General features: G+C 45.4%; 2 protein-coding genes and 2 long non-coding RNA genes across 5 annotated transcripts; 2 read left to right on the top strand and 2 right to left on the bottom strand.

Annotated features, from left to right (window-relative positions):
- Positions 1-1,079: 1,079 nt before the first annotated feature.
- RARG (retinoic acid receptor gamma) lies at positions 1,080-370,866 on the bottom strand. Of its 2 annotated transcripts, XM_078687532.1 has the most exons (9): positions 370,477-370,866; positions 290,839-291,639; positions 50,147-50,295; positions 49,823-49,964; positions 35,370-35,530; positions 28,505-28,681; positions 27,552-27,756; positions 18,435-18,593; positions 1,080-4,718 (listed from the first exon to the last, which is right to left on the bottom strand). In XM_078687532.1, the coding sequence occupies exons 2-9, from the start codon at positions 291,176-291,178 to the stop codon at positions 4,537-4,539; spliced, it is 1,515 nt and encodes a 504-aa protein (XP_078543658.1). In that variant the 5' UTR covers positions 291,179-291,639; positions 370,477-370,866; the 3' UTR covers positions 1,080-4,536. The 2 variants fall into 2 exon arrangements, with proteins under 2 accessions (XP_078543658.1, XP_078543667.1); XM_078687541.1 differs by lacking the exons at positions 290,839-291,639; positions 370,477-370,866 and adding an exon at positions 77,704-78,022.
- LOC144828921 (uncharacterized) lies at positions 362,366-515,263 on the top strand. The gene is made up of 3 exons (XR_013610557.1): positions 362,366-363,743; positions 363,832-364,492; positions 514,847-515,263. It is a non-coding gene; the product is annotated as an uncharacterized LOC144828921 (long non-coding RNA).
- Positions 515,264-677,399: 162,136 nt separating this feature from the next.
- On the top strand, positions 677,400-783,000 carry LOC144773570 (uncharacterized). The gene is made up of 4 exons (XR_013600010.1): positions 677,400-677,467; positions 780,382-780,474; positions 781,711-781,838; positions 782,871-783,000. It is a non-coding gene; the product is annotated as an uncharacterized LOC144773570 (long non-coding RNA).
- A 157,124-nt stretch (positions 783,001-940,124) lies between these two features.
- Positions 940,125-984,656, bottom strand: LOC144764712 (uncharacterized). The gene is made up of 2 exons (XM_078650297.1): positions 984,235-984,656; positions 940,125-941,208 (listed from the first exon to the last, which is right to left on the bottom strand). The coding sequence occupies exons 1-2, from the start codon at positions 984,654-984,656 to the stop codon at positions 940,125-940,127; spliced, it is 1,506 nt and encodes a 501-aa protein (XP_078506423.1).
- Positions 984,657-1,153,433: the final 168,777 nt, after the last annotated feature.

Here is a 1,153,433-nt window from a genome sequence, read left to right on the forward strand (position 1 = left end):
GTGACAATTGGTGCAAAACTTGAAAGGTGTTGTGTCCATCCCCATGTGCGAATTTTCCGTAGAACGTTGAGATCTTGTTTGAAAACCTTCTCCTTCGTCGTCCGGTTACCTAATCTGTAGTCAGGTGTGCAGAAATCCGTGATTTTTGTCGAGTTTCTGCTATTTTCGTAGATTCTCTCTCCATATCTCTGGAACTCTTCGGTAACGATCCAGACTGAACAGCGGAAAAAAGAATCTGAAGATGGCGATTAAAGATGGGAGTTTCCGGAGGAAGCACGTAGACGTCACTAAGGACGCCAAATGGTGGTAGTCGACGCCCAACTGGGCCACAAAAATAAAAGAGAATAAAAGACTACAATTCCGGACCCAACCACTAGAAGGTGGAATAATGCACAGCATAGTGAATCCAGAAAGATTTACACTGCAAAACTATTAATTCCCATACTGCTTGTGTACGGTTGATTTTTAGCTAAAGTAGGTTGTAAAATGCATAATTCACCATAATTTTTACCAGATTTTCTTGGTGGAGAACCAGTCATACACCACCTACCTCTGCCTGGCATTCGGTAGTAATGAAAGGAGTAATGTTGATATGGTTTCCTTAAAATCAATACTATACTATTAAAATATAAATAGTAACCGATAATGCACCCCAATACAAGCCATACCCTCTTAATAAAGACATTCATTTTTGGTAGTCTTGCAAGAGAATGTCCACACTTGCTTTAAATGGTAGCAGGGGATGGACATGTATTCTCATAGGGAGGATGCAAAAGATGAACAGCAAACCTGAGTAAGTTCAAAAGACTTAGGTAAAAAGTCATGATAAATTATGAGGAGGTTCACAAACTAGTACATTCTAATGTCATGCATGCTCATAAGACATTGGATTTTAATATTTATATAGCTCTTATTACTATGTTGGCCGCTTAAGCGCTTGCCTACATAGGCAGCATACTACACCGTGTAGGGTGTGTTCTTGGAAGGATGTGGGCTTTGTTTTGGTCGAAGTGGGAAGTAGTTCCATGTCCTGTGCGATGTACAGACAGGACTTGCAGCACACACAATTTTTAAACTCATTTGTTCACAGTAACCATCACTTTATTTTGCAAAAATAGAAAATTCCTAAATGGTTTACAATTTTGAGACCGGTCAGCTGAAAACGCTTATATGAAAGACCGAAAGAGCTGATGTAAACACAAGAAATGACAGATGTCGCTCACTCTTTGCCCCACACAAAAATATCCCCTTACAAAACCAAAAAAAAAATATGAAAAATAAGACACGACGTTGGCCTGGGGCCTTTACTGTGCTCTTGATTTTTCGTTGGCAGCTAAATAAAAGCGTTTGGAAAATACATATATAGAGCAGATTAATAAAAAAGGTAGACTGTGATCACTGGGGGAGAAAACACTTTGGTATTCAAAGGTCTGCAGAAACTCATGTAAACATAAGCAATAAATAACCAGCCACTTGCCCCGGGATAGCTTGGAGATAGTGGGCTCACACGAGAAGTGTTCCGTTCCTTTTTCCTAATGGAACACATAGGTGGATTGGATCATGATGCTCTCTGCCTCCTAAAACATTGGTGACACCCGGTGTAATCGGGGCAGGAGATCCCCCAACAGGAACATGTAAACTTTACAGCCAACAAACCCCAGCAGATACCCAACACAGCTCTCCAACATGTGGCTGGTGGCAGCAATCTACCTGTAACCACTGCTAGAGGGGAAAGGCAGGAGGCGGAGCTTAGAGTAGAATGAGAGATCGATGTGATCTCACAAAGTGCGACTAGGGATAACCCCCAACTGATAGGCACGGACTGAGAGCTCTCCAGAGAGACCTCTTCTTTGGAATGTAACAAGCTGCAAGGTCAGATGGAAGCATCAGACACAAATGGATGGGGTTGGAGAAGCATGGTCAAGCCGACAGGAGAGTTTTTTATTTGAGGATCTGAACTTGGGAATTTGGGCTAAAGGAGATAGCAACAGGGCAAATAAGCCGAGACTGTTAGCATGATCGGCACGTCACTTGCTTAAGAAAATGATAAACCCTTGTAGTGTAACATGTTGAAGTCATGAAGACACAGGAGCATAAAACCATCAACAAGGATCGCCATAATCCCCACACAAACTGTTGGCATTAAGGAATCCAGTGGGATCTACTTCAGGGTAGCAGGATCTGCTTGGTTGGAGCAGCCTTTCCGTCTTTATTGTGGGCTGTGCGGCAGAACTAATGTGACAAACTACATGTGCTCTAAAATAGAATTAGGTATGACAAGACCCCTGAGAAATTGTAGCAACCCCAAAGATGTGCACGGGGTCAGTGTAAAGGGAATGTGTGACTCAGATGAAATGCAGGGGGGCAGTGACATGAGAAAGGGAAGGATTCCATAGAATTGCTGAGTGAAAACGGCAAGTCTGGCTGTGCAAGAAATTGACCCAGCAAAGTGAGAATCAATTGAATTCCACTGTAGTGCATGGTTTCGGTGACATGAAAAAGTTCAAGACTGCAACGAGCAGCAAAGGGTCAGTGAGGTCGTAGAGTTTGATGTTAAAGGGCTCTGTAACGTGACAGAGCTGGATGCCTTGAAAACACTTGGAACCAGTGATGTGGCAAACAACAGCGCTCCATGGAAGAACATGGGGGCGGCAACTTGGGGGTAAAAGCGAGACTCAGAGAGAGTGGGGCAGACTTATTTGGGGAATCTAGCAGGTGACTATATTGTTTAGGCAAAATGAGTGTAAAGTGATTCAAGTGCTTGAGAACACAGATATACGAAGGAGAATTTGGGTTTCTTTTTTTGACATTAGAGATATGAGAATAGGCGTAGAGGGGACTACCCTTGATCGTGGAGCACACCTCCAATGATATGCATGCGAGAGACCGCGTCAAAGCACATCATGTCTGTGGCCCTACAAACGGGGAGGGTAGGAGGCGGAGAAATGCACATAAGGTGTAGTCTGTTCCTATGTTCGGTTATGGCTTCAGAGTCTTCACAGACATTTCCTTTCCTGGGAAGCATGTGGGTGATCTCGATGGCAGTTTGCGAAGCGCATTGAAGGCAACAGGTAAGGGGCCAGGCACGGGGATATGATTCAGACCCAGTCCCTTCCTCTTGGCACAACTTATTCTTTGAAAATACTGCTTCTGGGTGAGGAAACAGAAATTTCTCCTGGACACGCGGCATTGCAGGATATGGGTAGGGGGTAAGTAGACCATTTGCATAGACTGTTGTAGACTGTTGTAGCATAGGCTCGTCTTCAATACACTGCACTGACAAAGCCTGAATGATCGTTTTAAGTCTAGTTGCCCTGTTGTAGGGCTGTTCTAAGCATTTACTTACTCATCAGCCAGTAATCTGATGCGATAGCAAATTTTATGCCAGACACTGTACACTTTCCAACCAAAACTACCCAGTAGGTGTAGGCCTACCATCACAGCACACCCTTCTGCTCTTTGGCAGCATAACTGGGGTACGAATTCAAACCGCAGAGAGAGGGCGCATATGAGACGTCAAGTCCAAATAGATGTGGGTGAATTTTCCCCTCTCCATTACCAAACCTCCCTCTGAGGCTAGTAGGTGTAGGCATACAAATCAGTACATGAGAAGGACAGTCTGCGTACACAGGCATGAAGAGAGTCATGGCCAATCCAGAGACGGGGCAGAGAACAAGGAGGGTAGGTTGATGGCGGGAGGCACCTTTCATATAATGGTGGGGGCCGGATTGTCTCATGTATGCCCTTCTTCTGCCTTCGCTTTCGGTTCCAGCCAGCATCTTTGGCAACATATAGTCTTTTGAAAGAAACAGAAGCTCCTTTTTTAACGGATTTTGGGGTAGGGGTATGATAGGAACCTCGTGCTTCAGGGGCGAGCTGATAACCCGGCACACTGAAGGACAAGGAATATAATCCCACATTCCAAGCTCGTGGAGCCATCTCCAACCCTGGTTACTGTTCTCTTGCACAGAGGTAACTGCTTTGCACATTTACAAAGAGGAGCAGGTGGGGGTGTATAGTTTGGGGTCAGGAACAAAGACAATAAAAACACAATGTTCTTTGTAACAAAATAAACCTGTAACATTTCTCCAATTAGGAGGCATTGCACTGCTGCAGTCCTGTCTCCCCATGGTCAGCCGGGACTTTCTCCACCATGTTGCGGAGAAAGAGAGGCCCAGAAAACCCACAGGGATGGAGGCCTTTTTTTTTCTTCTTTTCTTCAGATCCATCCCTCTGTACTGCAAGAGGGTCCATCAATACTTTGGCAAAAGCGGACGAGGGGGCTGAGGCCTTCACTCCGTCATGGCCCCGGCCCAAGCTTCCCCGCTCGCGAAAAGTTTAAGGCAAGAGATATATATACCTCAAATCCAGACGATCCAGTATAAAAAATGAAAGCAGTTTGTGTTTTTGTCTGGGATTCCCATAGTGCCCTGAGTGCCATTTCCTCCTGCTGAGGAAGGTTTTTCTTCCTTTGTTTATGGTTCATTGATGTTGATACAGAGAAGGGCAGGAGGGCTGGCCCCCTTCCTGGGTTTGCTAGGGGTCTTTGGTACTAGTTTTCTCTGCTGGCTTTTCTTCGACCTTGATGGGCTTCTGTTCCGTTTTGGGGGGCGGTGAAGCATCATCCTCGAAGGCTTCAGGGTTTTCCAGCATCTCGCGTATGAGTGGCGGCATTGGCCCAGGAATCTCCATCTTTAGTGTTATAGCACGCTCGGCACCTATGGGGAGAGAGGGCACAGTATGAAAGGAGAGCAACAGGATGCAATACTTAAATGCAAGCCACAGCATCGCACACACGCTTTCACAGACAAAAATCAGATTTCATAGCTTTGTTGATCTACACTAGTCCCAGTAGAGTACACACCAACACAAGAAGTTTCCACATGTGGTCCACGGGTAAATATGTCGTGTAGTGTATTCTAATTGTTTTTGTATGAAATCAGTCAATTACTTGCACTCATGGTTTTGTTGTTTGAAACACTTCTAGATTCAAATGCTTTGCACAATCCCGCCATCTAGTGGTTGGGTCCGGGAGTGTCCTTTTCGTAAGGCTTTTGTTGGTTCGCAGGAGTCGACGACATAGGCTGGGCCCTTGTATGACATCAACCGCAATCCCACAATGCCCATGTGCGTGCCCACCAAGTTAGATTTTGTACCCTTCTACTAAACTCCTTCATTGGGAGGCTGGTGCAGAGCGTGTGGATCTACTCAAAGATGTAAATTCACGATTACAGGTTAAGACAGGTTTCTTCCGCAACACGAAATCTCCTCTAGATTCACATGCTTTGTGCAGTTTATGTAATGCTATTACCTGCCCTGTGGTTGGGGTCACCGAGGGAGCGGTAGCAAAAACATTTCTAAGTACAACTTGTCCAACTTAAACCTCATTTCGTGAGTGTGAATCAATGCAGTAATACTTCCAGAAAGTATGCTCTTAAGCTCATGTGGCTGCTTTGCATATTTCCTGCATGGAGACGTTGGCCATATAAGCGATAGTAGCACCCTTCCGCCTCGTACAGTTTGCCCTGGTTTTGGCAAGGAAAAGTTTGTTTGCTTGTGTGTAACACAGCTGTACAATCCATCTAGAAATGGTTTTCAAAAGCCTCAATTGAATGGCCCACGAGGAACTGCAGTGTCTTTCTGATACTGTGCCCCTCTAATATCCTATGAGTCTAGTACTCTTGCTGCCACATTTGTAGGCTTGTGAAAGTAGCTAGTATAGTAATAGTCTCTTTGTGGGAAAAGGTAAGAACTTTTGGAAGGAATTTGGGGTATGTCCTCATTATTAGCTCATGTACGGCTCTTGCGCTGTTAAGGCTTGCATCTCACTCACTCGTCTTAGTGATGGGATTGCTACCAAGGGTGGGCGAAGCTTAGTGGAACTTCACTCCGCCACAATAATAAAAGGAAAATAATAAGTCACTTACCTGCTCTGGCGTCTCCGGGCTGCCCTCCTCACCGTGGTCTCTTCCTCGCCGGTCGCAAACCTCTATGTTGTCCGTCTTGCGAGGACTGCACGTGCGCGCATGCGCAGTCATCCCAAAACGTACAAAGTAAGGGTTTGCGACCAGCGAGGAGGAGAGACCAAGGCAAGGAGGGCAGCCCGGAGACACCAGAGCAGGTAAGTGATTATTTCCTGTCTGACTTTGGACGTGGGCCAGGGGCTAACTCCGCTACGCCACGGAGTTGGAGGTTTTGCCTGAAGTCGGCGTTCCCAGCGGAGAGCGAAGTTGGTTGAGCTCCTCAAACTCCGTTAGCAGAGAGGAGTTTGCCACCTGGAGTTAGACAGTTTTCAATGTAACGTCTCTGGGTGTGTGGCTTTCACATGGGTTTGAATGTTGCTTTCATTACCTCTGCTTACACTAGGTTAAGGTTCCACTGCGGGGGAGGTACTTACGTGGCAGCAAGAAGCTTACCCCCATGGACTTTTTGAGCAATGGAAGTGGAGAGAGAGAGAGAGACAGATATATAGCGAGAGCGAGCCAGAGAGAGAGAGATAGATATATAGCGAGAGCGGAGAGAAAGAGAGTGAGCGAGAGTGAGCAAGAGAGAAAGAGAGAGAAAGTGAGAGAGCGATGCAATGGATAACTTTATAAATAAATAAATAAACAAACTATCATACCCTCAGCGAAACATGGGTAAGTTTATATTTTGTGAAATGCCCTGGGGCTTGTCAGATGAGAAGGAGTTCATGACAGGCTGACTCTTGTCGTGGCAGCTTCGATGTTTTCCGCACGCTGCTGAAGGGGTTGGCAACATAGCCTGAAATCCAATTAGGGATGCTGCGGATTTGGATAGCCTGAGCTGCAGCTCCCTGGAAGGCAGGGAGAGCAGAGTGTTGCTGCTAGCTTTTGTTATTTTCCCCAGCTGGGAGGAGTGGCTTGATCAGTAGGGCGATAGGAGAGCAGGGGCATGGCTTCAATTTGCTGTCTGAGTGGTGCTGTAGAGGGGAGAGGATTACGGTATGGGAGGAGGACCTTTGGAGAGGGAAAAGGAACTCCGAGAAGCAAGTATTGACCCCTGCCTTCCACCAATGACTCTAGGGCAGAGGTCTTCAAACTTTTGTCGGCTGAGCCCCCATCTAAACCTTTTTATACGTCAAGCCCCCCCACCACTACCACCTGACAAAACCTTCTGGAAGCTGGTACTCTGCATCATTGATGGCCCCTCCCTCCTGCAGAGCCCACTTCGTATAGGGCAAATAATATTAAATAAAGTAAGAGTGTTTTGTAAACGAATAGTTTTCTTACCTGTCGGTGTAGTTTTGCAGCTTGAAGATCTTTCTGGATTCACTATGCTGTGCATTATTCCGCGGTCTTGTGGTTGGGTCCGGATTCGTAGTCTTTTCTTTGTTTTTTTTTTTTTTTTCTCTTTGCCCAGGTGGGCGTCGGCGTCACACCCCCTTTGGGTGTATTTCCGGTGACGTCGGCATGCTTCCTGCGGAAGCTCCCACTCTTGGGCGCCATCTTCGGGTTCTTTTTTTCCGTGTTTCTTTCGTTTCCGAAGTAATGGCAATGTTCTTCTTAGTTTGTATTTACCGCTTTGTATTTTCAAAGTCTATTCTTTAGTTAACCACCTCTTCTCTCTCCAGCCTCATCTTTCTGGCGGAGGTGGGTGGGTTCGCTAGTGAATCCAGAAAGATCTTCAAGCTGCAAAACTACACCGACAGGTAAGAAAACTATTCGTTTTGCAGCGTGAATCTTTCTGGATTCACTATGCTGTGCATAGATTTTGTAGCGGTTTCTCATCTCTGTGGCGGCTGGGTGGAAGATGAGCGTTGGGTGTTGAATATGTGCTGTAGCACCTTCTGTCCCACTTGAGCTTCCTTGTTCATTTGTATGTCCACACAGTAGTGCTTCGTGAACGTGTGCACCGAAGCCCATGTTGCCGCCAGGCATATGTCCTCTATGGGTGTGTTAGCCAGGAAGGCTATTGTAGCGCCCTTCTTCCTGGTGGAGTGGGCACGTGTCCCCTCAGCCAGTTCCTGTCCTGCCCGTTTGTGGCAGAGTTGGATTGTTTGTGCGATCCATCGTGCAATGGTCCTTTTGGTTACTGCTTTGCCCATGAAGCTGTTTGCGAAGGACACAAAAAACTGTTTCGTTTTCCTGTGCCCCTTTGTCCTTTCAATGTAGTGCATGACTGCCCTTCTGGCGTCCAGGGTGTGCAGAGCTCTCTCTGCGCTGGTTGTGGGTTTTTGGAAAAAACTCGGTATCTGTATAGACTGGTTCATGTGAAAATTGGATACCACCTTCGGCATGAAGTGTGGGTCAGTCCTCATCACAACTCTATCGTTGTGTATTTGTATGTATGGTTCTTGTAGCGTCAGCGCTTGAAGCTCGCTTACTCTGCGTAAGGACGTTATCGCAACCAGGAAGGCTGTTTTCATAGTTAGCATCTTTAGGGAGGCCTTGTGAAGTGGTTCAAAGGGCTCTTTCATGAGTTCCGTTAGGACTGTGTTCAAGTTCCATGCAGGTGGCGGCACCCGCTTGGGTGGTGCGATCCTTTTCGCTCCTTCTAGGAATCTCTTCACCACCTGTGATGTGAAGAAGCTCCTGCACGTTTCTCCCCTTGTGTAGGCTACTATCGCTGCCAAGTGAACTCTTAACGAGGATGAGCTAAGGTTCTTCTCCAGTAAGTGCGTCAGGTACCTTAGCACTGTGGAGTCCCTCTTCATCTTATTGTGGAGTCTTTCCTGTCTGCACCATATTGTGAATCTTTTCCATTTCGCAACGTAGCACTTTCGAGTGCTGGGCCTTCGTGCCTCCCGAAGTACCCTCAGGGTGCTTTCTGGTAGTCTCAAATGTGCGAACTCTATGTCCTCAGGAGCCACGCTACTAGGCTCATGCTCTCTGGCTCTGGATGCAGTACCTCTCCGTTCTGCATGGACAGTAGATCTTTCCTCCTGCTGAATCTGTGGGGTGCACACTGTGTCATCTCCATGATCTGCGAGTACCAGGTCTGCCTCGCCCACTGCGGTGCGACCAGTATCAGTGTCATGTTGCTCGCTCTGCACTTGCTCAGTACTCTGTGCATCAGTGGTATCGGGGGAAAGGCGTAGGCAAATGTCCTTGACCAATCTATCCATAGGGCATTCCCCAGTGTCCCCTCCTCGGGCTGCCTGGATGCGAAGTTTTGGCATTTTGCATTCTGGCGTGTGGCAAACAGGTCCACCGATGGTGTCCCCCACCTGTCGAACAGGTATCTTGTCTCCTGAGCATTGAGCTCCCACTCGTGGGATGCCGATGTCTGCCTGCTGAGCCAATCGGCTTGTATGTTGTCCTTCCCTGGTAGGTGTATGGCTAGCAGGTCTATCTTGAGAGGGATGGCCCATCTCCATATCTCCTGCGCCAGCGTTGAAAGCGGTGCGGACTGTGTGCCCCCCTGCTTGTTGATGTAGAACATCGCAGTGGTGTTGTCTGTTTGTATCAATACCCTGTGCTTGTACAGTCTTGTTTGAAAGGCCTTCAGTGCAAGGAAGATTGTCTTCAATTCTAAGTAATTGATGTGCTTTGTGGCATCCGTCGGTGTCCACAGTCCCCTCACCTTGAGCTCCTCCATGTGAGCGCCCCATCCCTTCAGGGATGCGTCTGTGGTGATGGTCACTGTTGGCGTTGGGGGCGTTAGAGGCTTTCCCCTTGCTATGTTCTCCATGGTCCACCATGTCATCTCCTTCTGCACTGCGTGCGTTACAACCACTAGATCCTCCCAACTGCCTGTAGCTTGTGACCATTGCTCCTGTAGCCATTCTTGAATGGGTCTCATGTGGAGTCGTACATTCGGTACCAGGTGGATGCATGATGCCATCATCCCCATGATCTTGCTCGCCGTCCTCACTGTCCGAGCTTGTCCCTTCCGGTAGAGGCGAGTTTCCTTCACCAGCGCCCTCGCCCTCTTCTCGCTGGGGAACACCTTGCCCTGTAAGGTGTTGATCTGTGCTCCCAGGAAGATCTTCACTTGTTCCGGCTCCATTGATGATTTCTTCCAATGGATGGAGAACCCCAGGTTTATGAGCGTGCTGGTCACTGTATGTGCGTGCAGCTTGCATTTCTGGTATGAGTTTGCTTTCACCAGCCAGTCGTCCAGGTAAGGGTATACATGTATTCCCTGCCTTCTTAGGTGCGCTGCGACTGCTGCGAGGCACTTTGTGAAAACTCTTGGTGCCGATTTTAGACCGAAGGCCAGTGTCGTGAACTGGTAGTGGCTTTCTCCGACGGTGAACCTGAGCATGTGCTTGTGCTTCCTGTTCATTGGGATGTGCAGGTATGCGTCTTTGAGGTCTATAGTGACCATGAAGTCCCCGGTCTGCAACTGTGGGAGCACCTCTTGCAGGGAGGTCATTTTGAATTTTTGCGTTCTTATGAATTTGTTCACGAACCGTAAATCGAGAATGGGCCTCATTGTCTCGTCTACTTTTGGTACCAGGAAGTATGTTGAGTATACTCCTGTGTTTCTTTCCTTGAAGGGTACCCTTTCTATGGCCTGCTTCTGCAGGAGTTCTTTTGCTTCTTCCTGAAGGCACTGCAGCTGCTTGCTTGCTAGCGGCTTTCTTCTTGGTTTTCTGTTTGTTGGCCTCGCCTCCAACTCTATGCAGTATCCGAATTGGATAATGTTGAGGATCCATTTGTCTGATGTGATTCCTCTCCACTCCTGGAGGTGGAATCTTAATCTTCCTCCCACTGGTGTCCTGTGGTCGTAGGTGTCTAGTTTGTCTTGACCCATCTGTACGTGCTGCCCCCTGGGATCTTTTTTGTGGGTGGGCACACGGATTTTTTTGAAGTCACTTGGAGGTGGGCTGCTGGCCCCCTCTTCTATTTTGTCCCCGTCCATTTCTCCCTCGAAAGGACTGGCCTCTTTGTTGGTACTGCCAGGGCTGTTTCTGATGGCCCTGCTGACCCTGCGAGTCTGCCTGGTGCGTTTGCTGGAAAGCCTGGTGTGATGTACCTGGCTGGTTTCCGCCTCTCCCGCCGGGCCTCCGTGACGGGGTGCCCCTCTTGTTCCCTCTGAACTGCAATGCTCCCATGGATCTTGCTGTTTCGTTATCCTTCTTAAGTTGGCTGAGTTGCTCATCAACTGTTTGTCCGAAAAGCGTACTGCCGTTGAATGGTGTGTTCAGGATGCTGTGTTGCACCTCCGGTTTGAAACCGGATATCCTGAGCCAGGCGTGTCTCCTTTCCGTGACGCCCATCATCATGAGCCTGCTGGCGGTGTCTGCCCCATCCAGGGCCGTCTTAAGGCAAGAATTTGCAGCATTCTTCCCCTCTTCAATTAGCTTTTCGGCTTTCTGCTTGGCATCCTGGGGCAAGTCCTTCACCAACTGCCCCAGTCCCTCCATGATTTGGTACATGTGTCTGTTTACCAGGGCGTTGGAATTAGCCATGCGCCAGTGGGTCGCGGCATTCCGTTCGATCCTTCTGCCCACCAGATCCATCCTTTTGCTCTCTTTATCCGGTGGCGGGCCCGAGGTAGTGGGTACGTTAGCCCTCCTCCTTGCTGTGGCCGTGATAATGGAGTCTGCGGAGACCGTGCCCTGAATGTAGGCCGGGTCCTTTGCGGCATGCTTGTACTTCTTCTCAGTTCTGGGAGTTACTGCCTTGCATGTTGCGGGCTCCCTGAAAGCTTCCTTCCCCTGAGCCAAGACGCTCTCGAGCATCGGGAGGAACTGGCTCCTCGTTTGTGTTGGGAGCAATGTTTCCAGAAGGAAGTCTGCTTTCTGCTTCTCTTCGTCGAGCTTGAGCTTGAAAGCTGCTGCGGCAGATTGTATCACCGCGTTGTAGGCCCCGATGTCGTCCGGCGGCGAGGGCCTCGAGGGGTAGGTGTCGACCACCTCCTCCGGGCTGTCGGTGTCGACATCGATGTAATCTACCTCCTGAAGGTCATAGGGCGCCGACTCTGTGTCTGTCCTGCCCTCATCTTCCTCCCCATAGCTGTAGCTCTCGTGGGGATTCTCGTACTCCTCCTGGTCGTCGAACACCTCGACGTCCTGGTCTTGCTCGGTGACTTCGGCGACCTCTTCTTCTTCCTCCTCGACCGCCTCCAGCACTGGTGGCTTGGTCTTGTGAGGGATCGTGAAGGCCTTCATCCTTGCGTCGAAATCTTTTTTCCGCTGCATGAAGTTCTCCATTTCTGCCTCGAGGCGCCTTCTTTTCTTTTCCATCTCGGCCGCGTGTTCCGCGTCGGATGGTTCCGCCGCTCTCTTCGACGGATGGCTCGTCGCCGTGCCTCTCGGAGTCGAAGTTTTCGACGTCGAACCGGATATCGGGTCTCTGGTCGTCGTCGACAGTTTCGGGTCTTTCTCCCTCGTCGATCGATCCTTTTCGGGGACGATTTTCGACGTCTTCTGCTGATCAGCAGCTCTCGGCGCCGGGGACTCCTTCTCTGAGGATCCGCTGGGCCTGGGAGTAGTCGCGGACGCCGCCTTTTTTGGCGTCGGCGCTTTCGGGGTCTTGCCCTCGATTTTTCGAGACTCAGAGTCTCTCGGGTTCTTGGGGGCCGAAGAGTCTCCTACCTTGTCAGAAGTCTTCGTGTAATCGGTCTCTACGACCGTGTAGCTGTCGTCTTCGGCGGCAGCGTTGTCTTCTTCCTCGGAGGACATCCCCAGCTCGTAGAGCGACGGGGTCGGGGCCTTCCCCTGCAGGGCGGCGTGTGCTACCCTCTGCCTCTCTCTCACACGAAGGGTCTTCGGGGTGAAGGCGGAACAGGCGTTGCAGTCTCCGCTTTCGTGGTCCACCGGTAGGCAAAGGTTGCATACCGGGTGCTGGTCCTTCTGCGCGTACTTGTGGTGGCAGTTACGGCAGAACTTGAACGGCGTGTTGTCCATCCTCGAGCGTCCAGGGCCTCTCTGGTCGCGTGTTCGTCGACGGTCGTCGAAGATCTGGATGGAAAACGCCTTATCTTTGCTTGTCTTTCGTCGGTGAAGTCCCCTGGAGTCTTCAGATGACTTCTCCTCGTCTTTTCTGTATTTTCTTTCTTCTTTCTCCAAAAATGTCTGGAGCCCAAACGGGAACGATCCAGACCCGACCGCGGAAAAAAAGAATCTGAAGATGGCGCCCAAGAGTGGGAGCTTCCGCAGGAAGCATGCCGACGTCACCGGAAATACACCCAAAGGGGGTGTGACGCCGACGCCCACCTGGGCAAAGAGAAAAAAAAAAAAAAAACAAAGAAAAGACTACGAATCCGGACCCAACCACAAGACCGCGGAATAATGCACAGCATAGTGAATCCAGAAAGATTCACGCTGCAAAACTGAAGTTTTGGTAGTGCATGTGCTTATTCTGAAGTTCAAATGAAAAGTTTCCAAGAAAAAAATTAGCACAAAAAATTACATTGGTGCTTTATTTTTCACAGAGGATAGATTAGCAAAAACACTCCCAAAAGACAGGTGTGGGAGTGCATGTTTTTCTCCACAGAGACAATGTGTGGATGGATTCTTGCTTCTGCCATACTTAGTTTGAGCTCCAATTCCAGTCTTGAGCATATTTGTCTCATTTCTGGGGTGGAAGATGATCTTGTCTAGTTTACTGTGAACAGTGAGTTTAGTACAGAAACTACCTTTGCCATGTTCTCTTGATAGAAAGGTGTTTACTTTACTAATACCTAGACGATTGTGGAGTTAAACATATGCGGCCTGCTGTAGGAGTTGTTCTGCTACAGCTGCCAGCATCTTCGTAAAGACTTTTGCCACAGACTATATTCTGAATGGCAGGACTTGGAATTGGTTGATGTTCCCCTTCTGTTACAAACCCCAGATACGGTTTGTGTGCTGTGTGAATGGGAATGTGGAAGCAGGCGCCTTGAGGTCTATTGCTAAAAAGTTCTCATTGTCTGGCAAGGGAAAAACATCTTGCAAGGGTGTCATTTAAAATGTCTTTATCTTGATGTACTTCTTTCTAAAGTGCCAATCTAGAATAGGCGCATGGGCAGGCCATATTTTGGCACTAGGAAGTAAACTGAAGACACCTGTATTTCTCTCCTCTTGCGTCACCTCCTCAACTGCATTCTTTGACAACCGCTCTTACACCTCTTTTTTGTAGGAGTTGTAACTGATCCTTTTTGCAATGCTGGTGCTTTGGTGCTTTTCTCAGTGGCTTTTGTATAAAGTCAATGCGGTAAGTATTACAAATAATATTTATAACCCACTTGTCTGTGGAAATGGCGTCCCAGTTTTTCAGGAAGTCCTTTTTTCTCCCCCTTATTGGTGTGTTGTATGTGGGGGGAGGGGTGTCCGGGTCACTAAAAAGCTAGAGGCAAACACTAGATGGTGGATTTGTGTAAAACATGTAATTTCATAGTTCCAAAACTGAGTTTGCTGCCCCTGATGAGGTATGGACATGCTTTACCGCACGTAGCACACTTCTCTGGAACTCAAGGCTAGTGGTTAGTCCGGTTGTTATTGATTATTAGTTATTGTTGATTGCTGGCTATTTAGTGTAATGGCATGCATTTACTCCACTTTCTTTGTGATAATTAAAGAAAGGGGAGCTAGGTGTGATCATTAGTGTTAGTTAAGGAGAATGGTTCAAGAAATGGATAGGCTAGATGAGATAAAGTTTTGTTAGGTTGCGGACCTAAGATTTCAAGGAAGGAGAGATTGCGGTGTATGCAGTAAGGTGTGGGCAATTTATAGAAATTCAGTAATCAAGATTAAAACAGACAAACATGCAACAGTGTAGGCTACACTCAAAAAGTAAGGCATGTAAAAAAAAAAAGAGGGAGAAAAAACACTCTGTTTGAAGTCAAGGTACATTTTTCATGCAAGTTTTTAGGAACAAAGGACTCTGAGAACATACAATCGGAGAATTTAAAACTGTAGAAAATAACATTATTTGCATGAGAGATCGCACATTGTACTGTAGCATTAGTATAGTGCCTACTACCCTCAAGTAAGATACCAACGTGCCTAGCCGCACAGTATGCTACGCTGAGATATGTACAATTATCCAGACATACTCCTGCACCACAAAGCACTTACTGGGCAAGCTATGGAAAATGTAAACAGTATATTAATGAATAAATATTATGTGGGGTGAGGTATGGTCATTACGATAAGGCACACAAAGAAGGTAGCTGAAATGCATTTAAACATTCCCACCTTCAAATATATTACATATCATATCTGATGGAATCAAATGATTTTTACAAATGGGCCCTTCATGAAGTGCCTCTCAAACATTAAAAAAGTATGGAATGCCAAATGTTCTCCATCATCAATTGAGTAATGAAAAAGAAAAAAAACAGACAATGATTATTTGAAAATAAATATAAATACTGTATGGACTTGTGGTCTACCCCACCAAACAACAGAAGAGAAGAGGTCTTCAATCTGGAACACAAACCATACAGTGACATTTTTTTGCCTATTCCAGGCAAGCAGAAAATATCCGCGGGAGGGCGAAAGTGTCTCAGGAACCAAGGCAGGCTAGAGTAATCCTGGTTCTGCTCTAGGGAGTGGTTGGAGGGTGTACACAACCCTGGTCTCATTCTTCAGATGTGACTGCCCTTCATCTGTGGGAGGTGGGGTACACATTGTCCCCTGCTTTGTCATTGGCCTGGGGCTGTCCATCATCCTGGCCAAAGCTTGCTTGGGAGGAGCATTGTATGCTCCCTCCATGATCCAACATTGGTTCAGCAAGAACTGGACTGTGCTCCTTTTCTCATCCCCTGCCTCTGTCCATGCATAGCTGTCTCTGGACCAGCATTTGCTGACTGAGGGTTACCTGGCCCAGAATTTGATGGCCTGCTCGTTCAGGACCAAGTGCCGCTGGGCCATCCTGATGGCGAGTGACAGAATTCCAGACAGGGTTACAGCTCCGAGTGGAATTCCACCACTTAATCAGGGCCCAGAAGTTCCTCAGTCCTATTCATAATATAACAAAAATGTAATTATGATTATATAGAACCTTCTGCTTTATTGGAAACAAACTGCAGACCTCCTGGAATGGTGAAATGTTTGAGATGTGCACCCCAGCCAGTAAGTGAGGCATCTGTGGTGATGGTCTCTGGCAGAACTAGGTCGACAATGCAGAGATCAATGTGTGTGTGGCCCCAAACCAACACCAGTTGGTCCAGATGATCCTCCGCTTGAGACCACTGTGCGGCTAAGCACTCCTGTAATGGATACATGTGCAGTCTGCTGTGAGAAACTATGGCTATGCAAGATGCCATTATGCCAAGCAGTTGCACCACAGTTCTAACTGATCCTCACGATCTGCCTGAAAATGAGGCAGCATGTTTTGCAAATTGCACTCGCTATGGATTGGGAACAACTTCTGCACCCTCACTCATGTCTAGGATGGCCCAGAGGAAGAGCTGCACTTTAAAGGGATTGCAGGTAGATTGTGTAAAGTCTGGATGGTGCGCTAAGCATAGTTAGTATATAGTTTTCTTGATCAGCCAGCCGTCCAGGTAAGGAAATATGTGAATGCGGCTCCTCTTGAGATGAGCTGCTATAGCAGCCAGATATTTGATAAAGACCCTTGGGCTGTGGTAACCCTGAATACCAGTTCAAAGTACTTCCTATGTTGTCCACTCACCACAAACCACAGGTATCTCCGATGCGCTGGGTGGATGGGTGAAAGTAGGCATTCTTCAGATAGAGAGCAGTCATGAAGTTACCTTTCTGGAGTGGTATTATGAGGTTTTGTAGAGTCAACATGTGGAAAAGCTCTGACAGAATGATAAGGTCCGCCATCTGATCCCAATGAGCTCAGTCTTGCCGGGACATTAGGCCAATGGGGTTGGTGATGCGCCAATGTGTTGTAGCCTGTGCTGCCACTCTTTTGCCTCCGGCATCAATTTTCTTGATGCTTCCTCTCCAGACCGGGAGAGCAAGCATCAACTGTGCCCGGTGTCTTAGCTTGTTTTCTAGCTGTAAACACAACTAAAGAGTCCGGTCTCTGGTCTCATATGTATGGAGGGACATTGGAGAAGGCCTTAAATGCATCATCAACCCTAGTGTAACCATCCTCATTTTAACTGGCTCCTTAAATATATCGGTAGCCATTTTGAGAACCCTTTTGAGCATGTAAAGGTACTGTAAAGAGCGTTGGATGGAGAAGGTCTCCATGAGGAAACTATATTCATGTTGCACATGCACCTCTACATTGTGGAATGTATCTGCCCTATGAGTACCTCATGGTAAGAGGAGACATCATCTGGGGGGGGTGGGGGTGAAGGTCTTGTTGGGGTACAGGTCTGTGTCGGTTTCTGCTGGGGGCCCTTGGGGCCTGAGCCCTGTGGGCGATGAGGAAGGTCACAAGGTAGCCTTGGACTCTCTCCCCTCCAGGAGGACAAGATCTAGCAGGGGGCAGTGGAGAGGTAGCCCGGTCGTGCCTTTTATGCCTTTTGAGAGTGGTAGGCACAGGAGGGTTAAGGGCTTCCTCAAAAGGCAAATTTGTCATATAAGGAGCAGGGTCTTTCAGCAGTGTGTTTTGGCTCTGAACACCGAACGGTTTCTAGTCCGAGGACTTTGCCACAGAGCATGGAACGGGCGTCTGCTCCAGCTCCAGCTCAGAATGACAGTGTCGGCCATGACCGGAAGCAGTGGTGCACCAGAGGCCTCATGTGGCCGGGTGCTCTGGGCTGGTGGCTCCATTTGGTGAGTACAAGGGGCGCAAGTAATCACTGTGATCTTCAGTGGATGCTGGCCTAGCGCATACTCTTCAGTTTTGATGTCTCTCTCTGTGTCAAAGCTTTCCAGTGAAAAAGCCGCATCAGCTTCAGCGCCTGGAGCATCCAGTTGCTCAACATTAAACTCCTCTCGTTCACCGAAGAGGTCTGGGGTATCTTCCTCCTCTCTTCTATGTGTCATGGAGGCTGCGGCAATTTGAAGAATATGACAGTTCCAAAGGGTCTTTTTTTCCTGGAGTGCCAGACACGCCAAACAGGAGTCTTCACTGTGATCTGGAGACAAGTAAAGGTTGCAAATCTAGTAAAGATTGTTTCTCGGGTATTTGATGGGGCAAGTGGGGCAGAACCGAAATGTAATCCTTTCCATTAAGAGGACATTCTTGAATAAAACCACGCGACTCGAGAGGCTGTTGACCAACACGGAGTGGAAGGAACACAACTGTGGAGACAGATTAACAGTATGATTGTTTAGAAGAACCGATGAGGACGGGATCTGAAGGCACGGTGAGAACACCACACGGCGTCAAATCAGAGCTCACTTTAACACGTCAGAACCCTGACGGCGAAAAATAAAACCTATCTAACAATGCAGCTGGGGCCCATGCGCAATAACACTAGTGGGAGGAGTCCCTAGACCATGACCAGATAAGACTTATTTAGGAGAAAAACAGAAGGCTCATTGCTATATTACCCTGACTAAGCCCTGCAAGACCTACAGGATGACAGCAGTGAAACTGTTCTAAAGCAGTACCCTGTCCTTCTTCAGAGGCTCATAATAAAAATAAAAAAATTGAAAAAGTAATACTGACCTTTGGTACTGATCCCTCGCAGATCTGTAATTTTCATCAACATGCGGGGGAACATGTATGGCTTGTTTGGTCGTCGTCGCCGGGCATATATTTTTAAAGCCTCTAAAAGAGGTTCCTGCAGTTTGTCGACCTTCTCCGGTTCCTCCAAATCCATCCGATCTGTACAGAATTTCAACAGGTTAGTTTGTTGCATTACTGACAGCACTCAAAGAATGTCTGCTCCTACTGCAAAAACATTTATTTCCACTGCAATCATTAACAACTGTTCCTTCTTTCCCAGCACAGCAACAATTAGATTCTGGAGTCATCCTGCATTAGGCTTTGCTCCCATACACCCCACAGCCACCACTCCTCAAAGTTTGCTCCAACAGCCAGCCCTGCAACAAGGGTCTACAAACTACTATCACTGCAACATTTTCTACTTCTGCTACTAATACAGTCATTAAGTCTATACCATACAATGCATTCCCACTCGCATCACTGCCACAATACCTGCTCCTATTGCCATCAATGGAACATCTGCATTCACAGCCATCTATTAAGTATAGTCGACACCACTGCCATGACTTCCGCAAGGTCTACCACACTTCCATCACTGCAACATCGACTGCCCTCCCACTGCTCAACAATGAAGTCCATATTCAATAACATCTACTACGGCCATTACTGTAGCAGTATACCCTCAACTAGCTTTGTAATTGTATGCCTACACAAGGCCAGTACTGCCAAAACGCTTGACCTCAACAGTCACTGTTGCAACACTGCTTGTGCTACTGCAGGGACTGCTCCCCAGAGTATTCCCAGGGAATGCTTCTAGAAATCCCCCCCCCCCACCCCTAACCAGTGCTTACAGTGCCAACACACCTAACATGTGCCTATAGAGTGTGCAGTGCTCACACATTTTCTGATGCATTTTGCCTACAACTCCCAACTCTTTTATCAAGTATGCCAGCCCTGCCTGCCGTCCACTTCTATGTGCCTTACTCTGCCCAATCACTGCAGTTGTGTACCTAAATGTCATCTTCAATATTCTTGTCCAGTATTAAGTGTTTCAACTATTCCCAGATGTCACACGTTATTGCAAGCATTTCATCATTTTGTTTTTAAATATTATTAGCACACATAAAATATATTTTGGGAGGACATGTTTTAACGCTGCTGTATTGGGAAAAGGAGGTCCCCTTCGTTAAATGTTATGTTTTAAATGAATGGTGCTTCCTTCAGTTCAACCAGCTCAGCCCAAGGACTTTTTTTATCCACTCTGTCAGAGGCACTCTGTGTAACACTTCTGTTACTCTCACATTTTACCATGGACTTTAGTTGAATAAAAACACAAAAGGCACAATAGAGTAAGTGACAAACTCTGCTCTATATTCCCCGCAAACAGGTACAGAAATAGTGCAATTCGGTTTCTCTACTCACGTCTCTCGTTATGGCAATGCTAGTTTCTTCAAAAACTGCTTGCAGTGTGATGGAAAAATATTTGCCATAAACAATCCAGGGACCTGTATTGCCCGCAGTGGACCATAACATGTCTGCATGCAGGTGCTCTCTGTAGATAAAGCCCATAGGCATATGGCCGATAAAGCTCCTGCTGCCAAGCATGGAAAAATCTTCTCTCTGCCAAAAATAGGCCTTCCAGACCAGAAGCTCTTCCAAAGAAAGATACATAGGTGAGGCCTTGCAGTTTTTTTAGGCTGCCTACTGGAAATCCTATATCTAGAAAAAACTCAAGTCTAACTGGCTGCTTTCTTTTTTTAGACATGATGGCAACAGCCCTGGTATTTCAAATGTGTTAAGCTCCTCTACTCTAAGAGAGATTGCTGACAATTTGCAGGTCTGGCAGTCTCCCTGGGGTCTTGGAAGCTGGTCAGCTGCAGGACAAGTCCCTGGTCAAGATTGTCGAGACTTGGTGCAGGCAAGCAGGGCTTTGCACCAAAAGTCCAGTCAGTTTTCTGTTCTCGCAGCTCTTTTTGTCCTCTGCTCCTTGATCCGTCGAATCAGAGTTCCTGGTGTCAGGGGTGCCACCTAAATACTCCGTTTAGGGGCAATACAGGGCATGACATTTAGTAGCCAAAGGGCTACTTACCGTTAGGGTGTCTACACCCACTATATGACCACTTCCGGGCATAACCCTGACCCAGAAAGTCTAATTCTGCCAAACTAAGATGGTGGAACTCTAAAAGTTGTGTCCACTTCAAGTAGCCCACCTTAGGGGTGGTACTAGCCTGAGCGGGGGGGGGGCGCACCTCCAGACTAGCTAGCTTTCCTTCCGGTCCAGGTGCCAACTGGGCCCGGGGCAGGGGGTGGCATTTCCCCTGTATGGGGAAGCTTTGGTTTGCATATCAAAGGCGGCAGAGGGCTTCAAGACTCCTACATCGATATGCTGATCACTTAGCCATCCTACTTGGAGGAGGTGACACCAACTCCAGCCGGAGCAGGCATTGTATCTACCCTCAGAGAGCATTGGTTGTCACCTGGAGGGGGTCAGAAACGTGCCTGTGGTGGCAGGCTGGTCCACGCCAGCCAGCCAGCCAGCCAGGACACTGTAGTTGGTAGGTTGTCAGGGGGCACCTCTAAGTTGCGCTCTGGGTGCATGTGTTTATTAATCCATCACTGGGGGTTAATACGAGATGAGCGTTACCAAACAGCTCTAGTTTCAGTGTAGCCATCACGTAGCTGGGGAACATGTGAATACCAGTGCCAGCACTTGGACTCAAAATGGCTTCCCGGTTTACTTTTAATAGCCAAGAATTGACTTAGACATCACAGGAGCATGCAGATATGTCCACAAATGTAGTATAGTGCACCCTGCCTTAGGGTTGTAAGGCCTGCTGTAAGAGTGACTTACCTATACTGCATGTAGTGTCTACAGGCACGGCCTACAAGGGGTGTGCCATGTCATGTCTTCACTTTTATTGCACCACGACACGCAGCTTGCAATGGCAGTTTGCATGTTGGTGGGGAGAGGTCTCTTAGGGTGGCACAATACATGCTGCAGCCCTTAGGGACCCTCTTTAGTACCCCCATGCCCTCATTACACGGGGTACCATTTATTAGGGACTTGCAGGGAGTGCGAGAGGTACTGCAAATTGGGGGAACAATTATAACGTTTTAGGGAGAGAGAGATCTGGGACTCAGGACCTGGATAGCAGGAACCCAGTGCATTTCTGTCAACATTACATCAGATACCAGGTAAAAAGTGGGGGGTGACCAGTCAAAAAGGGGACCTTTCCTACCGTGGCCAAGTCGGAAAGAAAATACAGCCCTTTGAGCACAGAGACTTCCTGAAATAGGGAAAGCTATATGCTGGGCATAACGGGGAACAAGGTTTTCACGATAGAGGAGGTCTCACTATAATTACTTACATATTTGTTTTCAAACCTCACGTTGCTGTAGAGGAATGGGTTTGTTCTCTCTTGTACTTTTGTTCCTTGAATTAATTGTAGGTAGTTTAAATATTAGCACTATACAAAATAGATGTTTATGATATGGAGTACTCGTGTCGTAGCTGCCATTCTTTTATTGAACTTGGTTTTATTTGCTCTAACACAAAGAACAGTACTGCGGTGCAAATAGTACAGTTTGCTACAATAGTGTAACACATTCAAGGCGTTTGAACATCTACATTCTGGTCAGTAATTCCTCAGTCTGCCCCGTGTAGTGTCAAATGTGGTGAAGGCAGAATGAACAAAATAATTTGCAGGATTTTGCAGTAACTCTTGAGGCTTATACTCTCACTCCAATTCATAAGGCCACAAAGATGGTTGCTGAAGTCATGCACCAGCTTGCTTTTACTGGAAATGTGTTTGTGAAAATAGACATCTACCTTGTCCTTTTTTGGCTTGGTGATCCTATGTGAAAATGATCATGTTTTCACAAGGCTCCACTAGCACCTGGGGTTCTTCTGATTTTGAATGTTATTACGGATGTTACAAATACATTTCTGCCTACGGTTGGTGTATCAATATTAGTGAACTGGGCTTCTAATTTGATCCCAGATATTCTCAGTCATGTAGGTCTACTTAATATTATACCTATGCAGAGCTCTCTTCTTGCTATTTCTGCTAAGTCCAGTATATCCTGTATGATGCCTTTTGCTTTCTTCTTGTACTTCTGTGGGAGGTGTTGTATTCGTTTCCATATCCTCACCACTGTTGATGTCCCTAATCTCTATGGGTGCAACTGACCTGTCTCTATCCCAGCCCATTTCCAAGTCTGGATCTTTGGCACTTGTAGGTATTTAATGCCTCAAACCTGTTCTTTTTCCTATAAATATGTGGCTGCTTCACCTTTTAGATCCTTTTCTTGTTGTTTGACATGAGCATCTTAAATGACTCGCCTCTTCTGATGTTGCACCTTTCTCCTTTACCATTCCTTGATGATCATCTTTCAAAGGGGAGTCAGATTTGGAATACCGCAGAAGGATTTTTCCCCCATAGTGGGTTTTTCAACTGTCATGGATTTCGATGCTGAAGCCTTATGTTTGCCATTGAGTTTTAAATCTTTTTGCTCTGAGGACCTACTGCCCTCGGATATTGCATGCTTCTTATTTTAACACAATGCAAAAATGCCCTTAGACACTATCTCGGTGACCTATACATTATCGGATGCCCTATCCACAACATTTGGCATAGTTCCTGCTGTGCCTCTTTGGAGCCAACTGTTCTGTCCAAGTCACTGTTTCAGGGTACCCCACATTCAACAAAGTAAGTTTTTTTCCTTGTGTCCTCTTAAATAATGTGTTAGTCCTAGCACTAATTATATGTTTCCATTTCTTTTAGCTTGAGAACAAAAACATGTAGCCCAATCTTCAGATATGGTCACCATGTAGGCAAAGGTTATAGACAATGGGCTTCTTGCCATTTGCTTATTTCCAGACAAAAATTGAAGAATATTGTCCCTATTTTACCTACTCAAAAGGGCATTGAAGGGATCCATGGAAAACAGTAGCCTCTGAAACAGGTACTGCCTGACCCAAGTACTCCTATTATTTGTGAAAGCATGAAAAAGGATTAAATAAAATTAGGCATTAGTGTAACTATTACCTTCTGCAGACATGTTTTCTTGCGCATGCTAACAATGCACACAGGAAGTACCCATTTGATGTAGAACAACTTTTGCATTTTGGCTCCTAAAGCATTAAAAACTGAGAACAGGTTGTTGGTCTGGATCCGTTTGCATTTCTGCAGCTATTTGAAGACCATCCTTTCTTATTCCCATGATATCAGACTAGGCACCTGCTAGCACCTTTTGTAAGAAATCGACGTGAAGATATTCAAAACTTGTGTATCTTATGTATGTGTGTTTCATCTCCTGTTTACAAGTTTGCTCCACTAACTGCTGCTTGGGAAAACCCCAATTTGTTTATATATTTTTGAGGTTCTATATAGCGTGAACTTGGGCTAAGGAAATTTGATTTCTTAACAAGAGAGCAAGTAGTCAATCAACTCACTTTATACGTGTTTGCACAAAACCATAAAAGTCAAATAAAACCGAATATACAAAAAAGTCTATCATGAAACAAGTCTGCCAAATAACATCAAATGCTGTACATAAAAATAAAATATAGATAAAGAGAATGTATTATTTATGTTTTAAAAAAATAATAAAAAGACCACACAAAGACGGAGTATAGGGTAACGATACATCCAGGGACACAACTCAATCATCCCATGTATACCTCGTACGGTTAATCGCAACTGGCCCGTAGCCTAACTGCAGATATTAGAAAATTAAGGACATAAAAAGAACAGTATTGCAGATAACATTTGTAAAAAAAGTAAAAGCAGGGGGAACCTGCCTGAACTTAGATAATAAAAGCCTTCCGGGGTACCTCATAATAGCTACAGAACGTTGTAAAGTGGAGCATGTCCTGTGGAGACTTACCATTGCTGCCACAGGACATTAGGCTCTGGACCCTACTACACCCAGGATGTATGACGTTACAACGCATACTTTTACATCGTAAGTTTTACAACGCATAGCATTACAACGCATAATGCTTTTGGGCGCTGGATAGTGAATAGTTTAATTTACTATTCCAACTCCAGTCCCCGTGGATAGTAGGGAAGGTTATTGGATAGTAAATTAACCTATTCCCTATCCTAGAGCGCACTCCAGAGCAATGCGTTGTAATAGGTTACGTTGTAAAAGTTGCGTTGTAATGGTAGTTCGTTGTAAAAGTTACGTTGTAAAGGTTGTATACCCTACACTCACATAGCTGCACCAACAAGAGATCAAAAGAAAACCCAGTCAATAAAAAGCAATTGTAACCACTTAGGGGTCCCAGGAGATATGGTTCTATAGTTTGCACAGTTTTCAAGATGAAAAATCTGTGTTTGCTAGGCTTCCCTAGCTCCTGATCTTCCATATCTGAGGTCCGCTGACTGAAAAAAAAAAGGGACTTTTGGCTTATGGGAAGAGGAGCTCATCTCAAGCCATGTTGGTCAGAGCCACACATTACATTTTCCAGGGGACAAATTAAAGTGTGATGGGAGAGTGGCTAGTACAGTCTACTGAAAGCTCATCAGCAGTCAGAAGAGAGTCCTCCGAGAGGATCAGGCCCAGAATGTAGCCTTTATCGTGGGCGAATGTTAAGTAGTGTTGGAGGAGGTGGTTGCGAAGGAAAAAGGAAACAGCTTAACAGATATGTTGCAATCTTTATTCCACTGTAGAATAAAGACTTGTGGGACGAATGTGGACTCAGAGATTTGCACCTGAGAGGACATACATTCCATACATTCTTCAACAAATGTGCTGTTCGCAACTAGATGATGGTATACAACATTCATCCAAAGATTGGATGCCCTATGGGCAGAGATTCTCATAAAGCGAGAGAGAGATTGGAAGTGATCAGTGCGAAGAAGTCTTTAATTTAAAATGTTTCTGTGAATCACTGCTACCCTACCACCATGTCTGCATTCGCAGTCAGAGCATACTATGGCGGAATGCGGGGTCGGGGGTGAAGTTCGAGGATATGCTTGGAGGTATAATTAAGCCACGATTCTGTCAGAAACCGAGATGTCTGGGTTGAAGTTAGTAATATTGTCTCAGAGCTGCAAGCAGTGTTTGAATGAGGATCTGCAATTATGTAGCATTCCACACAGTGATGAGTAAATAGGTTTTGTGCCAGGATTCATTTGGCAATGGCATGCAATTTGCACCCAAGTAAGACTAGTTAATTTTTTTCCTGGGATGTTGGCCTGGATAGTATTGATGGGGAAGTTATCTTCTGTTTGGCAACAGACAGACAGAACCTGCGATTCACAAACTATTTTTTCCAATAACCCCTTTCAGGCTCTGACTGGCATTTAAACACTTTTTTGCCAGATTGAAAAGCCCAGTTTGCTTTGTTCACTAAAGCGCCTCAGTTCACATGGTTTTCTATTTTAAGATATGCTATTGTTCTACCGCTTTTATGCTTGATTTGAAAACCATCATCAGCAAAAAGGAATCTGAATAAAGAGCCTTTATATAGAGGCACTTGTAGGCCTATGCCCTGTGTCATAATGAGTCATACTGACTCCACCTATCACATATGGCAAAAATCCGACATAAAATTCAGCTCATTTCTGAAACCAACCACTAGATGGCAGGATAATGCACACTTTGCGAATTTAGAACAGTTTCGAACAATTGTTAAAATTAAGTTACTAGTTACTGCTTGCCCGATCTCTGTAAGAGGCAATATGTAGGAGGTCACTCGCAGTGGTGAACCATTAAGTGTGAAAAGTAAGAGTTTAGCACTGGCGGTGTATGGGTGGATTGGTGACAGAAGTACCGCATTAACAGAGGCAGAACGAGTAGAACTGCAGCAGGGGGCAAGTTAGAATTTACAATTATATATAACAGTAGCTTTCCAGAGAGGGTACCATCCCAAAATTCTGGACATCAAAAAGCCTCAAAATCTTTTAACTACACAGGAAATGTATTTCTGTTTTCAAACATTCCATTTTTACAACTAAATAATGTAGAGAGAAAAGTGACCAGACACAAACACTAGACCGAAGAATAATATACACCTTGTAAATTTGGAATCGAGTCACACTGCCAGATTGCCCGTTTTGACAACCACCGTCTCAACCCCCACAGAACTTGCATCGTGACCAGTGTGCATACACAGTCTGCTCTCTGAAGCCTGCGCTCGCATGCTTCCTACAGCTCAGGCCGCCATAGCTGGCACAATTCACGTTTGCCACACTAGTTCTACTGCAGCTTTTGCTCAAATGTTCCATCTTTCGTCAAACAGCCCCAGTCATTGACTCCACGAACCCTCCATCGACAGCTGAGACCCAGCCTTTTTGACTGAAGCCCGGTGGAGCTATCTCGCGAGCTAAAGAGGAGATGGGCTATGGGCCTTCACCTACCCAGCCGGACTTTAGGCAAGCACTCCTGCGTCTCTCCTGACCTTATCTCCCCCCCCCTCCTTCCCTCACCCCTCTCCGGTCCTACTCTCTCCAATTTCTGTCCTTTGCCCTCACCTGCCCTTGCCCTTGGTCCCCACCCTGTTTGTTTTTTTCTGGAACTTTCTTCCCTCGCCACTTTAGCCTGAACTATTTTGTCTGATGCCCGATGGAGCTACCTGGTTTAGCAATAGGGGAGATGGGCCATGGATTCCCTCCTTGGTCGTCACCTACCCAGTCGGTCTATAGACAGACTTCCTTTAGTCTCTCCTTGTTGTCTCTTCCCTTATCCTCCCTCTCTCACCTCCCCTGTCCCCTCCACTACTTTTCCCTCTCCTTTCTCTCCTCTCCTAATGTATTGCCTATTTTTTGATGCAATGTGTAAATGTTGATCTTTTTCTGTTACATTGTTGATTCTCATGTAAAGCGCTCTGATACCTTCGGGTCTAGCCAGCGCTATATAAAACTCTTTAAATAAAAAAATAAAGAGCACCACCCCAAGAAAGAATGTTCTCACATTCTTTCGAATCCCCCACCTCGTTGAGCCTGTAGTCTCACTCCTGTAGCGCCCCCACTGCCAATGTCTGCCTCACCATTTTACCCCCAGAGGCAGCCCTCCTATGGTTCACATTGTTCTCCTTAGCCAATGCACCAGTTTCCTAAACACAGCTGTACTGTCTGGTCCATACACTGAGATTGGTCAAGCGCTCACCTCCGCAGATCAGACAGATGGCGCTGAGCAGTCCGGTTTCGGTGTCGTCCATCTCCAGGGGCAGCAGCTGCTCAGCAAAGGCAAACACCAAGTCTGTGAGGGGCCCGAAGCCAGCGTTGTGCATCTGGGTCCGGTTCAGGGTCAGTCCATCCGAAAAGGTCATGGTGTCCTGCTCTGGCGTGTACCGGGTGCAAATCCGCAACATCTGAGGGAGACAAGAGAGCTCTGCATGAGGGGCACGAGTCTATCTATCGTGAGGGCCCCAGAAAGAAGGGGTCTGCAATACTCTACTAAAGCACAGAAGAAAACTAGGGAAATGACGTCTGCTCGCTACAGAACTGAAGCTTCACTTTGCAGCCGGGAAACATGAATGAGACGTTTTCGGTTATTAATATAGAATATAATATGTATCCATAGTGACAGCAAGGGTCTTGCATTACCTCTGGAAAAAGGGCGTGTAAGAGAGTGAAGCCTATAAAACTTTATAAATAAATGCAGTTCCTCCTCGTAGTACACTAGCATCATTATAAACCAACAGAGAGACCCACAGTTGTACCTTCAATGGATACACCGACATCCACCTGCCTGAGGAGTGATGCAGAGATGCCTCCTTTTATTAACCATAATAACACAGGGCTGTCTGTCTAGGCAAAGATACAAAAGTCTCTCTCCTGCCTGATGGTCTAGGGCTCTAGGCTCTCCCTTCTCAAACCCCAAGGAGAGATGCAAGAGCTCCTACTGTGCTGGAGGGGTGAGATAGGAACCCAGCTTTTATCTGAGCAGAGGTGCACACTCCTAGGGTGTACCAAGTAGAATTCCAGGATCCCACACCCACTCTTAGATAAGTAATGCATCTAGACCTTTACATGAAAAGAAGAAAACCCTCATGGACTAATGTGAAATTCAAGAATGTCCATCTAGGCACAGGAGTCATGCCAAGCGCTGCTGCTCACCAGAATGTCGAGGCAGGCTGCCTTCAGCAGGGTGATCTGGTCCGCGATGGTCAAGGTGGCAAAGCCTGGGAGCCGCTTGGCAAACTCCACAATCTTGATGATGCATTTGGTGGCGAGTTCGCTGAATTTGTCCCAGAGGCCAAGGTCGAGCTGGACCCGGTGGTCTGCACTGGAATTCTGAGGGTGTGGAGGCAACAGGAGGAATGAGAGAAAAGATACATTTGAGATAGATGGCGGCAGGAGAGTGACGTACTGGGAGAAGAATTATGGAAAAGTGCATAACAACATGAGAGATCGGGAGATATAGATGGATAGATGGTATAGAAAGAGTGAAGGGTGACAATGGAACGAATGAAGAAATGTAGGTAGAGCAACGGGCATCAATATTAGCCATAACTAAAACATCACAATGAACTACATTTCTCATGCGAACAACGAAACTCTGCCTTTGAGCATTCCCAGTTTACAATGGAGGCACCCGCAGAAGGAGGTATGCCCAAAACTACACAGTATCTCGTCTGGGTAATTCCAGGGCTTATCAAACCATATTTACAAGAAAAACAAAATGTGAACAGAGGGCAGCTGCAGCAAAGGATGTGTACTACAGCGACTCCTCCATTGCCCCTTACGGCTCAGCTCACCACCTATCGAGAGCGGTACCCCTCCCCCCATCCCTGTACTATACCAGCACGGATAAACTGCGGTACCAACGCAGGCCAAACCTGCCCGACATGGTGGCTATTTATTCCAGCGCTTGGACCCACGTCAAACTCTCGTACACTACTAAGACTCACACCCCTACCCCTGTCTGTTTGGGTTCCTCGGTCATGACCTGCGACCGCACCACTGCTCCTGGGTGGATCTAACTCACAGCCCTGGTCTCATGCACATTTCTGAGGCTCTCTGTAAGTCTGAAGTGCGAAGTAAGTATTGCGTTTCCATACTGAAAGCTAAAAACACGAATGCCAGCAGATTTACAATGTTCACTAAGTTATTTAGGCTGAAAGATTGAGCTGTTTTAGAGTGGGTCAACTTGGGTTCCTCCTGCAACTATCCTTCCTTTTCCATCCCGAGCACCCTTAGCCTGCAGCGCCACCCCGCGGTCACTGCAGTCGCTGCAATGCCAGTCATGCTGAAACCCGCCAGGAAGGCCTTCCAGTGGGGGAGGGGGGAGGAGCAGGCCTCTACTCAGCATAAACTGCTGCTCGCGGCCAGACGTGCTGCCTGCCCCTCCCTCACGCAGGAAGCTGCCAGTAAAACACCAGGACGCTTAACAAAGGCAGCTCTGTCCCGGCCTCGACTGCTCGGGAGAGTGCTGGAATTCTAGCAAAGACATTTATATCCACATTACGCTGCATGTGGGCTACTTATTTAAACCACGTTTGGAGACTAAAACTGCTAGGAAGCGTTGGAACAGACGTGTTTTTGTAGGGCGTGGTGTGGTGTGGCGGAGGGACGTAATGAACACCTTAGAGTTAGTATTGGAAGAGGTTTTTGATGCAAGACACGATAGTGACAGATCTCCTGCTGACTAGCAAGGGTGATTGTGTAGGGGAGAAATCTTAGTGGAAGGCAGCACTGTGCTAGGATGAGGTAAGTGCTCAGACATGGAGGAGACGATGAATGTCAGTAAAGTTACCCAAAATCAAGGTCGAGAGCTGTCTTCAGAAGTGGTACCCTTTTGAATTATTCAGAATTTGAAAAAACACTATTATCAAGTCGGCCCTCCTGCTTCTGTGGTGTTCGAGCTGGGCAAATCCACACGCCTCACTTAACAAGGAGGTTATTGAGGATTGGTATTTTCTGTGAGAGAGCCCTGAAAATTAACTGGTTCAGCTAGGTTAGGGCAGAACTGGTGAAGCTGGGAAGGCCAACCCCTTTTTACTAACCCAAATTCTAAAGCTAAAACTGGCTTGACCTGGGTGAAATCTGCTTTCAAGTCTAGGGTGAAAACTAGTAGGTATGAATTGGAATTAAGTCAACCAACTGTTAGGGAGCATTTGGACTTTCAGTTCGTTAAACCTGGAACCATATTTAGCATGGGTCGATCGGGCCTGGGATAGACTATTATGAAACAGGTTTAGGTTTGGATTCGTGAGGTGGCATCTCGAGTTTCCCCTTAGTCGATTTGATGCATCTAAAGATTTAATATGCCCGTGATGAACCCTCCCCACAAAGGTTGCTGCAGTTTACCCTTTTCTGCCCATTTTAACTTGTTTTTTACTAAAAGGTTTTTAATGCCTATTATTAAGTCGCATGCAATCAGAAGTTCCAGACTAGCTTTAGACCATCTGCAACAAATAAATTCTACATCCAACTGCATCAACATTTGCGCCTTTCTAAAATGTGCCCCAAATAGAAGGAAATCATTGGGTTTTTTTTAATGGGCTGGAACATTTCAGGGAGAGCATTAGATATTTTCGGTTTCGTTAAAAAAAAAAATGATGGCAGTTAATCCATAATGATTTGTGTGATCTGGTTGAGTATGTGGCTTCCTCTATGGCTTGCTTACTATAACTTTTCTGTTATTCGATTTTAAGAATTTTCTTTTGTAACCAGTGCTTAGGCAAGAATGACAGACATTGATGTGCCGGTCTTACTGATATATGGCCGAACAGTGGTGGTATCTTCATGTGAATTAGTCTTGTTCGCCTCGACTGTAATGTATACGGCTCTGTCAAATGTTTGTTTTTAGGACCTGGGTTTGCATTGGCTTTGTTTTTATGTGCCTTTAACCCCTTCTGCGCTGATGACGAGCTGAGCTCGTCATGAGGTTTACCTGTCGTGCGCTCATGACAACTTCAGCGCGCAGCGGGAAAACCCGCCGCGCGCATGTGGTTAAGGCACCTTTCTTTAACCGAAATATAGTGATTTGATTGACGGATTGATTAAACACGTTCACTGTGAGTCCTGCCTGCCCGGTTTATCTATACTACTATTATAAAGCAAGAACTTTGAACCTTTGAGGCAGGTAAACTCGGGAACCACAGCGCCAATCCACACACCCAATACATCATTGTAATCGTCAGGGTGTGCAGATGGACATAGGCTATATAAAACTATAAAAATATGCGTTATTTAAAAAATGTACCTAAAAAAAAAAGTAGTCCCTTCGAAGTAGCGCCGACCGCGACCTGCGTGCTGACATCAGGAGCGCGGGGAGTAGCGGCGTCCAGGAGCGGCAGTCATGGCGCGGGGGAGGAGCGGTGACGAGCGGCGGACAGGCGGTGAGGACCGGCGGGAGGAGCGGTGACGAGCGGTGAACTGAGGAGCGGCGGCTCAGGTAAGGCTCCGGGGGACCCACGGACAATGTCGGGGCAGGCGGGGGTCGGGGGACGGGGCGGGCGGGGGCCCGGGCTGCTGGACAATGTCGGGGCGGGCCGGGTCCCGGGCTGCTGGACAAAGTCGGGGCGGGTGGGGGCGGGGAAGCCTGATTGCTCCCGGACAAGGTCGGGACAGGCTGCTAGTTAGGGAGATTAAAAAAAAGGACTAAAATAGTGCATTATAAGCAACTGCACCTGGGAGAGGTAAGAGAATGTGAATATCAGTGGATGCTGGAGAGAGCAGATTGCTCTGACCCAGTGGTTGGGTCTGATCATTTGGTAAAGTCAGTGGCAGGAGCAGTGCTCTGTCTGCAGGTAGGAGTATACCCATACACAGGGGATTTCCTCCCACGCTCCGGTTCCTTTTCTTCTGTTAATTCACTGTACTTGCTAAGTACTTCTTTATATGTCGCCTATAACAAGTTCAACAGCTTTTCTAAGTGTCCGGGTGACTCTTAAAAACACAAAATCTAGACGGAGTGGGGGCGTACGTCTACACAAATAACATATTTGGGCCATCTGGAATTATAAAAAGAGGAAGCGAAAAATTGCCAATCTAGATTTCTGACTGATTTTTATTATACATTTTTAAGACATAGCATGAATTGCTGTCATTTTGTTCCACTGTTACATGTTACGTCACTGAAACTTAATGGCAGCAACGCCAGTGCCCCCATCTGCATAAACAATTCTCCCTAGACAGCAAGGGTATGACCAGATATTCTGGGTCTGTGCCTGGTTCCGAACTCTATGGTAAGTAAACTGTTTCCTGTTGATAAAAAACCAATCACTCGCTAACAAAATAGAGGTAGTTGAGAAGACTGCACATTTCCTATCCTGCATTTTATGGAAAATACCACCAAGGCTGCCAACCACGCTGTGTGCCTGGTAGCAATAGCTCCAGTTCATATCAGACAGCTACTGCAGAAGTCTTTCTTTAGGCCTTGCCTATGTATGCGGTCTCGGATGGGGCACTTTCAAATCTCTTGTGTTGCATACAGCTACCTAACACAAATCCCGATTTACTAACCGTCTCCATGGACTGCCTGTATATTATACTGCCTGTATATTATACTGCATTAAGTTTGGCTTTAGGATTTTCTCTGAGGGTAAGCCATAGATGCATACATTCCGCTGTTAACTTCCACAATAGTGATTTTTCTGCCATGTCTTGCACCCCCTCTCCTTTGCCACCAGCATACCTATATTTTGTTCCACCCTTCATCAAAATTGTTCTGGTTACCAGGAAAGTGCTGGTATATTGAGGTGGGTGGTGACCTGGAAGTAAAGTTTGTTTTATAGCAGGGGTTCTCCCCCCCCCCCCCCTTCTGTGTTTTTCCTCCCTCTGTGCTCCTTTTTCTCCTCCTGCCTGCATCTAACCAAATACGACTTATCTCAGAATATTTGAGAAGTAAAATGTTGGCATGAAACTGAGAACACCTCTACTATGGTATCCCAGAAGTAGTCTAGGGCGGCTACAAGGGGAAGCTCACTCCCACTACTGGCAAAGTAAGGTTTTGGATCTTAACTACCATAATGATACACTCCTTAGAAAGTAATGTAAAGGTGCGGTGTCCATATCTTTCAGACTTCATTCCATAGCAGCAAATGCATATTTTGGGATACACAAATTACATGCATACGGTTTAGAAATCGCTAACCCTCATGATTTCCCGCAAATTCATATAGTAAGCATTAGAGGTTTTTGTTACGGATATATATTTTTTTTTAAAGTGTGTGCCCTATACCATTCCCCGGGTATTCTTGAGACGTTCAAAATAATAATAAATAAAAACTATCCTTTTCTAAGGAGAATAAAGTGATGAGCTGACAACTTTTTAGCTTCTCACTCTCCCACAGTAGTCTTCCATCTCGCTCGGAAAGTCTTTTTTACTGGAATAGAGACATGACATGCGATTGTTCTTGCTGCGACTTGTCCCAGATGGGCTTCACTTAAACCAGAACCCAATTTGAGATGCTCACGATTTGCCCGAAAGGAACCTGGTTTCTTCTGGCAGTGTCTGAACCTTCCATGGGAGAAGCCTGCCATTCTAAAGGGCAGAGGGTTTCAGTTTAGAGAATTAAAAACCCACTGCTCTTCTATATGGAGTCAGATTGTTGATCAATTTTCAGTATTGATGCATGCTCAGTCCTGTATCAAGGTCCGTGAATTATGTTTGCGGTCATTTTTTTGTATACAGAACAGATGGAGAAAATGGATATTTATTTCACTTCCAGTTTTCGATTTTGAAGAGCGGTCACAATTAAAAAAAATGGTTTTGAATATTTTACTGGGTTTTTTGTGGGAACCTATTCATCTGGGTCCAATTTTGTCAGGCCTTGCCATTGCAATAACATCTGAAGTAGCAGTCAAGAGTTAATCTTTTTGCCCTTACTCAAGCAAATGCAGGGACACATTGTGACTTTGCCAAAGTCGATATGAAGGTACTGCTATGGTATAGAATTCCAGTGGTGTTGTGTGTACCCTAGTCAAACTGGATACATTGGATTTTCCTTCAAATTGTGTGAAATCCACAAAGGAGACTCTCACTCAAAGTCCCCCACAATGACTTTTTTGGGACCATACCTTTTTTTCCTTTTTAATAAAAAAACTACTTTATGTATATAAGAATGTTGATGACTACAGGCACTCTGAGCTGGCCTGGAGTAGCAGCGTGAGATTTTGGAATAAGACTGATTTTTTTTTCCTTAACTCCAGTCTCCTGATTATTGTTCAAGAGGGGCAATTCTGAGGTGATGCAACAGTGACTCTCAGGAGACTCCCAAGTAAGGCTTCTCTGATATTATCAACCACCTCTACCCCCCCTAGGGTGATCAGAATTTGAAAACCAAAAACCGCAACATTTAACAAAAATAGAAAGATTACAATTTTACATCCACCGAGCGGGACAGAATGACTCAAATAACAGCGCTCATAAACATAAAAACACAGAGAACGAGGCCCCAAGTGAATAAATGACATCCAACTTTTATACCCAGTATCACGATCGTTAATTTTAATATATTCTGATCTAAGCTGTTGCTTAGTCCAGCCTTTGAACACACAAAAACATTCCTCCCTCCAACTTCAGTTGCCCCTCTCAGAAAACCGGGACTTGTGCTACATTTGCTGAAATCTGCCAGGACAGCTCGTTAAAGACCAGGATCACCCTTCAGTTACTGACCCTGCTTGGGTTCAGCCCTTGTGCAGTATTTACACAATTTTATTTCATATGGTTTACACAGCATTTAAACTAAAATATATCCAGACGATTTAGAAAGGAGACAGATATATGTCCATTCCTTCACAATTTCTAAAACATATTGAGCACATGAGACCGTATTCACTATTTATGGTTCATTAAATTTATATGACAATATAACCTATCAGGCCATCAGCCTCTGGGGATAACATTGGGTATGTTGCAAAACACTACTTCTACTAGATCTGACCATACAAAAAGGATGTATCCCCTACACCCTCCACCCAAACAGCCAGTCTGCACCGATGGTTCGTTCCAGTGGTGTGCAAGGCGACTTACCGTAGTGTACTTGCCGAGTTGGCACAGTGAGGGGAAGGTCTCCTGATGTGCTTTGCTGACCTTTTGAATGAGTGCTTCCATTTCAGGTGGCATCTCGTAGCTATCGGTCACCACCTCCTCCTTGATCTCCTTCTTCTTCTTGTTTCGATCATTCCTCACCGCTGCAGCAGCCACAACAGAACCAAACAAGAAACAAAAACAGTAAGTACGTGCTGCAATGCAAAAAAACAAAGAACCACAGAGATCTATAGCTGCATCAGCATGGCTAAACTTGCATTTCTGGCTCATCGCCATCTTGAAACCTTCCCTTCTACTAAAACACAAGGCCCAATCTCAATTTAGTGACTTTAAGATATGACCTTTAAGGTATGACATCTAACATGCCTCTCTCCCCCATCCCTGGGCAGCAGATAGTGCTCTTGGACCACTAATTATTAACTTTTCAAACGCATCCGTATTGAAGTTGCGCCTACGTAGGAGCAAAGCAACCTTCCATCAATGTACTAAACACCATCAAGTAAAATGATTGAGAACAAAATTAAAAATCACTAATGCCACTCCTCACTGGGCAACTCCCCTTACACCAGCGTATTTAATGTATATGGAAAGATTGTTCTGTTAAAAAAAATATAGGAGCTTTAGTGATTGAGTCAAAACATTTTGACCGTTTTCATACTATACTGCAAAGAAAGCATCTTCTGTCTCTGAAAAAAATGCACCCTTAACAGCTTTCGGATTATTTTTTGCCATTTTTATTTTTTTCCTCAGCATTAAAAAATAAAACGCATCTTTGTTTATCAGTGGTTGAATTTCTCTGGTTTGTGAACTCACCATTAACTAAGTTAGTCATGTTTTAACTGAAAATTACCTTACGAAATATAATTTAAAGCCTGGGATCACGTTTGGTTGCCATGTTTTGGTTGCCTGCCTGACGGGGCTCGTGACAGATACGGAATCTCCATGGAAAACAAAAGGCACATACGCAGTTCCCTGTAAGCATCTCATTATAGACTTGCTTCTTGGTGGCAATAGCAAAGCCCAAAAATATAGAAAGTAAGGTGGAGATTTTTCCCAAACAGCCCTATAATTATTATTAAACAGCTGCCCTGAAACAGCCCAAAAGGATTCAATCAGAAAACGTTAGTTTCAAGAAAAACAGGCCATGGATTCATTATTTTAAGTTTGTTTTCCAATAGTAACATGTGTGCCCAAGGGCAGTGCTTGAATGCACAAACCTTATATGCTGTGTAATATTTTTTCAATTTAATTTAGAAAGCGAGGCTCCACTGGCTCTCCATACACAATCAAGCACAATTCAAACTCCTCACCCACATTTTCAAAGCATTACATACTACTGGCCCAGCATAACTCATTAGCTGCATTTGCTTTCACAAGCCTTCTGGATGCCTCCGCTCGTACGAACTCCTACCTGCACTCATCCCACACATATTAACAACCAGATTCGGCAGCAAGCCTTCGCTTATATCACGGCTTAAGCGCTGAACAACCAGCCGCTACACATAAGAGCCTCCTCCTCACTTCTTGAATTCCACAAGAAGCTGAATATCTGACTTTTTGAGTAGTCCACCTAGCTGTCTAGACTCACGCCTGCTCAGCACCAGGATACCGTCTTGTGTGATATCCTGCTCTACAAATCTGCATAACATAATATCGGTCACAGTTTTAGGTTTTGTTATTGGTACCAAAGTAGAAGGTAGAAGACAGAAGAAAGTAGAATGCCTTCACACACAAAAAACATCTTTATACCTTTAATGGAGAGCTTAAAATACTCAAAAGTTACTTTCCTTAAGGGTCCTTCCGTCCATTGGCTTGTGCGGGGTGATCTTTGGCTTTACTCCGACTTTGCATCACATTGCAAATTTGATACCAGGTATAGGTTCACTGGATGGGCAGAATATGGCTAGTTTTCTGATCTCAAAATTTCTAATAGAATGTGCTCCACTTTAAATTTAGGCCAAGGGTTGTAAGATTTTACATCAACAATCCCTATAAGCGGCAGCCCAGACTAGCAGCACAGGGAAGTGGTGTAGAGAATACTAAAACGATGTTGCATAGGCAAGTTGAGTGTAGTGTGACTGCCCACCTTTACCTAAACAAAATATGCTTCTCACGAGAGGCAAAAAAGGCAATATTGCATCGGTCACCTGTACTGCAAATATGGGTTACAGGTTTTCACTGTATAGGCGAATGGAGGGCGATATAGGATATTGACCTGTGCCCCTCATTAGAAATCACATTAATCTATAAAAAAAAAAGGTGGGAGATAAAGCATTACTTATTACTTTAGTAACATAAGGAACTCTGTAGTCTACATACACTTGCTGAGAAGAGATGGGCTACAGGTGTTTCTCCCCCAAAGTCCGGCGATAAACCGGGATTCCTGAACATCCATATTCAACATATAATAAGCCAGGCTTTTTTCCAGATCTTGTTAGTAGTTTGGAGCACGTAGCAGTTGTAAAAGGCGATACTGTAACTATCAATCCAATTCGATCTTGTTTGAGGTTTAACCACAGACAAAACATTTAGTTTTTTTGTTGTTTATGGATTTACTCTCTCAAGATGTATCCGAATTCCTTCCAAACTCCTAAAGTAAGCTCTGCTTTGAGAATTCTCAACAGACAAACATCAGATGTCCTTGCCTTTGGCTGTCTGTCTCCACTGTGGGCAGTTACACGAATGCAGTCGAGATGGGCAGGATTTCTTCAGTTCATTTAATATTCTGGAGCCTGGCACTAGAGACCGTATAATTCGGCTCCCATTGTAGATTTTCATATCAACAGATGGGTTCAGGGGCTATGGGGAGAAGGCACAATTCTGATTTCCTGTGATGAACAAGAGAAAGAGCTTCCTGACCGGTCTAGGCAGTCAACTGTGGCTGTGTGGCGCCCACCTTTTCTTTATGAAACTGATCATTACAAAACCGATCATCAAAAAATGTGTTGGGGGCCTAGAAATGCAAGCTTGTACCCATTTCAATGGAATGTTATTATAAGGGCTATACCAGAAATCCTGGACAGCTGTCTCTTCCTACACACAATAGAAAAGAGTCCTCCCTGCAGCCGGGGACACTCAAAAGTGGGTTTTGCCCGTTGCAGAAAGGTGGAGCTCATTTTCAAATATATTTGGCGACGAGGTAATAATGAGTTTTCAAAAATGAGTGGGGGCAAACTTGTTTTAAAAATGAAAGCAGCTATGCTCCCATAGGACAGATCTTCTTGCGCTAATGAATAAAGAATTCACAAAGCCTAATGTGGCCAGGGGTTCCCGAAGGGGATTCTTGTTATACGCCAAGCCCGCACCCCTTGAAAGGGCCAATGTGAAGGACATAAAGACAGAACTGGCCGCTGCAGTTTTGCCTCCTTATCTAGGTGCAGGACCACGAAGTTTGGTTAACTTCATCTGTACAGACTTTTGCCCAATTTGTGTGGTCTCAAGGTGCTTTCGGAACCTGGGCACCAGTTTTCTCGGTCCTCCAAAAATCCAGCCTTGGTGGGCTGCAGCTGCTATGAAATGCGACACTTGAATCGTGGCTGCCCTCAGATTCTGGGGCATCACTTAAATGCTTCATTGTTTCAACAAATGCCCATCAGAACCTGCACACACTTAAAACACCAGTACACCATACCACACAGTAAATAGCTGGGAAACAGTCTGCCTCTTCTAAGCCTGTTTTTCCAGGTAGAGCTCCTACAGCGCCCCTGAATCTGATGTGGTCTACCCTCAAGAAACAGAAAATACTCATTCTCATAAGCATTCTAACCACTTCTGCCCCAAACAGTATAGTTACATCACCTACAAAGGCTTCCAACAGATATCTCTGACTCCTTCTCACTTCACCTAACACAGCTCCTAGCACCAATCCTAGTACTGGACAGGTTGTTGGAATTCTGTACTCTCGGGTACCGTATATGCAGAGTATGCACTCTGTACTGGCACAAAAAAAGAAGGCTACATTAATAAAAAAAAATAATACTAAAGAAACACAGTGGCACAGGTTTTCACTGTGCTATGGTACTGACGAAATCGTTACTTATGGAATAAAAAAGAGCCAATGCATTGTGACCATTCAGCCCTCCTTAGAAAAGATCGGAGCAACTTTCTCAGTAAAATGAGTGACTTGTTACAAAAAAAAAAAGCACATTTAAAAGGGAAAGGCTACGTTTTCACTCCTGAGATCTGTGCAGGTCAAAGGTTTGAATCCCGGGCAAGCAAGCCCATCCCCCTTCCGAGGTTTAGAAGCCCTAATAACAGCCCAGGTAAAACGACATATCAAGAGCGATAATCAGATTATTGTCCTTTGTAGATGTGGGCCAGTTTTAACAGCGTGCCTAGCTAGCTTTCTCTCCTGCAATCAGCCAACTCTCCCAACTAAACTGGGTGGCGCTCCTTCGTAACATTATCTCAGCTGCAGTCGGTAGAGGGCGCTGCGGCCCCACGTTAACGGGGCAGCGCACTGCTTCGTTTTCCAAAAGCAGGGTAGCTCACATTTGCCATTGCTGCAAAGCCAGACGAGTCAAGACCCAGAGGAAATCCCCTAAAATATTCCACAGAAACGCCCCCAGTCCAGAGCAAAGCATGTGTGATTGATACAAACTGGTCCAATGCAGCTCTACAGGTACAGACTCCAAAGCAGACCCATGCTCGCCAAAGCTCACCCCCTGGAAGCATCCAAAATCACAGATTAGCAAAAGGTACTCGCCTCCACGCAAAGGTTCTGCAGTTTATTGTGGTCACATTTAAAGGATTCTTTAAGCCAGGCTCAATAACGTATTCATTGAAGGAAGAGAACGGCGAGTCTCTTAACTTTCTTGAATGGGCCGAGGACTAATTCAAGCATCCGGAAAAAAATGAAGAAAAAATAAATAAATAAGTAATGCCAATCTTAGGAGCCATTTCTCTTTTAGAACAGTTCTTAGGATTGGACAGTCAGGATCTAAAGAAATCTCATGCTCTTTCACGATTCTTACACATCACTTTCTGCGCAGACCCTAGAGCAAAATGGACTGTTTTGCAGACTTCTTGGGAAACAATACAAATTCTCGGAAGACACTGCACTTCGAAAAGGAGTTCTGGGTTTAAGCATTTGCTCGTGTACTGTGCAAAACCCAAGATGACAGAATCAGACTTTTTACGTTCTAAATAATTTGTGACAGGTTCTTAGGCATAGTCATCCCGCCCTACCACAAAATGTAGCTTAGCTGGTGTGGCGTAGAAGCATTAAGTTTACTTTTATCTAGTTACGAGACCTCTATTTTTAAAACCTTGTGTGTTGCCAGAGTCAAATACTCGAGGGGGCGTCAAGCTTGCTTGCCTTGGACGGTTTTCCTCTTCGAGACTTTTTTTTCTATGCATAAGCGTCAATGCTGAAGGTAGCAAAACAGCTTCAGAGCCACAACACCACTCATCAGTTCCTCCACACGAACCAAACTGCTTGGCAAACGCAGGATCTCGAACTACCTTGTCTCTCCCTTTTTCGAACAGATTCATACGTGGATATTTGCATCCATCCTTTTGTCCATCTGTTTAAGACATGGCCGGACACGTAAACACTGGATCGGGTGCTGGTAACCCTTTTAAATAAATAAAGCAAACAATCAGTAGGTGTTAATGCTATAAGCGGAGAGTGGTAATTTCCCCTACTTGCAACATTGTACCGCTTTGGCCGCCATAAGTGTGGCAGCGTATGCTCAGACGTGAGTCCTTTGCTCACTTTGCCACTGGATTCAAGCTAGCCGGGCTGAAGACGGCTGGAATGCCAGAAACCGGTCCTCAGAAGCTTGTTTCCCGTCCAGGGAAGGCATGGCTTGGCAGTTCGGGCTGGACTGTTCCCATGAGGCACAGGGTCAGACTGATTTGCATATGGCCATGTCTGAACTGGGGTGGCAGAGTGGGCTAAAGAACGGTGATGGATTAAACCCAGATCTTTTGACTGGGTGTGAGTGTTTGATTGGTTCAGATGCTCCGTCCATCACCACCCCCTTTTGTAGGGCTTTCAGCTTTACACATACGGTCCACCAAATGAGCTCTTTGCCTCTGCGCTCACTGGCATTAAGGCCTTTTCTTTATCAGGTGCCTATCGAGTTCTACAGCTTTTGAAACCCTTACATGATACCTGCGCCCAAGGTTAGAGAATCAGTCCATTGGAGAGGCCTCTTACGCCTCCATGCAGCAACAAACTAGGTAGCTGTGCTGCCCATTCGCCTCTCCACAAATCCTACTACTGGTTGTTTACCTGGTACATAGCCCACGTTTTAATTTCCGGCCCAGTCTAAAAGGGAAGGATTGTGGTGGTGTCATTCCAACTACTGGGCTTATTTGTTCTTCAGAACAATCTTTCCCTAGTTCAAGTGACTGATCGAGAGCCACTTTTTTATAAAGCCCATACAATTTAAAAGGTTAGGCTTCCAGGAAAGTGAACATTAAAACCAGTTGGTCCAATCCTCAGAAGCTAATTTCTTGCTTTGTGGTTAGATGAGGATTGAGGAGTTGTGCACTCAAATGCCTTACACTGCCCTCACTGCCCTCTTGTGGACTTTGTGACCACCTTAGTGCCCTCATGCTGGCTTTAGGAGGCAGGTATCTGGACTTAATGACTGACCAGGGAGGAGGCTTTCACACTGATGAGGGAGATATCCAAAACTTGTCCAGAAAGCTCGTTTTCATAGGAGATTTTGGTGAATGAGTGCACCCGTTTCATCAGCTTTTGGAATGATCCTTTCAAGGTTGAGTTAAATGGAGTATCATATATTAGGTAATAGTAACATCTCCATTAGTTATGGCATTTAGAAATGGCAGGTGTGGTATGAAGCACTAAACAAACGTTAAGCAAGCACTATTTCTCTTCACGTCTGTCACCGTTTTGAGAGGTTCGGGCAGAGCTTTTTTTTTAACACTTCCTGGTAGCCTGAAACTGTTAGGACCACAAAATCTACAGAATGCTGATACTACTATTTATATTTAGGGTCTTCCTGTGCAAACGCGAGACACCTTTAAGAAACTGTGCCATGCAAACGTCTGCCTGGCTTCACTGTGAGTACTACCAGAACAGCATCAGCGCTGGTACTCCCTATGCTCGGATAATATGAATTTTCTAGGAGTTCCTGGGACCAATTGCAGAAGAGGGCAGGGATCCTTCTTAGTCTAGCATATCCCAGAACATCCTCGTCCTGAACATTTGCAACATATTTTAGCCTCATGGAATGCAGGATAAACTAAAAACGCTCTACCCAATATGTTTTTTTTTATTAATTATTTTTCCAGATGCAAATAAATGAGAACCGTTGTCAATCATAACCATACTGCACGTTCGGCCTTAAAAAGCTCTCATCTCTGAACCTATGGGATCACTTTATACTCTGTACTGGTACTTCTGGAGCTCAATCAAGGTATTGTCTACAAGCACCCCAGGCCCATGTGTGACATGCGTCATTTTGACCACCATCAGCCTCAGTGCATTGTCTAACCAAAATGCAATCAATTATCTAGCTCAAAGAAGAGATTAAAGCCTGATGTGGGTGCTATATACATTCATTTCAAAACTACACAGACTTGGATCCCATTTCCAACAAAGAAATTTTTTCTAAAATGTGGCTGTCATCTGACCTCCTCTACATGCCACTTTAGGCAATCCCAGCAAAGCTTCATGTTCTAGCTAACTCAAGAAAAAGTATGTTTACATTCATGTTCTTCCATCTCATATTTTTGCAAGTTATTCTTGGATGAGACATCATTTTCCTTTTATAACCCAACTAAATAATTATGTTACCCCCATTACCTTAACTTCTTCATTCTAACCAAACATCCACTCGACCTGAATATTTCATTTGATGCTGAATACAATGTAAGTGCTAATGGGTTGTTCCTAGTCTCCCATATTATTTCTGAGAGATTCTGGTCCCCTGCAATGTTATAAATCCAGATACCTACCAATTGTTCCTCCTTAAGTAACGCACACTGACACAGGTAGATTCGTGCAATACCTAACGTATAAATGTCCCATCATATCTAATGTAAGCCAACTGTAACCGCATTGGCGTTATAACAAGACCAGTATTGCTTTCACTGTCTCTGTACTGTATATGTAAAAATGTTCTAATAAAATCTTTTGAAATAAAAAAAAAATGTGTCAAATAAATACAATTGACCATAGCCTTCTATCTATCGGGATTATGGTTCATGAATTTGGAATTCTTCCGCCCCAGTGCAGACCCATGGCACCTAATCCCAAAAGGGCCTCTATTTTCAATAAATAAAATAAAGGCATTGACACTGGTTAGATGTGCTGGTTATACTTTTATGCATGTTTTATATCATACTTAACTGAAAGCAACATTGCTCTGTCCCTGTTCGATGCTACTCTTTTGTCATCTTGCTTTGATCAAACTAACATCCATTAAAAAAAATGTAAACGAAAAAGTTAGGCGTTCAAATGATTTCTAACACTTAAACCGAGCTAATATTCTTACTCCCAAGTTATCTACGAGGCGTGCCTTTTGGTCTCCTCTCATAATGGCAACTTCTCCGTATAGTCTGAAGACGTGAACGTTTCGTAAAAGGTATGCTAGTGACCTACCTTCAGACAATAATATAGTCTGGAACAGCAAGCCCCCCCAAGTTCATTCTGGGAGGAACAAATAATGCCAATATGATGGGAATGAAACAATCGGGGGTGAGGAGGATTGGAGGGGGGGGGTCTGTTTCTTTTAACATTTAACAGCAGCTCCTCAGTTTCCCTCCTTCTGCTGAAGTGCTGCGGGCACTTCATGCCAGATTTCCCTGCACTTATAGGAGCCCCTAGATCTCCCACACACTGGCTACAAAAGTCCATACTACGGAATATAGCGGTGACGCCTTAGAGTACTGTCTCATTCCAAACTGGATACTAAAAACAATGCTTCACAAAGTCGAGTCGGGAGAAGTTTTCTTTGAATGTCCAAGGAGGCGGCGGCGGAGGGCTTCTGCCACACCTGATGGAAGAGAACATTACAAAGTGCTTGGAATCGGACCCCTGACCCCACAGGCTCACCTCCGACCCCGTGCCCACAGGTGGCAGGGACGGCGCAGAGATTGATGGGGAACGGTGCAGTGCACGGGCTGTGGAGGGGGGGGGCTGCTGCTGCCGGGCCTGGCGGGAGGATCCCAGCCGAGCGGCCCTCCGTGGGGCTCTGTTGCATATATAGACGCGGTACAGCTCATGAACAGAAATGACACCGGCACTATTTCCATATGCTTTTTCTTGCCCCGACACCGGCTCGGCTTCTGGTGCAGCTCAAGAGCAAATACTAAACTCGCATCTTCACCTCTTCCGGGGAGGAGGGCCATCTTGCCACACTTGGTCTCCCTCAGTTTTCCTGCCAGGTCCAACTTTGTTCCTTTCATTCCCTTTTAAATGTCTTCCTCTTTTTTTTTATCTTACTTCTCCCAGGCGTGGTATATTTTTTAGGCTGTGTGGTTATCTTGGAGCCTTTCTTTTGGTCCACTCATTTCAACCCGTGGCCCAGTATTTACGGAGTTATCCCGCTATCTTCGGGCCTTTCTTTTGCTCCTCTCTCTCCCCCGTCTTTTCCCTGCCCTTTCTTTGTCGCGGCCCCCTTGTTGCTCTCCCGGTCTCCAGGAATGCGGTTGTTCGTTTACGCACCCTAGCTCATCCTAAAACCATCCTTTCCACTTTCACACAGAAGCCTGTGGCTTCGCGCTCTTCCCCTGCTCCGTCTTCACTTTGCTGCTCAGCAGAAGCCTCTCTCCCTCGCGCCTGCGAGCTCCCCTCCCTGCCTTTGCTCACACGTTTCCCTCATGCACTTCCTGTTCACCCCAGGATAAAGTGCGAGAGAGATCTGGCAACAGGATACCCGAGCTGCAGGAAATCCACTTATAGACTGAGCTGGGAGCCGACGCAGGCCTGTGTGCCAGGGCCCTGCTGTTCCACAGCAATCCGTTCATACCAGGGAACAGCGGCCATGCTGTCCCACTGCAGGCCTGGCTCACCAGAAGACAGGGCCCCCTTACAGCAGCCCCTGCCTAGCCAAGGACAGGACCCCTCGAAACCCCCTTCTATCGTGGTTAAGGACTCTCCTCCCCTACAGCGGCCACTACACGGCCGCCCTTACATTGCAACTTTTTCTTACCAAGAGAGTGCCAAGTCCCAAGTTTGTAGGCCCTTAATAATAATAATAATAATCCACATTTGTAAAGCGCAAACCATCACCCGTTAGGGTCTCTAGGCGCTGGGGGCCGTCGGGAAGATTAAACAAGCTATTGCCCAGAGTCACATGGTGCTGGGCCCCGGGGATCGAACAGTGATCCCCAGTTTCCGGAGTCAGTCACCCTGGCCACTGCGCCACACCTCTCCTTAATCCCGGAAGACAGATACAGCTCTTTACAGCACCTTGAAGGGGCACACTTCCTACAGCACCCACTTGGCTATAAAGGGGTGGCTGTAGGAGAGCGACCCCATGCTCGGTTACGGAGCGTAGGCCTCGGCCTTTATTTTCAATCATGAAGGTGGAACTCAGCCATCTAGCAGAACAGGAGGACAGAATGCTGCTCTTACTCAGCAGCCCTTTTCGCACCGGCAGTTACAGCCCTGCTCTATGACCGTAGACCCGTATTTATTTATAAAGTTTTATATAGCGCAAACTTGATCCCGAAGGATATCAGAGCGCTTTAAAATTTGAGTCAATTAAATAATTCCCACCCTATTCCCCTATAAACCCACATCCCACTATGGAACTAAAAATGCAAAATTAGAACAAAAAAATTGTAATAACTACTAAAAAATTTACACAGATAATAAAAACAAAATCAAATCTTATACCAAAAATACCTCTTCCCAGTGCGTAGGCCCTTCGACCCTACAGCAATCCATCGGAGTCAGAGGATGGAGCCCAGCTCTTCTACCGAACCACTTCATACCAGAACATTGGGCAAGGCCCAGGTCTTATACCATCATGCAGTTCCTCATACCAAAGTGAAGGGCCCTATTAGAATACTGAATCGTGTCAGTGGTTAGACCACAGCTACCCTACTTCAGTCCTTCTTACCAGTGCATAGAAGCTAGCATTTATACTGCTGCCCTCTTCACACTGTACAATATGGCCCTACTATCATGCTGTAGCTCCTCCAAAGTACAACCTTCAAATCACAAGATGCACTTCGAGCTTTGAGTAGTGGCCCGGGTGGTGGGGAAGGCATCTGTTTACGTTCACAGACCCACAACACAAAATTACCCTGGCACAGCAACCGCCTCGGCAAAGGATCCCCCGACCATGCACAACCACGGTCGGGATTTCTAACCATGTACATTTTTCACTCCAGTTCTGAAATCAAGATGGTATCAGGCAGGCACATGCATAGGACAGCGTGGCTAGGCTCCAACTGGGCAACGTATGGCGATTTTCCCACAGCACTAATGAGCCTCTCCTAAAGGCCCTCCTACTGGGTACCAGGAAGTCTAGAAGTTGATGGGTTTGCGGCTAGTTTTCATAACCAAGCATTCCCCTCCATAAGAGATGCCATGGCCCAGTCCTGTGTTTTGAATACAATGCTCAGAGCCCCTGTGCTGCTGCTCTTCACTCCCCAAATTCAGCAGAAGACTACCATTTCTGTTCGGTGGAAGGGCAGATTTACAGAAAAAAAGTTTTTTCTCCTTGGCATTTTATTTCAAATATTCCCCAAATAAGCAGCATAGTGCTTTACTCTAGAAAATCCTGCAACCAAATGATTCTGAAAGGCTTTGAACATACACTTGTTATTTCCTGTCGCTCACTATAGAATTCCTTAAGCTCCTTCAGGAGAGTCGGTGCAGAGTGGCTCTACAATAGTTCTCATCCATGAACCCAGTGGTCACTTCTCTAATCCAGATTTTTTTCCCACCGCGAAGGTCCTAGATCTCTGCTGCTAAGGATACTCCAGTGGACTGAGTAGGTTTCCTCCTGTACTGTGATTCAAATATTGACTGCTGTCACATATGATCATTTATTGCTCGTCGGAATAACGATTTGATGGTAAACTTTGTACACCTTGCTCAGAAATGTAAATACTCTGCTGATCGCATGGCATTGTACAGGTTTCCCTACAGATGCATCAACTGAATACTTTCTCCATCGAGCACTGAGATCTTCTGGAAGATATGAAACTCAATTTTGTGACATGTGGGAGTCAATCAGCAAGACTTACGTGTCTTACATTTTTCACGCTTTAAACATTTTAGGTATTGTGCTTGAACTTTTGTCACCTGTGCGTTAGCTTTATGGATTTAAGCTTTTTAAGTGAGTTGCGTGCACCAGGTATTTCAAGCAATCACTTAAAATGAAAATATATTAGTCCACTTTTTATTTTAAGACCAAGAATTGTAAAGACACCTGAAATTTTTTTATTGTCATGGTCTACACGTCCCAGGGGTTTCATTATCTTTTTCTAGCACTTACAAGTGCTTATTGTTCTTTTAGATATTCTCACTTCAATTAGGGGCGAGGGGATGCATCATGACAGAGGTCGGAGAGAAGTTCCTGCTGGTAGGAGAATGGACACCAGGAAAACTCAGGCTGTTTGTGATTTATATAGGGTTGCTCAAGACAGGTCATCTGCAATAGCCCACTGAATTGTCTCTTGCAATTCCAAAGGTCATTTCCTGCACAGCCTTCGCTCCCAGAAGCGCACGCAAACAAGCCATGACCCTTTGGTTTCCAACCATAATGTGTACCCTTGATCAGTGTACTCCCCAAGATAGCCATCTACTCACATCACAACCCTCTCCAAAAATTACTGCTTGGATACCAGTTCTATGGCTGACCTCAGTCAATCTATATTCCAGGACACATGCCTTCTCCAGCATAGCTGTAGCCATGGCCAGCTCAAAGTTTATAAGCTCGATAACCTTCCCATACGTTTGAACGGTTTTTATGCAAAGGTAATGTTTTAATACAAGTCTTTTGTAGAAATAAGGTCTGTGCTCCTAAGCGAAGCTCTCATTCTTCAATCATGGTCCACCCTTCAATCCCCTCAGCTTCAGGCCCCTGGATATACCACACCAGTAAAGGGCAGCTATTTGATGAGGAGAGTCTCTGGAAGGTAGCAGGGGCACATGTGTCTTTGGTCTCACTTTTACTGTAGGCTCTGTAGTTTCCAGTACTATTTGGTAATGGCAGTATTCCAATACCCAAATACAAAATGTACAAGATTAGAGAGGTTGCATAATCTAAAACCCTGCTTCTGCTGGGCAATCATTCAGTGGTAACAGAGAAAGCAAATGTTCATCCTAAAAAGTGACCCATGGCAATGGAAGTGATTTCTCATGTTAGATTCTACGCTAGCATTAAAGGATCCATATCTGATTCTTCCTTCAGAGTGGTCAATAGCTCAGCCAACACGGTTCCCTGAAAGCATGTATCAAGAATTAATATGCCCTAAATGGAGAAGCCAATAGGTCATCTTTACCACGCACCATTTTCCATGCACCAGTATGGCTAATGGCAGAAGCGATAAAGCTAGAGATGCAAAGATAGGATACCTTCTCAGACATGCCAACGTTGGTAGACATGTTAAAGGACAGCTCATGAATGAACAAGGATCTTTCCCAGAATCCAAAGCTGGCTGTGACATATTAGGCATACCCAGTTTACAGCCAACAATTAATACAAACAACTCTCAAAAGAGCCTCCTCAGACTAATCATCCTCGCTCTGCTTAGCATTCTTGGAAAATATCCAAGAATCCTCAACGCCGACTCTACATAACAGCATTGAGATGAAGTGTCTTTTTAACTTGATAGTGTTTCAAATAATTGGGTCTGGAACAAAGAGGAAAAAAGCCAAAATGCTCTTAGCACATTCATAACAAACTTTAGTTTTAACGTCTTGAAAATATTGCTGACTTGACAATATTTTGCTTGCCAGACCAGGCTGAAAATGAAACTGGTGACGGACAAGACTGTCGGACCAAAAACAAACTGGTGGACTAAGTTGGCAAACCGAAAGTGTGTGGATGAGGAGGAAACCCACATGGAATGGGTCAAGGTAGGAGAGATGAGATAGAAACACAAGACGCAGAGAAAGGGGATAAAGCGCAGAGGTGGTATTGAGGTGAAATTAGGGGAAGACACAGTAACATGGAGAGAAAAGAGGAAGAGTAAAACATGGAATGGAAGGTGAAAGAAAGCCAATTATGGAGTTAGAATTCGGACGAATGAATGGAGAGGATGAGATTACGGGTAAAAATGAACATATTAAAAACATGCAGAAATGTGGACAGATAAAGGACAGAAAGCTCCGGGAGACCTTGCCAAAGAGGGCTAACTTTTGTGAGGAAGTCAATGACATGCTATTACATGACTCTCCCATAGTAATACCCAGTAATACAAAGTACAATAATAAAACATGTAGTAGGTGCTCCCCTTTCCAGACTCCAAGAAATAGTGCCGAAAAAGAAACTCACCCTCCTTAGACATGCCGACCTCAAAACATTTCTGCAGTCGGCAGTACTGACACCGGTTCCGCGTCACCTTGTTGATCTGACAGTTCTTGTCCCTGTGGCAAGTGTACACCATGTTCTTTTGTATGCTTCTTCTGAAGAAACCCTGGAGTTTGTGGCAGGGAAGAGAGAGGGCGAATGAGAATGGGGTTTACATGTCTCTGGAGTTGTGACATTCCGGGACCAACCAAGTAGGAGGAATGCCCAGTGTGAAAGTGCGACAGATCTAATGAGAGGCCATGCAATTAGACTAGCACCAAAGAACGTGAAAGAAAGCTCCTCGCTTACCTTGCAGCCTTCACACGAGCTTACTCCGTAGTGATAGCCAGACGACTTGTCGTTACACACGAAGCAGGGCTTGTAAACCCTGGGTGGAGGTGGAGGCGACGGCGAACTCGGGACCATCTCCTCTGAACTCGTGCTCTGGGTTTCCACCGCTGTGAAGCAAAAGAGACGCTCGATTTAGCAAGGCTTGGCATTGCCCCCTTTTCTGACAGAGTAATTCACATGCCCTGACACAGGGTACTTCAAGTCCATGAGGCATTCCCACCCAAGCCTATGACACACTTCTGGATCAGATACGCAGAGCATAAGACATGGGGTGCGATTGGACAATAAACTGGTTTACACCGTTTATCCATTTTGAAAATGTCACATTGAGGTCCTGAATGAACAGATGAGTCAACTCTGAACATTCAGCCAAGCTGTGCTGGAGCATGATGGGCCTCGCCCAAGCGCTCATCACAAGAAGCGCCTGCAGCGACCTCACCAAAGGCACCGCTTGTAATAACGTCTCGAAGAACACAGAAGTCTACAAAGAAGGTACAACAGGCCCAACATGTAGGTCCGTCTGGTTCTCATGGGTTTATCAATTTCCTGGGGCTGAGGGGAGTGCGGAGACCAACCATGTTGAATGCAATCTTCCCTCTTCCATGTCCCTGGTCCCTGGATTCTATTGGTTGCAGCATTAACCAAGATTCCATTAGTATTTTTAATTGTAGATGTGGTCAAGCAGTCACTGCTTATTTAGAGGTGGTGTGAGAATTGATAGGAGATACCATTTAACAGAGAACTACCTTTAATAAAGATTAATATCTGGTGTGTATTGAACACAAAAAATATTACACCTCAATGAAAACCAGACGAGCCAAGCACAATCCGCTTCTGATATACAGCCTAAAACGCTTCGACACACAAAAATTAATATAGTTTAGACCTGGATTTTAAATGCTGCAATAATATCCTCTGGCATTTCTTTTAGGATCCTCATGAGAGATTAGTTCTTCAGGCAGTTTGCTACTAAACAGACACTGAATGAAGGGACACATAGCATATTCAGATGCAAGCCCACTCTCGCACAACAGTCGGATAGAGTTTAAGATAACTCAGCATGTTCACCTACAGCGCAGGAATTTTGAGAATAAACGTTCAGCAAAAGCAGCTTAACGTGAACTGGAAAAAGACTGAGGCCCTAATTAAAAGTCCATCCATGGCTTATAGTTGTGAACTGCCGGATATATTTTAGGTGCCAATAATTCCAAAGTGGTTAGTTGTAGTGTAGCCGGCTTGTTTGAATGCTCTTGTTTGTGACTGCTTAGGTTTGTGGTAGCATGCCCTCTTTACTTGCCCGCTGTCTTGTAACAGGCGTGTTGAAGTTTGTTTTCCTATACCGAGGTGGTTTTTGGGTCTTAGGAACCCAGGAGGCCAAGAAGAGCCCTAGCAGAAAGCTAAAATGAATGTTCGCTCAAGAACGGACAGGCAGTGCCCAAGACACGAGTCGGAACCATCCAGTAACATAGGAACACACGTTTCAATGGCAAGAAAAGTCTCTGTAGATCCACCAACTGCGCTCGACCTTGATCCAGAGCCTCAACAGACTGGGTTTGTTATGAGGTTCAGAAGTCTTAAGACATCCTTACAGTTGACCAAGGGCATCTCAGTCTTTGGGTAGAAAATGGCGAGCCGACAACCTGAGCAGAGCTAAGAGTCCGCCTCTAAGAGCCTATGCATGAGCCGAGCCCTGGAAATGTTTTGCAAGTAAACCTTGCAAAAAATATTATCTAAAACGATATAAGGGAACTTCTCAAAAAAGTATATTTATTTAGCATGGAGAAGCGTTTTACCTTGGTACATTAGATTATATCGCTGCATTGAGAATGGTTTAATAAATTTGATAGTTTTTAAACATGAAATTGGAAACATTTCAGCCCATTCCTCTCCTTCCCCGACAACAATGGCATTAGTAAATTTAGAGACTAGTCAGTCATCATGTATCCCCTAAAATCCGAAAAAACATTATTACAAATGGATCAATTATGTAGTCTATTGAATAAAGAACAGTGTTTTTTTAACAGTGTACATCCTGAACTTGCTTATCTGAAGGTGCTCTCATATGTGGTGATAAAGAAATAAGCTCGGTGAAATAAAAGATTTGCCTTGGATCACTTAATTTTCGAACATGGCAGCCGAAATTGATCACTGGTTTTGCGCAGTTCAGCTCCTAGATGTTCAACTTTTTCTGTCTCTGTTCAACTTTTTCTGTCTCCAGTTTTATATTGTGAAGGATTTAGAGCCCCTCGGGCTAAATGTATATGATCACTGGTGCAGAGTAAACTCGCGAGCCACAGTCAGAACTCCAAATCAGCTCACTGCACTTTGTCAGATTTCTTCTAAACAACTACTCCTTCATCAGGGCTTGTTCTTTTCTCTGGAGGAGTCCTTAGTCTCAAAGGGTCGAGCGTGCAGGTGGTTCTAGCCTGGTCACTTGCTACTCTAAGAGTATGGTTCTAGTCCTTCATGCAGCTCTTACAGTAGACAAAAAGGCCAATCCTTTCACACAAAACATCTCCTAGCTTGTCCATAGTTGAAAGTGTTGCAAGCCATACGCAACTACAAACAAATCCCCGAAACACCAGCACAGGCAAGACCAAGTTCTGTCTAGCTCTTCAAAGTATGGGGGCAAGTGGGTCAATATTTCCTCAGTTCTCTTGGGAGGTGGGCATGGTCCGAACTTTAATCAGAAGAAAACTTTTATCACATCACCTCAAAACAAACTATGTGGGGGATAGTGACATTTAAGACACCCCTGGGACACTCATTTATTTTTTTAATTGTTTATAGATAGAGAACTGAACTAACTATACTGATATTTATTAATGGATATTTAAAATCTGGACATGGCAGGCAAGTGACCTTAAGGCATCAGACTTCCTGAACCATATACAAATATTGACTCGGTGGGTTAAGTCAGTGATGCACAGTAAGAGCCTTGCATATGACTGAGTTTTGACCAGCGAATTAGTAAGCTCTGATAAAAAAAGATTCTGGTACACCCAAAGCTCTAATAACTGTAAAATAGAACTTTAAATGCTTAAGGAGAAGACAAATATATAATTTAAGAGTCTGAAGAAGTCATAAAAAAATTAGAATTAAAGACTAATATTGCTGCACACTTAGGACATCTCAGCAGTATCAAACATCTAGCGAATACTTTATATGAGAAATGTCAAAATATAGTAAAAAATCTTTTTGGAGGCAAGGCATTCTCAAAAATTGGAGTCCAGTTATGGAATCAACGTTCACAGTCTGAAAGACAAATCAATTTTCTGACCAGATTTTGAAAAAACAAAAGGAGTTTCAAAAACTTTTTATGCAGGGATGTCTTAACCAACTTGCTCCGTTTGTATGCTGGATGCCTGATGGCACCACTAAAGCGATCAGTTTCCCACAGTGAAGTAGTACTCATCCAAACAAACAAACGTACTCTGAGAAATTGTGTGTTCTGGATGCTTAGACCAGTTATGGGTAGGTAGCACAAACAGAGAATCCAGAGTGGAAGGTAGCTGCCACCCTGGCCAGAATGCATCAGAGAAGAATACTCAACATTGCAAAACAAATTTGTACATTAAGTGATCATCTGCCTCTGCTTAAGTAGTAACATTCAAAACACTTCAATTTAATTAGACTACGAATTTTATGTCAAATCTAAATTATTTGGTAAAAAGACCATCACACTTGTATTATAAGAATCGAATGCTGGCCTGTCATCTAACAAAACTCCAGCACCCAAGAATTTGTATTTAAGAGCACGGACGAAATTAGCAAAATGCCAAGGAGATGATTTTCCAACATCAATCACTAAGGAAAATGGGCCAACATTGGCCAAAGTACTTACAATTATTTGAACACCATTCTAATCCACTGTGCCTTCGGTGGGCATTGATCACCTTTTTGCTGAGTTAGCCATTGATGGATCCAGCAGGCGAATCACTGCTATGGCATTACTCGAAAAAGTCAGTGAAGAAAAATGTTACCAAGGAATCATTCTATCATATTGAAACTTTGTGTTTCAGATCAGTCAGGCTTTAGTCATGTTGTATTACCAGATCCACGCTGCTAGAGGCAAGGGAACAGATTTCACGGTGATGGACCATATAGTGGTATCATTTCTGGCAATATTGGACACGCCCCTTGTATTTAACATGGTGGATTATGAGATTATTCGTTTTCATTGGCTAAGGTGGATTTTCAGTGTGACTAATGGCTTGCTTATGTTCTACCGGCTGGACAAGTAAAATGTAATAGGTAAAACAGGAAGAGCACTTACTAATGCAGTAACCTTTATTATTTAACACTCTGATGAATAGATTTATCAAAAATAGGCAAAAGATTTTGCAAGTTCAGGGAATGTTCAACAGGATTCTGGAATTTTGCAAAAATAATGGTCACTGAAAGCTGGATGGATTTAAAGATGATCTTGCTGGCATCCAGCGCTGAACAAATTGCATCGCTCGACCCTCAAGTAACATAAGCAAAGCTAAATAAAAACTTCCTACAACTGAGCATAGGCAATGTTCAATCAGATTAATCTTCAAAGAGTACCTTAAATGTCTTGATATTTACTATGATCAAAGGTTAACTCTGGAAGACCAAGCCAACCGTTTTGGTTTTCACATAAGGATTTGTGTCTAGTTAAGATCAGGTCATAAGCTACAATATTCATGCCAAAATAGTTAAAGGCATTGTTTTTTTGTTTTTTTAAGACAAGCACTTTACACGACGAGACATTCCCATAAATCGGAGCTAAGTTATGGGATCAGCTTCCAGTCAGTTGGTCAGACAAATCATTTCTGACTAGCTTTAGAAAAGAATTAAAAAATTTACGAAAACCTTTTTATTCAGGAAAGAATTAACCAACGTTCTCCGCTTGATGTCTGATGGTTCTTGGACACTATACCAAAACTTTGGACTGAATTGAGGGTTCTCTGAAAATGGGGAGTGGGGGGTTGCACAGGGTCACAGGCTGATTTGTGGCCTTTTCCATTAAACTGGCACAGGGAAGACTGATTTGGACTACATTTAGACGTAAATGTTGTTCCCAAGTCAAGCATCTGCAAGCAACTTTTGCTACATACAGTAGGATTGTTAACAAGAACTGAAGCCCTTCCTAAAACATGTAAAGAAGGTAATGTACACCAGTGTCAGTTCACAGTGAACTTTCACAGTAACTCCTGCAAACTGCACACATGCAAGGGAAACTTTGAGCTAGTTCACACACAAAGGGGTAAGAAATGTCTCACTATCAGTAACTACACCTGGAGAACAATTTAAACAAAGGAAGAGTTGATAAATTACTCCTTCGGGTTATTGAAAAGGGCTTCTATACCCCAAATACCAATATAACTAATAGCAAACAAGTGCTTGCCCCACTGTACAGCGCAAAGACAACTCCCTCTCGGTGAACAGGAGGGTCATTTTGGTTGATGCTCGACTACTTGTGGCGCTTGAGACCTGGTATTTGGGTGGTATCCGGGTTGTGAAGTCAAATCTTGCCTGGCTTGTTGCAGTCCATCATAGTTTGGGGTTGTGCCCATTGTAACTTACCTCTGCCAGGTTACCAGTTGACTGATTGAGTACTTCTTAACACGGTCTACCTTATAGCTGCATTACCCATGCTGCCAGACCAAGCCAGTTTGATCAGGAAGGTAGCTTGCATATACGCCCCCCGCTCAAGAGTGGATGGCTACCTAAAATTCCAACAAAGCACCTCACTAAACGGGCACTGCACCCATGTCCACCTCTCCTGGTTTAAGTAAGTACTGTGACTCTGTACTCTCAAGAACTACACTTTGAGGTGTAATTTCTGGACAAAAGAGCTGCTTGCTACCACTGTTCCAGCTTGGACCAACATGGGAGAAGATTCGATAGGGCCTTTAGTGTCAGCCTGAGGAACTTGTCTGCAGACCAGAAGCATGCATCATTATGTGGAGGACATTAACTTCACATGAGAACCAGACTGCCCAAGCGGGAACACTAAACTGCCCTAAGGCACCAGACAAAGCTATAGATGGTAGCGTAGGAGAAGAGGATGACAAATGCAGGTCAACGCCGTGGAGTACCGTCCCTGCCTAGCAGGCATACTTACTATGCAGCATCAAAATGATGCAACCTCCAGTACCCTTTAGTTCCAGCTCCCTCATCTGGCATCGAGCAGACGCGCAGAGAACCTGTTCTACATTAAGCCTAGCTACCTGAGCCACTCTCATGAATATGGTGTCTGTAAAATGTAACTGATCCCATTTGGAAATCAAGGTTACCTGCCACTTAACCAGTCTGGTCACAGGGTGTGGATGTACCCTCGATCTACAAAAAAACAGCTCTGTAGCGGGGTAGGCCGATCGATAGATGTGGTCATACAAAGCATAATGGTGTTCAGAGCCCTGTGATGCTGAGCCAATGGGAAAATCAAACCATAAATGGAAGTAATGTTCCAGTATAATTAGGCCTATTTTTAGGCCAGATGTCCAAAACTCTAACAAAACAAGCTTCAGAGTACCAGCAGACCACTAGAAAACCTTAGTCGTGACATGGGGGGCATTGCATAGAAACACTGAATATCCCATTTTTATTCCATTAGTTTTTGTTTTTGCAGGCAGCCACAGCAACAAAACTTCCTGTGATGTCTAAAAACGTTTTACTTCTCAGTGGCAGGATTCAGACTTAAGCAATGAACTGGAATTAAGTATGAACTGGAATAATTTTATATTACTCTGCTTTACATACCACACCTCTTACCACCTTCAATTACGGACACCATGAGACTGCTTGCCCACTGTTACCATAAGAATGTCAAGGAAACTTAGTACTGTTTATCGACTACATGAGTAGTACTTAGAATTGTGTGCCGTTGGGACACCATGCATATTTGAAACTACAAGGTGCTCCCCAAAATGTAAGTATCTGGGACAAACCCTATCCTGACAGAGAAATGGCTGAGTGGATGCTAAACAGAAAGCAGCACTAGATGCAGTGTCAGGATAAGTACCTGACCAAAATGCTCCTTTGGCACCCTTTATCATTTTTGAAAGGCTTTTGTTGATTTCCAGATGGGCTGGGCCTTGGCCAGGGACACTGGAATTATGCGCCAGGGGGAAACCAAATTATGCGGGACGGTTGACTAAATTATGCAGCAAGGAAAACAAATGATGTGGAGTAATGAGGCACATTTTATTATAGTCTTACTTCATTATTATATATTTTTTCTTTACACGTAGTAATAGGGCCTGGGCCAATATTTCACCCGATTAGTACCAGTTTAAATACCCAAATACAGTAATAGGCAATTGAAAGATGACAAGTGAACCTTGGCGAAGGGCTTTCCATTGCCCAAGACACTTTATCACTTTTTATCCGTTGGAGCAAAAACAACTTTTTTGTTACAATCTGCAGATTATGCAATAAATGGTAAATTATGTGGCAAATCCATAATTATGCGCCTAGTGCTGCAGCTGCAGATTTGCATGATTCCAACGGCCCTGGACCAATGGCTCCATGACACAGACCCCCATGACTGGAAACTTCTGCTGTGGAAAACCAGTTTTCTGAGGACTTCCGACTCAAATGGGAAGTGATTATGGGGCTGCTGGTGGTTGATTGACAGCCTCTCCTGAAGCCGCCTCAAAATACACCGATTTCTAGGCCTGCAGTCGTGGTTACGATTCACAGGGACCTTTGGTTAGGGCCCTCTCTGATCTGGGACCGGAAGTCCTCGATTTGGGTGGAGATTGACTTTTCTGCATAGGCCTAGATCTGGACCAGGGCCTGCAAGCAGAGGACGTTGGGGGCGGGTGGTCCTCCATGGCCGATCCATGGACCACTTTCATAAGGGCATGCGTCTTAACATTATGCCACCCCCTCCTTGTAAGGCCGTAATCGAGGGGCTCTTTAATTTAATGTCCCCTCTGAAATCACAGAGGGTCCTAGAAAGTCAAAATGCCATTTGTTTCCAATTACAGCACGGCCCGAAATAACTAGAGAGAAACAAACACAGCCTTAACCCTAAAATAACCTCTCCAATCGCCCCCTGCCAGCCCCCCCTGAAAGGCGAAGAATGGAGCGAATGTCCCCGGGCACTGCTTTCAGTCCCATCTTTCAACACACATTGAATTTCCTGTTACAAAGGCCCTAAATACCTCATTCTGGTCGAAACAGGTTTGAAGAGTTAAATGTCTCCTGTAACCCAATCCTCTGCCTCTCCCTGCCAGGCCGAGCCCCATGGGAGGGAGCCCGGCTTCCTGCTCTCCGACTTCCCCTCTCTGCTGCCAGCCCTAGGGCCGCCTCTGGGTTCCCAGCCTCGGCTCTGCTGGCATCTCGTCTCCTCTCCTTCATGTGCTCCCACCGCTCCTTCCCCCCTCTCCTTTTTGATTTTCCTTTCTGTAGTAACTTCTAAATCTTGCCTCCGTATCCCTGGACCTTTTCCTTCTCTCATTTCCTATTTTTGCACGTCTTTTTGCATGCTTCACCCCTCACACTTCCCCTCATGTAGCTTTTGCTCCCGTCTACTCTTTTGCCATAATAATATACTTCTCCCCTTCTTCCCTAATTTCTACCTCGGTTTTTCATTATTGTACCCTGGGTGCTCTTCTCACGGCGATAGGGCCTAGAGTCGACTCTCATGCTCTGGGAGTGGGTACTGCCTTCTCCTCCTCCTGCCTTTGCTCTGTGGTTTTGTTTTCCTTTGCCCTGTGGTTTTGTTTTCCTTTTCCCCATTTTTCTCCCGTCCTTTGTTCTTGCTCGTTCCCACCTCTCTGTAATGTGTTTTACCATTCAGCTTTACCCAGCTCCACATACGCAGGATTTTCTGCTCTGTACTGCCAACACGCCAAGCACAGGCTCGGGGCTTTGCCTGTAAAGCGCCTAGCGTTCGCGCCTTCGATTAGGTTCCAATATGGCAACTTCACACTTTTTTCTGCAAATGTTTTATTTAAACGCCACTATTATTTGCGTCTATGTTGTTGTTTTTAATGGAATCGATGCTCTTTGCCACCTATTGGCAAAGTTTGGGCTAGCTTAACTCGTGCCCTTTTTGTGAAGAAACCTCCATGGGAAGAAGGTGAAATCTGTGTTGGGAAGCAGAGAGCTAAGTGCCCTTGGCTGAGACCCCAGCAGATTCCTTAATGGCAAACAGAAGTCACTCAGCCCCATGTGCCTAATGAGATGTTTGTCCCCATTCTGCGGGAGGGCGACGAGCTCCCTGGGCCTCTTACTCGGGTGTGTGAATGTATCTCACAGCTGAGCAAAGCACGAGTGTCCACACACCCAACCCAGCGCCAGTAAGCGAGTGTCCTATGCCACCTCAGGAAGCTCAATTATGTTCAACAAGTCACATATTGTCTCAAAGTAAACGCATTTGCAGGTACTAAGGTGCATCGATGGATTAGGCCAGTGCCTAATTTGAGCCGGTGGTTTCTGATGGAGCTACTGGCACTCTTTTTTACCTACCCGCATCAGACATTTACTGGAAAAGGGAAAACGCAAGAAGGAAAGGCGGAGTAAGAGCAAGGCCATCACAGAGGGGGGAAGCAGGAACCGGTAAGAGTGAGTTAAAGTTGCCGACTCCTTAGGTCCGAGACTAAAACCCTTGCATTCAGTGTTAGGGTTTTATTCCGGCACGTATCCCTCACTATCCTTCCTGCAGACCACAGAGGCTCTCGGTAATGACTCAAACACCCCTATCTACAGGCAGCCACCGCAGGGCCCCTACAGCTGCTGTTCCCCAAGCCTCCCAGAGACATTGAATAATAACAAAATGGCCCCCGGGCAGGAGAGGGGTGGCTTGGCTGCCGCACACAATACCTGCTTCATTTACACCTCTCCCAGGGAGACAATAGAGATTTTGGAAGACGATCCCAAAACAAGCGATCCTCCCCCGCTCTCAAAACACCCTCCCCTCCCCTGCTCAGTACCACCTGGAGAGTTTCAATTTCACAGGAGAGCCAGGACAAAAGCCAGGGGGGGAGAGGGTTCAGGACCCGCAGTGAGGGAAAGAGAGAGGCCGGTCTCAGTCAGCACCAGGCCCGGGGGTGGGGGTGGGGGGGGGGGGGGGGGGGCACTGACCCACGTGGGACCGCCAGAGCAGCCACACGTCAGAGAGGCGCCCACCCAGCACCCCAACTGCACCAGTCAGCAGGGGCGCCATGCATCACTGCCTCCAGCAGAGGCTCTGGAGGTACAGCGGAAGTGGGAAACAGTGTAGAGGCTACACAGCTTCCCAATACAGAGTGACTTCCAGCAGTCCCACTACACTACTTCCAGTCACAGAGTCCCTCCATGAGAGGACGCAGCTCACCTACCATAGCAGCTGAGGCTCTGTAGTACTACCCATGCAGGCTGGGCCTCCTGCAGAGTCTACACTGCAGCTTTTCGGCCTCTAGCCTAATTATACCCCTCGCCATATCCTAATTGTCAGCCACATGACTGTCCCTTGATTTGTCTGATGGAGAAGTTTGCAAACGAGGGAAAACTTCGCATATCCTGCTCTGGCCTGGCCCACCCACACGAAAATGTTTCTCTTCATGGGGTAACAAAGCCAAATAATGGAATAGCGTGGGGTTGATTTAGAAGCTAGGGCTGTGATGAAAGTAGAGTGCGTGGAAAGAAGGGGGTTGTGAGAGGAGGAAGATAATTGAAGAGTGTAGCAGGAGTTGATTTTGTGTGGTGAACGGATATAGGGGTGAAGGGTTTGGCTTAATAAGGGGGTCTCGAGAAGCATAGCAGACACTACAACGATGGACACGAAGCTACGACTACCTAGGAAAGTAAGCAATGTGCAAAATATATACATTGTAGAAATAAAGTAGAACGCAATAACTGGACAGTGTGTGGGTACAATGAAAGGCATGCGTTTACTGAACATGAATTAACCAGCGGACATTTTAGTAAAAAGGTAAGGTGGTCCATAACAGGCAGGCTCACTTAGAAACGTCCGGCAAAGTTTAAATACAGAAGGCCGAGTTAAATGAAAAAAACGATAAAGAATGGACAGAAAAATAAATTGGCAAAGTAACGTTTTAGTCGACCAGACCTGGCAATGAAGTGCACTTTTTTTCAGGTGGGGAATGCCATTAATGACAGTAAAAGAAATGGTGCTGGAGTGGGTCGACTTACTGCCCAAACACTATGCTGTGGTGGGTGGAAGCAAAATGTGAAGGACAGTTGAATAGGGCTCTTCCAAGCCCCTCTGTGTATATGAACGTATTTTTATGACATTTTTAAATACACGAGGAAGGGAAGACTAAAAAAAATGAAGTATACAAAGTCTATGCCAGACCTAGAATTCTAAAAATCTGTCTGGAAAATTGCAGAGCATATGTGAGGAGTCTGTGAAGCTTAATGCAAAGGCCTTCTGCAGGTTACACTGCAGGCCTGGGTTTATTTATCCCGAGGGTGGATGTATTTATACAGAAACATGTGAAGATTGTAGGAAGAGGCAAAAGAAAAACAAGCAGCATACAGATGGGAAGAGGTTGAAGGGCCTTTTCAAATTCTGAGCATAAACGGAAGAAAGTAATAAACAAACTCACGCCACCAGAGACGAAAACGACTTCATCAAAACAAATACAACATTGAAGGACCATAAAAAAAAAAAAACAATAGGTCTCGCCTCCGGGACCTTTGGATTTGCCAATGGTTCTAGCCATATTGTACAGCATCTCGCTGCTGTGCAGCATGACTTTAAAAAAACAAAAAAATCCATAGGCTGCTGGACCGATCATTTTGTAGGCGTGAGTCAAACATGCGCATGCCTTCAAAATCTCAAAATCACTTTTTTTCCTGTTTGCGGATTAGAGTTAGATTGGTTGGAAACATGGGGGGGGTGTAAGCAAAGCGGGAGAAGGCGAAGCAGCAAGGAACGAGAACAACAGTGGGGGAGAATCAAAAAGGGGTGTAAAAGCAAACAGTGGGCATGTCTGGGGGAAGCAGCACAGAGGAAGTGGCAAAAAAACATGACAGGAGAAGCAAAAGGTTAAGAGAGAGCGTAACATGGTGTTGGTGAAGCACACCGGCAAAACAGCAACGTGTAAGGGTGGGATATGCTCTCATGGTCAGGGGAAGCAGATGGGCAGCCAAAGCTCAACACAGGCAAGTGCGGCTGAGGGGAAGACATACAAGAAGAAGACAGCTAGAAAACACATACACTCTTGTATGGTTAAAGCAAATGAAAAAGATAGCGCCTGAAAACAAAGGAGTGGAACGGCCCAAGTAATGGGTCTTTGCTCCAGGGAAGAGGCAAAGCAAAGATGATGAAGTCCACACACCATTAAATCTGTACAGAGCAAATGTGAGTGGAAGCAAAATGTGAAGGAAAGTTAAACAGACCAATAAATGAAGACAGCTGGACCAAATCCCCTCTATGTATGTGTGTGTATGTTTACTTGTATTTAATACATTCTTCGTTACAGGAGGCTGGTAACACTAAAAAAAAAAAAAAGAAAAAAAAAAAGAAGTCTAAGCCAGTCCTTAAAATCTAGAAATCTGTCTGGAAAATTGCGGAGCACGAGTGTTTGAGTCTGCAAAGCCCAATGCAAAGGCCTTCTGCAGGTTCTACGGCAGGCCTGGGTTTACTTATCCCAGGTGTGGATATATTTATACAGAAACATGCGAAGAGTGTAGGAAAAGACAAACAAGCAGCATACAGATGGGAAGAGTCTGAAGGACCCTTTTAACGTTCTGAGCAGAAATGGAAGAAAGTGTTGCACAAACACGCCAGAGACACATGCGAACTGTACACAACAAACACAGCACAGAACAAGCATTAACAAAGTCAATGTTTCGCCTCTGGGGTCTATTGGTTTTGCCAATGGTTCCTGCTATGCTGTAGGGCATAACCGACATGCAAAGTTCAACTCAATGATGTTGTACAGTGACCGGATAGCCCTGCTGCACATTGTTGCGACTCTGGCCTTACAAGACTCCACAACTGACTGGAAAGGCCCAGCCACACTTCCTTGGCAGCAGCACGCGCCTCACAGGAAGCTCTCGCGAGATCTCACCCCAGGCAGCGAGATGGCGGCCTCCCCGAGCAGGTGGGGGCGCGAAGGGGGGGGGCGGCCTATATTTATCACCACTGTCTGTGTGTCCGACCCTCCCACCCCCGCTATAGGCCGTCAAGTGTTTGTGTGTGTAAGGAAGGAGTTTCGCGGCCATAAATTTCAGGAGACGACAGGGGTCCGATGGTCAGTGTGTTTCCAACATGGGGCGGACAAACCAAACTGCAGTCCCGGCTGTCAGTGCGGGAGGAGTGAGGAAGAGTGATTGGCGGCCTGCGGGCGGGTTTGGAGATAGTCTGTCCGGCGGAGGGGGACGGAAGGCGAGCGGTCACCGAGGAGGGGGTGACTGGCGCAGGAAAGAAGGCCAGGGACTGCAGTCCAAAGGGGGCCTGGGGAGCGGAGGCCCGGGTAGAGTGGGCTGAGGGTGGTCCTTTGTGTGGAAAAGAGTGGGTGAGCCCTTAAGGTAGGAGAGAAAGACCATGGGCAGGAGATAGAGGATGAAAACTGATGGGAGGGGTTGGGGCGACAGGGAGAAAAGAGCTCGGTGCAAATCCTGGGGGCAGAAAAGGGGTTCGCATAGGGTTGAGGGTCAGAAGACAGCTGGGTGAGACCAAGAGAACACAAGATAGGTGAAGGAGTTGAGATTAGAAGACGAGGAAGGATAATAGCAGGCACAGTGGCTGAAAAGAGGGCGGGGAACAGTAGAACAGCCACTTTAGAAAGCTCATTACACTGGACACTGCTGCTCTAGGGAGCAAGTGTTGAGCGTTAAATGTGATGTGTGGCCTTATGGGTTAGATCACAATAATTATTGAACTCTAATGTACACTTGGAAAGACCACTGGGGCTCTGGACAATCTTACACTGTGATTTATGAGGAAAGTCATTTTCAGCCAGGCGTTTGGGTTCCTGAAATAGTACGTTTACCCTCACTTGCAGGTCTACATCACCCCATTCCAAAAGTGATGTGCGTCAAATTTATGCATACCACCAAATGGGTCATTTAAGGACCATTATAGATGGCTCAATCACACGCAACAACTGTTGCACAGACCATATACCCACTGCATACTTAAACAATCATTGGCAAAGCCAAAGGTTTGATAAACTGGTGCAATGGCAAATATTTTCCTCCTCTTTTTCGTTGCAAACATATTGCAGAAAAATAAAAAGAAAGGAAACAAAATATGCTATTAACTAAACATGGCGGTTGTACGCTTGCAATTTAAAAAAATGCATACATTTTTTTTTCCTGTTGCCGTTTTACTTGTGATTTATTTTTAAAACAAGGCTTTTAGTTGTGCATGCATTTTGTTACCAATATTTACAAAGACACGAATAAATCACCACATAACTAGGCACTAAAATCGCAGTACAATGTCAGTTTAACACTTAATAGAATGTACTTTTACAGAGAGCGCAGACAAAATAAGCAGCCAGTATTTAAAAATATTGTAAAAATACATAAAGGAAAAAGCACTCTTTGAACCAGCTTTGAAATTGAAAAGAAAATACCTATTTATAGGCAGATGTGAGCATGTGCAGAGGCTTAAAATCACAATGGGGGTCCTGGGGGGGGCGGCCGACCAAAGGGAGGCCTGCCCCGCCCGGGGGAATTTGGGGGCCGGGGAAAGGGGGGGGTGGGAGCTGGCGCTGCCCGGGGACGGGTTTTGGGTGTTTTGGTAGTTTTTGGGCTGGGGTCGGGGCTTGGTTGGGCTCCTTTTGGGCTGGGCGTTTGTATCCGGACGGCCACGCGGCAGAGACACCATTTTAAGTGTGGTATCTCGGCCGCCGGGCGGGGGGTGGCGGATGGACATTTTTTCCCCTCCCTCCCTCCCTGGGTCTTGTTATAAGGGGGGGGCTCCCAAGGGCAGGTATTTCCCTTTTTCGGGGGAGTTTTGGGGTGCCGGGGGGGGGTTTTCGGGCGTGTTTTGTTGGAGGCTGGTGCAAAGGGGGCTTTATGATTGGGTGGGGGGTTTCGCATGTCACTGGAGCAGGTGCATTCTGCATGTAGGGGCGGTTCTTCCTAATATATGGGGGAAGAGTAGAAAATCTGTTTGGATTATCGGGGGGTAGGTCAAGCACAATAAAGTATTTAGCCAGGTGGAGAGGCAAATTGACGTTATGCTAATTGTTACTGTTTGTGGATTGTTGGAATCAGTTAGGGGAGGGGGTGGGGGTGAGTCAGGAATTTACATATTATGAGGTTTAGATTGTGCGGCGCAGGCCGAGGATGTTATTGTGTAGGATGCACCTGCTTCCAATAAAGCGGCCTTTTTCACACCTACATTGAGTCTCGGGTCGGTGCTTTTCTTCCCCCCCCTCCCTTTCCCCAATGGGCCCCAAAGTAAATATAGCCAATTGGTAAAAGGGGTTGATCCATTGCCTCTTCCTGTATGCTGTGGTGGGCTAAAGTAAAATGTGAATGATAAACAGACCAATGGATGAAGCCCACTGACCAAAAGCCCCTCGAAGTATGTATATTGCGTATGATTTTTTTGGGACAAACAATAGTCTGGCAAAACAATTAGTTATCTCAAAGACCAGACCTAATAAAAACTGCCACCACCTCTCAATCTAGAATACTAACCAGAGATCCACAAACATCTCCTTCTGCATTCTGGCCTCCTCTTATGACCATGGATCTAGATCAAAGGCCATATTCTGCCTGGGGTTTACACCAACCACTGAGGGAAGATTGTTAGGCCAGTGTTTCCAGAGCACCCACTATGGCAGTCGGTGAAGTGTTTTTCTCTTTGGGATCGCCTTGCCATTTTAAGGCTTTGATGTTTCTCCTTGTAAACATGCAGTGATTACTTCGCCTTTCCCAGCAGTTTGGTGCATTTAAAAGGCAAATCCAGAAGAGGCATTTATATCACATGCAGAACTGGACAATGGTCTTACACAAGCACCAGCGGCTTTTAGGGAAAATTATGTAGTCCAATATGTTCCTTGACTGGTTCTTCCTGAACTCAAGTCCTCTAAGTTTGTATGTCATTTTAGCCCTGTAGAAATTACTTTTATTTGATTTGGTTTAAAATCATAAAAAAAGAGTGGCTTACCGCTAAAACACATAAAATCCATAACCAAGATACAAATTAATTAGCCCTGTAAACATGAAACACTTAGCCCATGGCCACACTTCGGATTCATTTAGTACACCATCCCAACTTCCCTTTATTTTTTTAAGGCCAACCCAAAATACACTAATTGTATAACATGGCAAAAAGAGCATACCTGTAAATACTACTAAGCGGATTTGAAAAGCAAATTGCCGAATTTATTACAATAAAAATATGTAACAGAGATCAGTGGGTGAAAATGCACCATTTTATTTCAGTGAAAATCTATTTACAGGACTAGGTTATATTTGGGACTTCATTATTAGATGTAATGAAAGAATAAGTCCTTGAGCGCAGCAGTTAGTGAGTGCAAGTATTGGCATAGCAGAGGGCGCTGCAGGCCAATAATGAGGAGCATACCTGAGTGGAGGTCCCACAACTGGACTGGAAGGAGGAGATGTAGCTCAGTTGAAGTGGCATGTGTGGGTCCTGTTAGGTGTAGTTGTATAGATCACAACTGCCCCAGAAGTGTATCCTGGTGCCGAGTACTTGAATTTGAAGTTGTTATAATATGCTTGTTGTGGTGCATTGGAAACTCAGTTAAGCAGCGCCCAGTACTGGAAAGGCAAAAGCACCAAGAGAGCCTCAGGTGCCTCGGACAGTCCGTTCTTAACGCTCAAGCCACACTTTACTTTTTAGGTCAAGCCTACTTGACAGTGCATGCACTAGCTGTTGTGTAGCATGTTGAGACTTGCCAAGAACACAAAGAGGCTTTGAGCCTTCCCATTCCTTACCATTGGTTGGCTTTCCTTGTCACTCATTTGCCTGCTTCTTTTTTGTGTCCTGGCTTGTCAATCTATTGTTTGTCCCTCACATGGACAATTGACTCGTTACAATCTCTTTTATTGGCTGGCATCGTTGCTTCCACTGCTTGGTTTTCAAGCACTTCTTTTTCCCTTTTGTGTGAGGCACTCCATTCGTGTGAGTGTAGTTTCAAGCCTTCTCCCTCATGTACATCTTTAGCCCTTCACTCACTGTTGCTCTATGTTGCATGCCTGCACCACTCCCACCCCCTTCCTCTTGGACTAGCCTGTATGCTTCTCCACAATGCTTGCCCCACCTGTTGCTTTCCCCCCAGCGACCCTGTTGCTTTCATCACCTCCCTCACTCCAATTGCTTTTGCATTCCTTCCAGCCCCGCCCCTTGTTGCTTCACCGGTCCCTCTGCTGAGTTTCTCGGATCGGTACTTAAAAATAACAATAACAATAAAAACGCATGTCACTTTGTAGGCGTGTGCATGCAGGATACATACAGGCGCCTAAACAGCGCGACAGAAGAGTCAAAGGCTTTTGTGTTTCTTAAAACGTTCGCTACACTGCAGACCATTGCAAGTGCTGTGCAGTGTGGCTAAAACCCTTGGCAAAGCCAATAGGTCACAAAGGCGAGGCATATTGACTTTGTCAATGCTTGTTTAGCGAAGGACCCCAAAAGAAAGACCAGATACAAATACTCGGGAGCTCAAGAGGTATATGGTGCTGGCCGATAAAGTAGGGAAGATCAGCGAAAGAAAAAAGCAAGCTGTTATTTGAAGGAAACTTCTCTTCTAGAGACGATTTAAAACCCTATGAAGGCAACTATTGATTCGAGGCCCCTGAGGGATTGCTGCAGCAGCCCACACACCCCCACGGAAATCTGCCGACCACACAGGAATGACGATTGGACACAAACACACACCACCTCGGATCCACTCTCCTGTACAAGAAAAAAAAAATCTGCTGCTCGACAGTGAGGACACTAAAGAATCCGCTGCTCGTACACGGAACAGGCCCCGATGAACCTTTGCAGCCTCCAGATACCACCACCTCATCCCTGTCCCCATATTTTGGGGACAAGCGAATAAACCCGCATATGTTCCCTGCTGCTGCATAAAAGACATTGCAGAGGTACATCAAGCAAGTAAAGGGGGAATTGAGAACGCCAAAGGTCCGTCCCGAAGCCCAGTTGTCGGGCTGAAGCCTGCCGGGTAATTAGCATAAGAATCTCCAACGCCCCCTCCCTCCACTTGAGAGGGGGAGTCAAGTTATCAGGCCTGCCGCTTCCTGGGGGGGATCCCATTACTGCCTCCACTTAATCCTCATTAATAGCTTCTGTACACAGCCAAACAAACAAAGGCAGGGATCAGGAGGGGAGAGAAGGCAAGGCTCTTTCTTTTTCTCTTTTTTTTTTTGTTTTCAATTGGATCCCGTGCATGGGGAAGAGAGGGCCGAGCCCAGCTGAGGAATGTGATGATCTCAACAGGCCTTCACCAGAGAGAGAGATCGGCGCGGCAGAAAGAGCCAGGCCAGGGGGACATTTCATGACAAGCCGGTTCCTATGAATGGGCAGAGTCTCCCGGGCGCCTCGCATCAACACCAGGAGATTTGCAAGCCACGGGGCATCCTGGCGAAATGTTACCCGTCTCTGCCCGCCATGTTAAAACCCGATGCGCTTCATCCCCCAACAAAATCCGAGCAACTGTCGGGCACAACAAATAAATAAAAACCAAAACAAATAAATGGTCTCATTGAAGGCTGCTCACCGCACTCAAACTAGGCTTTTCTATTGGTCGGGCCTAGTGCAGCTCTTTCACCCTCCCTCGACTGGACAACAAACAACCTATCGAACCCAACCCCCCCCCCCCCCCCCCCAACGCTGCTCCAACACTGCATTTATAGAGTGCAAGCAATTTTACTGTTGATGTGATCAAATTCCCCCGATCCATCGCTTTGGAGGCGTGCGTTGTGAATTGCAGTTGGTTTCCTTCAGCTTTGAATTCACGTTGCCGGGGCAGGTATGTGCACACCCTGTATCGCCAGGCGTGTGTCTGGATTCGACTTAGTGCGGATTAACGATTTGGCACAGCATAGGTTGCGCCAATCTGGGAGGATCCATGTTTGATGGCTGGCAGCTAGTCTCAAGGGTATGCGAGTTCTGGACGGACTTCCAGGCATTGATAGAAATGGAAGAGCACAGCCTTGTGATTGTTGAAAGTTGTGAAGGCGGGCTACGTAAGGGGCAGTTGCAACGAAACATGCACTTGCCATGTACGGATAGATAGACCCTCAGAGACGAGGGACGCTCCCCCCCACCCCACCTAGCATGGTGGGGGGAGACCCCAGCAAAAGACCACTAAACCATAGCAGTTCCTATCCCCAGCAAGACCACAGGCCATGGCTCACCAATGTTGGGCTTTTAATTACAAAAAAATTAAACAAAACAAATCAATGTTGTCATTCCATTAAAAAAATAAATAAATATATATATATATATATATATATATATATATATATATATATATATATATATATATATATATATACACATATATATATATATACACACACACACACACACCTCAATTATTGGACTAGCAATTAAACATCCAATCACCTAACCAACAGATTCCCCAGAGTCATGGTGGACTAATGGCCCTTCAACATAAGCTAATTTGCTTGATGCCCCAACTGATAATCCTGAGACACCTGTTGCATTTCCCACAAGTCTAACTTACTTGCTCCCCACTACAAAGGAAGACCGGGCCAACTTGCAATCTATGCCCCTAAAGTACATGACAGAGCCAACCGTAGATAAGAATCTCCCCAGCAACCTTTCAGAGAGGAGTCTGGCCAACAGGGCCATTACTTGGTCCCAATGGGCAAGCACCATCTCATGCAGTTCCTCAAGACAGTCCTATGGAATACTCTTGATGGACTAGGGACAGACGCGGTAGCTCCCACCTCCAAACCCCGATAACCACAGAGCCACTGCATAAATTCAGATTTAAGCCAAATCCACAATTCAGATGACTTTTGAATGTCTGATGCCAAGGTTTCTACCTGCTTTGTGGCCAACTAGGATTATTCACTGCCACAAGCTCGGTGGTTAAATGACCTTCTGCTCCTCCCAATCGCAAGGCCTTCCTTCAAACTGCAGGAACTTGCTGCATCCCAAAGACTTTCAGGGAATCCACAAACAACGGATTACCCTGGGGAGCAGGGGGTAGTTGGACAAGTATACCCTATCTTTGTGAAAATACTAATCGCCATTTCGGTGGGGTGTGTGAAATTTGCATAATTACACAAAACTTAAGGAAAATTACACAATTACAAAAAAGTGGAAATCCCCCATTTAGCGTGAAAAACACACACGTCACGGTTTGATGAAAGGACACGTTGGTGCTAACACTAGCCACATACACTGGTTATTTATTGTGTCATCGTGTCCACTTGCTACAAAATGACACAGAGCTGCGGGGTAGTTATGCAATGGGGCACAATTTAGGGCGTTTCGCCTAAAACACAAAATTTGCAACATTACGTGAATTACACCGGCGGAATTTAAATTTCACCCCAGGCTACCTTTAGGTAGCCATGAGGTCCACCTTTAGTACGAATGAGTAAAGTAACCTCCTTAAGTGGCTGTTTAGGTGATTAGCTGATTCACTGAGCTTTCTGGAGGAGGTGCTCGCTTTCCATGCTGCAGAGGTATAATGTGTGAACCTTCAACAAACAATAGCTTCTGGAAAGTTATTTGCCATCCAAGAAATTTCAGTAATGAGAAGTTCAAACACATCCCTTCTGCTTAAAACTACCAAGTGATTAACACCAATGAGCCACAAGGTGCACAGGGCTCCAGGTCTGAGGTCAGCTGCAGGAAGGGCATCCAGCAGGAAGAAAGGGCAATGTCTCAAACTTTGTCAGCAAAATGCTGGTCACCTAGGACCTGTGCAGCCCACGTCTGAGGATCTTCTAGTTTCAAAGATCCAATCATGGTGGGAGCTGGATTTCGCAGGTTTTCTATACCCCTTTCCCTAGGCTCCTGCCAAATAAAAAAAAAGGCAAAAAAAAATTCCATTGCGCCTCTTCCACCCACTTGCCAATGGCTGCCATGGTTTGCACCCTCTTTGGGCATACTCTATTAAGCAGTGCATTTTTTTATATTGGAGAAAGCCAACACTGCCAATGAAAGAGTCCAGGAAACCAAGTCATTTGTTCTGCTTTGCAGACTGCAAGTTTTTATTTTATTTTTCCAGGATCAGGAGTGAACACACAATTATTTAATAGCAAACAACTCTTAGGTCAAGGTTTGCGATTGAACCGTACTTCACGTTTTTGGGGATTTTGGAATTTAACTGTTGTTAAAACATACAAGGAGTTATCTAAGAACCTTCCATGGGAGGGTGTATCCTGAGCTGCATTAAGTTAAAGGTACGGATTGCTTTCTTTTGGATAGCTGTTGATAAATGACTATTTTAAGTGGAGAGTTGGAGGTGCAGATGTAGTAATGAGGTGCTTGTTGTAGTTGCCATTGGTTGTTGAAAACAGTTGCTTGGTGATATACAATGTTACCATGTTCTTGTGAGGAGGTGGAGTTAGGACAAGAAGTTCTGCACCTAGTCTGAAACTTAGAGGCCGGCCACCTCTGTCCCCAGTTAAAGTGCAACTTCTGGAACATTTGGATAGCATATCAGTGGAAGCTCACCCCAAAAACTGCAAACCTACCAATGGGGATGAAGTATGTTTCCACATTAGTTACAACACTGCTCCGATAGTGAAAAGACCCCACTAAGTAAACAAGTTAGGCTAGCTTACTTGTAGTGTATATGATGCATCAGACAAGGGAATACAGACCGATTTGTCCCTTTCCACCAGTGATCATCCACGAATGGGTCTCACAATTTTTTATTTTAAAAAAATCTATTTATATAGCACTTGAATCACCCCGGGAGGGGTATCTCAGCGCTCACGTACCCAAATGGGAAAGCTGTCACACGGTCTTCCTACTGCTAACACATACTATTTCTCATCCATATGTTCAAAGACATTGTTGCTCACAACCTGTATACCTCGCTAGTAATAGCTCCCTTTGTGTCAAGGAAACCTCACATCTTCATAATCAAAATGGTATTTTTTTAATTGAGATTCGATGGAAGTCTCCGTACAGAGGTTGTCAAACTAAAAAATGATATCTCTGGTCTAGATAGTGACATATTAATAGGAGGTGACGTCTGTGCCTCGGAGGATTGTTATGCAAATACAATGGAAGTTCTCTGTCCAAGGATCTTGTCCTACTAATGAAATAAGAGGTTTCTCACCCAAAGACTCGTTGTTCTTTCATCGTTTCAGGGTATTGGCCATTTGTCTCGTGAAAATAATGCAACTCCCGCCCACCATCTCCACCCACACGATGCGTAGGACATCTGATCAGTTCCCTGAAGTTGGCGCTCACGCCTACCTCACGGGTTTCTTAGAAGAGAAGTACCCGGTCTTGCCACAGCCGTCTATGTGGCCGCGTGAGTGATGTCACCCTCCAGCGTCTCATTTCCTTCCGAAGCACGAGCACCCAAACTTGTCGCAAATGGGCCGCCTGCCGACGTCCAAGGCCAGGCCCCTCCCTGCCCCTTAGCTAACAGCAGCGTCTCCTTGGCCAATCTGTGAACGTGACTGAATCCAGATGGTACAGGGCAGAGGAAGGTTTGAGAAAACATGCTACCTGGGCAACAGCATCAGTAAATACTGCCTCGGTATATCCGAGATCCTAGTTTACAGGGCATGCACATTAAGAAGTTTAAGTTCTGGGTCAGCCACTATATTGTACTATCTTAGCTTTGGCGCCAAAAGCCGCGGCCTCAAGATACAGAGGGGATAGTCTTTACTATAACCCGTGTGTGAATTTTGCGAATATGTGTGTTTGACACAAGAAACATTTTGATGTGCAGTTCAAGTGCAGCAGTGCCCATCGTACTTGAGAAGCACAGGATGCGTTTGTGCGAGAGAAAGGGTAGAGGGCGGGGTGGCACTGGCACTAGGCTTACTAGTAGAAATCTGGGGCACACGTTGACACTCGAGGGTTGACAGGAAACCTGGCTATTATAGGGCGAGTTGTACAAGGGAAGGAGCTTTAGGCAGGGTCAGACAGGCCTATGGGGCAATCAGGAAGTGACCGACAGGCTGGTATAACAGATCAGGGTGTGACCAAGTTTTTGGACAGTTTTATGGCCAGGTAGGACAGTTCTTACTGATGATTTTCCTGATATTACAACAAACATTGCTTGCAGCAAACGCATGGAGTGTACCATACCTTCCAAAATACCCATATATTGTGTCTTGCCAAGATCAAAAGCTGCACAATTTGCAAAGGCGGGCCACTTTTTTTTTTTTTTCCTTTTTAAAGGTATTTGGTTCACAAATGGGGGACACTTTTATTAGTGGTCTTTTAGAGGAGCTTAGGTTGGTGGGGTTTCATGTGGAAGCATGCAGAGGTTTGTAGGTGAAGCCTTTGGGGTGTGGTGAGGTGATTGAGGCGGTGTTCTCGAGGCAGCACCCCTGGGGGTGTACTGCATATGCTCCTAAACAGTTCTACATTAATCTGGCTTTTGGTGCAGGTTTAAAACTCCTTAAGAGAATTTTTTGGGTAGCAATATTTGATCACTTTCTTCTGAGCAGAAGCACTGGCGTCCTCATCAACTACTGCAGTAGATTTTGGAATTAAAATGGAACCCGCCACTGCAGGGCTGGACATAGCTAAACTAATGGAGTCCATCCAGCCTCAGCCACAACCCGAGTTATAGGCAGTCGTATGGCACCGAAACTTCTCACTGGGAGGGATTCGTGCATCCGAGTTAGCCTGCAGCCAAAGCATGTGCTCGGCTCAAACCCACTGACTGGCCAGACACAAGCCTTAGCTAGTGATGCTAATGTATCCAGGTCTAGATCACAGTTTGTACATTAGTATAGCTCAGGTGATGTCAAGAAACAATGACCTGGGGCAACATTAAAGCCTCTGAAGAAGTGGTAAGGCCTTGGACTTCTTTTTCCACGATGAAGGAAGGGGCATTTCAGCTAAGGCCTTTGTTGTTGAGGGAGTGGGGGTACGGCAGAGTCTGGGTCATTCCCCCCCTGCCCTTGAAAAATTTCTCAGGAGGGTGACAGCTTGTCCCCTTTCATGTTTTATCAGCCTCCTCTCTTCACAAGGCCCGGAGACCTTCAGAGGGTTCCACCAAGGAGACCCTTTTTTCACAACTTTACCGTCGTAAAAAACAGAGGCAGGAGGCCCCAGCCCCTAGCAACTCGGGCCCAGCAGGAGAAACCGGAGAGACTCCAAACTTTGTGGTCGATTTTCCAGCTAAATTGCTAAACCGGAGGAAATTCCAGGGCCCCGGCTCAGCTTCAAACAACTGTTTATAACATGTAATAAAAACTTTTACGGCCAGAGCCCTTCCCACCCATTTGTCCCCCCCCTGGCTACATTCCAGGCATTTTGTGAGGGGAAGTTGCCACCAATATAACAGCTAACACCACTTTTTGCGCCCCCAGGCTACAGGCCCAGGAATGGTGGTCATTACACTTTATGGGCCACAGAGATCTATTCATGTGGTGCGAGCAGCTCTCTCGGAAGGGGCTTCATGGGCCCAGTGTGTGTACAGGGGGTAGTCAAGTGCACAGAAGGGACGAGAGCCCGGGACCTTGGTGTAGAAAAGAAGCAAAGGTCCCAGTCCGACTGCGGCACACAGCTTTTAGGCTTCGGGCTACATGCGTCCAAAAAACCCACAATTACCACTGCAGGTAACGGGAACTCCAAAATTACATAACCCCAGACAAAAGGAAGGCGTCCGAGAGAAAACAACCAAATAAGCGAAAGCAGGCGATGGGCCTCAGCGGAGAAGTCATTGACTGTTCAAGTAGGGGAGTCTAGCTCTAATTCAGTGCCCAGCCACGTGAATTACCTGAGCCACGTGAATTACCTGTGTGATCCTGGGCACATTCCCATTGCCTAGGTTCCCTTGCTTTTAACAACCGGCATTAAATGCTTAAATGACGCATCGTACTGTTACAGAGCAAAGGAGGATAGAGTCCCAGCACCAAAAAATGGAAGTTGGGTGTGGAGGCCACAACGGGGAACAACAAGGACAGAATGGACGAGATCACAGCTTAGAAGGGTCAGCTCGTCCACTTTCTTTCTCACTTGGGAAACTGAAGCAGGAAAGGCGGTAAAGCAGGAAGAGGTGGAGGGGCAGCAGAGATGACAAACCCTCCGCTTGTGCTTTGAATGCCCTGCCCATGGCACCCTGGCTTTCCTCTGTCAGCCCCGCCTCTCACCATAAACTGAGACTTTGGGAGATCAGAATGGTGTGGGGGCTCCGCAGAACTCCCAACCCCCCAGCCGAAATCTGCGTTTTTTTTCTCCTCCAGGACGACGAACTCCTCGGGTGCTTTGCATTTCTGAAAGAAGGGGCGGGGGCATAATTCGGTTCAAGATCAGGTGCCGTCTGTACTGCAGCAAAGAGACGAGGAGAGTGGACGAACACTGTCTGCTGGGCAGATGTCCTGCCCTTCATCTCACTAGTGGTGTGCCACAAACCATCATGCACCCACCTGGACGGAAGTGCCTGGTGGCAAGTCCCGGGGGTCAGCAAGGCAATCGGCCTCCTCATACATGGTCTTAAATTCCTGCCACATTGGACCGGGACCATCTTGTGTTCTTTTGCAAAACAGCTATCGAATTACACTCGGTGCTGGTGAAGGGACATTTCCTTGAGCCCGACTGTAGGGATGGTCGAGAACAGCAGGTCAGAATTCAAACCCTTTCCTTTCTCCTTTTTAAGATAGAGAGCAGTGGATTGAGGTGTTCGGTTCCCACTTGTGATTCTGGGAATACACGATTCCATGTGCCCTAACCCCTTTCCCTATCCCATTGCACATACAGCTCATATAAGCACTAGCAACAAAGCTGCGCATTCACACTATGCGAGATGCAGGTCTGCAGATATTTAACTACATATGATGCAGCGCTACATTATTCATTCATGTTGTTGGCCAGGGCCCCCTTCCTCCAAACATCACAACCCTGACTGGCAAAGGCACACAAAACAGCTTCACAGCAGAGCTGCCCCTCTCCCCCAGAACCGAGATTCTCCCTGCAGTGCCTCCTTTCAAATGCTGCATCCCCTTGGTTCTGTTCAGGGTTAAATCTCCATGTTAATAGCCATCGACCCCTGCAAGCAAGTAGGCAGAGAAAGAAAAAAACGCAGAAAACTTTGCATATCTCCTCCCCCATGCCAGAACAATCACTAACCGAAAAAGGCCCACAGCTTTTAAGTAAGAGTGTCGAAGTATACTCACTGCCCCGGATTGGCAACACTGTGAAACTTGCATACTAAGGCAGTGCAGTGGGCTGTCTTCAGCAGAGGTACTGGGACACAATTAAGAAGTAAACCATCAGTCACTAACTCCAAGAAGGCCTGGCAGACACACAGCTCGTAGCAGAACAAGGGAAGGGAATGCACGGGCAGCAGAAAGGGTTAAGCTAAAACAATACATTCAACATGCACCTCACAGAAATCAGGATGCACCAGCCAAGTCAGAGCTGGAGACCAAGCAGTGTAGTACTAGGGCTGGCTAGATAGGCCTAGTAATAAGAATGAATTCATCTGTTATCATGGACATTTATGTCCTGGACCAAGGCAGTAGAGCCAATGGCATGCTCATGTTGTCGTTATGTCCAATATCATATTGTTGCTCATTTTGCCAGTCCATTAACACAGGATCAAATCACTACTGACACTAAAATATTGATTGAACTAAAATGTAAACAAAGCTCTTTGGCAAAGGTAGATGTGCACAAACGTGTCTGAACGCATTTTCTAAGACCCTCCTATCCCCCTTCATTCACAGTGAGAGTTAGGCACACATAGTGGTTAACAGGGTTCTACTTTTAAACGTGCATGGGTCAAGTGACCAGAGCACACACTGTGATAGATAGAGCCAGCCCACACCTCTCGCCCACATACTGTACAATACCCCAACTCATGCCTCCAGCTTCCCAGATGGAGTCACCCAGTTCAAATCCTCCGCCGCGAGTTGGAGAGGCGACAAGAGCTCAGTGCATGGCCCCACCTTACCTAGGGAGTACCCGACCCCATATCTTGTCACCTGGGAGCAGCAGGGGGGCAATACTACAGCGTATGCTTCCAATGTCCCAAAGGCATACTAGGTGGTAGGCCATATCGGCCAGCATGGGGTGGAAGGGGCAACATCCCGGGACTTGACTTCTGCTCCCAAATTGAGTATTCCCAGTCCTTTTGTGTTACCGGGGGGGGGGGGGGGGGGGGTTGTCCCACCCTTTGATTCAGTGTCCAAAAGAGATATGTCCATATCTGTCACCCGGTAGGGGGCGTAGTGTTGGTCGCCAATGTTCCATCCCTGCCCCGGAGGGTGCCAATCCCGAGTCCCCCGAAGTGGCTCGGGGCAGAGGGGTGTTACTGCCTGCCCACATCTCACAGGGGGCATTATCAGACCTCATCTTCTGCCAGCCCAGGGTGCCTCCATGCCTACACGCTCTCTCAGAGCCACGCTTCACAAACACCCACCCGCCAGCCCCCCTCAGCAGAAACACCCCCGGTGCCCGGTGCACTTACACTGCAGGCTCGCGGGCTGCGGCCATCCGAAGGGGTCGAGGCCGCCGAAGCAGGGGCTGAGCCGGGCCTTGCGCAGCATGCAGGCGCCCGGGTTGGTGACATCGTAGAGCGGGTGCGGCGCCAGCATGAAGGCCTCCATGCAGTCGTACATGCTGGGGCTGTGGAGGGGCTCTCGGGGAGGGGGCGTCGGGTGGCCGGCCTCCGCTCTCGTTCGCCCGGTCCTTTTATCAGTCGCCCACGTCCTCCTGCTGCCCCTCTGTTTAGCACTGGAGATTACCTTTTGTAAGAGTCACAACCCGCGGGCCCGGGGTGTGGTCTGAGCCTGGAAAGGGGAGGGTCGGGGCCGACTCCAGGCAGGCTGCGGGTATGCAGGGGGCTGGCCAGAGCCTGCAGGCCGTCCCTCCACCCGCACCTGGGCGGAGCTCAGGACCCTGCCCCCTGTGCCCAGGACGCTGAGGAGGCGGCCCAGGGAGGCGGGCTGAACAGCCCCCTCCTTCGCTGGAGCCCGGAGAATCTGATCTAACTCCGCCTCCACATAACGCAGCCACCCGCCCATTGGGAAAACGAAAATACAAGACGCTGCCTTACAGTCTCGGGGTACTGCCGCTTTCTGCCACAGTACCCAGGCATTGCCCCTTTAGCGGGTGTTGTGCGATCTCTTACCCCAAGCCACATCCTGCCAGGGCTGGGATATTGGAATCTGTGCTGCAGCTCTTAGGGGGCTGGCCTCCACTTCCTTCCAATCTCAGCTGGCCATCGGAGTTGGGCCAGGCCGGGCCCGCCCCCACTCCTCCCTGCCCCCTTCTGCAGGCAGCGTTGAGTGAGTGAGGCCTTCTCTCCAGCACACTCCAGTCTGAACTCTCCAGGAACCCCCTATGGGTACGGTAACCTCCATCTGACCCAGCTCCATGTCAGGCCTTCCTTCATTCCCTCAAACACAATTTTCCGAAGGCTATGATACAATTAGGAGCCTCTCGCTGCCTCCACCTCCAGTCTCAACTCTCGATCTCTCAAAATCTCTCGTTCCACTCTCTTTATATGTTAAAACGTCTCTCGTTTCTAGCAGCTCCCTTTCTTTTTCTTCCTTATGCACTAGACTCACCATATGCTATTTTTTTCTGCTTGCAGCCTCTCGCTACCCTGTGCAGCCTTCTTTCCTCCAGCATCTCTCTTTCTGTAACATCTCACTTGCTTTCTCTCCAGCTTCTCCCGCTTTTTCTGTTTCTCGGACCTGTCCAGATGCTCGGGTACACCTCCCATGCCATCTTTTACCCCTTCTCCTCCTACTTCCCATCTCTGCTTGCAGCTCTTATTTTTGACCAGCCTCTATCTCTCTCTCCAACTCACTCTCTACTTCCACCCATTCTCTCTTACACAGTTTCAAATTCTCTTTTATTTGCCTTCTTTTGTTCCGACTCGAGTCCCCAATCTCTCTCTTTCTTCCACCACCGCTCTCTCCTGTACTTCCTCCCTTTCTTCGACTCTCCACCTCTCTCTTTCTGTCTCCGGCCTATCCAATCTGTACTCTTATTTTTACCACGCTTTCCGTCTTGCCCTCTCTCTACTATTCTAGATCTTTCACTGTCCCATTTCCATTGCCGCACAGCTCTTTTCTGCTCTCTCCTCTCATGCCTGACTCTCCGACTCTTTTTTGCCTGTCGTCCCTCCATCCCTTTCCTTTCCACTAGTATCACTGTATCTCTCTCCCCTGTCTACTGGCCTCCACCCTCCACGTTATTGTTTAATAGCCCCCTTTCTCCATCTCCTTGTCAGCATTCTGGCTTCTTTGCCCTCAGTTCTTTCCACTACCCCGACAAGACCATTGTCTGTTCACCTTTTCTACCTGTCCGCCCTCATTTTTTCTTGCATTTTTTCCCCACCGTCTTTCTCTTTGTTCTCCCTTAACTCTAGTCCTTTCCCCTTTGACTCCTTGCTTTTTCCAGTCTAACTTTAAATGGATCTATGTAACGTGAGTAGCACAAACCAAGCTAGTAAAGAACAGGCTGCTGTATCTAGCAGAGGTTACAAAGATGATTTAAGAATGTGGTAGCACGGAAGGAGATATGGATGAAATCTATTGGGGTAGATGTAGATGAGTTTCCTCATCTTTGGTGAATAAAATGAGCTTTTAGTTCCTTTCAATAGTGGGTAAGTGAAAGAGCACTCTTTATCTTTGGTGGTATATTGTTCCAGATCCTGGGTATGAAGCTTGAGAAGGCGTGTCTTCTAGTCTTTCCCCCTATTTGGCGTTGTGTTTGGTAGATAATGATCAGAATGGCCCAGTACTAGCCTGTAGTGGAATTTGAGGGGCTTAGTTATACTAAATATAGGTTTGAAATGTCTTTGTTGTGGCTTCGGTCAGTGATCTGTTTTCTAGAGCTCACAGCAGTGAGTAGGCCAAGAAAGGCAATTTTCACACTTCTGTCGGAGAAATATCTTGGGAGGCTGATGTGCCCGGACAAAGATATTGTTTAATTTGTTTATGGATGACTTGCTCAAGTGGTTTGTCATTTCCTTGATGAAGGATTTACTGGATTTGGGCGATGCACAGTTGAAATGTGAGTGGGCTGGTTGGAGACAGAGAACTGGCAAGGGAAGAGGTCAATAGAATTTAATGGTAGTGGATAATGCAGAGTTCATGGCCAGAAGAACTTGTAGATGTCTGTCCCTTTCTCTAGCCTCCACTTTGTATTCCCTTTTCCATCATATTCTATTATTTTCGTTGGTTATTTCTCTGTTCCCCCTCCGCCGTTTCCCTTCTTTCCAATCTTTACAGACTCTCTAGCTCCTTTCTTCACTCTTTCCTGCTCTCTAACTGCTTCAACGCCCGTCACTTTTATCGGTAGCCTCTCCTTTATGTTTCCTTGCTATGATTCTCTTCCCCAGTCTGTCCATTTCTTTTTTCAATACCCCATCTTAAAGAGTCCCTGCTACCAGCCTCTCTTCCATTTTCCTTCCTCTAGTCTTTCCCTCTTGGCTGATTACTTAATACACATTTTACTTGTTCTCCATTATAAGAATCAGAGGTTATACTAGTGTTGAGTTAACACAATAATTGAAAAGACTATATAGATCTCTCAGGATTTTAATCTATATGTTGGACACTGCCCTCTCCTCCTCCCCAAATCCTTGTCATCTTTCCATCATCTTCACACCAGCCTCACCCCTCCCACTCTTAATATCGTCTCTGTCCTGCTTTCTCTTTATATCATGCCTGGCTCCATATTTATAGTTTTGTCTCTGTTCTTTACCGCGTACTCTTCCTTGCTGTGTCATGCGTTTTAAGCTCCTCTTGCTCTATTCTTCATTACCTGGCCTTATTAGCGTTCCTTTGGGAATTCTTTTCTGTGCCTCCTTAAGATCCTCGCTATCTTGCACTGTTACTTTCAAGTCAAGAGTTAGTATTTTCTTTTCTAAAACACTGTGTAGTAACGAGGTCCACACAGGAAGAATGAAATTCAGGAAGCTTTATTTAAGATACATGTAGATAGTTCCAATACAGCAGTTAGTTAAGTTCTGTAGAGCAGCCCCACCAGGAGCAGCCTGCTTGCTGCTCAGCCGTTTCTCAACTGTCACTTCCAACCTCTCAGGCACCCAATCGCATCATCGCATCATCACTCCAACATTCCATGCAGCATGCACAAAAACACACTAGCTAAGCAGGGGGCGTAAAAGGCACAACAGGAACCAGAGTAGGATAGTACATATCCCCTTTCTTATAAAACGTAAGCAATAGACGTATCACTAAAAGAGATGTAACAATAATAACCAAATAAGGAAAGAGCTGAAATGAATTCAAATGCAACATTGGAATTAAAGACAAGAAAAGGACAGAAAGGAACGAGCGAAGAGATAGGTGTGGGAAAGCAAAGGGTGAGTGGCACAAATCGAAATAACCATCCTCTCCAACAAGGAAAACAGTATTGTCATAAGAATCAACAAGTAAGTAAAAGGACATAGACTCAAAAAGGACTACCCCAAACACACCCAGTGGCCAGGTAGGCAAGCAAGGAGGGAAGGACAAGGCACAACGCGTACAGAGCTCAAGACTAACACCCAGACACCCGAAGAAAAGAAGGAATGATCTCCTCTTGAACAAGGAAGAAAGAGAAAAACACTACAGAAAAGGAAAGACTAGAGGCAAAGGAAGGATAACAACAATGTGTATAGTTCAGGTTCCACGGATGAGAAAGGAACGTAACATCATGTGGATTACTGAACAAGTACAAAAACAAAGGAGAAGAATAAAAATACAAACCAGTATAATTCAACCTCCCCACTTTCATAATGATACTAAAAGGAATATGTGAATAACGTTGCAATGTACAACAATGTAATATGATGTAAGCATAACATTTGAAGAAAATGACAGTAAATGGAAATGAAACCCATGACTGATACCCTAGTAGAGGGTATGAATGTACGGGGGGGACATAAACCCATGACAGACCCCTACCCCGAGGCAAAGGGGTGAGGAACTACTGTCAATGGGACTAAGACCCATGAAACGATACCCTGTGTAAGGACAACCCCCGGGTAGAGGTCAAAACTAAACAAAGTAGTAATGGGACTATAACCCATAAGACGCCCAGAGTGAGGGTAACCTTTGTAAGACAAAATGGGACTAAGACCCATGACTTACCCCAAGAATAAGGTGGTAGACTTTATGTAAATGGGACTGGCACCCATGTGGGACTGAGGACCCAAGAATGTGTAGATGGGACAGGTGCCCAAAAGGACACATCCAATGTGAGGGTAATAATGTAACAACAGAAGCTAACGCAGATGGGACTGAACCCCATGACCTATCCCCAGGCATAGGGATGGTTAGCACTGTGAATTGGACTAACACCCAAACAGCAATGACCTGTGTGAGGGAGAGAAACCATAAGAAGCCCAAGTAGGCAAGTGTATGACAGCAAATGGGGCTGGTACCCATTGCTATCCCTATGTAGGTAAGATAGAAGTGTGCGGTGTACACATGTGAAATGAACAATGAACCCCGAAGGTGTGTTTACAGAGTTAATGAATGTGAGATACAATCCCATGGTGGATAATTGTGAATAAGACAGTGCCTACTTGAAAAATGCCAAAAGCCAGAATAAAAATGCATATGGTGTAAACACAGAAAAGCATACAATTGGATTAAATATTGAATCACATAACGTTTGCTGACTTTCAAAGATAAAAGTGTGCGTGTCACCGTAGTCTTGTGTCACACACTGAAGCTTGTAAAAAGACAAGGTTTGCAGGGGAGCAAACAACTGTCAATGGCTAGAAACACCCATGGGGACTGGCAACTAGTAGTGGCAGTCATACGTGTATAGTGGCACCCACAGAGGATATGGAAAAGCAGAACACAGAGAGTCTGTTGTGGGCCCAAGGAAACAGTCACAATATAGTAATCACTATATTCACCACCCGTATGTATAAGAGACTCATTTCAGAACTTAAGAAGTGCCAGTGTTCCGAAGGGTAAACGCAGAACACCCACAAAATTTGTTGACCTCCATGGATGAGGACAGAGAAACAGCCCGAACACAACGCTGTACAGAAAGGCAAAACAAATGAGTGGATCAGAGTTCTGCTGGATGCGGGCTGTCGCCAACCAAAAGATGGTGGCACACACGATGCGCAAGGCCTGATGGCTACCGGCACGCACATGCGCCAAACAGAGTCTCTCAGCAAATGAAGACGTGACTTCACAGAGGGCTCTCGTCGTCAAGATGATCCACGCAGTCCGCTGAGTGAGGTAAGCGGCACGCGCAGCAGGCACACAGACAAATCACCAAAATAATGGTTTAAACGGCCACAATACTTGTAGTTCGTAGTGTTATGTGAAGAGAAATATTGAAAAACTCACCACGAAGTTTGTCTTCTACAAACGGCCCCAAACAACAGTATGTACACGGCCAGCGTGGCAGAAAGAAATACACTGAAGGGAACACAATACCTGTGCTTCATGCAATGTCAGACAAAAGCCAGTCATAATGCATCCCACGCTGACAGACCCATTTTAAGTCAGCATGAAGGCAAAATGTCGAGGAGGCACTCTGCTATTAAAAACGAAATTAAGTTTGATAATACCTTTAAATACCTCGTATGAGAGACTAATTTTGATATGAAATTGCTGTACGTCTCCCATACACCGAAGCACTGTAGTTGAAGGTTGTAACCAGCAGCAAACACACCATATGTAGACAGCATTAGAAAGCGCTTTGTTACTTGCCATGAATGTTTGCGGCTTCCCACCTTGTCGATAGGATAGACATCCCTTGCTCCTTGATGTTTTTGAATGACGACAGGGTCAAAAGGATTTACCAGATGTAGATTGGCATATGTGATGACAGAATATTTCCATTTGAAATACATAGTCCCTAATAGGAAATCCAGATGAACACAGCATGCCTCGGCTAGGGCTGTCAGTTGGTGATGACACCTGGTGGGACTGAGAGGCGTAGTGCTTCATTTTTACTTGTATCTTGTAGTCTTCCTTTCTTTTTTGTGTAGGTCTAGTTTCTTCCTTATAGTCATCTTTGTTGTTCTATGTAGAACACCCTTGTATCTTCTTCGCAGTTTTTCCTTCCCAGCGGATACCTCCTCCTGTACTTTTTGTTGCATGTGAGTGTCTGTTCTGTAGCTTGTTTCATCTTCAGGTCCTCTTTTGTACGCCAGGTTCCTGAGATCAGTTTGTTTCACGTAGGTTTGTCACCAACTCGTCGCCAAATAAATGTAGTAAGGAGGTCCACGCAGGAAGGATGAAATTCAGGAAGTTTTATTGAAGATAGTTACATGTCGATAGTTCCAGTACAATGAAGAATTGCAGCTGTAATGAACTCAAGAATCTAGTTTAAACAATATAATCGATTAAACAAATTTAAACCATAAATAGAGCAAATATGTGTGCACCAGGTGAGAGGCCCTGCAAGCCGTCTATGACACAATGAAGAGAAAACCCAAATAACTATCTGGGGATACCCAGTGCACTACAAGGGTGTCGCTCAAAGAGTTTCAAAAATTGTCCATTGTCTTTAACAAATGTTACAAATCACAGAATATGCACTATTAACCATATAGTCCTTTTCGTTATTCGATGAATCCAATGAATCCAATATTCCAAACTTCAAGTGGAGAACAGCACACAGCATCTGGTCACCAGGCAGCTTGACTAATGACTTCACAAGTCTGGCACTCAGCTTAGGGATGCAATCCATTGAATCCACAAGGCAGTTTGTCCTTCTTTCAAGCTGTCTTCAGGTTGCCTTGCTGAGCCTTTTTTCAGGTTCTCTTACAACCTGGCTTTGGGGACCTTTATTTCAAAAACATCAGCCGCAGAACTCCATAATCTCTCCACACTGCTGTGTGATTCATGATCAGTGAGAAATCCCTGAATTATTGACCATGGGCTTCTACCAGTATTTATCCATGCTAGGTAGAAGTGGATGTTAATTCCAGATGCTTTGTCTTGGGTTACATCTAATTTTCAGTTGCCTTGGACAGTTTCAGGTAGGCCACCTTGACCACCTTCTTTTTCATGCACCATTAGCAAGAAAATACTGTGGATGTGTGTGCCTTGGAAGATAGTGAAAAATAAAGCCACAAAGAGGGAGAGGCATTCTTATTGTCAACTGTGACTCTGCAGTGACATTACCAGGGAGAGGGGAAGCAGACAAGGACATTTGCAGCCTTTGCACTTCAAAAGGAGCTCACCCTCAACCCTCCAGCTACTGGAGCCTGGCTTATTCAAGGGCCAGAGAGTGTGGCATGTTCCAAGGCTTCCCTCAATCCACAAAGAAACTAAACAGGCCCACCTGCATACTCCATCTTGTGGATCATCTGCACCCAGGAGTTTCAAGATTAATTATATTACTTATCTACTGATGCACAACACACTCTCCACGCTCATACTGCCAGCTTCATGCAGAGAAAACATGGACCCTCCATACATCTCCTACAGAGCTGAAGAGAAGGACTCAATGAAGGGGATCAACATGCCCTCTAACTAAGAATGGTTAGTAAGCATATTTCAGTTGAAGGTGATATCCAAAATGCATATTCATGATACTATAATTGTAATTGTAAGCTGGATTTATATAGCGCCCTGTCACCCACCGGGTATCCTGGCACTGCGAGTTACCAAGATGTCAACGTGCCAAAAAAACAGCTATCCCCAAGTCTAGAAACGGGCAAGGAAAGAAGAGGGGGAGGGAAAGGTATCTGAAGAAATCAATATCACAAACATTGTACTATAGTCATTTGGTGTGACCGCTGCTGCTCCTTCTCTGCTCATTCAGAGGACACTGTGACTCAAAAGGGGGGTACACTTTTTGCGCCTCTCCTGACATTGGAGTAACAGCATTTCATAGGAGGCCTTCAGTGAAAACACACGATTGATGTGTTCACTGAGGCATATACATGTATGTTTATGCATGTATGTTTATGCATGTATGTATCTGTGTGGCTTTTTCCAAGGTAGCCTACTCTTTAGATGGATGTTTTGCGGCCCGGCTAGGTCGCGGACATTGCCCGCCTCAGATCTCGAGCTCAGGATTGTTTTGTGCTCAAGACCGATGGGGTTCCACTTGAAGGATTTGTATTTACAATGGGGGGATTGTGGTCACCAGTTCCAACCTACTGAGGTTTTACTTTGCATAATGTGGGGGGACAACACAATACCCACTGGGTTGTTTTAAAATGCGGGTGGCCGAAGGCTTCAGCCACACTAAACAACGTGGAATCTGAGGGTTTAGGTTGTGCGTTGGGCGTGTCTTCCAACACCTTACACAAAAATCCAGTTTGAAACAGTCACTGTACTCACAACAGCCACAGAGACAGAATTCTGTAGAACAAAGATGAGTTTTAAGCAACCAAACGGGGAATACATAAGAATTGTTTTAGCATTCTATCTTTGCCCTTTGACGTGTACCCCAAGTGTAATGTGTAAAACGCTGGCAGACCTATCAAGCAGGTCTTGATACTCCAGCAGGATCTGTAATTATGATCTCAACAAGTGACCAGCTATTTTATTATTTATTTATTTACTATAAAGTTTTATATAGCACGAACTTGACCCGAATCGGGTATCAGAGCGCTTTACATAGCACCAGTTGCATTACATGAGGACACATTCATTTTTGTTAGGCACAGGGAGATTAAGTGATTTGCCCAGAATCACAGGTTGTTCAGCGTCATTGCAGAGACTCTAACCCATTTCCCTATATGCGAGGTCGACCTCCTTAACAGTTAGGCCAACTCCTCTCTCGAAATGATGGGGGCTTGTCTAGCTGGGTGGACCAAAGAAGGGGACAGGCCTCAGTGTTAGCTACATCTGCTTGTGACAGGGTAGGCTTCTTTGAAGTTAATCAAGTTCTTAAGCCCAGCCTACATGCCATCTCTCAATGGCACAAAAACACCTCTCCTCACCCAAATGCCTGTTGTCCCTGTCCTGGGAGTAAACTCATACCCTATTGATGCCTATTCAAATGCTAATTACTGTCTAGAAGAAGAATGAGCGCAAAATACAGATTTAGCTTCCAGGAATTTCTGGCAGGGCAAAGGTAACGTTTCTAAAAGCCCCCTTTCCAAAATATTCATTACAAATAGAACTTCACCAATGCATTAGGAATGTAATAAATATTTTTAAAAAAGTCCAAACATTACATTTCTATATGTTTCCTAGCCAGAGATAACATTAAGTAAACTCAATATTGTATCCCAATTCTTTCCTACGGAAACGCGACCCTGCTGCCTATGAAAATACCTTTTAGGGCATTTTCACTTTCAGTACATGTTTAAAATTAAACTTTTACATGTCCTACTTTTAAATGCCATGCACCGGGCCATATGGGCGATAAGGCGTACTTAGGCGTTATATATTAATAATTAAAAGGAAGGTATAGGCCTGTTAAAAGGGATTATTTTTGACATGTTAAATCTGCATTTTAAAACTACACACCCAGGCTACAATGGTCAGCCTGGAGGCAGGCTTTATAGTGCCACTGCAGTTTATGGATGGCACAATGAGTGCTGCAGTCAGTGCTTTATTTGAGCCAGTTGTTTCCAGTGCCCAGCACCAGAACCTAATTGTCTTCACCAGCACATATGACGTTGTTTGCATAATTTAGAGCTGAGCAGTATAGCAAATGTTTATTAATTCAGAAAACATTAAAAACAACTAATATCTACCAAGTCATTTTCATAGCGTTGGGGGCCTGGAATTGTCACACCTGTTGCAGTGTGCTGGTTAGTTGTTGTGTAGGTACTGTTCTGGCAACGCCAGCAGTTGCAATGGGTGGTGCAAGCTGTGGCGTCCTCCTTACGAGAGCCCCACACTCATTTTTTCTACAAATTAAGCACTGGCTGTAGTTCACTGGTACCATATAATTTACAGGCCCTGTGTACACCTGGTACCACATATTAAAGACTCATAGGTAAATTAAATAAACCAATCGGGTGTATACCAAATGTACCATGTTGAAAGGAGGATTACAAGCAGAGTTCTAAAGTGAACAAAAACAGGGCTCAGCAAAATAGCAAAAAATAATCTACTGTGAACCTGCTGAAAGGGCAAATATGCAATAATAATTGGCACATTCAACTGGCCTATAAGTTTTTAGTATATGGTGTACAAAGTGCACTTAGGACCTGGAGGTTAAACGCCACTTGTGAATTACATCACCAATTATGCCATCCACTATAGTGGCAGGAAAAATATGACTTCAGGCGTACCCTTTGTAGGCTGACTACTGCAGTGTAAAGCCTGCTGCGCGACGTTCTAAAATTGCCCTGTTCAATATTATTAAGTACCTCCATGTAAGCCTTGTAGCCCACAAGGCAGGCTGCATGCTGTTTAAAAATGGGACATGTAGAGAATTAATGTTACCATTTACCTGAAGTGAGAAGGCCCAATAAGCTATTTTCGCTGTGGCAGACCTACCTGTACTATGTAGAACACCAGAATACAGATCAAAATATTAATACTGTAAACAGCGCAAAGGGACCAGCTAGAAAAATAATTAAACCACTATTATTGATAGTTATAAAATCCAATTAAATGGTGAAGTAACTTTTTAAAGAAATATTAAAGAAATATAACTTTTAGAAAGTTGCCTTTTCCCTGAATGATGTTCCTGGAGGCCAATATGCATTAGCTGTCCAGCTTTTCCCGGCCTGTTCTCAGCCTCTAGTGGGTGTGGGAGCAAATGATAGTCTGAGCAGCCTGGGCAGAGGTGACTCATTTGATCTCCATAGAATATCCACAGTGAAGACTGTGAGCAATCTGTGACTTCCTACTGTGAAAAACCGCTTGAGAGGCCTATTGAGCTGCCACATTTAACACTTGGGGCATACTTGAACAGGAGAGATTTTTATGCCGAGACAATTCTTGTGACCATCTGCCTGGTTGCTCAAGGACCCATGCTTTTCGAGGCATCTCCCAGCTGCTGTCTTGTTTTCGTCTGTCAGATTCCTTCTGACAGTGGTGAGTTTTTGGATACCGAGGCAGTAGCCTCATTACTCCACAATCATTTTGAATTTTTTAGTCGCTGTTTAGATTGTCTTATTGATGTGTGATGCTTTGTCACAGTTGAGGTTGCATCACATGGTCATCTCAGTGATGGGCCGCGGGTAGCGGTCGATTGAGTATGCAGAATTGTCAGCATGTTTCCTCAGAGGGTCTTGTCTTTGTCCATCAAGTTCCTTCTGATTGTGTTGAGTTTTGGTTGCTTGCCGAGGCTGTTATGCCATCTGGCAGCGGTGGGTTTTGTGTACCTGCCGGCGTTTGCCTTCAAGCAGTGCTGAGTTTTTGGATGCTGCGTTTCTGTTTCAGTTTTGCAAGGTTAGCGCTTCAATGGGACGCGGGTAGCGGTCAAATGGGTTCGTAGAGATGTCTGCGAGTTTCCTGATCAGTGGGTTTTCCTTTTGATCTAATCCTGTGTAGAATTTCCTGTTGAGTTTGAGGAGATGGTCGTCCAACATCTCAATCCCTAAGTCTCTGTGGAGGTCTGCTGTTCGTGTGAACATAGGTGCACCTGCTGCAATCCGTAAGGCCTTGTTCTGTACTTTCTGTAGGTCCATCCGAAGCTGTGGGCGGCAGCCACTCCAAACTGGTGAAGCGTATGTCATAGTTGGTCGAATTATTGCAGTGACTACTCGCACCTTGCTCTGCATGGGCATCGACTTAGTCTTCAGGAGTGGGTATAATGCAGCCAGTTTGGATGCTGCTTTCTGGCAGGTCTTCTCTATGTGGTTTCTCCAGCTGAGTTTAGAGTCCAGAGTCACCCCCAGGTAGGAGCTGCTGTTTTCCCATTTGACCTCGTCCCCGTTGAGGAGGATCTGTGGGTGTTTCCTGTTCTGCTTCCTGGTAAATAATGTTGCAGTGGTTTTGCCCGTGTTCAAGGTGATCTGCCAGTCGCTGTACCATTCGGAGAGTCTGCAGAGCGATGTCTCCAGGTTCTTAGCCACTTCCTTGTCGCTGAAGGATTGAGAGATGACCGCAACATCATCTGCGTAAAGGGCAAGATCAGTCTTCTTTAGGTCCGTGGGGATGTCGTTTGTGAATATGTTGAAGAGGAATGGTCCTAGGATTGATCCCTGAGGCACTCCAGCAAGAATTGGGCGTGGCGATGAGCATTCTTCTCGCACTGCCACGTGAAAGGTCCGTTTTGTCAGGTAGCTGGACAGTAGCTTGACCAGGTAGCTGGGAAACTGGAGCTTGATAAGTTTATAAAGCAGTCCCTCGTGCCATACTCGGTCAAATGCTTTGGCTACATCCAGAAAGACTACTCCGGTAGACTTGTTGATGTTGAAACCATGGCTGATGATGTCCACAACTCTGAGGAGTTGGTGATTGGTTGAGTGATCTTTCCGGAACCCAAACTGTTCTTTAGCAAGGAGGTTGTTGCTTGTCGCAAAATCCACGAGACGGGCGTGGATAACTTTTTCAAAGAGTTTTGATAGGCCAGATAGCAGACTTATGGGGCGGTAATTTGCAGGATCTCGCAGTGGTTTCCCAGCCTTGGGGAATACGACGACTCTTGCTTCTTTCCAGGTGTTTGGGAAATACTGGTGCTGCATGCATGCGTTAAATATCTCAGCAAGGTGATCCACTGCAGTATCTGGTAGCATCTTGATGGCTTGGTTGACTATTCCGTCCTTCCCTGGTGCCTTGCCGTTTTTTAGTGTTTTTGCCAGGGCCAGTAATTCGCCCATTGAGCATTCCTCAATGTGTGCAGTTTCTGTTTCTGGTGGGTGCTCCTGGTGATGCTTGGCGACCTCTTGCTCTACTTCGGTTGCCAGTTTGCTTGCCTGGTTGGGCCTGAATGAGGCCTCCAGCGTGTCAGCGAAGACCTCAGCCTTATCCCTGCTGCTGCATGCCAGGTGAGTCGTCCCTTGTATCGGTGGGTTTGGTTCCTTCTTCCCAGTCAGGCGGCGGGTCATTCTCCAGAGAGAGTTGTCTGAGTCCTTTAGGTTAGCTGTAGCTGCTTCCCATTTTTCGCCTCTGTGCTGGCTTATTTGCATCTTCAGCTGTCTTGTCAGTTCATTATACTTCTTCAGCAGGTCGGGGGTGCGGTTCCTTTGCCACTCTCTGCGGGCTCTGTTCTTGGCAGCTATTGACTGCTTGATGCCCTTCGGGAGATCGTAGATAGAGCATCTGTCTCTGAGTCTGGTTTAAGTACAGTGCCTGCTTCAAACTGGATTTTATAGATAGATGTGGAAGGACTTGAGGATTATCACAGTACACTCACCTCACACCTTACGCCTCAGAGCCCTAGTTTAGTGTGGCCAAAGACTTTGTCATTTTGAAAAAGGCCCTGACACATGGCATTTTGGGCCAATTTGCTGTAAGGCAAACAGGAAATGCTGCAAAAGTAGTGGATAGAGTTACCCCTGGGAACTTTTACCCCATTGGCTAGGAAGGAACCCAGAGTAACCCTCACTAGCTGGTGCCAGACATAAATGTGGCACCCACAGGCACCTTTTTCAGACTACTTTCTGGACATGCAGAAGATCAAGAGGACTCAACCTACATTCTGTGACCTCAGAGGAGCACTGAAGGACTCAACCTGGTTTCTTTAGTACACAGGACAAAAAAGTGCACTCCAAAGGCCAGTTGACTGATCTCATGTGTGGCTACAGGGAGACAACATGCTGCAAGTGGCATTTTCCTATTAGTGTCTAGCTGACTAATGACAACTGGACCTGAACTAGTCTTCTGCTGTTGACCTCTGTTTGACATTCTGTGGGTCTCTAAGTGCTTCTCCAGAGATTCGGGGTGGGGGTGGGGGGTGGGGGCTTTAGAAGTGTACTCCATTGGTGACTTGGAATTAACAGATTACAAGCCTGATTTACAGTTTGTTGCAGAGGGTACTCTATTTTTCAAATAAGGCTTGGGATTTCTATTGTTTTGCACTATGACTTTATTACTGTTTTGGTTGTCCAGAGCCAAAGGTGATGAAGCAACAAGGGTCTTCCTTGAATAGCTTTGTATTGTGCCTAGTGTCAGTGTATAGTGCACCTCAGACCGGTTGATTCATTGATAGGAGGCCAGAGATCTTCCCGTCACGCCATACTGATTGCTTCACAAATTTAGTAAATAATCTGATCAGGAATAGCCTCTCTTTATCTCCAGGGGGCTATGTTGGGAGAGGATTGTGTATCTTCACAGTTAAGCATTTCATCCTCCTGGTACAATCAATGGATGAAGGTAGAAATTATGGTGATGATTTGGGATAGTTCACACAGTATTGCTGGCACGTCTCATCTACTTAAATTGGTCCAAATTATGTGTCTTGTAAACAATGTATAAGTTCATCCAGTCAGAAGCAAGAAATTATATGAGACTGAGATAGTTAGTGGCAGAGTTCTTATCCAAAAGTTGGTCCAAGCAAAGTAAATGCAAAATGATTGACAATTTGGAAATCCTATTGCTGCTTATTTACTGAAATGTAATTTATCTTAAGTCAGTAGGTGTTTAGGGTAAGCATGTCCAACATAGGTGTGGGAGCACTGCATCTACACCACATTTCCACAATATTCACATAAGATACAATGAGGAACTAATCTATAGTCAGCTGTGATACATCAATCTAACACTTATTAGCATTCTTTGGGCATTTGTTGTTTAGGGGACTAACACCATGAAATGTTTCACACTTTGTTTGGGTGCTTGAAGAGAAGGCCTGGGAGTAAGTCGGCTGTACAATTCTAACTTTTGCTGCACACTGCCTCCAGCCGTTCACAGTGAAGGTTAACTGCAGATGGAAAGTCCCACAATGTTTTGTCGGTTCTTCATAGGGTTTTGAGTGGAACAGGAAGACTGGCGCTCTGGCTGGTAAGAAGTGGGTATGGGAAATATGGATTAGCTACGGTGCTCACAGGTCAGGGGAGACCCAACAACCCCTGTAAATGTGTGGGTACGGACCCACAGCGAAACTTGAGACAGTGTCCCGGGCAAACGTTAGAGTATAAACACACAGTTAGGTTTTCTTCTTTAAGTCTCTTGAAGCAAAGTAAGTTGTGGTCGACATCAGTAGATTCTTTAAGTTGGATATTTAATTTCTTTGATGAACATAAAAGAAAACAACCTGCCGACACGTGTTTCGTCACTTGGGACAATTATCCCATGACTCTTCAGGGCTGCATGGAAAGGAAGTCTGAGCGTGCGAATCATTGGGTCGGTGATAATTCCAACCCAGTCAGAACGGGTGTCGTGGGTATGATACTGATGTGAGCAAATAGAGTGATGGGGAAATAAATCAAAACGGGGAGGACGGATGATCCAAACCCGCGTGCAGGATCCAAAGGTAGTGTACGGGCGGGTTTGTCCGTATCACGTTTAGTCTTCCGTAAGTGGTGGCACAATACTGTGTGTAGGATCCGTCTCGCTTTCCGGTTGCGACCACAACTTACTTTGCTTCAAGAGACTTAAAGAAGAAAACCTAACTGTGTGTTTATACTCTGACGTGTGCCGGGACACTGTCTCAAATCCCACAATGTTTTGTTTTCTGACATGTGTCTTATAGGAAAAGAATTTGTTTTGTTCATTTTAATTTATTCATATGTTAAACCTTGGTTTTTTTATTAATATACTTTTTGTCTCTTATTCGCTTCTTCAAACTTGTGATGAAGTTTGAGCTGTATATTTTTAGGTGCTGGCTCATTGCACAAGAGGCAACCATTTTATTAATTTCTCTGGAACAGATTATGTTTTTTACATTTATGGTAGTACATGGAAAACATATGCCACCTTGGGTCTTCTTCGCCTTTTAAAGCTTAAAGTACTTCCGGTGGAACTGTTTTTGCTCCCCTTCATCCTTTTGCTACTTTTCCATTTTCACTGAAGAATAATCATTCAGGTGCATGGCTCCTAGGTGGTAGTTCATTCCTCTTGTGCCAAAGGAGTACATCCCAGGATGTCCACACTGCAGGACATTGTCGCAAAAAATGCATGCCACCTTTTTTGCATTTACTTTCTTCTCTTCTCTGGGGTGTGTGAAAAATCTCCACTCTAGGGATTTTTATGCTAAATGATCTGCTTTTCCGCCCTTGGGAGATTTTGCCACTTTCAATACGTTATCACAGCAGATGACTGGCTTTGACTAAATCCTGCAGCTTGCTAGCTGTGTTCAGTTTGTTGTCTAGATATTTAGTCACACCAGAAGCTTCCCTCTCTCATTGCTCTGGGTACAAAGTGAAAATCGAATATGCCGTCATCCACTGTGGCGACTGGTGTGTTTGTTCCCACCTCCCCCTGTTCGATTCCTCAGGAAAAAACATGTACTCTTCGGTTCAGCTGCAACTTAAAACCTTATTTACAGGTGGCTGCAACCCCGAAGCAGAGGAGTTATTTTGATATTCCAGTCGCTCCCCCTACTCCATGTACTGCCATCGATAGTGGCTGATGGAGTTGAAAATGAAATTGTGCAGGATGTGTTTTATATATATATATCTGATCTACACTGAAATTGGCATGTGGGACATTAGCTGTGTGTGCCTCTGTGTGTGTCATAAGCAGTGCATTGTGGGGGCGTAAGTTATAGTTAGCTCAGGTAACGATAACTGCTGAGTTTCACTAGTTTGGTATGAGTGAAACCGGAGCCTAACTATACAATCCCTGTAGCCTTTGGCTTTTCAGCTAATTTATAAAAAAAATTTCTTTTTCCTTTTAACTATAAGGTCCCTGTAACCTTTGTTTTTTTCAGTGATTTTCAATGTTTTTAAAAATACTATTTCCTAACTATAAGGTCCCTGTAACCTTTGGTTTTTTAAGTACATTTTAAAGGTTTTTATAATTTTATTTCCTAACTGTAACCACTAACCTTTGACACTGAGAAGTGTGAGTGAGTGCATGAATGTCTCAGTGGGTGTATGAATGTCTGAGTAGGTCTGTAAGTGGGTGGGAGAGCATATAATTGGGGCTGTAAGTGGGTGTGTGAGTCTCTGAGAGGGTCTGTGCGACGGTGAGCGAGTCTCTGAGTAGATCTGCGAGTGATTAAGAGAGATTATGAGTGATTCTCTAAGTGGTTTCATAAGTGTCTGGCTGTGTCTGCGAGTGGGTGTGCATGTCTGAGTTCAACTGTGAGTTGGTGCATGATGGAATGGGTCTGTGAGTGGCTGTGAGAGTGTCTGAGTTGTTCTGTGAGTGAGTGCCTGAGTGGGTGCTGCCCATTTTCTGTTCATTTTCTGTAGGCTTGGGCGGAGCTCATGGAGTTTCAACCTGTGGAATTTAGGTGAGTTACTGAAAAATTCTGTGGCGATCCGTGAGTGGGCGGATATTCTCAGCCACGCCTAATGAAGTCCCCTTGGCTGCCAAGGGTTGTTGGGGGCCAAAACCCCTGTTGTCGCCACTAGTTATTCCCCCACAGCTCGAATGCTGAGACCTCCTTGGCGGGCCCGCCCCCTTTCTCAATCACTCTGCACATGGGCCTCCTGGAGCACTATTGGTTGGGGGATGAAGTCTTCTTGTCTACTGAAGGTCGTTAAGGGCCAAGAACCCCTATTCTTGTGACACGTAAGTCCCACACAGCGGGATTGCTGAGACCTCATCGGAGGCCTTGCCCCCTTTCTCGATGACTCAGCAAAAGCACCTCCTGCGCACTACTGGTTGGGGAATGAACTCCTCTTGGCTGCAGAGGGTCATTGGGAGCAGAGAACCCCTATTCTTGACACAAGTCAGTCCTCCACAGCGAGATTGCTGAGACCTCATCGGAGACCCGAAGCCTGAAACTTTCTACGCACAACAAGGCTCACTATTACATTTTTTGGGGACATTTCGTGAAGATTAGTCAAACTGCACCATAGATATAGACAAGTCAAAAATGCTTTTCCTATGGAAACCTGGTCCTAACTATAACTACCTATTGGCGACCACCAGTAAAATATATGATGTGATCAAGGTCCAGGAAGGATCGAAACACTTCATGACCGACTAAAAGAATAAACTACTAATGAGCACTGAAACGTGGTCCATGCCTGCTTTTCTGTACCTGGAAAGGAGACCGGTGTGAAGCAGCATTTGAGGATATGTATATATATATATATATATATATATATATATATATATATATATATATATATATATATATATATATATATATATATATATATATATATATATATATATATATATATAGAGAGAGAATGGGGCGGTAAAAAAAGGTGTGTTTTACCATGTTAACGCCCATAGGAAATTTTTCTTGTACCAACATTGAAACCAGCTGAATGGATTTATGCCTAACCTGGCATGAAAGTTGAAATTTACTGTTAAGCATTGGGTTTTGTATAAATCAGATCATGTTTTTTTTAGAAAAACCTTATAAAAAAGTTGTAACAAGGCAATTCAGGAGGTCCTGAAAGGGTTAATACTTTTGTGTATCTCTGCCATTTTAAATCACAAGTAAAAAAGTTGTTACTACTGTCAATCAGGGTTGACTTTTGTATCAAATGTCTGTGGTTGGAAAAGGGCTATGCATTTTTTTCTGTCCATCTTAAACTTGAGATTTTTACAAAAGAAGTGATTTTCACAGGAGTGTAAAAATCCAATACCATGGAAAGCACCATTACACATGTTCACCCCAGGGAGGCTCTGCGGGACAACCAAAAGTATGCAGGATTTAAGACACAAAAATTGTATGGTGTAGGATCTGCTGCCATGCGCTGTAGCGATTGGCTGCCCATGGCAGGTAGGGGATAGGGCCACGCACCAGGCCCTATGGCCAACACCTGAGGCACACAGCCAATGGCCAAGCGTAGAAGAGATTGGACGCAGGGCAGTGTATGCCAACTCATGACAGGTTGGGCCTAGGGCCTGGCCACAAGACAGGGCATGTTGCTAAACCCCACTACACACAGCCGAAGGTGATGTGCAGTGCTGCCTTAAAATGAACTACATTATTAAAAAACAATGAAAATCACTGCGGGTCTTATGAAGCCGCCTTCGTGATCTGTGCCCCCCACGGCTTACCGCACTCGCTTGGTTCATCCGACTGGTCCCTTCTTTGTGAGGGAGCCTGGTGTAACCATTAGACCATTTATATTAATCTTACATTTTTGCCCCATCTCACAAAGGGGTGCCAGATGTTTGTTGGTTTATCTTCTGCGCCCTCGTAGTCTAATCGAGCCATGGAGAATGAGGCTTTGAGCCATTCTTCCCTTTGTGGGGGTAGGGGATCCTTCCACCTCTTGCAAACTTCCCTTCTGGCCAACAATATAAGATAAATTAATAGGCCTCTGTCCTTCTGAGGAAGAGTGTGGCTGAGACAGCCATCATCTCCAAAAAGTACTAAAGACAAATTGATTTCTATGACGGTGTTGAAAATATCTCGAATGTTGTCACCCACCTCAGTCCAAAATTTATCAAGTGCTGGACATTCAAAGAAAATATGTAAGTCATTTGCAAGAGGTTGTGAGCATCTGGGGCATTTAGGGGCTGGCTCTGGGGCGAACTTGGCAATTTTCGCGGGAGTATAGTAAAGCCTGTTGATAACGAAGAAATGTTTTTTTTTTAAACAAGCGGGCTTGACATATTTGTACAAGATCTTTAAAGAGGACTCATACAGGGACTCTATTGATGGCCCAAGGGGGGTTTCCCTCCATACTGCAGCTAAGGGGGGGGGGGGCTTCACGGTCCTCAATTTCCAACAAGCTATTGTACCATATAGAGATTTCCTTCTTGATTGGGAGGATAGATTGCAACATCTCTTCGATATCTCTATTCCCCCTAACCTCCCTCTTTTCTGCATTGTACCATCATACTAGCTGTAGATGTTTTAATCTAGAAAACCCTGGCCCAATCTTTGCCCTCAAATACTCCCATGGATGTAGCCCCCCGGAGTCTGCAAGTTCTGCCCAGATGGTGAAGCCTGCCCTCCTTATGGGCTGCGCTAAGCTATCCCTTAGACAGTCTGGTGTTCCCGGTGTATCCCAGATAGGGGCACTGTCCGAATAGTATCCCATGCCCCAACTGCATCTGAGCCAATACCATAACTCCAAGGCCGGCCTCAAAACCTTCAGGCGTACCCGCTTGAAAAATGTTGGTGATCCAAACTTATATAAAAAGGCCTCACCGTCGCCTCCTCCCTCTACTCTTGCCATTTCTCCCAGCAGCCTGCCCCAAGCTGACTCCCCTGGTTTAACAAGTAGCATCCGTATGCTTTTAAACTGAAACGCAGCAGCGTATAGCCTCACATCTGGAAGAGCGAGCTCTCCTTTCTTTAGTCTGCGCATAAGTTTTTTCCATGCCAGACGAACCCCTTTGTCTCCCCAGACGAAACTCCCGATCTTACTCTGTATCTTACTTAAAGTTTTTTTCGAGAATGTTAATGGTATAGATGAAAAAAGATAGGACAACTTGGGGAGAATGACCATCTTTACCAAGTTGGTTTTTCCGTAAATGGTTAGTGGGAGGTTCCTCCATCTGCTAAAGAGACCGTCTATTTCCTTAATAACCCTATTAAGGTTAAGCTCAGGTATCCTCTCCAAGTCCTTTACTATGTAGATCCCTAGATATCTCAGCTCAGCACTGTCTCTCACTGACCACTCCAGATTCCAGCACATCACCTCTGTCTTGGTTTTATTGACTAGATATCCAGGTAGGGACCCAAACTCGCGCATAAGATCCTCCACCCTAGGAATCACTACCTCAGGGTCACTTGTATACAGTATTAGGTCATCTGCGTAGAGAGCTATTTTGGAACTATATTGTTTAGATCTAAAAGGATAGATTGAATCATCCAGTCTCAACACCTGTGCCAGTGGCTCGATGTATATATTAAATAGAAGTGGCGAGATCGGACACCCCTGCCTGGTTCCTCTCTGGATGTTAAAGCTCGGCGTGAGCAGCCCGTTTAGCAGGATTCGGGCGGAGGCACCCTAGTAGCAGTTCTGCAGGGTTTGAATGAAGATGAACCCAAACCCCATTACCTTCAGAACCTCCCAAAGGTACACCCAGCAGACTCTATCAAACGCCTTGGCCGCGTCCAAAGCGACAACGGCCAAGGGTTCAGTCCTCTGAATGGCTAGATCTATGTTGCCAATTAAAAGCTGTGTCTGCTCCTGAATGTGTCTCCTTGCGACGAACCCTTTCTGATCGGAATGTATTAACCTAGGGATCCGTTTTGCCAATCTCCCTGCCAAAATGCCCATAAAGGTCTTATAATCGGGAGATTGGACGGTAGGAGTCCGCCTTCTTCGGGTCCTTGCCAGTTTTTAAGATCAGCACTATTGTTGCCTCCTTCCAGGTCTTAGGGACCTTCCCAGTTAAGCTATAGACAGAGTTAAAAGTGACCCCCATAGCATTTATCAACTCCTCATTTAGGAGTTTATAAATTTCGCTTGGGAGTGAGTCTGAGCCTGCGGCTTTTTTATTCTTTGATTTTTTAATCTGGTCTGCTATCTCCTCTAGCGTGAAGGGAGCATCTAGTTTATTTTTACTTTCTTCTGAGAGCGAGGGGAGATGTTTATTCCTAAGAAATAACTGTATGGCACTCGGTAGGGGCGCCAGGTCCTCTCTATATAGTTCCGAGAAGATGGAAAGGAGGCAGGTCTGCATGTCCTCGATCTTGTTTGAGGTTTCTCCGCTAGCGTTGATGGAAAGTTCTTTTATATTGTTTTTAGCGCGATCGGTTCTCGCTTTCCAAGCCAGGAGGGCGCCAGCCTTCTCCCCATACTCAAAGTTCTGCATCATCCTTGAGTTCCACTGCGCCCTACATTTGGCTTCTAACTTCCCTCTATATTCTGATCTTGCTTCTTCCAGATTCTTCAGGACCTGTGTAAATGGCTCTGATGGCTCAGATCTCCCGTTGCTTAAACTGTCTCTTTCTTTCTCCAGGTTACTAATCCTCCTCTCAACACCCTTTAGTGCCTCGGCTTCGACCTTGTTTTTGTAGCTAATTATTCCGTGCAGTTTCCCCCTTAGCCAGGCCTTATATGCATCCCATACTATGTCTGGAGTTGTAGAGCAATTATTCAAAGAAAAAAAATCCAGGGAGGAAGCTTTTATTGCTTCAGCCACCTCGGGATCTAAGAGCTTCGCCCTGTTAAGGGTCCACCTCAATGACTGCCGCTGTACCTCTTTACTCTGATATACAAATTGTATGGGTGCGTGGTCAGAGAGAAGACTCGGGAGAACTAATACCTCCCTTAGGTTAGCCATTGACATTCTGTCTAAAAATACATAATCTATCCTAGAGGAGTGACCGTGCTTCTTACTATAAAATGTGAAACCCTGCTCATCCCCTTTTCGAGCTCTCCATAGATCTATTAGGTCCATATCATGGATCATATTTAGTAGTGCCCGACGTATCTTAACTGCCCCAATGTAATGACTCAGGTTGGATCTGTCTTTCAATGGGTCTAGCAGGACATTGAAATCCCCCCCCGATGACATAGGGTGGAGGTTCCAACATCAATACCGACTGTAGTTTATAAATATAGGTCGGATCGTCTACATTGGGGCCATAAAGGGAGGCACAGGTTAAATCAACATTTTCAAATGCCAATTGGACTACCAACCATCTACCCGTGGAATCTGATTGTGTTTTTTTTATGGTGCAGGGAGTACCGTGTTTAATTAAAATAGCCACCCCTCTACTCTGGAGTGTCTGGTACGAAACGCTAAAGCTCTTAACCCAGGGAACCTTGGAAAAGATTACACTGCTTTCTTCGTAGCTCAAGTGTGTTTCTTGCAGCATGCATATTTGTGCAGTTGAAAGTTCTAGGTATTTAAGGATTACCCTCTGTCTCCGGAGGCACCTCAGCCCATTCACATTCCAGGAGGCAAAGATGGTCTTCCTTTCCCTCATGTCCGTGCCACCCATAGCCCCCCTATTCTATCTGAAGGGATTAAGACTTCTTTATGGCAGAAAAGGTTATACATAAGGTTGACATGAGGATGATTTTTTTTTCTTTTATCCCACTGCTTCCCACCCTTGTGCCCCCCAGCCCCCCACCCCTTACCCCCGTGCCCCCTTACCCCCTTTACCCATTAGGAACCCTCCCTTCTAATAGGCAAAAGCCTATTTAGCCCCCCCTCCCCCTATGACATAGTATTAACATATTACATTTTCAAACCAGATTCCTGCTATGAGCGTGTCAAAATGTGAAAAGACCCACCTAGCTCTGCTTTCCCCCCTGCCCATCTCTGATCTTAAGTATGAGAGCATCTGCCTCGTCGCCCGTTTTGATTTGGTACATATGGTTGTTCCACATCACCCTTAGCAATGCTGGAAATTTCAACTTAGCTTTGGCCCCTATACTGTTCAGCTCCTCCAGCCTTTTCCCCAACTCCCACTGTCTCGTTGCAGTTATATGTGAGATATCTGATCTTGTTTGAAAGGTGAAAGGGTTAGAGCTATTGAAGTGTATGGAGCCAGCTTTCAAGGCAGAAGACAAAATCTGCTCCTTAATAGAGTATGTCAAAAAATTCACCTGGATCTTCCTAGACTTCTGCTTTGCAGGGTTTCTTCTAAAGGGGTCACGATGCACCCGCTGGATATCATGCAGTAGGTCAATCTCTGGGGAGTCCTTTAGCACAGTTCCTTTCAATAGTGATCTCACAAATCCCTTGATATCGCCCCCCTCCAGGGCTTCAGGAACATTCAGGAGTCTCAAGTTATTCGGGCGCGAGTGGTTTTCTAGGCGCCCGAGATCCTCTTTTAGCTCTTCAGCTCTTTGTTCTGGGCTGACAGCTTAACTTCACTGGTGGTACGCATAGAATCTTTGATTTTAGGAATTTCCGTCTCGATTGCTTCAGTCCTCAGGGTGACGTCATCCAATCTCTTTGCTAAGACTTCACATGATGCCTGGATCGCTGCCTGATTGGCCTCCGAAGTTAAAAATCTGTTGGTCATTTCAGCTTGATTGGCTTCAGATACCGTGAATCTACTGGTAATTTCATCCCTCATAGTTAGCAGTATGTCAGCCAAAGAACGTGAGGTTGCGTCTGATTTATCCGTAGCGGCCTCCATATCTACTTCTTTGGATGGCGCGGGATTGTGTGCAATGTATATTTGCTCTGGCTGCTATACGCATAGTCAATACTTTCCGTTAATTCTGCGCTAGCTGTTGGAGGTTCTCCTGATCCTTCCCCCCCAAGTACTGAGTACCTGTTTGACAAGCTCACTCCTGGGTGCACTGTATCCGCCGCCTCCACCAGTTCTGATGGTTTGCCTGAATTCCACTGTATAACAGGGTTCATGGGTGACCCAGGTGGCCCGTCCTATAATGATATCCCTGTAGCGTTCTCCATCGCAGCTCCGGGGGGGGGGGGGGGGGGGGGGGGGAGAGTGGATAGGGTGGGAAGACAAAATTGGCCGAGGAGAACAGGTAATGGTGGAAGTAGTAGACATTACTTTATAGAAGGTTTTAAGAGAAGGGGTTACTTTAATGTTAGGGGCAGCGCCTTTAGCACTCTTACTTTTACCCTTACCCCTTAAACTTTTGACAGACAGATATTCCTCAGAGGTATTCGACTTAGCTTTGCCCTTTTTTGCGCGCACCTTAACTTCGGACACTGGGGGTGAGACGCGTGAGGGGAAGGCAGATTTCCCTTTAGCCGAATCAAACACTGCCCTGGCTCGTAGTGCGTACCCTATTAAATTTAGTTAGGTCAGAGCTTTTTTCTTTTTCTCCAGGGCACCTAGGTCTGACGGCACTGCCTACATCTGCACCTCCACCAAACACTCCTTCCGCTTCCATACATTCAATTGGAGCGCTAATGTACTTTGCCTCTTCGCCTTGTGGCAGTTTTAATCTATAGGAAAAAACATACCTGTCACTACTCAGCCGAGTTCCTGTCTCGAAATTCACATGGGAGGTATCTTTATCGTTGTCTTGTCACAGGGAAAATGAGAGTTGCCGACCCCCTACCTTAAATGCCTTGCCGCTTGCCTCAAACAAACTTCTGTTTTCTTCTGTGGAAGCAGCTCCTCTGACCAGCTCTTTGCCCTCGATGCTGCCTCCACTGGCTCTGTTCCCAGTAACCCGGAACAGAAGCAGGGCCAAATCTCGCCTCTTCCGTCTCCAGGCTGCCTCCTCCCACAGCCAGCGCCGACTCCTGCAGGCGCCGTCCACCTCGCGCTCTGCGCTCTCCGCTCTCCTCTCCTGTCCCGCTCCGGGAACCAATGGGGGGGACCAACGAACATCGAACGGGCTCCGGGGGCATATCTAAACATTAAGGTAACTCAGAGACTTAGAGAAGGGGGGGTTATAAGCTATGAGCTGTAGAAAGCATATCGGCAGGAATTTCTTACATCATAGGGGGAGAAGAGCCGCGGCCGTTTAGCTGGCGGCCGCCATGTTCCTGAAAAAAACAACTATTTACTGACTGCACAAAAACATAAGAAGGCGGTCGTGCTGAAGTACACTTGGCTACCTGAGGCAGGTTGGGCCCATGGCCTGGCAAAACTCCAGTCCTTAGGCTATCTACAGATGCGCATAGCTTGATTGCTGACCGGGACAGGTTTGAGCAGAGGGCTCCCACTGCGCACAGCCAAATAGCATGCACAGCATGTATTGAAAATGGACTTCCAGACATCTCCGAGGCTGACACGAGTCCCCAGCAAGGCTGAGACCTGTAGCTATCACGAGAGACGTGGGACCAGATCTCCTGGACATCCTGCACATTTGCTAGTGCATCGACTTCGCAAGCTTTCCCGAAGTTGTGCATTGGGCTACTTGTAATCCAAGCCCTGAGCACCTTTTGCATTGAAGATTGTGGACCTACACTCCACGAGTGTTCCGTGGGCCCGCTTTCAGCCTTTCCACTCGAGGCTCCTTCGCGATCCCTAGTTAATTAGCTAGTGGGTCCCCACGAAGGAATCTACTTGTTTCTAGGGCTTCCCTGGTTGCTCCAGACGTGCCCTGCCTCTCCTCCAAAGGGTGAGTCCCTCAGACCTTGCTGGTCTGCACCGAAGCCAATCTTGTCATCTTGCGTGGGTTGCTGTCGCCAAGGCTTGTTGGGTCCAATCCGGATACCAACGCAACAGCACTTGACATCCGATGTGGGACAGCTCGAGTCCAGCTCCTGGTTGTCGTCGACACCTCCTGGACCTCGTGACTGAAGAGTCAAGCTTCATCTACTTCACTTTAAAGCACCCGACATCGGCTGGCATCTTCTTGTCACCCTCCTGGTCACTGGCTAGTGACCCAGACTCTGTCCCCTCTGCTTTCTGGTTCATCAGATCTCCAATCCACCCTTGGATCCATCCGGACACTCTTCTCCTGGATGCCTGCAGCACTTCTTTGCAGCTCTCCATTGGAATCGACGTCGAAACCCCAAACGAAAAGACACCTATGCACCCGGCTTCCCTGGGTGAGGTAAAACAAGAACTTCGGTGATCCCGTGGGTCTTGACCCTCGAAGTGTCCAGTACTGAAAGGGTTTTACCGTAGTCCACTCTGAAGTGTCCCTAAACTTTAACTTTGTAACTTTAACTTTCGCCATAGAAGTCAATGGTGATTCGCGGCTGTGTTTAGACATTAACGCGTCCCCCGTGGGTCTCCTGCGTCCCTACCTTGGGTGGTTCTGGGTTGCCCCAGTGGTTCTACAGGCCCTAGGCCTCACTTCCATCTGTCATGTGGTTCTTATACCACTTTCTTAGTATATGGTTTGTGAGGCCCGTAGGGCAAAACATATACTGTGCTAATTTACAGTGTGCTATTTAAGTTCTTGTATTGTACTTTTGCCTCTAGCCTCATAAAGAGACTAGAGGGGTTGTGTTTAGAATAAATACATATATTTTATATATATACCTGGTGTGGTGCTCTTTCAATTGATAATTCAAGAGATTATAAACTTGTAAAACAAGCTGCTTTACATTCCGTCAAGACTTAGCCTGAAGGCTGCTCTCCACAGCTACCACTAGGATAGTTTTCTATAAAGGTTGTCTAAACCTACCATCAATAAGGGTTGTTTGGACTGGTGCAAGGTGCCCACTAGAATAGTGGACATCATATGCCAGGCCAACTTTTCACATTTGTGTAGTTGAGTATAACACTTATACTTAAAATGATTTAGATAGCTGAACCTAGTAATCAATCATAGTAATTTTCTTGCTATGTGAGTATTTTTTATATAGACCCTGTTACTAAAAACGATTTTTCTTTTCTTGATCTAAAAATTTACATTTTTTGGAAGATATGTTAGATGGTATTTGTTTCAGAATATATTTTCAGATGGTCAATGGAATTAAGAAACTTGTTTGTGGAAGTGCATATTAGTGTTGATATCGCATATGCTATCTTGGTAGGATAATTATTCAATCTTTAACACCTTGTTTTTTTATTTAATGCACACATACTTTTGTTTGCTTCTTTCACAGTTATTTCAACATGTGATTGTAACATTTCTCTCTCTTTGCTCATTGGTGTATGGGTCTTTCTTAAAATCAGCACTTCTTGTGAAGTCTTCTTCACATGGATCCTGGGTGCTTGCACAGTATTTAGTTCACTTTACAACTATAGTGATAATATATTTCCACCTCTTTCCTTTCTTCTCCTTTTTTCAGATTTCATTCTTTGTCGTGAAAATGTTGTGTAAAAAGTTTTTATGTTGAATCAATGTCTAAACTTGTGTTTCAGATTTATTTTCTTCCATTATTCTTTTTGTTGTTTTTTCTCACTTCAATAATTTCTATCTGTGCTTATTCATTACTATAAACACCACAAAGACGGTGGTGACCTCCCTGGTTTTATCAAAACTAGATTATGTAATGGTCTATATATCAATCTCCAATCCAACATACTTAGAAGGTTGCAGGCGGTACAAAACGCTGCCGCTAGACTAGTCCTTTATGGTCCTAAATATCAGTCCTTTAGGACAGGTATCCAGGATGTGCATTGGCTGCCAGTTGGTCAGCGTGTTAAATTTAAGGCTCTCTGCATTGCCCACAAGGCACTGAACAGAGAAGGTCCACCATTTCTCTGGGACCTGTTCAGCTGGTACTCCCCAATTAGACCTCTACGAACGGCCAATGCCAACTTGATGCCCACTGCCAGAATCAAAAAGACGAACTGGGGAGAGGGGTTGGCCTAACGGCTAAGGCGCTCGACCTCGGACCTGGGGAACTTGGTTCGAGTCTCGGTAACGACGCCAAAAAACCCCTGTGATTCTGGGCAAATCACTTAATCTCCCCTTGCCTAAAAAAAATGAAAGTCTGTCCTCATGTAACGTAACTGGTGCTATGTAAAGCGCTCTGATAACTGATTCGGTTCGGTTCAAGTTCGCGCTATATAAAACTCGAAAAAAAAAAAAACTGCGGTGGGAAGAGTTTCAGTTATAATACCATCAAGGAATGGAACTCCCTTCCATTACATCTTAAGATGATTCCCCCCCTTCTTGCGTTTAGGAAACAACTCAAGAAATGGCTTTTTTAGAAACTAGTTGTCCTGGCACAGTATGCAGAACCAGAAGCGCCAAGACACCCACGAGTATAAGTGTGCTATATAAATTGCAATAACATAACATAACAGAGGTTATCAGCATCCCTTCCAACAGAATCATGTTCCATCTTTAAAGGAGAGGCTGATACTAGGCTCTGGAAGAGCCCAAATTCTGCCATAACCCCCTGTCTTGACAGGCTCTTTATACCCTTACCCAGATCACCGCATTAGCAGAGGTGTTGTGGTGGCCTGCTTAGCACCCTATCAGTTCGAGTGCCTATATAAACATCTATACATGCAAATCAGGTACTGATCTTCAGTAACTTGTTGCAGGTTTCATCTTCAAGTAAAGCCAAGAGTGCAGCATGGGCTGTAACCAGGGCTTAATTTGTGCCGGTGCTTTCCGGTGCTTAGCACCGGCACTTATTTGACAGGGCCGGGTCTACGAGGCGCACCGTGCACATCACATTTCTCAATTAAATTTATTGCTGAACACTCGCTTCTGTACTTTCCTGTCTCTTGTGCAGCTGGATCGTGTTTTTCACATCTCCCGAGCAGCCGGTGTTTAACAGTGCTGCTGAGTGTGGGACAATTAATGCCCCGCTCCAGCCCAGAGGAGATTCATATTAAGCAAATATAAATGTTAATGGCGGCACGGCACTGCGCGCCTCGGGGCCTTTGCCTGTGGTGGGCGGGCCGGAGACACTGGTTTGGGCTGGATTTTTGTTATGATGGGGAATGGGCGGGCTGTGTGGCAACGTGCGCACTGCGCAGATTTATTTCACATTGCCAATTTGCCACGCCCCAGCATATCGGTTAACCACCATTCAGCAGGCAGCTCAGCACGAGTCATCGTGTTGTGGCGCTGTGAGAGCATCGATCAGTTAAGTAAATTTTATATCAAAATGTATTGACATTTCAGCAACCCATATCCTCCTCAGAGAGAGCCATGGAATGCTATCTGTGCATTACCAGGGGGGCGTGCTTTAAGGGGGACTGCTTCCGCTTTCCAAAGTGTTGGGCTCACAAGCAACAGTTTACATCTGCGTGCGTTTGTTCATCAGCTCTGTTATCAATAGCCTTTCTGTTTTCAGCTCTACAAACAGCGAGGGAAAAAAGCAATATTTTGGCAAGTCAGATATACACTTGACAGAGCTGTCTCCCTTGTTCGGTAATTTATTATGCAGAAAGACTGTTATTCGTGCGACGCAGAGTTTCCCCCTGAGAAAATATAAATACGTTAATATGTGGTTTTAATTTGAATATTGAGAAAGGCGCTAACGTTGGACAGCATTTTTTTTTTGTAGCCACTAAATTTGAGTACTGTGTCTGCTAGTATTAAGCAGCACCAGGCAGGCCTAATCAGTAATGAAAGAAAGGCCGTGCGACGTGCGTGCGCCGTGAAACCAGTGTGTGTGTCCCTCCCGAGTCAGTCCCTGCCGGCCGGCCCACCAAAGGTAACGGTAAGTTAAGCACTAGACTTACTTAGTAGTACTCTGTACTGTACTAGAAAGTAGCTGCTACTAGCAATGCCAATATGCCATGATCATTGCAATAAAAACAAACGCTGCCTGTTTTCAATTTGGAGTTTGGTGGGGGTGGTGTGACGGCCGTGACGACCCGTCCGACGGTCACCAGATCACCGTAGTAGTAGAGGTGGCGACCTGGTGGAGCAGATAGCCTCCGTCGGCCCCACATTGAAGATTCGATTATTTTACACACAGCAGGCACCAGAACCAGGCAAAATTCCTTCAACAATATTTAGTCCTTTCCTGCGCATGCTAGGGCCTCTGAACGTCGAGTAAGGGAGGGGGTGGGGTGCCAGTCACATGACCGTGCAGTTATGTGTGTGTGAGAGATGAGTGCATCAATCACACTGAGTACATACTTGACAACTCTTCAATAATATTGTGTGCATACTATATACCTGACTGATTTGTTGTGTGTTCACCTTGTATCAATTGTGCTGTATCTATACAACATTTCTCTTCGGCCATGTTAGGTGCATGTTGGATACCTAATTGATCATACCGTATATACAGGGGACGCACAACTTTTCATATGGTGTGCATGTTGCGTATCTCAATCATAATACTGTATACACACTAGTTCCCTACTCATCCATACTGTGTGCACAATAGATAGCATGGAAGCACGCTGTCTGCATGCTAGACACCTTGTCAATCAATGATTCACCTGATGATTATATTGTTGCACACTAGGTACTCCATTGATCACACTGTGCAGAGTGGCTTCTTTGAAGCCCATTTTGCATGAATGCTTGGGGCTTTCGCCAAAGTCAGTCAGAGACCACCACTCCCAAGTCAGGGCAAGGGAGTTACACGCCAAGATAACCCCTACTCACCCTCTAGGTAACGTGGCGCGAGCAGCAAGGCTAAACTTGGAGGCGATGTAGGTTAAGTATTTGCGCACGCACCCCAGCAACAACAACCAAAGGCCCACCACAAAGGAAACTCCACACAAGGTTATATAAAAAATAGCCTTTGTATTACACCAAAACACATTAGATAAAACACACACTTTACAATGTGCCAGAGGCACGGGCAGAATTTACAAGGGATTGTTTACAAGACAGGGCCACCTGGACCACTGTCAGGAATCAGAAGTAGCACTGTCAGAAATAATACTTTCAGAAATAAAGCAATACCTTCAGTAATAAAGCAATACTTTCAGTAATAGCATACAACCAGTCATTACTGGTAACAGGGCCTCACTAGCACCACCTGTACTAGGGAGAAAACAACCACCTACACGTCACACTACCTGTAGGGGTGCAAAAGCAACACACATGATGTCGTAACATTCAGAGGTGTAAAAGGACAAAGAGAACACATGATGAATAATCTACCCATTCAGAGGTGTAAGCAAAACACATGATGCCGTAACATTCAGAGGTGTAAAGGCACATGACGCATAATCAATACATTCAGAGGTGCAGAACAAATACCAATTTCCCCAAACTCACCAGTCACCACCTGTGACTGTCCCGGTGTCCCAATGTCAGGGCCTAAACGTGGCAGTTGCCCACAAAGTGCTGGGCAACTGGAGCAGGGAAAGTTAGCGCAAAGTTGGAGCCTCTCTGGGCTCAAAGAACCACAACTGTGGCACTGGTGAGCCTCTCTTAGGCTCTCTCACCAGCCAGGGGGGGCTGCTGAGCCTCTCAGGGCTCCAGCAACAGAAAGGTACAGCCTCGCTGGGCTGGGGGGTCCCTCGCTCTGGGGACCCAAAGCAATAATGCTGGCCAAGAGCCTCGCTGGGCTCTAACGCTCACAAGTGCCCCCTGAGCCCTCAGGCTCAAAACACAAAGGCGCGAGGTCGCGCTACAGAGAGGGGGCGGGGCGGACACCGGCAATGTGTCCCGACGCTCCCCCCTCTTCTGCAGGCACCTACCGGGTTCGCGCTGGGCTCTCCAGCGGAGGCGGGTCTCTCCCGCTGGTCCCGGGGCTCTCCTGGGCGGCGGGGCTCTCCTCACCGCGACGGAGCCTTGCCGGCACCTTTTCTCTGCTCTCCTCGCTGCTGGGCTCTCCTCTCCCGGCGGCGAGGCGGAACTTCCGGTTGCTTCTCCCGGGGCCGCGCTCTGATTGGCCGGCCGGCCGGAACACTTCCGGGTCGTCGCGGGCAGCGCGGCGGCCCGTTTCAGGCAGGCAGGCGGGCTCCCAGATGATCCGAGGAGTGGGCTCCCTCGTAGATCAATAAATCGGCACAACACCACAGCAATAAGCGGGGTGGCACCCGCGCTGTCAACTCGCCACACGGGGCGATCGGATGCCGGGTGGGCACCGGCCTCTGCAGACCACAGCGCTCCCAAGCGCTGCAGGCACAAATAAGCGCTCGTAAGCGCTAAACAGCAGCAAAAAGCGCTCCCAGGCGCTAGGGGTAAAATCCAGCGTTTCCAAGCGCTAGGCAGGCAATCTCAGCGCTCCCAGCGCTAGAGGGGCAACAAAGCGCTCTCAAGCGCTACAGGGGAAATCCCAAGCGCTCCCAGGTGCTAGGGCAACAGCAAGTCCTTCAGGGGTCCATCAGCAAGCCAGGGGCTGGGCAGGGCTCAGGGAGGCAAGCCATCCCTGAGCCCAAGCAGCAGCACGCCCCTGGCAGATTCAAGCAGCAAACAAGAACATTTTCATGGGGTCACAGCCCCTCTTTTATACACCTTTCTCTTTGTCTTTAGGTGCAGGGTGGGGGCAGAACCAGTCGCAGCTGGTCTGGGAGTACTGTTGATGGCCCAACCACCCATTCTATTCACAGGCAGGGCTAGGGTCATCAGTCACACCACAGGGGGGCGGAGCCAGCATTGTGTGGGGAAAACCCAGCCCATCCAGGACACAGGTACACTCCTCCCACACATCACTCATGCTAATCTCCCACTCACCACCGGGGCAGACCCACACAGACTTCCTGGAGCCTGGCATCCCAGCCAGCTCCAGCCAATCACACGCCAGCACCCTCACAGCACACGTACAGCCATGTCTAGAAATGGCGCTTCCCTACTAGACACATACATGCGGCATACACCATCTCGCAGCATTCACTCCCCCGAGTTCACACATACCAAACTTGACCATGCACACCTCACGCACCAGGAACTACCAGGGACACAGACATTCCCCATACATTCCTATGGGAGGGCAGGCCAATCTCACACACGCACTCAGGGAGAGCACGCACTTTACACTGCGCCACAGTGTCAAAGTGCGCAAAGGACAGAAATCACTATAATTTAAGGCAAAAAGTTCAGGGGTGAACCTGCCACAAGGCCCAAGTCCAACACTCATTGATGACACTTTGTGCAATCTTCATTGTTGATTAATAGCGGGCGCTAAGAGGAGTTTAGAAGGGCCACCCTCAGTACTATTGGTGTTAGACCTCAAGTCCCTTTTGCGTCCAAGGATGGACATGTTGGAGGCGGGGGGTTGGTACAGGAGCTGGTATTGATTCAAAGGAGATCCGCCTGTCGATGGAGCCAACTTTATCACTGAAAGTCAGATATGTATTTTCCGGACTTGTCAAAATTCATATAGATTTGGAGACATTTTTGGACTGGTGTGCATGTTCGTGAAAACACATCCGTATTGATTGCAATCTCATGCACTGTGACAAAGGCACGCCGTTTTTGTTTAGTAACCAACCCGGATACCCACTTCTTCCTCTCTCCTGTAGACTGTTTAGGGCAAGCATAAGGCCTTCTGTTTCCTACAGTTTCTTCAGAACACCTAACGGTGATGGGTGTACTCTTGGTTTCACAGTCTCATTCGTGGACAGTCTCAACTGCCCAATGACTTTAATTAAGTTTTAAAGAACAAAGAAACCTTAAGGTGCACCCACAGCAATCAACAGCAGGCCGTTCAGAATGCTCCTTTATTTGAGATGTGTTTGGAGTCTGCAACATGTTAAGCTGTCACAGGAGGTCCCCTTTTACATGTGCACCTGTCAAGCAAGTCCAGGCTCTCTTGTACCTTTCCACCCGACAGATGGGTGTAAGAACAGCTTCTTAGTCCCTACTATGATGAGCGAACAGGAATAGCCTGTCGCTTAAACAATCTATTTTTCTACACCAAGTTGAGCAGCTTGTGGTTTACTCACTGTTCCTACAGCACTGGCAGATGTTTCTCTCTTCCATAGCCTGGGGTAACATTATTTGCTGGTTCTGCTTCACATATTCTGCTCCGTTTTACTGACAGGGACAACTTTGTTTTTTGGTGTGGTGTGTCCATAGGAGCGCCAAGGCATTGCCCCTTTGCACGCCTTCAGTTGCGCATAATATATATATATATGCAGAATTAAGGTGGATTTTATTATGACACGGCCCAGCAGGGACTTCTATCACCACGGTGATGCCCGAGGACGTACTGTGGACTGTTCTGAGCAAAATGATTGGTAGCCACCGCCGCAGCAATGACCACTGCTCTACGCACTGTCTTGCTGTCATTCTGTTGGAATGTAGATAGAAGCTTTGTTGTTCAAGGAGTAGAGGTCTGGGGTTTTGGGCATGCAGAAAGGAGTGTCACCTTAGGAGCGTGTTGTGCTTTTTATAACAAAATTAGTGCGCATCAGTGGTTGGGAAGGTAGAAAGGGGAATTACAGCAGAGGATTGAGAAGGTAGGTGTGCGTACCTAAGGGATCAGTGCATAGTGTCTGGTGGAGTAGCAAGCATAAGAAAGCAGGCTGCCTGGCTTGTGGTGAGATCCTTTACAGTTAAGTTTCCAAGGTACCTGGCAGGAAATACAAAGATGTCTGCATTTCATCAAGTATCAGGTCGGGTTCTGGTTTAGATATTAGACTAGGTTGGGAAACACATTTAGGGATGCTGAAAGCTCTAATTTGCTGTGGTGTCTATGATTATTGGTCCTCGGTGTTCGACATGTGGGTGCTGGAAACAAACAAAATACTTATGTTTGGTAACTTCTTTTTTATGATTGATACTCTGTCTTCCACAGCAGAACAGATGCATGGTAGCAAGAGGGAGGTGAGGAATAACTTAGAAGATGCCAGTAGGGAGGAAAGAGTAGGAAGCAGAAAGAGAGACAGAGGTATTAAAGAGGGGTGAGCCGTGTGGACACTTACCAAGAGAGAGATGACAGAGTAAGAGATGGGTGAGGAGAGAAGGAAAGATATATAGAAAGGGTGTTGAGGGAGGGATAGGTCGACTAAAGAGAAACTAAAGTAAAGACAATGAGAGTTAGAGGTAGACAGGGGGGCGTGGCGGTGACATTTAGAGAGAAAAATTGAAGCAAGAAGAGAGAGAATAGTGGGGACTCTGCTACATTATGCTTCCAAACAGGGCGTTACACATCTGTGATTGTTCAACAACTTTGAGTGATGTTTTTAATATATGAGACAACAAGGTTATGGTAAAAATCTGACTTCACAGTGCCAGTTGAGGAAGTGGGTGATGCCAGTGTAGGAAGTGGATGGAGCCATAGAAAAGTAGGTGTGGCCTTCGACAAAGATTTGAGCACCTGCACTTCAAATTTTACAAATTAAACGTGGCAGCAATGCTAGTGAAGAAAATAGGAGAAAAGAGAGACCCTTAAGGGACAGCACAGAAAAACGGGATTGGCTTAAAAGTGACTGAAGAGAGAGGGGCTGCCGCAGACTGATCATGCAGGAAATTCTAAGTCAACTAGGGACAGGATGCTCGTTCAATCAAAGAACATCTGAAGGACGGCGCTGTCGAATATGGCAGAGAAATCCAGGGGTGGGTGAGTGGTGTCATCAGCTGCTTAACTGTTAACCATCGGTAACGCCAGCATGAATTTCGTGCCCTCCCGTTCTAAATCCCAGCAAGAAAGGATCCAAAACCAAGGCGCCTTGTATCCTCAAAACTAGCAAAGTAATGGGGCACTGCCTCTGGTCCTACGTCTCTCTGTTTATGTCTTTTATTTCCATGAATTTTTGAAAGCACAATGTTTGGTGTTCATTTGCCACTTTTCTTTGTCATTCTTTTTATTTCTGGGCCTCTGGATTTGGTACTTGTCTTTTCGCTACTTTTATATGAGCCTGCTCTCTTTGTTGTTTATGTTACATTTTCTCTTCTTCATCTACTTTAAAAGCTGAAGCACTTCTTTGAGTCTCCTTATCGTAATGGCCCTGCTCCTGTCAGGTCCTCTTTCTCTCGGGGTTTCTTTGCCTCCCTAGTTTGATTCCCTGCTCCGTATCTTTTTCGCTGTTTGCTCTTCCCTTTGCATCACATCCTCTGGCCCCTGTTTATCTCAGTGCCGTTTCCCTCTCTCCCAAAGCTTATCTTTTGTTCCTCCTCATTTTCCCTGTCCCAGGCTCTCAGACTCTCTCCTCTACCTTTTCCCGGAGTATGATCAGTCACATCAGAAACTTTGGGGGGGAGGGGGGGGTGCAGCCGAAGCTGCATGAAATCATGGTCTTTTCAATTAGAAATCGTGCTTTGCTTTTTTAGAAAGTTAAAAAACCTTATTTTCTGGCAGCTCAAATCAGTGGTCACTGACGCCACTTTTCATGACTTATCATCCTTTCTGTGCAGATTTAATAAGCAAATATGCTTTGTTCTTGTAGCCCAAAAACTGCTGCCTCATGCCACGCAGGTAAACAGATTGTGAATTCCATCAGGAAAATGATGCTGTTTTAGCTAGAGCAGTAGCGACAGCTCTGCGCTGATGGTTGTATGAGCCGTATAACCGTCTTGCCCCGGTGTAATAACTTCATAAGCCGAGTACCCAGACATCCCTCTTCGCGATGATTGCACAAGCTGTGTAACCTGGCAGCTCTACTCTAACAATTGCATAAAGTGAGTAACCTGGGAGCTAAGTCTGTAAGGCCTCCCTGGTCAGTGTAACCTGGCAGCTCACTCTGTAAGGCCTACCTCGTCAGTGTAACCTGGTAACTAACTCTTTAAGGCCTCCCTGGTCAGTGTAACCTGGCAGCTCACTCTGTAAGGCCTACATTGTCAGTGTAACCTGGTAACTAACTCTGTAAGGCCTCCCTGGTCAGTGTAACCTGGCAGCTCACTCTGTAAGGCCTACCTCGTCAGTGTAATCTGGTAACTAACTCTGTAAGGCCTCCCTGATCAGTGTAACCTGGCAGCTCACTCTGTAAGGCCTACCTCGTCAGTGTAACCTGGTAACTAACTCTGTAAGGCCTCCCTGGTCAGTGTAAACTGGCAGCTCTACTCTAACAATTGCATAAAGTGAGTAACCTGGCAGCTAAGTCTGTAAGGCCTCCCTGGTCAGTGTAACCTGGCAGCTCACTCTGTAAGGCCTACCTCGTCAGTGTAACCTGGTAACTAACTCTGTAAGGCCTCCCTGGTCAGTGTAACCTGGCAGCTCACTCTGTAAGGCCTACCTCGTCAGTGTAACCTGGTAACTACCTCTGTAAGGCCTCCCTGGTCAGTGTAACCTGGCAGCTCACTCTGTAAGGCCTACCTCATCAGTGTAACCTGGTAACTAACTCTGTAAGGCCTCCCTGGTCAGTGTAACCTGGCAGCTCACTCTGTAAGGCCTACCTTGTCAGTGTAACCTGGTAACTAACTCTGTAAGGCCTCCCTGGTCAGTGTAACCTGGCAGCTCACTCTGTAAGGCCTACCTCGTCCGTGTAACCTGGTAACTAACTCTGTAAGGCCTCCCTGGTCAGTGTAACCTGGCAGCTCTACTCTAACAATTGCATAAAGTGAGTAACCTGGCAGCTAAGTCTGTAAGGCCTCCCTGGTCAGTGTAACCTGGCAGCTCACTCTGTAAGGCCTACCTCGTCAGTGTAACCTGGTAACTAACTCTGTAAGGCCTCCCTGGTCAGTGTAACCTGGCAGCTCACTCTGTAAGGCCTACCTCGTCAGTGTAACCTGGTAACTACCTCTGTAAGGCCTCCCTGGTCAGTGTAACCTGGCAGCTCACTCTGTAAGGCCTACCTCATCAGTGTAACCTGGTAACTAACTCTGTAAGGCCTCCCTGGTCAGTGTAACCTGGCAGCTCACTCTGTAAGGCCTACCTTGTCAGTGTAACCTGGTAACTAACTCTGTAAGGCCTCCCTGGTCAGTGTAACCTGGCAGCTCACTCTGGAAGGCCTACCTCGTCCGTGTAACCTGGTAACTAACTCTGTAAGGCCTCCCTGGTCAGTGTAACCTGGCAGCTCTACTCTAACAATTGCATAAAGTGAGTAACCTGGCAGCTAAGTCTGTAAGGCCTCCCTGGTCAGTGTAACCTGGCAGCTCACTCTGTAAGGCCTACCTCGTCAGTGTAACCTGGTAACTAACTCTGTAAGGCCTCCCAGGTCAGTGTAACCTGGCAGATCACTCTGTAAGGCCTACCTCGTCAGTGTAACCTGGTAACGAACTCAGTAAGGCCTCCCTGGTCAGTGTAACCTGGCAGCTCACTCTGTAAGGCCTACCTCGTCAGTGTAACCTGGTAACTAACTCTGTAAGGCCTCCCTGGTCAGTGTAACCTGGCATCTCACTCTGTAAGGCCTACCTCGTCAGTGTAACCTGGTAACTAACTCTGTAAGGCCTCCCTGGTCAGTGTAACCTGGCAGCTCACTCTGTAAGGTCTACCTGTCAGTGTAACCTGGTAACTAACTCTGTAAGGCCTCCCTGGTCAGTGTAACCTGGCAGCCAACTCTGCAGGGCCTCCCTCATCAGTGTAACCTGGTAACTAACTCTGTATGGCCTCCCTGGTCAGTGTAAACTGGCAGCTAAGTCTGTAAGGCCTCCCTGGTCAATGTAAACTGGCAGCTCAATCTGTAAGGCCTCCCTGGTCAGTGTAAACTGGCAGCTAAGTCTGTAAGGCCTCCCTGGTCAGTGTAACCTGGCAGCTCACTCTGTAAGGCCTAACTCATCAGTGTAACCTGGTAACTAACTCTGTAAGGCCTCCTTGGTCAGTGTAACCTGGCAGATCACTCTGTAAGGTCTACCTCGTCAGTGTAACCTGGTAACTAACTCTGTAAGGCCTCCCTGGTCAGTGTAAACTGGCAGCTAACTCTGCACGGCCTCCCTAGTCAGTGTAAATTGGCAGCTAACTCTGCACGGCCTCCCTGGTCAGTGTAAACTGGCAGCTAACTCTGTACGGCCTCCCTGGTCAGTGTAAACTGGCAGCTAACTCTGCACGGCCTCCTTGGTCAGTGTAAACTGGCAGCTAACTCTGTAAGGCCTACCTCGTCGGTGTAACCTGGTAACTAACTATGTAAGGCCTCCCTGGTCAGTGTAACCTGGCAGCTAACTCTGTAAGGCCTACCTCGTCGGTGTAACCTGGTAACTAACTATGTAAGGCCTCCCTGGTCAGTGTAACCTGGCATCTCACTCTGTAAGGCCTACCTCGTCAGTGTAACCTGGTAACTAACTCTGTAAGGCCTCCCTGGTCAGTGTAACCTGGCAGCTCACTCTGTAAGGTCTACCTGTCAGTGTAACCTGGTAACTAACTCTGTAAGGCCTCCCTGGTCAGTGTAACCTGGCAGCCAACTCTGCAGGGCCTCCCTCATCAGTGTATCCTGGTAACTAACTCTGTATGGCCTCCCTGGTCAGTGTAAACTGGCAGCTAAGTCTGTAAGGCCTCCCTGGTCAATGTAAACTGGCAGCTCACTCTGTAAGGCCTCCCTGGTCAGTGTAAACTAGCAGCTAAGTCTGTAAGGCCTCCCTGGTCAGTGTAACCTGGCAGCTCACTCTGTAAGGCCTCCCTGGTCAGTGTAACCTGGTAACTAACTCTGTAAGGCCTCCCTGGTCAGTGTAACCTGGCAGCTCACTCTGTAAGGTCTACCTCGTCAGTGTAACCTGGTAACTAACTCTGTAAGGCCTCCCTGGGCAGTGTAAACTGGCAGCTCACTCTGTAAGGCCTCCCTCATCAGTGTAACCTGGTAACTAACTCTGTAAGGCCTCCCTGGTCAGTGCAACCTGGCAGCTCACTCTGTAAGGCCTCCCTGGTCAGTGTAACCTGGCAGCTCACTCTGTAAGGCCTAACTCATCAGCGTAACCTGGTAACTAACTCTGTAAGGCCTCCTTGGTCAGTGTAACCTGGCAGATCACTCTGTAAGGTCTACCTCGTCAGTGTAACCTGGTAACTAACTCTGTAAGGCCTCCCTGGTCAGTGTAAACAGGCAGCTAACTCTGCACGGCCTCCCTAGTCAGTGTAAACTGGCAGCTAACTCTGTACGGCCTCCCTGGTCAGTGTAAACTGGCAGCTAACTCTGCACGGCCTCCCTGGTCAGTGTAAACTGGCAGCTAACTCTGTAAGGCCTACCTCGTCGGTGTAACCTGGTAACTAACTATGTAAGGCCTCCCTGGTCAGTGTAACCTGGCAGCTCACTCTGTAAGGCCGACCTCGTCAGTGTAACCTGGTAACTAACTCTGTAAGGCCTCCCTGGTCAGTGTAACCTGGCAGATCACTCTGTAAGGTCTACCTCGTCAGTGTAACCTGGTAACTTACTCTGTAAGGCCTCCCTGGTCAGTGTAACCTGGCAGCTCACTCTGTAAAGTAAAGTAAAGTCCACATTTGTAAAGCGCACAATCACCCGTAAGGGTCTCTAGGCGCTGGGGGCCATCGGGAAGATTAAGCGAGCTATTGCCCAGAGTCACATGGTGCTGGGCTAATCTGCCGCCGGAGCCGGGGATCGAACAGTGATCCTCAGATTCCAGCGTCAGTCGCCCTGGCCGCGGCGCCACACCTCTCCCAAGGTAAGGTCTACCTCGTCAGTGTAACCTGGGAACTAACTCTGTAAGGCCTCCCTGGTCAGTGTAACCTGGCAGCTCATTCTGTAAGGCCTACCTCGTCAGTGTAACCTGGGAACTAACTCTGTAAGGCCTACATGGTCAGTGTAACCTGGCAGCTCACTCTGTAAGGTCTACCTCGTCAGTGTAACCTGGCAGCTCACTCTGTAAGGTCTACCTCGTCAGTGTAACCTGGGAACTAACTCTGTAAGGCCTCCCTGGTCAGTGTAACATGGCAGCTCACTCTGTAAGGTCTACCTCGTCGGTGTAACCTGGGAACTAACTCTGTAAGGCCTCCCTGGTCAGTGTAACCTGGCAGCTCACTCTGTAAGGCCTACCTCGTCGGTGTAACCTGGGAACTAACTCTGTAAGGCCTCCCTGGTCAGTGTAACCTGGCAGCTCACTCTGTAAGGCCTACCTCGTCAGTGTAACCTGGTAACTAACTCTGTAAGGCCTCCCTGGTCAGTGTAACCTGGCAGCTCACTCTGTAAGGCCTACCTCGTCAGTGTAACCTGGGAACTAACTCTGTAAGGCCTCCCTGGTCAGTGTAACCTGGCAGCTCACTCTGTAAGGCCTACCTCGTCAGTGTAACCTGGTAACTAACTCTGTAAGGCCTCCTTGGTCAGTGTAACCTGGCAGCTCACTCTGTAAGGTCTACCTCGTCAGTGTAACCTGGTAACTTACTCTGTAAGGCCTCCCTGGTCAGTGTAACCTGGAAGCTCACTCTGTAAGGCCTACCTTGTCAGTGTAACCTGGTAACTAACTCTGTAAGGCCTCCCTGGTCAGTGTAACCTGGAAGCTCACTCTGTAAGGCCTACCTTGTCAGTGTAACCTGGTAACTTACTCTGTAAGGCCTCCCTGGTCAGTGTAACCTGGCAGCTCACTCTGTAAGGCCTACCTCGTCAGTGTAACCTGGTAACTAACTCTGTAAGGCCTCCCTGGTCAGTGTAACCTGGCAGCTCACTCTGTAAGGTCTACCTCGTCAGTGTAACCTGGTAACTTACTCTGTAAGGCCTCCCTGGTCAGTGTAACCTGGAAGCTCACTCTGTAAGGCCTACCTTGTCAGTGTAACCTGGTAACTAACTCTGTAAGGCCTCCCTGGTCAGTGTAACCTGGAAGCTCACTCTGTAAGGCCTACCTTGTCAGTGTAACCTGGTAACTTACTCTGTAAGGCCTCCCTGGTCAGTGTAACCTGGCAGCTCACTCTGTAAGGCCTACCTCGTCAGTGTAACCTGGGAACTAACTCTGTAAGGCCTCCCTGGTCAGTGTAACCTGGCAGCTCACTCTGTAAGGCCTACCTCATCAGTGTAACCTGGTAACTAACTCAGTAAGGCCTCCCTGGTCAGTGTAACCTGGCAGCTCACTCTGTAAGGCCTACCTCGTCAGTGTAACCTGGGAACTAACTCTGTAAGGCCTCCCTGGTCAGTGTAACCTGGCAGCTCACTCTGTAAGGCCTACCTTGTCAGTGTAACCTGGTAACTAACTCTGTAAGGCCTCCCTGGTCAGTGTAACCTGGAAGCTCACTCTGTAAGGCCTACCTTGTCAGTGTAACCTGGTAACTTACTCTGTAAGGCCTCCCTGGTCAGTGTAACCTGGCAGCTCACTCTGTAAGGCCTACCTCGTCAGTGTAACCTGGGAACTAACTCTGTAAGGCCTCCCTGGTCAGTGTAACCTGGCAGCTCACTCTGTAAGGCCTACCTCGTCAGTGTAACCTGGTAACTAACTCAGTAAGGCCTCCCTGGTCAGTGTAACCTGGCAGCTCACTCTGTAAGGCCTACCTCGTCAGTGTAACCTGGTAACTAACTCTGTAAGGCCTCCCTGGTCAGTGTAACCTGGCATCTCACTCTGTAAGGTCTACCTCGTCAGTGTAACCTGGTAACTAACTCAGTAAGGCCTCCCTGGTCAGTGTAACCTGGCAGCTCACTCTGTAAGGCCTACCTCGTCAGTGTAACCTGGTAACTAACTCTGTAAGGCCTCCCTGGTCAGTGTAACCTGGCATCTCACTCTGTAAGGTCTACCTCGTCAGTGTAACCTGGTAACTTACTCAGTAAGGCCTCCCTGGTCAGTGTAACCTGGCATCTCACTCTGTAAGGCCTACCTCGTCAGTGTAACCTGGGAACTAACTCTGTAAGGCCTCCCTGGTCAGTGTAACCTGGCATCTCACTCTGTAAGGTCTACCTCGTCAGTGTAACCTGGTAACTTACTCAGTAAGGCCTCCCTGGTCAGTGTAACCTGGCATCTCACTCTGTAAGGTCTACCTCGTCAGTGTAACCTGGTAACTTACTCAGTAAGGCCTCCCTGGTCAGTGTAACCTGGCATCTCACTCTGTAAGGCCTACCTCGTCAGTGTAACCTGGTAACTAACTCTGTAAGGCCTCCCTGGTCAGTGTAACCTGGCATCTCACTCTGTAAGGTCTACCTCGTCAGTGTAACCTGGTAACTTACTCAGTAAGGCCTCCCTGGTCAGTGTAACCTGGCATCTCACTCTGTAAGGTCTACCTCGTCAGTGTAACCTGGTAACTTACTCAGTAAGGCCTCCCTGGTCAGTGTAACCTGGCAGCTCACTCTGTAAGGTCTACCTCGTCAGTGTAACCTGGTAACTTACTCAGTAAGGCCTCCCTGGTCAGTGTAACCTGGCAGCTCACTCTGTAAGGCCTCCCTCGTCAGTGTAACCTGGTAACTTACTCAGTAAGGCCTCCCTGGTCAGTGTAACCTGGCAGCTCACTCTGTAAGGTCTACCTCGTCAGTGTAACCTGGTAACTTACTCAGTAAGGCCTCCCTGGTCAGTGTAACCTGGCATCTCACTCTGTAAGGCCTACCTCGTCAGTGTAACCTGGTAACTAACTCTGTAAGGCCTCCCTGGTCAGTGTAACCTGGCAGCTCACTCTGTAAGGTCTACCTCGTCAGTGTAACCTGGTAACTTACTCAGTAAGGCCTCCCTGGTCAGTGTAACCTGGCATCTCACTCTGTAAGGTCTACCTCGTCAGTGTAACCTGGTAACTTACTCAGTAAGGCCTCCCTGGTCAGTGTAACCTGGCAGCTCACTCTGTAAGGTCTACCTCGTCAGTGTAACCTGGTACCTTACTCAGTAAGGCCTCCCTGGTCAGTGTAACCTGGCAGCTCACTCTGTAAGGCCTCCCTCGTCAGTGTAACCTGGTAACTTACTCAGTAAGGCCTCCCTGGTCAGTGTAACCTGGCAGCTCACTCTGTAAGGTCTACCTCGTCAGTGTAACCTGGTAACTTACTCAGTAAGGCCTCCCTGGTCAGTGTAACCTGGCATCTCACTCTGTAAGGCCTACCTCGTCAGTGTAACCTGGTAACTAACTCTGTAAGGCCTCCCTGGTCAGTGTAACCTGGCATCTCACTCTGTAAGGCCTACCTCGTCAGTGTAACCTGGTAACTTACTCAGTAAGGCCTCCCTGGTCAGTGTAACCTGGCATCTCACTCTGTAAGGTCTACCTCGTCAGTGTAACCTGGTAACTTACTCAGTAAGGCCTCCCTGGTCAGTGTAACCTGGCATCTCACTCTGTAAGGTCTACCTCGTCAGTGTAACCTGGTAACTTACTCAGTAAGGCCTCCCTGGTCAGTGTAACCTGGCATCTCACTCTGTAAGGCCTACCTCGTCAGTGTAACCTGGTAACTAACTCTGTAAGGCCTCCCTGGTCAGTGTAACCTGGCATCTCACTCTGTAAGGTCTACCTCGTCAGTGTAACCTGGTAACTTACTCAGTAAGGCCTCCCTGGTCAGTGTAACCTGGCATCTCACTCTGTAAGGTCTACCTCGTCAGTGTAACCTGGTAACTTACTCAGTAAGGCCTCCCTGGTCAGTGTAACCTGGCAGCTCACTCTGTAAGGTCTACCTCGTCAGTGTAACCTGGTAACTTACTCAGTAAGGCCTCCCTGGTCAGTGTAACCTGGCATCTCACTCTGTAAGGCCTACCTCGTCAGTGTAACCTGGTAACTAACTCTGTAAGGCCTCCCTGGTCAGTGTAACCTGGCATCTCACTCTGTAAGGTCTACCTCGTCAGTGTAACCTGGTAACTTACTCAGTAAGGCCTCCCTGGTCAGTGTAACCTGGCATCTCACTCTGTAAGGTCTACCTCGTCAGTGTAACCTGGTAACTTACTCAGTAAGGCCTCCCTGGTCAGTGTAACCTGGCAGCTCACTCTGTAAGGTCTACCTCGTCAGTGTAACCTGGTACCTTACTCAGTAAGGCCTCCCTGGTCAGTGTAACCTGGCAGCTCACTCTGTAAGGCCTCCCTCATCAGTGTAACCTGGTAACTTACTCAGTAAGGCCTCCCTGGTCAGTGTAACCTGGCAGCTCACTCTGTAAGGTCTACCTCGTCAGTGTAACCTGGTAACTTACTCAGTAAGGCCTCCCTGGTCAGTGTAACCTGGCATCTCACTCTGTAAGGCCTACCTCGTCAGTGTAACCTGGTAACTAACTCTGTAAGGCCTCCCTGGTCAGTGTAACCTGGCATCTCACTCTGTAAGGTCTACCTCGTCAGTGTAACCTGGTAACTTACTCAGTAAGGCCTCCCTGGTCAGTGTAACCTGGCATCTCACTCTGTAAGGTCTACCTCGTCAGTGTAACCTGGTAACTTACTCAGTAAGGCCTCCCTGGTCAGTGTAACCTGGCAGCTCACTCTGTAAGGTCTACCTCGTCAGTGTAACCTGGTAACTTACTCAGTAAGGCCTCCCTGGTCAGTGTAACCTGGCATCTCACTCTGTAAGGCCTGCCTCGTCAGTGTAACCTGGTAACTAACTCTGTAAGGCCTCCCTGGTCAGTGTAACCTGGCATCTCACTCTGTAAGGTCTGCCTCGTCAGTGTAACCTGGTAACTTACTCAGTAAGGCCTCCCTGGTCAGTGTAACCTGGCATCTCACTCTGTAAGGTCTACCTCGTCAGTGTAACCTGGTAACTTACTCAGTAAGGCCTCCCTGGTCAGTGTAACCTGGCAGCTCACTCAGTAAGGTCTACCTCGTCAGTGTAACCTGGTAACTTACTCAGTAAGGCCTCCCTGGTCAGTGTAACCTGGCATCTCACTCTGTAAGGCCTACCTCGTCAGTGTAACCTGGTAACTAACTCTGTAAGGCCTCCCTGGTCAGTGTAACCTGGCATCTCACTCTGTAAGGTCTACCTCGTCAGTGTAACCTGGTAACTTACTCAGTAAGGCCTCCCTGGTCAGTGTAACCTGGCATCTCACTCTGTAAGGTCTACCTCGTCAGTGTAACCTGGTAACTTACTCAGTAAGGCCTCCCTGGTCAGTGTAACCTGGCAGCTCACTCTGTAAGGCCTACCTCGTCAGTGTAACCTGGTAACTAACTCTGTAAGGCCTCCCTGGTCAGTGTAACCTGGCAGCTCACTCTGTAAGGTCTACCTCGTCAGTGTAACCTGGTAACTTACTCTGTAAGGCCTCCCTGGTCAGTGTAATCTGGAAGCTCACTCTGTAAGGCCTACCTCGTCAGTGTAACCTGGTAACTAACTCTGTAAGGCCTCCCTGGTCAGTGTAACCTGGAAGCTCACTCTGTAAGGCCTACCTTGTCAGTGTAACCTGGTAACTTACTCTGTAAGGCCTCCCTGGTCAGTGTAACCTGGCAGCTCACTCTGTAAGGCCTACCTCGTCAGTGTAACCTGGTAACTAACTCTGTAAGGCCTCCCTGGTCAGTGTAACCTGGCAGCTCACTCTGTAAGGTCTACCTCGTCAGTGTAACCTGGTAACTTACTCTGTAAGGCCTCCCTGGTCAGTGTAACCTGGAAGCTCACTCTGTAAGGCCTACCTTGTCAGTGTAACCTGGTAACTAACTCTGTAAGGCCTCCCTGGTCAGTGTAACCTGGAAGCTCACTCTGTAAGGCCTACCTTGTCAGTGTAACCTGGTAACTTACTCTGTAAGGCCTCCCTGGTCAGTGTAACCTGGCAGCTCACTCTGTAAGGCCTACCTCGTCAGTGTAACCTGGGAACTAACTCTGTAAGGCCTCCCTGGTCAGTGTAACCTGGCAGCTCACTCTGTAAGGCCTACCTCGTCAGTGTAAACTGGTAACTAACTCAGTAAGGCCTCCCTGGTCAGTGTAACCTGGCAGCTCACTCTGTAAGGCCTACCTCGTCAGTGTAACCTGGGAACTAACTCTGTAAGGCCTCCCTGGTCAGTGTAACCTGGCAGCTCACTCTGTAAGGCCTACCTTGTCAGTGTAACCTGGTAACTAACTCTGTAAGGCCTCCCTGGTCAGTGTAACCTGGAAGCTCACTCTGTAAGGCCTACCTTGTCAGTGTAACCTGGTAACTTACTCTGTAAGGCCTCCCTGGTCAGTGTAACCTGGCAGCTCACTCTGTAAGGCCTACCTCGTCAGTGTAACCTGGGAACTAACTCTGTAAGGCCTCCCTGGTCAGTGTAACCTGGCAGCTCACTCTGTAAGGCCTACCTCGTCAGTGTAACCTGGTAACTAACTCTGTAAGGCCTCCCTGGTCAGTGTAACCTGGCATCTCACTCTGTAAGGTCTACCTCGTCAGTGTAACCTGGTAACTAACTCAGTAAGGCCTCCCTGGTCAGTGTAACCTGGCAGCTCACTCTGTAAGGCCTACCTCGTCAGTGTAACCTGGTAACTAACTCTGTAAGGCCTCCCTGGTCAGTGTAACCTGGCATCTCACTCTGTAAGGTCTACCTCGTCAGTGTAACCTGGTAACTTACTCAGTAAGGCCTCCCTGGTCAGTGTAACCTGGCATCTCACTCTGTAAGGCCTACCTCGTCAGTGTAACCTGGGAACTAACTCTGTAAGGCCTCCCTGGTCAGTGTAACCTGGCATCTCACTCTGTAAGGTCTACCTCGTCAGTGTAACCTGGTAACTTACTCAGTAAGGCCTCCCTGGTCAGTGTAACCTGGCATCTCACTCTGTAAGGTCTACCTCGTCAGTGTAACCTGGTAACTTACTCAGTAAGGCCTCCCTGGTCAGTGTAACCTGGCATCTCACTCTGTAAGGCCTACCTCGTCAGTGTAACCTGGTAACTAACTCTGTAAGGCCTCCCTGGTCAGTGTAACCTGGCATCTCACTCTGTAAGGTCTACCTCGTCAGTGTAACCTGGTAACTTACTCAGTAAGGCCTCCCTGGTCAGTGTAACCTGGCATCTCACTCTGTAAGGTCTACCTCGTCAGTGTAACCTGGTAACTTACTCAGTAAGGCCTCCCTGGTCAGTGTAACCTGGCAGCTCACTCTGTAAGGTCTACCTCGTCAGTGTAACCTGGTAACTTACTCAGTAAGGCCTCCCTGGTCAGTGTAACCTGGCAGCTCACTCTGTAAGGCCTCCCTCGTCAGTGTAACCTGGTAACTTACTCAGTAAGGCCTCCCTGGTCAGTGTAACCTGGCAGCTCACTCTGTAAGGTCTACCTCGTCAGTGTAACCTGGTAACTTACTCAGTAAGGCCTCCCTGGTCAGTGTAACCTGGCATCTCACTCTGTAAGGCCTACCTCGTCAGTGTAACCTGGTAACTAACTCTGTAAGGCCTCCCTGGTCAGTGTAACCTGGCAGCTCACTCTGTAAGGTCTACCTCGTCAGTGTAACCTGGTAACTTACTCAGTAAGGCCTCCCTGGTCAGTGTAACCTGGCATCTCACTCTGTAAGGTCTACCTCATCAGTGTAACCTGGTAACTTACTCAGTAAGGCCTCCCTGGTCAGTGTAACCTGGCAGCTCACTCTGTAAGGTCTACCTCGTCAGTGTAACCTGGTAACTTACTCAGTAAGGCCTCCCTGGTCAGTGTAACCTGGCAGCTCACTCTGTAAGGCCTCCCTCGTCAGTGTAACCTGGTAACTTACTCAGTAAGGCCTCCCTGGTCAGTGTAACCTGGCAGCTCACTCTGTAAGGTCTACCTCGTCAGTGTAACCTGGTAACTTACTCAGTAAGGCCTCCCTGGTCAGTGTAACCTGGCATCTCACTCTGTAAGGCCTACCTCGTCAGTGTAACCTGGTAACTAACTCTGTAAGGCCTCCCTGGTCAGTGTAACCTGGCATCTCACTCTGTAAGGTCTACCTCGTCAGTGTAACCTGGTAACTTACTCAGTAAGGCCTCCCTGGTCAGTGTAACCTGGCATCTCACTCTGTAAGGTCTACCTCGTCAGTGTAACCTGGTAACTTACTCAGTAAGGCCTCCCTGGTCAGTGTAACCTGGCAGCTCACTCTGTAAGGTCTACCTCGTCAGTGTAGCCTGGTAACTTACTCAGTAAGGCCTCCCTGGTCAGTGTAACCTGGCATCTCACTCTGTAAGTCCTACCTCGTCAGTGTAACCTGGTAACTAACTCTGTAAGGCCTCCCTGGTCAGTGTAACCTGGCATCTCACTCTGTAAGGTCTACCTCGTCAGTGTAACCTGGTAACTTACTCAGTAAGGCCTCCCTGGTCAGTGTAACCTGGCATCTCACTCTGTAAGGTCTACCTCGTCAGTGTAACCTGGTAACTTACTCAGTAAGGCCTCCCTGGTCAGTGTAACCTGGCAGCTCACTCTGTAAGGTCTACCTCGTCAGTGTAACCTGGTAACTTACTCAGTAAGGCCTCCCTGGTCAGTGTAACCTGGCATCTCACTCTGTAAGGCCTACCTCGTCAGTGTAACCTGGTAACTAACTCTGTAAGGCCTCCCTGGTCAGTGTAACCTGGCATCTCACTCTGTAAGGTCTACCTCGTCAGTGTAACCTGGTAACTTACTCAGTAAGGCCTCCCTGGTCAGTGTAACCTGGCATCTCACTCTGTAAGGTCTACCTCGTCAGTGTAACCTGGTAACTTACTCAGTAAGGCCTCCCTGGTCAGTGTAACCTGGCAGCTCACTCTGTAAGGCCTCCCTCATCAGTGTAACCTGGTAACTTACTCAGTAAGGCCTCCCTGGTCAGTGTAACCTGGCAGCTCACTCTGTAAGGTCTACCTCGTCAGTGTAACCTGGTAACTTACTCAGTAAGGCCTCCCTGGTCAGTGTAACCTGGCATCTCACTCTGTAAGGCCTACCTCGTCAGTGTAACCTGGTAACTAACTCTGTAAGGCCTCCCTGGTCAGTGTAACCTGGCAGCTCACTCTGTAAGGTCTACCTCGTCAGTGTAACCTGGTAACTTACTCAGTAAGGCCTCCCTGGTCAGTGTAACCTGGCATCTCACTCTGTAAGGTCTACCTCGTCAGTGTAACCTGGTAACTTACTCAGTAAGGCCTCCCTGGTCAGTGTAACCTGGCAGCTCACTCTGTAAGGTCTACCTCGTCAGTGTAACCTGGTAACTTACTCAGTAAGGCCTCCCTGGTCAGTGTAACCTGGCAGCTCACTCTGTAAGGCCTCCCTCATCAGTTTAACCTGGTAACTTACTCAGTAAGGCCTCCCTGGTCAGTGTAACCTGGCAGCTCACTCTGTAAGGTCTACCTCGTCAGTGTAACCTGGTAACTTACTCAGTAAGGCCTCCCTGGTCAGTGTAACCTGGCATCTCACTCTGTAAGGCCTACCTCGTCAGTGTAACCTGGTAACTAACTCTGTAAGGCCTCCCTGGTCAGTGTAACCTGGCATCTCACTCTGTAAGGTCTACCTCGTCAGTGTAACCTGGTAACTTACTCAGTAAGGCCTCCCTGGTCAGTGTAACCTGGCATCTCACTCTGTAAGGTCTACCTCGTCAGTGTAACCTGGTAACTTACTCAGTAAGGCCTCCCTGGTCAGTGTAACCTGGCAGCTCACTCTGTAAGGTCTACCTCGTCAGTGTAGCCTGGTAACTTACTCAGTAAGGCCTCCCTGGTCAGTGTAACCTGGCATCTCACTCTGTAAGTCCTACCTCGTCAGTGTAACCTGGTAACTAACTCTGTAAGGCCTCCCTGGTCAGTGTAACCTGGCATCTCACTCTGTAAGGTCTACCTCGTCAGTGTAACCTGGTAACTTACTCAGTAAGGCCTCCCTGGTCAGTGTAACCTGGCATCTCACTCTGTAAGGCCTACCTCGTCAGTGTAACCTGGTAACTAACTCTGTAAGGCCTCCCTGGTCAGTGTAACCTGGCATCTCACTCTGTAAGGTCTACCTCGTCAGTGTAACCTGGTAACTTACTCAGTAAGGCCTCCCTGGTCAGTGTAACCTGGCATCTCACTCTGTAAGGTCTACCTCGTCAGTGTAACCTGGTAACTTACTCAGTAAGGCCTCCCTGGTCAGTGTAACCTGGCAGCTCACTCTGTAAGGTCTACCTCGTCAGTGTAGCCTGGTAACTTACTCAGTAAGGCCTCCCTGGTCAGTGTAACCTGGCATCTCACTCTGTAAGTCCTACCTCGTCAGTGTAACCTGGTAACTAACTCTGTAAGGCCTCCCTGGTCAGTGTAACCTGGCATCTCACTCTGTAAGGTCTACCTCGTCAGTGTAACCTGGTAACTTACTCAGTAAGGCCTCCCTGGTCAGTGTAACCTGGCATCTCACTCTGTAAGGTCTACCTCGTCAGTGTAACCTGGTAACTTACTCAGTAAGGCCTCCCTGGTCAGTGTAACCTGGCAGCTCACTCTGTAAGGTCTACCTCGTCAGTGTAACCTGGTAACTTACTCAGTAAGGCCTCCCTGGTCAGTGTAACCTGGCATCTCACTCTGTAAGGCCTACCTCGTCAGTGTAACCTGGTAACTAACTCTGTAAGGCCTCCCTGGTCAGTGTAACCTGGCATCTCACTCTGTAAGGTCTACCTCGTCAGTGTAACCTGGTAACTTACTCAGTAAGGCCTCCCTGGTCAGTGTAACCTGGCATCTCACTCTGTAAGGTCTACCTCGTCAGTGTAACCTGGTAACTTACTCAGTAAGGCCTCCCTGGTCAGTGTAACCTGGCAGCTCACTCTGTAAGGCCTCCCTCATCAGTGTAACCTGGTAACTTACTCAGTAAGGCCTCCCTGGTCAGTGTAACCTGGCAGCTCACTCTGTAAGGTCTACCTCGTCAGTGTAACCTGGTAACTTACTCAGTAAGGCCTCCCTGGTCAGTGTAACCTGGCATCTCACTCTGTAAGGCCTACCTCGTCAGTGTAACCTGGTAACTAACTCTGTAAGGCCTCCCTGGTCAGTGTAACCTGGCAGCTCACTCTGTAAGGTCTACCTCGTCAGTGTAACCTGGTAACTTACTCAGTAAGGCCTCCCTGGTCAGTGTAACCTGGCATCTCACTCTGTAAGGTCTACCTCGTCAGTGTAACCTGGTAACTTACTCAGTAAGGCCTCCCTGGTCAGTGTAACCTGGCAGCTCACTCTGTAAGGTCTACCTCGTCAGTGTAACCTGGTAACTTACTCAGTAAGGCCTCCCTGGTCAGTGTAACCTGGCAGCTCACTCTGTAAGGCCTCCCTCATCAGTTTAACCTGGTAACTTACTCAGTAAGGCCTCCCTGGTCAGTGTAACCTGGCAGCTCACTCTGTAAGGTCTACCTCGTCAGTGTAACCTGGTAACTTACTCAGTAAGGCCTCCCTGGTCAGTGTAACCTGGCATCTCACTCTGTAAGGCCTACCTCGTCAGTGTAACCTGGTAACTAACTCTGTAAGGCCTCCCTGGTCAGTGTAACCTGGCATCTCACTCTGTAAGGTCTACCTCGTCAGTGTAACCTGGTAACTTACTCAGTAAGGCCTCCCTGGTCAGTGTAACCTGGCATCTCACTCTGTAAGGCCTACCTCGTCAGTGTAACCTGGTAACTAACTCTGTAAGGCCTCCCTGGTCAGTGTAACCTGGCATCTCACTCTGTAAGGTCTACCTCGTCAGTGTAACCTGGTAACTTACTCAGTAAGGCCTCCCTGGTCAGTGTAACCTGGCATCTCACTCTGTAAGGTCTACCTCGTCAGTGTAACCTGGTAACTTACTCAGTAAGGCCTCCCTGGTCAGTGTAACCTGGCAGCTCACTCTGTAAGGTCTACCTCGTCAGTGTAACCTGGTAACTTACTCAGTAAGGCCTCCCTGGTCAGTGTAACCTGGCAGCTCACTCTGTAAGGCCTCCCTCGTCAGTGTAACCTGGTAACTTACTCAGTAAGGCCTCCCTGGTCAGTGTAACCTGGCAGCTCACTCTGTAAGGTCTACCTCGTCAGTGTAACCTGGTAACTTACTCAGTAAGGCCTCCCTGGTCAGTGTAACCTGGCATCTCACTCTGTAAGGCCTACCTCGTCAGTGTAACCTGGTAACTAACTCTGTAAGGCCTCCCTGGTCAGTGTAACCTGGCAGCTCACTCTGTAAGGTCTACCTCGTCAGTGTAACCTGGTAACTTACTCAGTAAGGCCTCCCTGGTCAGTGTAACCTGGCATCTCACTCTGTAAGGTCTACCTCATCAGTGTAACCTGGTAACTTACTCAGTAAGGCCTCCCTGGTCAGTGTAACCTGGCAGCTCACTCTGTAAGGTCTACCTCGTCAGTGTAACCTGGTAACTTACTCAGTAAGGCCTCCCTGGTCAGTGTAACCTGGCAGCTCACTCTGTAAGGCCTCCCTCGTCAGTGTAACCTGGTAACTTACTCAGTAAGGCCTCCCTGGTCAGTGTAACCTGGCAGCTCACTCTGTAAGGTCTACCTCGTCAGTGTAACCTGGTAACTTACTCAGTAAGGCCTCCCTGGTCAGTGTAACCTGGCATCTCACTCTGTAAGGCCTACCTCGTCAGTGTAACCTGGTAACTAACTCTGTAAGGCCTCCCTGGTCAGTGTAACCTGGCATCTCACTCTGTAAGGTCTACCTCGTCAGTGTAACCTGGTAACTTACTCAGTAAGGCCTCCCTGGTCAGTGTAACCTGGCATCTCACTCTGTAAGGTCTACCTCGTCAGTGTAACCTGGTAACTTACTCAGTAAGGCCTCCCTGGTCAGTGTAACCTGGCAGCTCACTCTGTAAGGTCTACCTCGTCAGTGTAGCCTGGTAACTTACTCAGTAAGGCCTCCCTGGTCAGTGTAACCTGGCATCTCACTCTGTAAGTCCTACCTCGTCAGTGTAACCTGGTAACTAACTCTGTAAGGCCTCCCTGGTCAGTGTAACCTGGCATCTCACTCTGTAAGGTCTACCTCGTCAGTGTAACCTGGTAACTTACTCAGTAAGGCCTCCCTGGTCAGTGTAACCTGGCATCTCACTCTGTAAGGTCTACCTCGTCAGTGTAACCTGGTAACTTACTCAGTAAGGCCTCCCTGGTCAGTGTAACCTGGCAGCTCACTCTGTAAGGTCTACCTCGTCAGTGTAACCTGGTAACTTACTCAGTAAGGCCTCCCTGGTCAGTGTAACCTGGCATCTCACTCTGTAAGGCCTACCTCGTCAGTGTAACCTGGTAACTAACTCTGTAAGGCCTCCCTGGTCAGTGTAACCTGGCATCTCACTCTGTAAGGTCTACCTCGTCAGTGTAACCTGGTAACTTACTCAGTAAGGCCTCCCTGGTCAGTGTAACCTGGCATCTCACTCTGTAAGGTCTACCTCGTCAGTGTAACCTGGTAACTTACTCAGTAAGGCCTCCCTGGTCAGTGTAACCTGGCAGCTCACTCTGTAAGGCCTCCCTCATCAGTGTAACCTGGTAACTTACTCAGTAAGGCCTCCCTGGTCAGTGTAACCTGGCAGCTCACTCTGTAAGGTCTACCTCGTCAGTGTAACCTGGTAACTTACTCAGTAAGGCCTCCCTGGTCAGTGTAACCTGGCATCTCACTCTGTAAGGCCTACCTCGTCAGTGTAACCTGGTAACTAACTCTGTAAGGCCTCCCTGGTCAGTGTAACCTGGCAGCTCACTCTGTAAGGTCTACCTCGTCAGTGTAACCTGGTAACTTACTCAGTAAGGCCTCCCTGGTCAGTGTAACCTGGCATCTCACTCTGTAAGGTCTACCTCGTCAGTGTAACCTGGTAACTTACTCAGTAAGGCCTCCCTGGTCAGTGTAACCTGGCAGCTCACTCTGTAAGGTCTACCTCGTCAGTGTAACCTGGTAACTTACTCAGTAAGGCCTCCCTGGTCAGTGTAACCTGGCAGCTCACTCTGTAAGGCCTCCCTCATCAGTTTAACCTGGTAACTTACTCAGTAAGGCCTCCCTGGTCAGTGTAACCTGGCAGCTCACTCTGTAAGGTCTACCTCGTCAGTGTAACCTGGTAACTTACTCAGTAAGGCCTCCCTGGTCAGTGTAACCTGGCATCTCACTCTGTAAGGCCTACCTCGTCAGTGTAACCTGGTAACTAACTCTGTAAGGCCTCCCTGGTCAGTGTAACCTGGCATCTCACTCTGTAAGGTCTACCTCGTCAGTGTAACCTGGTAACTTACTCAGTAAGGCCTCCCTGGTCAGTGTAACCTGGCATCTCACTCTGTAAGGTCTACCTCGTCAGTGTAACCTGGTAACTTACTCAGTAAGGCCTCCCTGGTCAGTGTAACCTGGCAGCTCACTCTGTAAGGTCTACCTCGTCAGTGTAGCCTGGTAACTTACTCAGTAAGGCCTCCCTGGTCAGTGTAACCTGGCATCTCACTCTGTAAGTCCTACCTCGTCAGTGTAACCTGGTAACTAACTCTGTAAGGCCTCCCTGGTCAGTGTAACCTGGCATCTCACTCTGTAAGGTCTACCTCGTCAGTGTAACCTGGTAACTTACTCAGTAAGGCCTCCCTGGTCAGTGTAACCTGGCAGCTCACTCTGTAAGGTCTACCTCGTCAGTGTAACCTGGTAACTTACTCAGTAAGGCCTCCCTGGTCAGTGTAACCTGGCAGCTCACTCTGTAAGGCCTACCTCGTCAGTGTAACCTGGTAACTTACTCAGTAAGGCCTCCCTGGTCAGTGTAACCTGGCAGCTCACTCTGTAAGGCCTCCCTCATCAGTGCACCCTGCAGCTCTTCTCTCTTTGGTCTGCATGATCGGTTTAACTGACAGCTCTCCTACTCTCTAATCCCTTCATGAGCCGCTAATCTTGAAGACCTCCTATAACATATGGCCTATTCTCTTAATTCATGCTGTTCAGTACAAGAACTATTTTTCTGTACATTATATAACCATCTGTGAATTAAAACGAGTCAAACATTTGACATAATATGGCATTGAAAAGACCTTGGTGCATGAAATGCCATTTAGTGCACCTAGAGTTTTGGGACACCTAATACCGCACTGTGAGTCAAACAATTTTGCGGTGCTTGAAATACTACTGCATCAAATACTGAGTGCTGCTGTTCTTCACATACCTGTATGTCCCAGATATCCCTTTCTACATCAAATATGTGTGCCTCACTGCATCACACATCCTTCACTGCAGCAAATATTCCTAAATGCTTCAATCATCGTCACTGCATCAATAATCCTTTCTGGATTATATACCAGTCACTGCATTGACTACATTATGTGCATATGTTGTGCTGTGCTGCATCAAGCAACAATCAGTGTAGTAAGTACCATCTTTGCACCCGACAAGGTCTCTGATTTCGGTGGTGAAGGCATTGCAGGATCAAAGGGTGGTACAGTCAGTACATGCAGATGTTTAACCGTGCCTTTTTGTGGGTGAGATGGGACAAGGGCTCTGGGGAAGATTGGGGTGGATACTGAGATGTAGAGTTTTGATCATGCTTGTGGTCCTTAAATGCGAGTATGCAGGTCTCTTGTTGGGTCTGTTTTGGTTGAGTGGAAACTGCAGGCCTGTTGAGTCGTGTATGGTGGTTTGTGAGTTGAGAGGGTGGTGATATTGAAGAGGGACCAAGATGAGGTTCAAGCGCTGAGTCTTCAGTTGGCAGCGAGTAGCTGTGCCAAATGATGATAAGGATAGGTGTCAGACAGACTCGGAGGCAGGAAGATGTGGGTGCAGCAGCCAGTTTCAGACCCAGGATGGCAAATACAACTTCTACCCTCTGCTGCTCCTTCCAGGTGCTCCGCTCTATCTGTTTGCCTGCTCACTGATTTGTTAATCTGTGCAGTCTCATGAACTTCACAGTGATGGAGCACTCACACTTTGAGGATTGAAAATCTGCTGTAGTAACATTAAGAATTGAAGATAAATTCCGAATCACAAGTTGTGAAAGTTGGCCATCGATTGTCACCTCAGTACTGATGATGGGTGTTGAAAAGCGTTACCACAAGCAAGCGTCATCACTGTCGATGAAGCAGCCTCAGTCAATTCTTTATAATATGCAGTAGGATTTTAACTAGGGTCAGGTAACTGAGTCTTAAGGGACAAGACTTCACTCCTTTTCCATAGGGTATAAACCCACTTTTCCTGGAAACCGGCCTCTACCCTTGGCCTAATCACATGATCGTGCTGATCCGGTATCTCTGATGTCTTGGGATGATATATGGGATGCACCTCCTTCATCGGGTACTGATATCCCGGGGTGGGGCTCTTCTCCAGTAGCCTTCCCCGATAAGCAACCAATGTTGCAACATTACCAAAAACATGAGCAGGCTCCATTTCAGTAACATACACATGATCCCTAATATCGTAGATAACCTGCAGGGTTACACCCTTGAAATGTTGTCGCCAAAGATCGATCAGAGTAGCCGACATGTGCTTAAGGGCATGTTGCTGTACGAAAGACTCATAATCTTTCATCACGCTCCACTCATCTTCCACACTGTAAATGGGGTTACGAGCCCACTGTGCTACGTGATTGGTCACCACCTTTTTCTCTGCCTCTCCCACATCAGGCTGAACCAAGGTCCGCTCCATGCGCACTTTAAGTCACGTCCACTCTCTATCCTCAGGGCTGCGCATCGGTGTCTCACTACTCAGGGTGTCGGGGAATGGAGGATCAAAATGGGGGTAACAATAGAGGGAGCAGGCACTAACGTCACTGGCGGCTGCGCCAGTGTATGAGCTGAAGAGCGAGTCGCCGAAGCAATAGGCGTTACTAACAGTCACAGTTGTCACAGACGACGAAGACAAAGAAAGGACTAAAGGTGCTGTGGCCGAGTCAGTCTGATCAACAGTAAAAGAAGCAGAAACAGCAGAGACGGAAGAACCGGGTAGCTGGGCCCGTTGAGGAAGGGCAGGATATACCCTCTGCAGAGGTGGTGGTCGAGCATCTAAGAGTTCCTCTACATAAGTGTCTTTTTCTTCTCGGGCTACATATGATTTATCAATATTCAATCGAAACCTCCTATCGTCACATTCAATTCCTATCTCCTGCTTCTCTCTATCATGCGCTACAGCTTTCTGAGTGAAAGTTTGCATCCTCCCCTTCCTGGTCTCTTTCTCTGGCTTCATTCGCCTCAGTTTAGCCTCCTTTTGACATGTTCTGAGAAAATTAAACATTGCCTACTCCTTTTCGCAAACAATTTCTCCTGTAAAAAAGGAATTGTTCGTTCATCAAAAGTGCCCATCAACGGCCACTGCAACTCGGCATTGTCCCTCGTATATTTGTGCCATAACATACTAAACATAATAGGGCCAATGCCATGTTTTACATACATGTTAAAATTCGGAGTGCCTTCCGGAGGCGATGGCTGACTTTCTTCCAGTCAGGCATCAGCAGAACAACAACGACAACAAATAAACCATGAAGCGACTTAAACAAGGAATTTTCAAAAGTAGACCAAATTCGTTATGTTGCCTAACAAAGTGTTCAGAAACACTACGTATCCAAAGTGTTCCTCAGACTGTACTAAAGACAATTCAAAATCGGTCCTTAGATCGTACCAAAGACAAACCAAAATGGTACCATACCCACAAAGAACTAAAGCAAACTCACCTGGTGCACACAGGTCAAACTAATTTATTCTCCAATGCCGAATCTTTGGACCAAACAGTCAGAACCAAGGGTTTCGCCGTTCAGGACCCTAGTCGGGATGATCGCTGGGCGAGGCACCGACCGGTCAGACAGACGGGGCAGCTGCGAGTTCAGGACTCTCTCATGCAGGGATCCCGGGTCCGTCTGTCTCCCCACCCGTCTGTGGGCGAGGATGGGTCACACGATGGCGTCCCTGTTTAGGAGGCAACTGAAGGAAGTGACCCGATTAGGGTCACCTGGGTCACTCGTGACCACCTCTCAGCCTTCCAGACAAATGAAGAGTCGGTCAGACAGTAGAGAATACAGGCCTATCTAATGGGAAAGGTATGTACTGACAAGAACAGTGTATTCATTAGCACAGCGTAGAACAACCTTGGAGAAACAAAAACTATCGCAGCTGCTTTCAGCTGGAGCAGAGAGAGAGACAGAAGTTAGTTTCGATCATGGCTCAAAATGGCGGCTGAATATAAAATAGTGCCGCATATGCTACCTTAAGACATACAATGCTTGGAGAACTCAAACATTTTTATTCCAACAAAACGAACTAGGCAAGCCCCTCTTTGTGCAATTCTCAATAAACTTGTGGACCGAGGCTTACTCATACCAAGTAGAGCCAACAAATTAACAGGGCAAGCAGAGCCAGAGCCGAAAGTCTGACTGGGCTCTAAGAGCCCACGCACGAGCCCTGCCCTGAAACTTTTGTCACGTGAATTGTGCAACAAACACATATAAAAGTATGATAAAGAAAACTCATCAAAATCCCCCTAAATCTATTTCTTTAACATGCAGAAGTATTTCAACGTAGTAGATCAGATATCACATTGTTGAGAGGCATTCATTAAAAGTGACAGTTTTTAAACATAGACTTAAAAATATTCATGCCCCCTGCTCTTAAAACAATGCCATCAGTGAATTAAGAGGCAAGTCACTAGTCATGGGCACCCAATATGTGGTCTAGATTTTGAAACGGAGCAACATAATATTCTATGTAAATCAGACACACAGGTTCTTGTATGGCACATGCCATGAACTCACATATTGAAAAGTGCTCTCAAAAACAGTAAGGAAAAAAAGAAAGCATGGTGAAATAAAATATTTGCCTAGAATCACACAATAGGCCAAACAGGGAAGTCTGGAAAAACTCCCACATTCTCAAATTTCATATTCAGTCATTCTGCCACTAGATGGATATCTCTTCCCCTCTCCTGTTTTAAATCAAAGGTTATTTTTTATTTTATTGTTTTTGGTGAATTAGGTTAGAGCGTGGGTGGATGGCAGGTAGAAGACACAAGAAAATTCGGCGAGTTTTGGGTATGAGGGTCCAAGAGGACCTTGAGCAGAGCCAGAGCAAGTCATGTGGCTCGAGCTTTCGGTGGCTCGCCCACCTCTAATATCAAGCTGTGCATGAAGACTGTGTTTAAATTATAACATGGATTGAGTCCTTGTGTGAAAAAAACAATGCCACTATTTTTAAGCTCCTGCCAATAAGGGAAGCTCTATTGTCAATTAAAATGTATTGGATTAATAGAGACAAATATCCAACCACTTGTCAGGACTTAAGTGCAAGCTTAAGTTAACGGATAACTCTACTTCCAGGTTCAAAAAGGAAAGATTTGGCATCCTGCTTATGGGAACCGTGTATGAATGAATAAAGGGAACCTGTTTAGAACGTATGGGGAAAGATTGTAATAACTACACATTGCTCAAAGTGCATAACACGTTGATTAGTCCCCTAAGGGGACCCAGCGATTCAGCTGAGGGGTTCCTGAGACCACACCGTTCACAGTTCTGTGTATGTCTTCTAAATACTTTTGCACAAAAGTACACAATTCTACGAAGATCAGCAGGTTGAACCTTTATGCATAGGTTGTATTCATTGCACGTGAGGTAAAAAAAAAAGGCTGTATACCTACCTGTATGGACAATAGTACAATACTTGCAGATATACAAGATCGATTCCTGTACAGATACATCTGTACTGATTACCGCACTTTATTAAATCTACAGAAATGAATGAGTAGACCTTTCTGGACTTTGGACACACTGATCTCAGTGATCGCTGACTGTGCTTTGTTAAAGAAATACGATTGTTAGGGTGTAATTGGATCGAAGACATTCTCTCACCCTAACTGACAAAGGAAAACCTTTTAAGTACAGACTGAATATCAGTATGGCGAGCTAAACGAGGTACTTAAAAAATGCATTTGCTTTGGATTGAATGAGCCTAGGAGGATTTAAAAGGTGCTGGAGATGAACATGGGATTCTTGCAAAAGTGCTGCCAGCTTTGTCCATACACACCTCTGTGTGAATGAAGGCGACATTGTCTTCCCTGGCTGAATGGTGGCAAATTTCACATGATTTCCCCCTGCAGCACACTAATTTGAACAGAAAATGTCTTGAACAGTAAAACTCTGTCCAAGAGACATTTTGCTCTCAAACTACTTTTATCTCATTATCTCATGTAACATTGGCAGGTAAGATATGCCCCTCACGTTCAGATTTTCATACAAGATATCAGCAAGTACAGTTCCTTAAATCTGGCATAATTTTGTATAGTGGTAATATAATTCTGCAATGTAGGCATCCTTGATTGAAATCACATTAAGATACATGTTATAAATGTCAAGGAGTGGACACTGAGAAAGTCTATTCAATTGCCTTCTTGATTGCCAAGAGAAAATGTGACTCCTTCCATTAGCTACAGTGCTGCTCTGCTTTTAACTGAAAAGTGCAAAGTGTATCCATAATTGGGTCCAAAATAAAAAGAAAAAACTCAAAAGAAAAATAAACTCTTGGTAATCTTGGAGCTATGGACTGATTGTAGATGAAGATTAATGTAGAGATGAATAGCAAGGCACCAAGCTCCCTTTGACATCAGGAGAGAAGAAGGGCCAAGCAAGAAGAACGCAGAAGAAACCCAGCAGAGTCTTCAATCCTAAGGGACAAAAATCAGGGACAAAAATAGTAGCACATTGGGGATGACTGCTACAAAAAATAAGGGAATTATTTTTCTGAGATGCATCCATTTCTTATAGATGCTGCCTTAGACATGATTTAAAAAGGAACTGACATCACAGGGAAAACCCATCTTCGATTGGCAATCTCCATAGGTTTCCTTGAATACTGCGCTACCTTTGAAAGGGCAAGTTATAATGCTTGTCCACCCCTTCTTGCTGAAACTCATGAGGTGGGTGAGGCATACAAATAGAAGAAGTGCAAGTTTGACATCCTTTGTCAAGCTGTGTACTCTGTTGTTCCACTACGTCTGGAGTTCCATCCAGCTGGTGTAACACACCTCCAGGACAACATGAGCATGGAAATGCTTGTGCCCTCCATATGATGGGAACGCCATGTATGCTCTGAGTGAGACGTCACTAACACACACATCATCTGACCGCACAAGAAGTATGCCGCCTGCATGCCTGTAACTTTTGGTAAGCTCTTAACACTCTTGGCTGTCTTGGTACAGGTGTAGTAACTGTAAAATAAATTCAGTGGATGGTAAGAATCTGCATTCTTTGGCACCCAGAGCAAAGGCTCTAGACAACAGTTCAGGGCACACAACATATAATATTTTATTTTTTGTGGTTGTGATAGCACCCCTTCTGGAACGTAATGCCTTCTCTTTCTACATAGACATGAGGGGAAAGCCTTAAAGCGATATATCAAACATGCTATCAGTTTACACTTTTTCTAGGAGGCAGATAAATGGAAATGTCATCATTTCTGGCTACGCCATGATGTCATGTGCTTCATAAATATGCTTCACTGCAGCTGAAGCTCTTCCTAAAGGAGTACACATTCATGCTCATCTTTAGGGAGTAGTACAAAAGGGGGTGGTGATGGACCCCCTTTTGTACCATCTTTAGGGAGTAGGCAGCTGAGCTGGAACTGTAGATGTCCATTGACTTGAATGACTCTACCTTCAGTGTCATGGAAATTCATCCTGTTGTGTTGTAATCACTAAGAAAGTGGATGAACCTCATGAAGTGGTGTAAAATCCATTGACAAAGAAAAGATCGGGGCAAAAGCACTGTTAGGGAGGCTCGTCATTCTCTAGAAAAAATACTTCCAATCAGTCCCGGTCTACTGAAAGGGTCAGGAAAGGTGATTCCTCCACAACAGCACTCTTTTGAAACCATGATGCAAGAGTAAGAGAGAAAGGAGCATTGAATGTGGATTATTTTCCTTGTCCTTAATGCCAGGGAATTCGATAGGCCTTTCCCCCAGTTCCTCTGATTTTGAGGTTTTTGATCAGAGTGAGGAAGAAGGAAGCTACAGTACTTCTTATTGCTCCATTCTAGCGCCCGCTCCTCATAGCTTCCTCTGATAAGTCAAATAAGAAAAGAGTTGGAGTGGATACTTCCTATAATTGCTTCTCCTCTTTTCTCTTAGGAGGCTCTCCTGAAGCTCTACTGAATGGCATGGATGTTGAGCGGGTTAGCCTTTGTGGTGCAGGGTTCTACAGGGCAGTCTACTTTGCCATCTTTCTCTCAATTCGCTCAGAAAGTGGTGTGAGCACAGGATATTGGATCTTTTGTCTTAGGAGAATGTCATCATCTTGGAATTTTTTCAGTAGGGTTTCTCTTTAGGTTTGGAGGCACCAACTTTAAAAGTTCAATGGGCCTAAGTAAAGGCGTTTAGGTAAAACTGGCAGATGCCAAAGACTGCAATACTTGGCTTTATGTCTTCTCAAGATGTTCTCTAACATAAAACCATCTGTTACGTCTCTAGTTCCGAATTGGGATTTGTTATTAGCGTTGGAGGTATCCTTGGAGGAATCCTCCACCTGATCATTTAATCTCAGTTGATTTGAGTCATCTAAAATTAAAACTATTCCTTTAGTTCTGCTTACAACTGCTAAATGACTGGTCGAGTCAGGTTCTCTTTGTTGGAAGCATGCATCTATAGGGATATTTGTTGACAGAATAGGAGCGGATGTAGCCTTACGGTTAGAGCAGTCGACCTCGAAGCTGAAGAACTGGGGTTGAGTCTCGGCAGGGACACCCAACATCCTTTGATTCTGGACAAATCACTCAGTCTCCCCCTGCCTAACAGAAAAATTATTGTGCACATCTGTAACGAAACTGGTGCTCATGTAAAGCGCTCTAGTACCTGATAACTTTGGGTCGAGTTTGTGCTATTAAAACTCTACAAAAATAAATAAATAGTGTTAAGGCTTGGTCCTTCTTTTATCCTTCAGATGGCCTTTCCTTTCCATCTGAATCAGGTTATGTAGACTGAGTTTTGTGCTTCCCCTACATTTCCATAGGAGTTTGCGCTTCACATTCTGGAAGTTAAAAGGGCCATGATAATTTACTTGGAGAGGATTGCTTCTCTTAGGAAAGCTGACTCTTTATTTCTTAATTTTAGTTTAGCAAATAAGGGGAATAAACCAACAACTCAAAATTATTACTCGCTGGAGAAAGTCTTTGTTTGCACAGGCTTACCACATTCAGCGTGTTCAGTGTCCGTTAGGAATTGTAGTGTTGTTTTCACAAAGTTTGGCTACATTTTGTGCTGAATCTCTGGCTACTTTCTTACTAGAAATGTGTGGGTCCAATCCATCTACTATTGAAAAGCGTTATGACTTGATAATTTTCAGCAACAAGAAGTATTTGGTTAGAGAGTTCAATGTGCTATGAAATAATATGCAGAAAGTATTGATTTTACTGTTACAATAAATTTCTATTTTATTTTTCTGCCTCAGTCTTTTTTCTGATGTTATGCTCATTGTAATTGTTCAGAGTTATAGGTTTGGTATTCCTCACTTGCAATGCGAGGAATAAAGAAGAGGATGAAGAGGTAATTTACTTACTGATAATTCTAATACTCACAGTCCATACTTCCTTGTTCTGATCATAACATCCCTTCCTCTCTTTTTGTATTCAGGCCAGTTGGAGTTACAGGAGCTTAACTTGATTTGTATAATAGTATGGTATTATCAGGATGTGTTAAGGGAAGGTAGGTGCAGAGCTTTCAGTGGGTCAGGTCTATTTGGGTCTCAGTTCTGGTAGTAGTTAAAAATAGACATTGAAATATGTTTCTATCATGCCCTATATCATTGTTCTTAACCCTAGTGGTAAAATACTGATTGATTTCAGAACAATAAATGTAAAAACTGATAAGTTGTTCCACGCCAGTGATTTGCTCCTGTTTATATTTCAAATATTTTACTTAAGCTAGCATTTCCTGAAAATATTAGCTATTTCCAGAATGTAGTGTTTCTGTATTTTTTCATGTAGCATTTTATTCTTGTATAGTGCATAATTTGAACCGAGTCACCTCTAGGAGTTCCTAACGGCCAGCGATTGAGAGCTCTAGAGTTGAGGCCGAAGGCACTGCGAGTTTCTCAGAGTACCTGTCAATGGTCTAAAAGGTGCTCAGAATACATGCTCATCCAATTGTTGGCCTCTCTGCAGAGCGCACATAGCATGCTTATGTATTCAGTTGCAATTGTTATTCTATGTAAATGTGTGTGAAGGAGGTACACAGCTTTTAAATTAATGACAAGGTGAAAGTAAAAAAAAATACAGTGCTTAGAGGTGAGCGGTGTGTTGTGTGATGGGAATGCGGTGAACTGAAGAAGATCCGAGGAAGTGCATTCAGGAAAGAGTGAATCGATGGTGCTGAAGGGTAAAGAGAGGTGTAAAATTGCAGATGGGTGACATATGGAGAGAGAAAAAGGGAGTATATGTCCAACAGGGAGCGAAGATAACAGGAGACCACTACCCCAGTAAAGTTTATTTCACAGTCTCCCAATTTCAGAATCGAAACATATTCTGATTTAACTCTTTAGAACAAAATCTGTGTTACTCATTTATCTTAAACAACTAACAATCATTGACAAAGCCATTAGTCCTGGCTGGTTTTATGTGTATGTCAGTTGTTGTGTTATGTACCTGGATGCAATAACAGAAAGATCAGAGAGGCACCAAAATACAGGTTGGGTGAAACATTACGGGAATTACAGGAATTTAGTGTAGATGTTTAGGCCACATTCTTAATTACATAGGCCACACCCCTTTTTAGAGCCCCTCCCCCACTTTTTTCTTTCCACTTAAAGCCCTGGGTAGGTGGATATATCTTCATTATAGTACGGTCATTCATAGCTTTAAGGGCCTGTAATAGACTGAATCATCACACTTGTAGGAGAGTGATTGTTAGTAGTTGTGTTGGTACGCCCATTGGCGCCACTGGCAGGGGCAGTGGGTGGTGCAAACTGCAGTGGCCTCCTGATGAGGGTCTTGGCACTTATGCTTTGTTTTACAAATTAAGCACTGCCTGTCTGGTGGAGGTATAAACGCCTCACTTACAATGATCTGAACAAGGAAGTATTGACTCAGAGTTGGGCAATTACTGCTAAGTAATTTAAGCATGTACTATTGTTAAACTCAATACCTTTAGCCAGATATTGGCTGTTATTATTTTAGATTATCTTTTTATTTTATTTTTTGTTTCACATATTTCTGATGTTGCCTAGACTCCGCTTCGAAGCGTTTTATGTGGGTGAGTGAACGGGGGGGCTTACAGAAGATCAGGGGTGATGATAGTGCATGCTCGAAGGACCACTTGTTCAAGCAATATACAGACCCCCACATCAGACCCTGAATCTTTGGACAGGCAGTTGCAAAATACAAAAGCCTAAACAAGTGTATTTTCAGTGCATCACTATATCTCAGGAAGGGGAAGGGGAAGGGAAAGCAAATTCCAAAGGTAGTGCAAACAGACGTCAGAGTAAATGCTGGAGATGCCCCATATACTTTCCAACAAGCATTAACAAAGCCAATTGGTCATGCATACGCAACAGATAATGGCTTTGTCCATGTCGTTTAGCCATGATGTACAGCAGTATGCTGCTGTGCAGCATGGCTGACGGTTAGTAAAAAAAAGTACTATGATGTGACCAGCGCCGGCCACATCATAGCCCTTCTTTTCTGGCTGGACGGGAGGGAGCAGGCAACAACGCAGGACAACAACAACATAGGAATTAGGTGGGGGATGTGACAAACAACAACAACCGGAAACCAATGCAGGAGAGGGGGCCGGAGGGATAGAGCAAGCAATAATGAAGGAGGGGTGGAAGTGACGTGGTAAGCATCAATGACAGGGCAATCAACAACATGGTTGAAGAGTGGGAGGGACGGGGCAGGTAACAATGTGGGAGGGGTGGGGCAAGAGAAAGGGGCAGAAGGGACAGAACCAGCAACAATGACGGGTCAAACAACAATCTGAGAGGGAAAGAGCAAGCAACCGCCCAAGAGGGGGCTGGAGGGAAGGACACGCAACAAAGATGTGGTAAGCAACAACACAGGAGGGACAGTAGAGATGGGGCAAGCAACAACAGGTAAGGGAAGTAGGTGGAACCGGGCACACCACGCAGGAGGGGGTGGGATAGATAGAGAAAGCAACAATGACAGGGCAAACAACGATGTGGGAGGGAGCAGGTGCAGGCAGCAACACATGAGGGGCAAGAACAATGTGGAGTGGGACAGGGGGAGAGCCTGCGAGCACATGCACTCTTATAGAGTGGTGAAAGTAGAAGAAAAAAAGACTTCTGAAAGTGTGACCAGTGGAAGGAGACTGGGCAAGGGAGCAGTACTTGGGTTATGCTCCGGGGTTGGGACAACCACACGAAGAGGAAGTAAAGCTGCCATGCGCTGACCAAAGAAACAAATGGAAATGAGAGTGAGGATGAAGCCAAGCAATGATAAGCAGTGGTTGGGCTCTAAGCCCATTGTAAGAAAACAAATGTCTCAAGCAACAGCAAGCGAGATCTGACAAGTAATTAACGTCTATTGCAAGTTACAGCACATGCGATGTCTTAGATTGGACCTAAAAATCAAGCTTTGATGGCGATATCCACAAGCTGATCTGTTTGTTTTTGAAGTGGTCACATCCTGCCATTCTGCTCCAGTATGGCGTTTGTACAGGGCCTAAAGGGTGGCTCATACAGTTTAATGTCCCAGTTTTCCTTGGCATGGTCTCCGCTGCCACCCTGGAGAGGCCAAGTTCACCGGTACCTTTGCCACTGGTTTCAAGCAAGCCGGGCTGAAGACGGCTGGAATGCCAGAAACCGGTCCTCGGAAGCTTGAATCCGGTCCAGGGAAGACATGGCTTGGCAGTTCGGGCTGGACTGTTCCCATGAGGCACAGGGTCAGACTGATTTGCATATGGCCATGTCTGAACTGGGGTGGCAGAGTGGGCTAAAGAACGGTGATGGATTAAACCCAGATCTGTTGACTGGGTGTGAGTGTTTGATTGGTTCAGATGCTCCGTCCATCACCACCCCCTTTTGTACCGCACCGGTACCTATGGCAGCACCCCGTCAGGAAGGGCTTCTGTAATGGGAGTGTTTAAGTCAGAGGTATATCCAGCCATACGTTCCCCATGCCCCTCCAGTAACCTCTGCCCCATTAACCCTGCCATGCTCTGGGGATATTGCTGCTGTTTCTCATCAACCCCCTCGCTGCTGGCAACATTCCCAGGAATGGCACGTTATAGCCCATGCCCCCGGCCCCAGCATAAGGGATCCATGGGTTTCAGAACCCTGTATCCGGACCCGGGGCACAGGAGGGTCGAGGGCGCTTCTCCGGGCCACTTCTGCCAACCACGCCCTCCTTCCTGCCCCTGAGGGTGGGAGACTCGCCTCTTTCAATCTCCTTCCCTTTCCAGTGCTGCGACTGGTCCCAATTACCACATCCCGCCGGCCGGGCTGGTAATTAATACCAGAAACGGGTTCCACGGCGGAGCGTGCTGAGGGGGCCGAGAGACGCGGGTCTCACCCTAGACACATTCCCATACCAGGTGTCACTTGTGATCAAACTTCCCCCTCCTCACAAAACCTGTGCTCGCGCCTCTCGAGCACAACGTGCACTCGGGTCGGGTATCTTAAGCCATGCTGGCATTTCTTCTGCTGGATAAATAAACTCAGAAAAGCGCGCACAGCCCGTTATTTCTCTCCGGCCCTTCTTTTCACGAGCCGAAACGAAGGGAATTCCCTGACAGTGAATGTGCAGGTCAGTAAAAAGAAACAAAAAGAGCTCGTTTAAAAGGCGTCGGGGTTGGACATTTCCCTGGCAACTTGCAGCAGGCCAGCAATCCCGCCCCCTCTTAAACCGCCGCTCAGAGCCGCGCCGGCCCCGCTAGTTCACACCAGGATAATGGAGAACCCATATGTGCGGAGGCCGCGGGAGGTTCACCGCCCCTAGCAAAGTCAGTGCTAAAGGAGGCCTGATAATGACATTCACTGCCAGCGCCCGGGTCGTAAAAGCAGCGTCCACGGCCGGCCAGTCCCAGCGCACCGCTTTATACTGAGGCCCACCACCATCAATGGAGGGCCTCCGGCGGGCTCAACGGCGACAGGTCGCGTAATTGTGGGAGGAAAAATCTGAAAATAGAGGAATACATTGAAAGGGTGTCGAATTTAAAGAATACAGCCTCGCAATGGCCAATTGCGCCAAATATACGAGTATTGTCATTAACAATGACGTTCCCTTATTAATTTGAACACTTTTCATATTCTACAAGTCAGCAAACAGAGTTCTTCGAATAAACAAGCACACGCTAGGGCCTTATGTGCCAGCCACACTGGACTAGAACTTGTTTGGAAAACATCCTTAGATTCGCGACATCTTTGAGTATTTTGCTGTCCGGGGAAATTACCCTGACACCCCCCTCCCCGGGATCTACACCCAGCCTGTTTTTGGGGTGTTTTTTTATTTGCAGATTTTTATAGCACGAACTCGACCCGAAGGGATTGGAGCGCTTTGCCTGTTGGTGTCTCGCCCCTTCCCTCTGTGAGGTCCCTCTGTTTTATGTGGAGGTCACTTGCTGCCGCTTTTCACTGGCATGTCACCCGCCCGTAGTTGCACCGTGAGCAGTTGCTAAGACGCCAAAATAACGCTAAATCACTTTATCTCCCCAGTCTAAGCTGCATTTCTTGCAGCTTGCGAGCTGTAAAAAAACAAGCAATGTCAGGGCCAGTAGATTCGATGTTTATATACGTTTATATGTACCTCGGATGTGCAGACGCTGTTAGAAACGTCAAACCTATTGGCTTTGTCAATGCGGGTTTGCCCGGCAGCACTGGAAGAGAGTGTAGATAAAAATATCCGATACATGCTTGCTACAGAATAATGGGTTATTGTATTTGCGGTAGCATCCATTTTTCAGATGCTTTTTTTCAGAACTCGCATCTTAGTGCTAACAGAACGCTCGCTCATTGACTTCAGTTGTAAAATAGTTCTCATGCATTCCAGTCAGTAGTCGAAGCGCATGTAAAAAGCATGGGGACCATGATGCTGGCAGGATGGGGAAATGTGGGGGCGTAGTCAAAGGCGTGGCTAAAAAAATCTATTACTTATTTTGAGGCCTTTCATCTTCAGGCAATTACATATAAAATAATGCCCAGTATAAATGAAAATAAATGCAAGTTATGGTAATCAATGGGAAATGCACCATTGAAAATATACAATGACAGCTAGGCAAACTTAGTCACTGCACCACCCAGTATAGTCACAAAAATGTTTCACAACATCAATATTGCCCTCCTCAGATAACCAGCTGTCAAATGGTCATGAATCAAACATTTTACCAAGTAAACATACAGTTGAAGAGTTAATTTGGCATCTAGTCAAATGTGAACAGTCTCATTCAGAGATAATTTTAAAGTCCAGTATTTGTTCAAATATTTTTTTTTTTATTTCTTCTTTCTTTTTCTCAGTCTGGGTAGTCTTACATGTAGATACAGCCAACGCTTTTCGCCCCAGACAAGGGCTTCTTCAGGGCTCCAAGAGCAATACACAAACAAACGAACACACAGACATTCACTTAGACAAATTCCATAAAAACACAAAACAACAAACATCAATAAGCATACAGTACCAAACCACATATATTATAAAACAATACAAGAGACTCTACTAACAAAACATACAATCATTGTTACCACACAGAACTCAACAGTGTCCACCAATCACCAAATGTATAACCCATTACTTCAGAATTCCATAGCAGTAACCCTTGGTACCTGGTGTATCTTGAAAATGTGAGAGCAAAAAGATGTAGTAATAGTGTCTCACATAAAGAACAAAAGATAACACCATAGCTGGGCTACCCTCTTATTTATACTCAAGGAGTACCTGGGAGCTCTTACAAAATACAGCCAAAGTTACGATGACAGTAAGGTAAAGAAGCAATAGGAACACCACCAAGATCCAACGTCCTCCACTACAAAAAACCACAGATAAACACACGGGCAGATGTCAAAAGAGCGATCCATAATTATGACAAAAAAATACCATGAATCCTATAAAAGTCACCATGCAAGAGGGGTAAAGTATATATAAAGAACACATGAGAAAATCCAGACAATCCATACCCTGTACGTGACACGTCATGCAATCAGTAAAAGCTGAGAGTGACTTTTTTTTATTTTCAGTGTATTTTTTATTAGGACCCGTCTTTTTATCCACGGGATGGTCTATACCACTCCACCCAAATAGTGTACATGTTGACATTAAATGTGTCTGAGCGAGTGTTCAAACAACTCCAGCTTCAAACAGTCCCAAAGACGGCTGTAATGCCAGAAACCGGTCCCCGGAAGCTTGTTTCCTTTCCAGTAAAGAATTGGCTTGGTAGTTTGGTCTGCCCTGTTCCCATGATGCACTGGGCCAGGGACAGACTAATTTGCATGTAGCCAGGTTCTAAACTGGGATGGTGCAGTGAGCTAAAAAACGGTGATGGATCAAGCCCTGATCTTTTGACTGGGTAGGAGTGTTCTGCTTAATTCAGATACTCTGTCCATCACCACCCCCTTTATGAATCAAACAGTCCCAAAGCAGACACCAAAAAGCAGTGTGAATTCTTATTATTGTGCTGGATTCAAAGTCTAGCAAGGACATAGAGAGTAAATAGAACGTCTTTCCGTGTGTAGATCTATATTTCAGATAATCAGCAGCATAAATCAAGCCAACTGTATCTTGATGCGTATACTTGAATAGTGCTAGGACTCAACAAGTTGCACGGAATGCAGGGGACTTCTTGTGGTATTGGCGAGCTACGCATGCTTTAAAATGGAGATGGCAATTCCCGTTGCTCCACTCACTCCTAATAAGCATTTCCAAGTTCGATAGATTAAGTTATGCTATTCAGTATTTTAAGTATCAAGTTAAGACTTTTAACACTCTTGAGGGTTGGGACCATCATGAGAGTGGCAGTATTATATATAGAATGATATGTTACGATTTTGTTAACGAGTTTTTTATAAGCGGTCTATTACAAATGTTTGCGATCAAATTGAAATTACTTACACATGCCCCGTTAGAAATCAATGGGTAGCATAGATATAATGACTTTAGATGTGGTCTGTAGCAAATGTTTATGACTGAACCAAAAATTACTCACAAGTGCCCGCATTGTTAGAAGACAATGGGCTTCAAAAATAGAACCAGTTTAGCCTGTGTCCATACCTGTTTATTGCAACATTGTCATACTAAGTGCATAAAGTGTACGTGGCCTGTCTATGTCATTGCCTCATTTCTCTAGTCTCAAAGTACTGATCAAATTGGAAAATTGACTCCTAGTACTATTCAAGAATATGTATCAAGATACAGTTGGCTTGATTTATGCTGCTGATTATCTGAAATATAGATTGACACACAGAAAGGTATTCTATTTACTCTCTATGTCCTTGCTAGACTTTGAATCAGCACAATGATAAGAATTCGCACTGCTTTTTGGTGTCTGCTTTGGGACATTTTGAAGCTAAAGGTGTTTGAACACTCACTCAGACACATTTAATTTCATCATGTACACTCTTTGAGTGGGGTGGTATAGACCATCATGTGGATAAAAAGATGGGTCAAAATTCACTCACAGCTTTTACTGATTTGATGACATGGGGCACGTACACAGTATGGATTTTCTTGGATTTTCTTTTGTTTTCTTTATATTTACTTTACTCTTCTTGCATGCTGACTTTTATAGGATTCTCTGTATATTTTTGTCGTAATTATGGATCGCTCTTTTGACTTTCTGGCCGTGTGTTTATCTGTGTTTTTTTGTAGTGGAGGACGTTGGACCTCGGTAACGTTCCTGTTGCCTGTTTACCTTACTGCCATCATAACTTTGGCTTTATTTTGTAAGAGCTCCCAGATACTCCTTGAGTATAAATTAACGGGTAGCACAGCTGTGGTGTTATCTATTGTTCTTTATGTGAGACACTATTATTACACCTTTTTGCCCTCGCATTTTCAAGATACACCAGGTACCAAGGGTTACTGCTATGGAATGCTGAAGTAATGTGTTATACATTTGGTGATTGGTGGACACTGTTGGGATCTATGTGGTAAAAATGCTCGTATGATTTGTTAGTAGAGTCTCCTGTATTGTTTTATCATATATTTGGGTTGGTACTGTACGTTTATTGATGTTTGTTGTTTTGTGTTTTTTTATGGAGTTTGTCGAAGTCAATGTATGTGTGTCTGTTTTTTGGAATTGCTCTTGCAGCCCTGAAGAAGCCCTTGTCTAGGGCAAAATGTGTTGGCTGTATCTACATGTAAGACTACCCAGACTGAGAAAAAGAAAGAAGAAATAAAAAAGAATATTTGAACAAATACTGGACTTTAAAATTATCTCTGAATGGGACTGTTCACATTTGGACTAGATGACAAATTAACTCTTCATCTTTATGTCTTCCCTCTCATTGTATATGGGAAGTGCACTATTGTATGTTGTGAAACCTCTATTAGTTAATGCACTGCAGCAGAGAGTCACAGAATTGAATCCTGGTTGGTGAACTGGAGAATATTGGCTGGTGTGTTTTTAGTGCTACAAGGTCCCAGTCCGTGACAGAAAGCACTTTGAACATGTAAGTCATTATTTAAAACTTGCATTACAGACAGTATAAGATAAGCTGCTACAAAATGCGTCAAAAGATTTAAGATAAAAAAGTGCTTCCAAAATATAGATTTAATAATACCGGATTGTACCTAGTACAATTTTTTTAATAGCTGCCTTGTAAGAGCACACAGTTCACAGCTTGGCTGGTAGCTCCCTTACAATACCGTTCAAAAAGAATAAATGTGTCATCAGGAAGCTAAGTGATTCCATCAATAAAAGCCAATACAAGCGGCTTCCAAGATCCCTTCACATTTACAGATTGACCAGTTGTGCGCATTTACATTTCTTTCTTGTACCCTGGCATTAAGGCTTATTTAGTTGTTTGACCCCTCCTGGGTTTCACAGCATAGGAGACTCAATGCCTTATCTTTATTTGAAGGAATTCAGCTCTTGGAATTAACCTTCCCTGGACGGTTGTGTTTTTCACAAACAGTAGGGCAACTGTTTTTCTAACTTAAAAAAAATATTGTGCATGTCCTGCTCCTCAGACCCCCCCACTTCGACCAGTGACTCTATTATAGGCAAAAGGACAGACAAAACAGCCAATGGAATAAATATTGAATAAGTCTCACCTTTAAAATACGGGGCTAAACTTCTGACTTTGCCAATGCTTGTTTATAAAGCGTAGTGAAAATATATATATATATATATATATAAAAATGGCAGAGGATGTGTCACATGCAGATATACTCTCAGCCATTTTGAAGTGTTTTGTCGTTAAGGAAAAACTCATTCCACTTTGGCTGTCTGCATCTAGTCACAAACACATGCATGGGAATCGATTTTGAAATAAGTTTTCTGAAAGAAGAAGCATGCCAAGATGGTCGCTATTGTGTGTACGTGTCGCAACGTCACGATGCATAAGTACATGGATGTGTCACATGCAGATATACTCTCAGCCATTTTGAAGTGTTTTGTCGTTAAGGAAAAACTCATTCCACTTTGGCTGTCTGCATCTAGTCACAAACACATGCATGGGAATCGATTTTGAAATAAGTTTTCTGAAAGAAGAAGCATGCCAAGATGGTCGCTATTGTGTGCACGTGTCGCAACGTCACGATGCATAAGTACATGTCATAACACACCAGGGGCCATTTTTACTTTTTTTTCAAGTTTATTTACCATTCCACAGTGGCCTATGGCCATTTTTCGAACAGTTAAGGGTGGCAGAGCAACAATGGAACTGCTGGGAGTAGGAGAACAATGCAGAAAGTGGCAGGGAAAGCTACATTCACAGCTGCAAATAATACAAAACAAGCACACAAGGGAGAGAGAGAAAAAGCGCACGCACTCCCACAAAGTGCTGAAAGAAAAAAAAATGTAGATCCCCATTTGTAAGCAGTGGAAGGAACAACTCCTCCAGTCAAAAACGCTGAAAAACAAATATCTTGTTGCGGAAGAACAAACAAAAGAGGAGAAGCTAACAGATAACAAGTAAGGAAATGAGAGTGATGAGGAAGCCCAAAAATGTTAAGCTATGGGCTAACCGAAAACCCACTGTAACTGTTGGTATTGTGCAAAATATGTTCTTTAACAACAGACAGCTAAAACTGCTTTTAGGCGAAACCTAAAAACAATAGGACTAACAATACCTACAGTGGGCTCATCCAATATTGATTGAAAAGATCTCAGCTCAGTAACTGAAGGTTGCTGATGCAAAGCCTGTTTACATTACTAAAGAATACAATGTGTACGGCAAGAATGAGAGCTATCCCAGCCGCGTGATGTGAAAGGCATTTTCTACATAGCTACAATAGACCAGGCACAATATAAAACAATGGGCAAAAACAGTACTTACAGTAATCACAGCCTTGCAAAGCAGGCTTTTACCTTTGTGTAGTTGAGCTCAGGTTTGTGATGAATATCCCCCTATAGGCCTGTCGCTTTTAAGACTATCTCCGACATATGGCCCGGAGATTGGGAGTCCTCTACAATCTCTAGAAATATTCAGGTCTCTGTCCTTAGCTATGGTCAAAGTAGTTTAATCACTTAAAGGACTAGATTGTTACAAAGGTATAAAGTGTGCCATTATAAGTCTGTCTGGTGAACTACATTATTGGGAGTCTTAGCTACAAAAAGGCGCTGGTTGGTGGTTTTAGGCTAGACCACTGAGGATTTGCCAAATATCTGAAAATGCTCACAATTCTACAACTGAAAAATGAAGTGGAATTCACAAACAACAAAAAGGAAAAATTCATGGCAGACGTTGGTCACAAAATCGAAGTTCAAGGGTCTAGTTAATGGGGAGGACTGCTATCTAGTGGTTGGCGACAGAGGTCAGTGGGTGCAGTTGGGGGTAGGAGGGAGGTGGAGTAGTTACAGTGCTAACTGGTCTTCAAGGTCCATGTTCCAGTATGGAGGTACTGATGCGGGGACCAGACTTAACATTCAACATAGGTCCTCAGATTACTGAACGTAGATCCTTGTATCTCATGATAATTGTTCGATTTTACCAGTGGTGTCTACTTCAAAGACCACATCTGCCATGGCAGTGTGGATCCCTCTTCTAGCAGGTGCTTAAGTAATCCTGGAGTGAAATGGGCAGATATTTGTGCCCGGAATTCTAGTATCTCGTGAACAGTGTACCCTGATTTCTAATTTGGTAGTCATGTCCTGATTCCTTTCACTATTACCTATTAGACCCTGACTCCTGTCTCCTTCGTGCCTTTTTCCTTTTTGTCTCTTCTGCTCCTCCCCCATCAATTACATTACTTCCTAACTCCTTATCTCTCTACCTACTAATCAGATACACAAGGCTAGCTACCTGCATTGCATGCTTACTCTGTCCACCGATAATAAATGGTTTAGCTAAGGACTAGTCCATCCACAAGGCTCTTTCCTTCTTTCTTTTATATTGTACTATCCTTACCTCTCTCCTGATCTATCACTGCAAGCTCTCCTATTCCCCTAGCTACATGTTGAAGGAACTTTTGGGTAGCTTTAGGTGATAAATACATTCCTAACATTATGTAACATAACATAACACAACACAAGACAATATAACATTAGAACAACAGTACAACTGTTCCACACGAAAGACAGATACAAAATAATCATGTCCACAGTTTCCAGTGGAAGACTGCTTTACTGCAGGCATAAGTTCCTTAAACAGGAATCTGAACCATAAATCAAAGATATATTAAGATATACCCTTGGGAGGGAAAGGGTTCGACCAGTTATGGGATCCGAGTTACAAAGGGCAGTTGTTATACCTCTCCTAGAGGTACAGTAAAAGGGCTGTAGCACCAGTACACCAACCAGTTAGTCTCCCCAAATCGAGACATGCAAAAAGTCTTCATTGTGGGACTCCCAGGCTCCAGTTTTCGGTCTCTGGTCGCGCTGGGACGCCCCATCGCTGGGGCAGCCATGCGCAATACAAATCCGAAATAAATAAAAAAAATACCAGGAGCATCATAGGACTCTACTGCTGAGCAGTAGAGTTAGTCCTCTAGTGGTGTCAGAGCTTCTGAGGCCACAGTGATAAAGTAGACCATGCAAACGTGCAAGGAATAAATAAAAAAACACTATTTGGGATAGTGCTGTTCTGTTGCTTCAGATGTTGATCCTTCTAGCCAAGCCCAATCGGACGTTCCCTGAACACCACCTTATTGTCTAATTCTGTAAGGCATATTAGAGGCGTTTGATAGGTTGATCACTGCATCCTCTTCAATTGACTCTGGGAGGTTGGAGTCAGGGACAGTGCACTCACTGGTTCTCAATTTTCTTACTAATAGATCGTTTCAGGTGTCACTTTCATAGTTCATCTCGTAAGTCAGAACCCTAAACCATGAGGTACCTCAGGGATCTATTTGATCCCCCTTACTATTCAATCTCTGTAGCCAACTTGGTTTGCTCCTGTGGTTTTGATCAATTGTTATATGCTGATGAAACTCACATAGTATTAAAGAAAATCAAGATTGTTTACAAGCCTACCTCAATATTCTGTAGTTGTCTATCCAAGCTTGAAGGTTCGGTAAGTGTTAATTATTGCGTGTTAAAACGGGATAAGATGGAGGCACTTTGTCCAGCTTATCCTTCTACTTTCTGCGACCTCTCTTTCTAACCAGCCTCCTTAGGTCCGAAATCATTTTTTTCCACTAGTTTAAAAACTTGGCTGGAAAAATGAACGAATTCTCACTCTGATGGATTAAGTCAACGCAGTGACAAAGAGCTGCTATTTTCAGTTATGCTCTTTGAGGCATCTTTTATATATATTCCCATTTCCTCCCAAAGTGCAGGTTAGAAATTCATTTTTTCATCACATCTTGGTTATTGTAATTCCATCCACCTTTGCCTCCCAGAGTAATTTAATTCCCACGCTTCAACTCATTCAATAGGGATCGTTGGTGCTCAGACTGAAGATGAGAAACCATGCAAGTCCAGCACTGGCTTCCTTACTTGGGACGCATGTGAAACCTGCCATCCTCTTTACATCTATGTGCCTGGTGCACAGAACTATCTTCACTTCATTGGGCTCTGTTTTAGATTCCAAGATCAATTTTTATTGGCCATTGAGCGCATTGAGGTTACAAAATAAATTCCTCCTCGCTGTTCCTGAAGACAGCTTCCAAACTTTTGGGGATTATGCTTTTCCCATTTTAGTGGCTAAGGTGTGAGCAGTTGAAGTTAGGCAGATTGCGGACCACTGTGACTTTAGGAAGGAGCTAGAGACATAGTTATTCAAACATCGCATGTAGATGTTCTTTTATGGTTTCTTCTTGGTTGTAATGTCTTTCAAGGTGTGAGTACTTTTCTTAGTGTCATGATACCTGTTTGAGGTGAATGTGGGCACTTTACAAAACACTTAAACGGAAAAGTAAATTTGACACTCCCTGGCTTACTTCTTGTTCTCCCCTGTTGATCGGTTACCTGAACTTGGTGCCCTCTCCCATTCTATTGATCATATATCAGACCTAATTTGCCTGTATCTCTCGTCTATGATAACTCTTCCAACTTGCATGTCCTCTCCTGTTGATTTGAGGTCAGCAATGAGTTTCTCTGATACAATAAAAAGCTGATGAATGTCAATGCTTTAACTAGCTGTTCTAAAGCTTTGGGATCATTTGGGTAGCATTCTATTCCTTCATGTGGCAGATCTTCTGAGCTGTTACAGAAGTGGACCAACTATGTCCACCATCAATCTTGGCTGCACCACAAAAGGAGAGTATATGCCCAAATTGCTAGGCCATGCGCCCTCTGCACAGGATTACAAGCCTACTCAAGACACTAGTCTTAACTAGTGAAGTACAGCCAGGTCCCTATTGTTCCTTTTAATTAGGGCCTCATGTCGAAATAGTTCAAACACTAACAGCTAGATGCATCAAACAAAAATCCGCTCGCAAAGGGGCAGATTCTCAGAATCTGCCCCTTTGCGACCGGTATTTTTGCATTTGGGATGCATCATCCCAAATGCAAAAATCGCAATTTTAGAAATCGCTAAATTGCGATTATTTGCATTTAAGGAATCTCAAATTGAGATTCCTTAAATGCAATGCATGAAAGTTTTAAAAATAGCGAATTCGCTAATAGGGCATGCAAATTACCATGAAGTACAACTTCATGGTAATTTGCAAAAACTTTGAAAAATGCACTTAAAGTTTCATGTTGCGCACACACATGCCCTAAGGGCATGTGTGTGCGCAACATATGTGCACAGATCAATTTCAGGGGTACAACAGGGTGTCCTTTGGACACCCATGCACCCTTGAAATCGCAATCTCAATTTGCAAATCTCTAATTGCGATTCACAAATTGAGATTGTCTTCCCATTCATTCCTATGGGCCTCTAGGCCCGTAGGAATGAATGGGGAGGTATTCCTTAATTGCGACTCGCAATTTGCGAGTCGCAATTAAGGAATTCTAAGAAATCGCTATTTTTTTAGTGATTTCTTGATGCATTCCATTTTGCGATTCCTTAATAGCGAATCGGTATTTTTCGCTATTAAGGAATCGCAAAATGGGTTGTTGATGCATCTGGGGGTTAGAGAGAATAGCTAAAACAATAAAAAAAAGTGATGGATCAAAATGTTTTAGCCTATTCCTTTTATCCACACGTAATTCCTCCAGGTAAATTTCCATTCCAATGTTTTTTAGTTCAGCTGTGCCATTAACGGAAAGGACCAACCATATGCACCCCGAAAAGAGAAATTCATCTTGGACTGCTATGACATGAGTAACTTCAGAAACGACTTAGACGCTTTAGACATCATTTGAAAGGTGCAATACGAGTCCCAAAGCACACCTTGTCTTGACCTACATCTACTTGGAAAAAGGAAAGCCATGGCACTCCTCTGTCTGAACTGCAGGATCTTGCACTTTCAGTAAGAGTGCATGTGTGTTGCATCTTTGTACAGATTTGAATTGTGAATGTTAGCCGTCTGATTTCTGGCAAGACTGGAGCTGTGAAGCCTGCTGAGTAGAGCAAGGAAGTTCCACACCTTGGCACTAGAAGGGGTGTTTGGCTTTTGAGAGAGAGGCTATATGAGCAGTTTAGCAGATGCCCTCAAAACTGTAAAACGGCAGGAAAAAGAAAGGACAGAAACAGCTGAGGCCCTTAACCATGCCCAGGTTCCCTCCATTGCCGTAATTAAAACATTTAACGGCCTGGGTGTTCATGGGAAGCAGATGCAGGGAGGGTTAGCAGGAAGGTATCTTTCTGTTCAGGAGCAAACCTAGTTACCTACTTTAATGGCGAATGACCGCTCCAGACTCAAACAGGAGATGGTTAGTGCATTCTGAACAACAGATCAACATCCCTTGGGTGTGTTTGATGGTGCATTACAAGGGCCTGTAATGTCCTGTAAAAGGGCATCTCTTTGATCCTGACAGGAATCTTGGCAAATGGGTTCTAAGTGACACTTTAAGGGAAGCGTGGGGACCCTCTTGCCTTACTAGACGTAACAGCTCTCGATTCTGCACAACAAAAGTGCTGGGGGCTACATATACCATATAATGGACTGGCTGGGGCCTTTTCGCCACTGTAATGGAAACGGGAATGCTCTCTTCCCCCTAGAGGAACAATCTATTCTCTGTCCTGTGTAATAAAGGGGCTGAGAGCGCCCAGGTGCACTGTAACCTAGGCGCTGTGCTCTCTCTTCAAGCTAGAGCTCAGCTAAGGTGCTTTCTGTGTCTTGTTTTGAAGTGACGCTGGGCTGTCTTTGCAACACAGTTCAAGGTTTGGGAATCAAAGTGAATGATGGCTACCTGAACCCTAAAATGTGATGGCTGAGGACCACTTGGCACCCTAATGGAATGCCTGAGGGCTTCCTATTCTCTTGGCTTGTTTGGCTGGTGTAACCTAAAGAAGAAGGGAGCCTCAAATAGGTAGACTGTAACAATATGGAATTAAAGATGAATTATGCAATGCTTTTCCTTTGCAGGAGTTCGATCCACTTGCTCACAGCATTATAGCCACTGATGCAAGTGGTAAGGGCTTAGGTGCTGTTTTAACTCAGAAGAATGTAATAGTTGAGGAATCCACTGTAGCTTTCGCTTCAGGATCTTTGACAGCTGCTGAAGGCAAATTTTCAGTCATAGATAAAGAAATGTTGCCCGCTGTCTGGGCTTTGGAAAGTTTAGGCAGTACATTTGGGGATCCAGGTTTACCACTCGCAGGGACCATAAGCTTGGTATCCTAGATACCAACTCATTGGTGATTAAATGCCACACTAACCTCTTTTAAGGATTGTCAGTCAGTCACCCACACAGGTGATGTGAGGAGTGTTTACCCCAAGTGAATTGGTGTTATGCATATACGTGAGCTGTGCAGTCCTTCTTTCCTCCAAGGGGTGTGGTATCATTAAGCGCCTTAGGCCTTGTAAGAGAATGGAAGACTCCGTAAAAATCCCAATACAGTCCACTAGTGTGTGCTCTGGACTGCCTTTCTCCTCCTAGACTTCTGCTTTGACCGGTACAGGTATCCTTTAAGGGATGTGTATTCAGCTCCACAGTGTAGGCCTGGGTGCTTGTATTGCCCCAAGTTGTCTACAACCGTACCTTCATCTCCAAGCTGCCTGTGCCAGGTGGTTAAGGCTGGACGGGGTGCCCAGACATAGAGCCACAGATAACATTTTTTGCATAATTTTGTGCTCCTGCTGTTGATCTGACTGTACACAGCCCAGCAAGCACTTTGAAGGCTCTCCTCTAGGAGAAAATAACTAGAAACCTCTGGAATTTGATACATTTCTAGGTCTCACATCTCCTCTTCTGTAAACAAGGCTTGGGCATTTAAAATGTGTGCCAGTGGCGTTAAAGCTCTTCCAGATGCTTGTCCCAAAGGTTTGTGCCAAGGTGGCTGTACCAGGAGACTCTGCTAAGTGCCAGCAGGGTGATCCTAGTGCCATCGAAACTATGGCAAGGGTCAAGTCCCAGCTGCCTATGTTACTAAGGAGGCTGTGTCAAGTCAGGGGGCAGTAGCGCCCAATTGACGAGCAGTCAGTGCTGGCAGCTAACACGACAGCTATGACGTCATAAGCCGTCCTTCCTGTTCTAATCAAAGCCTCGTTGGTCTGAAATGGCGAAGACTACGGCAAGAGGTCCTGTTTCCCTTCGCTCCCTCTTTCATTCTGTCTTTTGTCTTCCACGTGTGTTCTGCATAGCACTTTAATTCCAATATGTCCGCCCAAGTTTCTTCAACCTTGCTTGTTTTCTTATTCTATTTCAGTCATTCAGAGCTCTTCAAGTTGTTCGTGAAAGCACTAAAACATTTTTAGTGCTTTTCTGAAACTGGTGCTAGTCTTTCCGCTTAGTTGGAAGTGTGTTTATATTCGGAGCTGTGTGCTACAAATAAATTGTGTTCTACCCTTTTCTTTTGCTTCTTCTTAGTGGCGCTAGCACGGTGTTTTTGGAAGGAAATCTGAGGAAAAGTGACATGAGATAAGGTTAGATGTAGTTTCTGGTTGCTCGAGGAGTACCGACACTGGGGCCACTAATTTGCAGTTGAGGCATCATTCTGTTATGCATGCAGAGGTATTGTATTAAAATGACTTTTTATAGTGCTTTATACCCTCAGCACTGCAGAACTTTTGTGAATGGGTGGAAGCTAGTCCATGGCAGTGCTTGGATGGAAGACTGTGGGGTATATTATCAAGCAGCGCGATAGGCAATTATCGCCGCTTTAGTAGCCGTTTTCGGCCGCTAAGCGGCGATAATTCTATCGCCCTGTTAGCAAGCTGTCGCTAACTGATGCTAGTGACAGCTTTTAGGCGATAGCGAGCGGTTTGGAGCCCGCTTTGCATGTCAGCAATATTTATCGCTAATGATATGCAAAGTGGGTGTACCCAACCACGTCGCTTTCGCCTATTAGCAAGGCAGGCGTAGCGATGGAAATATTCGCGCTAAGCACGAATATCTCCAAATACTAACACCTGCCCTGACCAGTTCTTAGCCATGTTATCGAATGGGAGGTGGATAACATGGCTAAGAGCATTTCGTTGCTAATGCGTGAATATCGCTGTATTCTCAGCGATATTCACACATTTCGCCGCTATCGCTGGATAGTTTAGCACAATGGAGAAAAACGTTGCTAATAGCATGTTTTCCCCGCTAACATATCCAGCGATAGGCAGCGATAAAAAAAATGCGCTAAGCGCATTTTGCGATAAATATCGCTATTCCTTGGTAATATGCCCCTGTGTGCCTTACATGTGGCCTACTACATGATTAGTGTTTTGAAGTGCACGAGGGCCACATTTGAGCCCTTGCCATATTATTGTTGCTGCACCTTGACATGTATTAAAATGAAAAGGAGTGAAAGACAGGCTGCTCAAGCATATGTTTAAGTGCTTATGTCTAAGCATATGTTTACTGTGCTTATGCTTAAGCATATGTTTAACTGTGCTTATGCTTAAGTGTGAGTTCAGTAAGCCCTAAACAGGAAACATTTTGGTGTCATGCATTTATAAGAGAGACTGCTTATACCTCTCTTACTATGTCACAGCAAATGTGTTGCTGTGCACAAGCATGAGCGTTGGAGACAAATGTGAGACGAGAAACGGTTGAGCATGCAGATACTTTCTATCTTTGGATTGCTCTGTATCATAAAGTTTAAGCATGTAACAGAGGAAATCTGGTCAGAGGTGAAGGGTGCTACCACTGGGAAGTGTAATCTTCCATCAACAATAGTATGTACTCTGAAAGTCCACCCAGGGGCAGCAGAGGAGCAACCCACGGGGATGGACATTATATAACTAGTAATGTATATGCTCTGAGTACAAGTTGTGTCAGGGTATCTAATTACTTGAGTGAAGGAGTTGGTCAAATACTTAGGTGTAGTGTTACACAGCAAGACACGGAGGCCTTGATGAGGCTAAATTACTTCCCTGCAATGAAGTGACTGACAGGTCAGATCAGATGATAGTCCTTCCAAATTTCCTTATTCTATTCACAAGTATACCACTTGGGCTTGATGAAGCTTTATTTCAACCTTCAGATAATTATTGACTTTTTGTTTGGGGCGATAAGTAATCACAGATAAGGTGGGAAGACATGCTGCTTCCTTACGAAAGAGTGGTGTTTGAGGTGCCTGACTTAGAACTATGCTACTGGGTAGCTCAGTGCCACCATGCTAGGTACTGATACCAATAATGCTCTGAATTGGAGCGGCATACCGCCCGCAACGGATGCACAGCTATATTTTACTTTGCATTCCACAGATACCAATGGACAGAAGTTCTTTTATTTTATCGTGGTAATCAAAAGTTAATAATTTCTTCCTGCTTTTTGCGCAAATCACAAGAGAGGCGCTTACGTCTTCATCCAATTCTAAAAGGAAACTACAGTAGCAGATACATACTGGGCTTGGAAAACACTAAACTCATGATCTAGACTCTCGCTCCTATTTTCACTGACGTGACAATGCCTCCAACCCACAACACACTTCTCCCACTCACCACAGAGCCCAGGGAGATACAGACACTCACCCCGACAGGGTTGATGGCCTCGGAACACCTCTTCTCCGAAGGGACATTTATTCACAGAGAAATTCAAGGGTAGATATAACCTCACCCCTTTGATATATTCACATTCTTCTGCCTCAGAAATACGTTTTAGGAGAAGATACCAGGTTGCCCAAGGAGCTGCCTGGATTTAAGCCACTGGCCTAGCTGATCAGATCCGCAGACCCCACAAGATGGATATCCAAACTGTTCACCTTGGCTTGTGCTTCAAAAGTGGTGGGATCAACTGAAAGGAGGCGGGTATGGTAGTCAGAGATTGGGGAAAAGATGACCAAGGCGGAGTGGACATACTGTTGTACACAGACCAAGATAGTCTTCATGAATCACAAACATAACTATTTCATTTTAAGTTTCTGTATAGGGTGTATTTCACCCCTCAGAAACAACATAGAATAGATCCCTCTAGATCGCATAACTTTTTGGAATGTTGGGTGGCCCACAGGGGGTCTCTCCATCTTGCCATGTCCTGTCCTCCAATTTCTACTTGTTTGAGCAAAGTCGTTCAAATAATTTCAAACATGATAGTGAGCCAAGTCCAGAGGAAACCACTGACAAGTATATTGGGTTACCTTAAAATGATCCCATATGGGAATAGACTAATCGAGCTATGATTCTATTAACGGAACACAACATCGCTGTGCAGAACCACTACACCTAAAAGAGAGGACTAGCTTAAGGACATGATCATATGTAATGACATATCCGAAATGTACAACCGCACACATCCAAGCCCGAAGACATATTGGGCCCACTAAGGACATACCTTGCTACAACAAGCGCTATTGAGTTACCAGTCCATACCGATAACTCCCCTAGAAAGGCAGCTGCTTCCACAGAGCAAGGTCGAAATTAAAGTGGCCTATTGGCAGATGGTACAACAAGCAGTTATAGGCAGTAGTAGAGGTACCATAACCTTGGATTTTTCTGGAGTTCAAGGTGTTTCCTAGCTATGAGGACAAGATTGACGAGATCACCCCCACTCTGGCTACAAAAAAGTGTTTACAATTTAGATATCTGACCCCACCCATTATGACCCTCTGTGGAAAGTGGGCAAATGAGAACCACCAGAGAACAGAGTGTCTGGCATGCAAGGGGCCTCTGGAAGATTTGCCCCACTTTTTTATTTTTTGTCGTTCAGAGGAGAAATTGGCTGCTACTCTTGTGCAGATCTCTAGGTATTAGGAGTTACCTGGTTGCTACCAGCATCCTAAGATCTGACACCTTTAGGTTGGTGGTGTTTGTGGCAGCAAGACACCTCCAGGCAGCCTTAATATAGAGGTCAAAGTGTATCTGTGCTATAGAAGCAGAACACCATAGGAGAGCCACCAAGGGGGGCCTAAGAGGTCTTCATATGTGCAAAGAAATCCATGTTGCAGCCTAGGGGACTGATTATAGTGGGTAGGTGTGTGAAATCATTTTAATAACTCTAAATGTTCCTTTTGAAGGAATGTCCTAAACAGCAGAATTTTATCTTTCTAACCAGATCCATCATGCAATGTTTATTGTTGGTTTTAGGTACTTCTTCTATGTTTTAAGCTGTCTCAAACACTGTTTTTTCGTAAATCTTTCATGAATTTTAATCTTACTCTTTAACTGACAGATTAGATATTGCACTATGCACTTTATTCCTTTGTAATGGCTAGTGGATTTGAGTCTCCTCCTACAGGTAATTTTTGGTATGCCTGATGTCATAACTGACCAATTCGAAGCTGCTTTAGGGCTTTCTCTTGAGGTTTTTGCTTTTCTGGCACCTTGTTTTAGTGTGTAGTTATTTTATTGAGAGCACGTCATTGGATCCTTCAAACAATTTGTGCTAAAGATTGCAATTTGAAATTGTATTAGTTCAATCAATTGCATTGCAGCAAATTGAGTTTTGGAAATTATTACGTTTTTTTAATGTTTTTTATCTGTTCACTGTTAGAAATGGGGGTCGTGAACTGCCGGGTGAGCATTTGTGCGGCTCACAGACAGATTCGTACCCAGTGCGGATGGCAGCTCAACGATTCGAAACGACTAGTGAGAAATCAGGTGAGATTCCCCGCTGCTTCTCACGCATCGAGTCAGCATTCTGACTCCTCTACAGATGCGTATGATAATGCGTGATGCCATTGTCCATCATGGATGGCGAACTGACAACTCCCTTCACCCCTTTTTTCAGATCGCTCAAATCAATGCGGCTGATTCTTTAGATAAGGAGCGCCCCAGATACCTTTGGGCGGCTTGGTGTTCAAATACACGACCAGCGGTGAAGATTATACAGGGACTCGCTAATTTCAAACGTCAGGGTGAGTCTTGACCTAGCATTAGACAATCGGACTAATTTGTAATCCCAACAACGTTTAACCTAATGAATTACTTTGGTTGAAGCACAATTTACTTCATGCTTCCTTAATTCAATTCAACAGAATCAAACTTTCTAGAAGCCGGATGGCTCAAATTGAGGGGTGACTATTCCGAACACCCACTGGGCCCCTATCCAAGAAGGGCCCTTAGGTGAGTGCAGTGTTAATTAGAGTGCTCACTGTATTTTAATTTATTTTAATTCATTTGCAATTTCACGCAAATACCGTCCTGATGGCCTATCCCCTTTGACCAACAGGCGCCAATTCACCACCCCATCCTCCTAAGTCCTGAAGAAGACCCAACCCAGACCCAGAATTAAGGCGTCCAAGGGTCGAAACGTCGACGATATTACCACCAGCGGACCAGTACAGAACATTCAGTTACTAAGGCCAAGTGAAGTGGCGTATTGAATGAATTACAATTAAATATGGAAACTGGCCTGTAAAGTGTTTATATAAAAAGCACCACAACAACCCCCCCCTTTTCCCTTCACTCACTTGTTGTATATAATTCACTTTTTCACGAGTGCACCATAGGTCACATTGCACGCACTTTATTTATATGCGCCGTTTGTTACTAAGTAATGTTGGATTGTTTTGATTAATTTATATGTAGCATAAACAAGGTATTCATGAATGAAACTAATTCAGTGATTAAAAATATATTGTTACACTGTTCTCCTTGGTATGGGATTTGCTGGTTGACAAATGCTGTCATTTGATGAGTGTACAAAGTAACCTAAAAGTAACCTATGATTAATTAAGAAACAATCTTGGAAAGATGGATATGTATTTTGAAGTAATCAGTTTACATACCCGACAGAACCATTGTATATACTAAACATTTCTTCTGTTGCGGCACAAAACACAGTTCCCAGTGCTGATAGCAGATGAACTTGAAGTCTTTGCTGTTCCTGAGACTTCGTGAACAGGAGGCAAGCTCTACCTCAAGCCTTTGTTGAAACTCAAGCAAAGAAGTTGCAGAAAGCTCAGTCCAGTCCTTTCTCTACCCAAGACAGAAGCAGCCATTGCAGGCCAACACAGCAAGGCACACAGCAAAGCAGTAGTTCCTTCTCACAGCTTCTCCAGCTCTTCTTCTTGGCAGAGTCCTTGACCCAAAAGAGTTCACATTCACCCCAGTACAGAGATCAGGACCTAAATCCATCGTTTTTTTGCTCCCCATGCCATTCCAGTTTGAACCTAGCCATATGCAAATCAGTCTTGACCTTTCTTCCATTAGGAACAGTCCTGCCCGAACTGCCAGGCCAGTCCCAGGCCCATGGGGAACAGTGTCAAGACTGATTTGCATTTGGCTCGGTCTGAACTGGAATGTCGCGGGGAGAAAAAAAATGATGGATTTAGGCCCAGAGCTCTGTACTAGGGGTGAATGTTAGACATTGTGCTGCATTCTGTCAATCAGTTGTTCTTTTTGCATTTGTCAACCCAAGTGGGATGGGAATGCCCAGACATGGGTTCTGTGCTCTCCACACCACTGTAGTCAAGATAGCGTGGCTGATGAGGGGTGATGCCCTGAAACCGGTCCCAAGATGCTTGTTTCTAGTCCAGGGAGGACCTGGCATGGCGGTTCGGGCTGGACTGTTCCCATGGAGAACAGACTCAAGACTGACTTGCATATGGCTTGGTCTGAACTGGAATGGCATGTGGAGCAAAAAACATGATTGATTTAGGCCCAGATCTCTGTACTGGGGTGAATGTTTAACTTATGCTCATCCTTATGCTCATCAAGAATCATAAAACAATTTATGAAAGGCCTGTTTCAAACTTTCTCACTTACCCGAGCACCACCCCCAGAGTGGCAGCTAAATGTAGCTCTATCACAACTGCCAAAACAACCCTTTGAGCCCATCTATAAGGCAGATATAAAATATTGAACATGGAAAGTTGCTCTTCTATTGGCCCTCACATCAACGAGAAGGGTTAGTGAAATACAAGCTTTTACCATAGCGCATCCATTCCTGCTCCTCAATGACAAAATGGTCATTCTCAGGACAAATCCTAAATTCATTCCTAAGGTTCCCTCTCAGTTCCATTTGAACGACCCCTTCATCCTAAAATCTTTCTTCCTGAATCCTTCTACTCCTGCAGAAAAAATGCTTCACACTTTAAACGTCAAAAGATGTCTTTACTTCTACTTAAAAATGATTAAAGCTGTACACAAGTCAAATGAGCTATTCGCAGCCTATGGACAAGGCCGGAAGGGTGTTGCAGTTTCTAAAACTACTAGCGCCAGATGGATAGCGAACACAATCCAATTTTGTCACGACAAAGCTGGCAAGCCATTATCAAGGACTGTAAAGGCACACTCCACTCGGGCAGTTTCCACATCAGCTGCTACATTTGCTGGAGTACCACTGAAAAAAGATCTGCAGAGCTGCAACGTGGAAAACAACACACACACTTACGCAGCATTACTGCCTGGAATCAACACAGCGGACTGACGCTGCCGTGGGACAGGCAGTGCTACAAAACCTATTTCAATAAGGTAAGTCACTTTAAATAGAGAAATTACATTAAAAAAAATAATATGATACAAACAAGGAATTTATATATGTGTTTGTGGTTTCTTAAAATCATATAATTGATTAATATGATGACATCAATATTGAGTATACACACCATTACCTTGGGTGTTTGCATTATCTCTGCACCAGCACTTTTCTTTTTTCAAAAGAAACAGTTTTGTGAATACATTGAAGGATATTATTAGCACTACCCACCATCCACTTAAGTGCTTACTAGTATGATGTATAAATAAATAAACAAATAAATAAATAAATATATATACGGAACTGCTTACTATTCTGATTCAAGCATGTGAATCTATGAAAAATATCCCAATACTGGATAAGAAATGTTACTTACCAGTAATGCAGTTATCCAGTATTGGTATCTTTCATAGATTCACATGCAACCCACCCTCCTCCCCGGAAAGGCTCCACTGGCATTACAGTTCTACTAACTACACTTGTGCTGGAAAATCTGATGGATTCAGCCTCTCTTGGGAAGGTCTAGAGGGTGCTGGTTGCTGATTGGTCAGGTTTTGAGTTTGGTCCTTGTAATAAAAGGAAGTTGATAGGTGATTGAAAACATGGTTACGACCATGATAGCCTATAGAAGTTATTATTTACTCCTTTATTATATGTACAGTGGGGCTCCCATTTCGATGACGGGGAATGATTCAAGCATGTGAATCTATGAAAGATACCAATACTGGATAACTGCAGTTACAGGTAAGTAACTTATTTCTTCCATTTCCTGCTTTCTTTAAAACCATGTATATTAATTTTTGTTTTTTTCTTTCACGTCTACAATTGAATAAAAAAAAAAAAATCTTTCCCTATAACCTTCCTTGTTCCTCAACTACCATTATTGTTTAGCGCCTTGTTGGCTCCACTACAAAGGAAGGTGGATTTTACAAATTCATGATACATCCATTCTGTGAAACGTGGTGTCTGTTCTGTTAGACAGCAGCTTCCGATGCCCTCCCGACAATGGCGGCTTGGGCGCACGTGCTGAGAAGCGCAAATAATATTTTTGAAAAATAAACGTACTTTACATGAACACAACGTCCTCCGGTACGGACCGCTTCTTTGGCAGGAACTGGAACCAGATTTAGCAACGCCCTTCGCCAATCCTAGGGCTGCTCTCACCAGCATGATAGCAGCCCTAGGATTGGTGGGAGTGGCCTCAGTCAGCACTCCACGGCACTCTGTGCTTTGGCTTACTCTAACCCAGCTGTCTTAAGACAGTTGAGTTAGAGCTGTTTAACATGCACATGTGTGGCTGGCCGTTGCAAGACGGCTGGCCAAAAAGACATGCACACTTTAAACAGTGCTTTGCCAGCCCACCCTCCTCCCTGCTGAGGGACATGCTGCTGTCACTCGGCAGTGGCCCCGCCCCCCATCCTGAATCTCTGTTGGCGACAGGGCATGAAAAATAAAATGGTAATAAATTACCGTTTTATTTTTCATCTCTGGGGCTTTGGGGGGAGGGGGGATTAAGTGGGGTGATGCTCCTCCGCTCCAATGGAGGAGCCTCCCCTGTCTTCGGAACCAATTAAAGTTTGGAATGGGTTAGATAAACAGTACACTGAATTTACCTATGATGATTGCTGCGACTTCTTTATCAACTGCTCTGTTATGTATTAATTAGATAGGTGTTTATATACCATACATTTATGTGAAGTTCAATGTATGTGCTTTGAATACCCCTCTCCTCTTCTACTCCACAAATAAATTTGGATGAATCCTTGAAATGGTTTCTTTGAGAGGACAAAACTAATTCCAATAACAAATAAATTGACCATTAACTTTGGACTCCTAGGTAGTGTGCTACGTGCTTAAAGCACTTCAATGTCTCGACAAGAGTAGTAAGTGCTATATAAATTACATTTCGATACCTTCCCCTAATCTGAGACTGAGCCCTCGCATCCCTCTTCACCTTGTTCTCTCTAAGCCTCGTTTTGTTATGTTATGTTGATTTGTTAAGTGCACTTGTCACCCCCCGAGGGTGTCCAGGAGCTGAGCAGGTGAGTAGGAAGAGGTTTAACCCAGCTGTGTCTTCGATGTTCCGCGGGGTTAGGTCTAAAGCCAGGTATTCTGCTTCTTGCGGGATTTGAGAGGCAAAGAGGAGGTCCTAATGTGTTGGGGAGGTCATTCCAAGTCTTGTCAGCGATGTATGAAAATTAACAACCACCAGTTCTGCTTCTGTGAATGCTCGGGGGGCCTGCGAGCGAGAGTGACGCTGATTGCAGTTGTATAGCGGGTTGATTAAAGTGTAGGCGGAGGTTGAGGTAGGCAGGTCCTATGTTGTGAAGAGCTTTGAGTATGTGGGTGAGAAGCTTGAACTGACTGCGTTTCAGGTTGGGGAGCCAATGGAGTTCCCTGAGCTGAGGTGAGATGTGGGAGCTACAATGGAGGTCGAGGATGAGTCTGGTGGCGGCATTCTGAATAAGCTGGAATCTGTGTATGGGTTGGGTTGAGATTCCGGCATAGAGTGCATTGCTCTGCCTTGCACTCTCTCGTTCTGTATGCTTTCAGTCTTCCCTCTCTGTCTCTCCTGCTCTTGGTTAGGTGTGTATGATATGGGGTGGCAACAATCATTGTGCCCTACATTCCCTCACATGCACCACTGTTTGTCCTTGTTGAGCCATGCTGAGCCAGGTTCCCACTTCTGCCCTCCTCACTAAGCTGTTATTTGACTTGCTTATTCCTCAATCTGAGCCTCTGAGGAGCCGCCTTTCTCCTTCTGCCCGACCTGCCTGAATTTAATTTTAAAAGCATAAATTGATGTTCCGTCCAAAAAAGCTTAAACACATCCATGCTGAAATGGACCTCTAAAGACGATCTGAAGAAAGAGGTCTATGTCTGTCAAATAGAGGCACACTTATTTATTCAGGTGGTTTGCCTGGGAGACATTGCAACAACTCCTTCTGCCCCAATACCTGCCTGCTTCTATCCTATGGAAGACAAAACTCAATCGCTCCATCTAAGACACTGGATGGAATGGAGTCAGCATCCCAAAAACCTGTCCATCAGATAAAGGGTTGCAGAGGCTACAGGTCAGTATCAGATAGAATGTGTTCAAACGTATATGGGACCAATCGCACAAATAACTGCATGCTTCACAGAGGATCCCTTATTCCTCCAATGGACAATCTAGGGGGCACTCAGACAACGCTGCTGAAAAATAGTAACTCTTGTCAAAAAAGGAGAGGCTCAGCTTATTCAAGAGAATAAGAAGGATTCAAGAAAATCACCAATACATTGTCCTGATTCTATGAAAAGAAGTAGAGTACAAACTCCTCCAACAGCGCACCTCAGCAATGTTAAGGTATTCTTCCAGAAATGAACTTGAGTGTATTGTTATAAAACGTGGGCAGTCTACTTCAACCGAAGCTTTAGTAGGCATTCTCCTAGAAACTGATAATTTGTTCCTTTGACATTGAAAGGGGTGGGGGTTGGGTCCAATAATTCAATTGGAATTCCTAGGAGGTGCGGAGACAACCTCTTAGAAGACATTCTGATTTTATAGCCGGAGGACCATGGTAGACTTCTCTAATAAAGGGACTTGACCAGGCCACTCTTCTTTCATCAGCAAATGTGTATGTATCACCATTGCACTACTGTTGTAATGCTTCTGACCTCTAATTTATAAATCCTGTCAGTTGCACCACAACAAGACATATTATACCAAATTCTTATCACCACAAAGAGGTTCCTGTGAGCTCCATATCTCTATCATTTTTTAACCAGGCTCTCAACTAGGACTTTTCATTCAAGACAGACCCTACTACTGATTGTAGATCCATTCAGGAAGACTTACAGTGAGGAAATCTCTCTTTTCCATCCAGGCAGCCAAACCCCGTAACTTAAAGTCGGCCAGAATCTTGGAGCATTGACAGCCACTTCAAATTAATTTGTATACACTGTATCTACCACGTGTGGCACCATGCTGGGACCATGACTCTGAACATCACACCCATCAATTTACATCTCCCTCAGAGGTCAGACATACTACATCTAACAAGCTTCCGACCACACACTTTTAAAAGGTCTCCAAGAATCGATGAAAAAAATGGGAGTGCTTTGTTGCCTCATCAGAGTAATAAAGTGCTATGCAAATACAGCACACAATGCAACTAAGAGGCACTGGGGTACTTTTCCAGATTCTGATCTGCTCTTGTCAAATGAAGGGGTGACCCCTCACTTCCAATTGAGTCACTAAGTGGCTTTGAATTAACCTACCAAAGATTTTCCTTTTCTCAAATAAAAAGGTGTATCTCAGAGGCACATGAAGCTGTTCAACTGTCTCCCAGAAACTGACGCTCTTTTGACAAGCAAAAAAGACACATACCTCTTTCAATGGAAATTCTAAGAGGCTTCAAGACAGACTCCCTAAATCGGTCTAAATCTACTAGGAAGAGAAAATCTACCTACATCGATGTAGGTTTAAGGAAGCATTCTAGAAATCTGCTTGCTTCGCTCAAATGAAGAGTATATTCAGCTCCTACAGAAAAAGGTGTTAGCTTTCATTGAGCCAATCTTTAAAAACATCCCAATTTCTCTTGAATAGAGATGGACAATTTCTCCAAGTGGAGGCATTCGAAAGGTGTTACAGCAATTTGTCATAAATACAGGCCTCCTCACTCTGAACCACAAGATCATTATTTGAATGCTGTTGTCCAAAGTGTGTCATTATAGTTTTACCGTTCCAAGATGGCCAGTATGTTGGTTCTAAATGTGGAAGCCATGCTTGAACCTTAAAAAACCGATAGACTATTTATAATGCCTTTTTTTTTTTAAAACACATCTTTATTTAGTTTACAGAAGGAAAACACCAGCCAATCCGCACCGTAATACAATGATCGAGGATTACGCAAACCAAATCTCGTTACCCAATATACAGACATTGATAAAGTAGAGATAAGACAGAAACAGTCGGACTCCCCATAATTAGACCCCACCCCCAGCCACTTCCCCCAAATTCTGTGGTATTTCTTGGGGCAGCCACGTGCCGCATACATAACCTTCTCTTGCGTGTATAATGCCTTTTTAGTGGTGTTACTGCAAACATATGCCCACCAGATCTGTGACTGGGGGTGAGTGTCTGAAAAGTTTCAGTGCTCCGCCGATTATCTCCTTGTATTTGCTTTGTTCTCCCTAAGTTGGCAGGGTATGCCCAGACATGGGCCCCTTGCTTTGCCACTGGATTCAAGCTAGCCTGGCTGATGAAGGGTGTTACCCAGAAACCGGACCCAGGATGCTTTTTTCCAGTTCAGGAAAGACCTGGCTTGGCAGTTTGGGCTGGACTGTTCCCATGAGGCACATGGTCAAGACTGATTTGCATATAGCTGGATCTGAACTGAGGTGGTGAAGTGAGCTAAAGAATGATGATGGATTCAACCCAGATCTGTGACTGGGGGTGAGTGTCTGAAAAGTTTCAGCACTCCATCCATTATCTCCTTGTGTTTACTTTACATAATACTGACCCAGTAAGAAGAAATGGTGTCATTCAGCTTTGTGTGTTCTTTTGAAATTGGCTGTTGGTGGTCGGAATTAGGAATGTGTTCAACAGGGCAGACTTTTAAACTGGATTAATATATTCGTTCTTTGTTTGGTCTCATGGAGTGCCAGACGAGTATACAACACCAGGATGCTTAAACCTCCCAACTTACCCAGTCCCTCCTTGTGTCACACAGTATCGACTCACTTCACACAGTCACTAGAAAAACAGTAGATATCACACGGTGGGAGACAAAGTGAGCTGGAAAACCCTGCACAGAATGTGTTTCCTGATCATGTGAGAAGGTGCTTCACATCTGGTGGAGGCCACCTGCATTTACTTTTGAGGCCAGTCATTAGGTCTCGCCTAGCAGCGCGCATGCGTTGCTCTGTGCGATTTATTGTAAGGGGGCTTCAGAAAGCTCACCACACGCGCGTGCGTGTGTCGCGTATTGCTTGAGGTTACCCGCATGGGCGCCATATGTTTTGAATTATCGTGCCCAGACGCATGCGTGATAATTCAAAACACATGGCTCGCTGTGGGGAGCGCGCACCACTCGCGTGCTTTTTATAACTTTAGCTCCACACTACTCTTCAGGACGAAGCTGGAAGAGTCACAGCATTGTTAGCATTCCATATGGTTCAAGAAAACAAAAAGATCCACCTCTAAGAGGTAAGGGGGAGAGTGTATGACTAAAGGTCAAGGCATACACTGTGTATGTTAAAATACCCCTCACACACCAAAAGGGCCCTTGGTGTCATGATTCATCATCGGGGTCTTCCCGCCCCGCTGCGGGACGGGCGTGCTACGACTAGCGACTACGCTGGAGCACTTAGTTATTGTAGTGCTATGTGAGGTGCATTGGTAGTGAGTGAAAGGGTCAGGGGTGAGTGAGAAGTGTGAAATTAAAAAGTACCTGGCATTGGTGACTAGACAAACTTTATTCGGTCTTAGGCTGGTACTGTTAAAAGTGGTGGTTCGGAGATCTCAGGCTAATAATGTGCTGATTCTCCTGGAAAAGTCAACATGTTTCGAAGCTCAGGGCTTCTTCATCAGGACTGAGTACGATCCCTCTGTCACTCACTATGTTGTTATCAATATGTGAATATATGCAAAAGTGTTTTAAAATACGCTCCCTAATTGGTACTGTTGATTCTAAAGCTCTGTCAGTATTTCTGAAAATAAGGCTGCAAAGAAGAGAGCACAGTTACTTCACGTGCGCTTCCCAATGCGCAAGGGCACATTTTTCAGCTTTAAACAACTCTTTTTTGAGCTTCACGTTATAGAGTGTGTGATTTACGTTTTATGTATGTTTGTTGTGTTTTGTCAAACTTCCATTTACAGTATAGGTCACAGCACCGTGGTTTAACTGTAGCATACTATTGTTCACTATGATCACTATGCATCACCTTCTTCCCTCTCACAGGTGATTTGCCCTTGCGCATTGAGAAGCTACAGCGGTCATGTCACTGCATTTTCTGCAGATTTTTATCACCGCCCAACCAAATATGCAACTAAGTGGCTACTGGAGTACTAGCAATCTAGCGGAAATCAGCCAGGCAACAGATGGGTACTAAATGAGAAATTATGTATACTAGTGTATCATCCACCTCCAGGCTCACCAGACAAAGCCTAAACCCGCAAAATAAAGGCACATTCCTTGGCCGTATTAAGCTTGTGCTTGCAGCATATTGATGCAAGGGAAGGCTTTAATAGCATGAGACCCCAAGCCTGTCCACCCATGCATTGTTTTTTCCAATGTAACCTCTGTCTCTCTTGCTCCCGCCAGTGCCTACAAAAAGCGTTCCAAGACCACTTCGGGTCGAGTCTGCGCTATATAAAACTGCAAGAAAAGCTTTGTGTGTGTTTGAGGACATGTCCCCAGGGAGCTCCAAGTCCTGGCAAATCAAGCAAAAAGCTTATTGCTCCAACTGGGTATGTCTGGGCCTTCCATGCTGTGTGGGGTTGACAGAACACAGAAACAAATCTGCACATAGCCAACATCTGGTCCGATGCCTTCTAGCAGTTCATCAAGGTATCAATACATTTCTGACAAAACAATCATTATTACTAATGTGCCTTCATATTCATTTTTTGATGTTTTTTTGCCAGCATATGAATTGTCTCCCACCATTGATTTACCCCAAACTTTAATATCTTAAAAGACTAATGGAATAGATAATGTGCTGCCTGTCTAAAAACGTATAAGGTCTGAAAGGCGCGACCTATTGGCTATGCCAATGCTTGTTTATTTTTCCTTGTTACACATTTAATGATAGCTAGAGAGGGAAAGCACAAAGCAGAAAGTTAAGAGATTAATTCAAGTATTTCACTGATCACTTTGTTGTTTCCCTCCCTATTGGAAAGAGTGTCCATTCCTCTATAGTGTTTGTATTGCCTGGTTGGTGGAGTGTACTCTGCTGCCCTGTTTGGCCCACACCACACAGGAAATGCACTTTGCCTAACTACCCTGAACTGTACTAGATTAATGAGACAGAGCTAGTTGGCACCTAGAGAACTTTTGTATCCATCCACTGGCTGTGAATTTGGTATAGCCCCCAAACGTCCAAGCTATTCGATGCCCATTTAAGGGCGACATAGATAACAGCCCAGGTGACAAGTTAATGAAGCAGCAGAAGGCCGCCATCGGTGTTCATTTAAAAGTACCCTATAACCTCACCCAAACCTGTAAAATCTGAAATACAGGGAGTACCAGATATCAGTGTATGAATAGAAATCAGGGCCAATAAACGTGATGTTTTTTTCCATCTGATGTTTTGTCAAAGACACCGCCAGCTACAATTGTGTTTGCTACTGGGCCTAGTGGCTGCTAAGCTGAGTCACGCTGAACTGTTGGTTTATTGTCATCGGGCTTGACAGCGCAGCTGTTGCCAGACAATTATGAATCACCAGGAGAGAGGCTTTGGCTCCGCCCACATGTTGGAAACCAGGAGTACCGGTATTAAATGGGCAGAAGTTGTGTGCTTACACCAAAAGTTTTTGGCCCACACACAGCTGTGATCATTTTGTTTATTTATCCATCTGACCGAGATTTTACTTTCAGGGGCACAGACATGCCATTGCAATGCTAATAAAGTGTCTAAGATAACTAGATAATTTATTGCGTTTCTCTCAGGCAGCAGCAAAGATGGGCGAAGGGTAGTCAACGCACATGGATTTATAGGGCTGACTTGACAGTGCTTTCATATGCCAGACCCATTGGCATTGCCAATGCTTGTTCGTTATGGCCCTCTTCTGACTGCATTTCCGCAGACAAAGCAGGTAATACTGTATGATAAAAACAGGGCAGAACTGTGAAGTAAAGGGTCAGGGCTGCGATGTACAGAGAAAGGAAAAGGATGAAAATGGAAAAAAATGACATAGAGAGAGAAAAAAACCCTTGCATCCAGGACACCATTAGATTGCAGACTAAGAAATGTAAAATAGAACAAGCATTTGCAATGCAATAGGTCTCGCATTAGGAAAGTTTGAGCTATTGGTCTTGTAAATTACAATTTTTTTATGTATGTGTTGGTTTTTAAAATAGCAAAATTAATAGCTTTGTCATTTACAATGCCAATAGTTATAACTTTCGCAAATATGACACCTATAGCATTTGTAATGCAACATGTTTTGTATTTACGTGACTTAGATGTATTGATATTACAAATAACAATGGCTTTTAATTTTTAAAAATAATTAATACTTAAATAAAAGTGATTGTAATTTATAATGGCAATAGCTTAAACTTTTGTAAATAACTTTTTTGAAGATTATGTTCAGTGTATTTTATTGAGTCGCAACACGCTCTTTCTGTGTTGATTTGCATTGAGGAAACTATCTTCACCGCCAAGATGCCGCCGCCGGCTCAAACGTCGCGCTTTGAGATGGACTTTGACATAGCAAAACACAGAGCAAGTGCTCTAAGTAGGACAGAACTCTCATGTTGGAAACGCCTGCAGATATTGGGTTTGAACGATTGATTCATTTTGTAGGTATATATGTATTTGTTTAATATACGTTTAACTATATAGTTATTGATAAAACTACTAAAGATAATGTATTTGATAGCACATCATTAATTCGTCGAATATTACGTTTAGCCTGTAGTGTCCTTGCACGCTGATCCTCTTCCTTCTGTGGTAGGTGTAACGGTCATTAATGGATTCTGAACCTCTCTTTAAAATTAACTTGAGCTCTTGGTTATATAAGGGGTAGACCGAAAGAATATGACAAGATATGCCGTCATCGGCTCCGAGAAGGAATGAAGCACTTTTGACGAAGGAGAAACGGGTTTTACAGCAGGCAGCGGGTGTCTGCGATGACGCTGCTCTTTTTGCCCCTTCAGGACAGTGGTTGCTTCCACCGGGCACCCGAGAGAACTGGCTGATAGCAATCACTTGCAAAAAGGGCCCACGGATGGGGTCCATAGGGTACTGAGTCCTAGAGGAGAGGGGCGATTTTAGTGTCTGTGCTGGCTCCAGTGCACGGTGATGCCCTGTTTGGTTGTGCTGGCTCCCTGGGCCGGTGCAGCCTGGACTAGTACAGTGCACGGTGGGGACCTGTATGCTTATGCTGGCTGCTGGACTAGTACAGTGCACGGCGATACCGTTTGCTTGTGCTGGCTGTTGGTACTCAGTCCTATGGGAGGTGGTGATTTTACTGTCCGTGTTGGCTCTCTGCACCTGTGGTTGCCTTTGCTCGCTGCTGGTCATTGTGCACTGTGTGTGTGTGGGGGGGGGTGGCTCCGGCCTGCGCCGGTAGTGTACGGAGGGGCTGTTATTCATGGAGCTGCCTGCTGGCACTATGGACTCTGCCACTGCCACTGCCTGGGATGACATCGCGTGCTGTGTGGCTGTTATTGCCTGGGATGACACAGTGCGCTGTGGGGCTGTTATTGCCTGGGATGACACCACGCGCTGTGAGGCTGTTATTGCATGGGATGACACCGCGTGCTGTGAGGCTGTTATGGCCTGGGGTGACACATCTCGCTGTGGGGCTGTTATGGCCTAGGATGACACAGCGCGCTGTGGGGCTGTTATTGCCTGGGATGGCTTCTGGCGCAGTGTACTGTGGGGCTGTGTACTGTACAGGCTGCTGCCACTTCGATCGGCTGGCTAGGAGAGGAGCAGTGGTGAAACGTGGCTCCCATGCCCGAGGGAGAGCCCCGTGCTGGCGCCTGAAGTCCGGAGTTGCGCCGATGCGGTAAGTGGGGCTTAGTTGTAGTGGGGGTGTGCGCGTGTATGAGTGTAGCTGTGTGTGTGTGTGTATATGTGTGACTGTGTGTCTGTTAGCTGTGCGTGTGTATATGTGGGTCTGGGGGGTGGCGTGCGTGGATGTGTGCGCGTGAGCCCTTGGTTGGGGTGCATGTGTGTGTGCCCTCTGCGTGTGTGTGTGTGCCTGCCTGCGTGTGCATGTGTGTCTTTGCGCACTTCAGGGAATCTGAGGCAGGGGATGGGCACGGCGCCGGCCTGGACGTGCGCGTCCCCATACACCAATCGGCGCGCGTGCCCGAACCCTGTCTCAGATTCCCAGGAGACGGGCAACTATAGTTGTCGAGCTGGACAATGCTTCGCATTGTACTCCAGCTCGACCTAAAAAGCAAGACAGTGGGTCTTTACTATCTATGTACCCTGAATCTGGAATCTGGAAGAACATCCACATATCCACTCACTTTAAGAACTCTATATCACAATGCATTAACCATTCACAACCCAGCTTCCTCTGGTATTACTGGTTTACTTTAGATTTGTCTTTGTATAGAAATACCAAATACATACATACATGCAGAAGTTGAGAGAGGCAATACAAAGAGTGGGCAGGAGAGAGAGAACAGTAAGTAGGAAAATAAAGGGGCGGAAAATAAAAATGAATCATGGAGATTAAGAAAGGGGAAAGAAAGAAAGAATAAAGGATGTGAAGATGGTAGCTTTAATAGAAGGGCAAAAAAAGAAAAAAATATTGTAAAAGAAAGGGTTAAAGCAAACAAAGGATGAAGGGTAGATGTGAGAGTGAAAGAATGGATGGATCTATGAGAGGATGGATGTTTGGAAAGAATTGATGGCTGGAAAGGTGAAAAGACTTGTGAAAGGGTAGATAGATGGACAGGTTTAAGGATGGATGGGTGGGTAAAAGGATTGGTAGGTGGAATGTTGGATAGAAGGATAAGAGGGCAAATGTATGAAAGGATGTAGGGATGCAAAATGATGCATGGTGTGAAAGGATGGAGGGCGGGGTGCAAGGATGGTTGGACATGGAAGAGGGATGCATGCCTGAAAGGGTGGATTAAAGACTGAAAGCATTGATAGGTGGACCGAATGGTGAAAGGATGTATGGGTGGAAGGAAAGTTGGAAGGAATGTTGGGTTGACAGAGGAATAGTTGAGTGAAAGGACAAATGTTTTGGATAGGTAGTAGATGAGTGAAATAATTCGTGAAAAGGTTGATGGATGGACGGATTGAAGGAAGAATGCATGGATAGGTAAAGGAATCAGTGGGATGTAGGAGTGCAAGGATGAATGAGTGAAAAGATGGATGGATGGATGGAGAATGGATACCTAACATGAGGGAAAGAAATTTGACAGTATGGATAGGTTAATAGAATGGTGAAAAGGTGGATGGATCTGTTGGTGGATGAATGATAAAAAGGGTAACAGTTTAGCGGATGAATGGAGCAGTGGGTAGATGAATGATAGGGTGAAAGGGTGTATGAATGGAAGAAACAATGGAAGGAAGGATGAAATTATGTTGGGCAGACTGATGGATAAATAAGTGTGTGACATGATGGGTGAAAAGATGGATGGTTAAAAAAAGTAATGGATCCATTGATTAAAGGATCGATAGATGTCAGATGGGTGAAAAGATGGACGGACAACAGATAGAAGGGTAAAATAATGGATGGAAGAAAAAAATGGGTGAATGGATGGATCGATGTGTGGGTGAAATCAACTCTTGTAGGCACGATCAGGTAACATTGTCGATGTGCATGTAGAAGTATTCAAAGTAGGGGTGGTTTAACATTCTGGCCACTCCCTTGGACATCTCCATTAATTAGTAAGGTAATTGCTCTTTTTGTTTCACTCTTTTTGGAGACAGAATGTACTAGGGCAGCGCACATTTATAGTCCCGCTATGACTTTGCTACTGATGCACAGTGCAGGCCAGGGAAGGTGCAGTGTTGCATGCAGAGCTCTGTGGCCCGAGCCTGACGGTTGTTAGCGTGAGGGGTGTGGTGTGCGGGTCTGTACAAAGTGGCGCAGTGTGCTGCCGAGGGTCACCGGAAGCTGTCCAATTCAGTAGTATCAACCAGAAGACGCACCTGGCTGGCAAGGACAGGATTCAGGCGGCTGCATAGCTTTTTCTTCCCAGAGGCACATGAATATAGCAGCCTCGTCACTCTCAGTCACTTACACTAATTAGGGTCACAAAATAGTCTGTCCCTATAGGGAGGGATGGGCGAAGAGCCTTTGGCCTCTCCTTGGCTCTCGTAGCTCTCCCGCACCTTGCAGGGGAGAGCTTGTTTTGGCGAAGAGGGTCACTTCTACAGTTCAATAAAAGTGTAGTTTCAGGTGCCACGTACTGATTGTCCCAGGATAGTGCACACTCGGGCAGTGCACCCAAACCAAGCTAGGAGCATCTCATCTCCTATACCCAATAGGGCTTTGGGGGGGGGGGGGGGTGGCTGACCATCTGGAGGCCTGACCCCCCGGGTATTTTGGGCCATTGGTGCAGCCCAGAGCCCAATTTGGCTGGTTGGGCTACTGTTGGGCTGGCCCTATAAGACCGGCCATTTTAGGTCACCAGACACCATTTTCAGTGGGTGACACAACAGCCGGCCTTGTAGGGACAGGGTAGAGATTTTGCCCACCCTCCCTTCCCAATTTTGTTGCCTACAGGTCTGGGAGGGGCCAGAGACATTGGGGGTTTTCCTTTCGCTTAATTCTTTATCATGGTTTTTTTTTTTGGGGGGCAGGTGCACTAGGTGGGGGACTGAAATAAATATGGTTGTCGCTTGAAGCAGGCGCTGGTATTTTTTCAGCGGAAGAGCTTAATTTGGCGTTTTTCGTGCTAATAATTGTTAGAGTGTTTACAGTTTAAATTTATTGGGTGGGAAAAGTCACTACGGGAGCAGGCAGGAAGGGGAAGTAGCATAGGAAAGTTTACTTAGATATTTATTTTAGAAAGTGGTAAGAGGTTACAAGTTGAAGGGGTCAGCAGGGATGACTGAGTTGGGTCTTTTATAAATGTTTGCAAAAGGGGAAACTTTAAGGGTGGGGGGTAAGGCAGGAAGAAAATATTTAGTGAGGTTTAGTTTTGTACGACACAGGCCAGGGAGATTTGTTTTAAGGTGCACCTGACTTCAATAAAGCAGCCTTTATCACACTTAACAAGCCTTGTTTGTGGTCTGTGCTGCGCCCCTTTTTGGCCCAAACACCAATGGCCGACGGAGCTGCAGTGACGAGCCAGTAACAAGGGGGATTATTAAAAACACAAACTTTGCAGCTCAGTGGCTGATATTATGATGAAAAACAGCCACCCATGAATTCAACTACAATTACAATGATGCCTAAATAAAGGCGTGGCTTTGTATGAAACGCACTACTGAAATGTTTGCCATGACTACATGAAATATTTTCGCCGGGTTTACCGTGACGCAATTTTGGCTCTCATTATGAGTGACACGGTAATCGCGATATGGGTGCAAAAGGAAATTTGTTCTCGAATCCGGATTACAGAATGTGTGAATTTACTGCCCTTATTTTTTCTTGAACACATTTCACAATAATAATAATAAGAATTAACCTTGTAAAATGTGTGTTGGGAAGACTGAGGGGCATATGTATAAGCCCCTATCGCCACCTCAACGTCACTTTTACGGACGTTGTGGTGGCGATAGGGGCTGCGCCCTATGTACAAGGCAGCCTTAAGCCACTTAATGTGGCTTAAGGCTGCCTTGTACATAAGGCACCCTTTCACGCTATGATTAGCGTGAAAGGGGGGTTCAGTGGATGTTGTGGTGTGCGGTCCACCACAACACCCACTGTATTTGATGCTGCCCCCTATGTACAAGGGTGGCGTACATAGGAGGCAGCACTAAAATTAAGACCAGGAAAAACCTTCTTATAAGTTGGCAAACGGAGGAAAAATGCATTATTTCTCCTCGTTTTTGCTTTTTTCATGTGTGCTGCCTTGTGCATCACACACATGGAAAAAGCAAAATGCCATGGTTTGTTTATGTACAGGAAGGTGTCCCTTCTTGTACATAAACAAACCATTAAAAAAAACAATTTTGTCACTTTCATGTGTGCTGCATGAAGCATGAAGGGAAATATATAATAATAACGCATTATCATCTATGACGAGGTGCCAAACTTGCAATGTACACGAATTAACACACCTGGTAAATAGTTTCCTCACAGTATTTGTATTTACTTGGAATGGTATTACCACCCAAAATACTAGTGCACTCAGAATGAGGTCTGTAATACTTCACACTTATCAACCCCAGAACAATGATCAGTTGAATTGTACCTGTTGAGTTAAAAGTTGTGACCTGCCGGCCACACCAGATGTCGGTGGTGGTTAGTGCTAAACTCGCTGAACCACCTTGCTGCTTAAATTCTGGGTCACCAATGAATGCGGGGGGTGGTCTTGGGACTAAATAACTCTGGGGCATATGTTAACATAGCACCAACATCAATTTCTACCATCCTTTAAAAAAAATATTTCCTTCTCACCAACAGTATGCACAGGAGCATAATAGAAATCCTTTCCAAATATTCCATTATTTACAGACTCTGATTAGCAAGTATGCAAAAACACAAATAGCCATAGAACTAAAAATTGAGGGGCATAATAACCAAGGGCCTTATCGCCGTTTTAGCGAGAATTTTTCCCGCTAAAGCGGCGATAATTTAATCGCCCTATTACCTAGCAGTCTCTTAACACCAGTTAGCGACAGCTAGCAGGAGATAGCGAGCTTCTGGGGGCCCACTTTGCATGTCAGCGATATATATCGCTAATGACATGCAAAGTGGGCGTGCCAAGATGTTAGCGACTGGAAACAGTCGCTAACATCGCTAACTCCTATTACCAACTTTTGGAAATAATCGCGATTATTTCCAAAAGCTAACGCCTGCCCAGAGCAGTTCTTAGCCATGTTATCCAATGGTAGGTGGATAACATGGCTAAGAGCATTTGCTCGGTAATGCATGAATATCGTGGACTTTTCAGCTATATTCATGCATTTCGGCCGATTTTTATCGCTTAGGAGATAAACCTTGATAATAGCAAGGCTCCTAAGCGATAAAAATAGGCGCAGCACGGCGATATAAATGTAGCCGCTAACCAAGCTTAGCGATATTTATCGCTTAAGCTTGGTAATATGCCCCTGAATTCGTGAAGACTGGAATTTTTGAAGGGGAGCGTATCATAAAATAAAAATCATTTTTACCGCAGTTAACTATAAAATGATGATAAACAAACGGCAAACTGGGCCTCTTCACTAGTTCTTTGAGGTTTGACAGCATTGCAATTAAAACATAATTACTTTTCAAAATGAAGGGGCCTATTGTTGCATTAAGTTCTATATAAGCAGCCTGCTTTTCTTAGTATTACTTTCTTTTTTCCTTTCGTCACTGCATGCCTCACCCTTGTTCTGCCTTCCCACTGTGTTCCATTCATTCTTCTTCTACTCCTAATAGTTATTTGAAGTAACCTAGTGGTGGCAGTGAGGGCTGTACTATTAGGACCACATTTTCTTCTTCTACCCTAATCAAAAACCTACTCTCCTGCCCACTCCTTCCTACTTTGGTCACAGACGGTGAATTTGTTCGATTTTGTTCCTGCTACGAGTCTTGTTTCCTTCTTCTGAGGTTTATGCTGCAATACTCTCTGCTACTGGTTGGTAGGAAGTGTTTAGTTGTTCTACTATCCTTTCAGATTTTGAGACAGTAGCATCTTGTGTTCTCTGAATGCCTGCCATCACTTGTTCCTAATGTCGTTTAATCCTTCTGTTGTGAGGTATGGCTTGGGTAGTGTAGCACAGAAGGAATTCCCCGAGTATTTCTAATGTTTGAAAATTGATAGAGCGGGTTTGGTAGCATAGTTTTTCCCTCAACTTCTTCTGCAAGGTATTGCCTTGGGAACTGTAGCACAGAAGGTGCTGTGCACTATATATATGGACATCTTTGTAAGCAATTGTTTGGCAATATTTGCTTCTGATTGTATTCCATTTACTTCGTGAGGTAACTACCATTTCTCGGGTAATCAAGCATAACCACTCTGGATTCATCACATTTCAGCAAAAATCGAATTTTAAATAATGCAGTTTAGTCCTGAGTTTTACATACTGGTTTGTGACTGTAAGACAAGCCCAGATACATATTTTGCCCGGGACAAATAAATCCACAGGAAAGTACATTAAGAGATGTAGGAAAAATGTTTCACACTCTGAGAAAGGCCAACAGGAGATATTTTAAGAATTGAGAAAATAGCAGTTTACCACCTGCGCCCTTAAACAGTGTTTCTTTTAGTTACATGCTCAGCCTTCAGCTTGTGGGTTACCCCTCCAACTTAGGTCCTCTCGAAACCAATTCTACGGCCTCCTAGTTTAGTTCTTACTCAAGGTGCCACAGGGGGTGTACAGGTAGCCTCTGGTCACACAGTCCAGCCCAGTTCAATGCCCACCTATTTGCAGGCACCTTCTCCGGCGCCAATAGCAGCACCTGAATGTTTTTATGGTGATGTAGTTACATTCTCTATTTTATTATCAAGTGAAAACTACATTTTCTGTGCAGACCATCATCTGTCAACAATCTAAGGTAGTTTTTGTTTATTTTGTTTGGGAGTCAGTGCTGCTTCATGGTCTGTTTATTTGGTGGAGAAGAATGACCCTCTCGTATACAACTTTCACACATTTAATTAGGAGTTGGAGAAACTGTTTGACAAGAGTTCTTTTATTAGATCCTTAAATAGCAAACTACTACATTTAAAAAAAAGGCAATGAAGATTTAATTACTTATTTGGCTTTGTTCAGTAGGTTGTGTGCTGAGACAAACTAGCCTGAGGAAAAGCAAGCCTATTATTTGTTGTGAACAGTTAAGGGGCGAGTTAAAAGACTCCTTGGCACAAGCTGTAAATCCTCCAGAATATACCTGAGTTATTAGATTTCTTAATTAAGTTACACCACCGGCTACAAGAACAGAAAGGGAGAAAAGGAAAAATAAGAATAGAATGTTATTTTTTCGAGCGAGAACAGTAGAAGGTGTTGGCTCATCTGACGAATCTGAGCTTGTGCAATTGGGTGGAGTCAGGGGACCAATTTCTAAAGGGGAACGAGACAGAAGACACGTGCACAAATTGTGCTTGTATTTTGGTAAGGCAGGTCACTTCCGAACCGTCTGTTTGGTTATACTCAAGTTCTCTTGACGGAATCAGTAAAAAATAAAAAAATAAAGTCAGTGAGTCGATGAAATTGGGAAAGGGGGGTACTTCACAGTGACAGAGATCAGACTTTAAGCCTAGCCCAGATGGTGCAGAATAAACAGAGACATCTGCTTTTGTATGTTGAATTAAGTGGTAAAATAGGCACTTTTAAGTTGAATGCTATAATAGACTCAGGTGCTTCAGGCAACTTTTAGCATTTACAATGTGCATAAGTGGTCCAGATCATTAACAAGGTTCCACTTAAACAAGCTCGAGCAAATGATGTACTTAATATATGGACTGATTCTGTTTGAAACTAAACTCAAAGAATAACTTTACAAAGTCCTGAAAAACACGTGGAAGTATACATTTGGATTTGATTAATACATCAGATTTTCTAATTATTTTGGACTTACCTTGGGCACAGCTACATGAACAAAGGATTGTGTGGAAAAGCCAATAAGAAATGATTTGTCTTCAGATTTTTGTGAACTTAATTTATAACAGAAACTGAAAAGAAAGTTGTTACGGAACCAAGAAAACAATTGGGAGATATGATAGAAATTCTTAAAGTGATTCTAGTGCGTTGTCACTTTTTTCCCCCAATCGTTTTGATAAAGAAAATATACCAACTCTGCCTCCACATACTGATTTGACTGTAGAATAGATCTTGAACCAAGACCCACGAATCCCTGTGGTTGGATATATGGATTAGCAGAAAAAGAGAATGAGCATTACAAGAGAATCTTGCCCACAGCTTTATCAGGCATTGAAAGTCTTCTGCGGCTTACCCTTTATTCTTTATGTCAAAAACGTGGAGAATTTTGAATGCGTGTCGATTACAGAGCACTTAATAAAATTGCCATTGAGAACAGATTTCCACTACCACTAATTTCTATATTGCTAAAATTACTTAAGTCTGCAACTATTTATAGTAAATTAGACCTGCGGGGCTTCTCAGTTGATCAGAGTGAGAGACAGAGATAAGTGGAAAACTGCTTTTTGCAGAAAGCTGGCCTGTTTGAATATCAGTGTATACTTTTCTGGTTGTGCAGTGCCCCAGCTGCTTACAATTTATTAATCAATTACATTCTTTGTTCGATGTATGTGCAGTGGCATACTTAGATAACATCTTCATTTATTCCAATACAGATAAGGAGCATACTGAATACGTTCCTTCCATCTTATCTAAATTAAGGGATAGTATATGTTTGTGAAGATCAAAAAGTGTGAGTTTAATACACAAAAGATGGAATTTCTGGCCTATATTCTTTGTTGGAAAGTTATCTGTATGGATCAAGAAGACAGACAAGCAATTTTACAATGATAGTCACCAAGAAATGTTAAAGTAGAAAGTTTCATACCTTTTATTGTCAATTCATTGACCATTTTTCTGAGTTTATAGCTCTCATTGGAAGTTTATTACACAAAGGAGTGAGGTTTGTTTGGGATCTCTGATGCTGAACAGGCTAATCTAGAACTGAAAAAAAGATTAACTACTGTTCCCGTTTTTCAACATCTACATACTTTGTTGCCATACATTGTGGAAACTGATGATTCTCAAAGGGCCATTTGTGGCAGTTTTGTCCAGTAGCTGTCTTTTGTAAATTATATTATGCAGTAGACAACTATACCATTATTGATAAAGAGTTATTAGCCAATAGAGTAGCTTTTTAGAAATGGCAACATTATTTAATGGGAGCTAGACATACGGTTACTGTGTTGACTAATCACAGGAATGTACAGTTCCTCAAGTCCATGAAAGCATTATCTGCTCCGTTTTTTGTGATTAGGATTATTTTTCGTTTCTGCTGCACTCACAAAAATGGTTACTCTGTAGGTTTGGATGAAGGCAAAAGCTGGCCCCGTGCCTGATATCATGATATGTGGAAAAATTGTTGCACATATGAATTCTGCTTTTTTACAATCAATCAATCAGGGAATTTAAAAGCGCCCAGCTTACCCGTGAAGGTCTTAAGGCGCTGGGGGGGGGAGGGGTGGTGTGTGGGGTGGCGGGGTGCAGCTCCGAGTTAGCTTAAAAGCCAGGTCTTCAGGCTTTTCCTGAAGATGTGCAGGGTAGGGAAGCATCTGATGTTGATCGGGAGCTTGTTCCAGGCCTTAGCCACGATGTAGGAGAAGGCTCTTCCACCCACTCTAATTCTGTGGATGGGCAGGATTTCTGTTTGTGTGAGGTCGGCGGAGCGGAGGTTGTTTTGGGTACGTGGAAGGAGACTCTTTTGTTGAGGTATTTGGATCCGGGGTTGTGGAGAGATTTGTAGGCGTCGGTGTGTAGCTTGAAGGTTACTCTCTTTTCGACGGGGAGACAGTGGAGGTCTTGCAGTTGTTGGGTGATGTGCTCATACCATGGGATGAAGAAAACGAGTCTGGGTGCGGTGTTCTGGATGGTCTGGAGTTTGCATAACAGGGACTTGTTATTTACAGCATAGAGGGAATTGCTGTACTCCAGTCTGCTTCTTACAAGTGCTTGGGTGATGGTCCTTCTGGTTTTGGGGGGATCCACTTGAAGGTCTTGTGAAGGATGCTGAGTGTGTTGAACCAGGTGGAAGTGACGGCGTTGATCTGCGGGTCATGATGATGGCGGAGTCGAGTATGATGCTGAGGTTCCGGGCGTGGTCCGTGGGTGTGGACGGGTTGCCAAGGGCAGTGGGCCACCAGGTGTTGTCCCAGGCTGAGAGGGTGAGTCTGAGGACGAGGACTTCTGTCCTCTCAGAGTTGAGCTTCAGGCAGCTGCTGCTCATCCAAGTTGCAATGTCATTCATTCCTTCCTGGAAGCAGAGTCTGGTGGCTTCGGCGTCCTACGTGAGGGAGAGGATGAGCTGGTTGTCATTGATGTAGGATACTATGCTGAGTCCATGCTGTCTGACGATGGCGGCGAGAGGGGCCTTGTAGATTTTGAAGAGCGTGGTACTGGTCCATAACCATGATCCTTGGGGTACTCCACAGTTGATCTCTGTGTGTTCGGAGAGGAATGGCTGAACCTTTGGGTTCTGCCGGCGAGGAAGGAGCGGAGCCAGTCGAGTGTGGTTCCCTGTATGCCAGCTTTGTGGAGTCTGGCTGCGAGAGTGCGGTGGGAAATGGTGACTAAAGCTGCGGAGAGGTCTAGAAGGATGAGGACTGCGGTGTGTCGTTGGTCGAGGAGCGTGCGGATGTCATCTGTGGCAGCGAGGAGGGCGGTCTTGGTACTGTGGTTACTGCGGAATCCAGATTGGGAAGAGTTGAGGATGATGTTCTCTTCGATGAAGTTTGTCAGTTGGGCGTTGACAATCTTCTCTGTAACTTTGGCTACAAAGGGAAGGAGAAAGATGGGTCTATAGTTTTTCAGGTCTGTCGGGGCTGCAGAGGAGTTGGAACGTCATCAAGAGTTAAATACCTCTGAGTGGGTAAGAGATAATCAAAATATTATTAATGGTCTGTTCTATAAAGGGAAGAAAATATTCCAGAAAGTGTGTCTGTGGTATCATTGCTCACTGTCAGTTGGTCATCTTGGAGCGCAAAAGGCTTTGTAATTTCTAGAAAAACTTTTTTGTTGCCTTCAAATGCTAGAGATGTTAAAAGATGGGTCAAGGCGTGTGCCAGATGTGCACAATCTAAGTCTTTACATTCACTACTTAGGGGTTTATTCAGCCTATTACAGTTCCACCTAATCCATTTTTTCCATCTAATCCATGGCTTAAAGTCTTGTTAGACTTTATTGCCTAAAACTAAGAATGAGTTTGATGCCATCTTAGTAGTTGTAGATCATTTTACTAAAATGTCTCTTTTTACACCATTAAAATGCTTACCTTTAGCAGTTACATTGGCAATCTTGTTTATTCAGCACATTGTTGAATTACATTTCCTGCAGTTTTAATAATGGATAGAGAAACTTGGTTCACCTCATGCTTTTGGAGACGTTTATGGGAGCTAATGAGTGTAGATGCTCTTCTGTCGTCAAGTTTTCACCCACAAACTGATTGTAAGAAGGAGCGAGTTACCCAAACCATGGAGCAATACCTATGATCACCTGATGCAAGTTTGTGACTACTGGGAGTCATAATTATAGTTAGCAGAATTTGCTCAGAATAATGCTAATCATTCATCACTGAGGTTTTCACTTATTTTAATAACTAAGGGTATAAACTTTGCGTGACTAGTTTTGAGTTCACTGGCAAAAAGAAAATGCTTGCAGTAAAAGAGTTTTTAGAACCAGTGGAAGCAGTTCACAAGAGAGGAGTAGAGACGCTATCAAAGGCAAAGCTAGATCTTAAAAGGTTTGGTGACTGGAGTAGAAGTATGCCTCTCCGATATAAAACAGGAGATTTGGTGTGGTTGTCCACATGATATTTGAACTTGAAATCTCACACTAAATGTAATCCTAAATTTGTGGGGCCTTACTTGGTTATTAAAGTAATCAACTCAGATGCTGTCAAACCTTAAGTACCTACATGCATACAAGTTCACACAGTGTTTTATGTCTCATTGATCAAGCCAGTTAGTTCAAGAACACAAGTGACACAAGCTCCTCTCCCTTTTTGATTGATGGTCAACAAGAGTTTGAACTTAGATCTTAGACTCTAAGAAGAGAAAGATATTTTACTTGATTGATTGGAAATATATGGAGTTGAAGAAAGGTCTTGGGAACAATCCACAAATCTGAATGCGTCCAAGTTACCCATCCAACCAAACGGTATAATGGAGTCTAAGTTGGGGTATACTGTCATGAACATCTTAATGCGCAAAGCACGCTTTAAACTCATTTCCGGGCCACTACATGGAAGTTGGTATATTTTGGTTAATAATCTATCTATGGGAAGAGTAGTGAAACTTCTGGTTGCTACCACACCCGTCAGCAAGTCAAAACTGTGCAGCGCTGAAAAGAACATTTAAGTAAGTGCAGTGCTTGTCGTGTCATCACACTTCCTTGATGAATGCTTTAATGTTTTGTTTTCTGGCAAGCGCGTGCACCAGCAATACCATTTGTGATTTCTGTCAACAATGGTGAAGCTGTTTGGCGTAATTTCCAAAACAAGCCTAATTCCTTCCTTCTGACGCTTATGCTGCAAAAATATTTTTCACTAGTTGGTAGGAAGTCTTTATGAATTGCTGTAGCAGCATATTAGAATTTGAGATGATAGCGTGTTGTGTTTTTTGAATACCTGTTACCTATAGAGCCTGATGTCAGTTTAATACTTTTTTTAAAAACAAATGTTATTGGGTATCAGGTCAGAGGCATAGTACAAAAAACCCATTTATTATCTCTATTGCCACTCAGCTTTCAATTACACACTCTAGCATTTCACTTACATCCTTTTAACTTCACCGAACAACCTAAACAGTCAACTCCCGCTGCCCTCCCCCCCCCTCCCGCCTCTCATGAGTTACATCTGGATGTTGGTCAACATCAACATACCATGCTGTGACCACTAACACCCTAAAGAGACAGACACCTTATATATAGCATTCTGTTGGCACATGAAGTGGTAAGGTTCATGAAACATGACAGTTTCCGGGATATGGCTTCAGAGGCCCTCAGCACTAAGGTGAACCTGTTGGTGAACCCTCCGGGGATGCTAGCTCCGGGTCTTTGAGGCTATCCACCAGTGCCTCCCTTTGGTCATAGCTGCCGGTCTCTGACAGCGCCTGAAGGTGCATAGTGTTAATCGCAGTGTTACGGCCAGGGATGAACCCCATTTGGTCCAGATGTATTAGCTTGGTCATGTATGGGAGAAGTCTTACTGCCAGTATCCTACTCAATTTCTTGTTGTCAACATTAAGCATTGACAGTGGCCTGTAAGCTTTGCTGTCGTCTGCAGATTTCCTGGCTTCAGCAAGGGCACCACCAACGCCTCCCTGGTACAGCCCGGCAAGCACCCCACTCTCTGGACACACCATAGAGGTCTACTAGGTTGGGGGCCAACTCCTCAGCATAGGCTGCATAAAACTCAACCGGGAACCTGTTTGTCCCTGATGTCTTACCACGTACCAAGCTCTTAACCCCTTCCATGCTGATGACGGCCCCCGGCCGTCATGCATCACAGTGCTCATGTGCTGATGACGGCTGGGGGCCGTCATGACCACACCCGCGATCGTAATGTGCAGCACAGGCGCAGAATCGCGGCCGCGCCCAAGGGGTTAATCGACACCTTTACCTCCTGCAGCATAATTTCCCCAGCTAGCTCCTCTGCCTCATCATCCGTGAGGTACGGGAGTAGCAGTGGGGTCAAAAAAAGTCTGAAGCGTCTCTTCATTGTGTAACGTGGTTCTCTGGTCTAAAGCTGAATAATAATAATAATAAAAGTGGTCCTTGATCCCTTCTGGACTATGCACCTGGTTCCTTCCTCGGCCTCAATTTCAACTGTGATTGACCCCCTCTTGCTGGGTTAGCTAACCAGGCCAGCAAGGATCCCTTTCAGTCTCTCTCCGAATGAGTGCACTCCATGTACTTCTTATAATCAAAACAGCTGCATTTTTCCACCTGTACTGCCACTTTCTCCTTAGTGTCTTTTAGAATCTGATGTAAATCTGAGCACCCAGGTCTGTGCTGCTCTATATCGCGTAGTTCTTGTTCAGCTGTCAGTACTTCCTTCATCAGAGTACCTCAGACCCCTGTTGAGTCTGCTATGCACCTACCCCTGATCACCACCTTGAAGGTGGTCCACTCTATCTGGGGAGAGGATGCTGTTCCACTATTGCCTGTGAAATACTGTTCTAGCCAGCCTCTAATCACCCCCGGATCGTCTAATGATTCCGGCTTCTGCCTACAGGTAGGAATACATGGCCTGGGGCAACCTCATTGCAGATGCAGGAGGACTAGGCTGTAGTCTGATATCATGCGGGCTAGCTACTCTGTGTGATGCACTAAGCTATGGACCTCCGGAGTGCATAAGAATGTGTCTAACCGGATATGAAGCTCATGGAGGCTTGAGAAGAAGTAGTTGTCCCACCCTTGTGTGTGTGTCTGCCTCCAGGTGTCTATCAATCTCCACCTAGTTTGCAGGTCTACAAAGTAAAATGTCTGTGAATCTCTCAGTGGGGGGTGCAGGCAATCCACATGGGGGTCTACCACACAGTTGAACTCCCTCCCATGATTTTATGATGGACGAATTAAGGGGCCAGAGGACCCAATAGTCTTGTAAGGAACTCACCGTTATCCACATTAGTGGCATTTACATTCACAAACAGTATATCTCTATCTCCCAGGCGGCCCCTCACCAACACATATCTGCCCTCTGGATCAATAAGATCTTCTGTGTATTGGAAAGGGACCCCCACTCTAATCCAAATAAAAGCATCACTGGCATAGCCTGAATAAGTTGTGTAGTATGCCTGTCCCCTCCATCTAAGCTACATGCCTGCCCCTTCTTTAGCTATCGGATGTGTTTCTTGTAGGAGTGCAATTTGGATACCCCTCCTGATTAAATAAGAGAACCCTTTATAATGTATCGACATCGTGTGCATGCCTCTGATGTTCCAAGTAAGGAACTTGAATGTCATGGGAACGCAATTTACATAGTGTAGAAGTCAGTATGTGTCGCAATCTTCTAGCAGCATGTGTCCCAATCACTACTCACTGGTACCCTAAGAGGGGTTGCGATCATGTAATACAGATAGACATAACTCATGACTTCCCCATTGCGCAACCAACAATAAACAACCCAACTCCCGCTCACCAGGACAAGTAGAAAACGATCCCTTACCCAAACTGTCATTCAAAACACAGCTGCTCGTGGGAGTACCTACGTGTCACACTACGGGGGGTAATCTGACGACTCAGTCCACCTCAGAGTCCACTCACCCAGCTCTTTAAGAAAGAGCGATTTCACCCAACACAGAGGCCCCAAGCGTTCACTCCTCCTCTGCCTCTATATTGCATGGGGGCTACTAGAGACCCTTCTGGTTTGTTTTGTTTGTCACATTTTAGCTGTCCTATATATTTTAGGATTGAATAGGGACCTCTACTTTTTAAAAGCAATAGCTCTTTCTTGGCTTTGTGTTTATTGTGTGATGCTGTATCTAAGTTTCAGAACTATTAGCACCCCTATGGAGCAAGCCGTGACTGCATTTCGAGAGTTAAGTGCTTACAAGAAATAATCTGGTTATACGCAATTGTAGTGCAGCAGTACTTGAGGCCCTCTGAAACCAGTGGTACATAACACTACCCACCAATGCTACTTCCAGTAGTCACAGATCGCGTCATCAATACCAGCAAAGGTCGTAAAATGTTCAAAGGCAAGAATACCTCAGAAGCTAATAGAGGCAAGTCATTTCTGGGGATCTTCCTTTATTCAATTTTAACAAGACATTAGCCATCCTTTACAATTGGTAATTCAAACCTTCGGCCCCAGGAAGACTCCCCCCCCCCCATAAGACAGGAGAACCGGTTACTGTTTGCATTAATTCAATACGAGACCTTATGAGACTACCATTCCTTTCTAGATCAAGGTTCAGCAAATGCAAATAACAGGAGATATCACACACTCAGGAACTGGGCGGCAAGTGTGTAGCTATCAGTGGTGCAGTTGGTGCAGCAACTGCGGACACAGAGGTGAAAGGGAGCCAGTTCAACAGCCACTCTGGTTCCAGTGCGACTACAGTTACCATATCATTCTCACTGTGAATGCAGCCGGCTCTGCTCAGCCGCTCCAATTGTTTCCACGTAGGGACCCATGATGGCCCTGGATGTAGGCCTTATCCATATTTCTACGTTGGTGCAGGGCAAGTTCACTGATCGTTTGAGTAAACATCTTTGGAACTGGCAAACTATCTCCCATTCCACATGACAGTCAGCCAATTCAACACAGTTTACAGTTGTCTCACCCCACCCTCTCCTGTCTTCAAACGTTGCCAGTGGCCTCTTTGGTGAGCCTACCCTTGAAGGTAACTGTTACGTACCTGCCTACTTGTTTATATGCCTGCCTCGTGATCAGCAGTATTTAGGGCGGCCAGTCTTGCGTGTCTGTGTGGTGAAGTGTGCTGCCGGTATCTGTCCATCCAAGCACTTCACATGTATTGGGGCTGGGAAATAACTAGGCCTGTGATAAATCAAGATCTGACCTCTCTTTATGTTGGAAGTATGGAGCCTTTATTTAGCAGTCAGTCTCAGAGATCAGCATCAGGCAAATGTCGTTGAACTGTCATGCAAACAAGAATGCCCTTCCAACATCCTGGGGCTGAACTAATATGACAGTGGAAAGGAAGGAGAAGAGAGAGAAGGGAAATGGTAGAGGATGGACAGAGTGAAGAGAACAATAATGATGAATAATGAAAAGATATAACATATGTCTCTTCCGTAGAAAAGAAAAGAAAATAATTAACATTCCTGAAGAGCTTCCTGGGATGGAATCCTGGCATTGGGTAGATTCTTCAACTGATCAGCCTCATACCTCAAATCCCTTTGGGTAACTTCAGGTTCAGTAGGACTAGATGGATCTAGAATCGGAAGATTATGTGCCCTGGTTTTGGGCTTGTGAAGAACCTTCCCTACCCATGTACTGACCAATTGCATGTTTGGTGGGAAGCAATCCCTGGCCACAAATGGGATCGACAGTATCACATCATAGTGGTACAGAGCAATTGTTAAATTTTGACACTCTCTTCAAACTCAACTGCCAATCCTGTGTGAGGATACTTCCCTTGTTGAATTTTACCGCTTTTATTAGTCTGAAAATGAACTTAATCTTTTTCCACATGCCTTGGAATGCAAATTCTGATTAGATCCCCAACTTTGATCTTATCATCAGTTACATTATGACTGTCATCCTAACATGCCTTAGACTTGCTTTGGTGGTGTACTATCTTACTTTGGACCTTGTTTGAGACAGTGTACATTCCTATCAGTGACCTGGGATGGGAACCTGGATCTGAGCCGGTAGGGGACAAATGGAAAAAGCTTTGCCCTTCAGACAAAGAAAAGCTGAAACGCCTGTGACTGAACTGGGGTTGATCCTATGGGGCACATGCATCAAGCTAAGGAATTGCAATTCCTTAATAGCGATTTTTAAGTAATTGCTATAAAGGAATCACAATTCCTTATGCATGTAGGTTTCGCTAAAATATTAGCGATTCCTACACATTCCCTAATAGTGAATGACAAATTACAATTCGCTATTAGGGAATGCTTTTCCATTCATCCCTATGGGCCTAGAGGCCCATAAGCATTCGCAATTTGCGAATACCAAATAGGTAATCGCAAACTGCGAATGCAATTTCAAGGGTGCTACGGGGCCATAAGGCCCCCCTGATGCACCCCCAAAAATTGTATGTGTGCACATGTGGCACCTGTGTATGCGCCACACGGCACTTAGAAAAATGCCATTTTGGACATTTTTCGAAGGAATTGCAAATTACCATCAACTTGAAGTTCATGGTAATTTGTGATTCCTTAATGCAAAGTCGCATTCTGAAAATGCTTCTTGCATTGCATTTATTCCCTAACTGCATTTGCAAAATAGTTAATCGCAAGAATTGTGATTACATATTTTGTTAATGCATTTTGGGTTGATACATCCCAAAAGGCTTTTTACAGGTCGTAAACGGGGTGATTCTGCGAATCGGCCTGTTTGCGTCCGGTAAAAGGTTTGATGCATGTGCCCCTATATGCCCACAGCCTTTTCCTAATGGGTTAAATGAGAAATATTTCCAACAAATTCCAGTGAATGCTATCTTTGAGGTATCTGTTGAAGGTTTCAACTTGGCCACTAAATTGGGGGATTGTATAGTGCTGTTCTGAAATGGTTGATATTGTGAGTTTTGACAAATTCAGTCATTTCAACTGATGTGAACTGGACACATCATGGTAACAAGAAATTCTGGAAATTCCTCATGACTAAAGATATTTATATCAAAATTCTAGGACCACGGCAGTAAATACTATCAGGCACATGCATTAAGCTTGGATTTTGAGAGTCCTTAATTGTGATTATTAAGGAATTGCAATTAAGGACTCGCAAAAGCCTATGCATGTAGGAATCGCTTCCCATTCATTCCTATGGGCCTACGGACCCAATAGGAATGAATGGGAAATTGCATGCGCAATTTGCAAGTACCAATTGGTACTCGCAAATTGCGCATGCAATTTCAAGGGTGCAAGGGTGTCGAAAGGACACCCTGTTGCACCCCTGAAATTGATCTGTGCACAAATGTAGCGCACACACATGTCCCAAGGACATGTGTGTGTGTAACCTACAACTTTGAAAAATGCACTTTAGTCCATTTTGCAAAGTTTTTGTAAATTACCATGAACTTCAACTTCATGGTAATTTGCGACCCCTAGTAGCGAAATCACTACTTCATAGTGATTCTTACATTGCATTTAAGGAATCGCAAAATGCGGTTCCTTAAATGCAATCGCAATTTGAGAACTCGCAATTAATTGTGATTTCTCAAATAGCGATGGCCTTGCCCCTTGATGCATTGCAAAAGCTAATTTTGCGAATGCAAACGGACGGTTTTTGCAAATCGCACCGTTTGCAATCACAAAAAGCTTTGATGCATGTGCCTGTATATACCTAAACATCATCTCATGTCATTTTGAGTGGTAATCAATAAGGACTATTATTTACTTCATGTTTCCAGGGAGACTTTTGAATGGGCCTGAAATGTCTATCCCCCCCTTTCTGCCGAGCGGAAGTCGGTCAAGGGAAATTACACATGGGCGGGAAGATGATTTTGCAGGTTTTATCTGAGACAGAGAATGTTTTGCACTGTTGATCCATCGCTCTTGTTCAGCATCCATTCCAGGCCACCAAAATAATTTCTTTAAAGATTTTTCAGAAAAGCATACCTATGTGACCTTGGTGGCACTCCTTAACGAGAATCTCCCTCATTGCCTCAGGGAGAACTAATCTGTCATTACGAAGACCAAATCTCCTTCTCCTCTCACTTCTTAAGCGACAGTGAAAAAGGAGTGCAGGAAACCTTTTAGTTTCCTAGACTGAGGCCATCCTTCACAAATGTATTTCTTAACAAGGGTTAGTTCTGCATCCTTAGTACTTTCTAAAAACCAATTGTCCTTATACAAGTTTTCCCAATATATGACACAGGCATTAGTAGTAGGTTGGTTAGACTGACCAGGAACATGCGGAATATCAAAACTATACATTTGAAGTTTGAAACATAGTCCTGCCAACATGCAGTTGTTGAAAAACCTTCCTCTGATGTACAAGGGTGTGTGGTTTTTGTGAAAATAAATGATCTGCAGCTCACACACATGGAAGCAATACCTGTTCAATGAGGGAATATCGTCTTTCTGTTGCACTTGAAGTGTTGGACGCATATGCCACCATCTACTGACTTTTGCCAGAACTTTGAGAAAGAACAGCGTCTAAGCCAAAGGCGCTGGCGTCCACTGAAATAATACAATGTTTACTGCTGTGAAGTGGTTATGGAGTTGGTGCACTAATTATTTGACTTTTGAATGACTTAAAGGCCACAGCTTACTCAGTGGTTTTATTGCAGTAGCAAAGTTCTCTTTTTTTATTTCAGTAATTTTTTTATTGAAATTATATATATATACACGGTACATGGGTAGCAATTGAACAAGAGACAGAAAAAGACGCCTTGGGGTGGGGGGGCGTTACAGTATCACATAACATAACATTTGCTTATTGGCGTTTCTGACTGGCCACATCGTGTCCTGTTGATCATGTCGTCTCGTGGGTTACGTTGCGGCTCTCCGCCCCGTCTTTCCCGCCTTCCCCGCGGTTGCGGTCTGGCTGTGTATACATTCGTGTGGCCGGTGCGATTGTCCCTTTCGCGGCCTTAAATTGTCCACCCCCTCAGTGGCAGGAAAGAGAAAGAGAAAGAACAGAAGGTGGGAGATCTAGGGAGCACTTAGTTACATTGTGGCCCTAGAGGGCATGCGTAGCTATACTGGCTGGATTATGACTCCTGCAGGAGCTTCATTAGTTTAGATGTTTACGGCGGCTTGTGTGAGGACAGGTAGTTGTCTAGAGAGAGCCACATTTCGCACTTTGTGTGTGTCTTCGGTGTGTGGTTGGCCGTTATGGTGTCTGCCCCCCTTAGAAAGGTGACCCAGTTGAACCACGTTTTGAAGGAGGCTTTCCCCGTGTCTTTCCAGTTGTTCAATACTGTCTTGACTGCTGCTGTTAGTAGTAGGTTGATCAGGTCCCTGTCTTCCCTGGAGTTGATTGTGTGGGTCATGAAGCCTGTGGCTAAGCTGTGAAACTCTAGCTGGAGTGGGGTGCCTGTTATGTCGTTTATAATTTCGCCTATCTTGTGCCAGAATGTTTTGACCTTGGGGCATTGGAAGATCAGGTGTGCTAGATCGCCTTTCTGTCTGTTGCAGTTCCAGCATGTGTCATTTTCGCGTATTCCTTCGGAGGCTAGGCGGGCGGGGGTCCAGTATGCTTTATGCATCAGCCAGAACTTGGTTTGGTTTAGGGTGGTCGTTACTTTCTTTCTCGAGGTGGATGCCCAGAGTTCAGACTTTTCTTTCTCGCTGAGTTCCCTTCCCATTAGTGACTCCCATTAGGCTATGGCCTTGTTGTTAAGTTTGGTGGATATTGGGCATAGGGCTTTGTAGAGGTATGCCACCTGGTGTCCTGTACTGTTTAGGTTGGTAGCATATTGCAGTATTGAAGGTGTTTGTTTGTTTAGGTCTGCTTTGTTGATCGCTACTTTGATCTTAAGGAAGTTGTATAGCTCAATGTTGTCTAGTTTGTGCTATAGAGATAGAACATTAGACATGCACTCCTGGTACAAGCACGGAATTTCCACAGCTAGTCAGCTATACACACATGGTGCGCACACCACCTTCGACTCACTCAAAAACTAGCAGTGGCAAAGTTCTTAACACATTTAGTGTAATATTCTCAGAGACTGGCAAAGGACTTCAACCGGAGAAGGGGCTTTTCTGATGGCATGTTCTAAAGACTTTTTGGGAGTCACTCATTTAGAGAAATGGTCAACTTGAGATTTGAATAACTTTACCTGGCTAAGAACTAAACCTTCGCTAAATAACCTCGTATATACTTCATGTAGGATGGTGAAACGCTCCTCAGTGCTTCTTCTGAAAACAAGAACATCATCTTAGAAACACATTGCAATAGATCCAAGTATTAAAAAATATGAACATCACTTGCTGGAAAACATATGCCACAGAGGCAAGTCAAACTGCATCCTTTTATATTGGAAAACTCCAAATGGAGTTATGGAAGCAGTGAGTGATCTGGATGCTTTTCTTTTGAAAGTCGAATCTGATGGTAAAAATAGTTGCAACATCTAGCATGGACAAAAGGTCAGAAATCTTTCATAAAGGATTACTGTCTATTCTGATATTGGTGTTCATAGGGCTCCATCAACATTTAGTCTCAACTCGCCACATTTATTTTGTTGCTAAAGCAACAAGTGAGATTCAGTTGGAAGACTCAGTCTCCTCAATTACATCCCTGTCTGTAACCTATCTAAAAGAGCTGCGAAACTTTTCGAACACTAAAAAGAACATTCCTTTGTTTTTGTTTTAGTGGGACTGCATTATTTTAAACTTTAATGTGGTGCAAACTTCTGTTCAGTTTTCTACTACTTTTATTGAATACCTCCAGAAACAAATTGGTAATTTGTTTGCTTAAGTTCTTTTCAGCAATGGCCATGACAAGTTCCATTGGACTGGGATGTAGTGCTATTGATCGCTCTAACTCAGTATGCACACCCCTGTCTTCGCAACATATATTATGGTCGGGCAGATCTAGAATTGAATACTGCAATGCCAAAAAAATACCCAAAGAAATGTATTTGGCTGCCATTATAGGTCACAACACGTACATATGAGAGAGAGTAGGGACCTGTGCAGAAAACAAGCATTCAAATATCACCTGTGAGCCTGAATCTGCCATAAGGTCTAATGAATTCCCCGCATAGGTAGAGTACACATTTGAGGTTTCGAAGACTTTTCCTGAGCAGAATCCTCATTATCTCGAACATAACCTTCTCCCTGATTGTCAATGGGTTTTTCCTTATCCAAGTCCTAATCAAAAGTGACTCCTTTGGAAATTTGTGCAATCTTCATCTTTCAATTCCTGTTGTTTTCACGGCACACTCTGGAGAAGAGAAAAGCCTTTGATGGCTTATTCACCTAATCTAAGATCAGGGCACCCATTACCTAGATATGCTCCTAATATTCTTGGTATTGATCATAAGATGGCCTATGATCATTTCATCATTGGCAATACCAACATTGAATGTGTTAGACAGGCTCCTCAATGAGATCAGGAAGTCATCAGAATGTTCACTTTCTTTCTGACATTGTGTACCTTTCTAAAATGTTACTGATGGATAGGTTTTAAATATTGCACCAATCTTAACATCTCTTCCTCACAGTCGTTATGTTCATCATATTCTTTGTGACCACACGTACCTTTTATTTTAGGTGGTGACCAAAATGTTTCTTGCCCTTCCGATCACAGAAGTTATAAAAGAACAGAGTTTCTCCTTTCCACTGGCATTTTGTCAGCATCAATTGCCGAAAAATGAATTGACAATTCAATTTTTCCATCCCAGTGGTAGCTTCCCTTTCAAACTGCATTGTGGGTCCTTAGGCTTACACTTGGTGGAATAAGCAAGACAAGCAGAATGAATGAGCCTTAAAAGGTAATGGAATGTAGCTGAATATGGGGAAAATGGGAGCAAAAGCTGAAAACTGGAGTTTACTTTGAATGTAACTAAATTGTAAGTGCAGAGTAGAAAGGTTGCTTTACCTAATGAGGTTGTTTAGCAGAGGACAAGTAGAGTTACATAAATGTAAACACCTCATAAACATTTGACAAAGAGCTCTACTGTGAGATATCCGCTAAAGTACTGCAATGCATATGTTCCACTGCATTCAGTATAAAACATAATGACCTCTCCTCAGCTAAAACAAGACTTGAAACTTTGTGAGGAAACTGGGAAAGATTCATGTAAGGAAAAGTGTGAGCAATCTCAGTGGGGCAGACACTCGGCGAGAAGAAATTGAACCACACAGTTGTTCCCTGTGGAAGTGTATCCCAAGGTAAGTTGTGGTTAATGTCCTGATGGTGTGCCTGATGAGAAATATGCCATGCACTTGACTCACACATGTGCGCTCTTCCAGGGTTTCTTCTTCCCACTTGGTCTGCCTGCTGTTGCTGGCTTATGTTGTACACCAATGTAATTCAGTGTCATCCCATCCTTCGCCGCCAGTGATAACTCAAATTCTAACCACTCGATAAGTGTGGAAGTGTGGTCCTATTTTCAGAAGTCAGTCCCAGAGATCTTCATTGGGAAAATGCCATTAAACTGTCACACAAAGCACCGTGCCTTGTAACAATCTAGGTCAGCACCAATGAGACAATGGAAAGCAGAGGGGAATATAGAAAGGGAAAGGGCAAAGGATGCCCAGCGAGAAGAGGACGGTGACAATAATTAATAATGAAAATATATAACTGCTGGTCTTCCCCTTACTGAGACCTGCTTGTCCTTGACTGGACTTTCTGCCATAAATTCATACATACTGAGAGGGGCATGTACATTTTCGAATGAGGAAGGAAAACAAATTGATTGTGAGAAAGAAAGATGGGGAGAATTAAAGTATGAAGGCGACGGAGAAAAGAACGAGCGACAAGGGACAGAAGAGGTAAGGAAAGCAAGAAGATAAAGATCTCAGGAGAAAGAAACGGTACGAGAATGAAAGAGGGGTAAGTTAGAGAAGGAAAGAAAGAACACTATATAGCGAAGAACGAAAGAGGAAGATGTAAACAGAAGAACAATGGTGTAAACCAGAGCGAGATATTGGGTAAAAGTACATTAAAGCAAGCAAAAATATCCAAGGGTAGACTGAGACATAATAGGTGGAGTTGAAAAAGAACTCCGAGAGGAATTCTACGAGTTTTTCCAGCTTGTCCCAAAGTCAAATTAGTCTGTGAGAGTGCCTGCTGGTAGTTGTGCCTCGGAACGAGGATGACGGAGGTGATCCCTTGATGCCATTTCGGCTCTGTGGGCCCCTAAGCTGCAGACTTATGCTCTGTTCTAGCCACCATCAGTCAACATCTTCATGAAAAATTTACCTGTTTGATTCAGTAAAATAGCGAACCAGGAAGTAAAGGGGGCGTATGTACGGGAAAGGAGTAGTTGAGAAGAAGACAAATAATGAATTTAAAGAGGATGATATGGGAAGACATAAAGACCAGGACAGGGCTTAGTTGCACCAGTGAGAGAAATCAGTTCTAACACAAACTTGCTGGTTTGAGACGGAAAGCACAAACGGTGGAGTTAAGAGGCCAAATAATATAAGACTGCAAAAAATAAAAAATCGAAGTGAGAGAAGTGGCGAGATGAATGCGATATAATGGGACATAAAAAAATATGTCGGGAGAGACATGGAAAAAGATAGAAATTGCAGTGAAAGTACGAGAGATTTGGTGGGAAGGAAGACTGGGAAAGACAGACAAAAGATGAGAACAGTAAGGACTCGATTGTGCCGCTGTACACATACTATCTGAGATACAACACAACCCGCACAGGCCTCTGCATTCGACTTCTCCCACCTGGCAGAAGCCAGTTTTTTTCACAATCCTCTTTCCCTCTGTAAAGTGTGGGAAGCATTTGCTGATGACTTAGGGACTCATCTTTATACTGGTGCCTGTCTACTCTGTCCCAATGGAGTATACATACTGCCAACATGAAGGTCCGTCCGCCCAATTTAAATGTGGACAGACCTCCTCTTTTGCTATATCAGTGACTACTCCTTTACCTCCATAGAAATGCCTCTCCAATGGCCAGAAGGAATAAGGGCCATCAGAGAAATGGCTACATGTCCGCCTACTCAATCAGGATGGGCGGGCATGTAGACATTTTTTTTCTGTCTGTCACAACCAGGCAATCCCGGGTGGGGAGGAACAATTAAAACAAAATAATGCTCCCCTTGGCATGGGAGTTTAATCCCACGGAGAGAGGAGCATTACATTTGTATTCAAAAAGAAAATCCTGTTTTGAGATTTTCCTTATAAAAAGAATACTGTTTGGTGCAGGGTTGCCTCATGTTGACGCAGCCCTGCACCAAACAGCAGATTGCATTTACAGTAACCACTGTGACTGCGGTTCCTGCCAATGCTTTATGAATGACCAGTTGCTTAAAGGTCTTTTTTGAATTTGGCGGGCAGTTCCTCAGTTATGGGGATGGAGGCATTTACTCCGTCCCCGTGGCAGAATGGCTGGTAATCCACTAAGATATAAACAACGGACTTAGGGCTAGATTTAGGTAATTTAAATTTACCGATTCGAAAATACCAAATTTTACCGATTCGGTATTTTCGAATCGGTAAATGCTATGTAGATAAAAAATTGGTAAAAATTACCGAATCGTTAAGATTCGGTAATTACCGATTTGGTAAAATAGGGAAAGAGTCAAGGGTGGCAGGGTGGCATTTTGACACCCTGTTGCACCCCTGAATAGTGCTTGTGTCCACATGTGGCACACATACATGCCCTAGGGGCATGTATGTCTGTCACATGGCACAGGTGTAAATGCACAGATTTGCATTTACAGAGGTATTCGTTATTTACCACCAACTAATAGTTGGTGGTAAATAACGAATCCTGCAAGCACAGAAGCACTCTTCGAGGTGCTTCCTACATTTCATTTACCGATTCGGTAAATACCGAATCGGTAAATCACGATTCGTTAAATTTGCCACCTACATAGGAAAAGCCTATTACCGTCGGTAACAGCCGATTTCGGCCGTTACCGACCGGTAATGGTCTTCCTACATCTGGCCCTTAGTGAGGTAGAGACAAACAAATTATGGGTGGAAAGTGGCTGTGTAAGCACAGAGAAATTACAGTCATTCATCCTTCACCCTCACCTCAATAACATTTGCAGAAATGTAAATGCAAAAAAATCTGATACCTTCAGACGTCTTTAGACTAGCTTCTGGGTGATCTACTTTTCATTTTTTCGTGAAAAATATTGTGTGAAAATGTTTTTCAACATAGTAAATTAAAATCGTCCGATATTCCTATTAAATAAGTCACTCCAAGGGATAACTCAAAATTACGTCTCCTGTGAATTTCCTTTCCAGTTGTGTTTATGGGCCATCGCCTCATTGTAAAGTATACATTACTATGTGCTTTAAATATCTTAACTACAAAGGAAAATGGTTCCTAGTGGAATGAATAACTTGTATAAAAAACAAATTGTTTACAGTCCAAAGCAATGCGTAGTAGGATAATTTAAATTGCTTACAAAAGGCACAATAAATGAATGATAACATCTTTGGATTGACTATGTGAAAAAAATGACAGCCAAGCTATACGCCATTTAACTAATCATTACAATGCTCGGTGCTCAAGTAATCACACACCTAGCGCTTGCTTCCATCTCACGTTCCTCACATGGCCATATAGTGGGCAGAAAGCGAGGACAACAGAGATGTAGAATGCAGGCCCCGACACACATCATGTGGCCTGGCAGATCAGCTGCCAACGTTTGAACCAGGGAACCAGGTTTAAAATCTGAATCAGCTCAGCATCCTGTAATTCCGGGCAAATCATGTAAGCTGCCCCTGCCTAAAAACATAATGACCTTACAGAGGTTAGTGTTTGGGGAAATGGTATCGCTCAGGGCTTTAAGTGGGATGAAAAAACTGGGGGTGTGGGGGTCTCAAAGGGGCATGGCCAATATAATTAAGGGTGTGGCTTAAAAACACTGTAAGCTAAAAATCTGTGCCCAGCATAGTATGGCGCCGAGCTTGTATTTTGCTGTTTCTGTGATTGCATTCAGATATATGATACAACAAGTAACATCAAACCAAAAGCCAGGACTATTGGCTTTGTCAATGGTTGTTAGTTGCATAAGATAAATAAGCCGCAACTATGGCTTGTATATAATATTGAAAAAGCTTCAACTTACAGCCCCGGTGACACCAGACAATGTTGCTGCTCTTGAGTTTCAAAAAGACAAGGGAAATCCTGAGAGAAAAAGACTCTCTTTAACCCTTTGTGTGTTCGTGACGGAACCGTTCCGTCACGAGCCTCGGGTGGGCTGTGCTGGTGACGGAACGGTTCCGTCACGGCCCGCTCGCCGCGCCTGCGCGGCGCGAATTCTGCGCCAGCGCTGACGTTATAAAGAGCGGGCGGGCCGTGACGGAACCGTTCCGTCACAAGCACAGCCCACCCGAGGGCCGTGACGGAGCGGTTCCGTCATTAGTACGGGAGCGCCGCGCGGCCCCGCCTCTCCCTTAGCGCTGCGGCGGAATAGCCGCTGCAGCTAAGGGGTTAAAGGATTTCCCTTCCCCTACAACGCTCACCTGGCATGAACTACTCCACCAGTGAGAAGTGAGCGCTGTGAGCAGCGCACATGGATGTGCCGCTGTCACTGCAGTCCGGAAAAGACAAACCGCCTGTGCCAGGGCACAAAACAGAGCCCGATAGAGACCCGATTCAAGGCCCCCTTTAAAAAACTGCTGGGGCCTCATTTGCGTCACTTTTACGCCGCCGGTGCGTCACTTTTTGTGATGCACCAGCAGCGTAAATAATGTGTCTTGTTGCACCATATTTAAAAAGTGACGCATCTAGGTAGATGCGTCACTTTGTAAACCCCTGAGCCACATTATATCTGCGCTAGGTATAATGTATGCAAGGGGGTCGTATTGACGCAAGGAAGGGTCGTAGAAGTGACGCAGTGAAATCTATGAGATTTCACTGCGTCACTTTTAGGGACGCCGTTGCGTCAAAATCTTGCACCTGCCTCACAGCAGGCGTAGGACTGACGCAGAAAGGGCGCATTGCTGGAGTTGCGTCACTTTTGTGACACACTCCAGCAATGCGTCACTTTTGCGCTTACAGATACGTCAGAAATACTGACGTATCTGTAACTCCTTGCGACATGATGCGTCATACATTAAATATGACGCATCATTGGTGTCGCAAGGAGTGCGCAGGGAAAAGTGACGCATCGCTGTTTTCATGCAGCGATGCGTCACTTTTCATAAATGAGGCCCCTAGTGCTCAGCACCGGTGAGACCCGGCCCACTTAAAGCCTTGGTAACGCTGGAGTTGACAGGCCCATTCTCCCACTTACAGCCCTGAACAGGGCAGTTTAAGGGGATAGGTCACTGCAAGAGTTGGGGCACAACACACACTCTGCACTCCTCACATCACGACATGACCCTACGCAAGGGAGTGTGTGAGGAAGAAGGGGTGTGCGATCTGAAGCCAACTTCCACCTCACACTCCTTTTGTCACAGCCCTCGAGAGCAGCAGCGGTGCGTCCATTGGGGCGTAGGGGCATAGCCCCACTAAGCCTGTTGGACGCACCGGCTGCGGCTGCAGAGAGAGTGCGCAGGGGGTGGGGCTGGGTTACAATTACCATCAGTGTCAGTGACTCTGCTGCGCATCATAATGTCGGGCGGAAACTTGCTCGCGCATGCGCGTCAGCAGCCAAGTTGAGTGAGAGGACTGAAGGGGCCAGGGGGTGTGTCGCTGGCTGGAACCCCGTCGTTGAGAAGGCGCCAGGGCGAGTAGTGTGTGTGACCCCCTAGCCAATCCTGGCGCTTATGTAGCGCCAGGATTGGCTGGACTGGGCAGGCTCAGCACTCTTACCAGTCATGGCCAATCACTGTGACTTCAGCATATGAAGCCATTCAGTGATTGGCCATGCAATGACGTGCGCGCCGTGACGTTTCCCCGGTGCAGGCCAGGCAGCAGACCGTCACTTCACTTAACTCACTCTCTGTTCGTCGTTGATGGACCGTCACGTAAGTAAAGTTATTACTCTCAGCCAGTCTCACTGTCTTCATTCACTGAATCACTCATCATGTGGGGAGGGCGGTGATTGTTTATCAGTGTGTCGCCGCGTGTAGCCGCAGTGCCCAGGGCCTGCCTGAGTGAGGCCTAGGCTTAGTGTAGGCCTCAGGCAGGCCCTGGCTAAACTTGCTGCCTACACTCCGTTTCTCCTCCTCGGCCCTTCCTCCTGTAATCATGCCCATCACCCTGGCCGGACCCGTGGACTAGATCGGGAGTGTTAAAAGCGGTAGCGTGCTGTGCAGAGTTGTACCTGTTGTTTGCCGAGACCCGAATTTGTTTTGTGCTTCATTCATTTTACATCGATCTGATTTGTGCATGGTGTTCACACAAGAGACCGCACTAAAGTCTTGTTTGTGAATTATTTTGCCCTTAAAGGGGCGGATTGCCGGTCCTGAAATAAACCTGCTGTAGAGTGTTTGTTTGAATGCACGTGGTATTACGATATGCTTTAAAACATGCAAGAGATCTAAAATGCAGTTGCGGTGCCTGTACTAAACTTCCTTCACAACTAAACTGACTTTTTATCCGTCTATGAGGAGTAAATCCCTGATCGTTTTAATAGTTGGTGAAGTCCCTGCAGCTTTCGGCCAAATGCCTGGCTCCCCCTCAATGTTTACCTCATAAAACTGTGGAGTGCAATTAAAGCCAAGTCTGACGTACTGGCGACAGCACCCCTCTCTCCAATGCAACCACCCTCTCCATAGTAGTTTTGAAAAGAAAAATACATTCAGAAGCTTAATTGTCCTCCACAGAACTGTAGTTTACATTACAAGCAGATAACGTATTAATTAACCAATTCAAACGTATCTGTTCTCCAAGCTGTTATGTTAGCAAAATTAGAAATCTGTATTTTTTTGCACTTGCACTGTGAAGAATCGAAACACATTGAATGTACCCTAAGAGCCCACGCTACACCCCGGGTTTTGGTGGTGTTAATCAAGTGGGATTTGAAGGGTGTTCAGATTCTGAGCTTATTACAAAACCTCATCTTTTTAACATACAACATCCTGTCATTCAGGTTGTCGGAAATTAAACAGTGTGATAGTGATTTATTACGTCTATTTGCTAGAAATTGCAGAGCTGTGTGTTATCGTCGCAGGGGGCGCAGGTTCGGACGACGGTGCTTTGTGGTGTATGTGCGCGCAGCACCTGTCTGTGCCCCCTATGTAGGAAGAGAGTTCCCCCTGATGCAACCTGTGCAGTTGAGCTTCCGCACTGAGGGCCCCTTGTGTAGCTGCTGGTATCTCTTTATTTTGTATGAAAGGTATGCCCTTGCTTTAGGTTTTCAGGCAAGATATTGGCCTTGTGCATTTTGCATGAATAACATTCGTTTCTCTGTTTTCTTTGTAGAGATTTTAGGAGAGAAGAATTTGACCAAACACAAATGTAGATGTGCCACTTGGTGCTCGGATCTCACACATGCGCTGTGGACTCCAGCGTTTTCTTGTGGCCATTAGACTCGTTCTAAAGACGAGAGTGATGACTTGCTTGATCACACCGCATTACCAACCTAAGGCAGCGAAGGTTGTTTGACAAGTGCTTTCAAATTTGTCTTTTGTGGAAGTTCTGTAGGTGATGGATAATCGTGACATGGGTTGGCCCTGGTTTACTGGTTTCTAGGAGTTCCAAAAGAGATTCTGGCGCTGTCTGTCTTCTGCGTGGAGAGGCAGCGCGAAACTCAGGCGGCTGTTTGGCACAAGTGGAGCATGCCCGGTCAGTGAGGCAACAAAAAAACGGGGAGAGCAGAGCCGAGCCGGGTCGGCTCTGACTCTTAAGAGTCTGTGCACGAGCCGAGCCTTTCACATATTTGCCACATAAACATGCAGCAGAGAGCTATTTACAAACTGTGGGACTCGTTGCACAGGACTGTTTTTCAACAAATGCGCATAACTGTGACATTAATTAGCATTTTCATATCATTGTAAAAAAACGTGTGAATATTGAAAATGAGGAAGAAAGTAAGGAAGGGAAGTGACGGAAGGGAAGTGACAGAAGGGCATTAGGGACCGTAAGGGAAAAGTGGAGGGATGAAAGATATACGGAAGGAGCATAGAAGAAAAGAATAGCTCAAATACAGAAGGAAAAAAGGTAATGGTAAATAAGCGCTTTGTTTTTGAAAGTTTCTGAGTGTCATGTGCGAGTTTTCAGTATTGAAATGGAAGTCAACAGAGGCTGTTTTGGTCATGCATGGCACTATCATGGACAGTTTAGAGTCTGGTGAAGAGACCCTGGAGTTGTTGTGTTCTATGGAAGAGTTTAATAACGGCACCAGCTGCAGCACATTACACGCATAAATGGTGGAATGCTTTCAGCTCACCACACTCTGATTCAGCAGTGCAAGCTTTTCTCATGATTTGACTGTGTGTGTGTGTGATGTGCAGGGGGCTGTGCCAGTGTCATGTGTTGCCATTCACCTTAGCTCAGGACAACAGCCAACAAGTGGCCTCATGTCACCAGTGGCACCTTCAGGCAACACTGGCATGTTAATGCGCTCATTTTGTAAGCAGGTGCTCAAAACTCATAGAATTCTTCAATTTGAAAGCGAAACTACACATCCCAGGATGCACTGTGATGTTGACTGAAAAGCAAGGGACTGCTGAAGTTGTCATAAATGATTTGGGGCCACATGTAAGCTATTCTGGCCTCTGCACTGACTGGTAAATGGAGACACGGGCGGGTAGGAGTGATGAGAGGCAGGGGAAGTATCGGAAGTAGGAGAGGAAGATGAAGAGAAGGTGGACAGGCGAGAGACACGAGACTGAGATGACAATACAAGAGAGGGAAAAAGAGTACGAGCGAAAAGGTTGTGAGAAGTAGAAAAACTGTGGAAAAAAGGGAAAGAGCAAATTGAATGCACGAGTAAAGTGATGAGCAGGAAGTGAGCTGGGGGAAGGGGTCATGGTATAGAAAGAGAGGAGTGGACAAGAGGCAGGAGAGGCAGAGTGAACAACATAATGTCATGGAAAGGTGGGTGAGAGGTGGTGGGAGAAATGAGAGCAGGAGAGAGTGAGGGAAAGGGCCAATGCCATGTAAACCGCAGATGAAACTCATCATCCTTCACAGCCCCTCTCATCATATATTGCGCATGGTCCGACGACTCTGTGAGCAAGGACACGTATGTCTTCAAGGAAAAGCACCAGGGCGCTAAGTAACTTGCACATGGGCTCTATGTGAAAACCACCTAATGTAACAAGAAAATGAGAAAGAGCAAAATAGAGAAGAATTGTGGACCAAATGTTTAGGTATGAATGAAAAAGGATAAATAAACCTCATACACTGGTATTTCAAAAGCATACATTTACAATGATAATAGTTTTGGCTTTCGTTTAATGCTAAGTATCTGCCTTCATTTGGGCCCCTAAGCAACTCACCGCCAGGGTCGTTAGAAACAGCATTAGGCAGGCTTCAGTGTGCCAGTCTCTTGATAGTGGCACACAGGTCAAACTCAAAGTTTGTGTTAATCTACATTGGAAGAACGTGAAGTTGAGAAGTGTTCCTTTTTATGTGAAGCTGCACCTCAACAAGGGTCCTTCGAGAGCTGTGATTGACGCTCAGTAATCAATGCACACTTCCCTTCTCGGTTCTACAGCTCCTTCTGCACTAGGTAGGTGACATAGAGGCACATGTGTCTGTCCCATGACCCGTGTTGCTCACTCACATCAGATCTGCCCAGTTACGAAGTACCCCCATATCACCATGAGCCCTTCAGACAGGACTGGCATGTTATTCAACAAGGCTGTGCATGCTCTGGTTTACAGCCCACACTTACAACTTGAACCGCAATACTACAAGTCATAGGATGCCACGTCCTATTGCCTAAAAAGCAAGCCGCTGCCTGGCTGTTAATCGGAGACACAGGCTGCTCTGCGATCCGAGTGAGTGCAGGAGCCAGGCACGAGAACTATCTGGAAGAGGAGCCACTACTGCGAGAGGAACAGATGGCTGAAGGAGGAGGAGACAGAGGAAGTCAGATAAAAAGAAGCAAAGAAATGGGAGAAACTCAGGAGTGGGAAACAGAATGAAAGTGAGAGGAAAGTGCGAAAGAGAGTGAAACGGAATGACTGTAAACGAGTGTGCAGGAGATGGAAGCGAGGATAATGCTATAGAGTGGGCGATGACAGCAAGGGCAAACAGGAGCGATGGAGTGAAACGCATAATGTAATAGGATAGAGGAAGAGCAGTAGACAGAACAGTAATACCATAAAGCCAATGAAGATCACAATCACCACTCAGTAGAGAGGCCAAAAAATGAATAGGTTTTGAGTTCCCCCTATCAGCCTACAGGGTTGGTTTTATGCACAACCAAAGGCAGTTTGAGAAGCTGCCAGCAATGTAGTATGACGATCTTGTACTGGTAGCCGTGCGGGAGTTGTCCAGCGAGTACTGGGGAGCACTGTACGGAGCTAGCAGTACATGTAGGGGCACGCTACTCAGTTAATGGGACACTGCGCCCGAGGGATACTGTATACTCGAGAACGCTGCACACTCAGTGGCATAGACTGTTCATGTCCTGGAGCACTTCATACTAGCACTGCGCGCTCGGCTGCAGCGGCACTGCACAGTCACACTCGTGTGCTTCAATTCCAGGGTCGCAGTAGATCAAAGGCACTGCACCATCGGGTTCAAGGGCAGTGCACAGTGATGAACGCGGCACACCCAGATGCATGGGCCCGTCCACCCTGATTCATAGCATAAACTAAAACGGGCTTTAATCTTGTAGGATGTTTAGGCATCCTGGATTTTGTTATGTACAGTTGGCGCACTCTGAACTGAACATTTAAGGAAGCTTATTGAAATTAAGATATGGAGTTATGGCTCCTTGACTGACGAGTACACCTTCCTGACTTTCCGTTTCTTCTTGATATGAAAAAGCATAACAAATGTATCTTTACTTTAAAACCACCGCAATAGCCAACACCATGATGCCTCATCATTAGTTGTCATCTTGTCTTGTATTGTGTCCATGTTGTACACAGGCCTACTCAGCTTTCTGGTTTCTGATGTTTACAGCCTCCTTCTCATGTTTGGCCTCTCTGAGTGAGGTTTCACAAATGACTAGGTCAGCATCTGAGACTTTATATTCGTTGTATCTTTTTCAAAGTTATTTTTTGTTCCTTTCAGGAGAAGGCTGTGCAACTGCTAATGAGAGTTTTGGTTTCTGTTATGTGTGCCTCATTCGAAGCAATATATGTAGAAAATATTTAGGTCATGCAAATTGGGGCGTGGTTTGCCTTATTTGCTCATTGCTAGGGGGCTTGTCGCTGCTTTCACAGTTTTGTACTCTGGTTACTGTGTCGGATAAACTTGTGCAGACTTCCAGAAAGAGTGCAGGAGTGCAGGGGGGTAGAGCAGGCCCCTGAACCCACTGTAGGTACACAACTGCACTCGTACACTCCAGCCCTGGCCGAAAGCCAGATTTGGGAGACTCGAGGCCCCTCATGACACACTGCAGGGAGCCCCCATAATTTTGGATGAGTGGGTTCATGCTCTCTTCCAACAGGAAGTGTGCTTCTCTTGGGTCATTTATATGCCAAGTTTAGCTGGATCAGGACTCATCTGGGGTGCAAGAGGGCTGCACATTTCTTCCAAACACAAACGTTCTTTATAGCTTTCAACTGTGTTGGGCCAGAGGATGCTATACTCAGCATGTAAGTGAGAGCAATGATCACGCTCCTCCTGTTTTATTGGGCTGCTTAGATTATTGATAAACGTCACCTGTACACACTCTGCAGTGAATGTGCTATGAATATGCAGTGCTTTGGGTCTGAGTGAAAGAGACTGCTTATTAAAAGTTCATAGGTGGAAAGTTGTTAGAAAAACAGAACCAATGCCAAATCAGTATAATCAGGTCAGGTTCAATTGAGGCTATAGCATAACGAGCTGGCAAAGGTGCTGGTGCTTTGGGAATCCAGAAATTAACAGTTAAGAACCCTGCATGAAAATGGGCCCCTGAAGAAACGGAATAATGTGAGTTATGAAATCCATCTCCTAAAGTTTATGAAGGAGAAATTTGAGGCTATCTTCGAGCATCGTTTTTTGTTTCTGTGTTGTATTTCTTTATTTGTGCTACAGCGGTTTAGTAATCACAAAACAGGCATCCAAGACTCCATACAGAAACAATAAATAAAGACCAGCTTCATTTATAACAATTCCCTGCTGTCTTTACCATTGCTGATTAGAATGTAATAGTTAAGGCGAAATTCATTGGGACTTGTAGCAGCATGTACAACAGTCCTGGTAGTTTTCTCCACATCTGCCATACTTCACGGAGAAGCTCTGAAGCTGTTGCAGAGACAGAATGATCCATATACATGCAGCTTGTAACCAATAGGTAACCATTATAAGGCAGGGGAGATGTGGGTGTGTGACTTGGCAGACACATAATGTCACAGACTGTCGTGTTGTGTAAATCAAGTGTCCTGTTCAACGATCACATACAGGAATTTTGGGGGTATATCACAACTGGTATGAATGAGCCAGGAACAGGCCGTCTGGACATTCGGGGTTACTGATTTAGTTTTAGGCAATGGCGTTTGAGTAACTAACATTAAGAAATCACTATGGCTACCTCAGGGATTCAAATGGAAAGTTTGTTGGCTGTTTCCTGTTATACAGTATAGAGGTGAAGTCGGTGTGAATTCCATGAAGGGGTTGAGATGGCGTGGGCTAGGGAGAAGCAGTAGCTTAATTTTAATTTTCATGTCAGCAATTTTCTACGCCTTGCCGTCTTCTGGGTTACTGTGTTACACGCACCCTGTTCCTGGAAGCCTGGCATCAGCCTCACATCCTGTCCTGTCGGAACCTAAATACACTTAAACACTATTATGTTAATGTTAAAGCACTTTAATCTGACTAAAGAGCACACAATGGCTGCCACAGTGCCACCATATTTTTGTGAGCCCGCTGCTTCCATCTTTCCCTTAGCCTGTAAGACTACACTGCTCCAGAGTTGGCCTTGCTACAATATTTATGGTTTTTCGGTTTTGCTGGTGGGATGTGCTCACTTTTGGGGTACATCTAAGATGTAAACAAAGACGGACTGTAAAAACTGGCTGCAAGTACTTAGGCCTCAAACACCCTGACAGCAAGCTCCCTGCAGGAACACAATCTGCATGAGTGTGTGTGTGTTTGTGTGTGTGTTTGTGTGTGTGTTTGTGTGTGTGTTTGTGTGTGTGTTGTGTGTGTGTGTGTGTGTGTGAGTGTGTGTGTCTGTGTGTGTATGCTAGATCCTTTATTTGCCTTTTCGAAAGAATAGGCATGTGTGGTAGCGAGCTGGCACCTCATGTAGTGACTGTGGAGAGTGGAATCTATCTAGATATGTGTGTGTGTGTGGGGGGGGGGTGTCTGTCTGAGTGTGTGTGTGGATTGATGTGTGGGTGAGTCTGTATGTGAAAGCGTGTCTCTGTGTGTGGGCGTGTGTTTGTAATGTAATACCTGCACTTTCACAATTGCTTTATTAACCTTCCTGCTTTCTCAAATTTGCTTGAAAATGCACGATTTGCTTCTCTTTTTTCAAAATTTTCCGAACCCCCCCTTATGGGCAGAAAGGCACAAAAACGAGTGGGACAGAGGGCAGAAGGGCACAAAAACGAGTGGAACAGGGGGCAGAAAGGTGCAAAAAACGAGTAGGACAGAGTGCTTTGTAAAGGCTGTCTCCCAACTGCTGTGCAACTTCTTCTACTCTTAGAGCTGAGATTTTCATGCAAGTCTTATAGTCTGAATTCAGCAGCGTAATAGGACGGAATATATGAAGCTCTGTGGTTATACTGTATAAGCAGCTACCTATGTTATGCCATCTATTTATGTAATAACTGCACTTTCACAATTGCTTTATTAACCTTCCTGCTTTCTCAAATTTGCTTGGAAAATGCATGATTTTTCTTCTCTTTTTTCAAAATTTTCTTGGGGGGGGTTATCCCCCCAAACCCCCCTTAAGGGGTTCGGGCTCGCTCGCTGCGCTCACTCGCTAAGGTGCTGGATGCAAATCACCTTGCGCCCCACCACTTTCAAATGTCACCCACCGCCCCTGCTCGAGAGGACAATAAAAGTTACGGAAGACAGCTGACTCCGACCTTACGTTATACGACTAGAGAGGACAGAAAGAGGCAGCGTGGGCGACCCGAGATGAGGGCCCACCCCCACCCCACCCCACAGACCTAGACACTGCAGTTGTATCTCGGACCGTTCGGTTTCACTGCTTATGCCTGTGGGTCGTTTTCCGTGATAGGCCTGAGCGTCCTTGCTTTGCTTGCGTTTGAACCGTGTCATTGATTCATTGATACTAACGGAGATTCCCCTCTAACACCGGTAGCTGGTCCCAGGGAGCGAGCTGGATAGGCAGCGGCCCCACCGCAGAAGGGAGGATCGTCTGTTTAAAGAGCTGTTACTGAAGGCTGAGATAGAGATAAGAAGCTCTCGGCACTTCCACACTCTCCGGCTCCCTCCCACGCTGCCTGCTGCCCAGGCGCCGTGCGTGGCCACAGCGCTTCCACCGAGAGCAGCCGGACTGTGGAACCACGAGCCCGAACCAAGGCCGTTCTCTTCGCTCGGTCTCTTTCTCAATCCACCCGTTCTCTCGCAGTCTTTCGCGCCTTTCCTCCCTCTCTCTCGAAGTCCGCCTGGAAAGGTATAAAAAAACAGGTCCAAATGCTATATAGCCCAATAGTCCTGACACTTTGTTCCAATTATTGCTGCTGTTTAGGGAAAGGTCAGAAAGCACCCTGGAGCAGGTGATCCAGTGGCATATAGGTGCATTGCTCTGTAGACTCTGGCCTGGTGCTGAGCCCATGACAGCTCCACATTTGGACTCAGGGCCCAGGGTCCCAAGAGACATCCTCTCAGTGGTGGACAAGGGCTGTGCCCCATAACGTCCACAGTTTCCTTTGTTACATTTTCTCTGCCTCTGTTGGTATTTGCGGAATCTTTGCAAGTGGTAGATGAGTCCACTCCTTAGGATGAATCTAGCCCCAGAAAGGAGACAAAGTAACAAATCCCATTACTTCCTTGTAAGGAAAAAGGGAAGGGCTTCTTTGAGATTTCAGTCGGTTTCACCCCACATGTGTAAAAGTTCAAAATGCTGACTTTCGCTCAGATGTTGACGGCCTCATAGAGTAATGGCTGGATAAGCTCTGTCCTCTGAGGACCTTCAGGACCCATACGTACGTATTCCAGTTCTGGAGAACCAGAGGAAGTACCTGCAGTTCATTATGGCGACTCAAGACTACCACCGGAGGATGCCACAATTCTGTCTCAAAGCAGCCCTCAGGTCTTCGTGAGGATCCTAGCTTGAGTGGAGGGTTTTGTGCATTAGCAGTGGGAGCGCATCTCCCCATACTTAGATCAATGCCACATTGGACCCTGTCTTAGTGGAAGGGGCTTGATTTAAACCTGGCATTGAAGGCCCCCTACAAACGTATGTTCTCTGTGCATTACACAAAATGTTTGCTAGTCCCATCTAGAAGGACTCGGTTCATAGGAACAATTCTGGACTCTGACCCTGCACAGGATTTTCTTTTTCTAAGAGGTTCAAGCCCATAAGTCTCACAGTGAATCACTGCCACTTCTTGACATATACAGTAGTGTCAACTTGGTAGTTTCAAAGGCTTCCGCAGGAAGCTGGTATCAGGTGAAACCCCATCCCAAGCTCCACAAGCTTGCAGTGTTTCTGCACTTGGCAGGACATTTAGTTCAACCACTTATCACAGTCCATACATCTATGGTTTCAAAACGAAAATGGTGGAGGGTCTCCCCCCAATCTTCTGGCTTAATACCCTTTCCACCTCCTTGTGCGCAACTCTTGGTCACCACTGATTCGTCAGTGTACCACTAGGGACTAAATTATGGGGCAACTCTCTATTAGTGTCATGTGGGAGAGGTCAGATAAATGTGTTTCACATAAAGCCATCTTCTTCTCTTTGAGGGCCTGTCTACTAGTGCTGTTATCCAAGTTGGTAATGGTCACAAAGACAACACCTAGGCCTTATTTTACATAAGAAAACAAGGGGGTGACTACTGTCTATAGCTCTACCTCTTGGCCATAGGGCCATAGATCACTGGAAGTCAGCTTTACAACAGGTTATGTTCCTGCTTTACCAGAGAGCACATCATGAGCAGGTGCCTCTCCTAATCAGGCAAGGGGAAAAACCTCCAAGCAGTCCTCAACCCCACTTTGTGTTTCTTGGTGTCAATCTTCCATAGATGACTTTACTACTCTCTGAAACACAAATGTGAGAGTTCAACCTATCAGGTGAGCTGGACACATGGCTCCTTGGGGTACCCCTGATGATGGCTTGCACATCGGAATTACTATAGGCCTTTCCACCCTTCGCCATGATTCTGTGGGTTCTCCAGAAGTTCAGGCAGAGCCCTTGGTGTACTGTGATCTCGGTATCACCAGCTTGGCCATGCCAGCTTTGATACTCCGTTCTGCTCCACAAGTTACAAAGCAGCTACTCATACCTTCTTGCCCAGAGGAACAATTCCCTATCCATGAACACAGAGAAAGTGCACTATTACTCAGCTTGAGCACATGGTTCCTGAAGAGTTGGCCTTGTAGCTTCTAGGCTTATTTTCACAGAACCTGTTGGTCCTGGCAGCTTTCAGGAAATGCTATAACTTAACACAGTACAAAAGTTAGTGGCTCTGACCTGTCACTGGACATCTTAGATTATGTAATTTATTTTTACATTACATTTCAAAAAGAAGTAGGAACATGCAAGAACCACCGTACATGCAGTAAAGCGCATACAAGAACTACCTTGCTGCCATAGTGGCCTACAGGAAAAGGTCCAAGAGACCTTCTCCACAGCCAACATGGTCATGAATAGACATTGGTGTGCCTGACACACTTTTTTAGTCCAGTAAACCATCCTGCTGCCTCTTGGAACCTGAACGTGGTTCAAATCAGGCTGAAGCACAGAATGTTCAAGCAGGTGACATCTTACAATTTTAGGCTACTCTCATTTTCAAGCCTTTCTATAAGCCTTATTTCAGCCACACACATAAGTGAGCTTGAGATCCTTTGTGCCTTTTGTTATGAAAAGTATTGTTAGAGTTCCATCTAAATGAAGAGGTTGTTTTGTCAACATTCGTTTGGTTCCATCCCGCCTCCTCAGCTGAGGAGCCTTATCAAGTGTATGTGAAGCACGGAATGTAATTTAATCTGGACAGGGCCAGAGACTTGAGGAATTTGGAATACCTGTTTGTAATTTTGAAGACAATGATGTTGAGTAGGGTACTGGTGAGGCACCAGTGCCACATGGCTAAAACTGTTTCATTTCTCACTGGTACAGTTAGCATGGTGGCCAACCTCAATCAGCTGTAAATTTGCACTCAAGCAAGTTTAAGAAGACATATTTTATTGCCCACAATGTGATGAGACATTCAAATAGATGAAATATTGGTTCCACAAATGTGAATTTATTTTTGCGCTCAGTTGTTTCACATATATTACCTGTGATGGCTATGTAAATAAACAGATTAATCACATTAGCTGACTGGAAGTGTGTCAAGATTGATAGACGGCATTATCAGTGTAAGCAGGCTTACTGAGGTAATTGGGTCATCTGAGGTTCATAAGATACGCCAATGTTAAACTCATTCTTGGATGTAAACCAAGATTGTTTCTTCTGATAGAATTTTTACGATTCATCTGTTGTAAAACAATACAAATGAGGAGATGCACAGGAATGCATGAAATCATAGTAATGTTGGATGGAAGTTAAGAGGTGCCCAACCATAATATGTAATAAGCATCCACTTTTGAAAAAAGGAGCCCAAAGAAAAAAGCCATACATAGAGCATATTAGTAAGTCACCCCTATGTAAGCCTTGTTGCCCACAAGGCTGGGTGCATCATATTTAAAAGTGGGACATGAGGAAAATTAATATAGACATATCCCTACAGTGACTATCCCCTAAAACATACTTTCACTCTGGCAGGCCTAGCTGTCTTATGTTGAAACCAGAGTACATATTAAAATATGTGTCTCTGGAATGGAGCCAGCTACAAAAATAATTTAAAAAACGATATTTAATAGGTATTACAAATCCAACAAAATGCTGGAGTCGGATTCTTAATAAATATTAAGGAAAAGTAACTTTTAAAAAGTTACCCTTTACTTTCCTGAACTGTCAGGGGCTAATTAGCACAAATCTCAGCCTGCTCTCAGCCTGTATTCAACCTTGAATAGATATGAAAAGGGTGTGAAATGCATCCCAAGGGCAAACAATAGGCTAACCTGAATGTAAAGCGATGGCTCCTCTGAGCTCCACAGAACATGCAGGGCATCCTTTTTGATGTAACAGTGTCAAATCCTACTGGACAGGTCTGTTGAGCCCACATGTAAAACTTGGAACGTACTTAGAAGCAAGAGAACCGGATGCCAAGATAATTCTTGGGTATCCACTGTCTGGTTATTGGAGGACCATGCTTTTTCCTTCCTGACTTCTGTCTCTGAGTTTGCTGGGGGTACAGTGCCTGCCTTGAACTAAATTCTGGTGTTAGATATGAGAGGACACTAGGATTACCACAATACACTCTCCCCACACACACCCAGCCTTCAAAGCCCAAGTTAAGTGTGAATGAAAACGTTTGTCGTTTTAAAAATACCCTGTCATATGGTATTTTGGGCCTGTTTAAAGTAAGGCAAACAGTAACTACTGAAAAAGTGGGTAGGGTTGGCGCTGGATACATTTTCTTCATTGGTTAGGACGTGTCCTGGAGTCACCTCCCCCCCTCCTTACTGGTCTTAGGCATACATCCGGTACCTCCAGCCACCCACTTCAGAACTCTTTGTAGGCCTGCAGAAGATCAGAAGAGGACTGGACTTTCTGTCTGCGACCTGAGAGGAGCCCTGAAGGACTGAAGCTGCTTCCTCTTGAACCCAGGACAAAGAAGTAGACTCTAGGGGTCAGTTGGCTGACCTCTGTGGCTACATGGAAACAAGCTGCAAGAGGTCTTTTCATGGAAGTAGCAAGGTGAACAGTGGCAAGTGGACATGGACTGCAGGCTGCTGTTGGCTTCTTCCTGACACCCTGTGAGCCTTTAAGTGCCTTCTCTGAGTTCATTAGGGGCTTCAGATGTGTACGCCTGAGGTGGATTAGGACGTAAAGACTAAGTCAGAAGGTAAAATATTTGACCAGGACAAAGCAGGTTGGTGTATCCGACCCGCGTTCCACAGCGCTCAGTCTCAAATTACCACAACCATTGACTAACAGTGGCACTTTGTGCTCTTTAGCTCTATTCCTACTTTAAAATTCACATTTCGTGTTACCCTAATTAGATTTTTGTAATTTAGTTTATTATATTCTATTCCAATTTTCTGATTCAGTGTTGGATTTTTATTGTTTCTCATTTGGACTTTATTGATGTTTCAATGCTGCATAAATACTTTACACATTGTCCTAAGTTAAGCCTGCCTACTCTCTGCAGTAGTTATCAGGGGGTTGAGCTCAGGTTCATTTAGTGACTGTGAAGGTTCACCCTAATAAGGGCTGTGATTATTCCTTAAGGTTGGTAGCCACCACCCTAAACAATAATTTAATTTCTTCCAGTCATACGTTGACTATTTTACGACTATCTTGTTTCTTGAGGCCAGCACATAGACCTCCAAATCAAGACTGGTGGACCTATGGTTTCCTTCACAACATTCCTTCACTAGGGTGAGGGAGCCCACAACATGGTGCCCAAAAAGTAGTGCTAAAGGACTGAACCCTACTCCTGTCCGAGACACCTGCAAATAGGCAAAGAAAAGCATGGGAGGAGGAAATCCCTTTTTTTCAATCGCTACTGTGACTCGTCCACATGGCCTTTTGGGTTTAATGGATATGCTACAATAACCCTATGGTTTGAGAGTTTCAACATGTTGAGAATGAGTACACTACCCCTTTAAGCTTTGACTGGTTTCAGTTACATTTTCCTGCTGTAGTTGCATCCCTTCTACTTCAAGAGCCTCTTGGTTGGAGTCAGGATTGTAATGGGTGCGGGTGACCTTTATTAACAAATTAAAAGGTGGGCAGAGGTATGCGAATACACATTCCTGTGTGAAAGAGAAGTGAGTACTGGCACAACACCTCAAACCTACCCTGCAGAGGGTAGCATGTCAAGTTTATTGTGGCTTGGAACAAACATGTGGCACACAGATGTAAGATGTGTGACTTGGCTTAGAACTATCTTAGACTAGCTGCCCTCTGGAAGGGGTCCCCATAAGGTATAGTTAGCAGAAAGAGAGCATTGACTCTTACAGGGCTTCCAGAGCCAAGGGGCTGCACAGTTTTTTGGCATGAGAAAAGGGTTCTGCCAGGCTGAGCCACAAATCAGGCCTTCCAACTGCTCTTGTAGACTGAGTTGCTAGTTAATTCACCACAGTTCGGCTGGTCCATTTCATCAACAGCTCCATGGTCTCAAGAGGGCTGGCAGGCTGATCTTGCGAAGGAGGCTTTTGTCTCTTTTCGCGTGCGATGCTTTTATAATGGCAGGCGTTTCATGGTTCAGGAGAGGACTTTGTTTAACTTGTCCCCAGATAGACATGTAAAGGCAGCACAGAAGTCCATTGTCAGGAGGGCACGTGGGTATAGTCAATGCAGGTTGGGGAGCTAGTTATCCATCCAGCCCAAGTAAGTTTGAGCATTAAATATTGAAGAGAAGAGATCACGTTTGTGGGCCCCCATCTGTGTAAACGAGAGAGGTCATGGGGCAGTTAGGTTTTTGTATTACAGTCTGCTCCCAAATAAAAATGTAAACAAATTGTAAGGGCATGAGCGATTTCCAGCACAAGCTCAGTGAAGAGGGTCCTAAAGACAGGAATAGTCTCCTGCTGGTGAGCTGCATCAACCAAAGGCTTGGACACATCTACATAAATCACAATAATTCATTGTGCAAATTTACCACACACATGGTTAGGGAGACAAAGACTTTTTAAGGGGGACTTCTTGTAGCCTTGTCCCACTGTCAACTGTACCTCAGTTCAAAAAGGCTCAAACCAATGGAAATTCCTTCTCTACCCAGACAGTCAACCTCTGGAAGTCATTGCCTGCTCGAATAAACAGCATTGACAAACAACTCCGTTTCTCAAAAGCATTAAAGAATTGGATGTTTCCACCATTATATATAAATGTTGGAGACTATGATCTATACAAACTGCTAAATACATATGGGTGGCTATGACCTCGCTCACTCTTCCTGCAACACTTCTTGCGTATTTGCAGCAGTTTTCGGCACACCCTGCTTTTAGTATGTTGCCGAATCGCACATATATTAATCAAAATCTCCTAAAAAGATATAGCACTTCAAAAACCCGTGCAACCACACGCACCAAAAGGGTACCCAGAAACTGATGAAAATTGGACTGCAGGTTTTTCGACTCTGTACGTGCATGAGGCCTGCTAATCAGACCTCAGTGCCAGAGTTTTAACCCATTACAAAGTGTATCTCAAATTGGCTGTCCCCAATTGGTAATGACTGACTTACTTACAAGTCCCTGGTATATGGTACCCAGGGTAACTAGGGCATGTAAGGCAGAGTTTCCACCCAGGACTGCACCACTGCTTGTGCCACCCTGTGTGTGACAATGTAAAATATAGCTCCCAGCCTGCCACTGCAGATAAGAAGGGCAGTGGTAACACTGCTAGTTTCTACTTCGCCATTTAAACTAATGACAAAGCCCCCACTTCCCATAGCAATGTATGTAAGTCTCCCTACAGAGCCCTAAGGCAGGGAGATGTATATTATTAAGTAGCCTGACTATCTTCTGAATGGGACTACCCAGCTAGGTGCTGTAAGACATAAAAGTAATCAGGGCATTAAACCCGACGTGATGCTCAAATCAAATTTAATGTCACTATTAAAGAAATGCAGCTTTTAGAAAGTTGCCACTCTGTGACCCAGACTGTCCAATGGCCTCACACGGTCACTGGCCAACAGACAGCATTCTGCCCACATAGGGAGTTGTCTGAACGACTTACAGGCTTAGAAACAATAGCAGCCTGCTACAGGGTGAGGTGTCACTTCACCTTCACAGGAAGCCACTCAGGGTGTTAGCCCAAAAGGTGAAGCCACCTTTGGTGGGCAAATGGCATTCACACTCCTGAGGGGCTGCCCTTTGTTTAGGTGGACAGGCTGGAGACAAGGACATATGAAATGAAATGTGTTGCTTATAGAGCGCAAACTGCCACTCATACCGGAGTCTCCTGGTGCTATCAAATAACGAAAATCATCTGTAGCAGACTAGGGCCTAGATAAGTGCCAGGCATGAGGCATCCGGTCTTCCAAAGATCCATGTCTTTAGTGCCTTTCTAAACTGCTCTTCCTGTTCCATTGCTCTAAGTTCATTTGGCATGCAATTCCAAGCCTTTTCCCCTAAAACCGTGGCAGATTTCCCTCCTCTGGTTTTCGGTTTGAAACCTGGCCATTTGAGCAGGTTTACTGAGTTGGATGTAAGTGTCCTCATTGTCGTGTGTGACTTGAATCTTGTCGAAAGGTATACAGGACCCAGCCGGTGAATTGATCTGAAGGTCGTCAACAATAGTTTAAACAAAATTCTTTTATGAACCGGGAGCAAGTGAAGGGTCTTCAGGGGGGCAGAGGCAGAGGCAGACGCTCCACGAGGGAGCCCTAGGACCAATCTGGCTGCTGCATGCTGTACTGCCTGTAGTCTCCTCAGGGTAGCATTGTTAGTCCCTGCCAGAAGGCTGTTACAGTAGTCTAACCGCGAGAAGATTAGAGCCACTGCCACTGTTTTCCTTGCAGTAAGCAGAATGAGGTCAAATAATTTTTTCAGAGTTTTAATGAAGCCAAAACATGTCCCTGCTACCTTTAAAACATGAGGTTTTAAAGAGAGGCAGGAGTCAGGCCACACTTCCAGATTTTTTGCTACCTCCACCGTAGATGGGGGGGCTACAGTCTCCTCTGGCCACCAGTCCTTGGGTTGGAGGGGATTCTTTTTTCCAATCAGTAGAATTTCAGTCTTATTAGTGTTACAGCAGAGATGGTCATTCTTCATCCATTTGATGACCGCTGTAAGACAAGCTTTGAAGTTTTCTTCGGCTTCCGTGACCCAAAGTTGCATCCTAGTCAACTGGACCTGGGAGAACCATCTGAGTCCAGATTTGTCACCCAAGAGGGACACCAGCCCCCACCAAAGGATATCACTGGGACCATTGTGGCCTGAGACCAGTAGCCCAGTCTCTGGTGGCCTCCTACGGTCTCAAAGAGACCTTGGGGGGACCCCTACCATTGTGGCCAAAGTCCCCCACTTATGGACCAAGAAATAACCGCAAAGGTTCCCCGTTGACCGCACAGGTCAGGTAATATCCTTGAGCATCTTCATCTCCTGCATCTGCAGCATCAGGACCACTCCAGTTAAGTCTATGGCGGTTGTGCTGTAAAGTTTGAAATTGTACTGAAAAACGCCCTGGTGGCCAGGTAACTCAGTCAGTCAGTCAAAAAAAAGGCTTTATTTCGACATATAACAATATCTTAAAAAGCATACAATCAATAAAAAAATACTTTTCAGTACATTTAAAATAAACCGTAACTTTCTGCTATCAGAAAATGGATCTATAGGTTTTAAAAATAAGCATTTAGTTTAAAACAGACCATGGTAAAAAGTGTAATTAAACAATTTGCCTAAGTCTTTTTGACCGGATTCGCCATGCCCACCCAAGGTACTTCGAGGTGGCACATGCGTAAAAAGTACGAGTGTCCGAATAAAGAATTCTTAAGGCCACGTTGCAATGCCTAGTGCCCAGAGTACGACACATGGGTTTGAGCCATTTTGACCGTGGAACTATATATGCAGGACACTCGAATAAAAAGTGGGGGACAGATTCTCTGCGCTGTGGGCAAAAGGGACACCACGGAGCAGTCTGGTATGGGATTTTCCAGTGGCAAGTAAATTCCATTACGGGGAGAAGACCAATTCTGAATTTAAAGTACAGGGACCTTTCCCAAGAGGCTGAGATGGTGTCCAGATACAGTTCTCTATAGGGGGTATCTTTGGACTCCATGAAGTTTCTAGTCGATTTGCATATCGAGGTGGAGGAATTCCTTCTGTTTGTCACCCAATTCCAATAAAGTTGTTTTATTGTGGATTTGGGGGGGGCTGACTGTTGGTGCCAAGCTTCTTCCAGCCCCAGATTGGTAAGTAAGGCTTTGATATCCGTTAGCCACTTTATTTTCGCCCACCCTGCCGAACTTAGTAACTCCCGTAGACCATCCGCATAACTTGAGAGTTCAGGAACTCTCCAGATGCGAGCCCACAGAAGCAAAGGGCGTAACTTCGCTAGATCTTCTATAGCCCGACAGCCCATGTCCAATTGCAGAGGCAAGATGGGGACAGACGGGCCAAGGGACATCAAGCTTCTCAAGAAGGAATTCTCAGCTCGAGTAAGGTCTTTCAAGTTCGACATTCCCCATAATTCCGCCCCATACAAGGCAGCACTTACTCCTCTGGCCGCGTAGATGTCCAATACTGCAGCTATAGGTTTAGTTGAGGCTGCTCTCTGCTCTTTAAGCAGGGTCCCGGTTATTCTTTTTAGGTTTAGCAACATTTTGAGCAGATGCTGGTCCCATTTCATGGAATCCACCAACCTGATGCCCAGATAATCGAAGGTTTTAGTCCTGTCCAATGCCACGGAGCCCAATGTTGGCGGAGGGCCCAGTTTTTGCGGAGGGTTCAAAATAAGGTACTTTGTTTTATCTGTATTTATACAGAGTCCTCTTTGTTTACAAAAATCGTCAAAGCCTGAGAGAAGCTGTTGTAGGCCCATTGGCGATTTTGAAAGGAGCAAAGTATCGTCCGCAAAAAGCAGGGTGGGGATGGAGCGACCTGCCAGACGAGGGGCATCTGCTGGAATCCTTGACAAGTGGTCCACCACCCCATTAACATAGAGCGAAAAGAGTGTTGGGGCAAGAACGCACCCTTGCCGCACTCCTCTGTTCACATCTATTCTTCGGGTTTTTTGGCCATTGGGACCCCAGCGAATTTGGGCGTAGTTGGTTTCATGGAACTTCATGACCAGGTGGAGCAGGTAAGGTGGCAGGCCAAGATCGTTAAGAACCTTCCAGAGTTTATTTCTGGGGACCAAATCGAAGGCCGTCCGGAGGTCGATGAAGGCCAGATATAATGTACCCTTCCCAATTGTGACGACCTTCCAGTGGATCATAAGAAGCCTTAGCGATTGTTCAATTGTTCCAGTGCCAGCACGGAACCCTGCCTGAAAATCCGAAAGGATCCTGTTCTCATCTGCCCATTGCTGTATTCTTGTTAAAAGAACCTTGCCTGCAACTTTTTGTGAGCAGTCGATCAGGCTGATTGGCCTGTAGTTCCCTGGGTCATCTCTCGAGCCTTTTTTGTGAAGGGGAACCACTTCAGCGGCCATCCAAGAGGCAGGCAAAGGTGCGCCTTCCAAAGCAGCATTCAAAACCGAAGAGATCAGTGTGCTCCAATCATCTATGTCAGCTCGGAGCAAGTCACCCGGAAGACCATCGGGGCCAGCCGCCTTGCGTGGAACCAAAGATTTTATTGCACTTTCCGCTTCTATCTTAGTAAACAGACATTCCTCGAATCTTTCCATCACTCTTAGGGGCTGTGGGAAAACAAAATCCAACGCTTCAACTGCGGATGCCGTATACAATTTCGAAAAATGTGTAAACCATAAGTCCTCGCTTATATTACAGGTGATAACTGTATCAAGGGGTCTGTTCTTCTTGTGAACTAAGTCCCAGAAAGCTTTTGCGTTTTTTCCGCCGCTGGCAGCTCGGAGATCCTGCCAAAACTTGTCTTCCCAGTCTCTCTTTGCTGTTTTGAGCTCCAATTTATAGCCCTTCCGTTCAGTGGATATTAAGGTGGCATTACCACTTTTCACCGCCAGTATCAGGGCTCTCTTCTTGGCACGACACTCCTTTGTGTACCATCCTGACTTGCCTTGTTGGTTATTACGATTAGGGTTCCCATTTTTTACTTTGGCCTTGAAAAGGTCCCCAATTGAGAGAGAGACCTCACAGAACAATGCTGTAATCTGATTAGGGCAAATAGGCTGACTTTTTAAAATGGCACAGGCTGTGGAAGTAACAGTTCTGATACATGCCATTTTCTCCTCATCTATTGCCACTTTGTCCCATTTCAAGCGTCTTAAGCAGTTTGTTGGGACCACTCCTCCCAGTGGCCCTGTTGCGAGAGCGTCATGGTTTCCATTTCCAGGGAAGTTCTCTTTCCACCAGGTTGATAGTGTCAAAGAAAGGGCATTATGGTCACTGTCCAGGGAGGGTAGGACTACCATATCCTTCATGTGAGCCCACAAAGAAAAGTTTAGAAGGATATAATCGATCCGGGAAGAATGGCCAACCCTATTATATGTATGAGCCCCCACTAGGTCTGATGGTGTCCTCCCATTGACTGCCCTTAGACCATGCTCTAAAGTGAGGGAATTTAGTTGGAAGATTCTGGGTGTCCAACTATTTATGATGGGCAAGTCAAGTGACGGGACACCTCTCCTAGAATCTTCATCATTTAGGTCCAGGGATTCATCGGGTAACAAAGGCTCAAATGTGCAATTGAAGTCCCCCATGACCAAAATTAGGGAATCGCTACAGCACTCACCCAGGGCTACCTCCAGGTCCAAGAGTGTTGGTGACAAAGCTCTCCCGGTGGCCCCTCGTGTATAGATATTAAAAATCTCCAGTTTTTCTGCTCTCCTTGGGCAAGTTACAGTGAGATGCATCAAATCTGGAGTTTTTTGGGGGTGATGGTGTACCCTCCATCCCAAAGTAATGTTTATCCAAACCAAGAGACCTCCGAAGGGGCGACCTCTTCCCGAGGCTGGAATTTCTGCCGGGACAAAAAAGGTGGCATTACCTACTCGGTGCCTTGGTTCTACGCACCATGTCTCTTGAAATGCGCAAACTGAGTGGGGTTCAACGAGCGCCACCCAGTCTGGGACATCTAGCTTGCTGCTTAAGCCTGCCACATTCCAACTAATGATTTTCAAAGGGGCAGGATGCTGGGGCTCATTATAACCGCTATTCCCACCCTGAGGACCCGAAGTTTGAGGACTATCCCCTAGTTCAAGTTTATCTGTCCCATCACCTGAAGGAAAGGGTAGGATTGGGATAGGCGAGGGATCGGGCACAACAATGTTGGTCAGCGGTACCTCCCCTACCAGAGAAGTTGTGTCAGCCCTTTGGGGGGAGACATTTGTTACCTCTAAGGTGTTAAGTCACCAGCCCCAACCCTGTGGAGTGGTTGGTTGGGAGGGGGTCCATGCCCTTGCTCTAGGATCCAAGGTCGGGTAATGAGAGAACCATACACCTCTACCCCCATCTTGAAAGAACTTATTATTATTATTATTGAGCCCCATTAAGGGGGGAGGGTGATAAAAATACCCCAAATCCCTAGTTTGTATGTCGCAAAAGTTGTGCTGCGACTGTTGGTTACAAATCATGCCAGCAACTCTGGGATCATTAAAATTAATCAACACACAGTCCCCGGTAATAGCCTTGCGTCTGTTACCGATCCAACCCACCCTTCGGACGAAGGCTATTCTACCATCAATGTGCCCTGGGAGGGGTCTATTAGCTTTTAGCCAGGAGAGCGTCTTGTGTTTGAGTTCAGAATAGGACTCACAAGACCCCTCGTCAAGCTCAGGTACCCCTGTTAGAATAACCACATAGGGCTTGCAGCCAGGCGGAAGGCTAGCATTTGGCGTACGCCGTTTTATCCTGTCTTTGGCTGGGGATTTTGTTGTAGTTTTTGCTGGGGATTTGGGCGCTACATGCGAAGCAGAAGTAGAAGGGGATGTGATTATAATTGCGGCGCCCTTGCTTACGGTCACTATATCTCCAGTTGCCTTAGTTTGGGAAGTAATAGGCTTGGGATTTGCAGCAAATTTGACCTTGGGTGCCTTTGGTACATGGGTGCTGGATTTGTTCATTGGACATGCCAAACTAGGCTCAGGGGTAGGGGTCGGTGGGGGGGGTATGGTTCCAGTAATAGGTTTGGGAGCCTTAGCCGAGGCAGGCGTTTTTGAACTAGGTGAGGGATCAGGGAGGGCTGTCGGATTAGACGGAACTGTTGGAGCGGCACCGCTCCTTAGCCCACCGTTTTCTTCAGCCTGAGTTTTAGCGTGAAATTTAACTAACGATTTCACTGCATAAAAATTGTCCAGCATTGACTGCTCGAGTGAGGCTAGTTTGCGTGTGAGGCCATCGATCTTATCTACGAGTGGCATCACCACAGACTTAATGATGCTCTCAACTTGGAGGAAAATGCTAGCATCTATAGGGGCCAGTTGCCCAGGAGTGCCCTCGACAGCAGCGTCTCCAATATGGGGCGCTTGGGGTTTTGAGCGAAGAACCTGATTCGGGGTAATACCCCCTTTTGGTGTGATGTTCCTACTAACCTTACTATGAGGTTTTAGAGAGCCTCCCCTACGGGGACTAATGGGGCGCTTTCTCTTCTTTCGAGGGACGATGCCTAGGGTTAGATTCCCTACAGGTACAGTTTCGGGGACTACCACTCTAGGAGTGTTAGTATCAGAATGGCCTGCAGTGGATGGGGAATTCACAGCTGTATTAACAAACACATGGGGGCTCGAATCATCAGGGGTATTGGGAGTGCAATCTGGAATCTGCCTCTCTGGTGATGGAACACTAAAAAGAGAGGAAGTGGAGTGTGTCGGGTCGAGCACAATACTTGGAGCTGTGGTGGTTACCCTTTCTAGGCTAGCCCTAATCCGACTCACTCTCTCATCAATGGTGGGGGAATCAACTATTACTAAGGGAGTTGATGGAATATGACCAGGGCTATCAGCTAGGGCAATGGCGCCCAAAGAAGAGCGCTTATTAGACGTGCTAAAGGAGTCCCGAGACAACCTTCGCTCAGCCAAGATTATCTCCTTCTCAACTATGGAAACAGCACGGGTTATGAACTGGTCCATAGTGCCTATAACAACGTCTCCAGCAGATTTCTTTGTCTTACAAGACCGGGTTCCTGAAGCCATAGTCCTGGTGGCTGGAAGTCCACTTTGTGGGGCCAAGGGATGTGGCCCAGCCCGGCCTCCTCTGGCCCCGGACGGCCACAGACGGTCCCGCCCTTGTCCCGGGCTTCTCCCGGCGCGCTCCCGCTCGCTCCCGCGTAGCGGTAGAGCAAGCGTCTGTAAATAGATGGTGTGATTGGTGAAGGGGCGGGGCTTGCAGGGAGAGCGGCCCAGGTGATTGCAGGCGGGCTATCAGGGACTCCTGGGATATGGAGTCCCTGACCACGCTGCTCGCAGCCCTGCAAGGCTTACCGGCACCCTTGGCGTCTGCACGCACTCCCGAAGTTCCTCTGCTCCCAGACACGAAGCGGGACCCGCGGAGCGGGTCCGGCGAGGGGTAGCCTGGGTCCACAAGAAGGAAGCTGTTCCACCAGCAAACGGGCAGCAGGTACGCACAAAGAAAGTCCCCAGGTAACTGTCCACATCTACCCATTGGCCCTACAGACCTTCTCCTTGTCAGATTTGGTCACCCAAGCCGGGTCATTGTAGCCAAACTAACTTTTACAAACTATTTAAAAATTCACAAACTTTATGGTTGCCAGTGCTTGTTTGCATTTCTTCTATACCCACAGGTCAATTTTGCCCCTCTTGGAATCTAAAAATTCATAAAGATATAATCTATTTTTATAAATTGGTGTCATACTTCTTTCGTGTTGCATGGCTTTATTATGCTGTGTGGTGCTGTTAAATGTTTTACAATAGCTCCTTTGTTCAAGCCTTGCTGCTAGACGCAATAGCTACCTAGGGTTGAGTTCAAGGTTGTGCAAACAAGCCTTATTGGATCTAAGACAGTTTTTGTGAGTATATTCCACGGTAAGGCTGCACAACCATATTATATAATACACCCAAATGCTCACATATAACACAATTTTACAGAATGGGGCAAGAGACTTAACTGCCCATAAATTATAAAAATTTGAACAACTTGTTTTTGTAGCCCTTAATACCACTCTGCTGCTAGACCCTGTAGATAAGAAGTGTTTCTATTACCATATGTATTTATTGACCTCATAATGATGGAAGGCTGAGTTAGCCCTTTTGGTATGCAAACATAATGTATACATTGTAACATACTGGGGCAATAAGGCAGTCTCCCCTTAAGTAGGCAAGGGAGACTACTCTCTTGTTGACAATAAAAAGGCTCACTTTGGGTACCCAACCTGGCAACATCCACATAGGGTGCTCCTGATTTCTGGAAAGGGGTTAAAAATCACAGGATGAAATGCCTAAAAATACTTTCCGGGCCAACAAGCTAAAAATCCCTGTAGGACAGCACACACAAACTGATCGGTGCTTTCGTCGGTAAAAGGAACAAAGGGGTGGCAGATCCGAACTGTGGTGCATGGCAAAGCTGTGTGTAGAACCAAGGTGTTGTGTACCATCCTTATGGTTAGCGGTTCAGTCTTTCTTTCCCTCAGCCCAACCTCCTTTGTTGTCAACCCCTTCCATTGGCCAACTTCCCATGCGTCATTATAGCCCTCCTTCTAGGTAGCCGCCGTCACCTCCTCCTGTCACTCGTGCCCCAGCTGTTCACTCCTGTCAGTACGCCTCCCAGCTTCTGACGGGCCTTTGTATCATAATAAATATTTTATGTGATTCATGATGTGTCAGTTCATTTTGTGATAACGCTGACACAACACAAGGCTTTAAGTGGGCCGGGTCTCACTGGGTAGGAGCACCTGCAGTTTTTTTAAGGGGGCCCCGAAACGGGTCTCTATCGGGCTCTGTTTTGTGCCCTGGCAGAAGCTGTCCTTTTTTTCAAGACTGCAGTGACAGCAGGCACATCGATGTGCGCTGCTCACTTATCACTAGTGGAGAAGCTACGGCATGACGTCATGCCTGCCGAGCATTGTAGGGGAAGGGAAAACCTTTAATGAGAGTCATTTTCTCTCTGGATTTCCATTCTCTTTTTGAAACTCGAGAGGCAGCAAACTTTATCGTGGTGTCACAGGGCTTTAAGTGGAAGCTTTTTCAATATTCTATACAAGCCATAGTTGCTGCTTATTTATCTTATGCAACTAACAACCACTGACAAAGCCAATAGTCCGGCTTTGTTGTAGGCATGATGTTACTTGTTGTATCATATATCTGGATGCAATGACAGAAACAGCAAAATACAAGTCGCGCGGCACACTATGCAAAGCACAGACTTGTAGCTTATGTATTTTTAAGCCACACCCTTATTACATTGGCCACGCCCCTTTGAGAGACCCCCCCTCCCCAGTTTTTCCATCCCACTTAAAGCCCTGTGTAGAACTGTAGGAATGAAACGAAAGGAAGTGAGGTAGGCCCTGCAGCAGGGTTACATTTAGGGTTCCTTGCCCTGGACTATCAGGGCCACGATTGTGTTGCTTTTTCAGAGTATTGTGCAGGCCTCAGTGGTAGAACAGCAGGGTGTGCTGCAGCTCGGCGTCGATGACTAAGGCACAGTACCAGGGCTGTGCTGGCGAGCGCTGTAGCACACCACGAAACTAAAAGACCGACAAGTTCAGTCTGGAAGGAATTTTTTTCATTAGTTTTGCAGCTTGTTTCCTGCTAGCAGGGGATATGTGCTCAGGTTTCTGGATTGGGGGTTGGAGTGTAATATTAATCCAGTGAGTCTGCCACTGAAAGTTAAATCGAAAGAAAACAACTGCATTTTGGGAACAGCTGCAGGGTTTGTCAGCAGCCCGTTAGAGACGGGTACTCGGCCTTGTTCTCCTTCCTCCACACCTCTGTGGACAACACTGCCATGAGACTGGGGGCGGGTCAATGAGAGGCCAGGCCTCGCCTTGGCGGGAAGGACAGGGCAGCCTCTAAGGATAATGAGAAGATCCCTGACAGGAGAGTGACCTGGAAGGCCACAAGGGCTGAGGACGGAGCAGTCAGACACCTAACTTTTGACTATTCCTGCTTCCATTTAGGCCAATCTACCTAGTGTCTGGTGAGATGGAAGTTCGCTGATGACCCCTGAGCAACCAAAGGCTTTCTGCAGGGTCCTTGCATGGTCTAGAAGTGGATGTATGACATTACAACGCATGCTTTTACCACGCATGCTGTTACAATGCAGTTTTTACAACGCATGCTGTTACAACGCATAGCTCTTAGGGGTGCTGGATAGTGAATAGTTTAATTTACTATTCCAACTCCAGTCCCCGTGGATAGTAGGGAAGGTGTTGGATAGTAAATTAAATCCATTCCCTATCCTAGAGCGCCCTCCAGCGCAATGCGTTGTAATGACATGCGTTGTAATAGTTGCCTCGTAAAGGCACTGCGTGGTAGAAGTTGCGTTGTGAAGGATGTTTCCCTCTAGAAGTTGTTCTAAAACCGTTTTAATATAATTTGTATCATGGACCCCATGAGGTCAGTTCTCAATTCCAAGCTGTTTCACCTGCTTATTTCCTTATGCTCCAACAGATCCCAGTTTTTACCTCCAGATAATATCTGCTGAAGTTTTGCAGGTGGTACTGCATGTTCTTAGAACTGGTGCAAGAACTCTATACTAGAAGCCGGTATCAGTGGTGACCTGTAACACATGCAAAACAATGATGCAGATAGTGGTTGTCCGGGTGTCAGGTGTGTTTTTGCACTCGACTATCACTTTTGGGCTAAAAATTGTGAAATAATGTGTGCAAACTGCTCTAGCACCAGTTTTACTCCAATTGTGGTTATTGCCCGACCACACAGTTTTAAAACTGCAATTCCGTTCAGGAGGACCTGGTAGTAACTGTACATGTAAAATGTAGGAGTGAGTAGCATTTGCGCTCGTTTCGTAATAGGCGTGATTGGAAAACTGGGCTAAAAAATGGTGTCCAGTAGTGCACGTCAGAATGAGCCCCTTGTACCTTAGTCGTTAGGCAGGATTCTGGTGCATCCTTGGCTCTACTGGGGTGACTGTAGGCACACAGTCATGGCTTTGTCTGTTAGAGATTAGGTGAAGAGTGATACTAGATGCAACCATACACAAATGTCACCAAAGCTTATAAAGATGACGTCATGTCAGAGGTTTCAACTTTCAAAAGGAAGGTATACATTAAATAGACTTGGCTTTTCTTCCAACTGCAACCTTGTGGTTGCTGTAAGACATTGCCCTTTTAGTAAGTTATTTCTGGACGTAACTTTGACTTCTCATTTTGACAGTCATGTTTAGCTGATCGCACCTGGATCCCCCAAGTTTTTGATAGCTCACAGCTAGGTAGGTGCCAGAGGGGAGAGAATGGTGTTGTAACTCAGTTTCTGGCAGTCACAATCAGGATTGTTTGATAACCCTGGATTGCCTGTAAACTCTGTCTCTTTCAGTAAGGATAGGTGAGCCTGGGAGGACAGGAGTGTTCTGGGAAGTTTCAGTTGCACTTTTCTTCTGATATAGAGTTCCTAGAGCTGCTATAGCTGCTTTACAGTTGGGGTACTGGGGCTGAGGGGCGAGAGGGGCCTGTGGTTGAGAGTACAAGGAAAGGGCAAATGCTCTCAAACGGAATGTAACATATTTTTTTAAATAAACATAACATGGATTTACATCAGCCCCTTCAAGCATGGCTTCTTCGGATTAGACCCATTCTGCCACTGCTTTAAGACAGTGTGCCCCACATCCTGGATCAGCCCAGAGGATTATACATCATAGTGCATCATTCTCGTTACTAGGTAGTTTGATTGCAATTCATTAATAACTATTTTGGACCTGAAAAATACAGCCAGTTCTCACACTTTCTGTCAGGTTCATTTCTTCATCTCATACATGAATTATATATAAAAACAATCCGTTTTGAGTGTTTTTTTCACTTCAAGACACATTGGTTCACTCTGCAGCAAAATTAATTAATTGGCAGGGATGTCAAAAGGCCATTCCTCTAACGCTTTCTAACAATGGACCGTCTCTTAGGCTTCCTTAGCATCTAGAATCAGTTGTCATGCCACAGATAAGAGTCAGCACATCCAACTGCTCCCCGCTATCAATGTGATGCTGATGATATATACATTTAGCATGCCATTTGGTTTTATCAAAGCCAGTTGGTTTGGTGTATTTCTGAAAAAGCAAGTCAAACCTACTGGCTTTACCAATGCTTTTGTCACTTTTGGATGGGTGCATATTCACAGACGTCTTCATGTGGAATTTGAAGGTAGTCAGCTTGGCAGTCAGTTTATGTATTTGTGTTAGCTAAGCTAGAAGGAATGCCCTTATTTGGGCATTCTCAGTTTCAGCAGTGGCTTTGGGAAAAAGTTGAGTGCTAAGGTGCTTGGTTCCTTACAGGACAGCCACCAAATTATAGGTTCATGTACTTCCACAGGATGTTTCACTCGTGCTGTAGCAAGCCTTTTCAACACACACTCTGCAGAAAAACAAGGATTATTTTATCGGACCTCAACGGATTTGGATAGGGGGTAGTATCCTAGCCCCATTGCTTCTTTCAACACATAGTTCTCTCTGTGGCTGAATAGTGTACGAATATTTGTCCTCAAAATATGACACTGTGAATGGCCACTCATCTGTATGCAGATGATTTGGTTCTGCTAGACCTAACTTCCATACATTTACAATGCTATCTTATGTGGGCGAGAGTTATGTGAAAAGTATTTTTCTACCTAAAGTCACTGAGAAGACCGCCAACGTCCAACTAGCGAAATTCATCGATGAGAACTCCATCCTCGACCCCTTCCAATATGGATTCCACAGCAACCATAGCACCGAGACTGCCCTACTCGCCCCTATAGACGACATTCGCACACTCCTCGACCAAGGCCACACCGCAGCCCTGATCCTACTCGACCTCTCCGCAGCCTTCGACACCGTCTCCAACCACACTCTAACCGCTAGACTCCACGACGCCAGCATACAGGGAACTGACCTCGACTGGCTCTGCTCCTTCTTCACCGGGAGAACCTAAAGAATCAGACTTACACCCTTCCTCTCAGAATCCAGAGAGGTCAACTGCGGGGTACCCCAAGGATCATCGCTCAGCCCTACTCTCTTCAACATCTACATGGCCCCCCTCACCGCCATTGTCAGACAGCATGGACTCAGCATCGTATCCTACGTCAATGACACCCAAGCTCATCCTCTCCCACACTAAGGATCCCATCACCACCAGACTCAGCTTCCTGGAAGGAATGCAGGACGTCGCATCCTGGACAGGCAGCAGCTGCCTAAAGCTCAACTCGGAGAAGACAGCGGTCCTCATCCTCGGACCCTCCCCATCTGCATGGGACAACACCTGGTGGCCCACCGCCCTCTGTAGCCCCCCCGCCCCCACAGGCCATATCCAGAACCTCAGCATTGTACTTGACTCCTCCCTCTCCATGACCCGACAGATTAACGCAGTCCCCTCCACCTGTTTCAACACCCTCCGCATCCTTCGGAAGACCTTCAAATGGATCCCCCCCGATTCAAAAAAGAACATCACCCACACTCTCATAACCAGCAGACTGGACTACGGAAATGCCCTCTACGCCGGGATCAACAAGTCTCTGCTTCGCAAACTCCAGATCATACAGAACACCGCAGTCAGACTCGTCCTTGGCATCCCTCGACACGAACACATGACCCAACACCTGCAAAACCTCCACTGGCTCCCCGTCGAGAAGAGAGTAACCTTCAAGATACTCACCCACACCTACAAATGCCTCCACACCACTGGACCCAATATCTCAACGAAAGAATCTCCTTCCACGTACCCAAGACCAAACTAAGATCTGCCAACCTCACCCTCGCTGAAACCCCGCACATCTGCAGAGCAAGAGCGGGTGCAAGAACTTTCTCAGACATCACGGCCAAAACCTGGAATGAGCTCCTGTTTGACATCAGCTGAGACCCCACTCTGCACATCTTCAGGAAGACCCTCAAGACCTGGGTCTTCGACTGATTGGAGCTGCCCCCCACCCCAGCGCCTTGAGACTCTCACGGGTGAATAGCGTGCTTCAAAATTCCCAGATTGATTGAGGTAAAGCAAAAATGCTTGTTCAATCTCAGACTCAGAGGAAAGGTAAATAAATCTTGTATTTAAAGAAAGTGATAAGAATTGTCTTATTTCGAGGTTGTGATTTCACAGAGCAATAAAGATCTAGGAACTTGCAAGCCGGTGTTTTACAGTAGAACCTGCTTACCATCAACCCTCTTTGACGAACAATGTATCCAAGTAGCACCCAATGTGGACAGGAGCTGGCTTTGAGGAGCAGTCACCAGAGAAGAACGGGAGACCTAGGACAGTGAAGGGATCCATTCACTGTGACTCATGGCATGTGGCACAGTGAGCTAAAGTACAGCTCGCTGCTATCATAGGACCATCTGTGCTGAGATGTTTCCAGCCTCAGCATTAAACTCTTCGGAGACACGTCACAGTCATTGGGTGAAAGCGTTAGCCTTTTACGCCACCACAGAGATTTATCATGCGCATAGAAGAAAGGTTATCGTCTCGGGATGCAAAGAGAGTACAGCTAGGAGCCTCTAAAATAAATAAACGTATGATAAGTCTCCGGACTAGAAGTGATTAAAGAGACACAACTCTAAACTATCCCAGATATAATTTTTAGAATACAGATTTGTTGTGGGCAGATCTAACCAGGCTCCAAATACAAAGTTGTTGACTGACAGATATAACCTTTAATTGGCCACTCAATGAAATAAGATGTCTCTGATTAGCCTGTGTTAATATAGCTCTACAATAAGGGGCAAACTTTTAAAGTACTTAATCCATAATTAGCATAGGATATAAAAAAGCCTCCCAGATATACAGCACGTTTTACCAAAGAAGGAATCCTCTCCAATTGAATGTTACACGGACATTAAAAATCACTAATTCATTCGCACAGCTGTGTTAGATGCAATTTATAAATGTATCTCCCCACCAGAGATGTCATTAGTCTGCGGATCAAGTGCCTCCTTTTCCTTATGCCTTATTAGTATCTGTAGCACCGAGGCAGTCATCAGCAGCACGATAAAGGCAGCACTTGTCGTACAGCCTCTCCTGCCTCCTCCTGCCTGTATCTATAGAACTGGGAAGGCGGCTCTCCCTGAGTGCCGGGGAGGTATGGAGGGGAGGGTGATCCTTCTTAATACAAAACTCAAACTGATGCTATCTGGAGGTAAACAGCTTTAGCGCGAGCCTAGTCATTATTTAGAGGGCTTAAAATGAAGTCTTCCGCCTAAGGAAGGATTTCCTATCAGCACAGATCAGAGAGATAAGGGCGGCCTATGTGCGCGCGGACAGGGGGACGGGCACTGACTGGGAGTCAGTGGGAGTGTGGAGTGAGAACGGGAGGACAGTGACTGCTCGTGGCGGACAGGGAAGCCAACGCGCCAACCCGTGGAAGGGAGCATCCCACACAAAAATAGTAGCTGCAGCACGGCAAGGGCAATAGGGGGTCGGCACGGCCTATGTCAGACAACCGGACATTCTGTATAATGCAGGATACTACCTGTCAGCTGCCGTGCGTTGGTACTTTGTCAGGGTTATAAAGTGATATACAGATGCACTTAGGCCTCATTAGAAGTGCCCCAGAGAGGTGGTCGGTATTTATCGCACCCATAAAATCCAACACCCCGAGGTTCGGGATCTGTCGGGTGTTATAAATACCTCCCGTTCGGAGTTTTTTTCTCGGTAATAGGGAACAACATGTAGATCTGTGTGCTTACCACAACAAAACCGGCATGCCCTAGTAATTAGCCGGCGCCTTTCTCTTGCTAAATTCCTGCAGGTTTGAGCTGCCAACATTTACCTTGGAGGGGCAAACCTTATCGCACCCAGTAATTTCTGGGTGCGATAAACATCCCTGCGCAAACAGATGCAATGGCTGAACTGGGACATCAGTCATCATTCTCAGCAAAGGGTACTAAGGGAACAGGGCTCGAGTCGGGGGTACACGCAGGTACACCTCGTCCTCCCAATCTTTTCACAGGGTGGACACCGTCCCCCCTGCCAAGAAGCTCGGCCCCGCAGAAATATGTTGAACATGTCCCCGTGTAATTTTCAGACACCGGGCCACATTCGGCATGTGACGTCATGAAGACATTTGCATATTGTCAGTACCCCCACTTCTTTTTATAGGACTTGTGCCCTGTAAGGGAATGAATTGTACTGGAACCCGTTGGGTTCGGGAGCCGAACAATCAGGGGGATAGGGGGTGCTCTAGCAGGAGAGCTAGAACCCAGAGGAAGCAGACAGGGTGCGGAGTGCCACTGGAGGATTCTAGCGGTAGAACTGCCAGGGAGCAGTAGAAATAACCGGGGTGGGGACTAAAACCCAGGAATGGGAAAGAAGGCGTAGCCAGGTAGACTTCAGGGCTCTGAGTATAGAACTGGGGGAAGAGTGGGGGGAAGGGGTAGAAGGAATAATCACTAAGAGGGGAGAGGGCTATGACACAACTAGAACCCAGGTGAACGCAAGGAGTACCAGCTGAGGACTCTGGGAACAGAACGCTGGTAAGCTGAACAAATATAGAGAGAGCTCAGACAATGGAACCTGGGGGGCTGGTTGGGGGGTCAGAGAGGGTATAGGGCAGTGATACTCAAAGTACGGCCCGGGGGCCGCATGCGGCCCTCCCGACCTTTACATGCAGCCTCCTTCGCAGCAGCAGCAGCACTGGGCTACCGTTTACTCGACTCAGCACTAACATGAAAAAAAGTTAAATATACAGCACTTATTTAAAGGTTAATTGCAGTTAGGGAAAGGAAATGACTAGGCCCTTAACTTTAGGAACACCTTCATTTGTAAAGACAGCCACTAGATATACATGCTTTGCTTCCCCTACACGCATTTTACACCCCTGCTGGCATCAGTACTGCCCTAGGTCACACCATAGACCACATTTTGCGGCCCCTCGTAAAATGTTTGTGAGTACCCATGGTATAGAGGGTGTATCCATGGATTCTAAATGGCTGCGAGCACAACTGCTGAGAGTAGATGGAAGAAAGGGGGCTCTAAAAATAGAAAACGAACTCAGGGGAAATATGTTCGATATCCAGGAAATATGAATAGGTTCCGTGAGTAGATTTAGATCTTCTGCGCAGCTAAGGGGACTGAAGGAATAACCCAGGACATGTGCGAGCTCTGAAAGTAGAATACTTGATGTTGGTAAGGTGCACCACTGACAATAGAACTCTAACCTTGTGGGTAGATTGGACATAGTCTCAAGGATTTTGAGTTCTTTTCTCAGGAGGTTTACACAGAATCTCCTAGAATTTGGATTTTCTTTTTCAACTGACTGAGCTAATGTGTTTCTTACTAGATTAGACAGAAACTCATAGGATTGGATTTTTTTCTGCCAATAGATTGAGCTGTGTCTCTGATGATAAGGAACTCTCTTGGTAGATAAAACAGAAACCATTAACAAAAAATATTTTCTCTTGATATCTTGAAAGGAAGCTTCTAGATTTGTGGGTTTTTTCTCACTAGATTGCATTCAATCTCCTCCAAGAAGGAATTACTCTCTCGATACATTGAATTGAATTTTCAGGACTGTTGAATTGAGTCTGCCACATTAGGAGATTCTTCTTCTCACAGATTTGATGCATTCCTCTACAGTAAGGAATTTCTTCTGATGATACTCTAAACCATGAATGACCTCTCAGTTAAATGAATAAAGTATTTTTAAAGATTAAGCTATTTAATAGATCCACAACGCCATCACTCCCTGCTGCTGCCTGCAGTGACCGGGAACTATAGCCCCCAGCTAACAACGTGGCTGACGCCGCCAACGTGACGCGCCAGGAGGCGCGAGGGCCACATAGATGCGGGTGGTCTCCCACAGTGCGGGATCCACAACGCCATCACTCCCTGCTGCTGCCTGCCGTGACCAGGGACTTCAGCCCCCAGCTAACAACGCGGGGGACGCCGCCAACGTGATGTGCTTGAAGGCGCGAGGGCCACATAGATGCTGCTGGTCTCAGGTAGTGCGGGATCCAGAACGCCATCACTCTCTGCTGCTGCCTGCCGTGACCGGGTACTACAGTCCCCAGCTTATAACGCGGCTGACGCCGCCAACTTGTCGCGCCAGGAGGTGCGAGGGCCACATTGACACTGCCGGTCTCCCGCAGCACAGGATCTACAACGCCATAACTCCCACCTGCTGCCTGCCATGATCAGGGACTACAGCTCCCAGCTAACAACTCGGCTGATGCCGCCAATGTGACGCTCCAGGAGGCGCGAGGGCCACATAGACGCTGCCAGTCTCCCGCAGCGCGGGACGCATGTGGGCATGTCCGGGCCAAGGGCAGGCTCATCTGCGCCCGTCAGCGCCAGGAAGAGGCAGGGCTGGGCTACCCCTCTTTCATCTACTAACAGCTAATGATTAAGTGACTGAGATGAGTTTCCCACTACTTTGAAATGGTCTTTCAGTGTTAATCATGGGGAAGCGCACAGGGACACTGACACTGCGCCCTGCTACCACTAGTATATATAGCATGTCAGAAAGGGTTGTCAACATTGTTCCTAGTGAAATTGAACTCACTGAACAATGCCTATCCCAGGCAAGTGAGGCATTACTGAATGGTCCTGTGTGTGAATAGCAACTCAAAGTGAATACAAAACTCTAGGTTACAATAAACAACTATAGGTCAACAGGGAAAGGTACATTCAAAGGAAACCAGCACAAGAATAAGTTATTTATAAAATAAGTTTGATTCATTTAATAACAATCATATTAAAAAGTAGACATCAACTGTCATACTAACATAAACATACATTTAATAATTAAAAGCAAGAAACAGATTACACAACATACTATACTTCAATACAAATAAGTTGACAAAAATTAAAAATAATAATCAGTGGCAATGATTATTGTTCGACGCGCGTTTCGGCGTTGCAGACAACGCCTTCTTCAGGAGCCACAATTTCTCATCAGAAAGATATTCTGTTGATCACTTATACCAGCTTCTAGTATAATAATGGCAAAGATCTAGCCACCTTTTGCGAAGAGTTTTTCCCACGAACAATTTCTAAATCTAAAATATGTAGTAGTACTGCCTCTGTAGTAAAATGAACGATGCACTAGGAGGTAGCTGTGTATTGCAGTTGTTTGAATTGACCTCGACTGCTCCTGATGTGAGCTCGTCTGTATATTCAGGATAGTGATACACTGTCTGCTCTTAAAGAATGTCAGGCTTGTCCGCTCTGATGATTCTTTAAAGTCCACTAGCTGCAGGCAATACACTGCACCTTTTCTCGGCGTGAAAGCGGACAGATAAACCGCTCCAAGCAGAGTCGTGCCGTTGTTTAAATGGTGCACCTTTTCTAAGCGTTAAGACGGGCAGATGTACTGCTCCAGGTACAATCGTGCCGTTGTTTAAACTCGGCTGATGCCGCCAATGTGACGCTCCAGGAGGCGCGAGGGCCACATAGACGCTGCCAGTCTCCCGCAGCGCGGGACGCATGTGGGCATGTCCGGGCCAAGGGCAGGCTCATCTGCGCCCGTCAGCGCCAGGAAGAGGCAGGGCTGGGCTACCCCTCTTTCATCTACTAACAGCTAATGATTAAGTGACTGAGATGAGTTTCCCACTACTTTGAAATGGTCTTTCAGTGTTAATCATGGGGAAGCGCACAGGGACACTGACACTGCGCCCTGCTACCACTAGTATATATAGCATGTCAGAAAGGGTTGTCAACATTGTTCCTAGTGAAATTGAACTCACTGAACAATGCCTATCCCAGGCAAGTGAGGCATTACTGAATGGTCCAACAGCAAGAGGGTTGCCAGTAGATTCAGCTACCCAATCCGTAGCCAGTCCTATGCCTCTAATTGCATCCAGCTCCTTGATTTCCCAGGGAACTAGTGCTAACAAAATAACTCTCTCTAGTGGCAGCTCTAAGGGTGCTGATATCCCTGAACCACAGTCAAACATGGACACATTAGCACCCGCCACAGTTCCAGTGGCCAAGTGCAAAAGGAAGCCTGGAAAGCCCACCAGTTCTAAAATAAAACAACCCACCCGCTCAAGCTCATGACGTACTGACTTGAGCTCGTGGATACAGCCTCCATCGATTGTCCATAATCCAGAGGTGGCACAAATTAGATCTATTAGTACACAGACTGATGTCGCATCTTCTACATCAACACATAGGGGTCTATTAGGATGGCGGGCGGAGCGGTGCTGAGACTGGCCACCAGTGGTGCGGCGGTCCCGCACCGGCAATTAGGATGCCACCGCCACGGTGGCATCCCCATTTACAACATTGTGGCGGAAGGTGCTCACAGCACCGCCCACCACAATGCTGTGGATGCACCTTGTTCATTTTCATGCACAACATGGCAGTCCCCGCGTGGTGCCTGCCACGTTGTGCATGCAAATGCAGGGGCGTACCATAGGTACCTCCCATATGCACCCTCACGCCCCAATAACCCTGAGGGCCCGCAACGGGCCCCCACATTCAGGGACCGTATGCCTTTCCATGGCGGCAACGCCACCATGGAAAGGCACATCTCCGCTTGAATTGTAATATGGATGGCGGTGTTTTGCAGACACCGGCACCATATTCTGCCCCTTTTCTGCTAGGTCGACTCGTCGACGGGCGGAAAAGTGGCAGACGGTCTTTCTGTCTGCCGGGGTCCCCCCCGCTATCATAATTTGGCAGGGGAAATGAGAGGCGGGCAGTAGATAATGGCGGGCGGATCGCCACCGCCATACAGGCGGTGGCGATCCGCCCGCTATTATAATAGACCCCAAAGTGTCTTTGGGGACGCACTTTTTGATACTGTTGTTGATACTGTCTGTGCACGAATTAAAGAGTCGATAGACAAGAACTTCACCTCACTTTGGGAACGATTAGACCATTTGGATACCATATTTTACAAAATGAGTGGACAACAAGAGACTATTCAGACTGTTGCTACCGCAGGGGATGGTTTGCTCTTATTAATTGATGCTGGGTCGAGACCTGATCCATTGATTTCAATCCCAACTCTGCTTAAAGGCCCTTCGCCTGATAACTCATGTGTAACACGTAGCAAAGTTAAGGGAATTCTTATTACCCATCAACGCTCTTTTAAAAATGCACGAAACATATATAGGATTGCTCAAAACCTGCCCTCCACTAGCCAGTCTGAGCCAGAGATTAGCCTATCCGGGGAGAGCTCAAAGTTAGACAGTCTAAATAGTACCTTACCTAACCTCAAGAGAAAGGGACACTATGGAGGTTCTTGGACTGCCACCAGAAGCATGTCCCCATGTTTTAGTGCTGCCAGGGGTGCCAGCCCTTAAGAAAGAACAGGGGAAGACCTGGCATCAACTACGCAACAAATGTGTGGACTGGCTATCCAAACATAGGAGGTTTAAGGTGTCAGATATGAATTACATCATCATGGTAAGAAGAGTAGGGTGGGTGGGGGTAGTGATTAATGTTCGCAAGCCGTCCATGGTTAGATCATTATTGAGGGCATAGGAATATTACACTTTCAACCCCACACATATCTACTCATTACCATTGGGCTATTTTTATAAACCGGTTCCTGGGTTCTTGATAAACGACCCCCCCCACCCATTTACACACAACAGGTTCCTACCATTGTCTGATCTGGATAGCCAGGATTGACTAATGCCACCTCTCAAAACCAATGAACCCAGTTTCACATCGAATACAGATGTGCATCCCCTAGAACCAATTAAATATGTCATGTTAAATAAAGTAACTAATGATTGCAATTTTAAAGTACTCAGTTGGAATGTTGCTGGGTTAGAGTAAAAAATATCTTTACCAGATTGGCTAGATATATTACAAGAGTGGTGTATTCTTATGTTTCGGGAGACCTGGGCTACACAAGATATATATCGAAGGGTTTGAATGTTTTAACACTCTTGCCCCCATTCCTAAGCTTGGTCGGCCATCTGGTGGACTTTCAATTTGGATCAATATTGCCTCTGGAGGTAGAGTAAAGGTTTTAGACACTAAAAATGATAAATTTCGAGTGTTAATAAATAGAAGGGGTGCATCTATATGTTTAAACAATGTTTATAATAATGATTTTTAATCTGCACCTAACATACATTTTGATAATTTATTTCATCCCTACAACACAACAGATTTAGTAATACTGTTGGTATCTGTTTCGGGGTGATTTTAACGCCAAAATACATAGGGATATCACCTCAACTATAGGACCTACGGCCCGATGTAGGTTGGTCGGTTACGGCCGAAAATCGGTTTTTTTATGCCCGTAACCGATCAGAATAGAGACAACGGGATGTAGGAGTCCGAAATCCGGCGAAATCGGCGATTTTACCGATTCGGAAGGTCACCGAGTCGGTAGGATTCCGAATCGGAAAAAAGTAGGAATCGGAAAAAATCTCCGATTCGGTAGAATACCTAATCGGAGATTTTTCCGATTCCTACTTTTTTCCGAATCGGAATCCTACCGACTCGGTGACTTTCCGAATCGGTAAAATCGCCGATTTGGTATTTTCCGAATATGTTCGGTAAATACCGAATCGGAATGTATAATGCCTTCCTATTGGCCTTTCGGCCCATGGGGCGTATTTATATTTCCGATTCGGCGTTTACCGAATCGGTTGGTTCCGCATTTTTTTTTTCCGATTCGGACGTGTCCGACCCGGCCTATACCGAATCGGTACTTGGCGATTCGGTACGTACCGACTCTCGATACCGAATGCTACCGATTCGGTATTTTTCCGATGATTTTTTCCTACATATCATTTTCCGATTTTGAAATACCGATTCGGTACGGATCGGTATTTTAAAATCGGAAAATGCGTTTTACCTACATCGGGGCCCTAGTACTAAGATACATCAATGTAATAGGGGTATTGAATTATGTGATCACTTGCTTAATCATAATCTGCTTAATGTGATGGAAATTGCTGCAGTAATTAACAACAATGACCTCCCCGAACCGACATTTAGAGGAAGGGGTAGTGTCTGTACTGTAGACTACATTTTTATTTCCTCTATTCTTTAGGATTGTTTAATGAAAGAGAAGCTTGTTCCAACTACCCATGGCGACCACAATCCTATTATAAAAGAATTGAGAATTGCCCCAAAGCCGACATACAATAACAAGTGTGGTGCCAGGAACTTGACGCCCTTTACAGATAACCTAAGGTTGGTTTGGCAAGGAGTCAACTAAACAGATCTCTTTTCTAAGATGGTTAGGGACTACCCAAGTCTTATTGATTCGTGTTTGTCATTACATGATTTTAACCCAGAGGTAATTGGTGCCTTCTCCAAACTATGCGAGGGTATCAAATCCATACTATCTAAACCAATCCCGGGAGTACAACATGGATCTAGATGGTTTAATGGTGAATGTTCACTAATTAAAAGACAGCTTCTTAAGGCACTCTCATTAACCCCCAGAAATCCCTCCCTTGTCAATCATTAAGAAAAAGTATAAGGTAGCCACCTCACAAAGGAAAGAAGAACTCATGAATGAGCATTGGGACGCATTAGCACAGGCAGCCACACTAAATAATGGAAATGCTTTCTGGGCTGCAGTCGAAGACATGAGATCCCTTGGCCAACCATTGTCTTCGATAAGCAGCAATATTACAAGTGAGGTATGGGTAGCCCATTTTTCTATGATCTACTCAGAACCAACACAGAGTGAGGCATCTATAGAGTATCAGGCTGCCCTGGGAATGTCAATATCTTTACAGGAAGCTGTAGACGCTATTAATCAAAGCATGGGAAATAAAGCCCCAGGACCTATTTGGTTGCCCATTGATTTGATTAAGTTTAAACCTGAGTTCTGGACACCGCTGTTATTAAGCATTTTTATTAATTTAACTAATGCCCCACTTCCAAGTACTTGGTCAACAAGTACTATTGTACCAATTTTCAAAAAGGGCGGCAGTTCCCAGCCTAACTGCTATAGGCCAATCTCCCTAATAGACAGTCCTATGAAAATCTTAGGGAGCATTTTGCATAACAACATAAAGACATGGGATGAGGAGGACTTTATTTTACAACCTACAACCGTGCCAATTGGGATTCAGAATTAAAGTAGGTACTATCGAACAATGCCTGAATCTCAATTTAATTATTGGAAAGTATACTATAGCCCAGCAGTCCCCTGTATATTTGGCTTTTATGGATCTTACCTCAGCCTTTGATTTTGTTAACTGGTCTCGTTTTTGGTCTACCCTTTTAGAATATGGTTTAGATGAGGTTTTAGTTCATTTCTTTTTTTTAGCCTGCCTGCATAAGGACCTGAGAGCTCGTGTGAGGATCAATAAAAGTGGGGAGGTTTCAGATGACATCAGAGTCGACAGAGGGGTAAGGCAGGGGTGTGTTCTAGCCCCACTGCTTTTTATTCTATATATTAATTATTTACATTTGATCGCACTCACTAATGATGTCCACAGAATTAATGGTAAGCCAGTCCCCACTCTACTTTATGCTGACGATAAGGTCCTAATGGGCCGAACACCTAATGCGTTACGTATTTTAGTGCAGGGCTTTGTGGATTTAATGGGTAGTTTAGGTCTGTGTACTAATTTAAAAAAAATTGTTTATCTTGTCTTGTGGGCCGAAAAAGTATTTTTTAAACACTATTACTGGAGACAATAAAAAATTACAACGCACCAGCACTTTTCCCTATTTGTGGCTAATTTTTTCTGCCAATAGTTCTTGGGTTGACCATGTGACATACAGCAGAAATAAGTTCTCCAAAGTTATTAATTCAATTCTTGGTTTACCGCAGCCCAAAAGGACAGGGATAATGTTAATGTCAGATCTCTTGAAAATGTATAAAACACAGTGCATTCCAACAGTGACATATGGCGTGGAGGTATGGGCTACACAAAGAGTAACAGTATCCAGCTCGAAGAAAATAGATTCTGTAGAAAAATCTTGGGAGCACCGATCTCCACCTCACAATATATTTGCCTTGCCGAATTAAAATTGCATTATGTTGAAGATTACATAAAGGCTCGCCCTGCCTTTTTTTGGCTTGCTAACTGGAAAAATCCTGCGGTGTCCCTCACTAGAGACATAATAAGCGTCTGTCTAAAGTGTGACAAGGGAAAAGAAATACCATGGCTTGCCGCAGTGAGGGAGAACTTGAGTAGTATTAACCATGCATTGGTTTTTACAAATCCCACCAAAATTGATAGTATGAATAAAAAAAGTCCTCCGGGGGGGCTTGATGATCATTACAGAACTATAAGACTCGAAAGGGAGGCCCAGAAAACGTCTCTAGCAATTTATATTCCCATTGCAGATGTATCAAATATACCATCTAGTTATCTTTTAAATTCAGTAGGTCGTTGGGAGAGAGAACTCCTCTTCTGTTTAAGGGCTGGCATAGTGACATTTTTATTGTGTTTCCCTTTGGGGTACACTGCTGATTTAGATCAATTACCATGCCCATGTGATGATAGGAGTGGACAAACAACACTCCATTTCCTATTTTTTGTAAGTTCTACAAAGAATACACAAAACAGTTTCTGATTCCATTCTTTAAAAAAATCTCACCTATCCATTTAGATGCAGCCTATATGGAAATTTGCAAGTTGAAAGATGATGAATTAACTGTTCGCGTGGGCACTTTTCTCAAAGTTTGCAGCATCCGCCCGAAACACAATGTGCACTTTATGAAGCTAGTTTTATTGAACTAATTTGATATATTGTAGTCATGTTTTATATGAATTTAATGGATATTGTCTATGGATTCGTTTTTAACCAGCTCACAATACCTTAAATGATTTGTAGGGCTTTTTATTGTTAACTATTTTTACTTGTCTTAACATATTTTGTTATGTACGATTTTATCTTATTGTTTTTATGACTAATGGATTTGTGTACTCCCTTCTGTTACCATGAGACTTGTGCTTTTAGGGATATACCAATATCCGAATAAAACATTTTGATTAATTGATTGAATAGATTAAACAGAATAACAAAATCACTCATAAATAAGCATTAATGTGCCTAACAAACTGGATGAAGTCTCCAATGACAATCCCATAAGAATGTCTTATTTGTTGTTAAATGTTAAATTAACCATAACAATACAATACACAATACACGTAATACACTTGTCTTTCAATGTAAAAAATAACCAAATCTTCAATGCTGGTGGTGACCACGAAGCACCATTGAAAAGTAATTAAGTAAAGCCAAACAGAAGCTGATATAATTATACATGTATACAAGCTTTTACTATTTTAAACTAAGACATATATTTATCACAATAGTTGATTTTTCCTCACCTGATATCAAAGCAAAGATGTTCCTTAAAAAAAGAAACATACAATCAGCTGTCACTGTAATGCCCAGAAACCTCAAAGTGGGATGGGAAAATACAAAGCTAGTAGGTGATATGATCTTCTGTATTGCCGCAAACCCTGCAATTGCATGTGAACCTGAATATGGCCAAGAGTGATGTAAGATTTTAATAGGTAAATTAAAATAAATACAGAATACTTTTCCATGGTATGTAAGAAAAACAGCGCCAGTAAAGAGCTATCGGGAGACACATCGCCTGTAGTGTCAGATTCACCCATTTCTTGAGGCTAAGGTCCCCTGTGCCATTCATAAATAAAGTTAAATTAAACCTGGTTTCTTTTGCATACTGTATCTGAATTGACTGCATGTCATATAAAAGAATCAAAGATTCATATGGTTGAAAATGATAAGTCAATTGAGCAGAATAGTAGATGTGACTGTCACATATTCGACTGGTGTGGACAAAAGGAGCAAACTTTTTTTCTGGGATAGAGATTCAAGGAACCTTCCTTCGCATTACAAATCTGTAAGATATATTTAACCAAGATTGCTTTTGATAATAGTGATGCATAGAAACCAAATTCCAAATGTACTACTCCCTTAATAAGTTTTAATAGATTTAGAATTATATCTGCCAATGCTTACTCTAAAAAAAAAAAAATCCTCAGGAGAATAACAACACAATAACTGAGTACAGTGATAAACTTATAACTGACAACAATAATTAAAGCAATTTAAGAGGAAATGGAAAGAGCTACTAATTTAGCACTGTCTTTAGACTTCCAACTTGCTTAATAGAATTTATATCTGATTAATTGGTCAGTCCAGACCCAAAGATAATTAAATCTGGGTACAGTCAATTTAAATACCCTTTCTCCCCATTGAAAGATTGGTCTCTTATTCCCAAAAGTTGATTTTAGCATTTGAGTGATTGAGTAATAAATTGCTAACGAGGAATTAGAAGCCAAGCATCAACGGAACATTAGAGCCTAAAGCACATTTGGTCCAACAGAATTGTGTTATCTATGTAAAGAAACAGATGCAAGTGATGACCCCCCAAGTTTTGAGGGAAATCCCTGACAGTTGACCAATGAGACGCCCATATCTGGCATGTAGAGATTATCAAAAGGAATGCCACCGCATAACCATATTTCAGACCTCTGTTTGGAATCAGTGTATTCATAACAAGCTGTACCCCTGATTTTCACCAGTATATATATGGAGAATGGCAATAGCTCTTCAAATTTAGGGCAGAAGCCCCGACTTGATAGTCTGCGCAAAAGTCAATTTCTATTGACTGTATTTTAATAAAGTTTTATGTAGTGCAAGCTTGACCTGTGAGGGTATCAGAGTGCTATACAGATGATTGGTAATGAGAAACAAGAAAGCAAACAACAACATAACCATGAGAGGTACAGACAGAAATTTCACAAATTGGATACTTACCTCCATGGGGCAAGCCAACAAAACAATAGACATGGTCCAGCAATCAATCAATAATGAAGGTTGTAGATCATGAGTCAAATTGTGTGACCTAAGCAGTATTTTTACTTCTTTATTGAAACATGCTGTTGAGGGGATGAGTCTGATATCATGTGGTAGGGAGTTCCCAATTCTCGGGACAATACCCGAAAAGGCTCTCTTGCAGGTTTTCTTTTTATGGAATTTCTATGGCTCAAAACCAAATATAAAATTTCTAAAACAGGCTTAAATTGGTGTTTGTTGAAAGCCCTATGTATTAGTGTGACTGGAAAAACAGCGTTGTCACTGGTCTGCATCCTTCATTGAACCCTTTCTAGTAAAATGGCAATAAATGTGTTCTTTCTATCTAGGCCTCACAGCTCTGGCATCTAGCAAGTCAAGCGTACAGTAAGAGCAAAGTTGAGAGGGATTTGCTTTTTTAAATATGGGCTGCAAGATAGAGCCCTGTCTAGGGTTCTGTAGAATCTGATCTACCCTTTTTGAATTATAAAGCACTGTCGAAAAAGGGGTCCATTGGTCCGGATCTGTTTCAATGATAGACATTTCCATTACTCTCTGACCTGGTGCCAAGAGCGCCCAAGAGCGCTGATTGTTTTTCTACAGTGGTTACATCAAAATATTGAGATTAATTAGTAGCTTTAACTAGAGATTTTTTTATTTTACTGTACAGTTGGCGTAGGAGAACAAAACTCCATTTTGACATGCAAGTAATTAAATTGGCTTGTCCAGGCAGAAACCCACGCACACCACTAGCTTCCATAAGAGTAGTGAGTTATTAGGACCATTTACCAATTTTCTGTATTCATTTGTGCTAGTGATCCTAAATAACTCCACCAGCTTAAAATTAATCCAACAATTTTTTACATTCCATATGTTTTGCTTATATGTTTGCCTCAACAGCCTAATTTCTAAGATCAACTTGTCAGTAAATTAAGTGTAATTTCCTGTGATAAAAAATAGACAGGACATCACAGGAGTTCTCTTCTACGCCACAAAATCAATGTGGTAGAATATATACAGACCGCGAAACTGTACAATGAACAATGTATCGCCAGAGAGACTGAGTAATCTCCAACTATCACTGATGCATTCCCAATTTATTGTAAACGTTTTTTTCAAAATATTCATTGGGAATCTCCTAGAATAAAGCTATGAGTTCTTAATTACATTGAATTACACCCTGCAGACAGGATGTAATCTCTGACATTTCAAGATTCATCTCCCTGTTAAAGAGAGAGAGAGAGACAACTATTCGTCCAAATGATCGAACGTGTTGAAGGTTGCAGGTTTCCATGGATTAATTTTAACAGACTCTCCTTCAGTAAAAGGTGTTTCCGAAGCAGACAACTGGAAGTTCTATTCTCTTTCAACACATAAAGTGTGGTCAAGAGATTAAGTTGTCTTCTGTGGAACCAGATCTGGAGCCTAATCCTGGTTTCTCCCTTTGCCTTCTCCATGCGATCCTGGGCAAGACATTTTATCTTGTTGGATCTCAGGTCACTCAACAGCCAACATGGCGAGTGCATAGAAATTGGATAGAGGCTGGAATTAAACTTAATAATGAAAACAAGCACTGGCAAAGCCGCCCGTTCTGGTGTTATCTGCTGACCATTTGGCTTTACTAGTGCTTTTTTTCCTTAGTAACACTTTTTGTTTGACGACGAGTGACAGGCGAGCATCCTGGCAGCAATGGTAGCAGTTTTGGGAGAGTTGCCGGGCCGTCACCTGAGTAAAACAAGTATTGTTTGAAAGCCAAGTAATGTTTTGTTTGTAAAAGCACACAATGCCATCCCTCACAGCCAAAGGTGCCAATAGCAAAAGTGGGCTGCTCTGTCCCCCATTCTGGTTGCTGTGGTAGGGGAGGGGTGTGGGGACAAAATGTGAATTTTAATTGTATTTATTTAGCGCTTACTACCCCTGACGAGGCGTTGAATCGCTTTTCAGCGAGTAGCACTCTACTCCGGAACCCAAAAAGGATGAGTGGTGAGTTAATTTAGGTAAATATGTGTTAATTTGAGCGGTGGTCATATGAGTCTATTAGTTGGATTGAATAGGATAATGGAGAAATAGAAGAGGGAAGAGTCTAGAAGGTGTTATTTTGGAGATTATAGTTGTAAAACTCCCTTGACGAGGCATCAAAGAACATGTTGGTGAGTAGCACGCTGCTCTGGAACCCAAAGAGGATTAGTGGTGGGGTAGTATGACACTAGTGTATACCAATGGATGCCAAAGGATGCAGAGGGTAGACTAAAATTCGCACACGTAAGTACGGGTAGTATATTTGTTTTTGTTAAATACGAAAGGCTAACGCCAGGCCAAGCAATTTAAATTCGCATAACAAGCGCGATTAATTTCCCAGTTCAAAGACTTTCCATCTGTGTGATTACAGAGCACAGGAGATTTTGAATAAGTGATTCATTAGCCTCAGCGTTCGGCCTCTGTGAAGACTTTTAAACGCAGAAGAAGCTACGGCAAATTCTACCGCACCCGTTCCTCGCCCCCAAGTCAAACAGCACAAGGAAAACAAAAGCTCGCATCTGTTTGTTGAAAGCTCCCATCTCTTATCAGCCTAATCCGAAGGAGGCTGGATCTCCTTACCCTCTAAGGTGCTTGTCAAACACACTTAAAATACCTTCAGTTCCATTGGGGGGACGATTCCACGAAATCCATACACAGGGGCCTTTCTCGAGTGGGACAGATGGGGGCGCTGCCTGGATGTGAATGCACACAGGTGCTGGGACATGTGACATGAATGCTCAGGAGGCAAACACATGGAAAGGGTGTCACTTGGGAAGAAAGTTTGACTGGTGGAACCCTAAAAACACGTGATTTTACCTTATATGTTACGTTATTGGGTATTTTGTATTGTATACGCCAGTTGCTTTGCACAGATTTTAATCTGTACTGTAATTTATCTAGCAGAAGTTCTTCACGCTGGGATTTCCTGCCTGAACCACATTTTGTTTCGGTGAGTGGCTCTGAGGATGGGTTATCCGGATGTAGGTGTCCAATGATGTGGGTTGGTACCTTGAAGTATTGCTATGTGACCTGAGTAGTGGGTTGTCTCAGCGTGGTGGTTTACAGGGTTGTTTGTATTTGTGGGTTCTGTGACTAATCTAGGTCTGCTGTTGATTGTGTGACACAATTTTAGTTCTGATGGAGCCCTTGCAGGTGGCCACTGGCAAAGTTGTGCTTTTTGTGGCAAAAGCAAGTGACTATATGTAGTAGTTCTACTACGTGTTCTTGTACGGGAGGTGAGGATCCTGGAGACGGGTTACGGTCTAGTCACACTGACTAGTGTTTCGAGAACCTTATGCTTGATTGATAGATATTTCCAGGCTACTATTAGAAAGTCTGGTGTTATCTACTCTTGTCCGGTCATATCCCTTGTCCACCGTCTCCATGTTTCCCTTCCAGTGTATGTTGTTTATTCTTGCTGGTGTGCTTGTTCATTGGGGACCAGAAGTCATTCTCCACCAGGAGTTTGTAGTTGGGTTCATGAAATGTTTTTCTGGACCTCTTTCTGCGCTTTCGCTTTAAGAACTCTTCCTTTGGTGAAAACCTTTGCAGATCTTTCACGTGGGCGCTCTCCTGCCACCTATGCTATGTATGATCTCCCACTGCTTGTTCCTCTGTATAGTTCTCCTATGTCTTCCCCTGTGTTTCGAGAACTCACTGTTGGACTTTTCCTTTGTGTTGAGTCTCTGTGCTCTCTAGCCTGCTGCATCTCTTCTTGGCCTTTTTCGCTATTGAGTTATGGCTGCTCTTCTCCCATTTTTGAACTCTCACTATTTTTGTCCTCACTGTCAGACCTTTCTCTCTTCCACTTTAGCTCGCATCCCTTCCCCTGAAATTGCTCATAGCTGACTTTCAGGCTTTCATTCTAAATCTCCATGGACCCTGGGTGAGGGAGGGTACAGACGCCAGCTCAGTGGCAACACCTCGTAGCCTGACTGAGCATGGCGGTACCTGATGTGCAAGTTTGATTTCAGAGTGTCTGCCATCCACAGGAATGACTGTGTTGCCCTGGCATCAAAGGTATCAGTGCAAAAAATAACTTCCCAGAGAACACTAGACATGTTGGTTGTCACTTGTGAACTCAGTCAGTGTAGCGCCTCTTTGACCACTGACAGAAAGTTTTATATGTGTGGCTGCAAAGAAAAAGTGTACATTGACAAGATAACTCCTGTGGCAGCTGACATAGGTTTCCAGTCCTGTGAATTCCTTTTGAAAAGTATATCTATTAATATTATTTGTATAGTGCCAGCATGTGCCTTCCAGATACTTCACAGCTCTTGATTGTGAGGTGTTCTCGGATGTGAGGTGGTACAGGACAACGATTTGTTTTGTTAAACGTCTCAAGAGTCTCCCCACCATGGTGTAAATTAGTGGATTCTTTCAAGTTATTCTTGGTTACCATATCAACACGCAGTGATTTGCCCCGAGAGGAGATGGGGCTGCCACTGACACATCAGAGATTCTGCATTAACTGCTTCTCACCCCCTGTAAAATATAAAAATAATGGTCCCATGTTACGTGACACATCTTCAGGCATTCCCAGGTTTGCAAACCCACAGCATGTTGCATTATAGTTTTTGTAGTTCTGCTTTTGACAGAGGTATGGGCCAAAAAATGCTAGAAAGCCAAGCGCTGTGGCTAAGGCGCGAGGTCTAGTAGAAGGTGTCAGTTTGGATCTATTTGCTTATGAAAAATAACAGAGTAAAAACACACCAAGGAAGAACCATCCAGGGGCGGCTCCTCCATAGTGGCGGAGGAGCATCGCCTCACCGAGTCAGTCAGCGAAAAATAAAATGATAATAAAACAATATTATCAGGTTTTTTTTCCACTGACTGACTGAGCCAGGTAGACTTGGGCGGGCCGGGCGGGCCGGGCTGGCCGGGTTGGCCCATGGCTGGTAGGAGGGTGGTAGGTGCACTGTAAAGTGCGCATGCCGGTTTAGCTGGCCGTTTTAGGCCTGCCAAACAGACATACACACTTAGGTTTCTCCAATCCAGCTGAGTTGCACAGCGAGTCTGGAGAAACAGCACAGAACTCCCAGGCACTGTCTGAGCTGCAAACCAGGCCGCTCAGACCAATCCTGGTGCTGCTCTCATGCTATTGAGAGCAGAGCCAGTATTGGGTGGGGAGCCTGTGCTGGTGTCCCAGGGACTGCTGGGACTCAATCAGGAGCTGGAGAGAAGAGGAGCACCAAGGCATTTTTTCAATTTCTCTAACACCCCCCCCCCACTTGAGTTTTGCAGCCATCGCCACTGAAACCATCTTTAATTAAACATGAGGAATACATATGTTTCTTAGCATAACAGGCTCTGTTATAATGAACATATTAAAACACTGTCCATTATGAAGAAAAGTCTTTTTGCCCGTGCTCACCCAATCTAGCCCACCCCTAACCTTAAAACATACAGGTTACTCCTAACACAAGCCCTGTTACCTTAAGCCTAACAGCAGACCTAAACCTCTTGGAACACTTCCCCCCTTTTTTTAATTACAATAACGAAAAATACATGCATCGTTCCCTCGTTATTTATCCATAACTACAAACGAATTCTAAATTAATTTGTGCCACTTTTCTCCAACGTTCACTATTAATGGATGGATTCACACCGACTTCATAAGGGCATCCACTTGTCCGATCTTCTCTCACCCTTAATCATACCTCTGGTGTTCTGTCCCCATCTATTTAGAAGACCCATTGCACAGCAAAAAAAGTTCAAATGGCAGCAATCCGCACATGAGTTTCTGAGAATTCTAGCCCGCCCCAAGCGCAGATTGAAAGAATGGCACACCTTGCTTTCCCAGAACCCTCCCGCATTCCTGCAAAGAGATCAGCATTTCATGTCTCTCAAAAGCGCTCTCTGCATCTCAAGCGCCAGGAGACAATGAAGTCATGAATCGTGGGGCTGACGCTTTCTCCAAACTGGTATGACACTGGCAAAAGCACATCGCAGACCCTGGGGTTTCTCTCCAAGGAGAGCCTGAAGGAAGAACAGAGATTTCTTTTTTTTTTTTTTAGATCTAGCTACAGAAAGCTTCCATTGTCTGCCAGAGACAGCGCCATCAAAACCAAAAACGTACATAAAGAGGGTCTTTGGGTTAGTCTCCTTTGGCCATTGGTTGAAGAATGAATCATTCTCATTTTGGACAGGCCACAGGAGTTTTTCACCATCAAAGAAAGCTATTGACTTTATCTATTGACTTTTGTAGGGAATCTGTCTTTTATGCCAGAACAACCTGGGTTTTTGCCTTTGCCGGACCCCATTTTTCTATGCTGGCTTTAAAACTTTAGAATTTTAACCAGTAGTAAAGTGGCTGTGCTCCCACCGTAAACAAGGTTGAATTGGCTTATTCCTAACTAGCACTTTTAACTTGCCTATAGGTCCCTAGTATAGGGTGTAGAAAGAACAACCAGGGCTCGAATGTTAAATGCCACTATTGGACTTAGCCACGTCTTGACTTGAGAGCACAACTGAATGATTCGTATCGGATGCTGCAAAATGGAGTCTAAATGGAATAATCTGTATCAAAGTTGTGTTTGGTGCATCTGTTGTGATAGATTGAGCATCCTTTGTGGAGTCATTACTGTGGAAGTAAGTACGTACAGGTGTAATCCCCTTTCAACATCTAGTCCTGAGGATGGACTCGCGACCTATATGGACACCAGAGACCGAAACGTCAACAATACATCTGTCTTAACTAGCGGCGGCCCGCACAGGTAAGCACGGTGTGGCGGGGCAGAGGTGGGGTGGGAGAGGAGAAGTCGGCAGACGATGGAATAGGTATAATTAAATAAATAAATAATGCCTATTCCGTCGTCTGTCGACTTCCACCCGTGCTGCGCCCCGCCTCACCGGGCTTACCTGGGCCAGCCGCCGCTGGTTTTAACATTATATGTCATTGTTTGTATTGAAGTTCCATTGGATTATTTTGAATGTTAATAATTTAGTCAATGGAACCTTGGATTATTGAAACCATTTTTTGTTAAGAGGATTGATTGAGCTTCTCCAGATCCTTGGAATTAATTGATACTAGTGTAACAAAGGGATTCTGTAGTTGCACCAGTATGAATGAATGAATGAATGAAATGGCATTTGTAACGCGCAACTATGCCCAGTGGGCGTCAAGGCGCCTAACGCAAACAACTAGCTGACGGCAGTCAGAAACAGGAGCTTACTGATATGCTTTAGTGAAAAACCAAGTTTTCAACGCTTTCCTGAAGAGATCAAGTGAAGGCAGTAATTTGATCTCCAGGGGAAGTATGAATATACTGACAAATGTATGTACTGCATTGTGTTGTGACATATGCAATATATTAATTGCGTGTACAGTAGATATTGTAGAACATTGATGGAGCTGAAGTATTAAATCTCTTAAAGTATAGTATATTCTTTTCTACTTTAGTACGCCCGGTTTTGATTTAATGAGTATTATACATCAAGATCATGTTTGTTACCATTAATCTTTTGAATAATGTGGAAAAACTTCCTTAAGGAACATTTTTCGTGAATAGAATGCAGTACCCAGTTCCTTTGGAAAACTGGGTTGCCCTGTAGTATTGTAATACGAGTGAACTGCAGCACCTATTGTGCCATCGACTATAGAAGCAGTGAAAACATGGTTTCAGGCCTAATCTGTGTAGTCTGACTGTGTAAATATTAGTAAATCACCCCTATGTGATCCTTGTAGCCCACAAGGTAGGATGAATGGTATTTAAAAATATGACACACAGAAATTAATGTTACCATGTCTCTACAGTGACAATGCCCTAAAAGCTATTTTCCCAGTGATATGACTAGACGTCCTGGGTAGAAAACCATACTAAGATTAAATTACTAATACTGTATGTTGTCAATGAGACCATCTAGACAAATAAATAAAGCACTATTTGTAATAGTTATTCAAATCCAATTTATTTGTGTTGTTGGATTTTTAATGAATATTAAGGAAAAGTAACTTTTATAAACTTACCCTTTACCTGCCTAAACTCTCAAAAAGATAATTAGCATGTCTGTGCCAGCTCTCAGTCTATGCTCAGTCTTGAGTAGGTGTGAAAGACATATAAGATGCCTCCGAGAAGCAAGCAATAGACTGATCTGAATGGGCAGAGATGATTACTCTGAACTCCACATTGAGTTTCAAACCCTGCTTGACAGGTATTTTGGACCTCATATAACACTTAGGGCACACTTAAAAGGGAGAGAAAATTATGCCAAGACAATCCTTGTGTATCCTTAATTCATGTATTTTCTTGTGTGACAGGTTGCAGGGATAACCTGCTTTTGTCCTATCAGAATTGTGTCTCTGCGATGGTGATGGGTACAGTGCCTGCCTGTAGTGTTATATGCATGTCTGCTATGTAAAAGAATGCAGTTTTTGCTACACTTCTGTTAATATTCCTCCAGGATAGATTGTGTACCTAACTGTGACTCTGCACCTAAAAGTGATTTCATTTTTAAACATGATACCACAGTCCTTCATATTTTGTTCAAACTTGGCTTTGCATCTAAAAGGGATCTTGTACCCAATTTAAACTCTGCACATAACTGTGATTCATGCTTCTAAAGGTTTTCAACACTCATGCTGATGTTGCATAGATGTGATTTTGAACCTCACTGAGCTGTCAAACAAATGTAAACTCATACAGATACATATCGTTTAGCTGTAATGTGACATCTTACTAGTGCATTCTCTCTCTGCACTGAATGATACCCCACAGCTATGTATTGCAGTTAGGAATGGAAGAATTTAGCTCTTCCAATCAAAATGATGGCAAAGATGCGACGATTCAATGGCAAGACAAAACAAGCATTTGTAATGCAATAGGTCTTGCATTTGAGTTTAAGCTATTGGCATTGTAAATGACGATTCCTTTTATTTATCTGTCTTGATAATTAACACATAAATAAAAGGCATTGTCATTTACAATGCCAATAGCTCAAACTCTTGTAAGTGCGAGACCTATTCCACTTCAAAGAAGCGACCGCCATTGTCCCGGGCTGCTTGGAAAGTGAAAGCGCGTATGGCGCGCTGAGTGTTGCAGGAAAGCATGTCGTGCCTGCAGTAGGAGAAACTTGTTAAAGAAAATAGTGCTTACAGACTAAATAAGACGTACCACGTAACAACCAAAGTAAGAGGGGCAGTCTTCCAGGGAGGTTACAAATGAAGACAAGGCGGTACTAAGGAGGGACTAACAAGCCTATTAACGAATCAGAAACCAGCATTTACCAAGGACAATGATACAATCAAATGACAAATATGGGCGGAGAGTGGGCATGGCTGCAAGTCCATACTCCAATACAGCATGCCTCGCTGAGCAGCTCATGCGCTGCAAAGGCTCAACCTAAAAACGAAAGTAAGGAAAGCCATTGAATCAAGAGCATCAAATTGAGATAGGCAAGAAAGTTATAGGATCTTGAGAAAGGGGCTGACTAATCCCAGTTTAAATATTGTGTTGTAGACAGGAGGACTACAGCACCTAACGCTGTCTGTAGGTGAGGTCTAAAAAAGACAAGACAGACCACAAGTCTGAAAATATCTCACACAGAAAAGAAGAAACAAGCCTTGGCAAAGCCAATAAGTCTCGGCAATGCCCAACCTATTGGCCTTGTCCGTGTGAATGTCTTTTAGCAATCATGTCTAGCAACACATCTGCTGTTCAGCATGGCTGAAAGTTACTAGAAAAACAAAATCACAGGATGTTGAGCCGATGGCAAGTTTCTTTGCCCCCTATGTTGAGTTTATTGTCTTGCCCCTTCTAACACAAAAAAGCACTATGACATGGCGTGCTCTGGCCACATCAGACCTATTTTTTCAGAGACTTTCAGCCATGCTGAACAGAGATATGTTGCTAGACAACATACCTAAAAGACATTCACATTGACAAGATCAATAGCTTTAGAACTGACAAAATCAATTTGCTTTGCCAGTTCTTCTCGGTGTTGGCAGGGTCTTCCTGAACAAATGTGGAAGTGATAGTGAGAAACAGTTGAGGAGCTTTGAAGTTAAGGGGGATGTGGTATAACAGCCAGAGCTGTTGACGGGAACTGGGGAACCAGGTTTGAATCTCAGGGTCGGCTGAATATTTTGTGATTCTGGGCAAATCACTTACACTTCCCCCTGCCTACGACAATGAATGTGTCATTATTTAATGTAACTGGTGAGCACTTAAAGCACTCCAATACCATCGGCTGATGTTAGCACTATAGCAAGATGGAGGACGGAACTAGCGCTCCCATACCATCGGATCGTGCCTAAAAAACAAAAAGCAGCAGAGACGAGGGAGGTCAAGCTGGGAAGCAGGAGGGGATGGGGAGATGGGCAAACAACAACGGGGAAAGAAATCCTTAATTGAAGCAGGATCAATGACAAAAATAAATGTGTCATTGCGTAATGTCACTGGTGAGCACTTAAAGCGTGCCAGTACCATGGGCTTATGTTCACATTATGGCACGATAGATGACGGAGCGAGGGGTCCAATAATATCGAATTGTGCAAAAAAAAATACAAGTGCTAATCCTGTTTGAACAGCGTTTTAAGAAATGCTAAATTTTGATGTACACACGCATGCCTTTTAGTGGTATGTGTACAAAGGAGACGGACTGAAAACACAAGTACTCCTATAGAGTGCTTGAAATCAAAGAAAAAATAGCTCTGCAAAGCAGGAGCAGTGTAAGAAGACATGTAATTGGTTTATACGCTGTGAGAGGGTCAAACACTGTCTAGCTGAGACCTAAAAAACAGAGAAAACATTTCTCAAGAAAAGCTGCTGAAAATGCACAAAGAGGTAAGAACAAAGCATTACCATAAAAAGACACAGAGATGCTATGTAGTGGATAATTTATTTTTACAATGTGAAACCAGAAAAACCTGGATACATTGCAGCTTCCACGCTTAAATTGTGTGATCTTAGGCAAGCATTTTACTTCACCAAAACTCCTTTTCTGCATAAACATGTATGAAAGCACTTTCAAATATGTGAGTTCAGAATACCAGCTGTACAAAAACCTATTGTGTTTGATTTAATAGACTATAATGTCACTCAGTAATGATCTGGGCCACTAAAAAGGGTCCACATGACAACTGTCTTGGCTATAAGTTCACTAATGGGACTGTTGTCAGTGTAGGGACAGCAGCAGTAATGGTTCTAAGTTCATGTTTAAAAACGTTTAATTAGAACATGACCTCGACCTAAGCTAAAACCAGGCTACAGGGACAATCTTGACTCAAGCGTTAAGTGGCTCGCCCACCTCTAGAGGGAGAGAAGCAATACGGTGGGCGGGGGCGGGAGCAACATGACAGGCAGGGAGAGAAGCAATATGAGCCAAAGAGAGCAACGTGGACCGCAGAAGGGGGGAGAAGCACAGAGAGGTGAGAGAGCGCAACACTAATGCAGATGGAGAGAGAGAAGCACATGGATGGGGAAGAGAGAGTAATGTGGAGGGAAGGAAAAAAGCACACTTGGGAAACAGCTGGAAAAGACATGTAGTCTCATAGTGAGTGACAGAAATGCCAACCAATGGTATGCAGTGGGTGCTCTGCAAGCACCTATATGTTCTTAGTTGGCCCACTATATGCCTTTTGCAACCAACAGCTTGCATTGTATAGAAAGCTCAATCTAAACTCAGCTCCTCTCTCGCAAGAGCAGGGAACAGCTGATGTTATTTTGACCAGTAAACCGTTTTTTGTAAATAATAGGTTATATTTCTTTTGGGAGTCCCAGCATGAAAGCTATTACTGCCAGTGTCAAGGCATGTGTTACCATCTGCAATTTAGCTACTACAGTCCCTCAGTGGACTGAATATTACTACCAGGCACCTACTCTTTCCATAATGAGAAATATAAAACCACCAGCTTTAATGAACAAATCGCACTGGTGGTTTTCATACCACCCATTCCGTAAGGAGGCCCCTGGTATCTGAGGTGCCCCTGTGTGCTGTTTTAGGTCGAAGCCTGCCAGACTGCGCATCCATCTGGTTTGCTAAAGAAACATCTTGGGGACATTCAGAAAGTTCCCTAGAAAGGCATTCCGTCCTTACCACTGGCTTTGTGGTTTGTAACTCACATTTGCTTGCTTTCTATTTGCTGGCTTTATTTGTTTTAGGCTGTCCCCATGTCTTTGACCCTTCTGTGGAGCATAGCCTATTTACTGTATTCTTCCACGAGTGTTCGCTTTCTGTAAACAGGCCTTTACATTTTATTCATATCTTCTTACCTTTTCTGTGCATTCAAAGACATTGGTCAAATGTCAGGCTCCGTCTTCCAAGGGACCTTGGTGTTTACTTTTCTTCCTCTGACTTCAAAATGAGAGGCTTTATCTGACAATCTAGGGGTGTGAAAGGGGTGTCTTTTTTCCCTTTGATTCTGTGTAAAGTTTTCTCTGCTTTCTCATTTCCTCTCCTTGCCGTTGTCACATCGTATGTGTTTTACAAGTGCCAGGACACCTTTGCAATTTTAGTAGCTTACTAAAGGATTTTTTCTAGCACATAACAAAATGTAAATATCTGTTGATTAACTGTGCAAATACTTAAGAATATATCAGAAATAGGACAGCACCAATTAAGCAAATTTTTTTAATGATTCTAAAGTGTTCTGAAAACATATATTTGAATAGGATCAAAACAATTCAATACACTTGGAAATGCCATTTCCACATATTGTTTGAGCACTGTAAAGATTTAACAGTAAAACTGTATTTCTGTGCAAATGTAATGGTAATTTGAATGGAAAATGGGTTGTCTGTAATGGCAGTGCACTACCACACAATGCATACCCACTCTACGCCACTCAACTCTTCACCACTCTGTTCAACAACATTCTACTCCACACTATGCCGCTCTACTCCACTCTACACCACTCTACTCTGCCACTTCACTGTACTCCACTCCACTGTATGCCACTCGGCTCTACAACACTCTACTCCACTTTATGCCTCTCCACTCCACACCACTCTATGCCACTCTACCCCACTACACTCTACTTCACTCTATGCCACTCCACTCTATGACACTCTATTTCATGCCACTCTACACTTTACGCTCCTTCACTCTATGATACTCTGTTCCACTTTGCCACATTTTAGTCCACTCCACTCTATGACACTTCTCGCCACTCTACAAATCTTCACACCAATCTCTGCCACTCCACTGTAAGCCACTCTACTATACTCAATGCCACTCCATGCCACTCTGCAACACTCCACGACATTCTATGCAAATCCACTCTACACAACTCTAATATATGCTACAAAACTATGTGACACTCTATGCCACAAATACACTACTCTACAATACTCTAGGCCACTCTGTGACACTCTTTTCCAGTCTACGTCATTCGGCTTACTCCACTTTACGCCAATGTACTCTGCTCTACTCTACGACTCTTCACTCAATGGCATTCCACACTTTTCCACTCTATGACACGCCATGACATTGCACCACACCACTCTGCTCTACTCCACTCTATGACACTTTACTCCACAATATGCCACTACATGTTACTCCACTCTATGACACTCCACTCTATCCTACTCAACTCATAACACTCCACTCAACTCTATGACACTGCACTCTACGGCATTCTACTCCCCTCCACGCCACTCTACTCCACTCTACGTCAAAACACTCTGACATTCTACACCCCTCCACTCTATGCCCCTGAACTCCATGACATTCCACGCTGCGAAGTTCCACTCCGCTCTAAGCACTCTACTCTACTCTATGACACTCTGTAACCCTCCACTCTGCGACACTACTGTAGGACACTCCACTCTATGCCACTTCACTCTACAACACTCTACTCCATTATGTGCCACTCCACAACATTCTACTACACTCTCTGCCCCTCCCCTCTACTCTACTCCACTCTGTGATACTTCACTATGCTCTGCCTTATGCCAATCACACTCTACAACACACCTCTCTATCCCACACCTTTCTATGACATTGTACGCCACGCTACGTTCTACTCAGCTCCACTCCTTGCCACTATATTCTACGCCACTCCACTCCACTCTGTACAATCTACGCCCCTGAACTCTACAACATTCCAGTCTAAGACACTCTACCCCACTCTGTGCTACTACGCAATACTCTACTCCACTCTATACTACTCCACTCTACAACACTATTCTCAACTCATCACCCCTCCACTCTATGCCGCTCTAATATGCCACTCTAAATACTGTACAACATTTTACTACACTCTACAACATATGACTACATTACTCCATTATGTGCCACTCTACTCTACGACACTCTACTCTAGCCCACACATCTTTATGACACTCCACTTCGATCTACGATGTTCCACTCCACGTAACTCCACTCTATAACAGCCTGTTCCACTCTAGGCCACAACACTCATCCACACTCTAAGCCCCGTCTCTCTACAACATTCCACTCTATGACACTCCACTCTATGAAACTCCACTCTATGCCACACCACTCTATGACACTATATATATAACCGCACGTTACGCCACTCCAATCCACACTACTCTACTTTATGACACTTTATGTCATTTCACTCTAGGCCATTCTATTTCTTTCCACAACTCTCCACTCTACAACACTCCACTCTACAACATTCTATACCACCTTACATCACTCTATGTCACTCCACTCTACTACACTTCACACCACTTTACTCCACTCTACGACACTCCACGTACCACTTAACTCTGTGACACTTTACTCCACTCTACTTCATTGTACATCACTCCACTCTACTCTACAACACTTTATTGCACTGTAAGACACTGTACTCCACTCGATGCCCCTCCACTTTATGTCACCTCAGTCCACTCTATGACACTTTACTCCACTTTATGCCACTCTTCGGCACTCTACACAGCTTAACTCTAGGCCACTCTATTCTACCCTACGCCACTCCACTCTACAACTCTACTCCAGTCTATAACGCCCCACTCTTTGACCATTCACTCTACAACACTCCACTCTATTAGGATACTCCACTCTATGAGGCTCCACTCTACGTGACTCCACTCTATGACACTTTACTCCACCCTACACTATGCCACTCCACTTGACTACACTTTACTCCACTATATGCCCCTCCACTCTACGCCTCTCTGCTCTACGACCGTTCACTCTACGACACTCCTCTCTAAGATACTCTACTCTATTACACTTCACTCTAAGACACTCTGTTCCATTCTGTGACACCCTAAGCCCCTCCACTATAAGACACTTTACTGCACTCCACTCTATGTCCCTCCACTCTACGCCACTCTATGACACTCCTTGCCACTTCACTGTACGCTACTCTGTTACATTTTACGCCTTTGTAAGCCACTTAACTCTCGTCCCTTCACTCTACTCCCCTCAACTCTACACCCCTCTGCTCTGTGCCCCTCTGGTCTACGTCCCTGCAATCTCTGAGACTATACATCCCTACACTCTATACTCCTACACTCTATGATACTCCATTCTACTCTACACCCCTCCACTCTACAACACGCCACTCTGTACTCCTCCACTCTACGCCACACTACAACACTTCACTCCAATCTACGCCACTCCACTCTAAGCCACTCTACTACACTCTATGCCGCTCAATGCCACTCTGCAACACTCCACATCATTCTATGCTACTCCACTCTACACAACTCTACTATACACTACACCACTATGTGAAACTCTGTGCCACAAATACACCACTATACAACACTCTAGGGCACTCTGTGACACTCTTTTCCAATCTACACTCCTCTGCTTGCTCCACTTACGCCACTCTACTCTACTCCACTCTACGCCATTCTAATCTGCTCTACTCTATGACTCTCCATTCAATGGCACTCCACTCTACACCTAACCACTCTATGCCACTCTACGACACTGCGCCGCACCACTCTGCTCTACTCCACTCTATGATACTTTACTCCACTCTGTGCCACTATAAGCCATTCCACTTCACTCTATGATACTCCACTCTAACCCCCTCAACTCCATAACACTCCACTCTATGATACTGCACTCTACGGAACTGTACTCCACTTCACTCCACTCCACTCTACGCCACAACCCTCTGGCACTCTACGACCCTCCACTCTATGGCCCTCCACTCTTCCACATTCCACTCTGTGGCGTTCCACTCTGCTCTAAGCACCCTACTCTACTTTATGACACTCTACTCTATAACATTCTATGGCCCTCCACTCTACGACTCTCTAGCCTAGGACACTCCACTCTATGCCACTTCACTCTGCAGCACTCTACTCCACTCTGTGCCACTCCACTCCACTCTGTGCCCCTCCACTCTACTTCACTCTACGATACTTTCCTACACCCTGCGTTATGCCAGTCACACTCTACGACACTCGACTCTATCCCAACCTCTCTATGACACTCTCCTCCACTCTACGACGTTCTTCTCCACTACACGCCACTCCACTCTATGCCACAACACTATATGACAATCTACACCCCTCAACTCTACAACATTCCACTCTAAGACACTCCGCCTATTCTGCAACACTCTACTCCACTCTGTGCTACTCCCCAGCACTCTACTCCACTCTATAATACTCCACTCTACGACACTATACTTAACTCATCACCCAACCACTCTACGTCACTCTAAATACTGTACGATATTTTACTACACACTACAGCACTTTAGTACACTCTATGCTACATTACTCCATTATACCCCACTCTACAACACTCCACTCTACTCTATCCCACATCTCTATATGACACTCCACTCCGATTTACAATGTTCCACTCCACGCAACTCCACTCTATAACAGTCTGTTCCACTCTACGCCACAACACTCATACACACTCTACACCCCTCTACTCTATGACATTCCACTCTACGGCACTCCACCAAACTCTACGCCACTCTACTCCATGACTCTATGACCCTCCACACTACGTCCCTCCACTCTATGACCCTCCACTTCACTCTACGACACTCTACTCAATGACACTCCACTCTCTGACACGCCACTCTATAGCACAACACTCCACTCTATGTCGCAACGCTCTACTCTACATCACTCAACAACACTCTATTCTATTTCATTCCACAACACTCTACTCTACTCTGAGCCCCTCCTCTCTGCAACACTCTACTTCACTCTATGGCACACCACTATAATCCACACTACGCAACTACATCTATGCCAGTTCACGCAACTTTACTTCACTGTGCGCCACTCCACTCTACTCCACTCAATGCCACCCCAATCTATGACACTCTATGCCACTCTCTCTGTGACTTTACTCCACTGTACGACACGTCACTCTATTCCAAGCAACTACATCTTCACCACTCCACATCACTTTACTTCTCTCTACGCCACTTCAGTCTACTCCACTGCACTCTACGACATACCACTCCATTCTATGCCACCCCAATCTACATCCCACTACACCACTCAACACCAGTCCACTCTACTCAACACCACTTCACTCTACACCGCTACACTCCACTCTTCTCCACAACAACCCACTCTACGACACTTCACTCTACTTCACGACACTCCACTCTACTCCAAAACTCCACTCTACGGCACTCCACTCTACAACACTGCATGACATTCCTCTCCATTCTACAACCCTCCATTCCACTCTATGACACTCTACTCTAAGACACACTACTCCACTATAGGCCACTCAACGCCACTCTCCTCAACCCCACTACATTTTAGCCGTGCTGAACAGCAGCTACGCTGGTGTACGACTTGACTAATGCACTTTGGCAAAGTCAATAGATCTTGCAAAGGAAAGACCTGTTGGCTGTGCCAAAGTTTGTTCCATCATCATTTGCTCCTACTAGCCTAAATTACTGTCACCTTCTTCCCTCCCCCAACAACTGATTTGACTTTTGACATCACTTTGTCATGTGCCTGCGCTTGACATATGTCGTCAGATGAGGCCATTGACATTACTGATGGGTTTGGAAGAGGGTGACAACACAGTTAAGTGTTCAAACATTGAAATACGAACATGCTAAAAGAATCAAAAGTAGTTGTTCTGGTGAAGTTGTTTGCCAAACATATTGTCAGATGAACTGACTGACCTTCAACCCCGAAGTCTGGCTGGCCAATGCGCCTTCATTGTGTGATCTTGGATAAATTGATGTATCTGATTTGCCCTGGATCACACAACTTAAGTTTCATTATTTTGCAAAAAATGTGGGGTGCTTCTAAACAGGCGTAAGCACTAATCTTTATATGCAAAAGTAAAACAGATACCAGAAATAAACATAGTAAGAAAAACACTCGTAGGTCATAAAAAGTTCAACACCCATAACACTCTGGCTCCCAGGTTTTTAGTTCTGTCGACAGCTCCAAAAAAACCGACATACAGAATTGTGGATTTTCACTGGGAGGTTTGACCGGGTACACGTACAAATGTTGGCAAAAGCGCCATTCCCCCCGGGCCGCTCAGGAATGGCAGTGGAGCACAGCTTGTTTATCCGAATGTGTAAATTCAAACATATGTACCCGGGGCTCGGAGAAGCTCATGACGCAGCGGGGTTCATATGGAAAACATTTTCGTTTCTTTAGTTAAGGAGACGGTGAAAGTCGACTCCAAGCATTTTTCAGCGAACCAGCTGAAATAGAGGGGAAGAAATAAAAAAGGGGATATGAGGGAAGGAGGAGGGTGGGAGCGAGGGAAGGGCCCTTTTGAAGTGGGCTGCTAGGCCTGGGCCCAGCGGAGTTAATTCTTTCCAGCAGTATGTGCCAGCGCATGTTGGATCCAGGCTGTAATTAAAGCTGTCGCACACAATTTCTGTCGGTAAAATCCTAGGCCCGGGCAGCATTCCCCGGCAGGATCTATCGGAAAAGCCAACCCCGTGTGCGGCAGCTGCCGCCGCAGGGCCCGCCCGCTCCAAATGGGTATTTTTACAAGGTGGTGGGCGTCTCCTCTCGGCTGCCTTTTCCGCGCCTTGCCAAGCAAATGTGCTTTCGTTCTGTTTTACCCCCACCGCCGAGGCAACTCAGTCCCCGATCCAAAAAAAATCCACGGATTCGCGGTACTCGAGAGTTTACGAGAGGCTGCTTGGAACTTCTGACCTCAGGTCCAGAACTGCTTCCAGGACTAGCGCCTGCCCGCCCCCCGAGTCTCACACACCAAATACTTTAGACATATTTTTGTCATTTATTAGGGAGAGATGCAAAAAAACATATTTTTTTACTTTCCCGTGGTCTGAATTCTTCTTGCGTATGTGTTGCATCGAGTAAACCATAACAAATTGCTTTTATTTCTGCATTTTGGCCGTTACAGGGACTAGGGCTATGTGGCGCTGCACTTCTGGTTCCTACATACTTTGTAGGCACCCTCTGTTAGTACTAGTACCCTCGGAAGGGATGACCTTCAGTGGGGGCTGTTCTCTCTTTCAGCTTGGATAGTGCTTAATTTGTAAAAAAAATAAAATAAAAAATAAGTGCCAGGGCTCTCGTCAGGAGGCCACTGCAGCTTGCTCCAAACATTGCCCCCGCAAGCTGCCAATTATAGTACCAACACAACTACTAACCATCACACTCCTACAAGTGTGTCAATTCGGACTATCCCAGGCCCCCAAAGCTGTAAGAATGGCATGGGAAGCCGGTAATAGTCATTTTTAACATATTGAATTAATAATTAACTGCTGTTGTGGTCACCTCTAAATAAGCCAGACAGCACCACCATGTGGCAGACTGTCACAAACACCGGTGTTAACAATAAAGTCTCGGTGCAGAGCACCGTAACCCACGGGCTCAAATTAAGCACTGGGCTGCATCTCGCTGGGCCATTGGGGTGAGTGGACGTTGTTCTGGGGTTCCTGTCTGTTCCTGTCTGTCGTACCATGACCACACCGAGTCTCTCACTGGGCCAGAATAGTGTTAGAGGAGGTCTCTTGCCTGGGCCTCTGTTTTCCATGCTTAGCAATGTTAGGGGGTGTCCTGCCGACAGCACTGTCTATCAAATGATGAAGTGGTCCAACTTTTAATGCAGCAATGTGGTTGTAGCGCCTGGACGCCTCAGGGCAGCTGTAGCGCTGAACAAAACCCCTTTTCATTTCATTTCATTCATTTCATTTGTAAGACCCGGGTGAGTGGATGTTCTACATAAGCGCTGTCTCTCTTACTCTGGACTGAGAGTCAACGTGGTGATAGGGCGTGGTGAGGGTATACCCTGTCAGGGCCAGTCAGGCACCCGACCGGGGGGGGGGGGTAGTGAATGACCTGCTATATCTTTCAAAATGTGACTCTAAGTTCGGAAGATAAAAGCAGGAAAAAAATAACAGTAATAGGATACCATGACACAGTTGTGGAGTGAAAGGAAAAGGAGTGGTTAAGAAACCAAACATAGTTACGTAGAGAAAGAGGAATGATGACAATCGTAAAGAAAAATGCGAGAGGCAAATGTAATTAGAGTGTGAAGGAAGGAAAGCAGAATGCAAAGAAGGAATGTAATAGGGAAACGGAAATCAGGAGGGAAAGCTGATTGTAAGAAACAAAAGAATAATGGAAAGGTGAAAAGAGAAGGAACAAAGGAAACTTTCCGTGGGGGAATAGTTTTTTGGGACCTTCTTAAAAAAGGGTGCAATCGCACACTTTGTTAACTCCCCAAGTGGGGGATGTTTTATTTTTCTTCCTGCTACTTTGCACTGGACTGCCTTATGGCTTAGTGGGTCAGTGTATTGTACTGCTGTTAGCAGCTAGTTAAGTTGTCTATCCAAACCCTAATGCTGGCATACTGGTCTTATAACCATCTGCTTAACCCATCTACTGTTGTGCTGTAGTCTGTCTTCTGAGGACGTATTAGGCCCAAAAAGGAAATGGTGTGTCTAAACCCATCCCTAGGAACTGGATTAGAGAATTTGCAAGGGATGTGGTATGATGCACGTAGCTGGATTTGTTGGTGTGAAAGTTGGTATAAGGGGGTTGACGCTGATTGGAGGGCCTGCTCTGCTCCTTGAATATGGCAGTGAACCGTATTGATTGGCTCATTCAAAACTCTTAGTATCTTGCTACAATTAATTGTTGTTGGTCAGGTCTGTTCTTTTAATGGTGTTTTATGTGCCTCTTGTCACTAGTTCCTATGTTTCTCTATCCCCGTGGTTCATTTCAAGGTTTCCAGAGTCTTAGTTTCTGGTTCTCCGGTCTCTGTTACTGTGGATTCCTATTGTTAAGTATATTTGTTGCATGACTCTTACTAAGCATATTTAAGGTTTATTGTTTGGAATTATTTATCATCGTACCTTCGCAAGTCACTTTTACGTGCCAGAAAAACTGAGAAGACAAGAGTCTATGTCTACAAGAAAGTACGGCAAATCAGCTAAAGAGGAAGGTTATGAGTGCCTTCTGGAAACTGAAAAGCTTGGAAATATGCCTGACATGATAAGAGAGGCTGTTCCAAAGCATGTCTTCTGAAACCCTAGAACCCCACAACTGACTCTCCAGAAGTGTGTGATGGGAAAATGGGCTGCCAGTGGAGTGATGTGCTAAATGGTGCGGTGTAGTGTAAGGTATGTTGTGTTTAGGTAGTGTTCATATTACATTGTGTGGGTTGATGTCTGCGGCAGGAGCATGTTATGTAGTGGACCATGTTGTTATTTGGTTGCTGAGTGGTGCTGAGGTGAGTGTTGGAGGGCAAAGTTGGGTCTGTTTGTTGTGGTGGATTTGTACGTTTGTTGAACTATGTGTTGTGTTGTGTTAGGTATTACAGCATGACCAGTTTTGGATTGTGTCTGGTGTGATGTCTTGTATGGTTTGATGCGGAGTGGGGTGCATACTCTTCTGTGAAGGATAAGTTAGGGAATGTATAGCGCTGGGTACTGTTTTTGTTCAGGACCGGCCTACCTCTCAATGTGACCTTCTTGATCTGAAATAATTGCCTGCTATGGGCACTGTCTCTCATACCATGGACTGGCCCTATCTGCAAAGCCTGAATGGGGGATAGCGTGCTGGTGATGTTGTCCCTCATACGCTGAACAGGCTCCATCTCTCAATGGGCCAGCATGGTGTTAGTGGTCCATTTAGAGGTTTTCCTACCTGCATGCTGCTTCTCATACCTGGGTCTCGGCCATCTGTCAATAGCCAATGTGGTATTAGTGCCCAGAAAAAGGACAGTGCTGCCGGGGGGCGCAGTCTGTCATACCCTTGACACTAGCTTGAGTCAAGCTATTGTTAGGGTTCCAGGTAAGAGGATGTCCTTTTAGAAAGGCATGCATTTGTACCCTGTCTCTCACTTACCAGCATGTTGTGGGCACGGCTGAAGACATCCTTGTGGGAGCCACCATTCATGCCTGGGACGGCGTCATGGTCCATATACAGTCCAGGACCACAACAAGGAAGATACAGTCTTCCTTGTCATGGTCCTCCTACCAATCAAATGGGACTCCTGAATCTCGATTACAATTTGTGTAGTGGCACTGCACCACTGCCTCCGCGAACAATTGGTAAACTGGGAGATCATTTATGCAGGGAAAGCAATGCACATTTTGAATTTTGGGGGCTCAGAATGCAGTGGTAATACTGCATAGGGTAAATACAGAACCTAGCAGTATTGCATTTACTAGGTACGATATTGCCTCACAAACTAATAGGCGATTCGTAACAAGGTCATGCGTCTCCTCAGTATGGAATATTTCCCCTCCAGCTGCCCTGCACTGTTACTTTACTCACCAATTTCTTACCCTGTGCGGTTTTCATGAAGACTGGACGGGCGAAGGTCTCCATTATGCCCTACAGTGTTGGTGTTTTCATAACTTGGCAATCCAAGTCATAATAAAGTAATCCAATGCACCCTCTCCTTCTCAATTCATCTAACCCTTCATCTCAGATCTCAACTGCATGCACAGAGCGCACACATTTCCATCTACCTTTTGTAGGTATCAGAAGGACTGTGCCAGGAAGGATGCCATGGCAGGAAGAGGATAACAGACAGTAGCAAAATCCAGGCCAAAGAGTACCAACAGTGCAGAGATTCCGCTTTTTCATCTCTTTTTTTAAATTCAAATCATTTTTATTGAAAAAGAAAATAAGCAAAGGAATAGACACAAAATTAACAAGTACATGAAATGAGCTACATGCGCTGTCATGAAAGAAATATAAAATAAGGCAGGGTAATACATAATCTCACGATCCGCTTTTTCATCTCTAATGCCGAAGTCTCTCAGGGTGCAGGGCAATGCAGTATACCTGGAGGGGACAGAATGCCTCCTGACCCCGGAAGTGCGATTTCCACTGACCCTTACAGTGACTGACAACAGAGGCAGCCTATAATGGACACAGAGCCTCCCATTCACCTTTCTGACCCCGGAGTCTTTCAGGGCCAGTCTGCATACCTGCAGGGGACAGGACCACAGGGCTGCTTGACAGAGGAAGCGCTGTTTCCCTCTACCTTTAAATTGACTATGGCCAAAGGCCGATTGCCAGGCAGGGAGAATTCCGGACAAGGCCTGACTCTGGAAGGCCTACATCGTGGGGATTTGAATTCACTCTCACCCAGTGGTTAATTTGTAAAATATAAAGTGCCAGGGCTCTCCTCAGGAGGCAGCGCTAACAGGACACATGTGCTGGTGCAAACTGCCTCCTGACTAGAGCCCCAGCACGTATTAACCTGGATAGGACTTGTCCTAATGGGTAGAGCTGCCCATTTCAGAGCTGGGGAACCCGGTTCGAGTCTCGACATGGTTCAACATTCTGTGAGTCTGGGGAAAATCATGCATTTTAAATGAGTGCGTCTTTAGCTGCTGCTATAAGCACCGGTGCCGATGATTAGATGGCGGTGCTCAGCACCGGAAAGCACCCCCTCAAATTAAACACTGCTCTCATCTCACCGATCCAGGACAAAAAGTGCTCGTGTGCCTGGACCCGGTACGGAGGCAGCTGGGGCGGATGCCTGCGAGCGACAGGGGACAGTGCAGGAGCCTTTAGAAGCAAAGTAGGGGCACAGAGGAGATCGAAGGCGTAACTGGTGTTTGGAGTCGGCCTGGATTGAATTTCACCCTGACATGGAACGGTTGAGACATGAGACGCTTCTCCCCGTCAGACACGTTCAGCCGGGCTTGTTTGGCGTCTTCGGTAAAAAAAAAAAAAAAAGGCGTTGTTTGAGAGGCGAGGAGTGTTTTCCCCTGCGGCGTCGGCAGCTCAGGAGGCCCTGCATTCTGTTTACACGCCTACGCTGAAAATAGACATCTCTTGACTGGTAGTCCACCCACCTGGATAGCAATAGTCGAATACAGGGGACAGGAACAGGGAGGCGGGGCTTCGAAGGGCAGCTTTAAAGAGTTCATTGTATATAAACCAAGGAAGGGGAAAGCATGGCGAAGAAGTTACCGTAGCACAAAGGTGACGTCAAGGGCAGAGCGCGAAAGAGGTGTTGGGTTGGGCGATGAAGTATACATAGCTTTGTTTGCCTTTTTTTGTTGTTACTTTTACAGGGCAAACTCAGCCCAAGGGCACTTTACATTACATATGGTTAGATTCTTTTTCCTCTATCAGGCACAGGGAGGATAAGTGATTTGCCCAGAATTTACAGGATGTGGAGCCAAGGAAGGGACCCGAAGGGTTCCTTAGTTACAAATGCCAGCCGCTTTAGCCTTGGGTCACAACTGGATACATGATGAGGGAGATGAACAAGTTAGGGCAATAAAGTAATTACATCACACATGTATTGAGAGACAAAACTTGAGGTCCAAGTGTTTAAAGGGGGTGATGATGTTCGCCATAACACAGAGACGGTATAAGAGAGGTAACTTGGAAGAGAAGGGCGGGATTTGTAGGGAGGCAAAATCTGGGAGCGGAGACATGCTTGGGGCAGCGCCGGTTTGGTAACGCGGGCACTCGGGCAATGCCCGAGGGGCCGGTGTCCAGTTCCAGCTGTGGGCTGCTTTTTTGAGCAGCCTGGGTGGCTGATTTGGGTGGTTTCTGCGTTGTTCGGGTACCACTGCTGGCTTAGTGGGTTCCTGAGTGGCCTTTATGAAGGCAGATGGGTGTCCTTTACCTCCCTTTTATCAACGGCAGAGGTATCACTCCCTTTCTCTCGCTGGCCCGGCCCATTAATATATGCATATTGAGCGGGGGCCTGAGCAAAGGTGGCCTCTCTTGTTTTCATGTATGTTTCTCCAATGTACACAAATCCGTGCATTTTTTAACCCCCCTCCTTTTTTTATAAAATTTCGCCGAAGCAGTGTTTTGCAGAAAGGCAATATGCAAATATGGGCCACTTTTTATTAGCGTGCCCGGGCCGATATTTAATCCCAATCCAACCCTGGTTTGTGGTCGGGGATGAGACTCAGAGGGCAGGATTGGGGGTTAACTAACTGAACCCACTCGAGGAAATGATTGGCCAACCTAGTAACCACAGCACATAGAGGACATGCAGAACCAAATCTGGTAGAGAAAGATACAAGGCAATTCATTTAAACCCCAACACAGGCATGATATTAGAGGCAGAGCTTAGAGGAGTGCAAAGGGGATGAAATAACCACAGGGATGATTTGGTAGGAGTGATAGAACCTGGCAGGAACGACCATACAAGGAGATGTAATTAACTACCGGGCAGAGAGGGTACTCGAATGGCAGACTCTATGAGGGCAGGACTTATGGGAAAGGAGTGTCACCACATCATACTGTGTGATACTTGGTGCAAAACAAGGAGGTGAAGGTCCTGCAGAGTGGTCTGTGACAAAAGGTGATGGAGGCATGGAGAGCAGGCAATAGAGACATGGAGATGGAGACCCGGGAGTCGACAGGGTGAGATGGTGGATGACTAGAGGGCAGATGTTTGAGGACCCTTGATAGAGTTTTGGAAAGTGGGTGATGGAAGCTTGGAGAGTGGGCAATGTCCGGTTGAAAAGCATTTGATGGAGACCTACAAAGTATTAATTGGTGCCCATGGGAGTGGGCAAAGAAGGCACGGCCAATAAGAAACAGGTGTCAGGAGAGCTGGTGACGGAGGACTGGAAGTGAATAACAGAGATCCTGTAGAATTAGTAACCAGAGCCTAGAGATGAGTAATTTGATTTTCATTAGCATTCATGTAGCGCTAACTGTTGACGTTTCGACCCAGGGTTGGTGTAGGCAATTTCACTCCTTATAAGAGGGTCTTCATCAGGACCATAGGGGCACCCTTAGTCCACCTAGCCGTGCGGTGGAGAGAACAAGCTCGGGCCTGAAGATTCCAAATGCAGAGAGGGACGGATTCTTTATGAACAGCCAGCGACTAGATGCTTAAAGAAATGCTTAAAGAAAAGTGAAGTCATTCAACCAGACGGATAAAGCATCTTGATTTAATCATGCCAATCTCCCCCAAACCACTGGATTAAGCCATAGATGTCTACATATAATATAAAGAATCCTTCCCCTCGGTAGCTGCAGTCTTCCCAGGTCAACTGGCTCTACTTTAGTGGTGCCACTGCTTCTTACTCCTTCGGTGGCAGCAGCATCAGTTTATGGCTGAAGCGACTACCTGGAGGACACAATGGTTACTGAATTTGTTCAGTCTTCGGCTGCAGTTCTCAGCAGGAACTGCAAAGAGAGACTGGCGTCGCTCTCTCAAGTATTTTGCTCTCTGTGGGTTCTTTTCATGCCTGGAACATTTAGGAATTACCCCTTACTCCAGTGTTAGAACTTTCATAGATTCCCATGCTTGAATCATTCCCCATCATCGAGATGGGAGTCCCACGTGCCAAGAGAACTATAGCTATTCGTGCTCTTTACAAATTCTAATAACATAGAATGACATAAGGTACATTGTAATAGCAATACAAAGTATAACACAGACTAGAAAGGCCCTAGGGCCTTTAGTTTTATAACATATCATAGTCATTGTTAAAAAAGAGACCAAACATTGGTTTGAACCAATAAATTTGCCCTGCCCTCTAGAACACTCCTGTGAGAAGCTCCAGTCCCTCAGAGTTTCTACCGCACGTTGTGCTAGGGAGTCTCCACTGAGCTTTGCTCGGTTGGTTCATTCCTAAGCTTGTTTAAGCATCTTCTACTTGCACAGCTCCAATCACTCCACCAGTGCCAACAGCGTCCAACCGTCTATCTACTCCATGGCAAAATCCACTCTTGCTGCCTACTTCTGTATGCCATTCATCGCAGTCATTTTGCTTCAAGATCCTGCGACTTCTGATGGCGATCATGAGTATGGTGAGATCTGTGACCCACACCAATATTGGTACGATTATCTCATTCCCGCACCATCATTTCCCTCTCCAATCCCTGTTGATTCTACACCCGAGGATATTGGTGGACTCCATAATTTACTAGAGCGAGCAGCATAGCTGTTTCTACTTACCTATGCCTTCTACACAAATGGACTGCTTCCTTTATGATTTTCAGGAACCGTTTAGGAAAACCGTAAGAGCTATGCCCATTGAAAGTTACATCTGGGAGGAAGGCTTGAAAGTCATGAGACTCCAGCCTCAGTTACTGCGGTCCTCCGCATCTGGAGAAAAAGTGCAAGGCTCAAGAGGACGCTCCTGCTTGTCTGATAGGCCACCCAAAGTCTGACTCAGTCATCTTTCAGGCAGCACAACACAGGTCGAAGAACCTGTTGTACCAATAAGAGCACCCAGACAGAGAAGGCAGGAGCCTTGACAATGTTGGGAAAAGGTACTCCTCCATGTCGGTGCTCACTGTTAGAGCAGGAAATTCTCTTGTGGTTCTTGGGAGATATGACAGCCAGATGTGGTCAGATCTTGCCCCGTTCCTGGATCAACTACCCACCGAGAGTAAATCAGTGGCCAGAAAGATCCTCCAGGAAGGATAACGCATGTCGTCGGAAGTGATCGACTGTGCAATTAACATTTGCCACAAATGCCTTTAGATGGCAGGTGCAGCCATTTTATGCTGCCAGGGCTGGCTTAGGACAAAATCCTTCCATCCTGAGGTGCAAAAGAAAATTCTCGACCTTCCTTTTGATGGGGAAACCCTTTTTGGCAAACAGGTCGAGGAGGCACTTCAAGCTATCAAGACAGATACTGACACAGCTAAGTCATTGGGGACTCTGCAGTTTTGTAAGGTGCCCTTTCCAAGCCATGGAGGGTGAGGCCTTCCATCTTACAGGGGAGGTTATCAGCAACATCGATATCCTCTTACTTCTCTTCATCATAGCCCCATCATCCCCAGTACGCCCAATGGCAGCGACCACCAGTGGCTTGCCACCGGTCTACTGCAAAAGGTATTTCAGGACGTCAGACCAAGGATTTAGCTTGTCACCAATGACCACTTACAGGCGCCGGCTATTCCTCACCATTCAAGTTAGGGGGCAAACTATTTGCATACCTTCATCGCTGGTAGGCTATAACTATAGGCCAATGGGTTCTCAACCTTAATCAATTTGGCCATATTTTAGAATTTCTTCAAATTGTACCTCCCACTCTACCTCAACTATCTCTTCCAAAACATCTCCCTTATCTCCTGCACTTGGCGAAATCCTCCTCGACCTCCCGGCTGCTTTCAACACTGTACCCCACCACACACCGATCAAAATACTCCACCACATTGGCATCCAAGGAGACGCGCTCAGATGTATCATCTCCTTCCTCACCAGATGAACCAGGAGGATCCATCTCCCACCTCCCACCTTTCACCTCTTAACTCAAGAAGATCACCTACGGTGTCCCCCAGGACTCATCCCTCGGTCCCACGCTCTTCAAGGCATATATGAACCCGCTGGCCAACATCGTCAGATCCCACAGTCTCAACATAATTTCCTATGCAGACGACACCCAACTCATCCTCTCACTAACCGACGTCCCCACTGCCACCAGAACCAACTTCCACAGATGAATGACAAGCGTCACCGAATGGATGAAGAACAACTGAATGTAGACAAGACAGAAGTACTGAACTTTGGCAACAGCAGCAGCATATGGAACGACTCCTGGTGGTCATCACACCCAGGATCCACTCCCTCCAACCACGGCAGAAACCTCGGAATCGTCATTGACAACAAGCTTACCATGAAATCACAGATCAACTTTGTCTCCTCTGTCAGCTACCCCTACACACGAGATGCACAATGACACAAGCCCTCATCACCAGCTGACTGGATTGCGGCAATGCCCTCTACGTAGGAAATCCTACACACCTTCTACAGAGACTTCAGACGATACAGAACACCACAGTCAGACTTAACCTCGGCCTTCCCCGACGAACCCACATCACACCCAACCTTAGGAAACTCCACTGGCTCCCCTTATAGAAAAGGTGCCACTTCTGTCTGTTTAACCACAGATACAAGGTTCTTAACAACCAAGGATCTGTCTACATTAACCACCACAGGAACTTCCACCAACCATCGAGAGGACTATGCTCCGCCTCCCTTTCACTTGCTTATACTCCCCACCTGTACTGAAGCAGAAGTGGAGGATGCTCCTTCTCCCACATTGCAGCAAAGACCTGAAACAGCCTCCCCATGCACCTCTGAACCATCACCTCACTTCTGTAATTCTGAATGGCTCTCAAGACTTGATTGTTTGAATAAACCTCCGGGGCCTGCAGGCGCCTGGATACCCTATTGGGTGAATAGCCGTACTTTATAAATCTGATTGATTGATTTATCAGGGTTGGCTCACACCTCCACCAATATCCACTTAGCAGCTAGCTTCTGCTGTAGGAGATTATCTACCATACCTTCATTATGGTAATCTAGAATTATTAAGCACTTCCTCAAGGGACTTTTTAAGGTCTTTCCACCGAAACTGGCAGCTCACTATTGTTTTCTCACAGCTCATGTAGCACCCATTCGAACTCATTCACAGACCGTATCTGAAATTTATTTCCTGGAAGGTAGCTCTACTCATAGCATTGACATCTGCCAGGCCAGTGGGCAAAGTTCAAGCTCTAACCATCAGGAACTTTTCATGCAATTCAGGAACAATAGAGTGGTCCTCCGGACGAACTCTAAGTGTATTCCTAAAGTCCCTTCAGACTTTCATTTAAATGAACCTCTCATCCTCAAGACATTCTTTCCAGATCTTGCGACTAGAGTGGAGAGAGCTCATCATTCCTTGGATGTCAAGAGATGCTTGAAGTTCTTTTTGCATAAGACTTGAGGCTTTCACAAGTCTAATCAATTCTTTGTGGCCTACAGTGCTCCACGAAGGGGTTTTCCTCTTTCCAAAACGAGTATTGCTTGTTGGATTTCAAGCGCCATTCGTATTGTCATCAAGCAGCAGAGAAGCCATTACAGACGTGTACACGCTCACTCTACCAAAATGGTTTCAGCCTCAACGACGTTGTTTGCTGGTATGCCAATCCGGGACATCTGCTGTGCAGCTACTGGAAGAATGCACCAGGCATTACTGCTTGAAATCTAAAGTTCGCTACAAAACAGCAGTGGGTCAAGCGGTACTGCAAATCTTTTCCAGTGAGCTTTCTTCTTAACCCTTACATCCCTTTTTCTGGCTATGCACATTTTTTCTTTCTACTCTTACACCTATTTGTATATCTATATATTTATATAGGTATTGGTTTACAGCTTTGTATCTTTTATATGGATATGGTATATCTATGGATTCATACTCTACATAAGAAAAAAAAGAAGTAACAGAAACAATGTGCTTCCAAACTGCTTTTTAATTTGATTCAAACATGTGAATGTATGAAAGTTACAATACCGGAGTAAGAAATTAAGTTACTTACATGTAACTGTAGTTCACCAGTATTAGAATCTTTCATACATTCACATGACCCACCCTCCTCCACTGAGAAACTCACTTTACTCTCTCTTTTCTTTGGGTGTATCTCAAACACACGTGCTTTGACATTCTGAGGGACTGGAGCTTCTCACAAGAGTGTTATAGAGGGCAGGGCAACCTGATTGGTTCAAACCTATGTTTGGTATTTTTTTTAACAATTACTACATTATGTTGCAATACTAAAGGGCCTAGGGCCTTTCTAGTCTATGTTTAACATTGCATTGCTATTACAATGTATCGTGGAACTCCCATCTCGACAATGGGGAATCATTCTAGCATGTGAGTCTATGAAAGATCCAATACTGGAGAACTACAGTTAGAGGTAAGTAACTTATTTTCTTCTTGTCTGTCTCTCCTCCTGTGGGTACAGTATGGTGTCCTTCCCTCTTGCAGCACGAAGGCAGCAGGCTTCTAGGTACTTGGTATACTCTCAGCTTCTCCACAATAAAGTGGAAACTTCAGGTGATATCCCCTCATCTCTGTGAGACAGGCACTCAGGCAGACACCAGCCCTGGTCACACAACAGTCCTTCGAGTTTCTTTTCAGCACTCCATTACTTTGCTATGAAGACCTTGGTCTTTGAAAAAAGTTCATGGTTTTAGCCCCATTTTTATAATCATTTTGCAGACATGTGATGTGATTCCCCTGTCTTAAGGCTTCAGAACTGGTTTGTGATGGTTCCTTTTTAAAGGTAATTTCTAATCTGCACTCCAGATACAGGCTTTGTGTAAAGTGATGTTTCTCACAGCAGGTAGCAATGCTCCTGGCTCAAAACAATAGGTACCCAAAACATGGATAGAATGAAGTATGAGATCTCTTCACCTGGCTGACATCAGCCTTCTTGAAGCAGTGATCAGGGACAGACAAAGGGACAGGCTTGCCCTAGAAATCTCCTCACCATGAACAACAGAAATTGCATAAGCACCCCTCGCCCTTACCCTCATTCAAATGGTATTTCTCAGGATGAACAAATAGCAGCATTTTGCTAACAAAATCTTCACAGAATTTCTAACGGTAGCACTATCTCCATCCTCCTCACTTCAGTGACTGGATCTCCACCGTCTAGCTATAAGAATGAATGTAAGCAATGCACTTCCACTGTCTAGGGAAGTTGGCCTCATCCTCCATCTTGTGTCTTGCTAAACCAAGGGGATCCAAATTGAACTCTACTGGCTTCAGTATTCAGACTCACCCAAAGAGTCCTGCTACCCTGTACACACATGCATTTGACATATACAAGGGATGTCAGCAATAGGTTGTTAGTCTTCAGATAACAGTAGATCTTTACAGGAGAGAAGTCAGTACACTACACTCATTGTGACAAAAAACCTAGTCACATTATAATCATAAAGCACAATACGCTGCCACCACTGCTTTACGTGATGCACCCATGACAGGCACAGTAATCCACTGTTCTCTCTGGGCAGGCTTGGTGTGCCTCTCCAGGTCACATGACAGACTCTATACCTAACAGTGGGCCGTACATACTAAAATATTTTCCCATAGACACAAATTGGGTAAAACCATTTGATACATCTGGCCCAATGGTAGGGATGGGTCTATGTCTCTCTGCTCAAACTAGATACTAGATTCACTTGCAGCAGGGCATCTAGTGCAGGTGCCCACTCCTGTTCACCATACAGGAGACATTTTGTCTCAATAGAGCTTCATACCAGAGACGAGGTACATTTCCGATTGAGAAGCACTGGTCCTGACTGCAGGCCTTTGGAGGTCCATACAGTAAGCAACAGAGGCCTGTAGAGGGTGCCTGGAAAGTAGGTGGTATTGGTTTCGAATGTGAGAATGAGGGCCTATAGAAAGGCAGTGGTTATGTGAAGAGTAGCCAACCAAAGCTTAGAGTAGGCATTGGGGGACCAGAGAATGATGAAGGTTTCAAGAGTGTGAAAAGAAGAGCTTCCAAATGGGATCTAGAGAGAGGGTGATGGAGGCCTTGCTAATGGGGGTCGTGGGGTGGTGAGTGGATGATGGAGGGGGGTATGTAAATGCTGTGTGAATTGATGCCTTGAGGATTTGTGATGGGGGACTGGAAAATGGGTAATAAAACTCGGAGAGCAGATGAGGGAGGGAGATAAAGTCGGCGATGGAGGCCTTCAAGGGAAAGAAGTGCGGCAAAACTACTTCTGAAACCACAAAAATTCCATAAGAAAAAAACTTATAACAGATCCTTCTCTGGGATGGCACCCAGAATTTGGAACACCTTACACCCAGAAACCAGACTCAACCCTTCCACTACCTTGTTTAAAAAGGAAGTTAAAGCCATCCTCATGGCCAAGTTCACATGGTTATAATCTACTGAAACCATGTGTCGAGACACTCATGCGCCCCCACCCCCACCCCCAAGACACTTTCGTTTTTGATGTTACATCTATTTATGCTGTTTATACTATATGCCTTGTACATATGTTTTGATCTGCTCTTATTTTCAGTATAAGTAACATTTACTGTTTGTACAGCGCTCTGATATCCGCGAGGATCTTGTTCGCGCTCTATAAAACTTTCAAAATAAATAAATAAATAAGAGGGGATGGTCTGGAGCAGCTTGCATAGGCATGGAGAGTATGCTTTGTAGGCTTGAAATTAAGTTAAGAAGACATGCAGAGCAGGCAAGAACACGTGGAGAACAGAAATTGGAAACCCAGAGTGACAGTAGCTTGGAGAGTGCAAAAAGGAGATATTCAGGGTAAAGCCTGCAGAATAGAGACTGAGGCCTTGAGGGTTGGTGATAGAGTCCTGGAGAATGGTTAATGTGGATCTACATAATGGGTTAAGGAGGCCTGGGAAATTGTTGACTTAGCTGTGGAAAGCAGACGCTGGAAATATGAAGAGTAGATAAAGAAGGCTTGGAAAGGGTTGGTGGAGGGCTTTGGTATGAGGCTTGGCGAGCAGGTGAAAGAGGCCTTGAGTTTGAGTGATGGAGAACTCGCAGTGGAGACCTGGAGAATTGGTTAAAGAGGCCTGATGAATAGACAACGAAGCACTGGAAAGAAGGAGGGAGAACTGAAGATTTGGTAAGCAAGGTCTAGAGTGTGAGTTATGGAGTCCTGTAATATAAGTGATTGAAGCCAGAGGAATGGACTGTGGAGTCATTTAGAGAGAATCTGGATATTGTTGAGCCCTAGAGGCACGGAGCATAGTTTATAGATACTACGACAGTGGTTGACAGAGGCTTGACAAACTGTTAATAGAGGCGAGAGAATGGGTTAATCGTCTGTTGCTTCTTCTTTGTCAAGCCTACCTTTGTGAAACTGTGATCCTCTATTGGCATGCTTCCAGGACTCCAGGGCTCTGGGTGTGAGGTGGGGCTGGATTCTCCCTGCCAGGAGAAGGACGGATTTGGCAAGAATTCCTCCACACAATAACATATCTGGGCATGCAGATGGCACCCTGATGCAGTCACGTCTCCGGCTCCATCCCAAGCATTCTCGCTTAGCTCTCTGCTTGAGTCACCTCTTACATCTCATTCGCATGGCAGATCCATAGTAAGGTAATACTAGACAGCCACTTGCGGCTCCTTCAACAAATGGTGTCAAACAATTTCCGACAGAGGTTCATACATGTTGGCGCATTGGTATAGCCCCCGCAGAAGTCAAAGAGAGACTGGAACTTTGAGGTATAGCCTTCTTCCGTGCACTGCAGGAGGCAGCACAGCAAATAATCAGTTTCTGTCGGTGACACTCAGGCATCGGGTAAAGTACACAGTGCAGGCATGGTTAGCTGTGGGGATGAGCACTCAGAGCTTGGTCAGAAAGCTGTGGTTCACACCGGGCATCTTAGCTCTCCAACTGAGTGGCCCCGACTCTCTCTCCAGCCTACCATGCTTCGTTTCCGGGCCCAGTGGTTATACATACAGTTTGGCTGACAGGGCCAGCAATATCTGTATAGTGACCATAACGTTATCTGAAAGCCTCAGAGTGAAGGACCATACAGGGTTTGCCAAATATGAGGTTGGGATGCACATAATGGTTCTGCCATGGAAGGTGCTCACTGGTTGCAGCGGGCTGGTTGCAGTTGGGAAGTTGAAAGAAACGGGGCAGAGTGTATGGACGGCTAAATATCTTTGATGACAAGAGGATGAGGTAGTGAGTGAGTGTGGTGGGGTATAAGAAAGAGAGAGCGCATGTAAATCGTGTAGCATTTCACTTTCATCCCATAGCATCAGCTCCTCCATGCATGCAAGGGCCATCTCTGGCACAATGACCAGCGCCAAACTAGATACAACTAGTCTGCTTCAAAAGAAATGCACACTTTTGTGCCTGGTTGTGTCCGAGCGCTACCAGGAGATCAGCTTTCTCTGATTCTTGAAACATTTAGTCCCTGTTGTTCCAGCACTCTTTCCTCTGCTCCCAAGTTCTGCACCAAGTACTTTTGTGGCCTGTCAGTCCTCCTGTGTCCAGACCTTCAGCCATGTTCTGTCTCTTTGGAGCATACATAAGTCTGGGTCCATTAGCCTCATGGCACATACCACACTGCCTCCAACCACTTCATCTGGTTAAGGACTGTGCCCAGCCCTTGCTCTCCAACCAGCAGGTGTTTAGGTTATAAAGGTTGCTGGTGCAAATCCAAAGTTTCGAGCTCAACACCCTCAGAAATAGAAAATATAGCTGAGGTTTGAGGATGTTCATGTTTGGATCCTCTGCCCCAGCCACTCCCTAGTTTACTTAAGGTTTCTCACTTACAGCTAAACATCTATCAAATGAGTTGTCATTTGCAAGCTTTTCAAAATATCACAACCCTTAAGAGTAAAAAGTGGGATGTGGTAGCAAGGACTTTGCATTAGTTCTCTCCCTTGTCAAACTCTTGCTGCTACAATTTATCTGCACCAGGGTTGGACTGGGGAACTGAAAGCATCCCTGGCAGAAATGCTCAAATCAGCCCTCTCCCTTTGTCTCCTCATACATCTCTTTCTTTTCATCCACCCATTCTCTCTCACTCTGCTTTCCCTCCCTTTTCTCTCTCTCTGGTTGCTTTCTCTCTACCTTATTCCTTCCTCTCTCCCTCATTCTCTTTGTCTCTCGTTCTTGCAGCCTGCTGCTAATAACCATGGGGAGCTGGAGAAAATGACAGAGGCACCAGGAGCAGCCCTGAGCTTCAAAACTGTGCTCCAGCCCACTGGGGGGATGTCTGGTGGCATATAAGGCCTGTCTGGCCCTGATCCGCACTAAACAGAAGCCTTTGGAAGCTTTGGTGCTGGACGGGCTGAGCCTGCTTACACACATTCTTTGTCTATCTTAACTCTGAGTCTCACTAAAGAAAGAGGCATGGCTTTCTCTTCCGCCACTCACTCAGCGAGGCTGCCTCGGTACAAAAGAGAGGCACGTTTGTGCGCTTACCACTGGAAACTAAATACAGTGCACTTACATAGAAATAGAAGAACCTTTATGGAGCCTTTCCAACTAGCTTCTCATTTTAAGGGAAGCACATTCGGTGGGAAACTGGTTAGTGAATTCTCAATGTTCACTGTCAGAATACCAGCAGTCCAGTGATCAGAAACAGGAGAGGACTATGCCAAAAGAGGCGTGATATGTCGCAGGACGTTTTAGAGTATGGCGGGCTTGACTAAGGGGTTAGTGGTTGGGTTAGGCTAAGTATGAGATCTAGGCTGATGGTCAATGTAAGGCTTGTGGTTAGGATTAGGTTTATGGTTAGGGTTAGTATTAGGTTTATTGCGTGCCAGGTTCAGAGCCTAGGTTTAGGATTAGTGTTGATGAAGACATAGAGGTTAAACCGGTGGAGTGGTTTCAATGTAGTTTTTAATTACATTATATGCCACGGTAGATGTAGGTCGATGTATTGAGTCATATATAGTGTTATTTAGAGGTGGGGGACTTTGAAGCAGCAACTTATAATGCATCAGTGTCCTGATGTGTCCCAACCACGGCTTAATGTGGTCCTGACTTCATTGTGACAATAGTTGGCATAGTTTGAACATGTTGACATGAATGTGCCCTTTTCTTGTTTCATGCAGGCCGTAGGATAAAGGTAGGCATTATTGGCATGTTGTAGTCTTGGTGGGGTATAAAAGTGGCAATGTATAGCGTATAATGGTCATCCCTTGTATGACGGTTCTCATCCTCTGCCTATTTTTTCCACAGGATGATTGTGTGAGTCTGTGGCATAACATAGAAGTGGAAGGAGCAGGGTGTAGAAATGAAATTACGTTGAATGTAGAAGGAATGGAAAATGCTCTTTAAAGTTTGAAAAAATAAATCTGCGTTGAATTGCATATACACATTTTATGACCTGCCTGTAATGCCTACCTTTTAGCCAATTTTTAGGAAACTTGTGCTGAAAAATTCACTATTTTGATTACATTTTTCAAAGTTTTATTGCATACTGCGTTCCTTGTAACAGTTCTGGTGTTAGGTGTGGAGGTTAAACTTACACACGATAAAAGTAGTGGAATATGTCATTAGTTCCTCATCAAAGCCTATGGCTTTCTAGCCGATATATGTGAAATTTGTGTTTAAATATGTGTTATTTGGCCCTGTTGTTTATTTAAATTGTTTTGTTGGTGGAGGATCATCCAAACAATAGGAGCTAAAGGGGGAAGAAATGATCAGGCCGCCCCCCCCCCTCAACGTATTATCAATCAACAATGGGCCTGATCACCAGACATTACACCCAAATCTATATATCCAGTAATAGAGAGGTCACCATAAACTTGTTGTTGGTGGAGAAACCTGACGAACTCCCAGTGTTGTAAATTAGACTTACTCCCTTCATTTGCATCACCTGTAGCTCATGTTTTCAAGCTCCATCTATTTCAAAGTACCTGAAGCCCCTATCTGTTCACCGCCTTGCTCTTTACTTGAGAAAGCCCTTAACTTCTGAGCATCAGGCACTGGTGTTTGGTTTCTAGGAATTAATTCACAACAAAGCCTGAGACACAGACAAGGACCTGCATAATGTTAATGTCGTTTACTTTATCAATTCTATCATTCCACATAAAATCTCTATACAGTGTCTATGGTAGAGCGGTTTTAGATCTGGGTCACAGGCACAAATGATAGTCATAACTATGGAAGACAGGTTCTCAGCACAAAGGCTTGGTGCGCAGACATTCCAATCAAAGACCCTTCTAGCACAAGGATTTCCAGACACTAGCCATAAGCTCACTACCTTACAAACAGACTCAGCAGACCCTCTTAATCAAGGGGCCTTGGGCGCAAACCTTTCTAGGCTCTTATACTGAGAGAGACACCTTGCAACAACCATGTCCTGCTTGTCTATGGGGAACATTAACACCCCCGTTCAGGGTGCAACAGCAGGGGCGGCCTTAGGCATGTGCAAGCTGTGCACCTGCACAGGGCCGCCAAACCCCAGGGGCCGCCACGCCAATATATATATCCTTAATATAATAATCCTCTGAGGATGGATACATATTTGCGTGGCGGCCCCTGGCAGGGATTTGGCAGCCTCCGGCTCTGTTCCACTTCCAAACACCCTGACCCCCCCCCTCCACGGGCCTCCGCGCCTGCGTTACTCCGGGGGCTCCCTATCTATGCTCCCTGCCCAGGGCCGCCATGAGCCTAGACCCGCCCCTGGCAACAGTAATTCTGACATTGGGCGCAACCTGTATTTGCTCCAGATTTCAGATTCCGAGTCAGTTGCAAATAGGTCATCTACCTTGGGTTTTTGCCACTGCCCATTCCTTTAAATATTACCTGTAGAAATAATCATGGCCAAAATGGTGTTGAAAGTGGAATGCTATGCAGTAATACTGGCTGGTAGGATCGGTTCTGCATTTTATTACCAACTTTAGAATGCGATTCCGAATGAGCCCCAGAAAATTCTGGGTTGATTCTATTCACATGCAGTTACGTTATTTCCCGGGACGGTTTTGGTGACAGGTATTTTGGACCTATTCAGAATTAGGAACAGAGAGCGCCCACTCTTGTTTCTAATCTTTCATCCACGAGGTCAGAGGAAATGTCCCTCTTTTTGATTGGGTCAGTAGTCCGAATTCAGGTTTAAAAGAGAGTTTGCACCTGAATCGTAATTATACTTTTTGCTGAATTGCCAAACTACTCAGTGGCTTTCCTCGCGCAAATGCAGCTAGGTAACACCTGGCAAGATTTGTGTGGAGAAAAAACACAACATTCTGAGTTTCACGTTTCAGAACACGGGTAAATATGGGGCATTATCCTGGCAGTGATAATTTGACCAACAGAACTCATAATATTGCAAAATGCTGAACCCAGGAAAACCAATGTTAGTAATTCCCTTTGTGTTATTACTGCTTCGTTTTCCTTCACACTGGAAATGAGCACTGTTGTCAGCAACGCACTGACCCATCCACTTCTGATCACGACGGCAAAGGAATAGTTGAGCCAAAGGCGACGTTGCACGTAAATTGCCATATAATGTATGGCTATGCTTGAATTTCAGTGGCGGTCTTTGGCGAAGTTATGATGTTACTGTTTCCGCATTGTGCATTATAAATAAGGCTCCCTGTTTTCCGTTTTTACTGATTTTTACAGATAAATACAGACAGAAAACCATTTATTTTCCTGTCTGTATTTATTTTTAAATGTGGATAAAAACGGAAATTGGATTGTTTTTGAGTGATTCTGAATGCTGTAACTCATGACTGCCAGGCAAAAAGCTGTGCTGATTAACCGGCAAGGGGATTACAAAAAGAAAGGAATTTTAGTAAAGAGCCTTAAACAGCAGTAGATTTGCACATCCATGATACTAAAATGTGCGTGTTTTCTTATAAGTGCATATTTAATCATCTGAGTGTGTATATATATCATTTAAACCTGTCAGGCGTTCAGGCACAAGTGTACATTAAATGGTTAAATAAATGCAGAAATATACACATTTCATCTTTTCACAAAACCTAAAATAAATATGGATAAATACAGGTAAAATTATCAAAAAATAAATATGGATAAATACAGACGGAAATGACAAAAATATAGATACCATAAAACTGGGAGCCCTAATTATAAAGTAATGATATATTTTCGGCTGGCTCACTGTAAAATGTTACTTCCTCTGCATCTCAGTGGAGACTCGCTCACCCCAAATCTCACTATACTTCTGCAATGAGCCTCTCTATGTTCCCATATCACCTTCCTTGTCTGTGTCTGTATCTTTGTCCTCATCCCCTTCATGGGAGTCTCGCTAATTGCCAGTGCCACTGTTCCTTGCACCCTTCCTTGGTGGAGTGTCTTTAGGAGTACTATCATTTCTCAAACCATGTAACTTCTCGAGAGATTCCCTATCAGCGTTTTTCTAATTCTGTAAACCAATGTCCTCCAACTTTTGAGTGGAGACTCTCTAAGTCCCAATACCAATGACCTCTTACCATCCATTCAGTGGTCTCTTAAAAGTTACACTAATTTCTCATACTATTACCTGGGGTCTCTTCTCTTCCACATATGAATGTCAGTGTACCCTTCAAATAAGTGAATGTCAATCTCCACAGCAAAGACCCCGAGCCCCTCTGTTTCCACCCATCACTGGGCTCCTATCCTTCAGTGGAGCGTATCACTAACCCCATGCTGACGTCCTTGTAAACGTTCTGCTGACCTTCACCACCAGGTTAGGTCCCACCTCGCTTCGCTTCACCCCATGCGTCCTCCAGGCTCTCAAACATATCAAACACAAATTAAGGGTGCAGATTAGATTACTTACACAGGGAGGCCATCTCCTTTGGCAGGTCAGTAGGGAAGCTTCGGAAGTAGGCCCCGCCATTGGTGAGGTCAAAGGGTGGGGAACCACGCATGTTGCTGGAGAAGGCAAAGGGGTACATGGAAGGTGGAAATCCATGTAGCTGACTCAGCTGAGTGCCAGGCGAGCATATCCTGTCCTTACTGGAAGACATGTTGGCCACTGCAGTAGCCTCCTCCTTGCCAACAGATCCAGCAAATTCTTCCTTTCCCAGTCTTGGTTTGCTTCGGCCTCCGGACCCTTTCCCCTCCTCCTCTGGCCTTTCTCCTCCATCTCTGCATGAAGCCGTTTCACTGAATTTCATCCTGCTGTGGTAGTAGGCCGACAGATACTCCCTGCGTGGGGCCACGGCATGGTGCCCCGGGGGGTGGTGGTTTTCCAGGGAGAGCCTGGGCAGTCCATGAGTCCGAGGAGGGGAGGTTGACCCAGCCAGCCCGTTGCTATAGTCAGCTCTTCTTGAGTATGGGGGTGCCAGGCTGATGCTGACGTCAGTCCTTCTCAGTGGTGGTGGACCCAATTCGATGCCCACCTCAGCCCTCCTCGCAGGTGGGGGTGCCAGTTCGAGGCTGATGTCAGCTCTTCTTGAGGACGGGGGAGCCAGATCGACGTCAGTTTTTCTTGAGGATGGGGGAGCCAGATCGAAACTGACGTCAGTTCTCCGAGAGGACGGCGGGGCCAGATCGAGGCTGACAATGTGCCTTCCTGATGACTGGGAGCCAGATTGGTCCTGGTGTTCCTTCTGCTTGTTATTCAATTAGACGCTTCCTAGGCAAATGAAAGCAAGAAATGTTAGTGCAACTACCCCACTAACAGAAATGTGCGCATGCTTACACAAAGGTAGACACACACACAGACACAAATACACACTCGCGTCAGCAGAAACACACACATGCACAAGCATGCACACCCAAACATGCATGCATACATACATTGTGTGCCTGCTACACCCAGTGCTTTAGTTTGTAAAATAATTAGTTTTGGTGCCAAATGTTTTTCTCCAAAGTCCACAGGCGTGCAGAGAATGTAGGTCTTACTGAATACAAGGACTACCAGACTTAATTCCACCCGATGCCCCTTTCTCCAACCATCATCACCCCAAACCCTGTTACACTTGCACGTTTTTTTTCATCCCTGCTTTCTCTGTTTGTTACTGTTTTTTTCTGCTCTCTTCCTCCTTTCCTCCTTTTGTGTTTCTCTCTCTTTTGTTCTGAGTGAATGTCTGATGGGGGAAAGTAAGTGTTGGTCCCCAAAATGGAGTGTCAGTGGGCCCACCTGCAATCACTGGTTCATGCTAACCACTGACTGCACCTTGAGCTTTGGGAAAGACACCTGAAACGTTAGGCATTCAAAGTTATCAGGAAATTGCAAGAGATAGTCAACGTATATATATATATATATATATATATATATATATAACGCTCCTAGTCCCCTTTCCTTCACCAAAAGAGACACAGCACTCGCGGGGGGAAAGTCATAAGATCTTATGACTTTCCCCCCGCGAGTGCTGTGTCTCTTTTGGTGAAGGAAAGGGGACTAGGAGCGTTATATATTGCGGCAGCACTTTCCGCAAATACAGCACCCGTGCACGAGTGCGTGAACCAAGTGCGACAGAAGCGAAGATATATATATATATATATATATATATATATATATATATATATATATTTTGTTTGCCACCAAGCACAGCGTCCGCTGTGCGTATGCAACTCCACTCCAGTAAATCCGATAAATGAATGCCATCAACCAGCACGTTTGCTTGAAGAAAAATGTATTCCATTAAGGTTCCAGCATGTAATACACGGCAAGTATGGAACAAAACCCAACGCGTTTCGGCGATAGACTCTCGCCTTGCTCACGGGTCCGTGAGCAAGGCGAGCAAGGCGAGAGTCTATCGCCGAAACGCGTTGGGTTTTGTTCCATACTTGCCGTGTATTACATGCTGGAACCTTAATGGAATAAATTTTTCTTTAAGCAAACGTGCTGGTTGATGGCATTCATTTATCGGATTTACTGGAGTGGAGTTGCATACGCACAGCGGACGCTGTGCTTGGTGGCAAACAATTTATACAGGGCGACCTCCGCCCCTGGACTGCACCACAGTTTATAGGTCCCGGTGTAAATGGAGGAAGTGGGCTGATTTATATATATATATATATATATATATACAATTGTAGTAGGTTGACCTTCTTTAAAGCAGCCTCCTCACTAGGCTGGCAGTAGATTCTTCCTTTAATTCATTCAATACCCAACATTTGCTAATACAGCCACCTCGTGAACAACACTGGAATGTGCAGCAAATCAGAAATGTTATGAGGTCAAAGATGCATTCGCATTCTTTGCAATGCCCGCTGTGTGCCGTGCTCCTCACTGCCCGAGAACCACTGAGCAGAAGGATTTCGTCTCAGCTGGGCCCAAGTTTTATTGGAGGAAGTGTATAAATGAGGGTGTTGTGACTGGGAGCAAGAGTGATTCACTTATTTTTATTATATGATCAGCTGCCTTCAGTCTCAACAAGTCAGAAGTTCATAAAGTATAACAAGTATAGGAGCACACAGAAGGCCACAGCAGGCTTAGTCGCTTACAATGACTTACACTTCAGTCTTCTTCACTCTGGCAAAGTTGAGACACCACCATGTTGATGTTGGCGGCTGTTAGCTAAGTCATGGTTTAAGTACACGGAGATGGTCTAGGAAATGGGACCATGGGCACATAGGAGCACTGCGCGTTCTACTATTAGCATTGGTCCTGGTACCATCCACAACGAGCCAGTGTTTCCACAGTTTGTTAGTGGAGGTGGCTTAGAAGTAAAAGTACGGTGTCCTGCATGCGTAAGTACATCAGCCTAACATTCACATTCCTTATCACAGCTCTACATGTTAGAAACATCATGACATACTTTACTTATTCTTCTTGCTTGCTCACAAGTGCTTCTTAAAAATGCACTGTGTGCAATATAAAATACCAATAAAATGTGGAACAAGTTAGTTCGATGCTTACACCAGAGATCAGTATTGTTTGACTGTGTACTTCTCTAACATGACAAATTTACTGGATACTCTCACAGGACAGCAGAAGAACTTCAAAAGACATGGTTGTAACAAAACAAAATACTGTGGTGACAAACTATTTAGATGACTAGGTGCATGAACCTGTGGGCGCCATGGGTTAAATGAGAAATTACAGTATCTGCCTGTAATATTGTAGTAGCACTGGCGCTTTTTTTTGGAGGTGCTGTAGCTTCAGATTTGTTGGCGGCCAAGCTTTAGGAGACATTGAAATCTTCAGTGTCATCAATCACCTGACCAGCTAAGATGAGGAAGGGCATCACAAAAATGTGTGGCCTCTCCTCTCCTGCAGGACCTGGTATGGCGGGGTTTAGTGACTTAGGGCCTCATTTGGATGTCGGTCGCAAAGCCTCCGACAGTAGGTCGGAGGCTTTCCGACCGACATCCAAGGTTTGACTTCCGACCTACAGTCAATCGGGTCTAACACCGAATCGGCCCGCCTGACATCGTAATAAGGCCCTTAGTTTGCCTTTGCCCGACAAACCTTTCAGTTGCATTGGTCTGTCGGATAACATCACTATTTACTAATCATTCCATGTGGCACTCTCTAAGTTGAGTTTCAACATATAAGCTGCTGAACTCTTGTTTTTTAAATTACAGGTATTCTCTTTGATATGTTCTTCTGCAGGGCCTGACACAACAGGGGTATGCGATTTGTCTTTGCCCTGCCTGCGAATCAGATGCAACAGCATGTCGGGTAACTTCACTACTTGACAGTTGACCGTCATGCCACTGTCTGAGCTGCCCTCGGCATTATCAGGTGCTAAACCTTTAAAATTGTATTATTACAAAAAATTCCTCGGATATGACACTTGCATTACAGTGTACTGGACATCCATTCCCTGGACACAACCCACAACCCTTTTTTTTTAAACTGGGGCTAAATGAGTAGTGGAAAGTCAGCCTCCCATCTCTGAGCAGGAGATCAAAATGAGAAATTTCCATCTCCAATCTGAGCATGTGCATGCAATTTGAGAGGAATAGTGATGCCAGTTATACAAAGTTTGCTTCTGGTAGGTCAGCCAAGATCCAAAAGCAATGAAGGAAAGCTGTTTCTCTGAAATCCTCTATACCGATGAGGAGCCCCAGAAAGAATTTACATAGTTGGTGTTTTGATCCCTCTGATATCTTGTGTATCCCCTGATAAGTAGGTTGATGTGTTAAAACCAAAATGATGCTCTTTAATCCTCTTCAACATCTGTTAAAAAGTATTTGTTGATGCGCTGCCTGAGCTGGACGATTGTGCGATGTGTGCCTAATCAGACATTGTGTGGCAGGAATATCATGAAATCTGCCTTTTCTCCTCCTTGTATTCTAATAAGGCACGATTTTTGACTGATCATAATAGGAAAACCCCAGATACAAAAAAATTCAAGAGAACCAAAACAAAAGTTTTTGCAGTTTTCTTGTGTTTGTCATGTGTGCTTGTAGATCTTGCATAAGACAGCGCATGAACTTTTTCTTGCAAGATCTTTTGTAAACTTTCAGGGGGCTTAGAGGCCGTCCATTGCTTACCATTGGTTGGATTCATTGTCACTCTCATTTGCTTGCTTCTTATTTGGCAGCTTCTCTAGGCCTCTTTCCTCTCTGTGGGGTGGTCACACTCCTAGAGTATGGATGCATTACTTGTGTCCTGCCATTGCTCACTTTTTGAGATGCTACTTTTTTCCTTTTGTTTAGGGGTGCATGTGTTTTTCAGATGTCTCTCTCTCTTGTACTTCTCCAACTCCGTGTTCCTCCTCCAGTTCCATCTGTTTATTGTTTGGCTTGCCACAGCCCCACCACCCAACCTTCAGTTGTCTGTCTGCTTATCCCCAACCCCTCTTAATCACTCTCCACTGGCCATGTGCTTTCCCCAGCCCCTTGCAACCATACTCTCTTGTCTGTGTGGTTGCCCAGGCTGCCCCCACCCACACTCAGTTGTCCGTGTGCTAGCCTCCATCCTCTCCCGCTCACCTGCCATTGTCCATCTGGTTACCCCCAGCCACACTCGACCAAACTCTGTTGCCTGTCTGATTGACCCCACCCCACACCTACCCTTCGTTGTCAACATTTTTCCCCCCCACACTCACTCTCCGTTTTCCTTATGGCTGCGATTCTACCATCTCATCCACTCTCTGTTGTCTCTGTGCTTGGCCCGCCCCTCCTACCTACTCTCCATTGTCCATCTGTTTGCCCACAGCCCTTCTCGCCCACTATACATTGTTCATCTGCTTGCCCCACCCTCCTTTGTCCATATGCTTGCCCCAAGCACCCCCTGTCTACCCGCCCTTGTCTGTATGCTCCCCCATTTCCTCTTCTCACATTTCCCTCCTTCTCTTCCGCCCTCCCTCGGTCTGCCTCTGTGTTGTGATAAACCTTTTTTAAAAAAAGAGAACGCTGGTGGAGGTGAATATTATCGTGCGTAATAGGTAAATAAGGAATGTTGCAGAGTTCAGGAAATCATGACTCAAAGTTTCCTGGTACTGGTCTATGATTTGACCTGAACTTCTTATAATAGCTTCTGAGCGGGAGATGGACAGGAAGATCACAAGACAGAGGTAATCTGTATTCCCTGAACGTAACTGCATATCTAACCAATTTTATAATGTGGTTGATCCCAGAATAAATACTAAGGATATTTTCAAAAACCGAGAACACAGTCAGACATTGATATAGAAAATACCCTCGCTATCATTATGCAAATATTGCGTAATACAGTATGTACATATATTTTAGGCAAAGCACTTTGAGCACAATTATCCCCTGAAAGTCATCAATGTAAAGAGATAGCGTCCCTAACTTTTAGTGTCCCCTCTTACTTTTAGCATTCCAAACTCCTGTGTGTCCCTCAGTGCTCATTTTAATTTCTCAAGGTTCCCTTCTATGTGTCATCATCCCCCTTATGGAACAGTCTTTCTGTATTCCCACTCTAAGGGACCAATTACGATCTTGTCGGAAAGCATTCCTACCAAATTCGTCCTGGAATGTTTTCGAACGTCTCGAATAGGGGAAGTCCAACTGAGCTATTTGGATGCATCCGGATGCTTCCGGATACGATTCGGTCAGACTCCCATTAACTTCAATGGGAGTCTGTGTTCCGAACGAAAACACAGGCTCCCATTGAAGAAAGTGGTGGGTGGGGAGAATCGTGCACCCTGTGGCGGGCACCCATTGGTGTCTGCCACACTGTGCATGGTTGGAAAGGGGGGTCCATTGGGTACCCCCACGGGCCCCATTCGGAAGGCCCCAGGTGAAGGGGGGGACCAGCTATGGGCCTCTAAAGATAGAATCTGGCAGCCAATTCATTTTGGAGAAACCGATTTGGAATGGCTGTCCAAACCAGTCATCATAATCACTCACTCGGAAACCGAGTCCATAGAGCTGTACGATTCAGCTCCGTAAGACTCAACCTGTGCGAATGCCTTTCGGAACTGATTGGGACAGCCCTAGCGTTTTCCGGGCATCGTAATCGATCATTGATAATTGTGTAAGATTCGGTTGGAAACAAGGGTTGCAAATCGGATACGACAAACCCGAATCCGATTCGGAGCCCTTCTGAACTACAGCGTAATCGACCCCTTAGTGTCTCTGTTCTTTGCGTTCAATTCCTCCGAGTGTTTCTGTCGTTAAATGTCCTGTTTGCTTTCAGTGTCCTCTCAGGAGATCCATATGTTTTTTTTTAACTTGGTGTTGGACAGGCCGCATGTTCGAGCTGTCCCCCCTCCCCGCAATGGGACCAGGACCCTGGCTCTCCCTGCATCCCCAGCCAGAGTCCACAAACGACCACCCGAAGTACCCTGCAATCCCTCCACTACAAGACACCAGCTCCGGACCCAGCTGGCACGGGTCACCATCTACCCCACGACATCGACCCGGCCGCCATCTTGGGGCACTGCAGCACGAGGCCGCGTGGCCTCAACTCGACCCTAACCCCGGGCCCGGCCGGCCCCGACATCGAGGCCCCACCATCCTCCCAGGAGGCAGAGTGATCACTTGGCGAGTCAATGGGAGAAGGAATCGTCAACGGCTCTCCTCCGCCAGGTGTCGATCACCCCAGGCCGCCTGGGCGCTGGCTCCACCCCCCTGCTGGGTGTCTGGACTCCCTCATCCCGGACCTCCCGGCCCCCAGGCGCGAGGGTCCGGACATCAAAGGGGACCAGACCTATAACTGGGGCAGGGCCAGACCAGGAAGGCAGTTGTATCCTGGAGTCGAGAGACCCGAAAAGAACTCATCCGTGACTTGGCCTGCTGGCGCTGCCGCGGCCCTCTGCCTCGTGAAACCATCGTCTTGGCCTGCTGGCGCTGCCGCGGCCCTCTGCCTCGTGAAACCATCGTCTTGGCCTGCTGGCGCTGCCGCGGCCCTCTGCCTCGTGAAACCATCGCCTTGGCCTGCTGGCGCTGCCGCGGCCCTCTGCCTCGTGAAACCATCGTCTTGGCCTGCTGGCGCTGCCGCGGCCCTCTGCCTCGTGAAACCATCGTCTTGGCCTGCTGGCGCTGCCGCGGCCCTCTGCCTCGTGAAACCATCGACTTGGCCTGCTGGCGCTGCCGCGGCCCTCTGCTGTATGAGACTATCACCTTGGCCTGCTGGCGCTGCCGCGGCCCGATCCACAGACCCTCCAGCTCGAGGATTGTGAGCTCGCCTTTTACCACTACCTGTACCGATCCGGTACCAAGACTGTCCCGCTACCCCCTTTCCCTACAGAGACTAGAAGTGAGAGGACCCCCGGGTCCAAGTTATCCTGTATCGCTGATATCCTTGCCTTAAGAACCTTATATAAAGCCTTGAACTCGACTTGGTGTGGTGCCTGTTTGTGGGGAGGGAGGGTACTTGTCTGTACGATCGCCGGAGACGGTCCCCCTCGGGGATCTCTCCCTCGGTATCCGGCCGACCCTCAGGGTCCCCGTCTAACATTGGTGGCCAGCGACGGGATCCGAACCTACGCATAATCGTACAGAAAGTCACTCGCCCCACCACACACAACAACCATGTCAATAGAGAGCGGAACAACGGAAAAATTTCAGATGGAAAAATTGGAAGACTACAACCACCGGGAACTGAAGCAATATTGCATAGAACTTGGACTTCCAACCACAGGTCTTAGCACAAAGGAAGACTTCAAACGAGCCCTAGAAGCTTGGGCAGAAACGGGTACGGCCGTACCCCGAACACAAACAACCGAAACGAGCCCCGCACCAACTAAAGAAAGAGCGGATCTCTCCCTGGAAGAGATCCGAGAAAGAGAAAAAACCAGACTCCACGAATTAGAACTTGCCCGACTTCGCTTGGATGGGGAACTCAAGCTGGCAGAACAAAAAATAACCCTGGAACACTTACAGCTCAGGGAAGAGCGGGAAGACAAGCAAAGACAGAGGGAGCTAGAGGAAAAGAGACTAGAGTACGAACATGAGCGCAATCTCAAAGCACTGGAGATTCAGAAACAGAATAAAGACCTCGGGCTCCCCGAACGACCGACCCCGTCTGCCTCGACCGAGCCCAAGGTTCACATCCCCAAAGATGTCATCCGGGAATACCACAAGAACGATGATATCCAGCAGTGGTTTAAAGCCTATGAGGTGGCAATGACCTCCCACCGGATTCCCCGAAGCGATTGGGGAGCCGGATTATGGGGGAGGTTTGTCAACGAAGGGCGGGACGCCCTGCTGCAACTCCCGGACCAGCTGATGACCTCCTACGACCACATGAAGGCCGCCCTCCTCACTCGATACGGGCTCACACCTGAGATGTACCGCCAACGGTTCCGCGACTGCAAACGGATTCCGGGTACAACTTGGGTGGAGTACGTGAACTTTTTTAGCCGAGCCTTCGAGGGGTGGATCAAGGGCAACAAAGTAACCACCTACGAACAACTCTTTGACCTTATCGTATGGGAACACCTGTCGAACAACTGCTTCGTGGAGCTCCGGCAACACCTCCTGGACAGCAAGCTAACCGACCCTCGACAACTCGCCGCCGAAGCCGACCGGTGGGAAAGCACCCGAGTTGGCCGGAGCGCACCCAGCGAAGTATCCAGATCGTATCGCCCCCGAGGGGGAGGAGGAAGTCAGGGTCGGGGGAGAGACCCCGGCCCCTCGTCACCCCCCAGAAACCCCTCGACCCCGGTTGGCCGGGGAAGCCCTGCCGTCCGGGCCGGTTTCCGGGCCAACATTACGTGCCACAGGTGCCAGCGACCCGGCCACTACGCCAGTGATCCCAACTGCCCAAAGAATCCGAACACGACTCCCCGCCAAGTTGCAGCGGCGGCCCTAGGGGAAGAAATAATCCCGGAAGACCAAGGGGAGTACGAGACCGATCCCTCGGAATGGGCACCCGCCGCCATGGCACTGGTCTGCTTAGGGGAGAGAGACATGATTCCGCGGGCCCCCCTTCCCGCCAACACACAGAAGTACGGTCAATGGGTTAACATCAATGGTCGCCGGGCGGAAGCCCTCCGCGACACCGGGGCCAGTGTAACGGCGGTCCGACGCCACCTCATCACTCCAGACCAAATCTTGCCGAACATTCTTTGCCCTGTTCGATCAGCCGACAACTCCGAAAGCCTATGCCACATGGCCTGCGTCCCCTTCGAGTGGGGAGGAGTAACAGGGATGTTAAAAGTAACTGTCCGCGATGATGCCCCCGTGGACTGCCTCCTAGGAAACGACCTTGAAAGCTCTCCCTGGGCAGCTGTCGAACGGAGGGAGCACCTGGGGATGCTTGGCCTCCCCGAATGGGTCTGCGTCACGACCCGGTCCATGACCGCCCGCGCGGTCCCCAGCCCAGAAGAGCCCGAGTGGCCAGAACCTCCTCCCGCGCTCATCCCCGAGGAGGCCGCCCCAGAAGCCATTCCCTTGACCCAAACCGAAGAAGGACCCGACCAGCTTCGGGACGTCCCTGACCTGGCACAATGGCGGCAGGAGGGAGGCCCCACGCAGGAACAATTCCGGGCCGAGCAAAAAACCTGTCCTTCTCTCGAAGGACTCCGGCAGCAAGCCCTGGCCCAGAGCACCGGGGATACCTCGGGGGCCCACTGGATCTACTGGGACCAAGACCTGCTCTACAGCGAGCAGAAAATTGCAGAACTAGGGGCCAGTCGGGTGCTGGTGGTGCCCCTTCGCTTCCGAGACTTCCTCCTGAACTTAGCCCACGATGTCCCCCTTGCCGGACACCTGGGGCAGGATAAAACCTACGACCGCCTGGTGACCCATTTTTTCTGGCCCCACATGCGGAAGGATGTCACCAACCACTGCAAGGCCTGCCCCACCTGCCAGGCCAGCGGAAAAAGTGGCCGAAAAGTCAAAGCACCATTACAACCCTTTCCTGTCGTCACCACCCCGTTTGAACGAGTGGGAATAGACATTGTGGGGCCCCTCGACCCTCGAACAGCCCAAGGACACCGGTTCATCCTGGTCCTTGTAGACCACGCCACCCGCTATCCCGAGGCCATCCCTCTTCGGACTGTGACGGCCCCCGTGGTGGGCCGGGCCCTGATGGGGATCTTCTCCCGGGTGGGGTTCCCCCGGGAGGTCGTCAGTGACAGGGGCACGAACTTTATCTCCAGATATATGAAGTCCCTCTGGCAGCAATGCGGGGTCACCTACAAATTCACGACCCCCTATCACCCGCAAGGAAACGGACTGGTCGAGAGATTCAACCGCACCCTCAAGGGGATGATTATGGGTCTAGAAGAACCCCTTCGACGCCAGTGGGACGTACTGCTTCCATGCCTCCTGTTTGCCTATCGGGAGGTCCCGCAGAAGTCCCTCGGCTTCAGCCCCTTTGAACTACTGTACGGGCACCCCGTCCGGGGCCCCCTCAGCCTAGTCAAGGAAGGTTGGGAGCAGCCTCCCCAGAAAACTCCCCCGGACATCTACCGGTATCTCCTGGCTCTCCGCAACCAGACCCGGCGGTTCCGAGACACCGCCAAAGCCAACCTCGAGGCCAGTCAGGAGGACATGAAGAGGTGGTACGATCAGCACACGTCCTCCATTGAGTTCGAACCTGGACAACAGGTCTGGGTGATGTCCCCGGTTGAGCCCTGTGCCCTCCAAGACAGATGGTCCGGGCCCTTCAAGGTAATCGAACGCAAGGGGCCCGTCACCTATTTAATCGACATGGAGACTGCCCGGAACCCCCTACGGGTCCTCCATGCCAACAGGCTCAAACCCCATTTTGTGCGATCCGAACTCAGCCTCCTGATGGCTACCGATACTGGGACAGAAGAAGACTCCGAACCCCTTCCGGACTTACTGAGGGCCCTCGAGCAGGATGGCTCAGTGGAAGGGGTCCAGCTCTCCGAGGCCCTGTCCCCGGAGCAACGCCAAGACTGCCAAACGCTCCTGAGGCAGTTCGCCTCCCTGTTCTCCCTCACCCCCGGAGTCACCCCCTGGTGCCTCCACGATGTGGACACCGGGGACAGCCCTCCTATTCGACACCGAGCATACCGCGTACCAGACCGGGTACGAGCCTGCATCCAGACCGAGGTGTCCAAGATGCTGACCCTAGGAGTGATCGAACCCTCAGACAGTCCCTGGGCGAGCCCAGTCGTCCTGGTTCCCAAGGCAGCTGCCCCGGGCGTTGCCCCTGAGCTCCGGTTCTGCGTGGACTATCGAGGGCTGAATGCAGTTACCCGGACCGACGCTCATCCCATCCCCCGGGCAGACGAGCTAATTGACCGGATGGGGGCCGCCCGCTACCTGAGCATCTTCGACCTAACAGCGGGCTACTGGCAGATCGGCCTCACCCCTAGGGCCCAAGAACGATCCGCCTTCTCTACCCCAGACGGGCACTACCACTTTAAAGTCATGCCCTTCGGCATGAAAAACGCCCCGGCAACGTTCCAACGGCTGGTAAACCAGGTACTGGCGGGCCTGGAAGACTTCAGCGCCGCCTACCTGGACGACATTGCTGTGTACAGCCACCAGTGGACCGACCACCTCCGCCACCTGCGGGAGGTTCTACACGCCCTCCAGCAAGCCGGGCTCACCATCAAGGCCAGCAAGTGCCAAGTTGGCCAAGGGTCCGTGACCTACCTGGGACACCAAGTGGGAAGCGGGCTGGTGGCCCCTCTCCAACTCAAGATTGCTGCCATCCAGGCCTGGCAACCCCCTACGAGCCAAACGGAGGTCCGGGCCTTCCTGGGGCTCACCGGATACTACCGGCGGTTCGTGAAGGACTATGGCAGCATCGTGGGGCCCCTCACAGAGCTCACCTCCAAAAAGAGCCCCAAAACCGTCAACTGGACCCCGGACTGCCAATCAGCCTTCGAGAAGCTAAAGACCGCCATGTGCACGGCCCCCGTGCTCCAGGCTCCCGACTACAGCCGGGAATTCATTGTGCAGACGGACGCCTCCGATCATGGTGTGGGGGCCGTCCTCTCCCAACTCAACACCGAAGGGGTCGACCATCCGGTGGTCTTCATCAGCAGACGCCTCTTGCCCCGAGAACAGCGCTGGAGCACCATTGAGAGGGAGGCCTTCGCCGTAGTCTGGGCACTCAAGAAGCTCCGGCCATACCTCTTCGGCACCCACTTCCGGGTGCAAACAGACCACCGACCCCTGCAATGGCTGATGCAAATGCGGGGGGAAAACCCGAAGCTGTTGCGCTGGTCCATCTCCCTGCAGGGGATGGACTTCACGGTGGAACATCGTCCAGGCCAGGACCACGCCAACGCCGACGGCCTGTCACGCTTTTTCCGCCTCAGCGAGGAGAGTCCCCAGGAAGATGGCTGACTCTCCCCGCCTTCAGCTGGGGGGGACGCATGTTGGACAGGCCGCATGTTCGAGCTGTCCCCCCTCCCCGCAATGGGACCAGGACCCTGGCTCTCCCTGCATCCCCAGCCAGAGTCCACAAACGACCACCCGAAGTACCCTGCAATCCCTCCACTACAAGACACCAGCTCCGGACCCAGCTGGCACGGGTCACCATCTACCCCACGACATCGACCCGGCCGCCATCTTGGGGCACTGCAGCACGAGGCCGCGTGGCCTCAACTCGACCCTAACCCCGGGCCCGGCCGGCCCCGACATCGAGGCCCCACCATCCTCCCAGGAGGCAGAGTGATCACTTGGCGAGTCAATGGGAGAAGGAATCGTCAACGGCTCTCCTCCGCCAGGTGTCGATCACCCCAGGCCGCCTGGGCGCTGGCTCCACCCCCCTGCTGGGTGTCTGGACTCCCTCATCCCGGACCTCCCGGCCCCCAGGCGCGAGGGTCCGGACATCAAAGGGGACCAGACCTATAACTGGGGCAGGGCCAGACCAGGAAGGCAGTTGTATCCTGGAGTCGAGAGACCCGAGAAGAACTCATCCGTGACTTGGCCTGCTGGCGCTGCCGCGGCCCTCTGCCTCGTGAAACCATCGTCTTGGCCTGCTGGCGCTGCCGCGGCCCTCTGCCTCGTGAAACCATCGTCTTGGCCTGCTGGCGCTGCCGCGGCCCTCTGCCTCGTGAAACCATCGCCTTGGCCTGCTGGCGCTGCCGCGGCCCTCTGCCTCGTGAAACCATCGTCTTGGCCTGCTGGCGCTGCCGCGGCCCTCTGCCTCGTGAAACCATCGTCTTGGCCTGCTGGCGCTGCCGCGGCCCTCTGCCTCGTGAAACCATCGACTTGGCCTGCTGGCGCTGCCGCGGCCCTCTGCTGTATGAGACTATCACCTTGGCCTGCTGGCGCTGCCGCGGCCCGATCCACAGACCCTCCAGCTCGAGGATTGTGAGCTCGCCTTTTACCACTACCTGTACCGATCCGGTACCAAGACTGTCCCGCTACCCCCTTTCCCTACAGAGACTAGAAGTGAGAGGACCCCCGGGTCCAAGTTATCCTGTATCGCTGATATCCTTGCCTTAAGAACCTTATATAAAGCCTTGAACTCGACTTGGTGTGGTGCCTGTTTGTGGGGAGGGAGGGTACTTGTCTGTACGATCGCCGGAGACGGTCCCCCTCGGGGATCTCTCCCTCGGTATCCGGCCGACCCTCAGGGTCCCCGTCTAACACTTGGCTCGATTGCTCTTCATCCATGGCTGAAAGTAGTTGACCACTATTATACACAGAGGACAAAAGTGGCCACTCCGCCTCTAGTTATCTCTAAAAGGTTATGATAAAGTTAATATATTTGTTCATTTAACTGTAAAAGCTGTAGTCCGGCCTTCTTTCCTCTCAGCCACTAAGCATGGTTTGGATATATGCATGAACCTGAGGGAATTAAAATAATGTTAGAGCTTAGGCAAATGGACAGATACCACCGTGCTGGTATATCCTATTATGTAACCTATGGTAAAATATATTTCAGGCATGCCTGTTACTAGAGGTCAACCCCTTAGAGTAAAATATGGTGGGAAACATGTTGACTCAGTCACATGTGGCATACCTTGAGCTGTTCCAATGGGAGACCCATGTGGAGGGGGCTGTTAAAGATGGTAATGTAAAGTGGACTGGCCACTAATACATTTCCAAAGGGGAGCACAGAGGTTGACCTAGAGCTGTAAAAAGTGTGCGCAGCTGTTGATTCGAACTAGAATGATTAGGGGAGCCAAGTGTATTGTTCTACTGTGCAGGGACTGTGCATTATGACTTGCACACACCTGACGGTGAAGCAGCTGAACACTGCAGGATCTCCTTGTTTACTGAGTCTGGAGGCTGGTAGTGCAAAAAGAGCTTCCTGGTGCAGCTGGCACTGAGGTTCCCTTGGTGATCCACCTTGTGATCAATTTGTATCTTCATTTCTACTGGCCCAGCTTGGAAACAGATATTGAGGGATTATACAGGTTCTGACACGACCAGAGCAGTGCTGAAACAACTTTCTTGGCTGTCCTCATTCACTCCTGAATGAACAACTGTGTGCACCCAGGGGACGAACAACTGATGACCCCAGAGTCACATCAAAGATAAGAAGTAAGGCATGGCCCAGGACTTGCTCATGGTCCAGGATTACATTGACTAGGAGGCAGTCAAGATACTGGACCTAGGGGTGAGTGAACTTTCCCAGACTCCGTGGGCAAATCCCATCAACCTATTTCCAAATCTGGGGTTTTGTAAGGACTGCTGCAGAGTCCATTAGTGATTAGAAGATTGAATTATACTGCAACGCAATCTGAAAAGCTCATTGATAAATTGTGGGATAATGAATACTTTTGATTTAAACAGTGGATACTGACAGATTACTCTCAGACCAAATGACAAGTAAAAAGGTATAGCATTCTACACCGTAGAGAAGGTAACACCTCACAATCAGATCAGAGCCTAAACTACTGACCTTCCGAAAGCTCCTTAAAACCTGTCTTTTTAATAAACCGATATAAGATGTAGCGTACTCTCCCTTAGCCCAACCTCTGCAGCGCTGGGACGCCCCAGGGTAGCCATCGCACTATATAAATTATCTTTTCATTTCATTTCATTCATTTCATTTCATTTAGAGCAATCATCCGATTGAAAATCAGAAGCTGATGAAATGGCTCCTATCTTTTAGGATTACGCCTGTGTTGCTTATTTAGACTGTATGGCAGCATTCATTACCAACTTGAAGGACAGCTTGGTACACCTCCAGAGGGTGCTGGAGGCCCTCCAGGGAACTCAGATCACATTCAGAGCATCTAAACGCTAGGCAGCACAGAGGCCAATGACGAGTCTTGGGCACAATCTTATTGGTGGTAAGATACAACTCTTCCTGTCTACAGTTCCGGCCATTCTGGACTGGGTTCTCTAGTAAATAAATGTGAAAATCAAGGACCCCCTGAACAGTAAATATTTTTCCAATTCCTAGGACAGGGAAATAAGATTCAAGTGAGAAAGAACTCCTAGGCAATTTAAATCAATCATGTAAACATATACATAAGGGAGAATTAAAGCAACATAAATTATGGTCTTTATCAACTTTATCTATCTATATAAAGTTGATAAAGACCATCATTTTTGCCACTATTTTTAATTTATGTCTATTTTTCTGATTCAATATGATTGTAATGTTTGAAATGTATTTCATATTGTGTCATGAACACAATTTTTTACAAAAGTTTTTAATAAAGTCATTGAAAGTGAATGTTTTTTACATGATTTTCTGTTGCTTTAATTCTCCCTTACGTATATGTTTACATGATTGATTTAAATTGCCTAGGAGTTCTTTCTCACCTGGGTTCTCTAGTATGCAGAGCAATGTGAGTGTATCCCTGGGTTCACTGGTTAATATCATACGTCGCTAACTATATGACCCTAGGACTCCACAGGTACCATTGGCAGGTGTGGCCTAACAGACATACCTTTTAGAAGGCGATATGAACTGCGGACTGATGGGAGGCCTTTAATAGGTTGAAGAAAGCCCTATACAAAGCTCCAGACAAATGTGTCGGACTGTGAAGTTGACATATATTGGCCTTATTCAGTGAGAAAGGCAGAGAGCCTTATGCGGCCAATTATTCGCTTACAGTCGCTTGTACAAGAGCAGGACCGGGCAGCAATGGAGAATCAGTTTGGCCATGGAAGAGTTTCCGTCCCCATCTCAATTGCACAAACTTCATGATACATATAGAGCACACAGAGACGTTTTAAGGCATGGGCAAAGTGGGCAATTGCCCAGAGCCACCACCTTTCTCAGCCCCCCTGAAAAAGTAAATGTGATCTCTCTCTCTCTCTCTAGCTCACCTCTGTCTTTGTCTATATAAGAACATCTCTTCCTCTCTTTGCCTACATTTAGCCTACCTCTACCTTTGTCTTTATTTGCCCAGTGCCATTTAAGGACTTTTTAATCCTCAGAAAGGCATCTTTCAACAGTTTTTTTTAACCTTTTTCTAAATGTTTGGCATCATTACGGGCTACAATTAGCACAAAAGTGGGTAGTAAAACTCGATTTTGGCAGGAGCCACAAAAATTGTCTGTCCAGGGGCCCCAAAACCCTTAAGAAAACCCTTAGAACACAGACCTCTGAAACTACTAATAGCAGTGAAAGGAGGTAACCCCAGCTCCTGAAACGGTGCATCTCTTTGCAGGGACCATACTTCACCATGGAACATAGGATGGAAGTGTGGAATATGGAAAAGTAATAGGAATATTAATTAATTTTCATCAATTGATGCTAACTATCCTAAGGAGCAGTAGTGTTTTGCCTTTTCACCATGATAGTTCCCTAGATCCCACTTATTGGTCTTTGAATCTCAGCGACCGCTGGACCCCGATTTCATTCTCATGGAGTAATCTTCCTGATGGTCTACGGGGTAATTGTATATTAGGTGACAGTTTTATTATGCTTGAGGACAGCCTTTTTCTGGTCCCTTTGCTTGAAGTCTGTCGACCTCCCTTTGTAGAATCCAATCAAGTCACCGATAGTATGATGTTTTTTCTCTCACTGCGGATGTATCAAACTTGGGTTTAAAGTACACGCTCATGTTTCTGCCAAAAGGAGTGACTGCATGTGAATGGCTGGCTTAAGAGACAGGACATACATTCAGCCTCAGTGTAAAAAGGTTCCCCTTGTGCCTACCTCAAGCAAGAGAAAGGTCTATGAAGCAGTCCTTACACTGATAGTGGTGCCCGGAATTTGGACAAAACGTTCCCCCCTGAATAGAGATGGACCCGAGTCCAACTTCTCCAAGAACTGGATAAGTTATTGACCACTGATCTGTTACGTGGAAGGAATACACTGAAGTTGGACTTGTGGAATTTGGGATCCATCATTTGTATCAAGATGGAAGAGTTCCACATTATGGGACAGACCAGGCCTCTTTCCTGCTGAAGTGCTGCCAGACAGACCTGAATCAGCCCCTCCAATAGGACTCAGAACTAGTCCAGGACCATGTGTCTGGTCTTCTCGGGAGATTACGGGTGCTACCCAGGAGAGAAGCTCAACCAAGGTGGAGAGCGGATCCAGGAATGGATGAAGACGAAAGACAAAGTACAGGCGAGTAGTTGCGTAGCAGTTAATTTTCTGCACAATGAAAGAACTTTGTAATCCTCGAACTGGAATTGGTATTGAAGGTAGGTATGGACAAAGGTTTCAGCAAAACCCAGATCTTTGGCCTATTCAGAGAGCTTCTGTTCTCTTTGGTGAAGCAAAGTTTCCTGACTGTTCAAAGTGAAACTAAAACCTTTATAACACATCCATGCACTAGATGTCCTGAAGCAGCATGTCCTGTGATCAGGCCATCCTGCACCAACTGATCCTGAATACATTTGCTGTAAGCCCTCCTTGCACAGGTAAGAAGTGCAGGGAGTTGGGAGCAGGCTGGTTATGGACTGTAGGAGCCAGGGTCTGTGAGCACTTGTGGGTGATTGTGAGGGATGGCAGTAGAAGAGAAGTAGTGCATTGGCAGAAGACCCCGCATATGGGAACCACCAGGATCAGCAGACTTCTGCCTAGTGGGTAAGTGCAAATGCTGCTGTGTGCAGCTTTTTGTAGCAAGGCTAATGGGTTGCCACTGCAGTATAGGGCAGCTGAAAATGTCTCTCTCTTTTTGTAAACTCTTTTGAACTTTATACATTGCGAACCATGTAGCCTTTTAAAAAAAAAAGTGAAGTTGAGAGTCTGCATTTTTTGCAAGTTTGCACACGATTAGCTGATGATCCAACACCTGTGTCAGTTTAAGACATTGAATTACAGACTTTCCTGATCCGATATGTGTTCATCGTTCCTTGCCTCTAGTGTCCCAAAGTCTGTCTTTGAAGTTGTGCCACCCATTGGCAAAGAAATGTCAATGAACGTGAGCTATACGTTTGTAAGACACTGGCCCTTGAAGTTCCCGGCCAGCATTGCCAAATTTGAAAGTGGCTGCCAGAACCTCCCTGACATAGATGCATTTGAACCATGGCCAATCAATTACGAGCTATGTATCTTACCGTGGCCCACTACCCCTAGCCCTGATTGTGGTGGCTCAGAGACCCAGCAGACCGAATAAACAACCATATGCTGAGGGTAGCTTTAGGGTTCCAAGACATTCAGAAACATTGACAACAATTAGCACCAAAGGCCCAATTGTCTCGCAAACTTTGTATTATTTCCATTACTGAACTCTTCCTGGCCTTTTGGCACAAAACTCTATCGCAGAAGCCAAACCTGCTGAACTGTCTTGAACGCTCAAACACACCTAAACTGTAGTGCCAGGCCAGCTTGCCACTAGTTCACTGTCTGTTGTGTATTAAACAAAACAGAATACTGAAGTCACAGGATAATCGCCCTCTTTCTAAAGTATAGGCATTAGCCCCCATAGCTGCCATGTTATACAATATCATGTAAAACATTTTAGGGTCGTATCACTGCAACCGCGTGCCCTGTGCGTTTCACACTTCTAGATTTAGCTGTTGCGCTTCATTTGAAAATAATCTATTCTTTATTAGTATGTTAATGACTCATTTCTTTTCTACACTCGAGCTCAGACTGGTCCTTTACTTTATTAAATATTGTACTTGAGACCAATCCCCGCACCTCTCCTCTGAGTAAGACTTGATAACTCGAGAAGAAGTGTCTGTCTCCTCTGTGTATTTCTTCCTCTGAGTGCTTCCATCCATCATTCCCTTTGTTTCGTTGTTGTTGCCCTGGGTATCCCCTTCATCCGAATGCCCCCTCTATGATGATCTCCTTCCGGTGAATATCCTCCGCTCTGGGGCCCTTTTCCTCACAGCATATACTGGTCTAAGTGCGCCTCTTCCTTCTAGTACCCCCTTTGGGTTTCCTCTCTGTGGCTAAGATGCCTTATCACTATTAAGTCTGTTAACTGCTTTGGTATTCTGACTCCCTTCCCCTTCCAACTTACTCAGGGTTTGAACTGAAGGAACGTCCCCCCTCAGAACCAAATACCAATACACAGAACCTGACCCTTACAATAGCGAAACCTGGGTAGAAAAAGGGTCGAAAATGTAATGGGAGTGTCTGGGATGCAACCAGCTATGAACAGTACTCAATGAATTCAGATTGAACTGTTGATTTTAATGGAATTTTAAATCATCCCTATTGTATATATGTATCATTGTAAATATTGCACATTACTGCCCCTTTGAGCACTGTGCCGTCTGCACTTATTTTGCCTATACATCATATATTATACCTATTATGGAGAATAAATGAGGTAAAAATATTGAGTAGAGGGAGTTACGTTGATTGGTTAACAAAAGAGTCCCGTGAAACCATTTGTGTTGGTTTGTTTCCCTTCTGAAACGGCCACTGTGATTCTACCTTGATGCGTCTGTGCTCCAGCTGATATGACTTCGCTGTGTTGGCGGCTGAAAGTTTTACATCAACAGTGTCTGTATTCCAGACCTGATAATCTTCTGGTCCCTTCCATTCATTGGTATTTAGACAGAATATCGGAAACAGAAATATCGTGGACCAAAATATCAAGTGCCAGGACCCTTGCCAGGAGGCCATTGCAGCTTACACCGCCCATTGCCACCGCTATCGCTACCGATGACAGTACCATCACAACTAACCATCACACTCATACAAGTGTGACAATTCAGACTTTATATATACATAAAAAATGACTAATACATGCCACCCAAGCTATTCTTAAAGCTTTTGGGACAGGTACTATTGATTTTAATTTATATTTAATCATTAAACTGCTGTTGTTGTGCTTCTCGCACAATTAGACATATAACGCCACCATGTGGCAGCTCTTGTAAAAACGTGTGTTGACAATAAAGCGCCGGTGCTGAGCACCGGAAAGACTGACTCAAATTAAGCACGGTCCATGTGCACTTACCTTCTCGATATTTTCTCCTCGATATTTTTGACACCATATTACGTCCACACGGTATTTCTGTTTCTGATATTCGGTCTGTGGTCCATTTTATTAAGTGGCCTGCCTCAGTCTTCATCTCAACCCTCTACATTCTTGGCAGAAAAGGCCATTGAGTACTGAGCACCAATGAGACCTATGCCTCGCATTAGACAGGTATAGGAGGGCCACCTAAAAGGAGGGCATATGTGAGACGCACAGTGGGGAGGCCAGGCAGAGGCCCACAGCAGACTACCGTGTGTGAATTAGGCAAGGAGCCCTGAAGAAGCATGCAAACCCCAAGAATGCCATGCAGTAAGTATGTCCAGGAGAGATATGAGGCATGCAGGCCTAGGAGGGTCATTCAGAAATTAGGCCTACCTCCCCGTAACAGGCCTAGAAGAATTACACAGAAAGTAGGCCTTTGGAGACCAACGTAGAGGCTTACAGTTCGGGTTCCAGCAGTCAAGCCTGGAAAAGTCATGCAACAGACAGATTTAGGATAATTATGCATTAAGCGGGTATAAGAAACTATGTTGAGACCTAAGAAAGCAACGCAGCGGGCAGGCTTATGAGTACCGTCCATAAAATAAACCGAAGAGGGCCACAGCCCAGCCCTAATTTGGAGCCGTGGACCACTTGTGAAACGGAGGCGGCTGCATGCACAGCTCTCTCAGCTCTACCCCTCCCGTCTCTTTTCTTGAATCGGATCCAAACTCAACCAATTATTTCTTTTTTCCTGCCTCAACATATGATTTAAATCAGAGTCATTTTGGGATCTGGGATAAATGGAGCTTATGTTCTGTGCTGCCAGCACTAGCCCAGGCTTGGCTCACAGAACCAGTCTGCTGGCGCTGTACTGCCCAAGGGGCAGCATGTGAGCTGGAGACTGCACCTGGAACCCAGTTTCATGGCATAATGCACTGCAGGCATAACTGGCTCACTTGTTTCCTCCACCCCTCCCAACAGAGGCCAACCATGATCTTACAAAGCCCAACCATACTGTTCCAGATCCGCAACTGTGCCGAGGCATGCTACTGCAACAACCACCAGGGACCTACCTTACTCCTGCAGCCCCCAGGGCCTCCACCATAGTCCTACTGCCTCCCAATAGAACACACTTGTCATACTGCTGCATTTCCGTTGCATACACACTACACACACGGTGGCAGTCCCAGCACAAATGTAGCTCATTCCTCTGCAGTGCTCGAACACATCATGCTGTTATACCCTTAACTCACACCTCTCACACTAAGCATCAACAAGCACATACTCACAGCACAGTGCGCCACTTTTATGCCACCGGTAAAAAATGTGCCTTGTTGGACCATATTTAGAAAGTGACGCATCTAGGTAGATGCGTCACTTTGTAAACCCCTGCGCTACATTATACCTACGACAGGTATAATGTATGCAGGGGGGGGGGCGTTCTGACACAAGAAAGAGTCATAGAAGTGACGCAGTGAAATCTATAAGATTTCATTGCGCCACTTCTAGGACACAAATGCGTCAACGCAGGCCCTTTCACATGGGGCTTGCCCCATGTGAAAGGCCACATTGCCACACTCCAGCATTGCGTCACTTTTGCGCCATACAGAGACGTCAGAAATTCTGACTTACCTGTAAATCCTTGCGCCATGATGCGTCATACTGTAAATATGATGCATCATTGGTCTCGCAAGGAGGGCGCAGTGAAAAGTGACGCATCGCTGTTTTCACGCAGCGATGCGTTACTTTTCATAAATGAGGCCCTCACAGCGCTGCAATAGATGCATTATGGATGACGAGGGTGTGCTGTATACCACATGCGCTGCTCAAAGTGCAGCACGCCTGCTGCACGCACTGCTCACAACTCCGCAGCACCGAGCACTCACACGGCTCCTGGTCTCCTTGCTCCCCAGCAGAAACGCTGCTGATGCAACAACAAAACACACAGTGGTCGTAGTGCCGCGGCGTTCAGCGCACACACACACTGCGACTAGCAAATAATGCTCTTTAACTCAACACATTCACCACTGCTGGAGCTTGCAGCCTTCTTGCACACAACATACACATAGTCGTGCAGTTCCCAGCAACACTCGATGCCACAGCACTGGCCAGGCGCACACACCGCCCAGAGTACTGCCATTTATGGGACCACGCTGCTCGTCGTGCTGCAGCCCCAACACACAACCGCCCTTTAGCTACAGCCCTCGGTGCACAGGTCATTCATAGCGGCGAAGGTTGCTTTACACACACCGCACCGTAGATTATGGATAGAGCGTGGCTTCTTTCTTTGGGTGTGTGTTGTTATTGAATGATGTTGTGCTCTCGGGTGCTTTTATTGTTATAACTATTGTGACGTCATAAGCGTTGAATTTGATTTGTGAGTTGTGGTTTGCATGGTGGATGTCAACGTTATAGTGGTCACAGGTAACCATAAATGGGGAATTTTGTTATTTTTTACGTGTTAATTTGTAGCCATATCTGCACTTCAGTTGTGGTTTTCAGTGCTATGTGTGTTAACCCGAACAATACCGTCAAAGATCAGTTGTGGTTCATCAAACAAACAAAAAAGCGCTGAAATTCGCCGTCATGGTATGTAACACAAAACCGACTCCTCAACCAGTGCCTCCACCATGTCCAGTACATCCCTTAGGAAGGGTAATAAATAAATAAATATATATAAATATATATATCCTGTGTTGTTGCATATTTTAAAACTTTGTATCCTCACCAGAGCTCTTTTCTGGGCCAAATCGCCAAGCAGGCTTATCGCATTCAGCGGAACTAGCGCTGTTTCGTGAAATTGTTTCTTTACGGCCGCCATCGCTGCAGACGCGAGGCCACGCCCACACCCCCCCTCTCCCTAAATGTGCCCCCCACGCAAGCGCAGCGGACGAGCGCAGCGGGAGCGCCGTTTGCGCGCCGATGGCGCGCCTAAGGCAAGCCCGTCTGCGCCCGTCCGCGCCAAGACCGTGACAGGCGCAGGAGACTCTGGACCCGGACTCCCCACTGTAAGTTACCAGGCCAACTTTCTTTTAAACCTACGCACTGGCAACAACTGTGCTTGTAAAGTCGACATGAATACCATCAAGGGGCCATTCAGCTGCAGGCTATGCAGATGGACCTCTTCCCCGGTCAAGACCACAGTCCCCCAAACAAACCCTAGGGACAATAGTCTACTTTTTAAAGGAGGCTTGATCAATGCACGCTCTATGTGCTGCCACAACCAAGACATAAAAGATCTCATCCAGGAATTAGACCTTGACTGCTTTCTCATAACCGAAACCTGGCTTACGGACAACAGCAATCCTGACTTAGCCGCTGCCCTCCCACAAGGCTATACTATTTTCAGGCAAGACAGACTGAAGGGGAGAGGCGGAGGAGTAGCCCTGTTGCTACGCAACTCCTTCAAATGCCATACCTTCACCCTTGACTCCCTAAAAGGAGCTGAATCCCTTGGTTTCTCCATCAAACTTAATGAGTCCGCTTCCTTCTCAGGAGGACTTATCTACCGCCCCCCAGGTACTGCTACCAGATTTCTAGAAACTCTCAGTGATGCCCTAGGTCAGCTCCTGACCCGATACCCACATGTCACTCTCCTAGGCGATTTTAATCTGCACCTCGACTCCACAGAGGACGCTCAGGCACTAAATTTCCACCAAACTTTGGAAATTTTCAACCTTCAACAAAGGGTCAAGCAACCCACTCATCTAGCCGGACACACACTAGATGGGGTCTGTTCTAATTTTCCCCTTCTAGAAACCCAAACCCCTGTCCCACAAATCTGGACAGATCATAACCTGATCCCGTTCTTCATCAGAACCCCGCGCCCTAAAAACTCAATCAAACCCAGCCCACTTTCAGAGAACCACGTCAACTGGAAAACGGTAGAAGACACCTTCAAACTCAAGCCTACCATCGAGACTCAGATCCCTAGCCTGACGGGTAACGTAGAACAGGACTCCAAACTCTTCCATAACTGGATACAACATGAAATCAGAGAACGCGCCCCACCTAAACGCACCAGGAAAATAGATAAAAAAGGCAAAATAAACGCCCCCTGGTTCACGCCAGAATTAGCTAAGGCCCATCTACTCTGCAAAAAAGGTGAACGCAACTGGCGTAAAACCTACGACAGTACGGACAGAAACTCCTATGTCCAACTAAGGAAGAGTTACCACTCCATTATAAAAAGCGCCAAAAAAGACTTCTACATCAAAGCCATCAATAAGGCGAAGCAAAAACAAAAAACCCTGTTCGCAATAGTTAAAACCTTCACTCATCCCAAAGCTTTACAGCCCGAAATACCTCCCTCCCAAGATTTCTGCGATCAAATAGCAGACTTCTTCGAAGAGAAAATCAACCTTATTCAGAAAGACTTTCCCCCATACCAAATCTCCCAGTCCCCCACCCTCTCGGAACAAGTAGGAAAAATAACTGGAAATCTAAAAACATTCTCACAGGTCAGTCTAGCCCAAACCCGGGAAGTAATTCTAGCGTGCAAGTCAGGTGCCCCCTCCGACTCCTGCCCTCCTAGAATTCTTCACCAGCTGATTGAAGTTGTTAATCCCATCATAAACAAAATAGTAAATACCTCCCTCAGCACAGGCACTGTTCCTAGAGAATGGAAACAAGGCATCGTAAAGCCCTTAATCAAAAAACCGAATAAATCCCCCTCAGACCTTACCAATCTTCGCCCAATCTCACTCCTCCCAGTTTTGGGAAAAATTACGGAACAGATAGTCTACAGGGAACTCAAAAACCATCTAGAAACTAACAATATCCTCCACCCCCAACAATCAGGCTTTCGCCCCCATCACTCAACGGAAACAGCTCTGATAGAATTGACTGATTCCATAAAACTATTACAGGACCAAAGAAAGAACGCCGTGCTGATTCTATTGGACCTCACAGCAGCGTTCGACACAATCTCCCACTCTATACTCCTGGATAGACTTAAGGACATTGGTATCTCCGACCTGGCATTGGACTGGATAACATCCTTTCTAACAGAAAGATCACAATCCATCACACTAGGACCTTTCAGCTCTGCAGAGAAAAAGATTCGATCTGGAGTCCCACAAGGCTCCATTTTAAGCCCCCTGCTTTTTAACGTCTACCTTATCCCCCTCATTTCCCTGATCGAATCATTCGGCATAACTGTTACATCATACGCCGACGACACCCAACTCATAGTCCCGTTAGACGAAAACTCAACGAAAGCCGAACAAAATCTTAAAAACTGCTTGAAAGACGTCTTTCTGTGGATGGAAACAAACCACCTTAAGTGCAATACAAGCAAGACAGAAATCCTCCCCATGGGGAAAAATGTCAACTTCTGTCCTAACCTATGGTGGCCAGAGGACTCCACTGCTCCCCCCCAGACCGTTACAACAGCAAGAAACCTCGGAGTCATATTCGATACTGACCTATCCTTTGACCAACATGTCAGGAATGTGGCCGGAAGCTGCTTCGGGATTATCAAATCCCTAAAAAAATTCTTTGATTTTTTACCAACAGATGCTAGAAAGGAGGTAGCCGTCGCGCTAATCCTCTCGCGCCTTGACTATTGCAACGGTCTAATGGCAGGTGTGAAAAAAATCACACTCAAAAAACTGCAGAGCGTTCAGCATTCCGCCGCCAGACTGGTGCTTATACTCCCCAGGAGGTCCTCAGCATCAACTGCTCTGAGAACCCTCCACTGGCTGCCTCTGCATAAAATGATTCTTTTTAAGATCCTAATCGTTGCCTTCCGGGCATTTAACCTCACTGGCCCCAAATACCTAATTAAACATTACCCACACTACAACCCCCAGAGGACCTTGAGATCCTCCAACAATAACCTGCTACAACTCGCCAAATTCAACCTAAATACCAAAGGGGGTAAAACCCTGACCCATCTATCCTCCAAAGCATGGAACTCCATGCCCCACCACCTGAGGTCACAGACCAAAGAAACTCATTTTAGGAAACAACTGAAAACATGGATCTTCAGTCTCTCAGACGAGTATGTCTTGGCTGCCATCTAACCCTGCCTCTGTAACTCCAAACTGTATGCATACTTTCCAGTTAGCGCCAGGATGCTCCTTCCGGAGCGGTAGTTGCGCTCTACAAATACCAAAATACAAATACAAATACAAATATATATATATATATATATATATATTTTTTTTTTGTCCCAGTGGAAAAAATGAATAGAAACTGAGTTATTGTTATAATCTGAATGTACACAACCATTGACGTTTGCCAGTTGTGGTTTATATGGTAAAACATAACTCGCACAGCCCCCTTGTGCTGTGTGCCACATCACACATTCACATGTGACCTCATTGATGACCTCACAAATGACATCATTGATGACTTCAGCACTGAAATCATTGGTGACATCACTGCTCAAAACACTCAAACATGGTGCTATAGAAAATTTAAAAAGTTTTAAAATTAATATGAAATATAAAATAGAATACAAGAGATTTGTATAGCAAGTGGAAGAGCCAGACATTGAGAGAATTAGAGTGAGTGACAGAGAGAGAAAGAAAATGAGAGCGAGCAAACAAGTATCAGACAAAGAGAGAGAGCGGGGCGGGAGAGAGATAACATGAAAAGGAGAGAAAGGGGACAATGACATTGAGAAAGAGACAGAAAGCAAGAGAAAGGGTGAGAAATGGAGAGAGTGAGAGAGAAAGGATGAGAGAAGTAGAGAGAAAAAAGAGGGGGCACAGAGAGAGAAAGAGACTGAGATAGTGAGAGAGAGGAAGAGCGACAGATGAAGAAGGATAGAGGGATGAGAGAGAGAAAAGACACTGGTAGTCTTTGACAACTAGGCCGTAAACTTGATGCACCTATAATTCACCCATATTACAAGCGTTAGTTGCCACAAATTCCAGGTGACTCTTGGAGAAGTAATTCATGTACTATGACACACAGACAATATCGTTTTTACAATTTAACAATTGGAGGAGCCCGATTGATGGCCACTTCACCAAGTTAAAAGGCTCACTGTGACACTGGATTCAAGCTAGCCTGGCTGGTGAGAGGTGATGCCCCGAAACCGGTCCCAGGATGCTTGTTTTCGGCCAAGGGAAGACCTAGCTTGACAGTTCGGCCTGGACTGTTCCCATGAGGCACAGGGTCAAGACTGATTTACTTATGGCTGGGTCTAAACTGGGGTGGCATAGTGAGCAAAAGAACAATGGGTTTAATCCAGATCTCTTGACTGGGGGTAAATGTTTGATTTGCTCTGCATTGCGTCCATCATCTGTGTGTCTTACGCTTTCTCGCCCTAAGTGTTTCGGGTATACCCAGATGTGGGTCCCGGGCTCACTGTGCCACTGGATTCAAGCTAGCCTGGCTGGTGAGGGGTGATGCCCCGAAACCGGTCCCAGGATGCTTGTTTCTGGTCCAGGAAGGACCTGGCTTGGCAGTTCTGACTGGACTGTTCCCATGAGGCACGGGGTCAAGACTGATTTACACATGGCTGGGTCGAAACTGGGTTGGCATGGTGAACAAAAGAACAATGGATTTATCCCAGATCTCTTGACTGGTGGTGAATAGGGTGAATATTTGATTTGCTCTGCATTCAGTCCATCATCTGTGTGTCTTTTGCCCCCTGGATACAGGCAAGCCAATAAAATGTCCCTTCAAAGAAAAGTGCAGCTGAGCCATAATTACACAGTGACAACTGTCACTGTGTAGCGGATATGCAGAATGAGAGAGTGTAATACCCATTTTTTTGCAGAGAAATTCTAAAATGGAATTTTATAAGGCAGTAATCAGTATTTTCTTAAATCAGTTTTGGTGTTCTTTGGTAAAAAATATCTTGGAACTGTAGCCATAAATTTGTGAATCTGTGTTTATTAATAGACTTGTTCCAAAAAAACATGTGTTGTTGGCCACATTTATATTCATCGGCATGGCATAATATGTTCATTTATGCCATGTTAGTGAAAATAAATGTGGTCCAAGTAACACATTATTTAGCTCATGCTGTTCTAATAAACACACAGTCACGCGTTTATTAGTACAGGGTAAATTTGAAATTCGAGATTATTACCCCAGTACAACAAATTTACACGAGACATTCACTTTTTACTGCCTCACACTGCCTACAATTAAGTTACACAAGGAATCAACCCTCCAAATATTCATGGGGTCTATTGAATGTGATTTTACAATACTGCACAAATGTAACCCCTTGCATACTGGTATTAATGAAATACCTTTTATTAAAACAAGTACACGTTAAAAATACCATGGCATAAAACCATATATGCAGATGGGCACAGTATAGTATGCTCTTCATTATGATTGTTGAGGGTTGGGAGGGACATGATGACATTTTCATACTTTTAGTTATATATGTATACCTTTTTACAGTGTAACCAAAACTCCAGACATGCATACAGAGCCCTCGTGGAAGTGGTGAATGTTTAAAGGTATGATAGATGGCTGTTCATATTTAAAATACTCTCCAGTCAGCCTGAAACCAGACTTTTTTGTCTGCGTGGTTCTATTTTGATAGTGTATGTTACTGGTTGTGTGGTGATGAATTTTAATATGGGTTATTAATTGGGGGTGGGGGTTAAATACACAGTTCCTGCCAGTAATTAAAGTCACTAAATAAACCTGAGTTCAACACCATGGTAGATATAGCAGAGAGTAGTCAGGCTTAGCTTAGATGCAATGTGTAAAGTATTTATGCAGTATTAAAATAATAATAAACTAAAAAAATGCTAACAATAAAAATTGCAAATCAAATTAGAAAAAAGGAGTAAAGTGTAATAAACAAAATAACACCAACATTTCAAAAATCTAGTTTTGGGAACCGGAGTTACGAATTTTTGAACTTAAAAAAAATATATTGTAAGTTTAGTAAGTATGAATACACTGTTGCAGTGGGTGTACCAAGCACAGTGACAAATAAAGTGGCAACCAAAACCAAGAGACAATGTACAACTATGAGTGTTATAGTCAAATAAAGTATAACCATGCCAGGCGTCAGAGGAAAAAACACTTCAACAATATATCTGAACTTACATACTCATTGATAGGAATGATAGATATAGCTTCCAATTATGAATACCCCTTGGCAGTGATCGCGTTAGACGCTGCCAAGGCTTTTGATCGAGTTAACTTTACATACTTAAAAACACTCCTGCATTATCTTAACCTAGGAGATAAATTCACGCAATCTATTTTTGCCTTGTATTGCACACCAACATCGCGTGTATTGGTTAATGGGACTCTCACACACCCTATTAAAGTAATGCGGGGCACCCGACAAGGATGCCCTTTATCACCCTTGCTTTTTAATTTATATATAGAGCCTATTGCCTGCAAAATTAGAGCTTCAGAAGAGATACCCCCTTTTTTGGTGATGGACTGGTCAAAGAAACTTGGATTATATGCAGATGATATTATTGTCTATTCTTCAAATTTGGTTGGTTCTTTGGAAAATCTAGTGAAAATAACAAAGGATTTTGGAAAGATCTCTGGTTATCAGTTAAATCAAGACAAGACTGAAATAATGACCTGGAATCTTAACACAGGAGGGGTAAAAACTACAGCAGAAATGAGATACCTTGGGGTTAGGATTACACAAAAAATCGAAGATTTGGCAAAAACTAATTTTGATAGGGTCAAAAAAGAAGTTGTTGATACCCTAAAAGGATGGATGAATCTACCTCTTTCAATATATGGACGATCTAATCTTGTAAAAATGGTGATTGTACCAAAAATTACTTTTTTGTTTGAGACTATCCCGTTGGGTTTGAAAAAGGAATGGCTGGTTAAGTTACAGAGCACGATAATATCTTTTATTTGGGCGTCAAGGGCCTCTCGGATTTCATGGAAGAAAATAAGGAGGAAAATCAATAAAGGAGGGTTGGCGGCCCCAGATATACAAATTTATGCATGGGCTTTCTGCTTAAAAAATTGCAGGATGTTGCTGGGTACCCTACCTAGTTCTCCGATTGGCGAAATGTTTGGAATATTGTTGAAAAGGTCTGGATATCATGATTTTGGTTTTCTATATAAGTTTGCAGACCCTAAATTTTTTTAAAAAGTGAGACTTAAAACTTTGAGAGATTTGGCTGAGATACGGCATAAAATTAGAAAAATATCAAAATTGCCCTACTTTAGCTACATGGCTCCAATATGGGAGTCTCCTGGTGTTCCATCTTGGACAAAAGACGCGCTAGCACTACATCTGAAAAAGGAACCTGCTCTGCAAAGGTGGAAAGATTTGTTTCAAGATGGCAAACTTATAACATGGGGTTTTTGCCAGCAAATGTGGGGTCCGGTTTTTTCAAAATATAAATATCTACAGATCCAAAGCTGGGCAAATGACTTGGAAACAGAGATCGGAGTTGAAAATGAGTTTGAGTTAAAGTTGGAGACAGGGATCTTTAAGAAGGAAGTGGCTTTTTGGTACTGGCAGATACTAGAAATGGAAGATGGACCATTCGTTTTGCCAGAGACCCTGTGGATGGATAGCTTGCCAAGGATTGCGACAGAAAACCAATGGCAAGTAACTATGTTCATGCTTTATAGTATTGTTAAACCTGCAAACCTAAGGCAAAATCTTTTATTTACCATTCACAGGGCATATTGGTCTCCGTATAGACTTTCTAAATTTAAAGTTGGAGGAATTGTTGGATGTCCAAAGTGTAAAGTTCCAAATGTGGATGATTTACATATGTTGTGTCCTGTCCAAAAATCAAGCAATTCTGGATAGATGTAAGTAACTCTCTCTCCAAATCTCTGAACCAACGCATTGAGGTAAGCCCTGAATTAATTATTACCGGGAGATATGATTTAGAAAACAGATTTTTGAATAACAATGTTAGGCTTATTTTTTATGCTATGTTGCTAGCACGTCGAGAGATATGTAAACTATGGGTCTCACCACTTAGTCCTAGTTTAATGGATTGGATTTTAGCTATGAGATATATGGCTAAGCTTGATATTTTAGACCGTTCTAAGAGAAATAGAGGATTTTGGGTACCCTTCTTGTTATGTTTTGGTTGAATTATTTTTTATGTTGAAGTCCGATGATTAAGCCCGTGCCTGTCTCGCTGGTATATGGTTTTTGTTCAGGTCGATAAACAGAGATGGAGGAGGACACACATGTTGAGTCAGGTGGCCAAGAGGGATAGTTCAGAGGAAGGCCAGACTCAAGAATATGTGATGTTTATGCCCCATTACTCTAAACCAGCCTATGAGATATAAAAGCCCAGTGGTGGACTAAGATAGAAGTTTTGGGTGGCGAGGTGGCAAATGAGGATAAAAAAAAAAAAAAAAAAAAAAAAAAAAAAACAATATATCTGAACAATAATTTTGTGGGCGATTCCATTGTGGCAGGGAGGTCAGGAGCTGCTGTGTTGATCATGGAGGAGGCATCTGATTGGGACTGCTGTAGGAAGCAAATTAGAAGTGCTTCCCAGAAATCTTTATGCTGAGATGCAGGGAGTAGTTCTTGAACATATATTTTGGCTCAATCTTTGGAGTTTACCATGTTCTGAATCCACGTAGATGCTATTGTTTGCACCCAATGTAAGGACAGTTCTTTTAACTAGCAAGAGGGCCATCACTACAGAATCGCTGCAGTCCTTTAAGATAGTCAATAGGGGCACCCAACAAACCTGCAGTGGGCAAGGGGGTCACTGTGCAGCACACCATGTCAGTCAACAGACAAATCACCCAGGACCAATATCTGGACTTATAAGGCAGCCCAATGCAATATGTAGAAAACCTGCATCAATTGGCCCTTGCCCCACACTTCCTATATGGCACTGCAGCATCGCTGTAAATGTAGCTAGGTTTTTTGGGGTGATGTAGCGACGGTGTAAAAATTGTAATTGTATAATCTGGTGACAATATGTAAGGGGGCATCTCATAACTGTGCAAAGCAGTAAGACCAACATTTATCAGATATCGGGCTCCCAACTCCTTCTCCCACTCCAACCTGCTAGTGTAGGTTGGGACCAGGGCATGCAAGATCACCTCTTTATAGAGAAAGGAAATGGATTTGCCCAGAGCCACACATTGTATGTAGCGTATAAGTGCACTGCGCTCAAGAGGCGGGCTACAGACGTTTGGAAAGGCCTCTTTAGCCACAGAGTGCAGCCGACACTAAGGCAAGGTTGTCATGGGTGATGTTCCCACCCGATCCCAAAACTCATGCAGGCTAATGAATTCCCCATGGGCGAAGATGTCCCCAACTTATCAATTTTTGATACGGTCAACCTGTACGCTGTCAGTTTCTTGAGCATGGGTGGAAGCAGGATGTTATACTGGGCCGGTAAGGGTGGGGAGTATGTCAACGTTCAATTTGCCCTTTTGGACTGAGCCCAACATGCCATATATCATGCCGACCACATCCACATCATCCATGTGCACCAAGGGTTGCAGACAGATCATAGTTCAGGGGCCTGAGGCGCATAATAGTGTGTTCTATCTGGGCTGAACCTGTACCGAGGAGCGAGTAGTTAATCTAGTGTGCTTGTGCCACTAAGTAATAAATCTGAAGGTCCAGCACCTCTTGGCGGCCAGAGCGCAGAGGTTACGTCAAAATGTCCCACCTCACACATGGCTGCCGGCCTCCCCAGACTAGACAGCAGAGCGTTTGTCATGATTGCTTGACGAAGATGGACAGTATCCTAACTGGGCTGTTGGCAAATAGGTACAAGAATTGTGGAGCTATTACCATCTTGATAATTGAGATTTGACCAATTAAGGAAAGTGGTAAGTGTGTCCACTGTTCGACCCGCGTTTTCAGGCACTTTGAGCACTACTTTAAAGTTTTGGTGAAGCAGTTCTGCAATTTCATGCATCACGTACACAATGATGTATGAATTTTTAAACTTTTAAGTAGAAATTTCACCAAGAAGCACAACGTGCCAATGATAGAACAGATTATGGTACAACAGGACCTAGGTGCAATTTGACGCTGACTGTGACGGAGTGCAGGTCGGATATACTAATCATGTTCACACTGGTGAAATATTGTACCTTTTGACCTTATAAGTCCTTTAAGTCCCAATCCACCACATGAGTACACTTCTAAAGCCTCTTGTAGCTTTCTGTGTCCCTGTAGCTTTATCAGGAGGTTAGTCTTATGACCCTTGGTGTCCACTTTGTCCTGGGTACAAGAGTTAGAGCAGGATCAGTCTTCCCAGTTTTTCAGGTCTCAGACAGCAGATTCAGTCCTCTTCTGATCTTCCACAGGTCCAGGAGAGTTCTGAAGTAGGTACCTGGAGGTGCCATATTTGTTCCTGGCATTAGATAGTGGGTGTGAACAATTCCTGGGTATGCCCTAACCAATGTGGTTACAGCTTCCGTGGCTAAGCCTACCCACTTGGGGAATTGTCAAAGATGGCTGAAGTCTCCAGCCACACTAAAATTGGGCTCAGAAGGTGAGGATGTGCGAGGGAGTGCACTAGTGCCCTCCCACATCTAACACTAAAATACAGTTTTAGGCAGTCCCTGTACCCTCCAACAAACTCAGAGACAGAAAGAAGCCTGATAAGACAAAACTGAGCTTTTAGCTACCAGAGAGAAGATGGGTGTTAGCTATATCTACTTGTGACAGGGAAGGCCAGTTTGAAGTTAATCAACTCACTAGGCCCAGCCCCCAGGCCATCATGTCAAGGGCACAACAGCTCTACCCTACACCCAAGACTCTTTGTCCCTGTTTAGGGAGCAAGTTCACACCTCATTCACACCCATTAACCGCATGCGCGCTAGCGGTTTTCCCGCTGCGCGCTGAATTTTTAAAAAACCCGTGTTACGTGACAAAGCCAGCTCGTCATGCGCATAGCGCAGGTAACGCCCATGACGAGCTGGCTTTGTCATGCGCGCTGAAGGGGTTAAAATGCTAATTACTGGCTGGCAGAAGGGAGAGAGCAAAATGAAGATTTAGCTTCCAGAGACTTCAGGTAGGGCAAAGTGACTTTTTAAAAGTCACCTTTCAAACTACCGACATACACCTACAAAACCCTCCATGAACAAGGACCAACATACTTGAACTACCGCCTCAACTTTCACCAACCATCTTGAAACCTTCTCTCTGGCTCCCTCACTCTGGAATAGACTCCGCACATCTGAAGTAGTCACAGTGAAGGACACTCCTTCTCCCATCTCGCTGTAAAGTCCTGGAACACCCTCCACCTCCATACATCTCCCTCACTGGCGAACTTCAGGAAAAAACTCAAGACCTTGCTCTTCAACTACGCCAGCATCATAGCACAAGGATACCATTATGGGTAATGAGCTGTGCTCTACAAGTAATGATTGATTGATCTTTCCAAAAAAGGGATTAATAGTCCAACTTCACCCGTGAATTTGAATTATAATAAATATTTCAAAAAGTACAAACATTACATTTGCAGTTAGTTCCTAGGCAGAGATAACATTATTAAAATTAATATTGTATCCCACTGGTTTCCTATGGAACATCCAACCCTGCCACAGTGAAAGTCCCTGCCACAGTGAAAGCCTCTGTAAGGTCATGTTTAACATTCACTTTTACATGTCCTACTTTAAAATACCATACACCCTGTCTTAATGGGCAGTAAGACTTACTTAGTGGTGACATATAAATATTTATACGGAGGGTTTTAGGCCTGTCACAAGGGGTTATCTTGACAGATCTAATTTTCTGTTTAAACCTGCACAGCCAGGCTGCTGGTGGCAGATCTGCAGTCATGTTTGCATTGTCACTGTAGGGGATGGCACAATGACTGCAGCGGTCCTCTTGTGACATTTAAGTTAAAGACCCTGGTTGGTCTCAGGTCATGGCCTTCGGCCTGTCCCTGCAGCACTAACTTGTGCATCCTACAAGAGCCATCACTCAACCATAGCCTCAACTGTTTATTTTAGTAAAATGTTCATGAAAATCACGATTGTACCATGGCAAATTTATTTTTTCTGTTCTTACACCCATTGCTACACTTCTGAGTGCCCCTCATCACATCAATTCCCTGCAATTGGACACCTCTCATAGTGCCTCCAGCTTTCTGTGTTTTTTTCCCTGTGGTGCTGTTAACTCGTTTTAGACCACAATTGGGATTTTTCAAGATGGCTGTAAAACATTTCCTCCCCTTTATAAAGCAATCACATTTCAAAATCTGAATGTGATTCTCAGAAATTATGATTTTAAATGGCTAAAATGTACAAAATTGATAACCCTAAAGACACAACTGACACCTTTTCCAAACATTAATAACTCGCAAATTACTGGATCAGCACGCCTTCTGAGTAAAGTTCTACTGTCGTGGCAAGTTTGGCGTAAATTTGTTCAGTGGTTTTTGCTTTAGCTGTAAACAGCATTTCCTGTCGAAGCTAAAATGGGAAACACAACGTTTTTGACCCTGCATACCTTTTATCCCTGAAAGCTAGGCTAGATAGCTCAATCAATAAATAGATCGATAGATACACATATATGTATAGTCAGTGCTTAATTTGAGCCGGTGATTGAAGGTGGGGCCTACCTGCACTCATTTTTGGGGACTAGCACTTGTTCCTCAACAGACTTCGATCTGCCCCCAAAGCTGTCTGGGAGTGGTCGAAGGTTTTGCCTGGGCTCATGTAATACACTTGTGATCAGAGCCCATGAGCTAGGGAAAATTAGCAAAAGCATGGCAAAAATCTGTGGGTAATTTGGACAGAACTTCAGAAGCCGCAATTTACACCCAGCGCTTACTGGGCATGGCTGGAGTGATGAGGACATTTGTGATATCATCCTAGACATTATCTGTGAAGGCTTGAGCAATGCGTTGACTGCCTGGGTCACCCTTGCTGGTGAATTTCAATGTACAGGTGATGCTCCCTGTACATTGTACTGAGATAACTTACTTTACGTGTAACATTTTGCACTCCACGTCGATATTATGTGATGCTTCTTGGGATATTGTATATACCAATTGGCTCAATGTATCCTACGATTGATTCATGCTGTAAAGCGCTCCGATACCTTCAGGTCTGGCTAGTGCTATATAAAACTCATAAATAATAATTATAATAAATAATAAGGAAAAGTGTGTTGCGGAGGAGAGATGGTTGCACAAGTAAGCACATCTTGAAATGCTTAAAGTACAAAAAACACCAGTGCACATCATATCAAGTCACTTTTATCCCAATGCCTTGTGCATAAGGCATTGGGATGAAAGTGACTTGATATGATGTGCACTGGTGTTTTAAATACTTTATGGATGTGATATTCTGTAACACCATTGGTGGGCAGATTATCTAATTGTCAATGCTTTAGGTGGATAAGCATTCCACACCTAGTTTGCACTCAATAGTGGGATGATATGATAGATTGCTTGGATACATGAAAAGAGACTAAGTGTGATGTGCAGATCACATATAGCAAATCCGCCTTCTTGTGTGTTCATGTAAACATCGTGAAATGTCCTTATGTTGTTGTCTAATTAATATCTTGCTAGACAGCTGTAACTTCTTTAATTAATAATTAACATATTATTTAGCTCTGCAAATCCCCTTATTCAGTATTTAAACTCTGCGAATGACAGATGATACTTTTACCCCAGGCCGGACTGGCCGGACCGGGCATCAAGGGTTTCCTCGGGAGGCTGGAAGGGTGGAGGATTTTGTGTGAGGGGTTTGTGTATGGGGGGTTAGTTTTGCAGCAATATCGCTCCCCCTCACCCTTCCAGCCTCCCGTGGAAATTGTGATTTGACATATCTTATTGGCTTGAAAGCACTTGCTGCAGAGCTCCTTATATAACCAGCAGTTTTCAGGCAGCAGTACAAGTGTTAAGGTATCTGTGGTGATTAATGTTTTTCTGGAGAACAATTGAGTTTTGTCTAGTGGCAGTTTTGACTCATCTAAAGTAGGGAAGAGGGTTAATAATGCCTGCTGCAAAGAACGTGTAACATGCAGAATACAGAACTGTATTTTAGGTGCATAGCTCAATGGGATACCGCTTTTGTCACAGAGATCCTTTTGTTACTGGAAATTCATAAGTTACAAATGTAACATAGCACAGTAAGGATGAACTGCATCAAAGAGCTGCATGCAAACTGCATCGTACAGATTGGAAAGTTTATCATCATCATCACCAAATTACTTTATTCGGTATACAACAATACCATAAAAGTACCATACAATTAAAAAGCACAAGAAATGGAGCCTACTACCGGAAACCTATACAATTGATACAAAGTGATAAAAGGTAACAATACAATTCATCAAAGATAAAAAAGCTGTGCTAAAAGTTAAAGGGTCTAAAACTTCTAAACAAATTACATTCAAAATGGAAAGTTGTTTTCTCCCAGTCTTTCATTATCCTAATGTTGCTAAAAAAGGGTTTGTTAGGATAAAAATAAATTCTTATTAGTAAAACCAACCACTGTGGCACGTTTTAAATCCTACGTTTGTGCTTCTACAGACCAAGCACAAATGCCTACCAGTATGGAGGACACGTGACTCCTACACATTAGAGTTCCCCTTTGTTTTTACACATGTTTGATTCATTGTCTCTGAATGGGTGTGTGATGTAAACTGCTCAGACATCCTACACTGGTATGAGAGGCCCTATAAAACTACGGAAATACATTTGAGAGGGGCTATGGAGAGATGAGAGGCACTGTTCCAGGGTAATAGTGAAGGAATCTTTGAAGGAACACGAAAAAGGCTGTCACACTGTCAGCCATCAGCCCTAAAGCTGGCCCTGGCCCTCTCTCAGTTAAAAACCCCATGCCTGCAAAAAAGTGATCTTGTCTTCCAGATCAGACCTCGGAGGTTCTGGCGGTAATAAATGGTCAGTGTGATGGACTAAATTACCATTTAAGTCTTTTCTGTGGTAATCATCTAACGATTCAGTAAATGTGGAATATATATATTGTACATCGCGGCAGTACACATTGTTTGATTGGAGGATGACATGGTTAACAAACTTTGTCTTTCTTGTTGATAAACCAATGCAGAAATTGCTTTTCGACATTCCTACGGTGTCCTTTTTTAGCACAATACTGTGGCTCATTAAAAGGGAGTCTTAACTGCACGTTGATGTTTTTATATGCAGACTTACTAATTGGAGCTATAACCCACACACATGAAAAAATGCCTAATTATAATTGTCTAAGTGGCTAAGTAAGGTCATTATTTCTATGCTGTAAAAGTTAATACAGTTAAATATATAATGAAAAGGTGTTGTAAAATGCACCATCTTAGCCATTTTTTCCAAATATTCTTGGAGGAGAACCCCCCAAATCATCTTGGAGTGGTCAGGCTCCCTCGCTGCGCACTGTAATGGGGCTGGTCTGACACAATTTGCCAGGGCTTCTTTGGTTCCCATTTCAGCCCAGCTTTCCCCCCGTTTCATGGTACACATTTTACCCCTCAGGGAAGTACAGAGGTCTGATCTTGTAAAAACAGTTCCCTGCATGATCTAGGGCCAAGACTTCAGCTTACTGAGCCATTCTGCTTAGGAAAGGTTTTATAGCGACATTTCGGGTTATTATGGTGATAGGCTTAAAACTACCAGGAATTTGTCTCTAGCCATACGCATAGGGTACGCCTGCCATGTTCTGTAGGAGTACCTTGAAGTATGATTAGTATCCAGTATACGCAGCCCAATTGCCCTCATTGCGTAGCCCGTCACCGGTTTCAGCAGAAATTAAACATAGGGCATGCCAAAGCCATGCCTTGTGTCCATTACCCCAACCCAGCTGGAAATCTATCAATAAAAAAATATAAAGTTATGGTCCAAAAAACATTACTATTTAAAGTAAAATGTCTTGGTATGTTGTAGCTTTAAAACGTAATACACATTACTGATGATAATTCTCAATGAGCAACAATGCTAACTGAGCATCTAGTCATGCACACTGAACCCTGTAACACCAGTGAAGTCTCATATATCATTCAATCTGCCTTGTGTCTAGGTTAGTGGCAGCGACTGAGACCACATCATAGGAAGTTTCTTGATCACCAAGACTGGTTGGTCATAAACAAATACATTGAAACTGACAAAGGTAAGCAATGGTGAAGTGGTCGAGAGGGAAGAGGAAGGGAGGGTGTGGGCAGTGCTTAGATAGAGTCTGACTGCGATATTAACTTGAAAATTTGAATTGACAGAGGATCTGCCGCACCACTGAGTTTGCGGCAAAAATAAAATGACTGTCATCGTGTCCACGTGGGAACATCTCTAACAACCTTATGCATATGAGAGGCGGATGGTATCGCCTTACATGAGTTGCCCTTTGGGGGAATCTTTAAGGGAGCTCTCTCGTAGAAGATGGCTGTTAAACGTTCTCCCAAGTTGCCACCAGGGGGGCTTTTTCTAAGCCCCGTGGCTTCTTCTCTTTGCATTACAGAGATTTCTGCAGGTCCCATTTTATGGAGGGTCTGGAACCCCACACTCAAGGAGGGAGGAGCAGCAGATTTCCAGTGAGAGGTGATCACTCTCTTGGCAAGGATTAATGCCAGCTGAGCAAGCCGTGAGGATGCTCGATATTTTTTGGAGCACTAATAAACTCCCAACACTGTTAGAGGCAAGCCGAATGGTATTGGTTTAAGTGTGATAGAGGAAAGTGTGTTTAATATATAGGTCCAGGAGGGTCTAAGTAAGGGGCAGGGCTAGAGTATGTGTGTGAAGTCCGCCATTACGGGGGCAAGCGGGTGATATCTGCAGAGAATGTTTATTAAACACCAGAAGAGAGAGATAGGCTCGAACTTTGCGCTGCTGGTGACTACGTGAGGAAAGTCCAGCATGCGCCCACTATCTGCCATGTAAGACTCAGCCTGATTTAGGAGTTGGGGGGCACACCGCCAGCCCGCTTAGGTGAGGAAAACTCCGACAAGCAGGTGGTATCCCGACCACTGGATTATGACTTTCCCGCTGGGCTGGCAGTGTGTCTGAGGTGGACTTGCGGCAACTTCATGCTTCGGCTCGACTACAGAGCCAGAAGACAATGCCACCACACTGCAGCGCCACCACTGTCGTGGGCGCACTGTTGCCATGCACCATGTTATGCATGGTAAACCCTGCATGCACCACAGTGGAAGCATAACTAACCACTATTCCCACTGGACTGAATTGCCCTGGTGCCCTGTTTGGGGATCCTACCCTTCCTTGCCGCCCACCTTTTCTCGCCATGAAAAAGTTGGAGGGAAGGAAGATCATTATCCCCATGGCAGTGCCAATGCTGACACCGCCTCCATACACTCAAGATCCTGGTAGTGGCTGCGGTCTTGCAAGGGTGTTATGGCTGTCTCACTACCCGCATCCTAATTCGGCGATCATACCTCCAGGTATGCCGGCAGTTGGGCTGCCGAATAGCAACAGCGGTCCCAAGACCGCCAGCTCCTAAATCAGGCCCTCTGTCTGCATCGACTTCCCATTTGTCCCTCAGAAATGTCAACTTCGGGAATAATAGAGGGATGAGGGCCGTTTAAAACCACAAAATGTGTCGTAATCTGTGCCCCATGGTTTATATAGCGTGGACTAACAGGTGTGTCTCTAGAGGGGATTCAGGGTGGAGCATAACCTTCTTATCGCTTAATGTATAATGTTGTAAAGAAGGAATTGGCCTATATGCAAATCAAAGTTATCCGTGAGTTCTTTGAAAGAGAGACACTTTCTTTGGTCATCTGGATCTTCAAAGGTTGTTCTGTGCAAGCCACTCCAGGAGCGAAAGCCCCTGGCAGTTAGAGGGCACCTATGGGAGCTGGGGCACCCAGCAAATGGATAGAAGGAGCATTTAATTTCACCTGCTTTGTTAGGGTAGTGGCACCAGTATAACATTGCCAAGCCACCCAATGTGACTGTCGTCGTATGCAGCAATAAGTATTGGGTTCAGATTCTGTGGCAGTAATTGGGGTGCTGCATAGGTTGTCTCCCCTCATGGGAGAGGCCAGAGAGCCATCTACTCAGCCATTGGAGTTGTGTGCCAAGACAATACAATACAGTACAATTCAAAGTCGAGGATACCTAGTTTGCCATCAACAGTCGGAAGTTGGAGCTTAACAAGGGCCACCCTCCACCTGCCGGTGTGCCAGATTAGTTCACTACAACAGCGCATATAGGCCTCGAATAAAACCCGGAGATAAGGCTAGGGGAAGATTCGCAAAGTAGTAGATGAGGGGTAGGAGGAAGATATTCTTCAAAAGGGCAATGCATCCTTTTGGGGCCAAGGGGGCGACTTCCAGTAGGACACATGGGTGGTGATAGATGTCACTCCTCTTGTAAGGTTGCCCTCGAACAGATCCAAGTCTCTATGGTATATCCTGATACTTATGTATCAAAACATATGCCTTCCCAGCACAAGGAGCCAGCTTCCAGATATACCTGACATTGTGGAAGTTTGGGAGTAAAGGGAAAGATACAGGACTTGAACCAATTAGTCCAGAGACCCGAAACAGTAAAAAATCCGGGATATGCTCTAGCTCTGTAGTGGGATCTTTAAAAAAACTTGTATATAAATGAGGAGATCATCACCATACAAGGAGACTTTCTAATTCCATCCAGAAGTGGAATTCCCCAGGTCAATCCTCCTGCTCGCAGTTGATGGGCTAGTGGCTCCATGGCAAGGTCAAAGAGCAGGGGGAGATAGGAGACAGCTCTGATGGGAACCACAATGTATTGTAAAGGGAGAAGAAGTTGATGTAAAAACAAATACTGCAGGTTGTGTGTAGAGTGTATGTATAAGGTGAATAGGACGGTGACCAATTCCGTAGTGACGTAGGACCTCGAACAAATATTCCCAACGAACAGTATCAAATGCCTTTTCCAGAATTAGACTGAGCATCATAGCTGTTGGCCAGATAGGGGGGACTGGCAGGGGGCTGCCTCCATCATGCGGAATAAGCAGCGAAGATTTAAAGATTTAAGTATAAATCTGTTCTGCTCTGGATGCATGCTTTGGATACAAGTGGGAGGAAATGAGAAGCAGGGCTCTGTTCCAGAATCTTATAGTCCAAATTAAGAATGGCTATGGGCCTGTAGGATGACAGGTCATTAGCAGGTCGCCCCGGTTTCAATATGGAGATGAGTATATCTTCTCGCTGGAACTGTGGGAGGATGCCCTCAGATAGGGACGTCACATATAGCTCCACAAATTTGGGATCAAGGATGCTAGCAAATGTTTAATAGAAATTGAGAGGGAGTCCATATATACCCATGATCTTAACATTCAGGAGATCTGATATGGCTGCTTAGACATCTTAAGGGATGATGGGCTCATCTAAGTCTACATTATCTTGAGGAGAGATTTGAGGAAGTTGTAAGCCCAACAGAAAGGCAGTGGCTTGTGAAGAAAGTTTGCCTATGGACTCGGTGTAAAGGCAAGCAATGAAATCTCGGAAACCTCTAAGGATTTCTTTCTGGAAATACATGGGTGTTCCATCTGATATCTTAAACTCTGCTATGGGAATTTGGGGAGTTACACAGGAGAGGAGCCACGCTAGCAATCTCCCTGCTCTATCACCCGCAGTGTACTCCTTGTAACTGAAGGGCCAGAGGCCCGATCCTGGACTCACATCTCAGAAAAAAGGAGTTGAGGGAGGTGAAACCGTCTTTCTGACTGTGGCTGCCATGCCAGGTCTACTTGCCTGCTGTTGCGGGCCTGTACCAGAGAAGGCACAGAGGAGGGCTCCATCAGACCACGGGACCCTTGACCCCATCGGCGATGCCAGTATTCCTGGTTACAAGAACGCCCAAGAGGGTAGTCAGAATGCTGTGGGGCAGGATTCCTCCCCTCTGCCTAGTCCCAGGTGCCCTCTGGCCCTGGATCGGTTTTGCTAGGAAATGGAGGGAGTACTTAACACCCAAGTCCCTGAGCTTTTTTCTTGACTCCTAAGAAAGAAGCACATTGCTGCTGAAGGCAAGGGTGTAATCCTGGAATAGCAGTACTTGTTGGTTTTCAAAATCAATGTATCTCGCCTGGCAGGCATTCACAGCACTTTGTCCCTATTACAGTAATGTAGCAGGCAGACAAGCAAAGGACAGGGAGCGCACCCGGAGGTGGATACCTGGCAGGCACTCGATGAGTTTAACTGAGAAAAAGGAAGTGAGAATCTGTGCAGGGGTGGACGATTTCAACCAATGTTCAGTAACTTGAATCAAATAATTTTCCCCTCTGCTTCCTTTGGGAGCCCAACAATGGAGAGGTTATTTCGTCTGGAACAGCCTTCTACATCGCCCACTTTACTCTCTAGGGAAAGCAGATGCTCGGTCTGATGCAGTAGCTGGATACAATGTTCCTTTATTGTTGGGATCAACTCTGTCATTGTGGACTCTGTTTGGGATATTTAGTCTGCCATTTTTCCTTGATCTGCTAGCAAAAAACCTACATTTATGGTGATGACGTCTACCTTGGCCTTTGGTGCAGCAGGAGAAGATCTGATGGCCTCTAGCATGGTGTCATATTTACCCATGGCGAGACAGAGCTGTCTCGCCAAAACTTGCAAGGAAGTCTTTGATGATGGGGCCTCAGTGTGAATCAATTTGGTCCGCCCCATTGTTGCGGGGGTACGGTTGTGTGTCTGGAAGATAACCCATAGCCGTGGTCTCAGAACGCACAGGCCCTCTTACAGTGCCACTGGGCTCAACAGGGTGGTCTAAAAGAGAGCCACTCAGGTATGTAGCATGAGTGGCCAGGAAACAGTGCAAGGTCCAGGCACCTAAACTATTGCATAGTCCTTTGCTGTGTTACAGTAGCAGAATCAGTGCCTGTAACAGCCTCTGTTAGCAGCACTGTAGTTGTGGTTCATGAATAGGGAGGAGGACTCAGCCTCTCCAAGCAGGTCACTTCCCATCCAGTTCTAGCATTTCACAAACTATAAGAATGCTTTGGGTACTCCCAGGTAGGGTGGTAGATATTAGGGTACAAGTCTTTCAGCACCTGGGCTCCATAGGTTAGTCCACCTGGAGCACAGCGCAACAGAGAGCAAGTGAATCCTTCCGTGGGGTGGGAAGAGGAGCACCACTCATGCTGTGAATTATTGTCTGGGCCATCAACGTTGTGATATTATGCCCAAGGGAAGCTCGAAGTAAGCCTGGCGGAGTAGTCCAAGAGCACCTCTATTGCCAGACGTCCCCAGGGAGGGCCAACATGGAGAGTGAGTGTTGTAGAGGTGTCAGGCTTCCCTGACCGTAATGGACCCAAGTCCTAGTGTGCCTAATCTTGGTTTTTGGATGTTTAGAGGTAGATCTGCTACATCCTTCTGCATTGCAGTCCCTGGTACAAAGAGCCCAAATTCTGCTGGAATGTCAAGGGGGTCTGCTACTGTCTCCTAAGACAAGAAGGCCTTCTAGGGGAGTGGGAGAGCACTCACAGTCATGCGGGTACTCCAATGAGCAGGAGGGGTCTGATCCTATGGCTCATCATTGTTGGTGGCATCAACTCTGTTCCAATGGATACACAGGTTGACTGCAGAAGAGAAAACAACCCTCCAGGCCCCCACTGTCTCTGCAGGTCGCCGCAGTGTGCGTCAGGGCTCACCGCCAATGGGGCACCTATTGTCTGGCGTCCACTTCAAAACTCATCGGAGGACTTTCCAAAGCCGGTCAGGGCTCTCCAGGAGGACCCAACCGGTAGGTCGCCGCTCCGCCCAAATAAATTGTCATGTGTATGAGCTCTGCACCTCCGGACCGTTCGGGCCTGAGCCACATTGTGTGGGTCTGTGGGATGGGAAGGCAAGCTCGCAGGGTCTAGGTCGGAGAACACAGATTCAAGGTACCAGACTCCCGACAGTCTCCGTGACGCCTCCCCATTGAAAGACCTTGTCTGTAAAGTGTGTTTCTCTAGTTCTGAGGAATTGGGGTGTGGTTCTGCCTCTGAACCCCACCAACGTCATCTGGTCCACAAAGGCATACACAAGCTGCGTAACCCTTGGGTAGGGCGCATAGAGAGTATTGCCAGCCACGTGGAAGGGCTTCACGGTCCCAGATGCCACCTCCATCCACTCTCAGCCATCGCCACAAGACTGGTCAGTGAAGTAGGCACGGCGCCAGGCGTTTCTGCAGGCATTCAGGGAGGATGACATTTGATCAGCTCGTGATTTCGTCTGATTATTGGGTGCTACCTGGGAGCAGTTTTAAATCTCGACTGTCATGCTGGGCTGGCTAGCCACGCCCTACATACATCCAAAAATACTTAAAACTTGAAAAAGCAGGTCTAAAATATGCGACAGTTCAAAGGTGAAGGTAGCAATACAGCCTAACTCATCCTCTACTAATATGAAGTATGGGGTTGCAGGATGAAATGCAATTTGGAATGTTATTATATGATTCTATGTTAGAATGTTGTATGTGGCAATCTGTCTACGCATAACGTTTTTGTTTGCAATTTGTTGCTGTATGTAGGTCATGTGTGGTTGATATATTTCCTGATTTTGTTTTTTAAGAATTGTAGTTTTTCCTTTTGCATTTGATATAAGTTGTTTGTTATTCGTTTATGAGTCTTTTTCATTAACCTGTGTCTGGTACTCTGTATTTACTTTGTATGTCTGTTTTATTCTGTAATATGTGTAGTCTGCTCAAGACTACAAGAATGTGATGTATTTATTTAATAGTGAATTTATTTTGACTTAATATCACGAATAATGGTGGCACTTCCTGGGCACAGCAGCGACCCAGCGCAGAGTGAAACTCGGAGAATAGTAAAAACAGAGCAAGGTTCTCTGCCTCAGACTGGCAGTGCTGCATTCCTGGCCACACCACGGTTAACTCATGCAGCAGCCCACATGCAATGTGTCCCCGGGCTGCTGTCTGCACTCAGGCAGGGGGAGGAGCTTGGAAGCAAATACATGTTTTAATAAAGGGAGGCTCAGATAAGTCAGCAGAGTGGCAGACATCTGTCTGCGGTCCTTGCACTGGCATGAGAAACCAGGCGTGTGCCAGAGGGTGCGGAAAGTCTGTCACATGCCAACCACCCTTCCAGAGATTATGAAAAATCTACTTTTTTTCTACATCTAAAGTAGGAGCTGCTCCTTAGCCAGTCGCCCGAGAATTGAGCGGTACAAAAGGGGGTGGTGATGGACGGAGCATTTGAACCAATCAAACACTCACACCCAGTCAACAGATCTGGGTTTAATCCATCACCGTTCTTTAGCCCACTCTGCCACCCCAGTTCAGACATGGCCATATGCAAATCAGTCTGACCCTGTGCCTCATGGGAACAGTCCAGCCCGAACTGCCAAGCCATGCCTTCACTGGACCAGAAACAAGCTTCCAAGGACCAGTTTCTGGCATTACAGCCGTCTTCAGCCAGGATAGCTTGAATCCAGTGGCAAAGAGAGCAAGGGACTCAACGTCTGAGCATACCCTGCCAATTTATGGCGACAAAGCGGTACAAAAGGGGGTGGTGATGGACGGAGCATTTGAACCAATCAAACACTCACACCCAGTCAACAGATCTGGGTTTAATTCATTACCGTTCAAAAGCCCGAGAATTGAGCAGCAGAGCGATCTGCCCTCTGAGAGGTCACCTTTCAGCACCTACAGTGACACCAAGGCCCCCACCCCTCGGTTTGCAGAGACACCCAAACAGAATTCCACTCTGCTCACACATATCACGGCAGTGTCCCACTAGCCGCTGGAAAGCCTTGACAGAATCTCAGTAGCTACAGAGAAGTCTTTTCAGATCAGGCCTCTTGCCATCCACCTAGGAGTAAGAGCATGCATGTCGCGACACGCAGAGAAGTTAAGAGAGGCTTTTTACAATACACAGAGTAGAACCTTCCTCAAAGAAGTCCTGTGAGGCCGCTCACGCACTCAGAGAAGTAAAAGCAGTCCTAATCCAGCAACAAAAGTCAGAGCCATTTACAGAGAAGCAAGAGCAGGATAGCCATAAATGTACCATATTACCCGCCTGCGTGTGGGATGTACGATGTTACAACGCGATCAAAATGATCGCGGTACATCATAACGCATCTTTTACAACGCAAGTCGTTACCACGACTTGCGCTGTAGGGGTGCTGGACTTAGGAATAGTAAGATTTACTATTCCAACTCCAGCCTACGTACAGTAGGGAAGGTGTTGGAATAGTAAAGCTACTATTCCTTAGTCTAGAGCACCCTCCAGCGCAAGTCGGGGTAACGACTTGCGTCATAAAAGACGCGTCGTAATGGCACCGCGGTGTTTTGACCGTGGTGTAAAGGTTGTAGACCTCGTGGGGGGACCCCGGAACTCTTATTTTGCAAAAATATAGTCTACGCATACGCACTGTTGTTGAGGTGAAAGTTACATCTAAATGCCGGCCTAAACTCCATTGCCTAAATCGGCCACCGTTTGTGTGATATTGTATATCAATAATATATACATATTACATAAGGTAACATTGCGGCATGAAGACCAACCTGAGAAGTGAGAACAGGCCTATGACCTTGCACTGAGAAGCCACAGCAGGCCTCTCCCATCGACAGATAAGTCAGATAAGTCTGAAAAGACATGTCCACGTCTTCAAGTCGAATCGGATCAGGAGTTACTGCAACCACAGAAAATTGTGGGCAGTTCTGTCGCCATCCACCAAGAAATTCAGGCTCATGGCTCTGGATGGCCCTTCATCTGGAAACCATCAACCCGCACACAATAATTTGTACTTATACCCTACAACGGTGCTAAAACACCAGCACTGCACTCTGGAAAGCATAACAGCCTCCGAAAAGAGTTCAAAGCAGTGCTCTCTGCCCACAGGGAAATCAGGAGAGCCCAATGAATTGACTCTATGGTATAGGTGGGCATCATAAAATTGTAACCACACCCAAAGAAGTCAAGGCAAAACAAGCATCTCTTTTATATCAAGAACTTTGAATAGTTTTCAAAATAGCATCCACATCTGCAGACTCTTCTGCAACCTCAGAATCCTCCCCCAGATTTGAATGTAACTACTATTCTACCAGTGTTACCTTTACAGATAGTTTGGGACAGAGTATGCTACATTCAAGGAAGCTGTATATCCCTTCTTGCTACTTTGTAATTTCCTTTGTATCACCCACGTGGATGTATGTCGCAAAATCAAGTGGCGAAATTTCAACCTGTCATAATGCTGTATTGACAATGTCAACTCCGACATTATAACAAAGGTAGGTATATATAGGTAATAAAGATGTACTAATCTTAACTCCTCGTATATGTACCTAGAGGATACATATGTTATATATGGGGAGTTAGATATAATAATTCTATTCTTGGTTATATGCTTCCCTTGAAAATATTATGGTAGTCGATAATCTGGATCTAATATTTTGGCAGGACAATATTTCAAACTCACTGTTGTGCCAGAATACCTACCGAATTACTAAATGTCGATAACAAGGGAAACCTGATTGCTTCACAGAGATTGTGCTCTGGAACATACCTGAGGATTTGCAAAGCCGTCCCTGTTGGATGTATGTCGTTACTACGCATGCTTTTACAACGCATGCCTTTACCACGCAACTTTTACAACGCAAGTCGTTACAACGACTTGCGTTGGGGGGCGCTGGATAGTGAATAGTTTCATTTACTATTCCAACTCCAGTCCCCGTGGATAGTAGGGAAGGTTTTGGATAGTAAATTAAACTATTCCCTATCCTACAGCGCCCCCCAGCGCAAGTCGTTGTAATGACTTGCGTTGTAAAAGTTGCGTGGTAAAGGTAGTGCGTGGTAAAAGTTGCGTTGTAAACGCTGTTCCCCGTCCCTGTTGGCTTACTTTCTTCTTATGTTCAAATCATCTTTGGCATATTACGTTATGTTACAGTAAATCTCTTTGGGGGTCATAGCTTCATTACTTATGACCTGAGACCTCTGTTTTTCATCACAATTAATGTAACTGTTCCTAGCAATCTGAGTGTTTAATAGGGAGGTTTTTAAAAAAAAAATCTGTGCTGCTGACTGTGCAGTGACCTTTATTGAGTGTGGTGTATTTGTGTCACACCCTCTCTCATGACTGACTGTCTCCAAGTAGCTGTCGTTGGAGACTCAAGGAACTATTGCAAACTAGGACCCAGAAATTAATTCAGGACCAGAGAAGGGATCCTACTGTAACACTTCTGAAACCATAGAGTTCGTACAATCCACAGGATGTAGAGAAAAAGACTGCCAGCATACCCGTCCTCTTGCCTAAAGATTGCATTTTCTGCAGAGTGTTCAGTTTTCAGACCTCTGGGTCTGGGTTTTGACAGTGCAGTTATCAAACAGATCTACTGCTATTAATATTCATGAGTGGGCTTTACACCCTTTCAACCACTGACGTTTTTCAGCCAGCCTCTTTCGGCCATTAGGCCTCATTTATGAAAAGTGACGCATCGCTGCGTGAAAACAACGATGCGTCACTTTTCATTGCGCCCTCCTTGCGACACCAGTGATGCGTCATATTTACAGTATGACGCATCATGTCGTATGGAGTAACAGATACGTCAGTATTTCTGACGTATCTGTAGGCGCAAAAGTGACGCATTGCTGGAGTGTGTCACGAAAGTGACGCAACTCCAGCAATGTGCCCTTTCACATGGGGCAAGCCCCATGTGAAAGGGCTTATGTCAGTCTTACGCCTGCTGTGAGGCAGGCGTGAGATTTTGACGCATTTGAGTCCTAGAAGTGGCGCACTGAAATCTCATAGATTTCACTGCGTCACTTCTACGACCCTTTCTTGCGTCAATACGCCCCCCCTGCATACATTATACCTGGCGCAGGTATAATGTGGCGCAGGGGTTTACAAAGTGACGCATCTACCTAGATGCGTCACTTTGTAAATATGGCGCAACAAGGTGCATTTTGTACGCCACTGGTGCGTCACAAAAAGTGACGCCCCGGCGGCGTAAAAGTGACGCACAGCCCCATAAATGAGGCCCATTGTCTTTAGACTGGGTCACTCATGTCTTTGCTTTGCCCAGTGGATTATGCATGTCTCACCTAAAGGTATTGGCTGTTTGGGTATTTCCTTCTACCGCCACTTGAGTGCTTGCATTGAACTGCATAAGTGGCTCATATACTACTACAGTCTTCTCTGCTGGCTCCCCGTGTCTATCACTCTAATTAAGACTGCATGCGGTAGCACATTCATTAAACCCAGACCTATTGACTTTGCCAACACTCGTTAGAAATCAGCGAAAGACCTCTTGATTTCAGAGAGAAATAATGTTGAACCCTTTTACCAGGACTAGGTCTTCCCGCCAGAGGTCACTCCACAGACAGACAGAAGGTGTGAGTGCCATGCATAGGGTGACCAGAATTTTAAAGCCAAAAACCGGGACATTTCACAAAAATAGAAGAAGGACTACAATTTTACTTCAAGCGATGAGAGCGCTCCTCAGCAGAGAATTACAGAACAGGCATAAGAACATACATAAAATACAATTTTTAAGCCAAGTAGCTTGCCTGTTAATTAAATTGCTTTCTTGAAACAACTGCTAAGTAACCCTGCTTTGTAAAACATAAAAAACACCTCCCACCGTTTTCAGTCGACCCTCTCCAAAAACGGGGACCTGAGCTACATTTCTGGAAATTTGCTGGGACAGCTGGTTAAAAACAGGGCCGTCATGGCAAAACGGGGACACATGGTCACGCCAGCCATGCACCCTTCACACCCTAGTGGCAGAGGCCAAACCCACCATCCAAGAGCACAGTGCTACTCTGGTGAGACAAGAAGGTGGCGTTTGTAGCCGGTCGGAATATATTGTTTCATTTGTACGTTCTCTTCTCTCGCACAGGGCTCCAGTAGGGTTGTCTTGCTACAGTCCCTCCGGCCTGAAATCCAAAGTGCGATGGCGGGACTGCAGTCTACCCCATGCCCCTGCCCGGGGATGGACAGGTCAATCTCTGCGCCTGTCCACCCCCTCCCTTCTCACCCGTCGACTGCCCCGCCAAGCCCGCTACCCAAAATGCAAGGCACACGGCTAATGACCGGAATTTAACGAGGAGCCAGGGAGACTGTGGCGGCGGCCCAAACTCCCGACGCTAACTTTTATGGCCTCCGCTGAATGAGGCCCTGTAACACCTTTGGAAAAACTGAGAAAAGATTTGTTTTAGTGCCCTGAGATTGGTTTCCCCCCCTCTCTCCCCTTAAATAAACGCAGCTCCTCGGTGCTGGCTGAACAAAGGTCCTATTTACCCCGCCGCGCCGCTACACTCTCAATATCTTGCTTATGTTTCAGTTACTTAGAAAAAAAACAGATTTGCTGTTTTTTCCATGAGCGAGTAATTGCCAGCAAGCAGGGGCCTGTCGGGCAGAGCGCCGTCAGGAGAACCTGCCCGCCACCCCGCCAGTCCTGCCCTTCATTTTCCTGACATCTGGTCTTGGATGTATGGGGGGTGACGGTGGGTGGAGACACTTCAGTCAGACTGTGGAAAAGAGGAACGGGGTGTAGTTAAACTTACAGGTGTCATAGCATACATAGGTCAAGAGTTGGAGGAATGGAGTAGCTTTCTGGTGTGCGGAGTTAGTGGGGCTCTGAGCACAGGGAGGTCAGGAGACAGACTCAGGGCTCGAGTCGGCGTACCACACGGGTGGACGGCGTCCCCCAATTATTTTACCGGGAGCTCGATAACTGGAGCAAATGGAGCCACACATTCACTCTTTGGCCTCTCTGGGGCGAGATCGGAGCTCATTCAGAACGCTGCTCACGCGCTGGCTTCTCAGATGCAATTGCATCTAAGGGGTGAGCGAGGAGAGGCAATGAGTCTGATGGTGCAAGCCACCTTTTGTGACGTCACTTCCTGTTGTGATGTCCGCGTCCCCCCACTTCTTTTTTTTTAGGACTTGTGCCCTGGCAGGAGTACTTACTATACGTAGCTCTGGGGGTGAGAGTGCTCATTCTATACATCCCAGCTCGACTGCCCCCTGTTGTTGTCGAGGCACCACAAAGGGTTCACTTCGTGGTTCCAATATTTATAGGGGTGGGTGTTGCGCGCGACATTGCCACACGTGCGGCACGCAGTAGGTTGCTGCATAGAGGGGTTCCCGGTTGCATAGAGAGTGAAGGGTTGCGTTCCGCGCTCTTTTCGGAATTAATCAAGGGGATTGTAAAAGTCTGGCGTAGTCCACCTGAGGGTAAGTGAATGCAGCCAGTGCCATGGGTTTGAAGCTGAATGTAATTAATTCGTTCACGGGCTGCAGAAAGTGCAGCTAGACAGTTTCAGCTTTTATCACTACCATGATCTGAGTAAAGAGCATTCAGTTGGAATCAAACAGGACCACGCGGCAGATTTATTAAATACCGGTCGCAAAAAGCGGTCGCAAAGTGCACACAACATTTTGCGACCAGTATTTTATGATACCAACCAGCCTATGTACTTATAGGTCGGTTTGTAAGATATGGATTGACTGCGGTTCACAGAAGAACCAGGCTAATTAATACTAACGCAGGTAGAAATTTGCGATTTCCTGTGATTGGCTTCAATTACAGGGAGTGTGGCTTGCAGGCGACACCAGATTATCATCCGTTATTGCATATTAAAATGAAAAACTTTTTTTTAAAGCAATTTACTTGAAATTGGTAGGACAGCTTTCTTTTTTTTTAAAGCATTTTTTCAAAACATCAATGAAAGTTGACAGTGGTCCACTGGACCACGGCCTACTCCTCCTGAAATTGCCATCCTGATTCCCAAAGGGAAAAACGCTGCAAAGGGGACCTCGCCTGCTTTGCAAATCATTTATCAGCCCAAATTGGGAGTCAGTAACTGATCAATGGTTCGTGACCAGAATTATAGTTGTAACCCATTATGCATCTCTTGTCGATTCACAATTTGGAAAGAATTCCCCAAACGTGTCTTCCAAATTTCAATTTGTTATGGATTTGTAAACTTGTTTTGCAATCCAGAAAACCATTCCCATATCGTAAAATGGATTTAGTGCCCAAGTACAGTGATTTACAGATTGCAGAAATTTAGCGAATCGCTGGGTTTGCAACCAGTAAATCACTGAGTACATCTGGCCTGGATTTCTAACTAGACTGAAGACAGGTGTCCACAGTGTTTGATTTGTAAAAGAAAGAGTGCCTGTACCCAAAGCTCTGTCCGATGGTGCTATTAAAAATCGGTGTACCGAATACCACAGCTGCATAGTCTTGAATTCACCTCTTTAATCCCAATCCACAGCCAGACACTGCTGCCTCTTTATTTCGCTCTTGCAGGTTCTTGTTTTCTCCCTTTGTGCCAGTGTTTCCATCTTTCTCTTCCTCTGTCTTTTTACTTTGTGTGTTTTTCTCTCTCTTGCTCATGGTAAATATCTGATGAGGAAAAATAAGGCCAGTCCCCAAAATGAGTGCCGATGGGCCCCATCGGCAACCACCAGCACAGATTAAGCACTGGGGGCCTCATTTATGAAAGGTGACGCATCGCTGCGTGAAAACAGCGATGCGTCACTTTTCATTGCGCCCCCCTTGCGACATGCTGGATGCGTCATATTTACAATATGACGCATCATGTCCCAAGGAGTTACAGATACGTCAGTATTTCTGACGTATCTGTACGTGCAAAAATTGACGCATTGCTGGAGTGTGTCACAAAAGTGACGCAACTTCAGCAATGGGCCATTTAACATGTGCAAGTCCCATTTCAATGGTCCTGCGTCAGTCTTACGCCTGCTGTGAGGCAGGCGTAATAAAATGACGCATTTGTGTCCTAGAAGTGACGCAGTGAAATCTCATAGATTTCACTGCGTCATTTCTAGGAGGCTTACTTGCGTCAAAATGCCCACCCGGCATACTTTATACCTGGCGCAGGTATAATGTGGCGCAGGGGCTTACAAAATGAAGCATCTACCTAGATGCGTCACTTTGTAAATATGACACAACATGGCGCATTTTTTACCCTGCTGGTGCGTCACATAAAGTGACGCACTAGCGGGGCAAAAGTGACGCAAGGGCTCATAAATAAGCCCCCGGGTGTCTATGGAGGGAAGAAATGAGGAGAAGGAGTGGGCCTTTTCTATCCCACGCATTGCTATTAGCTCTTTTTTAGCCTGGATAATTGGAGGAGGCTGTGGAAATTCAAAGATTCCCTTAGATGAGACACAAAGACCACATTTATGAAGTAGTCTAGAAGTTATGCCAGTTTGAGAGATAGCTCTATATCCTCTGCATGGGAAAGACAGCTAAACAGGTGACGTAATATCATCAAGATCACCACAGCAAAGTCACAGTTCGGGTACATCTCCACCTGTCAAAGTTCTATGTTAACATCTTTGTTTTATACAGTCACCACATGAAATATCCTAGAAATAGGGGCTGGAATTATTCTAATAGTTGGTGTTGGGACAATACACACAGAAAATTCTTAGGTCCTGCAAGCTGGATTTGTATAAAGGCTCAATCATTAAAAGTCCCCGAAAGATCCAATAACTGATGCATCCAAGAAAAGCCCAGGTATAGTTTATCAGGAAGGGGGGACTCCGAATTCCGTGTACAGCTATTTCCGGGTTCCAAAATGATCAAGGAGTCCTCATTTGACAGGAGTGCTAAAATACTTCCTATAGGGATCCACATCCAAGTGACCTCTAAAAATTAGTTAGGATGAAAGAAGTTACACCTCCAGAAAGCACTAAGGTGTATGAAACAATAACACTTTGTGGGATGGAAATGTCCAATGCATGACGCACGTGCTACCCTGCCCTAGGTTAGACTCCTGGTGAAGTCACTGAACTTCGCTATAGGTTTTTTTGATATTTGTCTCAGTCAAACCAACAATCACACATGTTCACTGAAGGCTTCCTCATTAAATCAACTAAGACCCAGAGCATGGAAATGGCCTCCAAAATCCACACATATGGAGAGTGAATTCTATGCGCTCAACAAGCTGAAACAATAGCAATGGTGGTAGCATTGATTTTGCTTGGAAGGGATAGATCTTTTTAGATGTCACCTTATGGGGAAAGATGCCTGGTAGTCTTTCCTGTTAAACAATTCTGCTACTTTCACTGAATTGTCATTTTTTTCCTTCTTCGTGGGCTATGGATGGAGAGTATGCATATACTTCGAAGTGTAAGGTGGTGTGCATGGCGCCTATGTTTGACTGATGGGCACAGGAATCCATATTGATGTTTTTTTGTGTGTATGACAAATAAAAATGCAGGGCTGAAGTAAGGCTGTCCGGCCCTTTGTTCAAGTTGAGGACATCCGGTGGACTATTCCTGAACCTCCTCCAAAATATGCCACTGTAGTTGGACTCCCCCATCTGGGAGGTGGCATATAGTATCCTTTGCTATTTAGGAGCAAGTTGTTGAACCCACTCAGGAAGTGTCACTATATTCAGGTTTCAGTAGATATTAAGTGCAGATACCATACCCTGTCCTTTGGAGATTAGCCTTCATGTACCCTGTCAGAGCACTTGCAGCTCTGCTCCCTTGTCCTGTGACACCTGCGTATCAGGAGTGTGGCTAGACAACACAGAATAAATACTTGGCAGATTCTGCTGGCAGTGCCATAAATTCTCCGGACCAGGAACAGGAGGAGTAACACACTAGTTTGTCTGACAAGGCTATTGGGCTCCGCGGCTAGAATCTTTGATTTCCAGCTTCCTTTCCAAGTTAGGAACTGAAATTGGTCACAAATCCTACCTAGAAGTCTCCTGAAGGAAGGAGTTTGGAGGTACCCAGCTTTCTTGAAGTCAATCCCACAGCCATGTTGCCCAATGAATAATGAGCTGTGGTGGAAGGACACATAATACCTAACATCAAGACTACATGTCATCCAGAGGGAGGATCAGTCTCGCTAGGATCTCTGTGGGCAGCCCCCACTGTGCTCAGTGGTCCCAACAGGACTTCAAGATTACTCAGTTCTATCCGTCCTGGTTATGAGCGAGGTTGAAGCATTGCCACCTAAGAACCAAGTGCAAATCGATGAACCAATGGCAGAGATTTGTCCATGGCTGGACTGGGAAACCAAGAGCAGCCCTGGTTCAAATGCTAAAACCTGCCCCTCTCCCTTTATCTTCCCGCACAATCTCTCTTTCCATCCACCTCTCTTTTTCTTTTTTCTTCCTCCAGGTGGGGTTTTTCTCAACCTTCTCTCTCTTTTTTTTCTTTCTAAGCCTCCCCGTGCCTGTTGTAATTAACCACAGGGAGCTGGGTAAAGTGACATAGGTTCCAGGAACAGCCATGGGCTTTCAAAACCTACCTTTCAAGGACTCCAGCCCACTTGGTAAAATGTTTAGTGGAATAAAAGGCCTGTCTGGCCCTGGATATTTCACTTTGAAACATTGACTCCGGTGAGCCTTTGCACCCCCCTCTCATCTCCCCCAAAGTATAAGGTCCTGCCATGCTGGCTAAAGTCAACTGCATTTGGCAATTTTATGGATCACAGCCTTGAAATACCCTGCGTAGAAAATCCTAAACGTGCTCAGGGATTTAAAAGATGTTGCCCAACTTTTCGCTACTGTGGCACTTTTGTCCCCATAAAGGCACTGGCTCACTTCCAGTTTGTGATCTTTAAGCACTTATTCCTAAGGATCTGCTGTTGTGTAGCGATGCACTTTTCTGTTTAGATGTTGGTGCTTTGCAGCGAAGGAAGACACAGAAGATCCTGCCATGACAGCGCAGAGTTTGCGCCAGGAAGTCAGACTTTGGTGAGGGCCCAATCTCCCTTTTACAGTGTGGCACCATCATAGATTCTTCCTGCCTCCTAATACGCCCTCCTCAAATCTCTGTACTGGGAACCCAAAGCAAACCTGGCAATTTTGTCGGTCCTACCCTCAGGGTGTCCGGGGAGGTGGGTGACAAGTGTCAAGCACTGCTGTTTAACAAAACCGGCCCCCACCCTGCCAGCCTTTCGGGCAAACCCTTGATGGCCGCTACCGCCAATACGGCTCTGCTGTATTGCCTCTCTGAGAAAAACTTGTTTGAGAGGGCACACAAAATGAAGTAGGGGCCCGAATCAAATCTGCAACACTGCCTCTGATTGTTAGCTTGGAGAAAAGTTAAATCTTCCCTGTCTTTCTAAAATGCCTATTCCAAACCCAAGAGTGAGTGGATTGTTCATACATTCTAAAGACACTGTGCCATGGCTAATTGATAGTAGTTCGTGGATTGAGAAAACCCTGTGCCAAACACTGTAGACCATGGGTACTCACAAACATTTTCCCAGGGGCTGCAAAGTTTGGTCTATGGTATGATCGCGGGCGCGCTGATGCCAGCGGGGGGTGTAAAGTGAGAGTAAGGGAAACAAAGCATGTACCCTTAATACCGTCTTTAAAAATGAAGGTGTTTCTAAAGTTAAGGGCCTAGCTACTTCCTTTCCCCAACTGCATATTAACCTTTAATTAAGTGCTTGCTGAATATCTAACATTGTTTTCCATGTTAGTGCTGAGTCTTGTAAACAGCAGACCAGTGCTGATGCTGCCCAGGGGGCCACATTTAAAGTTCAGGAGAGCCGCATGTGGCCCCCGGGCCGTACTTTGAGTATCACTGCTGTAGGCAGGAGTTTGGGTATTGTGAAGATCCCATGACAAACTCCATTGCCAGCGACTACTGTATTAGGGAGTTACGGCTGCGAGGACCAAAGACTCACATTCAGGGATATTCTGGAGCAGGTTGAGCCATAGAGATCAACACATGTCAACGCCCAGGTCTGGAAGGACTAAAGAAACACCTCTGGCGATAATTAGGAGCAGACGAGACCCTGAAGGCTCACACTGAAGGAGATCCATACTCCTTGGACTTTGTTGCATTTAACAGTCTTTGGTCTTTTATTTGGAATTGTCACGATTGGGTGTGTGATGTAGACATCACAAGGGCCCACTAGTGTTTTGACTGAGGCTAATCATACAATCCAAAAAGCCTACACTAGACCTTCTCATGGTCACAATCAACCCAGACCATGTGCATTAATGCGCCAGTGGACTCATATACTTTTGTGGCACCACAGCGGTCACAGTCAGGGCAAAAAGATATACAAACCGGGCACTGAGCCAGGTATACATACTTAAGATAAAAGGATCTGCATATATATCAACAACACATATGGACAGCTCCGTTTTATCTATACCTTTGAGGTATTAAAATATTTCCTTCTCACTTACAGCTTTAAGTCTTTGCCTTGGTATCATAAGATTCCCAGTCTAGACCTACTTGAATGGTTTGAATCTATATTGTGGTCAATAATGTCGACCTATGATTTTTTTGCATCCAGTATATCGCCTACCATTACATCATCATGGCATTTGAATATTATTTTTAACTCTACTTAGTATACCAAACACTATAAACTATTGTATTAATATATTGTACGTATGTGTGCTTTAGGTGACACACTCCAGCAATGCATCACTTTTGCGCCATACAGATACGTCAGAAATGCTGACGTATCTGTAACTCCGTGCGCCATGATGCGTCACACTGTAAATATGACGCATCATTGGTCTCGCAAGGAGGGCGCAGTGAAAAGTGACGCATCGCTGTTTTCACGCAGCGATGGGTCACTTTTCATAAATGAGGCCCTAAATATGTTCCCTCTCGCTTCTCTCATTCAAACAATACTGATTTACATCCTTGTACTGATATGTTATGATCCCAGCGGTACACCACCATAGTATCTGTTTGAAGAATATGCGCCTGTTTTTATTCTTCTACAGATATGTCCTCCGGACACGAAACTGTAATTGTGGCATCTAGAGGACAAAGAAGCCACGGAGTGTCCTCCTTATCTGGGCATACCCTAGATGTGGCCTCATGGCCTGCAGTCCAGGCCCCGGTACACCCGCCCAAATGACGCCACTGGAAATAGGCCCAAACCCCCGGACAAGGCCTCAAAGGTCTCAATGGCGGCAAAAAACCTTCCTTTAAAAACCTTCCCCCTTGCGCTCCGACGCGCTCTCCTGTCTGTCCCTCTGAGGTGAAGAGACGCTCCTGCCAGGAGGAGCTGGGTGGAGGCAGCCCCTGGGGGAAAGGATCGGCAGGACAGTAGGTGTGCCCAGAACAAAGGGCGGGGTGCAGAAATCTTAATCCAGGATTTAAGAAAAAAAAAACACAGCACAAAACGAAACAAAAAAAAAAAACTGGAGGTGCCAGTCGAGTTACTTTACGAGCCAGGAGGAGTTCCTGGCCCCGGCGCTCTCGGCTCGGCGATGTGCGTGTGGGTATTTTGAGTAAACACTGTGTTGCGAAGGTTAATGGATTATGGCAGAGATGGAAGTGAGGACTGTATTTATCCACATACCAGACAGACGGGAGGGGAAGGCTACTTGTGACATGCTGCCTGTCAGTGCGAGCTGACAGCTGGTGACCTTTCCACCTTCCTCCTGCACTCCCCGCCGCCCTCTCTCTCTTCCTGAACTCACCTTTCAAGTCAGCATTGGCCTCTGAGACGTCTGTCTCGAGTTTATAAATGTTCTTTACTTGTTTCACAAGTATTGTTTTTCTGCGTGCCTTCCTTCCCACATCTAATGTGTCCCTCGCCATCTCTATTCTGATATCTGTTTGTGTACCTCACTTCTTTCTGCTCTGTTCTTGCCTCTCTTCTCCCACCTTCTTCTGTCAGTTTTTCTTACCTCATCTCTTTCTGCACTATCATCTACCTGAGCACACCATCTCATTTTCTCTTCCAGTATCCCTATCATCTACTTTCATCTGCCCGCGTTTCTCCACTCTCATCCACTGTTTCTCCACTTTCCCCTTGTGTCACTAATCTCCTTTATTCTCCATGTACGTTTATCTTCTTGTAACTCTTCTTTCTCCCGCTTGTGTCTCACAATGCTTACCTTCTTGTATTTCTCTACTTTCATCTTTTGATTCTCAACTCTTGTCTTGTTTCTCTACTATAATCTCCTCATCTAACTCTATGTTCCTGTACTTCTCTATTTTCTCTAATTATATGTATTTCTATTCACATGTTATTGCTCCTAATTGAAACTTTATTATCCCTTGTCTAATCGTCTCACCTGTTTGCCTTTCTCCTTCATCATGTTGTGTCTTCCCTCTTCTCTGGTTGAGTCTTCACTCTCTCTGCTTTCTTCTTGTGTCTTTTTCCCCTCGTTTCCTTATCTATCTGTACTTTCATTTTATTGCCTCTGTTATCTTACACCAGTGCCTATATAATTTCACCTGCTTCGTTTCTTTCCTCTGTCTTTGACTTGTATTCACACATTGTGCCTCTCTGGTCTCAACATGCGTCTCTCTGAAGGACTTCGGGCCCTGTACAAGAGAAAGACATGCTCCTGTGTGCTTATCACTGGGACCACAGATAGCAGGCGCACGGGTACTCAATTTAGTCAAACACATATTCGATATACAGACTTAAAGATGAGGCTAAGAGTGTCCATATTGGATGTACATGTAGGAGGCATGAATAGACATCACCCCTAGTGGTACTGGTATAGTCTGTACCTCACTAGTCGGAATATGTTGCCACAAACCACCTAGGGATTCATGGGCCGCCAAGAAAGTATATCTCCACTGTATAAAAGTAGGAGCGCTGTAGGCGATCCTTAGCCAGGCTAACACTTCATAGTCCCCTACCCGTATCGATTTTCATCTGGATATATCAGACACAACAGGAGCGTTCTAAGGGAACTATCAAAAAGTTTCAGGGTGGTACATTTGAGATTTTAAATACTGGATGTTCTTTAAACTCTTATTGCACCTCTGATCTCTAGTTTACTTTCTTATTCTTGTTTCTCTGCTGTCTGCTTGTGTTCCTTGCCTCTCATCTTGTTGCGTATCCTTGCTTTTATCATCTGTTGTCTCTTAACTGCTTGTGGCTGTTTATTTTTGTCAGTATGTATTAATCCACATTCTCCTCGTGACTCTCTGTTTTTGTCTTTTATTTCTATTCGCAGTTTTGTTATCTTCTGTTCTCTCCTTTTTTTGTCTCTACTCTCCTCTGCTATTTTCTCTGCTCTCGTCCTTTGTCTATTTAGGTATCTCTACTTTCATGTGCTTGCATCTCTCTGCTTTCATCTTGTGTTTCTAGCTGCGCTATAGCATCTTCTGTCTCTGCCCTCACTTCTGTGTTGTGTCTCTCCTCTCACCTGTTTGTGTGCCTGTACTCTTATTTCTCGTGTGTCCCTGATTGCATCATCTTGTGTCCCTCCATGCTGTCATCATAGTTTCTTTACCACCATGCTTGACTTTAATCTAAACTTTGTGCGTCCAGATACAGTCAACATCTTGTGCCTCCCTGCTCTCATGTTCTTTTTTATTTCCTCAACCATAACCTCTTCTATTTCTCTACTAACATTCCGGTTACTTTTCTGTCACCTCCATGTGTCTTTCTAATGTCCACGCCTAGTGTCTCACTCAGCATCTCCACTTCTCTCCACGTTATGTTATGTTATGTTATGTTATGTTATGCTATGTTAAAATTTTGTTAAAGCGCACAGCTGCCCCAGTTAAGGGGCGTCCCGGCGCTGACCGTCTAATTGTACAGAAAACAATAAAGGCTGAGAAGATGGGAACCCTAAATCAGAGGAAAAAGAAAGGTCTTAATGGCTTTCCGGAATAACAGTAATTCATCAATGCAACGAATAGATACAGGCAAGGAGTTTCACAATTTGGCCGCAAGTATTCCTCCTAGTCTCTCCTCTCTTTAAGGGTGCTATCATTATCATCTCAAGTCATTCATGTACCATTACACCGCATCCTCCCTGTATCCAGGAATTGTTAGCATGAAACATGCCCAATACAAATTGACTAAAATAAATTACTCAGTGGACTCTAGTGCTGTCTCTGCATTTCATGTAAGACTGCTTGCACCTCCAAGCTGCCTCCCATCCTCATTTCAGGCAAAGACTGCTGAAAGATCCAAGGTGGGGTCTGTGCCCACAGCATAATGGTTATGTACTTCTGTTTTTCTTATCAACTTCATATATTTCTCTTACTTCTTTCCCTTTGCTTTTGCCCCGTCGCTCCATCCCTTTTTTGTGTATTTAATCATTCATAGCATGAACAGCTTTTCCAAACCAAAAACCAGTACAGAACTAGAAGCAGAAAAACGATTACCATTCGAGACACACAGGTTTCTCCCCACAAGCTAGGGTAGTTGTTCAACTTTGTATGTCTAGCCACCCTGGTATAAACAACTTTTTGTCTTGCTGCCACCTTAGTTAATGAACTCATTTTATTTTCTCAAAGTCAATCAGTAAAACATAAAATATTGGATGGGAGATTCATTTCTGCTGAAAAATGTAGGGCAAAGTTGAGGTGTGTTATTAAGTTATCAAAGTCTAACAAAGGGAGGGACTTAGAGCGCATCAAGATCCAGCATACATGCTCCAAATAATCTAATAAATGTATATGGGGTATGCAGTTCCTAAAGAAGAATGAGTGTCTATGTGGGTCAACAACTATTCCATAGGGTACGCAGGGGGCATGACCCAGTGAGAATCAAATGCCCTCACACACCTGGATAGGAAAAGCTTTAATGCTTCTGAGTCAGCACACAAGGGTAGGTCATCCAGAGAGCCGGTCCTGGGGAAACTCAAGCAAACGGCGTGCTATTTTACACAACTCAAGGAGTCTTGAAATTTACCAAGTTTGGGTCATCGCTAATAAATCAATGCTGAAACGAAGGTATGTGTGATTGGGAGAAATTCAATGAACCCATACATTAAAACTCCAATTACTAAGTGGATCAAGTTGATATTGGTCCTGATGAATAGCTACTAGATCATTGTTATGACTACACAGAAGCTAGAAACATGTTGACCTATAGCTATCTAAGATAACTAAACTCTAATAGATAGCACCATTCATTTTTTACATAGGTAAGAGGACTTATTCATTAAAGTTTTTTCTGAGAAGTACCTATTTTCCCATTTTTAACTTCACACTTTCACACTTCAACACCAAATCTACTCCTTAAGACTCCACACTCGTACTTCACCAAATGGCAGACAGGAAGCTCTCCAGCAAAGCGCCCCCATTGAGAGTGCCCATTGTGCATTACAGTGCCGGCCCGACGAGGAGCAAATGCCCAATCCAAGAAGCATGACAACAATCCAAGTGTGTGAGGACATTTGATTCTTGCAGGGTCATGTCCCCTGTATACACTACAGAATAGTTGTTGACCCACATAGACACTCTTTCTTTCTTTAGGAACTGCATACCCCATATACATTTATTAAGTTATCAAATCCATGCAATCTGAAGAAAATTCTCCATACATTTGGAGAAGAATAATTGTGCATGTTTAATTCTTTATGGTGCGTGACACAATTAATTTAAAGAGTATCGGACTGTAATTGATATGTTTGATCGTGTGGAGTGCATACATTCACCCTCTAGATGGATATGATTAACAATGTTGTCTATTTGTTTTTCAGAAAATTCCAGGTCTCATGAAATTAGGTGACAAGTAAGGTCACTCAATGACATTATCTCATCATAGTTTACTAATAAGCAGGATTTACTGATGGTGTCAGAGTTTGTAGGGATCTTAGTCCTGGAGGAGGCCAAAGATCCTAAGTGGCGATAGATGACTGGCCGAAAGATGTTGACTATGTAGAGAGATGATACTCCCAAGACCATCTCAATGAGTGTTTTTAACCCTACCTAGGAGACACTAGTGGGTATACTTCTAAAGTAGTTTTAATGAGTCGTTGCACAGTGGATCCCTTTTGAGAGTTTTTAAAACTGAAAAAATCATTGTTGCCCCCAGGTGTTGGTTACACAGAGTGTGTAGAAGCACGCCACATGATGAAGCATGCCACTATTAGTTGAGGGCACTTTTATCCCATATATGGATCCCTGGAGAGGGTGTACATCTTTGATTCTTACCTCCTCATCCCTTTTGTGTGTGTCTGATTTACAGTTTGGGAGGACAGTTGAGGAGCTGTACCTATCGCCCCTTCTTTTGTGTGCATAGGCCATATGATTAACAAGCTTTCTGTGTCTGGTATGCTATAATTGGTCAAATCAGACACAGAACCAGATGGGTTAGTAACATCACTATAGTAAAACAGAGTTTTGCCTATCAAGGTGCTAGATGCCTAGCTTCCCCAGAGAACCGTACGATTGTCAATCATACCAACCAACCATACATGCCTTCACCCAACCCATGAGATCAAGCCTAATACAGATACAAAGAGGACAATGAACGAGGCTCAGAGGTTGAAGCCCCACAGAGAGTACAGCATAAGACTCTACAAAATCACAGTGACTCTTCACAATAACATGCCCCCCCCCAATCCTTTTTAAAAGCTTGCAGGGGCAGAATATCCAGTCATCTGGAGGCTTGGGAGGAATTTAACGCAGATCTATGGGTGTTTGACTCTATCCAATACCCCAAACTAAGATGCGAGCAATCATCTTTCATCTGTGGATGAAGAGGTACTCACTGTGGTCAAGGAGGGCGCCATAGATAAGGTTTCAGAGAGTGAAAACAAACAAAGTTTCTATTACAGGTACTTTCTTGTAAATAAAGGTGGGAGTTATATACCTATCCTCGAATAAACAAAGACTCACAAACCCAATTCTTCAGAAAGGGAACATTACAGTACATTATCACCTCAACTCCAATGACCCACAAAATGCATATTTCCATATATTTAATCATGTAGGCCCAGATAACATGGGTGTTCCACACTAGGCAGCCATCAGCTTATATTTTAGAGACCAGTTTCAAGTCAACGCCAAGGACTTCTCTTAATACAAGGTTTAAATGATTGCTCATCTCAGAAACTAAAGCATATACAGGTTTCACATTCATCCTACCAGCATTTGGAGGTACTCGCAACAAAAGAGACTTAGAAAGTGGTAAACATGTTTTCCAAATGTTTATTGGTACTGGCAATATGTGGGGAGGAACTTAACGTTTTCAGATACGCTTATATGGGTTTCTGGTTTATAAAAGAAAGTCCTCTGCAGAAAACATCCCAAGACTTCACAATGATGGTTAGGGTTGTGTAGAATCTGGAGTTCCAAGTTAAACTATGCACAGTCCACATCGAGGTGAGGCTAGCAGACAGAGAATCTGGCAACACCTATAGAGACAATGGTATTTGCTGGTGGAGATAGTGTCTCTGTAAGTCATCCATCATTAAATCCTCATTTCCATACGTGTGGGCGTAATGTATATTCATGCCAGTTTGCACATGAGGCCACTGCAAGAGTGCTTTGAAGATCAATAGTTGTGGAAGTAGGAAGACAGACTCTGAACCGTTCCAGATCAAATCTACAAGTTTCACTGGATTGGTGCCAGCGAATAGCTTATTTTGGGGTACAGTTTCAGAGTCACTATCTGACCCAGATGATTATGATTAACACTTCCAAGTTGGATTGTATAGTTGACACAGAATAACTGACTGCTCAATATAAATAACACATGCATTAGCTAGAGCTAAGACCCTATGCATCTAACTCTAAATTCTTCTTTCATCATTCTCGACAAAGATCACTTTGATCAAAGCAGATAACACTACCACCATGAACTATCTGAGCAACAGGGAGCCATGGAGTCTAGGATTGTATCACCGGATGCTCAGTCAATTCAGCAATTGCTCCTTCTGGGGATTTCACAGATAATATCAATGGATCGTTCATGTATGCGGAACTAACAAGTATGCAAATTATTCAAGCATCTCTCAACAGTTAAATTCTTGCTGACATATTTCTTTACCATTTCCCACAAATTCCCCTTCCAGTTCGCCAACTATCAGATATTCAAGATCAAGCAGCACAAGGTGAAAATAATTCTCATTGCTCCAAAATGGCAGTCGTTGTTATTCAGACATCCTTCCTCTGTTGCATTAACCAGGCTAGAGACTCTTATGCAGACTACATCCCCTGAACACTTTAGCCCACAATCACTGAATTTGACAACCTAAAACCTGTGCACTTAGAGTATGCTTTTTTTTAGAACTTCCACACCTTCACATAGAAATCTTATAAAAGGGCAAAGATACAACTGCAAGAGCTTTGTGGAAACGGTAGAGCTCCTTTATGCAGAGACATGGGGGGCCCATAAGGATGGCGGGTGAACTTAGTCCGCCGCCATCCCATCGTGTAAGGGGACCGCCGCCATAAGGGCGGGGGTCCCGTGGGGGGTATTAGGATGCGCCCGCCACAGTGGTGGGCGCATCCTGTATGTTTACCATTGCAGCGGGCGGTGCTAAAAGCACCGCCCGCCGCAATGGTAAAAAGTACATTGTACATTGCAAAGCACAACGTGGCAGGCACCGCGCGGTGCCTGCCACGTTGTCCTTTGTAATGCAGGGGGTACCATAGGTACCCTCCATGTGCAACACCCCCCCCCCGGAGTCATTGGGGGCCCGCAACGGGCCCCCAAATCAGACTCCGCATGCATTTCAATGCCGCCACGGAAAGGCATTAGATTTAGCCCATTGTAAAATGGCTGGTGGTGTCTGATAGACACCGCCACCATATAAGCCCTTTTCTGCCCCGGTTGCAAGGCCACCGGGGTGGAAAAGCGGCGGACGGTCTTCCCGTCCGCCGCGGACCCCCCAGCCTTACTAATATGGTGGGGGTCATTCAGGAGCGGATGGCGGGCGGGTTGCCCCTGCCAGGCCGGCGGTGACCACTGCTGGCCTGGGGGGGCAATCCACCCACCATCCTAATGGGCCCAATGGTGTTTGGAGAGACATGGTGTTAGTAGGACATGCCAGAAAGTGACAAAAGTATCATAACGTTTTCGTATGAATACATCTGGAGTATGACGTACTTCTGTTTATTTTGCCAGTCATTACAGCACACCAGAAAATGTCTTCTCTACTTCCATTTCCATTATTTCAATTAGCAAGGATTGTTTGAAGTACTTATGAACGCATTTCACTCCAGTTCTACTACTGCCCTTACTGGGAAATTAAAATCGCCCTATCAGAATTAATAGTTCCATCTTTTTGTACCAGTGCATACATCCGATGTTTCATCTCTTTCTTGATAGCGTAACCTCAGCTAGAAGAGTGGGTTAGACACAGCCTTTGCCATGCATTAATACCTCATCTTTGACTCTAGGCCTGACACCTTGATCGTTTTGGCCCAAAAGACGTTTGTTTAACCGATGTCTCACCAGGGCTTTGTATTTCTGTTCTCCCACTCTATCCACCAACTGACAGAATGAGCTTTCTATTCTCTTCTAACCTTTGTGGAAACCAAAGGAGATTCCAGGGTTTAAATATAAAAGGCCTTTTATTTGTAACATTTGTTCTCCACTCCATTATGGGTATAGCCTTTACATATAGGGAAATTCCCTCTCCTGGCACCCTGCTCCTTACAACCAGGAGCCTAACTAGTAATCAGTAATGTAGATTGTTGTCCTAAATGACTCTGCTCTGTATTCTAAGACAGTCGATTTCTTCGATGTTGCAAAGTGTCAGTGCTCCATCTGACCCTAGCACCCATCAGGCCTTCACCAAGGGACTCTTACTGATCCGTGAAGCACTAACACCCAATCTCAACTCCTCCATGGACTCAGCCACATTCCTGGACACCTGGAAGCACACCTCCACCGTGCCGCTCCTCAAGAAACTCTCCATTGACCCAGCCATGCTCTTCAACTACAGACCCACCTCCCTCCTACCATATCCAGCCATGGTCTTAGAGAAACGAATCAACTGATGCCTCACCGACTCACTTTAGCAACCACCAGCTCCTCGACGATACACAGTGCAGAATCAGACCCAACCACAGTACTGAAAGAGCACCCGTCTCCGCCTCAGCCGACATCCACGTGATCCTTGACATCGGAGGCACGACAGTCCTCATTCTCTTGGATCTCTCTGCAGCATTTGCCACACACACACCCCATCCTCATCAGGCGCATGCATGACAGTGGCATCCATGGACCCGCACTCCATTGGCTATACTCCTTAACAACTGATAAAACACACGGTGTCAGCCTGACAACTCACTTCTCGCAAACCTGCAAACTCATCTGCAGAGTGCCTCAAGGTTTATTGCTCAGCCCCACCCTCTTCAATGCACACATGATCCCGCTGGTAAATATAATTCGCGCACATGATATCAACATACTCTCCTATGCCGCCAACAAGCAACTTGTATTCCCCTCTTAGACAAGAACCCCAACACAAGAAATAAGTTCAACGCCTGCTTGACTGAAGTCTAACTGGATGAAAGCCAACTATCAGCACTGACAAGACAGAAGTAATGAACTTTCGCAAGAAAACTCTGCCATGGAACTTCAGCCTGTGACTGTCTGAACTCAGATCCACACCCAGCATCCACACCAGGAACCACGGAATCATCATCAACAGCAAACCTGACATGACTGCACAAGTCCTCACCGCCACTGCATCCTGCACCCACACCCTGAAGATGCTGATGAAGAACATCAAATGGTTGCCAAGCATCACCAGAAAAAACACAATTCATGCTCTAGCCACCAGCAAGTTAGAGTCCAGGAACAACCAGAATGCCGCAAACAACCAGAACTCGCCAGCTAGACTCACCCTCAACCTCCCACACAGAACCGATATTACACTCTACTGAATATTAGGAGCTCCGCAGGCTTCTGATACTCAAATACACTAATTTCAGACTCCTCATGAAAACATTCAAGGCGCTACACAACTTAGGCTCCACCTACCTGAACAATTGCATCTGATTTCACCAACCACCCAGATACCTTCGCTCCACAGGATTGCTACTCGCACACGTCCCACACATACAAAGAACCAGGACAGAAAGACGGACATTCTCTTATATCTCTCCTAAAGCAAGAAACAACCTCCCACTACACATCAGAGCTTCCCCCTCTCTTTTTTAATTCTGCAAGAAGCTAAAGACCTGACTTTTTAATTACCAAACCTGCTCTGGGCAGGGCTAGGCACACACACCTGCTCAGCGCCAGGAAACCCTTTGTAGGTGATACTGATTATGCACTTTACAAATGCACATCATGTAACATGTGCCCGATTACGAAGTCACTTATGTCTGTAAATCTCTCATTGTTCATGGTAAGGTTGGCTTCTTATTCTTGAACCTGAGTGTTCATGTCAGAACTATGCATGCATTTTAACTTTGCTCCTCATTTAAAAGGCAACTGGCAGCCCGCCGGCCCACCAGGTCAGCGTAGGCTATGATCTCTTCTCCCCTGGTTGAAGACTGCCTGCCAGCTTTTAAGATCCCTGCCTGCTTGGTATGGGAACTTGAAGCCTTCAGGGCAGCCTCCACTGCAGCGGTAGCGCTTAAGGTTTAAGCGTTTGCTTGGTTGGGCACCATGTTTGTTGCACCCTCTCAGCAAACTTAAAAAATTAAAAAGAAACTCTCCAAATGGAAGTTTGTACTGGGAAAAAACAAAAAATAATTATCCTGACAGGTAGGGACTTTTGTTCCTGTTTGCTGTGGTGCCATACGATTCACGCGCCCATGCCCAGGATTGCAATGTCTCCCACGATGGCCCCTGGCATGGAAATCTAGTGATGTCTCACAGCCCTAAAGAGAGGGGGGCAGCGATCCTGTGGCAGATGAGATATCAGGTCAAAGGTTTCCAGTAGGAGACCCGGTTGAGGCTTTGTCATTGTAAACCCATTGGTTAACCCATGTCTAAATAGGGCAGGAAAACTGCAAGTAACATGGGGCAGTGGAAGCAGAAATTGATGGAGATTCACTTGCTCCACCAAGCTCCAAATGAGAGATAGGTCTTCACAGCCCATTATATCATGTTCACAGAGGTTTAAAATGGAAAACATTTGGGGATCCCTGGAGAATGTATCAGAAGCACATGAACACATTGAATTGAAAAAGTTGCCTCTCAGTTAAGCTCTTGCGTTCTCTAAATCCATTTCATAGAAAATCTTTGTGAATACAGTATACCAAAGTCATCAGCGTTGTCACTGATCTTTCCCTATATAAATGTGCCTTCTAGAAGTAATCGAACGCCTGAATCTTAGCATTCACATGCAGGCTAATGACTGACAGATTTAAGCTGCTTGAAGTTTCAGAGGGGTCACCAGCAGTCACCGACAGGGTAATGCACACCCAAACATTGGATGCTACAGAACGGCTTTTGCTTCTGTACAATGAAGAATAAGATCATGCTCGTGGATTTGGTCCTGGTCATTCCTCCCACCCCTCAACAATCTAAGGGAGGGAGGTAGGGTCTGTGGAGTCACTTTGCCTCCAAGGTCAGTTTCAATCATCAAAAAAACTAACCCACAATGCCAATGCTCCATAGGTTCATGGAGGACTCTCTTGAAGACCCTCATTCATATGTTCAAACCCAATGCGGTATATTATGTCAACCGGGGTGATATTGTGGGTAGTTTCATAATAGGGTCACTTTCACTTGAATGTCTTGTTCTCCAAATGAACAACCATCCTCCTTCCTGGAGGTGAACTGGCCATACGAAGACAGTGGTGACATGTAAGTATATTAAAATGATCTCTAGTCCCAGACAGAGTTTTTATTGAGATATAGATAAAAAGGGGATGGGGATGGGAGAGACTCAGAGAAATAACCAGCACGGCTGCTGCACAAATGTGATTACCCTGCATAAGTACTCTCTAATTCGACAAGGATTCCCTATTTCTTAAAATAAGGCAACATATTGTGCCTCCAACATTGATGTGTCCAGGAAGGAAGTCCCACCTGGACAAAGATATATGTAACTCATTGTGCTTACAGAGGCAACCTCAAAATTTGAGGAAAACCAGCTCACTTGGTTCTGATGAAAGCCCGAGACCCGTATGGGCTATATAGGGCTGAAACATGTCGACCTGACTTTATCACCAGACTAGTAATTCTTCCCTAGCACATCGCCGTGTGTTATAACCTCATCACCATCCTCTTTATATCTGTATCTCAATAAATACTCTGACTGGGATTTGAGATAATGTTAATATACTCACATGTCACCACTGTATTCATATGGCAAGTTCACCTCCAAGGAAGGAGGATTGTTAAACTAAGAATTGAAAGCTCTGGAACTTCGAGAAGAAGTTCCCAAGACCCAGGAATGAAATGAAAATACATTTGCTTCCAAAAAGTATACGGGCTGAAACCCCACCTACTTAATTTATCGAGCATTTATTCCCTTTCATTGCAACCTTGGCTTTTCCGCTTACATGTACTTTACTGGAAAGTGGTAAATGAAAAGTATTACATAAAAATACAGTTTTCTTAGAGTCTGGAAGGTTCTTGGAAGATAGGAAATTACATTTCCTATTACATCTCAACTAGTGGATCGTCATTCGCCCTGGACCCACCATACTATTTCTGTTGCGCTATGTGTATACACTATTTGGAATTGGTCTAACTCTCTTGATGTGATCTTGATGTTAACATATACTGATGTAAGGCGCTCTGATACCCTTGAGTCAGCGCTATATAAAACTCCTAAAGAAATAAATTAATCTCCTGGCCCATATACTTTCTGAATTAGAAGCTATGTGAACGGAAGCATAGATGGGATTAAAAAATAAATGCATGAGGCCTCTGGTATCCAAGAGAGGATCTCAACTCACAGCGGCTCCATCTGTGTGGACTAGAGGTTATTTCCTGCGGTGAACATCCAAGTCTATGTAGATGCCACAAGTGATCCCTCACTGCTCAAGAGCTGTGAAGTGTCACTTCTCTTCGGGCTCTGTCCCATCTAAAATCAAAGGAGTAGAGATGCCATCACTGATGCTCAACACCCTTTAGATATTACAAATGACAATTTGCACTCCCAATCCATGTGAACGTTTAGATTTTCTGTAGGCACGAGTAGGGTGCTGCCACTCTACGCCATCTACTGTCTTCTGAGTCCGCAAATGTTAACTTATTTTTACATTTTGGAGTCAAGCAAAAACATGTAAAAATTATTTAAGATAAGGATTTATTGAAAAGCAAAATATGTATGTTTTAGAGTTGCTGCAAAGGGTGTCGTGTGAGTGAATTTCCATTTCTTGTTTACATACATGATTTTCACTGACTTTACAGGCAAATGAGGAATAAGCATTCGAATGTCTGGAAACGCCTAAAACGAACATCTTCAAATGGAGGGCATTGTTGCATGGTGTTATAGAGCTGTGCTAAGAACTTCTCAACACATCTAAGGTGTGAGCACTGTATTTGTTATGCTGAAAATGTTATTTTTAAAGCAGGGGTGCGGTCCAAATAAAGGTTACTCCATTTATGTCAAAGGGTTGCAATAAGTCAGAGTATGGCTCGATGGACTGGAAGGAAGACAGACCCCTACTTGAGCAGTCTCTACAAGATATGAAAGCACTTTTGAGAATTGATCCTTTTGGACTTTCCAGTTGAGCACAGCGTGGTCACTTCTCATCCTTGAGTGACCTGAAGTATTCTTGGTAGGCAAACCTGCTATTCTTGCAAAAACATGCTCCCTGATTTAAGGGGTTCATTAAAAACGCTTTTCTCTACTTTTACCTGGAGCAGTTGTAAGAGTGTCAAAACTGCTGCTTCGGCTCCACATCAAACAGCGGACACCTCTGAAATGGATGCGTGCTGGAGGAGGTTGCGGCATGCGAGCTGGTGGGTGCATGAGTTTAAGAGGCATCTTATTTTAGGGTATGTTATGCATATATATATATATATGTATATATATTTTTTTGATTTCAAGTGATTTGTTTAGGATTTTTTTTTATATACAGTACATATATACAGTACAGATATAGAGAAGGCAATGCTGGTGAGAACGTGCGCCGGTGGGGTTACATTCGGCGTGTCATTGGCATCGTTGTGGCGCAAACATGAATCGCTTATGGCCGAATGCGCGCCACATAAATACATAAAAAGTGCGAGCAGTATAAATGCATATAAAATATCGTAGGATAAGAATGGGGTGGTGTGACAGTACCAATTAAAATCTGTTCCTTCACACCCTGCTTTCGATAAATCAATTGCAAACCAGAGTATGGCATTGCCTGTGAGTTGTGGTGAGTGCTTGAAACACATTTGTTCAAGTTTAATGTTATTTTTTTTAATTATTTAAGATTTCTATTTTACGCAAAAAAATGTTTTAATATATTTTACTAAATGTTCCTATACTTTCCCCTAGAGAGAGCTCCATCCTGATCGTGTAGACCTCCACCAGCAGGTGAAAAGTTACTGTATTTCATCACATAATGTTATGCCTGATTGTGTCTCCCTATTTTCGTTAATATGTTTCCAATTTATGGCATGTACTCTGTTTTACTTGCAAAAATTTTCAATAAAAATGTATTAAACAAAAAAAAGTTACTAATAGTAACTTCACACTTGTAAATTCAATCGGCGAGGCCACCCCCTCTTCGATGGAATGGGTGGATACATTTAAGCCATCACCCAGATATAAATCTTCCCTGGGAACTGACGAAGAGCAAAGAAGTGGAGAGTTGGTGTTGGAGAAAATCTCTATGTGAATAAATCTACTCAAGTAAATTTACGTTTGTGAACCCGGCCCAGTGTGGATTTTTAAAAATAATTGTATTCATGTATTGTGGGTTTATTGGGTGAGCCGCAGGTTGTAGTCTAGATCCTCACATGCAAAAGTGGCTATTTGCTTTGCACATTGCCTGGGGATCCTGCCTGTGTGCGAGTTAACTGGAAGCATGTGATGGTACCGCAGAGTCATCTGCTGTCTTAGCTGGATGCTGTTGGGTGGCTGATAAGAGTTCTGTTTGTCCGTGTTCTTTTCCATGATTATGAATGTTGCTGGTATAGCTGAATGCTTTTGTGAGCATGTTGCAATGTTTGCCACGTGTGAGGTCTTCTGTATAATAAGGTCCTTATTATGAGTTGGCTAGAATTTGGTGCAGAAATACTGAGTGGTCAAAATCTACGCCAACCTACAGCAGAGGCATAGCACAAACTGATGAGGCCCTACCGCAGAATGTGATGGGGGCCGCTGAGTCTCCTCTGTCTTATAGATATTGACTGACCTTTGCCTAAATAGGGACCGCCTATAGGGCTGGGGGCCCTGGAAGGGTGGGGGCCTCCCTGCGTCGCAAGACCTTGTGTTACTCTTCCTGCCCAACGGTGTTTCCACACCAAATGCTGCCATTGTTAGTTTCCCCCTGGAGTTGGGGAATAACTGCTCAGACCAAGTGTCCTTTACCAGTCAGTGTCCCCCCCCGTTCAGTGAAAACCCCAGACTTGTTATGCTTCTGCTGAATAAGCGACAAGTATCTAGGGAGGACCGTAGAGGTTTGGGATGGATGAGCACTGACGCAGGGCACGCTTGTGCCTGTGAGGGGCTCGGGGGTACACCGTGTACTCCCGCCCTCGTACTGCTACAGGAGTTGGGCCAGGGATGGACAGGGATGCTTCCCGCGTCCGCTGCAGCTCCTTTGACAGGCCTGGACGCACTTAGACTTGCGACCTGTAGTATTTCATCTGAAGTTGTCTCTCCAGGTGAAATACCCCAACCCGTAATGAGGGCCTAAGTTGTGTTGGAGGTTCATGTGTGCTGTGGTTTAGTGGAAAGGCTTTTCTGGAGCAAGTTGACAACAGTAACCTGTATGGAATGGCGAGCAGAGTGCTGATAATAGGGCAAACGAGGGCAGAGAATGTTTGCAATAGATCTGTCTGGTGGGCCTTCAGCACATGGCTCTGGTTTGTACATTATACCTGCGTTTTTGTACCCTGATTGTCCCCAAACAGGGTAAAGCTGAGCCCTCCGGAGGGACTGCCGGTAGTGCAACAGGTAGGGGCTTGGGCAGCGTGTAATGGCCATTACAATGCCTATGTCACTTTTCACCAACATGCTTTTCTGATCTTCAGAAACATTAAACACCCTACATGCAGGTGATAGAGCGCGCAGGTCACCCGACTATAATTTTTACCATATGCACATTTGGGCCCATAAATTCAATGTTACCATATTGCACGGACACTGGGCACTTGATGCCCTGTGTGAGCAGAGAATCACGAGAGCTGAACACATCATGCCCATCTGTTCAGAGAGGAATTTCCGCCCCCTCCAACCCATATCTCTGTGCCCACAACACATTGAACCCCCCATTCTAGCTCTATGCCATGTTTTCCCATGCATTCTTAAGGGCCATCAAATCTCTAGTTGGGGCGTGGTGCTAAAAAAATGTAAATGTCTTCATTCGTGCTGTAACCGTGTGGTCCAAGATCTTTTGGCCGATTCCTTCTTGCATTTATTTTTTAAACCCAACCCGGAGTAGCTCTCAGCTCGCTCTTTTCTTGATGTTGTGATGTGGACAGCACCCTGGGCCACAGAGGGATCTGGCCTTCAGAGCTGTACCCCGGTTAAAAAAACATAAAGATGCCAGTACAGAGTGTTTCCTGTTTCCCTGAGTCCGAGCATCCATATAACTTAATTTCAAAACATTTCCAGAAGACATAGTTAAATATATATGTGATTTTAATTACCTTCCTACGAATTTAGAGATTTCAAAGCATAGGGTATTTCCTATCGTAAGTTTTATACCCAGTAATGAAAAGGCCTCATCCTGTCTAGTGACAGTGTAGGGCCCACCAGGGGTGCAAATCCGCAGCTTCCCAAAATCACATACACAATGTTGTATTTTTACTCATCCCTGTTCCCCCTATCGCAGCAACGCTGGTGCTTTTAACCTCTTTTGTGCAAGACACTGTTTTTTGTATGTACTTTTATGGGTGTGTGCCCCTTTTGTGCCTATGTATGGTTGCTGGTCTGTGCACAGCTGTGTGCATTGGTAACTTGATAGATCTAAACACTGCACCTTTTGTTTGGGATTAAGCCCTTTTTGTGACTATGCACCTTTGCCACCCTATGCCCAATTGTGTGACTCTGTATATCTTTTGAACCCGTCATCTTTTGAGGAGTATTAACATTTTTTGTACAATTGCACCTTTCTGTTCCCACTACACGTTTGGGCCCAATCAACGTTTATTAATTCAAGGCACATTTGTTGGACTACACACCTCATTTTTGAACTGCACTCGTATGTGAACATTTTTACTTGTATGCAATATAAATATTTCAAACTATGCATTGTGGGGGGGCGATGGGCCTTTTGAGCCTATGTAACTTTTTGGGCTTGTTCAACTTTTGTGAGCTTATGTACCATTTTGGATCTAGACAACTCAACGCAGTTGTCTTTACTCCTGCACTCAGCAAACTCTTAAACATGGATCTTGACGGCAGTATTCTGCTGTGGAACTATGCCTATGTAACTATGCTGCCCAAGGCGCTCTGGGTCCTAACCCACGAAAATAGAGTATGTGTACGTGACAAGACACGTGTTATCTGGTTTGTTCAGCGTCGCTCTCCCTTTGCGTCGCATGGGGTTTGCAGTGGTATTTACCACTTGACAGTACAAGAGCAGGCACAGCATGGGAGAAAAGCACTCAACAAATTGAGAGAAAGGCCGAGAAATAGATGGTGCTCTGTGATTCCGTGAGGGAGGTGTTTGCCTCACAGATCACAAATCAAGCTGTCTCCATTAGCCTCATGACAGATTGTCAGCAAATGTCACTGTCCTTCAATCACAGTTGTAAGAGTATTCCATAGTCTGTACCCACAGGGGAAACAACCTTTACAACGCAACTTTTACAACGCAAGATCCATTACAACGCATGTCATTACAACACAGTCATTACAACGCATAATATTACAACGCATACCATCACAACGCATGTCATTACAACGCAGTCATTACAACGCATATCATTACAATGCATCCCATCACAATGCATAGAACCCTTACACTATCCACTTACCCCACTGTTGCACTCCCTGGAGTTAGATTAGTAATTTTTTACCCCTACACTATCCAATACTTACCATACATGCAATGTAATGGTATGCGTTGTAATGGTATGCACTGTAAAGGTAGTATGCGTTGTAATGGAATGCATTGTGATGGTAGTTTAAGGAAATTCGTTGTAATGGCATGCGTTGTAATGGTATACGTTGTAAAAAATGCGTTGTAAAGGTATGCGTTGTAAAAGTATGCGTTGTAACGTCATACATCCACCCACAGTGTAGGCTAATTCGCCTCTCATCCGATCACAGTAGATAAACTTACCACTCTCCCCCATCAAGAGTGGACGAGGTTTTCCTCTGTCCTCCAGACACAGTGGGAGCACATTCCCCTGTCCCCTAATCACAGGGGAGATGGTTCTGCACTGTCCCCTGTGTCACAGAGGGAAAACACATTCTGCTGTCCTTCATTTACAGTGCAAAAACCTTCCTCTGCCCCCATTCACAGCAGAGAAGGCGTGGGTGACACCATCTAGTAGTGACAGTGGGATTACAGTCTGCTTCCTTCAGTCACAACGAGTGGGTCTGCTACTGACCGCTTCTTACAACAGAGAGGACTTTCCACTACCCAATAACCACTGTAGGAACCCCCTCCACTGCCATTCAATCCCAGCCACAGAGCATGCTGCTGTTCCCCTTCATGGTACACAGGGGAGATTCCACAGTTCCTCTACTCACGAGAAAACGGAGGAGAAGTCGATCCTAACCAGGGGGGACTCGGAGGCACTCTTGATCAAGCGCGTAACATTCCACCAGGTGTAATGTAAAGGTGGTCTCAATTGGCACTGACATCTGCCTTCCACAAACAGTCCATGATCCCCAAACTGCAGCACCCACTGTTCACAGTTTGCTCTCTTAAAACGCCCCACCTCTCCTTTTCGTAGTACCCACACAATCACGCCACAATTAAAAATATATATATACATAAACAGAGGCAGGCAAGTGCTCCTCCTGCCTTGGCAACCACATCCCCTCAAGCTTCATTATGTGTCAACCCTAACTTAACAGACACTCACAAATAGATCTTAGACAAAAGCAGTTTTTCCCATGACCCTCAAGGTGAGTATCCCCAAAAACAAGCCATGTACACAGTTAAGGGCCTTGCTGGACGTATTTGGAACCAGATAGAGAAACCAGAAGGAAGAGTGTGAGATACAACAGGAGAAAAAGAGGAAGAAAGCAATTCGTAAGTAAATAAATTAGGTAGAAAGTGAGAAAGGCAAAGGAAGAAAGTGGAAAAGGTAATGTGTGAAGCGAGAAAAGAGTGGCGGCGGAAAGGTTATGCACAATAAAGGGAAAGAAAAGAAAGAAAGAAAGAAAGAAAAAGAAAGAAAGAAAGAGGAAAAGTAAAACAGTGGAGTCATGAAAGAACCCAATTAAGTGTGGAAGAACTATAAACATCGAAAGATAAAATAGAAGCTAAGAAAGCAAGAAAGCAAGAAAGAAAGAAAGAAAGAAAGAAAGAAAGAAAGAAAGAAAGAAAGAAAGAAAGAAACAATTTAAGGAAATTCATATGAAGCGAACCGACCTCCAAACAACGCCGTGCGCTCTAGGACAGTGAACTTGGTCTTGGTATACGAGTTTGTGACCGCACTGGAACCATCCTGCCCTTGGTCCGGTCAATACCGTGTCGCCGCTGCCTCTCCTCCCTTGCACAAGGCTCCCTGATTCATGGCAGGCTTTTAAACTCCAAAACAGAAAGAGGGAGAGCGAGAGAGAAAGTTTCCAGGGCTGCCAGTTACCCATAAAAAATCCCTCTTTTTTTCCTGCAGACTACAAAAGCATGCTGTTTAAAAACGCAGAGACTGGGTTGAAACTCAATGCAGCCCTGGGGCTGAGGTTTTAACTATAAAAAATGAACTCTGACGCGCCGAAGGGGCTCCGCTTTGAGCAGCAAGAGGTCTGCTGAGAGGGTCTTGGCGATGCTCAGGTGAAGCCACCGCCGACCCTCGGCGGCAGTGGGCGGCGGTGCTGGCTTGCCCAGGGGCGGACTCCGGAAGGACTCGTGGTAGATTGAGCGTGAGATCCGAACGGGTTCTTCCTGCTCGTCCACTCGTCGCCCCCACATCCTAGGCTACCAATCTGCAGGTCCGAAGGAAGAGGAGGGAGGGAGGGAGGGAGGAAGGGAGAGTGGTCCTCCGGGGACCAGTGCGCTGTTCGCAGCCAGTCCAGAGAGGGGCGAGAGAGCCGAGGTCCGGGGCTCACGCTGGTGGCCAGACAGGGTGACTGACCCCAGGGGCTGACCTCACCATCCCGGACGGCCACAGCCACATACTCTCACCGGACACACCAAGCACAGCAGGCGAAAGGACGGGACGAGCACTCACCTGGGACAGACAGGACGTGGCGACTCCAAACCAGACCCAAACTCCTGAGCTGCCAAAGTGCTCCGTCGAGAAGCGCCCGCTCCGTCTCGCCGTGTGAGCCGTGTGCCTGCCCCCGACTGAAGTGTGCCTCCCTCGCTCTAATGAGGTGTGTGCCTGCCTGCCTGCCTTTGAATGTGTGTGCTTGTCTCGCTGTAAATGAGATGCGTGCTTGCCCTGGAGTGAAGTATGCTTCAGCCTATAAAATATGTTACGCCTTTCCCACTGTGAGTGGCGTACCTCTGTGTTGTGCGTGTGTTTTCCCGTCTGAGAGTGGCGTGTGTTTCTCTTTCTAACTGAGGTTTGTTTGTGTGTCAGTGCCCGCGAACGGGTGATGTGTCCTGCCCTCCTCAGGGTGACGTGTACGTGTGTGTGTGTGTGTGTGTGTGTGTGTGTGTGTGAGTTCCCTGCGTGAGAACGGTGCTTGTATGTCTGCCTCTGTGCTGTTTGCGTGTTCCTCCGTGTTAGCAATCCGTCTGCACTCTCTTCTGTTTCTCTCTGATGTTTGCGAGTCAGTGGGTCCGTCTCTTTTTCTGAAGCTGGCGAAGTGTGTGTGTCTCTTAGTGCGTGGGGAATGTATGCTTGTCTCTTTCTGTGCGTGGTGTGTGTCTCTCACCCTCTGTGCCCCCCCCCCTCTCCCTCTCTCTCACTTTCATGAAGAAATCTTCACAATCTGCTATTCATAACCCAAAACGGTCATGTGACCAGGCAGGCTCTTAAATATACGGCACATTTTTCAAAAAACCACAGAATGACTTCAGGGTAGGATGCAGGAAATATTTTCTGTGTTTCTTTTTCCCCCTCCCTGTCTCGTTGTTCAGGGTTTGAGTGGCTGTCAGACTGGCTTGCGCCCGGGGCACTGGGTCCCCGCGCGCGCACAGGCCACAGTCAGGAATACCTCCCCTTTTCTGCCACCCCTGGTGCGGCTTATGGCTGGCCTGCCTCGGGCAATCCGGCAGGCAGCAGACAGCAGACACACATGAGCACAGACAGGTAGACTTGCTGAGACACAGACATCTTCACAAGCTGGGAACACACATGGGCAGAAGCAGGCATGACAGGGGGCCGCGACAAGGCGGTGCTCAGACACAGGCACATGGAATGTATATGGTGTATATCTAGTTACAAAGCAGTGGTCGATTGAGAAAGGCACGCAGACATGCAGAGACAAAGACACGCGTATTTCCACAGACACAGGCACATGGCAGAAAAAGATGCATGTCTTGGGCGTACCGCAAGCCCCGCTGCAGCCCATGCAGGCGTGGGGATGGGAGGCTGTCCCTTTAGGAGCCCCGTAACTCTTGTGCCCCCCATTCAAGCCAAGGCACGTGCATTGCTGTGGGACGCGGGAGTCGCGAGGCCCTCGTCACATTCTGCAGCGGGGCCGCAGTCTTTTCGTTCCGCCACTGGTGCATGTACAGGCACGCGTCCAGGGTGGCAAGAACAGTCACCCAGGGTGAGACGGAGGATATACAAAGATGCAGAGGCGCACGAGAAGCAGAAACCAGGCAGGAGGTGCACACAGACATGCAAATACAAACAAGTTCAGACGGATGCACGTGGGCATGCACAGAGAGGCACACGCGGAGACGCTGGCACACACCTACACGCACGCATAGGTAGGGCCAGAGAGACCTGTTGAGTGGCAGACATGCCAATATGCATATATGTGCGCGGTGATAGGCTCATGTGCGTCAGGGGTAGGAGGATTGGCCTTCCGGCAAGGCAAATGCCCCACAGGGATTATGTCTGAGAAGCAGGGGTGCAACTAAACTCTGGTGGCAGAGGCAATTGAAAACTTCAGTCCAAATTATTTGGGGGGTGGGGCGCGTTATTTGTTTTGTTGTAAACTGCATACGGTGTGGGGACTTTTTGGGACAATAGCCTTATGGCCAGTGGTAGATTTGTAAGCGATCTGGACCAATATGTGAGGTAACAGGGTACTTTCATAAACATAGTGTGCTAATTGCATCGGTTCAACCTATTAAACCTTTGAAACATTTACATTATATTTAGGCATCCTTCTCCCAAAGTATGTTTACAAATATTGATATCAAATCGTGCAGATCAAGAACATTTCATTAGTTAATATTCTGTTGCTACTGCATTTTTGAGTACCCAATAGGTTGACATTTGTTTGCATGACTGGGCAAATCTCTTCCTGTCTGGAGGAAGGGTGCATCATGTGCAGGCTCTGTAGCACATAACATGTTGAGGCTTCCATCCATGGTATTACATGGTGACCCGGAGTTCCTGCTACCAATGCATATCCACCGTTTTAATATGGTTTGGAACTCCCATAGCCTGATGTCCCACCCACCTTTAAAAAGACTGTAACGTTAATAACCCACGAAGCACAAAAATTGGGCACAAATAATGATTATCCATGATGTCCCCACAGTAGACCACAGTTAGAGTTGACCAGGGTTAGCAGCTGCTAGATCACACCTAAGGCCTAACATTTGTGTCCTGCCACTGCTCTTGCTTCCCCTCCAAGTTCATGGAGTCTGAGGCATGACAAGAAATGTAGCTCTAAGCGTCATTTGCCTCTAGCTATAAACTGAGTAGTAATGAAGAAGGTTTTTAGACTCTATGGGTAAACCAAGGGCTCATCCGTGTAAAACTATTGGTGGTCAAAGTGTGTGTGATGTCATTTCCACCACCCTTTGCCTTTTTCGCGAATTGACATCCATGAAAGAACAGAACCGATACTCAAACTTCTATGATACCATTGAATGCCAGCAGCAGAATATAGGTCAAAAGAATAGCCGTTGGGAAAATATTTAGCAACTGTGCATGAAGAATTACTGCTACAACTTATTCTGAAATCTGCATGTATGTTTTCATAGAAGGCTTTTTTAGTATGTCTAAATGGAATTCTTGTTTTGTGGAAAAGGGATCATGTAATAACATTTCTTGGGTTAAAGCTCGTTATTAACATCTTCCAAAAACAACGGCGAATGCATAAAAACTGAGTGGTTTCTAACAGGAATGATGGGTTAAATTAGAACACTTGAACATGTTTTTTGATAAACAAGGCTAATGTGATAGAAGGGTTGAGTTGTAGACATTCTACTGTCAAATGTTTTGCAGCAGGTGTATTCTTGGGCTTGATAGATAAGGGTTACAAAATTAACAGCAACCGTGTTAAGTTTTCAATGGTAGAGTATTGTCTTCTCTGAGCAAGAAGCTATTAGTCTAAGACAGTAAATACCCCTCCAGCTAACCCAGCCTTCTCTTTTCCACCACCGTAAACCATTATTAAAGCCCTAACATTTATAACTCTTAAGGCCTCTTTACTGCCATTATCCCAGCTCCCCTTCCCATTTTCGCTCTTTAGCAGTGGGCAGTGGTGGTTGGCAGGGGATGGGGGTTGCGGGGCGAGGGGACAAAAAAATCCACGTACCTTTTGCTGCTGGCCGTCCGTCTCTCCCCTTCGGTCCCTTCATCTGCCTTCTCCTCTGCTTTTGAAGGGATGTATGACGTTACAACGCATACTTTTACAACGCATTTTTTACAACACAACATCCTTTACAACGCATTTCATTACAACGCATGCCATTACAACGCTTTTTTTAAAACTGCCTTTACAACGCATTCCATTACAACGCATACTACCTTTACAACACACACCATTACATTGCATGTATGGTAAGTATTGGATAGTGTAGGGGTAACAATTACTATTATAACTCCAGGGGGGTGCAACATTAGGGTAAGTGTTGGATAGTGTAGGGGTAAAATTACTATTCTAACTCCAGGGGGTGCAACAGTAGGGTAAGTGTTGGATAGTGTAGGGGTAAAAATTACTATTCTAACTCCAGGGGGTGCAACAGTAGGGTAAGTGTTGGATAGTGTAAGGGTACTATGCGTTGTAATGGTATGCGTTGTAATGGTATGCGTTGTAATGACTGTGTTGTAATGACATGAGTTGTAAGTGTATGCGTTGTAGTGTCATGCGTAGTAATGGTTGCGTTGTGATGGCATGCGTTGTAAGGGATGTTGCGTTGTAATGACTGCGTTGTAATGGTAGTGCGTTGTAAAAGTTGCGTTGTAAAGGTTGTTTCCCCTTTTGAAGCATAAGGAAGCAGGAAGCACACATGCTCTCTCCCCTAAGCCAATCACAACGCTGCAATGCAGCGTTGTGATTGGTCTGAGTGCTGTGGCTTGAGGCTCAGACGGGGCTGTAAGTCTTTGCATGTTCCTCACCAGGCTGTGTAAAGCAAGCCTGGTGGGGAAGATGCAAAAAGCGCATGACTGTTTGGCCGGCCCAAGAGGGCCGGCCAAGCAGTCATGCACACTCGTAGAGGGCAAACCACACCTCCCCCATGACCCTAGCCCAGCCGGCCCTAACCCAGCCCGTAGTGAAAAATAAAATGATAAAAACCAGGTTATTATTATTTTCTTTTTCTGCTGCACTGCTCTCAAAGCAGTGGGGTGACGCTCCTCCACCTTAGCGGAGGAGCCACCACTGGCAGTGGGCAAACGGCAAAATGTAACTACTAGGAGTAGGCTAATGGAGCTGCTCGGCATGTGAAGTCTGCGTGTAGAGTGAGCATATAGTGCATACACAGTAGTGGGTGGGAGTGTCTGTGTGTGTTTTAGGTGTGTGTGTGTATCTTAGTACAAAAGCCAGAGGGATCCAATTTCGATGCCTATAATTTGATGTGGCACATAATGAAAGTTGATATCCCCAGACAGTGGAAGTGAATTGCCTGCCTTCCCATGGATGCAGGATAGATGTTAAACCTCTAAGCCTTAGGGTAGTCATCCCCCAAACATTTTTCCTTACTCCTCCATATTTTTCTGATCTAATTTTTGTTGGCCTTGGTACTCCGTGCACTTTACAACTGCTAATCAGTGCCAAAGTGCTTGTGCTTACTCCTTAAAACATGGTAACATTGGTTTATTCTCATTGGCATATTCAATGTACTTGTAAGTCCCTAGGAAAGTGGTACTACATGTGCTCTGTGCCTATAAATAAAATGCTATTTGTGGCCCTGCAGCGCTGAGTGTGCAACTCACTTAAGTAGTTCTTTAAATATATCTCAGATCTTCCATTGCAGCCTGTGGGTGCGGTTTTGAACTGCAATTTCAACCTAATAAAACAAACCTTTTGCCAGGCCCAAACCTTCCTTTTTAATACATATAAGTCATCCCTCAGGTAGTTCGTAACAGCCCATAGCGTATTTAAAAAGTAGGCCATGTAATTTTAAGTTTTACATGACTTGATGGTGAAAACTCTTAAGGGAGCGTGGCTAACCGCCGAGCATGGCGGCTATGTGATTGCTAGGCTTCCGGCCCGGGGACCTTCATTGGCACCAAAATACCTGCATAGAAGCGACACCCATTCCTCAAAAGTGCTGGAGGGAGAGGCAAGGACACCGCAGACTCAATTCCCGAGCCAAACTGCCACCGTCCCGATGTGGGACCCTGTCACAACGAAGGTGCGCAGCGACTCAGCCTGAAAGAAGATGGCGGCCATCGTCTTCCCTTGACGGTGAACGATAAGCCGAGCCATGCTGCGGTGAGAATTGGAAAGCCCTGCGGTTATCCCTGTTAATTTTTTGCTAGCGGGGGGCTTGCTGTTCTTCCGAGCGCCTCGTGGGATTGATGGCGAGGTGAGCCGGAACATGCTACACTTGGCGACCCCTGAGATCGGAGCACATTCGAGCATCTGCCTGCTGAGCCCCTTGAAGTGGTGGTGCCTGCTGCGGGGCGGACTGCCGAGTGTGGGACCTGCGGTCTCATTAGCCAGAGCAAAAAATAGATTATAGCCATCGCCCTGCTAGGGCCTGCATTGTGGAATGAGCTCCCCGCTCCCATTGGGCATAATTACCCCGGAGGGCTCCATGCGGGAAGCGGCTTCATGTGGTGAGGTGCGCAGCTGTTCCGGTCCACTATCGAAGTACTGTCTAAGGCACCTGAATACGAGTCGTGCTGAGGCGCTACAGACTCTTTGGGCTCATTTTTGGGGCTAGAGACTGCACCTGTGACAGCAAAAAACTTAAGGAAGAATAACACTGGTACAAGGATACACTCGCAAAGAGAGGGCTCCTGACCCCATTCATGTGCAACGGCACCAGTGAGTAACAGAATAAAGGTGCATGGACTTTATGGTGCTGCAGTCCAAACTGAATAAGCTGGTGATACACTTGGTGTTTCCTGGTCATGGGCAAGTTGTTTGGTGCTTTAGGGTGTCTGCAGGGCATCAGTCCGACCGGTGTTGAGCACTGAAGAGGGTGGCAAGTCGTGGTGTGGCTGATCTCGACTGGTATGGGCTGGAGTGCTGGCGCCAACCGCTCCTCCATAATTGCGGTCTAAACAGTGTACAGGGAGTGTGACACAGAGACCGTAGGTCACGGCGGGCCTAACTCTGGGGTCTTTCCTCTACTGGAGCTCTACTAGCAGATATAGCACACAATGATTAAGGCTGGTAATATATAAGGAACTACAGAAGACATACACCTTGCGTCTGACACTGGTCGCCAAAAAATACACTTCTCGGAGTCTGGACGTCCTCCGTACCTGGGCAGCAGCCCACAGCAGGGAATTTGACACTTCCAAAGGGTCTCTACATCGGAACATAGGCATTTATACCCACAATGGAGGGACCAAGAATGATAACTACTTAAGGGAAGATAAGATAAACGTGTCAGTGAAATTGATGAGGCACGGACAATAACCATTGTAACATTCCAACCCCATAATTCCACCGCGGACTTTGGCACGATACCAGCGACATAATTAGGTGCACGAAAGGCAGGAACCAAGATGCAGAGGAATCCGGTGCAACTTCGACCGCCTCTTCCACAGAGATTGTACCCCCCCACAGTGGAGTCACGCGTGCTGATCGAGCAACAACTGGGATCCTTGATGGCAGACATTGCTTTAATTCGTGATGACCACAAGATACTTGCTGAAAAAGTATCTGCCAACAAAACGGCAGTGCAAGGACTGCTCCCAAAGCAAAAAGAACACTTGAGCGAGCTGGAACAGATGCAACACCAGATTGTAACCCTACAGGAGAGGGTAGAAGATGCAGAGGGGAGATCACATCAACATAACTTGCGGATTATTGGCCTACCAGAGAACACAGAGGGTCGAAATGCAATAATCTACGTAGAAGCATGGCTCAAATCTCTTATGTCACCGGGAAGTCTGACTAACACTTTTTGCATCAAAAGAGCCCAAAGCGTCCCTACACACAGAAGAGTCCTGGGCATGCCGCATGACCTGTTGTAGCCAGAGTGCTGAATTACAGAGACTGTGACCAGATATTACAAGTTGTGAGGGAAAAAGCACCAATTATGAAAGACAATGCACGCATCTCCCTGTTTCTTGATTACACCCTCCAAGTGCAGAAGCAGAGGGTGCAATATCTTGGAGTTAAGCAACATCTACAGGCAATAAATGTGAATAATGCACTCATACCCAGCGAAACTCAAAATAATTAATGAGCAAAAAAGCCACTTTTTTGATTCTTCAACTGAAGCGTGGGATTGGATCGAACATACCTTCACGGACCTACCTATTGATTCTGCTTACCGACGGTCAGAGGAGTCTCAATCCGGGTTGCGGCAATCTCAGCGGCAACTACTAACAAAATCTAAGCGATATGATGAAGTCACAACTCCAACACCCGAACAAGCGCTGGAAGAGCAGAGAAGGGCTATTGTTTCCGCTGCCACCTTCAAAGACACAAGAACAGTCACAGATGATGAATCATCTACAGAAGATGCGGCTCAGTCGGAGCCGGACCATAGACTACCTCAGTTTTCCTTGCTATCCTCACACACAGGAGTGCACTCCTCAATTAAAGGACTGAGGTAAGATCACTCGAAATGGCCTAGACTGTACTACTATGGTGGACCTCCTGGGCTGCTGTTTGTAAGTAAACATGATTCTGATGGGAGAGACAATATGGGTTCTCCCTCCAGAGGAGGTAAGACTATCAGTTGGACATTTCGTTTACTCCTTATGTAACAGAGAAAGTATACTAGTTCCCTAGATAGGGGGCGGGTGTCTGCTCTCCCCTGTTCTCGCAGAGACTTAAACACTGATTCAAGACGCGGGTGGTTGAGCCAGGGGCCGGGAGATGGCAGGCCCCTCTTTTCTTTTGCTCAAGGGAGGTTCTCTTTTGGAGTGTTAGTAGCTCTCAGAGTTCCTTTAAGCCATGACCCCCATTGCAGTAGCAAATGTTAAATGTTCTGAATTATTGAGTATTGTTATTATAGTTTAGTCTAACCAAGTTCCGCAGTTGGACAGTGTATTGGGATGCTTGATTGGGATGTTGACCGGCCGGATTTCATGGAAACTGTTCACTAACTGGTTTATCTCTATGTACTTTGATGGCTAGATCAGGTACGGCACAATCTTATAATTGTTTCACGTGGAACATCAGGGGAATGGGTTCGCCCCACAAACAGCATAGAGTACACGCCCAATTGGTCAGCTGAAAAGAACAAATAGTGTTCTTACAGGAGACTCACCTAACCGTACTGAAACCCACTAAACTTCAAAATAAATGGAGGGGCAACTGTATAATACGGCTTAATCCGCCTTTGCTCGGGGGGCAGCTATCTGGTTACGATCTGGGGTCCCATTTGTGGTTAAAAAAAAATGAATACATTAAGAGGGCAGATATGTCCTAATCCGGGGTGCACTAGATGGGAGCCCAATAGTGTTGGGAAGTCTGTATGCCCCTAATTCAGCGTTGCATTGGCCGATTGGTCAGATATCATCTGGATACTTGTAGGTGATCTCAATGCGGTTGCAGACGTTGTTTTAGATAGATCCCGCACTCCCCTAGTTGGGGCCCAATCAGTACGCCATTCCAAAACACTGCTTAATTTGGTGCAGGGTTGGGCCTTAATAGACATATGGCGCAATCACAATAAGGGAATGAGAGAATACTTCTGCCACACATGATCTTCACACACAAATTGATGAAATATTATGCAGTTTGTTGCTCATTATGCAACCACCCAAGCTGCCTACGTGGGCAAAACAATATCAGATCATAGTGCATTGGGAACTGCATTTACATGGAGACATGTTCCAGCACCGATTCCCACATGGCGCCTTAATCCCAGCCACCTAGGAGATGGGGTATGTCACGCAACACTAGCATCCACCATAACCCATTATTTTACCGAGAATGCTGGTAGTGCGTCGTCTGTGGGGTTGGAGTGGGAAGCATTCAAAGTGGTTATAAGAGGTACAGCTATTCGCACTCCTTCCGGAGCCCGACAACAGAACCATTGAGATCTGCAGGACACCGAAGATAAACTGCATACACTTTAAACTAGGCAGCCCAAGACCCCATGGTAAAACCAGATCTCCAGGAGGCACGTATTAAATATGCGGAATTATTGGATCAGTTACGTGTAATAGATTACTGTACTTATTTACATAAAACACACACACAATCCAATAGACCAGATACTTTACTGGCACGGATTCTGAGAAATGCCAACCCCCCATGCCTATAACCGAAATCTGGTCGCCCCAACATACTAAAGCCGTTACACAAACGGACATTAATAAAGTCTTCTATGACCATTACAAAGCTTTGTATACCACTCCACCACAGATTGATCATCTAGAAATTAACACATTCCTGGAATCAGTAGAACTACCACAGGTATCAGATGAGAACAAGGCAATGCTAGATGAACTATAGGTTATAGGTTATAGACAATGGTGGAAATAACAGCTCCAATTTAGGACCTCCCTAATAACAAAACCCCAGGATTAGATGCCCCCCGCTGAGTTTAATGCAATTTATATACAACAATTGGCACCACAACTACATAAATTGTATAAGGATGCTTTTGAAAAAGATACAATACCCCTCTCTACAACACAAACATTAATAACCTCACCTCTTAAACCTGGGAGAGACCACGCTCTATTATCCGCATATCACCCGTTTTCCTTACTGAACACTGAGTTCAAGATATTAAGTAAAATTCTAGGCAACCGCTTACAACCCCTGGTACCGAAGCTGGTACATATAGACCAATGCGTCTTTTTCCCTGGGCGTAGCACATCTTTGAATACACATAGACGGTGTAATATTATGTTTGCTTGCACCGAGGAGGAACCTGAGGCAGGATGTATCACACTAGATATCACGCAAGCATTTGACACACTGAGCTAGGATTATATGCTGACCACACTACAGAAATTTGGGATCCCGCAAGATTACACACGCTGGACCCAACAACTGTATCATCTTCCCAAGGCAAGGGTGCGCACAGGATCACACATCTCAGAACCATACCAAATACAACGGGGCACAAGACAGGGCTGTCCCCTTTCTCCCATATTGTTTGCTCTTGCCCTTGAATCACTGGCCCAAAAACTACGAGTGTCCTCAGCAGAGTGGGGGATAAACATAAATAGCACCCATCATGCCTTATCACTTTACGCAGATGACATTATTCTATACACTCGGAGACTGCAGAACAACTTAGATACTGTAGCACAACTTTTTAGATAATTCGAACACATTAGCAATTAATTATGAGAAATCTTATGCCTTCCCATTCAGCACTAATATGGAAGACTTGACTATACCATTTGGATACCATGAAATAACAATAGCTCATAATACCTTTAAATACTTAGGGAACCAAAACCAAACTAATAGAGAGCAATTTGCATAAAGCGATCCTGTCCCTGAGGGCGAAGATTGTTTCTGGACATCACTACCTCTATCGGTGGCAGGACGATTTCTAAAATGGTTATGCTTCAGCGCTTACTTAATTTTTTTACAAATCTCTCAGAGGTAATACCGAGAGCAGTATTCGCAACCCTGAAAACACTACTAACCACCTTAATTTTGGGCACAGGCCGGAGACGCCTGAGCTTAGCAAAGCTACAACTCCCATCAGATGCCGGGGGAATGGGAGCTCCAGACTTCTATGCATATTGCCTAGCATCATAGCTGCAATGTCTCTTACTGGCTGGCAGGCCGTAACCTGCAGGAAATTGCTTACTCGGAGCGTATCCTGGCTCAAGGCACATTGCATAGACTACTCACCCCAAGTGGATCATTACCACACACTGCAGGAACCCTTCTTAGAACTGCAGTCACGTACTGGAAGCAGGTATTGAACTACACGAATATCCTCCCTGCATATGCACCGAATATACCACTACTAGGCATTCCGACCAATCTAGGAAGACTCACTACTCGTAAATTAGAAACCTGGTTGCAGGCCAGAGTGAAGACAATAGGGGACCTATTTGGGGACAGAATGTTACTCACACATACAGATTTTGTAAGTGAGAGTGGTGTCACTGAGACACTGTTCATGACCCATGCGAGTCTGTTATGGTATGTTAAAAAATACTGGGCGCCTAACAGGGAAGAACCAAGCAATCAGGAGTTGGTCCACCTAGTGTACCTCATGGGGACAGGTAGCCACTTAACACAATGGTTCTATCAGGGCATATGTACACACCATTCCACTCCTCTGACTGTAACACGTACCAAATGGGAACAGGACATTGACAGACAGCTGTCAGACACGGAATGGGCCACAATATTAGAATACCCAAAACAAACCACTTGTAATACCCGCTATAAATTCATCCAATACATGATAACGCAGAAAGCGTACCTAACCCCACATAGAATACATGACATTTTTCCTGCTATTCTGCCACACTGCCCTAGATGTCCAGAACAAGATGCTGACTTATTACATACGCTCTGGGCTTGCCCCAACCTGGGAAGATACTGGGATGGAATTACTACTATCTTAAAAGAGGTAGAAAGAGTTATAGGATGGCACAAAGCAGAGACAAGCAAATTGGGTTTATACAGAAGGCGTAAAGAACACAAGGTACGGGCCAGATTTGCGGATCTGGCTTTACTCCTTGCTAAACGTGGTATTATTAGGAGATGTAAATTCCTTGTGCCCCCTACATTGCTTAGCTGGAAGGAAGAAGTGGAAAAGTGGGGTTTGGCAGAGAGTGTGGCGATCCATAAAGAGGAGAAACGAGGCCTAAGAAAGGAATCAATCGCAATGAGCTGGGATGAGTTGTTGGAAACCTTCAAAGCGTTTGATACTCTTACTCTATAGGGCTCCATATGCGGGATTATATTCCATTATCAAGCCCTTGTCCAAAGGGAAGACATTATTCTTGCATACAAGGTATGGCAATTGCCAGGTTAGATTTTCTTTATTTCAATTTACCCCTAATATATAAAGTTCCTTCCTACCCAGGCATAGATTACACTTTTTTGTTCTCATAAACTAGTTCCTAGACATAACCTCATAAATTGGTACTCCTAACACTCTGTGGTGGCTCTTCTGCAGGGGTGGGGGGTGGGGAGTTAATAAAAAATGTATATCACTGACTAGATCTTGTTCCAGGAAAATAGTACAATTATTACAATGACAGGACGGGAAGAGATGTTATATTAAGATGACAACCGGTCAGTTAGTTACCCAAGAGACGGGACTATTATGGTGATTCAAGGTTAAGAGATGTTACGATTTTATACAAGTTATGTCTTCATCATGTAAACGTATGTGATCCTGCTAAGCAAAAAATGATTTCTGAATATTTCTTTCTTATGTTCTGTAACTGGAGAAAATGAATAAAGTCAATGCCAGCATGATCATAGGGTAAAGCGCCTTCACAGTATTAGGCGACTTTAATATTCATCTGGACGATCATACCAATCCATCAACAAAGAGCTGTTGGGCTGACCTTGAAGCCTTACAACTATCACAATTGGTGTATCAGGCCACCCATGAAAAGGGCCACACTTGGGACCCTATTTTTTTGCAATGACTCCTGATTTGAGCTGCTTGCCCCCCCTTCTGGATGCCCTGGACACATTTCTTCATCCCAATTTGGTATCAAAAAACCCCTATAGCAAACCCCAAAGGTGGGTGCTCAGTGCTAGGACACAAATGGCATAGGATGGCCCCTGAAGCCTGGCTCACAGACCTAGAGGCGACCTTTCCACAAGATACAAAAGATCTAGAGGAAGCCCAAAAAAAGTGGCAAACCTGGATGCATGGATCCGTGGAGCGGAATTTCAGGAAACCAGGTCCAATAAAGCCAATAAATTCCAACACGTCTTTCTGGTTTAGTCCTCAATTGGTCGCTCAAAAGAAAAGCTGTAAAAAGCTAGAAAGAAGTTGGAGGAAAACGTATGCTCTGAGCTTAAAATAGCATATAAAGTAGCTATGCAGCAATACCACAAGAACATTAGGAAAGCGCAAGCAGCCTTTTTCGAAGAAAAAATAGAGAAGTCCTCTAACTCTTCAAAGGAACTGTTTAAAATTGTAGTCTCTTACAATAATGGAATCAGGCACAATCCTTTCTCAATGCTCAAAAGAGAGAAGTAATGGGTTAGCTGCATTCTTCAAGAGTAAGGTGGATAACATCTACAACTCCCTTCATTCAAACACTAGCCAGACATCAGTAGCAACCAAAGTCTCCATCAGCACTCTTGAACTGCCTATTAGCACAGAGCAGCCAGTAACCTCCCTTTCCCCTGCTCTGTTTATTTTTCTCAAATTAAATGAAGAACAGGCTGGATCCCTTTCACAAAACATTAAATCAGGGTCCCCTATAGACCCGGCTCCCCCTCACAATCTCGCTCAACGGGAGATATGGGTCTTAACCCAACTCTCTAACCTCATTTACCTGTCTCCCGAAAAAGGCATAGTGCCCAAAGAGTGGAAGCATTCCATTGTAAATCCGCTGCTCAACCCCCCCCCCAACTTGACCTTGCCTCCATGGAAAAACTACCGTCCGATCTTACTGCTGCCCATTCTGGGAAAGATTGCGGAGAAACACGTGAATAGTGTCATCTCACGCTTTCTGGAAGATAATTGCATCCTACACCAGACCCAGATGGGATTCCGACCAGAACATAGCACAGAGTCAGCACTACTTGTAGTCACCAAAAAATTAAAAAGCATACTAGATCAGGGAATTGCCGCTACTATTGTGTTACTAGATCTAAGTGCGGCCTTGGATATGGTAGACCACAAAATCCTTGTCAACAGGTTCAAAGATACTGGGATTAAAGGTACTGCCAATCAATAGGTGGCCTCGTTCCTGAGGGATAGATCCTTTCAGTGCATGGAGGCCTGCAAACTGTCAGACGCCTTCTCAGCCCCTTGGGGAGTGCCTCAGGGATCTTCCCTGAGCACGACCCTTTTTTAACATTTATCTGAGCCCACGGGCTCACATAGTACAGGAGTTCAGACTCTCCATTGTGTCATATGACGCTGACCCACAACTAGTGGTCTCAATAGCAGACACCCTTAATTCCGACCATAGGCAACTAACCCGGTGCCTGGAAAAAATAGGAACATGGATGGCCGACTGTGGTCTTAAGCTGAATGGGGATAAAATGAGCTTATGATCTTGGGAAGTGGTTTTGGCCCACGCTCAGAGATCCCCTGGCCAGTAAACTGGGGCTCTCCCCCTACCTCTAAAACATCCATAAACTATTTGGGTATGTGGCTTGACCAGAATCTAACCATGGAGATGCCAGCCAAAAAAACTTTCAAGTACCTGTTTTGGGATACTTTGGATGATTAGTAAAATTATGAGCCTACTCCCAGAGAACTCAAGAAGGATGATGGTGCAAGCCTTGGTAGTTTTGAGACTTGACTATGGCAACTCGTTATACCTTGGCTCCCCCAAATACATCATGGACAGGCTACAAGTGGTACAGATTGCAGCAGCTAGACTGCTTCTCAAGATACCCAGGCACCAGTCAGTGAGAGCCTCCTTGAGTGAGCTACACTGGCTTCCGGTTCAGGCCATGATTAAATTCAAGTACCTCTGCTTGGCCCACAGAGCCATGTATGGGAGAGGCCCTGCCTTGTTACGAAGTCTGATCTCCCTCTATTCACCCCGTCGCTATCGCAGAAGCGGGTCTAATTTTTTTGATGAACACTACTAGAATCAACAGATCTAGGTGGGGGGTGGAAGATCTTTCACACACCTGGTGCCCATACTCTGGAACAGTATGGACCCAGAGCTGCGACTGATCAGAGATGAGCAGTCCTTTAAAAAGAAACTTAAAACATGGATGTTCCCCAAATTTTCTTTACAAGATAGTTTCCTTACCTGTTTCTTTTCAGCGCTGAGATGCCCGTGGGTAGCCATGCACTTTATAAATCCCTGAACCTAAACCTAAACCTAAACCTAAACCTAAAAAAAAAACTGTGAAAAGCCTTTCATTTGTTTTTCACAACCGCAAGGCTTACCTTTCCCATAGGATAATATTGGGGTTACCTTATTACATTAAAATAAGGATAGCTTCCACATTGGCATAGGTGACAGTTCATGTTTGGTATCTTTGGAATTGTAATGAAAAATCCTCTCTCATGGTATAGTCAGATTTTGACTCAATTTGGAAAATGCCACTTTTAGAAAGTGGCAATTTTCCTGTCTTAGCCATTTAGTGCCTGCAGCCTGTCTCTGAGCCACATAAATGGGTGTAATTGCGAGTTGATCTTTGTGTATGGCTCCTAGATAGCCATCCACAACAGAGAGCTTAGGTGTGCCTGAGTGGGTCACTACCTGAAGGATGAGTGGGTGGAGCTAGGCACAGCCCCATTTACACCTGAATAGGCTGTGTCCTGCCTTCACACAAAGGATTGCATACCCCCTGTAGTTAGTTTGGAGCCAGGATACGGGCGGTAGGAATCCTGTGTACTTCAAAGGGCATCCTCTAGAAGTTTCTCCCTCTTCAAAGAAGGCACAATGTGTAATATTGGACCTTAGACAACAACTCATCACCAGACTTCGACCTGTAGAAGACTCTGCCAGGAAGGACTGTTGGGTTGCTGAAGGGACTGCAACTCTCCTGAACTGCTGTTCTGAAGTACTGGTGCCCTGCTGTGCTGACCTTCAGCCTGCTGTTTTCCTGTCTGGGTGAGAATGGCTGGACCTGCAACCTGTACCCACGATCACCAAAGAGACTTCAAGGGCTAGTCTTTTGTAACCTGCACCTGGAATCTGCAACTGTGAGTTCTACCTTGCCAAGTGGTGCCCTCCCACCCCCCAGACCTGAACCATTAGAAGTGGGCATGTAGGTGTTCTGCCAGCCCATCTGTGGACCCAGCATCTCTTCTGCTGTGCAGCACCCCCAAGCAGAGCCAACAAGTATGCAGCGAGGACTCTTCCAGAGCAAGGACTCTGTATCAACCTCTCAGCCCGCAGTCTTATCGGAACCGCCGCTGAGCGACGCTTCCCTGACGCAGACCCTCGCTTCGCAAGCCTCTCATCGATGGCAGCCTTGATGGCAATGCAGGACTTCATATCCCAAGCTTCCCTCATAATTCGCCTGCTCAATGACAATGCAGGGCCTGGTATCACATCCTTGCAGCTCCCCAGAATGAACACAGCATGACGCATCTCCAACCCAGACCTTGCATCGCCTTGGCTGTGCAACGTATCACGACACAGAACCTTGCAACACACTGCAACCAGGATTTGAGGTATTCTTGTTCAGCAGGCCTAGCAGGGTCCATGTAGCCTACCCGTGCTCCATTGCATTCACCAGAACTTGTGATTTTAACCCAGAACAGGCGTGATCTGATTGTCACATTCGTATTTGTTTGCTTTTTGGCACTATATTCACTGACAACTCTAAACATGCATATTTTTGGTTTCACTAATTGGATTTTTGTCCATTTGGTCTTTTATTCTAATATGCCATGGTATTCTTCTTGTGTTGTGTTTTCATGTTATTACTGTTTGAAGTGTTGCACAAATACTTTACACATTACCTCTAAGTTAAGCCTGACTGCCCTGTGCCAAGCTACTCGATGGTTGATCACATACTAATTTGGGGTTTTCTTGTGACTTCACTCTGACAAGGATTGCGGTTGCTGCTTGAGTAGGGGTTCGCCCCCCCTCAAACAGTAACCCAATGTCTTATAATGGGTGTCTAGACACTTAAGAGAGGAGGATGGAGGAGGTGCTACTTATAGTAATTCGGTGAACAATTTGTAAGTTCAGAACTGCTGGCTGATTAGTTTTTCTTGAGCACTGGCATTTGGTTGATGGTAGAATTGAAGTTCAGGACTGCATTTCCACTGTGCAAGAAGGAGAAGTTTCTAGTTCATGCTTGCCTTTTTATCTGCCCCTGATTAGTGGTATGAAAGTCTGGTGACAGACAAATTAGAAACCTCACAAATCACTGTGTTCATGTTGAGGGTGCTTCTACTTGGAGACAGCCCCATTGTCACCTGCTTTGAGAAGCATCACTTGACAAGAATACTGTGCCTAGAGAGCAGCAAGAGAAAGACACCTTGAAAAAGAGCCAAGCCAAACCCATACTGACAGTTGAGTCAGTGGATCCACATCTCCTGTCTGGAAGATGCATATAAAAGTGCGAACCAAACCACCCCACCTTGTTCCAGTTCCAAGTACTTCATGATGAAGGAAGGGAAAGCACGGCAGAGTACTCGAAGGACTGCATGACCAAGACTGGTGACTATGTGACAATCAGTCTACCAGAGGTGCCGGATATTACCTGAAGACTTCACTTTCTGCTGGAGGTCTGCCTAATGCCTGGAAGCCTACCTGCCTCCTGAGACAGGGAAGGAATATCCCTGACCTTGAAGGAGGAGCAACTATCCATGAGAAAAAGCCCAGCATTTTGTTGGCCTGAAGAACACCCAGAGAAAGTGGAATGCCTGAAAGACCAAAGAGAGGAGATATCCTTTCAGCAGTTGGTCTCTTGGTCTGTCTCTGTGGTTCTCATTGAGAACAGCACCAAAACACTATTGAATTTTCCACTTCTTCCACTACTGTGGGTCACAATTTGGTACTATCACCGATTACATGAGAAGCTGCTATGCCGCTGATGGAGAGCCAATAGGCCTAGGAAGGTTGCATTTGCCAGGTACATACATTGGTGTTCACTTGCCTGGAGATGGACCGCAACTACCTAGCCGTGGGACCCACCTGCAATGGGCTAGGAGGAGGGCTGCAAATGACTCGCCTCAAGGATCCGGATACATTTGCCCAGAGGTGAGCTGTAACTACCTTGCCAAGGGATCCACCTGCATCAGCCTGTCGGTAGGTTGCAACTGCCTTGTCATCAGGGCACACTGCACCAGCTAAGAAGTTGGCTGTGACTGCTGAAGTCGGATCATTGCAAAAAGGCCCCATCGAGTTCCACTCATCTGTTCCAGGGAGGCCACACACTCAAAAGTAGTGGGCTGTGACTGACCGTCTCTGTGATGGCTTCAGGAGCAACATGCAAGAACAGTGGGTCCAGCCTGCTATCAAGGCAGAGGAACTGCAACATACTGATGAGAGAGCAAAGACTTACAACTGTTTCTACCTGCGACAAATGTAATCTGCACCTGAACCTGCACACGTCTGTCTGATTACTCCCTGAACGGTGTCTAACAATGAATATAAATATCCAGAAATCAGGTCAGTCACCCGCAAAGGATCATACATGTAGTATAGTATGACAATGTCCTGGATGCTAGGTAGGCGTGTGGAAGAAGTTACCTCTGTACAGTTGAGAAGCAAATCCCATTGGTGTTGAAGCTGCTGATGCATGGCCCACAATAGAACAGAAATTAAGAACCTGTTGGGTGTAGACTAGAACTCTAAAAATATTTCACAACAATATTGCAATACATAAGTTAATGTGCTTTTTAATAAACCACATCCAATTACTATACATAACCTTTAATTCTGACTGACCACATGGAGTACTTGACAGCACATGATGCGGCTCTGCATTATTTAGGAAGAATTATAATGCCAACTTTTATAATACAATTACATTAACTGATGTGCTTTTGTACTTTTATTTGGTGCTGTATTCTATACAAGTTTTAACCTTTAGCTTCGTGTGTACCTTTGATTATTCAGTTAACAAATATATAATTTTGTTTTCTCCGGATCTCTTGCCCCAGCACTATTTGCAGTTTTGCAATTCTATAAATGGCAAGTTTGGACAACTCAGTAATGTGTACTGCATTAATATCAGAAGGATGAATGGCAGAATCACCCTGCTGAGAATCAATAGCAGACATGTTCAAAATATTTGCAGAGGGCACATACTAGCACATATAGCTACCTGAATAAAGTTGTTCACCGTGTAATAAATAGAGCTGTCAGTAGAGTATTATGTTTTTTTAACCCTATGTGAGAATGAACGATTGCTTCGGTTCTGCATTGTGCATTATGAATGACATTATAACAAGTAAAACAAATTTAAAAAAACACTGCTGCATTATGTTATGTTTACATTTGCCATTTTAACTTTATATATTTTCCCTTTGAAAAGCAAAATCAGCTTTAGATAGCACTTACTGCCTGTAGCCTTTTAATGGGACCTTTTTATCTTTTGTTGCAAACAGGATTTTGCAGGGCACCCTTGTTGTTTTTATGCAAATAATGATGTGTTTTTCAACAGCAGGTACGAACCTGCTCTGATTTCACACTTGTACCCAGTACACTTTAAATATCCTGAGTTACTGCTTGTTATCGCTTTTTTATGTTTAAAAAGCTTTATTAAGTAAATAACAATTACAGAAGAAAGGGTAATGAAAAATCAAGATATGTGTAGTATAATAAATATCAAAACAGACAATAAGCAAAATAGAAAGCTGTTTTCATTTTAACAGTAATAAAGGAAAGAAGGGGGGAAGGAGGGGAAAGGGGAAATTTATAGTACAGTTCTAAAATTAAAGACCATGAGATTATATTATAGACTTCATAAAACAATACAATATAACAAGCTTATAAACTATTAAACTTATCATAACTTATCTTATCTTGTACAAGAGGCAGACAAATAAGCAAGTATAAGAAATGTAATAACTAAAAAAGGGGGATAAATACCCTATGGAGGTAGGAAATAATTCTCAGAACGATTACGTGATACAGGAGTTGAAATGTTAGTTAAATACTTGGTTAATAGTAGCCAAAATAAATCTCTATTTACATGTGGTTTAACAGAAGAAGCAAATGCAATGTCTAATGTATGGTAGTGACAAACATTATTCCCCCAGGATTTCATTGAAAGTTTAGATGAACATTTCCAATTAAGGGAGATCTGTTGAAAAGCTAAGGCCAACATTAAGTCAAATAAACCTTTGTCATGCAAAGGTAGTCCCAATGAGTCTGATAAGCTACCTAAAAAGAGATTAATGTGTGATAAAGGAGTCTGTACGTTAAACATATGTGAGAGGTGTTTCCAAACATCCTTCCAAAAGGAGGCGACAGCAGGGCAAGAAAAGAGGAGGTGCATCTGATCGGCCAGAAGAGAGTGACAAGACCAATCGGTCATATCATTAAAGTGTATACATTTTGCTATGGAAGTAGGTGTATAATATATTCGGTGGTGAAGAAAGAACAAGGACTGAGTACTGGAAACAGATCTAGAAATCTTCAACGATCTGTCCCATAATTTGTTCCAAAAATCAACGCTCTAATCACAGTCCAAACCCGCCTCCCAGGCAATTTCCACCCTGGATTTAGGACGAACAAAATCAGGAGAAGTAAGAGATTTATAGATCAAGGAAGCTTTGGGAGACATAGTTAATACTTTGAGAAGAGGATCCGTTCTGGGAAGGGGATCAATAGAGGGTAGAGAATAGAAAACATCTAAGATTAAGAGTAGAACATTTGTACCAGAAGGAACAAGGACATTTAAATGGAGTTTGAAATTGGGGGAATGAACATGGAGACACACCATCAAACAAGTCCTGAACCCACATAATCCATTAAGTCTCTAGGAATTCCAAAAAGGAGGTCTGTCATTAAGAGTAATGAGGTGGTTGTACCATAGAGGAGATTGAAGGAAAGACATCCTAGATAGAGAATCCAGTCGATGGTGAGGCTTTAATAAAGTACAAGTGTGTTTAATTAATGGAAGAGAAGTAATGGTGGTCTTCGTTGAGAAGGCAAGAACTTTCTTAAAAGAAAAGGGAGCAAGTAAGAATCGTTCAATATTAACTAATGGGTTAATATTGAACGATTCTGTAAAGGGGGAGATTCCGGAAATTAGCCATTTAGAGAAAAATCGAAGACAGAAAGCCTTATGATACATTCGAAAATCAGGAAAGTTTACTTCTCCCATAGATTTAGGTTTACAAAGATGAGACAAGGCAAGTCTAGATATTTTATTGTTCCATAAAAATTTAGAAAGAAGGGAGTACATTTTTTTAAAGTAGACATTTGGTATATGATTGGGAATCATAGAAAAAGTATATAACAAAATAGGAGTAATCATCATTTTAATAGAGTCTAGTCGACCCCACCAAGAAAGAAAGAGAGGGTTCCAGGTTTAAAGAAGCTTAGAAATATGATCCAATACATCCTTCATGTTAATTTTGAATCTAATATGTTGAACCAAATACCTAGGTATTTGATTTTAGAGCTGTTCCAACAGAAACCAGTGGTATGAAAGTGCTGTTTAAAACAAAATTTTGTGATGGGGAGAATTTCTGTCTTGTCAGAGCTAATTCTGTAACCTGCAACAAGGGTGAAATCGGAGATTTCTTGCAATAGAGGAGGAATGGAGGTTACGGGGTGAGATATGAAGAGTAAGATACATCTGCATAGGCAGATCATTCCAACTGTTGATCACCATATGAGAAGCCAGAGATGGATGAATTCTGGCGAATATGCGATAAGAAGGTTTCAAGAGAAAGACTAAAAAGAAGGGTGAAAAAGGGCAGCCATGCTGAACAAGGCGATTTAAGGAAAAAGATGGATAAACGACCATTGACTGTTACGGAAGCTTTAGGAGCTGAATATAACAAGGATATCAAAGAAATGAATTTAGGACCAAACCCATGCCAATGAAGAGCTTTAAATAAGAAGGACCAATTAACTCTATCAAAAGCCTTCTCAGCGTCGATATATACTACAGCAAGAGGGTAAGAAAGAGAAGAGGCTTTATAAGACGTTAAAAAATAAGCAAGAGTTTTCAGATGTTAACCTACCCTTAACAAACCCGCATTGTTCCAAACCAATTAGTTTTGGTAAAAGAGGTTCAAGATGTATCGCAAGCAGTTTTCTCAAAAATGTTATAGTCTACGTTTACAAGAGATATAGGGCAATCATTTTTACACTGTTTGGGATCGCAACCATCTTTATGAATTAAGTAGATTATAGCATCTAAGAAAGTACCCTGAATCTTGCCATTAGAGTGAAAAAATTGAAAGAGTTGTAGAAGTTTGGGAAAAAGAAGATGAGAAAAATGAAGAAAACATTCTACCGTAAATCCATCAGGACCAGGTGGTTTATTTTACTTAAGAAGATTTAAGGATTGAGATATTTCTTGCAAAGATAGATCAGACTCGAGAGAGCTAAAGTCAAGGTCTATAAGGGGTGAAGGTGAAACATTATTCAGAAATTAGTCAATAGAAGAGGGAAGTGGTGAGGATTCTGGAGTTAATAAAGTTTTGTAAAACTCCATGAATTCATTTAAAATGTCTTGGTCTTTAAAGAGGGTTTTCCCATCCAAAGAATGAATAGAGTCTATCAAAACACGTTCTTTTCGGGATTTAAGATAGTTCGCCAGGAGTTTGCCCATTGAATTGCGTCCACCATAATTTTGAGCGCTCGATCGAAGTAAAACGGAAGAGGCATTATCAGTAGTTGTTGTGTTAAAGTCAAGTTTAGCACTGATAAGCTCCTGTACGGAGGAAGCAGTGGGGGAAGTGTAAAAAAGATGCTCTAAATGTTTAATATTAGCAAGCAAAATCTTTTGCTGATTAAGAAAATGTTTCATTCTCTTGGATACAAAATCTATGATAAAGCCACGAGCTGTAGCCTTGAAAGTATCCCATAGTAATGAAGGAGAAATATCAGGAGATGAGTTTAAAGAGAAGAATTCTTCTGCAAAGGAAATGAAAGAGGAAGAGAAAAGTGGATCTTGCAAAAGGGAGTTGTTAAACCTCCATCTAGAAGACTTGGGATGTGAGGGGAGCAAATCAAAATCAGCAACAACTGGGGCGTGATCGGAAATGACAATGGGTTCAATTGAGGAGGAAATAAGAGTCTGAGTTAAGGCATAAGAGAGAAACATATAGTCCAATAGTGTCAGAGTGCCATGAGGAGCAGAGAAAAAAGAAAATTCAGAATTGTCAGGGTTGCAAAGTCTTAAGGAGTCTATCAGATGGGTCTGAGTTTATGTTTTTGGGTGTTGTGGGGAATAAAACGGACCTGAGAATGTCAATCAATGAAAGGATCCATAGCTTGGTTACAATTGGCTCCTAAAATAAAAAAATCATCTTTATGTTGAATGCATTTTTTTGTGATATTAGGTCAAAAGGAGGAGTCTGGTTGAGTTGGACCATAAATATTAAAAACTGTAAGGGAAATATTATTAATAAGCAACTTAACTAATAACGATCTGCCATCTGAATCAGTTTCTGTAGATATAACAGAACATTTCAAACGTTTATGAACAAGAATAATTACCCCATTTTTCTTAGTGTTCGTAGGGGAAACTAAGACTGAACCCACTCACTGCCTTTTAAGTTTCAGAGCCTCTGATTCTGTTAAATGAATGTCTTGTAGTAAAACTAAGTCAGCGTTATATGTAGCAAGGTGGGATAATATTCTTTGCCTCTTAATGGTATCAATAAAACCTTTTACATTCCATGAAATAACTTTGAAAGAAACTAAAATGTATTAAATACAAAATTACAGGATCAATAATGATGCAAAGTAATAGAAAGACAAAGGAAAAAAGAAAATTGTAAAGTCTCCAGTAAAAAGTATAAGAATGGAGGAGATGGGAATATTCTGAATATATGAAAAATACCAAAAGTAGCGCACATATCTCCTCCAAAACAGTATCTAATGATACAGGAGTAAGAGGTTTAGGAGGAGAAGGTGGGTCTTGTTTGAGGCGTTTAGTAGCTGTAGGCGTTGTCTGCGTCTTGGAGGCTGACAAAGGCAGATGTGCTGAACTAGAAGAAGAAGACTGAGCCATCTCAACTGCAGAGAGCGAACTGTCCATGAGAGGGGTAATAAATGAGGAGTCAGTTGTAGAGGTCTTAGCAATTTTACCTTTATTTGAATGGAGTAGGTTTTTACTTCTGCCCATAGAAAGTGTTGAAATGAACCTTGAGACAAAACGCAGAGAAGAAAAGGATGCAGTCAACAGTAAAAATATAAAGCCTTCACCAACCACACAACACTGAGGATAAGCAAGATATGTCCCAACAATGAGGAGAGAGGTGGGAAATATGAAGAGCGTGCTATAAATTTTTAACTTCAGAGGAGAACAAAGTTATGGAGCATAAAAAGGTGGCCACAGCACAGGTATAGCTATCAGGTCTCCAAAAAGTAAAAAAAAAAGATTCTTAAAGGGCATAAATACTATGCCAAATAAAGCAGGGCATGTTCCGCTTGTAGTACCTGCTTGTTTCGGAGTCAGTCAAAGTTGTGTATTTGAGTACAGCAAATTTTAACTGCTTCCCTTAGAAAAATGATGATCAGTTTTTCTGTGTGAAATCCTTAAATTTCCACTATGAAGCTTCCCCAGTCTCTTAATGACAAAAATAATCCAATAAGTTCAGCAAAATAGAAGGTGAGAAGCGGGAAGTGTGAGAAAAAGTGCACCACAGATAAGCCAGTTATGAGGAGAGTTAACTCTTGTGACACACAAAATGGCGGCCGCAGTAAAGCCTCAGCATATAGTTATCAAAAAGGTAGGAAAATGACCATCATAAAAATATAAAGACCTTATAGAACAGAGCAGGGCATATTTCGATGTTGAAATCTGCCTGTTTCCCAGTAAATTAACGTCCTGGAAGCCGCATAATAATTATCGGCGTTCCGATCCGATGCGGAGCTCCACTAGGTGGTGGCCATCTTGAGCGCTGCCTCGCGTGCCTCACTGCTTGTTATCTCTGAGCAGAAACAATTGGGCATTGACAACAACTCACCCACTTTCACAGAAAGCATTCAAAAGAAAACAATAGCAGGCCTGATTAAGCCTGTAGAAGACATTAGCAGGACATGCATCATACTAGGTGACGTTCTGAAGGGCATCACCAGCCCAGCCAGCCCTACCTTTGGAAACTGAATAGAGATACCGCTGATACGGTATCCCTATTCTGGTTTTAATGGAGATGAGTGGGTTGTAGATTAAAATTCATTTTGGAGCACCATCTCGCCTCATTTTATTTCTCCTCACAACAACTCACATCTACACCACTAGGCCCCTCACACGCCCCTCACCTATACGGCTTGGGAAAAAGGCAAGCACACACTGCCTGGCAGTCCTGGGAAATTTCCTCTCAAGCAGGATACCACAGCAGGGGAAAAAGACTCAGTCCTTTTCCTCCAACACAGACAGAAGCAGCAACTGCAGGCCAACCTACTCCTCACACAGAAAAGGCAGCGCTCCTCACAGTCCTTCCACTCTTCTTCTTGGGAGGGTCCTCTTGTTTCTTAAAGTAATCTTAAGTCCTGGGGTTTTAGGTCTAATACTTATACCCCATTTTGTCATTGTTCCCTCTGTGGCAAGGGTTTCTAAGCCCAGTCTAAACTAATCCTGTCCTCCCTGGTCCAGCATGACCACAGAAGGTGGAGACAGCTTTGTGCAAAGGAGACACAGCCTATTCAGGTACAAACAAAACTCCTCCCTCCACTCTAAATACAGGCCAGGTCTATTCAGCCCAGCGATGAGCCAACCAGGCAAGGCAAGACACACCTCAACCCACCATGTGACTGTCTAGAGTGAATGCACATCCGCAGCTCCTGTCACTCCAACGCCAGACACTGAATACATAAATAGTCAGAGGTACACAGAATGGTAAAATAAGAAGATGCCCACTTCCTAAAAATGGCATTTTCAAACACATAATTTAGAAACCACGTTTACCAAACAAAGTCAATAAAGTTTGAGTTCAGAGAGCCTAAACTAAATTTCTCAATCTTTTCCCTATGGAAAGTTATACTTGTAAGATGTTACAAAGCAACCCCCATGTTAGCCTATGAGACAGATAGCCTTTCAATAGTGAAAACCGAAAGACACAGTATTTCACTATCAGGACATGTCACACACACCAGTACATATCTTACCTTTCACATACACTGCACCCTACCCTTGGGGGTACCTTGGGCCTACCTGAGGGGTGCTGTACATGTAAGGAAAGGAAGGTTTGGGCCTGGCTTGTGGGTTCACTTGCCATGGCAACATGGCAGTTCACAACTGCCAACACAGACACTGCAGTGGCAGGCTTGAGATATATTTTCAGGGCTACCCATGTGGCACAACCAGCACACTAGCAGTATTTGATTTACAGGCCCTGGCACACTCAGTGCACTCTATGGGGACTTAACCAGTAAATCAAATATTCCAATCACGGCTATCCAATCATATTCACAATTTATACAGACAGCATATGCACTTTAGCACTGATCAGCAGTGGTAAAGTGTCCACAATCCTACAGCCAACAACAACAGGGTCAGAAAAATAGGTGGTAAAAGGCAAAAAGTTTAGGGTTAAACCTGCAAAAAGGGCAAGGTCTAACACATAGCAAAGCCCGCTGTCCAGCCAGTTATTCATCAAATGCCCTTAGGGTTTGAAAGGTGATTGGTGACCCTTAATCTTCCTGCTTCTTTCTTAGGGACCACACCCAGGAATGACACCACACAATTCTCCAGCGGGGAGAACTGGAAAGGGCCAGCTACTCTACCTAGTCCCATTCTTTTGCTATCTTCTCCTGGACTACAGCAGGTAGCTCATGGCCCCACCACAGGTTCTGAGCATCCCTACCTACCAAGCGATCGCTATATTGTATCCTGAACCTTTCCATAAAACCATTTGCTAACAGTTACTTGTCCCTGAGGTTGGGGTAACTCCTCAGCTGGTACAGGAGAGTGTGGAGGAGGATTGGTGAGTGGCCGCCTGTGTGATCCCTGGGGGTGGGAGTGGAGGTGCAGATATCCGGAATTGCCCAGTGAGGGTGTGTGCTCCTGTGCAGCCTGGCATAGTACTAGGTGATTAACTGTAATTTCGCTGGTGTGAGGGGGTTGGTGAGTTATGGGTTACTTTGAAGGAGGAAGCTGGGTGAGAGGCACTGCACTATCACTGCTGTGTGTGAATTTGCATGCTTTGCCATATGAGCATGCACCAGAGTTAAACAGTCTGCATATTCCTTGTGATGGCTGAACCCCCTGTTTGCCCCCTTAACCAGGGCAAACCCCGAAAGTGCTGCTTGAAGAGACATTTGGCAGGCTGAGCCTGTGGCCTTAAGGTTGTTTAACCAAATGAATTCCTTTTGAAGGGATCCTTCTTGGGGGTGGATGAATTTGTCCAAGTATTCATTCCAGAGCAGACCTTCTTCTGATCCCAACTCAACTCGGGATGGCCCTCTTCTTCTTAAACTTTCTGAAACCAAAAACCAACCAATGCCCCCGTCCTGATTGCCTCGTTGTGGGTGGTATTGAAACAGGGTCTGGCCCTGTTCTGAATGCTTTTTAATCACTGCTGCTGAGAGGATAGAAAATGCCTCAAGCCAATTCTCGACTGTGTTGTCTGGCTAAGCCTGATATGTCCCCTTCTTGTCCTCCTCCTTACCACCCATGCGTCTAGTGTCCGTGCATCTTTGCCATGTTTAAATACTGTACGGATGTCTATGGATTTGCGCTGTCATATCCCTTCCTTAGCGACCAATGGTATTTACGAAGTCAACGAGCAGCACCCCGATACCATTGGAGCAATGGTGAACAGGGTTAGGCCCTCCATTGAGGATATCTCATTGCCCGCGTGGTTCAGGGTGGGTAAGAGCAACAGCGATATTCATGGCAGTCATCACTGTGTTTTCAATGTGCCCCACGTTCGACCCTTGTGTGCTAGGCACTTCTTCCGGTGTGAAGGGGGTGGAGATAGTGCCTGCCAATGCGGATAGCTCAGTGCCCAGTGAACTGTAGCTAGCGCTTGCACCAATTCTGGATGAGGCCTGTTGTGACATCAAGAGATGTCCAGAATTCTAATATCATAGGACAAGTATGCAGCATGTGTACCAGGTCTGCTGCGTCTAGTGCGCACTTGGGGCATTTAGTTCGATCGCTGTATATACTGTTCGAAGCCCATTTAGATATTCTTTCTGGGGTGTGGTAAAGTTTACAAGTTGTTTTAGAATGTTGCAGTCTTAAACTTGATGAGAGAACAGCTTTGTTAATATTGCATAAAGATGTGTTAATCACAGCTGGAGTAATATTACTCCCCAGCCTCCTACTCCATTTCTCCGCTAATGTGCTGCAATCAGTATTTCTGTAAGTATTAAGACATTTATAGCAGCAACTAATTAATGATTTATTTTTGGGTGAGTAAAGGCTGTCCCATATATTAGAATCCGAGATATTTTGAAGTTTCATTTTCCGAATCAAATAATCATACATTTGCAAATACTTGAACCTCATAGAATCTGAGATATTATAAAGAATGTTAAGGGTTTCAAAACTAAGAAACCCTTGTGCGCCATACAGATCCCCAAGTGTTTTTATTCCATGCGTCACCCAGGTATTGGTCGATCCGTCTCTGAATATTCCCGGTAATCCAGGATTTCCCCACAAAATCAGTTTAGGGTGGCAGAAAGACACATTACCGAAGATCTGTATGTTGCGCCAGATTTTAACCAAATCTCTAGCCGTCTTAAATCTAACCCTTTTAAAATAATTAGGGTTGTTGGTCCTCCACAAAAACAAATTAGCATCAGTGTTGAGCATGAACGTGTAAAAATAAGGTCGATTGTCTTCACTATCTGAATTAATTAAATGTCGTAGACGTCCTACAAATGTTGCCCAAAAATATAACTTGAAGTCCGGAAAATTCAGCCCCCCTGCGTCTAGAGCCCCTTTAAGGAGAGTCATAGATCTACGGGCTTTGCGATACCCCCAAATAAAGCTACTGAAAATTCCGTCCAAATTCCTAAAAAAATAATTACACAGTGCCAAAGGAATAAATCGGAACAAATAAAGAAATTTAGGTAATATTATCATACAAATCAAATTAATTCAGCCTATAATATTTAAAGGGAGTTTGTGCCATTTTTTAAAAATAATTATAGTGGTTTTAACTAAACCATCATAATTTATTTTAATTATGTCCTTAGTTTCAGCAGATATCTTGACCCCTAAATATGTTGCCGTTTGGCATAGTCCATTGACTGCGCCCCCTCGATTATAATTAGCTAATATTTGAGTTTTATTAATATTCAATTTATATCCAGAAACGCCGCCAAATCTGCTAGCTTCTGTAGTAATACCCTGCATCACTTTTTGGATATCACTAGAATAGATGGCGATGTCGTCAGCGTAAGCTGTAATTTTAAATAAATTAGGGCCAAATTTAAAGGGAATAATATCGGATTGTAACTGGAATGCATAAAGAAATGGTTCCATTGATAAAGCAAACAAAAGGGGTGATAGGGGACATCCCTGTCGGGTTCCACGGGCTATAGAAAAAGGAGCAGATGTCAAACCTGCATAGCTGATTTTGGCCATAGGATGATCATATAATGATTGCGTCCAGTTTAAAAATTTACCACTAAAGCCAAGGCCATTCATCACTAGCCACAGGTAATCCCACCCCACTCGGTCAAAAGCCTTCTCAGCGTCCAGCATAATCATACCGAGTGGGGTGGATTCCTTATCAGCAATATCAAAGGCTGTTATCGCCATATTAGCATGTGCTGTGGTGTCCCTACCCATTACAAACCCATGTTGATGAGGGCTAACTATTTTAAGTATGCAAGGTGCTAAACGGGTGGCCAGCACTTTTGCAAATATTTTAGCATCAGCATTAACTAAAGAAATAGGTCGATAGGAGCCACAGTCATCTGGTGGTTTCCCTTTTTTTGAATATTTTTTTTTTTTTACCCTGTTCCAAGAACACGGGGCTTTCCCCACTATCCCCAATATAGTTAAAAACTTGGTAGAAAAGGGGAATAAGCTCCTCAGCACAGAGCTTATATATTTCTATAGGTATTGCGTCTTCGCCAGTCGCTTTCCCAGATGGCAAAGAGGAGATCGCGAGTCTAATCTCAGATTGACTAATATGATTAGATAATTGTTCCAGCTCAGGGAGGTCAGGTTTTTCCAAGAAGTGATCCAGATAGTTCTGAATGGCCGCCATCGTCGGGCGGGTTTCTGGAAAATACAATTTTTTATAAAATATTGCAAATTGTTCTAATATTTGGACTGGTTGGTCAAGTGTAGTGTTATTAGGACCACTCAAATTTTTAATCAGGGTGTTAGCTCTCTCATCAGCTACTTTGTAAGCTAATAGCTTCCCAACTTTGTCTCCGCTCTCATATTGGGTCACCTGGAATTTGTGTAATTTTATACTGCTTTTTTCCCAGAAAATGTTCTTTAAGGCCGACTTCAACCGCCCTAATTGTAATTCCAATTCCATCACATTGCCAGCATGTAAGCGAAGAGCCTCCGCCAATAACAGTTCGGCTGACAATATATCATTAACCAGTGCATTATCTTTTTTGCGACGTTCACTATTTTGGCGGAAGAGAAACTGCTGAGTGAACCCCCGGATACTTGCCTTACAAGCATTCCACACCATAAGACAAGTCGTGGAATTTAAGTTAAGCTCAATAAAGTCTGCAATATGTAACTTAAGTTGTGACATAAATAAGGTGTTAATAAATAAGTGCCTAGGAAAAGAAAAAGTTCGAGGTGTAATATGGTTCTGTTCAATGTCAAAAAATAAAGATATTGGGTTATGATCAGAATTAATTATTGGACAAAGTTCAACGGTACAAGAGTCCACCACATTGTCCGATGCCCAAGCCATATCAATTCGAGAGCAGAACCTGTGGGGAGCTGAATAATATGTATAACCCGGGATTGTAGGAAAAACACACCGCCAAACATCTTTAATATTGTGTATGCGTCCTAGCTCTAAGATAGCTGCCCGGGTTCTCCGCATACGTTGGAATGCATTACCCCTAGTGGTGTCAATCTTATAGTCCATAATACAGTTAAAATCTCCCATAATGATTAATTACCCGGCCCATTGTAGCAGTTCCATGTTAAGTTGATCAAAGATAAAGGCATCATCAAAATTAGATCCATAGACAACACAGAAAACAAATTTGCTTCTTTCAATCAGGAATTGGACAATAGCCCACCTCCCATTCTTATCACACGCAGTTTTACTAATTTCTATGTTAAAGCGTTTATCTTTCAGTATGGCGACCCCCCTTATTGACTCGTTAAATGTGGAATCACCTCATAACCCAAATGGCCAAACATGTTCCTGTCTTTGTAGGCAACATGTGTTCCAGATAGAAAAACAAAATTAGGATTATGCAGGGCTTGTTCTTCCCGAACCAGGCTTCTTTTTCTCTTGCTATTTAAGCCTGCCACGTTCCAAGCCAAACATTTTACTCGCAGCATTTAAGAAGAAGAGAGTTTACGTAAATCTTGTCATTCTGTGAATATAGAATATATATTGGATTTTTCTCAGATTGCTTTAAAGATTTATTTTCCTGTGTTGCTTTTTTCAAACATAACCTCCCCCCAACCTCCCCCCCTGTCACCCCCACCCTTTCTGCCCCCTCCCTCCCCAGACGAGAGGGCACCCACCCCAGATACACCAGCTGCCGCTGTAGTGGCAGCTACCCCAAGAAGCAGCCTGTGGCTCCACCTGATCCCTGCCCATCCTGGATTTTTTTTTTTCTTTTTAAATAATCAACTCTTATTTAATCATAAGAATGAGTCTAGCACGTCCTTAGCTTCCTTTGCATCTGTGAAAAAATAAATATGCCCTCCCTTGATAACTTTAAGTCGAGCAGGTTCCTGTAGATATGCTTCTCCACCTAAAGATTTAAATGGATCAATAAATTTACGCAGTTGCCATCTTCTATCCATAGAGGCCTTACTAAGGTCCGATCTGACAAAAAAAGACAAATCGCCTACTGTAATTGGTAAATTGGGCCTTGCTTTTAAAGCAACGACCTGTCTCAACAAATAGTTCCCAAAGTGGATGAGAAATGGGCGAGGGAATGTATTTTGTTTATTCATTTGGATTAGTGGTAGCCTATGGACTCTTGTAATTGAGAGTCCCAATCCCAATCAGAGAGATCAATAAAAGCCTTCTATAATAACCCCACCATGAATGCTCTCAGATCTCCCCCTTCAGCCCCCTCTGGAATACCAAAAAGCCTGAGATTAGAGCGCCTTTGACGATTTTCTAAATCTTCAACCTTTAACTGTAGTGATAAAAGCTGGTCATCATGTTGACTAACCACAGTGCACATTCCTGCCGCCCCCTCCTCTATCTTAACCACTCGTTGCTGTAACTCCTCCATTTCCTGAGCTATCCCCCCATCTTTGCCGTAATGTCTTGTAAAGAATTTTGTAGTTTAGTATTGTCTTCTCTTAATTGTAAAAAATGTTCTTGCGCCTCTTTCCTATGACTAGTCAAAGTCTGTAGAATAATGTTGAGTGGTGAGTTTGCAATTCCTTTTTCTTCTTCCATTTTACTGCCGATACTGTCCACCCCTTGCGATGTTTCGTCAGTTAGGAAAGCAGGTGAAGTTAATGATCTTGTACTAACAGGAGGTACATTAGCAACAATAGCATTAGGCACAATAGGATTATTAGGGGGAGATTTTTCAGTAAGTGGAGCCATTTGGGAATTCTCATCTTCTAGAGGTTCTGCGATTTCTATCAATTCATTAGCTGAATGTTTGGAGCCTGCAGACTCTGACCGTGCTGTAGTGTTCATACCCGATGAGGGCAATTGCAAAGTAGCCTTTTCCTGTGGCTTTTCATGTGAAGTATCTTTTGAAGTATCTTTTGAAAGCATAGTAGGAGATTGAATAACGTCCTGTTCGGGCGGGCTTGCGCCAGAGAGTCTCAACGTCATGCTCTTCACTAGTCCTTTGGCTTGGATCCACTTCCTGAGAGGACTTTTCTCTGCATGAAGGGGTTTCTTTACTGATGGTACTAAATTCAAAATGGGAACGCTCAGCAGTCCCAGTGCTTTCCCTTTTTTGTTCTTTATTTTATTCTTAGATTTAGCCTTGTCTCTCCTACCGGCTAAGTATCTAGCATTATCTGAAATAGAGCCTGTTTCCGTCAAATCCTCATACTCTTCGCTTGATGCCGCACCCTTGGTGTCTCCAATCTCCTCCGCAGGTGTACTTTCGCTAGAGGGGCTAGTTACATCTATGCCCAAATTCAGAGAGCCGTCTGTATTCTCTGCAGCAAGAGACAGAGACAAAGCTTCAATCGGGCAGTCAGGGGGAGCCTTCATCGAGCCATCTTCTTTTTCTCTCACTCCCTCACCTTCCAGTTCTCCCACAGTGAGTGTCCCATTTCGGGCTACAACCCGGATAGTCCCATTAGAGGAGCACCCATTAGTAGTATTTTCAGCTACTTGCTCCCCCCTTATAGGTGCACTGGTATCACCTTCAGCAGATACTATATTAAATGTATTCACAGACCCGGGTGTAGGAATGACCAACACTGGTGGTTGAAGTACCTGTTTGCCCAGGGTCAAGGAAAGTGTTGTTGCAGAGCCCCCCTCTTGCGGTGGCAAAATCAGCTCAATCAGCTCATTTGTTGAAGTATTAGCCGCTGCTATAGTTGCTGTCGTGGTCTCTTTAATAATCTTGGGTGTTTGGGTCACAGTACCTGATTTAACATTGCTTGACATCGAGGCCATAGCCGTGGCCCCAGTTCCATTTACCACCTCCAAAACATTGGCTTTGTTAGCCCTAGTCGACCTTGAGACAATCTTAGGGGCCATCTGTGTACACGTACCTCGCGGTAGATCAGCGTTCACCTGCGCATCTACCTGCACCTTTGACCGATGCCGTAATCCCAGGCCAGGCCAGCCGAGCGTAGTCCCACCGACCAGCCGAGAGATGAGATGCCAAGCGAGCAGCAGGTAGGTCAGAAGCAGTCTCTGCATGAGTCCGCATACGCCGCTGACTCTGACTGATCCGTTTTTCCCTCCAAAGCAAGCAGAGATCAATCGCTCACACTTTTCCGACAGGTCCTTTCTCCGCTGCTCCACAGCTCGCCGACCCCCCGCCTCCAAGCAGGTCTCTTCACAAAGTCTCGGCGAACACTCCGACAGCCGTTTTTTTTTTAAAGTTCAAGTTAAATCCTTGTAAAACTCAGGCTTTTATTATCAAGAATCGAGTCTCACGCTTTTCTGATTCCGACAGACTCCGAGAAGCTCTCAGTCAAAGCTCAGGACGCCATTAGTTAGCGGCTCGATAGGGATTCGGGAGCTCACATGAACTGCGTCTTCACGGCGGCGTTTTCAGTACGCCATCTTTCGCCCTGCCTTCATCTTCAATGCAGACTTGGAGTATACTTACCCTACAGATGAGTCTACTAGTGAGGTGCCGATCAGTCCTCGACAACATCACGCTGACCCAGCACTACCACCCTTAATTAACAGAACTGCAAGCGGTTACTTTGGAGATCATGCCAGCTTCTCTTCTGACTCATCCTCTTCGTCTTCCAATATGACACTTCCACTGACAAAATTGTGTATTTTTACCTCTTGGTTCAATAAGACTTACCCAGTCCCACCTTGGACCTACATCAGGTTGGTCCTTATCCAGATTTTCCTCTTCATGTCAATTGGATTTGTGACAGTGTTTTAATTACAGATCAATGGTCTTTATTTGCCAGAACTCTCTGCTGTCAAATTGTTGAATGGAGTTCTGGCACCTCATACATCATCCTATACCATGAAACGTCATCAAACTTGTGTTAACATTTCGGCTTTCCCAATTGCATATGGCATCGTATGGGATGAAGTAGATTTTGAAGTCCATGGTCCGACGGAAGTGCTTAAGATACCATACGTATTTCACGTCTCCTTGGAAGATGTGGTTACACAGGACACACATTCTGATTATTGGGATGTGCAAGCTGTACATTCATTGTTTTATGATTTGAAATATGATGCTGCTTTTGATGCTGAAGATTTGGATTTAAATCCTGCCAATTATGCTGATTTATTCAGTTATCAACATTATGGGCATCATTATTTACACAAGACAAGCACAATACGCCCTGTTTTTAATTATACTCACTCTGAGCATTGCCCGACTCCCGTCCAAGGAAGTTCTAAAGCCCTTCGGGATAAGTTTGTTTATTTTACCGATTACAACACGTCCAAACCAGAATCCTATTTTTTTTAATTGCATTCATCATCGCAGCCAAAATTTATTCTTACTCATACCAAATTGATCTATTCCATCTCCTTTAGAACTGAATTGGCAAAATGGGTTTTGATCACTGGAAAGATACCATTGATTTAAAATCTATTTGGGGCACTAAAGCTTGGCAGGTTCAGGGCACTGAATCTCTGGATCGTGCCTACCTAATTCTGACTCAAATTTTATTTTTAAATGACACAGTACACCAGACCACTTGTTTTGGCTTGGCGACTGCTAAAAATTTGAACATCCCATCTATCCCCTCCTTAGCGGACTATGACTATTGGCACGCTCAAACCAATGATACATTCAATGTATTACCAGCTTTGTTTTGCAATTACACTTTTAATATTTCTGAAATTGACCAATCCAGTTGGTTGGTCTGGCAAACAAGTTCAAATGAATGTCAACTGCATTTTTATAATGTAACACCTGGTTTCACACAGACAAGACCAGATCCTCGTTTTGCAAACTTAAACACAGTCACCACATACTCTGTGGGTAACTTGAGCCAACAATGGTTGAAACATTCCACTTTGTCGTCAGTAAAACAACATTTATCACTCTTGTTGAGTGACATTAATTTAGCCAATATTATCTTAGGTTCTAGAGCCCCTAGAAATAAGAGATTTCTGTATGCAGCTTACAATGAAATGTGGAAACGTTTGCAGGCAGAAGCAGCTTTACGTCTGTGTCAAATAGATCAGGCAAATTTAGAAAAAGTTCTTGCAGTGGCTGACAATAGCATCAGTACACTGTCTTCACGTATTTACACCTTGGATAGTATTATTTCATCTGTTATTGATATTGTTCAGAATGATGTATCTGTGTTGTATCATGGTCAAAATCAGTTAAGATCAGCAATGCAGTTTGCATGGACATTAAAGACTCTGAAAAAGGGAAAAGTCCAGTGGGATTATTTAAATGCTTATGCCTTGTTTTCACATTTTAATTTGACTGATAAACAGCGATTTATGTCCATGAAAGATGCTACATACATGCTATTATTTATTTATTTATAAAACTTATATAGCGCACAAATACCGATTGGTGTCTCGGCGCTGATACCTACAATTGCAGAGAGGATCCGTGTCAGTGTTACTGATTAAAAAGCCAAGTTTTCACCTGTTTCCTAAATATTAACAAGGAAGGGCTGAGTTTGATGTGATCAGGTAGTGAGTTCCATAATTTGGATGCTGCAACTACAAAACGTCTATCTCCCCACGTGGCTTTTTTTGTCCGTGGAATTTGGAGAAGCTGGGATGAGGAGGACCGTAAAGTTCGGTTAGGCGTATATACACTCAAGGCCTTTTACACATTACACATTGAACAGTTGGAACCTTTGCCATTCTCTGTGGCGGAGACTGACTCGGATGTTTGGTTGATTCATTGGGTAATATCTCTCCCATTTTCATTCTTTCAGTTTAAATTATGTATGCAACATTTTCCAATAGGTCGCTTTGAGCCCCTGGGTAGTTAATTTCTCCATGATGTATGTTCCCTTCCTTTCACTTACAGATGTCAACGGGACAATAAGGAAGTTTTCTTAACAGGGGAGGACTGTGATTCCACAGTAGGACATTCCCTGGTTTGTAAACACGTTAAGTTGCATGGCGTTTGTAATGTATCTGAGCCTAATCTTGCTTGTTTTTTTAAAGTCTGCTAGGAACAGGTTAAATAGTAATGGGGCAAGTACGCACCCTTGCTTTGAGCCTCCTTACGTTGATATTTCCTTGGTCAGAGATCGTCCATTACCCATCCGCACTCTCACCCGGGTATGAGTATGGAGGAGACAAATCAACTGTAATTGTGTGGTGGGATCCCATACAGTCGTAGCTTTTTTCACATTCTTTCTCTATCGACGCAGTCGAAAGCTGATTTAAAATCGACAAAGCAAAGGTACAATGGTTGTTTTATTGCAATTGCTTTATCCATTAGTACCGATAAGGCTAGGATATTTGTTGTCGTTCCTAAGCCTTTAATAAAACCTGTCTGATTAGGCGGGAGGATTTCATTTTCCTTTACCCAGTCCGTTAGGCTAGACAACAGGATCCCTGCAAACAATTTTGCATCCGTGTCTTGTAGTGTTATTAGGGGGTAGTTCTCAGGCCTGGCCCAATTTCCCTTTTTAAAGACAGGGGATATTAGTGACCCTCTCCATGATTCAGGGATCATCCACTCCGAACTACTTCTTTAAAGATTTTAGTTAGATGTTCTGCCCATATACCTGGATCCTCCTTGTAAAGGGCAAAAGGGATACCGTTTGGACCAGGTGCGCCATCCTTTTGTCTCTTTATTAGGTTAGCCACTTGGATTTGAGTTATTTCAATTTCACCTTCCAATTCTGGGTTTGATGTCTCCTTCACGCTGAAAAAAATCTTTCCTTTATTTTATAATCCGGATTTAAATGGTTCCCCAAAAAGTTGACCCATTCGGTCTCAGTTAATACAGATGACACAACAGTTTTATCTGGTCTTACTAGACTATTTATCATTTTACAAAACTCCCTTGAGTTTGGGTGATTGCTCGCATAACATTTTTTTGTCCACAGATCATGATTGGCTTTAGTTTTTTCATTCCAGATTAATTTCCCCAGATTTTTGTTTAGTGTTTTTATGGTGGTTAGTATTTCTTTGTTGTTTGGGAGCTTGGTTAACTAATTCCGGAGTTTGTTTCGTGACTTTTTCATTTTGCGAACCATATATGACAAATACATTTTTGTTTCCCTTTTTTCATTCCTGAATGAATTATTATTCCTTGATTCTACGGAGGCATCATGTGGATCAACTATTTTGCGGGTAAAGCTTATCCAGTGATCAATTGTGGATCTGGAGGTTTTTTCTTGAAAGAGCTTTCCTTTACCAGCTTTTGGGCTAGTTCACTGGTACGTTCTTTTGTATTTGGCTTCCAAATAAATTTCCTGTAATTTATGGTTCCGACCTACCCTTGTGTTGACCAATATGATCGATGTTTCGTGCTTTTGAGTGATGTAGTAATTATTTGCTGGCTGTGATCGCTCTCAGCCAGCCTCCTCAAATAGAACGAAGTAATGTTATTAAAGATGCTCAATGATACCATCGTATAATCAATTCGTGATTTCACTTTTTGTGCGTGAAATGTTCATGCTGGTGGCGAATCTGTCTGGAATCTCCCACTTAATATACGTAGCCTCGGTGCTTCCATATCATTCACAAAGTTTAAACTAGTTCTATTTTGCTTACATTTTGTTGGTATGTCCATTACTTGCTCTGGGATAAGCCATTGTTGGTCTTGTGACTGAATGACATCATCTCTTGTAAATGATACTAGTAGATTTTGATTCAAATCTCCCGTAACTATAAACTCTGCAAAGGGATCGTGAACCATTTGTTCAAGTAGATAACTAGTAAGGGTAGCACTCATGGACTTCCTTGAGATCCCTGTTGGGGAAATGTATATATTAACCAACTTTATAATTAGACATATGCCTATCATCGGCTGCTACTGTCTTACATCTGGGACATAGGTATTCATCTACAGAGATCTTTGAGAGCATTGATGGGGTCCAATATGCCCTATACGCTGTATAAAAATGGTTCCTCCTTAGATTAGAGGGCTTTATAACATTCTGTGAGAGAACAAAAGAATCCGTCCATAATTTTACCATTTCCCCCGAATCCTCAGTTATTAAATCCCCCCAGAGTTGAACTATTTCTGCTCCCAAATTATCTTTCTCGTATAACATTATAGTGTACCAGTGTGATATCTCACCCTTCCAGCCCCCTCCCCTGTTAACATGCTCCAACATTACAACCTCTCTTGTATTTCCCCCACGTTGCTCTTCCCACCATGAAGACAGCTGATAAAACTTAAACCTTGGAAAAGCACCTCCTGTGAGGTTAAGAAGAGATTCCCAACTTAATAATTCTCCGTGATTACACAGGTCACCCCACTGCAAGAAACCTGCAACTTTCAATGGAATAGCTAAACGATCCAATAAGCATTCTGGGGTACCTGGAGAATCCCAAATGGTGGCCTGATGATGATAGTAGGGAATATCAAAGATTCTTTGCATCGCCTGCCAGTCTTCAGGACCTTCAAACGAACCTTCTTAAAAACTTTCTGGTCTCCAAATTTAAACAAAAAAAAATCTAAGCCTTGTGGCAAGTCTGTGAGCATAGCTTGAAAAAGTTTACCATGGGATGACGAGTCCAATTTATTTGCCCGGAGCCTAACATTTTTTAACTGAAAAGCATAACAGTAAAAAAGTTAATCTGGTAGAGCCAATCCTCCTAATTTCAAACCCCTCCTCAATTTTCTCCATGCTATTCTAGGGGATTTAGTAGCCCATATGAATGAGCCTATCTGACCTTGGATATTAGCTATATCTTTTTTATCAAAACCCAGAGGAATTGTATTAAATAAGAAAGTTAACTTTGGTAAAATAATCATCTTAACCAAATTCACTCTGCCATAGATATTAAAAGGCAGAGCGTTCCATCTAGTCAAAAGTTTCTTAACTTCTTTTAATACTATATTCCAACTGACCTTCACTACTTCATCCAAGGCTTGAGTGATATGAATCCCCAAATATCTTATTTTTGTTTTCGCCTCTAATATGGGGGACGGGCAATTCCAACACATGATGTCGGTTTTATCTTGGTTTATTCCGTACCCTGACACTGTACCAAAATCTTTGGCCAATTCTATTAAGCGTGGGATAGCCTCATCAGGGTTTGACGTATAAAGTAAAAGGTCGTCGGCATAAAGTGCCGTCTTAAGCTCCAAATTTCCCAACACAAATGGTAAAATATTAAGCTCAGATCTTATGGAACAAACAAAAGGCTCTATGTAAATATCAAAGAGAAGAGGTGACAGGGGACAGCCCTGTCTTGTTCCTCTTGAAATATATAGCCAATCTGTTAGGCTTCCGTTAACTAAAACTTTAGCCCTAGGCCGTCTATATAGAGTCTCAATCCCCTTGATAAATGTGTCCGGAAATCCGAATTTTTCCATGGTTTTCCACAGAAACCTCCAATTGACATGATCGAAGGCTTTTGCAGCGTCAATCGCGACGATAGCCAGTGGAAGCCCGTTCTTAGTTGCAAAGTCTATGGCCCCTATAACCTGATATGTTAGTTCATTTAATTGGCGCCCAGGTATAAAACCTCTCTGATCTGAGTGTATGATGGATTTAATTACTTTTGCGAGTCTAGTCGAAAGAATGCCGGAATATATTTTGGAATCTGAATTAAGGAGCGAGATAGGCCTGTATGAAGCTATTCTTTTTGGATCCTTGCCAGCAATGTTATTGTAGCCTCAGCCCAAGTATCAGGAATACATTCCCCCTCTATGAGAATCCTATTAAATAATGAAACAAGTGGGCCTACTACCTCCTCTACGTTATCCTTATAAACTTCGGTCGGCAGCCCATCAGGGCCTGCCGCTTTGTTTCTAGTCATTTTTTTTCAATTGGGTCCTCACCTCTCCCTCCGTTATAGCTGTAACTAGGTAAGGTTTATCAGATTCGCTCAACTGTGGCAATTCTTTCTCTACCCACCAATTTTCCAATACATCTTCACTAGGCATATCTTGTTCTTTGTACAGTTCCTCCATAAACCCTCTTGCTTCATCCCTTATTTCGGAGTCCTCTGTTAGCTTTGACCCTGTTTCCTCCTGAATTAACGACATAATATTATTTCTGCTTCTCCCAGATCTAGCCTTCCATGCGAGGAGCGAGCCGCATTTTTCCCCATATTCGAAATTACGAAGCTTGCTCACCCCCCACCTGTCCCTGTTAATTTTATCAGTACGATCCTTAAGACGTGCCTGTATCTCGCCCAGTTCCTTTTCTAATACCTGGATCTTACCTCTGTCAGTTAACGCTGCCCGTTGGAGTTGCCGTTCCTTATTTTTAATCTCTTCTAGATCGTGGATATCTATTTATTTTCTACGTTTTATTATCGAAACCTTCTGTGACTTAAAGACCCCCCTTAAGAAGGATTTTGATGCATCCCAAACAATACGCTTTGAAGCTGTCCCAACGTTAAACCGAAAGAATTCAGAGAGACTTTCTTTGATATTTAATTTAACTTTTTCGTCTAAGAGCATTGTTCTATCCAGGGTCCACCGCCGCACTGTATAGTTAATTTTGAAATTCATTTCCAACTCCACCACAGAGTGGTCTGACAAACCTACTGGCATATAAGATACAGACACTATGTCTGAAAGAAAAGTTTGATCTATCAGGAAAAAATAAATTCTGGAAAATTGTTTATATTTTTTGCTAAAAAAAGAGTACTCTCTATGATTACCATGCTTAGTTCTCCAGACATCCACTAAAACAAATTCTTTAATAATACTATTTAGTGCTGAGATGGATTTATTGGGGGGATTATATTTCACCTTCGAGGTGCGGTCTAGATCTTGGTCAAACACTAAGTTAAAATCTCCACCTAGTATGACTGGCACTGTATACTGTGTCAAATACACCTGTAGCTTCTGAAGAAACACTGCGTTATCTTCGTTAGGGCCATAGTACACAGCGCAAAGAAAAGAAAAACCTCCAACCGACAGTACTGCTGCTAACCACCTTCCCAACTGGTCCGTTCCCCAGCTGGTCACCCTTATCCCTTTATGTGCCCGTACTATGATGGCTACACCTCTATTTGACCCTTTCTGATTAGAGCACAGGACTTCCTGGACCCAATTATATCTGGTAAAGATTTGCGCACACTCCTTCGACTCTAAATGTGTTTCCTGCAAAAGATACAAGAATGCTTCAGAATTCCTGAGAAACTCGCATATTCTCTGTTGTTTTTTCTGGCTTCCCAATCCATTTACATTCCATGATAGGATTCTAGTACTCGATGCCATATATATATTGATAGAATAATGATCTTTTGACTAATAATTGTATAGACTTGTAGTGATATTCCAAACCTTTACAACATAAAATTCTGGCATATGAGGACTTTTTTTATTTTTACCCCTCCCCCCTTGGAACTTCACCTCCCCCCACCCCCCGAGGAACCCTCCCTTCACAATTGGCGTATCCGACGCCCTAGGGAGCTCCCAGCCCAAAGCACATCCAGTAGAATTTATCCCCACCCACTTTAGTTCTATTTTTAATGCTTATACACCTTGACTTTTTTTTTTTTTACTAGACCTATACAGCACCTATAGCTTGCGTCCCTTACTTCCCTTCCCCCATTTTTTTTTTTTTACTTTCTAAGTTTCTCTAGTTTTTTCCCTACTTCCCTTCACCACCTTGCCCCTCCGTCTATCACTCCCTCCCGCCAAAAGATAATTACATTCGAAATGAACTTATTACCCTACTATTTTCTCATCCCCACCAACAATTCATCTACCTCCTCTGGGTAATTACAGTTATGCATTTTGTTGTTCCACATGATCTTTAGTAGTGCGGGGAACTTCATTTGAACCTGTGCGCCCAATGATCGGAGTTCGGGCATCCTAGAACCCAACTCCCATTGCCTCTGCGCAGTCTTCCCCCCCATATCTGATCTAATTTGATAGGGGTTAGCACGGTAATGGAGAGAAGAACGTGCAAGACATCTACTAAGGATAAGTTCCTTAACCGCATATGTTTGAAAATAGACAAGTATTTTTCTCGGAGCCTTGCGGTCTGGATGCAGTCTGAAGGGGTCTCGGTGCACACGCTGTATCTCGGCTTCCAGGTCTATGTCAGGTCTGTCTTTTAGTACATCTTCCCGTAACAGACGGCATACAAAACCCTTAATATCCTCCACTTCTGCACCCTCTGGAATTTTCAGAATTCATAGATTATTCCGTCTACTCTGCATTTCCAGCCGTTCCATGTCCATAACTAATTTACGATTTTGAACTTTAAGGGCCTCGATGTCCTTAGTGTTCTCCACTGATATTTCTGACAATGAGGCAACCTTTCCCTCTAACACACCGGTACGAGCCGCTATACCCTCAATTTTTGCCTCCAAAATGTCAAATCTGTCATGGAGCCCTCTTTGGTAGTTCTCCGATGTGGCAAATTTCTCCATCAGATCCTCCCTCAGTGAGTAGAACAGTTGACCAAGCCTGTCCTCCTCCACTCCTCCTGCCGCTACATCTTTGACCTCTCTATTCAAGCACGGATTACTTTGAGCTGTACTAATTGTATAACTAGTGGAGGGGAGGGGAGAATACATGGGAAAATTATGTGAAGCTACAGGGAGGTGATTCGAAGGGGTCGGTAGTACAGGCAATGCTGTAGACGGATCAGTTAATGCGACCGGGGTTACATTTCCCCCTTCCACGGCTGGGGTTGAAGCTAAAGAATTAGAAAAATTAGAAGAAATGGCCCTGTTCCCCTCCCCCCCTCTGTCAATGAGGCAGATGCAAATGGTGTCAGTGACATTGGAGCAAGTATTTCTGGGGTAACAGTTTGAGGTACAGTGATAGGTACTACTCTCCCCTCTAACACAGGGTTTAAAGCTGGAGTAACTACCATGGCTAGGGGAGCAGGGGGGAAGGCTGAAACAACTGCTGTACCTGCTGTAACTGGAGGGGCAGGGGGAGCGGACGGAGCAGGGGCAGGGAGCCCTGGGGGAACTGAAAAAACCAATGTCTCTAGCTCCCCAACCTTGGAAATGGGAGCAAAGTCCTGTTCTGGGTTACATACTGATCCCTTTGGGATTGTCTGATTTTCCCCGCTCTCACAAGGTATACTTTCCAGCACAGAATACCTGTTCTCCAGCGGCAAAAGAGACAAGGCAGATAATACAGGTGTAGGTGAGAGGTTGGGGGTTACCTTCGTTTGGTCAACTTTAGTTTGATCAGCTACAACTGTTTTAATTGTCTTCATTTTTATGTTGGCCTTAGTATTATCCTTGGTGCCAGCGCCAGTGCTGGTGTTTGTGTTAACGGCTTTATCCACTGACTCCCCATCTTTAACTGCTTGCTCCATAATCTTGAAAAAGCTTTTAAGTGAGGGCGTACTCCTCTGAGCCTGAAACTGCTTATTCCCCCTGACTGCCCCTGTTTTCCTAGGACCCCCTCTCTTCCTCTGCTTAGGAGATATCGGTATTGGACCTCTCTTTTCGCTTGAATCCCCTGAGTCCCAAAGTCCCTGTTTCCTAAGTGCCTGCTTGGACCTTAACTGATATCTATTTCTAATCTCTCCCGAATGTCCAGCACTTTCACCAGAGACTACACTCTCTGTCAGGTTCGATGTAACGTTAGGGGCTACTACTGTACTGGAGGGCAGGAGTACAAGGTCAGTACCCACAGTCACAGACACAATCCCGGCTTCGGTGTCGGCTTGACCTGACCCCGCAGCTTCAGACGATATGGGCTTCAAACCCTCTACCTCCATGCAAGCCCCCCCTCCTGGGGCCTCTTACCGGCAATTATTGTACTTTTCTCGATAGCAGAGAGCCCCCGACACACTGGGTCTTTCACGCGTTGTATTAGCGCACCTCTTGTCCGCTGCCAATGCCCAATGTAGAAGCCACAGCTACCACAGCCTCTGCCACTGCCCCAAATACGAGCCTCCCGCAGCCGGTCACCTGATTTTACCGACTGTAACGGGCCACTTGAATGGGGAACGCAGCGTCCTCCTCCCAAAGCTCTCCACTGCTCGAATTCCTGTGTGAGCCGCGTCAGCATCTCCGGAACCGCAACTACAGGGTCCTAGTGCCCCGGAGCGCCTCCATAGAACCTCACGAAACGTTGAAGGAAAAAAGAAAACCAAAACAAGAGTTTATTCTCCAAACTTAATTTGAAGAATGGGAGAAGTACTCATATCCTCACCGTTCGTAGTATTAATATCCGTCCTCTACATGGGGAAACGACCTCTCAGAAACTGCATAGTGCTATCTTGGGCGAGGAGCTCCGCAGCAGCCGTTAGCCTGCCGCCGCCATGTTCCTCCCAAACCACCCGTCATTGGTTATCTTGGTTATCTTGCCCCTGCGAGGCCATTGCTATCCATTTCTCCTTTATATCTTTAGTATTTACTGACTTTTTGTCAAGCAATTGCTTCTCGACCTCCAAGTTTATTTTGCCTTGCGTATTTTTTAATACTGAGAAGACCGGGATGCCATTTCGTCCTTTTACACCAATTAGCCTGTTATCTGCTTTTAACAGTGGGGTAGGGTATTCCTTTGGTTTAACTTTGCTAATTATTATCCCCCAATTGCGAAAGGTTTGTTGTTCGTTTTTTTAAAGGAACTCCTGTCCCATCAATAATTCCTGCTTTTACATTGCTTATAAAAAGCAGTTATCTTATTCTGAATAACCTGCTGTGGTTTATGGGCAGGGATCTCGTATTTAGTAACAGTTTCAAAACGTGTTACTTATTGTAGCAATGTGTTTTTTCCATCCCGCATGGGAAAGTAGATAGTTCAATTTGGCCTTCCATTCCTACTTTGAAAACAGATTTCAACAAATTGAGCAGGCTATTGTTTCAACAGGTTGAGGCCCCACTTCAGCTCGAGAGACCTTCGAGTTGCAGGTGGCTAGGACATCTAGCGAGATTCAGTCACTTCTGAACACTAAACTCTCACTTCACTTTCGGGAGCTTATACACCAAATTTTAAAGCGTATGACACCAAAGGCCTTGCTCATTTTTTTTAAGAATGTGGAATCCGGCCTTGTGTCTTATTTTCAGACGATATTTGGAGTAATACCGGGTTTTATTCATTCTATCTTTTCTAGCATCTTCAGAGGGCTTCCTTTGTTATTGGCACGTGCAGGTGGAATACTGAGCCTTCTGCTTCTATGTCGCAATGGGTGCTCATCTTGTGATAATGCACAGACCAGGCCAATTGCAACTGTACCGTGACCGAATGCACCAACTTTTTGGATGCTTGCCATTAGCGACGATTAGCATGAGTTATGGATTGACTTTTCGCTTTGACTGCTTCACTTGCATGCAACCTGTGTTCTACTGTCAGTGGTGCCCTTTCTATTGGGCTTTGGATTTATCTCTCTCCAATACGACATGTACACCAGTTAATAGGTCCCTTAGAGTCCCATAAGTGGGCTTGTTCTGGGAATGGCAACATGGCGTGTGCTGCTGCACTTGGCATCTTGGCTGAATGGGATATCTGCGTGGCTGCGCAGAACCTCCTACAACAAAGTTTAATTGAATATCATGCAAGTTGTCCAGATATGCTCTTGGAACCTTCACAATACGAGGAGCATGTCTGTTCCTTCGCCATACGTAATTGGATGGCATCCCATTTTTTCAACTAACGATAGAGATGGCCTTTTGGAACTAATTGCATTTTTCGGTTCACATACTTTTATGAATTTGCCACCTCATTCTTAAATCCGTTTTTCATGAAATGACCAATTTTAATCACCCCCAATTTTGTTATTTTACAAAAAAAGTTTCCCCCACAATCTGGTATTTTTTTTAAGCGCTTCTGGACTCTGCTTGACTTTGAACTCTGTTTTAGTATTTTGTCTATATACTACGACCTTACCAGGGGGAGGGTGTTATATGGCCGTTAGGGTCATTATTGACATTGTTAAGTTAGCATGAGCAATGCTGCCATGATGCTACTTTTGCGCACATTACTACATGACTTTATTTTGCAAGACTCTGTTTGTGCCTTTCACATGAGAACGTTCTGCTTTCTGCGTTCTCTGCTGTTCCTGGAGTTTAGTTTGAACACGATGTGCAAGGTCGAAAAACATGCTACACACAGCTGCACTGCTAGAGAGCTCGTGCTTTGATATTACAGGGTTGCTTGTTGTTCACACACACTTGGAGGGAAACCTTTCCCTGGAGAAGAGCTATGCTGTTCCTATGATGTAAAGCTACCATCTTGGCTCTAAGGTATGGGGTCTGCTGAAAAAGCCCAGAGATCTTCCTTTATATAATAAACTTTAACTTACCAAGGAGAGGGTGGTTAGGCCTTATAGTCCTTTTTCCACTGTCTATATGTAATGAGATACCCCTTCATATTCTATGGTATTGTAACAATGCTAACTGTGCTAGGTTTATGCATTTTGCTTCTGGTAGTGGCTCGTATACTGCATTATAGAGCACAATAGTTAAAATAAAAATTTTGAACTATACTGTGACTCTGACTATCCTAATTGTGGACAAGTACGAGTGAGTGAGCGAAAGGGTATGTCTTATAAGATCTTACATGATTTCTGCCATAGCTTAGCGAAATCCTGTGTGGGCAAAAGTCCCCCCCCACAATTCCTCCAACATGGTTTGGTACCAAAGGGAGACTTCTTTCTTCACTGGGGGCTTAGTCACAAGCTGGTGTTCTAAAATGCTACCACAACCCAAGGCCTGCTTCCGTGGGTGAGAATGCACCCAGCTTACAAGTTGATAATACTTAAACTGAGAGAGACCTCCCCCAACCCTATCCTGAAGATGTTCCCAAGGGATGAGGGTACCTCCCACGAGAAGATCTCCCCAAACCAAGAGCCCTGCATCACTCAAGGGTTTTGCCAAGCTGTCCCTTAAACATTCTGGGGTGCCAGGTGAATCCCAAAGGGGAGCTAAGCTGGAAAAATGGTCGAGGCCCACTGCCCCCCTGATTTGGACCCAAGTTTTAGCTACCCCCTGAAGAACCTTCAGCCTGATTTTTTTTTTTAAACTTCGGATCTCCGAATTTAAACAAAAATCCCGTCTCTGGCAATTTAAAGCCCCTCAGCATGGCCAAAAACATCCCTCCAGTCCCTGTGTCAACGGACATCTTCAATAACATGCGTGAGTGTGAAAGTTGAAAGGCCCAAGCATATAGCTGGAGATCTGGTAAGGCTAAGCCACCCTTTTCTCTTTTCCGCCTCAGCTTCTTCCAAGCAATCCTAGGTGCCTTAGATGCCCAAATAAAGGAATTGATGTCACTCTGAAGTTTCGCAATCATGGATCTTTCAAAATAAAGGGGGATACAATTAAAAAGAAAAGAGATCTTTTGGAGTAAGGTCATTTTAACCCGATTGGTTCTTCCCAAGATTGTTAATGGGAAAGAGGCCCAAGATTTCATGAGAGTTCTACATTCCCTTGCCACCATGGTAAAGTTAATCTCAGCTAACGTTGTAATGTCCTGGACCACCTGCACTCCCAGATATCTAATTTTGGAGCTAGGCTGGTAACCCTGCTGTGACTCTGACAAATTCCAAGTCTTGATTACAGTTTTTGTAGCGTTTATCTCATATCCAGAGAAAGCGCCAAACTCCCAAGCTAAGCGAATGACCGATGGGAAAGCTGATTGTAAATCCGTGGAGTGAACCAAGATATCATCGGCATACAGGGCTACCTTCCTATCCAACTCCTCATACTTAAATGGCACTATGTTGGGATCTGCCCTGAGCCGTTGGGCGAATGGCTCGATATAGAGATCGAATAGAAGAGGTGAGAGTGGACAGCCCTGTCTGGTTCCTCTTGTGATCTTAAAAGAATAAATAACATTCCCGTTAACCAACAGTCTAGCTGTGAGGTTCTGGTAGATCAGCTGGACCATATGGCGAAATCTTTCCCCTATATGAAACTTCTTCAAGGCCTCCGACAGGTAAATCCAATTTACTCTGTCAAATGCCTTGGTATCATCCAATGTCATTGCAGCCAATGGAAGGGACGTAGAGGCAAGATCGATGGCACCAATGAGATTATATGTGAGATCAGAGAGCTGCTTATTCCTTACTGTGAGAAAGAGGCTCTATATGTACTGGACAAGAATGAAGTACAGTGTGTATAGAGTCCACCAACCCCAGAGGTATAACAGAGGTTAAAGTCAGAACTGACCTTACTCTCCAAAGGGGTAGCTTGGTCGAGCAGTAAGGCAGTACCAGAGGACAGTGTAAAGCATTTGTTGCACACACCCAGTCAGCAAAAGGTTTCACACACTCAAGGACTGAACTCCAGGCCGATTGTTTTTATATCCACAGATATAGGTGTTTTATTTTTAGAACCAACAGTTATAAAAATATACTTTTCTTGTTATGAGTTCTCTCTTGTAATTACTTTGCAAAGGAGCAATACGGTTCGTGCACACAATTAAGACAGTTGTGATAGTAAGCAATACAATCTTCAAACACACTATAGCATTGAGCTCAATGGGTTTTCCACATGTAAGTACAGTTGATTACTATATAGATTACTTTGGTAGTCCCAGGACTAGGTGCTAGATTCAGTCCTGGGGTCTAAGCTGAAACCAGATTAGCAAAAGCGTTTTAGTTCCTGTAGTGAATTTTCATAAATATAAAGCTGTTTTAAAAGTTCACACTTAAAAACTTTTCAAGGGAAATCTGACAATGTTATTCAATGGGAGAAAATTCAGGTTGCAGGTAAAGTACTATCGTGTTACTTTTGTAACCCAGCACTGGTCTCCTAGGGCCAGCCCTGGGGCCTTAACTCAAAACAGGCAAGTAATTGCGTTTCAGTATTTCGTGCGATTTTTAAAGAATATTTCAAGTTTTCAAAAGTAGACAGAAGAAATTTCATAGAAAAGCAGACAATGGGTTCCTATGAAGAAAATACAGATTACTAGTAAACCCGGTAAGGATTACTTTTGCGGTTCAGTACTGGGCTGAAAGGTACAGCACTGGCTTCTCCCCTCATCACAGGTGAGTACTTCGAAATTCGGACTTCGGCTGATTTTATATGAATATTTTCAGTTTTCAAAACTCCACACTTAGAAAGTTTTCGAGTCAAAATTGGTCAATGTTATCCAATGGCAGGTAAGTGAGTTTCCGGGTGAGTACTTGGTTGGTAAAGTTATTGTTCTGGGCATAGACTCAGGGGTCCCCCAGGGTCAGGTAAGTACGGTTAGTTCAGCCCCAGCATCACAGGGGCGGCCGGGTGCAGAGGTAGTCAGGCACAATGATATCCAATGAGGGAAGGAGGGCCTTTGGTTGGTGGCTGCTGGCTAGCAGGCCACGCGGCTGTGGGAGCTGGGCTCCTGGTCACTTGCTCAGGGCAAGAGGGGAAGTAGGTTAGGACACAGGGGTCACAGCCAGCGGCACTCGGGCGGCTGGGTGCAAGGTGATTTTGAGCCGTCGGGCGCTCAATGTTATCCAATGGGAAAGGTCAAAAAGGAACAAAAGCTGCAGGCTCGAGGACGGAGACTCTCCAGGGGCGACCAGCACTTCGGAAAAGCTTACTCTCGGCTGGTGGCGGTTTGGGGGGCCCCTGGTTCTGAGTCTGCAGGTGTCGTCTGGTTCGTCGAGGAGGGTCTTTGGGCAGTGGACTTTGGGACCCAGTCGCCGGGGGATGTCCTCGTGGTCTTAGTTCGGTTGGGCCCGGCCCGGGCTAGGCTGGTGCAGAGTGGGCTGGTCCGGAGCTTCCTGGCTGGCACCAGGTGGGTTGTTGCAGCAGAGACGCTGCTGATGAGAGTTCCAATCTTCAAGAGGGTCAAGGCAGGAAAGTCCTCTGGGTGTCCCAAGGTTGCTGTCCGCGGGAGTCGCTGGGTTTAGGCAGGAGCAGGTTCCAGGATCAACAGGCGGTAGGGCTGGGGCCAAGTCAGTTGTTGTTGTCCTGTTGTTAGCAGTTGTCGTCTTCTTGATCTTCTTTCTTCTTTTTGGTATCGGAATCTGAGGAAGGAAAGTTCAGGGAGCCCCTAAATACTAAATGTAGGGGCGTTACAGGTAGGACAAGGACAGGGACCAATGGGTCCCTGTCTTGGGGTGAGTACACCCCCTAGTCTGCTCCTCTCCTGTGGGGGGGGGGCAGGAGCCTGGCTCGGATTGGGCAGGGCTCCACATTTACAAGATGGCTAGAGCCCGGGGTCGTGCTTCACCTCACCTCTTCCACCTGAGGGGTGGAGTTGGCAAGGGTTGGCACAACCCCCTTCCTGACGTGGGTTTTTCCAGCCAGTCTTCCCGCCAGAGTGGGGGTTAGAACTGGGGGGGCAGGTTGCTGGGTACAGCAAATGGTCTGGGGAAGCTCACAGAGGTGGCATGCCTTTGAAGCTTCCCCCTGTCCATCATGGGGGAGGGGAGCTAGCACCTCGCCCAGGATGTGCATTGTTGCAGGCCCAGGAGAGCGGGGGCTCTCCTACCCAGGGGTCCAGCAACATGTCTGTTGTGTGGCAGCCTCTGCAGCCCCTCAGCCCTGACGTGGATTGTAGGTTAGGTTTTCAGGGGGCATCTCTGAGATGCCCTCTGGTGCATTTTACATTAAATCCCACACTGGCATCAGTGCGGGTTTAATGTGCTGAGACGTTCGGTACCAAACTTGTCAGTCTTCAGTGTAGCCATTATGGTGCTGTGGAGTTCGTAATGACAACCTTCCAGTACCATATACTCTTAATGGCATCACTGCACTTACAGTGCCCTGCAAGCACTTACAGCGGATCGAGCGCTGCTCCTTGCACCAGATTACACGGCCAGCATCGCTAGCGCGAGGCCACGCCCACTCGTTAGGCCACGCCCACCCTCCCAGCCTATTAAAAGCGCTGATTACAAGCGCGCCCATAGAAACAGAAGACCTCTGAGGCGGAAGCCGGAGGTGGTGTGATTCGTGTTTTTAAAATTGCTTTTCTGTGATTATTTCTCATTTGTTAAAACTTGTGCCCATTCAGAGATCTTCTCTGCTTTTTAAAAACTCCTGCAAGCACTTACAGCGGATCGAGCGCTGCTCCTTGCACCAGATTACACGGCCGCCATCGCTAGCGCGAGGCCACGCCCACTCGTTAGGCCACGCCCACCCTCCCAGCCTATTAAAAGCGCGGATTACAAGCGCGCCCACAGAAACAGAAGACCTCTGAGGCGGAAGCCGGAGGTGGTGTGATTCGTGTTTTTAAAATTGCTTTTCTGTGATTATTTCTCATTTGTTAAAACTTGTGCCCATTCAGAGATCTTCTCTGCTTTTTAAAAACTCCTGCAAGCACTTACAGCGGATCGAGCGCTGCTCCTTACACCAGATTACACGGCCGCCATCGCTAGCGCGAGGCCACGCCCACTCGTTAGGCCACGCCCACCCTCCCAGCCTATTAAAAGCGCTGATTACAAGCGCGCCCATAGAAACAGAAGACCTCTGAGGCGGAAGCCGGAGGTGGTGTGATTCGTGTTTTTAAAATTGCTTTTCTGTGATTATTTCTCATTTGTTAAAACTTGTGCCCATTCAGAGATCTTCTCTGCTTTTTAAAAACTCCTGCAAGCACTTACAGCGGATCGAGCGCTGCTCCTTGCACCAGATTACACGGCCGCCATCGCTAGTGCGAGGCCACGCCCACTCGTTAGGCCACGCCCACCCTCCCAGCCTATTAAAAGCGCTGATTACAAGCGCGCCCACAGAAACAGAAGACCTCTGAGGCGGAAGCCGGAGGTGGTGTGATTCGTGTTTTTAAAATTGCTTTTCTGTGATTATTTCTCATTTGTTAAAACTTGTGCCCATTCAGAGATCTTCTCTGCTTTTTAAAAACTCCTGCAAGCACTTACAGCGGATCGAGCGCTGCTCCTTGCACCAGATTACACAACCGCCATCGCTAGCGCGAGGCCACGCCCACTCGTTAGGCCACGCCCACCCTTCCTCTCCATAAATGTGCTTCCTACGCAAGCGCAGCGGACGAGCGCAGCGGGAGCGCCGTTTGCGTGCCGAAGGAGCGCCTAAGGCAAGCCCGTCGGCGCCCGTCCGCGGTCGTACGCGGTCCAGGGCCACAACCCCTGCTCCACCAGATGGCCACATACGGTGGAGCAAGCAGGATCTACTGAACTTATGCCACAATATCAACGATTCCTGCAAGCATAGTCTATGCGTGGAAAACGACATGGGCTGCGAACACTGTCACTTCTCATTTGACCATGGTAAGAATACAATCAATATGGGCTATACCTTGCACTGCGGACTGCTTAATGTACGCTCACTGAGAAAACACAGGCTAGACCTATATGATCTACTTACTGAGAACCAATGGGATCTTGTGTTTCTTACAGAGACATGGCTAGATAATGAGTCTACACCCTACGCCCTTGAGGCAATTCCAGGAGGGTACACAATACATAGACAGGATAGACCCACAGGCAGAGGAGGTGGAATCGCAATTATAGCCCGCGGAAATCTACAATGCCAGCTAGACAGCTCTCCCATCCTGGACAGTGAAGCAGGGAGCTTCACTATCAAAGTGAACAATAACTACAGGCTAAAGGGCATACTAATTTACAGACCCCCAGGCCCCATAGCCAGGTTCGAGGAGAGTCTGGTTGATGGAATCATAGAAACCGCACTGTGCAATGACAAGTTTCTGGTACTCGGGGATCTCAATCTACATCTCGATAACCCCTCAGACAACGTCAGTAAGAATTTTGGTCAGGCACTGAAAGCCCTCCAACTTACCCAAATTGTAAGAGGCCCTACCCATCAATTGGGTCATTTGCTGGACCCCATATTTGTCAACTGGGGGGAAGCAGAAGCTATGACCCCAATTCCCATTCCCTGGTCGGACCACTATTTGGTCCCTTTTTCCATACGAATCCCTGGAAGCAGACCCCCACAGCCACCAGTCATGTACCATCTCAAACGGAAATGGGCTACATTCTCTCAGTCTAAATTCTGTGCAGAACTAACGAAAGGAGGAAGCCCAGGAGGGAAGGATGCTGACACGGCCAATGCTAACCTCTGTACACGCATTAATCAGGCACTAGACTGCACAGCCCCTTTGCGAAAAACCACACCTGGGGGACGCATAAACAAAACTGCCCCGTGGTTCAACGCGGAACTAAGAGTTCAGAAAACCGCACTGAAAAGAACCGAAAGAGAATGGCGCAAGACTTTCTCTGAAGAAACCAGAACCAATTATCTAACCGAGAGACGAACCTACCATAGACTAATCAGAAAGACGAAAACAGCATACTATACGACTAGGATCAGTGAGGCTGGTAACTCGACGGAAGAACTGTTTTCACTCTACAAAACTCTTTCAAGCGGAAACGCAGCTACTGTCCCCGAGGACTGCTCGCCAGAATTGTGTGACAAAATCGCAGATTTTTTCTCTGAAAAAATAACAAAAATCTACTCAGCATTCCCTACGCAGCCTAAAACCGGGGCAGACTTTGTTGAAAGCCCAAGGTAGTGGGGAGATAAATCAAGACTTACCAACTTTGTTACCCCTCCCACGGAAGATCTTCTAAAAATCTGTAGGTCGGTGAAGTCGGGCTCTCCTCGAGACCCAACCACACCCAAACGCCTGACGGACAGTCTAAGGGTACTAGAACCATACATCAGACATATACTTGATGAATCTTTTAGCACCAGGACAGTACCTAGGGATTGGAAAAAGGCGGTTGTTCTGCCCCTCAGGAAGAAACCTACCATCAGTTTTGAGAAACTTGACAATCTCCGCCCTATCTCACTCCTGCCCTACCTGGCCAAGGTGGCTGAAAAAACGGTCAACATACAACTAATGGACTTCGTGGAAAAGGCTGCCCTATTGCATGACACCCAATTCGGATTCCGCCCCCGCCACTCTACAGAGTCCGCACTGCTGACTGCAGTTGAGACCCTACGTCAGGGGGTGGATGAGGGACATACCATGGCCCTCATCCTATTGGACCTGAGTGCAGCTTTCGACACTGTGGCGCACGACAACTTGCTACAGTGTCTGAACAACGGAGGAATATCCGAAGCTGCACTCCAATGGTTACAATCCTTCCTGACAGGAAGAAGCTTCCAGGTTCGCCAGGGTGACCACTACTCGAGAGACATAGGTTTGGGACAGGGCGTTCCCCAGGGTTCGTCTCTGAGCCCAACCTTGTTTAATCTCTATGTCTCTCCAGTGGCCACAATTGCCGTGAGTCACGGATTGAGCATCGTGTAATACGCCGATGACACGCAGCTGGCTATCTCCCTATCGCGCGCACCCGGTCTTGCGATGGACAGTTTCAGGGACTGCATGCAAGAACTTGCAACCTGGATGTCCACCAACTGCCTTAAATTAAACGGCAACAAGACCGAGGTGCTCGTTGTGGGGAGGAACCCATCTGCTTGGTCATCGGCGTGGTGGCCACCATGCCTGGGTGAAGCTCCCATACCCCGCCAGGGAGTAAAAAACCTTGGCGTATGGCTCGACGCTGACCTATCTTTTGGACCCCAAATAGACCGAGTTGCAGGTGTCTGTTTTAGGGTCCTAAAAATCATAAGGAAGGTCCTTGACCTCCTTCCTATGTCAGCACGGAAAACACTGGTACACGCCCTTGTGACATCACGCCTAGACTACGGCAATCTACTCTACCTGGGTACCACCTGCAAAGCTATGAAGCGCCTTCAGGTAATACAGAACGCGGCAGCCCGTCTCATCCTAAAAATCCCCAAACGATCAGACACCAAAGCTGCTCTCAAAACCCTCCACTGGTTGCCAGTAAAAAGCAGAGTAGAATTCAAAGCCCTCTGTACATGCCACCGCATCCTAGCGAAGAAATCACCTATCCCACTCCTGAACTTAGTGACAAGGTATACACCTGCACGCGATTTGCGCTCCTCTTATGGGGGCCTACTTCAGGTTCCTAGGGTCAAAAGGGCCCGTATGGGCGGACGCTCCTTCCGTCATCTGGCAGCGAAAAGCTGGAATTCCCTCCCTCTCCATCTCCGTCTGGATCCTTCCGAAGCCAGCTTCCGCAAGAACCTAAAAACATACCTGTTCTCCAGATAACTGATCACTGGTCTCCAACCTCGCACAGAGTTCTTCAGTTGTAGCGCGGGGACACGCGTCTGCGTAACCAAGCGCTTTATAAGCTACCCTTATTATTATAAGGAATGGCCCTGGGTACTGTAGGGGCAAAGGGCTCATGCACCTGTGCCCACACCTCTGTCATAGGGCACCCAGCTAGAGGGGTGGCTGAGGTATGCCAGGGCAGTGGGTTCTGTGGGCATGGCACACAGGGATGCGGGCCATGATGACTCTTCATTTGGTTCTGTACTCTGACACTCAGCCTGTAAAGGCAGTGTGTGGGTGTCAGGGTACAGGGCCCCTGAGGGTGGCATAATAAGTGCTGCAGCCCTCAGGGGTCTTCTCTGGTCACCATGCCCTTAGCTGGGGCAAGGTGGTGTAATCACCCCTTGCTTAGATATATTATACCTATATCTAAACCTATCTGGACACATATATACCTATAAGTCACTCCTATGGCAGGCCTTAACAATCCTGGAGGCAGAGTGCTTGGTTTTATGTGAGATGGTGCTCTAGCATGAGCTGAGCCTGTCTGCAGAGGTCGGAACCATTTCCGTGTAGCTGTTCCAGTGATACTGCCATACCATATACTCTTAAGTGCATTATAATCCTCGCGGTTAATGCTAACTTTGGTTTGGCTTTATCAAAACATGTCGTGTCTTGTGTCATACACTTTGGAATACTACCCCCTCGCCAGTTCTGGCGACGGGGGTAGCATTCCACCCTTCTAGAGGGAGAAGACATGTTACTTTACTGAAAACGCGGTTAATCCTAACCAGAGCCCCAGCATCACAAAATGGATGCTGCTGCCACAGACACATGTCTGACCTCCTGCTGCTGACCGAAACTTGACAGGGGAGGTCTGGACAAAGGGTTTCCTGTCACAGGGAGGTGTCACACCACCCCAGACAGGAGATAGTGGATTGTAGCAGGGAGGGTTGAAAGAAACTAGACACTGCCTGGGGCGCACAAGGTGTCCCCAGGCAAAAGCCAGTCAAACCGGTTCTGGGGCACTTCAGCCCCAGTCCTGGCGTGAAACTGGACAAAGGAAAAGGGGTGTAACCACCCCCTTCCTGGGTCCCACCCATAGGAGGGACCTAGCAGGCAATCCAGCCCCCAGATTTGGAATACAGGTGGGAGCAGTGCCAATGCACATCAGATTATCCTGACTGAAACTTATGAAACGAAACTCTGGACCCTTCGACATCCCACTCGACGTGGAAGACTGAAGAATCTCCTTTGTGGTCAAGGAGTGACCACCCTGTGCAAACAGGCTCCATCCAGCACCTCGACGTTTGCTTTGTTGCAGTTCCCGCCGGAACTCGAGCAACAGAGATCAACAAGACCCAGCGTGCCTGCCTTGTAACAGCCCGATCCACAGTCCCTGCAGAGCTGAGACCCGTGGAGGCGACCTGAAGCGTGGGGCCGGCCATCTTGGAAAAACCATGAAGCGCTGACCGTGCAGCATCCGAGGCTCCCTCGAAGCTGTGCATTGGAGTTTGAGAAGCTCCAGCCCCGAGCAGCTTTTGCACTGAAGCTCACCCCTCCATACTCCTCGAGTGCTGCGTGGGGCCCTTTTGCATTTTCCTGCTCGATGCGTTGGTCCGGTCGCTTGCCCATTGGCTAGTGGCCCCAGTACCGACGAACCTTTAAATTAGCTCTGTTAGTCTGATTGCACCAGACTGGCCCTCGCTCCCCTGAAAAGGAGCACCCGGTCAGACCTTGCTGGTCTGGGTAAGAAGCGATCTTCGAATCCTGCGTGGGTTGCTTTTGCCAAGGCCTGTTGACTCCGATCTTGAAGCCGACACCGCCGACAGCGAGAGCCTTTGTGGGACAGCTCGTGATGCACTCCAGGACATCCTGGTGCCCCAGAGTCCACGTGGCAGCGGAGACAAGCTTCACGACAAGCACCTGATTGCGCCCGACATCGCCTGGTTCCTTCCTGGTTCCTTCCTAGTCACTGGATAGTGACCCAGACGCTGTCCCCTCTGCTTTCAGGTACTCTACATCTTTGATCCACCCTTGGATCACACCGGACACTTCTCTTCTGGACGCCTGCAGCATCTTCATCTCCAGACACCATAGAACTGCGTGACGAAAACCGACACATATTTGCACCTGTGCACCCGCTTCCTGTGGGTGAGGTAACTCTTGAACGCCGGTGCTCCTGTAGTGGTTAACACCTCTAGTGTCTAAGTCTAAAGTTTTGCCCTTCTAGTCCAGTCGGAAGACCCTTAAAACTGTAACTCGATAACTTTTACGCACCATTGACTTTACATTGGTGCATGCGTGTGCTTTCTGCACTGCACCCGAATCCCGCGGGCTACTCCCGTCCTAACTGCTGTTAGTCCAGTGTAGTCCCAGCGATTCCCAAGGCCCTAGGCCTTACCCCTGATCGATTAGTGATTGTTATACCACTTTTTTGATATATGGTTTGAGTGGCCACCGGCCTCATCCATAACTGTGCAACTTTCATATGTTATATTGTGCTATTGTTTAAACGCTTGTGCTTCATTGCTCATAAAGAGTAGTGGGGATTATTCTGAGAATAAATACATATATTTTTATAATATATAACTTGTGTGGTGTCCTTTCATTTGATATTACAGGATTGCATATGGTAAAACAGCTGGCTTCACATGTCCTCTTGAGTTAAGCCTTTAGGCTGCTTAGTCCATGCTACCTCTAGGATAGCTTGTCTTTAAGGTTGACTTACAACCACCACCATAAGGGATTGTTTGGACTGATATAAGGTGCCCCCAGAACTGGAGACATCATACATCAGGCCAACTTCTCACATTGGTGAGCAGCGGTGCGGATTTGAGCTTGCTGTTGTTTTACCTCTGCAATCTTTTATCAAATTGAAAGATCACATTAAGTACCATAGGTACATATAAACAAAGCTTAGCATATTTAAGTTCTACTGAACTTAGTAGTTGTAGATAGAAGGGCTTAGCACTCCCTGACTACAACTCACTAGCAAGGTACAGTAGGAAAATACTTACACCTCACTATAGTCATGTCTGGCACAGGTGAAGCTCAGAGCTCTCTACCTGTGGTGGTTGACCCTCCACAGGCAACCTCAGACTATGACAAATTCAGCCATAGAGACTTGAGTGCCTTGTGCACTGCAAGGAGGCTGAAAAGGGTCACAACCCTACCATTCCTATCCTGATAGCCATCCTGGAGAAGGATGATCTTGAGAAAGGCAGAATAGTCCCCTCAGGGTCAAGGGAGAAGGAGTGAACCCCCCAGAGACTGAGAACACCTCCCCAGAAGTAGAAAATGAGGAGGCAGACCCTGAATCAGAAGGTGAAGAGTCAGATCAGGATCAGAGGGGAAACCAGGTACCAGTGGTAAGGCTTAGCCAAGCCAACTTGGTCCTACATGGGAATGGAGAAGGGAACCACTTCTCCAGACCCAATAGCAGAATTCTCCCAGGCAATAGGAGAGAGAGAACCCCTTCTAGGGATTCTCACAATTCTAGTGCCTCAAGAGAATCTGAGAGGGGAATGACTTCTCCTCAGAGGAAAGAAAATAAGGCCAGGATGAGAGCTGTTAGACTCCAAATAGAGAGGGAGGAAGTAGCCCTGGCCCAAGCTAAGTTTGCCTTTGCAAGAGAACAAAGATTATGTGGGGAGACTCCCACTGGTGGCAGCATTATCCCTAAGGATAAAGACAGGTCCTATGAACATAGAAATCGATACAAAAGGGGATGATGGATGGTGATGAATTAAACCCAGATCAGTTGACTGGGGGTGAGTGTTTGATTTGCTCAAACGCTCCGTCCATCAACCCCTTTTGTATCGCTTTGTTCGCCCTAAGTTTGGCAGGGTATGCTCAGACGTGAGTCCCTTGCTCACTTGGCCACTGGATTCAAGATAGCCTGGCTGATGAGGATTATGAATCCGAAACCGGTCCCAGGATGCTTGTTTCCGGTCCATGGAAGACATGGCTTGGCAGTTCGGGCTGGACTGTTCCCATGAGGCACAGGGTCAGACTGATTTGCATATGGCCATGTCTGAAATGGGGTGGCTGAGTGGGCTATAGAATGGTGATGGATTAAACCCAGATCAGTTGACTCGGGTGAGTGTTTGATTTGCTCAAACGCTCCGTCCATCAACCCCTTTTGTATCCCTATGAACATAGAAACCTGAGTAAGATTGCGCCCCCTACAGAGATGGGGATGACATCCACAAATGGATAACTGCTCTGGAGAGGGCCTGCATGGTACAGCAGGTCCCTCAAGATCAGTGGGCAGCAATCTTGTGGCTCTCCTTTTCTGAGAAAGGGAGAGATAAGCTCCTCACTGTTAGACCTGAGGATGCTAGAAGCTACTCTGTCTTGAAGAGTGCTCTTATTGAAGGGTTTGGCCTAACCACTGAGCAATACAGGTTGTTGTTCAGAGACACCCAAAAAGCACAGACTCAAGACTGGACTGATTTTGTTGATTGTGCCACTAAGGTTCTGGAGGGTTGGTTGCAGGGAAGTAAAGTCTCAGACTATACAGGATTGTACAATCTTATAATGAGAGAACAGATCCTTAATAACTATCAGAACCAGCAATTGCATCAACACCTTGTTGACTCAGATCTGACCTCTCCCCAAGAATTGGGTAAGAAGGCAGACAAATGGGTCAGAACAAGAGTTAAGCAGAAACCCCAGAACCAATGAGGTGATCAGAAGAAAGCAGACCAGAAGGGTGGAGATAAGAAAGAAAAAGACCAGAAGTCTTCTACAGGCCCCCAAAATTCTAATAAGGAGGGTGGTTCCCAAAATGGAAACAAGAAAAAGAAGAATGATGGCCCAAAGAAACCTTGGTGCAATACTTGTAAGTCCACTTCTCATTGGGGAAGTGAATGCACTAAGAGAAACCCAGTTCCTACCACTGCAGCCCCTAAGGTACCTGCACCCCCTAGTACAGTTAGCAGTGGTAGTGCACAACCCAAGGGGATAGTATGGTTAACCCTGGGATCTGAGATGGAGTCTTGCTTAGTCAGAGTCCCTACTCAGGCAATTCTGATCTGTGAGGGGGACATAGCTATGTCCTCTACTACATGTCCTAATACTTTGGGCAAGTACAGGCAGACGCCTTTGATTAATGAGAAACTGGCTCAGGCCTACAGGGACACTTGTGCCAGTGTCACTATGGTGACACCTAACTTTGTGGACCCTGAACAGATGATACTAGGTGAGAACTACCTAGTGACCAATGCTAGCAATGCCACTACTACACATAGTGTGGCTGTTGTTAACTTCTCCTGGGGAGGGGTAACTGGCCTCAAGAAAGTTGTTGTTAGTGCAGACCTCCCAGTTGACTGTCTTTTGGGCAATGATCTTGAGGAATCCTTATGGTCAGAAGTGGAGTACAGGACTCATGCAGAAATGCCAGGGATTTCAGCCCATGTCCTTGCTGTAACCAGGTCCCAGGCCAAGAAGTGCCTACCTGAACCTGTGGTGGATCTTGAAACTATAGACCAACCACAACCCAAGAGACAGAGCAAGAGGGTCAAGGCAGTGCCATCCCACTTGCCCCAGGTTGAGGATCAGACCTCACAGGAGGCTGATTCTGAGATCCAAGAGGAGACTGTCCCAGAAGAGCTTGAGCCTGATCAGGTTGAGTTTCTTGGGGCAGGGGGCCCCTCAAGGGCAGATCTGGGGCAGGCTCAATTAACTTGCCCTTCTCTTGAACCCCTCAGACAGCAAGCTGCTGCTGAGGCTGCTGGGAATGCTCAAGGTACCCATAAAGTGTATTGGGATGATGGGCTCCTTTATTCAGAGGCTAGAGACCCCAAGCCTGGTGCTACCAGGAGGTTGGTCATACCTCTGCAATTTAGGGGCTTCCTTCTAACCTTGGCCCATGATATTCCCCTTGCAGGACACTTAGGCCAGAACAAGACTTGGGACAGGCTTGTCCCTTACTTTCACTGGCCTCACATGTCAGAAGATGCCAGGGAGTTTTGTCGCTCCTGTGTCACCTGCCAAGCCAGTGGCAAATCAGGTGGCACCACAGAGGCCCCCCTTATACCTCTACCTGAGGTGGGGCTGCCCTTTGAGAGAGTTGGGATTGACATTGTTGGACCAATGGATCCCCAAACAGCATCTGGGCACAGATTTATCCTGGTGGTAGTGGATCATGCCACCAGGTACCCAGAGGCAATTCCCGTGAGGACCACAACAGCTCCTGTTGTGGCAAGGGCCCTACTTGGAGTTTTCTCCAGAGTGGGCTTTCCAAAGGAGGTACTTTCAGACAGAGGTACCAACTTTATGTCTGGATACTTAAAGGCAATGTGGAAGGAGTGTGGAGTGAACTACAAGTTCACCACACCCTATCACCCACAGTGCAATGGGCTTGTGGAGAGATTCAACAAGACCCTAAAGGGAATGATGAAAGGATTACCTGAAAAGATCAGGCATAGATGGGATATCCTTTTACCCTGCTTACTCTTTGCTTACAGAGAGGTCCCATAGAAGGGGGTTGGCTACAGCCCTTTTAAACTTTTGTTTGGCCACCCTGTGAGGGGTCCATTGTGTCTTGTGAAGGAAGGATGGGAGTTACCTCTCAAAAAGCCTAAACTTGATATTGTGGACTATGTACTTGGTCTCCGCTCCAGGATGGCTGAGTACATGGAGAAAGCATCCAAAAACCTGGAGGCCAGCCAAGAATTACAGAAAGCTTGGCATGACCAAAAGGCTGTTCTGACTGAGTACCAGCCAGGGCAGAAGGTGTGGGTGTTGGAGCCAGTGGCCCCAGCAGCCCTCCAAGACAAATGGTCTGGACCCCACACCATAATTGAAAAGAAGGGAGAGGTCACCTACTTGGTGGACCTTGGCACCCCTAGGAGCCCCCACAGGGTGCTCAATGTGAACAGATTGAAAGCATTTGTGTACAGGGAAGACATGGGTTTACTCATGGCTACAGATGGGGAACAGGAGGAAGAGAGTGACCCTCTCCCAGACCTGCTTTCCCAAAACCCTGATGATGGCTCAGTGGATGGAGTAGCCTTGGCAGGCAGCCTCACTGACCAACAACAGATGGACTGCAGACAGGTGTTGCAAGTCCATAGACACATGTTTTCTCTTACACCCAGTCAAACTAACTGGTGCACCCATGTGGTGGATACTGGTGACAGTCTGCCTGTGAAGAATAAAATCTACAGGCAACCTGACCATGTCAGGGATTGTATAAAGGCTGAGGTGCAGAAAATGTTAGAACTTGGAGTGATTGAGCCATCAGAGAGCCCCTGGGCCAGCCCAGTAGTCCTTGTGCCAAAACCTCATACCAAAGATGGAAAGGGAGGAATGAGATTTTGTGTGGACTATAGAGGTCTCAATGCTGTCACTAGGACAGATGCTCATCCCATTCCAAGGGCAGATGAGCTCATTGATAAATTGGCTTCTGCCAAATATCTGAGCACATTTGACTTGACAGCTGGCTATTGGCAAATCAGTTTAGCTGAGGAGTCTAAAGCCAAAACAGCATTCTCTACCCCCAGTGGACATTATCAGTTTGTGGTGATGCCCTTTGGTTTGAAGAATCCACCTGCCACCTTCCAAAGGTAGGTGAATCAAGTCCTTTCTGGGTTGGATGACTTTTGTGCAGCATATCTAGATGATATTGCTGTCTTTAGCTCTACCTGGGAGGATCACCTGATCCACCTGAAGAAGGTTCTGGAGGCCCTGCAAAAGGCAGGCCTGACTATCAAGGCTGCCAAGTGCCAGATAGGGCAGAGCAAGGTTGTGTACTTGGGCCACCTAGTAGGTGGAGGCCAAGTTCAACCATTGGAGAGCAAGATCCAGGCCATACAGGACTGGGCTCCTCCAACTACCCAGACACAAGTCAGAGCCTTCTTGGGCCTGACTGGGTATTACAGGAAATTTGTAAAGAACTATGGGTCCATTATGACACCATTGAATGATCTGACATCCAAGAAGATGCCCAAAAAGGTTCAGTGGACAGTTAGCTGTCAAAGGGCGTTTGATGACCTGAAGAAGGCCATGTGCTCTGCACCAATCCTTAAGAGTCCTGACTACTCCAAACAGTTCATTGTTCAGACAGAAGCTTCTGAGTTGGGGGTGGGAGCTGTGCTTTCACAACTTAATGTAGATGGTCAAGACCAGCCCATTGCTTTCATTAGCAGAAGGCTGACCCCCAGAGAGAAACGTTGGTCAGCCATTGAGAGGGAGGCCTTTGCTGTGGTTTTGGCCCTGAAGAAGTTGAGGCCATACTTGTTTGGTACTCACTTCCTAATTCAGACAGACCATAAGCCCCTCTTGTGGCTCAATCAGATGAAGGGTGAAAACCCCAAACTACTCAGGTGGTCCATTTCCCTACAGGGGATGGACTTTATAGTGGAGCACCGCCCAGGGACTGACCATGGTAATGCAGATGGTCTCTCCAGGTACTTCCACTTAGAACATGAAGACTTATCTGGTCAAGGTTAAGTTTAATGTCCCTGCGTTTGGGGGGGGGGGGTTGTGTAGGAGAGTAGGGTCTGCTATCCTATGGTCACCCCAATTTTTGCTTTTTGCTTCACTGGTTTTCGACTTAATGTGGCTGTGGGCCTGCTAATCAGACCCACAGCCTGCTGTTCTCTCTCTAAATTCACAGACATGTACTATAGGTACATCACCAATTTGGTACTGGACACCTTGTCAGCCCCTGTACCATGCACTATAGGTGCTCAGGGCATAGGTGCATCCAAGGCCTACCAGGGGCTGCAGCATTTCTTTTGCCACCCCTGGCTGGTACTTAAATCGACACAACTGGCTGATCCCTTAGCTGGGGCAAGGTGGTGTAATCACCCCTTGCTTAGATATAGTATACCTATATCTAAACCTATCTGGACACATATATACCTATAAGTCACTCCTATGGCAGGCCTTAACAATCCTGGAAGCAGAGTGCTTGGTTTTTTGTGAGATGGTGCTCTAGCATGAGCTGAGCCTGTCTGCAGAGGTCGGAACCATTTCCGTGCAGCTGTTCCAGTGATACTGCCATACCATATACTCTTAAGTGCATTATAATCCTCGCGGTTAATGCTAACTTTGGTTTGGCTTTATCAAAACATGTCGTGTTTGGTGTCATACACTTTGGAATACTACCCCCTCGCCAGTTATGGCAACGGGGATAGCATTCCACCCTTCTAGAGGGAGAAGACATGTTACTTTACTGAAAACGCGGTTAATCCTAAACAGAGCCCCAGCATCACAAAATGGATGCTGCTGCCACAGACACATGTCTGACCTCCTGCTGCGGACCAAAACTTGGCAGGGGAGGTCTGGACAAAGAGTTTCCTGTCACAGGGAGGTGTCACACCACCCCAGACAGGAGATAGTGGATTGTAGCAGGGAGGGTTGAAAGAAACTAGACACTGCCTGGGGCGCACAGGGTGTCCCCAGGCAAAAGCCAGTCAAACCGGTTCTGGGGCACTCCAGCCCCAGTCCTGGGGCGAAACTAGACAAAGGAAAAGGGGTGTAACCACCCCCTTCCTGGGTCCCACCCATAGGAGGGACCTAGCAGGTAATCGAGCCCCCAGATTTGGAATAAAGGTGGGAGCAGTGCCAATGCACATCAGATTATCCTGACTGAAACTTATGAAACGAAACTCTGGACCCTTCGACATCCCACTCGACGTGGAAGACTGAAGAATCTCCCTTGTGGTCAAGGAGTGACCACCCTGTGCAAACAGGCACCATCCAGCACCTCGACATTTGCTTTGTTGCAGTTCCCGCCGGAACTCGAGCGACAGAGATCGACAAGACCCAGCATGCCTGCCTTCTAACAGCCCGATCCAAAGTCCCTGCAGAGCTGAGACCCGTGGAGGCGACCTGAAGAGTGGGGCCGGCCATCTTGGAAAAACCACGAAGCGCTGACCGTGCAGCATCCAAGGCTCCCTCGAAGCTGTTAATTGGAGTTTGAGAAGCACCAGCCCCGAGCAGCTTTTGCACTGAAGCTCACCCCTCCACACTTCTCGAGTGCTGCGTGGTGCCCTTTTGCATTTTCCTGCTTGACGCGTTGGTCCAGTCGCTTGCCTGTTGGCTAGTGGCCCCAGTACAGACGAACCTTTGAATTTGCTCTGCTAGTCTGATTGCTCTAGACTGGCCCTCGCTCCCCTGAAAAGGAGCACCCGCTCAGACCTTGCTGGTCGGAGTAAGAAGCAATCTTCAAATCCTGCGTGGGTTGCCTTTGCCAAGGCCTTTTTGTAGTGTGTTTATCTAAGGACCTGTATCGATACTCCAATTTCTGACACTTGTCCGGTTATAAATCACTAATATCCATACAACGGCACAGAAACCCGTTTCATAAATTAGTCATAGCGCATGCTGTCACATTAAGCAAGCACTATTCCTCCAGCCCCCTAGAAAGCACACCGAGTTCTCTAAACAAACCAAGCCTCCAGCAAACCTGGGAAATCCCCGCTGCTATTATTTGATTTCGTTCCAGAACTCCTTTAAAGAATGTAAGAACGACCAGTTCTTAATTACATCCTTATTGACGTCTTATGTCCATCCTTACGTCAAACCTGGCACCTCTCAGGTATAAATATACCGACGCTGCCCTAAGTAAACACACAGTGGTGATGAGCTTGGAGCAGCTACTACTTGCCGGAGAGCCCAGCTGATGCGAGAGCCCACGGACGCTGCCCCTCCCCTTTTGACACGCTGAGGAAGACGCTGTCTTTTCTCTTGCCGAGAAATCCAGCCTCCAGCGTTTCCAGCCCACCTTCGCGGGTGACTGGGATACCGAGTCCTGAGAAAGAGATACCAGCCCTCCTGCCTTCTAAATCCCAGGTACTGAACTGACTAACCCCTTACAGAGAATTCTTGAGTCAGATTCTTGGCAAAACAAACTTAACTTAAACTGCTACTTACTTACTCCCTCCCATGTATTAGGCTTAGGTCAGGTACACCGGGGTAGGCGTAGTTAGAAGCACCAGTTGAGTACGATTAGTCAATGTATATATGTATGTATATCTTTTACTACTAGACACAAGGAAGGTCCTAGGGGTAAGTTTATCGACCTCAACTGTTAAACCCCCTACACAAAATTGACACCAACCAAAATTAACAGTGAGTCCAAGAACAGACAATGTACCCAAAAATATAGCAACAACAGGGAGTAGTTTAATTATAAACAAGTTCCCATCAGTCCACCATCGAGACCGCCCTTCATCATCTGGGATCTTTTATGTTTATAAATAACACATAGAGGGTAAAAAAACCTGTGCTGGCAGATGACTAAGCCATGCACAGGAAAAACCACAGTGTTATTATAGATGTGCGAAAAAGGCGTGTATACTCGGGGAACTGAAAAGCAGTGCAAAGAAAAGGTGTGTGTGAAAAGAAAGAGAAAAGCTCTAAAATTAGGTCGTGATCGGGAAAACAATTTTAATAGACACCCTCACACTCCTAAATCAATAAAAACAGTGCAAAATGTGGTGTAACAAATAACCACTGAAAGAGATGTAAGGTCGACATGTTTCTGCAGACAGATGGAGTCTAGTGATCTCCTGCTGCTTCTTCAGGACCATTAGTGCTACTGCTAAGTTAAAATAACAAAAACCGGGGCGTGGCTTAGCGGGCGCTGATGGCGGACGTGGCTCTCTAGAGCTCCCGCTAGCCCGGCGATTATCCTTCCTTTTATCCTGCCCTCGGACCCTGCATTCTTTGCCACAAGTGCAGTGACAGTGGCGGATAGCGCTGGGAGCCATCCGATCCTGGGAGCGGCGCTCCCGGGACACCCGGAGTGTCGGAATCGGCCGGGGCGGGGAGCGGCCTGGACCCGGGTGCCGGCGCCGGGGCCTCGAGTTTGGCGTCCCAGGGCCGGTGGGCCCGAGCGTGGACCGCAGAGCCTCCCTGTCTGCCTGATCCCTGGGCTGCCTAGTGTTACCGAGGCACTGGGGTGATCCCTGGGTGCCCCTGCAGTGGTGGTGGCTGGGACTGGTGCCCCGGGGAGCCGCGGAGAACGTGCAGCGGCCTACCTCGCCTGGCTGAAGCAGGGGCCTCGAGTTTGGAGGCTTCCCGCCTGGATCCACCGGCCGGCCGGCGGCGACCCTTGCTGCAGTGTCCATCGAGCAGTGGCCTGGGGGCCGGAGTGCCGGCCGGGAGAGGAGGAGCGGAGGGGCCCCCTGCAGTGTGCGGACCTGCCGGCATAGCTGGGGGCTGCGGTGAGGTGGCCCTGCGGGAGGGCCTCGTGAAGCCTGGAGTAGCCGGATCCCCCCTGTGACCACCGGGGTCAGTGTGGTGGCGGTGCAGGCCTTGGACGCGAGGAGGGCGGAGCAGGGGCCTCGGGTTTGGCGGCCTCTGCCCAGAGTCACCGACGCTGATCCTTGGACCGGAGGTGCTGGAGCATAGGAGCCCCCGAAAGCTCTGACCGAGGGCCTGAGTGGTGGACAGTCCCGAGGGGTGACCCTCTTGCAGGTGCGTGTTGCCCGGCCGTCTCTGCTGCCGCCATGACCAGAGGTGGAGGTGGCGCGGCCGCCGCCAAAACGGGACCTATCGACAAATTCACTGGCCCTGGAGGGGGTGCCGGAGGAGGCCAGAATACTGGACCGGACAATGCAGCGCTGCTGACGGCCATCACGCAGTCCCGCGACATGTTGGACGCTAAGATTGGCGCGGTGGGTGCCGATGTGATGCTGTTGCGTCAGGACCTTCGCAATGCGGTCGCCCGCATCACCGAAACGGAGACCAGGGTCACGGCGGTGGAGGGAGACGTGGGCGCTCTCAAGAAGAGGGTTGCTGACCTGGAACAGTCTCAGCGCGGCCTAGCGCTTCGTGTGGAGGACGCTGAAGGAAGGGCGCGACGGAACAACCTGCGCTTTATTGCCTTTCCGGAGGACTGTGAGAAGGGGCATATGGACACTTTCCTATCCCAGTGGCTGGAGAGCTGGCTGCCCCCGGACGCCCTGTCCCGCTGCTTCGTGGTGGAGCGTGCACACCGCGCCTTAACGCAGAAGCCGCCGACTGGGGAGCGGCCTCGCCCGATCATCGCCCGGATCCTTAATTTCCATGATAGAGACGTCATTCTCCGCGAGGCACGGCTTAAAGACACTCTGCTCTACGATAATCATAAGATCATGATATTCCCGGACTATACCAGACTGGTCCAGCAGCAGAGACATTCCTTCCTGGAGGCCAAGGCCAAGCTGCGCGGCTTAAAAATTCAGTACTCGCTGCTTTACCCGGCCCGCCTCCTGGTGATCTTCAACTCTAAGACCCATTTCTTCGATACTCCGGAGGCCGTCTTCAGGTGGACCGACGAGGCGGTCAGACTACGGCCGCACGCCCAGCCGGGGTTGAACTCCGGCTCCTCACGCAGCTCATCTCAGGATCGGGGGGACCAGCCGGGCAAAGGAAAACGACATCGCAAGTCCCGCTCGCGCCGACGGTCCCTGTCCCGGGACCCCCTGCTGGGGGACACGCAACATGCTACGGACACTTCTGACAAGGACGTCTGATCGTCGTTGGCTGGCCACCTACTGACTGCCTTCATCAGTGATCTTACACCGTGGCGGCTGAACTTTGCTCGGTGGGACGGACATTGGCTGGTGCAGTATTACCCTGTTATTTGGCGGCAATGTGGGACCCTTGCGGCCTTCTGTTTCTTGGAACCGCACTGCCTTTAGCCTGGCTGTGTGTTTGATGGGGTTCGGGGCACGCTATGTGGGCTACCTCCTCCTATTGGGACTGGGGGGTGGCTTTCGGGAGTGTGTCTAGTTGGTTGGGGGGGCTAGTTGGGATCCATTGGCATGCTTGACTTTCGGCACTATGTTTTGGGCCTGGAGTACCGTATGCCGCGACAGATGCTTCATTGTTTTTTGAGGTATAGGGGTGGGGGAGGGGGGAGCTGGGGTGTGGAGTTTGGGGTTGTGTTATGTGGGGTGCACGTGTTCTTTGTGATATTTGCAATTGGGGTGTGGGAGGTCTGGGTCGGGTGCTGGAGAGCGCGGGGTTTCCCTGTCCATGACAATGGCTGATGTTCCCAGTCTAGCGTCTCCTGGCGCTTCCATGCGCATTCTGAGCTGGAATGTTCGGGGGCTCCTGGACAAGATTAAGCGGGGGGCTGTGCTTCGCTGGGCCAAAAGGGACCTTGCGGATGTGCTCCTCCTTCAGGAAACTCACATGCTGGGCACTAAGGCACTGAGTCTGCAGCGGTTTGGCTTCCACCAGGTGTTCCATGCTGGATTTACTAGGGGTTCGAGGGGAGTGGCCATTCTTGTCCACAGACGGCTAGCCTACACTCATGAGCGTCAGTGGCTAGATCCTCAGGGCCGATTTGTGTTTATACAAGGGAAGATCGGTGTGGAGCCTGTGGTGTTTGGTAGTGTGTATGCCCCTCCCCCGCTGCAATGGGCCCTTGCGGAGCGATTGTTTGCCCTGTGGACTGAGCTCCCCCGTTCCCTGGCTGTGATTGGTGGAGATTGGAATGATGTGGTAGACTTGGCGTTGGACAGGCAGAGGGGACCGGGGGCAGCGCCTGTGGCCTCCCCTACACGGTTGAGTGCTATGATTGATGGCCTCGGATGGGTAGATGTTTGGCGACACTTGCATGCGGGGCGGCGGGAATACACTTATGTTTCGGCTGTGCATGGCTCCCTTTCGCGCCTTGATTGTGTGTTTGTGCCGGGGGCTTTCCTTGACAGAGTGAAGGGGGCGGCGATCCGGCCTCGCGGGCTGTCTGACCACTCCCCCGTGGCGGTCCAAATTGATCTTTGTAAGACGCGCCAACCATTTCGATGGCGGATGTCTACGTGGCACCTGCAGCGTCCGGACTACTCTCAGCATCTGCGTGGCGCGATTGCCCATTATTGGCAGGACAATCTTGCGGTAGGGGTGGACGCGGTGACGGTCTGGGAGGCTATGAAGCCCGTCCTGCGGGGTGTCGATATTGCCTGGTGCGCTTCTGCCCGCCGGACTCGGCAGAGTGGCATTGTTGCCGCTGCGGCGCACGTGGAGGTGCTGGAGGCGAGGCACAGGGACGCAGCCGATGATATTACACTGCAGCTGCTCCTACAGGCGCAGCAGTCTTACTCCTCTGTCTTATTGGATGAGGCTCGCCAGGCGTGGTTGGCTACGCGTAGTAGGGTGTACCAGTGGGGCGATAAGTCTTGCACCATGCTCCACAGGCTTTGTCAACAGTCCTTGCAGCCGGTCACTCTGCCGGGGTTGGTCGATGACGCCGGGGTAGCGATAACAGATCCTGCGGTCCTGGCGGCGAGCTTTGCGCGCTATTATGGGCGTCAATATGCCTCTCGGGAGGACATGTCCCCGGACGGCATTGAAGGATACCTTGCGGCAGTCCCCCCACATGCTATATCGGATGAGGTGCGCGATGACTTAGATTTCCCCCTGACGGCAGAGGAATTGGGCGACGCACTGGGTCAGCTTAATGCGGGCAAGGCGCCTGGGCCGAGTGGGTTCCCCAGTGAATTCTATAGGAAGTTTCATCTGCAGCTCGCTCCCCACTACAGGCGGGCGCTGGAACTGGCGAGGGAACGTGGCAGCCTCCCCCCGGACTGGCGTCACGCCGAAATTGTGGTGTTTCAGAAGCCTGGCAGACCCCCTGACCGCCATGAGTCTTATCGCCCTATATCCCTCATTAACTTCGAGGTTAAGCTCCTGGCCAAAGCGCTCGCGAACCGCCTGCTTCCTCACATCTCGGCCCTTGTCCACCCTGATCAGGCGGGCTTCATGCCGCACAGAGCGACAAGACACAACATCCGGCGGGCGCAGGCCGCGGTTGACGCGATCGGGTCTTCCGGGGATCAGGCGGCACTTCTGCTGGCGGATATTGATAGTGCATTTGATTCGGTCAGCTGGACCTATCTGTTTGCTCTCTTGCCGCTGCTGAACTTGGGCCCGGTCTTTATCTCCTATGTTCGGTTGCTTTATACTGATGTCACAGCGTCGGTACGGGTCTCTGGAGCGGTCTCCGCTCGGTTTCCTGTGACCAGGGGTACGCGTCAGGGGTGCCCCCTCTCCCCGTGCCTATTTGCACTGGCTATGGAACCGTTGGCCGCCCGGGTGCGCCGTGATGTCATTTATCGAGGCTTTGTGTGGGGGACGGATCACTCAGACCGCATAGCCTTGTATGCGGATGACGTCCTCTTCTTCATGACGGATTTGCAGCGTACGGGCCCCCGTATCCTTGAGTTGATGCAGGAGTTTGGTCAGGCGTCGGGGCTCTTTCTTAATCCGCGTAAGTCGACCCTGTGGTTGTTGGGGGGTGACTCGGCCTGCTGTCCGTGGGCTGCGTCCCTTCGGGTGGCTGTTGATGGCGTGAAGTATTTGGGTGTTTTCCTCTCGACTTCTGCCTCGGTAGCGTGGGATCGGAATGTCCAGCCGGTGTGGGATCGGGTCCAGATGGACGTCAAGACGTGGACGCGTATGCCCCTTAACATCTATGGTCGGTCGGCCATCTTCAAGATGGTGGCCTTACCTCGGCTTCTCTACCAACTGCAGAACCATCCATTTCGGATCGACTCACGGTGGTTCCGCAGTGTTAACTCGGTGCTGGGTCGGTTTCTGTGGGCTGGGGGTGCTTCTAGAGTCGCGCTGCGCACGTGCTTTCTCTCTACTTACTGCGGCGGTTTGGCGTCCGCGGATCTGCTTTCTTACTATCAAGCCTCCCACCTCCTGGTGCTTAACGAGTGGTGGTACGGGGACCGTAGTGATCCGGCCTATGCCCTGGAGCACTCTCTGATGGATGGTGCCTCCCTACACACCTTACTGTATTCGGCCAGACGGAGGAGATTGTTGCCGAAAGTCACTCAGGTGGTCTTCGCGATCTGGCGACAAGCCTTGCATCGTGTGGGTTGGTGGGGTAGACTGACGGCCGAGACCCCGTTGTGGCGTAATGGCTTGCTTCCGGCGTTGGCTTCCTTATCGGGGTTTGGCGGCTGGGATGCGATCGGGATTTCGTCTCTCGGTCATGTTCTTACTGGCACTACGCTTAAGTCCTTTCAGGACCTTAGTTCTGAATTTAATATGCCCAAGTCCCAGTTCTTCCGGTACCTCCAGTTCCGCCACGCCCTTGCCCCTAGCCTAGTGGGCCTAGAGCAACTCCCTGAATTTAGTCCCATTGAAGCGAAACTCTTTATGGGGGACCTGGGTGACAAGAAGGTCTCTCAGATATATCGCTCCCTGGTCGCGCACTGTTCCCCTTCCCTGTCGACGTTGAAGGCCTCCTGGGAGAATGATGTCGGCCCCCTGGATGAGGACGACTGGCGTGAGGCCCTTGAATCTCCCCGTGGTACTGCCATAGCCATTCGTCTTCGCTTTATCCAATTCAAATACCTTCACAGGGCGTATTATACTAGGGACCGTCTGTGGCGAGCGGGCCTGATAGCCGCCCCGGAGTGTCTGAGGTGCGGTACTGAGAGGGGGACGCTTTTCCATACTGTGTGGTCCTGTGAGAGACTGACTAGATTCTGGGCTGGGGTTTGGGACTGCCTGTCGGAGGTGTTGGGGTGGGACCTGCCCCGTACCCCTAGGCTGGGCCTTCACCATGTCCTGGAGGGCGTTGGGGGTAACATTTACAAATGACACCTGCTGCTGTTGGGGCTGGTGGTGGCCAAGCGAGACTTGGCACAGGCCTGGAAGAGCGATCGGGCCCCCCCGCTTGGTGTGTGGAAGGCAGGATTGGACTTCCTTATGGGCCTAGAGCTGCCGGTCTTTGAGGCCCGGGGGTGCCCCCGCAAACACTACAAAATCTGGAAGCGGTGGGCGGACTACAGGGGCCTGATGCTTGACCCCCCGATAGACATTGATGATGTTCAGTCTCTTGAGATGGATCCTGTACCCTAGACTGTTGGCCCACACTGCCATTGCTATACACCTCATGTTGCTAAGCTGATCACGTGCACCGGGTTAGGGTGGGATAAGGGGTGGGTAGTTGGGGCTGGGGTGGGGGGTAGTTTTCTGCTTGGGGCTGGGTGGGATGGGGGGGATTGTTGGGGTAAGTCATTTTGAAACTCTGGGTTCACTGCCATGCTTTTCCACGTAAATCATTGACAGTCTCCTCCTGACTGTGGAGGGCTGTGCCGTATTCTGCTTGAACTCTTAATAAAAACGGTTTTGAAAAAAAAAATAACAAAAACCATATCACCTGATGGTGTATGTATGTTCATCTTCTCATCCCACGTGATGGAAAGGAACAGCCCCACCTCACCTGGCACGAGCTCAGGTAGTGGATGCACCGCACTCTCCGTCGGTGCACCGGTCGTCCCTCTAAGCTCTCCGAGAGAGCTTAGAGGGACGACCGGTGCACCGACGGAGAGTGCGGTGCATCCACTACCTGAGCTCGTGCCAGGTGAGGTGGGGCTGTTCCTTTCCATCACGTGGGATGAGAAGATGAACATACATACACCATCAGGTGATATGGTTTTTGTTATTTTAACTTAGCAGTAGCACTAATGGTCCTGAAGAAGCAGCAGGAGATCACTAGACTCCATCTGTCTGCAGAAACATGTCGACCTTACATCTCTTTTAGTGGTTATTTGTTACACCACATTTTGCACTGTTTTTATTGATTTAGGAGTGTGAGGGTGTCTATTAAAATTGTTTTCCCGATCACGACCTAATTTTAGAGCTTTTCTCTTTCTTTTCACACACACCTTTTCTTTGCACTGCTTTTCAGTTCCCCGAGTATACACGCCTTTTTCGCACATCTATAATAACACTGTGGTTTTTCCTGTGCATGGCTTAGTCATCTGCCAGCACAGGTTTTTTTACCCTCTATGTGTTATTTATAAACATAAAAGATCCCAGATGATGAAGGGCGGTCTCGATGGTGGACTGATGGGAACTTGTTTATAATTAAACTACTCCCTGTATATCTTTTATCCATTTTAAAGTATCATATGGCTAAGAAACCATATCAATGCTTTTACAGTATTATTTTATAATCCTGCTTTTATTATATGCATTTTACTTAACTATAAGTATTACAATTGTAGCGATTCATTTCTCTTGTATGAGAAAAGAGACTGATCAATAAATAACACCTTTTATTGAAAACGCCCGTCTCTTCTTTTCTCTACAATCTGGTGAAACTAAGTATGCACGTATTAACTGAGTAAAATAGCTGTCTTTTGTTTTCACACGACTCTAGAGATATACTCTTGATCAGGGAGAGCAAAGTTGTCATGTTCTATGGTTGTCAGAAACTAAATCCCTTCTTGTCTATCCAGGGAGGTTAAACTCCTCCTCGCCTATTCGAGAAAGTTTCTAGTGAACTCTGAGCTAGCTGGCACACAAAACTTAAGTCTAATATCGTCAGTAGAAGACCTAGTTAACCTCTGTCCTACGTCTATACTTTTGAAGATATTATTCCAATGCGCAGAGCCTATTGGGATAATAGGAACTACACTACATGGCGCCCAACGTTTGGTAAGGCGATAAATCTAATGCAAGGCATTAGAGTAACTCAGTCGTGCTTTTTCACACAGACCCTTTCTCCCATAAATACTCCAAAGATGTCTGGAGTGGGTAAAAGGTTAAAAATCCGCCAAACTTAGTAGGAGGAGACTCCTATGTATGGTTTTTGGTTTATTCAACGTTGAAGGATACAGTGTTCCAAAATATTGTGCACCTAATCTTTGTTTCCTTGAAAACCTGATCTGCAACAAAAACAAAAAAAACCTTCCTGTCAGTAAAATGTCAGACAGCGAAGGAGAAAGGGAGGCGGCTGGAATAGCAGCTCAACTCCTAAAGGATGACACAAGTCTCCTACAGCAAGACCTGGACACAATACTCATCCCGGTCAATATAAGAAAAACTATAACTTTAAAACTTATAGAAAATGGACTGACATCGAGAGGTGGTACAGTCATATTCGTAATTGAGGCACATGAATATCGGCAGACAGAGGTATTCTATTCATGGAAATGCTGTCACAAAGGAATTCCACTATTACAAAATAGAGGAACCTCCGGAAGAGTACACTCCTTTCGAGGAGGTGGAAATACCACTAAAATACCAAGAGCACCTGCTCTGGTTTAAAGGCGCCCTAAAACATAATGATCACATCACCAGGCTCGGTCCACTAGGTAGACCAGGAGCAACGTGGCCGGTTCTAGCCAGCTACACATCACATGCTGACATTAATAGAATGTCAAGCGAAGAACTCTTAATTAAAATAAAAGAATTAACACAGGCATACAGAGAATTGGTTCAATATGCAACTGAGGATATAAATTTCCTCCAGAAGTTGAAAGAAACAGATATAGCAGAACAACCATTTGAACTTGCCAGAATCATAGAAAAATCCTATGAAGAACTAGGAAGAGATAGTTTGGGTGGGAAACCAGTGAAACCCCAACTAACTGAAAATCCTGAAAAGGTATTTATTAAAAATAATCTGAACACTCCAAAAAAGAGCTGGGATGGAAATAAACATCCCACACCCAAAGAAAAAAGATTCCAGTCCAGAGAAAGGTCTCCTCGGCAGAGAGAAAGATCTCCGGACCAAGGACACAAGTCTCCCCAAAGGGAGCCCTCTGAGAAAAGATACAACCTTAGAAATAGGGATAATTTGAAGAAACCTGATAGCTATCAAGATATTGATACACGTCCCTCTCGATCTTTTCAGACTTCCTCGCAGAAATCGGAAAGAAGAGGACGGTCAGAACACAGGGAAGAGCACGTCAAGTCCAAAGACAAGGAACCTGCTCATCAAAGTAAAAAATTAAAATTTCCAAAAAAGAAGGTAGCCAGTATTAAAATAATCAAACATGCCGAGGATCCTGAGGACACAGCTGAAAAACGGAGAGTGGGCTCAGACAATGCTAGACAGCGCAGCAGAAGTGAGCATAGCTCGCAAGGTCCTGATGAATCATCTGGAGACAGTGGACACGAATGAATACATTCAGGTGGAAACTGCAGATACCAGAGTTAGCAAACCTCATAAAATATATGAAATAACATTGCGTATAAAGGGAGATAAGACTAGGAAAATAAGGGGTCTATTTTGGGATAATCTTTCCAAAGGCTATGACATCCTTTTAGCTGAAAAAGACTGGCCACCGGAGTTTGTCAGGGAGTGCCCTCATGGTGAAGAAATGATTATGCCTGCCTTCTCAAATCATATTCCAATACATACACTTGCAAGAAAGTGGGCAGTAGCCCAAGCTCCTGCATTATATAAAAACCATGTGGGATGGGATGAGGACTCTCCTCCTCACAAAATCCAGTTAAAATCTCAACCAACTGCTCAGAGGCAGTACCCAATTAAGCAAGAAGCTAAAAAACAGGTCAGGGAGATCTTAGATCAACTTGAATACCAGGGGGTGATTGAAACTTGCACCTCACAAATGAACAATCCTTTGTTTCCTGTCTCCAAACCAGATGATTCATATCGTCTAGTTTTGGACTACAGACACCTAAACTCATGTTGCAAAACTTTTGCAGTACAAAACTCACACAGTGCAGCACTAATGAATAGCATAGTGCGCAAAAAATACAAAACAACATTAGACATCCTTTTGTCAAAATATAGCACCTGAAAGCAGATATTTGACTGCTTTCTCAATAAATGGCTCGCAGTAAAATTTCTGTCGTTTGCCACAGGGGTTCAAGAACAGCCCAGGATTATTCTCAGCGAGAGTAACAGAGTTACTACAAATATATGATGATGAGGCATTATCTTATGTCGATGACATCTATCTAACAGATGATGACTTGGCTACTCACTTGAAAAGAGCTAACACCATAATACTTGGGTTCGCAGCAGAGGGTTACAAATTCAACTTCAAAAAGTCAAGAATTGCCCATCTAACTGTCCTGTTTTTAGGATATGAATTATCAAGTGAAGGCAAAAGCCTGGCTGACAATTTCCTAGAGAAATGTGCTGTAATCCAAGCTCCAAGAACGCTGAAAAACTTACAATCAATTCTAGGTTTCCTGAATTTCGGAAGAACTTACATTCTAAATTATGCAGAGAGAGTTAAACCTCTCTATGACCTAATAAAACCAGATTTTAAAGGAATCAATTGGACTCAAAAACACACAGAAATTTTGAGATCATTGCAAACAGACATGTTAGCTCAATCAATCAATCAATCAATCAATACATTTATAGAGCGCACTACTCACCCGTAGGGTCTCAAGGCGCTAGGAGGGGGGGTGCCTTTACTGCTCGAACAGCCAGGTCTTGAGCTTCTTCCTGAAGGAGAGGTGGTCTTGGGTCAGGCGCAGGTCGATCGGGAGGGAGTTCCAGGTCTTGGCGGCCAGGTAGGAGAAGGACCTTCCTCCTGTTGTCGCTCTTCGAATGCGCGGGACGGCGGCGAGGGCGTGGCTGGTTGATCTGAGGTGGCGCTTGGGAGCGTAGAAGTTGATTCGGTTGTTGAGGTAGCGCGGGCCTTGGTCGTGTAGGGCTTTGTGTGCGTGGGTGAGGAGGCGGAAGGTGATTCTTTTGTTGACGGGGAGCCAGTGCAGGTCTCTCAGGTGTCCGGAGATATGGCTGTTTCGTGGGATGTCGAGGATGAGTCTGGCTGAGGCGTTCTGGATCCGCTGGAGTCTCTTCTGGAGCTTGGCGGTGGTTCCGGCGTAGAGGGCGTTGCCGTAGTCCAGTCGGCTGGTGACGAGGGCCTGGGTGACAGTCTTCCTGGTCTCGGTGGGGATCCACCAGAAGATCTTCCGTAGCATGCGCAGGATGTTGAAGCACGACGAGGAGACGGCGTTGACTTGTCTGGTCATGGAGAGGGAGGAGTCCAGGATGAAGCCCAGGTTGCGTGCGTGGTCCGTTGGTTTGGGTGCGGTGCCCAGGGCGGGGGGCCAACAGGAGTCGTCCCAGGCGGAGGGCGAGGAGCCCAGGATGAGGACCTCCGTCTTGTCTGAGTTCAGTTTCAGGCGGCTGGTCGTCATCCACTCGGCTACATCTCTCATCCCTTCGTGTAGGTTGGCTCTGGCGGCGGCGGGGTCGTTGGTCAGGGAGAGGGTCAGTTGGGTGTCGTCGGCGTAGGAGATTATGTTGAGGTTGTGTTGGCGTGCGATGGCCGCGAGGGGGCTCATGTAGACGTGAAGAGGGTGGGACTCAGCGAGGATCCTTGAGGGACGCCGCAGATGACTTCGGTGGCCTCTGACTTGTACGGTGGTAGGCGGACTCTCTGTGTTCTTCCGTTGAGGAAGGAGGTGATCCATTCCAGTGCCTTCTCCTGGATTCCGATGTTGCCAAGGCGCTGCACTAGGGTGCGGTGGCAGACAGTGTCGAATGCCGCGGAGAGGTCCAGGAGGATGAGGGCCGCTGTTTCTCCGTTGTCCATCAGGGTTTGGATGTCATCGGTGGCAGCGATGAGGGCGGTCTCGGTGCTGTGGTTGGCTCGGAAGCCAGACTGTGAGGGGTCGAGGGATCCATTCGTCTCGAGGAAGGCGGCCAGCTGTTTGTTGACGGTCTTTTCGATGACTTTGGCCGGGAACGGGAGGAGCGAGATGGGACGGTAATTCTTGAGTTCGGTGGGGTCCGCTGTAGGTTTCTTGAGTAGAGCGCTGAGTTCGGCGTGCTTCCAGCTCTCCGGGAAGGTGGCGGTGTCGAAGGAGGTGTTGATAATGTCCCGCAGGTGGGGTGCGATGACAACGTCGGCCTTGTTGAAGACGTGGTGAGGGCAGGGGTCGGTCGGAGATCCGGAGTGGATGGAGTTCATCGTGCGGATGGTGTCTTCGGTGCTGATCAGAGTCCAGGCGCGGAGGGTGGTGGTGGGGGGCGTTGGTGCGGTCATGGGGAGCGTTGTTTGTGTGCTGAAGCTGTTGTGTATGTCGGTGATCTTGTTGTGGAAGTAGGAGGCGAGGGAGTTGCAGAGGTCTTGCGATGGGGTGATGTCGTTGTTTCCGGCGTTGGGGTTGGAGAGCTCTTTCACGATGTTGAAGAGTTCCTTGCAGTTGTGTGCGTTGTTGTCCAGCCGGTCCTTGTATGCATTTTTCTTGGTGGCGCGGATCAGTTGGTGGTGTTTCCGGGTGGCGAGCTTGAGGGTGGTCATGTTGTCCATTGTTGGTTCCCTTCTCCATACTTTCTCGAGGGCTCGGCAGTTCTTCTTGGAGCTCTTGAGTTCGTCGGTGAACCATGGGGCTTTTCTGCTGCCGGGTCTGCTGGGCGGGGTCCTTAGAGGGGCGAGTTCGTCCGCGCAGTTGCTGATCCACTTCGTGAGGTTGTCGGCGGCCTGGCTGGGGTTCGTTGAGCCGGCCGGAGGGTGCTGGCTCAGGGAAGCGGTGAGCTGGTCGGCTGTGATCTTGTTCCAGCTTCTTCGGGCAACCTGTTGCTGGTGGTGGTGGATCGTCGTTCTTTTGAAGGTGAAGTGGACGCAGCTGTGGTCCGTCCAGTGGAGTCCTGTTGCGTGGCTGAAGGCGATGTCTTTGCTGGATGAGAAGACGGCGTCGAGTGTGTGTCCGGCGAGGTGGGTGGGGGTGGATACCAGCTGCTTGAGTCCGAGGTTGGCCAGGTTGTCGAGCAGGGTGCTGGTGTTGCGGTCGCTGTTGTTCTCCAGGTGGAAGTTGAGGTCCCCCAGGAGGATGTAGTCGGCGGAGGGGAGGGCGTGTGGGCTGATGAAGTCGGCGATGTCCTCGCTGAATCGTGTGCGTGGACCCGGGGGTCGGTAGATCAGGGTGCCTCTGAGGGTGGTCTTCGGGTCGGTGTGGATCTGGAAGTGCAGGTGTTCGGCGGTGGTTAGTGTGTCGTCGGTGTTGGTCGTGATGCGGATGGTGTCCCTGTGGATGATGGCGATGCCTCCTCCCATCTGGTTGGCGGTGCGGTCCCTCCGGGTGATCTTGTAGCCCTCTGGGATGGCGATGGCGATGTCGGGCGCTGAGGAGGCGTTCATCCAGGTCTCCGTGAGGAAGGCGACGTCAGGGGCTGTGGTGTCGAGGAGGTTCCAAAGTTCGACGGCGTGTCTGTGGACGGAGCGGGTGTTGAGCAGGATGCACTTCAGGTGGTTGTTGCTGGTGTTCGGCTTGGTGAGTGCTGGTGCAGGGTAGTTCCGGATGCAGGTGAATTTGCAGGCGTGACAGCTGAAGGGTCCGTGGGTGTGCTTCGGGGTGGCTCGGTGGCATCCCGGGATGCCGCCGGTGTTGAGTGCGATGAGTTCGGCGGCGTTGTAGGTTCGTCGGGTCGGCTTCCATCGGTGGGGGCCAGGGGTCCTGGCACTGGGCGCGGTCCAGGCGCGGACGGGCGCAGACGGGCTTACCTTTGGCGCGCCTTCGGCGCACAATCGGCGCTCCCGCTGCGCGTCAACGCTGCGCGTTCGCACGGTCGCCATATATGGCCAAGTGCGCGGGGGGGCGGAGCAGCTGGGAGGCGGGAGCGGGGAGGGTACAGAAGGCAAAAGGGGCGGGGTTAGTGGCGGTGGCGGGAAGCGGGGAGCGGGGAGGGGGGACGAAGGGGCTGGCGCAACAGGCAAAACAGAAGGAAAAAAACACCAAATTACAGGGAGACAGGCAACAATAACAGCAAACAGTAATCACAGCAAAACGACGGTGGCAGGTCGTGGACCACGCTGCAAGAAGGCAGGGGGCGTGGCCACGCGGCGGAGCTCGGCTAGCGAGGCAGCAGGCAGGGAACACGCACACAGCAGCTGGTGGCCGTGTGGCGCGGGGGTGTCCTAGAGCTAGCTAAAACAAAATTGCAAACACGCGATAACACACGCAACCTTGTAATCCGGGTCATCCCAGGAAGATGCGGATTCACATACCTGACCTCTAATGAGGAGAAACGGTACCAATAGCATACAAATCTCATTTGTACACAGAAGCTGAGAAAACGTACAGCATTAAGGAAAACACTGTTCATGCGGTTCAAACAGCTGCAGCAAGAGAAAGATACCAAGCTGACGGCAGACGGATTACAGTCAGAACAGCAGAATCAGCTTTTGAGGCATTAACAAGCCCACGTTATTTACCTACTGTGGCACTAAATCCAAAAGGGATACAATGGGAAAATTCTCTTGCTACAGACAAAGTGAAATACTATTTTGACCCGGAAATGAAAAAATTAAAAAATCTAGAATACGAAAGAGAATACCCTCTGCCAATCGACATTCTGCCCATACGAGAATACGCCTGTGTAATATATACAGACGGACATGCTCAACCCTCAGTTTGGGGAAAACTAGCGTATAACGCCACATGCGAGATTGTAAAAAACGTGTGGCGCGGAGGTAAATTGAGACCTCTGGTAACAAAATCACACTCCGTAGAAAATAATTCAAAACAACAAACTGAAATAATAGCGTTAAAACTGGCGCTAGATAATGCCGATCGCGAATTCCCGACACTAATAGTGTGCGATTCGTATTACTGCGTCAAATCATACAATACCGATTTACAGAAATGGGTTCAAAACGGTTACAAAGATGACACAGGTGCCACAATAAAGCAAAAATCGCTTTGGGAACAAGTAGTTCTTTTACAGAAAGAACTACCAAAGACTCACGTGATACATACACTGAGTCATCAGCGTGATGGCGTTCGCGCTGCAGGGAATTCATTGGCTGAGACAGCCACAACGGAAGCAACTAAATCGGCTTCCGTAGCTACAAAAAAGCGTTCAGAAAAATACATTGACGGGGAAACAATGCTGGCGGTGAAAACGTCTTCAAAAGGCGACTGCTCAGCGCTACCCATCACCTATCCACTCAATTATACATACATAATCAATGCAAACTCCGTTCCTTTTGCTCAAATCCCTGGAGTGGGGGATAGAGTAATTCCAAACACGAACAGGAGAGTCTTGTTAATAGCAGACGCACATATGGGTGAGGGTCTTAGACACCTTAAGCTTAAGGATTCTCTGGAAGAATTACAATCAATATACTGGTGGCCAGGAATGAGCCTGGAACATCACATATTTGCAAAAAACTGCCCAGACTGCAACAGAGATCGCAGTGGCGACCGAGACGGTATATTACCATGGCGTTTCGCTACAGATTGGATTAAACAATAAATATAAATAAAAAACCCAGTATGAATAATGCGTCATATTAACATGTAGAGACTATTTTCACTTATAATGTAGACCCCAGCTCTCGGCTGACGTCTGAACTGTTATGAAAAGATTTGCGAGCCTATAATGGCATATACGCTAGGAGCATGCTACATTCTGACCAAAGTCTTGCCTTTAGCTCTCGAGCTTATAGGGGGGGGCATGGCCAGCATGGGCATTACATTGCGGGACTCTTCTCACTTCCTTCCTGAGGGAAACGGGATGGTGTAAAGAAAAAACCAAGGCATAAAGCAATCTATAATGGTAAAGGTATTAGGTTCGGGAGCTGGGTGGGTCAAACATTTAATAAGTGTCCAACGTAGTCTTAATAATCTGCCAAGAAATTCTCTGAGAGGCCTCAGTCCGTACAAACTATTGTTTGGGACTAGAATGTTAATCCAGGACCTCGATAGTCACACTTCAGTGGTTAAAGAAAAATGCTTTGATATCAAAGATCGTTTGGCTATTTTACAGGACTTAAATGAAACAAGAAAAGACCTGAGCAACATAAAGTTGAAACAACAGCCAACAACCACTGAAGAGAAACCACCTGTCCCAGCAAGGCCTGTCTGGATTCCAAAAATCGGGGATCTGGTCAGAGAGAAGATCGCGGTAAAGAAGGAATTTGGGCCTTCTTACAGAAAAGCAGTACCTGTCTTGGCTATCAACGGGACAAGATCAGTACTATTACCGCCCCTTGCTGGTAAAAAGGAGAACCGAGTTGTATCCATCGACCTGGTTAAACCACAATCATGTGGTCGATAATAAGTAGTAGGCCAAGTGGACTCCCAAGAAATAGCAGAACACCAAAGTTTGCTACAAACACAGAGGTTCAAACTGAGAGACTAATCACATTTGATAAACCTACAGTGAATCAACAAGGACTATGCAACAAAGCCATGGAACTTAAACCTCTTGAAACCCAAATCACAATAATACATCAAGAAACACCAGTCTACAATGATGTAACCACAGACTATGCTAATGAAACAAAGCAAATTCCAAAAACAAAAAGGAATCCAGAAGCAATTGAAACAATTGACAGAACAGCATCAGGCTACTTCATCAACTTCGATGATTTTTCCGAGGATCCGAGCGAACCTGAGGAACAGCCGACAGCATCAAAGACTTTTAAAGACAAAGCAAAGGAACTCTTTCATCAACTAAAAGAAACCTATCTGATTTCTCCATGGATTGAATTCTGGGTGGCACTAGGTGTATTTTTCCTCATACTTTGGCTTATCATGGTACTATACTTGGGACATTTTATTGAGGGAAAATATGTTACAATGGACACAGCAAGTCAGAAAATCAACTTGGTCCTGAAACCACACAAGTCTTCACACGTCGAGAAAAGAGAACTTTCTTCAGTAAACTTCACAGCCAATCCTATACCCGGTGGGGTAGCATGGGACAAAACTGAAATCTATGGCCCGGTCGAGCTCTTGAAGTATCCTCATCAATTTAAGATTTCATTAAGTGACTTTGTGAAACCAAGCACATTCGCTGATGATTGGGACTTTGAAAGTATTAATGATATGATGTCAGATCTAGTGATGTCAGCTAAATTTACAGATCATGATTATTTACAGGGTTCATCTAATTATGACCAGATGTACTGTTACAACCACTATGGTAACCATTATCTGCATAAATCTGCTCAACCTAGAAATGTTTTTAATTATAACCAATGGGAACATTGTGCAACTCCACCAAAAGGCAGTTCGAAAACATTTTATGATAAATTTCCATATTTTTCAGGGTTTAACACAAGTGATGCAGAAACGTTTTATTTCAAATTGTTAAATAAGATAGGAATGAAAACCATGCTTACAAATACAAAATTAATCTATTCAGAATCATTTTTTGACAAAATGAATACATTCGGTTTTGATTTCTGGAACAATAACATTGAAACGAAAACAATCTGGGGTACAAGAGATTGGCAGGTCAAAGGTATAGAATCATTGTTTAGAGCCTGCATGATCCCAGAACAAATTATATTCTTGAATGACACAATTCAACAGACAACCTGTCTTGGCCTAGCCAAAATTAAAGACTTAATCAAACCGTCTATTCCAAAACCAACACCTGACAGTAATAGCACTACAGATGTTGAGATAGACGTATCCCATATTTTAAACCAAAACAGAACACATCCTGATTGGAAAAAATGGTTGATCTGGCCCACAGACACAAATAACTGTCAAGATAGATTCCTGAACAAAATACAGGGGTTCACATTAACCAGGCCAGACCCTAGATACTCCCAGTGACAACATCCAGGGATTGTAACTACATACAGTGTAGGAAAACTCTGCCTCGAATGGCTACGAACATCCACACTGGCAGAAATTAAGCAACACTTGACTTTACTTAAAGAAGGTGCTGACTTGCGTGATTTCATTATGGGACCACGCAAACAGCGTCAAAAACGTTTCATAGCGGCCTCTATATATGCAGCTTACAACGAAGCTTGGAAAGAAACTCAAATTGAGACAGCAGAGAAAATACGGGAAATTGACCGTGTTAATTTGGAAAAATCACTTTCTGTTGTAGACAATGGGTTAATGACTCTGTCTTCCAGAAAATATTCACTGGACAGTATTGTATCATCTGCTATCGATATAATAGAACAAGACTTACTGATGTTACAACACGGTCAGTCCCAATTGCGTTCTATTGTACAGCTTGGCTGGACGTTACAAAATCTGCGTTCAGGCTACGTGCCTTGGCGTTTAATCAACACAACGTCATTATTCAGTATCTTTAACCTTACTGATACACAAATCAGCTTGGCACAAAAGGGTGCAGAATATACAATTCTGAGCATTGAAAAACTTGAGAGATTACCATTGACAATGTCAGAACGACCTGTCATTGAATGGATAATACATGGAATCATAACTATTCCGATAACGACTTTCCAATTTCGATACTGCCAAAAATATATACAGGCAGGCCAGTATGAAAGGTTGGGTAAAGGATACATTAAGTCAACATGGAACTTACCTTATACACACACATGTTATAGTAATACAGGACAGAGTGTATTTCTTAGTGGTGATAATTGTGAAAAATCACTAAGTGGTATACTTCTATGTCAGGGTATAAGTTTACATGGGGCCTGTGAAGGGACTTCAAATAACCTTTCATGTCACCAGCTCGGCACACCTGCAACAAAAATAGAACCATTCTTTAGAAGACTTTCTAACGGGAGTTACATTCTAATTGTAGATCACAGATGTTGTGGCTTACTGCCAGGAAAACCTTATCTAGTAAGCGTGAGCTCCATGGTCACTTGCTGTGAGCGAGTATTGTTTCCGAATGACACTCCAGACAGGGAGGGAAAAATTTGGCCCAGTTTGAAAATCTCTTCTATTTGAATTGATACTTTAAGCAGAATGAAGACTGTGCTCCTACAGACGCCAGTTCACTTGACGTCATCAAAAGAAACGTATGATCTCCAAGTTGCAAGGACAACGGGAGAGATACATGCATTGTTATCAACAAATTGCCCCCTACACTTCGCAGAAATGCTAAGCGAAATCTTAAATATTTCTGATACAAATGGTATCGCGAGTGTATTTAAGACCGTTTTTTCGGGACTGTTAACTCCATTCAAAGCAGTCCTGGGAATATTTCCCAATTTCGTCCATTCTGTCTTTGGCGGACTTCCACTCCTGTTGGGACTCGTAGCAGGCATCATATTTTTGCTATTCCTGCTTCGTTATGGCAAACCATGTCACAGACAAGACTCCAGCAACTATGGAAGAAACGATCCTAGCTATACGCTATCGGGATCGCATAACTAAAGTCCTTGGATTAGCCCGGCTAAGAGATCTGAATATGACCTGGTTTCCTTTCGTTCAAACCCATATGGCAGAATTGTGTCTTACCTGTATTAAGATGCATGCTATGCGGCGAAGAATGCGTGTTGGACACCTGTCTTACACTACAATCAGAAGTACCATTGGATGCAGATACTTTGTTGGGTCCAGTAAAGGCTCATGCATTGTGCTGTCCCCAGCGGCTACCTATCCTGATGACGGCATTCGTGGAGACTTCACCACTACGATTGAAGGGTAGTGAAGTACAGGATGAAAGCAGCATCAACCAGGTACGGCCTTCTGTAAGCAATGCTGATCAAAACATCACTGAAAGCGAACATGCGCACGACTGCATGGTAGCGACATTTTCCAACTTGGTCGAACTTTCACCTGAGGCAGTAAACTGTTTTTTTGAAAGTCTGTCTGAAATGATGTTTTCACCAGAACAGAGAGAGTGACTTTAAGCAAACGTGCACACAGCGTTCCCTGAACTCTGAATTTGGCCTTCGGCTTTAAAAACAAAACTACTGAGAACTTTTTTCCTTCTTCCCCTGAAAACGAAAACTTTTTTCCCAAATCCAAAATATTTACCTTTTTGGCACTCATCTTCTGCTTAAAGTAGAACTATTCTTAGAGAACAGAGCTTCTATTTCTAGGAACTCTAGAGACAATACATTACCTCAGCCTCTAGCGTATTTACAAGTAACTGTGTTTATATGTGATGGAGTGGTCTCGCACTTTTTCTTCTGTATTAAGAGCCATTTCATGTGTTATTTTCGCAAATCATTCATGCTGATATAAATTGTGCATCCTTTTTGATTGATTACACTGCTTGACGGCATACAGTACCTATACTCATTTTCGTGTATTTCGAATATGCCTATTTTCAAATGCAAAAAATTTATTTTGGGTTGGTTCGGTATACACATGCACTATTAGTTATGTTTACTATTGATTAGGTTAGTAAATATGGACATGAATTCGTGGAGTGGGTGTAGTGTGTTTATCTAAGGATTATCAAAAAAGATTCCTTTCTGTGTACTTATTCTTTCAATTGGTGACCATGAGGCCTACACATATAGATCTATAACTTTTCATTTACAGCTATGACACTTAGAAAAATGTTATTGCTCCACACTAGAATGAATTATTTATTCTCTCAAATTTTATTTTATAAAGATTCTCTTTGTATTTGATAAAACCATATTCACAAATGCATTCAATATATACTTGGGTGCTCTGGTACAATATTACACAAGCTATCTAACAATTCCGTATTACGGTGTCTAACTCAGAGTCACTCATTAATAGTGTAAAATCATGTAATTACAAAATCACAAATTAAATAAAAATAGATACATATCATATACATTTAAAAAGTCCCATTGTCGACGCGTTTCGGTGCATGGATTACAATTATAGCACCTTCCTCAGGACAGACACAATTAAAAACCGATTTATTTCTTCTTTCTAGAAAAAAGAATGCATACAATTAGTACAGAGTCCCTATTGAGAGTGATTACTAGTAGTGGGCATTTTTCTGTCATTATAACGGGATTATTACATGAACTATCCTTACTTGTATTAATAAGGTTGGCGTCCTTCTATAAATTATCTGGACGACTGGTTCATCACTATTTAGCTTTGTGATAGCGGCTACTTCAATTGTAGGCCGGGGAAGTATGAAGTTCTAGAATTGACAACAACATGGAATTATTTGCCAAACTTTTTGAGACTTCCTAAATTACCTCTTGTAGACTGCACTTACTGTTAAAATTCAAGCTGACACGTAATCAATGGTGTCTTCATTCAAACATGAGCGTCTTTAAATGTGCGCTGTTCAATCATTTGCCGTGCCTGTGAGATATACAGATAGTACCATTTGATCTAGATACTGTTCTCCTAGGTCTATAGTATATTTTTAACAGAGCCTGTTTATACATACCAGTAAGGTTAATGCCTAATGATTGGACTCAGGCTGTTCACTTCAAGACTTTTACTGATATTCTTGGTGCCTGTATGGAATGAACATAACGTGCTGGTTCAATTTCACTGGAGTATATATAGCTATGGCTAAGATTCTACTCAACTATCACTCATCCCATTATAGGGGGGTCAGTACGTACCGGTTAGGGCGTACACTGTAACTTCACAGCCTGACAGTAGCACCGCTCGCCTCTTTCCTTCCAGAGCTTTGTGCATGGAGCTGGTAGTGTATGTCACGTGGTTGTTATCGTGAACTATTAGCCTGTATTTGTAAAAAGAAACGATTTTACTAGGTTTCAATGTAATCGAATTACGTTTCATGTTACATTTTTTATGATGTCCCTGCCATAAGTTAATTATGCATGTTGGTGTCGGGGCATCGTTTTGGAATCATCTGATATAGGAGTTGAGTTACATGAGAAGGCAATGTTACTCTAATGGGGTACACGGGCCTAAGGCATTAAGCTTTTACATGAAAGTTCTATATCATCTCCCTTCCTCAGTTGACTTAAGATAGGGTCATATGACAATTTGGACACTCTCACTTTCCCTTACCAAACGCGGTGTCCCACTTACTGCCAAATCCTCCCAGAACCATTTAGAGTACAGAAGAGTGCCCAGTTCTTTACCTTAAAATTTCGGCGAACCTGCATCTGACGACGGACTGCTTCCCCAGGATTGGTGAAAACAGGCGTTTACCGCGCGCTATATATACTCGTTTTAATTTGGTAATTGCATAGCAATTAGCACATAATTGGTGTTTGGTTTGACTTGGCGCCGGGACGATAGGCGCCATTTTTGTAGTTTGTTGTTATAACGATTAAACTACAAAATTGCGTCATCAATCCCGAGCGTTTCTTTTTTGCTTTTCATGCTGTTACGTGACCCTCATTATGTTGGTATCACCCGTATCGTATGAAATACTGATACTATTCGCCAGACATAATTGCATTTATTGCTGGTCTTTTATCGTGATGATGTTACTAAATAAAATAGAGGACTATACTGTCGCTTGTCTCACCATTATAACGCTCGCTATATACACTGTCTTTTTTCATTTATTTCTTTATTATTTTGTTTCTGGCTCTTGGTGGTAGTTTAGGCAAGCAAAAAACTGAATTGTGTACTAATTGTATGCATTCTTTTTTCTAGAAAGAAGAAATAAATCGGTTTTTAATTGTGTCTGTCCTGAGGAAGGTGCTATAATTGTAATCCATGCACCGAAACGCGTCGACAATGGGACTTTTTAAATGTATATGATATGTATCTATTTTTATTTAATTTGTGATTTTGTAATTACATGATTTTACACTATTAATGAGTGACTCTGAGTTAGACACCGTAATACGGAATTGTTAGATAGCTTGTGTAATATTGTACCAGAGCACCCAAGTATATATTGAATGCATTTGTGAATATGGTTTTATCAAATACAAAGAGAATCTTTATAAAATAAAATTTTAGAGAATAAATAATTCATTCTAGTGTGGAGCAATAACATTTTTCTAAGTGTCATAGCTGTAAATGAAAAGTTATAGATCTATATGTGTAGGCCTCATGGTCACCAATTGAAAGAATAAGTACACAGAAAGGCATCTTTTTTGATAATCACTTGAAACCCAGTCCTTTCTGGTCCCTGGGAAACTCTCTTCTTTATGAGTGTGTTTATCTAAGGACCTGTATCGATACTCCAATTTCTGACCCTTGTCCGGTTATAAATCACTAATATCCATACAACGGCACAGAAACCCGTTTCATAAATTAGTCATAGCGCATGCTGTCACATTAAGCAAGCACTATTCCTCCAGCCCCCTAGATAGCACACCGAGTTCTCTAAACAAACCAAGCCTCCAGCAAACCTGGGAAATCCCCGCTGCTATTGTTTTGATTTTGTTCGAGAACTCCTGTAAAGAATGTAAGAACGACCAGTTCTTAATGACATCCTTATTGACGTCTTATGTCCATCCTTACGTCAAACCCGGCACCTCTCAGGTATAAATATACCGACGCTGCCCTAAGTAAACACACGGTGGTGATGAGCTTGGAGCAGCTACTACTTGCCGGAGAGCCCAGCTGATGTGAGAGCCCACGGACGCTGCCCCTCCCCTTTTGACGCGCTGAGGAAGACGCTGTCTTTTCTCTTGCCGAGAAATCCAGCCTCCAGCGTTTCCAGCCCACCTTCGCGGGTGACTGGGATACCGAGTCCTGAGAAAGAGATACCAGCCCTCCTGCCTTCTAAATCCCAGGTACTGAACTGACTAACCCCTTACAGAGAATTCTTGAGTCAGATTCTTGGCAAAACAAACTTAACTTAAACTGCTACTTACTTACTCCCTCCCATGTATTAGGCTTAGGTCAGGTACACCGGGGTAGGCGTAGTTAGAAGCACCAGTTGAGTACGATTAGTCAATGTATATATGTATGTATATCTTTTATCCATTTTAAAGTATCATATGGCTAAGAAACCATATCAATGCTTTTACAGTATTATTTTATAATCCTGCTTTTATTATATGCATTTTACTTAACTATAAGTATTACAATTGTAGCGATTCATTTCTCTTGTATGAGAAAAGAGACTGATCAATAAATAACACCTTTTATTGAAAACGCCTGTCTCTTCTTTTCTCTACAATCTGGTGAAACTAAGTATGCACGTATTAACTGAGTAAAATAGCTGTCTTTTGTTTTCACACGACTCTAGAGATATACTCTTGATCAGGGAGAGCAAAGTTGTCATGTTCTATGGTTGTCAGAAACTAAATCCCTTCTTGTCTATCCAGGGAGGTTAAACTCCTCCTCGCCTATTCGAGAAAGTTTCTAGTGAACTCTGAGCTAGCTGGCACACAAAACTTAAGTCTAATATCGTCAGTAGAAGACCTAGTTAACCTCTGTCCTACGTCTATACTATTGAAGATATTATTCCAATGCGCAGAGCCTATTGGGATAATAGGAACTACACTACATGTTGACTCCGATCTTGAAGCCGACACCGCCGACAGCGAGAGCCTTTGTGGGACAGCTTGTGATTCACTCCAGGACATCCTCGGTGCCCCAGAGTCCACGTGGCAGCGGAGACAAGCTTCACGACAAGCACCTGATTGTGCCCGACATCGCCTGGTTCCTTCCTGGTTCCTTCCCAGTCACTGGATAGTGACCCAGACTCTGTCCCCTCTGCTTTCAGGTACTCTACATCTTCGATCCACCCTTGGATCACACCGGACACTTCTCTTCTGGACGCCTGCAGCATCTTCATCTCCAGGCACCATAGAACTGCGCGACGAAACCCAACACATCTTTGCACCTGTGCACCCGCTTCCTGTGGGTGAGGTAACTCTTGAACGCCGGTGCTCCTCTAGTGGTTAACACCTCTAGTATCTAAGACTAAAGTTTTGTCCTTCTAGTCCAGTCGGAAGACGTTTAAAACTGTAACTCGATAACTTTTACGCACCGTTGACTTTACATTGGTGCATGCGTGTGCTTTCTGCACTGCACCCGAATCCCGTGGGCTACTCCCATCCTAACAGCTGTTAGTCCAGTGTAGTCCCAGCGATTCCCAAGGCCCTAGGCCTTACCCCTGATCGATTAGTAATTGTTATACCACTTTTTTGATATATGGTTTGAGTTGCCACCGGCCTCATCCATAACTGTGCAACTTTCATATGTTATATTGTGCTATTGTTTAAACGCTTGTGCTTCATTGCTCATAAAGAGTAGTGGGGATTATTCTGAGAATAAATACATATATTTTTATAATATATAACTTGTGTGGTGTCCTTTCATTTGATATTACAGGATTGCATATGGTAAAACAGCTGGCTTCACATGTCCTCTTGAGTTAAGCCTTTAGGCTGCTTAGTCCATGCTACCTCTAGGATAGCTTGTCTTTAAGGTTGACTTACAACCACCACCATAAGGGATTGTTTGGACTGATATAAGGTGCCCCCAGAACTGGAGACATCATACATCAGGCCAACTTCTCACAGGAAGGAACACAGGCCCTGGGTACCTGGTTCGCAGGAACCCAGGGCACACTCAGTCAAAGCACATCAGCAGTTAAGAAAAAAGTGGGGGCATACAAATGCAAGAAAGATGGCCCTTTCTCACACTTACACAACCTTTCTGATCTAATGAAGGACATCTCCCACAATAAGACCAAATCTCGATGTCAGAATAGAAGTGAAAATTTTATAATCTATATTTAAGAGCGAGATTGGTCTATATGACCCACAACTTGACGAACGCTTCCCAGGTTTTAGTATCAAAATTATTAAAGCATCATTCCACGATCCTGGGAGCCCTAGATTAGCCTCCAGCACATGATTGAACAACTGCGTCAAGACTGGAATGACGTGTAGGTACGCTTGTACGCAGCTTGACGGATAAGTGGGGTAGATGGGTGATTGCGACATTAAATATAGGAGGTACATTTATAACGTTATGTTAAATTTATGGATCTAACTTGGATGAGGGGGATGTATTTGAGTATTTAAATTCTGAGTTGGCTAATTGGCGCTCTCCCTTGGTTGTGTGTGGGGACCTGAACATTAACTTGGCGGTTGGGGAGCTAGAGGTTGGAGCAGAGAATTATAAGGGGCGGAAACCACGAGTTTTTAAAGCACTATATAATTTAGTTAAGGACTACGCGTTGGTTGACATCTGGAGCAAAAATCACCCAACATTACCAGGCTATACCTTCTACTCCTCACCACATAGGAAGTTTGTACGTCTGGACTATTTCTTTACTTCAATTAGTATTCAATCTAATATAAAGATTCAGCTATATCCTAGCGTAGCATCGGACAACTCCCCTCTGATAATTGAGATCACTCATGTTGGAGAAATGAAACAAAGTAGGAGCTTTTCATTTGACAGGAAACTCTGTTTAGATGAACAATATAGAGAATCCATGGGAAAATGGATTGTAGAATTTATACAGAACAGGAATTCCACTAATGTTGAGATCATTTGGGAATACTAGGAAAGCATGTTTCAGAGGGGAAGCGGTGAGTTATGGACTTTATCATCAAAATCAGCAGCGGGAAAAAATGCAGGACCTGTATGGTCAGTTATGTAAAGCTGAAGAAAATTTGATTAAAGAAATAGAGCAGAGGGGTAACACGATTAAAATTCAGGAGTATGAAGGTTAATTGCTAAATGCCGTACTAACGTCACAGGAGTTTGGTCTGAGGAGACAGCCCGGAAATATCTAATACATAAAGGTATATTCATGAGTATGGAGAGGCTATAGGAAGGGCATTAGCTTTAAAATTAAAAATGAAGGAGTCTGCTCGCCAAATTGCGAAAATGCAAGATAAGGGTGGCGTGATGCATGAAGACCCAGAGAAAATATTAGAGATATTATATCAGTTTTATACTGAGCTATATACTCATCAACCTACTTTATCTCCTGGTGTATTCTTGCAAGAGATTATCTTTGCTTAATTATCACACTCTGAGAAAGAGGCGCTAGACCAGCCTTTCTCAATGGAAGAATTGGAAAGAGCAGTCAAAAATATTCCCAATGGGAAGGCAGCTGGCCCTGATTTGATCCCAGGGGAGGTGTACAAATGTTTTTTTTAACCCTTAAAAAGTCTTATGTTGGAGACTTTTAGAGCAGCACAATTGGGGAGAGCGCCACAGTCATGGGATTATGCATCAATCGTAGTGTTCGCAAAAAAAGGGAAGCCCCCAGAACAGCCCGCCTCATATCGGCCTATATCCTTATTAAATTGCGATAGAAAGATCTACTCGAAGATGCTTGCAAACCGTATGTCCCAGGTCATAACACCTCTAATATCACTGAGCCAGCACGGGTTTATCCCAAACAGAGGAACTGTTGCACACGTTAATAAGGTGATTACTTTGATAGACATCGCAGAGATCGAGAGAAGAGACTTAGTGCTGATATTATTGGACGCTGAGAAAGCGTTTGACCGAGTAGAGTGGACATATTTATGGGCGGTAATGAATAAAATGGGATTTGGCAAAAATTTCTTGAGAGCTATCATGGCATTGTACAGATCACCTAACGCGAGAGTGGTAGCTATGGGCCGAAATTCGGAAAGGATAGTTATTACAAGAGGCACACGCCAGGGTTGCCCTTGTTCTCCACTCCTCTTCGCGTTATTTATCAATCCATTTATAATCAAACTGTTAGAGTCACCATATATCAAACCATTTTATGCTTCGAACATACCTCACTCAATATTCCCATACGCGGATGATATAGCCATTGTCACCACGGATCCTGGGCAGGCAATGAAAGAGATTGAACGCCTGGCCATTGATTTTGGAAACAGCTCCGGCTATAAGTTAAACGCGGCAAAAACGCAGGTCCTTTGTTCAGATAGCGTTCAATTTAACGACCATAGGGTTACTCAGGAAGTAACATATTTAGGAATTATAATCAAATCCCACACACATGAGATAGTGGACGCTAATTGGGATAAGATATTGCAACACCTCAAACAATCTTTAGACAGATGGGGGGACTGCAACTATCCATAATTGGGAGAGGGAACATTATCAAGATGAATGTGTTAGCCAAGATACTATATCTATATCGCAGTATTCCTTTAGAGATACCCCTAAACCATATCTATAAGTTGCAAACTTTATGTACAAAATTTTTTGGGGCACCTGGTAAAACTAGGCGAGCAATGAAATGGCTGATTTTGCCGATAGAGAGAGGTGGGCGTGGGATTCCTGATTTTGTGTTTTATTAGTACGTTTGTTTTTTACAAAGAATGAGAATTTTGTTGACTGGAGAACCAATTGAGGACCCAGCTGAATCACCGTCGATATTTTATTTATTATTAGGGGAGCACGCAAAGGGTTGTTTGCTAAAAGAGTTGGAGGGGAATTACTACAAGCACACCCGTTTTAAGGTGGTTGAATCCGCTTACAAGGTTTGGAGAAAGGTTGCGATGATTATGAAGCTTGAGAGAATTTCTTATTACACTCCTTTGACAGCGGAGAAAGTACTCCCATCGATATTTTGGGATAGTGTTGCGAAGGAATGGAGCAAGAAAGGGGTGGTCAGAATTGGTGATTTATTTGATGTGGATGGAATATTTAGATCTTTTTCAGATATGAGAAGCAAATATCAACTATCTCATCTCTCTTTTTTTTAAATATTTACAAGTTAGAGACTTTTGTGTTAAGAAAGTAAATATAACCACCCCTAACAAATTAATAGAAGCAATTCGAATGAAAAAAAGGATTGGTAGGATATATCGGGCACTTATGGAATATAAACCTGACGACCTTAACAAATATAATGTATATTGGCAGAACCAGTTGGAGGAAATCGACTTAAATATTGTAGATTCAATTATAATGGCAAAGGACATCTGTTTGTCAGCTAATCTGAAAGCGCAGGTATATAAGACCATATTTAGATTATATTATACGCCTAAACGAATGGCAACATGGGGGCCTAAGTACGATGGAAAATGCTTTCGATGTGGAGGGGAAGACGCCGATGTTGTTCATGTCTTTTATAACTGTCCTAAATTATCGTCTTTCATCGCCAGCATTGAAGGATTTATATCTTCAGTTATTCAACATCCCATTAAAATATCCCCGCACTAATGTTAGTGGGGGGGGACAATGTGTTAATAACAATGTGAATTTATGTAAATTTAAGAATTTCTCATTTCTAGCAATGACCACTGCCCGCTTATGTATAGCCACGGAATGGTTACAACCAGAAGCACCGATGTTTGAATTTTGGCGAAGGAAACTGTTTAATATATATGAATTGGAATGGAATTTGTACGCTTTAAAGGGTGTTGGAAAAAAAACGATTAGGTTCATCGATATGGGGGGCTCTTAAAGATTATTTAGAGGCATAGTTTATGAACCTACGCATTTTTTTCATATGAATTTGGTAATCCTGTTCTTACCGTTCGATGTAGATATTTATGTCAAAACAGATTATATCTATGTATATATTTTTTTTCTTGTTGTGAATGTATTACTTGTTAAATGACCCAACTGTGGTAATAAAAAAAGAAAAAAAAAAAGACTGGAATGATGTTTTCTCCCAACATCTTATACATTTCTGCTGGGAGGCCATCAGGGCCCGCCGCTTTCCCCGATTTAGAACGTTGGATGGCTTCTCTAACCTCTGTTTGAGTAAAGGCTTGATCCCAATGTTGCTGTTGGTCCTGTCCTAGAGACGGGAGGGGGATATCCCTTAACCAGTTTTGAACACTAGCAACATCCACATTTTTGTTCTCACAATATATGTCTTGGAAATACCTCTGAAAGGCCTGACTAATACCCGGATCCGTACGAAAAGTCTCATCTCCACTGATGATCTCATTAATCTGATTCCTTGCCCGATCAGACTTAGCCTTCCAGGCAGGGAGTTTGCCCACACCTTCTCCATATTCAAAATGGGCGATTTTACTGGCCTTCCATCTACGATAAGCCTGGACTGAAGTACACTTTTTAGTTGCCCTTTTAAGTTATCCCTTTTAACTTTCCACTCTTGGTGGGCTTCGAGCGAAGCTAGCAGGAATTCATTGGCTTCTAGATCTTTCAACTTCCCCTCGATGGAAGATACCTCCTCCTTATATTTCTTGCTCCTGAAGCTTGCCCTGCTAGTAATCTGACCCCGCAAAAAGGCCTTAAAAGAGTCCCACACATTTAATATTGATGTTGATTCCAGGTTTGCTTCAAAGAACCATTCAGTTTCTTGTAGCAAAGAAACTCTTTCTTCCTCCATCAAAACTAAAGATCGATCGAATGACCATGTACAAATGGGCACTGCAGGTGGAGCATCCAGGCATAAAAGAACCCCTGAGTGGTCAGAAAGATGATTAGCCAAATTGGTGATATTATTAACACTGTCCCTAAGCGAATTACTTATCAGGATATAATCAATTCTAGATTGATGCCAATATTTATAGTTTTTGAACGACACCCCTTGCTGCAAGCCTGATCTTTCTCTCCATATGTCTAAAAGACCATATTGCTGCAGCGAATCTAAGAGGAAGAAACATGATTTTAAAGGGACTACTGCTCTGCTATTTGGAGTTTTGTCCAAGTCCGGGAAAAGGGTATGTATTGCTACCGCGTTTCCTGAGAAAGTTGGGAGTGTTGTATTCTGGGTTGTCTAATCATTTGTAGCTATGTGATTACATAGGGAAGAAATGAGACACTATACCTAGTCGGTTTTGGAATTTTGGATACTAAGGTGGTAGGAAGGTACAACCCCTATACACCGAAGTCCTGTTTTCCTGCGCATAGTTCTGTGAATGTGCAGAATCCCCGCAACAGTCTGGTCTATGTCTTCTGTGTTAATAAACCTTTTTATTCAGAACAGATGGGCACTCCTACACTGCAGTCAATGGTCCCTATGATAGTTGAACTGTGCTATATACACTGGGGGAAGGAGGAAAGAGAGATAACAGGCACCTGACCATTCTCTAGGAAGCCACACATAAGCTTGAGATCCACAAACAAAGTAAATATTATGCGGTGGGAGCAGAGGTGGGCTATTACTTGTGCACAATGTGTAGGTATAGTTGCAATTACTCTCACCCACTTTCATCATCCCAAACCCAGGAACACAAAACCCAGCTGTCGTGTTGACTACCGGCACCGGCATTGCCTAATCGTTTGTAATATTGCGCATCTGGAAAGAACAAAAGTATTCAGTGACATTATATGCCTGAAAATCCAACATTTCATTTTCAAGCCACGTTACATTTTTTTCTCTTTCATATACATTCATGCAGGCTGTTGGGGATAGTGTATCAGGGGTCCCTTGTTCTTCCCCCTGGGTAAATCCTTGGTGGACACATATATATTCTAACACTCTGAGATAATCGGGAGAGGTCATATTCATAGTACAAGAATGATAATGGATGTATACAATAGAGAACAACTCAAAATATCCCTCACAGCTGCCTAAATAAGACATAGGCAGTGACAACAGGCTGTCACTCTTATGTGTAACAGAAGAGAGCAGCCTACAGATCCAACAGTTTGTGACATTCGATGTGTCATGTGCTTGGTGGAGTGTCTGCAAAAATACATTATCTATGTATGTTTTTCGGTGTTCACCTTTATGGGAGGTCAAGGTAACAAACATATGTTCAGGAGGAATAGGAGTTGTACCAACCAAAGAGTGCACAGGATATTTCTCTTCAAGAAACCACACTATTCCAAGTACTGCTATCAGGGATATCAGGGCAATTACCACGAACACTATTTTACTCTTTGTCGACCAACTGGACCAACAGACTCACTCTGCCCAACACGTGGGGCATCAAATGGCTATTCTTCCTCCATAATAGGGCAACCAAATGGATACATTGTGACCAGAGGAAAGGAGATGCAATGCAGCTAATGACAAGAAAACAGAGAAAAGGGCAAATGTTCCCAGTGTCCGTCAGAGCTTTGCTAGGAGGCTCCTATTGTTCATCAGTTGGTGCTGTTGAGAACCGGCAGTGGAGCTATCAGACCAGCTCTTGAAGAATCCCAAGTAAGTTAGGATGAGGTTCCCCTCTTCCTAGGGGAGCACACCCGATTAATCCTGTCCAATGTCCGAACAATGCACCAATCTTGTCTCTCCCTATGTTACTGTTGCCTGACTTATCAAGTACATCCCTGCTAATCTGACTTCCTGTGGTGCACTGTTCTTCCATCGGTGGGTGCAAATTATACCTAGCTACTCCAGGGACAGAGAGGTCTGCAAACAGGGGCTCAGACACAGAGGGGCCAATGGACAGGGGCTCGAACACAGATGGGCCAGTAGATTGGGGCTCCTGGACGGCCCTGATCTCAGGAGGCACTACCTCGTTCAACATTGCATCATTTTCTTTCTCCGTTTGTGCCCACGTCAGCTGAATATCCGAGAAAGGAACAAAATGGGGCACCTGCTCTGTTTCGGAGTCACCTACCCCATCAAGCACCCACTGATCGTAGGGTAAAGGGAGGGGGACCTTGCGGCAATGTTGGGAGTGAATCAAATTCTTCCGGACAGCTACCTTCACGGCTGTGTGGGAATCGAGGAGGACTTCCATCGGCCGCTTCCAGCGCGGATCCAAACGGCCTTTCCTCTAAAAATGCCTAGTCAGCACATAGTCCCCAGGCCGGATATTGTGGCCTGGCCCCTTAGGGAGCTGGTGGTAGGACTTTGTGGATCTGTCGGTGAATAGAATGCAAGCTTTTAGCCAACTCATTCAGGTAATCCACAAGCAAAAGGTATTCAATTTCTGAAAGCCGTCAAGGTCGCAGGAGGCCCCAGACATTCGCCTGGCGTCAAAACACGACCTCATACGGCGACAATCCTGTCCTAGAGTGAGCCGCAGCTCTTGTAGACAAAAGACCTAAAGGTAAAGCACCTGAGACTGAAATCCTGTGTTCTCTTTAACCTTTGCCAATTTCAGTTTGAAAGTATCGTTGTACTTCTCAACCAGACCTGCTGACTGGGGGTGGTTTGGAGCGTGAAATTTCCGCTTGATGTGCAGACCGCCGCACACTAGCTGGATAACCTTTGAATTGAAGTAACTTCCGTTATCACTCCAAATCAAACTGGGCAATTGAAATGCGGGTAGAACTCCTTTAGGAGTGCCTTCGTCGTCGCCATGGCTGTGTTCTCTTTAGTGGGGTAAGCCTCAACCGATTTACTGAATGCACAAACAACTACTAACACATATTTCAGATTATTGACTCATTCCATTTTGATGAAATCCATCTGAAGGACCTCGAAAGGGAAGGAAGGTGGTACAAAGTTACCAGGGGGTGTAGGGGTGACTTTTCCAGGATTATACACCATGCATACAATACAGTACTTTACTAAGTGAGCAGCAACCTTGATAATTAAGTCATTCTGCCATACAGGATCTAACAGTTTACAGATGCCTTTCGCACTAATGTGGGCTGTCCCGTGCACCATAGTGAGCACGGGGAGGACATATGCATCTGGTAACATCTATCTCTGTTTTCTTTACTTATCGTCTAACACCCATCCTCATCTAAGCATCCTGTGCTTTCCTGCCATACTGCTAACTCCTCAATCATTGCCTCACTCTGGATTTCTTTTACATTGTCTAGATTATCCTCAAACATAGTTACCTCGGGCACCCACATGGCAGGACCCCCTACAAATACAAACATCTTTTCCATTTTTGTTTGAGCTGTCTCCTTTTATGTCTGGTCTGCAAATGCATTCCCTATTCCCACATCATCAGTAATTGCCTTGTGGGCACATCACTTTACTATAGCCAATTTCTTAGGAAGTGTCAAGGTGGTGAGAAGCCCATGTATAAGAGGGCCATGTTGGATACGCATCCCATGTGAAGTAAGGAACCCTCTCTCTGCCCAGAGCCGCCCAAAATTATGGGCGACCCCGAAGGCGTACTGGCTGTCAGTATAAATATTAACAGCCAGCCCCTCGCTCAACTCATAAGCTCTAATAAGGGCGACAAATTCAGCTTAATGTCTCAACTACCGTATGCAGTGTAGTAATCGCATTTGCTGCGGTGGTGGTGCCATATGGTAATTGGAAACAAGAGCCATCGACATGTAGTTCCCCCTGGGGGTCAGATAAGGGACCATAAGTCAGGTCTACCCGTCCCTTCGTTTCTTCCTCTGTCCAAAAAAGACAATCCTGTATGTCTATTTCTTCATTCTCAGAAGGGAGGGGCAGTAACATGGCAGGGTTCAGAGTGGCACATCTTTCTATTGTGATATGCGGGGCAAAGAGAGTTAGCTCATAACTGGTCAGATGTGCACTGGTAAGGTGCTGTGTCTTGGTCTTATTCAATAGGGTATCCACAGCATAATGCACCATGACTGTGAGGTCAGAATCAAGTACGAGACCAGCAGATTCCCTTATAGAGATGGCCACAGCCGCAACTATTCTTAGACAGGTCAGGAGGGCTCTGGCGACTGGATCAAGCAAAGCAGAAAAATAAGCACACTGCCGTTGCTTACGTTCAAAGGCCTGCGTTAAAACAGAGAGCGCACACCCAGCCGTCTTGTGTACATACAGCACAAACAGCTTCCCTTAAATCATTAAATCAGGCGTGCCAAGCACAGGAGCAGAGCAAAGCGCAACTTTTAATTGCTCAAGAGACTGCTGACATTCAGGCGTCCAAGGCAGGGGCTCATGCACATCTTTAGTGGTTAATGCAAGTAAAGATTTTATTAGTAATGAATAATTAGGGATCCAATGGCAACAGTAGGAAGTGATGCCAATAAAAGCACGCACATCTCTCTGAGATTTAGGGATAGGCATTTTAACTATGGCGCTAATGTGCTCAGGGGTCAATCTCCAACCCTCGTTCGACAATAGGTGACCTAAATAGGTGACCTCCTGTCGACAATATTGAAATTTAGAAAGGGACACTTTATGTCCATCGTCAGCCAAATGTAGCACCAACTTAACCGTACTGTCTTTGCATCCCTGTTCAGTGTCAGAAGCTATTAGTATGCCATCCACATATTGAAGCAATACATTACCTGGGGAGAGCGTGAGGGAGTCCAATTGGGCTGTCAAGGCTTGTCTATATATACTAGGACTCTCAGTATAGCCCTGAGGAGTGCAAAAGCATCTAAAGCTTCTGCCAGCTAGGATACTAAAGAACGCATTTTTCAAATCATTGACAGAGAAGAATTTGGCAGGGGAAGGAATCATCCTTAGAATGGCAGTAATGTCAGGGACCACCAGGAACTGAGGGACCACTATTTTAATAACTGCGCGCAAATCAATCACAAAACAATAAACATCAGAGTGGTCATCGGGGGAGTCAGGAGATGCCTTTTTCAGAATAGGAAGAATAGAACTATTACACACATTTGCTGCTGTCTCCTCAACTACCCCGACTCAATCAGATCTTGTATAATTTGTAGCAAAGCTCGCCCCCCCGCTTGAGGGATTTTATACTGAGGAATACGAGGCAAAATGGGGTTGTCCTTAACTTTAATGGAAATTGAGGAAATTTGCAATAGTCCTACATCCTTGTCACCTGTTGTCCACAAAGTGGGTGGCACAGCCTTAAACTCAGCAGGATGGGGCTCATCTTTGGCAGGCACTGCATAGAGCTGATCACATTCGGTCCCATCGACATGTAAACACCTTCCGGAGAACAAAAAATGGTTGCATGCAACTTCTTTAATACATTTGGGCCTATTACATTTTCTCCACAATCTGATGTCAATAGGAATTGTGACTCCACAGTAAAAAGACTGATAGTCAAGGCAAGAGGTTTGGAAATGGATCTTACAACCGGTACACCAGAAAATCCTACCAAAACATTATTTTGGCCAGACAGAGCTGCCCCGGTGGCCAGCAAACGAGAAACAGAGCCATTCATTGCACCTATATACACTAAGAATTTCTTAACTGAGTCTTGAAAATCCACGGTGACATAAGGACTGTGCTGATCTACAGGTATCCGGAGTGGTCCCTCACCCTGCCCATGGCTGTCCTAGTTAAGGGAAACCCCTGCCACCTCAACCAGATCATAGTCGTCGTGGTAATACTGTTTCCCTCGAGGGTCATCAAAATAATTCTTGTTGATGCGACCCTGCGATGTCCTATCCTCCCGAACCCTACCTTTGTCACTTTCTTCATGACCTTGTCCACGAGAACCCTGCTCCTGGGGGCTGCAACTTTCTGCAATAAACCCGTACACTCGCTACACCAGTGCTCCTCCTCCTTGCAGTATGCACACTGATTCGGCCCTACTGGCACAGCACTCCTGCTAGTACGGGGAAGCTGCCGGGCCGGACCAGCACCGTGTCCCCTTCCATTTCCCCTAGATGCCTGCTGCAACAACACCTTCATCTTCTACTCCTTGTGCTTCTACTCTACCTCCTTCTCCTCGTTCTCCCTGTGTTCATAATACTGTGCCATACTCAATATAACGGAAGGAGAGGATGTCGTCCAAGTGCTACCCGAAGCCTGCAAACAAGCTGCTATCTCTGGTAGCAAGTTTGTCACAAATCTATTAACAGACAATCGAACACCCCCTTCCATCGACAAATCCTGTCCACTAAAATCCAAAAAGACACCCTCCAACCGGGTGAAGAAATCTGACACTTTTTCATCTTTCTTCTGACAACATGCTGTTAACTTGTCCCAATCTACCCTTCTCGGTGGAATAAGAGAATGCATATATGTGATAATTCGGCCAGGCAAAGCTAGTATCTCGGCCTCAGGCTTTTCCCCAGGCTTCCTTTCCTAATCCCATGCTTTAATCTGATCCCAGGTACCACCCAATTCCACGACGTGGTCTTGCGTGTGCACCTGCCTCCAAATGTCCATGGCATCAGCAGACCAAAGAACATTTCAATATCCGCAAGTGTCATTGCCTTACAGTATGCAGTTGGATTTTTTCTAGGGTCAGGTAATTGAGTCTTAAGGGACAAAACCCCACTCCTTTTCCATGGGGTGTAAACCCATTGTTATTGGAAATAGGCCTCTATCCTCGGTCTAATGACAGTATTCTGCTGCTCTCGTAATTCCGGCAATTCAGGGTGGTATATGGGATGGCACCAAAAGGGATGTACAAAGTTCCCTGGGAAGAGTGACGGAGAGGGGTGTGTGCTAGTAAGTGGGGGGAATCCCCTAGTTGGAACTAGAACCCTCACACACCCAGCAAGCTAGGTGTCATGCTTCATCATATGGGCTCTGCTCCTCGTCAGACTGGCGCTGCAATGTCTGACGGGCTCCCGAAACCGGGGGTCTTTATCGGAGATCTTTTGTTCCCGCCATATGGTGCATGCGTGTGAGAGGGCCTGGGGAGTGTGGTCGTGACATGAGTGCTTGATTAAAAAAGGTGAGTCGGTCCACAACCTAATTTTATTCTCGTGGTAGACTCCCTTGGTTAAAAACAGAGGGTGGTGGTGTATGAGGGGAGAAAAATTACCCTAGAACTATCAGAGTGAATTTAACTACTACCCTCAATTATTGGTCGACATGTTTCATGCCTGATGGCAATTCTTTAGGACCTAGTTAGATAGTACCACACAGTGAAAATAAATAAGTGAAAGGTCAAAACTTGCATACAGGTATACGACCTTCTTTAGTCAATAATACCGGGGTGCAGGCCAATCGGTCCTGCTGCAGTATTGTTACCTGTAGAAATGAAAATGAAGCCATTACGCAGGATAACCGCATTGGTGAAGTTTAACCTCAAGAAAATAGTGAGAGCACACACACACACACAGGCCGTGCTTATCATTAAAGACCGAGCATATACATTGTAATAAATTGGCAAATCATTGATGTGACCAACTAGTTCATGCCATATCATGCATCGGTGGAATGTGACGTCAAGAAACAAATCCAAAATAGTGCTGTGTGAACGGAGCAGGGCTGTTTTTAGTAACCTTACCCTAAAAGATTCCCTGACGAATCTGCACTCAACCCCTATCGTGATAACATCACCCTTTGGCGCAGGTATATTGACGACATCCTTGTCTTTTGGAAGGGTGATCGCAGAACCTGTGAGGCCTTCTGCAGTTGGATTAATCTCCAAAATCCATATCTTAAGTTCACGGGGACAATGTCTACAACCACCATCCCCTTCCTGGACTTATGCATTAATCTCAATCCCACCAGTCTGAGCACAACCCTTTTCCGCAAAAGCACTGACAGAAACAGTCTTTTACTGTTCCAAAGCCATCACCCACGGGCCCTGAGGGACAACCTGCCCTTTGGCCAATTCCTCAGGATCAGGAGGAATTGCTCAGAAACAGCAGATTTCCAAAGGGAAGCCACTCAGCTTCAACACAAACTACAGGACAGAGGGTATCCCACCAGACTAATAAACCAGTCACGTAAAAGAGCCCTGAATAACCCAAGAATGAACCTACTGGAAGATCATCCCAAGGCCCAAGATGAGTTGATAACGTGTGTCACCTCCTTCACCCCAAACTCTTCTAAAGAAAACGATAAATAAACATTGGCCCTTAGTCAACTCGGGTGGTTTAGGTATTCCAAACCCCAGATTCGCTTTCAAGAGAACTGCCAATCTCAAGGATGCCCCAATACACACACGCCCCAGACAAAACACCACTGATAACCAAAGGAGGCTGTGGGACCTTCCCCCAGTGGTTGGTCATTTCCCTTGTGGCGGTTGTGCGGCATGCCCCCAGACATCCCAATGCAAAGAAGTCAGAATCACAGACACATTTTTGTGGCAAATCCGCAAACACACAAATTGTAACAGCACCAAGTGTATCTATATGATTACCTGCCCCTGCGGCAAAAACTACATAGGAATGACCATGAGGCACATTAAAGTGAGGATTTTAGAACACAAGAGCAACATCAGGTGCTTTAAAACGCATACCAAACTGTACGAACACTTCTTTCAAAACAAACACTCAGCAGACTGTCTCACTTGGTTGGTTTTAGAAGCCCATCCAGCCATTTCCAAGCAAGCCCTGTTCAGGATTGAACAAAGATGGGTGCATCGTCTTCGATTGGACCTGGTCGGATTAAATGACTCTGTCCCTTGGATGTCCTTAGGCATGTAACCTAGCTATCCAAGTACTTATGTGATGCGATGTACATCTCATGCGATGCTATGCCTTACTCTTGCATTTCTCTAATTATGACACACACTGGCAGATAAACAACAGGGTATTTATAGTATTCCATTTATTCCCTTTACTATCCAGCTTCAGAGGGAACTGCGAGTATCCAACTTCCCTCCCCGTATGTTTTAGCATTCTTCACCTTTCCAAGATGGCCGCCACAGTCATCACACCGCCTTATGGTTAGGTTCCTACCACCGTAATACATGCGCAGTCATGGGTGGGGGCGGGACCACAATGGCGTGTGACGGTAGAGCAGGCAGTGTCTTAGGTACTTAAACAATGGCTCTGTGAAGAGACAGTTACCAGCTGCTCTGCGTCATTATCCTGACGCCGCTCGTGGGGTAGGTGCATCGGTTTGGACTGCTGCCGCCGAAGGTGAGATTTACTCAATCAGTTGCTTCCCGTCCACCGACCTCCGACCAGGTAAGCCTTGTGCTCTTCGCTCGGATCCACGAGTGTGTGGGTCCATGGGTGGCCGCTCCTTTCTGCACCGCGGGGCAGTTTGCGGTCCTGGTTTACATGTGGGCGCGACCGCCGAGCTTGGTTGCTCTGCCGATCCGCGCTGGGCCTCCCTGATGCATTATCTGGGGCGCGACGCGTTTACGGCGGGCACTGGGCTTGGTGTACACAACCCCCGTTACTGCCTCATAAACAGTACTGCCCTGGCCGAGTGAGGCAATTGGGGTTACACCGGATGACTCTAGTGCTCTGGGTACGAGGTAAAGCGCAATACCTTATCTTGTCTCCCATTCCATGTGGTTAGCCTACACCTGGACTTCAGCACTCCAGCTAAAATTTAAAACAGAACAACCAATTATGAAGTAATTACGATTCCCTTTAATTAGGTACCATACCTCCCCAGCCGGTCCCACGGGAGCAGACTGCGAGGTCCGTCAGGGAATCTTTTAGGGTAAGGTTACTAAAAACAGCCCTCCTCCGTTCACACAGCACTATTTTGGATTTGTTTCTTGACGTCACATTCCACCGATGCATGATATGGCATGAACTAGTTGGTCACATCAATGATTTGCCAATTTATTACAATGTATATGCTCGGTCTTTAATGATAAGCACGGCCTGTGTGTGTGTGTGTGCTCTCACTATTTTCTTGAGGTTAAACTTCACCAATGCGGTTATCCTGCGTAATGGCTCCATTTTCATTTCTACAGGTAACAATACTGCAGCAGGACCGATTGGCCTGCACCCCGGTATTATTGACTAAAGAAGGTCGTATACCTGTCTGCAAGTTTTGACCTTTCACTTATTTATTTTCACTGTGTGGTACTATCTAACTAGGTCCTGAAGAATTGCCATCATGCATGAAACATGTCGACCAATAATTGAGGGTAGTAGTTAAATTCACTCTGATAGTTCTAGGGTAATTTTTCTCCCCTCATACACCACCACCCTCTGTTTTTAACCAAGGGAGTCTACCACGAGAATAAAATTAGGTTGTGGACCGACTCACCTTTTTTAATCAAGCACTCACGTCACGACCACACTCCCCAGGCCCTCTCACACGCATGCACCATATGGCGGGAACAAAAGATCTCCGATAAAGAGCCCCGGTTTCGGGAGCCCGTCAGACATTGCAGCGCCAGTCTGACGAGGAGCAGAGCCCATATGATGAAGCATGACACCTAGCTTGCTGGGTGTGTGAGGGTTCTAGTTCCAACTAGGGGATTCCCCCCACTTACTAGCACACACCCCTCTCCGTCACTCTTCCCGGGGAACTTTGTACATCCCTTTTGGTGCCACAAGTCGATGGACTCGTACACTGGACCCCGTAAAATATCGTCCTACCCCAGTCCCCCCCTTTTGTATTGATGGTATATGGGATGGACATCCCTCATTGGAAACTGGGACACTGGGACACTGTCTTCAGGCTCTTCTAAAACAACCTACCTCAATAAGCTACCAACGTTGCAACATTACAGAAAACTTACTAAGGCACCATACCAGCAGCATATACATTTTCCCTGATATCATAAATAATCTGAGGTGCTACAGCATTGAAGCACTGTTCCCACAATCCAATGAGTATAGCCGACATGTGCTTAAGGGCATGCTGCTGCACAAACGGCTCATAATCTCTCATCATGCTCCACACATCTTCCGTACTATAGATGGGGTGACAAGCCCACTGAGCGGCCTTATTGGCTACTGCCTTTTTCTGTTCATCTCCCACATCCGATCGTATCAATATCTGCCCAGTCGCTGCCTAGCAGTTGCCCAGTCCCCGTCCCCCGAACTCCGTACAGGCGTCCTTCAACCCTGTACCGTCGGGGAATGAAGGAAAAGGAAGGAGTAGTAACAGAAGGAACAGGCACCAAAGTCGTCAAGGCTGGATTGTGGGTGTAAGGGCTGGAGAGAGGAGTGACACTGACACAATAGGTGTAGCAGGGAGAATAGCAGTCATCGCAGGCACAGAAGGCGATGCCACTGAAATGGCAAGAGGCGTGGTGGCCAAAGCAGCTGGGTCAGTAACAGAAGAAACAGAAGCAACAGGGGCAGAAGAGACTGACAACTGGGGTTGTGGCACAGCAGGGTGTATTGTCTATGGGGCGTTTGGAGGCGGAGGTTGGGTGTCTAACAATTCCTCCATAGATGTATCATTTTCTTCTCGAACCACATAAGACTTTTCACATTGCAATCGAAACTTCCTATCAGCACACTCTATCCCCTTCTGAGTCTTCTCTTTATCATACACAACAGCTTTCTGAGTCACTGCTGCATCCTTCCCTCTGGGCCTCCTTTTCTGCTTTATTTCGTCTCTGTTTAGCTTCCCTTTGGCATGTTCTAAGGGAATCAAACATTGACTGCCTACTTCTCTTCGCAAACAATTTATCCTGCAGGAAATTATGCTTTTGCTCGTGAAAAAGTGCCTGTCAGCAGCCATTGTAACTCAGCATTGTTTCTCATATATTTTAACCCTGGGCGTAGTTCGCGAAGTAGCACTACGCGTAGCTACGCAAAGTGCACTTTGCACTACGCGAGCTACGCGTAGCACTACGCAAACTGCGTAATGGGCTGTTCGCGATGATTGCACAGTGCCGGATGCTTGTCCGCACTGTGCAATCATTGAAAACAGCATCTTGCACAGTGCGAGCTGTCGTTTTCTGCCGCTCAAGTAGATTTTTACTTGAGCAGCAGCTATCTCAGCGCAGACTAGTAGTTTCTCATCACGAGCGGTCGCGAGCATACGTGACCACTCGCAATGAGAAACCTGACCTCCCTGCGTTGAGAATCTCGCCGGGAGTTTTGTTTTCCACGCTCGCGATCGCCAACTTGATGTTGCTGATCGCGAACGAGGAAAAAGTCTCGCCGGGGTGTCACTTTGCTCGCTCGCGGTCGCCAACTTGACGTTGAGGACCGCAAGCAAGCAAAAAATGACCGCTACCCTATTCTACGCGTGTTTGCACTGTGCTACATGCAATTCGCATAGTGGGAAGTAGCGCAAACTACGCAAGCGTAAAGTAGTTGTCCGCCCAGGGTTAGTATATTTGTGCCATAATGTACTAAACATAATAGGGCCAAGGCCATGTTTCACATACATCTCAAAGTTCGGAGTGCCTTCCGGAAGTGCAGGCTGACTCTTCCAATCGGACATCAGCAGAACAACGACAACTCACACAGCAGTTTCCAAACAAAACGTTCACTATTTATGCTGAGCAGATATTTACAAATATCTTACCAAAGTTAGTCCTCAGACCTCACCAAATCCAAATCAAAGTGGTACCATGTTCACAAAGAACTCAAACAAGCCTCAGACCGTACCAAACACAAACCAAAGTGACGCCATAGCTACAAAACAAAACCAAAGCAAACTCACCTTGTGCACACAGGTCAAACAAAGTTATTCTCCACTGCTGACTCTTCAGACCAAACGGTCAGATCCAGTGGGGATGACCACTGGGTAAGGCACCGCCCGATCAGACAGATGGGGCAGCTGCGAGTACTAGACTCTTTCGTGCAGGGATCGCTGGTCCGCCCATCCGACCCGCGGTGGCACGTCCTCCTCACCCATCCGTGGGCAAGGATGGGTCACCAAATGGAGCCCCTGTTCGGGCACCAACTGGAGGAAGTAAATCGATTAGGGCCACCTGGGTAACTCGAGACCACCTCTCAGCATTCCATACAAATGAAGAGTCGGTCAGACAGTAGAGAATACAAACCAAAGTTATTTATTAGTCATACACTTGAGCGGAGTCCAGTCTGACCAGCCTCCTTAGAATGCTGTAGAGGGACTGGGTCCCATCAACATGGTAATGTGAGCTATACATTTCCAACACCCCTAAAGCCCGCCCAGACTGGAATTTTCCAGTCTGGATGCTGATGAACAAAGGAGGTACAGAAGGACGAGCTACCATCCTGAGACCAGGTACATGCTATCTTAGTTTCAAGGTTACTTGGCCCGCGCCCGTCTCTCTGAGAGTGGGAGCAGGGCTACCTACTGAGAAAGGCATGCAAAAACAGAACAATCTATTCATTAGTGCAGTGGAGCTCAACCTTGAATGATAAAGAGAAACAATCGAGACAGCTTGCTTCTGAGGCAGATAGTATGGGAGAGAAGCTTGCTTCCAATCATATTGCAAAATGGCGGCTGAATAAGAAATGGTCCCGCAAATGCTAACTTAACTCACACAATGCTAGAAGGAGCCGGCTGGACACATTCTCAGTCTATCACCAAACATCAGGAACATCCTGGGAAACAAAGTGCGCAGATGGGCCACAGCACAATGTCCCCCACCTTCGTAAAAACTTGTCAGACGAACATGCCCTGCGCTGCCAGGAGGCAGGTGTAGAATTGCCCAGTCTGGGCAAGACAACCGGCCCCACAGGGCCTCAAACTTACCTAAAAAACCTGATGCTGCCTCCGGCACTTGAAACGCAACAAAACCTATCTGGCACTCCCAAAGCGATATGACCCAACAGCGTGTCTGACAGCGGAACAAAGAGGGGTAGCACCTGGATGGGGTGCAGTATAAATAACTTGGTCTCCACGCTGGAAGTGGCTCAGAGAGTACACTGGATGCATACACAGCCCCCTAGGGGTCCAGGCGAGTGGACCACAAGGTGAGTATGCCCGAATGCGGTGCTATAGGGCCACACTTTTAGGCAGGCGCCCTGCCTGCGCTGTGGACAGGTTGTGAGGGTTTGCACACTGAGAAGACATCACATATGTAAGTAACTTGAAGCAATACTTTTCTTGATGAAGAAGCTTCTGTGAGTCAACCACTCCATGGGGTAAGCGCCTGTGGTCAAGCATGCCTTCACAGTTTGGGCCAAAAAGGAATATTTAATTTACTCTTGTCTGGAACAGGAGTATTTCAAAATAAATGCTTGACATAACAAATGGTTATTAATGCATAACTCAGAAAAATTGCAAGACAGAGAAGAATTCCATAACTACTTACACCTTTCAAGGTGATGTTTACTTAGAGAACAAGTAGGAAAGGGTGATGTCAATCCATGAGTTGGGCAGACGCAGTGCTTGTTGTGAGCTATATAGGTTGCATGTTTGTTATTTAATCTTTCTGAGGGAGTACCTTAGTTATGGCTAGGAGTACTAGGGTACTATCATAAACCTAATAGGTTTTCCTTTTGGTAAAAAGATGAAGTATTGCTTAGGGACAAGCTTATCATGCCAACAAATCTCTCATTGAAGAAGAGACAAGTCAAGTTGATTACGCAGTGCAAAGTGAGGCACTCTAGCTTTCCACTCAACTCTTTTAAGTTCATAAACACCTTTGGAGTTTATAAAGGAATAATGCTCTGAAACGACACGAGGCATTGCAGAATGTCTAACTGAGAATCTGCCCCAGTGGTTGTTGCCTCAGTTTTAGCATAAGCCACCACTCTTAGACAACAAAATGTCATAATGTATGGCAGAGGATATATTATTCCTTATAATACAACGTCATCACCCACTTTCCCACAAATCACTTAAATCCTTGGTGTGTTGTCCTTCATATGAAAGAGATAGTATTGTTGCAGATATGAAGAATGCATGAAGAATCAGTAGTGCGAAATTAAACACTTCAAACAGCAGTTAGTAATTTGGTGCAAAAAGATATTAGAATCATTCTAATGTAAAGCCAATAAAAAAGTTGTAGCAGAGAAAAACAGACGAATAAAAAGGAATTTATCATTGTTCTTTATTTCAAATGCAGCTGTAATTATGCTCTGAATCTTTCTTTCACCTTGCCTGCTGGAAACAGGCATTATTTAATCACAACTCAACTTTATTAAGGACATTTGAAAAAAACATGTTTTATATTAGGTTTGCAAACTCCAGTGTATTATATAGGGGAACGAGTACGACTTGGTTTATATTACAAAGGTATTGTTGCAAGTCAATGAGGAGTTCCATAACCATATAGATGAAAGTGGCCAAAGGCTGAGCTCCTTTAAAAAGTCTTGGAACTCATGACTTGCAACATCCTTTAAATAAACAGAGGAGGGTATTTTTTTTTCTCCATTTTAAATCCTTTTTCTTCATTTTACAATATTCCGCCCTGAACCCCAAGCCCCCCTCTCCCCTACCCCCTCAGACAGAAGCAAAATACAACAGAAAAGCTCAATTGGTGACAAAGTTCACAACTATACAGAAAGGATTACTCTGAGCCCCTGAGGCTTATTACAGTACAATTACTCCAATCCTAAAGTGACGTGTGCAAATAGTACAAAATAACTATGGGCTCAAAATCCGTTCCGCTCGCGGAATTTGCGAATATTTGGCAATTTCGCGGTCTACCAATCGTGCAAAATTGTCAAAGGATTCGCAATTCGCAAGCTGGCGGATTTTTTTGCTTGGTCACGCTTCAAAAATACAATCTCGCGCGCGCGGCATTGACTTACCATGATTCTGAGTTGTTTTCCTCCCGGTTTGCGTGCGCTGCACCATTTTTGGATCTGGCAGCGTGATGGCGCGAGACTTTTTGACCGCAAGTACGTCATAGCGGCCCGCCAGGTGAACAACCTTTACAACGCAACTTTTACCACGCAGTGCCTTTACGACGCAACTTTTACAACGCAAACCATTACAACGCATTGCGCTGGGGGGCGCTCTAGGATAGGGAATAGGTTTAATGTACTATCCAACACCTTCCCTACTAACCACGGGGACTGGAGTTGGAATAGTAAATTAAACTATTCACTATCCAGCGCCCAAAAGCATTATGCGTTGTAAAGGTATTCGTTGTAAATACCGCGTTGTAAAGGCATGCGATGTAAAAGCATGTGTTGTAACGTCATACATCCGGCCCGCCATCTTGCACTGCGAGAGTTTGAGAACACAACCACGTCATAAGGGCCCGCGATCACGCATCGCGAGAGTAAACAATTGCGAACACGTAGATGCGACGTGCAGCTGACTTCCGGCAGGAGATTTGAACAGCTCTCTTTCCCGAACTTGCAAAAATTGCAATTCTGCAAAATAAATCCATCGCAGGCAGCATAAACCTTCTGAAAATGATGATTTGGATCAGAATAACTCCTCAGATTGACATTTGGCTGCACTTTTGTGGAAGGAGTCCATTTTTGGGAGGGTGGAAGGAAGGAAGTGCCCCAGAGTTTCCAACTTCCTGTTCCTGTCCAGCAGGCTCCTCCCAGTGCTTTGTCCATGTCCTGGTCACTTTTCATTTGGATCTAGAGCTGGAAGGATTACTTTTTGTGGCTGCTGCTGGATATTTGTATTTGAGGACTTTTTGTTTGGATCACTTTTGGATTACTTTTGGATTAGAGATTTTACAAGTAAGTAAGTTGGTGTTGTTTGTTTGGGGCATTGCAGTTGCTGCAACTACAATTTTTAAACTTTTTCACAACTTAAAAAAAAAATACATTGTGGGTAGCCACAGTATCCAGTAGGCCCAGGGTTAGTCATGGGTGCATGATACAACTGTTTCTGTGAGTTTTGTTGAACTTAAATATCGTTTTGTCATGGAATTGAATAGCTCACTGTTATTTATATGTGGAATTTTATTTTAATTTTGGGGTGCGTGTAAAGCAACACTAGCCAGTAGGCCCAGGGGTAGTCAGTGGTTCATGGACCAAGACTTTCTGTGTTTTCTCTTGATTTTAAACACCATTTAGGGCATGGATGGCATTGGATTGTGGTGATTTTTGTGTGTTTTTCGATTTTTTGGGGTATTGTTGGGGCCTGACCGTGTGGGTGGGGGCCATTTTGAGGCCTGGTCCAGGCAGGGCCTGGCCATGTGGGTGGGAGTCAAGGGGCCATTTTGAAGCCAGGCAGTGTGCTTTGTGCCATAGGCTGCACCCAGTCTGCCTTGCTTTCATCCATTATGCCCAGGGATACTCGGTGGTGCATGGACCAAGGCTTGCTGTGTTTTCTCTTGATTTTAAACACCATTTAGGGCATGGATGGCATTGGATTGTGGTGATTTTTTGTGTGTTTTTAAATTTTTTGGGATGTTGTTGGGGCCTGGCCATGTGGGTGGGGGTCATGGGGCCATTTTGAAGCCAGGCAGTGTGCTTTGTGCCATAGGCCTGCACCCAGTCTGCCTTGCTTTCATCCATCATGCCCAGGGGTTCTCAGTGGTGCATGGACCAAGGCTGTCTGTGTGTTCTCTTGATTTTAAACATCATTTAGGGCATGGATGGCATTGGATTGTGGTGATTTTTGTGTGTTTTTCGATTTTTTTGGGGTGTTGTTGGGGCCTGGCATTGTGGGTGGAGGCCATTTTGAGGCCTGGTCCAGGCAGGGCCTGGCCATGTGGGTGGGAGTCAAGGGGCCATTTTGAAGCCAGGCAGTGTGCTTTGTGCCATAGGCTTGCACCCAGTCTGCCTTGCTTTCATCCATTATGCCCAGGGGTACTCAGTGGTGCATGGACCAAGGCTTTCTGTGTGTCTCTTGATTTTAAACATCATTTAGGGCATGGATGGCATTGGATTGTGGTGATTTTTGTGTGTTTTTTGATTTTTTGGGGTGTTATTGGGGCCTGGCCGTGTGGGTGGGGGCCATTTTGAGGCCTGGTCCAGGCAGGGCCTGACCATGTGGGTGGGGGTCAAGGGGCCATTTTCAAGCCAGGCAGTGTGCTGTGTGCCATAGGCCTGCATCCTTTCATCCATTATGCCCAGGGATACTCAGTGGTGCATGAACCAAGGCTTTCTGTGTGTTCTCTTGATTTTAAACATAATTTAGGGCATGGATGGCATTGGATTGTGGTGATTTCTGTGTGTTTTTCGATTTTTTGGGGTGTTGTTGGGGCCTGGCCATGTGGGTGGGGGCCATTTTGGAGCTTGGTCCAGGCAGGGCCTGGCCATGTGGGTGGGGGTCAAGGGGCCATTTTGAAGCCAGGCAGTGTGCTTTGTGCCATAGGCCTGCACCCAGTCTGCCTCCTTTCATCCATTATGCCCAGGGGTACTCAGTGGTGCATGAAACAACTCTCTGTGTGGTCTCTCGTCTAATAATGTAAACATCCATTTTTGATTAGAAATAATTTACATTTTTATTTTTGGTCTTACCGTTTTTGGGTGTGTTGTAATAATAATAAATGCCTAGTTGCAAATATTAATTGAAGCACGACATATGCAACATTTATTTAGCTGATGTTCCTCTAGCTTCCTTTGCTTTGAGGTGCACAAAGAGAACCACGAATCATCCTCATCGTTCATCATCAGAGCCAGGAAGAAGTCCTGCTGCGATGTGTGCACAACGTCACGTGACGTCACGTGTGGCCACAGACAACTCTGCAACTCGTGCAACTGCGGCCTGCTGTTCTGACATCTGCAGAAGATGGGCCCAACGAAAGGTGGCCCCAGCTCCTCTACAAAGAAAGTTTCCAGGGCCACTGCCAGTAAGAAGGAGCAGAAGAAGCAAGTGGCGCCACTTACCAAGGAGACTGGTGTGCCCAGAGACACTTTTTTTGGAGAAAAAAAAAATTACGCCTGCAGCAGCGGTGTCCGCCGGGGACCAAGGTGGGAGGCAGCACCTCAGCTTCATTAGTCTCAGTGCCACCACGCCAAGTTAGGCCCAAGGCTATGAGTGCTGCAGAGGCAGCCACTTTAATTGCTCAATCACCATCGACCAGTGATGTTGGCGTTGACTCATCGCAAGAAAGTAGCATCCAACAACACAGGGTGTAACTCATCTGACGAGTGTTCAACCACAGCCGCAAAGACAACCACAGGTGCAACAAGGAGAGGCGCAAGGAGAGGCACAAGGGGAGGCGCAAGGAAAGGCGCAAGGAGAGGCGCAAGGAGAGTCGCAAGGAGTGGCGCAAGGAGTGGTGCTGGCTCAAGGAGTGGCGCAAGTAGAAGCGCAAGGAGTGGTGCTGGCTCAAGGAGTGGCGCAAGTAGAAGCGCAAGGAGTGGCGCATGAAGAGGCGCACGGAGTGGCGCATGGAGAAGCGCATGGAATGGCGCATGGAGAGGCGCATGCAGTGGCGCAAGGAGTGGCGCATGGAGAGGCGCATGGAGTGGCGCATGGAGAGACGCATGGAGAGGCGCATGGAGAGGCACAACTGCCCACAATGCTTGTTCCTCCAGAAGTAGGGGCACATCAGAAAATCGAGATTCAAGCGGAGGTGTCATCCGAGCAAGCCACTCCTCCTGATGAACCATTGTCTTCCAGATCCCCAGCAAGAAAAAGGTCAAGGAGGGCTAGTACAAGTTCTTCTTCAAGCCCCCTTCGTTCTGATGATCTCGATGTTGATTGGAACCCACCAATGCAGTCTGAGAGGGAGGCACGCCATGAGCCAACAAAGGTAGCTAAGCCTAAAAGGAAGGTTCCCGCAAGGCTTTCAACTTATGGGTGATGACGACGAACAAGAAGTAGAAGTGGTGTATTCTGCTGCTGATGAACAGTCTGGCGATGACAACCCAGTCATCACAGTCGTCACTCCAGCCCCAGGGGGCATGCAGCAGACAGACATTTTTACCCTATCCCGAATTGCTGCTTAGCGGGATGTGGGCTACGTGGCAGTGGTACCACCACCAACACAGGTAACTACTACACCAACACGACCTACAGCTGCCATATTTTCTCTTCAGAAGGGCCGTCAGGGACCTCCATCCAGCTCGACCTCCGTTTCCTCAAGTAGTGGTGCTGTAACTGTAAGTGCACAACAGAGTCAAATTCGGCCACGCCCATCCTCCACTTCATCTGACATTGAAAGTAGAACCTCCACCACCACCACCACCAGAAATCTCAACTCCCCAGTTTGGGACTTCTTTAGTATTAGCAAAAAGGCGGAAAACCTAGTTATTTGTTCGATTTGTAAAACTGTAGTTAGTCGGGGTAAGCTTGGTACCAACTATGGTACCGGAGACCAGAGAGGTCATCTCCAAAAACACCACACCATCCAGTGGGAGGCGCAGCTAAGTAAGATCCTGTCAGCCAAAAGTACAACAAATCCAAATGTATCCAAATGGCAGGGGGAGGTGAAGAAGCGACAGACATTTTTTCTGGTACACACAGTACCCCTGGCAGCAGCACTGCAGTGGTAGCGCCCACACCCTCTACCCCAGCAACATCTATGAGGCACACTAAGAGTATGGGAGAGACACCAATGCTAAAAAGTACATCAATGAGCCTAACTGGGTTGAAGAGGTCTGGATCCTCCTCATCACATATGAAAACGGTCCAGACCACCATTAAAAGCATGTTTTGGTCGGAGGCGCCACCTGAACGCAACCACCCAACGGCACGTCTTTATAATGCAATGCTGGCTAAAATGTTAGTGCTGGACCTTCTTCCTTTTTCTTTCGTGGAAGGGGTGGGTTTTTGAGAATTTGTGGCACAGTCTGCCCTAAATGGAAGGTTCCTAGCCGGTCCTATTTTGCCAGAATTGCGGTTGTAGCACTACATCAAGATGTGCTGGAGGTGATTGGGGCAGCTTTGCAGATGAGTGCTGTTCACACTATCCACCTGACAACAGACATGTGGACCAGTCGCCAAGCCCTTGATTACATGTGCATCACTGCACACTGGGTCAATCAATCAATCAATCAAATATAACTTTATTCGATTGTTAAAAAGCAATCATAAAAGTATACATAAAAACATTTCATTAAAATACATTTCAATCCACTTTATAATCTCTCAATGTTATACATAGGAAGTTCATTAATGGCAAGGTTTCCGTTTTGTAACATCCTAATCTCATTAAAGTGCATTATGTGATCATACTTTTTCTACTGCGCATCACTTTTTTCAGAAACAATGTAATTGTTGCAACACATAGATGATTATCCAGGTATTGCATGCTTAACATAGCCAGACAGCACTGCCCGAAAGCCCATCTCTCTCAGTAGCGGCAATAAAAGGCTATGCCAAATCTGGTTATAGAATTTACAAAATAAAATAACATGCATTGTGCTTTGGGGGGAGGCATCATCACACGGTTAGGGCGGTAAATCTTGCATCCAATTATTTACTGTTGGAAAACTGACCAATCTGTGAAAAATTCCAACTCTAAAACGGGATAATAGAAATCTATCATAATTATCGGGGACATAAATCAAATAGGGTTGAATATTAAAAGTTATTAATAACATTTGATGTTGCAGGACAGTAGGTTTTAAAACCTCAGATGTAAGTCTTAAGGAATCCAAAAATGCCAGACCCTCCTTTTTCAAGTCCTTACGTGATATGGCTGAGATAGTAAGGGGATTTAGAAAATAATCTAACTTCCCAATATCCGTTAAAAATTTACATACTTAGCTCAGCCAAGGTATCCTCATTTCTCCTTCTAGTTTCAGAATATCTGTCAGAATATCTCTGTTCAGCTTTGCCTCTTCTTCAGTCCACAGCCTGTGCCATAATAGCACAGGTTCAAGCTTGATGAGATCAGATATATAGGCAAGACCCAATTCTGCATGGCAGTTATAATTAGGAGTGCTCTTAGGAACTGCAAGGATAAACTTTAGAAAGGAGTTCTCAACTACCTGGATGTGCATAGGATCTGCAAACCCCCATACCCCACTAGCGTAAATTGCACCACATACACATTTGGCTTTGTAGATTTTGATTAACTCCACAGGTGGTCTGGTGGCTAATTTTTTCGAGAAAGTCTTGAGGGCAGCCGTCGAGCAAACCATAGCAAGTTTTTTCGCTGCCACTGCCTGTCCCCATGACTCACTATGATTAAACAGTATGCCCAGGTAGGAAAATTGCTTAGTGGATTCAAGCTTCTGTCCTGCTATAAAAATGGCCCGCTTAGTTTTTAGGTGCCTGCCGCAGTGCATGGTGAAAGTGGGTGACGTATTTACTCTTAGGCCCAACTCACTCATAAAGAGGGCAAAACTATCCACCACGCGCTGAAGTCCCACTTGAGTACGAGACATTAGCACAGCATCGTCAGCGTACAAAAGCGCCGGTATTGGACGGACAGCTACATATGGGGGATCTAGACTATTATTACACAGGACTTCCTCCAAACCATTTATGTACAAGTTAAAAAGGAATGGGGCCAGGACACAGCCGTGCCTGACACCGCTCCCGATTGGGATTTTGTCCGTGCGTTCCCCCTTCAGGCCATAACGGACGTGGGCTGAAGCGTCACTATAAAAACGTTTAAGATAATAAACAATGTTTTCTTCAACCCCAAGTTGTCCCAACAATATCCATAGTTTGGAATGCACCACACAGTCAAATGCGGCCGAGAGGTCAACAAAGCATTACAATATTTAGGCCCTGTTCCACTGTTCCTAAGCCAGAACGAAAACCATATTGTAAATCAGATAAAATAGAATTATCCTCGGCCCAGACCAAGAGCCGGTCCAAGATTATTCGGCCCACTATTTTAGTAAATGAATCTAAAAGGGAGATGGGTCTATAACAACCCGGGTCATGTCTATCCCCCTTTTTATAGATGGGCACTATTGTAGATTCCACCCAGGTGCGCAAAAAATCTGAAACACAACTAGCATTAAGTACCTGGACCAGAAGGGGGCCCCACAGGGAAATGGTAGCTTTAAAAATATCTATAGGGACACCGTCCGGACCAGGGGCCTTCCCACCCTGACTTACATGCAAGGCCTTTTCGACCTCTTCTAGGGTGAACATTAAGTTTCTTGAGGTGGAGTGGGTAATTGAGACAGAGGGAGGACTCGTCAATCCCTCACCCTCATAAACTTTGGAAAAATGCCAATCCAATCCGATTCAGAAATTGCAATCTCTAGTCTGGGACCAACCTCTTCTCTAAGAAAGGGAGTTCTGATAGTCTTCCAGTAGCCCGCACTATCGTTCCTACCTGAAGCTAGGTGCAGGACTTCCCAAACTTCTACTTTTAGCTTATTCTTTCTGTTTTTTATAGCGATTTTATACTCTTTCCTCAGTCTTCTGATTTCCTCAGCACAGCTAGGTTTCTTATGCATTTCTTTCTTTAGAAGTGCATAAGCTCTAGTGCAACTAGAGTCAAACCATCCTCCTTTTTGTTTGGCATTTTTACACTGTCTTGTAAGGGAGGTCTTAATTTCATTAGAAATAGTCAGGAAAGCTGCAAGGAGCATTTCGGGTGTCGAATCTTCCCTCAAACAGATCGCTAGCTCAGATGTGCACTTACCAATTATTGTGTTAAGTATTTCAGTTTGATCCACCATAGCCCACCTTAACGAATAACCATTTGTGCTACCGATAGACAGATTTTCATTCACACAGTCCCTTTCTATTTTACGTGTTAAGGTAGACTTCTTTGGGATCAGAATGGCTACACAGAGCGGAAAGTGGTCACTTAACGCAATATCTGAGACCTTAAAAGAGTAAACTCTATTTGCGTGCTTATTTGTTACGAGAGCGTAATCAATAATAGAAGCACAACCCCTCCTATTAAATGTTGGGGATAGGGAAGATGGTATCATACTAACTTCGTTTGCAAATCCCAAATCAAATTTACCAAGCAATTCATTAAATTGTTCACCCAAGACAGAATGATTAAAGTGTGAATGTCATCTTCCCGTGTCATTCCACACCTGTTATCATCTATCATGTTACACAAAATACAATTTAAATCTCCTAAAAAGAGTATAATCAAATCATGTCTAAAAACCTTATCCTGTAAAGACAGTGCTTTGGCCAATTTGTTTAAGACGTTAGATACATCAGCAAGGGGAATATTATTATATAGATTGAGCAGGGCAATTGGAATATCAGAAGCCAAAACAAGTATCAAGAGTTGGAAATAAATATCTTTAACAGGCTCTCTGTGACCCTTATTATAGTCAACTTATTTGACAAATAAATGCTCAATCCCCCCTTCGCTCTTCCATGTATTACCTCCACAGATGAAGTATGGGAGGTCTTAAATCCATCAAGATGGACCGGATCCCTACTCCATGTTTCTTGGAGGCCAATTAAATCTTGAGTAAGGATAAAGTCCTGCCAGAGTGGGTTACCAATTTTAGATTTAATGCCAGCAATGTTCCAAGAGGAAACACTGCATAACGGGGGGGACCAGTGGGGGGGGGGGGAAGCAGGAGCGACAGCAACATGACTATGATCTACAGATAAGGTCACAGTCCTGTGCTCGCTCCCTATCTCTAACCCCGTTTCCAGAACCTCCAGGCCTCCTATGGAGCCCTCAACCCCGATCGTGTTAGGAACTTTCCCCCTACCTACCTTTAGATTTTCCCCATGGATAACAGCAGACGTAAGGTCAGCTGCTATGCCTGGGGGATTTTGTGGGATGTCTAACTGTAGTCAATCAATATTATCTAGTCCGCTAATGATGTCAAAGGGATTAAATGTTGGAATAACATATCTTCCTCCAGTTTGACCCCCCTGATGTAATAGTGGACGAGGGGGACTTACACACCTAACTGGCTGCGGTGGGCAGTAGAAAAAACGAGGGGGAGGATGTTAACAAAATTAGGATTGACAGACCCAGTACAACCCCTCTCGATTATATTACGAACCAGCATGGGTGACCGAAATGTTAAAATTACATCGTCCCCACTCAGTGATTTATTTGACATACCGACCCAGCTCACTCTTCTGGCCATTTTAAATTTGGAGAACAAAGAGTTACTGGGTCCAAGCTTAGTAGATAAAAAATGGAGGGATTTGTTCCTCAAAGTTGACCAATGTTCGAAGACATTGGGGGGGAGGGGAGGAACATTAGCTAGCACCACTGTATATGGCATTGCTTCATGAGGTAGATTTAAAATATGAAGTTTGAAGTGACATTAGCCTCTCTATTATCCTCTGATTTTCTTATTTGACTTACTTTCTCGTTAGTATTTATTTGGACAGGACCAGATGGACCAGGTGCATTAGTTCCGATATTACCCCTTGACTCTTTGGGCTCCAGTCGTCCATTAGCTTCACTATTTTTGGACTGAGTTTGAGTTACTGGAACCCTTGATGTATTGTTAAGCATTCCATTGAAGTCCTTAAAAATTGATTGAGGTAATATGGGGATTAATTTGTCCTGAATAAGCTGTTGATTACTAACAAGCTTTTCCTCCACATTAGTTACCCTGGTTTCTATATTCGTAACTTTTAAACCGATAGGTTCTAGAAGAGTTGTCAGAAGTGTCTCCATTCTTCCCCAAAAGCACTCCTCAGCTGCTAGATTACCTATGCTACTTGAAGGAAAAATACTCTCTGTCTGACTGTTACCATTTTTTCCTTTTATTCCAGTTGGCTTTACAGGAATTTTTCGCTGTTTATGGGCGACTTTCCCTTTAGCATTTTTTGCGAGTGACCCTTCCTTATTAATGTGTTTTAATTTACGTCTCGCCTTCTGCCCTCTAGTCGTTACATGCGGGCTATCGTTATTAACACTTGACATTGAGACAGAAATCGGGCTAGAAGGCGTGTCAAACCCCAACTTTTCAGTAAGGTCCTCAATCAAGAGTTGAGGCTCAGAGGTTACATTCCTCAGGGAGATTGTCGGTGTCAAAGATAGCCTGGCTAAAGAGGGAAAAGGTTCAGATGGCATATTACCCGTGGCAGACACGATATCATGCGTTAATAAGATAGGTTGGGCCCCCGGCAAACCCGCAAAAGAAGGTGCTAGTATCGAGTCCTGGGAATTTATAGTGAACATCGATATGTTAGTAGCAGGCAAAGGGGGAAGCGTACCAGCTGGAAGGGAGAGGCGCCTTTCTGTGCTTTCAATGGCAGACGCGACTACCCCATAGGTTTTTGCAGCATTCGATCAATTGCTGTCAGACTAGGGAGAGGAGTATTTAAAACTACCCTTTGCTTTGTAACAGGGGCAGACTGTGTGGGAATATTCTTACCCATAATTTAGCACTGAGATTTACAGCAAAATCCTAGATTAATATGATAAACAATACAATAGTACTAAGATTCACAGAAACAATTCATGCACTGAGGTACAGAAAAATTAACTCATTTAAAAGTAGAATTCAATTTTGATAAAGTATTGCTAATTAATCCTGATAAAAAGGTGACTGTTTAACACCAAGAAAACATTAACACATTAGCTTGTTAAAAGCTGGGACCATAAACCAAAGGGGGGTGGCCCCGGCCAGCCTCTCCCGGCCCTAGATGGCCACAGACGGCCTGCCCTTTGCCCGGGCTTAGCCCCCGCGCGGACTCGCGACGCGGGGGCTCTGCTCAGTTTTAAGCACCTCCGGGAGCGGGATGGTCGGTGGCGGCTTCCTGCCGCTTGAGCTCCTGGGCAATGCAGTCCCCCCCCTCTCTGCGGCCGTGCAGGTGTGGGAAAGAGCTACGGCGGCAGGGGGGAGACACGAGACCCGAGCCAGGAGCTGCAATGGCGGAAGAAGGAGCAGCGCGGGATCAAGGAGGGCGGTGGCAGGTAGGTTCAATATGCCCCCAGAGTCAAAGTCCGCAGAGCACACTGGGTCTCTTTTGCAGGCGTTAGAGAGAAGCTATCTGCAGGGGTTGACTGTGACACCATTTTTCAAGCTACTCGGAAACATGCAACAGTAGCCATGTTTGCCATGGAGAAATCTCATACTGCAGTAAACATTTTGGAGGAGTTTAACAGTAAGGTCTTTGAATGGCTAGTGCCAAGAAAGCGCATGATTGGTTATGTTTCAACGGATAATGGCAGTAATATAGTTAAGGCCATGAATGATGGTGGCTATTTCAGAGTGCCATATTTGGCGCACAGTATTAACATTGTTGTCCAAGATTTCTTGAAAAAAGAAAACAAAGTCAGCAAGTTACTGACCACCTGCCGAAGAATCTGCACACATTTCAACCATTCTTTTAAGGCACAGAAGCAGCTGAGGATCATTCAACGTGACCGTAGAGTGCCAGGCAAAGGACTCATCCAGGAGGTGGCAACACGTTGGAACTCAACCTTCTACATGCTTGAGCGTCTGTTTGAGCAGTGCTTGGTAATCAATGAGTATGTCTTTGCACTGGGTTCTTCTATGAAAGACTTGAGGCTAGAGGTGGAGGAATGGGACCTAGTTAAAAGCCTGACAGACATGCTTCGTCCTTTTGAGGTCTTCACACGTGAAGTCAGCAGGGAGGACTGTACTTTGGGCAAAGCTATCCCATTGTTGCGCATGCTAGAGCACCAACTGAAGGCGGTGTCTTCAACGTTCAAAGATGATACTGACAAGCAAGACGTATATCAGTTGGCGGAGAGCTTATTAACCCGCCTACTTGACAATGCAAGGCTTAAAGCAATACATTCAGAACAACATTACATTTGTGCCACTATTCTGGATCCACGCTACAAAAAGGCAGTGGCCAGCAATAGAGTCATTCCTTTTATAGAAGCAGATGTTTCAAACTACAAACATTGGCTAGCTCTGTCAGCCACTCGGTTAGAAAAAGAGCGGCAGGAAATTGAACAAAACGCCACAAGTACTACTGAATCAGCAGGCCATCCGGTGTCAAGGTCCACTTCTGTGGCCAAATCAGTCACTTTCCCTCAGAGCCGTTACCAATAGCAGCAACCGTATCATCATCATCCTCCTCACCTGCACCAGGCCCAGCCATAATATTGTCGGAAGCGGATTGGATAACTCATCAAGGGTTTGCTCGTTCCAGTGCTGATGCAAAGGCCACCGATGGTACGCAAAGTGGAACACCCCTGGAATCACTGGATGGCCTTGAGTGGATGGTGCAGGCCTATATGGATGACCCAGCAGAGGTCTACATTGATCACAACCCATTGATGTATTGGTTTGGGAAAAGGGGTCAATGGCCAAAGATCACCAAGCTGGCTCTAAATTATTTTTCTTGCCCACTCGCAAGCGTGTCGTCTGAACGTGTTTTCAGTGCTGCTGGTGCCATTGTAACTTCAAAAAGGACCCGCCTCTCACCCAAAAATGTGGAGAGGTTAACAATGATCAAGATGAATCAGCACTTCATACCACCAGATTACAAAATACGTGAATCCACGATGGAAGAAGAGGAGGACACCGACTTAGGTGGCGGAAGTTCTTCTCTGTTAGCTGACCTACTCCCGTTGCAAGTCACAGAGTTTGAGGACGAGCTCTATTTCCCTGACACCTAGGTCTGAAATACTGACTTCCTTTTTTTCCCGTCCTTATACACATTTTATTCCTGTGTGTCTTTCTTTGTTTTGCAACTTTTACCACAAGAAAACTCTAATCACAACAAATCCATCACCAGCACTGTCTTCGTCTTATTTCCTTATTGAAGGTGCCGCTGTCTGCATTCCTGAAGTTCACAATTTCACAACCCAGTCATGCTCCTCTATCCTCCTCCTCCAGACTCCCCCTATCCATTTCCCTCAAGGCAGATGGCTGGATTACGCAGAATCAAGAAACTGTCGCTTCGTAGACGAGTCCCCTCAAAAGAAGTGGGACTGGAATTACTGACTATATGCTGATTGCTGATGCTGACTGTTACTTAGGAAATTGACACGAGAGGCTGCCCTGTGGGGCTTAACTTTAAGAAGAAGATGCAGACAAAAAGTGGAGCAGGTAATGAATAATAATAATGAGATGGCATGCACTGAAGTGGACAACACTGGCTGTCTGGCTCTGTTGAAAGCAATTGCTGTTTGTTTGTTGTGCATGAAATGAAGCATATGTGTTCTGTTATTATTTAATCTTTTACTTTTACAACTAAAACTAACTCAAGTCTACTCTGTTTTTATCTTATTTAATTCAAATTGTACTTGTACTGCAGGGGCCACTACGTTGCATTCTTTAATATGGAAAATTTCTTTGGACTCACTGTGTGTAGACTGTGACTGCATGAACAACATTGAGTTTGCCAATATACCATGATGATGATGAGTTTACGGAAGAACTATGGCCATTTCGTGAGTGGCAAACAGGTAAACAAGTCAACAACAACCACAGCAGAACTACATGTCTGTCTAGTCATGGTATGGAGTGGTCGAGACAGTGTAGTGTTGTTGCCTCTGAAACTGAAAGTGTTATTTTTGCACTACACACCATACCTTATATTTTTTCTCTGTGGTGTTTTTTTAATATCACTTCTTCTTTTTCCCTCAACAATTACAGGCCGGCTTTTACCCTGTTGCGATGGGAAAAACAATCATTAACTCAGGCTTACCATTAGCAATCCGCAATTCCGCATCCGCCAGGCAGGCAGTGGACAGTGTGTCTGGTCGCCAAGATTGATCAACGGAGCGTCAGATTGAATGGAGGAGTAACGCGAATAAGAGGAATGGTGGGATGCATGCAACTTCCCAAATTGAACAGGACAACTACAACATACAGTTACAGTATCCTCTTCACTTCTCCTTATCTTTTAAATAATGTTATTGTTGTGAACTTCTATGAGTGTGACTCTGTGCGTTTGTTTGCTCTCTGCTTCAAATTCATCCCTCCAGCTATTTGATAAGTTTCTTTGCTATTTCTAAAACTAATTTAATGTACTAATAAGTGTTTATCCTCTCTGAGGGCAGATAGGCAAGTGAAATTGCATAATCACTGCAGCCCTGTACTGTCAAATAATGTTTCTTCATAGTAGGTAAGTTGTAGTAAGTACTACTTTTCAGTAACCTAGCCATCCATTTAGGAAACAACTTCATGCGTGCAGTAGTGCCCTTCCTTTATGTCCCTTAAAAGATTTATGGATATCTTCGTATCCAAAGATTTGTTTTTCTTCATTTGTTGTTTGTCCATGCTGTGTTTTTTTCCCTCTCTCCACAAAACTTTCCCAAAACCCCCCATTCCCATCCAATTTTCAAACCCTAACCCAGGCAGTGCCCTCTCATCGTTGCCTTAAAAGCATCCCACTCCAGTAGATGGTCCCCAGTTGAGTGCCCATTAACCTCGAAGTGTTCTAATATGGCCGTCCCTAGTGAGAAGTGGAGTGCATGGTCTTCTAACGCCACTGGCTGCAGCATCCATGTGGGGATCGGAGCTGTCTCATGTGAGCTACAAAAGCTGGGGGTTGTGATTTGAATGTGTGCACCCTAGGTATTCGGCGTACTTGATGAGGGGAAGGAGGGAAGGGGACCCCTCTATATGGTCAAGTCTAACATGTAAGTCGTGGACAGGGGAGTAGAATGAGTAGATGCGTGCCTTGGGATTAAGTGTGCGTCAGATGTCTATAAGTGTCCAGTCTGCGAGCCAGTCCGATAAAGCTTGTGCATTAGATGCCGACGTTGCACGCGTTAAGGGTGGCTATGATCTATCCAGCGCCACATTCAGGTCAACATTAAAGTCTCCTCCTATAAGCCAGGAGCCCACTCCATCTAGCTAGTATCCCTGTGAGTTTACAAAGGAATGCTGCTTGGTCTACATTCTGTGAATACACCAAGCCCAGAAATATCGCTTGTCCATTTAGCATGACTTTCACCAGGATAAATCTCCCCTCCGGGTCCACAACCACTTCGTCTACTGTATGGGGGACACCCTCTTTTATCCATATCAGAATTCCTCTTTATTAGGACGAATAGTTTGTGCTATACACTTGCCCCGTCCATCTCCTGGGGAGGCGGCCTGGGTGAGATGTGTTTCCTGCAAGAAGCCTATGTGCATGTGCCTGCACTGTAATTAATCGTATACCGAGGATCTACGGGTAGGCGTGTGCATGCCCTGCATGTTCCAAGTTATAATGTTTTTTGTTTTTTTTAAAGAACCTTTATTGTTGTGGCACGGAAATACAAATATGGGCCTACAACCAAACCGGCCAGCCGCTATTCAGATCGGGCAAAAAGGAATGGAGTGTAAAAAACATACAGCGGTTCGGAGGTCGAAGGTTGAATAGCATTCAGGATATGACATATATTCAAATTACCATGCAATAATAAGGATCTGAGACGGTTCATTTTTCAATAACAAAATGGAAAATGAAAATCAATGTCGCACAGTCGCACACGCCCCTAGTACAGCCAAGTGAAAGCAAAAAAGTTTTACGCCAGTTATGTAGACATATTGGGAGTGACGGGGGAGGGAGCATAAGAGTCAGGATAAATGCGATAAACACGGAGCAATCATGGCGAGCTAGTCCCACCCCTCGAGGCGCGACACACTATAGGAAACATGGAAGACCACGACATCGAAAAAGGAAAAGGGCAAAGGGCCATAGAGACAAAGAGAGAACAAAATAACAAGCCCATCCCCCAACCCTGCACCCTGCACCCCTGCAATGAGACTACGGCCTACCCCCCCAGCAGCGTGCCTGTCGCCCTAAAATAAGAGACCCGAAATATAGAAAAGAAAAAGAGAAAAAGAAAGAGAAAAAAGACAGGAGAAGGGCCCTCGATCTGGTCATCCGGCCCCTCCCACCTCCGCATCCAAAATCGTCTAAACAACAACGGTAGAAGAAGTACAAGTAACAGCAAGCACGTATAACGCAATCAATTACTACTCCGCCAAGCACCCATCAAATCACCATCAACCATCTATGAGTCCCTTCATGTCTCAATCAAAGTCACCTCTGGCCACTTCTGTCGATAATACCAACGTTGAACAATCCCTCAGACGGGATACAAAGTAGCACAAAGGGTCCGAGTGCACCGGGAGGATCAGGCAGTGTCGTCGCTCCATAGGATCCCAGCCACCGAGATCTCGCAGAGGATGCATGGCGGAAGCCTGAATGCGACAACATCGACACCGCCAGCAGTCTCGAGTCAGAGCACAGTACCGCCGAACATGGGAAAGGAATCACACGATGAGGGAAGCGTCGTAACTCCGCCGGGGCTGCCCACACCATGGGTCGACGCTGTTCCCCCACTCGCCGATCAGAGAGAGGCCCCGATGAAACCACCACATGTGCAACAGGGGCATCCACAGCAAGCTCATGAACCAAACCCATCCGCAGCTCCAAGAACGTAGACCCATCCGGGGAACATGGCAAGGAATCAGAGGCGGACACCTCGGTGCCTTCTCGAGAGCGATCCATGTCGTTACAAAATGGCGGGCCAACAATGGCGGCCACCCTCCTTCCCAATTCTCGGGCCCCTCGGAACAGGGTAGTCTGCAGGGTTGTTAATGCAGCCAGAACATTGCTGGGCGTGGGTCTTTCCTCGCGTTGCCAAACCCCGGGATTCTCTTGCGCTCCGGTTTCTCTGCCCGGACGATGGGTACGCAAGAGGGTAGCATCCGCCATTTCAGCCGTTGTGGTCTCTTCCTCCTCCACCTCACCGTGGAATCTGGACCAACCCCCGGAACCAGCAGGATCCACAGCGGGATCTCAATAGTCGGGGCAGGCAACAGAAAGGAGAGTCACCAAAAGGCTAAACAAGCCCCACGCTGCTCTCCGGGAGTCACCCACCGGCTCCGGGGGGGGCTGTTAACATGACCGGGTATCACACCGAAGGGGAACTGGGCATCATGGACTCTCTCCGGCCCAGCTATATCGCATCTCTCGCAGGGCAACCCGCTATTGGGAGTGGGTTGGAATCACCTCTTTCGGCTCGCAGATCTCAGGTTCTCTCCGAGTGGCTTCCCATCGCGACCAGAGGCCGCAGGAGTCGCAATCACGGCCGGACACTCTCCTCACTCGGGGTCCCCTGTCGCAGCACCTCAAAGGCCGCCAAACAGTCGGGGACATTTCTTCGGGTCAACTGCACGGTGGAGCCACAGAAGCAGACGGTAAGTGAATGCTTTCCTTCCCCTACTCAGATCAACAAATACTGCTCAGGTTAAGCGCCAGGATGTATGTGCGGGGCGGGAGGGCTCACGGAGCCGAGCGTTTATGCAGCCATCCCGATCGGCATCTTGGCTCCTCCTCCCCAAGTTATAATGTTAGTCTGTGCCATGGGTACAATGTGTGATCCCCTATGTGAGGGGAGTTGAGATGTATAGTAGCGGACGGGGTGCCAATCAGGGCTACTTGGGGTAGGGCGAACTGAAAAGGGGTAAAGGGCGCAGTAAAACTGCACCAAACTTGATGAGAGTGAGCTCGTAGACAATGCTTGTCCAAACTGTAAGGCCAAACCTTGGCAACTAGCATGTGTAACATAGGTGTTCTTGGGGTTGGTGCTGCTTAATCGCGTGGTTTGGTCTGCACCCCAATGGTTACTAGGAGAATGTGGTGCATTTCACCCCAGTGCGCTGCGCGTTATGGTCAGCCGTAAGCGCAGCTTTGAAAGTTGAGGGAGCGCTCCATGTTGGTTGTACAGTGCTCTGGTTACTCTTACCTAGCGCGCCGCATGTCACATTGTGTACTTGCTAGAGTGCAATGCAGGAATGCAAGCATGTGTAAAACTCTTAAACAACAAAGAATATACTCAGTCTTGCTTTAATCCAGTCTTCAGATTATATCATCTGATGTTTGCATCATAACATCTGGCAATTGGATAGAGTCACGGTCATCAGATCTCGTTGGTAATCATTCAGCCAGGCTGTGGTAGCGGGGCGAGCGTGCCTCGGGTTCAGAGTTTGGGGAGTTGGCTCGAATGGTTGCCGCCACCTGAAGAGCCTCCTGCTGCTCCAACATCCTTTGTTCCATATCTAGTATCACTGTTTGTGGGCACTTCCACCTGGGGATCTTCCTGTTGCCCCTGCGGCAACCTCTAGCGCCCCGATGAGGTGATTGTGTATCCGCAGGCAGTCTGGATCCTGCCAGTAGTCCTGCCTCTTCTAGCCAGTCCCACACCTCGGATGGTGTTTCAAAGATCCTGGTTTGACCCTTGTTGACAATTCGTAGTCTTGTGGAGAACATTAGGGAGTATGTATATCCAGCGATCGTAGCTGGAGTTTTACTTCCATGAAGGAGCCATATCTTCTTTGTACCTGTGCTGCATAATCAGGAAACATCATGACAGATTGATTTTGCCCTTTTATTTCAACGAGTTTACAGGTCTCCCTCAGTGTTGTGTCTCTGTCCCTGTAATTTAGGAGTTTGAAGAGTAATGGTTGGGGTTGGGATCCTGGGGGGGCCATCAAGCCTGTACTCTGTGGGCTCCTTCCACCACAAATTCACGTGAGAGTACATCATCTGGAAGGAGCTCCTGTAGCCAGTGCTCCACATTCGCCACCGGATCTCGCCCTTCTTCTACCTCCAGAAGGCCCACCACTCACACGTTGTTGCATCTTGATTGATGCTCTGTGTCTGCCATCCTGTCCTCTAGGGTGTCCAATCTGTCCATGGCATCCTGCAGCGCCGCTGCATGGCTGTGAATGGTTAGCTTTAGTTCTGATAGAGCTTGCTCGTTTGCCTGGACTCGTTCGTTTATGGTGGTCTGCTTTCAGCAAAGTAAAGTCTGTGCAACTTTGTCGATTTTTCATTCCAATTAACTTTGAGTATGGTCCAGTGTTGTGCCGATCTTTTCCACCACTGCCAGGACTGAGTCAAGTTTTGCAGAGAGCCCTGAGTTTGGAGCCTTGCCAGTGTCTTCCACAATTGTGTGTTGAGCCGTGTGTGCTTCATGTTGTGCGGCCGACTGTTGTGCATTGGTTCTTAGGTGGCCCATGACCGACTTTTGTGCAGAGGGCATGTAGGCGCGCCGACAGGTAGACGTCTGTAAGTCACGGGCGGTGTCTATGTGAGCCCTGTGCACAGGAGACCGGAGGCATCCACAGTTCGGTTCAGGATTCTGCAGTCGCTATAGAGCTGTGGGTTCGGTACCTGTGTCTTGCCCCCAGGTCCATCGGTTCTTAGCGCACTGCTGCTGTGACCCCTGCAGGTACGTGGTGTCCTTGCCTCTGGTGTGCGCCTGCTGGGCAGGGCTTTATGCTGGAGAAGATTCCGAGTTGCCGGGTCGCTGTGCGTGGGATTCCTTCATGCTGCGTGGCGTCCTTACTTTTCCTTTGTCTTTTAGTAGGGGCCTTTCTGTTGTGGCTCCTCTTGTGGTGACTTCTGGTTCAGGTGTGTCTTGCCAACTGTCGGTGTGTCCGTCCCCATTCGAATCCCTGCACAGCGTGTCTAACCGCTCACTCTTGGGATTCCGGGGGTGGTGCAGTTCACCCCCAGTCTCTGCTTGTCTTTTTCTCTATGCGCCACTAACCAAGGCCTCAGTCTGTGCCCAACTACGCCTCGATCACCAATACTGCCGTTACGGGTCCCAGTCAATCCCCAGCTTCAACGCCAGTGTTATCAGTCAATCTCACCTCTAGCACTCAGCGTGCATGGGGGGTTACGATTCTTCAGGCCTTCACTTGATGCAGCACTTCCCTCGACTTCTGCATGGGTGGCTGCGAGGCCTACTGCTGCGGGTCGGTGTACCTGCGGCAAATCGGGTCCCAGGCCGGTCTCTTCAGCGTTGGGCCCCGGCACTCATTATCTCACTCCACCTTACAGGGAGGGGAAGGTCTGCACCCGCAGCCGGTGTCAGGCCATTCGTTCAGTGCCTCTTCTGCAGCTGTGATCGGCGCCCACCCTCGGAGGGCCGGCACCCCATATACCGCTTGATCCTCACAGACTCACTTCATCCCAGTAGGGGTTTCAGGGCACTTCTGGCCTTGGTCCTCGCACAGCACCGCTGGGATACCGGCACTCACTGACTGCGTGAGCTCTTAATATCCGCTGCTTCACCACGTCTCAGCGGAGTGTCGCGGGCTCCTTCCCGCTTTCAGTCTTCGCGGGTTCGCGGACGCTCGTTCAGTGCAGCCTCGAGCCGAGTTTCATTCAGATTTTCTTTGTTTTGGCAGTCTCCAGCGTCACCGCTGGTCGGTGATCTTGTGCTCCACTGCCTCAGGAGCCAAAGCCTCCTCACTACAGGGCGATAAAGTGGGGTTTCACGGTATATTCTACAGAATAATCAGGACGTTGTGGCCACATGCTACAGACTCACATCTGCCATCTTGGCTACCAAGCCCCCCCACCCCTCCCTTTAGTTTCTTCCTTGATAGAGAGAATATAGATCCAAACATGCAGGATTTTGGTAAAGGGCATACAGTTCATGGCAGTCATGTTTCCTGTGCGATTGAAATTCTTCAACTGACTTTTCATCAACAACATCTAAGAAGTCTTGATATTTTGGGGATAACACATTTTTCTCCAGGTCCATAGGAGATTGTTCCAAAGATGCTAACATCTGTGTTACTTCAGTATGACTTGTAGCGAGACAATGGCCTTTCAAAAAAGGTGGAGTCAAATGATATGATGTTCTTGTCCCAATTGATAACAGGAAATGTGTGTGTAACCACCTGTTACCCATGATGATGGAAAATACTGGTGCCTCTTTAACATTGAAAGATAATGAATCTAAATGTCTGCACAAGGTGACCATGGTTAGCTTGCTAGTGACTTGCCTAACATCCCTTAATGTGAGAGGCGACTCATCCACAAACCGATAGTTTCAACGTATACTTGAAGTAGTAAGGGAATGTCTAGTAAGGCAGATTTCTTTTATCCATAGAAACACTAAATGCTCCAGAATCCAGTGTCTGGCATGGAAGTGACTACAATACATGGATACAAAAGTGAGAAGAAATAGTAGCGCTAATGGATATGTCTAGGTTCAATCATTACCTGCTATTCAAGACTGAGCAGGGGCATTTTCTGACAAGAGGAACAGTGTTTATCAATTGCCTGGGTTTCCCACAACATAAACTTACAGTACCTTTCTTTTGATGTTCTTTTTTCCCATGGTAGCAATCTCATCTTATGTGTTTCCCAATTCCATAATATCTTCTATAACAGGATTTGTGGGGAAAGTTTCTATTGTGATTTTAGGCACAAAGATATATCATCGTTCACTTTCCTCTGTTCACACTTATTGTTTGTTGTTGGTCATTTTGCAATACAAATTCTGTTAAGGCCGCTGTCGTTGTAGGTCTACTAACCACTAATGAAAGAGTGCTTTTCAAGTCTTGTCGAAACCCCTGGTAGAATGCTGCATCCGTGGCACCATTGTCTCACTTTTTTCAGCTTGCAGGTGTTTGAAATGAGCAATGTAGGAAACGAACTCTTGTGAGCCACGCTTAAGAGTAAGTATTCCCATGTGTGGAGCTTGTGTCGGTTCTCACCACTAAAAGACTGCCTTGAATTACGTCAAACACTGATCTTAACTAGATCTTCCTTTAAAACTGAAGGTTTGACGCAAAGTGCAATGGTTGATTTAAGAAGTATAGATGGCATTGTGCCAACAAATGCTGAGAATGGTTTGGGTCCACAACATATTTTTCAAGAGAAGCCATAGTGATTAAACAAGCATTTACAATGCAATGGTCTCGGCATTATTAAAGGTAGAGCTATTGGCATTGCTCATGACATTTTTTTTCATTTTTAAAAAAAACATAAATAAATGGTATTGTCATTTACAATGGTAGTAGGTGAGCATTAGAGAGTAGTAGCGGACACAGAGCCACACACACACACACACACACACAGAGCCATGCACACACACAGACAGAGCCGTGCACACACACAGACAGAGCCGTGCACACACACACACACACAGAGCCGCGCACACACACACACAAACACACAGAGCCACGCACACACACACAGAGCCGCGTACACACACACACACAGACAGAGCCACACACACACACAGACAGAGCCGCACGCACACACAGACAGAGCCGCACGCACACACAGACAGACCCGCGCGCACACACAGACAGACCGGCGCGCACACACAGACACAGCCACGTGCACACACAGCCACGCGCACACACAGACACAGCCACGCGCACACACAGACACACACACACACATACAGAGCCACCCACACACACAGCCACCTACACAGAGCCTCCCACACATAGAGCCACCTACAAAAAAAACTACACACACACACACAGACAGAGGCACAGACACACACAGACAGACAGAGCCCACCACACAGACAGAGCCCAACACACAGACAGAGCCCAACACACAGACAGAGCCACACACACACAGACAGAGCCACACACACACAAACAGAGCCACACACACACAGACAGAGCCACACACACACAGACAGAGCCACACACACACAGCAAGAAAAACAGCACAATCAGGGAGCAGAAGGCACGAAAAGTGGCACAATCATGGCGCAGAAGGCACGAAAAGCGGCACAATCAAGGGGCAGAAGGCACGAAAAGCGGCACAATCAGGGGGCAGAAGGCACGAAAAACACAATCACTATCACATTCAGTTATCTATCCCCTGTGTACATTCTATACAGAAAAACATTTGTTGTCCTTCCCTTCTTTCTTCCCAGCATTGGCAGAGCCCACGGGACTAGCTTTCAAACTGTAAACCAATTTCGTGCATATAACACATGTAAACTGCGTTTGTGAGGGGCAGTGTTTACATACGTTACCACACTAAACTCACACCCATTGGCGCTTCTAATTGTATTACAAAAACAACAAGTGATGGACTGAATGTGGATCAATGTCACACACTCCCCCAGTCAAAAGATCTGGGCCCAAATCCATCGTTTTTTTGCACTCCACACCACCCTGGGTTAGACAATGGCGATATGCAAATCAGCTCTGACCCTGTTGCCCCATGGGAACAGTCCAGTCCGAACTACAAAAGCCATGTCCTTCCCAGAACGGAATCAAGCATCCGAGGACCGGACCGGTTTCGAGGTAACACCTCTCTTCAGCCCGGCTAGCTTGACTCCAAGTGGTGTGGAGTGCCTGGGACCCACGTCTGGGCATCCCCAGCGCACTTAGGGTGGCAATTGCAAAAACAACAAGTGATGGACTGAATGTGGATCAATGTCACACACTCCCCCAGTCAAAAGATCTGGGCCCAAATCCATCGTTTTTTTGCACTCCACACCACCCTGGGTTAGACAATGGCGATATGCAAATCAGCTCTGACCCTGTTGCCCCATGGGAACAGTCCAGTCCGAACTACAAAAGCCATGTCCTTCCCAGAACGGAATCAAGCATCCGAGGACCGGACCGGTTTCGAGGTAACACCTCTCTTCAGCCCGGCTAGCTTGACTCCAAGTGGTGTGGAGTGCCTGGGACCCACGTCTGGGCATCCCCAGCGCACTTAGGGCGGCAATTGCAAAAACAACAAGTGATGGGCTGAATGTGGATCAATGTCACACACTCCCCCAGTCAAAAGATCTGGGCCCAAATCCATCGTTTTTTTGCACTCCACACCACCCTGGGTTAGACAATGGCGATATGCAAATCAGCTCTGACCCTGTTGCCCCATGGGAACAGTCCAGTCCGAACTACAAAAGCCATGTCCTTCCCAGAACGGAATCAAGCATCCGAGGACCGGACCGGTTTCGAGGTAACACCTCTCTTCAGCCCGGCTAGCTTGACTCCAAGTGGTGTGGAGTGCCTGGGACCCACGTCTGGGCATCCCCAGCGCACTTAGGGCGGCAATTGCAAAAACAACAAGTGATGGACTGAATGTGGATCAATGTCACACACTCCCCCAGTCAAAAGATCTGGGCCCAAATCCATCGTTTTTTTGCACTCCACACCACCCTGGGTTAGACAATGGCGATATGCAAATCAGCTCTGACCCTGTTGCCCCATGGGAACAGTCCAGTCCGAACTACAAAAGCCATGTCCTTCCCAGAACGGAATCAAGCATCCGAGGACCGGACCGGTTTCGAGGTAACACCTCTCTTTAGCCCGGCTAGCTTTGTGGCATGCCTACTTGTTTGTTTCAGAAAGCTTTCCCATTTTTAAGTCCGACATTGCCAACTACATGCCCCGTTATAATGAGGAATTAAACAGAAAATGGAAATTATACCCTACCTATATATACACACACACACACACACACACTTTAGAGGTAGTGTATCAGCACACAGGGCACACATTTTAAAACCACCCTATGGCCTCCAAGTGCACACATCACACGCATACTTCCACCAACCTTTCTATACATAGCAAGTGGGGGGCAACACAGCCAGCCAGCCACCCACCACCGCGTGTGTGTACAAACACTAAGGACATGAGCAGGATAGCGGTGTTGATTCCTACGCGTCCCTATATGTGTACACACGGGTAACGTGCAGGGGGCAGACTGCCCCCTGCACATGTTACTCTGGAGACCGAGCCCTGTGCACATGAATCCTTAAGACGGGCAGGGTGTCAGCAGACAAAATACCAGAGTCTTCAGTCACACTCCACCCTCCGAGCGCACACACCCTCCTCCAGCCCACCACCACCCTCTGTAAACAGGCAGACGAACCCCTGCGCTTGTGATAGGCACGAAGCATGCACGCCGGGAAACTGCACAATAAATATTCCTCGGCCACTCCATCCCAGACGAAGTCTGGACTAACAGCCAGCACTAGGGACCCCAGAAGCAAAACACTTTAACCTCGGACTGGGAACATATTTGACCACGAGCACCAGAAATAATGTGCCATAGCAACGCCTGTTTTTATGACGCCTTTCGATTTAGTCATAAAACAAATCTGTGGCGCCCTGTCTGAAAATATAAACACCCCACGAACACGAGGGCTGCCGGCTTGGCGCCGACACTTTTAATTTCCATAGAAACGCATCGAAATGGATTGATTAATTAATCTATCGATCAATTTGAACGGGCAGACAGGGACACTGCTGAGTAACGCTATCAGCAAGGCCAAGTTTATTTCAAGTGCATCTTGCGACAAACGTTTATCAATGTAACACGGAAATGCACATTTTTTACTGAAAAACTACTGTAATGTAGATGCGCCGACACCCCTCCGCCCCCAAGAAGGTATTAATAGTGAGCATCAAAGTAACATATTTAGGGGCTGGTAACAACATTTGGTATTTATTGTGTCACATACTGTATATTTTTAAGCCGAGCACTGCCTCGTGAAATGAATGCGCAGTCTGATGTGATGAAGTTTAACATTAGAACGATGGAGACGAGCCACGAAAAGCGGCCCAATCAGGGGGCAAAAGGCACGAAAAGCGGCATAATAAGGGGGCAGAAGGCACTCACCGGTGAGACTGCGGGGCAGCACGGGGCTCTCCCTCACTCCTGGGAGCCCCGTGGGAGGCACCGGCTGCGGGCTTTTTCTTTTCTCCTTCCCTCACCAGAGCGCGGGGTGGGCTCCCGTCCGCGTCCGGTTTTGTACAGAAGCACTTCCGGTTCGTCGCAGGCAGCGCGGCGCCCCGGAGGGGGGGGAACTCAGGAACGACTCGCGGCGACAATCCGGGGTAGGCTCCCGGTGAATTAAATAAATAAAACCGGCAGACAGAGCACACTGCAGTCTTCTGGAAGGCGGCTGCGGGGATGCAATGGGCAGACGCGGTCTTCTGGCAGGCGGCGGCGGGGATGCAAGGGGCAGACACAGTCGGGCAGAAATGGCTGCCGCAAACCTCAGAAAGTTTTTGGATTCGGGGGCGTGTTTTTTTCGGATTCGGGGGCGTGTTTTAGCGTTCTGAGTGACGGATGACGTCACAGTCGAAAGAATGCAAAAAACACGTCCCCGAATCCGAAAGAGACGGGGCTTTATTGGAGTGACTCCCTTCTCCTCCAATGGCTGGCCTCCGTTTAGGAAGCCAGCCAATGGAGGAGAATGGAGGAGAGAGGCGGGTTCAAACCCCCTTACTCCAAAACATTAAATCTTCGGGACTCCGCCCACACTGCTTCGCAGTGCTGCGACGGTCCCTCGACCTTAAAAGGTAAAGGAGCAGGAGTTGGGCCCACAGGAGTACTAGAGTTGCTGGCTCTGGCCTGCTTTAGGAAGTGCGCTTGTCAAGATCCGCTGTTTAGTCAAATATTCTGTAGAACAGGGGCCTTCAAACTGGGAGGCGAGGCCGGGGAGGGGAGGAAGGGAGGTTGCCAGGGTCTGGTCAAAAGAAGCATTTTTCTGCTCACAGTGCTTTTTTGTTTTCAGTAGAAGAAAATGACCAGCATTTGTCGATCTCAAGATCTGGGCATATGCCCTCTCCAACCCTGATTCTGCGCTTCAAATGTACTAACTGTCGAGGCTTAATCTTCATCAGATAGTGCCAGGCCATGTATACCACAAGTCATTGTTTAGATCCCATTTTTTCCCCAATTGCTCTTGTGTCCTGTCCCTTTAGCTCTGACGGATCATTTCAGTATTCCATTTAATTGTAATTATTAAACTTAATTAGGCAGTCTTAAAAGGTCTACAGAGGCTGTTTTGATCAAACACGGACGTATTGTATTGTATTGCAGCATTAAAGCATTTACTTTCCCATGTAGGGCACCAAAGTACTTGCTTACATTGGTAGCACGCTATACCATGGGTTTGTGGTTGGAAGAATGTTGTCTTTGTTTTGATCCTATGTGGGAAGTGTTTCCAAGTCATGTATTATGACCACTGAGGTGTGATTATTGTGTTATGGGATGCAGAGTGTAGCAGTGTGGTGGATAATGAAGAGTGAGTGACTGACCCATTTTTCTGGTTTTCAGTATCCTTGTATCTTTGAACAGCTCTGCATGTCCCATTTTGGTATTTCCAGTGCTTAATTTGTAAAAACCAATAAGTGCCAGAGCTCTCTCCAGGAGGCCACTGCAGCTTGCACCTCACAATGCTCCTGCCATGCTGCCAATGATAGTAGCAACACGGCTACTTACCATCACACTCCTTTTTAATGTATATTGAATTATTAATTGACTGTTGTGGTTATCTCTAATTTAGCCAGGCAGAGCTACATAGTGGCAAACTGTCACAAGTGCTGGTGTTGACAATTATTTGCCGGTGCCGAGCAACGGAAACCACCAGCTCAAATTAAGCACTGGGTATTTCTATTAATATAGTCTTCTTATATGGTTATTGTACTGGGTTTTCCAATCTGAGATTTTGTGTATAGTTGTGGTCCTCAGCTTGCATGATTGGAGGGAGAGATCTGTTGGGATGAGCATTTTTATTAGCATCCCATATATGCATGTCTTTGATAGATGTAAGGGAGTGCTCTGATTGTATAGATATTTGGAAACTGCAGTAGTGGACTTAGAGGAAAACCTCAGAATTATCCAGCAATGTGTGAAAGATCTCTTCAGTTATTCCATGCCTGTTCATTTGGTGATGTCTGTTTTTTAAGCTGCACAGTGCTGGTGATGGACAACCATCATAGAAGTTATCTGTTACGTGAATGTAAGAGGTATAAGTTATAATTTGTTGCTAACCAGTTCATATTAGGATTTTAGTAATAAAGTGGGCCATAATTGTTTTATATGCAAGTGCAAAACTATATAATGCCAGGGAGAACCCTGAATCAGCCCTTGGCAGCTTACCTGCATATTGAAAGCAGTTTCCTGGTTGAGTTATTTGCAACTCATGGGTTGTAAACTGAGGATTGCGCTTGAGGGTGCATCTGTTTTCTCTGTCCCGTTGCAGGGATTTGTGTGGTGCACTTTTGTAGGAAACAGCCATGTTTTCAACCGTTTTTGGAAGTGTATATGCTTCTGGGTTCTTCTAGTGTTGGCTGGTAGAGAGTTCCATAGTTTGGTGGCTTGTACTGAGAAAGCACTCCCCCCATAGCATTTCTTATGGTAAGGTTGTATGATGATATGTCATACAAATTTGGAGTGCAGTGTTCTGTTTGGCATGTTTTTAAAAATGTAACTTGTAGGTATAGCAATCCTTTCCCTTGGGAGGCTTTGCTGGGCAATGCAGAGTGCCTTGAACATTGCCTTTCTAGCTGTCGGTGCTAGCCAGTGGAGCAATTAAAGGACTGGAGTTGTGTTCTCTTGCTGAAGGTAGAGAAGAAGCTTTGTAGCACCCTTTTGGATGAGTTGGATTTTAAGCATTATGAATGCAGCGTGCCAAGGTATAAGCTGTTGGCCAAGTCAAGCTTGGAGATTATGGATGTTAGGATGGCTTGCAGTTTATGTTGGTGATCAAGAAGATGCAACACAGTGTTTTCATTGTGTAGAAGGAACTCTTTGTGATGCTGCTATCATGACATATCACGGATAGGTATGAATCCATGGTTGCTCGTAGGTCTAAGGTCATAGAATCTTTGCAATAGCATGTAGTGGTGGACAGTGTCCAATCCAGCTGATAAATCCAGAAGCAACTAGGCAGCTACTCCAGTTTTTGACCCTATGATTTTTATATAATTTCAAAAGGATATGATGGCTGACTCTGTGCCTCTGTCTGGTCTGAAGCCGGACTGTTGGTCTAACAATAATAATCCATAATGTTCGGTAAAGTTAGAGTTGAGTAAACATTTCTCTCTCAAAATATTTTTCTAAGAATGGTCTATTTGATATGAGCCTTTAGTTTGTTGGGTCAGATGGGTTTAGGTTTGTTTTTTAAGGAGAGGTCTAATGTAGGAGGTTTTCAGCTCCGGTGGAAATTAACTTAGCTCCAGGGACTTAATGAGTAGGCATCTGGTTGCCTCCTCTAAACAGGTTGAGCGAAGAATATCATTAAATATTAGCTAAGCTAAGCTTTGGTTAATGTACTGTGTGAATTATACGCAGATTCTCATCTCTTCAATGACTATTTTCAAGATTCAAGTACTAGGTTTCAAAACTGAATGCTAAAAGTTGCTGAATGGATGTGCAGTATCTCTCGGAAACTCCACATTTAGAAGACTGAAATTATATCAGTTTCAGATTATATGAATACTCAATTCCCCCTTTCCTTCCAGTTTCTGGCCATCACGGAGGGGCTTCCCATCGGCTCCTTTTTCTGTGGTCAACAAATTGTGTCTTTCACCCTGGCTCCAATCTTTCTTCAACATCTTAAGTAAATACATTCTCTTCTGTTTGTTTTCTCTTCCTCAACCTTTTTCCTAAATTCTTACATCTGCTTCCCCTTCAATTTCTATTGCCTGGTGGTAATCAGTCGTGTGGACTAATGTAGTTCCCTATTATTAGGCTCTCCTGATTATTTGTTGCAGCTGCTTCAGCGGATTCAGAATTCCACAGCCGATCTTGCACTTAACCTTTCTAATCACTTTTCCACCTTGGATCGAAACCCCTTTAATGGGTGCCAAACAGACTACTTTTAAATCTGTGTACCGGATCTTTAGAGATAATTATCAATTTGGACTTATTTATCTACACCGAACATTTCGTCACTACTCCCCCAGCCTTAATCTTAGATTTTTAGATGCACACTTATTAGCACCCCCTAGGTTTCACTGCTCAGATGTGGGTAGCTGGGCCTTCTCTTATAGCCGGGTCTGGAGGCTCAGTGGACTAATGCGTCCATTGCAGGGGACTGTGTTCGACCTCATGGTCACAGGTTCAAATCCCGGCGGGTCCACTCAGCCTTTCATCCATCTGAGGTCGATAAAATGAGTACCATTGAGTTGGGTAACAATAAACATCTGTTATTCAGCGCCAAGACACCTACGAGTAATCGTGCGCTTTACAAATACACATGTTATGTTCTCTGTTTTGGCAGCTAAACAATGGAATTCAATGCCTAACAATTTGCCGGCTATACATCAGTTACTTTCTTTGAAGCCTGGCTTTTTGCTTTATAGTTGTGTGTTCTATAGAGGTGTTTTTTTTAAAATGTTCTGAATCTTATTGTCAGGGAGACCTTTTAGGTAATCACACACTCTATAAGACAAATGCAAGAGAACAAAACAAGAAGTGCACATGCAGTGGAAGAACGTGAGGATGGAGTGTGGGGAAACAACAATGGTGCACAGTGGAGGAAGGCCAGGTGAGAATTTGAGCTAGAGCGAGGTAACCCTGCAACCCTTACCTCTTACACTTTTACAACAACCATTGCCACAGAACAGGAAGTGGAGGCATATGCTAGCCATATTAGATAGAGAAGATGTCTATAGAACATCTATAGAACATTATAGTTTTCGTAGAATCCAATATGCCTGATGTTAAACCTGGCATCTTTTGGCGTGTTTCCACAGTCTTTTTTGCTTCTGACCTTCTGGTTTTGGTGGTACTCTGGATATTGTTTTTGCCGGTTTAGTGTTTTTGCGCACTCTAATACTGCTGATCAGTACTAAATTGCAAGTGCTCCCACTGTAAATTGTGTTAATAGATTGATGTGTCCATGATTGGGATATTTGAATTGCTATTAAGTCCCTAGTACAGTGCACTGTGTGTTCCCAGGGCCTGTAAATCTAATGCTACTAGTGAGCTTGGAGCGTGGTTGTGCCACCCACACAAGTAGCCTTTTTAAGGTGTCTCAGACCTACTACTGCAGTGTCTATGTGCAGTTTTCACTGCCATATTGACCTGGCAAGTGCACTGACTTGCCAGGCTCAAACCTGGTTGGTTTTTGTCAAAGTTTTTTATTCAAAGGTTTGAGGTTATATTTCAGAATGGAATACTCCCTTGACTCACAGTAGTTTGCGAGCACACATATATATTGTGCATGACTATGTATTATGTACCCTACCCACCCGTCATCAATCACCTCCCTCCGACTCCGAGGCCCATTTCTGCTCCAGTCCCTACCCATGTCATTTGGACCATGTCAGCCATCAGTGACCTATCGGCTGCAAAGTTAACTACTCACAAATCAGTATGTCATCATCATCACAGGAGTGACGTGACTTTGGGCCGTAGATCATCATCATCATTCATCATCATTCATATTAAGAATATATCATGTGCTTTATTGTAGTAGTCAGGGTGAAAGTGAAATTGAGCATTTGCCATTAATTTAACAGTGTATGGTTGTAATGGAAAAATAGATGATTTTCTAGTACAGCTGCCCCACCTGTAGACAGCAGTAAAGTAACATGACTCTGCGACACAAGTATGTCTGTCTAGGGTACAAGCTGACTGAGCTGGCATGCCTACAAGATTAATTGTGCTAAACAAGAGAGAGAAGCAGAATACTTGTCTACTCCTTAGTGCCTAATGCCTGAAACTCCAATCATCAATCATCACATCCAAATCTTAGGGGCCGAGGAAGTGAGGCTATCACAAATGTTATATACTGCTAGTGCCTCTGTGCCACTATAATTTTATGTGTATGATTTTGTGTTACTGCTTTGCAAAGAGTATTGGTTACAATTGTCTTTTCTTTCTTGATATAAGTACTCCTTCCCAACCCAACAGGCAGGAGTTAGCAGCAAGGGAATGGCAACGCACCCTGGAGGCCATCCAGGATGAAAATCGTCAGCTGGTTGTCCTGGCGGAGGCGGAGGAGGAGGAGGCGGCAGCTGCAGGTTCCTCCAATGCTCCAGGGTCCCCGTGCCTCTGGCGGTACAGCGCCGTGTTCTGGCAGCCGCCCGTCACACTTCGTCATCATCAACCACTGATGCCCACCCCTGTTGTTCCTGCAGGAACTTTCGGCGCTGCATGCTTCTCTGGACGGTAGGCCTAGAGGCCAGGCTGGAGGAGGTCCTGGAGCGCACTAGCCAGCTTGCCCGCTACTAGACCACGGCCTTTGACCCTTGCCCCCTTTTTAATCTTTGTTTTGTGGGTGGGATGTTGGGAGTTGGGGAAACTTTGGGTGACCATGGACATTTGGACTTCTTGGAGAGACTTGGACAATCATGAACATTTAATGTATTGGACATTGGTTGGGGTTAGGGAGAGTGGTGGGTCAGGTATTGTAGGTTTCATCTAGTTTATTTGTTAGTCTAATACATTATTTATAGTTTTACAATACATATGATGTAAATCTTTTCTGGGGGGTTACTCTTTTACGTCGTCTTGCTTGTTTCCTCCTTTACTGCAGGGCCACAGCCACTTTTTGAAATCTGCCAATTGTGTAACACACCAACAGATAGATGTGGTGTGGTACGGTACTCTCACTTGTCCTACTACAGTCAATCTCTCCTCCTAATCTATGCATTCTGCAACTAAGACCCCTATGTAGTATGTACTCGGAAGGTTGTGGATGTGTGAATTAATTAATTTCCATAGTATATACATTATTGCCTCCCCCACACTTCAACTCTTACCTGTGATTGATGTTTAGGCGAAGCGATGGCTGCATGGTGATGGCTTGGTTTCCCAAGGTGCCATGGTGGATGGTGGTAGCAGTAGTAAACAGTTGCATTTGCAAATTAAGAAAATGAGAGAGTCAGTCACCTGAGGGAGACTAGGGAACGAGTAGTATAAGTACAGTACACAAGAAGAAGACTGCCAAACAAGTAACCATGAAGATGATAAGCAATGCTGAAGTAAATAATGGTGGCATGAATAGCCTTGTACAAGTTATAAACTGAAGTTGAACTGACCTATGAAGTGGACAAGCGAAACCTTTAGTGCTTTAAGGATGATAAATCGATGCCGGCAATTAATAATTATGATGGATTATGTTGAATAGTGAATACTGAGCATCAGTGGACAATCTAATCTATACGTTGCCAGTGTGGGCTATATATACTTGAAGCAGAAGAAGATCCTCGCCCTGCCTTGAGTTTGTGTTGCTTTCACGACATCCGCCCCAGCAAGTGTGTGATCAATTATTGGTATACATTTATAATTCAGTCACACCTCAATATAAATCACACATCTAGAGGAAAGGGGGTTAGGGTTTGATGAATGGTTGGGAAGGGTTATTTAAGGGAAAGGTTTGACAAAGACAAGCACTACACATGGACAACACACAATCTTGGCAGACAACCATCATAAATCTGTTAAGGGAGAAAAAGAAAATGCATGCATGATGAGGGCTTGATGATGATAAGTAGTGCTAGACTAGCAGTAGTACAGGGCAGCAGTATACTATTAATTTTTATTATTATGTAATTGCCTTGCCTGTCTGCCCCCAGAGAGTCCCAAGTTACATACATTTTATGTTTTGTTGTACCGGGCTTCCATTAAAGCTAGCAAAGAAATTAAAAAATAGCTGTACGAGTCAAATATAAGCAAACATAATAAACAACAACAAACACAGTCGTAATGAGTGAAGAGAAAAAAATAATCAAATGAAAAGAATATGATACTATAACTATGTTATGGTCAAATTGGGAGTTGCATCTCGGCAGTCGGCATTCCTCTTGGTCCTCCCTTCCATGGACGCCGAATCCGTCATTCTTGGGTGACTTCATGCGGGATGCAGATTGGTAAGGTAAGTGTGAGTTGTTTTTCCCAGTATAGCAGAGGGTAAAGGTCGGCCTGTAAGTGTAAATGGACTGTAAATGAAAGAAAAAAATGGCTATTGAAAAATCAAGGAGAAAAATAAAGTTAAACTGCATAAATTAAGGAGGGGTGCAACAGGAAAACTTTCGGAGGCGGCATGGCCAAATCATGCCTACTCTGTTTCCAGCATCTATAACAACAACAGGAGCATGCCCTCAGCACCCACCCAACCTCCACTTAGCGTAGATTTTGAGTCAGACAGCACTGAGCACACATACACAGCAACATAGCATTTTCCAAATTAAGTAACTAAATCAATGCACCGCTGTCAGTCATACCACTACACTTGCCGCCACCACTACTTAGACGTGTAGGTCTGGTGTAGTTGTTGTTTACCTTTTAGGCCACTTCATGAAACGCCCGAGTTATTCCATCAATCAGCTCTGATCCTACTGACTGCGAGTATGGTATGGTCATCTTGGTGTCCAACTCTGTAGTGTACTTAGTGAGTCCAGAATCAAAAATACAATGGATCAGCCTGCAGTAGTACAATTTTGTTATTGAACAACAAGAAGGGAAACATTGACTTGAGTCACTTTTTTGTGTGTAGATTAAATACTAGTAGACTAGACATCATGCATAACAACCACACAAACACCAATCACTCAGAGTCAGCGTCCAATGCATGCCATTATTTACCTGTTCTTACGGGGCAGTCCCTCTAGGCTCGGAAAGGAGGATAGCTATATTCAGGTTCTTTTGAGGGACTCGGCGAGGCAGGCATACATTTCACATTTCTTGTACTATTCTCCATCCAATGTCTGGCTTGAGGGAAATTGATTTAAGGGTGAGTAGGACTCGGGGGAGTAGACTTACTTCTTCACTGACTGCACACATTTGCAGCTCCAGTCAGGCAATAAAAGAGTAAGCTGGTGGTGATGGATTTGTTGTGATTCGAACCAAAAAGACAGTGACACACACATATAATAAAATTAAATAATATTCCTTAGCTGTACCTTTTTGGGGGGCTTTTTCTGGGGCGTCAAAGCAAGAAAGAAAGTAACAAGTCGAAAGCCTGTTTATTGTGAGGGAAGTAGAGCGCGGCCTCAAACTCTGGTGGTTCACCCAGAAGTAGGACATCTTACACACTGCTTCCATCATGACCTAAAGATGCCGTCATCATCTTCCTGCTGTGCTACTTCAGGTATGGTGTAATCCAGTGGTATAAAGTGCTGATTCATTTTGATCATGGTTAACCTCTCCACATTTTGGGGTGAGAGACTGGTCCTTCTCACTGTCAGAACGGCACAAGCAGCACTGAAAACATGCTCAGAAGACAGGGCAAGCCAGATAGTTTATCGCTAGCCTGCTGAGCACTGGCCATTGGCGCCTTTCCCCATACAAATACAGCAATGGATTTTGATCAATGAAGACCTCTGTTGGGTCATCGAGATAGGCCTGGCCCATCCGCTCAATGTTCAGGGGGGCTCCGCTTTGCTCTGCCTCTTTTGCCTTTGCCTCAGCACTGGACCTAAGAAGCCCTTGCTGTAGAAAGCATTCATGTGCCTATTTTGGTGGGGCTGATGCTCCTGTTATCGTTGTTGTTGATGTTGTTCTTTGTGTTGTTGGTGGTTTTGGCTGCAGTGAGCCAACCGCACTGCCCTCAGACTCTAAAGTTGAACTTGACGCCGGCAACCCTGCAGTACTTGTTGTTTCCTGGAGTAGCAGACCTTTAATTCCCAGCCGTCTTTTTCTACGCGACTGGCTTCCGCAGCTATCCAAGTTTTGTAGTTGGCAACTTCCCCTTCTGAAAAAGTAATCAGTGTGTTCAGTACTGGTTTGTACCGTGGATCCAGAATTGTGGCACAAATGGATTGGTTTGATGACACAATGCCTCTTTGCACTCTTGTATTTTCAGATAAGCGAAGAGTGAAGCTCTCCACCAACTCATATGCTTTTTTTTTCTCCACACCTGCGTACATTGCAGACACCCCCATCAGCTGTTCCTGTAGCATGTACAACAATGGGATAGCTTGCCCCATAGTACAGTCCTCCTTGCTGACCTCACGTGTGAAGAGCTCGAAAGGAAGTAGCATCTTTGTCAGGCATTTAACTAGGCCCCATTGGTCCATCTCAATGATAATGCTTTTCACAGTAGCATCCCCTCTTTGCATGACATATTAATTGATTGGTCTGAATAAGTTGAGTTCCAACATGTTGGCACCTCCTGGATGAGTGCTTTTGCTGGCCTTCTATGCTCATGTTGAATGATCCTCAGCTGCTTCCGGGCTTTAAATGCATGGCTGAAATGTGTGCAGGTTCTTCTGTAGATGGTCAGTAAGTTGCTGACTCTGTGTTTTTTTTCTCCAGAAAGTCTTGAACAATGATGTTAATGCAGTACACCAAACAAATGACCCAGAAATAGCCACCAATGGACATTGTCTTAACTATATTACAGCCATTGTCCGTGGCAACAAAACCAATGTTAAGCTCTCTTGAGTGCAATCCTTTAAAGACCTTGCTGTTAAAGTCTTCCAAAATGTTTGCAGCAGTATGAGGTTTCTCCATGGCGAACATGGCTACAGTTGCATGTTTCTGAGGGGCATTAAAGATCTCCGCAGTGTCAACAACACCTGCTGCAGATATCTTTTCTCTAACCCCCGCAAAAGAGATCCAGTGTGCAGTCATGCACATGTAATCAGTGGCTTGGCAACTGGTCCACATGTCTGTTGTCAGGTAGATAGTGAGAACCGCACTCTGCTGCAAAGCTTGTCCAAGCAATTCCAATACACCGTGATGTAATTCTAGAAAAGCAACTCTGGTAAAATAGGACCGCCTTTAAACCTTCCATTTTGGGCAGATGGCTGTCACAAATTCAAGAAAACCCACCCCTTCCACAAAAGAAAAAGGGAGGAGGTCCAGTGCTAACATTTTAGCCAGCTTCGCATTGTACAAACATACCGTTGGGTGGGTGCGTTCGTACGGCCCCTCCGACCTAAACATGCTGTGAATGGTAGCCTGGATTTTTTTCTTTTCTGGTGCCACTGATGCAAGTGACTTCTTGATGCCAGATGTTGTTAGGCTCAACACACGTTTTTTCGTTGCTGTACTTTCTTGACTGGGACCCCTTGGTGTCTCAACCTGACTCTTATTCTTGTGCCACTGCAATGTTGCTGATGAGGATGTGGGTGGTACCACTGCACTCCTGGGGACAGAGCTACTTTGTGTACCAGAGAAAATGTCTCTCTCTTGTTCACCTTCCACCGCGATCAGATCTTGTACTTTTTCATCCCCACCAAAAACAAGGGGTGCATTTTTTTGGCCTCTAAGGTGCTCCTCCCACTGGATCAAGTGGTGTATTTTCAGATGTGTTGTTTGGCCTCCGGTACCATAGTTTGTACCAAGCTTACCCCGACTAACACCTTGACCACAAATGGAGCATATAGCAATATTCACCTCCTTCCTGTTAACCGAAAAGAAGTCCCTAACTGGGAAGGTCAACTTTATGGCACTGCTGGTGCCATTGACTCTGCAGTACCTACTTCTACTGAGGCGCTTGTGGTGAATGTAGGTGGCTGGCAGCAAAATATGGAAGCTGGAGGTGGTGTTGGTGGTATGATCTGTGTTGGTGGTATCCGTGCCACATGCCTCCCAGCAATTTGGGATCTGGTAATAATGTCGGTCTTCACTGAGACAGGACTAATGTCCATGATGACTGGCTCATCATCATCTTCCAGGAAACCACAAAAGTCCCTAATCAAAATATCTGGATCATGTGTTGAGCCAAAGTACTGTAGCAGTGTAACAATTTATATACACACACACTAAATATATTCAAACAAAAGCAAAGATAAAATTAATGAAATTCAAATTTCCAATTTATTCTGTATCATTAAAAAAGTTTTTTTATAAAAACTGGACATCAATAAATATACAAAAATTATCACAGTACATAAGTTACAACACATAGTGTTGAAGATCAAAATCATGAAGAAAACTACACAGTAAAAGTCGACGCGGTGTTTCGGTGTAACTTGATCAAAACACCTTTTTCAGGAAAGAGTTTTCTAACAAACTGTTAGGCGAGTCCTTGACATATAACTAAGCATGAAACCTTCTTCAGGATATAATTGAAAACAGAGAAATACCTTTTTATGTGGTACTCATATCTGTTAGATGCGTTGTGTGGAGCCACCGATGAAGATAAGGAACTACGTTTTTTACATCATTAAAAGTTGCTTACAATCGGAGATAGGCGCACCGTGATTGTGCTGCTATTTGTAAATCTCCTGACTCTGGTGTTGTTACGCTTGTACTTTTGCAACTTGAAGAATAAAATCTGATACAATTTCTGCGGCCTCCCTGCTCCGACACACACGACTTCCGGGTTAGGATACACATCATCGTCTCCTCCTCTTCTACATCTACCTCCATAACTCTAAGGCTTTCTGGAACCATCCTTTTCCCTAGTCTTGTCGCGTGGGCATGGCGTGTCTCTAACTCAGACAGAGGTTGGTTCCAAGTGGTGTCTAGATCATCAGAAAGGGGGCTTGGAGAAGACGTTGGTTGACTAACCCTCCTTTTCCTTGCTGGGGATCTGGAAGACAATGTATCTTCTGAAATAGTGGCTTGCTCTTCTTCTACCTCTGCAGGAAGCTTGAACTCCGGAACTGCCCCTACTTCGGGTGGAACAACTACTATTGGAGAGGTTGCGGCTGTTGTTGCCCACTTATCTCAGTTCCCTGCATTGATTGGGTACTACTTTGTGATAACAATAAGTCAATTTCAACATCACTGCTCGTCGGAGTTGTTGTGATTAGACTGCCTGCCTCTGCGACACACATGGGCTTGGGCCTAGGTTGTTGGGGTGGGTCCACTGATGCGGGGTAGTTGCTTCCAGCTTTTTCCCCAGACACCGCTGCAGCAGGTGCAATTTTTGGTTTCCCAAAAAAGATCTTGGGCACATACCAGTCTTGGTAAGTGGCAGTGCCTTCTTCTCACTGGCAGGTTTCTTGGTACTGGAGGACCTGGTACCTTTCTTTGGGCCATCTTGAGATGTCAGAAGCACACAGTGGCACAAGTTGAAGAGATGACTGTGCCTCTGTGGTGACAAGTGACGTGCCGTTGTGCGCAGCAGGACTTCTGTCTGGCAGTACAATGGGTGATGACGTCTCCTACTCTTTTGTGCACCTAAAAGCAAAGAAGCAAGAAGAACATCAGTGAAATGTGGTATTTATTGTTGTGGTTTAATTACTGCTAGTACAGACAAACAAATATAATAAATAGCTTAGTGTGTGCTCACACTTGTTAGTTTTATTAATATTATTACATGTATTACCTCAGTTATTAAAAAAACATAACAATACAGTGTAGACATTTTATTTGTGAGACTGACAAAAACACTGAAGAAGGATAGGAAAAAAGAAGAAGAACAACAAAAATACAGATGTGACAGATCCTGTTTGGCATTGTGCATCACGTGGTATTCAGCATTCAAGAAGCTGCAGCTGACAATGGATAGAAGCAATAAGCCAAGAGGAACAAAGAAAAGAGAAAGAAATGCAGGCCTATTGCAGAAGCACACTGGCTGCCTTCACAAAATTGTCAAAAGCCACATAGCCGGGCCACAACACTAAGAAAGGGAAGACAGACACTGCAGGCCTATGGCAAAAGCACACGGGCTTCATTCACAAAATGGCCAACCAGCAAGAATTTTGTATCAAGAACAGGAGCAAAAACCCATCAACTGTGTTGGGATTGGGGTATAAAATGATAAGAACATATGGTATCCCAACTGGTATTATTCCAAGGCAATTAGTAAGGATATGAGTACAACATTATCCACAAGGAAGCTAGGAGACTCTATATGATTATAGAATGTGCTCATGGCATCATTTATATAAACGTTTGGGAAAAAAGGAAAATAAATGCAATTAGCAGTTGTGACAGCACTGCAATACACAAATAATACAATTGAAAGCCACCCAAATTGCACGTGGTGTTCGAGGTGTGTGAGTGAAAACCAAGGTAACGATGAAGGTGACAATATGATCAGCGTGGGCGGCGCAAAGTGACTGGTGCATAAATATACAGTGAGTAATTGGCACAATGTGGCTCCAGGTAACTTCAGGAGTTTGTTTCTATTTTGGTTCAATGTACTGTTCGTGAACCACTTTGTGTAACGCGCCTATGATCGCGCTGGAAGGTCGACAGCGTTTCGATCCACATTAATCGGGATCATCATCAGGACTGGGTTGGGTCGAAGGCAGTGCTGTACAAGGGGACCACTTATGCAGTGCTCTTATGGCCTGGATATATGCCGTCTTTATTCACATGCTACCCCTGATGAAACATACACAGCTTTTTACTTGCAGTCCGCTGCTCTCACTGAGATGCAATACAGCGTCCTAACAGTTTCCGCCTCTCCCCCGTCCTCCCCATCCCGCTGCCCAATCACAGGCGCCCTCCCATCCAGTGGCACCACTCGTCACGGAGCCCCGCCCCCGCCCAATCCGTATGAGGCTTCCGGCTGTCACAGGCGTCTCCTAGGAAACGCCAGCCCTGCTCGAACTTCACACAAGCTCCACGCTTGACAGAGGTACGTCTTACCACGCCGCATATGCCCAATTAGATCGTGCATCACGCCGCTGCCCTGTTAATAATCTCAGTTCATCCCTTGGCCCCACAGATCCAGTCTCTCCACACCGATCACTGCCGGATCGGCTCCAAGAATTTGTACTTCTGGGCCCCCTCGTGATGCGCATTTGATCTGCAGCCCTGGATAAGTCTTTTCTTCTCCCCTCCCACTCTAGAATCCCCGCCTCCATCGCACATGTTGCTCATCCCCCCTTTTTTTCTTCCCCCAGACGACCTAATCTTCCATACTTCAAGGACTCCGCTCCCCCACAACAGCAGATTGCTCGCTGATACCGGTGAGTCCTCATTCTTTACACAGGTGGCCCTGCCCAGCCTTACCACCCACCTCTCAACTTCCTTTTCCCCTCTCTTCCCCCCAGATCCTAATTGGCCCCTAGATCCTAATTTTCTACTCATGACGTTCCGGACCATGGCGACTAACACCCGTTACCTCCCATTCAGATAATTATTATTATTAATTATTACTTGGTTGCAAGTTCTGAACATGCCCCATTAGCCTCCCTTACCTAGGTGCCATTGCGATTGTGTTAATTGCCGCCCGCCGCCGCTTTGCCTTCCCGCTACCCGCCTCCCATCTCTCCTCATTTCAGCCCCTACCAGTTCGGGCCACATGTGATCCGGTGACACCGTGTCCACCTGGAACCACCACCCAGTCAGCCTCTGCCGCTTCGCTGCCCCGCACCCAATACTCCAGTGCTCCCACCCTCGCTCCCGTTCTTTCCCTCCCTCTCTATTCTTTGCCTACCAGCTTGGACCTATTGCAATCACGTGAGAGCGAGTCCACCGGTAGTCTCCCACTGAGGGCCAACAGGCACCACTACTCAGTTTCCTACTGTCTGCCCCCGTCACGCCACCTTCCACCCGGTTATCCAGAGCCCTCACCTTTTCAGTCTCCTCCTTGCTCACCCAGATCGTGTCTCTCGCGGCCCTGCTACAGTGAGCCCATTATGCCTTATGACTGAACACTTTCAGTACCCCATCACTGTTTACCACCACCCTCCGGTGGGATACCTCTCCCCAGGGTTCCATATCGCCTTTCCAGAGTGTTTCACCCCTAACGCCAGGACGTATGCCGCTAACCAGCCACTTCCGCGCACCCATGCCCAACTGCTTCCACCTTTCCCTTGCCTCCCTGTCTTACGCCTTTCCTTTTCCCCTTGTACAGCACTGCCTTCGACCCAACCCAGTCCTGTTGATGATCCCGATTAATGTGGATCGAAACGCCTTCGACCCTCCAGCGCGATCATAGGTGCGTTACACAAAGTGGTTCACAAACAGTACATTGAACCGAAATAGAAACAAACTCCTGAAGTTACCTGGAACCACATTGTGCCAATTACTCACTGTATATTTATGCACCAGTCACTTTGCGCCGCCCACGCTAATCACATTGTCACCTGCCTCGTTACCTTGGTTTTCACTCACACACCTCGAACACCACGTGCAATTTGGGTTGCTTTCAATTGTATTATTTGTGTATTGCAGTGCTGTCACAACTGCTAATTGCATTTCTTTTCCTTTTTTCCCAAACGTTTATATGAATGATGCCATGAGCACATGCTATAATCATATAGAGTTTCCTTGCTTTCTTGTGGATAATGTTGTACTCATATCCTTACTAATTGCCTTGGAATAATACCAGTTGGGATACCATATGTTCTTATCAACCAGCAAGAAGGCATGGCCACCGCAAAGAAGGCGTGTAGACCTAATGCAGAAGCACACTGGCTGCCCCTTCACAAAATGGCTGCCAGCCACATGACCAGGCCACAACAACAAGAAAGGGGAGATAGACAATGCCGGCCTATGGGAAAAGCACACAGGCTGCGTTCACAAAATGGCTGCCAGCCACATGGCCAGGCAGGCCAAAAAAACAAGAAAGTCGAAGACAGACAATGTAGTCTTATGCCAAAAGCACGCTGGCAGCCTTTACAAAATGGCCACCAGACACATAGCCAGTCTACAACAACAAGAAAGGGAAGACAGACAATGCATCCCTATGGGAAAAGTACACTGGCTGCTTTCACAAAATGTCAGTCAGCCACATGGCCAGGCTACCACAACAAGAAGCAATAAGCCAAGAGGAACAAAGGAAAGAAGACATGCAGGTCTATGGCAAAAGCAAGAACACAAACTACCACCACCACAAAATGGCCACCAGCCACATGGTGACTCACAAGCAACAACAACAACCATGAAGCCTGGAAAACAATGAACTGAAGCGGGCCTATATGGACACAGACTTTACAAAATGGCCCCTGGCCACATGGGGAGGCTCAGCCAAGGCAAATGCTAGCCCACTATTACAAACACACTCACACACTGGTCAAACACACGAAGCATGCTAAACAACACAGCATTACTGCAACAATGCCAAAAACATAAGTCCACAGGGCTAAAACAGGTTTGCAAGTTCAACCCCACATATCCAACAAAGGTGAAATACCTAAAAAAACAAATTCTGCTTTTCAATCAGATGCCATTTATGCCCTAAATGATGTTTAAATTCAACACCACAAAAACAGTTGTTTCATGAACCCATGAGTAGCTCTGGGCCTAGTGGCTGAAAGGCCTATTGGCAAACTGCTGGGCTAGCAAATTAAATAAATATTGCAAATTGATTTCAAAAGTTGGAGAAAATGTAGTGCACTTTGCAACACGTTTCCTTTTTAAGAATGCAAATTTATTTACAAAGAAACAACTAGGCCCCTACTGAAACTACAGGCCACCCACCCCAATAAATAAAAAAACAATGAAAAGTACAAAAAAATGTAGGTACAATGCCCCAATCAAACAAACAACACCAATTTTCCAACTCACTTGTGAAATTCCAAATTCAAAAGTCCTCAAATCCAATGATATATGATGCAGCAGACACAAAGAGGGATCCTTCCAGCTCCAAATCCAAATGAAAAGTGAACAGGAGATGGACAACACACTGGGAGGAGCTTGCTGGACAGGAACATGAAGTTGGAGACACTGGGTCACTTCCTGCATCTTAAAAAAAAAGTAAAAAAAGAAAAAGGACTCCTTGCACAAAAAAGAACAGCCAAATGCCAATCTGAGGAGTTTTTGTAATCCAAATCTCATTTTGAGAAGGTTTTGATGCTGCTTGAGAGAGACTGCTCTCCAGATTTCTAATTCTGCATGTTCGGGATCTCGATCTTCACAAATCTTCAGCCAGAAGTCTGATGGCGCGGCCGAATTACGTGTACGCGACCGCACACTCTCGACGGACCGTGCAGCCGGCTACCAAATCTCGTGGCGCTCATGAACTGATGGGAAATCTCGCCGGTGATCTCCTGTTCGAGAGAAAATGCATTTTGAGCATGTGAACACAAAAAACTCCGCTCTGGTGAAGAACACAGAGTTTTCGGTAACTCCGCATTCTACGCGGAATGCAGAGTTGCCAAAAATCTGCAAATTCAAGTGGAGCAGAGTTTTACACCCAGGGTTAATAAACACACAAATGTTATTAAATGTTTTATTTACATTTAGACTGACCATGACTAACGTAGGCCTTCGTTTCAAAATGGCTAGTGCTGGTTGCCATCTTGCTGTGTGACACATTAACATTTCAATTCTAGATGTGACTGGAGTTCTAATTATTGAATGCAATGCTCTTTAATTTTTTCCATTTGATAAATGTTTCATTTTCACTGTGATAATCATGGAATGTTATGAGTGGAATAGTCACAAGACATCGGTAGAGTACAGGGTGGTCCCTGTATCTTATTTTGTTGCATATTGTAAGTTTGAAGGACGCGAAGATGAACTGTATTGTGGAAGGTCCCGAAAAGCTAATGAGCAGACAACTGTATAATTTTGCTGTACCCTGATTGGACAGTTTCATAAGAACTATATGTAGGGGTATCAACTGTTAAAATGGTGTGGTTAAAGCTAGTGCAATGGAGATTAGAGCTAGTCCCTTTTTTCAATGCAGCTTAGAGCAGAGGAGGAGATATAGGGTACTCTCTTTTTGGGAGGACTGACTTTCCAAACCTACATATTAATCAGTGCATTCATATGTTGATTATTAATTGACACTAATGTGATGATTTTCACTTCAGTAAGCCCTTAACCTTTAATAAGCCTTTATGATTTGAAAACATAATCATTCTCTGTCTTCCTTGTGAAACATAATGTGCATCACATTATTTAAATGTATTGCTTTGTTGAACAGTCTCAGTTTTTAATTTTGATTAATGGGCCCTGAAGTTTGCACAAGGTAAAGCACCAACAAATTTAGTTGTAGAGTTGTAGAGGAAGGTTTCAAACTGAGGCTTGGATGATCTGAAGTTTACTTGAATACAAATTTGACCGGTTTTATTCTGCGTTCCCAATCTTCTATGGGCCTATTTGGATTAATAAAGGCGATCTAGCGTTCCTAAAACGAGTTGCAGTATCCTGGGAGTGTTAGTATAAGTAAGGATATACGGTTTTGACAGTGAGTTGTGATGTTTGTAGTTTTTGATGATTTGTCATGCTTCGAGTTGTGGTGTCAAATTGGGTCCTAGAGGGCTTTGTGTGGAAGTTGAGAATCGAAGTGCCTTTTTATTTATATTACTTGTGCTTATTGAGGTTAATGAACTTATTGCTCAGAATTAAAGTGTGGTCATCACATTCATCGTAATCCAAGATCCCATGATAGATATATTTAAGTGATATTTGACTTGTCTGTTAAGGTTGAGGTGTTTAACTGTGAGGTACAACAGCTGCACCAAGATACAGAGGGACTTAATGAACTTCGATTGTGAGATTGCAACAACTAAGATAGGTGCTGGCTGATTGTTTGTGTGCAGGATTAGACCGCACTAGTCAGAGTGGGTTATCGCAGGTCGAGAACTTATTTTGTTTGTTTGAGAGTTTCCTTAGAGTGATTGCTAATTCTTTTTTTATTCAGGTAAACAGACAACTTGTTTTATTTTTGTTGTTTTTGCTTACACAAAGCTGATCTGAGTGAAGTGAGAGTCACAGTTGGGTGCTTCGAGTTACTGCGTTAGGTGTCACGCTGGGATTGGTTGTTCAGTTTGTGTGCCGCTCTGGGATTGGTTGTTACATCATTAGGTGTCATGCTCCGATTTGTTAATTCAGTGGTGTGGCGCTAGGATTGGATATCCGTGATGTTGAGCACTGCATTGTGATTTGATGGGAACTGCAATTTTTAATTTGGAATTGACAAGTTCTGTGTTTGTTTTGCGTAAGAAGCAAATTTGAAATTCTTGAAGAAACCACGAACAGTGACCTCCCTCCTCACGACAATAACTGAGTAATCATTTAAGTGCAGGAGAATACATTGTGGTGAAGGAACACATCAGAAAGTCATGTCTTGAACCCCACTGGAAAGACTCTACCAAATTATACTTGTGATGAACACAGCTGTTAGGTGTGATGACTATCACATTGAATTCATGCCTACCACACCAAGGGCCAGAGACAAGCCGGGGAAAAATGGTGACACCAACTACTGATTCACAGACTCAAACTTAAGCACAGAATAAATAGAGAGAGAGAGAAGATAGGCACACAGGGGTCTCAAAGTCACGTTGTGACAAGTGCACAATCTGTGGTGCTGTGGTGAATGAACCAAGAATAACCACTATAAACCAAGCAGTTGAAAACTAAAGTGTGCACCACGAACTGGAAGGAAGTGCAAGCACCTTGGCTGTTAGAGTGCAGGAGAAAGAGAGGTAGCTGAAAAGTGATGAGAGACTGAGAGCTGTTGTGTCAGAAGAACATATTCCAGAAACAATCGGAGAAGGAACAGAGCCAATTGAACAGAGTACTAATGTTATGTAATGTGAATTTGTGGAGTGCAAATAATCACATCTGAGGATATAAAGGCATTGAGTAGGGCAGGACTGAGGGGGCAGGAAGAGGTCATGTCTATTTTATCTGGAAGAGCCATGTCAGGAGGTTCCTTAAGAAGTCCACGAGGGAGGGTGCGGTTTTGAGGTAATTCAGCTCATTCCAGGTCTTGCCTATGAGGTATGAGAAGGAACGTCCTCGTTTCTGGTCTTCAAGATGGTAGAGAGGTGTGCCCTTGCCTGGGACGCAGATTGAAAGTGTCTGGTGGGTTGGTAGAAGTTGAGGTAGTGGTTGGGGTAAGCTGGACCGGTGTTCTGAAGAGCTTTGTACGCGTGGGTGAGCAGCTTGAATTTACCTCTCTCCTGGACAGGGAGCCAGAGGAGATTGTTGAGATGTGGTTATTTCATGGGATGTTCAGGTTGAGTTTGGCAGCAGCATTCTGTGCTGTTTGAAGTCGGCATAGGACATGGGCTGGGATTCCAATCTAGAGGGTGTTTCCCTAATCAAGTCTACTTGTGATAAGAGCTTTGGTAACCATTTGTCTAGTGTTCAGTGGGCTCCACTTGAAAATCTTGTATGGCATTTGCAGGATGTGAAGGCATGATGAGCAAACAGCGTTGATCTGTCTGCTCATGGAGAGGTTGTTGTCCAGGATGATCCTGACATTCTTGGCATGGGCCACACAGGGTAATAGAGTTCCAAGTTCGAAGGACCACTAAGAGGCATCCCGGGGGAGTGGTTGTTGTCAAAGATTAGGACTTCGGTTTTGTCTGTGCTGGAGGCAGTTGTTTTTCATCCAAGCTGCACCATTGCTCACACAGTTGGGGCAGTTTGCTTTGGCGGTGCTGGATGAGTTGGTAAGGGAGAGGATGAGCTGTGTGCCATTGGCATAGGACACTATGTTGATGCTGTGCACTCTGTCAATGTCAGCGAGAGGTGTCATGTAGACGTTTAAGATTGTTAGGCTGAACTACAGAGATGTGTTTCTTGGGTTCTGAGGTGTAGGGGGGAAGTCTAATGACAGTGAACAACCAGAAGTCATACGAACAAAAAGACAAAGTGTGCCAAATCAAAAGGTATTTGGCTCCTGAGTGGACCTGCTTTGCTAAAAGCGAGCCTGATCAAAGAGCTCATGAAACTGACAATCATCAGTGTTTTTGAACCCCCCCACCAACAATGCTACAACAGTTAAAGATTGAATTATATTTTTGATTGATGAACTCAAGCGACATACATACAGAAATTGAAATTCCATGTTTCGTATCTTAGGTATCCAGTTGAAGATATTAGGTGCTGATAAGTATCCAGTAGAAGAGTAGACCTTTTTCCCTTTCGGTATATCCAGTGATCATAGTAGGTTAAACGAACTAACATTTACAATTAAATGCACCGAAAGTTTTTCTGATTTGCACAGTAGAGTCAACAAGCAGATTTTTGATTTTTCTTTTTCTTTTTGATTTGATTTAACATAAACCATGGTTGGTGTTCAGAGGTGCATGATGGGAGACATTCCCGACAGTCATGTTGCCTGAAACTGTGATGGTAGCCCAGGGCTTGGAGTACTGATGACATGCTACCCTTCTCCTGTGTGCATATAGCTGCTGGGCCGTAACAGTTTCGCCACGATGTGCTTAGTTGTTACCTCCGCTATTCATGCAGGGTGAGTATTGAAATGTGGCTGAATTAAGTAGGCACGGTTAAGGTGCTGCAGGCGAGAGCATGCACAATTTGAGTGTAGCTAGAGAGTAGCTGCAACTCTGGTACTGTTTGAAAAGTGAGAGGATGAGGGAACAACATGCACGTATAGAGCAGGGCCTTTTTCCTCCAACGCAGCTTAATTGAAGTGACCAACAGGCATTTGTAATGGAGAAGCTTCAGATCCACACCCTTATCCCAGCTCATGCCTCCACTCTTCTGTACAGCAGCTGTGCTCATCCTCCATCTGCCCCTCTGATTCCCTGGATCCCCCTATGTCAGAGGGTCAAATCAATCTCCTACTGATGCAGGCGTGAAGGGTACATGTGGAGTTAAGATAATTTACAGCATTTTGTTTTGAATTAATGAAATAATTAACTAATTGGAAAGATTACTCTGAATTGGCGGCATTAAGCAGCAACTAGTGGAGGGGCAGAGCAAGGAGCTTCAGAGTAAGTTCTGAGGAAAAGGTACAAGGAGCTATTCCATGGCATTTATGAGAAAGTGGAGAAGACTGTTAAAGACCAGCAGTTTATCAGTTCTATAAGGTTGGAGATCCTGCAGCATTTGCTTTAAGGTTATTGGCTCAGTCCTAGGAACTTAAAATCAGAATGAACCTTTATCCAGCCAGAAATACCAAAGGGCTATGAAGAGTCAAAACCCAATTCGATGTAAAATAAATTGAAATCACAGCCTCTGTATAGCTCCCTAGGGGGGTGAATGAGACTGCATCCAGTGCCTTGAGGAAGACATTTTTAAATAGTTAGGAGAAGGTGTCCCAAGAAAGCTTGATGCTTAAGGCCCCCTCACAAATCTCAAAGCTAAAGGGACTTTGGGCCTGATTTAGATCTTGGCGGATGGGTTACTCTGTTACAAAGGTGATGGATATCACGTCCGCCGAAATATAAATCCCATGGGATAAAATGGAATTTATATTTCGTTGGTGGGATATCCCTCCTCGTTGTGACGGAGTAACCCATCTGCCAAGATCTAAATCAGGCCCTAACTCTTCTAACTGCACCTGAAGTGATCTATTTGATTCCGACTAAAGCACAATCAATGTCAGGTGATATGGGTGAAATCTCCACTCCCATTGAGGTTGAATGTAAGACATCAGACATTGATCCAATGCTGCAAGCTTCACTGCTTTTTAAATAATGTCCAAATCAAAGATTAAAGTAAAAATGGATATCTGCAGTCGCATCACAGCCACTACCAGCACTGTTGGCAGCTCCCGATGTAAACGACTTAACAACGCCCCCTTCAATTGACAATGATGAAGTAGCTAGACATGTTTATGTGTCAGATTACCCGATTTTCAATAACAGGAGGTTAATCAGAGTCACTGAGGCACAAGGGGCACATTACAAGTGTAAAAGCCACAACTCTTCTATAAGGGGAGCTGAATTGTCCTGTTCAACTGAATTGAGCAGCCCACTATTGAAGAGGGTTTGCAATGCAACATTTCCTGACAGGAAAAATACCAGCCTGCTTTTTTAAATACCCACTTCACTATCAAGCACACACACCAATATAGAAAGAATGTAAACCATCTGGGTGCTCAGGAAATTTTGAATGATTTGGAAGATTGGTGTGAGCAGACAATGTGCCTATGCATGGCGAATAGCAAAGTGTTCCTACTACTCAGACAACTCCTAGCTGAAGTACATGAAATAAAGGCTTTGCACATAGAGATGGCCAGTAAAGGTGATTACAAACTGGGTATAATAGGCAAAGATTACAAAAGTTTTATTCCAAGTCTGAAGTATAGAGGATTTCCGGTACAGAAGATGTGCAAGCAACACATTTAGAAACGATTGCACAACTTCAGAAAAATATGCATCATGAAAAATTCAAGCTTGATGATCACGGCGGGCAGATTTAGGACTGATTGGTGTGATTAAGAGTTTATGGCAAAATAAAAACATGGTAGACAATACCTCTAAATTGATCTCAAAGTCCGAAATATTAGAGCAGCAGTTGGATATTTCAATAGCAAGAGCACATAGAGTACCTTTCACCCTGCCATAAGAAGGATCAAAATATTAGACCATTGTGATCTATTTTCATGACTTTAGAATCCAGGAAAGTCCTGAGAAAGGCAATCCACTTGTGAACTGAACTTTTCCTTCCAGATATTTTATATAAAACTTTCTGACATCGCGGGGGCGTGGCCAGCCACCCAAACATGGCGGACGCTATTCCCTAGAGCTCCGCTCGAGAACCCCTAATTATCCTGCTAATCCTAGATATTCCCTGCCACCCGGACGCAATCCAGCCACAGATTTGAGCCTACACCACGGCAAGCCGCTCATATGCCCTGTTTCATGTGGGCGGACCGCTGCTGACTGGGGCAATGGGCGCTGCGGGCCTCGCTGGTGAGACGTCCTCTGGGCGGCACGGCGCCGCGGCCGCAAACACGGCCTCCAAGCTGCTAACCTGTGCCGCCAGGCCTCTCCGCTGCAGAGAAATACCGGACTCCCTTGGCCACAGCGGTGGTGCAGTTGAGGCAATTGAGAGCAAGCTGCTGTTCCCGGCCAGATGAGGTGGTGTAACCTGGCTCCTTCGTCATGCAGCCCAGCGGGAGAGTTCTTCTGGAGGTGACGTGCTGAGGCCTACAGACGCGAGTCGTGCGCCCACGTCCCCTACAAGGTACTGTGAACTGGGGTAGCTGGCCCCTATTGAGCCCGCCAAAATCGCGCGCGCCATTTGGGAAATGCTGGGACCTGCCGGCGCAGCTCACCAACTGCCGGCCTGATCAGCACCAATGCATCGCGGCTAAAGTGGCTGAGTTATCCTCTGGCAGGCGCGGCATAGAGGTTGCTGACACGATAGAAGGGAAGCTGACAGATTGCAGGCGCCCTTTCGAGCCCTCTAGGGCCCGCAAGACATTCCTGGACAGCGGCGTGCTGCGGCATATGGCCGTCCCACTGAAGTTCACGGGGGCGGCAAACCGGCGGCCGGGCTCAAGATGAACGCCCAAGAACCCCATGTCCTGAGAGGAACAGCAGCTGCAGTCACAGGTGAGCGGAAGGCCTTGGGGGACCGGTGGACTGTTAAAAGGGAGCTCCCAGTGACCGTTGGTGCCACGAGGAAAGAAGAAACCACCCCCTGGACTGATCGCATACACGCGGGGCAGGGGGAATCCACCTCGGCCATCTAAGCGGCGACGGTACCGTCACCTGACACTGAGGGAGAACAGCGCTGCCTTACTGTGAATCGAGCCCGAGGGGCGGCTCGGGCCTAGGCCGTGGCTGGACGAGGAGCACGACCGGAAGCCTCACCTGCTGCCCAGATCAGCTACTGCGTCTCGTGGAGGCCTTTAGCAGCTCCTGCCTGCTGCCTCCCCTCAACACTGCTCCGATTCAGGGGGCCACCTCGCTTTGCTTTGCCGCCCCATCCCTCTGGCTGCTGGTGAGGTGCTGGGGGTGACCCCCCTCCTCCCTGCTCGACTTGCAGAGGGCGATCAATCTCGACTACCTGCTCTATGTCAAGGAAAGCCGAGTACGCTCGTGGGCAGCAGGCCCGCACTGGTTGGTGATTGGAGACCATACCAACTTAACAGTCGGTTAATACATCTGCGGAGAGCAGCAGAGGGTAACACTACTTGATACCACACTGCAGGAGAGGAGCTCAGGGGACAGACAACTGGCACGAACAGGACTGCGCGCCCACTTAAACGGTTGGCCTTCCCACTGCCTGTCGGCATGTATTGCGACTTATATAGCGCACGTATCACCCGAAGGCATCAAGGCGCTTGCCTTGGGAACCCGTCCTGGCTTTTTCCCTGTGAGATAACCCCTACTGGGTATCCCCAGGGTGAAAGCCAGGCATCCCGCAGCGGGGTGGGCCGCCATAGTGGAGATTAAGCAACTATTGCCCAGAGTTGCAGCGTGGGACCCCATGATTAGAATAGGCACCAAGGCGAGAATTATCGAGTCCGTGGACATTTTGGGCTCAGGACCCTGCCGCGTCGGGAATTGAACCCTGGTCCCGGGCCAGACATCTGCATCAGAGTCTGCCGCTCTAATCAGTGAGCCACACTCCTCCACATGCGGTGAATCGACACGAGAAAGGCCCTCTCCACCTTACTGCAACCCCAATCATAGATCAGACCCCTGGTGCTGCACTTCCAGCCCTCTGCGAAAGCTGGTCACCCATGGCAACGCAGTAGGAGCCGCGCCAAAGAGATGTAACAGGTGACAGCTGTATAAGCACTGAGACACGCTCCTTATCCCTGACTCTCCTCTCCGCTCCCCTAGACTGGTACAGCTGGGTGAGGCTATTCGCGCCAGATACCGGGCACCTCTGGATGATAAAGCAGACCTGCCCCCCTCCGGTTCTCCCCTCTGCATGTCAAGTCAGCTGCTGTAAGCGAGTTGCTGGGAACGGCCGCCGGTTCACCTTTGGCTGTGCCTAAATCACGAGGTATCGAAGAACTGGGCACACTAGATCCACCGGGGACCTACGGGGGACGTGCGCGTCAACTAGAGAACGCCGAGACCCACAGCAGAAGATACTGGGCATCACCAGAGCGGTGCATATGCGAGAAGACCGGACATCTAGACCTGCCCTCACAGCCAAGTACGGGATGCCATCGGCGCAACAACTGGTGATGGGTCGCCTATGCGCTACCAACCAGCACCTCAATATACGCAGTAGCAGTGCAGATCAGTCAAAGGTGCAAGGAGGAACAGCAACTGAAATGCCATACGCTACATTAGCCACCAAACTAGACTCAGTGCTGGCCCAGTAGAAAAGATAGGATCCTCATTGGACCAGACCCGCACCTCACATGAGTCCAAAATTGATAAAGTCACATCAGACTTTAACTTGCTGCGTGCCGACCACCAGAAACTCGGAGACAGAGTGTGCTCACAGGAACAGTCGATTGCAGAACTGAAGCCAATCACTCAAAGCCATGCGGCCGCCTTACAGGACCTTATAGACAGTGTACATGACCTGGAAGACAAGGTGGAGGATGCGGGAGGGCGCTCCCGCCGCAATAACATCCGTGTGGTGCCGGAAGGCAAAGAGGGAAGACGACTGAAAGAATACGCCGAAAGCTGGATTAAAGAGCTACTCATGGAGGGTGCACTATCTGCCCACTTTGTAATTGAAAGAACTCACCGAGTCCCTGCACAGAAACCACCGCCGGGCACCTGCCCACGCCTCTTCCTATTCAAACTCCTCAACTAGAGGGACAGAGACTCAATCCTCAGGAAACCCGCAAACTGGCAGACATAACAGTAGACAATATCCGCACTATGTTCTTCCCAGACTTCACAACACAAGTGCAACGGCGCAGAAGTGCGTACACTGCGGTGAAGAAACAACTGCGTGAACTGGGCCTCAACTACTCACTCCTCTTTCCAGCCAAACTGCGGGTGGTCATGAACCGAGCAACGCGCTTCTTTGACACCCCTCTTGTTGTGTATGGATTTAGATTCCTTATGCATTTCCTGATTCATGCCCTTATTAAGGTACAATTCACATTGCCCTTGTATAGGCATAGAAATCCAGCCCTTATTGAGGCATAGCCCATGCTACCCAAATACAGGCATGGCTACTTCCATCAATTCATCTACATCACAATGACTTCTTGGAAAGCCAGACTCTTAAGCCGTTAGGGACTTCCCCTTGCTTGGATATTGATTTCTCCAAGAACTCATTTATTATGCATGAACATCTATTCAATAGGGGTTCATTCATGACGTTCATATGACCGACTTTTACGTCAATACTGGCATTCCTAAACATCTTCAAGGTATAAATATACCTCCATTTGCTATGGCAAAGAATGGTGTGGTTCGGTGCAGTTCGACTACCTACTTGCATGACGCAGCTCGCTACAGCAAGTGCCGAAGGAAGCCAACTCCCCAGCTGACGCACTGACTAGGAGCTGTCATCCTCCTGCCGTGAATCCAGCTCCAGTGTTTATGACTCCCCTTGCGGGGTGTTGGGAGATCGAGTTCAGGGAAAGAGATACCAACCTCTCTCATTCTAAGGTATGGAGCTGATTAGAACCTAGAGAAACCTTTGGCAATTCTTGGCAGAACTAAACTATAACTAAAGACAGCACCTACTTCTTCACTCCTACTAGACCTAGGTTAGATACATTGGGGTAGGCGTATTTTAGAAGCACCAGTTGAGTATTTTAGCCAGTGTTATTTATGTATGTATTTTTATATATGTCATAGCAACAGACAATGCAATTACAATATTATTTTATATTACTGTTTGCGCTGTGCGCATTATACTTTGCATTCTGTCTAATGATTGTAGCAGTTCATATCTCTTGCATGAGAAAGAAGACTGTTCAATAAATCCTTTTATTGAAACACCCGTCTCTCTATTTCTGTGCAACTCTGTAGAAACAAAGCATGCACGATTGACTGAGTTAAATAGTTATCTATTGTTTCCACGACTCTGAAGATACTGTTCCGGTTCTAGGGGAAACAAAGTTGTCATGTTTATTCGGTTATCAGAAACGAATCCCTTCTTGTTTATTCGAGAACGTTTCTAGTGACCTCTGAGTTAGCTGGCACACACACAATAACGTTTAATATACTCGATAGAGGCATACTGACCTCAGTCCTATGTCAAATCTATAGTGTATATTATTCCAATGCGCAGAGCCAATTGGGAATATAGGAACTACACTACATGGCGCCCAACGGTTTGGTATGGCACTAATTTAACACTAGATACTGAAGTAACTCAGTCATGCTTTTCTCAGAGACCCCATACTCATAATACTCCAATAGACTTCTGGAGTGGGTAAGGGATAATATCCGCCATAGCTGAGTAGGACAAAAAATCCTATGTATTAGTTTTTGGTTTATTTAACGTTGAAGGATACAGTGTTCCAAAATATTGTGCGCCTTATCTTTGTTTCTTTGAAGCTTGCTCTGCAAACTTTCAGTCAACAAAATGGCCGACAAAGATAATCCCTGGGCCAGTGGAGCTGCAGGTGAAAACGCCGTACCAGCTTTCAACCTAATAGGTTTCCAAGAAACTGACACAAATGCTATAATCATTCCTCCAAATGTAAGGAAAGCCATCACAATAAAACTTATAAAACATGGCCTATCATCAAGAGGTGATAGAGCAGTTTTTGTGATAGAGGCACATGAATATCATCAGACAGAGGTATTCTATTCATGGATAGTATTCCCAGAATCAAATCCAGTAACACATTTGTTTCACTTCTACAAAGAAGATGAACCACCGGATGAATATATTTCTTTCGCGGATATTGAAATTCCACTCACATACCAGGAGCATGAGCTCTGGTTTAAAGGCGCCCTAAAACATTTAAATCACATTACCAGGCTTGGTCCACTAGGTAGACCAGGAGCAACATAGTCAGCCGGTAATACAACACATCCTCACATTGAATAAATGACAGATGTAGAGTTAATAGCTCAACACAAAGAGTTAATCAAATTTTACAGACAATTGGTTCAATATATCATGTGGACTCTTACAGTCCAACCACCAATAGTTATTCCACAACAAACCTCTCGCCAGGAGAATACACAAAAAATTACACCACAGACTTTACACGCAGTCATGGGTAAATTACCCGCAAAAAGTGAACAAATTCCATTCTGGGTAGCTCAAAAAATTACTCAAATCGAAGTAGTATTCCCTAATACTAGCCCTCATGAGAAACACATAATTCTAACGATCTGTTTACCAATGGGGATCACACCACATCTGGAGGACTGCACCACTTGGGGTACAGTCTTCGCTGCTATCTACACTAAAACACATGGTGTTCCGTCTATGGCGGTAATACCTGACGTCCTGAAACAGATTCAAAATTAATACGGGGCAGAGCCTGCTCTAAATTTAGGTATGAAATTACTGAAAAATTGTAACCAGGTCTCATCAATAATATTATCCAATATTAAAGGAGAAGCAGCATCAGTGGCGATCCGCCAGAAATTAAGGGAATTTGATGTAACAGAAAGCAACCACAAGAACTAGCTAGAATAATTGAAAAAATCCTATGAAGAATTAGGTAGAGACAGTCTGGGTGGGAAACCATTAAAACCACATCTGTCTGAAAGTCCTGAAAAGGTCTTTTCTAAAAACAGTCCTACCTCTTCTAAAAAGAAGTGGGGGGGGCGTGGTTTGGCGGCAACCAGGATGGCCGCATATTAACACGGCGCTCCTGAGGTAACTCCAAAGGCCCCGTACATCCGCCACTTATCCGGCTGTCTCGCCATCTTCAACGACGCCATCTGCGGCCCGCTGAGCTCCGGAACTGAGGGGTGTGCTTTTCTTCCCTCTCGGTCGTCCGGGAGCAGAGTTACGGCGGCCGGCGCGTGGATGCCTACTGGGGCCTGTGCTGCCTGAGGCCGCGACTGAAGCACCGGCCTCGAGTGAGTGGCGGGCCGGCTGTGGTGCTCCCTTGGCGGAGGTGACTAGGGCCGTGCAGCAACAAGGCCTGAGTGGGCTGCGGAGAGCTCTGCCCTGAGGCCGGGCAGTGGGATTGCTCCCCCCCCCTGGGAATATATGCTGGAATAGACGGCCCCCTTCAGATGGCGGCGCAGGGGTAAGACCCTGTGGAGTGAGAACGAGTGTGGGCTGGCCAGAGCACGGACGACTCCAGAGACCCGATAGTTTGGACTGACGGTGAGAGCCTAGACACCCTGCTGGGGACCACGTGGGGCAGCGATCAACGGCGGCTAGGACCCCGGACAGGCTGGGGCGAAAGTGGCTAACAAGACACCGCTGCAAGCGTGGAATCAGGCGAGTGGACATCGGTGGGGCTGGGAGCAGTGGTGGAGGTGCGGTGCCCTGACTTGTGCGGAGCGGCGTAAGGACAGTGGGAGGACACCCGGCTACCGGCACTATAGACGGGGGTGCGTCCCCGTAAAGGACTTGCTGGCCCTGTGATAACGGCCCTAGCGGATCCTTGGCCGAGAAGTTAAGGAGTGGCAATAGTGATAGCGGGCTCGTGGTCCTGGCAGTGACGGCTGTGGTGCAGGCGTAATACTACTGGGAGGCCCAGCCGAGGGTCCCGCATTGATTCGCCAGGGTGTCCCCCGGAGGGAGCGTTGCTGGCTGGTGGACGATTGCCGCACAGCGGTAGAGTACTCCGGTGTGTGTGCAGGCAGCGGGTGGTGTCTTTTGTGCTCCGGTGGGCAGTATCGAACCAGCAATGAAGCCCAAGAAGTCCACAATGACGCAGACCAACACGATGGACAATTACACGGCTGCGCCGAGTGAGGGACCTGAGGCCCACCCCGGGAACACGGCGGAGCCCCGAGAACCTTCATTGTCCTCCATAATGCAGGCCATACAGACTTTGGGCACCACGCTAGAATCGAAGATTGATAAAATGTCCATTGAACTGACGCTGCAGAGAGCAGATTTAAACAAAACCTCAGAAAAGGCCACTCAGAATTCCACGGACATTGCAGAACTTCAAGATACCACCAAACAGTTGCAGCAGCAGGTCCAGCACCTCACACATCAACAGAAACTGATGGCGGCCCGGCTGGAGGATCAGGAAGGGAGGGCCCGGAGGAATAATATACGGGTGGTGGGTGTGCCGGAAAAAATGGAAGGGCCAAGCGTGGACCGCTTCCTGGAGGATCTCATTCTGAAACATCTTCAGACCAAACTCCTGTCAACATTTTTCATCATTGAACGGGCGCACAGGGCGACAGTCCCGCTGCCGCGTCCCGGGGCCCCACCACGGACAATCATCGCGCGGATCCTCAACTATCGAGATAGGGACGCCATTTTGCAAGCGGCCCGTCAGCATGGAGACCTGCGTATTGACAACGCTACCATTCGACTCTTTCCTGATTTTACGCTCAAGGTCCAGCAAGAGCGTCAATCATTTGATGGAGTTAAAAAGGAGCTTTGCGATCATGGGATCAAATACATGACGTTCTTCCCGGCGCGTCTCAAGATCCTAGCGAAGGGAAAGTCCTTCTTTTTCACATCCCTGGAGGAAGTGCATGCTTGGTTGGAGGAGCACGTACACGCATCGGGAGGCCCCAGGCAAGGAGGCAGCTGGAGGAATACGGCGCCCCAGTCTCCGGCTTCATCAGTGGGATCCATTGGGCGAGAGCGACGACGGTGGGGCAGCCCTCGGCCACCGGGCAGGACCAGGGCTCATAGCCTGTCGACGTCGCCAGACATGGGGTGAACTGGATGAGACTGTCGTGATGGTCAGCGTGCAAGTTGAGAGCACGTAATGTATACTGGCGCATTTGTGTATGGACACATTGAGACATTGGTGGGGTGGAGGTTTGTGGTCTAAAGGGTGATTCCCAGGGGGGGCGGTATAACAGTATTTGGACATGTTGGGTCGAACTGTTCGGACACTTCGGGGGGGGTACCATGGTCCCTGTTATTGAGTAAAGACACTGACTTTGGGACATTACCCCCGTCACAACACATGGTGAGATGGCCAATGTACTATGGTGATGGGCCGGAGGAGACCTCAGGTGGTTCATTTGGTTGTAGCACTCATCCCCTAGGTTTTTTGTTGTTAGGGCTACAGGCCTGTTGGGGGATGTTGGGCCATGTTGGACGACATAGCAGGGTAGCAGGGAGGGGGGAAGGAGTGGGGGGTTGGGGGGAAGGGCCACTGTTTATGTTTTGCAAGTTTGCTTTTGTATTGTATACATGTTATGGCTCCATTAGCTCTATCAGTGGGAAGGCGGGAGGTGGGAGGCGGGGGGTTAGGTTGCCATCCCTCACGTTTGGTGTGGTAGATGACTATGATGCAAACACCAAGGGCGCAGCAGGTTAATATAGTAACCTGGAATGTAAATGGCCTGCAGAACAAAATCAAGCGCACTACGGTGCAGCAATACCTTCGCAGACATGCCCCTGATATTGTTCTCCTCCAGGAGACACGCCTGTAAGGCCCTTGACAGATTTGGTTATACCCTATGTGCACATGCCGGTTTTACCACGGGCTCCAGGAGTGTGGGGATCCTCATCAAGAACTCCCTCCCGCTAATTATAGGGCGGCGGTGGCTAGATCCCTTGGGGCGCTACGCAGCGCTAACGGCACAATGGGAGGGCCTGGCGCTAAACCTGTGTTCCCTCTACATCCCCCGAAAATACACAGCACCACTCTCCCTGACATTGGGAAATTACTCTTGTATATGCCCACTGGGACGTTGATCCTGGGGGGAGATATGAACGAAGTCATGGCGACGGATATGGATAGGTCGCATACTCTACTGGCCAGGGGGGCTGAGTCACCTGCGGGATTTTGTGCAAGCTATGGGCTTGGTAGATCTGTGGAGGGCGCATAACCCACAAGTTCGGCAATACACTCATATATCTGCGGCTCACGGCTCGGGATCCCAGATAGATTATTTATTTACACAAAAGGGCTATATGGGCCTCTTTCGGGGTGGGCATCATAAAGCAAGAGGGATATCTGACCACTCCCCGGTAGGTGAGCAGTTGACAGGTCCAAGGCGGGATTGGAATGTTCCCCCCTCGCTTGATACATTTTTATTTAAGGATCAGGAGTTTCAGGAGAAGTTCCGATAGAGGGTAGATCAATACTTCGCAGAGAATGTGGTCTTAGTTAGCTCCCCTGGCCAGGGACTTTGTGCAAGCGGAGGTAGGACGGAGGCGCAAGGACAAATATGCCCAAATTGACAAACTGGGATTGGAGCTCCAAGCTATAGAGGACGAAAGGGGGCAAACTCAGGAACAGGAACAGGATAGGCACCACAGGGCACAGCTCCTGGGAAAAGAACTGAGGGATGTACTCACTGAACAGGCGAGGTCACGTGCCCTTGCCACCGAGCGACGAGTGTTTGACTTAGGGGACAAGGCCAATAAGATGATAGCCTGGCTGGAAAAGAGGGATAGGGAACGTAACTGGGTGCCGGGGATAGGGCTACCGGATGGGACCGTGAGAGACACAAGCCCGGAGATAGCGGAAGAGTTTGCGCTCTACTACGAGGCGGTGTATCGGTCGCAGACGGCTAGGGGTGAGCAGGAGTGTCATGACTTCCTGGCCCCTTTGCAGTTGCCCATCTTGGATCAGGCAGACAAGGACGTTCTGGATTCTGATATTACGGTCAAGGAAGTGGAGGAGGCCATGGGGGATTTACAGGCGGGAAAGGCACCAGGACCCAACGGGTTCCCGTCAGAGGCGTTTGGGTGTGTGTTGAGCAGAACTGCACCCCACATACTACGCATGTTCAACGAGGCGAAGCAGGTTGGGCGGCTCCCGAGGGACCTACGGTCGGCGACGATTGTAGTTATACATAAGGCCGGCAAACCGCAAGGAGTGTGCAGCTCCTACAGACCCATATCCCTCCTTAATTTCAAAATGAAAATCCTGGGGAAGATCCTGGCCACAAGACTGGGGGCGGTGGTCCAGTCTCTGATCCACCCGGATCAGTCGGGCTTCATGCCGCACAGAAGCACGTGGCTCAATCTGCGGCATTTGTTTGGAGTCATGCAGGCGGTGTCTGCACGTCCGGAGGTTCCGGCGGCCCTGTTGTCCCTTGACGCCCACATGGCCTTTGGCAGCATGGAGTGACAGTACTTATATGCGGTCTTGGAAACTCGGATTTGGGGATAACTTCCGGTCGTGGGTGAAGCTGCTGTATACGGAACCACTTGCGAGGGTCCGAGTCAATGGCGCTCTATCAAGGGGATTCCAGCTGGGGCGAGGCACGAGGCAGGGATGCCCCCTTTCCCCCACCCTATTCACCTTGGCGTTGGAACCGTTGGCCCACTGGATGCGGGCGGACCCCGGAGTATGGGGCATAAACTTAGGAGGAGGCTGGGAGGAACGCATATCGTTATATGCCGATGACATCTTATGATATGTACAGCGTCCGGCTACTTTCATCCAGAGGTTGATGACCATTCTTCACACGTTCTGGGAATATTACAGTTACCGCATCAACTGGGACAAGTCCCTGGGGCATGTCCTGGTGGGGCCACAGCCGCAGCTAACTGAGGATTGCAGGGGTCAGGTCTGGCGAGAGATATTCCGGTACCTGGGCATTTGGGTCACGACATCAGATACAGAGTTTTTCCGGTTGAATGTGACGACGCAACTGGAAAGGCTTCACGGGGACGTGGAACACTGGAAGACACTACTGCTCTCCTTGATGGGACACGCTGTCCTATTGAAAATGATGGCCCTGCCCAGGTTAATATACGTCCTGCAGAGCTCGCCCTTTCCGATCCCGGAGCAGATCTTCAGAACGGTAGAGTCAGAACAGCGCTCCTTACTGTGGAGCGGCGGATGGCCGAGAATAGCTCTCCGAAAACTGCAAAGTGGACCATATGAGGGGGGACTAGCGGTTCGACATTCACCTATACTATTGGGCGACGCAACTGGTTAATATTAATCGCTGGGTGTTTGCCCCACAGGAGGAGCCTGCGTATAGGGTTGACCTTATGGTCTTAGGTAGCGGTGACTACTTAGCAGCTCTCTATTCTAAGGTAAGGCGCGGTCGGACTTTGCCGCCCCAGACGGCAGTAGAAGAGGGGGTGTGGAAGCAGGCGATGAAACTACTGGGTTGGGAGGCGAAACTCACCGAACACACGCCATTATGGGCTGGCAGTTTCCTCCCAGAAGTTGCGAAATTGCGGGGTTTATGTCAGTGGAGTCTAATCGGTATTGAGGCATTGGGGGATGTGTGGAAAAGGGGGGACATGGTGGACTTTGCGACCCTGCAGACAGAATTTCAGATGGGGAACGGAGAATTTTTGCACTATCAGCAGCTTAGACATGCCATATATACACACATGAGACAGGGGGACCAGTTACCTGAGTATGCCCCGCTCGAAGATAGGCTACTGCTCTGCTAGATCCCATGATTGATAAAGGTATCTCCCTCACTTATAGAAAGCTCATAAATAATCTCCCGGACCCACTGGGACCCCTGCGAGAAAAGTGGGAATCAGATGTTGGCCTATTGGAGGATGATGATTGGGGTGAGGCCCTGCAGTGTCCCCGGGAGGTGGCGATTCGCGCCAGATTCAAGCTGGTTCAGCTACGTATTCTTCATAGGTCATATACACCACATACGGTACAGTACAAAATTGGATATGTACCTTCACGATTTTGTCTAAGGGGATGTGGAGAAGTAGGCACTTTCTTCCACATTCTATGGGATTGCACCAAGATTCGGGCGTACTGGACCAGCCTGACAGGCATAATGGAGGAAGTGGTGGGGGCGGAGGTACCGTTGGAGGCTCGATCGCATGTCCGGGGGTGACAGGCATAATGGAGGAAGTGGTGGGGCGGAGGTTCCGTTGGAGGCCCGATGGCATGTCCTGGGGTGATGGGCGACACTACTTGGCCAAAATGGTATAAGACATGGCTGGCCCTGGCAAGTATGGTGGCCAAGAGAAATATAGCGAGGTTATGGGGGAGTGATCTATTACCAATGGTGGAGGAGTGGGAGCGGGACTTGGACTGGTGCCAGAGGGCGGAGAAGGTAGTCTATAAAAGTCGAGGTTGCCCCAAGAAATGGGAGAGAAGATGGGCGGCATGGAGGCGATACAGGGGGGGCTGGATGGACATCCAAACTGGGTCTGCACTGGATTAATGGGGATTATGCTAATGATGTTATACTTCTTGTGTGAATTGTTGTAGTCAGGTTGGGGGTTACTCGGTAGACCTAGGGCTCATTGGACCGTTACTGTGGATATAGATGGGCGCATTCGGGCATGGGTGGGTGATTGGAATGGGGTGGTTGATTTTATGGGGAGACTTTAGTCTGGGGTATTAGCAGGGCCTTTGGTGTTGCATAGGGGTGTTATTAGGGGTCTGCTCTTCGTATGTAGGCCAATCTGGGTACTGGAGGGGATGTCTATGGTCAATTTTGTTTGCATTTACCAATGATCTTCCGATGCTGACTGATGTGTATTGTTATGGAGCAGATTTTACAATAAAAAGATTAAAATAAAGAAAAGAAGTGGGAAAATAGCAAACAAACTTCTAAAGAGAAGCGTTCTCAATGCAGAGGTAGGTCTCCTCAAAAGGAGCCCTCTGAAAGGAGGTATAACTTTTACTAGCTGATCCATTGACCAGATGGGGGGGTGTTTTAATGTTTTCTTAAGAATAAAACCATGGTAATATTGATAAACTGCAGATGTATATAGTGTATAAAATTTTAGAATGAAATAAGACACTCCGCTAAAATCAAGCAGCTCTCCTCTAGTCTTCACTAATCCTGGGAGCAGGGTGAGTTTGTGTGTATGAGTGACTCGTGGTGTTATGGGTCCCACCGAAGAGTAAAGTGTGATAGCTCCTAGGAAATATGGTGATGGTTTGCAGGTTTTGTTTAGAGCTGCACTGGATTAACTGCAATAGAGATCGCAGCACAGAACGCCGCCAGATACCTGACTATAGCATAGTAAGCCCAGTACAGACACCGTTGTTAGACAGCATTAGACTATCTACACGCAGACGTCCTTATGGACGAATGCAGTTTCACAAGCACTAATTCAAGGTTCATTTGGATGTGGCCTCAACGCTCGGCTGACGCTCAAACTGTTATAAAAGATTTGCAAGTCTTTATCAGCACATACGCAATCGGCATGCTACATTCTGATCAGGGTCCTGCGTTTAGCTCTCGAGCTTACAAGGAAGCCATGGCCATTTTGGCCGTTGCATTGCGGTATTCTAGTCCATTCCATCCTGAGGGAAATTTGGTTGTGGAGAGAAAAAATGAGACAGAAAGCAATCTTTAACAGCTAGAGTATTAGGTTCAGGTGACGGGTGAGTCAAACATCTAATAAGTGTCCAACGTAGTTACTAGAAGAACCAACATTGAATAAGGTCCTTACAAGAAACCGTTCAGTACCTTACAGGAAGGGGCAAACATTGAAAGACAGACTATGACCTAGCTATGTCACGCCATCCAGGACTAAAAGTACATGGCTACCGGGAAAGCCATTTGGTTTTTATACATGTAGCTCCTGTATATATGCGAATTCGGTAAAAACTAAACTAAAGAATTCGCATTTAATAACCAAAAGCGATATGTAATTAATTAATTCATTAACTGTAAAACCACCTATGTGGTGTATGCCCTGGGTTGCAAGTGCAATTTTATATATGTAGGAAGCACCACAAGAAGCCTCAAAACAAGAATTCATGAACATCGTAGAGAAATAGTAGGAGGCGACATGAGGTATCCCATGGAAGAACACTATAAACAAATGCATGTTACCGATCATACATTCTGGTTTCATGAAATTGAACATGTGGCTGCCAACAAAAGGGGAGGTGACAGAGAGCTCACCCTGAGACAAAACGAGGCAAAATTGATTTGCAGTCTACAGGCTATAAGACATGGTTACAACACTGACCGCGAATCTCATTACTTTTTAAATTGATTGGAAAAAATCTGATCATTGAGAATTATATATAACCTTAGGATGTGTCTAAATATTACATTTTGACCATAAGAACTGCTACTTAATTTACGTGGTGTTTTATCGTAATGATTAACTCTATGATATGGTATATGATCTCTTTGCTTTTCTACTAATTTCCTCTTTTCCTTTCACTTATAAAAAAAAGTTCAATATTATGAATATGCGTTATCAGCCATCTTACTCCCCTAGTATGTTTCAATGGATATCCTGAAGAGAATTAGAGTAACATATTGTTGACTTAGTTGTCCTTAGAACACTTGTACATTAAGCCTGCGTACTTGATTAAGCCCATATTGTAAGTAACCCTCTGAGGAGCTTAGAATCACTTCAATATGGCTTTGTTTATAAGATATTATTAAATTAAGTTTGTATACTAGATTTATTCAACTGGTTGATTTATTAGGTCTTGAATGTAAGTATCAACTCGTTAAGCTCATAATCACCACAATACGCCGTTCACATCGTCCACTAAATGCATTGAAGTTATAATGAAAATTTGCCTAGCCTTCGTGCTGGTAAGTTTCAATTCTATTAAGGACTCGGAGGCGAGGATTATGCCTTCTTCCTTCGCTTTATTTTCCACAGCAGCGAAAAAACAACAATACAAAACCACATTTCCCATGAACACTTGGGAAAGAAAAGAGTCTTAACATGAGTCCTTCCACTATGTCCGCACTCCTGCCAGCTCCCATAATGCATCAGCGCGGAATCCTCTTCCTCTTTCTTCGCGCGAAGCACGTTGAACAGTTTTCATGCATCCTGCTTGGGACCGTCATTTGCTGTAAAAGAGGCAGTGTCAATAACTGAACCTCTGACCACTAATTCCAATACATCAAAGAATGCTTTCACAAATGCATCAACAGTAAAACAAGCTGAAACAGATCAGAAAATGGATTACTTACAACCATACGGGGAGGGTCCACTTCTTCGAAGTCATTGGGAGGGATAATCCTCGCCTCCGAGTCCTTAATAGAACTGAAACTTACCAGCACGAAGGCTAGGTACATTTTCATTCTATGGCAGGACCGGAGGCTTCGGATTATGCTCGTTCAAAGCTTGTCGACAACTACCCTCGCCACTTCTAACACCGGCTTGAAATAGAACCTTTTAAAAGTGGAATCTGAGGACCAATCGGCCGCTCGCTTCAGATCCTCCAGACGTGCCCCTAGGGCAAACGCTTTGAGGCCATCGCCGCTCTGGCTGAATGGGCACCAAACTGCTTGGTATCGATTCCTGCCTCCTGCATAACCCAACGCACCCATCTGGCGATGGTCGGTGAAGAACCTGCTTTGTACGGCTTGCGTAACGCAATGAGCAGCTGTCTTTCGCCTGGAGGGCGGGAGTCATCAGTCATCTCTTCATAAGCACGGAGGCATTGCACTAGTCATAACTTAGGGGAATCTGTAAAAGCCGGATAAGAAATAACTCTTGTGTGCGATTTCGTTAGTCTACTCACTGTGAAGGATACACCATCCGGTGAGAATACCCTGGCCGAGATATCCAAAGCTCGCACATCAGAAACTCGCTTGCAAGACACCAGGCACAACAACATAGCCAACTTGGCCGTTACCTCTTTGCGAGAAAGGAACCTGTTTGGTTGCCAAGAAAGAAAAAGATTCAACACCCTGTTCACGTCCGAAAGGACTGAGTAACGTGGCTCCGGAGGGAGCGAGAGGCGAATCCCTGTCAGGAGACGGTACACCAAAGGATGCTCCCCTACTGGGGACCCCTGGACCATAACGTGACCAGCCGAGATCGCTGAGCGGAAGGTATTAATGGACCTATACTCCAACCCATCCTCCGCCAAACTTGCAAGAAAATTAAGGATGTGGACTACCTCTGCCCCCACGGGATCGACAGTCCGTCGCACACATCAACGACGCCATTGATGCCAGGCTGCTCTATATCTCCTAGTTGTGCTATCTGCCTATGACTTGGAGAGTAGGTCCTCAGCCTTTCCGGAAAGGCCTGGGAGCGACCAGCGACACCCGAGATCCTCCAGGCCTCAGAGATCCTTCCTGGATCAACCGATGGGGAACCTGGTCGGGATTGAGCAGAATCTGAGGAGAGTGGGGGATTAGGATTGGAAAATCCCAAGAGCGTTCCAGAAGAACCGGAAACCAGACTTGAGATCTCCACCATGGTGTGATCAGGACTACCTCTGCCAACTGACGCCGCAACAGCGCCGACACTCGACCTGCTCCCTCGACCAGTTCTGAAGGAAAGCATCTGTTGTTTCCGCCAGAGGATCCGGGAGCGCCAGCTGAAGAACCTCGGAAGTTGATGGTCCAGGCGTGATGCAAATAGGTCCACGGAAAAGGGACCCCAAGACTCCGACAGGAGGGAGAACACCTGCGGATCCAGCTTCCAGACACTGGAATCAATCCTGGAGGTGCCGGGAGTGCCAGTCGGCCACCTTGTTCTCCTGACCCGGCAGGTATTCCGCTGTAACCGAAATCTGGTGGTCCAGACAGAAATGCCAAAAATCCCTGGCCAGGTTCGCCAGCATCCTGGACCTGGTGCCCCCCAGGTGGTTGATGTACCTGACAGCCGAGACATTGTCCATCCTGAGGAGGACACACGACTGCACCCTGTCCTTTGTCCAGCACTGCACGGCAAAAGAACCCGCTAGCAACTCCAAGCAGTTGATGTGCAACAACTGCTCTAGAGCAGACCAGGCTCCACCTGTGGAAAACTCTCCGCACCTGGCCCCCCCATCTGGAATGGGGCTGGCGTCCGATTCGATAACCACATCTGGTGCCGAACCAAAAATTGATCGCCCATTCCAGGTCTCCTTGTGTATAAGCCACCACCTCATCTCGTCCCGCACCTCCTCCGATAACGGAATCAGTTGCGAATACGTTAGGCCCTGCCTGAGATGGTAAGCCGTGGTTATCATATACGGGGTAACCCAATGGAAGTCCAAGGACCTGCGTATCAAGTGTTACAGACAAAGTGGTCCTAGACGTTAACTCTGAATACGGTTATTGGTACTTATTTAGTGGTACATAACACATTTTCTGTTTCTCATGCGATTTAATCCTGCAGTGGAAAAACTTTTTGGAAAGCAAAAACAGAGAATACAATAGCCCAAGAAAACTGTAATTAGTCCAACAAACCGCAAAGTCGATTTTGAATGTCTTAAAATAGAGAGGAGTCTCAGCTATTTATTTTTCATAAAAAATCCTCATTTTATTTATTTTATTTATTTATTTGATTTGTATCGCGCGTTATAGCCACCGGGGCCTCTAAGCGCTGGTTGTCCAAATTAACCAGTGGGGCTGAGCATTTTACTTAATCTTGGTGGGCGCTTAGTGGCTGCTCCATGCCTGTTTAAATAAAACAGTTTTTAGCTTTTTCCTAAAAGTCATCAAATTACGCTCCTTCCTTAGATCTGGGGTCAATTTATTCCACAGAGCCGGGAGTGTTTTAGAAAAAGCACGTCCCCCCACCGTGGCCAGTCTGAATCGGGGTTGGGATAGAAGAGAAGCATCCGAAGAGCGTAAAGTCCTGCTCGGAGTATAGAGTGAAATTCTGGACTTAAGATATTTTGGTGCTTTTCCGTACAGCGTCTTATGCACTATGCACAGTCCCTTGAAAACTACTCTCTGCCGAATTGGGAGCCAATGAAGCTCCTGCATCAGCGGGGATGAATGGGTCATCCTGGGTTTCTTATAGATCAACCTGGCCGCGTCGTTCATAACCCCCTGTAGCTTATCCAGCAACCGCTGGGGTAGCCCTATGTACAGGGAGTTACCATAGTCCAATCTGGCCAAGATGGTCGCTGAAACCACCTGTTTCAGGGTAGAGAACGATAGCAGTGCCGATATTTTCCTCAGTTGCCGCATTAAACCAATGCAGGTACCTACTACAGACGTAACCTGTTTATCCATGGATAGTTTCCCATCCAGGTGCAGACCCAAACTTTTGACTGCTACCGCTGGTTTCGGTGGTACACCCAGCTCTGCCGGCCAGAAACTCTCGTTCCAGGGGTTGCCCGTGATGGAAATGGGCAACACTTCCGTCTTCTCCGGGTTAATTTTTAGGGAGTTTTTAGACATCCAATTAACCGTGGCCTTAAGTATGTCCTGTAGCCTGGTAGACGCTCCTGGCCCTTCCTCAAGCCGGATAATGATCTGGGTGTCATCAGCGTAGTTATAGACTAGACAGTCCATCCTATTCAGGAGGGCAATCAAAGGCTGCAGATAGATGTTAAAGAGCAGGGGCGACAAAGCAGAACCCTGTGGGACCCCGCAGGTAATAGGCGCGGAGGTGGAAAGCATGTCCCCCAGTTGGACTCTTTGTGTCCTGCCCTGCAGGAATGATGCAAGCCAAGCCAGGGCTGTACCTCTGATACCAAAAGACCTCAACCGCGACAGAAGTTGTACATGACACACGGTGTCAAACGCCGCGGAGAGATCTAATAGTACCAGGGCACTAGGTGTTTTAGTATCAGCCCGACTCCTCAATTCATCCAGAATCGATAGCATGACTAGTTCCGTGCTATGATTAGCACGGAACCCTGCCTGATTAGCTTCCAACAGGTTATTACTGTCAAGATGTTTGGAGAGCGATATCAGCACATGCTGCTCGATTACTTTAGCCAGAAAAGGCAGCTGAGAAATAGGACGGAAGTTCTTTAGACACTTAGTGTCCGAACCAGGTTTCTTCAACAAAGGGATCAATCGAGCCTCCTTAAATGCTAAAGGGACTTGTCCTGTGTGGAGAGAAGTATTCAGTAAATGCAAAACTTCTTCTTCCATGCCCGGGAGAGCTAGCTTGAATACTTCCGGCGGGCATGGATCCACCAATGAACCGGATTTAACTCGGTCCGTGATCTTGGTCAGTTCCTTCTGCATAATAAAAGGGAACTCAGCTAGCGGAGTGAGAACTAGCGGAGCAATATAACCAGGTGGGCTAGGACAATCGAGGGTTATAGTTGCAGCGATTTCTCCCAGAATGTCGGAGATCTTACTCACAAAGAAGTCCTGGAACTTCTGGCAATCTTGTTGGGTGAACTCAGTGCTTTGCTCCTTGTTTGTCCTGAGTTCTGACAAAACCCGAAAGATTTCCTTCTGTGGATTCCTAGCTGCCACTATTCTCTCCTCGAAAAAGACCGCCTTTCTGGTTTGAATTGCAGATTTGATTGGTTAATACATAATTATACAATTTGGAAAAAACACAAAGCAAAGAAGGGGTTACCATCAATTAGCGTGCACAGGATAGGGTAAAAGTATAGTGCTAGTGTGTCATAGAAAAGACCAAGAGGGTCTGAGGAAATTGTGATCTTAGTTTCTGTGGGTCTAAGGTTAAACAGTCCTTAGAGTAAATCAATGAGCCTGCCCTACAAATCTCTTTAGCAAAATTTTTTATTCTTTCTTGCTGTATCACGGCTTAGGATTCATCCGTGCTTTTATTCTTGAAGAGAGGGGGGAAGCAGGGGTGGTAGAAGATGCAGGCTCAAAATCGGGGGAAGATTGTCGACGTTTCGACCCAAAGGTGGAAAGGGCAGTTAATATCCTCATGGACGGGTCTTCATCAGGACGGGAGGGATGGTGGAGGGAAACTGAGTTACACAGAAAATAGGTAACCCCAGTAGTAAAGGTGGACACCCTTTTAGTGGTGTGCCACGGACGCAAAATCAATTTGCTGAAGAAAGCCGTCCAAACGTGCTTTCGAGTACCACGCTGTTAATGGCGGCGGGAGAACTCCGATTACTTATTCAAAAGATCCCAGAGGATTGTCTCTAGTGTCAGAATACGCGAGCTCTCAGTAAAGGGGTGCTCCGTCTGCAGAAGGACCGCCCTGAGATGGTAAGCCTTCAGGCGCTGCATGGCCCGGTAATGCAAGGGCCCTGGAAAAATGGCCTGAATTGATGAGGAGAGGACGCCGACTAATCGCGCCAATTGTCGGAGCGAAATTTGGGGCTTTGCCAAAGTCTGGCGCAACTCGTGCCTGATTTTTGTCATTTTCCTGGCCGGAAGACTTAGAGTGGAGGCTACGGAGTCTATACTGAACCCCAAAAAGGTTGCACACTGGACCGGGATGAGGAGGGACTTCCCCTCGTTGATGACGAACCCTAACCCCTGGAGGAGGTTGATCGCGGTCTGCAACTGAGACGAAAGCCGCTTGGGACATTGATCCAGAAACAGCATGTCGTTCAGGTAAACGGTCATCCTGGCACCCGCGCCCGCAGAAACTCCACTACTGGCCGAAGGACCTTCGTGAAGCACCACGGAGCGGAAGATAGACCGAAAGGGAGTGTGGTGAATTTGTAAATCTGCGCGTCCCATCTGAACTGTAGGAAGCGGCGATGGGGGGGGAAATAGGAACCATAAGGTATGCGTCCTTCAGGTCGAGTCTGACCACCCAAACTGACGGACGCAACACGTCCCTAAGGAGGTGTATACCTTCCATTTTGAAATGGCGGTATACCAACCACTCGTTGAATTCTTTTAAGTTGATGACCGGCCGACGGCCGCCACCGACCTTGACGCCCAAGAAGAGATTGCTGAGGAAACCTCCCGGATGTTCGCAGGCGCAGCAAATCGCCCCTTTTTGGAGGAGGGCGAAAACCTCTTCGCGCACCAAGTCTGCATCTCGCTGCGAAAAAGAAATGGGGCGGGCGATGAGGCTGACAAGGACGGCCATGAAACTCCAGCTGGAATCCCCGGACCATCTGCAGCACCCAAGCATCGCTTGTGAGGGAAACCAAAGCAGGGAAAAACTGCGCCAAGCGCCCCCCTACCCACAAACTCGCTGAGGGTAGCACACTCACCTCTTCCAGCACCTTGCTGCTGGCCTCTCTGGCCTCCACTGCCACGGAACCTCTGTCCTCTCATGGGGGAAAAGTTGTTGAAGCGGGCATTATCCTGGAATTGCCCACGTCCAGATCCTTTTACCCCCGGTCTGAGCTACCCCCACGGCCAAATGAGCGACCCTGCCACGTCCGGCCCTCTCGAAAACCCGAGGGGTAAAGACCTTTTTGATGTTAGACTGTGCCCTGTCAAGGGAAGTAAATGTTGCCACAAACTTGCCCAGCTCCTTGACGAAGGGGTCCCCGAACAGGCCCCCTTGCGCCACTGCGCCAGCCTCTGAATAGGCGAGGTCCCCCAACTTGGGATCAATTTTAATAAGCAGCGACCTCCTTCTCTCCGTGGATAACGCACAGTGGTGTTTCCTAAGAACACAATTGCCTTCTGCGCCCAGTTAGAGAGAACCCCTGGAGATATGAGATTTCCGGACACCTTGGCCTCTTCAGCCATGTCCAATATTTTGGTAATCGGCCCAACAGCATCTAGCAGCTTATCCTGGCAGCTGCACCACGATCGATCTATGCCCTTCTTCGGGTCTCTGATAAACTTCGCAAAAAATGTGGCCATCTTCGGGTCAATGTCCGGAGTCAATGCCACTTTGCCCTCCAAGGAGGGGCCGGGCATTCCGCCCTAAGGCGGCTGCATGCGTCTTTATTAACGGGCTTACGCAGGCGACTCGCGATATAATGGGCCACCTTATCCCCGGAATCCATTCCGAAGACCGAGGGTGGATAATTTCATCCGGGTCCAACATATCGGAAACCCCTGCAGTGGCCTGGGACGGAGTTGGAAGCCAAGACCTAGAGGAACACGCTTCCTCATCTGTATCCGGGAAATCCCCATCGTCCCCAGGGTCAGGAGAGACAGTTCTGGGGAAAGGGGGCAAGCCTCAACTGGGGCGGCCTGGATGGCTCTGTCGCCGAAAATGCGTTTTTTTAAATGCGCAAATGCCTCAGCGTCCATCCCATCTGTACAGGGCTTCGTGGCAGGGGGTGACGAGGAAGGGGGGGGGTAGGGAGAGGGGCCTGAGGAACAAGGGCCGCAGGTTTAGTAAAAGCCTCCTCCATCTTCGCCGTGAGGCGCTGCTCAAGGTGAGCCATGGCTTGAGCTACCGCCCTATAAATCGAATCATCCACTGCTTGATAAAAGTCATCATCCCAGGGGATGTCATTAAGAGGGTCCTCCTCGTTGTACTGGCCACGCTCCTCCTGCATAGTGAGGTAAATTTGGCTCAGCAGGGACACAACAGCATCTGGCAGCAGTAATTAAATATTCCCAAACAGGCTTAAATTTAAGCTGGGAGGGAGCCCAGACCAATATGGGTGGCACTTAGGCGCACAATATATGGGCAAAGCCCTGGGGACACTCCAGCCCACCTAGTTATGGGGCAGCCACCCGGGACAGTGTCCCACAGCACCACAGGGAAGGTGCCTGAATTACGACCCCTCAGGGTGTACAATCACTGATATACAGACCCACCAGGGCGTTCACTCGTGACAAAATGGGCCAAACCTACCCCTCAGGGTGTCGCACCGGGTGGCAAAAGGGGCAGCAAAGCACTCTGTGGGCATCACGCTTGAAATTCCTCGCTTTCAGGGCACCCACTCGCGCGAACCACAGAGAGGAAAGACTGCCCCCTAGCGGCGGGAGGACCGCACCGCACTCGAGACTGGGGCCAAAGTCGCGTTAGGCACGCACCACGCGACCCGCGAACACTAAGGGAATCTGAAAAACAAAGGATATGACTAGCGCTACAATCGCCACAGACAAAGAGCTTCAGAAACCCAAAAACCCCAGGAGAAAGAAGAAAACGACTTATCTTGCTGCTGAGCAGCGAAGAAAGAGGAAGAGGAATCAGCGCTGATGCATTATGGGAGCTGGCAGGAGTGCGGACATAGTGGAAGGACTCATGTTAAGATTCTTTTCTTTCCCAAGTGTTCATGGGAAATGTGGTTTTGTATTGTTGTTATTTCGCTGCTGTGGAAAATAAAGCGAAGGAAGAAGGCATAATCCGAAGCCTCCGCTCCTGCCATAGAATCGCTTGTAATAATGAGTAACCAAGTCGAGAAATTGAATTGGTTCATGTATTTTATTTTAGTACTACCGTAATGGTTCAAATGGAGAGAATGTAACACAAGTAGTAAAGACTCGTATAAGTGTAAGAACTTTCCAATATGGTGGCTAAGCAATTTAGTACCAAGGTTTATTCAAGTATTTAGATCGGCGGCTGATGTGCGATACAATTAATAAAGACTTTTATAAGTTAGAATAGTTTCTATTATGGTGGTTACACATTTCTGTATTAGGATGGGGTTAAATATTTAGTTCATCGATCGAATTAGGAAACAAGTAAAAAAGACTTCCAGGAATTTATGCACATTACAACATGGTGGGTAAATATCTCTGTTTCATGATGTGGGTTAACATGTGGTTCCATATTTAGTCCATTGGCCGAATTAATAAACAAGTATAAAGACTTCCGTCAATTTTTATGTATTCAAAGATGGTGGATAAACATCTCCGTTTCATGACGTGGGTACACATTTATAGTGTTGGCTGATTTATGATGCAAGCAACAGGGGACGGTGATTCCAAGGATCATGTGTATTTCGCCAGGCCTATTAGGGATAAATATAAAGGTGGCGCCAACACTTTTGGACTTTGTTAGTGTCCGAGAATGAAGTTGTGACTACTTATTACAGTAAGACTGAGCATGATTACTTTCCTCCTCAGGGAGGCTTTTTGGCGGGCTGTTGGTTTGATTGTTGGCACCTAATGGTTATTGAAGATTGGAACTCTGTTTCTGGGGTTGCAGCCTTTTAACCTCGCGCCACTGGTTTTGTGTTATTGGGTCCGAAGTAATACAGATAACCGTTGTATCTACAAAAAAGCGGTGACTTCATTTTGTATATTTCAAGTGAAATAATTTTGTCTCATTTTCAGAATACTACTTTATTAGTATATGCAATACCCTGTGACCATCTCTACTATTGGGTTTGAAGCTCCTCAACCCCCGCTACTATTAAATTAAAAAGCGGGGACTTGAATCGTTATGTTTGTAAGCTGTAATAACATAATTTTCCTATGACAACTATGAAACGTATGAATTCACAAGTGATCTCTTTTATGAAGCTTTATCTTACTAGCAACTTTTTCTCACCACTGTTATCAATTTGAGTGTGTTGCCTCAAAATGTTTTTTTTTAATATATATCTCAACTTTAATCGTTATTTAAATACATTTCTGTTATTCGTCCAATGGCCGGCGGAGAATTGGTATTACGGTTCAATTTTATATGAAAGATTTGGTGTCAGCGATAAGAATCAAAAGTATTTTGCTCCTTGTACATTTCGCTTACATAGGTGACCACAACACTTGATGCTGGGAACATAATTCCAACTCACAAATACGAGGTCAAACAAGGATTAACTATACTTGCATTTGGGTTTACACCAGTGAAGGTGAGGCGTGGTATTATTGGGCCTTTAGGTTTAATCTATATCACATGATTAGTTTACATTTTTTTTGTCACAATGATTGTAAGACTCGTTCTCCTCCTCTAGGTGTGGAAATTGCCATAAACCTTGTGTCATTCTAGAATACGAACGATACTATCATAAATAATTGGCTTCTCTGAAACTGGTTACCAATAGGATTTATTAGGTTAGATTGGCTGGCATTGTGATTTGTTAATGAAACCATGGATAAATTATCTGGTGATTGAGTTTGTTACAAATATTGTCTGGCTAAAATTACTTCTCGTTTGAATCTGTACACCCTGTTCTCTATATAATGCTTAGACCCTATATTAGATCTAGACTCTATCTATGTTCTTAATTCTCTTAATGCACTTTATTCTAGTGGTTCACTATCCTCTTGTCTTTAATGATTTTTTTTTTAACTTTTCCAAAAAAGCATGTTTCAATAAATAAATAATATATACTTATTATTAAATAAACTGTATGTGTACTTATGGAATCTGTTGCTTTGTTGTATGTAATGTAATTATACATTTTTATTTCCTCAGTTTTTTCGTTGTGTATTTTGTCTGGAGTGTATTAATGTGGATTGATTTAAACTAATGAATCAATGTAGAAAGTTTCATGAAAAATTCAATTATAATGTAGTAAAAATGTTCTGTCCATCATTTTTTATTGTCTTATATATGTTTTTTTGTGTTGCCTGTTCACAGCCCTGATGAAGCTCCAAAAACTGTTTTCTTGTTGAGGAACGAAACGAGTTGGCTGTCTCTGTTCAACTTTTTTTTTTTTTTAAATAAAGAGGAAAATAAAGAAAACAACTTGGACTTTTTTGTATGTTGTTTAGTGCACCTCCATTTGTCTAAAATGGTCCTGTGTGCACCTGTCTCCAAATATCAACGGGCACCAACAAATCAAAGAACATCTCAATATCTGCTAGCGTCATCACCGTCGACGAAGCAGCCTCTATCAACTCCTTATAATATGCAGTAGGATTTTTCCTAGGATCAAATAACTGAGTCTTACGGGACAAAACCTCACTCCTCTTCCATGGAGTATAACATAACATAAACATAACATGTGTATTTGTAAAGCGCACGTTCACCACTACGGGTATCTTGGCGCTGAATAACAGATGTTTGTTGTTACCCAAATCAATGGTACTCATTTTATTGACCTCAGATGGATGAAAGGCTGAGTGGACCCGCCGGGATTTGAACCTGTGACCATGAGGTCGAACACAGGCCCCTTCAGTAGACGCATTAGTCCACTGAGCCACCAGACCCGGCATGTATCAACCCACTGTTCTTGGAACTGGGGCTCTTCCCTTGGTCTGATAAGAACATCATGCTGGTCCCGTTACCTTGGTATTTCAGGGTGATATATAGGGTGCAACACCCTCATTGGAAACTAAGACACCATTTTCGAGTTCTTATCAAGCAGCCTACTCTGATAGGCAACCAATGTCGCAACATTATCAAACACCTGACCGGGGGCCATATGATCCTTAATATCGTAGATAATCTGTGGCAATTCCTCATTAAAACACTGTTACCATAAGCCCAATCAAAGTAGCCGACATGTGCTTAAGGGCATGCTGCTGGACAAAAGGCTCATAATCTTTCATCACTACCCACACATCCTCCAAACTGTAAATGGGGTTACAAGCCCACTGAGCTGCCTGATTAGCCACCCCCTTTTTCTCGGCTTTCCTCACATCAGATAGTGCCAACGTCTGTCCTAACCGATCCTTGATTTTTTTCAAGTCCCACGTACTGGCATCTCAATATTTTGTGATATAGGGGAATTGGGGAAAACAGTGGGAGAGATAACAAAGTTACCGGGCAACAAAGTTACTTTTGGCTGGGTCGTGGGAGTAAGAGCTGGCGAGAGAGATGCCAAAACAATAGGTATTAGAGGAATGCTGACAGTCGAAGTCCCCACAGACGTCGAAGACAAAGAAAGGAAAGGAGGTGCTGTGGCCAAGGCAGACAGAGCAACAGTGGTAGAGACAGAGACACCAGAAACAGGAGAACCGGGTGGCTGAGGCTGCAGGGGAAGTACAGGGTGTACCCTCTGCGGGGCAAACGGAGGTGGGGGTCGAGCAACCAACATTTTCTCCACAAAAGTATCGTTCTCATCTCGGGCAACATAAGACGTATCAACTTGTAATCAGAACTTCCTATCAGCACACTCTATTCCTTTTTCTATGACCACCTTATAATCCGCTATAGCTTTTTGAGTCAATGTCTGCATTCTCCCCTTCCGGACTTCTTTCTCTGCCTTCATTCATCTCTGTTAAGCCTCCTTCTGCCACGTTCTGAGGGAATTAAACATTGACTGTCTACTCCTTCTCGCAAACAATTTTTCCTGAAGGAAATTAATTTTCTGTTAATCAAAAGTGCTTGTCATTGGCCACTGCAACTCAGCATTGTCCCTCGTATATTTGTGCCATAATGAACATAATAAACATAATAGGGCCAATGCCATGCTTCACATATAAATTAAAATTTGGAGTGCCTTCCGGAGGTGCTGGCTGGCTGACTCTTCTCCAATCAAGCATCAGTAGAACAACAACAGCTCAAACAAAACAATTTGCTACAACAAGGCATTTTTAAGAGAGAAACAAGTTCACTCTTTATGCCTAGCAGATATTTGCAAATATCTTTACCCAAGTGGGACTTCTGACTTCATCAAATACAAATCAAAGTGGTACCATGTTCATAAATAACCCAAACAATTTCAAGCGCTTGTCCAAAGACGGTCCTCAGACCAAGCCAAATACAATCCAAAATGGTGCCATATCCACAAATAACCAAAGCAAACTCACCTGGTGCACACAGGTCAAACGAAGTGATTCTCCACTGCCTACTCTTGGGACCACACGGTCAGATCCAAGGTTTACGCATTTCAGGACCCCAGTCGGAATTATCACTTGATGAGGCACACAGACGGGGCAGCTACGAGTTCAAGACTCTCTCATACAGGGACCCCCGGTCCGCCCGTTGACCTGACGTGGCCGCGACCTCCTCACCTGTCCACGGGCAAGGATGGGTTACTTACCCGATGAGGTCTCTGTTTGGGCGCCAACTGAAGGAAGCAACCCGATTAGGGCCACCCTGGTCACTTGTGACCCACTCTCAGCCTTCAATACAAATGAAGAGTTGGTCAGACAGTAGAGAATATAAAACAATGTAATTTAATAGTCATACACTCAAGCGGAGTCCAGTCTGACCAGCCTACTTGGATTGCTGCAGAGGGGACTGGACTCAGACAACATGATAAAGCATAAAGTACATTTCCAGTACCCCTAAAGACACACCCAGACTGGATTTTTCCAGTTGGGAGCTAATGAACAAAAGAGATACACAAAGATGAATTACAATCCTGGGACCAGGCACACATTATCTTGTATTCAAGGTTACTCTGCCTGCCCTCACCGCTCTAATCGGTGGTAGCGGGCCTATCTAGTCAGAAAGGTATGCACTAATAAAACATTCTATTCATTAGCACAGCAAACTCAACCTTCGAGAAATACATGTACAGAGGACACATTGGCAGCGGCTAATACAAAATGGTGCAGCGAATGCTAACTTAAATCATACAGTGCATGAGAAATTCGGAGAAAGCAGTTTTCTAGTCCAACACAGCAGTCAGCTACCCTCATGCTGTCCTAGAATGCTGAGGATCAATTTAGTAGGGCTGGATGAAAATATGTTTGTTTGGGCTGTTCATGTGAACCCTGAGGTAAGTCTGGGCAATTTTGTTTCCAGCACCCAGACTGACTACAACTGAAATGAGGTACCACCAGGAAGAGCAAACTCTCCCTTTGCACATCACTTGCTCTTCCTTGGCCTTCTGCCTCCCTTTCCTCCTTGTTGATTCTGACTTCTTGTTCTTCCTCTCTTCTTGACCATTTGTTGGAAAGACTGCATGTGCAAACATTACTGCTTCAACTGCCTCCTAAGGGGTCAAAATATATATTTCATTTGCGCAAAGTAATTAGCAGACGTGTCTCCTTTGTTTTGCTTAAAATGTTAAATCTTAGTTTAATCAGTTTTAACGGGACATACTTCAACAATAGCATTTGTGAGAACGTAATTGACAGCAACAAAAGCAGCATCATGTACAGTGCTTGTAAGGCCAATTAACCTTGACCAGTAGCTGATTGTTCCCCTATCCTAGCATAATTACATGCAGCAGTTGATTCACATCAGCCGACTTTTAGTTTAGAACATCCAGACACAGTTTGCAGCTCATTTCTGAATTTTTGGGGGGTTTCTCATATTTTAGAACATTGTCTGGTAATGCTTTGGAGATTAGCTGGAGACTATGGAACAAAGATGACAATACGGTAAAACGCCCTCTCAATCCAGGAGCTGGTACTCTCATAAGGGAAGGAATATCTAGTTGGATATGTGAAAAGTAATTTGGGTCATCACTGTCCTTGAAAGAGTTTGTTGTGAAGATGTGGTGCTCTGTTTGAGCTATCTTGCTCTTCGACTTGCAGCCATCTGTACACTATACCAGGTGAATGTCTGACTTCGATCCCAGTCTTGCAGAGTTAGTTTGTTAGAACAGGGCTGTAGCGAATGAGATTGCACCTTGGGTGGTAAGTGGGGTGTCATCATGTCAGGATCCTGTCTCACTCTTGTGTTTGCCGTACTACTTTCCTGGGTTGTTTTGCTTGTTGCACTGCCACTTACCTCGTTTGCTGTGCCTCATATGTGGGGTCTTCCTGCATCTCTTCCGTCGGCCGATCCACTGGTGCTACCCAGCTCCAACATCCTGCTACCGGAGCATCACCAGCTTCACCTGCGGTATGGAGAATCTCAAAACATCTAACAAATCGTCCTCCTTGTCCTTTCTTGTTTCGGGACCTTCACAAGCCTTTTGGGGCAATAAATAAGGAGGAGCAAAAGTTCGGACTCTATCCTCAAGTAACTAATTTGATATCTTGGTTTACCGAGTGTGTTTTTCAATCCCTGCACCTGAGATTGCTGCTTTTGTTTCATGCCGGTTTAGGGGACCTGACTATTGCTTCAGACTGGTTTTCTTTTTGGGTTCTTTCACTCTTTTCTTGATACTATTCAGGCCCTTAATAGCAAAGGTAGTTTCTTCTGGGGTGTACTTCTTGTTATCATTTCAAATGCACTTTACTCAATTTTCTATATATGTGCTAGTGACTTTATCAATATATTTGTGGTACATTGCATAGGTGGGGGTCCCTTTAGCTGGGGCTTTATGCGGTTTCAATTATTTTGCCTCCATCACTCTACCCCTCATTTGCAACTGGGTAAGTGCTTTAGGTGTCTGCCATTTGTCTGCCTCAGTTCATCCCTTGAAGTGGGGTATTGTAGGAGGGTAAGAGAGGAAGTGTGGGGCTAAGATCCATTTCTGTTCCCTAATGAAGATGGCATTCTCAGGGTTACTGGCGATGGCAACCAGGTTAGGTTTATCCAAAACCGTCCAGAATAAATCCTCGTCCGAGTGATTGTAATTTGTTAACCACATATCTATTTTTTTTTATTTACAGCTTTCAGTGGACTGGGATGGCCAAGGACCAGGAACAATAAAGACGATTCTAGGTTCACAAGTGGACATGTCAGCTCCACAGCTCAAGCGAGGAGAAAGAGGAACCAAAATTGAGCAGGGTGTAGTGTTCCCGCCCGGAGAATCACTCAGTTATCTGCTATAAGACTCTGGACAGAGGCTGAAGAGGTTGGGGAAATGGAAAGGAATGCTACTAACCAGAGGAGGAAGAAGTTGTGTCTCCTCCTGGCCTACAACACAAACTCTTTGAACTGGTGTCTCCATAGCAGGACTCAGCCTCTCCCTAACTCAAGAGGCTCCCATTGTATATGGCCTCCAGCTGCACACCCTTCCACTACTTCTCCTCCCAGTGCCCGCCTTTAAGACCATGAATTGAGATAAACATCTGCACCGACATCCCACACACCTCTTGTGAGCCCCAATCCCCTCCATCTGTGTCTGTTCTTGTGGCTCTCCATGGGGTGATGAAGGCCACAGAGATGGTGATCTTGGGGGGCACCCGGGACTTAAAGGAAGAGGTCAGGATGCTCAGAGAGAAACTGCTTGGGCAGTCTGAAGCTTTTGCTGCTGTTATCACCAACTGGACTGCAGCAATCTTGTCTCAGTTGGCTCCCAACCCCACCAAAATGACTGTTGTCCAGTCTCCCACTTCATCTGTCTTTACTGTTTTCCCTAGTACTCCTCATGTTGTCTTTCTATGTTGCCTAACCACCTCCAAGTTCCCGTTCCCATTCTGCCTCATGGCTCTATTTGTGTCAGTGATATTGAAAATGATGTCCTACAAACAGAGAAAACATTTCAAAAACATCCACGTTAACTCCTAATAGAGTTTGTGAATAGTGCACATATTTTTATTTATAGACAATGGTGTGGATACAGGTTGGGATGCCGGTGGCTGCACAGGTTGGGATGCTAGTTACAGCAAAGATGGGGGGTGCCAGTGGCTGCACACTTGTGGGTGCCAGTGGCTGTACAGGTAGAGCAGGTGACGATGCAAGTGGTTTTGTAGATTATTTTCCATGTGTTGGCCGTGAAGGTAGACTTTGGTACCCTTTCTTCATTCCTTCATCATCTTCATGGCCAAGGCATGCTTTCTTGCACTCTCTTCTCTATACATTCAGGTCTACCTGTCAAACATCTGAGGGAGTCCTGTAAGTGAGTCTGAAATGTAAGACAGAGTAGCCTCTAGTGCAAAAATATCCTACCTTTCTGTTGTTTGGAAAATTCATGCAACCAGTGGCCAACATGGGTGCTACCCCCCTCTATATATTACACCCTCAGGTGTGACCTGCAGGTCAACCAGAACTGAGAGACGTGGCAAGTGGGAGGTTGTTGAGAGGAGATTAATGCATAGGGGATACCTGCACCTTATCTTCGGATGTTTGAGAGTAGGCCTGAGAAGAACCTTCATGGAAGGAATGTGTAGGACAATTTACACATCGACCAGGGATGTGAGGGCTGTGAAGAGGTAATGGTTGTGTGGGGGTAGGTAGCCTCTGTGGCTGGTTGGCTAAATACTGGGGACTGACAATCCTCTGAAGTGAAGTAGGAGGAACAGTGCGTGCTGGGCGTGAGATGGCCTTCAGTCTTGTAGGCATTTAAGCATTGCCCTGCTCTTCATCCTTGCTGTCTTCCTGGACCAGCTCCAGCTCATCTTCATCCTCATCCTATTGAGCAGTGCTGGCTACAGATATTACTGCTTGGAGGAGAATTGAATTCTCTCCTCGGATTACCTGCTGCCCTCTGCTAGTAGATGGATCAGCATCATTGGACAACTCATTGTCCCCAGTCCCTGAAAGAAAAATATTGCAACAGATGAAGTAAATCACATACTAGTTTAAGTGGTAAAACACTATAATGTAATGGTATACATCTTCAGCTGTGTTTTAAGTTACATGTAATATGGGGTTTATGATAGCTCACAGATTAGCAGTGATGTGATATACATGTGAAATGCAAACTCAAACTCACCAAATCCAGTCACAGATCTGTGTGGCTTGGATATCCTCCGTTAGGTCATTTGCTGAACTCGGGTCCTTGAGTTTGAAATTGATTAAGTATTCTTCAATCTAGCAGCTTCAAATCAAGTTTAACCTGCATTCATTTTTAGATGTATTAATAAGTAAATATGAAAACTAAAGCAGAGGCATTATAGAAGGTATTAGTGGAAATTACACACCACAAGAAATAGTTATTGTGTAAAGTATTAAAATGTTTAATAACATACAACAATTACCACACTTACCTTATGAGCGAATGGTAGAGAGTCTAAGATGTTTGGGACTTATTTACAAGCCCCTTGCGCCACATGTGCGTCACGTTGCGTGACGCACGAGAGGCGTAACCTGCTGCGTGATATTTGCAAGCACATGTAAAGCCACCCTGCGTGGCTTTACGTGTGCTTGTAAATATCACACCTTTTCGTGCAACACTTTGCGTGTTATGGGCGTGACATGGGTATTGCTGTGGGTGTTCCCATGCAACACCCATGTCCACTGATGCATTTCCAGATTTACGAGCAATTGTATGCTATGTCACCTTAGGGAAGGCGCAACAAGGAGAAATGTTTTCATTTTCCTCTTTTTTTTTTCTTTCAATGCATGCTGCATTCTACAGCACACATTGGAAGAGGAAATCACCTCAATTGATTGTTTTTGTGCAGGAGGTGAACCTTCCTGCACAAAAACAATATCCCCATGACGCAGGCATCTTTGCACCATGGCGCAAGGGTGCCGGCACATGGCAGCAGTTGGTGCGCCAGCACAGGGAAAAGCACAGAGATGCAACATATTGTTGTAAATATGTTGCATCCCTGCGCTTCAAAACTAATGCAGCGCGGGGCAGCAAAATGACTTGCGGCACTGCGCTGCATTAGTTTCTCGTTAATAGGGCCCCATATTTTTAGAGGGAGGTGGGAAAGTGCATGTACACTCGTTGCCGATGCCTGTGCATTCATAGACCTCTGTAAATAGCCTGCTGCGGCTTTCAGATATTCCAGGGTAGCTAGCTCAGCGTGCCACTTTCATTTAACAGTCATCCACTAGGATTTGTACTAGGGGTCCTAGACAACCCTTGAGTTCCTCCCTCTCTTTTAGAGTCTTTTTGCACCAGGGGTTTCTTACACACTTCTAACTCCTTCTATCCTGGTGCTCCCCTGCTACTTACCCAAACCAGTTTATCCCATACTTAGAGTGCAATTCCTAATTTTGAACACAAAATGCTGTTGCATGGTTGATAAAAACAATCAAACTATACATTACATAAATGTTAACTATGCTGACACTGACCTGATTAGCCAATCTCCACTCCAACTCTCCACAGAGAATTCTCAGTCTTACCTTTGGCACCTGGGCCAGTCTAGTTGAGTCCCGTCCCGCTCTGGTCACCAAGTCAGACCAATTGCAGACAGTTCCCAGCTGACCGCACCAAGTTCTGTGAAAGAAACCCTCTCTCACGCCAATTTACATCCGAACGGGTTTATTAACAAAAGAAAATGTAATATCCAGCCAGAACCCCCCCCCCCACCCACCCCATAGCTGTATGGAGCAAGCTCATTGAGCATCAGCAAGGCACACCTCTATATACCAATACATTGTCATGGTGTTGAGGCTGAGATGATAAGAACAAGTAAAGCCGACCTTCAAATAATAATAATAAAATGTCAACATTTCTGCTGTACAAGATGGTCTGTTTTCTCGGCTCAGGAGCTAAGAGCTCAACATCAAAGATGGTAGCTTCCTGTCGGCAGTGTTAGCATGAGCAAGAAAACATGACTGAAGCAAGTTACGGTTACTGTAACACTGGTTCATTGTGGCAACTTATACTTGCAGCAGTACATTGTTTAAACATGCACCATGGAAACTGTAACAATTTTCCAGTGCTAAAATGTTTCACGTTGTTGGGTGGTTAATGTAGAAGTGTGGCATGATACCTGAGTGATGTGAAATCTTGTCTTCCCCCTCACCTTGCATTTGATAACTTGATGGTGGGTGCTTAGGAACAGATGATTTTGGAAGCATAGCAGACTATTAACTAAGCATTTAACTGGAAATTGGGAATTTTTGTTGTTGTTGTATAAGTGAGTTTTGATGTTGTAAGAACAGCTTAGCAACACCAGCTACTCCGTTTTCAACTATATGGATCACTGTCTTGAAAAACCACTCAAAATGCAAATGTTTAGAAACTTCTACAGTTCTGAGTCTCTTGTTTGTACCAATGGTGGGTACTAGCCTCAAGGCCAACCAAACAAACAATAAATGGGTTAGATTCTGCACACCATCATTACGGAAGGTGCAAATCTGTTCTTCTGGTGACACCTTCTTCTACAATCCTAATACCGATTCTATGAGGAGCTTATTGGATCTCAATAAGAATATAAGTCTTCTAATATTGTGTTAAAGTGAAAACGCCAGTATGCAACGGTGGTGGGGGGAGGAGGGAGGTGGTGGTTAAAAAAAAAAAAAAGCTTACCTGATGGTCGTGTCACCAGCCGCCGCCTCTCCTCCACTGCAGGAAGCACCTGGGCTCCCTAAGCCAATGACAACCCTGCAATGCACCATTGTGATTGGTTCCCCTAAGACAATCACAATGCTGCAATGCAGCGTTGTGATTGATCTGAGTGCTGTGGTTCGGCATTCAGACGGGAACAGAGAGCATGTGCATGTTCCCCACCAGGCTGTGTAATGCACCCTGGTGGGGAACAAGCAAAGTGCGCATGACTGTTTGGCCAGCCCGAGACGGCCATCCCAACAGTCAACTCCCCCTGTCCTCTGTTCTGGTCAGCCCCGCCCCTCCATGCACCTAGGAACAGAAAAAGAAAATATGAACTTTCCGGTATTATCATTTTATTTTTCCTCCGCACTGCTCTTAAGGCAGTAGGGCGACGCTCTTAAGCCATAGCGAAGGAGCTGCCACTGGAAAACGATGATCCAGCTGCATCTTATTTAAAGTTGCAGAATTAGCAATCGCATTGTATCCTTTTAATGAATAGCAGCGGTATTGATCTGCTTTAAAGCTTACTGAGGATGTCGCTATTTTTAGGGGTAATCGTAAATGCCTATATGACCAATCCTGTAAGTGACCCCTACAGAGACCTAACCCAATTAGTGCAAAATTAAAATTATGAGAAATGGTAGACATAGGTTTCCCCTCTGGAAGTAAGTTGTTTTTAAGGAACCATTTGAATGTTCCTTTAGTTGAATGTAGAAGTTTATAGCCCCCACACACTACTGCAGCGCATGCTAAGAAATAAATACTTGTTAGGCCAAATTTAAGCTGTAAGGCCTGAATTGATGTAAAAGAGTTTACCATGAATAATGACTGCAAGACTTTTCCTTCTATGTTTTTTTGGAAAAGAAGCCACATGCAGTGAGGGAGTCATTCCATTCTATATAATACAATTATTAGAATATTTGCATTATCAACCTACAGAAATTGATTAAAATGATATTTCCCAACTAAATTAAAAAAAACACACTCAAGATGTCCACTTGAGAGATGTCCTTAGATCTTATATGATCAATGTGCGGTGGATGGCTTAGATTGTCTGAAAAGAGTCTGTCTAAGTAAAGGGATACATTCTCACATGCTCTATTAACTCAATCCTGTTTTTCAACTGAATTAGACTTTTCTCCACATAGCTTTAAATAGAACTATTTGGCGCTACGCAACATTACCTGTAAGATAATATTTGACAGCATAGTAGTATCAAATATCTAGGTCCCTGTTTTTTATCATTATGAGCATCAGTTTGCTAGAAGGTCTTCTGTCACCTCCTAACAACACTCTATACTGCTTAGAGGATTGTAGTGCTGTTAGCAGTATTAACAACGTTGGAGGAATAACAGAGATTGTTAGTTTCTTCCACAACAGTGAGTGGTCAACACAGTAAAATGGCATTGAAAAATCAATAAAAACTGTGTACGTGGTTTGCATAGTTAGTTGCACATATTTATCTAAGATCAATTTAAGAATGGCCAAATTATCGATCGCAGATTACTTGGGTTTAAAACTAAATTGTTCCTATGTATCACATTATTTTCTTCAGCCCAATCTTGTAATTTGTGTAAAATGCTTCTTGCAAATATTTACTCCACAGAGTCAAGGAAGGCAATTTGTCTATAGTTTTGAGGGTCACTCCTTAAACCCTTTTTAAAAAGAAATATTATACCACTAGACCATGATTTGGGAATAGTACCAGTACTGTAACAAAATAGGAAGACCAGACTCATGAGCTCTCCCCAGGATAAACATTGAGCTTTTAGCACCGCTAGCATTATATGATCTGAGACCATTACCGCCGAATGTGTAGAGGAGTTGAAGTAAAGGGCAAATTTCTGAGCGGTAGGAGAAGAAATTTCCAAATTGCAGGAGAGGAGAGCTCAGGTATGAATTCTGCCTCTCTGCAAGTGTCTGTTCTGGATTCTTTCTGTAGAGAAATGAGAATAGTATGGCCATTTCAGCTGTGCTATATTTACTGCTGAAGATTTGTCCTTAGAGCTCTATGTCTTGCAATAATTTACCAGGAAGAACTTTTATCCCTGACAGCAGCGGACAAATCATGCAAAAGGCCATTGAGTTACAGTTGCTGGGTTTTTAATCTGTGGTTCCTTTGAGATCTTCTTAGTTTTTTTTTTTTACAAACTCTCTATACTGTGGGATCCTGGGACTGGCTTTGCATAATTTTGTTTATTTCTATTGAGAGAGCTTGTAATATCTCTGAGGGGATTTTGGTCTATTTTTTTACTGTAGCTCCTTGGCTACACACAAGACTGCAGTAACCTGATATCCCAGGAGGCTCGCTGGATTAGATCATTATGGGTGGTTAAATATTATTTTGCCAATTAGACAGCTTTGGAGTTGCGGAACACCCAGCCATTTGTTTTTGTAATCTCCATTCAGCCACCTCTTAGATTAAAAAGGGCAGATCTTCTTTAATTAAAGTGACAATTTGGAGAACAGAATGGAATGAGCCATTTGAGAGTTCCATATTAATTTACCTTCTGTAATCAAATGTAGTAAGGAGTAATTGCAGGCAATATTAGTTTTTAATGAAGGGTGAGAAGGACCCAATCTGGTACATGAAGCTGATATACCATTGGCCAGGTGCCCATTATTAATTTTATTCCTGGTTTCTGGATGTTTAGAGAGTAGAAGAATATCGTATTTTATCTGTTTTACAATAATCTGGGCTGGAAGCCTAAGGGATTGACCAAGCTTCTTCCAGGGATTTGTCAGATTACATACAGATAAAAATTCAAGATTTTTGCCGTGAAGTCCCCAAGATTTATGACCCAAGACGAAGGTTCTGAATAAAGAAGTCTAGCAATAAACTAAAAGAAAATTAAGAGATCCAATGTTCTTTTTACCTGGAGGAAAATAAACATGGAAAAATAACCTATAGATTTTTAGTTGAATAGTGGAGAGTTGAGGATACGCTTTGAACCCCTTATAATTCATTAGTGGGACCAGTTTGTAGTTCTAGATCCAAAGATCCAATTGGCTAAAAGGCAGAAGAGATAGCCCCCAGCTTGCATGTCCTTTAAAATGAGATGTAGCTATATTCCTCAGAACCTAGTAATTATCCAGTGTGAAATCTGAAACTGACCAAGTTACTTTCAATCAAATAATGTATTTGTAAGAATTAAGTAATACCTGGATTATAATGAAAGCTGGCCAGATTCCAAGACCAAATTAATGAATCAGAGCTAAACACGAGGACATTTAAGAACAGTTGTATTCCTTGAATTAATCACTAGCATGAACCACTACCAATCTTCTGGGTTTTCAGGTTCACCTTGTTTTCGTGAATTTAAACCAGAAAGAGTTGCCAAACATCTAGATGGCCACAAGCTACGGTAATCGATTAATTGAAATGAGGGGTCATTACTACTATTTACTTGATCTTTGTTGATAGAATGAGAGTAGTTATACAATGAGTATTTTGTAGAGCACACAGCGAGCTGAGGGTCATGGACAGAATTGGGAGAAGCTCGTGACTGGTAATAGAAGACATGTTTCTGATTGTCAAAGTCAAAGTCAAAAAGATTTTATTTGTGTAGGTACTCAACCGAGGACCACAAATATAACAAAAAATAAGAAAAGAATTAACAAAAGATAAGTACATCACAAATTAATATAAAGCTAGCGTAGATTTAAAAAATTTGTACAAATTATAACATACAAATTCATTCGGAGGGTTTATGCCCGCTGTTAATATTTCTTTTTCCTTTGCTAGCCTGCAGGATCTGTATATCGGCGTAATATAATGAGCACGAGCTGCTACTATTTTAGAGTTGGGGCAAATGAACAGTAAGTGCTCCACAGTCTGCTCACCCCCTTGACATAACAAACACAGATGGGAGAGTTCTCCAGGTGACCATTTTGATTTAAAAGATTGTACAGGTAAAATCCCTGTTCGAAACATCAAAATCACCCTCCTTGCACTATGAGAAAGACAAAATGAAATATAAGGCTGTATATGTTTATACTCTATAAGTGTAGTAAAGGGTTTGAATATTTTTAGCCTGTAGCTGTGAGCATAGTCCAAATCATAACTCAACCTAGGAGTAAAACATTTAAGAAAGAGTTTTAGTTGTGACATGGACCAAGTCTGTAAGATATCTATAGAAATTTCAGCCATTTGGAACGCCGCAGACATGTTCACTAAGAAAGTTTGTTTATCTACATCTGGGCCGAAAGTCTCTTTTTGTAACAGAAATCTAAGAGTACCCTCCGTGGCATGAAGGAGATTGTAGGCCCATCTAATTATGTTTGCCACAGCAGTGGCAAAAGCACTAGTAATTCTGAATTCCAGCCGTAAAACCTGAACTGGTGTTGCAATTGGAACCTTCATCATTTTTTTCAAGATTTTTCCCTCTTGACGGTCCATGAAGCCCCATTGTTGAATGGGAATATATTCTGTGGCATATGACAGGACTGCAGGTATTTTCACTTTGTATATTTTTATTAATGAGGAGAAATGCCTGCTCCCCGTGGCACTATATAGTCTTGAAAGTGCTCCTGCATGTAAGTCAGATTTTTTCGTTAGCTTCTCAATATGCTTTGTATTTGATAGATTCTTGGAAAGAATCCTGCCAAGGTAAATATATTCTTTTTCTTCATCGACCTTTTCCTCTCCTAGCCTCCAATTATATTTGGCACTTTTCTTCCTCCCAGAAAAGGCTACAACTTTGGTTTTTCTTACGTTCGGAATTAAAAAATTGTCATTTGAATATTTGAACAAAATATCTAGAGAATTTTGCAGACCAAATGGTGTGAGATCGAACAAAACTATATCGTCCGCATAAAGCAACGAATGAACTCTTTGCTGGTTAATTTTTGGGGGCAAGCTTAGGCCCTTTTGTAATTGTTTAGGCAAATCATTTAAATATAACGAGAACAACATGGGAGCTAATAGACAGCCCTGTTTAAGGCCATTTTCAGTATATATTACTTTCGTTAGTCCTTTTTCGCCCCCCATTTGGACTCGACACCAAGTAGTTGTATGGAGGCTTATTATTACCTGTAGCAAATGTTCATTGATTCCCAGACTCCTCAATTTTTTCCATAATGTAGGACGATCCACACGGTCGAATGCAGTCGAGTAATCTATGAAAGCCATGTAGACCGTCTGTTTTCTTCTTGTGACATATTTGTCCAGAAAAAACTGAATAATTGCAATGTTATCTGTAACAGAATGTTTAGGTCTGAAGCCTGCCTGGAACATGGGTATCAAACCCATCGTGAAGGCCCAGTTTTTTAATTGCAATAGTATCTCTGCTGCGAAGATTTTCCCGGCAGCATCCATCAGCGCTATTTGGCGGTAATTTCCTGCTACCGTTTTGCAACCTTTTTTATGGATAGGGATAATAGTACTCCCTTGCCATGACTTGGGTACTTGACCAGTGGACAGAATATAATTAAAAAGTGGGGTTAGTAAAAGGCTCCATTCCTTAGAATTTGTCTGCAGGGCCTTAATAGGAATTTGATCGGGGCCAAAGGCTCCTGTACTTCTTGCCCTCCGGATGTGTGTTTCTACCATTATAGTTGTTGTTTTCGGGATAACTTTTTCCTTAACTTTTTCCTCTACTTTATCTGGACAGTTTGTTTGTAATTTGTCCACATTTATTTTGTAGAGTTCTGCCAAGTAGGATTCCCACTCTTTCGGAGGAACAGGTACTGCTTGTAATTTCTTTTTTGTCCCCGATAATTTAGCTATTATGGACCAATAGGTTCTCTGGTTTGGTTCTTTGGCAGCAATTTGTAATTCAACCCAGTTACGATCTTGGAGGGTTTTTCTCTCACTTGTTTTTTCTCTTCTGAATTGATTTTTCAATGTGTTTATTTCCTTCTTTTTAGTAGGTGAGGGGTATAAGTATTGAGCACGTATCAATTTGTTTAGGGTTTTCTTTATCAATGAGTTCCCTGTTTTGTCATTATTTTTTCTTTTTAAATTAGTATTGATTTTATGAGAATTCATTTTAGTTATTGCCTCCTTAAGTTCAATGAGCATGGTCTCAAAATTTTCTATAGGATCTTCAGAATATTGATTCCTTAAGAAGTGTTGATGCTCGACCAAATTTGTCATTTTACTCAAAGAGGATGGATTCCAAAAGATACGTCTCCGATCGCTGTTTACCAGAGTTTCCTTTCTATCGAGGGTCATCAGACCTTCTTCTGCGGACGGAACCGACCAACTGGTTCTAAGTTGCATGACAGCATGATCGCTATCTATGGTGAAATTGGAGCAGAGATGGGACATGGTTTCAAACTGGTCTTTGCCACAGATGATATAATCTATTATTGATGGTCTCCCGTTTCCCTGTCTTGTATACGAAGCCGGGATATCGCCTTCCACATTCCCATTAAGAATAGTTCCATTTATGGAAAGCAGTACTGTTAACAATGTTTTCCCTCTTTTGTTAGATCGAATATCAATGGGGAATTGAGGGATTAAAGGTTCCAGGTTTTCCTCTTCCAAAATTTTTCCCCACTTTTTTATTTCTGTATTGGAAATTTTCCCGTTAAAATCACCCATAATCAAAAAAGATGGAAACATATGGGCTTCTATTATTTGTATAATAATTTGCAGGGTATCGTCATATAAGGTGTCGTGCTTTTTTCCTGGAGGGGCGTATACATTGAAAAGCAACATTATTCTAATTGGGGTCAAATTGTAGGCTTTCAGAGACAGTTTGATACATTGCACATTCTCACTATTGGTTTCCACTATCTCTTGTGCCCACAAGTGATCCTCTCTCATTAAAATAGCCAATCCCCCTTTGGCATGGCCCCGGTTTGAGGCTTTTGCACATATGTTATACACATAGTAACCTTTTTGTAAAAAGGGCTCAGTTGCCCAAGTTTCTTGTAGGGTCAATATGTCGGGCTGATTAATGAGGACTTCCTTCATTTTTTTCATTGATCTACCAGCAATATTCCACGTTGTGACCTTTAGACCTTGGTTAAACAGGGTACTTTAATTGATTAGAGCCTTTGTTATAATTTAACATCCCTGGTAGCCAGGTCCATGAATTCTCAATTTTATTTTCAGCAGCGTTTTTTGCCTTCGATTCCATGTGCCACACTTCCCTTTCCCCTTTTTTTACACGAATTTTCAGAATCTCTTCTCCCTGTTCTATATCTCTAATTTGGATACCCTCTGGATCTCTTAAAGTCCCCGAGGATCTTTGTCCCTCGTTCAAATGCAGTGAAGAAAAAAGTTGCGTGTTGTTATTGAGAGTTGGGTAATTTTTGTTTCCTTTAAGCTCAGCTTTCTCAATGACATCATAACCAAATCGATATATTATCTCTTTTTCCTTCAGAATAATACTTGGTATTACTGGAGACCAGAACGAGACCATTGCGGTTTTGCTCAGACCTCGCTTTGGGAATGATACTAGATCAATATCACTGCTTGTCATAAATTGGAGAGACTTTATATTTTGTAAAAGGTGAAGGATCCTGCTTCTGTTAAGAGGAATATTGTCAGTGGGAAATAGTTCTTCAAATTGAAGTACGTTTGATTGTGTGTTAATCCTCCAGTCATTATCCTCCTCAAAGATAGTTTTATCAGCATTTTCATGTCTTGTCGTTATAGCTGTGTTTAATGGGAGATATACATCCGCCTTAGGGTTCAAGGCTCTCTTTATATCAATGCTTGTTCCTTTGGGGGATTCTCCTTTTTTACTCCTACCTGGCATACTTTTCTCGTCATTTTCCTCCTGAAGATCTTTTTGTGGTATTTTAATTTTTTGAAATTTCAATTTGCGGGTTTGCTTTTTGTGAATCCTTCTTAAAGGTTTTTTCTTCCTTTTGTTTTTTCCTTTTTGCATAACATCCTTAATTAAATTTGGTGTTGTTTCTCCTGGAAAAATTTCTGGTTTAATTTCTGCGTGTAATTCCTCGATTTCTTTTACTGAGTCTTTGTAGGATCTTTCCTTTCTCGTTTTTTTGTTGAAAATCGGGAATTGTTTTTGCTTTTTTGGGGGGTTTTCTCTAAACAGTCGTTTTAAGGAGTATAGAGTGGATTCATTAAAAGATTCCGTTTTTTTTCTTTTATCAGTTGATTTGAGATCCTCATCTGATGTCTGAGTAGAAGAGTGACAGTTACTTTGTTTGTAATCATTTTCTTTTCGTGAGTTGGTATCCTCTAGTTTTCCTTCTATGGTTTTTGAGGACTCCTTTTTCCTTTTCTCTTCTACTAGAAACTTCAAAATACCAATTTGGACATCCAAAGTTTGGTCAGAATTTTCAAGGATGTTTCCTAAAAAGGAGAGAACTGATTCGAGAATTTCTTGTAATGTGAAGAGAGCCTTGGAAAGAGGAATAGAAGATTTTTCAAGGTTATTATTTTCTATTAAAAAGGGATCCAAAAAGGAATCTTGTTCATGTGTAGAAAGTTGTTTTGTGTCAGTGTTTGTTAACTTTAGCTCTAGACTATTTACTACTGCTTTTTGGTTAGATATACTTAGGTCCTTTAATGTTTGTGGGCTCCCATTGCCCTTTGTCAAGAGTAAATTGGAGTTCAAGCTTTTTTGTTCTGATGTATAATTAAAAAGACTCAAGTCTTCTGTTTTGTGTAAACTCTCATGTTCTTTTATAGGCGTTGATGATTTCACCGCACTAGAATTGGAGTTTTCAAGTTGTTGTTCTTTTATTGTATAAGGAGACTTGTTGGTAAACACGATGTCGCTGACATTTTGAGACAAATGGGGGGATGTCGATAAACATGATCGATCGTCCAGACTCCCAGATATTTTATTTTCAGTGGCAGACATTGTTTTTTGCGCTTTCTTTTTTGCTGTTAAAGACGAGAAGTATTCACTGATCGCTGGGGTCAGGGTGCTACGGCCAGCCTTTAATCCTTTATCCGTGGATTTTCTAACAGCTTCCTCGGTTCCCATTCGTTTCATGAAAATTGTTCTCGAGCGTAATTTTTTTAGACCCATTAGTGAGAAGTCTTGTGCCACTTTTATCGCAAGAGAGGGAAAAAGGGAAATTGTTACCTTTTTTCGATGTTTTGTCTCTGAGATGGTCACAATATGTTTTTTGGGCGTAAATGTTAATGGTTTGGGCCGTCCCGTCCTCGATCGTCCCCGGACGGCCACAGACGGCCCGCCCTTTGCCCGGGCTTTGCCCCGCGCGCGTCCCGCTTAGCGCGTAACTGGGCTTCCTTTTGTAGTAATGATGTGACACCCTATTGGTTAGATTGGGGGTGTGACTCTGGGAGGGGGCGCGGCTCACGCGGGAAGAGGACCAGCTGCGAGGTGGTGATTGCTGGTCCTCGCAGTCCCGGGGCCGGCGCCTCTCTCTCCACTGCGGTCACCAGGTATTAAAAGGTCCTCCCACGACGAGTCAGATTAAAAGGCAGCTCCTCCGCCTCCAGTAAAACTCAGGCAGAGCTCAGCAACACAGGATCACAGGGCAAACAAGTTCTGAATCACGAGCGGCACCCGCGAAGCGGGGGCCGCGAGAAGTTATCTGATTTGATGGGGGTGTGACTCTGGGAGGGGGCGCGGCTCACGCGGGAAGAGGACCAGCTGCGAGGTGGTGATTGCTGGTCCTCGCAGTCCCGGGGCCGGCGCCTCTCTCTCCACTGCGGTCACCAGGTATTAAAAGGTCCTCCCACGACGAGTCAGATTAAAAGGCAGCTCCTCCGCCTCCAGTAAAACTCAGGCAGAGCTCAGCAACACAGGATCACAGGGCAAACAAGTTCTGAATCACGAGCGGCTCCCGCGAAGCGGGGGCCGCGAGAAGTTATCTGATTTGATGGGGGTGTGACTCTGGGAGGGGGCGTGGCTCACGCGGGAAGAGGACCAGCTGCGAGGTGGTGATTGCTGGTCCTGGCAGTCCCGGGGCCGGCGCCTCTCTCTCCACTGCGGTCACCAGGTATTAAAAGGTCCTCCCACGACGAGTCAGGTTAAAAGGCAGCTCCTCCGCCTCCAGTAAAACTCAGGCAGAGCTCAGCAACACAGGATCACAGGGCAAACAAGTTCTGAATCACGAGCGGCACCGTGGTGTCCGTCTTTGGAACGCGGCGACCGGGAACACACAGAGGAGGGATACCGCGCGGCAGTACGTTTTACTTACGGAGAATTGCACCCAATTCCTATCCGGATTACACTACAGACATTCGGATCCCCTCCCGGTATGGCTAAACACATACAGGTGTTTAGTCTCATTTCGGAATAAACGAGCAGCATTCTACAGTCCAATACAGCTTTGTGATTACTTAGACCTCTTACCCGTTACCAGGGTGTTTACGCCAATTTCAGATTGACATACCCGTCAATCTTTCTTTCAGGATATATCGTTCTACTTGCTCAAAATAATTCCCCATCGACGAAACAATACCTGAAATTTTTTACCAGCCCTGAAGAGTCGTGTTGACTCCACTTCAACACGATGAAACACGTGTCGGCTGATTGAGGCTGATTGCGGATTCAAATAAACATCCCTTTGAAAACAGAACACGAACACAAAGATCTGCTGTTTTCTGTTACTTGTTTTTGGTCACTTTTATCTTTATTGTCACACTGTTTTGTGGTGGCTAAATAAACAGTACAGCGCTCCTTCCCTAGGTTCCCTGGGCGAAGTGCCAGAAAGGGAAGCGGCAATATACAGCAGCATGAGGAGAGTGGGACTCTGCATCATAGGCTGCAAAAGTGCCAGAAAGGGTAGTGGGGATAGACAGCAGCTTGAGGAGAGTGGGACTCGCATCATGGGCTGCAAACGTGCCAGAAAGGGAAGCGGCGAGAGGAGCTTGAGGAGAGTGGGACTCCGCATCATGGGCTGCAAAAGTCCCAGAAATTGAAGCGGAGATAGACAGCAGCTTGAGGAGAGTGGAACTCTGCATCATGGGCTGCAAAAGTGCCAGAAAGGGAAGCGGGGATAGACAGCAGCTTGAGGAGAGTGGAACTCTGCATCATGGGCTGCAAAAGTGCCAGAAAGAGAGGCGGGGATAGACAGCAGCTTGAGGAGAGTGGGACTCTGCATCATGGGCTGCAAAAGTGACAGAAAGAGTAGCAGCAAGAGGAGCTTGAGGAGAGTGGGACTCTGCATCATGGGCTGTAAAATTGCCAGGAAGGGAAGCGGGGATAGACAGCAGCTTGAGGAGAGTGGAACTCCGCATCATGGGCTGCAAAATTGCCAGAAAGAGTAGCAGCAAGAGGAGCTTGAGGAGAGTGGGACTGGCATCATGGGCTGTAAAAGTGCCCGAAAGGGAAGCGGGGATAGACAGCAGCTTGAGGAGAGTGGAACTCCGCATCATGGGCTGCAAAAGTGCCAGAAAGAGTAGCAGCAAGAGGAGCTTGAGGAGAGTGGGACTCGCATCATGGGCTGCAAAAGTGCCAGAAAGGGAAGCGGGGATAGACAGTAGCTTGAGGAGAGTGGGACTCCGCATCATGGGCTGCAAAAGTGCCAGAAAGGGAAGCGGGGATAGACAGCAGCTTGAGGAGAGTGAGACTCGCATCATGGGCTGCAATGGTGGAAGATGAAGTTAACTAAGTTTCATCAAGGCCAGTGTTCCTTTGCGATATTGCATATCGCAGGAAATTGAACTACAGAGCCAATACAATGGCCAAACCAGAAATAAAAGCAGGGAGCAAGGAGCTGATGAAGATTGAAAACAGCACAATCGAGCTGCTAATATAAATGTCATAGACAGCAGAGAGACCGGGTGGCAACAGCAGTGTGGGGCAGCCAGGCAGGAGGGTACAAGCGCGGCGTCCGATTCTGCTTATTCGGCTCCCTGTGCTCGTGCATAGATAGCCAACCCAGACTTTGGCCAGTCGGCAGAGATGTGACAGCAAGGAAGGAGGAGATATGTACACCACCAACCATGGAGAAGGCATAAGTAAAACGAATGGCCCTGTGTCCTTCGCGATCAATAATCAAAAGCGCTGAGAAATAAATAAATCAGAAATACAGCAATAGTAGGAGAGGGATATAGACGGAGAAGGTGAAAAGTCAGAGGAGTGTGTATGTGCGTGTATGAAAGATCATGAAAGAGAGAGATAGGTGAGAGACCACAGAATTAGAGAGATGGAGACCGATGAGAAATTTAGATAAGTGAATGATAGGAGTGCATGTAATGTGTTAAGAAACTCCGGATCACACAAGTTAGACCAATTTATTTTATCTGAAGCAAGGTACAACAGAGTATAAACAGGTCCTCTCTCCAGCTCAGCCCACAGCCTTTCCCTAATCCCAGAATCCTACCCAGGTTACAGCAGGGTTCCAATCCTTGATTCCTTACTTGGAATCAGTCACAACCAACACATCCCATCCTTATACACAAAAGAAGAAAACAAAAATGAAACAAAATGAGGTTACATCGAACAAAAGTCAATACAGATTATACAGATGACTTGCTTTCGCAAATATAATCGTTTAGCCATTTGGGAGGTTTCCTGTTGCTCTTGATGGATACCAGAAGATGCTCCACATTTTCCTCCAACACACAGTCCCCTTCCTGCAGCAACACACTTCCTTCCAAGGTAGTATTTTCTGTTACTTCTTCAGATTCACTCAATGTCTCAGCCTCCTGTTGAGGCACAACCTCATCCCCTTCTACGGTGAGAAAAAGGGTCATTGTTAGTTACCAAACTTTTCACATTATCATGCATGTTCTCCTTGAGCTTTGCAATTTCTTCCATATATTATTAGATCCCATGGCTACTCTTTTTAATTTCTACATTTTACCATTGCATAAACTTGCAATGTTTTGCAAAACTTCCACCTTTTTCTCAGGTTTAAAAAATGGACGCCTACCCTTTGCAACGTTTACAGGTTTTGTTATTGATACCCAATCCCCAATTTTTTATATTTATATGTCTGCTACTATTTCTGGAGTCATAATAGTTCTTATTTATTTGTTGATTTACATCTGTTTTTTCGCGTACAGTAAATCTGTAGGATTCTTCAAACCAGAACTAAAAAATATCCAACCTGGATTATACTTGGTCCTAGTATTCCTTCCTCTCATAATTACAAAAGGGGATTCACCTGTAGTTTAATTAATAGTAACTCTATAAGCCCACAAAGCTTTCCACGGTTGGGACCATGCAGTCTTGTTTGCTTGCTATGACAGATTTAATTTGATTATACAGTTGAATCCCGCACCTATTCCATTTCCGCTACGATTACGCAAGAGAAAGTGTTTGTATTTCACACCACTTTCTCAAAATAGTTTGTTGCTGCCTTAAACATAAATTGAACTCCATTGGCACTTAAAATGGGGGCAGGAATACCTAAGAGATAAAAACGTGATCAGAAAAACACAGAACTGTTTCAGTGTCAGATTTCTCAAATGGTTTTGTCACTGGCCACCATGAAGATACTTCAATAAGCACAATCATATAATCACGTGCCCCTCTCAACGGGAGACCCCAATCTTTTAACACAATTAGCTGCATGATGCTGGAGGAAATATATTCATACTGCCCCTAGTTTGCCCCTATGGGAACCACCGCTTTGCAGATCTTTACGGGCTCTCTATTATGTAGATGACTGGATGACAGCTGCTTACATGAAATGGGGGGATGTGATGGTAGAAGGGACTATGCGCAAGTTTGAGGACTTAGTGGAGAATAGTGGCCTTCCCCGGGACAGTTTATGGCATATTCAGCTCTGTGGGATGTGGCTGGCAAGAACTGGACTGCCGAAAGAGACTTAACTCAAGCAGATGTTCCCCTGCAGCTAATGCTGACTAACAGAATTTCTCACCGTGCAATATCCGTCCTATAGGACAACCTGAACCGTGATTTAATTGGTCCACGCTCCTTTGCCCTCAGGAAATGGTGGGCTGCCCGGTTGGCCATGGAGTGACCAGACCCTGTTTGGCAGAGATGTCTTGCTTCCCTAAGACTGATATCGCAGGACGCTGGAATCTGATCAATTATCTGCACCACACATAGGGGCATATTATCAAGAAATGCGATAAAATTATCGCCGCTTTAGCGGCAGGAAACTGCAGCTAACACGGCGATAATGGGCTTGATAACATATCCTTGTGAATTCCCATAGCAGCCCAGGTTCTGGTGTTAACCTGGGCCGCTATGGGAATTCACAAGGGCATATTATCAAGCCCATTATCGCCGTTTTAGCGGCAGTTTCCCGCCGCTAAAGCGGCGATCATTTTAGCGCAGTTCTTGATAATATGCCCCATACTTTTTCCCAGACAGAATAGCGAAGATGTACCCAGGAGTTAATACAACCTGTCCCAGATGCAATCGTGATACAGCAGACTTTTTTCATATGGTCTGAATGTGCCCAGTGATCTCGGATTACTGGCATGCGGCGACCTCTTGTATTTCAGCTGATACAAAATCCTTCCTGCCCTGCGAACCCACTCGCCATCTCCTTCATACAGGGGTGATAACCAAAAATACTAAACAATTGTTGTGCTTCCAGAACCTGGCGCTGATCTTGGCAAAGTGACACATTTCCATGTCCTGGACAGCGACATCCGCCCCTGTCGTTTTAACATCCCGGACTGATGTGGTACGCTGGGCGTCAGCGGAACTTTCTTTTAGAGCTGATACCCGGGCTCGGTGTGGGAAGTGCAACCTATGGAACAATGGATATATTATATTGTTAAACTATATACATTGTTGGCCACTTGTGATTGAGGTTCTGGGATTTGTGGTAAGGCCTTTGGGATCCTTCGAACTCCTTTAAGGCTGTTCTGACACATTAAGTGTAAATGGGTGGGGTGGGAGAAGCTGACAGATGAAGATGGCAATTATGGGCTTGGTTGTTTTTGAATGATTCAATGTGAAGTCTGATCTCATTCCCCCCCCCCCCCCTATTTTCTTCTTAGGCAGTTGTGACAATGCTATTACTTTGACATAATATATGTACGTTTCCGTCAATGCGTTATATAAGATATACGTGTACTATTAGGCACCAGTATGCGGTTTATGTTATTGCCTTGCTTACAATGGCTGCTATCGCACTGACTCATTGTCCGCTGATCTTTGGTTTGCATAAAATCAATAAAAAGACTTTTTTTTAAAAGTGTTACAGTGTCCTGAGCATCTACTCACAAGATCATGGTCTCCCCAGAAATAATTATTTAAAAGTATCGCAATTTTTCAGAAATTGGAAGCACTCTAAACCACCGCCTGACCCAGGAACTCTGCAATAATCCCTGGACCGGAATTGTTTTCGGTCCAGGGAGGACCTGGCTTGTAGTAGCGGCCCGTGGTGGGAGTGTTGCCGGGCGCCAAATGTGATAAAGATCGCGCAACGAAAATTGTTTTATTTATTTGTTTGTGTACTTACCTCTGTGAGGTCGTAATCCGGAGTTTACTACCCCCCAGCCTGCCCCTTCCCTGCCCCATGTCAGTGCTCGACAGCACACCCACCACGGGCCGCTACTGCTGGCTTGGCAGTTCGGGCTGGACTGTTCCCATAAGGAACAGTTGCGTATGACAGGGCGTATGACAGGGCCTAAACTGGAGTGGCATGGTGAAAAAAAGAACAATGGATTTAATCCAGATCTCTTGACTGGTGGTGAATGTATGCTTTATTCGCCATTCCGTCCACCATTTGTTTGCGTAGCACTTTTTGCCCTAAGTGGGATGGATATGCCCAGATGTGGGTCCCTTGCTCACTGTGCCACCGGGTTCAAGCTAGCCTGGCTGATGATGGATAATACCCCAAAACCGGTCCCAGGATGCTTATTTCCGGTCCAGGGAGGACCTAGCTTGGCAGTTAAGGCTGGATTGTTCACATAAGGTACAGAGTCAAGACTCATTTTCATATGACTGGGTCTAAACTGGGGTGGCATGTTGAGCAAATGAACAATGCATTTAACCCAGATCTCTTGACTTGGGGTGAATGTATAATTTATTCAGCATTCCGCCCATTGTTTGTTTGTGTGATATTCTTATTAGGCACTTTGATTCTCACATGCAGTTGTTTCAGTGAGCTTGTCTGGATTTTCAGATGAGTGAACCATTGCCCCTAAAATTCAGAGTAGCTCAATAACTGTTCCAAAGCAGAGGATAAAGTTACTGTGAGATGTTCTGAAAGCACAAAGTCACAAAACTATCTTTTGGAGGAGACACTCTGGCCCACATTTTGAGTATGGCGGGTGGCCCATTGTCCACGAGGGAGGCTGAGAAATAACCTTGCTAGTCCTGGTGGACCACATGCACCATAGTTAGAGATATCCACCTGACTGGTGAAGGTATTCATGCCGTCAGAGGAGCCGCTGCCACTGGGGCTCCGAGGCATTGACAGTTTTCTGAGTGGTCACTGTGTTTCATTTAGCCAATCAGCAAACGCCCACTTAAAAAATTCGCAAAGTGGGAGTTTGTTTCCGTAAAACAAAAAACTAATGACACTGACATCCTATGAGGTTTTTCCAGGGTGTGGGGGCTGTTCTGGTGCTCCAAACATAAAAAAGAATACCTCAGAATGTCTGCCATAAATTGAGCGGATGGACTCAGTTACTTACATTGAGAGCCCCATGTTTGTTAAGCTGTCAGTGTCACTTTTCCACTGGCAGAGCCCCATGGGTACTGCACGAAAACAATGTGACAGTCAATAGAGCAGGCAGACCATCATTTTACAGGACAGGCTATTCTTCTACTTGTGTGGTGGAGTATCCTGTCTGCCAAACTCTAAATGAGAGTCTGTGTTTTATCTGATAGATCAGTTCAGTGTTTGGTAGCAAACTAATTCCAAAGGTGAGCCAGAACTATCCTTTTCTGAGTTCCACAATAGCCTTCAAATACATAATCTTAGGTATCTTCAGGCTTATTCAGAGAGCTGCTGGATCCCGGTGCATGGAACTTGTGAAAAAACAATGTTTGCTACTGAAGTTCTCCAGTCTCTTCCTTCAAGAAAAGTGTTAGACCTGGCATCATTGGCATGAGTCTCTCCTCCATTTTTTCTGTTTGCCTCCTCTGTTTACGATGTTTTTGCTGGTATATTGCTTTGGGCACTGTGCCACTGCTGATCAGTGCCACAGTGCAAGTGCTCCCTATGTGAAATTGATGTATTGATTGGATTCCATGTTTGGCTTATTTGGTTTACTGTCAGTCCCTAGTAGAGTGCACCAGGAGTGCCGGGGCTTGTAAATACAAATGCTGCTAGTGGGCCTGCAGCACGTGTTGTGCCACCCACAGAAGCGGCCTAGTAAAAGTATGTCTACAGGTCTGCCATTGCTAGACCTACGTGCAGTCTGGTACTGTCACGCAGACGGCGCAAGTACACCTACTTGCCAGTCCCTAAACCTTCCCTGAACTTCATGTGAGTCACCCCTATGGTAGGCCCAAGGGCAGGGTGCATTGTAAGCATAAGGTAGGACAAGCCTGACAAGGTTGGCATGTCCTAATAGTGAATTACAGCCATATTCGTTTTTCACTATTGTAAGGTAACCTGCTCTCCATAAATTAGAATGGGCTGCCAGGATTATTAATGCTATAATCCTAGCGGGCTCGGGGAGCATGGTGCAATGTCGAGTTTGGTATCCCTGAACTCAGGGTTTAATAACGCATCCATTTGGGTGGATGGTTTTTGGACTCTGTGTTTGAAAATAGCACTTTTAGAAAGTAGCTATTTTCTTGTCTAACTGTCTACCGGTCTCTGCTGGTTCTGGTGTGCGTGTGACAGGAGCTGGGTGGCTCCAGAGGTCTGAATGAGTCAGTGTGGGGTGAGTGGGGCATTTGCATTGAGAGTAGGGAAAGAGTAGATCCTGATAGCCTGCCCTGCCTGATACAATGCTAGCTCCACCCCCCTGCCAGGCGACTGATGACTCTGTGCCTGCCAGTGACAATGCTGGCTCCGCTCCTGCTGGGCGGCTGAAGACTCTGCCCTGCACAGTGAATAGGCCAGGTGCCTCGGCCTGGCAACACCCACAACAAACCCGAGATGGGGGGAAATTCCCCTGCATGGACAAAGGGATCAAAGCCAAAAAGGGGTATAAGAGAAGGACCCCTGAACCAAGAATTCAGATCACTTCTGACAAGGAAACCTGAACCAAGGACAAGAAGCCTGCTGATCCAAGGACTTGCCTACCCCTTCTGCCAGTTTGCTGTTTGTTGGGGGAATCTTGCAGTTGCTTCTTTATTTTTGCCAAGAAACCAGGAGAGAGGAACTGAGTGTGTACTCTCAAGCTTTTCCAAGGAAAATCTCCAAGGGCTGGAAGAGTGCCAGCCTCCTGTTGAAGTCACAGGGCCAAAGGACTTCATTTATTTGCTAAAAGTGCTTGTTGCTGGAACCTGAAGATCCAGCACCTCTGAAGAATCCAGCAATCCCGACGCCGACGTACGCCGCCGAATCCAGCTCGACATCGTGAGTGCAGCTCCCGTGTCCCACACCTTCGACGCCGGCCGCCGGGCCCGATCGACGCCAGTAGCGACGCCAGTGAGTAGCGAGTTCGGCTCCAGCTCCAAGTGACCCTGTGTCGACTCCGCCGCTGATCGCATCGACGCCGAGCCCTCTCGACGCCGTGAGCGCTGCTCACTCTTGCAACATCGACATCGACGACGACGCCGTATCCTGCTTTACCTCGTGAGCGCTGCTCCTGCCTGACATCTGTCGACGCTGCTGCAGATCGCCCCGACTCCGAGGCCCGATTGACGCCGAAGACGCGACGCCGGACATCTCGACGCCGCTGATCATCGAGTGCTTCACTTTTCCAAGGTACTGTGTTGTGGGGGTCTGTGCGACTCCGGGCTCGACGTAGCGCTCCTCGCGGTCGACGCCAAACCTTTGGATTAACTTTGCCTCGACGTCGTGTGACTCCCGTGTGGGTTACATTGTTGCCAAGAACTGTGTTTTAAAGAAGAAGAGTTGCTTTTGTTACTAAAGACTTTGTGCTAAGAAGAAACTACGCTTGAACTATTATTTTTCCTTCCAAGAGTATTTATTAAGATTGTGGTATATTTTTGTCGTTATGTGGTCTTGTGCTAAGCCTTATATAAACATCCTTATTTTATAATACTACCGTGTCGTGTCCATTTGTAGCGTATTCACTTTATTACTGTATGTGGTCATAAATGCTTAACACACTGCCTCTGGGATAAGCCTGTCTGCTTTGCCAACCTACCAAGGGGGTGAGCAGGGGTTATCTAAGTGTGTGATCCCCTTGCCCTGACTAGAAAAGGTGTGTCCCTATTTGTCAGAAGTGTATACCTCTGCCAACTAGAGACAGCCGCTTCTAACAAAAAGGATATGCTCAAGGGAGGAAATCACTTCACTCTGAAGGATCTGAGGGCAGTAGACATTACCATCTCGTTTTTGCTTCTGTTCATAAACTTTAACTCAGAGCCTACTCTAATGGACAATTTCGTGACAATGCATCATCTGAACAATCAGCAAAGAAAGCGAGGGAAGCCTGGGCAAATTTGAAAAGCAGGAAATACAAAATGTCAAAACCTCATGTTCAGGTACCAATATCTCAACTCCAAGGGAACTACGTTACAGATAATTTGCCAGGTATTTCTTCTCTGAGCATTGCCTGGTCTTCCACTGCTACTGAATTCTTTAATCAAACTGGGACAGCCTTAGTTTAAAATGCCTCTCAAAGCCTCAGAAAGGCCTCAATAATTATTGTTTTCACATTTTCGTTACCTGTCAGAAACACCTCACATTAGGCTACAGTGTAACCCTCATCTCCTGACCTGGAGGAACGGCAGCTTCCACCTCCACAGCTTACTATCACTAAGCCTTTCATCTTGTCTCCTACAAATCTTCCATGTGTTCACCTGAATTTATAGGCACAAAACAATGGGGTAACCTAAAATTAACCTAAAGAACCTGGGTAACTTATGCACTTGAGGGATTCAGTGGCCCCTTTCCCTCCCTAGGTGTCTGGTCGAAAAGTCAACGCTCTTTTATTAAGCCTGGATCATTTGGATATCTGTGCAGAGTGGCAATAGTAACTTAACAACTGGTCCACTTCTAGCAGGGATATATGTTATTAGAAATTGTATACGGGACATGTTTCCATGTACAATAATATGATTTGGGAAAACGTATAAATGACACCCCCCCCTATTTTCTTTTCCTTTTTTTACTCCTTATCCACACAAGCACCTTCTCTGAGCACTCATCTTTATCACTTTATCCATTTGTGGAACTAAGAGTTTTTGATATAATGTGTAAATAAGAATGTTGTTTGAGACTGACTTATATGTAACTGAACTTTCAGAAATGCAATTGTGTATTTGCTTAATCTTCTGTTTTTGAAATTTCATCTGCTTCCATAACCTTGTAACTGTTGATTGAATTCACATGACTGTTTTACTTCTTTTCCATATACTAATAGGAGATCTTTTGATATATTCAGTTCTCCTATGCCTCTTGTTGCTTTTTCTGATCGGACCATTGCTTGTCTGTATCACCTGAATTTTCAAGCAGACTCCAAGGTCACCCTCGAGTTGTCCTAAAAGAAGCCACATTCCCCATCAACAGACATTCCAATACATTCAAGTGGAAACAATTATGTGTTATTTAGGGGCTGTCAGTGTGCAGGAAATGCCCCTCTCATACATTGTTCTTCATTATAACTGTGATAAATCTTTTCTAGGAAGAACTTGATAATGTATATCTCCCAAAAAAAACCTTCACATTATGAGGGACTTTCATTGATATGTCTCACTTTTGAAGCATGGGCCAAAGGCAGCCTTGCAATACTGCTCATTTCAACTAGCCTTCTTAGTGGCCATTAGAACGGAGAAAATAACCACTGAGTTAAAGGCACTGTGGTTTCAGGAGCATTATACAATTTTTATATAACAAATTCTCCCTTTGAATTCATCTCTCTTTTTTAGCCAAGTTGATCTCAGACTTTCATCTATATCAGACCTTTTCTCCACTTTTCTTTTTTCCAAATCCATACACTCTGGCAGAGTGGGCTTTCCATACGCTAGACATGAGTTCTTTGGAGGGAGCTACAGAAAACAAAATGTATTAAAATGATAATTAAAAACATGTTGTGAATCATAGGTCCAGATTATGAACTATGGGTTAAATTCCTCTTAAAAGCCAGGAACTATTCTTGATGAAAGCATTTGTCCACAGGTTAGTTGTAAATATACCCATACACAAATGACCTGATTACATAGAACACTACAACCCTTCAATAGGATTTAAATTTAAGAAAAAGGGGCAGTTTTATAATCTTTTGGCCCTAGTTCAGGCTCTGCTTATTTAACAGTTGTGCCCAACCCCGAGTGTTCTACTTTGTAAAAAAATTAGAGTTTTTCAACCCACCCCACACACACCCACACACACACTCACATCAAAAATAGAGAAGGAAAAAGGTGTGAGAGGTCAGAAAGTACGTCACATAAGCATCACCCAATGAGCTACTGGTTGGTACTCACCAGTTTGCTCACATTGTCATCATCGGTAAATTTCATGACCAAAACAGAAAAGGGAAAGTGAGAAATATATGGCCAAATCTTAAGATTGTGTGAGAAAAGGTTAAGAAAGATAAAGATATGGTGTTGATGATTATATCATCCATCAACCATCTGGATACCGTAACGAGTAAAAGAAAAATGCTTTGCCAAGCTAAATCGAGTTGTGGTTCACTTGCAGTTATACATACTTTATTTTTTGCAGTGAGCTTTTCTGTTTTGGTCATGAAAGTTACCGATGATGACAACGTGAGCAAACTGGTGAGTATCAACTAGTAGCTCCTTGGGTGATGCTTACGTGAGGTAATTTCTGACTCCTCACACCTTTTTTCTTCTTTATTTTTTACCTGAGCCTGTGTATGATGGTTTGGCAAACTCTAATTTTTTAGAAAATAGAACACTCAGATTTGGGCACAACTGTTAAATAAAGAGCCTGACCTAGGGCCAGATAGATTATAAAACTGCCCCTTTTTCTGAAATGTAAATCATATTGAAGGTTTGAAGTGTTCTATGTAATCAGGTCATTTGTGTATGGATCAGTAAGTGGAGGGAGGACCTGATTACTAGCCTTCAGTTGCTCCTCCTTATTTGATAGTTGTAAACATAACCTGAGGTGTTAGCTGTCATTGCAGTACCTGGTAGGCTAATAGGGAATTTCTGAATTCTATAAAGTGCCAGTGCTCTTTTATTTAGTCTATGATTGCTTTTGCATCTTCTCCCCCTCCCCCTTCTGTTTTTCCTTTAAAATCACACTTGTTAAGAAATGCATGCAGTCCTATGTGCTCAGTTGGCTACTTAAAAATATATTGAAGAGATAGGCTGTTTATACTTTTATAAACATTTTTTCCATCTATTAAAATGTTTCTAGTTACTGCACAAAGGCATTACTATTCACTGCAAAGGAACTCAGTAAAGATACCCATGATAAAGAACTAGGATTACACATAACATTTTTGCCTTTCTGTGTAGTTTGTAATCTCAGAGTGCTTCAAATAAACTGGGAAGCTTTATCGGATATAAGGCATTGTGGATGTTCCAGAGCTTTTGTGCAAAGGCCAACGACTTGTTCAGTGTGTAACCTCAGCTTCAAAGTTGTTCTGGATCCCTTAAACCTGCTGGAAATATTCTAGCTCTGATAACTAAAGAAGATGCCCATGTTGGCAAATTACAATTACATGAGAGATTGATTTTCATTTCCAGGGTGATGTGGAATGTCTCAGTAGTAAATAATACGTGATTAGTCAAGTAATTTCTCCAGACTGGGAGCTAATGCTGCTGTTGAGGATAATCATCATTCTTTCATCTAGAAGTCTACCTAGCCAGTGGTTCCAAGGAACTGCTGTTTGGCTGTTGCTGCATGTGGCTTGCTGACAAAAGCTCTAATAAAAGGGCATCTACTGAAAAGAGGGAACAACTTTCTACCAGTTTCTTTTGATGATCCAGAAGCCAGAGAGCTTTGGTTTCCTGTACAAAGTTGTTGTATCTACAGTTTATCATGAAAGGCATATCTTTTCATTTGAATGCCTTCACTACTCAGAGTCACTGTGTCAAGAACAGGAAGACATATGAGATGCTGCCACCACTGACGTCTGCACTGCTCCTTTAGCGCCTCTGATCTCTTGCAGTATTCAAGGCTGAAGTACCTGCATCTGTCTGCAGTCTCACTGCTTCTATTGTTCTGTACCGAAATAAGGGACTTTGAACTTTGGTTGACACCGTATGTCACTATTTATATGCATTTTAGGAACAAAATCTCTCCACAACGGCTGGGAAGCTGTCTTGTACCGGGAATCAAGAAGAGAAGTATGTCATATTCCTCTTGATAGTTACTTGCTGAAGGATGTTGTCTGTATAAATCTTTTTAGAGCAGGAGAACATAGCTAACTTTATTCACTGTTATACTTCATTTACTTTTATCTGTACCATACAATATTGAAAACGATCACTTAGGGGCGGGGTGAGATTAACTATTAGGAATACTCCCTCACTCACCCTTCTTGTTCTTTGGATTTTATTTGACTACAGCGTGTCACTATATATGGGCATTGTCTCTCTGATGTGATTCATGTAAGTGTAAACGCTTCAGAGAAATGTGTGCAAACAGCAGTCTCACTTTGAGTGTTCAGGAATTCCACCGCTGGAGTCTGGCTTCTGGAAAGGATGGAATGAGATGTCCTCAAAGGCAAAAGGCCCCTACAGCCTGAGGTGCAGCCCCCAGCAACATGTTAGGGGGAGGGGAAACATTCAGGGGGCCCCCATTAAGCTTAAAGCCAATGAATATATGTGAGAAATGGGAGACTCAGGGATCCCTCATCACATTCTGCTGGTGGGAGGGCATTATTTTCCATTATGCCACTACTTCAATTGGACAGCGGGAGCCATGTTTGTGTAGTTACAAAACATACACCATCCACACTCATTACCCTTGTCAGGAAACAACCTTTACAACGAAACTTTTACAACGAACTACTATTACAACGCAATTTTTACAACGCAAACTATTACAACGCATTGCTCTGGGGGGCGCTCTAGGATAGGGAATAGGTTAATTTACTATCCAATAACCTTCCCTACTATCCACGGGGACTGGAGTTGGAATAGTAAATTAAACTATTCACTATCCAGCGCCTAAAAGCATTATGCGTTGTAATGGTATGCGTTGTAAAAGTTGCGATGTAAAGGTAGGCGTTGTAAAAGTATGCGTTGTAACGTCATACATCCCCCTTGTCCCTATGTCACACCAATCGCAGAAGACTGAAAGGAGGGGAATGGAGCGTCTGTTGTCTCTGATCTGTGCCACAGTTCATCCTTGTACCATAAAGAGGGAATGAAGAGGTGCATTTGAGTAACTGTTTCTGCCTAATGCACCTCGCCTTTACCATAAAGCATTTATGTCCTGCGGTCAGTCTTTCGTCAAAATACTGACTGAATCTTATTTGGGAGTAGTAGTCTACTGACTGATAAAACCAAACCATTTTTTCACTGCTTCTTATGGTCTGATTTTTTCTGGACACATTTGTAGCAAACACATTCTCAATTTGGCAAAAGGATGAAAGTGGCATTGCCATTCTTAGCAAGGGCCAACGTCAGAGATAAAACAATATATCCCATGTCCCCGAGGTGGAGATTGTCCTCATACCAATGTATGGGAATTTCGGTAAAGCCATCAATCCCACAGCTCGTGGAAGACTCCAGATCAAGGAGGCAGTATTGGTGCAAGAAAGAGCTATTGAGGTAAAGAAGGTTAAGAGATTGTGCTAGGGTGTCTGAAGACAAGGGCTGGTGAACAGAAATTACACCAAGGTGAAGAAGGTGGCCTGGGGTTTACCACAAAGGTAAGTTCTGCTCTGCAGCTCTTAAGTGCTTCAGGACAAAGATGCAGTAAGGAAACAGGGAATACTTTCAAGGACAATTGAATGAAGGCTTCTGATGTGACAGATAAGAGTGAATGAAGGCGTGGCCTGTATTTTATGGGAAGAAAGGGTGAGCATCGGAAAGAAATGAGATGAACCAGGAAATCTCCAGATGTTATAAAAACAGTTTGGGTAGATGTTATAGCTTAGTAAGAGAGAAAAATAATTAGTTACTATGTCTAATGCATCACTTGATGATGGTATTTGAAGTAACGTCACCTTTGTCAGCATAGAGATTAGACAGATATTGGCGAAAGATATAAATTATGCCCTTTTGTGTGCAATTTTCTTGCCCCAAGTCATCTTGTATTGATTTTTTTGTTACACCCCTGATTTCAGATCTTATCAGCCATGCTAATAGTGTTCCAGATGTATCTCCTTCTGTATGTGCTCTTTTCATAAATATATAGCCTTCAGGCGAATTTCCACAGTTGGGCAATCAATTTTGCATTGTTGTCTCTTTTCTTCATTGGTCTTTTTGTGGAGGTCTTAGTGTGTAGGCTAATGTTCTCTAAATATTTTTTTAGGTTTCCAGCTTGCATAAGTTTTATTCTATGGCTTTCCTGATACTTAAGACAATTACCCGAGACAAGTATGGACTAACTCATGAACCATACGAAGACCGCAATAATAGTACACTAGCTTCAGATTTTTAAACTCAGTGTCTAGGGCACAATTAAAACATTCATCGGTGTCCTTCATACCCTTTTTTTTCATTCATTAGATTTTAGCAAAAGAATTGATTCCTGTTTAGTACACATTGAACAATATTTTTTGGCTGCAGCTCATTTATTTGCTCTGGGTACTGCTTGTTTTTTGACAAACGACATGCATATCTATGCAATCAGAATGGTCCGACGGACGTAACGGTGTATTCTTTCTGTATATTGGGACACAACATTACAGATGAAAAGGTTGCCACCTGTTTTTTTCCGATTAATTGTCATTATTTGTTTTGTTTGAAAGATTACTTTCTTTTTTTTTTAAAAAACAACGAGCTGTCTACACAAAAGGCCCCTTGTTAATTTTGTAATTTTGTAAATGTATATCTTTGCAGGTTCATACATGGGGTTCAAACCAGTTTCCAGCACAATCTGCATGAAGGTAGAAAGCACACAAAAAATCGACTACCGCTTAGAAAAATGAAAAACGGTGGTAAAAAAAGTTTTTTCACAACACTGTTTGTTCCTGAAGCTGGGAAGATAGTGATGTTAGCACAGCAAACCACGTGTTGGTGCCATTTCTAGACAAAACAGCAAAATGTTGCTAGAGCTTAGCTTTTTTTCTCAGTTCCCTGCGGGGAAACCACTAACTCTATGTATCTTTAGTATCCCCAACAAGTGGGAAAAGGGTAGACATTTGTTCTGGATATCTTTTGTGGAAAATACTGTCAAGTCAATCATCTTTATTCGGATATTCACTATCCATAAAAGAACAAATATACACATAATCACGTACATGGTCCATCATTATTAATAAAAGTAACATTAAAATATTAGAATAAAATTTCACTAGGTTATCCATTTCATTAATGACAACAGCAGTACTAAAGTGACAGTGTGCAGAGTGCAATGTTTCCCAATAAAGCAGCTAGAAATGGGCAAGCCACTAAATCTCAAATAGATTACTATTTAGCTGCATCAAATAAAGTGCAAAAGTGCAAAGTTTCCCATTTGGGGCAGCATCAAATAAGGTGCAGAATGCAATGTTTCCCATTACAGCAGCTAGAAATGAACAGGTTACTAAAACTCATGTAAATTACAATTAGCAGCATCAAATGAAGTGCAACTGTGCATAGTGCACATGTGGGAACAAACAGTACAAAGACCTCTAAATACATATAGTACAGCCTTATCCGATAAACATCAATTCACAGAGGAACGTGAGCGAATAGCTATTTTAAAGAAGGTACACACACAATGTATAATGTCATCATCTTTAAGCTGGAGAATAGTTTTGTATGCTACCTTAAAATCCTTTATGTCCTTAACTCTAAAAAACGGTGTCAGTAATTGCATACTATAATTATGGTAAAAAGAACAAAAAAACAGAAAATGTAACATAGACTGTTTCCCTAAGTTCCCACATGGGCAGGCCAGATTCTCAATATTGGGTTGGTAGCCGACGAGGAAACACAGCAGATATTTTATTGATCCTGATCTAAGACGAAAAAGAAGACTGCGCTCCCAGTGTGTGATATCTTTTAGGAGATAGCTAAAGGGTAAACATGAAGTGGGTTCACCATCACCTGTCATTGAAATATACTGTTTCACAGAAACTTTGGCTGATTCCTGGGCATATGTTGCTTCCCCATAGTGTTTATATAAGATTTTGGTACAAAAGGGGGTGGTGATGGACGGAGCATCTGAACCAATCAAACACTCTCACCCAGTCAAAAGATCTGGGTTTGACCCATCACCGTTCTTTAGCCCACTCTGCCACCCCAGTTCAGACATGGCTATATGCAAATCAGTCTGACCCTGTGCCTCATGGGAACAGTCCAGCCCGAACTGCCAAGCCATGCCTTCCCTGGACCGGAAACAAGCTTCCGAGGACCGGTTTCTGGCATTACAGCAGTCTTCAGCCCGGCTTGCTTGAATCCAGTGGCAAAGTGAGCAAAGGACTCACGTCTGAGCATACCCTGCCACACTTATGGCGGCCAAAAGCGGTACAAAAGGGGGTGGTGATGGACGGAGCATCTGAACCAATCAAACACTCACACCCAGTCAAAAGATCTGGGTTTGACCCATCACCGTTCTTTAGCCCACTCTGCCACCCAAGTTCAGACATTGCTATATGCAAATCAGTCTGACCCTGTGCCTCATGGGAACAGTCCAGCCCGAACTGCCAAGCCATGCCTTCCCTGGACCGGAAACAAGCTTCGGAGGTCCGGTTTCTGGCATTACAGCCGTCTTCAGCCCGGCTTGCTTGAATCCACTGGCAAAGTGAGCAAGGGACTCACGTCTGAGCATACCCTGCCACACTTATGGCAGCCAAAAGCGGTACAAAAGGGGGTGGTGATGGACGGAGCATCTGAACCAATCAAACACTCACACCCAGTCAAAAGATCTGGGTTTGACCCATCACTGTTCTTCAGCCCACTCTGCCACCCCAGTTCAGACATGCCTATATGCAAATCAGTTTGACCCTGTGCCTCATGGGAAAAGTCCAGCCCGAACTGCCAAGCCATGCCTTCCCTGGACCGGAAACAAGCTTCCGAGGACCTGTTTCTGGCATTACAGCCGTCTTCAGCCCGGCTTGCTTGAATCCAGTGGCAAAGTGAGCAAGGGACTCACGTCTGAGCATACCCTGCCACACTTATGGCGGCCAAAAGCGGTACAAAAGGGGGTGGTGATGGACGGAGCATCTGAACCAATCAAACACTCACACCCAGTCAAAAGATCTGGGTTTGACCCATCACCGTTCTTTAGCCCACTCTGCCACCCCAGTTCAGACATGGCTGTATGCAAATCAGCCTGACCCTGTGCCTCATGGCAACAGTCCAGCCCGAACTGCCAAGCCATGCCTTCCCTGGACCGGAAACAAGCTTCCGAGGACCGGTTTCTGGCATTACAGCCGTCTTCAGCCCGGCTTGCTTGAATCCAGTGGCAAAGTGAGCAAGGGACTCACGTCTGAGCATACCCTGCCACACTTATGGCGGCCAAAAGCGGTACAAAAGGGGGTGGTGATGGACGGAGCATCTGAACCAATCAAACACTCACACCCAGTCAAAAGATCTGGGTTTGACCCATCACCGTTCTTTAGCCCACTCTGCCACCCCAGTTCAGACATGGCTATATGCAAATCAGTCTGACCCTGTGCCTCATGGGACCAGTCCAGCCCGAACTGCCAAGCCATGCCTTCCCTGGACCGGAAACAAGCTTCCGAGGACCGGTTTCTGGCATTACAGCCGTCTTCAGCCCGGCTTGCTTGAATCCATTGGCAAAGTGAGCAAGGGACTCACATCTGAGCATACCCTGCCACACTTATGGCGGCCAAAAGCGGTACAAAAGGGGGTGGTGATGGACGGAGCATCTGAAACAATCAAACACTCACACCCAGTCAAAAGATCTGGGTTTGACCCATCACCCTTCCTTAGCCCACTCCGCCACCCCAGTTCAGACATGGCTATACGCAAATCAGTCTGACCCTGTCCCTCATGGGAACAGTCCAGCCCGAACTGCTGATTCCTGGGCATATCTTGCTTCCCCATAGTGTTTATAAAATATAAGATTTTGCGAATAATCTTCCCATCGATCCCATCTAATTGGTCAGGGTTGTTAAAGATGCGCTCGAGGTTAACAGCAATCAAACTCGCCCGTACTTGGGCCAACCAGGGGATACTACTGCCCTTATCGCATTTTAGGCAGTCAGCCTGGGTTTAATCCATCACCATTCTTTAGCCCACTCAGCCACCCCAGTTCAGACATGGCCATATGCAAATCAGTCTGACCCTGTGCCTCAAGGGAACAGTCCAGCCCGAACTGCCAAGCCATGTCTTCCCTGGACCGGAAACAAGCATCCTGGGACCGGTTTCGGATTCATAATCCTCATCAGCCAGGCTATCTTGAATCCAGTGGCCAAGTGAGCAAGGGACTCACATCTGAGCATACCCTGCCAACTTAGGGCATACAAAGCGAAACAAAAGGGGATGATGGACGGAGCGTTTGAGCAAATCAAACACTCACCCCCAGTCAACTGATCTGGGTTTAATCCATCACCATTCTTTAGCCCACTCAGCCACCCCAGTTCAGACATGGCCATATGCAAATCAGTCTGACCCTGTGCCTCATGGGAACAGTCCAGCCCGAACTGCCAAGCCATGTCTTCCCTGGACCGGAAACAAGCATCCTGGGACCGGTTTCGGATTCATAATCCTCATCAGCCAGGCTATCTTGAATCCAGTGGCCAAGTGAGCAAGGGACTCACGTCTGAGCATACCCTGACAACTTAGGGCGAACAAAGCGAAACAAAAGGGGATGATGGACGGAGCGTTTGAGCAAATCAAACACTCACCCCCAGTCAACTGATCTGGGCTTAATCCATCACCATTATTTAACCCACTCAACCACCCCAGTTCAGACATGGCCATATGCAAATCAGTCTGACCCTGTGCCTCATGGGAACAGTCCAGCCCGAACTGCCAAGCCATGCCTTCCCTGGACCGGAAAGAAGCTTCCGAGGACCGGTTTCTGGCATTACAGCCGTCTTCATCCCGGCTTGCTTGAATCCAGTGGCAAAGTGAGCAAGGGACTCACGTCTGAGCATACCCTGCCACACTTATGGCGGCCAAAAGCGGTACAAAAGGGGGTGGTGATGGACGGAGCATCTGAACCAATCAAACACTCACACCCAGTCAAAAGATCTGGGTTTGACCCATCACCGTTCTTTAGCCCACTCTGCCACCCCAGTTCAGACATGGCTATATGCAAATCAGTCTGACCCTGTGCCTCATGGGAACAGTCCAGCCCGAACTGCCAAGCCATGCCTTCCCTGGACCGGAAACAAACTTCCGAGGACCGGTTTCTGGCATTACAGCCGTCTTCAGCCCGGCTTGCTTGAATCCAGTGGCAAAGTGAGCAAGGGACTCACGTCTGAGCATACCCTGCCACACTTATGGCGGCCAAAAGCGGTACAAAAGGGGGTGGTGATGGACGGAGCATCTGAACCAATCAAACACTCACAGCCAGTCAAAAGATCTGGGTTTGACCCATCACCGTTCTTTAGCCCACTCCGCCACCCCAGTTCAGACATGGCTATATGCAAATCAGTCTGACCCTGTGCCTCATGGGAACAGTCCAGCCCAAACTGCTGATTCCTGGGCATATCTTGCTACCCCATAGTGTTTATATAAGATTTTGCGAATAATCTTCCCATCGATCCCATCTAATTGGTCAGGGTTGTTAAAGATGTGCTCGAGGTTAACAGCAATCAAACTCGCCCGTACTTGGGCCAACCAGGGGATACTACTGCCCTTATCGCATTTTAGGCAGTCAGCCAGGATTTCCCTAGTTAGAGTAGCTTCAGGATTTTTCCAAACCTTTAACCAAAACAGGACAGGGCGGGACCTAATATAGTCCTCCAGATAAAACATTCTTAGCTCATTATGGCATACAAAAGTGGACGCTGAAATTGGTATACCCAGGAGCCTTCTACAAAATCTATTTTCCTCGATCTGGACACTTTTCAAATTTATGTGTCCCCAGATTTCAGCCCCATAGGTCATAATTGGTACGCATTGTGTCCTATAGATTTTAAGTAGTGACAGTACCACCTCTATTCGGTATGCAGACAAAATATCGAAATTTAAATATCGATATACAATAATATCGATGTTTACATATCGAAGGGACATAATATAGAAGGTAAGTAATATTGATAGATTTTAATATCGATATTAGTAATATCGATGTTTTAAATATTGATGTTAGTAATATCGATGTTAATAATTTCGATGTTACTAATATCGATTTTTATATTATTTTCTTGTATATTAATATGTGTTTATTATGTTTTTAATTTAATTTTATGTAATTTAATTAATATTTGTATTTTAGTACTGTAGCGGGTTTTGGGTTTATAGGGGAATAGGGTGGGAAGTAATTTAATTATATTAATTATTAATTATTAGGAATTATAAATTAATTTAATAAATTGGTAATTAATTGTAATTAATTGGTAATTAATTTTAATTAATTGAATAATTGATAATTATGTTCTGTAGCCGGTTGTGGGTTTATAGGGGAATAGGGTGGGAAGTAATTTAATTATACTAAAATAATTATTAATTATTAGGAAATATATACTAATTGTAATTAATTGGTAATTAATTTTAATTATTTGTTGATTCATTTTTATTAATTGATTAATTGATAAATATGTCCTGTAGTGGGTAGTGGGTTTATAGGAGAAAAGGGTGGTAAGTAATTAAAATGTAATTAAGTAATAATGTTTTTTAATTAATTATTTTGTTAATTATATAATTGTTAATTAATTATAAATTGGTCATTAAATAATATTAAATGGTCTTTTTTCATTAATTTTTTAGTTAATTATTTACTGCTAATCATGTTTTTAATAATTATGTATTGGTATTTGTAAATTGTTTATATTTATTTAATAGTTACGTTTTTTATTATTTAAAAAAAATGTTTTAATTATAAGTATGTTATTTTTACCTCTACGCTATCCAACACTTTCCCTACTGTTGAACTCTTTGGAGTGGGAATAGTAATTTTTACCCCTACGCTATCCAACACTTTCCCTACTGTTGCACTCTCTGGAGTGGGAATAGTAATTTTTAACCCTACGCTATCCAACACTTTCCCTACTGTTGCACTCTCTGGAGTTTGAATAGTAATTTTTACCCCTACGCTATCCAACACTTTCCCTACTGTTGCACTCTCTGGAGTTGGAATAGTAATTGTTACCCCTACGCTATCCAACACTTTCCCTACTGTTGCACTCTCTGGAGTTGGAATAGTAATTGTTACCCCTACGTTATCCAACACTTTCCCTACTGTTGCACTCTCTGGAGTTGGAATAGTAATTGTTACCCCTACGCTATCCAACACTTTCCCTACTGTTGCACTCTCTGGAGTGGGAATAGTAATTTTTACCCCTACGCTATCCAACACTTTCCCTACTGTTGCACTCTCTGGACTGGGAATAGTAATTGTTACCCCTACGCTATCCAACACTTTCCCTACTGTTGCACTCTCTGAAGTGGGAATAGTAAGTGTTACCCCTACTCTATCCAACACTTTCCCTACTGTTGCACTCTCTGGAGTTGGAATAGTAATTGTTATCCCTACACTATCCAACACTTTCCCTACTGTTGCACTCTCTGGAGTGGGAATAGTAATTATTACCCCTACGCTATCCAACACTTTCCCTACTGTTGCACTCTCCGGAGTGGGAATAGTAATTGTTACCAAGCTATCCAACACTTTCCCTACTGTTGCACTCTCTGGAGTGGGAATAGTAATTGTTACCCCTACGCTATCCAACACTTTCCCTACTGTTGCACTCTCTGGAGTTGAAATAGTAATTGTTACCCCTACGCTATCCAACACTTTCCCTACTGTTGCACTCTTTGGAGTGGGAATAGTAATTTTTACCCCTACGCTATCCAACATTTACCTACTTTTTTAAATTTGTTTTACATTTTTATTAAGTGTTATTTATATATTATTATTTTATGTATATAAATTTATTTGTAATTTATTATATTTTCCTTTATTTATAAGGTATTAAAATAATTGTTTAGAGTTCCTATTAATGAAGTATATACTATGTATTATATCTTTATTATTAGTTGTTTTTATCACATAATTTATTAATTTTAAATATTATAATATATTTTTAACTATGTTTATTACATTTATAAGTATTATTTTATTAATATTAAATTTTTTTAAAATTAAAAACAAACAATATTTTTTTAAAAACGATATTTTTGACATCTATAATTTTTTAAAAATATTTTTGTACTTACCTTTTTAGAGATAGGATGTAGATATTGTTGTAATCGATATTTTTGGTGCGATGTTTTTGTATGTAGATATTTTTGTATTCGATATTTTGTCATAGATTCCTCTATTCTTTTTGGTTTGGGGAGGTTCAGTACTGAATTTATAGCTCTTAGGAACTTAGACCGTCCATAGGCCAATTGTGGGGTCAAAGACCCGTTTTCCGAGAATTGTATGCCTAGATAGGGAAAAGTGCGAGTGCATATCAAGGAGTCTTGGTCCACAGTGATCCTGTTAATGGAACGTTTCTAAGGGCCACAACACATTTAAAAAGATTTTTTTAAATGAGTGCAGAGATCCAAACTGTTCATAAAATCTGCAAATCCCCTAAGTAAAATTCTCAAGGCATTTGGTGAACGACCCATTAAAACAGCATCATCTGCATATAATATGGCAGGCAGTTTAGCACCATTAATTATGGGGACGTCAGGGGTTTGGTTACACAAGACATTGTGAAGTTCATTAATATATAAAATAAATAAAAGTGGGGCAAGGACGCACCCTTGTCTAACACCTCTACCGACCACTATGTCTCCTGACACTGCTCCATCCATGCTTATCCTTACTTGGGCCTTTAAATCTCTATGCAGGTAAGCTAAAAAGTACACCAAATCTTTATCTAGACCATAATCCAAAAGGCGTTGCCAGAGCCTTGATCTAGTAACAAAATCAAAGGCGGACGAGAGGTCCATAAAAGCCAGGTAGAGTGGACTGTGTCGAGCAATGGTATACTTCCCTATTATTAAGTTGAGGTTCAGACGCTGTTCCACTGTGCCTAAATGGTTACGAAACCCCAACTGGCATTTATTTAGTATGTTTTCATCCTCTGCCCAAGCCCTGATCTTGTTGAATAAAACTCTCCCCTGCATTTTAAGAGTATTATCGATTAATGAAATGGGCCTACAGCAGCTTGGGTCAGATCTCGATCCTTTTTTAAAAATGGGGATAATTACAGAAGTTGACCATGTACTAGGAATTTTTGTTGTGATTAAATTGTTAAAAACATTTAATAGCAAGAGGGCCCAGAACTCTGGCTTAGATTTTATGAGGTCGATAGGCAGCCCATCCAGGCCTGGGGCTTTGTTGCCGCACTCGACCTCACTTAAAGACATTTGGATTTGGGTGGGCGGAAAATTTTCCAGGATGTCATCACGATAGGGCGGGGAAGCGTATATTTTTGAGAAATGAGCGACCCACGCTTCACTAGTGATATTGCAGTTTAAGGGGATGGATGGATTCCCAAAAGCTCTCAGGGACTTGGTGGCAGCCCAAAAATTATTTATATTGTTAATTTTAGCAGCGCAGGCCAGATTGTTCCAATTTTCCTTTAAGACCGTGTCACGCCTAAGTTTTATTACCCTTTTATAGTTACACCTTAATGTTCGAATAAGAGTAGGATCTCTAGGGGAAGTTGATAGGGCTGCTCTCAGGCCCTATTAGCTCTGGAGCAGGTGTTGTCAAACCATCTAGGGTCGGATTTGTGTGTGGCTGCTGGTTTAGAAATCACATTTTTAATGCCTGCGCATAATAAAATGAAAGCGGAAACTGCCTCTGGGTTGGGGTCTGCCAAGGTAAGACAGGCCTCACAGAGAGAAGGATGTGTTTTTACCATCTTCATAAAAATCTCCCTGTAGTCCATGCCCCTCCATTTGACTCTTAAGCTGTCAGTTGAGCGTTGTAAGTTTCCCGCTCCCAGTTCTCTTCTGAAGTTAGGACGCCGAGCTACCCTTAATGAGACCATGATGGGGTTATGGTCTCCAAAGGTAGAGGGCTTTACCTCCGCCCCAAGTAGGTGATCTTGTAATGAGGGGGATATGAAAACATAATCTATAGTTGAAGCTCGTCCTAAACCTCTGTAGGTGGGGAGTGGGTTATCAATGGTATTTATGGGAGCAATGTCCATCGCATTTAGAAAGCTGCAACTTGATAAGTGATCTAGTAACTCATTTCCTCTCTTGCATGGATTATGTGGGATTAACTGGGGTAGACTCCCATTGAATCCTTTTCCTATCTTTGTGTTGAAGTCACCCCCCAGACATATCCCTGCCAGTCTGCACTTTCCCAGTAATTGTTCGGATCCTGAATAAAATTAAAAAGTTGAACGAAATTAACGTTTGGTGTGGTTAAGAAATAATTATTATAAAAATTAATAAAACAAATGGAGACACCCAGTGTATAGATTAAGACTTGAAAATTAATATTCCCTGAGGAAATTGATTTAACTCTACCACCTGTGGCGATGCTGACCCATATTGATAGACCCCCCGATGGTCTACCATGTTTAGAATTAGGGGGGATGATGTTAAAACACTCATATCCTTCTTTAGTGGCCCAGGTTTCTTGGAACATGAGGATATCAAATTTATTTATCATATTTGCCCAATCTTCTAAGTTTAATTTTGAGGCCAAGCCTGCCACGTTCCAGCTTAAAACCTTCAATGTTGAATCGGAACAATCAATTAAGTGGGACTGTATCACCCCAGAGCTGTTGTTAACTATCTCCTTAGTTACCGTGAGTGCCAATCTATTAGAGTGAATTTTGGGTGAGGGTCAATCGAGAGTGTCTAAGTCAGAGATGGCCGAAAAATTATTTACCCACTGATGGGAGGAGCTGAAAAGTGAGCACTGTGTGGGTGGTGGTTGGTAAAATAACCCTAGGGGTAAGGCACACATTTTTGTTGAGAAAAGGCTGTTAGTTTCTTTGACTGCAAGTATAGATCCAACAGGGCTAGGCCGTGAAAAATTAATAACAATACAGTCCCCCCTAATGGTTTTCGTTGCGGGTCCCACCCAACCCACCCTACATACCATTAAAATTTCATGCATGTCAGACCTCCTATACCCTTTATGTTTGGCCATCCAGTCCACACATTTGTTCCTCAGTTGTTCCCAAGACTCTGATGGATTTTTCTCTAGTGGGGGTAACCCTGCGAGAATTAACACGTATGGATAGGAAGCAGGTGGTAAGTTTAGGGTATCCTTATTTGGTGCGACTTACCCCTTGGGACCTGTTTCGGCAATACTCATTCTAACTGGCGAATCACCTTGTGCGACATTAGGGTTTGCATTTTGGGTGGTACCAGGGCGTGTTGTTTTATTAAGGTCGGTGATAGTTGGTACCGATTTTACAATTTGGGGGACTTGGTGGGACAGTTGTGCACTAAGAGGGGGGTTTGCCTGGATGTTTACCTGTCGGTTTGTGTCATTACATTCCCTGCAGGGTTGTGTGACCTTGGAAGTTAAAGATTCCAAGCGATCTAAACGCTTCCATAACTTATCAAAGCTTTTATCCACAGGCCCTTTAACACGGTTGTACAATGTATCAACAATAACATCTATAGCAGTGTCCTCAAGTGTGAAGTTTGAGAATGCAGTTTGCGTAGACTTCATCTGAGTAGAATTACTTGGGGTGACCACATCAACCGCGTCAACTGAGTCAATGGGATTACTACTTAGATTGCTGCTTACAATTGGTCAACAGGGTTCGTGTTACCCCTAATCCACCTGTTTAATGATGAACGTTGGGAGTTCAAACGTGGGGGCTGTCTTTGTTTGGGTTTAGGGCAGGCTGGTTTCAACACCTTCCTCTTTTTTCTTGTACCACATACTTCTGGATTAGGGGACAACACCGGGTTTACTGTAATCAGAGATTCGGTCGGACTATGTCCAATTTCAACATCGTCAATTGTTCCTGTAGGGTCAGGCCCTTCCATGTCCAGCATATTTTCTCCAATTGCATTTTGTGGCGAATGTTCAGTCGCTCTATGCCTCACTATCTGTGTCGCACTCAGTGCTGTAATATCAGAATGATCTGCGCGTTGCGGTTTTAATGGACCCAAAGACAATCTTCTCTCAGTGAGCTCGATGTCACTGCTAACCAAGTTAATTGCCTGTTCCAGCATAGTGTCTATAGATGTTATTTTGTGCGCTGGGGTGGTGGCACTGCGTTTACCCATTATGACTTAGCCTAATCTCCAAAAAAAGCCAAATAGTAAAGCACGCCACTCACCGCTTGTAGTCCAATTGAAGAATGTTAGGGCATTGGCCCTGCCCGGCCTCTTCCGGCCCCGGACGGCCACAGACGGCTCGCCCTTTGCCCAGGCTCAGCCCGGCGCCTGCCCGCACGCGTCCCGCGATGGTGTGGGGGCGGGCGTGCTTTGAGGGCTGGTGCCGGCGCAGGACTGGCGTGGCTCCCCTGGAGGCTGCTGGGAGATGTAGACGGCAATGCACGATGCAGCGAAGCTGTTCCCCTCACGGCGCTGATGTAATGCAGGAAGCCGTTCCCCTCACGGCGCAGAAGCAGGACTGAAGGCCGTTCCACTCACGCCATGACAGAGCGGAGCCCAAGAACAGCCGTTCCCCTCAGGGCGTTCAGGTAAGTCTGTGAGCGCGTCACGCGATGCGTGGGGGTGGGGGCGGGCGCGCTTTGAGGGCTGTTGCCGGCGCAGGACTGACGTGGCTCCCCTGGAGGCTGCTGGGAGGTGTAGGAGGCAGTGCACGAAGCCGCAAAGCTATTACCCTCATGGCGCTGGTGTAATGCAGGAAGCAGTTCCCCTCACGGCGCGGAAGCAGGACTGAAGGCCGTTCCCCTCACGGCACGACAGAGTGAAGCTCAAGGACAGCCGTTCCCCTCACGGCGTTGTGGTAAATACGGTGAATGAATAAGCGCAAAGCGCCCCAAAGATAAAAAAAAGGGCTTAGCACTCAGCAGCCAGGTGGTTATAGCTTGGCGCAAGCATAGCTGCAAACATTTACTGCCTTCCAGTGACAAAATTGAAGGTGTAATTTATACAGGTATACAGCCATTGCATTCCTATAAATTCACAAAATACAAAGTAAAGCTCCTATCACCTCTTTCACTGGACAAGAAACCCATCCCCTTTAAAGCTGGAGTTATATTACGGTTGTGACATCACTACCTGAGAGACCATTGTGCATCGCCTCTGATAATAAGTTCTCCCAACTATGTTTTTTACAACTTGAGGTTTTTCTACAACATTGACATGCAGAGGAAAGAGACAGTGAATGTGTGAAGCTGTCATCCAGTTGTTGTGGGGTTCAGCACAGAGGCAATATTTAGAACACCCTGCAAGTGACACATCAGAACACCAGGAGCGTTGAAGCTTCAGTTTAAGATTCTAGTGGTGTGTTGGTATGTCGTCACCCTAACCTGTAATGTTCAAAGAATGTTGTTGAGAAAAGCAATTTGAAACCGTGAAGAGAAGAAACTCTGGCGATCGTTCTCTTGGACTGAAATGAAAGAAACGTGGAATCATATTTCCACCTAGGTGGTCCTGTCGATCATCATTTTATAAGATCCTTCTGTGCCCTCAGTACGTTCCCACAAAGGGCTATCCATCTTCATATTCCTACTTCCACAGGACTTGAGGGCCCAACTGTGAAGAGGCATGTCCACTCTAGGGAGAGACTGAAGGGCAGTCATCTTTCCTCCAGAATCGGCATGAAACTACGCGTTTCCCTTTTGCTCCTTCTCCTTCCTGTCCATTTATTTGGCGTTCGTGCCCCTCCCCGTGGCATATTTCATTAGGCAGGGCTTGAAGAGACAAGGAATCACTTCTAAGTGCTGCAAGGTACAACATAATGTATGCAGCATATTGGTAGGAAGGTTAGGGAGGGGCAATATACTGCAGAAGCCAGACAAGAGTGGAGGGGTAGGGCTGAATTACCCTATTGCTCCCTCTCTCCATTGACCATTTCCATTGGGACTGTTGTATCGAAGGTTCATTTATCAATATAGTGGCTGGTGCCACTCAGAGTCGCTGGTAATTGCTGCAATGTTAGACACGGTGGGCACTGAACAGTGGTGGGAAGGTGCTGCAGGAACAGTAGACTGAGGAAGCCCGAGAAGAGGAGCTGTGCTAAAGGGTAAGATAAAGGGAAGATGGTATAAAGTTTGGAACACACATACAACTAATGGCAACAAAAGTCCTGGGTGAGGGGCAGGTAGTAAATCAAATCAGGCGTTTTAATAATCCTCCCTTTCTGTGAACTGTAGATCATTGCTCCTTTTGAAGTACTTGCGATTGGAAGTTAGCCTAATGTCCAGTGGGAGGCAATTCCAGAGGACTGCTCACATGTAAATGTAAATGTATTTATATAGCGCACTACTACCCAGAGGTCTCGTAGCGCTGTATTCATACCCCTGTGGAACCCATCCTGGCTTTCCTGTGAAATGTCCACTCCTGGGCACCCCCAAGGTGAAGCCAGGCATCCAAGCGCTGCTGGGGCCGTTGTGGAGATTAAACAAGCTATTGCCCAGAGTCACAGAGTGGGACCCATGATTAGACTAGGCACCGAGGCGAGAATTATCAGGTCCGGGTAAATTGAGTCCAAGAGCCGCCGAGGCAGGAATTGAACCCTGGTCCCGGGACAGACCTCTGCATCAGGGTTTGCCGCTCTAACCATTGAGCCACATGTGACTAAGTACAACATCAGAAACTGCCATTAATAACCGAATTCTTTCATGAGGTAGAAGAAAATTATTTATTTTACTTTACCATACTATGATCACTGTAAATGTATATCAAAACCCTTAACCCCTTGGCTGCAGGGCACATTCCCCTGCTGTGCTGGGGGGAGGGGGGCGCGCACAGCACCCCGGTGCTCATGATGTGCTCAGCTCGTCATGAGCCACGGTTCTCGTGTTCTCATGACGAGCTGAGCTCGTCACGACCATGCCCGTTTAATGGAACGCTCAGCACAGCAGGGAAATTAGCCCTGCGTGTGAGCGTTCCATGGCTCATGAGCACACGGGAACCGTGGCTCATGATGAGCTGAGCTCGTCATGAGCACGGGAGGGGTTAAAATGAATACATTATGACACAATGTTTACATTACTTAGAAAAGACAAGTGTCACTGAGTGTGGCTTGCAGGCTCCTCTTGTGCAACGTTCTTATGTTGTGTGAATGCCCAGAACCTTGAGCTGACATACTGCATGTATTTAGAGTGAGTGCATGTGTAGTGTTTGGGATCTGTGTGTGAGTGAGTCTGAGTTCTGCAGCCAGTGGGTTCTATTTTAGTTCCTGGCTTGGCCCAAGATGGAGGATGAGGCTAGCTTAACCAACCAGGGTATTGCCTACATTCGTGTGTCTAGAGGGTGGCGATCCAGTCCCTGAAGTGGGGAGGATAGAGGCAGGGCTACCTTTAGAAATTCTATGAGGCCTTTTATTAGCAAGGGGCTGCTGATCAGTTCTTTGTGAGCAATGTCATTTGTTTGATGGTGCAGGGGAGGGCGGGGTAGTGCTATGGTTTCTATTGTGCTAGGTAAGGAGACTTCCAGGTCAGACTTGCCCTTTTGTCTATCCCTAAATACTGCGTCAGAGAGGCTGATGACAGCCAGGACTAGAAACCTCACACTTCATTGTGCTTGTGTTGTGGGTGCTCCAGTTTGGAGATAGCCTCAGCTCTACTTGCTCTGAGAAGTACCACAATACACCCCCGATGCTGTATCATCAGCAAATGCTTCTGCCAGTGCTTTACAACATCGCGCAAAAGCATTGGCAAAGCCAATAGGTCAACAAGGCAAGACCTAGTAACTTTACAAATGCTTGTTTTTTTCTATTTCTCTCATCTACATAGAATGCCTTAGCATCTGGCGGGAGGTGTAGATGACCATGGTCTATTTCATGGCTCACAAAGTGCAGCAGCAAAGCTAAGAGCGACTCATACACTCTGCGCACGGGCAGCACTCTCTGCTAGCTACTTTGCCAGTTCGCAGAGGGAGGCCATGTTACAGCCCCTTGCCTCACAGGCAGTAAAGCAAAACATTTACACCCTCATCACAAGAATTTTAGATAGGGATTGCAAATACAAGTTGTGTTATAATTATCTAGCCCTGGCAGTTTTCCACTGAGAGGTTCTAGCAGGTAAAATCAACTAAAATGTACCCAGGGAGAAGACCTGAACAAAATGTAATATTATGTGGCATTTCGAGTGTTAAATACCATTTCTGTATGTCATGCCTCATTTTCATGTTGAAAACTCAGAATAAGGGGTGCTAACCCTCCACAAAGATTATCGTATAGCCGGTTGTGGTAAATAGCCCACCCTTTTTCAGCACAACTTATTATGTGGGCCTTAATTTATGATTGTGAAGTCCTTCCCCAGCTCACCTTAAACTCCCTTCTGCACTTGAAAATAATGGCGGACAGAGGCCAACACAGGGTCAGACTAAGAGAGGAGGGGGCTTAGCTCCGAGTATGCTCAAAAATAGTTTTAGATACATAAATGAGAAATAATGGATGTACTTCTTGATTTTAAATTGGACGTTTGATTTATCACAGAATCTTGGGTCCAGGAGGCTTCAGAGTCATATTTTGCGGTAGTAGTTGCGCATTGATACAAAGTAACTGCGAAAAATTGCTGAAAAAGAAGCTTCGTTTGACAGTAATCCATGGCAAAAAAACTTGCAAATACCTCTTTTGAATTTGGTATGTTTAATTCAGCAGAGCTTTTACATTTTAAACAGCTAACTGTTTTGAGCTGGTACTCTCTGAGGGGCATATTACCAACACGTAGCGATAATTATCGCTAAATAGGCTTAGCAACGATTGTTTTTATCGCTGCCTATCGCTGGATATGTTAGCGGAGAAAACATGCTATTAGCAACGTTTTTCTCCATTGTGCTAAAATACCCAGCGATAGCGGCGAAATGCGTGAATATCGCTGAGAATACAGCGATATTCACGCATTAGCGACGAAATGCTCTTAGCCATGTTATCCACCACCCATTGGATAACATGGCTAAGAACTGGTCTGAGCAGGCGTTAGTTTTTGGCGATAGCAGGAATATTTCCATCGCTACGCCTGCCTTGCTAAAAGGCGATAGCAACGTTAGCAACTACTTTCAGTAGCTAACAGGCTGGGTACGCCCACTTTGCATGTCATTAGCGATAAATATCGCTGACATGCAAAGCGGGCCCCAAACCGCTCGCTATCGCCTAAAAGCTGTCGCTAACATCAGTTAGCGACAGCTTGCTAATAGAGCGATTGAATTATCTCCGCTCAGCGGCCGAAAACGGCCGCTAAACCAGCGATAATTGCCTATCGCCACCCTTGGTAATATGCCCCTGAATTCAAGCCGCTAATTGTTAAGGCCTAACTAGTTTCAGTTTCATGGCCTTCACACGTAGACAGTTATTCGATCGATTTGATATTTTCTTTTATTCTTACTTGTGCTATGTTTAGATCAGTTCCTGTTAAGTCGTCAGATCGCCAAATTATTGCATTCAATTGAATTTGTCTATATGCATGAAGAAAAATAGCGTACTTTGGAATCCTGCGTGGTCTAAAAATCGTCACAGGAAGCTCGAGTGGCTGCTCTCAAAGTTGGGGAGTAGACATATTTAGTCTGCAGTTTAATATATATTTGCAATCTTTTTAAACACAGTAGTTATTCTGAAACTGATCAGGAGTCACCCTTCCTTCCTTCCCCTCTCTCAACTTGATTTAAAGTGAAGTTAACTTTGGCAAAAGGTAATTATCAGAATTTGGAATGCGCTTGTCACATGGGCTAGTCTCATGATTTTAGGTTAGATTATAGCAATGTTTTGAGCGAATAAAAGAGAAACATTCAGGAATCTGGAAAACTGTATTATTCCACACAAATTATGGCTGCCAGCAATTTTTCTGCCCTAAATCCTGGATTTATTAAATCTCTCTTGCCTCTTAACTGTTGTAAGTCTGGACCACTCCTCCTCAAGAACTGATGGTTCATCTGGGTTTTTCTATGAGAACACTGAACGCCTCTGCATTGTTTCGGGAGCAGAAATCATAGTCTCTTCATTGTTTAATTGCCATAAACTTGGCAATCCTCTTCTTTGCATGGTTACAGCTGATTCAATACTCGGAATAGAAACTCTGAGCTCGGAAGAAAGGAGGTAACATTTCTTACTTGGCTGCGAGACAGTGGAATCAACTGCCTCAAGCATTACGCCTTCAAGAGAACGATCTTCACGTTTTTAAGCTGTTGAACACTTTTTTTCCCTGACAGCAGATAGTCTGACTATTGTACTCGGAAAGATTCTGCTGTTTTCCAGATTGGTGCCGCCTGTAGATACCTTTTATTGTAGCACGCGGTTTCCCTTTGGGTATTTGCAAGCTTTAGAAACTCCTCTTCGGCTAGAATCCTAGCTGAGATTAAACATGGTGGGGCATATTATCAAGGGGGTTTATCTCCGCTTTTTTGGCTTTAAAAGCCAAGAAAGCGGAGATAAAATTATCTCCCTATTACCTAGCTGTCGCTAACACCAGTTAGCGACAGCTAGTAGGAGATAGCGACCATCTTGGGCCCCGCTTTGCATGTCAGTGAAATTTATCACTAATGACATGCAAAGTGGGCGTGCCAAGATGTTAGCGACTGGAAACAGTCGCAAACATCGCTATCTCCTATGACCAACTTTTGGAGATATTCGCGCTAAGCATGATTATCTCCAATAGCTAACACCTGCCCCTCAGCAGTTCTTAGCCATGTTATCCAATGGTAGGTGGATAACATGGCTAAGAGCATTAGCTCGGTAATGCATGAATATCGCGGACTTTTCAGCGATATTCATGCATTTCGGCCGATTTTTATTGCTTAGGAGATAAACCTTGATAATAGCAAGGTTCCTAAGCGATAAAAATCGCCGCAGCTCGGCGATAAAAATATTGCCGCTAAGCCAACATAGCGATAACTATCGCTAGTTGTTGGTAATATGCCCCGGTATCTCCATGTTTGATTCGTTTTTACACATATGTAAAGACAGAAATTAACCTAATTCACATGTCAGCTTATGTTAGAGAAATATATTTAGCTACAAAACGTTGAAAACCCATTTGTTTTAGCCTTCCTCTGCCCCTTGCAGAGACGTTCTAAGGCATGGGCAAAGTGGGCTTTGGCCGAGGGCCCCACCCTTTCAGGGGGCCCCCTGACAGAGCCAGATCTGGTCTGCAGAGTCTTGCACTGATGACCTTTAAGAACTCTTAAATAAATTGTTTTAAATATCGTTTTCCCTTAATTTATTTTGAATGCGGGTGAAGTATGAGAGTCTATTACAGACATTTTGCAGAGAAAGTGTTTTTGGGTTTCATGCAACATCCACTAAAAAGTTTCTTTGAGATCAAAACAGGACTTCAGATATGAGAATTGTGAGGGCATCACGGAGATTACTTGCAGTAATATTAGTGAGCTGCTGCTATGTTAAAACATTGAAAACACATATCACTAGAATTTGGACGAGTTTGTCTGTGTACTGCCAATGACCTGGCCAAAGAGGGCATGAAAGAGAGGATATTGGATCATGAATTCAAAGCTGTTCCTAATAGAGGCCTCCAAAATCCTTAAAATGTCCCTGGCCCCTTGCTCTGCCAGTTGTGCGTTTTTCCTCTGGCTGCTGTTGTATAATGATCATCAAGGTATAGAGTTGCTAAAAACGAGAAACAGCCATTAATAATAATAATAATAATGAGTTTTATAGAGCGCGAACAGCTACCTCACAAGAGGTGTCCCGGCGCTGTGAGAACAGAATGGCCAAAAGTCGTGTGGCTGATCTTAGCGTTGTGCAGTTAATAGCCAGGTTTTTAGCAATCGTTTAAAGCAAGTTTCAGAAGGGGCCTGTTGTAGGGCAGGAGGGAGAGAGTTCCATAACCCCGCCACATTGGCCGAGAATGTTCTTCCACCCAGCCACACTCTTCGCACTCGAGGGACCACGATCTGCACCCGCCCGTTGGAGCGGAGGGTCCTTGACTGATGATACCTGGGGAGCCTAGCTCTCAAATAGTTAGGGCAGATGCCAAACAGGGACCTGAAGGCCAGCGTCAAGGTTTTAAACTTGATCCTACTGGCCACTGGAAGCCAGTGCAGTGCCCGGAGATGCGGAGAGACTGGGTGCTTAAAAGGAATACACCTCAGCAGTCTCGCAGCCGCATTCTGCACCGTCTGAAGGCGCTGGATTAAATATTGGGGAAGACCCAGATAGAGTCCGTTGGCGTAGTCCAGCCTCGATGTTACTGTGGCGTGGACTACAGTTTTACGACACTCTTCTGGAAGAAGTCCCAGGATCTTGCGCAGGTTCCTCAGCTTGGTTAAGCAGCATCCTGCAACCTGCCGGATATGAGAGGCAAAAGAGAGACTGCTATCCCAGCGGACTCCCAAATTTTTTGCATTACAATGCGGCCCTTACAAAGCATTACCATTACAATTCGGTTGTAACAACGCATGTGCTGTTACAACACATACCATTATAACGCAAAATTTTACAAGAACTAAAATGATTCTCTTTCTTTAGTTACATCAAAGGCTTTTGAGCAGTGGTACTGCCGCAGAGTTAAGATTTATTGTTCACGAAGAGGATGAGGCAAAAAATGGAGAGCCTGATCAAGTCCCGTCTCTGCACCTGCTTTTTAGGTCGAGCCTAGTGTAGCGTGCAAGCGCTACACTAGAAGATGACCTCTTGGAATTGGTCTGTACTTTTTCGAAAACTCGTGTATATACTGCGCTGTTTCCAATGAGCACTCATGCATGTACGGCATCCACCTTGCGGGAGTGAGCAGCGGCGCCATTTGTTTCGAATTATCGCGCCTGCGCTTGTTTACATTTGCCTGTCTCGCGGTCACGTTAATTGGAAACAGATGGCGGTCGCGTTCACTTGCGCATTTGCTGATAATTCTCATAGATGTCTCCAGCAATGATTGATTCCAGAGAGCAGTCGGAATTCCTGGGTGAAATAAAGTTTAAAGTAATTATTCTCCAAATACGTCGCCAAATACGTTAGTGACTATGCCCCAGCCCTACCGTTTACTGGCTTGTCTCACGCACCATGCACCATGTTGTTACAGTTGTGCTGGTTCAAAATACAGGCACAATCGCCAAAATAAAACATACGTTGCTTTTAAGCCTTAGGTTTAAAAAAAAACAATAAGCCCTCCTCCCGGCAAAGTCTTAACATTTACATTTGTGTCCCTCTGGTGCACGTTGGTAGAACAAATGAAAAGGCTGTGAAATGGCCCCAGGGCGCGCTCTGCTTGAGTGCTGAAGTTATTGAACCTGCCCCGTGCTATCACAGTTGTGCTGGTTCAAAATACAGGCACAATTGCCAAAATAAAACACACGTTTGTTTTTCTCACTAACCTGTTTCCCCTCAATTTCTCTGTATCCCTGTCTATGCTTCCGTATCTATCTACACCTCTTTCTATCTTACTATGTCTTTCTCTTTTGTTTCTATACACTAACTCAGCACCAACTTAGCAGCATGGGCAACACCACCACAGCATCAACACAGCACTACCTCACTTACAACTCACCACAAACGCATCACCAGAGCAGCATCACCTAAATATCAACAAAGCATTACTCAGCACCACCTCAGCACCACATAGCATCAGTCAGCACCACACCATCATCACTGACCACCACCTCAGCATCATTCAAAACCACCTCAACATCACTAAGCCCCACCTCAACATTACACAACATCACCTTAATATCACTTAGCACCACATCCCTATCACTAACAATCATCAAGCACCACCTTCCACAAAAACACCACCACCTCAGTATCAAACAGTATTATTTTATAGCAGCACCACGCATAACACAAGGAACTGAAGCAGGTTACCAAAACATACGTTTATTTGTTGTTTAAAGTGCATCAATTTGCTTTATTAGAAACACAAAAATGTTTTTAGTATGCTATTTCATTTAAAACACATTCTACTCACACAGGGATATATTCACATATTTATAATATATGTATACAGAAGAACTTAGGGCATCATCCTTTCGTAGAATGGTGCGGGGGTCCCGTTGGTGACATTAGGATGCGCCCGCCACACTGGCGGGCACATCCTGCATTCTTGACATTGCGGCGGGCGGTGCTCTCGGCGCCGCCTTCCGCAATGCCAAGAAGACATGTCGTGCAATTCCATGCACAACGTGGCAGGCACCATGCGGTGCCTGCCATGTTGTGCATCAAACTGCAGGGGAGTACTATAGGTGCCCCCAGAATCCCTGGGGGCCCGCTACGGGCCCCAATGGCAAGAAGCGCCTGCCTTTCTGGAAAGGCAACACCCCACATACATCATAATATGGATGGAGGTGTCTACCAGACACCACCACCACTGCTTTTCCGCCCGGTAGGCAATCGGGCGGATTGCCTACCGGCGGAAAACCGGCAGACAATTTTTCCATCCGCCGGGGTCCCCCTTCCATAGTAATATGACGGGGGGAATTGGCATGCGGGTGGGCACAAATGTCGAGCTGATCGCCACCGCCATGCGGGCAGTGGCGATCCTCCCAACATGCTAATGGGCTCCTAAATCCTTAACCATGTTATAACAGCTGCTGTTCCCCTGAGTTTATACCATCCCAATACTTCTGTTCAATTCTCTGGCAGTTTAATTTGCTACCCTATTATTAGTATTATTCATATGTACCCTGCAGTTTAGTTATACAAAATAACACTTTAAATACGTACTTCTCAATGCAGTTCTATGATATGCCTGAAAAATGTGTTAACTTTCACCCACGATAATGTAAAGCATAACAAAAAAATTATAGGGTCCCAAAGGCGAGACATATTGGCTATGCCAATGCTTGTTAATACTGCCAGTGCTGAGCACCGGTAGGACCTGGCCCACTTAACGCCCTGCTCATACTTATATTTAAAACGCATATGCCTTTACAACGCATGCCTTTGTAAAGGCATGAATGGCAAAGGCATATGCGTTTTATAAGTAAGTATAAACAGGGCTTTAAGAGGGCCAGGTCCTGCCAGTGCTCGGCACTGGCAGTTCTAAAAAGCGGGTGCGGAGACGGGACATTATCAGGCTCTCCATTTTTAGCCTCATCCTCTTTGTGAACAATAAATCTTAACTCTGCAACAGTACCACTGCTCAAAGCCTTTGATGTATCCAACAAATGAGAATTGTTTTGGTTCTTTCACAGTCTCATAATTTCAGAACTGAAGCATTTTCAATATTTTATAAAATGAAGCAATAGCTGTTGCTTATTTATCTTATGCAACTAACAAACATTGGCAAAGCCAATAGTCCTGGCTTGTTGTAGGTGTAATGTTACTTCTTGTATTACATATCTGGATGCAATGACAGAAACAGCAAAGTACCAGTCGGGCGGCACGCTATGTTAAGCACAGATTTTATCTTATGTTTTTTAAGCCACGCCCTAATTACATCGGCCATGCCCCTTTGAGAGACCCCCCCCAGTTGTTTTTATCCCACTTAAAGCCCTGTGTATTCGTTGAGTATTACATGTTAGTGTATTTGGGTGTGCATGTTTTTATTTTGGTGGTAAGGCTAATTTTAGGGTTTATAGCGGGAATGGTTTTTTGGGTGGCAAGGGTAATTTTAGGTCTTAGGGTGGGTATGGGTTTTTGGGTGACAAGCCTAATTTTAAGGTTTAGGGTGGGTGTGGGCTTTTGGCTGCCAAGGGTAATTTTAGGGTTTAGGTTGGGTATTGGTTTTTGGGTGGAAAGGGTAATTTTACGGGTTTAGGGTGGGTATGGGTTTTTAGTTGCAAGGATAATTTGAGGGTTTAGGGTGGACATGGGTTTTTGGGTGGCAACTGTAATTTTAGGGTTTAGGGGAGGTATGGGATTTTGGGTGGCAAGGGTCATGTTAGGGTTCAGGGTAGATTGTAGTTAGAGATTACAGTGGAGCTTCCCCAAACAGAGTACTGTGGGTAACTTGCAGCTTTGTGTAACTTGCCAATGTTGTTCACTTAGAGCCCAACGTAATCAAAGTATCCTAAAACTATCTATACCACCCACATCTGAGAAAAGAAAATCTCTTTTGCCCCACTGCTGATAAAATACTTCTACTGCTTGTTACTATTGGATCACTGTAGGATCTGCTTCTTATGGTTACCCCCCTTTTTGCTGAATGTAAAGCTGTTTTTAACTAGTCTGACTGGGATCCTGCTAATCAGGACCCTCCGTCTATCTGCTTTCTACCTAAACTGTTACCTCCTCCCAGACAGGATGTAGTGTATTAGGGCTGGGTGGGTGCGCTTGCCAGCGACTGAATGTCTGCATGAGGGGCACATTTGGTTTCCCTGTGCATAGTTCAGTTCAATCCAGTCCTGGGAGCCGTTGGCTCCCACTCTGGCACAAAACTCGAAAAAGGACATGGGAGTAACCTTGCCCCTGTCCAGACCCTCCACTGGGAGGGTCCCTGAAACTTTCCAACCCTCTTCTGTGGGTACTTAAGGGCTTACCTGGTTCTAATACCTTAGATTCGTCGTGCACAAGATTCAGTTTTGAAACCACTGCACTATGACCGTTTGGGCACCTTGGACTTCACTGGACTTCTTTTGGGCATGACTTTGTTGCCCTCTCAGTCTGCTGCATCATCTATGCCTGTGCACCGTACCGGATCCATGAAGGACCTGTGGAGCATCCAAGACACCAGAAGATAATCTCCCTTGGATTGAAGGAGTCACTCCCCTGCATTCACATGCACTGTAATACTCCTGACTGATCTGCTGATTCCGAACTGACCTCTGTGCACCGCGTACTTTTGCAAATGCATGTGCTTGTTTGCCATCCTGCAACAAGTGCATTGGGCTTCAAGTAGTTCTAACCACTGGCACCTGTTCCTACAAAGCTCTTCAACCACCTTGCACAGTGTGCCCCATGGCCTGTTGTTTTGTGAAGCTGCTCAAGGTCCTCTCGTAACTCCTGTGCCTCTTGCCTGTGGGTCCAATTGAGGGTCATCTTTAATTTCCTTGGGCTCCCCTGTTTGCTCGGGGCTTGCCCTGACTCCTCTGTGTGTGGTGAGTCTCCTGGACATTGCTGGTCCGAACCGTACACTTCCTTGACTTCCTGCATGGGTTGCTTTTGCCAAGGCTTGTTGGTGCTCCGGCCTGACCCTGACCCCTCAGCACTTGACCTCCTTTGTGTAACAGCTCACATCTGGCTGTCCTCAACATCACCTGGTACCCGCACCTGCAGAATCAAGGTCAAGTATCCTGAAGCACCCGACATCGGTGGGCATTCGTGTACCTAGCCCTTGTCACTCCCATGTGACCCAGACTCTGTCCCCTCTGCTTTCAGGTACTCTTCAACAAGAATCCACATTTGGATTCCAACAGACACTTTCTCCTCTTCCAGCAGCGGCACTTCTTCGAAGTCCTCCATTGGGTACGACTGCGGTTTCTGATGCCATTTCACTCCTATGCACCCGGCTTCCCTGGGTTAGGTAACTTGGGTACTTCAGTATCCACGGGTGGGGCAGGTCTCCAACCTTCTGTCTTCCACAGGGGTTCTTCATAGTCCACTGGGAAGGGTCCTTAATCTTTAAAAATCCCACCATGACTTACCCATAGAGTTGTACGTAGCAAGCGGTCATGTACTCACACTGCTCACGCACTCCCTGGGGTCCCTATCTACTCACCTTGGGTGGTTCCTTGGGGCGGCAGGAATTCTACGGCCTCTCAGCATTGTCCTGTTTTGAGTTGTGGCTCTTATATCACGTTTTTAGTATATGGTTGGGTCCCCCCCTGGGGCCCACTGTGAATTAGTGCTATATACTGTGATTTCTTTGCTATACTATTATGTGCTTTGTGTATATCTCAGTGTGGGAGATACTGGAACCTACTAGAGAGTATTCTATAATAAATACATATTTTTATAAATACCTTGTGTGGTTTGCGTTCATTTAATCTATGCTATAAAATTGAATTCTGGTCAAACAAGCTGCTTTACACTCCTTCAAGACTAAGCCTGAAGGCTGCACTCCACAGCTACCACTTGGATAGCTTTCTGAGGTTGCCTGAGACCTCTTAAATCACCATAAGGTTGCCTGGACTGGTGCAGGGTGCTTACATTAGTGAACAGCATATACAAGGCCAACCTCTCACAATCACTTTAGTTTTTTAGTTCATATTTTTTTCTAAAGTTTTAAACATTACTCCTGAACCGAGTTTTCCAGCATAATGCAGTCTTGCACAGCTGCACAACTAGACTATTGCAATGCGATGTTCAAGCACATTTACATCTTGCTGCAGAGAAATTAGATCCTCAAACCCTGCAACCAGGTGTTAGTCCTAGGGCTATGAAAAGCATGCTTTTTGAGACAAAAAAAGCTTTGCTTTGAGCCAAAAAAATGTAATATATATTTTTAAGGGTTTAGCAACTTCACCAACAATCTAATCTTACAAATATCATGACAAAACAACATAAGGCCAAAAGGCTAGCCTACAGCACATGTTTTATGTTGTTGTTGTGAATCATGTTTTTATTGTTCTCTACCCAAAGTGGTGATTGCAAAGTTAACAAGCATTGGTTTCGCCTATCTAATTAATATTAATGTTTTCCAAACAGTGCCTTGAAACTTAACTAACTACCATATGTTTCACTATATAAAATGTATTTAAAAAAAATAATGAACAATGAAGGTGCAGGCACCAGGAGCTGGGGAGGGCAAGAAGCTTTGATGTGACAGGAGCATTGACCGTACAAGAGCAGTGACCATACAAGAGCAGTGACGTGGCAGGAGCAGTGACAGGGAACAAGAAATGACAGGGCACGAGAAGTGATGGGGCACGAGAAGTGATTTGACAGGAGCGGTGACCGGGCTGGAGCAATGACTGGACAGGAGAAGTGATGGGGCAGGAGCAGTGATAGGGCAGGAGCGGTGAAGGGGCAGGAGAAGTGACTGAGCAGAAGTGATGGGTCAGGAGAAGTGACGAGGCACGAGAAGTAACAGGGCAAGAACAGTGACGGGGCAGGAGCAGTGATGGGGCAGGAGCAATGACTGGGCAGGAGCAATAGTGGGGTACTACGGCACTACTATTCTCACTCATAGTGTGAGGATGAAAGATGCACCTCTTTTTTTTAAAATATTTTTATTGTTGCATTGCAATATTCATCTTTATATGTATCGACATGGAATAGTGTGGCTTCAACATTCAGCCATAATCAATCATTACTGCAACTTACATTTTCTGTTTGTATAACTAAGAACTAAAAACGCTGTTGCATGGATACTTGGCATCAGTTCGTACACTCATCATTACATTGTTTATTAGCTAAGCAGTAGTATAGGCTGAACGTGTTATGATTCTTATGAACTGTAGCCCCGTCCGGTGAACAAGATTGTTGTGGTTTACCCATTGTTTGTACCCTATCTTCTTCCCCCCAACCTTATTCCTCATCTTCATCCTCTCCCGAACTATCTATTTCTGTTTCTTCTGGTAGCGGCGCGCATATATCCCCTCTATAGGTGTTCCAGGGTAGCCATAATTTATTCCACTTGCGTGGGTTAGACCTTTGTTCATACACCGCCCTCTCCGTCACCATAGTTATGTCCATGTTCTTACACCATTGGGCCAGGGTAGGTGTTTCCGCTGCTCCCCACTTTTGCGCTATGTCGCGCTTCGCCAACATCATACCGACTCCTACCCATCGCCTCCCATATGTCGTCAAATCATTTGGGCCCCATATGTTGAGTAGGCAAAGCCTGGGGTCCGGTGTAATGGGTAGTTGTAGAGTTTGAGCCATAGTGCGTGTTATTCTCTGCCAGTATAGCATGATTTGTGGGCACTCCCAAAGAGTATGGAACAGGGTGCCTTGTGCTCCGCATCGGCGCAGGCAATACGGATGTTCAGCTCTAAGTACAGTCAGTGAAATCACAGAGATTCCAAATGCTGTTTCAGGACACAGTCAAAGCTGCTTGTTGTTTCCCCAGTCTGCCCTGCAAACTACTAAATGTTTATTGCTTGTGTTCACAGAGGATCATGAATGCTTGAGCTGAAACATGCAAAGAGGAACTAGGAGGAATAAAGATATTTCTTCTCATTACACCTACCTCAGATAGGCACACCATTTTGGCACAAACCGTTTTATACTAGTCTTTATAAATATTAGTTTACATCGAGATGCATGGAAAATCCTATAAACCACCCATGTAATGTCTAGCTGACCTTTCTCTAATTTTGTAGTCAAAGACAGAATAATAAACTGGACTAGTTTACAGTCTTGAAGGGGTGGTAAAGAGCGTGCGAAAACAAATGCTGTACACTATAATTTTTTTTTGTAACACAGAACAACTTTTAAATACCTGTAAATAAACTATGCAAAAGTTTCAAAACATATCTGCAGTTAGAAAACCACAAATGGGCCACTTGTTTGCAATTCAGAAGTGTGCTGGAATCAGTGTTTTAACAGGATCAACACAATCAAGACACTTTACTTGGTGATGTTCAAATGATACATATTTGCTGAAACCACAAGTTCATCCTGAGCAGATCTTACCGACCACTTCTGTCACCAAACATGCCTGCTCAGGACATTGATCTGTAAACAAAATATCAGACTGGACAACCTAGTGCAGTAACCATACAAATAGATTATGATTATATGAAATACCACAGAAAGACCTGCAAAGTTGCTCAAAGCTGTGCGCAGACCAAAACAATGTGAAGTGCACGATTTTTGTCAAGCTACTATAAACTTATTTTGACTATACTTATGTTCTTTGTCTATTTACTTACTTATATACTATTGCATGACCTCCTCTAATGTCTGTAAAAAGTACCTTTTGCTCTGAATTTGTGTCCTGAATTTTGACCTTCTGTCCTGAATTTTTGTCTTGAATTTTGACCCTCTGTCCTGAATTTTTACACTTACCACCCTGAATTTGCACCCATGCCAGTTGGTCACCCTAGTGGTAATGTGCTGTAACACCACTTGCATTGTTACAACTGCATTGTAATGGCATGCATTGTTCTGCTATACATCTCTATTAACACAACTTTCATTATCGGTCTTTGAATGTTTTTTACAACATTGGAATGTTGGGAGCTCCATTAAAAACAATAGAGTGTTCCGGGCTTTTAATGACTGGTAGAAGCCCGGAGCTCCAACATTCCAATACCTGACTTTGTTCACAGCTGTTGCTGTGAACAAATACCTATCAGAGCCCAAGGGGAGGCATTTGTTTTCTGCTAATTAGAACATTCTGCTCTCTAAAGGTGGAATGTTCTAATAGTCTTAGAGCCCTCCTTACCAGGCTCTACCGGCCATTAAAGGCCCGCTCCTTGGTAAAGGCCCTCGTCTTCCGCTCTGGCCTTTAACGCTGGAGCAGGCCTTCAATGGCCGATAGAACCCGCTACGGTGGCCTCTAAGGCTACAGTAGTTAAATTTACTGATACCAAGCTGGAGCAAGAGCTGGTGATAGGTGTTATTTTGTATTGGAGGTTTTGCACAGATCCTAACTTTTGAAGGTGCATGGCTGAGACATGTGAGTTGGAGGCATTGTTTTTCTCTTGTTCTCTCTACGTTCCACTTTTTTCTTTCTCATTCGCTCTTCTACTATTTGAGCTTCCACCTTCAATAACAGGACATATTGGTAGGTCTAGATGAAGATGGGACATATGTGCTCAAGTCAGTACACCATGCAACTAGTACCTGCTGCACAGTTCTTGCACTGTGAAGCATACTGATACAGAGTGTCAGATTTGCAGGTGATAGGTTTCTCTCATACAAAGTATGTATGGCTGGATGAATGTGGGGGAAACATGGAGGGACGTACATGAATTTCCAAGGGGTGCTCCAATCGTGTTGCTGCAAACCTGTTGACGTACTTGAGCATGAGGTGAATCAGAGAAGCGCCAAGAAACCGCAAGGTGTACGCCGCGCTCTAGAAATATTTTAAATTAGAAATTAGAAATTTTTAAATTAGAAATTAGAAATTAGAGAACTGTAAGTCAGACCAATTCATGCATGAAGATATATAACATTTTCTTATTGGCAACATGTGCCTAGGACTAGGTGGTGGGTCTCATTTTGGGCATAGCCACATGTTTAGAACTCTGCAGAACTCGAAGGTCATTATTGTAGCTAGAAGCAAGTGCCAGTGTTTGTTGGTCTTTACCAAGAATGATATACCATCAGTGTCAGACATTTCGAATGCATGGTGGGTGAGGAGAAGCATAATTACTGCTGTCCTTCTTAGCAGCAAGTGCAAAGTTTAAGTTGTAATATTTGTCCGGTGCCATGGAAAACCTGAAGGGTTATGCGCTTGAATGAAATACGCCTTGCCATAGACAGCTGGTGTAGTTCTTGTTTCCCTGACAATGCTTTATTGAAGGAGAATTATGGTTAACTACAAAGAAGACAACAATATGATTTGTAAAAAAAAACCTTGAAATGTCCTTAACTTAAGTTGAAAGCACTGTATGGTTTCAGCTCTGAAATAAACTACAATAAAAAATCATTGACATTTGTTAGTGACTAGCAAAGCAACACTAACTCTCCCCAATGCATTGTTCTTGATCTTATGCATGATTTCACAGATCACATGACAAAATACTTCATTTGTGACTTCACTGGAAAAAATCATGGTGCAGAGGCAGAATATCGAGTACAAAATATCGAGTTGCACAAATATCGAGTCATTGATATCGTGGGTCAGAAATATCAACAGCAAGAATGTTGTGGCCAAGAATATCGACTTAAGGTAAGTAATATCGATTTAAAAAATATCAAAGTGTTTATATTAGTGTTTAGATAAGACGGAGGTGAAACTCCTGAACAACCTTGGAGGAAAAGAAATTATGGGTAACTCTGGTCTCTTATGGCAACCTAAGTGCTTTAAATACTTAGGCTTGGATTTCACAAAAGACCTGATCACCACCCTCCAGACCAAAGAAAATGCCATCTTAAAAAAAAATCTCTTCGTTGTTAGATGGCTGGTCACCTACATTTTTAACATGGTGGGGAAGAGCTGAGACATATAAAATTATAATTACTCCTCTTGTCAACTATCAAGCCAGCATGTTACCTATGACTTTCTCTAATGATTTCCTATGCAAAATCTATAAGCTTTTTAACACATTCATGTGGCAAGGTAAGAGACCCAGAATATCTAGGAAGAAGCTTCAATTACCAAAAGATAAAGGTGGTCTGGGCCTTCCGAACTTCAGGAACTATCAAACCACGTATCTCTGTAAACAGGGATCTAACTGGCTGCTTCCGCCGACTGATTATACACCAGTCTGGTTGGACATAGAAAGATCAATTATCAACGACATGCCCTTGCCTGCTCTCCTCACCACGGATATATCCTCCCTTCGTCACTTAAAGTACATCTTGCTCAATACTAAAAGAGCCATGCTACGACTGGAACACCTCTCCACAATAAAAACTAAAAAATAGAACTTGTCATCTCTCTGGTGCAACCCAAGCTTGAAGATCGAAGAAAGGATGTTCCATTGGAAGCATTGGTCCAAAAACGGCATAAATCTAGTCAAAGACCTCTATGAGGGAAAAATTCCCTTGTCTTTCTCCACACTTTAGTCTCGCCATGGATTACAAGTGATAGATTTAAAAAAATAAATAAAACTAAAATCTCTCCTCACAGCGCGCTTTATCAAACCCTCCGACCTGTCAATACTCTCAAAGTTGTCAGAGCTGCTAAACCTCAACCTCGCAAATCTCAAAAGAAATGTGAAGAAAAATGGGAATCAGAGGACAACTCTAGCAATATCCCATTTGACTGGGAAAAGATACATATCACCCCTTTTCGAATAAAATCTCCCCAATACTACCACAAACAAAATTGATGTTAATAAATAGGACATATTGGACACCCGAAAGGATTTTTAAACTTAACCTCAGTGAGAACTCCCCCTGTTGGAACTGTAACTCTCACATCGGTAACCTGGCCCATATGCTCTTCAATTGTCCTGCACTAAAAGTATACTGGGATAAGATTTACGAATGTATAGGCAAGACTTTCAACGTGACCCCTCCTAGGGAATTTTCCTATGTTATACTAGGTGCTCTGGACCCTAGGATCATGGACGTAAATGACCGTTACTTGTTATATCTTATGCTCACTTTAGCATGTAAAATTGTTTTAAATAAGTGGAAAAACTCCAAAGAAGTTTATTTAAGATGTGACAAGAATGGTTATCCTTCCTAAGAGGAGCAGATAATGTTGCACTTCAAACCTCTCCATGGCGTAAACCACACAGGAAAATGTGGAAGTCCCTTGATGCCTTCTCTTTCTCATATGACCCTCCGTGAAAAGCAGGCTTATTTCCACATATCGTAATTCTTAATGAAGGCTTTATTCATGATGATACTCCTGTACTGTGTTGTACTTTTCACTATTACAGTTGTGAAACTTGTACTTGCTTAATGCAGTTGTACTGAAGTATAATCACATTCCTTCTTATGTGATAACAGATGCTTGTCCAACTCTGACTCTCTTTTACACTATGTAATTCTTAATGTTTGCGTTATTTATAATGATATTCCTGTACTGTATTGTACTTTTTTCCTATTACAGCTGTACAACCTATACTATATTTGTACTGAAGAGTACTCGTATTCCACTTGTGTGATACCTATGCTTGGCTAACCGCTGGTACATCACTGCGACGTCAATGGACTCACCATGGCAAGGCACTTGAGGAACCTAGCTATTTAGTTATTTATTATTTGCTTTATATACTTTGTATTCCTTGTACTCTTTGTAATTTTTTGTAATTATGCTTATCATGTCAATATACTGTCGACTACTTAATGTTCAGTTGTAAAAGTTTATAAAAAAGATTTAAAGTATGAAAGTGTGTAATATCGTTTGCAAAAATAAAGAGGTCCATTAGGATGGCAGGCGGACTTCAGTACGCCCGCCACCCTAGTGGTGCTGGGGCTGGCCGCCAGTGGTGCGGCGGTCCCTCATCGCCAATTAGGATGCCACCACCACCCTGGTGGTTGCATCACGTATGTTCAACATTGTGGTGGGCGGTGCTGTGAGCAGCACCAGCCACAATGTAGAAAATGCATGGCTTGCATTGGCATACACAACGTGACAGGCACCGCAAGGTGCCTGCCACCTTGTGTATGCCAATGTATGGGGTACCCAAGTGCAGCCTCCACCCCCCAAACCCCTCCAGGAGCGCACAATAGGCCCCCAAAGCGATTCCCGCATGCATTTCCATGGCCGAGTCTCTGCCATGGAAAGGCACAATACTGCCCACATCATAATATGGACTTGCAGGCACCGCCACCATATTATCGTTTTTTACCGCCAGTAGGCAATCGTGACGATTGCCTACCTGCGGAAAAGCGGCCGACTGTCTTTCCGTCTGCCGCGGTACCCCCACCATGCTAATATGGCCATGCTAATGTGGCGGGGGTAAAAGGCCGTCCGGCTGGGTTTTTGGCGGGCGGATTGCCACTGCCGGTCGGGTCCTGCCATGCTAATGTGCCACATATGTGTTAAAAATATAGTTTTTCATTATTGTTATGTATTTTAGTATATATTTTATATGTATGTGATGTATGTTTCTTAGCATAAGAATTGGTTGGTTTTTTAATATATGTGTTACATTTTCAGTAGTTATTAATTTTTTGTATTTAAATTTTAGCGCTTTTAGTTCTTTAGCGGGTTGTGGATTTATTGGGGTATAGGGTGGAAAGTAATTTATTTATATAAAATGTATTATTTTTTTTCATTTGAACTCTGCACTTTTTGTTTCGTAGCGGGTTGTGGGTTTATAGGGGACTAGGGTGGGAAGTAATTTAATTATAATACATTTATTAATGTTTTTTAATTAGAATTTTGCTTTTTTTGTTCCATAGTAGGTTTTGGGTGTATAGGGGAATAGGGTGGGAAGTAATTTAATTATTTTAAATGTATTGATTAATTTTTCTTAATTAATACTTGCTTAATTGAGAAGTTATAGTGTTAAATGTGTAAAGTCATTGATTATTAGTTAATTAATTAATAATTGGTTGTTAATCATTTTAATTAATTAAATGTAATAAATTATGGTAATTGTGTAATTAATTTTAGGTGTGTGTTGTGGTGTTTATAGGTGTAAAGGGTGGGATGTAATTTATTTTTAATTTATGAATTAATAATTGGTTGTTAATTTTAATTAACTAATTGGTTATTAAATTTGGTAATTTTGTAATTCATTGTAGGTGTGTTGTGGTGTTTATAGGTTTAAAGGGTGGGAATACATTTATTTTTAATTTAAAAATTAATACATTGGTTGTTAACTAATTTCAATTAATTAATTTGTAATTCATTTTGGTAATTGTGTAATTAATTTTAGTTGTGTGTTGTGGTTTTTATAGGTGTATTCAGGCTGGGAAGGGTGGGAAGTAATTTATTTTTTATTGATGAATTAATAATTGGTTATTCATTAATTTTAATGTATTAATTGGTAATTAATTATGGTAATTGGGTAATTAGTTTTAGGTGTGTGCTGTGGTGTTTATAGGAGTAAAGGGTGAGAAGTAATTGTGTTTAATTAATTAATATATAGTTGTTAATATCATAATATGTGTTCTTTTTTATGTTTAATATTTATTATTTTATTTTTTAAATATTGTGATTTTTTTGTTCTTCATTTCTTTCTCCGCTATCCAACACTTTCCCTACTGTTGCACTGTCTGGAGTGGGAATAGTCATTTTTACCCCTCCGCTATCCAACACTTTCCCTACTGTTTCAGTCTTTGGAGTGGAAATAGTAATTTTTACTCCTCCTCTATTCAACACTTTCCCGACTGCACTCACTGGGTTTGGAATAGTAAATTTAATGATTTTGCTATCCAAAACTTTTCCTTCTTTTGCACTGATTGTATTGGGCAGTTTAAGTGTACATTTTTTTATAGTTTAATGTTTCAATTTATTCCAGAATGTTTTTTTTTAAAATAATTTAAATTATTAATGTATATGTATTTGTTTACTTTTATATAATTTTAATGTTTTAAAAGAATACATTTTTTTAAACATATTTTATTGTCAGACTGCACATATGTCGCAGGGCTCTGCACACCAGAGACAGCTGCGGTATTAAGCATTACATCAGCCGGAAGGCAATCGACTTTTCTTTGTGGGCAATAACAAGCAAACATATGACATGGCAATACTCATAAATCTACCGCTCCCCCCTCCCAACAGACCCCTACCTCCCAACTCCCCCACTCCCCCAGAGTCACACAAGGTCCACCAAGTCCTACCTACACACAAAAACAAATGCACAGAGAAATAGCTGTATATGCACACCCGCCTCCCAGGCCCCCCCACCCCTACTACCCTAGTGCCACACGACCCATCCATCACTCCCCAGGAAGATCTTCTGTCACTACAGGAGGCTCAAGTCACAAGCCCCTATAATCTGCCCAGCGTTTCCAAATTTTATCATGTTTTCGCGGGCACCCCCTGGCAACAAAGATCGGCTGCTCCAATCCCATACAAAAGTCTAGCCCATATTTCCATACGGCCACCGACAGGGCCCGTGGATCTTTCTATGCCCTGGCTATGTCCCTCTTGGCCAACGTTAGGCCAAGTTGCATCAGATGCCTTTTGTACACATTGCCCCCCACCCCTTCCATTACATGCAGCAAAGCAAACCGAGGCGTGCGTGGGAGCTCCCACCCCAACACTTCCGATAGGCAGGCCAAGACCCCCATCCAGAACCTATCCAGGGAACCACAACAACAGACTGTATGCAGAAACGTGCCTTCCTCCCTGCCACAGCGGAGGCACTCCGGTGAGGCAATAAGTCCCGCCCGCCAAAGCCGGACCCCGGTAAAATAGACTCTGTGTAAGTATTTAAATTGAATGAGACGGAGGCACATTGCTATGGCCGCACCCCTGGGAACGGCCAGAGCCTCCCTCTAATCCTCCTCCTCTAGCTCGCCCACCTCCTCCTCCCATGTCTCCCGAGGCCTCAGCAGTGTAGGGGAGCAGTCCGTGAGCAGCGACTGATAGATTCAGGATATTTGTCTCCAGATCCCCCATAAACACCTTTGCTTCTAGTGGACTAAACTCAGGGAGAGATTCCAATCCCTCCAGGCTGGGGTGCAATGCATGACTGAACTGGAGGTTCCGAAGGAACTGGGAGCGAGGCATGCCAAATTCTTTTCATAGGTCCTGAAAGGACTTGAGTGTCGTGCCCCTTAGAACATACCCCAGGGTTGAAATGACAATGTTGTCCCATCCCCGAAATCCCTGTGGTGTTGCGAGGCTGGGCAATTGCCCATTGCTCCACAAGGGAGTTTTCCCAGTCAAGGTATTCCACCACCCCACACGGCGCAGAGCCTGTCTCCAAATTCGAAACACTACCTGTGTGGCCGATGGCATTGCACCCCGCAGCGGCGCCGAGTAAAGAATAGTGTGCAGTGTGTGGGACCCCATGAGATAGCGTTCCAAGGCATATGCCGGGTCCCCCCTGTCGCCATACCACCACTCATTCAGGACCAGAAGGTGAGAGGCCTGATAGTAGGAGAGGATGTCCGAGGTCGCCAACCCTCCGCAATAAGTGGAGAGAAAGCATGTGCGTAGCGCCACACGTACCGCTCCACCCTCCCACAAAAACTGCCCGAACACAGAGTTCACCATCCGGAACCATTTAGGCGGGATTGGATATGGGTGATTTTGAAGTTGGTATAGCAGCCTGGGAGCGCTACCATTTTAAAAATTGCAGATCTGCCATAGATCGTCAGCGGCATACGCGACCAGGTCTTGAAATCTGCCCGAACTCGCTCCCATACTGGCATCAGATTCCGTTCCCAGGAGACGGTCGGCACCTCAGAGAGAAACACCCCCATATATTTAAGGCCCCCCACTGCCACCTGAAGTGTAGATGCCCAATCGCTAACCCTCGACCGCTCCCCTAGCACCCACAGCGTGGACTTGTGAGGGTTCATGTATAGCTCAGATGATGCCCCGAAAATCTGCATTATCCGCAGGAGGCGCGGGCAGACCTATTGAGATCAGTAAGAAAAAAAAGGACATCATCCGCATACAATGCGATCCTATTGGACAGTACTTGCGCCCACTCAAAACCACCCAGCTGCGCATCAATGCGCACCCACGCTGCTAACGGCTCCATAGCCAAGGCGAATAAGTATGGCGAGAGGGGGCAACCCTGCCGGATGCTGCGCCTAATAGAAAAACAGGAAGAGTCCACTCCCACCACCCGAACTGATGCCGTCAAATCGATGTATAAGAGAGTCAGGTAGGACATGAAGCGAGGCCCGAGATTAAGCAGGGGCAGTAGTGCGAACAGATAGACCCAGCTCAATGAGTTGAATGCTCTGTCCATGTCGGCCAGGAGGAGCATGGCCTGTTCCCCAGTCCGTCGGACCACCGCCATTGCCACGTACGCCCGCCTAATATTGTGCCTGGTCGCCCTCTAGGGCATAAAGCCGGCCTGATTCGGGTGTACAAGCGCTGAGATATGGGGTAGGAGCCGGTTAGCAAACGCTTTGGCCAGGACTTTGGCGTCCACGTTCAGAAGGGAGATGGGACGGTAGGATGCATGGTGCTCCGGGGGCCGGCCCGGCTTGTGAAATACCACCACTTCCGTATGCTTCCAATCCGGCGGGAGCCTACTCTGCTCCCTGGCCTCCTCCAGCACCGCCCGATAATGAGGAGCTAGCTGCAAGTGATATTTTTTGAAGAATTCACTGGGGAACCCATTCGGTCCGGGAGCCTTCCCAGAGTTGAGCTCACCCAGGGCTGTGCCCAGTTCTTCATCTGTCAGTGGGAGCTCCAACCGATTGCGCACCTAATCGGACACTGCTTTAGGCGGCAAGTCTGCTATGAACTTGTCCACCATATATTCCGGCAGGCACTCCTTCGGGGAATAGAGGTCCGCATAATATGCAGCGAAGCTCTCCAACAGCGCCATTGGATCCGTAATCGGGGCTCCCGCCTCGTCGAGTATCCCTGGAAGGGTCTGAGCATGGAAGGCGCCTTGACAGAGCCGATGTAGCATTTTGCCAGACTTGTCCCCCCACTGACATATTCTGCTGCACGTTGCCAGCCAGATCTGCCGTGCCTCATCCAACAGGAGGGCTGCATAGGACTGTGGCGCCAGGAGCAGCTGCCCCACCGCCTGCCCCTCACCCGCCGCGCAACTCTGGCATTCAAACGCCTCAATCTGTGCCTCAGCCCGCACTAACTCCGACCTACTTCTCTTACGGGCCGCTGCACACCAGGCGATATCCACCCCCGTAGGGTGGGCTTCAATGCTTCCCACAGCGTCCCGGCGCTAGAAACAGATCCCACATTCCCGTCAAGATAATCAGCAATAGCCTCACTCATGTGCCTCCCGTAGTCTTCCTGTCGCAGGTGCCACAACGAGAGGCGCCAGCAGAATGGCTGCTGCCCCCTGCCTATCCGGAGGTCAACGGATACAGGGGAATGATCCGAGAGCCCGCGCAGAAGGATCTCTGCTGACTCCACCCTTCCAGCCATTTCTCGGGGAACGAAAATGTAGTCCAGTCTAGAGAAGGATTTGTGGACTGCTGAAAGATACGTGTATTCCCGTTTGTCCCCATGCGAGCTTCGCCACGTGTCCACCCAGTCCAAGCCCACAACCATATTATGCAGTTTTGTGGATTGGCTGCCGCCCGGACCCCCCCCAATCCTGTACCTATCCCTGACCACATCCAGGACATTGTTCCAGTCTCCTCCCACCACTGATAGTGCATCAGGTATGTCTGCCCACACAGTAAACAATTTCTCAACTAGCGACCACTGCAGGGGGTGCGGGGCGTAGACGCAGCCCAGCACCAAAGATTCCTCCCTGACCATGCCCCGGATAAACAAATATCGTCCCTGCGTGTCGGCCCACTGCTTGGAATGAAAGTAAGGAATTCTACGATGCACTAATATGGCCACCCCCCTTGAACCCCTTCCAAATCCCGCGTGGAAGACTTGTTAATACCCATAACACAGCAACCACAGGGCCTTAGTACCCAGTAGGTGTGTTTCTTGTAGCAAAAGAATGTCAGCCCTAACCTTCTTCGCCTGGCGCATAACTGCCCCCCTCTTGATTTTATCCAAAACCCGTGCACATTCCGGCTGAGAATACGGAGGGTACCCTGGGGCTCCGAACATCTTCAGAGCGACCCGCCATCAGGGAACGGCCTGGACCACAGCACGGGAGCAGGGCCGTGCGGAAGTGCACAAAAAGTGTAGTGAAGCCCTCGTGGCTGTGCGACTCATGCCCAACGAGAACAAATCCCCCCACAACAGACCCCCCACCCTATACCTCAAAACCGCTGAAGTACCTGTTGCGGCAAGGTTGGCAATAGGGACCGAAGGCCGCCCACGCCACTGGATCCCCAACTTACAGCCCATAACTCCCGGGCTCACCCCCCACAAGTAGCAGACTGAAGGGGAATCCGGCCATGATGCAACTCCCTCTATCCAGCTACGTCAAGCATACATATAAGCCAAATAGGGGGAGCACCCTGGCACCATCCTGACAGCAAAAAGAAAAAGTCAAGGGTCCACTGTCTGTTGCCCGGGAGCCAGGGCCCCCTGGGAGGAGGCCCCGCAAGACACGGAGCGCCGCTGGGATCGAGACCTTCTGTTCCCCCTCCGGTGCGACCCTCGGGAACTTTTCAATTGCGCCTCGCTCAGAGAGGAGTCCATTTCCAGTCCTGGCGGCGTGTGCACCCGCCGTGTTTCATCTGTCCATTTGAATACCTTCTCCGGGGTATCAAAGAAGTGGGTCCGCGATTGGAACACCACCCTCAGGCAAGCCGGGAACAGCAAGGCATATGGGAGCTTGAGGTATCTCAGGCGGGCTTTTGCGGCCATGAACGACTGACACTGCTGCTGTACTAAACATGTATAATCTGGGAAGATCAAGATACGCTGATTATCGTAGAGCAGAGGTTCCATGGCCCAGGCCTTTTTCAATATGGCATCACGGTCCTGGTAGTTCAAAAGTTTTGCAATCACAGGCCGTGGGCGAGCCCCCCCTGAGGCTTTTGAATGAGAGCTCTGTGGGCCCGCTCTATTATGAAACACCGGGAGATAGAGTCAGGGGGGAGCCAGCTTTCCAGCCACTGCGTAAGAAAGCGCTCTATGTTGCCATTCTCGCAGCCCTCAGGAAAACTGGCGAAGCGCAGATTGTTCCACCTTGCCCGCCCATCCGAAGTCCGCAGCCCGAAGTGCCAGGCCCTTCTGAATGTTTTCCATGCTTGCCACTTTGCGCTTCAGAGCCGCGACGTCGTCCTCCACACCTGAAATCCGGGTCTCTGCCTCTGTGATGCGGGACACTGCATTCCGCAGATCCTGGCGCAATAGCATGACACCCGATCCCACTGCGCCAATTTTGGCATTCAGCATGCCCCGGGACCGAGTGATTGTCACCATCAACGCCGCATTGTCCGGCCCGGACTCCTGCTGTCCTCCGACCGCGCCTGCCTCCCCGCCCGGGCCAGTGAATTTGTCGATGGGCCCATGTTTCGTGGCGCCGCCACTGCCCTTGTCCCTCGTCATGGCCACCTGCAGCAGGCACCACGCAGACGAGGCTCAGGTCCGCCTCGCTGTCCACACAGGATCCTCCTCAGCATATAAACACAAATGACCGGTCGCCGACCCGGGCCGCTCCCCACCGGAAGGCACCCCCGAACCAGGGCCCGCAATCCACCCGGGTAGGCCCAGACGTCTTCAACCGGGTCCACTGAGCGGAGGGGCCTCCTCTCTCCCACTGTCCCCGCTCACCCGTGGGGCACAGCCATGAACACTGTCACCAGAGCCCCTTCACGGCCCGACCGACCGCCAGCAAAGGCACTGCCCCGGGAGAGAGGGACCACCCCCGCGGCCCGAATACACCGTCGATCCCTGTCCCGTGCTCCAAAAGTCAGGTGATGGGGGGTTCTGCTCATGCCCAGAATGGCCCCAAGAGCCACCGCCAGGCAAACCACGCTCCACTCGCTGGAGCAACCCCGGGGGATCCTCTCCCAACTAGGATTCCGTCGTCTCCAGTATGCAGCCATGGGACACTGCACCAGCCCCTCCGCCACTCTCCTCACCTGTGCGGCCTGGCCCGGCCGCCGCACTACTTCCTCTAGGCCTACGCCGACTGCTAGACCGCCAGTGGCCACCGTTGGACTTCACGCCCTCCTCCTCCATGCCACAAAGTCTCGGGGGCACACCGCAGACCCAATCCACGGGCGGGGCAGCAATTTCCTCAGCAACCACCAAGGTATGTCCCTGTGATCTGATATCAGATGCCTGCTTCAGAGGGAGACGCCAGGCCCAACAACCGAGACCCTTGCAGGCCTCCCCGCGCAGCACGGTCTCGCCGCCGATCTGCGGGGAGGTCCCAGGATAAGAGGGGGGGCACTCCCAAGGGCCTCCGATTGTCAATACCCCCAGTCGCTACGTCGCGGGAAAGTGTGCCCACTACCTGGACTCGCGGGCCTCCGCTCCTGCCTCAGCCATCCTCGCCTCACCCGTGCAGCTCAGTCTGTCTCCGTGTTCGCCCCGGCAGCTCTGCACCATCTGTGCCTCAGGACCCCCAGGGGGCCGATGCACCCCTCGATCTCCTCCTGCTGGGGCTACCGCCAAGGGAACTAACGGGGCAGACCTCAGTTCCTGGAGATGTCGGCCTGCTACGCCCACGGCGCCGCACACCCCTCTGGGCTTGCTGAACTTCACGCCCCGGCTCCACTGTCCAGCACCAGGCCGCTCCTAGTGGGGACCCCAGCTCTGGTCTCCGGTCAAACCAGGCAGCGGAAACCACGCTGTATCGCCACTGCAGGCCGTAGGTGCTCATAGGTCTCCCCCAAGGCTTGAGGTAGGCAGAGGGAGTCAGGATAAATTCAGGATAATCATCGAGCTGGACGGAGCACAGCTAACACACGTCCTGGCTTGCCTAGCCACGGAACCGTTTTTAAATAATTTTAAGATAATAGTTTATTAATTATTTTAAAGTATATATATATGTATAAATTATTATGTTTGTGTTTTTATTTTTCATTAATAAGTATATTTGTACTATTTTGTAAAAATGCATATTAAATAAAATGTATTCGGTTAAAATGAATATATATATATATTTAATATATAGTATTTTATTTTACATATATTAAAATAGATATTATTTACATCTAGATTTTTTACATCAATATATTTGATTCAATATTTTTGTACTTACCTGTGTATGTATGGGAGTCGATATTTTTGTAGGCTATAGTTTTTTATTCAATATTTTTAACATCAATATTTTTAAAATCGATATTCTATCAGTGAACCAAAAGTCACATATTAGCTACTATTGACATCATCAATTACATAACATACAATTGTTTGTTTTCATATTGTTTTTTAAAAAATATTTTTAAATCCACATTCGCCTCAGACCCCAGCCGACAAAAAATAGGATGTTGTTTCTGTTCCTCGAAGGAAACAAAGGCAATCGAGATGAAACCCAGGGTCATCGCCCGCCTACCGGTAATCAACAATCCCATAGAATGTCAGTGACCCCTTTTTTGAAAGAGAGGTGGTCTCACTCTCTTCTGGAAGATTATAACTGAAGACTGTTAATGTTGGCCCCAGAGGTGTGGAAACTGGGAAAAAGGGGCCCAACGCAGTCTGAGAGTTTACAGAGAGGCATAATCATTGGATCCAAAAAGTTACTCTCCTACGTGCCAACCTAATAACTTGAACTTAAACAATGTTAACCTCTAAATTAAACTTGCCCCAAAAAGACTAGTGCTGAGACCTATTTAGTAGTTTAGTAAACAATCCGATAGTGCTTTCTTCTTACTATTCTGCAATATACCCAGATCAGTCTTGGAGGTCTTATATAGAGAATACAGCCATTCTGAATGAGTGGGGGGTGTAGCTTCTGCCCATCTCCTGTAGATTTCTATCCTAGCCAGCAAGATTGCACAGAATAGGAACCCTCTAGAATGGCCTGTAACTTCACTAGCTATGCCAAAGATGATCAGGGTGAGAGAAATTTGAACTGGGGATCCCAAGATGTCAGCCAAAGTTACTCCTACTTCCCCCCAGCATTCGGTAATCGCTGGGTAATCTTTAAACATATGTATATCTGAGGCATTTACTAGGTCGCACTTCTTACAGCTGACTGGGGTGCCCTTCGCTATTTTAGAATGTCTTGCAGGAGATAAATAGACCCCGTGGGTAGTAAAATAGTGATTCTTCCTAAGCCAGGCTGGTATTACGGTAACAAACAAGGTGTTAAAAGAAGTTTGCCACATATCTTCCCAGTGTTCATCTGGCATAGAAGCTCCCCACAGATATTCTGCTAGTTTAAAATCTCCATCAACGGCTTCCTCTATGGACCAATAAAAGAAAGAGACGTCTTTGCTCCCCAGCGGCCTCAATACTAGTTGTTCCTCCAGAGTGTTCCCTATACCTAAGGGTTTTTTAAGATTCTGGGACCAACTCTGCAGCTGTAGATACTTAAACCTAGACATGCCCTCCTCTAACCTGTTATGAAGTGACGACCATGATAAAAGTAAACCATCAGGAGCCAAATCCCGCCACACCTTAAACCCTGCTGTTGTAAGCGGTGTAGCTAATTTGTCTTTCAGACAGTCTGGAGCCCCTGGAGAGTCCCACAGAGGAGCTAAACTTGAAAAGTAATTTAGGCCTGTACATTGCTTAACTATAGCCCATATTCGGGTCATACCCAGGAAAACTTTCAGCCTGATCTTCTTGAAGAACTTTAGATCACTATATTTAAAGAGAAATCCCTTGAGCGGCAGCCCCACTCCTTTTAGCATGGCGGATAACATAACCCCCCTCTCTGAGTGATCTGGGGATTTCAACAGCATCCTTGAGTGTGATAACTGAAAAGCCAGGCATAGTACTGAAGATCGGGGAGTGTAAGGCCCCCTTTCTCCCTCCTGCACCTTAGATTATTCCAGGCTACCTTCGTGGCCCTGTATGCCCATGCAAATTAATTGATTGCCTGCTGTAATTTGTCAATCGCCTGTTTTTAAAAATGTAAGGGAATATTATTAAAAAGTAATGTGATTTTCGGCAATATTATCATTTTGATCAAATTGATCCTACCTTAAATAGTCAGTGGGAGAGGGGCCCAAGATTTCATGAGTTTCTGGCATTCCCTAGAGATGTTTGCGAGGTTAGTCCCAGAGATCTTCTCTATATTCTGGACATTTTTAACCCCCAGATATCTTATGTCACTCTTGGTCTGGCGCCGGCACTTCGGCAGGTTCCACAACATGATTTCTGTTTTCCCTGAATTTACCTCATAGCCGGAAACCTGCTCAAAGTCTTGAGCCAACCTGATGACCTAAGGAAAGGACGTCTCCAGGTCGGATGAGAAGGTCAAAACGTCATCCTTCATACAGGGCTACTTTCCTCTCACACGCTCCAAACTTGAAAGGTACAATACCCGACTCATCTCTCAAACTCTGAGCTAAAGGCTCGATGTACAGGTAGAAGAGGAGCAGGGAGACGGGGCAGCCCTGTCTGGTTCTCCTGGTGATCTTACAAGGGTTGGTCAATTTTCCATTAACTAGGAGTCTTGCTGAGGGATCGTGATATATCAGCTGAATAACTCGACAACATTTCTCCCCAAAACTAAACTTTTCCATTACTGCAGAGAGATATATCCAGTTGACCCTATCAAAGACCTTGGTGGCGTCTAGTGTCAATGCTGCCAGAGGTAGTGAGACGGTGGAAGCCAAGTCAAATCGCATGGATAAAATCATGAATGAGGTCGAATAAGTTCCTACCTCTCACAAAGCCCTTCTGATCAGGATGCAACAGTCTACCCACCACTGCTCCCTGTCTGTCTGCCAGGATCCTTGTGAAGACTTTATAGTCAGTATTTAAGAGAGAGATGGGTCTATAAGACCCACAGTTTGCCAGATTCTTTCCTGCTTTCAGGATCAATGAGATAGTGGCTTCGCCCCATGAGGCAGGAGGTCTGGCACCTTCAGATAGTATATTATTGAAAAGTGCTGTCATGGTCGGGATTACTGCCTCCCCAAAGATCTATACAGTTCCACTGGGAGCCCATCGGGCCCTGCAGCCTTTCCACCTTTGCAGGCGGAAATGAGCTTCCTGACCTCCTGCTGAGATATATCCAGCTGCAGATTTTACTGCTGAGGAGTTTAGGGAGGCAAGGGTACTCCTGCTTAACCACTCCCTAGCACAAGTTCTATCTACTGCATTGTCTTCTTCATATAGCTCCTGGAAGAGAACAAAAAAGACTTCTCCAATCTCTTCATCAGAGGATACGGAGGTAGTGTTATCCTCGCTGTAAATTTGTTTAATCACATTTTGTGTCCTATCAGACTTGGCTTTCCATGTCAAAAGTTTGCTGGCCCCCTCTCCATATTCAAAGTGGGCCAGCTTGCTGGCCTCCCATCTTTTTGTGATCCTCATCTGGATAATGGTGTCTAGCTGATCCTTTAGAATCCCTAATTTCGCCAGATGTTCTTGATGCATTGCAGGGACGGTCTCCCTATGCAAGCTCAGCTCCACTGCCTTCATCTCAGACTCCGTATGCGCCACCTCCTCCCTGTATTGCCTGTTCTTATAGCATACCCTGCTTGTGATCACACCTCTCAGAAAGGCCTTGCAAGCATCCCACACCATTGAGATGTCAACCGAACCAATGTTTGTGTTAAAAAAGCACTCTGTTCCTCGAGATAGGTACTTAGGGCCCTATTAGGATGGCGGGCGGAAATCCACCCTGCCCACCATGGACGCGGAAATCAACCGTCCGCCGGGACCATGGAAAAACCGGCAGTCAAATTAGGATCAACCGCCAAAAAAGACTGACTGCGGCGGTAGCGGGCAAATAAAAACTGCCCGACGCGGGCGGTGACGATGTACAACGACCGTGGCAGTCGGAAACGCAGCGGAAAATCTATAACGCGCCGCAAGCATAGCGGAGACACCGCACTGGAAATTAGGATATCCCCGATGGTCCCGCGGTACGATCTGGCGTTTCTGACCGCCGCGGTCGCACACTGGAGTGAATGGGAGAGACAGCTGAAGAGGTGCAGCATAGCCACCACAGCTGACGAGCCAAACAAAACATGGCGGACGATGCAAAAACACCACAACAATGGCAAACTTGGCACAAATCAAAGTAGCCATGCCCCCCAAATACACAAAACACATCCCGATGAAACAAATAAATGCCAAACTGAAACATACAATTTTAAAGACAACTCCGACACAACACACCCGACAGCAAAAGCCCATTGGGACACACCCACATAGCTGAGTATAAAACCACCCACTTCACTGACCACAATCCTTTGCAACACTCCAGAAGAGAAGGGCATACACCAGACCTCACAGGAGAGGCAAGAGAACACAGCACACTCACCACCACCACCATCACACCAGCACCAACTATCCCCCAGCACATAACACACCTCACACACAAACACCACACCTACCACCCACACCCTTGCACACACAAACACTTTGCACACTACACACCATGGCATCCCAGAAAATGCCCAAATTCACAGAGAGTGAGTTGACAGTCATGGTAAATGAGATAGTCAGAGTGGAACCACACTATTTGGTAGCCTGGTCCAACAGACACCATTAGCCACAAGGACCCAAGCGTGGAAAAGGATAGTCCAAAGGATCAGTGCAATAGAGACCACCCCGCGATCCAAGAAGGAGATCATAAAACGGTGGCATGATCTCAAGAGGGTTGTCAAAGAGAGGAGGAGCAAGATCTGGGAGCTGGCTAACCGGACTGGCAGTGGCCCTCCCATCCTACAGAAAACATTCACACCATGGGAGGAGAAGGTGCTTGCCATACTGCATCCCGAGACTCTCACAGGAGTATCTGGGGGAGTGGAGGCTGGTAAGTACAAACAAATGTTAACCAACACACCGATATGTACTGTTTTGTACACCCAAAAATACACACCACCCAAGAAAAGTCACACTCATCTGCACCACACACCCACAAAAACATGTCTCACTGATCCAACAGGCACTCACTCCCATTTACCCTAAACGTAGCTAGCAATATTACCAGGGGAGCATGAGCACAGTCACCCTGCACTACTACTCCCACCATGCCCCCTGTCCCACACCCAATAGAATAGAATAGAATATGTTCTTGTATAGTCATGGCTACCCGGAGGCATCCCAGCGCTGCGGAGCGTGCGGTGAAGAGCGGGTGGAGTTTTATGAGAATAGCCATGTCTTCAGTTATTTGCGGAACGAAAGGTGGTTGGTTTCCTGACGGATTGAGAGAGGCAGGGAGTTCCAGAGCCTGGATGCATTGTAGGAGAAAAGGCACCCTCCAGTGCGGGACTTCCTGACTCTGGGGACCAGGGCCAGATGTAATTGATTAGAGCGGAGACTCCTGGTTGCTTTGTAAGGTTTGATAAGATTGGTAAGAATAGGAGGGCCCAAGCAGGATGGATCACTCCACACCAACCCAGAAGCAGTTTGCAGCCATTGTATTGTTCACCTTCACCTAACAGCTAGGTAGCCATCTTGCTTGGGAGGCCTGTTTGGGGGAGGGAGGCCTGTAGCACCACTCCCACCATGCCCCCTGTCCCACACCCCAGCAGGATGGATCACTCCCCCCAGCCAAAAGCACTTGGAAGCCATTGCTGTACACCAAACAAACTAACAGGTAGGCAGCCATCTTCCCGGGGAGGGTTGGTTTAGGGTGGGAGACCTGTACTACAACTCCCACCAGGCACCCCTGTCCCACCACTAAGCAGGATGTTGCACTCCACACCAACCCAGAAGCAGTTTGCAGCCCTTGTATCGTTCACCCTCACCTAACAGGTAGGTAGCATCTTGCTTGGGAGGCCTGTTTGGGGGCGGGAAGCCTGTACCTACCACTCCCAATATGCCCTCTATCCCACACCCCAGCAGGATGGACCCCTCCCTCCCACCCACAAGCATGCGACAGCCATTGCATCACCCTCATCAAACTTACAGGTAGGTAGCCATATTCCCTGGGAGGCCTGTTTTGGGGAAGGAGGCCTGTAGCACCATTCCCACCATGCCCCCTGTCCCACACCCCATCAGGATGGAGCCCTCCCTCCCATCCACAAACATGTGGCAGCCATTGCATCACTCTTATCAAACTTACAGGTAGGTAGCCATCTTCCCTGGGAGGCCTGTTTGGGGGAAGGAGGCCTGTACAACTACTCCCACCATGCCCTCTGTCCCACACCATAGCAAGATGGAGCCCTTCCTCCCACCCACAAGCATGCGGCAGCCATTGCATCACGCTCAGCAAATTTACAGGTAGGTAGCCTTCTTCCCTGGGAGGTCTGTTTGGGGGAGGGAGGCCTGTAACACCACTCCCACCATGCCCCCTGTCCCACACCCCAGCAGGATGGAGCCTTTCCTCCCACCCACAAGCATGTGGCAGCCATCGCATCACCCTCATCAAACTTACAGGTAGGTAGCCATCTTCCCTGGGAGGCCTGTTTGGGGGAGGGAGGCCTGTACTACTACTCCCACCATGCCCTCTGTCCCACACCCCAGCAGGATGGAGCCCTTCCTCCCACCCACAAGCATGTGGCAGCCATCGCATCACCCTCATCAAACTTACAGGTAGGTAGCCATCTTCCCTGGGAGGCCTGTTTGGGGGAGGGAGGCCTGTACTACTACTCCCACCGTGCCCTCTGTCCCACACCCCAGCATTATGGAGCCTTCCCTCCCACCCACAAGCATGTGGCAGCCATTGCATCACCCTCATCAAACTTACAGGTAGGTAGTCATCTTACACTATACCTGACAGGAGAGACAAGAGAACACAGCACACTCACCACTACCATCACACCAGCACCAACTATCTCCCAGCACATAACACACCTCACACACAAACACCACACCCACCAACCACACCCTTGCATACACAAAAGCTTTGCACACCACACACCATGGCATCACAGAAAATGCCCAAATTCACAGAGAGTGAGTTGACAGTCATGGTAAATGAGATAGCGGGAGTGGACCCACACCTATTTGGTAGCCTGGTCCAACAGACACCATTAGTCACAAGGACCCAAATGTAGCAAAGGATAGTCCAAAGGGTCAATGCAGTAGGGACCACCCCTTGATCCAAGAAGGAGATCATGAGGCGGTAGCATGATCTCAAGAGGGTTGTCAAAGAGAGGAGGAGCAAGAACTAAGAGCTGGCTAACCGGACTGGCAGTGGCCCTCCCATCCCACTGAAAACATTCACACCATGTGGCTGGGAAGTGCAAACAAATGTTAACCAACACACTGATATGTACTGTTTTGCACACCCAAAAACACACCGCCCACGAAAAGTCATATTCATCTGCACCACACACCCACAAAAACATGTCTCACTGATCCAACAGGCACTCACTCCCATTTACCCTAAACATAGCAAGCAATATTACCATGGGAGCATGAGCACAGTTACCCTGCACTACTACTCCCACCATGCCCCCTGTCCCACACCCAAGCAGGATGGATCACTCCACACCAACCCATCTTGCCTGGGAGGCCTGTTTGGGGGAGGGAGGCATGTAGCGCCACTCCCACCATGCGCTCTGTCCCACACCCCAGCAGGATGGATCACTCCCCCGCCCCACCCACAAGCATGTGGCAGCCATTGTATTGTTCTGCTTCATCTAACAGGTAGGTAGCATGTACGTGCAGCCACACATCTGTTACCAATGAAATGGTGCCATATGGCAACACCAGCCCTCTCCATGCACAAATATGCACACAGAACCCGCTCGACATGCACAGTGTGCACACAGGTAAGCAAAGGGAAATGTCACAGATAACAAAGAGTCACACACCAATGGACATGCACAAGGAAGACCGTGCACAACCATGCACAGCACACACTGATGAGTGCATTGCCATGTGGCACAATCAGAAAGGACCATGTAAAATTACAGAAAGCATGTGCGGGCTTCTAAATAAAAATATGTACATTACAGGACAAAGTCATGCAGTACAATACAATGGCGACTCCATGACCAGATGTGACGTCAGCCAGGTCATACGACTCAACAATGAGAGAACCATGAAACTCATTTGTGCTAGTCCCTACATGGCAACTGGTCCCTGTGAACATGATCACAGCACGATTTGAATGCTATGCATCGATACCTGACAACATGTACGAGTAATGTATGTACCCCTGCCTCATGTCATGAGGCACAGTATTGCACATAGCAAAAGATGTGAAGATCAGTCAATTGTGTAGTGGACAGACACTGTATGACACACAGCTAACAGAATTCTTGCTGAGTTCATAACACTGACCATTCCCCATCTAATCCACAGGTGGCCAAGAACTCACTGCTGAGGACAGCATCGATAACCAGCAGAGCCAGTCTCCACCCACGGTACATGGACTCTTGGATGTAGACTCCCAGGATTTTTAGGACGATGAGCTTGAGGCCGGCCCATCTGGTGTGCCAGGGAGCACCAGGTCTCAGGACCCCATCCTCCCCACCATAACGTCTGCTTCAACTACAACAGCATAGCAGAGCCCTGCTGTGATGGCCTGTGCATCCACCGCCACCACCACCACCAGTGCCACCTGCAACACCCTCCCTGTCCCAGGGGATGACCAGCCCACACCAACAACTGTGGATGGCAGGGAGAGTGTGCATGGACCCACAGTGGTCAGGGAACAGGTCTGTGGAGCAGGGCAGATGGGAGGCCAGGGTCACCCCCAGACATCAGGAGGTTGGGACCCTATCCCTGGAGTGGTGTGGCTCACTGGTTAGAGGCGGCAGACCCGGAAGCAGAGAACGGCCCGGGACCAGGGTTCAATTCCCGACGCGGCAGGGTCGTGGACCAGGGTCAGCGGACTCGATAATTCTCGCCTCGGTGCCTACTCTAACCAGGGATCACACTCGGCAACTCTGGGCATTAGCTTGCCTCATCTCTACAACGGCCCCCCACATTCGCCAGGGATGCCTGGTTTCACCTTGGAGATACCCAGTAGGGACCATCTCACAGGGATAGCCAGGACGGGTTCCCCAGCGGTCTACAGCGCCACGACGCCTCAGGGCAGCAGTGCGCTTTACAAGACACATACATACATACATACATACATACCACTTCACCAGAGTCATCGGGGCCTACGAACAGGTCCACGGACAAAGTGGTCGGTCTGACGAACTCTTACGCAAGCTCATCCTGCTGATGAGGTCCATCGACACCCACATCGGACAAATGGTGGACCTCATGGGCCAGCAGGTGGCGTAGCTGAAGGGCTGGCCTGCGTCCCAAACGATACCTCCACCCCCCTCTGTTGTGCTGCAGGATGACAGTTCACCATCCGCCACTGTGGCTACTGAGAGGGGTGAGTCCTCAGACACCGCTGGCACCACAGCAGGGCCCCCCCAGTGAAGCGACCAAGGGGCCGTCCAAAGAAGACCCTGGGAGTCTCTGGAGGCAAAGCACCAGCCAAACACCAGTCACGGAGCCAGCCCTGATGGCAACCCTCTTCCCCACTGCCTTGACTGTTTGGACTGTCCTTCCCCACACTGCCTTGTGAATGGCACCTGTCTGTTGGACTGGGTCACCACATCGATGGGGTGTCAACTCTCTCATCTCATTTACGATGACTGTCAACTCACTGCTCCATCACCACCTTCATGTTAATCTGCCCGCCCCCTCACATGTTAACTTTGTAAATAAAATACCTTACACACTTTCATCGTGTCAGCTTTGTCTTTAGTGCAAGATGTACAATCATTAAAATGTCCATAATGTATCAGAAAGAAAGATGTAGTGTATGTAGGAATGGATAATTTTGAGGCACCTAGGGAAACACAACAGAACAACTTTCACTGGTGTAAGTGTGGCATCACAGACATTACACTACACAAACCATCTACATAACCCAACATGCAGACAACACAATGGGCAACAAGTGTCAACAAACACGTCCCGTATACGTTCACACATTACATGTCACTGTCACATATCCACACACAGGTGACTTTACATCTGGCTGTCTGTACCATTCGCACATAGCCCTTCACGACAACAGCAATCCCACCAGACAAAGTACATGTTGTACATTGTCACCCATCTTCAAGTGAAGAAGCGGGTGATGAGCTGTTGACGCATGTCACCACCTTCCTCCTCTCCACTGTCCTCATCACTGGACTCAGGTTCTTGTGCAGGTGGGGGCCTTGGGTCCTCGTCATCATCCAGGAGCAGGGGAATACCCTTGCGAATGGCCAGGTTGTGGAGCATGCAGCATGCCACTACGATCTTACACACCTTCTCAGGCGAGTATGACAATGCACCTCCAGTTTTGTCAAGGCAGCGGAAACGTGATTTGAGCAGGCCAAAAGTACGCTCAACCACACAACGTGTCCTGCCATGGGCCTCATTGTATCTGATATCAGCCGGGGTCCTGGGATTACGCAGTGAGCTCAGCAGCCATGGATGTCTGGGATATGCAGAGTCACCTAGGAATGACAAACACACATTGCTATGTTGCACCGACAGAGGGCAGCAGGTCACACGCCCAGCACGCCACACGACTAGGCATACTCACCCACAATCCAAGCACGCTCGGGAAGCAGATTAGCCATCAGCCGTGGCACAATGCTGTTCCTCAGGACATAGGAGTCATGGGCAGAGCCAGGGAATCTGGCACACACATGCGAGATGGTCATATCTGCCAGGCACACCATCTGCACATTGATTGAGTGATAATGTTTTCTATTGTGAAAAATTTGCTGACTTGCCTGTGGTGGCACTAGACCGACATCTGTGCAATCCAGTGGCGGCTGGTGCAAAGGGGCGAAAGGGGCATTGCCCCACTAGCCTCAGGACGAGGATCGGGGAGGAGACAAGAAGGGAGACACCAAGTTGACCACACACAATGCAGCAGCCTCAAGTGAAATGGAAGTGCTCACGTCCCTGCCCCGTGTGAAATTCTGTTTTGTGCATTTTCTTTTTTCTAGAAGGGGGAGGACGGATGAGGTCACAGGTCAGAGACCTCCTACACATGTCCGGGCCGGGGCGAGAACTATTGCTTGCCCTGGAAGCACATGCTGAAAGAGTGACATTATCTTGAAGGGAGCGGCCCAAGAAAGCAGAAAATGGCTGGTTTCAAATGGGGTGCCTATGCTGGGCCCCAGGTGATTTCAGCACCGCGCCACTGACATAAATGGCAGGGGGCAGGGCCGACCCCCTCAAGACCTTCCCAGCCCTTGCCTTCGCTCTAGTCCCATGCCTCGCTGATTGGACAATGCATGGGAGGCGGGAGATGAGGGAGTGAGTTGCGGAAGAGCCTGCCGGCCGTGACGCAGTTCTGACTCTGGCACCACCAGGACAGATTGACACGCAGCAGCAGCAGGTGCATTGATCAGGACAGACACCGGAACTGGCCGCAGTCACAGCACAGCACTGCAAACTACCGACAGGCGGGGGTGCGACCGTGCGACAACAGGCAACTGCAATAACTTCCATTTTCACATTTTGGTGTCTCCGGCATGCTCAGGTGGAGCCCATCTACTTTGTGTCTGGCTCCCATCCCCCGGCCCTGGCTGTGTTTGGTAGGTCTGTGGGTGGCACACGCCCGGCACCATTGAGATGGCTCCCGTAGGATTTAGTCGTGCTGGTGTTACAGCGCCAAATTGAGTGGGTGTCACTGTATTCATTGACACTCTTGTCACCGCTGCTTGTTTCCGTGTGTTCCCCGGGTTCGGGTTCCTTGTGTAGCCAGCTCTGCTGCATAGGATGGCTATTTGCTGTTATGCCGCTTTCTGTCTTTCTGTTTCTCGGTCACACCTCGGCTGTGCCAGGCTTGCAGTTTCCCCGCATCCTCCTTGCAGTCCGCCCCCTATCACCACCGGGCACTCAACTCGGACCTCCACACCCCACCACCTACAAATGTCATCAGCCGCCCCTGGTGCAATCCATAGCCCCAATAACACGTGGGATGTGCCCCAGGGGATAGAAGTCTCCCTTCACACCTGCTAATTTGGCACCCCTGGGGAAATGTACATATCTGTCCTTGTAGATCATCAAGGTGGACAGAACATCCCGCAACACCATGCTGAACATGGGTTGATTAGAATAAACAGAGAATATCCCAACAGGTATAATTTCTTAGGCAGTTAGGTAAGATATGCAAAAACATTATCAGCAGAGAAGTAAAGAGACTCAATACATCTATTTAAATGTGCCAATGCCATCATATTTATGCAAGTAAAGTAAAAAAGGGAAAACAGTAGTAACAACACTGTAGGTAAACAAATACTACAACCCTAATTGTACTTGGTGCTTAAAGGTGCATGTGGTGTGCACAGTGGCGACGCAAGTGAAAAGGTGATCAGCGTAAACGGCGCATAGGTGATTGGTGTTCAATATATACAGTGATTGGATGGAACAATGTGGCTTCACAATGATTCAAGAAACTGGTTCGAATGTAAAAAGACTGATTTTGAAAGTAGCCACCTTTTATTTGGCTGAGTAGTCGACGGCGTTTCGATCCTCCTAATTTGGGATCTTCCTCAGGACAGGGTTGATAATGGAACAGTGCTATACAGGGTGAAAAGAGGGGAGGACGGGGGATTAGGCAAGGAACAAGGGAGGGGAGCGCGGACACGAATCGGTGCTGGACAGGGGGGAAGTAGGTGCCCCAACTAGGGCAGTGCATTGACCCATCGTGCTAAATGGGAAAATGTGGATAGTGGCAGGGGGCGCGAGCCCAGTGTGTGTCAAGCGAGAAGGAGCATGGTGAGACTGCACTAGCAGTACTAGACCGCGGTATAGTAGGCCTGGGAGGAAAAGGCAGGAGGCTGTGATAAGTCATGTGGGAGCACGGGGAGACCACTAGGCACAGGAGCAGTGAAGGGGCGCGAGCCCAGTGTGTGTCAAGTCAGGAGGTAGCAGGGCGACCAGGCGCTAGCAGTAGTAGACCGCGGTGTTGGCGATCTAGGGGAAAGGAGGCTATGACGATTACAGCGGGAGCGCGGGGAAAGCCACTCGGCCCAGGAGCTGCGAGGGCCGAGGGCAACGTGTGTCTATAGTGAAGGTATCAAAGCATCACGCGCGCTGGCCGGTAAGGACCCGGGTGTAGACGATCGGGGAAAGGAAAGCAGGTGGTTGTGAGAAGTCATGCGGGAGCGCGGCACGCTGAAGGGCACAGGGGCGGCGCGGTGCTGGCAGAAGGGCAGGAGGTCGTCGATCGGCAAAGATGGTGGGACCCGGCAGGGTAGGGTCAAAAGCGCGCATGCAATGCCATCAGAATCGGGTACCAAATACCTAAAGAGATTCCAAGGACTTGGATTCCGGAGGTGGAAGCCGAACGGTCTTTAGCGGGGTAGCAAGCCTAGAGATGAAAGGAAGGGGGATCAGAGCGGTCCGGGGAAGCAGGGAATGGCACAGAGCCGGGACCGACAGAGAGAGAGACTCACCTGGAGCGGGATAAGTCCAGGATGACTTGGTTGAAAAAACAATGTACTGCGGGTGGGGATGTTGCCGATCCTCGGAGTGATCGGGGTGGCCGAGACTAGATCTGTCAGAGAGGGGGGCGGGGGAAGAAAGGGGGGAGAAAACCGTCAGTGACAAGATCGGTTATCCAGAGCTATCAGCGAGGGCGGGGAGGGTGAAGTCAGGAAGAAGCCGGGGGACGTACCTCTGTAGTTAAGTCAGCAGCGCAACGGCGGTCCAAACAAATTAGACGTAGTCAAGGGGACTGCCAGGGATCCGGAAGTATCAGGCATGGAGGGAGCGTGGCCTCGTGACGCGGGGGACCAAGATAGGGCAGACAGGAGAGGGGTGGGGTGTTGGAGGGGCATGAGGACGGCCACAGAGGCGAGTAGGCGGGGGGACGGGAAAAGTCGGTGAGAACAGGGCAATGAAAGGGGATCAGCACCGGGCATAATAAGCCGGGGGCAATTAATAATTATTAATTGCCCCCGGCTTATTATGTTGTCCCCACACAAATTACTGTCGCTGTCTTCACCCACCTCTAAACTATAATTCTTCTTATTTACTATTGTTGATATATGTCTTTTGATTTATTGTTTTGTGTAGGAAGGTGGCTACCTGACTATGGTTACCCCAGATTTTTTGCCTGTGTTTAGCTGGTTTTTTGACTTAGTTGACCTGGTTCCCTGCTAATCAGGGCCCCAGGCCATCTGCTCTCTCTGTAAAATGGATTCCATGTACCCTAGGTACATACCACAATTGGAAATGGACTCCTTGTCAGCCCCTGTATAATGCACTATAGGTGCCCAGGGCATAGGGGCCACCAAGGCCTACCAGGGGCTGCAGCATATCTTTTGCCACCCCTGGCTGGTTCTTAAATTGACACAACTGGCTGATCACTCAGCTGGGGTAAGGTGGTGTAATCACCCCTTGCTTAGATATAGTATACCTATATCTAAACCTATATCTGGACACATGTAAACCTGTGAGCCACTCCTATGGAAGGCCTCATCAATCCTGGAGGCAGGGTGCGTGGTTTTATGTGAGATGGAGCTCTAGCATGAGCTGAGCCTATCTGCAGCTGTCGGGAACAACTCCCTAAGCTGTTTCAGGATAATGCCATACCATATACTCTTAAGTGCCTTATAATCCTCGCGGTTAAATAGCAACTTTGGTTTGGCTTTATCAAAACATGTCGTGTAAGGTGTCATACGATTTGGAATACCATCCCCTCGCCAGTTCTGGCGACGGGGATGGCATTCCACCCCTCTAGAGGGGTAAGACATGTTCCTTTACTAAATGCGGTTAATTTCTCCAAAGACCTTAAGATCCACAAAATGGATGCCTCTGCCACAGACAAATGTCTGGACCCCTGCAGTGGACCGAAACTCAGCAGATGGGGCCTGGACAAAGGGTTTCCTGTCACAGGAGGGTGTCACCACCCTCCAGACAGGAGATAGTGGATTGTAGTAGGGAGGTTTGAAAGAAACCAGACACTGCCTGGGGCGCACAAGGCTGCCCCTTGCATAATCCGGCCAAACCGGTTCTGGGGCACTCCAGCCCTCGTGCCAGGGCGGCCTGGATCAAAGGAAAGGGGTGTATCCACCCCCTTCCTGGGTCCCACCCATAGGGAGGGACCTAGCAGGTAATCACGCCCCCCAGATTGGAATAAGAGTGGGAGCAGTGCCAATGCACATCAGATTTCCTGGAAGAAACATTTGAAACGAAACTCTGGACCCTTGGACCTCCATCTCAACGTGGAAGCCCGAAGAATCTCCCTTGTGGTCAAGGAGTGACCACCCTGCAGCAGCAGGCACCATCCAGTCCTCGACGTCTACTTAGTTGCAGTTCCCGCCGGAACTCGAGCGACTGAGATCGACGAGATCAAGCTTGCCTGCCTTCCAACAGCCCGATCCACTGTGGTATATAAATAAATAATACCTCTATTTTTGAATGGATAAATGAATAACAGATAGCTCAATAAATAAGAGTCAAGATTCGAGGTAGTAGGAGTTTTGCAGGTTTAATACAGCATAAGGACAGGAACAGGACAACCTGCACAGGAATAGGATGGCAGCGCTGCCGGGGGCAGGATCGGAATCGGCGTAACATTTAATAACAATACACGAATATATATACTAAAACAGTTGCATTACAATACATACGATAGGCGGAGCAGTGGGTGTAGTCAATAGCAGTCGCGAAAGATAAGGGTGAAAAATGGGTGTAACAGGGGCGTATACATAGACATGTGATGCAAACGTAACAGAATATGTCATGAATGGGGTGGAAACATGGAGGGGGCTACCTAAGGAGCCGGGACCTCTGACCTAATGGTGCGCGCAAACTGGCAATGACGTGTTACTAGGAGAAGCTGGGGGCTATGAACTCTGTGCTAGGAGCAGAGACTGAAGTCTGGAGAGTCAGGGCGACATGTACCTAAGCACTATCTAGTATCTGATGTTTAGAGAACATGTTGATAGAATCCAAAAGTTATCGGGGTAAAGGCTGACAGACTCTAAGAATGGTGCATGCATTATTCTACATGTAGTGCGTGATGAAGAATATTAAATGACCACTAAATGCAGTATTTCTCTAACGTGGAGACGTAAAGGCTAGACAATGACGGAAACTGTTGATGCGATTCAGTAGCTTAGGAATGCAGAGAAGGAGGGCTGGACTGATAACTAGAATCATAACATACTCTTGGCAGACTCGTAGGCAGAGCCAGGCTGAGCCGGGCACTGTGAGGCAGGAAGTAAGTGAAGGGTCGAGGATACAGGTGGGGGCTGTATCGCTCCTCAGCGAGGCTTAGAAGACAGGAGCTGAATCTGGTGTCCGGGCCCTTTTGAGGCCTAGAAACGGGGACTTTACAATGAAATAACGTGCACACTGAGAAACGTGGCAACGTAGCTTTACATAGGCCTGATATTCGTAGTATTCACGAGAACTGGGAACTGACATACTAGAGGTGGACACAACTGTAATTGCGTCATTAATCGAACATGGGGAATACATATGCATATTAATCATGCACAGATAACATATGATGGATGACTCGTAGGGACACAGAACATGGCAAAATTTACTTTTCCACATTCCCTCCTTGTCACTACGTTTCCATCAGGAAACATCAATATTCATGATACCATCTATCATTTCATACAGTATCATTTGCTCGTCTCGAATTTTCTTGGAACGGGATTTAGAACGGGGCTTGGGACTAGGAATACAAGAGGTAGCACAAATGCCGCAAATCGCAGGGCCACATTGTATACAGAGGCAGCAGCTGAATATGATCGCTACTGCAATACCTAGAAAGGACAAGACTTTCCATCCCTAAGCGGAAATTATATTCCAGAACCAACCGGACCATGTCCAGGTGCCTGGATCTTGGTGTAACAGATGGGCAATTTTATGGAGTCTGGTTATAGCTGAATAAACAGACGGTGCGTTATTTGGAATGAAAATGCAGCAACTAGATCCGATGACTCTACAGGCCCCGCCCCTATCGGCCAATATGACGTCAAGGACGAGACGATTCTGTAAAACGACAAATCTCATAGCAGATTGCTCTTCGGTTAAGTTACCTAGAGCAGAGGCAGTCTCATTGACTACTACTTCAAGGGTTCTGGTTAATCTACGAATTAGCTTACTATTCTGGATAGGTCCTATAAAGAAGAAGAAACCTCTATTGAAATCTGTATACTGTTCTAGAGCAGTTTCAGTATAATCGACAATGGGGGACTCCCTTCTATGTCTAATGTGTACTAGATGTGTGTTTCTATGATAATCAGATGGGGCTAGGAAAACAGGTGGCAGTAGGAAGGCAATGTAACAGGTTCCCTCCCAATCGAGGGGCAGACGAACATATGCGGTCTGACCACAAATAAAATAAGAATGACGTGAAGCTTTGAAAATAGATTTCCCACTGTCACTATATTTGACAATAGTAGTACAATCGCTATGTCCTACATGTACGGAACCATTATTTCTAACACATAATTCGCCTTTGACTGGTAGTACTGAAATAGCAGGTAAATCTGGAGTGGAATCAGACTGAACATTCAGGACCATGAAATTCGAAGAATAATTACCTAAATTGTAAACTTCGTTTTCTAGATCTAACCCTGTTCTGTGGGGAAGACCTTGCTTGTCTGGAAAACATGTACTGTTAAGAAAAGACATATCTGTTAAAGATGACGTTAACGTGGACCATGCTCCACACGAACCATTATGTGAAAATGGATAAGGAAAGAGTGGCAGAACTCCCTTCGGTGTCTGGAAAGGGGGGAGTCGACCACACACCCAACAATTTGTGGCATTGCTGGTCTGGTGTGAATAATGTAACATGCGGATAAAGGAATTGTTACGCATAGCGAGGCGGTAAGAGAGTTCATGAGGAGGCAGATCACTAAACGTGTGCTCTACTGTAACATTAGAAGACTTATTTACATGAGAAACTGGAAAATACAGATAAAACGCATAACTGGTGCAGGAAATCATAATACTGAGAAATAATATGAAACATAGAAAAACGATACATCGGATTGAGTTTTGACTAACTCTCTCACTATGGGGGTCTATTTTATACATGTCAGAAACCGGTCTAACCGTTTCACCTAGGGGAGGACTTAGACAATCAAACTGGCTGACTTATTTTACTAGACCTTAACTTGAGTTTATACTCCTGTTGCGGAGTTTTCTCTAACAGGGAGGGTGCAGTATCATTGTCTTTTGCGGGACAGTCCTTAAGAATAGTACTTTGGCAGTCCTTTAAATCCGGGGAAATGTTCTTTGAAACTGGTTTCAATCCATAAAACCTTTTGATATGCGAAAGATGCACCCAGCCTTTGCGTCCCTCCAACTTCACGGCTGTACGGGTGGCCAGGAGGACCTGTCGGGGCTCCTTCCAGCGAGGCTCCAGCGGACTTGAGCGATCGAAATTTCGCACTAGGACCATGGATCCGGGAACGATTTCATGCGGTGCCACCTCGGTATTGTCTGGAAATGCGGCAGCAACCTGTGAACGACAAGAGTTGAGGGCAGACATCAAGGAAGCTAGGTAATCTGTCAGCATATTACTTGAAACATCGGTAATACTTCGGGGTCTAGGTGTACCCCACATGTTAGGGGGGCGGCCGAAAACGACCTCATACGGGGACAGACCTGATCTGGAATGTGCGACCATGCGCATATAGAACAGGGCGACCGGCAGAGCTATGAGCCAGTCCACACCTTTCTCTTGACAAACTTTTGCAATTCGGATTTTCAGGGTCTGATTATGTCTCTCTACGAGACCAGCTGCTTCAGGATGGCGTACACAATGGAACTTCCACTGGTACCCTAACAAAAGGGACACGTGTTTCATGAGTTCAGATGAGAATGGCTGGCCGTTGTCAGAATATACGACCCTAGGGAGTCCGTAACGGGGGAAGAACTCACGAACCAACTGCTTGGCAGTGGTCGCGGCTGTGTAATCGGGGACTGGATATGCCTCCGTCCACCTGGACAAAGCGCATACAACTACAAGGACATACTTGAAACCTCGACATCGCTCCATCTGAATGTAATCCATCTGGAGGACTTCAAAAGGGTGGTCAGGGGGCTGAAATCCACCTTGTTCCACCGGGACACTTTTACCTGGATTAAACTGACAACATATCATACAGGTACGGACTTTCTGCTTGGCTGCAGCCCGTAAATGCTTGTTGAACCAAATGTTCTGGATACTATCTAACATAGCTTTTTCTCCTAAATGTGCTGGACTATGTGCGGTATTAATAATGACTTGAACCATGGAGTCGGGGAGAAACCATGTGGCTCTACCCTTCGTTAACCATCCTTGATCTGTCTGTACCCCTCCTTGTTCGGACCATTTCTTGATTTCATCGAGAGTAGCATGTAACTGGATATCTATGACATCTTGAGTAGCGTCTTTAACTGTCATACATGTAGTCGGATCTGGAGTGTGTGTCTGTGTCGGATTAACTGTAGTGTCTGGGGTCTGTGCTGTAAGCTTGGCTGTGCGATCTGCTAGATCATTACCTTGAGAAATAGTGTCAGTAACTTTCGTATGTGCTTTGCACTTCATGATAGCAATGGATGTCGGTAAATGTATGGCATCTAACAGAGCCTGAATAAGGAGACCATGCTGAATCTTGGTTCCATGAGAAGTCATGAAACCTCTCTCCTGCCAGAGCACTCCGAAGTCGTGTACAACTCCAAATGCGTAACGTGAATCGGTGTAAACATTAACTTTCAGGTTCTTGGCGTGTATGCAGGCTTGAGTCAGAGCAACTAGCTCCGCTGCTTGAGCAGACAGGGTGTCAATACGGTGTGTTTCAATAACTTCAGTGTCAGTAGTCACTGCATACGCGGCTACTAGTTCTCCTGTACTTGTTCTCATACATGAACCATCCACATAAAGTGTCAGGTCGGGGTCTGGTAATGGAATATCTGTCAGATCTTGTCTTGGCTTTGTCATGATGTTAACTACTTCCACACAGTCGTGGGTGGCAGAATTCGAAGTAACTGATGGTAACAATGTAGCAGGATTTAAAACGTTGCAGCGTCTGATTTCTATGTGTGGCTGGAACAGTGTCAATTCATAACCTGTTAAACGTGCAATTGTCAAGTGCTGAGTTTGTGTTCGGTTTAAAAGAACTTCCACGGAGTGTGGAACTTGTACTGTCAAGGAGTGTCCTAATACTATGGAATCACTTTGTCTGATAGCTAGTGCTGTGGCTGCAACTGACTTAAGGCACGCAGGCAGAGCCTGGGCTACAGGATCTAATGTGCTCGAAAAATAAGCACAGGGCTTGTATTGTCCTGCTTGATCTTGTGTGAGAACAGATAATGCTGTACCTTCGCGTTCTGTGACGAAAAGTGTAAAAGACTTACTGTAGTTCGGTGTTGCTAGAACTGGAGCTTGACATAGGGCTTTCTTTAACTCATTGAAACTGAGTGTATGTTCAGATGTCCAAGGGAGGACAGTCGATACGGCTGCCTCCTGTGTCGTTAACTGTATCAGTGGCTTGGCCAGAAATGCATACTGAGGAATCCATTGTCTGCAATAAGAAGTAAGGCCGATAAAAGCACGTACCTCCTTCTGGGTCCTTGGCTGAGGAAGACTCGCTATTAACTGGATACGGTCTGGTGTCAACTGCCTACCCCTCTTGGACAGTAAGTGTCCTAAGTAGACCACTTGCTGGACACAGAATTGAAGCTTAGAAGGGGACACCTTGTGTCCCATCTCGGCTAGGAAATACAAGACTGTAAGTGATGCTCGCTCGCAAGCACATTCAGAACGGGCTGTGATCAGGAGATCATCGACATACTGGAGCAGGGCAGTGTCAGTTGGCATGTGAATGTTGTCTAGTTGTCTCTTGAGTGCTTGACTGTAAATACTAGGACTTTCTGTGAAACCTTGAGGAGCGCGTGTGAACATATAGCTCCTTCCATTTAAATAAAATCCGAAAAGAAACTGGCTGTCTGGATGAATGGGGACACTGAAAAACACGTTCTTGAGGTCTATGACAGTAAAAAATGAGGCTTCGGAATCAATGGCTGTCAACAGGGAAGAGATATCTGGGACAACTGGATACTGGGGAATAATACATTTATTAAGCTCTCGGAGATCAATCACTAATCGATATACTGGAGGTGCATTTGGGTCAGTACGTTTCATGACAGGAATGATCGGAGAATTACATACATTGGAGTCAGTTTCTACAACTACTCCTTGAGCGATGAGCTCGTCAATAATTTTGGATAAGGCTGCTACAGCCTCAGGTGGCAATCTGTACTGCCTGATTCGTGGTAACACTACACCTGGCTTGAGAGTCACACGATGGGGTGTGATTTGCATAAAGCCAACATCAGTTGGACCTTGCGCCCATAGATGCTGCGGAACATTGGACAATCTCGGATCAAAATCTCGTAATACATAGTGACCCTTGAAGTCACGTAGGAACAATCGTATTCCCTCGGGGGAACAGCATATAACTGCACCTAACTCTTTCAGTGTTTTAATGCCTAATAGATTCTCTGGACATGACTTAGTAAGTAACAGATCAGTAGTGCGGGACAATGGACCTACTTCTAGAGTAACTGGCTTTGATATTTCATTTACAATAGGTTTTCCTGAAAATCCAAGGGAAACATTTCTAGAGCCTGAGAGCGGAGCCCCTGGAACTTCGGCGTGACTTATAGTGGTCCTACTTGCCCCTGTATCAATCAAAAACTTCCTATCCTTCCCTAATACTTGACTGTGAACATAGGGACCTTCTTGATCTACAGGTATCTCGATGAGAGGCAAGCCTACCTCCCACTCTAGGCTGTTTCATGAATATGGCTGATACTCTGGATACTCAGACTGTGCATACTGGTACATCTGCTGTGTAACATGCTGTGTTGCAGCGATAGGCTGCGGAGCTGTAACTGTCTGTGGTGCATTCTGTGACTGAGGAGTCTGTGTAACTTGTTCTTGTCTCGGCGGACGTGGTCTTTCTTTAGTCTTACCGGTAGCTATGTTGTGTTTCAGAACTGCACACTCATTTATAAAATGACCTGGCTGTTTACAATAATTGCAGTTCCCTTTAACGGGAGCTGCAGGATGACTGGCTTGATTTGTACCCCTCTTCTGACTGTCTTGAGGAACAGATTGTGCAACTAGTACTTTCATTTTCGTGTCTTTCATACGTTTTCTCTCGTGATCTTGTTCTTCTCTGATTCTATTCTGGTGATATTGAAGCATCTGTAACATCTGGGACGGGGTATTAGCTTGCCAGGTACTTTCGACTTTCAAAACTCGATTCTTAATTTGTGGACTTGAATTCTCGACTAATTTAGTAACAAAAAGATGAGGGTATGATTCGCTACTTGTCTTGAGGCCACTGTTTATGGTAAAACATTTCTCAAATCTAGAATAATAATCACTAATATCTTCGTCTTGTTTCTGTTTACATGCTGAGATTGCATCCCAGTCTTCCTTTCTAGTTGTCAATAACCTAGGCAAAACTTGTATTAACAGTTCAGGTAATTCTTTACATTTATCTCCAAGACCGGTACCTGGTACTCGTGCCTTGTCTTCAGCTTCTAGAACTGTCCAATCGATCTTTTTCTCTCCCACCTCCCATTCTTTTTCTTTGAGTTTCTCATATACCCCTGCGGGCAACAAGACTTTTAACATTTTAATAATATCTGGATACGTGTATTCTCCCATACGGAGCATGTCTTTTAATTCTCGGTGGAACCCTGCTGGATCTTTATCATGACAGGGAATTAATTTTTTCATCTCTAAAAGTTCCATCTTTGTGATAGGGGTGTAAACAAACACTCGTTGCATTTCACCACCGTCTGTCTTAATTGGATGTACTTCTCGTAACGGATTCTGTCTGTCTATGTAAAAGGGTTTACTTTCTGGGGGTGAGGCACGAACAAAATGTGGGTTCAGAAACATACTATATTTGTGGCGCTGTTCTAGAATGACACTAATTAAATCGGTACCTAAACCTTTCCATCTATACTGGAGTAACTCGTTCAGGACATCGTGTAACGGACCTGGATCAGAATGTTGACCCTCATACAATGTAATGAGGTGCTGGATCATATACATACCCACCAGTCGTTGCTCGGCTGGGGGCATTTTCAGGAACATTTGTGCCACTATTTCGTCTGGAAAAGTGGTAGAATCAGTAATCCATCGGACTGCTGATCGGACTAGTTCTTGTTCATGCATAATACTTAACTCGTTATAACCGATTCGTGATTTCAGAATGTGATCGGTAGCTTGAAATACTTGTTCCAGAGAACCTTGTTCTGGTGCTGGATGATGAAAAATTGACTTGTGTTCTAGGCGCAAATGGCGATCTGGAAATCTAGATTTTCCTACATACGCTATTCTGTCGGGATTCTCGTCCTCTACCTCTTCAGTATCAGAGTTACTTTCTTTCTCGCTTACTTGTGCTTCTTTGCGTTGTTCGTGTATCCTTATTATTTCTTTACGAATCTTCTTGTACATACTCTCTATACTACTGATGGTCTTATGCTTACCCTCGGCTATATTATCACTCCACCTTGTCAGGACTTTCATTTCGACTCGATCTTTGGTCGGATAATCTTGTTCCCTTATTAGACAATTAATCAGAAACTTTAATATCATGAGCTGGACTTCAACTTTTCTTTGGCACATGACGTCACTAATACTTTCTGGATCATTCCCTGTACGGATGAAACGATATATTCTGTCTAGATCTTCTTTCATATCTGGTAGGGTGACTAGATACTCGGTCACCTTTCTCACGCGTAATGAATATAAAACCATACTATCCTCGCCCGGGACTGGATCATAGCCACATTCGGTAAGGGCTTTTCTTATTTCTGCAACAGACTGATACCTGGGCGTACGCTGTGACGCTTGTGCATGTAATTCGGCTAACGTTAAACGCTTGTGTGGCGGCGGGGTTTGAGGAGGACCTCCCCCTGTGGCCCCTAAACTAGAGTCGTCTACTGATGCTCTTCGTCCTGGCAGAGTGGGAAATGGAAATGCAGGCTGGACTTGTATGGCGGGCTGGACCGGGGGTACCGTAACAGGTACTCCGGTGTCTGGAGGAGCGGGAAGTGCCTGATTTACAGGGACTGGCGGAGCGGGATTTGCATATTCTGGGACTGTGTCGTCCAAATAGGACGAGATGAAAATATCAGCTGCGGTCGGTTTGTGACGTAGCTTGGTCGGAACTAATGGTGGCGGGAAATTACTGGATGACTCTGGGGTCGCTTTTGGCAAGCCCTCGGCAAGAAGAGGATACATACCCTTGATAAGAGCATGCCTCTGTCTGTCTGACTGTTCGGTTTTAACTCGTTCACCAATCTCGATTAATTCCCTTTCTTGGGCTCGTTCTAAGGATTCTCTACTTAATTCTGACTTTCTGATTTCTTTTTCGGTTCTTTTATGAGATTCTTTGCGCCATAACTCAATGGCATCTTTCTGTGACTGTCTGGCTTTCTTTTTCCATAATGCTTCTTCTACTCTCATGATGCACTCGGCATCCCATGTGCCTGATACAGGCCATCTATACTTTTCTTCTAACTGTTTGGTATACTCTACCCATAAATCTAGATATAGTATGGCACTTATGCCATGCTTTTGATACATGAAATGACCTGGACTGTCCCTAGGCGGGACAGGAACTGCTGCTTCTAGCAGACCTTTTCTGGTTTTTAACTGACGCAGTTTTGAAAAGAGCGGCATGACTGAACTATAATCTGGACACAACACAATACACAATAAACACGATAATTACTTCACACTCATACCACGACATTAAAATACATGAATAACATTCAGAATAACAGTTCGAACAGAATACTACCTGGAATACGGAAAACAGAATACATGAATTTTCTCGAGAACAGAACTGACTAGAACAGAAACTAGATGCACTGCTGAAACAGTACGAAACTTACCGGTCTCATACAGAGACACGTCAGGACCCGCATCCACCGAAGTGGACACTTCGTTTGTGGGTCTGTGTACCACCAACCCACGGACCAGAGTCAATTAGATTGACCCTGTCTAGATACTACCCCAGCAACGGTACTCACCGGGCAGCAAGAACGGAAAGCCTCGGACTGGACTGGACTGCTTCGACGCCGGACGGACGAACTTCGGACTTCTGTTACGGGTGGGCCTCCGGATACCTCGGACCTTGGACTCTCGGCTTGGGCTCTGGTCGGGACTCGCCGCGTTCCTCCACCGTCTCGTCTGGATGCTGGACCGCCTCCTCCGTCTCCTCCGTGGGCCTGAGGGATACTTGAAGCAGAAATATCTGCCGGTGCGCAGAAGAGTTCCGTCACGACTGCAGAGGGTCAGGGGGTCGGCGTGGCTTCACCGACGCGTGGGGAAAGGGCAAGTCCCTGTTCGGGCGCCATTATGTGGTATATAAATAAATAATACCTCTATTTTTGAATGGATAAATGAATAACAGATAGCTCAATAAATAAGAGTCAAGATTCGAGGTAGTAGGAGTTTTGCAGGTTTAATACAGCATAAGGACAGGAACAGGACAACCTGCACAGGAATAGGATGGCAGCGCTGCCGGGGGCAGGATCGGAATCGGCGTAACATTTAATAACAATACACGAATATATATACTAAAACAGTTGCATTACAATACATACGATAGGCGGAGCAGTGGGTGTAGTCAATAGCAGTCGCGAAAGATAAGGGTGAAAAATGGGTGTAACAGGGGCGTATACATAGACATGTGATGCAAACGTAACAGAATATGTCATGAATGGGGTGGAAACATGGAGGGGGCTACCTAAGGAGCCGGGACCTCTGACCTAATGGTGCGCGCAAACTGGCAATGACGTGTTACTAGGAGAAGCTGGGGGCTATGAACTCTGTGCTAGGAGCAGAGACTGAAGTCTGGAGAGTCAGGGCGACATGTACCTAAGCACTATCTAGTATCTGATGTTTAGAGAACATGTTGATAGAATCCAAAAGTTATCGGGGTAAAGGCTGACAGACTCTAAGAATGGTGCATGCATTATTCTACATGTAGTGCGTGATGAAGAATATTAAATGACCACTAAATGCAGTATTTCTCTAACGTGGAGACGTAAAGGCTAGACAATGACGGAAACTGTTGATGCGATTCAGTAGCTTAGGAATGCAGAGAAGGAGGGCTGGACTGATAACTAGAATCATAACATACTCTTGGCAGACTCGTAGGCAGAGCCAGGCTGAGCCGGGCACTGTGAGGCAGGAAGTAAGTGAAGGGTCGAGGATACAGGTGGGGGCTGTATCGCTCCTCAGCGAGGCTTAGAAGACAGGAGCTGAATCTGGTGTCCGGGCCCTTTTGAGGCCTAGAAACGGGGACTTTACAATGAAATAACGTGCACACTGAGAAACGTGGCAACGTAGCTTTACATAGGCCTGATATTCGTAGTATTCACGAGAACTGGGAACTGACATACTAGAGGTGGACACAACTGTAATTGCGTCATTAATCGAACATGGGGAATACATATGCATATTAATCATGCACAGATAACATATGATGGATGACTCATAGGGACACAGAACATGGCAAAATTTACTTTTCCACACCACAGTCCCTGCAGAGCTGAGACCCGTGGAGGCGACCGGAAGCGTGGGGCACGCCATCTTGAATTGACCACGAGACGCTGACCGTGCAGCCCACGAGTGACCCTCGAAGCTGTGCACCGGGGTTTGAGAAGCCCCCACCCTGAGCTGCTCCTGAGCCGAAGTTCAGCCCTCCACACTCGACGAGTGCTGCGTGGGGCCCTTTGGCTCTATTTGGCTCAACGCGTTGGCCCGGTCACTTGCCAGCTGGCTAGTGGTCCCTGTGCCGACGAACTACCTAAGAAGACTCGTGAATCTGGTTGCTCCAGATCCACACCAGCTCCCCTGAAAAGGAGCCCCGACTCTGACCTTCCAGGTCCGAGTGAGAAGCAATCTTCCGATCCCGCGTGGATTGCTCTTGCCACGGCTTGTTTGCTCCAAACTTGAAGCCGACTGCACCGACGGTGAGAGCCTGCATGGGACAGATCGTGACCTGCTCCTGGACATCGCAGATGCCCCAGAGCCCACGTGACAGCGGAGAGAAGCTCCTCGACGACCACCTGATTGCGCCCGACATTGCCTGGTTCCGTCCTGGTTCCACCCTGGTCACTGCTGAGTGACCCAGACTCTGTCCCCTCTGCTTTCAGGTACTCTACAACTTGAGTCCACCCTTGGACTCCACCGGACACTTCATCTTTAACCCGCCTGCAGCCCTTTCAGCTTCAAGCACCAAGAGCCTGCGTGTCAAAACCCGACGCCACTTCGACCCTGTGCACCCACTTCCTGTGGGTGAGGTAACTTTGCTCCGCCGGTGTTCCCACACTGGTGCACACCTCTAGGGTCTGTGTGTTAAGTTTTGTTCCTCTAGGTTCAGCGGAAGTGTCCTTAAACTTTAACTCTATGACTTTTAGGCACCATTGGCTAACATTGGTGCATGCGTGCGCTTTCCGCACATCTCCCGAATCCCGAGGGCCATTCCCGACTTCAGCATTGCTTGTCCTGACTGCTCCCAGCGATTCCCTAGGCCCTAGGCCTAACCACTGTTCGAGTGGCCTCTCTTATACCACTTGTTTAGTATATGGTTTGAGTGGCCACCCGCCCTCATCCATAATTGTGCAACTTGTATGTTTAAACAGTGCTTTTGATTTAACGCTTGTGCCCCTTTATTCATAAAGAATACTGGGGATTGTTTTTAGTAATAAACACATATATTTTTATAATATATACTTGTGTGGTGTCCTTTCATTTGGTATTACAGGATTGTATGTGGTAAAACAGCTCGCTTAACACGACCTCTTAAGTTAAGCCTTTAGGCTGCTTAGTCCATGCTACCCCTAGGATAGCTTGTCTAATAAGGTTGACTTACAACCAGACACCATAAGGGATTGTTTGGTCAGGTAGTAGGTGGTTCCAGAATTGGAAACATCCCCTACCAGGCCAACTTCTCACATTGGTGAGCAGCGGTGCGGATTTGAGCTTGCTGTTGTTTTACCATTGCAATCTTTATATCAAATTGAAAGATCACATCAAGTACCTCTAGGTACATATAAATCAAAAGCTTAGCATATTAAGTTCTACTGAACTTAGTAGTTGTAGATAAAAGGGATTAGCACACCCTGACTACAACTCACTAGCAAGGTACAGTAGGAAAACACTTAGTGTAGGTAAGTGCACCACTTACACCTCACTAGTAACCATGTCTGACACAGGAAAAGCCTCAGGGTCTAATCCTGTGACAGTTGACCTTACCCAGGCAACTTTTGGATATGACAAGTTAACCCGTAGAGACTTGATTGCCTTGTGCAAAGCAAGAGGGTTAAAAAGGGGCAGAAGCCCCACCTGCCAAATCCTGGTAGAAATCCTAGAACAGGATGACTTAGAGAAGGCAAAGGAAGCTTCCCTAGAAACAGGAAATGGAGGGAACCCCCCTGTAACTGATCCCCCTCAGGAGGAGGATGATGATGATGACTTAGATGAGGACTCAGATGTTGAGGACTTAGAAGTTCAGGATCAGGGTAGCCAGGTTCCAGTTGCCAGGCTTAGCCAGGCCAACTTGGACCTACTGGGGAATGGAGAGGGCCAGCACCTCCCCAGAACCCAACATGTTATTCTCCCAGGCAACAGAAGAGTGAGATCTCCCTCAGGGGACTCTCATGTTTCTAGTGCCTCCAGAGAATCACAGAGAGGCATGAGTGCTTCTCAAAAGCTAGAGCATAGGGCCAGAATGAGGGCTGTCAAACTCCAGATAGAGAGGGAGGAGGTAGCCTTGGCTCAAGCTAAACTTGCCTTGGCAAGAGAGCAAAAATTGTGTGGCTTAGATGCCACTGGTGGCAGCAATATTCCTAAAGAGAAACCCAGGTCCTATGATAGTAGAAACCTGACAAAGATTGTGCCCCCCTACAAGGAAGGGGATGACATCCACAAGTGGATAACTGCTCTTGAGAGAGCCTGCATGGTACAGCAGGTTCCTGAGGAACAGTGGGCAGCAATCTTATGGTACTCCTTTTCAGAGAAAGGGAGAGATAAGCTCCTCACTGTTAGACATGAGGATGCAAACAATTACAAAGTCCTGAAGAGTGTCCTAATAGATGGGTTTGGCTTAACCACTGAACAGTACAGGTTGAAGTTCAGAGACACCCAGAAGACACAGACTCAGGACTGGACTGATTTTGTTGATTGTGCAACTAAGGCTCTGGAGGGTTGGCTACATGGCAGCAAAGTACATGACTTTACAGGATTGTATAATTTGATTATGAGGGAGCAGATCCTAAGTAATTGTCAGAACCAGCTCTTACACCAGCACCTGGTGGACTCTGATCTGACCTCTCCCCAAGAATTGGGAAAGAAGGCAGACAAATGGGTCAGAACCAGGATTAGGCCTAAGAATCAGGACAGTAACCAGAAGAAGGAGTCTACCAAGCCTCAAGATAAGGGTGGGGATAAAAGTAAAGAAAAGACTTCCCCAGGGCCCCAAAACTCCAAGGATGGGGGTGGGTCCCAAGACACTTCTTCAACTGAGAAAAAGCCTTATTGTTATGCCTGTAAACAGGTGGGGCATTACAAAACAGACAACTGTTGTCCCAAGAATAACAATAAAGAAAATATACCTCCAAAGCCAGCTTCAACACCTCCTGTTACTGTCAGCAGTAATCCCCCAGGAAGTGGAAGCACACCCAGGAATCTGGGTGGGTTTACTGTTGGAGCTCAGGTGGACCCTGGCCTATCCAGGTCCCCATCACCCAATGATCTTGTTTATGAGACTGGCATGGGGTTTGCCAACTTCTCTACTTGCCCAAATACTTTGAGCAAGTATAGACAAGAACCCATCATCAATGGTTTGAAAGTTGAAGCTTTTAGAGACACAGGGGCTAGCATCACCATGGTGGCTGATGGCATAGTCCCCTCTAAGCAACTTTTACCTGGTGCCACATACCAGGTTACAAACATTGATGGAATCCAAACAAATCATCCCATGGCAGTAGTAAGTCTCAGCTGGGGAGGTGTCATTGGCCCAAAGAGAGTGGCAGTGTCACCAAACTTGCCTGTAGACTGCCTACTTGGTAATGATTTGGAGATCTCAGCCTGGGCTGAGGTTGAACAGGAAACACATTCTAGAATGGTGAATTCCAATGGAAAGGTTAGTGGGGCTGTAATGGCTACAGCCCCAATTCAAGATGTCCTTCCTGAAAAGGTTGGTAGGGCTGAGAAACTCTCTGCCCCATCTTTAGCAAAAGCTCTTCCTGAACAGAATAGCAAAGCTGTTATGATAACAGCAGAAACCCAAACTGAGTCTCCTCCTGAAAAGGTTGGTGGGGCTGTGATGGCCACAGCCCAAACTCAAACTGATATGTGTGTTGTGAAGCCTGAAATGATGGATAACTCCACACAAACTGAGAGCATGGAGGAGGAAGAGAAATCTCCCCCTCACCAGACTTTAGGACAGGATCAGCCTCCTCAGGGAACTGATCTTACCCCTGATGAAGGAACTGCCCCAGAGGTTGTTAGGCCTGGCCTGACAGAGCCTCTGATGGCGGTGGACCCTTCTCAGGTGGGACCCAGTCTGGAGCAGGTAACCTGCCCCTCTCTACCTTGCCTTAGCCAGCCCAGGGCTGCAGAGGACAAGAAGGACAGTGAGACCCAGAGGGCCCCCTGTCAAATAAAGCACCCCCATCAAAAGATTAGGTGCGCCAAAACTAGTAGCCCTAGAAAGGTGAAAACTTTAAAAACTCCTGAGGGAGCCCCCTTAAAAACAGTTAGGGACCTCCCACAGATGGATTCTGTTGGGCACAGCCAAACCTGGGACCCAAGGGGCCCAAACCTGAACTGTCCCTCCAGCAAGCCAAACAGAGGGACCCAGCCTCCCGCTTTAGGTAGCCAGAGGTTGACCCTGAGAGCACAGTCAACTCAGTTAAAGAAAGAAAGGCACACATGGTGGAAGATAATTGGAGGAAGCCAAGCCCTAACTTAGTAGAGCCTCACTTCAATACTCCATATCCAAACCAGCCTTTAACTTTGCATAAACACACCCAAGGTAGTGATTCCCTATGGTGGAGACCCTCTAATACCCAAAGGGTGAGGGACTGCTTAGTGGACCATGAGACAGGGGGTACCCATGCTAGTGCAGGTACTTCCTTATATGGCCACTCAGGCAATATAGGCTTACCTGGCCAAGGATAGCCTTATCTCCTTTCGTTTGGGGGGGGGTTATGTAGGAAGGTGGCTACCTGACTATGGTTACCCCAGATTTTTTGCCTGTGTTTAGCTGGTTTTTTGACTTAGTTGACCTGGTTCCCTGCTAATCAGGGCCCCAGGCCATCTGCTCTCTCTGTAAAATGGATTCCATGTACCCTAGGTACATACCACAATTGGAAATGGACTCCTTGTCAGCCCCTGTATAATGCACTATAGGTGCCCAGGGCATAGGGGCCACCAAGGCCTACCAGGGGCTGCAGCATATCTTTTGCCACCCCTGGCTGGTTCTTAAATTGACACAACTGGCTGATCACTCAGCTGGGGTAAGGTGGTGTAATCACCCCTTGCTTAGATATAGTATACCTATATCTAAACCTATATCTGGACACATGTAAACCTGTGAGCCACTCCTATGGAAGGCCTCATCAATCCTGGAGGCAGGGTGCGTGGTTTTATGTGAGATGGAGCTCTAGCATGAGCTGAGCCTATCTGCAGCTGTCGGGAACAACTCCCTAAGCTGTTTCAGGATAATGCCATACCATATACTCTTAAGTGCCTTATAATCCTCGCGGTTAAATAGCAACTTTGGTTTGGCTTTATCAAAACATGTCGTGTAAGGTGTCATACGATTTGGAATACCATCCCCTCGCCAGTTCTGTCGACGGGGATGGCATTCCACCCCTCTAGAGGGGTAAGACATGTTCCTTTACTAAATGCGGTTAATTTCTCCAAAGACCTTAAGATCCACAAAATGGATGCCTCTGCCACAGACAAATGTCTGGACCCCTGCAGTTGACCGAAACTCAGCAGATGGGGCCTGGACAAAGGGTTTCCTGTCACAGGAGGGTGTCACCACCCTCCAGACAGGAGATAGTGGATTGTAGCAGGGAGGTTTGAAAGAAACCAGACACTGCCTGGGGCGCACAAGGCTGCCCCTTGCATAATCCGGCCAAACCGGTTCTGGGGCACTCCAGCCCTCGTGCCAGGGCGGCCTGGATCAAAGGAAAGGGGTGTATCCACCCCCTTCCTGGGTCCCACCCATAGGGAGGGACCTAGCAGGTAATCACGCCCCCCAGATTGGAATAAGAGTGGGAGCAGTGCCAATGCACATCAGATTTCCTGGAAGAAACATTTGAAACGAAACTCTGGACCCTTGGACCTCCATCTCAACGTGGAAGCCCGAAGAATCTCCCTTGTGGTCAAGGAGTGACCACCCTGCAGCAGCAGGCACCATCCAGCCCTCGACGTCTACTTAGTTGCAGTTCCCGCCGGAACTCGAGCGACTGAGATCGACGAGATCAAGCTTGCCTGCCTTCCAACAGCCCGATCCACAGTCCCTGCAGAGCTGAGACCCGTGGAGGCGACCGGAAGCGTGGGGCACGCCATCTTGAATTGACCACGAGACGCTGACCGTGCAGCCCACGAGTGACCCTCAAAGCTGTGCACCGGGGTTTGAGAAGCCGCCACCCTGAGCTGCTCCTGAGCCGAAGTTCAGCCCTCCACACTCGACGAGTGCTGCGTGGGGCCCTTTGGCTCTATTTGGCTCAACGCGTTGGCCCGGTCACTTGCCAGCTGGCTAGTGGTCCCTGTGCCGACGAACTACCTAAGAAGACTCGTGAATCTGGTTGCTCCAGATCCACACCAGCTCCCCTGAAAAGGAGCCCCGACTCTGACCTTCCAGGTCCGAGTGAGAAGCAATCTTCCGATCCCGCGTGGATTGCTCTTGCCAAGGTTTGTTTGCTCCAAACTTGAAGCCGACTGCACCGACGGTGAGAGCCTGCGTGGGACAGATCGTGACCTGCTCCTGGACATCGCAGATGCCCCAGAGCCCACGTGACAGCGGAGAGAAGCTCCTCGACGACCACCTGATTGCGCCCGACATTGCCTGGTTCCGTCCTGGTTCCACCCTGGTCACTGCTGAGTGACCCAGACTCTGTCCCCTCTGCTTTCAGGTACTCTACAACTTGAGTCCACCCTTGGACTCCACCGGACACTTCATCTTTAACCCGCCTGCAGCCCTTTCAGCTTCAAGCACCAAGAGCCTGCGTGTCAAAACCCGACGCCACTTCGACCCTGTGCACCCACTTCCTGTGGGTGAGGTAACTTTGCTCCGCCGGTGTTCCCACACTGGTGCACACCTCTAGGGTCTGTGTGTTAAGTTTTGTTCCTCTAGGTTCAGCGGAAGTGTCCTTAAACTTTAACTCTATGACTTTTACGCACCATTGGCTAACATTGGTGCATGCGTGCGCTTTCCGCACATCTCCCGAATCCCGAGGGCCATTCCCGACTTCAGCATTGCTTGTCCTGACTTCTCCCAGCGATTCCCTAGGCCCTAGGCCTAACCACTGTTCGAGTGGCCTCTCTTATACCACTTGTTTAGTATATGGTTTGAGTGGCCACCCGCCCTCATCCATAATTGTGCAACTTGTATGTTTAAACAGTGCTTTTGATTTAACGCTTGTGCCCCTTTATTCATAAAGAATACTGGGGATTGTTTTTAGTAATAAACACATATATTTTTATAATATATACTTGTGTGGTGTCCTTTCATTTGGTATTACAGGATTGTATGTGGTAAAACAGCTCGCTTAACACGACCTCTTAAGTTAAGCCTTTAGGCTGCTTAGTCCATGCTACCCCTAGGATAGCTTGTCTAATAAGGTTGACTTACAACCAGACACCATAAGGGATTGTTTGGTCAGGTAGTAGGTGGTTCCAGAATTGGAAACATCCCCTACCAGGCCAACTTCTCACATTTTGTAACACTATTAATCTCATGTACACAATTACATTTTCTTTGACTCGTGTGTACCCTGTATCCAACTTGTTTACCAATCATTATGTAATGTTTCACGTTTCCATGCTGTAAACTAGTATCTAATCTGTATACATTGAATTTTTCACCTTCTGTTATCATACTGAGTACTGTCCATATACAGTAGGTTCTGTGCCTATCGGCCCGGCGCTGATCCCCTTTCATTGCCCTGTTCTCTCTGACTTTTCCCGTCCCCCCGCCTACTCGCCTACGCGGCCGTCCTCATGCCCCTCCCACACCCCACCCCTCTCCTGTCTGCCCTATCTTGGTCCCCCGCATCATGAGGCCACGCCCCCTCCATGCCCTCTCCATGCCTGATACTTCCGGATCCCAGGCAGTCCCCTTGACTGCGTCTAATTCGTTTGGACCGCCGTTGCGCTGCTAACTGAACTACAGAGGTACGTCCCCCGGCTCCTTCCTGACTTCACCCTCCCCGCCCTCGACGATAACCCTGGATAACTTATCTTGTCACTGACGGTTTTCTCTCCCCTTTCTCCCCCCCCTCTCCGACAGATCTAGTCTCTGCCGCCCCGATCACTCCGAGGATCGGCAACATCCCCACCCGCAGTACATTGTTTTATCAACCAAGTCATCCTTGACTTATCCCGCTGCAGGTGAGTCTCTCTCTCTGTCGGTCCCGGCTCTGTGCCATTCCCTGCTTTCCCGGACCACTCTGATCCCCCTTCCTTTCATCCCTAGGCTTGCTACCCCGCTGAAGACCGTTCAGCTTCCACCTCCGGATTCCAAGTCCTTGGAATCTCTTTAGGTATTTCGTGTCCACGCCCCCCTCCCTTGTTCCTTGCCTAATCCCCCGTCCTCCCCTCTTTTCACCCTGTACAGCACTGTTCCATTATCAACCCTATCCTGAGGAAGATCCCAAATTAGGGGGATCAAAACGCCGTCGACTACTCAGCGCAATAAAAGGCGCTATCCACATTGTGGCTACTTTCAAAATCAGTCTTTCTACATTCAAACCAGTTTCTTGAATCATTGTAAAGCCACATTGTTTCATCCAATCACTGTATATATTGAACACCATTCACCTATGCGCTGTTTACGCTGATCACCTTGTCACTTGCGTTGCCACTGTGCACACCACATGCACCTTTAAGCACCAAGTACAATTAGGGTTGTAGTATTTGTTTACCTACACTGTTGTTACTACTGTTTTCCCTTTTTTACTTTACTTGCATAAATATGATGCCATTGGCACATATAAATAGATGTATTGAGTCTCTTTACTTCTCTGCTGATAATGTTTTTGCATATCTTATCTAACTGCCTAATAAATTATATCTGTTGGGATATTCTCTGTTTATTCTAATTTCCTACCCCAATCCCAACGTGGTTGAAGGGTTTATACTTCTGTTGTTTTCACAAGAACATGGGTTGAGACATCCTTGCTGCTCCGGCCACGGTCTCCTGAAACGATCCAGTGGCAAAAAAATGGAGGTCTGCCATCACTTTGTAAGTTGGGGTGAAAGCTGTTGGGTATTTGCTGCGAGGCTGCTGGTGGGGCTCCAACAGATCACAAAGGGACCTCAGGGTGGCTCTATCAAAATGGAATTTGCAAATGATCGCAACATCCTCCATTTCCTCCAGCAGTGTCGAGTGGCGTATCAGATTAGGCCTCCTCCTAGATGAGATGAAAGTGGACACATGTCAATGACATCCATCATGAGATTGCCACAGCATATCCCGTTCAGGATGAAACAGGAAAAACAATGGCTGACTTGAGGAATGTGTGACACACCAGGTAACATGGGTGGACGTTTGAGCCACACAGAGGGCACACCTCTCCATTTGCAACACACCAGTGCCTCAAACACCACATAGGTCAATTTGAATGCACATATTTTCATGCCCACATTCCACATGTGCACGCCTGGAAGTGTGGCATCCAGCCATTGTGCGACAAATCAACACAACTGTCTCATACTCATCTGCTGTACCTGTCACACCTCAATGCATCATTCAAACTTGGCACACATCCACAACACAATGATCACAGTTGGTGGTGAAATGACAATTGCGTGTATGAGCACACAGAAAAGCACAAGTAAGTAACAACATCATACAGTCAGACAAGCCTGGCCGAGGTCATAACTGCCCCACAACACATTCATATGTTTACACATTGTTGAGTGCACTACCACACTGTCCTGCCTCAACAACCATCTGATGCATTTGTGACATGGTAGGAACAACAGACCAATGTACGCCACACATACACAACCATGGCATGTGTAGGCACCTGTGGAGTCAATGGGACATTGGCTTTGTGAGCATGATGATGTGCCCTTCAGCATGTGGCCACTGTGTGCTGTTGAGGTGTGTCCGATGGACATTGCCATTGTATGTGCCCCAAATCGCGGTAGCTACCACCTGGCCCTGGCGGTGTGTCACCAGCACCCCCCTGACACAAGTGCGGTAGTCATTGGCATGGAGACATGCCCAAATGGCGGTGGGCATGCTCCGCCACACAAATCGCGGTAGCTACCACCTGGTCCCGGCGGTGTGTCACCAGCACCCCCCCTGACACAAGTCCGGTAGTCATTGGCATGGAGACATGCCCAAATGGCGGTGGGCATACTCCGCCACACAAATCACAGTGGCTACTGCCTGGCGGTGTGTCACCAGCACTCCCACTGACACAAGTGCGGTAGTCATTGGCATGGAGACATGCCCAAATAGCGGTGGGCATGCTCTGCACGCAAATCGCAGTAGCTACTGCCTGGCCCCGGCGGTGTGTCACCAGCACCCCCCCTGACACAAGTCCGGTAGTCATTGGCATGGAGACATGCCCAAATGGCGGTGGGCATACTCCGCCACACAAATCACAGTGGCTACTGCCTGGCCCTGGCGGTGTGTCACCAGCACTCCCCCTGACACAAGTGCGGTAGTCATTGGCATGGAGACATGCCCAAATGGCGGTGGGCATGCTCTGCACACAAATCGCAGTAGCTACGGCCTGGCCCCGGCGGTGTGTCACCAGCATCCCCCCTGACACAAGTGTAGTAGTAATTGGCATGGAGACATGCCCAAATGGTGGTGGGCATGCTCTGCCACACAAATCGCGGTAGCTATCCCCTGGCCCCGGTGGTGTGTCACCGCCATGGAGCATTGTCTACAGCCAATGGGAACGATGATTGCGGTGACATGATGCAATTTTGAAAATCGCAGTCGGCGTGCTCCGCCACCGCGGAGGCGGTCATTGGATGCTTTTGAAAGATGCACCATCGCGGTAGCGCACACCGGCCCCTGCGGTGCATCACGGCCATGGAGCATTGTCTACAGCCAATGGGAACGATGATTGCGGTGACATGATGCAATTTTGAAAAACGTGGTCGGCGTGCTCCGCCACCGCAGAGGCGGTCAATCGATGCTTCTGAAAGATGCACCATCGCGGTAGCGCACCCCGGGCCCCTGCGGTGCATCACCACCATGAAGCATGCCCTACAGCCAATGGGAACGATGGTTGGGGTGGCATGATGCTATTTTGAAAATCGCGGTAGGCGTTCTCCGCCACCGCAGAGGCGGTCCTTGGATGATTTTGAATGAGGCATACCTGTACAACCAATTGTTGCAGCTTGGCACCTTTTAAACGACCCCAGGGGGCTATATATGTGTGGGAGTGAACCTCTCATTTCCACTGCTCACAGAGCCTGCTGCCTGAGACCCTCATCTGCTGCTGCCTCCAGAGCCTGCTGCCTGAGACCCTCATCTGCTGCTACCTCCAGAGCCTGCTGCTGGAGATCCTCATCTGCTGCTGCTCCTGAGACCCTCATCTGCTGCTGCCTCCAGAGCCTGCTGCCTGAAACCCCTCACCAACCAATTCCACCACAGGTGTTCCATGTCCACAGGGATGGCAAGGACAGAGAAGATCCATGCCAGTCCATACACAAGCGAGGAGCTGGAGGTCCTGGTAGACGAGGTGCTCGCACAGTACGCAAGGCTGTATGGTGCCCCAAATGTCATGGTAAGTCATTGAAAAGGGAGGTGTAGGGCGGGGGGGCACACATGTAGTTGGACTGCTGCAGTATATGCCTGAGGGTGCAGGGTTGTGTCATGCACTGACAAACATGCTGTCTCCAGGGGGAAGGAGTGTGTGTCCCCATGTCACAGGTATCCCTGCCTGTAGTTGTATGTCTGAGTGAAGTGTGTTATATTGTCAGCCATACAGAGACACAGTATGTTGGACATGCCGGTGTCAGGACAGTGATTGCTTTGCTGAATGTCTCTGTTTGCCCCTGTTGTCCGACTCAGTGTGAATCCAGATGCTCTGCACAGTGCCCGCCCACCAAGACGAGATCACATTACTGCACTTACTGTGTCCTTACTCTTGTTCATTCACACTGAAATCCAAATATGCACCATCTCAGCCGTGTATAATTGCACACGACCACAGTTGTGTAGATCTATATTTTGTGGTTGAGTCCATGTCGCCCGATGCCACACACAAGACATACAGATATGTTCACTGGACATGCTCATTGAATGCTGCCCAGTAATGCACACAGTGAGTCTACCCACAGACACAGGTCGATGTATGATGTATGTAGTGGCCAGACATGCATAGGACTGGAGATGTGAGCAAGCCACAGAGGGGGATCAGTGCTATCATCCTGCATGTGTGTGAGATTAGCAGGGATCCTGTATGCCCTCATAAATGCATGCAGTCACATCAGCTTAGCCCATGCAGAGTGCCCATGTGATATGTACCCCAGGGTGGGATGGACAGAGATTACATTTGGTAATGAGTCTGTGTCTTGCTACTGTACTGATAGATGTTGGTACATGACACTGTGGCACTGATCATTACCCCCTGTTTTCTCCCATGCCAGCAGCTCAAGGTACACCAACGTAAGGCCGTGTGGAGGGCCATTGCAGCAAAGGTGCGAGCTCTGGGGGTATCTAACCGACGACGCACCCACTGCCACAAGAGGTGGGATGACATCAGCCGGCTGGCAAAGAACGTGGCAGAAATGACCTTGGGGCTGTTCCACGCAATGGGCGTTTGGCACAGCACAGCATGACACCACTGATGGGCCGCATCTTGGCAGTGACTCATCTTGAGCTGGATGCACTTCTGAAGGAACATCGGCAGCAAGCCAGGGGTGAGTATTTGTGAAGGGTGACTTTGGCTGGGAGCGGATGCATGTGTACAGGGCCTGTGGGAGCGGTGGCCTATTTGATGTTTGTGGGGTGGTGCAGTGCTGTGTCATGTAAATGGCTGCTGTGATGGGTGCCAGTGTCATGCATTAGCCCAAACTGGCCTTACAAAGGTGATCCTCCCTGCTGTGCATTCACATAGCTGTTTGTGTTAGGATCTTCGTGGTTATTCAGCATTGGGAAAGTGTGGGCAATCTATTTGGGAGTGAACAGCAGTGTTCACAATCTGAGTGTGACTTCATCTATGCGAACATAGCATGCACCATGAATGTTTAGGCCTACACATCTGACAACAATGTGCCCCAGAGTACAACATGGTGTTTGGCATGGGCTATTTGCCATTGTGGACTGTCATGTTCTAATAGGTGTCTGTGTTCTCACATCATGTTCCCTCAAGGACTGTCAGTGGCAATAAGTGGTGTGCCCACATCATGTCCATAGGTGTGGGCAGAGCAAGTTGTGTGTCTGGTAGACTTTATCCACGGGCTGACTGTTGTGCTGTGTGGCCTTAACATGGCTCAGTCATGGCAGATAATCAGGGTTACAGGCACTGTTGTGGTCTATGTAGTGAGTTGCCGCAATGTGATTGCAGAGTGTGGCGGGCAACAGGTAGATTTGGGTGTCTTTTGTACTGCATCGATTGCATTGCTTTGTCTTGTTGATGACACTATCTTGACCCTGCATCTCTCTCTCATGCAGATTCGCCAGTGGACACGGAGGTACAGGAGCCGGACACCAGTGGGGGTAGACTAGCACTACAGCTGCACAGGAGCTGCGCACAGAGGTCACCAGCGCCTCAGAGGGGGACCGGAGTATGCAGGAGGAATCCCTGCCTGAGACACAAAGTACAACATCATCTGATGCCAGCGGGGATGCATCCATGTTAGCAAGCACAGGGAATGGGGACTCTGCATCATCTGCTACCACACAGTGGCCAGTGCCCACCCTCCCATCCACTTCCTCTGGTGCTGCCCGTGTCCGTGTTAGTAAGAGGGGACGAGTTACATTCACACCTGGCACCGCTGAGGCTGCACCTGTCCCCCCTGCTGTCCTCAGTGCTGAGTCTGTTGAGCTCCTGCGCCAGTTTTGTGTGGGCCAAACAGCCCTGCTCAATGCCTTCAGTGACCATGACAAAAAATTAGGCCAGGTGGTTGCCTACATAGAGGGCATACATTCATGGGTGGGCTGCACCGTACTGTCCAGTCTTTATCCTCCACAGTGACGTCTGCCCTTCAACAGGCACATACTGCCATTCCTGCTCCAGTGCCTTTGTCAACCTCCCAGTTAGTGGCCACATCTGATGATAGTGACCACGGTCCACCTGCGTCACAGTCACGATACAGCACGAGAAGCACCCAGCAGAAACAACCCAAGCGGGCCCGCCCGCAGACACCATCCCCACAGAAGAGCAAAGCCAGCCCAGAATGCAAAGACAAGAGCCCCTCAGGGAAGAGCAAGGTTGAAAAAGCAAAGAAGCAGACATCAGGCTCACATGCCCTAGAGGCATCACCAGCGAAGGACTCTCCTGTCCCTAAAACTTCAACCAAACCTAGGTGTGCAGTTTCTGTGCCCACTGAGGAGGTGTTGTATGGCAAGGGTACACCTAGGAAGGGCTCAGAACCACATTCCCCCACCACATCGACTCCCATCCAAGCCCAGTAAAGCAGGGGAAGGAGGGCACTGTAGGGGGTACACCTGCCAAACAGGGGAAGGAGGGAACTATAGGGGGTACACCTGGCAAGCAGGGGAAGGAGGACCAGAGGCGGAGCCGGATGAAGCGTTCTAAAGGATCCAGCATGTCACCACAGGGAGTGCCAGTGTCTGCACCTGATGCGGCTCTGTTGGTGTGTGTGCCTGTTGTGTCATCACCAGTTCCCATTAACCCCAGTACAGGGAAGGCATTTCAAATTCCCAAGAAGTGGAAAGGCACCCCTCAAACCTCTCCCACCCACACTGTGTCACAGGTCTGCACGACTCCACCTCCACGTTCCACTACACCACGAGGTCAAAACAGCCCTCCAGCTTGCCAAGCCACTGATAGCCCTATATCACCTGGGCCTCTCTCTCCCCCCAGTCAAGTGGTCCTGCTGTCCCCGACACACAGCCAGCTCTAAGTCCGTCTGACAGCCAAGAGTGAGCGTTATACATCTCAAACACAACACAGATTGCAATTCGGTCAATATAATATACTGCATCAAATGCCCTTGTTGCAAAGCTTATATAGGCAAGACATCACGCAAACTTAAGGTGCGAATCACCGAGCACAAAAGCTGGATCCGTACTAAAAGCACCACCTCAAGTCTGGCAAGACACTGGGATGAAGCGCACCATACGATTTCCCAATTGCGTGTACAAGTTGTCGAACAGATCAGAGATAGAACTGGTCTAGACATTAATAAGCTACTACTACAGAGGGAGATACACTGCATTCAAACATTAGGAACAATGCATCCAGCAGGTCTCAATGATCGTCTCGGCATGATTTGTTTTCTGAAAATCATGTATATTTTTCAGGCATGAATAAACATTGGTTACTTTTAGATACACGTCAAACCATACACCTAGGACCCATAGCACCTTTGTTCGTCAGGTTTGTGAACCTTCTCAGCCAGACCATTGGGTGTATGATAATGCACGTTATTTATTGTGTCTAGTTTCCACATTACTATGTATGTTATATGTACTGAAGCAATCTTTATGAGAAGCTTGCTGTCCTCTGAAGGACCTCCGTAGCACATATGATGTCATTTTGTCATTTAGTTATGATTGTACTTTATTGAGAACTTTTTCTTGTTGATGAGATTTCCTATATCTATGACCTTTTACTCTCAGTCCCTTTTTGGTGTATTTATTACTTTCTCACTATATTATGCTTCCTTTAGTCACTGACTTTATATTCAGCTACTATTCTCTGGGGAACCTAACTTTCTGGGGAACTTAACCTTCTGTATTATTCCAGGCATCCTCACTTGCATTACAGTGGTATACTGGTTGTCTACTACACTACTTGCTATCACATAGAGGGAACAAGTGCAGTCATTATAAGAACCGGGTTTCTAATCTGTATATTCTCATTATAGACCTATTGTGGATACTTGTTTGCCAATATAGTGCTAGATCGTTTTTTGTTTTGCGTGATTTATATATTTTTGACTATCGGTTCGTTAGCTTAACAACTAGTTATTAGCTAGAATACACAGTTTTACCTATTTCCTTATCATGTTCAAAGCGCATTGTTTCTAGGACACTCTAAGATGGCGCCGGTCTTTTTTGCGGCGCGAGTCCTTTGCCTCTGTTTATATATCCCTTGGTGCAGTCGGGTTGATAATGCGCCACGTTTAGACCGGTAACGGCTTTCCAATAGGTACTACCAGCGTCGGTCTTCTCCCTGCGGTTTGGAACCGGTGAGTTTGGATTGGAGATTGAGGACTTTCTTTACCCTTCAACTGTATATTTCCAGTTATGTATATTACCGGCAGGTTTGAGAGTGATGGTTATTCCCTTTTTAGAGGGAGCTTGTACAAAACTGAGAACTAGAAAATAACTTTGCGTTTGGAGCTGGATTTTTCATCAGGTGAGTGTAATACTCGTCCTGAGTAGGTACCACGAGTCTACTAGTTCCGTAATTTATTTACATTTCATCGTGATTTACAATTCTTATGCCCCCTCCAGCCCCACATAAGAACATTCATCTGATCCTAGAGGTTTTTGAAGTTTCAACTGTTAGCCGTTTTGGACTTTGTTTAGGTGCGTATCTAAGATATTGATTCGTAGGTGGTGTCAATGATTTCCGTTTAGAACTGACTTGTTATAATTTGGACTGTGCTGTTAATTAACGATTGGTGGTATCGACATTTGCGTTACAGAAGTTTTCATTTCTGGACAGTAAGGTACGCTCTTTTGCACATGGTTGATATCTGAGTTCTTTTTGGTTTAAGATTCTTATGTGTTGCTGTCTCTTGCTTCTCACTTGTGACACTTTAGGTGAAGGGTTCTATTGACTTATTGTCCTTTTTTCGCCTTTCCTTCATTATCACCTCTGTCTCAGACACGCTGAGCTGACTGGCTTTATTTATTATGGGATCACGTGGCTGTTTCACTATATCTGCAGCCATGGAGAGTAATATCTCCACCTTGTTGTGGTAATTTGTTCACCTTCATCCAACTCTTTGCGGTTTTTTCACGCAATTTTGTCAAGTGATATTTGCTCAATACTTTCCATTACAGATTGGCCCCTGAAGAAGGGACTCCTAGGTCCCGAAATGCATCGGGCCCTTACAAGATTCATTGTGAAGATATGAACATTTGTACATATGCAAATTCTTTTAAGCTAATTGTATCATGAATCTGATTTTGTTCTATATGTCAACACAATCAAAAAGTGATGTTTATTAACTTTTGATTCCATAACTACATGTTAAGATTTACATTTACAATCATATTTGTATTTATGTGGTTTATATTTTTGATATTGTTGATTCATTGGATTTAAACTGCGTTTAATTTTTTGGAGGGTCATTTAGTGACCACTTGTGAACAGTACGCAGTGCTGCTACCTTCTTGGTAACATTTAAACTCGTCCCCGACACACAGCCAGCTCCAAGTCCGTCTGACAGCCAAGAGTGAGCGTTAGTCCACCTCACGCACCTGTCTCTCATACAGGTGGGCCAGTCCTGCCCATTGTTTACCCCCTGAGTGTGCTGCTGCCCATGGAAGGATACAGTCAAACACACTCCCTGTGCAGCTTCTCATGTCCTGACTCTGCACTTTGCGATGCCCACTGGCCTTGTCATTCACTGTTGTTCTGCCCTTGCCTGTACAGCTTCTCATATCCTGACTCTGCACTTTGCCATGCCCTCTGGCCTTGTCATTCACTGCTGTTCTACCCTTTCCTGTGCAGCTTCTCATGTACTCGCTCTGTGCCTTGCCATGCCCACTAGCCTTCCTGTTCTGCCCTTGCCTGTGCAGCTTCTCATGTTCTGACTCTGCACTTTGCCATGCCCACTGACCTTGTCATTCACTGCTGTTCTGCCTTTGCATGTGCAGCTTCTCATGTCCTGACTCTGCACTTTGCCATGCACACTGGCCTTCCTGTTCTGCCCTTGCCTGTCCAGCCTCTCCTGTACATGCTGTGCACCCTGCCATGGACACTGGCCCTGTTGCTCTGCTGTGTTGGACTCTCCCTTGTGCAGCCTCTCATGTACTTGCAGTGCACCCTGCCATGGACACTGGCCCTGTTGCTCTGCTGTGTTGGACTCTCCCTGTGCAGCCTCTCATGTACTTGCTGTGCACCCTGCCATGGACACTGGCCCTGTTGCTCTGCTGGACTCTATCCTGTGCAGCCTCTTATGTACGTGCTGTGCACCATGCCATGGACACTGGCCCTGTTGCTCTGCTGGACTCTATCCTGTGCAGCCTCTCGTGTACTTGCTGTGCACCCTGCCATGGACACTGGCTCTGTTGCTCTGCTGTATTGGACTCTCCCCTGTGCAGCCTCTCATGTATTTGCTGTGCACCCTGAACTGGCCACTGGCCTTCCTGTTTAGAGTTTGCCTGTGCAGATTCTCTTGCATATGCTCAGCATTAGGTGCCTTGCTCTTCTCTACTGTTGTTCTACTGTCACATCTGTGCAATATGTGAATAAAGACAGTTACTCCTGTTATCTGTTTTGTCAGTGTCTTTGCTGATTAAAGTTCTTTTGGTGTGTGCATTTAGTTGACTGTGCCCCATGCTCTATGTGTCACTTCAACATTGCCAAGCTCTTTACCCACATCACAAATTTTTAACAGGGGTGACAGGGACTTCAGTCCATTCAGACACTGATAATTGTTTTATATGTGGTGTCAATTATACCTGTCATGCAGTTCTCTTTTTCGTGATTTGCTATTGTTGGCTACATTGTTCACATGTCAGGTTGGGGGACCCCACAGCACAGGGTGTGATACTGTGCACAGGTTTGCATGCAGGTTGGTCAATGTCATCATGTATGTGTGTTATTCCTTTATACCAGTCAAATTGGCTTTATTTCGATATAAAAATATCTTAAAAAGAAATACATACACATTGCAACAAGAATAAAAGGATAAAAGTCTAGCCATAAAATACAATCATACAGAATACAGTACAAATGGCGGCAATAAATTACCTAAAAAGGTCTGACAAAATGACCTAAATTAAACAATATGCATAAGCCTTTTTGACCTAATCAGCCATGCCCAGCTTAAAAACTTCGCTAAACCACAAACAAACAGGGGCCGTGTATCAGACTTTAGAATTCGCAAAGCAACACTGTAATGTCTGGTACCCAGCTCTTTGCACAAGGGTTTTAACCACCTGTTGCGAGGAGCTTTATAGGCAGGGCATTCAAACAAAAGGTGGGGCACCGACTCGGTCCTAAAAGGACAAAAAGGGCAGGAAGATACAGTTTGTGCCGGGATCTTCCAGCGTGCAGTCAGTTCTCCCACAGGAAGCATACCTATTCTAAATTTAGAATATAAGGCCCTGTCTCTAGGTATTAAAATAATGTCAAGATAAGGTTCCCGGAGGGCTACATCCTTCACTATTAAAAATTCTCTGGCGGATTTACATAAATTGGGGTCGGTGTTTCTCCTACTCGTTACCCAATTCCAATACACTCTTTTCAGAACTGACTTGGGAGGGGCGGACCTGGAGTGCCAGACCTCTTCAAGACCCAACTCGCCTAACAAATGTTTTACATCCATTAACCACCTTATTTTTGACCAACCAGACATAGATAGTACTTCCTTCAACCCCTCTGCATAACTGCCAAGTTCAGGGACCCTCCATATGCGGGCCCAGAGAAGAAGGGGTCTCAGTCTAGCCTGGTCTTTGATGGAATGACAACCCATGTCCAGGAGCAGTGGAAGAGTGGGGGTACTATTGGGGAGGCACATCAAATCCTTCGGAAATTTATTTTCTGAGTAGGATAGCACATTCTGGGCTCCCCAAAGCTCTGCCCCGTATAGCGCCGCACTAACGCCTCTTGCCATATAAATATCTAACACCGGGGCAATAGGTTTGAGGGTAGATGACCTCCGCTCCTTAAGAAGAGCCCCCACCACCCTTTTGTGACTTAATAACATTTTATGGAGGTGACTGTTCCACCTCATGGTGTCGGAGAGGCGGATACCTAGGTAGTCAAACTCCTTGACTCTATCCAGGGTTACCATATTCAAAGCTGGTGGCCGGCCAAGTTTTTTAGGAGGGTTCAGGACCAAGTATTTTGTTTTTTCAGTATTGATCTTTAGGCCCCTAATCTCACAAAAAGATTGAAAGCTGTCGAGGAGGCTCTGCAGACCAACCGGGGATTTGGAAATCAAAAGGGTATTGTCTGCAAATAATAGGGTGGGTATTCTCCTCCCTGCCAGGGATGGTGCGTCAGCAGGATTTTTTAAAAGATGCTCCACCACTCCGTTCACATATAATGAGAATAGAGTTGGGGCAAGAACGCACCCCTGGCGGACTCCTCTATTTACTGTTATTCGAGCGGTCTTTTGGCCCTGATTGCCCCACTGCACCTGCGCAAAATTCTCAGCGTGGAGCTTCATTATTAGTGACAGTAAATACGGAGGCATTCCCAAATCAAACAATACCCTCCATAGGCGCCCCCGGGGCACTAGGTCAAAGGCAGTCCGCAAATCGATAAACGCGAGATACAGACTGTCTTTGCCCAGTACAACCACCTTCCAATATAACATCAGGAGTCGAAACAACTGCTCAATGGTCCCCACACCTTACCTAAAACCTGCTTGGAAGTCAGACAGGATCCCATTTTCTTCTGCCCACTGGAGCACCCTCCCAAGGACTACCTTCCCAGAGACTTTCTGTGTCGAATCAATTAGGCTTATGGGCCGGTAGTTTGCTGGGTTGTCCCGTCCCCCTTTTTTAAAAATTGGGACGACCTCAGCACCCATCCAGGATTCTGGGAGAGTGGCACCATAATAGGTTGCATTGAGCAATGAGGCAATAAGAATCCCCCATTTCGGCAGGTTGAGGCGAAGCAGATCCCCCGGTAAACCATCCGGCCCTGCAGCTTTATTGGGTACAAGAGATTTGATGGCATTCTCCACTTACTTAACAGTAAATGCTATACCCTCCATCAACCCTGGGGGACCCAATGGTGATAGTTCAAAGTGGCCCAACCCATCTTCCACAGTGGTAGTATAAAGGCGAGAGAAGTGCTCAAACCATGACCCCTCAGAAATGTTACATGTAATGAGCGAGTCAGAGGGCCTATTCTTGGATCTCACTAAATCCCAAAAGCCCCTAGAATCCCTCCCTACACTTGCCGCTTTCAGGTCACACCAAAACTGATTCTCCCACCCCTTCTTAGCTTCACTAGTAGCAGCCCTGTACCTTTTCCTGGCAATACCAATCAACCCAATTTCCTTTGTTTTGACTGCGTTAATTAATTCCCTTTTTGCCCTCCGACAAGTGTTAGAATACCATCCTGTATTACCCTTGGGACGGCCCTGTTTGCCTACTTTGCCACCTCGACTGCCTACAATGAAGAGGTCACCCAAAGTTTTGGTAGTATGGCAAAAAAGAGAAGATACCTCCTGGGTGTTCATACTAATAGACTTCAGCCTGATTACAGTTTTAGACATAATTGACCCTATTTCTAGAACCTTCCCCTCATCAATGACAACCTTATCCCATTTCAGGCGTCTCCCACAGTTCGAGGGACAGACCTCACCTGTCAACCTCGAAACATGAGGCGCCTGAAAGACTTTGTCCACTTTCCATAAGGGGGTCAGGGACAGAGTGAGTGGGTTGTGGTCACTGTCCGCAGATGGTAGGACTGCCATATCTAACAGGTAGGCCCAAAGCTTAAAGTCCAGCAAGATGTAATCAATTTGGGACGAGTGGCCAACCCTGTTAAACGTGTGAGCACCACAGGGGTCCGAAGCTGTTCTCCCATTTGTCGCCCTTAACCCATACTCCAACGTGAGGGCACTTAATTGTACCGCCCGTTTAGACCACCTCTTAATTGGTGCTATAGTTAAAGGTGGAATTCCTCTCCTGGTGTCCTCATCTAAGGTACCCAAAATGTCGTCTGCTGCCAGGGGCTCATAAGAGCAATTAAGGTCACCGGCAAGCAAGATGTAGGCATTGGGGCTGCATGTTCTAAGTTCATCCTCGAGTGCCACTAGAGTTGGAGATGTCAAGCCCCCATTGGGGCCTCTAACATAAATGTTAAAGATCTCTACGGACCGGCTGCTATGGGGCCCTCTCACTGAACGCCTCTGTAAATCAAGAGACTTGGTTTCAATGTGGCTAATCTGACAGCCCAATGGGATGCTAACCCAAATAAGCAGGCCGCCAGATGGGCGACCCCTCCCTGAGGATGAGGCAATAGCAGGCACAAAGTAAGTAGTATACCCGACCTGGTGACGTGGCTCCAAACACCAAGTCTCCTGGAAGATACATATCCCAAAAGACTCAATGAAGGTATTCCACTCTGGTAAATCTAGGTTTCGGGAAAGGCCCGCTATATTCCAACCGACAATCTTCAGCTCGTTAGCGATTGTCATTGCTCAGCTAGGGGTCGTTGCGTGATCAGACTGGACTCGGAACCAGACTCCTTTGTTGCACCCTCCGCCGCTACCAGTGCGCTAGAGGCAATCGAACTTGGACCACCAAGTACAGCCATATGTAGTAAACCAGAGGAGAGAGCAGTAGGGGATTCATGAGGACAGAAGAAACCTGTGTCCTCATGACTGCTCATACCACAACTCATGGGTGCTATAGCAACAGCAGGTACATTTCTGGCTAGTTTATGGCCATCGCGTCAACAGCCCCACCATGGCCAATGAGAGCTAGGGCCTGTGTTCTGGCACATCAAGCTAAAGGGAGCTGGGTCATGGAGGGGGTACCTACTTCTCCTTCCCTCCCCATACAAGGGATTGCTAAGCCACGGGGTTACTGGGCGCGGGTTAAAGTAACTAAGGTCGCGAGTGTTAATACCAGAGGTACCACCGTTAGATTCCTGACTGCAAATAAATCTAGCTACCCTGGGGTCTTTAAAGTTAACTAGAATGCAATCTCCCCTTTGATCTTTAGGCCTGGTGCCTACCCAGCTGACCCTTCTCACATGAATAACCCGGCCATCCATGGAGCTAGGAAGAGGTCTATTTTCCCTGAGCCAGAATAGTGTTTTATTTTTAAGTTCAGTATATGACTCCTGTTTGCCTGATTTAAGCGGAGGAACCCCAGTGAGAACAACTACAAAAGGCTGACAATCAGGTGGTAAATTAGCGTGGCGAGCAATAGTTGATCCCTTCTCACCTTCTTGCTGACCTTTTGGGGCTGGGATCGAGTTGCCAGGCCCAATCACTTTGTCTCTTTTACTGTTATCAATGATCTTATTCTTAGCTAAACACCCAGCACCAGAGTGTGCGGGCTCTTTTGCCTTCTTAACAGCTTTGTTCTTTTTCCTAGAGACTTCAGAATGCACTAAAACATCTACGGCAGCCATCCCTGTGTCTAACAGATCCCCAGAGGAGAACACCGAGTGCACAATGGTTGCATTTGCCTCAGTAACCCCCTGCACTATCCCTACTGAGTTGGGCGGAGAGATAACTTCCGGAGCTGTCACACTGGGGCCTGGGTTCCCAGCCAACCCATCCTCTCTAATTTTAGAATGCAATTTAATTAAAGATTTCAAGGAGAAAAAGTTATCCAGGGAGACCTGCTCGAATCTGTCCAGCAAATCAGTCAACCCTTTTACTCTCTCCAATACTGGGAGGATCAGAGATCTCATTAATTGTTCGATCTGAGCAATCAGTGGGGTTTCAGGTAGGGGGCCTACAATGGGAGCAGTTTGCAGATCTACATTCGATTGCTCACACGAGGCGCCCGGCGTTTCTCCTCCCAGAAATCCATGGGATTGTTTAACTCCGGCCCCCGTGCCCTTCATAGTCCCACCCCCCTGCTGCAGTTCTTCCTCAACTTTTTATAGGGTTTGGAACAACTACCCTTGAGGGGACTGACAATACGTTTCCTTTTAATGGGAACAACTCCATCTACTACCAGTGATGCTAACGCAGGCTGGGAAATGGGAGCCTCATGGCTTAGGGGGGAAGGCGAAGCAACTAAAGGAGCAGGAGGCTCAACAAGCCCTGGGGCTGGCAAGGTGGTTCTGGCCCCACCCTGAGCTATAGAGTAAATCCCATCCAAACTAGCCCTAATGGCATTTGCCCGTTGGTTATCAGTGTCAGTAGAAACATTGAGCAAGGGATCAGCAGCATGCACAGGGGAGGGGACCAGAGCCAGAGGCCCCAAGGAGGAACGTTTGTAGGCAAGATATTCACGAGAGAGGCAACGTTCCGTCTCAGCAATCTCTTTCTCAACGATCGAGAATGCGCGGGTGATAAACTGGTCCATAGTTCCACTCACACATCCGCCTCCCCCTCTCAAGCTCTTACCAGAGCGTGTTGACATCGACATGAGGAAAGAAACCTACAGATAAATGTAAATATATATACTAACTCAACCAGTAGAACTATACAAAGTAATAAGAAGCAGCAGTCCACAAACCCGAAGCCACCGGGGTGAAGTTCTTAGGGGGGTGGCCCAGCCCAGCCCCTCTCGTCCCCGGACGGCCACAGACGGCCCGCCCTTTGCCCGGGCTTAGCCCGGCGCGCTCCCGCGTGGTCCCGCGCAGTGGCAGACTGTGGCAAGAAATAGTGCGTATGACGTGCTGTGGGTGTGGCGGGCAGGGAGCGCAGACCAGGTGTGCAGGGTCAAGCAGGGACTCATGAGAGAGCGAGTCCCTGCAGCGCTTCTCTACCTGCCTGCCTGTTGTTATCAATGGCCTCGCGCACACACAGCTCCTCCGGTCCCCTCGAGGCGCTAATCCGGGTCAGTTCAGCAAAGCGGCACCCGCGGAGCGGGTACGGCGAGCAGTTCCAAAAGGTCTCCTCCTCCTATCGGACACTCCTCATGGGCAGACCAACAGCAAAAAGTATCCCACTGCTGAGAGGAAAAGGAGGGATTTTAACGCTACTGTGTGCCGTGGGCATGGCGGGCAGGTAGCGCAGACCAGGTGTGCAGGGTCATGCAGGGACTCCTGGGAGAGCGAGTCCCTGCAGCGCTTCTCTACCTGCCTGCCTGGTGTTATCAATGGCCTCGCGCACACACAGCTCCTCCGGTCCCCTCGAGGCGCTAATCCGGGTCAGTTCAGCGAAGCGGCACCCGCGGAGCGGTTGCGGCGAGCAGTTCCAAAAGGACTCCTCCTATCGGACACTCCTCACGGGCAGACCAACAGCAAAAAGTATCCCACTGCTGAGAGGAAAAGGAGGGATTTTAATGCTACTGTGTGCCGTGGGCGTGGCGGGCAGGGAGCGCAGACCAGGTGTGCAGGGTCAAGCAGGGACTCCTGCGAGAGCGAGTCCCTGCAGCGCTTCTCTACCTGCCTGCCTGGTGTTATCAATGGCCTCGCGCACACACAGCTCCTCCGGTCCCCTCGAGGCGCTAATCCGGGTCAGTTCAGCGAAGCGGCACCCGCGGAGCGGGTGCGGCGAGCAGTTCCAAAAGGAACCAAAAGGTCACCTCCTCCTATCGGACACTCCTCACGGGCAGACCAACAGCAAAAAGTTATTTCTTTATGTGTGCCCAGCTGTGTATGCTTATGATCATCTTGTGATGGCCCTTAATCCTGGTCCCATGGCCTACATGAGATGTGTCCTCTTGGGTAGTCAAGAGGTGTGCAGTGTGAAGGGTGTGACTTTGTTGGGGGTGTGGATGTGTGTGTGCCCCTGGATTGTGAAAGACACACTTGTGTCACCCAGGAGTTATGTGCCTGTTGTTTGGATTGTTCAGCACTGTGGATGTGGTTATATGCACAAGTGTGAGCTGTCTGTTGTGCACTGTGCAGTGTGTTGGTGTGTCCGTGCTGTTCTGTCTGACTCCTACTTGTTGTTTTAGTCACTTGTGAGTGTGCAGAGTGTGTGAGCTGCACATCAGTGTTGTGTTTGTTTGATCTTCCATGTGTCTTGAGTCTGTTTTTGTAGACTGTGCAGCCCTGCTTCTCCACACTGCCATTGTGGTTGTCTTTCTCATGTATTGCAGGCACATGGTGCCTTTTATCCTCCTGTATTGCATGGTGTGTGTGGTGTAATGACATTCCCTATGTGTGCCACTTATGCCTACCCATTGTGAGTCTGCACTCCCTCTATTTGTGTATGGTACACCCCTTACATGTTGACTACTGACATGCAAGGCAGTTCACTTTGATGTCAGCTGTACCCTTGGTTTAAATGTGTGTGTGCCTCCCCATCACTTCGTTTGTGACACTGTGCTTTGTGGTGCAGTTCTTGGGCCAAGAGAAATGTTCCACTCTGGACTTTGCCCCAATGGTTTCAGTGTGATGATCTTCTGCTATTAATCAGTCAGGATTGCTCATGTGCACTTCAGCTGTATGTGCTGCCCAGTGCTCTGGTCAAGATGGTTCTGCTCTTGTATCCCAGGGTGATGCATCTATTGTTGTTGTGTTGGATGTATGTGTGTTGGTTGTGGTATTGCTTCACTTCCTGGGTGTGCTGTTGTGTTTGTGCTGTGCTGCTTTGTGTTGTGTGTGTTGAGGTTGTGTCAGTCATGTCTGTGTGTGACTGTTATGCTTGGTGTGCACACACTGCTTGTTGTGCATACAGTGCTGTGTGTATGTGGCCTTGGCATTGCCTGATGTGCATCCCCTGATGTCGTGCAGTGTTTGTTCAGTTTTTATTTCATGTGCATCTGTAGTTGGTTTGATGTGGCAGTGTTGTTCTGTGATGGTGAACTTTTGTGCGATTTGTGGTATATTGTGTGTGTTTTGGTCCTGGGTGATGGTGTTGTGAACCATTTTAGGACACTATTGTAATTTTCCCGATTCATGTCCTTATAGAGGTATAAATCACCATATACTTATATGGGCATAGAAATCATAACTATATTTAGGCATAGCTCATGCAGTCCAAATACGGCAGGGCTACTTCCACTAGTTCTGAAAATCTACAACGATTTCTTGGAAAACTCGGCTTCAGCAGCTAGGGACTTTCCCTTGCTCGAGAACTGACTTGTCTAAGAACTCATGGAGTTTTCAAAGAACCGAGAGTCTTTAATGACGTTATTATGTCCACCTTTACGTCAAACTCGGCACCTTCACGGTATAAATATGCCCACACTCGCCTAAGCAGACACACAGTGGTTTGGAGCAGTTCGACCCTCAAGCAGACGCACTGAGAGAGACGCTGTCTTTTCTCCTGCCGAGAAATCCAGCTCCAGTGTTTCCAAGCCACCCTTGCGGGTTGTTGGGAAATCGAGTCCCGAGACTGACCTTCTCCATTCAAAACTAAGGTACGGAGCTGATTAGACACTTAGAGAAATCTTGAGCAGATTCTTGGCAAAAGAATACTACACTTATGCTACACCTCACTTACTTCCTCCCTTGTACTAAGCTTAGGTTAGGTACACCGGGCTAGGCGTACTTTAGAAGCACCAGTTGAAGACTTTTAGCCTCTGTTATTTATGTATGTATTTATATATGGGTTAGGAACCATACAATGCTCTTACAGTATTATTTCATTCTACTATTTTTACTGTATGCATTATATTTTACAAACAGTTTTACTATTGTAGCAGTTCATTTCTTTTGTGTGAGAAAGAAGACTGTTCAATAAAACCTTTTATTGAAAACGCCCGTCTTTCTACTTTCTCTACACCTCTAGTGAAACGAAGCATGCACGATTGACTGAGTGAAATATCTATCTATTGTTTCTACGACTCTGAAGATACGTTTTATCTTGGGGAAACAAAGTTGTCATGTTTATGCGGTTGTCAGAGACTAATCCCTTCTTGTGAATTCGAGAACTTTTCTAGTGACCTCTGAGCTAGCTGGCACACACAATTAGGTCTTGTATATTTGATAGAGACCTAGTCAACCTCAGTCCTACGTCTAATCTATAGGATATATTATTCCAATGCGCAGAGCCTATTGGGAATATAGGAACTACACTGCATGGCGCCCAACATTTGGTAAGGCACTAATTTAACGCTACATACTAGAGTAACTCAGTCGTGCTTTTTACAGAGACCCCTTTTCCTGTAAATACTCCAATAGACGTCTGGAGTGGGTCAAAGAATAAAATATCTGCCATAACTTAGTAGGACGAAAATCCTATGTATTAGTTTTTGGTTTGTTCAACGTTGAAGGATACAGTGTTCCAAAATATTGTGCACCTTATCTTTATTTCCTTGAAACTTGCTCTGCAAACCTTCATAAAAAATTATGGAGAGTGACGAAGAGTTGGCTAGAGCTGCAGGAGCAGCACTTGCACAAAACCTAGATACAACAGGTTTTAATGAAACTGACCTGGATGTTATACACATCCCGGCAAATGTAAGAAAAATTATGACTTACAAACTCATAAATAATGGAGTATCATCGAGAGGTGATAAGGTAATATTTGTAATAGAGGCACATGAATATCGGCAGAGAGAGGTATTCTATTCATAGATTGTCTTTCCACAAGCAAATCCAGTAACACATGAGTTCCACTTCTACAAGATGGAGGAACATCCAGCGGAATACGTTCCTTTCGAGGACGTTGAAATTCCACTAACTTACCAAGAGCATCAGCTCTGGTTTAATGGCGCCCTACAACATCAAAATCACATTACCAGGCTCAGTCCACTAGGTAGACCAGGAGCTACATGGCGGGTACTAGCCAGCTATACACCACATTCTAACATTTAAAGAATGTCAGATGTATCAGTATCAAAATACTTTATTCGGTTTTACAGATTTGAAAACCATAAAAGCGACATTTAATAAAAATAAATTAAAACATGTACAATGACCATGATCATAATCCATATAAAATTAATTCCAATGAGAGATAAAAGAGTTTAAGATAAAAACAGTCACCCAAAAGATACATATAAACTTTTTAGAAGAAGCTACAAGGACCGTGATAATAATTTGTGAATCTGTTAATTCAGTGCGGATTTCAAGAAACCAATCACAAATAAAGTGCTTTCGGGCTTTAACATTAACACAAGTAGCAAAGGGCTTGGCGGACCTGGGTAAATTCATCTTTTTTAAAAGGGGCTTTAAAAAAAACCTCCGGGGAACATCATAGAGTGAACAGAAGAACATAAAGTGCACCAGATCCTGTGGAGACACACTGTCGCAGCCACAGGGAGATAGCACCTGACCTCTATGGGATCCCTTTGGGACAGTGTGGTAATCAGGATTGCAGTCATGAGGTTTTAGCTGTAGTTTATTCACAAATAATCAGGTGCTGCGCAGCAGCGAGGCAAATAGCAGATCAGCCAACTACCAACTGTCAAAACTCCTCAATCTTAACACTCTAAGAAGAACGCACTACAGTACTACAGAACCTTCCTAACAGAGCATTCTAAAATCATGAGGAAAGAAAACTACAAGCATCAGGATAGAATACTACATCATCCTCCTTTCCTCAACATGGAAAAATAAAAAAAAAAAGGAAACAACAAAAAAAAAACAGAAAACAAAAAAAACAACAGCAAAGTTAAATAACAGAGGAAAAGAAAAACATAATGTGAGACACAACTTTAATTGCGAAACCTGACGGGAATGGAACGTTGACGTGTACTTCTCCGTACAACCTCTGCATGGGGCAGAACCAGACTAGACTTGTGAGTATCATCCGAACCAGGTGATATGCTTTGTCTGGAATCTTTGGTGACTTTTACAACTCTGGACTTATTCCACCAATTTTTAGAGTTAACTCCTATAGCATTACTACAAACCTTATCAACAGAAAAGGTTTCAGAAAATTTAGAACATCCTTTCTTCACATGAGTTGGTAACTTAACACGAACAATATCACCAACTTTAATATCTTCTGAAACTGTTTTTTTCCTTGAATCAAAATACTCCTTTTGATGACCTTGAGCTTGAAGAACGTTTGACCTAACAATAACATCCACATCAATCACAGTATTCATTTTAACCCATTTCGCCATCCAGCCAGGACATATTTTAGAACTTTGCTTTCTTCCACGAAGAAGTTCAAACTGTGAGAATGTTGTTGTCGAATGGGGTGTGGTACGATAGAACCATAGCATGTACCTTACCGCATTTTGTACATTGCACTTGCACGCTAAAGCCCACTGCACACAATTATTTAGGACCCTATTCATGCGCTCGACCAAACCATTGGTTTGTGGATGGTAGAGCGCACTCTTCAAATGACAAATACCACTTTGATGCATAAAATTTTCAAAATCTTGACTGACAAATTGAACACCATTGTCACTAACAATGGTAACTGGGAAACCTTCACGGAGAAAGATGTCTTTTAAAAAATCAATGACATTATTAGTGTTAGGGTCATTAATAAAACGAACCTCTGGCCACTTAGAATAGTAAGAAAAGATAAGGAGGCCCCCTCTTAGTGTTTGTCTAGGACCAGGGGGAGATAAATACAAGAAAACACAGGGTGTCCCAACTATTAGGCCTTATGATTCTTGTTTTATGTATTATGTTTTAATCTTTATGAATTATGATATTATGTATAAAATCATGATGTGTAATTACCTATGTTTTAATAATTATTAAATGATTGATATTGTATGTGAAATAATAAAATCTGTATACTTTTTTACTAAAATCCCTGGGTATCAGTCTAGTTGATTTATCCTTGCCACGAACAATAGTGACGGAAAAATTGAGGGTATTCATGGTAATATTGTTAATCTATACCAGCCACATTACAGAGATCTGTTGCCTTTCACCTTTCGTTGCACCCCGATATCAGTATAAAAGCCCGCCCTGAGCTCTGGGGTTTACTATATATACGTATAGATAGAATCTCTTGTGCTTAGGCCTGTGGCCTAATAGTTAGGACACCCTGTGTTTTCTTGCACTTAGAATAGTAGTCAATTGCTACAATGGCAAATCTTGAATTAGTGGGAAGAGTATTAAAAGGTCCCACTAGATCAATACCGATTTTCTCCCATGGCTTACATGGAAATTCTATGGGCTGTAAAGGTGGAGTTCGTATTTTCAAACTCTTTTCTGAACTTGAACAAACTACACACTCACCCACAAAAAGTGTCGACATCCTTGTCCATCTGAGGCCACCATAGGTGTTCACGAAGTCTCCTCTTGGTAAAAGTCTTTCCAAGATGACCTTCATGAGCACCCCTGATAAGTCTGATCCTAAGTGACTCCGGAGAAATCAGTCTATCACCGCGCATAAGCAACCCATTTTCGATTGAAATTTCATTTGCAACCTTTACAAAAGTCTGCAAGGGAACATGAGCATTTTTCTCCTTGGGCCAGCCTTTCTTAATGCATTTCATAACTTCAGAAAGTAGTAGGTCCTCATCCAACTTCTCTCTCCATTCTTTTTCACTAATGGCACACATTCCATCCAACATAACAGGAGCCACAAAACAATTGTCTTCATCATACCTTTCAGATGTATCACCACAATCAACAGGATTTCTCGAAAAATAATCAGCCCTACTGTTTTTTGAACCTGGAATGTAAGAAATTTCAAAATCAAATTGTAAAAGTTTCGTTTTTAAAAGCGCAACCCTGGGGGTAAGATCTCTAATTTTGTCACCAGAGAGAACAGAAACAAGTGGGTTGTGATCAGTGCATAATTTAAAATATTTACCCCACACATATGGAGTAAACTTTCTAATAGCCCACCAACACGCCAACAATTCTCTTTCTATAACAGAAAAATTCAACTCTGAACCCTGTAAAACTCTGGATGCATAGCCCAAAGTATATTCTTGTCCTTTTTCATTTTGAGTGAGAATGGCACCCAAACCTACCCCACTGGCATCCATTGTGATAGTACACATCAAATTTGGATTTAAAGGTTTGAGAATAGTCGGACTAACTAGATTTTCCTTGATCCAACAAAAAGCATCTTCACATACTTTGTCCCACACAAACGGAACACTCTTCTTCAGCATGTTGGAAAGTGGTTGGATTTTAGAGGCATAGCCAGGTAAAAACCTTGAATAAAATTCACACAACCCTATGAATGATTTAAGACTCACTTTATCTTTCGGGGGTGAAGAATCCACAATGGCCTTAACCAAACCCGGTCCTGGTTCCACACCATGTTCAGACAGAACATGACCTAAATATTCGATTTTCCGTACTTTAAAAACACATTTTTCCTTCTTTAAAACAACTCCTGCATCACGCAAAATCTCCAAAACAGCACAAACAATATCATCATGTATTTCTGACGTAGCACCAGGCACTAAAAAATCATCTTGGAAAACAATGACCCCCTTTAAATCCTTAAGTAAATTAGACATGATTCTCTGAAAAACTGCTGCCGCAGAGGCCAACCCAAATGGCATTCGGCAGTACTGAAACGTACCAATGGGAGAAACAAATGCGGTCAAATGCCTCGAAGATGGATCCAATACTACTTGGTGATATGCTGAAGCAAGATCTAATTTCGTGAACCACCTAGATCCATTCACTAAAGACAGCATGTCAGAAATCTTCGGTAAGGGATGCGAATTAATCCAAATATTTTTGTTTAAACTGCGCAAATCAACACAGACGCGAAGCTTTCCGTTCTTCTTCTTAACAACAACCAAGGGGATAAGCCAAAGAGAAGATTCAATTGGTTAAGTTATCCCTTTTTTGCAAAGAATCGTAAGTTCCTTCTCAAGTTGTTCTCTCACACTGAAAGGTACATTTCTAAGCTTATGCTTAACTGGTATGGCACCCTCTTTTACCTTAATCGTATGTGTAAACCCTTTAATCTGCCCAAGATTATTGCTAAAAACAGAAGGGTATCTCCCAGACAAAACTTCCTCTAAACAGTCCATTTTCACAATAGATACTTGATCCTATGTACCTGGCCTAAGTACCATCTTGAAGAGCCCTTGATGAAACCATCCGAGAATATCTAACCCCTTGATGGCTACATAAATCTTCCCAAAAATGTTCCTTCCTCTGAACTCTAAAGTATCTTCAAAATAACCTGCCAATTCGATTTTTCTGCCCTCATAAGACACATGAGATCTATCAGGAGGAAATAAAGGACGTGAACCCCACACTTCTTTGAATTTCTCTTCTTTAATCATGGTGATTCTTGCTCCTGAATCAACCAGCAAACACAGCTTCTTGTCACCAACTCCAACCTCAATATACGGGTCCACACATTCAGAACCATCACCAACCACATTCACCTCACTCACCACAACCACCATGTCTCTCAAATCATCCTGGATTTTCTCAAAACTGTTATGAACTGAATCAGATTCTGAAATGTTGGCAATTTAGGAGGAATTCCTTGAAAAATACCTATTATCTTGATGAACTTCTGCATTTTTCTTAACATTTTGACACACTTTTGAAAAATGCCCAAACCTACCACATGCTCTGCATGTTACATTTCTAGCAGGGCATGGACGTCCTGATCTAAAATGAGGTGTGTTCCCACATTTGAAGCAAATATTAGTTTGTTTAAAAAACTTATTATCATTACGTATCGAACTCTGTTGAAATGTTGCTTCTTTAGGTCTGACAACACTAACAGACTCTTCTTTCAAAGTTAAAGAAGAAGATGAACCCTTCTCATCTAGTTCTTTGACTGAGACTTTCGACAATTCGATACTTCTAGATATTTTTACAGTTTCTTCTAAAGTGGGTTTCCTAAAGACAACAGTTTTTGTTGAATGCTCTTATCTGTACACTTACAAATGTATTGATCCCTTATAAGTTGGTCTCTAAAACCTTCAAATTGACATTCTGCACTCAATATTCTCAAAGCAGTAATAAAGTCTTCTACTTTTTCACCAATCTTTTGTTCTCTTTTAAAAAATGTATGCCTTAATACCACTAAACTTGTGGAGAAGTGTGGCTCACTGGTTAGAGGAGGCAGACCCTGAAGCAGAGGTCAGACCCGGGACCAGGGTTCAATTCCCGACGCGGCAGGGTCTTGAGCCCAAATATCCACGGACTCGATAATTCTCGTTTCGGTGCCTACTCGAATCACAGGTTCACACTCTGCAGCTCTGGGCATTAGCTGCTTAATCTCCACTACGGCCCCCCCGCAGCGGGATGCCTGGCTTTCACCTTGGGGATGCCCAGTACGGGTATTTCACAGGGAAAAAGCCAGGACGGGTTCCCAAGGCAAGCGCCGAGATGCCTACGGGTAATCGAGCGCTATATAAGAACGCATAATAATAATAATAATAATAATAATAATAATAATAATAATAAACTAGGTTGGAAATCAAAACGCAACTCCAATTTTTTAACAGCTTCAGTAAACTCGTCTAACTCTTCATCTTCTGCTGCCCGTACTAATGCTGGTAGATGTTTGAATATCTCTCTCCCTTCAAACCCCAAAGCATTTAATAACAAGCATTATTTTCTTTCTGCCCTATAACGTGATCCTCCTATGGCACCAAAGTAAGTAAGAAAAGCATCATACCATTTCTTCCAATGAATAGGTGGATCTCCTGGCGTTTCTAAAAAAAAATGGAGGTTGAGAGACAGATTGCATCTTACACAAATTACAATAACGCCCTACAATAAGGTTTTAAAAAGTAGATTAAGTGAAGGTAGACTTTAGTTGCGCTTGACTAAGTGAATATCCTTACAAACAATCCAAACGATGACCACTACTCGATAAACGGTGCTTTTGAAAGAGTGTATTTAAATCCAAGTCGAATTGGAGTGTCTAAAAGCAATGTCTTCAATGTACTTGAAAGCAGTGTACTCCTTTCACTTTTCATGCAGTGTTATCAGTTGTTCGAAGACAAGTAATCAAAATTCAGCTGAACAAACTCCTTTTATTAGCACAATAAGCTCAGGTAGGCTCACCATAACTTTTCATATATTCCGATCTTCCTTCCTTTCGATGCCATTTTTTAATAAGAATCACTTATTCTTCTCGCTTGCCAAGTATTTCCTTACTTTAAAATGCGTTTCCGTTGAACTGAATGACTTCTTTCCGAATAAAGCCCGTTTTTTTTTGTACGCCGATGGCTTTGTGAATTTTGCCCAATCTAAGATGGCCGCTTCTATGACTTCACGTCGTCCACCAATAGCGATGCACGATATTCACTCGTGGGCACGCTCTGTGACGTCATAAGTTTCTCTTTTCAGCCAATGAGCGTTTAGTAAAATTCACACCCAAAATAGCGCACGCATTCTGCTAGAACGTCAGCTCAAGTGACGACTTTCTGCGCTCCTCACCGCTGACGTGTTGATTCCCAACAACGAAAAAAAATTACCTCAGGCTCTTGCTCCGGTGAGTATTCCCGTGAGGTAAGCTTCGTTGTGACACTCGTCAATCTTTTTTCATTTTTTTTCTTGCACGGTGTGGATTCAGCAGGCACCTGAGATCGTCGCCATCAATTATGTAGTAATCAGGATTGCAGTCATGAGGTTTTAGCTGTAGTTTATTCACAAATAATCAGGTGCTGCGCAGCAGCGAGGCAAATAGCAGATCAGCCTACTACCAACTGTCAAAACTCCTCAATCTTAACACTCTAAGAACGCATTACAGTACTACAGAACCTTCTTAACAGAGCATTCTAAAATCATGAGGAAAGAAAACTACAAGCATCAGGATAGAATACTACAGACAGCTAATAAAAGATGAAAATAATCCAGCTGAAACCTCGTTAACAGGAACCGCTCGTGGGTTGATATAGGTCATAATAAATCTGAATGTCAGATGTAGAATTGTTTGCTCAACTAAAACAATTAATTAAAATACATAGACAATTGGTACAATATGTCATGCGGACCTCAACAGTCCAACCTGCTATAAGAATTCCACAGCACACCCCTCATCAGGGGAACAAAAACAAAATCACACCACAGACTATACAGTCAGTAATCGGTAAGTTGCCTGCAAAAAGGGAACAAATTCCATTCTGGTTAGCTCAGAAAATGACTCAAATAGAGGCAGTATTTCCCGATAGTACTCCTCATGAGAAACACAGGATTCTAACAATCTGTTTACCAATGGGGATTGCACCACACGTAGAGGACTGTGACACTTGGAGTACAGTCTTTGCTTCAATCTACACAAAAACACATGGTGTCCCGTCCATGGAGGTAATACCAGACGTTCTGAGACAGATTCAAAATGAATACGGTCCAGAACCGGCCTTGAATTTAGGTATGAAATTACTGAAAGATTTCAAACAGGTCTCAGCTATCTTATTAGCTAACATTAAAGGTGAAGCAGCATCAGTGGCAATCCGCCAAAAATTAAAAGAACTTGATTTTACTGAGCAACCGTATGCACTTGTCAGAATTATTGAAAAATCCTAGGAAGAGATAGTGTGGGAGGGAAACCTGTAAAGCCTGAACTAACAGAAAATCCTGGAAAGGTTTTTATCAAAAACAATCTAACTACTCCTAAAAAGAAATGGGAAAATAGTAGACAGTCACTTCCTAAAGAGAAGCGCTCTCAGTCCAGAGGTCGATCTTCTCAAAAGGAGCACTCTGAAAAGAGATATAACCTTAGAAATAGGGATAATTTGAGAAAACCTGATAGATATCAAGATACTGATACACAATCCTCTCGTACCTTTCAGACTTCCTCGCAGAAATCTGAAAGAAGAGGACGATCAGAACAAAAAGAAGAACGCGTGAAGTCCAAAGACGAACAACACGTTCCAAAAAATAAGAAAACTCAATTCTCCAAAAAGAAGGTAGCAAGTATTAAAATCAGACATGCCAAGGATCTTGAGGACACAACTCAAGAACAGGGAGTGGGCCCAGACAAAGCTGGATAGCGTGGCAGAGGTCACCATAGCTTCCAGGATCCTGAAAGATCATCTGGAGACAGTGGATCTGAATGAATGCATTCAGGTTGAAACTGCCGACACCAGGGTTAGTGTACCCCATAAGTTATATAAAGTAACACTCCGAATAGAAGGGGACATAACTAGAAAAATAAAAGCACTCTTTTGGGAAAAATTATCTAAAGGTTATGACATCCTTCTAGCTGAAAAAGACTGGCCACCTGAATTTGTCAGGGAGTGCCCACATGGCGAAGAGATCATTATGCCAACCTTCTCTAATCATATTCCTATTCCTAAAAAATACACCTATGCCAGAAAATGGGCTGTTGCATATACATAGCATTATATAAAATTCATGTGGGATGGGATGAGGATTTTCCTCACCATAAAATACAGTTAAAAAATCAACCTTCTGCTCAGAGGGGAAACAACCTTTACAATGCAACTTTTACAACGCACTACCATAGCAACGAAACTTTTACAACACAACATCCATTACATCGCATGCCATTACAACGGAACCATAACAACGCATGACACTACAATGCATACCACTACAACACATGTCATTACAATGCATACCATTACAACGCATAACATTACAACGCATAGTACCCTTACACTATCCAACACTTACCCTACTGTTGCACCCCCTGGAGTTAGAATAGTAATTTTTACCCCTACCCTATCCAACACTTACCCTACTGTTGCACCCCCCTGGAGTTAGAATTGTAATATTTACCCCTACCCGATCCAACACTTACCCTACTGTTGCATCCCCTGGAGTTAGAATAGTCATTTTCACCCCTACACTATCCAATACTTACCATACATGCAATGTAATGTTATGCGTTGTAATGGTATGCGTTGTAAAGGTAGTATGCGTTATAATGGAATGCGTTGTAATGGTACTTTTCAAAAATTCGTTGTAATGGCATGCGTTGTAACAGAATGCGTTTTAATGGAGGTTGCGTTGTAAAAAATGTGTTGTAAAGGTATGCATTGTAAAAGTATGCGATGTAATGTCATACATCCGCTCAGAGGCAGTATCCAGTAAAGCAGGAAGCTGAAAAACAAGTCAGGGAGATCTTAGATAAACTTGAATACCAAGGGGTGATTGAAACATGCACCTCGTCAATAAACAATCCTTCGTTTCCTGTCTCCAAACCAGACGATACATATCGTCTAGTTTTAGATTACAGACATTTAAACTCTTGTTGCAAAACTTTTGCGTACAAAATATACACAGTGCATCACTAATGAATAATATAGTTAGGAAGAAATATAAAACTACTTTAGATATTTCAAACGGTTTCTTCTGTCAAAACATTGCACCAGAAAGCAGGTACTTGACCGCTTTCTCAATAATGGGGACACACCAACACCTCTGTCGTCTCCCCCAGGGATTCAAGAACAGTCCTGGATTATTTTCAGCGAGAGTAACAGAGTTACTACAAATGTACGATGATGAGGCATTACCCTATGTCGATGACATCTATCTTACAGATGATAATTTGGACAGGCACTTGAACAGGGTGAATACCATAATACTTGGATTTGCCTCTGAAGGGTATAAATTCATCTTTAAAAAATCAAGAATTGCCCACCTCAATGTCCTATTCTTAGGATACGAACTTTCAAGTGAAGGCAAGAGCCTGGCAGCAAACTTTTTAGAAAAATGTGCGCTGCTCCAAACTCCAAAAACGTTGAAAAACTTGCAGTCAATTCTAGGATTCCTAAACTTTGGCAGAACTTACATTCTGAATTACGCAGAAAGGGTTAAACCTCTCTACGAACTAATCAAACCTGATTTCAAACCTACTAATTGGACTCAAAAACACACCGAAATTTTGCGTTCAGTACAAACAGACATGTTGGCAACAACACACTTACAAACACGCGACAATGTACGCAACCTTGTTATCCGAATCATCCCAGGGTGATGCAGATTCACGTACCTAACCTTTAATGAAGGTGAAAAGGTACCAATAGCTTACAATTCACACTTGTACACACACGCTGAAATTAAATTCACTTCAACAGAAAAAATTCTGACAGCGGTTCAGACTGCTGTAGCAAAAGAGAGAGCCCTCGCACAGGGTAAACGCATTAAAATCGTTACACCTGTACCTGCCTTAGAGGCAGTGACAAAGGCAAGCATTTCAAATGCAAAAGCTCTACATCCAAGATGGATACAATGGGTTAATTCTCTTGCTGCAACAGTCGTTGAATACGTTTATGACCCTTACTTGAAGACACAAGAATTTCTCCAATACGAACAAGAATGTCCTCTGCCTACTGAAATTCTACCTCTAGAACATTACGGCTGTATATTATATACAGACGAATCAGCGCAGCTCGCAATTGGGGATAAACAAGCTTCTAGTGCTGTGTGCGCGATTGTTAAAGGTCGCTGGCACAATGGTAAATTCAGACCTATGGTCACAAAATCTCAATCTCTCGGAGACTGTACAGCTCAGCGAGCTAAACTACAGGCATTCAAGATTGCGCTTGAAAATACCGATCGCGAATTTCCCACACTCATAGTGTGCGATTCGTATAACTGCGTCAGGAATTACAATGAATATCTGCAGACGTGGGTTCAAAATGGTTTTAAGAACACAAAAGGTGGCACAATCAAGCATAAAATGCTTTGGGAACAAGTAGTTCTTTTGCAGAAAGAACTACAAACGACCGACGTGATTCATACACTGAGTCATCAGCGTGATGGCCTTAACGTTGAAGGGAATTCATTGGCTGATGAAGCCGCGAAGGCAGCTATGCAAACGGCTTCCATAGCTACAAGCAATCGTTCAAAAACAAAGATAGACGGTGAAACCATTCTCGCTGTCAATGCCACGAGCAAAGGCAGCGGAGCCGCGTTACCTCTAAATTATCCACTCAAATACAAATACATAATTGATGCAAACTCGGTTCCTTTTGCTCGAATCCCTGGAGTGGGGATAGGGTAATTCCAAACAGGAACAGGAGAGGTGCTCTCATTTTTGAAGCACATATGGGAGAGGGTCTGATACATCAAGGGATCTCTAAATCTCTACTAGAATTGGAAGAGATGTACTGGTGGCCAGTGATGAAGGCTCACGTAAACAAATTTGGAATTAATTGCGATGACTGTTACAAATACCACAGGTTTGAACACCACCAGATTCCTGACTACAGCGTAGCCAGCCCAGTACAGACACCACTGTTAGACAGCATAAGGCTATCTACATGCGGACGTCCGAATGGACTGATGCAGTCCCAAAAATATTAAGACAAGATTCATTTTTATGTGGCCTCAGCGCTCGGCTGACGCCCGAACGGTTATAAAAGATTTGCGAGTCTTTGTCTGGACATATGGAATCGGCACGCTACATTCTGACCAGGGTCCTGCATTTAGCTCTAGGGCTTAAAAGGAGGCCATTGCCAGCTTGGGTGTTGCATTGCGATTTTCGAGTCCATGCCATCCTGAGGGAAATTTGGTTGTGGAGAGAAAAAAACGTGACATAAAGCAATCTATAACAGCTAGGGTATTAGGTTCGGGTGATGGGTGGGTCAAACATCTAATAAATGTCCAAAGTAGTCTTAATAACCTGCCAAGAAATTCTCTGGGTGAAATCACTCCATATGAAATCCTTTTTGGTACTAGAATGTTGGTTGAAGATCTCGATCGTCACACTTCAGTGGTGGAACAAAAACCCTTTGATATCAAAGATCGTTTGGCTGTTTTACAGGACTTAAATGAAACAAGAAGAAGTCTAAGCAATACCAGCGAAAAAAAATGACCACTGAAGAAAAAACACCTGTCCCAGCAAGACCTGTCTGGATTCCAAAGATTGGGGATCTGGTCAGGGAGAAAATAGCGGACAAGAAGGAATTTGGGCCTTCTTACAGAAAACCAGTACCTGTACAGGCAATCCACAGATCAAGAACAGTACTACTGCCGCCCCTTGCTGGAAAAAAGGAGAACGGGTCTGTGTCAATTGACCTGGTAAAACCACACCATGTGGCCGATAATAAGTAGTAGGCCCAGTGGACTCCCAAGATGTAGCAGATGACCAAATCTAGCTACTATCCAAGAGGTTCATACCGAAAGACTTATCACCTTTGATAAACCTGCAGTGAGAAAAGAAGGACTATGCAACAAAGTCATGGAACTTGTGCCTCTTGATACCCAAATAACAGTTCGTCAAGAAACTCCCGTCTACAATGATGTAGCATCTGACTATACAAACATGTCAAGGGAACAAGCAACTCCAGCGATCTCAAAGAATCCGGATTCGATACCAAGAAATTGACAGAACTGCCTCTGGCTATTTTATCAACTTTGATAACTTTTCTGAGGATCCCAGTGAACCTGAAACTACGCCAGCAAAGAAATCTTTAAAGGAAAAAGTAAAGTAACTTGGTCAAGAGCTTGCAAATACATATCTGGTTTCACCATGGGTTGAACTTTGGATTGTGTTAGGTGTACTTTATCTCCTGCTATGGCTCATTCTTGTGTTAAGTTTGGGAAAGCTGATAGATGGAAAGCACATTAAAATGGACACAGCAAGTAAGAATATCAACTTGCTCCTGAAGCCACACAAATCATCTCATCGTGAACAATGAGATCTGTCATCAGTGAACATCACAGCGGTCCCACTACCTGGTGGAATAGCATGGGATACAACTGATTATGAAATGTATGGCCCTGTTGAGCTGCTAAAGATTCCTAATCAATTTAAGGTTTCCTTGAGTGATTTTGTTTCGCCCAGCACATTTTCTGATGATTGGGAGTTTGAGACTGTTAATAATGTGATGGCAGACATAGAAATGTCAGCAAAATGTACAAAACATGAATACCTAGACGGTTCAGCAAATTATGAAGAAATGTATTGTTTTAATCATTTTGGCCATCATTACTTGCATAAATCTGCAAAACCTAGAAATGTTTTAACTTATAATCATTGGGAACATTGTCCAACTCCTCCAAAAGGTAGTTCTAAAGCATTTCTTAGAAAATGTCCATATTTTAAAGGTTTTAATGTTACAAACCCAGAAAGTTTTTACTTTAAAAATATGAATAAGACAGGCATGAAAAGTATGTTGTCAAATACTAAACACATTTATTCTGCTGCCTTTTATGCTCAATTGTCCACCTTAGGCTTTGACTTTTGGAAAGACAACATTGAGATAAAAACTGTTTGGGGCACAAAAGACTGGCAGGTACAAGTTCAAGTTCAAGTTAATTTATTTGGTTTAGTTCTCCAGAGAGAACCACAAATATTCAGTACATAATATAAAATTGTAAACGGTTTTGTTAAAAAAAAAGGTTTTCATTCTACTACAAAGTTAAAATAGGTTTTAAAAATGTGTATAGATTGTAGCAGACAAACTCATTTGGCGGAGCTTTACATAGTATGATCAATTCCTGTACAGAGTTAATTCTACATTTTGTGTAAATTGGTCGTAAGAAACTTTTTCTTGCCTTTACCACTGTCACATTTGGGCATGTGAACAACAAATGTTCCAAGTCCTGCTCCCCACCATCACACAGGTTACAGATAGTGCTTGATTTTTCTTTTGGTAGCCACCTATATGTAGCTGTTTTTACAGGAAGTATCCTAAATCGGAGCAGCACTATCAATCTCCTGGCCCCATGCTTTAAATTAAAATGGATATACTGTTGTGTTTTCTTAAAGACTATAGATTCTGCAAAATTGTTATATAAAGACAACTTAGTGCAATGCTGAGAGTCAAGTTCAAAACTGAGTCTTGGAGTAAAATGCTTTAAAAAGAGCGTCAGCTGAGCAGGTGTCCATGACTGTAACAAATTAATATTAACATTAGCTAACTTAAAAGCAGTTAAAACATTCCTTGAGAATACATGTTTTGGAGATTCTTTTTCAAATATTTCTATTTTAAGTAGAGATCGAAGCGTTCCTTCTTCCGCATGGAGGAGGTTGTATGCCCATCTAATGATATTTGCAATTCCTCTAGCATAGGAGCTGGTTAATGAGAACTCGAGACGGAGAGCTTGTACTGGTACAGCCTGAGACAGCTTTGTTAGCTTCCGTAAGATCTTCCCTTCTTTTAGATCTAGAAAGTTAAATTGGCTTATTGGGATGTATTCAAGAGCGTATGACAGCACTGGTGGAATCCTGGCGCTGTATACCTGAAGCAGAGAAGAAAAGTTTCTTTGTCCAGTTGCAGCATGTAAGCGAGAAAGTGCTCCCACATGAACGTCAGAATTACGAATCAAGTTCTGAGTATGGAGCCTATTTTGTAGAGACTTGGTGAAGATTCGGCCTAGATAGGTATATTCATTTGCCACTTCCAACACTTTTCCCCCTAGAGACCAGTTAAATTTGGTACTCTGTTTCTTTCCTGAAAACTGAACTATTTTTGTTTTTGTGCTGTTCGGTATTAAATAGTTTTCCTCCGTACAGTTGTGGAGTGCTTGGAGGCTTCTTTGCAGACCAAATGGTGTTAGGTCTAAAATGATAACATCGTCTGCATACATCATGGTGTGAATTTTGTGGAAGGCAATTTTAGGTGGAAAATTGCATATCTGTTTAAAATATTCAGGCATGTCGCTAAGGTAAAGGGAGAACAGTAGGGGAGCAACAAAGGCATCCTTGCCTAAGGCCGTTTGGAGTCGGGATAGGGCTTGTGAGACCCTTTTCCCTCCCCATTTGGACCTGACACCAAGTCCCGGAATGTAATGATGTTATTATATGAAGTAATTTGTCTGGGATACCCATTTTGTTGAGCTTTCTCCAGGGTGTTCCTCTATCCACTCTATCGAATGCTGTGGTAAATTCAATGAAGGCAGCATACACAACCTGGGATTTTAGAGCCACGTATTTGTCTAAGATGGTTTGCAACACCGCAATATTGTCAATGACCGAGTGCTTTGGTCTAAATCCGGCTTGATATAGGGGGATTAGTCCAGAAGAAAAGGCCCAGTCCTTAAGATGGTCTAATACTGCTGCTGTGAAAATCTTTCCTGTTGCATCTAGAATGGCTATCTGCCTGTAGTTGCCAGGATGCAGCCTTGAACCCTTTTTGTGTATGGGTATTACAATACTCCCCTTCCAAGATTTGGGGATTTCCCCGTGGTGAAGATATGGTTAAACAGGGGAGATAGCATCTTGCTCCATTCTTTGGGATTGCATTGGAGGACCTTAATCTGAATTTGGTCTGGACCCGTTGCTCCCGTCGTTCTTGCCCTTCTGGCAGGTACAAGGTTTAGAAGCATTGTTCAGAGCCTGCATCATCACAGAACAAATGATGCTCCCAAATGACACTGTTCAACAGACATCTTGTCTTGGCATTGATAAGATAAAGGATTTTTAGCAAACCGTCCATACCTAAGCCCACAACTTCAGATGAGGAGGTAGACGTAAATTATATTTTACAACAGAAGTGAACAAATACTGAATGGAAAAAATGGTTAATCTGGCCCACAGACACGAATAACTGTCAAGATAGATTCCTGAACAAGACACAAGGGTTCACAGTAACTCGGCCAGATCCAAGATATATCCAAAGGCAACATCCAGGGATAATAACAACTTATAGTGTAGGAAAACTATGCCTTGGGTGGCTACAGAGATCCACACTTCCAGACATAAAACAACACTTATCTTTGCTTAAAAATGGCGTTGATTTACGAGAATTCTTACTTGGACCTCGTAATCCACATCATAAACGTTTCATATATGCCGGTATTTATGCTGCTTACAATGAAGCTTGGAAAGTCACGCAAATTGAAACAGCTGAAAGAATACGAGAAATTGATCGTATTAACCTAGAGAAATCACTCTCTGTAGTTGACAATGGGTTAACAACTCTGTTGTCCAGAATTTATTTTTTGGACAGCATTGTATCATCTGCCATAGACATAATGGAACAGGACTTGCTAATGTTACAACATGGCCAGTCTCAATTACGTTCTATAATGCTATTAGGCTGGATGTTGCAAAACCTTCGTTCTGGCTATGTGCCTTGGTGTCTAATCAACACTACGTCACTGTTTACTGTATTTAACCTTACAGATAAACAAATCTCGTTGGCACAGAGGGGAGCAGACTATACGGTGCTGAGCATTGAAAAACTGGACAGATTACCATTGACCGTTTCTGATAAACGATCAGTTGAATGGATAATACATGGCACCATCACGATACCTGTGACGACTTTCCAGTTTCAGTATTGCTTAAAACACATACCAGCAGGCCTGTATGAAAGGTTGAGTAAAGAATACATTAAGTCGACCTGGGATTTACCATACACACACAAATGTTGGAGTGGGGGAAGGAAGTATTTCTTAGTGGTAAAAATTATAATAGCTCACTAAGTGGTACACTATTGTGTTAAGGTATTCATTTACACGGAGCCTGCGAGGGTTCTTCCAATAACCATTCTTGCCACCTGCAGGGTTCGCCCACAGCGGTGATAGATCCAATTTTCAGGCAGCTTTCCAATGGTAGCTATGTTATGTTAAATGATCACAGCTGTTGTGGAATGATGCCAGGAATAAGCTATCTCATTACTTTCAGCCAGGGTCACTTGCTGTATGCAAGTATTGTTTCCTAAAACTAAGACAGATAGGGAGTCGCCACTATGGCCTTCACTGAACATCTCTTCTATACGAATTTGTACTTTAGGCAGAATGAAAGCCATTCTTTTGCAAAAAACTGTGCCACTGACCTCGTCCAGAGAGACGTATGATCTGCAAGTTGCAAGGTCCTCTGCAGAGATACATGCATTATTATCAACAAACTGCCCAGTACATTGCGCAGAAATGTTAGGTCGTATCTTTAACATGTCTGATACCAGTGGTATTGCACATGTATTTAAGACAATTTTTTCGGGACTGTTAGCACCCTTTGAAGCAGTCCTGGGAATTTTTCCTAACTTCGTCCACTCTGTGTTCGGCGGCCTGCCTCTCATTTTGGTACTCGTAGCAGGGATCCTATTTGTATTCCTACTGCTTCGTTATGCCAAATCCGGCCACCAGCGATACCCATGTCAGCATGGAAAATGTGCTCCAGGCGATGAGGTATATTGAGAGAATAACACAGATCCTCGGCTTGGCTCGTTTGAGAGATCTGAATACTTTGTGGTTCCTGTCATTCAGACCAATCTGGCAAGATGGCATCTTACCTGTTCTACGATGCCTGCTTTGTGGAGAGGAATGCGTGTTAGATGTCTGTTTAACACTACCATCGGTTATGCCAACGGATGATGATGCATTACTGGGTCCGGTAACGGCTCATGTGTTTTGTTGCCCCCAACGGCTACCAATCCTGATGACGGCATTCATTGAGATCTCACTGGGTCCAATCCAACTGGAGGTGAGATACGCGGACCAACAGGCAGACAGGTACCATCTGATATGAACATTGCTAACGCAGCAACCGACGCTGACGGCGATGCTTCACATATGTGCACAATTGACCTTCTTAATGAAGTAGTCGAACTTTCATCTACTGTGGTAGACTATTTCTTTGCCAGCCTTGATGACTTAATGTTTTCTCCTGACACCGAGAATAACTTTTGAAATTAGCACACAGCGTTCTTTCGAACTCTGAAATTCGACCTTCACTTTTTTCAAAACAAAAACTACCAAGTTTGAGACTCTATTTATTCGACAGATTTATTTGACTTTTTCCAAAAAACAAAATGAACTTTGGCACAAAAAGTAATCTGCTTAAAGTAGAACTATTCTTAGAGAACAAGAATTCCTTGAACACTTCCTAGAAACAATATTAGCCTAATCCACAAACCAAAACAGTTTGTATATTCTGCTATGGGATGGTCTCGACCTTTTTCTTCTGTAACTAAGAGCCATTTCATGCATGTAATTTTCGTGATTCATTTAATTAGCATTGCTAATACCATATCATATGCTTACAATGAAGTCATTTCCTTTAAATGTGTACTGTACAAAAATGCTAATTTTTTTGTGTGCAACCATTTCAAAATGCATTTTATATGATTTTTTGGGGGTTGTAAACACATGCTCTAGATTATATGTTTTAGTATTTACTCTTAGATTAACATAATAGCGTGGAGTGGGTGTTATGTATCATTTTAGGACCCTATTGTAAGTTTCCCGATTCATGCCCTTATATAGGTATAAATCACCATATCCTTATATAGGCATAGAAATCCTAACCATATTAGGCATAGCTTATGCAGTTCAAATACGGCAGGGCTACTTCCACTAGTTCCGAAAATCCACAACGATTTCTTGGAAAAACCCGCCTTCAGCAGTCAGGGACTTCCCCTTGCTTGAATATTGATTTGTCCAAAAACTCATGGAGTTTTCAAAGAACAGAGACTCTTTGATGACGTTATTATGTCCAACCGTACGTCAAACTCAGCGCCTTCAAGGTATAAATATGCCCACACTCACCCAAGCAAACACACAGTGGTTTGGAGCAGTTCGACTAACTACTTGCCCGACGCGTCCTGCTACAGCAAGTGCCGAGGAAGCCGACCCTCCAGCAGACGCACTGAGAGAGACGCTGTCTTTTCTCCTGTCGAGAAATCCAGCTCCAGTGTTTCCAAGCTACCCTTGCGGGTTGTTGGGAGATCGAGTCACGAGACCAGCCTTCTCCATTCTAAACTGAGGTACGGAGGTGATTAAACCCTTAGAGAAATCTTGGGCAGATTCTTGGCAAAAGAATACTACATTTTTGCTACACCTCATTTACTTCCTCCCTCGTACTAAGCTTAGGTTAGGTACACCGGGGTAGGCGTATTTTAGAAGCACCAGTTGAGTACTTTTAGCCTCTGTTATTTATGTATGTATTTATATATGGTTTAGGAACCATACAATGCTCTTACAGTATTATTTTATTCTACTATTTATGCTGTATGCATTATATTTTACAAAGTTTTACTATTGTAGCAGTTCATTTCTTATGCTTGTGAAAGAAGACTGTTCAATAAAACCTTTTATTCAAAACGCCCGTCTTTCTGCTTTCTCTGCACCTCTAGTGAAACGAAGCATGCACGATTGACTGAGTGAATTATCTATCTATTGTTTCTCCGACTCTGAAGATAGGTTTTATCTTGGGGAAACAAAGTTGTCATGTTTATGCGGTTGTCAGAGACTAATCCCTTCTTGTGAATTCGAGAAAGTTTCTAGTGACCGCTGAGCTAGCTGGCACACACAATTAAGTCTAGTATATTCGATAGAGACCTAGTCGACCTCAGACCTACGTCTAATCTATAGGATATATTATTCCAATGCGCAGAGCCTATTGGGAATATAGGAACTACACTACAATGCTTGCTCCCCAATTCATACTCTTCCTCTGTGATTCCTCCTTTGCCCTGACTTCTCTGTGCAGCAGCTTAAGCATCTCCACCTATTCCCCTTCCAGCTACGCTCCTATGTTTCCAGCATGTATTGCATGTTAAAAGTACCAGTGCACATATTTTTACATCAGAAATCACAAAAATTGAAGCACCAGGATTATAACACATCAAGCGCTTTCATTTCCTTACTCTCTAATTTATTCTCTGACCCCGTTGTCATCAAGATTCCCGTCTCTTCTGCGTCCGCCCCCGTCCACTGTGTCCCCTGAAGCCTTACCAGCATCCTCCGTGCCCACTCCCTTAACATTTCTGCAGGGGACACCCATTTATGAACCAGGTACCTCTTGATCTGCAGACACATGCTCTACCACTGAGCTATATCCACCATGCAAACACCTGGATTTGAACATGTAACCTTCAGGTTGAGAGTCCGATACCTGAACCCCATGCTCCTGGACGCCTTACCTGCGCCATCCGCACGTCCAGCACATACTTTCCTCTCCACCCCCTGCCCCCTTTTTCCTCCCCCTTTTCCCCCTTCTCACACCCACTGACACTAATTTCGGTCGCAATCCCACATCACCTTTTACCTGGTTCTAAAGACAACGCCCGTCTTCCATTCGACTGCCTCGCACATGGGGCCGACCGATCGTCCCAAGGCGATGTCCGACCCATGGGCTCCGCCAGGCGTTGTGACCTGTAACACACTAGACACAGCATTACTCAGCCCCCCGTGCCCTCCTCCACTCATCAACTCTCCATGCTGACTTCGTCATACTCTAATTCCACCAGCTCCCCAAAACCCCAGGCTGACTCAGCTGGAGATGCAGACTGTACCCTCCTATCACCACTGAAATATCTTTCGTCGTAGCTCCTCCTTCCTCGATGTCCCCTGGACCGTCTAGGCCCCATGGGCGTTGGGGCTGGCGAGCCCAACTTGGGCCTACTTATGCCTGCCGCACCGTAATCCCACGCCAGTACTGGGTACGCCGTGCAAGGCTCCACCCTCCCTTCTCCTCGGCGTAATTGAGCCTCTCCCAAGTCTGGCGCCCTCTGTCGCTCGAGCTCCTGCAAGAAAACGGAATGGTCTGGCGTGTTGGGCCTACCCATCCTACCTCTTCCCACCCAACTCATCTTCCTGCCTGCCCTTAAAAAACTGGCCACCCACGCCTGCCTTACTACCCACAGGTCCCCCCACGTCCTGTAATAACTTAGTGAAAACTGATTTAAAAGTGCTTTGGGTGGAAATCTGCAGCAGCTGCCTTCTAGTTGTCCAACCCCTCATTGTCCTATTTAAAAGATGGTTTGTTAGTGGACCATAAACAGTGCTGCTATGCACTTCATTGTGGTTATTGTTATCCTTTAAGGTGCGAGCAATGCCTAAAAGGCGCCATGGATCCCCATTTTCATGCATCGTCTCCAATGATATATAGCTCCCTAGCAATGAGTGGCCTGCTAGTGGACCCCTCCCACCGCGATGTCATGTCCATTTACCCCTTGTGTCTTGCTGTATCCCCGTTCCTACACCCCTGCCTCCTCCTACAGCAAGCCTTACTTTCCAACTCTGCTGATGTATCCACCCGGTCACCGTTCTGCAGTACCCTAGCAGTGGAGCCTGGGATTCTAGTAATAACTGCCAGTGCACCTAGTAGCCCTTCCAATGCCAGCAAAGATATGAGAGGTTTAAGAAAACCAAAACTAAGTGCCTATTCTGTCTTAAACAAGGACATTAAAGGCACTGGGCTCCTATAAACGGCCCGCACGGTTTATAACCGACAGAAATATTCACTCCCTAGCGGGTAAAGACTCCCGGGCCTTCCTCACTCACCGGTCGCTCTCCTGACATAGGAGTGGCCCCGTTCCTCTAATGACGTGGCCAGGGAGATGCGGAGCGCTCTCCCCCGCCGCATTGCCCTTCCCGCTATCCTGCGCTGCAGACCCCTGCAGGGGGACGCGCCCCCCTCCCCTCGTGGCCACAACGCTCACCTGACTTTGGTGAACATTCCGGGTGGGGCGAGCCCGCCATCACAGCGGCCTCCATCCCCTGCAGCCGCAAGCCTCGCCGGGCGCGCGTTCATTGAGGCCTCCGGCATCAGCTGGTCGCGCCGGCCGGCCTCGCCGAGGAGGCGTATCGCCTCCAGCACACGATAGACCACTGCCGCCATACCACGCAACCCCCCACCATACCTCAAAACTTAGCCCTCCCCCGTACTACCCACTACCTAAAATTATAAAACCCTACAGTGCTCCCAGCCACCAGGTCACCAAACCTAAAATGGTGGCTGGTGAAGCGCGAAACAAACCCTTAAACCCTTTGGCTATCTTCCAAAATTGGGCTACAATTGGGCTATTCTCAATGTAGCCCAAAACCCTACAATTGGCCTTAATTTTGCTCGCCCCACCCCCTCCCAATCTGCCCGGGGGGAAGACCTCACCGGGTTCAACTGCTCCCCAAACCCCTCTTGTGGTCTCCTGCACCCCTCTCACTGTTAGATTCCTGGGCTTCCCGCGCTGCGGGAGCCCTGCCCTGCTAATAAAGTACCTCTGGGCGCTAGGGTGACATGCAGTGGTAGCAGCAGTGGCAGCAGGTGATGCCAGGGCTTCTGGTCTCCTGCCCCCTCTTACAGTTTGTTTCCTGGGGTTTCCCAGAAGAACAAATATATAGATTGTTTTTGTTTCCTTTTTGTTGGACGCATTGTTGCTATTTTTTAAGTTTTCGTGTATAAGCAAACAAAAAAGGAATAAAAACATACAAATACATTTATTGTCAAGAAGTTTAATAATAGATGCTTTCAATTGAAAACAAGCATTGGCATTGCCAATAGGTCTCGCTTGTGGGACCTTATAAGTATTTAGTTTTGCAGCACAATATCCTTGTTGCATAATCGGATATTGTGCTGCAAAACTAAATACTTATAAGGTCCCACAAGCGAGACCTATTGGCAATGCCAATGCTTGTTTAGAACTACTACTTAAAGATGGAAAATCATAACACCTTTCAACATTTAAAGGCTTTTATTTTACAACCGTGGACCACGCTACTTTCATTACCCTAGGGAGACAGAGACTTGGGATTTGGGAACGCTGAGATCCTGAAGATCCCGAACAGTAGACCACGGAAGAAAGAGTTCAAGGGAGAGGGGGAGGTTAAGAAAGATGCGACGGCGCAGGAGAAGCCAGAGTAGAGAGAGGGTGAACGGAGGAGACATGGACACGAAAGAGCAGTGACAGGAGGCTAGACGTTGACAGCTGTTGAAAGGGAGAATAGATTTGATTTATTTTTTTATTTACTTTATGCGTTTTTATATAGCGCGGACTTTACCCGAAGGTGTCAAAGCGCTTCACAATGGGAACAGTAGCGTTACATGAGGAGAAAATTACAAGTGGACGTGTTACAAAAGCAAACGTTACATTGCATGAGGCAAAGATGACAATTGTGCATGTGCCAAAAGCAAACAAAATACAAGAGGTAGCAAGCGATACGTTACAGGAAAATTCATGCCTTTTATTTCGGGCTCAGATAATGAGTGTGTACGTGAGGCCGGCTCTGCTCGGCCTGTAGGCATCTGTAGCCCTGGCGGCGGGAGTGGGTGAGGTGAGTGGAGGTGGCAGAGGGGTGTGTGGACTCTGTGGAGTGAGAACCAGGTGTACCTGGAGGGCAGGACGGAATTGGGAAGGAGAGGCTAAGAGCACAAGGGGTGGGGGGTGAGGGGGGGGGGGCAGAGATAGAGATGCAAAGGCAGGGGAGTGCGGAGTTCGGAGCGACACAGTGTGAGGCCAGATAAAGGGAGGAGCGTTGAAGGGCGGGAAGAGGTGAGGAGACAGATGCTGGAGTCCCGAAGAGGGAGACCCACCAACAGGGGCAAGCGTGGAGTTGTTATTCAGAGAGGGAGACAGAGACTTGGCATTTGAGAACGTTGAGATCCTGAAGATCCCGAACAGTAGACCACGGAAGAAAGAGTTCAAGCGAGAGGGGGAGGTTAAGAAAGATGCGACGGCGCTGGAGAAGCCAGAGTAGAGAGAGGGTGAACGGAGGAGACATGGACACGAAAGAGCAGTGACAGGAGGCTAGAAGTTGACAGCTGTTGAAAGGGAGAATTGATTTGATTTATTTTTTTATTTACTTTATGCGTTTTTATATAGCGAAGGTATACTTTACCCGAAGGTGTCAAAGGCAGGAGCTGTACGAGGTTGTTCTAAAAAAACAAATCTTCTGGTCGTGACGTGCGATCATTGGAGGGGGTGCAAGGGATGAGGGAACACGGCCTGGGGGAAGCTGGCTGGGGAGGGGGAGGAGAAATGCAAGGAAGTTAGGGGAGGAGAAGCTGAGAAGCAGCAGAGCGCACGCTGGGCGAAGCCCTTTGATGTGCTGTGCGGCAAATGGAGGGAGGCTGATGCGCGTTCATGTTTGAACACGTGGTTCACGTGAACTGCATGAAAACGCCAGCAAAAAGCTGGTGGTTTCATGATGTTTTCGCTACTTGAATTCTCGTGCACCCCGCTTCATCGATCCTGTTGTCGAAATAAGTGGCCCGAAGTTTTTCCCTGCGAAGATTCCCGCCTCCTGACGGCTGCGACGGACCGATGCCCTGACTGTCGACCTGTCTTCGACGCCCGGCGTAGACCTTATGTACAAGCGAGACGACAGACGGGCCTTCCTGGTGACGCCATTGAAGTTCTGAGTTAAGTATTTGTGGGTCGCTCCCAGTCCTTAGTGGTTGTTCTAGCTTTTGAAAGCTTTGTGGTTAGCCTTTAAGGCTTTGTGGTAATAGCTCACTGAGCTTTGTAATAGCCTCTTCAGGCTTTGTGGTTAGCTCTCCGAGCTTTGTAATAGCCTTAAGGCTTTGTTGTATTGCATGGTTCCATTGCATTTGTGGTTCTTAGTATTGGTTTTTATTATTATTTGACAGTTGCAATTGCCAAAAACCGAGGGTTTGACTTACACGAGGTTTTATTGCTTCGGTAATCCTTGAAGTTTGATACTAGGTTAGTGTGCACGATGCCTAGCCATAGTGATTTGTTTCGTATTTTCAAATGTTGCGCAATGGATTCCCGGTTGGAGGACTCATGTCCGATACCTCCAGTTGGAACTCCGATACATGATCTTTATAGTCGACATGGTGTGGGTCCTATAATCTATAATGATTACTGGGTCCGTTATACAAAGAAAGACGGTGACCTAAGATGGCCACCACATGGAACTTTTGAACTTTCGATTTTAGATAATCTTGAGGCTAAATTATTTTCAAAGAAAGCTAGGCCAGCTATGTTTGATTCTTTTCGGATATGGCGTAAAGAGGCCAAGCATAAAAAGAAATCAAACAACTTAAAAAGGATCAAAAGCAAGAGTTCGTTCCTGTAATGCAAGCTATAAAAGAATGTAGACAAGACAAAGAAGAAAAAGACATGGAAATCGCTACTAGATTGCATCACATGAAAATAGATAAATGTTACCCAGTTTTACCGAATAAATCAGAAAAGAAAGAAGAAGATTTGAAGGAGGATTCCTTGCTGTCATACTTGATGAAATCACCACCTCCTTATGTACAGGGTGCTACTGCTCCTGTAGTTGCTCCTGTAGTACCTCCTGTTGTACCTCTTGTTGCTCCAGCGGCTGCGGGTCAGCCCGCTGTTAACCCTACGTTTGTTTCACCACCTGTCCTCGTTCCTACTGCTCCTGTACCTGTACCTTCGCAGACTGTTGTTTCTGCCACTCCAACTATCTTGTCCGTTCCTACTATGCCTTCCTTCACCTCCAGTGTTGTTGCCCCTGTTTTTCTTTCTCCTTCTGTTCGTAAGCGTGTTCCTAACTCTGTTGCTACCCTTTATTCACCTCTTTCTGGTCCGTTATTTTCGTCTAATTTATCTGAAACTCCTCAGAGACGGAGTCAGATCCCTAGTGGTAGGGAGAAAGAGACGTTAGTAACAATGGCACATAGGTGGATAAGACATCCTGCTAATTACACTCCACGTATAGTCTTTGATACGTTTTCTCAGTTTAATGAGCCTACGCAGAGATTCGTATTTGAGGAGATGTGTAACTTTTTGAGAGAAGAATGGTATAATGATGATGTAGATAATGTACCGTCCGACATAATTGAACTTCAGAGTCACTTTTCAAACGGTATGATTATAGGAGACGATGTACGACGTGCCGTGGAACGCTTATTAGCATTCAGACCCACAGCACATTCTCGGGTATCATTAGATGATACCACAGAAAACTGGAAAGCAGTTCCTGGTCAGTATCCTATGAGAGAAGTCCCGCCACTGTGGGTGCCTGGAGATCCGCAGGGTAACCCTGTGGTGCTACCGCATTTTCGAAGAGTGTGGATACATCTTCCATGGAAACGATCGGAAGTTTTGCAAGTGAAGCAATCCTTACCCGATCCGCGTAAAAATCCGGCTGGTTATTATAAGGAGTTATCACAACTGATAGAAGCTTCTATTATGAACCTTGCCGACATCGACATGTTGTTTGGCAACGTTGTACCGCAACCAGTTTGGGCTAAAATTCGTCAAGCCAATCACGCAGCTGAATTAGGGGGTGATTGGGCTGCACTGCTAGCAGCTGATGCATTACAAGTCGGAGGGGCCAAGCCTGAACAGTTGATCTTGGATTTGCCTCAGAAAATCATTACGCTCATGAAAACTCTCATGCCAGCGATGAAGGTGAACTGGGATAAGTTATCAGCTTGTAAGCAAAAGAAAGATGAGAGTGTCTCGGATTTCTTTACAAGGTTTGAGGAAGCGTTTGTCGACCACAGCGGCCAGGACAGGGCTACTGTGAGAGTCCGTCAATCTACAGCCAAGCACTTAAAGGTCAACTTGATGACTTTGTATTACCAACGGGTGCAGCTTTGATTCAATACGTTGACGATCTTTTAGTGGCAGCTGATACAGAAACTATTTGCAAAACGGCTACAGTATCATTGTTACACTATCTACATGACTTACACCACAAGGTATCGCCTTCAAAGCTACAGTATTGTTGTCAAGAAGTTACCTATCTAGGTCACTTATTGTCAAAAGAAGGGAGAAGGTTGACCCCAGAGAGAATTGCAGCGATTTCCCGAATGACTGTGCCAAAAACCCAGAGAGATGTTCGCGCCTTTTTAGGTATTACGTCCTACTGCAGACAATGGATTCCAAATTTGTCATTGTTGGCGAAACCATTGATAGCCCTTACGTGCAAAGATGTTTCATCCCCAGTACCTTGGTCTGAAGAATGTCAGAAAAGTTTTTCTGAATTGCGTGATGCGTTGTGTTCGGCTCCTGTGTTGAGCACTCCTGACTACAGTAAGCCGTTTACACTATACGTTCACGAGAGGGATGGTTGCGCGTTGAGTGTTTTGACACAACCTTTTGGTGGTAAGCAACGCCCATGTGCCTACTTTTCTTCGACTTTAGACCCAGTAGCAAGAGCTTTGCCAAGTTGCTTAAGGGCAACAGCGGCAGCTGCGGCGTCCATTCGACAGTCCGCAGGTCTAGTCATGGATAATATGCTCACGGTAATGGTTCCGCATGCAGTCGACACTCTATTGAACCGAACGAAAACTCAACATCTGACAAGTGCAAGATTGTCTGGATATGAGTTGACGTTGCTGGCCAGTCACATACGGATAAAACGATGTAATGTGTTGAATCCAGCAACATTGCTGCCGATCGACACAGAATCAAGTGGTGAAGCAGTACATGACTGCTATCTCAGAACTGAAGAGGAAACCAAGGGTCGCATTGACCTAAAAGATACTCCATTGACAGATCCCGATGGTACTTTGTATGTGGATGGTTCTTGTTTCAAGTTGCCGAACGGTGATGTGACAACTGCGTATGCTGTAGTTACATTGAGAACGATTGTGGAAAACGCAAGGTTAAGTCAGAATTCGGCTCAGGCTGCTGAGTTAATTGCTTTGACGAGAGCGTGTGTGTTGTCTAAAGATAAACGGGTGAATGTGTTTACAGATAGCCAATATGCGTTTGGTGTGGCACATAGTTTTGGACGACTGTGGAGAGAGAGAGGATTCCTTACGTCACATGGTACGAAGATTCAGCATGGCCAGCTTGTAAATGATCTTTTGGATGCACTTACGTTGCCTAAGCAAGTGGCGATTGTTAAATGTAGTGCGCATCGTAAGGTGACGGATGATGTTGGTCGTGGTAATGCGTTTGCGGATGAGACTGCTAAGGAGACTGCCCGGAACCTTAGCACTCGAATGTATGTGACGAGTTCGGTTAGGTGGCCTGCAGAATCAAGTATGTGTGAAAACACTATCGAGAGTGTGAAAGCAATTCAGAATGAGGCCACCGAGACTGAAAAGACGAAGTGGAAAGAAAGTAAGGGAAAGTTGGATGCGAATGGTTGTTGGATTGACTTATCGGAACAGAAAAGATGGATGTTGCCTGATGCATATGTGCTGGCTGTTGTGACTATGGCACATGGGTTAGCACATATTAGCGCGAAAGGTATCTGTAAATTGCTGTTTCCTGTGTGGAAGAATGATGGTATTACGAAATGTGCTGAACGCTTGGTTAAGAATTGTATGGTATGTATGTTGTACAATCCTGGTAAGGGAACCCCAACTCCTCCTGGTAGTTTTGCTCCCCCTTCATGTCCCTTTGAGGTGATCCAATTGGACTTCATCCATATGGAGCGATGCAATAACTTGAAATACGTTTTAGTTGTTGTTTGCGCATTCTCCCGATGGATTGAGGCCTATCCTCTCAAAGACAATACTGCTTTGTCCACTGCGAAAATCCTACTGAAGGAATACTTTCCTCGGTATGGAATGCCTAGAATTGTGTGGTCAGACAACGGAAGTGAGTTTGTGGGGAGTGTGATGAAGAGTGTGTGCAAAGGCCTTGGAATTAATCAGAAATTCCATAGTGCCAATCATCCTCAGTCAGCTGGTTTGGTTGAAGGGTACAATGGCACCCTTAAACTAAAACTAGCAAAGATTCAGGCTACGACAGGTCTTTCATGGCCTGACGCTTTACCCTTAGCATTACTGTCAACAAGGGCAACTGTACACTCCCGAGTAGGGCTCAGTCCCTATGAAATAGTGTTCGGTCGCCCTGCCAATGTTTGGGGGGTCCCTAGACCGGGTGCCTTTTGTGATCTTGAGTATCCAATGTTGATCGATTATCTTCATGACTTGACTGCTAAACTGAGGTTAATTCACCAACAGGTTCACGAAGCATTGCCGACGCAGACGGAGGGTCCAGGCCACCAGCTTCAGCCCGGAGATTGGGTGGTAACGCGAACTTTTTCGCGCAAGAACAATTTGGATCCCAGATTCACTGGACCCTATCAGGTCCTCCTTGCCACGAGAACTGCAGTTCGTCTTGAGGGGCGGAAGAATTGGGTGCATGCCACCCATACCAAGAAAGTCCCCATCCCGTTGCCAGCAGACTCGTGGGTGAGGAAAGGCATTGCATCAACTGAAACCGAAGGATTGTCAGCGTTTGTACCTTCCAGCGACGCACAACCTGTCGGAGAATCCTCAGTGCAGCAAAAAGGCATTGTTGAACACTTGTCATCAGAAGACTCAAGACCAGAACATTCAGCTGATCAACAGGGCGGTGTCCCTTCAACGGATCTTTTGTTTAACGAACAGACACGTCCTGGGAAAACCCGATATTTTTTGCGATCCAGCACTAAAGACTAATAAAAAACCCCGTTCTGTCCCTTGACAAGTGCATTATCCCGTTTTCCATGATCAGTTTGAACACTCATACTATTGTAATTATTTTGTACATATTCATTGAGCTTCGTTCCTTACACTTTTTTCCACAGCTGAGAGACATTGTTTTCGCATATATATATATATTTGTGAAATGAAGGCCGTAGGGCCGCGCGCGTACTTCCTTCTGGTTAGTAGGTCTTGACGCTAGGTTAAAGACCGTCGGTTCCTGGGAACTCCTAGGAATTGACTATTGCTACACAGAACGAAGTGCGTCAAGAAACGTTGCGGACGGTCATAGGGAATGGCATTTTCAAAGCTGATGGACTTGGAAAGAGCTCAAGCACAAAGATTCAAGCTGCAGCAACTCAGTCGTACCAAATGTTTTGTGTTCCAAATATTCGTACTGTTTGTGACTGTTTCTGCGTTATTGGCGGGTGGAGTATATTACACGATGTCTTACTTCTTGCCTTCTATCATACCTACTCCTACCCCTGACCTTAAACTCATCTCCACTGATTCTCCTCATTCTTTTCACATCTTACCTGAACACGAGCAGGCTAGACGTGCAGAATTCCGCAACAATTCCTTTATTCAGCTCCTTCATCAGCATCAGTTAGTGGTTAACACTACTAATTGTTGGGTGTGTGGGTTGATGCCGCATACTACGGATAAGGGAATTCCATATCTGGTGTTACCGTATAGCTCCCAAGGGTCTGCTCGAGCATTTCAAACAATGTTTCAAAGCGCACTGGGTTTCCACCCCATTCGAGAACCACGTTCCCCCTACTCTGGTCCTACCTCGTACCAAAAACCTTTGTCTATAGCAATAGAGGATTTAGATAGCGATATCTATGATCCCTCGCTTATCCCTGAAGAAGAGGTACAAGCCTATAGGGTCCTAAGTAGAGGCGAATATAGTGTGTTTACTGGTGAAAAACAGCTTAAAAGCTCGCCTCCGATATGGGTCGTACCCCACATTGGTAACTTTTGTTTAATAGGTCGCGGCCGTAGATCGAAAGCCCGACTTGGAGAGAGTGCTTGCACTGAAAATTATATTTTGCCAATGGTCTCGTCCCCTGTGTTTTTGGCTGCCAAAGGTACATACTTTATTTGTCATGATCGTGCGTATGCATGGTTGCCCTCTGACTTCATGGGCTCATGTTTTATCGCAAACTTGTTGCCTCCGACGTTTACTGTAGATGCAGATTATCACAAAACTAGAGTTGTGAGAGGCGTAATTAGCGAAGAAGATACTGCCGGTCAAGAGGCAGGAGACTTTTTCAAGGGTTTCCTCCCATTTTGGGGACCTATGGTTAATAGTAGGAACCTGAGACAGTTGACTCGAGTGGTAGAATCGACAGCTAATATTACTGCCAGTGCCCTTGGTAATATCACCACAGAACTTCAGGCGGATAGACTTATGACGTTACAAAACCGTATGGTTTTAGACGTGATCTTAGCAGATCGAGGTGGGGTATGTAAGGTGATCCATTCGAGCTGCTGTATTTTCATTCCTGATAACGCTCCGACTGTCTATCAAGCCATCTCGAAGTTGCATAAGATCTCCGAATCCATACACGTGGATGTAGGGGATTGGACGCTACTTGGATGGTTTTGGGGCCTGATGTCGACTTGGGGTTGGAAGATTCTGATGATCATTGGAGTCGTTGTAGCGTTCCTGTTCACGTGTTGCCTTTGCGTGCAGTGCGGTCCTGCCTTATGTGGCCTCTGTGCTACAACGTGTATGAGACAGCCACCTGTTACCAAAGGGTCTCGGTTGGACAGAGCTATGCTACAGCAACATCTCGAGGGTCTGATGAATATTGAATATGATTCCGACTAGTGCTTGCCTACATGAGGGCAAAAGGAGCGTCTGAGGTTCCGTGACAATTGTAAGTGATGTTTTCGACTCGCACAAATATGGTCGAGTCTGGTATCTAAGAACCGCAAATGACGAGTTTAGTAAGTATGCGCAGTTTCGCTGTGCTAACTTAAACCGTTCGTTTGATATGTGGGTTTTTCATCTGTACCCACGGGTTCCATCTTAGATACGGCATCCATTTTATCTCTTGCCCTCAAGTAGCCAGCGAACGGACACTGTCCGCTTCGTTACCCTGGGACTTTCAAGATATTTGTGGAAGACACATGTTCTTTGTAAGTATCTTTTACGATGAGGGGGATGATACTGTAAGGCAGATGGCCCCGCTTCTGCCGTGCCGGTTTATTGTCTCAGCCGTGCATCTCATTTAGGCACGTCCCTTTGATGCCTGTATCTCGTGTTTCCCGATACCTCCCCTTTTACTCCCTTTTCAATCTCCCCACTGTCTCCATCTTCCTCTGCACCTGTCTTTGTCCCTATTTCGATCTGTTTTACTGCCGATCGGAATTCACTGATGTTGGGAAGATGGGTTTTTACAGTTGGGAACCGCCAAATGTTTCCGCACTTATGTTCCGGACCTTATGTGTACCAAAGTGACCAAAGCGACCCCTCTGGGGGATAATTATGGGAACCAGGTTGTAAACTTTTGTGTACCATGTTGTCCTATGAGTAAATTCTGTATAAAAGGAGCGCTCCACAGAACCAATTTGAAGCAGTCTCCCCAAGTTGCACGTGTTGTACTTGTTGTGACTTCTGTGTTCCCTGCAGTAAATAAACCTTGAATCTTTGACGCCGAAGGAAGTGTCCCGTGTCTCTGTAGTTTGTGCGCCGAAACAGGTATCCCATGAAGGTTATAGGTGTTGTTCCCTGGCACCGCTGGTACTGTTAAAAAGTCCAGTCCTTCAGCTCCGCTCGATGCGCATGCGCGCATCGATAGGTCGCGAGACCTAAAAACATGCCACATCGTGGTGAGGGAGGTCAAGAGGCGGGAGTCATAGGAGAGGAATAGGTTATGGCATAACTAGGTGATGTGGGTAATGGCATTGCCTGGATGTTCCCTATTGTGACAAAATCAGAATTCTGATAAAGCTGTAAGTTCTAACAGAGGGGCATATTTACAAGGGCGTTGCGCCGCTGGAGCATCACTTTTTTGGAAGATCCAGTGGCACAATGCCCTGCTCCATATTTACAAAGTGGCATTAAGTCACTTTGTATGGCTTAACTCCACTTTGTAAATATAGTACTCTTTCATGCAGGTATCTGCGTGAAAGGGGTGTGCAATGGATGTCGCTGTGGGCATTCCACCGCAACACCCATTGCTTTTTGATGCTGTCCTGGATTTACAAGAATCTGTAAATCTGAGGCAGTGGCAAAAACTAACGCCACTAAAAAGTAGGCGTTAGATTGGCATAACGAGGAGAAATACTTTTATTTCTCCTCGTTTTTGCTTTTTCTATGTGTGCTGCATTTTGAAGCACACATAGAAGGTGCACATCGCCTTTAATGATTATTTCTGTGCAAGAAGGTTTCCATTCCTGCACATAAACAATCATCCCTGCAACACAGACACCCTTGCACCATGGTGCAAGGGTGACTGCATTGCATGGTGATTTCCTGCAACGCAGGCCCCTTTGCATCATGGCGCAAGGGTGTCTGTGTTGGTGCTAAACAGCTTTTTTTAGCGGCAGCATAAGGGAAAGCACAGGGGGGTGCCTTATTCTTGCTAATATGGGACATCCCTGCGTTTTTTAAATGAATTACCGCAGCACTACTAAATTGCTTGCCGCGCTGCCCCAATTCTTTGTGAATTTGACCCATGTGTTATAAATGTGTGATTTTCCTCCAAAATCAACATTTTACCCAAAGCAAATTAACTTCTAGAAATGTAATTAAAACAAACAGTAATTAAAACAACACCTCAAATATGCACAAAGAAACAGCCAAAGGGCTAATTCAGCAAAATACCATGCATAGGTAGAGGAAGTGGCGTCATGCATCCTCTGACCCCATAGAGTTCACCACTTGACCTACTCTGTAGTCTTTTAATGACCCTTCTGTTGCCTGCCAACTACTTCTCGTTTGTTGGAAATAGGTCATTCTAAGGACAAGGTCTGGGAACTACAGAAACTGAAAAGGTTTCGTAGAATCTTCTTTTTTTCTGGTCCTACCTCTCTTTTCATGTACTTTGTGCCCAAGTCGAGTAGCAAGTGCAGTGTCAGGTGTATCAACGGACAAGCCCTGAATAGGCTAACTGACTTCCATGAGTCTGCAACCCCCTTAGGTAAATAGGCCCCAGCTCTGGCAAATGTCCCTTGTTTGCGCATGTTAAGTAATTTCCTCACATAAATATTATTTTGTGAAGTTTTTGGAACATCTCCATTATGTGCCCCATCAGACCATTCCAGGCCCCAATCACACTGTTTTCTTTCTACTTAAACCACGGGAGTCGGCTTTTCTTTCCAGCATGCCTACGTTTAACAAACATTATTACAGGTAAGTAACTTTTCTACACTCAGCCCCCGTCATTCATTTGAATGGGTCTAGACACTCCACCTTAATGCAGGTGATCAATACAAATAGTAGCTACATATTGAATGGGCATGAAAGGGGATTTTTCTCGAAGAGCTTCTTCTTGTCTATGGTGGGGATATCTGTATCTCTAGATGGAGCTGTGCTAAGGGAGCAGGAGCATTCAGGAAAAAATTGAGCTGTGGTGAAGGCAGCTTGGAACATTGGATCTGTGAGAACATTTGTGAGACGGCTGCTGCTCCCCAGTTTCCGGTCTTCATTCAATTATTATAACTGAATTATGGGGGAGAAGAGGACCGTCTCCTCCCAGTTGCATCAGGGAAAAGCCACAGAAATGAAACCGGAGCAGACTCCAATGCGATCTGGCCAACTGCCTGGGCTGTGGCAGGCTCGTCTACAACTCGAAGAGCCTGTGGGGAGTCAGAGGCCTAGATGGAGCGCAGAACGGACCCAGAACTCCTAGGAAGACTGCAGTGAGTCACAGACCCCCGCCGAGGAGCAGAGGGTGCTCGGGCTGGCGCGGGCCGCCGGAGTGTTTAGTCAGAAAGGAATCTGTCCCTCAGATAGTCAGAGATTGAGCAACGCAGGCAGCAGTAGCAGAGCAAGCTCTAGTGGCACCACGTCACCAGAATGGGGCGGATTTGGCCCGTGCTCCAGATCTATTTGTCATGCCGCCTGCCTACCCACGGTGGACACCACCACCATAACTGTTAGATGTTCTAGGGAGCATCACACAGAAAAAAAAACACACAGAAACACTGCTCCCTAACACGGTCATTTATTTGTCGATTTACCTTTCAGTACACAGTTTGAGGCAATGCACGAGCCTACATGTTTACTGAAATATTTAAATCTGACTTTCTATGAATGAATAGTCACCACACTTCCACCAGGAAATGTGCGAACTCCTTAGGGACAGGTCCCTCACGACTGAGGGACCAGTTAAGGACACATTCATTCATGGTAGGCAGGGGGAGATTCAGGGCCAGATGTAGGTAGCCCTTTACCTGTCGATTTGCCCACAATCACAGGCTGTTGAGCCGACACCAAGACTCGAGCCTGCTTCCCCAGCTCCGAAGTCGGCAGTTATGGCCGTTACGCCACATCCTCTCCACTTTCATGGCTAGTAGTTGGTTCTATTTTAGACGGCGCTAACAGGAGAAATGGACTGGTGCAAAGTGCTTCCTAAACAGAACTCTGGCACTTATCTTTTTACAAATTAACTACTGACAACCATACTACCGAAAGAACGGCACGAACCACTCAGCGAGTTCTCAAATATTGAAATGTATTCCAAGCAGATGCGTTGTGGCCGAAATACCTTTTTCAATGCTTGTTAAACGATGACATTAACAAGCATTTAAATATATCCTAAATGGGTCCCATTGGACGAGAATATGTGGCTAGCAAAAGAGGACTGCTGCCGTTTTAGTGAAATACTGTTTTTCAGCAAGCCATCACAGCATGTATAATCAAATTAAAGACCCAATGGCGGTGCCCACGTGCTCCCTGTTGTCCATAATCAAAGTTCCAATAAGCCGGTACATCGTTCAGCCTTCAATGAGGACAAGGCGAGGGGTTGCACCAATTACTTGCATGCGTGTCACTAAATTATGCAGTGTGCCTGCACTGTTCCGCCCCCCCCCCCCCCCCCCCCCCCCCCCAGGGGAGTGGTGTCCCTTCGAGGACGATCATTTTCAACATGTGCCCCTCGTTACAGCCGCAAATGTCAGATAGCATGAGCACACACCAACAGGTGTTGGTCCGATCGCAGTGTGCCAAGATGTATTTAAACATTCTCTGATTGTTAATGTAACATGCCGGAAGTCAACCAACAATGTAAAAGGCGAATGCCGAAACGCGTTTGTTGGGCGATTACATCCTGTGAGGGCTCCTCATCTCTTTTGTCGGAGGTTTTGTTGTAGACTTAAAGACGCGAGACCATTGCTCACGTAAGTAGGCGCCTGTTCTGCAATAGTGTCCCGAGGCAATTCAAACTATGCTGCCAGAACCGCCACACCTTAGAGACTCACACCCGCCGACCTTGTGTTGGGACATTACCAAATGCTCAGGCACTGGTTACTAAACCATTGCCTGCAGGTGTGCAGCTGAGAAATAGTTAATGGCGGTGAACGAGGGAGACAGAGTTTCACTTCTAATTGTGTGCTGTTACCTTCTGGCAAACGTTGCTGCAATTGTGAACTGTTGTGTATCCAGCTATAACATGTGCCTCACATCCACTGAGGTGTGACACCTGCTTAAGGTAAAATGACTGCATGGGTGCCATCAGCAGAATTCATGCAAACTGAGGGCTGTCTTTTTTTGCCTTTTATCACATATTCTCCAGACGCAGTGTGCAGAGAAGTATTTAAACATTCTGATTGTAACATACCGAAAGTCAACCAACATTAAAAAAGGCGAATGCAGAACGGCATTTGTTGGGCGAATAAATCCTGTGTCTGTAACCCCTGAGTGCTCCTTATCTCTTTTGTTAGAGGTCTTGTTGTGGATTTTAAGACACAAGGCCATGCTTGCGCAAGGAGGCACCTGTTCTGCAATAGTGTTCGGCAGCAGCTCATTGGCTTTGGGACTTTAAATAAAAACATAAATGGTGGAGCGTTTCCACAAGAGCGGATACCCACAAACTATTCTTAGAGCTGCCTCACCAAGAGTTAGCGATACAAAAGGGGGTGGTGATGGACGGAGCGTTTGAGCATATCAAACACTCACCCCCAGTCAACTGATCTGGGTTTAATCCATCACCATTCTTTAGCCCACTCAGCCACCCCAGTTCAGACATGGCCATATGCAAATCAGTCTGACCCTGCGCCTCATGGGAACAGTCCAGTTCGAACTGCCACGCCATGTCTTCCCTCGACCGGAAACAAGCATCCTGGGACCGGTTTCGGATTCATAATCCTCATCAGCCAGGCTATCTTGAATCCAGTGGCCAAGTGAGCAAGGGACTCACGTCTGAGCATACCCTGCCAATTTAGGGCGAACAAAGCGTTACAAAAGGGGATGATGGACGGAGCGTTTGAGCAAATCAAACACTCACCCCCAGTCAACTGATCTGGGTTTAATCCATCACCATTCTTTATCCCACTCAGCCACCCCAGTTCAGACATGGCCATATGCAAATCAGTCTGACCCTGCGCCTCATGGGAAAAGTCCAGCCCGAACTGCCAAGCCATGTCTTCCCTGGACCGGAAACAAGCATCCTGGGACCGGTTTCGGATTCATAATCCTCATCAGCCAGGCTATCTTGAATCCAGTGGCCAAGTGAGCAAGGGACTCACGTCTGAGCATACCCTGCCAATTTAGGGCGAACAAAGCTTTACAAAAGGGGATGATGGACGGAGCGTTTGAGCAAATCAAACACTCACCCCCAGTCAACTGATCTGGGTTTAATCCATCACCATTCTTTATCCCACTCAGCCACCCCAGTTCAGACATGGCCATATGCAAATCAGTCTGACCCTGCGCCTCATGGGAAAAGTCCAGCCCGAACTGCCAAGCCATGTGTTCCCTTTACCGGAAACAAGCATCCTGGGACCGGTTTCGGATTCATAATCCTCATCAGCCAGGCTATCTTGAATCCAGTGGCCAAGTGAGCAAGGGACTCACGTCTGAGCATACCCAGCCAATTTAGGGCGAACAAAGCGTTACAAAAGGGGATGATGGACGGAGCGTTTGAGCAAATCAAACGCTCACCCCCAGTCAACTGATATGGGTTTAATCCATCACCATTCTTTATCCCACTCAGTCACCCCAGTTCAGACATGGCCATATGCACATCAGTCTGACCCTGCGCCTCATGGGAAAAGTCCAGCCCGAACTGCCAAGCCATGTCTTCCCTGGACCGGAAACAAGCATCCTGGGACCGGTTTCTGATTCATAATCCTCATCAGCCAGGCTATCTTGAATCCAGTGGCCAAGTGAGCAAGGGACTCACGTCTGAGCATACCCTGCCAATTTAGGGCGAACAAAGCGATACAAAAGGGGATGATGGACGGAGCGTTTGAGCAAATCAAACACTCACCCCCAGTCAACTGATCTGTGTTTAATCCATCACCATTCTTTCGCCCACTCAGCCACCCTAGTTCAGACATGGCCATATGCAAATCAGTCTGACCCTGCGCCTCATGGGAACAGTCCAGCCCGAACTCCCAAGCCATGTCTTCCCTGGACCGGAAACAAGCATCCTGGGACCGGTTTCGGATTCATAATCCTCATCACCAAGAGTTAGAGCACAACAGAGTGAGACAGTACTATTTAATGCCAAATTCCCGGGGAAAAGGAAGCAAAAGAAAATCCAACCACTTAGATTTATCATAACATATAATTCAGAACATCATAGAGTTCACTAGACGCTACAAAGGCATTGGCATTCAATCAGAGAGGATTCCATCTTGGGCTCATTGGTAATAAACAATTCCCAGATCACTTATAGGAAATCAAAGTCTCTCAGAGACTACTGGGTCAGAAGTGACCTAGACACTGGTCCTGTTATAAAACCTGTCTGACTCCTAAGGAAGGCTTCAAAAAATCTACTCTCCCTTCAAAAGAAATATCAAAATCAAGGACAATTTTACCTGTACGTCCAGCTTTGTTATGTACATTGTCAAATCCTCATGTAAAAAAATGTATGTGGGGAGTACCAATCTCCTTGTCCATCAACAGATACTACAACACATTAGAGTCATTACTGATACAAACTGCACCTATCCAGTTGCACGTTGACTAATGTTAACAAAGCGATACAACAGACTTAGAATACAGTAGCATAGCACAGGTTCCCAGAAATTGGAGAGACGGAGATAGGGAAAAAGAGATTTGGAAGCTGGAAACATACTATATACTGGAGCTAGACAGCATATGACCACATGGAGTCAACGTAGATGAGAAACTGTATACTTGCCTTTACAAATATCTGTCCCATCTCGTAGTATACCCTCAGTGTGCTGTTGTATTCTTCATGTGAGATTTTAACGTTAGAAAATAGGTACACAGGTGGTCAGGTCTAGTTACTTTTTACTACACACTACTAGCATTTGACCACATTAGCAATATCTCCGGCACTTTCATGTTATATTCAAGATTTCGTTGTTTTTTTTTTGGGCATTATTAGGTTGATTGGTACTATGAAAATATAATACACCCACTTGATAGTGCTATCAGCATATGTGTGCAATAATAATCGTCCATTTTTGCATTACATAGTATCATTATGAGTTTTGAGACATACACATATCATAGCATTTACAGTATAACTAGAATATTATTTGATATGCCAGAGTGATTGGAGATGTTATATTCTAAACATTGTATAAACACCAGGTGTCCTGCATTGGAAGATAGATGTGGTTGAGAAATGGTTCGTTGGATGTTTACACATATTTGCACTGAGCATTTTATGTAGTATATTTAATTATTCTTGGCTTATATCTTCTGTGCCATCTTACCCATCGTTTTTTATTTAACATTAGGGCTAGATGGATTTATGTTCAGGTATTTCATGCAGGGAATTATGAGTATACAGCAATTGTATTCAATACAGAACTCATTTTTATATCTGTCCTGATATTCTGTAAGATAGGCATTTTTTAGGTATATACCTGAAATTGGAAAAGAATGTATGTTTGTCAGAATGTTTACATACGTTTCTGCTGCTAGGACGCTCATAAATGTATTTGAAACTATCCTGGAAATGCATCGAGCTATGTCTTTGAATATATTCAGAGATGGCGCTCAAATGTTGAAGGCCGGGTGCACTTTGTATTTCCCCATTTCTGTTTTCATGTATTGTCATGTGACACTATTTAAATATAAAAAGAAATGGCACACATCATTGTGAGCAAGGTTGCAAGGCAGCAACTGAAAGGTGTTGACTGGTCGTTTCTTGTAATAAGTCCACCTCTGGGATTCATTGTTTGGAGTGCTGCTCTATTTCTTGATCAGATTTGAGACATTTGAGTGTGTATATAAATATATATATATATATATATATATTACCTTCTGGCGGTCGCCAGTAGGTATATATAGTTAGGATTTTTTCTCTATGGGATTTTTGAAAATTCTATGTCTAATAACTTTTGCGTTTGTGGACGGAATTGGCTGAAATTTTCAGGAAAATGGAACATTTTGTTTCTGAGCAGCCACTGAAAATTTGGGGGGGTTCGTCAAGGGGGGGCCGAGAAAAAAGGGGGTCCCAAAACGCGTTTTTCCCATGTTAATTTCCATAGGGCGGTTGGCCTCACTTTGAGCTCGAACGGCTGAATGGATTTGCATGAAACTTGGCAAAATTGTAGGGACTGGTAGCCCGATGTGCCTTTGCTAGGTCTCAATATATGTGCTCCAGTGGATTTTGATAAATTAACGTTCAAAAAAATATATATATCTGTAAGCGCGCTCCGGGCAGCGCCCCGGGCAGCGCCCCGGTTCGCGTACTTGACGCGTAACGGAACTTCGCGAAGCGAAGCTGATTGGCTCTCCGGTGTCTGTCAACATTCAAAACAGTCCGGAGCGGCCGCCATCTTGTCTCTCGGTAGGATCGAGAGACAAGAGGAGGCCAAAACAAAGGGGGAAATGACCATAAGGGGGCATAGTAGATCCTCCATGCCCCCCTAGGTTTGATGTGGAGGCTTTAAAAGGGCCCCGCGGAGCGTACTATAAGGAAAAAAGAATGATAGACTATGATATTTTGAAATATTGTATGTTTATTGATTGTTCTTTTTGTTTTTTTAATTTTTTTATTTAAGTAGCAGTATTAATGATTATTAAATATAAATGTATTTTTGGAATTGTGCACAGTATACTATAAGTCTGACTTTACATTATAATCAATTTGGTACTAGTTTATGAATTACATATAAAAATGATTAAAGACTCAAACAATTTTTTAATATTAAATATAATTTTATTTTTCTGATTCTTTTTCAAAATTTAATAGAACGTCTAACATTTGACTGTCCGATATGTCCTCTTGTTGAGTGAACATAACTTCCCACATTTGACCGTCATCATAATGAAGTAAATAATCCACAGATTCTACACATTGTAGAAGTTCATGGTCTCGTGATTCATCCATGAATTCCAAGTCAATGGGTTCAATTATTTCCTCATTATTCATGTCTAGGACAATTTCAAAGGAAACGTTCTGTTCTCCTTGCATTTTTGTGCTGAAATTTGAATAAAAAATAAATATATCAGTAGAGATAGGGCACTGTTGGGTTTAAGTTCAGACAGGTACTTTTGAGGCATGAATTAGTACTATTAAAAAGTGCCTGTGAGAAAGCCTATGTAAATTCATAATTATACCAAAGAAACCTAAATCAATCCATAATTATAATAAACAAGCCTTTCTCAATGTCTAACTCTTACAGAGGGATAGTATATAACTATCTGAAAATGTTTTCAAATTTATGAAATAATATCTTACCTTTTAAAAACAAGTTTAAGTTGTGAGTGAAAATGATTTTGCTATGTATTTCAGGAAGTAGTAGTCAAAATGGCTGTGTTTCTCTCTCTTTTTTTTTATATATATTCAGGTACATAACCAATCAAATGTCAGGTAAAAAAAATAGAAAATGAAAGTAACATTTTAATTGGTTGTCAATTAAAACACTTCAGATGTGTTTTGTGAAGTAATTTACCTCAGGGTATTTAGAGAGGTCTACAGGCTAAATGGCTAAATGGAATTCCAACCAAATTTGTGAAAATGGTAGGGATTGGTATGTAGTATGAGCAAATCTATATTTGGTGAAAGTGTCTCCAGGGTTTCTTCTGTAAATTACTTTCCCACCTTTTTTAATGGAGCGCTTCCCGGTGAGCGCCCCGGTACGCGAACCGGCAGCGTTACGGGAGTCCACCATTTTGTGTTTCGGTCGAATTAAGATACAAGATGGAGGGCAAATAATGTTCAGAATGGGTAGAAGGGGGACGGTAGACGTATTTTGACCCCCTAGGATTTCTGAGGGTGGCTGAGGAGGCCCATATGTGCGAAAAAAAAAAATTACAAAAATTTCGCGCGGTTAGCTTCCGGTTCGCGTACCGGGTAGCGCTCTGGGGAGCGTACTTTGTTGAAAATTAGTGAAAAAAGTTAGAGTAAAATAATATTTGTGAGTGATCAGATGTAGGGTAGCTCTGAGAAGAGCTTTTGGGTTTATGGTACATTTAGGTACTTATAAATAGGTACCAATGCACAGTCTTAAATTCAGAATGAAAACTCTGTTCCCTTCATCTGAGAAGTGAACTCCATCTCCTCTGTAGATATCTTGCATGTAGTATCGCAAGTTATTGTTGTACATGGAGCCCATTCCATGGTCTCTCATGTAAGCTGAAACAGATTTGTTTACATGCTTCCTCGATTTCTCAATTTGTGGACAAAATTGGTTCGACCACCTCCATTTCTGTCTTTGGCATATATTTGAATATACCAAGGCAGTTTGAGGAAAAAGTGCCATCAATTGCTCAAAGGTGTCCTTTAAAAGCATTTCCAGACCTACACCAGTCAAAGTGCCCAAGACATTACCTCCACAGTGCAAAATTAACAGGTCAGGTTTAGGCAAATGCATAAAGGTTTTCACCAATGGTATCAATTGGTGACATTTTAATCCTCTGTGGCCAAACCACTTAATTTCCACATCTTGTAAATTGAGGTTAGGTAAATTTCTGTTCTCAGCATACCTTTGAGCCCAGTAGATGTAACTATGTCCAACAATCCAGACAGAAAACATGGTGAGAGAAGGTTCTGCTGCAGTCAGATGAAGTGTGGCAATGAAATGGCAGTTGGAAAAATAAGAGTTTAAAATGAAAAAAACTGTGGAGTTTCTGTGTTAAGGAAGCAGTAGCAGTGATTGGTGGATTTTGATTGCTGAAAACAGAAAGTTAGGGTGCATGGATGTGTTCTTTGAAAGATGTAATTTGAATGGTCAAGAAAAAATCATTTAATGAAAGATTGCACTGGATACGCAGGTGCACTGAGAGTTCAGAGCTCAATTGAAACATTGTTGTGTGAACTTGTAAACACCAGAGGTCTTTCAGGAGGTGGTTGCTATGCAAAAAAGGCAGAAAGGGCAGAGGGGGGAAGGGTGTTGATTTGAAAAAAGTGAGGGAAGATTTTTGATTGGGTGACATGAGAGATATGTGTGAAGAATTACAGCATTTCTGTGCCATTGTTGGTTCCAGCCTCTGAAGTGCATACCCTTTGCTCTTCTGAAGACAAATTGGTGTGTTTCTGAGACTTTTTAGAAACTCATAAAGTATTTGCTAAGGTGAGAAAAGATTCATTTAATTTAGATAGACAATAGTATGCTTTAGGGAGAAAATTATGAAGAAAGTTCTGTATTTAAAATGTTGCTTTGTGTCAAGTGTTTTACAAATAGATTTTGTTTCTTTGAGTTACATAGCCATGTTAAAAGTGACCCTTAAAAAAACACTTTCATGTGTCTTAGGGCATTTTAAGTCATTTCCCGTTGAATGTAGGTATATAATTGATTTAGATGATGTGTTTAAAAACGTTTTTAGGCCTTTGAGTCTCTCTGATATTATTTTTCCCATTTTAATTTAAGACCTTTCCCCGTGGTGCAAGGTCCTTGTAAATACGCCCCATGTGTGTTTAGCAAATTTAGATTTTAATTCTTTGAGTTACATAGCCATGTTAAAAGTAATGCAAAAATGGTGCAAAGGTTTTAAAAAAACGCTTTCATGTGTCTTAGGGCATTGTAAGTCATTTCCCGATGAATGTAGGTATATAATTGATTTATATGATGTGTTTAAAAACGTTTTTTGAAATCAATTAGATTTCTGGATATGTACTGCTAGAGCTTCATAGGTTGCTTGGGGCATATTTATAAGGCATTTGAGTCTCTCTGATGTTATTTTTCCCATTTTAATTTAAGACCTTTCCCCGTGGTGCAAGGTCCTTGTAAATACGCCCCCATCTGTGCTTGGCAAATTTAGGTTTGAATTCTTTGACTAACATAGCCATGTTAAAAGTGACCCAGAAATGGTGCAAGGGCCTTAAAAAAACGCTTTCATGTGTCTTAGGCCATTTTAAGTCATTTCCCCTTGAATGTAGGTATATAATTGATTTAGATGATGTGTTTAAAAACGATTTTTGAAATCAATTAGTTTACTTGATATGTAGTGCTAGAGTTTCATAGGTTGCTTGGGGTATATTTAAAAGGCATTTGAGTCTCTCTGATGTTATTTTTCTAATTTTAATTAAAGACCTTTCCCCGTGGTGCAAGGTCCTTGTAAATACGCCCCCATCTGTGCTTGGCAAATTTAGATTTTAATGCTTTGACTAACATAGCCATGTTAAAAGTGACCCAAAAATGGTGCAAGGACCTTAACAAAACGCTTTCATGTGTCTTAGGCCATTTTAAGTCATTTCCCCTTGAATGTAGGTATATCATTGATTTAGATGATGTGTTTAAAAACGATTTCTGAAATCAATTAGGTTTCTTGATATGTAGTGGTAGAGTTTCATAGGTTGCTTGGGGTACATTTAAAAGGCATTTGAGTCCCTTTGATGTTATTTCTCCCATTTTAATTAAAGACATTTCCTCGTGGTGGAAGGTCCTTGTAAATACACACCCATGTGTGCTTGGCAAATTTAGATTTTGATTATTTAACTTACATAGCCATGTATGCCTCTTTTGCATCACTGTGCGTCACTTTTGTGACGCAGCGGCGGTGCAAAAGATTTGCTATGTGGCGACATCTTTACAACTTGATGCATCTAGGCAGATGTGTCATGCTGTAAAGTCCCGTGCCACATGAAACCGATGCAGCAGTGATGCAAAACATGCACCATGTTGCAAGACAGGCCTCATTTAATCTCCAACAAGATAAGAAGCTGAATGTTCTGTAAATGTCAAAATTGTTGTATACACTGCTCAACTTATGTGTACTCTTTGATATGCTAGAGTCCATCTGCATTATGAGATACCTAAGCAAAGGAAACACAGGTGATGTGATTGTGAAATGAGGAAAAGAAACTCCACATTTTTCAATTACATCACCTGTGTTTCCTAAGTTTACGAATGACATTGTGCAGATGAGGTTTAGGTCTGTCCACGGACACAGAAGAGGTCTGGCCTTTGTTCAAGAGTGAAGTGGACATGACTTACTTCATTGGTAGGCCTTCACATATATTATCTCCTCTGTACTCTTCAACAAGTGTAAATCTCATCTGCAACCCTGAGTAGGCCTCACCTCAAACAAACCTCTGGATAGGCCACACCTTATCGTCATCCTGAATCAATCATTTAAAATGTTAGGGACAGATTTATGATAGGTGTGTGCCTCTTTTGCGCCGCTGTGCGTCACTTTTGTGACACAGTGGCGGTGCAAAAGATTTGCTATGTGGCGACATATTTACAACTTGATGCATCTAGGCAGATGTGTCATGCTGTAAAGTCCCGTGCCACATGAAACCGATGCAGCAGTGATGCAAAACATGCACCATGTTGCAAGACAGGCCTCATTTCATCTCCAACAAGATAAGAAGCTGAATCTTCTGTAAATGTCAAAATTGTTGTATACACTGCTCAACTTATGTGTACTCTTTGATATGCTAGAGTCCATCTGCATTATGAGATACCTAAGCAAAGGAAACACAGGTGATGTGATTGTGAAATGAGGAAAAGAAATTCCACATTTTTCAATTACATCACCTGTGTTTCCTAAGTTTACAAATGACATTGTGCAGATGAGGTTTAGGTCTGTCCACGGACACAGAAGAGGTCTGGCCTTAGTTCAAGAGTGAAGTGGATATGACTTACTTCATTGGTAGGCCTTCACATGTATTATCTCCTCTGTACTCTTCAACAAGCGTAAATTTCATCTGCAACCCTGAGTAGGCCTCACCTTAAACAAACCTCTGGATAGGCCAAACCTTATCGTCATCCTGAATCAATCATTTAAAATGTTAGGGACAGATTTATGATAGGTGTATGCCTCTTTTGCATCACTGTGCGTCATTTTTGTTACGCAGCAGCGGTGTAAAAGATTTGCTATGTGGTGACATATTTACAACTTGATGCATCTAGGCAGATGTGTCATGCTGTAAAGTCCCGTGCCACATGAAACTGATGCAGCAGTGATGCAAAAGATGCACCATGTTGCAAGACAGGCCTCACTTCATCTCCAACAAGATAAGAAGCTGAATCTTCTGTAAATGTCAAAATTGTTGTATACACTGCTCAACTTCTGTGTACTCTTTGATATGCTAGACTCCATCTGCACTATGAGATACCTAAGCAAAGGAAACACAGGTGATGTGATTGTGAAATGAGGAAAAGAAACTCCACATTTTTCAATTACATCACCTGTGTTTCCTAAGTTTACCAATGACATTGTGCAGATGAGGTTTAGGTCTTACCACGGACACAGAAGAGGTCTGGCCTTTGTTCAAGAGTGAAGTGGACATGACTTACTTCATTGGTAGGTCTTCACATGTATTATCTCCTCTGTACTCTTCAACAAGCGTAAATTTAATCTGCAACCCTGAGTAGGCCTCACCTTAAACAAACCTCTGGATAGGCCACACCTTAATGTCATCCTGAATCAATCATTTAACATGTTAGGGACAGATTTATGATAGGTGTATGACTCTTTTGCGTCACTGTGTGTCACTTTTGTGACGCAGCGGCGGTGCAAAATATTTGCTATGTGGCGACATATTTACAACTTGATGCATCTAGGCAGATGTGTCATGCTGTAAAGTATCGTGCCACATGAAACCGATGCAGCAGTGATGCAAAAGATGCACCATGTTGCAAGACAGGCCTCATTTCATCTCCAACAAGATAAGAAGCTGAATCTTCTGTAAATGTCAAAATTGTTGTATACACTGCTCAACTTATGTGTACTCTTTGATATGCTAGAGTCCATCTGCACTATGAGATACCTAAGCAAAGGAAACACAGGTGATGTGATTGTGAAATGAGGAAAAGAAACTCCACATTTTTCAATTACATCACCTGTGTTTCCTAAGTTTACGAATGACATTGTGCAGATGAGGTTTAGGTCTGTCCACGGACACAGAAGAGGTCTGGCCTTTGTTCAAGAGTGAAGTGGAAATGACTTACTTCATTGGTAGGCCTTCACATATATTATCTCCTCTGTACTCTTCAACAAGTGTAAATCTCATCTGCAACCCTGAGTAGGCCTCACCTCAAACAAACCTCTGGATAGGCCACACCTTATCGTCATCCTGAATCAATCATTTAAAATGTTAGGGACAGATTTATGATAGGTGTGTGCCTCTTTTGCGCCGCTGTGCGTCACTTTTGTGACGCAGCGGCGGTGCAAAATATTTGCTATGTGGCGACATATTTACAACTTGATGCATCTAGGCAGATGTGTCATGCTGTAAAGTCCCGTGCCACATGAAACCGATGCAGCAGTGATGCAAAAGATGCACCATGTTGCAAGACAGGCCTCATTTCATCTCCAACAAGATAAGAAGCTGAATCTTCTGTAAATGTCAAAATTGTTATATACACTGCTCAACTTATGTGTACTCTTTGATATGCTAGAGTCCATCTGCACTACGAGATACCTAAGCAAAGGAAACACAGGTGATGTGATTGTGAAATGAGGAAAAGAAACTCCACATTTTTCAATTACATCACCTGTGTTTCCTAAGTTTACGAATGACATTGTGCAGATGCGGTTTAGGTCTGTCCACGGACACAGAAGAGGTCTGGCCTTTGTTCAAGAGTGAAGTGGACATGACTTACTTCATTGGTAGGCCTTCACATATATTATCTCCTCTGTACTCTTCAACAAGTGTAAATTTCATCTGCAACCCTGAGTAGGCCTCACCTCAAACAAACCTCTGGATAGGCCACACCTTATCGTCATCCTGAATCAATCATTTAAAATGTTAGGGACAGATTTATGATAGGTGTGTGCCTCTTTTGCGTCACTGTGCGTGATTTTTGTGACGCAGCGGCGGTGCAAAAGATTTGCTATGTGGCGACATATTTACAACTTGATGCATCTAGGCAGATGTGTCATGCTGTAAAGTCCCGTGCCACATGAAACCGATGCAGCAGTGATACAAAACATGCACCATGTTGCAAGACAGGCTTCATTTAATCTCCAACAAGATAAGAAGCTGAATCTTCTGTAAATGTCAAAATTGTTGTATACACTGCTCAACTTATGTGTACTCTTTGATATGCTAGACTCCATCTGCACTATGAGATACCTAAGCAAAGGAAACACAGGTGATGTGATTGTGAAATGAGGAAAAGAAACTCCACATTTTTCAATTACATCACCTGTGTTTCCTAAGTTTACGAATGACATTGTGCAGATGAGGTTTAGGTCTGTCCACGGACACAGAAGAGGTCTGGCCTTTGTTCAAGAGTGAAGTGGATATGACTCACTTCATTGGTAGGGCTGCACATGTATTATCTCTTCTGTATTCTTCAACAACCCTAAATTTCATCTGCAACCCTGAGTAGGCCTCACCTCAAACAAACCTCTGGATAGGCTACACCTTATCGTCATCCTGAATCAATCATTTAAAATGTTAGGGACAGATTTATGATAGGTGTGTGCCTCTTTTGTGCCGCTGTGCGTGATTTTTGTGACGCAGCGGCGGTGCAAAAGATTTGCTATGTGGCGACATATTTACAACTTGATGCATCTAGGCAGATGTGTCATGCTGTAAAGTCCCGTGCCACATGAAACCGATGCAGCAGTGATGGAAAAGATGCACCATGTTGCAAGACAGGCCTCACTTCATCTCCAACAAGATAAGAAGCTGAATTTTCTGTAAATGTCAAAATTGTTGTATACACTGCTGAACTTCTGTGTACTCTTTGATATGCTAGACTCCATCTGCACTATGAGATACCTAAGCAAAGGAAACACAGGTGATGTGATTGTGAAATGAGGAAAAGAAACTCCACATTTTTCAATTACATCACCTGTGTTTCCTAAGTTTACGAATGACATTGTGCAGATGAGGTTTAGGTCTGTCCACGGACACAGAAGAGGTCTGGCCTTTGTTCAAGAGTGAAGTGGATATGACTCACTTCATTGGTAGGGCTGCACATGTATTATCTCTTCTGTATTCTTCAACAACCCTAAATTTCATCTGCAACCCTGAGTAGGCCTCACCTCAAACAAACCTCTGGATAGGCTACACCTTATCGTCATCCTGAATCAATCATTTAAAATGTTAGGGACAGATTTATGATAGGTGTGTGCCTCTTTTGTGCCGCTGTGCGTCACTTTTGTGATGCAGCGGCGGTGCAAAACATTTACTATGTTGTGACATATTTACAACTTGATGCATCTAAGCAGATGTGTTATGCTGTAAAGTCCTGTGCCACATGAAACCTGCGTCAGGTTTCATATAGGTGTTTTGTTGCAGGGTGGGCATTCATTTGCATGAAAGCCCTGTAAAACTAACACAGTGAAATTTAGAAGATTTCACTGGGTCAGCTTTATAGCATTGCTGAATCAAATCCTTATGCCTGTTTGAAATAGCCTAAGGAGTGATGCACCATGCAATGTGTGGCTTCCTCCTGTGCATTGCAGTAGACATGTCGTGCTTATGACGTGATTCCTGCAATGTGCTGCTTTTGCGGCACAGATGCGTGACGCTTCTGTGCTGTTTTTACTCAATGGTGCTCCACATTGTAAATGTGGCACACCATGGGTGGCAGAGCAGCGGTGCACGTTAACTGGTGCATCCCTGGGGATGTGCCAGTTAACATAAATCTGCCCCTTTACATTTAAGTATGTGCAGGGGACACAGTGTCGGTGAGGCTTATCCAAGGTTAAGAAGAGATGAGTCCTGTTCACTGAAAACTTGGACATAGGCCTCACCTCCTCAGCATCGCTGGACATGGCTAAATAATAGCTGCAAAATGTTACTCTCGTTAAACAAATTTACTATTATAGTCTCTGAGATTTGTGTCTTACTCTGCAACATCTCATTGTTGTTCTCTTTTTTAAAGATAACAACAACATCAAGCATGAGTGATAATGAGCAATCAGTTGATCTCGATCTTATCGTTGAACTTGTCATTGAAACGTCAGTGGAAGTAGATCCCTTAGATGATTTAAATCCTGAGGATGATGAAGAACATGATGAGGATGCCGATTTGTCAGAATTGTATGACATAGGGTGGGAAGCTGACCTGCTTGAGCCTATGGAACTATAAACATTTATTTTTAAAATTTAACGGAAATAAAAAGTAAAAATGTAAACCGTTTCATTTAAAATTAAACACAACTTCAAAAACAGGTTATGTGTAGTGTCTTTAATAAAATAGTATAATATGCTCATAAAATTAGATCAGATTCACATATAAAACAGCACAGGTAAAATGTAGAAGCATTCCATTTCTTTGCTACTATTTGTGAATACTAAATTTGCGTATGCACTAAAAATTATTCTAAGTGAAAGTGACAAGTAGTGTGTTAAGTTTTTGACGACTGTTATTGATTTACTGTTTGGTAATAGTGGTTAATAACATTTTTTATTATATTTTACCACAGATTCAACTGCAGATCATTTCAAAAGTAGAGAATGCCGAGTAAGGATAGAATCAGAAAGGCTACAAAACGTCAAAGACAGCAGGTTAACAGATTTTTGCAGCAGTCCTCTACAAAAAAAAATCGTCAAGTCACCAAGAAAGCACCGGGTAAGACAACTAAATCATTCATAAGAAACATTTGTAGAACAAAAAGTATTACTACAGAAAATGTTTCAGTCCAGAAAAAGAGAAGCATTTTAAACGGAAAGGAAAGGCCAATCAAAAATGTTACTGCTAGAGCAAGAGATAACTCTGTGCATGATAGTAGAAGGAAACAACAGTTTAGGGACATTCGTAAACGAATGTTCCGCAACAGGATAATTGGCAATTTGTTAAAAAATATTAAGAAAGGTCAACAGAAAGTGGTTTTTTATAAGAGAAAAAAAAAGTTGAGAAAGTTATTGATCAGGCATTTGAAATTAAACGAAAGTTATTTATTTTGATAATCAATAGAATTAGGAAGCTAAACAAGGTAATTTATGATTTCAAAAGAAATAGTAGATGGAAGAGAATAGTTAATCGTAGTAATTTTTGTGAAGTTGTTTCCGGAGAATGGATGCATAGTTCAAGTTGTGAGGCATTTTTTAATGAGGAGAGTTATTTCCAGGATAATGATTTGGTGCATGCAGTTGACACCAGTGGTCGAGCTTATGAGGTGAAAGATGGTTGTCCAGTTGAAAAAGAAAAACTTGTGACAACAGAGACAGAAGAGGTGTTAGGTAATGAGGTTTTAGGAAGACGTCCTAAGGGTCCTGTGTACACCTGGAAGTGTAGTGTATTTGCAGTGTACGACAGGATTCCATCAATTTGCTTTGTGATTTTGTACGGACATTTAATAAGAAAAGTGTGAAGCAGAAAATGATGTTGTTGCAAGAATTAGATCCTTGCAGAGTGAGAGAAGTGACAGGTTTGCATGGTCATTCACTGGCTTGTCTTTCCAGGAGAGTATGCCAGAGTGTTTTTCATCATTTCAGGATGCTAGCAGTGCATCATAATAAAGTGAGGAAATTAGTTAGAATGTTGTATTATGCTAAGAGTCCAGCAATTATGCTTAAACAATTATGCGCTGCTCTTTTGCATGGTTCTGAAATAGATGTGAAGAATATTTGTGAAGAAATTGAGTTTTGTTACTTTGGAAGTAAAGAGGAGAATGTTGAAATTGACCCAGAAGAAGAGGGTAATGTGGAAGACAGTGTACAGGTTTCCAGTACAGATAATTTTCAGAAGGAAATTGCCACGTTTCAGGTTAAATCAAGTGAGAGGCCTAATTTCACTTGTGTGTGTTGTCGACGCACTTATTATAAGAATCAGACTAAGTTAGTGGATTTATATGCAAAAAGTGAAAGGGAAAATAATAGTGAATGGAAGGATTTTGCAACATACTTGATGGTAGAAAATTGTTTTGATTTGGGATCAGATCAACGTGTGTGTACTTATTGTTGTAACAAATTAAATCAAAACCAGATGCCTGCTAGAGTGGTTCATAATAATCTGGAATTGGTTGAGATTCCTTCTGAATTGAAGGATTTAAATACTTATGAATCTATTTTGATTCAAAGTATCCATCCCTTTCAGGCTATTGTAAGAATGGAGCCAAAGACAGGGAAATTGCCTCCATCAGATTTACAGAGAGGATTAAAGGGAAGAGTTGTTTATTTGCCTCTAGATTTGAAGAAAAACATTAATACAATTGGAGTAGAAAAAGTGGAAGAGGAACCTCTGGTTATCTTAGTTAATGGGGTTCCGACAAAGAGTAAGAAAATATGGCAAGATTTAGTGGATGTTAGGAAAGTCAAAAAGGCAACATTGTATTTGAAAAAAAATAATAAGTACTATAAGAATGTATATATTGCAGAAGAGGAAGTAAGTGAAGAAGAGGATAGCAATTTGTGTGCTGGTCAAATTGAGAAAGTAGAACCCTCTAAAAGTGAAGAAATATATGAACATTATAGTGTTCATCCTTTGCATTCCAAGGAAGTCATGGGGAATGCTATTGAGTTGTTTCAAATGAAACAAGCCAAAGGGAGTCCCATTAGTGTTTGGGAGGACAGTTTGGAAGCTCGGTGTTTCCCACAGCTATTTCCAACAGGTCAAGGAGGAAGATATGATGAGCGATCTCATCAAATTCCTGCTTCTGAATACCGGACTTTACGATTGTATGCAGAAGATGCTAGGTTTCGACAATGCATTCCCTATTTGTTTCATCTCCTGTTTGAAAGTGATCTGTCTTGACTGTCATATGCAGTGAACCACATCTTGAAAAGTGGTATACAGATGCAAAACATCTCTGCAAGTGACTTTATGGATAAAGTCAATGTGCAAGACAGTATTTTGGATTGTCACCTGATTAATCTCATGGCATGTCAGCGTGGTACTAATGAGTACTGGTACCGTCGTCATGGTGATTTAAAATGTATGCTGAGGAACTTAGGAACTCCCACATGGTTCCTCACTCTGAGCTGTGCCGAGTATGGCTGGGAAGACTTACTTGAATTTCTACGAGAGGCAAATGGAAACATTGAAAATATCGAATTCAAGACACCCGGAGAACTGTGCTCTTTGGATCCAGTGAATGTATGCAGTTACTTCAATCATAGATTTGAAGCTATGATGTCTTTCATCATGAATAAGGAGAATCCACCTCTTGGAGAGGTGTTGGATTTCTTCTGGAGAAAGGAGTACCAAGCAAGAGGTGCTCCTCATATACATATGCTGCTGTGGATCAAGGATGCACCTAAATTTGGAACAGATCCAGAAGACTTAGTGATGAGTATCATACAACAGTATTCTACGTGTGCTGTTCCAAACGCAAAGGAGAAGAAAAGCCTAAGAGAACAAGTTCTACGTTTCCAAAGCCATCGTTGTGGAAAGTACTGTCGTCGTAAATTCAGAAACAAGGACAAGTTCTACACCAAATGTCGTTTCGGCTTTCCACGACCGGTGATTTCTAAAGGAAGAGTAAACAGTTTGATGTCTTCGCTGCGACATAATGTGATGAAGAAATCACCTAAAAACACATACAATTTGAAAAGGAACGAAGAGTCCAAGTACATCAACGACTACAACCCAGTGATTTTGTCCATGTGGAATGCTAACATGGATATACAGTTTGTGGCTGATAACTGTATGGCTGTGGCTCGGTATGTGACATCTTACATCACCAAAAAAGAAAAGACAGAATTGAAGGATATGCGGAGGACATTTCCCATGAAAAGAGCCTCAGCAAGAAGTTGTACAGTTTCAGTCTGAAGATGTTGTCACATCGAGAAATTGGAGCTTACGAATGTTCTGACCGGTTGTCTTCAGCAAGTCTCTATGCCAAATCCAGGAGTATCGTTTGGGCGAGTCTTGGTCTTGCTGCAACGCGTAATCGAGTTCTGAAACCTGTGCGGGAAATTGAGTATTTGGCGGAAAAGGAGCCGAACAGTACCGATATTTTGAAGACCAACATGTTGGATACATATTATCCAAATCGAAGCAGTCACCTCGAGAATGTTTGTCTGTATGAGGTTCTACAAAATTACATATTCAAGAGGAACATCAAAGAAGATATTGAGAAAGGAGTGTATGCTGTAATTGGAAGTGAGGGATGTCTGGTCAAGCAAAGAAAATGCCACTTGGTAAACCATCGAAAATTGAGTGGCGAATCTCCTGAAAAAAAGGAGTTTTTCTATTTAGCACTTTTGCAACTTTTCAAGCCTTGGCGTGCAGAAGAGGAACTGCTTGGAGATTTCGTCTGTTACGAAGACTCTTTCACTGCCGCCAAGGAGACCATAGAATGTCCTGCTTTTCCCAAATATCTAGAAATGTTGAATGCGGAAATCGAGCAGGAAGCAACGATTGCAGGCAAGATTGCCAGAGACAGTTCTCAGGACAGTCAGAGTTCTGTTTCATTGAGTCAGGATCCACTAGGAGGACCTGTTATCGAAAATGAAGCTGCCACTGCCATGAATGAAGTGGAAAGAGCCATGGCACATGCTCAGGAGGATGCGGTTAACTTAGAAGACTTACGTTGAGCAGAGGAAAATATATGATGAAGTTACCAAGCAAATTGATCATGGATTAAGTCATGAGAAGAAAGAGTGCTCATGTACGTCGTTGAAGCCTGTCCGACTGTACGTGAGTGGAGAAGCGGGAACTGGAAAAAGTTTCCTCATTAAAGCAATTTCATGTTATTTGCAGGAAAGGACTGAGTCATCGCTGTCTTGTGTTGTCACCGCTCCAACTGAACTGGACTGGCAGCACATAACATTAAAGGTATTACTTTGCATCGTCTACTGATGCTGCCAGTGGAGCATGACAACAAATTACAATACCACAAGTTATCTGGAGATGCTTGTTGTGAAGTTTCAAGAGTCTTGAGGAAAATGAAACTTCTTATCATTGACGAAGTAAGCATGGTTTCCAATGTCATGCTTGCCTTTGTGCATTTGAGAATGCAAGAAGTTCTTAAAACAGAGTATGATGTGTTATTTGGTGGCAAACACATCATTGTTTTCGGAGATCTTCTGCAGCTGACACCAGTGAAAGGACAACCTGTGTTCAAAATGCATGAAGATACCAGGAAGTGCCTAGGGAGCATTGGCAACGTCAATATATTGTTAAACTTCAATTATGCTGAACTGAAGGAAAATAGGCGAAGGATGAAGATTACAAGAATATTCTACAAGATGTTAGAATTGGAAAAGTGACCGAGCATGGGAAAGAAGCTTTACATGCACGATTACTGTCAAATTTATATCCAGAACAAGACGTTGTGCCTGAGAATATTTTTCAGAAAATTACTGAGAAGAAATCTGGAATATGTTTGATGCCAACTCTTGCAGAATGTGCCATCTTCAACAACAAAATGTTGCATTTAGAAAACCAAGAGATTGTGAAACTGGAAGCTATTGACAGAGTAGAGCATATGGGATCAACAATTATTTTGTCTGAGAATTTGAAAACAAAATTGGATTCATTAGAGAAGACTATATCTAAAACTGCAGGTTTTGAAAAGACTCTGAATGTGTGCTTAAACTGCCGTATAATTTTAAGAAGGAATTTACATGTTGAAAGAGGTCTGGTAAATGGATCAATGGGTAATGTTGTTGATTTTGTGAAATACAGCAATAGAGATGGAATTGAATTTTTAAAAATTAAATTTGATGGCATTGAGGAAGTACAGCTAATTGGTCGTTGTTCTGCTAGATTTTTGCTTGTAAAAGACTTATATGTTCGCCGTAAGCAGTTTCCTGTTTGCTTGGCATATGCGGTGACAATCCATAAATCGCAAGGTTTAAGTGTAGACAGTGCATTGGTGAATATTGGCAGTTCTGTGTTCAAGGAGGGTATGGCATATGTGGCATTGTCACGAGTTAGAACTTTATCGGGATTGTACTTGATTGAGTGTGATGTCACAAACATTTGTGCGGATCTAGATTGTGTTAAGGAATACAATAGGTTAAGAAGAGAGTATGCGCCACATTTGCCTCAATATCCTTTGTTTGAGAAACGTGTGGTAGGCCGGAAACGAAGAAATGTGACCAATACTAGGGAGGTTGTAGCAAAAAGACGAAAAGTCGATGAACCTGAAATTATAAGCAGAAACAAAAAGGATTCTGTTGAAGATGTTGTTGGTTTTCAATTTGAAAACAGTTCTGGTGTCAACTGCTATGCTAATGTAGTGGTTAATGTTTTGTTTTCTCTAGAAAATGTAAAAGAAGAGATTGTGGTCAATTCTGATCAAAGATTTTGCAGTTTGTTAAATTCTGTGTTAGAGAAATGTAGCACTGATAGAACAAAAATAGAAAGTGTGTCTGAAATTCGAAATCTGTTAGACAGATGTTCAGGTCAAACACAATTCTCTCAAAATATTCAGCAAGATTGTCAGGAGTTTTTAATGTATATGCTTGAAGTATTGCATGCTGAAGGTGTAGATGTAGATCACCTGTTTGGGCTTTCTTATCAATGGCAGCATGACTGCGAGAACTGTAGGGTATCAAGTACTACTAGTGTAGACTCAGAAAGATTTATATATTTAACTTTGCCAGACAGTAAATCAGTCTCCTTTAATAAGCTAGTAAAAGCAGCTGATCACAACATGGAGTGTAGCTAATGTAAATCTGAAATGATGTCAACTTTATTTATACGAACATATGGCCAGTATGTCATTTTAATGTTCCAACGATGTAGGCCTGATGGAACAAAATTGACAACTTTAATTAAAAATGTTGTGGCTTCGCAGTTGTCAATATCAGGAAGGACTTTTGTAACTGCAGCAATTATATATCATGACGGTCCTTCAATAACATCAGGACATTACACAGCTTATTTAAAGTCTAGAAATGGCTGGTCATTCTGCAACGATTCTGTTTTAATTTTAAAAAAAAAATTGCCTTTTGACCTTAAAAATTCTTACCTGGTGTTTTTAAAACCAAAATTTTAGAGAAGGAATCTCGGGATTTGCTCTGAGGAATTTCAAGAGGTTCTAATGGCTCCTACACAATTTGGCCTTGAGGATAAGTGTAGTACAGAGTCAAAAGTTATTTTTGAGTTTTAAATAGTTCCTGAAAAAAAAGAAGATTTTCTTACAGAAAGTGGTGGGCAGAGATTAGTTGAAGGACAACAGAGTATTTCCCAAAGCAAACGGTGTTCTTACCATAACACTTGACGTCATGGAAAAATAACTGCACTTTGAATGAGTTCAGAAAAACTGTTTCTTTTTATAAGCTAATTCAAGCAGCCAATCAAAACATGGAGTAGAGGGAATGTAAGTCTGCAATGCTGTCTAGATTATTGGTCCAAACTTTTGATTATAATGTCATTTTAAAAATCCAACTATATAAACCTGATGAAAGTAAGTCTTCAACTTTAATTACAAATGTTGTGGCTACACAGTCGTTGATTTTAGGAAGAACATTTGTAACTGCAGCTATTATATGGCATGATGGTCATTTGACAAGATCCGCTTATTACACAGCTTATTGAAAATGTAAAAAAATTTGCTGTTTCGGAAATTATTCCCATTTGACTACGATACAATGTTGCCTTTTTACTTACAAATATTCTTACTTTCTGTTTTCAGAAAAGAGAATTTAGGGTAGGTAACTGGCGTATAATGATTCTAGGGGTTGATATAATTGTATCTACTGTTTTATATTGCTTTGTGATTAAAAGTGATGTAGAGAATTAAATAATTGTAGTAGTCATAGAGGTAGTGTAAGTCTGCTTCATAGTAAGCAGTATCAGTGTCATAGGAAATGTAGAACATGAGTGAGCAAGAAGGGTAAGATATTACTAGTCCAGGATTGTGAAAGTGATCTTGAACGTTTTCTTTCTGAAAGTTGCGGAAATAGAAAATGACGGGATTTGCTTACAAGAATTCCAAGAGTTATAAATGGCTCTTACATGATTTGGCCTTGTGGAAACGTGTGGTAGAGAGCGAGAAGTCATTTATTGTATGTAACATATTTTTCAAAACGATGGAGGTTTTCTTTCAGAAAGTGGCGGGCTGAAAATAAAAACAGCACAACCGAGTGTAAGCTGTTCATAGGACATCCTTCGACGTCATGGAAAGTAAGTTACTTTTGAGGAGTTCTGATTTCTGATTGGTTATGTTATATGGGTTTTTTCCCCGCTGTTATATGATGAATACCTTCAAGTCACTGTTTTTAGTGAAATTTGATACATTCTGAGAACAGCAAAAATAAACCATTTAACATGTATAATTAATTCTGTACTTTTTGTATTTATGATGTACATTTAGAACTGTGTAGGAGGCATGGAGAAGCTGAGGCTTCTGTAAGTGTCAAAGTTGTTGCATACAGTGCTCACATTCTACGTAGTCTTTCATATGATAGACTACATTTCCACAATGAGATACCTAAGCAAAGGAAACACAGGTGATGTGATTGTGGAATGAGCAAAAAAAATTGCATGTTTTTCAATTATATTACCTGTGTTTCCTAACATTACACATCACATTGTGTAGATGAGGTTTAGGCCTGTTCCAGGAGACAGAGGAGGTCTGACATTTGTTCAAGAGTGCAGTGGACATGACTCACTTCGTTGGTAGGCCTGCACATGTATTATCTCCTCTATACTCTTCAACAAGCCTAAATTTCATCTGCAACCCTGAGTAGGACTTACCTGAAACAAATCTGTGGATAGGTTACACCTTATCAGCATCTAGAAACAATCATTTAAAATGTTAAGGGCAGTTTTATGAAGGCTGTGTGCCTCTTTTACGCCGCTGTTCCGTCACTTTTGTGTAAAAGATGCACCATGTTGCAAGATAGGCCTCAGTTCATTTCCAGCAAGATACCGTCAGTTTAAAATGTATATAATTAGGACTGTGTAGGGGGCATGGAGAAGCTGAGGCTTCAGTAAGTGTCAAAGTTGTTGCATGCAGTGCGTACTCTTTCATATGCTGGACTACATCTGCACAATGAGATACCTAACCAAAGGAAACACAAGTGATGTGATTGTGAAATGAGCAAAAGAAATTGCACGTTTTTCAAATACATTACCTGTGTTTCCAAACATTACGAATCACATTGTGCAGATGAAGTTTAGGCCTGTCCAGGGAAACAGAGGAGGTCTGAACTTTATTGGTTGGCCTGCACATGTATTATCTCCTCTGTACTCTTCAACAAGCCTAAATTTCATCTGCAACCCTGAGTAGGCCTCACCTGAAACAAACCTCTGGATAGGACACACCTTATTGCCATCCTGAAACAATCATTTAAAATGTTAGGAACAGTTTTATGATGACTGTGCACCTCTTTTGCGCTGCCATTGCGTCACTTTTGTGAGACAACAGCAGTGCAAAAGATGCACCATGTTCCAAGATAGGCCTCACTTCATCTGCATCAAGATACTGTTAGTTTAAAATGTATATTTTTAGGACTCTGTAGGGGGCCTGGAGAAGCAGAGGCTTCTGTAAGTGTCAAAGTTGTTGAAAAACTGTTTGTCCTTCAATCTTTTCCCTTGTCTTTTCTAATTTTTAAATACATGTTTTAATATTTTTCAAATGTTTGTTCTCTCTTTCACAGATTGAAAGTATAAAAATAACAAGTGACTAAGTTAACGACAATTATAAGGTAAATGTTTTGTACTCTTTTCGTTACATTTCTATCACATTTAACTACTATTAGTTACACTGCTTCATTTCTTTAACCCTCACTTTCCTGCCTTTGCTACTTCTCTCATTCCTTTCTCTATTACTTACTTACTCTACTCCTTCCACTCTTTTTCTCAGTCCCTTTTTTCTCATAGTTCCTCACTCTTGTTCACTCACTCCGTCTCTATTACTCTCACTGTCTCTGACTGATCACTCTTTCACTACTTGTTCATTATGCTTTCTCTGTGTAGTTGAAGCACAGTAAGGGGCATATTATCAACACAGCCAATTAAATTATCACTGCTTTTATCGGCAGAAAACTGCTGCAAAAGTGGCTTTAGCGGCAGTTTTCTGCCGCAAAAGTGGCTTTAGCGGCAGATTTCTGCCAATAAAAGCAGCGAAACTTTTATCGCCTATGTTGATAAAATGCCCCTATGTTATTTAGATTTCTTTGCTGTTTCAATCATTCTTTTTCTGTTACTTCTTCTTTTCTGCATTCTGTTTTTTCTCTCTGTTATTCCAATGTTTTAATCTTAATTTGATCATTCAGTCACATTCTCTAAGAAACTCTTGTTTGTTATTCTTCTACTCTCCTTTTTTTTCCTCACTTCCTTATCTATTTTGTTTTTCACAATTATACCCTCTTAAATCTTTTCTTCAGTAAATAGATCTATTAAACAGTATCTCTAGTTTACTCCCTATAGCTGTCTTTCTTTTAACATAACTGTCTGTTTCCTTCCCTTATACTTACTCTTCTTTTTTTTTAAAAAAAATTTTTGGGTTCGCTCCCGGTTCGCGTACCGGAGAGCGAACCGGGAAGCGAACTAAAAGAAATAGAGGTTGGCAGAGTTCCAAATATTCTACCAATTTTTTTATAACGGGGAGGTAGTTCTGAAAAGAACTTTTTTTTATTGTTTTTGTTGTTTTATATTTTTTTTATTATTTTTCTGAACATTTTTTTACTTTTTTTGTATTTTCTGAACGGTTTTATATATTTTTTGTTTTTTTTTGGGGGGGAAACGAAAACGATTCATTCTAAAGGGCTCAACAGGAGCAACAAAAAAAAAGAATTTATTCTCTGGGGCGTTTCGGACAAACATGATTGTCGATAGCTCTGTTGATTAGATTGATGCTACTTTCTCTGTAGCAAATCAACTGATTACAACGCACGCACACTTGTTTCACTTCCCCGAATCTCATCTGTATATTTGGGACCATCTCCCTCGCCTCTGGTCCCGTCACTTCCTGTACAACTGATCTTCTGGCCATAGAAGGGGGATTATCTTGCTGGTCACGTAACTGCGCAGCACTGTAGTTGATAGGATGCCACCTACTCATATGGCGATGCATTGTGTAATTGCCGTAACTGTGCTTCTTCTCGGTCCCTCTGGACAGTCTATCTTTACATATAAGGCAAGTTACGTACCATGCATTGACTTTTTTTTGGCCCCGGGGATATGTAAAAAATTGCCAAATATAATTTTCTTTGACATGAGACCTCCTGGGCTCCTCACGCAAAAAATGCCTCTCTTCCTGCTCTTCCTCTTCTTCCTCTTCTTCCTCTTCTTGCTGAATGATAACTTCAGCAGGTGGTCCTCTCTTCCTTGGATGTGGTGGAGGTGGTGGGGAAGCACCAGCTGAAGCTACTAATGAAGCCATTGCTCAGTGATCACAAAGGGTCTTTCTCTCACAAAGATGAAAGTCAGAGTGAGGAAAGAAGGAGGGGTTTTCATCATTTGGGAAAAACAATAGTTCTAAACCAATGAAAAGTGTTAATTTTAGATCACATGACCTAGTCTTACATCATTAGGAAACCAAAAGTGAAATGTTATGTTATGTTATGTTATGTTATGCGTTTTTATTTGGCGCACAGATGCTCCAGCCAAGGAGCGTCCTGGCGCCCGACAAGGCCCGACAAATGAACCAATGAAAAGTGTTATTACCAAGTCACATGACCTGTTGTGTTTACGTTACGCGTTTTGCGCCGCGTCCCGGTTCGCTTCCGGGAAGCTGCGCTTCGCGCCTCGCTTCGCGTACCGGTTCGCTTCCGGGTACGCTAACGTGGCGCGTCATATGACGTATCACGCGACAACGCGATACGTCACGCTGACGCGACGCGTCGCGATGTTGTTTTCTAACGCGGCAGTTGCGGAAACGGAACGTTTACCGGTTCGCGGACCGGGTCGCGGCACCAAATTGAGCTAACGGGAAGCTAACCGGTTCGCGGACCGGGAGCGAAACAAAAAAAATAATTAAAAAAAAATTGTATTAAAAACATGTAAAATATATTTTTTGATTGAAAGAAAAATACATTTTAAAGCTTTTGTTATTTGCAATTAAAAAACCATTGAAATTCACTGAAAAAACCATAGGTTATAGACCATATATAGTTAGGAATTAGCATTTACAAAACCTTATTTTACTCACACAAAACCATTGAAATTCCATATATAGTTAGTTGTACTAACTATATATCGCGCACCCGCAATCCACTGCTGATCATGTCACATATTACATCATTCATGACATGGTCAGTGACATCACTGATGACATCACTGATGACATCTCAAATGACATCACTGATGACATCACTGATGACATCTCAAATGACATCACTGATGACATCACTGATGACATCACTGATGACATCTCAAATGACATCACTGATGACATCTCAAATGACATCACTGATGACATCACTGATGACATCTCATTTGACATTACTGATCACATCACTGATGACATCATTCATGTGATAATACAATGAACCTCTTCAGACTCTAATATAACCTTAGATACACTCAGTGTAAACAGACACTCACAAGTTTTCACTGCTGGCTGTGTCGTGTTTGAAGGAGTACCTGGAACTTTTAAACATTACAAAGTGTTGGGACACACCTTAATTATGTACACATGGGAAAAACTGTCAGTGGAAGGAAAGTGATGCAGCGCTGTGTCCATTATTCAGCTATTAGGCGCATGGACTTTCAAAAGAGCGCTATTTTCTCCATGCCAGATTTTCATTATTCCCAGTGTGCAATCTGCTTGAAAATGTGCCTGCGTGTTTAAAATGACCACGTGGGGTGATTAAAAATGCAGAAATTAGTCCCGTCATCAAGGCTCCTGTGAGAGCAGAAACGTTGGGAAAGTGTGAGTCCCTCATGCAGTGGGGTTCCATGGAATAAACGAATTTTTACATGACACGACCTGTGCTGGTGCACTTCACTTCTTTTGAAGAGAGAGGAGATTTGCTGGGACATATTCAGGCTGCCTCGTCCTGATGCACTGGCTGCCCTGTGAAGGTCGGGCTCTTCCGAGGCAAATTGGAGTTGGAGAATATATATATATATGTATATATATATTACCTACTGGCGGTCGCCAGTAGGTATATATAGTTAGGATTTTTTCTCTATGGGTTTTTTGAAAATTCTATGTCTAATAACTTTGGCGTTTGTGGACGGAATCGGCTGAAATTTTCAGGAAAATGGCACATTTTGTTTCTGAGCAGCCCTTGAAAATTTGGGGGGGGTTCGTCCAGTGGGGGCCGAGAAAAAAGGGGGGTCCCAAAACGTGTTTTTAACATTGAGTTTTCCATAGGGCGGTTGGCCTCACTTTTAGCCCGAACGGCTGAATGGATTTGCACGAAACTTGGCAAAATTGTAGGGACTGGTAGCCCGATGTGCCTTTTGTAGGTCTCAATATATGTGCTCCAGTGGATTTTGAGAAATTAACGTTTAAAAAAAGATATATATCTGTAACAGCGGACCGGTTAGCGCTCTGGTTCGCGGACTTTTCGCGCAACGGAGCTTTGTGAAGCGAAGCTGATTGGTTCTCCGGCGTCTGTCAACATTCCAAACAGTCCGTAGCGGCCGCCATCTTGTCTCTCGGTAGGATCGAGAGACAAGAGGAGGTCAAAACAAAGGGGGAAATAACTATAAGGGGGCATAGTAGATCCTCGCTGACCCCCTAGGTTTGATGTGGAGGTTTTAAAAGGGCCCCGCGGGGCAAAAAAAAATAATAATAATAATAATCGAACGGCTGAATGGATTTGCACGAAACTTGGCAAAATTGTAGGGACTGGTAGCCCGATGTGCCTTTGCTAGGTCTCAATATATGTGCTTCAGTGGATTTTGAGAAATTAACGTTCAAAAAAAGATATATATCTGTAACAGCGCACCGCTTCGCGTACTTTTCGCGTTACGGAGCTTTGCGAAGCGAAGCTGATTGGCTCTCCGGTGTCTGTAAACATTCCAAACAGTACGTAGCGGCCGCCATCTTGTCTCTCGGTAGGATCGAGAGACAAGAGGAGGCCAAAGCGAAGGGGCAAATGACCATAAGGGGGCATAGTAGATCCTCGCTGACCCCCTAGGTTTGATGTGGAGGTTTTAAAAGGGCCCCGCGGGGCAAAAAAAAAAATAATAATAATAATCGAACGGCTGATGACCATAAGGGGGCATAGTAGATCCTCGCTGACCCCCTAGGTTTGATGTGGAGGTTTTAAAAGGGCCCCGCGGGGCAAAAAAAAATAATAATAATAATAATCGAACGGCTGAATGGATTTGCACGAAACTTGGTAAAATATTAGGGACTGGTAGCCCGATGTGCCTTTGCTATGTCTCAATATATGTGCTTCAGTGCATTTTGAGAAATTAACGTTCAAAAACAAGATATATATCTGTAACAGCGCTCCGCTTCGCGGAGATAAAATTATATGTGTATTACCTAGCTGTTGCTAACACCAGTTAGCGACGGCTAGTAGGAGATAGTGACCATCTTGGGTCCCACTTTGTATGTGAGTGATATTTATCACTAATGACATGCAAAGTGGGCATGCCAAGATGTTAGCGACTGGAAACAGTCGCTAACATCGCTATCTCCTATTATCAACTTTTGGAAATATTCGAGATAAGCGCGAATATCTCCAAAAAGTAACAGCTGCCCTGAGCAGTTCTTAGCCATGTTATCCAATGGGAGGTGGATAACATGGCTAAGAGCATTAGCTCGGTAATGCATGAATATCGCGGAGTTTTCAGCGACATTAATGCATTGCGCTCGTTTTTTATCGTATTTGCGATAAACCTTGATAATAGCAAGGTTTATCTGCGATAATTTCTGACGGTAAAAAAATCTTTGCAATGCATCGTTAGGGATAAATATCGCTTAACTTTGGTAATATGCCCCAACGTCTGTTAACGTTCGATTCGAAGGAAATCAGGAATTGTTGAAAAACATTGTGTGCGCCATCTTGTCTTTTTTCAAATGCCACACTTTTGTCGTGCACGGCAGCCATTTTAGATGCCTTGACCAGATCCACTCTGTGAACGCTGTCGATCCTTAGCATGGCTCCCCACCCTCGCAAGCATCTCCCCCAGGCAGTGGTCACCCCCGCTCTCTGTTTTATGCATGGGTAATAAACCTCCCCCCATCTGCGCTGTTCTTCCCTGAGAATCACACCCTGTGCCCGCCCGACACCTCCCTTTCGCCCTATTCACTACCGCACCCTCTGACACTCCTTTTCCTCTGTGTCCGATTGTCCAGGCCGGTCCTAGGCTATCAGCTAGCCCTGCAGATGTAGTTTATGGCCACAGCTGTAAAGAATCACCCGTCTTCAAAGGAGTTATAGTAGATCAAGGCCCACACTCGATGAGATCCGTCACAGCAGAAGCGTTGCTATTATCTGAAAACCATTCTGTATTGTGATTGGGGAGGGGACCGAGCGTGAAGCGGAAGATTCCAGGGATGACTCTTTGTACATCAAAGTTTTTACAATTATGTGTCACATTAAAAATATATAGCACTCCGACAAAGTAGTAAGATTATAAAACTTTAATAATTTATAAATATATACAAGAAAACAAAAATAGTAATAACATATAAACATTTTTAGAGAAAAACAACGAAGTAGCGGTCGGCTGTGCGAATAGTCCCAACGCAGCACAACGTCCAGATTTCCGGCGTGGGGCGTCGCGGGGGGTGGGTGATCAGTAGCAAACTGTTGTGCGAATAGTTCCAAGGCAGCAGAACGCGCCGAAATCTAGATGACACAAAAGTGATGTCTAGTAAGTTGCCACCCAGCAAATAACGGCGTGGGGCGTCGCGGGGGGTGGGTCATCAGTAGCAAACTGTTGTGCGAATAGTTCCAAGGCAGCAGAACGATGGCACCAAGGTGATGTCCAGTAAGTTGCCGCACTGGTTTTGGTATCCTACAATGCTGCTCCGAATAACGGCGTGGAGCGCCCCGGGGGAGGCGGCGTGAACGGGCCTCTCCAGGTGGAGTCTCGTCTGTTGTAGTGGGGCGCCCCTTTACCGTTTCAGTTGCCATTCCGTCCGCTTTTGGTCCACTGTGTCAAAATCCGCCATTCAGCTGAGTTGCGCCCACTCTTGCGGTGCAGCGATAGGCGGCTGTCACAGGACTCTCAAAATGGCGGCAGGCTGTTTCCTTTTTGGGCCTGGTCCACTGAAATGGCCCTGGGACACCTTGGAAATCGGACGCTTGTCTGCTAGGTCTTGGACCCCATTCTCGAAAGCGTCCCCTCCGCCTTGAGAATTCATCAAAAGTTTTGGGGGCCCCGACTCCTGCAGGCTTCTGGTGGGGAGCGGCTGCCATGATTGCTCGCGGAATGACCACGACGGAGCTACGAGATGGTGGTGCTCTCATGGTGACGCCAGCTTCAGTCTGAAACATCCAGAAACAAGGTGGGGCTTTCATCGTTTGGGGGAAAAAAAAAGTTTTCATCCAATGAAAAGTGTTGTTTTTAGGTCATATGATCAAGCCTTCCATCATTAGGAAACCAAAAGTAAAATGAACCAATGAAAAGTTTTATAAACAAGTCACATGACCTGTTATGCGGCATAGGGTATAAAATGCGGAGAAAATACGTTGGCACGTGAGGCGGCGTCAGTAGCGGACCGATGTGCGAATAGGCCGAAGGCAATACAACGCGCCAAGATCCGGATGGCATCGAGGTGGTGTCATAGTTGAGAGTTCTGAGCAGCGGTTGTAACACTGTCTGAAGCTTATTTGCAGCTGCTGCAGCTTCACTACGCGCCAAGATCCGGATGGCACCGAGGTGGTGTGTAGGAAGTTGCCGCACTGGTGTGGCCATCCTACAATGCTGAAAGTCGGCGTGGGGCGCCCCGTTGGCCTGTGAGTTTGCGTCAGTAGCGGACCGATGTGCGAATAGGCCGAAGGCAGCACAACGCGCCAAGATCCGGATGGCACCGAGGTGGTGTCTAGTAAGTTGTCGCACTTCTGTGGCCATCCTACAATGTTGAAAGTCGGCGTGGGGCGCCCCGTTGGCCTGTGAGATGGTGTCAGTAGCGGACTGATGTGTGAATGGGGCCAAAGGCAGCGCAACAATATTTTCTACTATATTTCCGGTGTAGAAGAGACCACAAGGCGCTGAGATGCCAAGATCCGGATGGCACCGAGGTGGTGTGTAGCAAGTTGCCGCACTGGTGTGGCCATCCTACAATGCTGAAAGTCGGCGTGGGGCGCCCCGTTGGCCTGTGAGATGGCGTCAGTAGCGGACCGATGTGCGAATAGGCCGAAGGCAGCACAACAATATTTTCTGACTGACACCACAAGGCGCTGAGATGCCAAGATCCGGATGGCACCGAGGTGATGTCTAAGTTGCGGACTGATGTGCGAATGGGGCCAAAGGCAGCGTAACAATATTTTTTGTATGGAAGATACCACTAGGCGTTGAGATGCCAAGATTCGGATGGCACTGAGGTGATGTCTAGCAAGTTGGTGTGGTCATCCTACAATGCTGAAACTCGGCGTGGGTCACCCCATTAGCCTGTGAGATGGCGTCAGTAGCGGACCGATGTGCGAATAGGCCGAAGGCAGCACAACGCGCCAAGATCCGGATGTCACCGTGGTGGTTTCATAGTTGAGAGGCACTTCATCTGCAGTGGGGCGCCGAGATCCGGATGGCACCGAGGTGATGTCTAGCAAGTTGCTGTACTGGTGTGGTCATCCTACAATGCTGAAACTCGGCGTGGGTCGCCCCATTAGCCTGTGAGATGGCGTCAGTAGCGGACCGATGTGCGAATAGGCCGAAGGCAGCACAACGCGCCAAGATCCGGATGTCACCGTGGTGGTTTCATAGTTGAGAGGCACTTCATCTGCAGTGGGGCGCCGAGATCCGGATGGCACCGAGGTGATGTCTAGCAAGTTGCTGTACTGGTGTGGTCATCCTACAATGCTGAAACTCGGCGTGGGTCGCCCCATTAGCCTGTGAGATGGCGTCAGTAGCGGACCGATGTGCGAATAGGCCGAAGGCAGCACAACGCGCCAAGATCCGGATGTCACCGTGGTGGTTTCATAGTTGAGAGGCACTTCATCTGCAGTGGGGCGCCGAGATCCGGATGGCACCGAGGTGATGTCTAGCAAGTTGCTGTACTTGTGTGGTCATCCTACAATGCTGAAACTCGGCGTGGGTCGCCCCATTAGCCTGTGAGATAGCAGTTCTTTGGATTTGGGCCTGGCTCGTCTGCTGTAGTGGGGCGCCCCTTTACCGTTTCAGTTGCCATTCAGCTGAGTTTCGGCTGCTCTTGATGCTACAGCGACAGGCGGCTGCAACAGGACTCTCAAAATGGCGGCCTGTTCTTTGGATTTGGGCCTGGTCCACTAAAATGGCCCTGGGACACCTTAGAACTCGGACGCTCGATTTTTTTTTCCTTTCCTGTACATGCAAAAAAAGGTAAATGCCCGGTACGTTACACGCTTCATCTGCCACGATGAACTCTCTAGAGGAACCGAAAAAAAATATAGTTGTGGTAACTATACCATGCATCGTCATATGGAGAGGTGGCACCAATTAATTATAGTGCTGCATAAAAGAGAGATTTGGAGGAGAACCCCTGACCTGCTAGTACATTCATCAAAGAAGTGGCACTGAGAGCTTCAGAGGCAAGGGAAACGGTCCCAAATATTTAGAAGAACTTTGGAAAGATTAAAATGACATGTTTAGATTGTGGCAAATTTATTTCATGTGGACATCTGAGTGTTACTCTAATAAATACAGCATATGAACATCATCATAGTCGATGGTTGGTAGAGACATTTTGACTATATCCTGGACCTGCCCGTCCTCGCCCAAAATGGCGCCAGAATAAATGGGACTCGTAACTCCTTGTTGTGTACTGGTTGCAGAACCTTGAAATCACGAGATACGTATGCAGTTTTGAAGCACATGGCGGGCGGGGACGAGAATTGATTGAATATTTCGACATCCCTATTGATATTAAGTTCTGATGTGTTATTGATTACTGTACTGTTGAAAGTTCGAATTAACGTCACCCATGGTACTTGCCCGCAAATGTATATCTAGATAATTTTATTGTAACTGGCCCTGTCGTATTTTAATTATAAAATGTACGTCCACCGATTCCGTAACTGTTAGACACCTTAGTTCTTGCAACCTAATGGCCCGCCCGTTACGTTCCTCTACAGTGTAAATGTCTATTCATCATATACGATTACAGTTTGCTCCGTGGCCGGCCCACGTGGTTATAGGCTCGTATTTGTATAATGAAATTTTCACAATAAAGGTTTTTAAAAGAAAACATGGTAGTAGTATATACATTGGTAAAGTTTTTAATAATAGTCACTGTTTTAGAATCATTAAAAGGCAAGTGAAATAAAGCAGACCAATTACATGAAGGGTAAAAGGTATAATACGAAGGAACGCAGTAAAGATAAATGGTCAAGGGCTGTTGTGTTTTCTATTCCTGCAACATAAAGTGATCGATAAGAATCTCATATTCAGGCGTATCGGCGACTAAGACAGCAGGTCGACCCTCTTTTGCTCAACGGCTCCGTCATGGGACGAAGAAACGCTCTTTTTCTCGAAAAAAGAATATATTTTACTTGCAGGACAGTTGTAAAATTTCCGGGAAAGTACATTAGCCTGGAACATTATAACATATATTTAAGAAAAAATAATGTTCGGAAGTAATGAAAAGCGTAATTTTTAGGTCATATGACCAAGCCTTTCATCATTACAATAAGAAAAGTAAAATGAACCAATGAAAAGTTTTATTAACAAGTCACATGACTTGTTATGCTTACGTTACGCGCTGCGCGCCCCGGATGACTTCCGGATGCGCTAACGCGGCGCGTCATATGACGCATTACGCGACAACGCAGGTACAGAATATAGTCAAAATGTCTCCACCAACCAGCGGTCGGAACACAACCCCTTTCAGCAGGCTAAATAGTTCTGTTAAATGACAACAGAAGGGACAGGCAACAAGAACCATCAGTCAAAGAGGGGAGGGCTAGTTCTTCTCTACCGGGTTACATTGGGGCGCTACCGGAACTGATCGAATTGGTAGTCTACAGTGTTTCTGGATGTTTCAGACTGAAGCTGGGGTTAGCATGAGAGCAGCACCATTTCGTAGCTCCGTCGTGGTCATTCCGCAACCAATCATGGCAGCCGTTCTTTATCGTTATTTTGGGCGGGGTGGGTGGCGGAGCAGAGCTGTTTTGCAGCCATCATTGTGTGGAGTTCAGTTCATCTCACTAGTTTTGTATTTGTCATGAGGGGTTGTTCCTAATGTTTCTATTTTAGCGAGGTCAAAAAGAGATCCCATTAGTGGCCTACTGATTTTGCTCGATTCCTTTTCTTTTTTTTTACACGATTTTTCGTTATCTGCAAAGACTAAACAGAGTATTGCGACTCTGTGTTTGTTTGTAAATAGAGAATGAACCAAAGAGAACTAATTCTAAAACAGTAAATACTTGGATAACAATGAATCAAATGGAGAGAGAAGCAGGCACGACGGATTACAATGGGGGCAAAGACCTGCGTTAACTACCTTTCACTATCTGCAAAGAGAGAGTACTCCTAATAGAAATGAGGGGGGGGGGCACCATTCAAAGCAGATCAGTGTGCATAAACACGAAAATGTTTTCACTTACCACGTACTTGACATTCGACAGCTTATGATATTTGCTATTAAAAAACCATTGAAATTCACTGAAAAAACCATAGGTTATAGACCATATATAGTTAGGAATTAGCATTTACAAAACCTTGAAAATTCACTGAAAAAACCATAGGTTATAGACCATATATAGTTAGGAATTAGCATTTAAAAAACCTTATTTTACTCACACAAAACCATTGAAATTCCATATATAGTTAGTTGCACTAACTATATATCGCGCACCTGCAATCCACTGCTGATGATGTCACATATTACATCATTCATGACATGGTCAGTGACATCACTGATGACATCACTGATGACATCTCAAATGACATCACTGATGACATCACTGATGACAACATCCAGTGACTGTATGTTTCTGTAAAGTTAAAATGTGTCTTACATATTGAAGAATGAGTGGAAGTATAAGTGTCTGGACAAAGGATTTAGTAGGTGCATGACTGAATGCATGAGTGAGTGATTAAATGTGTCTCACTGAGTGCATGGGTTAGTGACTAAAGTGTCTTAATTTGTGCATCATTATGTCTGTTGTTCTGTAAACTGCTGCATGTTTTGATCAGTAGCTATATGATTAACTATATGGGTTACTGATTGATTGTCCAAGTATTTGTATGGGAGACTGAGTGTGTGTGTGGCTGGCTGGGAGGTGTGTGACTCTGTGCAGATCAATGTGTACTTGTATCAATGATTGTATAACAAGGTAAGTATGTGTTAGTATATGTTTGAAAATGTAAGGTGCTCTATGTTTAACTGTATAGACAAGAAAATGGAAGTGTCATTGATTCTTTACAGGACTGACTAGGTGTGTGAGTAACTCCATGGATGAGTGGCAGACTGTGAGTGTCTGTATAGGTGTATGAGTGCATATGATAGTGTTGTAAAGATGAGTGATTGTATGTATGAATGATAGTATGGGTGAATGAGTGAAGGTGTGTGTAGACGTAGGAATCAGTGAGTGCGTATGTAGTAACTAGTATTGGTGTGTCAATGGTTTCAAAAATTATATTCTGTATTTAACACTGGGTGAAACAGAGGTTATATTAAAATGTGAGGAGATGCATTGTATTGTCACATGAATTATATCATCAGTGATGTGGTCATTGATGTCAAATGAGATGTCATCAGTGATGTCATCAGTGATGTCATTTGAGATGTCATCAGTGATGTCATCAGTGATGTCACTGACCATGTCATGAATGATGTAATATGTGACATCATCAGCAGTGGATTGCAGGTGCGCGATATATAGTTAGTGCAACTAACTATATATGGAATTTCAATGGTTTTGTGTGAGTAAAATAAGGTTTTTTAAATGCTAATTCCTAACTATATATGGTCTATAACCTATGGTTTTTTCAGTGAATATATATATATGTAGCACAAAACCACCTCTGTTGAATGATTTCAAGGACACAAGGGGATACAAGAAGGGCCTCTTTATTTTCAGTTCATTGCACAGCGTAATGCATTTCGGCTTTCCCAGCCTTCCTCAGACGCCGACTGCAACAGGATGTCGCCCTTTCCTCCCCTGAGAATCCTCCGGTACTCCATATGTGAGGAGATCAGCTGACCCGTCTGATTGGGAACACCTGCAGTCCAATCCACGACTACAGATCCCAGCATGCAACAGCAAGGTAAGTGTTCAGGCGGGATGGAACGCTGAATTACCAAGTCAGGGGGGGCCATGTAGTGGCAGGCAGCTTCCTTAATTATAGAATCGGAGGTCCCTCGAGTCCCCAACGCTCCAGCCACGTTCACAGGGAGAACATATACAGAGCTGAGGAGAGCGCATATATATATATATTTTTTTTTTGTGTGCAATGTGGTCTGCTCACAGGATCGCTCCACAACGGGTGCCGGCGTTGGGCCAGGCCAGTGGCCAAAATCAATTTTTGTACAAAAGACGCCGCACTCAGCAACTCCAATTCTCATAGATTTATTCAGTGCCCAGTCTAACACCGTGTTAGACTGGGCACTGAATAAATCTATCAGAATTGGAGTTGCTGAGTGCGGCGTCTTTTGTACTAAAAAAAAATAAATAAAAAAAAAAATATATATATATATATATATATATATGTATATATATCTGCCACCAATACATTCTTTTAGAAGGCGCACGCTGTATCACGGTCAGTGCCAGACAGCAGGGATGAACGTATCCCCACAAAACAAACTTCCACCAAGCAATGATTAATGTCTGCACACGTCCAAATGCTTTTTAAAGGGTATTTATTCAAGAGACTTGCAGAGCCCCATTCACCTACGCGTTTCGACCGCAGGTCTTGATCACAGTGTTTACCCCGCGTTTCGACCGCAGGTCTTGATCACAGTGTTTACCACTGGTCCATTTTCTATTTTCACTTTTTATACTGTTTCTCCCAATCAGCCCATAATGAAGCATCTTGGGAGATGTAGTTTTTAAAACAAAATGACACAATTTCAACATATAAAATTACAAAAATATTCACATTGTCATCTTAGTAATTATACTTTCTCAATAGTGTGAAAGGAAATTAGGAAAGTCATAGGAGGAGTGAGTACAAAAGTCGGAAATAAAGGGAAAAAAACCAAAAATAATTTTTTTCCTATCCTTTAACTACCCTCAAAGTGGGTAAGCCGACATGAGTAGAATATTAATCAAAAGTTGAATATATAATACCACTAGAGTGTATGTTGCATTAAATGGCTCAGTGCCATAAGTCACCTCCTTATGAAAGGTCCCACATTCCAATAGTTTATGTATTGGGCTCAGTGCCCTTTATAACAGTATTGAGAAAGACAAGTAATGAAGTATGAAGAAAGATTGTTTGCAGAAAGAAATTTCCAATGAAGTTTAAAGTTTCAAATACAGATCTCTCACATTTGATTATAGTCCCCAATAGTCTATTCAAGAAGTTATTAAAGATGAACATACATCTCATCATCCATGTTCAAACCTCTCGGTGCCTTAGTTTGGAACCGTATGATTAAACGCGACTCCAATCTTCTTAGTTGCAATTTGCGATTTCCTCCTCTTTCATTCGGGAGTATCGTTGCTATCCCACTATAGCGTATGTCTTTCCAGGTTTTTCCAGTGTGCAATGACATATGCTTGGCTATAGCGTAGGACATGTCCCCATTTTGGATTGCACGGATGTGCTCCAGAATTCTTTTATGCAACGGACAGGTGGTCATCCCGATATAATTCTTACCACAGGCACATGTGAGGATGTAAACTACATATGTGGTTTTACAGGTTATTGTTTGTTCTATGTTGAATTTTTTCCCTTGTGGATCCTTTAAAAATTTCAGGGATGAACCTACTGTACATGCTTTGCACACTAAACATTTAGTGAAGCCTTTTTGTTGCGAGGTCAACCAATCATTTTTCTTCTTCAACTTGAAATGACTATTCACTAATCTGTCTTGCAATGAGGGCGGGTTTCTAAATGTGACCAAGGGATGTTCACTCATTTGGTCACCAATGTCTGGATCTTTTTTGATGATATTCCAGTATTTGTTGAGAATCCTTCTTATATTCTGACTCTCTTTACTGTACGTCATAATCATTCTGATGGGTTCCGTTTTAGGTGGTAGATTCCGATGTTTTTTATCAATCAAAGTTTGTGTTCTACTCAGCTGTCTAGCTTTTAGTTCTCCTTTTTTAACATCTGCATAGTTATATCCTCTTTTCAAGAACCTTTTAGTTGTTTCTTTGTATTTTTGATTCATTTCATCAGGATTTGAGCAATTTCTTTTCATGCGTACGAATTCGCCAAACGGTATACTTTTTTTAAGGGTCGATGGATGAAAGCTTTCACCATGCAAGACACTGTTGGTGGCAGTACTTTTTCTATGAACAGTTGTTTCCAGTTGCCCATTTTCTATGTATACCTTGGTGTCTAGGAACACTATTTCTTTTTCATTAATGACCGATGTAAATTTCAATCCTAGTTCATTGGTATTCAGCTCGGTCAGATATTCATTGAATTCATTTGCTGTGCCGTTCCAGATCAAGAACAAATCGTCTATAAAACGTAGCCAGATTATTATTTTTGATGTAAAGCGTTCATTTTCTTCTTTCCAGGCTATTGTTTTTTCCCAGAAGCCCATTGCTAGATTAGCGTAGCTGGGAGAAAATGTCACGCCCATGGCAGTTCCACATTTTTTAATGTAGTACGTTTTATTAAAAAGAAAGACATTGTTATTGAGACATAATTCAGTCATCTCTTTGATCATTTGCCAATGTTGGAGCTCTTCCAATGGTTTCTGTTTGAGGAAGTAATCCATGGCAGTCAGTCCCATTTCATGTGTTATTGATGTATATAAGGAGACTACATCGATGGTGGCTAGTTTATAATCATCAACCCAGGCAATGTTCATCAGATTCCGCAAGAAGTCTCCTGTATCTTTAAGGTATGACGTCAACGTGGGGACAATTGGTGCAAGGAAAGAGTCAACATAAATGGAAAGATTCTCATATAATGAACCACAGCTTGCTATTATGGGTCTGCCCGGAGGTTTCTTTAATGTTTTGTGTACTTTTGGTAAAAAGTACATTGTGGGCATCACAGGGTCTTCATTAGTCAAAAACTGCACTTCCTGATTTGTCAGGAGCCCCTTGTTTTCCCATTCCGTCAACTTGAGATTTAATCCAGCTATTAATTCATTTATTGGATTTTTTCTCAGTTTCTCATAGTTCTTAAGTTCAGTTAGTTGACGCATAGCTTCTTGTATATAGTCAGTTTTATCCATCAGGACTATATTCCCGCCTTTGTCGGCCGGTTTAATTTCAAGTGATTAATCATCCATTAGCACTCGTAAAGCATTTCTTTCCAGTGTTGACATATTTTCTTTTTTCCCTGTGTGTTTGATTTTTTTCATTTTCTCAAGGTCTGTATTAACTAAATCAAAGAAGGTGTTTCCTGGATGTAACGTAGGACAAAATCTCGTTTGTTTCTTGAATTTAGTTTTTAAGTGTTGATTTGTAACCTGACCCATGTCGGTTAACATTTGACTATCTGTCATCGTCGATTCTTCAATTTCGTTTGCTAATTCGAAGGCTGTTCGCATCGCAGGAATTTCATTAATAGCGATGTGTGTTTCATTATCAACATTATCAACATTTTCATTTGAAATTGGAGTGCTGGTCTGTTGATTGTGTCTTTTAAAGAATTTGGCCAGTTTGAGTTTACGTGTGTACTTGTATAAATCAATTTTTGTTTCTACCGGATCATAATGTTTTTCCGGGCAAAACGTGAGTCCTTTGTTTAATAGATTTTCCTCAGCTCTTGTTAGCACATGTTTAGAGAGATTTATAATCAAGTACGGGTCTGGTTCTTCATTGGCTGCTGTTAGTTCGTTGTTCTGTTTCGTAGGGTGTATCCCTTTGTTTTTTCCTGAGCCTCTTCTGGTTTTCCTACGTTTTGTTTCTTTTGATTTGGCTGGCCTCTTCCTTTTTGTTTTGTGACTGGTTGTTTCTGGCCTCGTCCTCTTCCTCTCCCCCGTCCTCTTCCTCGTCCCCTTGCTTGTTGTTGCTCTAGATAAACCATTTTCACCTCTTCTAAAAAAGGGGTCCTGATTCCAGTTGTGTCTTGATCTTCATTTTCACTCCAATCTGTATCAGATTCACTCAAAGTGGTATTTGCGACTTCCATCTGGGGTTGTGATTTTAATTGAATTTTTATTTGCTCGTATTTTTTTGCAAATGTTAGAATTCTGCCGCATGAATAGTCTTGTTCGTCTCTCCTGTACTTACGTTCTTTTCTTTCTTCTACTTCATTCTCATGCTTGTCTAAGATCGCTTCCATATCTTTTCTAAGCTTCTTAGTTTCTTCCTCTTTAGCATGAGATGTGATTAGAGATTCTATTTCAGATATTTTTACATGCAGTTCTTCCACATCAATTTCTGCATGTTTGACTATAATTCTTAACATGTTGGCCGAACATTGCATGTTGTTGTTACCCCATTCTATGAGCATCTCCGGGCGTGTGTCTGGGTGGTTTGGGAGGGTATATATTCTCAAGCCTCTTGGGACCATTTTACATTCCAAATATTTTCTCAATGTCAAGATTTCCCAACACTGTGATCAAGACCTGCGGTCGAAACGCGTAGGTGAATGGGGCTCTGCAAGTCTCTTGAATAAATACCCTTTAAAAAGCATTTGGACGTGTGCAGACATTAATCATTGCTTGGTGGAAATATGTATATATATATATATATATATATATATATATATATATATATATATATATATATATATATATATATATATATATATATATATTCACTGAAAAAACCATAGGTTTCAGCCACGTTATAGTTAGGAATTAGCATTTAAAAAACCTTAGAAATTCACTGAAAAAACCATAGGTTTCAGCCACGTTATAGTTAGGAATTTGCATTTAAAAAACCTTAGAAATTCACTGCAAAAAACCATAGGTTTCACACATGTTATAGTTAGCTGGACATTTCGCTTATACAAAACCATTGAAATTCCCCCGTTATAGTTAGTTCAGCTAACTATAACTTGCGCGCCCGCAATGCACTGCTGATGACGTCACATATTACATCACTCATGACATGGTCAGTGACATCACTCATGACATCACTGATGACATCTCAAATGACATCACTGATGACATCATCCAGTGAATGTCTGTCTTTCTGAAAAATAAATATTTTTTATATATGTATATCTAAAGGTCGATGGAAGAATAAATGCGTAAATAAGTGTCTAACTGGATGTTTTTTTGTAAAATTGGTTGTATAACTGACTTATTAAGCGTATCTTAGTGAATACATGTATTAGCGAGTAATGTTTAAATATGTAAATATCTGTATCAGTGTCTCACTTTGTGTATAAGTGGCTGCATGGGTTGCTGAGTAGCTACATGAGTGTCTATATGGGTTTTTTGAGTATCAGAATGAGTGTCTGTATCGTTTGGTGGGGGTATTACTTAGCGCACAGATGCATGAATGACTGACTCACTCTGTAGGTGTTTTTAAGACAGCATATGTGCAGGACTGTATGGGTGGATGAGTGTGTGTATGGGTGTGTTAGTGAGTGAATGACTGTCTTAATAATATCGGTATGAGTAACTACATATGTTTTAAACTAGTATATGTGAGTATTGATGTATATAAGTGAGTATATGTGAGAGTGAGAGATTGGAAGAATTCCTGTATAAATAAGTATGTGTTTCTTTAAGTGATTGTTTAATAGAGTAAGTATGTGTACGTTTCTGTAGAAGTAAGTGTAGTGGTGTGTGTATAGCTGTATATGCAAGTAAATGGATGTTTGATAGTTTATTTGCATGTGTGAGTATGTGTGTGAGTAACTCTATGGATGAGCATCGGTGTGTAACAGGTTGTATGAGTACATATGATGAGTGAGTACATGTATGAGTGACTATATAGAACTGTTGGTGAATGAGTGGATGTGTATGTACATGTTGGAATTACTAAATAGGATGTTGTAACTAGTATTGGTATCTCCATTTTTAAAAAAAGTTAGTTTCTATTTTTTAATGTGTGTATCAAAGGTTATATTAGGCTGAGAAGAGGTCTGCCACTCTTTCACAAGGGTGATGTCATCAGTGATGTCATTTGTTTCAGGGACATTATACTTTGTAATTGGCATTTAAAAAAAGGTTGAAATTCACTGAAAAGACCATATCCATTCTCTGTGAAGAACTTAGCCCATTGATTGCGCGACTGGATAATTTGGGCCAATTATGTGGGGAGGCCCATATAAGGTTCACGTGGGTTCTAAGGGTGGAGTGGATGCAATATGTCAAATTGAGTTGGTCTCCTTGAGTAAGCCGCCACGTGCCTGCATAGTAAATAACAATTAGAGAGGGCCTATAGCCTTCCCACCGAAAGGGGACTGGCAGGGGCAAGTGGTCCATATTTGAGGGAACATGCCATTAGGCATTGGCAAGGGAGGCTGGAGGAAAGACCGGAGGAAAGACGGACCAGAATTGACCCCAAGAGTTGCAGACTTTAACATCCATAGCCAGTAGCCCGAGGAGTATGGGGGCCACGGGCTTAAGGGCTGCCTCGGAGACGCTGAGGGGTCAGGCTGGATCAAGCTGGGAGGCAAAGACAAATGGCAGCACTGAAACCACTCATCTACGCGGAGGGGGCCGGCCGGCGGTAGGCTTGCGGGTCTGAGCAACCGCTTCAGTTTCTTCAGTCCGCTTGCCCAGTATGCTTATCTCGTCCTACCTGCCTTGTTTCTCCCTCTTTCTCCCCGTGGGGGGTGCCCGTCCGAGACCAGTGTTGGATGAAGAGCGAGGAGTGATGAGTGGAGTGGGGAATAAGGAGTACGGAGTAAGGAGCTGGTTTGGAGTGGCTGTGCAGCTGCGGAACATCGCGTCGCATATCCTTGGGGGGGTCTGGCCTGGCCTGGTTTGTCCATCCTTGGTGTCGTGTCTCCGTTCCAGGGCCAGTATTGAAGGCATTGGGGGGCCACAGCTCATCTAACCAGGCAAGCCTAAAGTGAGCTGTGGTGAACATAAACTGTGTGTCTGTTCTAAATGCCATCTTTGGGCGCCAACCAGTACAGTACACAGGGGTCCTGTGGACACTGCCTGACTTTCAGACTTTTAGACTTTGCTGGGGTGGCGGCCTGTGAACTGGAGTGGCCCTCTCAGGAATTGAGGGGAAGATAGTGAATTGATAAGTGCAGAGTAGAGAGTGGGGATTGGAGGAGAGGAGAGTGGAGAGTGAAGGGCATGCTGTCGCCAGAAATTTTAAGTTCATATTCCAGAGTAAGTGATTAAGCGTTTAACCGTGTGGTGGCAGGAATCAAACAGGCAAGCCCGGAACCCAGAGCGAGATGACTTCTAGAAAATTGCGCTCAGGGCATGTGCTCTCCTCCTCACCAAGTCATAAACTAAGAAGATCATTTAGCGGCACTAGACAATTACAGCATCTCTGCAATAAATCACACCCTGTTATAACAGTTTTTTTCTGTAAGATGCTTCGGATTGACCCTGAGGTGGCAGCTGTGGTCCAAGAAGGCCAGACCTTTAATTTTCACCCTGTAATGCCTTCAACCTCGTCTTCATTGCCCTTTTGCGGATTAGCAGGAACTTCAAGGTAGCCTTGCTGGTTGCCTTGTGCAGTCTAGTGGAGGGCCCCGGTCTCTGGCTCAGATTACTGAAAGAGTGGAGGATGGTTCCAGTGAGCAGCCGTTTGACGCACCTCCCGGTGCACCTTTGGATTCTGATCTTCTTGCATTTCAGCAGAGTCAGCCAATCATTTTATTACATAGGACAAAACAGTCAAAGCAGTCACGAAATGACAGTATGATTGAGGTTATACCAGTTGTTTCACCAGCTCGGGCGGACATCCATAAGGGATCAGGGGGGGATGGCGGTCTGGATGATCACCTTGGCGCTCCTATGGTGGAGAAGGCAAAGTTATGTGAAGAGTCAACGCCAGGGAAAGACTTTCCACTCCCAGGACATTGATGTAGAAGCTCAAAAAAAGGTCTGTGGAGACCATTTTGACTGTATGCATAAGGACAATCAGTTAATGAGTGGACACAGGGGAGAAAACACTCCAATTGTAAGCTCCTCTCCTAGGCGTCTTTCTATGCCTTTCTTATACTGTAGTACAAGTCATTTGATTGGTACTTCTATGGAGTCTGCCCATGATGTATTCTTGCCTGATTCTCAACCAAAATTGGGAAATGAGAGAGATGGTGTGTCCTCAGACTATCTTGTTTGTATTGAAAAAAAATGTAATTCCATGCTGTCCTTATTAGAGAAATCTGTACTGAGTTCTGACCACATGCTGGAAATTATTTCTGTAATGCTATTTGAAGTGCAAAAGGTAAATAAGTCTTTTTTTTAAATTTCTTTATTAGTTTATACCTCCAAATCAGTAGATCAAGTGTCAATACAATCATACAGATTGCCCACCTCTGCCAATGTGGTTCGTGTTACAGCAACAATATAAGTCAAAGTCTAGTTTAATGGTTACATTCGTGGAGATTCCACTATCATCAATATTCTTAGCATCATTTCGTGTTTAAACAGAACTCAACAGTAATAAACTCCCCCCCACCTTCCCCCCAATCCCATTTCAACCCCCCTCCCAATACCCTCCCCCCTGCTGCCGGTCTCTATAACTTGAGGTCTAAGCCACATAATCCCTATGCTGGGTCTCCTTACGTCTCTCCCCTTTATCCTGGGGCCTCCCCCTGCCTAGAATGCGTCGACCCTGAACTGTCCGGTGTAGACTGGGAGGCCTGTCCCGCCATCTCGTGAATCATTGCTCCTCACGCCAGTAGGACCTTGGGTAGTTTGTCATCCCTCCTGGTGTTCCGCATGTGTCCCTCCTCCGCCAGTGCCCACTCCCGCAGATCCGCCCTCCATTTTGCTAATAATGGCCCTTCCTGGGATAACCAATGGATCTCAATACACCGCTTGGCTACAACCAGGCCCAACATCAGGAATCACCTGCTTACTTTTCGCTTAGGATCTCGAGGAATCAAGCCCAGGAGACAGGCACGCGGGTCCAGGGCTACTGTCCACCCCGTTACACTGGTCAGATCCTCGAGGAGCGCCACCCAGTATGTCTGGATCGCTGGGCACGCCCATACCATATGTGGAAAATCCGCCTGGGCAGCAAAACATTTAGGGCAATGTGGATCCCTGGTGTCATTGATGGCCTGGAGTCTCTTGGGTGAGAGATAAGTCATGTGTATGATATTATACTGGATTTGCTTGAAGCGATTACTTACTGACACATTCTGCATGCTCTCGTGTATTTTTCCCCAATCTCGTGTTGTGACCTCCTGCGGACACACCTGCTACCATTTATGTTCTATCTTTAGGGGGCCTATCTTTTTATCTTCCCTCAGCGCCCTGTAGAGGTGTGTTACAAACTTACGTCCCCCTGCCATCGCAATCATGGTGACCACGGTTGTGCACCGGAGCCTCTGGAAACGAGGGCCATAGTTGCAGCGCCGTTGCCTCTATTTTAGCGTATTGTAAAAATTGCCCCGGTCCCTGCTCAAAGGTGGCCACCGCCTCCTGATAGTGATGAATTTATCGTCCGGATAGAGGTCAGACAGCATCAGGCAGCCCTCTCCTTCCATTTATCTGTTGACATGACCTGGTCTAAATGAGCAAAGGGTGGCAATCCATCTCTGGGGCAAACAGCCTGTCTCGGATTACTCACAGTACCACCCGGTTCCATATCGTAGAAACCAGCTGCACCAGTGGAGGCCCGTGTTCTCGTTGCGCCCCTACCCGCAATAGAAGCGCTCCTAGCTGTCGGTCCCCATATGTACCTGCCAGTAGGGACCTCTCTCAAGAGGGGTCCGTGTCTAACCAGGCAATAGCATGTGGCAATTGTGACGCGAAATAGTAGAATTCTAAATCCGGGTTATCTAAATCCCCTTTGCCCCATCTACGTTTCATAACCTCTAAACTCACCCTACATCGCTTCCCATTCCACAGTAATAGGACCAGCAGTGCATCCAGTTCCCTAAATACCCGGTGCGGAAGATGATAGAAGGAACCTTACATTGTGTACAGACATCGAGGTAGCACCACCATTTTTATTAAGGCAATCTTTCCCATCAGGGAGAGTTTAAGTGTGTTCCAGAAGGCGATACTACCTTTCAGACCCCAGATTATCCTCCCCATGTTATGCTGATAAAAAACTGTTGGATTCCTTCAGATCCATATCCCCAGATAGCGCAGCGTTTCTTCTACCCATGGAAACCCTATCTCCGGCGTTGGACCCCCTCCCAGTCGTTCCCCGATCCAACCGCGTACAGCTGTGATTTTGATTTGTTAATGTAAAGCCCAGAGGTGGCCGTAAACTGTGAAAGTGCAGCTATCAGAGTCGGCAGTGACTGTGTCGGCCATTTCAAGTAGATCAACGCATCATCGGCGTACATCGATGCAACATGCTTCATATTCCCCATCCGTATGCCCTGTCCCTCAAGTACCCCATGAAGATGACAAGCCATAGGCTCCATTGCCAGTGCAAAGAGCAAGGGGGGAGAGCGGGCACCCTTGCCGTGTTCCCCTCGTTATGGGTATTATGTCCGATACGTAACGTCCTGTGCAAGCCCTGGCCACCGGTCGAGCATAGAGCAGTTTTATCCAATTTACAAACCCTTCCCCCAATCCCATTTTTAAAAGTACCTGCCATAGATAGGCCCATCTGATCGGGTTGAATGCTTGTTCGATATCAAGGAACACTAAGGTGTTCTGCTGGGCCCGTTCCTCCAGTGATTGCGTAACGTGGGCAAGGCAGTGAATATTCCGCAGCGTATTCCTGCCCGGTATAAACCCGGACTGGTCATCATGGACTAGTCGCCGAAGATAGGGGAGGAGCCTACATGCCAGCACCTCGCTGATAATTTTAAGATCCACATTCAGCATTGAAATGGGCCTATCAGAGCTGAGAAGGAGGGGACCTTTTCCTGGCTTGGGGATCATCACTATCAATGCTTCCCGCATGGAGTCTGGGAGCAGACCTCGATCATGGGCCTCCGCTGTAAGTTCTGGATTAGAACCCTCCCCATACTCCTTATAAAGTTCAGCGGATATGCCGTCCATCCCGGGGGACTTCACTGTCTTCAGGTGGGCGATCGCTGCCCGTATTTCGTCCCCCTTAAGGGGGAGGAAATACGCTGCCCGTATATAAGGTTCACGTGGGTTACGCTGGCATTTAAAAAAAGGTTGAATTTCACTGAAAAGACCATATCCATTCTCTGTGAAGAACTTAGCCCATTGATTGCTCGACTGGATAATTTGGGCCAATTACGTGGGGAGGCCCATTTTAGGTTCACGTGGGTTCTAAGGGTAGAGTGGATGCAATATGTCAAATTGAGTTGGTCACCTTGAGTAAGCCGCCACGGGCCTGCATAGTAAATAACAATTAGAGAGGGCCTATAGCCTTCCCACCGAAAGGGGACTGGCAGGGGCAAGTGGTCCATATTTGAGGGAACACTGCCATTAGGCATTGGCAAGGGAGGCTGGAGGAAAGACCGGAGGAAAGACGGACCAGAATTGACCCCAGGAGTTGCAGCCTTTAACATCCATAGCCAGTAGCCCGAGGAGTATGGGGGCCACGGGCTGCGGGCTTCCTCGGAGACGCTGAGGGGTCAGGCTGGATCAAGCTGGGAGGCAAAGACAAATCGCAGCACTGAAACCACTCATCTACGCGGAGGGGGCCGGCCGGCGGTAGGCTTGCCGGTCTGAGCAACCGCTTCAGTTTCTTCAGTCCGCTTGCCCAGTATGCTTATCTCGTTCTAACCGCCTTGCTTCTCCCTCCTTCTCCCCGTGGGGGATGCCCGTCCGAGAACAGTGTTGGAGGAAGAGCGAGGAGTGATGAGTAGAGAGGGTAATAAGGAGTACAGAGTAAGGAGCTGGTTTGGAGAGGCTGTGCAGCTGCGGAGCATCGAGTAGCATATCCTTGGGGGGGTCTGGCCTGGCCTGGTTTGTCCGTCCTTGGTGTCGTGTCTCCGTTCCAGGGCCAGTATTGAAGGCATTGGGGGCCACAGATCATCTTATCAGGCAAGCCTAAAGTGAGCTGTGGTGAACATAAACTGTGTGTCAGTTCTAAATGCCATCTTTGGGCGCCGACCAGTACAGTACAGAGGGGTCCTGTGGACACTGCCTGACTTTCAGACTTTTAGACTTTGCTGGGGTGGCGGCCTGTGAACTGGAGTGGCCCTCTCAGGAATTGAGGGGAAGATAGTGATTTGATAAGTGCAGAATAAAGAGTGGGGATTGGAGGAAAGGGGAGTGGAGAGTGAAGGGCATGCTGTCGCCAGAAATTTTAAGTTCATATTCCAGAGTAAGTGATTAAGCATTTAACCGTGTGGTGGCAGGAATTAAACAGGAAAGCCCGGAACCCAGAGTGAGATGACCTCTAGAAAATTGCGCTCAGGGCATGTGCTCTCCTCCTCACCAAGTCATAAACTAAGAAGATCATTTAGCGGCACTAGACAATTACAGCATCTCTGCAATAAATCACACCCTGTTATAACAGTTTTTTTCTGTAAGATGCTTCGGATTGACCCTGAGGTGGCAGCTGTGGTCCTAGAAGGCCAGACCTTTAATTTTCACCCTGTAATGCCTTCAACCTCTTCTTCATTGCCTCTCGCGGATTCGCAGGAACTTCAAGGTAGCCTTGCTGGGTGCCTTGTGCAGTCTAGTGAAGGGCCCCGGTCTCTGGCTCAGATTACTGAAAGAGTGGAGGATGGTTACAGTGAGCAACCGTTTGACGCACCTCCCGGTGCACCTTTGGATTGTGATAGTCTTGCATTTCAGCAGAGTCAGCCAATCATTTTATTACATAGGACAAAACAGTCAAAGCAGTCACGAAATGACAGTATGATTGTGGTTATACTTGTTGTTTCACCAGCTCGGGCGGACATCCTTAAGGGATCAGGGGGGTACGGCGGTCTGGATGAGCACCTTGGCGCTCCTATGGTGGAGAAGGCAAAGTGATGTGAAGAGTCAACGCCAGGGGAAAACTTTACACTCCCAGGACATTGAAATAGAAGCTCAAAAAAGGGACTGTGGAGACCATTTTGACTGTATGCATAAGGACAATCAGTTAATGAGTGGACACAGGGGAGAAAACACTCCAATTGTAAGCTCCTCTCCTAGGCGTCTTTCTATGCCTTTCTTATACTGTAGTACAAGCCATTTGATTGGAACTTCTATGGAGTCTGCCCATGATGTATTCTTGCCTGATTCTCAACCGAAATTGGGAAATGAGAGAGATGCTGTGTCCTCAGAATATCTTGTTTGTATTGAAAAAAAATGTAATTCCATGCTGTCCTTATTAGAGAAATCTGTACTGTGTTCTGACCACATGCTGGAAATGATTTCTGTAATGCTATTTGAAGTGCAAAAGGTAAATAAGTCTTTTTTTAAAATTTCTTTATTAGTTTATACCTCCAAATCAGTAGATCAAGCGTCAATACAATCATACAGCTTGCCCACCTCTGCCAATGTGGTTCGTGTTACAGCAACAATGTAAGTCAAAGTCTAGATCAATGGTTACATTCGTGGAGATTCCTCCATCATTAATATTCTTAGCATCATTTCGTGTTTAAACAGAACTCAACAGTAATAAACTCCCCCCCACCTTCCCCCCAATCCTCCTTCAACCCCCCTCCCAATACCATCCCCCCTGCTGCTGGTCTCTATACCTTGAGGTCTAAGCCACATAATCCCTATGCTGGGTCTCCGTGCGTCTCTCCCCTTTGTCCTGGTGCCTCCCCCTGCCCAGAAGGCGTCGACCCTGAACTGTCCGGTGTAGACTGGGAGGCCTGTCCCGCCATCTCCTGAATCATTGCTCCTCACGCCAGTAGGACCTTGGGTAGTTTGTCATCCCTCCTGGTGTTCCGCATGTGTCCCTCCTCCGCCAGTGCCCACTCCTGCAGATCCGCCCTCCCTTTTGCTAATAATGGCCCTTGCTGGATAAGCAATGGATCACAATACACCGCTTGGCTACAACCACGCCCAACATCAGGAATCACATGCTTACTTTTCGCTTAGGATCTCGAGGAATCAAGCCCAGGCCACTGCCTCCTGATAAGTGATGAATTTATCGTCCGGATAGAGGTCAGACAGCATCAGGCAGCCCTCTCCCTCCATTTATCTGTTGTCATGGCCTGGTCTAATTGAGCAAAGGGTGGCAATCCATCTCTGGGGCAAACAGCCTGTCTCGGATTACTCCCCGTACCACCTGGTTCCATATCGTAGCCACCAGCTGCATCAGTGGAGGCCCGTGTTCTCGTTGCCCCCCTACCCGCCATAGAAGCGCTCCTAGCTGTCGGTCCCCATATGTACTTGCCAGTAGGGACCTCTCCCAAGAGGGGTTCGTGTCTAACCATGCAATAGCATGTGGCGATTGTGACGCGAAATAGTAGAGTGCTAAATCCGGGCTATCTAAATCCCCTTTGCCCCATCTACGTTTCATAACCTCTAAACTCACCCTACATTGCACCACCATTTTTATTAAGGCAATCTTCCCCATCAGGGAGAGTTTAAGTGTGTTCCAGAAGGCGATACTACCTTTCAGACCCTGGATTATCCTCCCCTTGTTATGCTGGTAAAAAACTGTTGGATTCCTTCAGATCCATATCCCCAGATAGCGAAGCGTTTCTTCTACCCATGGAATCCCCATCTCCGGCGTTGGACCGCCTCCCAGTCGTTCCCCGATCCAACCACGTACAGCTGTGATTTTGATTTGTTAATGGAAAGCCCAGAGGTGGCCGTAAACTATGACAGTGCAGCTATCAGAGTCGGCAATGACTGTGTCGGCCATTTCAAGTAGATCAACGCATCATCGGCGTACATCGATGCGACATGCTCCATATTCCCCACCCGTATGCCCTGTCCCTCGAGTACCCCATGAAGATGACAAGCCAACGGCTCCATTGCCAGTGCAAAGAGCAAGGGGGAGAGCGGGCACCCTTGCCGTGATCCCCTCGTTATGGGTATTATGTCCGATACGTAACATCCTGGGCAAGCCCTGGCCACTGGTCGAGCATAGAGCAGATTTATCCAATTTACATACCCTTCCCCCAATCCCATTTTTAAAAGTACCTGCCATAGATAGGCCCATCTGATCGGGTTGAACGCTTGTTCGATATCAACTAACACTAAGGTGCTCTGCTGGGCCCGTCCGTCCAGTGATTGCATAACGTGGGCAAGCGGCGAATATTCCGCAGCGTATTCCTACCTAGTATAAACCCGGACTGGTCATCACAGACTAGTCGCCGAAGATAGGGGAGGAGCCTACATGCCAGCACCTTGCTGATAATTTTAAGATCCACATTCAGCATTGAAATGGGCCTATCAGAGCTGAGAAGAAGGGGATCTTTTCCTGGCTTGGGGATCATCACTATCAATGCTTCCCGCATGGAGTCTGGGAGCAGACCTCGATCATGGGCCTTCGCTGTAATTTCAGGATGAGGACCCCCCCATACTCCTTATAAAGTTCAGCGGCTATGCCGTACATCCCGGGGGACTTCACTGTCTTCAGGTGGGCGATAGCTGCCCGTATTTCCTCCCCATTATGGGGGCCTCCCAATGCCTCCTGACTGTCCATGTCTATGCAAGGCAGTTGCATCTCATCAAGATAGGCCTCCACGACCTCGGGGACCATGGGGGGCTGGGGCTTGGAATATATTTTACATAAATGGTTCCAAAATATGTTATTAATCTCATGTTGGGAGTATACCGTCTGGCCCAGATCATTCTCAAGTGCCAGAATCGGGTGGGGTTGAGTTTTTACCCGAATCAGTCGTGCTAATAACTGCCCTGCCTTGTCGCCCTCTGTGTACCATCGTCGCCTGCTGGTATTTCTATTAAATTTGCCCAGCGAGTCCCTTGTGTCCCCTAACTTCTGGCGCTCAACAGCCCACTCCGGCAGCCTCTCCTTTTTTGCGGGAAGGTCCCTCCCCAGCGCCATCAAGCGTTCCTCATACTACCGGAGGTCGAGGTCTAATACTTTTTTAACCCCTACCTCTGTGGACAAACATATCCCTCGTATCACCACCTTCATTGCATCCCATTCGGTCGCCCTGATGCTGGCTGAGCCCCAGTTAACCTCCAGATAAGTGTCGAGCCCGCGTGAGATTGCGTCTTTATAGATCGGGTCGCCAAAAGCCTCAGTGTTTAGCTTCCATAGTGGTACCTTAGGTAAGTATGGGCGAAATTTGCGAATTTGCGTTTCCCGAATTCGCTCGAAAGCAAACTCACAATCCGCAAAATCCGAGAATTCGTGCGAATTTGCGGATTTTTTTTTGCATGTTCGCGAAGATTTTTGCCAGTTCGCCAGGGTTTTTTACAAGTTCGGGAACGCGACCTTACTTGTGTAGTCGCAACGGTCGCGACCATGTTGTTTCTACGTGTCCAGCCTGTTTGCGACCCTGTGGTTCATCGCGGCCACCCTCCGGTTCATCACTGCCTCCCTCTGGTTCACCACTGCCACCCTCTGGTTCATCACAGCACCCTCAGGTTCACCACTGTCACCCTCTGGTTCACCCCTGTCACCCTCTGGTTCACCCCTGCCACCCTCTGGTTCATCACAGCACCCTCTGATTCACCACTGACACCCTCTGGTTCACCCCTGCCACCCTCTGGTTCAGCACTCACCACTGCCACCCTCTGGTTCATCACAGCACCTTCTGGTTCACCCCTGTCACCCTCTAGTTCATCACAGCACTCTCTGGTTCACCACTGCCACCCTCTGGTTCACCCCTGCCACCCTCTGGTTCACCACTGCCACCCTGTGGTTCATCACTGCCACTCTCTGGTTCACCACTGCCACCCTCTAGTTCACCCCTGCCACCCTCTGGTTCAGCACTGTCACCCGCTGGTTCACCACTGCCACCCTCTGGTTCACAACTGCCACTCTCTGGTTCATCACTGTCACCCTCTGGTTCATCACATCACCCTCTGGTTCACCACTGCCACCCTCTGGTTCACCCCTGCCACCCTCTGGTTCAGCACTGTCACCCTCTGGTTCACCCCTGCCACCCTCTGGTTCAGCACTGTCACCCTCTGGTTCACCACTGCCACTCTCTGGTTCACCACTGCCACCCTCTGGTTCATCACAGCACCCTCTGGTTCACCACTGTAGATTATGGGGGAAAGCACACCTGCCCAGCCTCAACTGAGATGAATTAATTTGGGGCTGGTTAATGTGTCACTGTTTTTGCGCTTCAAGTCTGGCACCTGCTTCCTTAGCTGTAAGTGCTTCCAGTTGCAGTTTAATTTTTTTTTACAGGAGCATTGTGCCATACTTGTAACTATTCTCTGACCCTGCTTTGAGGTTCAGAGCAGGGTCAGAGAATAATTGCAAGTAGGCAACTAAACTCTGGAGGGGTCCCTCAGGAAGCACTACAGGGAATAGTTACAAATTAGCTTGAACTTTTGCACCTGCTAAGTGCTTTCAGTTTTGCAAAATTCGTTTTTCTGCGATTTCGCGAGATTCGCGGGGCGCGAAATCAAACTCGCAATCCGCAAATTCGTGCGAATTTGCGGATTGTTTTTTTTGCGTGTTCGCGGGGTTTTTTGCATCTTCGTGGGCCGCTTGCAGCGCAACGACCGCGAAGTTACCCATGCGGTCGTACATGGGTGCGGCCATCTTGTGTGCGTTGCGTATTTCCGGTTCTGGGTGCTAGCTGCATGCTCGCGTTGTGCGTGGCGCGTTTACGAGTTCGCTGGCGTTTCATGCTTGTTTTTCATTCATTGCTATGGTTTTTGGGCATGCTACCTTTCTATCCATCTTACATCTTTGTAATCCTATGTTTTTCTGAACTTTATTTTGCTTTTTTTTGCTTATTATCTATCTCTACAATTTCCTACATCTATATTTTGTGCTTTTTTAACTTTTTGTTACTTTATTACCTACTTTATTTCTTTCGCTCTCTCTTATTTTTTTCACACCTATTCTTCTTTCCTTCTTCTTGTGCCCAGGACCATGGCTAAGGGAGCCGACAAGGGCAAGGGGAAGGGCCCAGCACCCCGTACCCGGCTCCCTTGCGTGCGTTTGAGGGGGGAGGAAGTCCTGGCCAGGGAGATCTTCTCTGCGGTGGAGGTGGCCGCCTTAATGGTTTTTGTTCAAGTCCACCTCCCTAAGACCGTGGCAGCAGGTGGGCGGATTGCTTCCGGTTGCGGCCTCCGGGAGCGTCGCGAGCTGTGGGAGAAGGTGTGCCGGGGCATGTGTAAGGAGTCTGGGGTCCGGCGCACCTACCAGCAAGCGACGCACCGGTGGACTGACATCCTGGACCGGGAGCATGACATGCTTGACCTGCTAGGATTGGAGATCCCTGGCCTTGGTAAGTAGCTATTTAATAACTACCTTTTTTTCTTCTGCTCTGTTATAATGCTAATCTATTTTTTTCCTGAAGAGTACGAATGCTGCTGATTCGATTACATTGCAGGTAAATTAATGTTTAAATAGCTTCTGTCATTGCAGGTGCTCGCCTGGTTATTGGCGTTGCTACTATGCTTACTTGTTTGCAACTTTTTAGTCATTTGAGAGCATTACTGCGTAATGCTAGAGACAGCAGACTCAAGTCTAGTCCTTCTTTGTACTCCTGCTGCTGCCACTTTGAAGAGATAGTTGTGGATTGATACGTTGAGTATATTATTTATTACTTGTTATAGGACATTTGTTAGTGGTCTGCAATCATAATGACGGACCGTGTCTGTCAGGCGACGTCTCGTGCTGCTTAGTGATGGCAGTCGTAGTAGAACCTTTTTGTTGTTGATGTAGTTAGTGAATTACATAACTTTCCTATTAGACGGTCTGCGAATCCTGCAATACTGTACTACTATCCTCCTAGTTGACCAGATCAGATGCAATTGTTGTTAATTTGTTTCCCCGACATCATTTTAGATTGTGTTCAAAGAAATCAAATATTTCCAAAAAAACAATCATCCATGTTGTGTTTCTTTATTTCATGATCACCAGCAACTCCCAGGGGCAAGGCGCCGGCGGCGACTGAGACTCCGGTGGCAGAAGGTGGACAGGATCAGTCCCTTGCAGGCTCTTCTGCTGGCACCAGTAAGTTGTTCTATTGTTATATTAATACTTATACTTCCGTAACTTTTACAGCTCCTATTCATTACAAACTGTTTCCTAATAATTCTATGTTTTACAAAATAGTCTTTGATCTTCTTCTAATGTAGACTACTCTCTACATTCTTATCCTGCCTCTACCATCACTCTCTGTGCTACTACTATTTACGATTATGAGTCGGTCTGTGTAGGTAGCTAAGCTTGCCTATTCGGCAAACGGTGTGAAACAAAACTCTGATACAGCAATAGCTCTAGGCACTGAGTGCAGTACTCTGGGTTGCCCTTGCTGTCTATTCCAGTCTTCTTAATGTAAGTGCTTTGACAATTTCCAACAACAAAATGTCATTGTTTACACCAAGTAAAAGGTAGCAGTTGCCTTTTTGATTTGAGAGGAGCACATCCCATACCGCTAGTGTTTCAGGGACTATTCTGCACACAAAGAAGTATGGACAAGATAAAGAGGACATTGTTGATGATAGGTGCAGTTTGACTTTCGACATACCTCAGTCCGAACAGAAGTTGAACGCCCAATCCCCTGACCGACTATCTAGTGTGTCTGACCAATGATTTTACGGCCCAGAAGAACAGAAGAAGACTACCGCCGAGTCCCGGCCTATCTGAGTCACTGAATCATGACTGCCAAGTGCAGTAGTTCAAACCTTTCCGCTCACTCACTCGTGAACAAAAACCACACAGTGTTTGTTAGTTTTAAAGTTTTATTTTCAATTAAGAAATTAAAACAATATTTCTTTATTTTTAATAGCGTAGTATTCTGAGCGAGCAATGGTGATGGATGAAGATGACGTTAAAGTTTATACAACATTCCCATGAATGAAAATAGTATGACTCAAACTTAATATTAGTTAACAGACAAATGAAATTATTAGAATAACTGTGCGGGAGCCCCCCCCTTCTTTAAAGTACTTAAAGTACTGCTGGTGATGACTTACTAGTAGTTGGTGAATCGTCTGGCAGAAGGGCAATGGATTCTTCTTTCTGTAATGAGAAAAATGGTGCACGTTAAGCAAGCATTCATCAGTTGTCTTAAGAAGAAGTGTAGCATTTAATGGAATAAGCATATAAAAGGTTAACACCCTCCCCAAAACCGTTATTTTTTTTCAATCCCAGTAATAAAAAATGTGTTATGTAACATTTTCTTCCATTACGAGACAAAATAGGGGGTTGTGTATGGCATCTGAAAATATGACATGTTTTTCCTAGACGTCACAACATCTGATGCAGCACAGATGACCACCAGTGCCGAGGCCAGCAGTGCGGAGGGGTCCACTCTGGATGCGGCGGCGCCAACAGGAGGAGCTGGGGGTAAGACTCAGCGGCGGCGGACGGTGGTAAGTTATTATACTCCTTACTTATTTTCATTTTTTTGAGTAGGCTCGCAAAGGAGTGTATGATGTACTGTACAGTAGTACACAGTACACTAGTATAAGTACACTGTACTGTTAAGAACAGTTACTAATTTAGAACTACTTTTTGGGCTATCACGGAGAAGACAGTCAACCTTGACTTGTAATAGCATTAGCGGCGGTACTTCTCGGGTAACCAATGGCCCCCTCTATTTCACTTCAACTCAGCTGGCAAATTTTTATTGTGAAGCCAATTCATATCAGATGTAGTTTAGGGATGTGAAGAACGAAAAGTTAAAGAAGGGTGAAACGAAGGACGAGCGAGTCTTATTATTTATGACTGTAAAGAATGGTTTTGTTGAATGCAATTCAACATAAGAAGACGGCGGTTTCCAAAATATAATGAAAAGGGTGTTAATTGGTTGTTGACAAAAAGAAATGTTGGTACATTTGAGACATTAGGAAGAATCATAGACGTACTTTGGAAGCCTGAATGTTATCTTCTTTATCCTCCTCATCGATAGCAGAGGTGTATGATGTAGTAGAGCAGACGCTGAGTGGATGAAGTATGGCCAGTGGCAGTGCCACCCCTATAGAAAAGTAAGACATTCCTATCCCGAGCTGCATGTTCTGCTTAAAGTACTGCGAGTTTGCATCATCATGGCCTGTGTCTGTATTTCTTGGGTGAAAACTGAGTGAGCTGCCATTATGGCGACTACCACAAGTTCATGTACCAGTAATTTCTTTTGCAAAACAAGAGAAAAAAAGTAAAAAAGGCCTTTTTTCAGTACTCTCTGAGTATGTCTGTAGAAGTGAGTCCACCCATAGTGCTGCTAGTGGAATTCCTGAAACTCCCAGTAATGTCACAGGCTTACAAAGACGGCGGAAAGATACATGCCAAAATGTTATACTGTGTTTGCTACTTGCTGGTGTTACTGAGTGTCAACTTTCCGTTGAATTATTTTGACTTTATGTTAAAGACTATTGGCTACAGTATTTTTCTTTCTTTCTTCATAGATGCTACTCCAAAAAAGCTCACCCGCAAGGAGATGGCTGTCCGGGCCAGGGCCCGTAAGCTGGAGGCTATTTGTGCTGAGCATCGGCGGTTGTGGGCTCGGGAGCATGAGGAGACATCAACCTCTACATCCTCCTCCACTGCCCCCGGGTCCACCAGCCAGAAGCCTCCAGCCAAACGGAGCCGTGGCCCGACAGCCTCTCGCCGCCGCCGCACAGCAGCAACAAAATCAGCGCCCCCCCCAGATCCTGGATGGTTCGTGTGCGCCGGTTACGTACAAGAGTGGACTACCTGGAGCGGTTGGGCAAAAAACATCAGCGCCAGCTCCGGGACCACCGCAAAGAGCTGCGGGACGTGCAGCAACAGCTTTCCAAACTATGCCACCGGAGGAAGTGACTGTCCCTTGCCCCTTTTTTAAAGACTGTTGGGGGGGGGGGGAATTGGGTATTTGGGAAAGGGGACTTTTGGACTTTTGGACATTGTTTGGGTTAGGGAGGGGGGGTGAGTTCGGGTAATTTATTTTATTGTTATTGTTGTGCTGACAACAACATGAATATATATTTCTTAATAAAAAAAATTCTTACTAAAACACAGTATACACCTTCATATATTACTTTGTGTGGGGTTTGGCGGTGGTTACTGGACGTTTGTTTTCTTCAAACTTACCAGCATGAATGAAACATCTAGTCCTGAAATGTACCAAAATGCAAGTAACCGAGTTAGTAAATTTAGTAGCGCTTCTACTGTACTTTAATAGTAGTACTGTCAGTCTCTGCTCTCCTCCCAACTTAGTCCTCCTAGCCCATTATCCTACTACCTCTCCAATATGCTTATCTTACCTGTGATTTGTGTTTGAGAATCGGGGTAGCCCCAGGGCTGGCTGCATTGCAAATGGTGATTAAGGTTGGTTGTTGACTTGAATCCTCGACGGATGCAATATCATTGTTGTGCTGGTAGCAGTAGTGGTACACACTGGCAGTATCACCATATGAAAAAAATGGAAATGAAACATTGAGTGGCCTGAGCGTAGCATTAGAAACAGTACAATAGATAGTACGGTACAGAACAGTGCCCTAAATTGCAGCCTAAGCAGTGCCAACGTAAGGTAAGCATTAAGCATTTGATTGTTCACGTCGTGTAGGAGGAGGATGTTCTTATCAATCCACGATGGCGCACATGAACATCTGATTGTACTAATGATTTTGGTTGCTTTGACCTTATCCTCCCCAGCAAGTGTGTGGAATTTATTGTTGTTGTCAGTCACGCCTCAATGAAATACCACACAGCCCTGGGGAAGAGGGTTAGGGTTTGAAAATTGGATGGGAATGGGGGTTTTTGAGAAAGTTTGGTAGAGATGAAAAAAACACAGCATGGACAGTCAAACAACAAATGAAGAGAAACAAATCTTTGGATTTGAAGTTATTGATAAATCTTTTAAGGGACATAAAGGAAGTGCACTACTGCATGCCAGAGGTTGTTTACTAAATGGATGGTTAGGTTACTGAAAAGTAGTACTACTACTTACTGCAACTTACTAGTAACTACGAAGAAACAAGTTGACAGTACAGGGCTGCAGTCATTACGCAATTTCACTTGCCTCTCTGCCCTCAGAGAGAATACACACTTAGAACATTAAATTAGTGTTAAACATAGCAAAGACGTATCAAATAGCTGGATGGATGGATTTGAAGCAGAGATCAAACAAATGCACAGAGTCACACTCGTAGAAGTAAGTTCAAGTTCACAAGAATATCATTTAAAAGATAAGGAGAATTTTGGATACTGTTACTGTTTTTTGTAGTTGTCCCGTTGAATTTGTGAAGTTGATGCATCCAGCCATTCCTCTTATTCGCGGTACTCCTTCATTCCATCGGATGCTCCGTCGATCAATCTTGGTGACCAGACACACTGTCCACTGCCTGCCTAATGCGGAATTGCGGATCGCTAATTGTAAGCCTGAGTAGTACATCGATGGCACGGGGTAAAAGCCTGCCTGTAATTGTTGATGGAAAAACACAACAGTAAGTGATAAATACACTTCGGAGAAAAAAATATATAAGGTACGGTGTGTAGTGCAAAAATTACACTTTCAGTTTCAGAGATGACAATCCCCAAAATCTAGAACACCCCACATTACCCTCCCAAAAACATGCAGAATACTGCTGCTACTTCGCAGGGGCCTAATTTCAAATCGTGGCAAAATGCACTCAGAAAGTATGCCCAAAACCCCCCTTTCCCACCATGGATTTTCTTCAAACCACTTGCAATCAAAATTAGACATTCCCACAAGTGTTCCAAGACCCCACCCAGTCGTAAAAATCTAGAACACCCCCAAACACATGCAATACAATACTGCTAACCCTAACGAGCCCTAAGTTAAGAATAGTGCCAAACGCTTTCTTCAACTAGGCCAAATCCCCCCTTCCCCACCATGGATTTTCTTCAAACCACTTGCTACCAAAATTACACATTCCCACGAGTGCTCTAAGACCCCAGAACCCAGTTGCAAAAATCTAGAACACCCCCAAACACATGCAATACTGCTGCTAACCCTAACGAGCCCTAAGTTTAAAATAGTGCCAAACGCTTTTCACCATGGATTTTCTCCAAACCACTTTTATCCCGTATTAGACCTTCCCAGCAATGCCCCAGACCCGCCAACCCGGGCGAAAACAAGTTTCACACCCCCAAACAGCCAAAAAGCAAAAACTTAGAAAATTTGGGGGCTACCTGGAATTCAGTCCAAATGCGCTCTGCAGCTAGGCCCTAACTCCCCTTTTCCACCATGGATTTCCTGAAAAACAAATGCAATCAACATTAGACTGTGCCAGCAGTGCTCCCAGACCCCAAAACACACCCCCAAAACCCTAGAAGCCCCCCAAACAGCACCCCAAAGACAGGCAAGTGAGCAAAAACGCAAAAACTTTTTCACCTCCGATTTTCTCCAAACCAGGCAGCAATGCCCCCAAACCTGTCAACCCAGGCGAAAACAAGTTTAACATCCCCAAACAGCCAAAAAGCAAAACCGGAAAAACTCACACTTAGAAAAAGTTAGGCCTCATTTCGAAATCACTCCATGCGCGCTCTGCAGGTAGGCCCTAACTCCCCTTTTCCACCATGGAGTTTCTGAAAAACAAATGCAATCAAAATTAGACTGTGCCAGGAGTGCTCCCAGACCCCAAAACCCACCCCCAAACACCAGGAACCCCCCCAAACAGCCCCCAAAAAACAGGCAAGTGAGCAAAAACGGAAACACTTTTTCACCATGGATTTTGTCCAAACCACTTGATTCCGATATTAGACCTTCCTAGCAATGCCCCAAGACCCGCCAACCCACCCGCAAAAAAGTAGAAGACCCCCAAACAGGTAAAAATCAAAAATACAAAAACGAGCACTTAGAAATATTTTGGACCAGTTCCAAAATCACTCCATGCGCGCTCTGCAGCTAGGCCCTAACTCCCCTTTGCCACCATGGATTTGCTTCAAACCACTTGCAATCAAATCTATCCATACCCAGCGTTGCTCAAAGACCAACCAACTGCCCCCAAACACCAGGAACCCCCCCAAGCAGGCCCCCGAAAACACAAAAGTGAGCAAAAACTCTGAAAAGTGAAAAACTTTTTCACCATGGATTGTCTCCAAAACACTTTTATCCGGTATTAGACCTTCCCAGCAATGCCCCCAGACCCGTCAACCCAGGCGAAAAAAAGTAGAAGACCCCCAAATAGGCAAAAAGCAAAAATACAAAAACGGGGACTTAGAAGTATTTTGGCCCAATTCCAAAATCACTCCATGCACGCTCTGCAGCTAGGCCCTAACTCCCCTTTGCCACCATGGATTTTCTTAAAACCACTTGCAATCAAAACTATCCATACCCAGCGTTGCTCCAAGACCCCTCAACTCCCCCCAAACACCAGGAACCCCCCTCAAAGAGCCCCCCCAAAAACAGGCAAGTGAGCAAAAACGGCAAAACTTTTTCACCATGGATTTTGTCAAAACCACTCGATTCCGATATTAGACCTTCCCAGCAATGCCACAAGACCCGCCAACCCACCCGCAAAAAAGAAGAACCCCCCAAACAGGCAAAAAGCAAAAATGGAAAATCTCATACTTAGAATATTTTCGGCCTTCTTTCAATTCTGTCCAAACGCGCTCTGCAGCTAGCCCATAACTCCCCTTTTCCACCATGGATTTCCTTAAAAACAAATGCAAACAAAATTAGACCTTCCCAGTAGTGCTCCAAGACCCCCCGACCCAGCACCGCAAATCTAGAACACCCCCAAAGAAACCCCCAAAAACCTGCAATACTGGTATATTCGAATCATGGCAAATTGTGCTGTTCACAAAAAACACAAAAAACAAACAGCAATTGGTTTCAACAGAGACAGACAGCCATTGCTGTCCACTGCATGCCATCTTCTCATTATTCATTACCTGTTCTACTTTTTGTCCGCATCTTCTTCGGAAAGTGAGGGCCCACAGGCCAGGGCAGCCTCTCCTGTCAATTTCAGAAGTAAGTCTGTCAACAATCAGCAAGCATGTAGTCAGTCAGTTATTTCAGCCCCACTTGAGGGGACTCGTCTACGAAGACAAAGTATATTTTTTCTCCATAATCCATCCATCTGCCTTGAGGGAAATGGATAGGGGGAGTCTGGAGGAGGAGGATAGAGGAGCATGATTGAGTTGTGAACTTGTGAACATCAGGAATGCAGACTGCGGCACCTTCAAATCAATAAGGAAAATAAGATGAAGACAGTGCTGATGATGGACTTGTTGTGATTAGGTGATTAGAGTTTTTTTGTGGTAAAAGTTGCAAAACAAAGAAAGACACACAGGAATAAAAGTGAATAAGGACGAAAAAAAGGAAGTAATTTTCAGGCCTCGCTGTCAGGGAAGTAGAGCTCGTCCTCAAAGTCTATGAATTGAGACGGGAGTAGGTCAGGTGACAGAGAAGAACTTCCGTCGGCGTCACCTAAGTTGGTGATCTCTTCTTCCTGCGTGCATTCACGTAATTTGTAAATGGGTGGTATGAAATGCTGATTCATCTTGATTATTGTTAACCTCTCCACATTTTTGGGTGAGAGGCGGGTCATTTTTGAAGTTACAATGGCACCAGCAGCACTGAAAACACGTTCAGAAGACACACTTGCGAGTGGGCAAGACAAATATTTAGAGCCAGGTTGGTGATCAGTCGCCATCCATCCCTTTTCCTATACCAATACACCAATGGGTTCTCATTAACACAGACCTCTGTTGGGTCATTTAGATAGGCCTGCACCACCGACTCAAGGTTCTCCAGGGTTGCTCCACTTTGCATACAATCTGTGGCCTTTGCAGCAGTGGACCGAGCAAACCCATGCTGAGTTAGCCAATCCGCTTCCGACAATATTTTTTTGGGGCCTGGTGCAGGTGAGGATGATGATGACACGGTTGCTGGTGTCGTTAGCGGCTGTGAGGGGAAGTGACTCACTTCGGCCACGGATTCAGAAGTGGAACTTGACGCCGGATGGCCTGCTGATTCAGTTGTACTTGTGCTGTCTCCTTGCAATTTCTGTCGCTCTTTTTTTAACCGAGTGGCTGACACAGCGAGCCAATGTTTGTACTTTGAAACATCTGCTTCATCAAAAGGAATGAATGCTTTCCTGGCCATTGCCTTTTTGTACCATGGATCCAGAATAGTGGCACAAATGTAATGTTGTTCTGTATGTATGTTTTGAAGCCTTTCATTGTGAAGTAGGCGCCTTAATAACTTCTCCGCCAAATCATATGCTTCTCGCTTTTCACCATGATCTCTGAACGTTGAAGACGCCTCCGTCAGTTGTTGCTCTAGCATGACCAACAATGGGATAGCTTTGCCCAAAGAACATTCCTCCCTGTTGACTTCACGCGTGAAGACCTCAAAAGGACGAAGCATGTCTGTCAGGCTTGCAATTAGCTTCCATTCCTCCAACTCTAGCCTCATTTCTTTCTGCGTAGAACCCAGTTAATAGACATACTCATTTATTACCCCCCACTGCTCAGACAGACGCTCAAGCATGTAAAAGGTTGAGTTCCAACGTGTTGCCACCTCCTGGATTAGTCCTTTGACTGGCAGTTTACGTTCATGTTGAAGGCTCCTCAGCTGCTTCCGGGCCTTAAAAGAATGGCTGAAATGTGTGCAGATTCTTCGGCAGATGGTCAGTAATTTGATGACTGTGTCTTCTTTTTACAAGAATTCTTGCACCACGATGTTAATACAGTGCGCCAAACACGGCACTCTGAAATATCCACCATCACTCATGGCCCTAACTATATTACTGCCATTATCCGTGGAAACATAACCAACTATGCGATTTCTTGGATGAAGCCATTCCTTGACCTCCCTGTTAAACTCCTCCAAATGGTTAGCTGCAGTGTGAGATTTCTCCATGGCAAACATGCCTACTGTTGCATGTTTGCGAGTAGCTTGAAAAACTTTCTCCGCGTCAACACATGCTTGTTTTAACTGTTGTGTGACCCCTGCAAAAGAGACCCAGTGTGCAGTGGTGCACATGTAATCAAGGGCTTGGCAACTGGTCCACATGTCTGTTGTCATGTGGATAGTGTGAACAGCACTCTTCAGAATAGCTGCGCCAATCACCTCCAGCACATCTTGATGTAGTGCTGGAACAGCAACCCTGGCAAAATAGGACCGGCTAGGAACCTTCCATTTAGGGCAGACTGTTGCCACAAGTTCTAGAAACCCCACCCCTTCCACGAAAGAAAAAGGGAGAAGGTCCAGCGCTAGCACTTTAGCCAGTTTTGCGTTATACAGACGTACTGTTGGGTGGTTGCGTTCAAATGGCGCCTCCGACCAGAACAATCCGCTAATGGTGGGCTGGACCATTTTACGTGATGATGATGATGACTTCTTCAAACCAGTTAGGCCCAGTGATGTAGTTTTTCGCATTGGTGTCTCTACCAGACTCTTAGTGTGCCTCATATATGTTGCAGGGGTAGAGGGTGGGGGGCGATACCACTGCAGTGCTGCTTCCAGGGGTACTGGGTGTACCATAAAAAATGTCTGTCGCTTCTTCACTTCCCCCCTGCACGATCAGCCTCTCGTCATCATCAGATGCAATATCAAGGGATACATTTGGATTTGTTTTTGTTTTGGCTTCCTCGACCTTACTTAGGTGTTTATACCACTGGATAGGGTGGTGTTGTTTGAGATGACCTCTCTGGTCTCCGATACCATAGTTGGTACCAAGCTTACCCGGACTAACTGATACTTTACAAATCGAACAAACGACCATGTTTTCCGCCTTTTTGCTAACAGTAAAGAAGTCCCAAACTGGGGACTGGAAATGTCTGCTGGTGGTGAAGATGCTACTTTGACTTTCAATGCCAGATGAAGTGGAGGATGGGCGTGGCTGAATTTGTTTCTGTTGTTCACTTACAGCACCACTACTTGATGTCGAGCTGGATGGAGGTCCCTGCCGGCCCTTCTGACTAAAAAATATGGAAGCTGTAAGTCGTGTTGGTGTTGTAGTTAACTGCGTTGGTGGTGGTACCATTGCCACACCGCCCACATCCACATCCCACTCAGCAGCCATTCGGGATAGGGTGAAAATGTCTGTCTGCTGCATGCCCGCTGGGGCTGGAGTGACGTCTGTGATGACTGGGTCGTCGTCAGACTGTTCATCAGCAGCAGAAGACGCCACTTCGTGTTCGTCGTCATCACCCATAAGTCGAAGCCTTGCGGGGACCTTCCTTTTAAGCTTAGCTACCTTTGTCGGCTCATGGCGTGCCTCACTCTCAGACTGCATTTGTGGGTTCCAATCAGGATCAAGGTCATCAGAATGAAGGGGGCTTGAAGAAGACCTTGTAGTAGTAGTAGCCCTCCTTGACCTTTTTCTTGCTGGGGATCTGGAAGACAATGGATCAACATCAGGAGGAGTGGCTTCCTCGGATGATACTTCCCCTTCAATATCAATTTCCTGATGTGCCCCTACTTCTGGAGGAACAAGCGTTGTTGGCAGTTGTGCCGCTCCATGAACCTCTAGTTGCACCTCTCCATGCACCTGTCCATGCGCCTCTCCCTGCGCCTCTACATGCGCCTCTCCTTGCGGCTCTGCTTGCGGCTCTACTTGCGCCTCTCCTTGCCCATGAACTTGCGCTTGTACTAGTTGCACCTGTGGTTGTCGTTGCGGCTGTGGTTTTTGAACACTCATCAGCTGAGTTACACCCGGCGTTGATTGGATGGTACTTACTTGTGATGAGCCAACATCACAGGTCGATGGTGATTGAACAACCAAAGTGGCTGCCGCAGCAGCACTCATGGTCTTGGACCTACCTTGGCGTGGTGGCACTGAGCCCAATGAAGCGGAAGGGCTGCTTCCAGCTTGGTCCCCGGCGGACACCGCTGCAGCAGGCGTAGTTTTTTTTCCCCAAAAAAGGTGTCGGTGGGCACACCAGTCTCCTTGGTAGGTGGTGCCACTTGCTTCTTCTGCTCCTTCTTACTGGCAGTGGCACTGGCAACTTTTTTCGCTCAGGCGCTACGGCCACCTTTCTTTGGGGCCATCTTCTATAGATGTCACAGAACAGCAGGCCGCAGTTGCACGAGTTGCAGAGTTATCTTGTCTGTGGCCACACGTGACGTCACGTGACGTTGTGCTGCACACACCGCTGCAGGAATTCTTCCTGGCACTGGTGGTTCTCTTGTGCACCTAAAAGCAATGGAAGCCAGAGGAACATCAGTTAAACACCCCAAAAAGTCCAAAAAACACAAAAATCACCACAATACAATGTCATCCATGCCGTCAATGATGTTTAAATTCAAGACACCCTACAGAAAGACTAGGGCCATGCACCACTGAGTACCCCTGGGCATAATGGATGAAAGCAATGCAAACTGGGTGCAGGCCTGAGCACACTGCCTGGCTTCAAAATGGCCCCTTGATCCCACCACATGGCCAGGCCCTGCTGGACCAGGCCTCAAAATGGCCCCCACCCACATGGCCAGGCCCCAACAACACCCCAAAAAGTCGAAAAACACACACAAATCACCACAATCCAATGCCATCCATGCCCTCAAGGATGTTTCAATTCAAGACACCCTACAGAAAGACTAGGTCCATGCACCACCACTGCACCTGGGCCTACTGGCTAGTGAGGCTTTACAGGCACCCCAAAATAAAAATAAAAAAATCAACATATAACAGCTAAAATTCCATGACATAAATGAGAATTAAGTTAAAAAAAATCACAGAAACAGTTGTATCATGCACCCATGACTAACCCTGGGCCTACTGGATACTGTGGCTACCCACAGGCCACAATATAGTTTTTTTACAGTTGTGAAAAAGTTTTAAAATTGTAGTTGCAGCAACTGCAATACCCCAAACAAACAACACCAACTTACTTGTAAAATCTCAAATCCAAAAGTGATCCAAACTCCAAAGTCCCAAAAGTCCTCAAATACAAATATCCAGCAGCAGCCACAAAAAGTAATCCTTCCAGCTCCAGATCCAAATCAAAAGTGACCAGGACATGGACAAAGCACTGGGAGAAGCCTGCTGGACAGGAACAGGAAGTTGGAGACTCTGGGGCACTTCCTTCCTCCCCCCTCCAAAAAAACGGACTCCTTGCACCAAAAAGTGCTGCCAAATGTCCATCTGAGGAGTTATTCTGATCAAAATCAACATTTTCAGAAGGTTTATGCTGCCTGCGGTGGATTTCTTGTGCAGAATTGCAATTTTTGCAATTTCAGGGAACGCCAGCTGTTCAAATCTCCCGCCGGAAGTCAGCTGCGCGCCGCATCTACCTGTTCGGCATTGTTTACTCCTGCGATGCGTGATCGTGGGCCCTTATGACGTACTCGCGTTGTCAAACTCTCGCTGTGCAAGATGGCAAGCCGCGATGACGTAATTGCGTTCGAAAAACTCTTGCGCGATCACGCAGCAAGATCGAAAATGGCACAGCACGCGCAAACCTGGAGAAAAACAACTCGGCAGACTCAGAATCACGGTAAGTCAACGCCGCGCGTGCGATATTGTATTTTTCAAGTGCGGCCAAGCACAATAATTCGTAGCTTGCAAATTTGCGGATTTTTGGGCAAATTTGCGTGATTCGCGGATGGCGAAATTGCCAAAAATTCGCAAATTCACCTGCGAAACAGATTTTACGCCCATGCTTAACCTTAGGCCTCGGTCTGTCTAACGAGTATGTGAGTAAGAGCGGGAAGTTATCAGACAAATGGCGGGCCAGATATTGCGTCACTGCAATACGATGCACCGCCATCCTTTGGATAAAAAAGAGTCCAGTCTACTGTGGGTATTGGCAGCAGGTGTGTGGCACGAGTACACTCAACAACCAGGGTTGCGGTGTCTCCATACATCCAATAAGCCATAATTCTGAAGCATCTGGCCCATCGCTTCTCTCGTTCTAGGCTAGGCATCCAGTTTTGGGGGGTGTCTGTCTAACTCCTCATCCAGGGCACAATTAAAGTCTCCTGCAATAATCAATTCCGTGGCGGGGTCCAGGTCTAGCTGTCCCAGTACCCGACCCATAAACCCCTCATTATCACTGTTCGGAGCATATATATTTACCAGGCATATACTACGCCCATCTAGCGTCCCCACTACCATCACAAACCTCCCCTCAGGATCCTGTTTAGTGTGCGTAACCTTACAGGGGACTCCCGGCGCCACCCAGATCAGTGCTTCCCTGGAAATTCCCGAATAAGATGTGGTAAAAAACTGACCCCGCCATCTACGTTGGACATATTTGAGACAATCCCCCCATAGGTGCGTCTCCTGTATCATGGCTATGCTTACCCCCTAAGATAGGTTGCCACCCGGATTCGCTTGACCATGTTATTGAGCCCCCGAACATTCCATGTTATCAGTTTATACCTTTGCGTGTCACCTGTCATTTGTTAGAAGTTGTTGATAATGCAGCACCAGACTGTCATACAAGGGACCCCTCGAAATATTGCAATGTGACCCCCCAAGATGCAGACTTTCCCTGCGTCCCATGAGACAGCTAAAACTAGACCCGGCAGCAACACCAACAGAACCATATCAGGAAACCCCAACTCCCCCCACCCACAGGCGGTAGTACTGCATTCTCATATCCCGGTCATGGCCTGAGGACAAAGAACCCCGCCCCCGGGCTCCACCCACCCTCTATACCGCCCCCCCTCAACTTGAAATAACAAATAAAAAAGAACGTACTTTCTCAAGAAAGGAAGAATCCCTCTCCCCCAACTCTGATGTTCAGCCGACTGACTGGCACCGTGCAGCCCTGACCGACCAGTGGTCTAGCCAGGCAGCCTCAGCACTCTAAAGCTGGCAAGTTGGAACTATACATGGCGTAATAGTGTAACCTCCTTACGAAACCAGTTTCCAGCCCCCCCTTTCCCAGCGTCTCCTGGTCAATGTCCTCTCATACAAGTCTCTCGGGACCGGCTAGTGCCCCATGGGTCAAAAACAAATACTCACAGTGTCCATGATCCCAAATTCCTCGATCCGAGCACCAAGTCCACCACTCACTTGTCTCCAGAGCTCTCAACAACCGTGCTGGGGGCACCTCCCAACTCCAACTGTGTTTCCTGTACCAAATATAATGGAGAGAACTAGTTCTGTATTGGATCTAGGGAACTACGGGTCTTATTAGACTGTAAAGGTCTTCTTCTAATTGTAATGTGATTGTGTTATTGTCACACCACCTTTACCCAGTCCCCCTCCTATCGCATCACCCCATCTTACCCAAATACCTTTCTTTTCCTCTTCACTGAGACCACGTTCAAATTTTAATGCGATACAGATGACTTTGAATCACAAGAGTTATTCATGTATTTGGGATTTTCAGAACCAGATGATTTGATTTATACATTTGGAGCTATGAAATTTGTTTTGAGTCTCCTTAACTTTATGCTTATTAAATATGAATTGTGAAATTGAATTGTGGTGAACATTTGAATTTTTGATTTTGAAATTGTTTTTTGAACCTTTGAGAAATGATTCTTTATTTGAAGTAAATATACGCTGACCCCTAGTTAACGTACCTATTCTATGACCCAGGTCAGGCAGTTTTCAGGGTATACCCTGTTGAAACTCAACAAGCAAACTAAACAGGTGGGGAGGGAAGATTTAATCTCTCCTACTACTCAGGTGTGCTCCCTCACATTGTTAGGGAAGGGAGGACTGAAAGTAGGTAAGAGAGATAGTCCAGTATCAAAACATAAGGAGAAAATATGATAAAGATTCATAAAACAATTAGATCATTTTCCAAACGGAAAGTGTCAAAATTGCACTTTTCCCGGATTTTGGAAAGCCAGAGCGATACCCATTTAATAACAGAGAATGGAGGCCATAAAACACCGATAGCAGATGGCAACCCAAAACAATCCATCAGAGTACCCATGGCATTAACTGGGAGTTGAGAGGACTCTTACCGGGAGTATTTCCCCCAAGCCGGTTGTCGCAGGCCCTCCAAGTAATCCATCCCTCCTCGTCTAATGAGCTAGCGGATCCTTCGGGAGGGGAAATGCAAATGGGTTATGGGGTCCCGTCGCTGCAGACAGGGACTAGGGGCATTGACTCCACTGATCCCAAGGGTGGATGGTAACCTAGAGGGAGGGCCCCAAGCTCCAATTATTCCACAGGTTGGGCCGAATAGAACCCATATATGGACCTCATCTCCGTCTGAAAGAATATTGAGGCCCCAACTCCCAATATTGTTTCATGCTCGAATATCCAACACCATGGTGGCACACAAGTTACCAGCTTTATGGATAGGGTCCCTTTAAGGATCCCCTGGAGATACGCTCCAAAGAAAACTAGTGGGGTACAGACCGGTTTAACTTCCATGGCGGATTTTTATCTGGCTATTTGATAATGAATCCATTCTGGTAAACAGAGGATACATTCTTAGCTTATTCTCTGAACTAGAGCCATTAAAGCTGATAGCCATCAAGGATATTTTAAATGTGATGATCAATGTACATGACACTGTTCCGTATTGTAGGGTCACCTTTTGCTCCCCGATAGTGTCCAATTTGGTTTTGAAGAATAGGGAGCATTTTTTTAAATGGTGCTTGATATAACATCTGTTATTGAATATGAGGAATATCAAACTTCGGGCCCCAAAAAACATAATTTGAAAGTTTCTAGCGCTACTAATTCAGTGGCGCTAGATGCATTGGGCCCGATACTGAGTATTCTGTGGGCAATTCCAAAGATATAGTGGTTTCCGTGGACTGGAAGGGGTGTTCAATAAATGTTGTGTCCAGTGTGGCAGTTGCCCCTCAGACTCCAGACATAGAAGATGAATTCGCCCAGTGCAGTTGGGTTGTAAGAGCCCTGAATAACACTCATCCGGAAGCAGTAAGGAGTGCTCCGTTGAGGTAGCCTGGGTGGGCTACTCTTGTCCTGGAATATGGCCGGGCTGGGACCCAATGAAACAAAACTGAATTCCTTGAAAATTATGAACCCTTTAATGATATGCTTACAAGAAACATGGTCCTGTAAAGAGATTGAATGCGATGGCTATTTTATTTACTCTTGCTATGCTAAGCATTCGGAATGGGGACAAGCTAGTGGGGGGGTCTCTATTTTGCTTAAAAACCCCATTATTTGGAATCAGAAGGTCTTCTGCCACCCTTCAAACCTCTGTATATGTGTGAAGTTGGCGTGTCTGGGAGATTCTGGCAGGTCCACTTCCTTCCTTGTGGCAAACTTGTATATCCCCCCTGGGAAAAATTTCGATCATCTTTTTCATGTATTTTTCCCTTTTATTTAGGATATAGCTATCAGGGAAGAATGCCCCGTAGTGACATTAGTGGCTGACTTAAATGCAAAAATTTCGAACTTTGCTTCGGGGATTTATGGCAATACTGACACAGAGGAAATTTGGCACATTCCCGAGATTTTATTACCAAATGAAAGAAAAACAGATAAGCAGGGGTTTATTTTGCTTGATAGCATTAGAAGATTAGTTCTTGTTATTTTAAATGGGAGAGTGCCCGCTGATAAAATAGCACATTTTACTTTTCACTCTCAACACATTCAGAGCCTTTTGACTATGTGATTGTTTCCTATCAAATGCTTGGGGCTTGTGATAGTCTCTTTGGCTCTTTGGCCGTCGATATGGAGCGACCCTAGCATAGTGGGTATGACAGTGGCTTTTGATATACCCACATTAGATTTGGGGAATGCTGGTCAGGGCATGGCCACTTTTACAAAGCAAATGGTCGGTCCTTCTGGACGCAAAAAAACATCTTTGAAGTAGGCTCGATTGTGAAGATGGCTTATGTAGAAAAGCAGAGTTGTACTCACTCCAATATTATACCCTTCTGTGAGGCTCAAATGGAGAAGATTTGTAATTTAAGCTCTACATCTTCGGAACCTCGCCTGTATAAACAGTATACATCCCCTATGATATCTTTAAAACAAGCAATTAAAAATCTCGTCCGAAAACAGCATTTACATTTCCTCACTGGTCGTCAGAAGGAAATCAATCACCTTAAGCGAGTGAGAAGACACTTTATGCTCAATGAAAAAAGAAGGGAGCTTGATGCTAAGTGGATTGGGCTTTGGAAAGCTGCAAGGGCCAAAGACTCAAGAAAGTATTGGCACTTGATCACAGAATACTGCAATTCAAGGCAGAGGGCTCAACCCATACTGATTACAGAAAAGGACTGGGTGGATTACATCTCCCTTTTATATGGAAACATTAGCCCAGTTTTTCTCGTCATGACTGATGGGGTTAAACCCGCGTCTACTGAATTCACTGAATTTGGCCCCCCGTCAGGAGAGGAAGTGGTAAGTTATATAAAGAATGCTAGAACCTCAGGCGCACAAGGGCCAGACGGAATCCTGATTGCACTAATCAAAAAGGAGCCAGAAGCATGGAGTGATTTTTTAGAGCCACTTTTGAAATATTGTTTTCTTATGAATAAAATCCCCCCCTCTTGGAAGGGGAGCATTATAGTCCCCTGGTATAAAAAGGACCAAAAACGGTGCCAGCTAGTTTTAGGCATATTGCCCTCCTGGAGGCCTCAGGCAAACAACGGGTTTATGATCAGAATATTCTTACACCGGTACAAGCTAGTTTTAGAAAGAACCATGGCACCCTGGATAATATGGCGGTTGTACAGACAACTGTAGAGAAATATGTTTTCTCCCGAGGTATGCCAATGTATACAGCTTTTATTGATTTCTCCACGGCGTTTGAAAAAGTGGACCGCGAGGCGCTATGGAGAAAGCTTGTCCTCCTTGGCATACCACATCATCTTTTGGGTCTGATTATGGAATTGCATACAGACATCTGGTGCCATGTTCTGATGAGAGGTTCGCGGGGGTTATCATGCAAAATTAGAACGCACAATGGGCTCAAGCAGGGTGCCTAATAGCACCACTTTTATTTTCCTTTTATATTGCTGATCTCCCCAACGCTCTGAATTCTGTAAGGGGGATGCCCCCAAAAACGATACAATGCCCGTTGGCTCTCTATTATATGCAGATTATGTTGCAATATTCAATCTAACGCCTATTGGCCTGCAACATCGGCTGGATGCCCTAAGTAAATACGCAGAGGCTCACTTCTTGAAAACTAACATTGCAAAAAGCAAGATTTTGGTTTTTCGTAAGAAGGGGCTCAGAATAAAGAGATGTCTAAGATGGATGCTTGGTTCTGAAAAACTGGAACTGGTTGACTTGTACTTATATCTAGGTAAGGTTTTTTCGAAAACAGGCCGAGATTTGGACCATATTAAACACTGTGTTAGTACAGCTGTCTCCCAGGCAAGTGCATTAAACAGATTCTATGAAAGTTGCGGGAGATGCCAATTTGGCCATGATTTATCTGTTTTTAAGGTCAAAATCCCTCCCTCGTTAACATATACTGCCGAGGTGTTGGACATGAATTATTGGCTCTCTTTCAATAAGGCGGAAGGATGAATCCTGCGTCAAATTTGCAATTTAAACTCTTTGGCCGCCCAACATATACTGCGCCTTGAATTTGGATTAGTCTCGGCCTTCATTTTTTCCCTGGCAGCGGTTCTTAGGTGGGGTAACTCCCTCTTTTGGGGGGGAGGAGGGTACACTTAGGGCTGCTCTGAGAACAGAAATTTTTGGCACGCTAAAAGAACAATCAACGGTTTTTAGGTCCTTTATATGTGCAAATGATACATTTGGTCTTAGTTTGAACTCCGCTTCTCCTATGCCTAAATCTGTCCTGAAGCAGCTTTTAAAGAAGTCTATATCCCCTATCAGTTTGGCGATAGACGCTGCTTCAAGTCAGTCCAGGTACAGTAACTAGGCGGTCAGTGGGAGTGCCTTGGGGAATAAACCACAGCCTTATTTAACTCGGAATATCCCTCACAGGATTAGAATGTTGATACTCCTACTGAGATTTACTTTGCTGCCCCTAAGAAAAGTCACTGGTATCTGGGATAAAACACCAAGAGAGAAGAGAATTTGCAAATTGTGGCAGTTGCAAATCCAAGATCTAAATCATGTTTTATTTGTATGTTCAAAGCTGCAAAGTGCTAGGCGAGTGTTTTTAAAGCCAGTTTTTATCAAATTTAATATTCACTCTGCCCAGGAGGAACGATCTTTGGTTTTGTCCCCTTCGAATGAAATGGTTTGTTTTAAGATATATCAATTTTTTAAAACATTTCTGTCTATTTACTAGGAAATTGTTTAACAGTAATTCTATTTTCATGACACGTGGGGTGGAAGAAAAAGGTTTCAATGCAACGTGTACTAAAAAGGGTTTTGTATGGCGTTTTGGATTCCGAATGAAATTTCCCGATCCGTGCCCTTATATAGGTTCAATCCACGTTGCCCTTATATAGGCATAGAAATCAAGACCTTATTTAGGCATATCCCATGCTACCCAAATACAGGCATGGCTAGTTCCATCCGTCACAATGATTTATTGGAAAACCAGCATAAGCTGTTAGGGACTTCCCCTTGCTTGAATATTGATTTCTCCAAGAACTCAGTTGGTTTTACAATGAACATCTATTCCTTAGGGGTACATTCATGACGTTCATATGCCCGACTTTAAGTCAAACATGGCATTCCTAAACACCTTCACGGTATAAATATACCTTCACTTGCTATAGCAAAGCATGGTGGTTCGGAGCAGTTTGATGACCTACTTGCCTGAAGCAGCTCACTACAGCAAGTGCCGAAGGAAGCCGACTCTCCAGCTGACGCACTGATCAGGAAGCTGCCCTTATCTGCTGAGAAATCCAGCTCCAGTGTTTCTGACTCCCCTTGCGGGGTGTTGGGAAATCGAGTCCCAAGACAGAGATACCAGACCTCCTTCATTCTAAGGTATGAAGCTGATTAGAACCAGGAAAAACCTTTGGTAGATTCTTAACAACAAAACTAAACCTATGCTAAAGACCATACTTACTTCTTCCCTCGTTCTAGACCTAGGTTAGGTACATTGGGGGAGGCGTATTTTAGAAGCACCAGTTGAGTATTTTAGCCTATGTTATTTATGTATGTTTTTTTATATGGCTTAGAAACCATACAATATATAATATATAATACTATTCTCGCTGTATGCATTATACTTTGCATTCTGTCTACCGATTGTAGCAGTTCACTTTTCTTGCATGAGAAAGAAGACTATTCAATAAACCTTTTATTGAAAACGCCCGTCTCACTATTTCTCTGCAACTCTGTAGAAACGAAGCATGCACGATTGACTGAGTGAAATACTTATCTATTGTTTCAATGACTCTGAAGATAGTTATTCCAGTTCTAGGGAAACAAAGTTGTCATGTTTATGCGGTTGTCAGAAACTAATCTCTTCTTGTGAATTCAAGAACGTTTCTAGTGACCTCTGAGCTAGCTGGCACTCACAATTAAGTTTAGTATATTCGATAGAGACCTACTGACCTAAGTCCTACGTCAAATCTGTAGGATATATTATTCCAATGCGCAGAGCCTATTGAGAATATAGGAACTACACTACATGGCGCCCAATGTTTGGTAAAGCACTCATTTAATGCTAGATACTAAAGTAACTCAGTCGTGCTTTTCTCAGAGACTCCTTTTTCCGTAATACTCCAATAGACGTCTGGAGTGGGTAAAAAGATAATATCCGCCGTAGTTGAGTAGGACAAAAATCCTATGTATTAGTTTTTGGTTTGTTCAACGTTGAAGGATACAGTGTTCCAAAATATTGTGCACCTTATCTTTGTTTCCTTGAAACTTGCTTTGCAAACTTTCAGTCAACAAATTGGCCGACAAAGTACTTCCCGGGGCAAGTGGAGCTGCGGCTGACCCAGCCGATGCAGCTTTTAATATACCAGGTTTCCAAGAAACCGACGAGGACGCTATAAGCATACCTATAAATTTAAGGAAAGTCATCACTATAAAACTTATAAAAAATGGCCTATCAGCAAGAGGTGGTAGGGCCGTTTTTGTGATAGAGGCACATGAATATCACCAGACAGAGGTATTCTATTAATGGATAGTCTTACCCGAAGCAAATCCAGTAACACATGTGTTTCACTTTTACAAAGAAGATGAACCACAACTGAATATATTAATTTTGAGGATATTGAAATTCCACTAACATACCAGGAGCATGCGCTCTGGTTTAAAGGCGCCCTAAAACATATAAATCACATTACCAGGCTCGGTCCACTAGGTAGACCAGGAGCAACATCGCCGGTTTAAGCCAGCTATACTCCACATCCTGAAATTAATGAAAGGACAGATGTGGAACTACGAGCTCAACAAAAAGAGCTAATCAAAATCTGTAGACAATTGGTTCAATATGTCATGCGGACTCTTACAGTCCAACCAGCAATAACGATTCCACAGCATTCCCCCCACCAGGGGATCACAAATATAATTACATCACACACTCTACATTCGGCTGTTGGTAAATTATCCGCAAAACTGGAACAAATTCCATTCTGGATATCTCAAAAAATTACTCAAATCGAGGCAGTATTTCCGAATACTACCCCTCATGAGAAACACAGAATTGTAACAATCTGTTTACCAATGGGGATCACACCACATCTGGAGGACTGCAACGCTTGGGGTACAGTCTTTGCTGCAATTTACACTAAAACGCACAGTGTTCTGTCTATGGCGGTAATACCAGACGTCCTGAAACAAATTCAAAATGAATATGGGGCAGAGCCTGCTTTAAATCTAGTTATGAAATTACTGAAAGATTTCAAACTGGTCTCAACAATAATATTAGCTAATAGCAGTATCCGTGGCGATCCACCAAAAGTTAAGGGAATTTGATGTAACTGAGCAACCACAAGAACTGGCCAGAATAATTGAAAAATCCTATGAAGAATTAGGCAGAGACAGCTGGGGTGGGAAACCAGTTAAACCCCAACTGTCAGAAAGGTTTTTACTAAAAACACTCCTACTCCTATTAAGAAGAAGTGGGAAAAAACTAAACAAACTTCTAAAGAGAAGCATTCTCAATCCAGAGGTAGGTCTCATCAAAAGGAGCCCTCTGAAAGGAGGTATAACCTCAGGAATAGGGTAAATTTGAGAAAACCTGATAGATATCAAGTTTCTGATACACGTTCCTCTCGTACCTTTCAGACTTCGTCACAGAAATCCAAAAGAAGAGGACGGTCAGAAAGCAAAGAAGAACGCGTGAAGTCCAAAGAAAATCAACACGTTCAGAAAAACAATAAAACTAAATTTACCAAAAAGAAAGTAGCAGGTCTAAAAATCAGACATGCCGAGGATCTTGAGGACACAACTCAAGAACGGAGAATGGGCTGAGACAATGTTGGACAGCGCAGGAGAAGTCACCATAGCTTGCAAGAACTTGAAGGATCATCTGGAGACAGTGGACTTGAATGAATTCATTCAAGTTGAAAATGCAGTTACCAGGGTTAGATACCACGGTTAGTGGAGGGGGACATACCAAGAAAGATAAGAGCACTCTTTTGGGAGCGATTCTCTAAGGGTTATGACATTCTTCTAGCTGAACAAGACTGGCCACCTCAATTTGTCAGGGAATGCCCACATGGCGAAGACATGTTTATGCCAGCCGTCTCCAACCACATTCCAATTCATTTAAAATATACTTATGCCAGGAAATGGGCAGTGGCCCAAGCTCCTGCATTATATAAAAATCATGTAGGATGAGATGAGGATTCTCTTCACCATAAAATCCAGTTAAAAAAACAACCAACTGCACAAAGGCAGTACCCAGTTAAGCAAGAAGCTACAAAACAGGTCATAAATAACATTGTGCGTAAAAAGTACAAACCCACATTAGATATTTCTAACGGTTTCTTCTGTCAAAACATTGCACCAGAAAGTAGGTATTTGACCGCTTTCTCAATGATGGGGACACAGCGTTACTTCTGTCGTCTCCCTCAGGGATTCAAGAATAGTCCGGGGTTATTTTCAGCGAGAGTAACAGAGGTACTACAAATGTATGATGACAAAGCCTTGTCATATGTCGATGACATCTATCTGACAGATAATGACTTGGATAGGCACTTGAATAGGGTAAATACAATTATATTGGGATTCGCCTCTGAAGGGTACAAATTCAATTTTAAAAAATCTAGAATTTCCCATTTAAATGTCCTTTTCCTAGGATATGAACTTTCAAGTGAAGGCAAAAGCCTGGCAGCCAACTTTCTAGAGAAATGTGAGCTGCTCCAACCTCCAAAAACGCTGAAAAACTTACAGTCAATTCTAGGATTCTTAAATTTCGGTAGAACTTACATTCTAAATTACGTAGAAAGGGTTAAACCTCTCTAAGAACTAATCAAACCTGATTTCAAAACAGTTAATTGGACACAAAAGCACACAGAAATTTTGCGTTAATTGCAAACAGACATGTTAACAACAAAACATTTGCAAACACGCGTAAACGTACGCAACTTAGTGATCCGAATCATTCCAGGACAATGCTGATTCACGTACTTAACTTTTAACAAAGGTGAAAAAGTACCAATAGCTTACAAATCACACTTGTACACACAAGCAGAAATGAAATTCACTTCAACAGAAAAAATTCTGACAGCGGTTCAAACTGCAGTAGTAAAAAAAGAGAGACCCTCGCACAGGGTAAATGCATTATGGTTGTTACACCTGACAAAAGCGAGCATTCCAAATGCTAAAGCTTTACATCCAAGATGGATACAATGGGTTAATTCTCTTGCTGCAACAGACGTTGAATACGTTTTTGACCCATATTTGAAAAAACAAGCATTTCTACAATACGAACAAGAATGTCCAATGCCTGCCGAAATTCTGCCTCTAGATCAGTAGGAATGTATAATTTATACTGACTGATCAGCTACACCCGCTACAGGGGGTAAACAAGCCTATAGTGCGGCGTGCACGATCGTTAAAGGTCGCTGGCTCGATGGCAAGTTCCGAACAATGGTCACTAAAACACAATCTCTAGGAGAGTGTACAGCTCAGCGAGCTGAACTACAAGCAATCAAGATGGGACTTGAAAATACAGATCGCAAAATCCCCACACACATAGTGTGCGATTCGTATTATTGTGTTCAATCTTACAATGAATACTTGCAAAACTGGATTCAAACAGTTATAACGATGCAAAAGGTGGCACAATCAAGCATAAAATGCTTTGGAAACAAGTAGTTCAGCTACGACAAGGACTACAAAACACTCATGTGATACATACGCTGAGTCATCAACGTGATGGCGTTCACGTTGAAGGGAATTCATTGACTGAGGCAGCTGTACAAATGGCTTCCGTAGCTGCAATCACTCGTTCAAAAACGAAAATAGATGGCAAAATAATGCTAGCTGTCAATGCCACAAGCAAAGGCAGCGGTGCAGCGTAACCTAATAAGTTTCCACCCAAATACTCATATATAATTGATGCAAACTCCATTCCTTTTGCTCAAATTCCTGGAGTGGGGGATAGGGTAATTTCAAACAGGAAACGTAGAGTCGCTTTGATACACAAAGCACATTTGGGAGAGGGTCTGATACATCAGGGGATCTCTAAGTCCATACTAGAATTAAAAGAGATGTACTGGTGGCCTGGAATGAATGCACACATTCACAGATTTGTAATTAACTGCATAGACTGCAACAGAGATCGCAGCACAGAACGTCGCCAGATACCTGACTACAGCTTAGCCAGCCAAGTACAGACACCATTGTTAGACAGCGTTAGACTTTCTACAAGCAGACTTCCCTGTGGACAAATGCAGTCCCACAAATATTAAGACAAGGTTCATTTGGATGTGGCCTCAGCGCTTGGCTGACACTCAAACTGTTATAAAATATTTGCGAGTCTTTATCGGCACATACGCAGTCGGCACGCTACATTCTGACCAGGGTCCTGCATTTAGCTCTCGAGCTTACAAGGAGGCCATGGCCAAATTGGGCGTTGCATTGAGGTACTCTAGTCCATTCCATCCTGAGGGAAATTCAGTAGTGGAGAGAAAAACCGGGACTTAAAGCAATCTATAACAGCTAGGGTATTAGGCTTGGGTGACGGGTGGGTCAAACATCTAATAAGTGTCCAACGTAGTCTTAACAATCTGCCAAGAAGTTCTCTAGGGGGTATCACTCCATACAAAGTCCTTTTTGGGGCCAGAATGTTAGTATCGGACCAAGACCAAAAACCTTTAGATATCAAAGACCGTTTGGCTGTTTTACAGGACTTAAATGAAATAAGAACGGAACAAAGTAACGTGTTCCTGAAGCCAACCGCCACTGAAGAGAAACCGACCGTCCCAGCAAGGCCTGTCTGGATTCCGAAGCTTGGGGATCTAGTCAGAGAGAAGATCCCGGACAAGAAGGAATTTGGGCCTTCTTACAGACAACCAGTACCTGTCCTAGCAATCCACGGATCAAGAACAGTATTACTGCCGCCCCTTGCTGGTAAAAAGGATAACAGGTTTGTGTCCAGTGACCTGGTCAAACCACATCATGTGGCCGATCATAAGCAGTAGGCCAAGTGGACTCCGTCAATGTAGCAGACACCCTGCTCTGTCTACTATCCAAGAGGTTCAAACTGAGAGACTCATCACCTTTGAAGAATCTGCAGTGCGAAATGAAGGACTAAGCAACAAAGCTATGGAACTTGTACCTCTTGAGACCCAAATAACAGTTTGTCAAGAAACACCTGTCTACAACGAAGTAGCATCTGTCTACACAAACGTAACAAGTGATCCTGTGGTTCCAGTGATTTCAACGAATCCAGATGCCATCCTTACAATTGACAGAACTGCCTCTGGCTACTTCATTAACTTTGATACGTTTTCTGAGGATCCAAGCGAACCTGAAACAACGCCAGCTAAAAGAACTTTCAAAGAACAAGCAACAGACCTTTATCATCACCTTGAAAATACTTATCTGGTTTCACCATGGATTGAACTTTGGATTTTGTTGGGTGTGCTTTTTCTTCTTATTTGGTTGACTCTGGTAATTACTTTGGGAATGCTGATAAATGGAAGATATGTCAAAATGGACACAGCAAGTAAGATCATCAACTTATTCCTCAAGCCACACAAATCATCCCATCGTGAACAAAGAGACTTGTCATCAGTGAACATCACAGCCAATCCTATATCTGGTGGTATAGCTTGGGATAGAACTGACTATGACATTTGTGGCCCTGCGGCGCTGTTGAAGATTCCACGGCCAGTTCAAGATTTCCTTGAATGACTTTGTTTCATCTAGTATCTTTTCTGATGATTGGGACTTTGAGACTGGTAACAATATGATGTCAGACTTAGAAATGTCTGATGTATTTACAAATCATGTATTGTTATAATCACTATGGTCATCATTTCTTGCACATATCTGCAAACCCTAGAAATGTATTGATGTATAACCAATGGGAACATTGTCCTACGCCACCAAAGGGTAGCTCAGAAACATTTTTGGGAACATTTCCATATTTGTCAGGTTTTAATATTTCCAATCCAGAATCATTTTACTTTAAAAATGTTTATAAGACAGGAATGAAAAGTATGTAGACAAATACCAAGAACATTTATTCTGCAGCCTTTTATGCTCAGCTGTCTTCACTAGGTTTCGACTTTCGGAAAGACAACATTGAGAAAAAAACTGTCTGGGGCACAAAAGATTGGCAAGTGCAGGGGAAAGAAGGTTTATTTAGAGCATGCATCAACCCAGAGCAAATTATGTTTTTGAATGACACTGTCCAACAGACATCTTGTCTTGGGTTAGACAAGATAAAAGACCTAAACAATCCGTCCATACCTACACCTGCTAGTGATAACACTTCAGAGGGGGAGGTCGACGTACATACTATTTTGCATCACAACAGAACAGATCAAGATTGGAAAAAATGGTTAATCTGGCCCACAGACACAAACAACTGTCAAGATAGATTTCTGAATAAAACACGGGGGTTCACATTCACTAGGCCAGATCCAAGATATGTTCAGAGACAGCATACAGGAATAGTAACAACATACAGTGTAGGGAAACTGTGCCTGGAATGGTTACATAAATCTACACTCAAGGATGTAAAACAACACTTATCTTTACTTAAAGATGGTCCTGTTCTTAGGGAATTCTTGCTAGGACCAGGAAAAACACGTCATAAACGTTTTATATATGCCGTAATCTATACTGCTTATAATTAAGCATGGAAGATTACGCAAGCAGAGACTGCAAAAAGAATTCGAGAAATTGATCGTATTAACTTAGAGAAAACTCTCTCTGTAGTTGACAATGGGTTAACGACTCTGTTGTCCAGGATATATTCTTTGGACAGCATAGTATCTTCTGCCATAGACATCATGAAACAGGACTTGGTCATGTTGCAACATGGTCAGTCGCAATTACGTTCTATCATGCTATTAGGCTGGACATTACAAAACCTATGTTCAGGCTATGTGCCTTGACGGTTAATCAATACTACGTCACTGTTTTCAGAATTCAATCTCACTATTAAACAGATCAAATTGGCACAAAGGGGAGCAGACTATACGGTGCTGAGCACTGACAAACTGGAAAGATTGCCATTTACTGTCACTGAAAAGCCAGCCACTGAATGGATTATACATGGAACAATCACTCTGCCTGTTACAATTTTCAATTTTCAATATTGCCTTAAACATATACCAGCAGGCACATATGAAAGGTTGGGTAAAGAATACATCAAGACATCCTGGGAATTACCATACACACACAGATGTTGGAGTGGGGGAAGATAAGTGTATCTTTGTGGTAAAAATTGTGAAAACACACTAAGTCGTTCTCTGCTTTGTTAGGGTATTAATTAACACGGGTCCTGCGATGGTTCCTCTAAAACTTATCCTGCCAGCTGCAAGGTTCTCTGGCTGCGGTGATTGGTCCACTTTTTGGACAACTTTCAAATGGAAGTTACATTATGTTGAACGATCACAGCTGCTGTGGCATGTTGCCAGGTTTACCCTATCTAGTAACTGTGTCAGCCAGGGTCACTTGCTGTATACAAGTATTGTTTCCACAAACCAAGACAGACCGGGAGTCGCCTTTATGGCCTTCTCTGAACATCTCTTCTATACGAATTGATGTTTTAGCAGAATGAAAGCCATTCTTTACAGAAAACTGTGCCACTGACCTCGGCCAAAGAAACCTATGATCTGCAAGTCACAAGGACTTCTGCAGAGATACATGCCCTCTTAACTACAAATTGTCCTATACATTTCTCAGAAATGTTAAGTTATATCTTAAACATGTCTGATACGAGTGGTATTGTACATGTATTTAAGACAATATTTTCTGGACTGTTAGCACCTTTTGAAGCAGTCCTAGGAATATTTCCAAACTTCGTGCACTATGTGTTTGGCGGATTGCCTCTCATTTTGGAACTCGCTGCAGGGATACTATTTTTGCTCCTATTGCTGCGATATGGCAAGCCAATTCACCAGCGACACCCAGTTCACCATGGAGACAACTCTACTGGCGAAGAAGTGTCGCGAGCGCATCGTCCAAATTTTGGGAACCTCGTCTAAGAGAATTGAATACCACATGGTTTCTATCATTCAGACCAATTTGGCAAGATTGCATCTTACCTGTGCTCTGCTACCTGCTATGCGGAGAAGAATACGTGCTAGACACATGTCTAACACTCCCATCAGTCATGCCAACGGATGTTGATACTTTGCTTGAACCAGTAACGGCCCATTCACTGTGATGTCCCCAGCGGCTACCAATTCTGATGACGGCATTCATTGAAATCTCACAGACGCAAAATGCTCACGGTGAGGTACGAGAGGAAACAGGCACACAGGTATCATCCACTTCGAACATTGCTAATGCGACCAATGCTGACGGCGATGCTTCACATCTATGTGCGGTTGATCTTCTTAACGAGGTAATCCAACTCTCCCCTACTATGGTAGACGAATTCTTTACAGACTTAGAATATTTGATGATTCTCCAAACAATAACACTGACTTTTAATTTGGCACACAGTGTTCTGAGAGACTCTGAATTCGACCTTCATTTTTTCAAAACAAAGTTCTAACTTTGGAACTCTTTTTTCCATTAATTTTTCCAAATTTGTATTTTTCATTTTTTGGCACAAAGTAATCAGCTTAAAGTAGAACTATTCATAAAGAACTAGAATTCTTTGAAAAACTTCCAGAGACAATATGTGACCTTGTCCTTGTACCAACAGTTATATGTAATATGACATGAATTGGTTTCAGCACCTTTTTTATTCTGTATTAACGAGCCATTTAATAAATGTATTTTCATGATTCATTCAGACAGCATTTACAAATGTCAACTTTATGCTTAGAATGAAACATTGCTTTAAATGCGTACAGCACTTATGAGCTTTTGTGTACAACCAGTACCATTGTATTTATATGTGTTTTGGGTGGGTTTTAACAAATCATGTTTAGATATGCTTAACAAGTTTAGAACTTAGTAATGTCATACATAAGAAAGTGGAGTGGGTGTTTTATGGCGTTTTAGATTCCGAATGAATTTTCCCGATTCATGCCCTTATATAGGTACAATTCTCGCTGCCCTTATATAGGCATAGAAATCAAGCCCTTATTTAGGCATAGCCCATGATATCCAAATACAGGCATGGCTACTTCCATCCGTTCACCAAACGTCACAACGATTTCTTGGAAAACCAGCTTAAGCCGTTAGGGACTTCCCCTTGCTTGAATATTGATTTCTCCAAGAACTGTTAGTTTTACAATGAACATCTATTCCTTAGGGGTTCATTCATGACGTTCATATGCCAGACTTTACGTCAAACATGGCATTCCTAAACATCTTCGAGGTATAAATATACTTTCACTTGCTATAGCAAAGAACGGTGGTTCGGAGCAGTTCGACGACCTACTTGCCCAACGCAGCTCACTACAGCAAGTGCCGAAGGAAGTCGACTCTCCAGCTGATGCACTGATCATCAAGCTGCCCTCCTCTGCTGAGAAATCCAGCTCCAGTGTTTCTGACTCTGCTCGCAGGGTGTTGGGAAATCAAGTCCCGAGACAGAGATACCAGACCTCCTTCATTCTAAGGTATGAAGCTGATTAGAACCTAGAGAAACCGTTGGTAGATTCTTGGCAAAAACCTAAACCTATGCTAAAGACCATACTTACTTCTTCCCTTGTACTAGACCTAGGTTAGGTACATTGGGGGAGGCGTTTTTAAGAAGCACCAGTTGAGTATTTTAGCCTATGTTATTTATGTATGTATTTTTATATGGCTTAGAGTATTATTTTATAATACTAATCTCGCTGTACACATTATACTTTGCATTCTGTCTAACGATTGTAGCAGTTCACCTCTCTTGCATGAGAAAGAAGACTGTTCAATAAACCTTTTATTGAAAACGCCTGTCTCACTATTTCTCTGCAACTCTGTAGAAACGAAGCATGCACGATTGATTGAGTGAAATACTTATCTATTGTTTCCACGACTCTGAAGATAGTTAATCCAGTCCTAGGGAAACAAAGTTGTCATGTTTATGCGGTTGTCGGAAACTAATCCCTTCTTGTGAATTCGAGAAAGTTTCTAGTGATCTCTGAGCTAGCTGGCACTCACAATTAAGTTTAGTATATTCGATAGAGACCTACTGACCTCAAATCTATAGGATATATTATTCCAATAAACAGAGCCTATTGGGAATATAGGAACTACACTACAAGGGGAGGCTGGTTCATGGGGTAGAAGATCATCGGTGTATAGCAATTTGTACCGAAATGGGGGGCTGACCCAGGTGCAAATGCATGGGCGATGATTCTTACAAGACTTCACAAGGATCTCGGGGAAAATCTAAAACCACTTAAGATGGCATACTGGAATCTTGTTAGTCTAAGAAGCAAATTGGACTGCAGTGATTGGGAGACCTTTATTGCTCAAAATGATGTTGTGTTATTTCAGGAAACTTGGTCCAAGGAGGAAGTCTGGTGCCCTGGCTTTTTTTATGTTTATTGATTTTCATCAAGAAAGAATAACATCAGTAAACATGACTGCTGTTACAATATGAGCCATACAAACAAACCCCCATCCCTCCCTCCCCCCACCCTTCCCATAGGCTGGAACAGATACAGTTCCTAAATGATGTAAAAGTACATTTTGCCCAATAGTTGCATACATGTAGAAGCAATACCATAATGACCTTGAACCAGACATGTAGTAAAACCATAATTGATCTACCAACGAAGGCAATAGGGCATAAGTGTACTCCCACCATAGAGCAGTGCTGAGGTCAGTTAGTGAGCCCGAACAGGGAGCCAGCGTAAACCTATATATACAGCATCATAATGAATCCGGACTAGTCAGCAAGTATGCTGTAAGCGGAGCCCAGAAGTCCTTGGTATGAGAGGTCTCAGGTAGTTCCTCCTCATAAGTTTGTAACTGAGTTTTACAGTACAGCAGATCGCGGAGCCATTTTTTTTGGGTCGGAGTGGCTTTCGCCCCCCAGCATTTCGCCACAGCTCACTTCACAAACAGGGTAGACAGTGCAATTATTCGTCTATTACAGGAATTGAAGCATTTTACATACCCTAGTAAGCAGAGTTCAGGGGTGCAATGTACTGGTTTCCTGAATGACATCCGTTAGCATCTTTGTCATGTCCTTCCAGAAGGCAAGCACATTCACACAGTGCCATGCCGCGTGCAAAACATCTGCATCTTTCATGCCACACCACACACACTTAGCATTATCTCGCAAGCTATATTTAAAGAGCTGCACCGGGGTATAATATAATTAATGCAGAAACTTAAAATGTATTATTCTTAAATTTCAATTAGCTGTTAAGCGGCCAGTGAGGGTACAACAAGCAGTCCACACATCAGAGGTGAGAGCGTCTCCCAGCACTGCCTGCCATTTCACAAATGAGGGGTGCTCCTGCTGTTCCCGCTCTCGCAGAGATGCATTATAGAATTTAGTAATTAGTCCCTGTCGCTCTTCTCCCACCAGCATCGCATGCAAAGCCCGTAAAGTGGTAGGCTCAGCCGGGTAGTCCGGATAAGCAGCCCTGATGGCCTGTCGCACTCTTATGTATGTGAAACCGAGCAAATAACCTCGGTCCTCGCTCTTTTGCACTTCCTGCAGTGATTTAAATTGACCCTTCTCGTAAAGATCCCCTATCCGTGTGACACCTACTTTGGCCAGTTCGCTAAGCGATCGCTTTTCACGTGCCACTGATATATCTGGATGTGACGCCAGGGGCAACAACGGAAAAGAGATACGATAGTTGAGCTCTTTCTACCAATTGCCGCCAAGCCCATGCCGTACACTGTACTGGATTGATCTCAGTCCAAGGACCAACCGTGCCCCCCGACAGAGTCGCCGCCTGCACCGCCATTGGGATGCACCGCGTCCGCTTCTATAGCCATATGTGGCTGCAAACGCTGCGTGAAATGCCAATAATGAGCAAACTGAGCCTGAGAACAAAGACAGTACAGTCTAAAATCCGGAGCCTCAAATCCCACCACGTTCAAACGGCTGTACCAGAGGATCCCACCTGCCCCTGGACTGTTTCCCGCCCCAGACAAATGTCGTTAACGCGGGCTGGAGAGTTTTGAAGAGTGCCACATTCAGTTTAATAGGGATATGTGAGAAGTTAGCCTGGCATATGATTTCCACTAGTTCTAGTGGGCACCTTGCACCAGTCTAATCAACCCTTATTGATGGTGGTTGTAAAGTCAACCTTATAGAAAGCTATCCTAGTGGTAGCATGGACCAGCAATCATCAGGTTAAGACTTCAGAGAGCGTATTAAGCAAGTTGTTTAGCCAATTATAATTCCTTGAGTAACAAATGAAGGGACACCACACAAGGTATATCTCAAATATATATATGTATTTATTCTAAACACAACCCCTCTGCACTCTTTATGAGGTCAGAGGTAAAAGTACAATACAAGTTACTCAATTAACATACGATAAGTTGCACAGTATACGTTTTGCCCTAGGAGCCTCACAAACCATATACTAAAATAATGGTATAAGAACCACGTGAGAATTAGAAAGCAGGCCTGGGGCCTGTGGAATCGCTGGGGCTACTTCAAACAACCAAAGTTTAGGAAGTCGGAGGCCCACGGGAGCCACGTGCAGTGACTAACCACAGCCACCGGTTACCATTGACTTTCTATGGGAAACGAACAAGTTACAATTTTACAATTTAAGGATACTTCCGGATGGACTACGATGGAACCCTTTTAGACTGGGGGCGATATGTATCAAGCAAAATCGCATTCGCAAAGGCCGAAATTCTGCGAATGCGAATTTGCTAAATGGTATGTATTAAACAAAACGTGGTTCAGAATAAGGAATTGCAAAATCTGCGATTCCTTATTTTGCGATTGCATTTAAGGAATCGCAAATTTTGCGATTCCTTAAATGCAATGTAAGAAGCAAAAAAAAAATAGCAAATTGGCCTTAAGGAATCGCAAATTACCACCAACTTCTAGTTGGTGGTAAGTTGCGAATTCCTTCCAAAATATATTTTTTTAATTTTTCAAAGTGCCATGTGACGCACAGACATGCCCTAAGGGCACCACATGTGCGCCACATGTGCACCCATGCAGATTTCAGGGGTGCAACAGGGTGTCCTTTGGACACCCCTGCACCCTTGAAAATATTCACAATTAGCGATTAGCAATTTGCTAATCGCAATTAAGGAATATTAAGGAATCGCTAAAAAGAAGCGATTTTGTACATACATACCATTTTGCGATTTCTAAATAGCGATTCCTTAAAAATTGCTATTTAGGAATCGCAAAACGGAATGTTGATACATATCGCCCTTAGACACTAGAAAGGCCAATACCCCAGAGACTACCAGAGTACTCGTGCTACCTCACCCTTGGAAGCCGGGTGCATAGGTGTCTTTTGGTGTCGGGTTTCGTCGTCGATTTCAATGGAGATCTGCAAAGAAGTGCTGCAGGCGACCAGAGGAAAAGTGTCCGGGTGGATCCAAGGGTGGATCAAAGATCTGAAGAACCTGAAAGCAAAAGGAACAGAGTCTGGGTCACTTGCCAGTCCAGTAGTGAATTTCTCTTGTACGACCCAAAGGAATAACCTGTGATAACTCATCCAGAAATGTATAGTGCCATCTGTAAAATAGCACCCATCAAGACACCTTGCATTGATAAAATACTTGCGGATCGCTAACTCTCTGAACCAGAGGTTTGGGTTTCTTATCTGTAATAGTTCTTCAATGCCATAATGAAGGGAATGCCCATCCCAAGACCATGGGCAGGGGCAGCGAATATACCTGTGTATAAAAAAGGTTCCCCTTTTCTACCAGAGATCTACAGACCTATCTGTTTAATAAATGCGATGCAAAAAGTTTATTTACGGATAGTACTGGAATGACTTCAGGAGTGGATGGAGGATCACAATGTCCTTAGCCCATTCTAAGTAGGCTTTAGGAAAAAAACATCCACTGTTGGTCAAGTTTTTAGGCTCCAACTCCTGTATTGGAAAACCGTTATGTTGGGAGGTGGAAGCCTTTATTTAATATTTGTGGATCCAAAGTCTCCTTTTGACTTAGTACTGATAGACAAGCTTTGGTCGGTAATGATTGACATTGGGGTTCCTCTCTATTTTTGCCATATCATCAGGCGACTACATGATCAGAACTCTGCGCAGGTTCGCTGCGGAAAACTGGGGAAGGTCTCTTAACCATTTCAGGTTAATAGGGGAGTTTGCCAGGGCTGTGTGCAGGCCCCGCTTTTATTTTGCTTTTATATCAATGGGTTGGTGGATTCACTAAATGTGGTCATTGATAATGATGCACCTAAGCTCGTCCCCACCAAAGTGCTGGTGCTGTTGCTTGCTGATGACACTCTCCTTCTCCCTAAATCTCCCATGGGCATGCAAAGTTCTTTAGATGGAGTCAATGTTTTCTGCAAATCAAGGGGGTTATAAATCAACGCGACAAAGATTACGTTTATGGTCTTCAATCCACCACATTCTTTACGCTCCATTCCATCCCTGAACGGAATCCCCCTTGAGAGGGGATCCATTTTTGAATATCTAGGGGTAACCCTCAATGAGCACATATATTGGTCGTTCCACGTTGCCAAACAAAGCTTGAAACTAGCCCAAATTAGAGGTCGTCTTTTCAGGGTGCACAGTGGGTACTTTATAAGCCTATCAGTCCCTCTGTTGAGATTTATAAAACCCAAGCCTTAAGGACCATCACCTATGGTGCTAAACTTTGGGGGCAGAAACCTGTGAAAGACATTATGGTGATTGAGAACAACTTCATCGGGTGGCTAGTGAGCCCCCCTCTTGTACTCCACTACTCCCGCTTAGACCATCTTTGAGAGAACTGGCCTTAGACCTCTCCTCTTTTGTAAAAGAATTTGGCTTACCCCAGATTAGATATCTTATAGACTTGCACTGGGGGAGATACTAGGGCTACCTGGGGCAAAAAGGCTACCATGGCGTTCTAATATTAGGGATACCCTAACTACTATCAGTAAAGAGGGTCTATGGTGCAACCCGGCAGTGGCCTGTTTTTTAACATCTTGGAAGAACCTTGTGAAGTGCTTTAAGGGACATAAGCTCTCTTCCTTGTTGAGGAGGGCGACACTGGGTACTTTGCCAGATAGATTCATTGGGATCAAGCATACCTATAGGCCAAAGGTGTTTTCAGATGAAATACAGCCAGTTTTAGCTAGAAAATGTTATTTTCAATATGATCATGGATCTCTCGTGTGTGTGTGTGTGTGTGTGTGTGTGTGTGTGTGTGTGTGTGTGTGTGTGTGCGCGCGCGTGTGTGTGTGTGTGTGTGTGTGTGTGTGTGTGTGTGTGTGTGTGTGTGTGTGTGTGTGTGTGTGTGTGTGTGTGTGTGTGTGTGTGCGCCTATAAGCGACTTACTGCTCGTGAAGGCTTTTGTGAGTCTCCGTTTGGAATTTGGGTGACTTGCATATAACATATTATATTCTGTTGGGGTAAATGCCCAATCCTGACATAAACAAGATGTTAAGGTACTGTGATTGGGGCTTTTACGTCAAACATAACCAGTGCAGCTTCACTAATATCCTTTTTAGGATAGTGTGTTTAAAAAGACAGACTCTGCAGAGTGACTTCAAGCCTCTTATTTACTGAACATTTTATTTTATAGGACAAATATGGCTGTATGGCAGTGATATTTGTATTATTTCGTCACAGGGTCTATTTTGTCTATGTCTCAGTGCAATTTTTTCTACAAATGATTTTGTATTGTACCATGCAGAGGTGTTTCTTCTGTTTTTTTAAAAATAATTTGAGAATCGTCACTGTATTTCACATCATGCTGAGCTGTTTTAGTAGTGACTTTTATTGAGTATGTTAAGCATTTATTTATGCTGGTTGTATTTATGTACTTTTAATGTCTTCCAAACCGAAAAAAAAAGATAATAAATAAAATGAAAGGCAGCTCGTTCCTTTAAAGAATTGCCATTACTGTAAAAAAATCTCTTTTGGAACACTTGAGGGAGAGCAGACTTGCCTAAGTAAGATTAATTAAGCAGGTCTTCTGCGACCCCCTGTGACTGACATTTTGCTGTTCAACTCGTTATTAGAAATGTCGTTGTATCAAAAATATTGAAGAATGGCACAAAAAGTCTGCTCACACTTCAAAACCGCTTCTTTCATTCTTTTGCTGCAACTGTCCCCATGTCCGGTATCAATATATAAAACAGCCATTTATTACATCTATTCGGTGGGCACCAAGTCAGGCCCGGCCCGCCCAGCAAATTTCGCCTGACCTCGAGCTAAATGCACACCAACAATGCCCGCCTTTATCCAATAAATCATGCCGAGTCACACGGCCGACAGCAGACGAGCTCCGAGACGTCATCTGCTCAGCACCAGCCAGAAACGGCCAGCCATCTGAGACATCCTTTGTCCCACGCAGGCATCTCCTGTCCTCAAAACACACGTCGTTGCCCTAAGAAGCACTCACTGTCCCGTTTTAGTTATTATGTCACAGAAATCTGCATTACCATCCCAGTACTCCCAAGCCTCTCACACAGACACCCACCCATCCTTTAGAGTGCCCGTGGTAGCTCCCCCACACTCCTCGGAAACACTCTCTGCCCGCAGCCAGTACCCGCCAGCCATTCGAGACATTCTGTCTCAAGAGAGCTCCCCACTTCCCTCCAACCAGCACCCCTTGGTGCCCTGTGTGAAATCACCTGACAAGCCCCACCCGCACAGACATCCTCTGCCAGCGCCTTCTTGAAACAAGACAAGAGGCATTTTATGCTCTCCCAGACATCATGTGCCCCAGCACCGTCTCTCTAGTCAAGTCTCGAATACACCCATTTTTTGAGAAATACGTCTGTCCCGTTTGCATTTCTATGCCCTCGCAGACACCCCCTACCCCCAGAGTTCGAACAATTCATCTCTGTTGCCTCTCTGCCTGCCCTCTTTCTATTTCTGCTTCCACAGCACCTGAACTCCGCACCAGTTTGCTTTAAGCGCTATGGAAGCAGCAACTTAACATGAACAGCCCTACGTGATATCCGCAGTCCCCTGTCAGCACATGATTGAGACTTAATTAGCCAACTCATACCTTCCCGCAAAGACATCCTGCCTCTCCATCAACAGCATATAGCCCCGAGACATCTCCACCAAGTTGCTAGCTTCTCGTCTGCTCACCTTTTTAAAACAATTGTATTTATTTTTTCTTCGTAGGTAAGCAACAGCAATACAGAAAGTAGATTTCGAAGTTACAAACAGAAGCATCGCTATACCAACACTTCCGGCTATTACAGTACATTCTACCGTGTAGGTGCGATCTGCAATATCCTTCCCTTTACTACTCCATATAGTACCAAAATTGAGCAATGCCCCGGTTACTTACTGGTAATCTTCAATACCCCAAGTCCTAGTTTTCCTCGCCACAGTAATCAGACATGAGCATTAGGCTCCCACAGAAACTCCAAGTAAAATTAATTTAGTTTACTACTCTCCCTATCCCTCCAATATGGCCCCCATCGTCCTCCCCAATCCTTTAACAGGATACCACACCACGACCTGTAAACAATGCCATAGACATGAAGCAACCACAAGTACCGGGAGGTAAGGGAAACTATACTGTGTCGAGGAAGACTAGGACTCGGAATAATGAAGATTACCGGTAAGTAACCGGGACATTACCTCCTTGTCCGTCTTCCTCGCCACAGTAATCACCCATGAGCAGATACCAAAGCAACATCAGCTTCACGGATGAGTAAATACAGCCCTCACACGGAAGGCAGCAACAAAATGTTTAATGAAAACAGAATTGAGACAGAAACACAAATCAAGAATACACAGATTCCAGCACCAAATGAGCAAAAGAAATGGAAGCACCACCCCCAACCTCAAGCCAGTAAAGCGCCATGAAGGTGTGAGAAGACCAAGTGCCCCCCTGCAAATATCCTCCATTGAAACACCCTTAAAAGCGGCCCAACAAACAGCCACACAACGAGTAGAACGCCCTAGATTCGACTGCGAGGGAAACACAGACTGGACATCATAAGGTGGCAGATATCCTCTTTAATCCACCTGCTAAGAGTAGAAAGGGGGGGCTTCAGGCCTTGCCGTGCAACACCGAAGGTGACAAACAGATCGTCCACCTTACAAAAAAGCTGTGCGAGACATATAAATAAGATTTAATAGAGACTCCTCCTCAGAAGTAGGATCAGGAAAGAAAACAGGGAGGACCACCTCCGCTGACCTATAAAAGAAAGAATCCACCTTAGGGGAAAAAGTAGGATGAGCCCTTAAGACCACTCTATCCTCCAAAATTCTCAAAAATGGAACAGACCTCAAGAAAGCCTCCAATTCACCAACCCGTCTGGCAGAAGAAATAGCCACCAAAAACACACTTTCAAGGTCAAAAACTTCAAGTCAACAGACTCCAGGGGCTGAAAAGGAACCCCTTGCAAGGCCCGTAAGATCCCACAAAGGTGGAGACAACACAGGACGAGGGCGTTGTAAGGCCAGAGACTTCAAAAGACGAGCCACCAGGGGTTCAATAGTTACAAAAGGGGAACCATGGAAAGCCTGAATAGCCGCCCACTGGGCCCAAAGGGTAGAAAGGGCCAAGCACAAATCAAAACCCTCTTTGAAAAATCCAGAACATGAGCACTATCTAACTCATCAACAGACCAACCATGGCACAATCACCAACCAGAAAAATTGTCCCAATGTTTAGCATAACATTTTAAAGTAGAGGGGCTCCCGGACTGGTGAATGAGACCCTCAACCTCTTGCAAACAATAACTCAGAATCAGAGACCTCCTTTCAAGAGCCAAGCCTGAAGACCCATGGACCAGAACACAGGAAGGGGAACCAGAGGACCCATAAAAGGATACGGATGAAACGGCAATGTCCAACCCAGACGTACCGCCATTCCAAAAACAGAGGGAACCACGGGTGGCAACACCAACCCAGTACCTTCAGAAGCATCAAGGCCCCTTCCCTCCTGATCTTCTGCAAAACTGCCGTAATCAGGGGAACGGAGGGCAAGGCATACAACAGACCCAGAGGCCACAGGAAGGACAGCGCATACACTCTCCAAGCTTCCCAGCAAGGCATAATCGTGCAGAAACAACAGACTTTGGCATTCTCCGGGGATGCAAATAAGTCCACCAGCGGACGACCACACTTCCTCTGCAATCTCCGGAACATCACTTGGGTCAGAGACAATGACCCCATGGAGGGAAAAACTCTGCTCAGACAGTCTGCCACCACATTCTCCGTGGCCGGCAGGTAAATGGCAACCAGGGACGCCAACTTCATCTTTGCCCACGAACAAATGCGGTGACAGAGGCAACTGAGGGACCAAATCCTGCAACCCCCTGAAGATTGATGTAGGACATGACAGCCTAGTTGTCCGTCCGAACTTGAACATGGTGACCTTCCACCAAGTCCGAAATGCGAAGAGACCTTTCAGCTCTCTGTAATTAGTTGGAAGAACAGGACATCAGCGTCCTGGACCACTTTCCCTGCACTGATGGATCATTCAGGGTGGCACCCCAGCCCAGCAGACTGGCATTGTAGTAACCACATGAGACAGGACCACCAGAAACCGACCACCCCTGGAGAGATGCTCCCCGTCCAACCACCACCCCAGATCCTCCTTCACCTGGGCTGACACCGGAATCCCCTTATTGAAATCCTGACCACACGGGCGCCAGTTGGACAAAATATGGTTCACAATAGCATACATATGGAGTCGAGCCCATGGAACCACCAACAAGGAGGCGGACATCAGACCCTGCTCCCTCAACCAAAGTCTCACAAGAGGACAAGGCCTGGACAACAGGGACTGAATCTCTGACATTAGCATCATTTTCCGGACCTGAGGCAGAAACACCATACCCAACAGAGTTATGAAACAAGCCCCAATGTACGTCAGGTCCTGAGTAGGAACCAGGCAAGACTTCCTCAAATTCACCAGAAACCATGTCTTTCCAGAACCTGGCAAACCTCCTGGACATGATACTCCGCCTTAGAGAAAAAAGAAGCAGAAATCAACTAATCATCCAGGTAAGGAAAAACCTTTATTCCCTGCCCATGTAAAAGCCCACTTGGTGGCCAGAACTTTCGTAAAGACACAATGAGAGGAATACAGCCCAAAAGGCAATATTTTGAACAATCACGGGTTGTATCTAATCAGGAAAAGTTCACCGATCCAAAGCACATTACCGCTGAGTCCGCTAGAGCAGGACCCGGCTGGTACAGCATGCACCAGGCACGAGAATGAAAGGTAAACAAAGAGCACCCCTGTAGTCCACTGTAGCAGGACACGGGGAGTCTGTCTGCAGAGGTCGCCCCAGCATGCATCGCACACCGCGATCTCTCAAGGGACCACAGAGTCCGCTATAGCAGGACCACAATCCCCCCTCACATGAAACAAGAAACAGCACTCGGAGTAGTGCAGAAACAAAAAACAGGTCGTGGTTATGGTGTGGTACCCTTTTATAGGATTGGTGGAGGATGATGGGGGCCATATTGGAGGGATAGGGAGAGTAGTAAGCTAACTGAATTTTACTTGGAGTTTCTGTGGAAGCATAATGCTCATGTGTGATTAATGTGACGAGGTAGACGGACGAGGAGGTAATGATTCCTGACCATACTTATCACAGTGGCAGTTTCTGAGTACCCACCCTTCTTTATATGCTCTGTCTGCCACAATGGAGCAGTGAAAGGTGAACGGCCCTAGTCTGATCTGACACACCAGCTGTTTGGATCATAGGGGGAGGCCTGTCTCTTAACATGTGTTTGGAATGGTATCTGAATGTTCATAAATCGTACTATCTTGTCTTATAATATTGTTGTGAGCTGTGCAGTGTCAGACTTTCAGATAAGTTCAATTGTGGGTGGACAGGAAGCACTCCATTTATGGGGAAATGTATTGCTGACTGCAATAAATGCGATACATGTTTACATCAAGATGATGGAAGACTGGGAAAAACATAAATTTCTAAGCTGCACCGTGCAGCTTGCATGCAGCTCTTTGACGGCAGCTCGTAGGTCACTGTGCTAGATTAGGATTGTAATTTATGAACTGCACAGTAGAAAAATAATCTCTGTGACAAAAGCAGTAACCCACTGAGATATGCTCATAAAATATTGTTCTTTGATATGCATGGTACACTTCTGTGCAGCATGCATATAACCCTCTGTGCCACCTTAGATGAGTCAAACTGCCACTATTCAAAACTCCCATCTCTCTCCAGTAGGTACATTAATCACCAGAGTTAACTTGACAATTTTATTGTTGCCTAAAAACTGCCAAATATACAAGGAACTTTACAGTGCTTTTAAAACTGCTGCACTGCTACAAAACCAGCCTACACTACCAAAACCGGCTCCCTCCACCCTTGCAGCCTCTTGGGGGAACCCCCGATGCCTGGTACGGCCAGTCAGGCCTTGATTGCACTTTATGCGTGCAACATAATTTCTTCCCAAAATCATGAACCAGCCAGCACTTCCATCCTGTATGAATATAGGAACCCCTATCTACACAACCCATCCAACATCTGTGGTAGTCACCATGCATTGCTCTTATCCTGGAAGGTGGCCAGGTACCATCTTAACCCCTTCCCCGCTCATGACGAGCTCAGCTCGTCATGACTTACGACGCTCGTACGCTCATGACGAGCTGAGCTCGTCATGTAACGCGGCTTTTTAAAAAACGCAGTGCACAGCGGGAAAACCGCTAGCGCGCATGCGGTTAAGATTACCTTATATGTATCTACTTTGTATTGTGCACAAAAGGACGATTTAGTCACTATTTGTGAAATCATAATCTATAAACCTTTCGTTAGTTCTGTTTCAAGGTCTTCTGACCATTTTGTGGTGCAGAATAAATCTTGTAAGGACTGATTTTGTTCGAGGGTTTTTAATACATAGCGATAGCACCTGGGTCCTCTCTGTGATTGGTGCCTGTACTGTCCAATGTAGAAGATGAGTTTGGTTTAGAAATGCACAATTTAAGCTCCACCCCTATATGCCACTAAGGAGCAATATATATGTGCATTTGTACAACTTATCTACTGTGTGCCTTAAACTTCTTGGTGTAAAGAGTAGCACTAAATATATTGCTGTATTGTATTCACATAGAAAGTAGTCATTCATATAAGTCTGTGCTCTAATACCTGATTATAATGTTAGGAATTGCAGGTCTCATTCTCATTTATGCTTGTGCATTTTGAGTTTTTCTGCTTTTACTGAAATTTCATTCTTATGTACTCATGTATTCATTTATTTATGTTCTGCATTTATTCTGGACTGGATGACATGGAAATCATGAATGTTCGGTGGTGTTAATTGGTGGTTACACTTTATTCTTTAGAGCAAATACCATTTGGACTCTGAGAGGTCTAGATCTCTCTGCTCACATTTCCATTGTGTGGCTTTATGCTGTACTTTGCCTCGATTTGGAGAACTTCGACTAAAGTCTCCACTATGCTGACACCTTCCTGCTTTCTATGATTAAACTAGGTTTCCCGAGTTTTTCAACTTTAGTTTTGGATTAGTTTAGGTGACTTTAGATTTATTCATGCATACACCGGAGGGTCAAAACCTGTACACTGATCATCAAATCATATTTCTTGTCTTCTGTATTGCCACAACTGAATTCCTTGTATGCCTTATGCTACTAAAACTTAATTTCATTCGACGCTGTGGCATACCTGTGGTGATTTTGTATTGTCATAATATGTTTTTAAAATTTATATATGTTACTTCGGCTCTTCATTTATAATAAAACTCATTTAACTTTATTTATTGATTCCTGGTCTTTAATGTGTGGCCACAATGGTTACACTAATTTAAATTGATGGGTGTTAATCCCCCCTTTACCTCTCAGGTAACTATGAAAGGGTCATCGCAGAATAAATGGCAAGACAGGTTCAGCGCTCCATCAAGTTACTCTATAAAGATATTTGTGGGTATTTGAAAGTTAGTGGCACATCACTCCTAGTTTTAAGGGCTCATTGATCAAACAAGAAGCCCAAAGTAAAGGGAGGGTTTTCAGTCCATGTGGAGTATCCTCTATCTGTCATACTAGTCTCGAAGTCTGGGTTCCTTATAATTTGTGCTAAGAGGGGTGGATAGCTTATGGTTTGTTTTGTTGGGACTGCTCTATTCCAATGAGTCAAAGTTCTTTTTTTTAATGTTAGCAGGTGATCTAGGGCCCAATGTACAAAACCCTTTTGCAAACGTAAGCCTTACGATTCACACAAACACAGGGTTTACGACTCCAAATGGGGTTTCCTTAATGTAGAAAAGCTTTTTTATGAGTCAAAAAAATATTTCAGAGGAAAGAGGTGTGGCGCCGCGGCCAGGGCGACTGACTCCGGAATCTGGGGATCACGGTTCGATCCCCGGCACCGGCGGCAGATTAGCCCAGCACCATGTGACTCTGGGCAATAGCTTGCTTAATCTTCCCGACGGCCCCCAGCGCCTAGAGACCCTAACGGGTGATTGTGCGCTTTACAAATGTGGATATTATTATTATTATTATTATTATAAAAAGGCAAGCCTTTTTCTATCCTTTGCGTATCGCAAAAAAAGGGGGCATGAAAGAGGTGTTCCTCTCCTAGTTGAGATTTTGAAATGCATGTATCAATGTTTTTTTGCCACAACTGTAGTCTCAAACTATTAATATATTAACGACCCCCAAGCTGGGGTAGAAATTAATTTGCAAAGGGGAAGGTGTCCCATTCCCATTCGCATTGCATATTGCATTCCCAATTGCAATAGCATAGCAGTTGGTGTGCAAATTGGGCATCTCTGGTTTGCATTTGAGAAGGATACATCGGGCTCCTAGTTTGCTATGGGTGTGCTGTGGTAGCTGGAGTATGAGTTTCAGGGGAGTTTTACATTCCTCTTCCTCTAGACAGTACCATGGTTTGTCTCTGTGATATGAGAACCAAGTTAGGGCTGATGCCCATTCTGTAGCTAAAATATATCTGGTTATGAAAGGGGCTTCCAAACCTCCTTCATTAGGATATTTAACAATTTTTGAGGATGTTTGATTATCCCACAATAAATGACACACTTCCTATAAAACATTTTTCATGGTACCAAAGGTCAAACGTATTGGTAGATTCTTAGTTAGATATAATAGTATAAGCATAAAATTAATTTAACTGGGTTTATACTTTCATTTCAGGAGATTTCATGTTTTCCCATCTATTCAGATCCTTAAATAGCTCAGTAGTGGTGGTACATTACTAGTATCTTAATTTTGTGAAGTAAGGGCGAGTATTATGCCTTGGTAATTGCTAACTGTTTGCGACCAATCAAACCATTGCTGTTGATCACTTTCTACTATTATCCTTTGTAGGAAGGTGCCCTTTTTTGCATGGTTGCCCCCCACTTTTTGCGTGATATTGATGCTCTTTGACTAAGTGTGCCCTGGGTTCCTGCCAACCAGGTACCCAGGGCCTATGTTCTTTCCCCAAATCTGTACTGTTGCACTCCCAAATTGGCAACTCCCTGGCCACATACAAGTCCCTTGTAAAAGGTACCATGGGTACCAAGGGCACTGTGACCAGGGAAGGCCTCTAAGGGCTGCAATACTTGTTGTGTCACCCTTAGAGGGCCTGTACCTTTACACACACACACACACACACTGCCATTGCAGGCTGAGTGTTTTTGGTTCGGAAGAAAGTGAAGAGTCGACATGGCAAACATCCCAGTGTGCCATGCCTACAACCCACTGCCTATGGGATAGGTCAGCCACCCCTCTAGCTGGGTGCACTATGCTACTGGTGAGGGTACAGGTGCATGAGCCCTGTACCCCTTCAGTGTCTGTGTCCATTCTTGGACATTGTAAGTGAAGTAATTCCATCAAGAGTATATGGTATGGAAGTCATTACGTACTCCACAGCACCATAATGGATTTACTAAAAACTGGGAAGTTTGATATCAAACGTCTCAGCACATTAAACCAGCACTGATGCCAGTGTGGAATTTAATAGAAAATGCACTCAGAAGGCATCTTAGAGATGCCCCCTGAAAAATGGCCTGACTCTAGTGTCCTGGCCAAGTGACTGTTCGCCAACTGCCATCACCAGACATACTTCAGGACTCCTGGGTTGCGAGCCTGTCTCTCTTCAGGTCCTCAAACACAGCACATCCTGGGTAGAGATGCCAAGCCTCCTCCCCCAGGAGGGGCAGGGTCCATGAAGGAGAAGCTCCAAAGGCTTGTCACCTTTGTAAGCTGACCCAGCCCTTTGCTGCTCCCAGCAACTGGCCCCATCGGTTCTGACCCCCACTTTGGGCAGAAGAATCGGCGGGAAAACAAAAATAGGAGGAGTGGTGTGCCTACCTTTGCCAACCCAATTCCACAGGTGGGGGAGGTGAGGGGAAGCACAACTCTCAGTCCCCACCATCTTGAAGACAGGGGGACCCAGCCAACCAGAGTGAGGCTTATGCCCCCTCCCCCTGGAAGGTGGCATAATATGGGGTGTACTCACCCAAGGAAGGGACCCATTGTTCCCAACCTTTTATGTAGATGTGGATAACATGTTAATTTAGTGTCTAGTGTAATACCAAGGTAATTGAAATTGGACACATATTATAACGTTTGGTTTTGTACATATATATCCAACGAAAATTGCCTGCAATGAGGGAGGCCACAAAGGTAGGTTAGTTACGCCACACTTTTAATGGAGAAGAAGCGCTTCAGCACAGTAGCAGTGCCTCGCTACTTATAAAACGTCCTGCCCAACGCGTTTCATGCTAAGAGCACTTTGTCAAGGGCCACAGGCATCATGCTGAGTAATGTTCACGGCAGATTCAAGCATCAACAGTTTTAAAGGTTTTCTCTCCGCCCTGCTGGGCGTGGCCACCCCAGTGGCCTGTGGTTGCTGTAGTGCTAAGTTATCTCTAGTGAGTTGACGTGTTCAAACTAAATTTCATCAATTTATATTCCCCAGTGGGTTGCGATGAACACACTGCCAGCGTCCATCATGCTTTTGATATCCTCCATTCGGCATACCTTTCCCAATGCCGCAGAGTCGATTGGCTCCACAGCGGGGCTGCATTTGCATGCTGCGGTCCTCTCCCTGCAGCTCAGGCGGTGCCGCTTTTACATCCAACGAAAGTTGCCTGCAATGAGGGAGGCCACAAAGGTAGGTTAGGTACGCCACACTTTTAATGGAGAAGAAGCACTTCAGAACAGCAGCAGTGCCTCGCTACATATCAAATGTCCTGCTCAACGCGTTTCATGCTAAGCATATATATATATATTTTTTGCACAGGAACATTTGAAATTTTTATGCCATGACCCATTTAGGTGAATACCTTCCTCAAATGCCAAACACTCTGGCACCCTTTCACAGGTGTACTTAAATGCATGTTACTTCACTCCCATTGGAGGAACCAAAAGGTTAATGAAACTGCAAGTCCCAGCATCCCCTTAATTGGCGCTGCGGCTTACTCTTTACCACCAGTCTTTGATAAAAAAATTGTCACTACCAATGCTGAGCCTACGTCTTCCGCAATTCCTGATGCTCTGCACGACTGGAGACGCGGTGTAAGCACATGGCATCTCACCAAGAAGTCATGGCCCGATTTCCAGCAGGATACATATCTTTTCAAGTTTCCAGCGGTCCAGAGTCTTTCGACAGCTTGAAAATAACTAACACCCGATGCCACTTGTAGGTGAGTAGGGTCTGCTTCCTATGGTTAACCCCCTTTTTGCTGTGATTCTCTGTTTTTTCGACTTTAGTGTGGCTGTGGACCTGCTAATCAGGCCCACAGCCCAGCTGTTCTCTCTCTAAATTGATAGCGCCGGGAAACCTCCGGGTAGCTGCGCGCTTAATAAATGTAATTATAATAATAATAATAATACCATGTACTTTAGGTACATACCAGATTGGCTACTGGGTCACCCTTGTGAGCCCCTGCATAGTGTACCATAGGTACACAGGGCATAGGTGCACCCTAGGCCTACCAGGGGCTGCAGCATGTACTGTGCCACCCCTGGTTTGCCTTCCAAACTGACACCACAGGTCTGTTCACACAGCCTGGGTAAGGTGGTGTAATCACCCCTTACTTAGATATAGTATACCTATATCTATATACACATATAGACACATATACACCTATAAGTCACTCCTATGGCAGGCCTTGACAATCCTGGAGGCAGAGTGCTTTGTTTTATGTAAGCATGGGCGTAAAATCCGCTCCGCTCGCGGATTTTTCGGATTTTCGGCAAATTCGCAATCCGCGAACGCTCGCGAATTTGTCGAAAATCCGTGAATCCGCTCGCGGCGGATTTTTTGCTTGGTTGCGGCGCGCGGCGTGGTGCACGGCGTTCACTTTCCGTCATTTAGCGTTTGCCGAGTTGTTTTTCTCGATCATATTTTGAGAGTGCTGCGCCATTTTGGATCTTGCTGCGTGTTCCCGCGGGAGTTTGGCTCCCGCGAATACGTAATCGCGGCTTGCCACCTTGCACAGCACATCTCGCGAGAGTTCGCAATTGCGAACACGTAGTTGCGGCGGAAAGGAACAATCTCGCACTTGCGAAGTAGAGATTTTGCAATTTCGCACAAGAAAATCACCAGCAAACAGGATAAACCTTCAGAAAATTATGATTTTTATCAGAATCACTCCTCAGGTTGACATTTGCATGGCCTTTCTTTTTGCAAGGAGTCCATTTTGGGGGGGGGGAGGAAGGAAGTGCCCCACAGTCTCCAACTTCCTGTTCCTGTCCAGCAGGCTCCTCCCAGTGCTTTGTCCATCTCCTGGTCACTTTCATTTGGATCTGGAGCTGGAAGGATTACTTTTTGTGGGTGCTGCTGGATATTTGGATTTGAGGTCTTTTTGACTGTCTTTGGATCACTTTTGGATTAGAAATCAACTTTCACAAGTAAGTTTGTTTGGGGCATTACAGTTGCTGCAAGTACAATTTTGGAACTTTTTCAGAAAATTAAATAAATTATATTGTGGGTAGCCACAGTATCCAGTAGGACCAGGGTTGGTTATGGGTGCATGATACAACTGTTTTGTTGAATTTAAACACCATTGAGGCCATGGATGGGCTGGGATTGTGCTGATTTTTGTCGTTTTTTTGGGCCTGCTGGTGGGGCCCTTTGCCCAGGGGTGGTGGTGAGTGTTGCATGGGCCTAGTCTTTCTGTGTGGTGTCTTCTTGAATTTAAACATAATTGAGGCCATGGATGGGCTGGGATTGTGCTTATTTTATTGTTTTTTGTCGTTTTTGGGGGGCTGCTGGTGTGGCCTTTTGCTTGCCCAGGGGTGGTGGTGGTGCATGGACTGAGTGTGCCTGTGGTGTGGTCTCACTCTCTTTGATGTAAACATCATGGATGGCATTGGATTGTGGTGATGTCTGGCTGTTTTTCTGTTTTTTGGGGGTGTACTGTTGATGTGGACTGGCCATGTGGGTGGTGGTGGTGGCCATCTTGAGTGCTGGCTGGTACAGGCAACATGTGCTTGGGGTGTAAGGGCGGGGGCCATTTTGAGGAGAGGCAGTGTCTGAGGCCTGCACTTATTTTGCCTACTTTTCATCCCTTATGCCCAGGGGTAGTGAGTGTTGCATGGGCCTAGTGTTTCTGAGGGGTGTCTTCTTGAATTTAAACTCTATTGAGGCCATGGATGGGCTGGGATTGTGCAGATTTTATTGTTTTTTGTCGTTTTTTTTGGGCCTGCTGGTGTGTCCCTTTGCCCAGGGGTGGTGAGTGTTGCATGGGCCTAGTCTTTCTGTGGGGTGTCTTCTTGAATTTAAACATAATTGAGGCCATGGATGGGCTGGGATTGTGCTTATTTTATTGGTTTTTGTCGTTTTTGGGGGGCTGCTGGTGTGGCCTTTTGCTTGCCCAGGGGTGGTGGTGGTGCATGGACTGAGTGTGCCTGTGGTGTGGTCTCACTCTCTTTGATGTAAACATCATGGATGGCATTGGATTGTGGTGATTTCTGGCTGTTTTTATGTTTTTTGGGGGTGTACTGTTGATGTGGACTGGCCATGTGGGTGGTGGTGGTGGCCATCTTGAGTGCTGGCTGGTACAGGCAACATGTGCTTGGGGTGTAAGGGCGGGGGCCATTTTGAGGAGAGGCAGTGTCTGAGGCCTGCACTTATTTTGCCTACTTTTCATCCCTTATGCCCAGGGGTAGTGAGTGTTGCATGGGCCTAGTGTTTCTGAGGGGTGTCTTCTTGAATTTAAACTCTATTGAGGCCATGGATGGGCTGGGATTGTGCAGATTTTATTGTTTTTTGTCGTTTTTTTGGGCCTGCTGGTGTGGCCCTTTGCCCAGGGGTGGTGAGTGTTGCATGGGCCTAGTCTTTCTGTGGGGTGTCTTCTTGAATTTAAACATAATTGAGGCCATGGATGGGCTGGGATTGTGCTTATTTTATTGGTTTTTGTCGTTTTTGGGGAGCTGCTGGTGTGGCCTTTTGCTTGCCCAGGGGTGGTGGTGGTGCATGGACTGAGTGTGCCTGTGGTGTGGTCTCACTCTCTTCGATGTAAACATCATGGATGGCATTGGATTGTGGTGATTTCTGGCTGTTTTTCTGTTTTTTGGGGGTGTACTGTTGATGTGGACTGGCCATGTGGGTGGTGGTGGTGGCCATCTTGAGTGCTGGCTGGTACAGGCAACATGTGCTTGGGGTGTAAGGGCGGGGGCCATTTTGAGGAGAGGCAGTGTCTGAGGCCTGCACTTATTTTGCCTACTTTTCATCCCTTATGCCCAGGGGTAGTGAGTGTTGCATGGGCCTAGTGTTTCTGAGGGGTGTCTTCTTGAATTTAAACTCTATTGAGGCCATGGATGGGCTGGGATTGTGCAGATTTTATTGTTTTTTGTCGTTTTTTTGGGCCTGCTGGTGTGGCCCTTTGCCCAGGGGTGGTGAGTGTTGCATGGGCCTAGTCTTTCTGTGGGGTGTCTTCTTGAATTTAAACATAATTGAGGCCATGGATGGGCTGGGATTGTGCTTATTTTATTGGTTTTTGTCGTTTTTGGGGGGCTGCTGGTGTGGCCTTTTGCTTGCCCAGGGGTGGTGGTGGTGCATGGACTGAGTGTGCCTGTGGTGTGGTCTCACTCTCTTTGATGTAAACATCATGGATGGCATTGGATTGTGGTGATTTCTGGCTGTTTTTCTGTTTTTTGGGGGTGTACTGTTGATGTGGACTGGCCATGTGGGTGGTGGTGGTGGCCATCTTGAGTGCTGGCTGGTACAGGCAACATGTGCTTGGGGTGTAAGGGCGGGGGCCATTTTGAGGAGAGGCAGTGTCTGAGGCCTGCACTTATTTTGCCTACTTTTCATCCCTTATGCCCAGGGGTAGTGAGTGTTGCATGGGCCTAGTGTTTCTGAGGGGTGTCTTCTTGAATTTAAACTCTATTGAGGCCATGGATGGGCTGGGATTGTGCAGATTTTATTGTTTTTTGTCGTTTTTTTGGGCCTGCTGGTGTGGCCCTTTGCCCAGGGGTGGTGAGTGTTGCATGGGCCTAGTCTTTCTGTGGGGTGTCTTCTTGAATTTAAACATAATTGAGGCCATGGATGGGCTGGGATTGGGCTTATTTTATTGTTTTTTGTCGTTTTTGGGGGGCTGCTGGTGTGGCCTTTTGCCCAGGGGTGGTGGTGGTGCATGGACTGAGTGTGCCTGTGGTGTGGTCTCACTCTCTTTAATGTAAACATCATGGATGGCGTTGGATTGTGGTGATTTCTGGCTGTTTTTCTGTTTTTTGGGGGTGTACTGTTGATGTGGACTGGCCATGTGGGTGGTGGTGGTGGCCATCTTGAGTGCTGGCTGGTACAGGCAACATGTGCTTGGGGTGTAAGGGGCCATTTTGAGGAGAGGCAGTGTCTGAGGCCTGCACTTATTTTGCCTACTTTTCATCCATTATGCCCAGGGGTAGTGAGTGTTGCATACTTGCATGTCCGTAGTCTTTCTGTGGGGTGTCTTCAATGTAAACATCAAGGATGGCATGGGATTGTGCTCATTTTTCTGTGTTTTGTCGATTTTTTGGGGTGTATAACTGAACTGATGTTCCTCTGTCTTCCATTGCTTTTAGGTGCACAAGAAGACTCAAGAGAACCACCAGTGCCAGGAAGAAGTCCTGCAGCGGTGTGTGCAGCATAACGTCACGCGACGTCACGTCTGGACACAGAACCCTCTGCAACTCGTGCAACTGCTGCCTGCTGACCTGCTCTGAAGAGGATGGCCCCAAAAAAAGTAACCCGAAGCTCCTCTAGCAAGAAAGGTGCCAGTAAGGAGCAGAAGAAGCAAGTTACCAAGGAGACTGGTGTGCCGCCCGCCCCTTTTTTTGGGAGTAAAAAAAAAAGTATGCCTGCAGCAGCAGCAGCGGGATCTGCTGGGGACCAAGCTGGCAGCAGCACCCCCGCTCCATTGGGCTCAGTGCCACCACCACCACCACGCCAACTTAAGTCCAAGCCCTTGAGTGCTGCAGAGGCAGCCAGTATAGTTCTTCAATCACCATCGACCAGTGATGTTGGCTCATCGCAAGAAAGCAGCAGCAATGTCCCTCAATCAACACAGGTTGTTGTAGCTCATCTGACGAGTGTTGAACAACTACAGCCGCAACAACAATCACATGTGCAAGTACAAGCCCAAGTACATGTGGAAGGAGAGGCAGCGCAAGGAGATGCGCAAGCAGAGGTGCATGGAGGGTCACAAGTGCCCACAATAGTTGTTCCTCCCGAAGTAGGGGCACATCAGGAAATCGACAATCAAGGCGAGGTATCATTTGAGGAAGCCACTCCTCCTGATGATCCTTCATTGTCTTCCACACCCCTAGCAAGGAAGAGATCAAGGGTGGTGTCTACATCCTCTTCAAGCACACCTCCTTCTGATGATACGGATCAAACTTGGGAACCAGCACCACAGCCGTCTGAGAGTGAGGCACACCATGATCCAACAAAGGTAGTTAAGCGTAAAAGGAAGCTCGTCCAAAGTCTCAGAGTTATGGAGTGTGATGAGGCTCAACAAGAAGTGGCGGATACTGCTGCTGATGAAGACTCTGCCAACGACGACCCAGTCATCATAAAGGTCACTGCAGCCCCAGCGGGCATGCAGCAAACAGACATTTTGACCCTAGCCCGAAGAGCTGCTGCGCGTGATGATGATGATGATGTTGTCGATGAGGAGGCAGTGGAAACACCACAATCATTGGAGTTAAGTAGTACACCAACTCGTCCCGCTTCCATATTTCTTTCTGGCAAGAAGAGACCTCCGTCAACCTCGACCTTAATTAGTGGCGGTGAAAGTGCAAAACGTACAAAAGTTGGGCAATCCAGATCCTCCACTTCATCTGGCATTAGCTTCATGACCACCACCACCAGTATCGCCGCCTCCTCCAGGTCCCACAGACACTTCAAGTCCCCAGTTTGGGACTTCTTTACTGTTTGTCCCAAAAATCCAAAGTTTGCCATTTGTACCCTTTGTAAGCTTGCAGTTAGTCGTGGTAAGTCAGGTACCAACTATGGTACCGGCGGCCAGAGTGGTCATCTTGAGAGAAAGCACGCTGTCAAATGGTTTGCGCACCTAGATGCGATCAAGAAAGGCCAAAATCAAGGAAACGTTGATGTTTCATCTGATGATGACGAGCAGGAAGAAGACGTGTCAAACACGTCCCTTACACCCAGTACCCCTGTCAGCAGCACACCCAATGTGAGGCACACTAAGAGTGTTGGAGCGAGTGAGACACCAACGCACAAAAGTTCACCAGCGAGCAAAATTGGGTCAACGAAGTCATTATCAGCCCGTAAATGCTTGGTCCAGGGCAACATTAGAACAATGCTTACTTCAGACGTGCCATATGAACGCAACCACCCACTGACGCGTCTGTATAACACTAAGCTGGCTAAAATGCTAGCTGTGGACCTTCTACCTTTTTCTTTTGTAGAAGCGGTAGGTTTTCTTCAATTAGTGGCAACGCTCTGCCCTAAATGGAAAGTTCCGAGCCGGTTCTATTTTGCCAGAGTTGCGGTTCCAGCACTACATGAAGATGTGCTGCAGGCGATTGGGGCAGCTTTGCAGAAGAGTGCTGTTCACACAATACATCTGACAACAGACATGTGGACCAGTGGCCCAGGCCATGATTACATGTGCATCACTGCACACTGGGTCTCTTTTTCAGGTGTTAAAGCAAAGCTAAACGCAGGTGTTGACCCGGACAAAGTTTTCAAAGCTGCTCGGAAACATGCAACACTAGCCATGTTTGGCTTGGAGAAAAGTCACACAGCAGAAAACCTTTTGCAAGAGTTTAACAAAAAGGTCTTGACAATGCTATCCCCCCTAAAACGCAAGATTGGTTATGTTTCCACGGATAATGGCTCCAATGTAGTTAAGGCCATGTCGGAGGGTGGCTATTTCAGAGTGCCATGTTTGGCGCACTGTATCAACCTGGTAGTTCAAAAATTCTTGAGTGATAGAGACAGTGCAGCGTTCGCGGTAATGGCCACCTGCCGCAAAATGTGCAACCATTTCAGCCATTCTTTTAAGGCCCGGAAGCATCTGCGGAGACTGCTACTTCAACGTAGAATGCCAGTGAAAGCACTCATCCAGGAGGTGGCAACACGTTGGAACTCAACCTTCTACATGCTTGAGCGTCTGTATGAGCAGTATACGGTACTCGATCACTATTTCTTCACAGAGGGTACATCTCAGAAGGAGGACCTGCGGATGAGTGCGGCGCAATGGGACATAGTTAAAAGCCTGACAGACATGCTTCGTCCTTTTGAGTTCTTCACGCGTGCAGTCAGCCAGGAGGACTGTAATTTGGGAAAAGCTATCCCATTGTTGTGCATGCTGGAGCACCAACTGATGGCGGTGTCTTCTGAGTTTGAAAAAGAAGATGAAGAAAAAAAAAACCATTTCATTTTGTCAGAGAAATTATTATAGCGCCTACGTGGTGATGAACGTCTTCAAAAGATCAAGTCAGATCAGCATTACATTTGTGCTACTATTCTGGATCCACGCTACAAAAAGGCGCTGGCAGGCGAAGCATTCTTTCCTTTTGATGATGCAGATGTTCAAAAGTACAAACATTGGTTAGCCTGGTCAGCCAAGAGGTTTGAAAAAGAACGGCAGGTTATTGAAGGAGAAGCCAGTACATCAGCATCAGCATCAGCAGGCCATCCCCAGTCACAAGAATCCACTTCTGCACCTGTGGCTGGGGCACAAGTGACCTCTCAGCCGTTAAAGACACCGGCAACTGGATCATCTGCACCACACACAACAAAAACAGTGGCTGTTGTAGAGGATTGGCTAAGTTTGCTTGGGTATGGTTCTCGAAAAAATGTCACAGCCACAGCAAAAAGTAAGCAAAGTGGAGGAACCGTTGATGACCTTGAGTCGATGGTGCAGGACTATATGAATGACTCAACAGTGGTCTTTCTTAATGAGGAGCCATTGCAGTATTGGCATGGCAAAAAACAATTGTGGCCACAGCTCTACAACCTGGCTATAAACTATTTGTCTTGCCCACTCGCAAGTGTGTCTTCTGAACGTGTTTTCAGTGCTGCTGGTGGCATTGTAACTCCCAAACGGAGCCGCCTCTCGCCCAAAAATGTGGAGCGGCTGACAATGATCAAGATGAATCAGCACCTCATACCACCAGATTACAAAGTACGAGAAAGCACGCCGCATGAAGACGAGGAGGACGGCAACGTAGATGAGGGGATTTTTTCTCTGTTCGGTGGCACTGACCTCATCCAGCCTGAATTCGCAGAGTATGATGACGAAATCTTGTTCTTATTCCCTGACACCGAGCCCTGAAAATGAGACAATCAATCAAGAACTTTCTTTTTCGTCCTTATTCACTTTTATTCCTGTGTGCTTTGTGTCTCTCTTTCTTTGTTTTGCAGTTAATTAAATTCAAACTTTAATCACCTAATCCCAAAAACAAGACCATCATCAGAACTGTCTTCACTTGTTTGCTTATTGCTTTGAAGGTGCCGCAGTCTACATTCCTCAGGTTCACAAGTTCCGAAGAACATGCTCCTCTATCCTCCTCCTCCAGACTGCGATTTCCCTCCAAGCAGAGTGCTGGATTACGCCCAATGAAGAAAGACTCAGCACTTGTGGGGGTGTTGTACTTCTTTGCGGGTGAGTTGACGGATTTGGGCCCATTGCTGTGAAGCTCTAATAATGGACAAAAGTGTTTTGGACCAAATATGAGGTGGAAATTTCTTGCCATTTTTGCTGACTTGCTTGCCTTTGAGGTGCTCTTTGGCGGGGTTCCGGGGGTTTGTGGGTAATTTTTGGTGTCTGTCGAAGCACTGCTGCGACAGTCTAATCTTGATTGCATTTGCTTTTCAGGAAATCCGTGGTGGAAAACAGGAGTTATGATGATTGATGATGATGACCTAGCTGAACAGCGCCGCATTTGGACCGAAGGCCGAGAGATATTGTAAGTATGATATTTAGCTTTTTCGCTGTTTGGGGGTGTTGTCGGGTGGTTTTTTGCGGGTGGGTTGGCGGGTCTTGCCTGGGGCATTCCTGGGAAGGTCTAATACCGGATAGAAGTGTTTTGGACAAAATCCATAAGGAACAGCCTTTTTTTTGCTATTTCTTCTGACATCTTGCTCAATGTAGCGTTTTGGGGGGCTTCCTGCTGTTCGTGGGTGGGTTGCGGCCGGGGTCTCTGTCGAAGCACTGCTGCGACAGTCTAATCTTGATTGCATTTGCTTTTCAGGAAATCCGTGGTGGAAAACAGGAGTTATGATGATTGATGATGATGACCTAGCTGAACAGCGCCGCATTTGGACCGAAGGCCGAGAGATATTGTAAGTATGAGATTTAGCTTTTTCGCTGTTTGGGGGTGTTGTCGGGTGGTTTTTTGCGGGTGGGTTGGCGGGTCTTGCCTGGGGCATTCCTGGGAAGGTCTAATACCGGATAGAAGTGTTTTGGACAAAATCCATAAGGAACAGCCTTTTTTTTGCCATTTCTTCTGACATCTTGCTCAATGTAGCGTTTTGGGGGGCTTCCTGCTGTTCGTGGGTGGGTTGCGGCCGGGGTCTCTGTCGAAGCACTGCTGCGACAGTCTAATCTTGATTGCATTTGCTTTTCAGGAAATCCGTGGTGGAAAACAGGAGTTATGATGATTGATGATGATGACCTAGCTGAACAGCGCCGCATTTGGACCGAAGGCCGAGAGATATTGTAAGTATGAGATTTAGCTTTTTCGCTGTTTGGGGGTGTTGTCGGGTGGTTTTTTGCGGGTGGGTTGGCGCCGGCGGGTCTTGCCTGGGGCATTCCTGGGAAGGTCTAATACCGGATAGAAGTGTTTTGGACAAAATCCATAAGGAACAGCCTTTTTTTTGCTATTTCTTCTGACATCTTGCTCAATGTAGCGTTTTGGGGGGCTTCCTGCTGTTCGTGGGTGGGTTGCGGCCGGGGTCTCTGTCGAAGCACTGCTGCGACAGTCTAATCTTGATTGCATTTGCTTTTCAGGAAATCCGTGGTGGAAAACAGGAGTTATGATGATTGATGATGATGACCTAGCTGAACAGCGCCGCATTTGGACCGAAGGCCGAGAGATATTGTAAGTATGATATTTAGCTTTTTCGCTGTTTGGGGGTGTTGTCGGGTGGTTTTTTGCGGGTGGGTTGGCGCCGGCGGGTCTTGCCTGGGGCATTCCTGGGAAGGTCTAATACCGGATAGAAGTGTTTTGGACAAAATCCATAAGGAACAGCCTTTTTTTTGCTATTTCTTCTGACATCTTGCTCAATGTAGCGTTTTGGGGGGCTTCCTGCTGTTCGTGGGTGGGTTGCGGCCGGGGTCTCTGTCGAAGCACTGCTGCGACAGTCTAATCTTGATTGCATTTGCTTTTCAGGAAATCCGTGGTGGAAAACAGGAGTTATGATGATTGATGATGATGACCTAGCTGAACAGCGCCGCATTTGGACCGAAGGCCGAGAGATATTGTAAGTATGAGATTTAGCTTTTTCGCTGTTTGGGGGTGTTGTCGGTGGTTTTTTGCGGGTGGGTTGGCGGGTCTTGCCTGGGGCATTCCTGGGAAGGTCTAATACCGGATAGAAGTGTTTTGGACAAAATCCATAAGGAACAGCCTTTTTTTCAAGGTCAAATTTTGTTCTAAAACACAGTAGTACACCTACCTTGAGGGGAAAGATCCGCTATAATATTTTGGCCATACTTATTAATCCTTAAAAAGGTGACTCAGACAGAGCACGCAATTTCAAAAATATTGTACTGTCTATTAGGGAAATCAAAGTGTGACTTTTTGCACCACACAGCGTACATACCTTTTATTTATTTATCAGTGGTATTGTAATAGCACTTCCTGTTTTCCGTTCAATAATTACAGGCCGGGTTTCAGTCAACATCCGCCAGGCAGGCAGTGGACAGGGTGTCTTCTGTCAGTGGTCACCACATTGATGGACGAAGCGTCAGCTGGAATGGAGGAGTGCCGCCAATAAGAGGAATTGTTTGCTGCATGCTTATTACTTACCAAATTCAACAGGACAACTCCAACAACATACGCAATACAGATACAGTATCCATTGTTGTCTTTTATTCTATGAGTGTGACTGCATGTGCTTACCTTTAGTTTGTAACCAAAGATTGTCTGTATCTTCAATTATTGTTTGTCCATGCTCTGCTTTTTTTTTCTTCTCTCAACAAAACCTACCCAAAAAGAAACCCCCATTCCCATCCATTTTACAAACCCTAACCCTCTTCCCCCGGGCTGTGTTGTTTTGCTTGATGTCTGACTAAAATGACATCAATAATTCCACACACTTGCTGGGGAGGATAAGGTCATAGCAGCAACAGGCTGGTGAAGGAATACGAGGATATCTTCTAGACTTACTCAGCTTCAGTACTATATCTTCTAGTAGTAGTAGCCAATGTCAAATAAATTCAACGCAAGTACTAGTTATACTTGCAAGCAAATACTTTACCATTTGTTTGGCTACATTATGGCACTGTTCTAGTGTACTGTCACCTGCTATTTTCTCGATCGTACCGTAACCGTTGTAATGCTACAGTAAGGAGGACAAACAAGGTTTCGTTTTCTTTTTTTCCATAGGCATGCAACTGCCACTGTGTCACACCACTAGTACCACCGCAATGAGGAAATGTCACCCGCCCAGGATTGACAACGTTAATCCCCATTTCACCTGGAGCCAGCCCTGGGCGTAGCCCTAATTTCTAACACAAATTACAGGTAAGATAAGCGTTTGGTGGGAGGTAGTATAATGGAGTATTATTTCGGAGTAGACAAGAGATTGACGGTTGTACTACTAAAGTCCTACGACTGTTCAGGAAAACAAAGTTACTGTTACACCCCCGCCTCCCACCCACCAGACTGAAAAGCAGTAAAAAACAGGTATGGTCAGATAAAGTTGAAAAATATATTTATTTAGCCCTAACAAAATAATCTCCCTCACCCACCCTAACCCCAACGATTGTCTCTGAAACGTCCCAAAACGATCCCAACTCCCAAATCCCACCCCCCAAAAGTCTATAAAAAAAGGGCAAGGGACACTCCACTACTGGAGGGTGCTGGTGCTGGTGCATGATGCGGCATGGGCATCATACTCCTTGCGGAGGGTGGCAAGCTCGGAGCGGAGGCCCTTAACCAAGTTCTTATACCTCAGGACCTCCTGCTCCAGGTTGGACATGCGGACTCGTAGGCGGCGTTGGCGGTCCTTGCAGCTCCTGTGGGGGGCAGCTGGTATTTCGGTTGCTTGGCGGTGGCGGTCGTCTTTCTTAGCCCGGCTCGGTCCCGCTGGCTTAGTCACGGAGGAGGATGCAGTGGTCACAGTCGAGGATGTCGTTGTTGCCCCGCTCGACTGCGTGTCCTCCTCCTCCTCCAGGGCCACCAGCCGCCGATATTCGGCGACTGTGGCCTCCAGCCTCCGTTGCCGGGCCAATCTAGCCTGCTCCCTCCTTGTTGTTGATTTGGAAGGAGCAACTATATGAAGAAAGAAAGACATAGTCTGTAACCAATGCTCCTTATTAATAACACAAAGTGATTGAGCCGAAAGTTGGGTCACAGAGTACAAGTAGCAAATTGAAAGCACAGTACATAACTATTGAGGACAGTATCTATGTAACCTCCCACTTCTGCATCCTTGCTCTAACAGTAGTGGTAGTTTAATGAACTAATTCTACGACCACTATGGACTTCCATTACAGTCGACTATGACAGTACACCAGTCTTATTCTTCTTCTTCTCTCTTGTTTAGGGAAATGGGTACGTTATCTTATGCAAGCCGGCAGAATGACATGGACAGCCCAGTGAACTTGCACCCGAGAAAAAAAGTTGCACACCATGATGAGTGAGACAGACTTGCGTTACTGTACCGGTCCAGTACATGCAGGTGGTGAAGCTATTACTTTTCTATTACGGGTGGCACTGAGAATACTCTGTTACAAGGGCTACTGCTTAATTAATTTACCTTTCACCCTACAGTGCAAATGAGTACTAGAAAAGGAAAATGAAGAAGCTAACTAATTTGATTATCTATCACTTCACATGGGACGTATTTAATGACAGATGAGATGACTTTAGGTGCTTTGCTTAATATTGAGTGAACAGTGATACACCCACACATGAATGACGTACTACAAGTAAACTAAAGTTGTTAAGAGAGGTACGGAGTGTCCACCGTAATAACCAGATATATGCTGTGAATGCAAACGCAATACAAAGTACTGCTACTATTCATGGTAGTATTGGACACATTTACAATTTCTTTTCCTTGCCTTCCCTGCACTGGAACGGACGTGCGGGTGCGGTGGTACATGCTCTTCAAGGTAACACTTACTTCACCTGGCGACCATCTACTCTCTCTAGATACACATGTGCTATCTAAGAGTCAGAGAATACCATGCTCCAGGCATCCATTCAGTCAAAGTATACGCACACATACAGTTTCTGTTTCACCCACCCAGGCTGCTGTCCTTCCACCCATCCTTGCTTCATCATTGACCCAGCCATGCACCATACCATATTCTTTCCTTCCCAGCCACCTCGGGGGCCAAGCAAACACATATCGTTCTTCTTTGCCAGCCATCATACAAGTTCGCGTCCCACTTACTTACACCCTTCTTTCGCTTTTCGTTCATCCCATCCATCACGTTCGTCTAAGAACTTATTGGGATTCTTCTCACCAAAAACTTCACAGCTAAGTCGAAGTACATTTCGAGGAGGCTACTACCTGGTTGATTTGTAATTGTAATACACCCGTGCAGAAAGCACACTATGCAGTCTTCAATCTCAATAAGTAAGGAATATATAGCTTACCTGTTTCCGCCACCACCGTTTGATCCCCCACAGGAACGTCCGCCGGCTCTTGTACCGCCTCCTCCCCAGAGGCCTCCGAGTCCTGGTCCAACACAGCCACCTCCGCGCTGGCCCCGTCACCAGATGTTACACCTACAAAGTACATTTAAGAATGTTAGAATACACCACTCACTACTATATAATATTTGGTCTAGGAGAAATGTTAAAAAAACAGAATACAATGTAATAATTTGTGACTGTCTACTCCATAGTAAAAATGTCCCATTTTCCAGGGAAGGCTGTTGTCTTGCTGCACTTTTATGCACAACTGATGAATGCTTGCTTTTGATTTTTAACACGCACCACTTTTTCTCCTAACAGACAGAAGCTTGACTCCTGAGTCCTAAGAACACGACCAGGATCAAGTTCAAACCAGGTGAGAGCTCGGCTCGACCACAAGAAATGTGTCCAATTAATCGTCAGCACTAACCACTTTTCCGTTTTCAGTTAAATAGTTTTATGACAAAGTAGATTTTAATAAATGTGTTTACTTTTAATAAAGCTTTTAAACTTAAATAGACTCTGTGGTTTTTGTTCCTCTAGACTAGAGTGGATGAGCTAAAGGTTTTGGAATTTTTGCAAGCATGAGTGCCTCTGACACTTCTTGACTGTGCTGTGACTCCGTACTACTCTCTTGTCCTGCGTACGATAATCTAGAGATCATTGGGGATCTATAATCGGTGACTTCGGGAGCTGAATGACTCTGCCACACTATCTAGTCAGTAAGGAGACAGTGCATAGAGGTATTGCTGAATATAATGGGAGTCCAATGGAATTGCCAAATGTCCAATCTTAGTTAGCTACACAGACAGACTAATAAGAATAGTCTAGTAATACCACAGGGAGTCATATTCGAGGCAGGATAAGAATTTATATCCAGTCTACAAGAAGATCAAAGACGATTTAGAAAAAATCGAATGAGGAACGCTAGGAAAAAATAGGTACTGTTTATTAAAATGTAAACTTACTGGGGCCAGCAAAGGAGCCCTCGCCTGCCCGATCCTGGCCTGCATCCTCAGCACCCTCCTCCTGTGTCCTCTTGCCCTTGGGGGGAGCTAATGTACAACATGAAAGAAAGAAAAACCAGAAAACATGGATGAGATTTTTCAACCAAATCAAACATTTCAAAAGAACAATAACAACATATTTTGGAAAAATAGCAAATAGATAGACAACTATTCCACGGGATCTATCTCATGTGGTATACTACGTTATTCGTATTGCCTGATTTGCGGAACGTTGACTTAGAAAGTTCCTATGTAACTCAATAAACAGACTACTAAAGAGGTTTGCCTAGGCCTGGCACTGCAGGCAGCAGTGCGCAACACGTGACAGACAAAGTCCATCCTGCTTGCAGATCAGTGAATACTCAAACTATCAATCCACCCGCCACCACCGCCACTATTTCTTCTTATAGCCATGTGTCTAAAGGAAGGACTGGACTTCAGTCTGTTGGGGCTGATTTAGAAGTCCCTTGCGGAAGTTGCGGCTCATTTTCCTCCATTGTTGCGTGCCTTTTCTGACGCAGCGGCAGAACAAAAGACTCGCCATGGTGTTGGTGCGGCGTATATATTAAAAAAAACCACATATGGGCATATGGGCGATGCATCACGTTGTAAAGCCCTGCGCCATCAGGGGGCGTTCCGGCGCAAGGGAGGGCGTACCTGCGCAGGAACGAATCCTAAAAGTGGCTGAGGGAAATCTACAAGATGTCAATCAGTCACTTTTAGGACAATGATGCATGACTCAAACCCTGCGCGCTTGAAGCCGACGTACGGCTTGATGCAGCATTGGGGAGATAGGGTACCCCAGAGCATTGCTGGAGCTGCGCCATCGTTGGCACGCAACTCCAGCAATGCGCTGCCTTTACGGCACAGATGCGTAAGGCTTCTGTGACGTTTTGGGCCAATGGGTGGTGGTGGCATGGCACACAATTACTGCCGCATCCCTGCTACTTTGCAGGGATGCGCCGGTAATTGAAAATATGACCCTTACTGTCTAGCATTACGCAGTTCTTTTCTTTACACTACACTCATACATAATTTCTCAGGCCAATGAAATGCTTCTGAACACAACATACAAAACAAAGAAGCATAGTAGCAAGCAAGGCTACTGAGAAGGAGAGCAGTGCACCTGAAATGCATAGAAGATTTTGAAATATAATTTACCTCAATGTAATCGGCAACATTATTGCTCTTGGTAAAGAACAAAGATTTGCAAATAACAGAGCAGGATAAAACAGAGTAGTAAATGTACTACTACTACTACTCACCAAGCCCGGGGACCTCTACGCCGAGCGCGTCCAGCAAGTCCCGCTCCTGGTCCATGACATCGGTCCAGCGGTGGGTGGCCTGGTTATATGTGCGCCGGACCCCAGAGATCTTGTACATGGCCCGGCACACCTTCTCCCACCGCTTGCGACGCTCCCGGATGCCATAGCCAGTCGCGATCTTGCCGCCTCCCAGGATCGTCTTGGGGAGGCGGCGCTGGACGTGGAAGATCAGTGCCGCCACTTCCTCCGCGCTGAAGATCTCCCTCGGGACCACTTGCTCCCCCCTTAAACGCCCGCACGGGAGCCGGGCACGGGGTGCGGGACCCTTCCCCTTCTCAGGGTGCTTCCCGGCTCCCTTTACCATGGTCTGGGCAGAAATAGAGTTAAATGATAAACAAGAAATAGAATAGTGAAGAAGAAAAGAAAAGAGTTTAAAAAAGTAGTTTAAAAGTAACTAAAAGCTGCAGAAAACACAAAAATATAGAGCTAGAAAAATAGAGGGATAGATAATAAGTAAAATTAGATCAAAAAAACTTCAAACAAGCAAAGGATGGCAGAGATTGAGAGAGGATAGAGAAAGCATGCCCAGAACCATAGCAATGAATGAGAAACAAGATGGCCGCGCCCGTTCACGACCGCGTGGGTAAGTTCGCGCGAGATTTTCCTTGCGAGTACGCGCGAAATTGTACTAGCGAGCAGCACACTTTGCGAGATTACACATAGCGGGCGGAAACGGAATTACGTCACGCCAACAAGATGGCCGCGCCCGTGTACGACCGATAGGGTAACTTGTCAAACGTATAGCTAGAAGCGCCTCGCGAACACGCGCAAGATCACGCGAACATACACGTCGCAAAAAAAACAATTTTGTATTTGCACATATTCGCGGCTTCCGAAATCGATCTCGCACGGATTCGCGCCCCAAAAAACGCGCGAAATTGCAGAAAAAAACGATTTTAGCTAAACTGAAAGCAATGAGCAGGTGCAAAAGTTCAAACTTAACATTAGTAACATTCAAGGTAGTGCTTCCTGATGGGCCCCTCCAGAGTTTGCAACTATTCTATGACCCAAACAGCAGGCTCATAGAATAGCTACAAGTAGACCATAAAGGTCCTGTGAAAAAAAAAATTCACTGCAGCAAAAAGCAAATTACAGATAAGGAAGGAAGCAGGTGCCAGCCAGACTGGAACTTCCAAAATTACTGACACATTAATGAAACACAAATTAATTGATGGCAGTTGAAGAAGGGCAGGTGTGCTTGCTTTTTTCAACCACCATAATCTACAGTGATAAATAAACCTAATGGTTGGCAGTGAGGATGTACCAGAGGGTGGCATGGGTGTCCCAGAGGGTGGCAGTGGTGAAACAGAGGGTGCTGTGAACCTGTGATGATAAACCAGACGTAGAAACAACATAGTCGCGGCCGTTGCGAGCCGAAAAGTAAGTTCGCAATTGCGAACTTGTCCCAAAATCGGCGCGAACGCGCGCCAACACAAAAAACGGGAAAATCCGCAAATCCGCTAGAGTTCGCGGATCTTCGCGGATTGCGAATCCGTAAATCCGCAAGTTCGCGTACGCGAGATCCGCTAGATCCGCCCATGCTTAGTTTTATGTGAGAGGGTGCCCTTGCATGAGCTGAGCCCTTCTGCATCTTTCGGAACCATCTCCTTATAGCTGTTCTATGATATAGCCATACCATATACTCTTAAGTGCATTATAATCCTCTCGGTTAATGCTAACGTTAGTTTGGCTTTATCAAAATATGTTGTGTAAGGTGTCAAACACTTTGGAATACTACCCCCCGCCAGTCCTGGTGGCATGGGTGGCATTCCACCCATCTAGAGGGAGAACACATGTAGTTACTGGTTTAACCGGTTAAAATTAAACAGAGCCTCAGAATCACAAAATGGATGCTGCTGCCACAGACACGAATCTGACCTCCTGTTGCTGGACGAAACTCCGGCAGGGGAGGACTGGACAATAGGTTTCCTGTCCAAGGAGGTGCTGGCACCTCCCCAGACAGGCTTTTGTGTATTGGGGCAGGGAGGGCTGCATTCAGTGAATGCTTTCCAGACACTGCCTGGGGCACACTAGGTGCTCCATGCATTTTCCAGTTTAAACCGTTTGCTGGGGCACTCTGCCCCAGCTCTGGTGCGAAACTGGACAAAGGGAAAGGGGTGTAACCAGCCCCTTCCCAGGTCCACCCAAAAGAGGTATCTTAAGGGTAGTACAGCCCCTAAACTTAGAATAAGTATAGGAACCCAGTCACTAGGACTTTAGATTACCCTGGACGAAACTTTGAAACATAAATCCTGGACCTTCGGCATTCCATTTCAACTGGAAGATGGAAGACATTTCCCTTGTGGTCAAGGAGTGACCACCCTGTTCAAAGAGGCACCAATGGCAACTTTGCCAGTCTGCATTTTCAAGGCTCCCGCTGGATCCCAAAGAATCTGTGACACATGACATGAACTTCCAGACATCTTTGACCCGACCGTCGCTCACAGCAAAGCTGAGACCCATGGAGGACACGAGAGACGTGGGACCGGAACTCCTGGACATCCTGCATTTTGCAAGCTGCACTCACTTCACGAGGTAACTCAAAGTCGTGCATTGGAGTGCTTGAAGCCCCAGACCCAAGCACCATTTGCACTGAAGCTCAGAAGCCCCCACTCCACGCGTGACCCTTGGGCCCCACTTTTGCATTTCAGCTTGATGAGTCTTTGCGGTTCCTAGTCCGTTAGCTAGTGAGCCCCCGAAGACTTTCTTTTAAATCTAACTTGCTTTCCTGGTTGCTCCAGGCTTGCTCCAACTTCTCTGCAAAGGCTTGTTGGGTCTAGTCTGGATACCGACACCGCAGTAAACTAGATCCTTTGTGAGACAGCTTCAATCCAGCTCCTGGTTGTCCTTGACACCTCCTGGTCCTCGTGGCTGAAGAGACAAACTTCACATCTTCACCTGAAATCACCTGACATCTGGTGGCATCTTTCTATCGCCGCCCTGGTCACTGGCAAGTGACCCAGACTCTGTCCCTTCTACTTTCAGGTTCTACAGATCTTCGATCCACCCTTAGATCCACCCGAACACTTTTCCTCTGGTCACCTGCAGCACTTCTTTGCAGCTCTTCATTGAAAACGACGACGAAGCCCGACACGATAAGACACCTATGCACACGGCTTCCCTGGGTGAGGTAACACGAGTACTCCGGTGCTCCCGTGGGTCTTGACTCTCGAAATGTCCTAGTTTAAAAGGGTTCCATCGTAGTCCATCTGGAAGTGTGGGGAGAAAGCAAAAGACCAGAAGTCTTCTCAAGGTCCCCAAAAATCTTCCAATGGTGGGGGGTCCCAACAATATAAAAAGAAAGAAGGCCCAAAGAAACCCTGGTGCAAAGTATGTAAGAGTAATACTCATTGAACCAGTGATTGTAACAAGAAGGACACAGCTCTAACCACCATTGCCCCTAAGGCAACTGTTCCCCCTAGTTCAACTCCAAGTGGTGGTTCTCAACAGAAGGGTGTAGTAGGGTTAACCCTGGGTACTGAGATGGAATCTGGCCTAGTCAGAATACCAACTCAAGCTGTTTTGATCTGTAATGGGGACATAGCCATGTCCTCTACTGTGAGTCCCAATAATTTGGGCAAGTACAGGCAAAGTCCTTTAATAAATGATAAAGTGGCTCAGGCCTACAGGGACACATGTGCTAGTGTCACAAAGGTGACAGCCAGCATTGTGGACCCTGAACAGATCATACTAGGTGAAAATTACCTAGTGACCAATGCTAGCAATGTCACTACCACACACAGTATGGCAGTTGTTAATTTCTCCTGGGGAGGGGTAACTGGCCTCAAGAAGGTTGCTGTTAGCTCAGACCTCCCTGTAGAATGTTTGCTTGGCAATGACCTAGAGACTTCAGCCTGGTCTGAAGTGGAGTATAGGACACATGCAGAAATGCTAGGCATCTCAGCACATGGGCTTGCTGTGACTAGGTCACAGGTCAGAAATTGCAACACTAAACAGGCACTGGATTCTGGAATAATGGACCAGTTGCCTACTAGGAGAAGAAGCAGTAGGTATAAGGCAGTGCCTTTCCCCCTGCCTCAGGAAGAGGATCAGCCTTCTGAGGAAGCTGATTGTGAGACCCAGGAAGGAACTGTCCTAGAAGAGCTTGAGCCTGATCAGGTTGAGTTTCTTGGGACAGGGGGACCTTCCAGGGCAGATCTGAGGCAGGCGCAGTTGGACTGCTTTTCTCTTGAACCCCTCAGACAGCAAGCTGCTGCTGAGGCTGCAGGGAATGCTAGTGGGACCTATTAGGTTTACTGGGATGAAGGGCTCCTGTATTCAGAGGCTAGAGACCCCAAGCCTGGTGCTTCCAGGAGGTTGCTCATACGTTTGGCATTCAGGGGCTTCCCATGATATTCCCCTTGCAGGACATCTTGGCCAAAACAAGACTTGGGACAGGATTGTCCCTCACTTTCACTGGCCTCACATGTCAGAAGGCACCAAGGAGTTTTGTCGCTCCTGTGTCACCTGCCAAGCCAGTGGCGAATCAGGTGGCACTACAAAGGCCCCCGTATACCACTACCTGCGGTGGGGGTTCCCTGTGAACGTGTAGGGATTAACATTGTTGGACCAATTGATCCCCAAACAGCCTCTGGGCACAGATATACTGGTGGTGTTGTGGTCCTAAGGGGAATAGCTTCTGGGTATCTGGTGGCATGATCCACTACCACCAGATACCCAGAAGCTATTCCCCTTAGGACCACAACACCACCTGTTGTAGCAAGAGCCCTCCTGGGAGTTTTCTCAAGATTGGGGTTCCCTAAGGAGGTCGTCTCAGACAGAGGTGCAAACGTCATGTCTGGATACCTGACTGCAATGTGGATGGAGTGTGAAGTGAACTACAAGTTCACCACACCCTATCACCCACAATGAAATGGTCTAGTTGAAAGATTGAACAAGACCTTAAAGGGCATGGTTAAGGGTCTCTCTGAAAAGCTCAGGTGGAGATGGGACATCCTGCTGCCCTGCCTTTTGTTTTCATATAGAGAAGTCCCACAGAAGGGGGTTGGCTACAGCCCTTTTGAACTTTTGTTTGGACATCCTGTAAGGGGACCCCTCTATCTGGTGAAGGAAGGATGGGAATTACCTCTCAAACTTCCCAAACAAGACATATTGGACTATGTACTTAGTCTCCGCTCCCGGATGGCTGAGTACATTAGAAAGGCATCCAAAAACCTTGAGGGAAGTCAGGAATTGCAAAAGGCCTGGCATGACCAAAAGGCTGTGCTGACTGTTTACCAGCCAGGACAGAAAGTGTAGGTGTTGGAGCCTGTGGCCCCAGCAGCTCTCCAAGACAAGTAGAGTGGACCCCACGCTATTGTTGAACAAAAGGGAGAAGTCACCTATTTGGTTGAACTTGGAACTCCCAGGAGCCCCCACAGGGTGCTTCATGTCAACAGACTGAAACCATATGTTGACAGGGCAGCCATGGGCTTGCTCATGGCTACTGATGAAGGACAGGAGAAAGAGAGTGACCCTCTCTCAGACCTGCTCTCTCAGAACCCTGATGATGGGTCAGTTGATGGTGCAGCCTTGGCAGGCAGCCTCACTGACCAACAGCAGCAGGACAGCAGACAAGTTCTGCAGGCCTACAGACATATGTTTTCTCTGACTCCAAGTCAGACTACCTGGTGCACTCAGGAAGTGGACACTGGGGACAGTCTGCCTGGTAAAACTAAGATTTACAGGCAACCTGATCATGTCAGGGACTGTATCAGGACAGAGGTCCAACAGATGTTGGAATTGGGAGTCATTGAACCCTCAGAGAGCCCTTGGGCACTCCTGTGGTCCTAGTGCCTAAACCTCACACCCAAGATGGTAAGAGAGAGATGAAGTTTTGTGTGGACTACAGAGGTCTCAATGCTGTCACTAGGACAGATGCCCATCCAATACCCAGGGCAGATGAGCTCATAGACAGATTGGCATCTGCCAAGTTTTTGAGCACATTTGACCAGACAGCTGGCCTCTGGCAGATCAGATTAGCTGATGATGCAAAGCCAAAGACAGAATTTTCAACCCCTGGTGGACATTATCAATTTGTGGTAATGCCCTTTGGTCTGAAAAATGCACGTGCCACATTTCAAAGGTTGGTGAACCAAGTCCTCTCAGGCCTGGATGACTACTGTGCAGCTTATCTAGATGATATGGCTGTCTTTAGCTCCACCTGGGAAGATCACCTGATCCGCCTGAAAAATGTTTTGGAGGCCCTGCAAAAGGTAGGCCTAACTATCAAGGCTACAACGTGCCAGATAGGGCAGAGTCAGGTTTTATACATGGGCCACCTTCTAGGTGGAGGCCAGGTTCAACCATTGCAGAGCAAGATCCAGACCATAATGGACTGGACTGCTCCAACCACCCAGACTCGGGTTTAGAGGTTTCTTGGGCCTGACTGAGTATTACAGGAAATGTGTCAAGGGGTATGGTTCCATAGTGACACCCCTTAATGACTTAACTTCCAAGAAAATGCCTAAGAAGGTTCAGTGGACAGTCAGCTGTCAAAAGGCATTTGAAGACCTGAAGCAGGCCATGTGCACTGCACCAATTCTGCAAAGTCCAGACTATTCCAAAGAATTCATTGTTCAAACAGATCCTTCTGAGTTGGGGATAGGGGCTGTGCTATCATAATTGAAAAAAGTAGGTCAAGACCAGCCAGTAGCTTTTGTTAGCAGAAGGCTGACCCTTAGAGAGAAACGTTGGTCAGCTATTGAGAGGGAGGCCTTTGCTGTGGTTTGGGCCCTGAAGAAGCTGAGGCCATACTTGTTTGGTACTCACTTCAAATTTCAGCCAGATCATAAGCACCCCTTGTGGCTAAAACAGATGAAGGGTGAAAATCAAAAATTGCTCAGGTGGTCCATTTCCCTACAAGGTATGGACTTTACAGTGGAACATAGACCTGGGAGTAACCATGCCAATACAGATGGACTGTCCCGATATTTCCACTTAGAACATGAAGACTCAACTGGTCAAGATTAGTTTAATGTCCCTGCGTTTGGGGGGGGGGGTTGTGTAGGAGAGTAGGGTCTGCTTCCTATGTTTACCTCCACTTTTTGCTGTGATTCTCTGTTTTTTCAATTTTAGCGTGGCTGTGGACCTGCTAATCAGGTCCACAGCCCAGCTGTTCTCTCTCTAAATTGATACCATGTACTTTAGGTACATACCAGATTGGTTACTGGGTCACCCTTGTTAGCCCCTGTATAGTGTTCCATAGGTACACAGGGCATAAGTGCACCACAGGCCTACCAGGGGCTGCAGCATGTATTGCGCCACCCCTGGTTTGCCTTCCAAACTGACACCACAGGTCTGTTCACACAACCTGGGTAAGGTGATGTAATCACCCCTTACTTAGATATAATTTACCTATATCTATATATACATATAGACACATATACACCTATAAGTCACTCCTATGGCAGGCCCTGACAATCCTGGAGGCAGAGTGCTTGGTGTTATGTGAGAGGGTGCCCTAGCATGAGCTGAGCCCCTCTGCAGCTTTCGGAACCATCTCCTTATAGGAGTTCTATGATATAGCCATACCATATACTCTTAAGTGCATTATAATCCTCGCGGTTAATGCTAACTTTGGTTTTGCTTTATCAAAACATGTCATGTAAGGTGTCTAACACTTTAGAATACTACCCCCCCTTCCCACCAGTCCTGGCGGCGGGGGTAGCATTCCACCCTTCTAGAGGGAGAAGACATGTAGTTACTGGTTTACCCGGTTAAAATTAAACAGAGCCTCAGCATCACAAAATGGATGCTGCTGCCACAGACACAAGTCTGACCTCCTGTTGCTGGACGAAACTCCGGCAGGGGAGGTCTGGACAATAGGTTTCCTGTCCAAGGAGGTGCTGGCACCTCTCCAGACAGGCTTTTGTGTATTGGGGCACGGAGGGCTGCATTCAGTGAATGCTTTTCAGACACTGCTTGGGGCACACAAGGTGCTCCATGCATTTCCTAGTTCAAACCGGTTGCTGGGGCACTCTTCCCCAGCTCTGGTGTGAAACTGGACAAAAGGGAAAGGGGTGTAACCACCCCCTTCCCAGGTCCACCCATAGGCGGGACCTTCAGGGTAGTCCAGCCCCTAAACTTAGTATAAGTATAGAAACTTTGATACATAAATCCTGGACCTTCGACATTCTATTTCGACTGGAAGACGGAAGACATCTCCCTTGTGGCCAAGGAGTGACCACCCTGTTCAAACAGGCACCAACAGCAACTTTGCCAGTCTGCATTTTTGAGGCTCCCGCCGGATCCCGAAGAATCTGCTACACAGGACATAGACTTTCAAACATCTCTGACCTCGACCTTTGCTCACAGCAAAGCTGAGACCCATGACGGACACAAGAGATGTGGGACCAGAACTCCTGAACATCCTACATTTTGCAAGCTGCACTCACTTTACAAGAGAACTCGAAGTCATGCAATAGGGTGCTTGAAGCCCCAGACCCGTGCACCATATGCACTGAAGCTCAGAGGCCTCCACTCCACGAGTGACCCGTGGGCCCCGCTTTTGCATTTCAGCTTGACGTGTCTTTGCAGTTCCTAGCCTGTTGGCTAGTGAGGTCCCCGAAGATTTTCTTTTGAATATAACTTGCTTTCCTGGTTGCTCCACACTTGCTCCAACTTCTCTACAAAGGATAAGTTCCTCAGACCTTGCTGGTCTGCACCGAAGCCAATCTCGACATCCTGCATGGGTTGCGTTTGCCAAGGCTTGTTGGGTCCAGTCCAGATACTGACACCGCAGTCCACTAGATCCTTTGTGGGCCAGCTCAAATCCAGCTCCTGGTTGTCATCGACACCTCCTGGTCCTCGTGGCTGAAGAGACAAACTTCACATCTTCACCTGAAATCACCTGACATCTGGTGGCATCTGTCTATCGCACCCCTGGTCACTGGCAAGTGACCCAGACTCTGTCCCTTCTGCTTTCAGGTTCTACAGATCTTCGATCCACCCTTGGATCCACCTTGGCACTTTTCCTTTGGTCGCCTGCAGCCCTTCTTTGCAGCTCTCCATTGAAAACGACAACAAAACCCGACATGAAAAGACACCTATGCACCCGGCTTCCCTGGGTGAGGTAACACGAGTACTTCAGTGCTCCCGTGAGTCTTGACTCAAAATGTGTCCTAGTTTAAAAGGGTTCCATCGTACTCCATCTGGAAGTGTCCTTAAATTGTAAATTTGTTACTTCTTTGTTTCCCATAGAAAGTCAATGGTAACCTGCGGCTGTGTTTAGACACTGCACGCGTCTCCCGTGGGCCTCCTACGTCCTAACCTTTGGTTGTTTAAAGTAGCCCCAGAGATTCTACAGGCCCCAAGCCTGCTTTCTAATTCTCTTGTGGTTCTTATACCACTATTTTAGTACATGATTTGTGAGGCCCCTAGGGCCTAACGTATACTGTGCAACATATCGTATAGTAATTGAGTAACTTTTATTGTACTTTTACCTCTGACCTCATAAGTAGTGCAGAGGGGTTGTGTTTAGAATAAATACATATATATTTGAGATATACCTTGTGTGGTGTCCTTTCATTTGGTACTCAAGGGATTATATTTGGTAAAACAACTTGCTTAATACGCTCTCTGAAGTTTTAGCATAATGACTGCTGGTCCATGCTACCACTAGGATAGCTTTCTATAAGGTTGACTTTACAACCACCATCAATAAGGGTCGATTAGACTGGTGCAAGGTGCCCACTAGAACTAGTGGACATCATATGCCATGCAAACTTCTCACACCACTGTTGACTCCTGAACACTGAAGGACGGGTTCCCCGTGTGCTAGTGGGCACTCGCAAATATAACAGCAATCACTTCCTCCAAGAAACAACAGGGGACACAGCAGCTTTGCACAGGTACGTTTTTAAATATTTTTATGGCATGACGCGTTTTGGTGAATACCTTCCTCAAATGCCAAATACTCTGGCTCCCATTCACAGGTCTCCTTAAATGTGTGTTACTTCCCCCCCATTGGAGGAACTAAAAGGTTATTGAAACTGCAAGTTCCAGCATCCCCTTCATTGGACGCTGCTGCCTACTCTTTACCACTAGAGTCTTTGATAAAAAAATTGTCACTACCAATGCTGAGCCTACGTCCGCCGCAATTCCTGATGCTCTGCATACCTGGAGGTGCAGTGTAAGTGCACGGCGTCTCACTAAGAAATCATGGCCCGATTTCCAGCAGGATACGTTACCTTTCAGGTTTGCGGCGGTCCAGAGTCTTTCGATAGCTCAAAAACAACTAACACCTGATGCCACTGTTGACTCCTGAATACTGAAGGAATTGTCCCCGGCGTGCTAGTGGCCGCACGCAAATATCACACCAATCGCTTCCTTCAAAAAACAACAGAGTACACAGCGGCTTTGCACAGATAAGTTTTAATTTTTTATGGCATTACGCGTTTCGGTGAATACCTTTCTCATATGCCAAACACTCTAGCTCCCATTCACAGGTCTCCTTAAATGCGTGTTACAGCAAAGTGACAGCTCATACTGGATATATATTTTAATCAGCCCTCCTGATTGGACAGTAATGGCCCAATAGGATTTGAGGACACAGTATGTAGCAGCCCCCGAGAAATACGAACAGGCCAAACACGAAGCTGGCATTGAAAAAGGCACACGCCAAAACGCGTCTGCCAGGTGTTTTTCCCTTCTGGTGGTGTACCATCTCCCCAGTGTTTAAATAAACCTGACCTGGAGGTGACCCGTGCATGTGTCAGACCAGTTTCTATGATGAGGCGGGATTGGTGTTCTACATAATGCTGCAGTCGGTGTTGCAATCTGACACGCCTCTCGATCTGGAGCTCCGTCAAAGACCGGCAAAAACTTTGTGGTGAAAGTGCGGAACGCACATGGCGGCGCCCCCCCAGCCGAGATAGGATTGAGGCATTGGGGAGAGAGCAGCAGACCCCTACCGGACGGGACTCAGCCAGGTGGAAAATTATTTACACAGATGATTCCAAGGCAGCGCGGATGTGGTCCGACAGCTGACGAAGTCAGGGCAACACTGTGTGTTCGAGCGGATCACTGAACCGACGCTCGCTGTATGAAGCTGCATACAAGTCTGCCTATTGGGAGTTTATGTAGACCAAAAGTATAATGGGGCATTTTAATTACCAGCAAAGTGACAGCTCATACTGGATATATATTTTAATCGGCTCTCCTGATTGGACAGTAATGGCCCAATAGGATTTGAGGACACAGTATGTAACAGCTCCCGAGAAATACGAACAGGACAAACACGACGCTGGCATTGAAAAAGGCACACGCCGAAACGCGTCTGCCAGGTGTTTTTTCCCTTCTGGTGGTGTACCATCTTCCCAGTGTTTACATTTCCTTTCATAAGTCTTTATTTCGATTTAGAAATCATAAAAGACTTTACAGCAACTAGACGTATTCAAATGTAAAATTACCCACTATTATAACAAAAGTTAAGTTTTCACAAAGGCACTTGTTACTACTAAATGCCACATCAATTGGTGACCATCCATGAAATAGTTAAAACACATGGATTACGTACATATAATCAAATATTAATACATCTGCTTAAAATCATAAATATACAATTAATTCCATGACACAAATACCTTTAAAAGCATTTCTAATATTGATAATTAAAAAACTTAAATCCATTGTTATGCAAGATCTATAATCTCAGGTGACGTGAGCCCATGAAAAAGCGTTAAAAGAAACCCTAACAATGTAACTGTAGGCTCATTTTACGTGCTCGAATAATCCACATCCAGTGGAGAAACTTAGCCACAGCTATTTATTTATTTATTTTTTGCAATTTTTAAAGCGCACAAATACCCGTACGGGTGTCTCGGCGCTAGTGTTACAGAACTCACTCATGGGATGAAAAGAGGAGAAGGAGGAGACAGAGATTAAGAGGAAAATAGCCATGTTTTAAGGCTCTTTCTGAATTTGAGAAGCGTGGGGGCTGTTTTAATGTGGAATGGTAGAGTATTCCACAATTTGGCAGTGGCGATGGTAAAGCATCTATCTCCCCAGCTAGCTTTTCTAGTCCGAGGGACATTCAACAAGTAGGCTGAAGTTGATCGTAAAGTCCTGCGTTGTTCCACTGGATGGAGAGCTTGTTTTAAGAAGTGTGGTCCCGCATTGTTCAGGGTTTTATAGGCTATACATAGAGCCTTAAATTTGATTCGGCTCCTAACAGGGAGCCAATGTAGCTCTCTAATATAAGGGGAAGTAGATGTAAATTTAGGGATGTGGAGTAAAGTTCTGGCAGCAGCGCTTTGCACTGTCTGGAGTTTATTAAGGACCTTTTCCTGGGCGTTTAGGAGAAGGGAATTACAATAATCAGTTTTTGAAAACACTAAGGTGCTAATAAGTGTTTTGCCCGCGGAGTGTGGTAAGTATGGGAGTAGTTTTTTTATTTTTTTTAGGGTATAAAAAGCAGATGATACAACCGTGTTAGCATGGTGAAGAAAGGTCAGCTTATTGTCAAAAGTGACTCCCAAATTGCGGACCTTGGCCACCGGTTGGGGGGGGGGACCCAGCTCGGATGGCCACCACTGTGGGGACCATGCCGGCTGCAAGCTCCCGAATGTCATCACCTCCGTTTTGTCGGAGTTTAGTTTGAGACAATTTGATGACATCCAGGAGCTAATAGCCTTCATTCCCTCCTGGAAATTGGCTGCAACCGATGTTCCATTATTGTATACCGATAAAACCAGTTGGGTGTCGTCGGCGTACGTGGTGAGGGCAATTCCATATGATTTTATCACCCTCGCCAAGTCCGATACATATATATTAAAAAGCGTCGGACTTAGCGAGGAGCCCTGAGGAACACCGCATGGAAGGGAAAAAGTCTGGGAGGTGAAATTACCCATCTTGACTGTCTGGTGGCGATTAGCTAGGAATGAGGCAATCAGATCTTTAGCCTTGCCTCTAACTCCTAGAGCCGAGACACGGTCGATCAGAATGACATGATCGACCGTGTCAAATGCGGCGGAGAGGTCCAGAAGTATCAGGACCGCCGCACCTCCCCTATCCATTGTGACTCTGATTTCATCTGCAGCTTTTAGCAGTGCTGTCTCCGTCCCATGCCCCTGTCTAAAGCCGAACTGAGTATCATCCAGTAGATTGTTGTCGTTAATAAAATTCGAAAGTTGGATATTCATTGTTTTTTCGAAGATTTTGGCTGGGAATGGGAGACAGGCGATAGGTCTATAACTAGCAGGGAGAAGAGGGTCCAGAGTTGGCTTTTTTAGTAGTGGCTTGATAATAGCCTCCTTCCAGACCGATGGGTATATGCCAGTAGAAAACATGGCATTGCAGATGGTAGATATTACAGGAGCAATGGCTTCTGAAATTTGATTCAGAATCGCTGGGGGGCAAGGGTCCAAAGGGGATCCAGATTTGGTACTAATTACCAGACGTTGGATATAGTCATGGTCAGTGATGTCGAAAGCTGAAAAAATAGGGGAAACGTTGCTAGGAAGTGCCACAGGAGAGGAGGCCTGGGCGATCGAGAAGGTACGGAAAATGGAACTAACCTTTTCCTCGAAGAAACTAGCCAGAGCGTCCGATAAGGACTGAGAGCCTTCTAGGCGCGGGGCAGGAGGGTTAGACAAAGTTGTGACTACCCGGAATAGTTCTCCTGCCGAGTTTTTCGCCTGGTTAATTTGGGAAATATAATAACTACTTTTTTCGGAGACTATGAGTCTTTTATAAATTGAGATGGCATTTTTGTAGGTGATTTTATCTGCAGGACTGTAGTGGCGACGCCACTGCCTTTCAAGGTTCCTGCAGTATTGTTTCTGAATCCGAAGGGACTCAGTGAACCACGGAGCTGATTGTAGTTTCCTGTTCCGATAAGAAGTTTTAGTCGGGGCTAGTTTGTTGCAGGCCATGTTTAGGTTCGTCAGATAGTTAGAAGACGCTATTGTGGGGTCCTGTTCATTGGGAATATGATTTTCTTGCATGATCACTGATAAGTGAGCTAAATTAATATTTTTCCAGTCTCTGTAGGAGGATTTAAAGGGAGCTGTATGAGTGAGATTAATACTGTTAATTTCAACAGTGAAACAAATCGCTGCATGATCTGTCCAAATAAGAGGAATTATTTGCGTTACAGTTACGAAGGGACTGTTGGTAAATAGACCATCCAGCGTATGGCCTGCTTGATGCGTGGGAGATTTGACCAATTGCAGCAGGCTAACCGCCGCTAAATCTGTGGTAAGCTGCGTGGTATCCTGATTATTGAAGGCTTCTAAATGAAAATTAAAATCACCTAATATGGTAAAGTGAGAGGAATCTGCAGATGCTTCAATTATATTACCTATATTGGCTAGGAATTTAGATCTTGACCCTGGAGGGCGATAAATTAGCATGCCCTTAAAGGATGATTTGGCCGAGAGGAGTAATGTAAAAGTGAGGGCCTCGTATTCAGGGCAAGAACATTGTTTCATCGTGAGTTTAAACTGGTCTTTGTGAATTATTGCAATGCCACCCCCTTTTTTTGTTGGCCTGTCTAATCGGCATACATTGTAGTTAATAGGGGTTGCCGCTCTAAAGTCTGGCCCAGAGGCTTCATCACCCCATGTCTCTGTGATGAATAAGAGATCCAGATTATGTGTCTCTATTAAGTCGGCGATTTCTAGCTTATGTTTGGGAAGGGATCTGGCATTTATTAGCGCTGCTTGAACCAAGGGTGGGTCAGTTGTGGAGGGTTTCAAAGTTGCTTTTATACAAGTTGGGCAATAAAGTGGGCCTAGAATGGGATTGGAATATCCTAAAATAGGAGGAGCATGAGGTAAGCCAGTTGTATGGCTGAATTCTAAAAGTTCGGCAAAGGTGTATTTAAGTCTCACCGTGTTAAGATGTGGTCGTGAAGCTGGAGCTTGGGCGGCAGGGGGGGTGTCCCTTGGCCCGTCCTCGGCGCGGACGAGCGCAGACGAGCTTGCCTTATGCGCGCCTTCGGCGCGCATTCGACGCGCCCGCTGCGCTCGTCCGCTGCGCTTCCGGTTACAGCACATGATTTATTGTGCCGAAAATGAGGATAATTAGGGGGATGTGGTCAGGGCGTGTGGGCGTGTCCGCCGGTGGAGGAGGCGGCGTTGCCCTGGCAGCAGTATGCCTCGTCAGCCCTCAATCGGCTGGGCGTCAGCCCTCAATCGGCTGGGCGGGTCTGCTGACTGGACGTAAAGTTACTGGGAATAGCAATTAAAACAGAGTGCAAGGAATTTAAAAAGAGTGCTAACTCCCGGCCTTATCGCCTCGAGAGTGGAGTTCAGTGAACGCTCGCTCTAGGTCAGCGCGCGTGCATATAGATGAAGGGGGCGTGGTCAGCGCGTGTGGGCGTGTCCGCCGGTGGAGGAGGCGGCGTTGCCCTGGCAGCAGTATGCCTCGTCAGCCCTCAATCGGCTGGGCGTCACCCCTCAATCGGCTGGGCGGGTCTGCTGACTGGAGGTAAAGTTACTGGGAATAGCAATTAAAACAGAGTGCAAGGAATTTAAAAAGAGTGCTAACTCCCGGCCTTATCGCCTCGAGAGTGGAGTTCAGTGAACGCTCGCTCTAGGTCAGCGCGCGTGCATATAGATGAAGGGGGCGTGGTCAGCGCGTGTGGGCGTGTCCGCCGGTGGAGGAGGCGGCGTTGCCCTGGCAGCAGTATGCCTCGTCAGCCCTCAATCGGCTGGGCGTCAGCCCTCAATCGGCTGGGCGGGTCTGCTGACTGGAGGTAAAGTTACTGGGAATAGCAATTAAAACAGAGTGCAAGGAATTTAAAAAGAGTGCTAACTCCCGGCCTTATCGCCTCGAGAGTGGAGTTCAGTGAACGCTCGCTCTAGGTCAGCGTGCGTGCATATAGATGAAAGGGGCGTGGTCAGCGCGTGTGGGCGTGTCCGCCGGTGGAGGAGGCGGCGTTGCCCTGGCAGCAGTATGCCTCGTCAGCCCTCAATCGGCTGGGCGTCAGCCCTCAATCGGCTGGGCGGGTCTGCTGACTGGAGGTAAAGTTACTGGGAATAGCAATTAAAACAGAGTGCAAGGAATTTAAAAAGAGTGCTAACTCCCGGCCTTATCGCCTCGAGAGTGGAGTTCAGTGAACGCTCGCTCTAGGTCAGCGCGCGTGCATATAGATGAAGGGGGCGTGGTCAGGGCGTGTGGGCGTGTCCGCCGGTGGAGGAGGCGGCGTTGCCCTGGCAGCAGTATGCCTCGTCAGCCCTCAATCGGCTGGGCGTCAGCCCTCATTCGGCTGGGCGGGTCTGCTGACTGGAGGTAAAGTTACTGGGAATAGCAATTAAAACAGAGTGCAAGGAATTTAAAAAGAGTGCTAACTCCCGGCCTTATCGCCTCGAGAGTGGAGTTCAGTGAACGCTCGCTCTAGGTCAGCGCGCGTGCATATAGATGAAGGGGGCGTGGTCAGCGCGTGTGGGCGTGTCCGCCGGTGGAGGAGGCGGCGTTGCCCTGGCAGCAGTATGCCTCGTCAGCCCTCAATCGGCTGGGCGTCAGCCCTCAATCGGCTGGGCGGGTCTGCTGACTGGAGGTAAAGTTACTGGGAATAGCAATTAAAACAGAGTGCAAGGAATTTAAAAAGAGTGCTAACTCCCGGCCTTATCGCCTCGAGAGTGGAGTTCAGTGAACGCTCGCTCTAGGTCAGCGCGCGTGCATATAGATGAAGGGGGCGTGGTCAGCGCGTGTGGGCGTGTCCGCCGGTGGAGGAGGCGGCGTTGCCCTGGCAGCAGTATGCCTCGTCAGCCCTCAATCGGCTGGGCGTCAGCCCTCAATCGGCTGGGCGGGTCTGCTGACTGGAGGTAAAGTTACTGGGAATAGCAATTAAAACAGAGTGCAAGGAATTTAAAAAGAGTGCTAACTCCCGGCCTTATCGCCTCGAGAGTGGAGTTCAGTATAACCACGGCCTGCGAATTATCAGTTCGGAGAATCCTAACGGACTCCCGACCTGTTTTCAGACCTAACTGCAAACAGATAGGTTTTAGCCAAGATATCCTAGGAATCTTATATTCAGGGCAGGCAAATAGTATGTGCCCAGTGCCTTCCTGATGAGTGGGACAGAAGGGGCAGACGGAGCCTTGTCCCCCGCGCCACCTTGCAGTGAAGGCATTGAGTGGTAGTGTCCCCACCCTGAACTGATGATATTTCTTCCTGTCCTCAGGGATAGTAATCCAGTCCCTGTAACCCTCGAGGGCTGGAGAGTGTTTCAGTCCTAGGAATTACGCCGTAAGTGATGGCCCAGTACAACGGCCAAATCTTTTTACCACAAGCATGTTCCAATACAGTTCTCTAAATGCTTTTCGAAGAGGAAAGGAATTCACTGATGGGTTATCCCATAATGGGGATAGGCCCATAGCCATGTAAATGGCCTTTACCTTCCTTAGCCATGGTATTTTGTGGGCCCTATCGGCATCTCTAACCTCAAGAAAGGCCAGAGCATACTGGGAGAGTTCTGTGGTAACCCATAATCTCCTCCAGTAAGGGGATGATCTATATAGAGCCATGTCTTCGAGGCAATGGGATACCAGATCGTAGAGGAGAGGAATCAGGGGGGTTGAGACCGGGAGGCCTGTGATACTGCGCAAGAATTTGCTTTGCGCACCCGTCGACTTCTTTAGATTACTAAGTCCCCACAATTCCGCCCCATAAAAGACTGCCGCTCCAACTTTGGCGTCATAGATCTTTAGGACCGGGGTAATTGGCCTGGTGTGTGACAAATAAAATTCTTTGGTGAGGGCTGCCGCCAGTTGTGCGTGCTTCGTAAAAAGCTGGTTTGTGTGGTATTTCAAACCTAATTTAGATGATAGGGTAATGCCCAGGTAGGCAAATACTTGGGTCTGTTCGAGTTGAACCCCATTCATAACCACCTTCCCTCTAACGTGTTTATATTTCTGTAAGACCATGAACTTTGTTTTAGTTGTGTTAATGACAAGTCCATGGTCGTCGCAGAAGACTTTAAAAACATCAATGGTCTTCTGCAGGCCCTGTTGGGTTTTTGAAATTAATAACGTGTCGTCTGCGAACATCAACAGGGGGATCAGCTTACCATCCAATTTAGGAGCATCGGTTGGTTGATGTTCAAATTAGCTGATCACCCTGTTGATGTATAGTGAGAAGAGTGTCGGGGCTAGTACGCACCCTTGGCGAACTCCCCTGGCGATTGGAAATTTATCAGTTACGCTCCCCTGCTAGTTCCAGCAGACTCTGGCAAAATTGTCCTCGTGTAATCTAATTAAGAGGGACAGGATGTCCGATGGCATGCCCTGATCTTTAAAAGCTGCCCACATTTTTGCACGTGGCACCAAGTCAAATGCTCATTTAAGATCAACGAAAGCAGCAAAGAGCATGTCCCCCCTAATAGCACCACCCGCCAGTAAATTAAAAAAAATCTAAAAACTTGGTCAACCGTACTAGTGTGGCTGCGAAACCCGGCCTGGAGAGGCGATAGAACATCATTGGCCTCAATCCACCCCTGGATTCGCTGCAGTAGTAGCCTTGCCACCACCTTTTGTAAGCAAGCTATAAGGCTAATCGGCCTGTAATTTCCTGGGTCCGAGCACTCCCCCTTCTTAAAAATCGGGATAATCTCGGCACCCTTCCAGGACTCCGGTATGGGTGAGCCCATAGCGATGCCGTTGGCTAGCAATTGAATACAAGAAGCCCAGAGCTCGTTGTCATGCATAAATAGGTCTGCTGGAACTGAGTCTAAATCTGGGGCTCTAGCCTTTGGGATATTGTTCAAAATCTTAATAACATCTGTTCTGGTGAAGGATAGATGATTAGTGACCTGGGTTAAGTTGGAAAGAACCTCCCTCTCGTTACCATCTGCGCCAGTAGGCGCTAACTGGGACGCATAGTGAGAAACCCAAAGATTAGGCGAAACATAATTAATGGGTTCGCCCCTTTTGATCCCCATTTGACCATGTCCCAAAAGGAGCACATTGATCTTTCTCTGCTGGCACTCAGCAGCTCCCTCCAATATTCTTAATCCCAATCACGTTTTGCATTATATTGCGATTTCTTATACACAAGTCGGGCAATCTTAATCCTAGCCATATCTTTAGTTTTTACTACATCTGCTAGGGCCTTATAAGCAACCCTGCAAGACTTGCCATACCATTGGTCTTCCTTTCTAACAGGCCCGATCTGCTTTTTTGTCAACTTTTTTACAAAAAAACATCTTGACTGATTAAAAAAAAATTATCATGGGTCATGCCGACATTTGAAATAACTTCCTCCACAGTGGTGTTATTCTGAAGTTCCGCTATAGCCTGGACAGTCAAATCCCTCATAGCAACAATACTTTCTTCATTCGTTGCACAATTAGCCCATCTTATTCGTCTATGGTCATTTGAAAGCGCTATTTCCACACAGTCCTGTTGGCCCTCGCTTTTGGGTAATCGGAACAGCCTAAATGAAAGAATTAATGGCTCATGATCGCTCTCTACCCGTTCCACTATCCGCATATCCTCTATGCTAGTTCAATTCTCTTTATTAATGAGGATGTAATCAATACTGCTATGGGATACCCCATTATTAAAGGTAGAAGCGCCATGTTTATCGGAAGCCGTTCTTCCATTTGTGGCACGTAAGCCGTGCTCTACACATAGAACTTTAAGTTGGAACAGCAAAATAACCTTTATTAACTGCTCCGGTCACCTTTACCTAAATTTTGGTTGTAAAAACACTAGGTATGAATTTATTAAGCCAAAAGGCAAACGTTGTTTGAAAGTCAAATGAGTGTCGTTACATTGGGTCCAACCTTTACAACTTTTTAAATAGCATGTGTAATGCCCTGATGTTGTAGAAGGACCTTCATGAAAATTAATAGCTGCAGTTGCAAAGGTTCTTCCTGATATCGATAACTGTGAAGCCACGAAATTTTTAATAGAAGTTGTCAATTTAGTTCCATCAGGTCTACATCGTTGGAACATTAAAATGACATACTGACCATAATTTTGTAGAAATAATGTGGACAGCATTGTAGACTTACATTGGGGACACACCATATTGTGAACCGCTGCTTTAACTAGATTATTAAAAGGCACTGATTTGCAGTCTGGTAAAGTCAAATATATAAATCTTTCAGTGTCTATTCTAGTAGTACTTGATAAAGTACAGTTGTCGCAGTCATGCTGCCATTGATAGGAAAGGCTAAAAAGATTTTTTATATCTACACCTTCATCTTCCAATACATCAAACATATACATTAAAAATTCCTGACAATCCTGCTGAATATTCTGTGAAAATTGATTTTGACCAGTACATATGTCTAGAAGATTTCGAATTTCTGAAACACTTTCAATTTTTGCTCTATCACTGGTACATTTCTCAAACACGGAATTCAACAAACAACAGAATCTTTGATCCCGATTTTCAACAATCTGTTCTTGAATATTTTGAAGAAAAAAAAAACATTAACCACTACATTAGCATAACAGTTGACACCAGACCTGTTTTCAAACTGAAATCCAACAACATCTTCAACAGAATCCTTTTTCCTTCTGCTTACAATTACAGTTTCGTCTACTTTTTGTCTTTTTGCTACTACCTCACTGCAATTACTCTCATTTCTTCTTTTTCGGCCTACCACACGTTTTTCAATCAGAGGATATTGAGGCAAATGTGGAGCATACTCTCTTCTTAACCTATTGTATTCTTTAACACAATGTAGATCTGCACAAATCTTTGTTTCATCACACTCAATCAAGTACAATCCTGATAAAGTTCTGACTCGTGATAATGCCACATATGCCATACCCTCTTTAAACACAGAACTTCCAATGTTCACCAAAGCGCTATCTACACTTAAACCTTGAGACTTATGAATTGTCACCGCATATGCCAAACAAATAGGAAACTGTTTTCGGCGAACATATAAGTCTTTCACGAGCAAAAATCTAGCTGAACAACGACAAATTTGTTCTATTTCATCAATGCCATCAAATTTAATTTTTAAAATTTCAATTCCATCTCTATTTTTGTAATTCACAAAACCAACAACATGACCCATTGCTCCATTTACCAGACCTCAATTCCTTCTCAAAATGATACGACAATTTAAACACACATTCAGAGTCTTTTCAAAACCAGCAGTTTTAGATATAGTCTTCTCTAATGAATCCAATTTTGATTTCAAATTTTCAGACAAAATAATTGTTGCTCCCATATGCTCTATTTTATCTGTAGCTTCCAGTTTCACTATCTCTTCATTTTCTAACTTTAACATTTCGTTGTTGAACATGGAACATTTTTTCAGAGTTGGCATCAAACATATGCCAGATTTCTTCTCGTTAATTTTCTTAAAAATATTCGGTGGAAGAATGTTTTCATTTGGGTACAAATTTGAAATTAATCGCCCATGTAAAGCTTCTTTCCCTTGCTGACTTACTTTTCCGATTCTTACATCTTGTAAAATATTTTTATAATCTTCATCCTTTGCCTGCCGCATATTTTGAAGCAGTTCTGCATATTTGAAGTTTAACCATATATTAACGTTTCCAATGCTTCCTAGGCACTTCCTGGTATCTTCATGCGTGAGCATTTTGAACACAGGTTGTCCTTTCACTGGAGTCAACTGCAGTAGATCTCCAAAAACAATAATGTGTTTTTCTCCAAATAAGACATCATAGTCTGTTCTAAGAATTTCTTGCATTTTCAAATGCACAAAAGCAAGCATTATATTTGACACCATGCTTACTTCATCAATGATAAGAAGTTTCATTTTCTTCAGGACTCTCGAAACTTCGGAACACGCATCTCCAGATAGCTTGTGATATTTCAATTTGTTATCATGCTCCACTGGCAGCATCAGTAAACGATGTAAAGTAATCCCTTTAATGTTATGTGCAGCCAGCCCAGTTGGAGCGGTAACAACACAAGACAGCGGTGATTCAGTCCTTTTCTGCAGATAAGTTGCAATTGCTTTAATCAGAAAACTTTTTCCAGTTCCCGCTTCTCCACTCACGTACAGTTGGACAGGCTTAAATGATGTACATGAGCACTCTTTTTTCTCATGACTGAATCCATGTTCAATCTGTTCTGTGACTTTGTCATATATCTGTTTCTGCTCAAGGTTTAGTTGTTTCACCAAATCTTCTAAGTTAACTACATCTTCTTGAGCTTGTTCCATAGCTCTTTCCACCTCATCCATGGCAGTGGCAGCTTCATTTTGTATAATTGGTCCTCCAAGTGGATCCTGACTCAATGAAGCAGAACTCTGACTGTCTTGAGAACTGTCTCTAGCAATCTCTGCAGCAATTGTGGCTTCTTGCTCTATTTCTTCGTTCAACATTTTCAGATAATTTGGAAAAACAGGGCATACTATGGTATCCTTGATTGCATTAAAAGAATCTTCGTAACACAGAAAATCTCCAAGTAGTTCCTCTTCTGTACGCCATGGCTTAAAGAGTTGCAAAAGAGCTAAATAGTAAAATTCCCTTTTCTCTGGATTTTCGCAACTAAATTTTCGATGATTAATCAAATGGCCTTTTTTCTGTCTCACTAGACATCCTTCACACCCAATGATAGCATATATTCCATTGTTAATATCTTCTCTGATGGTTCTCCTATAAATATAGTTTTGTAGAACATCATACAAACAACAGTTCTCAAGATGACTACTTCTATTTGGATAGTATGTATCCAACATGTTTGCCTTCAAAATATCTGTACTTTCTGGTTCTTTCTCCGCCAAATACTCTATTTCTTGTACAGATTTCAAAACTCGGTTTCGTGTTGCAGCAAGACCTAGACTCACCGAAATGATGGTTCTAGATTTGGCATAGAGACTTGCTGACGACAATCGATCAGAACATTCATATGCTCCAATTTCTCGATGCGACAACATCTTCAGACTGTAACTGTATAATTTCTTGCTTAGACTCTTTTCATGTGAAATGTCCTCCCACATTTCCTTCAGTTCTGTCTTTTCTTTTTTTGTGATGTAAGACGTCACATATCGAGCCACAGCAATAGAATTGTCAGCAACGAACTGAATATCCATGTTAGCATTCCACATGGACAAAATCACTGGGTTGTAGTCGTTGATGTACTTGGACTCTTCGTTTCTTTTTAAATTGTATGTATTTTTTGGTGATTTCCTCGTCACAGTATGTCGCAGAGAAGACATCAAATTATTTACTCTTCCTTTAGAAATCACTGGTCGTGGAAAGCCGAAACGACATTTTGTGTAGAACTTGTCCTTGTTTCTGAATTTTCAATGACAGTACTTTCCACAACGATGGGATTGAAAGCGTAAAACTTGTTGCCTTCCTCTGTAGTTTTCGGAACAGCACATGTTGAATACTCTTCAATGAAACTCATCACTGTTTCATCTGAATCTGTTCCAAATTTGGGGGCATCTTTAATCCACAACAACATATGTATGTGAGGAGCACCTCTCGCTTGATACTCCTTTCTTCAAAAGAAATCCAAAACCTCTCCAAGGGGAGGATTTTTTTTGTTGGTAATAAAAGACATCATAGCTTCAAATCTATGATTGAAATATCTGCATACATTCACTGGATCCAAAGAACATAGTTCTCCAGGTGTTTTGAATTCTATATTTTGGATATTTGCATTTGCCTCTCGTAGACATTGAAGTAAGTCGTCCCATGCATACTCGGCACAGCTAAGAGTGAGGAACCATGTAGGAGTTCCTAAGTTTCTTAGCATACATTTCAATTCACAATGACGACGGTACCAATACTCATTTGTACCACGCTGACATGCCATGAGATTGATTAGATGAGATTCCAAAATATTATCTTGCAGATTTACTTTCTCCATAAAGTCCCTCGCTGAAACATTTTGCAGATGTGCTCCACTTTTTAGTATATGGTTTACTGCATAAGAAAGCCCAGACAAGTCACTTTCATACAGTAGATGAAACAAATAGGGAATGCATTGACGAAACCTTGGATCTTCAGCATATAATCTTACAGTTCGATATTCAGATGCAGGAATTTGAAGTGGACGATCGTCATATCGTCCACCTCGACCTGTTGGAAATAGCTGTGGAAAACAACGAGCTTCCAAACTTTCTTCCCATACACTAATGGGACTTCCTTTTACTGCTTTCATTTGAAACAATTCAATTGCATTCCCCATTACTTCTTTGGAATGCAAAGGATGAACAGTATAATGTTCATATATTTCTTCACTTCTAGACACATCAACTTTTTCAATTTGGCCGCTTGAACAATCACTGTCTTCATCTGCATCTGTTTCCTCTGCTGCAACACATACATCTTTGTAATACTCATTGTTTTTGACTAAATACAACGTTGCCTTTTTGACTTTCCTAACATCCTCTAAATCTTGCCAGATTTTCTTACTCTTTGTCGGAACCCCATTAACTAGAATAACTAAAGGTTCCTCTTCTACTTTTTCTATACCAATTGTATCAATATTTTTTTTTAAATCAAGAGGCAAATAAACAACTCTTCCCTTTAATCCTCTCTGCAAATCTGTAGGAGGCAATTTCCCTATCTTAGGCTCCATGCGAACAATTGCCTGAAAAGGGTGGACACATTGAATCAAAATAGACTCATATGTATTTAAATCCATCAATTCACGGGGAATGTCTACCAACTCCAGATTATTATGAACAGCTCTAGCAGGCATTCTGTTTTGATTTAATTTATCATAACAATATTTACAAATACGCTGATCAGAACTCAAATCAAAACAATTCTCCACCCACAAATAAGTTGCAAAATCCTTCCACTCATAATTATTCATCTTTTCACTTTTTACGTATAAATCAACTAATCTAGTTTGATGCTTATAATGACTTCGTCGACAACACACACAAGTAAAATTCGGCCTTTCACTTGATTTCACCTTAAACCTGGTAATTTCCTGCTCAAACTTTTCTGTACTTGAAATCTGTACATTGTCTTCCACATTACCTTGGATTGCTGTGTCAATTTCTACACTATCCTCTTTTTCACCAAAATAACAAATCTCAATTTCTTCAGAAATCTTCTTCACATCTAATTCAGTTCCATGCAAAAGAGCACTGTTTAATTGTTTAAGCTTAAGTGCTGGACTTTTTGCATAATACAACATTCTCACTAATTTCCTTATTTTGGTATGATGCACTGCTAACATCCTAAAATGATGAAAAACACTCTGACAGACTTTTCTAGAAAGACAAGCCAGTGAATGCCCTTGCAAACCTGTGTTTTCTCTCACTCTGCAAGGATCTAAGTCTTGCAACAACTTCACTTTCTGCTTTAGACTTTACTTACTATATGTACGTGAGAAATTACAAAACAAATCAATTGATTCCTGTCGCACACTACAAATACGACTACACTCCCAAGTGTACACTGGACCCTTAGTACGTCTCCCTAAAACTTCATCAGTTAACACCTCTTCTGGTTCTCTAGGCACAAGTTTCTCTTTTTCAATCGGACAACCGTCTTTCACTTCATACGCTCGACCACTGGTGTCAACTGCATGCACTAAATCATTCTCCTGGAAGTAACTCTCCTCATTAAAAAATGGCTCACAACTTGAACTGTGCATCCATTCTCCTGAAAAAACTTTACAAAAATTAGTCCGATTAATTACTCTTTTCCATCTACTGTTGATTTGAAAACATCAATTGTCTTGTTAAGTGTCCTAATTCTATTGATTATTAAAATAAATAATTTTTTCTTAACGTCAAAAGCCTGATCAACAATCTTCTCTACACTTTTCTTTTTCTTATAAAAAGCAGCTCTCTGTTTACCTTTCCTAATGTTTTTTAACAAATTTAAAACCACCCTATTGCGAAACATTCGTTTACGAATGTCTCTAAACTGATTCTGCCTTCTATTCCTATACATATTATTCTCTCCTTCTCCAGTTGTAGGATTCTTTGAGGTTCTCCACTTCCTTTTCAAATTTACTCTCTCATTCTCTTTTTCTACATGCTGTCCAACAATTTTATTTGAAGTACATATGTTCCGTATGTAAGACTTAGTTGTCTTACCAGGAGCTTGGTTCCTGTTTTTTGAAGTATTTGTTGTGGAAGAGTGCTGCAATTCCGTTGCTGTTTTTGTTTTCTGGCGGTTATGTTGTTTTCTTCTCCTTTCCCTTGAGGGCATGTTTGCTTACTCTTGAAATCTTGATTTCAATCTGTGTTAAAGAAAAAAATAGCACATTATAGACCACTATTACCAAACAACAAAGCAATGACAAAAAGCAAACGATCTATTCAGGGTTACAGATCAGGTGAGGATTCTCTAGGGGTGCACAAAAGGTGAGGCCTGTATTGAAGAGTATAGTGGAAGACAGCTCTGTCCACAGGTACAAAGAAGATGAGACCTATGTCTAAGAGTCCAGTAGGGGATAGACTTCGTGAAGTCTAGTCCACTGCACTCTTATACACAGGCTTCACCACCTATGCTTCCCAGGAAAGGTCTCTCTCCCACTACAGTCTTGATCATAAACCTCACCTCCTCTGTCCCTCTGGACATGTCTCACCTCATCTGCACAATCTACTTCCCAATCTCAGGTAACACAGGTGACATAATTGTGAAAAGGTCAATTTTTTTATGTAATCATGCACACACTTTTTATTTTTTCTCAAAAATGTAAAAGCTAATAATTTGCACCAAAATCGATTTTTCAATAACATTTTAGAAACACAGTGCAGGTCCTACTATTTAAACTTTCTCAAAAATGTAAAACTCATTAATTTGCAGCAAAAATATTTTAGTAGTGTAATGAAAAGCTTATACATATGACCTTTTCATTGTTTTTCAAATGTTATTCTAAAAAAAAATTATAAGGCCTAAGCAGGAATACTCATGTGATGAAGCCTGTCCAGGGGAGCACAAAACGTGAGGCTTGTGTCCAAGAGTGCAGTGGACAGGACTAAACTGGAGTAGTGTGTAAGAAAAAGATGAGCCTCATTTATCAACCCCTGCGTCAGTTTTGCGCTACTGATGCGTCATTTTTTATGACGCATTGGCGGCATAAAACATGTGCCTTGTTGCGCCAAATTTAAAAAGTGACGCATGTAGGTAGATGCGTCATTTTTTAAACCTCTGCGCCACATTATACCTCTGTCAAGTGTAATGTACACAGAGGGTCATTTCTCCGCAAAAAGCCTCGTAATAGTGACGCAGTGAAATCTATGAGATTTCACTGCGTCACTTTTAGGACACTGTTACGTCAAAATCTTGCACCTGCCTCATAGCAGGGATAAGACTGAGGCAAACGCTTTCACATGGGGCTTTCACCATGTGATAGGATTCTGACACCTAAGCAGGAGTGCAGATGAGATGAAGACTGTCCAGGTGAGCACAAAACGTGAGGCTTGTGTCCAAGAGTGCAGTGGACAGGACTAAACTGGAGGAGTGTGCAAGAAAAAGATGAGCCTCATTTATAAAGCCCTGCGTCAGTTTTGCGCTACTGATGCGTCACTTTTTGTGACGCATTGGCGGCATAAAACATGTGCCTTGTTGCGCCATATTTAAAAAGTGACGCATGTAGGTAGATGCGTCATTTTTTAAACCTCTGCGCGACATTATACGTCTGTCAGGTGTAATGTACACAGAGGGGTCATTTCTCCGCACAAAGCCTCGTAATAGTGACACAGTGAAATCTATGAGATTTCACTGAGTCACTTTTAGGACACTGTTACATCAAAATCTTGCACCTGCCTCACAGCAGGCATAAGACTGAGGCAAACGCTTTCACATAGGACTTTCCCCATGTGATAGGATTCTGACACCTAAGCAGGAGTACAGATGAGATGAAGCCTGTCCAGGGGAGCACAAAAGGTGAGGCTTGTGTCCAAGAGTGCAATGGACAGGACTAAACTGGAGTAGTGTGCAAAAAAAAGATGAACCTCATTTATGAGGCCCCGTGTCAGTTTTGCACTGCTAATGCGTCACTTTTTTTGACGCATCGGCGGCATAAAACATGTACCTTTTTGCGCCATATTTAAAAAGTGACGCATGTAGGTAGATGCATCACTTTTTAAACCTCTGCGCCACATTATACTTCTGTCAGGTGTAATGTACACAAAGGGGGCATTCCCCCGCAAAAAGCCTCATAATAGTGACACAGTAAAATCTATGAGATTTCACTGCATCACTTTTAGGACACTGTTATGTCAAAATCTTGCGCCTGCCTGACAGCAGGGATAAGACTGAGGCAAATGCTTTCACATGGAGCTTTCCCCATGTGATAGGATTCTGACACCTAAGCAGGAGTGCAGATGAGATGAAGACTGTCCAGGGGAGCACAAAAGGTGAGGCTTGTGTCCAAGAGTGCAGTGGACAGGACTAAACTGGAGTAGTGTGCAAAAAAAAAAGAACCTCATTTATGAGGCCCTGCGTCAGTTTTGCACTGCTGATGCATCACTTTTTGTGAAGCATCGGCGGCATAAAACATGTACCTTTTTGCGCCATATTTAAAAAGTGACGCATGTTGGTAGATGCGTCATTTTTTAAACCTCTGCGCCACATTATACGTCTGTCAGGTGTAATGTACACAGAGGGGTCATTTCTCCGCAAAAAGCCTCGTAATAGTGACACAGTGAAATCTATGAGATTTCACTGCGTCACTTTTAGGACACTGTTACATCAAAATCTTGCACCTGCCTCACAGCAGGCATAAGACTGAGGCAAACGCTTTCACATAGGGCTTTCCCCATGTGATAGGATTCTGACACCTAAGCAGGAGTACAGATGAGATGAAGCCTGTCCAGGGGAGCACAAAAGGTGAGGCTTGTGTCCAAGAGTGCAGTGGACAGGACTAAACTGGAGGAGTGTGCAAGAAAAAGATGAGCCTCATTTATAAAGCCCTGCGTCAGTTTTGCGCTACTGATGCGTCACTTTTTGTGACGCATTGGCGGCATAAAACATGTGCCTTGTTGCGCCATATTTAAAAAGTGACGCATGTAGGTAGATGCGTCATTTTTTAAACCTCTGCACCACATTATACCTCTGTCAGGTGTAATGTACACAGAGGGGGCATTCCCCCGCAAAAAGCCTCGTAATAGTGACGCAGTGAAATCTATGAGATTTCACTGCGTCACTTTTAGGACACTGTTACGTCAAAATCTTTCACCTGCCTGACAGCAGGGATAAGACTGAGGCAAATGCTTTCACATGGAGCTTTCCCCATGTGATAGGATTCTGACACCTAAGCAGGAGTGCAGATGAGATGAAGACTGTCCAGGGGAGCACAAAAGGTGAGGCTTGTGTCCAAGAGTGCAGTGGACAGGACTAAACTGGAGTAGTGTGCAAAAAAAAGAACCTCATTTATGAGGCCCTGCGTCAGTTTTGCACTGCTGATGCATCACTTTTTCTGAAGCATCGGCGGCATAAAACATGTACCTTTTTGCGCCATATTTAAAAAGTGACGCATGTAGGTAGATGCGTCATTTTTTAAACCTCTGCCACACATTATACGTCTGTCAGGTGTAATGTACACAGAGGGGTAATTTCTCCGCAAAAAGCCTCGTAATAGTGACGCAGTGAAATCTACGAGATTTCACTGCGTCACTTTTAGGACACTGTTACATCAAAATCTTGCACCTGCCTCACAGCAGGCATAAGACTGAGGCAAACGCTTTCACATAGGGCTTTCCCCATGTGATAGGATTCTGACACCTAAGCAGGAGTACAGATGAGATGAAGCCTGTCCAGGGGAGCACAAAAGGTGAGGCTTGTGTCCAAGAGTGCAATGGACAGGACTAAACTGGAGTAGTGTGCAAAAAAAGATGAACCTCATTTATGAGGCCCTGTGTCAGTTTTGCACTGCTAATGCGTCACTTTTTGTGACGCATCGGCGGCATAAAACATGTACCTTTTTGCGCCATATTTAAAAAGTGACGCATGTAGGTAGATGCATCACTTTTTAAACCTCTGCGCCACATTATACTTCTGTCAGGTGTAATGTACACAGAGGGGGCATTCCCCCGCAAAAAGCCTCATAATAGTGACACAGTAAAATCTATGAGATTTCACTGCATCACTTTTAGGACACTGTTACGTCAAAATCTTGCGCCTGCCTTACAGCAAGCGTAAGACTGAGGCAAACGCTTTCACATGCAGCTTTCCCCATGTGAAAGGATGCATTGCTGGAGTACAAGCATTCCATTTCATTACTGAAAACTCACTATTTTACAAAATACATTTCCTCTCTCTTGCAAACAATGCTACCAAGCATTACCCCCCAAAAATTTTTGTAGGTAGATGCGTCATTTTTTAAATCTCTGCGCCACATTATACGTCTGTCAGGTGTAATGTACACAGAGGGGTCATTTCTCAGCAAAAAGCCTCGTAATAGTGACGCAGTGAAATCTATGAAATTTCACTGCGTCACTTTTAGGACACTGTTACATCAAAATCTTGCACCTGCCTCACAGCAGGCATAAGACTGAGGCAAACGCTTTCACATAGGGCTTTCCCCATGTGATAGGATTCTGACACCTAAGCAGGAGTACAGATGAGATGAAGCCTGTCCAGGGGAGCACAAAAGGTGAGGCTTGTGTCCAAGAGTGCAATGGACAGGACTAAACTGGAGTAGTGTGCAAAAAAAGATGAACCTCATTTATGAGGCCCTGTGTCAGTTTTGCACTGCTAATGCGTCACTTTTTGTGACGCATCGGCGGCATAAAACATGTACCTTTTTGCGCCATATTTAAAAAGTGACGCATGTAGGTAGATGCATCACTTTTTAAACCTCTGCGCCACATTATACTTCTGTCAGGTGTAATGTACACAGAGGGGGCATTCCCCCGCAAAAAGCCTCATAATAGTGACACAGTAAAATCTATGAGATTTCACTGCATCACTTTTAGGACACTGTTACGTCAAAATCTTGCGCCTGCCTTACAGCAAACATAAGACTGAGGCAAACGCTTTCACATGCAGCTTTCCCCATGTGAAAGGATGCATTGCTGGAGTACAAGCATTCCATTTCAGTACTGAAAACTCACAATTCTACAAATTTCATTTTCCTCTCTCTTGCAAACAATGCTACCAAGCATTACCAAAAAAATAACACAAACCAACAGCAAACAAGCTCAGTGTGCTTCCTAATCGTTTTCCAATTACCATTTTATGAACAGAACACAGGTCCTGTGTACAAGCATTCATTTTCACTACTGAAAGCCATTAATTTACCCTAAAATCGTTTTTTATTTAATATTTTATGAACAGAGCACAGATCCTATTTACAAGCATTCATTTTCACTACTAAAACCCATTGTTTTGCACTAAAATCGTTTTTCAATTAACATTTTAGAAACACTGTACAGATCCTATATACAAGCATTCATTTTCACTACTAAAACCCATTGATTTGCACTAAAATCGTATTTCAATTACCATTTTAGTAACACAACACAGGTCCTATGTGCTTCATATACAAGCATTCATTTTCACTACTAAAACCCATTGATTTGCACTAAAATCGTTTTTCAATTACCATTTTAGGAACAGAACACAGGTCCTATGTGCTTCTTAATCTGAACTCTCTATCTAAATGAATCATAACTCACCTTTACAAATGCTTTAGGAGATTCAGAACAGTGTCAGATACACACACCAATATTTCTGTAGCAGAGCAAAAGGTATATTCTCCAGGCACTGCAACCATTAATGGCACAGAAAACCTATAATTCTACCCACATATTGCTCATGGTAACCAATCAAAACTCTTCCCTCTGTATTTTCAAACCAACACCCTTCCCCTCCTCAGCATTTCTACCTGTTACCATAGCAACTCCCTCCTCACTGAGCTCTCAGGTTTAAAAGTTTATTCTACAATGTTGCAAATCACCTCAGCAAGGATGTTTGACCTGCGAATACACCAGCTTACTGGTGCAATGTTTCTTTAAATGACTTTTTTTAACCATTCAAATTACTTCTTACACAGAACACAACCATGCACCCTAACTTACATTTTTCAACTATCTCAATCTACCAATCATTGCTTGTGATTCAAGAGCACTGAAACTCCACAGTTTTTTTTTTGCAAACTCCTACTGTTCCAACTGCCATTTTATTCCTACACATCTGACTGCACCAGAACCTCCTCTACCATGTATTCTGTCTGGATTATTGGACATAGCTATATCCACTGGGCTCAAAGGTATGCAGCTACCAGAAATTTTCACAACCTTGATTTACCAAATGTGAACATTAAATGGATTGGCCAGAGAGGTTTGAGACTCCAAGGCTGACCTGGTCTGTATGTTTCGCGTGAAATCTGATGCCATTTGTTGTCTGGAGGTGCATGTTGCAGCATCTCTATGTGATTGTCACCATATTTGTGCCTGTGATTGATACCATTGGTGAAAACCTTTTTGCATTTGCCACACCCTAACCTCATAATTCTGCACTGTGGTGGAAATGACTTAGGCACTTTGACTGGGGTAGGTCTGGAAATGCTTTCAAAGGACACCTTTGAGCAATTGATGGCACTTTTTCCTCAAACTGCCTTGGTATTTTCCAATATATGCCAAAGACAGAAATGGAACTGGTCCAACCAATTTTGTCCACAATTTGAGAAAGCACGGAAACATGTGAATAAATCTGTTTCTGCTTACATGAGAGGCTATGGAATGGGTTCAATATACAACAACAACTTGCGTTACAACATGCAAGATATCTACAGAGGAGATGGTGTGCACTTCCCAGATGAGGGGAATAGAATATTCCTCCTGAATTTAAGACTGTGCATTGATACCTACTTGTAGGTACCTAAATCAGCCACAGAACCCAAAAGCTCTTTTCAGGGCTACCCTACCTCTGATCACTCCAAATGATTATCTTTTTCAAACTTTTTTCACTATTTTTCACCAAAGTACGCTCCCCGGTGCGCGTACCGGGCGCTCCCCCCGCAAAAAATTACAAATTTGTTTTTTTTTCCGCTTATATGGGCCTCCTAAGACCCCCTAAGAAAACCTAGAGGGTCAGGGAGTGCCTACGATGCCCCCTTATACCCATTCCCAACGTTGTTTGTCCTCCATTTTCTGTCTGAAATCTACCGAAACACAAAATGGAGGACTCCCGTAGCGCTGCCGGTACGCGTACCGGGGCGCGCACCGGTAAGCGCCCTTAAAAATGTTTGGAAGTCAATTTACTTAAAAACCACTGGAGAGACTTTCACCATATATAGAATAGGCCCTACTACATAGCAGTCCCTACCATTTTCCCAAATTTGGTGGAATTCCATTGAGCCATTTGGGCTGTAGCCCTGTCTAAATATCCTGAGGTAAATTACATGACTAAAACACATATGAAAGTGTTAGAATTTGCAACCAATGAAAATGTTACTTTCATTTTGTATTTTTATGTGCTGACATTTCATTGGTTATGCACATGAACATATATGAAAAATGAGAGGGAAACACGGCCATTTTGAGTACTACTACCTGAGGTGTAAAAAGTTCAATCGGGTCAGGGACAATCGATATTTGCCCGGCAGTATTGCCTCTGTGACCCTCTAGTTATTTAAATCAATGAAGAGGCAGGCGCTGGAGACTGGAAAGCAGGAAACAAGGGTTTTTATTCTCTCCGGAGGAGAACACAACGAAACGGACAGAAGGTATCGTTCTGAGGTGCTCTAACTGTATTCCTGAGGCCTGGCCTCTTATACACACATTTATGACTTTATTGTAGATTACACATACATGTTAAAGCTTTGATGTACGGAAAAGACATTCTCGGAACTCCCCTTTGGGCCCGTTCCCACACACATTTACAGTTGAAGTCCCCACCCTAGTCACAACAGGTGATGAGCATCGCGCAGCTGGATAATCCGCCGATTCACGGAATGTGGGGGGTTTGATCGGATCTCATGGGGTGGGGGCTTTGATCAACCCGGGGATTCTTTGATGGGGGAAGCTTTCTATTGTACGGGGAGGGGCAAGGATGGTATCGGCAGAGCTGGGTGTCGGCTTGGGAACGGGGAGGACAAAACGGGCACACGGGGAAAAAGGGTTTTGCATCTAAGGGCCGGAGATCATGAAAGGAAAGCAGGGAGGTGTCGCGCTGGGAACAGGATGAGGGCCTGGGGCAGAGCAGCGCCGAAGAGGGGTTTATGACTCAAGGCAGGTGCAAGCAGGGGGTGGATAGCGTGCAGGCTTAGTGAAGGCGAAGGGCTATGTCAGGGGCCAGCGGCATGAAAAAGGGTTCGTTCTGATCGGGGCATCTTAGAAAATGGCGGGCGCGCACGACAAAAGTGTGGCATCAGGGGAAGAGGCAAGATGGCGCAGATAATGTTCACCAAAACGTACTAATTTTCAACAGTCCTCCCTTTAACATATTCAAGACATCTTGCTGGTTCATTTTCTACTCGGTTCTATTGTGGTGGGCATGAGAAGGAAAATGGTAGGAACCCTAGATAAAAAGAGTTGTAAACGATACATTTGAACTTTTCTAGTTTTCAGGAGGCGGGCCTATTTGATAAACTTTGATAAACTTGTTCAGCAGGAAAGTCATAGGAATGTAATACAAAAACGGCGAGCAGCAAGTACATATCATAACGTGAACTGGCAGGTTAATACATATTTCAGATTCGGATTGGAGCAGGATCAATACAATGGCGGCTGGGAGAGAAATGAGGCATAAAAAAACGGTGATTGAGGATGTCAAATGTTCGAAGTTTTACGAGTTCTCATTGTTCTTTGTGGTCTTTCGTTGGCGCTGTTGAGCACCGGCGGTGGAGCTACAAGTCCAGCTCTGTTCTAAGTTCTGCGTTGCAGGGCACGACCCTTTCCTCGCGTTTCTGGTCGGAAAGGTCCTTTTCGCCCTGTGTCCTTTGAGGTGATTGTCAGAAAGTTCGGATGGAAGAAGAGCGTACAAAACAGTCCATAGGGTAGGTCAGAGGGAAAGGGGGATGGAGCAAGGCCAAATTAGGAACAAACTAGGGGAACGAGAGACTTCAAATAGGCGGGCGTGTGACCGAATTCAGAGAGCGGGGACTTGTCGACAGGCATTGGACATCGAGCAGGGGCATCAGGTCGACCCTTTCTTCTCATGTTGTCGAAAACAGTGCCTCGTCCTGCAGCTCTTTTCAGTCGTGGTCTCGCCTTGGCTAATGTCGCAGGTGTTCCTTAGTCTGCAGTCGGGCCTCGTGCTCCCACATCCGGTCCTTTTCTCCTCCAACAGCGGTACCCTTAAACAAGTTTGAAAAGACAGTCTTTAGAAAATTTGCAGATGAAGATAATCAAAAAGTCTATTTCTCTCCCAGCTCCAGGCAAAGAATGAAAAATGCCCGTTATTTTAGTGTTCACAACTGGCATATGAATGACCGGTGACGGGTTCTGTTGGATTTACTATGACTTTCCTTCATAATTATTTATTACAGGCATGGCAGTTCATCTGATGGTAACCCACCCTTGTGTGACAAATCTGGCGAAGATATGCCGTTCTCTAGAGTTTTACATTTACAAAAGGGTGCAGTGAGTCGTCAACATGGTACTACACAGGTATTTTGCTGAGAGACGAACATGGCTAAACATTTCCTTTCTATCGGTGCATCCTGTTTTGCAACTACTGCGGGGTTCATTTCGATGATTTCTTTACCTTGAACTAGTCTGTTAACCTTGTAAAACATCATTCTGGGTCCTACGTAACCTTTTACAGCCCGATTACTTAATTAGGAAGGACAGGGGTTTTATGGGAAACAACCAGGGACATATACAGGGGAGGTAACGGGGGTGGTCATTTTTCCGGTTTGGGTATTGCGACAATTCGGGGAGGGGAGGGTCGCGTATTCTGAGGTCCTTGTCTTATACTATAGGAGCCGTTGACATGTAGTTCCCTTATTTTCAGGTCAGATTAGGGAACCTCTGTCGTTTTACCTGTCCTTTCCCTTACGGCCCAACCTGGGTTCATTGACTTCTAGCGGAAAAGGAGAGGTAATGACGCGGTCTCAGGGTGATTGTATTAAAGACAAGTTTTTGTGCAAATACTGGCGGTATTTGAAGCCAATTAGGTGGGGTGCTAGGGGTGGCAGTCTGCCAATTTCGGGGCTAACCACTCGGAAGAGTGGGAGTGCAAAAATAGAGGGAGAGAGAGAGAGAGAGAGTGCAACGGCAGGCTAAATAGTACACGTGCAACAGAGAGGGTGGCAGTGTATTCAAGAAAGGCTATTTAGTGCATTACACAGTAAAGGGCATTCACGAGTCTGCGTTAGAATCTTGTAATCATGCAGTTTGAGCATTAGACAGGGTAGAGGGGACGTGCCTTGAGAAAAAGGAAAGAAGAAAGGAGGTACCATGTTGTCGCACTTTCTCGCATTCTCGGTCCTTCGACCAGTTGGGCCAACGCCTCAGTCACACATACACACATTCCCTCATAGTTTCGCATCATACGTGACATGGGTTCATTCGTCCGGTCTGGTTTAAGGGTGATCACTTTTTATCAGGTTGTGCTAATTTTTCGGGTTTGTTCGGTACGTGAGTAGTCTGCAGGCGTGCTTAGACACCACCTTGCGGCGCTAGTCTGCTTCGTGTATTAGACGTGGCAAGGCTTCAGATCTTCGCCACACCTCGGCTGTAATCTCTGATGTAACCTGCAGAAGGAGGAAAAAAGGGGGGGGTGGGGGAGACAGCATTCGCGCGCATTCAAATACATGGATTCATAAGTCCTTTACTTACCTCTTACTCGTCTTTCCTCCTTGGGGCAGGGTCCCCGGGGATATGGTTTCTGGAGTCGGGGGGGGTAGTGTGTTCATGTAGGGCGTGTGCGGGGAAACATAAAAAGGAAACCAGAGGTGCCTAGTGCGAGGTATCTAGTCAAAGGATGTATCTCACTATCGGGGTCCTTAAACCTCTTTCAACGCTGTGGCGTTCTAAGGTTCTTCGGTTCTTGGGTCCCTGCTACTTTGGAACGTTGTACTTTATAATATTTACATTATTTCATTTCACCCTCCTTTTACATTCCCTCATTTACACCATTCGTTTTACCCATCCTTGGAAGTCAAGGTCTTCCTCTACGCGAGAGTTCATGAGTCAGACGCGTACCTTGAAGGCGGAGTGTCGTGTTGTCGATCCGATCCGTCCTCCAGGGCTGGGCAACCATCTTCTTTTAACCTTAAAGAGAGAGCAGAGTAGGGTGCACAGAAAAGAACTTTCCCACCCATCCCATATTTTTTTAAAATAAAGCATGCAATACCCGTCCATAGTTTCAAAGACTTTATTTTGCAAAATCATTTCAGCATATGGATTATGAGGGTGCGGTCGTATTTGGCCGGTCGTGGCAATGGCTAAAGTGCGTACAGTGGGGGGTGTCGTTTGCAGCAATAAAAACATCGGAAAGTTTTACTCATTCATTTGTAAGAGACTAAAACGTCTATTAATTGGCTGGGGGTTCGGGGGCATATATTTTCATAATTTAGAAGCATAATCATAACAGTTGTAATCAGATTTCCTATATGCATACCGTACGTGTGCGTCGTAAATGGGGTTTACATCAGTTATAAAAATATAATACATTGTACATTCGTAATCAACATTTGTAACGGGGATCTTTTCATACTGTTCGTCGAGTAAGTTCTCCTTGTCTTTTCTAGCCAAGTGTACAAAGGATCATATAAAATCTCAGAACATCAAGTTTATATTAGTGCGAAGGAACACCACGAGGTGTTCGTAAGTTCCGATTGATACCAGCGCCATTTTGGGCGGGGCCGGCTCAGTCCGGAAGCAGCATCAGGGGGAAATGTTTCCATTACTGGCAGTTTGGACCAGAGTCCCTTTCGGCAGTTCTAGAATTCACGCTAACAGAAGGTGTGGCAATGTCATGTTTGTTTCGTTGGCGATCAAGGCAGCCGTCCCTTACCGGAAACCTGCAAAGGCCGAAGGTTCCGCCGGGGACCCTTGTAGGATCTTCAAGGCTGCGGAGATGCTGTCGGAGATGGGGGCTCGTGCTCCAGAGGGCAAATGTTCGAGTTATATTGCTGGTCAAAGTTACTCTAGTGGCCGGGGCCCACCTTCCAGCGGACCCAGACGCCATTTTGAGGCCCTACCGGGGCCACTCTCGTCGAGTTTGCAAGAGTGGAAGAGACCCTTCGGAGTGAAAGGAAGAGGTCCCTGTTTTGTGAAAGCGGGACGTTCGGCTGGGGTGCGGCTGTGATGCCCCCACCTGGGGGCAAGGGAGACTCGTTCGCCTCGTCTCCTTCTCCCGGTGTACTCCATGCCGCTCCTTTTCATCGCCCCGCATGAAGGCCTCTCCACATCCGGTGTTCCCCAAGTGCCACCATTGTACGTTCGGTGCTGCGCAAGTACTGGGGTGCCACCATTGTACGTTCGGTGCTGCGCAAGTACTGGGGTGCCACCATTGTACGTTCGGTGCTGTGGAAGTATTGGCACCATCGCCTGACTGGGGGTGTTCGGCGTCGGGCTGGGGGCTGGGAAACCTCCTACCGGTGGAGGTGGGAGAGGCTCGTCCGCGTCGCCTCTCCCTCCCAGCCCAACTTGGACAAATTGTTGTGGAGGTACGTGCAGGACATCCCGCCGTCCAGGACTGCTGCGGCTGTGACGGAAGAGAAAAGGAAGAGGTGCCTCGTTCTCCTCTGGACATGTGGCGGGACTACCTTAGTCTTTCCAGGCCCGTTGCGGCCGGCCAAGGAGACATGTGGCGGGACTACCTGCAAATGCCCAGGCTGCGGGCTCCTGCCTCTCCTCCGGCTCCCCCATACGTTAAGATTTCCTGACCAAGAGTTGGCGGCCGGGCTCGCCTTATATGGGTTGCCGTTGGTTGGGCGTAGCCGTAACCCTGCCCTACTTTGGAAGGTTCCAGAATGGGGGGGGGGCGAATGTTCTGTTTGACTTTCATTTTCTACAGTTTATCGTTATTATTCCTTGTTTGTTGTGTTAAATTAAAAGTTCAAGTTCATTAATGGTCTACGGATTTTGTTTCACCATTTCTTTCTTTCCAGGTTGCTTTTATGCTAAGTTTCTGCTAACAGAGGTCGAGTAACACGGAAACACGTGTAGAGGGATGACGCAGATTTGCACATTACATACACACAAACTCAGACAGGGGACAGTACAAGTACGACATACAAAGACCCAAGACAAATATAAAAACAGTTATTGGTCATAATTATCTCTTTCCGTCTGTGAATTTTTAAACGAGGCTGGGTTCCCGTCTTGACATTGCCCGACCTAGGAGAACGTGAGCATGCCGCTGAGATTTTCCTGGCGAAATCTGTGCCATCGGGCATAATCAAACGTGGTGGTTCTGTCTGGTCTGTCTATGTAAGTCGGGTTCTTCTTTGTCTCGCGCCTTTTCTCGTACTGTCGGTCTGTCGTTCTTGTCGGCCCTTTGCCTTTACTCACGCTCAGTAGAGTCGGGCATTGGGCTTTCCAGTGTCCGACATACCTACAAAAAGCGCATTGGTCTGACCCTAAGTCTGGTCGTCCTTTGCATAGTGTCGGGGGATAAGTTGTGGGTAGCGGTGTCCTGGGGTTGTCCTGTCGGTATATTTCCCTACTTGGTTTATCCTCGTCTTTTCTCTGTCGTTTCGTAGCCTCTCTGCGCCACATACCGAGACTGTCGAGCATAATCGGCGTTGTCTTATTATTTCGAAGGGCTATTTCTAACGTTTCTATTTTATCAAGGTCAAAGGATCCTGCCAGTGGCCACTGTTTGTCTTGACTCTCTTCGGTATACCTGTGCCATAATTTATTATAGGCTATGGTGACTAACCCATAGTTTATGAACATGTCCTTATTAGGGGTGCCTTCTAATGGAGCTATATGGTCCACCTCTAATACGCGGTCCGGACTAAACAGGCTATTTATCAGTGGGGAGAAGACAGACATGACGGCTCGTAACGAGGGACTAAAAAGTCAGCACTGCCTATCTTATCACTAGGTGCAAAGACCGTACAGAATATTTCTATTCAACGTTGTTTGCAGGCAGTGAATACCTCATGGATCAAAAAAAATATAAAACCAAACGACCAATAAATAACAATGGGGAGAATGAGTAGGTCCGCAAAGATCTGCGTTACCTACCCTTTTCACTATCTGCAAAAAGGGTGGTCTCTTCCCTGCTTGCAGACAGGGAATCTCCAGGAAACAATAGTTTGCGAACAACAGTTCAGTTTCAAGCAATTATTGAGTGGGGGAGAAAAAAATAAGCACGGCTGCTACCCTACCTATCCTCCACTGTTTGCAAAGAGAGAGAGAGCCTGTTGTTTCTCCGTTTGCAGACAGTGAATCTCCAAATAAAAATAAACAGAGCAATACTAGTATTTTTGAACAAACAAACAATCAAGCAAATTTTTCGCAACTTGTCGTGGTAACACGACCTTACCCGGACCGCATGGACAGTTTCTTGTCTTCCGAATCCAGCGCCCGATCGTCCTCTTTTTCTCGTATTTCTCACGGCACTCCTGATGGTTCCCAGTCAGGACCGTAGATCACTCGAGAGAGGTCTGTTCGGAACTAGTGAAGTTCGGATGATCGGCTGCCAGACGAGGGTCTATTGGGCAAGAGCTCTCCCGATCGTTGCAGTCGTTCACTCTGTCGTCGGGACCTCTCCCACTGGATCCACGAGTCGCTGATGGGCCCCACGCTTGGGACGCCAATTGTAAAAAGTTCAATCGGGTCAGGGACAATCGATATTTGCCCGGCAGTATTGCCTCTGTGACCCTCTAGTTATTTAAATCAATGAAGAGGCAGGCGCTGGAGACTGGAAAGCAGGAAACAAGGGTTTTTATTCTCTCCGGAGGAGAACACAACGAAACGGACAGAAGGTATCGTTCTGAGGTGCTCTAACTGTATTCCTGAGGCCTGGCCTCTTATACACACATTTATGACTTTATTGTAGATTACACATACATGTTAAAGCTTTGATGTACGGAAAAGACATTCTCGGAACTCCCCTTTGGGCCCGTTCCCACACACATTTACAGTTGAAGTCCCCACCCTAGTCACAACAGGTGATGAGCATCGCGCAGCTGGATAATCCGCCGATTCACGGAATGTGGGGGGTTTGATCGGATCTCATGGGGTGGGGGCTTTGATCAACCCGGGGATTCTTTGATGGGGGAAGCTTTCTATTGTACGGGGAGGGGCAAGGATGGTATCGGCAGAGCTGGGTGTCGGCTTGGGAACGGGGAGGACAAAACGGGCACACGGGGAAAAAGGGTTTTGCATCTAAGGGCCGGAGATCATGAAAGGAAAGCAGGGAGGTGTCGCGCTGGGAACAGGATGAGGGCCTGGGGCAGAGCAGCGCCGAAGAGGGGTTTATGACTCAAGGCAGGTGCAAGCAGGGGGTGGATAGCGTGCAGGCTTAGTGAAGGCGAAGGGCTATGTCAGGGGCCAGCGGCATGAAAAAGGGTTCGTTCTGATCGGGGCATCTTAGAAAATGGCGGGCGCGCACGACAAAAGTGTGGCATCAGGGGAAGAGGCAAGATGGCGCAGATAATGTTCACCAAAACGTACTAATTTTCAACAGAGGTACATTTATAAAAGATTTCCTCTGAAAACATCAACTCCTTTCTGAAAGGTAAGTTGTTCATTTGTAAGGGGAACTATGTTCTGCACTTTAACTTAAATTGGAAAAACGTTTTCTGATAGTTTTTTACTGTCCCTCTGTTGTTGTAGTTATAGATTGAGATAGGCTTCTCTGTTATACTTATGGATTGAGTTAGGCTTCTCTGGTATAATTATGAATTTACTTAGGCTTCATCACTTGCACTTTTTTATATTTCTACTTCCTGCCTGATACCACACACTGCCCAAAAATAACTTCACTGTTAAAAACTCAGAAGTACCTGTCTGAACTTAAACCCAACAATGCCCTAACTCTACTGATATAGTTATTTTGTATGCAATTTACAGCAAAAATGGAAGGTAAAGAGGAGAGCAATACAATTTCTTTCGAAATTATGGATAAAGATATTCTTAACGAAGACTTGGATTTCATGGATGAGTCTGAGGATCAACAACTAATTGGCTGTCTTGAATCATTTGAATCATGTAATGAAAATTTGGAGGACATTCTGGATGATGTAATGTTAGAAGTGTTATTAAATTATGAACAATCTCAACAATAAATTTGTATTTAATAATTAAAAATTGTTCGAGACATTATTCATTTTTATATGTAATTCATTAAATACTACTAAAATGATTATAATATAAATTGAGACTTACAGTGCAACTTTTTGGTGTTACATAGTAAATTTGCTCATAGTTACTTCCTTTCTCCCACTATATTATCTCCAATGTGTTTTTCACATCTCTTTTTCATCTTCTGCCTCCTTTCTCTCACTCTCTGTCTCTAATGCACCATATCACTGCCAATTTCGTGTAGATTCAGAAGAGAGTAAAATGTAATACTTGAAAACATCATAAGGGAGCAGGGTACACTACCATGTGTGGTGGGGGGAGGTGTGTGTGGGGGATGGTGGGGTGTGTCTGTGAGGTGTGTGTGTGTATGTGTCTGGGGTGGTGAGGTGTATAGGTGTATGTAGGTGTATGGGGTATGTGGGTGTGGGTGGGGGTGTGGGGGTGTAAGGTGTGTGTGTGTGGGTGTAGGTGTGTGGGTTGTTTGAGTGTAGGTGGAGGTGTGGGTGTGTGAGGTGTGTGTGGGGGGTGTGTGGGTGTGGGGGTATGTGTGTAAGATATGTGTGTATGTGTGGGATGTGTGGGTGTGTCTGTGAGGTGTGGGTGTGTGTGTGTGTGGGGGGAGGTGTGTCTGTGGGATGTGTGGGATGTGTCTGTGAGGTATCTGTGTGTGCGTGTGTGTGTTGGGGGGGTGGTGAGGTGTGTGTATGAGTGTGGGTGTGTGGAATGTGTGGGTGTGGATGTGTAAGGTGTCGGTGTGGGGGTGTGGGGTGTTTAGGTGTGGGTGGAGGTGTGCGTGTGTGAGGTGTGTGTGGGGAGTGTGTGGGTGTGGGGGTGTGGGGTTGTGTGCGTGTGGGTGTGTGTGGGACGTACTTGTAGGTAAATAAAACAGCCACAGAACCCAAAAGCTCTTTTCAGAGCTACCCTACCTGTAATCACTCAGATGATTATTTTACACTATTATTTTAACTATTTTTCACCAAAGTACGCTCCCCGGTACGCTCCCCGATGCGCGTACCGGGCGCTCCCCCCGCGAAAATCGAAAAAAAAATAAAAAAACTTTTTTACCCGAGGGACCCTTTTATGGCCCCCACATCAAACCTAGGGGGTCAGGGGGGTCTACCCTGCCCCCTTTTGGTTATTTCCCCCTTTGTTTCTACCACCTCTTGTGTCTCGATCCTACCGAGACACAAGATGGCGGCCGCTCCGGACTGTTCCGAATGTTTACAGACACCCGAGAGCGAATCAGCTTTCCGTGAGCAAGTCGCGTGGCGTGCCCGGAGCGCTCCCCGGTGCGCGTACCGGGGCGCGGCTATAGATATATACATTTTTTTAACCTAAATTACTCAAAATCCTCTGGAGCACATATCTTGAGACATAGCAAAGGCACATCGGGCTACCAGTCCCTACAATTCTGCCAAGTTTGGTGAAAATCCATTCAGCCGTTCGAGCTAAAAGTGCGACCGACCGCCCTATGGAAATTAACATGGGGAAAACACGTTTTGGGATATATATAGATAGATAGATAGATAGATAGATAGATAGATAGATAGATAGATAGATAGATAGATAGATAGATAGATAGATAGATAGATAGATCCTACTGGCGGTCGCCAGTCGCTAGTTATAGTTAGGACCTATTATCCATAGGAAATCTGCAACATTCTGTTTGGAATAACTTTAGCACCGGTTGATGAATCTTCACACATTTTTCAGAACTGGTGGGGCGGTCCGGGCCGCTCTGGTCCTTAAAGTCTCGGGGTGATATGTGAAGCGGGGGCCGAGAAAAAAGGGGGTTCCCAAAACATGTTTTCCCCATGCAATTTTCCATTGGAACCGTTCATCGCGGCTACAGCCCGAACTGCTGAATGGAATTACACTAAATTTGGCAGAAAGGTAGACCTTGGTTCAGGCTCGTGCCTTTTGCTTACTTGCTGTATATCCGTTCAGTAGTTCCTGAGAAAATCAAAAGTGAAATCACATATATATCTATGGCCGCGGAGGATCCGTGTACCTTAAGCGTACCCTGCCATGCACGAGCTATAATCTAATTGGCAGTCAACACTTCAAATGAGGAAGTGTTGGCCTCCATCTTGTGCTAGAACCGAGGCACAAGAAACCTAATAAAAAACATGCAAAATGCGAAAAGGGGGCAGGGTAGAAACACCCTGACACCCTATGCCTGCTCAGGCCCCCAAGGCCCAAATTATTACTTTTTTTTAAATTGGCAAAATCCATGCTGGGTGCGCTGATCCTGCCGATCAAAAAAAAAAACGCGCTTCAATGCTAATTAGCCCCCGGGGGGGCAAATCCCAGGGGGCATTATCAAAAAAAGTGTTGGGGGCCAAATCCACCCAAACTCTGCCCCGTGGACCCCCACCCACGGGGCTTTATCATAACATAGCAAAACACACAAGATGATGGACGGAATGTTGCACAATGGCAAAACATTCACCCCCAGTCACAGATCTGGGTTTAATCCATCGTTATTTTGCTCACCAAACCACCCCAGTTCAGGCATGGCCAAATGCAAATCAGTCTTGACCCTGTGCCTCATGGGAACAGTCCAGCCCGAACTGCCGAGCCATGTCTTCCCTGGACCGGAATCAAGCATCCTAGGACCGGTTTCTGGCTATCAGCCGTCTTCAGCCAGGATAGCTTGACTCCAGTGGCTTAGTGAGCACGGGACCCACGTCTGGGCATACCCTTCCCACATAGGGTGAACAGCTCAACACACAAGATGATGGACAGAATGTTGCACAATGGCAAAACATTCATCCCCAGTCACAGATCTGGGTTTAATCCATCTTTATTTTGCTCTCCAAGCCACCCCAGTTCAGACATGGCCATATGCAAATCAGTCTTGACCCTGTGCCTCATGGGAACAGTCCAGCCCGAACTGCCGAGCATTTGTCACCCCGAGTGGGATGGGTATGCTCAGACGTGAGTCCCATGTTCTCCACACCACTGGAGTCAAGCTATCCTGGCTGAAGACGGCTGATAGCCAGAAACCGGTCCTAGGATGCTTGATTCCGGTCCAGGAAAGACATGGCTTGGCAGTTCGGACTTAGCTGTTCCCATGAGGCACAGGGTCAAGGCTGATTTGCATATGGCCATGTCTGAACTGGGGTGGTGTGGAGTGCAAAAAAACAATGGATTTAGGCCCAGATCTCTGTACTGGGGTGAATGTATGACATTGTTCTGCATTCTGTCCATCAACTGTTGTTTTGCATTTGTCACCCCGAGTGGGATGGGCATGCTCAGACGTGAGTCCCATGCTCTCCACACCACTGGAGTCAAGCTATCCTGGCTGAAGACGGCTGATAGCCAGAAACCGGTCCTAGGATGCTTGATTCCAGTCCAGGAAAGACATGGCTTGGCAGTTTGGGCTGGACTGTTCCCATGAGGCACAGGTTCAAGGCTGATTTGCATATGGCCATGTCTAAACTGGGGTGGTGTGGAGTGCAGAAAAACAATGGATTTAGGCCCAGATCTCTGTACTCGGGTGAATGTATGACATTGTTCTGCATTCTGTCCATCAACTGTGGTTTTGCATTTATCATAACATAGGCGGGGGGTTCACGGCCCCTCAGCTGCTCCGGGGACCGCCACCCCCGGGGCTTCTTTAAATTGGTTGGGGGACTCTCAGGCCCCCCCAGCCCTGGGGACCACCACCTACGCGGCTTCTTAAAATTAGGTTTGGGGGGCTCTCAGGCCCCCCAGCCCCGGTTACCGCCCCCCTGGGTCTTCTTTTTAATTAGTTGCGGGGAGCTCTTAGGGGCTTTAAAAAATAAATGGCGGGTGGTTCCCCTCCACCGCGCGGCCCCGGGGACCGCCATCCCCCTGGGGCTTTATTTTTTTTGCAAAACCCTGTGTGGGGGGGCTCAAGCCCGCCACATGCCCCGTGGACCACCACCTCCCCAGGGCACTACAGATTCAAATTAGTGGATCCCTGATGGACCCCCAGCCCCGGGGTCCACCACACCCCGGGGCTTTGTAAAATATGGGAGGGGGGCACGTGGCCCCCTCCTTGAGCCTTGTCGAGGCCCTGGGGACCGCCACCTCCGGGGCTTCTTTAAATTGGTTGGGGGACTCTCAGGCCCCCCCAGCCCCGGGGACCACCACCTACGCGGCTACTTAAAATTAGGTTTGGGGGGCTCTCAGGCCCCCCAGCCCTGGGGCCTGCCACCCCTGGGGCTTATTAACATTAGGTGGGGGGCTCTCAGGTCCCCCCAGCCCCGGTTACCGCCCCTCTGGGTCTTCTTTTTAATTAGTTGCGGGGAGCTCTCAGTTGCTTTAAAAAATAAATGGCGGGTGGCTCCCCGCCACCGCGCGGCCCCGGGGACCGCCATCCCCCTGGGGCTTTATTTTTTTTGCAAAACCCTGTGGGGGGGGGGGGGCTCAAGCCCCCCACATGCCCCATGGACCACCACCTCCCCAGGGCACTACAGATTCAAATTAGGGGATCCCTGACGGACCCCCAGCCCCGGGGTCCACCACACCCCGGGGCTTTGTAAAATATGGGAGGGGGCCACGTGGCCCCCTCCTTGAGCCTTGTCGAGGCCCTGGGGACCGCCACCCTCCAGGGCCAGCTCCTGCAGTGTCCCGGGATGCCCACACCTGGGACACTGTAATTTGCAATGACTGGGTGCGAGCCTCGGAGCTCCCACCCTGTCAATGCAAACTGCTTTGCTATTTGGACGAGAGAGCAGGAAACCTGCTCTCTCTTCCAAATAACAAAGCAGATTGCTCTACCAGAGGGGGAGCAGCATGTTAGCTGCTCCCCATGTGGAAAAGCGATGCCAGCTCCTGCAGGAGGCGGGGTGCCGGCTGGGACTGTGGGTGGGTCCTCAATCCCCCCTCAATGGAGAGGGCCAGCCCTGGGGAATGGGGTCCCCAGGGCTATTAGTGACCCGGGAGGGGGGCCACTCGCCCCCCTCCTCAAATTAAAAAAATATATATATATAAAAAAACAAAGGCTGGCCCTGGGGTATGGGGTCCCCGGGGCCATAAGTGGCCACAGGAGGGGGACAAGGCAGCCCCACTCCAAAATAATAATAATTAAAAAAAGGGCCATGCCCCGGGGTATGGGGTCCCCGGGGAAGATGATGGCCTCGAGAGAGGGGCCACGCAACCCCTTACCGATTTCTATGTTTTCAAAAAAAATTGGGGGCAGGCCCTGGGGGGATGGGGTACCCAGGGCTAATAAATTAGAAAAAGAAGGGGGGCTACACAGCCCCCCTTCTTAAGAAAAAAAACGGGATAGCGCCGGAGGCCACGCCTCCTCTTTGCACCTCTCTGCAAACACGCCCCTGACGCATTTATAGATGGGGAACGAATTCCCCTTGAATACTGGGGGTCCCTGGAGGCCAACTAGCCCACCAGGTACCTCCAGTATGTGCCAGGGAGCTGCGTTGAAGAGAGGTGTTCAGAGGCCACGCCCCATTTTTACACCTCTCTGCAATGCAGCTCTGTGGCGCTTACTGGAGGTACCTGGTGGGCTAGTTGTACCCTAGGGACCCTCAGGATTCAAGAGGACTTAATCTCCCAACTTAAAACAGACACAGGGTGCGTTTACACAGGGGCAAAGGGAGGGGACGGGGCCTGAGGTGACGTGTGCAAACACGCCGTGTGGCGTGTTTTAAGTTGGGGAAATAATTCCCCTTCAATCCTGAGGGCCCCTGGGGGCTAAGTAGCCCACCAGGTGCTTCCAGTAAGCGCCACGGCGCTGCGTTGCAGAGAGGTGGCCCAGGCCGCGCCCCTTTTTACACCTCTCTGCAACGCAGCTCTGTGGCGCTTACTGGAGATACCTAGTGGGCTACTTGGACCCCAGGGACCCTCAGGATTCAAGGGGACTTAATGTCCCAAATTGTAGGAAAGTGGCTCCATATATAGTGGACCAAAGTAATATCAGCCGAACTACGAATTCCGATTTACTCACCTGTTATCAGGAGAGACCTCAGTGCTGCATCTTTCAGCCCAGTACTGAACCTGAAAAGGAATTCTAACCGTACTTACCAGTAACTTGGATTTCTTTCCATAGGCTAACATTGACTGGTTTCACTTGGAAATTCTTCCAAGTGTGGAGTTTTGTAACTTTAAAATATTTACCTAAAATCATCCGAACAACAAAGTCCGATTTACTCACCTGTTATCAAGAGAGAACCCAGTGCTGCATGTTTTAGCCAAGCACTGACCCTGAAAAGTAATTCTAACCGTCCTTACCAGTAACTTGTATTTCCTTCGATAGGAATCAATTGTCTGGTTTTCAACAGAAAAGTTTTGAAGTGTCGATTTTCACAAACTACAAATATTCCTTAAAAATCGCCTGTTTGACTTAAACACATTCTTTCAACTGTTTACAGGAGATGCGCCAGTGCTGGATCCATGATCCACCACTGAGTAAGAAAAAGTAGCGATAACACTACTTACCTGCTAAGTGAATTTCCTCCCGTAGGATAACATTGGTGATTCTATGTGAAAAAGTTTCTGTGTCAACTTTTAAAATACAATAATATACCTTAAAAATCACTACTATTACCAAAACGCTTTTACTCAACTGTTTACAGGAGATGTCCCAGGACTGAAACAAGGATCCAGTCCTGTGGTTAGAAAAGTAATCCATAAAGTAACTAATTGCATTTAACTAGAAATCCCATTGAGCTCAATGTTGCATTGTGTTTGAAATTGTGTTGCCCATTGCAACAACTGTAACTACTGTACTTAAAAGTCTATTGCCTATTTGCAAAGTAGTTAAACTAAAGTAATTCATTTTGAGAAAGTATATTTTGTAATGTAATGTATAATGTAATTATAATGTACATAAAAAATATTTAAAAATAAATAGTTAAAAAAATAAAGTAAATCAGTATAAAAAAGAAATATAACAAACAAAACATTTAAAAATACTCATTTACTAAACCTTTGAAATTCACTGAAAAAAGATAGGTTTCAGACATGTTTTAGTTAGGAATTGGCATTTAAAAAACCTTCGAAATTCACTGAAAAAACCATAGGTTTCAGACATGTTATAGTTGGGAATTAGCATTTAAAAAACCTTAGAACTTCACTGAAAAAAACATAGGTTTTAGGGGTGTGATAGTTAGCTGGACATTTCACTCGTACAAAACCATTGAAATTCCTCTGTTATAGTCAGTTCTGCTAACTATAACTCGCGCGCCCGCAATTCACTGCTGGTGAGGTCACATATTACATCATTCATGACATGGTCAGTGACATCACTGATGACATCACTGATTATATCTCAAATGACATCACTGATGATATCACTGATGACATCATCCACGTGACAATCAGATACACCACATCATACACTAGCATAACCTTTCATCACTCACTGCAAAATACAGAGTACCATATATGAATCCATTGACACACCAATATAAGTTTCTAAAAACCCACTCAGTGATTCCTAGATCTAGAAACATATCTAATCACTTACCTATAGATTCACTCATACATGATGTCAATGATCAATAGAACACTATCAAATATACTTATACACCTATATCGACATTACACACCAGCACACATCCTATTCACTTATGCAGTCAGTCATCCTACTCACTTATGCAAACAATGGATCATACTTACATTTAGTCAGCTACACAGTTATACAAACACCACTTCATTTATTCATATAGATAGTAACTCATACTTAGCGTGTTATAAAATCACTATTACAAGTATACAGTTATCCATACAGTCACTCATACAATCAATGAGTCTTATGTAATACAACAACTGTCACATACACTGCCTTTTATTTTTCTAGTTTGTTGGACATGTACCATTGAGAGATATGTTTGCTCATCATCACACCCATAAAGATATTCACTCACCCAAACAACTGTTATAACATGCAGTCTTAACCTCATATACCTACTGAATCAACTATTCACACATCTTTGGGCAGTCACACAGCCCCCACCGAACCACAAACACATTCACTCTCCCATACAAATACTCAGGTAACTAATCAATAACTAATATAGACTTTCACGTAGCTAGTAACCAACTGGTGCAGCAGTTTACACAACAACTGACAAAGTGATACAGATATTCACACAGTTTAGTCACTATCCAATATATTTAGTGAGACACTACAAATTAGTCAAGTAAACAGTCAATCACACTGCTACTAAATCCTCCATCCAGATATTTATATATCCACTCAATCTTCAATGCAGATTGCTATATATATAATACATATTTAAATAACGAACCAAACCGCATTCACTGGATGATGTCATCAGTGATGTCATTTGAGATGTCATCAGTGCTGTCATCAGTGATGTCACTGACCATGTCATGAATGATGTAATATGTGACATCATCAGCAATGGATTGCGGGCGCGCAAGTTATAGTTAGCAGAACTAACTATAACGGAGGAATTTCAATGGTTTTGTACGAGTGAAATGTCCAGCTAACTATAACACCCTTAAAACCTATGGTTCTTTCAGTGAATTTCTAAGGTTTATATATATATATATATATATATATATATATATATATATATATATATATATATATATCTTCAAGATACGTAGATATGGAGTCCTGATTAGTAAATCTATACTTTTGTATTTACATTTACCTTCTCAATATTTTGTTACTCAGTATTTTTTAAACAATATTTGTGCCATACAATATGTTTCTCCATGATATTGTGTTGACATCTCTCTGTGTACTGCAGCTACATCCATTATTAAAAAGGTTTGTCACATAGTAAGGGTCAGTGCTCTAAACTTTTACTTCTTTAACAGCACCAACCACTATATATGCACTGGAAAGCATCAAACAGACACCTCAATCAGCCTCTATTTACTGACTGGAAGACGGACCACTTCTGCAAAACCACATTCCCTGCCCTCGGCCATTTCTACTGCCATGGCAGTGGACATAATGAGGGACAGCAGAGCCGACGCATTCACAGACCTTGAGCTCGAGTTTCTCTAACCAGCGACAGAAAGGATGCTTCACACTGACTGGCTGACATAAACCAAGAAGGTAGGAGTTATTTTGCAAGTCAAAATGTACTGGACGAAGCCAGTTTGCTCTTTGGGGGATGTAAAAGCATGAATGGGCGTGGAGCAAAGGAATCAGACACTATGATTATTTATTACTGGCTGTTTATCAGGGTCAGCCGGCTGCCAGGTTGCCACCACCCTGTCCAGAATTCAAAAGTGGATGTGTAACCACCTCTTAAAACCCAACTGGACTAAAATAGAATTCCTTTTCATGTCACTGAAAAAATCCTGCTTTCCCGTAGAAGAGTAAATTGATCCTTGTTTCCCCTGTGCTGTAAACCGGTTATTGTGGACAACGCCAAATCACTGGGATTCATCCTCAACAAATCACTTGACATATTGCATGGGCCACTGGAATAATGTGATTCTGCGGCTGACTATTTTTATGCATGATTAGAGATTTGCCACAAAATCCATCATTTTCTGTGTAATCTGCAGATTAAAAAAAAAAGAATCTTTATTGTTTTATTTACCATACTGTAGCACCCCCCTACCCACCCCCTTCAGACAGGTAAAACATTAGAACATAATTCATCAGGTGCAATAATTAACAACAGCAATCATAAAAATAAAATAGCTGTGGTTTCCCCAAACGTATTAATTCAGGGACAATCCTTTGGGTCTCTGTTCTATTGGTACCCATAAAGATAAATGTAATTTTCCTAGAGTTACAAATGCATATTCCTTGTTTACTAAAACCATTCCAAACCACATGATGCTAAAAAAAACTTGCATAGTCCCCCCCAGTCCCGCTATGCTCTTGCATCCATTTGATCAGAGGATCCCAGATTTTCATGCCCTTTATGCGTGCAAAACACCCTTTTCTTTTATATATGGCTACCTCCAGGCTACAAGTTGCCAACAATCTGGCAAGCCGTTGTTGAAAAGCCGGTGGGCTTGGATCTAACCAAGCCGAGGCAATGCAGATCCTTAAGACAGCCATTGCCAGATAGATCAATCCCACTCCATTCCCTACTCGCCTTGTTCCTGCCGAGCCTAACATTGTTTCTTCTACTGACACTTCTATTACTGTTCTTAACACTTCTGATAAAAAATCCCAAATATCCGTAATTAACTTTTGTAATACATTACAAGATGCGAACCTATGAACAATGCTTCATAAAGTGCACAGCGTGGAAATACGGGGGCATATTATCAACAACTAGCGATATTTATCGCTATAGAAGCTTACCGACATTTTTTTTTATCGCCAAGCATCACCGGATTTTATCGCAGTGATAACCTGCTATTAGCAACGTTTATCTCCAATGCGATAACATAACCGGCGATAGCGGCGAAAGGCTTGAATATCACTGGAAAACCAGCGATATTAACACATCATCGCCAATAGGGTCTTAGCCAGAATATCCACCTCCCATTGGATATAATGGCTAAGAACTGGTCTGAGCAGGCGTTAGTTTTTAGTGATATTTGCACTTAGCGCACTTTTTTTATCGCTACGCCTGCCTTGCTAATAGGCGATAGCGACGTTAGCGACTGCTTTCAGTCGCTAACTGGTTGGGTACGCCCACTTTGCATGTCATTAGGGATAAATTTTGCTGACATGCAAAACGGGCCCCAAACCGCTCGCTATCACCTAAAAGCTGTCGCTAACTGATGTTAGCGACAGCTTGCTAATAGGGCGATGAAATTATCGCCGCTTTGCGGATGTTTCGGCTGCAAAAGCGGCAATAATTTAATTTCGCCTGTCTTGATAATATGCCCCACAATTCCTTTTCAAGACCCCCACTTGGCTATCTGATAGGGTGTGTAGTAGAACGAGAAACATGTCTTATAAATATGTGCTTGCAGCCTAGTAGATATTAAAAGAGACTGTGATAATTCATAAGAATATAAAAAAGTTTCAGCTGAGACTCCCAATTTGGTCTGCCATTATAAAGAGCATTTATCCATTTCATCGGGCATAGTGGCATTAATAAATTCATAAACTTCCCCAGTAGGTCCAGTTCTATTTTTGATGAGACTTTCAATGGTTTCAACTCTCTGAAATGTGTCTCTCCCCCTCCATTTCGGCACAGATAGTCCCTAACCTGGAGAAATTTAAAAAAATCTCTACAGTCTAGGATATAATCATTTCTCAATTTGTCAAAAGACTAAAGCCCTGAGGATGAGAAAAAGCAGCCAATCTGAACAATCCCAGCTCACACCCATCTGTCCATGCATGGATCTCCAAAGATCTCAAGGAGATTATGATTGTTAGATATCGGTGTATAACAAGATAGTCTACCAATTCCCAGCATTTTACGTATAGTGCTCCATACTTTATGGATACTAAAAAGAGTTTTAAAACTAACTTTTTAATAATAACTATTCTGTAGTTGTCGCCATGGGCACCCTCTTTTCTCCTCCCCCAGCAAAAATTCCTGTGGTGAGGGGACCTTAGCATTTGACCTATTATCTACATTTGTCAGCAGTTGCTCACAACTGTAAATTAGCGTGGTGGCCCAGATATATAATTTCATGTTAGGGAGGACCAAACCTCCTCTATCCCTTGGCAGGGTAATGAATCTAAGTGCTCTGTGCTGTCTTGTGTATACCCATATAAACCTGCAAACTATTCCTTTAAACCATTGGGGGTAAATTCCAAACATATTACCCTAAAAAAGTATAAACATTTCGGGAGGAACAGCATTTTTACTACATTACATCTACCCCCAATGGATAAATGTAAGTTGTTTATCCTTCCTGGATTTTTTTGTGTGTTCCATTAAGGGATCCATGTTGTTCTTAACTAGGTTATCCAGTTTTGATGTTTTTATGTTATACTAACACCTAGATAAGTGTCTCTTTCCACTACCCGAATCTCCACCATCGTGATTTTTTGGTTGAGTATTCTTTGTGTCTTATCTTGATTCAACGCATTGCCGGACATTTACCCAAAATACTTGACCTCGTCTTCGATTATTTTTATAGCCGTGTTTGGATCAGATGTAACGGACGCGATGTCCTTGGCATAGCCAAGGTCTTGATAGACCAGTTCTGTGACCATATTGCCGGTATTAGTGCATTTCTCTCTAACCTGCGGATAGAGGGGTCGATAAATACCGCATAAGAGGGAGGAGAGCAATGGCACCCCTGTCTGGTCCCTCTAGTGATTACAATTTTTTCAGATAATATACTGTTCACCATAACTACTGCTGACGGTTCGGTATATAACATTTATACTGCCTTAATAAAGCCCTCCCTGATACTCTTTCTTGACATAGCCGTCCATAGATATTGCCTGGAGACCCTATTGTAGGTTTTCTTAGCATCCAACAAAATGAGTGCCATAGGGTCTCCTACACATCGGTGATATCAAATATAGTAATCACTCTTTGCACAGATCAATGTTGGCGATATGAAATATTTTTGTGGATTACTGAAGAAAGTCGACTGGCCAGTACTTTGGAATACATTTTAGAATTACCATTGATCATGGTGAATGGACAATAAGACCCCAATTGTAGAAGCGGCTTGTTTTTTTAAAAACAGATCATAATCTTTGCCAGGGACCATTATCCTGGGGCCGCCCACCATTAAAAATATGTATGAATGGGTCATGGATTCATTCCTTTAGCTGCTGGGAGAAGGTAGAGTAAAATTCAATCGGTATACCATCTGTGCCCCCTGTTTTCCCTTTAGCTAAGCTATTCATGGAGAGTAAAATCTCATCTCATTGTGGTGGACAATCCAAACTATCTTGATCTTCTTCCTCCAACCTTGAAAGTGGGATCAGATAGAGATATTCCTCAATCTTACTCTGCTCCTCCCCTGTACTAGCCTTATATAAAGTTTGGTAATACCTCTGAAATGCCGCCCTGATAGCTTCTGGTTCGGTCTTCTGACCATATTCTGGATCATTAATTTGCCGTATCAAATTAGATGTGGTTTGTTGTCTAGTACGGACTGACAAGTGATGACCGATCTGTTCAGTTAGTTTATATACAACTTCCCTTTGTGTTGTTGCCTTAATTATTGCTTTCTCCATTAATATATCCATAATGGCAGTTTAAGCAATTGCCACATGTCTTTGTTCTGGTTCCGCTTCCTGTCCCTCATGCACAGCCCTTATCAATCCTTCTTCAGCTACCCTCAGATTTTCCTGCAGTGCCACCATTGTTTGTTTAGCCTCTTTGTTGAAATATAAGGAGTCATGTAGTTTTCCCCCTAATTCCTGCCTTCTGGGCATCCCACACCACCTCAATTGATGTGCTCCCCAAATTATCCTCCACAAACCCTGGGATCCATTGTCTCATATGTCTGCAATACCCTTAATTTAGCAGCATTGTCTCTAAAAGGTACCGGTTCTCACATTTGGATTAACTGCTTCCATTTTTATATTCAAGGCTTGATAGGCGTCAATCCCAAGCCCCGCCCCCTTCGTACATTATGCTTATGAGTTAGCGGAATGTGCCTAACTAATTACTTACACTTACGCATTTACATTTATGTTCTCATTATGCAGTTATTCACTTATGCGTGTGATATTGTTTGCAGTGTTCTTAGCTTAGCATGTGTGCCACCATTTTGGATTATTCTCTCTGCGTGCAAACTGTACTTGCTCATTCCCCCTCCCGTAGGAATAGGAGTAATTCCTCGTGTCAGCATATATGCATTTCTTGGTTTACTGTAACTGAAACTCCTGCTAGCGAAACTCCTTATCAGGCCGTTCTCATGCGCTGGGGATGTAGCGGCCTGGCTCTGTGTCCTTGGGAGATGATAACAAGTGTTGCTATTGCAGGTGCAGATGCCTCTTGTATGAGACCATTGTCCACATCCCTGGTGGACCAGTACTTTTCCATTATGGGCGTGTTTTACTCTGCCTTCTCGTAATATAATGTATCACCATGATGATGTGAGGCAGTCCTTCTCGGCACACTCTTAGGGGTGAGGTCGATATAGGGCCCTCTCATATGGGAGTTTGTGGCCTAATAAACTTGCTTTGTTTATTCTTCTCCACTGTCCGGCTGACTTATTTTGGGTAACTATAGGTGAGTGAGGTAAGTCACTCAGGTGGTATTTTGGCCACGCTTATCAGATGGCGCCCGAACAGGGACTCCGCGATTAGGATCTTTCTCACCCGTAAGTGGGTAGCAGAAGGCCGGAGACCCCCTGGTCGGCACGGTGGGTCCGGGTACCCACTTTGATGCTGAGCTTGGTTCTCGCAGCGCTGCCCCACCCTGCTGATTGGAGGAGGTCTCGGTCCGTGATCCTACGCCGGAGTCCGGAAGGCGGAACCTTGGAGCTGACCGTGTTGGTCCAGCCAGCCGGAAGTGGAGAACGGTAGAGGTCGGGACCGCGCACGGAAGGTAAGTGGTCCGACTGGTGATTGAGGGGCCGGAGTGCTCCGTGAGACCGGTGTGTCTCTGGTGATTGGAGGAGCCGGTGTGCTTCTGGGGCTAGTGTGCTCCGGGAAACTCAGGGCGTGGATAGCGCTCTGACAGACTTGATGGAGATTGGGGAACGAGGGTTTGTGAAAAATCCGACTGGATAGTACTGCGGGTTGGTGAGCGGCTTGCTGCGCGAGGATTTTGGGCTCGCCCGAACACCTAATGTGGTGATTTACGGGAGAGTGCCGGGTCCCGCGTGGTGTGGCACCTGCCGATTTGTAGTGCTGCCCGGGAAACGGATTGGTTTCCCAGTCTCGGAACAGCGAGTGTAGGCTGTTCAGTCTGCGGTAGTGTCCAGGTTTCCCAGGACTTGGTCGACGGGCCTTGTCCCATTTTTGTAACACGTGTTTTAGTACGGATTCTGTTTGATTAATATATGCATATGATATTGTGAATTTTTCCTGTGTTGTTGTGTGTTGTAGGATTACAAAATGCCGTGCTTTAGTAAATTGCGGTGTTTCGGGTGTTGCGATGAGGTTTCAGATGTAAGATTGGCTAAGAGCCAACCTGCCCCTCAGGAAGGTTCTCCAAATTTCGACATGTACGTCAAACACGGCTTGCCTCCTATTTTGTTTTCCTCTTTATGGCATAAGTATACAATGGATAATGTGGATTTGCAGTGGCCCCTACTGGGTTCTTTCGATGCAGAAAAATTAGACTATTTACAAGACAAATTATTTGCTAGGCGCAGCCGCCAGAGTATGTTTGATTCTTTGCGAATGTGGCAGAAGGAGGTACGGGAACGGCAGATAAGGGAAGAGAAGGTTGCTCAGAAAAGATCGGCTCAGACTATGGCGCAAAAGGCGAGAGAACACACTAAGAAAGAGAATGAACTGCGGATTGAGCGCGCAGATAGGCGTTTTCGGTTGTTGGAAAATAAGTGCTATGTGGTAAAGGAAGAGGACGTAGACGAGATGGAAGATATTTTGAGCGCCCGACCTCCTCCCCCATATGCTCCACAGTCACTGTACCCCGTGCTCGGAGATTCCGCCCCACAGGCGGTGGTTTCAGTTCCCCAAGTCGGTGCCCCTCCCTTGTCCGGTACACCTGCTTCCTCTGCAGGGGGACCTACTTCCCCTTCTACCACGGCACCCTTGCTCCCTTTCTCGGCGGCGAGCCCTGCGTCTGCTGCGCTATCCCCGGTGCTCTCTGCTGGCCCTGCTATCCCCACTGTTTCTGCCAGCGCCACCCCTCAGAGCGCGTTGCGAACACCTGCTAGAGGAGCGGAGGGAGGTCTACTCCATCAGGTACGAAAGTTACTAACACGCGGTACTATACCCCTAGACGAGAAAACAATGGTAGCTAATCAAGCTTGTCAATGGGCCAGGAATAATATTTATTCATTAGAGGATATTTGGTCTACTATGAAGGATTATGAGCCTTTAATGCAGCAGCACGCTTTGTGGCACATGTCAACGACCCTAATAGCGTTATGGGAGCAGGGATATGGCGGTGAGGCGCCGGCGATTCTTCGCGATATTAAGGCTCATGCTTACAGGGCTAATACTGGTGCGGGGGAAGTGCTCCGTAGTCTGAGGTATTTGTTGGAATACAGGAATGAGCTAACGGTAACAGGTGAGACTCACTTCCCGGGGATACATCCAATGCGTGAGGTACACCCTATATTTCACCCTGAGGTATCTGAAATAATAGACCCGACCACCTTGGCAGTAACCAGACCACGTGTAGATGCTCATTTCCAAGAACAATGGGTGTATACGCCCTGGAAAAGGAGCGAGGTATTAGCTCTGAAGGCGCAGTTACCCGACTCTAGAAAAAACCCAACGGCTTATTACAAGGAATTAACAGAGGCAGCATCCTCAACAGTAATGACGTTAGCAGATATTGAACTGTTTTTCGGATTATTGGTTCCCGTGGATGTGTGGAGACAGGTGAAGGGTTCGGAACATAGAGAGGAGTTAGGCGGGACTTGGGCAGAATTTACAGATTGGGATAAGGAACGTAAGCCAGGCGAAAAACCGAAACCTGAGATACTAGCATTACCCGGGCGCATAATTAAATATATGCATTCACTCATTCCTCCTAAAAAGGTAGATTGGGATAAGTTAACGGCTTGCAAACAGAAAAAGGATGAGGCAGTTTCAGATTTCTTCACTCGCTTTGAGGAAACGTTTATGGATTTTAGCGGGCAGGATATCTCTCAAGATGGTGGGCTGCGTCTCTTTGTCAATAGATTTGTTACGAATTTACTGCCAGAAATATCGGCCCGACTGCAAGCGTCTGAAAGTACATGGACAACATCTACCCCCTCAGGCATCTTAAGCATGGCCCAGTATTATGAACATAGAGAGAATGAGAATAAAGACAGGCAGGAAAAGAAGGCGAAAGATTTGAAGACGAAGGTTTTGTTGCAGCAAGTAGCGAAGGGCAGAGGACGGGGAGCCCCGCCCGCGTCAGGTGGTCGAGGAAGTAGTTTCGGGAGGGGAGAGAGAAGAGAGCGTTTGGGACCCAACCAGTGCGCTAACTGCAAACAGGAAGGGCACTGGTGGAAGGATTGTCCACTACTGCGGTCCCAGGCTGGACCTGGTAGGGGGCGAGGTCGGGGAGAAGCGCCTAGAGACAATAGGCAGTCCGAGGAGGGTAGGAGACCTGGAGGAAATTATTTTGACGGAGGAAGGGATAGACAGCATTCTCAGAGGGAGGGCGATGATGGCAGGGATAGACAGTTCTACAACGATGCGTACGCCGAGGATGATTTCACAGGATTTTCCTATAACTAGGACAGCGTAGGGCAGAGTGAGGGACCTGTTTCTGTGGATGTTGATCAACGTGGGCCTTATGTAACGGCAGACTTGTCGGGATCCCATCAGAAATTTTTATTGGATACAGGTGCTACGAAAAGTTCTGTAGCACGTTCTCAGGTTCCAGGGGCAGCTCTGTCTGGCAAGACTAATGTTTCAGTGGGGTTTTCTGGTACCCCGGTGATTAGCCCCATCTCTAAGCCATTGACACTTACGATTGGCCCCTTTACTGTTGACTCCCCTTTTCTTTTGACTTCGAATTGCGGTGAGAATTTGCTGGGTTTGGATCTGTTAAAAAGATTGCATGCTACGATTTACTGCTCTCCGGATGGTGTGTACCTTACAATGGGTCCTTCAGTCGCGCGTGCGCAGCAATGTTTTTCAAAGGATGAACCCCTCCCAGTTGAATTCAGGGATGTCCCTCCGAGCTTGTGGGCCTGTAGCGATACTGATGTGGGTAAGATGGACATTGCACCGGTGTCCATAAATGTTAAGGTGGGAGCAAAGCTGCCTCGCATACCTCAATATAAGATTTCTAGAGATGGAGAGAGGGCTCTGTTGCAGATTATACAGGATTTGATCGGATCAGGGGTGGTCGAGGAGACAGACTCTAACATCTGTAATAGCCCGATACTTCCGATACTGAAAAGGTCCTCAGGTGCCGAGGGTGAGAATACACCTGATGTCTATCGTTTTGTGATTGATTTACGCCATGTTAATAAGGTGGTTGAGCCCCAGTACCCAGTGGTTTCTGACATTACTACCATTTTGACTATGATACCTCCGTCAGCAAAATATTTTTCAGTATTGGACCTTAAGAATGCGTTCTTCAGTATACCCGTACACCCAGATAGCAGGTACCTCTTCGGATTCTCATTGGCCGGACGCAGTTTTAGATTTACGAGAATTCCTCAAGGTTATACAGAAAGTCCCAGTATTTACAGTCAAGCATTAAAAGCACAGTTAGATGATTTGGAGCTCCCACAGGGCAATGTCTTGTTGCAATATGTGGACGATATTCTCATCGCCTCCGACAATGAGGAGGGATGCCGAGAGTCGACAGTTAAATTGTTATACCATTTGGCTCAGAAGGGACACAAGGTGTGTCTCCCTAAATTCCAATATTGTCGACAGGAGGTTACTTATCTCGGTCACCTCCTATCGAAGGACGGGAGAAGGCTGACACCAGAGCGCATCAGGGCAATAACTAACATGACAGTCCCTAACACACAACGAGAGGTGCGCACATTCTTGGGAATAACATCGTACTGTCGTCAGTGGATACCTAATTATGCTTTACTAACGAAACCCCTGCTGTATCTGACCACGAAAGAAGTGTGTGAACCCCTACCTTGGACACCTGCATGCCAAGAAGCGTTTGAGTTGTTGAAGACTGCTTTATGTTCTGCACCCGTTTTGGGAACACCCAATTACCAGAAGCCTTTTGTACTCTATGTGCACGAGGCGGAAGGTTGCGCGTTGTCTGTTTTAACACAAGATTTTGGAGGGAAACAGAGACCGTGTGCTTACTTCTCTGCAATGCTCGACAATGTGGCAAGAGCGCTTCCGAGCTGTCTAAGGGCTACAGCGGCTGCTGCAGTCTCGATAAGACAGTCGGCAGGGCTCGTACTGGGTTCAGCTCTTACGGTAATGGTACCACATGCAGTGGACATTTTACTAAACAGAACACAGACGCAGCATTTAACTAGCGCTCGTCTGACAGGATATGAGATGACATTATTTGCCCCACATGTGACGATAAAAAGATGTGCTACCCTGAATCCAGCAACACTGTTGCCCCTCCCTTCGGATGAGGAAACTGGTGAAGTACATGACTGCCTGTTCCGAACGGAGGAGGAAACAAAAGGGAGAGTAGATTTGACGGACAAACCCCTAGATAACCCTGACGGAGAGTTGTATGTTGATGGGTCCTGTTTTAAATTAGCGGACGGCACCACAACAGCAGCATATGCAGTGACAACATTACACACAGTGGTGGAGACTTCTAGAGTCCCGTATAACTCAGCTCAGGCCGCAGAGATAATAGCGTTGATGCGTGCATGTGAACTGAGTGAAGGATTGGATGTGAACATTTATACTGACAGCCAATACGCCTTTGGCGTGGCTCATAGCTATGGAAGACCGTGGGCAGAGAGGGGATTTTTGACATCACACGGACAACGCATTCAACACGGCCCATTGATATTGCGCTTGTTGACGGCTCTAACGCTCCCCAGAAGGCTGGCAGTCATAAAGTGTAGCGCACACAAAGCAGTGGTTGATGATGTGGGACAGGGAAACGCGTTTGCAGATCAGACAGCCAAAGAAACTGCCAGGAACAGACTCCCGCGAATGTTTGTGGCTGGACCGGCTAGATGTGTACCAGACATTAATATGTTTTCAGATACTGTACAGAGTGTGCGAAACATACAGGAGAAAGTGACTGAGGAGGAGCTGAGGGAATGGAAGAATGGAAAGGGACAGCTGGACTCGGATGAGTGTTGGACGGATGTGACTGACAAAAGACGATGGTTGCTCCCAAATGCATATGTCCTTCCAGTGGTGACGATGGCCCATGGACCAGCTCACATAAGTGCTAAAGGAATATGTAAATTATTAGACCCCGTATGGAGTAATAAGAACATTTCCAGGGTGGCCACACGCATGGTACAACAGTGCATGATTTGTCTAAGACACAATCCTGGGAAGGGAACACCTGTCCCTGTGGGTAACTTTGCACCCCCAACATACCCCTTTGAAGTAATACAGATGGATTACATTGAAATGGAAAGAGTGAACAATCTCAAATATGTACTTGTGGTGGTGTGCGCATTCAGTAGGTGGGTGGAGGCCTTTCCAACAAAAGACTGTACAGCCATGTCGACAGCTAAAATGTTGATCAAGGAATATTTCAGCAGGTTCGGGTTACCTAGGGTGATCTGGAGTGATAACGGTACATCCTTCAATGCAGAACTGATGAAAAATATATGTAAGGGATTACAAATCTCTCAAAAATTCCACGCAGCCTTACACCCACAGGCGGCGGGTTTAGTTGAAAGATTTAATGGTACGTTGAAACTGAAAATGGCCAAGATACAGGAAAGTACTGGGTTGCGGTGGCCAGACGCTCTTCCCCTTGCTCTACTCTCCACACGAGTTACAGTAAATTCCAAGACAGGTGTTTCTCCCCATGAAGTTGTATTCGGCAGGCCAGCAAATGTGTGGGGAGTTCCTAGACCCAAATGTTTCTCAGAGATAGAATATCCTATGTTGACAGACTACTTGTATGCCTTGACTAAAGATCTCCATTCTGTTCACCAGCAGGTAGCAGACACACTGAAGCCGCTGCCTGAGGGGCCCGGTCACGGCATCAACCCAGGGGACTGGGTCGTCGTTAAGAAGTACCAGCGGAAGTCCTGCTTGGAGCCCAGGTGGTCTGAGCCGAGGTTGGTGCTGCTCACCACCCGCACCGCACTTCGAGTGGACGGTCGTAAGGCGTGGACGCATGCCTCTCATGTGAAAAAGGTTCCACTGCCTTTACCCTATGATGCCTGGGTAAGAGGTGGCATTGCAGATCACGAAACAGAATCGTTGCCTAAGTATCTCCCTTTCTCTGATGCTGTGTTGATTGGGGAGGAGCACGACGACAAAGCACGGAAGCCAGTCCTGAGTACGAGTAGCAAGGCTTCTATCGGTCACGGCGCTCCGGTGACCGAAGCCACCTCTTGTTCGAACGACCAACCAATTCTGTTTTCAGACCACGAAGTGCGAGGGAGCACTCGCTATAACTTGCGGCCCAGGAAAGAGAGGCAAATGCATTGAGCACTAGAAGAAGGGCTGAGATAGGGATAGGAGTGGACTATAGTCGATAGGTTAATGCAGCAATAGGGATGGACTGCTGAAAGGAGCCCTGGTGCACTTCTGAGACATTGTTGGATGGAACATTAGAGTCAAACGTGGGCCCAAGTTTAGTGCTCCTGAGTCACTACAGTTGTGTGGCTCCGTCGAGGGAATAGGGTTTGCGAAGCTGAAAGCCTGCCTATGAGGCTTTAACGGACATAGGGAGAACAGCCCATCGAAGGGTGAAGAACCCCTCTGGCCGGTTTTGGAGTGTCTGAACTTTTTAGTAGTGTCCTTAGTTTTTGAACTTTTAGGATATCCCTTGCCCCGTTCTTTAGCAGAAATGTACCCTTTTGGTCGTCCAATACCCGATGAGGAACAGCCTTTTGCTGCTCCCCGCAGACCGGAACCAGATTCACCATGGCGTGCCCTATCACGAAAAAGTAAAATTGTGGTTATTGTAGTGCTCATTATTGTCTTCCTGATCATGCTTGGAATACTGTTTTTTCTAGACAAAGCTTACCCAGTCCACAAAATGGTCCCTACCCCTTCTCCCTTACCAGAACATAATATGGTTACTGTCGATTATGGTGAACAATGTATGAGAAAAGGTTACCGTGATAATGTCTTCATAAAAACGTTACATCATGCACACGCAGTATACAATGTGACAGATTGCTGGGTATGTGGGTTGCTCCCTTCTGCAGCGTATAAGAAGGACAGGTTATTGGCACTGCAATTGACCCCTGTGAATAGCTGCGTTGGCTGGTATACCTTGATAGGTAGGGTAAAGTTTTTTCAGCAGCCGGACTCTCTCACCCCACGACTCCCTGACAGTAGGTCTACACTGACGATGCGGGTTCGCCCTTTGCCTCCCTCATCCCTTGGGCGATTATTTACCGATGGACGTTTTGACCAAACATTCTTAGAGACTTGCTCGAAAAAGTTGGACAAGTTTCTGATACCTAATGACACTGATCAGGTACGAGAGAGTTTTCTACAGTTAAACTCTTCTCTAGCATATCGACGCCCTCCTGCTACAAACAGTAGTGGTCATTCTTTAGTGCCCCTAGCAGTAGTGGGACCCTCACCTTATTTCTGTATACAGGGTAGAGGTCCGATAAAGGTGGGTGATAGTGTTTGTAATGTGACCACCTCGATTAGGTTGACCCTTAGCCCTTCGCTTGTCACTCCCCCTAATGTCTACATTGTGTGTGGTGATAACGGGTACCTGTGGTTGCCTGAGGGTTGGGGTGGGACATGCTACCTGGCGTATTTACTCCCTCCTGTTTATGTAGCACCTTCAGATTATCACAAGACACATAGGAGGTTTGACGCGGGGCAAGGACAGCGAAAAAGGAGGGATCTTCAGGTTGATGACGTCGATCAGACAGACACCACTGGGCAGCAGTTTAACGACTTTTCTAAAGGTCTGTTGCCATTCTGGGGCCCTATTTTTAATAGTAGATCCATTAGACGTCTTTCACGGGTTATGGAAAAGGTAGTGAACACTGAAGCTGATATTGCAGCTAACATGTCACTAGAGATGCAGGCTATGAGATTATTTACGATTCAGAATAGAATGGTTCTTGACGTCATCCTGGCAGATAGGGGTGGAGCTTGCCGCGTCATCGGGACGTCTTGCTGCGTATATATTCCTGACTCCGCCCCGACTGTTAACTTGGCTGTGCAGAAACTTCATAGGTTGGCTGCTGAACTTCATCAAGATAATGGTACCTGGTCCTTACAGACATGGTTGTGGGGTCTTTTCTCTTCCTGGGGTTGGAAAATATTCATGGTCATTATAGGTGTTGTAGGTTTTCTACTGTCATGCTGCCTCTGCGTTTATTGCCTTCCTCCCTGTTGCTCCATGTGTGCCAGCAATTTGAAGAAGTCTACGAAAAGATTGAAACAATACCCTGTCTCCAATGCTGTTGAGCTTACTGATGCGAATTGGTTAATACTGATTCATGATGATGTTATGGTTTAAGTTCCCCTGCCCATAGATTTTTGCTGTAAAGGCCCTCCTTTTGGTTAATAAATGGAAACAAACGTGTTAGCCACAGTCCGCTAAAAGGAGGGTCTGATAGGCGTCAATCCCAAGCCCCGCCCCCTTCGTACATTATGCTTATGAGTTAGCGGAATGTGCCTAACTAATTACTTACACTTACGCATTTACATTTATGTTCTCATTATGCAGTTATTCACTTATGCGTGTGATATTGTTTGCAGTGTTCTTAGCTTAGCATGTGTGCCACCATTTTGGATTATTCTCTCTGCGTGCAAACTGTACTTGCTCATTCCCCCTCCCGTAGGAATAGGAGTAATTCCTTGTGTCAGCATATATGCATTTCTTGGTTTACTGTAACTGAAACTCCTGCTAGCGAAACTCCTTATCAGGCCGTTCTCATGCGCTGGGGATGTAGCGGCCTGGCTCTGTGTCCTTGGGAGATGATAACAAGTGTTGCTATTGCAGGTGCAGATGCCTCTTGTATGAGACCATTGTCCACATCCCTGGTGGACCAGTACTTTTCCATTATGGGCGTGTTTTACTCTGCCTTCTCGTAATATAATGTATCACCATGATGATGTGAGGCAGTCCTTCTCGGCACACTCTTAGGGGTGAGGTCGATATAGGGCCCTCTCATATGGGAGTTTGTGGCCTAATAAACTTGCTTTGTTTATTCTTCTCCACTGTCCGGCTGACTTATTTTGGGTAACTATAGGTGAGTGAGGTAAGTCACTCAGGTGGTATTTTGGCCACGCTTATCAGGCTAATGGATTGTGATCTGATAAGACCTGTGGCTCCTTTTCGATTCACTCATGGTGTTAGAGACAAACATATAATCCAATCTTGCATGAGTCAAATGAGGATTGGAGAAAAAGGTATACCCTGGGTTGCCTGGTTTCATCATTTGCCAACAGTCTATCAAGCCATGGGTCTGACCTACATTTTTTAAGGCCTGAAACACTTTTGGTTTCCTCCTGTGATATTTATACTCAGCCTCCAACGGCCAATCCCCACATACAAACAATGGGAGAGGCCAGTGAGCGAGTTCATTGGAGATATTATCAAATACATTGGGGTCATCACTTGTACTCCCATATATTGTACATAGTGTCATTTTCTGACCTGTGCAGTATTGGCATTCTGTAATTGCCCATCACCCGAATTTATCTGAAGATAACCATAAAAATTCCATCTCACCACGTTTAGCCTGTATGGCAACGCCCCGTACCCTAGCTCCCTGTGCTGTGACGGAGACCAGTCTATACCCAAGTGTACTAAGCAGATGATGTTGTGACCCCTCAATATGGGTCTCTTGGATACAGGTGATATTCGCCCCAGCAGTTTAAAATCCCACAGCAACCCTTTGCCTTTTCTTTATATCATTGAGGCCACATATGTTGACAGTAAAAATTCTCAGATTAGCCATATTGGTTCATATCAGTTCCTTGATTCATATATTTCTTCATTAACCCACAATCCCACCAAGCCACTCTCTCCCTTTTGATGGTAACACCTATATCAGAAGACTCTGTTGCACCCCCTTTTTTTATCCCCTGTCGGAGGTCACCCCCTCCACCCTCCACCCCTTCCCCACACCCCTCCCCCACCACACTTTAAGCAATCAAGCTCAATCATGAGCCTGCGTGATGGTGTCTGAACAACTCCTCTCCCACCCTCCACCTCTTCTCCCCCATGCCAGTGCTCAAATATGAATTTAATTTTAGGTTGAAAAAAGAACAAAAAGAACAAAAATGAAAGAAGAGAAAAGAAAGTCTCCCCATTTAGAGGGAGTCCTAGTTTCGAGCCATCGCCTTTCTTATTTATGACACAGGCTTATTATTTCTTGCTCCCGACGGTCCCTGCTAAAACGTCATCCAATAACTTCCGTGCTTGGATTTCAGAGATAAAGCAATAGTTCTGTCCCTGAAAAACGACTTTCAGCCTTGCTGGATTTTGAAAAAAAACTACAGCTCCTGCTTTCTGGAAGCGTGTTATGTGCTGTCTGAGTCGCCATCTCCTCTCCACGGTGGCGTACGCAAAGTCTGGGTTCGCGAATAAGGAGAATTTCTCAAAATTCCTCTTACTATTAGACCTGGCCAGGTCATACATGGCCTGGCACAACAGAACATTTCTAAAGTAAATCAATACGGCATGAGGATATGCCTGACCCTTAGATGGGCGCTTTGAGATTGTTAGAGGGAACCGATGAACACATTGGATTTCTTTGTCCCAATCCCACTGTGAAAGTTCTGGCAAGGAGTTTTTCAGCATGGTGATTGTGAACTTCCTTATATCACTGCCTTCGCAGTTTTCACTGCCTAGCAGCCTCAAGTTATTGCAATGCTGGAAATTCTCAGACTCCTCTAACTTCCACATCACATATCTCAAAGTACTCTTCTGTGATGTAGCCTGGGCCTTCAGCATATCTACGGTATTTTCCAATACTTCAGTGAGAGTCTCCACCATGTTTAATCTTTCTGCTATTTCTGTACATGTTTTCCTAATCTTGCGCACTGAACCTTGTAGTTTTTTTGAGGCGAGCCGTGCCTGTCGGTTATCTGCTTTGACCTCATCCTGAAATAATCGCAAGGATTGCAAAATCAAAGTGAGGGAGGGCTCGGACAATTTTCCATAATTTTTCTCCACAGTCTCACTCCCCTAGCTTCTCCCTTGGAGATTTTCTCTTTTCGCTTATTCCATCAGGGGTAAATGCTGAGTAGCTGAGTAATCCCAGGCTAGTACTTCCTCACCCTCTCTCTCCCCAAAAGGTCTCTTACGGATTATTTTCCCAGATGTCCGTTTGGTCCTTTTTGGGGACTCCCTCTCCCTTAGCATACTGCTATTGCTTGATGGAGAAATTCCACCATCGCTACGGGCAGTTAGGCTAGCTTCAGAGCCTCCTGATTCCCTGATCCCCAGGGAATGGCACTCACTGGGCAAGTATTTCGCTGTGCCAGTCTTTTCTTTATCCTGCCTATTCCCCTTACCGGTGCGAAGATCTGCCTCCTTGCCTTCTATCTTCACTTCTATTTCTTCTCGGCGTAGTTGTGTAGAGAGTGTGGTTGACCGCGTCTTTCCTCGTCCTTGCGCAGCCATTGCCATTGTCTCCGTGGCCTGAACTTCAGAGGCGTCCCTGTAGCTAGGAAACCTGAGCTGTCGGCAGCTGTCGGCAGCTGTCACAGCTTCCAATCCCGGAAGCAGCCGTCAGTAGCAGCCATGTGAGAGATTCCCAGTGTGCGCTGTGACATCCAGTCCTTTTCCTGCACAGATGATCCCCACATCGCTGATCCTCCGATGTCCGCCTGCAATGATCACTCGATCGTAGGGTCCCCAGGCGCATCGTCTGCCTGTACACGAAGGAAGAGCCCGGCAGAAGAGGGAGAGAGGCGAGAGGTGAATGGTGGTGGCCTCACTCATGCGTCATTTTACCTCATAATCCCACAGATTTAAACAAAACAAATATTGCTTCTAGCTCAAAAGGGACCAACAGTTACTAAACACGAGGCAACATGGGTTCATGTGCAGTGGATGGCCCTTTGTAAAAGTGAACTGGTCATCTTTTGGTCGCTTCTTTCTGTATTTGGTTGTTAAACTGCTATTAATGAGGTCAACTGTTTGCCCAGACAGTATTACCATATAAAAAAAAGGAAAAATAATGAAGTAATAGTATCAAAAAATGTGGTGCCTGATGCCGCATAATTTGTCTTTTCTTGCTGCATAATTTACTTAAGCCTGCTGCATAATTCCAGTGGCCCTCCTTATAGTCTTCAGCCACATCTCTCCTTTCCTTCTCACTCTTCAATGGCTCCCCATAGAACAAGAGCACAATTTAATATTGGTTGCCTTGCTATTAGATCCCCACACAATTCCACCCCCCCTCAACCTAGCTAAGAGACCTAAAATCTCTAGTGCCCTCTGGGGATTAAGGGGTCCTGAACCCGTCCTACACGAGACCCTGCCTTTCAAACATGAGTAGTGTATGAAACAGTTTTGTTTTACCGCATATGATACGGCCCCCATGCAGAGTTTGATGAGGGGCCCCTGAGTCTCCGATATCGCACAGATAATAATTGACAAAGGGCTGAATAGTGCCCACCTGAACCATTGGGGGCCCGACTATGCTTAAGTTGAAGTTTATTTTATTTTGTGTAGTTAATTAAAACCATTGCTGTAATAACAGTACCAAATTTAGTAAAACATCGTTATTAAAACTGTTAAAAACCAAAGATGAAAGATTCATTGTAGTTAAAATCAAAATTGGGTTGTGCTAGTTAAGAAAAGTCAGTAGATCGCTGGATGTTGAAATTTGTCTCAGATTATCTTTATTCCAGCCCTGCTTGCCCATTTGACGAATCCTATTGTCTCTGCTTATTGCAAGAATTATCCCTCTGCTGCTGCCAGGCATCCTTGATAAGGTTCCGCTGAAGCCTTTTACCCGTCTGCTAGTGTGCTTCGCGGTGGTGGACTTTGCGAAGTATTCTTTAGTATTTTTGGCATTTTTTGTTCAGCCATCATCAGGAATTTTACCAGTCTGCAGTTTAGTTGAGTATTTACTGGGTTTAAGCAGGCCAGCACTGCTTGCCTTCTAGTATGGATGCCTTTCTTTTTAAAAGGTTCTTTTAGGAATTGCTGCTGTGCTTGGTGCAGTTCTTCGCATAGGCAAATTAAGTGAAGTATATCACCATTCTTGATGTTGCACAGCCTTCAAGAGTCTTGCCCTTTTATCCTCAGCCATGGTGGTAGATGCTGGGTGCATGGGAGGATCCCCAGTCTGTACCTTAGTAAATTTATTTTTAAGGCCCTAGGATAGCCCTTATTAAAGTATGGTTGTGACATGAGTGATTTATAGGAGCTGAGGGTCATCCAGGCATGAGATCTTTTCGAGAAGCTCGCCTTGTCCTCCAATAAGGAGATTAGTTTTATGTTTTTCCAGACTAATTTTTTAAGTTGAGGTAGCCGAGTGCGCATCCCAAAGTCCACAGAGTTTGGTGGAGTCCAAGGGTAACTGAAGATGGTATCTTGCCTGGGAGAACTCCCTGTGTTGTATATCGTTCCATAACAAATAGTTAAGCGTGTTTGTAGTGGCACTTCTTATCTTGTGCCAGCAGATGATATAAGCACCACACCTGGCTAAGACTTGTTGTTGAAGGCCAAACTCCAGCCTTATTTGAGCAGGTGATGTATAGGACGGAAGGCAGAACATAGTTCTGTAAGCTTTAACCAGCGTACTATCCAAGTCCTTAGCGTCTCTTCCCCGCATCGCCTCACTGCCATAGGTGATCGAGGGGAGAAGTTTGGCCTGAACTACCTTCAGCAGTGGGGTCAGAGTCGGTCCCATTAATTGGTTTGCCATATTTTTCATTGTCAGGGCAGTCAACAGGCTTTTCCTTCTTATTTCCTCTTTTTGGTGCTAAAACAACCCTTCCTTGACAAATATGACTCCTAGGTACTTATACTCACAGGCATGGTCAATTTTAGTGCCACCAAGGAACCAGTTCTTCTGTGTGTTCTTTTTTCCTATTTATTGACACTGTCCTTGTCTTGCTCAGGTTTATTTTTAAGTTATTTTCTGTTACATATTTCTGCATTTCAGTTAGTCGGTGTTGAAGACCAACATAAGTATGACTGCGCAGAACTACATCATCTGCATACATGAGATTAGTTAAAGTTCTCCCTCCCACCCTCAGAACGTGGGAGTTACAGGTGTCAAGCACATTTGGAAGGTCAGCCCGACCATGCAGCAAGGGCTGAAAAGTCCTGTGCTACACGCCTGCTTCGCCGGTAATGCGACAAGGATCTGGAACTTTTTTCAACTCTATGTTCAACTACATGCCTGTCTACATAAAAAAAAAATGTAAAGTCCTCCTCTTCAAATGGCACTTTTATCTCTCATTGCCCTAAACTCTGCGCCGAATCTACTCTGGATTGTGTTGCACTGTTACTTATGGTTTATGTTGTTTGTTTTATTCCTTCACCACTAACTCATTTCTTGTAAAATGTTCTAACGCCCTTGGGACACTTTCGTGCTATAGAACACTGCAAAAATGTAAATAATGTTGTACTTCAGTTTCCAAATGCTCTTTGATCTTAGGACACCTAGGCAACTCAGCACTGCTTTGGCAGAGATCAGCAGTAGAAAGTCTGGTCTAGGTTTGGTCATATGCTTCACATTCGCAGTGATGAGCTCCAATCTTACGCCATGTGATGCTCCTTCTCGTGTTGCAAGAATTAGACTCTATGCCCATCAACTCCAATAAATAGCAAGTTGCTGATGTGGCGTCAGGAGTGCATTTTTGTACTCTCTCAAAAGTTTCCCACCAGCCTATGGGATTTGCCAGACATTCTCTGCATGGAAATAGGCGCTTCTATCATAGCTGATTTTAAAGAGTTTGACCACGAGATTGCCTATGTGCACCCATGCCATGCTATTCTAACATTGAGCCGTCAACTTTAAAAGAAAAATCCCTGTCTTTAATTCTGACGCATCATATGGAGACTTGAATAATGTATATCGTTTTTACCACTAATCAAAAGTAATGAAAAGAGAACGAGGCATTCAAAGACATATCTCCTAATCTCTGAGCCAATCTTTTTTGGCCAGCCTCCATTTTCGAAGCACACCTTCTTTCAACTACTGATAATCAGAAGCAAGAAGCAAGGCACCCCCTGTGTCAGCTGTTTCTCAGGTGAAAAATTTAGGAATTAAGCTGGACTCAACCCTCTCTATGAAGACGCAAATACATTCGGTAGCCGGGGTATGCTTTGGGCTGTTGAGAATGTTGCGAAACTTTTTCCCTTTGCTGTTCATCCCTTACAGGAAGACAGTGGTGCAGGCCCTAATAATATCTAGACTAGATTACGTGAATTCCTTGTATCTCGGCCTGCCTGAATATCTTTTGGGCCGGCTACAAGTGATTCAGAATGCCGCTGCTAGAGCCATCTTTTTGGTAGGCTCTAGAACCCATACCACCCTGCTTCTGTCATCACTACACTGGCTTCCTGTATGGAAAAGAATTCAGTTCAAAGCTCTGGTCCTGGTTTTTAAAGCCTTTCATAGGATTGGAGCAACCCTACCCCAGGGACAGATTTCAGCCCTATTTTCCTAAACGCAACCTGAGATCCACATCACAACTTCTGATTGTCACTCCTAGGGTGAGATTGTCTCGGACGGGAGGGAGATCCTTTCATGTGGTGGCCTCACGGCTGTGGAACAGCCTCCCCCTCCCCATTAAACAGAGTTCAGACCTTTTGACGTCTTAAAACGTGGGGTTTTCAGCAATAAACTGTTTGATCGTTGTCAGTGTGTTCCGATGTTAGGTGACGTATGTTCTGCTCTTAGCGCCGGGACACTCCAGGGAGTAGCCGTGCGCTTTATAAATATGCACTAACATAACATAACAGGCAGGTTTGATCATTTTTTGGTTTTTTTTGCTTCTCAGTAGCTAAAATGTAGTTTTACAGTATTTTTTTAATAACGGAAACAACGTTTTGGTTTTGTTGTGTGGTAGCAAGGGCATAATCAAGAAAGCTTACTTTTCCCTGTTCACCTAAAGGCGAGAGATTTGGCTAAACCCCGCAGGACATCATCATTACCGCCTTCACTGAGGGCAAGAGGTGGAGGGTCCACTAGAATTCTTTCTCTTCAATGATTCCTTTAAACTAAAATGTCCCAAAGTCATCTCCTTCCTATGGTTCCCTTCCATGGGCCGAGGTTCAAAGGGTTCCCATTGATGATCTACTCTGTGGAACGAGAGAAGCGACAGTTCTAGTGGGGGTCCTGGTGTGTCTTTCACTCTGACCAAGTTACATTCTCACTACCTGTTTATCTCCTGCAGTGGAAGGTAATGAGAGGAAGATGAGGCAAGGCATGGAAAGCATGGATACCTATGACCTTTCCTCTTTCTTGTCATGAGCTCCTCATCCCAGAAGGGTTTTGCAAGTTGAAAATCATCAAAGACTCTACCACATATGGGAGTTTTAGACGAAGTTTGTCTGCTTCCCTCATTGCTTCCTCCGGTTGGGATAGTCCTTTTCCAGGTAATATACTAATTCCTTAAGCTTGTAAAAGAGGTAGAAATTTCTTCAATAGAGAGAAATATAAGGACAACTGCAGGGGCAGAGGTCCCCTCTGATTACCTTTTCTCTAAAAATCTTAGACATCCAAATATATGGTGATGGGAGCTAAAAGCCCACATTAGGGTTTTGCTAGATCAAAACGTTGTGCTTTGAAGCTTTTCCCAGGCGGTGTTTATAAGAGTGAAATGGCTACAACCATGGTGAAGTGAACCTTTGTTAGGATTAGGAATTTGCTCTTGTTATGGCTGGAAAGATAAAGAACCAGGAAATGATTTACAAGCCTTAAGTCTGATGCAAGAGAAACTGACAGATGTCAGGCACAATGCTGCATGCCTTGTTTGGGTAGATGAAGATACCATCTTGAGAAATGTCATGTATATTGATTTGTTAGCCACAAGGGTTCAGAGAGTTAGTCATACGTTTTTTCTGGAACACTAACTTGCTCACATTTTCAGAGGGGAGGTGTGATCTTCTTCTGAGACTTCATTCAAAGATGTTGGAAAGGGCATTTATGGAGTTAGTACAAGTGGTGGAGGGCCCTGGTTTCAATGCAAATTCTGCTAAGTAGTCACGACTTTCAGAAACTGGAAAGAGAGCGGAGTCCACATTTCCAAGGATGTTTCCAACATTGTTTATTTCTAAAACCACAGCAGCAAAAGAGAGGAAACAACGACCTTCTGGACTACAGTCCTTGCATTTTTCCATTCTAAGGGCATAGTAACCACAGCTTGTGAGCTGGAAGGTGCCTCCTCCACTTCAGTTCCTGCCATGTGTTTGGCAACCCACCACTAGAGTTTCATCTCTAGGGATCCAATAGTTATTAAGCTGATTAAGGTATCGTTTTGTATTTTCCTTACCCTTTGCAGTTTTCTTTCACTTCTCTTGGTAGCTATGCTAACACACAACTAGGCCTGTAGTGCTGTACGAACAGATGATGGCACTGATAGAGAATGGGGTTATAGGTCAACTTTTTCCAGTTAGTGAAAGACATTTAGTGGATTTAAGATTACCGTTTGGCTATAAATGTAAAACATTTGTTCATGATATGCTACGACTTAATGATAGAAGAGTTTTCCTCATAAGATACTCTATCTTAAAAGGATAATGGCTGGTGACACTAGATTTGAAAGACCTCTATCTATTGTTCTAATCTATGGGATCATCAGCATAGGCTTTTTTCCCATTTTGAACAATGTGCCTTTCTCCATTTTACTAGACCCCTGGGTTTTCTTGCAGAATTGAAACTGTTTGTTACTTGGTTGAGAATAAGGTTCCTCCACCTTACCGTCTCTTCGGACAGCATCCTTGTCATAAAACAGGGCAAAGCTCAATTATCAGAAATGTAAGTGTTTTTTATTCTGCTGCAGAAGTTGGAATTTGGCATCAAATCAATCGAATGTAAATGTTTCTGATTTCTTCATGGTTCGTGGTGTTCCTGATCTTTTACATTAACACCAAATATTCCAAGTCAGAGCCTTGGACAGAAACGGTGATTCAACCAAATAATTATAGAATAGGACTCGTTTCCTGTACATCTTTAGAAGACAACTGCTTCTCTGTGGAACTCCGGATTGAGCCCCCACTTTAGAGCCAGATGACTCACCTCGTAAGGTTGGATGTCCCCTTGCCAGTGACCTGCTGCATGAACCGGAAGGGAATGTGCACTACCAGTTGTTATTTCTGAACTCAGTGGTGGAGGGAAAACCTGCTTGTAGAGTGCCACTTGGGCGCTCCTATAATTTGTATCCATCTAGACACGAATCCCCACACCCCTTGGGGCGGGCTCGCGCCGAGGGGATAAATAAACCCGGCGAAGACCACGCGTGGTCTTCCCGCCTGCACACAGCAGAACCAGTGTGGTGTATCATTTGTGCAACGAATTCAGGGCCTACCCATAGTGAGGCAGTCCCTACACTGGCGACGAGGCCGGTACCTAATCACGCGTGCCCCCCCGTGCTCCGAGACGCGCGGCGCCCACCCGCGGCTATCTCGCTCCGGTGCACCCTGCGTGTGGAGGAGGTGCGTGGGCCCCCAGCGCGCCCCAAGACAGCCCGCGGCCATCTGCCTGCCGGTGCGAGCCTGCCCACGTGTATCCCGCTTGTGGGAACACCTTCAGCTGGCGGGCTCCCGGCGCTGACACAGCGGAAGGGTGAGTGAGACGCGCGTCCCTACCCGCGCACGGGCCGCCGAGTGCTGTCCCCGCTGAGGCTCACCTGCATTCCTGGCACCTCCGAAAATCCCGACGCTCCGTGGCAGCCCGCTCAGCCGCGAGCGGCCACAGAGGGAGACGTGCCTAATTTCGAAGGCCCCAGTTGAGGCTGCCTGCCGCAGTGCCTGCAAGGACAGGAACGGACCCACGTGAGCGCTGGAGGCGCATGCTGTATCGGGAACACCCCACGAACGCAGAAAGGCCTAGCTGACTGCTTGTGCCGGGCAGCAACACACAGAGCGAGAACAGGAGGCTCCAAACAAGCATTGGCAGAGCCAAAACGAGAAAAAAAAAATAATAAAGGAAAAAAAAATCTAAAGGGACACATAATCAGTGAAGCAAGACGTGGGGCACTAACACAGTAAATCACCAGCACGCACGGTGCCCCGCATAACCTTGAAGCACCATCACCACGTGCAAAAGAACACAATAGCCTCACACCACACAGTGAGCAAGTGGCGCCAGAAAGGACCAGTAGAACCGCTGACGCAAGCCATCGTAGGGCGACGCCCAACCAAGCCACAGCGCCACCATGAGTGTTCAAGCGCCAGCAGCAGCAGCAGCAGCGCCAGCAGCGGCAGCGGCAGCACCCGTACAGCAGGGAGCGGGAGGCGACCAAGGGCCAGCGCTAAGACTCCTGCCACCGACAAACACTCACACTGCGGTGGCACCACTGCCCCCATTTAGCGAATCTGCCGACCCAGCGACTGCAGCCCCCAGATGGAAGGCTTGGGTGGGGAGACTCAACCACTATTTCAGAGGGACACGTGAAACCGATGGAACAGTCAAGAGGTCGCTTCTCATCTACTACGGAGGAGAGGAAATTTACGATCTATTTGAATCACTCCCAAATACCGGAGAAGAAGACGACTACGACGCGGCGGTCAATGTGCTAAACGCCCACTTTGATCCACAACTCAACAATGACTTTGAGAAGTTTAAATTCAAGAGGGCCTGGCAGACTGAATCGGAGTCTGTGGACATGTTCTACGCCAGACTCCACCGGCTGGCTAGCACGTGCCCCTTCAGAGAGCCAAGAGAAGAGATCAGAGACCAGATCATAGTGGGATGCCGATCCAAGCTACTGAGAAAATTGATACTACGTCAGCCGGGCATCTCCCTCGACGAAATCCTAGTCCTAGCTCGGTCCCACGAACTGTCCGACGCCCGGGTGGAAGTGATGGAAGCAGCCCTGCATACCCCGGTGGCCACTCCGTCGACAACCAGGCTCCTGCTGATCAAGGAAGAAAAGGTGGACGCCATCCAGAGGGGGCCCACCCAAACGCGCCAAGCACCCAAATCCGCGCAAAGGAGCCAATGCAGATACTGCGGTGAAGATCACCCCGCAGACGCCACGTGCGGAGCTAGGGGGAAGATATGCTCACGCTGCGGGCGACAAAATCATTACGCCAAAGTGTGACGAGGAGGATGGTTTCGAGCGACAACTCCCAGGGCCAGAAGCATGTTGCAGCGTGTCCGTCAAGTATCTCTAGAAGAACAGGCGCCACCACCTGATGATCAAGCACAAGGAAGACGCCCTATGTATGAAGACGAAGATGACGAGGAAGTGTTTGTCATCTCGTACGTCAACCGGGCAGGCACCAAGAGACGTCCCCCGCCAATGTGCTCAGTTACCATAGACGGCACCGCCATCCAGGCGCTAATAGACACAGGAGCATCAGTAAATGTGATGGACTCAGAACAGTACGAACAGCTTTCGCCGAAACCACTTGCTCCCTCTAGTGCAAGAATCTACACTTACGGAGGCACTGACCCCCTGCCGCTGCGAGGGGTCATCCAAACAACTATCGTGAGCGGCAAGCTCTCCACAAAGGCAAAATTCCACGTGACGGAAGGCAAGAAAGGGACCCTGCTCAGTTGCCACACGGCAGAAGACCTAGAGCTCGTCTTCTTTGCAAACCAAGTTCATGAGTCCCACGCTGAGGCCCTGCTTGATGAATTTCCGGAGCTATTCCAAGGATTGGGAAAACTAAAAGGGAAGAAATTCCGACTGCACATCGATACATCAGTATGGCCTATAGCCCTCCGGCATCGGCGTGTGCCGTTCAATTTCAGACCGCAGGTGGAGGAAGAACTCAGAAAATTGGAAGAACTAGGGGTGATAGAGAAGGTGTCCGGGCCCACCCCGTGGGTGTCTCCCCTGGTCGTAGCCCCTAAGCCCAAGCAACTGGGAGCGATTCGACTCTGCGTCGACATGAGGCAGCCCAATACGGCAGTGAAGCGGGAGCGGCATATCACCCCGACCATGGACGACATAGTGGCTGACCTAAATGGCGCAAAGTAGTTCTCCAAGCTCGATCTGAATGCGGGCTACCATCAGCTGGAGTTGGAGCCGGAAAGTTGATACATAACCACTTTCTCGACTCATGTAGGGCTACGCCGCTACCGACAACTCAGCTTTGGGGTATCCTCCGCTGCTGAAGTTTTCCAGAACGCAATTCGTGAGGTGCTGTAGGGACTGAGCGGCGTCATCAACCTCAGCGACGATATTCTGGTATATTCAAACACCCTCGAGGAGCATCATGCACACCTGAGAGCGACACTGCAGCAGCTAGTAGACAGCGGTCTGACTTTGCATAAATCCAAGTTCTCTTTCTACCAGGAGAGCATAGACTTCTTCGGTTACACGTTCACGAGAGAAGGACTCAAGGTAGATCCAAAGAAGGCCGAGGCAATTCAAGCAGCGAGCACCCCACGGAACCCCACTAAAGTAAGAAGTTTCCTGGGCATGGCCACCTACTGTGGCCGATTCATCCCAAATCTGGCGGCAATGTCAGAGCCCCTGAGGACCCTCACGCGCCAAGACCGGAAGTGGGAATGGTATGCAGCCGCGAACAAAGCATTCAATGACATCAAGGCCAGCCTGCTCGACAAGACGGTGATGGCATATTTCCAGCCCCAACGCAAAACGGAACTGGTCGTCGACGCGAGTCCGGTCGGACTGGGAGCGGTACTCCTGCAAGAACATGGGGCTGAGGTGTGGAAGCCGGTTACGTACGCCAGCAAGGCACTGAGACTCGCTACGCGCAGATCGAACGCGAGGCACTGGCTATTAAATGGGCGTGCCAGCACTTCCACCTGTACCTGTGTGGCCAAGAATTCACCGTGGTCACCGACCACAAGCCACTGATACCCCTATTTGCAGGTTTGACCTGGCTGGCTCCCCCGCGCATTGAACGATGGGCGGTGCAACTGCAAGGCTACCACTTCAAAGTGGTGTTTCGCCCTGGTGCTCACAATCCTGCGGATTACCTCTCCCGTCATCCAGAATCAAGTGGCCCTGGATACGTACCAGATGCCGCTCATGGCAGTGAGGCTTTCGTCCACATGAACTCACAGTCCGCCTGTCCCAAAGCAATGACATTGGCAGAGATAGGTCAGGCCACGTCAGAAGACGACACCCTGTCGAGGGTCAAAGAAGCATTGCAAGAAAACAGCTGGGCGCACTTCATGGATGGGTCCCGAACCCTCCGGCTGGAGGTCAATCACGCGCGACAGCAACTTTGGCAAGTGAGGCATGAGCTGAGTGTAGGGGAAGACGGCGGCGTCCTGAGAGGTCACCTGATCGTGGTGCCGGAAGGCCTGCAGAAAAGAATTCCCGAGTTGGCCCACATGGGACATCAAGGGACAGCCAAGACCAAGGCGAGGCTGAGAAACAAGGTCTGGTTTCCAGCCATGGATACAATGGTTTGTCGTGTATTTCTATAGGTTCTGAATCGATCCCCCTATTCCTGACCCTATTCTGGTTAAACTTACTAGCTAGTTAACTATTGGGAAAATAGGAGCTACACTACATGGCGCCCAACGTCGAAAAAACTGTCAACAGCTTCATGGGAAAGTTCCTCTAAGTCGGAAATAGGGGTAACCATGCATTCGTGCGCATGATTGTCTCCATTGACATTCTGATTTGCATTGCTGACAGAAGGTCGTGCCAATTCTGATGACGGCATTCCTGGAATCTTCACCACTGCGATTGAAGAGTAGTGAAGTTCAAGATGAAAGCAGCATCGAACAGGTACGACCTTCTGTCAGCAATGCAAATCAGAATGTCAATGGAGACAATCATGCGCACGAATGCATGGTTACCCCTATTTCCGACTTAGAGGAACTTTCCCATGAAGCTGTTGACAGTTTTTTCGAAAGCCTGAATGATATGATGTTCTCTCCGGAACAGAAATAGAGACTTTTGAGTAAACTCGCACACGGCGTTCCCTGAATTCGGCCTTCAACTTTAAAAATAAAGTCACATGAACAATTACAATCCAGTTCACGGACAGCAACTTTTTTCAGCAAGCCCCTAAAATATTTTTCTATATATTTTTTCCCGGGACACTGATCTTCTGCTTAAAGTAAGAAACTATTCCTAGAGAACTAAGATTTCTATTTTTTTTAGATACTTTATAGACTTTATATAGACTTTAGCTGCCCGCTGGTATGTTCACAATATATTTTATGTGATGAAATGGTTTCGACTTTTTTTCTGTATAGCCATATTAAGAGCCATTTCATGTGTATTTCTCATATACCAACAAGCAATAATGCATAACAATGCGTGTTTACTTTTGCATTTAATTCATAGCTTAAATGCATACAATATATATGACTGCAATTTTTCAGTATATTTGAAAATTTCAAAATGCATTTATGTATTTTGGGGTGGTAAGGTATACACTATACTCTATAGTATGTTGTACTATGTTATACTATGCATAGATTAGTAGATATGACCATAGTTAGCGTGGAGTGGGTGTCGTGTATTTCTATAGGTTCTGAATCGATCCCCCTATTCCTGACCCTATTCTGGTTAAACTTACTAGCTAGTTAACTAACAGTCAGCCCATGAGGCAAGTAATCCCCCATGATGCAGATACCGTTATCTGACGCAGTCACACTACGGCACAGGAACGTGTTATCTGATTAGGTCATAACGCTTGAGATCTAATTAGACAAGCGACATTCCTCCAGCCCCTGATAAGGCATACGACGTTCTCATAACAAATCAAACCTATGACAACCTGGATAATCCGTGCGGCCATTGTTTTGATTTCACAGAGAACTTTAGTAAAGAATGTGCTAACGAGCAAGTCGTATGACATCTTTATTGACGTACCTATGTCCATCCTTACGTCAATCCCGGCACCTTTAAGGTATAAATATTGCCGACCTTGCCCTATGCAAAACACACGCGTGGTGACAAGACGGAGCAGCCATACTTGCCGAAGCAGAGAGCAGAAGCAGACCCCGCAGGCAGCAGCCCCGCCTTCCTGACGCGCTGAGAGACGCGCTGCTATCTCAAGCCGAGAGACCCAGCACCGGCGCTTCTGGGCAGCCCTCGCAGGCAGCCTGGAATATCGAGAGCAGAGAAAGAGATACCATTCCTCATTCATCCTAAATTCCAGGTACAGAACTGAATAACCCCTCCTAGAGAATTCTTTAGTTATTCACTTGGCAAAAACAAACTTAACTTAAACTGTAACTTTCTATTCCCGCCCACGCATTAGGCTTAGGTCAGGTACACGGGGTAGGCGTATTTAGAAACACCAGTTGAGTACGTTTAGTCAAATGTATATGTGTATGTAAATATATTTTAATCATTTTAAAACATCATATGGCTCAGAAACCATATCAATGTTTTTACAGTATTATTTTATACTATTGCTTCTGAAGTATGCACTTTACTTAACTATAAGTATCGCAATAATATCGATCCATTTCTCTTGTACGAGAAAAGAGACTGATCAATAAATAACATCTTTTATTGAACACGCCCGTCTCTTCCTTTTCTCTACATTCTGATGAGACTAAGAATGCACGTACTGACTGAGTAAAATAATTGCCTTGTGCTCACACGACTCTTGAGATTGACTCTTGATTAGGGGAGAGCAAAGTTGTCATGTTCTATGGTTGTCAGAAACTAAATCCCTTCTTGTCTAATCAGGGGAGTTAATCCTTCCTTGAACATTCGAGAAAGTTTCTAGCGAACTCTGAGCTTAGCTGGCAAACCCAAAAATTAAGTCTAGCATCGACAGTAGTAGACCTAGTTAACGTCTGGCCTAGGCCTTTACTGCTGTAGGTACTATTCCAATGCGCAGAGCCTATTGGGAAAATAGGAGCTACACTACAGGTTGATGGGATGGTGAGGTCGTGCCATGCCTGCACCATCACCGGGGGTGACCCTGCGCCCGCACCTGTGATTACGGAAGAGCCATGCACGACCCCGTGGACGCACCTGAGTGTGGACTTCGGTAGTTTTCCGGATGGCCGTCACATGATGGTCATCGTCGACTCGTTCTCAAAGTTCCCAATTGTGGAGGTCCTATCGTCAACCGCTTTTCCACAGGTGAAAACAGCCCTGGACCGGATCTTTGCGCTGATGGGCCTCCCTGCTGAGGTCAAGTCTGACAATGGACCCCCCTTTCAGGGACAGGAGTTTCAAGGATATCTAGAGAACCTCGCCATCTGACACCGAAAGATCACCCCCTTGTGGCCCCAGGCCAATGGGGAGGTGGAAAGACTTTTGAGGACTCTAAATCGTGCATTGCGCATTCCTGTGGACAATGGAGAAAATCTGGAAACTGCCCTTGACCAGTTTTTGGGGGCATATCGTCAAACGCCTCATAGCACCACGAAGTGTCCTCCAGCAGATCTGTTGTTTAAACGAGCCCCGAGAGACAGCATACCGGCGAGCCCAGAATGGGCACCGGAACCGAGGAACGAGGAAGCAGTTCAGGCAAGAAGAGAAACAACCAATCGAAAAGCGAGTGAGGCGCGTCATGCGAAAGCACCAACGCTTGCCGTGGGGGACTCGGTGGTGATCAAAGACCGACACCCCGGGTGGAAATTCCGGACGCCCTACGAGCCTGAGGTTTGGACTGTCGAGAAGGTCAAAGGAACGATGGTGATGGCCCGAAGAGGAAACCAACTGGTCACTCGGAACGTCTCCAGCTTCAAAAGAGCTTCTGAGCCGGAATCCGATGTCGGAAGTGAGGTCTACCCCCACATGACACCACTACAAGAGTCTGCAGGGTCATCCCCAGCTTGGAGTCTGGCTACGGAAGGGCGTGTGCTGGTGAGCCCCAGGGCCGGAGAACAACCAGGAGCACCGTGTACGTCCCAGGACCGCGAAGATGCTACCGAGCGCTCCCCTGAGGTTACGATGTCTCCAAGTCGCCGCAACCAACGATACTGTCTATGGCCTAATCCAGGTCCCAGTCAAAGACTCAGAGACTTTGCCTGTGCCTCCCCATAAGAAAGACTTTGATCTTGATGTCAGCTAAAATAAAGGAGGGATGTAGAGTGCCACTCGGGCGCTCCTATAATTTGTATCCATCTAGACACGCATCCCCACACCGCTCGGGGCGGGCTCGCGCCGAGGGGATAAATAAACCCGGCGAAGACCGCTCGTGGTCTTCCCGCCTGCACACAGCAGAACCAGTGTGGTGTATCATTTGTGCAACGAATTCAGGGCCTACCCATAGTGAGACAGTCCCTACACTGCTGTCACAGTGTCGCTAAGCCTGTTGTTGGGTGCTGCCTTGTAGTGGAGCTCAGTGTAACCGGAACCATGGATGAGCCCTGTGAAAACCAAATAACCTCTCCTTTGTGATTTTGGCTCAATTTCACAATCCTCTTTGCTATGATGCGGCGAGAAGAAAGCAAAAAGATTTTTGTGCACCTTGCAGCACTTCGTGCAAGAACTCACGGAAGAGTACCAACTGGAATCTCTGAAGAAGCTAAAATGTGCCAAGGTGAGAGACCATTTTGCAATCCATTAATGTCCTCTTCTTGGATTTATGTGAAAGCACAGGCTGAGCAGAGTCCGCAACGTAGACGATAGAACAGACATTAGAAGGGCTAACAAGGAGAATTATGAAAGAGAAACAAGAAAAAGTTGCAGAGTGGATGCTAGTGTTGTTGGCGGGTCAAACAGTAAGGAACTCTGCTGAGTTATAGATGGTTGAGTCCAGTAGAGTGAATGCAATGGAAATCCTGGTTAAGCTAGATGTCAGGGTCGAGAAGTTAGATTATATGTGATGAAGTTCTGGATGTGCCTTCAGTGATATACACAGAAGTTCTTGCTGAGTGCTTTGAGAAGGTGCTGGCTGAGTTGCTAGGTTTGTAGCTGCGGCTGTTAGTGGAGTGATAGTGAAAGCTTTCGCTGTGAAACCTGTTTTGGTGGTGATGTCAGTTACTTCTATACAGACTGAAGAAATAAGATCCTGCGGGCTGCTCTGCAGAAAAGAACTGTCAGACTGGGGCAGAATCCTCTGTTATTTAGGCCTGATCTACACCCAACCACCCTTGGCCAGAGGTCTGATGACCTGAATACCCATCCACCTGAGAGTGGAGCACAATGCAAAGGTGTTCAGGCGTATGCAAGTGCACTCTGCACAGATCTTCTTAGATAACTTGAATCCTGACATGAGTTGATTAAAGAGTGATGGTTGGGGACTTTGTAGTCTTTTTCTGAGGGGTGCATAAGGAGTTATCTACCATTTCTCGAGTTGATGCAGGCCTGTTTCATGAGAAAGTTTTGTGTTAGTTGTTTGTCATCTTTCCTCCACTATCCTGTCCCTTTGGCTCCTGATGGAATCCTATGAAAAGCAGAGGTGTTGCACTTCCTCCTTTGAATTGCCGCTTTGTGCAGATGAGTGTAGAGCTATTGAGAGTTGGGCATTACTTGTCCACGAGGCTTTAAAAGAGGGGATCCCACCCACCAGATCCTGGATCCAGCAGCTAACATTGAGCCGTGTGCAGGCGCCCCAGTGAAATATGAATGTCCTGGTGCAATTTACCGACATGGGAAACGTTTAGCAGGGGAGTAGAGAGGCCTCTAACTTACAGTTCCAGCCGAGCCCAACTCAGATGTCTCACTTAAAGGACAACCAGCGATCCTTTTACTCTAAACTTGTTCTGATTCTGAAGCTAGTTGGATCTAGCTAGCAATGCCATCAAGACAACAAACTCACTCAGCTTGCTTAAGAAATCAATGATAATCCAGAGCAGGGATTTAACTTTTTGAAGTCTTGTGTGTAAGAGATATGCAATCACTGTAATAATGTCAGACATGTCTCTCCGTATGAGTTATTGCGAGAATAACTATGCATAATATAGTTTGTTTCTATAAAAGGGTATCCTTTCTAGCAACCTTATGAAATAGTTAGAAAGATTGAGGAAAACCTAATCAGGTTGGTTTACTGACCTGATTACATGTCCTTGTGATAATCTGTCCGCCCAGTCTGACCTTCATCTCTTTATCTTTTGTCATTTTTTGTAACGAGCATAGAGCCACATTAATTTCACCGCTTCTTAGCTGGTATCGTTTCAAGCAATGTCGTGTCGCCCTGTTCTTCATAAAGAAGCTAAATGACTCTTTTGTTTGCTTAGCCTCATTCCTCTGGGCCTGTAAGTCACATTCATTTAACTTCCAGAATCACCATGAAAATAATGAAAACATTTATACAATGCATGTAAGAGTTTTAGGGTGCTTCTTTGATTTTAAGTCAATTGTCTTAATTATCCTTTTATCTATGAATTCATTTGGTCATTAGGAAGCTGTATTTCTTTATTTGACCTTCTAATGCGTTTTTTTGCACAAACTTGAGACAGTGAATTGCTTACCCTTTCACAGCCCAACTTTATATATCTCTTGTCCCGGGGTGCAACTTGAATTTTGCGAATTTTAATTGATGATAGTTTTTATCCTTATAAGAAGAATGATACTGTATTATTTTAATGTGTACACTTTGATGATCTATGTCTTTAAATAAGATCTAATAAGGGCCAAATTGATTGATTCAGGTTGGTTCTAAACTTTTGCCTTGAAGTCTGCTCGCAGCACTTTGATGCCTGTTCACAACTCACTAAGCTATATTTCAAGGCTGATACGTTATAAACTGCAGGTAACACAAGGATATGTGCAACAAAAGTAGTATCCCACTGAGCAGTCCACATACATGTAAATGTGTGACTTGCATATTATAAGCTATGGGGTTGAAATAGCTTGGGGTTGACATATTTTGACTATTCACAAAAAGGAAGGCATTTTTAGACCCTACCCCATCCTAGATCACTGGTCCACTCCCCTTGCTACACTATCTCAAAGTCGATGGAAATCTAACTCAAGCACTAATTATTTCCCAATTTGTGCAAAGCGTTGCTGTGGACTGGTGTTGCACCGAAAAAGGTCTCATTCTCATATAAAGCACCATAATCACTTTTCTGTCATGGGTAGTTTCTTTTCTTCAAATAAAAAGAGACTCATTTAAAATACATAATGTCCTTTTCTTGTATTTATCCTAAAAACGATTATGAATGGTGGACTTTTCGCACCTTATGGAATTGTCTTTCATAATACAATGGGGTTTGGGTAGCATGACAACTGTAGAACAACTGAATATCCATATCCTCTCATTCTTCGTTTTCCAACTTAGAAAAGCATGGCCCACAGTCCGATGAGTCTAGGTATTGTGTTTCTTCCTTGGACTCAAACAAAACTAGGAATCACCCTCAGTCAGTGATGCTCTTCAGACATCAATTGATGTCATTTCCGACATTAAGTGATGCTGACTATCTCAGCAAGGCTCAGTCAGGTAGGACCACTGAATATGATTGAGTGTTACACAGCGCCTCCCACTCCGAATGCCAGCTTCTTTCTGCTGTTTAGCTGCAATGTAAACTCTTAGTTAGTTGAAAGCTGCAATGGTACTGTTAGTTGGAAGTTGCAATGTTACTGTTAGTAAGTTGGAAATCTTCAGGAAGGCACCCACAGGCACTTGCAGGGGACAGCACACACTGCAGGGTCACCTGGGACACATGGACCTCACCTGTCAGCATAAGCAATGCTGGTCTTCCTGAGTTGTAGGAGCAACCTCTGTTCATAGCTGTTTAATCTCCTTCATTGTTCCAATCTTCTAGGCAGTATCTCCCGCATGCAAAGACACCTTAGATGCTCTCCAAATCAAATGCTCAGCTCCTTCCCTCAAGAAATGCCTCAATGCAACTTCTCCTGCCAGGCTGTAGAACCTCAAGGTTTGAGGTAGTAAACCTTGCAAAGGGGACTTGGCATAGAATACACCAACCCTTAGGTAGAGAAGGGTTTCTTGGGCATCACAGGTTTGGGAGCCTAGATTCTGGAAGAGAAACTTGACACCCTGGATTGATGTTTCTGTCCCGTCTTTTTAATAACGTAAGATGAAGCGTTTGTGTATTCTTACAGTTATTTCAGGGAAAATTTTTAGGCAGGTCATACCTTTCGCTTATTCCTTTCAGATTGGTCCAGTCATGAGTTTTGTCTTCAAGTGTCACTAGCAAGTGGAGTTAGGAGTCTCCTGCCAGGTGCCTCCCAAAACAAGGACACAAAAGTGCGAGGGTGGAGCACACTTAAATACTTGTAGGCCTGGGGCAGGAAAAGGCAGTGGAATTTCCCTACCTTTGCATCCTCTCCTCCACACTCTAAAGTCTAACCCACTGCAAAGGGTCTCAGGAATGTCTCAGAGGAGCCCTTCAATTTGTATTGCTGTCTGTGGCTCTCTTCATCCTCGATCTTAGGCTTTTAGTTGGAAAACAAAATGGATTGTTATGTGGCCACACCAACATGTGGCACACTCCACTCCACACATTTCTTCTACACATCCACACAACACATATACAAGCCTCATCCTTGTCCCAGTCAGATGGAGCAAAGAACCCGGCTACAGAAGACTGGAAAACAAATTTAACCTACAAGGGAGGCAAGTTGGTGACTCCACCTGAGAGAAGACAGGTAAAAAGGCTTGTCCTGCTGCAATAAACTTCTCGCTACCAGCACTATAAGTTCTTAGCAGTCTAGTGAGCTCATGATAGTCATGGTCAGCTTGGAGGAGGATTCCCAAGGAGTGCCGCTGCTGTAATAACTTGTATTGCCATGCCCTGTTTATAATGCGTTCTAGCTCGTGCTGCGTGTTACAGGTTTCCATGGGGATGTCTCTGTGGGGAAAGTTGAAAGCTGGGGACTGACAAGCTGGCTGTGTCTGTTGGTGGTACCAATGTACTGCAATAAACTACTTGAACCTTGAGCCTTTTGAACACTGGCGACGAGAAATGCTTGAGGGGTACAAGTGCTAACCACCAAACCCCCCCGTGAACCTGCGGATATATTTGGATTTTCCTTGTCACTTTTTGAAGTGTCTTGCTGCTGACTTTCGAAGTTTTGGCAACGCCTTATAACACCCAACACTCTCGCATGGACTACCCTGACTAATGGTGAGCTCCTACCTTACTCTTTTGGTAATTTTGGAGCTATTCACTGCAATGCCATAAGGGCCCTCGATCAGTTCGCGCTAGGGCTCGCGCTTGTACACACCCAGCTACGTGTGCTCCCTGGCACATCAACGTCATCACACCCGCGCTCTCTGGCAAATCAGCGTCATTACGGCCCAAGTGGAATTTGCACATTAAGTCACCGCGCTGAATACAATTTCCGCCATCTTGTGACTGAGGTTGCCTTGACAACCACTATATCGGTACTATTAAAGCTGTGTATGTGTTTTTTCTTTTATTATTGATTATCCTGCTAGCATGTCTGTAACTTCCATGAGCCAACCCCCAGCGTTTTTGTGTGAGAAAGGTGAACCATGACTTCCCTGGAAAAGATGGAGGAAATTGTTTGACTCATACCTTGTGGCCATAGATGGTGAAAAATTCTCTGCTCTTAGGTAACAAGCCATATTACTTCATAATCTAGGAATTGAAGGATGCAATATTTATGAGAGCATTGATGAAGCACCCATGGGTGAGGGTGATGGTGAACCCACAGATGTCTTTGAAATGTCTATGAAAATGCTGGAGACTTATTTTGGTCAACAGATCAATGTCGTACTTGAACGTCCTAAATTATTCATGAGAGTGCAAGAGCCTAAAGAAAAGGTTGGAAATTATATTAATTTCTTGAAAACTCTTGCCCGCACTTTGGTGACTTGACTGATTCTTTAATTTGTGACCAGTTGGTCAGATGCACTAATAGCTATAGAATACAGGAAAAGCTTTGGTCGAGGAATACCTTGCATAAGGAATATATTGCCCTCGTGAAGGTGTGGAGAACACATCTGGTTGGGTCAAAGAAACGAAAGCTCAAAAACCTGCATCGAAAGATGTTTCAGCTCCTAGTAGCATTCATGAAGTAGTACTTAAGGATGCTCCACCAGAACCTAATGACAATGGGGCAGATTTACAAGAAAGTGATGCATATGTAAAGATACCTCACTTTCCCTGTGCCACCCTGAGAAACCCTTGCGCCACTATGGATGCGCCGTATTTACAATACGACAATTGACAGATCTGTTTATGCAAAAGTCACACATTGCTGGAGTCATGTCGCAAGCACAACGCAACTCCAGCAATGCAGGGGAGGCTTATCCACAATGTGCAAAAACAACAGTTGATGGATAGAATGCAGAACAATGTCATACATTCACCCCAGTGCAGAGATCTGGGCCTAAATCCATCGTTTTTTTGCACTCCACACCACCCCAGTTCAGACATGGCCACATGCAGATCAGGCTTGACCCTGTGCCTCATGGGTGCAGTCCAGCCCGAACTGCCAAGCCATGTCTTTCCTGGACCAGAATCAAGCATCCTAGGACCGGTTTCTGGCTATCAGCCGTCATCAGCCAGGATAGCTTGACTCCGGTGGTGTGGAGAGCACGGGACTCACGTCTGAGAATACCCTTCCCACTCGGGGGTGACAAATGGAAAAACGACAGTTGATGGACAGAATGCAGAACAATGTCATACATTCACCCCAGTAAAGAGATCTGGGCCTAAACCCATCGTTTTTTTGCACTCCACACCACCCCAGTTCAGACATGGCCATATGCAAATCAGACTTGACCCTGTGCCTCATGGGAACAGTCCAGCCCGAACTGCTGAGCCATGTCTTCCCTGGACCGGAATCAAGCATCCTAGGACCTGTTTCTGGCTATCAGACGTCATCAGCCAGGATAGCTTGACTCCAGTGGTGTGGAGAGCACGGGATTCATGTCTGAGCATACCCGTCCCACTTGGGGTGACAAATGCAAAAACAACAGTTGATGGACAGAATGCAGAACAATGTCATACATTCACCCCAGTACAGAGATCTGGGCTTAAATCCATCGTTTTTTTGCACTCCACACCACCCCAGTTCAGACATGGCCATATGAAAATCAGCCTTGACCCTGTGCCTCATGGGAACAGTCCACAACGAACTGCCAAACCATGTCTTTCCTGGACCGAAATCAAGCATCCTAGGACCTGTTTCAGGCTATCAGCCGTCATCAGCCAGGATAGCTTAACTCCAGTGGTGTGGAGAGCACGGTACTCACATCTGAGCATACCTGTCACACTCGGGGTGACAAATACAAAAACAACAGTTGATGGACAGAATGCAGAACAATGTCATGCATTCACCCCAGTACAGAGATTTGGGCCTAAATCCATCGTTTTTATGCACTTCACACCACCCCAGTTCAAACATGGCAATATGCAAATCAGCCTTGACCCTGTGCCTCATGGGAACAGTCCAGCCCGAACTGCCAAGCCATGTCTTCCCTGGACCGGAATCAAGCTTCCTAGGACCGGTTTCTGGCTATCAGCCGTCATCAGCCAGAATAGCTTGACTCCAGTGGTATGGAGAGCACGGGACTCATGTCTCAGCATACCCATCCCACTCGGGGTGACAAATGCAAAAACAACAGTTGATGGACAGAATGCAGAACAATGTCATACATTCACCCCAGTACAAAGATCTGGGTCTAAATCCATCATTTTTTTGCACTCCTCACCACCCCAGTTCAGACATGGCCATATGCAAATCAGCCTTGACCCTGTGCCTCATGGGAACAGTCCAGCCCAAACTGCCAAGCCATGTCTTCCCTGGACCGGAATCAAGCATCCTAGGACCGGTTTCTGGCTATCAGCCGTCATCAGCCAGAATAGCTTGACTCCAGTGGTATGGAGAGCACGGGACTCATGTCTCAGCATACCCATCCCACTCGGGGTGACAAATGCAAAAACAACAGTTGATGGACAGAATGCAGAACAATGTCATACATTCACCCCAGTACAAAGATCTGGGTCTAAATCCATCATTTTTTTGCACTCCTCACCACCCCAGTTCAGACATGGCCATATGCAAATCAGCCTTGACCCTGTGCCTCATGGGAACAGTCCAGCCCAAACTGCCAAGCCATGTCTTCCCTGGACCGGAATCAAGCATCCTAGGACGGGTTTCTGGCTATCAGCCCTCATCAGCCAGGATAGCTTGACTCCAGTGGTGTGGAGAGCACGGGACTCATGTCTGAGCATACCCGTCCCACTCGAGGTGACAAATGCAAAAACAACAGTTGATGGACAGAATGCAGAACAATGTCATACATTCACCCCAGTACAAAGATCTGGGTCTAAATCCATCATTTTTTTGCACTCCTCACCACCCCAGTTCAGACATGGCCATATGCAAATCAGCCTTGACCCTGTGCCTCATGGGAACAGTCCAGCCCAAACTGCCAAGCCATGTCTTCCCTGGACCGGAATCAAGCATCCTAGGACGGGTTTCTGGCTATCAGCCCTCATCAGCCAGGATAGCTTGACTCCAGTGGTGTGGAGAGCACGGGACTCATGTCTGAGCATACCCGTCCCACTCGAGGTGACAAATGCAAAAACAACAGTTGATGGACAGAATGCAGAACAATGTCATACATTCACCCCAGTACAGAGATCTGGGCCTAAATCCATCGTTTTATAGCACTCCACACCACCCCAGTTTAGACATGGCCATATGCAAATCAGCCGTGACCCTGTTTTTGCATTTGTCACCCCGAGTGGGACAGGTATGCTCAGACGTGAGTCCCGTGCTCTCCATGCCACTGGAATCAAGCTGTCCTGGCTGATGACGGCTGATAGCTAGAAACCGGTCCTAGGATGCTTGATTCCGGTCCAGGAAGGACATGGCTTGGCAGTTCGGGCTGGACTGTTCCCATGAGGCACAGGGCCAGACTGATTTGCATATGGCCATGTCGGAACTGGGGTGGTGTGGTGAGCAAAATAACAATGGATTAAACCCAGATCTGTGACTGGGGTGAATGTTTTGCCATTGTGCAACATTCCGTCCATGAATTGTTTTTGCATTTGTCACCCTGAGTGGGACGGGTATGCTCAGACGTGAGTCCCGTGCTCTCACTGCCACTGGAATCAAGCAATCCTGGCTGATGACGACTGATAGCCAGAAACCGGTCATAGGATGCTTAATTCCGGTCCAGGAAAGACATGGCTTGGCAGTTCGGGCTGGACTGTTCCCATGAGGTACAGGGTCAGACTGATTTGCATATGGCCATGTCGGAACTGGGGTGGTGTGGTGAGAAAAATAATGATGGATTAAACCCGGATCTGTGACTGGGGGTGAATGTTTTGCCATTGTGCAACATTCCGTCCATCAATTGTTTTTGCATTTGTCACCCCGAGTGGGATGGGTATGCTCAGACGTGAGTCCCGTGCTCTCCATGTCACTGGAATCAAGCTATTCTGGCTGATGACGGCTGAGAGCCAGAAACCGGTCCTAGTATGCTTGATTCCGTTCCAGAAAAGACATGGCTTGGCAGTTCGGGCTGGACTGTTCCCATGAGGCACAGGGTCAGACTGATTTGTATATGGCCATGTCGGAACTGGGGTGGTGTGGTGAGCAAAATAACGATGGATTAAACCCAGATCTGTGACTGGGGGTGAATGTTTTGCCAGTGTGCAACATTCCGTCCATCAATTGTTTTTGCATTTGTCACCCCGAGTGGGACGGGTACGCTCAGACGTGAGTCCTGTGCTCTCCATGCCTCTGGAATCAAGCTATCCTGGCTGATGACGGCTGATAGCCAGAATCCGGTGTAGGAGAGTAGGATCTGCTTCCTACGGTCACCCCCACTTTTTGCCCTGATTCACTGATTTTCAACTCTAGTGTGGCTATGGGCCTGCTAATCAGACCCACAGCCCAGCTGTTCTCTCTCCAAATCATACCATGTACTTTAGGTGCATATACAATTGGGTAATGGGTCACCTTTGTGATCCCCTGTATAGTGTACCTTAGGTACCCAGGGCATAGGTGCATCCAAGGCCTACCAGGGGCTGCAGCATGTATTATGCCACCCCTGGCTGGCCATCCAAACTGACACCACAGGCTGATCACTCAGCTTGGGCAAGGTCGTGTAATCACCCCTTGCTTAGATATAGTATACCTATATCTACCCTTGTATATAGACACATATATACCTGTAAGTCACTTCTATGGCAGGCCTGAACAATCCTGGAGGCAGAATGCTTGGTTTTATGTGAGATGGTGCTCTAGCATGAGCTGAGCCTGTCTCAAGCTTTCGGAACCATGTCCTTATAGCTGTTCTATGATATAGCCATAGCATATACTCTTAAGTGCATTAAGTCCTCGTGGTTATTGCTAACTTTGGTTTGGCTTTATCAAAACATGTTGTGTAAGGTGTCATACGCTTTGGAATACTACCCCCCCCGCCAGTTCTGGCGGCGGGGGTAGAATTCACCCTTCTAGAGGGAGAAGACATGCCGCTTCTACTTTACCCCGCTAAAGTTAAACAGAGCCTCAGCATCACAAAATGGATGCTGCTGCCACAGACACGAGTATGACAACCTGCTGCTGGATGAAACTCCAGCAGGGGAGGCCTGGACAATAGGTTTCCTGCCTTGGGAGGTGCTGGCACCTCCCTAGACAGACTTTAGTGTATTGGGGCAGGGTGGGTTGAAAGAAATGAGACACTGCCTGGGGCACACAAGGTGCTCCACGCATAGCCCGGTTCAAACCAGTTGCTGGAGCACTCCAGCAACAGCTCTGGCGTGAAACTGGATAAAGGGAAAGGGGTGTAACCACCCCCTTCCCAGGTTCCACCCACAGGAGGGACCTAGCAGGTAATCCAGCCCCTTAATTTGGTATAAAGATAGGAGCTGAGTCTAGAAACTTTGGATTTATCCTGGAAAGAAACTCTAAAACAAACTCTTGGACCTTCGATGTTCCATTTCGACTGGAAGACTGAAGACATCTCCCTTGTTGTCAAGGAGTAACCACCCTGTGCAAACAGGCACCACCAGTAACTTGCCGGTTTGCTTAGTCGACGCTCCAGCCGGATCCCGAAGACTTAGCGATGCAGCCTCTGGACTTCCAGACTTCTCTGACTCCAACCTATATCCACAGCAAAGCTGAGACCCGTGGCGGACATGAGAGATGTGGGACCGGACATCCTGCAGTACCTGCTTTTTTGCTACGTTTGCAGCTTCTGAGGTGTCCTCGAAGTTGTGCATTGGGGACTGAGAAGCCCCAACCCCAAGCAGTCAGTGCACCAAAGCTCATCCCTCCACACTCCACGAGTGCCGCGTGGGGCCTGTGCCTGCATTTCTCCTCGATGCGTCTTCGCGGTTGCTATCCCATTGGCTAGTGGCCCTCCTGAAGACATCCTTTTGAAACAACACCACTTGCCTAGTTGCTCTGGGCTTGCCCCTGCTTTCTTGTAAAGGGGAAGCTCCCAAGACCTTGCTGGTCTGAACAGAAGCCGATCTTCTCTTTCTGCGTGGGTTGCCTTTGCCAAGGCTTGTTGGGTCCAATCTGGATTCCAACACCGCCAACAGTGAGATCCTTCATTGTACAGTCCGTATCCAGCTCCTGGTTGTCGTCGACGCCTCCTGGTCCACGTGGCTGCAGAGACAAGCTTCACATCCTCACCGGATTGCATCTCGACATCGCCTGGTTCCTTCCTGGTTCCTTCCCGGTCACTGGCTAGTGACCCAGACTCTGTCCCCTCTGCTTTCAGGTTCTTCATTACTCCAATCCACCCTTGGATCCATCCGGACATCTTCCTCCTGGTCGCTTGCAGCATCTTCTTGCAGCTCTCCATAGGATTGATCGACGAAACCCGACACGAAAGAACACCTATGCACCTGGCTTCCCTGGGTGAGGTAACTCGAGTACTCTGGTGCTCCCGTGGGTAACAACTATCCAAGTGTCCTACTTTAACTGGGTTTTCCCGTAGTCCACCCGGAAGTGTCCGAAATCAACTACTTTGTGACTTTTACCTTCCCATTGATTCTCTATGGTAACTCGCGTGTGTGTTTAGACACTGCACACGCATCCTGTGGGTCTCCTACTTCCATTCCTTTGGGTGATCAGCGTAGCCCCAGCGATTTCCTAGGCCCTAGGCCTACTCACCTTTTCTGAAGTGGTTCTTATACCACTTCTTTAGTATATGGTTCGTGAGGCCCCTAGGGCAGAATTGCATTTGTGCAACTTATAGTATGCTTATTGTGTAACTTGTGCTGTATCTCGAACTCTGACCTCATCAAGAGTACAGAGGGGTTGTGTTAATAATAAATACATATATATTTGATATATACCTTGTGTGGTGTCCTTTCATTTGATATTCAAGGGATTATAATAGGTAAAACAATTGGCTTCACATGCTCTCTGAAGTGTTAGCCTAAGACTGCTTTGTCCATGCTACCACTAGGATAGCTGGTCTATAAGGTTGACTTTACAACCATCACCATAAGGGTTGTTTGGACTGGTGCAAGGTGCTCACTAGAATAGTGAACACCATATACCAGGTCAACTTCTCACATCCAGTCCTAGGATGATTGATTCCGATCCAGGAAAGACATGGCTTGGCAGTTCGGGCTGGATTGTTCCCATGAGGCACAGGGTCAGACTGATTTGCATATGGCTATGTCGGAACTGGTGTGGTGTGTTGAGCAAAATAACAATGGATTAAACCCAGATCTGTGACTGGGGGTGAATGTTTTGCCATTGAGCAGCATTCCTTTCATCATGCCACTGGAATCAAGCTATCCTGGCTGATGACGGCTGATAGCCAGAAACCGGTCCTAGGATGCTTGATTCTGGTCCAGGAAAGACATGGCTTGGCAGTTCGGGCTGGACTGTTCCCATGAGGCACAGGGTCAGACTGATTTGCATATGGCCATTTCGGAACTGGGGTGGTGTGGTAAGCAAAATAACGATGGATTAAACCCAGATCTGTGACTGGTGGTGAATGTTTTGCCATTGTGTAACATTCCGTCCATCAATTGTTTTTGCATTTGTCACCCCGAGTGGGACGGGTATGCTCAGACGTGAGCCCAGTGCTCTCCATGCCACTGGAATCAAGCAATCCTGGCTGATGACGGCTGATAGCCAGAAACCGGTCCTAGGATGCTCTATTCCGGTTCAGGAAAGATATGGCTTGGCAGTTCGGGCTGGACTATTCCCATGAGGCACAGGGTCAGACTGATTTGCATATGGCCATGTCGGAACTGGGGTGGTGTGGAGAGCAAAATAACGATGGATTAAACCCAGATCTGTGACTAGGGGTGAATGTTTTGCCATTGTGCAACATTCCGTCCATCAATTGTTTTTGCATTTGTCACCCTGAGTGGGACGGGTATGCTCAGAGGTGAGTCCTGTGCTCTCCATGCCACTGGAATCAAGCTATCCTGGCTGATGACGGCTGATAGCCAGAAACCGGTCCTAGGATGCTTGATTCCGGTCCAGGAAAGACATGGATTGGCAGTTCGGGCTGGACTGTTCCCATGCGGCACAGAATCAGACTATTTTGCATATGGCCAAGTCGGAGCTGGGGTGGTGTTGTGGTAAATAATTTACTATTACCTTATCTTAGAATTTCTATATTAGTAAATACTTTAAATTAAGTAAAGAGAGGAGTCCGTGGTATTCGAGTAAAGAAGGGTTTATTCAATAACTCGAGTTAAGGGAGAGCTCCAGCACCAAGCGGGTACAGGAGTGGTCTGATGTTTTATTCATACAGCAGGGTATTTATACAGTTCAGGCAGTAGGCAGAAAGAAGAAGAAGAAGAAAAATAAGGAAGTGACAAACAGTAATCTCCAACTAGATGTGTCAAGGTATGGGCGTCTCTTGTGTCTCGTGAGAGTGCATGAGGTGTGTCCAAATGTGCTCCTTTCAGTTGAAGGTCCTTAATTAGTGTCGAAATGCTCCTTTCAGTTGAAGGCCCTTTCTCAACCGGGGGTTATTTCTGGCTTAGAGTCAAGAACAGGAACTGTCTCTTAAAACAGGAACTATCTCGTTGGTTCTCGGAATTGGCCGAGCCACAAGAATGTGTGGTCAATGAACGGAGGGGCCAGGTGCAGGGTGTCTTGCTCATGGGTTTGGAGACAAAATGGATGACACGAAAAAATGGGTGCTGTCTGAATCAAAATGGCAGACAGGCGGAGAAGAGAAAACAATGGGGCACAACTGCCAATTTTATTTCCTCATTCCCTCCTTGCCCCAGAGTGTACCTGTATCTATATCTCAATTTGCATGAGGTTGTCTATGCATTCCTGTAGCATAATTTTTTCTTTTTCTTTCTGCTGGATATGTGGTTTAGGAATGAAGATTGTAGCGCAGAGCCCGCACAGGGCAGGGCCACATTGGATGCAAAGGCAGCATCCGGTTATTACCAGGAATATTATGCCTGCTGCTGACAGCAGTTTCCATCCCCAGGATGATATTATTGTCCAAAACCAGTCAGACAATGTCCAAGTGCCAGGTTCTTGATGTAGACTGGCGGCTATCTTGTGTAATTTTGTTATAGCCGTATATACAGACGGAGAGTTATCAGGGATGTAAATACAGCAGCTAGAGCCGATAATTTTACAGGCTCCACCTCTGTCAGCCAGGATGACGTCAAGGACACGGCGGTCTTGGAGGGCAACTAATCTTATGGCAGACTGTTCCTGAGTCAAGTTCCCCAGGGCAGCCACCGTCTGATTTACCACAGCCTCCAAGGTCCTTGTCAACTTGCGTATAAGCTTACTGTTCTGCAAAGGGCCGATAAAGAAAAAGAATCCTTTGTTGAAGTCTGTATATTGTTCCAATGTAGTTTCCGTGTGATCAATCCCGGAGATATCGATCATTCTTTTATGTCTAACATGGGGCACTAGGAGGTCTCGGTGGTAAGTGGATGGGGCTACAAAGACAGGAGGTAGCAGAAATGCTATATAGCACGTTCCCCCCCATTTCAAGGGTAGCCGCACATAGGCTTTTTGCCTGCAGATGAAATAAGTATGGCGGCATGCTAGAAATGATGATTTTCCCTTGTCTTCAAAACTCACAGTGGTATGGCAGTCACTGTGTCCTAATGGGACAGAGCCATTTTTCCGGACGCACAGGTGCCCTTTTACTGTTGAGACCGAGATAGAAGGGGGCCCAGCATTCTTTTTAGGTTTGGTATTTAATATCCTGTAGGACATGCTCATGTTCCCCTGCTTGTATTCTTCGCTTTCTAGGACCGTGCCTGTCGCCTGAGGATCTCCATCCTCATTCGGGTAGCAGACAGCATTAAGGACCTTATTTAAGTCCCCCCAAGGCCACCCATTCTTGCATGACCTATTTCCATCAGATTAATAATAGGGGGGTTGACCCAGTAATAGTTACGGGGACCTGGGTAATTAAGTAAGTAAGAAGAGGGGGTCCCAGTAGCAATGGAACATCAAACCACACAATTGAAAAATAATCAAGAACACATAAATTGAAACCACATTGTTTACTTCACAATGGGAATGCGTATCGAATATGCAGATATAAATACACACAATAATAGATCACTCGTTCAGATGGTGCCCCAAAGAGGGAAGCGGGTTGGGATGGTGTAGTGATAGTGGGGAATTAGTGAGGAAGAAAGTGGCGATTCATAAGTGACAGTAAAATCAGCAATTGTCAATCGTTTGACAGAGTTACACACTATGTACAGAAAAAATAAGACACAAAATGTTCATAAGAATGTGGAGAAGTGTGGCTCAGGGGTTAGAGGCGGCAGACCCGGAAGCTGAGATCGGTCCTGGACCAGGGTTCAATTCCCCGCCACGGCGGGTCTTGGACTAAAAATTCCACGGACTCGATAATTCTCGCCCCGGTGCCTCCTCGACTCACGGGTTCACACTCTGCGACTCTGGGCAATAGCTTGCTTAATCTCCACAACGGCCCCTCGCGGCGGGATGCCTGACTTTCACCTTGTGGATACCCTGCTATCTCACAGGGGAATATCAGGACGGGTTCCCTAAGCAAGCGCCGGGACACCCACTGCGGGTAGCCGTGCGCTATATAAGCACAATCTACATTTACATTTACATAAGAATGTTCGAAAAGAGTCATCCTCCAAGTATTCCAATAAATGTAGACAGTGGGGAATGGAGTTGACAAACGGAAATGGATATCGACGTTTCGACCCTCAGGGATGCAGATATCAGTGGTTATCTTGCTGGGGGGTCTTCATCAGGACTGGAGGGACACGCACCCTAGTAGATATATAGAAATATATATACGTTGTGAATACGGGATAAACGTCCCTGTATATAATTCAAAGCAAAGTAGCACATCACCACACTAGGGTTAGGATAAAGTAAATGAATTAAGATCCCATACAGATGGTTGGGACACTATAACAGCTAACAATCGCATTATATTGAGGTGTCAGTAAAATTATTTTACTGGTCGTGAGCACGTGGCAAAAAAGCTAGATCAAACAAGGTGGACGGGGGCACGGAGGCAATAGAATGGTTGGTGCCCGATAAGGCCTGGTAAACAGGGTGCCAGATCAAGGAAAGGCCAAAGAGACAATGGGGACTGCATTGGAATTGCAATGTAAATGTACCGGACTTGCAATGTAGAGGTAGGTAGGAAGGACTTACCACGGTAGTGGTATCTGCAGGACCGAATCAATTGAGCAGAGAATACCACAGGGTGATCTGTGGAATAAATACATCCAAAGTTAGAATGTATACCTTGCAGACTGCACGGTAAAAATGGGTGGTGGTGGTTGGAAAAACTCACCGTAGTAGGCACCGATGGTTGTAAAGTGGTGGCGAATAGAAAGAGGAGTCGTGGATATCTTCGTGGTACACTTCTGTCTAAAAATGAGGCGGAGGTGTATTTAGGAAAAATGGCGCGAAAGGCAACAGCACAGTGAATGAGGCAATGAGGAAGGAATACGGACTTACCCCGATATCAAGTTGCGGACGAATCCGGCGGGGGTAAATAGAATGTGTCAGTCAGGTACGAAAGCTCGCAAGTGGCGGTCTATTGGGGAAAACATGAATTACATTGTAAAATGTCGGTGTATGTCGTGTGAACACACAGACACATGGAAACCAGCTGCAGTCTTGCACAACAAGCCCACTGCTTACCGGTCATGGAAAAAATCCGTCTCAGATCGCGGGTTGGCGTCTCAAAGGCGGTGCGGGTTACCGGGATCAGTCAGGTAGGGAAGCTCGCAAGTGGCGGTCTACTGGGGAAGACATGAATTACATTATAAAATGTCGGTGTATGTCGTGTGAAAACACAGACACGTGAAAACCAGCTGCAGTCTTGCAGAACAAGCCCACTGCTTACCGGTCATGGAATGAATCCGTCTCAGATCGCGGGTTGGCGTCTCAAAGACGGTGAGGGTTTCCGGGATTACTGAAATCACCATGGCAACCCAGTCACGTGGAGGAGTCACATGGTGCGGACATACGCAAACTGGATGCCGTCGCTAAGCGACATATAAACAAAGAACATAGTGGACATACTCCGTACTGGCTAGCGCGGCTAAGCCCAGAGAAGCATTATGAAAAAGTGGTCCCCCTGGCGCAAATTGTCAGTGTGAACAAATGCCATGGACAAGAACCCTAAATAGGGGAATGCTGAGCAAAGATAGTTCTATGCAGCGGGAGTACCGCATGTTCAGCGGACCGATGAGTCAACAGACATGGACAGACCCAGTCCGAGGGGGATGCAAAGCGAAGGTCCGTTTGTGTAAAAGAAGTACCGCAGGTAAACCGGGCGGATGCGTCAGCAATGGGAACTCGTGTCATAGTTCACTATACAGTATGAAATAATCGGATAGTGCACACAATAGATGGAACAATACATTTCACAGTGAAGATGTTAAAAACGCTGATACACTTAAATAGCATAGATACAGACGGCGTACCACACACAAGCGGGTAAAGGCCGTGAATGATTGCAGTAAACCAATGCTGGAGCATACAGAGTAGTGGCGTACCTCGCACATGCGGGTAAAGGCCACTGTAGATCAGCTCTGGAGAAACACTAGGTCAGGCAGGCCAATTGCGAAAAAGAGCTATCTTGTTCATTGAGCCCTGATTCAATTGAGTCAAAGGTCAGCATCCATCTAAGTTCACGTGTGTTTAGGATGGATGTATGACGTTATAACGCATACTATTACTCCGCAGACCATTACAACGCGACTTTTACTCCGCATACCGTTACAACGCATAGCGCCTTGGGGCGCTGGATAGTGGTAAGTATAATTTACTATTCTAACTCCAGTCCCCGTGGACCCTAGGGAAGGTGTTGGATAGTAAATTATACTTATTCCCTATCCTAGAGCGCCCCCCAGCGCAATGCGTTGTAATGGTATGCGGAGTAATGGTCGCGTTGTAACGGGTCTGCGGAGTAAAAGATCCGTTGTAACGGGTGTATACCGTTTAGGATGTCTGAAATGTTCCCGCCCCGGGGTCCCAGTGTGGCTCGTTCAATGATCACCCATTTCATACATTCCGGAGAGTGACCTGCTGTGGAGAAATGGTCAACCATGGGGGCACCTTGGACTTGGCAGCGAATTCTACTCATGTGTTGGAGTATCCACACGACATACACCGACATTTTACAATGTAATTCATGTTTTCCCCAATAGACCGCCACTTGCGAGCTTTCGTACCTGACTGACACATTCTATTTACCCCCGCCGGATTCGTCCGCAACTTGATATCGGGGTAAGTCCGTATTCCTTCCTCATTGCCTCATTCACTGTGCTGTTGCCTTTCGCGCCATTTTTCCTAAATACACCTCCGCCTCATTTTTAGACAGAAGTGTACCACGAAGATATCCACGACTCCTCTTTCTATTCGCCACCACTTTACAACCATCGGTGCCTACTACGGTGAGTTTTTCCAACCACCACCACCCATTTTTACCGTGCAGTCTGCAAGGTATACATTCTAACTTTGGATGTATTTATTCCACAGATCACCCTGTGGTATTCTCTGCTCAATTGATTCGGTCCTGCAGATACCACTACCGTGGTAAGTCCTTCCTACCTACCTCTACATTGCAAGTCCGGTACATTTACATTGCAATTCCAATGCAGTCCCCATTGTCTCTTTGGCCTTTCCTTGATCTGGCACCCTGTTTACCAGGCCTTATCGGGCACCAACCATTCTATTGCCTCCGTGCCCCCGTCCACCTTGTTTGATCTAGCTTTTTTGCCACGTGCTCACGACCAGTAAAATATTTTTACTGACACCTCAATATAATGCGATTGTTAGCTGTTATAGTGTCCCAACCATCTGTATGGGATCTTAATTCATTTACTTTATCCTAACCCTAGTGTGGTGATGTGCTACTTTGCTTTGAATTATATACAGGGACGTTTATCCCGTATTCACAACGTATATATATTTCTATATATCTACTAGGGTGCGTGTCCCTCCAGTCCTGATGAAGACCCCCCAGCAAGATAACCACTGATATCTGCATCCCTGAGGGTCGAAACGTCGATATCCATTTCCGTTTGTCAACTCCATTCCCCACTGTCTACATTTATTGGACTACTTGGAGGATGACTCTTTTCGAACATTCTTATGAACATTTTGTGTCTTATTTTTTCTGTACATAGTGTGTAACTCTGTCAAACGATTGACAATTGCTGATTTTACTGTCACTTATGAATCGCCACTTTCTTCCTCACTAATTCCCCACTATCACTACACCATCCCATCCCGCTTCCCTCTTTGGGGCACCATCTGAACGAGTGATCTATTATTGTGTGTATTTATATCTGCATATTCGATACGCATTCCCATTGTGAAGTAAACAATGTGGTTTCAATTTATGTGTTCTTGATTATTTTTCAATTGTGTGGTTTGATGTTCCATTGCTACTGGGACCCCCTCTTCTTACTTACTATTTCCATCAGGGCAGGAGGTACGGGTAGTCCTGTCGGCTGTTATTAGGGCGAACCAGGCCTCGCAAGTTCCATTATAAGAAAACGGAAAGGGGAAGAGAGGCATCGATCCCTCCTTCTGATGTGGTGGGAGGCGGCCACATATCCAGCAATCTGTGATATTGCTGGCCTGATGCAAATAGTGTAGCATCTGTATGAAGGTATTGTTTCGGAGAGCTAGCCTATGGGCTTGCTCCTGAGGAGGTAAGTCGTGGTGCGTGTGCTCTTGAGTGTTGTTAAGTGCAGGAGAGGAATGTGGTGCTGGCGGAAAAGCAGTGTGGAGGGCCCAACCGAGACACGTCATGATTGTCATCAAAAAGAACAGTATGATCAAACATATGATAGGGCCGCTATGCAATTTCTTAACATTCTTCTTTAGGCGCCTCATTTTCTCTTTTTTCCACATAGTCAGGGTGTCTGAGTCTGTCCCCATGCTCTGACCGCTTCACCACGAGCCTGTGTCCATGGGCTTAATTAGCCAGAATCCTGGTGGCGGACCTCAGTTTTGATTTATATTCCTGTTGTGGGGTCTGTTCCAAGGGCAATGAGGACTGTTCAGTTACAGTGTCACTGGGTTTGGCGATATCGTTGGCGACAGAGTCTATTTCTCCAAAGTATTTTTTACAATGACTGGCATGCAGCCAGCCCTTTCTGCCTTCGATCTTCACTGCAGTCCGCGTAGTTAGAAGGACCAACTTCGGCTCCTTCCATCTGGGCTGGAGGGGATTTGTCCGGTCGAAGTTCCGGACCGAGACCCAATATCCGGGTCGGATGGTGTGTTCTTCAGGGTTGGTTTTGTCTGGGAAGGCTGCAGCCACCTGTGAACGACAAGAGCGGAGTGCAGACATCAAGGAAGCCAGGTAATCAGTTAATATTCTGCTATCTACATCAGTAATAGATTTTGGTCTAGGGACTCCCCACATGTTTGGTGGCCTGCCAAAAACCATCTTGAATGGTGCTAATCCTATTCGGGAGTGTGGTACCATTCCCATATAGAACAGGGCTACTGGTAAGGCAGTCATCCAATCTAGGCCTTTTTCTGCTGTAATTTTGGCTAACTTAGTTTTAAGGGTTTGATTGTGTCTTTCTACCAATCCTGCTTCCTGGGGGAGTCTCACGCAATGAAATTTCCAAGTGTATACTAATAGGAGGGAGACATGTTTCATTAGCTCGGAAGAGAAAGGTTGGCCATTGTCTGAATATATGACTCTTGGCAACCCATAGCGTGGGAAGTACTCTCTTACTAGAACCTTAGCAGTCGTCATGGCGGTATAGTCAGGGACGGGGTAAGCTTCAGTCCACCTGGTTAACGCGCACACCACCACCAGTACATACTTGTAACCTCTACATCTCTCCATCTGAATATAGTCCATCTGGAGAGCTTCAAATGGATGGTCAGGGGGTTGTAATCCACCCTGCTCCACCTTCTTGCCTTTATCTGGGTTGAACTGGTTACAAATCATGCATGTTTTTACTTTTTGTTTGGCTGCAGCTCTCAAATGTTTGTTATTCCATATGTTCTGTATGCTATCTAACATTGCTTTTTCTCCCTGATGCGCTGGTCCATGTATGGTGTTTATTATAACCTTAACCATAGCATCCAGCAGTAGCCATACTGCTCTCTCAGGTGTCATCCAACCCTGGTCTGTAAGGACCCCTCCTTTTTCCTTCCATTCTAGCAGTTCCTGTGGTGTGGTGTGACTTTGGACATCCTGGATGTCAGAAAAGGGGTCTCGTATTACGTATTGGCGGTGTAGTGTATTGAATTCTGTGTTTGCCGCCATTTTGGCTGCATTGTCTGCTAAATCATTTCCTTTCGAGATTTCATCAGTTCCTTTTGTGTGTGCCTTACATTTCAGCACCACTATTTTTGTTGGTAACTGGCTAGCCTCCAAGAGGGCAGTTATGAGGGCAGCATGTTGTATTTTGGACCCATGTGATGTGAGAAATCCCCTCTCCCTCCATAATGTGCCGAAATTGTGTACAACCCCGAAAGCGTATTGTGAGTCGGTGTAGATGCTAACTGATTTTCCTTTTGCCAAGTGACATGCTCGTGTTAGTGCTACTAGTTCGGCTGCTTGTGCTGACAGTATCTCTATTTTATGTGCTTCCAAAGTGCTTACACCATTTGTGACGGCATAGGCTGCTGCCAATTCTCCAGTGGGGAGTCTCATGCAAGACCCATCAACAAAGAGTGTCATCTCTGCCTCAGAAAGGGGTGTATCTTGTAAATCTGGTCTGGGTTTGGTCACTAAATCAATTGCATCAATACAATCGTGAAGTTGTTCAGCAGGAGAGGTAAGTGGCAACAGTGTTGCTGGGTTTAAAATGTTGCATCGTCGGATCTCAATGTGTGGCTGAAAAAGTGTAATTTCGTATCCTGTGAGTCTGGCTATTGTCAGATGTTGTGTTTGAGTTCTGTTTAGGAGAAGTTCAACAGCATGTGGAACCTGGACTACCAGATGGTGTCCTAGTACGATAGTGTCACTTTGTCTAATGGCTTGTGCTGTGGCAGCCACTGATTTTAGGCATGCAGGGAGTGCTTGGGCCACCGGATCTAATGTGCTGGAAAAATAACCACATGGTCTATGCCTGTCTGCCTGAAGTTGGGTCAGGACCGAAAGGGCTGTACCTGAGCTTTCTGTTACAAATAAGGTAAAATCTTTGGTGTAATCAGGTGTTGCCAACACTGGGGCTTGACACATAGCCTTTTTAAGAGACTGAAAAGCTTGTGTGTGTTCATCCGTCCAGGGTAATTTTGGGGTAGCGCCAGCTTCAAGTGTTGTCAGCTGTACTAGTGCTTTAGCAATAAGGGCAAATTGCAGGATCCACTGTCTACAATATGAGGTAAGACCAACAAACGCTCGGACTTGTTTCTGTGTTGTTGGTTGTGGCATTTGTTGTATAAGTTGGATGCGTTCCTGTGTAAGCTGCCTACGCTCCTTTGACAGCAAGTGCCCTAAGTAGGCCACTTGCTGCAAGCAGAATTGGAGCTTATCAGGGGAAACTTTATGGCCATTTGCAGCTAGGAACTTTAGTACCAGCAATGATGCTTCAGCGCAGGCTGGGTCAGATCTGGCCGTAATGAGGATGTCATCAACATATTGCAACAATGCAGTGTCAGGGGCATTTCAATAGTATCCAATTGTCTTTTTAACGCTTGGCTATACACACTTGGACTTTCGGTGAAACCTTGTGGAGCTCTTGTGAATTGGAAGCTTCGTCCTTGTAGGGAGAAGCCGAAAAGGTATTGGCTGTCTGGGTGAATGGGTATACTGAAAAATGCATTCTTCAAGTCAATGACAGTGAAGTGTGTTGCTTCTGCATCTATGGCTGTGAGTAACGTGGAGATGTCTGGGACCACGGGGTGTTGGGGAATGACACATTTATTAAGTTCTCTTAAATCCACCACTAGTCTATAGACAGGGGGTGTTCCCAGTTCCACTTTTTTATGGACTGCTAAAACTGGGGAATTACAAGTATTAGAAATCGTTTCTTTAACCACACCTGACTGTATTAGATCCTGAATAATTAACATTAACGCCTGTTCAGCTTGAGGTGGAATTTTGTATTGTCTTATGCGTGGCAGTTGGGCTCCCTCTTTCAGTGTGACCTTGTGAGGTGTTATTTCCATACACCCTACTGTGGTGGAATCAGTGGCCCAAAGTGTGTGTGGCAAATCTTTCAAACGTTCGTCTAATTCTCTACTGGTGTAGTGGCCTTTAAAATCTCGTAAGAATAATCTAATATCCTTAGGTGAGCAAACAATAACAGCTCCCAATTCTTTCAAGGTCTTGATACCAAGCAGATTTTCTGGACACGATTTTGTCAATATAAGATCTGTAGTTGTTGTGAGGGGACCAACCTGTAAGGGCAGTGGTTTTGATGTGACGTTTGTCACAGGCTGTCCGGAGAAACCCAGAGAAATACTTTTTGAACCCGAGAGAGGAGCCTCTGGGACCTCTTGATGGTGTATTGTTGTTTTACTGGCCCCAGTGTCTAGTAGAAACTTTCTATCCTCCCCAAGAAGTCGGACCTCTACAAATGGACCTTTCTGATCTACTGGGATGGGGATTAGGGGCAGTTTGTCATCTTTTCTCCCTGGGCAACATCATGAAAAATCTGGGTAGTATTCAGTACAGCCATCATCTCCAATGTACATTTCGGTCATTTGTGTTGTCGGTGGGACTGGAGGTGCTGTAGTGCTTGTTTCCGGTCCAGGGAAGGCATGGCTTGGCAGTTCGGGCTGGACTGTTCCCATGAGGCACAGGGTCAGACTGATTTGCATATAGCCATGTCTGAACTGGGGTGGCAGAGTGGGCTAAAGAACGGTGATGGATCAAACCCAGATCTTTTGACTGGGTGTGAGTGTTTGATTGGTTCAGATGCTCCGTCCATCACCACCCCCTTTTGTACCGCTTTGGCCGCCATAAGTGTGGCCGGGTATGCTCAGACGTGAGTCCCTTGCTCACTTTGCCACTGGATTCAAGCAAGCCGGGCTGGAAGCTTGTTTCCGGTCCAGGGAAGGCATGGCTTGGCAGTTCGGGCTGGACTGTTCCCATGAGGCACAGGGTCAGACTGATTTGCATATAGCCATGTCTGAAATTGGGGTGGCAGAGTGGGCTAAAGAACGGTGATGGATCAAACCCAGATCTTTTGACTGGGTGTGAGTGTTTGATTGGTTCAGATGCTCCGTCCATCACCACCCCCTTTTGTACCGTAGTGCCTTGTGGGGCATTCTGTTTTGGCTGATATGGACGGGGCTGTGTCTTACCAGTGGCCAAATCGTGTTTTAAGACAGGACAGTCTTAAACGAAGTGTCCCGACTTTTTGCAATAATTGCAAGTACTCTTCGCGTTTGTCTGGCTACCTAGTGTCTGTTGGCGCTAGGGTGCAGTCTGGGCCACTAATGCTTTAATCTTTGTGTCTTTCATGCGCTTTTTATCATTTCTTCTTCATCCCTAATGCGGTTTTGATGATATTGTAGCATTTGTAACACCTGTGGCGGCGTATGGGCTTGCCAGGTACTTTCTACCTTCAGTACTCTTTCCCTTATAGCTGGCAAGGCGTTGTCTACTAATTTGGAAACAAACAGATGCGGGTAAGCTTCACTTGTCGGTGTAAGACCGCTATTTACCGCAAAACACTTTTCAAGTCTTGTATAATAATCTCCTATGTCTTCACCATGTTTCTGTTTGCAGGAGGAAATGGCATCCCAGTCCTCCTTTTTCACTGTCAATAACTGTGGTAACACCTTCAAAATAGTGCCAGGGAGTGCCTTGAGTTTGTCTCTTATACCTTGACCTGCTACCCTAGTATTTTCGTCATTCTGAAGTTCGGTCCATCTAATGTGCTCGCCCGCCACCTCCCAATCTTTTTCTCGTAGTTTGTCATATATACCCGAGGGCAACAATAATTTCAGAATTGCTGTGATATCGGAAAGGGTATATGTTCCCATCATTAATACGTCTCCTAATTCCTTGAAAAATCCAGCAGGGTCTTTTGAGTGAGGGGGAACCATCTCTTTCATTCTTAGTAATTCGAGTTTTGTCAAGGGTACATAAATAAAAACGCGTTGTAACGCCCCGTTTGCGTCAGCTCTGGGGTGAACCTCCCTCATGGGGAAGTGGCGTGTTTGAGGAAGTCTATTAACCGGTCCACAAGTATCAGTGAAAGATCTATATTCAACCGCTTTCTGATATTCCTGTCTAAAGTCTATGAATCTGTTGAGAAAAACTGAACCATTGTGGAGGAATATGTTATCAGCGCAGTCAGACAAAAATCTTCTAGTCTTGGATCCTGTTTTAAGAAAGTGTCATTGAGAGTGATGAGATGCTGTACCATGTAGAGACTCGCTAATCTTTGATGTGGGCATGGTAATGCTAGAAAAAGTTGGGCTATGAGATCATTGTCATATATCTTATATTGAGAGACCCATAGGGTCGCAGTTCTGGCTATTTCCTCCTCCTCCGATGTAAGCGGGGGTTCCTGGTCTAGCCAGTTATCTAATGCTACTATCGTGGCTTGAAACAGGTCATCTGGAGACGGCCGCTCTGGATGGCTCTGGAGGAATGGGCGGGGTGTGGGTCGTGACATGGAAATGGAGTGTCTTACTGGTAGAGCCTTTACAACCGGTGGTGTTATGTTTTCCTCACCTCTGTTCTCTTCTTCCTCAGCCTGTACATTTTGCCAAGTACGTGTCATCTTACGGGTGAACCTATCAAGTGCGTCATTTACCAAACCTACATCGGTATCGTCAGAAGTTGAGTCCAATAACTCATAAAATGATGTGGGTACATCTTTTTCTCCCACTTGTAGGTGTTTAATAAAACAACAAATAAGGAACCTATACATGTGTACCTTGATAGCGTAAAGTCTGCTTTTGGTTAATCTGTTAACAGCCTTAGAGTCTTCTCCGTTACGGAGAAACTCGGAAGCTGCCTCAAGGAGTGGGCTTATAGCAGGTAAACCCTTGATCTCTATCCATGAATCGTGAAGTATTTTTGTTATTCGGCCCGCCTCCCCAGTGGTACTTGGGGCCGGATCATAGGGGCACTCGGCAATTGTGTCCCCTTTGGCTAGTCCCTCTGCACCTTCGTTATTTCCAGGCCGTGGTTGGATTTGTTCGGCATTCAAGGGCTGTTGTGGAGGTGCCTGAACTATTGGGGTGTCATATGGGGTCGGGGTGTCCAAGAGGAAGGTGGTGAAAGTAATCGCATGAATTATGGGACCCCCTCTATAATTAATTTAATGACCAGGGAAAAGAGAGGACAACATCAAAGAGAACATACTGAGATTCCCCCGTGGTCAATACATACTTTCTTATGTGGCAAAGCTCATCAAATTAATCAGTTAGCCTTCTATTTAATATAGGTACAACAAAAATAAGTCCTTTCATTTTATATATTTTTATTAGTTTTTCTTTTTCTGTAATATATCAAAAATATTTTTTCTTTTTCAGATCATTTCTTATGTATACATCAGATTCATAGATATTAATTCTAATTCAATTAATTATAAAAATACAGTGAGACATACCATGATCGTTACAGTATATTTAAAATCCAAGTGTTTTTACAATACAAAACAGAACCCTGTCTATCACACATCAACCAACAAACACACTACTCATTCATACATCTACACACTTATTCTAATCCCAACAAAAGCTATTCCTAAGGTTGAGGTAACACAGATGTTATTTGTGTATTTTCCACGCCAGGTCTACGTGCGTTTCGGTGGGTTAAGACCACCTTCCTCAGGGCCAGATCATAGAGAGTTCAAGGTTAAGTCACAGGTACATTACACTTTGTTTGTAATTTCAGGTACCCTGCACACATACGCTGAGGAGAGAATAGAACTCTCTATGATCTGGTCCTGAGGAAGGTGGTCTTAACCCACCGAAACGCACGTAGACCTGGCGTGGAAAATACACAAATAACATCTGTGTTACCTCAACCTTAGGAATAGTTTTTGTTGGGATTAGAATAAGTGTGTAGATGTATGAATGAGTAGTGTGTTTGTTGGTTGATGTGTGATAGACAGGGTTCTGTTTTGTATTGGAAAAACACTTGGATTTTAAATATACTGTAACGATCATGGTATGTCTCACTGTATTTTTATAATTGATTGAATTAGAATTAATATCTATGAATCTGATGTATACATAAGTAATGATCTGAAAAAGAAAAAATATTTTTGATATATTACAGAAAAAGAAAAACTAATAAAATATATAAAATGAAAGGACTTATTTTTGTTGTACCTATATTAATTAGAAGGCTAACTGATTAATTTGATGAGCTTTGCCACATAAGAAAGTATGTATTGACCACGGGGGAATCTCAGTATGTTCTCTTTGAAGGTGGTGAAAGTATCCTCTGGAAATAGGGCAGTGGGTTGTGTCTTAGGTGGGACGGTCTCCATTTGTGAGGAAGTATTGGGTAATACAGGATAGAGACCGGTGGAAACGGCTAGTTGTTCCCTATTATTCCTTTCATTTTCTAGTTCTCGTCCTATTTCTTGTAATCGTTCATTCCTGACCTGTTCTGACATTCTCTTACTCTTTTCGACTTTGTTCAATGCTTTCTCCTGCCTCCTATTGGCCTCTTTTCTCCATAGTTCGACCGCGTCACTTTGTGACTGTCGGACCTTTCTTTTCCACAACTGTTCTTCTAGTTTCAGTACACATTCTGTGAGAAGTTGGCCTGATATGCAGTGCTCACTATTCTAGTGATCACTATGTATCAGTCCAAACAACCCTTATTGATGATTGGTTGTAAGTCAACCTTATAGACCAGCTATCCTAGTAGCATGGATACGAGCAGTCTAAGGCTAAGACTCTAGAGGGCGTGTTAAGCCAGCTGTTTTACCATCACATATACCCCTTGAACACCAAGTGAAAGGACACCACACAAGTTGTTATGAAAATAAATGTATATTTATTTCTAACAAGACTACCCTGAACTCTTTATGAGTCAGGGAGCTAAGCACACAACAAAACTCTTACGAAAATACTTTAAGTCGCACAATTTACACAAATGCCCTAGGGGCACGAAAAACCATGTACTCAGTAAGTGGAATGCGAACTTGCTAGCTGGTAAGTAATACTTTTCTAGACTCAGGAATCGCTAGGCCTACAATTCTAAACACTGGGATTAGATGCAGGAGGCCTGTGGACGTCGTGTGCAGAGTGGGAACTCTCACGCGTAAGGCCGGAAAAAGTCTATGGAGGCTAGCAAGTGCAAAGTTACTGTTCTCGGGCGAACCCGACTAGGTGGGTCGAAAACAAGAGTGGATCCGAACACTAGGAGTGTGGGACTATGCTGGAGCACCGGAGTACTCGGTTTACCTAGCCCAGGGGCTGCGGCTGCATAGGGTTGAAGTCACGTCGGAAACCCTCGTTGACGAACCAGGAGCCTGAAGTGGAAGTTGCTGGCAGGCGGCCAGTGAAGAAAAGTTAGTGGTGATCCAAGCCTGGATCAGGGAAGAGGAAGACCTGAAAGCAGAGGGGACCAAGTTCTGAATCACTAGCCAGTGATTAGATGGGCACCAGAGTGGCACCGGGCGAAGTCACCTCGACCAGGTGAGTGGGCGCTGCTGGGCACTGCAGTCTCTCGGACCAGGAGGCGTTGTCGGCGACCAGGATGGAGGTGCGAGCTGTCCCACGAAGGTCTCTGCTGTTGACGTCGCTGGACCCAGGATTGGGCAACAAGTCTTGGCAAATGCAAGGCCCACGCGGTGGACCTAAAATGGCGTCTTGAGTGGACCAGGAGGGTCCAGGGTGCTTCTCTGAAGAAGGGAAGCAAGGGCCAGTCTGGAGCAACCAGACCAGCAGTGGTTGTTGTCGTGGAGCGTCGTAAAAGGGCCACTAGCCAACGGGCAAGTGACCGGGACAACGCGGTGAGCAGCAAAGAGCAGAAGGGCCCCACGCAGATCTCGTGGATGCAGGGGGGCTGAACTTCGGTGCTGGAGCTGCTCAGGGTCGGGGCTTCTCTTACCCCAAAGCACTCAGTCGAGGGTCACTCGGTGGTCGTGCTGGACAAGCGTCGTGCAGTTCTGAAGATGGCCGGTCCCTCGAGGTCTCGTCACACCCACGAATCTCAGCGTGACTGATGATGTAGGTAGAGGTCAGAGGTGCCAGGGAAGCCGGTTCTCGTCGAGCTGGGCAGTCTTGATCCGGAGGAGAGACTGGCAACAAACCGCGATGCTTGGTTGGTGCCTGCTGCTGCAGGGTGACTACTCCTTAGTCACAAGGGAGAATCTTGGGAAGAAGTCTTGAGTTCCTTTCGTGGAAAGTAGTTTCAGGATTCAAAGATGATGTGATTTGGAAGGGGGCCAGTTCCTACCTTTATCCTGCAAAAAGGGGCTGGCACGCGACTAAGTCCTGCCCTATGGGTGGGACTAGGAGGGGGGTGGTTACACCCCTCTCCTTGGCGGGCTTTTCCCAGATCAGGGGCTGGAGTGCCCCTGGAACTGGTTCAAGCCGGCCTATGCACAGTGAGCACCGGGGTGCCACTTGCAGTCACCTTCCTCTGAAGCCCTGCCTACCTAGAATACACAAAACCCTGTCTGGGACGGTGCTGGCACCGCCCCTGGCAGGAAACCCTTTGTCCTTGCCTCCTGCTCTGGGAGGACTCCCAGCAGCAGGAGGGCAGACTTGTGTCTCGGTGGCAGCATCCATTTTGTGGAGCTAAGGCTCTGTTTGACTTTAACCGGGGTTATAGGTTACATACATGTCGTGTCCCTCTAGAAGGGTGGAATGCTAACCCCGTCGCCAGAATTGGCGAGGGGTTAGTATTCCAATTCGTATGACACCTTACTCGACATGTTTTGATAAAGCGATACCAGAGTTGGCATATAACCGCAAGGATTATAATGCACTTAAGAGTATATGGTATGCGATATCATGGAAACGGCTAAGGGATAGATCCCGAAAGCCGCAGACAGGCTCAGCTCATGCCAGAGCACCATCTCACACGATTCCAAGCACTCTGCCTTCAGGACTGTCAAGGCCTGCCATAGGAGTGACTGATAGGAGATCTGTGTGCCCATTTAGGTTTAGATATAGGAATACTATATCTACAGCAGAGGGTGAGTACACCACTCTGCCCCAGCTGTCAAGCAGCCAGTTGTGTCTGATTTGGATGGCCAGCCAGGGGTGGCATAATACATGCTGCAGCCCCTGGTAGGCCCTGGGTACACCTATGCCCTGGGTACCTAAGGTACACTGTACAGGGACTGATAAGGTGGCTCAGTATCCAATTAGATATGTACCTAAGGTACATGGACTCCATTTTACAGAGAGAGCAGTAGGCCTGGGGCCCTGAATAGCAGGGTCCCAGGTCAACTAAGTCAGAAAACCAGCAAAACACCAGGCAAAAAGTTGGGGGCAACCATAGTCAGGGATCTACCTTCCTACATAACCCCCCCCCCCAAACGAAAGGAGATAAGGCTATCCTTGCCAGGTAAGCCTATATTGCCTGAGTGGCCATATAAGGAAGTACCAGCACTGGCATGGTTACCCCCTATCTCATGGTCCACTAAGCAATCCCTCACCCTAAGGGTGTCTGAGGGTCTCCACCATAGGGAATCTCTACCTGTGGTGTGTTTTGGCAAAGTAAAAGGCTGGTGCTGAAATGGAGTACTGAAGTGAGGCTCCACTAATTTTGGGCTCAGCTTCCTCCAATCATTATCCACCATAGAGGCCTTTCTTTCCAAGACTGAGTTGTTTTGGGCTCTCAGGGTCAACCTCTGGCTACCTACAGCTGGAGGTTGGGTCCCTCTGTTTGGCTTACTGGAGGGACAGGTCAGGTCTGGGGCCCTCAGGTCCCAAGTTTGGCTGTGCCCAACAGTGTCCATCTGTGGGAGGTCCCTAACTAATTTTAAGGGGGATCCCTCAGGAGTTTGTTTTACTTTCACTTGGCCAGGACTACTAGCTTCAGTGCCCTTAATCTGCTGATTGGGGAATTCTTTAGGACAGGGGCCCCTTTGGGGTCCAACACTGGCCTCCCTGACCTCTACAGCCCTGGGCTGACTGAAGCAGGGTAGAGAGGGGCAGGTTACCTGCTCCAGACTGGGTCCCACCTTGGAAGGGTCCACTGACATCAGGGGTTCTGCCAGGCTAGGCCTGACTACCTCTGTGGCAGTTTCCTCACAAGGGGTCAGATCAGTTCCCTGAGGAGGCTGATCCTTTCCTAAAGTCTGGTGGGAGGGAGATTTCTCTTCCTCCTCAATGCTCTCTGTCTGAGTGGAGTGATCCATAGTTTCAGGCTTCACAACACTATTATCTGTCTGAGTTTGAGCTGTGGCCATCACAACTCTCCCAAACTTTTCAGGAGGGGGCTCAGTTTGGGTATGGGCTGTTACCATCACAGCCTTGACAACCTGTTCTGGGAAGGAAGTTGTCTGAGATTGAGCTGTGACTGGCACAGCCCTCCTGACCTGTTCAGGGAGGATATCTTGGACTGGGGCTGTGGCTATCACTGCCCCACTAACCTTACCAGGGAGGTTTACCATTTTTGAATGGGTTTCTTGCTCTACTTCAGCCCAGGCTGAGCGCTCTAAATCATTCCCCAGTAGGCAATCTACAGGCAAGTTTGGTGACACTGCCACTCTCTTGTGGCCAGTGACACCTCCCCAGCTGAGATTGACCACTGCCATGGGATGATCTCTCTGTACTCCATCAATATTGGTCACCTGGTATGTGGCACCAGGTAAAAGTTGCCTTGAGGGGACTAGACTCTCAGTCACCATGGTGATGCTAGCCCCTGTATCTCTATAGGCCTCAACTTTTATACCATTGATTAGGGGTTCCTGTCTGTACTTGCCCAAAGTGTTGGGACAAGTTGTGAAGTTGGCAAACCCCATGCCAGTCTCACAGACAAGAGTATCTAAGTTTGGGGACCTGGTTAGGCCAGAGTCCCCAGGAACTCCCAAAGTAAATGCACCCAGATTCTTGGGGGCACACCCACCACCTGGGGGATTACTACTAGTAGTAACAGGAGGTTTGGGAATGTTACTTGGGGGTATGTTCTCCTTATTGTTGTTCTTTGGGCAACTGCTGTCAGTTTTCATATGACCCACCTGTTTACAGGGATAACAATAAGGTTTCTTCTGGTTATTGGAAGGATTCTGGGACCCACCCCCCTCAGAGGATTTTTGGGGCCCTGATGTGGTTTGATCTGGAGATTTATTCCCACCCTTCTCTTGAGGCTTGGTTGATTCCTTTTTCTGGTCACCACCTTGGTTCTTGGGCCTAATCCTGGTTCTGACCCATTTGTCTGCCCTCTTACCCAATTCTTGTGGAGAGGTCAGATCAGAGTCTACCAGGTGCTGGTGTAATAAGTGGTTCTGACAATTATTTAATACTTGCTCTCTCATAATTAGATTATACAATCCCTTGAAATCAGTAACCTTACTACCCAGTAGCCAGCCTTCCAAAGCCTTAGTGGCACAATCAACAAAGTCAGACCAGTCCTGAGACTGAGTTTTCTGGGTGTCTCTGAACAGCAACCTGTACTGCTCAGTGGTTAAGCCAAACCCATCAACCAGTGCATTTTTCAGGACCTGGTAATTGTTAGCATCCTCAACTCTAGTAGTGAGGAGCTTATCTCTACCTTTGCCATCAAAGGAGAGCCACAGTATAGCTGCCCACTGACTCTGGGGAATGCACTGCACAGTGCAGGCCCTCTCCAAAGCAGCCATCCATTTCTGGATGTCATCCCCTTGCTTAAAGGGGGGCACTATCTTTGTCAGGTGTTTAGTATCTAAACCCTTCTCTCTATCTCTTGGGAGATTGCTGCCACCAGTGGGAACTATCCCACTCATCTGCTGCTCTCTAGCAAAGGCAAGCTTTTCTTTGGCCAGGGCAAGTTCTTCCCTTTCAATCCTCAGAGCAGCCTGTCTCATTCTAGCTTCATGCTCTATTCTCTGGGTGGAAGTCAATCTCCTCTGGGGAGAGTTCCTTCTCCTCTGAGAAGAGGCATTAGAGTACAGAGATCTATTGGAGTCCCTAGAAAGAGATCTATCTCTCCTAACTCCAAGGTTAGGCCCACTTCGGGTCAGTACTGGGGGTCCCCGAGATCCTAGCCCAAGTAAGTCTAAGTTGGCCCTAGTTAGCCTTCTGACTACCTCAAGACCTTTGTCTACCTCATCCCCAGAGAGTTCCTCTTGATCCTCCTCCTCAACTGCATTTGCAGTGTTGGGGAGGTCTGGATCCCCAGAGGTACCCTCTAAGGCTGGCATATTCCCATCTAGCTGAGAAATCTTTCTCGCATCATAAGTCTCTAAGAGACCTATCAGAAAGGGAATGGTGGGGTTAGACCCCTGTTTCAGTTTCCTGGAGGTACACACTTGTCTCATCTCCTGGAAACTGAGAGCTGCATATCTTGATTTGACCTGTGGAGGGTCAATAACCACAAGGGGGGTCTCAGTAGACTCTCCTTGGGTAGACATGCTTTTCTAGTGAGGTGTAAGTGGTGCACTTACCTACACTATATGTTTGCCTACTGATCCCTTGCTAGAGTTGTAGTTTAGGGTGTGCTAGGCCCTAGGAGCTACAACAGCTGGTTCAGTAGAACTCAGAGTATTCTAAGCTAAGTTATATGTACCTTAGTACTTATGTGATCTTTCAAATGATATTCTTAGGATATGTCTGGTAAAACAACAGCAAGCTCAAATCCCAACCGCTGCCACCAATGTGAGAAGTTGGCCTGATATGCAGTGCTCACTATTCTAGTGATCACTATGTATCAGTCCAAACAACCCTTATTGATGATTGGTTGTAAGTCAACCTTATAGACCAGCTATCCTAGTAGCATGGATACGAGCAGTCTAAGACTCTAGAGGGCGTGTTAAGCCAGCTGTTTTACCATCACATATACCCCTTGAACACCAAGTGAAAGGACACCACACAAGTTGTTATGAAAATAAATGTATATTTATTTCTAACAAGACTACCCTGAACTCTTTATGAGTCAGGGAGCTAAGCACACAACAAAACTCTTACGAAAATACTTTAAGTCGCACAATTTACACAAATGCCCTAGGGGCACGAAAAACCATGTACTCAGTAAGTGGAATGCGAACTTGCTAGCAGGTAAGTAATACTTTTCTAGACTCAGGCCTACAATTCTAAACACTGGGATTAGATGCAGGAGGCCTGTGGATGTCGTGTGCAGAGTGGGAACTCTCACGCGTAAGGCGGGAAAAAGTCTATGGAGGCTAGTAAGTGCAAAGTTACTGTTCTCTGGCGAACCCGACTAGGTGGGTCGAAAACAAGAGTGGATCCGAACACTAGGAGTGTGGGACTATGCTGGAGCACCGGAGTACTCGGTTTACCTAGCCCAGGGGCTGCGGCTGCATAGGGTTGAAGTCACGTCGGAAACCCTCGTTGACGAACCAGGAGCCTGAAGTGGAAGTTGCTGGCAGGCGGCCAGTGAAGAAAAGTTAGTGGTGATCCAAGCCTGGATCAGGGAAGAGGAAGACCTGAAAGCAGAGGGGACCAAGTTCTGAATCACTAGCCAGTGATTAGATGGGCACCAGAGTGGCACCGGGCGAAGTCACCTCGACCAGGTGAGTGGGCGCTGCTGGGCTCTGCAGTCTCTCGGACCAGGAGGCGTTGTCGGCGACCAGGATGGAGGTGCGAGCTGTCCCACGAAGGTCTCTGCTGTTGACGTCGCTGGACCCAGGATTGGGCAACAAGTCTTGGCAAATACAAGGCCCACGCGGTGGACCTAAAATGGAGTCTTGAGTGGACCAGGAGGGTCCAGGGTGCGTCTCTGAAGAAGGGAAGCAAGGGCCAGTCTGGAGCAACCAGACCAGCAGTGGTTGTTGTCGTGGAGCGTCGTAAAAGGGCCACTAGCCAACGGGCAAGTGACCGGGACAACGCGGTGAGCAGCAAAGAGCAGAAGGGCCCCACGCAGATCTCGTGGATGCAGGGGGGCTGATCTTCGGTGCTGGAGCTGCTCAGGGTCGGGGCTTCTCTTACCCCAAAGCACTCAGTCGAGGGTCACTCGGTGGTCGTGCTGGACAAGCGTCGTGCAGTTCTGAAGATGGTCGGTCCCTCGAGGTCTCGTCACACCCACGAATCTCAGCGTGACTGATGATGTAGGTAGAGGTCAGAGGTGCCAGGGAAGCCGGTTCTCGTCGAGCTGGACAGTCTTGATCCGGAGGAGAGACTGGCAACAAACCGCGATGCTTGGTTGGTGCCTGCTGCTGCAGGGTGACTACTCCTTAGTCACAAGGGAGAATCTTGGGAAGAAGTCTTGAGTTCCTTTCGTGGAAAGTAGTTTCAGGATTCAAAGATGATCTGATTTGGAAGGGGGCCAGTTCCTACCTTTATCCTGCAAAAAGGGGCTGGCACGCGACTAAGTCCTGCCCTATGGGTGGGACTAGGAGGGGGTGGTTACACCCCTCTCCTTGGCGGGCTTTCCCCAGATCAGGGGCTGGAGTGCCCCTGGAACTGGTTCAAGCCGGCCTATGCACAGTGAGCACCGGGGTGCCACTTGCAGTCACCTTCCTCTAAAGCCCTGCCTACCTAGAATACACAAAACCCTGTCTGGGACGGTGCTGGCACCGCCTGTGGCAGGAAACCCTTTGTCCTTGCCTCCTGCTCTGGGAGGACTCCCAGCAGCAGGAGGGCAGACTTGTGTCTCGGTGGCAGCATCCATTTTGTGGAGCTAAGGCTCTGTTTGACTTTAACCGGGGTTATAGGTTACATACATGTCGTGTCCCTCTAGAAGGGTGGAATGCTAACCCCGTCGCCAGAATTGGCGAGGGGTTAGTATTCCAATTCGTATGACACCTTACTCGACATGTTTTGATAAAGCGATACCAGAGTTGGCATATAACCGCGAGGATTATAATGCACTTAAGAGTATATGGTATGCGATATCATGGAAACGGCTAAGGGATAGATCCCGAAAGCCGCAGACAGGCTCAGCTCATGCCAGAGCACCATCTCACACGATTCCAAGCACTCTGCCTTCAGGACTGTCAAGGCCTGCCATAGGAGTGACTGATAGGAGATCTGTGTGCCCATTTAGGTTTAGATATAGGAATACTATATCTACAGCAGAGGGTGAGTACACCACTCTGCCCCAGCTGTCAAGCAGCCAGTTGTGTCTGATTTGGATGGCCAGCCAGGGGTGGCATAATACATGCTGCAGCCCCTGGTAGGCCCTGGGTACACCTATGCCCTGGGTACCTAAGGTACACTGTACAGGGACTGATAAGGTGGCTCAGTATCCAATTAGATATGTACCTAAGGTACATGGACTCCATTTTACAGAGAGAGCAGTAGGCCTGGGGCCCTGAATAGCAGGGTCCCAGGTCAACTAAGTCAGAAAACCAGCAAAACACCAGGCAAAAAGTTGGGGGCAACCATAGTCAGGGATCTACCTTCCTACACATTCCATGTAAAAAGTCCCTGTCTCGGGCCACCTATATTTATATTCAAAATTTTTAGTGTAATCTTCCCATAAATCACAATAAACAATTGCACCAATGCCATGTTTTGTATACATGAAATGTCCTGGAGTATCCCGAGGAGGGAGGGGAATCGCCTTCTCGAGAATACTTTTTCTAGTTCCCATCTTATGTATTTTCGAAAAAATAGGCATGATGGCAGACTTTCTATTAAAAATAGAAATGAGAAACAACAAACATATATCTTTACCATACCCACAAAAGTTGTGGGTCCGTCTTTATACTTTCAGCAGTACTCACGAGAAGCAAACTAGAAGGCCTGTTGATCTTGAAATGCGAGCAGCTTCTGAAACGGGGCTCAGAAGACCTCGGACTCGTCTTCTTCACGGGTTGGGCTCTGGGTCTGGACGTTCCGCGATATTCCTCACTGCCTCGTGTGGATGACGGGCCGCAGTCGGTCCCCCCCTTCGACTCGAGGGAGTTAGCAGGAATTCCCCGCGTCCGTGCACTTTGAAGTCCGTCGAAGGTCAGAAGGAGGCAGTACCGGGTCCGACATCGCCGGCGCGTGGGGGAGAGGGAACGTTCCTGTTCAGGCGCCAGAAATGTGGTAAATAATTTAATATTACCTTATCTTAGAATTTCTATATTAGTAAATACTTTAAATTAAGTAAAGAGAGGAGTCCGTGGTATTCGAGTAAAGTAGGGTTTATTCAATAACTCCAGTTAAGGGAGAGCTCCAGCGCCAAGCGGGTACAGGAGTGGTCTGATGTTTTATTCATACAGCAGGGTATTTATACAGTTCAGGCAGTAGGCAGAAAGAAGAAGAAGAAGAAAAATAAGAAAGTGACAAACAGTAATTTCCAACCAGATGTGTCAAGGTATGGGCGTCTCTTGTGTCTCGTGAGAGTGCATGAGGTGTGTCGAAATGTGCTCCTTTCAGTTGAAGGTTCTTCCTTAGTGTCGAAATGCTCCTTTCAGTTGAAGGCCCTTTCTCAACGGGGGGTTATTTCCGGCTTAGAGTCAAGAACAGGAACTGTCTCTTAAAACAGGAACTATCTCGTTGGTTCTCGGAATTGGCCGAGCCACAAGAATGTGTGGTCAATGACCGGAGGGGCCAGGTGCAGGGTGTCTTGCTCGTGGGTTTGGAGACAAAATGGATGACACGAAAAAATGGGTGCTGTCTGAATCAAAATGGCAGACAGGCGGAGAAGGGAACCGATGGGGCACAACTGCCAATTTTATTTCCTCAGTGTGGTGAGAAAAATAACGATGGATTAAACCCAGATCTGTGACTGGGGGTGAATGTTTTGCCATTGTGCAACATTCCGTCCATCAATTGTTTTTGCATTTGTCACCCCGAGTGGGACGGGTATGCTCAGACGTGGGTCCCGTGCTCTCCATGCCACTGGAATCAAGCTATCATGGCTGATGACTGCTGATAGCCAGAAACCCGTCCTAGGATGCTTGATTCTGGTCCAGGAAAGACATGGATTGGCAGTTTGGGCTGGACTGTTCCCATGAGGCACAGAGTCAGACTATTTTGCATATGGCCATGTCGGAACTGGGGTGGTGTGGTGAGCAAAATAACGATGGATTAAACCCAGATCTATGACTGGGGTGAATGTTTTGCCATTGTGCAACATTCCGTCCATCAATTGTTTTTGCATTTGTCACCCTGAGTGGGACGGGTATGCTCAGACGTGAGTCCCGTGCTCTCCATGCCACTAGAATCAAGCTATCCTGGCTGATGACGACTGATAGCCTGAAACTGGTCCTAGGATGCTTGATTCCGGTCCAGGAAAGACATGGCTTGGCAGTTCGGGCTGGACTGTTCCCATGAAGCACAGGGTCAGACTGATTTGCATATGGCCATGTCGGAACTGGGGTGGTGTGGTGAGCAAAATAAACGATGGATTAAACCCAGATCAGTGACTGGGGGTGAATGTTTTGCCCTTGTGCAACATTCCGTCCATCAATTGTTTTTGCATTCATCCACAATGTGCTGCATCACTCCTTACGCCTGCTTCAAGCAAGCGTAAGAATTTGACGCAGTGGCATCCTAGAAGTGGCACAATAAAATCTTGTAGATTCCACTGCGTCACTTCTACAAGGCTTTTTTGCGTTGGAACCCCCCACCCTGCATACATTATACCTGATGCAGGTATAATGTGACGCAGGGCTTTGCAATGTGACGCATCTCCCTGGATGCGTCACATTGTAAATGGGCCGCATTTATACGCTGCTGCTGCGTCACAAAAAGTGACGCAACGGCGGCGCAAAAATGACGAAAGGGGCTTGTAAATCTGCCCCTATGTTTGTAAAGTGGCTCAGGTACCTAAGGCCAAACACCATAATGACCTATCTGAACTCAAATTTGATCATTGTAGGAGTCTCAATCAAGCTTCCAATAACCCTAATTGATATGCTAGCAATTCTACTTGTCATAAGTGTGGAATTAAGGGTCATTACGCCAGAGTTTGTAGGTCTGGTGGGAAAGTCTGCACAGTGGAATGTGTAGAAACCATAAAAGACAATCCTAGGATGGTAGTGTGGAATGTGAGGAGGGATGGAGTTGTTGATGCCCACTCCATTAGTATGCCTGAGTGTGAGGTTGAGATTGGTGGTAAATTGTTTGTAGTCTTGGCTGATTCTGGTTCTCCCTTCACGATGGTGGGCAATGAATTGTGGAATAAGACATTTCCCGATATTCAAGGACTTCCTCCTGATATTAACCCCGTAAGTTATTGAGGGGCACACATTGATGTTTCTGGTTACACTGTTATGAGGATACATTTCAAGGGCAGAGAAACCACTGGCAAAGTCTATGTAGCCAAACAAGGGGATAATCTCTTAGGTTGGAGGCACCAAAGAGACTTGGGAATAATTCTCAACCCTAATGCACAGAATCCCTCAGACCAAATCATGGAGGTAAATGATAGTTCTGACACCAACAGGTTCTTTGATAAATTCCCTCATGTGTTTACGGACAAGCTTGGTCTTTTGAAAGACTTTGAACACCATATTATCCTAATAAAAATGATGTGCCTTGTGTACATTAAGTCAGGAAGGTTCCAAACATGATGTTAGGACCTTTGAAGGTTGAAGTAGACAGGCTGGTGCCTCTGAATGTTATTGAGGAGATTGAGTCCTCTGAATGGTTGGCGGAGTGCTTTTGACCCCCAAGGATGGTGGGAAGAACATAAGAATGTGTGTGGACTTAAGAAGCCTGAACAAGTGGATATGGGTGGATCGCCAGCCTCTTCCCAACATCGCGGAGTCCATTACCATGCCTGAGGGGGCAAAAGTTTTTACTGTATTAGACCTGTTGTCGGCGTATCACCAAGTACCGCTCCACCGGGACTCCAAACAGCTTACATCCTTTGTGACACTGCTGCAAACTCTTCGCTTTGTCAGAATGCCATTTGGTTTAGCCTCGGCAGCGGCATACTTGCAGCGTGTCATGAAGATGGTACTTGGTGATATGTCCAACATATTGTTCTTCCAGGACAATATTTTGATTCATGGTAAAGATGACAGTGAACATGACACCATGATGAGGGAAGTTCTCATGAATTTGTCGGACAAAGGACTCGCTGTCAACAGACTGAAATGTAGAATTGGTGTGTCCTATGTCACTTACTTAGGCCATGCTATCTCGGGGGAGTGTATCCAACCTAAATTGGAATTGGCCAAAAGCATTGTCAATGCCCCTACTCATCTGATAAGGAACAAGTGAGGTCTTTTCTTGGGCTCACCGAGTTCCATTCTAAGTTTGTCAAGGGTTTTGCAACCATTGTGGAGCCCATTAGAAATCTGCTCAAGAAGGGAACCCAATTTGTCTGGATGGATTATTGCAATGTTGCTTTCCACTCTGTTAAACGTACTATTAGTGAAATGCCACCTCTTGGTCAATTTGATACAAGAAAGAAGACAGTACTTACTACTTATGCTAGTCTTTCTGGACTGGGTGCAGTCCTTACTCAAATGGATGCTGGAGTTGAGAAGGTAGTTGCATTTGCATCCAGGGCATTAAAAAAGTCTGAGCAACAATATTCCTGCATTGAAAGAGAGGCGCTTGCCATTGCTTGGGCCATTAGGCATTTTACATTTTATTCGTGGGGGATACTTTTTGTTGTGAGGTCTGATCACCGTCCTCTAAACTCAAGATGTACTCATGCCTGTTTTTACTGACTTTGTGATTAAAGGGTGGCAGGAGTACAAGAATGATGATGCTAAATTGGTACCTTTCTGGTCAATTAGAGATGAGCTAACATTATTGCAAGGTGTGTTAATGCGTGGTGAAAGGTTAGTACCTCCTTGTAACTTGAGGCCCAAACTTGTCAATCTCGCACATGAAGGGCGCTTAGGATGGAGTCTTACTAAGGCCCGGCTCCGTGAGAGATATTGGAGGCTAGGTATGGACCATCATGTAGAGGAAGTAGTCAAAGAGTGTTACCAATGTGCCACGAATGACAAAACTCGAGTTACCAATTCTGCTGCCCTATCTCCAGTGGAGGTCCCACATGAACCTTGGACCAACCTGGGTTTAGAGCTTATGGGTCCATTTGAGTTGTTGTGACCTTCTGAGAGATGTGTTATTCTTTTGGTGGACTACTCTTCAAAGTGGGTTTCCACCAGGGCCGCACGGGTGGGGGCCGGTTTTGGGCCCCTGGGGGCCATTTTTGTTACAGGGCCATTTTTGCAGCATAGCTGCAAAATCAGCCCTGTAACAAAATCGGCCAAAAACCGGCCCTGGTAAAGAGCTCGGTGGCACCCCCAACCCCCTGGGGGGCGGCCACCGAGCACTTTGCCAGGGCCGGTTTTGGTTCCCAGTCCGGCCCTGGTTTCCACTAGGTGTGTGAACACTGCCAGTATTAAAGTGATTCTAGACTTCCTAAAAGATGAATTTGCCTGTGAAGGTATTCCCAAGTTTTTGATCACTGATAACGATGTACAATTTACTTCCCAAGATATGCAAGATTTCTTGAAAGATTTTCACATAACTCATCTCAGAACAGCTCTTTATGCGCAACAGGCCAATGGTCTTGCTGAACGCATGAACAGGGTGGTCAAGGCTCGTGTTCAAAGAGCTTTAGAATCAAAGGTCCCGCTAAAGGAAGTTCTGCCTGACACTTGGTGGGCACATCGCACTACTGTTAATTATGTCATGCTGTGTTCTCCATTCCAGATGTTGCTTGGAAGGTAAGCTCACTCAAATTAAATCCTGGGTGATTGCCTTTGAAGGATAGCCATTTCATTGGATAAGGAGGAGGTGGATACTAGGATTAAATACTATCAAATGACGTATAAGGAGGGATATGATTTTAAGAAATCAGTGAGGGAAGGATCATGGAGTGTGGGTGATTGGGTGATGGTCAAGAAACCCAGGTGGCAAAGGAAGGGTGTCATTGAGTTATGGACCCCTTTGTCATCGTTTCCATCCATCGGAATGTCGTGACAGTCAACAATGGTAGTAAGTGGAGCATGTCTTGACTTGTGAAGTTCAATTGTGACAAGTCGCTGAATCCTTCTTGCTCAGATGTAAGTTTTCATGAAAAAATAAATTCTCCATCTTGTACCCAAGTTAGGACCTTTTCTTCAAGTTCCCGCTGTCCTCCTAGACGGTTCTTGGATTATAAAATGTACTGATGATGTTTAGCATTACCATGTTCCTTGTATTCTCCTTCTTTCTTTGGGTCCTTACCTTTCTTCACTTGTTTTACCCTACGGCTTTCATACTTTACCTTTCTGTCTGTACGCTTGTTTCCTTTCTTCCAGTTTTAATGATTAGTAAGCGCGATTTGTTGTAATAACGTGTATTGCCATGCACTGTTTATAACGCTTTCTAGCTCATGCTGCGTTTTCCAGGTTTCCATGGGGATGTCTCAGTGGGGACAGTTGGAAGCTGGGGACTGACAAGCTGGCTGTGTCTGTTGGGGGTACCAATGTACTGCAATAAACAACTTGAAACCTACCCAGTGTCTGCCTTTTGAACACCCGCTCAAGACCACAGAGCACAATCAGAGTCACAACTCTTCATACGTAAAATCTTCAGTCACAATTCATGATTGTCATGCTTGCTGTATTGAGAGTCCTAAGCCTGCTATGATGAACCTGCTGGATTACTGTATGCTCTCAGGGCCAAGCAGGGGAGGAGACGTTTTGCATCCCAACAATCATGATTATCCTAATTCTCATTGCTAGATTCTGCAAGCATTTGAACCTGCACATTGAGAATTGATTAAAACCACTTGGGTGCTAAGGCTATCTCGCAATTTACTGTATATTTCCATTGAAATGAATGGGCACTCCATGACGAGTTACCCTTGTCATTAGCATCCAATAACAGAGTTCTCACTGCATGTGCTTCCACTGAAATGCAAAGAGAGATTAAATGACTCATAATATGAGGGCTTGTAGCTACTTCTCTATCTGATATAGTGTGATAGCATCACTGACGGCTGGCGAGAGAGAGCCACAACACTTCCCTTTGCAGGAATCAAGGCTTGTAGCACAAAGCTGGAGATTCCTCTGCTGGACACAGGCAGAGGATATTTTAAAGGAGTTTGTAGGGGATTGAGCTAGGCCCACTATACAGTAGACCTTCAAATGACCTCTTGAAGTGGGTGGCAAGATTCACAGAATTATGGCAAAGGTCTGGATTTGAAGGAATAAGGGACCTTGGGTTATTAGACCAGTTTGAGCAAGAGCAGCATTGCTTTACCATTTAAGGGAGTGATTGTTAATGAGCTTTTCTGGGAACATCACATTTTATTTGTTAAGAGTATTATTGTTTTGAAAAGCTTTGAACTGGCCACCTACTTTGCATGGGTTTAGCCGTGAGTAACCTTTAGTAAACTGGGCAGAGTTTGTGGATGGGGCTAGAGGTTAGGGATATTCCCCAACCTATGTTAGGGCTACTGTACAGGATGTAGTATGAGGTCAAAGCATCAGTGAATGTCTGAAATCTTCACTTGCCATTAAGATTGTTAGCCTACCCTGGTGCAGGAAAATAGCTGTACACAGACTGGGACCAGAAGGAAGCTGTTGGAGCTTGCTGTCTGTCGCCACCAGATGAAGATATGTGTCCTGTTAAACGTCAGAACATGGCTGAAAGTGTGAACATTGGAAGCAAGCTGGACCACAAATGTGCATGGTGCTGAAATTGACGGCAAAGAGACTGAAGCAACTGTGACAGATTGTAAAAGAAGATCAAAGTGTACTGATCTCCTAGAGACCCATAGGATCACAAAAATGTTATCTGAAAGGAATCCTCTTGTGAAACTCATTTCAACTGGCCTTTGTTAACATTCTTTTTGGGAACTTGAAAGTGAGTTACAAAGCCAACTTCCACCCTTTGTGAAGTTGATATTTAAAAGGTGAATTCTCCAGCAGAAGTCAGGGAATCTGATGTCAAAAGTAGAGACTGAACCTGCACCTGTGAAGGTAGAGCCATTATCTATTGGATCAGGGAAGCGTGGAAGGCCTAGATGAGGCGCTGCCTGCTGTGGAGACACACGACTATGACACTCTGATAGCAACTCCATGAGGATTGGAAGATGTGAACTGGGTTTACCTGCACAAAGCAAACTTGCTCTCATCGAGCCCCTCTGGTCTGATTTAAGGCAGGTGGCAGCCCGAACTGTGATTCGTGCTGTGCAGTTGAACAAAGAGGAAGCCTCCAGTGATCACATGCAGTAACGTGCAGGTACTTTCTGTGACTGTTCTTCCATAACGGAGAAGATGCGTGGAATGGAAATTACTTTCATAACCATAAACCTTTGAACTGACTGATCCCATTTTGGTCATTTTCGTTCTATTTTAAAACACTTTTTAATTTTACAATTTCTTTGGGAGCTTTAGTGAGTAATTTCTTGTTTCTAGTGTTGTTTTGCTACAGTTTGTATCCTTAGGCTGGCAGATCTGGAGAGGGCCCACTGCCTTGTGCCAAGTACCTACAAGAGTTCAGATGTGGTTATCTCAAGGAGACCGTGCAGGTCTTATTCGGCGCAAGTTTATTGCAGTGGTGGGAGACCTTTCCTCACCCTGCAACCCAGCTTCCTACATTTGGTGCCAGTGGTGGGATTAGACCTGGGTCCAGGAGTACTTTACGGCCTTGGAATCAGGAACTAAAAGTCCAGTACCAAATTTGCAGACAAACAGTTTTAATTGGTGAGAGTTTTTGTTTCCTTTCTGGGTTTTTTAATTGAAGGATTTGTATCTCATTTCTTTGAAATGAAAGTGGAACTGGCAACTCTGCTGAGTGTATCCAAAATGGAGCTGCAGATTTCTGATCATGTTTCAAGGTTAACATGAAAAGCTAGGAATGTGGGCTTTGAAATGGTCTTGAGGGTTTAAGCATAAGGCCCGTCAAGTGGGGATCACTTCACCAGAAGCAAATTGTAAGGGCATAAACAAACAGCACTTGAGTGTAGGAGACAAGGATGCAAGAGCAGCAGTACTGCAGGAAAAGGCCCCTTGGGCTAATAGTATTTTCATATAGGGCACCAAGAGATCCAGCATTGTACTCAGGGTTTGTAGCTATTTTCCACCAAGGGGCGTTTATTTCTGCTCATTGGTACAATCACTGCACACTCCCTAAGATAAGTACCTTATGGGTACCCCAAATATGATTCAGTGTCTATCAACCAACAGGCCATACCTCATCATGCCCTCTGTGCTCCCTCTCTCTCACCAAGCTCAAGTGAGTACCTAATTGCAGGTCAGTAAGGAAGGACAGTGTAGGAGGTCCATAGCACCTTCAATCCTACTTTCTGGTGTTTTAGGGAAGCAATTCCAGCCAATAGTCACAACCCCTGACAAACAGGCATTTCCCAAACCTCCTTTGCATGTCAGTCTCCCTTGGTGTTTGGGAGGGGGAGCTCAACAGGTCTCTGATCTCTGCTGTCAGAGTGAACAACAAGCAGATACGTTCATTATGACATTCCCAGGTGCTCCAGCAGAACATTCTTCAGTTCACCTTGGTCTCCAGCAGCGTCTCTTCATGCACAAGCCTCCAGGCAGACGACAGCGAGACCTGCCTAAAGGGGTTGCTTCGACCCGGTGAACCAGCAGCATTGTCACTGGATTTGAACCGGGTCACCAACAGTATCCCCACTGTATTGTACGAAACGATTTCTAGAGGTGCGTGGCACAGGCTTCGTAGATCCCTTCTTGCCCTCAGGCAGTATTGTTTTCAGATTGTGACCTTTTGTGGTTTTGTCTAACAGGAGGACTCAGCATCCCTCTCAAGGTCCTTTTTAATAGTATTCTTGCACCACGCAAATCAGGCATGATACAGTGGAGAATTTCCTCTTTTACTTGACTGTAAACTTTATTGTAAATCAGATAGCTGTGCACTACAAAAATGCTGCATTTTCATTGGCTCCAAGATGGGTAATATTTTTCTAGGAGATTCAAAGCTGACATTTGAGACAAGTCTTGTTACAGTATCAACCCACATACCACTAAGTCTGCTTTCACTCACATCTGCATGTGAAGATGACAGAATTTTAATAAATAACGGTTGTAAATAAGTTAGGTAGGCAGCAGGACACGTCTTCAGGTTATTTAAGATATATTTATTAAGTTAGACAGCAGAGCAGTAAACCTCATAGCTGACCAGGCCAACTGCCAAGGCTGGAATCCCCACACACCAGATAGAACACACTTAGGAACTATGGAAGATAGAGAAGGTAGGAACACTAAGAAAGGACTACAGACACCAAGTAGTCATATTGAACCTAGTAAGAGTATACAACAATAACTACAGTGTACCTGCTCTTGGAGACGTTCTTCTGGAGAAATCACTTTAGAATTACTCACTTTTATGTGCAGAAGGCTGACTTTGTACATGGAAATGTTTCTCATCTGTGCTGCTACAAGTTCCTCAGAAAAGGTTGCCCCTAAAAACATTCCTTCCCATGTGGTTTTAAAACAGTTGTCTCATTGTTCTTTCTGATTATGGTGTTAATTATTTAATAACTTTGAATGTAGTACTTCACAACACATACATAGAAACATTTTATATACAAATATATGTTTTACGTATGTTTTAATATTTCCTTATACTTAAATCACAACGAAGATTTCTAAATCCAGTTAACATTGATGAAGGGAGAGGCAATTACTGACAAAACGAAGTAAGAAAAGTCAATAGAAAAATGAAATGTCCAAAAAGCAACGTATTCTAGAGGTCTCAATACCCATAGGAGCACAAATCTACTCATTTTAAAAATGAGTTCCCCTCCCCGCTGCAAATATCTTCCTGCATCTCTAAAGTATCTACACCCACACAATTAAATCATAGATTTTAAAAACCTTCCTTGTCTACCAAAATGTTGCTATTTTAAAAATAGTAAGGTTTCAACAGGGGAAATGGATTGTGTAAAGGGAAAATTCTCCATTGGTAGGGATCTCTTTCATTACGTTCTCGCATAAATTACCAAAAAATAACATTTCCCTCACATTTTCTGTGAAACAGCTTTTTTCATATCTGCATTAATATTTGAATGCTCATTTACTTCATTCTGCTCCATAAGAAATGCTTTCTACTCTACAGCTCCAATTCCAGAAAAATGGTGGTCAAGTGTCCCTCACATTTGTCTTGAATACCGAAAGTTAGCAATCTAGTTGCTCATTAGAACTCAGTGTTGAAGCTGCAAAAGAACACTAGGGAAACACTGACAGGCTGCCTAGCTGCGGGTGGAAGTATGCCTTTCACTCAGCATGCCAGACTTTCTCTCATGGATGAAGAAGATATTTGGGATTTATAGAAAGGGCGTCCTCATTCTGGCTTCAGGGGATCTTCACATAATTTCCATGAGAAAATCAAAGAGACAAAGCAGTTTTCTCTCAAAGGCAGTTCATCGAATTCCAGTGAAGGATCAGCGTGGTTCAAAGGTTGAAATCACCATAAAACTCACTGCAATTCCGAAAATAAGTGTGGCACCACCAAGAAATGATTTATATTGTGACTAAAATTAGTTTTCATCCTTGCCACAGTGTCCTTTTTTGACACTCAAAACCAGGTAGTCACTACTATGCATTTCTAAATGACAAAAATGGCAAAACCTTACGTTGGGCTGGGTAAGGTTCCCTTCATGGCTCTGTAGAGCGTACACATCTCAAACATAGCAAGGCACTGGCATTTTCTATTTTTTCACTTCATCCGTAAGGGACCTGGATATCACTTGTTAGACTATAAGATGCAGGTGTAGCAGAATGAGCATAAAGAATATGCGTGGTGTTTGATTTTAGGTGTACTGGAATCCAGTTTGATTTCCACTGTGCATGTGGTACATACGATAGGGCACTGGAGAGAGGCTGCCAGAATGACAGATGTAGATTATAGTGTGGTACCAGAATGTCATTGTCAGGATGTCATCTGGCATAAAGATCATGCCCTAAATATTGTTTGAAAAAATCAACTCCATTGGGTTAATAATCGAAAATTAACTCCCAATGTGACAATATTTTTATCAACTGTATTTATGACACAATATTTCTGTCAGACATAATTTTATTTATAATATTCTGCATACAACTGTAGATTGACAGGCTCTTCCAATACATTCCTGAAACTTGTAATGAACCAGACACTAGGTTATGGAGAGTTGGAGACAGAGGGTCCTCTTTAAAATGTATCAAAAGCCCATGCTTTTTCCTTCTCTATTGTTTGCTGGAAGTGCTACCCACCACAAATTAGGACATAGATGAGTTGGGCATCTGATGTCTCTTTTGTTCTTTATTTTTAAGTTTCACCGTGAAGGAGACAGCACCCAACCCTTTTGTTAATACCTGATGGCACAGGCTTTAGCTGGACCAGTGTTAGAGAAATAAGAAAATTGGTTACAGAGAAGGACCTTTCGAATGCCAAACTTTGACTGCAAATTTAGTGTAAGTAATTTGCAGAAACTACTAGTCAGTGTGCCAAGATTTCACGACACTAGAATATGGATTCCCATGGCATTGGAGACAAGAAACTCTTTTTGTGCTCCAGGGTCAGAGTTGCCAACTGCCAACTCCTCTTTGTCAGATTTGGGAACAGGAACCTAGAAGTTCTGCAATCTTTTCGGAGAAGAGCTTCTTGGGGCCTTACTTGAGAGAATGAGTGGACCAATTCCTGAGAGAAAGCCTGGGAAGATTCCCTTACATGAAGAAGTTACTGCCTAGAAAAAAGAAGTCTACGAGTAACTGAGGCAAGAATAATTTACACCATCCGGCCGTGTGGCGAGGCTTTGAGACCCTGGTGCTCCTCCTATGAAGTCTTGGAAATGGGAACATTGTGACTGTAGTCAGTGGACCCCGCATAAACAAGGCTTTAACTTTCGCCTTCATTGGGGTCCCTACAAAGATCTGTGTGGATTTGTCTCTATTTTTAGAAGGTGGTTTTTTAATGGGGGCTGAGGAAGATTTCCCCAGTGGTCAATCCCCTCACAGAAGTTGGAGCCAGTGGAGCGTGTCCTCCTCCTGCTCCAATGAATGCGTAGTTAGTGTGCTTCAGTTGGAAGCATGCACATGCGTGTTGAAGGCAACAAGAGCGTAAGTAGAATGATGGGATATTCAATGCAGTCTTACTTGCCGGAGGACACTTGAAGACATGCAGTCATTGCCCCTGCCTCTAGTCGCCATTAGCAGGCTCAATCTATGCAGACTGTAGACTGATAGACAACTAATAAGGTAAAAAGTGCATTGTACAAAGAAATGCGTTTGGAGCACATAACCCTCCACTCAAGTGCTATTGTAGGAAGATGGATACCTGACTTTGGTTACCCCAGATTTTTTGCCTTGTGTTTAGCTGGTTTTCGGCTTAGTTGGCCTGGGATCCTGCTAATCAGGGCCCCAGGCTATCTGCTCTCTCTGTAAAATGGACTCCATGTACCTTAGATACATACCTAATTGGATATTGGGTCACCTTATGAGCCTCTGTATAGCGTACTATATGTACCCAGGGCATAGGTGTATCCAAGGCCTACCAGGGGCTGCAGCATATCTTTTGCCACCCCTGGCTGGCCATCCAAACTGACACAACTGGCTGATCACTCAGCTGGGGCAAGGTCGTGTAATTACCCCTTGCTTAGATATAGTATACCTATGTCTAAACCTATATCTGGACACATATGCACCTAGAAGTCACTCCTATGGCAGGCCTTAACAATCCTGGAGGCAGAGTGCTTGGTTTTATGTGAGATGGTGCTCTAGCATGAGCTGAGCCTGTCTGCAGATTTTGGAACCATGTCCTTATAGCTGTTCCAGGGTATTGCCATACCATATACTCTTAAGTGCATTATAATCCTCACGGTTAGATGCTATCTTTGGTTTGGCTTTATCGAAACATGTCGTGTAAGGTGTCATACGCTTTGGAATACTACCCCCTCGCCAATTCTGGCGACTGGGGTAGCATTCCACACTTCTAGAGGGAGAAGACATGTTGCTAACAGTAAATGTGGTTAAAACTAACCAGAGCCTCAGCATCACAAAATGGATGATGCTGCCACAGACACAAGTCTGGCCTCCTGCTGCTGACCGAAACTCCGGCAGGGGAGGCCTGGACAAAAGGTTTCCTGTCACAGGGAGGTGCTAACACCCACCAGACAGGAGATAGTGGATTGAGGCAGGGAGGGCTGAGTGAAACTAGACACTGACTGGGGCACACAAGGTGTCCCCTGCATAGCCCAGTTCAAACCGGTGCTGGGGCACTCCGGCCCCAGCTCTGGCGTGAAACTGGACAAAGGGAAAGGGGTGTAACCACCCCCTTACTGGGTCCCACCCATAGGAGGGACCTAGCAGGTAATCCAGCCCCTTGATTTGGAATAAAGGGAGGAGCTGTGTCCATAGACTTTAGATAATCCTGACTGAAACTTTGAAATGAAACTCTGGACCCTTCGACATCCTACTCTACGTAGAAGCCTGAAGAATCTCCCTTGTGGTCAAGGAGTGCCCACCCTGCACAAGCAGGCACCATCAGCGGTCAAAGGTTTTCTTTGTTGTTGCTCCTGCCGGAGCTCAAACAACAGTGATCGACAAGAACCAGAATCTCAGACTTCCAACAGTTTGATCCACAGCCACAGCAAAGCTGAGACCCATGGAGGCAACGTGAGACGTCGGACCGGCCATCTTGGAAAGCCAGCAAAGTGCTTTCTGTGCAGCTCCCAAGGTACCCTCGAAGCGGTGCTTTGGGGATTGAGAAGCCCCAGCCCCGAGCAGCTTTTGCACCGAAGATCATCCCTCCACACTCACCGAGTGCTGTGTGGGGCCCTTTTGCATTTTCCTGCTTGACGCATTGTCCGGTCACTTGCCCGTTGGCTAGTGGCCTCTGTGACAACGAACCTACAAATTTACACTACTGGTCTAGTTGCTCCAGACTGGCACTTGCTCCCCTGAAAAGGAGCAGCCCATCAAACCTTGCTGGTCTGACCCAAAAGCCATCTTTGGTTCCTGCGTGGGTTGCATTTGCCAAGGCCTGTTGACTCCAATCTGGAAGCCCACACCGCCGACAGCGAGAGCCTTTGTGGGACAGTGCGTGCCCAGCTCCAGGTCATCGTCGATACCTCCTGGTCCACGCGGCAGCGGAGACAAGCTTCCTGACAACCACCTGATTGCGCTCAACATCGCCTGGTTCCTTCCTGGTTCCATCCTGGTCACTGGCTAGTGACCCAGACTCTGTCCCCTCTGCTTTCAGGTACTCTACATCTTCAATCCACCCTTGGATCCAACCGGACTCTTCCCTCCTGGTCGCCTGCAGCATCTTTTCCTCCAGGCTCCATAGAACTCCACGACGAAACCCGACACGCTTTGGCACCTATGCACCCGCTTCCTGTGGGTGAGGTAACGAGAATACTCCGGTGCTCCTGTAGTGGTTTACACCTCTAGTGTCCTAGTTTTAAGTGGTTAAGTTCTAGTCCAGTCGGAAGACTTCCAAATCTGCAACTTTCTAACTTTTATGCACCATTGACTTCTATTGGAACACGCATGTGCATTAGACACTGCACCCGCATCCTGTGGGCCTCCCACGTCCTAACTGCTGTTAGTCCAGTGTAGCCCCAGCAATTCCCTATGCCCTAGGCCTTTCCATTGTTTGTGACGTGGTTCTTATACCACTATTTTAGTATATGGTTTTAGGGGCCACCGGGCCCATCCATATTTGTGCAACTTTTGTATGTTATTAAGTGCTTTTGTTTTTGCCTATGCCCTCATAAAGAGTACAGAAGAATATTCTAGTAATAAATACATATATTTTTATAATATATAACTTATGTGGTGTCCTTTCATTTGGTATTAAAAGGATTGCATATGGTCAAACAGCTGGCTTCACATGCCCTCTTGAGTTTAGCCTAAGACTGCTTTTGTCCATGCTACCCCTAGGATAGCTGGTCTATAAGGTTGACTTACAACCAATCACCATAAGGGTTCTTTGGACTGGTACACAGTGCTCACTAGAATAGTGAACATCATACACCGGGCCAACTTCTCACAGCTATCCTTTCAAGAAATGTGGATGGGGCGTCCAAATAGAGACTCTCACCCTTTTACTGTGTGAGGGAACATTTTGGGGTTCGCAGGTTTAGGACCATCAATTGCCCCTACCCATTACAAGAAATTACCTTACCCATTGTATAGCATTACATTCTCTTTGATTTCTTGTGTACAGTAGTGTTATTTTGGTAGTACTTTTTTCTTACATAAAAACACGGGCTGGACAATGATTTATTAGCTACAGTTAAATGTTTTACCGAGTTTTAAGTGAAGAGACAACCTCTCTAAGTACTCCTTGAAAAGATAGTCTTTATAACCCTTAGTTGCTAAATGGATGTACTGGTATTTAGTTTTGGGTCTAACAGTAATGTAAGTAATGCAAAGCCCGTACTCATTAGTGGTAAAAGTGTATTATTGTTACAACTTGAGTCCAGTAACCCCTGTCTGCCCTGGTTCTCTTGAAAAAGTACTTGCACCTTATCACCAAAAATATCATACTAGTTGCTTCTTATAACCTTCTCCCTAAATAATTCTATGAAAAGCATTGCATCAAATACACAATGTTGTAAACTTCAAGAACTACTTTTAGCAGTCTGATTGTCTTAAGCAATAGTATTCAAGTAGAAGGGCACTCCCAGGTAGGTATTGACCGGGGTTGAGTAGGCATGTCGTTTCCTCAGACTGTTTACACCCCAGGCAAAAACTACTTGGGAATGGGCTCTCTCATGGATATTATTTCTTAAGCTGTTGTTGTTGGCACAGTTACATCAGAATATCATGGGAGGAAGTGTGTCTCTGTGATGCACATTCCTCCACTTGACCATGCCCGAATTACAGCCTTTTTTTGCAGGTTTACAATCTATCTTCTGTCCAGAATCAATAATATTTTACATAGTCCTTCGTACTGCACTTATGGCATGCCTAAGTGTTGTAAACAGCAGGTGTTACTGTTACCCACCTTAATGCTCCTCAATTTACAAAATTCAGAAGGATGCGGGGTAAAGTGCTTTATTCACTGAGCTATTTTACCAGCTACATCAATTATCTCGGTGTTCAATGGCTATATGTCTGGATCAACCTGTAATTTTAAAGATGTGAGCAGCAGGTGTCTACAGTAAGATGCCTTCTAATTTTGAAAAGTCTTTCCCCCTGTGAATCTGTCATTTTTTACATGGTTTGAACATGCAGCTTCTGCATTTCTACTTCTGCTGTTCCTCCCCCCTAAGCACCATGATACTGAGATCTCTCAGGCAATGAAATAAAAAGCGCCTCTTCTGTTTTGGACGTTAGTGTAGCTAGACAAGTCCAGGTATCATATACTTTACTTTGCCATCTCATTCAGCCTGCCCTTTTGTTGCCTCGAGACATTTCTCTGTTGGTGTAGAGGTTGCTATCGCTTTTTGCTGATAAAAAGTTGACCTTTCCTGGTGGCTTGGAGTATTTCTGTAGCTTCTGGGAGTGCTATGATCTTTTGGAATAGTGCACTTCTATCACCTGGGAGTCTAGATTTCTGTATTTCCACATGTTTAAATAGTGTGATTGATGTATTATATGTAATGTATTACACTTTTTACATCACACTATTAACAGCTATTGGCTTTCCATCGTGACAGGACTTTTTGCCCTTTGTAAGTTCCTAGTTTACGCAGCAACTGGTGATGATTCTGAAATCCGAGCAAACAGCCCATCTGAATGGTAAAAAAGGCTCAGACCTAACATGAAGTGAAAAAACCTCTGTCACCATCTCTGGCAGTGAAAGAGTGATATAGGATCAGACAACGAAGGACGGAATTGACAGAGGGTTAATGCGGTTAATGCTGGTTCACTATGGTCGCAATCCTTGGATGCTATTGTAAGGGCCCAGTTAAACGTAGGACAGCAGTTACGGAAAAGGGCAAGTAAGGGGTCATCCAACTTTTGAGGATGCTGAGTTATCCCACTTAGCGCTTGAGGTACGTAAACGTCACTGGGATTGCAAAATGAATAGAAGTTTGGTGAGGATGAAAATATTGGCCAACAGGCTGCCTTATATCTGTCCATGTTTGGTCTAGCATATTCCACATGTGTAGGTTCCATTCCTTCGCTGCTTGTTTTTTGTCTCATTCACTCTCACACTTGTCTCTCCCAGTTCTCCTCTCATCTCTTTGAAGAGTTTTTCTGTAAAACAGATATCATTAAAATACATTGGTTAGAAAGATAAAAAAAGATGTCTAAAACCATGGTTTAATATCCCTTTTAATTATTGTACTGTATAATTGATTGTTAGCTCTAAACTCTTCTCATTGTTGAAAGGACATGTATTTTTATATGTGATGCGCTTTTTAAGATATTTTATATCGAAATAAAGCTTTGTTCAAACCTAAACCCTCTCATCTCTACCTCAAGTACCTCCACTCTCATCTTTCTGGCTTCCCTTGCTCCTGCGGCCCTCTCAGCTGCCTTTGCTTTTCCTCCTACCTAGCTCTATCTGTCCCTTCTCCATATCCGATCCCGTGTCACTCTCACCTACCTTCATTCCGCCTTCACTCTAATTGCTCCTCGTTCTTGTCTCTTTTCCTCCTTATCCTGTTTCTCTACTCTCTCTTATGTCTCTTGTTATCTTCTTCCTGTAACAACCACACCTCTTCGATCCCTTCCTGTTTCTTAATTCACCACCCTCACCCTCTCACCAAACTGTCACTCCCCTGGATATCCACCTCCCATACCCACCACCTCTTTCACACTCTTTTGCTTTCACCACTCGTAACACATCAGTTCTGATGCCAGTTTCCTCATGCCCCCTCTCTCTTCTTCATCTCTCACACTTCATAACCTTTCTGTCCCTCCTTCAACATAGTGCTAGTGTCACTATTTTTTTTTACTTTCTCGTACCCTGTTGTCTCATTCCTCTGTCAGGCCGCTCCTTTCATCGTCCCCTCTTAGTGCTCTGTTGCATCCTCCACCCTCTGTTCTTTCTTCCTTTCCTTTATGTGCCCTTTCCTCCTCGCTGCTGCTTCCACTGCTCTTCATCCCTTCATCCCTCCCCACTCAGTCTTCCTCTGCCGTTCTTTGTCTATCCCATCTATTACCTGACATCTTGAATTCCCTCTGTTTCTCTTCCCACCCCAATCTGCCGCCTCGCCCCTTCTGCTCCCCCCGGACTCCCCGCGCGCTCTCATTCTATGTGTCGCGCCTGTGCCCGCCCAAATCAAACACAGCACACAGAGCTCGGCTGAGGGTAACTTTCTTTATTCCCTGCCAGGAAGCAACTGGCTTACAGGCTACTCGCTCCTCCTTTTCCTGTGTGTCCATTTCCTGTTCCTCATTGCCTGACCTGTCTGGAAGGTCAGGCATAACGACGTGACATCTCCCCCTTTTGTACAAAGAGCTGATACTACATTTCTTCGACGAGTCGCCGTGGTTTCCTCACCAGGCGTCTGGGGCGAGTCTCTCTCTCTGGTGCTTGGCTGCGTCGCTCAGGACTGGTAGTCATTCTTGGGCGTTGATGGTGTTGAATCTCTGCGTGGTCGCCTGGACTAGTGGAGTCACTCGAGGTGTGTCCAGAGGAGGAATCCTGCCTGTTCACAGGATGGTGTTTTTTGAAATGAGATATATTTCTCGTTATTTGCTTGTGATCAGCTTCGGCAGTAATCATGGTTCCTTTCCTCTTGTGAACTTGTAAGGGAAGATTCAGGTATCGGCTGTCTGCTTTCGTTCGCCGGTCTCCTCTCACTATGACCCAGTCGCCTTCGCGGATATCAGTTTCTTTGGCGTGTCGGCGATTGTCTGCATATGTTTTCATTTTCTGTTTCTTTCTCGTGTCAATATCAACAAGTGTTTCGTGGTCAACGGTAACAGTCTTTGAGTGAGGCGTGGTGCTTATCATGGGCACTCTTGTCCTCGGTGTCCTTCCCAGCATTAGTGTGGCCGGGCACTGATTTGTGGTGTTGTGAGGAGTGGTCCGGTAGGCTCTCAGTACTTCGTTCAAGGTTTGCTGGACATCTCGGCGTGTTATCTCTGCTTGTTGGATGGCTCTCTTTAATGTTCCCATGAACCTCTCCACCATGCCATTGGCTTGTGGCCACAGTGGAGTTATCTTGTGATGTTTGAAGTCGAGATGCTTCGCGAATTCCGCGAACTCATGGCCGTTGAACGGAGGCCCGTTATCGGATTTGACTCTTGCGGGAACACCCCATGCTGCAAAGATGTCATCTAGTACGGGGATGACGGCTGTTGCTCTGGTAGACGCTATCATGTGTGCAAAGGGAAATCTTGAATATTCATCCATGACAACCATGATGTACTGTCCTGATTGGAGTGGTCCAAAGAAGTCAACTGCTACTTGCTTCCACACCTCATCTGGCAATTCAGACATTTGGAGAGGTGCTGGGGGTTCTTCACGGCTCACTAGTTGGCACGACATACAGTCTTTTAGAGTTGTCTCCACCATGGAGTCGAGAGAGGGGAACCAGACTCGTTCCCTCAGAGTCTTCTTTGTGGCATTCAGGCCCCTGTGGCCTTCATGGGCTAGATTGATGATGCCTTGGCGCAGGCTGTGAGGAATCACGATTCTTCCCCCTCGCAAAAGAAGTCCAGTGTCACTGATGGACAGTTCATCATGAACACGATGAAACGCTGTGAGGTCGTGCAAGGGAGGATCCGATCCAGGCGCAGTGTTCAATGCGTGCCGCCAGGAGTTGTTGCGAACGTGGGTCATGACTGTTTGAATCAGCGGGTCAGAAGCAGATGCATTCTGGATGGACTCCAAGGGGACTGCAGGGGGACACGCAGCATCAATGACGAAGTGGATGTAGTCGTCCGCTAGAGAGTCAGGTTTCGTGACAATCGGCAAGGGATGCCGGGACATATAATCTGCAGGGTTTTCAGCTTTGCCTGGTTTGTGGACAATTGTGTACACATAGTCTTGGAGTCTCAGACCCCATCGTTCGATGCGAGGTGGCATCTTTGCGTTGGGATTGCCAAAGATTGTGAGCAAGGCTTGATGATCAGTAATGATGGTAAAATGTTTTCCATATACGAACAGGTGAAAGTGTTCGCACGCCCACACTACAGCTAGGCTTTCCTTCTCCGGCTGGGAGTACGCCCTCTCCGTGTCCGTGAGACTACGGCTCGCGTAGGCGACTATGTGTCGCTGGTCAGAGTGTTCACGGTATTGGGCTAGAATGGCACCCAAACCCACCGGACTGGCGTCGACAGTGATTTCTGTTCTTTTATTTGTATCAAAGTATGCCAGGTTGATAGCAGACCCAACAGCTTGTTTTATTTCTGTGAAGGCTTTGGTGCACGCTCGTGACCACTCAAAGGGTTGTCCTTGACGTGTCAGTTCTCGGAGCGGGTAGCTGATGGTGGCGTAGTCACGAATGTATCGCGCGCAGTAACTTGCCATCCCCAGGAAGGAGCGGAGATCGCTTACGTCCTGTGGTGTCGGAGTGTCAGCAAGTGCGGCCACCTTGTCGGGGTCAGGCGTCATGCCTTCACTGGAGAAAGTATGTCCATAGAATTTGAGAGTGTTTTTGTGGAATTCGCACTTGTTCGCGTTCAGGGTCAGGTTGGCCTGCAGCAGTGCATGGCACACTCTATCCAATGCGGTGTCATGTTCGACTTGGTCTTTTCCGAAAACGAGCAGGTCGTCGCTGTAGTTGAAGGAATTCGGGATCCCTTGTATGACCTTCCTGATGGTTTCCTGGAAGATTTCGGCGGCAGATGAAATGCCGAAATTTAGGCGCTTGTATCGGAATAGGCCTTGGTGCGTGGTGAACGTCGTGATATAACGTGACTGTTCATGGAGCTCTAGTTGGTGGTAACCTTTGTTCGGGTCGAGTTTGGAGAATATTGTGGCCCCGTTCAGTTTTGTGATCATATCACTGATGTGCGGCCCTGGGTGGCGCTCGCGCTCGATGGCGGTGTTGGGCGCTCTCATGTCCACACACAACCGGACTTTGTTGTCCTGTCCTTTCTTCGGGACCACCACCACCGGTGATACCCATGGGGTGGGTCCAGACGTGCGCTCTATGATGTCGGATTGTAACAGGTCTTGTAGCTCATCATCAACGGCTTGTTGCAGGTGGAAGGGCACTTTCCTGTGATGCTGGGCAACAGGTGTGATGTTCTCATTGATGTGGAGCTTTACTTTGAAGTGGGTCAGTTTGCCCAGTCCTTTGAACAGTTTCGGGAACTTTGCCACGATGTCAGGGGCATCTTCCGTCATGTACAACAGTTCCACCAGCTTCAGTCGTTCTGCCGTTGGCAGACTGAGCAAACAGTCAGCGAAATCGGGTCCTTCCACGACGTGAACATATGCTGGAATTTTCCTATTCTTGAAGGTCAGTGTGGTATGGAATCGACCAAGGCAAGGAAGGGGTTTCCGGCACATCCACGTGAAGATGCGGACTGCCGCTGGCTCTAATTTGGGTCGATTCTTCATTTTCTGGTACTCCAGTGCACATATATAATTCAACGAGGCACCTGAGTCCAGGACAAATTTCGCTGGATGGTCTCCTATCAGGATGTCTAGCTTCGGATATCGTTTGAGTCTGTCCGGGTCGGCCACCATGCATATATATATTCGTCACTGTCCTGCATCGTTGTGGATGAGTCAAACACTCTGCAGACATATTCATCACTGTCTTGTGACACTGTGGTGAGTGCCGATGAGCTGTTGGATGAGGAACGGTGAGCCTGGCGTGATCTCGTTGAGTGATGACGAGAGCGAGGCGTACTTGTGGATCGACTGTGCCGTTGGTGGGAGTATGTCGAGCGGGTGCTGGAGCCTGAGGAGTCTGATGAATGACTTTCTTTTCTCGTCACGGCTCGGGCATGGTGCCGAGTGCTAGCTCGTGGAGTGGGTGACCTTCGGGTAGATTGTCTGGCTTGGCAAGCTATCTCAAAATGATTGTCCTTACCGCACCGGTGACACCGTTGACCAATGGCCGGGCACTGCCCTGAGTGGGGGTAATCTTGGCCACATCGGTAACAGGCAGGTGCAGGTTTAGTGTGTTTTGTTTGTCGTGAGTCTCGCCGGGGTGATGATCTCCGGGGGCTACGGTGGTGCTTGCTTGTTCTATGTGCACTCGACCTTGGGCGGATGCTTGTGCGCGATTGTAGTCGAAGAACCTGCTCTTTATGGTCTTTGTCTTTGTGTTCAGGCTTGTGTGTTTCCATCCGTTTGGCGTGATCTTCTGCCTGGTCGTTGATCCTTGTAAGTTCTTCAATTTGTTCTAGTGTGTAGGATTTCTTTAGGAGGCGTCTACGTAGTGATTCTGAACGGCATCCATCGATGATGCGGAGCCGTAGTGCATCTTCCGTCTTGAAATTTTCGAAGTCGCAGTGACGCGTCATCCTCTTGATGCGTGTGATGAAATCGCCCATGCACTCCCCTTTTTCTTGAGACGCTAAGTTGAACACATAGCGCTCGTAATCGACATTGCGCTTGTGTAGGAATCGCCGATCAAGGGCAGCCTTCACTTCATCATACGTGGCCGTGGCAACATTGGGCATTTCTTTGATTATTTGTGCAATTTCTTGGCCAGCAAGATTCCGCAGCGCAACCAGTTTGCGCTTAGAGTCCTGTACAAGGGACCCTTCCATGTAGTCTTCAAAGTCCTCACTCCAGGTTTTCCAGGCAGGCCCCATGGTGTTTCCAGGCGTCAGCACCAGTGGCTGCGGTTGTCGCATGAATGGCGCTCCTATGGACGCAACTTGAGGCACCGTCGTCGTGTTGGGTTGCGTGGGTGCGCCTCCAGTCGAGGACGTGCTTTGAGCATCAGTGTCCGACATGGTTAGCCTGTATTCCGTTACAGTAGCTTGTAATCCCTTTTGCTGAGTGAGGGTAGTCTTTGCTTGTTTCTGCGCTCTTCGCGGTAACTTGTGGTTATTATTATCTTCTTTTGCTGTTGGTGGCAGTCTATGGGCTGGTTACAGGTCTTATTAGGCCTGAGTGTGAGGTTAGAGGCGAAGTTCCCGCTTATTTTCTCATTTACAGTCCTTGCCTGACTCTAAGATGGCCGCCGTGATGGAAGCGTGGGTTTACTGGGGGCTGGCGCCTGACTTAAAGATGGCCGCCATGTTCTCCGGCCCCGGCAGCCTCTGACACGTGCACAGGCCGCGCTTTCACTTCTCTAGCGGCCGCAGACGCTGCGGGACTCACCCTCGTGGTCCTCTGGCCTCGGCGGTGAAGGAGCGCTCGCGCTCACCTTGCTGCCTCTCTGCAGGGCTCTTCGCGTCTTCGGCGGGGGTGGAGCACTCGCGCTCGCCTCACTGTTGCTCTGCTGGGCTCCTCACTTCTTCTGCGGCGGGGCGCCGTCGCGCGAGCACTTTCTTGTGTGCTCTTCTTCACTCCGCTCCAGTGGTGAGCCAGGATGGCGCTGTAGGCGTCGGTCCGTTTCGCGCTCTTTTCTTGTGGCGCTTCTGGAGCTGCAGGCTTGTCGTTTGGGGCCGTTTCTTGGCTGGGCTGCGCGACGTTGTGTGTGGGATCAACTTATCCCATCCTCGTCGCCATTGTCGCGCCTGTGCCCGCCCAAATCAAACACAGCACACAGAGCTCGGCTGAGGGTAACTTTCTTTATTCCGTGCCAGGAAGCAACTGGCTTACAGGCTACTCGCTCCTCCTTTTCCTGTGTGTCCATTTCCTGTTCCTCATTGCCTGACCTGTCTGGAAGGTCAGGCATAACGACGTGACACTATGTATGCCTCTCTGTGCCCTCTTCCTGTTGGCATTCTTTGCCCTCCCCTTTCCAGCCTCCTTCCTCCTGCGCCTGTCCTATGTCTCCTTCCCTCTCTGCTTCCTTCTTCAGCTCGGGTTTCACTGCCCTGGCAATGGTGGCTCACCCCAAAAACTCAGTGGGACATATTTCAAAGATGAGGAGACGGTGCTCCAGAGGTTAAAATATTTCACACTCTCTACATGTATTCGCCCTCTGAGCAGCTGACTCGGCAGAGTTGCAAGATGGCTTTAATTTAAATAAACCGCAGATGACTGGATACAGAATACAATGACCCCCCATCAGGAGTAACACCGGGGAGCCGCACCAATCGAGAGACAGAGTGGGCTGGTGGTGTGTACACATCTGGAGAGAGAGAAGTGGGAGGTGGCGGATCGACACGCACCCATCTGTAATAGAATACTCGTGAGCAAATCGACAAGTGCCAGGCCATCAGGAGATGGTCTAACACAGGGAGCCTGCTGTCACCAGCAAAAGGATCATTCACGTGCAGGCTGGCGGGGGGCTCTAGTACCTGAATCCTCGCCCAATACGCTCGCCCTTCCTACCAGTCGTCGGTCCAGTGGGGCGCTCCACATCTGCAAAACTGTAGATGTCTATGATCCTTTTTGCCAACCTTGATGACGCGCTCCTGGCTACCCAAGTGACTGATCGTAAGACATGAAACCTAGCAATAAATACATCACGTATTACTTTTACTGCGAGGGCATCAGCCTAATTGTTGGATATGATGTTGATCCCCATTCTCTGCAGGCAGAGAATGGGGATCAGCAGCAAGTATGAGATATATAAGCCTGCTTACCTATCAGAATAATAAATATGGACCCTTTGGATAGAGGTGAGATGGAACGTCAGCCTTCTAGTATATGTTCAAAGAAAAGCGTTCTCCTGAGTTACTCCAGTCTGACTCTAGAATGAGCCAACATGATTGAGCTAAAGTGGATGGATGCAGGAACTTTCAAAGGCTTTTAGGTGTGGATAAGGTTTCAAAATACAGATTATCCAGGTCCAAAAATGCAGATTGTGCTCTTAAGGAGTAATGTGGCTGTAGAGTCCAGTGTTTATAAAGACATCCCCAGTAGATCCACAAGGCGGGTAAGCCTGAGTTTGGAAGCCTTTAATCTTATAAAGAGCTTTAAACACAGTGGTCCCTAAACAAGGACGATGGAGTTTCTAAGAATGAATATAGAAACGAAATCAGGACCATATTTGAAACTGTCTAGCCAGCCAGATATATTTTTAATTCTGAAAATATGAATTCAGAACAATGAAGTGGGACACAAGCCTGCTTCCTACCAGGTGTGCATCCAGAAGCAAATAAAAACAAACAGGAAAGCTCAGGCAGAGAAACTTGCTTGCATGTTATACATTTGATTAGTGCAAGCAGAAATATGGTGAGACACTGTTACACATAAACGATGTGCATTGGGAAAGTGTTTACGGAGTACATATGGTCGATAACGTTTCGATCCCTTTTGGACAATATTGGGATTATCTTCATGACATTGTATTTACATGCCTGAGTAAAGGATGCCAGTTTCCATATGAAATTCACTGGAATTGGTGTGTACCTCGTCCGCGGTTACACTGCTGTGGAGCTTCTGGGTGATCCGTGGTCTGTAATCCTGTAGGGGAGACCCACGTGCGCTGTAAAAACGCCTCAGGGACGTAACACAGGCCCCCGCAGCCCACGCGGTGCGAGGGGCCCCTAGCACCAAGGGGCCCCCTCAGCACTGAACTCTGGCTGGGAGAGCTCCTGATTGAGCCCGGGGAGGGCCCCCTAAGTACCGTGCAGGGAGCCCCCCTCACTTTTCGTTACGCCAGTGCGCCACATGCGACTGATATGCTGAGCCTTAGCCATAGAAGGGTAAGGCCAGAAAGTGGATGAACCGCATCCGCGGTTAGCCGCTTGAAGCAGTGGTTTTCAATGAACCGGGTGTCACAGAGCGCTGATAATCAAAGAGCGTCTTCACAGCATGTCTGCCTGATGTGGGGTTGCAGGAGAAGCAGGCATCCAGATCTACGCTCTGATGGAATCGGAGTGCCTGCATATTAGCCTTACAGGCAGCCAGCTATCACCAGAGCTTCAAAAATTCATTTTATACTGAGACTGAAGAATGGATACACCACAGAAATCTGTTGTCTGAATAAGCTAAACATGCATTCCAGGCTTTCTTCAGGGACCTCATCTCAGGGTGTCCATTGGCCCAGATGACAGGTATATTCGTTGCACATTGCCCCTTGTGGTTCTGGGTCACTCAGTACTTGGCAAAGAAGAGACCATACAATCTAAGACAAGAGATTCTGAAGGCATCAAATGTGAGCTATGTAACACCCACATTTCATCATTCTATTTTAGGTCTTGATATATTATCATTCCACCACTATTGACTATTTAGTCTAACACATTTGTTGCAGGTATTATGTAAAGTGGGTGGTTTTGCGGTACAGTGTGTGGGAGACAACAATGATAAATGAGTGGATATCATTTGCCGACGGGCTTACCTTCTGGGCCACCGAACTCTTCGCTGACCGTTTGTCTCCCTCCCGCCGCCGCACCAGCAACACCGAGTGGCCGCTGTGTGGAGGGAGGCCAGGAGAACTAAATTTCTCAGGCAGCCTAGCGGCGGAAGACGCCGCCGCCCGCATTCCGCGCGCCAGGAGGCGCATAAGACACTGCTTGGCTCCCGCGTTGCGGGTACGCACGCGAGCAGCGCCGGGAGAAGCCCGGGAGAAGCCCGGGACAAGGGCGGGACCGTCTGTGGCCGTCGGGGCAGAACGAGGCAGGGCAGGGCTACAGACCCTGCTCCCCAAAGATTGACGATACCCCCTACAGCTCATTTCGTGAGATATTACAACATATATGGTTTTTTATGCCTTTATAATTACCTTGTTATTATCAAAGTATTTGTGCCACTAGGTGGCGGTTTAGTATATTGTGTATAATCATTTCAAGAGTTTTTATTTTTTATGATTGTGCAAACTCTGGTTTTATTAACCTCCGAACATGTCCAATCATAATGTCTTACCTGCACTTGGCACTTTGGAAAATTATTTAGTTAAGGTCGTTCATAAAATTAACAATGAAAGGCGACAGTCGCTGGGGTTATGTGATGATTCTGTACACCCTATTATAAGCACTTCCCCTGCTGCCATAGTACAGGACGATAGAAGCAATTCTATCAACCTGGATGTCTCTGACTGGGTAATACCCCAGCAGTCTACCTCTACACAAGTAGAGCTGACGATTCTATAGACATTATAATACACCTCCCTCCGACCCCTGTAGCCAGAGTGGTCAGAGCATGCAGAAAAGTTCAGACTAAGCGCGGGGGCACACGATCTTCTAGGAAAAAAGTAGTCACACCATCTAAAAGTTTGGGTATGGATGTTATTACCCCAGTGGAAGTAGGCACTGTAAAAATGGACGAGGAACAATTTAATCTCTTAGCTAGCATTATCGATTCCAAGATAAAGGGTATAGTTAAACCTCTAGTGGCAAAACTCGATCGGATGTCTGCGGAGGTTAATAGATTGGGAGGTCTCCTGTCTAAGTACAGGGATGCAGTAGGCAGCTTAACTGCTTTAACTAAGACCAGCAGTAATAAGCAAGACTCCCCATCTGGGAGTGATGTAGGTCTAACTGCTTCAACTAAGACTAGTTGTGACAACCCAGTTCCCCTACTTGGAAACAATACTTGTGTTAGCGAGAATGTTGCCCCAAAACTTTTACCCCCTGTCAGCCAAGCCAATCGAGTCCCCAGGAAACAACTTACGCCAGAACACGCAACTAGACCTAGCACCAGTCCGGTCACAAGCAACGGAAAACAAATTCCAACCTGTATTAATCTCCCACCAGAATGCAGCGCCAATGTAGCAGTATTAGTTAATGTTCCAAAACTGAGTAAGGGTCAAATAGAAACACACAATGCACTTAAAAACAAAACCCTACAATGGCTCACCAATAACTGTAGTTATCCTGAACTAGGAGCCAATCAGATTATCATGACACAAAGGGTAGGTTGGGTGGGTCCATTAAGAAAAAAGTTTGCAGGGGACTGTATAATTATTAACTACAGATCCCCACACTGGGCAAAGAGTAGTCTTGCTCTGGCCCCACCCCCATCGCCCTGGGAGTTTAATATGACTTTCCTCCCTTTGGGATACTTTTATAGGCATCTACTTGACCCTGCATTATGTACAGATGAAAATCCTACTCTTAGTAAAATAACTGCTCCCTCGTGCGCTATACTATCCCTACACAAAATAGATTTCAGGCATTCGACTCCCTGGAGTGCAATGATTGACAATTGCCATCTGTGGGGATGGAGCCAGAAAGGCTTCCATATGGGTTTCAGTTAACTGGTAAAGATGAATCCAGTCATGGGGCTTTGCTTAACTCCCTACAGTTGGACATTGGGGAAACAGAATTAAAAAGTCCTAATGTGCTGGTTACCAGCATGGACGAGCAACCTGATGAATTCAAGCAGGTACAAATTCCAACTCAAACTCCTCCAGAAATATTTATAATTCCGACTGCAGATCCATCACTCCCTTCTATAGACTTCAACCAAATATCTCCATAGGTCAAGATTTAGGCTATAGTCTAGTTACCTGGAATATAGCGGGCCTTAGGAAAAAGTTGGATACCCCTTTTTGGAAGGGTTTTATTACTGATGGTCATGATATTATATGTCTTCAAGAGACATGGTGTAAAGAATCTATTTTTATAGAGGGTTACTCCTCCCATTGGGTACCTGCGGTTAACTCATCTGCTGGACGTGCGAAGGGAGGTCTTCTCCTATTGATATCAAATAAATTAACTGCATGTCAAACTAAAAGTTACAGTTCAGATGGGATTAATCATCAGGTGCTACGTCTCAAATTTTGTAAAGGCAATGACCTCATAGTGATCATCTATTATAACAACAAGTTTGATAATAATAGATGGAAAATTCTACTTCCTCTAGAGAGTGAACTCGAGAAAGCCCTAGGGGTATCTCGGAAACAGGCAACTATCCTATGGGCGGGCGACTTTAACATCAAGCTTTGCTCTTTAGTCAAAATTAATTCCTGCGGACTCAGAAAGGAGTCTGGTGTCGGAGATGCAGGGGACGACCTTCATTTTTCCCATTGTATTTATGGTATGGCGTTGAACAAACTATTAGCAAAATTTGACTTGGATCTATTGAATTGCTCTAAGAATAAGGAAAATCTTCCTTGCCCAACCTATACCGGCAGAAATACTAATACTAGTATTGACCATATTCTGCTTTCTAATACCATCGAGTACTCAAATCTTTGGGTTATGGAACAACCATTAAGCGATCATAATAGCATCCATGTATCACTGTTGTGCTGGGGTAATAAAGAACCAGCTGACAACAATCGTGTTATCAATGCCACAGCCACTAGAACAAATGGGATGAGAATCAAATGGGCTGGTATTGATCCCCAAAGAAAAATCCAAGAGGTGGTAACTAAATGCAAAATTGAAATCGAGGAGTGTTTGAGCGATGGAGTCGTCGCCTGTAATATAATTGATGTATTTGTCAAAATGAATGTGATTATTGATGGGATCTTTACTAAGAAAACCTGTATGAAGAGGGTTCAGAAAACAGGTTGGTTTGATGGGGATTGTATACGAGCTCTGCAAGCATTAAAACAAGCATTGAGTGTCAAACCTCGCAACAATGTGACTATAAAATCATTACGCTTAGACTACAAGGTAGCCATTTTTAACAGGAAGAAAAGCCTTCAGGATGAGGCATGGTCTAATCTTAATTTTGCAGCAGAAACAAACAATGCTAAACTTTACTGGGAAATCATAAATAGCCCCTTTTTAAAGTCTGATAGCATACCTGAATTAACTTCTTATGTTAAATGTAATGCTTGGATTGAGCATTTTACGAACATTTTTAACCCAACTAGGAACACCTCAGAACTTTTAACACTTGAAATTTCCCCCTGGTCTCCGTTACCTCTGTTGATTAACCTAGAAGAGGTATATGATGATTTAACTGACAGTAAAGGTGGTAAAGCTTCTGGACCGGATGAAGTTCCCATAGACCTCTATAAAACCGAAATGGATCTATGGGCGCCCATCCTAACCAGGGTTTTTAACATGGCAGCAGAGGGAAAAATCCCACTAACCTGGGGCCAGTCGATAATAGTACCTCTCTTTAAAAAAGGATCCAAATCCGAGGCGAGCAATTACCGACCTATCTCCTTGTTGGACGCTTCCATCAAGGTGATGAGTAGAGTTTTGCTAAGGAGATTGGAAACCTGGGCCGAAGAACAGGATATTTTAACTAAGGTACAATACGGTTTCAGGAAAGGCCTAGGAACCTTAGAGCAATGCGCCAACCTAGACCTCTTGATAAATAAATATACTGTCGCAAAGGAGGGGAATTTATTCCTCTGCTTTGCGGACTTGAGCAGCGCCTTCGACCTCGTGGACCATGCCATATTATGGAGGATCCTATTGGACTTAGGCGCCCCCATGGAAATAGTACACTTCTTGGGGGGGCTCTATGAAATGTTGTCTTGTAAAGTTCGTTACGGCCCATCCGGAGAATGTACCCCTTTTTTTAAAGTTACCAGAGGCATACGCCAGGGTTGTGTTTTGGCTCCTTTATTATTTTCATTGTTTATTAATCAAATAGACTCAACCCTAGGCCAAATTTCAGTTGATGCCCCGCTCATCGATGGTAAGGTGGTACCAATTCTATTATATGCGGATGACGCTGTTTTAATATCTCGTACAAAGATCGGACTACAGTGCCTCATAGATAACTTTGTTGAATTTATCAAGGGCAGGAAACTAAAGATTAATAAAAGCAAGACTGTTGCCATGTCCTGTGGCAAAAAAAAACAACTCAACAAGCACTTTTTTTATTGACAAGGAGAAGCTGCTAACAGTAAAGAAATTTTGTTATCTCGGAATAACATTTTCTGACGATGGGAAATGGACACAAGAATTTAATAACATAGGTCTGAAGATGACTAGGAACACAAACAGCATCTTTAATTTTTCCACTAAATTGGGAGGCCCCAGAAGAATTAAAGACCTGGTAACCATTTACAATGCTAGATGTGTTACATCAGCATTGTATGGGGCAGGAATCTGGGGTTACCGTGATGGGAAAACTATGCAATGTGATGAAAATAAATTCTTAAAGAGAGCATTGTGTGTCCCCCAATCTGCTTCAACTTTACTAGTGCACGAAGAAGTAGGGATTAACTACATTACAGATCTAGCAGCTTTGCGCCCTTTAACATTATGGCGATCTATCTGGGCAAAATCAGAAACGTTGTTTACACAACAAATAATACGAGATTGTTTAAAACTTGATTACTTTCTCCTAATACCATGGTTGAAATATATCCACCATTGGTATCGTATTTTATTTAACAATGATATTCTATTACATCCAGATTTTGCCGCCTCTATCTCTAAGAAGGAATTAAAGGAGACATTTTTATCTTATAAGAAAGAGAACAGAGCGAGGCAATCTAGGACGCTACCAACGGTTGTCTTTTATCAAGAGCTTGATCTAAATAAAGGTTTCCAGTCTTATCTATCTGAGGTCACACTGAACTCACATCGATTTGTTTTAATGCATCTTAGATTGGGCACCGTACATCACTTGGTGGCATTTCCTGTTATGAGAACTGGTTCAAACTCTGTATGGCCCTGTGTTGGAATCTCAAGACAAAGCTGCCGCCATTTTTTATTGTTCTGTAAATATTATCATTTTTTAAGGCTTTTTTACCTCAAACCAATTTTTTGTAAATTTAACGCTTGATCCATAAACATCGCAATGAAATTAATAATCCGCTTGGAAAATTCAGATATCTGCTTTGCTGTAGCTATGTATATAATGAAATGTATCGATGCCAGGAAATCTATTATTGTTTAAATTGGTAATCAGTACATAGTAAAAACACATGAACTATGCATCTATCCTGCTGGAATATCGTCCATTTTTTAAAAAGAGTTTAAATATTTATATTTGCATACAGTCGATTGTTTTTAACATTTCTACTAAAACGTATTTAGGCCTAATATCCCTGAATTATATGTAGCACTTTTGCACTTTATGTACGCATTTATTGCACACTGAACTTAAGTAACTTTCGGGGGGGGGCTTGGTTTGTACATATGTATTATACGTTAGTGAAATGTATTGGCTACCCTGTGTATAATTTTTATATATTTTTTTTTTGTCAGCCATAATGTGTTGTTGTGATTAATAATTATTGTAACTTGCTGTTTTGTTTTTTGTTTGTGCTTACATGGATTGTTATGACAACCCGAATAAAAGCTTTTTGAAATGAAATGAGTGAATGAAGGGGATAAAACACAGACATCGCAGAGTGCTGGAGTTTCAGCGGCACGCCGACCTCCCATCCTCACTATGCTCCTGCACAGGTAGTTTTGCCATCATAGCAACGCTGGGACTTATTTCCAGCTCCTTGCACCACTGAGGCATCACCTTTTCCCATTTTAGAAGTGCTGCACCGGCGGTGCAAGGGGCTTGAAAAGTCGCCCCTCTATTTCTAAAACGGTTGGTAGATGTGAGAACACATTCCCATGGTGGGCACCAGTCACGGTTCGCAATGTCAAATCTACTAGGGCTCCATCTACTACTATACAGGCGCATGGCCATTGCAATCAAGAAAACCTTATTTACAAGGACGTCACTCCTTTTCAACTATGCTTTTTCCTGGTAATATTATAATCCACTAAATACATTTTCCAAATTGCTGAGTCTCTAAAACCTGACCATGGCTTGCCAATTTGTTGTCGAGTTCACACACTGCTGCAGATGGCCTGCTGATCTTTTGCCTCCTGTTGAAGTGACCTAATCTTATTCTCTATTTAAATCACCTTCCTGCTATAAAACAGTATTTTGCATAGTTTCCTTGTTTTATCACTATTAACACACCCCTCCCTGTTTCTCTCTACTAGATATTTATACACAAGACATTGTACTGTCCATGTTCTGTATGAGATATACTTCATATCCTGTTTTGTGCAAATCTGTTTTCTGAGTCATGGCTAAATTTTTATGTGTCTATGCTATGTCTAAGCTTATCTAACGAAACCCTCACAGTACATCAGTTTGATTTCTTGCACTATATCCCTTTACCTAGAGGTAAACGTGGGTGCGGGTTGACTGGACATTTTACTAAGAATGGTTCTTGTCATTTCAGGCAGTGTACAGGCCCCTTTTTAGGTTTCGTCCCGGCAGCGCATGCGCTGTCTCTGCGAGACATGCTGTATTCACGATATGGGGCTTTAAATCTCAGCCCATTTTCAAGAACTGCCCCTGTTACATGTGTTGTTACTCAGAGTTTGTGAACACTATTTCTTTCTTTAACCTTGAGCACTGGAGACCAGTGCTCCTGGCTTACAGACCTCTTTTGTAAACTGGGCTGTAAATCTTGCTCTTATCTTGCCACATTTGCTTTGCATTCAAAAACTGAGGTCTGTTTTGGCTGCAGCTGCCACCTCCTCCCTCCTGCTTTTGAAATTCATGGCCTGCCATCATGGTCCCTGCCTTCCTATGGCGGCTGCCGCCTCCGTCTCAGAGCTCAGCAAGCATTTGCTGTGCAATAGGTCTTGCAATTGCCAGAGTTTGAGATATTGGCATTGTAAATAACATTTCCATTTATTTATGTTTTTGAAAACCTGCAAGCAGTGCGCAAACATGCACATTATACTTACAGTCGTTGCTTACAAGATGCAAGACTGACAGTAACTGTGCCTCTTTTACTGCCAGCCTTGCTTCTCGTAAGCAAAGACTATAAGTACAAAGTGCATGTTTATGCACAGCTTGCAGGTTTTCAAAACACATAAATGAAAAGCATTGTCATTTACAATGTCAATAGCTCAAACTCTTGCAAATGTGAGACCTATTGCATTGCAAATGCTTGTTTCTGTCTGCAACTCTGACGCTTACCAGGCACACTGTTCACATTAACATGGACATAGGACACACACATAAGAGATTCAGAGCCAGCATCACCAAGGCTGGCCATGCGTTTATTGCACAGAGAGAAAGACCCTGCCCTGCTTTTCTTGGGTGACATTATTTTTAGTAGTGTGTTTATTGTGATACAAAATCATAATTTTCTCTCTCTCTCTTTCTCAGGAGAGGGAGAGAGATAGAGAACACACTAGAACTAGTGTTATAATCCTGCACAAAGGCTGTGGTAGGGACCATTATTCTTATAAATTCTGCAGTGAACATGTCATGATGCTATTCATAAGCTCACTATAGAAGCAAGCCTATCATTCAGTCTATCACAATACATCCTAAGTTATATCACATGAGGAAAATACCACACCAACCTCATCAACCTAACCACTTTATTGAAAGGTAAGTCCAGGTAAGAAGATGTGAAGTTAAGAGAATGATAAAGCCATAGCAGTTGTCGAAGTGGGTGGGATTGACAGGGCATGGCATGACCCTACTTCTTTAATTTAATAGATTCCGTTCCCCTACTTTTTTGTTTTAAGCATGCGTCCCAGGATGGCGGAAACAGCCAAGGTCTACAGATTAGACTCAGTGTTCGTGGCTGTTCTATGACGATCCAGTGGGCAGAGAAGGAAATGGACTCTGTCTTTTTCTTCTTGCCCAGAGAAGACATAGATAGTGACCACTTCTGCTCTAGCGCAGGCAGCTGCCCCCTTCTCTATTTCTTCCTCTCTGTCTAGCTCCTCCTCAGCCACTGAGACAATGACTTCAAGAAACGGTTCTCACACTCTTTCCTCCTTTCATTCATTTGTTCCTCCGTGAAATGGATTCACAAACAGAAAAACACTTTTACTGGAAATGTCGTCTTTTTCTGATGTTTTTCTATTCCAAAAGGCAGCCTCGGGAATAAAAGGTTTACAATATGAAAAATGAATAAATAACTTAATAAAACAACACAGAGTGGTCACAAAGTGGCCAGATTGATTTTATTCACCCCCAAACACATTGGTGTCACTTTACAGAGTTTGCCGGTGAAGTGCTACTTTTGTTTTCTTGTCTTTCTTTGAACAGCATTATTTTACCGGGTGGGGAAGTGCACCAATCCTGAAGGTACCACAATGCCTGATTGATGGGTGGATTGGAAAACAAAATGCATACTGCTGCTCTGTGTTCACCAATGTGGTCTTTTTAAACCATACTGCTTATGTTTTGTATAAGCAAAGGACATTGAAATGGGTCCCTTGCAGGCCTGTAGTTATGTCTTTAACTTTTCAGGCAAAAGCACTCACTGATATCTGAATGAGTGTAAAACCGTTGAGGTAACCATGTTGTTCCTCCTTTCATTTCACATGCTTTACTTAATCTTATATTCCCTTGTATTGTTTCCTTTTTGCAGGAGGTTATTACTTTTTTTCGGCAGCATATTGCTCTTGTCTAGTGCATGTTTTGAATTGAGTCGCATCCAGGTGTTTATAGCATGCACAATCGGGTTGTAGTTGAAGGCAGTATGAGTTTCTCTCAGTGGGGCAGTATGGTGTTCAGTGGGGGAGAAGATGTGGCACTATGGTCGGAGCTGCCAAATGGACCAAACTTTTAGACAATCCTGCCCATATCTCGGAGCTCTATGACAGGATACTCCCTACATTAGAATCTGTGGGGTCTATTATAAACGATCCCTACTCCGAAGATCTTTTCCTAAAGTTGGGCAACCTTCATAAAGATCTGGTGGGAACTCTTGCGGAGCTCCTGAACCCAGTGGTGGGGAAAGTGTCCCGCAGGGTACAAAGGCAGTCATGGTATAATTCAGCTTGTAGGGAGGCAAAGGGCAATTTGATTGCGGTGCTGAAGCACTCCAGGGACCCTGGGGTAATCAGGTTGAGGAGGGCTGACCTAAAGCAAGCCATTCACAACGCGAAGGTGGCTTGGGACCACAAAAATTGGGAAAACATGTTGATCACCCTCCAGACAAAAGATATCCGTAAGTTTTGGCAAATTGTGAAAACAGGCTCATCAGAGCCGACCCAAGCAGTTGAGGCCAACATTGCGGCTGCGGCCTGGGAGGACCATTTTCGCTGCCTTTATGAAGAGCCGGCAACGGGTCCACCTAAGCAGCACGACTGCGCATCATTGGACCATCCTTCGCTGCTGGGTGGCCCAAATGTTCATTCCTCAAATGTGGAAGATCCTGACCCCTTGCAGTTCTCCTTAGGCGAGGTTATTGCTGCAATAGCTAAACAGCCGACAGGGAAAGCCCCCGGATTAGACAAAATCCCGGGTGACTTATTTAAACACCAACCCACGATCTGGGCTCCATACCTGTTAACGGTATTTAACGCAATTCTTGCAGGAATGGCGGTCCCCAGTACTTGGCTGGGAGCAGAGATTGTGCCAATCTTTAAGTAGGGCTCCCCTCTGCTCCCAGCCAACTATAGGCCAATCAGCCTGATCGATGTTTCGCAAAAACTTTTTGCGAGGCTGATTCTTGACCGCCTTCAGGATTGGATGGCAGACCACTCAGTCTTGAGTACATTTCAGGCGGGCTTTAGGAGTAAGGTTTCAACTACGGATCAACTTTTTCGGTTGGCCCTTATTTTCTGGAAGACTGTGAGGGTGGAAGGGGGCACCTTATATACCGTCTTTGTCGACCTCAGAGCGGCATTCGATCTTGTTCCGCGAAGTAAATTATGGATGGTATTGGCTAAACTCGGTCTCCCCCACCCACTTTTAGACGTTATTATCCGTCTACACACCCTAAATTATGCACAGGTAAGGTGTGGGAGGTTGGGCCGTCTCTCTAATCGATTCCCCGTTGGCAGAGGGGTAAGGCAGGGCTGTGTCCTAGCGCCGACTCTGTTTTGCCTCTTTGTCAACGGGGTAATCGATTTTTTCAATAATGTCAACAACATAGATGCACCGCGGCTTGGTGGCACTAGGGTGCCCGCGATCATGTTAGCGGATGACACCTTACTGCTTTCAAAATCCCCTATGGGGATTCAACGTATTTTGGAAGGGTTTGAGGCATTTTGTCGAGAGCATGGGCTCGAAATAAATGCCTCGAAAACTAAGTTTATGATTTTTAACCCCCCCAAAAAAACTCGCCCCAATCCGTTTATAGGTGCTAACCAACTAGAAAGAGTTTATACTTTTGAGTATTTGGGCGTGACTATCAATGACAAATTGGAATGGGGCGATCATCAGGCCAAGTCACAGCTTAGATTGGCGCAATTATCAGGGGGTATTATTAGGCTAGCAAATACCAACAGATCATCCATCAGGCCGCTAGCCCCACCCCTGGAGATTTATAGACTCCAGGCCAGAGGAGCGATCCTCCATGGTAGTGAACTCTGGGTGTATGCTTGTAAAAAAGATCTGGTCACCTTAGAAAATAAATTTCTCAGGCAACTGTTAAAGTTACCGACAAGCACTCCGCTCCTGCCACTAAGGCTGGATCTGGGCCTAAAACCGCTGGACCAAGTGGTGGGTGTGAAACCTTTAACCTTTTGGAGAAGACTATGGACCACCCCTGAGTTAGCCAACTACAGGCAGGAATTGCAGGGAATTCTTACTCTACCGGCTGTAGAGAATATTCCATGGTTCAAATATATTAAATCTGAATTTGACCGGTTGGGCCTTCCGTCCCTGTGGAACGATCCTCTAGTCGCCTGCCAGGGTATGTCCCGTAAACTTCTTGTGGCTACATATTATGCATGTAATCTGGCATCCCATATCCAGGGTATACGCCCTGACTCATTGGTAGATACATTTCTCTTGGTAAAGGATTTGTATAAGTTCGAGCCAGTCTTGGATGACAGTTTCCCAAGTCTGGCCCGGAAGCTATTCCTCCAATGGCGCTATAGCACTCTTCCGTTAAGAGCATTTACAAGTAAATGGAAACAGTCATCCCCGGAGAATTGCCCGGGCTGCACTTGTAGGCTGGAAGACGAACTCCATCTAGTCTTTTTTTGTCCAGCATACACTGCTGCCAGAAGATCTTGGGTAACTCCATTATGTAAGAACCTAGGGTTTTGCAGATGCTCTCAGGCTTTTCGAATCCTTAAAACTGATTTGTCTAAAGTAACTGTGTTTGTAATGGCCAAGTTTTTAGAGGCAGTTTGGTATAAGAGACTCTGCCTAATCTCCAGGTCACCCTAACTCTTGCCCGTTCCTGTGCCACTGAACCTGATAATTATGACTCTATATGCAAGAGCCAGTTTTATGTTATATTGTTTGATGTGCTTTAGCATCATTTTAGTATTTATGATAGACTGTTTGTGTATTAGCAGCATTGTAGCATTAAGCATTGATTTTGTATTGCTTCCCGAACATGCGACGAACGTTTGTGTACCTCCCTGGTTTACTAATGGGCTGAAAGTATATTGTTTTTTGTACCAATTTTATTGTATCTTTTATGGCAGAACGCCGAAGTAAAGATTATTGAAAGAAAGCTGCCAAATGTGGAACTGGGCATTCAAGTTCAGCGTTCATGACCAGTCCCCCAAACTACTCTCCTCAGGGAGCACATTCCCCTGCTAGACCTTAGAAGGCCTTGCAAGACCTTAGTACGCCTGGTGTCTTCGTATCAGCAGGTGGACCCTAGTGAGGGCAAGTGTGGGGCTGTTCACCACAATCCATTCTGAAGTTCACCTCCACTCTAGTGGGCAGGCCTATGAAGCAGCACACCCTAGAGCAACAGTGACTCTGTCACTGAGGTCACAGGACCCTTGAGAAGGACCGGGTCTAGGGTGCAGTGACTGATGTTGTTGTGCAGTTTGTAGGACCCCACAGGACCTGCGTGTTTTGGATGACCTAAACTGAGGGCTTGGTGTGCAGACAGACTCTGGACCACCCACAGGATGAGTCAGCCGTTAGACCTGTCAGATCTATAGTGCCACTACCACCCCCTGCATTCTACAGTGGTGTATGTCGTTTTTGGCAACCACTGAACATGACAACCCTGATTCCCCAGGTATCGTGGAAACAATATGGTATCTTTCGCTCAGTCACTTATTCTTTCTTTTCTCAGAATACATAGAATGACAATTGTAACAGCTTCAATAATTATTTATTGGTCAAGCATCAGTCTAGTATGAAACATCTTAGCTGCGACAATCAAAAGACAGGAGCAGCCAAATGTGATAGCTAGCACCCCTATCATAAAAAATAGATACATTTCTATCATAGTGCTAATAAGATAAATGAAAACATATTATATAAAACAATAGCATTTATGTACTCCTACGATGCTTAACCTACCTAACTTTGCCTAGCCTATATGTATAGGTGAAGCATGTATGTGTAAGTGCTAGGATATGTCCTTGTGGAACCTAATGAAGCAGAGAATTCCCTGGGGAAATGCTAACCCCTCACCTGATGGTTCTGAATGAAGGACCTCGTCTCTGTGTTGAAGATGGCACCCCACAAGGGATGTCAGATCTCTGCCTGTTGAAAGTTCAGCTTGCAGAGTCTCGATCCAGCCTGGAACGAATTCTCCTCTGTGTCTGTAAGGGGGAGTGATGGTCTTTTATACTCAAGTAGTCACTCTGGGGTTTTTCTAGAATCTTTATGTTTTGAAAACATCCGCTAATCCCCTGCTGATCCTTTTCTTAACAAACATGATCATGCACTGCTGGCTGTTGGGTATGGATGAAAAAAATGGTGACCCTTATACAGAATAATTCTACCGTGCCTGGGGACATGTTTATGTACATCAGGTACAGGGATTAAGATATGGTACCAATAGCCTGATGTCGGTGAGACAGAAGTAAGCTACTAGGTGAAAAGTCACCTGTGTAAGACAGTTATGTTGTGTGGTTGGGACACAATGCATGTAATCAGTATGTACATGATGGGACTAATCTAAAGGACATGACACCCACCTATAAAAGGCCAACAAGGTCAGCAAGGTAATGACAATAAATGCTAAAAAAGGCATTAAAATCCTTTATATTAAAAGCATACTACAAAGCACTTGAAACGTCTTAAAAAGTGTCTATTAAAAGGTCTAAATGATAGGTATTCTTCCCTAAAAAAAAAGCATTCATAAATAGGTTCTCTATATTTTGAATATAATGTCATTGGTTTTCTGAGCACCTTGAAAGTCACTATGTTCATATAGAGCACAGAAAAAAAACAAAGTGGGTTCGACCTTCAATTTGGTACATGTTCAAAAATTGCCCAAACGGTTCCCAGCACAGGAAAGGCCAGATTGTTTAAGAATCCTGCGCTGAATACTCAACATCACTGTACACGTCATCTGCAGGAGTCAGTCCTTCAAGTACCTCCAGTATGGGATCCAATGAGCAGAGGTAGTCATCACTAGTTCCCACGGCAGCCGTCGGGGGAGAATTAGATGACTGTGTGCCTAAGACTGATGCCTGCATATCCATGGTAGAGCCGATTTCCATTCCAACAGGAGCTGAAGCTTCCTGTGGAGACTCTAGGAACTCCATCATCAACATGGGAATATGCTGTGGACAACTGTGCACACATGGGCGCAACCAATAGAAGTGTCAGACAGAGGTTAAACATGCGTCCAAATCCGCAAAAGAGGTAGCGGAATACTGGTAGGATACAGTCAAGCCAGGCCAGTCTGAAAGACAGGAACCAGCTCCCGAAGCTGAGGTATACCCAGGAAGAACACCAATCGCTCACGACAACGTCGTTCCAGTAGTGTTCTCTCCATGCCTCGAGTGATGTTGACATCCATTGCGAAGCAATGGGAGTAAAATCAGGACGCCCGCTACTGAAAGCAGGACCAAAGGAAGCCCTCCAAAAATGCTTCCAAGTACGGAGTGTATGCATGATAGACTCACTCCGAAAATGATTTGAAAGGTAGTTAACAGACCTGATCCAATGCTCTTAAATAAGTGTACAATACCACTCATATCAGACATGTTAAAGATACGATGGACCATTTCTCTGAAGTGGGGAGGGAAGTTCGTACAGACCAGAGCCTGCATCTATGCCGAGACCTTGCCACATGGAGATCAAAAGTCTCTTGGGCTAAAGTTAAGGCCACATTATGTTGAAACAGAATAGCTTTCAGTCTGCTCAGAGAATCAAACCTTATGTTGGATACATTCAGTGAAGGACACAGTGGTGCCTCCCTAACTGTTCGAGCCAAGGGAAACAATACTTGCTTACAACAAATAACCCTGGAGTTGACGATCACTAGATGAGCAATGCCGGGCGTCATACCCCAGCAGCCTTGGTCATTCAGCATCAAGTAACTCCCATTTGAAAGTAACTTGAAAACCGGATGAATTGTGGCAGCCGGTGAACCCTTCAGGTAGCAGGACAAGTTCGCTATTGACGCATTACATGCCCTGTGCAGCGATATTTCTTAACACACTAAATACCCACTCAAGGCCTTTTCGCACTTTAAACCACTCAAGAAAACTTCTTGTTCCTTCTTCCTGCACCTATATGTGTATGGCAACTCCCAGGTTTCTCGTATGTACCCTTCGCCCAATGCTTCATACCTGCCTACTGGGTAATATTTTAGGCAGTCCTGGAATTGGAATGTCGTGATTGGCAGTGTGATATAGCCATGGATTAACCATTCCATAGACAGTGATTCTGCTACTGTAAAAGGCAACTTCTCTAGTTTTTAAATGAGCAGCATGGTGTACTTCGCATCTCTGTGTGCCATGATGGTCAATTGTCTGTCTGTCAGATTTTAAACCGAAAACAGATTTGGGTCTTTTATGTACCGCCATGGAAAGTGGTCAGAACGCAATGATTGAAGCATCCAGTATAGAAGCATAACAGCGCATAGCTGCAATTGCCCATGTTGTAAGATAGACAGATCTTATTCCATTATGTCGATAGCCGAAGACACAATGTTGCCCAGTGAATAAATACGAGACGAGAGTGTGGTCATGCCGCTGTCTACCACAGCGAAGGCCTTTTCTAGGTTCATTCTATCTATTTTACGTATTGTCTCTGCAGCTTCCTATTGGGAGACTTTCCAAACCTCATTATAGATTGTGTATACGAAGCGTTTTCTACGTGGTTTCCTGGGACCTAACAAGAAATCCCTAAGATCCATGTTGTCTGATAAAAGTGACAAGTGTTGTTTCACCTGTAATAGTGTTAAGGTCTTTAACCAATCTTGGCACAACTTCCCGACACTATAGGAAGTCACTACCCCTGGGTCTTCTATGTGTACATAGCGTGGGTCGGGCCTATGGAGACTAAACCCTTCTGTGGTACCCTCGAATCTTGCATTACACATATTCATGTCTACAAGCCAAACCAACCAACCCTTCCAATCGGGAGATGATGAATTATATGCACTTGTATCATGTGTCTCCTCATTTGTTAGTGTGTTATTTGTGAAAACCTTAATAGGTATGGGTGAAGGGATGCTCGGTGTTTTTAAGTCTTTGATTTTTGCAGACCCATAACAAGTAGTCTGTTGCACTGTTCTGGAACATCATCTGTAATGGTATGAGGGAAGCTCTAAACAAAGCCTCAGTTCCCTGAACCTGCCACTCTCTTGTCCCCCAGATGGATTTTGTATCTATCCAGTACCTCCAGTAGTCGAAACCCTTTATAGACAGTTGGGAGATAAAAAAATGCTTAATATATCAGCTTTATGTTTGTCAGTATAATTTTCTTTGCAGTTGCATTAGACTGTGCAAGTTTCTAGTAAAATGATTCTGGGTCTGATGTGTTGAACCCTGAAAAGTATGCGAACTTCTGTGCAAATGTAACAGAACTACCTTTTGGTGGTGTTGGGCAATGTTCCCATTGATGGTATACATTAGCAGTGCATGGTACACTTGCTCTATGCAAACAATGATGACCATAACGTTTATTACTCCTTAGCACACGTTTCGTTATTAAATGAAAATGTTAAATACACGTGTTTCCACAATACAGATCATCCATCAACAAAATAACATGTCTTAATCCTTTTGTTCAGGGTTTGTTGCTGTTTATTGTGGCGCCACCAACCTAGTATAATACCACTATTCTAGTAGCAAAATGATGACCATAACGCTGGTAACAAAACATGGTATCATAGTCAGTTGTATCTTCATACAATTCCGCGTAAGAAAATGCAGCAGATTGTTCTAAATCTGTGAACATTGTATTTACAGTTTCAATGTCCCAATCATCAGATAGTGTACTAAGGGTAATGAAATCATTTAAAGAAATGTAAACAAATTTGAAATTTTCAAATGTTCAGTGGGGCCATATATATCATAAGAAATGTTGTCCTAAACTATACCATCCGGTATTGGAATTGCTGTAATGTTCACCAGGGACAAGTCTCTTTGTTCACAGTGTGATGACGTGTGTGGTTTCAAGACCAAGTTCACAGATTGTACCGCAGAGCGTTCTGGGAGATAAAGTCCGTTCAGAAGCAAAAAAAAGACAGTCACTGTGCCGCTCCAAATTAACAAATATAATATCCCTATTGACAACCAAATATGCAACCAAGGTGGCACTAAGTAAGTCATTTTGAGCAAAAGATACAATTGGGGAAATTTTTCTTTCTTAGAAATAGTTGGTGTTTGATATGGTTCACTTGGATCTGAAGAAAAATCATCGAAGTTGATTAAGTAGCCAGACGCAGTTCGATCTATCTTTGGTAGCTCAGCAGGTTTTGTAGAACTGACAGATATAACGTTTGAAGGCACATTGATGTAGACATCATTGTTGGGCTGAATTGCAACTTGCATAGTTGTTTCTTCTGGATGCTTTACAATTTCAACTGGTGTGATTTGCACTTTATTCTTCGTTACTCCATCACTCTGTGTTGCGGAGTCTTGAAAGGTTATCAGTCTTTCCATCTGAACTTCCTGTATAGTAGCAAGAGGTGATCTGCGGCTAATCAGGACCCCAGGTGGCTTACTGTTGAGAATCGGCCACATGATGTGGTTTGATCAGATAAATGGAGACAAATCTTTTTTTTTTTGCCGGCAAGAGGCGAAGAAGTACTGTACTTGTTCCCACTACCACCAGGACAGGTACAGCTGTTCTGTAAGATGGCCCAAACTCTCTTCTGTCCAAGATATTTTCCCTCACCAGGTCCCCAATCTGCGGGACCCAGGCAGGTCTTGCCGGAACTGGTTTCACTTCCCCAGTGGCGGTGCGTTTGACTTGCACGTAGCTTTGTGACACTCGGAATCCATTGAGTTCCAGTAAAACAGCCAAACGGTCATTCAGTTCAAATGGTTTTGCATTCACCACTGTGCTGGCACAATTAAGATCAGGTACCCCCATTCTTGTCCCAAACAGGATTTCATAAATGGTACGACCTACCAAAGATTTTCTTGGCATGTTGCTGGGTGCCCTCTGGACCCATGTACCTCCCATGCCTAATACCCTTGCTGTTAAGGATTGCTTTAGGTCCCAGTTTTTACTTTCCACCACCGAATATACCTCGGGATAGTAGGGGGAGGAGTACTGCAAGACCACGCCCATACCTTCTATGGCTTCCATGTAAGCCCGAGAGCTAAACGCACGATCACGGTCGGAATGTAACGTGCCAATTGTGTATGTCCAGATGAAGATTCACAAATCCTTTATAACAGCTTGAGTGTCAGCCGAGCGATGGGGCCAAACCAATAGGAATCTAGATCATGAATCCCCTGCCACCAAGATGTACGTGTAAGCCACATCAGAATTTAAGGGGCCTCAGTGGTCCAAATAGACACATGTGAGAGATCTGTCTGAAATCAGTAATGGTGTTTGTGGTGGCTTGTGAATGGTGGAACCCTTCATCTGCTGGCAAATATCGTACGTCAGGACATTGTCCTTTGTTTGTTTTGTCAGCCCCGACCACCAGTAACACTGTTTCAATGATGAAATTGCTGCAGTGACTCTTGCGTGTGCTGAGCCCAGACCCTCGTGAGCAGCTTATATTAAACCTAATCTGCGATCTTTGTTTGGTATTACTCTAGCCTCCACTCCTGGAATTTGAGCATACAGTGTGTTATGAGCATCTAACTTGTAGGAGTATTTGAGTGGAAAGCCTTTTGGCAGGCCAGGTGAGCCGTTCTTTGAGGCTTTGATAGCTACTATTGTATCTCCGTCTATTCTCATGTGTGAACAAGTGATTGCGGCAATGGCAGCAGTGCACACTGTCGCCTTGGCGGCTTCATCAGCCAGTGAATTCCCTTCAGCGTGTATGCCAACTCGCTGATGACTCAAGGTGTGAATAACTTAAGGCATGCTTTCAGCTTTGCCACTTGTTCCCATAACAATTTGTGTTTTATCATGCCACCCTTGGCGTCTTTAAACCTATTCGCGCCCCTGTAGTGAAGATATTCATTGTAAGATTGCACACAGTAAAACAAATTGCACACAATCAGTGTGGGAATCCTCGATCCGTATACTGCAGTGCTAGTATCCAGGCTTTTATTTCTGCCAGTTGCACTGTACAATCTCCTAGAGATTATGTAGGCAAATTGCTGGGGTGGAACTTACCATCCCACACCCGACCTTTCACTATAGTGCATGCAGTGCTATACTGCTGTTTACTTTCTATGGCAGGTTGCGCAGAACCGTCAGTGTAAATTATGTATTCATACTGATCTAGAGGAAAGATTCAATTCGGTAGAGGGTATTCTTGTTTATAATGCAGGAATGCTTGTGTTCTAAGTCTTGGGTTGTATCTGTATTCTACATCTGTTGCAGTGTGAGAATTAGCCCATAGTATCCCACGTGGATCCAGTGTCTTTGCATTTGGAATGCTGGCTTTAGTTACCGCTTCTAGTCGGTATCAGAGTTACAACAATGATGTATTTCACCTGTGCTAGTGCTTTTTCTCTCATGGCTTTGCTAGTTCGGGCTGGACTGTTCCCATGAGGCACAGGGTCAGACTGATTTGCATATGGCCATGTCTGAACTGGGGTGGCGGAATGAGCTAAAGAATGATGATGCATTAAACCTAGATCAGTTGACTGGGGGTGAGTGCTTGCAATGTTCAACACTCCGTCCATCATCCCCTTTGGTTTTGCTTTCTCTCATTACAGCAGTCTGTACAGCTGTCAGAATTTTCTCCTTTGCTGCAAATCGGTTTTCAGCATTTGTGTACAGATGGACGTTTACTCGTGTCTGCTAGTGTTTTGAAGCTATCATGTCAGCTTGAACTGAACGTAGAGTGTCAGTATGTTTTTGAGTCCACTTGTTTGTTGTGAAGTCCCGTCTGATTAGGTCGTAGAAAGGTTTGACTTCTTCTGCATAATCTTGAATGTATGTTCTGCCAAAATTTAGAAATCGTAATATGGATTGTAAACCTTTCAGAGTTTTAGGAGGCTGTATCAATGCACATCTTTTTAGAAAGTTTTCAGCAAAGCTTTTGCTTTCACTTGATAGCTCATATCCTAAAAATAGGATGCAGCGATGGGCAATTTTTGATTTTTTAAAGTTAAATTTGTAGCCCGGCAAAATCAACAATTATGTTGTTCACCATGCTCAAGTGTTCAAGTACTTCATCGTCTGTCAGATAAATATAATCTACATAGAACGCTGCCTCTTCATCGCAAGTTTGTAATAGCTCTGACGCCGAGAATAACCCATGGCGGTTCTCATAGCCTTGGGGCAGGCAACAAAACTGACGCTGAGTCCAAGGGCAGAAAATCTCATCAAATATCGGTTTTCAGGAGCTATATTTTGGCAGAAGAATCCATTCGAGATGTCAAGTGTTGTTTTATATTTCTTCGGCACAATGTTATTCATCAATGAGGCGCTATGTGCGTTCTGAACTGCAAATGTTTTTGTGTATGTGTTCAAGTGTCTGTAATCTAAAACCAAACAATATGTATTGTCAGTGTTCATTATTGGAAACAAAGGGTTGTTCATTTGTGAGGTGCAAGTTTCAATCACACCTTTGTATTCAAGTTGGTCTAAGATTTCTTTAACCTGCTTCTTCGCTTCATTTTTAATAGGGTACTTACTCTGTGGAGTTGGAGTATTTTTTAATGGGATTTTGTGGGGTTTGGACTCCACGTCCCACCCTATATGGTTGCGGTATAATGCCAGAGCTAGCGCTTGCAATCCCTATATCACATATTAATGTTTTAAGGAAACAGGAACAAAGTCGGAAAAAGCAGACAAAATGACACTTTCACCTTTGGGGCAATCTAATATAAATTCAGACGCCCAATCATTTTCTGCTAACAGGATGTTATATCCAAATGTCAAATTTTCCCAAAAGAGACCTTTAATTTTTCTTGAGATGTCCCCCTATATTTGGAAATTAATATCGTGTAGGCAGTGTGGGACACTCAGTCTTGTATAGGGTATTCCCACCGTGATGTATTCATTCAATACTGCTGTCCCCAGAAATTCCTTCAGGTTCTGGCGAGCTATTGTTACTTCTGTCACGCTGTCTAGCATTGTCAGAGCCCACTCCCCGTTCAGAGGCTGAGTCCTCAGTAACCTAGGCATTTCTAATTTTTAAGCCAGCTACTTTCTTCTTTTTGAACTGAGTCTTTGTTTTAGGTTGCTCTTCCTGTTTGATAAAGAAATCTGAAGTGCGATATGTTTCCCTTTTTCCCTTTGCTTGATCATCAATTTTTTGTTCTGACCGTCCTTGCCTCTCCGAGCTTTTTGATGAACCCTGACAGGAATGAAAGGAACGTGTATCAGTATTCTGATAACTGTCAGTTTTCCTAAAGTTAACCCGATTCCTAAGGTTGTACCTCTTTTCAGAGGACTCCTGTTGGGGAGACCCATCCCTTGATCATGAAGTGTTTCCCTTATTATTATTTTTAGGTTGACTATTATCTCACTTCTTTTTAGAAGAAGTGGGTGCTTGCTTTGCGTTCTCTTTTTCAGAACTACTCACCACTAGTGGTTTCCCGAGTTTGGCTCCCAAACTATCTCTGCCTAGTGAAGCATAGGTGTCTTCGATAATGTTTGATAATTTACGCTCCTGATTCGTAAGAGGTGTTTCACTTAGGCGTGGGTGTATAGCCATCGCTACTGCTTCCCCCTTGATGTTGCTCAGCATAATTGCCAAGACTTGGTCAAAATTACCCATCAGTTTGATCCCCAAGTCCAGGCCAGGTCCTGCCCCGTACTCATTCTGTATCTGTTTTAATACCTCTGGAATAACCAATATGGTTGGGGTACCATGTATTCTAATGTATACTGCAGCAAATATTGTTCCCCATGTGGTACAATCGTCAATTGAGGGAACCATTCCCATTGGCAAGCAAATTGTTAACATTCTGCGTTTTTCCTGCTGAGCCGTACGGGAAAAGACTACTTCCAACTGTGCTATTTTTTTAGCAATCCAGAATAGAACTTGATCCCTTTTTGACGGGAACACACCCATTATTGCTTTTAGTGTTTGTGGACTAATTATTGGTGTATACTGGGTCTGGACTATTCCAGATGGAGCAGCTCTCGCCGGTTGTAATGTGAGTGTTCACATTACAAACTGGACAATATGTCTGTATAGCCTGACTACTTCTTTGTAAAGTGTACACACTTCCCCTACTGGGAGTCTATCTATCTCAGGATGCGGACTGTAAGCCTCTAAGACAGGCCAAGTCACTCCTCTTATGCGGAGCGGACGAGTCTCACGACTGAAGTTGTGTGTTTGAGGGCACCTTTAAACCAGTTTTTATATTTCTGGTAAGTTAACGGGACTTCAATGCCCTCGTATGTGATGCATCATTCCGGTGGATCCACTTCAATGTATTCATGAAATATATGTGTCTGTGAACCTGCAGGTGGGAATTTCATCCAGGAATAGAATACCTCTGATCCAAACATCTCGTGTGCCACAATCACGAAGGTAACATGGCCACCTGTTGCAGGTAATCCATGTTCTAATAATTTCAGAGTTACTGTCTTTAGGCAGTTTTCTCAAATGTTAAGAGCGTTAGCAAAAGAGTCTACTTCCACGCTTCCACTGCTACTCGCAGGTTCAGTCATTTATAAAAGAGAGGAATGTAAAGTTTAAGAGGTAGGGTTTAGCACAATATGGGCACTTTTAGTCCTTACAAGCTTGTCTAAAACCTTCAGCCAATACACAGGGTGTGCCTGCTCAGCTGAGGTGCTTGAGCCTTCCCACATCAGACGTCTCTGAAAAATGTCAGTAGAATTGTTTGAGAAAGCACGACTGAACTACTTAGATTTGACTGTGAACGTTGAGTGTCATATCGTGTAGTTCCTAGTACCCCAGGACCTGCGTGTTTTGGATGACCTAAACTGAGGGCTTGGTGTGCAGACAGACTCTGAGCACCCCCCACAGGATGAGTTAGCCCTTAGACCTGCTAGCTCTATAGTGCCACTACCACCCGCCTGTATTCTACAGTGGTGTATGTAGTTTCTGGCAATCATTGAACATGACAACCCTGATTCCTCAGGTATCGTGGAAACAATACGGTGTCTTTTGCTCAGTCACTAGTGCTTGCTTTTCTCAGAATACGTATAATGACGATTGGAACACTTTCAATAATTATTTATTGGTCAAGCGTTAGTCTAGTATGAAACATGTTAGCTGCGACAATCAAAAGACAAGAGGAGACAAAGGTGATAGCTAGCACCAATATCATAAAAAGTAGATACATTTCTACCATAGTGCTAATAAGATGAATAAAAATATATTATATACAACATTAGCATTTACGTACTCCTACGATGTGTAGCCTACCTAACCTTGCCTAGCCTATATATATAGGTGAGGCATGTATGTGTAAGTGCTAAGATATGTCCAAATGGAACCTAATAGAGCCACGAATTCCCTGGGGAAGTGCTAATCCCTCACCTGATGGTTCTGAATGAAGGACCCCGTCTCTGAATCGAGGATGGCACCCAGCAAGGGATGTCTGCTCTCTGCCTGTCGAAGGATCAGCCTGCAGAGTCTTGGTCCAGCCTGGAAGCAATTCTCCTCTGTGTCTATAAGGGGGAGTGAAGGTCGTTTATACTAAAGTAGTCACTCCGGGTGTTTTCTAGAATCGATATGTTTTGAAAACCTTCGCTAATCCCCTGGTAATTCTTTTCTTAACAAACATGATCATGCACAGCTGGCTGTTGGCCATGGATGAAAAAAAGTGGTGACCCTTATACAGAATAGATCTACCGTGCCTGGGGACATGTTTATGTGCATCAGGTACAGGGATTACGATATAGTACCAAGAGCCTGATGTCAGAGAGACATAAGTAAGCTACTAGGTAAAAGGTCAACTGTTTAATACCGTTATGTTGTGTGGATGGGACACAATGTATGTAATCGGTATGTACATGATGGGACTAACCTTAAGGACATGACAGTGTGACCGCACGGGGCACTGACTATGGGTGGGGGTGTTGTGTTTGCAAGTATATTATGGTTTTTAAAGCGCTTGCTGCCTCCTCCCTGGCCGCCAGCAATTTTCAGCAACAATAAAAATGTCATGGTTACTCCGGTGATTAATATTCTTCTAGAGAGAGATCAGAGTTTTGTCTAGTGGAAGTTTTGACTCATGGAAAGGTAGCACCAAGGGTTAATGTTTCTACTGCAAAGAACATGTACCATGCAAATCATCAAATGCACATCATGTAAATAGGTCAGAGGGTTACTGCTTTTGTGAGAGAGATCCTTTTGTTACTAGCAGTTTATAAGTTAAAATCCTGTGCAGTGAGCTATTAACTCAATTGAGAGCTGCATGCAAACTACAAAGTATAAATTATAGCACTATGTTTTCCCTCAGTCTTTGATTATCCTAATGTTGCAAAAAGTGTTCATTTGGATAAAAATCAATTCTGATTATTAAGGAGAACCCCAACCATGGTATTACATTTTAAATTCAGATTTTGTCTTTCTCCAGGCCAATCACTATTAAACTATAGTGCCTACTGGTATGTTTTTCATTTGACTCCTACACCTTGTAGTCCCTTGTCTTATGTAACATTTCCTATACAGTGATTTACACATGTATAATTGATTGTCTCTGTGTAATGTGTGTGATGTAAAGTGCTCTGACACCTTACACTGGTATAAGTGGCGCTGTAAATCAAATTAAATGCATCTGAGAGAGAGTGTGTTTATGGAGACTTGAGGGGCACTGTTAAAGGGTAGTAGTGAGGGAATCATTGGAGGAGGTGGTCATTGAGGGGCACTGTTAGACCTGACATCATTGGCATGAGTCTCTCCTCCATTTTTTCTGTTTGCCTCCTCTGTTTACGATGTTTTTGCTGGTATATTGCTTTGGGCACTGTGCCACTGCTGATCAGTGCCACAGTGCAAGTGCCCCCTATGTGAAATTGCTGTATTGATTGACTTCCATGTTTGGCTTATTTGGTTTACTGTCAGTCCCTAGTAGAGTGCACCAGGAGTGCCAGCGCTTGTAAATACAAATGCTGCTAGTGGGCCTGCAGCACATGTTGTGCCACCCACAAGAGCGGCCTAGTAAAAGTATGTCTGAAGGTCTACCATTGCTAGACCACGTGCAGTCTGACTGTCACGAGGACTGCGCAAGTACACCTACTTGCCAGTCCCTAAACCTTCCCTTAACTTCATGTTAGTCACCCCTATGGTAGGCCCAAGGGCAGGGTGCATTGTAAGCATAAAGGTAGGACAAGCCTGACAAGGTTGGCATGTCCTAATAGTGAATTACAGCCATATTCGTTTTTCACTATTGTAAGGTAACCTGCTCTCCATCAGTTAGAATGGGCTGCCAGGATTATTAATGCTATAATCCTAGCGGGCTCGGGGAGCATGGTGCAATGTCGAGTTTGGTATCCCTGAACTCAGGGTTTAATAACGCATCCGTTTGGGTGGATGGTTTTTAGACTCTGTGTTTGAAAATAGCACTTTTAGAAAGTAGCTATTTTCTTGTCTAACTGTCTACCGGTCTCTGCTGGTTCTGGTGTGTGTGTGACAGGAGCTGGGTGGCTCCAGAGAGTCTGAATGAGTCAGTGTGGGGTGAGTGGGGCATCTGCATTGAGAGTAGGGGAAGAGTAGCTCCTGATAGCCTGCCTGCCTGATACAATGCTGGCTCCGCCCCCCTGCCAGGCGGCTGATGACTCTGTGCCTGCCTGGGACTTTCCTGGCCCACCTCCTGCCGGGCAACTGATGGCCCTGCCCCTGCCAGTGACAATGCTGGCTCCGCTCCTGCTGGGCGGCTGAGGACTCTGCCCTGCACAGTGAATAGGCCAGGTGCCTAGGCCTGGCAACACCCACAACAAACCCAGGATGCGGGGAAATTCCCCTGCATGGACAAAGGGATCAAAGCCAAAAAGGGGTATAAGAGAAGGACCCCTGAACCAAGAATTCAGATCACTTCTGACAAGGAAACCTGAACCAAGGACAAGAAGCCTGCTGATCCAAGGACTGCCTACCCCTTTCTGCCAGAGTGCTGTTTGTTGGGGGAATCCTGCAGTTGCTTCTTTATTTTTGCCAAGGAACCAGGAGAGAGGAACTGAGTGTGTACTCTCAAACTTGCTAAGAAAATCTCCAAGGGCTGGAAGAAGTGCCAGCCTCCTGTTGAAGTCACAGGGTCAAAGGACTTCATTTATTTGCTAAAAGTGCTTGTTGCTGGAACCTGAAATCCAGCACCTCTGAAGAATCCAGCAATCTCGACGCCGACGGACGTCGCCGAATCCAGCTCGACATCGTGAGTAACGGCTCCAGTGTCCCGCACCTTCGACGCCGGCCGCCGGGCCCGATCGACGCCAGTAGCGACGCCAGTGAGTAGCGAGTTCGGCTCCAGCTCCAAGTGACCCTGTGTCGACGCCGCCGCTGATCGCATCGACTTCGAGCCCTCTCGACGCCGTGAGCGCTGCTCATCTTGCAACATCGACATCGACGACGCCGTATCCTGCTTCATCCCGTGAGCGCTGCTCCCGCCTGACTTCAGTCGACGCCGCTGCAGATCGCCCCGACTCCGAGGCCCGATCGACGCCGAAGACGCGACGCCGGACATCTCGACGCCGCTGATCATCGAGTGCTTCACTTTTCCAAGGTACTGTGTTGTTGGGGTCTGTGCGACTCCAGGCTCGACGTAGCGCTCCTCGCGGTCGACGCCGAACCTTTGGATTAACTTTGCCTCGACGTCGTGTGACTCCCGTGTGGGTTACATTGTTGCCAAGAACTGTGTTTTTAAGAAGAAGAGTTGCTTTTGTTACTAAAGACTTTTGTGCTAAGAAGAAACCGTGCTTGAACTATTATTTTTTTCCTTCCAAGAGTATTTATTAAGACTGTGGTATATTTTTGTCGTTATTTGGTCTTGTGCTAAGCCTTATATAAAAATACTTATTTTTATAATACTACTGTGTCGTGTCCATTTGTAGTGTATTCACTTTATTACTGTATGTGGTCATAAATGCTTAACGCACTGCCTCTGAGATAAGCCTGTCTGCTTTGCCAAGCTACCAAGGGGGTGAGCAGGGGTTATCTAAGTGTGTGATCCCCTTGCCCTGACTAGAAAAGGTGTGTCCCTATTTGTCAGAAGTGTATACCTCTGCCAACTAGAGACAGCCGCTTCTAACATTGGTGGGTCAGCGGTGAGGATTTGAACTTTGCATTTATGACCCATGTGCAGTGATTAGTGTGCGCTACATAGTGAAAGCAGACCATAGCGCATTCACAATCTACTTGGTTGGATATTCTATTTTTGTTCTCCAATTTCCTGAACCTTGATTTTTGAAACTGCCAGTTTTGACCATGAGTGATGCCAGAGTCACTACCCCTGTTGTTGTGGAGGAGTTTGATAGGAAGAAGATAAAGAAATACAACAGAAAGCAACTGGAGCACTTTTGCGAGCAGTTGCAAGTCCCTACTCCAGGCCTCTCCAGAAAAGCAGAATATCTCAAAGCATTGGAGGCCTGGTTAGAGGCCAGAGATCCCTCTGATCCGGTGGTGGTACCGACAGTGAGGAGGAAGTGCCCGTGAATGGGCCTGTATCCCCTCCTGGCAGCAGTGTTTCCTTCCTTCCTTTCTTCTCTTTCTCCTGAAGAAAGAGAAGAAAGGGCGTAGGAGCGAGCATACAACATGGAAATGGCCAAACTTAAGATAAATGGGCAGTTGGAGTTAGAGAATGCAAGAGGCAGGAGAGAAGCTGATTTGGAGATCAAAAGGTTAGAGTTTGAAAGAGAGAAGTTAGCTTTGGAGCGTGATACCAGGTTGAGGGAGTTGGAGCTCAAAGCTAAAGAGTTAGAATTGAATCCCTCTGGTGGCAGCATCCCATCTGTGCCTGCAGAAAGTAGGTTTTATTTTCCCAAAGATGTGATCAAAGATTTTCAGAAGAATGAGGATATTGGTCAATGGTTTAAAGCATATGAGTTAGCATTGTTGGCCCACCGGGTCCCTGAGAAGGATTGGGGAGCGGGGTTGTGGGGTCGCTTTGTGAATGAGGGAAGAGATACCCTGTTAGACATGCCTGTTGAGGATAGAATGTCTTATACTCATATGAAAGATGCTTTAATGTTGAGGTATGGCGTATGGCCTAACCCCAGAAAAGTACAGACAGGCCTTTAGAGAATGTAAGAAGTTGTCTGGTACGACGTGGGTGGAAAATGTGTCATATTTTTGCAGAGCCATGGATGGTTGGGTAAAGGGCAGCAAAGTGGAAAGTTATGATGCTCTTTATGATTTGTTTGCTTGGGAGCACTTGTCTAATAACTGTTTTCCAGAGCTGCGCCAGCACCTTATTGATAGCAAGCTATCTAACCCTAGAATACTTGCTGAGTAGGCGGACCGCTGGGTCAGTACCAGGGTCCACAAGGGTCCAGTGGGAGACTCAGCCAAAGGTGGGCAGGGTCCCCAGCAGAAGAGTGGGGGGGACAAGGGTAAACAGAGGGAGTTCCAGAAAGGGCCCCAAAGTAATCCCCAAGGGAACCAAGGGAAGGGTTCCCAGCCTCCCCCTATGAAGAAATCCGAGGCCCCGCCAGGTAAACCTGGTCATAGGGGCCCAATGACCTGCTTCGCTTGTAAGCAGGTGGGACACCGTTTTTATGATCCTCAGTGTCCCTTGAAGAATTCTGGTGCACCACCCAGTGCACCACCCCGTCAGTTGGCGAGTGTAGCCCTGGGAGGGGAGGAGATGGTTGCCCATGGTGGGGAGGGTCCCGCAGAGATGTCCCTGGTCTCTCTAGGAGACATGGAATTGGTCCCTCCACCCCCTCTGCCTAGTAACACTAAGAAATATAGGCAGTGGGTGACCATCAATGGCCATAGAGTGGAAGCTCTCAGAGACACCGGAGCAAGTGTGACAGCTGTCAAGTGTCACTTGGTGTCCAGAGAGCAGGTTGTTCCCCACGCATTCTACCCTGTGATAGCTGCTGACAACTCCCAGAGAGAGTGTGAGGTAGCTCAGGTTCCCTTTGAATGGGGGGGAGTTTCAGGTACTCTTCAGGTTGCTGTAAGGCCCGCCATGCCTGTTGATTGTCTCCTGGGCAATGATTTGGAAGACTCCCCTTGGGCTAAGGTAGAGAGGGAGACACATTTGAAAATGTTGGGTGTGCCAGAGTGGGTGTGTGCAACCACTCGATCCATGACAGCAAGTAAGGGTGTTGATGGGGTTCTGAAGCCTGAAAGTATGGCCCAGTACCCAGCTGTGAAGAGAAGAGGCAGGGGGCGTGGGAAACCGCCCCCCGTAGTTCCCGTGGTCCAGGAGGAGGCAGACCTTGAGGGGTATGCCCTGGAACCCACAGGTGAACAAGTTGCTGAACTGGGAGACCTGCCCAAGCTGACCCACTGGCAGCAGGATGGTGGTCCCTCCAGGGAAGAATTTTGTGCAGAACAGAAAGTGTGCCCTTCTCTTGTGGGTATGAGGCAGCAGGCCTCAGCCCAGAAAACAGGTGATCAGTCAGGGTCACATTTGGTCTACTGGGAGAACGATCTCCTGTATAGCGAGCCTAAGGCTGCTGAGCCTGGGTCAGCCCGTGTGCTGGTGGTACCCCAGCGCTTCAGAGCCTTCCTACTGGGTTTGGCTCATGACGTTCCGTTAGCTGGACATCTGGGGCAGGACAAGACCTATGACAGGCTTGTCACCCATTTTTATTGGCCTCAGATGAGAAGGGATACAGATATCCATTGCAAGACCTGTCAAACTTGCCAGGCAAGTGGGAAAAGCGGGCGGAAGCAGAAGGCTCCCCTCCAACCTTTTCCCGTGGTCAGTACCCCCTTTGACCGGGTGGGGATTGACATTGTTGGGCCCCTGGACCCCAAGATAGCCCTGGGCAACAGGTTCATCCTGGTCTTGGTGGACCATGCCACACGGTACCCGGAAGCCATCCCTCTCAGAACAGTGACGGCCCCCGTGGTGGGACGGGCACTGATGGGTGTTTTCTCCCGAATGGGGTTCCCCAGAGAGGTGGTGTCAGACCGGGGCACCAACTTCATTTCCAACTATATGAAGTCTCTGTGGAAGGAGTGTGGGGTAACCTACAAGTTCACCACTCCTTACCACCCTCAAGGTAATGGGTTGGTTGAAAGATTCAACCGTACCCTTAAAGGCATGATTATGGGTCTTGAAGAACCAATGAGGCAAAAATGGGACGTCCTCTTGCCATGCCTGTTGTTTGCTTACCGTGAGGTGCCACAGAAGTCTCTAGGGTTCAGCCCCTTTGAGCTTTTGTATGGACACCCGGTAAGAGGACCTTTGAGTCTGGTCAAAGAAGGCTGGGAGCAATCTCCCAGGAAACCTCCCCAGGATGTATACAGTTACATGCTGGCCTTTAGGAACCAGACTAGGCGCTTCAGAGATCTTGCTCAGGCAAATCTGGAGGCCAGCCAGGAAGAGATGAAGCGGTGGTACGACCGGAATGCCACTCTGGTGGAGCTTCAGCCTGGACAGAAAGTTTGGGTCATGTCCCCTGTGGAACCTTGTGTGCTCAAGGACAGGTGGACTGGACCATTTGAGGTTGTGGAGAAAAAGAGCGATGTCACCTACATGGTGGACTTGAAGTCTCCCAGGAACCCCTTGCGGGTCCTGCATGTCAACCGTTTGAAGCCCCACTTAGAAAGGTCCGAAGTGGGCATGCTCCTAGCTACAGATGCTGGAATGGAGGAGGAGAGTGAGCCTCTTCCTGACCTCCTGTATGAAAAAGAGCAAGATGGGTCAGTGGATGGTGTTGTCCTCTCTGACACACTGACCCCTGAACAACAGCAGGATTGTCGCCAATTGTTGGGACAAGTCCCTGATCTGTTTTCCTTGATTCCTGGTGTCACTCAGTGGTGTGTCCATGATGTGGACACCGAGGACAGCACTCCTGTGAAGCACAAGGCTTACAGAGTGACTGACAAGGTCAGAGCATACATCAAGGAGGAGGTCTCCAAAATGTTTGCCTTAGGGGTGGTTGAGTCCTCTAGCAGTCCTTGGGCCAGCCCAGTGGTCTTGGTCCCAAAGGCTGCAGCGCCTGGTGCTTCACCGGAACTTCGGTTCTGTGTAGATTACCGAGGACTCAATTCAGTCACCAAGACTGACGCGCACCCCATCCCCAGAGCTGATGAGCTCATAGATCGGTTAGGGGCTGCCCGGTACCTTAGTACATTTGATCTGATGTCTGGGTACTGGCAGATCGCCTTGACTGATGGGGCAAAAGAGAGGTCAGCATTCTCCACACCAGATGGGCACTACCAGTTCCGGGTTATGCCCTTTGGGATGAAGAATGCCCCTGCCACCTTCCAGAGGTTGGTCAACCAGGTCTTGGCTGGACTGGAGGATTTCAGTGCCGCCTACTTGGACGACATCGCAGTGTTCAGCGCCAGCTGGGAGGAACACTTGCGCCACCTCCAGGAAGTGTTGTTGGCCCTGCGCAGAGCAGGCCTCACAATTAAAGCCAGTAAGTGCCAGATTGGGCAGGGTTCAGTGGTGTACTTGGGGCACCAAGTAGGGAGCGGCAAGGTGGCCCCCCTGCAACCCAAGATTGATACCATCCTGGCATGGGCACCGCCCAAAACCCAGACTCAGGTGAGAGCCTTCTTGGGTCTCACGGGTTATTACAGGAGGTTTGTCAAGGATTATGGTAACATTGTGCACCCCTTGACTTCGCTGACTTCTAGGAAGCAGACAAGACTTGTGATCTGGACTGACACCTGTCAGACGGCCTTTGACACCCTGAAAACTGCAATGTGCACAGCACCCATACTCCAGGCACCCGACTTTTCTAAAGAATTTGTTGTCCAGACGGACGCTTCAGAGCATGGCGTGGGGGCTGTTCTAGCTCAGGTGAATGAAGAGGGCCGAGACTTACCTGTAGCCTTCATCAGCAGGAGGTTACTTCCCAGGGAACAGAGGTGGAGTGCGATAGAGAGAGAAGCATTTGCTGTGGTCTGGGCGCTGAAGAAGCTAAGACCCTACCTGTTTGGGACTCACTTCCGGGTTCAGACAGACCACAGGCCCCTCAGATGGTTGATGCAGATGAGGGGTGAGAATCCAAAGCTGTTGAGGTGGTCCATTTCCCTACAGGGGATGGACTTCACGGTGGAACACCGCCCTGGCACAGATCACGCCAATGCTGATGGTCTGTCCAGATTTTTCCGACTTAGTGATGAGGACTCCCTAGGGTAAGGGTAGTTCTCCCCACATTTCAGCTGGAGGGGACACGTGTTAGACCTGACATCATTGGCATGAGTCTCTCCTCCATTTTTTCTGTTTGCCTCCTCTGTTTACGATGTTTTTGCTGGTATATTGCTTTGGGCACTGTGCCACTGCTGATCAGTGCCACAGTGCAAGTGCCCCCTATGTGAAATTGCTGTATTGATTGACTTCCATGTTTGGCTTATTTGGTTTACTGTCAGTCCCTAGTAGAGTGCACCAGGAGTGCCAGGGCTTGTAAATACAAATGCTGCTAGTGGGCCTGCAGCACATGTTGTGCCACCCACAAGAGCGGCCTAGTAAAAGTATGTCTGAAGGTCTACCATTGCTAGACCACGTGCAGTCTGACTGTCACGAGGACTGCGCAAGTACACCTACTTGCCAGTCCCTAAACCTTCCCTTAACCTCATGTTAGTCACCCCTATGGTAGGCCCAAGGGCAGGGTGCATTGTAAGCATAAAGGTAGGACAAGCCTGACAAGGTTGGCATGTCCTATTAGTGAATTACAGCCATATTCGTTTTTCACTATTGTAAGGTAACCTGCTCTCCATCAGTTAGAATGGGCTGCCAGGATTATTAATGCTATAATCCTAGCGGGCTCGGGGAGCATGGTGCAATGTCGAGTTTGGTATCCCTGAACTCAGGGTTTAATAACGCATCCGTTTGGGTGGATGGTTTTTAGACTCTGTGTTTGAAAATAGCACTTTTAGAAAGTAGCTATTTTCTTGTCTAACTGTCTACCGGTCTCTGCTGGTTCTGGTGTGCGTGTGACAGGAGCTGGGTGGCTCCAGAGAGTCTGAATGAGTCAGTGTGGGGTGAGTGGGGCATCTGCATTGAGAGTAGGGGAAGAGTAGCTCCTGATAGCCTGCCTGCCTGATACAATGCTGGCTCCGCCCCCCTGCCAGGCGGCTGATGACTCTGTGCCTGCCTGGGACTTTCCTGGCCCACCTCCTGCCTGGCAACTGATGGCCCTGCCCCTGCCAGTGACAATGCTGGCTCCGCTCCTGCTGGGCGGCTGAGGACTCTGCCCTGCACAGTGAATAGGCCCGGTGCCTAGGCCTGGCAACACCCACAACAAACCCAGGATGGGGGGAAATTCCCCTGCATGGACAAAGGGATCAAAGCCAAAAAGGGGTATAAGAGAAGGACCCCTGAACCAAGAATTCAGATCACTTCTGACAAGGAAACCTGAACCAAGGACAAGAAGCCTGCTGATCCAAGGACTGCCTACCCCTTCTGCCAGAGTGCTGTTTGTTGGGGGAATCATGCAGTTGCTTCTTTATTTTTGCCAAGGAACCAGGAGAGAGGAACTGAGTGTGTACTCTCAAACTTGCTAAGAAAATCTCCAAGGGCTGGAAGAAGTGCCAGCCTCCTGTTGAAGTCACAGGGTCAAAGGACTTCATTTATTTGCTAAAAGTGCTTGTTGCTGGAACCTGAAATCCAGCACCTCTGAAGAATCCAGCAATCTCGACGCCGACGGACGTCGCCGAATCCAGCTCGACATCGTGAGTAACGGCTCCAGTGTCCCACACCTTCGACGCCGGACGCCGGGCCCGATCGACGCCAGTAGCGACGCCAGTGAGTAGCGAGTTCGGCTCCAGCTCCAAGTGACCCTGTGTCGACGCCGCCGCTGATCGCATCGACTTCGAGCCCTCTCGACGCCGTGAGCGCTGCTCACTCTTGCAACATCGACATCGACGACGCCGTATCCTGCTTCATCCCGTGAGCGCTGCTCCCGTCTGACTTCGGTCGACGCCGCTGCAGATCGCCCCGACTCCGAGGCCCGATCGACGCCGAAGACGCGACGCCGGACATCTCGACGCCGCTGATCATCGAGTGCTTCACTTTTCCAAGGTACTGTGTTGTTGGGGTCTGTGCAACTCCGGGCTCGACGTAGCGCTCCTCGCGGTCGACGCCGAACCTTTGGATTAACTTTGCCTCGACGTCGTGTGACTCCCGTGTGGGTTACATTGTTGCCAAGAACTGTGTTTTTAAGAAGAAGAGTTGCTTTTGTTACTAAAGACTTTTGTGCTAAGAAGAAACCGTGCTTGAACTATTATTTTTTTCCTTCCAAGAGTATTTATTAAGACTGCGGTATATTTTTGTCGTTATTTGGTCTTGTGCTAAGCCTTATATAAAAATACTTATTTTTATAATACTACTGTGTCGTGTCCATTTGTAGTGTATTCACTTTATTACTGTATGTGGTCATAAATGCTTAACGCACTGCCTCTGAGATAAGCCTGTCTGCTTTGCCAAGCTACCAAGGGGGTGAGCAGGGGTTATCTAAGTGTGTGATCCCCTTGCCCTGACTAGAAAAGGTGTGTCCCTATTTGTCAGAAGTGTATACCTCTGCCAACTAGAGACAGCCGCTTCTAACAGGCACCAACAAACATTGTTGCACAAGGCGCCACCAGCGCTAAAGCCTACCCTGCCCTTGAGGCCAGTCCGCCTCACCCATTGGTACCTCCATAGGCCTTGGATCAGCAGAAGTAGCTGCAACTCTCCAGGAATTGGCAATGCATGATTTGCACTCACACCAAAATAAAGGGTCCATTAGGATGGCCGGCGGACTTTGTCCGCCCGCCATCCCAGTGCAAAACGTGACCTTCCGCCATAGGTGCGGCGGTCCCGCCTTGACAATTAGGATGCGCCCACCACAGTGGCGGGCGCATCCTGTATTTTTATCATTGCGGCAGGCGGTGTAGAAAGCGCCGCTCGCCGCAATGGTAGAAATGCACGATGTGCATTTCAAAGCACAACATGACAGGCACCGCGCGGTGCCTGCCATGTTGCACTTTGAAATGCGGGGGGGTACCATAGATACCCCCATGTGCACCTTCCACCCCCCGGACTCCCAAGGGGCCCGCAACGGGCCCCCGCAGGGAGTCTCCGCATGCCTTGGAAAATGCCCATCATAATATGGCTGGTGGTGTCTGATAGACACCGCCACCATATTATTCTTTTTCCGCCCCGGTCGCCTTGCGGAAAAGGGGCGGACGGTCTTACCGTCCGCCGAGGTCCCCCCGCCATACTAATATGGCGGGGGGGGGAAACGAGTGTGGATGTTGGGCGGATTGCCCGCGCCAGGCTGGCCGGGGCAATCCGCCCGACATCATAATGGGCCCCTAAGTTTGCAAACTTCACAGTATCTATGCTTCATGGACAAGCTCTTTTAACTTGTGCTGCCTGCTTTGGGGGCATTGAAATTATGCAGCAAAAGAGGACAACATTCTGCCTTAGTGTTGACTAAATTATGTGGCAAAAAAAAGGGGGCAGCGTAATGCAGTATATTTTCCGGTACTTTATTATTTTGACATTTTTACACATGCTAACAGTCTCTGGAAAGATTTTACCTTATTAGTTCCAGGGAAACATACAAATGCAGCAGTGAGAAAGGTGATCAGTCAACCTTTGCAAAGGGCCGTCCACTGCGCAGCAGCACAAGTCACATTTTTCAGTAATTTTTGATCCGTTTGAGCTACAATGTATTAGTTAACATTGTCAGATTATGCAGCAGATGTTGTATTAAGTCGCAAATATGGCAGATCCATAATTATATAGAAAACATTTGCAAACTAGGATATTTTGACATTCATGTTTGAACTGCTCTTGTTGAAAGAGGTAGGAGAATGTTGTTTCAGAAACTCCATGCCTTGGAGACAAATGGCTTGTGCTTCCACCTTTAAGCGTATTTGGGAATTTCTGTGATTGGAAACATATCCCACTTTGTGAATTTATTTTAATGTCAATAAGCGCACATTAAACCTTACATAATCATGTGTATCCATCGGTTGAATTAAATAACGTAATAATCTGTAATGCCAAACAAATACAAAAAAGTTGGATGTTTTTCACATTCTGGCCACACCTTTGACTCCGCCCACTGATCCAGGCCTGTGGTTATTTCCGCCCTCTGATTCTCTGCCCACAGTTCCCCTACTTTTTTCCCCCACTTCAAACACTGAGTAGTAGGCACTGTAAACATTGTGCTATTTTGTCAGTCAATATTAGCAACTTTGATATAGTGCCATACAACCTTTTCCCATACCATTGCTATATAATACATTCTTTGTTCTGTTCCTTGTAACTCTGATCTTCCATGTATTGACGACAATCTTTTCCTAGGTTTTGTTCCTGGATTTCTCTTTACTGTGATGTGTGCCTTATGTTTATAATATATCTGCATATATCCCATATTTCCTTTTGAACTTTTCATCTTGTCCTGTGAATTCTTTACTCATGGGTTTTTGCAAACTCGACATCACCTCTCACACAAAAGAAGACCCTCAAATCTTACAGTTATCACTTGATCTCTTCACCTCACATGTATTGAAAATTAAACAGAGCTGTGACAACAATACCTTCCAGCAGTGACCACCAATATTTGTGAAGAACACATCCTTCACCACTGAGTCTTTTGAGGCCCACAGCCCACACTACACTTCACTGCCATCGCAGAGATGTGGATTTCCCCTAAAGACTGCCACACCAGTGTTCCTCCACTATCACGTCTACCTAGTCTAAACCCCACTGTGAGTCCCAGGCATCCCAAGCAGAGGGGTCTCATGATGTTGAAGAACGGGGAGTGAACTTACTCACTACTGATACTAGTGCTACGGTCTCTCTACATAACACGATCCTTGATCAAAAACTCAACCCTATCAAAAATCGTCTGGAGTTAATTGAGAGATTCCTATCCGGCCATCCTGACTTATATAAAGTACCTAATAGCAGGGATACTCCATGTACTATACCGTCACCAACGTATTCAGACTGTCATCTAACAAGGTCAGACTGTGTTCGTGACACAGTGTACAAGCCACAGGGAGAGCATACCAATGCTAATGAATCCCTCCCTAGAAAGAATATGGCTTTACAATTGCTGACCCAAGTACTACCAATCCAGTTAAAGAAACGGCATCCGCGAGACCTAATCACTAGGAGGAGCCATGAAAGCGACTCCACCCTGTAAAGATACACTGAGTCTCCATCAAGCAGCTTGCCCTTTTGTACTGGTACTTGCTGGTGTTCCACCTCTGAAGACAGGGTCAGTCAAGTCCTGGTTACAGTTAAAGAACAAAACCGTACATTGGTTAAACAAATATAAATATCTTGAAACAAGGAATGCAAGGGAAATCATTAAGATACGAAGAGTCTGGTGGGTGGGAAAGGGGCATAAAGACATTCAGGGATACTGCATAATGGTAATTTCTAGAGCCCCAATGTATGTACGTCACATCTTAAAACATGAAGAATCACCACCACACACTAATTCTCAGATTGCACCATTACCCCATGGTTATTTCTGTAAGTCAACAGTTCCCCCAACCACTTACCGAATATGGGAAAGGCTCTTACTGAGTTGCACGAACAGGTTCAATGTCCTTAACAACTTGGAAGATATAGGATGACTACCAGTGGCTGTCTACCCTGTGCTTCCTCTGCTCGGATCACCCATAGCGGGTAATTATACTGCTACCATCTCATCTGCTCAAGGCATTACACTACGAATTGCGAGCTGGAATGTGGCAGGGATTTGCTCCAAGCTTTGTGTTCCAGAATGGCTTTCATTTATTAAAAGCTATGATATAATTATGCTGCAGTAAACATGGGAGGTGGTACCCACCTTTGTCGATCAGTTTCAATGCTATAGTATTCCAGCCATAAGTTCTCGCCCTGGTCACGCATCAGGCAGTTTGTCAATGTGGTTGAATATATATCTAGGTGGTCATGTGGATGGAAACAACCAGCACTAGCTTTCAGGCACTCTTTGGAAAAATCACTGTAACCTATATTTGGTTCATTTTTATAATAAAGATTTTATCAATGCTCCAAATCCAATATTTTAGTGTTAATAAACTTCCTCACTAGACTATCTAACAGGGTTATTACTGTTGGTTATGAACTGTACTTGTGCCTTGCAGGCAATTTTACTTTTCAACTTCCTATATGCAGAAATACCTTAGGTTCAACATGGGAAGGGCTGGACTCAAGAAGCCAGGAGTTGGAGATGCTAGTGGTATCCCACGATTTTGTAGACACTGTGGGAGTTTCAGGGAAAGATATTACCGCCCCCATCTACATATATAAAAAGAACAATTGATGGACAAAATGTAGAACAATGTCATACATTCACCCCAGTACAGAGATCTGGGCCTAAATCCATCGTTTGTTTGCTCAATATGCCATTCCAGTTTGAGCCCAGCCATATACAAATCAGTATTGACCCTGTGCCCAATGGGAACAGTCCAGCCCGCCCTGCCAAGCCAGGTCCTCCCTGGACTGGAACCAAGCATCCTAGGACTGGTTTCGGGGTTTCACCCCCTCATTAGCCAGGATAGCTTGACTCCAGTGGCATGGAGAGCACAGGACATATGTCTGGGCACACCCATCCCACTCAGGGTGACAAGCGCAGAAGGAACAATTGATGGACAGAATGCAGAACAATGGCATACATTTACCCCAGTACAGAGATCTGGGCCTAAATCCATAGTATATTTGCATATAGCTGGGTCTGAACTGAGGTGGCGAAGTGAGCTAAAGAATGATGATGGATTCAACCCAGATCTCTGACTGGGGGTAAGTATCTGAAAAGTTTCAGCACTTCGTCCTTCATCTCATTGTGTTTGCTTTGCTTGCCCTAAGTTGGCATGGTATGGTATGGTGGGTCCCTGCTCACTTTGCCACTGGATTCAAGCTAGCCTGGCTGATGAAGGGTGTTACCCAGAAAACAGTCCCAGGGTGCTTGTTTCCGATTCAGAGAAGACCTGGCTTGGCAGTTCGGACTGGACTGTTTCCATGAGGCACAGAGTCAAGACTGATTTGCATATAGCTGAGTTTGAACTGAGGTGGCGAAGTGAGCTAAAAAATTATGATGGATTCAACCCAGAACTTACAATATATAATTGAATTCATGAGGGTGAGTCCTTTATTATTTCGGTTATCTATCTGGAGTAATGAGAAGGCAGTAGTAACCATAGACATAATATTCAACTGTTTCGCGAATGTTAATGGCCTCCGAATCCCGTGGTTGGCATACATTAAATCTGAACTAGGTAAAATTGGCATGCAGAGGGCTTTTAACAAGATAAACTCATGCTCTAGTCTTAATAAAAAGAAAAGTATCCTCAATTTTTAATGAATCAGTGCAGGACAGGTGCCTTACAGATTACTACATATTTGCCTTGAGTGTCTCGGTATCTCCCTCGTCTATTTATGGCAGCCTTGTGGGAGATGGGAGCGCTCTCTGTTACTTAGATTCCGAGCTGACACTGTTAAATACTTATTGTGCTTTCTGCTTGGGTATCAGACGAATCTTGCTGCTATCCCTTGTCCGTGCGATAACAAAACAGGCCAAAGTGTACTACACTTTTTATTGTTTTGTAAATTTTATGAATTTTATACTAGGTCATTCTTGATCCCCCTTTTTAAAAAGAAGTACCATGACATTAGGCAGTGCAGAGCCATGTTTCTATCAGTCATTCGATAGTAATACATGCTTACATGTAGTTTCATTTTTAAGATATGCGGTGAGGGCACGTGGCCCTTTATAATTTTAACCAATTGCTGCTATGTGTAATTTTCCTCTTGTTAATATTTATTAATGTTTTTAATTGGATAATTACTTACTTGTTGTATGTATGCTACTTTTATGGACAAAAATCGTGTTTAAACTGAAGATACGTCCTCTTTTATTGTGGGCTCGCATATGGAATGTTCCAGAACTCTCCAGTTACACAGAAGCGCTGCGTGAACTTCTTTCCACCCCGGGCTGGCATAAGGTCGGTTGGCTTAAAGAGGTAAAGCGGCTCCTTTGCGAACTGGGCCTGGCAGACGCTTGGGCCAACAGAACATCTCCACCCAAACAACTGCTAAAGAAAATTTTCTGGTCTTGGGTGGCAAAGGAGAGAGCAAGCAATCCCAAAATATGCAGATCGGCCGTGGAGTTCTTGCTAATTAAAGATCTCCCTCTTAGAGAACCCTACCTGGACTTGATCTCCAGCCCGATGGATCGGTCACTATATTTTAAATTTAGGGTGGGAGTTTTGCCCTTAGGCCAGTGGACAGCAAGCTGGGAACCACCTTGGCAAACTATACCGTCCTGTCTTTTTTGTGATAACAGGGTAGAGTCTATTGCCCATTTAATGTTTGAATGCCCAGCGTACGTAGCACCTCGCCGTAGATGGCTGAAACCTCTTTGTTTGAGCTTGGGCACTCGGTCACACTTGGAGGCCCTACGGATCTTAAGATCGGATGCCCGTCCTCTGTTTGCTTGCTGCCTGGCAACATTTTTGGGCTGGGTATGGAGGATAAGATCTGCGAGGAAACTTCTCCTCCAGTAAGGTTATCCCCACAGACTCAACTTGTTTCAACATTTGATATTTTGTTTCCCCACCCTTATAATTTTATCAATGACTGTATCTCATTGTTTTGTTTCCTTTTCTTATCATTCTACCAATGACTGTATCTTAGTGTTCATTGTACATAATGTTTAGAAGGTTGAGCTACTTAATTGTTTTTATTTGTATCTGTTTTTGTACTGCAACGATTTTATGAAATGATAAATATTTCGAAATAAAGCAACTACAACAACAACAGTTTAAACTAAAAACTGAAACTGACTGCCACACCAATAGTCCTCCATACCAATAATAACATGTTAACATATACACCAGAAAAGAACTGCAGAAGCTCTGGAATTGGGATTTTGCTCAACAAAAGAATGGCATCCATCTAGACTTCTGTACCAAATACATGCTATATACCTTTGGAATTTCATTCCATTACTCCTCGATCATTGCTCCTGCTGAAGAAAATAGTTCAGCTTTCTACTGGCAACCAAGTACCATCAGTTCTGTTTTTGAACACCTGGACCTCAATCATTGACTTATTTCAACCCATCACCAACCTCATCCTACTTGGGGACTTACACTTAAACCTCCAGAAACACTCTGCTCTCATTTCTTACTGTTAAATCCCTACTTAACACACACTGTCAACAAGTAACCAGGGATAACCTTAAGCCCCATGCTAACATGTTAAACGCTTCTCTTCTAACTATTGATCCATCCCTCTCTGACCATGGAATCAAGCAAATTGGTAATCAACATCGTTCCTGCCCTCAAGACCATTACTCAATCCAATTTCTTGAAAAAAAATATTTATCTTCCTGTTTACTGCTTCAGATCCAAAATGATCTCACACCACTCTAGCACACCAAACGTGCTTTATGCAGAATCTTTCTTAGAGCCATTTACTTCTGCTACTTTATGCCCAGAACTTTGATTCACACCTGACATTCGTTTGCTGAAAAACATTATGAAAAAACTAGACAGTCATAGAAAATCCATGAACACAATTTCTCTATCTTTAGACAATGTGGAATCCACTCACTTTCAACATTTAAATCCTTATTAGTGCCTCAGTCCCAAAGGCTTTCATATAATTTACTAACTTAAGCTCCCTACTATGCACACCTAACACACACTCCTCACTTTTAGCAAACAACTTTGCATCATGACATCATATTGTGCTGGTGATAGAGGTGACCTTATGCACTCCTCTGCTTCTCAACCTCACTCCACTGCTCCCTGTTTTCTCAGGTACTCCACCTCTGTAGTTCATCCCCATTCTCAAAACTGCCAAATATCATGCATACCATCTGCCCCTTCAGTCCACAAACTATTAAATCCTTTGTCCACCGCCCTTACTCCCATTCTTCTGGACGATACACAAGCGACTACTTTAAAAACAGTCCCTAAATATTTTTCTTCTAACAACCTTTTTACCAGTTCCAGTCTGGATTATGTACTCTTTACTGTGCTCAAACCATGCTTTCCCATGTTGCCAACTATCTTCTGGCTCATTCTTCTTTAACTATCTGCATTATATGACACTGTAGATAGCGCTATATTATATTTCTCCCTCTAGACCATTGGTGTTAAAGGCTTTACTTTACAATGATTTTCCTAGAATCTATCTGAAAACTTTCAAAGTAGAGTGAAACTCCAAGAGCTTTCGCCACTGTCTTTCTATTTGATTTCTCTCAAGGTGCATTCCTGGGATAACCTCTGTTCTTTCTTTACACCACTTCTCTTTGGTTCACCTTCTCTTTTGGCTTTGCCTAGTAACTCTATGCTGATGACAAATAAATATTTGTCTTTTCGAATGTCTCTATCTACCTCGTCATCATTATCATACAAATGTATGTAATTATTATCAAATAATATGAAAAGCACAAGTTACAACAAATGAGTTTTAATAGAGACATAAGCGTTGTTTAAAAAAACCCTCATGATAGCAAATCACAGGATTGGGTAACACACACAGAAGTAAATGCTGGTTTATGCTCAATAAATCCATGGATCTTGTGGATAGGTAATAAATATATTTGTTTAAAAAAATCACTGAATTTAAAAAATAAAACAAAATGAATCAGTGTTGATGGAAATTTTATAGCAAGGGCGGATTAAAATAAATGCACAATTAAACTGGCCCAATGGCACACAAAGCTGGCTTCTAATTGTACCTAAACTAAACGTATTTATAAGTATCCTTTCCCAAATATTTTTGGCCAAGATCAGATAGGGTTCAGTTCCAACATATAAATGAATAATACCATAATATCTCATTGCAATTATCTCCATTTCCTTGCATTCTCTATTAGACATAGAAAGCATCATGAATATATTGTTTACCCTTGCACCATCCGCCTTTATAATCTGATGAGAGGACAAAAACAGATCTGGCCTGCTGAGGGCTTACATGGTAAACTTAATATACCTCAACCTGCGGGATCAAATTACCTAAATCACATGAAAAACAATCAGCAATACCTCACAGTTAAAAATGGCATTCTGTTTTTTTCATATTGAGGACCAAAGGCAGAGTGGGGCAAGTTTTCGGCATATGTAAGAACCATTTCCTTAAGGGACTTGATGGGCTGACCTGACGGTCACTTAGAAAAGCAATCCTTCTCCATCTGTAATTTAGAACAATCAACTTTTATAGCAAAATGTATTTTATGCATAATTAAATTGTTGAAATTTGTATTTTTAGTTGCATTTATGTATAAAAATAATGGTTTTATACTTTTTATAGTGGCAAGATACTGGGTTTTAGGGGATAAGGGTGGTAAGAATTTTAAAAAGTAAATATTTTAAAGTAAAATTTAGGATAATTTTAATGGTATTTTGTTACATTCATGCTTTTAATAAATGTTAATGTAATATTTTTATACTATATATTAGTGGTATTAAATGTAAAATAAATGTTTTAAAACATATAAACGATGGGCCTTATGATGGGGATTGGACTGCACATCAATGGTCCGTTAGTACATATAAATGAAGGGAACGAAAATATGAGCAGAGGTTAAACAGACTCATATGATCAAAAAAGATCCAGGGAATACTACCTGGGTAAGTGGATTAATAAACTTGGTGGGACCTACACAGCCAAAGGGAAAAGAATTTTATTCCAGGCCCCAGGGTCGTAATTAAGGGACCCGTCAGCGAGAATCACGTAGATACAATCAAAAGATCTGTGATAGAAGTGTGGAAAAGGATTGTCCAGTAGAGTAAATATGAACTGAGTCAGTCGTCTAAATATTGGTGCAAGGAAACACTGCCATACTACCGCTTAGCGCAGAAGGCTACCAATTTACAGATAATGAAAAATAGATAGCAACAGAGTTGGAACGAATCTCGAGTTGTGATGTGCAAAAGATACTATATAGGTTACCAAATATTAGGTTTACCAGATGATGTATTGAATATATGCAACTGATACTAGTAGATGGGACCTAATGAAATGTATTATGATATATGTCTTTGTAGATGTGACCAATCAGGGAACGAGTCCTGAAGAAGGTGCAAGAATTTAAGAGGCACCGAAACGCCGCGTCGACAGTTTGTTCCTATTATTTGTGTTTTATTACCTTTGTACAAACATGTTTTTTGGAAATAATGCTGCATAAGGAAAAATCCTTTTCTTTTAAAAAATAAAAAATAACTGAAATTGGTTTTAAGAAATGTGTTATTAATATTGTTTGTATAAATTGAACATATATCGTGTAACGGTTTTTAATGTAACAGTTTTGTAGTACTATGACTTTTTTTAAACAAAATTTTTTTTGAATAAATGTATGACAATTTTTAAACAAGTCTTTGTTTCATATATGGTCCCCTATGACATTGAAGGGTTGTTAGTTCATGTTGTAAATTTGGTAACCTAAATAAGACTGCACAATTCTTGTACACATAGAGGTGGCCACCCCCAGGGGGAGAGGCACACCGAATAAGGTATAACAATCAGGAAAAGGCACCCTGTTTTTTCTCATAGTTGTTGACCCAGTCCTTTTCCTGACAGAAAGGGTAGCTCCCTACTCATAACTTTTCTGACCGTTAGTACAGTCCCACCACCAGCAGCCTATCGGTCTGACTGCCGGATTACAATCCAGGCGGTTGGACCCACAGTGGTCGAGGATAAGACCGCCTTCTTCCACAGAATCAGTGATTCCGACGGGGCTGCGGTCAGAATCATAGTCCAGAATGGATATGGTGCTGAGACAGTCACTGCTGTTGGGAGTACGATATCCTTTTCCAACATTGTTTTCATGTCGGGAAGACTGCCATGAAAAGGGTGTCGGAAATGGAATTTGGGGGTCCCAAATTGGGCCCAGTCTGTCATAGGCCACTGTTATGTGGCCCTGGGGGCACATGTAGAGCCCCCACTCACCTCCATGGGCCGTGTGCCATGCACCACATGCTTCAGAAAACACAGTGCTTGGCGGTGCAGTCGGTGCACCATTCCATGGTGGCTTGTGCTGAAATCCTTTTCCTTGGCTGCAGCACAAGCTACTATGGTATGGAGCACTTTCCGACTCCCAGCACGGTGGTCTTATCATAGTGCAGCGGTCAGACAGCTGCATGATTGACAGGTGGTCTACTGACCGCGCCAACAGCGGATGGTGGTCGGTCCGCCCACCATCATAATTAGGGCCTAGATAATAAAATCAATAAAAAAATGTAAAAATGTGAAAAAAGAATATTATACTAGAATAAAATAATAAACAATGATTTTTACATAAAAATGAAACATTTAAAAAATGTTTGAGGAATCATTTTTAATTATGCAAATATTTGGAATGTATTACATTATTTAAATATTTGTAATGCATTGTTATTTATTATTAACTAAAATATATATTAGTGGCATTACATATTTTAACAAAAAGTAAATATTAAAAAATTTACATTATTAAAAAATATATATTTCACAATTTCTTTCAATAAGTAAAAAAAGTAGAAATTATTTTTACATAAACATTTAAAAATGTATATTTCTGTAATTTTTTAAATAAGACAAACATCTTAAATATATTTTATTTTAAAATTATAATTTTTATACTAAAATTATATTTTTTAATTCCTAACAAAATATCGCTTTCGATTAATTTTTACTTTTATAGTTGTTAGTTTTGGATTCTGATTTTTTTATTGTATAAACTTTATGAATGGTAGTAAATATTTGTATAATTATAATAATTATTAATTGTAATATGATGTTTTATATTTTATTTTTAAATATGTATATATAGGTTTGTAATTTTGCATAGTGTGTTTTTAGATTTACATTAAATGCCCTTGTTTTTTATTGCTAAAAATTTGTGTGTAAGTATGTAGGATTCACTGTGTGTATAAAATGTTTAATTTGTATTACCTTCTTTGAAATGTTTTAGATTGAAGTGTATGTAGCAAATTTCCCCTCTTCAGAATCTAAGGCCTTCTTCAGATAGTATTTGTGACCCCTTTAGTGTCCAAAGCCTTCCCCAAATTGATTTAGATTGGAGTGGGAATAGTCGGGCCTCATTATGATAGCAGGTGTTAGACCGCTGCCCCCTATCACGGCAGTCAGGAGATCGCCCGACAAGCAAGCGGTGATCCGACCGGTCAATTACGATAAGAATCCCTTGCTGGCAGTCCGAGAGTGGTTTATTACATGGCGGCTTGTGCTGCGACCCAGGAAATGGGCTGCAGCACAAGCCACACTGTAAAAAAGCAGTTTGTGCATGGATGTGTGTGGGAGCACATATTTAAATTGTATTACCTAATTTGAAATGTTTTAGATTGAAGTTTATATAGCAAATTTCACCTCTTCAACACGTAACGCCTTCTTCGAATAGCCTTAGTTTGGAGCGGGAATAGTAAATGTCACCCCTGTAGTGTCTAACACTTTCCCCCAATATGGTTATATAGGAGTGGGCATAGTGACTGTCACCCCTTTAATGTTCAACACCTTCCCCCAATATGGTTATAGTGGAATCAGAATAGTTAATATCAATCCTTTAGTGTCCAACACCTTCCCCCGTTATGGTTAGATTGGGGTGGGAATAGTAAATGTCACACCCTTAGGGCACAATTACAAGATTTTGTCAGAGCGGTGGCGAGGCTGTACAAAGCGCTGCACCACTGCTCCAACAAAGCTTGTGCCTCCTACCCAGACAGATTATGACCTTCCAGTGGTCTGGAGGGCAGGCAGCATGGCGATTTCCCCTGCGGTGCCCATTGAAAGGCAGAAGTGCCTTTTAAAAAGGCACTGCATTGGGAACCTCCCACAAGGTTCCTGCACGCCAGAGACTAGTAAGTTCATACTGTTCAGGAACTTATGTGCATGCACACAGAGGTGCACATGTTATGGCCACCTGAGTGCATCCACATATGCATGAGGCACAGGAGGGCCCTGTTGGCCCCCCTTTGTTTCCTCTCCACCAGGCTTTTCATGGCAGTAAAACCGCCATGAAAAGCCTGGCTGAGAGGAAACTTGTTATATGCATGGAGGGACTGCCGCAGTCCAGTCATGCATATTGCTGCCTCTCACTGCCGCTCCTATGCCAGTGAACGTCAAGCTGCCTGACTCGTAATGAACAGCCAGTGCCGCAGGTGGCTGGATCCGACACTGCCAAGCCACCACGAGTCTGGCGGTCCTCTGCCAGACTTATAATTAGGACCTTAGTATCATAGTAAATATCATCCCTGTTAGTGTCCAACACTTTCCCCGAATATGGTTAGATTGAAGTGGGAATAGTAAATGTTACCCCTTTAGTGTCCAACATCTTCCCTCAATATGGTTAGATTGCAGTGGGAATAATAAATGACAGAATTTTAGTATCCAATGTCTTCGCCAAATTAGTTTAGATTGCAGTGGGAATAGTAAATATCACCCCTTTAGTGTCCAAAACCTTCCCCAAATTAGTTTAGATTGGCTTGGTAATAGTGAAGGCCTTATTATGATAGCGGGTGGTAAACCGCCGCCGCTATCACAGCGGTCTAGAGACTGCCCGCCAAGCAGGCGGCAGTCCGACTGGTCAATTAGGATAGGACTGCCTTGCTGGCAGTTGGAAAGTGCTTTTTTACACAACTGCTTGTACTGCAGCCGAGGAAAAAGGCTGCAGCACAAGCAGCAGCGTGAAAAAGCACTTCTTGCATATCCATGCACTGTGTTCCATGCACCATGTGGTGTATGGATGTGTGTGGAGGCACTACATGTTCACAAAAAACCAAAGGGGAAGCGTAGAGGTTGAGATAGAATCACCCTCCTGAACGGTTTATATAAACACAAGGATTCTATCAATGTGTGGAGGTGCAAAAAATATTTTTTAAGGATTTTTTTTTATTTTTTTTTTTTTATTAATTATGGTGAAGTGATAGGCTCTCTCTTAAAGATGAAAAGATGAGAGCACGTGTGCTTGTTTAAAATACCCCTCACACACTAAAAAAATCCGTTAGTGTCATGCTTCATCATAGGGGTCTTCCCGTCCCTATAACGGGGCGGGGCGTGCTACGACCAGACGGACTACGCGGGAGCACTATAAATGTGACAGAGCTATGTGTGGGTGCAGTGGTAATACGTGAGGTGTAGGGATCTAACTAGTGAATGCAAAAAACAAAAATTAAAAATTCCCTGGCTAGTAGAACAAATACACTTTATTGGTTTCTCTGGCTGGGAATGTTAAAAAGGGGATGTAGGTAGAGCAATTACTGACTACCAAGTCGACATGTTTCATAGGCAGTCCCCTACTGCCTACTCATCAGGACCAAATCGTGATCCCTACTGTGAATAGCTCAGTTCTATAGAAGTAGGCCTGCTGTCCTACAAATATACCGGCAAAAATAAGCTGGATATTTGTGCTTCAGGGCATGAGCTGGCCCAAGTGAAGCAAGGCACCAAAAATCAGTGCCAAAAAAGTGACCAATGGTCTCTGTAAGAGAAAAGGAGGAAAACGAGGGAGAAAGCACAGACATATTCATGTTGTCACTACTGGTCATGAAATGTACATCGTTAATTCGCCATGATATTCATAGCAATAGCCAATTCAGTAGGCTTCGTTATGCTAGGTGCAATTACCTTCACCACAAGTTTAAATGTATTAATCAATATACACCTCTTATTGATGGACGATGTGTCCGACATTTGATCCAGACCCATCCAAATGGACGTGGTTCATTCATAACCCATCACTCATACATTAGTGGCTCAACACATTCATACATCCAATCCCAAAAGCGTCACAAAGGACCCATAATCGTATTTCTCAAGAATGATATTCTAGAAGTAATATTAGTGAAGATGGTGGTTGAATACACTCGTTATATACATACTTTTCGGTAATTCTCTCAGTGCCCCATGAGCTGGCAGGAGGAGGAAGATTTGCTCGGTCTACTGAAAAATAAATGTGGCCGCCCCCACTGTTAGATGTGGTTCGTTCGTTTTCTGGCAGAGAAGTGGCCCTGTGACCCATTTATTAAAGACTCGGGGTCCGAGTCTATCACTTACGTTACCGGCGTTAGCAATTCGCCTGTCATTCCTACCGTCCAGCTCTGAGGATGAGTAGTCGCTCGTCTGCCGGCGGGATATATTATGCCATTGCCTTCCGTCTTGCTCACTGCTTCGCGGGGAACGCCCAAAGTAAAGACTAGAAGGCACAGTCCCAAGATGGCCGCCGCAGAACGGCACAATGTGAGGATTGTAATCAATAGTCTTTCTACGCTTACCATGGCTAGCGTGAGGGACCCGGATTATTTTAAAATACTGGATGTAAATTGTATTATCAATCTATACCTCAACATTTGATGCTTGCTAAATAATGTTCATAGGTCAAAATAAAGTGTAATATATATTAATATTTTCAGAAAGCGAATTGTTATCATATTGGTTTTCATGGGTCAATGATGTCAACGCCAGGGGGTTCCCTCCGCAGGGTACTGTGTCATCTCATCTTTGCTGAGTTGGTGCAGCCCAAGGGTCACAGGAGTTGGCTCTCAGATTAACCAAAAAGCAGATAGTATCAATGTGTATTGGACTAATGGCTTCAAACAAGCCGGGGGTCACAACTGTCCCCAAGGTATGTCATCGTTCAGTCCCTTTTTATGGGATTGGATGCGAAACACCCATCTCTGTTCTTTTTCCAGGAGGAACCTCTCGTTATTCACTTGCTCTATCACAGTCCAAGATATTTCACCAGGTTTATGGTTCATCTCTAGGTAGTGATTCGTGAGTTTCGTGCTGGTTTTCTTGCATTTTATGGTACTTTTGTGTTCACCTATCCTGATTTTCACTGCCCTGCTCGTCATGCCTACATACTCCAATCCGCAGGGGCATGTGATTAGGTAGACCACATTGGTACTATTGCAGTTGCTGAAGCCCCTTTGCTCCCAGGTTGTTCCATCACTAAAGGTCAGATTGTTGCTTTTCTTCGTGAGACAACAGACTTTACAGTTTCCACATGGATGATGACCATGTACAAAATCAGGATTCTTCTGCACAGTGTTGCTGTTTGCTTTAGGTCTTGTGTGGACTAAGGCATCCCTTATGCTCTGCGCTTTTTTGTGAGAGAACATTGGTTTTGGTATTTGCAACCCACCACTATTCAGAATCTTCCAATTCCTGTTGATGATCTTGGTCACTTGGTTCGAACAGGTGTTATAGGTGGTGACACAGATGGGTCTCTTATCCTCCTCTTTAGGTATTTTATCTTCCAGGAGACTCTCACGGCAGTTGTTTTTTGCCCGTTTGTATGCCTGGTCGATGATCTTCACTGGATACCTTCTGGCTTCCAGCTTCTTTTTCAGGTCTTTTGACTGCAATTTGAAGTCATCAATTTCTGTACAATTCCTGCGAAGGCGCAGGAACTGACCATATGGGAGATTATCCCGCAGATGTCTCGGGTGAAAGCTGTTGTACAAAAGTAAACAGTTCTTTGAGGTGTCTTTGAAATGAGTTGTCGTCCTCAGTCTGCCTTCTTTGGGGAAGATATTCAAAACTAAAAATACCAAGTTGCTATTGGAGGTAGTACTGGTGAATTTCAAGTAGTTGTCTTGCAAGTTCAACCAACTCAAGAATTGTTTGGAGGTCCTCTCATCTCCATCCCAGATGATCAGGATGTCATCGATGTACCGTTTCCATACTTTGATGTTGTCTCTGAAAGGGTTGTTTGGATGAAGTATTTTAGTCACTTCTAAGTGGTGCACATATAGACCAGCTATGCTGGGAGCAAATGTGCTTCCCATACTACAGCCGTGTTTCTGTAGATAGAGGGTACCTTTGTGCTCAAAAAAGTTCTCTCTAAGGGCTAGGGAACAGCATTCCATCACCACATTACGTGGTGTCTAGTATTCCCAGAAATCCTCAAAAAGGACATCTTCCACAATCTCTAGAGTAGCATGATGTGGCAGGCTGGTGTAGAGACTCTCTACGTCACAGCTGATTAGTAGTTGGTTATTGGGGTCAAAGGTGATGTTTTCTAATAGGTTAAGGACATCCTTCGTATCCCTTAGATATGTAGACGTTTTTTGAACAATCGGTCTGAGGAAAGCATCTGCAAACCTCGACACAGGTTCCAAAACTGACCCGATGCCGGATACGATGGGTCGTCCTGGAGGGTTCTGTAAATTCTTGTGTATCTTAGGGAGTGTGTACAGATACGGGGTCCTTGGGTTCTTTTGACACAAGAATTCTCCCTCCTTCTTAGTGATCCAACCATGTGTCACAGCTTCCTCTACCATCGTGCTGATTTTTATTGCTATCCTCTTTGTTGGATCCGTGTGGAGAATTTCATAGTTCCTTTCATCTTCCAGCAGTCTCATGCATTCTGCATCATACTGGCTTGCATTTTGTATGACAGTCGCGCCGCCCTTATCAGCCGGTTTGATCACTATGCGTTTGTTATTGCTCAGTTCCCGTAGCGCCTGTCTTTCTGCATTGGTCGTATTCTGGAAGGTACTCCTTACCCGTGGGTTGATGTCTTCGAGTTCCCTCATCACCGACTTCTCGAAGGCTAGCAATTCGATTGGTAGAGTATTATTCATCGGTGTGAACGTAGATTTTGGTCTGAGTTTGGTATCACCAGGTTCATTCTCATCTTTTTTGTCTTTAAAGAAGACTTGCAACTTCAGACGCCGCATGAATTCCTGCACTTCCTTGCATAAATGAAACTTGTCCATGTTAGCAGTGGGTACATACCCCAAGCCTTTCTCCAGTACTGCATTTTGTGCTTCCGTAAGTTCACAGTCGGAGAGGTGTACCACCAGACTTACTTCTGGCTCTTCTTGGCGCCTGTCATGCTTCTTGTGGCTACCCGTGGGGTCTCTTCCTCTCCTGTATTCCAGTGTACCGAGGTACCCCTCCGATTTCTTCCCCTTGTCTGTCCCTGGCGCCCCCCTAAAAAAGGTGCCGATTGGTCGAAATAGCCATAGTCCTGTTGTTGATACCCCCATACTGGAAATGGGCCCTGTGGGTGTTGGAAAGGGGGTTGTGGACCAAATTGTGGTTGTTGAGGATATACCATGTGGGGTTGAAAGTTATTCCACCCTCTTGGACCCCGGTAATTTGGTCTGCGGAAGTTCCTCCTTCCTCCTTGCGACCTTGGGCTCTTGTTGCGACTTGAGTTTGATCCGCTTGAACCAGAGTCTGATGATTCATCGTCTGTGATTTCATTTGTTGATTTGTAATCATCCTTTATGTAAGGGTAGACTCTCTCTTTGGACCACCGGCTGTTGTCTTTTTTTAGTTTCTCATATTTGCTGTTCTTCAGGGTGGTTTCGAACTCATTGAGGGACTTATTCATTTCGTCAAGGTATTTTTTCAAATCCGGTGGGGATTCATAGCTTTTTAGGCGAACTTCAATAGTTTGTATTTCTACTTTTAGTTCGCTTGCCAACCTACTTGCAGTTTTTATAATCAGCACAATCCAATCACGGGTACATCTCCATGAGATTTTGGACCAATCAATTTTGAATGTCTTATCGTGTAAGAAAATGAAGGGTTCGTTACGGACTACAAGGCCTGCTGGGGCTGTGTTGGCCTGGAGATACTCGGTCATCAATAGGCCATGAATGGCGGTCTTTATTTGTGTTCTTCTAAGTTCTTCCAGTTCATCCCAGTCATTGTTCCTTGTGGAGGGGCCAGCGGTATTCAGACCCTCAAAAGTTCCTAAGGTAGCTATGAGATTAGAGATTTCATCCTCAGTAAAAGCCAGACCTAGATCAGCCATGGTTGTTGTCAGTACTCAAAGTGAAAGAACGATTCAAAAGGTCCTAAACTCAGCCCAGGGATCGGGTGCTGGATGCGGAATCACTGTCGTTATGTAGTGAGAGCGACAATGTCATTTATCATTCTTTTGAGCTCCCGCAGCTGTGCGCTGCCGATAATCACAAAAAACCAAAGGGGAAGCGTAGAGGTTGAGATAGAATCACCCTCCTGAAGGGTTTATATAAACACAAGGATTCTATCAATGTGTGGAGGTGCAAAAAATATTTTTTAAGGATTTTTTTTTTTTTTTTTTTTTTAATTAATTATGGTGAAGTGATAGGCTCTCTCTTAAAGATGAAAAGATGAGAGCACGTGTGCTTGTTTAAAATACCCCTCACACACTAAAAAAATCCGTTAGTGTCATGCTTCATCATAGGGGTCTTCCCGTCCCTATAACGGGGCGGGGCGTGCTACGACCAGACGGACTACGCGGGAGCACTATAAATGTGACAGAGCTATGTGTGGGTGCAGTGGTGATACGTGAGGTGTAGGGATCTAACTAGTGAATGCAAAAAACAAAAATTAAAAATTCCCTGGCTAGTAGAACAAATACACTTTATTGGTTTCTCTGGCTGGGAATGTTAAAAAGGGGATGTAGGTAGAGCAATTACTGACTACCAAGTCGACATGTTTCATAGGCAGTCCCCTACTGCCTACTCATCAGGACCAAATCGTGATCCCTACTGTGAATAGCTCAGTTCTATAGAAGTAGGCCTGCTGTCCTACAAATATACCGGCAAAAATAAGCTGGATATTTGTGCTTCAGGGCATGAGCTGGCCCAAGTGAAGCAAGGCACCAAAAATCAGTGCCAAAAAAGTGACCAATGGTCTCTGTAAGAGAAAAGGAGGAAAACGAGGGAGAAAGCACAGACATATTCATGTTGTCACTACTGGTCATGAAATGTACATCGTTAATTCGCCATGATATTCATAGCAATAGCCAATTCAGTAGGCTTCGTTATGCTAGGTGCAATTACCTTCACCACAAGTTTAAATGTATTAATCAATATACACCTCTTATTGATGGACGATGTGTCCGACATTTGATCCAGACCCATCCAAATGGACGTGGTTCATTCATAACCCATCACTCATACATTAGTGGCTCAACACATTCATACATCCAATCCCAAAAGCGTCACAAAGGACCCATAATCGTATTTCTCAAGAATGATATTCTAGAAGTAATATTAGTGAAGATGGTGGTTGAATACACTCGTTATATACATACTTTTCGGTAATTCTCTCAGTGCCCCATGAGCTGGCAGGAGGAGGAAGATTTGCTCGGTCTACTGAAAAATAAATGTGGCCGCCCCCACTGTTAGATGTGGTTCGTTCGTTTTCTGGCAGATAAGTGGCCCTGTGACCCATTTATTAAAGACTCGGGGTCCGAGTCTATCACTTACGTTACCGGCGTTAGCAATTCGCCTGTCATTCCTACCGTCCAGCTCTGAGGATGAGTAGTCGCTCGTCTGCCGGCGGGATATATTATGCCATTGCCTTCCGTCTTGCTCACTGCTTCGCGGGGAACGCCCAAAGTAAAGACTAGAAGGCACAGTCCCAAGATGGCCGCCGCAGAACGGCACAATGTGAGGATTGTAATCAATAGTCTTTCTACGCTTACCATGGCTAGCGTGAGGGACCCGGATTATTTTAAAATACTGGATGTAAATTGTATTATCAATCTATACCTCAACATTTGATGCTTGCTAAATAATGTTCATAGGTCAAAATAAAGTGTAATATATATTAATATTTTCAGTAAGCGAATTGTTATCATATTGGTTTTCATGGGTCAATGATGTCAACGCCAGGGGGTTCCCTCTGCAGGGTACTGTGTCATCTCATCTTTGCTGAGTTGGTGCAGCCCAAGGGTCACAGGAGTTGGCTCTCAGATTAACCAAAAAGCAGATAGTATCAATGTGTATTGGACTAATGGCTTCAAACAAGCCGGGGGTCACAACTGTCCCCAAGGTATGTCATCGTTCAGTCCCTTTTTATTATTATTATTATTATATGAAACTTGTAACGCGCTCAGCTTACCCGGGGGCATCCCGGCGCGACAGACCAAGAAGAAGGAAAGACTCGATTACTCACTACTGTGGAAACAAGTAGGTCTTAAGAAGTTTCCTGAATAGTAGGATCTTGGGCTCTGAGCAAATCTTAAGGGGCAGAGAGTTCCACAGAGATGCCACCTGTACCGAGAAACGCCTGCCCCCAGTCCGAGCTCTCTTAACTCTCGCAGATCGCAAAAGATGTTGCTGGTCCGAGCGCAGAAGACGTGGAGGTTTATAAGGACGGGCCATATTAAAAAGGATGGGGGGGCCTTTGCCATGTAGAATTTTATGGGCCGTACACAGCGCCTTAAATTTCACCCGCTCCTTAACAGGGAGCCAGTGAAGCGCTTTGAGGGCCGGGGCAGCAGACTGCCTTCTAGGGATCTCCATCACGATTCTGGCAGCTGCGTTTTGCACCTGTTGGAGAGTTTTAAAGGTCGCTTCGGGGGCACCAAGAAACAGGGCATTTCCATAGTCAAGCCTCGAAAGGATTAAACCACGCATCAAAAGCTTCTTAGCTGGATCCGGAAGCAGTGGTAGCACCTTTCGGGCTGACTTCAGTAGACCAAAGCAAACCCCTGCAGTCTTCCTGGCGTGAGTCCTGAAGGACAGATCTTCCTCCAACCATACTCCCAAGGACTTGATCTCTTTCTTGGGGGATGGTGGATCGCCAAGAGACCGGGGCCAACAGGTGGCAATAATGGAGGGACTGGAGTTACCCAGGAGCATCAGCTCAGTTTTTCCTCCATGGAGCTTAAGAGCCGAGTTGGACATCCAATGATAGACATTGGCCAGGCAGTCATGTAACACATTAGGTTGTTCCGCCAGCTGAGTGAGGCCCACCACCAGCTGAGTATCATCAGCATAGCTGATGATCTTCAACCCCGAAGGGGCTACCACTCTTTCAAGTGGAGTCATGTATGCATTGAACAAAGTAGGGCTCAACGATGAGCCCTGCGGGACTCCACATTGAAGAGGGAATAGGGAAGACTGCTCTGCCCCTTCCCAGACCTGGTAGAAACGGTTGGAGAGGAAAGATTTTATGGGATTGGATGCGAAACACCCATCTCTGTTCTTTTTCCAGGAGGAACCTCTCGTTATTCACTTGCTCTATCACAGTCCAAGATATTTCACCAGGTTTATGGTTCATCTCTAGGTAGTGATTCGTGAGTTTCGTGCTGGTTTTCTTGCATTTTATGGTACTTTTGTGTTCACCTATCCTGATTTTCACTGCCCTGCTCGTCATGCCTACATACTCCAATCCGCAGGGGCATGTGAATGAATGAATGAATGAGGAGTTTCTTGTAACGCGCGTACTTAGCCCAGTGGGCGTCAAGGCGCCTAGATTAAATACAGCAGCTTAAGGCCCTACCTAGTCCTATTTAATCATGAGTAGGCCTTCTTAAAGAAATACGTTTTTAGAGCCTTTTTGAAAGAGTCGATGGAAGGGAGAGTTTTTATCTCCATGGGGAGGGAGTTCCACAATTGCGGAGCGACGACGGAAAAGGCTCTGGCTCCCCATCTGACAAATTTAATGCGGGGGACAGCTAGTTGACAGAGTCCCGCAGAGCGCAGGTTTCTTGTGGGGGCATAGCGCGAGAGAAGAGAGCCAATGGCACTAGCAGGACCATCCATCAATGCTCTGTGGGTGAGACAGAGGATTTTGAAGGCGATTCTGTGCTGTACCGGAAGCCAATGAAGCTCCTTCCTGGCTAAGGTGGCAGAGGAGGCTTTGGGGAGATTCAAAACAAAGCGTGCTGCAGAGTTCTGAAGAGTCTGCAAACGGTGGATCAACCCTTTGTTGACTTCCATATAGAGGGAGTTGCAGTAATCCAGTCTCGAACCCACCAGGGCGACTGCAACCTGTTTACGCGCCTGGGGGGAAAGGTACCCACGGATTTTGTTGAGTACCCGGATCACACCACAGCAGGTAGCAACGGTCCTGTTGACTTGCAGGGACATAGAGAGTGAGGTGTCAAATATCACTCCCAGATTTCTGGCAGATAGGGAGGGAGTGGGGCAGATGCCAAGAGAAGAGGGCCACCACTCGCTCGACCACAGATTCTGGTTCTTCATGTGATTAGGTAGACCACATTGGTACTATTGCAGTTGCTGAAGCCCCTTTGCTCCCAGGTTGTTCTATCACTAAAGGTCAGATTGTTGCTTTTCTTCGTGAGACAACAGACTTTACAGTTTCCACATGGATGATGACCATGTACAAAATCAGGATTCTTCTGCACAGTGTTGCTGTTTGCTTTAGGTCTTGTGTGGACTAAGGCATCCCTTATGCTCTGCGCTTTTTTGTGAGAGAACATTGGTTTTGGTATTTGCAACCCACCACTATTCAGAATCTTCCAATTCCTGTTGATGATCTTGGTCACTTGGTTCGAACAGGTGTTATAGGTGGTGACACAGATGGGTCTCTTATCCTCCTCTTTAGGTATTTTATCTTCCAGGAGACTCTCACGGCAGTTGTTTTTTGCCCGTTTGTATGCCTGGTCGATGATCTTCACTGGATACCTTCTGGCTTCCAGCTTCTTTTTCAGGTCTTTTGACTGCAATTTGAAGTCATCAATTTCTGTACAATTCCTGCGAAGGCGCAGGAACTGACCATATGGGAGATTATCCCGCAGATTCCCCCAGTGCCACTTTACAGTGGCCCACGATAGACAGGGGCCCTCTTTGGGGCCCTCTTTGGGGCCCCCAATGTCCATTTCTGACAGCCTTTTCATGTCAGTCGGACCGCTATGAAAAGGCTGTCAGAAAGAGTAACCGTGATCCCAACGTGGTGCCTGTCTCAACCGGCCATTATTCAAGAGATACTATTCTGACCGCCACCCAGAAAGGATTGTAGATCCTGTTGGTGGCGGCAGTCTTTCCCCCCAATAGTTTCTGTCCGACCACTTGCATCATAATGCTGCAGTCAAACCGAAGCTCTGTCTGTTATTGGGCGCACCACTGACAACCTGTGAGCTGCGATCCCACCGACATCCTAATCAGGCCATAAATGTCACCCTCTAAGTGCCTAACACTTTTTTGAAAACTGGATTATGTTGGAGTGTGATAATTTCATTTTATAATTTTAGTCTGAAATCCTTTATTTTAATTGTATTTGTATATAGTAGAAATAGTTTGTGTTATTTTATTAGTATTGTTGGTGTTTAGAAATATTTAAAAAAATAGTTGTATGTTTGTAGGCAATAATATCATTTAATAAATATTTTTATAGAATAAAGACACTGTTTTCAATTTATTTATGTTTTCAAAGTGTATTTGTTGTATAATATTGCATTTTAAACATATATTTCTACTTAAAAATAAACATGTACATAAATTTAATTAAATTATTTTTTTCCATGATTTTGTATTGTTAAAAAAGTACATTATATGTAATTACGATCCAATGTGGTACATTTTCCACTTTTAATTTCCATTTTTTAAGTTTTTAAATATTTCTTACATTCTTTTATATACATATTTTCAAAACTATTTTAACATATGTTTTTTCAGTATATATTAAATATTTGTTATATATTTGATACCACTATTTCATTTATACTTTACAACTTTTTTACATATTTTGTGGATCGTTCTACATGTCTGATACATTTATTCAAGATGTTTACATTATCATCCGATCATATCTATGGGAAGATAGTCTTTTTTTAGTTTCATTTAGTGGGCATTTTTTTTAAGTATGGGTGAATTTTGCTGATCTGCGGTCCGCGAATTCGCAAAAAAAGTTATTGAGTTCGCGGATTTTCCCGCGAACTCGCGGATTTTTTTTGCGTTTCCATCTACTCAACTGGAGTACTTTCTACTGGCTAATCAGTAAGTGCTACCTCGTTGGGTAAATGTATAGTGCTTTTCCTACACTGCAGCTGCGTAAAAGGCCAGAAGATTTGCCTCCACTGACCATGTGTGCCTGTAACTTTGCCACAGCGCCAAAAGGCGCCGATGTCCCTTCAGTGAGCTGTCCATCATAGTTGGGAAAGGGCGGGAAGACGTTTTATACTGCTAGTGTGTGGTGCGGGGCTTCTATGCGTGTCAACATGCCTCTTGTGTATAAAGGGTCAGAGAGCGAGCAGGGCAGCAGGTAAGGAGAAAGCAGCCTCCTGGTCACAGGAACTACACGGGGATTGCGTTCGAGAAACTCATGGATTCAAAGACCTCCCTCGAGTATTACAGCTAATTTTCGACGGCAGATATGGGGTTAAAGCACATTTGCCCAGCCTCGACCGTGCTCACTAGTGTTTTGAGCTGATTAAAATGTTACTGAATTTGAACTTCAACTCGAGCACCTGCTTTATTTATATCTGTAAGTGCTTCCTGTTGAGGTTTAATTTTTGTGACAGGAGCCTCGTGCCAGAATGAATCCTGCCCTGCATAGTTATCCACGAAGATGCCACCGTTTTGTGCAATACCTCTACTCAACTGGAGTACTTTCTACTGGCTAGTGGCTAATCAGTAAGTGCTACCTCGTTGGGTAAATGTAAAGTGTTTTTCCTACACTGCAGCTGGGTAAAGGGCCAGAAGATTTGTCTCCACTGACCGTGTGTGCCTGTAACTTTGCCACCACGCCAAAAGGCGCCGAGGTTCCTTGAGTGATCTGTCCATCATAGTTGGGAAAGGGCGGGAAGACATTTGATACCGCTAGTGTGTGGTGCGGGGCTTCTATGCGTGTCATCAACATGCCTCTTGTGTATAAAGGGTCAGAGAGCGAGCAGGGCAGCAGGTGAGGAGAAAGCAGCCTCCTGGTCACAGGAACTACACGGGGATTGCGCTTGAGAAACTCATGGATTCAAAGACCTCCCTCGAGTATTTCAGCTAATTTTCGACGGCAGATATGAGGTTAAAGCACACTTGCCCAGCCTCAACCGTGCTCACTAATGTTTTGGGCTGATTAAAATGTTACTGAATTTGAGCTTCAACTCGGTCACCTGCTTTATTTATATCTGTAAGTGCTTCCTGTTGAGGTTACATTTTTGTGACAGGAGCCTCGTGCCAGAATGAATCCTGCACTGCATAGTTATCCACGAAGATGCCACCGTTTTGTGCAATACCTCTACTCAACTGGAGTACTTTCTACTGGCTAATCCAGTAAGTGCTACCTCGTTGGGTAAATGATAGTGCTTTTCCTACACTCCAGCTGTGTAGGGCCAGAAGATTTGTCTCCACTGACCATGTGTGCCTGTAACTTTGCCACAGCGCCAAAAGGCGCCGAGGTCCCTTGAGTGAGCTGTCCATCATAGTTGGGAAAGGGAGGGAAGACGTTTGATACCGCTAGTGTGTGGTGCTGGTCTTCTATGCGTGTCAACATGCCTCTTGTGTATAAAGGGTCAGAGAGCGAGCAGGGCAGCAGGTGAGGAGAAAGCAGCCTCCTGGTCACAGGAACTACACGGAGATTGCGCTTGAGAAACTCAGGGATGCAAAGACCTCCCTCGGGTATTACAGCTAATTTTCGACGGCAGATATGGGGTTAAAGCACACTTGCCCAGCCTTGACCGTGCTCACTAATGTTTTGGGCTGATTAAAACGTTACTGAATTTGAGCTTCAACTCGGGCACCTGCTTTATTTTTATCTGTAAGTGCTTCCTGTTGAGGTTTAATTTTTGGCCCACAGGAAGCACTTACAGAGTTAAGGCAGCTGCCCGAGTTGAAGCTAACTTTGTAACCATTTTAGAATTACGCCGGCAAGCTGCTAGAGTTGCTTACTTGCAAGTTGCAACTCTGGCAGTTTGCCGGCGCCATTCTAAAATGGTTACAAAGTTAGCTTTCTTCAACTTGAGCACATGCCTTAACTAAAATCCGCCCGCGAGCAGATTTGCGGATATTTCGGCAATTTCCCGAGATTCGCGGATCGCGAAATTGCCGAAAATCAACAAAATCCGCAAGCGGAACGGATTTTCCACCCATAGTTATTTGTTTTACCACCCTGTTTTTTAATCTATTTGCATTATTTATAGTCTATTTACCCGGAACCAGATGGTAGTGGCGTGTTGCTGTTCGATGGAACAGGTAAGTCCTTTTCTAAGGATTTTTTAAGGGCCCAATTACGAGTTTGATGGTTTGGCAGCGGGATCCTCCTGCCGCCGCACCGCCAAACCCATGTGGAGACCGCCTGCCCGGTTATGACTTTTTAAGTCATTGACTGGCTTTTCATTTGGAGTTTCCATGGTGGTGCCACCACAATGGGAACATCAAAGGAAGTTCCAGCTTGGTGGATTGCTATTTTTGGCTACGTAGATACAAAGGAAGAGCTGCAGCTACAGAACAGTATATTTTATTTATTTAATTTCTATTGGGTGGGAAAAATAATATTTTATTGTTTATGCATATACTATGTGATTGTTATTTAGAATTTTGTAGTTGATGTGTTGTTTAATTTGTGATGGATTTAGTTTGTTTTCAGATATTGGATGGTGACAGTTACAATTTTTATTCAAATAATTCAGACATCATTTTGCTATCTTAGTATTCATTAATATTGGCATTTTAGTTCATTTCCTGACTGATGTAATAAAATATTATATTTATTAAAAAAATAATTTGTTATGATTGGTTTAGATTTTCAGATTTTTTTTAGAATTAGGAGTTTAGATTAACATTTTTTTACAACATACTTTTAGCTATCATTTCTAAGTAATAAACTTTGTTAGTTATGAAGAGTTAGAATTTAAATTGTGGCATATCATACATTTTTTTGGTTTGTTTGCTAAGTGCAGGGGCAATTTGAATTAACAGATTGCTCCATTCGTAGTTCTTGGTAGCTTTGCTCTTTTTGTAATGCTTCTGTAAATTTATAGAATGTAGGTTGGGTTCTGCTTAGTGTGGATTCGAAGGCATTGTACCATCCTTCACTGCGTTGTCTGTTTTGGCTTCCTGTGCCATGGAGCTGTCATAGACATTCCACCATGGTATTTAAAATTTGGGTTGGCATCTGTGTCTGGAGTGATGCAGATTGCCAAACCAAGTACTTTCAAAATAATATATTAGGAGGCTTAGTTTGTCCTCATTTTGGTGGGAGAAAGAGCTTTTCATTAGTAAATTGTAGTGGTTGGCGACCTCTGCAACAGGGACTTAGGCTAGTGCTATAATTTGTTTTTATTTATTTCTAATGCAAATTTGTCAGTTTGTAGAATGTTCTACACTTTTGACCTGATTACAAGTTTGATTGAAGTGTAACTCATGTCTGGCTATCTTTTTTTTTACATTCACACAGCGGTGCCCTGAAAATGGGCACCGCAATGGGAACGCAAAAAACAGTTCCAGCACGACATGGACTGAAAAGTCCATGCCATGCAGGAACTGGGGAGTATGCACACAGGGGGGCTCATGTTGTGCCCCCATGCATGCACCCCATAGGGCAGAGGCACAAGGTTTCCTGCAGGAACCCCTTTGTTTCCTCTCCGCCAGGATTTTCATGGAGGAGGAACCGCCATGAAAACCATGGCAGAGAGGAAGATGCTTGACAGGACCATGGTGATCCTGCCAAGCATATTGATGCCTTGTTACCGCCACAACACCACCAGAGAATGACGGTTTCCATGCAGCTGCGGCGGGGCAATGGCAGTCCGACCGCCTTAATCCTAATAGGGCAGTCTGGAGACTGCTGCCGCCTCACCCCAACGAGTATGGTGGTCCATGGACAGCCAGACTCATAATCAGGCCCGTAATGTAGATTGTTGCGATGCCTCCATATGCTTTGATTGAAATGATATTAACAGCCTTGTATGGCTGTGTGGGGGTAAATTCTTTTAATGGTTGAAATCATGACTTGCTCAAAGTGTATGACTATATTTGGGGGGGTAATATTTGTTTTATGTTTTATGTTTTATGTTTAATGTGCTTTAAGAAGTTGCAGTAAGTGCTGAACCTGTTTATTTGGTAGTAGGACATATTTAAAGATTATTAAACGGGATATTTCTATTTTTCTATTCACCATGTATGGTGTATATGTGGGGGGATGGTTTGGAACACATTTTTGAGGTCCTATCCATCATTCACGTTTGACATTGGCTAAGTTTTCGTGAGTTATTTGCTGTAGAGAATATCAGGATTTGTTGCTCATTATTTAGGTAATCATGTAAAAGGAAAGGTTCTTTATTATGTGTTATTGTTAAATATTTAGGTATTTGTATGTCTTGGTATCTTCCAGAGGAAGGAGTATGGCTGGAGGCTTTCTTAGTTCATACAATTAATCAGTCTAAAGTGGGTTTAGCTGGTAGTTGACCTGTGATGTGTTTGGGGACTTTAGGCAGTATTTCTTTAAGGAATTTGATTATGGGCTCGGTGTACAGTCAAAATATAGAGTTTTTAATATCGAGTAGCAATAATATTGAGTAAAAAATATAGAATAGACATAATATCGACTAGACAGAATATAGACTACTAAAATATCGAATAGAATAGCATTAATATCGAATCAAAAATATAGAATGGACAAAATATCGAATGGACAGAATATAGACAACAAAAATATCAAATGTGAGGTAAGTTAATATTATTTTTAATGTTTGTGTAATATAATTCTGTAGCGAGTTGTGGGTTTATAGGGGAATAGGGTGGGAAGTAATTTAATTATAATTAATTAAATATGTTAATTTATTTATTGGTATATAATTTGAATGAATTGTTAATTAATTGGTAATTAATTAAAATATAATTGGTAATTTATTTTAATTGATTAATTGATAAATATGTTAATGTTAGTCATTTATTTTCTGTAGCGGGTTGTGGGTTTATAGGGGAATAGGGTAGGAAGTAATTTAATTATGATTAATTAAATATGTTAATTTATTTATTGGTATATAATTTGAATGCATTTTTAATTAATTGGTAATTAATTAAAATATAATTGGAAATTTATTTTAATAGATTAATTGATAAATATGTTAATGTTAGTAATTTATTTTCTGTAGTTGGTCGTGGGTTTATAGGGGAATAGGGTGGGAAGTAATTTAATTATAATTAATTAAATATGTTAATTTATTTATTGGTATTTATTTTGAATTAATTGTTAATTAAATATTAGATGTTAATTAATTAAAATCTAATTGCTAATTTATTTTAATTGATTATTTGATAAATATGTTAATTGTAGTCATTTATTTTTTGTAGCGGGTTGTGGATTTAGAGGGGAATAAGGTGGGAAGTAATTTAATTATAATTAATTAAATATGTTAATTTATTTATTGGTATTTATTTTGAATTAATTGTTGATTAATTATTAATAGGTAACTAATTAAAATATAATTGTTAATTAATTTTAAATAATTGATTACTTGATAATTATGTTAATTTAATTAATTTATTTTCTGTAGTGGGTTGTGGGTTTATAGGGGAATAGGGTGGGAAGTAATTTAATTGTAAGTAATTATATTTTTTTAATTTTTATTTTTTGATCTAATTTTTAATTATTTTTAAATTGTTAATTAATGTATTGTTAATTGATAAATAATTTGTATTAGTAGGTAATTATTAATAAAAATTAATTTGTATTTGTATTTTTAATTGATTAATTAATATAATATATAAAAATGTTAATTATTTAAATTAATTTGTAATTGGTATTAATATTTATGTTATTTTTATTTATATATGAAGTATTTACTTTCCCTACTGTTGCACTCACTGGAGTGGGAATAGTACTTTTAACCCTCCCACTATCCAACGCATTCCCTACTGTTGCACTCTCTGGAGTGGGAATAGTAATTTTTACCCCTACACTATCCAACGCTTTCCCTACAGTTGCACTCACTGGAGTGGTAATAGTAATTTAAACCCCTACGCTATCCAACGCTTTACCTACTATTGCACTCACTGGATTGGAAATAGTAATTTTTACCCGTACGTTATCCAACGCTTTCCCTACTATTGCACTCTCTGGAGTGGGAATAGTAATTTTTACCCCTACGCTATCCAACGCTTTCCCTACTGTTGCACTCACTGGAGTGGGAATGGTAATTTTTACCCCTACACTATCCAACGCTTTCTCTACTGTTGCACTCTCTGGAGTGGGAATAGTAATTTGTACCCCTACGCTATCCAACGCTTTCCCTACTGTTGCACTCACTTGAGTGGGAATAGTAATGTTTACCCTTCCACTGTCCAACGCTTTCCCTACTGTTGCACTCTCTAGAGTGGAAATAGTCATTTTTACCCCTACGCTATCCAACGCTTTCCCTACTGTTGCACTCACTGGAGTGGGAATAGTAATTTAAACCCCTACGCTATCCAATCTTTTCCCTACTTTTGCACTCACTGGAGTGGAAATAGTGATTTTTACCCCTATGCTATCCAACGCTTTCTCTACTGTTGCACTCTCTGGAGTGGGAATAGCAATTTTTACCCTTACGCTATCCAACGCTTTCCCTACTGTTGCACTCTCTGGAGTGGGAATAGTAATTTTTACCCCTACGCTATCCAACACTTTCCCTACTGTTGCAGTCACTGGAGTGGGAATAGTAATTTAAACCCCTACGCTATCCAACGTTTTCCCAACTGTTGCACACACTGGAGTGGAAATAGTAATTTTTACCCCTACGCTATCCAATGCTTTCCCTACTGTTGCACTCTCTGGAGTGGGAATAGTAATTTTTACCCCTACACTATACAACGCTTTCCCTACTGTTGCACTCACTGGAGTGGGAATAGTAATTTTTACCACTACGCTATCCAACGCTTTCCCTACTGTTGCACTCTCTGGAGTGCGAATAGTAATTTTTACCTCTACGCTATCCAATGCTTTCCCTACTGTTGCACTCACTGGAGTAGTAATAGTAAATTTAACCCTCTCGCTATCCTACGGTAAAAATATTGTATATGTTTTGATATTTTTGACTGTCTATATTTTTTACAATCGATATTTTGGAGTCAATATTTTTGTACTTACCTGTTTGTAGATAGGAAGTCGATATTCTGGCATTCTATATTTTCTCCATGATATTTTTGAGGGTCGATATTTTGCTCCTCGATATTTTGTCAGTGATCCTACGGGCTCCTGGGAGCAAGTGCATACTTCTCTTATATCCTGCAATATCTCCCTTACTTCTGTTTATGTCACATTTGTAGTGTGATTGTCCTCTCTCACATGAATTACAACATCATGTTTTATAGTTGCCCTCCCATAGCATGCATTAGAATAATATTTGGTACATTTCCAATTCATATTTTGAGTTGATGCTCTTTCTTGGCTGTGTGTGTAGCCCGTGTGATTTAATAACTGTTTTTCATTCTGCGAAGTTAGGTATTTTGCTGCCTCTGTCATTGTATCTGGAAGTAGTGTAATTGTATACATTTATACAATATTTTATAGTTTGTAAGCTTGTTTTTTGCTTGTAAAATTATGCAACTGTTTCTATTTTGCTATACTTACATGTATTTGTAGTTTATATGTTTCACACACTTTTTCAGCTTTTCCGTTGGTGGCATACTAATATGGAGCAGGTGGTTTATTTTCCGTTGGATGAAAAAAAAAATCAGTTTAATTTTAAATGTTAATTTGTTGTTAGTTTGTAGAGATTGAGGTCATTACTTTACTTTTTCTCATTATTTGTGTGTTTATAGTTTTTAATAATTTATGTATGCTTTCTCATATCTTTTTTCTGGGTTCTGGTAGTTTTTTTCTGGCAGTTTATTGCTTTTTCAAGTTGTACTTTTGTCTTTTAAAAAGTCTATGTAAAGAGAGAGAATTTTGAGAGTGTTTTATTGATTGTTTCTTATTTTAATTTTTTAAGTTTATTCACATACGCTTTAGTTTAAATATCAGTTTTACGTACTTGGCTAGGTAGTTGTTGAGATGTATATATTTCTTCTTTAATGATTGGTGAGAAAATCTAGCAGAGTTCACTCATCTTGCAGCATTTGTCGTATTTGAAGGATTTAGTTGTTTAAATTTGTGCACCTTTTATATTGTTTTAAATGTATGTTTGAGTTTAATGGTTAAAGTTCAAACCTTTATTTTATTGGTTGATTTAGTTTTAGTTACAATTTATTTTTTATCAGTTAGGTCCTTTTATGGTAAATGTTAGTTTAAGTTTTATTTCTAATGTATGATGTATAGTTTGATTGTTTATATATTTATGTACATATATATTTTATTAATTAGGTTGTTCTTTAAATGTTTGTAGTTAATGGTAAAAATAAATTGGGTTATATTGTTATCATTTTAGGTATATAGTTAATTGGGGAAAATGGTAAAGATTTTGTTGGAATACTATATTTACATTTGATTTAAACATGTGTATAAAATGGTTTGGGTTTATCTCCAATAATTGTGTTATCAATATTTTTGACAAAAGGTAACAACAACAAAAATCTTGATATTTCTGTTTTCGATATAGGTAAAAATCGATATTTTTAGCAATGATATTTGCGGTTTTACTAGTTAAGTGTAGGAAGTCAAAAATGTTGTTATTGATATCTCATTTCCGATATTTTTGTGTTTCAATATTGTATGCTTCGATGTTATATCAATCATCCATTTTCAAACGTGCCACCAGAATAAGCAAATTCATTCATAGCTTTAGAGATAAAAATATAATCAATAATTGTATCTTGCCCCCATCCAATGAAGGATGCAATTTGGTTGACAACATCTCCCACAACTTCCACAAAGTGACAAAAAAATGGTAATAAATTATTATATAAATTAACCCCCACTATATTAATATTTTGGTGAGCGTCAAGTAGGGTAATACTGGTTCCTATCTTTACGTTAAAATCACGCCCAATGATGACATTAATACCCTGTAGAAGCTTGTGTGATCTTCTCCTCAAGAAAGCTATCTCAAAAAAACGAATGACCAATTTGACAGCCCTTACCCTGTTTATTAACTAATTATAAAAGCTTATAAGTTCGATCTGCCTCCATTCACGCATCTCTAACTTGCTTTCTACAATTCAGTATTGTAAGGGGATTATCTATGGCCACTTTTGCTGAACTCCTCCATAGCGGTAGTCCTCTACTTTCTTTCTGATTCCACACCCATCACCTTACCTACTTCTGTCCGAATCCCCCAGATAACCTATGCATCTTTGCTTCAGTTAAAATGTCAAAGTACACCCTTCAACCCTTCAGAGCATGTGAAATTGTTTATTTTTACCTTACCACCACCACTAAAACATGTCACCAAGTAATGACCATAAGAGAAATATGTCCATTATCTACCCTTCTGTTGTAGGGGAAGGTTCCCTGCATGGGTTCGCAACCATGCTCCCCTGCCCTGAGCTACTCAACTGCGAGTACTCAATGTATATTTAATTTTTAGTAGTAGTCACATGTGAAAATCATGCAGGCACACTGAGGCTTTGTACATGTGAACATACTGAAGACTAAGGACCTAATTACGAGTTTGGCAGTCTTCCTGCGGACTGCCACGCCAGCGCTCTGCGGGAGCACCACCAAACCCCTGGTGAGATTGCCAGCCGGATTCTGACTGGAATACAGGTTGGGCGGACAGGACTGTGGCGGTCCCATGGCATTGCCTTTCTAAAGCTCAAAGGAGAGCCTTAGAAAGGCACTGCAGTGGGGCCACCGCAGCACGTTCCTGCACGAAAAGGAATGCACCATGTTGTGCATTCCTTTCCGTGCAGGAACTTGGGGGTGCAATACCAGATGGGGGCACACCATATACCCCCCTGCATGCAGCCCAGGTCCCAGAGGCAACATGGAGAGGATGACAGGGAGACAAGTTGTAATATGCACCAGCATATTGTAGCCTCTGACCGCTGCACCACTGCAGTGGGACCACGGATCCCCAATGCTTGCAGCGGTCCTGTAGCGGTCCGACTGCCACACTCGTAATGCAGCACACCATGCTGCAGAGTGGCGGTGGCAGGACTGTCACCACGGGTCCTATGGACTGCTGAAGTTGTAAGTAGGCCCTTAGAGTGGGACTCCTGTAGATAGGAGGGGTGGAGCAGACATGCATTTCTTTTTGAATGGCATTACTATCCATGTAGCACTAATATAAACAACAGAAGAGTGTAAATTCGTAAAAAAACAAAAGCCAAAGAGCATGGAATAGAGTGTGCAAATCAATTTGATTTGTATAGAAGGCCCTCACTCACCAACATGGTTGGTGACATGCTTCATCATTGGGCCCCACCGGGTGAAGCCGAATGCCTCCCCGGTGTGCTGCAATGCCAGATTTACTGCGGAGCTGGGTTTTTGTGAAGGTAGTGATGAGTGTGGTAAATATTAAAAATGACCAGATTGTGTCCCACAAATTTTTTTTATTCGGTAGCCAATCTGTCATATTAAAATTATGTGTAGGGAAAATTTACCAAATAAATTGTTTGGCTATTCCCACTTAGAGTGGGGTCGACATGTTTCTGCCCTTGTCGTGTAATTTACTGGGCATTCTTCAGGACCATGGGAGAGTGTACCTCGGAGGTATGGGCACGCTAAGGCCCACCCTAACCTGAGGACGTGAAAGTTAGGGTGGGCCTTAGCGTGCCCATACCACCGAGGTACACTCTTCTGTTGTTTATATTAATCTTACAGGGGGGCCGAGAGTGTACCCTTTTTCCCTCTCTCTCTCTTTGATTTGTAATATCCATGTAGCACTTCATAGATACTCAGCGGTGGTGGCAGCATACTATTTTTTAATCTCTAGTCCCAGAAAGGCCTTCTTTTTCTAGCCATGGTATTGAGTGAGAAGCCTACTGCAATCGCTCTCCAAAGCTGTGCTAAGTGTCAGAACAGGACTTTTAGCTGACATTCTGAGTGTATGTTATGTGGGCATCAGCTGATGGGTATTATGAATCTGTATAGCATGCATGCATGTGGTTGGCAAACCTTAGGTATCAATTTTGTGTTTCCCATGGTAAAGCATGGCACAAGATTTAATTTAGGTAACCACCTCCGCAATGAGTGAAGTATATTGCTGACATTCCTTAAGCTGGTGTGAAACACTAGACATCAAAGGTGAGGGAGGATGAATACAGGGCTCTATAACAAATTGACTCTTCAGGAGATGCTACTTCAATAGATTATTGGCTGTCAGGTGCATGGACATCACTCCTCATTGTTCTCTTGTGCTTGGTGCTCCCTTCCTCACTCCCAGCTGTGGAACCACCTTCTTAAGACAAAGCTGTGTCTATTCTGGAGAGGACAGTGACAGTGGAATCAACATTCCTTGTCTGGAGAATAACCATAAATGAGAGCTTGATACTTGCTCAAATGGTTCTATGATTTCTCACTGGATAGGTGATCATTTATATTGTGTCAGGAAAACGCTTGAGTTCTAGGCTAGTGTCACTTGCAGCAGGTTTCCCAGAGTGAAAGGGATGTCACCTGGCAGTCTGCAAGCCCACCCGAGTGTTCGAGTGAGTCTCCCTTCTTCCTCCAGTTTGGGACTGGCGTGCTGTGCTGTTAAAAAGAAGTATCGCCACATACAGTGGTTCTACCTTATGATCTCGGCTAAAAACAAGACACTATAAGTTATTGTATACGTTATTTACGATTGAATTTAAAGGGATCCTTAGCATTTCTCTTGACTACCTTGCTGACCACCTGACCTACTATACACACCAGAAATTTACAATCACCCAAGAGGAGCTTGCTGAACCACTTTGTGCAACATCCAGAATCTGATAGTTCCCTCCTCTAGCTCACCATCACTGTAACTCTGTTTCCTATTATCCAAGACTCGCCCTCATTCAACAACTTTAAAAGTAATCTCCGAGCCATCTCATAGTACTGCAGTGAAAGAACAACTACGGAAGAACATGGTATCAAAACTGTAAATCAGCCATGGATGAAACTGGGACGTGTAGCTACTCTACTTTTCTATTCTCATAGTTTTCGCTGTCTACACGCACAAAATAGCTCTTTTGTACCATGCCTCAATCACCCACTCTGGGTTATGGTATGTGCCTTAAATGCCCATCATGTTATGTGCAGCTTTTGTCCCTTTGTAGTACAATTCTTACATAAATATAAGGCTGCTCATGCCAAATAAATGAGAGTGTTCTCTCCATGCTGAAACGACATACACACAGTAGACGACATTCTTCACTTTTTTCAATGTACATTTGAATGTTGCCGTGCAAAGGTAGCTTTATACAATATTGGCTAACTTCTCTTAGCTCTGCACTCGCTGATCAGACTTTCCCGGACCAATAGGAGAAGCTAATCTCAGTGATACTATTTTTTTTAGCATGCTTTTCATGTGAAGTGTGTTGTCTACTGTTTGTTCGGTACGAGGTTACTGCTCTGAGAAAGTCAACAAAATGAAACGTGCCGGCTGCTCCCTCCTTAATCAAATGTTGCATTTTGCTTGTTGTCAGTTGTAAGAAATAAAGCAAGACACAATGACTTTTATTGCAATATGTTTGTGCAGGATTAATACATTTGATCAAAGCCTCATTAACAAGTTGGACTTGGGGCCGGATTTAGAGTCTGGAGGAAGAGATGCTCTGTCACACGTGACCGATAGCCCATCTGCCTTATTACAAGTGCCATAGCATATAATGCACTTGTAATGCAGCGGATGGGACACCCATCACATTTGTGACGTAGCACCCTATACGCCAAGCTCTAACACAGGCCATTAGTCTGCCACCTGGATCTAAGGTTTAATTCATTCACTTCTAGTCTGCCTTTGAAATATGGGGACCAGAGAGTTTTAACAGGATACCTAGAAGTAGTTTAATCCCTAAGGGTTTGAGCACCAAACATATTATATTGTTATTATGTACTAGGATTTTAGTGGGTGTGCAATATACCTCAAAGCTGCTTTCCTTGTGTGAAAGAAAGAAATGTTCCCTGTCAACTCTGAGATAGTGGTCCCATTCTCCCAATTGTTTGGAGGGTGGAGGATGCTACTTTTTCCTGCGAGGGCTTCATACTACGATCATTGCAGACTTGCTGAAGTTTGTTTCTGCTTCTCACTTCTCCTTGACCTATGAGCAGGCACATTACAAGGAGGCACATCACGGGAAGAATAAGCACAGTCACCTGGTCTCAGCCTAGTCTGAAACGTCCCAGTTCTTTTACCACGTCCCAGCTGCCCTTCTTCACTCTATCTTAGAGAGACAACTCTGCAACAGTTTAGAGAATGTTTTCCATCTACTCCTACTACTGGACACGAGTAAGCAAAGGCTGTCTGATGCCCTCAATAATGAACTCCAAAGATAGTATACAGTTACATCAGCCTTTACCATCCAAGCTGCATCTGCACCTTGTATGGAAGACAGGAGGGGGCTCTGCCAGCTCTTGGAGTCCTATGATCTTAGCAGTGCTGAGTAATAGGGGGCGACTCTCTAGTAGTCAACACCATGGTCCTCCTTTACATCATGGGGCACTCACTCTACATAGCTCTATCGGCTGACTGTAGTTGCAATGCAACACTATTGCTGGTTGTATGTCAATACAACGCGGGCTTTTACCCCGCATGCCATTACAACGCGGGGATTACAACGAAAGTTGGAGGGCGCTGGATAGTGGAATAGTTTAATTTTCTATTTCAACTCCAGCCCACGTTGACAGTAGGGAAGGTGTTGGATAGAAATTTCGTTGTAACGACTTTCGTTGTAATCCCGCGTTGTAATGGCAGTGCGGGGTAATCCCCACGTTGTTATGGCTGTTCTCCCTATTGTTCCTCCCATTCTCCCCATATTGTGCTGATCATTGTTACTCTACAGCTTAATGTCTAAGCAGGAGCCTCTACTCTTCCTACGAGTGCGCGATCCTCCGGGATCATCAACATCATCTTCGAGCACAGTAGTTTTGTTGCTGGACTTAAGCAAAAACATTGATCCACTTCCATGCTCAATTGGCGATGCTGTGTCCTTTTCACATCACCTGCCCGAGACAGGGGTGCAAGTGGATACCCGGAAGACCTCCTTTTTGGCCATGTGGGGCAGCCAGAGTAGAGCTGGTGAGGGATCCGATGGGTGTGAAGTATTTGCCCTTCTTTATGCACAGAGCCCTTCTCAGAGAAGACAGACTGGTGCTCCACATTCATCCCTCCTTCAGCCTGGCTTTGGCATTCCATCTGAATCCGATCCTTCCTCCTTCCATGAATCATGTCCATTTATCTACTCGATAGAGGAGAACCTTCAGTGTCTGAAGGTGAAACTAATATTAGACGTTTATCTGGACAAATCAGGCATCTGTATCTATCAACCTATCTGTGACATTTTGGAGGAAAACATGCTGGCCAAGCAGCTGCTAACGCCCCCGTTCCCAGACGGATGTAGTCTTATTTCATCTCCTTCCACATTGAACTCGGAGCCCAACCTCAATCCACTGAAGTTCTGTGAATTCTGTTTGCCTGGATCCAAGCTGTCCGATGCTGCCCTAAGCTTCTTTTCTTCATCTCTGCCTCATTCTCAGTTGCTGTAAATCAGTCGACCAGAGTCGTGAAGGAGTCAGCAGACCATGCTGCCAGAGGCATTAGTCACAGTCTCTCCATGAAATGCTCTTCTTGGCTCCATCTCATGCTCCTTTCACCACATGCCTTACAAAACATAACAGACATGATATTTTTTCAATTGTCTCTGTTTGGCAGTCACGCTGGTGAGGAGAGTCAGTGGATAGATGCCGAGGCTGAAGCTTTTTTATTCTCTAAGACTAAAAGACTAAAGGAATTTGAAAAAAGTACAGTTCAGGGGGTTCGCAAAGGGTCTTCACAGCCCCCACATCCTATATTATAAACGGCTAAAGCAACTCCAGTAGCAGGAACGGTAGTGACAACTCTCCCAGAGGAAGTTTTGTAAAATGCAAAGGCTTTGAGGGGAAGGTTTTTTTGCCAACAGCCGTCCCTGCTGTGATGATGGCTTCCCCTCTAAAGCAATGCCTTTCTGTCACACTGCCAGCTCTGTTCAGCATCCCAATTTGCCAAAACGTTTCCAACCATTTCTCTTTGTTACAGACAGACGGCAATTAAAAACAATTGAGTGATACTGTATAGATACAAAATCAGAATTTGTTCTACTTCATCCAAGATTCGGTCAAGGGAGTTGAGACCTTTACTTTTGGACAACTGCTGAAAACCGCCACTTTCTGGTGAAGAAAAAGACCTAGGGGGTCATTACGATTGCGGTGAATCCGCAACCGGCAGCCTGCCAATGGTGGATTCACCGCAATCGTGTAACCAAATCCCGCCGGCCAGATTACAATGGCGGGTGGCCAGCGTGCGTGACTGACGGAAAGTCTGTCCGCCACGGGTCTGACAGCAGCAATCGTTAGGATTGCCTGTCGGACCGCAGCGCATCAGTAGAATGGTGGTGGTGCCTGGCAGGCACCGCCCACCATATTACGATGCTGCATCCCCGCCAGCACTTCCATGGTGGTGAAACCTCCATGGAAAGGCTTGCGGGATGTACTTTGGGTGCACGTTGCCAGCCCCCCCTTGTGCCAGGGGACTTTCATTTTGCACTTGGGCGGCACCTATGGTACCCCCCTACATTTCCCTGCACCAGATGGCAGGCACAACGTGGTGCCTGCCACATAACGCAGGGAAATGCAAACAGTGCATTTTGAACATTGCGGCGGGTGCTGCAATGTTAGAGATACATGATGCGACCGTGTATGGCTTACATGCAACTGGACCCAAGTCCCGCAACGATGGCAGACAGACTCAAGTCCACCCGCTATCGTAATGAGCCCCATAGACCTCAACTATGCCAAAAAAAATTTGAAGAGGGAGAAGTTAAGAATGTTATATCTTCATCAAATCTTTCCTCATCTTCACCAAGAAAACTATATGCTGCCCGTAGACTTGCAAAATGTGTATTTTTACATCCAAATTGCCAAGAGGTGTTAAATAGGGAATCAGTACATGGTCTTACTTTAGCCTCTAGTTAGCCGTAATGTGTTTTCTTTCTTTTTTGGGTCAAAAGTCTTTGTATTAAAAGGTTTCATTTAGTATAAAACAGTACAACACCTAACATTACAAAGAAAGGAAATCGAGTACACAAAAAAGGAGAGAGGGGAGGGGAGGTGCCTTGTTTGCATATGGCGGGTTCTTAGGTATCAGATGGACTGGGGGTCCTTCTCTAGGGAAGGTCCCATGTGAGATCCTCCCCCAGGCAGGGGAGATGAAAACATAAGAGAAGGAAAATATGTCGTCCTTTTCAGAGAAAATTTCTTGCCACCTCCAGGGGCAAACTGTGGCTTGTAAGTTAAGGATCATTTTCCCCATTTCTTCCATTTTATAGTTCAATTGAAAAATTGAAAGGGTCTCAGTCGGGAAGCTATAAAGCAAAGGAATGGCAGCTTTGACTTACAATCAAAAAGAGGTCGCCAAGAGGCAACTGAAATACTTTTCAGTGTATGAAACTCTATGCGCGATTTGTTCAATTGCTAATGTGTGGCAAACCCTGTGCTTCCACAATGAGATGGCGGGAATTTCTTACTCCTTCCTAAAAAGACCAATACGTTTATTGGCCACTCCAACCACATGGCAATCAATTTCCAGTCAGCATGAGTCATGTCTTCCAGGTCTGATGGCTGTAACACTAGAATCCAGATTCCAAAGTCAGCTGGAACCGGGTAGCCCAGGCTTTCCTTTATATGTTCCAGAATGTTTGAATACCCACGCAGGACCACCAGATGGGAAGGTTCTCCTGAGTATGGGAAGAAGAACATTAAGTTACACACTTTGGACTTCCTATTTTTATGTTTTGAGCCTTACCACCCCAAACTCATCCAGGGTTCCAACCAATTCAGGAAGCAATTCTGAAGGATTGGTTAGTGAAAAGTAATGCATCTGCGAATACGTATATTTTGTGAGTTGTGCTGCCAAAGGGGATCTCAGATGTCTTGTGAGAGTGCCTTGTTTTCACAGCCCGGGTTTTAACTACTAGGGCATACATTAGGGGGGATAAGTGGCATATCTGTCTTGTGCCTCTGGCCGAAGCAATTTAGTTTTTGGATTGTCCATTGGCCCTTAATAAGCGCTTTAGGAGATGAATATGCCACAATTATCTTATTTGTAAATATTTAATCAAGCTGTATCTTGACAAGGATAGCCTTAAGAAAGATCCAGCCCAGACTGCCAAATGCTTGTCTGTTTTCTTGATCAAATGGGCGAGGACCCTGATGTTAACTGCACCCTGTCAGTGGCCTATAAACCTGGCTTGATTGGCTGTATTATAGCAGGGAAGAGTGCTGCAGGGGTTGTGCCAATATTTTGGCATAAAGGTTTGCTACCGTGTTTAGTAGCACTATGGGTCAGTATAATGCACCGTCGATTGGATATATCAGTACAGTTTTTTTTCCCTCCTGTCCTCCCCCCAAGGTGACAAAACAAGGAAAATCTCATGACATAGAACTAAACAGATGGCCAAACGGCCCTATCAAACACCAGGGAAATGAGGAGCTTAATCCAGCGCTCCACCCGCTGTTCTAGCATATGTATCGCGGGGCTGTAATTTAAGCGCATCACTTGTTCAGCTTCTAGATGTATGTTAATCCCCAAGTATCTGGTGGTGTCGCTGCACCATGCCAACGGGTACTCACACTCCCATCTAATTGTGCAGGGCATCAACGGGAAGACTACCGATTTACTCCAATTAATACCTAACCCGGAATGCCCACCAAACCGAATAATTTCTCTAATAAGGGGAACTAAATTGTCCTGTGGCTTGCGTACATGAAGTACCATATCAATAGCGGCCCAGTTTTAATTTGGAGACCTCTATGCAAATGCTTTTCTTGTAGTTGCTGAACGAGGTGATCAAGGGCTATGATAAATTATAACGGAGAGAGCGAACATCCCTGCCTGGTGCCACTTGTCAATGTGAATTGGGCAGAGAGTTTACCATTCAGACGGAGTCGAGCCGTAGGTAAAACGTAGCGTAGGGACGTAAGTTCCACAAACCCCTTCGGCATGCCCATTTTCCTCATGACCGCTAGGAAAAAGGGCCACTCGAGAGAATCAAAGGCCTTTTCTGTGTCCAAAAGTACGGCAACCGCTTGTACCTCGGGGTCTATCCTGTTGACAGTAGCGAACAGTGTACGGAGGTTCAAAGCGGTGGGCCTATGCGGTACAAAACCAGATTGCACTGGCGATATTATCTTGCCAAGCAATAATGCTAGACGTAGCGCAATCATTTTGGCCAGTATTTTGTAATCTAGATTTAATAACTATAGCCGCCTATAGGAGCCACAGTTAAGCGGTTCTTTGCCAGGCTTTGGGAGCAAAATTATCATGGCTTTGAGAAGGGTGGGAGACAGTACCTGTTGCTCTGGAGCCTCATTATAAATTTCCAGGAGATGTGGAGCGAGTATAGCCTCATATGCTTTATAGAAATTTCCTGTGTACCCATATAAACGCGGAGCGGTCGTGCCATTCATGGCGTCGATAGCGCTTATAATTTCTTCCGTCGAGAAGGGCTCTGCCAGAAATTGCCGCATAGCATTCTCTAGCCACACTAAGGCCACTTCAGCAAAATATGACTTCCATGCCTCATCCCCGTTTGGTAAACGTGATGTGTATAACTGGGAATAATAACTCAGGAATTCGTCTCAAATATCTGGGGTGCCAGTGAGTAGCCTCCCATGTTCAGAATGAAGTGCTGCAATAGATATCTGCCCCGCCATGGATCTCAGTAGTATCACTAGAGTATGGCCAGGTCATTCTCCATCACCATATTGGTGTGCCGTGGTGTATTTGCTTAAAAAAGGTGCCTCGCATTCAGCACTCTCCCTGAATTCCAAGGTGTAACCTCAATCTATGTCCCTGCTGCGTCTGATCAGGTCTTTCCAACACTTCTCCATCTAGTGAACTTAATTGCTGATTTATTCTTTTAAGTGTGGACCTAAGGTCACGAAATACTCCTGCATGCTTAGAAATGCACACTCCCCTCAGATACACCTTGAAGGCCTCCCAGTGTGTGGAACGTGAGTCAACTGAGCCTGTGGTAACGTTGAAATATTCCTTAATAGCTTTGCGAAGCTCAGCATGGAAGACATCATCTAACAGTGCCTGATTAGGGAACCGCCATTGCCTCTCGCTGCCCTGTGGATGTGGGATCGTGAGGGTCAATACTACTGGGGAGTGATCTGAAAGTGTTCTAGGCAAATGTTGAATTGCCTTGTACCAAGTGGCTAACATGGGAGATGTAAGCCAGTAGTCACGTCTTGTCCAAGTGCGATGAAGGGCGGGGTAATGTGTAAACGCAACTTCCCCAGGGCAACAATGGCGTAATACATCTAATAGGCCTAAAGCATCACAAAGCTCCACCAGTGCACTGTGGGCTAGGGGATTATATGTCAGAAAACCTACTCCTCCTTCAAGTCTGGTGGTCTTCCAGATCTCTGCATCCTTCTGGCTCCCATGGGGGAATTGTTTGTGAGAGTGAAGGCTTAAAGTACTCACCCGGGCATTCCTTTTGAGGGAGACAGGATGGCCATCTTCGCTCCTGTGGATTATGGGAAAACCAGGTAGGTACTTATAATACTTTGGTGGCATTGCACAACAGAAAGCTTATTTTTATCTACCTGAGCGAAAAGGGACAGAGGAGGCCTCTTTAGACCTCGATCTTGGTAACTCCCTTTTGGGACCATCTCCCTAGGTGGAGGAACTAGCTAAAACCTTACTAGAAGTTCAATTGGTGGTCAAGAATCTTAGATCAGAAAACCAGTTCTTAAACAGAATTAGGACACTACACTACAAAGAGCCAAGCACCAGTACCCTGGAGGACATTACCTAAAATACGCAAAAAATATATACAAACTGCACATTTCAAAATGCCTACCACTGATCCTGGTAGTACTCAATCACTAAATCTTACAGTAGTCACACCCAGTCCAGTTCCGTTGGGAGTTCCAGAGAGGTTTAATGGGGATATTGCAAAACATAGCATTTTTATGAATCAATGTAATATACAGTTTCTTTGTCGGCCAGCTTCCTTTCCTGATGATGCTGCAAAAGTAGCCTTTATCATTTCCTACTTAGTGGGTAACGCTGCTACATGGTCTGTTCCTTTGGTAGAGAATGATGATTCAATACTCTACGATTTTGGGCAATTTAAAGAGTAAATGCGTTGTCTGTTTGTCAAACACTCCTTTGTGCAGGCCAGTGAAAATGAGTTACTGGGGCTGAAACAGGGTACAGGAGATCTACTTACTTATATTAGAAACTTCAACCGACTTGTAGCTGAAACAAGATGGCCAGAAGATAAGAGAACCTTGTTGTTCTATAGAGGATTATGACATGAGCTCAAAGACATCTTATCACAAATAGTGGATCCACCTGAGAATTGTCCTTCCTTTATTGATTTAGTCATTAAACTAGATCACACAATGGGAGAACCAAGGGAGAAAAGACACGAGGCGAATTTCCCAAAATGATGGTCTTGCACAGTGAAAACTAAGAACCCGTAGACAAAAGTGAGACTGTGCAATAGGTGGGGTTAGGGCGGGGTCCTCTTTCGCCACAGGAGAAAGAGAAAAGAAGGAGAATTCATTTATGTCTATACTGTGGTAAAGAAGGACACTATGCTCAAGATTTTCCCGTAAGGTCAAAACCCCTAGGAAAACATCTGCATCGACAGGAAACTATTGAGCTCGAAGAGAATTGAGATCGTACCTTAAAGTAAAACTTAAAAAAAGGTCTCACAGTATTTAGCTAATTCTGTGGCTTGCATCCCTAAACATTTCACTATCACAGTCACGTTAATCCTCCCCAAACAGAAAAGAAGCATGTCCATCTTGTTAGATTCCAGAGCCACTGGACTTTTTTTAGACATTACACTTGCCCGATCTCTAGAAGTGAATTTCATTAGCACAGAATGCCCTGAATCAGTTACAGCAGTAGACGGATCAGAACTGTCCTCTGGATTGATTAGTCATCACTATAATGATATAGTGATGCTCTGTGACAATGGGCATTCAGAAATAATCCAATTTGATCTCATTGATACCCCCAATTTCGGGGCTATTCTCGGAGTTCCATGGTTACAAAAGCACAACACTCACATAGACAAGAAATCTCGTTTGGGAACGTTAAGATCCCCACATTGTTTACTGCATTGCTATCAAGAAGCTACAGATTGGAAGACCCCTTTAAGTTGTGCAGCGGCAGAACACATCATTATGAGTCCCCCTGACTTACCCTCACACTATTCTGAGTGTAGTGAGGTATTTGATCAGGTGAAGGCCACAGAACTGCCTCCTCATCACAATTTTGATTGCAAAATCAACCTGATACCCGGAACTAGTTTACCAGTGAGTCGCATATATGCCTTGACTGAGCCAGAAACAGAGTATCTCTGCACGTACATAGATGATATAAGAAGTTGGCCTGGTATATGATGTCCACTAATTAAAGTTGGCACCTTGCATCAGTCCAAACAACCCTTATGGTGATTCAAGAGATCGAAGATAACCTTAGAAAGCTATCCAAGTGGTAGCGGTGGAGAGCAGCCTTCAGGCTTAGTCTTGAAGGAATTTTAAGCAGCTTGTTTTACCAGAATGCAACCTCATTGTATTGGTTAAATGAAAGGAGAACCACACAGTAGTTATAAAAATATGTATTTATTATTATAACACACCATAAATACCTCACAGAATCTGCTACGCGCAGATAAACACAAAGCACACAATACTGTAGAACAGAAACAGACGTAAGTAGCACTAATACACAGTGGGCTCCAGGGGGAGACCAAACCATCTACTAAAATAATGGTATTAGAACCACAACTCGAGTCAAGACAGTGTCTAGAGTTTGTAGATTCGCTGGGACCCCAAGGTGAGTAAGGAGGAACCTCACGGAGGACGGGTACAGTGTGAGAATACGACCGAGTGCTATGTACAATTCAATGAGAGAGTTGAAGTTTTAAAGTTTAAGGACCCTTCTCAGTGGATTACTAAGAAACTCTTTAGAAAATAGAAGGTTGGAGAGCCATCCCACCCGTGGATACCAAAGTACCAGAGTTACCTATCTTAGGGAAGCCAAGTGCATAGGGCTGAAGTGGCGTCGGAAACCGTAGCCGATCTCAATGGGAGCATTCAAAGAAATGTCACTGCTGGAAAGAAGAAAAGTGTCCAGTGGAATCCACAGGTGGATTCATAATGGAAGGAACCTAAAAGCAGAGGAGACAGAGTCTGGGTTTCTCAGGAGTGACCAGGGGCTCGGTAGACAAATGCCCACGGATGTTGGGTGCTTCAGGTGTGAAGATGGAGACCTTGATTCTGCAGCCACGGGGACCAGGAGATGTTGAGGATGACCAGGAGCCAGATATGAGATGTCCCACAAAGGATGTTGAGTGCTGAGGGGTCAGTGTCCGGCGAGATCACCAGCAAGCCTTGGCAGCAGCAACCCACGAAAAAGGTCGAGTAAGGTTACGGTCTGGCCCAGCAAGTGCCAGTAGACTCACCACGGCATGGGGAGTCAGGGCAACCCTGGAGCAACCAGGGGAGCCCAAGGTAAGCAGTATTGTCCCTCAAATGGACCCACAGGCTGAAGGCACAGGAGTCACAGGTGGACTCTATCACAGCTTGCAGGGCACAGAGCACAAGAAGGCCAAAGTCCTTTGTACGAAATGTGCTCAGAGGTTGGGGCTATCGATAGCCCAATGTACCTAGTTGGAGAACACCTACAAGCATATGCACTTGCGAGAGTATGTGATGCACAGGGGTTAGGTTTATGCGGTCTCCATGAAGGATACTGGCCTCAGACTTGGTGAGAGGGCAGCTCAACCTCAAGGAACACAGGAACCCACCTCTTGTGTTGCTGGAGCCTTCGGAGTCTGCAGGAGCTCAGGATCAGCAAAATGGTCAGTTGTGTTACGGTGCCTGTAAATGCAGGGGAGTGACTCCTTCACCCCAAGGGAGATAACTTCAGTTGTCCTTGATGCTCCACAGGTCAATCAATCAATCAATCAATCAATCAGGACATTTGTAAAGCGCACTACTTACCTATGAGGGTCTCAAGGCGCTGGGGGGTAATGTTACTGCTTGAATAGCCAGGTCTTGAGGAGTCTTCTGAAGGTTAGCAGGTCCTGGTTTCTGCCGTAGGAGGATGGGGAAGGTGTTCCAGGTTTTGGCAGCGAGGTGGGAGAACGATTTGCCACCGGAGGTCGCTCTTCGGATGTGGGGGACTGTGGCAAGGGTGAGGTCGGCGGAGCGCAGCTGGCAGTTGGGGGTGTAGAAGCTGAGTCATCCGTTGAGGTATGCTGGTCCGGTGTTGTGGAGTGCCTTGTGGGTGAGGAGCTTTAAGGTGATCCTCTTTTTTATGGGAGCCAGTGCAGATCTCTCAGGTGGGGTGTGATGTGGCTGCGGTGAGGGATGTCGAGTATAAGGTGAACAGAGGCGTTTTGAATGCGCTGGAGTCAATTCAGGAGTTTGGCCGAGGTTCCTGCGTAGAGGGCGTTTCCGTAGTCCAACCTGCTGCTGACGAGGGCCTGGGTGACCGTTCTTCTTGTATCGGTGGGGATCCACCTGTAGATCTTGTGGAGCATGCGGAGGGTGTTGAAGCAGGAGGACGAGACGGCGTTGATCTACTTTGTCATGGAGAGAGTAGAGTTGAGGATAAATTCAGGCCGAGGGGGTGGAGCCGAGGATGAGGACTTCTGTCTTGTCCGAGTTTAGCTTCAGTCGGCTGTTCTTCATCTATTCCGCGACGGCTTTCATTCCTTCGTGGAGGTTGGTTTTGGCGGGGAGGGTGAGGATCAGCTGGGTGTCGTCGGCATAGGAGATGATGTTGAGGTTGTGCAGTCGGGTGACGTGGGCGAGCGGTGCCATATAGATGTTGAACAGTGTTGGGCTGAGGAATGCGCCCTGGGGTATGCCGCAGATGATCTCGGTGGCTTCAGAGCTTAAAGGGGGGAGGCAGATGCTCTGGGTTCTTCCGAGAGGAAGGAGGTGGTCCAGTCCGGAGCCTTGCATTGAATCCCAGCGTTGTGGAGGCGTGTGCCTAGGGTGCAGTGGCAGACAGTGTCGAAGGCGGCTGTCAGGTCATGGAGGATGAGGGCCGCGGTTTCTCTGTTGTCCAGCAGGGCCCTGATGTCATCGGTGGCGGCGATGAGGGCAGTTTCGGTGCTGTGGTTGCTGCGGAACACGGACTGGGATGGGTCCAGGATGCTGTTCTCCTCAAGGTAGCGGATCAGTTGTCTGTTGACGGTCTTCTCGATGACCTTCGCCGGAAACGGGAGCAGGGAGATGGGCCAGAAGTTCTTGAGGTCCTTGCGGTCAGCCTTGGGTTTCTTGAGTAAGGGGTTGATCTCGGCGTGCTTCCAGCTCTCTGGGAAGGTCGCTGTCTTGAAGAAGATGTTGATGGCTTTCCGGAGATGGGGTGCAATGGTGGTGCTGGCTTTGTTGAAGATGTGGTGTGGGCATGGGTCTGACGGAGATCTGGAGTGGATGGTGTTCATGATTTTGATGGTGTCATCGTCGTTTATGTTGGTCCAGGTGAGCAGGTGGTCAGTTCGGATGGTGTCCATTGGGATGGAGGTCTCCGTGGTTGTCGGGGCGGTTGTGACATTGAAGCTGTCGTGGATGTCAGCGATTTTACGATGGAAGAAGGTGGCTAGTGAGTAGCGCAGGTCTTGCAAGGTTGGGATGTCGTTGGTGCTGGAGCTGAGGATGGAGAGTTCCTTCACGATGTTGATGAGCTCTTTTCTGTTGCATGTATTGTTGTCTAGGCGGTCTTTGAAGAAGACCCTTTTGGCGGATCTGATGAGGTGATGGTGTCTGCGGGTGGCGTTCTTGTGGGCTGTGTAGCTGTCCGGTGTCTGCTCACTGTGCCATTTCTTCTCTAGCTTTCAGCAGTTTTGCTTGGAGGCCAGGAGGTCTTCAGTGAACCAGCTGGATTCCTTGCTGGTGTGTCTGTTGGAGGGTTTCTTGAACAGAGCAAGGGTGTTCCATTGTCTGAGGTTGCGGGAGGCGGGGTCGGTGGGGTCAGCGGGTGGGCTCCGGGCGAGGGTGGTGGTTAGCTGGTCTTCGGTGACTTTGCTCCAGCAGCGGATCTGTTGGGTGCGGTGGTGCATGGTAGGTTTCCGGAAGGAGAAGTCAATGCAGCGATGGTCAGTCCAGTGGATTTCAGTGGTGTGGTTGAAGAAGACGTGGGAGCTTGAGGAGAATATGGAGTCTAGCGTGTGACCGGCGGAGTGGGTGGGCACTGTGACGAGTTGTCTGAGTCAGAGGTTGGTGAGGTTGTTGATCAGGGTGGTTGAGTTGCGGTCGTTGTTGTTCTCGAGGTGGAAGTTCAGGTCCCCGAGAAGGATGTAGACTGTGGAGGCGATGACGTGTGTACTGACGAAGTCGGCGATGAAGTCGCTGAACTGTGGTCGGGTTCCGGGGGGTCTGTAGACAAGGGTTCCCCCGAGGGTGGTGTTGGGATCGGTGTGGATCTGGAAGTGCAGGTGTTCCGCGGTGCTAAGGGTGTCGTCGGTGTTGGTCGAGACTCTGAGAGTGTTCCTGTGGACGATGGCGATTCCTCCTCCTACTCCGTTGGTGCGGTCCCCGCGGGTGATCTTGTAGCCATCCGGGATGGCTGTGGCGATGTCAGGTGCCGAGGGTTCAGCCAGGTCTCCATCAGGAAGGCGACGTCTGGGGAGGTTGAGTCGAGTAGGTCCCAGAGTTCAACAGCGTGTTTGCGGGCGGAGCGGTTGTTGAGAAGGATGCATCTGAGGTGGTTGGGTTCTTTACCGGGGGGGGGTGGATTTGCGGATCGGATGCTGGTGAAGCTGCAGTTCCGGCAGGCGAAAGGTCCTTGCGTGCGTTTCTGGGCGGCCAGGAAGCAGGTGTGTGATCATACGATGTTGAATATGTGGAGGGTGCTGGCATCATAGCAGCGTCGGGAGTTGCGGCGTTCGCGGGGGCCAGGGGTTCTGGCACTGGGCGAGGTCCAGGTGCGGAGTGGCACAGACGGGCTAGCCTTAGGGGCGCCTTTCGCGCGCCAGCGCAGCTACCGCCATATAAGAGGTGGGAGCGGGGCGGCAAATGGGTGAGCAGGGGGCGGGGCCGCAGGGGACACAGTGGTGGGAAAACTGGCAAGCAGGGATACAGAAGGCAAAAACAGGGGGGTACAGTGAGAAAGGGGAACGAGGATATAAAAAAATATAATTACAGGCAAAACAAGACAAAGCAGTGAGCAAAAGCAGTGGTACCTTACTACCGGACTACCGAGGCAGAGGGGCCTCGAGCCTGCAGCCGCCCTATAAGGGGAGGTGGGAGGGAGGAGCAACTGGGAGGTGGGAGCAGGGCAGCGAACAGGCGAGCAGGGGAGCGGGGCCGCAGGGGATGCAGCGGCGGGAAAACTGGCAAGCAGGGATACAGAAGGCCAAAACAGGGGGGTACAGTGAGAAAGGGGAACAAGGATACAATAAAGTGTAATTACAGGCAAAATAAGGCAAAGCAGTGAGCAAAAGCAGCAGTACCTTGCTACCGGACTACCGAGGCAGAGGGGCCTCGAACCTGCAGCAGCGGCGGTGACAGGCAGCAGGGGCACATGGACGCACTGGTGTAGCTGTGGGGGGAGCGACCTGCCCGAAGACAGGGTCAAGGGTCGCTGCTACACGGAGCCTGTAAGACGCACGGGCACAGACAATGCTTTGGGTGGAGAGTGAGATGAAGTCGGGCCCAGTCGAAGTCCGTCAAAGTCCAGAGTGTCCATACAGACAAGGATCAGTGGTTTCTTGTTCAGAATCTTGTCCACGTAGAATCTGGGGTCCTACAGCTAGGTAAGCCCTTTTGTACCCACAAGAGAGGGTTGGACAGATTTAGGGGAACCTCCCAGGGGAGCATCAGGACAGTGGGGAGGATACTCCCATGTCCTTTGTCCAGTTTGCGCTAGAGCAGGAGCCAATGGCTCCCAGGGCTGGTTTGAACTTGACTATGCACAGGGACACCAAGTGTGCCCCAGATGCAGACATTCAGGCACTTTGGAAGTGCACCCACACAGTCCCAATACGCTAAATCCTGACTCTAAAGTGGTCACACCTTCCTGTGATAGGATGCCTATTGTCCTGCATTTCCCTGCTCGAGTTTGGTCCAGCAGCAGGAAGGCAGAAATGTGTCTCTGGTCAGCAGCAACCATTTTGTGCTGTCCAGGTCCAGAAGGCTGCTACCCCATGAAGCTCATTTCGGAAAGGTGGAATCATACCTCCTTATAATTACAAGGTGTTTGATACCAAACACGACATGTTTTATTGCAGCCGTTTCCGAGATAGCATTTTACGCGAGCATATAATGCACCTCTACCTATATGTCTGGCTGTGTCACCGACAACCCGGGAGAATGGTGTCCAAAGGCTTAGGGGTGTCCTGCTCATGCAGGGGCACCCTCTCATGTAAAACCCAGCACCCTGCCTTTAGGATTATTAAGGCCTGCTACAGGGGTGACTGGTTTCAAGTGTAATGACATATAGATATAGTAAACCTATATCTAAAGTAAGTGGTGCATGCACCATCTTACACAGGCTACAATGGCAGGTCTGTAGTTCCATTTTGCATGGCCTCTCATGGGTGGCATAATACATGCTTCAGCCCATGGGAGGCCTCTGGGGTACCTATGCCCTGGGTACATGTGTACCATATTGTTTCAAGTTTATTTTATTATGATAAGGAACTCTTTATGAGGTCCACATAAAACAGCATATACATACAAACAAGAAATATATTAAAATATTATACCATCAAAATTACAGAAGACATCTTAATATAGGTCTAAAAAACATTTAAAATAGTTGTACAGTTTAAAAGCAAACATTTCATTAGGTGGGTTAATCAAGGCAGCCTTAAACAAAGAAGCAGATGATATGTTGAGTTGTAAGCAAATTGGTCTTAACCATCTGCGCCTGGAAGGCATCAGTGTCGGACAGACAAACATGACGTGATCTAAGTCCTGATCATACAATTGACAAAGATCACAGCGTGCCGAATGACCAAACCAACTGGCATATAGAACTTTCAGCGGAAGCAAATTGTGTCTTAATAAATACACAAGGCGCCTGGCGCCATGGGAAATATTCCAATGCATATATGGTTGAGCCTTCCGCAGGGTATAAGATTCAATAACAGGCGTACAACCTTTTTTTGCTAGACAAAGGTCTCTATCCTGACAAAACCCCAATTCCCAAGAGGCTGACTTCAGAACCGTTTTTAATTGGAGAGAGGACAATAAAAATAGGGTCTCCTCATCCAATTTTAATTTTAACACGGCAAATCTGAAGTTTTTTACAATCAGTGAAAAGTCATTAAGAGATCCTAATAATTCATTTTTTATGAGAACTCGTAAAGTATTAGGTTCACCTTTAGATAACGCTACTACCCAACGTATAATGCTTGCCAAACCTTGGACCCAGCTGCTACGTAAACCCAGCTCCTGTCTCAAAGAGGCAGTTGAATTTGCAGTACCTACAGACAATAAACTACGTAAAATTTTCCCTTCCACAGAGTTTAAAAAACTCCACTTTTTTAGATCAACTAACTCAATACCGTATAACAGGGAGGCAGGAACTTTTGCTCTAAAAACATCTAAAAGAATAGAAAAATGCCTTCTACCTGTGGCTTTATATAGGGAAACTAAGCTCTTTCCCTGCGAGATAGCCTTACGAGAGTTATTGTCAATGTGTTGTTTGTCACTTAAGTTATAAGTGACAATTTTACCTAGGAAGGTATAAGATTTCACACATTCCAGGTTTTTCCCCCCCACAACCCATGGATAATTAAGGTATTTAGACTTCTTTCTACCAGAAAAACAAATAACTTTGCTTTTTGCCGTATTTATAGATAGGAAATGGCCTTCGGCATATTCAGACAATGCATGCAGCCGATTGTTCAGGCCCTTTGGGGTGAGATCCAAAATCAGGATGTCATCTGCATACATAAGGCATGCAATTGGAGCTCCGCCCAAATGCGGGGCAATACCGGCGCAAGCAGAGAGAGTGACGGGTAAGTCAACTGTATATAAGGAAAATAGCAATGGAGCCAAAAGGCAACCTTGCTTCAACCCGTTGGAGGTGGGAATTAATTTAGATACACCACGTTCACCTCCAAGTAGAACTCTGCACCAAGTATCAGAATAAAGGGCGCGAATTAACTTAATAAGGAATGAAGGCATACCCAAGTTAACTAACTTTCTCCAAAGCAAAATTCTATCTACCTTATCAAAGGCGGTGGAGAAATCAATAAATGCGCCAAATACCTGGCCACCACGGACTTTCACATATTTTTCATTGATAACTTGTAATGCAGTCAAGTTATCAAGAGTTCCGTGATTTTGTCTGAAGCCAGTTTGCTCCATGGGAAGAATTTTATGTTCAAATACCCATTGATTCATTAAACTAAGCACGCATTTTGCAAAGACCTTACCAATCGCGTCAAGCAAAGCTATTTGACGATAGTTTTGTGGTAGGTCTCGTGCCCCTTTTTTATATAAAGGGACAATAATACTTCCTTTCCAGGAGGGGGGGACTGTTCCGCTAAAAAAACAAAATTTAAACACTGGGAAGAGTATTTTACTCCAAAGTTCACTCTGGTTTTTTAATACTAAAATTGGGATTTTATCAGGCCCCATCGCACCAGAGGAACGCATATTATTGATGGCACTTTCAATTTCCTTTTCTGTAGGACAGTCAGGTATACGTGAGATATTATCCAATTCAACATTTGAAACATGAAAATTATTGCTACTGTACAACTTCTCAATATAATTAACCCACACCTGTTCCTCAATGGCAATAGGCGTAGGACTGGCTCTGGTACCACAACCTTTGCCAATTAGGGACCAGAAAGTCTTGGCTCGGCCATTATAAGAAGCTTCCCTCAGTTGGATCCAGAGGGCATCTTCCGTGGACCGTTTTAAGCGGGCCTTGAGCCTAACTCTCGTTCGTTTTAAGATAAGCAACTTAGACTTAGCTTCTTGAGTAAAGAATAAAAATTGCGCCCTTACAACTTTGTTTATTTCTCTATTTAAAACCCTTAGCGGATAATGGACCACAGGGGATTGTTTCAGACCTGGTTTCTTTTTTGCACTAGCCGTTACAGAATCTAAAAAATTTTTAAAGCATAACAGCACTCTCCCTTCCCAAAGGGGTAAATTCTCAACGGTAAAATACAAAAGAGGCATCAGATTTCCAACAATATAGGGGTTCCAAAAACATTTCCCTGAGCTGGAGTCAAAATTCACAGAATCTATATCCAGACTCCACGGATCTGCTTTTTGAAGCTTAACGGATATAGAAAGCGTCAACACATTATGGTCACTAAGATTAGTCTCAATGACCTTCATATCCTTCAGTAGGTGAAAACCGGCATAATCTACCATGATAAAATCAATAATAGATTTTCCCTTTTCAGATTTTCGAGTGTAAGCTGCCGGGATATCAGATGGAAGCCTCCCATTTACTATTAAGCATTCAACATTAAGTAGACCCTCTAATATAATTTTACCTCTTTTGTTAATTTTAATTTTGGAGGGAAACTGGGCTGGTGGTATATTCAGAGACTCTTCTAATAAAATATTTCTAAACAATTCCAACCCACAGTTAGATATATTACAATTTAGATCCCCAAACATTATCACGTGCGGAGTAGGGGAGATATCAAACGCTTTAGTTAAAAAAGAAAACAGAGTTTTTAGACCAGCATTAAAACTGCAATTAGGAGGAATATAAATGTTTATCACAATCAACAATTTAGAGCAATCCTCAAAAACATCTTTTAGCATTATTGCTTGAAACAGTTTTCCTGGATCTAAGTAATATGAATAGTTCCAATGCAATCTGTTAGATAACAGGCATGCTAACCCTCCCTTGGCATGGCCTCTTCTAGTACTGGTTGCACTGCAGTCCAAAACAAAGAAATCCTTTTCCAAAGCTAATCTTCCTTCAACCCATGTTTCCTGCAAACAGATTATGTCAGCCTTTTGAGAATGTAGGAAACCCAATTTTTCCTTATAATCCTTAAATCCAGCAGTGTTCCATGAAATAAATTTCAGCTCTTTGTTAAAAATTGGAATGGTGTTTAAAACCGGGAGCAGATCTACTCGCTAGAACTCCAGGTAACCAACTCCATTTGGATTGATCATCCTTCACTGTCTGCTTAAGGGGAGGATTTTTGTATGAGACTAGCCTTTCATTCTTAGCCACAGAAATTTTTAGGTCCTCTAATTTAGAATTAGACCAATCCGACAACTGCGCTCCCGTATTTAAGGGAAGTGATAGTGGAGAATCAGCAACAATACTTTGGGAACATTTTTCCCCGAAGTATGGCATGACATCTATCCCTCTAACTTGTAATTCCTCTGCCCACTGTAGAACAAGATTTAATACAACTTTCGAATAAAATTTCACCCTTGATGATCTTAATGGTTTCCCCATATAAGAATTAAGGAGAAATACAATATCTAAATCGGAAGTTTGAATTAATTTCAAACCTTCGATCTCTTTAAAACAGATCAACAGGGTAGATCGATTTAAAATTAAATCAGGTTCAAATAAGGGAGAGAAATCAAGATATAACGTATCCACATTTATTTTTTCTTTTGAGGATGAAACCTGAAAGGGTCTAGCTGACGGATTCAACGGAGGCGCACACGGGAGGACAGGAGGTGAGGAAACCTTAGAAATTACTTGGCCAGAACCTGCTTTGCTGTTACAATAGGAAAAAGGGTTTGCGGAGGGATAGGGAACCTTGGGAAGAAAGGGATTAGTGAAGCTCATAGGACCTAGCCCAGGGGAGAGGGCATTTTCTTTGGGCGAGATAACCCTAACTTCTACATGAGGAGGAGGAGACTGCTCCACCTGCACGGAATCATCCATACTTAATTCAGCATTCTTATCAAAGAAAAGTTTCCTCTGTCTTTTCTTAGCAAACCTACGAATGGGTTTCCTCTTCTTTATTTTAGTCTTTTTATGTTTCAAAGGACTCTCTTTTCCCATCAATCCCGTATTTACTTTAGGAATCTCCTCTTCTTTACTTAATGGCAGGGAGAATATCGGAAAAAGAGATGGGATTTCGGATTTGAGAATGGGAGGGGAAGATATTGTTGCATCTATCTTGTCGCTAATTAGAGCTATACAATTAGCGCCAGCCGAAACTACTTTGGCAGGATTGGGGACAGCTAGGAGGGCTACCGGCTTCTTTTCCTTTTGTCCCTCTATCAAAGGACAAGATAAAGCTGAATCCAAAACTGCCGAAGCAGAGGGTGCGATTATTTTCGGGTGTGCCAACAAAGGGGCCGATGGTATAGGAGGATCTGACACTAACTCATTTTTACTTAACAAGAGAACTTGCAAGATTTGCGTTACAGTGTCAAAAATACATTCCGAACCTCCCACAAACTTTCCAAGCAAACTTAAAATCGAAGAGAGAATTGATTCCAAAGAGGATAAAGAATTAGAGATTAACCTCCCATTAATATTTGGAGAACCCTCCACTACATTGTTCAACATTTGACCTGAACAAGATGTAAAGTTTAATTGTGGAAGGGAAAAATCTATTTTATTAGAAGGTGTGCTATTTAGAGGACCGGAACTTGAAATAGTTATTGCTTCCTCTAGAGGTTCTCCTTTAGGGTTCCCCTGTACTGATCCTACCCGCGCCCTATGAGCTGTTAAATCAATGTCAGGCAGTGTAAAATCATTCCCCACTACAGGGGATTTAACCAACGCGGCTGTAAAAGGATCAATATTCACAGGACCTTTAGGAGCATCCATCGGTGCAACTTGAGAGGGGACAGTTTTAACAAGTTTTGAGGACATATTACCCAGAGATTCAAGGGGAGCCTTCTGTTTCAGTTGTACATTGTTAGACGCCGACTGCGAACCCCTTAAAATTTCGGGGCTAGCTAAAATAGGCAAAGATTGACTTGCGACCAAGATTAAACTTGAAGAAACATCAATGACCTGGTTAACAGGCACCGATTCATTAGAACCCGGAATGACATTGGGGGACTGCAAATCAGTGGGTTTATCTTTCCCTTTGTCCCATAAGTTGAAAAGCTGGCATTGACCTTTCAATTGCATGGAAGATGCAATTTTGTTCCGTAGAGGATTGGATTTGGTTTTAGACCCGGATCTCCCCACAATCACTCGCCCAGAGCGTAGTTTTTTAGCCGTCATGAGACTTATATTAGAGAGGGGGAAAAAAAAGAATAAAAACAATTATATAATATAAAACCTAATAAACAAAGCCTTAAAATGCAATGCAAGCCTTTGAATAAAATAACACACTAATTTGATACCGGAGAACCAAGGGGGGGGGGGCCCAGCCCAGCCTTCTTCAGCCTCTGACGGCCTCGGACGGTCCCGCCCTTGTCCCGGGCTTCTCCCGGCGCACTCCCGCGCGCTCCCGCGTTGCGGTGTCACAGAGGAGGTTTATAGCCGCGCTGAGGCGGGGGAGGAGCCAGCAGGGAGAGCGGGTCAGCTGCTGGTGATGCCGAGGGTCAGGCGCTCCTGGGACTTGAAGTCCTCGCCTGACCACGCTCGCAGCCCTGCCCACACCACCGCCACAGAGGCTCAGTCACTAAGAATCCTGGAGACACAGCGCACTTTCAGCAGCGCTGACACAGAACCAAGGGCGAAGCGGGACCCGCGGAGCGGGTACCGCGAGGAGTTGAGTGAAGTTTAAGGAAGAGCAGCTCCTGCGTGCTCGCAGTCCAAAGCTCCCTCGTCAAATCACAACAGGCAACAGGTGAGAAACCACAGGACAAACTGAAGCGCTGGTTTTAGCCGCGCTGAGGCGGGGGAGGGGCCAGCAGGGAGAGCGGGTCAGCTGCTGGTGATGCCGAGGGTCAGGCGCTCCTGGGACTTGAAGTCCTCGCCTGACCACGCTCGCAGCCCTGCCCACACCACCGCCACAGAGGCTCAGTCACTAAGAATCCTGGAGACACAGCGCACTTTCAGCAGCGCTGACACAGAACCAAGGGCGAAGCGGGACCCGCGGAGCGGGTACCGCGAGGAGTTGAGTGAAGTTTAAGGAAGAGCAGCTCCTGCGTGCTCGCAGTCCAAAGCTCCCTCGTCAAATCACAACAGGCAACAGTGTCAAAAACAGTGTAACATAAAGCAAAAAGTGGGGGTAACCATAAGAAGCAGATCCTACTTTCCTACAGATTACATGTTGGCTCAGGGGTTTATACACCATTCTACCTCCCCGGTCTCTTCCCCCCTCTTTTTTTTATACCCAAACGGGAGGGGGGCCTGTGTGCCTGCCTAGAGTATAGGGCCTTGACTAAGGTGACCATAAAAAACAAGTACCCACTCCCATTAATTTCGTCTTGTTAGATCAGGTGAAATCGGCCAAGATTTACACCAAGTTGGATCTCAGGGGGGCCTATCACCTCATACGAGTCAGAGACAGAGCCAAATGGAAGACGGCCTTTCGCACCAATTTTGGCCTATTCAAATATATTTTAATGCCCTTCGGGCTATGCAATATACCGTCCACCTGCCAATTCTTCGTGAATCAGATATTACGTGAATATCTGGATATTTTCTAATAGTCTGTATAGACGATATCATGATATTCTCTCAGTCTGAAGAACAGCACATAGAACATGTTAAGAAGGTGCTAGACACCCTGAGATCTAATCACCTTTTTGCCAAATTGGATAAATGTGTATTTCACACAGGAGTTCCTTGTTTTTATTCTGTCACCTGATGGAATTCATATGGATTCTAAGAAAATTAAATCTATTGTGAATTGGCCCAGTCCTACTTCAGTAAAGGATGTGCAGTCCTTCATATGGTTTGCAAACTCTTATCGACGCTTTATAGACCATTTTTCAGACGTCATAGTCCCTATTACTTTTCTACTATGTAAAGGGAAAATATTTGCATGGTCGGAACAAGCGGAACTTGCTTTTGTAGCATTTAAAACAAAATTCACATCAGAACCTATATTGAGACACGCAAACCCTTTACTACCCTACTATTTAGTGGCAGATGCTTCTCAATATGTTGTTGGAGGGGTATTATCTCAGAGACGAAAAAAACAGTATGTCTACATCCTATTGCCTCCTTTCCAAGACTGTCCTACCAGCTGAACAGAACTATACCATTGGGGAAGGAGAGTTGAAGGCCATTAAACTGGCTTTTCAGGAAAGGAGACAACACTTGTTAGGTTCTACTAATAGCATTACAATTTACTCAGATCAACGGAACTTGCAGTTTTTTTAAATCTGCTAAAGCTCTTACAAGGTGTCGAATTAGATGGCTATTATTCTTTAGTGAATACGATTTTATCATCACTTTCCGTCCTGGGACACAAAAAGGAAAGGCAGATGCCTTATCCCGTTTGGGCAAAAAAGAGCTATCACTGCCAGAGAGTCACATACCCATTATACCTGCACAGCAGACCATCTGTGTGGGAAAGAAAAACTACGCTGAATCAACACTCACTGAATTAACGGTTTACTGTCAACAGGAGATTGCACAGGAAGGGCTTTATAATCCTCTTCGGAGTGTGAGAGATGGATTGATGTATCATACAGAGAAACTAATAATTCCATCACACAACTTACAGCAACAGGTGTTACACTGGTGTCATGAATCCTCGTTGGCCTGCCACCCGGGGGTAGAAAAGACATTGCAAACATGTCAAAGATGGGCAAACCGAATGTACCAATTAAACACTAGAACAATACTTGGGTTGTTTATTGGGAACCACTCATAGAACCTGGCTGCAAGCTCTCCCTCTAGCTGAGTTTTCTTACAGCAATAACAAACATTCAGCTATCAAAATGTCTCCTTTTCTTTTTTTTCCTTGGGCTATCATCCGAGATTACTACCCTTACATATATCACAGTCTCTCTCTGAATTACCTGCAGTTAAGACACATCACAACAAATACGCAACAATTTGGGCTAAAGCCCAAAGAGAGCTACAACAGGCTAAGTATTCCATGAAAAGACAGGCAGATAAACATTGAAGTCCAGCTCCTATGTATGCTATAGGCGATATGGTGTGGTTGAACACCATAAACCTTCAGTTTACCAGACCACGTAAACTACAGGTCCGCTTTTTAGGGCCTTTTGTGGTGGAAAAAAATCATCAATCTCCTAAACTGAGAAAAATACTAACTTTAAGACTTTTGGTATTCACAGAAGGCATTTAGGAGTTCTAAAGTTAGGAGTCCTAACTTTACTACTCCTAAACTGAGAAAAATCCTAACTTTAAGACTTTCAATATTCACAGAAGGCATTTAGGAGTCCTAAAGTTAGGAGTCCTAACTTCTGTGAATACCGAAATGAGTGACTGCCTTCTGTGAATACCAAAATGAGTAAGCGCCTTCTGTGAATACGAAAATGGTAGTAAGTTTAGGATTTTGTCTTAAGTTAGTTCTGTGAATCGGGCCCTGTGTTTGAGGTGTATACCTAAGTGTCCTGTCTGGACTAAACACTAGTTTTGACGCATGGCACTTATGAAGAGGTGTCTTAAATTTTGATTTGACGTAATGGCAGAGAATTTGGGTGAGTGTGTTGGGGCGTTCTGTGAGGCACAAAGAACATTTACTTTCTGAAGTTTCAAAACACACAATAGTATAGTAGAGTGCAGAATTCTCTCTAATCTTTCCTTGTCTCTTTATTTTGTCTTTCTCAATGCATTAGCAACCTCTATGCTCCACATCATTCCAGGCTGGGTCAATACTGTGAATAGAGTCTTTCTGGTTGAGAGTATACATCAGAAAACCTACATCCTCCCTCAAGTCTACTGGTCTTCCAGATCTCTGCATCCTCTGGCTCCCATGGGGGAATTATTTGTGGTAGTGAAGGCCTAAAATATTCACACAGGCCTTCCATTTGTGGGAGACAGTAGGCCCATCTTCGCTCCTGTGGATTACACGAAAACCACATAGGTACTTATTAATACTGTGGTGACATTGCGCGATACAGAGCCAGGTGTTCTGAGCGTAAGCCTAGAGATGGTGAACTTACAATTGGCCATAGAGATAGAGCTGGCCATAGACTCTTCAACATTGTTGTTAAACTCACCGCGCCCTGAGGAGCCCAAAATTTCCCATGTTTTAGCAGCCCATTGTCAATTTTAAGCTGGAATATCACTGGTATTCGTTCAAAGATCTTACTCCAAAGTGGCAGTCATTCATAAATACTTATTATATTCTGTTATTTCAAGAAACATGGGAAACAGCCCCTATTGGTTTTGATGCTTTTGCTTCCTTTTCTTCCCCAGCATGGTTTTGCTTCCTTTTCTTCCCCAGCAACTAACTCAGGGAGACTATCCGATGGGGTTGTCTATCTGGGTAAATCCATTACTCAAAGGAAGAACAGAAGCTCTCGTGGAAAAGGAGGGAAACGTTCAAGTAGTAGTATACAGGGGGGGCTAGGATTTACACATTGTGAACTTCTATAATAATGATTTTCACAGTATCCCCTCCAAAAACTTTCAGGCTGTATTTAATTACATGGTGGAGCAAAAGGTAAACACAGGGTGCCAGTTATACATCTGCCTGGCAGGGGACTTTAAAGCCAAACTACCAATTAAAAGCAATGGTCCTATGGCATTGGCTGATGTGGGAGGGCATACATTACCTTTCAGATATGCACAATGCTCTAGAGCTAGCTGGTAGGGACAGTATAAGGATTCCAATGTTCAGAGGCAGAAATTGCGCAACGATCTCCTGAAACCTGACTATTAGTCTAAACCATACCTCTATCATACTGACCCAATTCGGTGATAACAATCTTATCGTAGCAGAGATCGATATTTTAGCCAGAGAAAGCCCTGTATTCACAATAGGCTCCAGTCAAATATGCCCATCCTCCAATAATATGAGAGTATGCTGGAAATTGGCTGACCCCAAACAATTCCTGGAAAAGGTAATCATAGAGAACATTGACCTCGCAATGACCTGTTTAGAAGTGCATAATGAACAGGGGAAGGTAGTTATTGCCTTTGAAGACCTGTGTGAGAAGATTAAAACAACTCTTAGCAAGCCTCTTAGGCCTGTGGCTCGTAGCCGTTGGTGGTTTGACCACGCATGTTCACTTACCAACTGTTCACTATGCACAGTCCATTGTAAGAACTCTAGAGATCATGAAGAGGTGACTTGAATGAGGAGAAACTATAAAACCTAGGGCCATATTATCAAGCAAGGGCGATACATTATCGCCGCTTTTATCGGCAGGAAACTGCCGCTAAAGCGGCGATAATGGGCTTGATAATATGCCCTTGTGAATTCACATAGAAGCCCAGGTTCTGGTGTTAACCTGGGCTTCTATGGGAATTCACAAGGGCATATTATCAAGCCCATTATTGCCACTTTAGCAGCAGTTTCCTGCCGATAAAAGCGGCGATAATGTATCGCCCTTGCTTGATAATATGGCCCGTGGTCTCATGTAGAAGAAAAGAGGTGATCTCCCAGCAGTGGAGGGTTCTACCCAACAAAGCTCACACTAATGATAGTCATTCATTTTGGAAAGCGGTGGCAAGCATGCATGCTTTTGATCAGCCAATGACCACCATTAGCTGTCACATAGAAAGGGACGTGTGGGTGGATCACTTTATGAAAATATATTCAGACAACACCGCGAAAAGCTTTTTTTTTATCAGACCAACTCCCTATCTCATTTAAAAAACTTAAATGCTACTATTGAAGTAACCGTAGGGATCACAGAGAGCGCCGGCGGTAAATCTGCAGGCCCTGATGGAGTACCCATTGATTTAATAAAATGTAATCCATCATTATGGGCTCCTTTAATTTCAAATGTTTTTAGTGACATGACATCCTCTACTATAGCAAGCTCTTCGGTGGACTCCACTATAGTTCCTAGTATTAAAAAAGGTGATCGGGCCAAGCCAGATTGCTACCGCCCAATTTCTTTAATCGATATACCGCCCAAAATCTTTGGCAGCGTTATATATAATAGGATTATAGATTGAGTACACAAAAACAAAATTCGGGACACATGCCAATAGGGTTTTTGGGCTGGCATTGGCACGGTGGAGCAATGCTTGATTTTAAACTTGATAATCGGCAAGTGTACGGTGGCCAAACGGTCCTACCTTTATCTGAGATTGATGGATTTATCCATGGCCTTTAATTGTGTGAATCGAAATAAGCTTTGGTAGCATCTCCTTGGTATTGGAATGGAAGGGACCCTTGTACGGTGAACAACCTTTACAACGAAACTATTACAACGCACTACCATTACAACGCGGTCATTACAACGCAAACCATTACAACGCATTGCGCAGGGGGCACTCTAGGATAGGGAATAAGTTTAATTTTCTATCCAACACCTTCCCTACTTTCCACGGGGACTGGAGTTGGAATAGAAAATTATACTTACCACTATCCAGCACCTCTAACCGCTATGCGTTGTAAAGGTTTGCGATGTAAAAACCGCGTTGTAAAGGCAGGCGTTGTAATAGCCTGCGTTGTAACGTCATACATCCCCCTTGTACACATACTTGCTGCGCTTTATGCTAATACCTTCGCCAGGGTAAGTTATGGACAAAAAGGCGAATTGTCAGACACTATCAAGACACATCAGGGAATGCAGCAAGGCTGTGTGCTTGCACTGTTACTATTTTTCCTTTATATTAACGATCTGACCACTAAGTTAGTAGCCAGTACCCTAGACGTCCCAAAGGCAAATGGTATTCCACTTCCTGCACTTCTGTATGCAGATGATGCGATTTTAATGGCTCATACCCCAAAGCACTAAGAACTCTAGTCAACACTTTTGTGGACTATGTAAAATTTGGACCTCCTAACTAACTTTGGTAAATGTGAAATAATGACTTGTGAGACCAAAAGATGATATTAAAATAAAATATCAAAACGTTCTGGTAAGCACAAAAACGTTCTCTTACCTGGGGGTATCTTTTTGCAAAAAAGGATCCTGGGTAACAAATATACCGCAAAGCAGGGCAAAACTAGCTAGATCCTTGGGTACACTCCTTAAACCTACCACCTCCAGCCAGGGCTTGGCGTCTGGTCTCAGTACTACAAATTTACACTGTGCAATGCTCCCCCACAGCTTCCTATGGGGCCGGCGTCTGTTCACTAACACAGAGGGAGGGAAATAACTCCAGTAAGAGACTGTTGCCATACCAGGATCCTCTTCAAATTTCATTTGCCACAGTGAACTTGGGCTGTCATAATTGAGCGGCCTCATACAAACCAAACCACCTCTGTTGTGGCTTTCTATATGGTGGAATGAGGGCGCTCCACTAACTAGGGCCATAATCAAAGTAGTCTGAAATGTGACAAAGGCATGTCAATCCTGTGGCTGGCCTGTGTGAAAGGTTTCCTCAACAAGATTGGCTTATCACACGCTTTTTCCGACCCACTTCAAGTGCACCCATCAGTAAAAAGGAAGTTTCAATAAAGCTTTTAGCACAACTGCATAATGAGAGGGTTGTGAAGGAGTCGTGGAAAGTAATGAATGAGAAATACCGTTCCTGAAATGTAGAGGTTACACCAGTTAGTTACATACAGAAACCCATGAGGACGTGGGAGCGCTCCCTACTATTTAGGTTTAGGGAAGACACAATAAAATACATACTCTGTTTCCCAATAGGATACCAGACTAATCCAGATGTGATGGCATGCCCGTGTAGTGACGGTGCGACCCAGTCCATGTTCCACTTTTCTTTTTTTGTAAATGTTATACATTATATGCTAAAAGTTTTTGGGGCCCACTAATGAGAGCGAATACCCTAAGATACAGTACTCAAGCCATTCTCACATTAAAAGGCCTCTCAGACGACGAAATATGTGCTGCTCTAATTTGCTTTCTTTGCACTGCTGTCCGATCGCGCAGAACTATGATTTTTATTTAAAACATGAGAGGTTGTAGGGATTATAACTTGGAAAGGTAATTTTGTAACATTTGTAAAGGATGAACTGTTCTTAATGTTTTATCTTTTTAAACCTTCACGGTTGCACCGTCAAATTACTAGTTATGAAATGCCCTGAACCATCAAGATTAGTAACTGGCTATCCAACTATTGAAAGGGCGGCCACAAAGTAGGCTTCTCATAACGGAACTATATTGCCTGTGTTACAAAATTCAAGACAACTCTGATTAGCCACCAGGGCAAGGCACTGAGACACGTGATTTTGTCTTTCAAGTATAACATTTTATTCATTTTTAATGCAAGATAATAATTGTATGTGTTTAATGTGTACTTTTATGGTACAACCGAATAAAGATATTCTGATATACAATACTACAGTTATTACGCACACTATATATGCAAATATATGCAAATGTCCTGCCAGGGTTATCACTGAAAAATAAAGAAAACTTTAATAAATTCCTTAGAACTATAGTACTAGTCTGAATTCTCTAGTCCTAATAGCTAAATCGTTCTTGCAAAATATAACATTAAGTTCATGGCTCTGGGTACATGGTTCAGGGTTTGTAGGTGGTATCAGAGAACTGCTCAAAATTCAAGAAATGCCAGTGGATTGATGCTGCAGGGGAATCAGAGTGTCTCCCTATAAAGATTGAGAACTCTTTCAACTTTGGGATCTTACAGCTATAGTCTTGTTAGTGTTGCCTACATGATCAATAGACCTGGATTTGGAAGTATACCATTAGGTGATGGAGGGGGTTTGAACCGGCTGTAATCCGCAACAAAGTAATTCACAATCCAATCCTGATGGGCTGCCGTTCACTACAGGACATTCCAATCCAAGTTAATGACCTTTGGATCTGGGTTGCACGGACCAGCAGGGACTGAGGAGTCACTGAGTGTGTATTAAAACACTATGCCAGTGGGAAATAAAAGTACATTTAGTGTTGCAGTGGAGTGTTATAGCCAAGCAGAGTCATTGCCCCAGAGAGGTCAGTTCCCCGAGATCTTGTTATTATAGCAGATTGTTACTTTCTCGTGGCAAGGGGACTATGGAGGGCTTTGCTATCTGCTCAGCATTAATGGTCTCCTAGACCTGTATTCGGGTCTTTTATAAGGCAGTACTTCCAGATGCAAAGTAGACTGACAATAACAGCAGGGACACAGACAGCTGTTCAAGCTTGCACCCAAACTTTGGGGAAATGCAGCATATTGCCCATTGTCTAGGGAGTCCTACAGTCCATACAGATTGGGGTCTTCACATTTCTGCTGCTTTTATTCAGTCATGGCAGTTGGGTAGAAGCCTGGTGGAAATCATGGCACTCACAGTATTTAAAGATTTGGTATCAGCTGATTATCCTAGCTGCGGATTCTTAGGCTTTCTCTCTTGCAGACAGAGTCAGATGTGGATTGCATAGGGATACCCAGGCCAAAAATGCTGCCGCAAGTGTGCTGATGAGGGCTTACAAGGGCGTGCTAGGCTTTCTCAAGGGGCTGACTTGTGTGTTGTTGCTGGCCAGACTTTCCTTCCTGCACCATTCTGAAGAAGCTGCCTGACTACAGAAGGTTGTGTTGGCTCATGAGACAGTAACATATGCACAAGGATAGTATGGGAGTCAGGCACTTTGTTTCCTGGCAGCGATTCGTAGATCATTTCCTGCCACACAGCCCAGTTTTTACAGGGGCCCAATCATACCTCAGACTGAATCCCCAAACACTCAGGTAGGAGAACTAACCCATCGATCAAATGAAGGTTTTACATGGGGGCAAGACAGCCTGAGCTCTGGAGTACATATTTTCGGGATATTTTGTTCCTGGTCCTCTGCTGAGAATCACTGGAGTTGATTATTGGGGGGCCTATTGGTTAGGGACCATCTGGAGAAGAGAGTCTGGGGCAAAACAAAAAATTGCAGGATCGGATACCTGATAGAAACAACTGTTGACTTGCGGCCTGCCATTGCTGATATACATATCTACATGCCTAATAGACTATAGTTAGCAGCCTAACAAATCCTGAACTGTATTTGTAAGCCTCTCCGGTTGTACTCCCTCTTCAAAAGAGGAATAATAATACTGAAAGCAGCATGGTGGGCTTCACAAAAACATCATATGTCGTAAAATGAAAATAGAATTCAGAGGGTACGTCTAATTGCAGATTCTTCCCTTGTTGAATATGCCTAGGCACGGTAATGGGCCTCACTGCTCCTCTGTGTGAATAGGGGCGCTGGCTCCATCGCGATGTCAGAATCGGCATCCTGGTGACATCACTGGAGGCATTAGGTTCACTCACTGAAACATCAAGGCCAGTTTCCTCTCATACACTTCATTGGTTACGGATCATCATCTTTTCTCTGGCCAGGAGTCGAATTATAGATGACACCAAATGGCCACAAGCCAGTAATTAGGAGCCTCTAGAGTATTAGGTTGGACAAAGGGGTCTGACGAGCAGGTCCAAGAGCTCCAGGTGGCAAGGCTAGCCATGTGTAATTCTGACAAAACAAATGATGCCACTGCAGTCGGCAGAGGTGAGTGGCATTGGCGTAGCATGCTTTTGCATTAGTATTGGCCGGATTCAGCACACTCTACAGAAATCATGCACACATTGAGTAAAGAAGCAGAAACAGGTGGTTCATGCATTCATCTGTCTCCTATCATTGAAATATGAGTCAAATCTCTCCCTTGGGACGTTCTGAGATCAAAGATTGGGGACTCCTTCTCCAGATTTAAATATATTCAACTTTGTTCCTGGTTTTCCGCTGAGAAGGAGAACATCGGCGGTAACTGGGATATCGAGTTTGCTCTCCAATCCCCTGGCCCTAGGAAGAGGGAAGTGGGATTCTGGTACAGAAAAATGCTTGAGGCGGAGGAAATACATTATATCAAGTCTGGAATTCTTCTAGGCTGGAGGATGCCTCAGTTACTCTTTACGATACATCTCTCCAAATTTTGTATAAGTATGTCAGGTCTGCCTCTCTTAAGAAAAATCCTTTTTATGCCATCAACAGGCTATACTATACGCCCAAAAAAATTGCGCAGTTCATGAGCCCGTCCCCTCTGTGCCCTAGATGTGGACTAGTTGAGGCAGATGACATCCAAGTTTTCTATGATTGTCCTATCTTGGGTCCCTTTTGGGTTACTGTGGAGAAGGCTATGGAGAGTATTTTTAAAGTTAAACTGAGTTTGAATATAGTTGGAGTTTTGTTTGGTTTGGACACTGATCTTATTAGTGGGCTAAGGGGGACACAAGTGGCCTTATTTTTTAGCCTTATTCTTATTGTTCGTAGAGACATCTGCAAGCTATGGAAGGATACTAGTCCTCCTCTATATGAAAACTGGCTTCAAACAGCACTGAGAATTGCACGTTTAGAATCTGGTATGGCACATAATGTAATAACACGGTTTGGGAACCTTTGATAGAATGGGGAACAGAAATGAGGCTGGTCTAAACTCCCGAAAGGTCCTACACCATACCTCGGAACAAAGGGGCAGGCCGAGTCAGCTCCAGGTGAAAGCAAGAACATCAGCCCTGGGCGCCCAGGACGTAATGGGGTTGTAAGTGTTTATTTGTACTTGCCAGTGGTGAAATGAGGACTTGAAAAAAAAAAAAAGAAATATGAGGCAAATCTGTGCTGAATGTTCTCAATCGAATTAACATTTTCACATTTTGAACACGGGTTGGGCGTTTTGATTGCTAAATCCCTGTCTCGTTAAATGAAGGAACAATGTGAAGTTGAATATTCTTTGTGATTTGTTTTATGTTGTGTTGATCTGGTGCGTTATATGCTGTCTCTACTCGGACTCTAATGCATGTAGTCAAACTTTAGCGCATGTGTTTGCTTCCTCTGTCAGTTTTACTTTTCTCTCCATCACCTCTTCAAGTCTTCTCCTATCACTAGCTTACATACTTCCTCTCATTGCACTCAAAAGTGTCCATTCCCCTATTATGTCGTCATTGAAAGATCCCTGTTCAATCTTGTCCCGTTCTGTCAAGCCCTCCTCTTTCCCCTACTGCCACAATGTTGGCACAACTGATCCCCTGCACTCACTGGCCACGTTTGGTACTCACTTCTTGCTAACATCACTTACTTCTTCACCAGGCCTTGATGTTGTATGAGTTTATGTTGTACTTTCCTATGTTATCCTGCATTTGTCCCCAAAAAAATACTAATAACGGGGACCAGCGGGGGCCCCGCAGCCCCGGGGACCGCCACCTCCCCGGGGCTGTGAAGAAACGCCTAGGGGAGTCCCAATCCCTGCCACGCTGCCCAGGGTACCGCCACCTCCTCGGGTCTCTATTTTTTTACAACAAAATCTGTGTGTGGGGGTGGTGCTCGAGTCCCCCCACACACCCCGGGGACCACCACCTCCCCGGGGGAAACTAAAAATGTAAATGTGGGGTTCCGTTACGGACCCCGAACCCCAGGGACCACCACATCCCCGGGGCTTTGCAATGGTAGGGAGTGGGGCCACGCGGCCCCCTCCTGGAGCCCTTCATGCCCTGGGGGCCACCACCCCCCGGGACCGGCTCCTGCAGTGTCCCGGGTGCCCTTACAATGACAATGAACCTACGATATGGATTTTAAATAAAATTCTGAAAAGTGTGATAAAATGTAGGAAATCGATAACACTGTAATGAACTAATGACCTCCATTATAACATTGTCTTTATGGGAAATAACCAGATGTTTTAAATGTATTTTTATGATGTGCTTTTATAATTTTCTAGCATTGAAATTGAATAAAGCTTGTTATCTATCTGTCTGTGGTGCTGGGGCGCCACACATGACTTTTGTTCATTCCCCAATGTCAAGGCTTGTTACCCAAGGCAATCAACGACTGGGAAGCTAAGTTATTCATTGTTCGGACCAAAGATGATTGAAGCGCTGTTCAAACTCTTGTTCTAGGTCTCTTCCATTCTTGATCTTCATTAAAGAAGAGGCGACTTAAATAAAGAAGAAACATCGCTCAGACTCACCCAGGTGCTTAAAATCCAAAGGTATGTCTCTACCTCATTAGGAATCTTCTTCCTAGGAGCCAGAATAGGTGGCAATCCTCCCTCCTCAGGATATTTCTCTGACTCCACTATTGGTATTTCTGGCTCCAAAGCCTCCGGCTCCACCAGCCACCAGCTGTTGCCCAGCACTATCCTACCTTGAGTTCCTGGGAAACAGGTGCATGTAAGACAATATTCCTACAGACTATAGGATATTTCCCAACTGGCCTTATTCGCTTTTAGTGCACCTGTTGCACTGTTAGACTGAGTGGTACTCTGGTGCATACTGGAGGTTCCTGGTGGGCTACAGGGACCCCCAGTATTCAAGGGGAATTATTTCCCCCTCTGCAAACGCGCCAGAGGGCGTGTTTGCAGAGTGGTGCCCTATGGGTATCCCGTGATTTTTCAGATTTTTCTTTTTTTTTTAGGGCAGGCCTAGGGGGTCAGGGGCTGCCTTGCAGAGAGGTGTAAAAAGGCGCGTGGCCTCATTACACCTCTCTGCAACGCAACCCCCTGGCGCAATTGCAGAGGGGGAACGAATTCCCCTTGAATACTGGGGGTCCCTGGAGGCCAACTAGCCCGCTAGGAACCTCCAGTATGCGCCAGGGGGCTGGGTTGCAGAGAGCTGTAAAAAGGGGCATGGCCTCTTTACACGTCTCTGCAACGCAGCCCCCTGGCGCGTTTGCAGAGGGGGAACTAATTCCCCTTGAATACTGGGAGTCCCTGGGGGCCAACTATCCCACCAGGAACCTCCAGTATGCGCCAGGGGGCTGTCTTGCAGAGACTGTAAAGAGGCCACGCCCCTCTGTGCAACCCAGCCAGGGGGCGCGTTTGCAGAGTGGTGCCTTTATTTTTTGGGGGGGGGGGATCGGCATGGTACGCGTACCCTACGCTTATCCCTTGTGCCTCGGTTCTACCGAGACACAAGATGGCTGCCAACACTTCCTGGTTTGGAGTGTTAACAGACAGTTTTCAGCCAATTAGCATGCAGCTCGTGCTCGGACGGTACGCATACAGTACAACTTCGCAAATATATCTATGATTTTACTTTTGATTTTCTACGGAACTACTGAACACCATTTAACAAAAAGCGCAATCTGCGAAACAAACTCTACCTTTTTGCCAAATTTGGTGTAATTCCGTTCAGCAGTTCGGGCTGTAGCCTCACTTAAAGGTCCCTATATAAAATTGCATGGGGAAAACACGTTTTGGGACTCCCCTTTTTTCTCGGCCCCCACGTGACAAATCACCCTGAAACTTTCAGGATAGGAGCGCCCCATCTTCTTGGAGAATTTCGCGAAGATTCGTCGACTGGCGCCAAAGTTATTCCAAATAGAATGTTGCGGATTTCCTATGGAAACTAGGTCCTAACTATAACTACCTACTGGCGACTGCCAGTAGGTAATACATTATATATATATATATATATATATATATATATATATATATATATATATATATATATATATATATATATATATATATATATATATATATATATATATATATATATATATATATATATATATCAACACGAAAAAGTTTTACCCTTTAAGATGAGCCGCACACAGGTAAGTGGTTATCCATGTTTATTTCAGAAGCAGCAACTTGGAGTCATGGCATCTTGCAACAAATAAAATGCCGACGCGTTTCGTGAACTCTATCACTTTTTCACAGGCATAATGGTTAAAAACAGCTGCAGAGCGTTCATAGCGTCTTTAAGGTATCCGCCCCGTAGTTACGGGCAAAGCATCATGGTACCTGTAGTGTATTCCCTCAGTGGGGTGCTGTGCGCTGTCATGATTGCACCAGATTCAACCCCAGTGGGTTTGCACAGAATGTTCATGCACCACCAGGCTGCAGCGTAGATCTTCCGATATGGCTTCCTGTCCTAGTGAATGCTGAATAGCATCAATTGCGGGCCGCTGCTCACCGGCGAGGGCTCCATCCCCGACTGGGTTAGCCGGTTAACATCAACACGAAAAAGTTTTACCCTGTAAGATGAGCCGCACCCAGGTAAGTGGTTATCCATGTTTATTTCAGAAGCAGCAACTTGGAGTCATGGCATCTTGCAACAAATAAAATGCCGACGCATTTCGTGAACTCTATCACTTTTTCACAGGCATAATGGTTAAAAACAGCTGCAGAGCGTTCATATCGTCTTTAAGGTATCCGCCCCGTAGTTACGGGCAAAGCATCATGGTACCTGTAGTGTATTCCCTCAGTGGGGTGCTGTGCGCTGTCATGATTGCACCAGATTCAACCCCAGTGGGTTTGCACAGAATGTTCATGCACCACCAGGCTGCAGCGTAGATCTTCCGATATGGCTTCCTGTCCTAGTGAATGCTGAATAGCATCAATTGCGAGGGCTCCATCCCCGACTGGGTTAGCCGGTTAACATCAACACGAAAAAGTTTTACCCTTTAAGATGAGCCGCACACAGGTAAGTGGTTATCCATGTTTATTTCAGAAGCAGCAACTTGGAGTCATGGCATCTTGCAACAAATAAAATGCCGACGCGTTTCGTGAACTCTATCACTTTTTCACAGGCATAATGGTTAAAAACAGCTGCAGAGCGTTCATATCGTCTTTAAGGTATCCATCCCGTAGTTACGGGCAAGGCATCATGGTACCTGTAGTGTATTCCCTCAGTGGGGTGCTGTGCGCTGTCATGATTGCACCAGATTCAACCCCAGTGGGTTTGCACAGAATGTTCATGCACCACCAGGCTGCTGCGTAGATCTTCCGATATGGCTCCCTGTCCTAGTGAATGCTGAATAGCATCAATTGCGGGCCGCTGCTCAGCGGCGAGGGCTCCATCCCCGACTGGGTTAGCCGGTTAACATCAACACGAAAAAGTTTTACCCTTTAAGATGAGCCGCACACAGGTAAGTGGTTATCCATGTTTATTTCAGAAGCAGCAACTTGGAGTCATGGCATCTTGCAACAAATAAAATGCCGACGCGTTTCGTGAACTCTATCACTTTTTCACAGGCATAATGGTTAAAAACAGCTGCAGAGCGTTCATATCGTCTTTAAGGTATCCGCCCCGTAGTTACGGGCAAAGCATCATGGTACCTGTAGTGTATTCCCTCAGTGGGGTGCTGTGCGCTGTCATGATTGCACCAGATTCAACCCCAGTGGGTTTGCACAGAATGTTCATGCACCACCAGGCTGCGGCGTAGATCTTCCGATATGGCTTCCTGTCCTAGTGAATGCTGAATAGCATCAATTGCGGGCCGCTGCTCAGCGGCGAGGGCTCCATCCCCGACTGGGTTAGCCGGTTAACATCAACACGAAAAAGTTTTACCCTTTAAGATGAGCTGCACACAGGTAAGTGGTTATCCATGTTTATTTCAGAAGCAGCAACTTGGAGTCATGGCATCTTGCAACAAATAAAATGCCGACGCGTTTCGTGAACTCTATCACTTTTTCACAGGCATAATGGTTAAAAACAGCTGCAGAGCGTTCATATCGTCTTTAAGGTATCCGCCCCGTAGTTACGGGCAAATCATCATGGTACCTGTGGTGTATTCCCTCAGTGGGGTGCTGTGCGCTGTCATGATTGCACCAGATTCAACCCCAGTGGGTTTGCACAGAATATTCATGCACCACCAGGCTGCGGCGTAGATCTTCCGATATGGCTTCCTGTCCTAGTGAATGCTGAATAGCATCAATTGCGGGCCGCTGCTCAGCGGCGAGGGCTCCATCCCCGACTGCGTTAGCCGGTTAACATCAACACGAAAAAGTTTTACCCTTTAAGATGAGCCACACACAGGTAAGTGGTTATCCATGTTTATTTCAGAAGCAGCAACTTGGAGTCATGGCATCTTGCAACAAATAAAATGCCGACGCGTTTCGTGAACTCTATCACTTTTTCACAGGCATAATGGTTAAAAACAGCTGCAGAGCGTTCATATCGTCTTTAAGGTATCCGCCCCGTAGTTACGGGCAAAGCATCATGGTACCTGTAGTGTATTCCCTCAGTGGGGTGCTGTGCGCTGTCATGATTGCACCAGATTCAACCCCAGTGGGTTTGCACAGAATGTTCATGCACCACCAGGCTGCGGCGTAGATCTTCTGATATGGCTTCCTGTCCTAGTGAATGCTGAATAGCATCAATTGCGGGCCGCTGCTCAGCGGCGAGGGCTCCATCCCCGACTGGGTTAGCCGGTTAACATCAACACGAAAAAGTTTTACCCTTTAAGATGAGCCGCACACAGGTAAGTGGTTATCCATGTTTATTTCAGAAGCAGCAACTTGGAGTCATGGCATCTTGCAACAAATAAAATGCCGACGCGTTTCGTGAACTCTATCACTTTTTCACAGGCATAATGGTTAAAAACAGCTGCAGAGCGTTCATATCGTCTTTAAGATATCCGCCCCGTAGTTACGGGCAAAGCATCATGGTACCTGTAGTGTATTCCCTCAGTGGGGTGCTGTACGCTGTCATGATTGCACCAGCTTCAACCCCAGTGGGTTTGCACAGAATGTTCATGCACCACCAGGCTGCGGCGTAGATCTTCCGATATGGCTTCCTGTCCTAGTGAATGCTGAATAGCATCAATTGCGGGCCGCTGCTCAGCGGCGAGGGCTCCATCCCCGACTGGGTTAGCCGGTTAACATCAACACGAAAAAGTTTTACCCTTTAAGATGAGCCGCACACAGGTAAGTGGTTATCCATGTTTATTTCAGAAGCAGCAACTTGGAGTCATGGCATCTTGCAACAAATAAAATGCCGACGCGTTTCGTGAACTCTATCACTTTTTCACAGGCATAATGGTTAAAAACAGCTGCAGAGCGTTCATATCGTCTTTAAGGTATCCGCCCCATAGTTACGGGCAAAGCATCATGGTACCTGTAGTGTATTCCCTCAGTGGGGTGCTGTGCGCTGTCATGATTGCACCAGATTCAACCCCAGTGGGTTTGCACAGAATTTTCATGCACCACCAGGCTGCGGCGTAGATCTTCCGATACCACGGCATCCACTGGGATTACACTCAGAAGGGAACTACAAGTACCATCAGGCCTGTTGGCCTACGCCTCACAGGGCGGGACTTGCTATGCGTATCAAGGCTCCCTCTGATAGCCGTTGTACTTTGCCTTTACTTTGCCCGTGAACAAGAGCACAGGGAGTGCTCGAAACGCGTTGGGCTCTACATGTTTAGAGTTGAGCTGTCCTTTCATCGAACTGGCTTCCTCACATTAAAGGCTGATTAACCTTCTGCTGTGTGGCGTCTCCTCATTGGGTAAATGAACGTGATGGATGTTATGCGGCCTGGCCCAGGTCGCGGAGACGCTCTGCCGTGTGTGGTGCGGACCTGGTGATCGGAAGTTTCGAGACATCGAGGAACAGAAGGGCCAGCGTGAGTGACTTTTCATGCACAGAGCGATGTAAGTGGCAGTCTGAACCTGACCCACTGGGGGAACACTGATTTTAATTTGGCATACCACGGCATCCACTGGGATTACACTCAGAAGGGAACTACAAGTACCATCAGGTCTGTTGGCCTACGCCTCACAGGGCGGGACTTGCTATGCGTATCAAGGCTCCCTCTGATAGCCGTTGTACTTTGCCTTTACTTTGCCCGTGAACAAGAGCACAGGGAGTGCTCGAAACGCGTTGGGCTCTACATGTTTAGAGTTGAGCTGTCCTTTCATCGAACTGGCTTCCTCACATTAAAGGCTGATTAACCTTCTGCTGTGTGGCGTCTCCTCATTGGGTAAATGAACGTGATGGATGTTATGCGGCCTGGCCCAGGTCGCGGAGACGCTCTGCCGCGTGTGGTGCGGACCTGGTGATCGGAAGTTTCGAGACATCGAGGAACAGAAGGGCCAGTGTGAGTGACTTTTCATGCACAGAGCGATGTAAGTGGCAGTCTGAACCTGACCCACTGGGGGAACACTGATTTTAATTTGGCATACCACGGCATCCACTGGGATTACACTCAGAAGGGAACTACAAGTACCATCAGGCCTGTTGGCCTACGCCTCACAGGGCGGGACTTGCTATGCGTATCAAGGCTCCCTCTGATAGCCGTTGTACTTTGCCTTTACTTTGCCCGTGAACAAGAGCACAGGGAGTGCTCGAAACGCGTTGGGCTCTACATGTTTAGAGTTGAGCTGTCCTTTCATCGAACTGGCTTCCTCACATTAAAGGCTGATTAACCTTCTGCTGTGTGGTGTCTCCTCATTGGGTAAATGAAAGTGATGGATGTTATGCGGCCTGGCCCAGGTCGCGGAGACGCTCTGCCGCGTGTGGTGCGGACCTGGTGATCGGAAGTTTCGAGACATCGAGGAACAGAAGGGCCAGTGTGAGTGACTTTTCATGCACAGAGCGATGTAAGTGGCAGTCTGAACCTGACCCACTGGGGGAACACTGATTTTAATTTGGCATACCACGGCATCCACTGGGATTACACTCAGAAGGGAACTACAAGTACCATCAGGCCTGTTGGCCTACGCCTTTACAGGGTGGGACTTGCTATGCGTATCAAGGCTCCCTCTGATAGCCGTTGTACTTTGCCTTTACTTTGCCCGTGAACAAGAGCACAGGGAGTGCTCGAAACGCATTGGGCTCTACATGTTTAGAGTTGAGCTGTCCTTTCATCGAACTGGCTTCCTCACATTAAAGGCTGATTAACCTTCTGCTGTGTGGCGTCTCCTCATTGGGTAAATGAACGTGATGGATGTTATGCGGCCTGGCCCAGGTCGCGGAGACGCTCTGCCGCGTGTGGTGCGGACCTGGTGATCGGAAGTTTCGAGACATCGAGGAACAGAAGGGCCAGTGTGAGTGACTTTTCATGCACAGAGCGATGTAAGTGGCAGTCTGAACCTGACCCACTGGGGGAACACTGATTTTAATTTGGCATACCACGGCATCCACTGGGATTACACTCAGAAGGGAACTACAAGTACCATCAGGCCTGTTGGCCTACGCCTCACAGGGCGGGACTTGCTATGCGTATCAAGGCTCCCTCTGATAGCCGTTGTACTTTGCCTTTACTTTGCCCGTGAACAAGAGCACAGGGAGTGCTCGAAACGCGTTGGGCTCTACATGTTTAGAGTTGAGCTGTCCTTTCATCGAACTGGCTTCCTCACATTAAAGGCTGATTAACCTTCTGCTGTGTGGCGTCTCCTCATTGGGTAAATGAACGTGATGGATGTTATGCGGCCTGGCCCAGGTCGCGGAGACGCTCTGCCGCGTGTGGTGCGGACCTGGTGATCGGAAGTTTCGAGACATCGAGGAACAGAAGGGCCAGTGTGAGTGACTTTTCATGCACAGAGCGATGTAAGTGGCAGTCTGAACCTGACCCACTGGGGGAACACTGATTTTAATTTGGCATACCACGGCATCCACTGGGATTACACTCAGAAGGGAACTACAAGTACCATCAGGCCTGTTGGCCTACGCCTCACAGGGCGGGACTTGCTATGCGTATCAAGGCTCCCTCTGATAGCCGTTGTACTTTGCCTTTACTTTGCCCGTGAACAAGAGCACAGGGAGTGCTCGAAACGCGTTGGGCTCTACATGTTTAGAGTTGAGCTGTCCTTTCATCGAACTGGCTTCCTCACATTAAAGGCTGATTAACCTTCTGCTGTGTGGTGTCTCCTCATTGGGTAAATGAAAGTGATGGATGTTATGCGGCCTGGCCCAGGTCGCGGAGACGCTCTGCCGCGTGTGGTGCGGACCTGGTGATCGGAAGTTTCGAGACATCGAGGAACAGAAGGGCCAGTGTGAGTGACTTTTCATGCACAGAGCGATGTAAGTGGCAGTCTGAACCTGACCCACTGGGGGAACACTGATTTTAATTTGGCATACCACGGCATCCACTGGGATTACACTCAGAAGGGAACTACAAGTACCATCAGGCCTGTTGGCCTACGCCTTTACAGGGTGGGACTTGCTATGCGTATCAAGGCTCCCTCTGATAGCCGTTGTACTTTGCCTTTACTTTGCCCGTGAACAAGAGCACAGGGAGTGCTCGAAACGCATTGGGCTCTACATGTTTAGAGTTGAGCTGTCCTTTCATCGAACTGGCTTCCTCACATTAAAGGCTGATTAACCTTCTGCTGTGTGGCGTCTCCTCATTGGGTAAATGAACGTGATGGATGTTATGCGGCCTGGCCCAGGTCGCGGAGACGCTCTGCCGCGTGTGGTGCGGACCTGGTGATCGGAAGTTTCGAGACATCGAGGAACAGAAGGGCCAGTGTGAGTGACTTTTCATGCACAGAGCGATGTAAGTGGCAGTCTGAACCTGACCCACTGGGGGAACACTGATTTTAATTTGGCATACCACGGCATCCACTGGGATTACACTCAGAAGGGAACTACAAGTACCATCAGGCCTGTTGGCCTACGCCTCACAGGGCGGGACTTGCTATGCGTATCAAGGCTCCCTCTGATAGCCGTTGTACTTTGCCTTTACTTTGCCCGTGAAGAAGAGCACAGGGAGTGCTCGAAACGCGTTGGGCTCTACATGTTTAGAGTTGAGCTGTCCTTTCATCGAACTGGCTTCCTCACATTAAAGGCTGATTAACCTTCTGCTGTGTGGCGTCTCCTCATTGGGTAAATGAACGTGATGGATGTTATGCGGCCTGGCCCAGGTCGCGGAGACGCTCTGCCGCGTGTGGTGCGGACCTGGTGATCGGAAGTTTCGAGACATCGAGGAACAGAAGGGCCAGTGTGAGTGACTTTTCATGCACAGAGCGATGTAAGTGGCAGTCTGAACCTGACCCACTGGGAGAACACTGATTTTAATTTGGCATACCACGGCATCCACTGGGATTACACTCAGAAGGGAACTACAAGTACCATCAGGCCTGTTGGCCTACGCCTCACAGGGCGGGACTTGCTATGCGTATCAAGGCTCCCTCTGATAGCCGTTGTACTTTGCCTTTACTTTGCCCGTGAACAAGAGCACAGGGAGTGCTCGAAACGCGTTGGGCTCTACATGTTTAGAGTTGAGCTGTCCTTTCATCGAACTGGCTTCCTCACATTAAAGGCTGATTAACCTTCTGCTGTGTGGCGTCTCCTCATTGGGTAAATGAACGTGATGGATGTTATGCGGCCTGGCCCAGGTCGCGGAGACGCTCTGCCGCGTGTGGTGCGGACCTGGTGATCGGAAGTTTCGAGACATCGAGGAACAGAAGGGCCAGTGTGAGTGACTTTTCATGCACAGAGCGATGTAAGTGGCAGTCTGAACCTGACCCACTGGGGGAACACTGATTTTAATTTGGCATACCACGGCATCCACTGGGATTACACTCAGAAGGGAACTACAAGTACCATCAGGCCTGTTGGCCTACGCCTCACAGGGCGGGACTTGCTATGCGTATCAAGGCTCCCTCTGATAGCCGTTGTACTTTGCCTTTACTTTGCCCGTGAACAAGAGCACAGGGAGTGCTCGAAACGCGTTGGGCTCTACATGTTTAGAGTTGAGCTGTCCTTTCATCGAACTGGCTTCCTCACATTAAAGGCTGATTAACCTTCTGCTGTGTGGCGTCTCCTCATTGGGTAAATGAACGTGATGGATGTTATGCGCCTGGCCCAGGTCGCGGAGACGCTCTGCCGCGTGTGGTGCGGACCTGGTGATCGGAAGTTTCGAGACATCGAGGAACAGAAGGGCCAGTGTGAGTGACTTTTCATGCACAGAGCGATGTAAGTGGCAGTCTGAACCTGACCCACTGGGGGAACACTGATTTTAATTTGGCATACCACGGCATCCACTGGGATTACACTCAGAAGGGAACTACAAGTACCATCAGGCCTGTTGGCCTACGCCTTTACAGGGTGGGACTTGCTATGCGTATCAAGGCTCCCTCTGATAGCCGTTGTACTTTGCCTTTACTTTGCCCGTGAACAAGAGCACAGGGAGTGCTCGAAACGCATTGGGCTCTACATGTTTAGAGTTGAGCTGTCCTTTCATTGAACTGGCTTCCTCACATTAAAGGCTGATTAACCTTCTGCTGTGTGGCGTCTCCTCATCTGGTAAATGAACGTGATGGATGTTATGCGGCCTGGCCCAGGTCGCGGAGACGCTCTGCCGCGTGTGGTGCGGACCTGGTGATCGGAAGTTTCGAGACATCGAGGAACAGAAGGGCCAGTGTGAGTGACTTTTCATGCACAGAGCGATGTAAGTGGCAGTCTGAACCTGACCCACTGGGGGAACACTGATTTTAATTTGGCATACCACGGCATCCACTGGGATTACACTCAGAAGGGAACTACAAGTACCATCAGGCCTGTTGGCCTACGCCTTTACAGGGTGGGACTTGCTATGCGTATCAAGGCTCCCTCTGATAGCCGTTGTACTTTGCCTTTACTTTGCCCGTGAACAAGAGCACAGGGAGTGCTCGAAACGCATTGGGCTCTACATGTTTAGAGTTGAGCTGTCCTTTCATCGAACTGGCTTCCTCACATTAAAGGCTGATTAACCTTCTGCTGTGTGGCGTCTCCTCATTGGGTAAATGAACGGGATGGATATATATATATATATATATATATATATATATATATATATATATATATATATATATATATATATATATATATATATATATATATATGGCAGCTCCAATCGTTTCTCCTTCCCCCACAAACGATAACGCACTCACGGGGGTACATGCAGCAAATATTTTTAATCAGCCACGGACAGTCAAAACAGAAGTGTTTCGGACCAGTTGTCCTTCGTCAGTGTTTACATTTCCGTGTCTATCTTACAAAATATATACATACATCACTTCCTGTCAGTGAGATGAAAGAAGGACATTCTCAAAGCAACTATCATGGCGGCCATTTCTTAACGTTACAAATAATGCAAGAAATGTCACAAACGTAAAACATTTATGTCCTTGTCGGTGTGTTTGGAAAAGATCTAGCTGTGTATCAGCCTTTTACCGACAATCATGTGCCACAATTCAATTATTTTGCATCGTTGTGATCAATTCAATTCAATTTTGATTGTTGCAAATCATACTGCTAACTTACAAAAAAGTATGCAGTTTTAAATCATTTACACGGGATTACAAATTAATTTCTACACTGATGTGATTATAACCCAATGATGGGGTTGAACCCCTGTCGATGAGAAAGAAAATAATCTTGCCGTGTATCGGCACCTCACCAACTAATTCAATGACAATCAAACTGCAACATATTATCTAATACACCCATACACCTTCAAAAACCAAAAAATCAAAAAATCTCAAGTCTCAAACGTTGGTCAACGATAGACCGCCACAACTATAGATAATCGTTGGCTACCCATCAGTTATATCATGGAAAGTCAATAAAACCCTATTCTAATACAAACCCATAATATAGGAGGGGTAAGATGAGACAATAAGAGAAAGGAGAAGAAGAAGGAGGTGGGTTTATGACAAGGGGGAAGGTGACCAAGAGAAAAAGCAAAAAGAAGAAGAGAAGGACAAGTGAGAGGAAGGAGGAAGGGAGAAGATATGTGTAGGGAAAGAGAGAGAGAGAGAGAGAGCGAGAGAGAGAGAGAGAGAGAGAGAGCGAGGGAGGAAGACTATTGATAAACATGTTTCTTAACATTCAGTTCCAAGACTCATTTCTACCGTGTTTTCTGCCAGATATCCTCTTCCAGAGGTTCACAGTCATTACTATTATTTACATCCTTTCAGCATACAAAGTACAGAGACCTTCAAAAATCATTGCCTCATTTACCCAAATGTACAGTGAGTTCTTCCCCAATATTCAGCCCACCCGGCTGTTTCGTCTGTAAGTCTATTATGTAACGTGACTCAAGTCTACGGAGACATAACAGTCTATCTCCCCCTCTTGGGTTAGGTGACACATGATCCAAACCGAAATATTGGAGTAATTGGCGATTACTGTGATGTTCCTGCGCAAAGTGCCTGGCTACAGGATAAGATGCATCCTTGTTCATTATAGCCCGTTGATGTTCCAGCACTCGCATCTTGACGTTGTTAATTGTGCTTCCCACATATTTGAGCCCGCAGGGACACACCAAGCAGTATACCACATAAGATGTTGTACATGTGATAAACTTCTTGATTTTCTTGGGTTGGGCTAGACCTGGGATCTGGTAGGAAAGGACCCTTTTACTGTTCTCACAGGCTCGACATTTTCCACATGGAAAAAAGCCTGCCATGTCCTTCACAGTGCCCTGTGCTGGAGTTTTATTCGAAGCTAAATGGCTGTGAACTATCATGTCTTTTAAGGATCTGGATTTGCGAAAAGTGATCAGGGGTCTCACGGGTACATCACAACCAATGACCGGATCCGTACGTAGGATATGCCAGCTTCTTGAGATCATGCCTCTGGGGGCATTGGCTCCCTCCGAGTACGTAGTGATCATTCTGAATTTATTGTTGATTTCAGAGTCACTCTTTCTTTTCTGAGCACACTCTAGTAACTCTCGTCTAGGGATTCTGGCTACTTTTTGAAAGGTTCTATTCAATAGGTCCTCATCGTAGCCTCTCAACATGAACCTCTGTATACTTTCATTGGCAGCTGACCTAAAATCGGTGTCACGTGAGCAGTTCCTACGTATTCTGAGTAGCTCACCATACGGTATACTCCGTATGAGGCTAGATGGATGGCTGCTCTCGGCGTGAAGAATGCTATTGCCCGCCGTTGATTTTCTATAGAGGGCAGTCTGTAGTTTATCATCACCGACGAATACTCTAAGATCCAGGTGATGTACTTGTTCACTGTTGATATCTGCTGTGAATTTCAAATGTAGGTCATTGTTGTTCAGGTCCATAATGAAGTCACTAGCTTCAGCGGAGGAGCCCCTCCACACTATGAACAAGTCGTCAAGGTAACGACACCATGCCACAGTATGTCCGCCCACTTCGCGTTGTGCCCGACAAGGGCCACCTGCTCCTCCCACCAGCCGACAAAAAGATTGCATAGCTGGGGGCGAAGCAGGTTCCCATCGCCGTCCCTGAGGTCTGTTTGTATAGTGTGTCCTGAAATAAAAATATGTTATTCTGTAAGCAGAACTCCAACATTTCAGTCAACATCAGACCATGTTCTAGATATTTGGCCGGTCTCTTGTTTAAAAAGTATTTTACGGCCTCTACCCCTCTATCGTGCTGTATGCACGTATAAAGGCTGGTGATATCTAGGGTAATGAGCAGGAAGGAAGAATCCCATTTGATATGTTCGATCTTTTCGATGAAATGCTTGGTGTCTCTCACATACGACCTCAACCCTACCACAAATTTCGCTAGAAATGAGTCGATGTAGATCGATAGGTTTTCTGTTAATCCCCCCTTGGACGAAACAATAGGTCTCCCAGGGGGGTTGACCAGGTCCTTGTATGTATATATATATATATATGTATATATATATATATATATATATACACACACATATCTAAGTAAAGTATACAATTAGTTACATTATTATTCTTTATTTCCCTATCGCTAATACTATGTATATGGAGATCTTCCTACATAAGTGCTGTTTTACCATGCTCTTAAGAGTATATTCTGTTCATCCATTTACATTCATTTCACACAGCTTCTCAGCCCTCAAGGGTTTTGTTCTTGTTACCTAAGATTTTTTGGGTTCAACACGTGTTAAAGTCTCCCACCATCCGCAGCAGACAAACTGAAAGATTGGATGTCACTTCTTGCTATTCTGATTCAAGCATGTGAATCTTTGAAAGATACCCCAATACTGGATAAGAAAATAAGTTACTTACCTATAACTACGGTTATCCAGTATTGGTATCTTTCATAGATTCACATGCACCCATCCTCCTCCCCGTAGAGGCTGTTTCCTTAATAGATTAAGACACTCTCTCCTTACTTGTGCTGGGTAAATCTGAGTGAAACTGCCTCTGCTGGGAAGGTTGTAGAGGGTGCTAGCAGCTGGTTGGCTGCATTCAAAATTCGGTCCTTTTCTAAAAAGGACATAGATAGGCTATATTAGCATGGCTCAGGGCCATTATAGCCTATGTCATTATGTGGATCCTGCTTGATTATTATACCGTGGGACTCCCATCTCAACGAAGGGGAATGATTCAGGCATGTGAATCTATAAAAGATACCAATACTGGATAACCGTAGTTATAGGTAAGTAACTTATTTTCTTCTTTATTATAAAGAATATGAGGTAGTGTTAATGCACATACACCAGGTGCAAACTTGCATTGTAACAGCCAAAATGAAACAATATGACATTGCCATGGAACTTGAATGTCATCCCCGACAAAGGGCACAATACTGGTTACCTCACCATATTACAGTTGTACTTTTTACGCCACACTACTGTTATGGCCACGCACTCCAGTGGGATGTTCTGTGGGCTCCATCACAACCCTTGTGGTGCCTTCTGATGAATAGGAGCTCCTATTATTGAATCTCTTGCATGTGGTTACTGGTACCAAGAGACTTCCTAGGCTGGAGGCCTCCTCACTCTCCCCTCCACCCAGTACATTGTTGCCCCCAACTGCAGCATTCTGTAATTGCTCCACAGCATTGGTGACCTGTGTGAGTCCCCTGGCCACATCCCAACGGCAATGGGTCATTTCCATCTGCATGCCCACAGCACAACAGGGCAGCAGAGCTGTGGTTGTGCTCAGGCAGTTAGTGGCCCTAGTGTATCCATCTAAGCGCTCTATCCACTGATGGTGTCTTTTGCGTTGGGACACATGGTCTTCCTGCAACACCTTGCATAACTCATGGATGCCTCTCTGTACTTCCACCACTGCTGGAGTGAGCTCCCTCATGCTGTCCCTCATCTCTGCCATGTTTGTTACTAGGGAACCAAGTTGTGCGTGCATTAATCAAATGTGTTTGCATTGCAGACGCTGCATCTTCAACATTTGGCTCTCCAGCCCACCAAAGACATTAGAACCGTCATCCTCAGCAGCTACCATTTGAGCCCTTACCCTGTGCATTCGGTTGTGGACATTGCTGCGCCGCAACTGTGATTGGAGTCTTGGTGTGGGAGTATGCCCAGCCTGTGATGTATGAGGGTCAGGTTGGCTCTCCTCTTCTGTTTCAAAGGCAGGTAGTGATGGCACTGTTGTCCTGCATCTTGGGGTTTCTGGGGCCACTTGTGTCTCCTCTCCTGACTGGGCCTGAGTCGCCAGGGTGCCATGGCCTTCACCTTCATCAGACTCCTGCGCTGCTGCATTTGTGATGTGAAACAGTGCAAGTTCAGTTGTTTTGTTCGACATGTATGTCACATTGCGGATTGTGTGGTTTAATACATTTATTTAGTAACACACAGTGTCTGGATATTTCATTTGCATGTTGTACTTGAAAGCACCTATGCTGTTTGAGCTCTCCTTGCCATTCCTATTGGGTTGCTGTCCGCTAGTCCCATAATGCATTTGTGTGTAGCAAGTAAAGTGTGGACTGGAGTAGGATTTGCAACACTAAACCTGATTTGACTTATGTTTTTTTTTTATATTTAGCATTGAATGGACATTTGCATGCATCTTACCTTGTGAAGTACTGGCCTGTGCCGAGGTGTCTATCTATTTGACTCCATCTACAGCTTCAGGCTGCAGGGTTCACTCCACCATGACGTTCAGGGGTGTATTGTCTGTTTGGTTAACGGTTTTCCGCCAGCCTTCTTGGGGTCCGCAAGCCTGGCAGCAACTTTTTCCTTGGCACGGCTCCGCAGGTCATACCAGCGCTTGTGCAGATCTTCGATCGAATGCTGTGTGACCCCCACTGCATTGATCCTGGATTGTATTCCAAGCCAGATTTTACTTTTTTCAGACTCAGGGACGTGGAGTGACTGCTTCCCAAAGAGATTATCATGGCTCTTTACAGTGTCCTCAATGAGGACTTCAAGCTCCTTCTCGTTGACCTTCAGCTTCCTCTTGCGCTGTGCTGCCTTCTCACGTTTTCCAGAAGAGATTCTGGTTTCCTTGCATAGGTTCAGTGTGAGAAAATACTTCCTTCTGCTGTGCTCCTACATTCTGCCTCCTCCTCTGTCTCTCTCAGTACACAGGTGCCAGCATGGGCTGCATCACTTCCTGATTGTGAAGTCATCATGCTGCATCGAAAAAGCGTCTATTTGCGATTCGCTATTTGAGATTCGCTATTTGCGATTCGCTAATTGCTTATTTGATTATTTTGCGATTTGGTATTTGGCAATCGCTAACTGCGATTGCGATTTTTACCGATTTGCAAATATTTTTTAAATATTTTGGTGTATTAACATTTGCGATTACCAAATAGCGCTCCCTTAAAAATCGCTATTTGGTAATAGCAAAATTGAACTTTGATGCATGTGGCAGCAGGTCTTTAAACACCTCAAAAGTAATAACGCTAGTTTAAAAATATTGAGGTTCTCCATGGGTTTTCATTTCAGGCAAAATCAAACAACACGGGTTCCACATCAGCACAGAATCCTTTGGGCCGACCAAACTGGGGCAGAGGAAAGGGTTGAGGCCATCAGTCACAGCAATTCTACTCAATCTCCTCATTGTCTTCTCCAGCAAAACCTAGGAAACTTCTTTAGCTTGTCTTTGAAAGAGCATATGCGCCTTATGGAATGCTAGGTTTCCCTCTTTCTACCAGCCTTGAAGGGTTTAACATCAAAAAAAGGGGTACTTCAACTGGTAGGCAGGGGGTATTTCCTACCCTTCTAAAGGACCCACCCCACATCACCCCCAACAATCCTCACTGCTGCAAGAACATCTGTGCATTCTGCAACAAGAAGTGGCAGCCCTACTGCAGGAGAGATCAATGAAGTTGGTTTGAGAGCAGGAAATTGGGCAGGGGTGCTACTCTAAGTGCTTCTCGGTTCGTAAGTTGGACGGTGGTCTTCATCCAAAGATTTACCTCAAGCTCCAGACCTTGTTGTTTCGAAAGGAGAAGCTCAAGGTGTTATCTCTGACTTAGGTCTTATTTGCGCCGGAAGTTGAAAACCAGATAGTGTCCTTCGCCTTGCAGTATGCATACTTTCGCATACCTATCCTGTAGGCCCACAGGAAGTATCTGCTTTTATGGTCGGGTCAACTCACTGCTAATTCTCTTACTTCAGTTCGGGCTGACATAAGCACCTTGAGTCTTGACAGAGGTTATGGCAGTGGTTCTGACTGTTTTTAGGAGTTTGGGGAATTGCTGTATTCTCATACCTGGATGAGTGGCTGCTCAAATTTGGGTCATTGCAGACGGTGTCAAACCAGACAACAGAATCCCTGTTGTTATAGTTGGACAAATCTAACCTGGAGCCTGCTCAGCACCTCCTGTTCATAGGGGCGATGCTCGATTCAACATCTCTCTCAGCATTTCCTCCGACGATCTGGGACATTTAGGTTATGATTCACATTATTAGGAGGGGTCTCGGATTCCAGTCTTGATAGTTCTACACTTGCTTGGCCTGTTGGCTTTCTGCATCTTCCTGTTATAGTTGGGCAAGTCTCAACTGGAGCCCGCTCAGCGCTTCCTGTTCATAGGGGCAAAACTAGATTCAACATCTCTCTGAGTATTCCCTCCTCCTCAGAAGATGTGGAACATTTAGGTTATAATTTACATGATTTGGAGGGGTTTCTGATTCCAGTCCTGATAGTTATGCACATGCATGGTCTGTTGGCTTACTGCATATTCCTGTTCATGAGTGCTCTCCAGTAGTGCCTCCAGGGGCAGTGATTCTAGCATGGGAGGGACGGGTTCAACACCATAGTTGTTTCCTGAAACCCTGCAGCAGACCTAGATTGGTGGTCAATGAGGGAGCAACTTTCTCAAGTGATGTTCTTCTGTCTTCTACCAGGCATTGCCACAGTGGTGGTGAATGCATCAGCTATCAGGTGGAGTGCCCGCGGTGGGGAACTGGAGATCAGAGTGGGTGTTGCACATCTAACTGCTTGAACTGAGGGTGATTCGGCTAATGCTCAAAGCCTTCCTCCATTCCTTTCATGGTCAGTCTGTTCAGATCTTAATAGACAATACAACTGCGCTAAGGGATGTGTAAAAGGCAGAGAAGTACAGTCTTACCTTCTTTGTTGATAAGGGCTGAGGCTCTGTTCCAGGGAACACCAGCATGGGATATGTCTTGTCTCAAACCATCTATCTGGCTCTGTGAACAGAACCTGAGTTGGTGTCATCTTGCCGACCACAAGTGGCATCTTAACCTGAGATGATTCAACACATCTTTGCCCTGCAAGGTACCCATTAGGTGGACCTTATTGCCACACGTACAAATGCTCAATGATCAATGTTTATGCCCTCCAGTATCTATTGCAGGGAGCCACAGGGGACATGTTTAATTTTAAGTGGAGTTTTCTACTTCTGTACTTGTTTCCTCCCAAACCCTCGATTCCATGAGTCCTATGTGTTAGAGCACCACTGATCTCCACAGGAGCAGAATCAGGCGAAAGCTTCCAATGGCTTCCTATCGGTACCACCTTTCAACACTGAACAGTTCATACGAACAAGGGGGAAGGGGAATAGGATTGAAAGAAGAGACACTCCTGATTGTTCTTTGGCAGTTCTTAACGCCCTTAGTATTAGGGATACTCCTTCAAAGTCTTCTCTCTGCTCTCAAGGTGATATATGTTCATCATGAGGGAATACCTAATGCACACATACAAATAGAATATACTAACAGTATTCTAATTGAACATCACTCATACTATACATTAATATTGCACTATATGCTCCTTAATCAGGAGAATTTTGCTTCTCTTCACTCTGTATAGTTCAATATAGTTTTAACGGTTCATTCACTTTTAGATGTTTTACAAAATGACTTTTACACAGTTTGTAACAGAAGTCTTTTGAAAGGAAAAATAGATTTTTCCTAATCACCAACAATATCTACATAAATATTCTTCAGACATACCTTTGAAGGCCTTACCGCACCGATGGCTTCTGAGGTTCAGTGCCCACAAAAAGGAATGGAGGAAGGAGAAGGTAAGAAAAGATGACCCGCGGGAGGAAAAGGAACTACGAAGGATAGACCCTTACAAATCGACGGTTTTATTAAGAGAAGGAAACTCCTTGCTGATTCGTTGCTTCAAGAAGTGTAATGGAAGTTCTTAAGTTTCAATTAACCTGCGTCGAGCCAGAACACTTCTATTGCCGGGTCTGCATCTTGCTAAGACACTAGTTTCTTAGGTGTGACCCAGAAGCAAGATTTATATGTATTGAACTTACGTCTTGCTGAGACACTTCTCTCCTAATGAGATGCTTGTAAGAGGATTGCTGACAGGGTTGCGTCTTGCTCAAACACTAGTCTCTAATAAGAGACCTGGAGACTAGGGTCGTACTGATCACACTTGCGTTGTGTCAGAATACTTCTCTTCAAGACGAGCTGGAAGCGGACTCACGCTGACAGAGTCTGTATTGCCACTGCTTGCTCACAACAGTTTCAGAGGAAAACGCTCAGAATGACAGTCTTCAAACAGGAGCCAAATGAACACTAAGAATACAATGCCATTCAGGATTCTTGGAAATAACTGTGACGGAGAGTACAGGGAACATTATTCTCCTCCGGGCTTTTCTTGTTGAAGTGCGCAGAGAGTAGCTCTCGCATCTCCTATATTAAAGTTCAATCTCGCAAGCGTTCATTTACATCAAGATCAGTATTAGTTTAAGCTAAACGTGAGCCACCTTAAAATGGTCTTTTGAGCATCAAATTTAGAGATCTCTTCCAGTGGTTAGAAACTGGACATTTACCCACCCTCTTATGACTTAACTTATAACTCGCAAATAAATGATGGACGGAATGCTGAATAAATCATGCATGCACCCCCAGTCAAGAGATCTGGGTTAAATCCATTGTTCTGTTGCTCACCATGCCACCCCAGTTTAGACCCAGCCATATGCAAATCAGTCTTGACCCTGTGCCTCATGGGAACAGTCCAGACCGATTTGTCAAGCCAGGTCCTCCCTGGACCGGAAACAATCATCCTGGGACTGGTTTCTGGGTATTACCCATCATCAGCCAGGCTAGCTTGAATCCAGTGGCACAGTGAGCAAGGGACCCAAGTCTGGGCATACCCATCCCACTTAGGGTGAAGAGTGCTACACAAACAAATGATGGACGGAATGCTGAATAGATCATACACTCAACCCCAGTCAAGAGATCTGGGTTAAATTCATCGTTCGTTTGCTCACCATGCCACCCCAGTTTAGACGTAGCCATATGCAAATCAGTCTTGCCACTGGATTCAAGCTAGCCTGGCTTATGAAGGTCTCTAAATTGGATGTTCAAAAGACCATTTCAAGATGGCTCACATTTAGGTTAAACTCTTGCGGGATTGAACTCTAATATCGGAGATGTGTGAGCTTCTCTCTGCGCACCACAACAAGAAAATTCCTGAGGAGAGTAGCGTTCCCTGTACTCTCCGTCACAGTTATTTCTCAGAATCCTGAATGGCATTGAATTCCTAGTGCTCACCTGGCTCCTGTTTGAAAAGTTTCATCCAGAGCGTTTTCCACTGAAACTGTTGTGAGCAAGCTGTGGTGATACAGACTCTGTCAGCGTGAGTCCGCTTCCAGTTCATCTTGACGAGAACTTCTCTGACATGACGCAAGCTCAAGCAGTACGACCCTCATCTCCAGGTCTCTCATTAGAGACTAGTGTTTGAGCAAGACGCAACCCTGTCAGCAGTCCTGTTACAAGCATCGTATTGGAAGAGAAGTGTCTCTTAGAGATCTCTTCCAGTGGTTAGGAACTGTACATTTACCCACCCTCTTATGCCTTAACTTATGACTCATTCAAAAACAAAAATTGATGGACAGAATGCAGGAAAATGTCATACATTCACTACAGTACAGAGATCTGGGCCTAAATCCATAGTTTTTTTGCTCACTATGCCACGATTCCAGTTTGAACCCAGCCATATGCAAATCAGTCTTGAACCTGTGCCCAATGGAAACAGTCCAGCCTTAACTGCCAGTCCAGGTCCTCCCTGGACTGGAAACAAGCATCCTAGGACCGGCTTCCGCGTTTCACCCCTCTTCAGCCAGGGTAGCTTTACTCCAGTGACATGGAGAGCACTGGACCCACGTCCGGGTATACCCGTCCCGCTCGGGTGACAAATGCAAATACAACAAGTGATGGACAGAATGCAGAACATTTTCATACATTCACCCCAGTACAGAGATCTGGGCCTAAATCCATTACTTTTTTGCTCACCATGCCCTTCCAGTTTGAACCCAGCCATATGCAAATACGTTTTGACCCTGTGCCCAATGGAAACAGTCCAGCAAGAACTGCCAGCCCAGGTCCTCCCTGGACTGGAAACAAGCATCCTAGGACCGGTTACGGGACCCACGTCTGGGCATACACGTCCCACTTGGGGTAACAAATGCAAAAACAACAATTGATGGACAGAATGCAGAACAATGTCAAACATTCACCCCAGTACAGAGATATGGGCCTAAAACCATTGTTTTTTGCTCACCTTGCCATTTCAGTTTGAACCCAGCCATATGCAAGTCAGTCTTGACCCTGTGCCCAATGGGAACAGTCCAGCCCGAACTGCCAGGTCAGGTCCTCCCTGGACAGGAACCAACCATCCTAGTACTGGTTTTGGAGTTTCACCTCTCATCAACCAGGATAGCTTGACTCCAGTGGCATGGAGAGCACGGGGCCCGCGGCTAGGCATACCCGTCCCACTCGGGGTGACAAATGCAAAAACAATTGATGGACACAATGCAGAACAGTGTCATACATTTACGCCAGTACAGAGATCTGGTCCTAAATCCATAGTTTTTGTGCTCACCATGCCATTCCAGTTTAAACCCAGCCATATGCAAATCAGTCTTGACCCTCTGCTCAATGTGAACAGTCCAGTCTGTACTGCCAGGCCAGCTCCTCCGTGGACTGGAAACAAGCGTCCTAGGACCGGTTTCGGGGTTTCACCCCTCATCAGCCAGGATAGCTTGACTCCAGTGGCATGGAGAGCACGGGACCCCACATCTGGGCATAACCGTCCCACTCAGGGTGACAAATGCAAAAACAACAATTGATAGACAGAATGCAGAACAATGTCATACATTCACCCCAGTACAGAGATCCAGGCCTAAATCCATAATTGTTTACTCAGCCTGCCATTCCAGTTTGAACTATTGCATTGTCCAGGATTCTGTCCATCAATTGTTTCTTTTGCATATGTCGCCCTAAGTGGGAAAGGTATGCCCAGAGGTAGGTCCTGTACTCACTACACCACTGAACTCAAACTAGCCTGGCTGAATGAGGGTGATGCCCTAAAACCAGTTCTAGGATGCTTGTTTCCGGTCCAGGGAGGACCTGGCTTCGCAGTTCGGGCAGGACTGCTCCCATAAGGAACAGGGTCAAGACTGATTTGCATTTGGCTAGGTCCAAACTGTGGTGGTGTGGTGAGCAAAAGAATGATGGATTAAACCCAGATCCTTGTGATTGGGAGTGAATGCTTGTATTGTCCAGCATTCCGTCCATCAATTGTTTCTTTTGCATATGTCGCCCTAAGTGGGAAGGGTATGCTCAGACATGGGTCCCATGCTCACTAGAACACTGGATTCAAGCTAGCCTGGCTGATGAAGGGAGATGCCCTGAAACCAGTCCCAGGATGCTTGTTTCCGGGCCAGGGAGGTCCTGGCTCGGCAGTTCAGGCTGGACTGTTCCCATAAGGAACAGGGTCAAAACTGATTTGCATATGGCTGGGTCCAAACTGGGGTGGTGTGGTGAGCAAAAGAAGGATGGATTAAACCCAGATCCTTGTGACTGGGGGTGAATGTCTGCATTGTCCAGCATTCCTTGCGTCAATTGTTTCTTAAACTTATGACTCAGCACACATTCGCTAGGGTGTATTAGAGCGATTGTAGCACCATTCCTGACACTGAGGAAGATCCGCCAGAACCGAGCATGTTATTGTCAATGCTCTGAACTGATTGAGAAGGGTATGGTACATCGAACACCTGCTCCTTTCACGTTGTCTTCTGCTCTATCTTCCACTCTGAGTTGACCTCTTCTACCAAGCAGAGGAGCACGTGTTGCAGCGCAACCACCAGAGCTTCCACCTTCATGTCTGGAGATTGATTGTTTAGGTATTTTCCAACTGCCACAGGAAGTGGTCAGTGAGATAATTTCTGCTCATCACCTTTGTAAAAGATGTGTTGCTTGATGTGCAGAAAGCAGTTGTAGATCATTCAAAAAACATGTCTGTTTGTTTTGTGCTTTGGCCCGGCTAACAGAAGTGTGCATTGGGCACTGTAAAGTGTTACGTAGTGCACTGTTCCGCACTCCATTTCCTCCCAGATCAGCCATTGTTGTTTAAATCACCAATAATGACCACATTTTTTTAAAGAGTTGGTTCATCTTTTTCCTCCCATACCTTTTGTTATGCCTCAGAGTCTATTTAAGCCTCTGTGCAGTTGTCAGTTATGGATTTTAACTTTCAAAACAGTTTTTGTAATAGCAGTTACTTTGGAAAGAAGTGTCAGCGCGTTACAAGCCCTGAGTGTACACCCACCATTCTGATGCTTCCTCAGGGACAGACAAGTCCTTCTGACAAGACCGTCTTTTCTTCCCAACGTGGTTTGTATGTATGTATTGGGATGTTCACAGCACAAAACTAGCTGAAAACCAACAGAACGATGCACATTATGTGAGGGATCGGGATGCATTCTACAAGATTGTGTACTTCGAGTGGGGATTACACAAATACATTTTACACACATTTTAGACAAAGGAATATTAAGTTATTTGCCCAGAATCACATGATGTTGAGTCTACCCCGAGAGCTGAATTCACACTTAGATCCTCGGGTTCCAAAGGCTGTAGCTCAAGTTACAAGGCCACATCTCCTCCCACTCTTGTCCCATTACCATCTGCAGCAAGCCATTATCTTCCCACTTATTATTCTCCACCTTAAACCACCAAGGAGGATGAGAGACTGCATCAACTTGACCCTAATTGTGCTGCCAGCTCTTTCATCGACAGCATCAAAAACTTGAGACAGGATGATCAGCTTTTTGTAGGCTACAATGGCTGAAAGAAAGGCAGGGCCATGCAGAACAGCATGTGTTCTCATGGGGTATTTCTCTGCATCAAAATATGCTGAAGGGGCATAAGATCTTCAAGCTCATTGCACTAGAAGAAAACTTCCACCTCTGCCCTGGCCGAGGATGTTCCTCTTACTGACATTTGTCAAGCAGCAACATGGCCTTTCTTTCAAAACTTAGCCGAGCAGTATTGCCTGGCTTCGGAGGTGAGAAGGTATGGTATTTTCGCACTGTTTAATTAACATCTTTCATACTCTCCGCCTATAAAGCAACTGCTTTGGAATCTATTCAACAGGTGATGAATCTGCTAGTAGTATCCATCAGAAGAAAAAGTTACTTCCCTTTAGTAACAATCTTTCTTTCGGATAATCTGTCTACCTGCAGATTCCCAGTGACAGAACTCTCCTCCCTGTTCTGAAGGATGGTCATGTTTCAGTATTAAGGATCCATGTTTGATTTTCTTTGCACTATGCGGATTCAATGTCATTTCTCACTTCAGCTTCAAAGGGTCCTAAAAACGGATGGGGAACTGGACTCTTCGAACCTGGGTGGACGCTTTATTGCTCAAGTTATGTCACCAGGATGGATTGAGGTGGAACCTGCACCCCTATTGGCACCGAGGAGCTATGCAAACAATTTCAGGTCCAGGCCAGCGCTGGCAAATATTCAACAGGTGAAAGATTTTTATTGAAGGTAAGTAACTTTTTCAACAATAAATTTTACTAGAGGCAGTGCTGTTGCATTGTATGGGAGCAGCCCTAAGGCAGGCATCACGAACAGAAATGGGAAAGTATACATGTATTTGCTCTTGACATGAGCAAATAACTTTTTGTGTCAACATGTTGATGTTACCAGCACAGAGCAGTGAAACGTTTGCAAGTAAAACATGCCAAAAGGGTGCAATGAAATTTGAAACAAAAGGAGGTCGTTTAGTGTGATTCTAAAGCTGCCCGTGTCCATACCTGTACTTCAGCTTGTGTCCTGTTAGCTGTGAGAGCAGAAGGGCTAGGGCAGAAATCAGCAAATATATGCATGGCATTTTTGTCCCCCCAAAGTCATTTTGATTGCTGGCTTTACAACAGCATTTTATGTGTCAAGAAGCTTGATTGCGACGGGGTACCAAACCCCTTCCATATACCAAAACACTGATTCACCCTCAAACACGCCTGTCTGATGGAAAATACAGGGAACGTACCGCAGTTCCATGCAGTTCCAGCGTGTTTATTTTTACAAAATGCTGCAACGTGTTTCAGAGCAACCAGCGCCTTGGTCACGGGTCAGTTTACTCTCGCTCCCTCTTTTTTGTTAATACACCATGTGATACATGACCAATCAATGATGAACTCTCCTGTGACGTCTGGATATAGTGAAGCGTGTCGACCATTTGAACCTATCTTTTAACCTCATCGGTTATTTTATAGCGTGCCAATATAAATATTTAGCCATATGTGCTATTGTTATCGATTGCGAATCCTTACCAAGTTCTAAAGTGATATCTTAACATAATAATAATAATAATTAAAAAACATTTATTAAGCGCCTGGTTACACAGAAGAACAGTGCGTCCCCACGCTATGAATGCATTCCATCAGAGCTCCCGCAACAGGCCCAGAAAGAGGGAGAGGAACAGATGTATCCTACAATCACTAAATCTTGGGAAATAAAAAGGTCTTCAGTTTCAGCTTGAACCGTGATTCAGATGGTTCCATCCGTAGTTTGATAGGAAGTGCGTTCCAATGTTTACTGGCTAGGAACCTGAAGGACCGCCCTCCCATCCGCGCTCTGCGGATACGAGGAACCACCAACTGCATACTGCCCATAGATCTCAACAATCGTTTGGGACGGTATGTGGTCAGTAAATTTTGGAGATAGACAGGGCCGCGACTATGAGCTATGCGGTGAGTAATGCACATGGTTTTAAACCGAACGCGTTCCTGCATGGGAAGCCAGTGCAAGGTTTGTAGAGCACGCTTCCCAGATGATTTCCTGGGTAGGTTCAGGACCAATCTAGCCGCCGCATTCTGGACACATTGGAGTTGGTTCAGGCCCTTTTTAATAAGTCCACAGAGCAGTGAGTTCCCATAATCGAGATGAGAAGTGACTAAGGCATGCACTAATGTTTTCCTCGCTTTAATGGGGAGAAGATCTAAAATTTTGCGGAGGACCTTTAGTATGCCATAGCATTTCCGGGCTACAAACCCCCCATGTTGGGAGTATGAAAGATTGGAGTCCAAAAATACACCCAGATTTTTTACCGTATTAGAGGGAGAAGGCATAGTACCCAGATCCGCTGGCCACCAGGCTGATGTCCAGATCGAGGGGGATGAACTGATTATTAAAAGTTCCGTCTTATTCCCGTTCAGGCGCAGGCAGTTCTTCTTCATCCAGCCAGCAAGTGCCACAAGAAAGGCGGAGAAATTCTCAGCTGCCTCAACTGGGTTGTGGGATAGAGTGATCATCAGCTGAGTATCATCCGCATATGACACAATATCCACCCCATAAGCTTCTACCAGCCTTGCCAAGGGCTCCATGTAAAGATTAAACAATGTGGGGCTCAATATAGAGCCCTGTGGAACCCCTTGTCTAAGAGACCGAGGTTTGGATTTAAATGGGGGACAGTGCACTTGAAATTCCTATCAGCTAAAAAGAGCCCATCCATTCATAAGCTAAGCCGGCTAACATGCACGTGGGCTTTTCAAAGGACGTTCCTGTGTACATCATACAATTGCGTATCATAGTTCGTCAAATAAGTCTTATCAGTCCACCCCCTATATTGGAGCAGATGATGCTCTGTCCCCAGAATTCTTTCAGACCAGTTGAGCCCTAGTGTGCAAATGCATGGGCCACTTTGTTGTCACCAGATTTACAACATAAAGAAGAAAGGTGTGTGAGGGGGAGGGGGTTTTGTACTCTGTAGTCTCCCATTATAAACGCCTCCATATTCTATAGCTTTGTTCGATCTTGAATAACTAATTGTGCATTCCCACATTTTTAATATCCTGAAAACACAAAAAGGCAAAAGGAAACATTAGATCTGTGTAATAACATTAAATATGAATTAATATAATACATTTCTTTCACGCCCTGTGCCCCTACAAAAACCACAACATACACCACAACTATTAATAAAACATGTAATTAATTACCCAATTTACATAATGATCAATTAAATAATTAATATAATTAAAAAACAATTATTAAATAATTATAATCAGCTTACTTCCCACCCTATACCCCTACAAACCCCACAACCCACACCTAAAACTTAATGTAATTATTAAAATGAATCACGCAATTATCATAATTATTCAGCAATTAATCATTAATATGAATACATAATTAATTATAATTCATTTTCTTCTCACCCTGTGCCCCTTTAAACCCCACAACCTGCTACAGCACTAAAAATACAAATAAACTATTACATTACATTCAAAAACAACTAAAAATGAACATACTATATTAACAAAATATTAACCATGATTATGCAAATAATTTATAACATATACAATTAAAATATATACTAAAATGCATATAAATAATTTTAAAATGATATTATTAGCAACAATATTCTTGTAAATGATAGTTACAACATAGATATTTATAACAACGATATTAACAACATACATATTTTCAACATCAATATTTCTTACTTTAAAAATGATATTATTGTCTACGATCTTTTTGCACACAATATTGATGCATCACAATATTTGGCACTTGATATTTCTGCTCCTCGATAATTTTTGGGTGATATTTTGTCCGAATACCAGCCAATCCACCACATTGCCACAGAAGAAGGAGGCATGAGAGACAAGGACAAAATGGGCACCAAACACACACACTCAGCTACTTCTTTCCTTCCTTCGTGTAAGTTGGTTTTGGCGGTGTTTGGGTCTTTGGTGAGGGAGAGGATCAGTTGGGTGTCGTCTGCGTAGGAGATGATGTTGAGGTTATGTTGGCGCGCGATGGATGCGAGGGGACTCATGTATACATTGAAGAGGGTGGGCCTGAGAGATGATCCTTGTGGTACGCCGCAGATGACTGGGGTGGCCTCTGATCTAAAAGGGGGGAGGCGGACTCTCTGGGTTCTTCCGGTGAGGAACGAGGTGATCCAGTCCAAGGCTTTTCCTTGTATTCCGATGCTGCTGAGGCGTTGTATAAGGGTGTTATGACATACTGTGTCGAAGGCTGCAGATAGGTCAAGTAGTATGAGGGCAGCTGTTTCTCCATTGTCTAGTAGAGTTCGAATGTCGTCTGTTGCTGCGATGAGGGCGGTCTCGGTGCTGTGTTTGGCTCGGAAGCCGGATTGTGAAGGGTCAAGGGATTTGTTGGATTTGAGGAAGGCGGCGAGCTGAGTGTTGACTGCTTTCTCAATGACTTTGGCAGGGAATGGGAGGAGCGAGATGGGGCGGTAGTTCTTCAGTTCAGAGGGGTCTGCTGTGGGTTTCTTCAGAAGGGCGCTGAGTTCGGCATGTTTCCAGCTTTCCGGGAAGGTAGCGGAGTCGAGGGAGCAGTTGATGATATCTCTGAGATGGGGTGCGATGGTGGAGTCTGCTTTGTTGAAGATGTGATGGGGGCATGGGTCGGTAGGAGAACCTGAGTGGATGGAGTTCATGAGGCGGATGGTGTCTTCAGTGGTGATTGGGTTCCAGGTGGAGAGGTTGTTGGAAGAGCGTTTTATTTCGAAAGGAGGGGGTGTGGACGGGTTTCCAAAACTGTTGTGTATGTCAGCAATTTTGTTGTGGAAGAATGAGGCAAGAGAGTCGCAGCGGTCTTGAGAGGGGGTGATGTCGTTGGTGCCGGCAATGGGGTTGGTAAACTCTTTGACGATGTTGAAAAGTTCCTTGCTGTTGTGGGCGTTGTTGTCGAGTCGATTCTTGAAAGCTGATTTCTTTGTGGATCGGATCAGTTGGTGGTGTTTGCGGGTGGCGTTCTTGAAGGTGGACAGGTTGTCAGTGGTTCGGTTTTTTCGCCAGGCTTTCTCTAGGGTGCGACAGGTCTTCTTGGATTTCTTAAGGTCTTCTTTGAACCATGGGGCTTTTTCGTTGTCTTGTTTGATATGAATGGTTTTCAAGGGTGCTAATTCGTTAGCGCTGTGGGTGATCCATTGTGTGAGATCGGTGGCTGCTTGGTTTGGGTCCGATGCTTTGGCAGGAGGGTTTTGGAGAAGCGATGTGAGGAGCTGGTCGGTGGTAATTTTGTTCCAGTTTCTGCGGGGTAATGGTTGTGGGTGGTTGTGGGTTGTGGTTTTTTTGTAGTTGAAGTGAACGCAGCTGTGGTCTGTCCAGTGGAGAGTTGTGGTGTGATTGAAGGAGATGTGCTTGCTTGAGGTGAAGATTGGGTCGAGTGTGTGCCCGGCCAGGTGGGTGGGGGTGTCAACAAGTTGTTTGAGTCCTAGATTGGCCAGGTTATCTAGAAGGGTGATGGTGTTGTTGTCGTTGTTCTTTTCCAGGTGGAAGTTGATGTCTCCCAGTAGAATGTAGTCCTCGGAGGGGAGGGCGTGTGGGCTGATGAAGTCAGCGATGTCTTCGCTGAATTGTGTGTGGGGTCCTGGTGGCCTGTAGATGAGGGTGCCTCTGAGTGTGGTCTTGGGGTCGATGTGGATCTGGAAGTGAAGGTGTTCGGCGGCTGTGAGGGTGTCATCAGAGTTGGTTGTGATGCGGATGGAGTTCTTATGGACGATGGCGATGCCTCCTCCTGTTTGGTTGGTGCGGTCCTTTCGGATGATTTTGTAGCCGTCCGGGATTGCTATGGCGATGTCGGGAGCTGATGAGGCGTTCATCCAGGTTTCTGTAAGGAAGGCGACGTCAGGCGATGTGGTGTCGAGTAGGTTCCAAAGGTCAATGGCATGGCTGTGGACTGAGCGGGTGTTGAGCAAGATGCACTTCAGATGGTTAGAGTTGGATCTCTGTTTGGAGTTTGTGGATTTGGTGTGGGTCTTGATGCAGTTGAATTTGCAGGGTTGGCAGGTGAAGGGTCCATGGGTGTGTCCTGGTGCGGCTTGGTAACAGTTTGTTGGTCGGCAGGGGTTAAGGGATGAGAGGGTGGCGGCGTCGTACGTTATGCGGGTGGGGCGGATATTGCGGGGACCAGGGGTTCTGGCGCTGGGCGCGGTCCAGGTGCGGACGGGCGCAGACGGGCTTACCTTTGGTGCACCTTCGGCGCGCATGGGGCGCGTCCGCAGCGCGTGAACGCTGCGCGTTAGCTGTTCAGACTTAAGTGGGCAGTGGGGGGGGGGGCGGAGCGAGGGAGGAGCAGCTGGGAGGCGGGGCGGGCTGGAGGTGCTGGTTACAAGGCACAACAAACAAAATGGTGGCGAAAGCAAAACAGAAACTGGGCGAGATTTGGGCACAGGGAGGAAAGACGCTATGAGCAGTGGCACCGACACAAACAGGTAACGATTTTGAAATTACACCCAAAACAACCTGAGCGCTTAGATGGTCAGCGTTCCTAGCTGTAAATACGATCGGAGATGAGATAATGTGCAAAATTAAAATGCGGCAGCAATAGCAGGCAAACAATGCAGCAATAGCAGGCAAGCGATAGCGCTACGATACCCAGACACCAAGATCACGATTCAAGCAGTGCGAGGCCCAATGACAATCGGGCAGGGAGCGTGGGGAGCGACCGCTTCTTATGAGGTAAGAGAGGTCACAATGGAGCTGCAGACGGGGCAAGCCTTATCAGTCCGTGGGAGGGAGGAGCAGCTGGGAGGCGGGGGTGGGCTGGAGGTGCTGGTTACAAGGCACAACAAACAAAATGGTGGCGAAAGCAAAACAGAAACTGGGCGAGATTTGGGCACAGGGAGGAAAGACGCTATGGGCAGTGGCACCGGCACAAACAGGTAACGATTTTGAAATTACACCCAAAACAACCTGAGCGCTTAGATGGTCAGCGTTCCTAGCTGTAAATGCGTTCGGAGATGAGATAATGTGCAAAATTCAAATGCGGCAGCAATAGCAGGAAAACAATGCAGCAATAGCAGGCAAGCCATAGCGCTACGATACCCAGACACCAAGATCACGATTCAAGCAGTGCGAGGCGCAATGACAATCGGGCAGGGAGCGTGGGGAGCGACCGCTTCTTACGAGGTAAGAGAGGTCACAATGGAGCTGCGGACGGGGCAAGCCGTATCAGTCCGTGGGAGGGAGGAGCAACTGGGAGGCGGGGGCGGGCTGGAGGTGCTGGTTACAAGGCACAACAAACAAAATGGTGGCGAAAGCAAAACAGAAACTGGGCGAGATTTGGGCACAGGGAGGAAAGACGCTATGGGCAGTGGCACCGGCACAAACAGGTAACTTGAAATTATACCCAAAACAACCTGAGCGCTTAGATGGTCAGCGTTCCTAGCTGTAAATGCGATCGGAGATGAGATAATGTGCAAAATTCAAATGCGGCAGCAATAGCAGGCAAACAATGCAGCAATAGCAGGCAAGCGATAGCGTTATGATACCCAGACACCAAGATCACGATTCAAGCAGTGCGAGGCGCAATGACAATCGGGCAGGGAGCGTGGGGAGCGACCGCTTCTTACGAGGTAAGAGAGGTCACAATGGAGCTGCGGACGGGGCAAGCCTTATCAGTCCGTGGAAGGGAGGAGCAGCTGGGAGGCGGGGCGGGCTGGAGGTGCTGGTTACAAGGCACAACAAACAAAATGGTGGCGAAAGCAAAACAGAAACTGGGCGAGATTTGGGCACAGGGAGGAAAGACGCTATGGGCAGTGGCACCGGCACAAACAGGTAACGATTTTTAAATTACACCCAAAACAACCTGAGTGCTTAGATGGTCAGCGTTCCTAGCTGTAAATGCGATCGGAGATGAGATAATGTGCAAAATTCAAATGCGGCAGCAATAGCAGGCAAACAATGCAGCAATAGCAGGCAAGCGATAGCGCCACGATACCCAGACACCAAGATCACGATTCAAGCAGTGCGAGGCGCAATGACAATCGGACAGGGAGCGTGGGGAGCGACCGCTTCTCACGAGGTAAGGCAGGGGGTCCACTAGGAGTAAGGCAGGGGGTCCGCTAGGCCCCCCATTGCCTTGGCTTTGGAGGTGGCAGTCTCGGTGGCTGCAGGGGAGGCCATACAGGCCTCTCCCACACTAATTTAATAAATAGCACTGGGGAGGCTGTGGGGGCCATGTGGGTCCCCGCAACAGTTTACTATTGTTTGCCCATGAGAGGTGGTGATCCCCATGCATGGGGGTGCCACATAGGCACCTCCCCAAATGTTTAAAAACACTGTCCCTGGGATTAGGCCCCGCATGGGTGCTTCCTATAAAAGATGCGCGGAGCCAGCATGTCTTTTTTTATTATTTTTCACAGGATCCACCCACTAATTTGCTGCAAAATTTCCTTTTAAAAAAACACTTTAACCCCCGGCGGGGTCCCTGTAGGACCCTCCCCTACCATATCTGAGGGTCAGGATATGCCTACCCTGCAACCTTTTCTCTCTTTTTTAATTTTTTTGTCGTACTATGCTTGAAGCCAAGTCCCAAGATGTCTGTCAACACATCCTGGTTGAAGTGTTGGCAGCCAATCCTATTTCAGCACGGGACTGTGGATCTGCGAGTCCATTGCATGGATCCGCAGTACCCAGATATCAATATTTTTTAAACTTAAATACCTCTAAAAGTACTGAATGGATTTACACTAAATCACGAAAAGCACACTTTCTGGATCAACATATAGCTTTCTGCCAAATTTTGTGTAATTCCAGTCAGTGGTTCGGGCTGTAGTCGTGTTCAAAATACTTATGGGAAGATGCATGAGGAAAATGCGCTTTGTGACCCCCCCTTTTTTCTCGTCCCAGATCACCCCAAAACTTTCCACACAGCAGCTGAACCGACTAAAGCAAAGTTTTAAAAATGTTGTGGTGATTCATAACGCGGTTCCAAAGTTATTGGCAAAACAAAAAATGCTCTTCCAACGGAAACTAGGTCCAAACTATAGCTACCTACTGGCGACCGCCAGTAGATAATTTATATACATTATTTGTTGACAATAATCAGAACACAGCTATGCACACACAGTGGACAAAGCAGTGACTGTAAGACTGACACAATTAACAATACTCACGCAACGCACTGTTCACATTTCTTGTGGATTCATGAACGTACACCACATGGAAGGACTCATAATTGTAAAAAACATACTGCATTATGTTACAATAAACAAATTGTTTTGGGATGGCAATGGGACCTTCATGGTGTACACTCCTATCCTATGACCTTCGTCTATAAATGCAGGTATCTGCTCTCATTGTGCCTGTAATTTTTTAATATACCCTCACACCAGACCTGTGTGTATGAAGGCCTAGGTATGCTTTGTGAAAAACATCTGATTATGCACCTGCTCAGGACCTGGATGTCCACTACAAGTGTGTCCTCAAGTAGATGCTAAAAAATACTCTCTCTATCACTGGGTTATGTTTGTTACAGGCTGGTGTCAGCACATCATGTTTTGTAGTGATCTGAGAGTGGCCAAGACTTATTACCAGCACCAATGTTGGTCAGCCTGCTGGCTGACTTAGCTACATTTGTTCTGGTATTGATTAACTCAGAATTCTATTGCAAAGTCATGAGGACCTGTATGTCAAACTGTCTGATATTGGTGATGGAATCACTCAGTGTATGCTAGCAAGAACCAATCAGATTGTCCCAGGCCTATGATTTAGAAGGTGAGGGTGCTTAAACAGACGCTGGAAATGTATTGCTATCAATCATGAAGTTGCAGGGAGGAAATCTGTATTCTGAACTGAGTGAAAAGAAGATTGTATCTTCCTTAGAAATTAATGGCATTTTTTTAAGTTGAGGTGGATAGTCATTTTTCCAATGGCATTGCTCCTGCTGGCTCCACTTTGGGTAAGCTTACTCCCAGCCTGTACAGAGCGTTGTCTGTCTGATGAAGAACATTAGACTGCTGATGACCCCAAAGAGGGCCCGATTACGACATTTGGTGGTGCGGGGCGGGTGGTCTGCCACCACCGCACCTCTGCACCGCCTAGAGTTGTTGCGGCCGGCCTGCCATATTACAAGTTTTTTGTAGTCTGGTGGCGGGAGGCATGGTGGTTCCCCCTGTGGTGCCTTTGTGAACAGCACTGCAATGGGAACGCCTCACATGAGTCCTGCACGGCATGGGCTGTAACATCTATGCTGTGCAGGAACTGGTGTGCATGCACACAGGGGGCACATGTTGACCCCCCCTGTGTTGATACACAGGGCACAGAGGCAGAAGGGGCCTACTTTGTTTTCTCTATGCCAGGGTTTTCATGATGGTGGAACCACCACGAGAACTCTGTGGAGAGGAAACTCTGAATTCTGCTTGGTGAGACCACGGCGGTTAGCCAATTAAATTGCAACACCAGGGAACTGTGGTTCTCTGGCGGTGGCAGTCCCAGGGTGGTCCAACCACCCAAGTTATAATGGGGTGGTGAGACTGCTGGTGCAGCGGTGGCTGGACCGCCACCACTGCACCACCACAAGTATGACGATCCTCCGACCTCCAGACGCGTAATTAGGCCCTTAGAGTCAACAGTATGATGAAATGTATTTTCTGTTCATCAATGCTAGGATAAACTTGGCAGTCATGGACCAAAGACAGGAGAATGCCCACACCACACTAGGAGAAAGGTTGCACAGTGTTCCTTGAGAAACTGTTTCTAAACAACATCAAAGATTTATGAACAGCTGCCTAGCACATGGCAGATGTCCAGAAGTTACTCTGAAGGCACTGCAAGTTTAGTAGATGCCTGCTGTCTGTTAGGCAGCTGGTCATCAAACATTTACTGTTTTAATGCAAATTAAATAAGGACCTACTTTAGGGTTTAGTGTGATGGATACTCTGTCCCAAACATCATGGATAGCCTGTCTTCATGATTACAAGAGCAATAAACTTTAATGTACATGTAAAACAGCAGACAGAAGATCAGCTAGAGTATCCTGACACCCAAACTCTAAATAAGGTCCAATTATATAAGACCATTCTTATTAAATAGGATGAGTAGTTTGATGTCCTTTCTTTGAGAGACACTCCTCAACTGAATATTTGCGACAGTGATGACAGTTTGGCAAACTCTAAAGACAGTGGGTGACTCTTTTTGGCAAACCTGTGGGCCAAGCTAATGTCCTGACTTAGAGCTTGGAGGATGGGTTATTCTGTCACAAACGTGGCGGAAATCCCGTCCACCATAGTACTAGGGCCCTATATTCTATGGCTAGTGCAATTTGGTGGGCAGGATATTCATCACATATGTGATGGTTTAATCGTACACAAAACTGTAAATCAAACACTTAAAATGTGGCACATAATGTACAATCTGCTTTTAATACTGCAGACGTGACATCTGCCACTTTTGGGTCAGAGTATCAAATCCAAAAATGTTAAATTATCCTAATAATATATACATTATTTTGTGAAGTATCATTTGTGCCATACCCCACTCCCTGCTGGACCATCTAGCTAGTTATAGTCAGCCGCGGCCCGTGGAGGGAGTTGCGGTGGGGCAGGCAGGCGGGGCAGGGGAGGGGCAGGGTGGGGGGTGATAAACACCGGAATATGGATGATTACAGGTAAGTAAACAATTAAATTAATAAAACGAATTTCGTAGCGCGGCCTGCATTGCATTTTGCGATGCAGAGCACAGAACGAAATTCATTTTATTAATTTAATTGTTTACTTACCTGTAATCATCCATATTCTGGTGTTTATCAACCCCCACCCTGCCCCTCCCCTGCCCCGCCTGCCTGCCCCACCGCAACTCCATCCACGGGCCGCGGCTGGTTATAGTTGGTCAGGTCCCCCACTTGCCAGGATATCCAGCCCTTCTGGTGTGAAGTTGGGATCCTGTTACCTGTCCCTTCAGCCATGATGGGTTCCAGCAGAGGAACCTGAGCAGCAGTAGCAGGTAAGTGACATCATCGGCTGGAAAATGTGTATGTGAATGTAAAGGATTTTTCATCAATGGACTCTTACAAGGTAATAATGGATTCCATCAATTAGGTTCCAGTTTATCCAATGAGAGTCCTCGGCCACTGTAAAAGATAGGCACCACACTGCCTTACTAACCTGTCTTCCATGGTGAATACGACGGGCATCAGTCATGCTTGGTCTGCCTTAAAAAACATAATTGGCAGCATGGAGTATGCCTGAAAATATGGTGGACCGGTAGTATGTCATTACATATGCATTGCAGATGCATCTGTCATCTGTTACGTTGATCCACTTAAAGCATTTATTTCATAATATTTTACAAATTATGTTTTTGAAAAAAGTGTGTATTTTTAAAAAAGTTAAAATAAATATGATATATTGTGGATACAAATATTCGCTATTTGAGTGAGCCTTAACCTAAACTACTAAAATATTATTGACTGTAATAAGTTGAATTTATGTGTTCTAATCACATCTCAACTAGAACTTAAATAGAATGCAAGTCACATGTCAATGGTGTATTGCATCTATGATTTATCAATGTTTCTTCAACATATTGTTCTACCATGTGTATAGCATTATCATCAAGTATTTGCACTTCTGTTATCCAAACATGTCCATCAACCACCCTAGACAAGATGGAGAAGGACACGGCAACTTAATGAGCATATGTACTGACCAAGTCCGGATCCACAGACCATGCAGGAAAGACACATCATTAAGAAGTACAGGCTTAACTGTAACATAATAGAGATATTGGATCATCAATTTCAACCCAAATTGTTGCTGAATATCAGAATTCAGATTGTCATCCCACCTATTGTGAAAATCATGGCACTGTTACATTTCTGTGCAACTGGTTCATTTCAGAATACAGTGGGAGACTCAAATGGGATATCTCAGCCAACTATTTTCAACTGTCTTCAACCAGTGCTGAATGTTATGTGCAGATGTATATATGGGTACATTCAATTTCCTACGAATATTGCAACAGTGAACAACATGAAGGCCATGTTTTCTGGACTATTAGGCATATCACATGTGGTAGCTGACAAATATGGTACTCCTAATGCATTAATGACACTTTATTGGTACCAAGTGTACCCCTATCAGAAGCCTTTCAACTCCATCATGTAAGTGATTGGCATTGCAGACGTCTGCATCCCCAGTGTCTGTGAAAGATGACTTGATGGTACTACACAACAGCAGTGTCGCACAGCAAATTGCAGCCCATGTCCGACGGAGGGCCTGGCTTGTTGATAAGTGTCATCCATCTTGCTTCAGACATGTTACCTCTTGTGCAGAGGGCAGCCATACCTCAGATGGCTAAACGTAGTGTTTGTGTTTATGTTTTTCAGGTAACTCAGGTTGTCTTAGTCGTACCTGGCTATTGACGTCTCTGAAGAACCCAACAACACGAGGGAAGAAGTGTGTTTTAATGAGTGCATGTGCAAATGAGGGGTCCTGGGAGCAACCTTTTGGACTCTTGAAGGCCAGGTTCAGCCTGGACAAGACCGGATGGTTCCTCCTCTACTTCTGGGAAGTTCTGCAAGATTGTGGTGCTCTGCTATATGGTTCACAACATATTTTTGCGGAGGAACATACTTTTTATTCCAAATGATGATTATCATTGCCGACCAAACAGTAATCTTGGAGACATGGATCAGTAAGATTACAGTGTTGAAGAAGAAGGAGCTGACTTCAGGCGCAAACTCTTTGAAAACTTATTTGCCTGATTGTAAGTGACTCTAATGAATGTGTCATTTGATGGTCATTGATTTGAGCATATCATCTTTGTTAATGAAAACCACTAAAATAATTGTTTAATTTCATGTGGTTTGTTGTGTGTTAAAGGGTACTGGTGAGATGTTGCATGGGAGAGAATAGTGACACTCATTTTGTTGATAGTACAAATTGCATAATTGCCATGCTTAATGGCCAGTTTCAGTATTCCTTTGTTGAGGAGACTTTTAAAAAACATGTATGCAGTCAAAACCTTTAAGTGTAACGTATGCCTAATACTCATGATTTTATTATCCTATTCCTTCCTAGGTCATGCCATCCAGTCAACTGCTGGGCACTAAAAATCCATTGTACAATTCTATGGACTATTTCACAGATACTGACTTTGGAGGGATCTGCAATGAAAGTTTCCAGCCTATTGGTGGAATGGTGATGCAACTGTTTGCGGTACACTTCCTCTTAGTTATGGAGTGATGCCAATGTACATCAATAAGTGAACCACAAAAGTGCTTCTTACTAAACATTAGGTAAGTGAAAGGTGAAGTACTGTACTGAAAGAGTAATGGATGTAGGGATATTCCTTTATAAATGAACAAAAAGCTCTCACTCCTCCTCGGTGGCACGCGTCATAATTGGGCCTCTCCTTGCATCAGCATAGTGAATGCTGTTGTGAGCTACTACCCTCTAGGACTGGAGTTCTTCAGTGTTGGGTTGCTTCAAGACTTATTTGCCTATGGCTAAGTCTAATCTGAGGTAGACTTGGATGCGGCTCAGAGTAATCATTAAAGGCTGAGATTAATTCAAGCATCCCACCCATTGCTTTTTTGTTTACTTGAGTGTGACGCCGTAGGTCCCATCCTGACGGCGCCACTGGAACCATGGTGCACCCAATTAAAAAGTCCCAACTAGGGTTAAAATTGCCTTGAGTTCCTTGTGTTCTGGTTCAGAAAGGACCTGGCTTGGCAGTTTGGGCAAAACTGTTCTTATTGGAGCACAGTAAAGGCCGATTTGCATATGGCTGGGTCTAATCTAAAGTGGTGTGGTGTCAAAAAAATGATGGAGTGAGATGCAGCATCAAGTAATTACCAGTGGCCGAGATTAATTAAAGCATCCCACCCATCCCTTTTTTCTGTACTACAGTGTGATGCCATGAGTGTGATGGGTATGCCCAGGTGTGGGTTCCATCTTAACTGTGCCACTGGAAGCAAGCTGTGCCTGACTGAAGATCCCCAACTTGGGTAAAACAGGTCTCTGAATGCTTGTGCTCCAGTTGAAAGAGGACCTGGCTTGGCAGATCAGGCGACTGTTTTTACTGGAGCAGGATCAAGGCTGATTTACATATGCCTCAGTTTAATCTGAGGTGGTTTGGTAGGCAAAAAAAAACAATGGACTGGGATGTGGCCTATAGTAATTACCTGTGGCTGAGAATAATTCAACTTGCATCACTTGCATCAGTTTTTGTACTACTTCGCTGCAGACAATATGAGGTCAGGTAAATGTATTGGTGAGGCCAACCAATCCTAAAGTATTTTGAGGAACAATTGTCTATGATTTATAAGATTTTAGATCTTCACAATAGGTGAATTGAAATTATTGCATTCATGGGGGAATTCATATTAGAAATTGAAAAGGACTCATGACATGAACAAATTATTATCTTTAATTCCTAGTGTTGTGTATTTTCTGCATCGTCTGCATCTACATGAGTGTAGGTACACGTTGTGATTTCCTTCTCCTTTTTCGGGTTTTAGGGTGTCCAGCACATTTAAATTATAGTATTGTTTGGACCCACAACTTAGAGACATATATTAGTTTGACTATTACTGTTTGTGATCCTAAAATATGTATTTTGTGTCTGGGTATGTTGATTGTAAATGGCATTAGCAGTGATGTGAAGTGTATATGGGTTGTGATAAAAAATAATTTTATTAAAGTGGATTCCAAGAAGGAGTTACATAGACACTTCAATTGAATTGTAATTGTTAATATTTACCAAGTATCAAGAATAAATTGTGCACATTATATTTCATGTAAGATTGTCAGAAAAGTAGTTAACTTGGATGTTGGATGAAAAAGTAAAGATTGACCAACAGTTGTTTGTAGACTTTTTCCAGGCAACAGTCTATGAGTGACTGGGAAATGTGTGAACATCAGGTGGATAAGGAGAATTGCTCAGATTTTCACATTAGGACACCACTTTTTGCGTCTCTTGGAAATAGGTTCCTTGATGTTGTCCTCAAACAGATTAGATGAACAACAGCCGTCCTTTGAGATCTAGCTATTTAGTCTGATGCCCGATGGAGCTACCTGGTTTAGCTATAGGGGAGACAGGTCGGGGATTCCCTCCTTGGACGTCACCTACCCAGTCGGTCTTCAGCCAGACTTCCTTTCGTCTCTCCTGTCGTCGCTTCCCACATCCTCCCTCTATTTTTGTCTCTCCTTCTCTCCTCTCTCAATGCATTGAGACTGAACTATTTTGTTGAATGCTCGATGGAGCTACCTGGTTTAGCTATAGGGGAGGGGAGATGGGCCGTGGACTCCCTCCTTGGTCGTCACCTACCCAGTCGGCCTTTAGACAGACTTATTTAGTCTCTCCCTGTAGTCTCTTCCCCTATCCCCCCCTTCTCTCCATCCATGCCCCCTCCCCTCTATGCTCTATTTATTTTGCCCTCCATGTTTGTTTAATTGTTTTTCCCATTGAGACCGAGCTCTTTGGCCAATGCCCGGTGGAGCTACCTGATACCTATAGAGAAGATGGGTTTTGGGACTTCTTCTCGACCGTCACCTACCCAGCCGGACTTTGGACAGACTTTCTTTTGTCTCTCTGCCGTATCTCCCTCTTAGCTCTTTACCCTTACCCCTTCCCCTCTACACTTCAATTATCTCGTCTTCTATGCTCTTGCAATTGTTTTGTCTAGCAACTGATGTAAGTTGGAACTGATTTAATCTTGTAATGTAATTTTTGTTGAACATCATGCAAAGCTCTCTGATACCTCCGGGTCTAGGCAGCGCTATATAAAACTCTTGAATAAATAAATAAATAAATAACCCATTCTAAGGACCACTGGGTAGCATGATAGGAATGGGGTGTAATAAGTGAAAAGGTGACAAGTGCAATAAGGGGCAGTAGTGTCCCGCTTCATCTAGTGATGCTAGCTGGAGATATGTCACGGACAGAGCTGGCACCAGATCGGGTTTGACCATGGAAAGCAGCACCTAAATCGTATACTACTGCAGACAATGTTTTGAAGCCATCATGCACCACTCCAGAATGTAAAGTTTGCAGTCCTAGATGACACTCTGGGATATTATGCAGCGCCCTTATGAGGTGGCACAGCTGATCATCCTGCAATGTGACTCCACCCATCTAGTCTCTGCTCATGGTGGTCACATTGTTACAGTCAACCTCTCTTTCAGAAGCAGGTCCTTCCCCAGCCTTTCCCAAACCACTGTTTGACCGTGACTGGATGGCTTTGGGTTTATTTCCTTCTGGCTGCACAGCAGATGTTGTAGATGTGATTGTTACATGAGGCTGGACAAAGGTGGCCACAGTTGTTGGAGGGGTGAAGGCACAGGGGGCTTGTGTGGCTACTGATGGCAATGGTGACAGGGATCTGCTGTATTTTCTGGCTGTTGTGTCCTCTGGAAGAGGTCTGGGATGCTGACCAGCCAAATCCAGTGAGCCAGGATGTTGGTGGCAAGCGTAGGGTTGCTCCCATTGGAGACTTAAGGTGTTGTATTCTCAGGCAGAGTGGTAGATGCCGTAGAGTGGGGAGAATCTGATCTTTATGCATCACCTTGAAAAGAAGAAAACAAATGAATAATGTTGTCATTTTGTGATAATGATGGTGGTTATTATATTTGGTGCAATTGTATGCTATTCAACTTAGGCATTTTATAGATATGTGTAAAGTCAGACACCTTAGAAATTATTTTCTACACCCTACTGATAGAATGAGGGGTCTTCGGTTTTGTGCAATGTGATATACCTAATCTATCTTGACTGAACTCCTGTGACTTAATGTGCTCTATGGACGTCATTTGGAAGAAGTCAGGAGTCGCAGTTGTGATCTCTAGCTTGCTCCCTGCTACTCCTGCTACTTCCTTTGCGACTCCTGGCCTCAGAGGAGGTAATTGTTTTCTTCTCTCTGAGGCCAGGGGGTCAAAAAGGAAGTGCTAGGATTAGCAGGGAGCACGCTAGATTTCACAGCTACGCACCCTGACTTCTCTCAAATGACGTCCATGATGTCCTCCCTTCCAGTATCTCTTTATTCTTAGTAGAAGGACATACAATCAGTGTAGTATGGTGCTAGTAGATATTATCTTACATCAAAGGTGTTCTCAGTTACATTGTCATTCAAACTTTAACTGATGGCCTTGATATATAGTTTACAGCAAATACAATGCAGTTTGCTCTGATACTGTTTTTTACCATATGCATAATTTTATGCTGTTTGTTTGTAGTGTGTATTTTATGTTGTTAAGTGTGTGGCAGACTATTCTATAGATACATTTTCCATAGATGCTTTTATGGAACCAATTTCTTAGCCGCATAAATTACAACAATTTTCTCGTATTCTGTGAGTTTTCTTTTATAGTGTTGGGTGTATTGTGTTGCCGATGTAGTGTTATGAGTTGCATACCCTGCACAAAGAACTCATGATTTTTCAATGGCACTTATGTGGATTGTCAACATTTCATATAGAAACCAGCTTGTTGTGTAACTCATTATGAGATCTGTGATTTGGTTCCGCGACGCAGCCTTGGGCTACCGGGCCTCAGCCTTGGAGACTAGGGCTGCTTGCCTCTTTTTTACTAGGGACTGTCCTACTATATGTTAACAACATTGAGCAGAATCCAACCCTTCCAGCAATTGGTTGCAGTGTTAGCAATAGTGAGTAATCATGGGCTTCTCAGGGAGGTTAGTGTGGGTATACAGCAGATTCAGATCACAATATACACCCAAGAGTGCATTCAATTAATTGGTCATCCTAATGCTTCTATTTCAGTAAAAAGCAGCTTCTTTATATCAATATAGCACACAGTTGCACACCAACTACAAAAAATAGCAGATAACCAAATATACAGGTGTGAGGCGAAGACATTTAGGGATTCTCTGTGACTCAACCCATACTCCTTTGTAGTGAAGGGTCTATTAGGTAAGATACACAGGGCAGTTAGAACACTGTTCCTTAGTTATTTCATAGTCGCTGTGACTTTATTTTTAGGTCTCGCCTTTTCCATTCCGAAGGAATGGGAAATGACGAGAATTCAAGTGCTCAAAATCCTCGTGAAACCACCGCTTTTTTCGTGCGGTTTTCTTCGAGTTCACGTGGCCACAGGCATGCGCTTTTGGCCCATAAACTTTCATGGCCATCTGTTTCCCAATGTCCCTCCCACCCTTCCTTTGATCTTGCCGCGAGTTCTTACAGGCTAATGGCCCTCCCCATCCCCCAGCACAGAGCGCGCATCGCTTGTTTTTTTTAGAGCGCTGTGCTCTCACAAGCACTACTTCCTACTTGTCTTTTTTTTAACATTAAATAATGGTGACCGCGCATCTTGTTGTTGCTTGTTAAGATGTAAACTTGCTGCGGGGATGTAACCTCTTGAGCTCAGGTCAAAGTTCTATATAAATTACACAATGAAGGTAAATGTGTGTGTGGGTTTTTTCCCATTGCAGTGGGCAATGTTATTGGGCCGTTAGCAGTCTGCGTGTGACATTTAAGAAAACAAAAGCACACTGTGAAACTTTGGGCACAGAGTATTTATACTAGGAAACAGCGCTCAGCCAAAAGTCACACATGTTAAACGCTTCTGTCCATTTCATAGGCTTCATAAGAGGCGCGTGTTTCAGTAAATGACACCTCCAGAGACTGAGTGACGCTGAAGTCCCGAAAGACATCTTACACCTCCGCCATTCGGAACAACCCCGCTCGCCGCTGCAGCTAGTACTGAGGAGCCAAGCTGCAGTGAGTGTGCGCGACGCCATCTTACTTTCACCCAAGCTTCCTGGTGATCGGATGTTCCCTCAGAGGCTGACTCCAGCGTCATATCCCCTTTCAATATTACAGTGAGACACATAGTCCAGCCGCGGGTCTCGCCTTTTACCTGAAGCTTTGACTCTGGGCCTTGGTTCCGAGAGGTCAGCTGCACATGCCAGCCAGGCTGTTCTCGTTCATGCCTTGATTTCTCACCAACGCAAGCCTTTTACTCCACTAGATCCGATTTATAAGGGAGACTACAGATTTTTTTAAGCCGAAAATTACACTATTTTAGCTGTCTCCCACCTGAAATTACATCTGTTTCAATAGAAGTTCATGGGGAAATACATTCTCCCGATGTTTGTTTCGCGTGGGGGGATGGGCGCTGTTCCCTGGCCCTGTTAAGTGCTGCTGGAGAAGTCGAGAGGCGTGTTTCTGTTGCCTGCATTTACTTTTAAAACGGTGAAGACTCACTGCCGCAGGATTAGTACCTCTCACAAATTCTCCAGTGTTACTATCTCATGTCTCAATCTTGACACAAGTGCATTCTCATTATCACTCTCCACCCGCCTCTTGTATATAAAGGTTGCGTACCTCCATCTTGCTGCAAGGCACAAACTGCAACTTGTGCTTCGTGGTGATGTGCTCCTAGAAGCTTGGTATTGTTCTGTTCATGCCGTGCTCACATATTCCTAGAATCCTTCTTGTCTCTCTTAAATGTGCCTTATCGTGGCCTACACTGCTGTTCCGCCCGCGATGCTGGCGAACAAAAGCCCTACTACTACAACGTAATAAATATAGTGATCTCTGGAACAACTCTCTCTTCTAGCTGGCAACATAAAAAAGGGGACTGACTACACTTCACTTTAACCATGAAAACAGGACTTTCTTTCAATCTTCCTTTCTAAACAGGTAGAAGCACAAGTACTTGGTTTTTTTTGCCGGCGTGTTTCCTACCTGTATTTTTGATAAAAAATTTGTCTCAAGAATTCCTCATTTAGAGGTATTCCAACAATTGGTGACACGCACACCTGTTGATAATAGTAATGTGCATGACTGTCACCTATGCCCGCATGGAGGAAATAGTTTTAAGGTACACTCTTGACTTATTAAGCACTATCCAGGTGTGAATGGGGAGATTTACAAACGTAAATGTATTGCATGAGAAACAGTTTCTAAAACCTAACATGCTGCCCTTTCATGTCTACTATTTGCGATTCTGAAAGGATTGTAAAAGTATCAAATAATTATGAAAAGCCCTTTTGAATTTGCAACCCCCGTGATTTTGCAAATCACAGGATTCGAAACCACAAAGGTGCTTAGTACATCGTGCCCTTGATATCCTAAGCTGCTGTTCTTCCCAACGTATTTAATTCCAGAAGCGTTTTAAGATCAGTATCTGCACATGTGCTAGCCCTCCCACCAGCTCTATATGCATACCTTTATTTCCTCTTCATGCCTCGCGGTTTGTTTCTGCTAGTTTAAAAAAGTGTCATTTACAATACCAATCGCTCAAACTTTCCTAATGCAAAAAGTTAAAAGTATGGGCATTGTAAATCACAAAACAAAAAAATAAAATGTCATTTAGAAAAACAATAGCTCAAACTTTCCTACTGCGAGACCTATTGGCAACGCCAGTGCTTGTTGTTATAGGCTCTCACCCATACTCTGGTCAGCAGCAGAATGCCACAATATAACAATAATAATAATAATCCACATTTGTAAAGCGCACAATCACCCGTAAGGGTCTCTAGGCGCTGGGGGGCATCGGGAAGATTAAGCAAGCTATTGCCCAGAGTCACATGGTGCTGGGCTAACCTGCCGCCGGAGCCGGGGATCGAACCTTGATCCCAAAATTCCAGCGTCAGTCGCCCTGGCCGCGGCGCCACACCTCTCCCACTACCCACACCTCTCCCACTACTTCCATTTACAGCGTGTGGTTACCAGAGGTATACAGTGCCACAGATGAGTAACGCATCTGCACTATTCTGCCTAGCAGGTGCAGGGCACTTGGCAGTGTCCTGGAAACACTTGAATGTATATCACTCTGTTGCCACTTCATTGTAGATGTTGTGATGGATGTCGTGTTTTTTCGTGAATCTGAGGAAACCTAGCATTTTTCAATACCCAACCTACTCCCTCTTATGAGTGAGGATTATGTGTGTCACAGTAGTGTGTTACTTAGGGTGACCAGAAGGAATCATGTCACCAGGATATCATGTTTCCATTTGTTGACTTTGCTTTTACATATCCTTTAAAATCTGATGTGTTGGTACTGCTTCAGTCTAAATCGGGAACATACATCCTCCCGAGTTTTTTTTAATTCTCCCACTTGCCTGCTCTAAAATGTTACCATTAAGTAAATGGGGTAACCCAACAGAAGTCCTTGTACCTGGGTCTCAAATGTTACAGAAAAACAGTGGTCCTGGACCAATTATTTTGTATACCTAATTAATGTTAGTAGCAGTGTTAATGTTCATAAATCCGAGCTGCTATCAAGTCAGCTCATGGTTACGAGAAACAAGTACAGAAACAAGTACAGTACCCGATGTGCACCAAACAGTAATTTCAAAACAATTTTTTCCCAAAAACCTGGGCATACATTTATTTTTATATACATAACACAGTAAAAACAATCATTGAATTCCAAAGGATCAAAGAAAGGAGGGTTGCTCCGAAGGGAACGTGAAGAAACAGTGGTGCTTTAGTGTAAGGAGATGTGAAAAAACGGAAAAGGTTCCCAAGAGATTAGAGGGCATATATTTACACAATCAAACGTAGGACTGGTGGTTTAGAACCAGTCATCAAAAACCTGGCCAAATACAATGTTTCATATGTTCAATCTATACATATAATTTTTGAAAATTAAAGGGATTTATCTCCTTTAGTAGAAGGAAGAGGGGCACAGGGAATTTTGGTCCACGTCTGGTTGGGGGGGTTGCGTCGACGTTTCAACCCGACTTGAGGACGGAAGTGGGAAATTTCTACCTCAGCCAGGTCTTACTCAGGACAGGGGACCAAAAGTGGGTACCGCCCGGTGTTCTAAAATGTTGACATGCATGAGATATGTCCTACCATGACAGAGAAACAACAGCCTGTTCATCAAACTCCAGGTCAGTCTCTAAATCCTCATTTTAAAATTCAAATTAATTTGGTTGCTGCCCCATATGAAGTTCTGAGAAATCGAGATCTACAATGTGTGCCTTTTACCAATTACTTCTAAACCCAATGATCACTTAAATTCAGCACCTGCTGCCAGTGTATGCAGCGGCATGTCTTTTGACATATTTTCTGCTTATTTCGCTACATATAAACTGATAACTGTTCATTTAAAAATCAATAACAAAAAATCTTCATTGACCTTGGTGGTGATAACTCCTGTTAATATAACTACTAAGCTGCAAAACAGCTGCTTCGCTTAGAAATAGATTCATGAAGGTACCAATCTGCGATTAGCAAATTGCGAAAATTTGCGAATCGCAGTTTGATAATCGCAGAATGCAATTCATGTACAAATGCGATCAAAAAATGCGAATCGCAAATGATCGCAATTGCCGATTGCGATCTTGCCGCAATCGCTAAATAATCGCAGAATCAGTAATTTTTGATGTTGAAATTGCTAAATCGCTATTTGCGATCTCGCTAACTGCGAGATCGCAAAAACGGGAAGTCGCATTTCGAGCCCACTGATGACATCACAACCAGGAAGTAGGCTCACCACACCCACAAACAGAACACAGAGCCAGAGAGTGGCAGCAGGAAACTGAGGAGCACCAAAACCAACACTGTGCAGCACCCCAGCCAGAAAACGTTTGCCAACATGTCCCAGGATGCAGCAGGGAGCGGTGGGCAGGAGAGAAAGAGGAAAATTAAGTTTTCAGAATTAGAACTGGAGCACCTAATTGAGGGGGTCTGCAAGGATTATGCCCGGCTCTTTGGAAAAGACTCCCGGAGGGTGCCAGAGGCAGAGAAGCGCAGGATCTGGCAGCGCATCCGCGCGAAGTTCAATTCTGTTGGTGTGACCCAGCTCACAATTGATGAACTAAAAAAGCGCTGGAATGACCTGAGAGGTCGTTCTAAGGAGCGGATTGCTAAGAGGCTTGGGGAGCGACTGGCCACCGGTGGAGGGGAACCTGTAGCCACACCGAACACCCCATTGGAGGACCTGATTGAGGACACCATTGTGCCTGAAGCCTGCGTGGGGGTCCTTCAGCTGGACTCATCTCGACCCACCCAACAACCTGAAGGTAAGTGCCATGCGACTGCGACCCAGTCCCCCAACAATGCCCTTAAGTCCTGAGCTAGCAACATGACATCCCCAACAATGCTGCCCATGCTCACCAAAAAAGCCCCATTGCATTGTGGAAGTTGTAGTGTAATCATGTACCCGCAGTTAGCCCAACACTGCCAGAGCAGTCAATGCAAAGTAAATCCAAAAGCCAGTCAGGGAAAGCAAGGCTGCATGCATTTATCAACATTGCATGCGCAAGATACATGACTTTAATCATGCACCCTTTCACATTACAGGTGCAGGTGAGCAAGCCAGCACAGACGGCGAGGCGCTGCGCATCGCCGAGAGCCAGGAGGACACCGAGGGTGAGGGCCAGTCCTCCCAACTACCCGGCCCATCACAGCCACGAGCAGTGCTCCTACCACCACCACCACCACCCCGTGCGGACAGGGCCACCCCTGCAGCCACAGCCGTGCAGCCAAGACCCCAGCAAACAGCCACAGCAGTGGTACAGGCTCCACCACCACTACCCCGGAGGCAGACGAGGCGCACAGCTGGTGCCAGGTCACATACCAGCACACTGAGGCGCCAGCAGCGCCATGGCCCAGCAGGCGCCGGCAGGGCACTTGAAACACCAGATCCAGGCCTGGTCATCGAACGCCGCATGCTGGCGGTGCATCGCACACAGGCGCGTCACATGGCAGCAATGCTCACACAGATGCAGGCGAACGGCCAACACATAGCCCAGATGACCGCTGCAGTCCGTGAAAACAACCAGCTGCTTGTAGCCCAGCAGGACATGACCCGCCGACGCCACCGCCAACTACTGTCCCGCCTATCGGCCTACACTAGGTCCAATCATGTAGTAGGTAATGCTACATCACAGCTGGCACGAAGGTCACTCGCCATGCAGGCCCAGATGGTGCAGTGTTGCCAGGATGTGGCAAGGTCACTAGACCTACTCACCGCAGCAGTACTCGGCCGCCAGGCCACTGGCCATGAAGAACCAGAGGGGGCTGACGACGCAAGTGAGGCTGCGTCAACCAACAGCAGTGCATCCTTGCCAACGATGCCTGCACGTCGCCGCAGCAGCAGGGCAACATCAGCAACTGGGACCAACACCGTCCCTCAGGATGCAGAGAGACGACTTGGGGTGTCTCGTCATCACCGACCGTAAGGACTCACACACTCTGAGGGAGGCCATGCAGTCAACCCCTGCTAACCCCCTACCCCAGCATGGGGAGGTATGGAGCAATACTCTCTCCATCAGACAGTTCAATGATTAAAGGCCAATTTATTGTGCATAAACAATAAAGAATAATGGTCAAAGATGATTCACACTCATGTCATTATTACATTAGTCATGCATGGGTGCAGTGTTGTGATAGGGGAATGGGTGCACTAGAAACAGTTAATAGTGATGTGGTTGCGGCGCCTGTGTCCCTCAGCAGGATCTTCTCCGTGTGCATGACGTACATGTGGAGGCGGCCGGTTGTCACCTTCAGACTCACTGCCAGATATCTCCACTGGTATCCTGCGCTTGGTAGCAATGTTGTGGAGTATTGCACACACGGCCACGATGCGGCAGCAGACCTCAGGTGTGTATTTGATGGCCACACCAGTCTTGTGCAGTATGCGGAAATGGCTCTTCAATAGGCCAAATGTCCTCTCTATGCAATTTCTTGTCCGTATGTGTGCAGCATTGTAACGCCGTTGCTGTGGTGTGGCAGGGTTGAGGTATGGGGTGAGGAGGTACTCACGTAGACCGTAGGCGCTGTCACCTGCGGGTAATGAGCAGAGGGTGAGTGCCTAATCTGCACAGATACATGCTCAAAGTGTAGTATTTGGGGACATGTGTACTTACCCAGTAGGTGTCCTTCGCCAAAGTCTCCCCTTGCCAGTCGTGTGTGAATGCCGCTGTGCCGGAAGATGAAGGAGTCATGTGTGCTGCCCGGATATTGTGCCACTATGTCCGTGATGTAATTCTTTGCGTTGCACACCATCTGGATATTGAGGGAGTGGTAGGACTTGCGATTGCGGTACATGTATTCCGTTTGTGCTGGTGGGCAGATGTGGATATGGGTACAGTCAATGCATCCAATAACATGCGGAAATTGTGCAATGTTATAGAATTTGAGCTTGGTGTCATTTAGGTCCTGTTGGGTGGTGGGGAATGAAATGTAGTGGTGTAGCCGGGTCAGCATTGCATCCAGGAAACTCCTTAGGCAGCGGGACATGGTGGGCTGGGATATACCCCCAGCAACAGCAACTATCCCCTGGAAGCTTCCGGAGGCCAGTAGGTGCAGGCTGCACAATACCTGTACATGGGTGGGAACGGCATTGGTTCTCCTTGTTGGATGCTGCAGCAGGGGGTCTAGGTCCTGGATCAGCTTGATGATCATTGTGCCACTTAGGCGGTACTTGGCATAGATTTGCTCCCTGGTTTGGCCCAGAAGGGTGACCCGCTGGCGGAATATCCGCTCCTGTATCCTCCGTCTGTTGCGTGCAGCTCGCAGCAGCCTACGCCGCCTCACCAGCATGTAAAGTCCAGGCATTGTGGGAATCACCAGGCTCCAGCTGCATGTCCTTAAATGTGTTTCATCAGCCCTACACCTGTTGGGAGTGACCTAACTGTTTTTTGAATTTTTTTTTTCAGTACTGGTTACCACCTGATTTGAGTTCTTCTTAAATTGCGCCTCGCAAATAGCGATTTTCACGTTTTTCGCTTTTAGCGAATTTTCATGAATGGCATTTTTGCGAATTCGCTATTAAATTCGCAGAATCCATGGGTCCTCGCAATTTCCGATTCGCTAATGCCCATCCTCCAGGATTCTGCGAATTTAATAGCGAATTCGCTATTTTTGAATAGCGAAATCGCTATTTTGGTTGTTTGGGTTTCTTGAATTCCTTCCCTTCAAATTGCGAGCGGAATTGCGAATTCGCAGCTATTGCGAGCGCAATTTCCTTTCATGAATCTAGCTGTTAGTATGTAAAAACCATGATAAAATTGAATGAATTTGTTACCTTTGCTAAAAAAAAAAAGAGGACATGGGTTGCCACGGAGCATGTCACTTTTGTGTGGGTGGAGCTTAACCTCCGGATTTTGCTTGGCTCAAAGGTGGCAACATGCACCCAGCGCAGTCCGGAGGAGTCTTGCGGGCCACCTGCCTCGTCGTCAGACAAATGTTGTTCCCACTCTGCATCTGCTTGCGTCCTCTCCACTGGTTATTTGTTGTCTGTAAAGTTTGCCTTTCTTTCTTAAATGGGTCACCTGCTCACTTATCCAAACACTCCATTCATGTACTTTCTCCGTGTGTACAACCAGAGATCGCTTTATTATACCATCGTTCATATTTACGGTGCATGTTTAAAACACGACACATTCCCGTCGGCCCCCCGTTGCACCCCCACCATTCTGCCAGGAGCGACAGACGAGAGAGGACCATCATTCTACTCCCCTCCCCACAGCCGCACGAACATCTTTTTCGTCCGTAAATATAATTTCCTGTTTAGAGAGAAAACTCACAAAGCAGGGGTTAGCGAAAGGGGCTAAGAGGCAGCTTCTGCAGAGCCACCTCAAGCCCCCCGAATCGCCAGTGTTTCTGGGAGTCTGTAAATTTGGAGGGTGCCTTGAAAAAATAAATAAGAATTCTCCGTAGGCCAGGGACAAACCAAGGCAACCGGCCACTAGGCTCACCCTTTATTTTTGGAGGATCCCATCTTGGACTTGCTGAAGGATTCCTTTTCGAAATTGCCCCAGGGCGTCGGTAAACGGGAGAAGACAACAAGAAGCTATTAAGAAAAGTGAACATACAGTTTACCTGAAAGTGCTAGGTAGCAAATAAATGGAATTTCGAAAAATCAGACCTCTTATCTATGGCAGTAAAACGTAGGAAAATCTGGTGACAATTGAAACGCTTGATGAACTGAAAGTCACACTTTTTATGAGATCGGGGAAAACTTAAACCGGAGTTATACCTTCACACCTAGGCTATGCTCACGTAAATATTGGCATACTCAGGTGCCTGCATTGCAGTTCACATTGAGTTTCATATCTAGCTAATTTCGCTTATTACCCAAGTGAGATTTTAGTCCACTTCACAATCTGAGCTATTTCCAAACATGCTAAACTAGCAATCGTGCTCTGTAAGTAATAACCAGTAACAGGAGACATTTGCAGAGAATTACATGTGGAACTACAGACCATTTTAGGGAAAAGTCTTGGTAAGTGAGAAGGGAAAGACTTGGGGGGTCATTAGGATGACGGGCGGACTTTGTCCACCCGCCATCCTCTCGGAATTCGGGACCGCCTGCCATAAGGGCGGGGGTCCGGTGGGGGGTATTAGGATGTGCCCGCCACAGTGGTGGGCACATCCTGCATTTTTAGCATTGTGGCGGGCGGTGCTCTCTGCACCGGCCGCCACAATGCTAAAAATGCATATCAGCATTTGCATTAACAAAGCGGCAGGCACCGCGCGGTGCCTGCCGCTTTGTTAATGCAAATGAAGGGGGGTACCACAGGTACCCCCCGTGTGAACCCCCCACCTATACTTCACCTGGTGGCCCACAGGGGGCCCCCAGAGTGAAGACTGCATGCCTTTCCGTGGCGGCATCGCCGCCGCGGAAAGGCACCTAAAGACAACCATCATAATATGGCTGGCGGTGTCTGATAGACACAGCCACCATATTATTCCCCCTGCCATACTAATATGGCGGGGGGGGAAAACGAGTGTGGATGTCGGGCAGATTGCCCCCGCAAGGCTGGCGGTGGCTACTGCCAGCCTGGAGGGGGCAATCTGCCCGACATCATAATGGGCCCCTTGGTGTGGAGTTTTTGAAAATAAAACAAGGGCTTTTTACGAATAGAGGAGACGGCCCAACAATCAGTCGGTGGTCTGACCGTCGCATTACGATGTGACCGCCAGGCTGGTGGTTGCAAGGTGCTCTTTTACACACGGCTTGTGCTCTGGCCCAGAAAAAGGGCTGCAGCACAAGCCGCCATGTAAAGGAGTACTTCCTCCACCTTCATGTACCGTGTGCCATGCACCATGTGGTGCATCACACTCGGTGCATGGAGGTGTGTGGGGGCACTACATGTGCCCCCTGTGCCCCCTTCACAGTAGCACACATCAGAAGGGGGCTCTTTTTGGGGAGACCCAAATCAGTTTTTGATAGCCTTTTCATGGCGTTTTTCCAACATGAAAAGGCTGTTGGAAAAGAATATCGTAATTCCGTTAGTGGTGCCTGTCTCAGCACTACCTGCATTTGGAATTGTGATTCCGACTGCCGCCGGATGGCATCACTTATCCTGTCGGAGGCGGTGGTCTACCCCCCAACCGTTTAGGGTCTGACCACATGGAATGTAATCCGGTGGTCGGACCGGAGGGCTGTCGGTTGGTCAGGCCGCCACCGATGGTCTGTTGGTGGTGGTACAACTGACATCGTATCCAGGCCCATAATGTGGACATTTTAGGGACAGAAAGAGAGTCATTTTGATGCCGCAAGGGGGGGTTGAATGTTTAGAAATAGCTTTGTATTAGCGATGCGCTGGCTGCTTTTTCATTTTGTTTAACTTTACATTTCAAATCTCTCAAACTTACCCAGAACTTCCCATCATTTTATATGCTCAAAGTAGTCCAGAATATAGAAATACTGTACTTAGAAGAAGGGAGAATACTTTTGATTAACACATACTACTTTTGGAGCCGATAAACATTACACTAAACAAAGAGGTATTGCCATAACTTTGTTTATTCCAGTGGTATAATACTATCCAAAATGGGATGTATATTCTGATCCTTTACCAAGGGATCATCTCTTTACATTCCTTGTTAACAGCTACCTGGCACATTTGGACTACATCACTGAAGGCAGAAACTTAGGCAATTACATATATGCAGACAATACCATGCTGCTCTGTATCCTTCGGGAAGGATCAATAAACTGTCACCAAGCAGTAGTCTGTTCAAACAACATTTAATGATAAATGCTCCAAAATTTGATGTGGGTAATAGACTCAAAGATAGAAATTCTACTGACGAGTTTAGTTAATTCAAAAGTTTTTTCCTTTCAACTGGTCAGACACTCCTGGCCACTCTTCTAGCTCATGCGCAAGGTACAATATCTAGAGGTACTGTTCTAACACAACATCTCCTTGATTGCACTACCCAATGCAGTCATCAAAATTCATTCTGCCATTGCTGTCTTACTTCATGTGTTGCAGGGAATCATGCAAATCCTTATGGTTGTAATGTTTGACTTGGCCTAATGAAATACAAGTGGCACAAAGCTTCCAATTAAATACTAATAGCAGATTTCAGAACCATGTAGATAGACTTCATAAGAGGTACTTATGGGACCCAGTACACAAGGTTATCTGGCGGACACTCTCTCTTGGTAAAGTACATAGGTGCTTGGCCCTGCTGCAGGTGCTTCGGTGGAGCTATCAGGACATACTTTCAGATCAGTATAGACCCGGGCTAGTTTCTGAATGGCAGGCCTGGAGTTTCGTGGCTTTTTCGGTTGTCTCACCACTCCGGCAGCTGTGCATCATTCAGAGCCCTCTTCTCAGGACTTACTTGCTTCTTCTTCTTAGCCTCATCAGACTCAGTGATGATCCACAAACTTCCTTCAATGTAGGGAGTGATAAAGGTACTCCCGGGCTTTCTTCGGCATCAAAGACTATCACTTTCCCATGCCATCTTTGCTGTCCTTCTTCAAGTGCACTTCAAATCCCCCTCTTCACCAGTCAATTGGCTCAGAAGCAGCGCTTCCACTTGCAGGTATTGGAGCTTTTGCAGGTTCTAGTTTTCAACCTGGTAAGGGTAATTGGCGAATCAATGAGAGTTTCACATCACCACTGGTGTGGAGGGCCTGACATCCTGGTAGAGAAATCGTGCCACAACACTTCAGAGTTTCTGTTCCATCTTTATACTCAAATTGTAGACCATCTTTGTGAATTCCAGCAGTACAGTTGTGTGACTAGTTCTGCTCTTTAGCTACTTTGATGCACTCTCGTTCAGTCATAGTCTTTGTCACAAGTGTGAGCAGAGAGGTGGTGGAAGCTTAGAGTCTCCAGTAAGAAGCAATCCATAACATGAACTCAAAGGTAATGTAGGCCGTCCTACTTAACTACCTGCAAATGTGCTGGGCAAGCTTCCCCAAAGTACAACAGCCTTGGAAAGGACGGGGAAAAATTCCTAGATTTCTCTTCATTCTCCTTCACTGACACTTCTCAGTGTCCGTGCCCCCCATAAAGGATCCTTGGAATTTTCTTGGGGAGCCCTGAAATTCACACTTGTTCTGTGGGCTTACCCTCCAACTTTCATTCTTAAATACCACTAACATAGAGCCAATACAAAATGGACTTCTTTGCGGTTACTTCCAAATGTGTCATGCGTGGTCCATATGCATCTTCTATAAACACAATTGATGTTTTTGACTTCAAAATCAATGTTCCACATAGATGGCTGAAGAAACTGACTGCAGGGCACTGGCAAACAAACGTTAAAAACATAGGAGAAGCCAATAGGCCTCTTTCCCAAAGAGGCAAACGGTAACAAGGCCTGTTCTGGTGAAGGGATCAGTATAGAGATGTGGAATTGCATAAAATATCTGCTTGTTCATGGGACAGGACGCTTCATACATCTGTTAATTATAAAAAAAAGTTAATTTGTCTTTTTGGTTCCATGCAGTGAGATGACACATTATGGAAGAGTTCTAATTACATAAGAGCTCTGATAAAAGCCTCTCTGATTATGCCAGTACTCATATTTTAGCAGGATTTGTATTCAAACAATGCTCTTATTTTGCCACCTTGCTACAAATCTACATATTGGGACCTAAAGTAATGAGAACTGATAGTTCCTGGGTTGGAATACCCTTTTGAGTCAGTGCACACATACAAACTTGCATGTTTCATGGTTTTCACAAACTGTTCTCTAATCTCTTCACACACTGGGAAAGGTTGGAAATTTACTTCTCACAAGGGCAGAAGTGAAACTGTTTCCGAGTGTGGGAAAAAAGGGGTTGTAAGGAAATTGAATTTGCAAACTCTTTGCTGATTGTACTCAGAATCAGAATCAGAAAATGCTTTATTCGATTTTAGCAGATTAATAAAATCATAAAAGCAACAATTTGAGAAAACGAGTTCATAAGAATACTTTTAAAAACATTCCATACAAAAGGAGGGAAGCAAAGCTAAAATTACATCGGGGGGGGAAACATGGCGGCAGCGTGCTGAGCTGCTGCAGTGCTCCGTCCCGGTGACTCCCGTAATGCGTCTTCGTTAACACTATATTTATGTGGTGTCTTAGGCGGAATTTTGTTGCTCAGACTGATGCCTAATTAGCGATTCCACCCCCCCTGGAAGCCCTTGGTTTACGCTCACGGTGTTGGCTCTAGGCTGAGCTGGCGTGTTTGTCCTGCCTTGTGCTGACTCCGCATTTTGGTCCCAGCGCTTGCGGTTCGAAGGGAGCATTCACTGGGTGTCCCTCGGTTGGCGCTCATCGCGTCAGCTTGGTGATCGGTGAAGTTGGCGTTTTTGATCTGGCGGTCCCGCTTGATGTGCGGCGGTGGTTTCCTAGGTATCTCTGGCCGGCGTCCGGCGCTGCAGCTGATTGTGTGGCGTGCTTTGGTCGACTGCCGCGCTGTCATTTCTGCAGCTTGACTCGGCGTCTCCACGTGTGGGGTGTGGTGGAGTTGAACTGAGAGCATGTGCCTGGCTGACACTGCTTCCCTCTACCCCCCTCCCCCCCCGGGCTGCTGCACTGGGGGCCAGCTGCCCTGGAGCTCCGGAGAGGTAGGAAGCTCCGAAGCCTTCTCCCCACCACACGGGCAGCGGTAGCAGCTGGCTCAGCGGGGTCAACACGGCTGAGCAGGCAGATAGCTCGGACATTTTACCAATTAATGGAAACACAGACGCAGAGGACTTGCGATCACCGTTGGAACAAATTCAAGAATCTGGTGAGGTGGTGAGGGGGGGCACAGTGAATACAGTTGACACAGTTGAAACAGTTGTTAGTGCTTCAGCGGGAGAGAAAGGTGTCCTACAATCAAGTAAGGCACGTAAAAGAGGAAGGCGGGGGGGCAAAAGAGCAGACCAAGGCGGAAGTTCTGTCTAAAGAAAAAGCCCCTCCATCAGTGTCGCCAAAAAGTGCAAATACTAGGACACAAAGGTTGGGCCATAGTGTCCCGAAACAGAAATTGAAAGCCTTCACCTTCCTGTGTGGAGAGATAAAAGCTAAGCGTACAAAGGACCCTAAGATAATTAAAGTAGGAAAATCAACCTCCACTCTCGCTTCTAAATTGACTCCTTCATTAAGATCTTACTTTAAGGTAATACCCCAGGTTTTGGAGTTACAGAATAATACCCATTCTTTTGAGCAAATCACTATTTCATCGACTGATTATCCCTTTCCTTTTCCTCCTTCTCTTGGTTCAGGTGTAACTGTAGACATGGAGAATGCTTCATTGGCCAATGATCCCTTTGGAGGGGTTCAGAGCTGTGAGGGGGCGAAAAGGTTAGAGTCCGCAGTTGTTGTTATGGTGGACAGAATGCCACATGAGGTCAGTGGGTCAGGTGAGGAGCCTTCTTCAGGCGCATATCAGTCTACAGGGACATTGGTCCTGGGGGCAGTACAGCAAGAGCACATGGCTGAGAGTTGTAGTTTGCCCGAGGCGGCTCAGATCGGGGCAGACAAAGCAGTCTCACTTGAAGCTATATTTGCCTCTCTTGCAATGGATATTAAAAAGGGGTTCGAAACATCCACGGCCAATCAGTCAGAAATCAGGAACTTTTGTGAATCTTTGGACAGTAAATTGGATGGTTTGTCTTCAAGGATGGCTGCGCTTGAAGAGACCATGGCTGGGCTTTCCCTCCACCTGGACAAGGCCAAGGCAGATGTAGTTAACCTAAGAAGAGAAGATCAGGTTTTATCTGAGCGAATGGAAGTTTTGGAAAACAACGCACGTCGCAACAACCTTCGCATCTTGAATATCCCTGAAGGGAGTGAAGGCTCCAATATTAAGCAGTTTGTAGTCACGCTCTTAAAGGATTCCTTGGGGCTTGAGCTGTCAGCGGAGGTTTAAGACACCGACACCCAAAGAGTCCATAGAGACCCCTTTAGGAAGAATCCTCAGAGAACAAAGGAAAGTCCTTGTAAATTTCCTCACCTACTCCATTAAAGAGCTTATTTTAAATCAAGCTCTTAAGCAAAAATCTGTTAGTGGTAAGGGGTTTACCTTCCAGATCAGATCAGACTTGTCTAGGACGACCTTCGATAAACAATGGGAGTGGGGGAGGAGATTAGAGGCCTTTAGGAACCTAGGTGCAGTCGCACATCTTAAGTTTCCAGCAGCACTGCAAATTATGTACAACAACAAGCTGTACAATGTTAGATCGGCAGAGATGGCAGATGAGCTCCTCTTAGATTGGGGGAAAAAAAGTGGTCCTTAAGGCTAAGTTATTGGTTCTGTGTTCCCCGACTAAGTATTGAGAGGTGTGACCAACCTTATAATGTCAAAATTAAAAGTGAGAAGGAAAAAAAAAGAGGAAAAGAAATATAAAAGCAAAAACATATAAATATAAATAATAAATAATAATGAAAAGAATATATTTCTACACCTCTCTTCGTTTTGAGTTTATAGTATGGTCTTAATATCAGCTATAGGCACCTCTTAGGCACCATAGTCTCCTATTTAAAAAAAACAAATTCTACTGAACAAGCATTACGGGACTCGGGGGGGGGGGGGCACTATCTCTGGACTCGGTCCGGATAGATAGGGCAAGGGTTTCCCATGGGAGGCGGTGGGTTGGAGTAGGGCACGGGGTAGGTGGGGGGCACTGTTAGGCATAACACATAAAAATTTCCCCATTTTCATCCCTGTATTATTATTTTTTTGATGGGGTGGCTTTTGTAAATATGGCATCTGTGTGCGAGGTGGAGAGTCTTCACATGTTCTATGGGTCTATGTTAAATAGGGCATACAAGATGGGTGGGGGGAGTTTTTGCTATGAATAGTCTTGAAGTTCTCTCCTGGAATATTAATGGCCTCTGCACCAGACCTAGGAGTGAAAAGCTATTGCAGTATTTGCGAGATTCAGGTGCGCAGGTCATTATCCTCCAGGAGACACACATGACCGAACCTGAGATGCTTTCCCTAGTAAAAATCAACGGATGGATAGACCTTTGTATTGCAACAACCCAGACCATGAATATTAGAGGAGTAGCGGTTCTCTTCAAAAAATCGTTAAAAGCTCGGTTGGTCTCAAAGTTGGTAGACCCTGTAGGTAGATGGGAGATTGTTACTGTGAGTATTGCAGGAACATCTGTAACAATAGTGGGTTACTATGGCCCAAACCATGACGATCCCTCTGTCCTTAAATCCATTTTTTCGCATTTACTGCTCTACTCAGGCCCGATTATTTTTGCAGGTGATTTTAATATTGTGTTAGATCCTTTTTTGGATAAATCTCCTAACAGTTGTGCTCAAATAGCCTCTAAAACTAGGTCTTTTCTATTAGAAAGTATGAGACAGTATGGTTTTTTGAATATATGGAGAGTTAGGTCAGGTCAGCAGCTAGGTGTTTCCTTTCACAATTATAAATATCACCACAAATCAAGGATTGATTTCATCTTGGCCAGTCAGTCTTTGAAGAATGTAGTAAAATCGATTAACTATTCTCCTATACACTTATCAGATCACGCTGCAGTTTGTTTAAGAATGGAAGGTTTGTCTAAGGTTTTTCCTAGGATGTGGTCATTTGACCGCTCCCTTTTGTTGGA

The sequence above is a fragment of the Lissotriton helveticus genome, chromosome 1_1 (assembly GCF_964261635.1).
Source record: "Lissotriton helveticus chromosome 1_1, aLisHel1.1, whole genome shotgun sequence".
Lineage (NCBI taxonomy): Eukaryota > Metazoa > Chordata > Amphibia > Caudata > Salamandridae > Lissotriton > Lissotriton helveticus.

Excerpts from the sequence above, each read along its gene's own strand:
- RARG (XM_078687532.1), bottom strand. The coding sequence starts at position 291,178 with ATGAAATTCAGTGAAACGGCTTCATGCAGAGATGGAGGAGAAAGGCCA. Across the intron at positions 35,531-49,822 it reads GGTCGGCATGTCTAAGGAGG|CGGTGAGGAATGATCGAAAC; the intron begins GTGAGTTTCTTT and ends TGGCTGCTGCAG. Across the intron at positions 18,594-27,551 it reads CATCTGTCTGATCTGCGGAG|ATCGGATGGATTTGGAGGAA; the intron begins GTGAGCGCTTGA and ends AATTCTGTACAG.
- LOC144764712 (XM_078650297.1), bottom strand. The coding sequence starts at position 984,656 with ATGAAGAATCGACCCAAATTAGAGCCAGCGGCAGTCCGCATCTTCACG. Across the intron at positions 941,209-984,234 it reads TCCGACATCATAGAGCGCAC|GTCATGCAAGAATGGGTGGC; the intron begins GTCTGGACCCAC and ends TGATGGAAATAG.